Source organism: Spermophilus citellus, assembly GCF_964194105.1.
Source record: "Spermophilus citellus genome assembly, chromosome: 1".
In the NCBI taxonomy this organism is placed as follows: Eukaryota; Metazoa; Chordata; class Mammalia; order Rodentia; family Sciuridae; genus Spermophilus; species Spermophilus citellus.
The window spans coordinates 208,844,072-209,997,504 of NC_138182.1; the positions used below are offsets into that span (position 1 = coordinate 208,844,072).

Below are 1,153,433 nucleotides of genomic sequence, written 5' to 3' on the forward strand. Positions count from 1 at the left end.
TAAAGAAATCTTGTCCCTTTGGTATAAATGTCATTTTTTGAATAAAACTTCAGTCATATTATCATTGTCTCATGATATGCACCAGTTCTTACATTTTGTTAAGTCCATAATAGAAACCACAAGAGTTTTCTGACCCTAGGCTTTCTTCAGTGAGCAGGCTGGAAGTTCCTGGCTCATTCAGAATGCTTTCACAGATTCCACCTGCTAGAGATGGATAGATGGCTTAGAATGGGGAAATATGATTTGATTTCTGACATGTCTAATTCTTTGCATCTATTAGCAAAAGGCATTAGGGAAAGTTCTCATCTGATCTATTATTGATCCATGGAGAAGCAGGCAGGGAAGTACATTTTTGGAGGAGAATGTTAGTTTTAGACTGAGATAGCACTTTTCACTCCAAATCTCATAGCTAGTTTCCATTGGTCAATGATATTTTAGATTTTAGTTTGTGATTTTTAAGATGGAAGAGAAAGTCATTTGATGTGACATATAACAAGAAATATTTAAAGGAAATTCAGTGGGAGACTTCTAAAATTATTGTAAGAATTATTTTTGTTTTAAATGTTTTATTCAATCTCCATATGTATACACACATATGATTTTACATAACCATATAGATGTGACATATGTTTTGGTGAACTCTTTTATTCTTTTAATTTTGCTTCCTCTTCTCTCAGCCCTCTCACATTAATTACCTGCACTGCAGCCTTAGTAGGAGACCATTGTGACTTTACAGCTCATCCAGTAGATACAATAACCCTTTTCCACTCATATTTTTGGGTGAATGTTACAGTTAAAATATTAGGTTTGGAATCTGTGTGGCAGTGGATTCTTATTAGTAACTAACCTGTGCTAAACCTATACTTAGAAAATGTTATCTGATTTATAGAAATAATTGAAGACCTATGTTGTTTATGGCAAGTGAACATATTTTTAGAATTTTACTTCAATTTTTAAATGTACATATAAATGTTGTGTTACTTTAAAAATAATTTTGAATGTGAAGAGCGCAAGAGAACTTTTTGGAGTGATGAAAATATTTTCTGCCTCGACTGGTAATGGTCATATGAGTGCAGCATTCATTAATCCCCCTTAACTATATGCTTCTAATGGGTGCATTTGATGATATTTAAATTATGCACAGATGCATTTCTACTGATTTAAACTTTGGGTTAGATTTTTCATGAAGATTCTGTTATTTATCACCAGTCTTCACTCTTCTTTTGTCTGTAGTGACATGCAGGTTTCAGATGATTAATTCTTGTGGGGCCATTTAAGGACTGGGAAGTGGTAGAGAGGTAGAAATGGCTCTGTAGGTGACAGGGTGTTACTCAACGAAATGTCATGAGAGCTGCTTGTATTGTATCCTCATTCTGCCACAGAAACAGCTCAGCTGTTTGTTCCTCCACAGGCATCTCCCAGGTGGTAGTGGAAGATGTAGAAGGAGGCAGTTCTTGATTTAATGTCATGGAGACAGAGTCCCATTTCTTTCTTCTTCTCATTACTATATCAAATGTAGGTCAGACAGAGATATTGCTACAACTGATAAAACACCATTATTTCTGATCCAAGCAATTCTCTGACTGCTAGTTACAGCTTTTCTTAAGGCAGTTTTTGGCTAAAGTTAATTGTGCCTTTTGTTCTGTTCTTTAATCTGGATAACCAACAAACTATACTTCAAAGGATAATTTCACAATGCATCTCACTCTAAGAGTCCCTTAGATAGAAAAAGCAAAATGTAGACTCTGAAATGGACAATGCAGCTAAACTCCTTTCCCCTAGTCCCCAACATTTGGCCTCACATCAAATACTCTTCCTGAAGTTTTTGTGAAGTTGTTTGTTCTTTACATTTAGAAGGAAAGAAATAATAAATATCATGGCAGAAATAAATGAAGTAAACACTAGGAAAACAACTAAACATCAATGAAACTAAGAGTTGGTTTTACAAAAAGACACATTTGCAAACCTTTAGCAAGCCTAAGATTTGAGGGAGGGAAAGACATAATTACAAAAGGAAGAGGAGAATTACACCTGATCCCACAGAATATAGGATCATAAAAAAACTACTAGAAATAATTTTATGACAGCAAACTAAACAACATAGAAGAAATGGATAAATTCCTGAATACATACAACTTACCAACACTTCATCTTGAGAAAAAATCTGAACTGACCAATAACAAATAAGGAAATTGGGTCATTTATCAAAAGCCTCCCAAAAAAGAAAATACCAAGACCTGATAACTTCATTGCTAAATTTTAATGAATACTTAAAGTAGATTTAACACCAATCCTTCTCAAAAAACATTCCCCTAAAAATGAAGGGGAGAAATGCTTCTAAATTCATTCTAAGGGACCAACATTGTTCTTATACCAAAGTTAGCAAAGCACACTACAAAAAGGAATTATAGAACAATCTCCCTGATGGTCATAGGTGAAAAAATCTTTAACAAAATACTGCAAAATTAACAGCATATCAAAAGGATTATATAGCATGATCAAGTAGAATTTATTACAGGGATGCAAGGATGGTTAGCATATGCAAGTCAATAAATATGATATACCACATTAACAGGATAAAGGATTAAAAACCATATGATCAGTGAATATATTCAGAAAAAAATATTTAAAAAATTCAACATCTGCTTATAATAAAAGCTGTCAACAAATTAGGTATAGAAGGAATATACCTCAACATAATAAAGGCCATATATGACAAGCCCACAGCTAATATCATATTTAATAGTAAAAAGCTAAAAAGTTTTTCCTCTTAAATCAGGAAAAAGACAAGAATACCCTTTCTTGCCACTTCTATTCAACAGAGAGTTGGAGGTATTTGCCAGAGCAACTAGGCAAGAAAAATGAAATAAAGGCAAAATGAAAAGGAAAGAAGTAAATCGTCTTAATTTATAGATGATACAATCTACATATTAAAACATCATGAAGATTTTACTAAAAACTTCTAGAAACAATAAATTCAGTTACTTGCAGGATACAAAATTAACATACAAAAATCATTTGTGTTACTGTATATTAATAATGGACTATCTGAAAAAGAAATCAAGAAAACCCTATTTATAACAGCATGAAAAAGGATAAAATACTTAGAAAAAAACCAAAGAGATAAGACTTATGCACTGAAAATTATAAAACATCAGTAAAAAAATTGAATAAAATACAAATAAATAGAAAGACTGTGTGCATGGATCTGATGAATTAATATTTTAAATGTTCTTACTACCCAAAGCAATCTAGATTCAATGCAATCCCTATCAGAATTCCAATGACTCTTTTTTCACAGAAAATTGAAAAAAAATCCTAAAGATTATATAGAATTACAAAAACTCCAAATAACCAATGTGATCTTGAGCAAAAAAGAAAAAAGCTGGAGGCATCAACTTGATTGATCTCAAAATCTTCTACAAAGGAAATCAGTACATCAAAGAAGCATCTGTATTCCCATGTTCATTGCAGCATTATTCACAATAACCAAGATATGGAATCAAACTGTGTTCATTGAGACATGAATTTTTAAAATGTGGTAAGGGAGTGTGTGTGTGTGTGTGTGTGTGTGTGTGTGTGTGTGTGATAGAATATTATTTAGCTGAAATAATACTAGCATATGAAAAATAGATTATTTCTTTTGAACCTATAAGAAATCATGTTAAATGAAATAAGCCAGGCACAGAAAGATGAACATTGTATGATCTTACTTATATGTAGAAATTTTTTAAGTAGAACTCATAGACTCAGATAGTAGAATAGTGGCTGCTATTAGTAGAATAGTGGGACTAGTCCAGAGACTTCCGCAAAGTAGGGAAAGGGTAGATGTTGATTAAATTTCATTTAGGATGAATATATTCCCTAGATTATTTTGCAGCATGGTGACTATAGTTAATGTAGTGTATACTTGAAAATTGCTGAGAGAGTAGGCTTTACATGTTTTCAAACACACATACAATGATAACCATGTAAGGTGCTGGATATATTTATGAGCTTGATTGTGATAATAATTTCACACTATGTACATGTAACAAAACAGCATTATTCCATAAATATACATTTTCATTTGTCAATTATACCTTTATAAAGCTGGAAAACACATAAAGAAAAAGCCTTCCATTGCTCTAGGGAAGGTAAGTCAGCTGTTGCCCTGGCTTCAGAGAGAAGGAGAAAAGCCCTGTGCAGGAAGATGTGATGACTAGCTCTTTGCTGGGGGTGTGCAGGGGAGAGCTGAGAAGATATGGACCATTTAGGGATTGAAGTGACCCCCTCATTTCATATTAAATGCTTAGGGAAATAGTATTTTGTTTGTTTTAGAAATCAATGAATAACCTGAGTTTTGTGATGGGGCTTATAGTGGGAAGACAGATCCAAGAAGTTGTAGGAGCTGGACCCAAGAGAGGACCAGGAGGAAGTAAACCCTAAGGATTTCACAGAATTCAGTTTTGGACAGAAAACAAACTTTTATCGGAGGTAACAACTTCATTCTTTCTATGAAGCAAAAGCATGAAAAACAGAGCAGGAGATAAAAATATTGGATCCAAACATCCAGCCTTTAGTTTAAATATCTCTTAAAACCTCCCAACTTCAGATTTGTAAATTTTATGAAATAATATAATCCCTTTATAGTATAAATCAGCTGTATAGGATTACATGGTACTTTAATCTGATTGATACAAATATAAAAAAAGAACATTATTGCCATTTATATAAATTATATCTCATAGAGCTAAGGTATAAAAATAGGTAAGTGACAAGCTTATTTTTAAAAGCTTCAAATAAGAAAATCAGAGTTGTCAAAACAGCCCACTGACTTAGTTATATTTTGTTTCTGATATATATATATATATATATATATATATGTATATGTATATGTATATATATCATATATATGTGTATATATATATGTATATGTATATATATCATATATATGTGTATATATATAATATTTTTTTAACATTTTAAAAAATTTTGTGAAAAGGTATTCAACATTAAAAAAGCACAAAAAATTTACCTTGGCAACATGTTTAGGTCTCAACCCAAATTAATTTATATAGTCATAGTTTTAAGAAATATTGACAAAGCATAATGGATTTAGTGTGTGATAAACTTAAGTTAAATTCTCTCTGCAAAAAACAAATTTATTTCAGAATTCTCAAAATTGCACAGGGACCCATAGTGCTTAAATATGTGGAACATTTCCCTAAATTACAATTTTAATAATTTTTTTCCTGTACCTTTTATAATAATTCAGGTTTTCACAGCTTCAAGAATGAAAAAATTTCAACTCACCAAAGATAAAGCTGAGAACATAGATAAAAGCTTATCATTTCAAGTAGAGCAATTTAATGACAAACATGTGAACATGAGAAAACCTGTAATGTCATCTATGACTGAAAGAATGCGTTGCAAATCATCATGAAGTTTTAAAATATCACCTTTTCCCCCCATCTTTCTTGTCTCTTTGATATTTTTACTTCCAAACAGGAAGAACAGTCTTGGACTCTGAGTCTACATTCATTTTTCCCTCCAGCAATTCTCATTAACCTTTAAGATTCTTTTCCTTGTTTACTGAAAAATTCTGACTTGCCTGTCTGAATCTTGCACTTAAAACATGTCTCTGTTACTGTCCTTAGTCTGAGAGACTTGCTATAAAAGATAAAGAAATGGATAGGAAGAAGTTGACATATGTGTGTATCCTCTAATCAGTAAAGATCTATTCTTAGAATATAGATATGTATTTCTCTGTGTAAATGGGAAAGGGTAGGTTCAGGAAGCTGCAAGTCAGCCAGATAGTTCTAGAAGGAATGCTACTAGCCAAGGAGGATTCATTAGCCCCATTGGTCACAAACAATAACTAGGTAGAGAGTGGATTCACAGGTGTTATTACAGGGAGATGGATATGCCAACCAACCCATAATGCATCTAACTGTGCTGACTCTGTCCAGCATCCAGGAAAGGCCAGTGTCTCTACACTATTCTCCTAATTATAATGAGATACTAATAAGCCATGATGAAGAAAATAGTAAACCATGGTGGGATGCTTTGTGATATAGGAACTTAGGGATAAAAAGTGGAAGTTTTAGAGAGGAAGACTGTAGGGCAGGGAAGATCCAGACTGCCCCCCATGTTATTGAGTCTTAGCCAGGTTCCAGCCTGTTACTAAGTTCCCTTGAGGCAAGAATTTTCAAGTAGGGATCATGTAAAATGAGGTTCTGCTACCCTAGCTCTGAGCACTTACCAGAGAAGACTGCTGCCAAAGGTGGTTTGGCGAACAGGCACACAAATCTTAGTTTGTCCAGGACTTTCCAAGTTTTAGCACTAAAAATCTCATGAAACTAATCAATGCTTGTCCCCCTAGATTCCTATAGAATTTGGTGTGGGATTGTTGGTTGGGATAGCATAAAAGTACTCTCTTGGGCACCATGTTGCTGGCCAGGGTATGTCAAAGGAGGATCAATGGAAGAAATTTTGCAAAGAATGGTTTGCAGAAGAAATTTACATTTGTTCAATTTCAGTTTGGATTCTAGGTACCTTGGTCCAGGGAGAGAAAAATTACTATGAAGGTTCCAGATAACACCTCCATTCTTCCTCCAGCTTGGATAAAGTATTGGGAAATCAACAGACTTAATTCTAGGTTCAGGGGACAGAGATAAAGAATTAGGATTATGAGGTGGAGTGGAGTAAAAGTAGAGGGTGCCTATGGAGCAGTTTTCTTCTACCCATCCCACCTTGGCCACGTGGCTGCTCAATTTTTACTCCTCTTCCTAACAGGAAGCAAGGTGTGTGCCATAATTCCTGATGAAGGATGTCATCACTATTTGAAAATAAAGACGGAAGAGGAAATCAAATTCTGTGAAGAATTCCACTATTTCAACTCAAAATATGTCTATATATGGGAATGATATTTTTACTTCCAAACAGGAGGAAATATATAAGGAGATAAAATAGTGCCACGGAGCAAAGCAGAGTGATATGAACCTTTAGGAGCAGCTACTTGTCCCTTTTCAGGAATTAGAAAGTAAAACATTTACAGTCTTTTACTATAGAAAAGGCTTCCCAACATATGGGCAAACACCTGCTGGTGCAAGCTGGTGATTGTGAAGCAGGAGAAACTGGGGGTGGAGTGGGACGTAATAGAAGGGGCAATTTACCTCTGCCAATGCTTTGGTGGCTTCACATTCTTCATTGGGATATTCAACAGACTTTCCTTGGAAGAAGAGTTCATGGTCAAATAAGTTTGGAAAGACTGTTTCTCTCAGTTCCTCTTTGGTATGTACTTCTAACATGTCACACTGCTTGAATTTATTTGCAAAAGTTATTGAAACTGGTAGTCATAATTTAAATTGAGAAATAATTTTTTTTATCATCCCAAAGAAGTAGCCACCAATAGAACACACTTTCAGAAATACTGCTTCAGAGGATTGTTTCTGGAATAACTCCAGTGAAAAACTCTGCAGGGAATTTCTTTGAAATTCTTTTAGAGGTCAATGGCATCTTCATTGGTGGACTTCCAAAATGGAACCTTCTCCCCCAGTTAGAAGTAGAGGGTCAGTGTTGATATCAATTGCTCAGTTTATTTTGTCCCTCCACTAAAACCCAAGTTTGTCATTGTAATATCTGTTTTTTTTTTTTTCAGAAAATAAGCATTGTCTTATTTCACTGGAGCTCTGCATGGTTGAATCTTTGTGAATTTTCTCATCGAACATTTTAAAAATCCAAAGACTAGAGAGACCAGTTTTGTAGAAATGCTATAAGCAAGAAAAGTGTTATAAAGGCAAAAATGATTACTGAAGTGGGCGTTTCAAGATTTGAGTGATATTTCAATTAAAAAAAGAAAATTTTGCCCCTCAGACAGATGCTGAAATTCTTTCTAAAACTTTGATGAATTAAAAAAAAAAAGATTATCATTTTAAGGATCCATTGGGAAAACATTGTATTTACTTGAGCAAATTGTTCAACTATGAAAATACAAATGAAATTCCCACCTACATACTACCTTTATGATTGCAAACATGTTGGAAGGGCAAAATATAGGAAAATTACTCTATGAATATTTTATAATAAGAGAATATTTTAGCTGAGTAGCCAAAGCATAGCTTTCTAAGTTAGAGGCAATAAATTCTCGTTGTTGTATGATAAAAATAGGTCATCTATCATTATCTGAGAAAAAATTTTTTTGCACTTAAGCCAAAACAAAGGACTGTATTTAGATGTAACAGTAGGCGCTGATTACAAATATTAGAGAGAAGGTATATTTCAAGAATTCTTTTGAGGATTTGTCTTGATTGAATTGTCCTTTTCATCACATCTTTTTAATTTTTTTATCTTTTTACATAAAATTTTCTGTAATGTGATAAAATTTTCATCACATCTTAAGCTTTGAAGAGAGCTGAAGTTTTCTAGAAAAGCAATTCTTCTCTTAAGAGATATGAGGCAGCCAAGCCCTAAAAAACAAATGCCAAATGTCTTCTTTGATATAAAGAGAGCAACTAAGAACAGAACAGGAAGGAAGAGCATGAGGAAAAGACTAACAGTAAACAAAGACGAATGGGGGGAGAGAAAGGGAGAGAGAAGGGAAAGCATATGGAAATGGTAGGAGACCTTCAATGATACACAAAATTATAAGAGGTTGTGAGGGGCAAGGGGGAGGGAAAAAAAGGGAGAGAGAATTGAACAACAGCAGAGGAGGTAGAGAGGGAAGATGGGAGGGGAGGGGAGGGGAGGGGGGATAGTAGGGGATAGGAATGGTAGCAGAATACAACAGTCACTAATATGCCATTATGTAATAATGTGAATATATAACAGATGTGATTCTGCCATCTGTATTTGGGGTAAAAATGGGAGTTCAAAACCCAATTGAGTCAAATGTATGAAAGATGATATATCATGAGCTCTGTAATGTTTTGAACAATCAATAAAAAAATAAATAAAAATAAAAAGACTATTTTCCTATTAAAAAAAAAAGAGATATGAGGCAAAGAAAGAAGATTAGATGTTTTGGCCTTGGATGAGCCTATGTATTTTTTTCCCTGGAATTGCCATATTCATGCACATAACTCATGCACAATTCCCTGGAATTGCCATATTCATGTCCCGGGAAAATTTGTGAATAGTCAGCTTTTCTCAGGAATTTCCACAATCCCAAGACTTCATTCTGTCCTCACCTTATTTCTCTAGGAGACTACCCATTCAGTTCTCTGGCTGCCAAAAGACCCTTCATAGGTGCTTCACCCTGGTCTGTATCTTTCCTGCATCTTATGAAAACTTCAAATGTTACCTTCTTCCCTCAATAAGCAAAACATTGAAAACAGCATAGATATGAAGCAGTAAGAAAAATTTTGAAGTAGATACTGATGAAGTGCTAATCAATAATTAAGTGATTTTAATCACTAAAGAAATGTTAAATGAGAAAAGATGCAAATTATATGCATTATATAATCCATATAAAAATTATCTTTCCATAAATATATCTTTTTTTGTGGTGCTGGGATTGAACCCAGGGCCTCGTGCCTGTGAGACAAGCACTCTACCAACTGAGCTATATCCCCAGCTCCATAAATACATCCTATATATAAATTCTGCATAAGTACTGATATGGTTTGGTTGTGAGGTGTTCCCTGAAAATTTACGTATATGAGACAATGCAGGAAGGTTCAGAGGTACAATGATAAGATTATGAGAGGTGTGACCTAATCAGTGGATTAATTTACCTGACAGATTAATAATTTCAAAGGACTACTGTTTCTACGTAGTAACTGTAGACTGGTGGGGCATGGCTAGAGGTCATGGAGGGGTGCCTTTGGGATTATATTTTGTCCTCTGCTCCTCCCTTGCACTCTCTGCTTCCTGGCTGCCATAAACGGACAGATCTCCTCTATAAAGTTCTGCCTCACTCAGGTCCAGAGCAATGGAATTGAATGACAATGGAGTAAACCTCCAGAATCTTGAGCCCAAAATAAACTTTTTCTCCTTCTAAGTTGCTATTGTTAGATATTTTGGTCACGGTGATGAGAAACTGACCCACACAGTACTGTATATCTGCATATCTATGTATGCATGCACACATTCTAAAGTGTTGAAGTGTTAGCTCTGTATAATTAGTTTATTTTTGTCTTCTTTATGTGTTTTACCCATTCCAAATTCCTTACAAAGAACATTTGTTACTTTCCTCATAAGGAAAAATTAAACTTGTTTTAAAATCATAGAGCCATTCATATTTTTTTTTAATCCTTGGATTTTACTAGTGGAACTGAATTTATTTGTGTAATTATGTTAACGTTTGTGATGTAGACCTTGAATTTTGTGACAAGAAATCTGGAGACTAAGCCCAGCATGGTGGCACACACCTGTAATCCCAGTGATTCATTTAGATTGAGGTAGGAGGATCTAAGTTTGAGACCATCCTCAGCAAATTAGCAAGGTCCTAAGCAATTTAGTGAGAGCCCATCTCAAAATAAAAATTAAAATGGCCTGGGGATGTGGTTCAGAAGTTAAGCACCCCTGGGGTCAATTCCTAATACAAAAAATAAAAGTCTGGAGGCTAGATTTGGCCCTTTGCTGATTGGTTCTGTGACCTTGGGCACTTCTCTGAGTCTCAGTTTCCTCATTAATAAAAGATGAGTTTATTAGGGGACAACCCAAGGCCCCTCTCTGGGAATGTGAGTCTGTGGTTGACTCGTCAAGTAAGATTTGATCATAAGAGGACTGTGAATTGATATCAAGGAATACATTCAAATGATAAACATTTTTGTAATTTTGTAATATAACCAGTGGTCTTATGTGAGAAGTATTTGTGGGCATATAAACTCTTCAGGTCCCATATTTATTACTCTAGGAGAGTGGTTCTTAAACGTGTGTACCCTGGAATCACCTGGAAGCTTATTAGAATAAAGAGTGCTGGGCTCCAACCCAAGTAGGTCTGATTCAGTGGTTCTGGGGTGGGGCTCAAGACACTGTTTTAAACAAGTTACCAGCTGATGCTGATGACCTGGAAGATCCTACCTGAAGAAAACATCCTCATTAGGGGAGAGTATTTCCAACATCTACATATGTTTGGGGTTTCTTTGTCCATTTTTTTTCATTCTCTAATTCTTAGAAACATGTTATGGGGGTTACTCAAGGATACTTTCAAGGACCTTTTGATTTAAAAATAAATTTATACAAGACCATTGCTCCTCTAGATGCTGGAAATAGGAATAAATTAAGACATTAATGTGGGGCTCAGATCAGAGGGTAGAAACGAGAAGAGTTGACTCAAGGGTACTGCATGTAGTGATCACGCAGTTTCTTGGATGAAGCAGATGAGCGTGAGATGGCATTCTCTCTGCATGTCTAACTGAAGTACCAGGGTGGCTTCAGGATGTCACAGTTACTCGGTTGGTATCTGGGCAGGCCCTTGAGGACATTTCCCTTCTTGTTATTCAGTGTGCAAAATCCATGGCAGCCTATAGGTGTGTCAAAGAGTCAGCAAACTCGGTTGCTGCCAAGACAGCCACCTCTGCATGAAACAGTTTCCATCCCAGAAATAAATCCTGTATTGTCACTTCCCAGATCTCCACACATACTGCTTTTCTGCCTTAAGTGCCTCAGGTGAGCCTACTACTTTTCCTCTTCTGTTTTTTCTAATAGCCCTTTATAAGTGGCTTCATTATAATGCTTACTGCTTCTTCTTGTCATTGTTCAGTGATGTGCTGCTTCCTCCTACAAGTGTCTACAGTGCAAGGATGGCTTTGGCTTCATCTCCAGACGCTAATAGAACACCTGGCAAGGGTTTGCTGTCAAAAATAGGGCCTTGAATATTCGCAGATAAGATTTATCTTTGATATAAGTAAAATGATCAATAAAAAAGGCCACAACTCAAAAGTAAGTAAAGTGTAAGGGAGCAAGGGATCAAATACCTTTGTACTATTTTTTGCCCCCAAATGAAGCGTAACTGCAGACTTCCCCTGGTCCCCAATCATGCTCAGCTCTCAGCTGCTCAGTCTCTCAACCCCAGTATCTGCCAATATTGTGGAAACTCCAGGAAACTACCTTAGATTTATCACCTGACTTCTCTCCAGCAATGCCTGTATGAGATTCCTTTTCCTCTCTTCTCCTTAGAGGTGAAACAGAGTCCCACTATTTTAAGTGAATAAAATGCTATGCAAAGTACTTGGTGCTTTGAAAGAGGCATGGATGTATTTGATGCTTAATTCAACTTTATTCTTACTTTTAAAAGAATATTTCTCTTTTATCTATCTGCCTATTTAAACTAGCTTGCTGTCATATTTGTATATATGTAATGAATGGTGTTGAAATGATACTTACCTATTGTTAATCAGGGATGTTTTAGTTGGTGGGGTTTGAGTGATTTTAAAGCACCATTCTTTATCCTGGCCAGTATCAGTACTTTTAAACTGAGCATGTTTTTATTTTACAAGTGTTATTCCAGAATAAAGAATTTACTGCCACTCTAAGTATTTACAGATCATTAAGTATTATCAGATTATGGATTCATGTACCCTGTTATTTAGAAGTCACAAAATGTAAAGACATATACACTTGGGTGACCAAACCCCAGAGTAGAAATGTAACTTGTATTTATTAATAGCAATTTTGCCTCTTGAAATTCTGCCGAGCTAAACTTGGGTATCTTTTCAATCTGGAGTACATGAAGTACTCATTGAGGGGAATGAATCTGACACTATTCCAGGTAGATCAAGGAGGAGGTATGTCAGGAGACCAAGGTGGTTCTGTTGTTAGAATGAGTCAAAACCATTGTTCGTCAAATTTTTGCAAAAAAGACATGTAAATTCAGAGATGAAAAATAGAATATGAGGTGGTCATGACCTGATTGTTCTTCAGATAAAACATGCTAAAGAGTTGTTGTTTGAAAGTTCTTGGTGAAGAATCTTTTAATTTTTTTTTTTCTGGATAGCTTTATTGAGTTTTGATGCAGCTATAGGCTAGCCATGTTAGTTCTTTTGAGAAATAACAAATTACATTTTGGCCGAACCATAGATATTAGGTTACAATATGAGCTATGACCCAAAACATCCGATAGGAATAACCAAGTAAACATCTAAAAAATTATTAACATGATTCTAACATATTTATCCACCTCAAGAACAAAAAGGAGCCAGTTGTTAAAGATTTGTGAAGACAATTTCACTGGTGACCTTAGACCCAAGGGAAAAATGTTCATGGATGTGTGAGTACTTCTCTTGTAGGCCAAGTCAAGAAAAAGGATTTTCAGTGGTATCACTTGGAGAACATGATACATATTTGATAAGTTAAGAGGACACACTGGATTGGTGTCTGGCTTCTGAAAATATTCAGGTTGAGAGATGGCATGAATATCTGCTGTGGTCTTATTGGGCCCATAGGATGAAATAAAATGCACATGTCAGGATGAGAGGAAGTGAAGATGGCCATGGAGGCCCAGGTCTGTGGGCTTCCTTTAGGTTAGTGGCAGAATGCACCTACTTCAGAAAGCAAAAAACAACCATCGGAAGTGAGTCATTGCCCAGGGACAATAGCTACCTCACCACTAAGACTCAGTCTATAAAATGGCCTGCTGCAAACCAGGGATGACAAACCAAAGGCAGGATAAGAAAGGAGGTCAGCTGGGCCTCCAGTTCATATGCAATGTTAAGATTCAGCTGAGGGAAGCCGGAATTATGGTTTCCATGAGCAACCACTTACAATACTTCCAGAGACAGGAATTGATCCCACACCTGATGAAGAAAGCAGTGCCCTCAAGTGGAAATTAAAATAACAACAGTCAAACAACATGGAGTCAAGCAACCAATAAACAAAAAGTGTTCACACATTACTAAATGCTCAACAAACTCAAAGAGCATCAGCTAGAAAGGGGTCAAACGATTAATTTGACCTGGAACACCTGCATGTCATGGTTTAGGCTCATGTGTGAGATGTGCAGTGTTTGGTCCTAAGCTCATTTCTCCACTCTACACTCACAGGCCTTGCTACTAGAACCACTGGCCTCATGGAGAAAATACAACAGCAGGGCATTTTGAGTATAAACCTATAAATTCCCCAAATTATAATCCCTATTTTATTTAAATCCACTTTGGTTTGAAGTATAATTGAATTTGACAGATTTCCAGTGCCAACTAGCAATTGTTCTTAAAGAATCAGGAAAGTATTGGAGTCTGTGGACATGTGAGATTTTTGAAGATAAGAATCAACTCCCATTACATCTTAAATGGGAAAGGCTAAAGGTAATAAATATTTTCATAATAGTTACTATAAAATTTAAACTAACCTTATTTTGTAGCCTGTCATTATAAAATTGAATATTTTGTCTTTGTATAGAGGGCATTCAGCTTTCCTAAAATATGGAGATGCTGACTTGAGCAGTTTCAAATAATGTCAACTTATAGTTCTAGACTAGACTATAATGTATATAAGAATTCCAATTAATAGAGTGATTTTGCAGAAAACTACATTTTTTTGCTTAAAACTTATAAACTATGTTTTTCATGAGAAGTTGATTTACCCTAGGAGTATTTGTTGGTGATAATTAACTGATGGCATTATTAATCTAGCTCAAATTAACTTAATTAGAAAACGAGGACTGTGTGGATTTTCTTTAAAATCGGGGACATAGCTAAAGGCGTAACTCTGTGATATTTATGTTCCATTTAAATACAGAATCTAATGTTAATTTTGAAACATGTGAATCTTGAATTCTTTTCTATACCCTAGAGTAAACTTTGTTCCTATTTGGTCAATCAAGTCTACCTCCAGGGTAGAGGAAATAACAGATCTCTGAGACCCAGGGAATTTCCTTGACTCATTTAGGTCACTCTACTTGTCTGTTATTCAGAATTCTTTTTGTTTTAACTTATAGATAATTTGACTCAAAATGACCCAAGGGAAAAAAAAAAAACTTAGCTCCCACAACTGTAAGACCTAGGCAGTTGTGATTCCTGATTCTTTAAGAACAATTGCTAGTTGGCACTGGAAATCTGTCAGGCAACCTCCAGTTGTTCAAGGATCCACCAGGGCTGGCTCTCTCCACCCTGGTTCTGCTTCCTTTATATTGGCTTCATTGTGAGGCAGCTTCTCCACTCAGGATGGTCAGATGGTGCCATGGTCTGAATATGGTATGAGTGTGTCTTTTAAAATTTTACGTGCTGGAGCTCATTCTCCAGTGTGGCCATGTTGAGAGGTGGTGGAACCTATAAGTAGGGCCTAGTGTGAAGTAATTAGATCATTGTGGGGGATCACGAACCTTGAAAGGGATTAATGTTCAGTTCATAGAACCTGATTGAGCTTCTGTGAGCACCTGAGCCACATGCACTTATAATCCCAGTAACCTGGGATAGGGAATCAGGAGGATCTCAAATTTGTGGCCAGCTGGGCAACTTAGGGAGGCCCTGCTCAAAATTAAAATTAAGAAAAGAAAAAAAGGCTGGTGGATGTTGCTTGGTGATATAGCACCCATACTTTCAATCCCTAGTATTGTGCGAGTCTGTGTGCACACGAGCATGTTCACACACACACACACACACACACACACTAAAAAGCAAGCCTGGCCCCCAACTCCTCAGTCTTCCTGTATCTTTTTATGATGGTTTCTGCATATGATGGCTTCCACCATTCTGATGCCATCTGTCATCAGGCCCTCACTAGATCCAAGCAGATGCTGTGCCACACTCTTGAATTTCCAGAACTATGAGCTAAATAAATCTCTTTTGTTTATAAAGTATCCAGCATCAGGTATTTTGCTATAGCAACAGAAAATGGAATAGTCTAATGTTCACTAATGGCTTTAGCTCTCGCCTTAATAGTTTATCAGTAGTCTCAATGGAGAGAGTAACATTTCTCCATCATTTTCATTAAAAGACCTGGGACTGATGCTTCCAGGTTCCAATGGTTATTGGTTCTAATTGACACAGTTTCACCTCACACCAATCACTATTTCAGAGAAATGTGATGCTCCAGTTGGCAAGTCTAGGTCACATCTCCCTTCCTTGGCAATAAGATGAGGACTTATCAATGAGATAGACCCACAGTGAACAGCATTGGGGAAGCAGGAGCATTTTAAGTAAGGAAAAGGTCTCCCTCATATATGAACAGCCTTGTCAGGTCTGGCCCTCTTGTACTCCTTTTTACCAAGTGGAATTTGTCAGTGTGCATATTTGTGCCTGGCCCCCTATCTTCTCCATTTTCCTCATACTTAAGCCCTTTTGCCTCAAACCCTAGCTTCACATTGGAAGTTACATGGATCACTCTAAAAATATAATAGTGCCTAGGCCCCCTGAGAACTCTTGATTCAATTGGTCTGAGATACAGCCTTCTCAGCCATGTTTTATAAAAGCTTGCTAGGTGATTTTGATGTGCAAGTTTGTTGAGAGCTGGTGCTTCAAATTAAACTTGATGCTGGGAAGAATGTGTCCACCCTTCATACTGAGGAAGAGAAAATTTAAATTTCCACCTTCTCTGGAAGTATTGTCATTTTAGCTAAATCCAACTCTCAAGCTAAGGGAGTAAAGCATTGATAGTGACATTCCAATCATTTGCCAGTATAGAGGAAGCATTTGGAGAAGGATCAGGGCCTTATCATTACTTCTAAAATAATATCAGAAACAGTTCCTCATTTAACACTTGCATATGGTTTACTCAGTCTATAATTAACCTGGCTGACATGAACTATCACACAAATGTTCATTGATGTTTAGAGTAAGAGATATTTTAAAGTGCAGGTGTGTGTGTGTGTGTGTGTGTGTGTGTGTGTGTCCTTCACACACACAAAAAAATATCACTTAAAGAACAGGAATCTTCTGAGAAGTATCTGTTCAGTTCCTTGACCCATTTATTGATTGGGTTATTTATTTATTTTGGTGTTAAGATTTTTGAGTTCTTTATATATTCTAGAGATTAGTGCTCTGACATGCACGTGGTAAGAATTCAATATTTCTAGCAATTAGAGAAATGCAAATCAAAACTACTCTAAGATTTTATCTCACTCCAGTCAGAATGGCAGCTATTAAGAATACAAACAACAATAAGTGTTGGCGAGGATGTGAGGAAAAAGGCACACTCATACATTGCTGGTGGGACTGCAAATTGGTGCAGCCAAAATGGAAAGCAGTATGGAGAATCCTTGGAAGACTGGGAATGGAACCACTATTTGACCCAGCTATCCCTCTCCTCTGCCTATACCCAAAGTTCTTAAAAACAGCATATTACAGGGACACAGCCTCATCAATATTTATAGCAACACAATTCACAATAGCTAAACAGATGCCCTTCAGTAGATGAATAGATAAAGAAAATGTGGTATATATACACAATGGAATACTTTTCAGCATTAAAAGAGGATAAAATTATGTCATTTGCAAGTTAAATGGATGGAGCTGGAGAATATAATGCTAAGTGAAATTAGTAAATCCCCCAAAACCAAAGGTTGAATGTTTTCTCTGATTTAAGGACACTGATTCATAATATGTTGCTGGGGTGTGGGGGCGAGGGATTAAATGGACTCTAGATAGGGAAAGAGGAAAAGGGAAAGGAGGGGAACAGAGCGGGAATAGGGGTAGGAAAGATTGTAGAATGAGATGGTCATCATTACCATGAGTACCTGTATGAAGATATGAAGAATGTGACTCTACTTTGTGTACACCACAGACATGACAAATTGTGCTCTGTATGTGTAATATGAATTGTAATGCATTCTGGTGTCATATATAACAAATTAAAATTAAAAAAATTATTTAAAAGAGCAGGAATCTTCTGTACTATTGTATTATTGTACCAATTTACTGGCATTTTCTCTGTCACTGGATTGAATCGTCATTGCTTGGCTCTCAAGAACCAAGTTGTATATTTTCTGCTGCATGAATCACTATAAACAACAGCTTTGGGGAGGCACTCAAGGGCCAGTAATTATACTGATGAAATAGAAAGACTGAATTCCAAGGGAGGTAATTTTAGCAGAAGTCAGATAAAAAATGTTGTCAACTAAAGCAAACATGCTGGCAGTACAGCCAGAATCACAGTGGCAGTGGCCCATTGTTTGGGATGAGTAGCATCTGGGGTCACCACAGAGGAGCCAGACTGGACTTCCTGGCAGTCCCAAGTCACTTTAAAAGTAGGCTATTGAACTGATTATATAATAACCTGAGAAACTACAAGTGGAAGAGATTCTGAATTAGAAATGTAGCCAAGAATACAGAATACTGACCATTTAAAATGCTGTGTAAGCGTTGGGGATGCGGAGAGGCTCAGACACCTTTGTAGTTGAGAACTGGCCCAAACTTAAAACATTTGTTCTTTCGTGTAATACACAATTCTATAAAGAAAATCACTGAATGGAGAAAAAATAACCTTACAGCAATAACATTACAGATTATTATGAAGGCAATTTAGATGTCTCTTAAAAATCCATGTTTCAATGGAAAAAGAATATAGTTCCATTAAGAAATTACTTGGGCTTCTTATAGCCATTATCTCAATTCAGTTTTTAGAAATGAGGATTGTTGGGGAAAAAAAGGTAAAGGCAACCCATAGAGTCTGCTACCAAAGAGAACATCGGCATAAGTAGTCCAAAATGTTACTTTTAAAAATGCCTCCAAAAACTCAGAGGTCATCTGTGTAGGATAAAAGAGTACAACTCATAAATATGACAATATACAGGGAAAGAACCGTTTATTCGGGTTTTCCTATAAGAGCTATACCTCAGAGTATGTTATTGTTGCCGAGGTGTGGCTCCTCCTTAGCAAAGTGCTTTAATGAAGAAGGAAATGAGAATTAGGGAAACACCACTTTACAACCCTTAAAGAACTAATGGATCTGTGAACTCACCATCAATGCCTCCTCACATTGCACAAAGAAAGGCAATCGGATGTCACACACCTCCTAATGGATGAGTACAGCATTATGGATCAGTTGTCTGTCTGTCTGTCTGACTTGAATGTGGTCAAGCCTCTATTCACTACTATCTATGGATAGGAAATAAAGGAACAGGAAACACGCAAAAGACCCCTTGAGAATGCAAACAGCAGGAGCCAGACTGTGAGAAACCCTGTAAGACAAACTACATGATTTCTTGCAAGAAGTAAGATGAGACAGAATAGGGACCTGTAACTTATTGGAGATGAGAGTCACATTGACTAGGTAGAAATTGTGTCCCTGGTTTGGATTATGTCCCAATTATAACCAAAGACACTGTAAAAAAAATTTTATAAACTTATTATGAACATCTTAGTACAGAATGGATAACATGAATGATTTATTGTTAATTTTCAAAAGGAAGGTCTTATTTTGGAGATATGTGGTGAAACATTTACAAACAAAATGCTCTAATGCTTAGAATTACCTCAAAATAATCTGATGAGAGTGGGGAAGTGAGAAGGAGTTTAGAAGAAGCCATATGATGAGTACATGCAGGTTGATAACATGTTTTATCTACTTTAGTATGCGTGATGAGAAATCTTATTCCCTTTTTTTTTTCAATAGTTGCTCATAGTTTTTACACCTCAACTTTCCTTCTTCCCCTTGTGCCCCACACCTAGACCACCTGATACAAAAGTCTGATATCCCCTCTTCTGGCCCAGGTAGGAGATTCAAACCACACAAGCCCCTTCTTAAGCATGCTTACCCCTAGCTTCTCTGTACCTCTTAAGCACAATAAAATCCCTGGCCAACCTCCTTTCTTTGCTCTCAAGCCATTTCCAACCTGTTTTAGAGGACCACTCCACTCTCCCCAGAGACCTCAATTACTTAGCCAGTTGGTCAAAGTTGGGGTGGGGCTGAAGATGTAGCTCAATGTTAGAGCATTTACCTAGCATGTGTAAGGTCCTGGGATTAACTTCCAGCACCATTAAAAAAAAAAAAAAACAGTGTGAGTGGGCTGCGATGTGCGATGGCTGTTCTTGCAGCTGGTGTCTGAAGTGGGGGCAGTTTTGCTGAGGAATGTATCCTTTCACTTGTAGGGTTGGTGCTAACTCTGGGTGACTTGTGTCAGAATCATATTGCAGTCCAGAGCATGCCAGCTGGAGCCAGAACACTCTTTAGTCACGTCTCCCTCAGAGACATCCAAGAGGAAGTCATAAAACCCATCTTCTTTTCCTTTTCTAAATATAGCTAATAAAGTGCCTGAGATGTTTCCTTTATGCAAGAAAAAAATATGAAAGTTTGGGTAGACCAGACTCATAAAAGCCATTAAATGATTCTAGAATGCAAGCCATGTCTAGGGAAAGAAGAAGCAGTTTCTTAGAAGAGGAGAAGGGAGCATTCATTACTCTTGTGGTTTCCTGCTTACTTTCTGACAAGTCTCAAGCTAGTTCTTTGTGAACTGAAGACTTTAATATTAAAAGTAGCTCCAAGTTGAAAGCAGATGAATATGTCAATCCATTCACGTGTCATGTATTTATCTAGGCACTGGGGATCCAACTAAGGTCAGGGGGCCATAGGTTCTCCTCTTATGGAGCTTACATAAAAAGCTTTAAAAAAATTGGGGGGTAGACCCAAATAATCAAGCAAATAAATAGGTTGATATTTAAAATTGTGAGAAATGCTATAAAAATATGAATTGGAAGCTGAAACAGAATGACTGGAAGTGATGGGCTCAGTGATGAGCAGGGCTTGTGAAGAGCATAAACAAAATTAGGGCCAACTTTCCTGGGAGCAAGATCTGGTCATTGCAGAGGGCCCTGCAAAGTGTGTATCTGATCCTGGGGAAATAAGTGTTCCGGTTAGAGAGAACAGCAGGTACTCAGACGTAGGGCTGGGAAGAATACTTTGCATGAGGAGAATTGGATGATGATCAAGAAGGCTCAGGGAGAAGGAACAAGGAGCAGAGTGGCAGGACGTGAGGTCAGGGGAGGCAGAAGCTCTGGCAACTGTGGGAATAGGTTCTCTGCTGTTGCTATGAACTAAGTGATCCCAGTGGCATAAAGATGGTTTCCTTGAGAGATTCTCCTGAGGATGACTTTCTGACAGCCCACCACTAAACTGAGGCTGAAGCTTCAGGCCAACAAGAGGTGACTAGAGGCTGGAAGACAGCCAGCTGACTGGAGGCTTCCTGATGATGTTCTCGTCTGGGGCAGAGGGCAGCTGGATCCAGAGGTGAAGCCCTGGGGCCATTCCTGGGATGACCTACCTCCAGAGGCCCAGGAAGGTGTGAGAACCAACGAGAGGAATCTGCAAATGCTTAGGAATTAATTTTCTCCACATTCTTGCTTTAAAGTAACATCTCAAGTTCCATGTTCTTTCTCTGAAGAACATTTGGCATTTTAACAGAGTCTATTTTGATTTGAAGATGAAGAGTGGATTTATAGTTAGTCAGCTGTTACTAGGTTATGAATAGCAAATAGCGCCATCAAGTGATGAGTATCTGAAATCCTGTCTGCATCAGGTATTTCCCACTGTCTTAGGGCCGGTTTTACATCTTTGTACCATGTAAGAAACAGCTACGTATTTATTTTTATTTTTATTTCTCTAAAACCTTGAGATCATCAGATTCCCAGGAATCCATGGCTTAACAGAGATGTCTTAGAATTGTAGGACATGGAAAATTGCTTCCAACTGCTTTAATTCCCACCTGAGAATCCAGGAAAACTTTGGAGAGAAGACACAGGACAGTGAGGAGGTCATATTGGAACTACCCACGAGGTGTTTATTTAAAGTGTCTGAGCTTGAGGTTCCTCACCAATGAGGGCCTTTAGGGAGATGGTCTTCCTGAGACTCTAGTCTTAGGCAAGTGACACAGGGCAGATATAGAGATGAAATTGGTACAAGAGGGTGCTGGTGCCTTGTTGGCCTTGTATACCAACACCTGCCTTATTTCTTGCAGGGATGGAAGTGTCTTTGCAGTTATTTTCTACTTACCCAGGCAATGAAATTTATTAATTTAAAATAATAATGAGATGATAGCTACTATTGTTAAACACCTATGATGTGCCACACACTTCGCAGGTATTCTTTCACTTATTTCTCATAACAAATAAGTAGCTGGTATCCTTCTACAATTGCTAAAAATGAATCTTGAGGAATTTCTGTAAGTTACCGAAGACTGGGGTCTTACTGCTTGTGAGTGGGACCCTGGATTCCATTAACTGATGTCTTCCTGAAGCCAAGTTCCTCTCCTCAGTGATTACCCCATTCCTCATTCCTCCCTAGAGAAGCCTCTTCTCTCATTTGCCATAGAGCTGGAGCAATGCTGGGGTGGCAGTCAACATTTTGTCCTCTGCAGACTGGCTCATTCCTCATTGGTCTAGTGCTTTCAGGAAGCAGATGGAGCAGACACTGGGATCCTGTGGAGCTCAGAAGACAATCAAGCCTTGCTCTATTGGTCCTTTATACATGACAGTTTGCTAATTTGAAATATTATTTTTAAAAAATCACCAAAAGCAGAGATTAACACACTTAGTTCAATAGATGCACGAGACTGGCTGTTATTTTGTTAAAACCAGATTGGTGGTTATTATGTTTTCTAAATGCTGGCCAGTTCCGCACAATGGGTTTTGCTCTAAGTACCAGATGGCTACTAAAATCTAGCCAGATTCTCTCAGGGTGTCAGGGATTTCTTGGCAGTAGACTGGCATTTGGGGTCCTCTATTAACTCTTTATGATCACTGGAGTGGTAGTTGATACTTTCAATATTTTTACTATCTAAATGGGTCTTTAATGTTCTCAAAGAGTTAAAAAAAACCAAAAAGAACTGAAAACTATGTGATTGAATATGAAGAAGGAGCTACTACTAAAATGAAGGACTTAGTTACCAGCTAGGACTAAAATGATGTGTTAGACGCAAAATATAATGTCTCTAAACTGGGTTTAACTGTGACCACTGAGATGAGTGAAAAATGACCTAGCCACACCAGCTTCCTTCCTCTGACTTTGGTGAACATTTTCTAGCCTTTAAATTTATGCATACCAGCCTGGAAGGTTTTCCCAACCCAACTCCACAGTGTGGTTGTCATTTCTCATCCTCTCTGTTTCAGCTCAGCTGTATCATCCTCAGTACTTCTTTAATGGCTCTGTCAGTCACTCTCTACTTCTTTTACCCACTTTATTCCTTTGGTAGTAGTCCTCACCCCATGGCATGATTTTGGTTATGTGTTTATCTCCTGTCTCTTCCTCTGGCATAGAATCTTTGCAAGGGCAGGTCCTAGTGTGCTTGCTTGAATGCTGTGTCCCCAGCTCTTAGATCATAATGCCTGGCACTTTCAGGGACTCAATAAGTATTTGTTAATATATTATCAAACATATGTCACTTAATATATCAATTAATGACTGACAATTGAAGATATCAACTCTCTTCTGTAAAAAAAAGAAATTCTAAGTTTTTCCCCAATTGATCTTTCTCTTAATAATTATGAATGTGAATTTATTCCCCAAACTGAATTTGACACACATGTTATACTGAATTAAAAATAGCAAGCAGTTTGAAGGGGGTGGCTCAGTGGGAGAATATTTGCCTCGTATGTACAAGGCCCTAGGTTTAATCTCATGCAGAAAAAGAAAAGAAGGAAGGAAGGAAAGAAATAGCAAGCATATGTGTGGGACTATGGATTTTTTTTCTCTTTTTGAAGAAAACAATGAGAATATCCTGTTATATGAGATTTAGGACAGAGATGGTTTTGAAGCAATAAAGATGTTGGCTGGTCTTCATGTTTGCTTCAGTGGGAAGAGTATAAGCAGAAAGAGCAGAAACAAAATTAATTCATTACTATGTTGAGAACTCACATGAAAGAACACTTGACTGAATTAATGATATAAAAGAGAAAAAGAAAAATAGCCTGCTCAAAGTGGTGGAACGGAGAGTAAAATTGTGATTTTTATCAGAATGAGGCTTGAAAATTCTTCATTGTCCAATTATTTTTGAAAGATATATGCTGGGTTACCTCTTACAAGATGTTAGCTAGATTGCTGTGCCAATACAGGTCTTTAAAAGAATCTAAAGAGACACTAAATTCTACAGGACTCGGATTGAAAGTCTGAAATGTTGTACTGATTTGGGTGAAGTAAAAGAAAATTTAACTTCTAAAAATGTCCAGTTAAGGAGAAAGAAAACTAGATTTGGGGGGAGCAGGAGGGAGAAATTATATAACCTTGGTCATGCTAAGTATAGAATGTCTTTAAGCCTTTTCTCACAGATGGAATGATATTAATATCATAAAGATATTATGATAGATGAAGAAATAAAGAATTTAATTATCCCAAGTTTACATTGTTTATTCTTGTGCTTCTAATAAAAAATTCATATTCTAAATTCATAAGCCTGCCTAACCCCCAGGATTGGGCATTGATATTTACCTTACGACGGATGAAAACACATTTTATTTGAAATGTTTTGCCTGCTTGGTTATTATTCATTTTCCTCTTGATCTTCAAAGTGCTTCATTGCACACCAATTCTTCTCCCATGCTTTGTTTCAAATACCACTGAGAAGTTTGGCAGTCTTTGTTCTCCCACAGCACTATAGTGCTCAACATAGAACATTGCCATAGGCTACTATGATATTTTTTGCTGCTTTGGCCTCCTGGAGACCATTCCTCTTTCTTTGGGTAGCAGGACACACACATTTTCTTGGGGAACTAGCCCAGGATGTAAGCCAGGCCTGGCTCCTTGGCATAGGCTGTCATTGTGGCTGGGGTGTTTTCTTGGGGGTGGGTACATAACTTAATTTGATCCAATGAGAACTGATCATGAAACTTACAGGAGAAACAGGAGGAGGATCTTTTCTCCCTGAATTTGGAGTGCTGGGCATCTTAACCTGGAGGAATGAAGCCTACTATGAGGATTGAACTGGCTAGAAATGAAGCAACAGAAAGGCTGGCACAATCATGAGATGGAGAAAGGCTACAGCTTTATCTGAGCAGGTAAATTCAGCCTGTCACTTGTTCTCTGATGAGTGATGAGTCATGTTTTAGGGATTCAATGTGATTGCACTCATTAATGACTGTCTATATTAAAGGTAAAGTCATCTATGATAAAATGAGTAAAAATTAGGTGATGGAAAAGTTTTCAAAAAGTTAGCTTTCTAATCAGAAGGACCATTCCTGTTTCTAAGATTGCATGTCTCCTCGATTTTTGGATGTTAAATTATCCTTTCTTTGTGATAGTGGATGGTATTTTTTAATGTCCATATTGTTAAGGCAAAGATTGCAATAAATCACCGAGTTAATCTTAAAGCAAGAGACAGTGGTCTGGATCCACCAGCTGGCAGGCCAAGGGGTAGGCTGCAAGTCTATACCCTTTGACTCCCTTTCAGGGTTTGAGTACATCTTTTATAGTCCAAAACAATATTAAAGCATAAGTGTTTCTTGCTATGATTCAAAACCATAAGCAAACGTTATGAGATCTAAAATCATATGCAGAAAAGAGAGCAGGCCAAAACATCCCTAGTTGTGTACAAGTTAAAGAATGGTTACTAATATCTAGACAATCAATCATCTAGACAGGTACATTGTCCAAGAAAAATGGGAACCAAAGAGAGAACACTTTTACATTGTATAAGAATTGCCATTTTATGTTGCCAAACATGCTATATGCTAAGCAACTATTGATGGGTACAGAGGTGGGGCTTTCCCTGAAAGAAGCATTTCTTACCTGATGTGGAGTTTCAGGGCAAAATGGAGTCTGTTTGGTCTTTGACCATATAGCCTGGCCCATAACAATATTTGTAAAATAATTTACAATAAGTGACGATAGCTGCCATAGTCCTCATATTTTTAATAGATTAAACCAATAAATTTATGTCTTCCTCAAGTACAAGCAGAATATAGGGAGTATCCCTCCTGTTCATTCATGGATCCAGACTGGCTTCCATGTGGTGGCTCTGTCTATCCCCATTTAAGTAAGGTAGAGAAGAACAGAAGATTGTAGGAGGAAGGTTTTTACTGGCTAAGCCTAGAAGAGACTTATAATTACTTTCTTTTCCTATTTCATGGTTAGATCTCACCATGTGCCTAACCTAATAGCAAATGAGTCTGGAAAATACAATTTAGCAGTAGGACTAGTACCAGATCCCTTCAACATTTGACAAAATTAAATCTCAAGCCTTCTGTTCAAGCAAAAAGAACATCTCCTTTGTTCTTTGAAAACTTAATAGTCCACAAAATCAAAATAATTTGGCAACCACCAATCTTCTTCAACACCTTCATTTTATAAATGAGAAAACATAATTACAGAAGGTTAAGTAATTTACCCAAGATAGCACAGCTCTAAAATGGCACATCTGTACTTAAATGAACAAAAGCCAGGACAGACTGCTTCCACTAAGCTAATATTGCCCACCTTTCAGTCATTCAAGTCATTACCTTGCTATCCATTGAACTGTAGCCCCTCAATATGTTAAAGTCTCCAACTATCTCAGAAAGGGACCTTATTTGGAAGTGGAGTCTTTATAACAGTAATGAAATTAAAATGAATTTATTAGGGGGGGTCTTAATCCAGTGTTATTGAGTCTTTATTAAAGGGGGAGGGATTTGGACACACATTGAGGGGAGACAGTGTGAAGACACAGAGAGAATGGCATCTACAAGCCAGACAATGCCCGGGGCTACCAGAAGCTAGGGCAGAGGCCTGGGACAAATTCTCCCTGATAACCCTCAGAAGGGACCAACCTTTCTGACACTTTGGCTTCAGACCTTCCCACTTCTAGAACTACAAAACAATAAATTCCTTCTGTTTTAGCCACCAGTTTGTGGCACTGGGCTATGGCAGCCCTAGACAACTCACACAACCTTTATGATTTTTGCCATATTTGTGACCCTCTAGTTGTTATGATTTGTTATTTATAGTCTTTTCCAAAATGACTCACTTTTAACATTTAAATATACATAGGACTAGGATTCCCTTGGCATGTAGCTTTGCCTGTCTGCACTTTCATAGCCTGGTGTCTTTAGTCTGGGTAAGAGCTCTCACCTGACTGAGCCAGGTGGGGAGAGGTGAGAAGACTCCAATAACAGTGGAAATACAATGTGATGGCCACACTAGTTCTGAGCTGGTTTATTGCTTCACTAGACCAGAATTTTCTTGGCTTCTGAACCTACAAGAATACCAGGAGCACTGGGGGCCTCCTGGGGAAGCTGAGACACCAGATGCAGTTCTGAAGACAGCAGATAGAGGCTGGTGCACAGAGGTCCTTACTCCTCCCTGTTTGAGGTAAGTCTTCTTCATATGTGGTTAACATTGACCCATGCTGTGTGTGTTTCTACATCCTTATGCATATGTTCATGATTAAACATATATTAAGCAAGACACGATAGATATGAAGTTAAAAGTGAAAAAAAATAAATAAGTGAAGTTAAAAGGAAAAAAAAAAGAACAGTGATATATCAATCTATTTTGTTTTAAAAGGACCAACACCCATAAAGACAGAAAGGCCCTATGGAGACAGGTAATCTGAGAATTCAAATAGAATTATACCAAATGGGCCAAACCTATACCCGTGCTTTAAGACTTCTGACAAATTCTAACTTGTTTTCAGGAAACAGAGAGGTAAAAAAAAAATGGCAGGGAATAGGTGAAGGAAGATTGCTTTAATCATATAGAAAAGTGGAAATTGGAATAAAATTGGAAATATAAGAAAGTCAATTACTCTATCCATTTTCCCCAAAGGTATGGATTATTCAATTTGTAGTTTTCTTGGCCTCTTCCCTTTTCTGGAACTTTTCCTTACTCATTTGCACTTCAATCAGGGAATTTCTTTTTGCTTCTCAAAGGTGAATGAAAAGTTCAGGTGGGGAGAAAGGTGGAGTTGAGTGCTGATGTAGCTTGGGTTCTGCAGAAAGAGATTTAATCATGTTTCTTTCTGGGAGGCACAAAGGTGTCTCATGCTGTTCTCTAATCTCTATGTCCTTTAGTTTACTTTGGGTTTGAAATGGACCAGTTTTTTTTTTTTTTTTTTTTTTTTTTTTTTTTTTTTTTTTTAGAACCAGAATCTGCTGAAAGACACAGTATTTTATTTCATTTCAATTTGTGCCATAGGCAAATATGGATTCTAAAAATACTGGCAGAAATACTGTTTATTTTATTTCAACTAAAAATGTGGATATTTAAAATGAGTGGGTAAAAGGCTAAAAATCTATATGTCCGGCTTTGAAATAATTTAGATAGAAGGAATGAAGAATGAAAGCTAAGCATTTTTGAGCACTTATGTCAGATATTTTGATTCATTCATTTATTAGTTTTCCAGCAGGCACTTGATGGTTCAGATTTGGAGGGTACAAAAGAATATATGGGAGGGAGTCTCCCTCCCAAGTCTCTCTCCAGCTACTTAATTTTCCTGTTCAGAGGTCACCAAAAGGATTTGATTCTTGTGTGTTCCTATAGAAATATTTCATTCATATTGAAACTAATGTTTTATTTTTAAAACATGCACACAAATGATGGCATGTTGAGTATTTATCTTTTTATAATTTGGGTTTTCCCTGAACAGTTTATTTTGAAGAATATTTTATGCAAGTACACAAATAATTTCCTGTATCATTTTTCTTTATATGGATGTAATTTTTTAAAAATATGATCACTATTTTGTTATTTTTATTAAGGTTATTTCTAAGCCTCTATAAGTACAATTCTAAGATGAGAAACTATATACATAATGCCATTCTTTTAATTGTGTGAGAACATCTGTGATCAACTTCTTGAAGTGGAATTACTTTTTTCAAGTGTATGTCTAGAGCCCTCTGTTTCTGGCACTTCCCAGGATTCACTTTTTTGGCTATCTGCTGATCTCCCCAGGCCCTTTGCTTGTGAGGAAATTGTGTCCTTAGTCAGAGAAGGTGTCAGAAATTACCATGTTTTGCCTGTTTTGTTTTTAAACTTAATTATATATAAAATATGTGGAAAAGCAGAGCAAATATAAAATGGATACCCAATGCCTATCACCTAGATTTGGCTTCCATATATTTTTTTGCCATATTTGTTTCATTTTTTTTTCTGAAGCATTTAAAAATAAATACTAGACACTTATTTATTAAATAATAGATGTTGCCACATATACCTGCATGGACACTATATCTGTTTTTATTCTCACTAGCAGAGAGTTAATAAAACCTTCATATAATAGTTTGGTTAAGCTCTCTAAACCTTTGATGCTGTTACTATTAACCCCTTTTGCAAATTAAAAAAAACTGAAGTCCAAATGAATAAACATAACAAAAAGCAGAATTAAGGTTGGCTTGTCTACATATGAATATACCTTCTTTCAGCCACACCATACTCTTATTTTGTTATTCATATTGAATTATAGATACAAATTCCTTTGCTATGTTTCTTATAACATTCACATTCTTGTAATTAGGATGTTATGGTAGTATACAACTTTAGCACTTAATTTTTCAAAGAACTTCCAAATTTGTATTTTTATAGTCACAAAAAGTCCCAGGGTGACAAGTGATAGATGTGAACATTTTGAAGATAATAAAATTTTAAAAAGAAAGAACATTTAGTTACTGCATAAGGTACACAATGAGTGAGTGGTCAATCTTTGTCTAGTAACTTCCTATTCAGTACCATGTTAGACATGAAGTCTGCAGAAGGCTGACTCTGCCTCAAGCTCAAGTAGCAGGACACAGTCAGCACAAGCAAGTGCACTTACCTCTCTCCCATTAGTGATCCTTGGTCCTTTGAACCTGGGATGGGTAATAATATGTGATTTCGCAAGGCTCTCTCATCAAATTTTTTTTTTAAATTAGGAGCATATAATTTTAGTTTTTTTTTCTTTTAAAAGACATGACAAACTCCTGAAAATGGAGGAGATAGGAGGCAATGGTTGTAAGTATGTAAGAAACAAGTTCTGAGATCATAGGAGACTACAGGCTCACTAAAGTAAATATTGGTTAATTCTTTTTTAAATGAATATTTGATATGCCAAGATATGTCATCTGCATGTATCATAAAACATGAACAGAAGGAATGCCTGAGGAACCGTTACCCATCCTCAGAACGCCAACACTATCTGTGCCACTGGAGCTACCTGTGTATTCCTTGCCAATCCTGTCTCCCTATCTCCCCTACAGGTGGCACAGTTCTGAATTTGGGGATTTTAAAATCAATTCAACCACATATGTGTATGTTCCTCAGCAATACATGATTCAGATTTTGAGAGAGTTTCAGAATTTGGGGAACATTGTACAAACTTAATGAGAATTTGTTAAAAGAATGAATAAATGAATGTATGAACGGTAAGCAAGGATGCTTAATCCATGCTCTTTTATCAACTATTGAAACTAGCAAAGATGTGGTGCATTATTAAAATCTTCTTTATAAACAATACACACTGATATTTTATTATGAATATTGTGGTTAAGTACAATAAAAGAGATTCTTCTTATTAATAACCATTAAGAGTAAGAGGGTGCCCATGTTCAGGCTAATGCAAAACTGGTTCTTTTTCACACTTAGTAGACATTAAGATGGGTGGTGTTTATGATTGTGATCTGTGGGAGGATCCCAGACCATTAAAAACAAAGGACTCTGTTTTGTGTGTCTGATGAAACTTTTGTGGCATATTTTGGGAAAAAAGTAAACTAAATTAATTAACTATGGCATCAATATTACATTTCCCAAATAAAATGTAAACATGCTAAATATATTAAACACCAATACTTCAAAAAGAATTAAGAGTTTAGGAACTTCCAAAATTTGCAATCATTGGTGAGTGCGGTTAATTTTATCCCATTGCTTTGGTGCACTCTGAAGCCGACAAGCTAACCAGAGAATGCACTTTCACTCCGTTATATCAAGAACTGAAATGACTGTGTTTATTTCAAGGTCTTGGTTTCAAATGCAAAGTCATCAACCAGTTGCACTATAATTAAGTCGTCAAGAAGTAAGAAAATTCTCTTTTAAAAAATGGTGTTAGAACAGCTTGTTCTAGGAAGTTAGAAGCAAGCAAGATGAGTTAGCTGTTCATGGCTAAAAGTAAAACCTACTAAGAAGGTACTTTAAGCAATTCAGGACATTAAGGCTGTTACACATGTAATGGATATTTTTTCTTGTGTTGTGTAAATTAAAATAGGAAAAATATATTTGGAGTATTTTACCTTCAGGTAAAATAATTAAAATCAAAGAGGAAGATAAATAAAAACTAACAATAAGGTAACAACAATGTCTTTTAATGTTTTTGGAGCTCTTACTATGCCTGGCATTATTCTAAGTATCAAAAGTATTATCTCATTGAATCCTTAAGAAGATAGTTGTTACCAGTCTGATTTTAGAGATTAATAAAAAGGAAAAGGTAAGTCCCACATGATAGTCAGAATTTAAAATATCATGTAGTTTGTATTGGGTCTCTACTGCTGCCATAACATATTGCTACAATTTGGGTGGTTTAACACAAATATTATCTTACATTGCTGGAGAACCCAAGTCTGACACAGTCTCACTGGACTAAAATCCACATTCAGCAAGGCTGCATTCCTTTCTGGAGTCTATAGGAGAGAATCTGTTTCCGTTCCTATTCCATCTTCCAGAGACTGCCCTTCTTCTTTGGGGGCAAAGCTCCTTCTTCCAAACTCAAAGCTGGCAAAAGTGAGTGAGTACCTACTCCTATTATGCTTCCCTGACCTCCTCTCCAGCCTCCTTTGTTTACTTTTAGGGACCCATGTGATGGCATTGCCTACACCTACAGTCCTGGATAATGTCACCACTGAAAGGTCCACTGATTAGCAATCTTAATTCCATTTGCAACTTCAATTCACATTTGCCATGTGACATCTTCATCGTTCCTAGCATGAGAACCCAGACATTTGGGGGTCACTCTTCTGCATATCATATAATCTTATTCTAAAGCTCATGCTCTTAAAAATTTCATTCTACTAATAGATTGTACTGTAGTGTTATAGTAATACAGTATATAGTAATATAGTATACATACACAGTAATATAGCATTTTAAAAATAGTTTTATAGTATTAAAGTACTATACTTCAGTATTACAGTAATACAATGAGATAGTATTCAGTGGCAATATAGCATACAGTATGCAGTATTACAGTATCATAGTACTGTACTACAATATTACAGTAATGCAGTATTACTTTGGGAAACCTAGCTTATAGGTTTGTGGTTATATATAGTCCAAAGCAATTTTATCTCAATCTTGTTTTCTATAGAAATGTTGATTTATTTTGGTCATCCATGCACTAACTATTCTCTGAGCATTGTCCATTAAGTACAAGGATGGAATATTCACCATTGGATAGAAATTCTGGTGCAACCAAGTTCTTCCATGGGGGGAGGCCTTTTGCCCATCTGAGGCAAGACCAATAGTGTGCAGCTGAGTTATGGAGGATCCAATTTATCCTTTCTCTTGGTACTGGACCAAATCTGCCTTTGTCCCTCCTGGGACTTTATGCCTGTACAATAGATTTATTCCTGCAACTCCTCTCTGTCTCCTCTATGAATTCTTGACAACTATTCATCTTAACCTATTCTTTGCAACTAGACCCTATTTAAGTATGAACCTCCCTACACAATACTCTGTGCCCTACTCTATATGTGTTAGAACCATGGTTATTAGGTCTTCTAGCTGGTTTATTCCATTACCTGGCTGAGCTTTGGATGTGGACACATATGTAGACTACAGTCAAGAAGTGTGAGTTAAAAAAGGAAAGGGAGATGGAAATATTTGAAGCTATAAGGAAGGGAATTGGAATAAGCTGGGGATGTTTATAGGTTGAAAGAGCCAGTGGAGAATGGCAGTGACTAAGAATGAAGAAAGATCTAAATCTTGAAAGAGGAAGGAAGGGATGGAATCAAGGAGGGTAATTCTAAGAAGGAGTAGAGGTTATTTACGTCATAGGGGAGGTCGAAATTAAAAATGAGAAAGGAAACAATGTTGGGCCAGATTTTCTCTGAAGTAGAAGTCAAGATCATCTGCAAAGAGATGCTGGGAAGGAATGGAAGAAGTAGTAGAATAGTGGTAAGGAGAATAGAGATTTTGTTTCAGTTATCTATTGTTAACAAACCACCCAAAACTTACAGGCTTAAAAAAAAACTGCCTTTCTTTCCTTCTTTACCCCTTTTCTTCCTGTTTTACTTTATAAAAGTCAACATAACTTACTTTTAGGAGAGTTTAATACAACTAAAAACAAGACATTTAGCCAGAAAGAATATTTTTTCTCTGTTGAAATGTAAACTAATGGAAACCTTTGATAAACCTGTCCCAGTAGTGTCTGCAAACTATTTGATTTGTAACAACAATACCACTAGATCAATATTTTGATAGGAAAAGCAATGAAAAGGGTCATTTAGTATAGAAGTAATGGCATTATTGATTTGACAGTGAAAGAAAAGTACCTAAATTTATTGAAAGGGACCAAATAGAATGATTCACAACAACATAAAGTATGTCCTCAGAAATATTCTGTTTGATAATTTTGGTTCCTTTGGATTTTCTGGAGTTCTGAGTTGCAGAGATTTAAGGTGAGGTTAGCCCAGAATAGTGTTTTCATCCACTGCTTTGATATAGAGAGAGTTCCTACATTTAAAAATTTCCGGAGAGCAGTAGTTCTGGGAAATAATCAGGTTAAGATGTGGCGGTGAGAATGGATAGCTAATGGAGGTTGGAAGGGAAGGCCATTGGAGTGGAGGAGGCCAGGGAGACTGTGGGCATCATTCATGTAAGTGCTGGACCCAGGGGGAGGCAGGAGGTCCCAGGAGCCACAGGAAGCAAGTGCAGGAGCCAGGTCCTTGCTCTATGGGGAGGCTGGTAAAAGGAAATGAGGAGAGACTGGGAATGGATCAGCACCTCAACCACTAGTTTGAATAGATTAATAAATGTTTCTTGAGGAGGAAGAAGGATTCTGCAGCCCAGTGTGAGAGGACAGGGTTAAACAATGTAAGTTGGACTCTTTTACTTGGTCTCTCTGTGTATTCTGTATCCCAAGTTAGGAGAATGGAGAGCTTACAGAATTTATCAAAATAATTTGGCCAAATTTTAGCTGCAGAACATCTTGAGGAACTCGTGTCCTGAGAAAATGCTAGTGTGAAAATTCTGGGTAAGTCCAGGGAGAAGCACCATCTTTTCTCTGCTGAGCCCATAATTGTTTTACGTCTGTCTACTGTATATTCTCTCTGTAATTTTTGAGAGATCACCCTTGAAATTCTTAACCCCACTTCCTCTTTGATTCAGCCTTTACATTTCATTAATCTCCCTCTTTGGGGAGTTTCTAAATTGCTGCAGCAAAATAACTATCTGATTTCCATTGTAAAACCTTTCCCACTTTGTTGGCGTTTTGATACCTTGTAGGCTGCTTTGAGAAAATGCCATAAATAGGGTGGCTTATGAACAACCAAAATTCATTTCTTACAGTTCTGGAGGCTGGAAACTCCAAGATCAAGGCATTGGCAGATTCAGTGTCTAATGTCGGCCGGCTTCCAGGTTCATAGCGCAGAGCCTTCTTGTGTTCTCACACAGAAGAAGGACTATCTCTCTGGGCTCTCTTTTATAAGGGCAACAATTCTGTTCCTGAAGGTTTTGCCCCATGATCCAATCATCTTCCCAAGACTCTTCTTTCTTCCTTTCTTCTTTTTTGCAGGTGGGTACTCAGGAGCACTTGACCACTAAGGCATATCACCAGTCCTATTTTGTATTTTGTTTAGAGACAGGGTCTCAGTTGCTTAGCGCCTCAATTTTCTTGAGACTAGCTTTGTCCTTGGGATCCTCCAGCCTTAAACCTCAAACCTCTGGGATTACAGGTGTGCACTACTGTGCTTGGCTCAAGGCACCACTTTCTAATATCAGTTCTCGTGTAATTAGGTTTTAACATACAAATTTTGGGGGGTCACAAGCATCCAGACCATAGCAGTTAGTACCAACTGCAGATTGTTGTGTATAGGTGAGAGTAGCCAGTTTTCAAATGCATGGTCAGTTCCTGTGGGAGATTTGATAGTATCGGATATTAAATACTCAGTGTATTTCCCTGTGCTCTGAGAAGACTAGTGGGTATTATATCAGGAAATAGAAATTCTTTTGCTGGACATGAGGTTAACTCTCTTCACATTTTTTTTCTCTGAATAAATAAAATTAAGTGTTTTTAAATTTTTTCTTGGCAGAAAAATCTAGTGGAAATAGAACACTTTGATAGATATTTTGTGAATCATAAAAATAATAATTTTGCCATCAGTTTCCTATAAATATTGACTGAGGCAGCCTCCACTTTCTTCTCTGCTTGACTGGATTTCAGACAGGCTTCTTCTAGACTCTTAGGCAACCTCCCTTCTCAGCATTTACTTTTAGAAACCTTGTAATTGCAAATTCTCCCTTATCCTCTTTGAGATGTAAATCTTTTTAAAAGCTTGTTGCCAGTTTTACAACCCAAGGATGTTTTTCTCAAAGACCAAGAACCAAGCCATTTCTTGGTAATGTGATCACCAAACAAGATATCATCCCTGTCTTCCTGTAGCTGGGAGGGTAGTGGCCTAACTTCCTGAGGCTCTGTTTCCAAATTGTAAAATTACCTGTGGGTCTGGAAGACTTGAGAAAATTTACTTTCTTTTGAGTAGCCAATTTGCATACAGATGGACTGTGATCCTTCCACCCCAGGGCTAGATCTCTTCAGCACATCCTCTCTACAGAACTGTCTGGGTAGCTAATCTTGCTCTGTGCTCTCTCCTCTATTGCTGGCAATCTCATCAGAATAAAATCAACTTCTCTCTGTTCATCTTGTCTGCTATGATTTTTTTTTTCTTCAACAATCTCCGCATAACGCTGATTCAACAATTCTAAGAAAAGAAGGTATAAAAGTGAGCAAGTGGTTAGATTAGTTGTAAGTAGCAACTGGGTACAGAAAGAGCTGTGATTTCTAATTCAAGTCACAGACACGTTGATTTATTAAAAGAGTAGGTGGATATCATGCTAGTTTATAAGCACAGGCTTTGCTAGGGAAGGAGTAGTTAAGGAATATTTTGTTGGGATCTTTGAGAAGGGTAGGTATATTTAAAAGAGTGGCAACTCAGTTAGGACCTTAATTGCCAATCACAGAAACCTGACTCCAAATGCCTTAGTCATAACAGGAAATTTATTGGCCCGTGTAATTGAAAAGTCTAAGGATAATGCCACACCTGGGGCTCAGATGGTCTGTTCATTTACCAACCACCTCTTATGTTTCAGACATTGTTGTGATATGAATTTTGTTAATAAAACAGGTAGCATTCTGTGACCTTGTAGAGGTTTTGTTTAATGTCAATGTCATCGGGGTCCATCTCTCTTGGTGTTGTCAGGGCTTCATCATGCTCCATTTGCTGGGTCAATTCTGCTGTGCTCTCCTCTGTCCTTTGGGTTTCACATTGGCATCCATATGCTGGTTGGCAAGGTAGCTACAAGAGTCCCACTCTCACAGTAATACTGGTTCAAGTCTGGGCAGAAAGAGTAAGAAGGTTTTTCAGGAGCCCCTGAAAAATTCATGAGAGTCACTGTGATTGGAGTAGCTTAGATCCTGAGTCTGTCCCAGAACAAAGCCCATCACTGGACAAAGGGGGTCATTGTGCTTTGATGGCCAGGTCTGGGTCATGCATTCCATCTCTAGTACCTGGAATAGGATCTGAGCATGTGGATTGAGAATGGGCAGAGGGCATGGGTCCCCACAAGAAATGCTTGGGCTATTACCACCCATGGGGAAAAAGATGGTTGAGAAGTAAAATGTGGTACAAATAGCTCCTAGAGGAGCAAAACAATTAAAAACACAGAATCTATTTGCCTGGTTTATTCCTGTCTTCCTGGACTCATGCTCCTCTCTTGAGTTTAATTATCTGTGTCCTTTATTTTACATCTTCCTTTATCTCAATTCACTCCATTATTTTGGTGGAATACAAACTTGGTAATTTCCTTTAAGGGTGCCTTAGAGAATTATTGTTGTTGTTGTTTTGTTTAGATTTTGGGAGCCTGAAAATTTTGTTATGTTCTTTGTGTAAGAGATCTGTGGGTTTTTTTTTTTTTTTTTTGTTTTTTTTTGTTGTTGTTGTTGTTGTTTTCTTTCTTCCTGGAACAGGAGTGAGCAGGCTTCCACAAGGGGGAGTGTAGTATTTCATGCTTTGTTGGTCACAGAGTTTCTGATGCTTCTAGGCAACTCTGCTGTTGAGGTGTGAAAGAGCCATAGACATTATGTAAGTTCATGTGCATGGCTGTGACCTAGCACAATGTTACTTGCCAAAACACGTAGTGGGGTTAGTCTACCAGCCATAGTTTGCTGACTTCTGCTCTAGAAGCTTGTGGAATTTTCTTTTTGTGTCCCTTGCTTGAAATGTTAATGTATATATCTCAGGGTATCCTATTGGGCTGGGCTTCCGTGCACACAAATAGTTTAGTGAATCAGGTCCTTCAGTGCTAGGAATTTTTCTTAAATCATTTCCTTGATTATTTATTTTATGTTTTTCTCTCTGGAATTTTTTTTAGATGTTGGCTTTTTAGGGGTATTTTTTCTAATTTCCTCATTTTCCCCCTTCTGTTTTCCATGTTTGTATTCATTTATCCTATTTTTGGAGAGATTTCCTCAACTTTACCTATTACCTCTTCTATTGTACTTTCAATTCATAAGAACTCTTTTCTTCACCCTTAATATTGTATATTGTAAATATCATATTTTGTTCAGTGGATGCAGTATTCTCTCATTTCTCAGGACTATTAATACTAGATAGGAGTGATGGTTTGAATAAGGATGAGCCTTTATTTACCCTTGTGTCTTGCTTTCCTTATTTCTCTTATTTCTCTTGTGGTTGAATCCTTCATGTTAAGAGAGTTTCTCAGTTGTCTGAGTTTCTATGACTGTCTTCTCATCTTTAACAGTGGGACATTTAAAAATTTAACTGGAAGTCCTGTGAATGGCTTTTTGATTGATGTCCACATAACTTGATTTTCAATGGGGAAAACTCCCAGCATCAGTATGTCTTTCTTTTGGGCTGCTGAGAGTTCTGTGAGGATTCTCTGATCTGCTGGTTCCCTTGTTCTGCCAGCTGAATGAGAAGTGGGCTGGGGGGCTCCCACTGTTCATTATATAAACACTCACAGCACCCATTCCCTGATCCTCCTCATGTAGCCCAACTTTGCACTGTGCCTATCGCCCGCTTTGGAAACTCAGTCTTACCATCTCCAGAAACACAATCAGCAGCCTTCTGCGGGTATGGGGGGGAAGAGAAGCTGGCCTGTGCAGAATGGGAAGGAGACTAACTTCTTCAACACACCTTAGGCAATCTTCCTGCTATTAGTGTTCCCTCCTCTATTACAGAGGTGCCTGTGCAGTTGATTCCTCAATCTTTGGGGATTCTGTGATGTAAATCTGGTTGCTCTTTGGCTTTCCCCACTCCGTGTAGGCTTCAGTTTTCTTGAGGCTATTAATCTGGTATCAGGGATCCAGAGGCTTTCCAATTTCCCCAAGTTTGTGGCTATTGTTGCTTCCCTTTTCCCCTTTGTTCTTGGAGGACGACAGCCTGAAACACCCCTTTACTAACATTTTAGAGGGGTTTTATGAGAGAATGAGATAAATGCATATGTTAAATCATTTCTATAATCAAAATGATTGTTAGTTTATTTTAGTAAATAAAATTTGTCATGGATGTTATCATTGAAATTAATAAGTGCTTATTGTAGATAATGAAAAAGTGTATGAAGAAAAAGAAAGCACTCCAGCCAAATCCCATAAATGTCATAGTTATCTGACCATTCACCAGATGAACATTAGGATATTTCCAGTTTGTTGATATTTCAAACAACATGTGTTAAACATCTTTACAACTAGGTCTTTACAAACATCCAAAAATATTCATATATATGTGTGTATATACATAGTTATAGTTGAACACAATACTTTTATTTTATTTATTTATTTTTATGTGATGCTGAGGATTCAACCCAGCACCTTGCACATGCTAGGCGAGTGCTCTGCCACTGAGCCACAACCCCAGGCTTACAAATATTTCTTTAAAATCACTTTCCAAAAAAAGAACTACAGGGTAAGAGACAACATAATTTTCTTGAGAAAGACTAGACCATATATTAATTTCTAATGGTAGAAATTTGTTGTTATGCCTATTCTACAGTGCATGGGCATTAATACCAAAAAAACAGGTAAGAACAATCTGCTTTTATTTTGATTACGATCAGCTTTTGTAAATTTTTTGTATGGTTATATTGTCTTGAGTAGTGAAGAGGAAATTTCAATTTATTATTATGAACTACAAGAAAGGAAGATATATATTTTAGTAAGAGCAATTAGAATAACATAGGAATGTAAATGAATATTTCCACTTTTGTGTTTTGATTCTTCATTACTGATTATCCATCCTGTAAACTTTACCCCAATTTTCCCTTAGAAGGTTACCTTTTGTGTGTTTGAGGAGAAACACTTCTCACCCTAGGTAAGTGCAGATAGTGGAGTGTGTCAGGTCTTCGAGAATGGGGCTTGATGTCACCACCTCTTGCTCATCAGCACCACCCTAGTCAGCATTACCTCTTGCAATTCACTTTCACCACTGTCATCTCCTTTTAATCTTCAGAGCAACCTTGTGAAGTAGGAAGATTCTTTATCATTTCCATTTTATGAATGAAGATCATGAGGGACCAAGGTGAAGTGATTCATTCACCAGCTAGAAAGAAATGGAGAAACAATTGAAATCAGAATCTACCAGCCTCACAAGTCATTGCTATTTACATTATACAATATGGGCTCTCCCTTGCCTGCAACAAGCCTTCTGATAATACTTGAATGAATTAATTTCAAAGATCATATAATCAGAAGTAGTGTTCAGAAAGCAATAACCATAAGAAAAAAAGTGAAAGAGTGCCAAACATTAAACTGTACAATATTTTTCCTGGCATCTCTGTTCCAACTGACTGTTGTATCAACTCCAGGAATAATATTGAATTTCCTAATAAATGGCTGCAGTTGAAATTACTGTAGATTTTATGCACAGCATTATCCCTAATGGTAGGAGGAATGCATATTTGTTTTCATTCGATTATATCTGTCCATTTAAGTTGTCTGGAAAGAAAATCCATTTTTATAGAAACTAATGGCTATATTGGATTTGCTATGCTAGACATTTTTTTAGTCAGTTACCAGTTCCCAAAAAGTGAAATCTACTAAAGATGTTCTTCTCTTTCAATTTTCACATGCTGAAAAGGGGTTTTCATTCTTCACCACTGGTTACCAGGTTAATAGATAGTCAGAACTAGTGGATGAATGTCTGAGTGTTATTGGTGGTGAGATAGGGCTCTAGAATCTGTGTCAGGAAACTTCTCACGGAATGTAGGTCTAAAATTTTAAAAATACTTTGACTGTTTTCTTATGGATGCTGTTTTTTGAATTTTCTTGAATCTAGGATACTCTGACCAATTTGATAAATTTTTTCAAAATATCAATTCTACTTAATTTATAACCACATACTATGTTAATCATTTATGTTTAAAATTTTAATGACAAAAATGGAATCTTATACTTTTGCTTTGACATCTGGTTGAGCTAAAAAAACATCCAAATAAACATTTGCTTTAGGGTGGAAATCTATTCCTCAAGGGAATTCTCCCTGGGTCAATGAATTTTTGGATAAATAGAGCACTTTTATGAGTCAATTATTTCTAGAGACTTTAAAACCTTTTATTATAGTAGAAATCTCAACATTAAAATGATCACTTTAACCATCTTTTAAAAATATTTATTTATTTTTTAGTTGTAGCTGGACACAATACCTTTGTTTTTATTTTTTTGTTTTTGTGTGGTGCTGAGGGTCAAACCCAGGGCCTCACATGTGCTAGGTGAACGCTCTACCACTGAGCCACAACCCCAGCCCCACTTTAACCATCTTAAAGTGTATAATTCAGAGGCATTAAGTACATTTCCAATGTTGTACAACCATAAACATATCTAGTTCTAGGACATTTTAATCACTTCAAAAGGAAACCTTGTACCTATTAGCAACTGCTCCCCACCTCCCAGCCCCTGGCAACCACCAATCCTCTTCCTGTCTCTCTGTATTTGCCTATTCTGGATATTTCATATAACTGAAATCATACAACATGTGCCTTTTGCATTTGGCTTTATTCACTTAACATAATGTTTTCAAGATTCATTGATGCTAGAGCATGCATCACTGTTATTATTTTTAATGACTGAATAATATTCTGTTGTGTGAATATATCACACTTTGTATAGCCATTCAATGATTGTACCTTGTGATGGCTGTGAATAATACTATTATGAACATCTGTGCATAAGTTTCTGTTTAAACACAGATTTTCAATTTTTTTTTGGTACACAGGAGTAGAATTCTTTATTCAGATGATAATTGTATGTTTGAGTTATTGGGAAACTGTGAAACTGTTTTTCCCAGTGACTTTACCATTTTATTTTCCCATCAGAAAAGTATGAGTTTTCCATTTTCACCATGTTTTCCCCAACACTAGTTATTTTCTGTTTTGTTTTGTTTTGTTTTGTTTATATAACCACCCTCAGGGGTGGTTTTGATTTAAAAGATCATGTTTAGTGTTGAGCATCTTTTCATATATTTTTTTATTGTTGGTTGTTCAAAACATTACATAGTTCTTGATATATCATATTTCACATTTTGATTCAAGTGGGTTATGAACTCCCATTTTTACCTCGTATACAGATTGCAGAGTCATATCAGTTACACTTCCACTGATTTACATATTGCCATACTAGTGTCTGTTGTATTCTGCTGCCTTTCCTATCCTCTACTATCCCCCTCCCCTCCCCTCCCCTCCCCTCTTCTCTCTCCTTTTCATATGTTTGTTGAATAATTTTTCAAACCCTTTTTCTCATGTTCAGTAAAATATCAGATTGAAAGAAATGTGAGCAAGGTTTAAACTTTGGTTTTCTACTTTTATTCAATTATTTCAATTTCCAGACCATCCTAAGACATTAATTTCTCTTAGTAATATGAAGGAGAAATCAAAACAATTATTGCACACCACTATATTTATATATACTCTTAAATAGAGATTAAAAAGTTGTATTCAGACCAGTCAATGGGATAGTGATAGTAAAGTGACAGATGTAATTATTGGTTTTACTTCAATCTCCTTAATTAGATGGTGGAAATGTCATATAGAGGAAAGGACACAGGTTTCAGAGATGACAAATAGTTTTTGGCTGACTACTAGGGTCAGACCACCAGGTATAATCTCTGATCACAGGGACCTTATAGAATGAGGGAGACAAACTAAAAACTAAGGAAAGTAACCTATAAAATATTTAGCAAACTAAAACTGGTGCTAAGACAATGAAAAACAAGAGCATAAAATCTGGTGGGAAGAGGTAGTTCAGCACTTAGGATAGATAGCTGCTCTATCAGCAAAGATTTTAGTTGAGGTCTTGATAATGAATGAACTGGGGAAAAATCATAGGCAAAGGGAAAGGAATATGTAGAGGCCCTGAGGTGGGGAAGAGCTTGATGTATTCTAGGAACTGAAAGTGAGTTAATGAGAGCATAGTGACTGGAGAGGAGTAACGTGAGTTGATATTGGAGGCAGAAGTCGCAGTCAGCCACCTAGGACCTTCAAGTTCCTGAGAGTTCTCTATACTCTTTTTTCCCCCTTGCTAGCTCTCAGGATCCATTCATCTTTCAAATGACTAGTGACTTGTTTCACAATGTCTATTAATGTTTTTCATTGAAAAATAATATTTATCATTGTCACCATTTTTAAATGTGTAACTCAAGGGCGTTATATACATTTACAGTGCTGTATAACCATCACTACCATTTATACCTAATTTTTTAAATCATACCCAACAAACTTCTTCATCTATTAAACAAAAACTCCCCTTTCCACTCCCTCCAGCCTCTGGTAACTTCTGTTCTACTTTCTGACTCTTATGAATTTGCCTAATTCTAAGTACCTCAATTTAAGTGGAATATATCGTGCACTATTTGTTCTTCTCTATCTGGCTTATTTCACTAAGCGTTATGTTAAAAAGATTTATCCATGTTGTAGCACATATCAAAACTAGATTCCTTCTTATAACTGGAAAATATTCCATTTATGCAGATACCACATTTTATATATCCCTTTATCTATTGATGGACATTTGGGTTGTTTCTCCCTTTTGTCTTCGTGACAAATGAGCATTAATGTACAAATATCTTTTTGAGTTCCCTACTTTCAATTCTTTTGGATATATACCTGGGAGTGAAATTGCTGGGTCGTACAATAGTTCTATGTTTAACTTTTTGAGAAACCACCAAACTCTTTTCCTCAGCAGCTGCCTTATTTATGTTCTTATCAGCAATACCCGAGGGTTGTAATTTCTCCATATCCTTGCTGACACTTGTTATTTTCCACTTTAAAAAAGATTGTAGTCCTCCTACTAGATATGAAGTGTGTCTCTTTGTGGTCAATTTCTGTTAGTTTTTATTGCGGAAAAATTTACTCTCATCTTTCACCAGTTACTAGGGCATTCTAAGAGCATGGCAGGAGCTCTGCGGGTGGTCTCACTTGGCTGGCAGATAGTCCTCATGTAAAAGTTGATGGAAAATGAAGCTGAAACATTACATTGAGGCCAAATTATACAGGGCCTTGAATGTTAAGCAGAGACATTGATGCATAAGAGGGTAAAATGTTGCGTGTTCAAGGAAAGAAAACAGTTGGGAATATGTCAATGGCCTACATGTTACCATACAACCATCATATACATTATTCTTAGTCAAATAGTGGATCATTACTACGTTCAACAGGAATGCCACACTGTCCCCAGTTTGATAGAAAGTATGTAATACTTTGAGATATTTCAGACCTTTTGCAATTACACTCTGAAGATATGGCTAAGTAGGATGAATTTGAGCCATATTCACACAGCAAGAAAATATTTTGTGATAAAAAACTTGAGACCTGACACAGGACAAACCTGGTTTTGAAGGCTGTCTATTCATTACTTGATCCTGTGACTCAAGGGATTTACTTCTCTGGGTGTCAGTTTGGGGTATTTAAAATGTATATCTCATTGTGTTGTTGGGAGAATCACTGTTTATACATGTAAAGCACAGAGCAGATGGCTTGGCATGTGGTACAAAGTTACATGTTCCTCAAGTCTTAAAGCACTTAGGTCACCTCAGTTTCAGGAGAGTGTCTAGGTGATGGTTCAGGGGAGGGTCTGCAAGTATAGGTCTGATCTCTGAATATCTACAAAGGTCAGGAAAGATAAAGGGGAGGGTGGAAGAGAAGTCTTTGCTTAGAAAAGTCTTGGGTCACTGATGTGAAGGTAACCTATGAAGAGGAGTGGGCTGATGGAACCTGATTCAATTTTACCCCCTGGGTTCTTGCCTTAATGTTGCCTTTAATGATTTTTCCTTGAAATTAAGTCATCTGTCAACTGAAGTAATTTTTAGATTCTCTATAGACCAACCTTTGTTTCACTGGGGAATTAAGATCCCTGTAAAACTGTGCCTGTAGTTTATTCTCAGAGCAGATATAGGATGGCAGGCAAGGGACTGCAGAAGCATGTAGCACATAGCTGGGCTCCTGTCCAGCTCTGTTCTCCTTGCTGAGAGAAAGAAGTAAACAACATAAGTGAGATAGAACACCATCCCTTACTGTCAGTGGTGGGGTGGAACACGGGTGGAGAGGATATTTTTAGCTCTGGAATGTGAGGACTTGCCTAATATTTCTGTTTGCCAGAATATGTGCCATCCAACAGAATCAAGAAACACAGTGTCTGGTGCCAGAGTGTGGTACACTCATTCAGCCTGGCATGTTAGTTACTGGCTGTGGATGTTGGCTAACATCACCACTCACTGGTGCCCTTATCAATCCTGCTTTTGGTAATAATTCTTTCCAATCAACAATGTTAGCATCTACCATTTGGAAAGTATTTGTTGGTTTTCACATTTAATCTTTAAGACACTCATGTGAAGTAGGTGAGGAAACCAAAACTCAGATAAATTAATCATTTTGCACATATTCATGTGGCTATTGTCATGAAAAGAATGAATGATACTCAAAAGTATGACTTCAGTCTTAGCATTAACATTCTTAACAGCAGTAGAGTCAATTTCAGAAAAAGAGTGCCTATTTTTGGTAAAGGAAGCAACAACCAGTCTAAGGTAGAGTTTAAGAAACTAAATTTCTGGGCATGATGAAGTAACAGAGAATTTTCTGTCTGCTAGGAACTTGAGAGGAAGATAGGATTTCTGGAAAACAGAAGAGAATAAAATAGGGAGAGTCCTCTGGAGGCTGAGTAGGGATGGCCACCTGGTGGCAAGTAAGAGCCTGAGGAAGAAAAAGAACCCTCTAGAAGTGGTAGACGGCTGGGTTTTGCCCTGTGCTGTTACCTTCAGTTGTAGTCAAAATTTAGCAGAATCTGGTGAAGTTTGAGGATCTTATCTTGTCAACACTATGGTTGTGGCCCATTTTGGGGTGAAGTGTGGAAGAGAAAGGGTAGCAGTTACAGAAAAGGAATGAGTGTGGATTGATAGCCAACCTGGAAGCAGGAACTTTGACGGAGAAGAACAGGAATATGTATATTTCTGCCCAAATCCTTGGAATTCATGAGGCAGGGGGTATGCTGGACTTCTCTCAGTGCATGAGAAATTTTATTTAGATAATAAAAAAAAGATAATCCCTGACATTGAGAATACTGGGGTCCTTTGCTATTAGTGAATGACCATGAAGCATTTTGAGGTGAGGGTGGGGCTGATCCCAAAGCGCAGTTCCCTTACCAATGCTCATGCCCTGCCCTGTGCTGGCTACAAAAGCACAAGTGAAATGTAGATAGTTGGGTGGTGCTAGTTTCACACCCTCTCCCCGATCTTGGTGTCCGAGATGGAGTGTATCCAGACTATAAGCACGTAAGACTTCTTACTCTTCCATACACTCTTCCAGTATCAGTTTTCATTAGAGCAACTTCCTGATGTCAAAGGAAATTTTATCAGAGAACAAGGAAAAAATTGAAGAAATACAATCAGAGCTTAATAATTTGCAAAGTTTTCAGATTAATGAAAATAGTTTTATTAGCTAAAAGTGGATTTATGTTTAAGAAACTTTGAAGCTGAGTGTGTTTCATTATCTTTCCAGCAGAATCCCTCTAGAATTCTGCACAATATAAAGAGGATGGACAAGGAGGATGGGGACGGCTTGACAGATGAGAATACTGTAGTTAGCAAATAACTTTATAAGAATAAGGTTGATGACAAATGTGGTTTGGGCACTGTGAATTAATGCCCTTCTTAAAAAGAAATGTGGCAACATCTCTATGGCAATGCCATTCTAATCCTTTCTTTATTTTTAATTATATATTTTAGACTAAATGTTCTTCAAGAGACTATTACAGTAATCTCTCACTTATTTCACATTTATGTGGAAATAAAACCATTTTGAAGCCCAGCTGGGAGACAAGAAAATAAAACAAGGCAACTGAAGTAGTCAAAAGAGATACGACACAGGCAGTAAAGTGACAGCCCAGAGGGAAACTCAAATACATGTGGATTGAAGGAACAAAAGAATGAATGAAATAATTAAGGAGCCTTTTTATGAGCTTATTTTAAGGAGAATTTTAAGGTTGGATATTTACTTTTCCCGGTCAATAGAAAATTAGAACAAACACCTTAGAAGGAGTTAAAGAAATAAATCAAGATTGTTAGTTGCAGACAGGTGTATTGTAACTGGGGTTTGCAAGAGCAGGAAGAGACAGCTGAAAACCTGATGCTAAAGGACAAGAAAATGCAGAACAAGAACAGAGAAAGGTGTAGCTCTCTGAGGTCAGCAGGAGGTATAGTGCTTCTCAACGGTGGTGGCTGCACCAGCTGTATCAGTATCACTTGGGAATTCAGACATTCAAATCCTCAGGCCTCATCCCAGGTCCACTAATCAGAAGCTCTGAGGGTGGGGCTCAGTGATCTGCTTCAAGAAGCCCACTGGGTGATTCTGATGGCCACTACAGTGTGAGGGCCACTGGTACAGTGGTATAGAACATTCTAGAACTGGAGGGGATATCACTGCATTTCAATAATGAAGTGAATTTTCATGAATTGGGTCATAATGGAAATGTTATTTTATATAAAATACTCTATCTAAATAAGTTACTGTTTGGTGCCCATACATCTTGTTTTTCTGGGATGGTCCTGGTAATTTAGATATGTCATGGCAATTATAACTAGCATTCCATTTCATTAATGAAATTGTCCCATTAATTGATAAATTATATGGCTCCTCTACTAGTAGGCTTAAAAAGGACTATTAGTCAAAATTTTTTAAATCATGAGAGTTTTGGAATTTAACAGAGACTTGAGTCATTTGGTAAATTCCCACCCCTCATACCTTGATAATGAGATTGTTTAGCTTTTCCATATTTTCCTTGCCCAGACTTATAACCAGCATTCTTTGGTTAAATGATTCTTACCATTCTCTGAACCAGGTTTGAGGCTGTTCTTATTCTTTGCTGAACAGGACTGAGAGACCACCATGGTACCCTTGAAGCATTCTGGTATTCAAACCTATTTATAGTGTCAAGTGAGAGGGAAGGACCAACAATTAGTGCATCTTGCCCATTTCAATTGATTTCAAATCCCAATATAGGTATACTTCCTTGAAAGTGAATGTAATCATTAAACTTTTTCTTTTTTCTATGTTGGTGGTGGGGGAGTTACTGGGGATTTAACCCAGGGGCAATTCCACTGACCTATACCCCCAGCCCTTTTTATTTTTTTATTTTGAGACAAGGTCTCACTAAATTACTTAGGGCTTTGCTAAGCTGTTGAAAATTAAGACTGTTGGGACTGCTTTATAAGTGGAGATATGATATTTCTTTCCCAAAGCCTCTTTGGGGATTATTAAAGTGGCAACACCATTATACAGAAACTTGTTTTTAGTTTTAAATAATCTTTTACTCTTTTAACAGAATATATGCTCTGCAGTCCAAGTTTCATGTTCAAGTGAAACAATTGAATAATTCTATACATATTTTTACACGCTAGTCATTTTTTTTTTACCCAAATAAATGAGCAACACCCTTCCTTTTGGTGGAAATGGGAGGTTGCTCATTTCAAAATTGGGTAAATACCAATAAGTGGGATAACTGGGTCAAATGGTGGTTCCATTCAAAGTTTTCTGAGGAATCCCCATACTGCTTTCCAGAGTACTTGCACCAATTTGCATCCCCAATAACAATGTATGAGTTAAACTTTTCCCCCACAACCTCAACAACATTTATTGTTATTTGTATTTTTGATAATTGCCATTCTAACTGGAGTGAGATGGAATCTCAGTGTGGTTTTAATTTGCATTTCTCTAATTGCTAGGGATGTTGAACATTTTTTAATATATTTGTTGCCCATTCATATTTCTTCTTCTGCAAAGTGCCTGTTCAGTTCCTTTGTCCAATAATTGATGGGGCTATTTGTTTTTTGGTGTTAAGTTTTTTGTTCTTTGTATATCTTGGAGATCAGTGCTCCATCTGAGGTGCAGGTGGCAAAGATTTTCTCCCATTCTGTAGGCTCTCTCTTCATTTTCTTGACTGTTTCTTTTGCTGTGAAGAGCTTTTTAGTTCTTGGATACCATCCCATTTATTGATTTCTGATTTTATTCTTGTGCTTTAGGAGTCTTGTTAAGGAAGTCAGTTTCTAAGCCGACATGATAGAGAGTTGGATTTATTTTTTCTTCTAGTAGGCTCAGGGTCTCTGGTCTAATATCTAGATCCTTGATCCACTTTGAATTGAGTTTTGTGCTGGGTGAGAGAGGGATTCAATTTTATTCTACTATCTATGGATTTCCATTTTCCCCACACCAATTGTTGAAGAGGCTATCTTTTCTCCAATGTATATTTATGGCACTTTTGTCTAGTGTAAAATAACTGTATTTATGTGGGTTTGTCTATGTGTCTCCTATTCTGTTCTATTGGTTTTCATGTCTGTTTTTGTGTCAATACCATGTCACTTTTGTTACTATCACTCTGTAATATAATTTAAGTTCTGGTATTACGATGCCTCCTGCTTTACTTTTCCCACTAAGGATTGCTTTGGCTATTCTGGAACTCTTATTTTTCCCAATGAATTTTGTGACTGCTTTTCCTATTTATATGAAGAACATCATTGGAATTTTAATAGGAACTGCATTAAATCTGTATTGTACTTTTGGTAGTTTGGCCATTTTAACAATATTAATTCTGCCTATCCAAGAACGCGGAGATCTTTCCATCTTCCAAGGTCTTTTTCAATTTCTTTCTTTGGTGTTCTGTAGTTTTTATTGTAGAGGTTTTCACCTCTTTTGTTAGATTGATTCCTAAGTATTTTATTTTATTTTTGAGTCCATTATGAATAGAATAGTTTTCTTAATTTATCTTTCAGTTGACTCATCATTGATGTATAGGAATGCAATTGATTAATGGGTGTTAATTGTATATACTCCTACTTTGCTGAATTTGTTTGAGTTCAAGAAGCTTTTTGGTCTTCTAAATAGATAATCATGTTGTTGCCAAACAAGGAGAGTTTGAGCTCTTCTTTTCCTTTTCATATTTCTTTAATTTCTTTCTTTTGTCTAATTGCTCTGGCTAGGGTTTCAAGGACTATGTTGAATAGAAGTGGTAAAAGAGGGCATCCTTGTTGTGTTCTAGTTTTTAGATGGAATGTTTTCATTTTTACCCATTTAGAATGTTTATTCTTAGGCTGGATTGTAGAATCTCTTTTGTTCCTATTATTTTAATTTCCAAAAGATTGAAAATAACAATTTGTTTGAATTTAACCCCAAGTTCTCTACTTAAATTCCATATTTAAAATATTACGTACAGAATATATTTTAAAAATAATCAGTAATATCAATAAGAAAGAATGAAAGGGTAGAAGAATCAAGAATTCCTCTTATTTTGTTTTATTTTATTTTACATACTAGGGGTTGAGCCCAGGGCCTTGTGCATTCAAGGCAAGCACACTACCAACTGACCTTTGGATCTAGTTCCTTGTCAACAATCTAAACAACAGATTTATCATTCCTTTCAGGAAAACCTTTAATTTTATCAGAGGTAAGGAAATGTAACTACATTTCCTGAAGCAACTCAGAAAACATTTTTTAAAATCAGGGAATAATAATAATAATAAAAGAGGGCAGGATGGTGTGAGCACTAGCACAAGGAAACCAGCCCTTAAGACCAGTCTGGTGAGGAAAAAGTCAAAGAGCAAGAAATTATCTTTTTAAAACATACACTCTTACTTTAAGGGTAGTTCACTGACCTGAACTCAAAAATTTAAAAAGTGGGGAGGAAAGGTGGGGGAATAGAGAAAAAAGAAGAGAAACAAAAAAGGAAACTCTAAGATGTAATGTGTATGGCTTAAAAATAACCTTAAAATGTAAATTCGATTTTATTGAAGAGGAAAAAAAAGAAGTTTTTAAACTGAGGTAATATTTAAAATAGTCCCACAGAAATAGAAAATTATTCAAAATGAAAAACTCATGAATCAGTGTCATGCAATAAATGTTATCTTGCAGATAGATACATTATATATTATAAAACCATTAAAAATAGCAAGCCCGTAACCAGAGAAGAGTAGTTCACATTAATGCTTTGTACTTTTCAATTTGATGAAGATAAATGAAAAGAGAACTAGACCATATGTACCAAAAATCAAGCCAATGAAGACTTGGAAATATAATAAATCAATTAAAATGCTCCTTTCTCTCTCTTTCTCTCTTCTTTCTCTGCACTGGGAATTGAGCCTAGAGGCTCTTTACCCCTGAGCTATGTGCTCAGTCCTAAGTTGCTGAGAGCCTCCTAGGTTGCCAGGCTGGCCTCAAACTTATGACCCTCCTGCCTCTGCAGTATCAGCCCATTTATTTGTAATGGAGAGGATCAAATAGGCTAATTCAACAGCTTTAACATTTTAGTCAGTAACTAACATGTATTGAATATTTGTCATATTTATTGAGCACTTATATATTTTATCATAGGCATTGTGATGAATGTTTTTGCATAGACTGTCCAATAGTCTGTCCAACTGTCCAACAGTTCTTCAGGATAGATGTGTTTATCAGTATCATCCCCATATACTAATGAGGGAGCTGAACTCCAGAGAGTTTCCCTAGATTGCACAACTCATATCGGTAAACTTAGTTTTTGAACCAGACTGCCCAACTCAAGGATCTAAATGTCAAGTCACTATACTATCAACACTCTGCTAAGTGATCCTATACAGTGGCGAGAAAGTATACATGGTCCCTGCACTCTTGGAGCTTAAATTAGTCTAACAGATTTTTTTTTTAACTGTAATGATCAGAGCAAAAACATTGAATTACAGCTGTTGCTCCTTAAGACATAGGTTTGAAATTAAACCAGGGCTTCCTCACAGGCATTTTTCATATTAAACATAGTGGAGACATAAGTTTCAAATTTCCTTGAAAAAGGAACGTGAGAAACACCAGGTTGCCTTCCTGGTGTTAGAAGGACTCATTTGAAGGAATGAATTTTCTTACACGCTTTGCTCTCGTCAGTCCTCCCAGAAGCCAGACTGGCTTCTTCAAAGAAAATAATGCTAGTGTATATAATAAAAGAAAAATTATGCTAATTTATTAAAGGCAAGAAATAAACCTGACGGGCTTTGCTGATCTTGTAGACTCAAATATATTAGAAGCCTTGAGTCATTTTCCTCTCAAACTTAATTCGACTGAAATGCCATTAGTATGGAATAAATGCCAGACTCTGGTGATATATATTTTAGTCTCACTTCTGTGGATCCTTTTGTGGGGTTAAAATACTTTGCTGAGGTATTGAGTATCTTTGCTCTTAAGAGCTAGAAATGCTTATTTTCTGTTAGTTGTTTTGGATTATTCGGATAAATTTAGTACTTAATGCTGTTTGCTCAGGCAATTGTAATTTACCTCTAAATGTGCTGTGCTTTGTTGAAATCAGGAGGAGTGAAGGAAGAATAATTATCTAGAAAGTGTGAGCAGACACTAATCATTATTAAGGGCATTTTGTGCTGAAGAGGAGATGGGGAATAGTGTTGTGTATGTAAGTGTTCTCAGGTTTACTGATTCAGATTGATGGAATATACTTTCTAAAAGAAGAGACTACAATCCAAAGAGTTATGCTTACACCAGTGTCCTTAGCCTTCTGATATCCAAATAAGAAAGTTCCTGGAATACTAGCCTTATGAGCTCAGAGCACACCTTCAGTCTCAGAGAAATGACATCCTTTGTAAAGCTACTTTGAGTAGTAATTTTCCTAAACTATGACTCAAATATATCTTATTATGCAGTCTTCAATAAAAATAGTCAATGGAACATAAAATTTGTATTTCACTGAATTAACTTCTGAGCATTGTCAGCCTACATTCAAATATTTTCTATGGCTGTACTGTATTTCTTTTTAATAAATTTCTTCTAAATTATAGTATCTTGTTATATTCATGTATTGTTATAAGTGACCATTTTCTTTGAAGAAAGTAAATTTAAATTTATAAAATAATGATTTCAAGCAGCGCTTTCATTATGTCCATTATGTTTTTCAATAAGCCAATCTCCAAAAAACAAAAGGTCAGATATTCTCTCTGATATGTGGATGCTAACACACAAGGGTGGAAGAAGGAGAATAGAAGTTCAGTGGATTAGAAAGGGGAATGAAGGGAAGAGACATGGAGATAGGAATAAGAAAGACATTGGAATGAATCTGACACAACTTTCCTATGTATTTATAGTGGTACAACTACTCTGGAAGGCAGTGTGAAGATTCCTCAGAAAACTTGGAATGGAACCACTATTTGACCCAGTTATTCCACTCCCTGGTATATACCCACAGGACTTAAAATCAGCATACTATAGTGACATGGCCACATCAATGTTTATGCAGCTAAATTCACAATAGCTAAGGTATGGTACCAACCAAGGGCCCTTCAACAGATGAATAGATAAAGAAAATGTGGTATATATACACAATGGCTATTACTCAGCCATAAAGAAGAATGAGATTATGGCATTTACCAGTAAATGGATGGAACTGGAGACTATCACACTAAGTGAAATAAGCCAATCTCAAAAACCAAAGGCCGAATGTTTTCCATGATATATAGATGCTAACACAAAATGATCAGGGGGTGGGTAGGGAAGAATAAAAGTTTATTGGATTAGACAAAGGGAAATGAAGGGAAGGGAGGGAGATGGGAATAGGAAAGACCATAGAATGAATCAGATGTTATTTTCCTATTCATATATGAATAACCAGGGTAATTCCACATCATGTAGAACCACAAGAAGGGGAGATTATACTCCATGTATGTATAACATGTCAAAATACATTCTATTGTCATGCATAACTAAAAAAGAACAAATTAAAAAAGTGAAAAAAAAGTCATGTGTCGTGTTTTACTTTGAACTAAATACTTGAACATTTTTTTAACAATATCCCTAAAACAGAGCCACTATATAAAAATCTTGGGCAAGGGGGGGAAAAGGCTATTTTATTTGTGTGCTCCTTTAAGTAGGAAATGTTCTGTTTCAAATTAAGACATATACATCAATGGTCTGATAGTTTGCAGAATACAAAAAGAAGTGAAGGATGGAAGTATAACAAAGCTCTTGGGGCTCTTTCTTAAGGGAAACGACTACAAACTTGGGTTGCCTGGAGTTCTTAGCGTGAAAGTCTGTGGAATTCATAAGCTCTTGGGAGAAAAATGCAGCTTATTTATCTTCCCTGAAATGTATTAGAAATTCTGTGATGACCCATGGCAAAGAGAGCACAAATTTGATTTTAAAGGAGATGAAAAAATTTTGAATATTTTTGAAAAATACTTCAGTGCAAAAGAGTGTGGACTTCCTTTGTAATTCTACATAGGTTTGTTTCACCATTATTATTTTACCATATATCAATATTGTCTTATGTTGATGTGTAAAACTACAATATTATTCCAGATTAGATTATAAGAGAAGTTCTGTCCTTAGCTTTAAAAAAGATCAGAAAGATGATTTTTGTGGGTGGAAAGAACAATTGCCAAGTCAGTTCTGAGCTGTGGAGAGAACCTGTCAGTGAAGAATGAAGATGGCTATCTTCTTTTGAGCCAAAGTGTCTGGCTTCCTAAATCAGAAGGCCAACATGTAGCCTCAGGAAGACCTCTGAGGGAGTTCACTGTTATGTTCTGGAGAAGGGATTATGTGCTTATTTTTCATGATGATCATCAGTTTTCATACTAGTGAAATGGGCATCACAGACTGGGGGAAGCTAACATTTTGAGATAGAGTCCCAAATCCCATTACATTAATTTGTTCATCAATGTTCAAATATCCAGTCTTTGAACTTATAAAATAATCAAAGGTATTAGTTATCCACTTTCTGACCAAACTCTTGCTGGTAGAAAAGTAGCTTCTAGGATTTTCTTAACTTTTTTGGAGAAAAGACCATCCTTTCCTGGTAGGGGTCGAGAGTGAGGTCCTTGGATGGGAGCTGGGAGAAGAGGATATGGAGATCAAACTCAGAGTTTTTCCAAGTACAGGTATTGCCTTGCTGTCTACATTTGTTTTTTTGCCATTTGAGTGACAAATGAAGAAATTATAAAGCAGTTTGAATATTTTAAGATTTTGATTGCCTGATACTTAATCAACATTGCTTATACTATAAAATATTTCTTATATATGTTTGACTTTTTCACTAGATAGCAAAGAAAATCTTTTCTTCAGTCCATTACATCAAATCCAGTTACCACTGCTCTGCCCTTATGCTCCTCTCCTCTCTGCAGCATTTGACACTGCTAACAGCCCTTTCTTCTTGAAAATCGCTCTTTTGTCAAGTGTTGTGTTCATGGTTCTCAGCTCTCCATCTATCCTTTGCTGACTTCTCCTTTTTCTTCTATACCAGATTTCTGTTTGTAGTTGCCTTCTTTTAACCTGCATGGACACCCAACTCAACTCCCCCAATAATACTTAAATATCCATGCTTTCAGCTATTGGGTCATTCTGATGGCCCTCAAGTATATTTTTAATGTTTTTCCTGAGTTCCGCAGATCAACTCAGAACCTTGTATGCTAAATAAGTGCATGCAATATTCTGGGGGTTCAGGATACGGTCTTGTTAAGAAAGTTACTGGGATGGGGATGTGGCTTAAGCGGTAACACATTCGCCTGGCATGCACGGGGCGCTGGGTTCGATCTTCAGCACCATATAAAAATAAAATAAAGATGTTGTGTCCACTGAAAACTAAAAAAATAAATATTAAAAAATTTTATCTCTCTTTAAAAAAAGAGAAAGTTACTGACCACATGAGCTTTACACTTATTTATTTTTAAATTAACAAATAAGATTTGTATATATTTACCATGCACAACAGGATTTCGAAATATTTATACATTGTAGAATGACTAAATTGAGCTGATTAACATATATGTTAACTCAAATACTTATCTTTTTAAAAATTTTTAATTTGTTTTAATTAGTTATACATGACAGTAGAAGGCATTTATGCTCATTGATATATCACACATAGATGGGATATAATTTCTTATTTTTTTGAGTGTACATGTTGCAGAATCATATTGTTCATGTAGTCACATATATACATACAGTAATAATGTCTGTTTCATTCTATCTTCCCTCCTCACATCCCCTTCTCTTTCCTCTCCTCCCTTCACTTCCCTCTACCTAATCCAAGGTAATGCCATTCTTCCCTAGTGCCCTCTACCTTATTGTGAATTAGCATCCACATATTAGAGAAAACATTCGGCCCTTGGTTTTGTGGGATTGGCTTATTTTGCATAGCATGATATTCTTCAACTCCATCCATTTACTGGCAAACGCCATAATTTCACTCTTCTTTAAAGCTGAGTAATATTTCATTGAGTATATATACCACAGTTTCTTTATTCATTCATCTACTGAAGAACATCTAGATTGGTTTTACAATTTAGCTATTGCAAATTTTGCTGCTATAAACATTGATGTGGCTGTCACTGTGGTAAGTATGCTGTTTTTAAGTCCCTTGGGTATAAACCAAGGGGTGGGATAACTGAGTCAAACGGTGGTTCCATTCCTAATTTTCTGAGGAATCTCCATACTGCTTTCCAGATTGGTTGCACCAATTTGCAGTCCCCCCAGCAGTGTATGCATGTGCCTTTTTCACCACAAACTCACCATCATTTATTGTTGCCTGTATTCTTGATGGTTGCCATTCTGACAGATGTGAGATGAAATCTTAGAGTAGTTTGATTTTCATTTCTCTAATTGCTAGAGATGTTGAGCACTTTTTCATATATCTGTTGATCAATTGTATTTCTTCTTCTGTGAAGTGTCTATTCAGTTCCTATGCCCATTTATTGATTGGGTTTTTTTTTTTGGTGTTAAGTTTTTTGAGTTCTTTATATATCCTAGAGATTAATGTTTTATCGGAGGTGCATGTGGTAAAGATTTTCTCCAAATCTGTGGGCTCTCGCCTCACATTATTGTTTCCTTTGCTGAGAAGAAGCTTTTTAATTTGAATCTATCCCCCATTTATTGATTCTTGATTTTACTTCGTATGCTTTAGGAGTCTTTTTAAGTAAGTCAGATCCTAGGCCAATGTGGTAAAGATTTGGGCCTATTTTTTCTTCTATTAGGTGTAGGGTCTCTGTTCTAGTGTTTAAGTCTTTGATTCACTTTGAGTTGATTTTTGTGGAGGTGAGAGATAGAGGTTTAATTTTAGTTTGCTACATATGGATTTCCATATTCATCATATTAATAGACTTAAAAACAAGAATCATACGATCATCTGAATAGATGCAGAAAAAGCACTTGACAAAATATAGCACACCTTCATATTCAAAACACTAGAAAAACTAGGGATAGTAGGAGCATACCTCAACATTATAAAAGCTATATATGATAAACCCAAGGCCAGCATCATTCTAAATGTAGAAAAATTGAAAGCATTCCTGCTAAAAACTGGAAATGACAAGGATGTTCTCTTTCACCACTTCTATTCAACATCATTCTTGAAACTCTAGCCAGAGCAATTAGACAAAAGAAAGAAATTAAAGGGATACAAATAGGTAAAGAAGAACTCAGACTATCACTATTTGCTGATGACTTGATTGTCTGTCTAGAAGACCCAAAAATTCCACCAGAAAACTTCTAGAACTAATTAATGAATTCAGCAATGTAGCAGGATATAAAATCAACACCCATAAATCAAATGCATTCCTATATATCAGTGATGAATCTACTGAAAGAGAAATTAGGAAAACTACTACATTCACAATAGCCTCAAAAAAAAAGAAAAAAAAAAAAAAAGAAACAGCAACAACAACAACAAAAAGAAACCCTGGGAATCAATCTAACAAAAGAGGTAAAAAAAACCTCTACAGTGAAAACTACAGAACACTAAAGAAAGAGATTGAAGAAAACCTCCAAAGATGGAAAGATCTCCCATGCTCCTGGATAGGCAGAATTAATATTATCAAAATTACCATACTACCAAAAGCATTATACAGATTTAATGTGATTCCTATTAAAATCCCAATGAAATTCTTCACAGAAATAGAAAAAACAATCATGAAATTTATTTGGAAAAACAAGAGACCCAGAATAGCTAAAGCAATCCTTAGCAAGAAAAGTGAATCAGGAGGCATCACAATACCAGACCTTAAACTATACTAAAGAGCTATAGTAACAAAACCAGCATGGCATTGGCACCTAAATAAGTGTAGACCAATTGTATAGAATAGAGGACAGAGACAAACCCACATAAATATGGTTATCTCATACTAGACAATGGTGCCCAAAACATTCACTGGAGAAAAGATATTCTATTCAATAAATGGTACTTATCATTTTTTTTTTTTTTGTGGTGAGAACACTTAAAATCTACTTGGGAGATTGAGTAGATTTTCAAAAATATAATACATTGATATTAACTTGGTCATCATTCTTCATCATAGTTCTCTTGAACTCATTCTTCCTAGCTTAGTAAAATTTCATAGTATTTGACCAACATCTTGCCAGCCCCCTCTGCTCCAAAGCACCTGGTAGTCAACCTTCTACTCTCTGCATTTTAGATCGAATACTTTTTAGATTCCATATATAAGTGAGACCATGCGGTATTTGTCTTTCTGTGTCTGGCTTATTTCACTTAATGGGATCTCCTCCAGTTTCATCCAAATGGTTGACAATGACAGAATTTCCTTCTTTTATAAAGCTAAATGGAATTCCATTGTGCATGCACGTGCATGCACGTGTGCATGCGTGCACACACACACACACATACATCATATTTCTGTATCCGTTCATCCAGACACTTAGCCTGATCCCATATCTTGACTATTGTGAATAGTGCTTCAATGAACATGGACGTGCAGATGTCTCTCTAACACACTGATTTCATTTCCTTTTGATATTTTCCCAACAATGAGATTGCTACTTTTTAGTGGGAGACATCAGACAATAAGCCATAAACATAAAAAAATGTAAAAATTAGATTTTATGTGACAGGCTCTATGAAAAGGATGATAAAAAGAAGAGGATAAGATAAAGAAGATCAAGAGTTCCGTGAGGATGGGTGGGCTTTTCAATTGAATGATCAAGGTTAGTCTTGCTGAGAGAGAAACATTTGTGATAATCTTAAAAGACATGAAAGAATTGGCCTTACAGATACTTGAGAGAAATGCATTTCAAGGAAAGGAAGAGCCATTGCAAAGATCTTAAGGCACAACTGTACATTGTATGGTCAAGGAACAGTGATAGGAATCAGTCAGAGAGGAATTGAGAGGTCAGTGTATGTAGGGCCTCGGCAGCTTTTGTAAGTACTTTGGATTTTACACTTTGTAAATGGAATTTTGAGAATAGGAATGACATGATATATTTTACATATCCAAAGCTTAATTCTGGCTGTTGTACTAGGATTATATAGAGTGTGTAGTGATTAATTTTAAATATTGACCTGTCTAGATTAAGAAGCACCTAGAGAAATGATAAAGCATTTCTTCTGGTGTGCCTATGCAGGTGCTTCTAGAGGAGACAGACATGTGAGTTGGTGGACTGAGTGGTGAAGACAACAAAAAAGGTTTAGTAAAGGCCGCTTTTCCCGAACCTAGAACTAGAACACATTTTTTTCTTGCTCTTGCGCATCAGAGTTCCAGGCTGTCCAGCCTTCAGACTCCAAGACTCCAACCAGCTCCCCAGTTTTTCAGGCTTCAGTTTCAGATTGAAGATTATACTATTAGCTTCCCTGGTTGTGAGGGTTTTAGACTTACTCTGCAACAGCCTACTAGCATCCCATAGTTTTCAGCCTGCACATAACCTGTTGTGAAATTTCTCAGCCTCCATAATACATGAGCAAATTCCCTTAAGAAATTCCCTCTTTATTGTCAGTCTACACACACACACACATATACATAAATACATGCATACTTACATATGTACAGATAGATAGCCTACTGGTCTGTCCCTCTGAAAAACCCTAATACAGGATGATAAAAGCAGAACAGAGAGACCAATTATATAAAGTTATTACAATCATATAGTCAAGGTGTAATAATGACTTGGACCAGAGTGGTAGTAGTAGAGTTGATGAGAAGTGGGAAGGTTTTGAATATAATTTGAATATAGAGCCATTAGAATTTCCTGATGTATGAAATATGTTTGCCCTGAGCAACTAGGAGAGAATTGCCATCATCTGGGAAGGCTGATTATGAAAGAGGTTTGATGAGGAAGTTCAGAAGAAATTATGTAGCTATGCTAATTTTGAAGCAATAATTTCTCTCTCCTCTATCCCTAAAGCATCTTGTTTTTGTTTTTAAAAGAACATTTGTCATCTTTTATCATTCAATATATCATCCTTTACTATACCATTCTTTAACTATTTAGGCATGTATCATAGTTCCTTTCTAGAATATATGCTCTGTGAAAGCAAAGGTCAGGCATGACTCATCTCTGTGTCACTTTAGCAAATAGTACAGTTCTCTGAATTTTGGAAGTGCTCAGAATGTACATGCTAATTTGACTTATTGGTTCCCTTTATTGCATTTTTGGCTTTAAAATTGAAGTTAATGACTTCAAAGTTACTGCTGTCACTTGATCTTCTGAGTTGCTCATTTACTATAATAGATAATAAATTATAAGAGTAATTTGAAAACACCAAAATACAATGATTGAAATGGTTGCCAGTCCTGTTTTTTTTTTCCCTCATAAAAATCTAGCCCTCATCTTGTCCCCTCCTCCAAGGTCAGTGATTGTCAACTCTTTCCCCACTTCAATCCCTCTTACTATATTGTACCAGTAAAACTGCTGGCTCTCCTCTAATTCAAGTTGATCAGATTATTTCTAAATTGAAATGTCTTTTCAGTCATTAAATTTAAGAATAATATTGATTTTAAAACAATTATTTTTACTCTTCTCCATGGGTTCAATGTATTAGATTTCCCCACTTCTCCTTTGTCTTCTTTTTACTTTCCTCTTTTTTATTTCATCTCTTTTTGCTGTTAATTTAGTTGAGCAAATCAATGACAAATGGTTGCTTCGAAATTATTTTCAATGGTATCATAAACAAAGATGTTGATATGCATTTATAGTAAATATTTTAAAACCAAAATCAGGTTAGTCACTATTTGAACAAAGTTATGTAACACCAAATTTGTCATCTTGCATTTATAGATTCAAGCTGGGAATTCTAGAATGTGAGCCTGGCAATAAGAAGCAAATCCAAACACATACCAAGAATTTTTTTTTTATAATTGAGATGACATATGCTAGTTTGATATATAAAAACTGTCTTTTGTTAATAAGACCACTGACAAATTCACTGACATAAAGTAATAGTTTTATCTTAGTGGACTCTTAGAAGGGAGCAATGCCGTCTAATTGCAATGAGTCTATCAGTATTGCTATCTATCCATCATTTATTTTCCACCCAACGGTATTTTTGTTGTCTGTTTTTACAAAAAAAAAATCAGGCTAGTGAAGTCACTTGTGACTGCTCATACTTCATATTTAGCAAGTATTTACTGAGTGCTCATTATATCCTGATGCTAGCTTGGTACTTTTACAGTGTTAATTCATTTGATTGTCACAATAATCTTGGAGGTATTCATTGATAGTCCCATTTTTTTTTTTGGAAGGGGGAAGTTGCAGTCTAGGTAGGTTGTGTGACAGGTAGTAAATGGAATTGTTGGCCCCATGAGGGGACTGTCTGTTATGCCTCATTCAGTGCTGGAATTCCAGGAGTTAACACTGAAGTATTAATTTTTAGCAAATATGAGTTTGATGAACAAATGAGGGTAAGTAAGGGAAAAATCTGAATTCAAACAGAACTCTTCTAATGACAAGCACTATATTGTGTCCTTTATTGTAAGACATGTCAAAGCATTTCCATATTGTTAAAAAATCTTAACCAGAAAAAAATATTTTAATGGTTCTATTATAGAGCTAACAAATGGTCATAGTGAAGATCTAAGAGTAGTGTGCTATAAGAAATCCTCTGTGCCCCATACCAGAAGCAGCCATTAAAATTAAGTGTGTGCCCTTCCACACAAGAGGGTGTGAATACATACCTACATGTAATAGTCAGGGCTCTTCAGAGAAGCAGAACTGAAAGGATCAATGTTGAATCTTTGTATCTAGGCATTTTACATTTTTAAGTCTTCTTTTATGCTGCATGGTAGAGTTTTAAATCTTTCCTCTTGGATTAATATTAAATTTGTTCACTTGGTTTTAAATTTTTGGCTATTATTTTAATAATATTATTTTTACATTTATTTTTCTAATACTTTATATAGAAAGGAAAACCATTGATTGATTTTTGTAAGTAAATTTTATAAATGAATCCCATATTGGTTTTTCTTATTGTGCCTATGCTGGTTTTCTCCTATTTTTTCAAGTTCATAATGATATCATTGTATATAATAAAAATCTTTCTTCTTATTTGCAAAGTTTACACTACACCTCTTACTTTTTATTTCAATGCATGGACTCATTCTTGCAGACTAATAAGTACCATGCTCTTATTTGACTTCCTTACCTTGTTCTCAGCATATACAGGATTGCCTTTATTATTTTATGTCTCTATGAAGATATTACTTTGGGATTTACACATATATTATTGTTACATGAAGATATTTTCCACCTCTTTCTAATTTATTAATAGTATAATATTTAAAATTTGAAAAAGATATAAATTTTGTTTCATGCCTTCTGAGTAATTTGATCAATCAATAGAGGATATTATAATAAATTTCTCATGTTGAACAATTATTTCACAGTGGAGATGAATTTAATGTGCCATAGTGTATTAATTTTTAATGTACTGTTGATTTCTATTTGTGAATATATTTACTAACTAATATCAATCCTGTTTTTTTTTTATTACTGAGGATTGAACCCAGGGCACTTTACACAGAGATACATTCCGAGTCCTTTTTAATTTTTATTTGAGGCAGAGTCCTCCATCTTGTGATCTTCCTGCCTCAGCCTCCCAACTCATTGGAATTACAGGTGTGTGCTACCATGCCTGGCACTAATGTCAATATTCTATCACAATGAAAAGATCAATTGATGCTGCAATGTTTTGGTGATCTGTTTCATGCAAAAGTTTTAATCTATCCATTTCTGTTTTGACTGCTGCATAGAACTTCATAAATAATTCATAATTTGTATAATCATTTCTTCAACATTTCTTTGTTGAAGGGTATTCATATTCCCTCTCCAGCTTTTAAATAAAATTTGCTATTACTAACCATAACTACTTTTTCTAACAACAAATGTTATAATACAATCCATATATATATCTCCTTGTGTATGCACTATGTTTCATGGGACAGATGTCTAAACGTGGAGTTACAGGGTCATAAATTTCATGCATTTAAGCAGGAGCTGCCAAACTGACCTGATAAGTGGCTGTAACAATTCATTGGCTTTAGTAATGACCATCCATTTCCCACACCCACATCAATAGCTCATCCAAAGTACTTTATATTTTGTTAATCTCTGTGAGAAATTTTTTCTAACTGTATTTTAGCAGGGTTTAAGACCTTTTTTCCCCTTTTTTACTAGCTCTTTTGTGAACTTTTTATTCACATCCTTTGCCTATCGTTATATTGAGTTGTATTTTTTTATCAATTTGAATTCTTTATAATTTTTTTATTTTAGTCTCTTGCCTGATATATATTCTGCAAATATTTTCCTTCTTTTTGTTGTTTGTCCTTTTAAGTAGATGTCATCCTTTGTTGTCAAATATTCAAAATTTCATGCTGTTTAACTTAGTCTTTCATTTTATAGCATTTTACCTATTTACTATTAAAGTCTTCTCTACCAAGAAGGTAATAAACTTTTTTTACTCAACTTTTTCTGCCCCATTTTCATCTAAAATATATATAATATATTTTTATGTAGAGTATTTACAAGTAGATTTTAATTTTATTGAGGCTGGGTGTGAAGTAAGAACCTAATTTTAATTTTATCCACTGTTCCCCAGTTCATTTATTGACTAGTTCATTCTTCAAACCAGGCGTATTTTTTTTTTGTCTCATAAAACAAGGTCTATTGCAGATTTTAAATTATTTAAAGATTTTAAACAGGAAATGAGTAACCACAATTTTATGTGAAAGTCTAGGATCACTTAAAAAAAAGTCTTGTGTTCTCATGTTGGCAGCTATGGTAGTAATGGCTTTTGAATGTGAAATTTGTTCTTTTCTTTTGTTGTCCTGAATGTGAGACCATGAATCTAGCCTGCTTGTGCGGGGATAGGGGGAGGGACAATGAGGATTAGAAATTATTACATGAGAAATTATTACCTGGTAGGGGCCACCACGGGACTTGTAGCTACTGATGTGTGAAAGAGCAGGAAAATTGCCTTGCTAGCCTAGATATTTATTTGAAGAAAGATTTTACAGACACTTTCATCTCCCCCTTCAGTGTGTCAACAACTGAGCCTAAGGCTCTTAGTTCATAGTTTTCTGAAATAGTTAAGGGGGAAAAACCCTGTTTTTAAAATCAGAAGATTAGAAAGAAAAAGGCTACATATAACTCAGGGAAAGACAACTTTCTAGGTATCTTCCACCAGCTCTGGGAAGATTTATTCTCCATCTTTCTCATACTCTTGGCAGAGATAGAGGAACTGCATGGACTTCCTCAACTGTTCCCACCCCCTGGTTTCTGGTTGGGATCCATCAAATGGGAAGATCCCTGTCTCAGAGCTGTCTGTCCTGGCAGATGATCCTCTTCCCAACAGAGACCCCTTTACATGTAGAAAGTATTAAAAATCCTAAAGGTCTTTCTTCTCTGTGTTGTATCTCTTCATGCTTACTGTATTAGAAGTTAATACTAAAAGAGGTTAAAAATATTTTTGCATTAATTCATTAAAGGTATCAATAATAGGGGCTGTGGATGTGGCTCCATGGTAGATCACATGCCTACCATATGCAAGGACATGGATTGTATCACTAGCATTGCAAAGAAAAAAAGTCAATGATAAAGTCATTCATTACAGGTTAACAAAAACACAGTTAAAAATATTTTTATTCAAAACTAAAACATCAGTGATAAGAGTCGCCTTGTTTTATGATTTTATGTGTATATTAATAAATGACAGCTAGATTCTCATCTCTGTCTCTTCATTCAGTCTGTTGTGATATTAAATGTCATGTAGTATCTGGAAAACTCCACTGTACACTGTTAAAGACTGAGAGTGAAAAAGACATTTTATTAAATTATTATGAAAATAGCTTTGACCCTTGCTATGGTTTGGATATGGTTTGAGTGTGTTCGCCAAGGATTTATGTGTTGAAATTAACCCCACTGTGAGGTACTGGAAGGGGGAATCTCAATTCTACTATGATGCTTAGTGGGCCACTATTAGGAGGTAATTAGGAATAGATAAAGTCATTTGGGTGGACCTCCCAGATTGCATCCTGGTGACTTTACAGAAGAGGGATAGAGAAAAGAGGATACACATATGTGCTCCCTGTTTCTCGCCCTATGCCACTTTGGGACTCTGTCAGCAAGAAGGCCACCTTCAGATGAAGTTTTCCACCTTGGACCTCCAGACATGAGCCAAAATGAACCTATTTTCTTTACAAATCTTCCAAGCTTCAAGCATTTTCATTATAGTAAAGTGGATTAAATATAAATTCATAGATTCCTGAAAGGGTCTCAGGTCCCAGACCACATTCTGAGAGTCACTGCTCTAAATTTTGTCACAGCTTCCAAAATTTATATCAAAGTTTCTTATGTGAATGTGTCATATATTTCCTGCTGTTCCCCTGAGTGATAAATGCATGCTGTCTGGATACTAAGGAACAGTGTGTGTGTGTGTGTGTGTGTGTGTGTGTGTGTGTGTGGGCGGGGGGTGGCGGGTGGATGTGGGAGGAGGAGCAAAGGTTCTAATCATCTGTTCTCAAACTAGTTTAGGATGCAGCTACATCAAGAAAAGTCAGGTTACCTTCTATGGCTGGCAAGCCCTGATAATTTGTCTTTTCTGAGTGTGCCTCGTTTCTTGCGTCATGCATGGATGCTGAATTGAGAGCCAGCGGACCTAGGATCCCTTAGGTAGAGGTTTCCTATGGGTCATTGGTCCTGGGACAGGGCAAAGGAAACAGTGTGTGTCTGGGATGCCCACGAGGGGGCGCAAAGAGGAGTTTGCTTTTAAGGAAACTCTGATGAAGGCGAGAGAGACCTACATAGTACAGAGTTGTTGGTGAATGTTAGGCAAACCTGTGGACAAGGGGCAGCTCCCCTTGATCAGCAAAGGGAGACGATACTGCCAGCAGACCCTGAATGTTTCCTACTTCCAAGACGATGTGAAAGTCACATCCTTTCCCCATGAACCCAATTACCTTCCTTAGGAAGAGAACCAAGCCAAGAGAAGGCTGAGAGAAAAACATCTTGTCCCAAGAAAATACTAGGCATTTCCTAAAGGCACTGTCTAAATGATCACATGTTAATGACTGTTAAAATGTGGTTGTATATTTCTGGTTAGTGTGGTTACCTGAAAAGAAAATCAGGTTAGTTAACTACAGAAAACACAAAGAAATTAGATTTTTCCATACATATGTACAACAATTAGGACTAATTTTTGCTCGCAATACATTGCCTTTGCAATATGAGACTATCTTTCTACAGGACCCTAGCCTTTTTGCCATTTATCTAATCTTGCTAGTGCTCAGGGGTCTTATTTATACATGACAGTCCCAATAAATGGTGATTGCAATTTTATTGCCTCAGATTGATTCCATAACCCAATGCTGGAGGAAAAGTGCAGAGTGCCCAGGGCTGCTGTCTAGCCTGATTCTAGGATGTTTAATTCCAGACCTAATGTCTGTGGAGTCCAGACTGCTGTCCCATGCGGTATCACAAAGAGAATTCTTGATTTTGGTGTGATCAAATTGTTGGTGGATTAAATCTATTGAATTATATCCTTGAATGAGAAACAGGTCCACAAACATTGGGAGTGGTGGGGAATAGGATGGCTTAAACCCGAAAGATGTTGCTACCTGCAGTAACTTTACTGATTTCACTAGTGACTCTCTAAGAGACCTGGGCAAATCCCCTAATTTCTCAGCTTCTTAGTTGCTCTGTCAATCAAAGGTAGAAAGTAATACCTGAACTGTTTAGATACCTCCATGGCCAGAATTTAGTAGTTTAACTGTGGTTGGAGGCAGAAGTGGAGATGAGCCTGAAAGACAGATTTATTTTTAGCCAACATAATTTTATTAAAGGTAACTTTCTGCATAAAAGATATTTGTACTTGATTTCTTTTTCCTGAGCATGTTCACACACATTTTGCAACTCCACATTTTCTTCCATTTTCCTACCTCTGCTATGAGGCTCAAAGAAAAACTTATAGAGTTACTTGAAGCTGATTCTTGAGTGTGTATTTTCTAGGTAGGTGTTTTTATAACAGGCCTCATCAGAAGGCAGCTAAATTTTGGGGCATCAGTTTGAAGTCAGTAATAATATACATTAAAAAATATTTTTTTATCCCAATAGGAAAGATGTGTAATTTAGGGGATTGGATTTTAAATAAGCCAAAAATGAATTGTAATCTGGAAAAAGGAAGTATCACATTAGACAAAAATAGAGGGGCAGTATGATTGAAGGAGAAAAATGGTCAGATTCAAAATAGTAGCAAAAAAGGAAGGTATTAACTGTTATTTAGGCCAGTCTCTCAGTGAACTTATCATTCATCAGTATGGGTCTGTCTTCATTCTGTAACTTTTTTACATTGAGCCAGTTCCACTGGATTCCATACCTGCTAGTGAAAGAGACAACCTAGGGAGATGTATCTGTTCTCCTGGTCTCAACCAGGATACTTCAAGATGTTTTGGGCTTTCAGAAACCTGTGATAAGCAGAATTCTAAAGTCCTCCAACCCTGCCCCAAGATTCCTGTCCTCTCCTATTCAATCAATTGCTAATGGAGGCACAGATGTGAAAGGACTTTTTGGATGTAATTAAATTTTCAAATCAATTTATCTCAATAAAAAGGCATTTTTTTCTGGATTATCCAGATGGTCCAAATGGAAACACATGAGTCCTTAAATCTAGAAGCAGCAGAAGAGGCAGTAAGAGAGATGAGTTGAAGGGGAGATTGAAGCATAAGAAGGACTTGATCCACCATTGTTGACTTTGAAGAAAGAAAGGGGGCTCTGAGCCAAGGAAAGTGGGCAGTCCCTAGAAGATAATGGAGAGCTTAGGCCCACAAGGGCATGTCTCATAATTCAGCCAACAATCTGAATGAATTTGAGAGCAGATTCATCTCAAGAGCCTCTAGAAAGGAGCACAGCCCTGCCAACACTTTAATTCAGTTTTCTGAGACCTGAAGCCAAGGAACCAGCTGAACCACTCTGTGCCCAGATTTCTGGTCCACAGGCACTGACTGTGAGAATAATACATATCTTTTTAAAAATTAAACTTTATTTTTAGAGCAGTTTTAGAATCATAGCAAACTTGAATGTATGGTAAAGAGATTTTCCATGTATCCCGTGTACCCACATATGAACAGCCTCCACGATTATCAACCTCCCCCACCTGAGTGGTACATTGCTGTAATTGATGAACCTGGGTGACACATTGTTATGACTCAGAGCCAATAGTTTATATTAGGCTTCAATCTTGGTGTCATGGATTTTCATAGATTTGGACAAATGTAGAATGCTAAGTATCCAACATTGTAGTATCAAACAGGGTACCTTCAATGCCTTGTGTCTTGTTTTAAGCAGCTAAATTTGTGGTAATTTGTGGGCTGAGATTGTGGCTCAGTGATAGAGCACTCACCTAGCACATGTAAGACACCGTGTTCTATCCTCAGCACCACATAAAAATAAATAAATAAAATAAAGGTATACATACATGGAGTACAACTTATTTTTTTAAAAAAGAAGAAAATGTGAGGTGGCTTAGGTTCAACAGAACAACCACACATAGCTCCTTTGAAGTTACTTAAAGATTAAACTGTGTTTGAGAACTCTACTGAGGAAACTTTCATGAACAGAAGAAGGCAATTTACACTGGAACAGGAATTTACTCTGTTGCATTGATCGTGTAGTTAGCAGCCATCTCAAAATGTCTAATTGTTGACTGAGTTGTTGGTTTTGAAAGGTTCAACTTGCTTCATTCCACAGAGGTGGGGTTTTCCTAAGAACAAATAGGTCTGCTGATGTTTCCTGATTTTGGTTACAAAGTGATAATGTCTCTCTTTTGCACAGACATTGCTTATCCAGAGTACTTTCACTTGGTCTTTGAATTGGGTCCTTGGGAGGTGGATCAGGTGGGTAGATATTATCCCCATTTCAGAGACTGAGAGGCAAATTGAGGGCCTGAAGGCATCTGTTCCAGTGATGGAGCTGGGAGAGCAGCCAGCGCTCCTCTGACAAGAGGGTTCCTTATGTGCCATTTAGGTTGGCCTTAAACTCAATTAGTTCCAGAAATGTTTTTGTGCTTGCATTTATGCCCTTGATCTCATTGAAACAAGGCTAAGGGTGTGAATCAGTTTATCTTTTGAGGCTGCTTTTAGTTATTTGTTCTCTTAATCTATGCATATATTTTAAAATTAAAGAAAAAAATGTGGCTTTGGAATTCTATGGATCTGGGTTCAATCTGTTAATTATTCAACCAGTGACCTTGCCAGACACATAACATGCCTCAAATTTGTTTTTTTTTTTCATCTATAAAATGAGGTTGCTGTGGGGAGTATGTGCGGTAAATGATGCAGACAATTTAGCATCATATTTGAGTATTTCATGCCCAAACTCGGGAAAGTTCTGCCCATTCTATCTTTGAAATATTGCATATCTAGAATGAACTATATTCACTACTTCTTGCTATCACCTCAGTGGAGACCATCATTGTCCCTCATGTTCTATAGATGGTGGTTCCTGTATAAACTCTTTTTCCCACCCCTATCCTTCCTCTACTGTCTGTACAGAGCCCACAGTGAGTCTTTTAAATGTGTTTGGATCATAGAGAAACTCAAAGCCCCTGATGGCTTCCCATATCCCTCAAATCTGAAGTCCTTATCATTGGCTAGAATCCTGCATGATCTGATGCTGAACTATCTCTGTAGTATTTTTTCTTCGCACTCCCCTCTTGTTCTCTGTTTTGGCTACTTTTTCCCTTTGCTATTTCTCAAACTGAGTATTTTTTCTGCCTCAGCCTCTTTGTACTTAATCTTCCCTTCTTCTGGAGAAATTTTCCCTTGGATCACTGCTTGGCTCCCTCTCATTTCCTTTGAATTTTTGCTCAAATGTTTTTTATCTTATACATTGCCTCCCCAACCTTCTATATATCCATGTTTGATGCATATACTAATATTAGTTCAAGCAATCAATGTCCTATCAATATTTAAGATTATTTGTAAATTATAATAATAATTTTAAAAAGCTAACATAAATTGAAATCTTGCTATGTGGCATGAGTTTTGCTTTCCTTTGCTGGTAGCAATCCATCTTCTTTGTGTACCCTGTCACCTGCAATAGATCTTAGCTCAGATGATGCCACATCCTTGCTTGGTCAAGCCAGAAGTGATTCTCCCCTCCTCTGTGTTCCTTCAGTGATCAATTTATTCCATTCACTTTCCACTAATGTTGTTTATTAGAATCTTCTCTTAAATATAATAAGACATTTGACAGCAGAGACCATATCTACTGCAGCTTTGCATGATGCACAATCTGAAGAACAGTCTCTATAAATCTACTTCAGACATTTAGGAAAAGTTACATATTCCCTTTCAAGTTATGTATGTGAATTTATATTGTTAGATGAATGTTTACTTGGGATCATAAGTGTCAAAATCTCAGAGTATTTTAAAGACAAAATTAGGTAGAATAGAAAATGAAAGTATTTAACTTTTAAAGTCAACTTGTTTCATCATTAGACTACAAATGTAAGATCAAGTTGTGTAGAGTTATCTCTATGCTGTCACTATGACAAACTTGACATCTTTAGAGTGTTCTGGTAAGAAGTGGTTATTTCCTCTTAATTCTCTATTGTAATGCCACATCTCTTTACTTGTCTTCTCTTTGCTTTTTCCATATCATGGAAAAAACAAGGCATTTCTCCTACTCTGAGAGAATAAAACTTCTGAGTACTGCAGTTTCTTTTTTGGCTTTCAGAGTAGCTCTATATTGAGGTGATTTTTTGTGATGTTGGTACTTTTAGCCTCATTGTCTGGTGTGGCTCAGGCTTTTGAAAATAGTCCTCATATTGATTTAATGAGGCAGATTTAGAAGGACAAGCTAATCTAATACAGTGTGTGTCTCTTTTGGTAAAACCAACAATACCCTGGATAGTTAGGTTCTTAAAGAAGATTTCTACTGGTTTTGATGGAGATTTCAGTTTTATAAAGCCCCTACTTAGATAACAAATATTCCAGAGAGAGGGTAAAGCTACCATCAGCTACATGGTTTAATTGAATTTTGAAACTCAGAATTTGAAAAGTTCTGACACTTCAAAAAACTTAACTGAAGCTTTTTAAGTAGAAGCAAGGGCTGACTCTAGGAAGGGAACACAAAGAGAAAATGGGAGTGAAGAGGAAGCAGTTGCCAGTGAAAAATGTCATTCCTTCTGCTTCCACACGTGATAAGATAGGAAAGGTAGCAGAATACAACAATTACTAATAGGGCATTATGTAAAATTGTGGATGTGTAACCGATGTGATTCTGCAATCTGCATTTGGGGTAAAATTGGGGGTTCATAACCCACTTCAATCTAATGTATGAAATATGATATGTCAAGAGCTTTGTAATGTTGTGAACAACCAATAAAAAAAAATCATGTACTTGGGAATCTAACAAAAGAGGTAAAGGTTCTTTACAATGAAAACTATAGAATACTAAAGAAATTGAAGGAGACCTTAGAAGATGGAAAGACCTCCCATATTCTTGGATATGCAGAATTAATATTGTCAAAATAGACATACTACCAAAAGCGCTATACAGATTTAATGCAATTACCATCGAAATTCCCATGTCATTCTTCATAGAAATAGAAAAAGGACTGGGGTTGTATCTCAGTGGTAGAGTGTTTGCTTGGCACATGCAGGTACTGGGTTCAAATCTTCAGTACCATGTAAAAATAAATAAAATGAAGGTATTGTGTCCATCTACAACTAAGTATATATATATATATATATATATATATATGTGTGTGTGTGTGTGTGTGTGTGTGTGTGTACACACACACACACACACATATTTAATAAAGAAAAAATTAATTGAAAAAGCAGTCATGAAACTTCCAGGATAGCCAGAACAATTCTTAGCAAGAAAAGTGAAGCTGGAGGCATCACACTATCAAACCTTAAATTATACTACAGAGTGCCAGAAACCAAAACAGCATGGTATTGGCACCAAACAAATATGAAGACCAATGGTACAAAATAGAAGATAGAGACAAACCCACATAAATACAGTTATCTCAAACTGGACAAAATTGCCATAAACATACATTGGCAAAAAGATGGCTTCTTCAACAACAACAACAACAACAACAAAAAAAAAAAGACGCTTCTATAGTAGCAAATGTGCTTGCCTTATTCTGTGTGGAGAGATCTCCATGGGCTTTTTGTCTACATAAATTGGGAATACAGCCCTGATATGGACTCTGCTTCAGTAGTCTTGGACTTCCTTCATTTGCTTCTCAGACATTTCCTGACTGACTTAGGGATGGGGTGGGAGTGTTGGTGAGAACAGAGCTAGAGGAAGAGTTGTCCATTGTGGATCTAACACTATTTCATTTTCCAGTAATTAAAGCTCCAATAGAAAACTTTCGGCTGCCTGCAATTTTTTTAAGAGAGAGAGAGAGAGAGAGAGAGAGAGAATGTCAATATTTTATTTATTTATTTATTTTTTAGTTTTCAGTGGACACAACATCTTTGCTTGTATGTGGTGCTGAGGATCGAACCCGGGCCACATGCATGCCAGGCGAGCGTGCTACCGCTTGAGCCACATCCCCAGCCCCTGCCTGCAATTTTTAAAGACATATTTTGTTATCACTGATTTAATTTTATTTATATTATTTATTTTGAAATAATTATTGATTCCCAAGAATTTGCCAGAGTATTTCATAGATATTCCATATGAGTGTCACCCAATTTCAACCAATTGTATCATCATATGTAACTATAGTACATTTCCATTGGTATCACTGATCTTATTCATATTTCACTCATTTTTACGTGCACTTGTGTGTGTATGTGGGTATGTAAGTCTATGCAGTTTTATCACATGTATAATAAACTCATGTAACCATCACAGTCAAGATATAAATCTGTCCCATCATCATAAAGAAACTTCCTTTTATTTTCCTTTCTATATGCACTACCAGTAACTCCTGGTAAGTACTGTTTTCCATCTCTACAATATCATCACTTCAAAATGTTAATTAAATGCAACCTGCAATCTTTAGCTACTCTCTTACCTCTTTTTCCAAAGCATAGAGTTCATAAACTTAGGAAATTCTGTGTCTGCCAAATAACAAAAAATCTCAATTATATGAAGAACACTAACCTAAGTCCTTTCCCCCTTAACCCTTGAAATAACCCTGTGAGGCAAGTGTCAATTACAATACAAACCTCCCATGCTTATAAATGCTTTAATGGTTCCCTGTTTGACTTATAGGAGTCTGAAATTCTCACAATAACTAAAGCCTCTCCCCCCCACCACCACTTTCATTTGTTCCACTCTATCTCTTACCAACCCTTGCTCCACTCTATCAGGAGTGGTCTCCATCTGTCCTTGAACCTGCTTGCTCAAGCTGCTTCTTGTCTCAGTGCCTTTGTATCTTCTGTTCCTCTGCCTAGAACACTGTAATCAGATCTTTCAATGGTTTTTGTTCTTTTGAAATATCAACTCAAATTTTGTCTTCTTATACATATAAAGAAAAAAATCCTAAGCAAAAAAAGCCCCCAACCAAACCAAAAAGTAAAAAAGCCTTTCATATAGGATTGCCAGATTTAGCAAGTAAAAACTAAAATATCTAGTAAAATTGGATTTTGGATAAACAAAAATATCACAGTCTTGTAGCATAAATATGTTCCTTGCACTATTTGGGACATAGATTTACTAAACATTATTGTTTATCTGAAATTCGAATTTAATTGGGTGTCCCCCATTTTATCTAGCAACCTCTTCTCTATCACCACTCTGTTACACAGTTTTGTTGTCTCCCTGGGACTTTTCACTATTAGATATTCTGCTTGTTGTCTGACTCTGTCACTCCCCCCCCCCCCCACCACCACCTCAAATAAGCTCCATGTGAGTGAAACCCTGCTCTTGTTCACAACTCCATTTCCAGAGCCTATCTAGCACATAGAAAGTGCTCAGTAAATATCTGTTAATTATTTGTTAAGGGTAAGCAAAACAAAAGCCAAAAAAGCTTAGGTTGGTAGTACCTCTAGGGCATACTGCTACCCAGAGAGGAGACTATCATCAGCGTGGCTGTGCCAACGCATAAGAAACTCTTCCTTTGTTTTCCATATTTCGGGGTGCAGCAGTGAGGGGAAGATTCACTGTGTGCCTGCCTTACATAAGGGTCTCCTATCAGGTAGAATTAGGACCCTGGATGAGTAGGTTTAGGAGAAAGCAAAGTCTGAGTAAGTAAAAAACCCTCTTCGATTTGTCTTGCAAGGAAGGAAATGAGGTAGTCTAAGAAAAATGAGCTTGAAAGAAAAGGAGGAGATTTCGTGTACCGAATAGGGTCAGAAGCCCTGTACATCCCTCCCATCTTTGTCCACCGTAAACTCCCTGTAACTTTAAGGGCTGGCTTTATTGTCAGGCTCTGGAAGCTGCCTGATCCTCATCATAAGAGAAGTCGCCAATGCACATGCAAATGAAGAGCGTGAAAGGAATGAATGGGATGAAGCCAAGACAGACGAGATCAAACTCTCTTCTTGGACCCGGGGCAGACTGTGCGATCCGGCCGAGGTAGCCTTGTTCAGGCTTAGAATTCGGCAAGGTTCAGCACTCGGTGTGAACGCTTGGCGCCCCATGGGACTCGCCCGGGACTCATAGACTCCACTCCGACGCACTTCAACGGACCCAGACCAGCACCCACTCATCCGGAGGCTGGTCCGGAGTAAGCTACGTGGGCAAAGTGGCCTGATCTTTGGAACCAAGCTGACTCTGGCCCTACCCAGCTCTACCCAGGTCTTGCCTGCCCTCCCACCTAGGAGCTGGAGGATAGTGCTAGGGTGCTTAGCCAAGGGTGCTGGTTCCCTACATCTTCAGTGGGACGCGCCCCATTGTGTAAGCCGCGTGCGCGCCCAGTTTGGAGGCAGCCGCCCCCGCCACTGACAGGTGCTGCCCAGAGGGCGCCTGGGTTCTGTCCCTGGCGCAGCTGGAAGCGCACGCCCCGGTGCGGGCAGCTTTCCGAGCTCGGAGCCAGTGGGGAAAAGGAGCCTGGGCGCGGCCTGGGGGACTTCAGTGGACTGGAGCCGCGGAGCTCAGAGCTAAAAACTTTGCAGGCGCAGCGGCCAGGATTCGGTGACAGCTCTAGTCCAACCCGGCAGGTGCAGGAGGAAGAGGCGGTGCCTCAGTCCCGCGGCGGGAGAGTCTTGGCGGCTGCATCTTTTCTCCGAGCTGGCCTGAAGCCTCTGGGCACTCCCGGCTTTTGCTGCTGCGCCCGCCGCCGCCGTCGCCACCACCATCGCCACCGCCACCGCCACCACCGCGGGGCTCCAGGAGGAGGCGCAGCCGAAGAGGGCGGAGGAGAAGCAGGAGGAGGAGGAGGAGGAGGAGGAGGAGGGGAGAAGGGGTGTAGGGGGTGGAGGATGGAGTCCAGGGCTGCCACGGCGAGCGAGCCGGAGCCTGCTGCGGCGTCCTCCTCCTTCCATGCCAGGATCTGGAAGAACTTGCAGCTGGGAGTGGGCAAGGGCAAGGGCGGCGGGGGCGGGCGCTCAGGGGGACCCGAGCGCCGCACTGCGGACACCCCGTCGCCCTCCCCACCGCCCTCGAGGGGCACGAGGGACGTCCTGGCGGGTGTGGGTAGCACGGGCAGCAGGTGGAGCGGCTTTAAGAAGAGGAAGCAAGTGCTAGATCGGGTCTTCTCCTCCTCTCAGCCCAACCTGTGCTGCTCCTCACCAGAGCCCCTAGAGCCTGGCGGCGCTGGCAGGACAGAGCAGGGGTCCACACTACGCCGCCGGATCCGGGAACATCTGCTGCCGGCGGTAAAAGGGCCCGCGGCAGCCCCTGGAGCAGCCGGAGTGACGCCTCCTGGCGGACGATCCCCGGACTCAGCTCCTTCTTCTTCCTCCGCCTCATCTTCCCTGTCATCTTCTCCCCAGCCGCCCCCGAGGGGGGACCGAGTCCAAGATGAGGGTGCACGGCGTCGGGGTCCCGGGGTGCATTTGTGTCACCAGAAGAGCTCCTCTTTACCGGGCACTGCATGCCTGGAACAGCTGCTGGAGCCAACGCCACCTCAAGCAAAGGCATCACAGAGGCCGGTGGAACCTCTGACCCAAGAGAAGGGCGAAGAGCGCGACAGCAGCCAGGTGAGTGCCGGGTGGTGCTTCGGACCACGCCTCCAGCTTGAGGCAATCACTACCCTGGAAGTTGGTTTGTGTGTTCTATTGGGTAGATGAAGCAGTGGAAAGAAAACATCTTCCTCATGGTTAGCAACAATAAAGAGTTCTGATTTGCACCTTTACTTTTGATAGGAATGACACCTGTCGGCAGAAACAGTTTGGGTAACTCAATGAGGCGCCAATGAGAAGTTAGACAAAGCGGGTACTTGTTGGAATACTCAGCCAAGTATCACCTTGGCAAAGAAAAAAACTAACAACAGCCAAAACTTAGGGAAAAATTACAACCATGTATAATGTAGTGGCGGGCACATCATTTGAAGCAAATCAATGGCTAGCAGGAAGGAATAGAAAGAAAAGCGGCGAGGTGAAGTAATGGTGTAAATGAGGTCAGTGCTGGGGAATGCCTTATAGCAGAAGTCTACTCATCACCGCCTCCTTTCCCCTCCCCCAGCTTTCCTTTCTTAAAACTTCCAATCGCTGGTGGACCACTGTTCCACAGGTGGATAGCGGTGAGCTTCTTTTCCGATATAGTCAAATGGATGTGTTCTTAAGACCCTTCCCAATTTTTAATAGTAATCGGAAGCACTTGCTTTGAAATATGCTGCTTTATTCAACGTGTTGACTCTACTCAGATAAGAGTAAAGCGAATTCTACTTGTAGGATCCATAAGGCATCCCACTGAGCAGCTGCTTTTACTCCCTGCATTTTAAAGAGGGATTGCTCTCTTTTTGTAAATGTTTATCATGTCATGTTAATGCTATAAAATGCTTCAGAAATTCCATTCTGCCAGAGACTTAGGTAGCTCTTTTCTTCCAATATATCTTAGTTTACGAAAATCCTCATTATTTTGGCTTCAAATAATTACTTTAGATGAATGACATATACATTAAAACTTTAATTAGGTTAAAAACTGATCCCACAAAATATATCAGGCCATGTATGAAGGGTAAGATATGGGAATAGATTTAATTGAAAATTTTATTGTTTACTTGTCATTTTATTAGTGAAGTTTCTGAAAATAAACCAGAAAACTAGCATATCTTATTGCTTCATAAACACAATTGCTTGTATTAAGCAAACACTTAAGTTCTTGAAAAAGTAAGAATAGATAGAGATAATATTTGTAAAAGACTAAATAAATTTATCTTTCATGTCATCTTGAAAGTGAACTTAATAGAACTCCTAGATTTGATTTCAAAAGTAAGGTTTCAAATTCAGTATTTCAAATTCAGTATGTTTTAAATTCAGTATAGAGAAACACCATATAGTGTTTTTGAGCATACATATAATCCTACTTTTTACGTTTTGTTTTTTGTAACTTTTACTACCAAGAATAATAGAACAATAATAATTCAATTATTTTGGAAGGTATATATCATATTATAAGATGATATTACTAAATAATTTTGCAGTTCACTGAATTAAGCAATTTTCAAAACCAAAATAGAGAATTATGAATTATTTTTAGGTTTCTTTTTACCAAAAAGTTTTCAGAAACTATCCATGTTTATCTTCAAAATTACTACTATGAATTTTGTATACTGAAGCTCTGGACTCATTCTGTAGGAGATACTAAACTAATATTGTGTGTACTTTCACCATGTGCCGGATTTCAACCTGAGTCCTATGAGATAGAAGTTCTTGTTGTGGATCAGGAAGCCAATGCCCAAAGAAGTTAAATCTTTTCAGTATCACATGGTTAATAATGACTGAGAGGTCTCTATTCAAGTTAGTTTCCAGAATCATTTTCCATGATCACAGCTACCTTTGATGACTTTCAAAACTTAAGTTTTTGAGATAACTTTGTTTTAATGATTAAATTTGCAAGGTTACATGCATTCTAAAAAGTTTTCCCCATTACTGTATATAATCAGCTAATCAGATGGATTAGCTATATTAATTTCTAATTTGTTCTGAATGCATTGTTGCACATCATATCACATATAAAAGTGACATTGTTAATCATAATCTCTGTTTCTAAAGAAGCTTTTCATTATAAATAACCAGCATCTTAATGTAGATATAAGAGGGATTAAACTATCAGTGAAAAATAAACAGGTAAAAGGTGGGATATAGGCACAAAGAATAGAAAGTCCTGAAGAACTTGCCTGATGTCAGACACAGACCCAGGGAAGACACCAGTATTAGTCCAGCATCTGATGTTCATGGGGTCCTGTCCTCTGAGAAGTGAAGTTTTATGAATTATAAATATAAATTTCATCAGTATTCTCACCAATGTAGAAGAGGGATTTCTTTGATCTTTAAATACCTTTTTGTCCAACCAAAGGAGCCCAGCTCACCTTTAAATGGGGAAGAGGATGAAATATAATTGGAGTCTGAGCCTGGAGGAAGACTTACTAAGCTGCTCAGGAGTAGGCTTTTCTTTGCAGCACCTGCCCTTCCAAGCATCCTGCATATCTCAGGGTTTTTTCCTTGGTCTCCCAGATTCTAGTCTCCAAGATACCTAGGCATGGGGAAGAGTTTTAGAGAACATCCAGATTTGTTTTATTTATAGGTTACCAGCACAGGTGGGCACACACAAAAGATAGTAAAAGCATTTACTACATCTTTAGATTGCCTTTATACAAAGTACTTTCTTTCGAGGCAGAAAGAAAATTCAATGCAAAAATAGGTCAACTATTGAATTTCTCTCTGTTCTTTGCTTGATCCTGGCATTAGTCACGTTCTCCACCATGCTCCCCACCTCTCCACCCTCCAGCCCAGCATGAGGCCTCAACAACATATGTGCTGATACTCCAACACTGAGGAGAGAGTGAAGCAAAAGCAAAAAATTAGTTTGGACTGCCAGGGAAAGAGATTTGAAAGTCACCGAGGTACACTGGGTTAATGTGAATGAATTGTGTTAGTTCCCAGGACCCTGTCAGCCCTCTTGCTGTTACATACCTCTGAAACACAGTAACAGATTTGATAATGCCTTGCTGTTGGGGCATGTGCATTATTTAAAACGTCCTGCTATAAGAATAAAGAAAAGAAAAGAAACCTCTTTCTTCCCACTGATTTTAGTTCACGTGTCGAGCCATATTGTCATAACAGATGCATTTCATTTTTGCAACACAGTTGGGAAAGATGCTTTCTCAATTTGTGTGCATATCAAAAATATGCCAATTTCATGGATTCTGTCTTGATGAGTTACTAAAATTATATTTCGCTAGAATCAGAAAGTCAGTATTTTGAGATTGTGAGAAATGAATGTGTTGCATTTTTCAATGTCTTAACAAAAGTATGTAGTCTTCATGAATGTTAAATTTTTATTGTTTTTTTCTCTTCTAAGTAAATTTTATCAAAATTGCTTTCATAGGAGAAAATATACTTTTGAAAAGTGTTTATATTCAGTATTTGATAGAAATGTTTTTGAAACATAGCAGGAGGGATATCCATTCATTGGGATAAAATCCCTTAAGACATCTGTAAGAGAGATTTTTTTTTTTAAAGATTAAGTCTATGTGTGAAGAACAACTTGCTTTACTAATTATCTATTCTTTTAAAGAATGCTGGCATTTACAATTGTAAATCCAAACATATGATTTGGGTTAATTTTTGCTATCTGTATTTCAGACATTTTAAATATTACTTCAAAGAACACAACTTCATCTTGGGGAAAGCACAGACATAAAAACATAATTCCTAATGTAAATGACAAAACTACTTAGAAATTTAATGATGTTCAAAGCAAGCCTCTAAAAGCAATTTTAATTAGCTTCATTTTATGAAAACAAACAGGGTCAGATATTGGTCAACCTTCAGAAATGACTTCCTTCAAATTCAAAGCAATGGAGGGCAGATAAGATGTCAGCACATTTGGAGCAGGTATAAACTAGAATTGGAGGTGTGATAGCATTCTTGAAAAATACAGGACTCTCAGTTTATTCCAAAGAAAGGGAGTAAACACAGTGAGAGGATTACTTTGGGGTGTACTATGTTCCTTTATCTTTTAATTGGTATCCTGCACATCTGGCAGATTTGAATAGAGGTAGGTAGTACTCTTGTATAAACAGAAATGCTTTCATGTAGCTGTCGTGAGAGATTGGTTTGCAACATATCAAGGACTTAACATTATTAGTTGCTCTTGTGGTTGTCAATATTGTTGAGCAGTGTATTGAAAGTTTTGTGATTGTAACATTACAAGTAAGTGGGTGGTTGAAAAAAATTAACAGGGAGCTTTGCCAGTCTTTTCATTTAATTCAAAATGTAAATAATTTTGTTTGTAGGGGTGGCAAACACAACCCAAGAGAAACCAAGGTAGTACTGTTAATACTACAACTTCATACAGTAATGAAAAAAATCTAGCATGGCTTTTAGCAAATGTGTATGCATTATCATAGAAGAATGAATAAGTATTTTGAGAAAGAGAAGGGAAATTAATAGATTCATCAAAATATAGGACAAACTTTCTCCCTTGTCTTTGTTCACTTATTTGAAAATAATGAATGATTTCACAAAGAAAAGGCTAATAATAGGTCTTTGGTCCCCAACGAAGGAAATCTGTAGTGTGACTTCTTTTGTATAGTGATCATTAAGACATTTGCTAATCCTAAACTGACAAAGAGTAAATAGTATGCCTAGGTAACTTTGTAAGCATCAAGGAGATCTGCAGATTAGGTTCCTGTAGTGTTTTTCTCCTTAATTCACATATATTTATAATATGAGAGCAGTTACATATTTTAGATAAGCAACAGTTAATTTTTTTGAAATCATAAACTCTTTATTTTGACTTTTTTTTTTTTTTGCTACTGCAAAACTTACTAAAATTCCATATTTCCCTGCCTGAGTAAACTAAGTATAACAGAAGGATAGTTTTTGAATACTGGCTTTCAAGGGTCTGTTTAGTGTCAGTGAAAGAGATATTATCCTAGAACTTATTTTATATAAGCTTGCTTGTTTTCATAAAATTAGGGTAAATCATTCCTATGTGTGAAATGCTTACATTTCTGTAGATCTAATTTTTGAATTAAAGGTAATGTGTTGGGCTGGGGATATAGCTCAGTGGTACAGTGCTTGCCTAGCATGTTTGAGGCACAGAGTTCAATCCTCAGCACCACAGAAAATAAATAAATAAAATATATTGTGCCCATCTACAACCCCTCCCAAAATATTTAAAAAATAAAGGTAACATGCTCCACGTGTAATTTTTTACTTGGCCTTTACAGTCCTTGTGGAGTTTTGATTTGTTGGTATTATTGAACATACTATTGTTTCTACACATTAACTTTATGTGCCATTTTATTTTTTATTTTTTGCCACCATCAATATTTTCTTCTAACTCACACTTCTTTTTATAAATCAGGTGTAGGAAGTGATTACTCTCCCCAACAACTCAAAACTTTATCCAAATGTATTTTCTCTTGCAATGTGAACTGGTTTATTATCATTAGAAACTTTTTTCCCCCCAGCAGAGTAATATCACATAGATTTCCCTAAAGTTTTCAAATATTTCTATTTAATTTTAGTCTGAACACAACATGAAAAACTGTATTTTCAGTACCATGAGATTTTAAAATCTGGCATACTGCTCTCTTAAAAGAATGATTTTCCTGAGAAATCTATTTTAATAGGTCCATTCTCTTGAGGCCTAGTTAGTATGAAAAATTACAATAGATGACAGATGAGGGGACCTTTGGTTTAAGATCATTGCATCATCCTAATTCCACTGGTTTTATTTAGAGAATCCCCTTTAGTACTAGTACTCAGAACCTATTTTGCTTGACTGAGTTACTGTAATTTGCCTACCAGCTCTGCTAGAGTAGAGTTTGGCAAGTCTTAGAATAAGTCTTAGACTTAGTGAATCGGTGCCTTAAAACAGTCCAGGAGAGCACTACTCAGTGAATGGTTGCTAAATGAATGAAGGGATGAATGGGCAGGTTGTTACTGCTCAGAGATAAGTTCTCTGGAAAAGCTTCAGAATCACTTTATGATTGTATAATGGAGTTCCTGCCTCTTTGATTCAAAGTCCTTTTCAACCTGTCAGATAAATTTGACGTTCCCCCTTTTCCCCAGCTAATGACTCTGCCTTTTCCCTCCCTAGACTTTAATTCTGGTTCTTGTCTTCAGGCATGAAAGGAGCACATGATACCTCTTAAATGGCTGCCATTTGTGCTCACTTGGAGGACAAAGGAGAAAATCCTATTTCTGAGGTCTTTGGCTCAGGGATACATTTCTTGGTGCTTGTATCTGAGCAGGTGCATTTGTTTTTGCACTCACGTCTCTTTGGTCTCTGATATTGCACTTGCACATCTGAATTCCTGATACCTTTGACTATTCCCACACGGAGTCTGAGTCTTGAATTCTGCTTGGATCCTGGCTCAAGGTATCTTCCTGTGCTTCACTGATGCTTTTCCTTGCCTCAACCTCTTGACCTTAACATATTTCTACTGTATCCCATACTCATCATTTTAAAAAAAGTCTCTTATGATCTTTCTTCTCCCAGTCATAACTCAGATTGACACTCCAGTCTTGACCAAGAATCCCGTTCTCACTATCTTGGTCCATTCTACTACCTCTTAAGTGCCAAGTAGGTGAAATAGATCTCTGACAGCTGGCCAGTCGATATTCACAGTGATTCCTATTTATTGCCCAGCCTAATGATAAAACACCCAAATCTGCCTCCAGAAAGTCTACATCACTGATCAACTGCATTTACTTTTGAAGGACATTTCTTTCCCTGGAGGACTGGACTACAGCTGATTTTTAATTTTTAATTGTGTCTGTGTGCCAGCTTCTTTGTAAAATTATATGTCTACTTTTTAACACAAACACCCTCCTTCTTAATCTTGCCTGCTTTCTTCTTTCTACTTAGTTCTATCTCCCCTCCTCTCTCCTTACAAGATTTTATTTTTGTAGCTAATCATTAAACACCCAGTGTTGTCTCATATGCAGCACATACCTAGCCACATTTGGAAATGTAGCTAGTTAGAACTGAGAATGTGCTGTTAGTGTAAAATGGTATGTGCAATTAATTTTGGAAACATACAGAAAAGAATAACTTTTTATGGATTGCATATTTCAATAATATTTTGGATATGTTGGGTTAAATTAAATATAATATTAAAATGAATTTTGCCTGTCCTTTTTAATTTCCACTAAAGTGAGAACAATGAGCAAAGAGGGTTTGATGGGGCCATAGGGAACCAAGGAGTGCACACATCCTTGAGAGAGAATCTGTTCTTCACTTCTGCTGATTATTGCCACTCAGGAAAAGTAGCAACATTGATAGAGCTTCCAGACTTTAATACAAGTCAGAAACCCAGATTTTTGTGTATGTCGTCAGTCTTCAAATTTTGGCAGATAACTTAGATATTTTTTTAAATGTCACAGGCCAAATAAAATATATATCTGGGCTAAATTTCTCTGGAGTTCACCAGCCATTACCACATTGTTAAAATTAAATAGACTGATTTTTGCCATGAGTTCTCTGGAGTTCTCCAGCCATTAGCAATGAATGGGATGAAAATCAGAATGAAGTGGGTCGAAACGTGGAAAGGGAAATGTAGTCATAGGGAGGGTGGCTAATTAATTTGGTTATACACAGGGATAAAAGAAAGTGGTAGGGGAGAACAAAAGTGGGCCATGGGAAGGTTTGTTTATATGTTCTGTTTTATGGAGCTCACCTGATTGGGTTGATGAGACAGAACCTGTGGAGAAGAGGTTGAAGATGAATGAGAAGGTGATCACCGGTGTGGTGAGCTCCCTAAGGACATGTGTTGTAGAGGGTCCCGTAGACCAGTATGAGGTCATCTTCCTTACCCTTAAGCCAGAAGTAATCTCCCTATTTCATTGCAACAGAAGGAGATGGTGTGGATTTGGATGCAGAAAAGTCTGTAGGTTTGGTGGCAGCAATTTGAGGATGTTTCACCTGATAGCCTCCGTCTTGTTTTGAAGTGTGATTAGGATTTGGATACAGGGAGATGGTGAAAGGATATTGCCAACCAAGTGTCATGTATGTGCAAGAATGAAGGAGTCAATAGTGGGACCAAAGCCTAAGGTGTGGCAAGAAAGGTGAAAATGAAGTGTGATTATTGTGGGGGCTGAATGTGTTCTTAGACCAGAAGGAAATCCTGGGAGTGGCTGAGCTAGGGAGACAGCAGAGATTTGTGTGAACCTTTGGCGAAAGGGAGAGTGGAAAGAGATAATCACAGCATGTTTTCTCCTTTACTTATGTCTTTGATTTTTCCTTGTTATCATCATCAATGCTTTTATTGACAAGTCTCTTTTTGGAGGGGAGTGAGTTTTGAGTTTGCATTTATGCAGAATGGTTCAGGATGCCAGGCTTCCAGCACCAGACTGTCAGCTATTTATTATTATTGCTCCCGTTCTTGATATTTTGGAATCTTCAGAATAATAGTTTCCTTCTCTCTTCAGCATTAAGCACTAAAATAGAGTCAAAGAAAGGATAAATTTATGTTTGTCTGATTAAAAAGATCAGGTAAAACAAGAAAACCTCTTACATATCCCTATTACCTGAATTCTTAACGTGCTTGACATAGTGGCTAAATATTTGAAGAAATAGTTTTAATGAAAGGGTTTGGAATCCAAGGGCTGTGTTGAAAGTTTTCATTCTAAAAGCACTGTGCTTACTGGTGAAATGTGCATTCTCTCTTAGATGCAAGGAAAATAGTCCATATCTGAAAATTACCAATAGATAGTCTATTAAAATAGAAATCTAAATCTTTAAGCCATATTTAACTTTTTCTTTTATTCAGATATGAAATAGCTTTTGATAACAGAAGAATTCAGCATTTTTTATAGTTGTCTTTCAATAGTATTTTCACCATGCCAAATTAGAAGTCTGACTGTTTTCCAAAATATCTTTTGGAATTGGAATAGATTTTGGAGACAAGTTTTGTGTTACCACAGAGTTGTTGCCAAACCTCATGCGTCCTTTAAGGACTAAACCCCCTGAATCAGCAGGGGCCATGCTGTCTCTGCTGAAAGCAGTTGTATCTGTGTCTTCTTGTCCTTTCTCCTTCTTTGCTTCTTTTAAAGCTTGGTTTATTTGTTTCATATTCATCATGACATTCTTTTCTTTTAATGTCTTAAAAATTGATCTATAATAATTTACATATTTATGGAGTACAGTATGGTTTTGATACATGGATACAATGTACAATGATCACATCAGAGTAATTAGCAAGCCCATCATCTCAAACGTGATAGTTTATATTGGGAATATTCAAAGTCCTCTCCTCTAACTATTTTGCAATATACAAGAAATTGTTGTTAACTATAGTCGGTCACCTACTGTGCTATAGAATGCTAGAACTTTTTCTTCCTAGTTGTATTTTTGTAACCATCATCAACCTCTTTCTATCTCTCTCTCCTCTGCTGTTCCCAGCCTCTGGTTACAACTATTCTACTCTCAACTTCTATGAAGTGAAATTTTAGCTTCCACATATGAAGGAGAACAGGCAGTACTTGTTTTTCTCTGCCTGGCTTATTTTACTTAACACAGTGATCTCCAGTTCCATCTATGTTGTCACAAATGACAGGATTACATTCTTTCTTATAGTTGAATAATATTCCATGCTGTGCATCTTAATCCGTGCATCTGTTGAAGGAAGCCAGAGGTGAGGGACAGTGATGGAGTCCAGCTGTGATTGTGCCCTTGCCTAATTCTGTCTGGCCTTGCATACATGCCAATTCAACTCCACAGAGTTTCAAGTTTAAAAACAAACAAACAAGCTTGACATTTAGATTATTCTCTGAAGTCAGTGTTTGCTGCCTTTGGCCCGTTAGACAACATTCACTGACTCTAAGTTCAGATGGATGCTTTTGTGATTTCCTCATGTCCTCTGAGGAAATAAACTGAGTAGGACTTAGAGGAACAGGCAAAGACTGGAGGGAAACCAGCAGTTGGCAGTTTCCCAGGCCCCATGCCCTCTGCTTTTGGGATTTTCAAGAAAGATGGAGCTTTGTAAAGCATTCTTATACTGATTCCTTTCTATCTGAACTTTTCAGTTTGTTTGACTTCAACTTTTTTTTTCCCCAGCATTTGCCAGAAATGAGGAATGACTATATGGAAGTTGCCATAAGAGGATCTGGTGTATCTTGGCTAACCAATCATGGTTAGCCGATTGAACTCTGTCAGGGACAATTACAGGACAATCTCATTTAGGTCTCAGTTTTTCCTTCTCTGTCCTCCCACTTTGTGCTTTCCAGTGTTTTTACTTCTCTTTCTTTGCTTGGAAAATGAGCATGGAAAATAAGTAAAGCATAATTGGGAAATTTTAAAAATATCATAATATTTTTTTTTTCATGATGAAGTTTAAATTATTGGTTCCTGTGATGTTTTTGGCGTTTTGTGTTGCTTTTTTGACATATACTTTGCATATATCTGTGTCTACACACCCACACAAACACACAAAATATGTCTTTTCCATGGGTGGTTTATGTACATGCCTACTCTTTCATGATCATCATATCTTTTAAAAAAATTTTTTTTGGTATTGGGGATTGAACTCAGGGGTGCTTAACCATAAGCCACATCCGCAACCTTTTTTATTTTAATTTCTGACAAAGTCTCACTAAGTTTCCTAGGGTCTCACCAAGTTGCTGAGGTTGACTTTGAACTTGTGATCCTCCTGCCTCTACAGCCTCTACAGCCACTGGGATTACAGACATGCACCACCATGCCCATATCACATACATTGTATTTCTCACTGGAGTTAAAGAGAACCTGAATAACTCCAATATTCTTCTCCTTCTAAATTTAATCATCCTCTTTGATATGATAGTACTAAATTTCAATGAAGATATAATTGTTACAATTTGTTTGAGTTTGTCTAATCCGAGTAGATGTAAGCCACCCAAGAAGCTCTCTGATTGCTAGAAAAAGATGTAGCTATCAACTTTTACAAACATTTCTACTTAAAACAGTCTTTCTTACCAAGCACTCCACTAGGTCATCATTATTATTTCTGTTATTGATAATATTATTAGAAGCATGTTATAAATTGCAAGAACTCTATGATTATACATTTTCTATATTATACAGTTTCATCCCCTTTCTGTCATTAATTTGCTTTTTTTGACACCTGAAAGAGATGGTTTTAGGGGAAAAAATGAAATAGTTTTATCTGCTAAGCATTCTATGTACTATATCTCAAATAAAAATTATAGATTATATACATTATCTCAAACCTTACTGCAATTTTGTATTGTACATGTGGGAAATTCTTAGGCAAAGTGACTTTTCTGGAATCTTGGTTCTGCCCATAGTTAGCAAGTGGTGGAACTTGGGTATTAATGAACATCTGATTTTTGCCAAGGCCATAATTTACAGGATGCTCACTGTTCTACCATTAATGAGGCCACATCATTATATAAGTGCAGAAACTGTAACTGGAACCCAAACTCATGATTCCTGGTTAAGCCTGGCTCTCTCTTAACTCCAGCCTTGCTAATGATCTGAGTGTCCCCGTTCATTGCTTTGGAGTGACAGCTTTGGGAAGGTGCCCTTGTTACCTAGAGAAAAGTGAAGAATGGGAATGGTTTATTTCATTTATTTGCAGGTTCAGTTCATAAGTGAATATTTTTCAGATCAATCTTTTTGTGAGTTCTGTACAGATATCATGACTTCAAATCATGTTGTTTAAGCTTCTTTGCAAAGTAAAGCCATACCTCTGTAATTAGTCTAGGAGTTATCTCTGGGCAAGCTCACATTGTTTTCTAAGCATCTAGTTGTTTTTTAAAGGTGGCTATTTGGGGTATATTCCTTTAACATTAAGAATATAATATATGTGATAACGTCTTCTGGGTTTGGCAGAACCTCTAATGTCCTTGGTAATAATATACCAGCATTCAAATCTTAGTCTTGTGTCATCACTGTCTCAATCGCTTCACAGTCACTACTTTATTTAATCTTTGTGAAAACTCTAAAGGGGCAGGAATTCTTATTTTGTACCTAAGTGGCCTGCTCTAAAATTCACATGACCTCTATAGTACATGAGTTTCCTCAACATTGAAGGGCTACTGGGTCTGCTTATTAGTGCTGTCAGGTAGCTATTTTCCAGATGTCTTGGAAATGGGGAAAATTTCAGTTAAAATGTTAATATAATTAATCACATATATATATGTGTATAACTGGAATAACTTTTTCCAACCCAATATCAATGATTTTAGTAATTCCTCTTTCTTCCTTTCTTTTCCCTCCCTAAAATATTTATTAAATATCTACCCTGTGGTAGACATGGCATCTTGCAAATGCCTTGCTAAAGAAGACAGAACAATTTCTACTCATATGGAGCTTATGTTCTAGTATATGAAACGTACATGACATTTTAAAATAATGTACAAGTCATTATCAATTACAATTATGAAAACTGATTCAGAGCAATACAGAGAACTACAGGAATGAATTCTAGTACGCCCCAACTTAATCTTGAGAGAAGAGGAGGGACAGGGAAGATTTTCCTAAAGAAGTGACATTTAGGATGAAAGACAAAGTATGAATAGGAGTTGGCCAGGTTTGGGGGAAGAGGGAAGTAAGGGATGTGGCAGATAGTTCAGGGCAGTGGAAACCACAACAGAAGAAGCTCAGGGAAAGATGTCTTGGGTAGCTGGAATTCAGTGAGAAAGAGGGAAAGGGTTTGTGGATAATGGGTCTGAGGTTTGGCAGGGACCAGATCATGCAGGACTTTGTGTCATGGGAAGATAATAGGGCTTTCACAAGTACCAAGGTAATCTTGATAGAGTAGTTGCTTGATCATGGATAACAGAACCATCTTACCATCTTCAGGAATGTTCATGACTCTACTCTAGGGATAGTTTTTGTTGTTGTTGTTGTTTCTTTGTGTAGAATCAGTGTCCTCACAGAGCTGCTTTGTTAACTTCGAAGGAGGTTTGGGCTACCTTTTCCCAATTAGAATGTGATATTTTAGAACTAACTATAAGAAATAGAAATAGCTACTAGATGAAAATATTTCTCCCCCTGGAAAAACATACCATTTTATTCTTCCTGTTACTTTTTATCAAGTACCATTGTAAAGTAAATTAAGGCAGGGAATGCAACCTAACGTTCCATTATCAATGCTCAAGGGAGAGATTCTTACAGACAGCACATTTCAGAGTCTAGATGGAGATGGAAATTAGATAAAGCTCAGTGATCCAGATGTTACAAATCTAAATTATGGAAAACATATTTTTTCATGAGTTTCCAATTTCTTTCCTGAAGTTAGGCTGGGAGAAAAATGAAGAATTTTGGAAAGGGATTCTGTAAGAAGGTGTATATTCAAAAATCTGTGTTGTTTCTTAATAAATTATAGAGTGATTGGGAAGACTGCTTGTTAAATGGATCTAAAGCATGGGAAAAATAGACTTGATTTAAGTTTTGTATTTTCCTGTCTCTTTTCTCAGATATAAAATTTAACTTTTATATTTTCATGTACAGCCAATATTCACATTTATGAAACAGATTTGCATCAATGTTCCCAAGTAAGAAGGAAAGCTTAAAGTATATAAAAGCTCACCATTACATTTGTTATTCAGAGTTATAGGAGGAAAAAGAAGAAAATGTAAAAATTTCTCATGGAGACTTCAGTTTTAAACAATCAAATCTCAAATGACAACATAAGGTAGCCTACATGCCACTGAAAACCCAGTGCATGGATCCTGACACGTCCTGCAATTATGAGTGGTTAGAAATCGTACTGATTTTGAGTCAGGCCAAGTCAGGTCTGCCAATCTCTGCTTTGTCCTTCCCAGATGACTATTAGGATGATCAACATCCAGGCCACAGGAGCTCCCTAAGTACCTCAGCTTTACTGCCATCTGGAATAGGAAATGGCATCTGGTAAAAATTCTCAATGACAGGAACCATGCTCAAGTCAGTAGGGTATAAAGAACTTATAGTCTATCTCCTACAATGGGAAAATGTGATGTGGTCTTTTATTTTTTATTGTTGTTGTTCTTTGTAAAGCATTTTACTAAAGTCATAACCAAGTAAACGCTATACTCTTCAAATAGTAAAGCGATTTAATAGTAATTCTAATTTTGTTTTGGTATCATAGACCCTTTTCAGAAGCTAGGGAAAGTTGTCACATTGTGCCCATAAAGAAACATAAATGAGCACAAAGCCAAAATTGTGCATCATATTTCTAGGAAGAAAGATTATGACTTCCAACCTGCAGATTCCAGAACTCTGATTTTCCCTTTGGGGTGAAAAGAAAACTCACTGATAATTTTCATCAGAATAAGATGCCCACATTAGCATTACAAAAATTAAAACCTGAGTTTCTGAGTTTTCAAGGTGACATTGTATATTATTTATCCTAGGATCTTGCAGGGTATAGGGATTGATTCTTTAAAAAGGATCTGTAGATTATCTTCTGATGAAGAGGTGCAGCTGTGTTCAGATTTACTGAAGACACCAGGATACAAGTGAAAAATTTGGTCACAAATCAAATTTACTGTTGATATGGGGTTCTATTTCCTGGAAGGTGATTTCTTTTTCCTTCCTATATATTCTTAAATAGAGGATATATCTTCTTTGGGTTTGAACCACTAAGAAGCAAAATTTCTTTATCAGAGGACAAGATATCTAATCACAGCTTTGCTAATGATCCTCCTCAGTGGTAAACATTTGCTGAAGATCAGCTACATATACATGGAATCTAAAATCTGTTCTAGATTCTGGGGACCCAAAGCTCCTGCCCTCCAGAGATTTTTCCTCTTAGATAAGGAGATTGTATGTGTGTGTTTGTACATGCACTTGTGAGCTGAACTCTCCCTGGATTAGGCTCAAAGGCAAGTCTCTCTTGCTCTCGCTCTCGCTGTCTCTCAAACACACACACACACACACACACACACACATGCACACACACAGACATAACCACCAAGTAACAAAAATGTCCCACTATTAATAAACCCACAGGAATTTCTTTGCTGAGGAGATAAATACAGAGGCTTAATTATCTCATTTGTTAAAGCTGTTGGGACATTGGTCTGGTTTGTACTAGGAGTAATGTGAATAGGTCTTTGTTCTCTTAGCTCTCTACTTATTTCCTTTCAACACTTTCATGGTCATCTTAGAAATAAATGTGTTAGGAAATACAGAAGCTTGAAGTCTGTGAAGAAAGCACTTTGTTAAAGTTAAAGGGCAGTTTTCAAATCTGAGAGGTGGATGATTCAGTGGGACATGGATCTGTGCTCATGGTCCCTGGACCATGACAAATGGAAGCACAAGTACTTCCTTTAAATAGCTAACTAACTCTGGAGCTTGTGGCCTGCAAGCCTGACTCTCTACTTAGGTCAACAGGCCAGGAGAAGGGAACTGAATGGGGATGGGGTGGAAAGTGAACCCTTGTTGGAGAATGGATGCTTGGTGTGCCAGAGGTGAGTAGACTGGCCTGCTGTTGGGGCTGGCTCTATAGGTCCTGCCAGGCTCTGAAGCTGAAGAGGCACATGATCTTTTCCTGTATAATGAAGAGAAACTCTGAGAAGTGGGTAGGAAAGGCAATGTTTTATGAGATGGATGGGGCAGAGCCTAGACATCAGGGATGTTTTATTCAGGACTCTTCCCTTGCAAACGGTAGGAGCTCAGCTCTCCCTGGATTAGGATTTAAAGGAGGAGAAGACCCAGTGCAAGCTGGATCCAGGGCCCCAAATAATGTTTTCAGGTCTCTTTGTTTCCTTCCCCAGGACCCCTTATTTCTTTTCCCAGAATTGCTTGGCTTTGGACATCTTCTTTCTCTTATGTATGCTCTTTATACATAATGCCTCCCTGAAACTCCTGTGTGCAACATTGCTTCTTTGGGCAAATGAAATCAGTAAACAGACAGCCTTCTAATGACCAGTTCAGGAAGTCAGGGGGCTCCCTGAGCTTTATAGATAACATTTTCATATTGCTAAGCCTTCCTACATTTGCAGGGTTTCTCCATTTCACATCTTCGAGTGTTTAGAAAGGAGTGACTCGTGGTTACTTTCTTTGCTTCATATATGTCTTGCACATAGAAAATAGCCTATAAGTATGCAATTAAATTAGATAACTAATAAATGAGTTTTCTATTAATTGGAGAAAAGCTTTTAATTTTTAAAATATTAGGTAGAATAATTAGGTGTAAATGATATAATATGACATAAATGAACTTTATATTTAATTTATGAAATGGGTTTATTATTTAATTTTATTTCAGTGGTTGCATGGTTTCCTCTCTATTATCTGCATCTAGACTTCTTTCCAGTATCTCATTTCCATACTTAAGTAAATTTTACAATGTTTTTCTTCCCAGCATATCTCATACTACAAGCCTCTGAGCCTTCTATCTATTGTGAGATACCTTCACAATTTGTACAGATCACTCCATTGGGTCCTTTTCTTTAGGAAAAGTGTGGCTGTGCTTTTAATTCGGTACTTGTGTTGGTAGCACTTGTGACTTGAGCCAAATGCCTCTGGAAACTTAGAACTGACAAACTGAATTATCCATTTCTGTCTCTTGGGGACTTTATGTGGGGCCGTTACTAAAGGGAAAGACAGTGTAGTTTGTTCAGTTCCTTCATCGTTATTTTTCTTAGGACTTTCAATACTCCTTCCTCAGGAAAGATCCTGGTTATAAATATGTATTTGATTATAGGGAGTTCTGTTTTGGATGGGTGCCATTTGACTGTGCTATATTTTAGAAAGAGATGTTTGGTAATAAGTTTCTATTTGATATAAAAATAGGAAGAATTAAATGGATCTTCTGCAACTCTGCAAACCAATAATAATGACCACCACAATGTAACAGCGTGTGTTTATGGACATTGAAAACTATGTAATCTTTGTTTCTCATATAGGTTTGGCTGCAAGAATGAATTTAACCTTAGAATTTAAATATATTATTCTATACCATATTCTCCGTAGTCTTACTTCTCTAGTATTTATAAATGATTTCTCATTTTAAAAAACTCAGCATTATTTCATGGTCAAATATAATGTGTTTGTTTGCTTAAAAAAATCTCATGGAGTTAATTAACTACAATTTTTTTGAGATTATATGTTTCTGAGTTAAGCTACTATTCATCCTCCTGAGAATTTCCCAGATTGCTGCAACTATATTTATAGGGGCTTTATTTTCCAAGGTTAAGGAGAGATAAAGTTTCTCAAATATAGATGTTCTAACTTGGTTCCTAATCTTTTCAAGCACACAGCTGTCTACACAGTCCAATCTCAGATTTTTGTACTGAGAACTGATGAAGTATTTATTTAATTGAGGTATAATCCTTTTACATTACTCAATTACTCATATTTATTTCTCATTTCTTTCCCTAAAACTGGGTGAAATGCTTAAGAATAGTGATGCTTTGGGTATCTTTTAAAGGTATGTATGGTGTTCTCACTTACACAGAAGCCATTGTGTTAGGTGCTATGAGTTGGAAATGCCTGTTTTCCTCAACCATTTCATACCTAAAATGAGCTATGTACTCCCAGAAGTCGCCTGTGATTTTTTCAAAAAAGTGATTATTAATTGTACAGTTTATTTTCAAGAGCTAGGTCCCTTCATTTAGATGGACTCGTGAAAGTAAAGGAGCAGGCAAAGATTTAGTGAGGACAGACCTGTTATGGTTTGAATCTGGAATGTCCCCCAAAAGCTCATGTGTTAAAAGCCTGATTCTCCTTAACACCAAAATGCCAAAACTCCTTTGTGAAGAGGGAGGATTTCATAAATCATTCTACCTCCACCCCCTCAAAAAGAAAGGACAGTCCCCAGTGCAACAAAATTCAGAGGTAGGAGCTTTAGGCAATGATTAGATCAAGAGGGCTCTGATCTCATCAGTGGACTAATTCATTAATCCATTGATAACCAAATGGATCACTGGGAGGTTAGATCTAACTGGAGGAAGTAGGTCACTGGGGGTGTTCCCTGGAAAGGCTGATCTTGTCTGTAGATATCTGCCCCCTTCCTGGCTGCCATGAGTAGCTTTCCTCTGCCATGCTTTTCTACCATAACATTCTGCCTCACTTCAGGGTCAGAGGAATGGAGCCAGCTGATTGTGGATTGAATTTTCTGAAACTGTGAGCCAAAATAAATCTTTTCTCCTCTCAGTAGTTCTGGTCAGGTATTTTGGTCATGGTGATGAAAAATTGACTACCACAGACCCAAAGAGCAAACCTTGATGCTCTTCCCAGACCCCTTTATCTGGGACATGCCCTGGCTGATGGGGTATGAATTATGATGGCTACAAATATGTGCCTCTACTGGACACTGCCCTTAAAATACGAGAGAATGTCTGTTCTCAACCTTAGGAAATAGTTCTCCCCAAATTATGTCCTTCCAAGGGCCAATGGCTAGTTGATTCAGGGTTATAAAAACTAAGCCTCTTGCTTTAATTTGGGGCAACTGCAGTCCCAGCTCCAGGACTTCCCACATCATTGGCAGAGGCCTCATTTGAAACCACATTGTGAGTCAATATCTCCAACTGTATGCGGTTCTCCATTGCAGAGAACATTTGCAAGGAACTCTGACTGAAACCATTGTGGAATTTCTTAAATTGATCTGTAAGTTTAAGGGAGAAATAATCAGATATTATAGAAACAGAAGCAACAATTTCTGAAGGGCTTGGTGACAGATGGACATTTTGAAGACAATCAAAGGAAGTTTTGCTGGTAGGGTTATACCCAGGCTTAAAATAACATTTATGGGAGGATTAAGAAACACACATGTGCCAGAGGAGATGAGCGTTAGGTGGCACCAGAGGACAGTGAAGCTAACCAGAGATTGCAAGTACTAAAATGAAATCATTTATCATAGAAAAAAAAAGTAAGATTTCTATAAGCATTTTAAAAAATTAACAAAATCCTAATGTGGAAGAAATCTTTTTTCTTTAAGCTACAAAATCACACTGTAACCTGGAGATTCAAGTGATGCAGAGAATTGGTATAAAAACATCTAGCATTTAGTATTCATGTACTACCTCTTGGCAAAGAGCAGAGAATCAAATGTAAGAATTCTGTGAATTAAGGGAATAGCTGGCATTCCTTAATTGTTGTGGATCAGGGTACGAGTACTCCAGGAGGTTCTCTTATTTCTAATAGTATATTAACTTGGTGCATTGCAGTTGCTCAGTTATTCATTGAATCAATGCATGAGGCTGGAAGCTGAAGGCAAATCCTGGATATTTTCCTTGCTATCTTCTTCTGAATAATTTTTCTACTGCATATTTTCCTTAATCATAAAATTTGCTTAGCAAAGCCTCCCATTTTTTATGGGACTTCTGCTGCTTTGGGTTAACTATATTATTTTAACATTTATTTAAACTAGAATGAACTTCTAGGAATCTATTATAAGGACAATCAAAAGTGCAACCCAAAATATATAAGGAATTGTTCATCACTGTGTTATTTTTCATGGAAAAAATGGGACATGGCTAAAATTTCCAACAATAAAGAAATGCTTAAATAATTATAATGAATGCATTCTCTGGGTTGTTACCTCATCATTTTAATGTTTTTTTTTTAAATTTGGTATATTTTAAAATAAATTTTATTTTTAGAATAATTTTGAGTGTGCAGAAAAATTGCAGAGCTCCCATCTACACTGCTCCCAGTTTCCCCTATTATTAATATCTTATAGTATTGTAGTATATTACTTTTATTACTATAATAGTATAAGATATTAATAACTTGTTAGATTTAACTAACTTGAATTCATTGTTAATTTTAAATCCATTCCTTATTCAGATACCCTTAGTTTTTACCTAAAATCCTTTTTCTGTTCCAGGATCCTATACTGGACACTATATTGCATTTAGTCATATCTCTATAAGCTTTTGGTTGGCTGTGATAGTTTGTCAGACTTCTCTTTTTTTTTTTTTTTTTTTTTTTATGACCATGCTAGTTTTCAGGAGTACTGGTAATATATTTTGTAGAATTTCTTAATTGGGATTTGTTTGACTTTTCCCCCTCATAATTAGAGTGCAGTTAATGGGTTTTATAGAAGAAGACCATAAATATAAGGTGCCATGTTCATACCATCATATCAAGGGCACTGTGTTAGTCAACTTTGCATTACTATAACAAAATGCCTGAGGCAATCATGCTGTAAGGAGAAAGCCTTTATTTTGTCTCATGGTTCTTGGGGTTGTAGTCCAAGACTGGGTTGCCCAATAATTGACCTCTGACAAGGATGACATGTCACATGCCAGGTGAGAACACCTGGAAGAGCAAATTACTTACCTCATGAGCCAGAAAACAAACAGTAAAAGAGAGAGGCTAGGGTCACAAGGTTTCCTTCCTGGATAACCCTCCTATAACCTAACGACCTTCTAGACCTTCTAGTAGGTCAATACAAAGCATCTAATACTGCCACACTGGAGACCAAGCTTTTTTTGTGTGTGTGTGGTGGTGGTGGGGGGGTACTGGGGATTGAACTCAGGGGCACTCAGCCACTGAGCCACATCTCCAGCCCTATTTTGTATTTTTATTTAGAGACAGGGTCTCACTGAGTTGCTCAGTGCCTCACTTTTTTTCCCGCCTGAGGCTGGCTTTGAACTGGTCTTCCTTCTGTCTCAGCCTCCTGAGCCGCTGGGATTACAGGTGCATGCCATAATGCCTAGCGAGACCAAGTTTTTTAACCATGGGTTTTGTGGAACATAATATCCAAACTGTTGTAAGTACATGCTGTCAATGTGACTTATTACTGCTAATGTTAACCTTGGTCATTTAACTGAGGTCCTGTTTTTCAGCTTTCTCCTCTGTAAAGCTATTCAATATTCCCCCACCCCACTCCATTGCTTATGTTGTAGTCTTTGGAAGAAAGTTACTCTGTGCAGTTTACACTTAAGGTGTGGGAAGAGATGTTTCACCTCTTTGAGGATGGAGTACTTACATAAATGCTTTGGAATTCAGCACAGATTCATTTTTTTTTCCTCTGTTTTTTACTAAAATACATACATACATTTATACCTATATACATGTATATTTATTTATTTATTCATTCATTCCAGTGTGTACTCATGATTATTTATTTTATACTTTGAATTACTACTGTTTGTTTCTTTGCTTATATTGTTCTAGCCTTGGCCAGTTGGAACTCTCTCATTTGGCCCTTTTGACCCCATGTCTCTTTGACATACTTGCATCATGTGTGTGTGTGTGTGTGTGTGTGTGTGTGTGTGTGTGCATGTGTGTTCTTGAGCACTTCCTTTTGTAGGATGTCCCAGTCTCATCTTCTGTACTTCTTGCCCTCATCTTAGCCATTCTCCAAGGATCCCTCATTTTTATTTATTTATTTACTTTGCTACCAAAGATTGAATTTAGGGACACTCAACCACTAAGCCACATCCCCAGCCCTATATTGTATTTTATTTAGAGACAGTGTCTCACTGAGTTGCTAAGAACCTCACCATTTCTGAGGCTGGCTTTGAACTCATGATCCTCTTGTCTCCGGCTCTGGAGCCGCTGGGATTACAGGTGTGTGCCATTGTACCCGGCTCCTTCATTCCTTTTATTGGCAAATGAAATTGGAACCAAGATATGGACACTAGATGTGCTCAGTTTTATTGGGGAACATTTTTAATGGAACAGAACAATGTTCATTATAATCTGAAATTAGATAAAATGTGATCCAAATTATATGTATTTATAATCTATAGATATATGTTCATCAGAAGGCAAAGAAAAATATTAAAATGTAAACACTTAATTTGTTCATTTATCAAAGATTTGTGAGATTTTTGTATATTTCTGTTTCTTCCAAGTTCTTGATTATGAATTGTATAGCTTATAGTTAGAGAAAAGGAATAGTAGCAATAGTAAAAACACAAAAAGTGTTTTTACAATAGTAAAAACACAAAAGTGTTTTTAAAAATATTCTAATGATTTTTACAAGGTAAAATGAGACAGCTCTTGTTAGTTTTACCCATCTTCTCAGGCTGTATTTTTAGTAGTCATTAAGATCCTAAGTCCCACAAGCCCTCCTTACGTATACAAGGAGTCAGGCCAGAAGCTTATCATCATCTGTTCTGAGAGGAGTTCGAGGATAATGTACTGATGGAAATCTCTCAGCAAACCACAGCACTGTGTCAACATCTTTATCAGTGCAGATGTTCCTCATCATTCGAGAGAGCTGGCCGTGTCTTGATAAATGCATCACACATAGTTGAAGATATCATAAGCAAAAAAATGTATTTAAAACACCTCACCTTCTGAGCACTGAGCTTGGCAGCAGAGTACGATGTAGTTTATCAGTTGTTTCTCTTTGTGATCACACAGCTGACTGGGAGCTGTGGCTTGCTGCCATTGCTCAGCATCATGAGAGTGTATCATATCACATATTACTAGCCCCAGGAAAAGATCAAACTTTGGAATTCAAAATATAGTTTCTACTGAATCTATGTCAGTTTTCTACTATTATAAAGTGCAACAATCATAAGTCAAACCATTGTACATTGGGACCATCTTTATGGTTTAAGAATGTTATCATTGTCTTATTTATTTATCTATCTATCTATCTATCTATCTATATGTACAGGGGATTGAACTCAGGGGCACTTTGCCACTGAGCCACATATCCAGTCCTATTTTGTATTTTATTTAGAGACAAGATCTCACTGAATTAGTTGCTTAGCACCTCACTTTTGCGGAGGCTGGCTTTGAACTCGTGATCCTCCTGTGTCAGCCTCCCAAGCCTCTGGGATTGCAGGCAAGCACCAGAATACCCGGCTAAGAATGTTATTGTTTCTTACGACAGAGTTTCTTGAACTTTAGCCATTCATAGTTTTGGCTATATCTACCCTCCAACCCAACACACATCTGTATGAAATATGTTTAATAGTTTTTTCTAATCTGACTTTCAAAAACTTTAAATGCATAATTCAGAAAAATGTTTCCCTAAGCAAAAATCTATATTATGAATCAAATGAAAATTTCAAATGCAGTGGAACCAAACAATTATTAAGGTTAAAAAAAGAAAGCAAAGAAGGTCTTCATGTAAAGTCAACCTAAAAATATGACTTTAAAAAGTCCTGGATGGTTTTGGACCTGACTTCAGCACTTCGTCTTGCTTTTTCTTTTCCCCACAATCTAAGGCACTCTGCTTTTACTTAGAGCTCTTTATTGGTCATAACTCCCCTGCTTTTTATTTATTTTTTTCCTATTGGGAGTATTTAGCTGATATCTGCTCATTTTCCAGCTGTTAGCAACCTCAGGAGAGCTGTTCCCAGTCTTCCTGACTTGGTCAAATCGCCAATTATATTTTTCTCGTTTATATACCTCTGCTTCATTGCACTGTTCGCAATTGGAACGTTATTATAGTGAGATTTTCAAATGCTTTTATTAGTGTACTATAGTTATATATAATATTGAGGGTACTATGTAGGTTCTGGAGCCAGTCTGCCTGGGCTGGAATTCTGGCTCCATCACATACTTATTTGCTGTTTACTTAGGTAAGATATGTACCCATTCTGCCCCTGCATTTTCTCATCTGAAAATTGAGATAATTATGCTAATTATCTGATAATATTACTCTGAAAATTAAATGCATATAATACACTTAGAACTATGGTTAGTACATAGCAAGACCTCAACAGATAATAACTGCTGTAATTCTCACTATAAATAACATTTTAATTTCTGGTTGACTTATAAATAACATTTTAATTTCTGGTTGACTTAATTTCTGGATAACCTACAAGGTGGCTCATAGAGAAGTATTATCAGTAGAAATTTAGGATCATGAATATAATATTGATAGAAATACCCTAAGGAAAGGAGTTATTTGCAGGTCTATTATGAAGTGTTTCAGTGGTTTGTGGTTTGGAACACTATGTTATTGACATTTTTATTGATTGAGTTTTTAGCAGGAGCAGTAGAATTACCTCTCTTTAGTTTAAAAAAATCTAGGAATTCATTGCTTATTCAATAAAAAGATAATTTTGTGGCCCAGACAAGTATATTTAACAATCATGAAAATTTCAAACTGAAATTTTGTCTGCTATTAGGATATTCATCATGCTTTCAAAATTAGCAAACTTAAAATTTCTTCTTGCTTCCAATCCATCCTCATTACATGATTTCATATGTAATGAAATGAAAATCTTCTTTTTAGAACTTTTATTAGTCTTATTTTTATGTTAGTATAGATTTGCATATTTATTTTCTTAGTATTTATATCCTCATTTTAAACATAGTATCTTTTATAACTATTTTCATTAGGAAAAAACAAAGATTCACTGCGCAAGGTTAATATAAGAAAGGCATAATGCAATGTTTATGTTTGCAGTACATTGCTTACTTGCATCTTAGTTTTCTATTGTATTTGAACTTGTGCATGTCACACATTGTCCTTTTATCTTGTTTTTCATGTTTTTTAAAAACTTACTATGATCAGAGGAAACTCCTCAAATTATGCCAGTTAACTAGTCATCACAGTCTCTGGCAATGTTCTTGGAAAATACATAGATAAAAATTCTTATTCAGAATATATGAAAAATGGATATTTTAGGATATGGTTTTGTTTCAAAAAAGAGCAGTGATTTTCACATACATGGAATTAAGAAAATTCGTCTATGTGTTCTCACCCTCCTTAGTTTCTTGTATATTCTGCTAGTTACCTTGTAATCTGATATACCTATTGTATATTAGCTGTTGATTTTCATCTTCCAAACATACCAACCATTCCTTAACATTAGTTAACATTAGTAGATGGCTACAAACTATTTTTAAAGCACCATCACCTGGAATGTACATAAAATCAACTTATTTGTCTGTTCTCCTTAGGCTATTACTATGTCATTAACTGCTTTAAGCAGTTAATATATAGTGTTTAAAACTTGGGACTTAAACTGGCCCCATTGAAAGTATGGGGTGCTATAATTATGATTTTAAATAGTTCCTCCCTATTATTTGTTATTTATCAAAACAAAGGCAGAAAAAAGTGAGAATTAGGAATGTAATTATACATATGGGGCAAAATAGGAATGGCTTTCATATTAAAAGCATAAAAGCGTAAAGGTAGTACTAGATCTAGACTGTGTAGGCTCAGATCCCAGTTCTACTTCTTAGGTAAGGGCAAGTACAAATTAAAAGTTGAGTTTCAATTCTCTTTTTTATTAATAAGAGAAAACACTTTTACTCAATTTTCTTAGAGCATTTTTTTAAGAAAACTTATTTTGTCTTTGACTCTTCAAAATATATGTAAATCTTTTTAAAGCTAAACAAGGCTCTTCCTGGCTGTGACCCAGGAAAGCTTTTCTCAAGGAACAGAAAACCATCTCTTTACGATGTAACTGTGAAGGAAAATAGTGCCCCAGTCTTAAAATTTCTGTGGGAGGAAATTTTGCTAATTTTGGTGGGTGTGTAACTCCAAAACTTTTTGTTGATTAGATATGAGAAATTAGTTTTTCCTTTGGGTAAATAATCTAATGCAGATAGCCATCCCAATTATCAGTGACTTTATGAACCATGCATAATATGGTGCTGTCACAAATCCTCTTACTTGAGGACTATGTATTGGGTTGCATCTTCCTAGCTAAATAAAAGGTGGGTTTTCTTCCTGTTATGTGATGATGCATATCAGCTGCTGCTTTGATGCTTATTCAATAGTAACATGGTTTGCTTTTTCTTGCATCTTCATGGAAAGGTTTTCTGGGTTTGGAGGAGATATTGTTTTTAATCGTATCTCCCCAACACTTTCTGGATATGTGATTTGGGAAAAATCCCTAAATCTCTTTGCACCTCCATTTCCTCATCTGCTAATTGTAGATAATAGGAATACTTTTTACTACCATTACTTCTAGGATTATTGTGAGAATTAAATAGCCAAATGTATGTAAAATGCTTAGAACAGAGCCGGTCATGGTTGGTATCATATACTACTGATTATTATTACCATACATAGAAATTTTAAATGCTTCCCTGTATAATTATAAAAAGGAGATTCTTGTTATGAATTCTGGTTTCTTTTTTTTTACTACTGTCTACTCCCAAAGGAATTTCAAGACCAAACAAAAAATGTTAAAATAGAGACTCCACCTGCCAATTGCAAAATCTCATCTCAAAGTCTACCATCCACATCAAAATCATGGAGTTAAATACTTCCCCAAAATTTGAGAAATGTGTTGAAAATACTCTGTTAGTGAGTGATTTCTTTCATTATTTCATAATGGCTCATGAACTTCACATCTGTACCAGGGCTTGTAAGGCCTGCATGATGGGTCTTCTGTATGCTCTTTCATTCTGATGCTTCTGCCACTAGCATGCAGCAATAGTGACATTCTTTAGGTTCCTCTAACAGCCATCATTGCCCTCCCCTCAGAGCCTTTGAATGCCCCTTCTCCTTTGAAGGCATTGCTGGCTCCTTCCCCTTTATTCAGGTGGAAGCTAAAGGAAACCCTTCTTGTAGAAGCTCTTTCTATACCTTACAGGTCATCTGTGGTCTCTCATTTTCCTGTTTCCTTTTGTAGCACTTGTGACTATCTGAAATTCATGTCTGTGTTGGCTAAATCTGTTTACCAAAAGTAAATTTCATGACCACATGGGACCTTTTCTCAGTCCCTGCTTTCTAGTTCAGTGCCTGGGGAATAATATTGTCTCAGTAAATATTGCACGAGTTAGTGAATGAATAATGAGCTCCCCTTTATGATTCATCCTTCACTGATTTTAGAGATATTTGGTGAAGTAGCTCATATACCACATACTGAAGGGCCTTAGCATAGTACATACAAGATTTGCTATCAGTTTTGATATTAAGACATGCATACAAAGAAACTTTAAAAAGATAATTCCCAAACTATGGAACTACAAGGGAAAAATAGGAAAAGAAAATATAATAAAAAGGAAAAACCTGTGTGCTAAGCATTATGCTAGGCACTATAAATTATTCCACTTAAATTGTTCTCAAGAACCTTCCCATTTATGTATTGTTGTATTCAGTTTTATAGAGGAGGAGGAGAAGAAACTCAGAAGTTAAATAATGGGCAAGGAGTTGCCCAGTGAGGTTGTTGATGGATGAAACTTCAAACTTCTATCAGTTGGATTCCAAGTGTTATTTTATTTGCATCACACTAAAAAAATGAAAACCCTCTCTTCTATTAAAAACTGTGAAGGGTTGGAAATTTTCACATACAGTACTTGCAAACTAGCAAATTAACTGCCACAGCTTCATGGATGCTGACAGGCAACTCAAGGTCCCTGAGTCAGAGAAAAAGGACATTAAATCTCATGAGAACAACAGCATAAAGTTTGCCTTCATGTTAGTTTTCTAAGTCCCCAGGTCCTGTATGGCAATGCAGAGTGGCTCGGGTAAGTGCCACACACTCTGGATTTGTGCCATCAGAAAAATCATAGGGAACTCAAAACTTTCACAATAGGCTGCAAACAAATGTATCCTTTGCACATCTTCATTATGTTTACAATAAGGGGAGGCATTATCTTTAGGATATAGGACATTAAAAAAAGTGAGGGGAAAGGGAAAAAAACAAGGGGGAGAAATGAATTACAGTAGATGGGGTAGAGAGAGAAGATGGGAGGGGAGGGGATGGGGGATAGTAGAGGATAGGAAAGGCAACAGAATACAACAGACACTAGTATGGCAATATGTAAAACAGTGGATGTGTAACCGATGTGATTCTGCAATCTGTATATGGGGTAAAAATGGGAGTTTATAACCCACTTGAATCAAATGTATGAAATATGATATGTCAATAACTATGTAATGTTTTGAACAACCAACAATAACAATTAAAAAAAATATTTCCCTCTGCTCTGAAGGGAGTCATTATCTCTGTCTTCCAAAATTGTCACTGTACAAAATGTTTGAATGATGTTCTGAAACACAGGCATTCAAACAGTGCCAGCATGCAGAAAGGAAAGGCACCAGTTGAGAGCTGTCCTGTAATACTGTCCACTTATGTTTCCTCTTCCAATGAAGGGTAATGCAGTTGTCTTGGTTGCCCGAGCCAGAAATCTAGTCATCTTGTTCAGTTGTTCTTGTTCCTTCTTTATTAATCACTTTATTTATCTTGCTCTTAACTCCCCTTCTCACCAATTTCAACCAACCACAAATTCTTTCCATTCTTCCTTTTAAAAACAGCTCTTGAATTCAGTTACTTTTTTTTTTTTTAACTTCATCCCACTTACCAACCACTTCCCTCACTGGCTACTTAGTGTGAAGAATGCTCTGTGAACATTCAAGTCCAAATATTCCTGTAGACATGTTTTCATCTCCTTGCATAGGTTCATAGGAGTTGAACAGGCAGGTCATATGCTATTTAGTATTTTTTTAGGTTTTTAAATTTTAATTTTATTTATTCATTTTTTAAATTGGCAGTATAGTTACATTGCTTAAAGCTAAAAAATTTACAGAGGGAAACAGTAAAATCTTCCTGTCATTGTTCTCAGGACCTTGCACTCTCTCTTTTTTAAAAAATTTGTTCTAATTAGTTATACATGACAGTAGAGTGCATTTGATACATTATACATAAACGGGGTATAACTTCTCATTCTTCTGGTTATATATAGTATAGAATCACACTGGTTGTAAACATATATATATATATATATATATATATATATATATATATATACACATAGGATATTACTGTCTGATTCATCTATTATCCTTCCTACCCCATACCCTCTCCCCTCCCTTCACTCCCCTCTGCCTAATACAAAGTACCTCTATTTTTCCTTAGCACACTCCATTTATTGTGAATCAACATCTGCATGTCAGAGAAAACATTCAGCCTTTGGTTCTTTGGGATTGGCTTATTTTGCTTAGCATGATATTCTTCAGCTCCATCCATTTCCCTGCAAATGCCATACTTTCACTCTTCTTTAAGGCTAAATAATATTCTGTTGTGTATATATACACCACATTTTCTTTATCTATTCACCTGTTGAAGGGCATCTAGGTTGGTTCTATAGATTGGCTATTGTGATTGAGCTGCTATAACCATTGACCTGGCTGTGTCATTGTAGTATGCGGATTTTAAGCCCTTTGGGTATAGACCGAGGAGTAGGATAGCTGGGTCAAATGGTGGTTTCATTCCAAGTTTTCTGAGGAATCTCTATACTGCTTTCCATAATGGTTGCACCAATTTGCAGTCCCACCAGCAATGTATGAGTGTGCCTTTTGCCCTACACTTTAACCAACATTTATTGTTGCTTGTATTCTTAATAACTGCCATTCTGACTGGAGTGAGATGAAATCTGAGAGTAGTTTTAATTTTCATTTCTCTAATTGCTAGAAATGTTGATCATTTTTTCATGTATTTGTTGATCAATTATATTTCTTCTGTGAAGTGTCCGTTTGGTTCTTTAGTTCATTTATTGATTGGGTTATTTGTTTTATTAGTGTTGAGTTTTTTTGAGTTTTTTCTATATCTTTTCTTTATCCAACTGCAACTTTGGTTTCAAATCCTTGTCAACTTGAGCAGATTACTAAACTGGTATCTCTGCCTCCAATTTTGCCCTCTCTCATCTATTATCAACTAGATCCAGAATAAGGTGTTTTTTTTTCTTTCTTACACTATGACTAATTTCTCATTGCTCTCACAATAAAATCTAAAGACTTTAACAAAACAGATTAGGTCTTTTATGTTCTGGCCTTTACCTACCTTATTTCTCATTAGTTCTTTAGTCAAATTCTATGTTTTATTCATATTGTATTCCCCAGGTTCCACCTTTACCCATATTCGAGTGCTTAGCATCTCCCTCTGTTGGGGTGTGCTTCCCCCTTTTCTCTCATATCTGCCTTTTTCTTTTTTTAGGTCTCAATTTAAATATCATCACTTCTATCACACACAGGCCTTTACACTCCTATACTTTCTGTGCCTATGTCCTTTTCTTGGTACTTGGTGTGATTATTTTAATATCCCATTCATTGTTTTAAGCTCCTTGAGGATAAGAGTATCAGTTTATTAGATTAATTCCCAGACAAGCACAAAGCTAGGCCCTCAATTGGTCTCCCTAGCCATTTTGTGAAAGAACAGTGAATGCATAGATAATGGAGTAGTGCAAAAGTTAGCATTGCAGAAAAGGAGAACAAGGATGTTTTAACATCTCATTTTATTTAGATAACTATGTGTATTACAAAGAAAGGAATGTATAAATGCATTATGAAACTATTGTGATTCCTGTAGCTATCACAATTTTACCCCATCCTGTAATTTTAACTTGAAAAGTATTAATCTAGAGGATGAAGGGAACTGACAATTGTTGAAGATTTATTGCCTGTAGGCATTGTGCTAGGGTCTTCCTATACTTTTATAAGTCATTTAATCTCTATGACAATCTCAATGAGGTGATGCCACTCATTTCTTCTTTTTACTAATGAAGAAATTGAGGTTCAGATTGATAACTTGTGTGAAGTTACATAAGAGTAAGTCTTTACTAAGTACTTATGATGAACCAGGCATATTCTAAGTGTTTAGTATAATTATACACTAAAGTAGGTAGGATTGTATCTCCTTTTTCAGGTGAAGAAATAGAAGCACAGAAAAAAAAATACACTCTTCATCCATTCACTCATAACAACCATCTTTTCCTTTCAGTCTTTGAACCTATGTATAATAGTTGCTTTGCAATCGTTGTCTACTAATTCCAATACCTGGGTCATGACATGATTGTTTCTACTGAGTACCTTCCCTTGTCACATTTTACTCTTTCATGTTTAGTAACTTTTGTATGGTGTTCTATGTGGATGATATGTCATATGCAGTTTGAGTTATATCCTTTTCTACTGTGTAGCATAGTTTTTAGTTTCAAGGCCTGGGACTCATCTGAATGGGGTCTCAATTGAACACCCAAGGTTTTCAACAAGATCTCTTTACTCTGGTTGCACCAGAACTCCATCTTTCATCTCTTACAAACTTTTTTTTAATCTCTCTCTCTCTCTCTCTCTCTCTCTCTCTCTCTCTCTCTCTCTCTCTCTCTCTCTCTCTTTAGCTCTGAGCTCTGCATGAGTAGTCTCTGGTAGCTCTCACCTTTGTACTCCATATGTTGGCTAAGGACCCATTATAAATTCTCACAATGATTTCTGGCTCACTTTCTCCCTACTCCCTGAAGCTTGGGACTTTATGCTTTCTACCTCCTTAGTTTACTAAAATCTCCACTCTGCTTGGTATTTATTGCCTCGTGCCCCAGAAAGTTCAAACCTGGACCCACATCATTATGATTCCCTTTTTCCCCAAACCACTGGTGTAGTTCATTTGTTGTTTTTGGTTGGAAAACAGTGTAATACTATATTTTTCTCATTTTATAGTTTTTCCTTTTTTGGGTTTAAACCACGCTCATATTTTCTTATCATTGGATATTTTCTATGAATTTATTACTTTAAAAGTCTAGCCTATTTATCTCAATTACTACAAAATTGAGATAAATGTTTAAAAAAGCCAAATTCCCATATATTCACAATTGGTAAGGGGAGGTCAGGGTCCTCATATATCTATGTGTCTCTTTGTGTTGGGCTTCATATTATTTATCTATCTATTTATTTATTTATTCACATGTACTTAATAGTAAAAGTTCTAATTTTGATAGACTTCCTTGCAGGGGTAACAAGAGCAGATTATTTTTATTGTAACAATTGTCACTTAATAAATTTCATGTTAAAAATGTGCATTCTCATGTGTTTTGAAATATGGACATAATCAAAAAATCATCACGACATCAAGATAACAAACTTTTCAATGGCTCCAGAAAACTTCCTGTGTTCTTCTGTAATCCCTTCCTACCTCTATCCCCTTTCCAAGGATACCACTGATCTGATTTCTGTCACCCTAAATTCAATTTTTATTTTGTAGAATTTTATATATGATATCATAAAATTTATATTGTTTTTTTATTGAGTTATGGATGTTTTCAGTCAGTATAAATTTTTTTATTCAGCTTTTTCTTTGTTGTGACCAAAAAACCTGATAAGAACAATGTAGAGGGTGAAAAGTTTATTTTGGCTCCGTTTCAGGGGTCTCAGTCCATAGACATCTGACTCTATAGCTATAGGTTCAAGGTGAGGCAGAACATCATGGCAGAAGGGTATGGCAGAGGAAAGCAGCTCAGAACATGGCAACAAGAAAGCAGAGAGAGCACCATTCAATATATGAACCCCAAAGGCACTCCCTCAATGACCTCCTTTTTAAGCCACACCCTACTTGCCTACAGTTACCACCCAGTTAAACCATATCAGTGAGTTAATCCACTGATTAGGTCACAACTCTCATCACCCAATTATTTCACCTCTAAACTTTATAACATTTTCTCACACATGAACTTTTGGAGGATACCATTTATCCAAACCATAACAACAATTTTAATATTTATTCATGGCATAATGGTTCATATTTTTGCACTGTGAGTGCTGTTCTACTGTATGGATATACTTCGGTTTGTTCACCTAATGGACATTGGATTATTTATACTTTTTGTGCTATTAAAAATAGGGTCAGGAATATGAATATATTACTTTTTCTAGTAGAATATTCCATTTCTTCTCACAACTTACTAATTTAGAAACTTATGTTGAAAAACTGTCTTTTAAAAGATGGCCAACCATTAGACGATTTCCAGAATCCCAATTAAAACCTCCAAATGACTGGAGTTTTGAGAGTACTTTTCTTCTTTGTTCTTTCTCTTTTTTCAGTAATGACTTATCAGAAATAAGTGGGAAATGGGAAAGAAATAATAGTGAAGAATAAAGTAACAAATTAGAAAAATCTAGCTTTTGTTAGAAGATGAATCTATTCATTTCTTAGATGAAATTAGCCTCAGGCTTGTGAATTTTAAATTAATAAAGGCTATTGCATTTGAATGAAATGATTATAAAATGATTATAAGCATTTTTCTCAGGACGTTTTTTCTCACTAAGCCAGTACAGATGTTTTCATTCATAAAGATGTTGATGTTCCTTACAGCTTAAACCCAGTTTATATTTTTATTTTTTTTCTGCCTATTTTCACTTAGTGAGAGACTATGCTTCAGTGTTTCCTTTTTTGGTGTGTATATAACTTTCTGGCTTTTCAGACTTTTTTCCTTTGTAGAATTGTGCCCAGAAAGGGAAGTGACTCATTTCTATACAGTAGCATGTAGGTGTGTGATGAATGTTGGCTGCCAGGTAGAAATAGACAGTAATGCTGTGTAAATGGAGCTTTAAAACTACTAAAATCCGAAGGATTTCCATTTTCTTTGGAATTTAAATTGGGGGGAAATAACTTTAGAAGTTGGTTAAGGCTCTGAGCTCTGAGGAAGAACTTTAGGCAAATTAAAATATTGTATAAATGTTATGAAATTGCCCATGGCCTAATGCAAGAATGATAGTGTTTAGGATGCTTTGCCCCATAAAATATTGGCTTAGAACTGCATAGCTCAAGCAGGATGGCACCCTAGGTGTGGTATAGGTCTGATAACAGATTGCCCAGACAAATTCTTAAAGACTTCTGCTTTATAAATTCCCAGAAATCTCCGAGTCTGTGTTCTTTACACTGATGCAGTATGAAGAAATGAGGAAGTTGATTGTATGGCTATCTGCCTCTGCAGACTTCTTAATGTTCTAAAAATAATGACAGAATCCTTGTTTTGAAGACCATAAGAAGTTGGGTTGCAAATACCTCATTGTCCTGCAAAGTAGCTGTGATATTAAGATGTGAGAATGATTTTTACATGTGTGGACAGCCTTACAGTGGTGTTTTGCACAATTCCTACAGGGACAGGGCTCATTAAATATGAAGAGTGTTAATATATAAAAAAATACCAGGATAATTAAAATTTTCTTCTCCTAATAAAGCCAGATTCCACTGATTATGTCAGTACTTGGAACAGTACCTGGTATTACTGTGTACCTAATAAAGTTGCATAAGAATAGATAATTTAAAAACTGAAAAATTGTTAAGTTTAGAATTCTTCCTTGACATGTGATTATAAGGCTATTTATGTTTTAACTTTGCATTTTGCAGAAAAAATGTAGCCAACTTGATTTTTAAAATCTTTCATTGTGTGTGTGTGTGTGTGTGTGTGTGTGGTGCTGGGGACTGAACCCATCATTGTTTTCTTTTGATCATTGTTTTAATGTGCATTTAGCCTGGACCTTTCTAGTCAGCTGAAACCTGCTATCAAGTCTTAGCCTTCAGAAACACCTTATCATTATTCCTGCCACCCTTGAACTTATGTGATAATACCAGGTTAGCCTCATATCTAGTTGGTACAACCACATTTCTTACTTATGCAAGACATGACATTCAAACTTGAGGTTAATGTCTGAAGGTTAACTTTCAATGCTAGTTAGCCTGGTAGAGGCAACTTAAAATATCCTTGTGTTCTTTCCATGTTGAATGTTGAATTCCAAAAAATTAAGTAATAAAAAGAACAGATGGACATGTAAAACAAAGAGATGGCACTTTCATTAGATAATTTTATGAAGAGCATCATATATTTTAAATAAATTAATATTTATAAAATTACAAAATTTACATATGTCATTGAATGTTATAAAATTTTAAATGCTAACAAATGGAGGAAGAATCCAATGAGAATAACCTATATTTCTAATTTTTGTAGAAATTTTAACTTTGTAAAAAGCTTAATGATTCAAAATTTCCTTGGGGAAAAACGCATATTAATTTTTAACAACATCTGTGATATATCTTCTTCAGTCAAGAGATAACAAACAGCATACAAAGTATGAAGAAGAAAGTATAAGAAGTAGTGATGGACTCAGAAGTATCAGCTGATCTCAGACAAAAGTGATCATTTAGTAAAGCAAATGTGTTGCATAGAAACCTAGTGAGTGAGAAGGCTAAGGAAAAATATTTAAAATATTTTTAATGAGATGATAATAATTCCAATATCTGATAATGTTTCATACTTATTCTTATTGTTCATAAATTCATTTTGTTATGGCAAAATCAACTTAAGTCCCAGCTTTGGTTACATGAGAATTTTAGAACTCAGCCTCCACTAGATTAGAAGTGAATACAGAGTATTAACAGCACATAGTAGAAGGTTCTTTAACTCTGTTAGAGATCAGGGAAGACGCCTGAAAATGAGTAGGAGTTCACCAGGAAAATAAGGGGTGTGGTGAGTATGAGGAGGGCGTGGACCACAGGAGGTTTAGGATTACTAGGGCATAGCATTTAGGGCTAGGGTTGTGGATGATGCAGCTAGAGAGGAACTATATCACCTTTAGGCTTTTTCTTCTGAAGAAATTTAAGAAGAATGACTTGCTTAAATTTGCAACATTTCATGATGGTTTAAGTGGAGCAGTATGGATATTGGTTATAACAGAGACAAAACTATTTAGGTAGCTACTGGAATAGTGAAAGAATAAGATGAAGAGAGCCACACTGAGACATTGTTATATTTGAGATATGTTTCAAAAGTCAAGTAAGTAAGATTGGCGATGATTGGATTTGAAGAGAGACAGGGAATTCCAAGAAACTGCCTAAGCATCATGGCAGGGAGACCATCTGGATTATGGTACAATTAGAAATGTGAATGTAGGAGGTTTGTGGTTAAGGGAGGTGCGATGTTGAGCTTTGGTGCTAATGAGTTTCACAGTGGTTAGGATAGCAGGCATAAGCTGAATACCTCTGGAATGTGATCAAGCACACCCAGAAGCAGATGTAGGTAGAGAAATGATGGGAGCTGGTGAAATCACTTGAGGAGAGCACTAAAAATGTTAGAAGGTGATAAGTTCCATGGGTGGGGCAGGGGAGAGAAATAGAACATGGCAAGGAAGATGAAGAATACTGAGATTTAAGGAGAGAATTTAAATTTTTATATGGGGTGGACAAGTAAGCTTCATTGAGGAGCAAAAGAGCACTGGAACAAAGACTTGAAGAATGAAGAAGTCATTTGTGTGGGTGTTTGGGAAGAGCATGTAGGAGAGGGCTTAGCCAGATGAGCATTCTTAGGTATGCTAGGAACATGAAGGAGGCCAAAGTGCCTTGGATAGGTGAGTGAGCAGGTAGTGGGGAGGTAGTCAGAGGGGAGTCCAAAGAGATAACCCTGAGCTGGAGCATGCAGGCCTTTTTTTTAAAAAAAAAAACATTTTTTTTAGTTGTAGTTGAACATAATTTCTTTTTTTTTTTTTTACTTTTTTTATTGGTTGTTCACAACATTACAAAGCTCTTGACATATCATATTTCATACATTAGATTGAAGTGGGTTATGAACCCCCAATTTTACCCCAAATGCAGATTGCAGAATCACGTCGGTTACACATCCACAATTTTACATAATGCCCTATTAGTAATTGTTGTATTCTGCTACCTTTCCTATCCCCTACTATCCCCCCTCCCCTCCCCTCCCATCTTCTCTCTCTACCCCATCTACTGTAATTCATTTCTCTCCTTGTTTATTTTCCCATTCCCTTCACAACCTCTTATATGTAATTTTGTATAGCAATGAGGGTCTCCCTTCATTTCCATGCAATTTCCCTTTTCTCTCCCTTTCCCTCCCATCTCATGTCTCTGTTTAATGTTAATCTTTTCTTCCTACTCTTCCTCCCTGCTCTGTTCATAGTTGCTCTCATTATATCAAAGAAGACATTTGGTATTTGTTTTTTAGGGATTGGCTAGCTTCACTAAGCATAACCTGCTCTAGTGCCATCCATTTCCCTGCAAATTCTATGATTTTGTCATTTTTTATTGCTGCATATTACTCCATTGTGTATAGATGCCACTTTTTTTTTATCCATTCATCTATTGAAGGGCATCTGGGTTGGTTCCACAGTCTAGCTATTGTGAATTGTGCTGCTATGAACATCGATGTGGCAGTATCCCTGTAGCATGCTCTTTTAAGGTCTTCAGGGAATAGTCCGAGAAGGGCAATAGCAGGGTCAAATGGTGGTTCCATTCCCAGCTTTCCCAGGAATCTCCAAACTGCTTTCCAAATTGGCCTCACCAATTTGCAGTCCCACCAGCAATGTACAAGTGTACCCTTTTCTCCACATCCTCGCCAGCACTTGTTGTTTGACTTCATAGAGGCTGCCAATCTTACTGGAGTGAGATGGTATCTTAGGGTGGTTTTGATTTGCATTTCTCTGACTGCTAGAGATGGTGAGCATTTTTTCATGTACTTGTTGATTAATTGTATGTCCTCTTCTGAGAAGTGTCTGTTCAGGTCCTTGGCCCATTCGTTGATTGGGTTATTTGTTATCTTATTGTCTAATTTTTTGAGTTCTTTGTATACTCTGGATATTAGGGCTCTATCTGAAGTGTGAGGAGTAAAAATTTGTTCCCAGGATGTAGGCTCCCTATTTACCTCTCTTATTGTTTCTCTTGCTGAGAAACTTTAATTAAGTCCCATTTGTTGATTCTTGTTATTTTTTTAATTGTATTCTTTTTTATTGATTATTTAAAGCATTACATAGCTCATGATATATCATCTTTCATACATTTGACTCAAATTGTGTTTTGAACTCCCATTTTCACCCCAAATACAGATTGCAGAATCACATCTGTTACATATTCACATTTTTACATAATGGCATATTAGTGACTGTTGTATTTTGCTACCTTTCCTCTCCCCTACTATCCCCCCTCCCTTCCCCTCCCCTCCCATCTTCCCTCTCTACCTCCCCTGCTGTTGTTCAATTCTCTCCCTTTTTCCTCCTCCCCCTTGCCCCTCATAACCTCTTATAATTCTATGAACATAATTTCTTTATTTAATTTATTTATTTTTATGTGGTGCTGAGGATCGAACCCGGGCCATGCACATACTAGGCTAATGCTCTACCGCTGAGCCACAACCTCAGCCCAATGCAGGCCTTTTATGGCTTTTGTGAGGGTCTTTGGTTCTTCCTTTGTGAACTATAAAATATTGAAAGACTTTCAGCAATGTGATGATATAATCTGACAGTGACTTTAATGGCATCACTATGGGATGGGACAGTACTCCACAAGGAAGCTATTGTAGCAATCAAGGGAGAACCCCCAGCTTTATCTCCTGCCATATGTATTCCTGGCATATGTGTCTCTCCCTCACCTCAGGACCCTGTACATGCTGATCTTCTCTGAGGTGCCGCCTTCTTGCCATTCATCTTTGCTTGGTTAACTCCTCTGGCTCTTTCAGACTTCTCTCAAACACCACTTTCTCAACAAGAGAAAGAAGACTTCCCTGTCTCCCAGTCTACTTTAGCTTCCCACTGTTGTAAACTCTCAAGTTTCCTAGTATTTTACCTTTTTGTAGCTTGTTTGTAAATTTATGAGTGAGTTGGTCACATTCCACGAAGAGTCCATAGTTCTTGAGTGCAGAAACTTATGGCACCTTAGTAAATACTTGCTGAATGAGTTGTAAATGAGTAAAGGGATGATTAAATAGATGAAATAATGAGGTAGAAAGAAGACTCTAAGCTTGAAATTGAAGTATTTGATAGATCGGGCTACCAATTGATAACTGCAGTGAGGAGAGAGAGGCAAGGTGGTAAAATCAAATTTAGGAGCTTCAGAGGCGGATGGTCATCTGTCCTGACCATCCATCAAAAGCAATTGCCCCTCAATTTTCTCCATTCTTTTAGTCCTTTAGAAATTAGAAAAGCAAAGGAGAGAGTTTTAATAGTCTATGTAAGTCAACAAAAGAAAACGTCTATCTCAAGAGTAAATCATTAGCAAATTCATTGATCATCTTTAGCCCAAACCAGATAGTCTCTGAATGAAAACACTTGGTCTTTCATTACAGGTCTCTAAGAATAGCTTCTGTTGCACTTTGTGTTTGATTTTCACAAGTCTTATAATTTCCTCTCTGAGCTACATTCATCAGACTTGTCTTATAGTAACACACTTAGTTAAGTTTTTATTAAAACCTATAGCTGTGAAGAAAAAACAAATTTTAAAGTCCAGTAAATAAATTCTGGAGGACTTTTTTATTATAGGCATTGCTGGGAAAAGATTTTTTTCAGAAAATGAAATGGTTGCAGGATGGCCACTATCATGTATTGGGCCAATTAAACTCAGCAAACTGCAAAACTCTAAATTGACTGAATTTTATGTATTGTTTCCATCTTTCTTCAAGAGAGTTCTCTGGGGCTGGGGATGTGGCTCAAGCGGTAGCACGCTTGCCTGGCATGCGTGCGGCCTGGGTTCGATCCTCAGCACCACATACCAACAAAGATGTTGTGTCTGCCGAGAACTAAAAAATAAATATTAAAAAAAAATTCTCTCTCTCTCTCTCTCTCTCTCTCTCTCTCTCTCCTCTCTCACTCTCTCTTTAAAAAAAAAAGAGAGTTCTCTGGAGTGATTGAATGTGCATCACAACATTTTCATAATTTTACCACTGGAGGGCTCAGTGGCCTTTTAAATGTTTCTTTTAGGAGACCATATATTATTATGTTTGTGGAGCAGTGAGAATTGGAGACAAAAATGTTTTTCTCCTTCTTGAGAAAACCTGTTTTGGGGGTTCCCAAGTGGATGAATCACTATAGCCAAAAAAGTTTTCGTAAATGTCCTCAAGGATGTAAACTCTGGTCTTTGCTGCAGGTTAACTGAAATAAAATAAGATACACTAATGTCTCTCCCAGGGAATACAAGGGACTTAAGATACTGAACAAGGTTTAAGCTCAGATGTGCATGTGCATATGTGGTGTGTTTCCAAGTGTATTCTGGTAGCAATATGCGGGAACAGTGAAATAAGGGTTTAGAAGTCTGTGATGGTCCAGATATTGATTAATGTAGTTGGGGTAGCACTATAGTTTGGATGTTGGGTGTCCCCCAAAGGCCCATGTGTTGAAGGTTTGGTCCCAGGGTGAAAACTTTGAAAGGTGGGCCTTGTAGATATCCTTAGATCACTGGAGAATTCCAAAAGGGATTGTAGGACCTCATGCCCTTCTTCTTTCTTTCTTTTTGCCCCATGGCTTGTGACATAGTGATTTTGCTTGGCCATATGCTCCTATCATGATGTGCTGCCTTCCACAGGCCCATCTATCATGGAGCAAAAGGAAACCATAAGCCAAAATAATCCTTTTATTTTTGTAAGTTCATTATCTTAAGTATTTTGTTATAGTGATGAAAAGCTATAACTAACAGAGGTAGGAATGGGAATATTTAATTTAACTAAAATACTTTATTTATTTTTGGTACTGGGGCTTGAATCCAGGGGCTCTCCTAATCACTAACCACATCCACGGCCATTTTTATTTTTGAGAAAGGGACTTGCTGAATTGCTTGGGGCCTCACTATGTTGCTGAGGCTGGCTTTGAACTTGAGATCATCCTGCCTCAGCCTTCCAAGCCGCTGAGATTATGGGCATATGCTACTGTACCTGGCAGGAGTCACAATACTTTAAAAGACTAATTGAAAGGAGATGGGGTGGTTATCAGGGGACCAGTATTCATAGACAGTTCCAGGACACCTGTTGCATGTCCAGTTATAAAGATTGTGATTGGGATGGGGTTCTTTTCCTGGAGGTGTTATATATGGCTGTTGGCTCTTAAAATCTGGTGCTGAAACATGGATTCATCACAGGAATTCTGATGTAAGTAACATACCAATTTGGTATCTGCATACTTTTTTTGATGATTAGTAGGAGGCAACAATAACAATGAAGGAGTAACAAGGTAATATTATGCAAAAACTTGGGTAATTGTTGACTCTGAAGTGAAAGTATAGTATAAAACCAACATACCAGGGATGGGGTTGTAGCTCAGTGGTAGAGTGCTTGCCTAGCACATGTGAGGCACTGGGTTCAATTCTCAGCACCACATAAAAATAAATTAATTAATTAAATAAAGGTATTGTGTCCATCTACAATAAAAAATAAAAAATAAATAAATAACAACAGAAATGGAAATATCAGAATGGCTCCCAGAATGTATCAGTAACTCAATTCTACTTCATTTGGTATGTGATTTAATACTACTTATCTATAAACTAATTATGAAGGATGAATAATAGGCCATTAAGAAGGGAGATGATTGCTTACACTGAAACCTACACAGACGTAGGGGAATCTGAGAAAAAGGAGTTTGGTCTGGAAACTGTTTAAGAAGATGGCACAGAACTTCGCTTCCCCTCACATTGCAATGGATGCTTGTTCCTCTAAAATTTTGAATCATGGATAAATTCACCTTCTTCTCATTTCAGGCTTGTTTTGCAACATTTATTTTTATTTTTGCAAAGATGGGGATGGAACTCGGGGTCTCACACATGCTAAGGCAAGTCCTCTACCATTGAGCTACATTCCCAGCCTGTTTTCTGCTACATTGTGTTTATGACTTGGCCTTAGATTTGATTTGGCAGAGAATGTACTGGTCATACCAACATGTGTCTTCAGAACCATATGTCACTTGTAGTTTTTGGACTGGCTTAGCATCTACCAGTGTTGGATGCTGAAGGAAGCAGCTCTGAGCCAGCAGTTGAGAACAAGTCTGGACCATGGTGAATTTCCCAAGGCAAGTGCTCCCTTGTTAGGTTGCTGGCGGCCTGCCAGTGAGCCTGTTTTAGTGATGCCCACTATTGTCCACCTTTCTTCCATTCTCTGCAGATCCTATTAACTGTTTCCCAGAGTAAATCAGAAAGACAGGGAGGGACTAGCGGAACTATAATTTTCAAAGAGGAGTACAAAATATTATCATTATAAATTTTCTCATTGTACTTTATTAATAACTCAAGGAGTTAGTGAGCATTTGAATGTGCCTAGCATTGTATTTTCTTCTCTTGTGTGGCACTGCAATTTTCCAAGAAAATAAAATGGGATATTTCTCTCCCTGTGAAGCCTAGTTTTCTTGCCATGAAAGAGCAGCTACGACCTCTAGCAAAGGGTTTCCCTGGAGGCAGAGAACAGTCAGTGAGTGGTAAGCTTAGCCATGGGGTTCCCTACCTCAGTTGTACCCAGAGGAACTGAGGCAGTCCCTTACTCGGGGTTATTCTCTTCTGGTGGATTCCAAGTTTGCTCCTACTTATCCCTTGCTCTAATGATCTATTTGCAGCTACCCTCTGCAGATGTTTCCAGGGAGCTTCAGTCTAGGCTTAGTCATGGCACCTGCTAGTTCTGGGGAAATGTGAAGGGGCTGAGAAGTGGCAGACATGACTTCCCCCAGACTGTTTCTGCCATGGGAATGTCTGGAATCCCTAAATTTGGCCTGACAAGATGCGGCCTTGCCCATCTTTAGAGGATCTTCAAAGATTCTGGCTCAAGGGACAGGCTGAAGAGAAGTACCTGAGGTATTCTACTACACAAGAGTATTCCTGGGAACTTTCTGGGAAGAACTAGTACAAAAGTGGCTTAGACTACAAGAATTATAAGGAAGTTATAATTAAAATGCTTTAAATAAGAAGGCCGTTTTAAAGCCCTCCTAGTGAGGAGTTTTGAGATAGGTACTATTATGATCAGTCTGACTGCTCAACAGAGTCAAGGGCCCATGCTACTTCACATTTCTCTTCTGCCATCATTAGGACATCAGAGATGCTTCCCCTGCTGTCACAGGATAACTCCAGAAGTTCTGATTATCCTGTGTTCTTGGATGTGTTATATGTACTTGTGGTCCAGCCTCTCTGAGACTGATGCTGGAGCATGGAGTGAGCATGGAATTCTGACATATGTGTCACAATTATTTGGCATCTGCATAAATTTTGTTTGTGTGATTTTAGGAGGGAGGCAAATGGTGGATGTCTCTATGTGCATCTCTCCTTTTACCAAGAAGGAAAATCCTTCATGTGATCATCCAGCAGCCTTCACCTTAGGTCTTTTTGGTCAGAACTAAATTTGCATGCCCTCCTTCTATCCAGTTATCAGCAAAGACTGTACAAAAACCTTATATAGACCAATTACATTTGACCTTCTGGGAATGGGTATGTTGCTTCCCAGATGTCCTCAGGAAATACATGATAAAACATAAAGAAAGATGGCTGCCTGTTAACTATATTACCCAAGATCTGAAAAGAGAAAGCCACTTCGCCCCCATCATGCATGTATTATCAATGGAAGGCTTTGGTTCTTTTCCATTTGAATTATATCAAAGAGAATTGAGAGTACCTCCTAGAATTTGCAGACATCATAGTGGTATTGTATGCTAGATCATATTATTGATATTGCATATATGTATTATCTGAAGATCTAAAAACAGAATGAGTAGATATTGACTACAATACAATTCAGCCTTGCTTGGAGGCTGGAAGATGTGTGAAATGACCTTAAGAATTTTTTTTTTAATCAGTTGATAAGAGGAAACATCATTAACAAGGAATTAACTAAGAACTGTATTCAAGCTGTCAGGAATGGGCATGGCTTCTCAAACTTTGAGAGGCCTTAAAAGTTCAGAAGTACATTCTTCTGGTTCAGTTAGTCTTAAACTTGACTGTGTTTGAAAATTATTAGGGAGCTGGTTAAACATACCACTTTCATACCACTTTCCAAATATGTTAATTCAGTAGGTGTATTAGTTTCTGTTACTGTGTAACAAATGATCAAATTTAGTAGCATCAAACAATGCCTATTTATCATTTCACTGTTGTGTAGAAAGTAGTAGTTTGGATAAGTTTCCTAGATGGGTAAGTTTCCTAGTTATAACTAGCTGGAGAAAGTCTGTTTTTCAAGAGCTCACGTCATTTGACCCATCTGGATAATATCTATTTTAAAATCAAGTGATTAGTAACCTTAATTACATGTGAAAAATCTCTTTGGCTATGTACCTTATTATAATAATGGGAGTAAGACCAGAAGGTGGACAACATTGGGGGGTATCTGAGAACTCTGCATACTATAGTATATCTGAAGTGGGAACTTTATGTCTGTCCGCATGTTCAACAGATTCCTCTAAGATTCTGTGCCAAAGTTAAGTATCAGAACTCTATCTGAACTATGACTACAGTAATCCTCATGGATTAAACAGAATCTCTTTAAATCAGAGAGGGAAGCCAAAAACTGAAAAAGTTAATGTGCTGAAATGATCCAGTTTTGAATAAAATTGCTATTGCAGTGTAAGTAATAAATGATCAGTTGCATTTCCTGAATCTACAGGGTGTAGAAGTAGGTTCATCAAGTAGTAAGAGTGTTATAGAGTACATGAGAATTACAGACCATTGTGCTCACTGAGCCAGATTGAAAGGGAAAAAAGTTCCATTAATGAGCATGCCAGGCCAGCTTCAAAGGACTCCTAGCACCTGAATTTTGGAAGCACAGAGTTTATAAAGGCAAAAACTACAAGGACTAGGGAGGTACATGTAGGTCAGGAAAGACCTTGTTGAGTCAGATATTTTGATTGCATGAGAGAATTGTTTTGATTATACATTTCAGAGTGATTTTTGTTATACATTGGGGCCATAGTTAGGGATGCAGGAAGGTCCTACTATTATACTGTCAACATAGATACTGCTATCAGGAGGCTGAAAAGAAAATATTTAAGCAAGCATATAAAATGGGAGTCAGATCAGAACAAAATGGTGTTACTTTGGTTCTTTTCCATTTCAAAGAGATGTTTCTGTCTTTAAATTGGTGTTAGACCCTGGAAAAGCTTTGCAGCTATGAGGAATCATTGTCTGTTTTTGCTTTTTTTTTTCTTCCTGTTCTGAGGGGTGTTAGAAAACTGATCAGCTTATTTAGCATGTTTATATTAGGTATATTCAGAGTATGTAGAATAAATGTTTGAATTTGTAGAAGATATTCCAAGTTTTTACCTTATAGGTGTTATTCCATTTCTTGGTTGCTAAAAAAAAAAAAAAAAGAAAAACTCTTTCTCTTCTCCTTTTTCTCTATTCCCTCCATCCTTCCCTTTCTCTTTCCCTCCCTATGTCTTTCTCTTCCATCTTCCTGACAATGAGACATAAGAAGACGACTGAAAAGTTTTTGGAAAAAGTCTTCCATTGATAATACATGTATGATGGGGGCGAAGTGAGGGGAGCCCCTCTTTTTTGTTAGATATCGTCACAGAAAAGCGTGATACTGGGTTGCAGCAATTACTTTCAGTCAAGTGAGACAAGGCTGTGTACTAAAGATGGTGGAGCAGCATGACAGAAAGAGACTGAAGGAGCTATTAAGCGCACCATGATGGCTCAGCTCTGGCCATGTGTGAAATAACAAGTCCACTAATGGTGTAAGTCATTTTGAGGTGGATATTGTGTTATAACCAATAAAAATATCCTCACTGGCAGAGACTGTGCTCAAATCCAGTGTAAACAACATAGACACAATTATATAAGATAAGTAGTAGACTCAAAGCACATAGTTGGTTTCTAGTTTCTCAAGATGGGTAGAATTATTGGTGGAAGTTTTTGATTTCTTAAAATAGTTAAAATGTAAAGAAAGTGGATGGCTGTAAAGATAACATATGGAACATAATAGGATAGCACTTCTAGTTTAGGAATTTATCAAGGCAGGGGCCTGCAACGAAAGGTCCTAGGTTAATATGCTCTTAATTTTGATGATGTCTGATTTATCAGTTTTTCAAAAACTGTATGCACCATCTCTTTGTTGTTTTAAAAAATCATTGTCTGACTAAAGTTCACAACTATTTCTCTTGTTTTCTATGATAGTTCTACACTTTATATTTAGGATTATGACCTATTTCTGGTTGATTTTTGTATACCATATGACGGGGAAGTTCACCAGTGAAGCTACAGGGCCTTAAGTTATCATTGTGGGAGAGTTTTTAGCAAATTAAAATTTACTAGCTATGTGGCTAAGTCAGGTTATCTGCTTTTTCTTGCATCAGCTTTGGTATTTTACACCTTTCAAGGAATTTGTCCCATTTCCTCTAGGCTGTACATTTTGACTGAAATTTTTATTCACAATATTCCTTCATTCTTTTATACTTGCATAATGTGTAATAATACAACTGAAACATTTTAAGTACTATGTTTATTAATATTATACTGAAAGAAGACATGAGGTTTATGAAACAGCAATGGACTATTATTAATTTATCAGTAGTAATGGTATTGACTCCCCTTTCCTCAATCTTTCACCCTTATTGGAGAATAACAGTCAATTGTCACCTAACATGTACTGATGTCTGACCTAGTCATGAGGAACTGTAAAATCTGAATCTGGAAACTTATGTAAATATTGATCCCTCCCCTCCTGAAAGAGGGAGAGAAAGAGAAAAACTTAGTTTTCTCAATGCAAACAGATTTTACTTAGGAAGAAAAAGTAAGATTTTTGAATTATTAGCCATTGGAATATAAGTAAGTATGTTCAGGAGAAAGTAAGAAAAGTGTTTTTGAGTTTAAAACCTGTTGTCCCTACAGCTCATCTCTCTTGGAAATGTAGACATATACCTCTGCAGACCTAAACCTTTGTAGGTGGTCTCTCACTAACTGACTTCTTTTAAGCTTTTAAGAATTTTTTAATATTTATTTTTTAGTTATAGGTGGACACAATATCTTTATTTTATTTTTATGTGGTGCTGAGGATTGAACCAAGTGCCCCACTCATGGTAGGAGAGCACTCTATCTTTGAGCTACAACCCTAGCCTTAAGATGTTTCTGATGACACAAGTATCAAGTTTATTTGCTCAGAAAGTATGCAGAAAAATTAAAAGTGTTCACTTCTTGGACATTACCTCTTTTATTCTTGTGTTAGAAATTTGTATCCTCTCTTTTTCTCCTAATCAGTCTGATTTGGTTAGAGGATCATCAATTGTATTGATAAGTCTTAAAAATTAATTGGTTTCATTGATTTTCTTTAGTTTTTGTTTTTATTTTATTAATTTCCCCAAAGTTATTTATTGTTTCTTTTATTCTACTTACTTTGGATTTAATTTACTCTTCCTTTTTTAGTTTACAAAAGTAGTAATAAAAGTGATTAATTTGTACCCTTCTTTTCTATTATAGACTTTTATTTTGTTTTATTTTGTTTTTTTGATGAGCCTTTTTTTTATTGATTGTTCAAAACATTACAGAGCTCATGATATATCATCTTTCATACATTAGACTCAATTGGGTTTTGAACTCCCATTTTTACCCCAAATACAGATGGCAGAATCACATCTGTTACATATTCACATTATTACATAATGGCATATTAGTGACTGTTGTATTCTGCTACCTTTCCTATCCCCTACTATCCCCCCTCCCCTCCCCTCCCCTCCCATCTTCCCTCTCTACCTCCTCTGCTGTTGTTCAATTCTCTCCCCTTTTTCCCCCCTCCCCCTTGCCCCTCATAACCTCTTATAATTTTGTGTATCATTGAAGGTCTCCTACCATTTCCATATGCTTTCCCTTCTCTCTCCCTTTTTCTCCCCCCATTCGTCTTTGTTTACTGTTAGTCTTTTCCTCATGCTCTTCCTTCCTGTTCTGTTCTTAGTTGCTCTCTTTATATCAAAGAAGACATTTGGCATTTGTTTTTTAGGGCTTGGCTAGCTTCACTTAGCATAATCTGCTCTAATGCCATCCATTTCCCTGCAAATTCTATGATTTTGTCATTTCTTAGTGCTGCATAATACTCCATTGTGTATAGATGCCACATTTTTTTATCCATTCATCTATTGAAGGGCATCTAGGTTGGTTCCACAGTCTAGCTATTGTGAATTGTGCCGCTATAATCATTGATGTGGCCGTATCCCTATAGTGCGCTCTTTTAAGGTCCTCAGGGAATAGTCCGAGAAGGGCGATAGCTGGTCAAATGGTGGATCCATTCCCAGATTTCCCAGGAATCTCCATACTGCTTTCCAAATTGGCCTCACCATTTTGCAGTCCCACCAGCTGTGTACAAGTGTACCCTTTTCCCCACATCCCCGCCACCACTTATTGTTGTTTGACTTCATAATGGCTGCCAATCTTACTGGAATGAGATGGTATCTTAGGGTGGTTTTGATTTGCATTTCTCTGATTGCTAGAGATGGAGAGCATTTTTTCATGTACTTGTTGATTGATTGTATGTCCTCCTCTGAGAAGTGTCTGTTCAGGTCCTTGGCCCATTTGTTGATTGGGTTATTTGTTATCTTATTGTTTAATTTTTTGAGTTCTTTGTACATTCTGGATATTAGGGCTCTATCTGAGGTGTGAGGGGTAAAAATTTGTTCCCAGGATGTAGGCTCTCTATTTACCTCTTTTATTGTTTCTCTTGCTGAGAAAAAACTTTTTAGTTTAAGTAAGTCCCATTTGTTGATTCTTGTTATTAACTCTTGGGCTATGGGCGTCCTATTAAGGAATTTGGAGCCCAACCCCACTATATGTAGATCAGAGCCAACTTTTTCTTCTATCAGACGCAGGGTCTCTGATTTGATATCTAGCTCCTTGATCCATTTTGAGTTAACTTTTGTGGATGGCGAGAGAAAGGGATTCAATTTCATTTTGTTGCATATGGATTTCCAATTTTCCCAGCACCATTTGTTGAAGATGCTATCCTTCCTCCATTGCATGTTTTTAGCCCCTTTATCAAATATAAGATAGTTGTAACTTTGTGGATTAGTCTCTGTGTCCTCTATTCTGTACCATTGGTCCACCTGCCTGTTTTGGTACCAGTACCATGCTGTTTTTGTTACTATTGCTTTGTAGTACAGTTTGAACTCTGGTATCGCTATACCTCCAGATTCACACTTCCTGCTTAGAATTGCTTTTGCTATTCTGGGTCTTTTGTTTTTCCATATGAATTTCATGATTGCTTTATCTATTTCTACAAGAAATGCCGTTGGGATTTTGATTGGCATCGCATTAAACCTATAGAGAACTTTGGGTAATATCGCCATTTTGATGATGTTGGTTCTGCCTATCCATGAACAGGGTACATTTTTCCATCTTCTGAGATCTTCTTCTATCTCTCTCCTTAGGGTTCTGTAGTTTTCATTGTATAAATCTTTCACCTCTTTTGTTAGGTTGATTCCCAAGTATCTTATTTTCTTTGAGGATATTGTGAATGGAGTGGTTTTCCTTATTTCCATATCAGAGGTTTTGTTGCTGATATACAGGAATGCCTTTGATTTATGCGTGTTGATTTTATAACCTGCCACTTTGCTGAATTCATTTATTAACTCTAGCAGCTTCTTTGTAGACCCTTTTGGGTCTGTTAAGTATATTATCATGTCATCCGCAAATAGCGATAATTTAATTTCTTCTTTTCCTATTTTTATGCCTTTAATTTCTTTTGTCTGTCTAATTGCTCTGGCTAGTACTTCGAGAACTAAATTGAATAGAAGTGGTGATAGAGGGCATCCCTGTCTTGTTCCAGATTTTAGAGGGAATGCCTTCAGTTTTTCTCTGTTTAGGATGATGCTAGCCTGAGGTTTAGCATATATAGCTTTTACAATGTTGAGGTAAGTTCCTGTTATCCCTAGTTTTTCTAATGTTTTGAACATAAAGGGATGCTGTACTTTGTCAAATGCTGTTTCTGCATCTATCAAGATGATCATATGGTTCTTGTCTTTAAGTCTATTGATGTGGTGAATAGCATTTATTGATTTCCGTATATTGAACCAGCCTTGCATCCCAGGGATGAATCCTACTTGATCATGATGCACAAGTTTTTTGATATGTTTTTGTATTCGATTCGCCAGAATTTTATTGAGAATTTTTGCATCCAAGTTCATTAGAGATATTGGTCTGTAGTTTTCTATCTTTGAAATGTCTTTGTCTGGTTTTGGGATCAGAGTGATGTTGGCCTCATAGAATGAATTTGGAAGAGCTCCTTCCTTTTCTATTTCTTGAAATAGCTTGAAAAGTATTGGTATTAATTCTTCTTTGAAGGTTTTGTAGAACTCCGCTGTATACCCATCCAGTCCAGGGCTTTTCTTGGTTGGTAGTCTTTTGATGGCTTCTTCTATTTCTTCCTTTGTTATTGGTCTGTTTAAATTGTGTGTGTATTCCTGTCTCAATCTGGGCAGATCATATGCCTTAAGAAATTTATCAATATCTTCACTATCTTCTATTTTATTGCAATATAGGGTTTCAAAATACTTTCTAATTATCTTCTGTATTTCTGTAGTGTCTGTTGTGATATTGCCTTTTTCATCCCGTATGTTGGTAATTTGAGTTCTCTCTCTTCTTCTCTTCGTTAGCATGGCTAAGGGCCTGTCTATCTTATTTATTTTTTCAAAGAACCAACTTTTAGTTTTATCAATTTTTTCAATGGTTTTTTTTTTGTTTCAATTTCGTTGATTTCTGCTCTAATTTTAATTATTTCTTGTCTTCTACTATATTTGCTGTTGTTTTGCTCTTCCTTTTCTAGGTTTTTGAGGTGTAGTGTGAGTTCATTTATTTGTTGTTTTTTTCTTTTTTTTCCTTCCCCGTCTGAATTCCGATACTAAGCCAGGGGGTCAGTGCGGGCTTGGCCGGCGGGGTTCCACTGAATCGCAGCCACTTTTCTCCCTGCTTGCTAATTAATCCTATTATAGACTTTTAATGCTACAAATTTTCTTCTATTTTAGTGATACCCACACATTTTCATACATTTTAATATTTTCATTTCATTCAGTTAAAAATCCTTCCTTATTTAATAACTCATTTGTTCTTTGACCCATGTATTTATATAGAAGTATGCTAATTCATTTATAAATATTTAGGATTTTTCAGAGATCTTTCTATTTCTAATTTAGTTCCATTGTGATTGAACGTGGAACATTATGAGGAAAAATAACATTAATTTCAAAGTAATAAAGTGGTCAGTTTATCAAGAGAACATAATCTAAATGTTTGTGAGCCTAATAATAGAACTTCAAAATACATGAAGAAAAAGCGGATCACTTTGTCAGGAGAAATAGATCACAATTAAAGTAAGACATTTTAACAACTCTTTCTAATAGTTTATAGAATAAATATAATTACAATAAAAATATAGAAAATTTGAGCATCACAACTCAACTGTCATTCATTGAACATCACATGCAACAACTACAGAATCCACATTTTTTACTTGGATCCTTTTAGATATATTGAGACTTATTTTATGACTCTAGTATTATAGGTCTTGTTAAATGTTCTATGTACACTTGAAAATATTATGTTTAAAAGGATATAGTCACTGTATATGTGAAAGAACCCAAGTCAAGAATGTTTATTCTGCAACTGTTGCATATAATGTTCAATGGATGACAATTAAGTTGAATTGTAGTGCTCAAATCTTCTGTATTTATATTGAGTTTCTATTTATTCTATCAACCATTAGGAAGAGTTGTTAAAATCTCTTAGTTTAATTGTGATTTATCTGTTTCTCCTGACAAAGTGATTTGCTTTTTCTCCATGTTTTGAAACTCTATTATTAGTAATGCAAAAAAAAGAGTACATGTATAATGGCATAAATTGGCGAGAGCATACTTTATATACAGAGATATGAAAAATTGTGCTCTATATGTGTAATAAGGATTGTAATGCATCACACTGTTGTCATGTATTTAAAAAATAAATTTAAAAAAGTGGACACATGCACACTTGTGTGTGTGTGTGTTAACAAATCTAAAAAAAAAGAAACTCTATTATTAGCCTCATAAACATTTAGATTATTTTCTCTTGATAAAGTGACCACTTTACTACTTTGAAATTAATGTTATCTTCCTCATAATATTCTGTGTTCTGAAGCCTTCTTTCCTAGTATTAATATACTTTATTTGGATTACTGTTAGCATATTTTTCCATAATATTGTTTTAACCTCTAGTATCCCTAAATTTAAATTTAGGTTTTTTTTGTAGAATGCATATAATTAAATATTTTATTTTTTTTCAACCTAACAATCTCTCCCTTTTAATTGGGTTATTTGAGCCATTTACATTCAATATGATTACTGATATGATTTTTAGTCTATCATCATTTTGTGCTTTTTCTATTTGTTCCATGTCATTTTTGGTCTCCTTTTCCTTGGTATCTGTTTTTGTTTAAATTAATTTAGTGTTTTAATGGTATCATTTTCTCTTGTATTTATTAGTTATGATTTTAGTTATTTTAGTGGTAATGTTAAGGTAGTAGCTCTCACCTGGAAGTGATTTTGTCCTGTGCATCCTTAAGACACTAATTTAAAAAAAAACTTAAAGTAAATAACATAAAGATCATTAGAGTAGATAAAAATAAGTAGGGGTAAGAAGGAGAGTGAATGCCGGGAGAAGGGGGTAGGGGAAAGGGAAGTACTAGGCACTGAATTAGAACAAATTATATTCTATGTTTTTATGAGTATGTCAAAATGAAACCTAATGTTATGTAAAACTAAAAAGAACCAATAATGAAAAAAGAGTTTATTTGACAATGTATAAGAAGTTTTTTTATTTTTACAACTGGGGGAATGCTATTAGCATCTAGTGAATAGAGTCTAGGGATGCTACTAAACATTCCATATGCACATAATAGCTACCCCTGACCAAAAAAAAAAAAATGATCTGTCCCAAAAGATCAATAGTGCTAAGGTTGAAAAACATTGCTTTAGATTTTATACACTGACTTCAACTCATCAAAACCTACCTTCAAATGATATTATAACTTCTCATGTGTTAAGAATCTTATAATTGTATACTTCTAATTCTCCTTGATTGACCTTAAATACTGTTGTTATCTTACATTTATTTGTATCTGTGATATAAATTCTACAAAATATTGTTACTGATTTCATTTAAGTAAACAATTATCTGGAAGATATTTAAGTAATAAGAAAAACCTTATACATTTACCAATATAGTTGTCATTTCTGGTACTATTACCTTGTGAAGATTCACATTTCCATTACCTTCTTCCTCTGTCATAGCTATTCCTCCCTGCACTATGGCCTTGAGTTTCTTAAGGCAGTAAGTTGGGACAAGTATAAGGCCCACTTACTATATTATCTTTCAAAGATTACTATCTTTGGGGCCTGACATTCTTATCTTAAAAACTATTGTTTAATATTGAATTTTTGGTTTTTGTTGTGGGTGGGGTAGGGCTGTGGCTATTGTTTCAAATGGGAGGTTAAATCTTATCCTTGTTAACTACTTGTCCAGAAGCAGATGTTCATGCAAATGTGTGTGTGTGTGTGTGTGTGTGTGTGGTTTTTTAAATTTTTTTTGTAGTTGTAGATGAACAGCCTGCCTTTATTTTATTTGTTTATTTTTATGTGGTGCCTCATACATGCTAGGCAAGCACTCTGTCACTGAGCTACAGCCTGAGCCCCATAAAGATGTCTTAATACATGCCTATGCATCAATTTTGAGTGGATTTGGCTTCAAGTTACCACGGGTTGCTTTTGTATAATGCATATTTTTCATGATGTTAAAATTATCTTATAAATATATGAAAATGTTATCTGGCATGAACACATCGAGATTTTGTGTACCAAATTGCCCTGTTTCTGCAGTTTTTAGATTACGTTTTAAAATTTTTTCACTATTTCAGTGACATTTAGAAAATGTTTGAGTGCCCACTGTATATAAGAGGCAACTAGAAGATTATTGAAGATAATATTATCTCCTATTATTGGTTAAATTTCTCTAGTAGGAGTCAATAGTCATTTTTCATTCTTTTACCCCAATTTATATTCTCCATGAACATTTTGAAATTTTGCCTTTATTAAGAGCAACTTTTCTGAATAAGATTAAATCTAAATTATGGGGAATATTTTTTCATCATGTGCTAATGAGAAATTATGAAGACTGAATATAGAATTTAAGTTAAATAAAAGATGTGTGGGTATGTTCTTACAGCTGTCAGTGTCAATTCACATCAAATTCACTTCTTCATTGAAATTTAAGTTGTTCAGAAAATGTATTTCTTGTACATATACTGATTCAGATTGATGTTTTTGACAGTTTTATGGCCAGGGAACCCGAAAACCCTAATACTGTGTCCCTCAATCTGTTTTCCACCATCCCTACCCACTCCCTCCACCCTTCCCAGACTCACTAGTAACCATGTTTCATGGAACCCAAGTACAATGGGAATAAAGATTCATCTCAGTGTAGTTGTTTAAAGCAGGGCCTCTAGAATAAGATACCTGCTTTCTTCCTAGCCCTGAAACTTACAGACCTTGGACAAGCCACTTAACCTCTCATTGCCTCAGTATCCTTTTCTCATTTGTGAAATGGGCTTAATAGTAGGATCTATTTAATTGGGTTATCATGAGGGTTAAATTCATACACACAAATATGCACTCCCGTATACTGAACAGTGCCTGTTACATAGAAAATGCTTTTTAGACTGAATTTTATATACCTTGATTTAAGGGTAAACCTAGACTTCTTCATAAGATTTTAAAATCTCCAAGCCTTAGACTAATTGTTTGTTAAATAAAAATAAGGCCCCTACCTGAGTGTTAGTTGTGATACAAGTCAAAGTGGTCCTTTCTGGCAACAGAGGTGCTAGAAATTGTGGCTGAGCTCTGGAGGCCTCTTTTCTTCTCTCTTTCCTGGGTCACAGTGACTAGCAAGGGAATGAACAGAGATAGATAAACATATAGGAAGAGAGCAGGAAAAGGATAAATGGGAGACCATTTCTTTAGCCCTTCCACTTTGGAAAAGGAAGTCTGTTTCCAGTCTATTCCACTAAGCTGCTCAGTATGTAGGCACAGGGTCTCTGTCACCCTTTGACACATAGTCTATGAAGCATCACTGGTCAGCAACCTGACATTGTGTAACCCTGTCTAATCATTAATCTCATCAATGAGGAAGATTAAGAATTGGGGAAAGGAATGGTGGTAGCACTTGCAAATGCTTTGGAGTATCTTAGAAGAGGAATTGTAGATATATGATCCAAGATTTTGGTAGAATCAAGTTGATATCATCATATGGTATGTAGTTCATTAGTGTTTTTGGTTAGCAATTAGCTCTAAAATTCTGCCAAGTAGGGCTGGGATTGGGGCTCAGCAGTAGAATACTTGCCTTGCATGTGTGAGACACTGGGTTTAATTCTCAGCACCACATATAAATAAATAAAATGAAGGTCTATCAACAACTAAAAGGGGCTGGGGTTGTGGCTCAGGCTCAGGGGTAGAGCACTTTCCTAGCATGTGCAAGGTGTTGGATTCCATCCTCAGCACCACATAAAAATAAATAAATAAACAAAGGTATTGTGTCCAACTACAACTAAAAGATACTTAGAAATATATATGTATATGTATATAAACTCTGCCAAGTCACTTCAGTGCTCAAGCACTTTCAGTGGCTCTGCGTAACTATTAAGATAAACCTAGACTTCTTCATAATATTCTAAAATTTACAAGCCTTAGCCTAATTGTACCTTTGTAAATATTTCTGTGGATCCTTTTGGTGAAATTGCTTATTCTGGCATTCTCCAGCTTGGTGGGCATCCTCCACATTTTCTGTGCTTCTTAGCTTCTATTTGTTAAAGCAAGTCAGAGCTCTCACCTAGTTTGTCCTTTTTTCTTTCGCCACTCATTTGTGCTCTACCCACTTAACATTCAGCTTTTAAGTTTTATTTCTTCTGGCAAAACTTCCCTGCTGACCCCCAGGATCTGGCTCTTTTTTTTTTTTTTTTTGGCTCCATGGAGGATTTTCTGTTTTTGGCTCAAACCCTCTTATTTTCCCTCTTGGATATCTCTCAAGTTCCTCTGAGTCTTCCTCCCTGTGATTGATTCTCATATTAAATCTCTTTTCCCATCTGGTATGGCTACACTTCCAGAACCTTAATTCAAAGTGTATAAAATTCAGTTTATTACAAATGTTCTCTCTGTGCTGGATAAGCTGAACTACTTAATTTCTGAATATTAATCATTTTTTTCTTGTTCTTTTGGCTATGCTATTTTTTAAATTAAGACCATCTCTTAAAAGTAATCTTTCTCATTCTTTTTTTATTGGTTGTTCAAAACATTACATAGTTCTTGATATATCATATTTCACACTTTGATTCAAATGGGTTATGAACTCCCATTTTTACCCCGTATACAGATTGCAGAGTCACATCAGTTACACTTCCACTGATTTACATATTGACATACTCATGTCTGTTGTATTCTGCTGCCTTTCCTATCCTCTACTATCCCCCCTCCCCTCCCCTCCCCTCTTCTCTCTCTACCCCCTCTACTGTAATTCATTTCTCCCCCTTGTATTATTTTTCCCTTTCCCCTAACTTCCTCTTGTATGTAATTTTGTATAACCCTAAGGGTCTCCTTCCATTTCCAAGCAATTTCCCTTCTCTCTCCCTGTCCCTCCCACCTCTCATCCCTGTTTAATGTTAGTCATCTTCTCATGCTCTTCTTCCCTACTCTGTTCTTACTTACTCTCCTTATATCAAAGAAGACATTTGGCATTTGTTTTTTAGGGATTGGCTAGCTTCACTTAGCATTATCTGCTCTAATGCCATCCATTTCCCTCCAAATTCTATAATTTTGTCATTTTTAATGCAGAGTAATACTCCATTGTGTATAAATGCCACATTTTTTTTATCCATTCGTCTATTGAAGGGCATCTAGGTTGCTTCCACAGTCTTGCTACTGTGAATTGTACTGCTATGACTATCGATGTAGCAGTGTCCCTGTAGCATGCTGTTTTTAGGTCTTTAGGGAATAGACCCAGAAGGGGAATAGCTGGATCAAATGGTGGTTCAATTCCCAGCTTTCCAAGAAATCTCCATACTGCTTTCCAAATTGGTTGCACCAATTTGCAGTCCCACCAACAATGTACAAGTGTACCCTTTTCCCCACATCCTCGCCAGCACTTGTTGTTGTTTGACTTCATAATGGCTGCCAATCTTACTGGAGTGAGATGATATCTTAGGGTGGTTTTGATTTGCATTTCTCTGACTGCTAGCGATGGTGAGCATTTTTTCATGTACTTGTTGATTGATTGTATGTCCTCCTCTGAGAAGTGTCTGTTTAGGTCCTTGGCCCATTTGTTGATTGGGTTATTTGTTATCTTATTGTCTAATTTTTTGAGTTCTTTATATACTCTGGATATTAGGGCTCTATCTGAAGTGTGAGGAGTAAAGATTTGTTCCCATGATGTAGGCTCCCTATTTACCTCTCTTATTGTTTCTCTTGATGAGAAAAAACTTTTTAGTTTGAGCAAGTCCCATTTGTTGATTCTAGATATTAATTCTTGTGCTATGGGTGTCCTATTGAGGAATTTGGAGCCCGGCCTCACAGTATGTAGGTCGTAGCCAACTTTTTCTTCCATCAGATGCCTTGTCTCTGGTTTGATATCAAGCTCCTTGATCCATTTTGAGTTAACTTTTGTGCATGGCAAGAGAAAGGGATTCAGTTTCATTTTGTTGCATATGGATTTCCAGTTTTCCCAGCACCATTTGTTGAAGATGCTATCCTTCCTCCATTGCATGCTTTTAGCCCCTTTATCAAATATAAGAAAGTTGTAGTTTTGTGGGTTGGTTTCTGTGTCCTCTATTCGGTACCATTGGTCCACCCGCCTGTTTTGGTACCAATACCATGCTGTTTTTGTTACTATTGCTCTGTAGTATAGTTTGAAGTCTGGTATCGCTATACCACCTGATTCACACTTCCTGCTTAGCATTGTTTTTGCTATTCTGGGTCTTTTATTTTTCCATATGAATTTCATGATTGCTTTCTCTATTTCTACAAGAAATGCCATTGGGATTTTGATTGGCATTGCATTAAACCTATAGAGAACTTTTGGTAATATCGCCATTTTGATGATGTTAGTTCTGCCTATCCATGAACAGGGTATATTTTTCCATCTTCTAAGATCTTCTTCAATTTCTCTCTTTAGGGTTCTGTAGTTTTTATTGTATAAGTCTTTTACCTCTTTTGTTAGGTTGATTCCCAAGTATTTTATTATTTTTGAGGATATTGTAAATGGAGTGGTTGTCCTCATTTCCATTTCAGAGGGTTTGTCGCTGATATACAGGAATGCCTTTGATTTATGCGTGTTGATTTTATATCCTGCCACTTTGCTGAATTCATTTATTAGCTCTAATAGTTTCTTTGTAGACCCTTTTGGGTTTGCTAGGTATAGAATCATGTTATCTGCAAATAGTGATAATTTAAGTTCTTCTTTTCCTATTTTTATGCCTTTAATTTCTTTCATCTGTCTAATTGCTTTGGCCAGTTTCGAGAACTATGTTGAACAGAAGTGGTGAGAGAGGGCATCCCTGTCTTTTTCCAGATTTTAGAGGGAATGCCTTCAATTTTTCTCCATTCAGAATGATGCTAGCCTGGGGCTTAGTGTAGATTGCTTTTACAATGTTGAGGTATGTTCCTGTTATCCCTATTTTTTCGAGAGTTTTGAACAAAAAGGGATGCTGTACTTTGTCAAATGCTTTTTCCGCATCTATCGAGATGATCATATGGTTCTTATTTTTAAGTCTATTGATGTGGTGGATAACATACATTGATTTCCATATATTGAACCAGCCTTGCATCCCAGGGATGAATCCTACTTGATCATGGTGTACAATTTTTTTGATATGATTTTGTATTCGATTCGCCAGAATTTTATTGAGGATTTTTGCATCTAGGTTCATTAGAGATATAGGTCTGTAGTTTTCTTTCTTTGAAGTGTCTTTGTCTGGTTTTGAAATCAGGGTGATGTTGGCCTCATAGAATGAATTTGGAAGTTCTCCCTCTTTTTCTATTTCCTGAAATAGCTTGAAAAGTATTGGTATTAGTTCCTCTTTAAAGGTTTTGTAAAACTCTGCTGTATACCCAACCGGTCCTGGGCTTTTCTTAGTTGGTAATCTTTTGATGGTTTCTTCTATTTCCTCAATTGATATTGGTCTGTTTAGGTTGTCTATATCCTCCTTTCTCAATCTGGGCAGATCATATGACTTAAGAAATTTATCGATGCCTTCACTATCTTCTATTTTAGTGGAGTATAAGGATTCAAAATAATTTCTGATTATCTTCTGTATTTCTGAAGTGTCTGTTGTGATATTGCCTTTTTCATCCTGTATGCTAGTAATTTGAGTTCTCTCTCTTCTTCTCTTCATTAGCATGGCTAAGGGTCTGTCGATCTTATTTATTTTTTCACAGAACCAACTTTTAGTTTTATCAAATTTTTCAATTGTTTCTTTTGTTTCGATTTCATTAATTTCAGCTCTGATTTTAATTATTTCTTGCCTTCTACTTCTTTTGCTGTTATTTTGCTCTTCTTTTTCTAGGATTTTGAGATGAAGTATGAGATCATTTATTTGTTGGTTTTTTCTTTTTTTAAGGAATGAACTCCATGCAATGAATTTTCCTCTTAGAACTGCTTTCAATGTGTCCCATAGATTCCGATATGTTGTGTCTGTGTTTTCATTTATCTCTAAGAATTTTTTAATTTCCTCCTTAATGTCTTCTATAACCCATTGATCATTCAGTAACCTATTGTTCATTCTCCAAGTGATGCATGATTTTTCCTTCCTTCTTTTATCGTTGATTTTCAGTTTCATTCCATTATGGTCAGATAAGATGCATGGTATTATCTCTACTCCTTTATATTGTCTAAGAGTTGCCCTGTGACATAATATATGATCTATTTTTGAGAAGGATCCATGTGCTGCTGAGAAAAAAGTGTAACTGCTTGATGTTGGGTGGTATATTCTATATATGTCAATTAAGTCTAGGTTGTTAATTGTGTTATTGAGTTCTATAGTTTCCTTATTCAACTTTTGTTTGGAAGATCTGTCCAGTGGTGAGAGAGGTGTGTTGAAGTCTCCCATGATTATTGTATGGTGGTCTATTAGACTCTTGAACTTGAGAAGAGTTTGTTTGATGAACATAGCTGCACCATTGTTTGGGGCATATATATTTATGATTGTTATGTCTTGTTGGTGTATGGTTCCCTTGAGCAGTATGTAGTGTCCCTCTTTATCCCTTTTGATTAACTTTGGCTTGAAATCTATTTTATTTGATATGAGTATGGACACTCCTGCTTGTTTCCGAAGTCCATATGAGTGATATGATTTTTCCCAACCTTTCACCTTCAGTCTATGTATGTCTTTTCCTATCAAATGCGTCTCCTGTAGGCAGCATATTGTTGGGTCATGTTTTTTGATCCATTCTACTAGCCTGTGTCTCTTAATTGGTGAGTTTAAGCCATTAATATTTAGGGTTATTATTGAGATATGGGTTATCTTTCCAGCCATATTTGTTTATTTATGTTACTGAATATGGTTTGTTTTCCTCTTTGATTATTTTCCCCCCTTTACTGTCCTACCTCCCACTGTTGGTTTTCATTGTTATTTTCCATTTCCTCTTCCTGTAATGTTTTGCTGAGGATTTTTTGGAGAGATGGTTTTCTAGCTGCAAATTCTTTTAACTTTTGTTTATCGTGGAAGGTTTTAATTTCATCTTCCATCTTGAAGCTTAATTTCGCCAGATACACAATTCTTGGTTGGAACCCATTTTCTTTCAGTGTTTGAAATATGTTATTCCAGGATCTTCTAGCTTTCAAAGTCTGTGTTGAGAGATCAGCTGTTATCCTGATTGGTTTACCCCTAAATGTAATCTGCTTCCTTTCTCTTGTAGCTTTTAAAATTCTCTCCTTATTCTGTATGTTGGGCATCTTCATTATAATGTGTCTAGGTGTGGATCTCTTATGATTATGCACATTCGGCGTCCTGTAGGCTTCTAGGATTTGGGATTCTGTCTCGTTCTTCAAGTCTGGGAAGTTTTCTCGAATTATTTCATTGAATAGATTGCTCATTCCTTTGGTTTGGAGCTCTGTGCCTTCCTGTATCCCAATGACTCTTAAGTTTGGTCTTTTAATGTTATCCCATATTTCTTGGATGTTCTGCTCATGGTTTCTTAACAGTCTTGCTGAGCTGTCTATGTTCTTTTCAAGTTGAAATATTTTGTCTTCATTGTCTGATATTCTATCTTCTAAGTGTTCTACTCTGCTCGTAGTATTCTCAATTGAGTTTTTAAGTTGGTTTATTGCTTCCTGCATTTCTAGGATTTCTATTTGTTTGTTTTTTATTACCTGTATCTCCCTGTATAGTTGATCTTTTGCTTCCTGGATTTGTTTATGTATTTCATTGTTGAAGAGATCTTTCATTGTCTGATGTTGCTGTCTAATGTCTTCCTTGAGACTCCAGATCATCTGAAGCATGTATCTCCTGAATTCTTTACCTGACATTCCATCTGCTGCAGATATTACCTCTTCTAACGTTGAGTTGACCTGCATTGCTTGTGGTCCTTTCTTTCCTTGTCTCTTCATACTGTTCGCGTTTCTTTCTGCTTACTGAGACTGTTGTGTTGTTGAATTTTCCCCCTATATATTTGTTTTACTCTTGTATAGTTGCAAAGTCTCCCGCGCAGGTGCGGGCAGGGGCTCTGCTCCTCCTCCAATTGGGGCACTGTGCCTACCACATCGGCAGGCTGCTGGGCATGTTCTGCTGGTTGGTAGCAGGTGCGCCTACCTTGCAGGCGCGTGGGGCGGCTCTGCCACTCCCAGGTTGCTGGGCCTGACCTGCTGGTGGGTTGCAGGTCCGGCTACCTTGCAGGTGCGGGGGGAGGGTGCAGACCTATTTGTATTTAGACAGTTACTCGAAATGGAGGACGTAATGCTTGGGATGAAAGTTGGGGGGAAGGGGAAGGTAGGTGGTCTTGAAAAGAAAGAAGGAGAGGGAGATAGATAGCATAGAGGAGAATGGAAAGAGCAGTAAACCTTGGAAGGGGAGAGAGAGAGGGAAAAGGGAGAGAAAAAATTAAAATGAAATAGGAAATAAAATTAGGTCTTAGAGATCCATTTTCTTCTCTTCCCGTAGGCAAAGCTGTGCCCTCCGGGCTGAGTTTTGCCCTCAACAGCAATCCCTGTAAGGCGGTTCCTGGGAGTCTCTCAATCCTGTTGGTCCAGAGCTGTTTCACTTCTACGGCCCCTCCTCCCCTTCCTCCTGCCAGCCAGCCAGGTCCTGCTCACCGGAGGCAGTTCCCCAAGGATTTGGTTACACTTTCAGCCCCACTGAGTGCTCTATTTCCCTAACTACTGAGCACTCTCGCTGTCATTCATCTAAGCCCCAGTGCTGTGTAGCTGGGGTCTGGGAGTCAATTGTTTAATTTTTCCGGACCCCTTTGGTGGGCACACCTTCGGAATCTGGCAGCTAAGACCATTGGTGTCGCTGCTGGTGGTAATAGGAGTTGGGGGTCGAGGATCCCCTCTGCTTCCCTCAGCCCCTACAGTCACAACCACACTGCTGGCGGTAGGAGGAGTTGGGGGTCTGGAGTGTCCTATGTTTCCCTCCGCCCCTACCGTCACACCCTCTCAGTTCGCGGTTGGGGGATTTGGGGGTGGGGAGTCTTCTCTGCTTCCCTCTGCCCCTACAGTCACGCCCTCGTCACTGGCAGTAGGGGGAGTTGGGGGTCGAGAGTCCTTTGGCCCTTACGGTCATGCCCACGGAGAGATTTTGAAGTTTCCCGGTTGTTTGTATCTGGTGTGGGTGGGAGTCACACACCTGCTAAAGTAGATTCTGCTGGGAAGGAATCTCTTTGGCCGAACTTTGGTGGCTTCCCCTCTCTGCTATGGCAGGCCCCTGGCTTCTTGCCGGAGTGTCTGAAGGGAGGGGTGGAACTGGCTTGTCTCTGGTCTGACACAATCTCTGGCTTTAGTTCCCAGTTCGCTATTTTGTAAAGGGTTGGTTAGATTCCCTTCACGCTGTCTCAGGGGGGAGCCGTTCGCCGGGGGGGCGGGGCTGTTAGTAGAGCCAGGAGGGCACGGGCTGTCTGCTGGGCCAGGCGGGGACACTTCTCGCTCCACCAGGCCGCTGGGGGCTTCCTGTAGAGCCGGGCAGCTGCGGCCACATGGCTAAGATCTGGGCGGGTGGGGTGGCCGTTCACTGAGCGAGAGCGGGGCCTCCCAGGACAGCGAGATGGCGGGTGCCGTCTGCGGGTTCGGGTGGGCCGCGCCGCTCGGGGCCGCCAGCCGCTTTCTGAAGCGGCTGGTGGCCGCGGGATTGTACCTCTGCACCCGCTGGGGGGCTGCCTGTAGAGCCGGGCAGCTGTGGCCGTGTGGCTATGAGCCTGGCAGGCGTGGTGGCCGTTCGCAGAGCGAGAGCAGGGCCTCCCCGGGACGGCGGGATGGCGGGTGCTGTCTGCGGGTTCGGGCTGGCCGCACTGCTCTGGGCCGCTGGCCGCTTGCAGAAGCAGCCGGTGGCTGCGGGACTGGACCTCCGCGTCCGTGTGGCCGGCCAAGATCCACTTGTCTGGAACAAACTGACACTTCTAATAAACCTACCAATTCCCGGCAGGTCCCCTCTTAACAGAATTTTGCTAGAAGTTCCTCAGTAGGTAGACTGCCGCTGTTCCAATGGGTCTTTCTGATCCCATTAATGTGGAGACATTGGAATCGCTGCTTCCTCGCCGGCGGCCATGTTCGATCCCCCTGTCATTCTTTATAATATCAATCAAATAGCACCTTACTGAGGCTATCTCTGAACAATGTATTAGAAATGCCTCCTTTTTCTTTAGCCATTTGCTAGAACTGCTATAATAGCATTTTTTTTTTTTTTTTTTAGTTTTTGGTGGACACAACGTCTTTATTTTATTTTTATGTGGTGCTGAGGATCTAACCCAGCGCCCCATGCAAGCAAGAGCTCTACCGCTTGAGCCACATCCCCAGCCCTATAATAGCAATAATAATTCATTTATTCTTAATGTTGTCTGTTTATTTGTCTTATTTATTCCACTTAATTGTAAACTCTCAGGGAGTGGGGACAGCTGCAAAAGAGCTCATGATGGTGCCTTACATGTTTTAAGTTAGTAGTTTATGAGTAGTGATGTGATCCTACCTGTTTGGAGCTGTTCAAGCATGTATTTTCTGAACTATTTTGGTTAATACATATTGAGTGAGCTTTTCACCCAACTAGATTATAGCATGCTTTATGCTTGAGAGTAGAGACATGCTTTATACTTCTTTGTATTTTCACAGTTTAATAAGCCCTTTATATTCTTTTTTTGAAGCAAAGACTTATTAATTGATAGTGTTAATAAAAAAGAATACCCTAGTGATTAAAAACCATACATATATTAGTCCTTTAATTATGCCCTCTATCTTTGTATGTAGAAACAGTCCATCATCAAAAAGGAAAATGTCTGTCTTGGATGGGAATCTGATCTCTCTTTGGCAGCTCTCATTTTCTCTCTTTTGTCTTTTCTGAATTCTGGAGCCAGTAGAAGCTCAGAGCTTTGTCCTGGGCTAGGAATAGAAGTGGGGGATGAATGATTCTGCTGGTGATTAATAGAAAAACTCTCTAAACCTTCTGTTTATAATGGAGTGGAACACCTACCTACCTAACACCCTGTTATTTTCCTAATATTAACTATCTTTCAGAGTGTAATTTCACAATGTTGTTATGTTTAATAAGTCAGTCTCTCCTCTGCTTTACCTATCAAAAGTTAGAGTAAGACAGAAAGAAATGAGCTAAGGAGAAAAGAAAATTTGCGATGCTCAGTAAAGTAGAATTTCTACATGAAACTGTCAGAATCAAAATTTCTGAGCTGGAATCTAACAGTTATGCTAGGCTTCAAGGCATTAAATTCTTAATTTTTCCCTGAAACTAAATAAGTGAATCAAATTCTTTGGTAGCCTCCAAGGCATGGGCCTAAGTCAGGTTGTCTAGGAGGCTGGTAAACTGAGAGAGACCTCAAGACCTTCTAATCAACATCCTCTCATATATTTATCTAGTCTCTTTTGAGTGGCATAAAATTCCATTGTGTTTTGTAGTCTGCCTTTTGTCTGGACTTGCAAAGCTGTTTTGTTGATTGCCTCGGAAAATGAAATATTCCTTCTTGACCTCATGTGGAAAATGATCTCAAATTGCTTTTTCTTCACTTCATTTCATCTTGATATCAGAATATTTTTATATGGGACTGCAGTGTTAAAGCAGGCTATTAGATTTTGGTAAACATTTGGAGTTTTTCTTTTTTAAATTGCATTTTTTTACTTAACAGTAAATATTTTCACACAAAAACTCCGATATTATATGACTTCATAAAATTCTTTCGTAGACAATAGAGAAAGGAGCCCTCTATAGTTGTTGAGTTAAAAAAGAAAGTTTTCTAAAGGAATGGTAAATGGTAAGAAGGGGATTAGTTAACAGGGAGAAAAACTGCAGAAAGCATTTACTGTGGGCTCAAGGCCACTAACTAAAATCCACTCCAATAAAACTAAAGTCTTCGTAGGTCATGCAGAGATTCTTCATGCTAGTGTTGCTAATTCAACAGCCTTCAAAATATTCTTTGGTGTTACTGTGGAGGGCTGGAATGCATGTCCAAGGAAAAGAGAGGTTAATTCAACAGAGTAGGACAGGTTCTCTTTCAGTTAACTATATTTTTTAAAATGACATAGCTACTATGTGTATGGGTGTATGTGTTTATGACATACTTGCTTAAAAACAACAATAAGAATAAGCACATTAAGAATAAATATGCCTTGGATCCAGATGATAGATCAGAGAGATGGGGGGAAGTTGGAGGGAGGAAGGGAGATGGAGAGATGAGGCTAGGGGGACAGACTGGAGAGAAGAGAATAGAGAGGGAAATGCCCATAGACACAAAGGAAAAAAAAAAAGGAACAAGATGAGGAGATATAGAAGAGAAAGATAAAATCCCTAGGAAAGTTGAGAAAGACAGCAAGCAGCAAGCACTATAAACTCTCCATGGAATCTGAAGTAGAAATGAAACAGAAAGAAAGTGTTCTTTCTCCTTTGAACTTAGAGCATTAACTGTACTTTGGGAATGTGATGAACTCAATCGTATGATACAACAATTTGATATACATATTTTGTTTCTAAGCTTTTGTATTTATTTATTTGTTCCTTGTTGTTGAATGTTATCCATACCTGTTAGTAGCTAATCCCTTTGCAGCTGGTACCTTCAAGTTTCTTATATGTTCTCATTCCCTGGGTCAGAAATCATTACCTTGTTTGGAGTTGAAAGATCTCCAATCTGTTATAAAAATTTTTGTTTGGAGGGAAATCAGTTGACTTATTACAACATCTCTATTATCCTTACTGCTGACACCTGTGTCAGGTAATGAACAAATTATCTGCTAACTACCATGTTTTTAGAAGAATCTTTTAAAATAGTAGCCAATAAATGGGATGTCAGGTGTTATTAATAGTTGACTAAGTCCGTAGAGAATGCAGAGGAAATATTACCATATAAGAGCTCATTATTCCATTGGTATGAGACACCTCTGAGCTATTTTTGCATACTTAACTGAGAAACAAGGAAATTTTTCTTCTTGTATGCTAAAAAAACCTCTCTAACTGACTGGTTTAATTTTCAGGTTTAGTTTCTATTCTATTTCTAGCAAAAGCCTTTAAATCTGTTCTTCATTCAGGAACATGTTCTGAGGCATGTTGTCATTTATACATGGTACAGAGAAGCTGAAAGAAATAATATCATGTTTTATCAATTGAGAAGTTAAGACCTGTGCATTTTTCTCTTCAAACATTTGAATCGAGGAGGTGTTAGGAAGAGGGCACATGACTGGAAATTGATTGAGGAAATTTATGCCCTAGGCATAAATGTCCATGGATGACACCATAAGATTCCATCCATTTTTGAAGTTCTGTTTCTAGAAATTGGCTATTTGTGGGATTTATCTATATATTTGAGATTTTCATAAGACAACGATACTCAATTTTATCAGAAAATACCCATTTTATAACAATGAATTTACTCCTAGGATGAATATAGAAGCAGAAATGACGGGTTTATGCTATCTTCTTTTCAGTGTGTTTTCAGCCACAGGATTTTGGACCATGGACAACCCCCTGGCACAAGCACACTTGGTGTGCCATTTAGACCCAAGTCATACATCTTTGTATAATGAAATTGTCAGTTGCTTCCAAAATGATATGAAATGATGGTAGTCCAACTGTTCATGGTGGTGACAAGGGATATTTATGATATATTTGGATTCTTCAATTCATAGCATTTTTGCCAATACATTTTTGAAAGAAGCAATTTTTCCCTTTGAGATGGCACTTATGAACAGAATATAAAACTTCCCAAAGATACATTTGAACTAGTAAAAGAAAATTAATTTGTAGGTTAAATTCTATTGTTAATACTTTTTTTGTTTTTGCTTTTGAGACACTACAGATCCTATGGCACATTGTTAAATAGTTTATATTCTCCATGTTCTTGCCAACTATAGTTAGTGTAATTGGTCTATCTATAGAAGCTGTCTGGCATGGAGTTGAAGAATATACACTCTGGAGGGTTGAGTCTCATATTTGTCACTGATTAGCTCTGTGAACTTGAGCAAGAAACTTAACCTGTTTGTACTTGGAAATGGAGATAAAAACATCATCCATTCTCATGAAGTTGCTGTGGGGATTGAATGGGTTATGCCTGGCACAGTTTAAATGCAGGTGCAGCTCAGTTATGAGTTTGGTCACAAGTGAGGGAAGAAAGCCAACCCCACAATTGTCTATCTAGGGATCGTTTCTATCTGCCTCTAAATCATTCTCCCCACCCTTGAATGAATGGGTACAGCCGCCTCTTTTAGATTGGATTCCTCCAAAGCTATCAGAGGAGGATTCATCTGGATGAACATGATTTATTAAAACTAAAGGCCAAATGTTCTCTCTGATATGAAGATGCTAACACACAACTGGTGGTGGATGGGATGGAGAAGAATAAAAGTTCCATGGATTAGACAAAAAGGAATGAAGAGAAGGGAGGGGGAAAATTTGGAATTGGAGTTGGAAAGACAGTAGAATGAATCAGACATAAATTTCCTATATTCATATATGAATATATCACCAGTGAAACTCCACGTCATGCAAAACCACAAGAATGGGATCCTAATTAGAATAAGTTATATTCTGTGTATGTATAATATGTCAAAATACACCCTACTATCATGTGTATCTAAAAATAACTAACTAAATACATACATACATACATACATACATACATACATACATAAAAAAGAAATTTGCTGAGGAAAGCTGATAGGAGATTGGGAAGACAAGACCATAAACAAAAACCCAGCAAAGGTATCACATCCAGAAAAATCTCCAGGGGTTTACTGGCTCAGTCTTTTTTTAGGGGGTGGGGTGTTACCTGGAGATAGCACAGGTCACATCTCAGAGGTGTACAGATGGGGCAGGGTATCTGGCTTGATCATACTCCTCTCTCCTTTGGGCATTGTTTAAGGGCTGTTGCTTGAAGGCATGTGTTCCCAGGTACTTTTATTTCTGCTATGGGGCTTGAAGAGGAAGAATTTTTGTGTAATTTGTTTAGGATAGGCTCTGTTATTGAAGATTATACAAAGTTTCAGTTTTCTGTATCCATAATGAGTGAGTCAACTGCTTTCATTTTGCTCCATAAGTGTTGGTCATTTCTCCAATGAATATGGGTTTACTTTTAAAATGGATGCTGAAAGAAAATACAGAGCTGATGAATCCATTTAGTAATTTAACTTAAACATTTTCTTTAATGGACTGCAGAGTTTCTTCCTGAGTATACACAAGAACATTCATCCCAGAGTTTTCCATGGTGCCATAAGGCAAAGGGTAGAAAGATACATGTCAGTTGAGTCACATTATATGCTAGATGCTGTATACTAGGATTTTAAAATTTTTTTTTTAATATTTATTTTTTAGTTTTTGGTGGACACAACATCTTTTTTTGTATGTGGTGCTGAGGATCAAACCCGGGATGCACGCATGCCAGGCGAGCGTGCTACCACTTGAGCCACATCCCCAGCCCTGTATACTAGGATTTTGAAAATATTTCACTTAATCCTCACCACACACATGTGAGTTAGCCTAATCTTAAAGCCAAGAGTTAACCTTTAAGAAGTTATTTGCCCAAAGTCACAGAGAACTGGAATTAAAACTGAAGTCAAAACCTTCTTTCTTTGTTAGCTCCTTTTACACAGAAATCTGGAAAACTTTTATATTCTGACTTTAGGTTGGCATCTCTAGACACAGAATTTTCTGTCTTTGAACCATTATGTTTTTTTTTTTTTTTAATGTTTCTGAACTGCTGAGGGAGTAGGGAGTGTGTGTGTGTGTGTGTGTGTGTGTGTGTGTGTGTGTGTACTATTAGCATAACTGTTAGTAGTTAATAAATTTATTACTCCGAGAAATAAAAACCTCAATGGTAAATATATAACACAGCTTGGAAATTGCTTTCTGTTAATTGTATATAAACATACGGATATTGCTTTTTTACATAAAAAAGACACAATTTTTAGACATGAGAAAAGGTAAACCTGGGTAAAACATTTATATCATTCTTCTTTCTCAGAAACAGAACAAGGCTTGTACCTTCTAATAAATCAGTCTGTGCACACCTAACATTTTAGTGACTCTGAGTCATTGATGCCCCTGATTAGTGTCATGACAATTGTTTAAATGCAGAGAAAGTGAGCGGTGTGCTGATTCTTTAGGATCAAAGTGTATTCATTATTTGCGAATAGTTGGCTCTAAATATCCCCACAGACAATGCAAAGGCAACACAGAACTTAGAAGTTCTTTTGGTTTTATCAGGGCTGACAGAGGAAGACATCTAGAAGACTAATTCCCAACTTTGTGGGGGCGTAAGGAGGGGCTGTCCATGTGAAGCTTGTTCCAGGCAGTGATGGCTTTCCTCCCATAGGCCTGTGGAGCACTCAGTTATTCTGGGCCCACTGTGATTCTAGAGTAAAATCCCATGATGTGCTCTTTATGGCAGCTGATGCTAGCATCCCCTGAGCTATTGCACTTCCTGTGTTGCTAAGGATCAGAGTTTCCCCTTTATTTCCCAAGGCTGATACGGGACTTCCTGTTATTTAGGGTTACTTCTTAGGAATAGTTTTTTCGTTTTTTTTTTTTTGTTCTTTAGAAATAGGATTTTCTATTTACTATGAAAATAACAAAGAAAAACAGAAAAATATTTGTTAAAACTGATCAGAAATGTTTGGCATGACTTTCTTAAGAAACAAACAGTTTTACTGTTTGGCTTCTGAAATTAACTTTAGAGCCATGGCCAGTACTTTAGAAGTGACTTTGAAATTTAGGCTCAAGTTAACTTTCAAGAGGGAATTGTAATCCTGTTAGGCCCAAGGAATATCCTCGAGTTTGCAGTGTTTGTTATCCTTTCTATTTAAACCTCCTATTCAGTTAAGATTTTTAGAATTTAGACTATTATTGCAGTAATTTTTCTAGTTTCTCAAGACATGCAAAAAAGAGACTTATGAAATGAATGTTAAAATTAAATAATGGCTAGTGTAATTATTAATGTAGTTGGTTAACAATTGTAACCAACAATGAATTATCTGTTAAACAAAATGTACCTGCTTCATTCCCCCCCAAAAAGAGTGTAGCAGTTAACTTATATATCAATTTGGAGAGTATTTTTGTGAAATTAGTATTTAAATTAGTGAATTTTGAATAAGTAGGTTGGCCTCTATAACATGGGTGGGCCTCTTTCTATCGATTGAAAGCCTGAATAGAATGAAAAGACTGGTCTGAGCAAGAGGAAGTTCTCCACAGGATTGCCTTTGGGTTTTATCAGCACCCTTGGCTACCCTGAGTTTCCAGCCTACAGACTCATACTTTGAACTTAGTTTTAGACTTGGGCTTGTCCATAATTGAGAGATATAATTCCTTATGACAAAATCTCTCTGTACCTACATATATTCAGACAATCCCTGACTTAGATGGTTCAACTTATGGTTTCAGTTTTACATGGTACAAAAGCAATACACATTCAGTAGAAACTGTACTTCAAATTTTGAATTTTGATCTTTTCCCTGACTGGCAATATGCAGCGTTATGCCAGGCAACAGCAGACAGCCATAGCTCCCAGTCAACCACATGTGATCACAAGGGGGAACAACTGACTGCTACCACACACTGTCCTGCTAAACTGTGGTGTTCAGTAGGTTAGGTGTATTTGATGCATTTTAAACTAAATGATAGTTTCAACTTATGCTGGAAGCTCATCATAAGGCCAGAAACATCTGTTCATCTTGTTGGTTCTGGTTCTCTGGAGAACTCTGATTAATACAAGTTGTTTAATGAAACATCATTCATATAAAGTGTTACACTATGTGAAAGCAGATATATTGACACATACTTTTAAAATGTGAAGATATATGCATAAGCCATTTAATGTGCATAAAATGCTTAAAATATTCCTTACCAAATTTATTATGTTAATTGACCCTAAAACTTGTCTTTAAATAGGTAAAAGACTTAATAGAAAAAGAGAAAGGCTTAAAATTTATGATTTTATAATTTCATAAACATTTTGCATTTTGTGATAGTATAAAGAAATCCCTGTGGTAAATAAACTGTAAACCCATAAAGCAGCATTCTTTAAAAGGTGAGGGGAAAATAGAAAATTTTATTGTGGTATCAAACTTAAAGAAACTGTGTTAAATAAATAATTGAGAATCAATTCTTATTTTGTCAATAAAGAACTAACACTAAAATAATTTTTTAAAATTAACAATCTTTGAATATAAACATAGAATTGTTTTTATAAATGTTAATGCATATTAATTATACAAATTAGTGGGATTCATTGTGACATTTCCATGCATGCATACACCATGCTATCATGCTTTATGACTATCCTTCCCTTCTACCCTTCTCTGACTCCATCTTCCCCTCATATCCTTCTCTTTCCTGTAGTCTCTCTTCTACTTTCAGTTCATCATCTTCTTTTTTTTCAAAGTTTCCATATATGAAAGAAAACATGCCAGTACTTGTCTATGTTTGGCTCATTTCTTTTAATGCTGGGCCTCCAGTTCCATCCAATTTCCTGCAATGACATAATTTCATTCTTCCTTATAGCTGAATAATACTACACTGTGTGTGTATGTGTGTGTGTGTGTGTGTGTGTGTGTGTGTGTGTGTATGTATACCCACACACCTTATTTTCTATATCCATTCATCTGTTGATGGGCACCTAGGCTGATTCCATAATCTGGCTATTGTGAACAGTGCCACAGGAAACATGGCTACACACGTATCTATTTGTATGCTGACTTCATTTCCTTTGGATAAATTCCCAGGAATAGTGTAGCTGGATCACATGAGAGTTCTATTTTTAGTTTCCAGAGGAACCTCCATACTGATTTCCATAGTGGTTATACTAATTTACATTCCCACCAACCATATATAAGGGCTCCTTTCTATCTGTATCCATACCAACATTTGTTTTCTTCCTTCCTTCCATTTTTTTCTGATAATGGCTCTTCTGACTGGGTGAGATGGATTCTCAGTGTACTTTTGATTTGCATTTCTCTGATGGCTAAAGCTATTGGGCACTTTTTCATATATTTATTGGCTATTTATATTGTGTATTGAGAAGTATCTGTTCATTTGCCATTTTTTATTGGATTATTTGTTCTTTTTAAAATAATTTTGTGGCCTCTATATGTTCTGGTTATTAATTCTCCATCATACAAATAGCTGACAAAGATTTTTCCCTTATTCTGTAAGTTGTCTCTTAACTCTGTTGATTGCTTCCTTTGCTGTGCAGAAGCTTTTAATTTGGTATAATCTCATGTGTCAATTTTCACTGTTTCCTAGGTTATTGAAGTCCTATTCATGAAATTGCTGTTGGTGCTAATTTCTTGAACATATCCCTTATGTTTTTTTCTAGCAGTTTCAAAGTTTTGGGCTCTGACATTAAGGTCTTTGATCAATTTGGGGTTGATTTTTGTAAAAGGTAATAGATAGGGATGTAGTTTTAATCTTCTACATGTGAATGTCCAGTTTTACCATCACCATTTGTTGAAGAGTTGAGTTTGTTCTTGTTTTTCTAAGACCTTGAGATGCATTGTTAAGTTTGCAATCTATTTTTGTTTGTTTTGTTTTGTTATGACACATACTTTATGCTTTTGTGTTTTCAGAGTTAGCTTATCTTGAGACTCAGAGTTGAATGTAAAAAAATGGAGAATAATAAAGTGTGAAACCATAGAGGAGAATATGGAGAATAATCAACAAACCCACAGAGGCTGCTGTGGCTGTTAGTGTCTGATTGTTGCCAAAAGCTCCGTCCTTGTCCCTGATGTTAATCCAATAATGAGCACATGATTTTGAGAAAAAGGAAAAAGGTTTATTGCTTTGCTAGCAAAGGAGAAACACAGAGAACTCCTGTTCCAAAGGCAGTAATTCTTGAAATCTATTTTAAAAATTCTAGTTAGTTATATATGACAGCAGAGTGCCTTTCAACTTATTGTACACAAATGGAGCACGACTTTTCATTTCTCTGGTTGTACACAATGCAGAGTCACACTATTTGCACAATCATATGTGTACATAGGGTAATGATGTTCATCTTATTCCACCATCTTTCCCACTCTCATAATCCCTCCCCTCCCTCCCCTCTGCCCAATCCAAAGTTCCTTCATTCTTCCTTTCCTCTGCCCCACTTTGGATCAACTTTCACTTATCAGAGAAAACATTGAGACTTTGGTTTTTGGGGATTGGCTTACTTCACTTAGCTCCATCCATTTACCTGCAAATGCCATAATTTCATCTTCTTTAAGGCTGAGTAATATTCTATTGTGTGTATATAAGGATAAAGAAACTGTGTGAGATATATATATATATATCTCACACAGTTTCTTTATCCTTTCATCTATTTAAGGACATCTAGGTTGGTTCCAGAGTTTAGCTATTGTGAATTGAGCTGCTATAAACATTGATGTGGCTGTGTCACTGTAGTATACTTATTTTAAGTCCTTTGGGTAGATACTAAGGAGTTGGGATAGCTAGGTCAAATGGTGGTTCCATTCCAAGTTTTCTAAGAAATCTCCATACTGCTTTCCAGTTTGGTTGCACCAATTACAGTGCCACCAGCAATGAATGAGTGTACCTTTTTCCTCACACCCTTGCCAAAATTTATTGTTGCTTGTATCCTTGATAATTGCCATTCTGATTAGTGTGAGATGAAATCTTAGAGTAGTTTTTATTCACATTTCTCTAATTGTTACAGATGTTGAAAAATTTTTCATATATTTGCTGATCAATTGTGTATTTTCTTCTGTGAATTGTCTGCTCAGTTCCTTAGCCCACCTAATCTCCAGGATATACGAAGAACTTAAAAAACTTAACACCAAAAAAAAAAAAAAACCCAAATAACTCAATCAATAAATGAGCCAAGAAACTGAGCAAACATATCTTGCAGTCTATTTTTTTAAATGTAGTACTTCATAGCTGTAAACTTCCCTCTTGTTACTGCTTTTGTTGTATCCCAAAAGTTCTTGTTTGTTGTGTTTCCATTTTTATTTGATTCTAGGAATTTCAAAATTTCCCATCTTATTTCTTCAAAAAATATACTCGTCATTAAAAAAATGTATTGTCCAATTTTCATGTGTTTGTATAGTTTCTGTCTTTCCTCTTACTGTTTATTTCCAGTTTCTGTCCACTGTAATCTGATGAGATATAAGAAAGTATTTCAATTAAAAAGGTTTTTTTTTTTCCCCAGATCTGGCTTATGGCCTAATATATAACCTATGTTAGAAAAAGTTCCATGTTCTGACAAAAAAATGTGTTTTCTATAGTTATTGGATGGAATATTCTGTAGATATCTGTTAAGTACATTTTTTCTATAGTGTAGTTTAATTCTGATGTTTCTTTGCTGAATGATGACTGTGGCTGACTAAAATCATCCACTATTATTGGATTGGGTCTATCTCTCTCTTTATGTCCAATAGTGTTTGTTTTATAAAATTGGGTGCTCTACTGTTTGGTGCATATGTATTTATAATTTTGAGATTTTCTTGATGAATTGTTTCCTTAATCAGTATACTGATATTCTTTGTCTCCTCCAACTGATCTTGGCTTAGAGCCTGATTTGTTAGATGTGAATATAGCCATTTCTGCTTGCTTTCAGATTCCATTTGCTGGGAATACCATTTTCTATCTTTCACTTTCAGTCTGTGTATGTCTTTGCTGGTGAGGTGAGTGTGTATGCAGCATATTGTTGGATCTTTTTTTTTTTTAATCAAATAAGCCAGTTTGTATCTTTTAATTGAAAAACTAAGTCATTTACATTCAGGATTATTATTGAAAAGTATGTGTTTGTATCTGTCATTTGTTTTTTTTTTTCCTGGTTGTTTATTTTCTCCTGGTTGTTTTGGATATTCTATGTTCAGTTCTTCTTCCCTTATTTATCTTTGAGATTTGATGGTTTACCATATTAATGTTTGGTTCTTTCCTAATTCTTATTTTCTTATCTATTCTTCTAGTCAGATTTCTTCTTTCCCATGCTCTCATGATTGTATTTATCTTTCTTCCTCTTCTGGGTAAAGGATTTCCTGTAAACTGCTGGTTTAGTGATCATGAATTCTCTGAATTCATGCTTATCTTAGAAGGTCTTTATTTCTTATTTGATTCTGAATTGTAACTTTTATGGGTAGAGTAATCTAGGCAGGCAGTTGTTTCTCTCAGGCCTCAAAATACATTGCTGCATGTGCTTCTGGCCTTCAGAGTTTCTTCTGAGAAATTTTCTGATGGGTTCAACTTTAAATGTGACTTGGTACTTCTCTCTTATATGTTTTAATGTTCTTTGTTTTGTACTTTTAGCAGTTTAACTATAACTGTAGTTGAGAGGCTCTTTTGTGGTCTTGTCTCTTTGGGGTTCTAAAGGCTTCCTGTACTTGGATGTCCATATCTTTCTCAAATTTTTTGAAATATTTGCTCATGTTTTACCAAATAGGATTTATTAATTACTACCTGAATGTCATAATTCAATAAACTTGCCTTCAAGTTCTGATATTCTTTCTTTTACTTGTTCTGGTCTATTGCTGAGGTTTTCAACTGATTTTTTAAAAAATAAATCTGACTTACTAAACTTTTCATTTTCTATTTGGTTCTTTTTCATAATCTCTACCTCCTTATTGAATTTCTGTTCATAGCCTGCATTGTCCTCCTTAATTCATTCAGTTGCTTATTTGTGTAATATTGGAATTCATTTATCTTTTGAAAATCATTCTTTGGAAATTTTGTCTAGAATTTCATCTACCTTTATATCTTTAGAAAAAGTTCCTAATGAATTTTTAACTTTAGGAAGTATCATATTGCCTTGTTTTTTCATATTTCTTATGTTTTTATGTTGAATTTTATAATCTGTTATGATGGAAAATTCTTCCACATTTATATGAGGGCCTTCTCCATAAGAAACCACCTTGTGGCAATGTACCCTGGCATATCAATTTGTTTTGTGGTTTTGAGTTTAATAACAAATGGACTTCATAGTGTAGTTTCCCTATAGCTTCTTGGTTGTGATTAGTTGGTTTTGACACAATGCATACCATGTGAGAGCCTGAGCGACCTGTTTTCTCCTTAGATCTTGTAAGAGTAGCATCCCACTAATGGTATAGGCAGGTGTGAAGTAGACAGAAGTCTGTATAGAATATACCCTCTGCAGGTAATTTTCCAGTTTTGTTCAGAAACATATGGTCTGAAATGAATGGGAGTATCCTATGCTGAGGTCCCTGCTGGTGAAGTGTCCACAGCCTTTCTTTTATTTGTCTCTTCTGTTGCTGTGGAGTTGAATGTCCAGAGCAGGTCTTTAGTCCTATTGCTCTCCACCCATGCATATTTAGGGACCTTGCTTGCCAGAGAAACTAGGGCAGAATGCAGAGCTCCCTCAGCAGAGATTTACTCCAGAGATATTTGCCCTGTTCCTTCCAAAGGCAGGGCTAACCCTGGACACTATAGCATGTTAGGGTCTCTGGTGCCTTTTGTGATGCTTTGATACCAACTCAGAAGGCAGGTGGGGTTTCAACAATCCATGATGGGACTCAGGAAATAGCAGTAGACCCCACATAATCTACTTCCCACAACTCTGCTGCCCCAATAGTCATCCCCTTTTCATTCCCTCAAACTCTTGCAGCTGGTTTTCTAAGATGCCATTATTTTTTATTTTTTTGGTACTGGGGATTGAACCGACATCTTGAACAGAAGAGGTGCAGGTGAGGATGACATACCAGACCTGGACTTATGAGCTCAACCCCTGAGCCACATCTCCAGTCCAATTTTGTATTTTCTTTGGAGACAGGGTCTCACTGAGTTGCTTAGTGCCTCACTGTTGCTGAGGCTGGCTTTGAACTCTTGATCCTCCTGCATCAGCCTCCTGAGCCACTGGGATTTCAGGTGTACACCACCACGCCTGGCCTAAGGTGCCATTCTTAATGGGGACATTCCCTTACAGGTCATTTCCTACCAAACAGAATTTTTAGCAGGTTTATTTCAGAGGCTTTCCTACAGTGCCAAACTGAGACTCAAGGCAGAAACCTCTGAATTAGAGATGTAGTGTTTACTGTGGGTTCTTAGAGATAGGGGCCTTTGACTCCCAGAGAAGCTAGCTTAGAAAAAACTGCTCTGGAGGTTCCCTGTTACAGAACTGAGCATACACTAGGAAGTATAGGGAACTTCTCTAATGCCAGATTGCTGTGTAGCTCCTGGGCCCACTGTCTGTTCAGACTGAACTTCTGCAGTGCTGAATCCTGTCTAGTGCTTGCTGGGTCTCTCCTTTCACTTCTACCCCTGCCCTCTGCTTCACTGCAGAGAGATTAATGCAAGGGTATGCTTTGTCTTGTCCTGTGTTCTGATATGTGAAGTTTCTGGGTTTCTCCAAATCTCTGGGTTTCTCCAAATCTCTATCCACTATTGAACTTCAGTATTTTCCCACATTCTTTCACCTCAATGAGTAGTTGTTCTGATTTTATTTTATAAAGAAAGGAGTGAGTGTGGAGTGCCTCTAATCTGCCATCTTTTCTATACCAATACAGGATTCTTAGTTGAAGTAGAGACTGTTTGTTGTTCTCCAGAATCTATTCTCTCTCTGCTTATTCAGTAACAGACATAACAGAACCCCCGATTTTTACCTGGACACATGGATGTCTGGAATAAAGGGTTTTGTTTTGTTTTGTTTTGTTGTTGTTGTTGTTGTTTTTCCCCAGTCTGCCTGTAGCAAGGCATGGACAAATGACCAAGTCCTGGCCAATGGGCTACAGTGTGGACACGACATAATGGAACCCGCCATCTTGAACAGCAGAGGTGCAGGTGAGGATGACATACCAGATCTGGGCTTATGAGCTCCAGTCTTTCTCTTTTTTTTTTTTTTTTTGGTCAGGGAAAAATAAACTATATGTTTAATCAATTTATTTTCACTTATTAGATTTAGACCCATTTCTAGGGTCCAGGGTTACTGACATTAATCCTGACAGATACATCAAATAATTTTTCTTTTTGATCGCTATTAAACAATTTTGTGTGTAAATAAATTCCTTGAGGTAATAAAGTTCAATTACACATTATCTCACTAACACTTGCATTGGAAACCTGTTTTACAATAAGACCTCAGTTGTCAGACTTCAGTGATTAGAGATGTTGGTTAGGTAAGCACAGAAATATGAGCCTGGTTCCTGAGAATATACAGCCTCTATTGGGCTCACCAAGACCTCAAAGGCAGAAACTATTGTTTGCCACCTGAACAAATAAAAGTATCAACAGGTGGAGTGGAAGCCATGTGAAAATATTCTTTGATATTGAAATGTTTTGATATTAAAAATGGATCTAAATTGGGGGCTATTGCTCAGTGGCAGAGCACAGTTGCCTAGCATGTGTGAGGCACTGGATTTGATCCTTAGCACCACATAAAAATAAACAAATAAAGGCATGCTGTCCATCTACAACTATGAAAAATCTAAAAGAAAAATGGGTCTAAATTTCCCCAAATGTATAGGACAGACCATAGAGGAGCCCGGGGTGGTGGTAATGTCAGTGTGTACTTTCTCCTGTCACCACTGATACAGACTGTATTTCTAACTGCATGTCTGACATGTGCCCAGTTAGTCTCCTTGAGAAGTAGAAGACAATCTCAAAGCCACCTGGAACCCCAAGCTTGGGCCCCATAAGTGGTATATCTGTTTTGGTCCATTTGAAAATATCTGAGCAGAGAGATGGCTCTGCCTAAGTAGGCAAAAGCAAAACAAAACAAAACAACAACAACAAAAACTGCTTAGGATGAAGGAGATTTACTTGAAATAAGTTTCCTAAATGGAGATATTTTCCTATCTATAAATTAAATGGAACTTTGCATTCTTTCAAAATTATAAACAGAAGCCTGAACTCATTGCACTTTTAAATGAAATCATGGTATTTTTTTTCCTGTTGATTATAAACTTCATATACCAGTCCTCCTTCAAAGTATAATAGCATGTTAATTGATTTTAAAGAACTAAAAATTATTCTGTTTGGCATATTTTTACATGCTGATTGTAGCATTTATGGATGGACACTATCTTTTGGGCACTTTAAAAAAATGTCACTTTCTTTTCCCCATAAGGTTAAAAATGCTCTGGTCTTATTTTAAGTATGCTAGGCCTTTTCTGTGTAAATTTTCCTGCCTTTAGGGCTGTTTGCAGTACTTCACAATTTAGTGCCATCTGTGAATTCATCAGCTTATGATTTACTGCCTTTTCTAGATCATTAAGGGAGATGTTATGGCAATAATGCTTTATTTACATGTCACTCTTCCAGGAAGCTGGGAATATATTTGTAGGAGTTATTGTATTAAACAATAGCACCCATGTGAGGCAAAGGATTTTATAGTTAGAGAGCACTTCAACATTAGTATGACTTATTTTATGTAGAAAAATATTTCAGTGATTCTTGAGTCTGAATGTGTGATAATACCAGGTATTTATTGTTCTGAGCTGTTGGGTTGTTGCTGTGGCTTCTTGTGGCTGTGTAAGGATGCAAGAGGTGGCACTGATTGGATTAGATTGATGAATGAGTTTTACTTTTGTTTAGTTCTCTCTCCGCCTCAAGACCAAGGTCTCAATTATTGAGAAATGGTTGAAAGCCAATAAATATCAGTCTTAATTATTGTGAAGTGACTAAAAGCTAATAAAGTTAGAGGGAAAGGAGAGAAAAGAATCAGGTAAAATCAATTATAAGGGTAATGAACAATTCACCATAATATCTCTCTTCCTTTAAAATTATGGTTCTATATCAATGTTTGTTCATGCCGGAGCCTACAGGCTAATCAATCCTTTGTAAAAATGGAAATGATTACAATCCATTTTGATTAGTGAGTGTGTATATTTTATTTATTTTTAAATAGTGTTGTACTGTGGCAATTAACTTGTGCTTTTTAAAAATAGAACAATTAATCTTCTTATTGTTAACCAGCGTTTTTACTGACTGTTCAGTGACATATGTCATTAGCTGTTGGTTGAGGAAACTCTGTCTAAGCCCTTTTTTTAAATCCTGGTTTTGAAAGTCTGAAGTTAAATGTTGCAAGTTAGTTCTAGTTGTGTTCCTAATTTAGATAATGCAGGCTGTTGCTGAGTTTACTTTGCAATCTATCAATTATTGACCTTCCAAATGAATTTTGATGTTAAGGGATTTTTGGCTGATTATTGGCTTCAAAATTTATGACTCCTCTTATTGCTGAGACCCATTTGTTCTTTAGCTTAGTAATTTAGTATTTCTAAATTAGCTTAATAATAGAAGGTTAAGAGAATGAATAGGAGACTGTAGCAGGTATCCCTTTCAATAAGAACATAAAATTTATGGCAGACATTGGAAAATGTAGTTGTTACACTTGCACTTAAGTTTCTCACCAGGAAACTAAAGACTGTATTTGGATTTGCTTGGCAACCTCCCCACCCCACACACAAACAAAAAACAAGTGGCTGTGGACCAGTGGTATCCTATGAAAACAAGGGAGATCAGCTGAGTAGAGGAAGAAGATTGAGGGGGAGGGACAAGGGAGGAACAGTGGAATGAAATTGACCAAATAATGCTACATACATAATATGAATATATCACAGTGAATTTCACCTTTTGTGTATCTATAAAGCATCAATAAAAATACTATAAATAGTAGAAGGAATATCAGTAAAGTAGAGGAAGAGGAACAGGGGAGTGAGGAGGGGAGAGAAAGAAGTACTGGGGACTGAAGTGGAGCAAATTATCTTCCATGAATGTATGATTATGTCAAAATGTACCCCAATGCACATTATATAACTCAAATGCACTAATAAACACATTAAAATCAGTTTCCTTTCCTAAAATACTTAGCAATTATACAAATAGGTATACAGTTTGAGCTAGTTGGTGTTACCTGGAGGCTTAGTGCCTGAGAACATCCATCTCCAGTTTAAATAAGGATGGAAAGATTGTAAAGACTTAATAGTACCAAAAGATATTTTATCCTTAATATTAGTACATTCTAAAGAGAAAACCCTTGTCACTGTCTAATTGAGTTTTTAATGTACCGTGATCACCTAAATCATGTCTTAGATCATCCACTGAAGTATCCCATACTAGTGGAAATATTAAACAAAGAAAAAGGATCAGATAAACTGATTCCTCATTTCTTCTCTTTCACCCCTCTTCCTTCCTTCCTTCCTTCCTTCCTTCCTTCCTTCCTTCCTTCCTTCCTTCCTTCCTTCCTTCTTTCCTCTATCTTATTATGTGCCTCAAACTGGATGTGCATTGCTGAATAAAACACAAATCCTTGCCCCATGAACTCAACCATTGAACACAGATCTTTCCTTTCAATTTCTCAATCATGCACCCATTCTTCTTCCTCTCTCTCTCTCTCTCTCTCTCTCTCTCTCTCTCTCTATATATATATATATATATATATATATATATATATATATATGGATATTTTTTAATCTCAGTTTTTCTCCCATTTCTACTCAAGTGCAGTGTAACATTTGGGAAACTAGAAGCTCTTTAGGGTCCTGTCTCTCCTGACATCAGTCCTGTCCATTTGTGTAAGGCTTAGCCTTGGGAAGTGTCTTGAAGGCTCTATCTCTTGTCCATATTCTCTAGGCCTCTAGCACATTTGAACAATATGTAAAGTTTCTTATGAATTTCCTGAAATTCCTGTGTGATAAGAGAAGATGGAGAGCCAGGGGACATATCTAATATTAGACAGTTTGGAGTCCTGATTATTCTTTCCTTTGTGCTACCATTTAGTGGCAAATTTGGTTTTAATTTCCCAGTGTGCTCTGAGACCTCCAGTATTCAATCTAACGTCATTAATTTCTAAGTATTGCCTGTTATAACCACTTGAGCAAAAGTGATTAATTAGAAAGGTATTTATTTATATTACTACTATTTGGTATACTAGTTAAGTACTTTTTTAGGTTTCCATGTAAAATCTTGTCTCCAGTGTTATTACCAAGTCTCAGAAACTTCTTCAGAGTTAACACCTGTGAATTCTTCTATTCATGCTCCATTATCCCCATTAATCACAGTGTAGGTTATTTGATGTTTTGAGAATTTAATAACAGAGATTATGTACTAGTATTCCATAGCCAGAGGGAAAGCAATTGTGGCTAAGGCCAGATTTACCAAAAGCCTATTCTTGTATCTTTATTGGAACAAATATAAAGAATTATCTGTAGTCAGAATATAGAACTCACAAATTCTATTTGTTTTTCTGACTGAACAATCAGTTAAATCATATAAAGGAATTTTACCTCTTCCATCTGCTAAAGGAATTTTACCTCTTCCATCTGCTAAAGGAAGATAAATCTTAAAAACTAATGAAAGCAAGTCCATGAACAAGTTTTAAAGTAATATCAGTGTTAAATTCCAGGAAAGAAAAGCTGTTTATAGTGTATTGTAGGAATATTTGGAAACAATACTAGGAAATATGAATGTGCTAGACTGCATGATTAATAAGTATTTTTAAAATTTGTAAATAGCATCAGTGATCACACATCTCTGGCCTCAGAAGTGAATCTGTCTTGTTGCCTTCTGAAATCTTTACTTGCCTTGTGCAGAGTCATGGGGAATCCATTAGAACTATGCATCACCCCTGCATCTGCTAGAGTCATGTTCCCTTTAGACAGTCAATAAAAATGACTGAGAAGAATTGAAGTCCTCATCTTTTTCTCCCAGAGCTAGCTCCAGGAACTATGACACTGGCAGTGCTCTTGTACTTTACTGATAATAGTAATTGTGAGATGAAGTCTTTGAAGAGCTTGGCATGCAAGTCAGGAGGGGATAGCTCCACTGTTTAGATTGAAAGACAATAAGTATATGTTTGCTGCCAGATGACCTATCAGCTTATTGTACCTCTGTAATTTTCATTTTGGAGTGACAGAATGTTCATAACAAGGGTTGATAATTCTGCCTTTTCACTTGTGTGTGACCTTATGCCTCTGGTACACTACACAGTGGCTTCTGAAAGTATATGATATTAACACACACTTTAATATTCATATTTTGACATCTGGTGGAGTTTCCTCTGAACACCTCAGGAAAAATTCAGGTAGACGTATCAGTGGGGCCATGTCAGCAGGTACCTATCAGATTTGGAAGTCTTGCTCTCCTCTGAACTGGAGAAATGCCAGCAGAACATAGTATCAGAGGAATAATGCCAAGAGAATAGTCTTATTATCAGTGACTATGGATAAAGGACAACCTCCTGTATGGAACATTTTCTGAGCAATTCTCTTGAAAGACTGGGGATGACTTTTCCAGCTCCAGTTCCTTGGACCAAAGCCCAGGCTTCCTATGGTTGTATCATAGCAAGAATTCCTGGCAACATGAGCAGTGTCTCCAGTTAAGCCAGCGCACAAACACAGTCATCTATGAATAGGAAGGACATTGACACAAGGGCGTTTACAAAGTCACGACTATTTTTTAAGTGATATTTAATATATTTTTCTTCATTAGGAAAGGAAATCCTATTTACCATAGGTTTTCTTAGACTGTCATGGAAAACTGTTCACAAAAAAATGCCATAAGATTCAAAAGATAATTTATTTGTGATGTATTTCAGTTTAAGAAAATAAATACTTGGTTTATCAAATCAGCAAATACATTAGTTCATGTTCACAGATGTTAAGCAAATATTGGGTTGTTTCAAAATGTTGTGCCTTCAGGTAGTTTAATAGTTTTTTGTTTGGGTGTGTTTTTGCTTTTTAAACATTTTTTTTAATTTGGAAGTATTAAGAGTGTGCATGGGCTAATATTAGTAAAATGTTGAGGAAATTTCAGGGCACAACATACTCTTTATTTAAAAATATATTTCATGAGCATGTAATTTAATTTGTGTGTTGAATATGAGAGTTGTTGATTAGATACGCTAGGGTAACATTCTGTAAGAATACTCTGGGTTAGACTTCAGAAGAAGCCTTGGACACAGATTTTCAGTGGATTCTCTCTGTCACTTGCCTTAAACTTTTTCAAAGGATCTTCCATTTATCCTTGAAAAATCATCACTTGTGAAAGGATTGGTTGAAGAACGAGACAAATTGGTGAAATCTGAAGCACTCTTATTATTAGCCAGACTGTTTCACTGCATTGGACTTGCTTTCCATTTTTTCTTTGACATCTCATCATTCAGGAAAGGAAAATAGAACAACCCCTGAGCTATGACTTTGAATTCCAAGATAGAAGTCTTATTTAAGACCAAGTCTGAAGGACAGATGGTGGGGAAGCTAATTCACCAGAGTTGTCTTTTCCTCAACTCTTTAATACAATAGCTATGAAAACAGATAAGTGGAACTTTTTAAAATAGTTTCACTAACTTAGGAAAAGATCCAGGTAGTTTGTGTGAATGGATTAAGAATTGTGTTATTTGGATAAACAAGTCCCATCCTGCCAAACCAGTGGCTTAAATATTTTGTTTCATTTTTCTAACTAGGTAGAAGCTTTTTAGGAAATTGGCTGCTGGCTAACATATCACAAAGTTTAGGTTCTATAAATGTGCTCCTTTTTTCTTGTGGTCTTCTTATAATTCCAAGGTAGCAGCCCAATCTCCAATATTACATCTATATTCCAGGCAGAAAAAAAGGGCGGATAAAGTAGAAGGGTTCATTCCTAGTTGAATTTTCTTTCTGTCTGAGTAATTGCTCAATGTACTTAATCCCATTGGCTGGAATCCTGCTGCATGGCCTCTCTTCTCTGCCAGAGAAGCTGATATATATTTTTTTCTAGGTGAAAACATTTTGACCCCCTCTCACCAATTTACATTGTCTTAGGAAGTAATCATAATAATCTATCCCTAATGTTACCTCTTCTTTAATTCTCCAACCTATTCATATGTCTGTAGTTTCATTTTATATAATACTTAACAAATGAGAAATAAGAAAAAAATAGTTAATTTAATTGATCATGGAGGATCTTAAAGAGAAGGTAAGATGGATTTTGAGGTTTAGCTATATTTTGGAAAAGAAGGTGGGGCAGAATTTCTAAGTAAAAGGAAACAGAGGATAAAAATTCCAGCATGGAAATGATCATGGTACAAATGATCATGGTACATATCATATGGTACATGTGATTATGGTTATGGACAAAGAGATAATTAATATGTATGATTTGTGTGAGCTGAAATCTTTGGGACAATCCTATAGATTTTCTTAAAAAAAAAAGAAAAAGAGTAGAATGGAGGGAGAGAACTATGTTGGATACCGAAATTTGGTTGTCATATGGCATTATGGAAAAAGCGTAATGCAACCCAAATTAAGTTTAAGGAACATTCTAAAACTTATATTCTGAGAAATAATAGAAAAAGAAGTGCATCTCAAAATATAGCCTCCATCAATGGCTATTTATACATAGTCTCTATTTCTATAGCCCGTCTCATTCAAGGCTGTCTTAGAATTTTACAAGTTTTTAGGTGATTTATATTTTACCCCCTGCCTATAACATGGGAAGTACTCATGTATTTGCAGCATCAAATTAAACTGAATCACCCCTATTACTAACACCATTAGAATGGACTCACTCCATGGCTCCTGCTGAAGGGTAAGGCCTACGCCACCATTTTGGTTTCTCTGGATATGTCTTTATTCCCAGACCTCCTCACTCAGAGGCTCATGCATACAGATGATATGAGGAAAATGTATTTGCTTTAGAATTTAAACTAGGGTTTCTGAGAGTCTTAATAGCTTTTAGGAAGAAAATCTGTAAGACATATGAGAATAGGGTCACTGAGAGATAAAGGTAGAACAAAGCAGAACAAAGTGATGAGAGGAAAGGGAGGCCATATTACAGAAATAATCAGAGGACACTGATTGTTCAGGGAGTAGCAAATGGGAAGGTATTACCCCAGAGATATCAACATTTTCAGTTCCCAGAGCTTTGTCTACACTTTGTTCTTTTTCCTGTGAAAATCTGCAATGATGTGTGTGTGTGTGTGTGTGTGTGTGTGTGTGTGTGTGTGTGTTTTACTGGGGATTGAACCCAGGAGCATCCTCAGCCCCCTTTTCATTTTGAGATAAGGTCTAGTTAAGTTGCCAAGGCTGGGATCCTCTTGCTTCAGTCTCCCAAGTCTCTGGGATTATAAGAGGGTGCCACTATGCCTAACCTGCAATGTCATTTAATTTCTTCCACTGATTTGTATGCATTTCTTCTTCTTACTATCAGCCATACCTAACACAAATAGAAATATATTTGCATAAATTTCCTATAGAGTCAATGAGATTTTAGTAAGTAAGGGAGGTCAGATAAGATCAGTACAACCACATCCCAACTATCTTATTTTGCTTGGTAAATATCATTGCTTGTGTTTGAAAATAGAAAAGTTATAAGATTAATAGTAAAATCTTTTAAAAAACAAGAGTCTGCTTCATCTCTGAAATTAGTGCAAATGATCTTACTGAAATTAGTGCAAATGATCTTACTCCACTACTTTTTAACTTATTAGTCACAATGTATCCAATCATATATGCTCTAATAACAAAGGATAGGAAAGATGTAAGTAGATTTTTTCACATTTTTATTGGGAAAGCCAGAATTTCCTCTAGGAGCCAAACAAAACTTTGTTTAGTAAAAAGACCACAACTCTATGGTGACATGGCACCTTCTTATTCCAGTGAGACTTTTGGTCTTGCCACAGATATCACAATCACCTCCTTGATCCGTTGGGTGAGAATTGCTTATTGAGCCAAACTTGACCTTAGGTGTTCATCATACTGGACCCAAAGATGCTGTAAAGTAAGTGCTGATGAGAAGTTTAAGCAGCTGCCTGAGATAAAGAAAGGTGAGGAGACCTCAGCAGGTATCAAAAGAAAAACCATGATCAGGGGCATATAATTTTGTTTTGTCTTACAAAACTTCTCTCTGCAATAGAAATAAAGTCATTCAGAAGGAAAGGACTTGTTTTGAATCCTGGGTAATTGAGGATATTCCCCATCAGGGGTTTTGAATATTCTCTGTGCTAACCCATGCCTGTGTCTTAGTCACAGAACCCTGGAAAGGTAAGGTAGATAAGGTATAGGATTGGATCCAAACCTCCAATGTTTGATACGTTAACATGTTAGTGGGGCTTTATTTTCTGGGAAAAAAGGGAATGGAGAAGGATGATGAAAAGCTCTAGGGTTACCTTTGGATTGGATGAAGCACCTCTGGGAATGCACTGGGGCATGAGATGTATTGAGGAAATTTGAATTCAAGGGGCAAGAAAAATCCTCCTTCCTTATAACTCCTTCACTCTCCCCTTCTCACACTATGTATTTTTGCTTTACTAGAGAGACAAAGAATCACTGTGTTTTGAAGACCAGCTACAACGCAGGATTTCATGTCCAACTTCTGATCAAAGCACCCCAAAATCCTGTGAGAATAGGATGACTCTGTCTATCAAAATGGTCTTCCCTGGTCTAATTCATGTGAACTCCCAATACAGTGCAAATTAATCCTTGTGATTGCGGAATCAGTAAAAGGAATATCCATAAGAAGGAGCTGGTTATAAATAACATGACAAGTAGTAATTTGTTGCATTGGGGTATATTTATTTTTGATAATTATACCAAATTAATTTTTTCTTTTCTAAGTATTGTTTTTTTTTCAAAACAGAGACAGAGATAGAATGAGTTTCTAAAAACCTGATTATTTGAATATAATTATATAATATATAATATCAGACAAATTATTATATTATATAATTATTATACTAACAAATATTAGTAAGTTTCAGATTTGGAAGCTTTGTAAGAATCATCAATATACACTATAAGTGGTTGTCTGGCTGCAGTTTCAGCATTTTCTACAAAAATTCATTCTGTTTTTTGCTTCCCAGAATGCTGAATGTTAATAATTAGTTTTATGCTGACTTTGCATCAGGATATGTGTGGTATTGCTTTGCATGTGATATGAGTGAATTATTTGACTCTAGAAGTTAGTAATTAGATCTGTTTGCCTTGAGAAGAGAAAAACATTATTTTATCTTTGGAGGGATTAGTTTTTGCCTCTATAATATACAAATCATTTCTCTTAGAGATATCTGGTGTATCAAGGTACCCATTTATATTTTGATATGCTTTGCAATTTTAAAGAATTTTGTTAGAGTTCCAGAGAGTTTTTTAAAAAAATTTTTAGGTCTTTTTTTTTTTGTAGTTGTAGATGGACATCATGGCTTTATTTTATTTATTTTTGTATACTGTACTAAGGATCGAACCCAGTGCCTCACACATGCTAGGCAAATGTCTGCCACTGAGCCACAACTCCAGCCCCAAGTTTCAGAGTTTTGATTAAAATTAAAATTTATTATAATTTATTAGGCATAAACTATTGTGTGATAATTATCTCCTTTAGATATAACATATTAAATATCACCTATGTTAGCTCATTATTTACACTCAGTTTTATGGTTTTTATTTTATTTAATTTCATTTAATATTCTAAAATAAAAATGAAAAAAAAATTTATGAGGTTTGTTGAAATAATTACCCCAGAAAAACACCCCAGAAAATCTATTACAAATTAAGGAACAGATAGATATTCTAGTAATCTAATTAGCATTGAGATAAATTTATGAATGATAAAGTGAGGTATGTATGGATTTTTTAATAAGAAAATGAGATTAGTTTTTCACATAAAACATTTTTATATATGGGGAAATTATATAATAATATGGCTTCTTATTTTATGTAATATGTTATTAAGAAACATTGTTAATAATGTTCTTCATATGTGATTAAGAAAATGTACAAATAGGTGAATAACACATTATTTCTGTGTCAAAACACTAATGAACCAATGAACTCCAGGTAATTTAAAGTGAATATGCTGTTTAATTTATAATTGGTACTCTAACATGAGTTGCTTCATTGGAGAGTGAGATTTCCCTTCCCTCTGGTTGTGAGTTTTTAATTGAGATAATCCAAATGGTTATTGACCCAAAGGGAAGTAATGGAATTTACTCCAGTGATATCTTGGAGATTTGCAAATTTATATTTGTGAATATTTATGTTATATACATATTCCTATTTCTTGATAAAATTAACATACTTGAAGTCAGTTTTTCATCTTTTATGTATAATTCTTTGTAACATCATTTGATAGAGCAGAGGGTTTTAATGTTCCAAATGGTCTCATCTAGGTGGAATTAATGCTTATAATTAAGTCTTTCTTTTATTCAAACTAAATGAGTTGAATTTATTACATTTGAAAGTCAAGCATTGTAGGACAGGATGTTATGTTTAATATTTTCTGTGCTTTCATTTTGATCTATTGCTATGATGCTTTCTTCTGCTTTTTTGACAAAGGGAGAATATATCTTGGCAAACTTTCTTTCTGACCTATTCTATTAAAAACTGCTTAGTTATCTTACAGCATTAAAGTGGAAAAAATAGAAGCATTTGAGTTCACATTTATAGGATCTATGGCAGGTCTAGAAAATAGCCATCACCATGCAAGTCAGAAGTTGCAGATCATTTAGGGAAATTGAGTTGAAGTATTTGGGCTTCTGGGTCATATTATTGATTACATCTGAGGGTCAAAATTGGGCACTTGTACAGAAAAAGCATCATAAGAGTCTCCATTTCCCTCTTGAAGCTGTGTGTTTTGTATAGAATCATTTTGATTATACAAGGATCTAAAAAGTAAAATAAGTAAGATTACTTTTTTGGTACTGTAATAACAAATGAAAGAGATGAAACAATTTTGTAGTTTGTTCTACTGTTATAATTTAACCTTCTGAATTTCTACTAAGATGTATTTACTCCCTTACAACTTTTACATTAGGAACATTATCTAGCAATTTTGCTAGAAAGTATACTTCTTTTTTCTTTTCTTCCAGAAGCCAATCTGATGCTGTATAATGTCACATGCTACCTGTCAGTATAATGCTTTTCATTTTTTAATGCTCTTCAATAGGTGATAGCAAATTTCAGTAAATATTTATGCCACATTTATATGATAAGAGCTGGGTGAAATTTGAAAAAATAAAATTGTAATCTAGTGGGGGAGATACCTATAAATGTTGACTATAGGATAAATATGAGTAAAGTGGATAAGAAAAATAAAACATTATAGAATTGTTAAGAAAGAGCATTGGAGTAGAGGTGGTACTAAAAGGAGCTTCCTTGATGACATTATGTTTAAGCAGAACTTTGAAAGACAATTAGGAGAGGGATGAGAACATTTCATTCCTAACATGGCCTTACATGGGTTAAAGTATAGACATTGGTGAGCTTCAGAAGCATCAAATAATCCATTTTTAGGGGAAGCCTAATAGTATGAATTGAGACCAGACCCTGAAATGGGCTTGGAGGTTGTGCTAAGGAATCTGTGGGTTGTGGGGATTCTTTGAAGGCTTTGGAAAGAGGACTAATCTCTAAGAATGGTGACTCTGATGGTCGTAGCAAGGAGGCAGGTACGAAAGTAACAGAGAAAGAAGGATTGAAGGGCCAGGCACACAGGAGGATTTCTTAGGTAGATATGTGTAGTTTTGAAACACTGGACTAGATGGAGAAGGTGGTGGGTTCCTGAGTAACATGACTAGTGTCTGATTGCTGATTGGCCAGGGAAGGGGAAAAGAAAGTAGTTAAAAGGTTCTTCCCTCAATATTTGACCATTAATAGGAAGAATGGTGATGTTGTAAGTTAACACTGGGAATGTTGGAAGACAATTGGGGAAGATACACTATTTCATTTGGTAATGTTACATATGAGGATCAATGGAGTGTTCTTGTTGAGCAATCAGTTCAATAGCTATGGCAGAAGTAAAGACTTACAGGGCTAGATACACTGAGTGTCTTCCTAAAGTAGGAGGAAACCTTTACATAAATGAAGCAATGCAGAAGAAACGCAAAAGAGGAGATGACAGAGGACAAAGTCATGAAAAGAAACAGAGTAAAGAAGGAAGGAATAGTAAATAGTGTTAAATTACTTTTAGAAAGTAATTACTAGATAAGTAAGAACATTTCATTTAGATAGCACCAAAATATGCTCAGGACATTTTTTTCTTTTTCAGGAAGTGTTCAAAATGAACAGGGTTGGTACCTGTTTCATGTCCAATTCTGTTTTCTGTACTCCTGACCCTATGGTATGTGGGTACATGGGTCCAGGGCCAGTCATTCACATCTTCCTTTGCTTGTATCCTCCTGTTCAAGTAATTTAGACCCTCAAAGCTTAAGTTTCTTCATGTGCTACATGAAAATAATGATATCCAGCTCAGAGGTAGTTGACAATGAGTTTATGCATACAAAAGCATAAGCTATAAAACAAATCCTATACAAATATTGCTGTTACAATATCTGTATTTGTTTCGATAGAATGGGGAAAACAGAATTATACAATATTAATCTGTTTCTTGATATTGCTTCATCAAATGATTCTGTGTTATCTTCATTTATGATGTTAGAAATGTATGTCTTATATGCAGGGGGATCCTATAGATATTTATATTTATTTTTATATCTTATAGATATTTATATATTATTTTTATTTCCTTTCGGTTTATACCTATGAGTAGAAATGCTGGTTAATACAGTAGCTCTATGGTTAATTTTTTGAGGAACTCCTAGACTGTTTTGCAAAGTGGATACATTATTTTACATTCTCATCAACAGTGTATGAGGATCTGAATTTTTCTGCATCCTTATTAACATTTCTTATCATCTGTCCTCTTGATTATAGCCACCTTAATGGTTGTGGAATGGAATTTCATTGTGGTTTTCATTTGCATTTCCCCGATGGACAAAGAGGTTGTGTTTCTTTTCATGTGTTATTGTGCATTTGTATATCTTCTTTGAAGAAACGTCTATTTATATCTTTTACATGCTTTTAATTGGCTCATTTATTCTTTTATTGTTTAGTTTTTATTATTGCATTGTAAAAGATTTTAATATATTCTAGGTACAAGTCAAACATAATTTTCAAATGCCTTTTCTCAATATATGAGAAATCTTTTCACTTTTTTGATGGCATCCTTTGAAGGACAAATGATTTTATTTTGTTTGTTTAATTTTTCTTTTTTTTACATTTTTATTAGTGTAGTATAATTATACATAATGATGGGATGTGTTGTTATTTATTCATACATGCACACAATATAACAATATAATTTGGCCAATATCACTCTCTAGCACTTTCCCCTTCCCTTATTTCCTCCCACCTCAGGTCCCTTTTTCATACTGATCTCCCTTTCATTTTCATGATATCCTTTTGACCTTTCTTTTCCTTTTTTATCTTTAGCTTGCACATATGAGACAAGACACACTACCCTTGACGTTATGTGTTTGGCTTATTTCACTTAACATGATAGTCTCTAGTTCCATCCATTTTCCTCAAAATGACATAATTTTATTTTTCTTTATGGCTAAATTAAACTCCATGTGTATACACACACACACACACACACACACACACACACATCTATCTATCTATCTACACACATTCACACACACACTCACATTTTCTGTATTCATTCATTGATGGACACCTAGGATTGTTCCATAGTTTGACTATTGTGAATTGTGCTGCTATAAACATGGGTATGCATGTTTCACTGTAGTAAGATGACTTTTGATTCATCAGGATAAATACTGAGAAGTGGTATACTGGGTCATATGGAGGTTTCATGCCTAGTCTTTTAAGGAACTTCCATACTGATTTCCATAAGTGGTTGTACTAGTTTATAATCCTACCAACAATGTAAAAGTGTCCTTTTTCTCTATATCCTCTCTAGCGTTTATTATTATTTGTATTCTTTTTTTAGTTGTAGATGGACATAATAACTATTTGTTTGTTTGTTTGTTTGTTTATGTGGTGCTGAGAATTGAATCCAGTTTTGGGCTACAACCTGAATCCTTATTATTTGTATTCTTCATGACTGCCATTCTGACACATGAGATGAAATCTCCCTGTAGTTTTGATTTACATTTCCGTAATTGCTAATGATGTTGAACATGTTTTTCACATATTGATAATTTGTATTGTTCTTTTGAGAATTGTCTATTTAATTCATTTGCTCATTTATTAATTGGGTTTTTAAATTTTTTGGTGTAAACGTTTTTTGTTTTGTTTTTGTATTTTAGTTCTTAATGTTTTCTAGATATTAATTCTCTGTTGAGAGAGTAGATGGCAAAAATTTTCTCCCATTCTATAGGTTCTCTCTTCACATTCCTAATTGTTTCCTTTGCTATGCAGAAGCTTTATAATTTGGTACCATTCCATTTATTAACACTTGGCATTATTTCCTGAGCTTTAGGGATTCTATTGAGAAAGCTGTTGCCTGTGCCTTAAAGCTGAGGTGTTGATGCTGCATTTTCTTCTAGGAGTTGCGTAATTTCTAGTCTAATTCCTGGGTCTTTGATTCATTTGGAGTTGATTTTTTTTATGGTGAGAGATAAGGGTCTTGTTTCATTGTTCTATATATGGATTACCAGTTTTCCCAGGTCCATTTGTTAAAAAGTTTTTTTTTTCCTCCAATGTATGTTTTTGGCACCTTAGTCAAGAAGCAGATGACAGTAGACGTGTGGATGTGGATTTGTCTCTGTGTCTTCCCTTCTGTACCATTGCTCTATGTGTCTGTTCTGATGCCAGTGCCACGCAATTTTTATTACTACAGCTCTGTAGTATAATTTGAAGTCAACATTGCTTTTTTCACAAATGATTTTAAATTTGACAAAGTATAATTATCTTTTATTGCTGGGCTTTGAGTTCCAGAAGAAACCCAAATTAATTCAAGTTCATGAAGACCAATGTTTTTTCCTAAAAGAAGTAGAGTTTTGGCTCTTTCATTTAGGAAAGTAAGTCTATTTGATCCATTTTGAGCTAATTTTTGAAAATGTAATGTGAGATAAGACTCCAGCTTCATTTTTTTTTTGTATGTGGATATCCAGGTGTGGCTGAACAATATGTTGAAAAACTATTTTCCCCATTGAATTTTTTTGACATCCTTATCAAAAGTTAATTGACCATAAATATAAAGGTTTATTTATGGATTCTTAAGTCTAAATCATTTTATCTATCTTCTATCCTCATGACAATACCAAACTACTGTGTGTACTGTAGATTTGTAATAGTTTTTAATTTAGGAAGTATGAGTTCTTCAAGTTCTTTCTTCATTCTTAAAATTGTTTTTACTATTGTGGTTTCTTTGAATTTTCATATAAATTTTAGGATCAGCTTGTCAATTTTTGCAGACAAGCTAACTGGAATTTTGATAAAGATGGTATTAAATTTATAGAACAATTTGGGGAGTAATATCATCTTGATGATGTTAAATCTTTTAACCCATAAACGTGATAACTCTCCATTTATTTAGGTTGTGATAATTTCTTTCAACAATGTTTTATACTTTTCACAGTATAAATTTTGTACTTATTTTGTTAAACTTATTCACAATAATTTTATTATATGTAAGGTTATTGCATATATGTGGAAGTGTTTCTTTAATTTCTTTTCAGTTTGTTCATTTGTACTATACAGAAATAAATTAAATTTTGTATATTAGTCTTGAACCTTACAGCCTTGATGAACTTTTTTTTATCAGTTTTAATAGTTTTGTAGTGGATTCATTAAAATTTTCTATATTTAAGATTATGTTGTTTGCAAAAAGAGATAATTTTATTTATTTATTTCTCATCTAGATGCCTGTTCATTTATTTTCTTATTAATGTCCTGAAAAGAATCTCCATGTAATGCTGATTAGAAGTGAAAAGAGCAGACACCCTTATTGGTTCCTGACTTTAGGGAAAAAGTATTCAGTATTTAGTATAATGCTAACTGAGTTTTTCATGGGTGTCTTTTACAATGGTGAGGATGTTTCCTTTGGATATGTGGTTTGTAAATAAATCTATTGTAGGAATGTTGTTGAACCTACGCTTCCTTGCTAATTAACTGGCTTTTGTTGAAAAATATTATGGAACTTTTGAATTTCATTAAAATTAGTGCAGTAGACACCAAATTGAAGTGGAATTTTGACTCTCAGCCAAGCATTAAAATGAAAGCTTTACAAATTAAAACATTTAATTTGAAACAGTGATTGAATTTTTTAAAAATGTATTTAATGACTAATGAGGATTTATGAAGCTGTCCTTAAAATGTCACTTTATGTTAATTAATTAACATATACTAACACTGCTTGTGTTCAAAAATCTTAACAGAAAATTTAATGACTTAATGTCCAGGGCTAGAAAAATTAATCTCAAAATATAAATCTTAATTTACTTTTGATGATTCAATGCATAGCACCATTAACAAATCAATGCAGTAATCTTGCCCAGAATAAAAGAGATTTTAATTTTTTCATGAATATTTTCTAATATCTCTACACCAATTGCCAGATTTTAAGTCTTGGCCAGTGCTGAGAAATATAAGCATAAAATTTAGAGGCTGTCATTTATTTATTGGTTGGTTCATTTCCTTGCTTTTAAATATTTTTTAAACACTCACTTTGTGATGCTCAGAAAGAGTGAAGTGTGTATCCTGTTTTCACTGAGTTCTCAGGCATGTTTGTAGTTATACAACATTTAATTTTCATCAGAATGTAAAAGTTTCATCTTTCTTTTTAAAGGGGGAGAATAAAGCCCCTATAAAATACAGGCTAGTTTATAAAGTACAGGTTTTAATTATTGGTTAAAAATGCTTTGCAGTAGATTGATTTCTGATAGTTTAAAGCTGCATTTTGTTATTTTAGATTTAAATTAAATTTTTTTTATCTTTAGGTGAGTAATATAGAAATTCATTATTTTTACAACTATAAAGTAAATGGAAATAGATAAAGTCTCCTTTGAATATTATCCTAAATCTCAATCTCTGTGCATTTATATATGCATATATATGTGTGTATATGTATGTACATATATACATACATATATGGATAGAGAAAGAATGAGATCCAGATGTACATGATTGGGTGTGGGTATTTTTCTACAAAATTAATGTCTTACACATTTTCTGCAATTTGGTTTTTTTCTTAACAAGTCTTGGAGATCCTAGTATGTATATATAGATTGAGTTTATTGGTTTCAGCTGCTACATGGGATTCCTGTTTAACTACTTTTTCCATTTGATGGTCATTTATGTTGCTTCCAGGTTTTGCTCTACACTGAGCATCCTTACATGTGCTTTACCCATCCTGCCTGTGTGGGGATTTCTACAGGTTAAACACTGAGTGGTCCAATTGCTCTACCAGGGATTTTGTACCTTCTGTGTTTTGTTAGATACTTCCAAAGTGTTATATTAATTTGTTTGGGTAGATATAATCTTACCCATATTACAAATTATTAAATCTTAACAAGTAGGCTTTGTGAAAAACAACTTGTTCCTGCTCAGTTTAATTTCCTCAGTGACAAGTAAAGGGGAAGGAAGAAAAGCAATATATTTGGAGTGAAACTTTGGATTAAATTACACAAGATTCTTGTTAATGAACTTGGGGAAACTGCTTTGAAACATGCAATGACCTCATGTACAATTAGCTAGGGTGCCCAAAACAGAAGCCAACAATCAATCATTTAACATAAATCTGAGTATCTTTATTGAAGCTCTTATTTTTTTAATCACTAAAAAGATTAAAAAGAAGGCTTAATGAAACCCCAAATAAAGCTTGAGAAGAGGGGTCTTGGGCCTATTTTGAAAAGAAAGCATTAAAATTAAGATCTTCCTGACTGGTGATTCCATTCAATGACTGAATCCAGTGTTGAGAAGGGATCCGAACAGCTGGTGAGAAGCTCTCCTGGCTAGCACTTTCTCCCCCAGCTCTCCACAGCCCTCCTCCACTGCCAGACTGCTCCCAATTCTAAGGACCAGTGCAAACATACCTGCCAGTTCACACTGAGGCTGGCAGTTGCTAAATGTGTGTAGTCTTATAGAGTTCCCTCATATTATTATGAATTACATCTATTCTTTTCTCTCTTTCTTTTCACTACTTATATGGGTTCCTTGAAGACTGAACCATGAGTTATATACATCGTATACTCCCACGTGGCAGCACAGTGCTTAGGAGCTCAGGGTTTTAGCATGTAAGTGTCAGACAGATCTACAGTCAATTTCTTCCACTTCCCAGCCCTGTGTGTTCTTGGGAAGATTGCTTAAGATACCTAGGTCTCAGTTTCCTTTTCTGTAAATTGGGACTATCTGTGCTTAAAGGACTATTTGGGGGAAAGTAATTGTAATATCCTCATGCTTAGCACAGTATAAACCGTGAAAGGATGATAACTACTATGAATAATACTACTATTATTGAAATAAGGTTTAAGAAATAAAACTTGCAGGCTAAGTAATATGTTATAAAAATCTAATCCAAATGTATAGTCTCTTGTTTTCCAACATAGGGAATATATACGAGCTTACTTTTGTTTCCATCTAGCTGTATCTCTCTGCATTTATTCATCACAGACTTAGGGAGCTCCCTGAAAAATATAGTTAGGTTTCTAAGACATTTGTCTGCTCAAGCACCTAAAAATATGGCAGAGGGCATAGCATTTACTCTTAATTGTGATAATATTTAGGAATGAGCTGGCATACTGAGCTCAGTGGTCTCTCCTATTTGGCCCAGTATAGAGATTTCACAAAGGTGAGAGACAACATATAAAGGAAATAATTAAACATTTTCAGAATACAGTATCATGGGTAGTTTTATCATCTTCTTAAGAATGTGCTCTTAATATAATAAGTCTAGAGAAAGTTTAAATAGTGGTAATGCATTACAGATAGATCTTTAATCCTCCTTTGGGAATTAACACACATCATTCTTCCATATATATAAAATATTTATTTTTCCCACTAAGAGGTACACTGCTACTGTTAAAATCTGAGTCTAAGAATTATTACTTAGCTCTCAGCTCAGTCATTTTATGTCCCCCCTCTCTCATGTTTATTTCACGGATCCTAAGCTACCCCAGTGCTAGATTGCCTGGGCATTTGGATCCAAACCAGACCTTTTACAGTGTCTGGCTGTCAGATTGGTACTCAGTGTACTGTCTGCTCCTGAAACCCTTTCTGATTCTTACTTTGCTTTGATTTTATGTGCATCCTTTAATTCTCTCTTTCCTTATAGAAAAATAAATCTCACAAACAAACATGGTTTCTATGATCATGCAGCCTAGAGAGCTCCATTTCCTATGCCACCCCTCATTATTGAATGAGTATCTCCTTGTCTTCTGTCACAGTAGTGTGTGTGTGTGTGTGTGTGTGTGTGTGTGTGTGTGTCTGTCTGTCTGTCTGTCTTTCTTTTTTAGAAATTGAAAGTATCACATCATTCTTTTTGAAGGGGAATTTTAATTTTCACATCCCATCTGAGCTTCTGTGGGTGGTATAAATAGAAAACAGATTTTGTGTATCAATCTTGTTACCTCCAGTCAAGTTGCCTCTGGGGTAAAACTAGAAATTCTGCAAGGTTGCTGTGCCCAATCATAAATAAGACACTGTTCTCTGTTGTTGATTTGACTATCAGGTGTGTTTTCTAGGATGTTCTTTGAATAAGGTTGTACCTGGTGCCACCTTCTACTCTTTGGTTGATAGCCATCTTCCATCTCAGGCCTGAGGCCTTTAAGGCTTGGCTGGATTCCACACCCTACAGTGCCAAATTAACCAACCTGCCTTTCTATTCTGATTCTTCTCTGAATGCTTTCCAGCAGTTTGTTATTACCAAGGCCTCTGCCCCTAGTTTTAAAGCCTTCAAGGCTTGCCTTTTCCTTTCCATCCTTCTGGCCTCATTTGATCTTCTGCTGTCCAGGTCTCTGTTTCTGTGGGTGCTAGTCTTTGTGTTTGGGGAGTCTCCTCCATACTATTCACTTCCTGCCTTTGTCCTCAGCTCAAATTTGAAGCAGGCTTAGTTTGGTTGCCTTTTCTTCTCAGTGAATTTAAGTCTAGGTACCACCCTGGACACAGCTCTTTCACTTCTTTCACACAGGTGTCAGAAGAGTCATTGTCATCCCTCTGACAGTTAAAAATGCAGGAGTTGAACAGTGAATGTGCTCATTTCTGAAGACCTGTATCTAATAGTGGCATTTAAAAACAAATCCTAAAAAGCAAACTTCTAAATACGGTAAGTTAGTGAGGTGAGGATTGTTAAGATGTATCTTACTTGCTTTTTTTTTCAAATCATGCCAAGTAGGTAGCACTAGATCATAAAATAAGCCCTGCCCCTTCCTCCTCCTCCTCCTTCTTCTTTATATTTAAAAAAATATTTTTAGTTGTAGATGGACACAATGCCTTTATTTATTCATTTATTTATTTTTTAATATGATGCTGAGAATTGAACCCAGAGCCTCATGTGTGCTAGGCAAGCTCACTACCACTTAGCTACACCTCAGCCCCCCCTCCCTTCTTTATGCTGTTCCGAGTTCCCTTTCACCATGGCAGATGACTTCTCTAGGAAGTAGAGCAAGGGTAAAGGCAAGTTGTAGGGAACCAAGCTGCCTGGGCTTGCAACTCCCTTTGACTATTTATTAGATGAAAGGTCTTGAGTGACATTTCTTAATCTTACTTTCCCAGTGCATTAAATGCTCATAAAGCTATCACCTATCTCACAAAGTTCCTGTTTTGGAATTACATAAAGTTTAAATTCATTTTATTATCTTGAAATAAAAAAATAAATCAAGTCATAAATTCCATCTACCTACCATCACTTCTATAGATTTGTGCTTTGATAAAAATCTAACTTTTTTGTACTATTATGCACATTAATCATGTTGTCATTCTTTACCTGTTTGTTCTTCCTATGAAATGAAAATCCTGTGTAAACAGAAAAACAAAATACAAATATAAAATATATTAATTAGTAAGAAGTAATCTCACAAAAATAGTGTATTTTCTTTAGCTAAAAGTAAGGCTGTTGGGGTTAGACTCATGTTGTAGAAAAAACTTTGAGGAAGATGTAAAGTGCATAAAATATTTGTCTCTGATCTATTGATCAATGACTATGATTGTATATTTGCTTTTATATCTCTTTAGATCTTTATTCAACTTTAGTCTTGCTTTAAAACAAATTTTCCAAAGTATATCTAGTTGGATGGAGTATAATTCTGTGGCTTACTAACATTCATTAGGTGTAACTTTCTGTAGTTTTGAGTAAAAGTAGTGGCTGCTCAAGGTAGACCCATTTGTAGGACAGGTGAAGTGTTAGGAGCTGCACATGTCATTTCTTCATTTTGCAGTTTCTCACTTAGCATCCAGCATTGCCTCCCTCACAGCCACATCTCAGCAAACAGCAATCTATTCCTTCAGGAAGTTCCTGCTGATGTAGAAAAATAGAAAGGAAATGTCACTAGAATAATAATAGGCCTTTATAAATCTTGGCTTTAAAATCGACACAAACCATTATTGTGTTCTTAGATCCTCTGATATTCTTTCATTAAAGTCCTTTAGGCCTGAAAATGGCTAATATATAAGATAAAATAAAATGTATTTTATTTGATGGAATGTGACTTTAAATGCTTTTATAAGACATGTATAAGTATTTGTGGACTGGTAATTTTTTTTAATTGATTATTTAAAGCATTACATAGCTAATGATATATCATCTTTCATATATTTGACTCAAATTGTGTTTTGAACTCCCATTTTCACCCCAAATACAGATTGCAGAATCACATCTGTTACATATTCACATTTTTACATAATGCCATATTAGTGACTGTTGTATTCTGCTACCTTTCCTATCCCTTACTACCCCCCTCCCCTCCCCTCCCCTCCCATCTTCTCTCTCTACCTCCCCTGCTATTGTTCAATTCTCTCCCTCTTTTTCCCTCCCCCTTGCCCCTCATAACCTCTTATAATTTTATGTATCATTGAAGGTCTCCTACCATTTCCATGTGCTTTCCCTTCTCTCCCCATTTCTCTCCCCCCATTCGTCTTTGTTTACTGTAGTCTTTTCCTCATGTTCTTCCTTCCTGTTCTGTTCTTAGTTGTTCTCTTTAATATCAAAGCAGACATTTGGCATTTGTTTTTTAGGGCTTGGCTAGCTTCGCTTAGCATAATCTGCTCTAATGTCATCCATTTCCCTGCAAATTCTATGATTTTGTCATTTCTTAGTGCTGCATAATACTCCATTGTGTATAGATGCCACATTTTTTTTATCCATTCATCTATTGAGGGGCATCTAGGTTGGTTCCACAGTCTAGCTATTGTGAATTGTGCCGCTATAATCATTGATGCAGCCGTATCCCTATAGAGCGCTTTTTTAAGGTCCTCTGGGAATAGTCCGAGAAGTGCGATAGCTGGGTCAAATGGTGGATCCATTCCCAGATTTCCCAGGAATCTCCATACTGCTTTCCAAATTGGCCTCACCATTTTGCAGCCCCACCAGCAGTGTACAAGTGTACCCTTTTCCCCACATCCCCGCCAACGCTTATTGTTGTTTGACTTCATAATGGCTGCCAATCTTACTGGAGTGAGATGGTATCTTAGGGTGGTTTTGATTTGCATTTCTCTGATTGCTAGAGATGGTGAGCATTTTTTCATGTACTTGTTGATTGATTGTATGTCCTCCTCTGAGAAGTGTCTGTTCAGATCCTTGGCCCATTTGTTAATTGGGTTATTTGTTATCTTATTGTTTAATTTTTTGAGTTCTTTGTACATTCTGGATATTAGGGCTCTATCTGAGGTGTGGGGGGTAAAAATTTGTTCCCAGGCTGTAGGCTCTCTATTTACCTCTTTTATTGTTTCTCTTGCTGAGAAAAAACTTTTTAGTTTAAGTAAGTCCCATTTGTTTATTCTTGTTGTTAATTCTTGGGCTATGGGTGTCCTATTAAGGAATTTGGAGCCCGACCCCACAATATGTAGATCGTAGCCAACTTTTTCTTCTATCAGACGCAGTGTCTCTGATTTGATATCTAGCTCCCTAGCAGGGACATGGGGTTCTGTGAAATTGCCATCAATGAACAATAAAGTAAGGTGTACAAAAACAACAGGTGTACTCACCAATGCCGCAGTCTTGGCTGGGCACAAGATCATGAGCCACTCACAGCTTTGTCAATTCAAACAGCAATTCTTTATTCCCGAACTCAGACCGGCCTCTACACACACGTTCTGCCGCCGCCCAATTCACCTACTCCACGAGGCTTATTTCCCAAACTTTTTTTATGAATCTCACGAGAACTCAACAGGAGCTCAGGTAGCAGGAACGCCCTATTTCCAGCAGCAATAATCTTCAACCTCCAACTTCCCTAAAACCCATATTGTCTTAAACCGGGAACCCCTTAAACTTGTCTTAAACCGGGAACTCCCTAAACCCAAGGACCGGGATACTTCCTCAAACCTGATCAGCTCTAAACCCGGATCAGCCCTGGTCCTTGAGCAAGGTCACCTTACATGCAATGTCAACAGTGAAATTCCAAGGCAAGTCCATTTAACATGGGGTACGCTGGCAAGGAAATTTCCATGTGTCATTCCTACTTGGCAATGGCCCTCAGCACTCACCCTGAGGATAGACACATGGAAACGAAAGGAAATAATTAAGAAGTACTTGCAGAAAGAAAGATGAATGGGATCAACTCCTAGCAGGGTCTGCTGAGGTCATTATAAAGTTAGGGTTTATGGCCATATGTTTCTCAATGTATTTCAGAAGGAAATTTCATTAGTAGTGCAGTTGCACTAAGATGAAGTTGCTGATCATTAACCCCCAACACCTATATTAACATAGAATTGACTTGTAGATGAATCCCCCTGAATAGGATGGTGGCCATGATGTTTCCAGAAAAGACCAACTGTAGTCAAAAACTCCTCCACCAGACATGAAGGAGGAGATCAACATAGATGGTGAAAACTGCAGAAGGTGGACCCTGGTCTCTTGACATACATCAAACAGTAACAGATTTAGAAGCAGCACTGTTTCCTTTGTCATTCTGTGCTCCTAGATAACCTACTGTCTCTCAAGAGTGCTCTCTGCTTGAGCCTTACCACACTTTTACTCATAATAAAACTATGTTACTTGGCTTTTCATATCTTATTTTAAATTTTCTTCATTAAGACATAAAAACAGGTTTGGAACATTAAGTCCTCACTCTCCTGTGTCAGGCTAAATTAAATATTCTCAGTATTATAAAGGAAAAGGTACATTAAAATGTATTGCTATATTATGAATATGGTTACATATTTATTTGCCTCACTTTGATAAATTTAGCAACTCAAAACATATCTATTTTATTGAATTTATACTTTTAATTGAAAATTGGAGGTGTATCTAATTTTAAAAATATCAAATGTATAGTCAGCATTCTAATTTGTCCCATGGTGGCTAGCTTGACAGTTGGAAAGCAAGGTTGAACAAAACGTTATAAATGGGTTTCAAATCTAGAGAATGAAGACCTATATGTGTATGTATGTATATATAAAGTTATATATTATAAAGTTTGGGTTTATGGCCATATGTTTCTCAATGTATTTATATGTACATATATACATACATACATATATACATACATACACACTTGGAATTTGATTCCCAAAACTTAGATTTTTAAAAATTTTATCCTAGAGAAATATTTTTATGTGGAAAGAGGAAGACCAATGGGGTTAGTCAACAATAACAGTGCATTTGTAATAAGAGGTGAGAATCACTTCAGGAAACAAATTCTTGTTGATTAAAATGGATTTATTAGTGACATAGTATAGACCACTTGTGAAAGAAAAGTAGAGAACATATTTTCAAGAAGACCAGTATATTGATTTTTAACCTTCCCAGAAATGTTTGAAAAAGTGAAACACAGAAATGCAACTCTTTGGGACTCATACGTGAAGCCATGAGTTGGATAAGAAGGTGTAGTGGTAGAAACTAAAATAAATTGCTTCTTTGGGTGAAATCATGAAACTCTGGCAGATGGTTTCTCAGATCATAACCTCCTTTTCAGATTAAGTGCAATAGAAGATAGTATAAATATTGATTGGAATACACTGTTATATTTTTATAAGCATGATTAAAACTTTCTATTTGAAAGCATGTGGAAGAAGTCCATTTCCATTTAAATCTCAGTCTAATCACAACTATTTTGTTAGTAGTGCATTATAATTATACATAATAGTGGGATTTATTATGCCATATTTATACATGCACATAACATAATTTACTCAGTCTCCTTCCCTAATACCTTTCCTTACTGCCTTCCCCAGATCTGCTTGTTCTACTCTACAGATCTCCCTTCTATTATTGTTATTGTTTTAATTAGTGTATTATTATATACATAAGCAGATATATTTTGGTATATTTGTAAGTAATCATAGCATAATTTGGTAGATTTTTCCCCATAGTGGTTCCCCATACCCTCCCGTCATCGCTTCCTCTCAATCCCTTTCTTGAATCTATTGCTTTTGCTTTTATTTTCATGAGATCCCCCCTTTTATATTCCTTTTATCTCCCTTCTCCACCTCATCTAGCTTCTGCGTATGAGAGAAAACACTTGGCTGAGTCTGGCTCGTTTCATTTAGCATGATGTTCTCTACTTCCATCCATTTATCAGCAAATAACATAATTTTATTCTTCTTTATGACTAAAAACCCATCATGTATATATACCACATTTTCTTTATCCATTTGTCTGTTGATGTGCACCTAAGCTGGTTCCCTAACTTAGCTATTGTGAACTGTGCTACAATAAACATTGGTATGCATGTATCACCATAGTATACTTATTTTAAATTTTTTAATCTTTTGGGCAAATACTAGGGAGTGGGATAGCTGGATTATATGGGGGTTCCATTCCTAGTCTTTTGAGGAATCTGCATATTGCTTTCCAAAGTGGTTTACTGATTTGTAGTCCTAACAACAATGTGTAAGTGTGTCTTCCCCTGCAACATCTTCACCTGCAATTACTGTTATTTGTATTCTTTATGATTACCATTCTGACTAGAGTAAAATGAAATCTCAGTGTCAGAAGAATAGCTGGCAGCCCAGCATGGTGGTATTTACCTGTAACCCCAGCAATTTGGGAGGTGAGTCAGGAGGATTGCAAGTTCAAAGCTGCAACTTAGTGAGGCCCTAGGCAACTTAGTGAGACCCTATCTCAAAATAAAAAATAAAAAAGGCTGGGGATTTGGCTCGTGGTAAAGCACGCCTGGGATCAATTCCTGGTACCCAAAACAAAACAAAAACAAGAGTAGCTGGATAGCATATTCCCCCATTTCACAGACTTTCTCTTCAGGTTCTTGTTTTCTTCATTGTGCAGATGATTTTTAATTGGATGCCGCCCCACTTATTGATTCTTGGTTTTATTTCTTGAGCTTTAGGAGTCTTATTAGGGAAGTTGGCACCTGTGCCAATATTGTTGATCCTGTGTTTTCTTCTAACAGTTTCAGTGTTTATGATCTAATTCCTAGGTCTTTGATCCACTTTGAATTGATTTTTGTGCAGTGTGAGAGATAGGGATCTAGTTTTATTCTTCTATGTATGGATATCCATTTTCTCTAGCACCATCTGTTAAAAAGGCTATCTTATCTCCAATGTATGTTTTTAATGCCTTTGTCAAGTATTAGGTGACTTTAAGTAAGTGATTTTGTCTCTGTTATTACACTAGTATTCATAAAAACATGTCTGTTTTGAAGTTAGTAACCATGCTGTTTTTGTTACTGTGGCTCTAGTATCATTTCGGATCAGGCATTGTGATGCTTCAAGCTTTGCTCTTATTGCTCAGTATTGCACAGGCAATACTTGATTCTTCCAAATAAATTTTAACACTGTTTTTTTTTTACTTCTTCTTCTAAGCATGGATTATTTTTAAGGTGAGCCCTTTGTACAGATATTTGAATAAAGTTCCTTGGCCTGTTTTAACATATCACTATAGGTAAGTTTTATTCTTCATTATTGAAGTAAAATGGGAAGAATAGAGAACATTTACTTAATGATTTACATTTGTTTTTGTTTATTATGTGCTTTGATCTTCTGTATCAAGTAGTTTCTAAAAGGTCATGAAAATTTATGAACTTGCGTAGAATAGTTTTATTGTGTAAGACTTTTTCTTTGTGTTTGGCTGACTCTGGTTTCATATCATTGTCATTCTGCATAAAACCAGATGTACAGTACCATTGTAATATCAAAGACATGGCTTGTGTTTTAGCTACATTTATTCATTTATTTAATCTTTCCAACATCCTTTTCAGAAGATAGGGAAAGAAATATTTTATCCCTGTTTTTGTAGCAAGGAAATTGAGAAATAGGCAACTAGTAACTGACCTGGCTTTCTGGTTTCAATAGCTCCGCTATTTCCTGGGTCCAGATTGGAAATTATCAGTTGATGGATTTGCTCCTGGTTTGCATGGAAAGAGCTCACAATTCACTATCTGCAGATATAAATGTCAAGTAAGAGGTTTGGCAGAAGAAAACATACATGAAAAGTTTGTTAAATTGCTTTTTTTGGTTGTTGTTGAAACTCACTTTATTAAACAAAAGCTGTCATGAACAGTAAATTCCAATCATTTCCCCCTTTTATAAATTCTTCATAAAACATATTCGACAATTTAAAAAAATTTTCAGAAGTTACTTTCATTTCTGAAGTGCTAATGACTTATTTTTTTTTGACCATTTTGTCTTGCTGGTGAATTATTTTGTAGTTGCTACAATAGTTTGATTGATAACTTTTTACAATTAAAAACAACAAGAACAACAAAGAAAAGAAAAAGACCAGCAGAAAGAACTATTCTATAGTGAAGAAGTGATCCTTTACATTAAATAACTGACCCAAGATAATTGAGTGCTTTCTTTAAATCTAGCATCTCGAGATCTTTCATGTCATATTTTCTTTCTTTCAAATTAAGATGATGACACAATTTTCTAGAACTGGCTTCTGCAGGACAGCTGCAGGTTCTCAGTGGATGGGCATTGGAATTCAATCAACCCCAGGAGGCATAGTTGGTAGGGAGCTGTTTATGTCCTTACTAGATTTCCTTTTAGGCTGTAGTGTGCTCCTGGAGTGTTTGTGAGAGATGCATGCGACTGCTTTAAGAACACAGTCAGGGTGAGGCAGTTGAAGGCCATTAATAAAAAGGCTGATAGCTTCATTTCTAAGCTCACTTTTCTCTGGAATGTGTTTCAGTCTGTGAATATTTCTCTCTCCTGCCAAGTATGGATATTCAGACCACCAATCAATATTTTCCAGGTCATTTAATCTCCTGGCCCGTTTGTTCATTTTCTGGAAATGCACAGTAATCAAAGTGCATGGTCAAGGAAGGGCATGATAAAAATTAGGTGTGTTCCTGAAAAGTTTTGTTGTTGTTGTTGTTCTTTACCTAAGCCTTAAAGGTAATACTGATTAAATATTTATGTGAAAATACAAATTTAGCCCATGCAAATTATAAGTCATCATTAACAGTCTCATGAAGAATGGACCTTAGGGTTCTTATTTCTCACATACTCCATGGTATAAATAGATGCTATAACAGAAAAAAGAAGCTTTACCTCTCTGATTTCTTGGATTTTTTTACTCAACATTCCCAATTTCCTTGACTGATGTGCCCTGCCCTTTAAGGCCATCTGATTGGGATCAGAGACACCTGTTCTAGGACCTCCTCAAATGCTGCTTCCTCATTTCCATTCTCCATATCCTTCTCTATGCTACAGCCAATCGGATGGTTTAAAGAAAATATGTAACTCATTGAGGCATAATTTACATATAATAAACACAAAGATTTAGGATACACTTTGATTAATGTTCATAAATGTTTGTACTGTGACCAGCACCAAATCAAGATATGAAGCACCTGGATCGTTCTATAAAGCCCCCACCTCTCCCATTCCACTCTGTCACTCAATCATCCACTGATCTAATTTTTGTCATTATAGATTAGTTTCATTGATGTAGAGCTTCACATAAATGCTTCTTTCAGGTTAATTAATTAATTTAATTAATCATTAATTAATCTGGGAGATTAATTGTGGTGTTGCACGTAGCAATAATTTGTGATTTCTGTTTCTGCACAGGATGTCATTGTTGCTTCTTTCATCACCTGTTGACAAACACTGGAGTTATTTCCTGTCTGGAATTATTATAAAAAATGCTACCATGTGACTGTAAAAATTTTTGTTTTAATAAAACTTTTTGTTTTGAGACAGCTGTAGCTTCACATGAATTTGACCTTATGTGTAGAGATTCCATGCATCCTTTATTCAGTTTTCTGTAGTGGTCGCATATTGCAACATTATACTAGCAGGAATTTGACAAGGTAAGAAACGCTGATCTTATATAGATTTCCTGGTTTTACATGTACTTCTTTGCGTGTCGAGATGTGTATATGTATTTAGTTCTAGGTAACTGTCACTCTACTGAGGCAAGTGCCCAGCCAGGTACTTGGTCAAATACTATTCTGCATGTTTCTGTAAATGTGCTGTTTGGATGAGATGAATATTTAAATCAGCAGATTTTGATTCAAGCAGACTCCCCTCCATAATGTAATTGGGCTTTTCCAATCCATTGACAACCTGAATAGGGCAAAAAATGACCACCCATGAGCAAGGAAGAAATACATGTATAAAGACATGAATTGGCGTGAACATACTTTATATACAAATATATGAAAAATTGTGCTCTATATGCGTAATAAGAATTGTAATGCATTCTGCTGTCATGTATTTAAAAAATAAAATCAATTAAAAAAGAAATCTGCCAGCAGAATTTTAAATAATATGTGTATATGTGTATACATGTGTATATATATAAAGCATGTATATAGATAGATAGATAGATACGTGAATGTTTATATATTTTTTAAATGAAAGTTTACTGGAAATAAGTAATTTATATGGCTTATGGTTGTGTATACCTCAGACTTAGAACAGTGCTGGGCATACTCAACAAGTATTTGTTAAAATAGTGAATTATATCAGTTAGAAAAAACAATGTATTTATATCATTTACCATCTGTTAGCTTACTTGATTTTCTCAAGGACCAGATAAAGTCTATGAATAGGAATCACCACTATTTTACAAAGAGGAGTTGTAGAACCAAAAATATTGACTCTGTTTTGGGTGTTAGAAGTAGGTTTTTGACTCAGTCTGTGTTTTGCCTGTTGTATCCTGATGTCCTGGTAGCACTCCTGGAAAACAAAAGGGTAATATAAATGTCAGGTTTTCCTGTTTTTGTTCTGTTTTGGTTTTGGAAAGAACTTCTTTTAATTTTTCTTTCACTGAGGCTGAATTGGATTTGCTGGGGATGTGATATGGGGGAGGCCAGCCATCCCAGCAGGGCCTAGAGGGTGGGGCCTCTGAAGGCTATCCTGAGAACACCTTGTTTATGGAGAGGAAATGTGGCTGCAGAAAGGCATTTCCCCTTACACTAAACATGCAATTGTACTGAAAATGTGGATCTAGCCAGAAGCTATTTCAAGCAGTCTTTAACAAAAGCCATCCTTCAGCATGCTATAAAGTTTGATTTTTCTATGATACAGGACTTGAGGTTTTTTTTTTTAATTTTTTATTTCTTTTTCTTGCCAGGAGGCAGATTTATTTTGGAGATCCTTTTAGTTCAGCCATACTGAATGACAAACAGTCTAAGAACATGAGGTTGGTTCAACGCTTCTTGTGCCATTTCCTGCATGTTTGCTCTGCTAAAGGGCAGTAAGTGTTCAAAGCTATCTGTCTTCATTTAAAATTTGCCTGACAATAATGAAAAATGACAGTTCAGAAAGGCATTAAGAACTGGAGATATAGCCAAGTGCTTGTATTCAACATTGATGGATGAATTGCAATCTCACAGGATAATTTTCATTTACAATTTGTAACTTAATTTTTTTTTATAGTACAACATGATTTTCATTTTTTCCCGCTGTGTCTAAAGAGCCACTGTTTCTTGTAGTTTTTTCCTCAGTGATACTTAAGTTATTTACCTAAGCATACCTTTTTCATCCTTTTCTCCTTACTTAAGAAATTGTTGTCCCAATAATCTAATAAATGTTGAAGTAAGGAACAGGAAGACAAATGGGAAAAAATATGAAGTATGGATACCATTACGTAAGTTAGAAAATACAAATGTCTTGCTGGCTTTTCCTTTCCTTCCCTCCCCACCCCTCCCTTCCTCCTCACTCCCTGTCTGTCTTTATCCCTCCCTCCCTCCCTCCCTCCCTTCCTTCCTTCCTTCCTTCCTTCTACTGGGGATTTAACCCAGGTGTGCTTCACCACTGAGCTACATCCCTAGTCCTTTTTATTTTTTATTTCAAGACAGAGTCTTGCTAGGTGGCTTTGAGTTGCTGAAGCTGGCTTTAAACTTGTGATCCTCTTGTCTCAGCTGCTCCAGTCTCTGAGATTACAGTGCCACCACACCCAGCTTTACCAATAACTTTCTAATAACCAAAAAATGTATACAATAAATAAGTAATATCTTGCTGATCTGTAGAAGCTATTTCTTTATTTTAGGATAATTGAGATCAGTAATTAACAATTTATTGAGATTATACATGTATTTATTAATATATATGCAAATTAAAAGGTCAAATAATGATAGATGGCTTAGAATAGAGACCTGTGGTGAATCTCTAACATGTTTTCCCTCTACATATTCTCCTGGTATTCCTAGGTTAAATTTTCATTACATTGATCTTTAGTGTTTTTAGTTTTATGTTTATGTAAATATATTTAACAGTTGAGCCATGGTAATTTCCTTTCATGTATGATTTTTTTCCTGAACTTTTGTTTTTGTTTTTGTACTTGCTTAGTTTTCTTAGAATCTATACTAGGTCTTTCCACATTCAGCAATTTATAGAACAATAGTTCTGTATTTTTTCACATGGTCAAATTTGTTGAATCTATTGGTTACAGTTTTTCTTCTTTTTTGGAGACCTGTCTTCTGGAAACTTCCATTCTCTAGCTTCCATATGGACTAATTGCTCTTCAGGCTTAGTGAACCATTGTCATCCAGGGACTTCTCTTCATTGTCAACCTAGGAATTCCTATTCTCACTGCCATCCTGGTAATTCTCTCTGATGTTGGATCCTATGCTTCCTAGTGAAAGTCTACCTCTTTCTTGGTTTTACTTGTACTTTGGTAGACTATATCCTCCAGTAGTTTTCGAAAAAAAGACATATGAAACATAAATGTTCTGTTACTTTTCATGTATAAAATGTCTCTAATATAGCCTATGATTTGATTAATAGTTTTAAGCTAAGAAATATTTTCTTTTAAAATTTGAAGTCTTGTTCCTCTAATTTATAACTTCAAATATTCTTTTGAGACATTTAAAGCTTTCTAATTTCTATTTATTTGAATACAGCTAGTGTTTACTCTTGGATTTGGGATCTTTTCTTTATTCCTGATTTTGAAATTTCATGATAATGAGTATTGATTTTGGTGGGGAGGTACTGGAGATTGAACTCAGGGGCACTCAACCACTGAGCTACATCCCCAGCCCTATTTTGTATTTTATTTAGAGACAGGGTCTCACTGAGTTGCTTAGTGCCTCCCTTTTGCTGAGGCTGGCTTTGAACTCTTGATCCTCCTGGCTCAGCTCCCCAGCTGCTGGGATCACAGGTGTGGTCCACTGCACTCAACTTGATTTTTTTTTTTTAAGAAAATTGTGCTGGACACTTGGTACGTTATTTCAGTGATACTTGTTTTTAATTTGGGGAGATATCTGTTTTCTTCTTTTAACCCATCATGGTCTCTGTTCTTTTTTTGGACCACTCACTTATCCATTCAAATAGTTGTGCTCTTTTTCTCTGCCAGGCACTGTAATTCTGTGTGAGTGGTGGTAGCAGTGAGTAAAACACTATCCTCATGGAGCCAAATAATCAGACATTGGGATTCTTGAATGATCCTTTAATTTTCTTAATGGATTTTTTTCTATAGTCCATCTTTTCAACTAGTTTATTTTACTTTCTGTAAGATTTCCCTGGATTTATCTTCCAGTTCTGTAACATTTTAAATTCCAGTTCTTTTATTATTATTTTACAATTATACTTTCTTGTTCTTCATTTTTTTGGGGGGGGCATCCTGATTTTTTTCTTATCTCAAGAAAAAATATTTTGAAAACTATACTCTCTGCATAGTCTCTATGCTGGATTTCTTTTGTGATTTATTTGGGTCCTTTTCATACTGGTGGCTTTCCCTCAATGTCTGATGATCCTTGTCTGTGTATTCATATTTGAGTTAAGAACTAAAATTCTGATTGGATACTCTGCCTCCATGAATAAGTTTATAGTCTAGTAAGCTGCTCCATAGGTCAATTATGTAGCCATGAGACAAAGAAGAAGAAAGTGGAATTGAGACTGGATATAACAAGTTGGTTCAGAGTGTAGTATGCCTTGTGTACAAACATAAGCACTTCAAACTTTATTTTGCAAACACTGAGAATGTAGGTGATGGTCATAAGGCAAGACTTTTGTAGTCACTCCCTTTAGTCCTAGGATATAAACTTCCTGTCTCCATTCTTTCCTCTTAGATTTTTCCAGGCTATGATGATTATGTTTTATTTTTGGTGAGTAAACATTAGTCTATTGCTTCGACTTGCTATATACATTACCAATGTAATTTGCTTCTTGCATTCTGAGTATAAGCATCAAGTAATAACTCAAGCCAGTTATCCTTTTGCTGTTCAGGGAACCATTGAATTTTAATAAATTGAAATCATTTGTGATCTCATTGGCTCCAACACGAGTCAGTCAATAAAGTCTATTTCTAGGGCAGTGTTTTAATAACTATTCTTTTGATAAAGTAGAATTATGAGTCTGTTTTCTATAGGACACATGGAAAGGAATGGCACATAATAGCATAAAAGATACCATGGTTCTTCTATGCATGTCCCTATTAATTCAACAAAAATGAGTTTTGTATGTTATGAACCCAAATATAAGCATTGTATGTTATGAACCAGGCACCATTGAAGAAGATAAAATGTACATCTTGATAAATCTCTGCAATGCTTTGTGTAGTGCCAGACGTCACTCTGGCTCCAAATAAATGTTTGATGTGAAGAATGTGATCATTCATCTAAACTTGTGAAGAAGTCCAAAGAGGTTTTCTAGCATTTTGACAGCTTAATAGAGTGGAATATGTAGGAAGCTGCCAGTACCTGAAGGAGTCTTAAAAGGAATATGAATTATGAGCTACTTTGATAAGAAAGTAAGAATCTAGCTATGTGACAGTACAACATTATAAGGTTCTAGTTCTTAAGTGTTTTATGCAAAACACACTTACCTGCATTTTTATTTATTTACTATTGGAGAGAAAAAAATTTTAGAGGAATATTTTGATATGAAGAACTAAATGCTTAGGCTCACCTGTTTGGAGTATTCAAAGCTTTTAGAGAAGAAGAAAAATGAGAAATTGGCATAGAGAAAAGCAAACATATTAAGTCCATTTTCCCTTTGGTAGATAAAGTGTGAAAAGCCAAGTCTGTAGCAGTCTGAGCAATTTTCACCTCTGTATAGGACTGGAACTCACTGTTATTGGCACTGAGAACAAGTGGTGGCCATTTATCATTTCAAATGTCAGGAGAATGCTTTCATAAAGACAATTCGGGAACACAGCTATCAATACTGGCCATAGATTTAATATCAGTGCCCATAGGGACTGAAGTTGGTGAGCAAAATGCTAACAGTGGGGTTATGGAAAGCTTATCAGGAGCCTGGTTACACTGGTAGGAGGTATTACATGGTCATCACAAGTCCCAGTGGGTGGCAGCTCATCAGATGTGAAATTCTCTGCCAACTGGAAAGGTCAGAGTCACTGGGTTGAGATCTGAGATGGCCAAGGACACAAGAAGTACCAGATTAATTTCAGAATATACAAAATTTTAAGTATTTTTCAGTACAGATCAGTCATGAACAAGCAAGAAAGCATCTAAATCTCAGTATTGGAAACACAGACTCAAAGGCCTGTGTAATGTGGATCATTGTTTTCTTTCCTATTGAGTGAAGTCTTCAGGACCAAGTGCTGTATCCCAGAGTAAGAGAATTTGGCTGCTGGAGGTCTTTGTAGCAGATAGTGAGATCCTCTGAGGAGTCCTCAGTTGAACTATGTACTTTGATTTGTGTATCATAATTCCTCAAAGCAGTTCACATCTGCAACTTCATTCTCATGACAGGCCTTTGCTATAGATTGGTATAGTTACATAACCATAATTTTTCAGTAACAGGAAAAACGTGTCCACTCAAAACCATCTTTGTTTCTATGACTTACAAAATATCACAGATTATGCATCCTTAATACAAAGAGGGAGAATCCCGATGGTGTTGAATGGTATCTGTCTCCAACATCACAAAGTAAAATGATTCCTAGAATGATTATTGTGTTTATTTCCCTGGGTTCCATGCTGAGGCACAGATGATAACTTTTCACTGGAATGTCAGCTGTCCTATTTATTATGCAGAGTTGTCTCTGGGAAGTTGATAACCAGCAAGGAATTAAATTCCTCAGCCCCTGTTGAATCTGTGTGGGGCCCTGTGGCTACTTATCACTAATGACTCATGAGTGGAAACAATGTCATTTAGGGGTCAAGGTAATTAAGAAGTAGGTGCCAGGCCTGGGCATAACCTGGGCTTTTCTGGTTCAACTTCACTATATAACTGCTTTAAAATAAATACAAAATTACAATATTTGGGAGTAAAATAGTAATTAAAAGCAGATATTTTTAGGTAGATTCATATTTTATGTACTTTTAAAAAATTTAAACATTTAGTTGTTATTATTATCATTATTATTGTTGTTAACCAGTAAATAAAATTGAAATTCTGAAGGTCTGGGTCACATTGATTTGTTCAAAGAATAAGAGTCTCATTTCTAACATTTCTTTCCAATTTAGGCTATCTTTTAGATGGGATGTAGTATTTAATCCTAGTTCCTGCTAATATTGTGCCTTTGCTAAGCAGAGCCAGAAAATGGTGCCAAGTGATGCTGTCAGGTTTATATGTAAATCTTCAGGGAAAAGCACAAAGTGAAGCATTGTTCAGACCTGACAGATTAATGGTGTTAGTGACATGGAATCTCATTGTTGCAGAACGAAGTAGGTTATTATTGAAACCAGGAGAAAGGAAAGTAATCCAAAATTTTTCTTGCTAACAAAATGATGTGTGTGGTTTCCACAATTTCACATTGGATCCTGGCATTCCATTAGTATTTTGGCTGAAATATCTTATAGCAATACAAATGAGTCTTTTTGGAATAATCCTTTTTTAAAAATAGTTTGATATAATCTTGCTGACATAGTTTACAGACTTAGCACATCTGCAGTAGCTTGACTGTCTCAGAGCTCATAAATAATCTGAAAGAGATCTATTCTCACTTAACAGTCTCTTTCCCCCTGTGGATTTCTCTCCTATAATGTAAGGCCAACAAAGAAGTGTTGAAAAATGCTGTCCAGTGATGGATTCATGTTTTTAAAAAATATTGCTTTTATTATCTTCTGATAAATGAAAATGCAACTTTCTTCCAAAGGAAATGAATTTGTGTTTGTAATGAGATAGAGATACATCCATATAGATAAATAGAGGTAATTTACATATATCCAAATATAATGTTATGTCGTGAACTTGGGTTTACCTCCCTCTACACTTTCCTTCTCACTCTTCACCATCTTCTTGGCACCTCCTTTATCCACTAGTAGAAAACCATGAGTGGCATCCAGTGCTAACTAACTGCCTTCAGCAGAGTACCTAGCTCCAGATCTACGTTTTCAACTTCTCTCTGAGCATCTCAGTAAGTATCTTAAAGTTAATGTATTCCCATAGGACCACAGCATCTGTGCTAAGAAACTGATTTCAATTCCTAAGTTCTCTTATGCCTCTCCATATTTATTTTATATGAGAATAGCAGAGTAGTTTAAAAGCACCCACTATAAAACCAGACTGGCTGTGTTTAATCCTGGGTTTGTCACTTTCTAGTTGGTGTTTAATCAAGATTGAGTAAACAAAGCTTTTAGTTCCTACACATGGCAAAGTCTATAAATGTTATTTATTTCCATATGGATTTCTTTTTCCTACATAGTTGCTTTGTGAATTTCTTATCTATTGAGGTTTATCTTCAAGGACACCTCTTCAGATAAGATCTCTATAATCTTTCCAGGTAAAACTTGATGCTTTCTTCTTCATATTTTTCATTTTATTCATGGTACTTTCTTTATCTCTATATCATATGGTATATCTTCCAGAAAAAATGACTGTTACATTTTAAGGTACTACAGAATTCACCAGTGGAACTTAGAGAAACTTACCATTAACACAGCTTCTTGAATCAAATATTGCAAATGTCATGTGTTACTTGAGCTTTGAGTAATTGGGATTTGAAGTCAGTGGTTGATCTCTCTGAAAGAATATTTGGAAACCTGGTATTGTGGTTTGAACTTTTTATACTAGATGAGTGAACAATCCTTGAAATAATCAGGTGCTCTCACTTGAATTCCTTCCTAGATATGGTGTCATTTTACTTCTACTAATTGTGCACTGGGATGTTGCCTATAAGCTATATCAAAAATATTTTTTAAAAATAATATTTTCAAAGATATGGACAACCATGTACCAGAAACTCAAAAATTCTGTACCATAAATAAAAAAATTGTTGTATTGACAAAATTTGCTTTTGAATGTAATCATTCATCTAAAATTGCACGTTTTTAAAAAAACTAAATTAAATGACTTTGGAAAATCCTGGGAGTAAGCTTGATATATTTTGGTAATTTTTTTTTCTGATTCCTTAATAATGATGTCCCAATTGTTTAAATCCCAATTACTCAAATCAAACATACCATATTTATTATTTTTTATAAAATATCTCGTAACCTAAAATTACATTTTTCCATCTCACTCAGGCTCTAATTTTAATTTATGCATATAGGTTTGTGTAATTTTTACAAGATTGCATTACATAAAAGTCTGTAGAAAAGTAAAAGCCAAGAAAACATTTTTCCCACTTTTTATATTGGTACATTATAGTTGTACATAATAGTGGAGTTTGTTATTACATATCAGGACATGCATACAATATAACAATATAATTTGGCCACTGTCCATTCCCAACCCTTCCCAGCTCCCTCTTCTTCTCCCACACCCTGGTTATAAAAATATTTTATGCCCAAAATCTGAAGATACTATTTGTAATAAAAGAATAATGTGTAATGATGAAAAATACCAATGAAATATGTTTACCATTTTTGAAACTTTTTATACTAGATGAGTGAACAATCCTTAGAATAATCAGGTGCTCTGACTTGAATTCCAGGTGTATACAAAAAAATCAAGATGTATCATAACTCATGTTGCATAGTTACGTATTTGTGCAATCACCTGCCAAGCTTAATATACAGTAGTCCTCTCTTTTCAGTGGATGCCTAAAACTAGCATGAATAGCAAAAGTAGCATGAATTTCCTTTTCCTTCTTTACAATTTCATGAAAAGAAGGTTCATTCTTAAATTTATCTACCATTATCATACTTTCCTTAAACAAACAAAGAAAAACTATTCTGGTATTTAACAGTATTATGAAAAGTACAACATGAAATTAACTTTCATAATATTCCAGTTGCTCCAATTTTCATTCGCTTTCTTTCTTTTTACTCATTTTTAAAAAATTCAGTACTTATAAGATCTTCAGGCAACCTCCTGTAAATTTTGGTTGTAAGATTAAATGTTTGTCATTATACAGAAATGCCCCTTCTCCCTCCCTCCCCACCCCTTTTGTTTTAAAGTTAGGATCTGTATAATCTTACTTTGAAGGAGTTAACTTGTTCAAGCTAAAATATTCTTGTAAATGTGGTGGCAGCTTTCTTGTTCATTATGTTGGAGGTTAGAATTTTATAGCTAAAATGGGCCTTATCATTCATCTATTTCATTATATCACAAATGAAGAAACCCATACCAAGGGACTTACTGTCTAGTAGGTTCAGAGAGGTTCCTTAGTCTCAGGTTTATTCAGTATATAAGTTTATATGACTACACAAGCATGCTGCTCTTCTGCTTGTATTGCCTAAGCTTGCAGGCCTTTTATAAGAAGTAGCTAAGCCCTGAGCATTAACCTAGTTCACCACTGAGGAAAACAGTATGTCAGATATCTTCCTGGCTGAGCCACACAGTGTGGCAGGATGAGCACAAACACCTCACCAATAGAGAAAGCAACATCATCACTGCGGCCAGCAACTCATAGGTTCCTAGCATCATTGTTAGGATATCAGATTATAAATGGATAAATGCATAAATTTACGAATGTATTTTGTCAAAAAGGAATATTCTTTCATTATTAAAAATTATTATGCATTTCTTTTGGGCATGGATTTCAGAGTACGGAGGTAAATATATACTTTTTGATTTTTTTTTAACAAGTACAATGCCAACCTTTAATTTTAGAAAGACAGGCACAGGTTATTCAAAAGCCTCTAGTTACTCATTCTCTTTGAAAAGAACACACACACACACACACACCTTAAAAACAAAGACTGCTCCTAATGAGGCTTCAGAATCCTGCAAACATTCCTGGCAAAGCAGAGCTGCATTTCCTCTTATGGGAAAGCATTCTGGCTCACTACCCCTTGATCACTCCCCAAAGAGATCACCATGAAGCAGACTTAAAGACATATTTTTTTTCAGTGCTTTAGAATTTTGTGTTTCTGTTGCCTTCACACTGAGCTTTCCAAACTCCAATGAAACCTTTATGTTTAGGAGGATTTTGTCTTATTTCATTCTCTCTTTGTACTACACACAGATCTGAGAGTCAGATGGAGAAATGTCAGGACCACAGTGCCTGAGGCTGCTGTCTGGGCACAGTTTATTGTGTTTTAGGCCTCATGAGCCTTTTGGTTGAACTGGACAGGATTCATCTGGGTTCACTGAACTTCTAATGTGTATTGAATGGTAACTGTTCTGGTATATTGTTGGTTAAGGAAAGTATCTATTATTTTCTTTCCCTCACAGTGGGAATGTTGGATTTACAAGACCACATTTCCATATCTCTACTCTCTCCCATCTCCCCTCTATAAGATCATTGGTCAGGAAAAGGAAAGTATCTATTCAATCGGGAAAGGAAAGGAAAGGACAGGCTCTCTGGGACCAATTCCAGTCTTTGATATCCTTAGCAGTTATATAAGGGGCTGAGCCAAATAGCCACAAAGCACATGTTGATGTTTCTTCCTGTTTCTGATTAGTTAAGTGAATTTTCACACACACACACACACACACACACACACACACACAGAGAGAGAGAAATATAAATAAAGAATAGAGCCAAAATTATTTTTCTCTGCTACTCTGCCCTGCAGGAATATTTGCTAAAAGAACAAAGCAAATGGATAGAGTTTAACCATAACCCACATTAAGGAAACCAATTAGGTTTAGACTTTCTTTCTGGGTCTACACTTCCCCATTTTCTAAAGTTATTTTTTCCCATATCTGGTAACATTTCCTAGTGTCTAAGTGGTAGAATTACACTAGGTATTACCCATATATCTTGAGATGAACCTGCAAGAAGAATAGCTGGGTGTTAGGCCTCAGTATTTATAAGTGTATTCTTCCCTACACATAGAAAGCATTTCTCTGGCTATTGATTTTCAGTGTGATGTGTCTGAGGCTTCTTGCCCAAGCTCATTTCCATTGCATGTCTAATTCAAAGATGCAAACAAAGTGGAATAGAATCTGGAATGATCCTGGCATTTGATCAGATTTAAAGTAGGGATGAATCCAAATAATTTTACTTCTCATTCCTGAATTGCCATTAATGCTTACTAGAGTAGAGAGCAAGTGATATGATTTTTAGGCTTTTGTTCAGTTTTTCCTTAGTTACTGTTTTGACTATATTAAATGATTTTAAATTTTAAAAATTGATTCTCATTGCACTTATAATTCAAAGCATTTTTTACTCATACTGTTTAACTGGCTTAAAGGAAAGATGAATGGCAAAGTATCATCTTTGGCTATAACCTGTAATATTTAGTAAAGCCTTCAACAAGTGTTGGCACTTACAACTGTTGGCTGTCTCCAGAGGGAGCCATAGGATGTTGCTAGGTGTGTGTGTGTGTGTGTGTGTGTGTGTGTGTGTGTAAGGGACAGTGGTCAGGACTGTACTGGTGGTGTTGTCCTCTCTGGTTAGAGGGAAGCATCCAGTCAAAGGATGAAGCAGAGAGGAAATGCTAAGGTAAGAGACCACTGCTTGTCTATGGAAAGATAGATTTTGCTTAAAAGTTTAAACAAGTGGAAAACGGTTAGACCTTCTAGTCCCAATGGCCAAGTCAGAGGAGCAGGCAAATGAGGGAAGCAGTGGGTTGAAATGGAGATAACAGCAGTTTAGAGAGTCTAAGGTGGTATCAGTAGTGGGCTTTAATTGGTTGTTTTTAACTCTTAAGTCCATTTTTGTCCAAGTTGTGAAAGAATGGTCCCTTCAGAAGCTACCTTTGATACGAAGTAATAGTATTGTATGGAAATGTACAAATTCTTTCCATTGTGTCATTTTTAGGTTTACAGTCTTTAGACATGAAATAGAAAATTAGTTGAACTTGCATGTTCTTTTTACTTTGTTAAGAGAAATGCTAAGAATTAGAACCTTTGTGGTATTAGACAATGACACAGTCACCAGTACCTAATAAATAGGTATTTAATTTGTTTATAAGTTGGGTTTTTTTGTTGCTATTAATTTTATGTCTCCATTTTAATCTAAAAGTAACTGGGTAAGACCAAGAATGAGAAAACCTATCAACTAACATCAAGGTTTTTTTACTCCTAAGCCTCACATATATTTAATACTCATTTAGGATTCCATGACATGAAATCTAATTATTTTTTTACAAAATGATTAAAATCACCAGTTTATAAGGAAAATTGTTTTGCTAATGGCTGTCAAAAGTTATAGTTTAATGTTAAGCAGAAGCTATAATCTAATATCAAGAGAAAACTAGAAATTAGAAAGAAGAGACATAATTATAGCATTAACTAATATAATAAAGATGCTAATAACATCACATCCATCAATAAAAGCTGTAGTTATCATCATTTAACTTATGTACTTAAAATTAATATAGGAAAGGGATGCTACATTTTAGAAAGCTTTAAATAAAAATCATTAGGAATATAAAAAGACTTATTTTATAATCTGATAAGTTGAGTTTCTGTTTCCTAGTAATTTTATTTCTGTGTATTGAACAGTTAATTCCACAACTTTATGGCAAGAAGTATTGTTTGTAGAGATTTGAGCCAATTTGGGGCCTGTTGAATAGAGACAAGTTTTATTAAAACCCACGAGCTTATTGTTAAATCTGTTTTCCTTGAGGAATCAGTAAAAAGAAACTGAGCTGCATCCCATTCCTCTGGGTCCTTCTGCCAGGGATGAGGCACAGGGTCACAGTGGGGGTACCCTGTGGAGGAAGGGGCTCCTGTGACACACGATAATCATCCTTGGCAGGGTAAAAGAAACAGCTTCTTAGTAACCCATATTTTGGTAACATTTTGGAATTTGGCCCCTGTCTTTCCTTTTAGAATTTTCAATTTCTTGTCATTAGGGAAAATAACATTTTCTTTGCACAGTGATGCTGATAGTTATGCTGATGGTGATGCTGATAGTGTTTCTTTTCCACATCCATCATCATATGTAAAGCAATAGCTTTTCCTTCATTGGCTTGAGTCCCTCCATGACCTCAGCTGCATGGTTACTATCTCTTATCATGTCATTATTGTTCTTGATTTTCTAAAAATATTATTTTGTGTTACTGGGTAATCAAGACTTCATGCTGTCCACAGTGGTCCAAAGCAAAAGGTCCTGAGTAATCAGTGGATAGAGACCAATGAGATATTTGGTTCCATGCAAATAAACTCTGAATTTTTATTTGAAAAACTTGAAAATTTTTACTTGAAAAGCAGGGGTTTCTTAGGTTTCTTAGGGGTTTCTTAGGTTTTTCATCAAAAAGTTAACCTTTAAATTAAACTAAATTAAATTAATCTGAATCCAGTCTCTGATTACATTATATTTATTTCATTACTTTACCCATAGTGGGAAAGACAATTATAACTTTCAGATTAAATTATATTTATTTTATTACTTTACCCATAGTGGGAAAGACAATTATAACTTTCAGTTTTCTGAGAATTCAAGATTTTGATCTCAATGTGTCTGTAGGGAAATGTGACATAGGGTCCAAACTGGAATGGAGTTTCCAAGTACGCCTGAGAGCTGTGCCTTCTGTGGAAATCCCATGTTCAATTCCTAATTATATGCTCAAGTTCTATTGTAAAAAGTTATTATGTTTCCTGTTAACTTTATTTCTTGGCAGTCAGTTCAAATCAGTCATAACAATAGAGATACATGATAAGCCCTGATTCGTTCACTAGAGACTTGCAAATTAAGAGAATCATGTGATTTCTTTCTAGAAACAATGACCAAGCTAAAGTCTGTGTTATTAAAGGTCCTAATAAGTAAAGATAGCTTTGTATACAGCCTTCATGAAACCTGCCTTAGAGCCTGTAGACAATTCATTATATACTAACCCCAATGGCTAGGAGGCTGAGGTAAGAGGATTGTGAATTCAAAGCCACCTCAGCAAAAGCAAGGCACTAATCAGCTCAGTGAGACCCTGTCTCTAAATAAAATACAAAATAGGGCTGGGGATGAGGCTCAGTGGTTGGGTTGAGTGCCCCAGAGTTCATTCCCCAGTACTAAAAAAAATAAATTAAAAAAAAAAATAAAATTTAATGATGAGTCAATTTGAAATGATAAAGGAAGACTATTTTAGAAAATTTGGAAAAAAATGAAGTTTTACTTCTGCCAGTTTCTTGATATTCTTCTAGAAAACATTTTAAAAGTGTGCAATACTTGGTTTTATTTATTATTCCTGAAAATGGAAATTAGTAGTAAGTTAATGGTTTAATGTATTTTTAAAAATTCTTTACCAATAATTTTTCTAAAGAAAAACACTTTAGCAGGCAGTTTACTGCCTAACAAAGTTTGGAACTGCCTTAACAAAAATTGTAGTCTAAATAAAGATAAGAGTTTTCATTTTTATACGAAAACTAACAGTGGCACATAAAAAGAGAAAGAAAGAAGAAAAGTAGAATGAAGGAGAGAGGAAGGAGAAAAGAAAATAAGGAGAAACCAAGAAGATAATGAGGAAGGGCAGAGTAATAATTACCAGACACTGGGAGGAGAAGATGCTTTTGAGACTTTGATATCAGATGGCAGAAAGGAGTACAACACAAGGAAGAATTTTTTTTTTTTAAAGGCAAAACACTCAAGTTGTTGCATAAGCACAGCAGTGATGTAAATGTAGCCAGATTTTGAGACACCCCCCTCCCCCGCAACAACCCCATGCATAAAAGCTAGGCTCTGAAGGTGGGGCATTCTTGATTTAATTTGCAGAGTGACTTAAGTGATTAGTGGGTTTCTAAAGTGTTTTTAAAACAGACTGTTGTCTTGAGTAACCAGCATATTCCCATTGCAATAACTTTGCAGTTTTTTTTTTAATTTACTTAGTCAAATGCTTTTAAAAGTTCATAATTAAAAGTAAAAGTTAACATTTCCAATGATGAATTCTAAATCTGTAGGAATTTTTAGGAGAGAACTGAAATGGATAAATGATTACTCTAAATGAAGAGGAGTGATGATGTTCCTGACCAGGAGAAGAAATATCAAGTCTCTTGCATTTGTCTTGTGCCTCTTCTGTTGGAAAATAACTTCATTCTGAAACTGTAGATCATGGAAGAAATGCATAGGCCTCTTGTGTGCTCTCATTAAATCATTCATAAAGCAGAATGATAGTTCAAAAACTAATTGTCATGATTGTTTTTTCCAAAATTGAAAAAAAAGTGTTTTTGCTTTTTGAAGTTTCAAATCTTCATAATAGTAGTATGGCTTAAAAATTCCTACATAAAATAATGTCATGTTTGATGAAAAATTCGTCTGTCCTCTCAAGGTTTCTCTGAAATATTAGAGAAGTAATAAGAAAAGCATTTGGTACAATTTTTCCTGTTACTAATTGCCCTAGAACACCTTCAATATAGTGTTGCAAAGTTCCAGATTGATATGAATGACAGCTTGCACTTTGGAAAACAGACTGGAGTTCAAAACAGATGGCAGAAAACAGATTTTTGCAAATGGGACTTTTTAAAGGAGGAAGTGAATGATTGCTCTCATGAAGGTAAAAGCCTGCCTGGCCTGTTTGGAAATAGTACACCTTTCTGCAATTCCAAATCCTGGCTGCAAGTGGGAGCATGAAGATGAGAAGACAGAGGGTCAGGCTAAATTTAAAGTGGATTTAACCTTTGCTGAAAGGATTCCAACATTGAAAAGAAGTTTGGCAGGACAAATATAAAAGTCTCTCTAAACACTAAATATTTAAATTTAATGATTTTTAAGTTCATTCTTTTCTGGATCATCTTTTGTAAGATAAAACTTTATGAAAGTTGATCCCCTTTCCCATATTCATTTATTATTCAGCTGTTTATTAAGCTGCATGTGTCAGGCTGTGTGCTAGATAATAAAACAAAGATTAGTGTCAATTTCACTTTTTTAGGAGCTCTGTATAGTGGGGAGTGGGGCTAATGCCACTTAATATTGTGCATGAGGAAACAGCTGCTGTGAATCTGCAGTTGTACAGATTTAGACTTGTATTCCTGGATGAGTTGCTAAAAATAGAAACCTTTGGTATAGAAACTAACCTTTTATGAGCAGCAAAAATTATTTTTATGTAGTACTGGCCTCAAGTGATCTGTTCTTAATTAATTTGTTAAAAAAATAAGATTGATTTTGAGATTGCTTTGGCTAAAATAGTTTAAAAAAAAGGATAAAAATATAAAAAGAAGCTCCTTTGTTCCAAAGTGAGAGGCAAAGACACTGCAACAGGCAAATTTTGCTCTCACCTGCACTCATTTTCATTTCACATGCTGCAATTTTTAGGTATTTTAATTTCCTTAAGAAATTTGCATTTGCCTGAATGAAAACCATGCAAATATCTGTAAATCTCCAACCTTGTTTCCTCCTGTTGGGTGTATTATCACAAAGCCTTCTAGATTACAAAGACATTAAGAATAATAGAATTTGGATCTATCCTCTATTTTGAGCAGCAAATGTTTTTGGCAATTAGTATTCATCTATTAATCTTTTTTTCTTGGCACTTATATTTTGAGCTTTAATATGAAAGTATAACTTTCTAGTGATATCCTAAATCATAATTATATATCTTAGTTGAGGTTAAGCTAATGACTATTTGAAAGGAAGAAGTCTAAATATTTATATACATTCTAAATATTTTGAAAATGTAATCTCTAAGATCAGACTGACAACCCTATAAGTAATTCATACATATGTGTATATGTAAAATACATAAAGAAAATAGATATAAAAGAATACCCTGACAAATCTAACACATTAGAAAAATCTAATTGAAAATAGCTGTTAATGGGATTGTCCAGATCCATTACAACTAGTTGAAAATTGTCTATCCAGCTATAGGTGGGGTCTGCTTTGTACACTCTAGGGACCTCAAAAGTTCAAAAATATGAGCAAAATATAAGGAATAATTATAAATAAAATATACACTGTGATAAGGAATTTGAAGTGCTGTGTGATGAGAGTGGCTAGTGGGGTGAAGGCAGCAGGAGGGACAGCTTCTCAGATGGGCCATCAGAGAAGGTCTCTGTGAGGAGGTGACCTTTGTTTTGTGAACTGATAAGTGATGAGTCTGCTTCTTTGGTTAGCAGACCAAACCCTCTCCTAAACCCTTTTGAGAACCTGCTAGACCTAAAGCACTAGTTGTATGAAATTTGTATTCAAACAGTTTGTTGTTTGGATAACAAGGCATTTTAGAAAGGAATCTTAAGCTGAATGAATGGATAATCCTTTCTTTGTATGTGTGACTAATTTAGTGTTCTATCACTGCTATGGTTTGAATCTTGAATGTCCCCAAAGGCTCATATTCTTGGGCATAAGCTAGTGACACTATTGGAAGGTGGCCTAGCATGTGTGAGGCACTGGGTTTGATCCTTAGCACCACATAAAAATTTAAAAAAAATAAAATAAAAGTATAAAATGTAAAAAGGGGGGGGGGGGCTAGTGGAAGGAAGTTAGGTCACTGGGGCCATGTGCCCTCTGAGGAGATATGGGACAGTAGCTCCTCCTTTTCCTTGCTCTTTGCTTCCTGGACATCTTGAAGTGAACAGATCTCCACTTGCATCACACCCTCCTGCCATGGAGTACTGTGTCACCACAGGCCCAAAACAGCAGGTCCAAAGAGGGAGCATGGACTGAAATCTTTGAAACCATGAGCTAAGCAGCCTTTTTACTTTATAAGTTATTTTTCCCAGGTGTTTTGTCACAGTCATGAAAAATGTTATTTTGAAAGTTATAGGAGAGTATGATAAGAATGTCCCAGATGGGCATTTAGAAAGCTGTGTTCTTGTTCAGTTCCACTGCTGCTATATTTATACCCTATAAACTCTTAAGATCTTGTTTTCTCATCTAAAATGTGACAAAGCTGAGTTCTATGCCTTCTACATTCCTATTCAGTTCAAAAAACATGTATCTTTTCTTTTTTTTCTTACTTTTTTTTTGGGGGGGGGGTACTGGGGATTGAACTCAGGGGCACTCAACCACTGAGCCATATCCCAATCCTTATTTTGTGTTTTATTTAGACACAGGGTATCACTGAGTTGCCTGGCACCTTACCTTTGCTGAGGCTGGCTTTGAACTTGTGATCGTCCTGCCTCAGCCTCCTAAGTCGCTGGGATTACAGGCATGCACCACCACACCCAGCAAACATATATCATTTTAATGGAGTTTTTTTATATCTGTGAATATATCTTGTTGTCTGATCATGGTGACTTTGCTACCAGATACAACTCAATCTCCTCTCCTGTAAGAAAGAGATATTAGTTGAAATTATTATTAAAGAAAATGTTGAAAACTGTTACACCCTGTTTTAGTCAGCTTTTTTGCTACTGTGACCAAAAGACTCGACAATGATTTCAGAGGAGGAAAAGTTTATTTGGAGGCTCATGATTTCAGAGATCTCAGTCCATAGATGGCTAGCTCCATTGCTCTGGACTCAAAGTGTGGCAGAACATCATGACAGAAGAGTATGGTAGAGAACAGCAGCTCAGGACATGGCACTAGGAAGCAGAGAGACTGAGCTCAGCTCACAGTATATATACCCCAAAGACATGCCCCCAGTGACCAACCTTCTCCAGCCACATGCTATCTGCCTATAGTAACCAGTTAATTCCTATTAGGGGATTAACACCCTGACTATGTTAAGGCTCTCATAACTCAATTACTTCTTGCATTGTCTCACAAATGAGCTCTTGGGATACACCTAATACTTAAACCTTAACACACTCTATTGAAATATAAACTTGAAGTAATTTGAAAACATTTAAACATTCATGATTGTTATATAGAACTGGAATTTTAATATTCACTGTAGTACTTTCAATAACTATTACATCTGAAAGTCAATATTCATGCACCAATTCAGTAAATATTTTCAAAGAACATGTTGCATGCAAATCATCAAGCTTAACTTTGTGGGGAGACACCATTTTCCCCACCAGAGAGGAGTAGTCTTTCTTGATGGTTAAGCAGATATAGAAACAAGAAAAATCATTTATTCATCTATTATTTTTGCTTTATCCCACAAATCTTTGAAGCCACTTACAATAGTATGTATACCAATACAAACAAGTAGTCAGGATGAGGTAAAATATAGATAGAATGGAAGGTAATGTTAAGATAGATATCGTCAAGCAACAGAGTCCCACAGATCTGCTAAGGTCAAGGTGAAAGTTTATCCCAAGATTTTAGTAGTGTCCAGAGCTAAAAGAGAAGCTAAGCATCCATAAAAGGAACAATATGTTAAAACTTTAGAAGAAGCAAAGTCTTTCCTAGAATGTAGATGTGAAAGAAATTGCATAGAACATTATTAGGGGATACTGTCTAATGAGGACATTTATGGGGTGCCTATTATGTGGTAGGCATGGTATTGTTTCACAAACATTTCCTCATGTGATTTCACAATAGCCATATGAGCCAGGTACTGTCAAGTTATTGATGTCAAAACAGAGGTTTAGTGAATCCAATAAACTTTATATGCCACACTGAGCACCAGTCGGAGGCAGGACTTGAATGATTAAAGAGACTGTCTCCTCATCCGTGGGTTACTCCTCCCCAGAGCAGTGCTTCTTGCCTCCCCTAGCAGGACCAAGGACCTGACAACAAGCCACAAACGCAACATTCGATTCCATGATGAGGCGTTGCTTATAATATCACTTCAAGTAAGCTGGGCTGTCTCACCAAAATAATTTGGGGAAAGAATTTCTGTTATAAGCCAAGAATGAATAAGCTTAGTAATTGCTTTCATTATCAAAATTTAAAATATAGTCTGTCTGGATTAATAGATGGGATATCCTTCACAAATAATTTTTGCTAAGCGTATTTTTTTTTCTCCATTGTGGTCTTGGTGAAATGGATTAGGAGACAGTTCCAGGCAAGAGAAGGGAGTTATTCTTTGTTGATTGGAGGGCAGAACTTTGTGAGACAGGAAGGCTTAGTGGATATTGCTCTGGTTTGAGGGGGTCTAGATACTAGTTAATGCTCTTGCCTCTTTCTAACTGAGATCAGGATGAGGTATTCTATCTCTGTGCCTCAGTTTCCTGTAAAGTAGGAATAACAACAATATTTATCAGTAAGAGTATTATCAACATCAGAAAAGATAATGTCTGTCAACTTTTTAAAAACCTAGAGTCAGACATGCTGTTAGCTATCAGTTAGAACTTCCCCTTTTTCTTACTTTTCCCTCTTCTTGACTTGATTCCTCCTAAACGTCTTTCCTTCTCCAGTTCCCTCCTCCTTGACTTTCTTTCTCCCTGACATTTTCTTCCCTCTCAAGAATTTGCCATTTTTCATTTTTTCCTCTCTTCTTTCTCCTTATTCCAATTTGTCCTCCTTTGTCTAATAGCTAGACCTGGATGAACCTGAGACACCTGGGCTTTTCCCCAAGTGGATAGGACCATCTTCCCAAGAAACCAGCCTGAAGGCTACCAAGAATCACAGGGGAACACATAGTTTCCAGAAGAGAGTTACAACTGCTTGGGGACATTAGGGAAGGATACGGGGGGAGTGTTTCATTTCACTGAATCTTCCAAAAGACAAAGAATACATGAGTTGAAAGAGAGGGATGTTGAGGCTTAGAAACAATGATTGTCAAGGTGTATGCAAAAAACCAAGTGTTTAAAGCTACCTGAAGACTCATGCTTTGCAGTAGGTAAAGATATTAAAGGAGTTTAGGGACAGATTTTTGAAACCTGGTCCAATTACACTGAAATCCACTCTATGGCAAACTTCAAGTGGGTACTAGAGCCTTTCTCTCAATACATATGTGATTTTCTAAAATACAGAATGCTGAAAGAACTAGTTTGATACAGTACGACAAACTGTTTTTTGGTTTTTTATTCAAATTTTTGAACTAGAATACTATAATTATCAATGAATTCAATGACACATCATTTGCTTTTCAAACTTGTTTATTTCCCAGGGCTTTTGAAATTCAGATTATAAATAAGTCATAACTTTATCATTAATAACTTCATATATATATGAAATATTTTTGGTATCTCTGGTTCCTGTGTGAAGTTAAGAATGAGTTATTTTTATTCACTATTTTTTATAGTTATAGAAACTGTCTCCATATTTGTTCAGCGAACATATTTTTCTTCAGTTTTATTTCTCTGCACTGGTATTGGAACTGTAACTCTGTACCTGATGTAATGAAATATTGATTTTCACATACTTCAGTGTCAGAGTCTGATCTTTTTTCCTAATTCTGAAAAAGAAGGAAATGTTGTTTTGTTTTGTTTTGTTTTGTTTGCCATCAGGCAAAACTAAATCAAAATACTACAAAAGCAGTGTAACACAGAGGTTGTAATGAACCCCAACTACTGTTCAGAGCTTGTCTGCTATTTGGTCAAAGGTACTAACTGCAATAATATTTTGAAAACTGAGAAGGAGGATTATTTTGATTAATTTGTTACACTTCATAGTAAATTGTCATAATAATAGCTTCTAGTTTATCAGGCTTACCCATATCAGTGTCTTACTTTACTTGGAGCTTGACCTGGGTTTGCTTTGGCTAATAGTATATTAGCAAAGCGTTGCAACAAAGCCTTGAAAACACTTCCACATTGGGTCTGTTTCCCTTGTTGCTTTTAGAACCCAGCTTTTGCTTCAAGAAACCCTGGATCACCTGCTAGAGACTTGTGACTTGGCCAATAGCCAGCATCAACTCATGTGAATAGAAATATCTTTAGACCTTCTGATTCCATCTGAAAAACTAGCACATTACAGCTGCATGTGTGAGTCCAAAAGAGTACTGCCCAGCCACACCTATCTCAAATTACCAGTAAACTGAATCTTCAGCAAAGGAGGGGATTGTTGTTTAAACCACTAAGTTTGAGTGATTTATTACAAAGCAATACTTATCCACTGCTTGCCATTCTTTTATATGTAACCTCAGTGGTAATATAGGAGACCATACATATGTCAGAATTGAGGCCAGCTAAAATACATAAGTACTTTTAGTGAAATATATTTAACAACTCAAGATATTTTGAAAAATAGAGTTTTAAAAAGCACAAACTTACTATAATTATTAAAACACTTAACATTGGAAAGATTAAAGATTTACTTATCATTTCCAATCTCACCTATTTACAGAATAGATCTGAAGCTTCTTACAGTATTAAACATGTAGACCCAAAGTAATTAAAGAGAATACAACATGATTCTGAAGATCAGAGAAACAGAAGAAAAGAGCCAAGTATACATTAATTGTTCAAATAAGGAGCTCATCTTTGGTCTTTTTTGGTAGCCAAGAAAAAGTAACAAACAAAGAAACAACAACAACAACAACAAAGTAAAACAGGTATATCTAGCTCTTATTCAAGTAGGAAGAGCACACATTCAAATGAAGAACAAATGTTTTTTCTTTCCATAGGAGAAACTTACTACATAGACCTTAATTGCAGATAAAAAGTTTTGCTTTTGTTTTCTAATAAGTGTTTTCTAAAAGTTATAAATATTATTTTGATGGGCCTTTTAATATTATCTCCCATAAGAAACTTAGTATATATGATCAAATCTTAAACCAGAACTTCCTTAGAGGTGATTTGTTACATAGCAACCAAGTAACTAGATAAGTAGAGGGACCAGGTAAATAGCTATGATGATTTTCATTTAAGTGCCTCATGCAAAAGAAGGAGCTTGGTCAGAATCCAGAAATATTCAGCTGTCATTTTCTCAGCTCCTCACCTGGTTTCTACCAGTGTCCAACACTTGAAAAGTGAGGGCACAATGAATGAATATATTTACCGAACACCTACTTGCGCAGGGCATAGCAACATGTACTGGAGGGAACTAGTATGAGTGAAATAGCCACTGACCCACAAGTATCCTGTGTTACTTGGATTAATGTGGAGACAAGTATGAATCAAATAGTCACCTAGTATATGACCACCTGTTGTGATAAATGCTACAATGCTAAACCTCAAGGGACCGAATACATCAGGAAGTGAGAGGAGCCTCCCCTGAGGAAGAAATTCTAGAGGTGGAATCCCCTTGGTATGACCAGATGAAAGGAAGGATGATGGGGCAGCATACCTGGCAAAGGAAAGATCCATTTCCAAGGTGCTGAAGCAGTAAGAGCACAAGGTAGAGCAGCCAGGGATCTGCAAGAAGGCAGGTGAGCCTGGTGAGCAGTGTGAGGTGTGATGAAAGTGTAGAATCAGGCCTCAATTTCCTGCACACAAGGGAATTCCTTCAAAATGCTGTCTGTTCTTGTTTGTTTCTTGAGTGTTCTCTGTTTAGCACATAATACTTTGGCATTGGAAAAAAAATTGTTTGCAAAAGGTAGCTCCATGAAATATCTTAAAAGTGTCACTTTTCTAATTTTTTCATGGCTTTTTTTCCCAGTTGTGCTTCATGTCCTACCCAGCTCAGTGTGCTTAATTTAAAAAACTTGATTAAACTTGCAAAAGACGGTAAAACACACAGGTATGAAAGAACACATTGTCAAATGTGATTATCTAAATGCATGAGAAACGAGAGTTATGTGTCCTGCTGCAAATATTATAAGCAGTGTAAACTGATCATAATGACTTTATAAAATTTTCTTGGGCTCCCTTTCCTCAATTCTAGTGATTGTGCAGTGAGAGATTTTTTTTCATCATTGTTAATTCTCTATAGTCTCATCACAAGTCTTTGTCCTTTCAGGATGGATTTGACTTGAGGAAAGTACCAAAAGTCATTTGGAATAAAGTCCTATAAAGAAAATAGTTGGTAAGACTGAAAAGTGATGGCCATAGTGAAAAGTAGAACTATGAAAGTAATAAGACTAATTGATGGTGTAGCTCATAAAAAGAAGTCCTAAATATTTTTGAGTAATTAGAATGAGCATAGAGTCCCCAAAGACAATTCAAGGGATGCCATACTTATATAATACTGGAATACCCACTTAAAAATCGATTTAGTCAGTCAATGAGACATATTCATTCATTCACTCATTCATTTAACCAATCTTTATTTAATATCTACTCTGAATACCAGCTTTATCTAGGTTCTTGGGATATATTGATAAATAAAACAGAGAAATTTACATTTTAGTGTGATATAAACATAAAAGGAGTAAGTGAAATAGATAATACTATATTTTGTTACAAGTGATAACTAATATTTTAAAAAGAAAAGAAAAAAAAAGCAAGGTGATTGGGAATACACCAAACCTTTAAACCTAGTATTATAGAACAAAAATGAGACCCAAACATGGAAATGATAAAGTTTATGTTTTACATTTCCCTTTGTCTTTAAAGGTCTTGGCCTGTTGGAGGTCCTCGTTGTAAGTTCCATTTCATGATGCCAACCTTGGCTACTGATGAATCTAACATTAGATTATACTAGCAACTCTCAGAATCCTGTTATCCAGTGATTAAGAGGAGTGTTCTAACACAAAATCTTGATATACAAACAGACCAGATCAATTAAAACCAAACCCTGTTAATTTAAATCACATTTTCATGAACTCAGCCTGGACTTATCAATAGCCATTCCTCACATGCTTAACCTTGACCTTTCTCTCTTTCTCCTTTCAGCACCTTATGCTGAGTTATACATAAGTAGTGCTCATCTCTCTCGGATATACACCCATGGACATACCCAGAAGTAATGTTTTATTAGCTATCGGGGGCATGTCCAGCCCACTCAGATTGATACAGAAAATGAACCATCACACTCACATATGATTACAGAATCTCTGGAATGTGCCCTTTGTTTTACAGATTGAGTAACTGCTCCTGACAGGGCTTAAGTTGAACAGCATAGTGAAGAACCATCCAGGAGTACACCCTTCAGTCAGATGGTTCATTGAGTTACATTGATTTGGCACACTTGACCAAAATGATGAAACTTACGTCAGCTAAGAAGTGCTGAAATTTATGAGCTGAAAAATCCAAGACTGATAACTTGGTCTTTTTCTCTAGTGCTAAGCCTCTCCTGTAAGATGGTCCTGAGATGTAAGGAGTTGTCTTAGATCTCTTGAACTGGAAGCTTTGGTCACCTTATGGTTTCATAAATTTGGGTATGATTTCATTTTCCTATTGAAATAAACTTAGGCCCTCATATGTTTACACATCTTTTATTCCTTTAGCCCTCTCCATTCCCAAAACTTTCCAACCATTTCTTCCCTATCTCTTTCGAGAAGTTTCTTATTCCACTGGGTTCTCTACCTGGTGTTGCTCAGGTACCACTCTAGGGCTACTGTTGTTTTGTTGGAAGGGCCATATCTACCTTTCTTTAAATACTTTGTTGAACTTAAATTAACAGTCTACCTATATAAAAGGTACAGTTCAATGGCTTTTAGTATATTCACAGAGATATGCATCTATCACATAATTGTTTTTATAATACTTTCATTAATCCAAATAGAAATCTTGTGCCTCTTATTCATCACTCCCCAATCTCCCCACCTTTCCTCCCTTTCCCAGTCCTAAGCAACCATTAATCTTCGTTATGAATCTATAGATTTGCCTATTCTGTACATTTCATATAAGGGGAATTATATGTGGTCCTTTGTGACTGGCTTCATTTACTTAGTATAATGTTCTCAAGGTTCTACCCATGTTGTGGCATGCATTAGTTCTTCATTTCTTTTTATTGATGATAATATTCTATTGTATGACACTTGGATTGTTTCTGCTTTTTGGCTGTATGAATGCATGTATTGGGATGTTTATGAGGCTAAACAAATTCAATTTAAAAATCATATTAAGGAATATTTATGGACTGTGTTTTTAATTGAAGCAGAGATTTTTCTGAAACAAAAAGACAGTTAGGCACACGAAAATTAAAAACTTAAAGAAGTACATACATAATGCTTCTATGAATGTTTATATGTAAGTTTTGTGTCTATGTGTGTTTTCATTTCTCTTGGGCATATACCTGGAAGTGACATTGCTGGGTCATATAATAATTCTATATTTTGTCCTCGGAGGAACAGTTTGAAGAAATAGTAGATTATTTCCCAAACCTTTCATCCCCTATCATGGCTGGAGACACCATCCCAGCTGTGCTCTTGATCACGGACCTCACCATGCTTCTGTACACAGTGCAGTGTCCTCACTGCTGAATGCATTTCTGGTTTGGCCTTTCAGCCTCCAACTTTTTCCTTCTCAAAACAACCTCTGCATGGGGCCAGACTGAGCAGTCTAAAATGCATTCCTAACCACATGGTTTCACTGTTTAGAACCTTCCCCTGGCTTTCTGTCAGCACCTGATGGTATGCAAGCCTCTATAGCCCGGTACACATGTGTGCCCACTCTCTGGGCACTATCCAGCCTCCCTATTCTCTCCCTGCCTCTTACTTTAGGTTTCATTAGTACCTTGTGGCTCTGGTTTCCCTCCCAGAACATACTTTGCTCTTAAGTCTTGTGCATCTATTGCTTCAAGGTTCAATCTGGGTTTTTGGATGTTCCACTTGGCTTTAAAGGTAAAGAATTGAAGGCTATGTATACTAGAGGTTGAAGCTATCAGCTGACCACTTACTCTCCTTGTATATTTCAAGAGCTTCCTTCTCTTGTTCTTTCACCTGCGTACTGATGCCTCCACTCACAGTTTCCCTGTCTGGGGTCAGTATATGTCCTCCATGCTCCTTACTGACCCTACTGATTGTTACAATGTTTCAGTGTTTCCTTACTTTTTTGTAAATAGATGATGTTTCAAGCTTCCCAAGGACCACACCACCACCTACAATGCCCTGAGCCCTGCCCTAAGCTCCCCAGATTCCCTCATGATCCAGGAACTAAGGGACTGAGGCACCAGTGACCTCCAGAACCTACTCCCACACTGTGGCAGGTCTGCTTGGCTTCAGTGTCCTGTGTCAAAAATTGAAAACATCACCCCGCATGTTCCATGGAGGAGGACTTCCTACTTGTCATTCCATAGATATTCAAAAAATATTGGTAGAGTGAAGTTAATGAGTAGCAATCCTCTTTCTTTTCATTTGAAGGTTAGATATCAAGGATAAAATCCTTCTGCAGATCTAATGTCAGTTTCTCTGTCACCAACCCTTCAAGGGACATTTCATCTGTCATCCAAATGGCATTCATATTTACTGAAGGCTAGATGAGAACTTTCCCTGCTGTGTTTATGAAATCACCCAAAAGAGTAAAGTTCTTCCTTGCTCTACTATGTCTTGAAAAATCACTCTTTAAAATGTAGCTCATCCTCCTGTTTTCATTTCCTTTGGTAAAATGAGGTTTTCAAGGAGACCATTCAAAGCATCAGAAATAACCAAAAGTGGTTATTTTAAAACCTGTGGTTTCCACTGATTTCTGACATAGGGGAAATTGACTTCATTAAGTGTTTTTCTCATCAAAGATATTTTCAAGAACCAAATGAATTTGCCACGTGGAATTTACTAGAAAGAATTTGCTGTGGATAGAAAAAAATAGCCTTCTTAGATGCTTCACATACTGCACCTTAGCCAAAATTGTGAACAGGTTCTTTATTATCTGAAAATGTAATCTGCAAACATAGTAAAGCATAATTCCAGCATTTTCCTGCTTTAGTAAATTTAAATGCAATAAAATAATGACATACAAAATCTAGTCTGCTATAGAAATAAGAATACACATATTGGGGTGTTTATGAGGCTAAACAAATTCAATTTAAAAACCATATTTAGGAACATTTGTGAACTGTGTTTTTAATTGAAACAGAGATTTTCCTGAAACAAAAAGATAATTAGGCACATGAAAATGAAAAGCTTTACGAAGTACATGCATAGTTTTCTGGTCTTTGTCTTTGCTATGTCTCATATATATGACTTATTTCATTCCTGTGATGTAAGCCAAGTTAAATACAAATAACTCTCAAATATAATTTTTGTAACTTCACTATTATTGATATTAATAAATGGAAGGAACACTAACATTGTCCCTAGGTGATATCCTCAGTTTATTTCTAGATAAATCATCTAGATATATCATCTGAGTATATCTTCTCTCTCTTTCTGTACCCCCCTACATACCTTAAGCACATGCTACAAATTAAACCAAAGTGCTCAGTTTATTGCAACAACCAACTCTTGATCTTTATTGAAAATTATTTTTGATAGAGTCACAAAAAACATTTAGCATATTATGTTTTTCTATAGCTTTGTGTTAGATTTTTAGAGGTAGAGTATTCTCCACTTCTCTGCAACATTTATGATTTTAGTGGTCAACTGCAGTCTTAAAATATTCGATGGAAACTCTAGAAATAAACAATTCATAATTTTAAAATTCCACACCATTCTGAGTTTTGTGGGGAAATCTCATCTCATTTTGTTTCATTCTGCCTGGGATATGAATCATCTCTTTGTCCAGGGTATCCACACTGTATATGCTACCAGCCCATTAGTCACTTAGGGGTCATGTAGGTTATGTGATCAACTGTTGCAGTATTGCTACAGTGACTGTATTCAAGTAGCCCTTATTTTACTTAATAGTGGCCACAAAATATGAGTGGCAGATGCTGGAAATTCAGATATACCAAAGAGAATCTGTAAAGTGCTTCCTTTCAGTGAAAAGGAGAAGGCTTGCAATTTAACGGGAAAGAAAAAAATCCATGCCGAGTTTGCTAAGAACATATCTCTCAACTAAAATTGTGATTAAGAAAAATAAAATCCCATTACTTTTGCACCTGAAACTGAGAACGTTATGGTCAATAGTGTATGATGGGTGTTTAATTAAGATGAAAAAGCATTGCATTGGTGGATAGAAAACATGTTCCAAAGGACAGTAACATGTTTCTCCAGAAAACACTGAATCATACTTCATCTCATCATGCAGGCATTGTATCATCTCATATCATCTCAAGAAGATGCGTGAATGCAGTACCATAAATATTTTCATGCAGTACAATAAATATTTTAAGAGAAAAAGAGTGACAACAGTCACCCAATTTTTATTATGGTATTCTGTTATAATTGTTCTGTTTTACTATTAGTAGTTGTTAATCTCTTACTGTACCTAACTTACAAATCAAACTTTATGCTTACTAAGCATTATAGGAAAAAAACATGGTATATATAGGGTTTGTTAATGTCTGCGGTTTCACACATCCATGATAGAGCTTAGGAATATATTCCGCATGGAGAAGTGGAAACTACTATATATGTTTGTAGAAGAAATCTTCATATGCTGCTTGCAGTTTTGGAGTAATCTGAAGAAAAATTAAAGAATATTTGGCTGGATAATTAGTTGACATATGAGAATTGGATCCCTATAAAGTGACTAAATTGAGTAAGATTTTTAAGACCTGATATATGGTTAACAGTAATTTTAAGACACACATAGTTTGGGTTTATGGTTTCACTTATTTATTCATTCATAGAGCGTTGATTGAGCATCTACTATGGCTAAGTGCTACTTCAAACCCTGGAGACACACCAATCAATAAGGTGCAGTCTTTATACTAATGGGGTTTACATTAAAAAACAATAAAAATTCAGGTACCAGTGAATGGTAGGAACAAGATAAGACAGTCTGATTTCATAGCGTGCCTTTGCATGGGGTTGGAGAATACTTAAATCGGCCAGAGAAATGCTAAAGTGACAACATTTAAGCTAACATCTCAAAGACAAGAAGACAGTCAGGTAAAGATGGGACTACCAAATTGCAGGAAGAGGTATTGTTATGGGCAAAGACTTGGAGGCTCTGCTGGGAGTGAAGTTAATTACCTAATAGCAGAAAGTCATATTGTGATCATGTAGTCAGTCTGTAAAATAGCTCATAGTTTAAAATTCTTCCACCCAGATTCAAACCAGACAATTTTTTGTTCACTTGGAAGTTAACAGATATATACTTGCATTCCTATGTACCCCAAAGAGACAATCATTATCACCTGAAGAAGTGATTAGACAGGGAGATCAAGAGTTGAACAAAAACTTATTTCCTAATAATCAATGACAGTATTACTCCCCTTCTACACAAAACACACATGTCCTAACTTTTAGTGTGCTTAATTTCAGTGTTAAAAAGCATATTGACCTTCTAAGATGTTTTGTTGTTTATGTTGAAAAGTTCAGCGCACTCTGACTCTTGATTGCTGATACTGTTGAAGGACATTCAAAGAAAGATCCTATGGTCTGGCTGCAACCTGTTTGGGGTGAAGTGGTATCTTTGATGTCCAGATGAAAGCGCTTTTAAATTCTAGCAAAACAAAAGAAAAAGGCATGTGAAAGATGAAAGTCATCAGGTAATATAAGAAGAGAAGAAAAAGATTAAGATAAATGCTTTTGAAAAGTGATATCCTCTACATTTTATCAAATAATTTGAATAAGTGATTTAGTCATCCCAGAACCCAGCTGAGTGGGATCATGTATTTGTGGAAAATGAGATGGAATTCATGTTCTATGGCTTAGGAACTATTCCTTTGCTTTCCTATAAAGAATAGGATAGTACTTTACCCTCAGCATATGCTTCATAAATGCACAATTGAAGGAGCAAGGATTGCAAATACTGTTGACTCATTTTAAAGAGGTAAAATATTAGAACACAGTTCCAGAATATTTCTCATATTGAAACAAGTACTGTGTTTTAGAAACTTATGTCTAACAGATATCTCTATTGGGGTTCTCTGCATGGGAACAAAACTGATAGGAGATTTACAAGCATACATGCTTTATAAAATGGGTGCAGCTGTTTTAAGTCTCTAAGGCTGAAGGCCTGAGAACCAGGAACTCCCATGTCTAAGGGTAGAAGAAGATGGACATCCCAGCTCAAGTTCAAGAAGAAAGGGAATTCCTCTTCCTCTGCCTTTTTGTTGTGTTCTGATCTTCAATAGATGAGATGATGCCTGGACACATTGGTCATAGTAGAGCATCTATACACTTTCTATTCTTCAGATGCTCATCACTTCTGGAAACATACTCACAGACACACCTAGAAGGCAGCTATCTGGACATCCCTTAGCCTGTCTGTTAACACATAAAAATAACATTTACAACTTCCAATCCCAGTGCTCTGAAACACATTGTTTGAATGAATGACTTTAACATTAATTTGTTTCAATAACCAGTGATCCTCTTTGGGGAGTTCCATATTCCAGTATGAAAATGAGTGTCTAAAAATTAAATAACAAATGTTTGTATGTATTATATAGCTCTCTCTAAAGAGAATAGATAACTTCAATAGTAAACTTTAAATAAATTCTATTAAACTGTAGTTGTCTAATATGAAGAGAATACAGATTAAATAAGTTATGCAATTTCTACTTATGAAACACTTCATAGTGTTAATTTTGAAAAGATATTTGGGAATAATCCTGACTGGACTCACTACAAATTTATTGCTTCAAATTTTAAATAGATACTCAACACTGTCAGATGATCTTATTCATCTCTAATAAGTTCACCTAATAAGTAAAAGACCATGCTTTTACTCTTCTTCCTTCTTTTTTTCTGAAAATTTCAGTATCCTCTCCCCAGCTGATTATCTCTTCAAATACTTACAAAGAAAATAAATACATTCAGACAAACTTTACATCTTCCCACTGCCAAAATCTATTGCTCTATATTCCTCCCTTGCCACATCCTTGGGCAACCTTCCTCATATGATGGCAGACCTGTTCCTGATTCTTCTAAGGCTATACCCATTATTAGGCACTGGATCAGATTCATTGCATAATTGACTCTGCAAATACCTCTTTTCTATCCTGTTTTTGGAATTTTCCCCCTTCTTTCTGTGTAATTCCCATTTGGCACGTAAACATGTATTCTCATTTACAAGTAGAGAAATCCATTGTTTTTAGCCCATGTCATCCTGCAGTGACTTCCCTTTTCTCTCTACTTCTTACAGTGTTTCTTCTCATTATATTCTTTTTATTCATCTCATATTCTCTTAACCAGTTGAAATAGGTTTTTATTCCTACCACCCTATTGAAATGGCTTCTATTAAGATCAAAATCCTGCCAAAGATAATAATGATAATCTCATGATAACTCCTCTATAAAGCTTACTGTGTGTTAGATACAAATTTTAAGTACTTGATACGTATTAACTCATTTAATTTTCACAACCCTTGTATAAGATAGGTACTATCATAATACCCATCCTACAAATGAGGAAACTAGAAGATTGGATAACTTGAATAAGGTCTTGCCATTGATAAGTAGCAGAGGTGGGGCTGTTTGGCTCTCTATTTCTTATCTATATTACTCTATTATACCTCATAGCACTCTGCCTGCCATATCAGCAGCACAAACATGGTTTACAGTGTCCTTCCTGAGCCATTTCATTTCCTAGGGCTCTGTGAACCATGCAGAGTATGAAATTTTAATTAGCACCTTAATTAATTTCAGTTTCTTGGCTCTTCTTTCTGAGTCTCATTTATTGGTTCCCCATCCTCCATCAGACTTGTAGTTCACTAGAGCTCTGTCCTCAGTCCTCTTCTTTACTCATACCTTATATTGTAAAATGCCATCTCTGCACTATTGACTCATGCCCATGTCTAAGCTGGTCCTCTCCAGTGAGCTCCAAGCTTACAGAGCTTACAGGAGGTGGGTCATTGGGCCTACCCAATAGTCATTTCAAACCTGTGTTAACATGGATCAAAACAAAACTATTGATTCATCCCTCTAACCTTTATGGCAAAAATTCCCTTTCCATAACCTTATTAGTCCCAATTAATGACACAAAGACTATGACAAATATATGTCAGTGCAAACTCAACCAGATTCTCTTGGGGTGCTGTTTTGGATTCCCTTGCTCAGGTTTTGAACAGGTACTTAGAACCTATGAAGTACTTATTCTAGTTCTTGCATTACTGCAGGCAACACAAGGAACTAGATTTCTGTAGGGCACGTTCCACTCAGAAAGATGCTGCAGATACTATGAAAATGTGTTTCTGGCCACAGCATCACAGCAGAATGTTAGGAAGGGTGTGTGAATCACCAGCAAAAATGTAGCTTTTAAGGTGATAGGAACATTTTAAAGAATTGATTTGAGTCCTTTGTTGAATCTATATACTTTTTGAGTCAGATTTTCTTGTTTTATAAAGTGCCTTTTTCCAATTTTATAAAGACAATCTGACAGATAGTGTGTGCTTTCCCACACAAATCTGTCAGCTCACTCATCTTTATCCACTGCACCCACCTATGGTTCAAATTTGAAACCTTTCTGAAGTAGAGAGTGCCAGTCAGCTAGAGGCAGTTTGGTGAACAATCAAAGTTGAAAATTCATCTAAACTGCCATTTACTCTGGATCTTAACCACACTGCAATAGGTAGCTGCCGGGTGAGTGAAGGTCTTAGCCTTCCAGGGTCTTGTGGCATCTTTGGGGTCGCAGGTTTGGTTCACAAATAGCATTTTACTCTTAAAAACCTCTTCTTTATGCATTTAGACATTTAAGAGTCTCAGGAAACCCTTACTTATATATTACTAAATGCATCTAAAAAATCGGAGCTTGTTAAAATACAAATGTATGTATCTTATTTCTTCCAATTGGTGAGCTTTACCTCTCCTGAAGAAGCCAAATAATGATGTCTTCAGCAAGTGAGGGACACAAATATTCCACATGCAAAGAGTGAGTTTTTTTCTTGCAAAACCCAGGAAGTCAACAAAGGAAATGTACTTCTCTTCTCAGGTACACGTTGTGGATCCTTGGTGACATCTAAACATAGGGGAAGACTTGCAAGAAGTCTAAGCTCATATGTTTTGTTTATAATTTCTTTGTCCTTGTCCAGTGGATTAGAAAAATCAAACTGTTTACATTTTGTACTATGTTACATCAATTTTTAAAAGAGAGGATCTTTTAATTATTTTATTTTTTTAATTGGCAAAATTAGTACCAGTATACACTACTTAGTTCAAAAGGTATTAAGGGACAATGGTAAAAATTCTCTTTCCTATACTGTATTCTGTGTTTTGATTCTCTCTCTGGAGAAAGTAAGGGTTACAAGTTTCTAGATATGTGTAATGTTGTACTCTTTTGATCATTAAGTTTATTTAAGAGTAGCTTTAAATCATTAAAGATCTAAATACTTTTAAAATTACATATTTTTATGTGATTAATATTTTTGGGGGACAATAAGTGTACATTTTAAAAGAAAATCTTCCGCTCTGTATTTCCATAATATATTTATTATATCTAACATGTTCTCTGTCCATTTTCTCATTACATTGATTCTAAGATGTATTTTTATTACACATTCTAACTTTTCACAAATTAAAATATTTCTCAAAATTGTTGGCATCCTATGATGAACTGGCAGTTTTTATTTTTTCAATTGTATAGTAATTGCTTTATATTTGTGGGGGATAGCATAACACAAGATCAGTACATTTTTAGATAAAATACATTTTGTCTTCTATTTCTTAAAATAAATGACAAGTTGGAACTATGGTAGATTAAATAAATGAGGAGGAGTTTTCTAGATCACTACTTAGAACTTCAGATGAAATTTAACATTTTAATGCTTATTCCCAACCATTTTTTTGCTTTTAGCCTTTAGGCTACAGAATGATGGATATCTCTAACATTTTAAAAATATAATATTTATGGTTTTCAAATGCCACTGCAGGATGTAGATGAAGAAATGCTGTGGACAAGTATAAATGCAATGTTTAAGACTGTACTTAACCGCATATACTGTTATTAACTCCATATATTTTTTAAGAGAGATCTGTAATTTCTTTTTTTATTTTTTCTAATTATTTATGCATGACAATAGAATGCACTATGATACATCATAAATAAATAAAGTATAACTTCTTATTCTGTAGAATGCCATCAGTTGCACAGTCATATTTGAGTAATAATATCTGATTCAGTCTATGATCTTTTCTACCCCTAGACCCCCTCCCCTCCCTTCACTCTCCTCTACTTAATCTAAAGTAACTCTATTCTTCCCTAGCACCCTCCACCATTGTGAGTTAGCATCCCCATATCAGAGAAAACTTTTGGCCTTTGTTTGGGGGGATTGGCTTATTTTGCTTAGCATGTATTCTAGCTCCATACATTTACCAACAAATGCCATAATTTCATTCTTTTTAAAGGCTGAGTAGTATTTCATTGTATATGTATACGTGTATATATACCACATTTTCTTTATCCATTCACCTGTTGAAGGGCACCTAGGTTAGCTGTTGTGAGTCGAGCTGCTATAAACATTGATGTGGCTGAGTCACTGTATATGCTGATTTTAAGTCCTTTGGGTTCTAAACTGAGGAGTGGGATAGCTGAGTCAAATGGTGGTTCCATTCCAAGTTTTCTGAGGAATATCCATACTGCTTCCCATAATGATTGCACCAATTTGCAGTCCCACCAGCAATGTATGAGTGTGCCTTTTTCCCCACATCCTGCCAACATTTATTTGTTGTTGCTTGTATGCTTGATAATTTCCATTCTGATTGGAATGAGAAGAAATCTTAGAGTAGTTTTGATTTGTAATTCTCTAATTGCTGTAGATATTAAACATTTTTTCATATATTTGTTGAACCATTTGCATTTCTTCTGTGAAGTGTCTGTTCAATTCTTTATCCCATTTATTGATTGGGTTATTTTTTATTTTATTATTTGTGTGTGTGTGTGTGTGTGTGTGTGTGTGTTAAGTTTTTTTGAGTTCTTTATGTATCCTGGAGATTAATGCTATATCTGAGGTGCATGTGGTAAAGATTTTCTCCCATTCTGTAGGCTCTCTCTTTACATTATTGATTGTTTCCTTTGCTGAGAAGAAGTTTTTTAGTTTGAACCCATCCCATTTATTGATTCTTGATTTTACTTCTTGCACTCAAGGAGTTTTGTTAAGGAAGTCAGATCCTAAGCCAACATGGTAAAGTTTTGGGCCTACATTTTCTACTATTAGGTGCAGGGTATCTGTTCTAGGGCCCAAATCTTTGTTCCACTTAGAGTTTTGTTCAGAGTGAGAGATAGAGGTTTAATTTCATTTTGATACATGTGGATTTTCAATGTTCCAAGCACCATTTGTTGAATAGGCTACCTTTGAATGTTTTTGGCACCTTTGTCTAGTAATTATGTTTATGTGGGTTTGTGTCTGTGTCTTCTATTATGTACCATTGGTCTGTGTGACTGTTTTGGTGCCAATTCCATGCTGCTTTTGTTATTATGTCTCTGAATATAGGTTAAGGCCTGGTATTGTAATGCCTCCTGCTTCATTCTTCTTGCTAAGGATAGCTTTGGTTATTATGGGTCTCTTATTTTTCCAAATAAATTTCATGATTGTTTTTCTAGTTCTACAAAAAATGTCATTGGGATTTTAATAGGAATTGCATTAAATATGTATAACACTTTTGGTGTATGGCCATTTTGACTATATTAATTCTGCCTATCTAGCATCATGGGAGGACTTTCCATCTTCTAAGTTCTCTTCAATTGTTTTCTTTAGCATTCTGTAGTTTTCAACTCTTTTGTTAGATTGATTCCCAAGTGTTTTTATTATTATTTCTTGAGGCTATTGTGAATGGGGTAGTTTTTCTAATTTCTCCTTCAGTAGATGCATCACTGATGTATAGGAACATGTTTGATTTACAGGTATTGATTTTATATCCTGATACTTTGCTGAATTCATTCATTAATTCAAGTATAAATGCAATGGTTAAGACTGCACTTAACGGCATATACTGTAATTAACACCATTTACTTAAAAAAACAGGGATCTGCGATTTCTTTTTTCAAAAATACATTTATTTTTTTATTTTTTTTTTTATATAGTAGCTGGACAGCATACCATTATTTATTTATTTATTTCATGTGGTGCTGAGGATCAAACCCAGTGCCTCACTCATGCTAGGTAAGTGCTCTGCTACTGAGTTACAGCCCCAACCCTATTTTATTTATTTCAATGTGGCGCTGAGGATTGAATCCAGTGCCTCACATGTGCTAGGCAAGCACTCTACCACTGAGCCAGAGCCTCAGCCCTTCCATATATTTTTTAAATGCTTATATTTGAGTATTTGTTCTAGGTATAGTTCCACTGAAGTTAAAGTGAGAGCTGTCCTCTGAAATTATTAAGAAACATTGAATTATTGGGAGAGTGTCCAAGAGAACTTCCACTCTAGCTGCCTTGTTATACGAGGTACAGAAGCCGTATTGACATCTGGATGTGAACGTTCCCCCATGAGACATTACAGACACGAGCCTGTGGGTGGTGTTCTATGGTATGCACATACCTCTCAAACATTTGTTGTGATTTTTATACACGTGTGTCATTATATTATGTACTGGAGTACAGGAGAGACCAGAATAATCAAATGTGGATGCATGCTCAGAGCTGTGGTTTATTAATATAGACAAGCAATATATAAATAGCTAGAAAAAATAAGTTAGAGAATTTTCAGTGCCATACAATGTACATAAAGAAAGAGATTACATCTACTAGAGAAAAATAAGAAAAATTTTATGAACATACATTTCTAAAATTTTCGTTAAAAATTAACACCAGAGGAAATTAGTCATTCAGTCTAAATTATTGGAAAAAATCTACTTCACTGGGTTTTTATGTTCAACTCAATTGAAACAGATCCTCTTCCAAGATGATAATGGTATTTTTGTATATATGGTTTTAAATTAAAAGTTTAATTTACACTGAAACTCTTTTTGGGAAATCTGATCTTGTTATTTGATGAATATAACATATATTTAAAGTGGATGAAATTGTTTGTGGGCTTTAGAGTGTGGGTTACATAAGCATCACCTTAGATTTAACAAACATAGGCTGAGCTGGAAATAGATTTTGCTGTGAAGTATGAAGATCTCAAACTTGGTCATTCTGTTAGAAGCTGTGATAAAAAATGGACAGACAAAACCAAAAAACTTTGTGGTACTCTGTACTACTAATTTATTTCAAGCACTTCTTCTTCAACGTACCATTGAAGGAAACACACCTTCGCGAGCATATTTCCCCAGTTTAGCTTATTTTTTTTCTTTTTTCTTAAGAAGTTACCATTTTCACTGGGTGCGATGGCATATGCCTATAATCCCAGAGGCTTGGGAGGCTGAGGAAGGAGGATTGTGAGTTCAAATCCAGCCTAAGCAAAGGTGAGGAGCTAAACAACTCAATGAGACCCTGTGTCTAAATAAAATACAAAATGGGGCTGGGGATGTGGCTCAGTGGTCAAGTGCCCCTGAGTTCAATCCCAAGTACATGACCCCCCAAAAGATACCATTTTCATTAATATATAAACAGATGCCAAACAGGACAACAAACCTTTCCATTAGAATTTAACTTATTTAAATCAAGACTTTTTAACTGTAGGAACACACACACACACACACACACACACACACACACACACACTTTTAATTAAAAAGGAGGCACAACTTTACTTTTAGTCAGGCCTTAGAAATCTGAACATATTTTAGGACCTTATTTATGACAGATTGTAAAGTGTCTCCAAGAATCCTTCATACTAGTACCAGGAACTGATGCTTTTTCCCCCTCCCTTGCAAAAGAATAAGTCCTTTTACATGAAGCCTACTAGGAAAGAGACATTGCTTTGCTGAATCATAAAATAGAGAGTTCCAAGGAAGCACCCTTGAATTTCATAGACTTGAAGTGATGTGATTTACTATAGAAATCTGAAGTCAGGTACAATTACAGTAAGCTTTGAAATGCAGAGTATTAGAAGAATATAAAGTCTTTCTAAATGTTCAGTTTAACTGTAGAATTCCTGAATTTTGGCTATACTTAGTTATAGCCTAGCCAGTGATCATGATCTTAGGAACATGATAGAGGAAAATTTTAATAATAAAATTGACATATTCTATGCCACATTTATCAGCAACTATTATTGTCTGAATGCCCAGAATACTTTGCCCTGGCTATATCTAGTTGAGTCAATGTTTTAATTGGGGCTTTGCTAATAGCTGTAATAATAAACTCCAAAATTTCTGTGGCTTAACATAATAATAGATGCTTGTTTTCACTCAAATAATGTTCAGTGTGGGTGTTTGTGAGGTTTCCAAGAATTTGGGTTCTTTCTATGTTGGGATTGTGTTATTTGTTACTGATCTTAGAAAGTCCTCAGTGACCAGGCAGAAGGCACAGCCTCCTGTCATACATGTTTGCTGATAGGTGATACGTTTTTTCCACTTAGGATCCACTGATGAGAACTAGTCATGTGGCCCCACCTAGATGTGAGAGTTGATAGGAAATAACATGACTGGGTAGTTGCTTTATGACAAAAGATCGAAAATAAAACAAAACAAAACAACAACAACAAAAAAAACCAAAGTAAATTTGCTGGATCCTCAGGATTTGTATTATGGGAGGGAGTCCATAGGGTCTATTAGAGAGTGTGCTGTCTTCACAGTTAAATTTGATCATGTTGTATCAGGGATGGTGTGAAAAACCCAGTGGTAATTCATTTTGCAAAGTTGTGATGCTTTAGAGGGAAATACTTTATGCCTACTGGATAGATGTTTATAAATTCCTGGAGAGATAACTGGGGCATGGGAGTACTAAATACTCACCAGTCTACCATGTACTAATTATTTACTTGTTATAGGCATAGTAGAGGAATGGCTCTGTTGGGTGATTCTGTGAATACAGAAAACCTACCTACTCTCTTTTTTTTTTTAAATTTTCATATCCTTTCTAAAAGGAAATAAGAAATTATGCAAAAGTACTTCTGATTTGTTTTGCTTGTCTGTAAACATTTGAGTTGATGAAGTATTGATATAAGGAAATTGTCTTCTACCAAAGGGATTAACCTACAACAGAATGTAATGAGTAAGAACAGTTGGACTCAGAACATAGGTAGTTGTATAATAAATAGATCCCTCGTAAAAAGCCAGAGAGCTGTCTTCTGATCTTATTTTCTGCCTCTGTATAAACCCAGGGAAGTCCTCACCATCCTCAGCTATAAAATTAGATTTGAACTTGATCCAGCTCTGGCTCTTTCTGGTACTTAATATTTTATCCGATCTTTACTTATAAACCTCTGGGATTTTTAAAGGACAGAATCAGAGCCTAAAGAATTCATTATATAGGGGTAGCATGAAGGGTCAAGAATAAAGAGAAAATTGCTAGCCTATCAAACACTTTCTTGATGAGCAATTCCTATCTTCTGATAATTTTTATTTGAAGAAAGATTTACAATCTAAATAAATCTGAAAATGATTTTGTAATTTTTTTGCCAGTTTGAGTGACTTTTAGAATATTTTTGTGACTCAACATTTCTATTGGTTAGTTGATGTCTGTTCTTATCTTTGCTTCAATATTGTGCCTTCCTTTTGCTTAAAGAGTATATCTTCCTCCACTGGCAGATAAAGGAGTATTTTTGGTGTTGGGTAAAAGTTAAGTGGTCAGGACTATGGTGAATGTGAAGTTCTTAAACTCAGGATGGTCTGGGGGAGAAGCTGAACCTCCTGAAGAAAACATGTCATCCACCTGAGCTTAAATTTGTGACCTTGAGTCCAGACTCTTGGTAAACTTAAACATACATTGAATAAGCCTTTATCAGGTACCTTCATGCCACGCATGGACCATTCTTAAACGGAGAACAATTTTACTCTATTTAATACTATTTTTGTGATTTGAGTGTGATTTGATTTAATTCAAAATAAAGCCTCGGATTTATAGTAGATGCTAATAGCTAACTATTGTTACCTCCAACTACTATTTTTTTCTGGATCTTCATCCTTTCAATGCTGTTTTAATTCTTTTGGGTTTTTCCAACCCATTCTAAAACCACTTTACAAATATTTATTTGCCTCCACTATGTGTGATGGACTTTATTATGGGTATTGGTAGATATTATTACCCATAGGTAATAGTATCAGATGGCACAAAAGGAAAGGTGGCTATAGACTATTTACCAATTGTTAACAAGACCTGCTTTCTTTTATGATGGATGAAATAAATGTTATGAAATTGATTAGATTTGAGGAGTGCTAGATGCCTTATTGATCTAAAGACTTTATAAGCAGCCTAAATCTCTGATATAACATTAAAATGTACTATCCTCTCTTCTTTGTCGTTATATCTTTTAAAACATATTACTGGCTGTATTTGAGCTTGTAACATTAAATTGGTTATTAATCATTAACATTAACACCTTACTGAGAATTACTTGGTGCAGTTGCACCAGTCAGTAAGGTGTGTCAGGGCTGGGACCCAGCAGACAGGAGCTGCCTTGACTCAGCGAAAGTTCTTGGTTACCATCTGGTCCTCCTCAAGGGCTGGCCTTCCTTCTAGCTGTACCTGGAACAAAGAGCACTTAAGGGAGAGTGACCGAATCCCTTTTCTTTAGGAAAGCTGAGGTAAACCTTGGTCTTATTACTGGGAAGAATGTGGAAAAAGGAAATAAACCTTTGCATATGTTATAAAGAGGAATGCAGAGCACCGATTTCCTACCTTTTTAAACTATAGTTCGCATTCAGATTGGGCTCGTTCCTTCACCTTGGCTTAAAGATATTGGTACTTGAGCCTCCAAGTTCCCTTTTAATGCAGGTATGTTGTATTGCTTCTGAATGTAAGATTCAATAGACTGAAAATTAAGTTTTCCTAGTCCTATCCCACCTAAAGAAAGTAACATTTCAAACTATACACCAACATATAATTCCAGTCTACTGAATAATGGTCAATACTTGGACAAAAGGAAAGGAGAGGAATATTGAATATTTCTAGAATTTTGAAAAATTTCCAGATTAATGGAATCTGGGGGACAGGAACCTGAAGAATTATATAGAAAAATAGATGCTCAGAAAAGTGGGGGCTGAAGCCAAACTTTATGTACTTCTTAGCTTTACTTCTTGCTCTTCTTGATAGCCTTGGTATTCTTATCAGATATATTTCTGTAAAAGTTATATGCTAATTTTTATTTTACCTTTTTATTATGTGCTACTTTAGACATTTTATAATAAAATGTGGCTTTTATTTATAACTGGTGAATGATACTAATATAAGATTTTGAACAATGTCTCCTTTTTGACTCATCTAGTTTTATGAAGGGTATTACTGGCAATTCTTCATTTATTAAAAGCAAATGCCTCAAAGCATTTCAGTGCTGTATCTCCCAAGATACCTGATTCATAGCATGAAATAAATAAATCTGTGTTCATTTGGAAAGGTAAGCTGTTTCCTCATGTGTTTTAAAATTGAAAGTAAGTAGTGATTAATGATACTTAAATAAATTATTCAAAACATAGAATTCTCTAAATAAATTAGTGTGTACCCATGTTTCATATTTTATGCTTTTTCTGGGTTTCTTTTATTTATATCCATTATAATTAGCACCCAATCAAATTTAGCATTAGTATATTTTTTGACATTGTTTTCAGTAGTAGGCTTTAAATATTTACTATTGTGTCCTAGAAAAATTCTGCTTCTCACTGAGTAGCATCTCAAAGATAATTTTATGTTTTGCTTATTAAACTGTGAAAACATAGTGCCAGATTTATATTTTGAAAGCATGCTTACTAATTGAGTATTTTCCCTTGCCCTTCAAAATGACTGTTCTGGTCCAGTGAGATAGGGTCAGTACATGTATTCGTGAACTGTGATTTTCAAAACAGCATGTGGCCAGCTGACCTGTGTTACTGCCAAGTTCAGAACTCCTAGGAGTGAAACTCCATTTCATTCATATCTGAGACACCAGAATCTAATGCAGTGTCTGGCCCTCAGAAGGTCTTCAAATGATATCTGTTGAATGGAAGTAAATGGAAATACAGCCAAGATAGTCAAATATTCTTTTTGTTTGTTTGTTTGTTTGTTTGTTTCCCAAGTGATAGAAAAGTAGCACAAACCAGACGGAACAAAATAGTAATTTATTGGATCAATAGCTGAGAAATTCCAGCTATATACATGGCTTCAGGTTCAACAGGCTCCAAGGGTCTCCTCAGTGTCCTTTCTCTTGCTGGTGTGCACTCTGCTCTGCTCAGGGATGGTGGGTTCCCTGAATGTGAAGGTAAGGAAGCCCACAAGCAACCCCATACTTTGATTGCCCTGATACCTGGCCTTCTCCAAAAGAGAAGAGTCTTTCCAGATGGTTTCAGCACAAGTCCCTATCTAATGCTTTGCTACTTGGTGGCTTTGTTCAGGTAACCTCAATATTTCTGAACCCATACCTTTGTGCAGGTGCGAAGTATATTCTGTTCAGACCTGGGTCAGGGAAAGTCTACCTGCTATCATCTCCACCCAAGTCTTATATTTTAAGAAGGGGGAGTTTGGTTCCCCAGAAAGATGCCAGCGGATGATCACCAACTTAGGGAAATGTTACAAAATAAGGGCTGCAGCAGTTGGCATCATATAACAAATACAAAGGAGACTAAGTATAAAATGAGGTAAATCTCCTTGCCTTGGGCTTTTCTGCAGCTAGTAGGCTTGGTGTTTTTAGGAATCAGTATAGGTTCAAGACTCCACTTGGAGTTTCTGGGCCCCTAAACCTATTAAGAAGTAATGAGAAAAATGTATTCTCTATCCTTGGTGTGGAGAATTTTAAAAGGATTGATTATCATATTTGTCCTGGATGGTGTGTCCACTGGGGACCAAATTCCTTTTAAAGTTGAGTCATGGTGGAATAGACAGCTCCTAGCACAGTATTATTTAGACCAACATTTCTTCCTGCTACTCTCACAGGGGACAATTCCTGGACTTTCCTATTAGTAGTGCTTCCAGGACTCCATCCTGGTAGCATAAACTCCCTGCACATTCCATCCTTCCCACGACGGGTATGTGAATAAAGAGATATTAACAAGATATGCTATCCTCTTCCACACATCCATGCCCACGACCCCAGGAGACTTGGCAAAAGTTCCTTGAATGCTTTTATCATGTTTTTCTTTGGGTTATAAATGCTCACAAGCATATTCATTCCTATGAAAATTTTTGTGGGTCTCAGATTTCTCCAAGATAAGAGACAAATTGAGGCCCTAATAATGATCCCAAGTTCCATAACAGGCTACTTCTGGATTAATACTTTGCTAGAGTTTCCATACTAAGGTACTGTTTTAAGTTTTCAAGGTCAGACCAACGAGAAGCTAAAACTCATTATAGAATTATACCAAAATCTTTTAAACCTGAACAGCATACCTTTCTTCTTTCTCCCTTCATTTGCAAAAACAAGATGTACTTGCAAGTTTTCTGAGAACCCCAGTTATTCCTGTGAGATATTGCTTCCTGGTATCATTGACTCTTCTATTTTTGTGAATATCTGGAGAAATCATACTAATTAAGAAAATTAGAAAATGAATATCTGCTATAGCACAATTTCAGTGAGTATTGAAACTTGTTTTCATTAATACTGACCTATTGAATAAGTATATATATATATATATATATATATATATATATATACACACATATTCTATCATTTTTATGTTATGAATATTTTTTATTTATTAGAGAGGATAATTGGCCTTTAAAGAATTTCACATCAATTATTATTTTAATATAACAAGCTTTCAGTAACTATGATGTAATATATCCTGACAACAAAATAATATGTTGTTTAAATTTTTAACTAAAAATGAATTTTCCAAATATTCACATTCAAATTAAAACACTAACAAATTGGAAATATTTTTCACCAAATTAATTCAGATGCTAGGCAAGAATCTTGCAGTTTACACAGAAATTTTCCCATGAAGTCTAAATGGTGAGTCTTCATATCATGGTTTAAATTCATACACAGATGCACTAAAATACACATGATAGACTGCAGCTGAGTATATCTTCTAAGAAATAAAATAGTCTCACCATTCCTTAATGGTCAGCATTATTATTATTGTTTCCAGATTTCTTCAAAGGAAACTTGAGTCAAAATTTTATCTTAATATCTGCTATTTTTTTGGTGGGGGATACTGGGGATTCAACCCACGGCCTCATGCATGCCAGGTATGTTCTCTACCACTGAGCCATGTTCTCAGCCCTTACTATGATTTTCTTCATTTACTCTTCATGAAAGATATAATTCAGTACTCTTACTTGTGTACTATTTTTGTAGTCATCATGTGTCAAAATTATTCACCAAAACAAAATGACCATAGTAGACTAAAGAAAACATATGGGAGGAAAAAAAGTTTTTGTCTTTTAATTTCTTTAATTTATTAATATATTTACAATATTTTAATTGTCTTTCTCCTTTTGGTTAGATTTTTATTTATTTTTAAATATTGTGTGCATATGTATACATATATATCAGCTATATAGGAATCTGTCACATATACAAATCTATAACAGATTTAAATACACACACACATACATACATACTAACAATAAATAAAATAATAGCTGACTTACACTAAGTACTTCCTGTGTTGTTCTGGTTATGGTAATGACCTAAACTTACTGGAAGTGAGTCATATGATCCTGGTGGCTAAGTGTACTGACTCTGGAGCTAGACTGTCTGTGTTCAAATCCCAGCTCCATGGTTTACTGATTGGCCACAAGCTGCAGCAGTAGCTCTCATTCACTTTTCATTCACTGAGATTATACCAAACAGGAGAATTACACAAAATACATATAGCATGCTATGGACCACTCTAGGTCTGTTTTTAGGAAACTTTTAGCACTACTTGGGGGCAATATTAAATAAGGCATGTTAATGTGAAGAATGATTTTTTTTTCACAATAGTTAATGACAATTGATATTATTCATCTGAATAAATGTTATTTTATTTTACTGTCACTTTTAGTCCTCCCTATTTAAATATGCAGTTAAAAAGACAGGATTTACAAAAGCAAGGGAGTTATTCAGTTTTGAGAATGATGACCTAGGTTCCCAACCTAGACAGAAATTTGAAGATTGCTGAAAATATTTTTATTTGTTATAAGAAACTCGTAGTACCTGTTAGTATGTATGTTTCTTCTCAAAATGTTTTTATTATTATAATTACTAGCACATATTAATTGTGTAAAATTATGGGTTACTTTGTAACATTTCACATGTGGATATAGCATACTTTGGTCATGCCTACTCTCCTTTTTGACCTGTCTCACCCTCTTCTCTCTCCCCACTTCCCCTTTCCTAATAGTCCCCCTTCTTTCATGTTGTCTTTTTTATCCTCCTAGATTCCACATATGAGAAAAAAAAACATGTGATATTTGTCTTTTTGAGCCTGGCTATGTTCTTACAGTAGATTTTGGCATAATAGTGAAATTTAAAACAGCATAATAAAAGTGTTCATTGTGGTATAGATGAACACAGACTGAACACAGGTATGAAGCATGAAAATATTAACTCATAGATAGAGTCCCAGTAAGAAGCACCTATGCATCTGTGGTTGCTTCCACATGTGGATTAAAGAGGTGACTATTGGCTACTCTTGCTCTAAGGACAGTGCAATAATCCACAAAAAAAAAGTTACAAGGTATTTTTCATGTTGGATTTTACTTCTTAAAATTCGAATGTTATGAACATGTTTTCATGTATGATACACATTGAACAAAAATCCAAACTTATGAAACTGAGAGCCAAAAGGGTTCAGAACCAGCTTAGAGTTTTCTTAAGCTGTGTTCTTCATTTACTACTGAGTTTAGAGTGCTATTTAAATTTGGTCCCATTAGCAATCAATGCTGAATTTCACTTCTGGGATGTGGGAATGGGGTAAATCTGCATATGCAGTGTTTATGATTTAACTCTATTGGGCCAGGTTGTATATCAGTATAAATAATTCTATTATTCCTTTTATAACTGACAGCTCAAGAGTTCATGTTGGTAAGCACAGGCAGTAGATGCAGATATGTTGCAGAGGGTTTAGAAAGAAGTGGGAGATAGAGAAATTGGAGATCACAGAAATGGGGGAAAAACTGGAGTCATATTTTATCCAGTGCACTGCATATCTTTTTAAACTTCCCTGGGGGCTAGGGATGTGACTTAGTGGTAGAGTGCTTGCCTAGTATGTGAAAGGCCCCAGGTTCAATTCCCAGTATGACAAAGCAAAAATAAACAAAACAAAACAAAAACAACTTTAACCTCTTAGTCCCTCCCTGGCTCCCAGAATTCATATTTCTAACCAATTACATTCATGGAACTAGATCCTTTGCCCTATTACAACATGGCACATTGAGTTGTAGCAGTTTGCTCCCAAGGTTGTCCTGTCTTCTAGCCTGGAAATGCTCTGAGAGCAGGGCTTACATCTTAGTACTTGGAATCCCCTGTGTTGAAGAAGTGCCAATCCATAGAAGGAACTTAAAAACTGTTGCTGAGTAAAGGAATTGGTGTCATCTCATTCATGCATAAATAGCAAGTTTATGTTTTGACTGCTTCCCAAAAGACTGCTGCATATATTAATTCCAAATGAGAGTTGGTAGTGACTCCATAGTGCCTTTGGGATGAACCTCAAACTCTTTACTTTGAATATGAGTTCCTTCGTGACTGGCTCTTGCTATTTCCCCTACCTCATCTATCCCAACCTTGTCCCTCGCACATTATATTTTGGTCAGATTTGGCATTTGCAGTCCCACATATGTACCATATAGTTTCACACCACCCTATCTCTATACTTGATGTTTCTTCAGTTTAGAGCAGCTGTTCTTTACTTTAAAAAAAAATTGAAAACTTTTATTTATTACAGAAACAGAATATTTTAAAATAAGATAAAGAATTTGCTTCTTTTCAAGGTTTGAGTATGTGTATTTGCAGTATTCAGTGATCTCCTGAATTAGGATTTACTTTCTATTTTGTTAAAATACTTTTAAATCCAAAGAAACATATGCTTATGGTAACAAGGAAATAAAACAACAAAACAAAATGTTATGGTTTAGATATGTGTCCTCCAAAAGCAATGCAAGAAAGTTTAGAGATGACATGATTGGGTTATATAAGGTTTAACCTAATTGGCACATTAATCCCCTGTTAGGACTTAGCTTAGTGATAACTCTAGGCACATAGGATGGGGATGGAGGAGGTGGGTCCACCGGGGCGTGCCTTTGGAGTCTATATTTTGTTCCTGATTAGTGGAGCTGCATCTTCTTGGTGACCATGCCCTGGTCTGATATCCTCTGCCACATTCTTCAGCTGTGATGTTCTACTTCATAGCAGGCCCTGAGGAATGGAGGTGGCTATCTTTTGACTGAGACCTCTGAAACTGTGAACTCCAAAATAAATTTTTCCTCCTTAAAATTGTTCTTATCAAGTCTTTTGGTCACAGAAGTAAGAGAGCTGACTAAAACACACACACACACAAAACAACACAACCCACACAGCCTTTATGAAGTATATATTACATGTTAGCACTGTGTTAGCACTTCACATAGATGGTCTTATTTATTATTTGGAGTAACCCTCTGAACTAAGTGCTGTTCGTATCATGTTTTGCTGATGAGGAAACTAAGATTGAGACAAGTGCAGTTATTTGCTGAGGTTCACATAGCTGGTGACTAGGGCAACTATTAAAAGTTAATCTTCCCCTCTTTCTGCAGTCCCATCTTGCCATGCAGTTAAATTTGTAGCCTTCAAGTCTTCCTCTGTGTCTGTACGGTACATACATACCCACACTTTAACCTGTACTGCTTCATTTAGTTGGTTTTGCTTCATTTTAAAAACACTTTGTCAACCTATCTCCTCAAGAACTTCCTCTGACTTCTGCAACCCTTATTCTGGGTCCTGGGCATCTCTCACATTATTCTGAACATAGCATTGTTATGGATTGCTGCTATACCTTGCATGAATACATATAATTATCCTCTCTTTGGCTAGCCCCAGAGTGCCTTAATGACAGGAACCACATCTCTTTCTCTAAATCTATCCTGGATTTAACACACAGCACTGACACACAATAGGCATTGTATTAGATGGATTAATCTCCTTAGAAACATATTTATGCAACTTTTAATGTGTACCTTTTCAATATGCTTTCACTAGGGATGGTGGTATATCTATTAGCTTTTGTTGCAGAATAAACACCCCTAAACTTTGGGGCTTAAAATAGCCATTTGTTTAGCTTATAATGCAAGTTGGCATTTTGGCTGGGCTGAGCTGGGCTTGTCTTCTGGTGTTGGCTTAGTTCACACATGCATCTGCAGTTAGCTGTTGGGTCAGCCAAGGCTGGCTAGACTGGAATGGCCTCAGCCACTTGTCTTTGATGAAATTGGTTTCTTATGCTCTGGCTGGCTAGCCTGGGCTTATTCACACTGGCAAGTCTGTGAGAGCTTGAAAGGCCTCTTGGGGCTGCATTTGGAACTAGCACAGCATTAACTTTAGATGTGTGCTATCATTTAAAACAAGTCACAAACCAACCTCTGTTCAAGGAAAGGTAAAATAAATTCTACCTCTTAACAGGAGCAGCAAAGACATATTGCCTTATGTATGAATACAAGGAGGAGTAAAAGATTGTGGTCACATTCACAGTTACCACAAATTGTGAAGGAAAAAAACAAAGTCTGCCTTAAGTGATCTACTGGATGATCTACTGGATAAAATACAATATTATTTGTAAGGTCACATAGAAGAGCTATATTTTCCACCACTCACTCACCATTAGAAACCACTGAAGCTATTTGTTTAGTCTTTGATAGGCATTTCCTTCATTTAAGTCTAGCCTGCTTGTGAATAATTCACATTCTTCATTCCCTCTTTCTTATTGTACCTGTGGCCAGCAGAAGATATTCCCAGTGGGAACTCTGGAAGCTACAAGAAGAGTGGGATCCCTTACCAATGCAGCTTCAGCATGATTTGGATTCTTTCTCTCTGCTAGATTAACTTCCACTTGCTGCCCACTCTGTCCTGGGCACACTCACTGGCATACATATTCAGGACAAATCTGATTAACTGGAGTATTGGTGGGACAAGTGGTAACTTCTCACATCCCTGGCTCTGGCTCAGAAACCCCAAAACGTTGATTATAAGAAACATAAAACATGAATACATGAAAGTTGTCACTTTGGTCAAGAGGGCGATCTGAATTGCTCTTCACACAGTTGAACCCAAAAGACACAAGATGTTTTCTCCCCCATGTGTACTATGTAGTATCTCAACAGGAACTACCTATCTTGAAATAAAATTGTCTTGTTTCAGAACATATAGCTTTTAAACAATTTATATAAATATACTGCGAGTGGACTTTTGTTTATATTTTAATTTTAAAAAATATTTAAATTATCTCACTCCTTCTGTGTTTAGTTGTGGAAGTTCTTTTGCAGGGAACAGTTTCCTCTACCTGACTTATCTTACTGTCAAATACCACTATGTACCTACAGTTGTTTGTTTGTTTTTTTTTTTTAATTTTTAGTTTTTTTCTATCCAATGTAGATGTGTTCAAGCTGGATTGTGTATTCTTATGGCATGACCTATTAATACTAAGTCATGTCTCATTGCTGGCTGGCGTGTGATATTCAAACTCATCCTTGTGCTTTCCCTCCATTAGACAGGAATCAGATATTTATGTAGGAATGCCTGATTCCTTTTGGTGAAAATATTTGAAATACATATTTTCTCAGTGTGACTATGTGAACTACTTGATAAACTGTTAGTTTAATTTGTATGTATTTGTTTTCAATTTTAATCCTTGCTCTTTTTCATTGCTTGTTTGGTTCTGTTTTGTTTCTACTCTAATAAGTTGGTTTGATGTTTTGAATTGATCTGGTGATTTAATTTGGGGAATATGTGATAATGAAATGGCAACACTAGCTGTGGGGTGTGTGAGATGCTATACCTGTTCAGTTGTGTCAATGGTGAAATCCTGAAACTGAGCACTCAAAAACAGAAGTGTGAGGATCGATGCGGTTATTCCTATGGAAGCATTGGATCAAGTCTCTGGGACCTAAAACCCACAAAACCCCATTTTAGGATTATTGAATTATTCTTAAATGGGTTCAAAGGTAAACCTTCAAAGTATTTATAGGTGAGTGTTTAGCTCGTATAATATTATAGACAACAAAAATCATGAAGGAAAATATTGGTACATTTCTTTGTGTAAAAAAACAAATAATTTTATGTATCAGAAAACATTAAAAATAAAATTGGAACAAAATTGACAAATCTAGATTGCATATAATTTTCTTAATATAAAAGGAGTTTTAAAAAACTCATTGAGAAAAATAACTCCTCTCATTAAAAAATACATCAAAACATGAGCAAAATGTCCAAGTCAGCCATGACAAAAGAAGAAATGAAGTGACCAATGTGTATAAATATGGTTTAATTCCAGGGTTTCTAGGGTTATTTGGTTGGGAACACATTTACCTTTATTTATATTATGTAACCATCCTAGTACTGTAAAAATTATATATATAACACATATATATGTATTGTGTTATATATATATATATATATATGTATTATATATATGTGTGTGTGTGTGTGTGTGTGTGTGTGTGTGTGTGATCTTATTTTAAAGAGTAGACCCACCATTGATCTATAAAGTAGATCAAACAAAGAAGTTGGAATATTAGAAATTATTTAGTTGTATAAAGAAAAACATGCCAGAAATCTCAGGTACCAATTACTATAATTTAAATCTAATTGTGTCTGTGAGACACTTGGTAGCTAAATCAAAAATGAAATATTCAGTTTGTTGGCAGGAAGGCAAGGACTATGGAGAAAATTCAGGGTTTTTTTTCTTGTTAATTTTTTACTGTGTGAAAAAGAACTTTATGTATGCCTATTTACTACTATCTAATAAGAATGACTATGCTTCCAATTCTTTAGACCAAAATAAAAAAAATCATCTTTGATTCCTTTCTTCACATTTTAATCTGTCCTCTTAGCTATTTATTATCACCTTTACCCCAAATACTTCCTGAATCTTACCACATCTCATCCAAACTACCTGAATTCCTGCAAGCCTCATAACAGGTGCACTCACTCCCCCTCCCCACGCCCCTCATCCTCAGATCTAATCTGCACCCAGCAGTTCTTTGTAGAAGAGATTGCCAAACTCCTGGATGGGAACCACTAAAATGAAATCCAAGTTTCTTTCTATTGTTTTCAAGACTCTAAAGGCTCAGATCATGTTCATTTCTCTGATTTTTTTCTTCTTTGACTCTGCCCCTCTTTTATGAGGCCGTGGTCATGCCTTCTTCCTGACTTTTCTGCAAAGATCATATCTGTGCTGGCCTGTGTTCCTGAAGCCATCTTAAAACCTTCCCCTGTATCTTGACACAACTGCTTCCTCCTCATCAATTGGCTCCACTGAAGACTTTGTCAAAGTAACCCAGCTCAAGCTCTTCTTAGTTCCCACCTATAGTCCTCTCACTTGTCTATTAACCTATTTTGTATTCTTCACAATAGTTTTTCATGTTTGCTGTTATTTATTTCCTTGTAGGATTTCTTTTTCAGTCTCTGCTGGAGTTTCTGCTGTCATTCTAAAACAAGTGTCTGGCACATTGGAAGTGCTCATAAATATTGTTAAAAACATGAATATATTAACATTGGCTATTTGAGAAATTTTATGTCATAAAAATATTTTCTTACAACATTTCAAAGAAATCTTCAATATATATTAGGAAATAGACATTGATTATTGAAATAACAAGGTAACAACGCTGTTAAAATGATTTACTGTCATGGTAGAATACCACATCTGTATGTTGGAGGAACTGTAATATGTAATTCATTTCAACACCACAAAAATGCAAAAACATAATGGAATTACACCAAGCTGTATAGATTGGCTCCATTTAAGCTGTTTAGAACAACATGGTATACTATGATATCATATTCATTCATATGTTGTGGAGCTGTTTTTGAAATTTAACTTATTTCTTTTCTTCTCCATTCAATATTCATGGGAAGACTTTACAATTAAAATCCTGCCCTTTCTAAGAAAAACCATTTCAGACCTTTTATGGTATTTAGCTTTCGTTCCTGAAATTCAGCTCTGTGAGATACTAAAAGCTTTTGTGCTTTAGCATACTGCAAGAATTAGAGCTTCTTCCATTTATGGAAAACCTTTTTAAGCAGACCCATTTTCTCAAGCAAATTCTGAAGCAACTTGTGGCTTCTCCCTTTCTCTTGTTTTTGCTATTGCTTCACATGCATTCCATCTCTTTCTTCCTTTTCCTTCACTACTTTTTAGACTTTCAGAAAAGTAGAAACTGGGTTGCTACTAATCAGCCCTCTTGGATGTTGCTCTGCAATTGCCAATCAAAGCTGGGTTTGTTATATGAGGTTTATTCCTTTTCTGATTATATAACTTTATCAAATTGAACAAGCAATTAAGAATTTCATTTGTTTTCCTGAGAATAAAATAGTTTTTAGAGTTGTTTTTGGTTTTTGTTTTGGCACTGGGGGTTGAACCCAGGTGTACTTTATTACTAACCTACATCCCCAGCCCTTTTTGTTTTTCGTTTTGAGACAGGGTCTTGCTATGTTATTGAGGCTAACTTGGAACTTGTGATCATGTTGCCTCAGCCTTCTTGAGTGGCTGGAATTACAAGTATGCACTGCTGTGTGGGGGCCAGTTTTTAGTTTGTCCACTAACTATGTCCTCCTGTTGACCCCATTAAGAAGTTGTTGAGGGGCTGGGGATGTGGCTCAAGCGGTAGCGCGCTCGTCTGGCATGCGTGCGGCCCGGGTTCGATCCTCAGCACCACATACAAACAACGATGTTGTGTCCGCCGATAACTAAAAAATAAATATTGAAAAATTCTCTCTCTCTCTCTCCCTCTATCACTCTCTCTTTAAAAAAAAAAAAAAAAAGAAGTTGTTGAAATTCCATGCTTCACCCACCCTCCAAAATCAAAATTTTCTCTCAAGAAGTCAGTCTTCCACAGGGGGAATATTAAATTCTCTGTGTTTTTTAAATTTTGTTTTGCTGAATATGTGATACTTTTGAATGAGTTTCTTCCTATAAAATCAGGTAGTTGATAAATATGACATTCTTCATCATCTTTAAATCAGGTTAGTTCTGAGTCCCAACTCCAAGTGTCTAAGAACCTACCTGCTTAAATGTCATATACTACATTCCTCTTTGAGGACTTGTTGCCTCTGAGGGAGAAAGAACTCACTACCTGTTCTCTCTGCCCTCTATGTCTTCCATTATTTCAAATCCACCGTTACTACCACTACTTACTTCTTTATGTCATAAGTCAATTAATTTCCTCAGAGGGTTAGAGACAGCTCAGGTCAAATAGAGTCAATGACTTCAGGCTACTTTCACTTTTAGCCTTGCTCAAATCTGATATAATATACAAAGAGTAATTACTATAGCATAAAAGACTGGAAAAAGCAGAGTAGCCTGCGTCTACAGATACAGAAATCAACCAGGAAATGGAAACTCCTGGCACCTTCTTTTCCCAAGGTGGGGGCATACCTTGGGAAAAGAAGTTACGCAGCTGGTTTGCATACAGTTATTTTTACAATTCCCTGAGTTCTCACTGCTCTGCAAATAGACCAACCCCTACTGACTTCTGATGATGATGCTCTGTTCCTTACCCTGTGATATTCTCCTTCTAACTTTGTTCTTTTTTGCTCTTGCAGTGTGGAAGATGTTCATTTAAACAAACACCTCTGTCCCCAAACCTCTTCATGCTAAGCACCTTAAATTCCTTGGAGGAAAGAGTTGTTACAAAAACCTAACACAAATAATAAAAAAGAAAATGGTTGCTTTGGATAGAAGTAATGACAAGGAAACAAAAATAAATAAATTAATTAATAAAAGGTGCAAACTCAAGAATCTGTTACAGGGGGAGTTTGCTATAGAAACAGTTAATTCTCAGGAAAAAAGGTAGAATATTATTTTAACAGAAAATTTTGAAATTCTCAGAAATTTTAATAGCCATTAGTATTCTTAGTATATTGAGGTTTGCTTATAATCTTGTGCTTTTTTGTGATAAAACAGAATACTCTGTATTTGTAGTTCAATATTTATCAAAATCAGGTTATTCAAATTTAAGCGAAACAACATGTCATCTACTTATGAATAAACATTTGGTGATTTTTCACACCACATTTACTTAGTCACAAGGTGTTTTCATAAGGAATGTTTCTCAACTTGTATGTATGAACTAGTTCAGCATTTGAACATTTAAAATTTTTTTTCCTTGGATTTCTTAAAGGGAAATCAACATTATTGTTAATTTGGTGATTCAATTTCACAGAATTCGTGTATTATGGGTCAGGATTCCAATGATAATCCTAATAAATTTCCAGGAACAAATATTTTGATAATCTTTTCAGTGAATTTTTAATGCTACTGTGATGTTAAGAAACCACTCATGGCCTTGAGATCCTTATGGTTTCATGATAGAGACTCAAATGGGAAGAAAGAAAGGTCTAAAGCATGACTTCAACAGACACATCTTCTAAAAATTCATGGGTAATGAAAGGAAATAGAATAGGGCAGGCAAGGAAAGCACTAAGAAAGTACTATTTACTGATGCACAACAAATCCCAAAGTTTAATGACTTAAAAAAGAGTCATTTGTTTTGCTCATTGATGTGCTATTTGTCAGGGCTTGACGAAGGCAGCTGGCCTCTATGCTACGCCACTCAGGTGAGGTTTAGAGGATCCTCTTCAAGATGATTCATTCAAGAACCTGAAAAGTTTGTGCTGGTCATTAGCAGGGAGCTTAGACCGGGGCATTAGATTGTTCTCCTTAAGGGCTTCTCTATGGGCTGCTTGAGTTTCCTTGTGGTATGGTAACTAGATCCTAGAGCAAGACCTCAAGGGAGCCAGATGAATGCTGTATCAGGTTTTATGGTCTTGCCTCAGAAGTCACAGAGCATCACTTCTGCTACAGTCATAATCCTGTCCATATTCAAGGGGAACGAACCTCCATCTCACCTTTGATGGGAGGCATGTCAAAGTCACGCGTTGTAAGAAAAGCATATGGAATGGGAGAGACTTGTGGCCATCTTTGGAAAATGCAATCTTCTGTAACTAATCAAGCAGCTAAAATTCTGTCATTCTCATGTGCAAAATAAACCCAATTTATCCCCAAATCCTAAAAATCTAAACATCTTCTTAAGTCTATTTTATATCTAAGAACCAAGTGAAGATTAGGTTCTTTGTGTATAGTTCTTTGGGTACAGTTTCTCAGTCTGATGAAACTTAATTGAAGAGATAGTATAGGTCATCACCCACACACCCCCAACTTTCAGTGATTGGACAGGCTCAGACATTTCCACTGAAAATGGGGGTATCAGGAGGCACGTACAGTAACTGGCCCATAGTGAGCATAATGTCCAGCCAGACTAGTGTTGCTAGTTTATTCATTAGTGCTTAATATTCCTGCTGAGATTTATCCATTGCAATTCTGGTTTCCATACTGTGGGTTTTGCCCTTTGAGTTGGTTTTTATATTCTTTTAAAACAATAACAACAACAATAAAAAGTACTGCATTTAAAAATATATACTGCATTTATAACTAGTCTTCTCTGCCTGTTTGCAGCCCATATAATGTTAAATGTCCAAGTCCACTTTTATTTTGTATTGTCCCTATCTTTTTTTTTAGTATAGAATCAGTGCTTCTTACACCTGAACAATTCCCTTAATGGTGGTTTTTCTGATTGCATATGTACCAATATCCCCCAAGATAAGTACTGCTTTACTTAGGTTCCCTATAAGATAAATTCTTAAGACACTTACAAACCCAGTTGTTTAATGCAGAGAATTTGTGAAATATATTATTAAGTAATTATAACCAAAATGGGTTTTAGTGTAACTCTCATTATTAAGATGGTTGTTTATTTTGAGATTAAAAAAAATATAGGAGGGCCATTGTCAACCTTAAAAGTTTGAATAGATACTGACTTAGCTGAAGTCTTAATAGAGATCTTATAATTTCATCTTAGATTGTTGGATTCTCTGGCCTAATACTGTTCATAAACTGAAAATAGTTTACTGTTTAGAGAGGCTGAGGATAAGAAACAGATATTTGTTTACTTTTCTGTTAAACCCAACAATTTGTTCTTTACCTCATGTATTTACTTTTGAATTTATTAAAGATGAATAAACAAAAAATTAAACAGAACAACAACAACAAAAAGCCCTACAAATATCTTCATCTTAATCATCAAAAATTTTAAGTACATTTCTAATTTCTACATTACCACAAATAATCATTTCCAAGCTATACAATTCTATATTACAAGGGAAACCCTTACTCCCAATTTCCAGCAATATTTTTCTTTCTTTCCTTTGAGCACTTGCTGACAGCCTCCTTGAAGCTTGTAACTAATTCCTGCTAACTTCTGCTGACACTTTCTTGGAGAACCCTTCAGCATCTCCTTACTCACTGACATAAGTCCTTTATGTTTCTGTTATGGTAGACCCTTACTTCTGTGTTTGTTACTATAGCTGTCTAACAGATTACCTATAATTTAGCAGGTACCATTTTATTTTGCTCTTGATCTTAGAAAACAGGACTGTGTGCATGATTTGCCTGGAAAGGTTTAGCTCAGCATTTATGCAGTTGCATTCAGATAGCACTCAGAGCTGAAATAGATGTGGGACAAACTAGAGAAGCTCAGGCAGTCAGAACTGACAGTTTCTCTCTCTCTCTCTCTCTCTCTCTCTCTCTCTCTCTCTCTCTTATTCTTGCTTTCACTCCCCTCTCAGGGATTCCCATGAGGGCCACCTGGGCTTCCCCAAGGAAAATTAGCCCTGGGCAGTTGAGTCGCTGAAGGCTTCTTGAGAGGCTGTACCAGTGAGCAGGGCAGAAACTGCAAACCTTTTAGGATCTCACCTGAGGAGTCACAGGCTATCACTTCTGTCATACTTTATTGTTCAAAACAGTCACAAAAGCCAATTTATTTCAAAAGGAGAGGACATAAACCCCACCTCTTCAGAATAGGAGTCATAAACAATTTCAAACATGTTTTTTTAATTTGCCACATAAAGTAACTGCAATTATTCATGCAGGTAATTATGCATAAAGAAGTTTTATGAAGGACAGAAAGTAGGCCATGGGAATGAGAAGATCACAGGTCACTGAATTGGCAGGCCTTTGTGAGTGATTGGCCCTTAGTGGTGAAAGAAGGTCCTGGATGAATTCCAGGTGTCTGGTTTGGGCAAAAGCCTATAGCAACAAGGAAGGAGGCACTAAGGAAAGGAGGATTGGAAAGGAGGGGGCATTATGGAGTAGGATGACACTGATACAAATCCAAAAGCCCAGTTTGATATACCAGGAACATATCCAGGTGAAGGTATCTAGGAAATACTTTGATAGATTATAAACCCCTCTGGATATGGAGATTATATATATACACACACACACTGAATGAAAGGAAGATATATATGTCAATATTGTGTGTGTGTGTGTGTGTGTGTGTGTGTGTGTGTGTGTACTGAGCAGAAAAAAATAGCAGCACCTTTAGATAGGTGAGTGAATGCCCCAGCCATGCCTCTAATGTGTGCCAAACACCTGTTCTACTTCATGAAGTTTAGGACATCTACTTTTTAGCAAGAAAAGCAGAGGACTTAGGACTCATGACTCTGGACCAGTAGCATTGAAGGGACAGGAGAAAACAGCAAAGAGGACTAAGAAGAAAAGACCAGATAACTCATTAAGAGTATGTATAAAATATAATTTCTAATTGATTTACCATCAGAACTACTACATCATTTTTTTAAATGAGGCATTGGCTAAAAAAGAAAGCTAGGTAATTTATAATTTCTAATTTTTAAATTATTTTTATTCCTTACTTCAGAGTCAAGTGATTCAATTTTAAACATCAAGTAATGATGATGACAATAATAAACACAGTACGTAACTGGTGTAATAGTCTGGATTTAAAGCATACTATCTTAACTGCCATGCAGCACTGCCTTAAAAGTTTGCTGTAAGACCCCTAAAATTGTTTTTTTTTTGTTTGTTTGTTTGTAAAGGAACGAAAGGAAGAATGAGAACAGCATGAGAGAATGGGAGAGAGAGATGAAGATGAAATAGATAAGGTTGCACAGGAGGGGCCTCAATGTGGAGCTGTGTGGAAAACCCCATGTAATAGAAGGCTAGAGGAGGTGTTCTGCCAGGCGAGTGAGCTCTGTTTTGATAACCAGACTATGTAAATTGTTTTGAGCAAAAATGATTATGCCACTTGTGGAGAACAGAGGACTGAAAAAAGGTATCATTAAAACCATTAAGTATTGTCCCTTGTTCAGTGCCACTTTATGAGCTGGCTCTACAGCATGCTCTATCTCCCAAGATGATGGTTTCTAGTGTAGTGGCATCCCCTCCTCCACAGAAAATCTTAACCAAGCGTCTCCAGAAATCTTCACCATAATTGATTTTAGGACCATCAGCAAAAGAGTCTCTACAAAAGACCTCAATGTAGGCAAACTTTGTATTTTCCTGTTGCTCTATTTTACTTGGCCACTGGCCTGGAAGAAATCAGCACTACAGGTTCTGAACGCCCCTTTACTAGTTTTTCACAAACATTTATCCAGTATAGCAGTTTGTAGAAGTGTGTTTACAAATGCAAAATGTGATAATAAAAAGACAAATCCTTTAACAAGGCCTCTGGCCTTGAGCTGGAACTTCACAGAGATGTCCACATTTCTAAGATAAGGGAGGTTACCAATTGGGCTCCATGGTAACAGCTGGCAGAGGGAGGAAAGAAGAAGAGACGAAGCTCTCCCCTTCTCGGGTGTTGTCCTTGAAGGGTTAACTTGCCCAGAACATTGAAAGAAAAAGCTGCTTTTATGTGAAATTCTACAGACTGTGAACTTCTGAGCCCCTCCCCTTACATGCTGGGTATAAAGTTCTGAAACTTCCTGAACTCGGGGTTCAGGGTATTAATTGATTACTGTAAAAGCTGTGCCCTCTGAACCTGGCTGCAGCCAAATAAAACTATTTCCTGCGTCTTCAGTGCCTTGCTTTATCTGTCCCCTACAACACTAGAGCAACTAATGAACTAAATCACTCTGAAAAGGAATAAGGCAGATTGGGACTTAAGGAAAGAGTCCTTCTGACTTAGGTTTGACTGTGTTCTTTAGCCCCTGACTGAGAGGGTCTAACTGGACTGTTGATTGTATAGGAACCAGTGAATGCCTAGCCTCACTATTTAAATAGAAGAGTTTCCTTCACATTTATAATGAGTCAGAAGTTGTTATTTTTACAAAATCAATTCCAAAGTATTATTCTTAATAAAAGTCAAGAATTTATGGATCTGAAAGTTCTATTTTAAGTGAAACAGAAAACTATCTTAAAATAGGAGATATACACATCTATTTCTTTATGTTTAATGCCTTTTTATTCTGAAGTTAAATTTCCTTCATTTCTAAAAGAAATTACTTTTAAATTAAACTCTGAGATGTTTGCTTCATTTTACATTTCTCAAAAGTATTCCAATCTTTACCTCTCAGGATTTATGAAGGCAGAAATAAAAAGTATTTCTTTAATTCTCTCTGCAGTAGTGAGGAAAGAAAAGCAGCAGACTTAGATTGTCATCCTCCTTGGATGGATCTCCTTAACATAATTGTCTCCAGGACTGTAGTGTTTTATGGTATAGTTAATTGTTCCATAGTTCTTAAATCCTGAAGAAAAATTGCAGTTTTTCTAATTGGTGTAAAATAAAGAAAAATGATATGACATAAGAAATTCCTTTACCTTGTGTTTCCATCCATCCACCTGAAAATGGTACTTAAAGCAGTACAGATATTGAAATTGGAGTCTTTACCACTTCTCTCTGTGGAGTAGTACAAAGTCTGAGAGGCTGCCCTCTGGAGCTTAAGACCTGGTTATGCCACCTACTAGCTGTACAATCTCGAGAAAATTACTTAACTTCTCTTTGTCTCAGTTTCTTTATAAGAATAGGATTATTGTGTGTCCATTTCATAGCATCAAGGATAATAAATGAAGTCATATTAGTAAAGTAGCTAGAAAAGCATTTGGCATAAATAAGTGCAAAATGTATATTTGATGTAAAACAACAAACAGAGATACAAAAATTGTGGTATATATGTACATTAAGAATTGTAGTGGAAAAAAAAAAGAATAGCTTTACCTTAGATTAGGTAGAGGGAAGTGAAAGGAGGGGAAGGCAAGGGATGTGGGGATAAGAAAGATAGTAGAATGAAACAGACATTATGACTTTATGTATATATGTGACTGTATGACCAATATGATTCTACAATATATATATACTCAGAAAAATGAGAGATTATATCCCATCTATGTATGATATATCAAAGTATATAAGTGCATTCTACTGTCAGGTATAACTAATTAAAACTAATAATTTTTTTTAAAAAAGACCTGAAACAACAACAACAAAAGAGTGAAATAAAGTATACACAACATACTATGGTGCAGGTTCGAGGGTGAAGGTTCAAGCCCAACTTGTCAGATGTGTCCATGTGACCAGATTACTTAACCTCCTAAAGTATTGTTTTCCTCATTTGTAAAATGGAATAATCACCCAAAGCAGTACATGCTTCACCTGGTTTCTACAAACATTAAATGGGATGGTCTGTGGCAAGCACATAGCACAGTGCCTGCTCCCTAGTGCCAATGATTACCAATATGTATTCTAATTCCTGTGAATGTTCTGGCTCTGTCCCTGGGGATTTATCTTTAATTCTCAAGTTCACATTTCTAAGTCCTTTCTGGATATCTAGAGACCTAGGTAGGATCCTCTTTGAAATGGATGGCCATGGGGCTAGAGTGAGGGCAAAATAAATTACTTAAGATCCCAACAGACTTTGCAGGGTGGCTTTGTTTTAGAGTATTTGCTACTATCCACAGTCTGGTCCAAAGCCTGTGGGCCCAGAAACCACACTTGTCAGCAGTTTCAGAGCACATCTCTCCTCCAAAGCTGGATTCACTCTAACAAAGCTCATACAACTAATATGCAAGATCAGAATGCCAATGTTTCCATTTGCAACATGAAGTGGAACTTCTGGGCATGAGCAGCTCCTGTGCCCATCCAGTTCATTGTGTCTGGAGGCCAGTCACACATGTGGAAATCTCTAACCCATCTGTTTGTTTTAATTTATAGTGGAATACAGATACTGAGTTGCTCTTCAAGTCAAGTTTCTCCATGAAGGCATGCTAGATATACCAAATTCTAATCAGATAGCAGCTTGGTGAACATGGAATCAGAAGGGCAGATTGTTCTTGGACTTGCAGGTTTAGTAGTATTAGGGAGATAGGTCCACAGGTGAAAGACATTAGTCTGCTTTACCTGTTAGTAATGTGCCTCCCTCCAGCTATTTGAGTCTGTATCATCCTGACAGTTGAAGCTACTTTCATTTATCTATATTCTAATATGTATATTTTTATTACAAGCCTTAATTCTCAGATGGCAGTCTTCTTTGAATGGCTACTGCCTGTGCTTGCTTCTGAAACTACTTTTTACTTATTTTCCTGGTCTGTGCTATGTCCTACCTGTTTCACACATTGTTTCAATCAATCAGGCTATTGCTGTGCCAAAGAGTCTGAGACTGACAACCCGTGGGACACATTTGGACTTCAAAAGCTTATTTTGTCTCATACTGTATAGAGGCTAAGATTTTAAAACAACTCAGATCTGTAGCCTTTCTTGAAAAATCCAGAGATCTGCCTCCTTTCCACATCTGGTTAATTGGCGCTGAGTTGAGGATGTCTTCTCTAAATAAGGCTAGAGTCCTGCCCTTCATTCTGGTTACCATGGTTCCTACCAGATCTAAGATATTGGTCTGCTTTGCTGTTAGTAATGTGTGTGTCTCCAGCCATTTGAGTTTGCATCATTCTGACAATTGAAGTTGCCTTCATTTATCTATGCACTGACCTGTTAGATTTTTATTTCTAACTTTAATTCTCAGATGGCAGTTCTATTTTCTCATTTTCAGATTCAGTTCTCTGTCACCCCTGAGTAGGGAAAACACATTTAAGTTAGTAAGTCCTGGAAGGTTACAGTGAAGTGAAGGCTCAAGCGTAAGTCACAGAGCTGCAGGGAAGTGGGATGCCCTTAATCTTTCCTCAGGAAATGTGTGGTGCTGATGGTCACCCTTTTCTATTTCTAGCTCAAGAGCTTTTCTTCCTCCTGGGTGAAGAATATCAAACAGTCTAATTTTCCATACTTTTTAAGGTTGTAGTTTTAAATGTAATGCGAGAATCTATATTTACAAAAGAAAGAAATTTGAATGCATTGTCTAAGTGTATTTACTGTATGATTTCATTCAGGAACAAAAGCCTATTTTTATCTTCAGTGTTATAAATTATTAATAGTCTGATACAGCAAGAAGTGTGCACCATTTGTTAGGATTCTTAAGAAGCAAAGGATTTTTTCTTACTTTTTTTCTCTAATGAATGGAGAAACTGATTGAATCACTGATTATAAAAATAAACTTGTCTCCCAAGGGAACATTTTTTGTTGAAATTAATAACCTTTCCTTTCCTTTAACTTTTATTTATCTTCTAAATAAATTAGGATTAATTTTTGAGTGATCTGAATAGACCTCCTTGAGAAAATATGAATCTCAGCTCCAGGTCTTCTGTATTTAGTTTTCAGGTACAAACTATACCTTAGTCTTTGGGGTGCAAGGTTATAATATAATCTCCTTCTATGTCCATAGCATTGGGTGTGTGTCTGTGTGTGTGTGTGTGCGTGTGTGTGTTACAATGACATTTTAGTCCACCCTGCTTATGCTACTATAAAGAATGCATTAGCATAATCTCTGGCATATGGTTACATTTTCATTTCATTATCATCATTACCAATATTCAATCATAAATTGATTACTTGCATGGACCACTGCATGTATGGGGCACATGGCAGGTGTTCAATAAATGGGGAACTAAATTGAAATTGCTCTTATGAAATAGGAATTCTCAGTTCTCCTTTAGATATAAAATGACAGTATCATTGGTAATGCTTTAGGAATAATGATTGAAGAACTTAATTTTCTTTCTTACATTTTTGTTATTATATTGCTGCTGGGGATTGAACTCAGGAGTGCAAGCTACATCCCAGGTTTAGTGAGACAAGTTTCTAGGACTTCACTAAATTGTTAAGATTAGCCTTGAACTTGGGATCCTCTTTCCTCAGCTTTTGAATCTCTGGATTACAGGCTTCCACCACTATACAGGTCCAATTTTCATATTTTGACACAAGAAATACTTGTAATTAACTGAAAAGAATAGATTTTAAAAATTAAAACCATATCAAAATATTTAAAATTTAAAAACAAAACAGCAAAGGAAGTTATAAAGAGTTTTGAGTTACAGATAGAACTGTAACTCAAAACACTGACAAGGTAGTGTTTATAATATATAAAGACTTACACAAATTAAGATATCTTCCCAAAATATGGAAGGGACAGACCAATGATCTAATAGGAAAAAAATAGTAACAATAAGATAAAATGCTCAATTTCAATAGCAATCAGGGAAATCCAAATTAATACACTGAGATTCTATACGAAATATAAACAAAATGCAATAGTGCCAGTCAGGAAAATCAACATTCTTGATATTTCAACATTTGGAGTAACAGTACTATGGAGATTATTTGCAAGAATGAGTATGACAAGAATTCTCATACATTGTTGGCTGCATTGTAAAGTAATCTATTTGGGGGTGCAGTTTGTCAAAATCTAGAAAAATAAGGTGTGCATATCCAATGACCCCACAATTCTATTGATAGGTACCCATCATTAGAGAAATCCTTTCACATAGATGAGAATTAAAATAGCTTGATTATAGCAATAAATTAGGAACAACCTAAATGTCCACTAATGGGGGATGGATACATAAATTGAAATCTATCAGCAGTTAAAAAGAATAATCTATGCAGAACTACATGTAAATCTCAAGATAATGCTAAGCCAAAAATAATTTAAAAGATATATGCCTATGTATATATAAACTCTGATGCTGTTTTTATAGCACTTAAAACATGAAAATTAATATCTTAATTATGATATACATATATCCAGTGAAAATATCAAAATGCATGGGAACAATACATGCTAGCCCAGTAGTATTCACTGTTGAAGAGAAAGGAAGGAGAATGGGATAGAAGGGATATATATGGGCTTCAAGTGTATCTGTAATGTTTTATTCCAGAAAATCTAAAGCAAATTTGGCATGATATTAAGACTTTACACAGAGGTGGGGAATAAGAATATCAATAGACTATGTAGAAGGTTTAAGCTATAAAGGATAAGTATGCTTTAAGAACAAAACAGTAGTATTTACATTAAGTTGTCAACTCAGTATGCACTCAAATCCTGGTGAGTCATATTAACAGTCAAAAGAGTACTGACTCCTGCTCAGACTCTAAGCATCTTAGCTGTGGAATGTTTAAAAAGAGAACACTCGGGGCTAGGGCTGTAGCTCAGTGGTCAAGTGCTTGCCTTGCATGGGTGAAGCACTAGGTTCGATCCTCAGCACCACATAAAAATAAATAAATAAAGATACTGTGTGTTCATCTACAATTAAATAAATATCTTTTAAAAATAAGGGCACACAGTGGAAATCTAGGGAAACACCAAAGCATAAGGTATTATGAATATGCCCAAAATAATGTAAAGATGTTTGAGAGAGAGAGAGCAAACCAAAAAAGCAACCAAAGTTTCAGATTTTGAGTTTACCCATTTTGTTCATTTCCCATGTTAAACACCTTTAAAAACTTAAGCCAAGTAATATATATGCCACTTATGGTAACTTTGAAATAGTTAAGTTCACAGAATTAAAAATGTAGAACTCAATGGGTTAATTAGGAAAGCAAGTATTGTACCCAATTCAAGTACCAGAGAATTTTCTGTGAGCAGTAAATAATCAAGTTTATTTACTCTGTTCCAACATTAAGTTAAGAAAGGCATGTTGTCATAAATTCTGGACTGCTGATATGTGTACACTTTAATAAATCTGAGCTTTATTTTATGAAGCCAATAGAAGAGCATACAGGAAACAAAGAGAAAAACAGTCAAAGACATTGGCTGGTATTAGAAGGCACATTGGAGATTCTAATGAAGCTTGCCGTCTGTTTCTGTTGCTCTCTGTCCTTTGTCTCCGTTCTGTCTTTGGCATATCCCTTAGCCAGACTGAAAAATCAGGAAAAAAAAAATTGGGACTGTAAAAAAATGGAGATTGAGCCAAGGAAGAGCACTTTTATTTCTGTTACATTGTTTTGAGAAAATAATAAGGGAGAGTGAGTATAACGTAGCAAAATGTAGAAAGATAAAAATATTCTTAAAGTAAAGGTTTTCTTCAAATTACCTAAGGAATACATGAGTTCATTTTCATTTTAATGACATAGACAATTGATAATAAACCAGCAAATTGATCAGATCTCTCTTTGTCCCTTATCACTCCCTTATTTTAAATCTCTTTCCCAGACATAACCACCTGTCCACAATTGGTATGTAGTCCTTCAGATACTTTCCTATGAATTAGCACATAAAAATCCATATACTCATTCAGGTATAATGTATTTTTCTGCCATGTTATTTCCAGTTAATACATTTAATATCTTTCAGGAAGCTTTGACTGTCAGTGCATTTATATAGCCTGATTCTTTCAAAAAATAACTGCCCAGTAACCCTTGGTATAGTTAACCCACTATTTATTTAACCCTTTCACTGTTCATGATCCACTGCAAAATTTCCAGATTTTCATTATTACGATTCTGCACTGAATATTCCAGCATAACCATCATTAAAGCAGAGGGCAGATGTCACTTAATGCATGACCATATCTGGGAATTAGAATAGTGTTGCCAGAAATTTGTCTTTTATGTCTTTGACTTTATTTTTTCTTTTGATTGGCCTTGTTTTTAGACAGTTTCACCTAATGTGGTAGTAAACTTGAAGCCAGCAGTTTCAGGCTTACATTCTCCAAACTTAACCTCTTTCCCATTATCAGCAAGATTGGGCAGTATGGCTCTCCCCAAACAACTTAGGTCATATGCTCATTCTTGACCCTAGTACTGTGGCTCTCTGAGCCATATAACCTGATTTGTGATTTGTGTGTGTGTGTGTGTGTGTGTGTGTGTGTGTGTGTGAGAGAGAGAGAGAGAGAGAGAGAGAGAGAGAGAAGGAGGGAGAGAGAGAGAATGGGCAATAAATAGACATCCTAGTGATATTCAGATTTATATCATAGGGACCAAAATATTGTAGGTTTATTTTAAGATATTTGCTAGAGTAATAAAATGACATATAGTATTATGTATAAGAATAAAACATTTTATAGATTAAGGACCATTAATATTCTTAAAAAGAGGCAATGTCTTAATTCAGAAAAGCATTGCCCTAATATATTTGCTGAAAATTCACTGATATGAAAAACATACTTTGTAACATTCTGTTATTTGCCAAACCATAGTAGAAATTATATATTTTATTTCCTTATTAAACAATGTTTATTAAATTCTGTTATGCATTGAGATAAAAAGTTGAATACAACAAAATCCTTAACCTCAGATTTCTTACTTTACTTGCACTGTTTGTAAGCAAACATGAATAAAGAAGACTATTTCAGACTGTGATGTACTATGAGAAATAAAAAAAAAAGATATCAAATGGGAAGACATTAGAGAAGGTCATTTTAGAAAAGATGGTGTGGGAAGATCTTTCTTAAAAGAGACCATTTGAGTTACAACTTGAAGACTGAGAATGAACTTTAAACTCTAGACCTATGTTATTTATTATGGTAGCCATTAGCCACTTGTGGCTACTGAGCACTTGAATATACTAGCTCAGATGGAATATAACATGAGTGTAAAATGTATATCAATCTATAAGACTAGTTCAAAAGTATTAAATTATTTTAATAGTATTATTTGTATAAATTAATGTTAAAATCATGATGTTTTACATATGTTATAGTAAACTTTATTAAAATTAATTTTTTTACTTTGTTAATATGAGTGCTAAAATGTTTAAGATTACATAGGTGGATAACCTTACATTTCTTTTTAATAGTCCTGGTTTAGTTTATTTCAGCCTATTTGCTATAATTAACATGTTTTTTAAAATATTTTTCCTTGGGGAGGATGATAGTGGATGAATTTACATAGTAGACTTTTCTCCAAGGATCTAAGTCTATAATATTTATTCACTGAGGTGCTCAAATATGATAATTCAATGTGTGTTCAAGCTTAATACAGCTCAGAATTAAGGGGTAATGGGTGGTAGAAAAAGCACAGAAAATTGCCACATTTGCTAGAAAAGTTGTGTCATTAGTCATGTTCTCTTAGAAATGTTCACAAAACAGATAAAGAAGGACTTGGAATTGGATAGGTGGGCAGAACTAGCATCACAAGGTAATGACAGCGTAGGACAGGATTTCTGTGGGAAACAGTACTAGAAAACTACAAAGCTCTATTTCCATTCTGTACTTAGTGAAAGAGATTCTATTGTGTTGTATAGAATTGCCATTTCTTGAATGTTAAAATAGAATTTTATTCTACACATTATTTTTGCATTGATGGGAATGTTAGTAACTTTGGTGTACCTTTTTTTTTATGTCTATCAGGGAGATGTTGGCAAGTTCACACACCTTTAATAACATTAAATGAAATCACTGCAGGGAACAAGCAGATTCATTTTCTTTATGCAATGTTATCATTCTCATTTCTGACTGTGGTTTGTGCCATAGGAAAGACTTTGACTATTTAGTCAAATTGTGTCTGGTTGAACAGGAGAATGGTTCTCTAATGTTTAGTTTGTGAACATTTTAAGATCCCAAATATGATATTTGTTACGTAATCTGTACTAACAATTTGGTTGGGGAAACTATACCCCTACTGGTTTGAGAGTTGAGTCACATCCTGTGAAACTGAAGCAACGGTATTTAAACATCACGGGTTCCTCTTACTTTCATTCTAAGTCACTGCAGTTCAGAGCAGCAAGTGCTCTGTGCAAAGAGGCTGTTGCTATCCCTCGGTGGTGAACAGACACTCTTGCCAGTGTTCAGTGAAGGAAGCCAAGTCTGGATATGCAGTTCTCTTACTGGAGTGGAAGATGTATTGTTCATTTCTGAACAACTATGCTAGATAGCTGCAAACTGAAAAGTGCCTACAATTTGCCATTTGTTTGTAGTAAGGTAAGTATCATGTTTTGGTGCACTCATTAGATTGTGGCAGTTTCAGTATTTGATGGTGCCTCAGAAAATGCCTTCTCACAGGGTACTGGAGATGGCATTTGGGGTTCTAGTGTAAGTAATTAAAATCCCAATACAATCCATTTGTGATATAGGTTAATGGAAAAATATTCCTTTGATAATAGTTATTTTTATAATAAAAAATGTAGTGCCTGTAATGGAAATACTATCGTAGTTTTATATTGGTTTAGGGTAATTTTTTTTCTTTATAAGAATTTGGGGTCTTAAATTTTTTTGTTACTGTATGATCTCAGTTAAAGATGAAATGTACACAAGAGTCCCATTAGTTATGTTTAAAAATTTATTCTAAATAATTATAGTTCCATAATTATTTCTTCATTAAAATAAAAGTGGTCTTAGTAACTAAAAAGTTTAAAGTGGAAAAGGAGTGAAAGCCTCTGCTCTGTTGTATTTGAGTCTCTACTTAATGAACAGACACCATATTTCTAAACTTCTGATTGATCTGTTTATTTTAAAATGTGTACAAGCTTATTTATCATAGCCTGCTTTCTCAGTTGCTGTTGGAGACAGTCATATACAAATTGTGTGGATAGAGGAATCTGGATGGAGAATGACTGAGAGGTTTGTTTTTCAAATTCTTTAAGCTGGCTGCTGAAAGATTGGGATGAAAGACAGGAATGCTGTCTTGGCATTTTATTGTTTAAAAAATAACATCAAATCAAAGTTTTAGGTAGTGTGTGGTCTCATAAATTTGGACCCTCATATTTAAGCTCCTTAAATTAGTTTGAGGTTAAAAAATAAAGTTAATTTTGATTTCGAGAGCTATTGCTTTGAATTTATAAGATGTTAATCAATTGAGATTTTTTTTAAAATGTATCTAATAACAGTTGGAATTATGAATATCTTTTCTTAATTGATTCACTATCGTGCTTAGGAATTGTTTCAATTCTTTTCAAAATTATATCCACCACTAAATTACTAGGTTCTGACTAAAACATGAAAATTCTCATTAGACATGTATTCAATAATTCATGTTTTTGCAAAGGTCAAAAGGTTAATAAGCTGATGGAAGGAAAGTAGTTTCCCTCTTCTTTATAGGAGAAATTAACATTATTTAAACTTCCTAATATATGTGAAGACAGCATTCCATGTGGAAAATAGAAAGGGAAAGAATTATAGAAAAGAACGTAGCACTGAGAATCTTTGGGACCTCAAATAGTGAAAAAGCACAAATTCTAAAAGATCATGAAGTGTTATAAATAGAATATCCTGATGCTAGATTATGTATCATACTCTGATTTTTTTGCCTGGGCAAGGAAGGAGCTATTCTGATTCAAATGATATTCTGCTAGAAATTTTTCCTTATGCTTATGTGTGAATTATTAAACTTCAATAAAAAGAATAGAGTACACCCACATAAAGAGAGAAGCATGTCTTATTGCAATTTGCCTTGATTCCAGGTCTTCATTATGAATTATAGTGGCCATAAAAACTGTTAGTAGGAATGGCAACTCAGGTTGACAAAATGTTATCAAATCTGGTTTTTGTAATATGCTCCATTTCAAATATGGACATAATTATTTGTGATGTTGTACAACTGACTGGTGATTGCCTAATCACATTATTGAGGCATCTTGTTTCTTTTCCTTTCTGTTGCCCATCCTTTGGCTGATTTCCTGATTCTTTGCACTTCCAGAGGGGTGTGGTCAGTGGGAAAGAGGGAGGGAACAGGAGAGCAGAGAAGGAAAGTGATGCATGCAAAGGATGTCATATTTTTGCCTCTCAACCTCTCCTTATAGGGTTTTTTGTTTGTTCTGTTTTTTGTACTGGAGGTTGAATCTAGGGGTGCTTGAATACTAAGCCACATCCCTAGCCATTTTTTATATTTTATTTAGAGACAAGGTCTTGCTAATTTGCTTGGTCCTCAATAATTTGCTGAGGCTGGCTTTGAACTTGTGTTCCTCTTGCTTCAGCCTCCCAAGCTGCTGCTCATAATAGTTTTGATGAAGAAAGAGGTTAGTCTAGTAGACTATAGGAAGGAAAGAGGAAGCATGGGGAGGACAAGAGGGAAAAGGAGAAAGGAAAATGGGGGATTATGAACTGAAATCATTTCCATGCATGTACGAGTTTTTTGGGATAAATCCAACTACTATCTATAACTATAAAGGTCTAAAAAGGAGCAAAGGAAGGAAGGGAGGAAGGGAGGAAGGAAGGAAGGAAGGAAGGAAGGAAGGAAGGAAGGAAGGAAGGAAGGAAGGGGTTAGATATAATGCAAAATCAGTTTTTCAGATAACATGGATTTTAACCATCAAGAAATGCTTTGACTTCTAATTATCTTCTGTATTTCTGTAGTGTCCATCATAACATTTTCTTTTTCATCACGGATGTTAGTAATTTGAGTTTTCTTTCTCCTTCTCTTCACTAGCATGGCTAATGGTTTATCTTATTTATTTTTTCAAAGAACCAACTTTTTGTTTTGTCAATTTTTCAATTGTTTTGTTTGTTTCAATTTCATTGATTTCAGTTCTGATTTTAATTATTTCCTGTCTTCTACTGCTTTTGGGGTTGATTTGTTCTTCTTTTTCAAGGACTTTGAGATGTAATGCTAGGTCATTTATTTGTTGACTTTTTCTTCATTGAAGGAATGAACTCCAATGCAATGAAATTTTCTCTCAGAACTGCCTTCACAGTGTCCCAGAGATTTTGATACGTTGTATTGGTATTCTCATTTACATCTAAGAATTTTTTAATCTCCTCTTTCATATCTTTTGCAACCCATTGTTCATTTAATAGCATATTATTCAGTCTCCTGGTATTGGAATAGCTTTTAATTTTTTATTTTATTACTGATTTCTAATTGGGAACTTAACTTGGGACAGACATTTCAGATTTTACTTACCTCATGGGACTGTTGAAAAGATGTTATTGTATTTTATTTACTATGTTATTGTATTTTATTTACTATGAAGTGTTGGGCATATTTTTAAGGAAATGTTTTTGAGTTCTCTTAAAGTAATGGGGGTTGAAACACATCAGAGATACTTGAAATTCCACCCAGGGTTTAAGATATTTTCTTTTAGGAATAAAGAGTCTCATCTTTCCATTTCTTTATATATATATATATATATATATATATATATATATATATATATATATATATATATTTGTTTTTAGTTGTAGGTGGGCACAATGCCTTTATTTCACTTTTTTATTTATTTTTATGTAGTGCTGAGGATCAAATCCAGGGTCCCGCGTTTGTGAGGCGAGCGCTTCACTGCTGAGCCACAACCCCAGCTCCCTCATCTTTTCATTTCTAAACCATTTATTTCTTGTCCCTTTTCAACATACATGAAAACATTTTACAGAGATAATATATACCCTAAAATAAAAAAATAAATAAAAACTCAATTTTACCTAAGCCCTAGTGGTCTTTCAAACTTCAAATACCTCAAGGAAATTCATTTTCACTCAAATATTCACTAAATGGCAATTAAAGATCATTTTCACTAAAGTTAATATATGATTTGTCTCAACTGGGAACTTCATCATCAGAAGTAATCAGCATCACGTTTTTCTTCACTTTCTTTCCTTCTTTCTCTTTCTTTCTTTCTTTCTTTCTTTCTTTCTTTCTTTCTTTCTTTCTTTCTTCTTCTTTTTATTAAGTCTTTAAAGTGTTCATGATTTGAGGAACCATAGCATAGGAAGAAGAAGATTTTAAGGTGCTTGTTCTGACTCCTGAAAACTTAGGTTTTCTGGATGGTACTTTAGATCCAATTGTCTCTAGTGAATCCTACCTAATATCAAAGCAGATACTTGAGGAAACTAATGAGTAATAACTGCACTCACCTTAACCTGAATATCACTTATAATAAAGATCCAATGAGATTATTGATGTGAGAGCACTTTGTGAACTTCATGTTATCCTCAAATTTCATCATCACAGAGTATTATATTCATAATTACACATTTGAAAGGGAACTTAGATGTCGTTTCATGAAGAAGGGAATTAAGGTCAGAATGAGTTAAGGAAGTTTCATTGGCAAGTATCTGAGAAAAGACTGAAGCCTGTATCTTTTTGCCTGTCTTGTTAGCTCTTCTGTATTACCCTTGAGGTGGCTTTTAAAAAATAATTAATAATGCTTTACAAATGCTGATGAACATGCTCATAGAAATATATATTCTTTGTTAAATTCTTTGCTGAAGACATATTACTTTCTCTGCAGGTTTTGTGGACTGAGGATTCTCTCTTTGGTCTAGTTTGATGAAGCATGGATTTGTGGAATAGTTATCAAAATATCCTATCTGACTTTTGCAATTTCTTTGCTATTGCCATAGTTCTCCCATTGTTCTTAGGAGATGAGCCATAAAAGTAAACATATTGAATAAATAAGGATATATACATATATTTCTGCTTTTAAGATTGAAGGTGATATGGTAGATTGTTTGGATACATTTGTTGAAAGTGGTTAACAAAAAGAGATTTCTCCCAATGTTTACCTTTTAAAAAGAGACAAAATTTAAACAGCCTATGAAATTCAAACCATTTCTGTTAGAATTGATCTGGCTATTTTCTATTTATAGTACTTTACTATTTTTAAGGACAATGACAAGAGAAAAAGATGATTTCACAATTATAGAAACTAATGACCTACTGTATCAGTAAACAAGATTTAAAGAGGAGATGTTGATTTAAAACCTTTTAACAGTAAGATTAGAAGATAAAACACAAGGGCTGTGACAATAGCTCAATAGCAGAGTGCTTGCCTATCATGCTTGAGGTCTTGGGTTCTATCTCTAGAACTGTTTTTTTTTTTCCTCAAAATATAGTATCACCATTTCTTTTAATAAAAATGTAACTCCTATGAAAAGTACATGCTATCTTTGTATCCCATGCTGCAACTTAGAGCTTCAAGAGATAAATGAAACTTACAATCATGCCATCTTATGAATAAGTCCTAGTGCTGCTTTGTAATAACATTCATGTTTGCTCTGATTCCAAATGAATGAATCTATATATAACCATTCGGATATCAAGGGTGAGATAAATAGGAATGGATCTTAAAAATATTTTTGGTACATATAAATGCAATGGGATAGTGTGAGGCCTAAGGAACCAAACCCTGAGGCATAGGAATGCAGTGAGAGGAATTAGCAGTTTCTTGATAATATTGGCCTGTTCCTCCAGTTTGTCACCAGAGGTGACAATGAAAACCTCATCTACTTTTAAATTTTTGTTTTCATATCTACAAAGGTGGGAGAACACTTTCATGCCAGATAACAATCTCATACTTCCCATAGGTGCTTGATGGGTATTGATTAGTGATCCTGTGAACATCAGAGTACGTGAATTATTCCATCTCACTAGAAAGATCCATAGATGTGTCTTTGTTATAGATGATGAGATTGATTCCTGGGTTTTAATTCCATCTTAATTTAGTAGAGATACCCACATTAGTCACTTATCTCCCTTTTCTTGAGTCATTTTGCTAGTGGGATGGCATTAGTAATATTAATTCATGGCAATTATAAGCATGCCCAAATATAACAAATCAAGTTCCAAATCCTTCACTCCACAAGCACTTCTCTCCAGGATGAAAATAATAATCATGTCCAGTAAATTAAGTCAGGCTGTATGATAACTTTTTGTGATTAATTTATCTTTATAGAAACCTTATAAGCTTTTGACACTATTATTGTTTTTTATTATTTTTATCATTCACTTACTATAGATGAAGAAACTGAAGTATAAAGAAATCAAATGACTTATCCCAGGAATCACACAAATAGTAATAGAATAACCAGAGTCAAACCATGGTAGTCAAGATTCAGAGTCAAGATATTTAACTACATTTTATGCTGCCTCAGCTTAGATTTCTCTTGATTTTGGTAATTTGAAATGATTACTATAAAGTACTACAAAAAGGAAAGGAAAAAAATTAATGTTATTACACTTAGTCCTTTTGATGACTACAACATTCTCATTCTTTGTGAGGCCAAGGACTTTATGATCTGAAAATATACTGAAGTGATTTGGGAACCATATAAGGCGAGGCTGGTATTAATGTAAAATGTGTCTGGAATGAGCAAAGATAACAGTTCTTGTGAGTGATCATGGTTTGACTATGTGAAAATATTTTTGCTGTTGTTTTATTATTTTTGAGATTGGCGGTTGGGCATAATCAGTTTTCAAGATATTCAGTCACCTGGTGAAGTTCCAGGAAAGTTTGTGAGAATTTATGTATATTAAGGGAAGATTCATATCATGTCTACTTTTCCATGTATGCTCCCTAAACATTTCCTTATGATAGTCATTTGGGTAAAGGAGTAAATTGAGTGAGTGGTATAATGGAAAAGTTTAGGTCAATTATGCAACCAGGTCTTTTTAGATCTGCTTTATCCAGAGACAACTCAAAATATGCTTGAAATTCTTGGATAGTTTTTAAATTCATGTTTCCTCAGGTCTTGCAATGAAGAACTTGCTTCATAATGTTGTGTACATTTAGTGCTAGCACAGAGCCTAATACACAGCAGACTCTCAGAAACAGTTTCTGGCAAGTTGACTGGCTGGTTGGCTGGCTGGGTGTAGACAGGTAGGTGGGTGGATTCATGGATGGATGCATAGATGGATGAATGTTAGGGATAAACTGGGGCATCCCCAGATCTTCTCTAAGTCATGACTCATGCTTGAAACTGGGTTGGGACCAGACCGTCACTGAGCATGTGGGCACAGGGGAATGATGTACAAAGTATGGAAGACTTTACTTCAGTTCAACTCATATTTTTATCTAGAATGGACATAGATGTAAGCCATTTCTTGCCACAAGCTCTTCCTACTATTTCATATTAAGGTTTTTAATTATACATAATGAATTATAATTTCTCACTTTCTTGATTCAAAAAGCTATAATTATGCAGTTATATGTATATATAATATATGTATATATGTATAATATATGTAATATATGTATGTGTGCCTGAGTGTATACACAGAGGGAGATAATGACAGAGATAGACCTAGATTGGATAATAAAATTAAAAGATTAAAATAAATTTGAACACCCAAAATAAGGATAATTGTTAGAATTTAACGATTTTAAAATTTATTGTGAAAAATATTTAATATGAAGAAAAAACAAGTAGGACAGAATATCAAAAAAGAGAAAGGGATTTTATAAAATCAATTTTTTAGTCATTTACAATATTTCTTTTAATTCAAAAATGGAAGATTTTTTTTCTTCATTGGCCTGCTCACACTAAGACTAGGAATCAAAATTTATTTGTCACTATCCATGACTGTGAGTGAGGGTTTCCAAAATGAGGATGGTGACCAAGGGCTCAAGTTAGGAAGTTCTACAAGTTTCAGAGAGGGTATTAAGATACTTCTTGTTTCAAGTTTCCCAAAGGGTGGGAAGAAAAGAGAGAAAAATTTCCTGTAAATACACTTGAACAAGCAAAACTAAATAGGGGCAAAATAGATCCAAGTTGTAGACAATGGAAATGACTCTATTTGGAAAATTACACACTTGGCCTTGACCCAAAACAATCATTAAAACAAAAAGAAAAGAAAATCCCCCAATCAGCACAGAATCATTGGATAGATTTTCTTTCCCATGGCCCTAAACAAAATAGCACAGAGTCACTATTTGAGGACATTCTATTCCTTGGTGTGCAAGTGCTTTGTGTTATTGGAAATGCATTCAATTCCTATGGTTCCCTTAGAAATATCATGTTCCAAGCCAGCAGTGAACAGTGTTATCTCAGCTATCAGGACACCTGGATTCCATGTAACTATAGTAGAGGCTCAGTTTCAACATCCTTCACTGAAGGATTCATCTTCTAACTCCTCTCACATTTTCTGAAAGTCTGTGAATTATTTTAGAATGGGATTCCTTTTTCTTTTGCTTGTTCAATTTAGTGACTGCTGTGAATCTTGATATCATTTCCAAAACTTACTTTCAATTCTTATCCACTTGGAAATTTTTTGTTAAGCCCATGCCTGGAATTGGAGAAACTCTTATGCTTAGTGGAAATGAGTGAATGAATGAATGAATGAGTGAAAGAAAATGAGTGAATGCTTCATGACAAATGGGTACTTTAAGTAAGTAAATAACTAAAAAGAATTATTAATGCACCAGATTTAAGAACACTTTGTATTCTTATTACCTGTTTTAAATCATTGATATAAGTCACACGGTATATTTATGTTCAAAAGTGTTTTAAAGGTCTATTACAATTTCAAACCCACCACAAAGCTAATAATATTGACAATAGTCACTTTTGAGAAAGAATATTAAGATAGTTACCCTTAAGGGAAGAAAACACAGAGAAAATTTTCCTGTAACAATAGATTTGTTCCTTTAGTCTGTAATGCAGGTGCTTTACAATGAAAGGTAGAGTCCCCACTTATACACTTTTTATTTATTAAGCATTAGTGTGTATGTATATATATATATTTTTTTAAATCAATCAAGAACAGAAAACTACTTGCTATATTAAAATACTTTTCTCATTATGTCCTGATCTCACCCTCATTTTTGTCTATTATTTTTGCAAATTATCATGGAAGATTATTACATTTTATAATTTTAATTAAAGTCTTACAAATGAAAGTTAACTAAAAACCAAATATCAGCTTTATTTTTAAAGTTTAGCTCAGTAAGTCATTGTAGTTCAAAGCATTGTAACAGCTATAAAATTTCCATAACCTGTTCCTTTACCTGAATAGTATGTAATTCATACTTATTTGGGAATTAAAATTTGCTTTAGTGGTCAATTAGCCCAGCTTCCTAATTTTGCAAAGGAAAACTATTCTGCCACAGAAAAATTAAAGGACTTTTCCAAGGTCATATAGCCAGGTCCTGGCACAGTTCAACTGAGCATGGGGTTCCTGACGTACACCTCTACAATATTTTTACTTCATCATTTACTAAAGACATAATTCTCTGATTTAATATTCAAATAACACATCAGATTTTTACTTCTTACTACAATGTTAGGTGTGCACAGCATACAGCCATTCAAGTCAATTTCCTTTTGGCTACTATTTTTTTTTCCATTTTGAGGGGAATAATGTATTTTAACTACAGATGAGATATAGAAAATTTTCTCATGCCTGAAAGTTTGCCTTTATTTTATTCACTTGGCACTATAGATATACTTGTAAAAACAGGTTTACATTTAACCTGTACATCTAAGACTGGTTTTGCTTTTCTAGCTCCCCCAGCTTTCCAGATCCTAAAAATAAATGCATATTCAAACTTTCAAAAAACGTCATAAATGTAAATTATTGTATTAGTAAACAACATATGCACCTATCCAAATCACTTAACTACTGAATGGCAAAAGTGAACAGTGCCCTATAGTAATTAATAACCTGTACTTTTGTCATCAGTGTAGCATAGCCTTACTAGTTGCCAGCCCTGCTGCCTTTCTTGGCATCTCCTTCAGAAAATGGGCAGCCAACACACGCATCAGCACTGCAGAGCACATGGTCCTCTACATCTCTGTGGACAGTGCCAAGGAACTTGGCCTTCATCTTATAGCACTTGATTCTTCAGTTGCATTGTGCAGCACATTCAGCAGGGAATCATATTCAAACATCATGTGTTCAGGCCTATGCCTAAGAGATTCTGATTCATTAGGTCATGATCAAGAATGTAAATTTTGTGAAAAGCATCCCCCCAGGTGATTCTAATATATACCCCAGGTGGAGAACACTTTGCTACTGGTGATACATATGGTGTACTCTCACCTCATAGTGCTGCCATCTTCATAAATTGGAGAAACTTTTTGAGTATGCAAGTAGCCAGTTGAGTAGATATGGGGGAACAAAGGATTTGTGAGAGCTCACAGAATGTTCTGCGTCATGAATCCAGTAGGGGCTATGATCAGCCATTTATGCACTCAGCGCTCTTACTAAGGAGGTATACAGGGGTGGGAGGATAGGGTAGCATATGCATAGCCTGCAGCAGTGATTGAGTCCCCTCAACTCTGAGCCAAAGTCTCCAGCCAAGACTCAACATCTAATAGCATTTGAGCCATGAGTCTGAAGAGAAAACTAATGAAAGCTGAGATTCTTCTGATAAAAAATAGTTTGGGCAAGTGCCATGATGTGAGAATGGTCTTTCTTTGCCCAAGACTAAGAAAATTAAGATGAACTCTCTGGAAAGGAGGATGATGAGCTGAACAGGAGAGCCAGGCTGCAATGTGATCACAGGGTAATGTGATGAGCTCTAATAGGAACAGAAAGGGCCATGTGGCACATGATTTGACATCTCTACATGCATTCCAATGAAAAAGCATATATAATAACCGGGGGATGATAACCTGTAATGATATTTGACAAATTATATTGTTATATTATGTGCATGTACAAATATGTAACAACAAATTCCATCATTATGTGCAACTATTATGCACCAATAAAAATATGGAAAAAAGAAAAAAGCATGTACAAATAGACTCCAGATTTGCAGCTAGAAGACCTGGGTTCATATCCATATTGTGACTTTGAGTATATTATTTGGCATCTCTGGGCTCCAGATTCCTTTTTCTGAAATTAGAATTGGAATACCCTATTTGGAACTAGCAATAGAAGGTCTGGATGCAGAGTACAATGTAGGCCCCTTCATGCTGCCAATCAATGCACAAGACCACTTCTCATCCTAATTTGAGCACTCACCAATCTATTGGTCTCTGATGGCATCAATTCATGTGAGACAGTCTTGGGCAAAAATTGAAAAAGCTTGTTACTTTGCAGGGTAAATGTAACAAGTAGAGTGATTTATTGACTCTTGTTTACAAGCTCTTGTTTATATTTTCTCAGCCTTATGTAATTTGTTTTCTTCAATGTTTATCTAGCTAGGGTTAGGAGAGTGGAACATACTGTACTGAAGAACTGACAGAATTGCTCTCCATTCTGATTTTATGGGAAAATAGGGGCAGAAGGAGGGATGGGGTCCATTAGTTCTTACAAACAAAGCCAAACATGTTTGGCATCTGTTTACCATCTGACTCCTCTCCTCAATCACCACACATAAGGACAGTGTACCAAGTAGTCTCATATTAGAGTCTCTGAGAAGTCTAAGAGATTTGTACACCACTTAAACCTTTTAACTCTAAAGGGAAGACTTATTTTTCTCACGTATCTATTGAAATTTCTCTAGCAGTTTTCCGACATGAGAGTTCTGGGAAAGAGTATAAATAAAATGACTTTCATGTGTACATATTTTCCTTATTTGTTTTCTTAGATGTCTAGGAAAGAAGTATAATAGATATGATTATTTTATATGATTGCCAGATTTTAATAAGAATCTAATCAATGTTAAATTTTATTGAAGACCTCTCATTGATGTGATTATGGATGTCAGTCTGACTTTGAGGTATTTTATGTGTGCAGTGGCCCTGATTCCACCCACAAGGGCCTCTGTGCTCACATGTGATGTACTGTTGATGGTTTGCTCATTCCCCTTCATGTATTCCAGGATGCAAAAATGGGTTTTGAGATCTAGTGTGATAGAAACTGTGGGGCCACAGTTGGGGGACAAAATGGATACAATGTTTGCTCAAAAGGAGTTCTAGTCACATACATGAATATCAAATTATAAGCGATACTGAGTTACATTAAAGTAGAAGATAATATAGTATAGTGGGGGAAATTAATCTAGATTATAGGCTCAGAAAAATCCTACCTGAGAAAGTGACTTTCAAGCTGAGACTAGAAGTGTATAAAGTTAATTTTTCCCCATTGTTTGGAAATTTGTGAGGATTAGTGGTAATGTATGTGAAGTACCCAACCCAGTATCTGGCACAAAAGGTAGAAGGTGATTCAGATTCGGCCTGTCCGCAAATCAGTGGATGCCAAGCCAGCCAGTGCTTTAGAGACCAGCTCATGAGCTGCATGTGCTGCCTCAAGCTCTGGTTTTGATGAGCTATGATTGCACTGCAGATTAGCTGAGGACCTGCCTGCCCCACAGCCTCTCTGCTTAGCCTTGACAGAGTATGCTCTGTGTGTGAATTTCTGCTCAGATCTGCTTTGCTAAACATTTCTCTGCAGAGATGACACCCTTTCCCTCCATTCCCCTGTGTTCTAGTCCATTTAGTTTGGCTCTGACTCCATGCTTCCACTTTGTGGGAAAGGATTCATTTTCTGGCACCCCAATCCCATGGAACTTCCCTTGAACTAAGAGACAGTCATCTCTTAGTTCCAACAGAAGTGTCTGCCTCCTTTCCTTCTCTCCCCCAACTCCTTAACCAGGCCAGGCCCCTTCCATGAAGCCCCTAAGACTTTGTGTTTCCTATTTGCTCTCACTCTTGGGGGGTGGGGGTATGGAACTAACCCTGGATAAATTTATCAAGCCACAACCCAGACCTGTCTTTATAGTGTTTTCATCCACTGGTCAGTCTGCCCCGGATAACCTGCTCTCCCACATGGTGAAAGACTTGTGGATAACTGTTTAGGCTGTTGTTTTCTGGGCTAAGCCTGCACAGGGCAACTTGCTGAAGGAGAGAGGACAGTGGCAATGCTTGTATTGGGGATCAGGCCACACTGGGCTTTGCTGAGAAGAATGAGGCCATCATCCAGAGTGGGCTTGAAATGGAATGGGTCTGGAATACTTGTCAGAGGATCCAGACTAATTATGAAGAAACCAAGTTGCTGGGAATGCCAGGAGTTTTGGAGCTCCTGATGATATCCTCCAGTCTGTGTTGAAGAAATGGAATCCCATGACCTAGAAGGTGTTGCTGCCATGAGGTACCCATGAGCTGCTGGTGCTCAGGCAGAAGAAAACAGGGGTGCTGGCAATACTGCTCCAGCACCTGCCTCCATTCCTGCCAGGCCAAGAGGCAAGCCATTGTTCAGGGCAGCACTATAGCAGAGGGGGCCTGTGACCTTGGCCTTGCGGGCCTTTCATGGGTGGAGTAGGGCATACGTTGTAAGAAGAGAACTTAGATATCATCAGCGAGTGTTCCATTATGGGGAAGAACATGACACACTCCACCACAGAGACCAGGAAGTCAATTATCTGCCTTCTTTGTAGTGCCTGATATTCATGATTCCAGGCTGCCAGGAACTCTTAGGGAAAGGGGTAGTCATTTATTTTTCTGTATGAAGCACCCAGAAAACAAGGGCACACAAAAGGCAAGGAAGACAGGGAAAGGCATGCTTCTAGAAAGGATGACTTTGTTGTTTCCACAGGGGTTTCTGTTTTCAGATACATGTGTAGACAGGCATACCAGATTCTGCTCTGGCAGATATGTCACCGGGCCTGTGTCATCAAAATGTAGCTTATTTCTATATATGTTATTTTAATAAGAAAAAAAAAAGCTATGTTCTCAAAGTCTGGGTTGACTAAGGAAGGTGCTTGTAAGAAGTTTCTTTATTATGTTTAATATGATCAGTGTGGCTTCCATCATGGAAGATCCCACAAACCAATAAAAACCATAATCATCAAAGTTAGGAATGCATACAAATACTTGTACTATGTAGACTTCAAACTTTTTCATGATCAATGCCTCCTGTCACAGGTCCCATGGGCTGACTTACCAATAATTTGACAGAGTTCTTGGTGTTGCATTATTACCCCCATCACTGCCTCCTTGCTTTCAGAGCAATCAGAGTGGGCGACGAGAAAAATAGGGCACATTTGAGAGAAAATAGGTGACTATACAAAAGACAAGCACATTTCTTTGGCTGTCAGAATTAGCAATGAAAATTAAGATGGAGAACATCTGTTTTGATTATGTATGTAGCACAGGCTGTTCTGTTGTTTCACAGTTTCTCTCAGTGGAAAAAAAAAAAAGAAAAGTTAACCTGCAAGTCTCTCACAGTCTGCCCTTGGAACTTAGTCTAATTTGCTTTTATCTATAAAAAGCCACTATATTGATATTAAATAATATCCTATGTGCAAATATTATGTAAAATGCTTATAATTCACGTCTCAGGCCCTTTATCATAAGATTGGAGAGGATATCCTAAATGCAATAAATAAAAAAGACAGCCAAAGTGGGTTTGCTGAATGTGTAATTAAGCATAGAAGCTTTATTTTTCAACCCAGTCATGAATGCCATATGAATGCAAACAGACACTGAGAAAGCTGCTGGGATAGCAAAGGAAATAGATGTGGACTGTGTAGAAAACAGGGCCCGGACATCCAGGCAGTTAAAGACTTAAAATATTCACCAAGTGTTAGCTACTGTAGAAAATTAACCCATAAAACTGCAAGGGCTCTGTGCATCTGCCATCTGCTACTGAGAATGTTGATGTATTTGACTAGACTCTCCTGGGGTTGTTTTGTTTTGTTCTCATTTCCTTTTAAAAAATAATTATAGTCAAATTTCTATGTACATTGATCCCGAAAATTAAATGTCCATTTCTGTTTCCACTAATCTCTCTTTCTCTTCTTCTCCACCCCCTCTCCCTCTCCCTCTCCCTCTCCCTCTCTCAATCTCTCTCTCTCTCTCTCTCTCTCTCTCTCTCTCTCTCTCTCTCTCTCTCTCTCTCTCTCCCCTCTCTCTCTCCACTATTAATCATATCCATTTTCTCTTATTAGATATTTCTTAAGGGAAACCTCTCCAAGATATTTTCTCTGTTCTTGAGAAACCTATAGTCAAATGTGCCTCAGTTCTATTCCCAGTACTGCAACAGATAAGGAAAGAATGAAGGAAGGGGGAAAGGGAAAAAAAGGAAGGAAAGGAGGAGGGAAGGAAGGAAGGGAGGGAGAGACATGGTGGCACAGGTTAGTGGTCCCAGTTGCTCAGGAAGGTGAACTAGGAGGGTTTCTTGAGCCCAGGAACTCAGGGTTAGCCTGGGCATCAGTGAGACCCCATCTCTTTACCAAGAAAGAAGGAAAGAGGGGGGGGGGAGGGAGGGAAGGAGGGAGGAAGGAAGGAAGAGAACGAGAGAGAGAGAGAGAGAGAGAGAGAGAGAGAGAGAGAGAGAGAGAGAAAGAAAGAGGACGAGAGAGAGAGAGAGAGAACAAATTATATCAATAATTTATTTTCTAAGTTTAGGTTAAGAAAGGGATTGAAGTTTGTTCTACAAAATATATATTTAGCAGGGCATGGTGGTGCACACCAGTAATCCCAGTGGCTTGGGAGGCTTAGACAGGAGGATTGTGAGTTCAAAACCAGTCTCAGTAAAGGTGAGGTGCTAAGCAACTCAGTGAGACCCTCTCTCTAAATAAAATTTTAAAATGGGGCTGGGGATGTGGCTCAGTGGATGAGTTCCCCTGAGTTCAATCCCTGATATATATATATATATTTATTTATATTAAATGTTGAATTTTTCAAATGCTTTTCCTATATCTTTTGAGGTGGTCATATGCATTTTGTCTAATTAGTGAGAAATTATACTAATTAGTATAAAACAATACTTTATTTTCTAATAGTAACTCACTTTCTAATTCATAGGATAAAACTTTATTGGTCATAATGTTTAATCATTTGCATACATTGCTGGATTTAGTTAGCTAAAATTTTGTTTGGAATTTTTGCATGTTTATTTGTGAGTGATCTTGGCCAATATTTTTTCCTTTCTTGCAAATTCCATGTCAACTCTTTGTGTTTAGATATTGGCCTCAAAAAATGGATAATAAATGTTTTATACTCTGGAGTAATTCCTATAATCTTGAAAAGATCTTAGGTGGAGAAATATTTTAAGTACTTATAACATTTCTTTAAAAAGTTTCAGTATTTTCAAATTTTATCATCCTTTTTAAATTGTAATAAATTTATTTTCAGATATATATCAATTTTATATAAGTTTCAAATAAATTAGCAAAATTTATCCACTTATGTAGGAAATATGGAAATATTGAAGTTTTTTAAGCAGAAAAATGGTACAATGCTCAGGGATGTTGTGCAAGATGAATTGGATCAGGAGTTTTAAATTATTCCTCTTCATTTGTAGGCTATTAGATGGCAATTGTCAACATTATTTTTTAAATGATTATACTCAGCTTCACCAACATCTGAATCCATTCAGAAAATTATTGATTTTCTAATCCTCAAAAAGCTTTCATTAGCATCTTCCATCCTGTGGCTTATTGGTTTAGTAAATGATATTTTAAAGGAAACTTCCAGGGCTGGTCAATATCCCATTGTCAACTATCATACTAGTGCATCTTCAGGCCTTTGCATGTGGCTGTACTCCAGAGCACTAAGTGGTGTCTGCTGCAACCCTGGGAGTCTTAGACATTATTTTTTCAGGGACTGAGAACTCATTCAAAATATCAGATTGGTGGTAGTATTCTTAGAGTCTAATGACTTCTGCATAGACAATCATTTTTATGTACACAGAGAGAATATTTTATTTACTAGTCACTACCAAGAGAGCTAGTCAGGGTAACTAAAATTGGGTATTTGTGAATGAAATTACCATCATCAGATTCTGAGGATACAGAATCAGAAACTCCACCAAAAGTCCAACTGTCATGCCTCAACTAGAAGCATTGCTTAGCTCCTATTGTATACACAAACCACACTTGGAGAGGCAGGGTCTCCATGGATTTTTGGATTGAGGGTTTGTTATTGATGTATCATTTGTGTTGATTTTAGTTTATTGTGATTGTCAGTTGCAGCTATTATCATGTAGACTGCCATCAGTTTTGTTTAATCATCAATTCCATTTGCCCTGTGTTATCTAGATGACCCAATAGCATGTCAAATGCATACTTGTATAAACAGTTCTTGGAGACTATCATTTTCTAATAACTAGACCTTAAGATGTGCTGTAGTTTGAGTATGAAGTGTTCATGCTTCTAATGAAAAAGCAGATATTCACACAGTTTGATCCCACAGTGATGTTTCATTGTTTTCACCGTTGCCTTGCCACTCCATCTCCTCTATCCCACTTGAAGATGGAAAAGGGGAGATAGGTTGGCTGTGGAGTTATTTACCTTGTTGTAATTGGACTGAAGTGACAGCTTTTGTGGATCACACTGTAGAAGACTCTTAAGGGTAACATTCTATGATTAAAAATTAAGTGGACATGAGTGAACATTCCATATTAAACATTTCCACCTTCTCTTTAAAATACAGATTAAATGAATGTTTCCTTGTGACCCATCTCCAAAAAGTGAGGTTAGTTCTGAAATTAGCTTCTGTGACTTTCTTTGAAAGTGAATGGCCACATCATCACCATGGATTTATTTACTGCAATAGAAACACTTCACAGGAGAAAGATACAGTACACTAAAAGGGAAATAGAAATGGAAAATTGAAAAAAATAAATAAATAAAAAGCCCTGAGTTGTGGCATTTGAAAGTAGAGGTTCCCTTTTTCTCTGCCACAGTCACATTACATAGGATCACTCATAGAATGCCTTCCTTCTTCATCTGTTGGAGAATTCAACTCTCTATGGATGTTAGGGAAATACGTTTTTAAAAATATGCAGGAAAAGTCATTTCAAAAGATCAATTCTTGAATCTGGCAACAATAAGAAAACATTGTGTGGACAAACCCGTGGTATGCAGTGCACAAACTGGAATGTATTTTTCTGAGTGCCTGTTTGACTGTGAGTAGACTTTTCCAGCTTGGAGAAGATGTGTCATCACCCAAGTTAAATAATGCAAATTACAGAAGGCTCTGAGGGGACTGTTCAGTTCCTTTGGCCCATCCCATGCTGAGAGGACTTGGTTGGGTTCAAAATACCATCCTGTCAATCTTATTTCTGCTGTTTATCTGACTTTCACTTCTCTAAACGAAGCTGAAGCTTAGCATGGGAAGGGAACTAGGAAGTTTGTTTTCCTACAGCTCAAGCTGGACTTCATGCTGCTCTAAATCTAAAGATAGAGATGCTACCAACCAAGGGTTGAGAGTCAGAATAAAGTTTAGGCCCAAATAATACATCTCTGATGTTTTTTTTTTCCCTAAAATATATACTCTTCAATAAGAAGCACAAAGGATGCACATAGATTCCCTTAAATTTTGCTTTAGTGTTTATTCTAGAAATACATCATAGAATGAAAATATCAATTATAAAGAACTAAATAGTACCTAGCAAACATTGTGATCAAACTCCATTGATTGAATTAGTAGAAATGATAATGTCTTTTTTTAAAATTTGCTCTTTCTAGCTATACATGACAGTAGAGTATATTTTGACATATTATACATACATGGAGTATAACTTATTCTAATTAGGATCCCATTCTTGTAGTTGTACATAATGTGGAGTTTCACTGGTTGTATATTCATATATGAACACAGGAAAGTTATGTCCACTACTGTCTTTTTTATTCCCATCTTCCATCCCTTCCCTTCATTCCCCTTTGTCTAATCCAATGAACTGCTATCCCCTGCCCACCCTTCCTTGTTGTGTGTTAGCATTCCATGTATCAGAGAGAACATTCAGTCTTTGGGGGGATTGGCTTATTTCATTTAGCATGGTAGTTTCTAGTTCCATCCAGTAATAAGCAAATGCCATAATTTCATTCTTCTTTATGGCTGAGTAATATTCCATTGTGTGTATATACCACATTTTCTTTATCCAGTCATCTGTTGAAGGACTCCTATGTTGGTTTCCTAGCTTAGTTATTGTGAATTGAGCTGCTATAAACATTGGTGTGCCCACATCACCATAGCATGCTGATTTTAAGTCCTTTGAGTATATGCTGAGGAGTGCGATAACTGGGTCAAATGGTAGTTCCATTCCAGGTTTTCTGAGGAATCTCCCCATTCTGTTTTCCATAGTGGTTGCACCAGTTTGCAGTCCTACCAGCAATCTATGAGTGTACCTTTTTCCCCACATCCTCATAACATGTATTGTTGCTTGTATTCTTGATAATTGCCAATCTGACTGGAGTGATAAGGATTCTTAGTGTAATTTTAATTGCATAGAAATGATAATCCTTGAATTCAATTCTCTTTGCTTTCATATTTTAAATTGCTGACTGCTAGCTTGTATAAGTAAGGTGTCCAAACTGAACCTTGAGTTGTTCCTTGAATACAAGTTGTTACAATGAAGGAGTGAGTCCATGGGCTCTGGAGTCAGCCTGGGGTGGAAGCCCAGCCACCCGACTCCCTTTGTAGCTGTTTAACCTAAGGCATGTTGGTGCACGTGCTGCTCTATGATTCAGGATCCTTGTGTGTGAAGTATGATTGCCACAAAACTGCCTCCTGGTGCTGTCGTGAGTTTAAAATGAGGCAGTGAGTGCCAAACCCTTAACACAAGACCTCCTACAAAAGAAGCACTTAATACATGTTAGTTATTAAAAACAATCTCAAAGAGGTTTTGTGAAAAGGGATATAGATATATGTTGGGCCAGCACTGGAAACTGAAAGCCATGAATAAAGATAGGTGAAGAAAATCCTTTTACAAACGTGACCTGGAAACCTAAGCTCCATTTTAAAAAGAGTTTACTTTTCAATTATGGTTTTCTTTGATTCCTTTCCTGAACGTTTATTTCCCCTATCTTCAATCAGCCCATGCTTCAATCTTTTCATGTCAAAGAGTCACTGTGGCTAAATCCAAATCAGCCCACCTTTTGTGACCAGTGTCTTCATCATAGCCTAATGGATTGTCACATGATGAGAAGGGTAACAAGGGTCTAATAATCCCTTGAAGGGTTCAGAAATAAATACAGGCTTGAGGCAGATTCTTCTTTATCTTCTGGTTTAACATAGTATCTGAACTGACCAATCAACTATTAACAGAGGTGATGATTTTTAATTATTGCAAAGAATCAAAAGATACATGGTAGCCCTTTTCTTAAATATCTCCAAGCTCCCATACACCTGCAGAAGTGACCATTTACAGATAGAACTGGAGAATATATCATGCTAAGTGAAATCAAACAATACCAAAAAACCAAAGGCTGAATGTTTTCTCTGATGGGTGGAGCCTAATTCAAAATGGTGGGGCAGGGAATAGAAGTACTTTGGATTAGGCAAAAGGGAATGAAGGGAAGGGAAGGGGAATGTGAATAGGAAAGACAGTAGAAGGAATCAGACATTACTCTCCTATGTGCATACATGATTACATGACCAGTGTAATTCCATATCATGTACAATGAGAAGAATGAGAAGTTATACTCCATATATGTATAATATGTCAGAATACATTCTCCTATCATGTATAATTAATAAGAACAAATAAAAAAAGAAATGGCCGTTTACCTCTTTATTTTTAAAATTCTTCATTATTATCACGTTTAGTTACACATAATGATCTGCAAGACTGCCTACTGGAAGTTGGGGAGCATTTTCTTTCAGAATAATTGAACAACAAAATGTTGATCTATCAAGGGGAGCCCACAGAGTGTCTGGTAAGGTCCTAATTTCAAGTGTGCTGGTCAAGTTCTGATCTAGCTCTGTGGGAGCCAGTCACCCGGAGAGTCAGAGATGTCTTGCTGAAGTGTAGCTGGGTTCTTTTCTTCACCTTCCCTTGGCAGCAGGCAGATAAGGCACCCTGCCAGCTCCAGGTATTTACAGCAGCTATCCCAAAGAAACTGTGCTCTGTCTAAAGGTGTGAGGATGGTGGTTGATTCCCCAGAAATGCTAAGAATGGAAAATACAGAGCAGTTCATTGTAAGCAAAAAATAACCAGGAGCTTAGGACCTGTCACTTGTCACTTTTATTTTGGACTGATTCTTTAAATATCTCTTTTCTGTCCTACAGGACACTGGGGGTCAAACTCCTACTTTCCTTTTCAGTTGCCCTAATTTGTTGCTTCTGACTGAGGTGTCTCGCCACCTTGGGTTCACAGAACAGAATAGTATATCAAGTTCTCTTCTCCCTTGCCTTGGAAAACATGGCCTGTTCTCAGAAAGTGTGAGGAATTTTACTCCAAGTGATGAAAGAAAGTTGCCTAGAAATAAAAAAGTCCCTCACTCTACCCCATGACTACCACCTCACCCCAAAGCTCTTCTTCTCTCTGCTACTCTCTCTTTTTGCCTACTTTTTTTTTTTTAAGGTTTACCTTGGCTCTTTTTTTTTTTAAATATCTTTATGTGGTGCTGAGGCTCGAACCCACATGTAAGGCAAGCGCTCTCACTCTGAGCCATAATTCCAGCCCCTCCTTTCTTAGTTTTACACGTTGATCTGAGATAAAGCTCCTATGATATAACTTAGGTACAAAATGGATTCATTTAACTCAACTTTTGCATGCATATTATTGTCACCAGAATGGCTGGAGCTTCCAGGCCCCTGGGCCCTGATGAGGAATGTGGTCCTGGACATAGGATGTGAGATGGAAATTGGAGATGTTGTTGAGTAGAGCAGCACTAAGAGTAAGGAACGACGCATGTTTAAGAAGAGAATGCCAAAGAACTCTAACGCATATTGTTCCTCTCATCTCCTAAAAACTTGGTTTGGAGTTATGCCTAGGGTGAGGTAAAAGGAGAAAAAAATTATTGTGGGTGGCAGTAAGATCTGCAAAAATAAGAGCCTTGAAGAGAAAAGGGGAAATTCTCACAATCTTCCCTACATGGTAATCTTTATCTTTACCCCTTGCATTTGTTGGCTACTTAAATCTTTGTTGGAGTAGCACATTTTAAGTTTGTAGAATACTTTAATAGTTTCCAAAGTGCTTTCCAATACCACATTTCATTAGACTCAAAATAGTTGTGGAAGGTAGGCAAAGGTTGTCTAGGAGGCCTTATTTTATTGATGAAGAAGGCTGGGTCCAGAAAGATGCAGTTGTAAAGATCATTCAGAGAATGTATCTGGGACTGGACTTTAACTCTTCCTTCATTTCCCCTCATCTTATTACAATTCTTTCTCATAATTCTAGTCTTGACTCTTGTGATTGGCAAAAAAATTAATATAAATTTAAAGTTTTATGTTTTAAAAATCTGAACTATGCAATAGTTTAGACTAAAACAGGAATGAATTTTCCTTCAGATTTCTTTGGCATTGTACTATTACGTTAAATTCTGTTTTTGCAAGAATAAACCATAAATAATTCATGCATTTGAAATATTTGGAAGAGCTAAGAAGAAGAGCTAAAGCCTCAGCTAATTTATACCACTAGAATATGAATTAAAAACTTCAGGCTGTAAAAATGGCTGGGTTGAAAATGATTTTGGTTAGAATACTGACTCATCTTGAGAAGCCCAGCTGGATTTTATTTTGTAACTTAATTAACATAGACCCAGTTAATAGAAATAAAGTTACTCTTTCATTATAAACAAGCCTCCAGTCATTGGAATAAGTCCCATTAACTGGAGATGGGAAATAAATATTTGTTGTTTAGGGGATGTTTATCTAGGTTTGATTATCTCTACCCCTGCTTCACATCCTTCTGTTTTGACATTTTGCAGCTTATTATTGGTATTCTATCAGAGACTGAACACGGAAACTCTTACCAAATAGAGCTCACAAAGCTGTATTTGTCACTGCATTGACTGCTCTCAAGAAAAACTAGGGGTTCCAAGAGACACTTAACATTGTATACCAAGGTGAAATTTGGGAGTTAGGACCATTATCAAGAAGTTTGGAAGCTATTTGGCGACACAAGCAGTTAATGTCTTCGGAGAGACATTCTCAATCTCTATTTGAACGTGTATTTTGCATAATCTTGATAGGCATACAAGTTTATTCTGATTGCCTTTCTAATTTTTAAGTGGCTTATGTAGACTATATAATCTGATGTAGAACTTTTTAGCAAATTATGTATAATTATGTATAATACTGAAAGAATTACCAATGCCAATCCATAACTGCTAAATTATACATTCTGATTCCTTTTCCCATTGCATCACGTTGCAGGACAAATAAGAGTTTTCAAAATAAAAAGAAACTTTTTCTCAAAATGGTTTTTACTGCCCAGTTGAATATTTTTAAATTTGCCTAGAAATAAAAAGTCCCTCATTCTATGCCATGACTACCATCTGCACTCCACATAGCTCTTCTTCTCTCTACTCCTCTCTTTTTGCCTCTCCTCTCCTCTCTTTGTTTTTTCACTTTGGTCTGAGAGAGATAAAGCTCCTATGATATAAATTTGACGATTCCTATAATGTGATTTTGTTAATTTGCATTTTAGTTCATTCTATTCTTTATTATTTATTTATTTATCTATTTGGTGGTGCTGGGAATCAAACCCAGGGCCTCCTGCATGCTAGGAAAGTACTCTACTACTAAGGTATACCCCACCGTAATGTTTATGTTATTCTTGTATTTTAAGACATATTAAAAAGTGCATAAAGTATAAAGAATAACAAATGTCTCCATTTCGATTCTCCATAATCTATAAATGTTAATTTTTTTGTATGTTCCCAGTCCCATTTTCTCCAGAAAATACAATATTACAGATAAGATTAGAGACTCTGTAGCCATGAATCTGGCATTCTTTGAATCTCTTTTCAATTAATATATATGTATTTTTCTACAAATACATACATATATATATCCATAAACAAAATATAGTATATTTTTATTTATATAAATGAAATAAAAATTTTTCTCTATAACTTGCTTTTCATAGAATTATTTCTATAAGATCAGTCCTTGGAAGAAAAGAGAGAGAAAGAGAGGGAGAGAGAGAGAGAGAGAGAGAGAGAGAGAGAGAGAATGTGTGTGTGTGTGTGTGTGTGTGTGTGTGTGTGTGTTGGACAAATGATCTACCACTGAGCCACATCCTCAGCCCTGTCTATTTGGGATGAAGGAGTTCATTCCTTTTAATGGAAACACTGTAGCTGTAATATTTGGGAACTGAGGTAGTAGTACTCCCCAGAGAAATACCAAAAGCAAGATCATTAAGGTAGGAATTACTACCATCAAAGGAGGACATAAAATGTGGGCTCCAATGTTGGAATTGAATGCCAATGAGTCCACTGTGTTACTAACAGTGCATAAATACTAGAGAGCTTCAGAGTGAAAGATTAATTTCTACCCACCTTTCTCACAGTTAGGGAATTAATATCCCAAATGTTAAAAAAATATATCTACTGTGTACATTAATCCTTGATAATTCATGTAAGCTGAAAAATCATTATATCCGTTTTTGATATTTTAAAATGTCATTGTGATAGCACACATTTTACCTAGATTATATGCTTGTTAATCTAAGTAGGTAAGAAAGACACCTGTGAAACAGAATTTCAAAATCATTGATATCTTAACTACCATGATCTGATTTTCCCTAGCTCCTTTTCCTTAAACATGTTTCTACCCACACTGTCGATAATGTTTCATATTAGCAAGATATGCCTGCAATGAGAAAATTTTGAGAGATGCGTTAATGAGATTTTAAGTATAAGCATTATACAAATGGTTGTGTTAAGAGCTAATAATTCTTTCTAGCTAGAATATTAAGTATGTGGAGAGTCAAGCCCATAAAGAAATCCTTAATTTCATAATTTTATGTAATATTCCAAGTCATGTATAATTTTCTTCTGCTCTTCTGTTTGATAATACTGACTTTGAAATTTTGATTGATGCCAAATAAATAGTATGAATTACAAAGTATGCACATAAGGCCAAATATTAACATAGAAGTTTATTATCATTTTTCCCTCACATAATTTATATTACATTAAAGTTGAAGTGTAACATAGTAGTCTTAAGTCAAAATATTGATTTTGTTATACATAATAACTAATGTTTATTCATTGCTTATAAGCCAGGCATCATCCTTTTTTTTTTTGCATACATTGCTTCTAATTATCTCCAAACTTAGCTCAATAGATACTATTGATCTTACCTTACAGTTTTAAAAACTAAAGCCTAATGATATTAAGTAACCCATGGCAGTACAACTGTATGTGCACTTTCTATCACACCACATTGCTCCTTAGGAACATGCAAAGGCTCAATAGATTAGTATCTTCCGTGAGATACACTTTTGGTCAGATTGTCTGGCCTCAAGCACTAACTTAACTTTCAAGTGAACTTAGACATGTTATTTAACCTCTGTTTGTCTCAGTCTCTTTACAGAGAGGTTTATAAAGGTTAGACCTGTTAATATTTTTAAATTCTTAGAAAAAGTGCCCGGCACATAGTAATATTAAATGTTAATTGTTATTATACTATCACCTACTTCCCTCAATCCTCAATATTAATGGAACTGTCATGGGCTTTTTATGTTGTTGAATGTGTAAATAAATAAATGTTTGCACATATGCCATAGAAAATAAGGATTGATAAGAATTATTTATTGATATTTGGTATCAGGGATTGAACCTAAACCACTGAGCCTCATCCTCAGCCCTTTTTATTTTTAATTTAATTTTTCAGACAGGGTCTCACTAAGTTGCTTAGGGCCTCGCTAAGTTACTGAGGCTGGCTTTGTACTTGCTGTCCTCCTGCCTCAGTCTCCCCAGTTGCTGGGATTACAGGTGTGCATCACCACTCTTGGCTTGTTAATAATCTTGATTAGCTCAGGAGAGGAATTACAAAAAGAGCTCCAGTAAATAAAGTTAAAAATATTCACAAAAAGGAGACACCTCATTGCAAAACTTAATTTTCCAAACCAACAGAAAATAATCTCCCTGAGCACACATAGATTCCCATATGGAGAGGAACTACCCATTAGGATACACCAAAGGAAATAGATAGAATCATGTATTACATAATGACATTTTTGTCAGTATCAGGCCAAATATAGGATGGTGATTCAATAAATAAAAGTTATAATAGAACTGAAAAGATTCTATTTTTCTAGTGACATCAAAGCCATCTTTGTGTAAGCACACCTATGATGTTTGCATAATGAGGAAACTTCTCACAAAAATATCCCTGTCAGTAAGTGACACATGTATTATATCTGTGAGATACATAGAGATACATCAATTAAGCACAAGATGATGGCAAATTCTGACGGTCTATGTCTTCCCTTTATTTGTTCCTATTGTTACCCATATGTTATCTTCCTTAGAGTGGGGATTTGATGAGTAGTTAATGACTGTGGGAAACTCCCCCTTTTGTAAAATTCTAATCTAGGAAGAATTATTTCAAGGGATAGGAGTGGGTAAACATTAGGGGATCTGCTGTGGGTGCTATAATCTCAACTGTGTGTATCAAATGAGCGATGCCCATCCCTCAACCATCCAAATAAGAACTAGAGGGATTTTTTTGGTCCATTTTTTTAATGTCTTCTGCAGGATGTAATACAATGTCCTGCACAGAATAGATAATGGTTGTTGAACTAGATCATAGTTTATTCTTTTAAAATTTCCCGATAGTATTCCTGATTTCCATTCTCTGCTTTAAAACAATTTTACTTAGTTTATGGCAATGATGTATTAAGTTTGGCTACTGAAGAAGTTGAAACAAGTTCTGGCTCCACTAATGTACTAACTGGGTGATCTACCCAGGTCCCTTGAGCTTGTCACAATTCTTATCCATTTCATTCTATTATATTCCTTGTACATACTGAAATAGAATAAGATCACATTAAGCTTTTTTTTATTTGTAGATGGACACAATATCTTCATTTTATTTATTTATGTGGTGCTGAGGATTGTACCCAGTGCCCCACACATTTGAGGCAAGCACTCTACCACTGAGCTGCAACTCCAGCCCCACATTAAGCTTTAAGTATCCAAAATTCCTAAAAGCAAAACACTATAACAAACCAGTGTTTTCTGGATTCATAGACTAGAAGAATTAATCACCTGGACTGATTAAGCATCAGCTCCTTTTGGATCTCAGTGCTTTTCCATACCAAATACACCAGGTGATTTTCATACTCAGGCAAGTTTGGAACATTTAATCATGGATATAAAAGACAACTTATTTCTATTCACTGCCTAATAGCTTTTTTAGTCTCAAGTTCAGTCATATTATTCTTACATAATGAATTCCTTCTATCTTCCCCTCAGATTTTGCTTTTCAAATTCAAACATTTTGTGAATTCTTGACTGTCCCTTTCTGTCTTTTGAGTTGCGGAGGCCACAGTTGGCTTGCACATCAATCAGAAAGGATTGTATTGCGATTTGTGAATCCAAGTCCCTTGAGGACTGCTTGGTACCTAGTAGTTACTCTGCAAACAATGCTTTTTTTAAATTATTTTATTTTATTTCTTCTTTTCTCCTCTTCCTTGTGGTTATAGCCTTGCTTTTTGAAGTGTAGTCTGTGAATGACCTGGAGCTCAGCCTCACCTGAGACTGCAGAATCTGATCTGTTTTAGCGAGGAATCTGGTGATTCTGTGCACTTCTCCTTAAGGTTGGAGAAAAGGGACTTTGGGATATGCTGGGATGAGGGGGCAGGAAAGGCTTACCACTACTCTTCACTACTAGCTAGAGAGAACCTTAAAGCTCAAGGTCTATGTTTAGCCATAGTTTTATATTCATATGTGAATAACACCTTAATAAATACAATAATACCTTGAATTGATGCCTGCTGTGGAGAACATGATTATATAAGGACTGAACATCTTGTCATTCTGATTTAAGAGGGTAGAGATGTGTTTATTGAAATCCATAAAAGAGCTCATGCTCTTAGTAATAACTGAAAACAATTCTGCCAATTCAATCTTTGTTCTGTACTTATCCAAAGTATTGTTGCTTCTCCTTGATTTACATGTAATATATGAAATATGCACAAATATATTGTTTTGTGTCTGAAAATAGATCTAATATTTTTTGAATAACAAATAGGCTTATATTTAATATTGAAAGTAATTATTTGTGTCCTTTTCTTTGCTTTGCTAATTAAAGAACTACAAAGCACTTTTCCCTGCTGGAATATTAGTTTTTTTATTTAAATGTTAAATGGCCAGAAATGAACAAAAAACAAAGAGCCTTTTCTCCTAGTATTAAAACACAGGTTTAACTGGACAACTACTCCAGTCTTCTTCTATCAAACAAGATTAAAGAAATTTTGTGTGTTTAGAAGTCATCTGTTAAAACTATAGCCTAGCATCATAAGTTTAACCTGGGGCCACTAAACAAACATGCCCAAAATGTCTTTTAGTTATATATGACAGTAGAGTGTATTTTGACATATTGTGGATATGGAGTATAACTTCCCAATTTGGTGGTTGTACATGATATGGAGTTACACTGGTTGTGTATTCATATGTGAACATAGGAAAGTTACCTCTTCCACAAGAGCCATAGTCCTTCAGTGCAGAGTCCCTCATACCTCTGCTGCATCTAGAGGAAGACTCTTAGAAAGGCTATAGGATGAGAATCCAATTTGTAAAAATACAGAAAAAGAATGGCAAGAGAATATTTGGAATTTTAGCCAACCATGGAAGCACTTTAAATCATATCAAATCTCATATTTTAATGTGCATAAAAACCTCCCTGAGCAAATTGCTGGATCACATTTCCCAAGAGTCTGAATGACTCAGTAGCTCTAAGGTGGAACTTAGGACATTGCCATGGTAACAAGCCAATGAACACAGCTTTGTGGACCACATTGGAGAATTACCTGTTTAAATTGTTTTAAATGAATCTAACTCTATATAAAGGCTTACCCAGAAAGTGGTAAATCTTATTTAAAAACCTCAGTGGATTGATTTTGAAAAAAACCTCTTTACTTTCCCAAACTTTTAGACAAACCTTACCTCAATGTTACATGCAAATGCATTCTCATGGATTGTTTTCTTAAAGTTCATTTCCTTATTCTTTCAAATTCTTTTCTGATAATGTTCAGAGATGTAGTATTTCTCAAGTATATATTTTATCACATCTCTATTTAAAGTGTAATAAGTAGCTGGTTAAAGATAGGTGATGGCTGAGACTAAGAGCTCAGAGACCACCTTTCACAGCACAGAAGGTTAGAGGGGACACCCTTCCTACAATCTGAGGCAGACATTCTGGTGATTAAATTATTGCTAGTACAGAGGTGCCAACATAGTTGGTCATCTGAACAGATAGATAAAATCCCTGTCACAGGATGGGGCGAGACCTGGGGGCCCTCTCTGTGTATTTCGATTTATAACCTAGTCCATATTTCCTTAATGATTGTGAGTTCTGTGAGGCCTCAGTCTTTGAGCATATGGAATACTGAGTAGGTACCGAGCCTCTAGCCTGGAATAGGATTGGATAAGAATGGGGTAAAAATGCGAATATGTAACAGATGTGATTCTGCAATCTGTATTTGGGGTGAAAATGGGAGTTCAAAGCACAATTTGAGTCTAATGTATGAAAGATGATATATCATGAACTATGTAATGCGATAAATAATCAATAAAAAAAAAAGAAAAAAAAAAAAAAAAAAGAATGGGGTACAAAACAGGCTTTCGTCCAAGCATTTAGCTCAGAACCAAAAAGTCGGCTATGATCTACATACTGTGGGGTCAGGCCCCAAATTCCTCAATAGGACACCCATAGCGCAAGAGTTAACAACCAGAATCAACAAATGGGACTTACTCAAACTAAAAAGTTTTCTCTCAACAAAAGAAACAATAAGAGAGATAAACAGGGAGCCTACATCCTGGGAACAAATCTTTACCCCACACACTTCAGATAGAGCCCTAATATCCAGAGTATACAAAGAACTCAAAAAATTAGATAATAAGATAACAAATAACCCAATCAACAAATGGGCCAAGGACCTGAACAGACACTTCTCAGAGGAGGACATACAGTCAATCAACAAGTACATGAAAAAATGCTCAACATCGCTAGCAGTCAGAGAAATGCAAATCAAAACCACCCTAAGATACCATCTCACTCCAGTAAGATTGGCAGCCATTAAGAAGTCCAACAACAACAAGTGCCGGAGAGGATGCGGGGAAATGGGTACACTTGTTCATTGTTGGTGGGACTGCAAAATGGTGCAGCCAATTTGGAAAGCAGTATGGAGATTCCTTGGAAAGCTGGGAATGGAACCACCATTTGACCTAGCTATTCCCCTACTCGGTCTATTCCCTAAAGACCTAACAAGAGCATGCTACAGGGATGTTCATAGCAGCACAATTCACGATAGCAAGATTGTGGAACCAACCTAGAAGCCCTTCAATAGATGAATGAATTAAAAAAATGTGGCATTTATACACTATGGAGTATTACTCTGCAATAAGAAATGACAAAATCATAGAATTTGGAGGGAAATGGATGGCATTAGAGCAGATTATGCTAAGTGAAGCTAGCCAATCCTTAAAAAACAAATGTCAAATGTCTTCTTTGATATAAGGGGAGTAACCAAGGACAGGGTAGAGACGAAGAGCTGGAGAAGAAGAATAACATTAAACAGGGATGATAGGCGGGAGGGAAAGTGAGAATTAAGGGAAATTGCATGGAATTGGAAGGTGAGCCTCAGGGTTATACACAATTACATATAAGAGGAAAGGAGGAGTAGGAGGAAAATTATATAAGTGGAAGAAACGATTTATATAGAGGGGATGGAGAGAGAGAAGGGGAGGGGAGGGGAGGGGAGGGGTGAGGGGACAGTGGAGAATGGGATAGACAGCAGAATACATCAGTCACTAGAAAGGCAATTTGTAAATCAATGGAAATGTAACTGATGTGACACAGCAATCTGTATACGGGGTAAAAATGGGAGTTCATAACCCACTTGAATCAATCTGTGAAATATGGTATATTAAGAACTATGTAATGTTTTGAACAACCAACAATAAAATAAAAAAAATAAAAAAAAGTTTTCAATAATAAATTAATCTAAGATGACTGTAAAAAAATAGTTAATCATTAAAAATAAATGTCAACAATAAAAGGCTCACTTGGTGCACGTGTTGGTCTCTTGGATGTGCCCCCAACAACGTGTCACAAACGGAGCAGCTTAAGCAACAGAAATGCTTTTCCTTAACAGTTTCAAGGCTGGAAGTCCAAAATCAAAGTGTCCTCAAGGATATGCTCCTTCTGAATGCACAGGGAAGAATCTGGCCCAGGTTTCTCTCCTAACTTCTGATAGATTCTGAGTTTGTGTCAGCATAACATAATCAGCACATAGTATATACTCCCCATAGATATGTCTTAGTGTTCAAATTCCTCCTTTTTATCAGGACATCAGCCACACTGGATTATGGGCCCACCCTACTCCAGTATTACCTGTTTAGCTGATTATATCAACAACCTATTTCCAGATAGGCTCCATCCTGAGGTGCCAGGGACTCATATTTGGTGGAACATGATTTAATCCATAGCAATGCACCTTTGTCAGAGTAGAACCAAAGGTCAAATATTAGCAGGCATAAATCTGGCAACTTTGTGGAAAGATCCTGATGTTATCTATAATTGCTTTATACTATCAGAGAAGCATGTCTTGGGCTACCATAGTAAGGAATAGTGCTTTCTGGGTTAAAAGTGCATTGTATGCCCAGCTGTTGCTAACAGACACAGGAATATGTGAGTTTAGCCAAGTCCCAACAAGTGTGGAATACCTGCATGTGACTGTGAGATCTGCTGGCTTCATTCCTACTCTGTTCCCCCAGCCATACCTAGGCAAGGAACGGGGAAAGGGAGGTTTTCCTTCCACACCTAGGAAATATGGCTGCCAGATAAAATACAGGCATCCCAGTTAAATTTGAGGTTTAGAGAAACAACAAAAAGTCTCTTTTAGTATAAATAATTCCCAAATATTAAACAGGAAATATTTAAACTAAAAAATTATTCATCTGAAATTCACATTTATTTGGGCATCCTTTAAATGTTCTTTTCTAAATCTGGTGCCTACCTTTAAATTGTGTTGCTTGGCTCTTCTTCAGCTATAAATGTGAGCCTAGTATTATGGGACATGATTTCCAGATGTTTCTTTGGTGGTACAAAGACTGGCACATCCCCTAGGTGGCTGCCTAAGGTGTCTTGGTGAGGAGGTCCCCTGGGCCACCCAGGGTCCCAGTTACTGACCATCCCGCTGAGTGCCTAAAGAGGTGACGGTAATGGTGTTAGACAAATGTTTATTCTGATGTTGAGTATTCTTTTTTATACCACATTTCTTAAGACTTTGATCAATTTGACTTGAGATAGGAAAGAGTGATGAACTGGCAGCCATGGCTAAGCTATATTCTGTTTTCAATTAAGATAAGGTAGAGGGAGGTTCATTCCTTTTTTAATTTTTATTTTTTGTGCCACCTGGTCCTTGTACTACAGTGTTGGTTTTGCAGATTTTAAAATAGCATCATCTGCAGAATGAAAGGACATGAACATTAGATTATTATTAGTGAATTTTTGAAAACCAGAAAGAAGGTTGAAAAGTGAGGTAATAATCTCTTTTTACCAAAGGGAAAATATTTAAATGTAGAATAGATTAGTACTTTCCTGGGAGCTAAGGCCTTTTATAATTACTATTTTGCATTTTGACTTTTTAGTATTTGTGCCTCTGGAGGCAATTTTATTCTTTTTTGTGTTTCATTTTCCCACACAGTAATACTTTACTTATTTATGTCTTAGATTTTTTTTTTTTTTTTTTAGTTTTTATTACATACCACTATATCCCGTCTTTGGTTTGTTCATCCGAGGCTTTTGCTTCAACAAACTTTATTCTTGTTAGTGGGCAGTAATTCAAAGCTCCTCAAAAGAGTTTTGGCACAAGGCTGGAAGATGGTTTCCTTGAATGGGATGCTGTTCCTTGGGAGGTAAATGTTATGAAACTTGATGGGAAGTGCTAGCCCCAGAAGTGCTTTGCTGGAATTTTTGTTTTGCAGAGAAATGAGCTAATGTTTAGAATCAGCACTATGAGCTTCTCACCCTTGAGTTTGGTGAGGAAATTAAGACTCTGGGGATTCGAATTTATCATTCTTTAATTAAAGATGATGCCATTAAATCAATTAGAGGCAGAAGAGCAAAACAGCTCATGCCAAAGCTTAGGAAGCTTTGCCATCGATGCCTTTTAGACTCCAATATATCCTAATGCAAAGATTTTTCCATCAGGGCAAATTCTTGGCTACACATGTCTTCATCCCAGCGACTGACATGGAGTTCTTTGGAAGTAGATGCAAGCCAGCAAAGGCTCTTTGCTATAAAATTTCATTGCTCCTTTCTCTTCTGTAAGGAGGAATGTGGTAGACTTGATCTTTCATCTCTATCTGTGTCTCCAAGTCCCCTGCCCCTCCCTGACGGTGAATGAAATTGCAAAACCCTATCTGTTGTTATAATAAACCTTTCTCAGACAAGGAAATGACAAATTGGGCCCTTCAGTCATTCATCACACAACTACAGAATACCCGTGGGCTTCAAGTCTTCAAACCAGCAAGTTTAATATTTGGATTTCTTATTCCAAAGTAATTCTTTGATGTTGCCTTAGTATTTCTTCTTAAGGGAAAAAGTAGTATGTGCTTGTGCAATGGTAAACTCTTTCTTCTGACAATGATTTATCTATTTTAGTGGTTTCTCAACTCCCCTTAGAGGAAATAAGTGACATTTTGACTAAGTCAGGTAACAACATTCATCACAATTATTTGGTATTCTAAGCACGATAACGTTGAGCATAAATTCTTTATGAAAAAGAAATTTTCCTTATAATGCTCTGTGTTGGTTCTTCCTTGGGGTACAAATTTTAGTAAATATTGTCAGTCAAAATAACACTTTTCTTGTAAAAATTACATAAAACCCATATGTTATGCTTTTTCTTTGTCATCTTTAGTTTATGGCAGTGATTGTAACTAATGTCAGATAAAGATTAAAAGTACATCAGTAAATTATTCACATTCTGACTCCTAAATAATCTATTTTTATAGAAACCAAAAAAAAATCCTATTTCTTTTTCTGAGGTTTTAGATAAAGAAAAAGCAATTTATGCTGCAGCTATGTTAATCAGTTTGTGTTATTCAAGCCCAAGTAGGATAAGCTACATTTTAAATATAATCATTATGAGAAAGCTTCCTTTGAATATATTATCTGATTTAATAATTTTTCTGCTTAATATCTTATTACATTAGAGGCAACATCAAATTTATGAACTTATAAGTGGTGAAAAACATGTCTTCATCCATGTTTATATATTCATTCCCTGGCCCAGTATAAAGACTACTGTAGTACTTAATGGTGGGTGAATGGGTGGATGGACAGATGGATAGATGGATGAATGGATGGAAAAGAGAGATGTCAGATTAGTCAAGGGAGAGGAAAGGGTAGATAGGCAGGTTTTTTGGCATTCAAAATTTATTTTCTTAGACGTATCATTATAAATATTTTAAACAGGTGTCAGACTACTAAATGCCCCCATTTTAACTTCATAGGACTGACTTATGAATGCTATTCATAGGGGAGAAGGAGGGTGAAATGGTAATGCCCTTTTATTCCCTTTATTCTTTAAAACTTAAATTATTGAGTTAAAAACAGCTAATAGTTTTTATTAAAAGGGCAGCGTTACTAAAGTTTCTTATTTGTATTGATATTCTCTCATAATATTTCATTTATGATCAGACAATCATGACCCAACATATGCCCCGGTAGCTACTGAGGAAGCTGGGAAGAGGACCTGACTTTCCTAGGATAAACTGACAATGCCAAGGAGAAACATTCAGCCAGGGATCAGTGCGAGTCTGCACCACAGTTTTGGACCATTTGTGTGAGGCCCTAGGAAGAACAGATGTTCACAGAGGCCACAGTGATGCCAGCTTAGAGGTCTTTTTGCAATCACATCAGGCATTTTTCCTGCCAAATGAAAATCTCTCTCTGGTTGGTGCCAATTGACATTGATATTTAATGTTGTATTCACTTTACACAATTCATTTGAAAGTAAAAATGTCAAAGAGGTCTACATCCAAAAGGAACATGATGCAAGAGTAAATCTCTGACCTCAACAAGCAAATCCTGAGTACTCAGAGAGAGGTGGCACCACCCCTGCCCCTGTGCAACTGCAAGACAACATGATGAGGGCAGGTCCCAGGCTGATACTGACTGTTCTTGAGGCCTTGGAAAAGCAATCTGGGCTTGGGAACCCTACATAAAGTAATCACTATGTAAAGTAAACCAAACCAGAATTTAAATACTTTGTAACTTTGAATTCTCTTAAGTGGGCATCTTTCACAGAGGGACTATATTCATGTTTGTACATGGTGTCAAAGTGAAACAGAGACTACATATGTGGGAAAAACAAATGGTCCTGAGTGATATTATCTACTTCCATATTGTCATATCCTCTGACTTATTCTCAGGGCTGTTAGGATGCAGGGATGATAAATAGCACCCTAGGCTATAGGTATCTTCTCTATTCCCTCATTTAATATTTCTAGAGTGCTCACTGTGTCAGACACAGTTCTAGATGCACACAGGAGTGAACTAAATGTGCAAAAATCATTGCTCACACAGAGCTTACATTCCAACAGGAATGCTGTTGGAAGTGCAACATTGAATGCCACATATTTGACATGAACTTGGTCTTCCCTTAACTTCACATCAATCTCATAGCCCTCATCAGGGTAAGGAGAGATGAGTGAGTCATGGTCCCATCTACAGTCTAGTAGGGGAAATAGTCACATGTGGCAGAAGTCCAAGTGCATTGAGACAGTGGCAGAAGTGGATTTCAACAGAGCACAGGGTAGAATATAACTAACTGTGGGGACTGGAGGGACACGGGAAGAGTGACTGTTAGTGTGGAGACGATCAGGAAAACTTCCCTTCAGAGGTGATCCTGACTGGTGAACTTCTGATTATTCTTTAGAACATTCATAACTTGATGTCTGAAGGTAAAAGTAGTAGGATGGGATATTTATGCTTGTTCTCATATTCATTTATTCTTTAGTCCTTGACTATCTCACCATTTCTTCCTGAGGCTTGACAAAAATGAAGAATAGAGCAGACCAGTAGGGAGACTATTAGCATAATGAAGTAACATCCAAGATAAAAGTTACTATAATAGAAACACTTATTTCCAAGAGCTCTATCTCTAGAGGTAGAGCGAAGCCATCAAACTGTAAAATTGGCTGTAAGAGCTGATATAGATTTTACATTCATTGAGTTGACCATACTTTGTTCAGGTTTCTTTGCATTTTCTAAGGAATTGTATGTGTGGCTAATTAGCCTTTCAAATGAATTCTTTACAAGGTAATAGTAACAATGGTATTCTGGCATCTCTATCCATGCAGATTTTCATGAACTCCCTCCTGGGATTTGGTCCATGGAATACCATGCCTCTGGGAGGCATCTTTTCAGAGTTAATCTCCTCCCAATGCAAACTCTCCTGGCATTTCTAGAAACAAAATATTGATAACTAACATTTTCATGGTGTTTACTAGATCTCTGATACTATTATAACTACTTGGGGTTATTAACTCATTAAATTATCAAAGCCTTATGAGGCATGACCCATTATGACCCCATTTCCCAAAGGGAAAAGCTGAGTTATAGAGAGGTTCTGATCCTTGTGCAGGGTCCCAAAGCTAGAAAATGTCAGACAGGCTTCAAACTCAAGCAGTCTGGCTACAAAGTTGTATTATAACCATTATAGCACACTCTGAAAAGCAGGAGGTGCAAGTGTGCATCACACAGACATAGAATCTACTAAAACCATGTCAAGTCATAAATAGGACATTTCCAAATTGCAAAAAGTGACATAAAGGAAACAAGTTGTATTTTAACCATTATAGCACTACTCTGAAAAGCAGGAGGTGCAAGTGTGCATCACACAGACATAGAATCTACTAAAACCATGTCAAGTCATAAATAGGACATTTCCAAATTGCAAAAAGTGACATAAAGGAAACAAGAGATTGTTGTGGTAAACATTAACTAGTAGAGAATTTTTAGATGGGTGGTAAGAAAAAGCTTCTCTAAGGAGGTGACAGATATGAGCTGAGAGCTCCAGGAGGGTAAGGATCTGGTCATGAAAATAGCCTGGAGGAGACAGTATCCAACAACAGCTCGTGTGAAGCTCCTGGAGGAAAGACCTTAGCAAATTCAAGAAACTCACAGAGGGCCACCATGGTTACTGTGCAGTGAGGTGGGGGAATAGCTGGAGTTGAAATTGGGGCATTGGGGGCACAGATTATACAAAGCTTTGTAAGCCATACTAAGGAATTTTCAATGCATGAAAGTCCACTGAAAAGTTCTAGGCAGGAGAGTGTTTGATGAGCACTTCTGGGATACTGGATTGTAGAGGAGTAGAAGATGGAATGTCACTTAGAATGACACCAACCTAATTCAGGCTAGGGGTGATCAGGCTAGTGGTGATGTGTGGGGAAAAAAGAGGAAAGACTTAAGATTCGTCTTTGAACTTTATTTGATGGATTTGCTGTTAAGTTGGGGATAGAGCTCAGCTTCTAGAATGTTTGGCTTACATGAACAAGGCCCTGGGTTTAATCCCCAGCACCACAGGAGGAAGAAGAAGAAGAGGAAGAGGAGGAGGGGAGGAGGGGGAGGGGGGAGAAGAAGAGGAAGTAGAAGAAGAGGAAGAAGAATTAGTAGAAGTAGTTTGGAGGAAAAGAAGAGGAAAATATGATCCTGTGCAATTAATTAATAGGCAGGTGAATTCTTTGTTTGAATTGAAAAATAGAGGTCAAAGTGGAAAACAATTTGGAGAACCATATCAAGAGATGAGACCTGGACATATGAAGTTTAAGTTGCCCATGAGACACTCACATGGAAAGGTCAGGTAAGCAGGTGGGTTATGTGGACAGGGAACTCAGAAGAGTCCCACACCAGAGAATGGGTCTTGATTAAGGCTGTGGGGATTGATGTTGATGGAGGGACAGAGGGAGAAGATGAGTGAGAAGGCAGCTGAAAATCACACCTTTTGCATTGCCAGGGAGCCAACACTTAGAGAAGTGTTCTGCCTGCCCAGAACTGCACTCCCTCTGTTCCCTCCCTCTCTCCCTCACCTTCTGTAAAGGTAGAAAGATCCAGGCCACCTATGCTGCCTTTTCCTTATGGTAGCACATGGCAGAATCCAGCTGGATTCTACAGGTAGAAAGAAATTCATTTTAATGCTTCTCTCAACCTTCTCTCCTTGCACTTTATTCCCTTTCTTTCTCACCTGGACTTTACTCAGACCTTTTACAGTCCTCTCTCCATGATGTGCCACTCACCAATGAGAACAAAATATTCAGATGGGTACTGCCCTCCCTGTAGACAGAGAGTCATCTGACCCATACACACAGGACAAGAGGAAATTGACACTCCTCCATCACACACCCTCACCGCCACCACAGAACCTTAAATTTTGTTGCAATGCACCAGGAAAAATATCTAGCAAGTGGTTGCTGCAGAGAGACCTTCTGTGAAAAGCCTATGTGTGAGCACACCATGTTTAGTAGACAGAGCTAGAATTGATGAGCACATTATCAGAGTCCTATAGAGATGTACTTGATGATCCTGGCTCCATTCACATAACCCTTGCCCTTTAGAATGTATCTGTTACTATTTCTCTTAATCTACAAAGGGCACACTCTAGCCAATTAAACATTGCTTAACATAAAATAAAAGAGTCAATACACATAAGACATTCATCAGAAAATATATTAATGGCCAACAGACAATCTCACTAGTAAATAAAGGCATGCAAACCAAAACAAGAAGATACTTGTTTTAATCAGTCAAAAGGGCAAGTATTTAAAAATTTGTGACAGACCAACAAGGTTGAAGGTGTGCGTGTTCTTAACTCCTCCATGTTTGTGACATTTTCATTCACAGTTTCTTCTTGTTCACAACTGCAGAGAAAGAGATGGAAAAAAGGCTAAGATGAATGATATAATCAGGAGATTGGTAGTCCTGTGGGTCTCAAGGAAAGTAGAAACACTACCTCCAAGGATAGAGAAAACCTCTGGTATTAGTGTCAATTACCCCTTATGGGGGGTTGACCTCAGAAGCTGTAGCAGTGGATCACTTTGAAGAAGTTTTACAGAGAGGAAGGCAATTTTTACAAGCATTGAAATAGGTTATAAATTGGATTAAATTCAGAAATTTTTGAGAAGTGGAAGTAAATAATAAAATATCTTAACTTTTGATCTGGGCATCTTTAAATGTGGTTCTCTGCAGAAGACTCACTGGAAATGTCTGATGACATCTGTTCTTGATGCTTATATGAGAAACTCTCAATCACTGTTAGTGGAAACATAAATTGATGTATTTCTGGAAAGTGATTGATTTGACAAGAGCTCTAAGAGTGAAAAACATCTAGTCCATACACCTAAAAATTCTGTTGGTTATAACTACCCATTAGATACTAAGAAGAGTACACTGAGATCTATATGCAATTAAGTACTCTGCAGAATTTCATAATAATATAAAAGTGGGGGAAATCAAAATATAAGTGCCCATCAGCAAAAAGTTGATTAAATTGTAATGGTATACACATTCAACAGAATGCTGTGGGTCTGTTAGAAAGGATGAGGTAGTTCTGAATAAGCAAATATCAAACAATTGCCAAAATGTGACAAGATTTAAAAAATGAAAGTGCTTCATGGCCCATACAATGCATTCACCCTTACCTTCATACATTTTTTAAAAGTATATATTTTCTTTCCAGAGGATACTCAAGAGGATGTTGATGGTGATTACCTTTGGGGAGAAGCACTAGAGTTTAGGTGAAAGATGTAAAATTTTAGCTTTCAGTGTTTTTTTTTTAAGTACCAGCTATAGTGTGCACATTTAAAGAAATGATACCCTGAGATAGATATTATTGGGAATTCTACATATGGTGCTCCCAACTGAATGTTTAAGCATTGGTTTATCTTTAACAAGAGGATGGTATATCATGATGGTATATCATGCTATGAATTTTTAACCTTTTTTTCTGATCTATCCATAAATAATGACTTCAAGAAAACAGTGAATTTCAGAGTCTTCCTCTGGATTCTGGTAGCTTGATGTGATTTATATTTATTTATTGCTTAGTCTTGGCAGGTTCATATAAAAGTAAATCGAACTGCCAAATCTTTATACCTTTTTATACTGTAACTGATACTCTAAGTTAATGTATTTATTGGCCCAATATGTAGACATAACACCTATTTTATTTGGTTGTATAAACAAACTCTTCCTGGAACTTGAAAAATGGGCCTTAGTTTTGGGAACATGTGCAGGTGTGCCAATCACACATAACTGAGAGCTTCTCAAACTGCTGCACTGACCCAACAGAGGCAGCTGGTCTCACATCTCAGCAGATGAAGCAGTGAGATTCAAAAAACAAGATCCCAAGTCTTCAGTCTTTTCAGTAATAACTAGAATTTCTCTAGAAAGTGAAATGCTGAGGTCATGGGTAGAATTCTATGTTTCAACTCAGAGAAACAGGAACCAGATTCAGCCATAAAATATAAAGATGGAAAAGACATATAAAAAGAAATGAATAATATTTTGCTATAAAATGAAAGGTGTGTGTGTTTTTTGTTTTGGATTTTTGTTGTTGTTGTAGTACTGGGAATTGAACCTAGGTTTTCTTTATCACTCAGTGACATCCCCAGCCCTTTTTAATTTTTTTTTTTTATTTTGAGACGGGGTCTCTCTAAGTTGCTTAGGGTCTTAATAAGTTGCTAAGGCTGGTCTTAAAATGGTGATCCTCCTGCCTCAGCTGCCCAAGCCTCTAGGATTACTGTCATATACCATTGTGCCCATGAAAGGGGTATGTATTAATCTTTGGAATAAAAAACACTTTTATAAATATATATTGTATTTCCATAGGGTATATTTTCCCTCTGACTTCTGGGATAAAATTATACACTATTTCTATACATTAACTGAAATAAAGGCAGTATATATGACTGTGTTTTCTAATTGCAAACCCCCATCTTATATGTGTTGAACAAGTTATTTATCCTAAATAGTATCTAGCTAATTAGCTTAGTTAATGACACCAAAGAGATCTGATTAGAAGCAAAAAAGATACCCATCCCCCAAATTACTGGAAGTAATAAATGTCAGAGAGAAACATCTTTTTCATGAGGAATATACTGAATCTGTGATTTAGAAACCCTGTGTATTACACATTTAAAATACTTTGTCCTTAACTACAGCCATTTTGAAATTTTAGATAAGTAAAATTATATAATTAGGACCTGAGAATTTAAAATTATTATGTAGTTTCAGATTTCTATTTCTCTTTTTGATTTCTTTTTATTTGTTATGGTTAGTCATACATTATAGTAGAATGTATTTTGACATGCATATATGAAGTATAACTTCTCATTCTTCTGGTTCTACATGATGTAGAATTACATCGGTTGTGTAATCATATATGCACATAGGATAGTAATATCTGATTCATTCTACTATCTTTCCTATTCCCATTCCCCCTCCCTTCCCTTCATTCTCCTTTGTTTAATCCAAAGTACTTTTATTCTTCCCTAAACCCACTCCCCTTATCATAAATTAGCATCCAAATATCAGAGAAAACATTTGGCCTTTGTTTTTTTGGAATTGGCTTATTTCACTTAGCATGATAGTCTCCAATTCCATTTACTGGTAAACACCACAATTCCATTCTTCTTTATGGCTAAGTAATATATACCACATTTTCTTTATACATTCATCTGTTTAAGGTCACCTATATTGGTTTTATAGTTTGGCTGTTGTAAATTGAGCTGTTATAGACATTGATGTGGCTGCATCACTTCTCATTTTAAGCCCTTTGGGTATAAACCAAGAAGTGAGATAACTGGGTCAAACCGTGAATCCATTCCAAGTTTTCTAAGGAATCTCTATACTGCTTTCCATAATGGTTGCACCAATTTTCAGTCCCACCAGCAATGTATGAATGTACCTTTTTCCCCACATCCTCGCCAACATTTATTATTGCTTGTATCCTTGATAATTGCCATTCTGACTGGAGTGAGATTAACTCTCAGTGTAGTTTTAATGTTCATTTATCTAATTGCTAGAGATGTTGAACATTTTTTCATATATTTTTTGATCGATTACACTTCTTCTGTGAAGTGTCTATTCAGTTCCTTAGCCTTTTTTTTTTTTTTTTAATCTGGAAGGAATCATTAGCATAGTGGTTAAAGAATAGACTCGGCATTGATTCCACTTCTATTTCCTAGATGAAGTAAATTGCATAAACTCTAGCTTTCACGTATGGTGAAACTAAGATAACAAGAGTATTTAAGGGATACATTTACATATTAATTATAGTTAGTAAAAATAATTTAAGTTTGTAATGCAGAATAAATGGACCGTGTTTGTGCTTCATCAGTGTTATCTAGTTCATCATTGTAAAGTTTTGGATTGCAAATAACAAAAATCACAACTGAAACCAACTAAAATTGTGAAGGGATTCTATTGACTGGAATAACTAGAAAATCTGGAGATTAACTTCCTACTTCAATCAAGTAACAATAATCTATTATATTTCTGTCTTTCTACCAGATTTTCCCATTATTATCTTTATCTCATATGGCTCCCTACTCTGTAAACTCAAACTGTCTGCCCACAGCCCACTACATTTCCTCATTCTTACCCAGGAGGAAAGAGTAAAGCTTTTATTCTAACATTCCCAGTCAAGTTTGAAGATGTGCCCAAATATTCTCAGGTCGCATATCAACCTGAACTAGTCTACTGTGGCTTCTGAGTTGATGGGCAAGTGAGCTTCCCCACAACAACACTGAATATCTAAGAGGAAATTGGAGGATATTGAAAAAGGGGAATGTAGAGGCACAGGCTAAGAAGGTACCAATACAGTCACTGTATTTTATCCAGGCACTACCCAGAGGCTGTTCTCCAGGCAGGAAGTTATCTATGTTCCTGGGTCAGTTAGTCCTTAAGCCTTTCTTTAAAATTGCTAATGGAAGCAGGGCAATTTTGATGGGGATTATGTGCCAAGATGAAGAGTATGTGTTCTTATAATAAGCTCAACAGAGCTTTCCACACTGAATCCCATTACTGAGAAACGTTTGGCCATCTTAGAGTATTGGGTTAATTCTACATTATGAGGAAGTTCTAAAAAAGTTAGAAATGATAACATTATCTACTCATGTGATAGTACTCAATTTATAGCAGTGTTGATTACTTCACGTTAGTGATAATTCTGGAACACTTGAAAAATATCAGTTAATTGAATAAACTCACCAGTTTTTGTCATTGTAGTTGATTATCTCTTATAATACACTTTTGATCATTTCGAAGATTTATGCTTTACCCATAGCAGATACTTCTTTCAACTTATTACTCCAGTAGATTTTACATGTGCAGAAAACCCTTATAGTTTTCTTAATCACTCACCATAGGCACAAATAGTTGAGAATGACAAACTTCTCTCACAAAAATCCCACTCAGGTGAGAGCATTTCAATTTGTGGGCAAAGTTCTGAGGAGTGTGAAAATATAGAAATCTCAGAATTTTATCCCTGAAAAAAATGACTTTCTCCAACTTCCCGGACTTTTCCCCATTAAAGTATGTCCTTTGGAATGTGTCTACAAGTCCCAAATAAATACTAATCTATGTTTCACATCACCACGTTTTCACAATCATCTATAGTTACACTGTTATTTTCAGAGTATAAAAGCATGGTCCATTTTATTTTTACTATAGGATAGTATGTGTTTCACACATATTTTTATATTTAGTCTTCACAAAAACCCTATCAGGTAGGTACTATTTTACTCCCCACTTATAAATGTAAGAACATGAACTATTTATAGCAATAGATATAAATTTAAAAATTCAGTAGGGGTGGCTCTCTTTTGTTTTGAAAGGGAGAAGAAAATTTGGAAGTATTGTAGATAAATCTCCTCTTTTATATAAGGTTTTGAGAGTCAAAGAGCTAAGTTCTTTGTTGAGGTAATAGTTAACTTTACAGATGAATTAGAAGTCTTATGACTAAAGTGTGGTCACTGCCAGCACCCTTCTCAAGAGTTATCTGGAGGTAAAATGTTTATATCAGCAGCAATATTAGAGAATTATTTTTACTAACTATAATTAATATGTAAATATATCCCTTAAATATATCACCCTTAGTTTTATCATCTGAAGAATGTACAAAGGAAAAGGAAGTAGAGGGGAGTGTTAGGCTAATTCTTTACTAACATGTTTTCTATGAAGCTTGTCCATATGCTTACTAAGCATGGTTGGCATGGTTGTCCCTATCAAACACTACATTATTTATACAATAGAATTAACTACACAGAACTTTTCTATGAATAAACTCTTTTATTTTTGTACTAGGAATTTGTTGAGCTACATCTCCAACCTTTTTTATTTTTTATATACTCTGCCCTTTTTATTTTATCCTGAGACAGTGTCTCACTAAGTTACCCAGGTGTCCTCAAACTTGTGATACACCTGCCTCAGTCTCCAGAGTAGTTGGGATTACATGTGTGTACTACCTTGCACAGCCCAAATAATTTTTTTTTATCTTAGAATAGTTTTAGGTTTATGGAAAAGTTGTGAAAATAAAACAGAATTTTCAGACTTTTCCTTGTTTTTGATGACCTTGACAATTTTGAGGCATACTGGTCCGGTATTTTAATAGAATGTTCTTTGACAGGTTTTTCTGGTGTGTTTTTCATGGCTTGGCAGAGGAGAGGGCCCATGGAGATAGGGCCTTAGATAGATAGATCGATAAGTGCTTCTCATCACTCCATCAAAGCTGCATGCTATCAATGTGACTTACCGTTTTTGATGCTAACCTTCCTCCCCTGCCTGGGTAGCATTTGTCAGGTTTCTCTAGGTACTTCCCCCAGTCCTCTTCCAAGCCTGTCCATGCTGTACTCTGTGGAAGGAAATCACTACATGCATACCAACCTGAAGAGGTGGGGAGTGATGCTCTACCTCCCCGAGGAAGAGTTTCCACATAAATTATCTTGAATTCTTCCACAATATACATTCTATTTTCTGCCATTTATTTATGTAATTACTTATTCAAATCATTTATATCAGTATAAAACCATAATTTATTTTGTACTTTGTATTATAATTCAATATTCTGTTACTTATTTTGTTGCTTGAAAACTTAATAACCTCTTCTACCAGTGTTTGCAAAGGTGGTAAAAATGAAATAGAAATCAAAATATTCACTGGCGGGTACTCTATGCCAGTCTTCACAGGCAGTTCCATATTTATAGTCTGGTTTTACCTGTGAGGGATAATGTGATATTTGCACAGCTGAGTATATGAAATACTTCTCCAACCACATTTGTACACCTGTGACCATGAAATTGTTTGAGGGAATGAAATATACATGAACTTTATTTTAGACTCCTATGTCAATAAAATTGGCATATTGATATGCTTTGCTCCATGTGAAAGCCTTTGTTGAATCAAATAAAGTTTATAAGTCTATTCCATAGTATCTTTAACAGAGCCATCAAAGGGTAGAAGCAGCAGAGAATAATATTGTTATTTTAAAGTCTTTATTAGAACAGTACATGCTGCACATATGTTAAAAACTTGAAACCTTCTTGAAAGTAGGAAGAAAATCATTCCCCTTAATGTCATCACCCACAGAATAACCCTTGCTAGCATGCTGTTATATTTTCCTCCTATTATTTTGCAATGAATAAATATAATTATTACATTTTTAATATTGTCAATCTTCAATGAAGTCATCATTTGAAAACAAAGAATTGAGAATATATTCTTAAAATTTCTTGTTGTTTTACTGTTTTCTGAAGATAAGGTAAAATCTATAATATTCTGAAACATCATGAGTAGAGTAAGTAGGATTATGTGTCATTTATCAATAGTCATATATATTATCTCATAGTGACCTTTTTCCATAAACTAACCTCAGTGCAATTCTTGCATTATTAATCATCAGTACTGAATTACTTAACTTTTTCTACATGCAGAACAAATGAAATACTTCATCAAGAAAAATTTTTGAGGGCTTACCTACCTACTCTATTCCAGAATTCTGACATGTGAAATTTTTTGTGAAGTAGAAAGTGCTTCAAGTATGAATAGCTGTTTTTCAGTCTGAGCAGCCATTTCCAGGTCTGCTGTTTGTTTACAGGGGTTATTGGTTACTCTTTTCTTTCTTTCGTTCTTTCTTTCTTTCTATCTATCTATCTATCTTTCTTTCTTTCTCTTTTTCTTTCTTTTTTACATTGTAGTACAGTATATTTTGAAATATTTTACATACATAGAATAAGTATATCTTGTTCAAATTAGGATCCCATTATTGTGATTGTGCATGTTTGTGGAGTTACATTGGTTGTGTATTCATATATGCAGATAGAAAAGATATGTCTGATTCATTCTTCTGTCTTTCCTATTCCTATCCCTCCTCCCTTACCTTCATTCCCCTTTGTTTAGTCCAACGAATTTCTAATCTTCCCCTTCCCTGTTGTGGGTTAGTGTCCATATATCATCTGAACGCAGTTTTGCATCTGATTTTCCACTATTTCTCACTATTTTTTAACCCTAAGCATTTGCCCATGTCAATAAAAATGTTCCATATGAATCATATCAGTGCTTTTAGAACTACCAAAATATTACTTTGGTTCTTTGGGTTTTCCTGGAGTTTATTTTAAAATAAACTATAAGTTTCTAAAACAGAAACACAGATAAAAAGCACTTTGTAATTCACTGAAAAAAAGGAGATACACTATATATTTTCCTCTCAAAAGTAAAGGTATGCAATTAAATCTATAAGCAGGTTTCTTTGATGGGTTTTCATAAAATATGATGAGTTCAGGGTATCTATGGTGACAGTTTTCTAGCTGTGAATGCATAGACGTGAATGTGTTTTTCTAGCAAAATTCAAAATTCAAGTAAAATATCTGTTACATAAGTTTCTCTCTCTGAGATTGTTATAATTTCAAAAATTTAAATCCTTCAAAACTAAGTGTTTCCTATGTATATTTCCCAAATTTTGGAAATAACAGAACTAATCTTGATTAATTGAAATATTTATTGTGGCAAGCCAGGTAACATCAACCACTAAGTTAGTACAGGATGCCTATTTTTGATAAGTTTATATCTTTTGGAGTTGTTTTGTTTGCTTTTAACTCTGCTTTTTGATGAAATTTGGTTTTCTTTAAGGAAGAACGAGTATGTTTGGGGACTCATCAAAAGACAGAAAGGTCAGAAGAGTTAATACAAATAAAATCTATCTTGCTCTCAGGTCTAATGAATATTATTTTGGTGAAATAGTAAAGATAGCAATCATTAAGTAATAAAAGAGTACAAAAGTTCCCAGACATAATCCAAGGAAGATCTTCTAGCTTGTTTCTAATTTCTGGTTGACCATTGATAAACACTCCTAGTACATATGCATAATACATATTATAATTTGCAAAAAGCAGGAAGAATCTACTTTGTAAATTGTCTCTTTGCTAAGCACTTTCAATTTCATTATTTCTTTAACTTTTCACAATTCTATAATTTTTAAAGAGGAGAAAACAAGGACCCCTAGACCTCAAAAATCTCCCTCAGCCTTACAGCAGTTTAACAGCATAGCTAGGCTTTATATCCAGGCCTTTGTCCTTGATGTTTGTAATATTTCCTTTATCTTATAATAACTCTTCTCATCACCTGTCCCTGAATAGATACTTATATCTAAATAATTTTTTATGTTTACTAAGCATTTTGACACATTTTATTTCATAATTAAAATGGTCCTTCATGAGGTCTCTATTATTGCATCTTTAAGATTAGAAACAAAGGGGCACAGCGGATGGTACAGGGGTGAAGTTCAGTAGTTGCTCTGAAGCCTGTATTCCCACCATGGATTTGTATCTTCAACCACAGAGGCTGGGTTCTTGGTCTGATTTTAAAAGGGAGTGTGCCACGTACATAAGGATTAAGAAAACAGAATTTCTCTTGCTTTGACTCAGGTTATTTTATTAGTTGTATGTGTGGGTGGAAAGGTTATCAGCAATCATGAAGCAATGCCTCACAGAACAATCAATTTAGCGGACCAGCCGCTGGTGAGTAATCAGGGTCGTGGGAGTCCCAGGAAAGACATTCCTGGAGCACTGAATTTTGTACTTTTTCCAACAGCAGCAAATGTTGTCATTTGTTGGGCCTGAGTATTTATAAGCTTGTTTTGTTTGGTATAGAAAATTGGAAAATCGAAATCTCAGAATTAAACCCAGGGTTGTACTTCCATTCTAAAACAAACAATAGTAAGCTTTGATATGATCAGAATTATATCTATAATTTGGATGTTTCTGCTTTCTGCTTAACTGAAGGCTAACTTATTTTTTACTAGTGCATTATTAGTGCATTATAGTCTTATATTATTGTGGGGTTAATTTTGACATATTCATAAATGCATATAACATAATTTGCTCAAATTCAAACCCCAGTTATCCTCTCCTCCTGGTTCCTATGAAGACTAACTTATTAAGTAACAGGCATTCCATTTTACCTGGGACAGTTTTGTTTATACCTGCTTATACTATGCAATTGTCAACAGCTCTGAATTGAAGGTTTTGAACTTATCATTTCTCTTTAAACTTTCAGGCCTGTTAGAAACAGGCCTTTTCCCCATATCCTATACCCTTCATAATGTTCTATTACAGCAGTCATTTGGACTCCAGAGTTTAGCCATTACTAAAGCTCTTATTTCCAGGTAATTAATTACCTACTTTGCTAACTCATGGCATTTCTTGTGTCCCAACCTCTAGTATCATTGGATAATCCAGATCACTGCCTCCCTGAAGATGTCTTGCCTGCATCTATTCCTATTACTTGTCATTGATCTGAGGAGGGTTCTAGTTTACAAAACACAGAATCCCCTCCAGATAATTTAAATAAGAAGGCAGGTCAAGAGAACTGGTGTTGGATACTAAAGAGGTCTGGAAAAATACCAACCACATTATACTTTTGCTACTCCTGCCTAGTGTGTGGCACTTATGATACCAGGGACTAGTCACCAAAATTTGCCATAGCCTCCCTGGAAGAACCAGATGGTTCTTATACCAAGCTTGTCAGGCTGCCACAGTGCTCACTTCTACCTGAAGAACCTAAGCAAAATCCTATCTACAAAGAGAACTGGGAAGTGTAGTTCATAGTTTTCCAGCCTCTTTAACACATAGAAACTAAAGCTCAATGGAGTTGGGAATACACACTGAGTGAGCAAACCTATATTTTCTCCAACATATTCAAAATTAGAATGCTAAGAAACAGCTAGATTAGAGACAGATCTACTCAAGAACTAAAGAAGAGTAATTAATTTCAGAGAGCACCTGGTGTTTCCTCTAGTTTAATCTCTCAAGTCTCTAAATGTTTACCTGATGCATCATTTGGAATCCAGAAATCTATGCTAGAAACTCAGAAAAGGGAGGTTAGGGAGAGAAAAGGAACAGGAAAGGAGAGGTTAGTTTTGATTTGAGTAACAAGAAAAACTTATTAAGAGAGTTAGTGCTATGGCTTGGATTTGGTTTGTCCCTACAAATGTTGAAATTTAGTTACCAATTTAGGGAAGTTGGGAAGTGTGCTCCTTAATAGGAATCAATGCTTTCCTTGTAAGAGTGAATTCTCATTCTCATGGGATTAGATTGGTTCCTGAGATAGTACATTGTTGCAAAGCAAGTTGACTCTCACCCAAAGCCAAGCAAATGCCAATATCTTCCCAGCCACCAAAACTGTGAGCAAAATAAACCTCTTTCCTTTTTAAGTAACCAAGACTAAGATAGGTAGCATTTATGTCTACAAAAGAGATTGTTCTTATTATCTGTGTTGTAGCATCACTAATCAAAGGCATATACATGTAAAACTCTGATTTGGGAATGTCTGAGACCGCAAACCAGATTAAATAAAAAGCAAGGGATATGAAGAGCTTAGGCATGGAAGGCTCTTAGATGCCCAGGTGTCCTCCCCACCCAAGCATTTACTGCTTGGGATTCCTCTAGACAATCATTCCTTTGCCATTACTGTTCTTTTTCTAATTGACCTCTGAAAATGCAAAGGCTAACTAGAAGAATTAAAAAAAATAAACTCTTTTCCATTATTAACATCTTAGTTCATTTAGAAATATGTACTGATCATCTCCTCTTTGCCCGGGATATGACAGGGCTACATCTATGTAAACTACAGGCATGGCCTCTGCCTTCATGGATCTTACAGTTTAGTAAGAACATATATAAAAAAATAACTGCACAGGTCATTAACTCCTTATATTATTTTCTGTGTATACATTGTGACACCCAAGTTTCCACTTCATTTTGATGGCTCACCCTGATTCTTTGAAGCAATCAGGGCTCCTCTGCGTGTGTTTGTGAATCCTGCACAGCCCCAACACACATGAGAGCACTTGAGGGATCTTGGTTCCCAGCTTTCCTCCAAGCTTCTGCCCTTTACGTTGGTTTGTCCTAACACTCCATCTATGAAGCAGTTTGAACTTCAGGAGCAGTCCATACTTATTCTGCTCTGCCATTTTCCCAGTTCACCTCCAGAAATGACTTGGGGAGACTTAGTGAAGACTGACCTTCCTGCTGCCTGTGATAACAAATGGGGTCCACACCCAGAGCACGTTGCCCCCACTCTATCCCTTATATGCTTCTACCATGATGCCCATCTTATTCTAGTGATCTATAAGACTCTTTTTTTAAAAAAAATATTTTTTTTAGTTGTTGATAGACCTTTTTATTTATTTATATGCAGTGCTGAGAATTGAACCCAGTGCCTCACACATGCCAGGCAAGGGCTTTCCCACTGAGCTACAGCCCCAGCTCCTATATAAGACTCATAACACCAAGGTCATTTTCACCCGTTGTCACTGTTTCTCACACTGCAATTTAATAAATATACTATATAAATGTTCTGGGCTAAGGAATTAAATAGAAAAAACCCCACAAGGATCTAGATTGAATGGAGGCTCAGAGACAAGGAGATGGAGTGAAGGTCAATGAATGTAACACAAGGTGAAAGTTGAAAGGTCTCTCACCCCTAATTCAGTTCCAAACCAGTAACTCCTATACCTGTTTTTCTAAATAACAATGATATTGTTCCCTTGTCTGTACTCAGTAAACAGAAGAAGACTGCCTGGATCAGCCGTTTCCACCAGAAGTTCAAATAAAGGCCATTCCTGGGCCAAGAAAGTAGCATTTTGTTTAGGAGCACCCAACTAAACAAGAGACAGGCAACCAAGTCAAACAAGACTAACAGGCATCTGTAGAGGTCATAATCAAGCTAATATGAATAAGGTGCAAAAACCAGGCACTTATAGGAATTGGGCATAAGACAGGGGAAGTCCCACAAAACTTCCATGTCTAGGCTTCACCAGAGACTCCTCCTTTCAGAAACAAGTTGAAAATGTTTGCCTGGGTGTCATGTGTCATTCCAGCATGAGGTAGACCAGAAGCAGAGCAGGGATAGGAGGTGAAAGGGCCTTCCTATCCCTCATGAGTTCCTGACCAGAGAGGGTTCCTCTGTACTCTCCGAGGGTGGTGGGATACTCCAAAGATTCTGGCAGGGAACCCTTGGTTGTAGGAGGCCTGGTCTGGGTTGTAGCCAGGTGAGCCTGTTCACACCGTCCTGGCCAAGCTGCTTTCCAGGTCCTCAGCTCCTGTTTCATGGGATGCTGGGCAAACACCCAGTAGCCTTCTGGATGAGTAGGGTCCCCATAGCTACAAGGAAGCACTGCCCCCGCTCTAAACTCCGAAGATTTAGAAGAAGTCAGTCTCTTGCTTGGTATGAGCAACCTCTGCTCTCAAGCGCTGGTGTCACACCTGGTACTCAAAGGCAAGGTGTTCACTGAGGTGGGATCAAGGAAAACAGAGCAAAGGTTCCACAGGTCATAACGGAAAGGGCTGTGCCTGCCAGCACCCATGGGAGAGTTGCACAGACTGGCTGCTACGTTTGGCCACCCACTTGTTGCGGGACTCCACCCAGCCCCTCAGTGTAGTCCTTGATGTACTTAGATTGCTTTTCTTCTTCTGGAGGCTGGTGCTGCCTCCTTCTTACCCCTCTCGAACCTGTCCTCTGCCTGGAAGACAAGGATCCTGACCTCACCATACACCCTGAGCAGGTTGTGGATGTTCAGGAGCTGCAGTGTGGCAGGACATAGCCCAGGCTCCTGCTCCTGCTACTGCTCTGCCTCTGTTTTCTTCCAACGGCCCTCTCTCAGTAGTTGCCTCTGTCTTCTGCTGAGAAGACATATTGACTAACTCCTTGAAATTATGATAAATGCTGTAAAGGGCCTATTTCCCTGGCTTCAAAAGAAAAGCGCCAGTACAAACAAGTTGGAAATGTCATTCAAGATATTTGAAATGACAAATAGCCATGTTTCAGAGCTAGCACTGGAGACATCTTTCTTAATAAACATCTTTCTTAATAAATGTTTATTTTGAAAAAAGATATTCTACATAATATAAAACACACACACACACACACACACACACACACACACACATATCGGTAGCATCTCTCCATAGCCAGCTTGTTGATGTATGTGCTTCTTGGAACCACGGTGGTTCTTGATATCCTTCTTTCACAGGGTTGGGGGACTCTTGGGTCATGACACCATGGATCTTGTCCTCCTTCCTTTACTCTACTACTGGCTTTACCATTCTCTCAAAGGTCAGCTTAAACTTCTGTATGACACATTCCTCCATTTCCTACCTCTGCCACATATTGTCAGTTGGCAAATTCAGTTGATTGAATTTCTTCAATATCTTTTGAATCCATCTTTTGTTTCTCTAACTGCCGATCATATCCTGTTCTTGCGACTTAAAAGAAACTGTTACAAAACCTTTTAAATAATTCCTTTGCCCACGGGATTTCTCTACTCTCATCTATTTTACAGGGGAAAAAATGGCCAGGTTTTGTTCATCTCTGAAATCTGAGCATTTAGCCCAGAGCATGAAACATGAAGGACAGACAATAAATGCTTGTCAGGAGGCCAGCTTACACTTTTTCTCTCTTCAAAAACATGTGATGGTTTCCTATTGCCCACAGGCTAAAACTCTCCTTAGCCTGGTCTCACTGTATGTCAGTCTTTTTCTATCTTATTTCTCATACAACTCAGTGATGCACTTTCTGCAAACTACTCACCATCAGGTTGATTTTTCCTGATGTTCTCGTCTTGCAAATCTTCCCTTGTCAAAATCGTACCCCTCAGATTCTTCTCCCATAATAACTTGCATCTTTCCTGTTCTCCAAATGATTTAATTCTTTCATCATCTTGCAGTCTATCTTTTATTATAACTTCTTAGTAGACAGCATTCATTTTAAATGTCAAATTTGATTTGGCTACAGCTGCCTAGAGTGCTTTGTAGAGAAGGATTCTAAGGGTATACTTGAGTTCCTCCAGAAAGAAGGTGCCAGCACAGATTCTGTGTCACGCACAAGCTTAGGAGAAGAGAGAGAACAAAACTGCCCATCGCTTATCAGCTTTGTTACAGATCCTCACGTAGGTTTCTACTCAGCTAGATCATGTGTCATTAAAGACATCTGTTCTTATAGCCTCTATCAATTTTCAATCAATTTGATCCTTACTCTGTTCCCTGATTTTAAAAGTTTGAAATCTAAAACAGAAGATATGACATTCGAAACATAATGTAGCAATGGAAAATAAAGATACTAAATGTTCATGAAAGAAGACTCGAAGACTGGTGGGAAGACATAGAAAACAAGAGGGTGGGGGCAGTCCTGGTGGAGAGAATGATGAAGATAGGAGTGATTGATTTTAAGTCCTATTCTATTAAGGAAAATGGTCCAAAGTATATGAAAGAGAAAAGTCAAAGATTGTTTTGGAAAAATAGGTTTAAGGTATAAAATGGGGGCTGTGGATCCTTCAGTGAGAAGTAGACATATTCTCAAGTATGCTGGGGTACAGTAGATGGTTTTGAACACAATCAGGACTGTGCATCACAGCAAACTAACTCACAACTCCAAGTAAAGTTTACTCCAGAAATATGAAGATGATTCACTGTTAGAAAAATCTACCAACTAAAAGCTAGTCCAGAATAAGGGAGGAAAGTGAAGGAGGGAGAGGGAGAAAGAGGGAAAGGAAAATGCAGGGGATTCCATCAAAATAGAAGAAATATCAATGGACTAGATGGAGGAGAATGAAGGGAAGGGAGGAGGGATGAAATAGGAAAAGACAAGGGAATGAACCTTCCTATGTCATATATTAATATACCACCGTGAATTTCACCATTATGTACATCCATAAGATATTGATTGAAAAAATAACTATGGGTAAATGGCAGAAAGATTAGTAGGGGGAGGGAGGAGGGGAGGGAAAGAGGAAGTACTATGGCTTGAATTAGAACAAATTATATTCCATGCTTTTGTAATTATGTCAAAATGAATCCTATTTTTATATTTAACTAAAAATAACTAATAAAAAGGCAAAAGAACAGTTAAATCTACCAACCCCAAATTCCATATATCTTATGATCTTATCAATAGAAGCACCAAACCTATTGATAAGGTTCAGAAGCTACTTTTTAAAATTCCAAGTAAAATCAGAGTAGAAGAAAAAGCTTAAGCTTGGTAAGCAACATGTTTAATACTGAAATACTAAAAGACATTAAAATAAAATATTCAGAAATTGACTACTTCTATTTAAATACTCTTTGATGAAAACACAATAAGAAATAAGTAATTGAAGCATTAGAAAATACAAATCAAACTGGCATTATATTACAGACAATTTTATACACAGACAACTCAAAGTGATAGTAGACAAAGTCAGTATACAAAATAATATTTGTCAATTATACATGATGAGGTCATAATTATACTATTATTTCCTGATCAAAATAGAAACGAAAAAATACTTCATTTACAATAAAAATGAAACCCAAGAATAAAATTAGCCAGATAGGCATAAGACTTATGAAGAAAATAATATCATTTTATTAAATATCATAAAACAAGATCTGAGGAAATGGAAAGTTATATTTTCCTTTGAGAGGAGTATTTGGTATTATGAAACTATAAGTCCTTTCCATATAAGAATAGAAATTCAATGAAGTTTATATCAAAATCTTGTTCCTTTTAATTTGTTTCATTTTTGAAAAATAAGAACTCACATATACTTATTGTAAGTGGAAGAATTGATATTCAATCTGTGATTCTGGCCTAGCTAAACCAAAAACCGCAAAAGCAACAATAACCAGGCAACTTTTTAAAAACAAGAAATGTGGAGCTACATATTCTAATAGATATTTAAATTTGCTTTAAAAGTCATTGTAATTAATGGTATGGTATTTATGCAAAAATAAGTAAATTATAGGAATTTCAGGAGCATATCCAAATACCTATGATAACTTACTTTATTGTAAATAGAAATGGCTTTTTAATAGGTAGTATTACACCTGCTGACTCTCAATCCAACCAACATTTGAAGAAATACTTAAGTTCCTGTTTTACACAGTACATTTAAAATATAGTTCAGATGATTTAGAGATGTGCATAAAATTAAAATTATAAAAATACAAGAAAATAACTACATATTTTCATGATGTAGTAAAATATTTCTAGTCAAGATAAGAAATGAAGAAAGGATCTGGGGATAAAGCTCAGTGGTAGAGCACTTGCCTAGTGTGTATAAGGTCCTGTGTTTGATCCTCAGCATCATGAGAAGCAAATAAAAAAAGGAAGGCAAGAGGAAGGAAGGGAGGGAAGGAAAAGTAAATTAGAAAAAGAATGTAGAAGTTATAAAAGAAAAAAAAAGCTTTAACTGCCCAAAGATCAAAGACAGAAAACAAGGTGGAAGGAAATATTTGCAATATATATGATAGAAAAACTGTTCTTACATGCCATATAAAAGACAGCTTAATAGAAAAATGAACAGAGGATATGAATGAGAAAATGAACATAGACAAAAGATGAATTTTCTGTAAAAGAAAAAATGAACATAGCCAATAAATACATGTCCAGTGAAATTGTGTCTTTTTTTTTTTTGGTCAATAATTTTTCTTGTAATGTCTCTGACATTTTTAGTATTGGGGTTTCGCCATCCTCATAAAATAAACTGGTGTGTATGATTTCAATCTTTATTGTAAAGAAAAAAAACTTACATAAGACCTAATTATTTCTTCCTTAAATGATTAAGAAAAGTCTAATGTTTTCTTTGTGGGAAGTTTTTGGAAATGGATTCAACTTCTTTTTTTTTAATTTTATTATTTTTTTATTGGTTGTTCACAACATTACAAAGCTCTTGACATATCATATTTCATACATTAGATTGAAGGGGGTTATGAACTCCCAATTTTACCCCAAATGCAGAATGCAGAATCATGTCGGTTACACATCCACAATTTTACATAATGCCCTATTAGTAATTGTTGTATTCTGCTACCTTTCTAACCCCTACTATCCCCCCTCCCCTCCCCTCCCATCTTCTCTCTCTACCCCATCTACTGTAATTCATTTCTCTCCTTGTTTATTTCCCCTCACAACCTCTTATATGTAATTTTGTATAGCAATGAGGGTCTCCCTTCATTTCCATGCAATTTCCCTTTTCTCTCCCTTTCCCTCCCATCTCATGTCTCTGTTTAATGTTAATCTTTTCTTCCTGCTCTTCCTCTCTGCTCTGTTCATAGTTGCTCTCATTATATCAAAGAAGACATTTGGTATTTGTTTTTTAGGAATTGGCTAGCTTCACTAAGCATAATCTGCTCTAGTGCCATCCATTTCCCTGCAAATTCTATGATTTTGTCATTTTTTATTGCTGCATAGTACTCCATTGTGTATAGATGCCACATTTTTTTTATCCATTCATCTATTGAAGGGCATCTGGGTTGGTTCCACAGTCTAGCTATTGTGAATTGTGCTGCTATGAACATTGATGTGGCAGTATCCCTGTAGCATGCTCTTTTAAGGTCTTCAGGGAATAGTCCGAGAAGGGCAATAGCAGGGTCAAATGGTGGTTCCATTCCCAGCTTTCCCAGGAATCTCCAAACTGCTTTCCAAATTGGCCGCACCAATTTGCAGTCCCACCAGCAATGTACAAGTGTACCCTTTTCTCCACATCCTCGCCAGCACTTGTTGTTGTTTGACTTCATAATGGCTGCCAATCTTCCTGGAGTGAGATGGTATCTTAGGGTGGTTTTGATTTGCATTTCTCTGACTGCTAGAGATGGTGAGCATTTTTTCATGTACTTGTTGATTGATTGTATATCCTCCTCTGAGAAGTGTCTGTTCAGGTCCTTGGCCCATTTGTTGATTGGGTTATTTGTTATCTTATTGTCTAATTTTTTGAGTTCTTTGTATACTCTGGATATTAGGGCTCTATCTGAAGTGTGAGGAGTAAAAATTTGTTCCCAGGATGTAGGCTCCCTATTTACCTCTCTTATTGTTTCTCTTGCTGAGAAAAAACTTTTTAGTTTAAGTAAGTCCCATTTGTTGATTCTTGTTATTAACTCTTGTGCTATTGGTGTCCTATTAAGGAATTTGGAGCCCGACCCCACAATATGTAGATCGAAGCCAACTTTTTCTTCTATCAGACGCAGAGTCTCTGATTTGATATCAAGCTCCTTGATCCATTTTGAGTTAACTTTTGTGCATGGCGAGAGAAAGGGATTCAGTTTCATTTTGTTGCATAAGGATTTCCAGTTTTCCCAACACCATTTGTTGAAGATGCTATCCTTCCTCCATTGCATGCTTTTAGCCCCTTTATCAAATATAAGATAGTTGTAACTTTGTGGATTAGTCTCTGTGTCCTCTATTCTATACCATTGGTCCACCCGCCTGTTTTGGTACCAGTACCATGCTGTTTTTGTCACTATTGCTCTGTAATATAGTTTGAAATCTGGTATCGCTATACCACCTGATTCACACTTCCTGCTTAGAATTGCTTTTGCTATTCTGGGTCTTTTATTTTTCCATATGAATTTCATGATTGCTTTATCTATTTCTACAAGAAATGCCATTGGAATTTTGATTGGCATTGCATTAAACCTATAGAGAACTTTTGGTAATATCGCCATTTTGATAATGTTAGTTCTGCCTATCCATGAACAGGGTATATTTTTCCATCTTCTAAGATCTTCTTCTACTTCTCTCTTTAGGGTTCTGTAGTTTTCATTGTATAAATCTTTCACCTCTTTTATTAATAAGGTTGATTCCCAAGTACTTTATTTTTTTTGAGGATATTGTTTTTTTTTTAAACTTAATTAACCAGCATATTTTAATGAACATATATAGAACACTACAGAATACATATTCTTTTTTTTTTTAATTTTTTATTGATTATTTAAAGCATTACATAGCTCATGATATATCATCTTTCATACATTAGACTCAAATTGTGTTTTGAACTCCCATTTTCACCCCAAATATAGATTGCAGAATCACATCTGTTACATATTCACATTTTTACATAATGCCATATTAGTGTCTGTTGTATTCTGCTACCTTTCCTAACCCCTACTATCCCCCCTCCCCTCCCCTCCCCTCCCATCTTCCCTCTCTATCTCCCCTGCTGTTGTTCAATTCTCTCCCTTTTTTTTTTCCCTCCCCCTTGCCCCTCATAGCCTCTTATAATTTTATGTATCCTTGAAGGTCTCCTACCATTTCCATATGCTTTCCCTTCTCTCTCCGTTTCTCTCCCCCCATTCGTCTTTGTTTACTGTAGTCTTTTCCACATGCTCTTCCTTCCTGTTCTGTTCTTAGTTGTTCTCTTTATATCAAAGCAGACATTTGGCATTTGTTTTTTAGGGCTTGGTGAATGGAGTGTTTTTCCTCATTTCCGTTTCAGAAGTTTTGTCGCTGATATACAGAAATGCCTTTGATTTATGCGTGTTGATTTTATATCCTGCCACTTTGCTGAATGAATTTATTAGTTCTAGTAGTTTCTTTGTAGACCCTTTTGGGTCTTCTAGGTATAGAATCATGTCATCTGCAAATAGTGATAATTTAAGTTCTTCTTTTCCTATTTTTATGCCTTTAATTTCTTTCATCTGTCTAATTGCTCTGGCCAGTGTTTCGAGAACTATATTGAATAGAAGTGGTGAGAGAGGACATCCCTGTCTTGTTCCAGATTTTAGAGGGAATGCCTTTAACTTTTGTCCATTCAGAATGATGCTAGCCTGAGGCTTAGCATAGATAGCTTTTACAATGTCAAGGTAAGTTCTTGTTATCCCTAGTTTTTCTAATGTTTAGAAACAAACTAAATTTTTTTAAAAAAGGATAAATAATCAAACATGGATGGAAGTACAGACCATATATCGATAGTAACTCTGAATGTTAATGGCTTAAACTCTCCAATAAAGCGACATATGCTGGTATCATGGATTAAAAAAACAAATCCAACAATATGCTGCCTCCAGGAGACACATCTGATTGGAAAAGACATACACAGGCTGAAGGTGAAAGGATGGGAAAAAATATACCATGCACACGGTCCTCGTAAGCAAGCAGGGGTGGCCATCCTCATATCGAATAAAATCGACTTCAAGACTAAGTTAATCAAAAGGGATAAAGAAGGACATTATATACTGTTAAAAGGAACCATTAACCAACAAGACATAACAATTATCAATATTTATTTATGAAATTGTGTCTTAACTGTTAAATTCTAAAATGGCAGGAGTGGACACTCTGAAGTAACTAAAATTACCTTTGAAAATTTCTTAACCTCAGATAACATGTAGTATACATTTTAAAATATAAAACAGGGTACTTTATAAATTATGTAGTCTAAAGTTCCAGAAGCAATTGAATAGTGTAACAAAGACTACAAAAGTTACAGATATCTGAGCATTCAAACTTTTGTGTCTTTAAAGGTGGGGTGAGTAGAAAATCACTTATTTTTTCTGCAGATTGCATTCCATTTTTTAAAGAATGTACTAAGCCTATCTAATATTAATATTCATTAATAGATTTGTTTACTCAGAAACAATATGTATAAAAGAACCTAATAAACTGCTTAGAAACACAATGTCCATGTCAGCAACAGTACAGGAATCTGAATTCAAATCTTGATTATGAATTAGACTCTCATACAAACTGTTTTTTGAGAAGTTGTTTAGAAGCCATTGGTTGACTTCCTCTTTCCAGATAGATGTCTTCTGCATGGCCCATAAACATTTGTCACTCTTTTATCCTTTACCCCGATTTCAAGACACCTGAACATACCTCTGAAAATATGTTTTAAAGGTATATAATGTGTTTTGCTCACAAAACTTGAAAAGTTAGAATAATTAGTAACATCATATGCTGATTAGTTATTGTAAAGAGGTACTCTGACACATTTTTGAAAGGAGTGTCAAGGATTTAATTTTTGGGAGAAAAAATATCCTGTAAGAGAAATAAGATTACTAGTCCTTTTAGTGGCAAACACTGAAACTAACATGACTACTCGTCAATAGGGAAATAACAGAGAAACTATGGTATTGACACACTGGGAAGATACTTTTCCTAAAACAAAAAGCGGTTACCAGGGCTTAGGGGATGAGGGAAAAGGAAAAACGTTGCTCAAAGATGTAAACTTTCAGTATAAGATAAATAATTTAGGGAACCCAATATATAGCATGATGTCTATATATAGCATGGTGACAATACTGAATTTTATACTTGAAATTTGTTTAATGTTGTCACCACAAAATAAAACAAAATGAAAAAGATTAACTAGATGAGGTAAGAAATATGTTAACTACTTAATTATGACAATCATCTCACAAAATATATGTATGTCACATCGTCACATTGTATATCATAGAGTCACACAATTTTGTTATTCATGCCTCATTAAAGCTGGAAAATTAGAGGTGGGGGGAGAAGCTGATCAATCTGTGGGCAGAAAAATGCCATGATATTTTTCTTAAATAAATTGTTAAAATGGAGAAAATAATATAATATTAGCTTTGTTAAAAATTAAAACCAAAACCTAACCACAAACCACACAAAAACTTATGTGTTATAGTTTAGGTAAGAGGTATCTCCCCAAAACTCAAGAAAATTTAGAGGTGCAATGATTATATAAGAACCTTAACCTAAGCAGTAGTTAATCCTGTGGTAACTGTAGGTAGGTCGGGTATAGCTAGAAGAGGTAGGTCTTGGAGGGCATGCCTTTGGGATTTATATTTTGTTCCTGGTGAGTGGAACTCTCTCTGCTTCTTGGTAGCTATGTCCTGGACTGCTTTCTTTTGCTGCCATGATATTGTGTCTTATCTTGGGCCCCAAGCAGTGAAGCTGGCCATCTGTGGACTAATATCTCTAAAACCAGGAGGCCCTAAGTAAACTTTCCCCTCTGTAAACTTGTTTGTCAGATGTTTCGGTCACAGTGACAAAAAACTGACTAAAACACTAGTATGTGTATATGTTTGTAAAGAACTTTCAAAAGTAATAATTGGTAACTACAGGACTAGAACAATTGGATTGAAATTTACTTTTTATTTCTCTGTTGTTTCAAGGTGTGATCCAAACTAGTGGTAATAGGAATTCACAGAAAAAGGCAGTTGTGAAATATAACACAGAAATGGGGTGGATGGTACTTGGCAGCTATTTGGATGTGAGTGGGAGGCAAATGAAGGAGTTCAAAGATGGCTCAGCAATTTCTAGCCAGAGTGATTAGGGAATGGTGATGTCATTTATAGAAACAAGGAGACTATGAGGAGCAAAGTGAATTCTTTATTGTTACCAGAGGAGAGATGATGACTCCAGGTTATCAATCAAAGTTGTGCTGCTTCTCATTTTAAATAATAACTGTTACAAAAGGAAATCTTCTTAGCTTGGTCCTGAAACTTCAGAAAAAATATAATGCCTCACTTGTAAGGTGAATTTACTTTATGTGAATTATATCTCAATAAAAATTTTAAAAATACTGCTTTATAGTTGCATTTCATGTGAATTATGGAACTAAAGGACCCAAACTATTATCTATGCATATTTTAAAACAAAATAACATTTGTTTTTAAACAGAAAAAATCATAAAATTTAAAATAATATCAAACATGGGAAGAAAAATAACTTTCCTACTTATACAAAATGGAAGAGATATAAGATTTGACCTCTAAAATTTTTACTGAATGTTTTTTGTGTTTTTTTAATACTTATTCCTCTTGCAAATGTTTTTGTAACTCAATGCCTAGTGACTTATTAAGAGTGTGTTGTTGCTAAAAATATTCTATAGAGGTAGCCTTGCAAAGGTTTTTTTTTTTAAATGCTCCATAGAAAGGAGCATTAGATATTCAGCCCCATTGAGAATTTGTTTCTTGCAAATACTGTCAAAATGCTAGGAGAATTTATTTCCATACAATTATGTCATATTTTATGTTGGGGCTGAAATAGAAGTGTGTAATCCATCAGTCCGAGATCTTTTGCATAGGTAAATGAGTCAACAAAGTCTCCTGAATAAATCATTTTAATTTTAATTTTCAGTTATATGGAAATCAGCTTCTGTACATCTTTATTCTCCATTCATCATTTAATGTATTTTTACTTTTAGAGACTATTCCTTTGTTAATCTTTTTAGATAAATTATGTAGTCTTCCATACGAAATGTTTTTCATATTGTATATGTTCTAGTGAGTTAAAATGGGACATTTCTATAATGGCCATGTTTTAATTTTAAGTCTAAAGAATTTTATGAATTTCAAAACCTTCAGAAAACTGAGTGATTATGTTACTGTGTGAAATCACAAGTTGATTTTTTTATTGTCTAATTCTTACAATTTGGTTTAAGCTACATATAGTCTCCCACTAAGAAAAAAGAACAAAGATAATAAACTTATATTTTGTATATTTCTTGTTTTCCAGAAAATAAACACTGTTGGAACCAGTAATGCAGATGTCCCTTTGGCTGATCCCGGAATGTACCAGTTGGACATTACATTAAGAAGGGGTCAAAGTTTAGCTGCCCGAGATCGAGGAGGTATGAACATAAGAACAATATCACCTAGATGCTTTTTTTGTGTATTTGTGAGAAAGATTGCTTCCTTTATGACTGCTTAAGTTTGAGTAAAAACTGTAATATTGTAATTTTGAGAAGTTTGGATTTAATGATGCAATTTGATATATTACCTCACTCCTCTGACCATGGAGAAAGAGGTTTTGATGCAGGTTCCAAACCATGACCTACTTGACCCAGACAGCAAGGTCCTTCCCACACTGCTGACAAGTTAGACTCTATTTGTATATGATCAGTGGAACAGGTGGTTACATAGATGAGGTGTCTATTTGAAGCTATACCAGAAGTTACTTTTTAGTAGACCCAGTTAAATCTACTGAAATTGCAAAATCCAGGACTAGTATCTCACTAAAACTTTAGAGCTTTCCATCAAATAACTATTTGAGACTTAGTTGGACCTTGCAATAGGATTAAACAGGACTTGGTGGATTGAACAGGTTTTTTTGTAGGCCATGATGAGGCAGAGGACAATATAAATACTCCTTAGATTGTAAGTGCAGTGTCCTGATAAACTAGGCTGGAGCACCTGAGGGATTCCTAAACCCAGTGTAGAGGCAGGATCAGGGATAAATTCCCAAATAGACTATGTAGCATCCTTCATAAATTTTAATTACTAGCCATGCAGGAGATAGATACCTGGAGATCCCGGAAAGCTTCCAGTCTCACAAGAAGCAGAGTTTTGGTGAAAATTCTCCTGCTGGGAGGGAGGAAAGTCCCTAAACCTATGCTATTTTGTCATTATACCACTGGAGTGACCCATAACATTCTATGATACAGTTTTTCTCCTTCTATCCTAACAGATATCCATACTTAGGGAATAGAAGGAGCCAGATTAAGACTATAGTCTAGCTGGACATGGTGCATGTCTGTAATCCCAGCAGCTCAGGAGGCTGAGACAGAAGTATCGCAAGTTCAAAGATAGCCTTAGCAACTTAGTGTGACTCCAAGCAACTTAGTGAGACCCTGTCTTAAAATATAAGAAGGACTGGGGATGTGACTCAGTGCTTGTTTGAGTGCCCCTAGGTTCAATCCCAGGTACCAAAAACAAAACAAAACCCAAAACAAAACAGGCTATAATCTAAATTTATGTCTTCTATCTCCAAAGGGATAAAATGTTTTTATATAATAGTGGTTTTTTATGATTAAAAACTATAATAGTTTTAATTTTAAGTAAATATTAGTAAGTAGAACATTTTTTCAAATATTGCTTTTGTCATATTAATAATAGAAAACTACACTATAACAAAATACAAGCAATATTGAACAAGAACAAATAATTTTATCTTTTTAGTAATTAGAACATTTTTAATGAATGCTGATTGAAAATGTTAGAACAGATGGGAAAGATTTCAAAATTAAACATCTGGTCTAGTAGGTGAGGAGAAATTTTTATTGGATTGAACTACTTCAGGTAAGCTATAATTAGATTACCAAAAGAAAACAATGTTATTAGCACAGTATTAAGATTATTTCATATAACATTTTTTTTAGTTTTCAAGCTGCTTTCAATATATTATTTTTAAAACAGAATTAAACCACTGAACTGGAGATAAAAATTTTATTCCTATATAAACCCTCAGTAATTTAAAATATATTCATTTACAATGTATTAATTGTTTATAATTATAAAAATTTAAAAACAACCTAATAGCCATTAATGGGGGCAAGGTTTAATAAACTGTAGTACATCCACATGAGCATGCAGCTGTAAAAGAGAAGGAAAAATCTTTAGGAATTAATAAGGAAAATTGTAGAAGATATATTAAGTTTACTTAGGAAATGTTCAAAAGAATATCAAAATATGCATCATTTCATGTAAGAAAAAATCATATAAGAAATTTTGCATTTTCTTCTAATTTGTACAAAAAGAAGAACAGGAAGAAAATCAGAAATGAATAAAATTGATAACATGCAGAATGTAACTAAGATCAGGTGACAAGAATAGGGGATGGGAATAAGGTAAAAGGGGGAGGAAGGAGTAATATTTCCCTGAGTAAACCATAGTTCTTGTACGTTTCCAACTATGGCAATATTTAGCACCTTAAAATAATGACTAGATTGGTTAGTTAAAGTCAATAGGGCATGGGAGGAACTCAGAAAGAAATATAACTACACCTCCGGGAGTTGTTGAATAAATAACTAATCTAAGAAACGATGTAAAAAAGTAGTGTTATATTCTATAAAACTTAAAAATAAATAAACAGAAATATTGCGTACTGGAGCATTATTATCAATTCTTAGATGAATGTGTATGCTAGGAGCTAGCAAATAAGTAAATGTATTGTAGCGAATGTGAGCCAGGTAGTGAGAAACCTTGGAGAAAGAAATTACAAATACAGGAAAGGAGAAGGCTAATAAAGAGGACTGAACTGGAACTTGAGAGTGTTATATTAAGTGAAATAATCAAAACTCAGAAAATCAAGGCTTGTATGTTTCCTTTCATATGTGGAAGCTCAAGAGAAAAAATGGGGGTCAGAGTGTTGGGAGGTGGTGAGGAGCTCATGAAAATAGAAAGGAGACCAGTAGAGTAGAGGAATGGAACCTGGAGGAGGGAGGATGGAAAGGAAAGGGAGGTACTGGGGAAGATGTTGAGCAAATTATGTATATTGTGTGCACATAGGAATATGTAATAATGAATCCTACTATTATGTATTATTATAATACACCAATACAAATATGGGCAAAAAAGGAAATGGGTAAGTCTAGAATGATCCTTGTGGTATTAGGTAATGATGTGAACTAATAGGTTTTAATATGTGTTCAAACAGATATAAATACAAATGGATAGAGGTGTGTGTGTGTGTTTGTGTGTGTGTGTGTGTGTGTGTGTGTGTGTTTCCTACATCTATTTGCTGAAAGGGCCCAGAAGCCATAACAAAGGAACAAAGGTTTAATGATAAAATAGTAACACACCTAGGGCCTAGGTATTTGTTTGTAAGTAGAATTTCCCTAATACAGTAATCAGGGCTCCTGGAGGAATGGTTGACTTCAGACCTGATGCAGGAAAAGTACAAGATGAGCCTGGAACATCTTGCATTGCCAGGAACTAAGGCAATGCTCTGAAGTTGGTGGCAGAATGTCAAAATTGCATAGGGCCAACTTAAAGAAACTCCTAATGTCCAAAACTGGGACAATTTCAGCAACAATATAAATAATGGTACTAATGTAGTATAACATGTGGGATATAATAAATATCTCTGATTTCATACTGATAAATAAATGATTGAATAAAAGAATAAGTGAGAGAGAAGGTACAGCTTTTCCTTATAGTAGAATTTCAATGTATGAGTGAAGAAGGGAAGATGAAAATAGAAATCACCTTTTAACAAACACTAAATCACAATCGTTGTAGGCAAAAATCTTCAATGAATGCTAAAGTTACCTGTGCAAAATTATGATGTGAAACAGAGTATTTGCAGCATTTTGAAGTATTTTTCTGCAAGATATGAATGACTTACAAAAGCAAAAATACTAACTCTAGAGAAGTGTGGAAGACACCACCTTAGCCAAGTGATCAAAGGTGATTCAGAAGTAACGAGACATGCAGACAACATATAGCTCCTGATAAGGTACACCAAGCACCACCCATCATTTCTGTAGCATTCTTGTCAAAATGCAAAAGCTTGACAAAATCATAAGAGAACATCAGGCAAACTCCCATCATAAGACACAATTTATCTGAACTGAATCATCTCTATCTTTTGAAAGGTGTGTGCACAACCTCATTTCAACATTCCCTGTTTCTCCACAATTTGGGATCTCAAATTATTCTCTATAGTTATTACTGACAAAAATATGAAACAAGTTTCAGGAAACTTGGTGGGGCGTGTATTTAAGAAAAAAATGGGAGAGGGGAAAAAAGAACAAAAAGAGAGAAAATATTACTTTGCAAGAATGAAGAATACAACAAAATGTTAAAAGGTGAACTCTAATTCAGTTTCACCAGTTTACCTTACTTTTGCATTTGTGAAATTTTAATTGGATAAGGGCAATAAGAGATAATTACAGGGAGGAAGCAACCTGAGTTACTTTTGGGGTTGAATAAACATCTTTGACCCATCTCTGAATAAGTGTGTTAAACATTTGATTGGATAGATGGTATTGGGTCATTGTAGATTTATGAATTTATATACATATAGCTGGTAGGATAATTAGATGGAAATGGATACTTAAAGTTAGAAGAAAGCATTGCAGTCATGTGGGATTATAGTTTTGAGCTTGAATTGAGATTATGAGTATGGAAGTGGAGAAGGAAAGGAACATATGAGAGAAGGTTCAAGGGAATGTTCAGCAGGACCTGGGATCATTTTTGAGGCAGGGGCTAAACAAACAAACCACCAACAACAAAACCTTTGGAAGTTTTAAAACTGATGGTGTCTGGGAGGTGTGTGCAGGTTGAAAAACAATGAATAAGACCCTTGCAAAGCCATTAGAATTAGCACATACTACACTCTTCATTTATCCCACTGATGTTGATATTCCTTTTTCACAGGAAAGGTGCCCTTCCCAATTGCTTTTCTATGGCCTGACAGTATTTTTTACTGGACTCTTAGAGTCTGTTTATGGTCATCCAGCAGGATTCCGTAAGGCCATTCTTTGGTCTGTGGACCACAAAAGCATTGCTGTAAAATTACTATTATGATTTTAGTAGTGTATCATAGTTATTAATAATACTGGAGTTCACTTTGACATAATCACATGTGCATGGAATGTAATTTTCTCCCTTTCAGTCCCCAGTACTTTCTCTTTCTCTCCCCCTTCCATCCCACTGTTCCCTTGCCTCTACTCTGCTGGTCTCCCTTCTGTTTTATGTCAATGTTCTTATCTTCTACCCAGCAAGACAAAAATGTCTGCATCCCCTATGCCTCATATCACATTTGCACAGGAGAATGGGAGGAAAAAACTCATTTCCACCTCTACCACTATCACTGGAATGCTGGACTTTGTTCCTCCAGAATCCTCCTTCATACGTAGTAGTCATAGAGGCAGCCTCAGCTGCCCTCATTTTTACATTTTTGTTACCCCTTTTCCAGAACATCCAGATGGCTTCTTGAAATAGTACTACCATTTCCTGGGTTTTACTAGCTCTTCTTTAGGCAGCCTGATTAACCACAAAGTGCATGATCTTGGGAAACTGACACACATGAGGTCAAAGCCAAGTTCCACATTTTGTTAGCTGTGTGACTTTGAGTGAGATGTGTGTTTTCCCTATTCCAATTGATGGTTCCAGGTTTCGAAATCAGAACTATAGGATGCCTTGTTAAATCTGCAATTGAGATAAATAATACATTGTCTTTCATACATATGTATAAACATGTCTCAAATAATATTGGGAAAATACAAATATTAAAATATTATTTATCTGAAATCTGGGTTATCATTTTACCTGACCCTATGTAATTGTCAAGTACAGTTATTATTAGAAAAATGCCTTTTATATTTTAATTAAGTAGTACTTGTTAGGAGATATACCTTTTGACAGAGACATCTATATTATCATGTATTGGATTCTTTTTTTATTGTTATGCATTTTTTTATTGGTTGTTCAAAACATTAAAAAGCTCATGACATATCATCTTCCATACATTTGATTCAAGTGGGTTATGAACTCCCATTTTTTACCCCAAATACAAGTTGCAGAATCACATCGGTTACACATCCACATTTTTACATAATACCATATTAATGACTGTTGTATTCTGCTACCTTTCCTATCCCCTACTATCTCCCCTCCCCTTCCCTCTCATTTTCCCTCTCTACCCCATCTGCTGTTGTTTAATTCTCTCCCTTGTTTTTTTCCCCTTTCCCCTCACAAACTCTTATATGTAATTTTGTGTAACAATGAGGGTCTCCTTCCATTTCCATACAGTTTCCCTTCTCTCTCCCTTTCTCCCACCCCACTCGTCTCTGTTTAATGTTAATCTTTTCCTCATGCTCTTCTTCCCTATTCTGATCTTAGTTGCTCTCTTTATATCAAAGAAGACATTTGGGATTTGTTTTTTAAGAATTGGCTAGCTTCACTTAGCATTATCTGCTCTAATGCCATCCATTTCCCTGCAAAATCCATGATTTTGTCGTTTTTTAGTGCTGCATAATACTCCATTGTGTATAAATGCCACAGTTTTTTAATCTATTCATCTATTGAAGGGCTTCTAGGTTGGTTCCACAATCTTGCTATTGTGAATTGTGCTGCTATGAACATCGATGTAGCAGTGTCCCTGTAGCATGCTCTTGTTAGGTCTTTAGGGAATAGATCGAGAAGGGGAATAGCTGGGTCAAATGGTGGTTCCATTCCCAGCTTTCCAAGAAATCTCCATACTGCTTTCCAAATTGGCTGCACCATTTTGCAGTCCCACCAACAATGAACAAGTGTACCCATTTCCCCGCATCCACGCAGCACTTGTTGTTGTTGGACTTCTTAATGGCTGCCAATCTTACTGGAGTGAGATGGTATCTTAGGGTGGTTTTGATTTGCATTTCTCTGACTGCTAGCGATGTTGAGCATTTTTTCATGTACTTGTTGATTGATTGTATGTCCTCCTCTGAGAAGTGTCTGTTCAGGTCCTTGGCCCATTTGTTGATTGGGTTATTTGTTATCTTATTATCTAATTTTTTGAGTTCTTTGTATACTCTGGATATTAGGGCTCTATCTGAAGTGTGTGGGGTAAAAATTTGTTCCCAGGATGTAGGTTCCCTGTTTACCTCTCTTATTGTTTCTCTTGCTGAGAAAAAACTTTTTAGTTTAAGTAAGTCCCATTTGTTGATTCTTGTTATTAACTCTTGGGCTATGGGCGTCCTATTAAGGAATTTGGAGCCCAAGCCCACAATATGTAGATCGGAGCCAACTTTTGCTTCTATCAGACGCAGAGTCTCTGATTTGATATCTAGCTCCTTGATCCATTTTGAAATAACTTTTGTGCATGGTGAGAGAAAGGGGTTCAGCTTCATTTTGTTGCATATGGATTTCCAGTTTTCCCAGCACCATTTGTTGAAGATGCTATCCTTTCTCCATTGCATGCTTTTAGCCCCTTTATCAAATATAAGAAAGTTGTAACTTTGTGGATTAGTCTCTGTGTCCTCTATTCTGTACCATTGATCCACCTGCCTGTTTTGGTACCAGTACCATGGTGTTTTTGTTACTATTGCTCTGTAATATAGTTTGAAATCTGGTATCGCTATACCGCCTGATTCACACTTCCTGCTTAGAATTGCTTTTACTATTCTGGGTCTTTTGTTTTTCCATATGAATTTCATGATTGCTTTATCTATTTCTACAAGTAATGCCGTTGGGATTTTGATTGGCATTGCGTTGAACCTGTAGAGAACTTTGGGTAATATTGCCATTTTGATGATGTTGGTTCTGCCTATCCATGAACAGGGTACCTTTTTCCATCTTCTAAGATCTTCTTCTATCTCTCTCTTTAGGGTTCTGTAGTTTTCATTGTATAAATATTTCACCTCTTTTGTTAGGTTGATTCCCAAGTATTATATTTTTTTTGAGGATAATGTGAATGGGGTAGTTTTCCTCATTTCCATTTCAGAAGTTTTGTTGCTGATATACAGGAATGCCTTTGATTTATGTGTGTTGATTTTATATCCTGCCACTTTGCTGAATTCATTTATTAGTTCTAGTAGTTTGTTTGTAGACCCTTTTGGGTCTTCTAGGTATAGAATCATGTCATCTGCAAATAGTGATAATTTAAGTTCTTCTTTTCCTATTTTTATGCCTTTAATTTCTTTTGTCTGTCTAATTGCTCTGGCTAGTATTTCAAGGACTAAATTAAATAGAAGTGGTGAGAGAGGGCATCCCTGTCTTGTTCCAGATTTCAGTTTTTCTCCATTTAGAATGATCCTAGCCTGAGGCTTAGCATATATAGCTTTTACAATGTTGAGGTAAGTTCCTGTTATCCCTAGTTTTTCTAGTGTTTTGAACATAAAAGGTTGCTGTACTTTGTCAAATGCTTTTTCTGCATCTATCGAGATGATCATATGGTTCTTATTTTTAAGTCTATTGATGTGGTGAATAATATTTATTGATTTCCATATATTGAACCAACCTTGCATCCCAGGGATGAATCCTACTTTATCATGGTGCACAATTTTTTTGATATGCTTTTGTATTCGATTTGCCAGGATTTTATTGAGGATTTTTGCATACAAGTTCATTAGAGATATTGGTCTGTAGTTTTCTTTCTTTGAAGTGTCTTTGTCTGGTTCTGGGATCAGGGTGATGTTGGCCTCATAGAATGAATTTGGAAGAGCTCCTTCTTTTTCTATTTCTTGAAATAACTTGAAAAGTATTGGTATTAATTCTTCTTTGAAAGTTTTGTAAAACTCCCCTGTATACCCATCCGGTCCAGGGCTTTTCTTGGTTGGTAGTCTTTTGATGGCTTCTTCTATTTCTTCCTTTGTTATTGGTCTGTTTAAATTGTGTGTGTCTTCCTGACTCAATCTGGGCAGCTCATATGACTTAAGAAATTTATCGATGTCTTCACTGTCTTCTATTTTATTAGAATAAAGGTTTTCAAAATACTTTCTAATTATCTTCTGTATTTCTGTAGTGTCTGTTGTGATATTGCCTTTTTCTTCCCGTATGTTAGTAATTTGAGTTTTCTCTCTTCTTCTCTTCGTTAGCATGGCTAAGGGTCTGTCGATCTTATTTATTCTTTCAAAGAACCAACTTTTAGTTTTATCAATTTTTTCAATGGTTTTTTTTGTTTCGATTTCGTTAATTTCCGCTCTGATTTTAATTATTTCTTGTCTTCTGCTATATTTGCTGTTGTTTTGCTCTTCCTTTTCTAGGGTTTTGAGATGTAGTGTGAGTTCGTTTATTTGTTGGTTTTTTCTTTTTTTGAGGAATGAACTCCAGGAAATGAATTTCCCTCTTAGAACTGCTTTCATTGTGTCCCATATGTTGTGTCTGAATTGTCGTTTATCTCTAAGAATTTTTTGATTTCCTCCTTTATGTCTTCTGTAACCCATTGATCATTCAGTAACATATTGTTTATTTTCCATGTAATGCTGGATTTTTCCTTCCTTCTTTTATCATTGATTTCCAATTTCATTCCATTATGATCAGATATGGTGCATGGTATTATCTCCACACCTTTATATTTACTAAGAGTTGCCCTATGGCATAATATATGATCTATCTTTGAGTAAGATCCATGTGCTGCTGAGAAAAACGTGTATCCACTTGATGATGGTTGATATATTCTATATATGTCGGTTAAGTCTAGGTTATTGATTGTGTCATTGAGTTCTATAGTTTCTTTATTCAGCTTTTGTCTGGAGGATCTGTCTAATGGTGAGAGTGGTGTGTTGAAGTCACCCATAATTATTGTGTTGTGGTCAATTTGACTCTTGAACTTGAGGAGAGTTTGTTTTATGAACATTGCTGCACCATTATTTGGTGTATATAAATTGATAATTGTTATGTCTTGTTGGTGGATAGTTCCTTTAACAGGATATAGTGTCCTTCTTTATCCCTTTTGATTAACTTAGGTTTGAAGTTGATTTTATTCGATATGAGTATGGCCACTCCTGCTTGCTTCTGAGGGCCATGTGAGTGGTATTTTTCCCAACCTTTCACCTTCAGCCTGTGTATGTCTTCCTATCATATGAGTCTCCTGAAGGCAGCATATTGTTGGGTTTGTTTTTTTGATCCAGGTTACTAGCCTGTGTCTCTTGATTGGTGAGTTTAGTCCATTAACATTTAAGGTTACAATTGAAATATGATTTGTACTTCCAGTCATGTTTATTTATTTATTTATTTTAGTTTGGCTAGGTTTTTACTTTTTGGTTTTTTTCTTCCCCCTTTACTGAGATACCTCCCGGTGTTGGTTTGGGGCACTATTTTTCCATTCTTCTTCTTGTAGAATTTTGCCCAAAATGCTTTGCAGTGCTGGTTTTCTGGCTGTGAATTCTTTTAGCTTTTGTTTATCATGAAAGATTTTAATTTCATTGTCAAATCTGAAGCTTAATTTTGCTGGATACAGTATTCTTGGTTGGAGACCATTATTTTTCAGCGTTTGAAATACATTGTTCCAGGATCTTCTCGCTTTCAAAGTCTGTGATGAAAAATCAGCCGTTAACCTAATTGGTTTACCACTGAATGTAATCTGCCTCCTTTCCCTCATAGCTTTTAATATTCTCTCCTTGTTCTGTATGTTGGCTATCTTCATAATTATATGTCTTGGAGTTGGTCTATTACAGTTTTGGATGTTTGGGGTCCTGTAGGCTTCCTGGATTTGGCAATCCATTCCATCTTTCATCTCAGGGAAGTTTTCTAGGATTATTTCATTTAATAGGTTGTGCATTCCTTTGGGTTGAACCTCTGTGCCTTCTTCTATCCCAGTGACTCTCAAATTTGGTTTTTTGATGAGATCCCATAGCTCTTGGATAGATTGCTCATGAGATTTAAGCATCTTTTCAGTGTTGACTATACTCTTTTCAAGTTGATAAACTTTGTCTTCATTATCTGATGTTCTGACTTCTACTTGATCTAGTCTATTTGTAATATTCTCGTTAGCGTTTTAAATCTGGTTTATGGTTTCTTGCATTTCTAAAATTACTGTTTTTTTTTAAGATCTCTATCTCCTGGTAAAGCTCGTTCTTTGCAGTTTGAATTTGTTTGTTTAGTTCATTTTCAAAATATTCTTTCAATTCTTGGACTTGCTGTCTCATGTCTTCTCTAAAATTCTGTTCCATCTGAGTTAGGTATGCCTTGATTTCTTTCCCTGTGCATGTTTCTGATGCTTCTAGGTCCTCCTGTAGATTTAAGTTGTCCTGCATTATCTGTAATCCTTTTTTCCCTTGTTGTTTCATGTTGTTCACGTTACTTTCCAGCTCTGTTTGACTGCTTTGTAACTGCTTTCTCCTATACATTTGTTTGGCTTTGTTTATCTCTGTTGTCTCTCCTTTGTGGTGGGAGATTATGCCTATAGATGTTGGGCTTTATTGTACTTTAGAGCTGATTCCTTCAATTTATAAAGGACTTCCGGATTTTGTATGCATATAGTGGTTTGGTTTTTGTTCTTAGGACTTTAGGTTAGGTGCTATGCAGGTATAAGGGTTAGTATGTCTTGGCTACCTTAGAAGATTGCTCTACTGAAGGGGGATACTAACCGTCGATTGGATCAGGGTGTTGGTAGAAGCTAGGTATTTAGGAGCACTATAGACGGCCTCGAAACCTTCACCTATTTGCATTTAGACAGTTACACAAAATGGAGGACGTAATGCTTGGGATGAAAGTTGGGGGGAAGGGGAAGGAAGGTGCTCTTGAAAAGAAAGAAGGAGAAGGAGATAGATAGCATAGAGGAGAATGGAAAGAACAATAAAACTTGAAAGGGGAAAGAAAGAGGGAAAAGGGGAGAGAAAAAATAAAATGAAATAAGAAATAAAATTAGGTCTTAGAGATCCATTTTCTTCTCTTCCCGTAGGCAAAGCTGTGCCCTCCGGGCTGAGTTTTGCCCTCAATGTGTCAACAGCAATCCCTGTAAGGCAGCTCCTGGGAGTCTCTCAATCCTGTTGGTCCAGAGCTGTTTCACTTCTACGGCCCCTCCTCCCCTTCCTCCTGCCAGCCAGCCAGGTCCTGCTCACCGGAGGTGGTTCCCCAAGGATCTGGTTACACTTTCAGCCCCACTGAGTGCTCTATTTCCCTAAAGACTGAGCACTCTCTCTGTCATTCATCTAAGCCCCAGTGCTGTGGAGCTGTGGTCTGGGAGTCAATTGTTTAATTTTTCCGGACCCCTTTGGTGGGCACACCTTCAGAATCTGGCAGCTAAGACCATTGGTGTCGCTGCTGGTGGTAATGGGAGTTGGGGGTCGAGGATCCCCTTTGCTTCCCTCAGCCCCTACAATCACGACCACTCCACTGGCGGTAGGAGGAGTTGGGGGTCTGGAGTGTCCTCTGTTTCCCTCCGCCCCTACCATCACGCCCTCTCAGTTGGCGGTTGGGGGATTTGGGGGTGGGGAGTCTTCTCTGCTTCCCTCTGCCCCTACAGTCACGCCCTTGTCACTGGCAGTAGGGGGAGTTGGGGGTCGAGAGTCCTTTGGCCCTTATGGTCACGCCCACGGAGAGATTTTGAAGTTTCCCAGTTGTTTGTATCTGATGTGGGTGGGAGTCACACACCTGCTAAAGTAGATTCTGCTGGGAAGGAATCTCTTTGGCCGAACTTTGGTGACTTCCCCTCTCTGCTATGGCGGGACCCTGGCTCCTTGCCAGAGTGTCTGAAGGGAGGGGTGGAACTGGCTTGTCTCTGGTCTGACACAATCTCTGGTTTTAGTTCCCAGTTCGCTATTTCATAAAGGCTTGGTTAGATTCCCTTCACGTCGTCTCAGGGTGGGGGAGCCGTTTGCCCGGGTGGGTGGGGCCGTTAGCAGAGCCAGGAGGGCGCGGGCCGTCTGCCGGGCCAGGCGGGGACCCTTCTCGCTGTGCCGGGCTGCTGGGGGCTGCTTGTAGAGCCGGGCACGTGGCGCCCACGTGGCTAAGAGCCGGGTGGGCGGGGTGGCCATTTGCAGAGCGAGAGTGGCGCCGCCAGGAGAGCCGGGATGGCGGGGGCTATCTGCTGGCTGGGTGGGGACCCTTCTCGCCGCGCAGCTCTGGGCCGCCAGCCGCTTGTAGAAGCGGCCACTGGCCGCGGGGTTGGACCTCTGCACCCGCGTGGCCGGCCAAGATTCACTTGTCTGGGACAAACTGTCACTTCTAATAAACTTACTAATTCCCGGCAGGTCTCCTTTTAACGGAATTTTGCTAGAAGTTCCTCAGTAAGTAGAATGTAGCTGTTTTAATGGGTCTTTCTGATCCCGTTAATGTGGAGATATTGAAAGTGCTGCTTCCTCGCCGGCCGCCATTTTGGATCCCCTGATGTACTGTATTCTTAATGTAATGTTTTAACATAGTTATTTGTACTCTTAGAAAAATAAGAGCAATGTAGAATTTCCCTACAATTTGATTTCTTGAAATTTGGATTGTGAAGAATATATTGTATCCCTAGAGCTGCTTTTAAAAATTACCCCATGGAGACCTAAAACAACAGAAATTTTTTTTCTCAATGTTTTAGAAGCCAGAAGTCAAAATATCAAGGTGTGGCAAGGAAAAACACCCTCCCAGAACTCCTGGAGAGAATTCTCCTCACTTGCAGCTTCTTGTGGCTCCAGGATTCTTTGGCTTTTTATAGATGCATCACTCCAGTCTCTGCCTCTGCCTTCATATGACCCTCCCCTCTCTGTCTCTGGGCCTTGTGTCTTCCTCTCCTTTCTCTTATAAAGACACAATGGTTGAATTTAGGATCCACCCTAAATACCGAATTACTGTATCCCAAGATTCTTAACTTAATTACATCAGCAAAGACCTTAATTCTAAATGAGGTCACAGTCACAAGGACCAGGGATAAAGAGTTAAACATATATTCTTTTTTTTTTTTTTTGGGGGGGGGGTAAGGAGTCTCTAGAGGTTCAAGTTAATCTACTACTGAGGACGATTGCTTCTCGTGCTAGGATCAAGTTTAAATATCAATCAGGTGAACTGGGTGAACTTTTTGTTATTCTGTTTATAGCAGTGTTAAAAATCCCTGCATTGCTGGGTCTGATGGTGCACACCTGTATTTCCAGGGACTCTAGAGGCTAAGGCAGGAGGATCACAAGTTTGAGGCCAGCTTCAGCAACTTAATAAGATCCCATCTCAATTTTCAAAAGGTGGGGGGGGGTTGGGTATGTAACTCAGTGCCCCTGACTTCAATTCCCAGGTGAAAAAAAAAGGTAAAAAAGGAAAAGGAAATTCCTGCATTGAGTAGAGTTAGAAGATCCTGGGTACCATACTCTGAATCTCTTGAAGCCTACCCTGTGAGTCTGATGTGTCTGTGCTGAAGGGTGTTTGCAGGTGTTCTGAGAACCACATTTCCAGATTGTAGTAGAAATCATAAAAGTCTGGTAGATGGGAAAAGATTTAGAAATTTACCACTAGCTAAGATTCACATTTCTCACTAATTGAGAACACCAAATATAATGCAGCCAGATCTGAGAAAATAAATTGGAGAGCATTTTGTTTTCAAAAACAAATTCGATTTATTAAAACTGAAATATATTCTGAATTCTAAGTGTAAACAAGGACTTTTTCAAGTTAGAGGGCCTGCCAGTAATTTTATCATCAGAATACGATTTGTGAAGCTCCTAAAGAGTTATTCTCCTAGTGGGTAGAGCAGAGTAATATAACTAGTGTGTATTGTGCACAAGACAGGATGCACAGATATATACATATACTTATAGCTAAAGATATCTGCATATACAGATGTTTCCTCCAATCTTCACAGGACTGGCTGTGAGAGTACCTGTCATCTCTGATGTGTATTCATGGTTTGGTGTTCAGATTCCTCTTTGTTTTTGATCCTGGGGAAATTTCTTTATAATAGGAATAGCTATGTAGTCCAGTTAACCTGGGGGCTTTTGTTTTATACCTATTAACTGACATAATTATTAACAGTATTCCATTGCATTCTCAAGAGTCCCAGATTCAGATATATAGAATATACTAATGCTTCCTAAAACATCTTAATCTCATTAAAGTTCACCAGAAAATTAAGCAGTATGGGGGCTGGGGATGTAGCTCAGTGGTAGAGTATGTGCATGCATGAGGCTCCTGGTTCAATCTCCACCGTGCATGTGTGTGTGTGTGTGTGTGTGTGTGCGTGTGTGTGTTTGCGCGCACATGTAATTGCTAAACCCTGAGAATGAACTTCTACCTGGAGATTAATGACTCCAAGATTGCACCATTGTCTAGAAAGTTTTTTATACTGGTCTTAACACTTTAGTCTATGCCAGAGAAAAGGGTACAGTGGCTCCTCTCTGGGATTTGTCTGCAGCAGTATGTCTGTGGGGTGTTCCTTTCTTTAAGATAGATTCCTAAGGTTTAGCATGAGGTGACATCCTTCACCAGAGGTAAATTTGGGATTTTAAGTTAAAGAGCAGTTACTACAATTTCCTGAAGATACTCTGAGGATGATGTTCCCACTGTTGAAACATAGTCATAGTTCACCTATCTAAATGTTATTTACTTTTTAAGTTGTTCTTTCTTCCATTATTAGGATTACAAATTTGCTTCCTTCCTAAGGAAGGAAAGAGGACCAATTTTTATTAAACTTTTGTAAATAACTACATTGCCATGTGAAGTAAAAGGATCCAGGAAAGGCCCTAAGGACAATATCTGACACTCTTCTCAGTACTTTAGAGATAATCAATATTCAATGTGTTTCCTTCAGCATCTCCATAGGTTTTGCCAATGGTGTTCTTTTCAAATGAGATTTGATTGTAGATTAACTTGATTTAGAATAAGTATGATTTAATTCAGCAGCTGTTAATAAAGATGGCAGTAAGCTTAACCCATTTTAAAAGCATATCTCTGAGTTACTTTATTAGAGACATTGTTCTTATGTTTCTCTGGGGCTAATGGTTTTCCATATTGAGCCTTCTTAAAAGGTATGTTTCTTCTTGGTATTGTGTTCTTGGATTTGTATGCCCTTTGCCTATATGAAGAAATATTCTCAGGAATTCGGTTATGTATTGCCCCAAATTGGATATTACACAAATTATTCTGTAAATTTTGAAAGGTCGGTTGGCTTAGTATATCTATTAAGAATGAGTTCACATTTTCAGTACAACTGATATGAAATTATAGGCCCATTAATTAAGATTATTTTAAGAGATGTTATTCATTCTAATTGGCAACAATTCAATCTTCTAAATTTAGGGCAAAGGATAGAACAAAAAGGAACGAAAGTGCTTTATTGTGTGCTTATAAAATAAACCATTAAAAGTAATACCAATAATATCTGAAAACAAGTAACTATGATTAGAAATGTGTCTTCACTTTCACAGTTATATTTCTTTTTCTGATGACCTTACATTAGCAACCTACTTTCACAAAGTCATTTGCCATTGCATCGAAAGTGCTCTGGAAATCCAAAAATTTAAGTCCCCTGTTGTAGTTATTCAGGTCTCAGTTTACATTTTGAAATCTGCACCCATGAGTTCATCTCTGCAACCTCAATAGTCTTTTCCACCAAGGTCTGAGACTGACTTCCTTTGTGATTCCTCTTGAAGACACAATCTCTGTCCCAGTAGCTAATAGTAGGAACATAAGGCAGCAAGCACAAGGGGAGAAGGAAGGCTACCTGCTGATGAAAGTCTGAATGCCTCTGGTTCACCTATAAACGATGCCAGAATGGATGACAGCAGCATCTCCTTTTGGAAGTGAGTATATAAGCCAATATACATACCTCTAATGTAAGTGATGATTACCCTGAGAGGAGCAATATGTTATGAACAGTGAAAGCACTGGCAAATCTCTACTGCCTTACAATCAGCACTGAGCACTGGCACCAGAAGCATCTCCAACTGATCAATAATTTAAAAACTAAAATTGGAATCTACCTAGAAATAAATTTCATGACACTTGAGTTACCCCAAAGGAATAACACTGTAACTATACAAAATTGACCTTAGATAATTGAGTTTTACATTTACATCTCAAAAAGAACAAAAGAGTATTCCATAAGCATTGTGGCTTTTGGTTCAACTAGACATCAGTCTTACAAGACTATCTATGTCCATACTTGACACAGTCTGTTTAAGAGGATATAGGACCAGAACTACAGCTTATCAGCCAGAAAGCACCAGATATCCCTTGTAGTCTATGTAGCAGCTCCAGCTCCCACTACCATCTGCGAGTTATTTATATTTTGGGTAACATAGTGCAGATACAAAAAGACAAGATCCACACTGAGGAGGTGTGGGAGCCAACCTGACATAAAGGCTTCATTTGCCATAGGAGCCTGTACTTCTTGTAACTACTTCATAGATATATCCTGTTATAATAGTCATTATGCTCAGAAAAGCTCAAAGATGTGACTTCCTACCAGGTGTTTCTATTTGTCCTGGTCTAGATAAAATTTACTAATCAGGGAATCATTTTGCCATTTGTTGTTTAGTAACATATAGGTATATTCTTTCATCAGGCTTCCAAGAGAATACTAAATTAACTAAAGGTAATGTTCTCATTAGGAAAAGGGTATAGGTTTCCCCACACTAGAGTAAGTACTGAGAAAATTTAGAAAACGTGGTGCAGTCCTAATTTGTGCTTGATTGTATTATGCAGTCCCTTTGCACTTGAATGACCCAGGGCAGGTTTCAAGGTGAGGGAGCAAGCCTTCTGTGTTCCTAGGAGCTGTTCAGCAAGCACCAGTCTGTCTGTATATAAAAACACCCTCTCAGTTTCATTATTCCAAATTTATGACCTGACCTTGGATAACAATATAATAAAACAGAATTTCCAGAGCAGCACACAAATGCTCAAGGACATGCAGGAGGTCTACAACCTTGACTGTGCTACTAACACAGTAGCAATACTTTATAGCAATCCCAATGGAGGCAAAACAACAAGTAACTCAGCAATTACAGGTTGTCTAGTCATAGGAAACCTTTATCATTTTTTCTAACAAGTTTTTAAAAATAACTGACCATGGTCAAAAAATACTCAAAATCATCATAAAAGCAGACCCTGTTTCTTCTCTCTATGGAAAACAAATTTTCACTGCTTTGTATTGGTAATAGACTGTCTTCTCAATCACCATTTTTCTTTCCAATTTCTAGTATACTTAAACTTCTTTTAAAAGTAAGTTAAAATGGGGCTGGGGTTGTGGTTCAGTGGTAGCGCGCTTGCCTGACATACATGAGGCACTGGGTTTGATTCTCAGCACCACATACAAATAAAATAAAGATCCATCAACAACTTTAAAATATATTTTAAAAACGTTAAAATTATCTCCATATGCATATTTTCAATATATAGACATGTATGTGAAACAATGGTAGATAATATATTTTGGATTGAATAAAATTAATTTTAAGAAGTACAAGACACTTTACTCCATTAATTTTACTTTTGAAATTTCATAGCTATTGGTGTTACAAATACATTTGTATATTTAAAAATATGTAAATAAAAGCTATTCAGTAAATTCTAATGTGAACTAGAAACCTTAGGTGTTATGATGTTTGGATTTAGATTGATCATTTGTAACAAATGTACCATTCTGCTGGGATGTTCACAGTGGGGGAGGCTGTGTGTGTGTTTCAGGGTCCCTCTTTGTACTTTCTGCTCAATTTTGCTGGGAAGTTAAGATTAATATAAAAGATAAAGCATACTTTAAAAAAGAAAGAAAAGAAAAACCTATCCTGTGGTGACCAGGTATCTTTGTTCTATTTATTTTAAATATTAAATGACAAACATTACATATTAATTACTTCAAGTTTCAAAGTTAAATATGAATCATGGAAGGAAAATTTATATTGACATTGCCAAGGAATACAACCATGACTAATGTTAAAACCCATCAGAGAAATACAGAACCTTAAAGTTTTATCAAAGAATCCAAATGGAATAGCACACAGCATTTCCTAAAGTATAAAATAAACACACTCTAAAAATATAGATACTACTCTATTTCAGTTCAGTTTTATACCTATTACATCCAAACATCCTTAAATTTTAAGTGAAATTAGTGATCACTTAACTATCCTATAGGACATGTCTAAAAATTTCTAGTTCATTTCATTTCTCCCCCTTGTTTTTTTCTCCCTTTCCCCTCACTTCCTCTTATATGTAATTTTATATAACAGTAGATGGGGTAGAGAGAGAAGATGGGAGGGGAGCGGAGGGGAGGGGGGATAGTAAAGGATAGGAAAGGCAACAGAATACAACAGACACTAGTATGGCAATATGTAAAACAGTGGTGTGTAACCGATGTGATTCTGCAATCTGTATACGGGGTAAAAATGGGAGTTCATAACCCACTTGAATCAAATGTATGAAATATGATATGTCAAGAACTATGTAATGTTTTGAACAACCAATAATAAAAATTTTAAAAAAATAAAATAAAAATTTCTAGTTAATTAGGCCTCCTATCAGAAAATAAATATGATTTACATGAATGAAATGCAATGTTTGCATTATATCCCATTTGGTAATACAGGCAAAGAAAAGATATTTAGCTGTCTTTAAATCAAGTTTTAAAGAGTTAAGGTTCAAGAATTTTCTATGATTAGGAATATTAAAGAGAATTAAGTGACCCTAAAGGACATTTTATAATTATGTAATACTTATTTACCATTTAATATTACCATCTTTGAATCTTTATTTAAAAATCTTAAGACAAAAGGTTTCTTAAGGACAGACTATTAGCATACCTTTTGTTCTTCATCTTATCTTAGTAATCAAGAACACCTATTAACTACAACTCTACCCTTCTCTTTTAAACATTTTTTCCTTCCCTTACATGGGGAAGGGGGTGTCTTAAATCTCCTTATTCTAAATTTACATGTACCTGCTAATTTCAGGACCAATCAAAATATGAGCTCTATTCAATTGGAGAGACTACATAAGCTTGTTGATTTTTCTCTGGAGTCTGGTAAAAATACCTTGTCAAAAGAAAAATCCTGTCCCAACACAGTATAGGGATAGCTCTTTTGCCTCAGGGAAAAATGTCATCTTGCTCAATTTTTTGTTCTGTTTTATAAAAACCAGAGCTATCTCTTCAATTCACTCTAGGACAGTATCCTTTTCTTGAAAAGTTCTTATGAAATTAGCGATCAGATACTTTCTTCTCCTTTCACTTTTAAAGCAATTTAATTAGATTTTTTAAATAAAATATATAGTTATCCTTAATTTTTAGAGAAGATCTAAAAAGAAAAAAAACATACAGTTGTACATATATACTAGTGATTTTCAAAGTACCCAGAACAGTACCTTCAAAATCACTTTGGAACTTGAAAATTATCAGACCCCAGCCTAGACCTATTGAATCATAAACTCTAGAAAAAAAGACCTATTCACCTGTGTTTTAAGAAAAACTTCTAGGATTCTGATATATACTAAAGTTTGTGAATCACTGATTTAAAAAAGATGTCCAGCTGGTCATGGTGGTGCACACATGGAATCCCAATAACTTAGGAATCTGAGGCAGGAGGATCTCAAGTTTGAGGCCAGCCTGGGTAACATATACCCTGTCTTAAAATAAAAAATAAAAAAGAGGCTGGGGATGCACAGTGGTAGAGCATGCATGAGTTCAGTCTCCAATTATACAAACACATACACCCAGATGTCCAAAGAACCTCACTGGCACCAATAGTTATATGGACAATTAGAAAGCCACTATTCCAATTACTATGTATAATTCTAATTAGTGGGTAAATGAAACTGTGGACCAAACTGTAGGCCAGGCACAGTGGTCCACATTATAATCCAGCTGCTCAGAGGTGGAGGCAGGAGGATCTCACATTCAAAACCAGCCTCAGCAACTTAGTGAGGCCCCAAGCAACTTAGTGAGACCTTGCCTCAAGATAAAATGTAAAAAGGACTGGGGACATGGATCAGTGGTTAAGCATCCCTGGGTTCAATCCCTAGCATCCCCTCCAAAAAAAAAAAAAAAAAAAAAAAAAAAAAGGATAATAAAACTTCATCGAGCAATCCACAGTATAGCCAAAAGACTTCAGTGAAAGATTACTTGCTCACCCTAAACTTTATTTCTGAGAGTGTTTCTCACTCTTTAGTAACACAGTGGACAGCTGTGTAGTAACTCTCAAACACAACACATACCACAGAATTCCTCATATCTAAAGCACTCTAGAAACCTGTGCAGTCTTCTAGGTACCTCTTCCTGGAGCTTCTGGAGACCCCTCAATATTCTAGTCTCACTCAGGCCTTTGAACCCAGTTCACTCCTCCAGGGCCTAAGGTTAGATGAGGGTCCTTCCAAATGGACATTAGACTTTGACATGAGGGGGCTGTGAACATGAGCTCAGATTTCCATGCCTTTGAGAAGTCTGGCTATTTTTTGGTTACAGTGCTCTTAAAGAGGAAGAAATCTCCAATGTTGTTCCTCCATCTAGTGGCAGACATCTGCTTGGCTTTGATGTTCCCCTAATCACTCCAAGAATTGCCTGGGGACTCAGAGAACCATTTCAGTCAGTTTAGTTGCTCACACGTGTTGGAGATTAATTGCAATCTTTTTTTGCAAGTGAAAAGGCTCTCTGAAGGACAGTTTAAAAATTCACTTCCAATAACATTTTATTGATAAATTTTAAATCCCTGTCCTTCTTTGTTTTATATCAAAAGCAAACTTGAGGTTTCTACATCAGAGAACAGGCGTTATTATTTTTCACACTGGTTTCCCATGTTGACTCTCCCCTTCCCTGTGGGACAGAGTAAGAACAGCACATACTATGAATACGCACTGCCAGGAGAACCCACAAATCATGCCATTTGGAGTTTCTATAAGAACTCCACACAGAAGCTCCTCCTCCCTTCTGGAGAGAGGGAATTTGACTTAATCTTTCTAATGAAAATGAATTATCTGTTCAGAAAAGAGAAGGTTCCCAGATATTTGTAACTCTTTGAAAAGTAAAGTCATGGCCGAGGGCCTATAAACCTTAGAGTATGAGGAGAAAATGGTTCTGGAAGGAGGAGACACTGTCTTATAGCCTGCAGTTCATTATTCATTATTCTTAGTTATTACTTATTGCTTATTTCTGTCAAGCATGGATTTTATCCATTGTGAATGTGTAGGTGCTCAGTAATTATAATCTAATGTGAAATTCTCGTTATAAAGAATGACCAATTTGATATGCACAGATATCTTTAAAATGTAGAAGGTTAAGTTGCTTAAAATTTTGTAGCATTCATTGTATACCAAAATGTACTCAGAGGCAATGACTACAAAATGGTGCATCTGATTTTTTAAAATTGTATAGCATTTTGAGACCTTATTGAAAAAAGTTACCAGAGAATAATTTCTAGTTAAAGTAAGAAAATGAACCAAGCGATGTTCTTCTTTATTCCAAAAATTTGTGAGCATAAAATAACTAAAATAAATTGCTTTTCCAGAAAAGCACATTCAAGTTTTAAAATTCTGAAGCTTCAGTTAATTTATTCTAAATGATCTCTTATTTACAGTCTGTTAGTTATAGAAGGAATAACATGGTTTTAACTTGGGTTCACCATAAGCAGACCCTGACAAGCAGATTGGAGTATCTTTGGCTGACAATCCCAGACATCAGCAACAAGGGGAAGGATGAGGCAGGAAAGAGGCCAGCACAGAGTAAATGAAGAAAAAAGCAACCTCTGGGGATCCTGGGACACCATATGGAACCTCCTCAGCAAGTTCCAGTGAGGAACCAAGAACATGAGTTGCTTATTCAGCAATTCCCATTTGCCATTGGTTGAGGCCTGCTCCCAAGGCATAGGTCAAACATGCACCAGTGGCTGCAGAAAGTCACTAGTGTTTGTAAAAAGGATGGAAGTAAAAAGCCTTTGGTGTGAAGGGAAACTGAGAATGCAGACAGCATATGGCTGGGTACCACAACATCTGCTACTGCATGGGTTTGGCATCAGAGAGACCAGAACTAAGTCACTGAATAACTATACTTCACTTGCAAATGAAGTAACAAAAGTGTCTACCTCTCAGGCTTGTTCTAAAGGTTGAATGGGATTCTGCATAGGAAGTTTTGTACAATATGAAAAGTCAGCCATCTGATAAAATTTTCATCACCATCAGCATTATAATTAGCCTGACATTAACTAAAATATGAATAATTAAATTGGTGAATATTTGAATGAAATATGCAAGGACATTTTCTTTTCTGTTATTTTAGTGGTAGTACATATTCTACTGGGATCTGGCATTCAGCATTTGCTTTTGTGCTTCAAGAACTTCTCTGGTTGTGTGCTACAGTGACACACCATAGTCAGAAACACCATAGTTTCTGCCTAACAAGTAGCTGATGTTGACAGCCTACTCATTGTATGTCTTTGTACTACTTATTCCAACGTGACAGCTCATCTACCCTACAGGAAAAGAAAAGTAGGATTTTGTTGAGAAAAAAAAAAGCAAACATTAAAAGTTATAAAAGGAAATCAGTGCAATCTAAAAGAAGAGTGATTTAAAAAGAAAAAAAAGCAACTGTTTGTCTGATTTCTTATACTTTTTAATACAACTCTTTGAAGAACAAAGCTCCTATTTTCTTTAAAATATCATACAAGGCTTTCATTAATTATTTCAGAATTGCACTCTGAGAATGATGATAAAATCTGAAAAGGAATTGTTACCAGTTTTCAAGATGGAAAGAAAAAGAAAACTATGGGAAACACTACTCCAGAGTATTGAATATTATTTGGAGTTAATTATTACTGATTTCTATTTCACTCTTTCAATAATGTTGAGCAAAAAAGTATTCTTTACTGTTATGAATAATAGATGCCATAGCAGAAGTCAATAGAACCTCCTTTTTACTACATCACATGCAACAAAAAATCAATAGAGTGAAAAGACAACACATTTCAGGTGGATTGTTATTGCTCTTCAAATGCATTAATGTAGGGTGTCAGTAATACAGAAGGCTGAATAAGATTATTTTTAACTTTTCATAAGAAAATAAGGAATTGTTTTAAATTTGTTATTAGCAAAGACAGGAATATTTTAGTACCACTGCTCAATGGCACAAATACTGTCACCTATTAGATTTTAAATTCTTTTTTTAAACATTTTTATTAGTTGTTGATTTTTTTTTAAATTTTATTTATTTATTGGTATGTGGTGCTGAGAATCAAACCCAGTGCCTCACATATGCTAGGCAAGCGCTCTACCACTGAGCTACAATCCCAGTCCTAGATTTCAAATTTAATGGGTTATTTCTTCCTACACTTTTGATCTACAATTGGGTATTAGATGGGAAGGGCTTAAGAAGAGAAAGCATTGTACCTTTTTATTAAGTCCAAGAGTTGTGGTAGGAAAGTGGTAAAGGAAGTTCTTGTGAAAAGATACGTGGCCATACCAAGGTAATTCTGTGAGTTCCTGTGCCTTGGATTCTAGCTGAGGAACTTACATTGAAGTCTAGAAAATACAGTGTAATAAACCAGCTAAATAAAACTAACCTCAGGACTTGTGGTATAGGCAGAATTCTGAAATGATCCCTAATGATCCATGCTGTTTCATTCCCAATTAGAGTGGATGGAATTGGTGAATGTGATAGCTGCTATTTTTGCAGACATAATGAATGTTCTTAACCAATAGACTATAGGCTAATCAAAAGGGAGATAATCTTCAGGGGCTTGATTTAGTGAGGTGAACCCTCTAAAATTAACCCACAGCTTCCAGCAACAAAGTGAGACAGCAGCTGGGAAAATGTCCATTGGACTTAGAACTAAGAACATTTTTATAGTGAAAGTCTGGGTGGAGTAAAGCATGCATTGTTTAAATTAAATATTCATTGGCTATTTACACATCACATTATATATTTACATATTACATTGGCTTTACCGATGAGCTGGTGAATGCAACCAGAAAGCTCTGAGATAGGAGGATAGGTCATAAGGAAAGTCATTGCTTCTGGATTGATTGGGGTTGTAAGCAGGAGGTGATGGCACCTAGGGGATCATGATAGGATTTGAGTAAGGTTTTAAAACACATTTGGGAATGTGGAATACTCTTTTCTTATTTTAGGCCCTTATCTGTTAACTAGTTAATCTGCCCCCCCTCTCTCTGACCCTTGTCCTTAAATTTAGTATATCTTAGAATTTTTCTTTTATCTACAGGGTTTAAGTTAGAGGGATAAAAGGTAACTTATTTGTCTTTCCTTCCAGATGGTCTCTCTGTTTCAACTCTTCTAGAAAAGACTCTTAAAATGTGCTCCTTGAGCCACTGGACTAAACTAAATCTCAGTTTTCCGTGCTAAGGCTAGAAGGTGTAGCACCAAAAGAAAATACCCAGGACGTTTTCAGATGCCACAGTCTTTCAAAGACCTAGTCCCCAAAGTCATTTTTATGACAACCAATGAACAGAATTGCTAAGGAGCACTTTCATTTAGTTAAAACATTAGCACTTAGAAAATCTATTCATTAATTCTTGTGATAGTAATCTTTGAATACAATAGAAAGCAACTGTGTCATTTCTAAATGAAAATGGGGATATTAGAGAAGATTGAAATGTCTGCTATTCTGCCAAGCCTTGTAAATCAGCCCAGAAATAAAAGGACTCATTAAATATTAACATAAAGGTATTTTTAAGAGATGTAGTATCTCCATTTCAAGAATAAACATTAGTATAAACCTTCAGTACGTTTAGTATTTATGAAAATTATATTTTTGTTAGCTTGGAAAAAAAAAACCTGCTGTAAGCTGGGCATGGTGGACACTCCTATAATCCCAGCTGCTTGGGAGGCTGAGACAGGAAGATAGTGAGTTCAAAGCCAGCCTTAGCAATGGCAAGGCACTAAGCAACTCAGTAAGACCTGTCTCTAAATAAAATACAAAAAAAGGGCTGAGGATGTGGCTCAATAGTCAAGTGCCCCTGAGTTCAATCGCTGATACCCCAAAATCAATAGTCATGGAAGACGCTATTGCCAAAGTTTACCATGTGATCCTTTGGCTTCTACAGAGCTGTTCACAATGTGCAGAGTGACTGTGGCAAGCAAAGAAATAAGTTATCTGAGCTTTCTGACTTTTGCATACTTTCTTATGAGAAAATAATTATATGTGAAAGGCCAAAGCAAACAGAGCCCATAAAACTCCCTGCAAAAAAAACCACACTCAACACCAAAAAATAACCAAGTAATTTCTTGTGGATGGGATTAGTTTGGGGGCTTTGATTAGGAATTTTACTGCACTGTCCCCTAGAAATAAAGAAAGGAGGGGAGCTATTATTTTCCAGGCACGCACATGAAGTTATATGTTCAGGTTGTGACCATCTTGAGGAAGCCTTGAGGTGAAGCCTAAACATCTCCACCATTGATTGTCCTATTTTATACTGTTTTTCCCCTGAAATATTTTTTTCTTATGTCTACCTAAACTTTCTTGTGCTTTCAATGTGTTCACCCTTTCAAAACTACAACTATTGCCTTTTCCAGAATTGATACTCTAGATGGGTCATGAGAACTCCTTAGAACACCAGGGATATGAAAAGGAAAAGAAGAGCATGAAGGGAAAGTGTTAGAGAATCAGTCTCCAGGAGCAGTTTCTTAGCACCTAGTCCACCTGGCACATTGCTGATGCTAGGAAGCACCTTTCACACTTAGAGTTCTTCAATATTCCTGTGTTGATAATGATTGGGTAGTGATGTTAGTAATGGTTATAACTATCAATTATTATAGAATAAGGTAGCATAAAATAATACAATAACCTAGTGTAAAATCCTTGTGATGGCTTAGTGAGCAAAGATATGTAAACTGACAAGGACATTACTTAGCATATAGTAAGCATGCAATATGTATTTTTCTTTAAAAAACAATATCCACAAATGGAAATAAGCACAGTAAAAGCTTGTTTTGAAGTCTGAGCAACTGGTTGTTAATGGGGAAAAAAGGCCTTGTACTTACCACATTCTTTGTACCAGATTGTGACAGAAGAGCTGAAGTTTTGTGAGGATTCAGAATGCCAAATGCCAATGTGTGTACTTTGGTTCAAAACATGGAGAACAGGAGAGAAGTAGTTAGTTAGCACAAGGTTGAAGAAATAAAAGCAAACCATCCTTCCAGTTGCATAAGGAAAACACACATAGTAACAAAGGCAGTCACATCCTACATTGTGATAGCATTTTTATTATTCATACTTTTAAATTTTCATTCTAGTCAGGCATGGTAATGCACACCTGTAATCCCAGTAACATAAGAGGCTGAGGCAGGAGGATCTCAAGTTTCAGGTCAGCCTCAGCAAGATAGCATAAACTTGTCTCAAAACAAAATGAGTTGGAATGTAGCTTAGTGGTAGAGTTCCCCTGAGTTCAGTCCCCACTATCTCATAATAATAAAAATGATAATGATAAGGATAATAATAATGATAATAATTCTGGCTACAGAATCAGATACATAAAAGCAAGATCTACTTAACATGTTTAAAAATGTTAAATGAACAGAATTTATAAAGTAACTTTACCATAATCACAAATTGGTAAAACATCAGGGAACAGGACTTGGGTTTCAAACTTATTATTTAAATAAAGTGCTCCAGAATCTTCAGTAGTTATAAATTTGTGATAATTTAATGGTGGCACTGTTGTTGCTAGTTCTTTGGGCAAGGCCTTTTATAGCTACACAGCACCTCCAAAAAATATGGAGATGTGAAAAGAAAATTTAAAACAGGTCTTTTTTTAAGCAAAATGAAAATTTAAACCATTAATGGGGCTTCAAATCATTTATGCCAATTAAGGAACAGTTTGTATTCAATTAGTAACAGCACTGAATGATATTAGTATTGCGTATTAACTATTATATGATCTTACTGGCCTATGTTATTAAGGTAAGCTAAGCTACTTCTCAATCTCCAAAGAAAGAACTGGGGTGCATATACCACTCATACTTTTCTGGTGCCTGACATTACAGTTCTCACCCACTCTAAAGATAATGGCTTTTGTGAAATCACCATGGTCAAAACCTTTTCTTGAGCCCTTGCTCTCTGATATTAAGAGGTTTTGGAGATTTATAAGCAAAGAATAATGCTACCCATGAAATATTTTTAATTAGTTTTATCACATGGTACATAAAATTTTTGTGTAGTACTTAAAATGCCATGGATGTTTTATTTACATCAGGACTCACATTAAATGAGATGTAAAAGAACATTGATGTATGATTTAATCATTTGTATTATAAAGTATTTTAGCAAAGACTCTTTTTTTGTTTAAAGAAAATGTCAGTGATAGGATAGCGTTTGATATTAAATATTTTATACTTAATATTTATGAATATTATTGCTTTGATTAATATGTATCTAATGTGTTTTTAAGTCATTGATCTTGTTAGACACAGAGTTTGTTTCTACTTAAAGGTTTATGTATCAAGAAAATTTATTTATACTTAAAATTATAACCTTATAAAAAAATAAAAAGAAGAGCTTATGTCTCTGCTTTAAAAGTTGATTGTTAGCCGGCACAGTGGCACGACCTGTAATCCCATAGGCTCAGGAGGCTGAGGCAGGAGGATCATGAGTTCAAACCCAGCTTCAGCAATTCAAGGTGCTAAGGAACTCAGTGAGACCCTGTCTGTAAATAAAATACAAAATAGGTCTGGGCATGTGGCTAAGTGTTCGAGTGCCCCTGAGTTCAATACCCAGTACCAAAAAAAAAAAAAAAAAAAAAAAAAAGATTGTTTTCTGCAGCCATATGTACCCTTGAGTTTATTTTGTTGAATCCACATTTAAAACTGGTATTTGTGGTTTAGAATGTAGATTTCAACTCACCACTAATACACTCTCCATTATGTTAATATAATTTCCATCAGATCTTTATTCTGGCATTCATAACTCTCTTAACTGACTCGATAGACACAATTGAACAGTTTAAGCTCTCATTAATCCCCAAAATGATATTTCCACTTCAGATAGAGTTTTTTTTTTATAGATTTCCTAAAAGTGTATCATCTTTATTTGTCCTTGCAAACATGCTTATTCAGCGCTTCATTTTAAATATTCCTGTGGCCTCTTTATCAACTCAAATTCTCAGCCAAGAGCCTTTCACTGAGGAGTATAGTCTTTGCAAGGACTTCATAACAAGGAAAAATGAGTCTAGAGCATATAAGATAATGAGGGATGGTAAACAGAGAAGTATGGGAGAGGGACTGGAGGGCAATGCCTGTAAACTTTTGGAGGACATTGACAACCTGACTAAAGTATTTGGAAGACTGTCACATAGAAGAGGAATTCCTCATTTTTGCATTAGGTCTAGAGTCTAGAAAGTCTAGGCTAATTTGGGAGAGGTTTTGGTAAAACAAATATCTGACTCACTTCCACGAAAGAAATTCATACTAATTTGAGCAATTTAATAATCATAGCATATAAAATAACCCAAGCTCTATTAGATTGTGATAGAGATAGTTCATTATGTTCCCATACCCATCCATTCACCCCTTCTTTCCTCACAGAGCTTCCATGTTTTAGATTGCCTTAAGCAATGTCTGACATTTTTCATCCTACTTTATGTTGAGTTCTAGTCAATGAGATTTGAGCAGAAGTGACTCAAATCCCAGGTTATGCCCCTAAAAGAAATAGACTAGTGTTGTCTGGGCCCCTTTTACCTTCCTGACAACTCAATGATGCAGAGAACAAGAGTAGCTGCCTTGTACTAGGAGCACAAGGTCAAAAGGCACAAACAAGGGTGGACATTGCTTTATTGGTGCAAGCTACCTAGCCCTGTTTGGTTTTGAAAGAATGGAATGAATTTTATCTCTAATTTAAGCCACTGTATTTTTTAGTTCTCTTTGTTATGGCAATTTAGATAGCCCCAATACACTAATATCTCTTTTATGATAAATTATATTTTTTATAATAAATCTTTTATTAGTTTCAACTAATTTTCCTTCCTGCTTCCTTTTTATTTCTCGAACTACACATTCATATGTTCCTACAGGTAAATTATTAGTTTCCTCTTCCTTTATAACCAATTTCTGTGAGTTTACCCCCTTAAACAACACCCATTTAAAAGCTCACAGCTTCTACAGATCATAAATTTGGTTCAGTATAGCTGAGTTCTCTTTTTAAGTCCCACAAGGCCAAAAGCAAGGTGTTGGCTAGACTGAGCTCTTATTTGGAGCTCAGGGTCTTCTGTCTTGCCCATTCTGATATTGTCAGAAATAAGTTGCTTGTGGCTATTGGTCTAAAGTCTCCATTTTTTTTTTTTTGCTATGTTCCAGGCAGGGATTGCTTCAACTCCTTGAGGCCAGTCTCATGTCCTTTCCATGTGATTCTATCATTCTCAAGCCAGTAAATTGCACATGAGATCCCTTCATGCTTCAACTCTGACTTACCCATATGCTGCAAAGTAGAGAAACCTTCCTACTTTTAAAGGAAATGAGATTAGGTCTCATTTCTGCCTACCACAGTAGGAAGGACTCTTACAACCAGCTCCTAATAATAGCTATCTCATATGTGCTTACCCATAAACATTTAATAGACATTTAATAGATGTTCATTGCCTTGAAGATGATATTTCAGTTATGAATGTTGATTGCCAAATATCATTTGATGCTATTGTATAAATATCAAGATAAACCAGATCATATTCAAATCAACAGGATTCATAGCAGATTTTGAAAATATTTCATATTTTATTCTATTATATTTAGTTTTTTTAATATAAATTTTTAAGGATCTGGTGTAGACATAAAGATGAGAAATACAAAAATTCATGTTCTTTTATAAGCATTATTAACCTTTAGGTTAGCTTTGCCAAAACATTTCAGGAAAGCTAGTCTTAAACTTAGTCATTACTCTGAATAACTTAAGGAAAACAACCTACTTGCCCTTTTATAATTAGTCCTTTAAGCACATTCTATTTTTCAGTTATTGGTCTATCCTTAATCTTAAGAATAATTTGACATCAGACAAACCAATCTTAAAATATTTTTCTCTAATTATTAACTTGCTGTTCTATTTTAACTCACTTGAATAAAAGCCCTAAGTTCTCATAAGGGTCTACGGAGTCCCACATGATCCGTTGTCCCACCAAGCTCTGACGTTCTCTTCTACCACTGGCTTTACAGGTACTCTATGGTTGCTGCTTTCTTTGGAACACTCCCTCATTGCTTCAGGTCCTTTGTCAAATGTCTCACTGTAATTGAGGCATTCCCTCTACACCTGATTCAAGATAGCAGGCCCCTCTGGCCACCACCCTGTCCTTTTAGCCAGCTTCATGTTGCTCCATGCACTTAAAAGCACATGGTACATTATACACTAAATCATTGTTTTGTGGCCTGCCTCTCTCCACTAGAATGAAAGCTCCTTGGGTGTGGAGACTTTGTTTTACACATTGCTGAATCCCCAGTGTCTGCACATAATTGACATCTAGTAAATATTATTGAATGCTCGAAGGCATTCAGAAAAGGAAAATTATACCAGCTGGAGAATTCATTTACTCTGCAGAGTAGCACCAGCCTTGTAGTACACAAGAGCCTCATCTTCCTTAACAACATAACAGAATGTGAATGGCAACAGAAAAGTAGCAAGTTTGACAGGAAAGTAGAAGGCAAGGTAGAGTGTGTTAGTTGGGAAAAATAGCATTTAGGTGGATTCTGATGCTTTTATTAAACTTTAGTGCAGACCACAGACTTTATCACACCCCACCAGAGAGTTGAAGAAAACGCTGTGTTAAAGATTTAATGATAAGAACAAGTACCCTCAACACCTACTACTATACTATATCTGCTGTTCTTGCCTCTACCAGTGACGACATGCTTTAGCAGGATAATTGCAAGTTTTGAAGTCACTTGTCACATTGAACACTTATTAACCATTTTTAGCATAAGGGGTGAAGGTTTTTTAATTGTTCCTCAAGTATTTTAGTTACATTGTAGGTGTTAACATTTTACTTTGCTTATCTTTTCTGCTTGCTTATAAAGCTTATATAGTCATTAGATTATCAAAATAAAATTATAAAATTTAAACATAAAAATTATCAAATATAATAATTGATGAAAAGCCTGTAATTAATCACCTGGGGCATGGAGGCAGTTGTAGTCATTCCCTTTAAACTTGTATTTTAAAAGAAAATCATCTTTCCGTTTTAATTTTTTATTTTAAAAATTTGGGGGGGGGGTCATGGTAGCATTATTTTATTTTATTTTTTATTTTTTTAAAAAAATAAATAACATTACAAATCTTATTACACATATAAAGCACATTTTTTTCATATCTCTGGTTGTATATAAAATGTGTTGACACCAATTTGTGTCTTCATGCATGTACTTTGGATAATAATGTCCATCACATTCCACTTTCCTTGCTAACCCCCTGCCCCCTCCCTTTCCTCCCACCCCTCTGCCCTATCTAGAATTTGTCTATTCCTCTCATGCTCCCCCTCCCTACCCCACTATGAATCAGCCTCTTTATATCAAATAAAACATTTGACATTTGATTTTTTGGGATTGGCTAACTTCACTTAGCATTATCTTCTCCAACACCATCCATTTACCTGCAAATGCCATTATTTTATTCTCTTTTATTGCTGAGTAAAATTCCATAATTGTATGTATTTACAAGTAACATGGTTTCAATACATGTGTGTAATGTGTAATGATCATATCAGACATTGCTTCAAATATTTTTTTTGTCATGCCTGGATTGAACCCAAGGCCTAATATGTGTTAAACAAACACTTTACCACTGAGCTACACCCTCAGCCCTAACATTTCTTTATGTTGGAAAATTGAAAATATTTTCTACTGTTTTGAAATATACAATTAATTGTAAACCATAGTTATGTTACTATGCAATATAACATTGTAGATTATTCCTCTTAATTGTAATTTGTATCTATTAGCTATCCTTTTATTTGTACCTATTCACAATGAATATCACAACTTCTGGTAATATTCTCCCTACTTCTATAACTTCCACATATGAGTGAAAATATTTGATATTTGTCTGACTTACTTCACTTACCATTATGTACACTATCTTCACCCATGTCACCACAAATGACAGGATTTAATTGTTTCATAGCTGCATAATACTCCACTGTATATGAACATTATCCTTATCCATCATGGACACCTAAGTTGATTTCATGCATTGGCTATCATGAATAGTGCTACAATGAACATGGGAGTGTAAATACCTCTTTGACATACTGATTTCCTTTCCTTTGGATATATATACAATAGGAGAAATATTTCAGAACATTGATCTGAGAAACATATTTTGGACATGAACCCAAGAGCAAAAAAACAAAAGAAATTAATTGCCAAATGAGATTACATCAAACAAAAAAGGTTCTGTATAGCAAAGGAAATAATCACTGGAATGAAAAGACAACCCACAGAAAAGGAGAAGATATTTGAAGACTATTAATCCATCCAGCAGTTACTATCCAGAACGTACAAGAAACTCAACAACTCAATGGCAAAAGAAACAAATGATGTGATTTAAAAATGCATAAATGATCTGAATAGACATTTCTCAAAAGCAAATAAGAAAATGGCTGAGTATGTAAAAAAAAAATGCTCCACATCACTCATCATCAGGGAACTGCAAATCAAAATCACATTAAGCTATCTCACCCCACTTATAATGACTATTACCAAAAAAAGGCAAAAATTAACAAATTTCATCAAGGATGTGAAGTTGGGGGAGCTCTCATACGCTACTCAGAGGAGTATAAATTATGGAAGGTAGAATAGAGGTTCCTCAAAGAACTAGAAAGCATCCCTCTTTTTAATTGCTAATTCATGGGAACAAATAAAAATCCCCTTGTTGAAGAACAATGAACAAGAAGATCAGTGTATTGCATTTGCTTTTAATGGCCTCATATATAACTGTGCCAGGTGACTAGGTATATTTATGTTCACATGTGCCTGGAAGGGATGTCTATGTAAAGGGACCAGCTACTTCCTTAAAGCTTTAAAGATCCAAAGGAGGTAGACATACCTCAGACAAGTAAACATGTTTTATAACAGACCTGTCCAAAATCAAAATATACCACAGCACTTAGTGTATACATTCAACAAATATTGAATATAGCTTTGAAGTGCTGAGCTGGAAACACACAAGCTGCCTTTCTGTTCCACATATCTGACCATCTGTCATATATCTCATATGTCACTGGGTTTTGTAGCTGGAATTCTTACATTAGAGAAAGGCTAGATGAGTTGTCTTCCAATTATTTTTGTTTCTATAAGATTATTCAATCATTGCTTAGTTTTGAAGGGAAGCATTGCCAGATATGAAGATGAATAATATTAATTTTCACTTCATTGCTACCACTAATTAAAGCAAGTGAAACAATTAAAAGAATCTATCAGAAATATATCTGAATACTGCTTTGAATGTTACTAAATTCTAATAAAAGTCTAAGGATAATTCTAAGTCCTTAGATGTATATTTTAGCATTAACTCTTTGTAAACAATCATCATTTGAGTGAACTATTTATCACTTGAGATATTTTGCAAATTGGATTTTTGAAGTATTTTTATCAATGAAATATAAATGAAATCCCTTTTAAAGGGACTTAAATCTTTTATTTTCTTTATAATTTGCACCAAACAATGTAATAATAGTATGTTTGGGTTTAATTTTTATTTTTATAAAGGTATATAACTAAACAGATAAGCCCTACATATCAATTATTTAACATAATAAAAGCTTGTAGTTTGCTTTTATCATGGTCCAATATGCATCAGTAATGGAAGTTGGGAGATCCAGCTCTTTTTCACATTAAGGGATCATAGTTTTTTTGTGTGTGTTTTTAGTTTTTTTATCCAGTGCCATTCCCTTTCTTTTGGTCTTCAAAATCTCTCTTCAGCATGTGAGTAGAAAAATGAAAGTAAGAATCACCCATAGGAGATTTTTATGGACCAGACTTGGCATTGCCACATATCTTTTGGATTTAGAATGAATTGATCAGAATGCAGCCACTTGGCCACTCCTAATTTTAAAGGAGTTTTGGAGCTTTAGTCCAGCCATGTACCTAGGGGGAAAAAAGGAAAAAGAAAAACTGGATATTGCCAAACAATAATAGTCTTAGCTGTAGTTCACCTTCTGGTCCCAAATATGTAGTTTACTCTTCTTCCTGAACATGAAAGACAAGCACCTTTCTCCAGAGTCTAAGTTCATCCCTCTATGCAGCTCAAAGTCTGTATTTCTAAATAGAAAGAAATTCCATTTTCTTTATTTTTAATTTTAATTAGCTATACATCATAATTAAGTTAGCTATACATTTTAATAGGATACAGCTGATATAAAGCATAATTTCTTCAAGTTTCATCCTTGGTTATATATATTGCAAGATTTTCTCCTTTATTTAAATTTGATATTCCATTATGTGAATATGACACATTTCCTTTCTTCATTGATCCATCAGTGGACATGTAGCTTATTTCCATGTCTCAGTTATTGTGAATGGTGCTATAATGAATGGGAGTGCTAAAATCTCTTTAAGATCCCAATTTCATTATCTTAAATACATACACAGAAGTGAGATGGCTGGGTCATATGGTAATTCTATTTTTAATATTTTTGATAAATCCTTGTATTGCTTTCCACAGCAACTACACTATTTTGCATTTTCACCAACAGTGTAGAAGGGTATCAATTTCTCCCCGTATCCTCGTTAACACTTGTTAATAGCCATCCTTAAAGATGTGAGGTAATATCTCATTGGTTTTCATGTGGAGTTCTGTAATGATTGGTAACATTCAGCATTTTTAAATATGCTTGTTGGACATTTGTATATCTTCTTTGGAGGAATGTGTATTCAAGGTTCTAGCTTACTTTCAAAATCATAGTATTAATTTGTTTTTGTTATCGAGCTGTAGAATTTCCTTATATATTTCGAATATTATCCCCTTACGTGATATATGGTTTGCAAATATCTTTTCCCATTCTATATATTGCCTTTACACTTTGTTGGCTGTTTCCCCTGCTGTGTAGAAACTTAGGTTTAATGTATTTCATTTGCCTGGTTTGTTTTTGTTGCCTATGCTTTGGCAACAAAATCATTACCTAGACCAATATTGTGAAACTTTTCCTCATTTATTCTTTACAGTTCCAATCTTATATTTAAGCCTTTAATCCATTTTGAGTTGACTTTTATGTATGGTAGAGGGTAAGGGTCCAATTTTATGCTTTTGCATGTAAATATTTCAACATCATTTGTTGACCTAACTTTTCCCTATTTTGCATCCCTGGAAACTTTTTTGAGAACAGTTCACCATATATGCATGGATTGGTTTCTGCACCTTTAATTGTGTTCCATTGGACTATACATCTGTCTTTATACTATAATTATACTATTTTAATTAGCTTTGTCATGTATTTTAAAATCAGACATTCTAATGCTTCCAACTTCATTTTTCTTTCTTATAAAGGCTATGTCTATTTAGGGTCTTTTGTGATTCCACATGAATTTTGTACTAGTTTTTTTTCCATTTATGTGAATAATGCCATTGAAATTTTGATAGGAATTGCATTCAGTCTGTCTATTGCTTCTAGTAGTACAGTGATTTTAACAATATTAATTCTTCCAACCTATGACCACTGGCTAGTTTTTCATTTGTATCTTCTTCAATTTCTTTCATTAGTATTTTATAGTTTTAAGATACAAGACTTTTACTTTCCTATCAAGCTTATTCATAAATATTCTTATTTTTGGTGCAACTATAGATGAAATTGTTCTCATAAGTTTCTTTTTGGATAGTTACTTGTTAATATATCAAAATGAGACTGATTTGTAAGTTCATTATTGTGTCCTGCAATATTAATGAATTTTCTTATTAGTTCTAGTAGTTATTTTTCTCATGAACTCCTGATGGTTTCTATATATAGAAATATCATGTAATTTGCAAACAGGGACAATATTGCTTCTTTCTTTCAGATTTGGATGGCTTTAATTTCTCTTTCTTAGCTAATTGCTCTGGTGAGGACTTTGGTATTTTGTTGAATAAAAGTAGTGAGAGTGAGCATCCTTGCCTTGTTTCTTATCTTAGAAGAAAAGCCCTAAGTTTTCACCATTGTGGGTGATTAGCTGAGGAATTTTCATATATGACCTTTATGATATTGAGATAGTTTTCTTCTAGTCATAGTTAATTTAAGAGGTTTTTAAATATAAAAGGGTATTGAATTTTGTCAAATGCCTTTTTTGGATCTATTGAGATGTCCATGAATTTTTTTTATCCCCAATTCTATTAATGTGGTGTAGCACATTAATGATTTTCATAGGGAGAACTATTCTTGCTTTCCAGGGATAAAGCCTACTGGTAGTAGCATACGATACTTTTAATGTGCTTCTGAATTGGGTCTGTTCTTATTTCTTACACATATTCCTCATACAGGATTCATTCTTTTGCTATTCCCTTTCAATCTAATGGCAGCTACTTCAAGGCATCATGCCCTGGGAGCTTAAGAGAAAGGTTTGGTTTCTGGCAAGGACTTGCCTGCTTCCTGGCTTGTAGACAGCCCCCTCTTGCTGGATGGTTATGTGGCCTTTCCTCAGTATACTGAGAGAGAGCTCTGAGTTCCTTTCTCTTCTCAGGGGACACTAATCCCATCATGAGACCATCCCCACCCCATGAGCTCATCTAAACCTAATTACCTCCCAAAGTCCTGATTCTCAAATGCCATCACACAGTGGGGCGGCAGTAACTTAGTAATTCAGCAGATGATTTTGAGGTACAGTGGAGACACAAATGTTCAGTCCATTATACGTGCTGAGTAGTTTGGACTGTATTCTAAAGTCATGGAGAAAGTAATGAGAATTAAAAGCAAAGAAATAATATCAGACTTTTGCATCAGAAAAATATTTATGCATATGATGTTGGAAAATGATTAGAGTGGGGAAGACTATAGCAGAGAATCAAATAGGAGATCACTCCTTTGTCTTTTCTCATATTGAATATGTGAGTCTAAGAAATGCACTATTCTCTTACTATGTTACACATTTGTACAATTGTAATATAATTGTCTTGGAGTTATTTCAGTTAATAGTAATTAATAAAGAATCATAAAATTATTTGCATTATTACTTACAGTTTTGATTGAGGAAGAGGTTTTGTTTTCAGGGTCATCAATTCTTAGTGGATATGTTCTATGTTCTCTAATTATTTTAATGGCACATTTTATGATGGTTTTTTTTCACACAATGTTTATAATTAATTACAAGCTTTTTTCTTGATTTAACAAATCTAATAGAATTGCTATTTCCATATAACTAGAAGAGAGAAGGCACTTGAAAATAATTACTTTTCTGCTATGTATTTATGTATTCTTAAATGATTAAATGAAGTAGCTAAATAATAACTATCTGAAATGAAATGAATTATTCAACATGTGGAATCAGATATTTGATCCCATTTTGATGTGTTCATAGTTCTTTATCTCAATTAAATTATATAATTCAAGTTTTAAAATTGTGATATAATTATATTACTTTCTATTCTAAGTAAGATTAAGAATAAAAATAATTGCTAATTGAATGTGGCAAGAACTATGGCAGGGACTTCACATGTACCCCATAATTAATCCCTTTGGTGACGTTAATGAGGGTCTGAGATTACTTCCATTTTGTCCTATCAGATGACTTGCCCAGGTCCACATGGCTAGTAAGTGCTGGAGTGCAGATTGGTACAAAGGCTTTCTAACTTAGAGGCTGAGCTCTTAACCACCACCCTGTTCAACACTGAACTACCTCTGTTATGGGTGGAGTAATTGTGAGCCTTCACTCCCCTCAGAAATATATCAAACAATTTCAGACTATTTAATTAGAATTTTCTTTATCATTGGGCCATTTGATTCTATGAAGCAACACTCAGTTTGAGGCATTTGAATTAGTATCCAACTTAAGCAAAGCTAATATATTAATAATAATATGTTATTCACAGAAGTCAACAGATAATTGTTGATCAACAACAGCAAGCTTTGAAGCAGGTTCTGGGATGCAGAAGGGGTCCCTGTCCTAATGATATTTTCAGTCTAGTGGAGACAAATAACATTAAATAAATCATCTTCCAAACCCAATTCTCCTGAGTTTGTCTAATTCATATTCTGCTATTCTAATAGTTAAAAATTATAATTGCCAAATTGGGTGAACATATGAATTCTATAGTATCAATTCCTGCCTCTGTTGTGGGATACCAAGAGATTGAAGAGATTTATTGAAGGAAGACTGTACTCAAAAATAATAGTTTGAGATAGTTAAGAAAAGTATTGATTGAAAAGGTTTATAATAGTTAGACAACGTGGTGCAATGGACTAAGTTTCTAAATTTTCTTTCTTCTTTCTTTCCTTTCTTTTTAATATTTTTTTTCAGCCCTGGGAATTGAACCCAGGAAAACTCTACCACTGAAATGTATCCCCAGCCCTTTTAATTTTTAAAATTTTGAAATAGGGTTTCACTAAGTTATCTGGACTGGCTTCAAATTTATTACCCTCCTCCCTTATCCTCAGCTAGGATTACAGGCGTCCAGGTTAGTGAAGTAAATGTGGAATCTAGAATCAAATAGATTTTATAATAGACTCTGGAGCTGCCCCTTACTAAATGTAACCAAGTCAAGCTGCCTCTCAGAACCAGTTTACTAACTGGTAAAATATTGAGAACATCAATGTATTTAACATTTACTGGGTGGCCTCCTCTGTGCTGGTTTAACCTATCTCATAGCGATGTAATTATATCTAAATAAAATATTTTATTAAAAGCCCCAGGTACATAATAGTTATTCAAGAAAGTTAGTTCTAGTTCTCTCCCCTCTAGACCCATTTTTCTTTCTTTATTTTATTTTAACCTTTATGTCTGCAAGTATGAGACATGCCCAGAAGTGGCCAGGCTATGGAAAAAAACTCATTCAAAACACAGTCTTCTTAAACCAAATTGAATAGGTTCTCTCTGTCTATAGACCGATTGACTCTACAAAGTCAAACAAGTCATTCCAGTAAGAAATGTACTTTTCTAGAAGAAAATCTATTTGGAAAGTTGTACTATGGTACAAGATAAGCTTCTTTTAATAAGAAACTCAACTTTTCACATAACTTTACCTTTTCTGCCACACGAGGTCCTGGGAGATCTAGGGCTGATGGAATAGTTCTGCTCTCATCACCATGTGGCCTCCATCTTTGGTCTGAAATGGATGCTTCTCTTTATACTAGAAGATCCAGAGGGAGCCTACATCACCTCTGGTCAGTTCTTGCCAGCAAAGATTTGTTCATGTGGTCATGCCTGTGCTTAAAGAAGAAGAAATTCTGTGATGGATGATATTCTGTTCTGCTCAAACTCCTCAAGACTCTATACCTAAAAGGTAAAAGAGGAAAATGGATGTCAAATTAGGATCAGAAATCTCCACAGTTAAAGTATAAGATTGGCAAAATACACTCATGTTTGGAAAAAATCTCTTGGATAAGAAGTTTTGAATATTGATCCTAAGCCAGAGTTCTGGGGCCTGGGCTAACCACAGAGGTGCTTCTGGATGTGAGATATGGAATAAAATGTAGTTCAAGGGGCTGGGGCTATAGCTCAGTGGCAGAGCACTTACCTAGCACGTGTGAGACACTGGGTTCAATCCTTAGCACTACATAAAAAAATAAAATAAAATAAAGGCATGATGTCCATTTACAACTGCTGAAAAAAATTTAAATGTAGTCCAAGAGGAATAAAGTAGACAGATTTGAATATTATGGAAATAATAGCATCATTTAGAGGTTAGATTTGAAGAAGCACAGAAAACAAGCAGAAGACTCTAAAATAATCTAGATAAGGAATGATGAGGCAATGATGATAGAGATAGTTTTGAGAGGTTTTGTTTTATTTTTCTGGTGTGATGGGGATCCAACTAAGGGTCTTTTACATACTAGGCAAGTGCTCTTCCACTAAGCTATGTCACCAACCCTTCAAGAAGTATTTTAAAAATTAGAATCAAAGAACTTTGGGACATATATCAGGTGGAATACACTAAATGTTATTGCAAATGAAATTTTAATAATTATAATCCATAGGACTTTAAAATCTGTATCGATTAGAATACACTGAAATCTGATCACAAATAGAACCTCAAATATTTAATGACTCAAAATGATAGAAGTTTATTTCTCATCCACATAATGGACCAAGAGCAGGGTTCTGATTGGCAGGTTGCTCTCCATGAAGTACATGATCTTGGCACTCTTGCTCCATCCACTTCAAATTACATTTAACCTGTTATATTTTAAGCACCACATTTTATTCACTGGCATTTGTAGTAATGAAAATAATGCTGTCATTGAGTTTATAATAACTGCAAATTGAAAGGTATGAAGAAAGAATGAACGCATAATCATATTATAAAAATATCCATTATGGGGAAAGTGCCCTCATTATATAAGAAATATCTTTTGACCTTTAGACACATTCAGCAGAGAGTTTCAAAAGTTGAAATATTTCTACACAAATTTCACTAGTTTTCTAAAGAAGGTTTAAATTGCTTATGCTGGAATCTTTCCCAGACAGATATGATCAATAAATGACACTCTACCCCACATTTTAAAAGTTGTATTCATTTTTTATTCCCAAAGGACAGAAATATTATTAATTTTAGAATTAGTTTCTTTAGGCATGTTAACAATTATATTACCACATGTTCAGAGTGGTACCTTTTAGTTTCCTGGAAAACTCACTTATGTGGAATGGCTGATTGTCCATCAAGGGTATGCAGGTTAGGTGTCATCAGAGAGCTTGGCTCTCCTCGGGGAAATGTGGGCAGTTCCTTATTTTAAAAAGACAAAAGTATAGAGGAGAGCACTTTTCTTAGATTACACTTCTAAAACAAGCAGAACTCATTCTCTGGCCAGTATTTTTCCTATCAGAGGTCTACTGTGACTAGTGCTACAGAATCCAGAAAGAAGAAATTTTCAGTCAGTGAAGGTAGCAATATTTAATGACTCACAGATGGAAGGAGTCAAAGATTAAGGAAGCCATTGAAACTGGTAATTTAAAAAAAAAATGTTACTGGTGGCCCTCAGGGAAACAATTTCAGAAAAGTGTTGAGACTGACTTAAAAGAAATAATTGAGGTGGATATGGGCACTTTCCAGTACAATTTTATTGCTATATGAATTTTATATAGAAAAGTTAAACCTCGTATATATTTCAAAATTACTTCAGGAAAAACTGTTTCCCTTTAGGTAAAAAAAAAAATTAATGGTGAGGAGTATATATTTCTATTACAGAGTCAGAGCATTAGTTACTGCTCATAGAGGGAATTTCTGGAGGCTACAGAATTAAGCTTCTTAGGAAAGATTGGTAATTATGACACCATTATAATTGTTCTTATGTCAGGTCAATATATAATGCCTATTCAAAATTAAAACAAGGTTTGTTTAAAGCAGTGTGAGAAACATGTAAATAAGCACCACCCTTCCATATTTTATCTTACCAAACCCTCCAGAAGTTATCAGGGAATTGCATTTAGATACTATCTGTTGTTTATGTAGATATGAAGGGAAACTTGAGTCAGTTGTATTTATCCCAAATACAACATGAACAATTTTTCTTGCATATCCTACCCTGAACTGTGCATTTAGAAGAGAAAACTGATCCTAAAAATTTCTTATAAAAATCACATCTATTCCTATCATTTATACTTTTATAATATGTGGTTTGTTTGAAGTGCCTTCTTCTCAAAGAAATAAATTTGCTTAGTTCTGTTCTATACTGTATTTTGTTATAGTATTATTTCATATGTGTGCTATATCGTGGTAATTTTATTAGCCCCCAAATTTAAATTCATTGGAATATTCATGTTCCTTTAAAATGTTAATTTACTTTTTTTATAAAATATTTTTTAGTTGTCAGTGAATCTTTATTTTACTTATTTACATGTGGTACTGAGGATCTCATACATGCAAGGCAAGTGCTCCGCCACTGAGCTACAGCCCCAGCCTGTCAATTTACTTTTTTTTAATTTACTGTTATTACCTGAAGCTATCTGCTATGATAAACCTTTTGTGTTTAAATTTTAAGACATCCAGTTATTTAGCTCTGTGAAATTTTTCCATTTTAAGGCATTCTAGTCACCAACAAAAAATGAGAAAGGAATAGGAGAGCATAAAGAAATAATTTAGCACACAAATAAGGTATTTATTTTAAAGTTTTAAAAATCATTAATGAAAATAAATGTGTAGAAAGCAACAATCCATTACTGGGAGTATGTTTAAACATGACTATTTTCATAGTCTCTCTTAGATAAGATCTTATCCAAAGACAACCCCTCTGTTGCCTTTGGGTGACAAAGACAGGTAACTTTTAATGTTCATAATAAGATTGATTATCTTCAGGAAGATCCATGGTGAATTTGTTAACCAGGAGGCTCATTTATTCTGAGAATATAACCAGGAGAATCATTACTAGAGGGCTATTTACATTTTAAATATCTTTACTCCTATTTTAAGAGAAGAGAGGCTGCCATCTTCTGTCTGCTTTGTTTATTTCTGCACAAAATGGACCTGTTCAAACTTAGGCTAAGTAATTGTATAAAATGTTGAAGTTCATCATTGTTCTGTTTCATTTTTTAAAAAAGCACATACACATGGCATTTATAATATGTATTCCTCTACTACATGAGAAACTATTGCAGAGACCATCTAATTCCTCTTTTTGAAACAATTTGATCCTGGAGTTCAGAAATAAACATTAATGTCCTTTAGTTCTAAAATATTCTAGAACTTTTAAAGCACATGCGTATAATTATAAAGTAAAATAATAATTAAAAGAAAACTCTGAGGTTAAGACTATCTGACTAATGAATGTGTGAAAGATTCCGGACTCAGATGTTAATAACAAAATCTGAATTTTATATTTTAAGGCTAAAACTTCCTAGTTTAATCTCCTATACTTTTTGCCCCTTTTTAAATTTCACCATCACCATAAGAAATGCTTTAAAGAGGTTAATGCTGTAAATAATAACAGTGAAATGTATATTTCTAGAAAGTGCCTGGGAACCACAAAGTGTGCAGGGGAGCCACCTAGCTTTGTTTGAATAGCAGAACTACAGACCATGCATAATTTGATGAGGATTAGTGCCATCTTGTGGTTTGTTGCAATATTGCAACAAAACTGCACTAGCCTGTGGGTTTATTAGGGATTGTTTGAAGCAACAAATGAAACTTTTTATATTATATATTTATTAAAGGTTAATTCACATGCCAGTGGCCTAATAAAATTATTTGAGTTAACTTGAAAGTATATTACAATGAAATGACCTCTAAAAAGTGAAACTTCTTTATTATGAAATATAATAAGTCAGCATTTTCCAAAAAAGATATTCAGGGCTTACTGGTTCTAAAAGACAAATCCTAGAAAAATAGTCTTTGGGGTCATAAAAGCCTCATAAATGCTGTATTCCACCACCCACCCCACTTCCTGTAGAGTCATAGCACACATTCAACTATTTAAGGACTGGAGATAATATATCTATTTAATTTACTTCCAAATCAATATTTTCGAAATATGCTTGACCATGGAACTCCTTATTTAAAAAACAAACATAGCTATTAATATCACCAGTAATAACTTGTTGAAAGAATCTTGGTCAAACATGGAAGACAAGACATTATTTACTACAAATCTAACCCTAACTTCAAAGAACAATGTCTCCTATTATCTATACTAGAATCACAATAAAGCTGAAGGTCTTGAACTATTAGGGACTCTCCATCACTAAGGATACCCCAAGTTAAGATCTTAAAAACAATTATAAATACTTGAAAGTTGGCTATTAAAAATTACTAAATTGGGGGAAAAGGTGTATACTCCAGTGTTAGAACACTTGCCTAGCATGCATTAGACTCTGAGTTCAATTCCCAGCCCTGAAAGATAGTTACTAAATTTTGCAAATAGTACCCAGAGACTTAAGTGATGGTTGTCGAAACAAAACAAAACAGGTAAAGTTTGGTGGCTAACCCATGATGAGCATATACTTGGGTTTGTTTTTCTCACTGGCTGAAATTTGCTGACATATGTGCCATCTCCAAACCAGGCCAACCCATAACCAAAACCACACATCTATAAAAGATTGCACCATCATAATGTGTTTTGAGAGAACCCTAAGAAACGGCTTCTCTCTCCCTGACATCTGTCCTTGAGATCTTGGTGCCCATTGGAGCATCAGCCCAAACTAAACTGTGAGGCCTCCTCTTATCAGCTTTCATTTTATTTTTTCAAATGGTTAAATAGAAGAAATCCTGGACTTTGAGTCTGATGTCTAGATTTGTCTTCCATTCCTGTCACTTACTTGTTATGAGGTTTAGAGGAATGTCACACTGAATCTCAGGTTGCTTTTCACCTGCAATATAGGATGATAATAAATACTTTCCCAAACATTTTAGAGTCTTTGTGAGGATTATATTAATCCATTTATGCTGCTATAACAAAAAATCTGAGTGTAGATAATTCACAAACAATAGAAACTTATTCCTCACAATTTTGGAGATCAAGGTGCCAGCACGTTTAGCATCTGATAAGAGCCAAGCCTCTGCTTCCAAGATGGTACATTGTTGATAGGTTCTCCTAAAGGGATAAACACCATATTCTCTTGGGACACAGTGCTGCAAAAAGTGAAATCACTCCCAAGCCCTTTTCTAAGGCTAATCCATTTGTGATATGGAGTCCTCGTGGACTAACCATCTCCTAAAGGCACCGCCTCTTTATACTATTGCATTGAGAATTTAGTTTCAACATGAATTTTGGAAGGGATATAAACATTCAAACCATAAGAAGGATGTGTTTGACATCACTCTGTACACTTAATTATTTACTCACTCATTCAACAAATACTTAATGATATTAAGAAGAGTGATATTAGCAACATGGCAGAACAGAATTTCCCATGCTTTGTCAGAAACACTGATATTAAAAATTCACACTAAAAAATACCCTCACGAGGCTCTAGATTGAAGTGTGGTAGAGGAGAACAGAAATGAGGAAAGATACAGTGAAGAAGGTTGGAAAGGCAGTTTCACTCTACCTATGTTACCCTTCTTTCCCCCAAGCCCACCTCAGTTCAGGGCCTAGAGAGGTCCCCCTTGCCAGATGCTCACCTGAGGGGATGAGTGAAGAGAGCTCTGACTTCCCCACAGATCAGGCTCCCTCCAGGACTACTCAACAGAGCTAGTCCTTCAGAAAGGAAAAACATCCAGAAAGCTTTCCTTTAGTAATGAAGAAGCAATATAGACTTTCCTAAGCAATCAAAAACTGAGGGAGTTCATTGCCCCTACACCTGCCTTGCCAGAAATGCTAAAGGAAATCCTTCAAACTGACCTGAAAGGATGCTTATTTTTGATGTGAAACATACAAAATTATAAAACTCACTGGAAAAGGTAAGGATATAGCCAAATCCAGAATAATACTGCAACAGTGATGTGTAAACCACTTTCAACTGTAATATAAAAGTTAAAAGACAAAATATTTTTAAATAACTATGTCAAAGGATCTACAAAACACTGGAAAACAATAAAATGGCAGTAGTAAGTCATTTTGTATCAAAATTCCTTGAATATAAATGCATGTAAGCATCCCATCAAAAGATATAGAATAACCAAATGGATTTACTTCTAAAGAGCCAACTATCTGCTGTGCACAAGAGACCCACTCCATGAAAAATGAAAAATATATTCCATGCAAATGGAAACCAAATAAAAGCAGAGGTAGCTATATTCACACCAGAAAAACAGACTTTGAGTCAAACAACAAAAACAGTGAAAGTCATTATATAACAATAAAGGGGTCAATTTAGCAAGAAGATATAACAATTGTAAATATATGCACTTCAGCATTAGAGTAGCTAAATATATAAAGCAAATATTAATAGATCTGAAGGCAGAAATAGTCTCAACAAAATAACAGCTAAGAACTATTTTAATGAGAAATCTGGATTTATTTTTAATGATGTCCATTAGGTTTTAGAACACTTTTCCAAAGCCAGCTTAATTTTCTAACAATAGCAGAGAACTTTATCACTTTACTTTCAACAGTGATCATCCAGACAGAAAATCAAAAGGAAACATCAGACTTAAACTACATTCTGGAAAAAATAGACCTAATATTAATATAGAACACAATTTATCCATTGCTGAAGATGGGTTTTTGAAGTTCCCTACTATTATTTTATTGTAGTCTATCTGGATAATGTTGGTCACAGATACAAATTTTCAGTTAGGAGTAATAAATTAAGAAATTTATTGTATAGGATGGTGACTATAGTTAATAACAGTATACTTTATTCTTAAACATTACTATTATTCAATTTTATGTATTTTTCACAAATAAGTCTATAGTTATTTTTAAATATCTATATCAAAGGATCTGCATTAATTAGATTGATATAGCCATTCTGTAATACATACAGAGTTCAAAGCTTCATGTACATATATGGATTCAAATTTTTAACTTGTCAATTTAAAATATAAAAGAAAAAAGGAGATCCTTTCATTTGCAATAACGTAGATGAACTTGGAGGACCTTATGATAAATAAATTAATCTAAAGACAAATGCTTTGAGACAAATATGATCTCACTTTTATGAGAAATCTAAAATATATTCATAAAAGCAACGAGTACAATGAAGATTTCCAGGGGCTGAGGTAAGAGGGAAATGGAGAACTGATGGATAAAGGATACAAAGTCCTAAAATTCTACATAGCATAGTGCCTTTAACTACAAATACTGTACTGTATTTTTTCAAAGAAGGTAAGTGTTGCTCTAAGTTCTCTTACCACAAATAATAATAACATGAAGAGGGAAGGGGAAAACTTTGGAAAATGATGGATATATCTATGGTCTTGATTGTGACAGTTTTATAGGTTCATTGGGTTATGTACACTAAGTTCAATTTGTACAGGTCAAACACATCTTAATAAAGAGGTTTTATTTTTATTTATGTTTCTTTTTTAGTAATACATGACAGTGGAGTGTATTTTAACATACTATACATATATGGAGTATAATTTCCCATTCTTGTGGTTGGGATACGCAGTTACACTGGTCATGTATTCATATAAGAACACAGGAAAGTCATGTCTGATTTATTCTACTGACTTTCCTACTTTCATCCCTTCACCCTTCACTTCATTTCCCTTTATCCAATGCAATGAACTTCTATTCTCCCTCACTTCCTTATTGTGTGTTAGCATCCACATATCAGAAAGGACTTTTGGCCTTTGGTTTTGGGGAACTAGCTTATTTCACTTAGCATGATAGTCTCCAGTTCCATCCATTTACCAGCAAATGCCATAATTCCATTTTTCTTTACAGCTGAGTAATGTTTCATTGTGTACATATAGCACATTTTCTTTATCCATTCATCTATTGAAGGACACCTAATTTGGTTCCTTAGCTATTGTGAACTGAACTGCTATAAACATTGTGATGTGGCTGTGTCACAATAGCATGCTGATTTTAAGTCCTTTGGGAATATGCTGAAGAGTGGGATAACTGCGTCAAATAGTGGTTCCATTCCTAGTTTTTTGAGTAATCTCCATACTGCTTTCCATAGTGGTTTTGCCAATTTGCAGTCCCACCAGCAATGTACAAGTGTATCCTTTCTCCCACATCCTCCCCCAACATTTATTATTACTTATATTTTTTATCACTGCCATTCTCACTGGAGTGAGATGAAATCTTAGTGTAGTTTTAATTTGCATTTCTCCAAATGATAGAGATGTTGAACATTTTTTTCATATATTTGTTGACTGATGGGTATTTCTTCTTTTCTGAAGTGTCTGTTCAGTTCCTTTGCCCATTTATTGATTGGATTATTTGTTTTTCTTTTTCATGTTAGGTTTTTTGAGTTCTAATGAAGTAGTTTTAAAGTTGTTAAATATAACTAGTTCATGCTAAAAACAGAGAACAAAGACAAACTTACTACACCAAAACTGTAGCAAGAAGGCTTGGGCAAGTAAACAGCACAAAAGAGGGTCAGAAGTCATGCCCAAAATGTAAGCAAAGTTGAACACAAGGAACAAGGACCTTGAGCCAGCTTTTTCTGCATCATCCCTAGAATTTTCAAATGTTTCTTACAGAAGCAGGAATCAATCCAAGTATAACCATCGGATCATCGGGAACACCTGACTGGGAGCTCCTTGCCTGGGAGCTGTCATGCTTGAAGCCTGATGGCAAAGTTCCAGGGAGCCCCATCTGGGTACTGTTTGTAGAGGCTTTGCCAAAGCTCCTCTGACTCTGTGTCTCAGCTTTTGTGGCTTACCAAAATGGTTTGTAAATACAGTTAGTTTGCCTTCCTTTCTTCCTTTCCTTTTTATTTCCCTCCTTCCTTTTCATTTTTTTCTTTCAGTTCTCCCTTTTGTCCATCTTTCCTTTTATTTTCCTCCTTTTTTCTAAAATGCAGGTTTAACCACACTCCTCTAATAACTGGCCTGTGTAAGACCCCTTACCTGTTTTTGTTTTTCCACCTTCATATGAGTTTTCCAACTCCAATTTTCTTTAGCCCATGTAGAAAATCAGTCAACATATTTAAATACATATTCTTGAATTGTATGTAACCCTCTGGAATATAAACTGTGTGATTGTGTTTTTAATTGCCTCTATGATGTTTTATATATAGTGCTTCCTATATTTATTGCTTATCACTTTGCTATTTAGAGATATTGATGATGCTGTCCATTGAACCAATCCATTGTTTCTAACTGCTTCCTAGTATTCTATGTATATATCTACAACATTTTACCTTTCTTCTGCCTTATGATAGACAACCAGGTATCTGCAACTACCAATAGTGCTACTGAATATATCTTTATAAATAGTCCCTTTTGGACCTACACAAAAATTACATGGACTAAAGGCTCACAAATGGAATTGCTGGATCATAAGACATACACATAATTTCATCAGAAATTGCCAGATTGCTTTCCAAAATTACGGAAATATTCTGTCCTTCTGTTAGTGAACACAAAGTTGTCCACCTTCCCACGTCCTCACCAGCACTAGATACTATCTATTATTTCACTCAGAGATTTTCTCTGTAATCAGAACCCACTCCAGAAAGAAAGGAGTGCACTCAAGGAATCTCTGGGAGGGCCAGAAAATTAGGCTACAAGCCTATTATGTTTGTTAACTCTTAGAACAATTGCATTGCCTATAACCACAAAACTTCGGTTACCTACAACAAAAAGTATTTATGTTTTGTCCATAAATTGGTGAGTTAGCATGGCAGTTCTTCTTTGGACTGAGATGGCAGGAGTTGTTCTACTTCAGACATCTTATATACTCTCCCTGGGACCATTGAGCTGGCCAGATATATTTTGCTCATAGTGATAGCAGAAGCACAAGCAAAGGCCCAGCCATTTCACAGGCCCATTCCATAACCCTGTTTGCTAAAATCAGTTTGGGGTTTATTAAATTTATAGGTCAAAATAAATATCATCATCAAGGGCAAAGTCTGTCCATAGCAGGAGGGATTGCAAAGATTTTGGACACCGAAAGGAGTAAAGAACTGTGACTGACAATGGAATCTAGCTCAGCTAGGTAGCCTGGAACAACAAACAGAAATCTACCAAACTGCTCTTCAGCATATCAAGGAGGGAAATTGCATGGATGCTTGTCAAAAATAGCAAAGACTATTGGAGCTGCATGGGGTGGAACATACCTGTAATTCCAACAGCTCCATAGGCTGAGGTAGGAGGATCACAACTTCAAAGCCAATCTCAGTAATTTAGCTGAGACTAAAAAATAAAAATAAAAAATAGAAAAGACTGAGGATGTAGCTCCCATGAGTTTAATTTCTGATATATATATATATATATATATATATATATATATATATATATATGAATAGAGATAAGACTATTACAGTAGAGAGAGAACTCAATTATACTGAAACAAAAGAAGGAGAAATTTTAAGCCCTGGGTAAATATATATATACACATATATATATTTACCCAGGGCTATATATATATATTTTATACATGGTGAGAGATCAATTTCACTCTCTCAATATATCCCTCATCTTCCCCATTTCTCTCTCCCTGATCTCACCCTTCTACTTTCATGATATCCCTTTATTTCCTGTTTCTTTTCCTTCTAGCTTCCACATGAGAAAAAACATAATCCTTGACTTTCTGAGACTGACTTATTTTTAATATAATGCTCTCAATTTCATCCATTTTCCTGCAAATTATATAATTTTGTTCTTTTTATGGCTTAATAAAACTCTATTGTTTATATTCACCACATTTTCTTTTGTATTCATTTGTTGATGGGCATCTAGGCTGATTTCATAACATAGTTACTATGAATTGTGCTGCAAAAAAGCATGGATATGCATGTATCTCTGGAGTATGCTAACTTTAATTCTTTTGGAGGAATACCAAGGAATGGTATAGTTGGATCTTTTTGTAGTTCTATTCTTAGCTTTTTGGGGAACCTCCATTCTGATTTCCATACTAGATCTACTAATTTACATCCCAGCAGTGTGGAATTCCAACAGTTTTTTTACCCCAAATCCTTGCCAGCATTTATTATCTGCATTCTTGATGATTTCCATTCTACCTAGAGTGAGATGGAACCTCAGTGTAGTTTTGAATCACATTTTCCTGATGGCTGAAGATGTTGACCATTTTCATTTCTTCTTTTGAGAAGTGCCTGTTCATTTCATTTGCCCATTTATTGATTGAGTGATTTGGTGGAAAGTTTTTTGTATATTCTGTATATTAATCCTCTGTCAGGAGAGTAACTATCTCTTCACTCATTTCCTTTACTGTTCAGAAACTTTTAAATTTAATACTATCTTATTTATTGATTCTTGTTCTTTATTTCCTGAGTTATAGGGGTCCTATGCAGAAATTCTTTGCCTGCCCCTATGTGTTGAAGTGTTTCCTACTTTTTCTTCTAACATCTGGGAAGTTTCTGGTCTTATACTGAGGTCTTTCACCCATTTTGAGTTGACTTTTATACATGGTGAGAGATAAGGATGTAGTTTCATTCTTCTGCAGATGGATATCCAGTTTTCCCAGCACCATTTGCTAAAGAAGCTGTCTTTTTTCCTATGTATGTTATTGGTGCCTTTGTCAAGAATCAACATAGCTTTGTGGGTTTGTCTCTGTGTCTTCTATTCGTTTCTGTTGGTCTATGTGTTTGTTTTTATACCATGCTTAAAGAAAAAGTTTTTAACCATACACAATCCTCCCCCTCTTCTCTCTCTTTATTTTATGGCTTGTGCTTTTAAATTTTTGCTTATTCAAAATATTTGCCCCATTTCTATTAGCTTTGTTGATTTAAAATTCACATTTAGCCATTGGAGTTGTCAAGAGTACATCTTTGCATATGGCACAAGATGAGTAAGGATCTGGCTTCAACTTTTTCATATGAGGAGTCAGATATCCCAGTAAAATCTACTTAACAGTTCATCCTTTCTCTGTTTATTTTTATGTTGTAACCATCATCAAATAGAATATTTCCATTAGTCTATTTCTGAGATTTCTGATCTAGTCCAGTCAATGGTTTGTTTTTGCTCTCATACCATGTTGGTTCTACTCCTGAGTTCATTTCATTTTTGCTGCCATCTGTCAGCTACCAGTAAGCCCTAAGTATCTCTTGGAACCCTTTGTCCCTATTCCAAAGTGCTCTATAAAGAAAAACTTACAAAAATTTTTGTAACTGCTTCTCAAATTTCAAAACTGTTCTTCTTAATATCATACTGTCATTTCTTACTGTAGTCTTGCTGGCTTCCTCTTGCCACCTACTACTCTTATATGCTTTATTCTGAAAATTCAATAACCAAACTCATTAAAATGTTGCCGAAGCAGAGTAAACAACAAGAAAAGGGCAAGAGATTTAGCTCATACTCTTTGTGACATCTACTTAAGACACCCAAGTCTTTTCCTTGTCCTCAGGTATCACCCTGCAACATAGCATTGTGGTCAAGGGTTTCATCCTCTGTACTAGAGAGATTTGGAAGCTTTAGAATTCATTCTGAAAGGCATCATTGATACTGGTCTGGGAAATCAGGATTGGTTCATTGTTCCCTAAACACCCAAGAAACGCCTAGGCAAACCTAGAAAGCAAGTTTCCTTTGAGAGAGAGAGAGAGTTATACTTCTCCAGAGAAATGAGGATCCAGAGCTGGGTATCCTCAGTAATGAGGTGTCTTACCTTTTTATAAATCCCGGTTTCCTCTCCCTCTCCACTTCAATTGGCTTCAACTTTTTCATATGAGAAGTCAGATATCCCAAAGAGGGCCTAAGGACAGGAAAAGAGCAGGGTGATCATTAGCAATTCCTTGTGTTGGGAGGAGCAGTTCCCTGGGTTCCCTGGAGGTGTTAGCAACCCATTTCCTTTTCTTTGATAATTTACCAATTAGCTCTCATATTTCTGACCCCGACTGATCATTTACTTTCTATGCTGACCACCTGTCCTTCCGAAACACTGGAGATGTTGAGCATGAAAACATGAAAATTTTCTTTTATTTTTACCAAGCAATTTTATAGACTACCTTTCTGCCCCATGCATCACTAAATCACTCTTTTATTTATTTGTTCACCAAATATTTATTAAGGACTTACAATAGTTTTCATTAATTAATTTGTTTGTTTTTTGGTACCAGGGCTTGAACCCAGAGGCACTTAACCACTGAGCCACATTGCCAACCCCCCCTCTTTTTTTAGATAGGGTCTCACTGAGTTGCTTAGGGTCTTGCTAAGTTGCTGAGGCTGACTTTAACTTGCGATCTCCTGCCTCAATCTCCTGAGCCACCGTGCCTGGCACAATATTTCTGATTCTATACCAAGTGCTAGACATGTGTAATAGTGATCCAATGGAGCTCTAATTTCATGGAGATTTTTATATCTTAGCTGGCTTAGAAGGTAGTTGTAATTACACAGATGATTTGGGGGAAGGGGGCTACTGGGAATTAACCAGTAAACCTTCCTCTAAACCTTCTTACATTGAGCTACATCCCTAGCCCTTTTATTTTTTCATTTTAAGGCAGTGTCTTACTAAGTTGCTTAGGGCCTTACTAAGTAGCTGAGGCTGATCTTGAACTTGTGATCCTCCTGCCTTAGCCTCTGGAGTCATTAGGATTATAGCTGTGTACCATCACCCTGGCTTTACATAGATAATTTTTAAAACCAGTGACATTAACATGATCTAGTGCATGACTAAGAAAATTCAAATGGATTCTTGAATTTTAGTATCCCTCAGAATATGTACTGTAACATCCCTTTCTCCCAGGATCCTCAGCCCATATTTGAGAACCAGTAAGTTGAAAATAGCTATATTGGCCATTTAAAGATGTAGTCATTAAAACATTTCAGTTGTATCGAACCGCCTAAGAAATATTCTTATAGTTCTCATGTATAAGCCTATATTTACATTTATAAATAATTTTAAGGTTGTACTTTCCTAATAAAATGAAACTATGAAAATTAAACGGAGTTGTCTCAATGGAAAAGTGGGTTTTGTTATTTTATTATACATGGGTCTAGTTATTATATTGGGGGTAGGGGGATATGAAGAGTTCTGAGAGTGATCCCAAATAATTAAGAAAAGGCAAATCAGATAGGGCAAGCTTATATTTAGCATAGGTGTTTGTGTGTCATTGAGGTGAGTAGAGGATAAAGGAGGGATATAGATGGTGGAGTTGAGGATCTCAGTTTCAGAACTGCAATGTCTAACACTTACTTGAGGTTTTATAGTTTTCAGAATCCCATTCATGTCTGTTTCAGTCATCTTTTTCACTGCTGTAACAAAAACACCTTACAAGAACAATTTTAGAGGAGGAAAAATTTATTTGGGACCTCAAGGTTTCAGGGGTCTCAGTCCATAGTCAGCATGCTCCATTTCTTGGGGCTCAAGGTGAGGCAGAACATCATGGCAGTGTGGTAGAGCGAAATGGCTCACATGATGATCAGAAAGGAGAGAGACTCCACTCACCAGATTGAAAATATATACCCCTAAAGGCACGCCCCCAATGCCCACCTCCTCTAGCCATATGTGCCTTCAGTTACCACTCACTTAATCCCCATTAGGGAATTAATTCACTACTTGAGTTAAGGCTTTCTTAACCCAATCATTTCTCCTCTAAACCTTCTTATATTGTCTCACATATAAGGTTTAGGGCGATACCTCATATCCAAACCATTCCAATATCTTTTATTGAATCTCATAGACTACAGTTATCAAGTGAGGTTTCAACCTGGACAGAACAGTAAGAAGTACATCAAACTTATCATGAGGAAGTAGGGCCTTATAGAAAATTTATTTCCTGACAATGGAGACTGTCATACACTGGATCATTTTTCTTTGATGATGTCACTGATTCAGTTCTCTAAGAATCCTTAATAACTGTATAAATTCCACCAGTAAAGATGGACCTCATTTGTCAAACTCATGTTCAAATAAGAAATAGTATTTTATATTGGTGTGTGTTATGTATGTAAAGGCCTTTCTCTCCTGCATGAATAGTATAAAATGCAGGCATTAGAGTCAAACAGCCCTGTGTGGAATCCTAACTCCATTCTTGTTAGCTGTGTGTCCATGAACAACTTGACAGCTCTGATTTTCTTTGTCATATAAACAGCAAAGAAGGGGTTAAGCACAATATGAAGTATCCAGTTTGTTTAATTAATATTTGTTCTTCCTCCCTCATACTACCTTCCTCTAAGAACAACATTCTTTCCTCATATTCTAAAATTGATACTTCTAAGCAAGAAAGAATATGAAATCAAGGATGAAATGAAGCTCAATTTGATACTCACCTTTTCCTAAGCCCCTAATTTTGGTAGTATGCATTCATCTTTAAAACTAGTTAAATAAGCCAATCTCATTGTTCATACTTTTTATAGGTGATTGGATGATATCAAGAGAAATTTCAGATTAATCTCTGATTTATAATTGGACTTCAATTTATATCTCCTCCATGTAATCAACTTTTTTTGAAAAAAAATAACAGGACAGGATTATACAATATGAGAAGATGATAATAATAATAATAATTTTCTGTCACTTCCATATGCAAGAAAAGATTTAGGAAAAACACAACCCTTATTTTCTTCCTTCAAACTCTTTCTGATGCTTTAATAAACAGTTATCTTGTTTCCTTAGAAAGGCATGATTAACATGAGTCAATCTGTATCTCTTTAATAGGGACAAGTGATCCATACGTGAAGTTTAAAATTGGAAGAAAAGAAGTTTTTAGAAGTAAAATAATACACAAGAACCTCAATCCTGTGTGGGAGGAAAAGGCTTGCATTCTTATTGATCATCTTAGGGAGCCATTGTATATAAAGGTAAGCCATTTGTTTTTCCCTAACAGAATCTGACACAATATCCTGTTGAATGTTTTTTTTTTTAGCATGTCTCTCTATCTGATGAGATTTTCCACACAGGATGTACTCTGCTATTCACAAGTCTAATATGTTGATAATGTGATGAAATTCGATAGAAGGTAGAAGAAGCTGGCAAAGGGATTTTTCTTCAGGACAGTTATATTGTGGTCATTTGGGAGGATCAGGAAGTATATCTCCTCCTGCTTTGCGCTGCCTCCTTATTTAGTGCACTCTGGGAGCATCTTTAAACAAGTTTCCATGTAACCTAGTGAGATGAAAAGCTTACACAGAACCTAGGCTTTCTGTTTAAAAACTGTGCTATTTAAGCTTTTCCTATAAAAGCTGCCAGCTGAAAGGTATGTGGCCTCCTCTTCTCACCTGAATATGTACTTGTCCACTGATATGAGAACTCACCAAAAAGACGGAGACATGTGACAACATGTCATGTTTTCTGCCTTTTTCAAGACTCCCCTTCAACCAGATGTGAATATTGTTTCCACCAATTTGCATAAAAATGACAGCCCTGGGCTGTCAGTGAATTAGCAGGTCATCAGATCAGTGCTGAATCCAGAAGTACTGGCAGAGCTGTACTTCAGATCCCCAGAGTTTGAGGTGATGTGACTCACAGTTCCAGCTAGGACAACTTTTGGAAATATGTGTTGAGGAGGTCACATGTTTGCTGTAACCAAAACCTCGTGCTGCTGTCACCTGTCAATCCCAAAGCCATATCCCATCTGCTCTGGCCTGGCTACTTCAGCTTTACCAGCACGGTCATGTCTAATGATCATCATAATGAGGAATTCCTGGGATTCCTTTGGTGAGCAAAGATAACACTGAAGATTACAAAAAAATTAAGGGGGTTGCTTCGGTTCTTAGGAAATTCAAAATCCTGGAATGATATCCAAAAGATCTGTGCTTCTCAGCAAATAAGAGTTGCCAAGGGCAAAATGAGAAACCATTGTTATATCCAGCTCAGGGACCATGCATCACCTCTAATGAAGGCCTTCAGAATCATTCCTGAATTACTCTGCTTAATGTAGGAAAACATTTTGAGCTTGTTCCTGGTGGCCATGTGGAACTGTTTCTGCCTTGGAATGAAAGTGCTTTCCAGAAGCTAGATGATTGTATGGCATTTGGTGCAAAACTGCTTCCCTCAAGAGTAGCTATAGCCTTCCCATGCACATGATGATCAACACATGACTTAGAAGAATCTTGAAAAGCCCTAAGATATAGAGAGCCATCTGAGCACCACAGAAGATGATTCATCACAGAGTCCTGAAGAAAAAATCCACTTACAAACCTGAGAATCATGTTGCAAGCAATATGTAAAGACCATGTGCCAGAACACCAGACCAGGAATCAAAAACTCCAGATGGATACGATAGCCTCAGTACCAGAGGCAAATAAAATGAGAAGGGGGTTGCAGGCAGGAAGCAGGGTAGGGAAGAAAGGAAAGAAGATGTGGTTGATGAAGACTTTGGTGGGTAAAAAAGCTGCAGCCTTCAAGAAATCAGCAGTTGAAAAACTGTAGCAAGAAACCTACCATAGAAGGAAAGGAGCTTGATGCATAAACTCTCAATTGGGTTTGCTCCCTAAAGGTCAAGTCATTTTGGACAGCTTATTTTGAATAAAGACTTGGCTAAAGGCAGTGAGAAAAAATAAATTGTTAGTTAAGATCCACAATACCTGGTTGCAAGCAAAATTCTTTACTTGGGAAATGAAAAGGGTAAAGATAATGGGGAAGAAAAATTCATTCTTTATTATATTACCAAAAATGAGTGGTGGGGGGAAGGCTTTTCTCTTATTTGATGTAATTAAAAGAAAGATGAAGAGCTTAAGGAAGTTCTTAGGAAATTACAACCCAATTCCTTGTTAAAACTATGGTTTTAAATAGGTCTCCTAATTTCATACCTCACTTCTCTTTAATTCATGTCTCTAGACCCCTACGATTTTTGGTGCTCCTGTATTTTGTCTATCCATTCAGTGTCCATGTTTTTTTCTATTTTACCACACCAGAACACACCCACACTTCTCTAGATTTTCCCTACTGGCATATAAGCTCAAAATCTCAGAGTCACTCCTTCAACAATCACTGGACGTCCCCCTTCCCCCAAATCTTCATTGTATTGCCTCCAGTTGTTTCCTTCTCCCACAGAAAGGAAAAAGAAACAATCAAGATGTTATTAAAATACTAGTAAAACAGTTTATAAAATGGATGAAGAGAATCTCCTAAGGGTAAAGTTGATAAGTTACTAGATGTCGTATATGGAGAATGAACCTCTATTGCATAAGAAATTGTCTCAAGTGAACACTGACTAAAGAAAATCAATCAAATAGAATTAATGAACCATCTATTAATATATAATGTGGGATGCTGCAATAATTATTAATGTGGGAGTGTTCACAACCAACCCTCCTGCCCACAAAGAAAAGCCTGATCAGAGATGTTTCTACCCTCCTCCTCACGTCTAAAGAGAAAGAAATATCACTTTCATTATAAAGCAGTGACACAGAGGATGAAGAAGAATTTTTGAAGCCAAGAAGGCTGTAGAAGAAATTTTATTCCTGAGGGGGTGGTCAGAAGAGATGAGTGAGAGCAGCTGTAGTCATGAAGGAAATGGTGGAGAGGAAAGCATGTGTTAATATGGAAGCAACAGGCTGTTGGATTGCATTAATATTGCTGAAGAGAGAAATCATGACAGGGAAGACATTTGTTTTCAATTACTTCTGTGGTGGATCTATCTTCCTTTAATGGAATTAGTTCATTAAAAAACAAAACAAGTGGCTGGAGCGGGGGCTCAATGGTAACACACTTGCCTGGTATGTGTGAGGCACTGGGTTCGATTCTCAGCACCATGTATAAGTAAATAAAAATAAATATCTATCAACAACTAAAAAATATTTTGAAAAACAAACAAACAAATAAAACAATCTGTGGCTCTCCAGTCTACACAAGGCTACACATGAACTTCCCAAAATTATGTTAGATATTGGCTGGGTCCTTTTGCTATTTATTCTCTTGTGCTAAAGAATGAATATTCACCTATGTAGAAATTCAATCGTCATGTGCATATTTTAAGAGGAACATTTAACTAGGCTTGAAACAAACAGAGAAGAATCTGAAGCACACAGAAAAGAATGTTAGGAAAATATGTTGTTTTCAGAGAGCAGTAACACACATGTGTGTGCATTCACACACACACACACACACACACACACACACACACACACACACACAGTAGGTGGAGACAGTGACAATGCATGCAGGCTGATAGTCCTGGTTAATGACACACACACTATAAGAAGGTGAGAATAAGAATCCATGGATTGTTTTATAGCTTTGTTCTTTAACCATTTTTGAGCATTCATTATACAAGATTATTATCCACAATTTAACTTCTACCATACAGAAGTAGGTACATAGTAATTTATAAAAGATTTGTCAATTTTGTTACATTTCTGTGTAAGAAAAAAATGATTAATTTAGAGAGAAATTTCACTGGCTCCTTAAATATTAATACAAGCATAAAAGTGCAGTTTTTTGATACTCTGTACTTTTTAAAATGCTTTCACATTTTTCTGTTGTTTTTCACTTTCTGTAAAATGCATAGGGCTTCTTTTGAGGAAAATCTCTTAGCTTTAATTTTTCCTTTTTTGTGTTAGCCACTTTTTGCCTAACCTCAGACACTATAATTTCATTAACATTACATCATTTTCATTATCTCTACACAACCCTGTGTGATTGATTTCCTTGATTCTAATATGAAGTCTACTTTTTCTCTGATGAATGATTAATCTTGCCTGAAAGATTTCTTAGGAATTGATTCTTTAGTGTTTGGTAATATGAAATGCATTTGTGAAGTAGTTGGTTAGAAAATATTAAGTCTGCAATCCTCCCATCTGTAGCTTAAGAAAAAGAAATACCTGTATATCCTTTAATCTCGTCTCTATCAATGTAAAAATTACTAAGGAAAACAAAATTTAGTTCTGAGCCATGGTTATAAATCATATTAAAGTTATAGTGCTTGTATCATTTCCAGTAAAAAAAATTTCAGAAAATATTGAAACTGTCATATTTTGTCATACTATGCACAAAATAATCTGTTTATTTTTTATCTGAAATTCACATAGCTTTTAATTTTAGTGAAAAGAGAATATTCCTTCAGTTCTGAATGCCTTCACATTAACGGCAGGTAAGAAGAAAGCTTGAGGAATGGGCTATAAAAATATTATAATAAGGTAGCAGTGGAAGCTGAGTTAAAATGCAATACATGCAATACTTAAGGGAAATAAGACTGCAGGAACCATCTCTGTGTGCACACTGACACTCCTGCTCACAGCACAAACAGCAGGATAAATACTCACCCATTTTTGTTTAATTTAATTCAAATCCTCTATGTCTTTCCACTGACACTACTATTCAAGGCTTACAGTAAATACCCAGAATTACAGTAGAAGAGTACAAGTAATATTAAGGAGAAAATGTTTATGACACTGTGGCTAATGTTCAGCCAAATCACATGTTTTAGCTTTTCATTGCTGTGACCAAAATACCTGACAAGAGCAACTTAGAGGGGGAAAGATTTTGGATGGCAGTTTCAAAGGTATAGTCCATGGTACACTGGCTCCAAAGCAGAAACATCAGGTGGAAGAGTGTGGTAAAGGGTGTGGTGGAGGAAAGTTGTTCAACTCATGGCAGCTGGAAAACAGAGAGAGGGAGGAAGGGGCTGGGAAGAAGATACATTCTTCCAGGGTATGCCCCAGTGAACCACATCCTCTAATTTGGTCCCATCTCCAGTTGTCCATGCATCCATCAGTGGATTAATCCACTAAAGAGGTCCAGCCCTCATGATTTAATCAATTTCTAAAAAAAGCACCTCATGATTTAATCAATTTCTAAAAGCACCACCTCTAAATATATGAGACTTTGGAGGACATTCTACATCCGTACCATAACACACTCCTTCATATTTATCCAAAAGAAGTTGGACATGTTAGAGATACATGCACATCCATGTTTATTTTAGCACAACTCACAATAGTACATTATGAAACCAAATGAGGTGTCTATCAATGGAAGAATGGAATAAAGAAAATATGGTACACAATTGAAGAATGAAATTATGACATTTGAAGGAAAATGGATGGAACCCAATTTTGAACAAAATAAGTCAGACTCAGAAGAATGTTGCATGTTTTCTTTCAGAAGTAGAAGCTAGAAGGAAAAATTAACAAAATGAAAGATTCCATGAAATTAGAAGGAAGATCATTAGGATAGAGAAAAGAGATCAGGAAGAAGGCAATGAGGAGCATGGAGGAAGCATCAGGGAGTGAAATCGATCAAATTATGTTTTTATGTATGTACAAATATGCTACATTGAAACCCCACAGTTATGTAAAATTAATATGCACCAATTAAAGAGTAAAAAAAATAAACACACAATATCACACACTAATGATTCTCAGCCATGCCATATTATTAGAATTATCCATAAAGTTTTTAAAACTCTAGATTCCCAGCTCTACCCCCAAAGGTTCCAGTTTATTACCTCTGAGGTAGAAGTCAAGCCTCTGTATTTTAAAAACAATTCAGTAGGTTATTTTTATGTACAGCTAGGGTAGGGAAATACTTTTCTAGACATGTGAATGGAAACAACTGAATATTTGGAATGGAAATACGTTTATAGCATAAACCAGACAGAACACAGTCAAACAATTATTCCATAGTAAGAAAATGTTTGTATTGTCTGAAATTCTTATCTGGCATGGTTCGGAAGTATTTCCTAAATTTATGAATAAAGAATCTCAACTATTTTATAGTCCTGCCTCCCCAAAGTCACTAACAAACCAAACCAAAAGCTTAACTGTTTGTGATAGGCAAAGGACGCTATGAGTCTTGGGAAGTGTGGAATCTACAGGCACATCTTCATCATAGTAAATAGCCATCATTGTTAAGCAGCACACTAAATGCAAGCTAACATTAGCTCATGTTGGCCTCACATAACCCTATAATTGTTCTTATCCACACTTTACAGGTGAACCTGATTAAAAAAATAATAATAATAACGGTCTGCTTAAGTCCACCCAGCAATTGAGCAACATAGCTTATGTTTTGCAGTAATAATGATTAATTACAGTGACCACAGTTAGATTTTGTTCAGGTTTATTTGCTAATTTTACAATGTAACTTCTATGAATTTTATAGTTTATTATTTTATAGTGTGATGTTTATTTTGAAACTGGGTATGAAAATGAGTCATAGACACAGTTGATGAGTAGAATTTTTTATCTTGGATCCTATTAAATAGTCTTATGGGATGGGTTAGAACTTTAAAGAAGCTTTAATTTGATTAGAAATGTTAATAAACCAACTCTTAAGATGTTTTCAGATGATTTTGAAATTGAATAAACTAAAACTTCTCTGAAGTCATAATTACCTATGAACATTTTGAACTAAAAAAATTCCCAATCGTATTGAAGCCAGTGAGTCAAGTTTCCATATTGTTATCCAAAAGCATTTTACTGACACATTTCCCCAGACAATTTTTTTGATAGATAATTGACTCAAGATGCTAAATAAATTATTTGTAATAATATATTTATTATTTAAATATGTTTGACAATGAACAAGCATATTATCAGACCAAAGTAACTTCTACTTAATGTTATTTGATATTTCAACTCAGAGTAGAGGTTCCATGAAAGCAAGGATCTTGTGTAAATCATTTATGTTTGAATTTCCAGTGCTTTTCCCAGAGTGGGTACCCAAGTTTAATTTGTTGAATTTAAACATGCTCTGCTTCTGAAAGTCAATACAATAAGATTTTAGAATCTGGTCTCTTCCTGGATTTGGGGAAAATACCAAACTTTTCCACCTTCAGATTCTTTTATTCAAAAAAATAGAAACAGTACCTTGTTAACTAGGTTGTAAAAGAATTAATTTTTTAGATCCATATAATGTATTTTAAACAGTGACAACTTACATTAACTGTTGAATAAATATTAATAAACATTAACTCTATTCCTTGTTATTGCAGTAGGAATACCTTTTCTTTCCTATTTTGTCTCTTCTATGTTCATTATTTCTGAAGATCAAATGCTGGAGAACAATGCTCCCTCTGACAAATAGCTTATAAAACTTGGAACCAAGTAGCACTGCTAAAGATTTTACTAATGAATAGATTCTAGTGTTTCCATTCCTTCCCATGTTTATGTCTTTACTGATTAATGAGAATTGAGAACTAAAGTAAATATCTACCATTAGGAGAGGAGGAAACATTCTCACCAGGAGAATAACTTGGATGTTGAATCACCCCCTTGGGCTGTCTATACTAATTTCACTGGATTCACAGCTTTCTGCTTTATATGTGTGAATATATTCCAGGTGTTCTCAATAATTATATGCTATGTATTTTGTTCCCAAGATTTCAAGTCTGAGGATGATATGATTAGAAGAGATTGCACAAGAAGTTTCTCTAATGTTTTGGTGAAATTTTATGTCATAAAATACACTATTGCAATCACCTGCAAATATCAAGCTGCCGGTTGCCTAAGAACTGCAGTGTGTGCATGTGATAGGCCACTGAATGAATGACTAAAGCTCACAAATGTAATTGATCAAGGAGGATATTTATTACAGAAGTGCTGAGCTTTCTACAATAAATGTACCTCTGAAAGGTTGTATGCAAATCGAACAACTTCAAATTGAATAATATAAAAGGCATTGGGAAAGCTTATTACTTAAATGAATTCCCTTGTGACTTTTCCAATCTAAGAATTCTTTTTGTAGTATAATATATTAATCTTTTTGTTTAAAAATCAAGTTTTATATATTCAGATTTTTTAAAAATTGAAGTATACCTGCACTAGAGGAAAAAAACTAACTGATTCAGGGCTACTATACCTGTTTTTTCTACATGGAGCATTAAAACTATTGTGTAAGAATTGAATATGGAAGTTTTGGGATATTGATTCTCCCAGACTCATGGATTCTCACATCCTGGAGAGTCCAGTGGCCTGGGTCATCTAGTTGAAAGCAGACTTATCTTGGCTACCCTGCCGTCCCAATGGTACAGAATAGAAGACACAGTAACCAATCCGCAAAACTACAACTATCTTATATTTGATAAAGGGGCTAAAAGCATGCAATGGAGGAAGGATAGCATCTTCAACAAATGGTGCTGGGAAAACTGGAAATCCACTTGCATCAAAATGAAACTGAATCCCTTTCTCTCGCCATGCACAAAAGTTAACTCAAAATGGATCAAGGAGCTCGATATTAAATCAGAGACACGGCGTCTGATAGAAGAAAAAGTCGGCTATGATCTACATACTGTGGGGTCAGGCTCCAAATTCCTCAATAGGACACCCATAGCGCAAGAGTTAACAACCAGAATCAACAAATGGGACTTACTCAAACTAAAAAGTTTTCTCTCAACAAAAGAAGCAATAAGAGAGATAAACAGGGAGCCTACATCCTGGGAACAAATCTTTACCCCACACACTTCAGATAGAGCCCTAATATCCAGAGTATACAAAGAACTCAAAAAATTAGATAATAAGATAACAAATAACCCAATCAACAAATGGGCCAAGGACCTGAACAGACACTTCTCAGAGGAGGACATACAATCAATCAACAAGTACATGAAAAAATGCTCAACATCGCTAGCAGTCAGAGAAATGCAAATCAAAACCACCCTAAGATACCATCTCACTCCAGTAAGATTGGCAGCCATTAAGAAGTCCAACAACAACAAGTGCTGGCGTGGATGCGGGGAAATGGGTACACTTGTTCATTGTTGGTGGGACTGCAAAATGGTGCAGCCAATTTGGAAAGCAGTATGGAGATTTCTTGGAAAGCTGGGAATGGAACCACCATTTGACCCAGCTATTCCCCTTCTCCGTCTATTCCCTAAAGACCTAACAAGAGCATGCTACAGGGACACTGCAGCACATAGCAGCACAATTCACGATAGCAAGATTGTGGAACCAACCTAGAAGCCCTTCAACAGATGAATGGATTAAAAAATGTGGCATTTATACACAATGGAATATTACTCTGCATTAAGAAATGACAAAATCATAGAATTTGGAGGGAAATGGATGGCATTAGAGCAGATTATGCTAAGTGAAGCTAGCCAATCCTTAAAAAACAAATGCCAAATGTCTTCTTTGATATAAGGGGAGTAACCAAGGACAGGGTAGAAACGAAGAGCTTGAGAAGAAGATTAACATTAAACAGGGATGATAGGCGGGAGGGAAAGGGAGAGTTAAGGGAAATTGCATGGAATTGGAAGGTGAGCCTCAGGGTTATACACAATTACATATAAGAGGAAAGGAGGAGTAGGAGAAAAATTATATAAGTGGAAGAAACGATTTATAGTAGAGGGGATGGAGAGAGAGAAGGGGAGAGGAGGGGAGGGGAGGGGAGGGGGGACAGTGGAGAATGGGATAGACAGCAGAATACATCAGTCACTAGAAAGGCAATTTGTAAATCAATGGAAATGTAACTGATGTGACACAGCAATCTGTATACGGGGTAAAAATGGGAGTTCATAACCCACTTGAATCAATCTGTGAAATATGGTATATTAAGAACTATGTAATGTTTTGAACAACCAACAATAAAATAATTAAAAAAAAAGAAAGCAGACTTATCTGTTTATGCTTATTTATCCCAGTGCTCAAAACAAATATTTTCTATTTGAATAGATTGTGAAACCAACTTCCTCTAGTAGCATTTTCTCTATCTTAAAAGCTTTCCCTATTCTCCATTGCTAGTCTTTCTTTTCACCCCATTGTTTTCCTTAAACCATTTATCAAAATTTATGATTACATATCACTTATACATTTTCTTGTTTAACATCCATCTCCCTCAACTAAGGTGTAAGCATCCATGATATCATTTTTGCTCACCGTGGTCTTTTCAATTCCTAGCACATAGCAAGTACTTAGTAAATATTGGCTGAGGGAATAAATTAATGAGAAAACTAATAAATGCTTGGGAATTAGCCAGTTCCCATTTACCCAGAATCCTTTGGAAATAGTCCAAACTGACCTAGCCTTGAGCTTTCCCTCCAACCTTCTTAAACTTTCCATACCTCTCAATTTTCTTCAACTCCATTGGCTTCTTGTTGACATTTAGACACTTCAGTCCTCCTCCTGGGCTTGCTGTTCCTCTGGCTGGAGTGTTCTTCCTCATACCACTATGGCATCGTTCTTCCCATTATTCAGATCTGTACATAAATACACCTTCTCTGAAAGGCTTTCCTGGACTCCCTATCTAAAATATCAGACCCCAATCACACCCCTTAAAGGTTTTTTTTTCTTTTTCTTTTTCTTTTTTTTTGTCATTATAGTACCCATAATGTGTCTATTTAACTATAATATCTGTAATGTATCTATTTAACTATTTGTTGACTGTCTTAACTCCTATATAGGTCAAAGAGGTCAGGGACATTGTCTGTCCTCCAATAGTATGAATGAAAACCATGTGAGACACAGAGAAAATATTGAATAGAGAATACAGACAGAGAAATGTGTTCTTTCTTTCCTTTTTCTTATATTGTTATTAACATTAGTATTATCCCCCAGCAATTGCTTTTACCAATAAAATCTTAGTTTGATTTAACCTTAATATATTTTTACCAAGTACTTTAATCATGTTATCTGGATTTTTATGATTTGTGTATTTAAAATGGTATTGTTCTATAACATCACAGAATTTATCTTCAATGGCCTAAAACATATGAGGAGTTTGGAATCATGTTTTCATCACACAGAGCCCAACATGGAAGACCTGCCTGTTGAGTTTTCATACTAACTCACTTTTGTTCCAGTAATGCCAATATCATTTCTGTAATATAAGGAAAAATATTATAAGTCTGTGTTTCTCACAATTTAAATGTTTTCTATACTTCATTTAATTTTATCACATCTTTCCTAAAGTTATAATTGATGTAAAATGAATATTAAGTAAAAATATGTATTTTCCTTTAAATGTTTTATGAGACCCTAATATTCCAAAGTACAAAAACAAATAAATTTTGAAAAGCAAATACCATGAAATTTAATTGTTTTTGATGACATAGACAACCAGTACTTTCAATCAAGATGGTTTCATTTATGGCTTATACTGGAATTATTTGTGAAAATGTTTCCTTGCCTTCTTAGGTATTTGACTATGATTTTGGACTACAGGATGACTTTATGGGCTCAGCTTTTCTGGATCTCACACAATTGGATTTAAACAGGTAACTTTTAACTGTTTCAATATCACTCTACCTTATGCAGCTGGACCTGTGAAATAGAAAATGCCAGCCAATCTATGTTCTGGGTACTGTTCTGTCATCTACAGCTATGAGTCTTCAGGCTAACAACCCTTTCTAAAGTATCCCTTTCTCACCTCCCCAGCCTCATTCAACGACTATTCAACAAAAAAATTCCTGGACACCTGTTCTGACTGTAGTACTATGCTAAGCACGAGAATCTAGAGCCAGAAGATATACTCTTCAGTCTCACAGTGCTTATACGGTTCTAGTGAGATGAAGAAGATTATAAATGTTGATCCTAATAGAAAATAAAATGTGTACTTTGCTTCAAAAGCAGCAACTCTCATCACCTGAATCTAGGTAGAACCTGATTTTGCCATCACTGGTTACCATCACCAGGTTGCTTTCACTAGGTTACTAAGAAGTACTCCTCCACTTGAATCAAATGTATGAAAGATGATATGTCATGAGTTATGTAATGTTTTGAACAACCAATAAAAAAAATCTTTTAAAAGTCTTATTGAACAGACAAGGCACAAGGCTGCTGCTGGTGGATTTTCTCGTAATTAACAACTGCTTTATCCATTTTAACAAGGCCCCCAAATTGGCAAATTATAGTTTTTAATTTCTTATCTGTTCTTAATTATATAAAGTCTAAATCAATTTACAATTAAAAAAAGAAGTACTCCTAAAATAGAGACAGATTGATTATATTCATTCAGTTACATTATCATTTTTGATTAATTATAAAGTTATATTATTATTACTAATATTAATCATTCCATGCACCTAAAACAATGGGCATCATAGTTTTCAAAATGCATTTCAGCATAGAAACTAAGAATTGATTATATCTTAGAAGGAAAAAAAAACAAATTTAAAACAGTGCTGAAATGGGTTACAAAGGAGCTGTTGAAATCTTCTTTGAAGTTTATAAGGAGAAGGAATTCCTGTTTTGAATGATCACATGACATCCTGTGATAGGGATAGTGGAAAGCAGAGATGCAGATTCATGGGCCAGATCATTTTCTTATCCTATAAATGTAGACGAGTAGAGAAACATGCATGAGAAATCCCACTTGTGTATTATAGTGAGCAAGGTTTGAACACAGGGATAGCTTATTGGTCTTCCAATGGTCATTTTTGTCTCAGGTAAAAAGAACAGCCTTTACTGTATTTCTGACATGTTCTCCATCCCAACCCAAAGGGCTAGCACTGGCTTGACATAAGGATAGAACTTAAGTGACTACTGGCTTTGCACCTTTGTAGGATGCATGCTCAGTGGTCATATATGTGGTCCATGATGATGAACACAGCTCAAACTAGTATGGACTGTGCTGTTCCTTTACAAAGACTGCAATTACTTTCTCTGTAGACCTCTGCAAAAGGATATGCAAATGACTAGAAACTTAATCCCAAAACATACATTTCTCTTGTTCTCTATTAAAGATAAATCATTGGTGAGAAATAATTTTAAATAGGAAAATATAAGATAATTAAGAAAATTAAGAGATTATATATAAGCATCTGGTGTGGATTTTGATACATTACTTACTTTATGTAATTAGTTAATAATTCCCTTCCCTTAAAACCATGTACACATCAAATTAATACTTTATAAACTCATATATTTTAGTATACCATTTAAATTTTTGTATAAATTAGTGGAATTTAAGTATAGAAAAGTGGATTATAATAATAGGCACATAGGTAATTATGCTACTATATTATGTATTAGTGTATCTCTTTGAAGAAAAATAATAAGCATCATAAAGCAATTGCAAATGTTCTGAAATCTTTATCATGTAATCATAAAACATAATAAAATTTCTGTTGTTATATGTACTCATTATAGGAGAAGGAATAAAATCAAATTGTTACATCATATATGTTTATATAGTATACATATATATACATACACACATATATACTAATGCTTAATAGATATTTTTAAAATAAAAAAACAAATTGTTAGTATAAAACCATAATGATTAGTTATAGCTAAGTTAGCATTGGAGCAATTTGCATCACAACTACTATAACATATGTATAGTATTATTCTGACAGGTTGTTTATGGTTCAGTTAAAATCTCTGACACCAAAAAATTGTTCACGTTTTTCATACTATCATTCTTTGACTTGATAAATAAAGGATCATGTGAAAATGCCTAGTATTATAATCTTGGCATTGACAATTAGCTGTGGTTTTCACTCCTGATTGTATGAGAAAGTTATCTGCAGAGTTTCACAAGTATATCAATTTTCAAGCCCCACCTCTGATACATAAAACCAGAATCCACAAGGGTAGAATTCAGGAATATTCACTTTTTAAAAGCTTCCTAGTTGATTCTGATATGTAGTCAGAATTGAACATTCTTACTTGGACCAGCCTTCCACAACAAGCCCTCTCCCCAGCACTAGAATTCTGTACCAAAAATTAAGCTCCATGAAGACAGTGAGCTGATCTTGGGTTTTGACCACTGGTTTTTACTCAAAAACTAGCAGTGTGTGTCATTTAATGTATTTAGCGTGCACTTTATGAACAAAATGTATACTGAATGACTGAGCAAGCAAGGATACATTCCCTGCTGGCCCACATTTCAAGATTCTTTTGTTCCAAAATTCTTTTGTTCTGTACTGTTTCACAGAAACTTAGGTTTATGGTAGGCACTAAACGCTATATGTTCAACATTGAAATATGCAACAAGATGTTACCTATGAATTGTCAGCAACCTTTTAGAACCCCACGAAGGGCAGAAATTTATCCAGTGAATTCAAGTCTATCAATTGATTTCATTTATTGGATAAGTTAATATATTGGTAATATTCTAATGATAGCAAATATTGTACCAAGAAGTAAATGAAGACAATAATTGCTTTTATTTTAATAATAGTAAATTATTAATACAATATTTTTGTCTTATTTATTTAGTGACTATTCAAAAATCTAAATATTTTATATCACAGGCCCACAGATGTGACCCTAACTCTGAAAGATCCCCACTATCCTGACCATGATCTTGGAATCATTTTACTCTCAGTCATCCTTACCCCTAAAGAAGGAGAATCCAGGGATGTGGTAAGTTCCCCCACCCCCTAGTAAGAGCTCTTTCCTTGCTCTCACTTGTTCGAATGATGTAAGCCTTCTTTGGATCCAGAGGTAATAATAAAGAGAAGCTGCATATGAAAATCTGGCCTGTTCTTTGTTTCTGTGAGTATCCAGGGGATTGCTAGTCCATGCTTATTGTGTCTTTTTAACTCAAATTTCCTGTCCCATGCTCCAGATCAGAACCTCTTGTTGTAAACAAGGAACAGATTTGCATCATTTTTTATAATTTTATTTCTCAATTTCACATGTGTTATATTGTAGACAAATATTAGTGTTTATTCGGGGAATACATTTACAAGTGAATTGAAGATTTGGAATTCCACACTGAGGTATCCAGACCCTGCTATTTTGACTGTATTGTCAGGTGTATCATAACAAAGAAAATGAGGTGAAATTATAACAGAGTTTCTGCTTTCTGGTATTTGTTGACTGAATGATAAGTGAGTACTTTCCATCTTCTCTATGGGCTTCCATATTGATATGACTCATTTTTCAGCTCTAGCTGCCTACTTCCTTGCACACCATGCTGCTATGAGAAACTAACAAGGATTGCAGAGGAGCCAATTACTCCCACACTGTTGAAGTAACATGAAACAATATCAGGTTTGACCCACATCAGTATGCTTGCCAGTGCACTTTCTGCCACCACTTACCAGAGATTATTTATTAGATCAAATGTGCATTCATGTACCTGGGAACTACTCTGCTTGTAACACATTTTTGTAGTAGACATAATTTTTAGGTGAGTTCAAATACTCCATTTTATAAATATGGCTGTCTTAAAATAATGCACTATTAAAGGTAGTAATATGGTCTGCGGAAAAATTATTATTGACATTTTTATCAAGTCTGTAGGTAAAAACAGTGAATTTCAACCTCAAATTAAGAACTGTTTTAAATTCATTGAAAAATTCACCCCTTCAATAATTACTTCTTTCAATTCTTCTTTAAAAGTTAAACAATGAGCTCATAAATTCCTATAGGTATGTAATATTTTTCTAAAAATAGGTTAAATGTCTATAGTCACCAATGATATTTTTTGTTTGCTTTTACAACAAGTATTACTAAATACCACCTATTGTAAGAACTTAGGTTTGTATGTGTGCAGATGCACTCATGTGCAGATGGAAGGGTGGGTTAGGAAAAGAACATTCAGAAATGGAAGCCCATGATCTTAGAAGTAACCAGTCTGGGAGACATTATTTCACCCAGCACAAGTCAGTAAGTACATCCTAGCTGGCTAAATCCACATATAGAAATAAATTATAAATGTTTACTTTGTGCTTTATTTGAATAATCCTGCTATTCACCAAGAACCTACTGTAAGTCAGTTGTATGCTAGATGCTGAGGATACAGTAGATCTTGGTTCAGTGGAAAACTCAGGACTCAAATCATCACAAAAGGAAATGTAAAATAACCACCTGTTAAGTGCCACAAAGGAGGTACATGTTTCTGAAAGACCAACAAGGAAATTTTGTTCCAGTCAGTGTACAGGGATTCTCTAAGGAAGATAAATAGAAACTGAAGTATGAAGTGTAAATAGTATTTAATAAGGTTTAAAAAGAAAACACAAGAAGTATTTCAAGCAAAGGAAACAACATATGCAAAGGCTCTGTGGCTAGAGAAACCAGTCTATATTACAAGAATTGAAAAATTACTGAAGGAGAACCAAAAAGCATGGTCAGTCATGGTGCATAATGACACTGGAGGGGAGGGAGAAGCCCCAATTGTGGAAAGCTCATTGGTCATGTTAAGGTTTGTGGTCTTTTCCCAAAGAGTAATGAGGAGCCATCAAAAGTTCTGGATAAAGGAAATGACACAATCATATTTTCCTGTTGAAAATATCTTTGTACTTGCATTGTAGAAAACAGATCAAAAGGGTAAGAATGGATGCTTGTAGACTAATGAGGAGGCTATTGCAAAAATCCAGGTAAAAGATGACAGAGGTTTACATTAGAACTGTCAGAGGCAGAGATGGAAGGAAATTGGCAAGTTTACTGGTAGGAGATAAAAATCAACAAACTTGATGACAGTATATTTCTGCATTGAGGTTCTTTGTTATGTTAATGAAGGATAGACAGCACTTCACAAACAAAAGTAGTGAGGTGCCTGAGGTTCTGTGTATCCCTAAACCATCCAAATTTGCAATATTATTGAAGATTGGAAAAATACAGCAGCTATAATGCTTATTTGCGTGATTTGATGATGGATAGTCTACTCAATTTTTACATTAAAGGTATCTTTATTAAATATTCTAACATCAAATTGAGAGTTTGAGTTATCAAATTGGTAGGGAAAAAAATCTTAATGGTGAAGCTACTGAGTTTACTTAAATTACACAGATAAATGTGTCAAAACAGGAAAAACAGTTCTCAACATTATTTTCTTTTTAACAATCCTTGCAAAAACACTTCAATCTCCATAGATGCTCAAACTTATCTTTATCTTATTCTAATTAGAATAAAATCATTTAAAACCATTAGAGCACCCAGGAGCTTCTTATCAATGAGCTTTCAAACATGAATACAGAAGAAAACAGGTGGGTTATATGAAACAGTTGTATATCAAAAGCCTGGTTTTATTCACCTTATTTTCTTCTTTTTTCCATTCTCCTTCTTATCTCTCTCCAGCCACATCCTTAACACAAAGTTGTCCTCCTAAAGGCCCTGTGCCATTTTCTTGACTAAATCCCATTGCTACCCCAGATGTTTCTGAAAGAAATCCTTTACTGACAGATATTTTTCATTAACTGCCCCACTTCATGTCCTCCCCCTTCAGAGTCTCAGAGAGCAATGGATTTATTCTGCTGTGTGAACTGGGAAATGATGTCTTCTTCCCTCCCATGCCATTACTGATTCTCTTCTGGCTTCTTTCTTTCTCATCAGAGAAGCAAGTGACTTAGCCAGGACTCAGCAATGGTTGCAATCCATACCAGAACCAGCTTCTGGCTGGGGCCATACTCACACTGCCCAGCCTGACCTCAGTCACACCTCAGGAGGCAAGGAGAAAGATGACCAGTGAGGCTATCCTGGCTCCCCCTCATGGGTTTAATCCATAGATAGGGCAGGGTTTTGTCTGCAGAGAAGCAAGCTGCGACAGGAAAGGGGAAGAAGGATAAAAGATCCTCACAGAAAATTCTGCTAAGATTCAATATCCTAGCTAGTCTAATATCCTAGATTTGAGTCTGGGTTTCTAAGTGTTTGCCATCCATACATTATGAAAATTTTCAACAAATACATATAAATTTGTTCTGTTGTCATTGTTTTTGTTTATTTGGTCTAAGTAGAGGTTCTACAGCCACTTTTTTAAATGCTCTCAAACTAGTTATTACATCCATCAACACTAGTTATTAAGTTTTAAAACTCTGCACAAGGACCCCATATGTGTAGGCATCTATTGAAAAATAAACTATGATCCAATACTATTCCATCATAAGAAAGGATGAAAATCTATTGTTTGTAGCAGTATGGATGGAACTGGAGGCCATATGTTGATTAAAATAAGCCAGACACAGGGTTGGGGTTGTAGCTCAGGGGTAGAGCACTTGCCTAGCACAGGTGAGGCACTGGGTTTGATCCTCAGCACCACAAAAAAATATAAATAAATAAAAGAAAATAAAGAAAATAAAGGTATTGTGTCCATCTACAAATAAAAAAATGTATTTTAAAAAATAAGCCAGACACAAAGAAGATAAATACAGCATGATTTCACTCTAATATAGGACCTAAAAAAGTTGATATCAAAGAATTTGAGAAAAGAACGTGGTTGCCAGAGGATGAGACAAAGCGGGGGAGAGAGATGGAGAAAGGTTAATCAGTGGGTACTTAGTTACAGTTCAATAGGAGCAGGAAGTTCTGGTGTGTTCTTGCACAGAGGGGTGACTATAGATGACAATAATCTACTGCATATTTTTTAAAAGATGCAAGAAAGAATTTTGATTATTTTAGCCATCAATAAATGGCAAGTGTTTGAAGAAATAGGTAAGCTGATCCTGATCTGAACATTAAACATTTGTGTGTATGTGTTTAGAAACATCTTATGGGACCCATAAGTATGACAACTTTTAAGTGTCAATTCAAAAAACAAAACAAAAGGGAAAAATCCAGTTACTGCTCATTTACTAGGCATTGTGCCAGATTCTGGAACTCCCCCTCCTCCTGCTAATTGTTCAATGACCTGTGACTGCTTCTCTAATTAAACTGAAATTCCTGATCAACTTTAAGGCTTTCTGACAAAAAGCATAACTTCTGCACTTGTAACTTGTGTCTCAGCCACACAAACTTCTTCAATGTCACTTGTCCTTCCTAAAATATGCCTACACTTCAACTCACCCCTATCTTCTATCCTATCATCTTGGGGAGGGGATATATATAAAATTATTACATATAATACTTCTTATGATAACTTCTATCAAAATATATCAAGCTTTCTGTACCATGTTGTTCATTGGGTTGCAGATGTATCTCTACAAGAATCAAAGGGATACTTCAAAGGACCAGGGGATAGTATTTAAAGTATTTTTATCTTATTTCAATATACACACCCTTCGGATTGTCACAAATTATATTAAATTATGATTCAGTAGTTATTTAATTTTCTCTTGTAAGTTCTTAAAATCGTTAACATATTAAATGATAATCTGATTAAAATCAAGATATATGGCTCTTCCCAAGAGAAAAGAAATGATTAGAAATGATGACAGTGAATTGTAAATACATCACTGTTTTTTTCTTAATTTTGTAATATGTCTAATATTAGCTAACTATGTTTTTCTGGGATAAGTTTGAAATTTCTTGGTTAAAGAAAATCAGAGATCCAATTTGTCTTCAAATTAAATTATCTTATGCCTTAAATATATAATGTACTGCTTCGATGAAAAAGGCATATTGAACTTTTACAAATTATCCATGAACAAATCTTATTTAGATAAATTCAATCTCAAAATGCACCAAATCAGAAATCAGAATGCTTCACAATGCCATTTAATATGAATGATATACAGAGAAGAAATACAGGATGAGTTTGCATTGACCCTCATATAGCAACATTGTAAGAAGAGTTCTGTTCTCTTAGATTATTAGCTCAGAAATTATTTTAGGCTTTTGAAACTGAATAGTTCAATTCAAAAAACACATATTGGGATTGGGGTTGTAGCTCAGCACTCATCTACCACATGTGAGGCACTGGATTCAATCCTCAGCACCACATTAAAATAAATAAATAAAATAAAGGTATTGTGTCCACCTACAACTAAAAAAAACTTTTTTAAAACTAAAAATCATAGTAACAATAAACTGCATGTTTATTTTTATGCCTGTGTTTACAAAACTCTGGTAAGTATTTATACATATTAAAATGGAAAAATGGAAGATATGAGTTTAAGACCCTTTAAATCCTATCAAATAAGAAATACCATTAACATTAGGAAAATGTTATTAAAATTAGAAAGAGTAACTGGAAATATAGAGTAGTCAGTAATACAAAGTGCTAAGATTTCTAAATCAGTTATCTTGTGAGTTTTTTATGCACTGATAAATACTGACAATAGGTTCCATGAATAATGCAGTTGGGATGATTTCTTGTGTGGATTGCTACTTCTGGAAATCAGTAAAATTAAAGAATGAATTAAAAAACTTATCAGCCTACTGAGTCTACCAAAGCCTTGACAACTTGCCATGTCTAATGTCAGCAATTTGAGAAGTATGATATGAGTAATAGCAAATGTATTACATAGTTGCCAGTATTAAAATTTTCTCCATTGACTTCTTTTTTTAAAAAATCCCAGATGTGAAACACACACACATGCGCACACACACACACACACACACACACACACACACATACACTTTTTTTAAAATCTCCAGCATTGTGTGTACAAGAACCCAAAACCTTCATGGGGGGCATGCTGATGTGTTGCATGGCACAACTGTCATTTCTGTTTTGATTGCATGTTCTGTTTTCGAACCTGCAAGGGTATGCAGTTCATACATGTGTGTCCTAAATATGGTATTTCTGTCTGATAGAGTGTTTGAGTTCTTTCTGGCTCTTTTTCTAGCAGAGTTCAATCCACAGCTTTCTTCATTGGAGAATTTGTGAAATAAAAGTGAGTTAATTTGTGTTACACACTCTCTTAGATAATGGAGGCATACAAATTGCTTGGCTAAGGCTAAAAAGTTAGAAAATTCAAAGAAACATATGGATTGGTCCTAGTTGACCTTTAATGAATTTTAAAAACATATTTTTACTTTAGTTTAATTTTTTATTTTTCAGAATTATTATCTAGCCAAAATTTGGACTACCTGCAAAATAATTAAATATGTTTTATAAAATGCATAGACTAATAATTCTATAATTTTTGTTTGTATGTTAGCTTTATAATTGCCTAAAAAATATCACCACTACAGAAGATGATAATGGAAAATGAATTGAGATTTGGAATCTTTTAAAAATAGTCATTTCTGCAGCTCTATCAATAGCTATTCTATGCTACTTATTTCTTTTATTTGTTTCAAGGAAGGTTGAGCTGCTAATAATTAAGTTTAATTTTAGATACTGACACTTTCTAAAACAAATTCATATGTTTCTCAGCTGAACCTAAGATCACAGAGCAAAAAAAATTATTTTTCTAGAATTTGCTTCATCTCTTATCTTTAACATTCCCTGATCTTTCTTCTCTAACAGATGTCCCAGATAGCAAAGATAACAGTTTTAATAGTATTCTATTAAACTCATTTCCTTCTTAACATTTCTATTGTTTTTAGTTTTATTGAATCTATCTTTATCCAACTTTCTAAAAAGAAAAGGGAACCTGGGAACTTAATCTATTACTTAGCTGGTAGGATTGACAAAAGTGGCAGAAATTTTGTTATAAAATCTGGAGCCATTGTGAGGATCACTTGACTCTAATAATGTAACTTTAGACACTGAATCAGGAAAATGAATGGTCCTTATAACTGTCAAATCTTTTGTATTTCAACTCAAGGAACTAATTGAATTTTTTTCTTGTATCAGTTTTCCAATTCTGAAAATTAAAGTCACACAACCTGTTCATAAAACCCATTTTGAGAGATAGGAAAAAACACCAGCCTCATATTTTCTTTTACATGTAGAAATTAGTCACATGCAGTACTCTGAGTCAGAGGAGGTAACTTTGCCCAGCAGTATTGAATCAAGTGTTGCCATGAGATTCCATTCTTCCAATATCCCAAACACTTTTTTCATAGCATAGCACTTCTTACAGAATGGAATTGCATAAGATTCTTAGATGCTAGATGATGGTGGTTAAATAATCATGAGTGAAGGGGTTTAATTCTCACTCGATTTAATTTAAAACATTGTCTCTAGAAATTATCATGCAGTCCATTGAAACTGTGCTTTCTGAGAAAGTTGAATATTCATTATCTGACTCTTAATTAGTCAGTTTTTGTGAATATGGAATACATTAGTTAATTCAGTTTCCAAACGCCTTTTGGTGGTGAAGGATGTGGTGATATTGGATGTGGTGACGTGGATGACTCACTTAACATCAACAACAAACATCTAACATATGTCCAAAGGAGATATATATATATCTCCACAACCCCATGATGGAATTTTTTTACTTCAAAATGAATCAGACCTTAGTTCTTAGAAAACACAAAATGTCCCTATAATAGTATTTGATAACACTGCTTTGCAGTTTCCTAGATTCATTTGAAGAACTCATGGGTGAGTATTAGAACCTTAGGAAATCTATTACTCTTCCATGTTTTGGTCAATATTTAACACAGAGTATATGTAGAAAAAATGCCCTACAATGCCATTATCTGCAAACAAAAGATTTTTTCATTATATTTGATAAATTTATGATTTTCTTATTTTCAATCTTAAAACCTCTACATTGTTCCATTATCTTGGTGCAGGGCAATGGTTGCTTTAGTCTTAAATTAAAATCTTGTCTTCGTTTTTTTGTTTTTTGTAATCCATGAATGGTTGCTGAAACAGCCCTCCTTTATAGTGAATTCTGCTGAAGGAGATACAATTCTTAAAAGCACCAGTATACTTCCTTGGTATACAAATACAATAAGCATTTTCTATAAGCTATAATTCTTGCTTCAAATATTCCCTATTCTCTACTTCATCTGCCTCAAAGATAATGATAAAACTAAGACAAAGTAAAGAGGTTAATCAGAAAGGTTAAAAACTTAAGGTTCACTGAGAAGTTTTTAGTATAAAAGAGAAAATAATTTTGAAAGTCTTTGGACTTCATGGTTTACTTGATGCAAGAGACCAATGATCTCAGGCACTCATCACAAATCTCTAGAACTTTGATTAAAACATTTGCCCATGAATACCTCTTAGTATGACACAAACCTAAAGCTTGAAGAGTAGGTTTGGATTGAACAATGAGCAGGAGATGCATGTGTAGCCAGCACAACATGCAGCATTTCCTTAATAGAAAGCATTTTGTAGTCACTGATAACAAAGATTAACCAGATGCAGAGATGATTCTAAACTGTCACCAAAGCCACAGATTTTAATTGTTTGAAGAGAAAAATTATTATATATCTAATAAAGCCAAACACACTTCAACTCCCACCACCAAAAGGAACAGTTGTGAATCATGAGATTCAGTGTATATTTTCAAGTTGATAGCTAAGGAATTTCAAGTTTCCACTCTATTTAAATATATTGTCCCATTTCTTCATTAAAGAATAAAGCAAATGAACTCTTACCAGAAAGACTGCTTGAATGTTAAAGGTTCTGCTCTAGCTATGTATATGTGAATTTTTTTTTGTCTTGTGCAGTTGTTGCTGAAAACTGTTTACTGTTTAAGGAGCTAATAAATGTTATGCTTCCTCTAGAATACAGTGGCTGCCCTATTCTTTGCTAGAGTAAAAAGATAATGAAAATGCTTTATTTCATTTACAGACAATGCTAATGAGGAAGAGTTGGAAAAGATCAAGTAAGGTAATTCTTAGCATGTGATCTTTCAGCTTTTCTTGTTGAGAAGACTATCAGCTGCTTCCCCAAACCCCTCTCATACTTCCTCAAGCTATACCACAGAGTCACATCACTATTCAATTGTTATTTTTTTTCTCCATAAACTTTAAGCAAATCATGCAATGCTTTCCAAATGAACAGAAATCACACCAATAAGAGCATGTGAATCATTCTCCTGTTAAATTCTGATCACTTCTCAGCATCATTCTCAGCATCTGGTCTTTATTAAATGTACAACAGGGTCTAGAAAATCACTCTGCTCCCAGAATGAAATGATGAGGTGAGGGCAGGGACAACTCCAGACAGAAGGAAGATCCACAAAACTTACTGGTTTTGTTCATGAAAAACTGAGTATGAGATTTTTTTTTTCTAAACTCAAAAAAATCACTGTATCATGACTTTGGAGTATATAATGAAAACAATTTTTCTTCATTGTCTTTCTCACTTCAAGAAATACATGGATCTTGGGAGTGAGGGGAATTTATATTTCTTGCCAGGTACTAAAAACTCTGGCTCTCTCCTTAAAACTTGTCAGACACATAAGATATATACTGAACTTTTAATTTATTCAGTGGTGGTACCACTCTTGGTCATAGATAAATATAAAGATTAAACTGAATGTTTAAATAAATATATCTTCCAACAAGTCAAACAGATTTCATTTATAAAAACTGCACAAATTTCTACTTAAAATGTTAGTATTCCTTTTTAAATAATGACTAATTTTTTTAGACCCTGGAACATGACAATCTTTTTTCTTCCATTCTGATTGAATCATCCTACTACTTACATTTTTCTTTAATTTTGTCATTTTTATTTTGTTGTGAATTAAGAAAATACTTTTGTTAATTTTTAATATTTGTGGTAATGGATTAATCTGTTTCAACAAGTGTTTCTTAAGTATAATTTCTCTCCAATTCTTATAGCATTGATGAACAAAAGATAAGTCACAAAAAGGTCAGGTCCCCAAAAGTGCTTTTTAAGGAAGTTGCTGAGTATTTCTGATTTGGCATTCACTGTGTTTTTATTAAACAAAATAAAGTTTCAAGAAATTTTAAAGAAATTTTTGTACTGTTCACATTTGTTACTTTTTCTTTGTAATTATATTTTAAAATAGTATTATATTAATAGTATATGTACTTTTAAATGCATATAATTTGACTTTGTTATTCTATATCTCTGATGATACATTTGTATAGAACCCAAAACAATCCATTAATAATATAGTCATATTTCTTCTTCCAGATGAATTTAACATGTAATCCTGGAAAAGGGTTTGACCTAGTATTTAGTATCAACTACTGGGAATTATTCTGATTGATTTTAATATAAAAAAGAATAGAAACGTGGCTGGGGTTGTAGCTCAGTGGCAGAGTGTTTGCCTAGCACTTGTGAGGCACTGGATTTGATCCTTAGCACCTCATAAGTATATAAAAAACAAAACAAAGGAATTCTGTCAATTTACAACTACAAATTTTTTTTAAAAGAATAGAAACATTCTTTTTTAAAAAATACATTTATTTTGTGTTTAAATTTAACCTTCAGGAAAAATAAACATATTTTCTTTCAGTCTACAGGAAGATTTAAAATGTATAGTAAACATCTACTTACCATTATTTTTATATCTAAACTTGGAGTTTTTATTGTTAATAATCCATTTGTACTTTCAAAATGGTATGTTTTTTCAAGCTTGTCACTGAAGATACTGATTCCCTGTGTCTAACCCAACACTCATTTGAGTATTTGGCAGTTTATATTTAGTACCTGTGTTAATATTACTTTGGGGGTTAGTCTAAAGGATTTTCAATTTGATAAAATTTAATGGGGATATTGAATGCTGAATGAGTTAAAATCAGTTTGCTCATTTCATTTTCTTTTTCTATGAGAACACAAGGAACACTTGCTAACTCACTCATTCAACTTTTCACTGTGCCCTAAAACATTTGCCATATTTATCATAATGTTGTAATTAAAAATTCAGGCAAAATTTGACATTCAACTACTACCTCTACTTCCTCGTTCACCATCCTTCACACAGACTACCAATTTGGAACTGCTCCCTGAGTCCTGCAGTGAGTTATGCTTCCTGGGAAACTGAGGGAAAAGTGACTAGACTGAAGTTTTATAAATGTTACTGTTACTTTTTATAGAAATGGACCTCTTCTCTAATTATTTCAACATTCCCCTTGAAGAGTCTCGTCTTATAATTTTTTTCTCTTTTAGTTTTGGAATTTTTTTTTCATTACATTTAAATACAGGTATTTATGCTTGATATAACTGTGTTCAAAATCAAAGGTGAATTTTTTATATAAACTTAAATCATGTTCTTCTTTGGAATCCTGATTTACAGGAATGAGGTCTCCTGTATTTTGATGCAGGACTTTGAAATGTAGCCTGACTTTGAGCATCATTGAAGGATATAAAATCTGAGAATTAGAGATTTTGTAGCAAAGACTTAAATTCAGCCAGGAAGAGTTGCTTCAGATTGTCTATAGCATTTTGACTGGGTACTTTCAGAAAAACATAATTATAGAGGGAGAAAGCTAATTTGATGTTACTTTTAATATGCAACTCTTAGAATTTCCCATTACTTACATGTCTTCTTGTCATTTTCATCATCCTGAGTTTGGGTGATGAGATTTCTTTTTGCATTTTATTTATCTCACTTCTGCCAATAATATATTCTTTTAATGGAAATTTTATTATTTATGGCATTCACATAATGGGGTTTGTATTTACTATTGAAATCATTAGAGGAGTAGCCAGCTTAAAGAGAGAGAAATTATAATTGCTATTCAGGACTAATTTATTTGGAGTAAATGTGTTATCACCTAAAAACAAGTGGTGGGGGGAAGCTCCTACACCTTCGAAGAGCAAGAATATGTGAAATATGTGCTGTATTTGAATGCTATGCAAATCAGTAAACAGTTATGAATTCCATAAGGTCTCCTCCTCTGGGAAAGGTAGCATCCTTTGAAACAGTCTGGTTTTCCCCAGGTACACTTTCCATCATGCACATTTTAAATTGTGCCTCACACTCAACTGTAACAGAAGAATGTTATTTTAAGAATAAAGGAATCAATTTATCCCTAAACTTGGGCAACTAGATAATTATCCTGGTCAAAGAGTTACACTTATGTGACAAACTGCATTTTGGCATATAAATGCAATACTTTATTCTTTAGAAGAAGCTTACCGTTGATAATTTATTCTAAGGTTAAATTATTCATCAAGAAAGTTTCATGAGCTCAAAAGAGAAGATTTACGTGTATTTTGTGAATAAATTTTGTAAGATCAAGCCAAAATGGAAAAAATAATGAAATAATTGGCTCTATCAGACACCAAGCAGTTATGATTTTATACCATGTATGTATGTCTGTGTTTCAATTCAGAAGAATGAGTGTGTCCATGGATTCCGGTGATATAATAATTTATGTATTTCAACAAATTGCTTAAATTATCTGAGAAATACTATAGTGATAATATAAAGATATACATGTTCCATTCATGACCTTAGTAATAATTTATAATTTTCTTTAAGAAAAAGTTCATCCTCTGGAAAATATAATAAAGACTGCTATGATGATCTCATTACCATATCTACTGTTACTTAATGGTTTCTTTCTTTTTTTAATACATCTTTTTATAACGACTTTATTATAATCACTTAGCATAACTTAAATGAACTATAAAACATTTTGTGCATTGGTTGAATGAAGTAATCTTTAACAAGCCTTTTTAGCAAATATATATTTTAATTTGAGCTAGAGACCACTCAACTTTAAGTTGCAGGGTGTAGTTAAACCTGACACTTTGGGTAACTCATTAGAAATGCAGTGGAAACTCATAAGTGCTTTAATTTAAGTGAGGGGAAAAAACAGATTAACACATTTTTAACTATCTCACACAGTCAGATATACTGGGGAAAAAAAAAGGTATCATTTAATAATTACCAGGTCCTTCCTACAAAGAGTTCAGATCCTGACAAAGAGGTGATTTTTTTTAAATCTGCAAAAAATTAACAGTTTATTGGTAACATACCTTCTCAACCAGGAGTGACCAAAATGGTTTTCTTTGGTGCATCATTTCAAATTATTATGCATATATCTTTGAAAAAGTGATATATGGTTATTTGTTTTTGAGGGAAGCATAACATTTTATTTAAAATTTTTTGCTTTGCCATTATTTTTACTTCCAAATCTGTATTATTTGGAAATACTGTAAATTCATTCTGTAATTAAGACTTCTGAGAATCCAATCCAACAAATGGTGAAGAGCAATGAGCAATTATGATGAAGGAGAATATTTTGACCCTAGTTAACCAAACTCCTTTAATTTGTAGTATGTTTATTTAAAACAAGTATTATTGTAATGCCAGTAAACATTTAATTATCCCACAAAATACATGGAGCCATAATTAAAATTTATGTTGTGATGACTTTTTTTTTTTTGCTGTTTTGACAATACTTCCCCAGAGGCATAAAATTACATTTTTAAGTATTATGATTCATAACTACAGGGATTTGTTATAATGATGGCATTATATTTATTTGACCACTTCTGTTGAATTTTTAAAATATTGTGGGTCCAAAATGAGTTGGCACAAAGTGAAAGGACAAAATATAATCTCAAGAAGAGGATGGATTCTACCACAACCGCGATCTAGGTCTATCTTGGTGTTCAATGTGGGATTGCAGAGGAGCTGTCACATTATAGGAGTGTAACCAAGTTTCCCAGGGTCATTCTTCCCAGGCTGATAAAAGGGGGAGAACTAATGTAACTGAGCTCCAGATAATGGAACTAAGAGCAAGTTCTCAGATTTACATGGCCTTTTAATTTAAGAAGAAAGATGATTGATAGATTAAGTTGAATTCAACTAAGAGGAGATTTATGAATTTTAATGTACTTTGAATCCCAGTGAAAATTATTCATAATTTTGTTAGGAGCCTGCTACCAAAACCTTGGCTGACATAACTGTTGATAGGGCTTAGTTGATATCATAAGCCATTCTTATTGATAGTATGGAAGCATCCAGCAGCCATGGTTTTGATGAACAGTGATTCCAGTCTGACCAGGAAAGTTTATGTAAATAATTTACTCAGGTACTTATTATTTTTTAATCTCTTGAATGCCAAATTATTTTTTAATTTATTTTTTAGCTATATGTGGACACAATATACTTGTTTCATTTTTATGTGGTGCTGAGGATCAAACCCAGTCCCTCATGTGTGCTAGGCAAGCACTCTACTACTGAGCCACAGTCCCAGCCCACCAAATGATTTTTATCAAAAGGAATTGTGCTCATATAAAAGCACACTCATATAAGCAGGAAGGCTTGCTGACTAGATTCTTATACTTGAATTCCAAGGGTTATAGTTTCAAATCTATTATGATTGTCTTGAATTTTGAAGAATGAGTGACTTACAGTACTATGTGATATGTTTAAAGGCCTGTACACATTAAGGCTAATTTGATTCTGCAATAACTTTCCTATGTGCATTTATGAAAATACTCCAGTGACTCTCACCATCGTGAATATCCACAAGAAATTAATTTTTTAAAAAAAACTATGGATAAATGGCAGAAAGAACAATAGAAGAAAGAGAGCAAGGAGTAGGGAGAAGGAAGGGGAAGAAGAAGTAGTGGGGACTGAATTACAACTAGATATATTCCATTTATTTTTTTTTTTTAAATGAAAGGTCTCACTAAATTGATGAGGCTGGCCTCAAACTTGCCTTCCTCCTGAAGGATCCTCCAAAGTAGCTGGGATTACAGGTGTGTGCCACCTTGCCTGGCCAAAGTATCACTTTTAACATAACTTTATTGACTAATCCTTGTTCTATCTAATACATATTCTGAAGAGATTTCTGTGATTTATTTTTATGTACAACTGGAAAATAGTATCTCATTAATTTGTTAGGGTTGGGAAAACTATCCTTTAGTTTAATTTCCTTGAGAGTAAAAATGTTATTTTTTAGATTTTTAAATTCAAAATATAGTTAATTTTTAGATCTATGGAGGCAAAAAAAAATAGATCTAAATAAGATACTACCAGTGGATCTTATTCTTCTAATAAATTAAAAACCTCAGTACAAGCACTCTAACAATTCATTATTTGGAATATTTTCAGGAATTTTCCTTTATCAATTTGATATCTATATTTTTGTTCTCTTTTGATGTCACTTTATAATTTTAGAACTTTTAAAATGGCAATTTTCCTCACTTATTTGTTTCTTGTCTTGATAAAGATGGAAGTGTAACTGAATATGTATCCTTACAGTTTAGCCCAAGTCTTTTCTGGAATTCATGAATGGTTTGTGCAGTTTTCCTTGCTCTCTGTGTTTAAGTCGGCACTTTTGTTTAGGGTGCATTATCATAATGCCAGGTGTTTTGTTGTCATTATCATTAGAAACTAGTAAAAGGAGAGCCATGGTTGGTCTGTTGAAAATTTCATACCCATGCAGAGCAAACATGGTGCCAGAAGCCACAAGAAAAAAAAATAGAATAATAATTGTCCATCAACAACTAAAAAAAAATCTTTAAAAAATATCCTTAAACAATTTTACTTTTTATGATGAGACTCAAAGATATATTAATAAAAAATTAATAATAAAAAGGTAAGTGGACTTGATTCAAACTACAGAAACAATCCTCTCAACTTTATTACCACTGATGTCAGAGATGAATAGGATAAAAACTTTGATTTATTCACAAGAGAAAGAAACTTGGTTTCTACTATCCAATGGATCTCCAAGATATATAGATTTTGTTTTTAATTTTTATTTGATTTTATTTGTTTTGATTTTGAATACTAATTAAATATTCTAAAAAAACATTTGGCTAAATATTTGTTTGTTTTTAGGAACTCTCAGAAAATGAAGTGGTTGGATCTTATTTCTCTGTGAAGTCTTTCTTTTGGAGGGTAATGTCTAAATCCTTTATATTAACATTCTTGATTTTTGTTCTACATAGAAATTTTGAAACTTGAGTGTGAATTAAGAAATTCACTTTTTAAAATAGGCTTCCAGACAGGTGTATTCATTTGCCTTCTTTATTAAATTTTATTCTAAGTCCTCTAGATAGCCAACTCTTTTATTTCTTCATTTGAAAAAAAAAACATTAAGAACTTCATGTATTTGAAAACTTATATCTTTGAAGTTAGTTCCTTGTGAGACAAAGGCTGTTCCAAAGAGCTGGAACCCCAGGGGCCTTCCACCTTGGAGATTATTTTCTGCTTCATTTCTGTTCAAAAAAAATTTACTTGTGTTACATTGATCTTATATAACATATACACTTGATCTGTACAAGATAATCAGTGCCCTTTCTTTGAGGAAAAAAAAACCTCTGTGATTTAGAAAAACATTAACTCTGATTTTGATTGAAACAAAAAAAGGTGAAATTTCTACCAAATTAATTTTAAATGCCATTGCAATTTAATTTACTCTTCAATTATTAAAGTCTTATGAGCTTTGTCATCCATTTTTTTTCTCTGCTATTATTTCTGCATCATACGCAGCATGATTTACTATTAATACACTTAATTTAACTTTGCCTTTAAGAGTGTCTCTCTTTCTTTGAAAATTCACACTTGGTACATGATTATATAGCAATAGTCACTACCATGGAAATGCTATAATCTTAGGGCTTTGCTATTTTCCTTTCTTGGCTCTCAAACTGCTCATGATTGAAAATAACCTTTTTCCTTAGAATTTTAAGATATGGTGCAGTGTTTCTTAAGCAGTCTGTCAGGTTCCAGATTAAGCTATGTACTGATCATTGAGCAAGTATAAATCAAGTCTTCTCATCCCTGCCTGCTTTAACACTTTTTTGCACTTTTATTACTGCAAGACTATTTCAGTGATTATAGCCTCTTCGTTTGCTTTCAGTTCACTGCCTTTGCTGAAGGTATTCTATACATATGCTGAAATAATCACAGTTCATCTTACATGTTCATGCAATGTCCATGATCACACAAGCTGTTTTTGAGTCATTCTATGACCTGAAATGAAAAATGGCTTTTTGCAAACATTTTTCACTATCTATTAAGTTCCACAAATGTGGTGTGAATTCACATGGAACACTTATTTGAGAGCAGGATTTGAGGGAGTTCTGTGTTCTGTTTGTTCTCTATGCAGCAAACATGCAGACTGGCAATTAGTGTAGATTTGCCACCAGTACCAACTCTGTAATTAATACTTTTTCAAGCCTCCCTTTCAAGTGACTCTTTCAACATCTTCTTCCGACTTTGCTGTTTCTAAATTAGTCTTCCATTTATCAGTGCTTTCCATTTGATTATATTCATCCTTAAATATTAATAACCTTCCCAATTGCTTAAACTGTGTAATTTAAGAATAACAAATATACAGGTTTAAACGATAGCTGTTTTTTGTCCAAGGTATAGCAATAATGCTTTTTCATGGGAAAGCAACAACAAATGAGTGACAAATGAATCGAGTCACAAACAGAATATGTGAGGGTCATTTATTTTACCAGTGAGGAAACAAAGGCCCAGAGAAATGATATCAATATCATCAAGTACTCAGATGGTGTGATCAGAACCAACATGTCTCTTTCTGTGAATGCCACAGAAATAAATGTTTTTGAAGAACTCACAGCAAAAGCATTCCTCTCTTGAGTAGATGAATAGAATTCGTGAGTAGGGAGAGCAGCTCCTCTGTTGAGGAGTTGCTGCGTTCGATGTCCCATTTACAAAATCAGAAAATTATTGGCCACAGCTGGATGAGTGTTATCTCACATATTCACATAAAAAGGCCACTCTGAAAACTTACCTTGTGGCTTTTTACCCAAGCAATATTGGTATTCTGATGAGCTTTTAGTGGGAATGTATATGAAAGGAGGTTTCCCAGGAACACTTTCAGATATGCTAGGAAAAAAAAAAATCTTGCATGAAGAGTGTAGGTGTGTTATGTAAGTTAAATGAGATTTGATTTGAAAGAAAGTTTTATCTGCTTAATTTATAAGTATAAATACATGTGTTCAAGAGATGGCAAATGAGTTATATGGAGTGAAACTAAATCTTAACAAGAAGTCACTTAGCTGGAATGTCAGGGCTACTTGCTACATCTTAATTTTCTTGAGAATAAATTGTATCACTGTGATGATACAGACACATTCTAATTTTTAAAAGCATAACAGTTTAATTCATCAAAATATCATGTCTTAGAACACAAAACATTAAATCATGGATATAACAATTACCATGTTTCTCATGAAACAATAAAAATTATGTGAAATCAAATCGGATTATTCTAAGTCAGAAGTTCATTAATTTAACTTCTCATTAAGGGGAATAACTTAGAATAGTTCTTTCAAATATTTAGCATGCTTATGTTTCTTACTATTTTCCTCCACCGAGCAAACATCTAGACACTGATCACAGAGTTAATTGCATGAATCATCATACAAGAACAATAAATTAAAGAGAAAAGTTAACATTTTTTAAATGGAAGCAGCTGGGATATTTCAAAATAAACACACCTAAAAATGGAGAAGAGGATTATGCCAGGCAAAGAAGATTATATAAAAAATACAGAAAAATGGGAGTTATGTCAGAGCATCAGAGCATATCTTAAGGTCAATCAGAAGTGTTGTTGGAGGAAGACTACAAACTAAGGAGAAGAGTTGTCAACTTTGTAAAACAAAAAACGTGATCCTGAGATCCTGAGCTGTGCTGAACAACTCAATAATCTATGAAATACCTCCCCAAATGGCCTGATAGTATTTCCATTTTTAGACATGAAAATAAGAGTCTCAAAACTATTTGCAACTGGGCATGATGTTGTACACCTGTTATCCCAGCTGCTCTGGAGACTCAAGCAGAAAGATTGCAAGTTTGGCCAGTCTGGGCAACTTAGCAAGACCTTGTCGCTAAATAAAATAATTTAAAAGGTTAAAGTGTAGCTCAGTGGTAGAGCACTTGCCTAGCATGCTTAAGACCCTGGGTGATACATATATATTTTTTAAAAAATTAAATTAAAATATATATATTTTAATTAAAAGTTTCAAAAGAAAATGTCTCTGTATTCAAACCAAAGACTATTATTCCTTTCCCTGTATCATTGGTAGAAATTTGCAGATTATTTTAACAAGCCAAGAAAATTACAATATATATGATGCTATTCTATAAGTATATACTTTGAAGGATACAAGAAATGTTTAAGAAATTTTGTTGATCCACAATTGAAGTTAAAGAGGGTAGTTAGAACACCTCAGGTAAACATAAAGAATTTCCTAGCACCACAAATTGTATAAAGAAGCAATAAAAAATACAACAGAAAATGAGAGGATAAAAATCAAGAGAACTTCTCTGAGGATTACAATGCCAGTGAGTCATCTTCTAAGAAGAAAGGGATTGAAGCTTTATTGTCAGCGGAGACGCTTGGCATTCGTGGCACAAAACACTGGGAGGGCTTCTGCAGAGGCAATCCTGCTTGGAGAGGATGGAGGACTGCAGAACAAATCTAGTTGTTGGACTTCATCATCCAGGTGCAATTCACTGGAGTGAACTCTGTAGGAAAAGGAAAAGATAGGACATGCCCATGCCTGGGATTGAGCCAATAATTGCTCCACACTCTAGTTTCTGCAGCACAAAACAGTCATTCTTGGCTGTCATTATCTCTTTTTTGTAGTGGTGTGTGGATCATTTGATTAAATAAAAGCTTGTGCCATCACTGTGCTAAAAATAGAGAAAAGAGCTGACTCCACACATGCCTTATTGTAAACACACTTTTACTCCAGTTTCAGTGTCTGGGTCTCATTTGGAAGGATTAGTCTTTACACAGGTAATACAATCCAGGATAACAAAAGCCAAGGATCGTTTACAGTATCAGGGAGAGGATTGGTGTAACTGTGCTCCCCTAGTTACATGTGGAGTCTAAATAGATTTGGTTTAGGTCTTGATTTATTTTTAAATCAGAATTTAGACAAATAGGATATATCCTATTATTAGTGGTCCAGTTTTTCAAAGAATGAAACTAGTAAATTTAAATAATAAGAGTGGGAATACAGAAGCTATATGCTAAATTGAACAACTTGAGTACAGTCAACTCTCATTTGCTCTACCAAATAACATATGCCAGTTATTTTACTTCCTTTAAGTCCCCATTTAGTTTTTCTCAACAATTTATTATCAGAATGTATTTCATCTAGATGAAAGACAAAAGCAATCTGAAAAACCTGTGCTTTTTTCTTTCTTTTTTGTATCATAAACTTCACAGATTATGTCCAAAAAATGAGGTATAGTGGGGGAAATCATAGGTTAGTTGTCAGTAACTCCACGATCAAATCTCAATTTTGCTATCCTCTAGACATTTGGCTTTGAGAAGGACATTTATCTTCTCTATGCCTCTGTTTCTTTTTCTTAAAAAAGGAATGTTTGTCATGAAAAACACTGGAGAATGAAAACTTCAGCATATAATAGCTTCTCAATAAATGTTTCTGTGTGACATAACCTATATATCAGACGTCCTATCCAGTCCTCCCTGTTGATGTCATCAAAGCAATTGCTTCTCATCTCTTCATAATAATACTCAGAAACTCTATATCTGCTTTAGAAGTCCTTAATGCAAACTTTCAGCTCCATCATGATACCTTCCCTCCAGAATTTCAGCTTTACCTTTCTTAATCCATCTCTTACTGCTCTTGGTTTTAGTAGGGAAGGGATCTTTTTGTTGCTTTTCTTAAAATGATAACCAAGGCAGCAAGAAGTTGTCTTCCGTGAGACAAAATTCCTATTACTTTGTGGATATTTCTTTGATCATTACAAAAGATTTTCATGTGGATGCAAGGTTCACATGATCATAGATAGTTATTACTTATCTATGTAACATTTATTCTTCTTTAGACCTATCATTATTTTGACATTGGGAAAAATTATTCTTTCTGTGATTTCTTTGATGGTGTTTATTTTCTGTAATGATTCTATTAACAAAATCCTGAAACCACTTCAGCAGGATCTATCACCATATAATCTTTGGGCTATATTTTCTTTAAAAAGTAGCTGTAACTATAAAGATGTCCTGGCGTTTATCTTCATTGTGCTACAAGACATTTTCTGATAGTGACTTGAGAAGCAAGTATATACTTTTCAAATAATATTTTAAAGTAATTCTAAATCCTAATCAAAATGAGGGGTTAGAGTGGTGCAAAGATTTCCCATACAGCTCTGACCATTCATTTCCATCCAGACATGTAGCAGGCCTGCTCTTGCTGTCCTGGGCTTCTGCAGAGCAGAACTTCAGAGTCCTTATTTCCAAAATGCACAAGTAAGTTCAACTGTTCAGTTCATTTATTTTCTCTGAGCTTGCATGAGCTGTGAATTATAAGGACTGACTTGTACTTAAAACTACTCCCTATTCTAACTTAGTTTTATATAATTTCTTTTATATATATTTAGATATATGTAATGAATTTACATATATAAAAGAAATTATAATCTTGAATTATTTTTCAAGAAATAATATAAGTGAACTAATTGTCTTTCTTAAGTACCAGCTAACCAGTTCTAAAATCTTACTAAAGATCCATGTTATTGACTAATTGCTTCATGCTTTTAAATTTGTATTATTACCTGATATCTTGATATTCTTTATTAATTCTGAACTTAGATGGGTGTTTCTTATGAGAGTGTATTTCAGTCTTTGGTGTATGTGAAAATCACATGGGGCACATGTTGAAATGAAGATTAGACTCTACCCCACAAGAACTGAATCACATCAGGAATCAGACCCAGTAATTTCAATACATGCACTGATAAAATATAGGAACTACTACCTTAGAAGTTCAAAGTTGGTATGTTTCTCTGTGTGTGTGTGTGTGTTTTGCTGGAGATTAAACCCAGTGCCTTGCACATGCTAGGCAAGCACTGTACTGCTGAGCCTCATCCCTAATCCAAACAGTTTCTTTCGCAGGCTTGGTTCTTCAGAAATTTAGAAACATGTCTAAAGAAGGACCTTAAATAGATTAATATTATCCATACCAGAGAGTGAATAATGTTTACAATTATATAGGAATTGCTAGAATACTGTGAGTGAAAAACTGGTCCCTTAGTATTGCAAGGGTGGGGTGGTAGGATTGGTTCCAACTCTCCTACCCACAGTGGATATCAAAATCTCCGGATGTTCAAATTCCTTACATAAAATGATATCATATTTGTATAAACCTACGAACATCCTCCTATATGTAAATAATCTCTAGATTACTTATAATGCCTAATACAATGTAAATTCTATGCAAATGGTTGTTATTCAGTATTGTTTAGGGAATGATGAGGAAGAAAAGTGTCTATGTTTTCAGTAAAGATGCAATTTTTCTTCCTATGTAGTTCAAATACATGTTTAGTTGAATCCACAGATGCAGAATCCATGGATGTGGTAGACCAACTGTATTTTAGTGTATGCCTTTTCTACTATTGATAACCTAAGTTTATGTCTTGAAGATTTTATTTCAAATTTTCTATCTTTTATGCTTAAACTAAATACTTATCTGTTTAATGACCATGCATTTACTCATTACTATATGGTTATTTCATAAAATCCACAGCTGAATTATGGAGTTCCTTTCTAGAAATATGCCATTTTGAAAAAAAGTTATTGAAAAAAATCACTTTTAAAAAATATTCAATTACCATATTTTTGGAACTCTTTTTTTTCCTTCTTCCTCTTTTTTTTTTTTAGCCCTTTGCAGAGGTCACCTCAATTTCCACATTCATTAGCCTTGCTTTTATGAGGGAACTCTCCTTCCTCCTGCCTGTTTTCCAAGTTTGGGGGAAATATCCATCCAGACTACAGAAAAGACTACCATAATGACTGATGGAAGTAGTCAAAGACTCCATTAAGCTCCTTTTTTTTTCTGTGAAAGCATGAAAGATCTCATGGAAAGCACTTACCTGTTCCCTCCTTACCCTGTTTGCATTTGAATTTTAAAAGAAAAAGGGGGGGGGGGTGTTAGTAGTGAGACAGGGTAAACAAGTAAGTGTGGTCCTATTAAGAAAACCAATTTATCATTACTAATTGAAGATGATATGTAATCTAGATTGTACCCAGCTGCATGCCTTGTATAAATTCTTTTGGAAAAATATATAGAACATGGTACTAAGTGCCTTCTTCAATAAATTTAAATATTATAAATAAAAATACATGTGCTTATATGGTAGAAAAGTAGAAGGTGCCTTCAGGAATTAGCCATATAGGAAAATATGTTCTAGAATGTTATTTCAAAATCAACCCACCTAACAGGGGAATACCACTTGGCAACATTATATTTAAATTAGGGCTACCTTTACCCAGTGCAGTCATGCATTCCTGTAACCTCAGCTGCTTGGGAGGCTGAGGCAGGAGGATCACAAGTTTAAAGGCATCTTCAGCAACTTAGTGGGGCCCTAAGCAACTTAACAAGTCCCTGCCTCAAAATATAATAGATAGGGCTAAGGATGTAGCTCAGTGGTAAAGTGTTGAGTTCAATCCCTATTACCAAAAATAAATAAATAAGTGTTAATTGTGGCAGCATTTAAGCCTATGAGAGAACCTCTGCCCTAAACACCTGTGTTGGGTGAATAAAGGCCATAAATACTGGGGTTCTGGTCACATGTTTACCATCTTTTAGCTCAACTACTCTGAACAGCAAATTCCACATCTAAAAAACGGGCAGAAGCCTCACCTTCCTCTTCCTGGGGATTTAGAGAAAGCCAAATGTATAATGAACATATAACTGCTTCTAAATTCTAAAGCTCTATTATTAATTATTTTGGTCTTTGCTAAGATAACTATTTCTTTTTATTTACCATATTTGTTTTCCTTTTTTCCTCCTATGCCACTCATATTCCTTAATAAATGTTTCTGATCCAAAGTTTAAAACCTGCATTTCTAGGATATGCTGTTAGAGGCCACCTGAATATCAGCAGAGGTAGTTACATCAATAAATCAATCATCAATCAGTCAATCAATCACCAAAACCTACTGCTGTATTATCTAATAATAAATAGCATGAAATCTTAGAATGAAAACAACAACAAGAAGAATAATAACTTGGGGGGTTGGGGATGTGGCTCAAGTGGTAGCGCGCTCGCCTAGCATGCATGAGGCACTGGGTTTGATTCTCAGCACCACATAAAAACAAAATAAAGATATTGTGTCCACCTAAAACTAAAAAAGAATAATAACTTGGCATCACTTGGTGCAACAAATTCTGAACAATTTTAATTGAGAACTTCTGTTTTAATCTGAGAAGTCTTTTGTTCAAACAAAAGCCAATGTGCAAACCCAATACCTATATATAGAATGAACAGGAGCAGAGGGAACTCTAACTGAAATGGGCAGAGTTCTGTGGAACTTTTCGGGGCTCCATGAACCTCCATTGCCCTTCAGAACACTCTTGAGGCATGTTGATTTTAATAAGACAGAAATGACCAACATTTAAAATTTGCTATTCAAAAAGACAGGAAAATATACAATGTGATTTAGAAAGGTTTCCATTGAAAAGTTCAAGGATTAGAACTACTGTCTTTTGAAAAACATTGATTTTGTTTTCCTAGTAAAAGCACCTAAAGTGCACAACTTTTAAGGATGACATGTAAGAATGACTGGCATTACTGTATGGTATGAGAAATGAAGAAGTCAGCATGGGAGGAAGAGTTATATAAAATAGGCTGTAACTTCCTACATTAATGTACAAGGGACTAGATAGCAAATAGAGTTCATCTGTTATTTAGAAGTTGCAGTACTGTAAGAGTCAGAGGGATGTTGAATTTCTTTATGAAATAACTACATGGGAAAAACATGATTGATGATTAGAAAGAAACAATATTTTTTATAATACTGCTTAGTGCTGAATCTAGATTTAAAAATGTTTTGGTGTTTAAATACTTTCTCCATTTTTTTCATGTGCTATTTAGTTAAAAGACATTATATGGTCATTTGTAGTATACTTGCTAATTTTTAAAAATTCTAATCTTGCTCACTGGCTTGAATATTATGATTTGGAATGAGTATAATAAAAAATACTAAAGAAAATGTTCAAATACTGGAGTGAGAAATGAATACAAAATATACTCACCAATATAAATCACGTCTGTAATTTTAAAAATGAATATTTGTGATGCAAATTTCAGACATAAGTAAAATATCTTGAGTGGGTATACTGATTTTGTTTTGTGTTCTGTATTACCTTAAATAGTTCTCTATTGCTAATGTGGCAAGAAAGTATTTAAATTATCCAAATAGAACTTGTAACTGATCTTATAACTGAAAACTACCCATAAAATCCATTTATAACATGAAAAATCTCATCAAAACCCATAAATTGTTAAAAATTAAATATCACAGTGTAGATGTGGTCTTTGATATTTATATTTTTTTAAACATCTTTTAACAGGCATATTTGACATGAATGCAAGTATTCTCTGATATTCTTAAACTATCTACATCTTCTAATTTTAAGAGATGAAAAGCTAGACTGTCTTTATTTGAGCACTAACCTCTTCTACACAACAAATTTGTCATGATACAATTTATTAACAAATTTATAACTAATAAATAATTAATACTCCATTTTTTATTTTTTAAAAAATGTAGCTGCTTAGTTTTTATTTTTTGAAAAACTGTGTCGGGGAAAGTTTAAGACCAAATGAAATACTTAAGTTTAAAACAAAATAACCTAACTCACATTTCTTTGTGAAAGTTTCAGACCCAAAGTTTACGTCTGTCAGACCAGCACAGAAAATCCCACCTATGGAGAGGGATAGTCAGCATCACCTTGATTGAGGGGCGAGACCTCAAAGCGATGGATTCCAATGGGTTGAGTGACCCTTATGTAAAGTTCCGGCTTGGGCATCAGAAGTACAAGAGCAAGGTAGCTCTCTATTTTCTCTGTTCTGTTCCTATCAATGTTGAGAAGGCATTGGCTGGTAACAGCCATGCTTTAGGAAATGAAAATGCTGGGTATACTTTGAAATGCTTAAGAGAACTTTTGAATATCATGTCAGAAAACAGAACCAACAATTCTATTGCATTTCTTACTTTATGTGCTAAATGATCTTGGGTAAATTGCTTAATTCTCTATGTCTCAATTTCTTCATCTATAACTGGAATGATGGTAGGAAATCTCTCTTAGTATACCTATGAGGATTTACAAGAAAAAAAAAAGGAACAATAACCCAGACAGAACATAGTTGATGCCGGCTTATAAAGTGCCTAGAGAATATTGGCTCTTAATATTATTTTACATACCATAAATCTTTGTGAATTACTCTGAGTCATTTTATCCAACCTTATTTACACCAATGCAGATCAAAAGGCTCTAAATTTATCTAAGAAGTAAATGAGCCTGTAATCCCAGTGGCTCAAGAGGCTGAGACAGGAGGTCTGCATGTTCAAAGCCAGCCTCAGCAACAGCAAGGTGCTAAGCAATTCAGTGAAACCTATCTCTAAATAAAATACAAAATAGGGCTGGGGATGTGGCTCAGTGGTTGAGTGTCTCTGACTTCAATACCCAGTACACTTCCCCCCCCAAAAAAAGAAATAAACGACCACATTCCTACTGCCACTATCAATGCTGTATCATAGCACATAGCACAAGTTACTTAGTCTCTCCATGCCTCAGTTTTCCCATCTGTAAAAAATTAAAAATAAGGACTAGAATTAAAATAAGGCCTAGTAAAAAAAGTTATTGAGAAGATTAAGTGAATATATGTTTTTCATGTAAAGGGCTTTGAGTTCTTCCTCACACATTATAAATAATCAGTAAATGGGAAAAGCAAAAGGAAAAAGAAACATAACAGTAGTAGGAGGAAGTGTATTGTGTGGTAACAATGATGTTCTTAATAATAATATATTAAATAACCTTAGTTATATATTATGGATGGAAGTAATAGTAATTAGTAAAAGTCATAGCATCCAAAACTGTATTTTGAGCACATCTTATCTGCATTATATCCAATTTTGACCTCTTTACTGGTCAGTTTGGACAGCTGATATTCATAGATAGCTTGGGACCAGTGATTATTTCCATCCTGAAATAAAGATCATAGGTCATTTTGAGGAGAATTTCTTTGCCTTGATGTCATCATTTTCAGGGATTTTTAAATTTTTTTTATTTGTTTTAATTAGTTACACATGACAGTACAATGACCTTGACATATCATACATTTGAATCAGATGGGATATAATTTCTCATTTTTCTGAGTGTACAGGTTGCAGAATCATATTGGTCATATAATCACATATATACTTTTTTTAATAAACAGCTTTCCCCTTCTGGGCCAAGAAGTTTTCATCAGAGCTTAAAGTTGTTAGAAATATCATAGTGCTGGTTTGTTAGCAGGCAGTGAGCACCACTAGCAGGCAGGTTACCTTACGAATGCCCACCTGGAATAGAAATGAATCATTTCTGATCTAAAGGAAATCATATAAGGAAGACAATCCTAAAGAAGAAAAGTGAAAAGTTAAGTCTATTTATAGCCACACAAGTAAGAATACCACCTCCCTCCCACTACCAGAATACCATAGGAATTCATCAAAGCCCAATGATATTTGAATGATCATAGCATTCAGCCAGTGCCTTTCAGTAATTTTCTTCTGATATGGAGCTTAATAACAAATTTTAAGGTTGTTCCCTCTCCAAAAATAGATATCTATGTCCACTTGAATCTTACCTTCTCTCAATTAGCATCATTTCTATGTTCTAGTAGTCTTAAAACATTACTTATTTTTATAGTTTTGCTCTTTAGGTATGAAATATGAAACCCAGCTATGGACATGTGTCTTTCTTTGCTCTTTCTGTCCATGATCTATTGCTGATTAAGTTCACATTATGAACTTTTAAAAATTGTGATTCATTTATATTACCTTTGCACATAACATACTTCATAGCTTTCAAACTCTTTATATCTGAAGACCCACCTGTCATACATCAAAAGGAAAAAAGCCACGGCACACCCTCCTGCTAAGAAACAAATATGACTGTTGTTTAATCTAATGGTGAATGGAATTTTAAATCGTGTCACTATAGGATACTTTATTATTGATTCTACTAGATTTCTTATCTGAATACTTGAATTTACAAAAGTACACTACAGGGATCTTTTTGTACATGAAACATGAGAACACATACACACAGTTTCTCCATATGTACAATTGGGATAATATATCAATGCTATGATTCTAAGGTAAAAGTGTGCCTGACCACCAAAATCTACTTGCTATTCTCTTCTGCTCTCATAGAACTTCATTTTCTGTTTTTCATGTACTCTGTTGAAGATTCCAATGTGTGGGGAGTAAGGGGGAAAAGAAAGTCTGAGAATCCTTGTCTTAATTATAATGAGATAATTATGAATTATGTCTTCATCTATTAACTATGATTATGTAGAATAATTACTGGTGTCTGAGTGACAGATATGAAAGGTAAATAGTGATCTATTTAGCTTTTCGACATGGTTTCTATTTCTCATCTGTTATGTAAGAAAATTGAGGGTCACTTTTGATTTTTTCAGGACACATCCTTCGGAGTCTGTTCATCAGTAAAGATGCTAGAGATCTAATGACTGATTTCTATTTTTTTTTCTGGAACCTTTGGTTCAAATAGCACACTTACATAATTTTCCAGTTGGTACCTAAGTTTGATTTAAGGTCTCAAGTTAAGTTTTTAAAGGCTGATATTAATAAAATAACAATGACCTTTTGGTTTTCCAGATTATGCCAAAAACTTTGAATCCTCAGTGGAGGGAACAATTTGATTTTCATCTTTATGAAGAAAGAGGAGGAATCATTGATATTACTGCATGGGACAAAGATGCTGGGAAAAGGGATGATTTTATTGGCAGGTCTGTACAATTTGTTATTTTTGGTTCACCCTAAAGAGGCTGAATTTTGTTGAATTTTAAAAATCTGGATATTGTAAATTAACTTTGTTGTTTTAAAGGAATGTTCTCTCCATTGTAAAGCAATATTTGAAGGGAAAAAAAAAAGATTCAAAGACTAACCAGTAGGTGGCAGTTTTGACTAGTCAATGGACACAAGCTTTTCCAATTCAGCATCTAGAAATTTTCTCCAGATGTCAGAGATATTGTGCACAGAAGTTATGGGAGTTGAAAAAGAGGAATTTCATCTGATATGAGATACTTAAAGAAACAAAGAGTATATTCATAGTCTTTAAAGTGATCTAACATAGTATTTATTTTCATAATGCATATTGTAACCATAAAATGCATTATTTCCTACAACTGCCTACAAGGGAGAGAATCTTTATAATCTCTTAGGAGTTCATAAATCTCTAAAGAGTTTCCAAGTTTTAGTGAAGGAAGCATGTAAGTGAGGCAGGTCCATGTTAATCTGATAATACAGGAAAAAAAAAACACAACTGTTCAGAGGCTTACATTGACATTTCTTTACAAAGTCAAGATTATTTTGAATGACTACTTGAATCGTGAGATTATATAAAATAGTCTAAAACTTGAAAATAGTTTTAGACTATTTTATATTTTTCAATAGTTGTATATGTGTTTTTGAAGCAAAACACTTGAAAACCTGACCATACTGTAATAAAGCATGGTGTACAGAATTTTTTAGTTTAAAAAAAATCCTTCTTCACTGTAGTTCACATAAAATTCAAGTCTTCAAACTTAATATCTAAAGAAAATTCATACATACTAATGATAAAGAAATTTTATTCTAAGAAAGTACAAGAATCCAGTCCAACACACTTATCTCTTCATTTTTTATGATTCTCATATACATGTTTTAAGCGATAGCTTTCATCATACAAGAGGTGAAAGATCAGCTTCAGTTAACCTTTAATATTTTACTTATAAAATGAAATTGGTAAAACACCACTGTGATATGATACAATTCTATATTTCAATCATTTTTAAAGCAAAGTTCTGTATTGCAAATTTTCTGATCAGTAAAACACTATTTTTCAGAGTTTTCTGAAAGTTCAGTCTTTTTTCCTAGCAGTGTACCACTAGCTTAGGTAGTGGTGTACATCTGTTAACACATTAAATGTGTTTAATTATAATTTTGTATTTATGATTCTGTCTCCCTCAGTATGCTATGAGTTCTTTCAAGGAGATGAAATCTCACTATTCCCTGAATGATTCATTCGTTTTCATAGTTTTTAGCAACATTAGTTATATTTGGTAATCAGATAATTAGAGTTGCTTTCATGTATAACCTTCTGCCTTAATCTCATTATTTGATAGTCAAGCTTCCTTATTTTGGCAAAATAATGAAGGCAACTATACTCTAAATTATACTGGCTTCTCATACTTCTGGTGACATATGAAGTTCTTCTTATCCCTTTTTCTACTTTTTTCATAATGCAAATATACTTATATTTATTTTTTCCTTTGGGAAGAATTTCCAAATTTGGTATGTATGAAATTTCTCGGCTCATTTGATACTTTTCCCCATTTTGTAATATTATGAATTCTTCAAGGGCAGAAGTGGAGGGCAGAGAGGTGGACTTGTTTATTTCACTTCACCTTATTTCTAAGTATCTGTCTACATTTAAGCAGATATTTAGAGAACAGTAATGGATGAGTGGATAGAAGATCTAGATAACTGAGAATTTTTAGAAAGTTTTGTGAAGTTCAGAGAAAGACAAGTGATTCCAATTTTTAACACATGCCAAACGTAACTGCCTCTGAAAGCAATTTGAGCTCAAAAGTTTTAGAGCACAGAAACAAGAGCACAGGTATAGACATAATGGCTATTTTCAAATCTGGAGTGTTGAAGCAATTTTCAGAAGTATTTTAACAATAAACATTATCCCTTAAATTTCCATTTAAACCCATTTAAACTCCCAACAACTGCTCCTGCCAGGGTCACCTCTGAATGACAAGATGTTTAATCCAATGGCCAGTTTTCAACCTTCCTCTTTCCTACCCAGCACCTGGGCTACATTTGGCTGATAAGTTTCCTTGAAACATTTTTACCTGGCTTCCAGGAGGCCTCATTCTCTTCTTTTTCCTCTTCCCTCATTGCATGTTCCTTCTTAGTTTCCCTCACTGATTTTTTTCCTTGTCTCCCTCATGCTGTAGTTCTGGAGAGCCTCAGAGCTCAGGCATTGGGCATCATTTCTGCCTACCCTTTATCCATTCTATTGCTTTTCACATGACCTATAGGTTGACAACTATCAATGTGCAGGTCCACTTCAAAACTTTTCTCTCAACTCCAGGTTCCTATATCCAACTCCCTGTTTGATATTGCCACTTGAATGTCCAACAGATGTCTCCAATTTAGCATATACATAGCTAAGTTTCTGGTCCCCAGCCCCTAAATCTGTCTTCTTTCCTATATTAGTTGTTAACATAAAAAATATTATAGTCATGTTTTACTCCTTTCTCTCTCACTTTCATCAAAGCCATCAGCAACTTGCTAACTTTTCCTTCAAAACATATTCGAAATTTACAACTGTTAGCTTTCTGCCACTATCACCTGCCACAAACACCTGAGATAATCAACTTTACAAAGAGAAAAGTTGTTTTGACTGGTTATAGGCCTTCAACACAAAGACTTTTGGAAGACATTCAAGATCCAAACTACAGTAACTACTTTCCATCACCTCTACCATTGTGATTCTAGTTGAGGCAACGTTAGCTTTCACATGGACAATAGAAAAAGCCTCTGTACTTCTTTCCACCCTTCCCCTTCCATAACACTCTGTTTCCAATGAAGCATCCAGAGTAATATTTTAAAAACACAAATAAAATAATTTAACTCCTATGTTCAGAATCCTTTACTTGGTTCCCATCCTAATCTGTGTAAAGCAGAAGTTCTCACAGAGTCCTATGATGCTCCACATGATCTGTTCCTGTTACTCCTCTACTTTGAACATTTCTCCCAATCTACCTCTCCTGCCCTCTGCTCTCTCCCAGCCCCACTAGACTCTGTGCTGTTCTTTGAGCACACCAGACACTCCCTACCCCATAACTTTCCCTCTGTACCACTCTTACTTCAGGCACCTGTCTTCTTTGCCTTTTTACCTTCTTAAGATCTGTGTACAATATCATGTCAAGGAGGCATCCATACCAAGTCTGTTTAAAATCAAAACCCCCTTTCTCCTGCCCTGCTCTGTTTTTCTCTGTAGAAGTAGCCATCATTTGGTATACTGTACATCTCATTTATTTTATCATTTATTTCCCCTCACTAGAATGTAAGCTCAATGAGGGCAGGGATTTTTTTTTTTTTAGTTTTTTATTCACTCAATACCTAGATAAAAAATCTGGCACATAATAGGAACATAATAATATTTGTTATTTCCTGGATTTTAATTTTAAATTCCCGTAGCTTAATTTAATACTGGAAGTTATGAATTCATTCCCCCCACCCCCAAAAAATTGATCTGACACTGGGCATGAAAGAAATGGCTATTAAAACAACATAACTTAGTGGAAGATATAAATTTTCAGTTTGTGGAAATATGTGTAGTTATAATACAAAAGAGAAGAGTGAATTAAAGTATAAATGTGTCTGAAAAATACTTAAAAGTACTGAATTGTTATATTGGGGGTGAACATAACCCATACATTACCAAGATACTTTTATCATAACATTTTTCAATTGATACAAAAATTGTACATATTTGGGGGTACTTCATTATGTTTCAATGTATATATCATTGTTTAATTCAAAGTGAACCTATCTATCTCCTCATTTAGCATTTCTTGGTGGTATAGACCTTCAAAATCCTTTCTTATAGAATTTTTAAAATTATACACTTCATTATCTACAATCACTCTACTGTACTATATAGCACACCAGCACGCTTGCTGCTATCTAACTATAACATAGCACCTACTGACCAATCTTTCCCTATTCCTCCCACTCTCCTACTCTCACAAGCCTCTGGAAACTATGATTTTTTTTCTCAACTTCTATGAGATCAACTCTTCAGATTCCATATATTGGAGAGATCATGCACTACTTATATTTCTGTGCTTGGATTATTTCACCTGGCACAATAACTTCCAATTCCATCCATGTTGTCATAAATGACAGGATTTCATCCATTTTGTGAATGAATGTAATTCTGTTGCATAAATGTTCCACATTTATTTGTCCATTCATTATTTCATGGACACTAAAGTTGCTTCTATTTCTTGGCTATCGTGAATAGTGCTATAGTGCACATAAGAATGCAGTTGCCTCTGATATACTGATTTCATTTATTTTGGGTATAAACCTAGGAGTAAGATTGCTGGATTGTGTGGGTGTTCAATTGTTAATTTTTTGAGGAAGCTCCATATTGTTTTCAATAATGACAGTGGTAATTCACATTCCTACCAGTGGTGCGCAAGGATTCCCTATTCTCTACGTTCTAACAGCACTCACTATCTTTGGTCTTTTTAATAGTAGCCATTCTTGTAAAGGCGAAATGATAACTCATCATGGTTTCAATTTACCTTCCTTATTTTGCTAAATGTCTACATAGTTCTATTTAGGCATATTTCCCATTTGAATTGGATATGATGATGATGACAACAACAACATTATTGAGTTTTTTAGTTTCTTATGTAGTCTGGATATTAACACCTTCTGCTTTGAGTCAACTCTCATATGTATAATGTGACAGAGGTCTGGTTTTATCCTTCTGCATGTAGAAATTCAGTTTTCCCAAAATTATTTATTGAAGACATTGTCTTTTCTCTACTGTGGCACCTTGTTGAAGATCGGTTAGCTCCAGATGAATTGGTTTATTTTAGGATCTCTATTCTCTTCCATTGGTCTAGGTCTGTTTTTATGTCAATACCATACTGTTTTAATTACTATGGCTTTGTACTCTATTTTTAAGTCAGTGTAATGCCTCCTTTTTATTTATTTGTTTGTTTGTTGCTTAAGATTGCTTTGGCTATGTGGGGATTGAGTGGTTCTGGATAAATTTTAGAATTGTTTTTTTCTAGTTCTGTAAAGAATATTGGTATTTTGATAAAAAATACACTGAATTCATAAATTACTTTGGGCAGTATGGATATTTTAACAAAGTTGATTCAATCCATGAACACAGATGTCTTTCTGTATTTTTGTATTTTTTCTCTTTAGTGTCTTTCATCAAAGTTTGATAGTTTTAATTGTAGAGACCTTTTACCTCTTTGGTTTAATTCATTCCTAGGTATTTTACTTTTTAAACTATTGTAAATTGGATTATTTTATTGATTTATTTTTCAGATAACTTGGTTAGCATATAACAACATTACTGATTTTTGTGCGTTTGACTTTGTAACCTGAAAATGTGATGAATTCATTTATTTTTCTAATAGTTTTTTTGGTGGAGTCTTTGGGATTTTCCATATATAAGATATATCGTCTACAAAGGGTGAAAATTTGACTTCCTTCTTTCCAATTTGGATGCCTTCTATTTCTTTCTCTTGTCAGATTACTCTGGCTAAGACTTACAGTCTTAAGTAAAATTGTTGAAAAAAAATTGTTGAAAGTGGGCATCATTGTCTTATTCCAGATCTCAGATATCTTTTGGTGTTTCCCCATTCAATATGATATTAACTGTGGACTTGTTATATATGGCTTTTATTATGTTATGTTAAGGTATGTTTCTTTCATACCTAATTTGTTAAGAGTTTTCACAACTCATTTTCATGATATATAGAAGTTAATGACATTTGGTTGTAAAATTTTACACAAAAATAAATCTACCATGCATGGAAAGAAATAATAATAATAATAATAATAATAAATTGCTTTACAACTTGTAAGGCATTATTACAAGCATTAACACAACATCAGGAAGTAAACAGTGTGGTCTGTATTTTACCAATTTTACAGATGCAAATAGTGAAGCCAAAGTTGATTAAGAGGTTGGTCAGTTATTGAGTTACTGGATTAATTGAGACTCAGACACAGGTCTCTTGCTTCTAAAGTTCACCCTCATTTTACCATTCTTGTATTCATCGTGTTCTCCTGAAGCCTTTATGTGCTTAATAAGATGCCAAGTAGTCAGAGTAAACCGACTTAGGAGATGTACACTATATTGCAAAGTTTGAACAAAAAAATATTACCTGTTGCTGAACTACAAATTTCAAGTGAAGGTGAAATAATGTTAATCTGCAGGTAATTATTTAACTTTCTGATCACCTGCATTTGGGCTGGCAAGAAGGACTGCCACCTTTAAGATAATCAGCTAATAAATCTTCATGATTGTTACATTTTTATGCAGAGCAGTAATCTGAACAAATTGGCTGCTGACAGCTGTGGTAAATTGCCAAGAATGGGTGCTGTCAGAGAACAAGTTATTTTTATGAATGTACAGAGTATGTAAATCCCATGTAATGCAATTTTATTTAGTTAAGAGTTATTTGCAACCCAACACAGAAGATATACAACATTATTTATTAGTGTGGAAATACATGTTTATCTTTACAGTGGCATTGACTTGGGGTACATATATTTTTAAATTTGTGGATTGCTACTGACTCTATTTGTTGTGTTGTTATCAGGGACTAAGCTTTGGTGCTGCCCAATGCAACAAAGTGTTAACAAATGTAAACTTGAGTATAGAACTTAATTTCAACAAACTTTTATTAAATAATATATAAGAAAAACTTACTCTAAATTGGCAAGTTATGGGTGACAAACAAATGCTTTCCAATTCTACAGCCATAAAAATAAATCTGTGGCTCTGTATATGAAGCTGAGGTGAAGAGAATGTGGATGTATAGGTGTACTTGAATGTGTTTTCAGGTTTAGTGTGGGAAGCTGAGGAAAATAGCCTTTGATTTTGAATCTTAAACAAACTAGTGCTTTTTTAAGGTTGAAGGTCATTGCATTTGTGCATTTGACGGTCTAGAGATTCTGATTTTGAACATTTCTTATTTGTGACACCAAAACTACTGTGATCTTTTACTTCCTACATAAATAAGAACAAGACAACTAATTAAAAAAAAAGAACAAGAATGATTCTGCTTCATTATAAATTGAAAGCACAAAGACAACTAGTCAGAAAATTCTAAAATAAAGGAGTCTTTGTTTATGAAATCATTATATTCTACATTTTTCTTATGTGGGTTTGAGTGGACAGTTCATTAGGGAGATAAACAACATTTAAATAAAGAAAGACTAGAGAGTGTCATTGATTTTTGTTTTGGTTTTTCATGAACTCAGCCTACACTGGATATATTTTAATCCCTTTTTTTCATGAGTTACTATTTTTCTTCTGAAGGTTTTCTTATAAAATTTGTATTCATCACAATATTTCTGTAATAATGGACAAAGTTTCCAAGATAATTTCTGTGCACCAGAAATTATTAAATGCTTTACCTTCAAGTCAATGAATAGGGAATTTTACAAGTCTGCAGAGCATGTTCTGATAAAGCAGTCTCCCCAAAGACAATTGAAAAGTGGCAACTTCTGACAACAAAAATGTAGTAACAGCATTTATCATTTTGTAATGTCAGAGATGGTGTAAAACTTCTGCATAATCATGAACTTGAAAACACTTTAGCAGTTATGTGGTGAATAATTTAAAATGCAAATATTCCAAGGAGGTAAATGTGTAATACTAATCTATAAGATTCTATATTATATTATGATTCTTTGTTATCCAGTGTAAAGTAATTCACATATACTAAGAAATGCCAATAAGCTTCATGAAATTTATTGTCAAATTTGGTTAAAATTATGTAAAATATTATGTTTTTTTAAAATCCACTCCCCTGAAGAAAATCTATGGAGGCTTGTCTTTCTATTCTGAAGGTTTCATTTTAAACATCTTGCTAATTATAATGGCTTCAAATGACCATTAGTGAGTACTTTAAGACATAAAATACACTCAGAATTTCATTGTCAAGAGCATAGGTATGAATTTCTATTGCAAATATTCTCTTTGATAATTTTAGATTGTTTGAGCTGAGGTCTTGCTAGATCTGATTGTGCCACCAGTGTTTTGTGAATCCTAATGTGGCTAACAGGAGCTCGAGTAGGAGTGGAAGTGTTAGCTTTGCAGATTCTTGTTTATCATTACTGTTCACTTGTGCATGTTCAATTAGCATTATCTTCAATCCACAGTTCTTTTGCTGGGATCTTTTAAAGCCAATTGTCCATTTTACAAGGATTAGTTTAGTTAGAACCAGATTATATAATCCGTAAATCCACTTAACAGGGCATGTGTGAATTGCAATTCAGTGAACGGAAGTGAGCACAGAAGGGTGCCCCTGTCAACTCCTTGGTGTCCTGCAGCTCCTACTCCTCCCTTGAAATATTGTAGGCCAGGGTGACACCTTCCAAATAGGGCCACCTATGTTAATGCATATGTTAACTCTCTATGAAGCTTGAAATCTGTCTTATTTCTAAATGAAAAATAATTCCAAAGAGTTCCAAAATTTACTTCCTGCACCCCTGGGGATTCATTCCTATATACCCAGGGTGCTCATCAAGGGACTGCTGTATCTGGAAAGAAATGTTGGTCACTGGTTTAGTGATGGCAGAAGGAAAGGCAAGGGAAAAGATAAGGAGATGAGAACTCAGATTTTTCTCCTTCAACTCTTAAAGGGGAAAATGTCAAAGATTAATAATATTCCTTTCTTGTAGTTAAATAATCCAAATGTATGTAGGCTTTATTTTTTCTTTCTTTTCTTTTTTTTATTATGCTTTTCTTAAATACAAAGAAGTTTGAGTTTAGATATGGAAGTCAGGAAACACGGTTTAACCTCTTGACATTGCTGTTTCTCTCAGCCCTAATTTCCTCATTTCTAGAATGAGGCAAAGTAGCTTTAAAATCTTTTTCAGTGTTGTTGCTACTTTCTTGATTATTCTATTGTTTGGTTGAATGGTTAATTGAAGAGTTTGTTTTGGTATACATAGTTTAAAGTTTGTAATATAAAACTAAGGCAAGTATAATAATATACCAGATAGTATATTGAGATAGCACTTTAAACTTTCAAAGACATTTTAATCTATTATTCTTGTGTTCTTATACCTTTATGTAAAGAAAAGGGAGTTTTTAAAATCTTCAGTTTGGTAAATGATGAAACCTATTACACAAAGAATATAAATAACTAGCTTAATATCACAATACAAATGAATAATCAAGTTTCATTAAATTTCAGTATTCTGAAGCCAAATAGCTTTCTTCAAAAACACAGTCTGTGGTAGTCCTGAAAATAATGTTCTGAAAGACTAAAGGGCTAGAAGGGGACAAATTCTCAAAATCCAACAGAGGACCAGATAGCTAGGTATTTATTAAAATGTTAGTAAATGAATTAATGAATGAGTGAGTAGAATGAGTATTAGAAAAAAATCAGGTCATTTTCTAGGGAAATGATAGAGAAGTGGTAGAACAAGCACTGTATGCACTACGCCTGCCCTGCCGCTGTCAAACACTGTCACCATGGGTAAATTTTTGGCCTCTCTGAACCTCCATTCATCCATAAGTACTTTTTTAATATACAAAACACCAATTTTATTTCAGGTCCTGTGCTAGATGCTGAGAATAAGACATTTTTCTTGCCCTTAAAGTGTTTTAGATAAACAACTGAATTTTGTTTTAATGAGAATTGGTAAAAATTAGTCAAGCAAAGACAGGTAGATGCATCATCTCAGGCAGAAGGGTGCCTCATGGAAACACAAAGAAACGGTGAGCCCTTGCACGAAATGTGAGAATTATAAGCCATCTGGAATGACAAGTCATATAGATGCATGCACAAATGATACACAATTAATGGTGGTTCGTGGAGGGCACTATTGACTTCCAAGGATATTTCATATAGGGTAGGAGGCCAGGGGAGGGATGTGGTCAGGTTGGGTCTTAAACATCCATAACTGAGAGGGGTGAACTCTGTCAATGATTTTTACCAAACAGAACTTAAAGAAATGATTAGGTGGCAGTGCTCAGTGAGAGATAAAGATCCCCAGTCAGGGAAGACTAGGAAGCAACACACAATAATATGTTACTAGGCTGGTCACTGTTTCCTGTATTTCAGAGACACAGCTTGTTGCTTAACATTATACACCTGGCCATGTATGGTCCAGGTAATATAGAATCATGTTTTGGAACAGTTCATGAGTAGAAAGATGGCATGGAAGTTACCTTTCCATCTTCTATTCCATTGATCTAAGTTTGCCCCACAAAGAGACAATTTATGCATTGTTCTCATCCAGCTTCATTGACAGTTGATCTGGGAGCCAGATCTCATTTACACAGTGTGGTTTTTGCATCAAAAAGTACAGAAGTGGCTTTGGAAAACAGAAACTTCTCGCATGTGGCAGCTAGGCCTGGAGCACAGTAGTATCCTAAAGGAGGGCCCTGCCCACTTTTGGCAAGAGAAAGAATAACCATCTATACTAGAAAACTAATGAGAATCCAAGCATAGGCAATTGGTCATGGTGGTGGATGACCAATTGATGATGGTACATCATCTGGATGACCACTTAGTATTTCCATAGCCAAACTATAGTGAATCTTTGGAGAGATAGCCAAAGGAGCAGCTGAGGCAAAGCAAGCAGCTGAGAGCCCAGGATACATGACTTCCGAAGAACCTAGAGAGTTGCATAAGATGTTAGGTATATTTTCAAATCACACATGTGGAACTTCCAATATAAAACAGGTAGATGGAAGGGGACTTGCTCTTTGAATCAAAGAGGAGAATCTACAGCCAGTTGTTTCACACTTTCACTAAGATATGGTATACTTCTAAGATCACCATGGAAGAATGGTGCTTCTTGTAATGCAATTTGAAATTAAGTTAGATCAGGTTACTTCTTGCACCAACATTCAGATGTTTTTTAGTAATACATTTGAAGAATAGGCAATACATTGCCTATAAGATAAACTTGTTTTCTTAGTTATTTGATTTGTTAAATTTTAGAGAAGGAAGATGTAGCAAGTGTAAACATAGAGTTATAAAAAATTGTGGGATTTTTTGAAAATTTTAAAGTTCATCTATTCAATTAACTCATAATTGCAGATGATAAAAGTAAAATGCAAGAGGATAAGTTAGTTGTCTTTTAAAAGGTCATACAACTAATTAGTGGGAAATGGAGGGCTAGAACCAAGGGATTTTGTTCTGGGCTGTATTCTCTGAAGGTATTTTTCAAGTTCATGAAATTACATCATTGCTTTTTCAATTTTGCATTTTCATTTTAATAACAATATAAAGCCATTAGTATGTTCCTCTACTGCATCATCTGGATGGCCACTTAGTATTTCTATAGCCAAACTACAGTGAATCTTCCCTTCTGCAGGACGTAATAGCACAGGTGAGCAAAATACTGAAGACTGCCCCACAAAGATTACTGCCATGCCCATCCACAGGGCAATAGACTGTGTCACAAGGGTTGCATCTTTGTACATATTTATTCCAAAGCTAAAAGAGGATGGCAAATTCTTTGTCTCTGCCCAGTTCCAGCAATAATTTGATTTGCTATTCATCAGTGAAGCTGCAATACGTACTTTATCCTTGAGTTATTTTGCCTAATTATAAGTGACACTTTATTTAAAATGGCTTCTCATTCCTAAACAAATTTTAGACAAATAGCAGGTTTGAATAACCTCAACTAGCACAAAGAAACTTGAAGTCATTTCATATTCTCTTTTCTCTTGGTGTAAATAGTACTCTCCAGATTAGAATTATTAAAGTCAGAATTGTGTGACACTAAAGGTAGGACAGTACTTGAGAGGAAACCTTTCTGAGAGTATACTCAATATTGAAATTTTATTTGCTATGGAAAAGCATAATATTCCCTATAAATTTATATCATTAATTTAAATTTTATTAGTTTCTTAGTTTTAAAACTTTAATGTGCAAAATTTTCTTAATAATCTTATAAAAGTTTAACTTATAGCCTGCTTCCCTAATTTATATATATATATGCATATATATAAATTAGAATAAAATATATATTTAATTCATATATATAAATTAGAATAAAACAACATAATTTTATATACTTGGAAATTAAGATAATTTTTTCTATTTAAAAACAAATAAAGGTATTACCAACTCTAAGAACCACTGCTACCAGCACACTTTTCTCTTGGGATGCACAGTGGCTTAAGATTAGATCTTGGATTCCAGAGTTATAGGTTCTGGTTCTGTTGACATTCTGTTGGTTCTGTTGTGGATCTCTATTAATCCCTTCTAACCTCTCTGGCCCTCAGTTTTCCTCATTGACAAACTAAAGAGCACAGGGATCACAAATCCTTATGTCTGTTGGAACCAGGTAGAGTAATTTAGTGAATAGCCAGCTGTAACTAACAGGAAGTACTGAGGACAGTAACTAATTCAGAGGGCATTTGCATTTAGTGCACTACCAGCAAAAACAACCCATCTATACATCAGATTCCAGTTTCCAGTTTGCAATTCCTGAAGCAAGTAATCTTACAGCACCTTCCCCAGCTCTAGAGCATTGGGTATAATGAGTCTGATGTAAATGAAGCATAAGCCCACATCTGCACAACCAGTGCAAAGTGGCAGGCACGGAAGGAAATTCTCCAGAAGTCGTCCAGACGTTTTTAAGAGCAAGGCAGTGGCATGTAAGAGTAAGTAAAGAAGGAACATGGAAAATGAATACATGATCAATGTGAGTGAAAAAAGAAAAAACAAAGCCCAGGGAAGACCCTTCTGGGTACCAACTGTATTCAGAAGTGAAGAGTACTGTCTGCATTACAATTCCAGTTTGATTCTCTGGTATTACATTCCGGATCCAAACCAGAGATTCACTGCCATTCAACCAATTACAGGCCACATGCATTGTGCCCAGTGTTGGAAAAAACTCTAAAAAACCATATTCATGTCTTTCCTTTTTATTAGAGAATACTTTACAGTGGTTACTTTTCAGTTATATTTTTTACCCTCAATTTGTTGTTCTTGATAAGAACTTATTCTAATTTGAATAAAAATATTAGATAAGACATTTGATGTATTTTTATCATTCTTGAAAGTTTGAAGAGACAGCATAGAGTATTTTGAAATGAATGTTGTGTTAGAAGAAACAAAGAGGTTTTCTATGTAAATGCTAGTTTTAAGAGGCTGTTTTTCAGATTTCACAAAACTCTGAAGGGGGCCGCCCTGAACAGAAGCTAAGCACATGCCTTTAAGTCTGGAGTAAAGAGGTACTGGACTGGCACTGCATCCTCTGCAATCCATGTGGACTTGCCCCTGCTCAGTAAGGAAGGTGCAGCTCTGGGTGTGGGCATTACCCAATGAGATGGGCATTGCCTTCCAAGATGTCAGTCAGTCTGCTGACCACAAGACATCACAAAGCTAGACTCAACCCCCTGAAACTTGACCCCTTGCCTCATTTAGGGTGGAACTTTCTGGAGTGTGTTCCCCTCAATAAAAGGGCTTCAGAATGTGCTTCTCCCTCTTTTGTCATCCTTCGATTGCCTCCCTTGTGGATGCTGGAGCAGAGGAGCTGTCGCTGAGCCCAGAGAAAAAGGGTATTCTGTCTGTGTGATTATTTCACACCAACCTAATTTACCTGGAGTGACCCTGAATGATTTATTCTCATGTTCTGGCATCTAAACTTCTTGCTTTCTCAATACAGTGAGCATTTAGCACACACAGACTTCCTAGCATTGAGTAGGGCCTTACTGTTGGTTTTCATTTCTTATAGTTATGTTGCTCTCTTTCTGATTGTGTCTAGGCACAGCCATCCTTCAAATTAAGTGATATGCAAAAATTAATGTCTGATTTGGGGTCCGTTTCTAAAATCACTCACATTAAGCAGATGTTTAAACCCCATTAGAAGTTTTGAGGATCAGTTTCTCGACATTTAATTTAAAAGTGGAACAATAATGAACAAAGAGAGTGAGGAATGAAAAAGGAATAAGATCCAGGCACAGTGGCATGTGCCAGTAATCCCAGTGGCTTGGGAGGCTGAGGCAGGAGGATGGCGAGTTCAAAGCCAGCCTCAGTAAAAAGCTAAGCGCTAAGCAATTCAGTGAGACCCTGTCTTTAAATAAAGTACAGCATAGGTATGGAGATGTGGCTCAGTGGTCGAGGACCCCTGAGTTCAATCCCTGGTACCAAAAAACAAACAAACAAACAAACAAAAAAACCAAGAATAAGAATTTCATGTGGCCCTGATTGCCGACTACTGTGTTTATAACACTTGAACTGTGTTTGTTCTTATCATTGGCTATATCTAGTTTTAAATGCCATTTATTCATGACTGACACATTTTTCTCAGGTTATTAGAACTTATAGTCACCATATTATCTGTTTCTTCCAAATCAAGTGACATTTTTATGAAAAGGGTTTGCATGGTGTTCAGCTCTGAGAGTGGCAAATAAAGCATGAGATGCCAAGTTATAGAACCCTGTGAGGTCCTAACACTTGGGGTAGAGTGTTTCAGGGGATTCGGGCACTTTTATTTAGACTTATGGAGTGTACTATGAGTAAATTGGCCTGGGTTTCAAAATGTAACACTTATGGCACCACTGTAGTACGTTTATTATTCACTACTTAGTAACATTTATGAATGAGAGGGAAAATGCACCTTGTTTTGAAAGTGACACAAAACTCAGACTTGTGCTTCCCTAGATCCTTTATGTCAGTCCTTCTGGAAGCAAAGCCCCTTCAACCCAGTTCCTAGGTCACCTAGGGATGGGAAGTCCTCACCATTTCTGAATAGGGTTGCAATGGATAATAATCCAATTTCAGAAAACTACCTTTCTGGGTGTCTTATAGGAAGTGAGCAATTACAGACCCTAAGATAACCAGGATCTGAATTTTTGAAGAATGTCAGCTAACATGAAAAATGTTTTCTTTCAGTGGGCCAGATAATATTTCTATTGATTCACTTTTCACATACCTCTGAGTAGCCCTCACTTCTGCTGTTTGATGTGGCAAAAAAGCCACTTGCTGATTCAAAACATTTGTTTCTAGGTGCCAGGTCGACCTGTCGTCCCTCAGTAGGGAACAGACACACAAGTTGGAGTTGCAGCTGGAAGAGGGTGAGGGACACCTGGTGCTGCTCGTCACTCTGACAGCCTCTGCAACAGTCAGTATCTCTGACCTCTCCGTCAACTCCCTGGAGGACCAGAAAGAGCGGGAGGAGATATTAAAGAGATATGTACGTATGTAACTCTCCTCCTTCTGGAGTCACATGTGACTAGATGAGGTTGTAAACAATGTACCCTGAGTGATAGATGTATTTCTGATAAGTTGTCTTATGGAAGGTTCAGCAGAAGCAAAACACTGGACACATACAAATGCCACACAGACTTTGCAGGAGCACTTGCTTTACCCACTCATGTCTTTTACCCACCCATGTCTAGACCCTCAGTCTTCTCCAGAATCAACTCCAGAGCAAGTTCTGGATTCTGCTCAGTGATTTTATCATGCAGAGAATCTTATCATAAAGTCAAGTTTACACAAACATTACTTTTAAATTAACTCATTGACTCTGTAGAGTTGCAATTATGATTTCCTTGTTTTTCTGAGTTTGAAAATGGGGTTAATGGCACTTGCGTTAATTAGAAGCTTGGTAAACTAGAGAGTATTCACAGAAGTGATTTTTTATTTTCAATGCCTTAGAAAAGCCTCACTTCTTTCCTTTAATTTTTTAAAATTAAATGCAATTAAAAGGGAGCTTCCTTCCCTTTGATCAAATATGGAGTGAGAAGGTAGAATAGTGAGCCACCAAAATAACTACCCTCCACAAATCTTACCAAACCCAAACATTTGCAACCAAATCTTTATTTCCCAGCAACCTCGCACAGTACATTTCCCACTGTGTAGTTTTATTGAATCAACAGAGAGAGGAGCTCTTACTCCACCATTCTTTCTCAATGGAAGCTTGGAAAAGTAAATGCCTCAGTACCCATGAAGCTGAGGAGAAAAGCTTCCACTTAAAATTACAAAGCTTGTATTGTACAATGCTGCCAGGTGTTTAGAAGTCTCCTCTAGACACTCAGCCATGAAACCAAGCTCTGACTAACAAAGAATGGCTTTAAAAAAATATTCCTATTTGCTGACTGACATCCTTTCAATAACCGAATTTAATAAAGATGTACCTTATCAGGCTGTGCAGATAACATGAAGTGCTGGTACTAATGCTCTACAATATTCTTCAAACAGATTAGCAGGATGTGCGCTTCAGCAAATTTATTCTGGCTATCTCCACTGAATCAGCTGTCTGCTAATGCTTGTTCAACTCATCCACCAATGGTGTTATCATAAACAGTTTAATAGAGGTGACTTAGCAAGGCTAAATAGTATATATTTTTAAGCCACCTAAAAGCTTAAGGTATTATGTGGCATCTTCTAATCTATAATTGCAATTATGAAAATTATTTCACTATTGGTATGTACCAAAACATATTGTTACCAAAAGTGAACCCTATGAGGTAAAACTATTATAAAGAAATTAATTGGTATATTAATGTAAAAATTCTTCTAGGTATTATAATACTGTAGTTAATGGATTACAATGTTATTATCCTATATATGGAGGTGATACTTCTGTTCAGGTAATTAGAAGTAATCCATCTATTATTGATCTAATTTTTCTTTGCTGCATGGACTTCCTTTCATTCAGAACTTGAGTATTTGTTGCCCATCTTCTTTCAACGCCTACTTATTTCAGTAAATTTTAAAATATTATTTGGATGTTCCAGTGAGTATTCAGCTTATATTCTGCCGAATATATTAAAAAGTGAACCATATTTTAATGTACTTTTTCATAGCCTTGAACTTCAGGCACAGGCCTATACCTCCCTCTAGAGACTTACTTGCTAAGAAACTATACTATCAGTATAGCACATGTGTTATAATTGCTCATAGCCATACAGGGACAAAGAGCTATATTTTAGGGCTGTGGTGTGTTTCTTTTTTATTATATGTATTTTGAAATGAATAGATGCTGTATCATGTCTAAAATATTCCTTGTTTTGGAGAAACATATAAAGGATGTTACATGTTGGAGAATTATTTATGTTTTCTTGTAAGGACATGTATGTTTTTAAAAGTTAAGGTTAAACTTAAGTATTTGATTTGGCATTGGTTGTGTGCAGAAAAGTAAATGAACTTCCCCGACTCTCATACGAAACAGCCCTTGAAAAATCTCTCCTTTGCTGTTGTTTAGCTGTTCATTGCTAAACATTGAAGTCTCACAAATTAAACAGACATTCCTATGTGAGCCATTATTTGATCACCCCATTCTGAAAAGATGGCTAATTCCATTTTTCTTTTTTTTTCTTCTTTTGTGGGGGAGGGAGGGAGGGAAGGTCAATAGGGGGCGGGTAGTAATGGGTAGTAGACCAAGAGCGATTGTATGACCTTCTCAGAACGGGTATGCTGAACCCTTGCTCCCCCTTGTCACAGTTTAAAAACCAGAGGAGCTAGTTTAGAGAAGAAGTTGTTAGCATTCCATTTTTATTATGACATTTCACAGTCATCTGATTTAATGTCCCTTGACCGGATTGTCCACCGTGAGACGATGGGCTTGAAATGTTATTTAGAGCATTGATAAAAGGTGAGCGGTTCTAAGATGACAGCGAGTCATAAGGCTGGTGGTGTGACATTAATTTTCTCCATAACAGAGATGGAATAAGACGTCACGGTGACAAGCTGTCAATCAGCTCTGGCCCCTCAGAGCATCTCGATGCCATAGGCTGGGGTATTGCCTCTCCCGTAATAGAGCTGAACTGAGATGCTCTCCCTGACAGCTGCTGCAGCCATAGAGAAAATATATTATACAGCCTTTCATTAAAAAAATAAAGAGGACTCCTCTCCAGAGCATTTCAATCTTTTCCCATCTATTGAGGGCTGAAAGGATTCACAGCAAATCATAGATTCCTCTGCTATGGAAATTTCTGGCTTCAGAAGCCATCTAGGTTTTGAGGCCTTCTAAAATAACTATAAATAACAAGACAGAAATATCTCTTGATGAAGTATTACTTAAAGTTATATTTTTAAACTGATGTATTTATTTGCTTCTTTGAGTTCTTATTATAATAATATCTGTGCATCAGTGGCCTAAAACAGTTGAAATTTGCAATAAATTACTGGGCATCAGCTGACTTGGAAAAATGAAACCATCAAACAATAATTACCCCTCCAAATGGGTAGCAGAACATCAGAGCTGAAGAAGCATCAGAAGACAGGGTGTCTGTGGAATGAGATTACCAGAATGAAATGGTTCTCAGACATGGGGACTGATGATATTTGTTTTAGTCATGATGAAACTTGGTTAAAATTGCTTCTGAAAAATTATAAGTACTGGAACCTTTTGATAAAACTATCAAACCATCATTAGGGTAGGGGATTTGTCTGGTTTATTGCATTAGTTAACGTCTCAGATAAAAAGCTTCCCAAACTTGATTGTTACTGTAGGAGCACAATGTGCCTACAAACCTTGCAATTACAATACTGCTGTCTAAAACCCCCACTGTTAAAACCCTTAATTTATGAGAATTTAAATGGAAAGAGAAGTACCTTTTTACTAAACTGTGTCATCTGGGTATTTTAAACAGATTTTTGGTGATAAACAACTGTTTAAAGACAATAAAAGATTAAGAGTTAATCCTTGTGCTAACATCGTTTTTAAAAAGTTAGGCTATGAGATTACAGATAGATCTGTATTTCCTCCTCTCAGGGTACCAAGGGCATATCTTTAGTGTAAACAATGACTAGTCATAGGGGACTGATAAAGTTCATATCATAGGAAGCTTTGGGCTTGTCAGTACTCTCACATTGGTAATACAATAATGGGGATGCTTTTTACTCTAGCAACATTTTAATAGATAACTTTATTATGCAAAAGTGTGTTATGCTCCCTGGTCATGAAACATTTTAAAGATGATGATAAAGAAGTGCCTTTGATGCTGAGTAGAAAAGCTGACCTCGCCATAGGAAAAACGCTATGAAGTGTAAATCAACAAATGCATTTCGGTGTCTAGAGTTTCATTTTATTCTCAGAGTATTTGTGCCCATTAATTAGATTTCTGAATTGTTGTGTTGGTTTCCTGCTTTTAATTTCTGCAAGTACTGTGCTTATTAAAAATCACAATTATGAACTTAGGAAGCAAAATAACTGTTATCATTTGATTCTTCTATCAAAATTGCCATACATATGCTACCAAGTAAAACTATAGGTTTAAGAAAAAATTACTCCTTTTGAATTAATTTTCAAGTCATCAATTTTATTTAGTTTAAAATATCATGCCTTCTCCCTAAAAGATTTATAGAACTACACTATCTTTTGAATTAAACATTAGCAAACAGTCTTTAATTTATCCTTAATCTAGTACATGCAGTTTCTAAAAGATACCAAGAAGAAATTAATAGAAAAATTAATTAATTTAGTGTTGACTTTTTACTTGTGCCCCATGTGTTTTATGACCAACAACGTAAAGATTCACTACTTTTTGGAATCCTTAGTCTTCAAACCATCATCTTGACAGATGAAAGATTTCTTGGAGTGTTTTGATGGAGGGCATTGAGAGAAGAAAAAAAAAGTAGACATTTTTTCTATAATTTGTTGTTCACCATTTATTGATAATTACTTATGGGGAATAAATGTGATTTTTTATTCTTTCAGAAAATCTACTTATAGAGCAATAATTAGCTACATAATTGTGAGTGTATGTACATTCATGATGATGAAAGGGTAATTTGTATTGGAGAAAGACAAATGAACTTTTGACCCTCTGGGGAATATCCCAGGATATCCACAAAACTTAGTATTTTCTTAGCACACTCTTTGAGAATCCTTAGGAGTTTTCTTTTCTAATAACAACCTTGGGGTCTTTCAGAGCCCGCTGAGGATATTCCACAACCTAAAAGATGTGGGATTTCTCCAGGTGAAAGTCATCAGAGCAGAAGGTTTGATGGCTGCTGATGTCACAGGTAAGAAAGGATGTAATTCTCCTATGGCACATGTGGGGCAGTATCCAAGAGCTACTCCACTGAATATTCCAACTCTTCATTTTACCTGAGTGGATTGTCAGAGTAACTAATTTAAATATAAAATTCAGGGTTGATCTTAACAAAGATTTTTCAACCCCATTAATTTTATTTTTTTTCTTTTGGTGCTGGGGATCGACCCCAGGGCCTTGTGCATGCAAGGCAAGCACTCTACCAACTGAGCTATATCTCCAGCCCCACAACCCCATGATTTTTACACTTCTAATTTTTATACTAATTCTGTTTTTTAAAGGCAGGATAATATATTAAAAATAAACAATAAAAGAAAAATAACTTTTGAATTGTTGCCCTCCCCAAAGTTTAATCAATGTATTATAATTTTCCAGATATTGTCATTTTAGTATATTGAAGTAATGCTGAATTATCTTCTCTCAGAGAATATGGGCTTCCCCCATAACCAAATACTTGTAATTTACACATGCATGAAATCTGTTGCACAGGTCTCTAAGAAGTTTAGATGAGTAGTGCTTAATAATTACTATGGACTCTTGAATATTTATGTTGCTCCTTCAGTCTCCTAGTTGTCCAAATTTCTTAACATATCCCATAGATCATTCTGGATCTAAACTAAACATCAGGATTGTGTAAAGTGTTTAACCATGGCATAGGCTTGCCAAAACATGGTGGCATATGCCTACCAACTACCTGGGAGACTGAGGAAGGAGGATTGCAAGATCAAGCCCAACCTTAGCCACTTAGTGAGACCATGTTTTAAAAAAAAACAAAGGGGGGAGGACTGGGACTGTACCTCAGTGGTAGAGTACCCTGGGTTCAGTCCCAAGTACTCCCCTCTCCCAAAAAATAAATAAATAAGAAAGAAAGAAAGAAAAACTTAGTCTTGTCTCTTAAAAATTTACTCATTTCGTTATAACTGTTTTCATGTTATATATTTATTGCTAAATTTTATAAGGATATGAGTGGTGTTTATTCCATTGATTAAATTATTTATCTTGAGATGGACTGACTTGACTACTTTTAATACAAATTTCATGGTTTATGGAGAGTACCCAATTATTATTTGTGGAACTATACTTACCATTATGAATGATCAGCATGATAAGGTGCAAAAGATAACAGACTTATTTGAAAGAGAGAAGTATATTTTTCTTACCATCCAAGGGTCTGCAAATCATTGTGTCCTTCAGTAATTCATTCAACAAAATCAAAAACAAATTAAAAATAACTGCCTTCAAACTAAAGTAGTGTGTTTGGTCCAAAAGACCAGTATTTTTAAGTTTTACTACTTGCATATTATCAAGTGACTATTTATTATATGATAAAGTAAAAATATTGGGAGTTTATAGTTTCTCTAAAGAAGTAATTATCAGCTCATTTGTGACTAAGAAGATAAAAAAGAACTGTCAAAATTTTTCAAACTAGGTGTAGCTAGAAACAGTGGGAGAAAGGATAGTTTGGAAATCTGTTTGCATGTAAGCTGACTTGGCTCCTTGTGCTAAACAATTAGTGAATGTTAAGTTTATTCATTTTCTCTCTTATGAATTTTATTTCTGGTATGGTCACAATCAGATTAATCTGGGAAAACAATTTCTTATAGAAAAATTCAAGTGCCATTTACTTCAAACACTTAGCTACCTGTCCATTATTCAAGCTGAGTACTATTGTGTAGGTTTTTCTTCTCTTAGAAAGAAGCTGTCTTTGATTTTATTTTTTTTATTTATTTTTTATTGGTTGTTCACATTACAAACCTCTTGACATATCATATTTCATACATTAGATTGAAGTGGGTTATGAACCCCCAATTTTACCCCAAATGCAGATTGCAGAATCGCGTCGGTTACACATCCACAATTTTACATAATGCCCTATTAGTAACTTCATGAATATGCAAACTATAAAATAGTTGGCCTGTATGCCACTATGGAAGTTAAAGTACATGTTCTTTCAAAGCTGGAAAAAATAGAGATATTTCTTTCCTAATGGTTCTATGTAAATCGATGTGAATAACAATAGCCTTTCCTCTAGGGATTCAATGAGACATGATTTTGATTTGATAAAATGAACATTAATTTGGGGAATACTAAATAACAAAGTCCCCATTTTTTTCCTCCAGTTTTAGGGATATAAATCTAATGATTCTCATTCCGTGGTGACCTTATAATCTAATGGGCTCTGAATTGAACAAGAGAGATGTTGAACTATTCAGGGGCAAAAGGATAATTCAGTCTTTGACCTTGCTCACTCTTGGAACTTTTGTGGTTTATGACATTTGTGATGGTGGCAAAAAATTGAGAACCATGTATTTAAGTCAGAAATGTCTGAATGCACCACCAATTTTAAAAATAATCTTTTCTTCTGAAAAGATTGTGTATATGTGTGTGTGTGTATGTCTGTGTGTATCCTGATGGCCCCATTTGTCAGTTAATTTGATGTACACGTAAGCTGTGTCTGTAGTTTTATCTCTTATTCATTCAAAGAAGAACTTTAAAGATGTGATGTACATCTCAATGGTTAATAATAGTCAAGCTCTACACAATGTTAAGTAATAGTTTGAAAAGAGGGAATTGAATGAATAGTGCTGTCTTCAAATCTTCAAATAAGTATCCATTTATAAGTGTTTAGATGGAGAGGGGAGATTGTAAATCATGGATAATTTTCCGAGTTAAACCAAGAATATTTTCTGACTCAGTACAAATGAAGGTATTATTATAAGATATTTGGCTTCAGAGCACTTTTTTTCTAGACCATTCCAACAAGACAAACTTATATTTGACCAATTTTGACCAATTTTTAAAATATTTTCAATGATCTGGACATAAAGTTAAACTTTCATTGTTTAAGCAAAAAAATTTAATTTTCATATTCCATCATTTAATGTGAGATTCTGTAATCTTTTAAGTAGCCATCAATCTTACTGAAGTCACAAAGAATTTTTCCCTTTCAAAATGTAAAATTTTTCTTTTGTTACAACACATTCATTGAGAAACATTGTGATACTGTATTAACTCTGTGTGAATAAAGAGCAATTGAGACTCTCTTTGAATGAGTGAGTATAAAGCACAAATTACTTTTTAATGAAACCCTCAATTCTTTCCCTTTCCACAAAAAGCCTATAGCCTTGTTCAGCTGAACACTACTACAGTAGGTCACTTCAGTTAAGCCCCTAATAAACTGTTGATAGTTGAGGGTAGTTTTTTCTTCCGTCTCAATAGCCCAGTGTTGGACAGTGCACTTCAAATCATTAAGGTTAATACAGATTTTAAAAAGAGATTAACTCTGGTGGTTAAGGCCTCAATTTACAACTCCCACACATACACATGCATTGAGCAGGGCACAAGAGTGGATTGAAATTTCAGTCAAATTGTGGGCAGCCTTTCACAGCCTGAGAAAGTGGCACTCGGGTTTGAAAAGTTGGTCTGCTAAATTCTTCGTGAGGGAAAAAGTTGGAGTAACAGAGAAATACCGCCCAGTACAACTTACTTACCTTTCAACTAACCATAGAAAAGGTTAATGTCTTTCTGCACTATCAAAGCAAAAAACCTAGAGACTGTCTGGCCCTGTGTTCACTGGGGAAGATTCTCTCCACTAAATCACATGTTCCTTAGAACTGGATGGATTGTGAGAATAGAAAGGACAATGAGGGAAAAGGAATGGGGGTGGGGGTGGGGGTTCTGGGAAACGGTTCATGTTGTAATTTGTCTTTTCTAGCTTCTAATTATTCTTTTCCTTGAGCAGGGCCTAATTTCTGCTTTCAACTGAACATTTCAAGTCTTCTAAATTGAGTGAGGCTTTCTTTGCAGAGTATTTAGACGTAGCCTATTGGTTCTTTCAAGTTCTAAGAGAAGAAAGAGAAAAGAGTTCTTCTCCTCAGCCCCTCCCTTTCATTTCCCCCTGGGTTTTGTGTGTGTGTGTGTGTGTGTGTGTGTGTGTGTGTGTATGTGTGTTTGAGCTCCTAAGGAAGAGGTCATAGCCTCCCCAGGGAGACTTAGTTTCAGGAACAGTAATATGGGAGAACTGTGAAACTCGTCAAAAGATTGCCCTACCTTTTCACTGTACTAAAAGGTACAATAATATAAAACTTTCCACACCAGGTGAATTGATCTCGCAAATTAATGCACCATCTCTTCCAGGAAACAATAGAGGAAAAGGAAAAGAAAAAGTGAGAGAGAGAGAAAGAATTTTACAATTAGTAGAATCTGTCACTGAAATTGTCCCATTAAATGAGAGTTGTTTTTTCCCCCCCTAAAACAAGGCTATACACAAAGACTTGCAACACACCAACCCTGTTGTCTGGAAACCTACTAGTTATTAAGAGAGATGTTTACTACCCCTTTATTTGCATAGACTTTCCCCATGTTTTCCTTTTGGAAAACTGTCTTCATTGTTGGAAAATATTTAAGTAACAAAACAGCAGAAAAAGACATGCTACAGTTTTTTTTTTTTTTTATCAGCTTTCGTGAGAGTCTTATTATCTTAAGAAATAACAGTTAGCAGCTCAGATTCATTAGCAGAGCTAAATTTAAGCCCCATTTGACAGGCTGCCTGGAAAACATTTTGTTTTGCTGTCTGTGGGCTTTAATTAAGATGTGTTCAATTTCAGTCCTCTTCAGTCTAGCCCCCACCCCCAACTTGCTGTGTCACAGACCGGCGATCAGACACTTTTAGATGGTCCGGCCCATGACTTTGACCTTCTGCGCAGTCCGGCGTTCCCTGGGGAACCGTTCAACTCATGAGGTCTGATTTCACACTTCCAGGATGCCTCAGCTCTCTTAACAATGACAGGGAGACAAAGCCCTTTAGAGCGGGCCGCATGGGGACTTGTTTAAATTGGAAACCAGAGAGGAGTCAAGGAACAAGGTTAGGGGCTACAGAATAGTGCTTTTAATAAAGAGCTCACAGCTCTCGCTCAGCTCAAAGAGGTCTACCTCTGTACAATTAATTGAGCCATTTATCTGGAGCATCTTAGGCTTCTACTTTCTCACAGAATTGCGTGGTAAATATCAGCTAAGAAGCAAATGAGATATGCATGAAATGAATTTTAACACTTTGATTACTGTGCCTCCAGTCTTCATTAAAAGTAAATTTATTTGTATTTCTGACCTTATTATCAGTAGGCTGCCTGCATTTTATTGGTTCCTGTGATTTCCAGCTTGAGTGTGTCATGAAGGTATATTTTATACAGAGATTGGGATTTATTATTCTTGGTATTTTCCCTGAACATTATGGGTCTATTCAGAGAAAGAAAATGAAAAGGCAGCTGTACAGAAAAAAGGCAAGTCTGCTCTTGGAAAGTTTTATATAAAGTTGGAGAAATACCAAGCACATACATATAACATAGACAAGATATTGTACTTTTAAAAAAATAACTTTTTGTGTGTTCCTCTAGCAAATCGCATAAGATATATGCAATTGTTGCTTCAAGTGGCCTGCAGAATACAATTGCTCTATTGAAAGTAGTAGCTAAGTGCTTCTCTTATAGGATTATAGCAGATTGGATTTTTAATAACATGATCCTTCAATTGTCATTATCATATTTAATAATATGATGATGTCTGATAGATCTAGCCTTACATTTTATGATCCTTATTTAAAACCTGTGTTGGAAGAAGAGAAAATATATGGCCTTTACATTCTACATAGTTCCACTGAATGGACTATGTGAAAAATAGCATGAGTCCTCATATTTGTGAATTATCATGGATAAAAAAAATTACCAAATAAAAGCGAGATATGTGCAGATACTCTTAATTTTTTAACTTTGTTATCTTAGTATCTTAAAATTATATTACTTGAAACAAAAATCCTAAGTGTTAACACAAAATATGGAAAATTTCCCAAGCAAAAAATATGCTTTATTTCCATTATATAAGCCAATATTTCCCCATTTGCTTTTTAATAATTACACAGTAGGTTTTTAAGCAGCCTATGCACTCTGAGAAGACATTTTCTCCCGTTAATAATGCATCAAGAATATCTAACACCTGACACTCTTATCATAATATATCTAGTTTAGAAAACAATACTATATATAATACATGCATGATACATATATTAATGCTGTATAAATTTCTTTCTTAAGAATGAGACTAAGCCAAAAATCACAAAGAGCAAATTTATTGCTCTTCACTATAACTTACATAGAAATAAAAGTTTCCTCCTTTTAGTAATTGCATTTTAAAAGCTAATCATATTCTAGTTATAGAAATGCAAAAGTAATCTTCTAAACCAAATAGTCGATATCAAATATTTGTGAAAATGAGAATAAAAATTATAATTTAGCACAAGGGATGGTAAGGTCTGAGTCTGAACCAGTGTTTTAAAGGGAATTACAGAAATCATGTGTCATTCATATGCAGGTCACATGGTTAGAAGATACTGCTCTGGAAGAATAGGTGGGATGACAAAAGAGATTAATAATTGGGTTTGATATGCTCTAGAGGTGAAGGACTATGGGCTGAGAAAATGGTGGTCCTACTATCAATGGGAAATGAGGGAAAGAGAAATACTATAAAATAATTAATCGGGTTCTGTGGAACTAAGATTACAAAATGATCCTTTGAGTAAAGAAATAGAGAATTGCTGATTTGGCTTGGAGGGGCTAGCTCCAGGATTTCACTCAGTGCTTAAAGAAATGCTTCGAGATGCTACAAACATTTTTTTTTAAAAACGATTCTTTTTATTTCATTATATTACAATATAGTTGTGTAAATAAGCAGCGTATTTCCTTGAACATTGGATCAGGGAAATTCTGATGCAAACAGAGATCTGCATTTAAAAAGGATCTTTAAAAAGCTTATTATAGGAATATATAACAGTATAGTTAGAATCATAAATGACTGAACAGTAAGTCTAAAGAATGATTAAAGGAGTGATGTCAGTGGGGATGCTGAATAGAAGGATACAGGACTCTGTCCTTGGTATAAATTGTTTACTGTATTTATTAATGGCTTTGAAGAGATAATTGACTTCTTTCTTATGAAATGGACTAGGAGGACTAGTAAATTCTTTTATATGAGACTAAGAAATATTGTGTTTATGTATCAGTATTCTATATTTTATACATCTATAACACACATTAATATAAGATATTATTAACTATATATGAACAACCATGTAATAATATGTAAATAACATACATTACAGATGGATATGATATATTACAAATATAAACTATTAGATCTATATACATATATATATATATATATATATATATATATATATATATATATTACATCAGCCTAAATTAGCTTTATTCAATAAGACAAATGTTGAAAAGTATGACTCTCAAGACTCACATGGGTAAAAAACAAGATGACTTGCTTTAAGAGTAGAAAATATTAGAGACGGCTTTAGGTTTTAAGTTGAGTTTAAGTTTTATGAGAGTGAATTATATATACATCAATTTGTTACAATGAATAAAATGAAATATTTAGAATAATTCCTTATTTTAGACTTTTAAGTCAATAGTGCAAGGGTAGGAATCCAGATATAAAAACTGCCCTTTAAAGAAAGACTAACCAGAATATATTTTCAACTGGAATGTCTACCGTTTTAGAACCAAGTCAATTGAGAATAACTTGAGTATAATGATAATAATAACAATAATAATAGCAGTTAAAATTTATTAAGCCCTTGTCACATGAGAGATCTAACCCAGAGCTTGGTATAAAGATAATCACAACCAATCTCACAACAATGTGAATAAATACTATGCCCACTTTATACATTTGAAAAAATGAGGTACAGATTAAATAACTTGTCCAGTCAGTACCCAAGCATGCATACACACACACACACACACACACACACACACACACACACAAACTCATAAAATGCAGAGTAGGCATGCTGATCCAGATCCTTCCTCTAAAGCTACCAACTATCTTGTGTTGCAGAAAGGAAAGCATACATTGGGGGAATATAATTTCTTGCCAATTATCCAAAGATCAGTCATGAGAAAGGGTAATTATAGGAGTTGGCAATGGAAATAATGACCAAGGTTTGGATCCAAATTACTAGAAAATTTAACCAGAAGGGGATATACTGTATCCCTAGCTGCAAGGGACTCTGGAAATGTCACTTTGGGCTTCATGGCCTCAATAGTTCAGGAAGAGACCTAGAAGGTAGTTAGAAGGGGTATTCAAAGCCATCCACAGTACCCAGCATAAAAGGGCAGGTAACAAACATTGATTACACACTGTCTGACAGGTGCTACCCCCTCACTTTATACCCATCATTTTATTTAGATTTTGAAATTACTACATAAGGGAAATCAAAGAATAGCCAAAAGTCACAGTTACATAATTTTACATTCAAATAATGAAAACCTTTCCAGAATTTATAATTGCCAAAAAATAGATCAGAGTATTCCGGTAGAGGAGATGAGTTCTCCATCACTGGAATTATTGAAGCGGAACTTCATTCAGTGATCACCTGGTTGAAGTGGAGAGTCAATTCCTAGAAGGGTTTTTCAAACTGGCCTTCAGGCTTCCCCACAAGCCTTCAGATTCTGAGATGCTGCCCTAGGTGCCAAGATAAGCAACAGATTCCTGAGAGAGTTATTTTGTAGAATTGAAATTAAAAGACAAAGACATCGTTCCAAAGGCAAAGACTTGACAGATGACATTTTTCAATTGCATTACCTTTGATTAATTAAGTATATATAAAACTTAAAAACATAATAATACCTAATTTTTTAAGTCTAAAAGATTTTGTTTTATTGCAAAAGATCTCTGCAGTTAATTAGTCTACTTTTACAAGAGTTAATTTGCAGCCTCATGTTTTTCTGCAAGAGAGTCTAATTAAATATTATAGGTCCTAAAGTTTCTAGGAAGCCTTTCAAAAATAAGGGAGCTATACTCTTTTTATAATCATTTTAGACCAAACAACTTTTTTATCTAAGCTTACAACAAATCTCTTATAAATATTTTTGTTTGAAAATGAATTGAAAGTGAAGATTTTTATGTTTTTACCATAATTTGTCTAAGCTCTTATAAGCTCAGTCATATTTTTCTCATGGATTTTCCTTATTTTATAGATCCTTTAGTCTTCCTCTCTTTCTTTTCTATTTTCTCATCAGTCTCATTTCACTTCCCATTCTTCTACCATGAATTTCAAGTTCCCCAGCATGTATCAAGATGGCTAAATTTTAGGGATCAAGAATGCATCTAGTTACACAGGATTCTACAAATATTATTTTGCATCTAGTTCTAGATTCCAAGTGAAATAACCCCATATTTACGTTGGGCTTTATCTGTTTTCATTGCTCTTAGTGTTTATTCAGAGGTCCAGAAACCTCTGGGAATTCCCCAAGGCATTTTTTTGGAAAGTCAAAATCAAGATATTATTTGCATTTTTCACTCTCATGAGTGTACAATGAAGTTTTTGAAAGGCTACCTAATGTTTGATCACTCCCATGTTACCATGACATCCACTTACTATTATTGCAATTTTTAGCGAATTAACAAGTTTTAAATGTTTTATAATTCCTAAAATGCTAAATTTTGATATTATCGCACATAAATAAAACTCTTTGCTATCTTCAGTAATTTGTATGTGTTCCTAAGACAAAATGTGTACGCACTTGCTGTCAGGCAATGATGTTCACCTAGGGAGAAGACAGTGTTGCCTCTTGGTGTTTAAGAGACTTTTGAGAGAATTTTATTTGCCATAATGATTGTAGAGCACCAGTGGTATTTGGTATCTGGGGGTGGGGACATGGAATGCCTTTAAAAGCATCAAATAGGACTGGAGTATAGCTCAGTGATAGAGTGCTTCCTGGCATGTGTGAGGCACTGGGTTCCATCCTCAGCACCACATAAATAGAAAGGAGTGGGGGTGGAGAGAAAGAGAGAGAGAGAGAGGAGGGAGTGAGGGAGGGGAAGGAAGGAAGGAAGGAAGGAAGGAAGGAAGGAAGGAAGGAAGGAAGGAAGGAAGGAAGGAAGGAATTATGTCCATCTACCTAAGAAATTTAAAAAAATCGGTCTTATATAATGAAAATTGCCACATGCCTGACATTCAAAAACTATATTAATAGATATTTATAGGTTAATTATGGGTTAATTCATTATGGGTTTCATAATTATCTAGATTGCCTCCTGAAATACTATTGTTTAATTAGTCCTTGGGAATAGCTGCCATTCATGGTTTGCACAGTTGGCATTGCAGGTACTTCATGATCTGGTTCCATCACTTCTCTGACGTCTTGTACCAATCTCCCATTGCTCACTGTGACCCAGTATCCAAGGCCCTGAGCACACCAGCTTTTGGTCTAGGCTATTTCCTGTTTCTGGATCACTTTTCTACACATATTCAATTGGCTACTACTTCACACCCTTCAGTTTTTTCCCAGCCCTTATCTTCTCAATGAGACCGACTCTAACCACGCAATTAAATCTATATTCTGACCTTCCCCAAACCATTCAAACTTCTTATCCTACTCTTTGTTTCTTTTCCATTAACATGCATTGCTCTCTAGCATATAATCCAGTCTACTTATTAGATTCAGTATTTATTCTCCATCTCTCCTCCCCTCTAAAGTAAATTCTAAGAAAGGGAAGACCTTTCTCTTTTTTTGTTCATATGGCCTGGCACATAATAGGCACTCACTAAATATTTGTTTAACAAATAAATGTTTGATTTTATCATAAGCAACTTTCTATCTATTCTTCCTTTATAATAGAATTCAGGTATTATATTAAATTTTAAAATCATATAATGGTCAGTTTTATTTGTTTCAGGATAAGAAAGAGGACATTACAAAATTTTCAATACGAAAAAAAGATACAGTAGAGCTGTGACTTTCGAGTGTCAATTTTCTTGCCACAATGAAACCTGCTTTGTGACTTAGTGAGAAGAAAAATAAGCCTTATTATTTTCACTTTTGTTATTACTAAGTCCCAGAATCAGACCCAGTAAGGACCTAGTGAAGCATGTCAGTTAATGGTTAATGTGATTCCACCAATCAGATGTTGAAAATGTGTTTAGATCAGTCAATGAAAAAGACTAAGGTCAACGTTAGTTCTCTAGTGGTAAGAGGAGGATTGGAAGATGTCTTCAACACACATTGCTTTTTGTTCCAATGGACCCTATGGGATTCCCTCCACTCTAACATTGTTATATGCCATGATTAAAATTTCAGTTTGCAGAAAGGACAGATGGCAACCTCAATTATAATTTTATAAAAAGATTAAAATAGACTCACTTCAAACTGTGGAAACCAAAGAAATTAAACCAAAGAGCTTAATTTGTGCAAGGTAGGCCCAAAATAAAAGGCCCCCATGGGCACGAATTGCCTTCCACACCACTGAAAGCCTCTGTGTTTACAGAGACATAGCAACAAAGAGGTGATCACTGGGTTCCTTCCCACCCTCATAATTTTATAGGATATCACATCCGGCAAATGGCCTCATTTATCAGCAGCAAATTGACCCAGTAAAGTTCACCACTGATGGATCAAGATTAACTCTCTATTCTTGGAGCAAGAATATAACTCAGTATTCTTTGAGTGACTTTAATGCCCAAAACAACAGTTTGAATAACCTGAAGTCATCCAATTGCCATAAAACAGTTAGCAAGTGAGTAGAGGTGGTGCAGACTTTTCCACAGTTTTTTATATATGTGTCAGTGTTGCAACCTCAAAGAACAAGGGCCAAGAGTGAGAGAGAAGTAGCCAGTCAGTGAGTGCACCCTGTTTAATCCTCGGTGCTGTTTTGAAGGTTGCCAGAATAGATGCCCACTAGAGTCAACTCTAATGTTTGGTTTTATTCTCATAGGAATGCTTTTTCAACAAAAGCCTTCTTATGCTTTAAAATCTATTATAGACTCAGCTTTATGAGATAGAATCTGCTTCATAGTATAAGTTGAAATTTTCTTACTAGAAATCCATAGGAAAAAAAAACTAGCCTCTAGTATTTAACTAGAAATACCTCAATACTAACAAAAGTTTTAAATATTTTATAGTGGTTATGTTACACATATCTAGGTTTTTTGTTATAGAGACCTTATCAAAGAGATTTCAATAAATACTCCTAATAATAAAACATTAAAGTGCACTTTTTATGTGGTTGTCCTTCTTTTCTAAAAATGCCAGTGATAGAGATGTACATTCACCATGGATCACAGGGTCACATCCTCTGGGACAGTCTCTACTTCCTTTTCCCTTTCCCATCCTGAAGTTACAGATGACATGTTTCTTTCTCATTGCTCCCTTTGAACTCTTCACTTACCTTTATTATAGCACTTACAACCCTGAATTATAATTGTGTATTTACATGTCTTTCATGTCTACCAAATTGTACGTGCCTTGAGAGATAGCCTATGTCTTAATCATACTTGTAGGTCTAGGGTGAGCAGAGCAGACACTCAGTAAGTAATTAGTGCATCAATAAAGCACTAGTATTACTCTCTAGAAAATTGTTAACATGGAAAATTGCCATTTTCTCAAGGAAGGCTAAGATTCTCTTCTAGCTGTCATGATGGTTAAAGTAAACAACTTCATAGTTCCAACCATCCAGCACTGCTGAAATTTCTATCTTCCATACAAACTGAAACCTCCAGTTTCTTGCATTGCTAGAAGAGGATTGGGTGTTTTATATCCAAAGGGATAGGGATTATGAGAGCCTGTTGGCACCCATATATCTACTGTAGCATTACAACAAAAATGAGAGAAAGATCAGAAATTATATTATGTACTATGTAATCATACATTTAGGCTCTTTAAATAGCCAAAAATGATCAGAAACAAAATACACTTCAACTTTGGATGTTGCCTTCATTCCTCCAACTTCTGACTGTATGATTTTGAACAAAAACATTCAGGGCATTGTTTTGTATCACTCCCTGGATCTTTGCAGAATATGTACACTTTAGGGACTTCAACATTGCATCCCATAGACAATCCCACAACTCAGTACTCTCAGCAAGCAGAGCAGTGTAACACAGAGTCTAAAAGGAATGATAAAAAGATAAAAGGAAAGAATAATTAAGAGGTAATTAATGGTTAGGTCCATCACTGGCATTTCTCTAAACTGTTTTTTTTTTTTTAAGTGGCAGATAATCAAGCCTGCAAAATTTAGAAACTGAAAAGCCAGTCATTTAGAAAAGTATTTAGCAAGCCAGATAAGCACATTAACTATGTGTAGCCACTTTTTTAAAATAAAACTAAAGTGTATGCTTTTTAATGGTAAGTTTACAGAATCTAATATTTACAGTTGAAATTGCTGCTAATTTTTAATTGCCCTTGATCACACAGTGGAAGGATACTTTCTAAATTAGTGAAAAGCAACCGTGTGTAAACACTTCATGTTGGCATCCATTACTTACACTGCAAAAAGATAACTTTTTAGAAATAAAAGATGAATACAAAAGAAACATAAAATTCCTATTCTCTTCTTACCTAAATTTTCCTCTTTGACAGATTCCAGAATTATCCAGTCTGAGCACCTTATTGAACGCTTTTTATTCTTAAAAAGAAAGAGAGAGAAGATAGAAAAGAAAAAGAACTGGCTTAGCAGCGCTCAATGAATTGTTTTCCATCTTTAGGGCATTTTAGATTGTTCAATATCGACATCTGCAAATACTGTTGACAATATCTTCAAAATATGTCCAGAATCCGACCACTTTCTACCACTAGATTATCTCAATAGACTCCTGACTTTCTCCCTATCTCCTCCTGTGCCCTGCTGCTACCTTATTCTCAAATAACAGCCATCAGATCATATCAATCCTCAACTCAAATCCCCCCAACAGCGTTTTCTCTCAGTTGGAGTGAAAGCCAAGTCCTTTCAAAGGCCTGCCACTCTCCTCCTACCTCTCTGTCACCTACCCACCACCTCATCCATTCCTCCAACCACACTGGCTCCTGGATATTCCTGGAAATGCCAGGGATAGCCACTTCTTTGGCCTTTCCAAGATCTGTTCCTCTGGCTAACCCAAGCCTCATTCTTTCACCTTCTTTATTTCTTTGCCTGAATGTCACTTTCTCAGGGTACCTTTCTTGTGGCCCTTTTGAAAAATTTATGTCTAAACCAGCACTCACCGTCACCTTTCATCATTATTTTTCTCCATAATATTTATCACCTAAAAAACCTAAAATTAGTCATTGCCTTCTTCTTCCATGTAAACTCCACAGGGACAGGCATTTTTAACAATTGTTTTATATACTGCTAAAGCTCTGATGCATAGAAAACTGTCTGGTACATGGTAAGCAGTAAATATTGATGGTTAAATATATGAATCTAGAATCAAAATAGCATGGCTTTTCCTATGTATGTGGCCTACCAACTACCATGATGGTTAATTAGGAAGATTTTGCTTAGACCTTTACAGTTAAGTATATTTCCAGAACTGTTTGAGCCTGCCTTTTCATGCTTGTACCAGAATTCTATGGGATGATATACCAAATAAAACAGTTTGCAATATGTTTTAATGAAGAAAATAGTCTTTTTTAAACACTATCTTCCATAGCGTATGTGTGAGCTGGAAGTGAGGGTGGTATAGGTAGGTAAAGGCAAGAACAATGAAGAAGTGGTGGGGTGGGGGCGGGGGTGGGGGGGATAATACAGATGCTAAGCCAGAAGTGAAATCTTCACCAGACTTTGAAGACTTCCAGTTCCCTGTTCTTTACTGAAAATTATTCCCAAGACTCCAAATTGAGAAGACTACCAAAATGTTGAACCATGCAATTATCCCAGGATATATGAGGCCACTGAACTTATACACACATATTGAATCTTTTTTTAAAATATAGAAATAATAAATTAAAAGTGAGTCAAAGTTTGTTCAGTTAATTTTAAGAACTACACTATACAAAGTAAATAACACTGCTGTATGGGAATACATACGTAGCTTATTTGTCACTGGTAGCTAATACATTTCTTCTCATTAAACTTTAATTGAAAATCTTCAATGATATTTAAGCTTTCGCACAAGTGTAAACTACTCTGAGTACAATTCACAATGCATTTAAAACAATTATTCTTTATCATTAAAGTTAATAATATGCACATTAACCTCTTATGTAGTCTAAATCAATATTGTAGTTTAAAAGATATGACCTCTGGACAGCTTTGTCTAAATATTGATTTCATTGTCATTTGTATAAGGTATCAAACAAATTACATGCTGCACTAATATCATTAATGCTGCCCCCATAGAGCCTCTGACTTCATGGGTTCTTATAACACGGGACATGACATTACAAAAATATTGAGAACATCACAAAACATAATTGCAGAAAGGATGAGATTTGACTGGCAGAGCAAAGTCGCTGTAAATAGATGATAGATAGAATCCTTTACTTTCGGCAAACAGAAAAAATACTGCTCTTAACATGCAGATTGGTTGTTGATGTAAGTTTCAAATGGCAGAATTTTTTTCTGCCTCAGAGGTTCTAATTTACTTCTTATGATTCCATAGATATCTCAGGAGAAAGTAACTCAGCCTTAGATTAAAATGTTGTAATTCTGCAATAATAGCAGTTTTCTCAAAATAAACTTGTTTAGAAATTTAGTTACAAGTTACTAGTCAATCAGATGAGTTGAAAAATATATGCATAAGATTGAAGGAGATGAACATTTCAAATGGTCTTTATAGAATTAAATAAAAACTGATTTATGGATGGACATGCATCACATTCTCTCTCATTATAGTATTATTTTTGTAAAACAAATGCAAATTGAAATTTAAGCTATATAATTTGGTCTTTTTCACTTTTCCAGGTTCTAAATTGCTGTGAATCATTATGATTGCTAACATCATCTTGTACATCTAACTCTGTTTTGATGGGTTGTTTTATTTTTAAAATTTTACTTGACTTTTTGTTTACTATAAAACTTTTGGAAAATAAACATGGTTATGAACATGACATTGTAAATGATGGGTGCGATTTATACTAAAAATGTCCACCTCAAATATCTTGTAGGTAAAAGTGACCCATTTTGTGTAGTAGAACTGAACAATGATAGACTGCTAACACATACTGTCTACAAAAATCTCAATCCTGAGTGGAACAAAGTCTTCACATTGTAAGTAACCATTATCTTGAGCTCATTTCAGAACTGTATGAAATATACTTCTGTATGTGTGTGTGTGTGTGTGTGTGTGTGTGTGTGTGTCTATTATTTGCTAATTCATAACTCAATGTATCTGACCTGTCTTTGCTAACAACTGGGAATTTCATGATTACCTTCCTGAGAATTGAGACCTGGGAAAAGAAGTATGCCATTTTTTGTTTTGTTCTGTTTTCACAGACATCTTTTAAACTGAGTTCTTTATATGACTGTGTTTTTCATATAACTTCACTAAGGGTTTTGCTCTCATCAACAGAATCGCCATACTGCTTCTTCCTTTTATACTTTCTATTGAAATTCTTCCCAATCACATTGACACCAAGGAGGACAAAGCTCTATTTGTTCCATTGCTGAAATCAGCAAACAATCTGGTCACGAATTCGGCAGATGCTTTAGTTTTGGTTTGTTTCATTTTAGCACAATAAGAATATTAAGTATTGTCCTAGATACCAAAACACCCTTTGAGTTAATTTTCCTTTTGTTTTAAAAAGTTTGGAAATCTTTTCAATCATGCACTGTAAAAGCTGCCGATGTTACACTATAGTATTTCCTAAGTTTTTTTTTTTTTAAATTGAGCTTTAGAAATGAACTCTAAACAAAAGAAAACTCTCTAAACAGAAGTACTACATAAAGTTTTCTAACACAGTTTTATTTTGTACATGAAAAAGTGCTAAATTCTTCATTAATTCCTTATAATGCCTTTCCTTAAGAGCCCGTAACTAATCAGCTTTAATTATCTGACCAATTTATTTTTAAGGAATTCCACATTTTTATAAAAGATGAAAGCCTAGTCAGGAGACTTGCACTCCTAAGAAGGTTGTGGAGAGTGTTTTTCTCTGGAATGCATAATTAAATGAATAGGTTTGATTATTATCAAAGCCATTAATTGATTGTGCCTTGATAAAGCCTCTTCTCACATGTGGTTGCAGTTTTTCAGTAATGAATATTCTTTTTTTTTCCTCTTAATTCATGTTTTCTAGGCAAACAGTTTGATCCAAGAATAAATGCTATCAACAATTTGCATTTATTTTTCTAGAAACAAGAATATGAAGAACTCACACAGTCATTTGTTAACATATGTTGTCTTTAGAACATAATGGAACATCACTTAATTTCTAAATTCCAGGGTGGTTCAATTGCTATAAATGTTACATTTTCACCATTCTGCTTTCTGTGTTTGTTCATTTTTTTTTTCCCACTAAGAACCTAACAGAAACTGAGTCAATGTTTTGGTGAGAGCTGTAAACAAAAAAGACATGTTCTATTATTATAAAAAATAATAGTTATAAAAATTAAATGGTGACTCTTGCTGATATCAAACCTTATGGTGTTTTATGTGGGGTTTGTGGGAAAATATGATTTATTGTTAAAATGAAAAGAAAAAAATCTAAAAAAACAGCAGGTTCACTTATTGATTTTTTTCATTAACTTTATTCTTTGCTCATGCAGATGAGAAATTATTTTTCATTTTTAAAAATTATAACTTGAAATTACAGTGTTCTTCAAAGATTTAGATAATAGAACCATTACTGTAGTCAACTAGGGCGCACTATGGGAAATTCTGTCAGATACCAAGCTGCCCTGTATGTGTATATGCAAATAACACACATAAAAATATACACATACAAAATCAGCTGGAGCTATCTGAAATTTCAAAACCATTTTAGTTCTTGTTTCCCACTAATGAAATCTTTTTTATTTCTTACATATATTTATTATGCAGCAACATTAAAGATATTCATTCCATTCTTGAAGTGACAGTTTATGATGAAGATCGGGATCGAAGTGCTGACTTTCTGGGCAAAGTTGCTATACCATTGCTGTCTGTAAGTTTTATTCACCTGACACACTGTTCTGTGTTGCTTTTGCTCAAGGAAAAAAAAAAAAAAAAAAAACCTCAGCTCTATGTCTGTCATTTCTCAACCAAGGTCTGTAATAAGAACACTAAAAATTTTAACATACTCAATTCACGGCCATGTTGAATCCCATGATAGTTAATTTTTCCTGACAGACTTGATCCTGGTAATGAACAGGTACTTGTCAGAATTGCCACAGTTGTTTTGGGTTCTCTGTCAGTTTCAGCAGCTGGGGGTCAAAGGTCACTGAGGGAGTGTATTCAGTGGAGACCGCGAGACAGACGGCTGTCATGTCCTTTTCCCGCAGATTCAAAATGGTGAACAGAAAGCCTACGTCTTGAAAAACAAGCAGCTGACAGGGCCAACAAAGGGGGTCATCTATCTTGAAATAGATGTGATTTTTAATGCTGTAAGTCTTAACTTTGGCTTTTTTGTACTGCTAAAGAGTTCAGTTTCATGAAAGCTTTTGTTCCTGATTTGTAGAGAATTTCTGTCATTCCTCATTTTCTCTAAACCTTGATGTATCCTGGAGAATAGCGCTTCTGCCACTGCCTGGCACACCCACACTTTCTGTTATAGTTGGCGACTGCTGCTGTGGTTGTGCTCTGACCGCTGCCTGCCTGCCTGCCTAAGAAAAGGAAGTGCATGCATGTGCAACTGTATACATTTATATTTTATGAGCACAGCAGCCAGGACTTTGAAACTTGAAAAATTATTGAAAATTGAACTGCGTGAAAAACTTGTAAACATTTGTAATATATTAATCCATAACAGACACATATGTTGATGTATAGGTGAAAGCCAGCTTACGAACATTAATACCCAAAGAACAGAAGTACATTGAAGAGGAAAACAGACTCTCTAAACAGGTAAAAAGCAAGGAAAGATTAATCCCTCCGGGAAGACCTGATTATATTTGTAAAACATCTAAGTAAATTCAAATAAATTTTGGAGGTATGGAGGGGGGAAGATGATGGAATTTTTGGTCATCTACTTATTGAAAATGGCTCGCTCTTTTCTTTCTTTCTCTCTCTTCCTTCCTTTCTTTAAAAGATCAAACCAGGACAATACCAAACTAATACATTGGATAGGGGTGGTCAGAAAGAACAAGGGATACTGTAGGTGCTGCATATAATGGATATGTAGTCATGTTTTAGCAAAAGAATGATCTTTTCAAACATGAAATACAATTTGATTGCTATGGAGTGTGCAAATGAGAATGCCAAAAGCTGAGGTTCAAATATGTGTGCAGACCACCCACAGGTATGATGCAGGTGTGTGTAAAGTGAGCCTAATAAAGCTTTTCCCTCTAATCCAGCGAGGGGGCTCCATCTTTTAAGAGGAACCTTCCTGTTAATTAGATTTTAACTACGATCTTTCAGAACTGAACTTGCATTGCCATTTTTAGCTAAGAAAATAGAAATCCAGGAAATCGCACTTTTCTATCATGAAAGACTTTTAAATTAAGCTCGATACCTATCAATTATAATTTTAAATTTGGTTTGATATAAAGTTTTTAAAAAGTGCTACTAAACTACCCCTTTTAACAAAAATACTACACCTAATCACAGAGCAAAAAATAAACTGTACTTATTATGGCTTTAAAATTTACTGAACTTATTAGCACCTTGAAATATTTGATAATTTTCCATGCCATTAGAAACCTGAAATCATTTTATTTTTAATCTAAGAAATCTACCCAAAACAGTGAGATCTTTGGATATTTAAATATAGTGTATGTGCTACAAATACAATATCTATCTAAACAGGAATTCAGACTACATTTCTCTACATAGATAAAAATAATAAAATATGTTCTTAAAGGAAGGTGAAACAAATAGGGAGACTCTTCGTTTTGCCTAAATGGAATTGCAGTTTTAGCAACGTGTTAAAATTGTTATGCACATACTTGCATCTGTATTTACACACATATACTTTTAGCTGTACAGCCTCATTGAACTTTACATAGCTACTTATTTAAAACATCAGACCAGTACTTAAGTATATTTGGAGTAGCAAAATATTAACCTGCAGACATATGATTGTTCTAACCGTTAAGATACCTGTACGTAATTGTTTGAACCATTATATAGCATGTACACTATTTTTTTTTACTGTTGAAATCATGCTATAGTTTTAAATTTAAATTATATCAACTCTCATATACCGTTCAAATTAAAGATTTTATGGCGCACTTAATTACTATAATATTTTTCCTGATCTCCAAAAGTATGCAAAATAAGAAATGAGAAAATATAGGTTACATTTAAGGTAGGAGAGAGATTCCTTAGTAGAGAACATGTTAGTAAAAAAGGAAGAAATCTTATTTAAAAGGTGAAAATATTTTGTTTTCTATAATAAGCAATACTTGACAGGTTTTTTTCTAAGACTAAATAAAAACATTCCAAAGTATTCAATTCACTTTGAAATATATTGAAGTTAAGACATTTAATGAATCTTAAAACCACAATAAGATTTAAGAGCTTAAAAATTAATAATTATTCAGTAAATAGCAATTTTTAAATTTGTTAGAATTTTTTTTTCTTGTGAAAAAAAGAAATCCAACCTACATGATAGCATTGTTTTTTCAAATATATTTAGCTAAGAACTTGCTCTTACAGGTCAGTTTTTTCCATTTTCTCCAGAAATATATTTTTCTCTTAAACTTGTGAGCCAAATTGCTTGGTATGTTCTTATGGCTTTTTTAACTCCCTGAATCCTTTTTAAGTCATAATAAACTTGAAGAATTTTGCAGTATATTTGATCATTTTTTCATCTTTGCAAATTCTAATAATCTTTTCATTTTCCTTACAGCTGCTACTAAGAAACTTTATCAGAACGAAACGCTGTGTCATGGTGCTGGTGAATGCTGCATACTACGTTAATAGTTGCTTTGACTGGGATTCACCCCCAAGGAGTCTAGCTGCTTTTGTGGTATGATCATTCTGTATTACTTACATTGTTATTCATTAAATTCAGTAATCATAGCTGCGTGTTTCTGTGGCTATAGTAACAGTTATGTTGATGTGGCCATTTTAAAACTCCTATTTTAAGACTTGACTGGACAGATTTGCCGTGGGCAGGAACCTGATGGATTGTTCAAGGTCTGAGTCCAAGAATACACCCCCCACCCCAGATTTCCGGAACGCAAGACATCTCAGCCAATGTATAATTTTCCCTGTGACAGTTAAAAAGTAAAATTTTGCATGTTGCATAATTCTAAATCCCAATAGGAGAGCCAAGAAAAGTCCTCAATGTGAAAATAATAATAGTTATAATCTTGACCATCCCCAATTTGATTTTATTCATTCTATAGTCTTTTTCTCCCAAATATGAATATCATTGGCAGTAGAATGGTAGTATGTAATGCTTTAATATGTGAATCAATTGGAAGTGGATGTGACCTATTTAAGAGTATTTTATTACTTCTGAGATTTCCAGTTTTTAAAAAGTCACAAGTGAGAATTCAATGGATCCAAATAGTCCTCTAACAATGTTCATCTTGTAGCCTTTTTGATTTTTAAAAAGTGCTGATGAGACCAATTGGCAAGGCCAGAAAATCCAAAAAGATAATTTCCTCTATGTTTTAGCTGGGATTTTCTGTTCTCACATTATTTTTGCTTATTCAGGATTTCAGTTTGAAGTTTAAGTGGAGTCTGTCTTTTGAAATCCTTTATTTTATTTTCATGTTTGTTAGAATATAAGTACCTTATGTTTCCTTATAGTTGCCAGTTTTGCAAAATACGACTTTATTATGAGGGCTTACAAGAAAAGCCTTAATTATAGTAACAAATCAACATTTTAGTATTACCATTCAAATGAATGTATGCACATTTGTTTAGTACTTTGAGCTCTGTCCTCCTCTCAGGCCTTCTATGGGACTTTCATTAATGTCTGAGCACATGAACAAAGAGTGTGTATGTCCCTTTGTGTTGTAAGTTACCAGAAAGTTAGGCAGCCTGCTTCCCATAGACATGTTGTTGTCTCTTTAAAGAAAGTGACTGTCATCATCATTAAGTTTTTTTGGGGGGGGGACAACAACTCCCTTTCTCAATACTCTTTTAGTAGTCCTCTCACATAATAAAGATATTGGGGTACTGTAAAACAAACTTTGTTCTGATTTTTCACTAGCATTGAGGCACTTTGATGTTAATGAGAAAAAATGATACTGAGTTTCTATGTATATTTTATATCATTACTTCCAGGTTCTATGAGGCCTTATAACAGCAATAAAATTCTACTGGAAAGGTCATGCTGCCATTTTTGATTCACTCCTTCCAAAGTTATTCTCCATAGCTGTTTGTGAAATTGGAACACAGAAAAGTGTATATATTTATATAATTTGTTCAGAAACATTTGTTTTGAACTCTTGAGCTTTGCTCTGTGTTATGTAAGTCTTCATAAACTTGAGGCTTCTAAAGGACACTCTTGTAAAATATATTCAAGATGGCAGCCCTTTTTCACTTTTTTTTTTTTTCTGATTCTGGGGAAAAAAAATAAAAACCAGACACTGAAATTCTGAGAAATTTAGGTACGTGAACATAATATGATTTCATTGAAAGGGGCAAACTTCACTGGGGAAGAACTATAAAAATCTCTCTCTTCTGGTGGTCGGTTTGTAACAGACAGTCCTATGAAACACCAGCTGAATGCAAGAGGCTTACACAAAAAGCAGAGCAGGCATAACAAATGTAGGAAAAGAGCCTTGGACACTGAGGGTAAGAAAAAAAAAAAGAGGCTATAAACAACAATGTGAACACACATTAAGAGTATTTTGAGAAGAAACAATAATATTAACAGTTTCATAGGAAAAAAAGAAGTGCTAAATTACATTCTGTTGAAGGTGATTTAAACAACAATGAATAACAAAACCAAGCTTTATTTATTTAGACTTCAACTGGGAGCCCCTTGAGAATGGGAACCCTGTGTTTTTCATCCTGGACTCCAGGATCACCTGCAAAATATCTAGAAGTTACTAAGCTCCCTATATAAATGGTTTACTAAATCAATTGACCAATTAATGAACCAATCAATCAATATGAATATTTTTCTTATGTGGAGACAGATAAGGGTTTGATTGAATAAGGCTAGTTATTAAATCAGGATAGATGCAGCTTAATACTGTTGTAGTAATTTTTCTATAGTTTCCATTTGAATTCTAAACTATTCCATAATCCTTTATTAGTATAAAACCCCAGATTGAATTCTGATATTAAAAGATTCTTATATAACAAGCGCTGGTATTTATTAAGCACTTACTATGTGCCAAGGAACCACTCTTTACATATTAACACATGAAAATGCCTTCATGCATTAATGAATTTAATATTCCCCAAAACCTTATGATATCATTAGGTACTTAGATACTATTATTTTCCCAGTATACAGAGGCACAGGAAAGTTAATTACTTGCCCAAGGCCATACAGTAGATTTTATTTCTTCTCTAAAAGAGCCTTTAAAATATATACCTTACAATTTTAATAACATAAAGTTCAAAACTGTTGTAAGATTTTTATTCATCTTATAGATATTAAATGATGTATTTTTAAAATGAAATGTTTCAAAGATCTCATTACCTAACTGGAGCCTTTTTAGGCCAGTTTATTGAAAAGGAGTGCTTTCCATTAGGAGAAGAGTATGAGCAGCACCCCATTGTTACAAACATACTGTTTCTGTCACGCCCTGTTGATGGATCATGGGTCTATTATTATAATATTGGTTCCTCTTGGCCCAGTTTTTCATAAATGCAGCTGCCTCATGGAGCACATGCATTTGTACTATTATACAACTTGGTTTTAGGCCCAGATCAAACTTTATAAAAGCAGGTCTTTTTTTTCTATTCTGTTTTACTTTCCTTTTCTAATTTGCTCTCTACAAATATAAGTCAAAATAGAAAAACCATCATTTTAGTGTCCCAGTGACAACGAACGTGGAAAACTCAAGAAATGCAGACTCAGGGCAGCTGCAGTCTGCACAGCACTACCTGTACGCTATGGGGAGGATTCCAAGCCAGCTGATGACAATAGAAACTGAAATTGGTCTGGAAGGGGAGGGAAAAGATAAGCAAATATGTTTCTGGGAATGTCCTTCCCTTGAGCACTATGCAGTGGGTTTTGAATGTTGCTGTGAGTACCGTCTACCTAAGAGCGAACACAGGCGTGTGCGCGTAGGCGCTGCTTGTCTCTGGGAATCATCTATCGTAGACTCGGAAATGCCTCATAAATTGGGCCTAATTTTCATCAGGCTTTTGACCAGACATTTGTGTTCTTGTGGATGTCAGTGGGTGCAAAATGGGAAAAAGAAAAGAGAAAAAAGAAAAAGAGTGTACATTCTCTCTATTCAGTACTGTCATTTCTCACTGTAATGAGCACAAAAATAATTGGACAACTGAGCTATCAGTAAAAGGACACACTTCAGTGTGCGTCAAAGAATTATTTTACAGGACAAACTTTAATCTTTAAATGTGATTGTAGATAATTTGTGGTACCATCTGTCCATTTGGAATTGTTTTAGCCTTTTCTGTCGTTATACAGTAAGTGCCGCTGTGTTTAACATTAACATTTGATATTTTACACATTTAATTTCTGTTCTGCTGTGTGGTCCTTGGGGAATGGAGCGCTAGTGCTACATGAGAGAGACAAAGTATTGATCAGTTAACATTTCAGCTACATTTATGTATGTCGCAAAATTAATGAAAATGCCAGACAAAAATGTCAGAGTGCACAAAAAGGTAGAATTTAAATTTGGTACTTTAATGAAAAGTCTTAAGATGTGCATTATCAAAAATGTCCTCTTGCCTTTAAAGTACAATTCCTAACAGAATAACTAAAGAGAGACTCATATTTTACTTAGAGGAACAATGAACATGAATTATGAAGAGATGTCAACTCCTCAATGTACCTTGTGTTCCAAAGCGGCATGTTTGAATGCTTAACTGTTAGTCATAAAATACATTTGTTTCTGTTAGTACCTGTAGGGCTACTGACTTCAACCCTCTGTCCAGACCAGCCTAGGAGGCAGGCTTCTGAGATTCTCCCTGTAGGTTTTTCTTGGTGTGTATATATGTGTGTGTTTGAGAGAGAGAGAGAAAGAGAAAGGTGGGGTGGGGAGACCAAGAATTCCCTCTACAGCAATTCATGGAGGCCACTCTGGTTCATTACTTGTTTCTTTCTGGGTCCTTTTCAAATGGCTGGTTTTCGTTTGCTTCCAGAAAATTTGTGCTCACTTTCATTCAATTCCCATTTTAGTAAAGGATCACACTTGGGACAACAGCCATCCTCAGAAAAGCTGGGCTATTATGCAGGAGGAGAGAAAAACCAGGAATGATGCATGCAAAGAATGACACAAGGCTGCTCTGTGTAACCAAATGATTAAAAAAAAAAAAAAATGGAGGATGCCCCAGCAAAGGAGGAGGAACTGAGCTTGCAGAGGCAAAGGGAATATAATACAGTGATCTGCAGACAATAGGTACTTAGGGAGGCTTCATTGTGTGCTTCCTCGGTAGAAAGTCTGCTGCTACTAAACAACTTATGGATTTTCCTAAAAGTTATTAAAAACCAAGAGGACATTTTAAATGGCTTCATGACCAAAGACTAAAAAGGGCTCATTGTTTAAAAAGAAGCATTAGTATAAAAACAAAGACAATGTCTACATCCACCTGTAAGTCAAGTCTTACTTCATATTACTGAATAATGGAACATAGGATAATTATACTGGTCATATCAAAGATCACTTTATGTTTACAACAGAAATTCCTATTTTTAAAATTTACCAGATATCAGTAATACCACACCAGGAAAATTATGTTTCAGGTCTATGACGATTTTCAAATTATTTTTATGAGTCTTTTGTTGCTACAATTATTTTTTAGAGTTAGCAGAAAAATTGGAAATGTGCCAGATATAATTTTTATTACTTTGCCCATGATAGAATATCAGAAGAACCTCTAAAAATTAAAGAAACAAATACTAAAGAAAAATGATCTATGATTGATGGTTCTATCCTTATACTCATGAATTTTTCTAAAACTATAAATTTTAACTTCCAAGCCCTTTTGCCCACCTTTTAGCATTTATACCATTATTTAGTAAACAATAGTTAATTTAATTTATATAAGTTTTAAATGATGATAAACATTTCTTTCACAAACGAACAAGAAAGGAAAAAACCTGCAGCATCTCACTGATTTAGAAGATCATATATAACCAAAGTTACCTAAAATTACTTTGATAGAGTCAAAAGTGTTGACACGTTTAAGTGTCTAGCAATACCATTTTCAGTAAATAGATTATATGCACAATTCACATGGACATTCTGGCATATCAAGTTGATACCCAGAATATACATTTTTCCCAAAATTCATCTCGATTCCAGGGAAGACTTTTTTCAAACTGTCCTAAATTACACGACGAGTTATAAATTAGGTTTCCGTAAGCACTGCTTTTCACAAAACATTGCATATAAATTCTTTCAATTACATAAAATCTCCCCTGAAAAGACCATAATTTAGAAATGAGTTGAGTCTTAAGTTTGATCGCTATTAGCTAAAGTCAATTCTGAATCATAGGAAATGCACCTAACCAGATAATAATGTAACAAAACATTTCTCGATCCTTCCTGATAAGTGATGCTGCAGTTCAGTTTGCATTCCTACTTACATGAATAATTTTTCTTTTGTTTTTGTATTTGTTAGATATACAATGCAGCACTTCTTCAAATCATCCTTCTCTTTAAATGATGCCAAAACCCTTTTTGGTTTATTTTGATAGATGTCATCAAGAGGGCTTTCTGATATTTGGAGGGAGACAGTCACATATGCCAGAGAATCTGATACTCTCCGAAAATCTTGTTCATCCTAAATTTTATTCTGTATAATCCCAGTAGCAGGTCAAACATGATTTCTGCGATCTCTGCTCTGCCTACCTCCTTTGTCCTCTATACGGGAAGTCATAGGATGCTAAAATCTGTAAAAGTTTTCTTTTGTGGGTGATTTGGAGAAAATAAAACTGATAACTTTTTCCAAGGTATAAACATGGTTGTGCTATATTATAATCAAAAATAAACCACAAATATTACAATCATAACATAAGTGTCAGTCAAGTTTTCCTGAGGGAAAGAACTTAATGGAGGAAAGATTTATTTTGGCTCACAGTTTCAGAAATGTCAGTCCATAGTCAATTGGCTCTGTTGTTTCTGGGCCTGTGGTGAGGCAGAACATTACGGTGAAGAGAATATGACAAAGTTACCCACGTCATGGTGACCCAGAAGCAAAAGAGACGAAGGGGCCAGGGACAAAATATAACCTTCAAGGACATACCCCAGAGGGCCTACATTATCCAACTAGGACCCATCTCCTAAATTTCCACCAGCTTCCAATAGCCCATTCGATTATGAACCCATAAATGTTTAATCCATTGATGAGGTTAGAGCCCTCATAATACAATCATCTTTCAAAGGCCCCACCTCTGAACACTCCTGCCTTGTAGACTGAGTCTTCGACATATAATCTTTTAGGGGACATTTCAGACCCAAACCATAACACTAATGTTGCCATATTAAATCCAAGATTTTCCTTCTCATGAACCTTATTGGTACATGCAATGAAGGTTAAGGTGGTGGAGTACACAAAGCCTCAGTGTAGTCTTTTTCTGTTTGTATGGGTGTTGCCCTTAAACTACCTCTTTGCATTACTTATCAGGTAGTTGCAATCCCCAAACCTTCATAAGATGCTATAAATATGTTGTGTGCTCCATATTTTCCAACTGAGTTTGCTAAGGATTAAAAATCATGAAATGAATCAAAGATGTCTGATTCTCTGTCCCCATTTCCTAAGCTTATATTCTGGTCCTCTGAAGGATTTTCTATTTTCTAACTTTGATTTAAATTGTATAGGACACACTTATTGAACAAAATAGCCAACTATTTTCATTTCAGTATATCATTATATAATGAATTTTGCAAAGGAAACCATTTAAAAGAATGAGATAATTATATAATTTATTCTAGTAAAATTTGGTAAAGAGGACTAACTCTTCTGAATCTTTGTAAATTATAACAGAGAGGCAGTCATTAATATACTTTATTCATTCGGTTCATTCTCCATGTAATTTTATGCACTTTTGTATCAGATAAACAATAAGAAATAGGAATAGAATGCTTTATATCATTTCATTTTTCTATTTTTGAATAGTTTTAAATATAACCTTTGAATTGTGAATATATTTGAGTTCATTTACCAAGTCAGAGGCTAACTTGAAATATTATTAATCTAGTTATTCCTTTTTCTCTCTGCCTATTTCCTTGCCATCATTTTACCATATTTGAACATTACATTAAGAGCTGGGGATATATAGTAGTCTGTCTTTGCCAAAGGTAGATCTGTGAGTAATGACTCTGTTGCATCTGCTACTTTTTTTGTGATGACAGAAATCCAACAATCAACAAGTGGTAACAGTAAAGATGATTGTAACAGTCTCAGTGACTGGCTTATAGTGAAATAATGCAGAGAAAATCGTAGAACAGCTAAGATGCAAAGAAAGATGGAAAGCATTCGAAGTGTAAATGTATATTTGGATAAAAACAAAAGTCACCCCTGGCTTTAAGGGAATAAATAAACAGATTTTCGTGACAAAACTTTTATTTAATCTTAAGTCAGATTCCTCGACTTTTTTTGTATTCTGCTACAGAAGAATTTTTTGTTTAATTTAATGAAAGAAATTAAATACTAAGGGAATAAGATTTTGTCAGAAAGTAATTCTGGCAGCCCCCACCAAGAACCAATTTTCGTCCCTTGGGGTGTCATATTGCCCCTACTGAGAATGCATACTCTAAATATCAGGGTTTAATGTAAGTTTAACTGTGCTTATTTTCATACTCTTGGTGATAATGTATAATTTGGAATTTCTATCATTTGTATATGATGCAAACCAGTCAAGAGAAAGAGAATTTGTGATTGCTGTAAGAAATCATTGACTACATTGGGGTCCACCATTTCAAGGAAAGAATTTTAGTTTCCTAAAGATGGAAGAATTTGATTTTCCCTCTTATGCAAACCACATAAGGATTTTCTCCTATACCCCAATCCAAAATGGAGAAGTGGGCTGAACCTGAATTCTGGACTAAGTAATATAACATCTCAATATTAGTGTTTCATACATACATTGCACTGTTTTTATGAGTAACTGCTAATCTTTTTATTCTTAAATAAATATAATATGTCAAAGTTATAAAAGCATACTTCATTAAGCTTGATTACCTATTAAATCTCCATTGGAAGGGCAGGAAAAGAAAAGGTTATGTAATAGGAAAGCCATTTAAAACAGTTCAAATACGTGTTCTATAGTCTGTTCTGCATATCAAGTTTTTCAGCTCACCACTGGGATAAAAAAATTTTATTATTGCAATTTATCAACAATATGTAAATACATGACTTTTCTATCCCACATCGCTATATATAAATAATTCTATGTTATCTATTTTCCATAAATAACATTCTATACAGTTTCTGCAAGCAAATTTTGGACATGTTTTAAACAGAAATCTTTCATCAAGATTTTTTTTCCAATGGTACTGGGGATTGAACCCAGGGGTGCTCTACCACTTCAGCTACATTCCCAGCCACTACCCCCACCCCGCCTTTTTAAATTTGAAGTCAGGGTCTTGCTAAGTTGCCCAGGCTGGCCTCAAACTTGCAATCCTCCTGCCTCAGCCTCTCGAGTTGCTGGGATTACAGATTAATGAAGCCCAGCTTCATTCAGTTTTGTCATAAAACGGTGAATTAAACAGTTTCCCTTCGTCAATCAGAGAAATCATTTAGATTAAATTTAAAATCATAGATCACCAAAGATAAATGTAGTACATTAATTATCCACAAATTAGTATACTGAATTTGTATAGAGAGGTGTTATATTTTGAAGTGGTATTAGTAAAGTGATGGCAGAGAAAAATTACATATTATTCAGGTGGCTGAGTTCACTTTTTCTAGGTAGGTAGTGATACTGAAAAGTTTTGAGAGTGTGTATCTGATTTTTATTTAAATTCCTTTACATAGTTTGGTTCTCCTATTGGAACAGCCTATTGCATACCTCAGCCAGAGGCTGATATTTACAAGACAGACTTTTAACCTGGATTCTACTAACCTGACTGAATGTGCACTGTTTCCTACATTTTTAAGATTCTCAGAGTTTGTGCCTCTTACCACCACTTTATTTTTAAGTCCCCTATCTGGTCTGGCTAGTGTACATTAAATGTAACATTTTTCAGACAATCTACTTACATCCAAACAAGATGGAAAAGTCTGTTTTGGAAGACAGTTGCATGAACCTTGGAACACACTTCTTTATGGGGACACCATGGATAATAGCATTCTACCACTCACCAGGCCTAGGGATCCCTTCATAGAGTCCTAGCTCTGAAATGGAAGCATCCTATAGAGGAAGAAAAGTCAGTGGGATTATGGCTGGGTGCTCAGGATGCCAGGAATACATCTATCCAAATTCTAAGGGCAAAGTCCAGGGCTTTAAAAAGTAAAAGTCATAAGAGATATGAACAATGCATATGAAGTAATAGAATGTTACAGCTGGAAGGGAGCTTAGAGATTATTTTACAGGACAGAACAAGTACAAAGAGGTAAAGTAAATGACTTACCAAGACATTAACTCTCCTCCCCCAGTTGCTAGTAATAGAAGTTTCAAGGACAGCAGCAGTGAGAAGAAGGGTGACATTTGTAAGTTGAATTGTCCTCAATTAAGGAAAAGCAGATATTTGACATTGTCCTGTAGAATTCTCAGGGTGTAAAGTTGAACTTGTGAGGCTTTGTGTTTTCTGTTAAGGAACACGCTGATGTGGGAAGGCTGGAATTGCCTACTTGATATAGTAAATTAATGCCCACTCTACTTAGTCTTATTTCTGCAGTTTAAGTAATAAGTGTATACCTTTTATTTTGATCATCTTTTCTATTAGTTGCAATCACATTCCAAAGATACCATGCAGAGATGTGTGTATAATAGTAAAAAAAAAAAAAAAAAGAAAGAAAAAACCCTCTTAATTAGAGCTCACTGTGTGTTTGAGTAAGGTACATTTTAGATTATATATAACATATGTATGTATTATATAATTTTGCCTGTAAGTAGTAAAAATGACTTTTTTCCCAAAAGCAAATGTCAATTCATTAAGAATATATTTCCCAGGTTTCAAACATATTTTTACTGAGTTGTTTACGTAGCTTAAACTCTATTGATCCACTTTTATTTAATGGTAGCTAAAATGACTTTTACATGGCCTAAATTTCCATTAGACTAAATAAATGCCTGGGGAAAGTAAATGTATTTTAATCATTTAGAAAAACTGGTGACCCAACTTCATTGTACTTCTGTCTTCCTAAATTTTCTTTTTTTATTAATTTTTATTTGTTTTAATTAGTTATACATGACAGTACTTTGATATATCACACATGGATGGGATATAATTTCTCATTTTTCTGAGTGTACATGTTGTAGAATCTATATTTTCTTTAAAATTATATATATATCCAAATTATTCCAGCATAAAATTAAACAACATGATGCAATAGTATATTATTTTATGAAGTAGTGCAGTATTGAAACAACAATTAGGGCATACTTTTAGATACTATTTGAATTTGTAGGGTGTTGCCCACTTTGTTATATCGACTTTGTGAGGCATAGTTATAAACTTGGTGCACCAATTTACTGCTATTGGAGTTACTGGAGTGAAGAAAGCTAAATTAAATCATCTGAATGAAATTCTGTGAAGCAGGAGAGGGCCTGTGGATAATTTAGATTTGAATAACATGATCACAACAACATAGAGTTTTTTTTTTCCTGAAAGCTATAGTCTTTCAAGAATTTTATCAAAATGATGTAAATTTAATGTAAAGTTATTGATGAAAAAAGTATTCTCTACTGGACCTAAGAGCAGGAGATAACAAAAAATGTCCCATCAGTGTTTGTCACAGATTGATGGCTTTTCCTACAAAAATATAGCTGCAAAACATTTAGTAGTAATCCCTAAGTTCTATTTCTAATTGACTAGACTGTTTAACCTAAGTTTAAGGAACTAGGAAATAAAATAGATTGTAAACTGAAAAATGCCATTTGTCAGTATTTTTAATCCATTACCAGAGCCAGTGACAGGAAATAAATTCAGGCTGTTCTGCTTGAGATGCATTTCAACTGCCATTAACAGATCTTCCCCCATTTTCATGCACACTCAGTAAAGCTGTGTGGAATGACTGACTCAGATGACTTCAGCGGCAAAACTTGAAGTTAAAGCTGTAATATCCTAAGAGAAACCCCCAACAGTAGTATCAGATGAAGCTGAGAATAAATGTAGTATATCAGGCATCATAAAAGGGTGAATGGGGGATACATTTATGCCTTCCTCTATCTACTATTAGATTCGTACAGAAGATTCACACTCATTATTCTCGTCATCTTAATGAGATCAGTGTGGGAACATTTCTCCTCTCTTGACTGTCAGAAAGGGGGCACTCCATTATTTCTCCTTCCTCTCTTTGCTTCCTGTATATATTTCCTGGCAGTCCAGAAAAATTAACCAGTAACAGCAGGCAGCTTCAGAGCATTGCATAAAAATGTTTAAGAACTTTAGGTGAGACCAACAACTTTAGACAGTCTCTCTCTCTCTCTCTCTCTCTCTCTCTCTCTCTCTCTCTCTCTCTCTCTCTCTCTCTCTTGCCTTCACTCTATCTCAGGTATGCTTTTATTTTTTTTCAGACTTTTATCATCTGCTGTAATCCCTCAGGGGGTTCCCTAGAAAAGAAGGAGATTTTTCCATGGGAAGGAAAATAGGGTCCCTGAGTATAACCTCGAATTGCCATCCTCCTTCTTGTTGAGTCTATTACACCAATTAATTTTGGACATAGCATCTCTAAACCAAATCTGAATGCAATTGATTCATGTATCCAAGCCAGATATATTCAGCCTTGAAGTTAAGAGGTAAAATGGGCAAGGGATCAACTACCAATGCATCTTATCTTCAAATACATTTTCAAATCTGTCAAGAAACAGTCGCTGTTTTTAATTAAAGTTTCTAGGAGCCATTTTTTATGTTTTTAGATCATAAACTCCATTAATCCTGAAGGAAAATAGCCAGAAATTATGGAAAAATTTATGTGATCTATATCCATTGATTATTAGTTTATGCTATAACCATACCGATCTTGGCACTGCTCTCCTTTAGAGAAACTTGTGTGTTAGAGGATTCCTTTTAACATGATTGAGGAATTTTAAAATAGGCATTTTTAATATTTGCTGCCCTCTTAATTATTACTTGTTTAATACACTCCTGTTAGCACAGGGATTATGAGTTAATAAAAATGTCATAGTATTAGTGTATAAAACACTATATAATTTTCCCCAGGTAATGATTAATGGCATACAGCTATATTAACTATACTCTTAGTGCATAGTCCCTAAATGCATTTGATTCTTATCTTTTAGAAAGTAATTTCATACTGAAATTCAGTAAGGAAATATTTAAGGGACTTAGTTAATCTATTTAATGCAAACTTCTTAGGTTCATGAATTGTTTTTTCCAATGATTTATATTACATTGCTATATAAAATAACAATTCTATTTTAAAAGCTGTCTGAAAGTTTTAAATGTTGTCTTAACATTTGCCAGGGCAACCTGACTGAGATTCATGCAGAGCTTATTTATCTCATCATACTATTTGTTAAAACAGTTGAAAAATAAAATTAATAAGCCATTAGGTCATTATTATGTAATGGTTTTGTTAACAGAGATAAATGGGTTTCCTTTTCCTTCTTTCTTTTTAAATAATGTCTTTCTGGCTTTGTTCTGTGGCTGCAGCAGGCTGTTAGTATGTATCTTTATACCATCAGAATGAATGAGATATATCTGTATAAATTATTGATTCACTTGAGCCTACCTCAGTAATTCAGAGCTGAAAACTCTGGCAGCTTATCTAATAGAATGATATAACTAGCAGACTGAAGTTACCTACCACAGCAACAATTGCCAGTTGGGGGGTCAAATGCCCTTTTACCTTTATACCTGAACACCTGCAAATTGAGCTGTATCCCATTCAGAATTTTAAGAAGAGGTCCATTGTCACAGGAAGTAGAGTTTGTTTCTTGGAGAAAATTATGCCAGTTCTACTTCTGAATGAAAGACAAGGCTTTTATTACTCAAGGGATATTAGGGCTGACTGCTTTTTTGAGAAAACAAATTTGCTGTAACTTTATCTGTAATTTAGTCTTGAATGGGTGAAAATAGACTGCACATTGTACGGAGTAGAAAGAAGAAAATAGGGGTTTGTTAAAGCTATACAAGGGCTATGTAACCATTATATTTCCGAGGGAAGTCTTATCAGAATATTTTGGTTACAGACTTAGCATCAAACACCTGTTTTGAATTTTAGTTTAGAATAACATTGGGGGAAAAAGATTTTTTTTGTCTAAAATCATGGATGATGAAACACCCATCTCCTGAATGTTACTGTATAGGCTTTGGCTCTGAGACTGGCCCCATCCAAACATTACAGAAAGTATTAGGATCACTCCTTAGAAAAGTGAACCCTAGACTCAGACCCATTTGGAGTGTGTTGATTTGTTTCATTTCTATAAGAAAATCAAGTACTTGGCTTTATACACCATTTTCAATTAAAAAAAAAACTATGCAACTTTATTCACATAAGAGTTTGACTTAAACTTTGCCAAAGCTGAAATTAAAGTAAATAGTTTAAGTAAGGGACAAGAGAAGGTATACCTCATACCTCAGGGGACTATAGATCATATATTAGTTGAAGGAACTTATCTGTCAAGTTGGTCACCCACTCTTTAGTCAGCAAGCTCAGTAGTTGTCATAGAAACACCCAGTTTTACAGTGTTAGAGTTGATCATGGACATGGAACCAAACTGGGTAATGAAACATCTTAGCCATATGTTTGTTCTAAGCTCCAACATAGTCAATTAGCACATTTTCTATTAAAAACTTAGTGTAATAGGTCTTCATTAATGAGAAGTTTCTATAATTGAATAGCTACTCAATTATTCCAGCCCCCAATCTTATTTTCACTTCTTTTCAAAGTCCAAATATGATTATATTCAAATACATTTATGACCTCCACCTCAAACAAGCTGTGATAGATTGATCCAGGTTTGGTACTTAATTTTTCTTTCTGCATTTTGGTGTGTATAACTAGGTCCTTGGGCTCTCTTTTTCTGTTTATTACATAATGTCTACAAGGATGGAGAAGCTGACTTCACAGGTAAAGGACCATTGTACAATAAATGAAGTATCTCTGGAATGTGTTATTACCTTTTGGTCCATAAGCCCATCCCTTCTTCCACCACTGTTCACTCTTCCCACCAGAGATCCATCTGGGCATGTTGTCATCATGATATTACTCTCATTATCTGTGCTGTGGTCTCTGCTACCCTCTGCCTGTGTCTGCCATATTATATGTCACTGAAATTCACCTGTTCCCTGGGTCATCACTTTGGACTTGTTCCCTGTAACTTTCAGGGTGTGAACTAGATAATCTAATGATCAAATCTGTTATCTAGGGGTGGAAATAAGATCACCCATTTCATGCACCCAACATTCGCCCATTTTATCACTGGCCTTGTAGACAGCATACTTTTTTCTTAGACATCCAAGTCTTTATTTATAAGAAGATATGTAAATATATTTAAAAATATGAAAAATAAGCAGATATGAAAGGCTGTAATTGAGATATCAGACAGCAGACAGAACACTAGAGGAACCCTCAGATAACACCATGTAGAAAATTTCTAATCCTAGTCACTCACAGGGGTGCGATTCTTCTTGGTGTAAAGTATATCTCTTCCTTCATTATGAAGTGGTAAATATAAAACAACTGGGAAGAGAATTTGTAATAGAGGTTTTGAGAATCTGGCAGCTTCATTGTGATTTTCTCTGTGTAATGCAAAGTAAACAAAAGCAGCTACCCTCACAAGTAATGTAATAAAGCACACTTAGAAACACAGAGTTTAACCTCTGCATAATGAAGCATCACAGCTGCATATATTCAGCCATCAGAATAGCACATGAAAAGAAAGGATAGAGCCAAAACCATGCTAACATTCCTGTAAGGCCCATTCTCTGGAGCACGATAGAGTCCTTTTTAATGCTTCCATCCTTGCTGACCACATCTTTGCAATTTGGATTTATAGGCTGGATTCAACATAAGAATATAAATTCTTTTGAGGATGACAGATTACATATGGTTTCTTTCCCTGCAATCCCCATGTTCACCTTTATAACAATTTTTTTCAAAAAGTAATGTAGTTTAAAAATCATTTTAAGTTGCCCAACACAAATGATAAAATCAAATATTGGATTCACAAACAATAGCCTTTATTGGTTTGTGACAAGTGATCCATCTTTTTACATTAGTGCAGCTTTCTGAACCAGATTATTTTTCATAATTGATAATTTGTGAGTCATATATTTGTTATCTGTTCTTTTATGGTTTTGAAAATAGTGAACAATGCCAAAGATCACTGAGCTTTTATAAAGAAAATTATTTTAGTGTAGTTTATTGGCTGGCATTTTCTGAAAGAATGTTACCTGTAAATTTTGCAGAGAATGTAACAAAGATAAAAGTAACATCTCTTCCTAGAAGGAGACCAGATAGGTCTAAAATTCATACTGATAATGTAAATTTAATTTTAGAATTTGCTCATGTTTAGCAGGAGAACAATGAAAATACACAAACAGGAAAAATATTAAATAGAGTTCTGCAACCTACAAAAAAAAAAAACAGCTTTGTTACACGAGGGGGCAATTTTCCTAGTGCACAATCCACATTAGAACAGCACACAAACACAGTAAGCTACTTTGCTATTAGACACCAGAAGAATAATATCACTGCTTCTTATAATCAATAATTTTAGTTGCTGTTGATAGATAGCATAAGTATCCACCAATTTCAGTAAAATTTTTGTTTTTCAGTTCTACATTTGGTTACTAAGGACTTCTAAAATACAATAGGAAAATTCTTGCCCTTCATTTGTATGGTTTATAATTATGTTATGGTGGAAGTAAGGTTCTTCATAGGAACTTATTTGACCCAGGTAAATAATAGCAAAGTGTTTAAAACCTAGTTTGCCTAAGAGAGCAATATTAAAACCTTTTCTCTTAATTAATAATTATCTCATCTATCCTGAGTATTCTCACTAATTCAATTCACAATTGTACTGACTAAGCAAAGGATGAGTCAGCTGAAAAAGTAACAATCTAATTTGCTGGGAACTGTATAAGAGGAAAGGTATTTTTAGATGAATTATTTATTTCATAGAAAAGTTGTTATAAAATTTGCTTTTAGAAATTACATAGTTCTCTCCTCAATCTTCAAAATTTCTCCTGAACACTTTAATTATAGAGAATGATTTCTAATAAAAACGGTTATCTACTTAATTAAATTTGAGGTTATTTAATCATTACATAACTATATTTTGATATATGCAGTTAAACACCATATAGAAAACATTTGCTCTTTAGGAGACTCATATCAGGGGAAAATCCTAGAGGTTAACAACACCTTTGCCACTTCTACTTTAAAAGTTATAGATTCTATTACACACATTGATTGCACACCCAATCGTAAAATTCACACTTTAGTAGAGGAAAAATGCTGAACAATATGCAGTTGTCTGTAAAATCAGAACAAACTATCATATTTACTGATAGTAAATGTCTTTAATCGTTTTGTTATATTTGAGCTCTAATTAATTGAACTTTGATATTGTTAACTTCTCAATATTTCAAAGATATAATTAAAATTTTTTCATTCAAAATAAAAAGCAAGTGTAAAAATAGTATTCTTTCTTTATGCAACTTGAATATGCTCCAAACTGTGTTTAAAATTAAGGATGAGCTGAACATCCTCATTTGATAGGTAAGCAGAATGTTTTAACTATGTAAATAGAAGTGTTAAAGATGGATAGATTTAATTTATGCATATCCCAGAAAATGTTGACAATGTTACTTAGCATCTATGACACCATGAGGAAGAATTGCTCTACCTTTTCCGTGTCTTATTCATGGCAGGTGCAGTGATGATGGGATATATTTTTTGAACATATGGAGTGACTGATTGTTGATATGCTTTAACCATAATATATTATTCAGTTTTTAAACCTACTCTCTTTAGAGTTGTAATTTCCTTATCAGTTGAAAGGAAACACGCCTCTAATAACTCGCCTCATAGATCTGCATTTTAAAGTCATTCTCCATATTTCAGAAAGTGGTGTAAGTTATCTAAATTACTGAGAATTCAGTGCTAATTTGATATTTTTTGCCAATGAAAATCAGATTCCTTTATTTTAAGACAGAATACCATCTGAGCTTCATAAACAAAGTATTTGATGTTTTCTTAAAGAAGAAATATAGTTCAGAGACATATAATCCCTAAATTACTCTAAATATTGAACATATGCAGTTTTGAACAAGTGAATTTTAAAAGCCACATAGAGTCAGGGAGTGTGTAATTGCTCTCTGCAGTATAAACTGCTCCCTCTCCTACCACTGCTGCCCCAAGAGGTTAGTTGGAACTGTGGAAACTAATCCCACATTTTGAGATTGATTATTCTACCAAAAAACAATTAAATTTATCAGTGGTGATTCTATGGAGAATCAATACCTATAATAAATATAGATTTGGAGATATTATAGTTTATTATTGAAAGAGAGTTTTTTTTCCTCACCAGAAAGGTAGTTTTCATTTGTCAAAAGATAAACCCCGAAAAGAAAAAAAGGTGAAAGGGACATTGTAGAATTCCAAATAAGTTTTGTAGTTTTGAAACAGGAACTTACAATGCACATACAAAATTATAATATGAAATGTTTGCATGGTTCTGGGCTCACCCACTGTCAGTGAATAACTTACATGCCAGTATGTAAAATTGCCTCTTTTATCTCCTTCCATGTCAATTGCCTGTCATTCTGCAGTTTGGCCTGTAGGTAGCAATCTTGCACCACAAAAGCTCCCTCCATTTATTCATTTATTTTAGCTGGAAAAGCTTGCACCCTTACAGATCTGTTAAATGTAAGCAGTGTTATTTGCATAAATTCCAGACTTTGATGATGGTCTGTGGTTTTGAAACAGTGGCTAACAGATTATTTATGCAGTTGTTTGGCCTTGAAGTTCACAATTTTCTCAGAGGTGACTTTACTTTGTATTGTGACCCCATGTACGTGGGAGATGCCAGAGTGGTTGGGTATATAACCTGGAATCTTGAAAATCATGAGGACTCTTGACTGAATGTAATGCTTAGTTTTTCATACAGCCCTTCAGATAAAAAGAGATCCATAAATCTCCTAAATTATAGAATAAAATTTTAATAGTTATGTAGCAAAGATTACAAGAGTGTTTCTTAAGTCAGGCACTGTCTCTCATACAATGATATAATGCTGCCAGCATCTCAGAACCTTGTCCAGCTTAGACCTGTTTAATCTTATTTTTATCAAGAAGAGTTAAAAGTCAAAAGGACCAAGATTATTCTTGTGACTAGCTATTTTTAAATAAATACTGCAAAATGCCATTGCTTATGTATTTCTTAATAGCATAGAAGTTAATTTCCTTCTTTTCCGTGTGGTAGATTTTTTGGAACAATTGACAGCAGTGTATTAATTTGAACAGTTGCAGAGCATGTGTTCCATACCAAAATGTACCTTTATTTCTAATTCATGAGTTGAAAACAGTACATGATGTTTTTAGAATTATGGCTTTTGATTTATTTCAGAAAGGTAATTCTGTTTTGCTGCCGAGGCTATTTGTCCAATTTTGACCTATTTTATTCCTTCACTCCTTCCTTCACTATGTGGGCTAAGTGCCCACTGAGTTGGCAAACTGTTCTACATTGGGATTCAAAACTGGTCATGGCCTGACCCCTGTGAAACAGATGGAGGCAAGCTACAGAGAAGAGGGGATGGTTGTGTTGAGTCTTAGAGGATGAATATGAGTCTGACAGCAAGTAAGAGCAAGAAAGAGCATTTCAGGCAAAAGAACCAATAGTACATATTTATTAATAAGTACCATTAGTAAAGGTTTAATTAGCACACAAAATTATAACGATCACTTCTGGAATAAAATATTTATTTTGTTCCATTTTATTATTACTATTCCAATGCCAATTAAGTACCCATGAAAATTTATTAGTTCATATCTTACTGAGAAGTGGATTTCCAGTGCACTAAATTCTCATCAAACATTAGTCTTACTTCTAGGCAATGTGTCACACCCATAAATGTCTAATTCCATGAGGTTTTCATCAAGTTCAAACAAAAGTTATAAACCTTCATTCCTGTGTAACTTCCTTTTCTATCTGGGAATCCATTGGATTTTAGAGAATGAAATCTGATTTATTTCAAGGATTCTTAGATCAAATTGTTTGTGAATGAATATGGAAGATTATATTTAAGTGGGAGATGAACTTTTATTATCAACACTGCATTACCTTTCAAACTGTTGATATTTAAAATAAACTTAAAGTTTCAAATATTAACAAAAGCAATACAGCATACCTGATTTTGAAGAAATTATCCCATAGTCATAGAAATTATATGGCATCAGTTACCACCTTTGTTGATAAACCTTGAACTTCTTAGTTTTCTGAAGTTTGAAATCAATCCGATCATAATAACAACCATGGCTGTGATTGCATTTAGGACCCATCATGCCTACTTTTTATAATACCTGTGAAGGTTATAGAGTGCAGCTTTAGGAACAAGAAGAGCTTATTGTGTGTCAGGAGTAGCCTTTGATTCCACGGATCAGTGGTTATTAGAACTGCAGCTGGTTCACAACAAATATTCACTTCTTAAGTGGTTAGAAAAGGCATTTTCTCACAGGGTGACCCTCGGGACTGTAGAGTGTTGGGGAAGCTCTAAAAGAAGTAAACTGAGTGACTAAGAAGTTTTGAACCAATTGGCAAAACTGGAATGAGAAAATTAACATTAACATGGAGGGAGGCTTCTTTCTTGCTTGGTTTTGCACATTTGATTTTAGATTCTTTTTTATTTTTGAAAGACTTTCTGTGAGATTCAATGTCATATCCCTTTATTCAGGGTAGTTGATTTATAAATTGGTTATAATCAGATTCAGGCATACTTTTTAATCATTATTTTTCAGCAGGCTCTCTTCAACTCTGAAAATATTTCCTTTTATTAGCTACAAACATAGATCTTCTGATAGCCCCACCTACCATTCCCTCAAATTAAGGACTAAACTAGGATACCAGACAGGTGAAGGACCTGCTGTTTCAAGGGATCAGTCTTATCTGAGCTAAATGGAGCTGAAGTTGCAGATGGAAATAGAAGAGTAGGAAAACAGGTGCTTGAGCAGGTGGGTTTGTGATCTTTTGCCATTACACTGGTTCTCATAGTTTTAGAGTAATCACAAGGAGTAACAGAGCTCTCTCTGTTACAGAGACATCTGGGGCATCCTCACATCAGGATTGACCCTAAGGGGTGATGAACTTGACATTGGGAGGATGATATTTCCCTCTCGATCTAGTTTACCCCACCCCAACATATATGTACAAATACACACATTGCTTTCCCTTTGTTGTGTTCAATAAAGAATTTCTTTTTACCCCCAGAAATCCATTTTTGTGTAGGAGAAAAGAGAAAAAAAATCAAAGAATCCATCTTTGTTCTCTGTCAAGCCTCAGAGATCCCATTTCCAGAGTAATAAAATGGACACATATCAAAACTGAGGAAAACATTGGGATTTGACCTTTTATTTTCTTGGGAGATGTGAAAATACCCTTTGATTGGAAATAAAAGAATAGTAAAAGACTCAGACCTGTACCACATAGGAAAATCAACTTTGTTTCTCCTTTTAATAGCTGAAAAAAATAAATAGGTTCTGTTTTCAAGAAATTATTAATTACTACATTGATTATTAAAATCATAAATTGCCAGCTACTTGGCCAAGAGCATATGGAACTTTTTTAAAGAGTTCTTAGAACAGTGTTCTTCAGCCTTGGATCTTGGTAAAAGCCAGGTTGTAATTCAGTAGGTTAAGGGGAACGTTTCTTAAAAACAGAAATCTGAGCCCTGCTCCCGAGTTCTCTGATAGAGTAGGGGTTCAGGGGTCTGCATTTTAAAGTTTACAAGTGATGCTGCTGATGCTGGTTCAGGGACCACATTTTGAAAACCATTGGTCTTCTACAATCTACTCGATGCCCATTGGAATTACCACAGGTGCCTTAAAAGAACATAATACAGACAACTCCCCACAATACACACACACACACACACACCACAATTTCTGCCCTCCAAAAATTGTGATTTTTTATTTCATTGGTCTTGGATAGGGAAGAGGCATAATGAGTAAAATCCAACTCCTCTCAGGGTTTTCTAATGTAAAATCAGTCTAGAGGGCTCAACTGGGTTCCTTCCACAAAAGGATATATAATGAATTGGAAAAGAAAGAACTAAATAAAAAAGGGAAGGAGACAGTTTTAAAAGATGGAATATAGAAACCAGAAATTGGTGTGGGAGGAGGGGAAAAAAGGTAATGATGCATTTTTTAAAAATCATCAATGTACAGTGAAGCCTGTGAGGGAAGACAATTGAGAAAAGTGTTTCTACAACTGGCAGTTGGGGAGCTGCCAGGATTTCATCAGAGGCTGACATCCTGACACCCTTCAATCCATCTTCCTCTTTCAGTGCCTCCTGCATGTCTCTGTCACCTTAGACCCAGAAAGAAAAGCAGGCTCTCCAAGTGGTACCCCTAGGTTTCAATGTTCTTGGAATGGATGAGGTGGAAGTAAATTAATGAAATGGAAAAAAAATGCACATCTTCAATATTTTGTTAAAAATATTTTTTAATTTCCTTATCTCTCCAACCCATTCTTTAAAAATAAGGAATGGAGCGCTTGTCAGTTCCCGGCATCACTGATGGCAGTATTAATGGAGGAACTTGTAAGCTGCAGCACAGTGTAGGAGGAGGGTGATCTAGTCCCTTTTGACTTGGTATCTGTTCTGTTTAAAATAGAATGAACAGCTGCTTCCAGCTAATCTTTCTTGGTTAACATAGAAAACAGCAAAAATAAAATCTTTACTTTTTTTTTGCAAGAACATAAACTTCATTTTTTTTTTTTTTTTTGGTAAGAAAACAACAAATAAATCAGTCTATTTGCCTCATTCAAATGTGCTGGTCCCACTTGGCAAATTCCCAGAACCTGTGAGCTCTTCTCTCCTGTTTGTCCAGTTCAAATCAATTTCTTACTTGCACTGACATGGCACTTCTAAACTTTGTATTTTCAGCTTTAGTATTTATTTTGTTGGCACTCTTATTTTCTACATAAATTGATCTAAGATTCAGATAAGAAGGTCAAATTAATGGCCCAAAACCATGTTAGCAAATTCTTTATTTTTTGAGAGATATTTAAAATAAAACCTGACTAATTAGAACAAGGCTTGGGCAAATGTCCAAAGCCCATTTTCTAACCCCAACCTATAATTCTAACTCTTATTTCTTACATATAGTCTTACGCATCCCACCCTTATTATACTCCACCTTCTAGGCCAATTGGCAGATAAATGCCTACAGTCCACCACCTCTGATGCCTTTTCTCATGGCAGACATTGTAAACTGATCATCACAGAACATGTACTTACACATACATGTCATAATCCTTTTCAGTAAAACACACCACATAACCATTATCAATTTTTTAGAGTTGATTCTCAAGTTGAAACTCTTTTACCTTTTTGCCATTCCTTCATTCTTTGTGAATGTTTCTCTCTTCCCTCCTGAACTTGAGCTTCCAAGGGATGCAGTCCAGACTGCATTTATTAATTCCACTCAGGATATGCTAGAGGGCTTTGTACAAAGAGATTTACAAAGATATATATTTTGGTTAAGTTTTATTTTAAAGGCTAATATAAACTGATAACATTGTAGGATATTTTACATATAGGTTCTATTATTCTTAAGAAAAGATATCTCAACTTGTGGAATATAAAATACTGCTAAACCTGGATTACTATTTTGGATAGACACAGTACGGCTATAATTAAAAGTGAGTTCTCCCTAGGCACAGTGGTGCATGCCTATAATCCCTCTAGTCAGGAGGCCAAGGCAAAGTTTGCCAGTTCTGAGGCTGGCCTCAGCAACATAGTGAGACCCTGCCTCAAAAATAAAGAAAGAAGCACTGGAGATGTGATTCAGTGGTAAAGTGACCCTGAGTTCAATTCTCCAGTACTGCCCCATAAAAGATGGTTCTTAAATTTGAAGTAAATGCACTGTTCTCTGAAATCCTTTTTATGTTATTATAGTTTTCTTTAGCAAATGCTTTTATCAGGGCAAAAAAAATCAATTATAATCTCAAAAAGTTCACTAAGTCTGACTTAATGGAGGTTTCACCGATGTCCCTTTTTGTATTGTTTCTATTATGTTTCCATGACCAAAAAAAAAAAAAAAAGGAAAAGAAAGAAAGAAAACAGGTTGCTAAAACCACTATTTACTTCATTGCAATATTTCACTGTCATGATTATTAGACATCTTGTTTATTTATAAGATGGCATCCCTAACATTTACTTTGAGAAAGAACATTTTAAATTAGATTGTTCTATCCTTATCATTTGCAAAGATGGTGTGATGAGAAGGAAATATTTGCATCTCTTTATTCCTTGATTATTTTTCCCAAAACATATTACTAATTAATAACTTTACTGAAAATCTAAATAATCTGGAAAGATGAAATAAAATGAGAAGTGGACAGGAAAAGGTGGCTGTTGTCATTTAGGCGTCATAATCCATGGGTTATCATTTAATGAAGAGCCCATTTGTTTATGAGGTACAACATGCCCTTTTTCGTAGTCACAATCTATAAACCCTGTATGGATGTGTGTGTAATTTTGATGTGGAAAGAAACATAAAATCAAGAATCTGTCTTTACCGGAATACTAATACTTTCTCAATAAGTTTCCCTAATGTCTTCAGGGGGGAAAAAAAAGACCTTAGCACCTTTTAATTTTGCAGCTGTTTTTACACTTTTATTTCCTCTTCTTTCCTCCCGCATTTACACAGAAACCTTCTCAAGTCTCTTTTAAGCACCGCAGCAACTAAATCAATCCTAAGTGGCAACCACTTCTAACAGCGTTGCGTATGACTGTGTGTTAATTAGCTCCAGTAGATTATCCCCTGGTGTGTGGTGGGGTGTTGGTGGGAACTTTTCACTGCGCAGAGAGTGCTGAGGATTTCATGTTTATTTTCATGTATTGAGGCAAATTCTCAGTATGTCTTCAAATTATCTCCTTGGGGGTGTTTTTCCTGAGCTAATCCTGACAGAATCTTCCTGTCAGATATGCCCATCATCAAGAACAGTAGAACGGTGCACATACAGGAACCTCTGTGCTTGGGGCTGTATGCAAATTTAATGCCCAGCTCATTTCTGTTTCTCTTACATGGATGACAGACATTTTAACAATGTGTTCCACATTTCCCTCTGGGAATCCAGTTGGATTCCTATATGAATATGAGTACATATATACAACCATTTGGAATGTGTCTTTGAATACAATATGAGGAACATATATGCATAAAATTTGTTTATATGTGTACATATAAGCCCATTTATTATAAGTAATGTAGGTATTAGGATGCATGTGCAAAGATGGGAAAGAGTCAAGCCTCTCTTGATCAGAGATGTGTCTATATCCCAGGGAGACTAATCAGCTACTGAAAAATGGATAAGATAGAAGAAATGATAAACAAATCTATACTGAATATAATTCCACAACATTTGGGGTGGGAGTTGTGCCACTATGAGATGGAAAGTATCACAGCATAGAAAACCAGCATTGTTTTTCAGCTATTTTTCATGGAAAAAATATATATATTCTAAAAGCTTTTACAATCTATGTGCCAATCTTTGTGATTGACCATAGATTTATGACTGAAATTACCATTTGCCATTATTGTAGCTGAGGTTGCCAACATAAGTACTTAACTTGCAATAATTTTATTTTCAGTAATAACTTTCCATACTGGGAACATATCTTTCAATCCCTGTTTTCATTCCCTGGCAACCCTAGAAGGACACAGGAAAGGCCCAACTATTTCTCTCCATTAAGCCTCAAATTCATGCCCAGCAGCCAGCTCTAAACTTTTTTTTTTGTCTCCTGTGGCACTCCATTGCCAAAGTTGCTTCCCACAGAGAGTACCTACTCTGTGCCAAGTGTTTTGCTGTTTCATCAGAAATGGCCCAAGCTAACGGTTGTAATATCCACATTGCCTCCCAATCCCCTGGGGAAGAATAGTCACCTAAAATAAACATAGACACTCAGTAAAAACAGCTTGGTTAATATTAAATGAAACTTAAAAACAAGTCCCTCAAAGGGTTATCTTCAAGATAGCAATACCATATATATATATATATATATATATATATATATATATATATGGAGCTATTATTGTCTAAATATTAGACTATTTTATTCTTTAAGAGGTCTTGAGTCTTCGTGCCCAAAATGGAAACTAAGTCCAGCCAGTTGAAATCCTTTGCACTGTAACTCGGGGCTAGTAAGTCCTGACTGTCCAGGTGTCCAAGTACTAAATGTGATGCTCTTTTCCTCTCCCAACTCAAAAGAAAAAATAAAGGGAAAGAAAAGATGTCACATGGAAAGGATGAGAATGCCCAAAGTAACTTAGAGCAATGGAGGAAATGAGAAGTCTCAGCCAAGGGGTCTCAGTGGGGTCTAAAATCTCACATCATAAGCTACTCTCTGGGAAGGCCTGAACAAAACTTCTCTCACACCCACCTTCCCAGACCCCTCCTGTTGCAACTAAGGGATGAGAAAAGTGAAAGGGAAGCTCTTGTCACCTCTCTGTTACTCTCTGTATAGTCCAGTCTTCTCAATTTGGTTCTGCTTCTGTGAATATGACTTTGTGCCCTGAAAGGATGTCTTCTCTTCATTCTTTCTTCCATGGTCACCCTTTCTTAGGTGGCTCTGAGGATTCCCCAGAGAACTGGGGGAGGATTTTTTCTAGCAACATTAGCTGTGTTTAAAATGAGTGTCACTCTGAACCTAATTTGGTTTTAGCTCATCAGGTTCATTCACGGCCATTCCAGATTGATTCAAAGGCTGTGCTTCATGTCCCCTGTGGTGTCACATGCAGCCATAGTTACAGTGCTCGCCTGAGGTCATTCCTCTAGATCTCTAATTATCACCAGAGGACATAATTAAATACTGAACTAAGGGTATAGAAATCCTAGAATTTGATTTGTGAATTAGTTTTTTTTTCAATTAAGGAAAATGAATATTTATTGAGCATATATTACATGCTAGGCACTGTGCAAATGTCATCATATGATCTTCATAATCATCTTTTAAAGAAGGTGCTATTATTTTAGCATTTCATAAAAGAGGAAATCAAAGCTCTGAAAGAGACATTTACCTGAGATCATAGTTAGGAAGTGCCAGAGCCAAGCTTCAAACCCATTGTTTAGGGTTACTTGTCAGTGCTTTCCAGATGCCCCATCATCAATAGAGGAGAACAAATTCCCATCCCAGGGAGGTCTACAGAGAGCCTACCTGAAAGGAACTATGCTAGGTAAGAATTTTATCTTGACTTCTTTTGTATTCTTTTTAAATATGTATGACTTAGCTATTCTATTCTAAAACTTTTCCATGCTTTTTTAAAAATAATCTTTTAAAAATACTATTAAGAAATGTTTTCTATGTTGTTGAACCTTATCTCTGCATACCCTCAGAAAACTTCTGGAGAGTTTTTTTTTTTTTTTTTTTTTTTTTTTTTTTTTTTAGTATTAAAGTGTGAAAACTCAACTCCCAGTTTATCAGGTAAAGCAGAACCTGGAAGTAATTCACCTAAGGACATGGTTAGAGTTGATTACAAAAATTTCTAGATATTCAGCTGTGCTGACTTCAACTGGAGGATGGTCCTAGCCAAGGACCAGTACTGAACAAAAGCAGGGACATGTTTCAAAAAGTTGAATTTTGAGCTTTTGCATTTCACTGTGAGCTTATTGACTGCAGGAATGTCAGCTGAAGGGAGTATTTGTCCTGTGTCCTAGCGTATACCACATGTTTTGTTGATTATTTCATTCATTGGTTAGTTGGTTAATGAGCAAGAAATCATAGATCTTCACAATGTTCCAGCCTAGATAATTTCAGAGACATTAAATACCATAGGAATCATGCCAAGCAAAGTTATGATGGAATTTTGTCTTCAAAAAACCCTACATTGCCTAGAGAATTTTAGCACCAAAACCTCTAAGGATCTCTTTAGTCCAACCAGTCCCTGTCAGCCCCTGACAACCATCGTCGTCTCTCTTTCTCAGAATCATCTTTTTATAGGCCTTTTCTATGCCTAATTCATCAAATATATGCTATAGAACTCTCTGATTGTGATACCTGCAGCAGGATAATCATGCATTTAATGTATTTGTTTTTCCACTTGACATCTCCTGAGATGCCAATGAGAATCTCCCAAGTATCTGGCACAGTGCTAGAGGTCAAGAAACAGGTCTGGTAATCTGAAAGAGAACTTCAAGTTCAGATATGTGAAGACTTAAAGCAATGCAGAGAGATATCCTCACTGCCCAGGCTTTTGTAACATATTTTACAGAGTTTTCTGGAAATGACATCCCAGCCATTGTTCTTAGACTACAGTGTGATATGCCTAATAATTTAGTTAAGCATCCTCTCGAGTTTTCTCAGAGATCCAAGAGCAGGGTGTTGGTCCTGCATGCTTCCCACCTGTCTTTAACATCACAGGAATTCCCATTTTAGACGCTGTCAGTTACAAGAATGCCATAGTAAGATTGTAAAGGACTTTGAGAAACTGTCATGCAGTGCTTCATCACGAGACAGAGCTAAGGCAAAACACAGCAGTGAAGGGACTGCCCTTTTGGAATCAGGGTTAACACCTCTGCCTTAATGAAATTTTTATAACTTACATAATATTCTGGCAGGAGAGATGCTGGGCAAGTGTAAAGTATGATGATGGCTGCTGCTGCTGCTTCTGTGACATTTGGACAACTTAAACCATATGGCCTGAATGTAACTCTAGATAAGTGTATAATTTTAGGTTGATTTTGTTTCAGAGCACTTGGAGGTCTGTTTGAATTAGGAGCCAAATCAAATCCCAGAAACAGGTGTATTTCCAAAAAAAGGAAGGGATAAGTGTTACAGATGACCCAGTTAACAAATCACTGCCTTACATCAAGTGGTGGTAATGTGAAGGAATGTTTAAATATTGTTGCCAAAAGCCCTGTCCAAGAGCAGTGCCTCAGGATGTCTGCCTTTCTGACTCCTTGTACGCATAATATTTCACACACACACACACACACACACACACACACACACACGTATTAATGATACTTTACCCTTCCATGAGTACAGAGGATAGTCTGATTTGGGAACCCTGATTAAGTCTCATTATATGGTTGATTAACAAGGGCCTAGTATCTCACCTCCAACCTCCAACCCAGATGCTTTAGATTTCAGATATTTATTTTCTCATCCTTCTGACCAGGGAGATGCTTAAAGAAAACTAGGTCCAAAAGTGTGCAAGAAAGCACAATTTTTTGACTTAAAAAAGATATGCTTAGCCTGGAACAGGCTTTGTTCTACAGATGCTATAAATAATGATTCATTTCATTCTCATAACAATCTTAGGTGGTAGTTACTCTATGATCTTCACTTCACAGATGAAAAGACCAAGGGACAGAGAACGGGAGCAATTTGGTCCAGGACCCATAAATAGTAGATCAGGTAGTCCTGGCCAAACATGAACTGCATTTCCCTGAGTCTTAACCACTGTGACTTCCTCCCCTACTCCAGAGAGTGAACTACTGTTGCTTCTGCAGATCATGGAATCTTCCTGGGAAGAAATTAAAAGGTTTTCAATGAGATATTCTTTCAGGGAAAAGAAGGACTCCAAGATTGACATTACTAATGATCCTAGATATAGCAGAACATATTCTCCATCAAAATCTCTCGCTTTCTGGGACTCAAATGACCTCATACTTTTTAAGTCTATGATTTTTAAACTATAGAGCAGGATCCAATAATTATCTTCCTTATTTTGCCCTTTTGTCTGAGAAAATGGAAGAAGTTATAAATAGGGGATTTCAAATTTTATCAGCTCCAGTTTATATAAGGAACCTAAGATTGTCACTTAGGACAAAACCATGAGCAATCAGGTGGGTCTTTTAAATCTATTCTAAAGACAAAGGCTCAGACTGTGAAATCATAAAATCACCATGGAAAGAGAATTTCATCGCATAAACCTTCCAGCATTAAATCTCAACCCCTAGTGTCTTTATAAAGAATCTGAGTTGATTTCAGCCTCCATGGTAACGAGAAAAGCACAGCAGACTGAGGAAGGTGAAGAAAAAGAGTCATGAAAACCCTCAACTCCTCAAGTGCTTTCTCTCTTCACCATTTACTCTGCTGCTTTTACAACATAGCATCATTGGTTTTGTATTAAGTTGGTCCTAGGTATGTGTTTTCTCTCCCCAGCTGGTTAGCAAACACTTGAGGACCAGTTAGTATTCTGAACAACTTTGGCACCTTTTGCTGACACAGTGTAGATCTACAGGTGGGTTTGTTTTTCACTCACCTCTTCCTCTAATCTAGTTTGAAGATCTGCATGGAGGAAAGGGTAAGAGCTTTAAAATAGGACAGGCCCAGATACAAATTGTAATTCTCCTGAGAAAGACAGGGATGATAATGTGGCTATGAGGAGTCCTGGGGATTCCAGCACTAGCAGAAGCAACCTAGTTAGTGAGCACGAATGCATTATAGATGGCACCAGTTGAATTGCTGCACACATATCTCAGCTGCTGGGAAACAACAACTCCATAATTGAGGACAACAAAGCCCAGAGAGGTTAAGTTACTTGCCCACTGTCACTAGTCACTCACTAGTAGGACAGTGCCAAATCATACTAGACCATGGAATTCTCTCCTTTCTGTTTTATTTCTCACCTTAGATAAGTTATCTAACCTTGGCCTTCAGTTACCTCCTTTTTCAGAAAGGGAAAATTCATACCTATCTTGTAGACTTTGTAGAGAATAAAGTTTAAAAAAATGTCAGAAAGAGGTCTATCACTGAGTCACTCTTAATAAAAATCAGTTTACCTTTTCTTTCAAAAGTCCCTCTCCTGCATTTCCAAACCCTTAAACCTATGAAGATAGAAATGGGTAAGAATGCAAGTGCACATTATTTCCTAATTCAGTTATTAGGCCTCCCAGTGACATTTTGTTTTGGAATGTTATTTGGAGTTAGATTGTTTCTGGAAAAACTGAAAAACCACTGAAAGAGCAAAAAGAGCACATTTCTTGACTTAAAGAACTGTCAGGGCACTGGGTACAGTGGCACATGCCTGTAAATCCCATTGACTCAGGAGGCTGAGGCAGGAGGATCCAAAGTCCAAACCAACCTCAGCAAAAGCAAGGTGCTAGGCAACTCTGTGAGACCCTGTCTCTTAATAAAATACAAAATAGGGCTGAGGATGTGGCTTAGTGGCCGAGTGACCCTGAGTTCAATCCCCAGTACCATTCCCCCAAAAGAGAACTGTCTGGGCAATCAGAAATGAGTATTGAGTGATGGGACCCCATTTACAGGCCCCAACCTGCCACCTGTACATCCTGAGGTCTGCCTCTGGAATGGGCTCCCTCTGAATTTCCATATGTGCCTCCTCATGATGGGCCACTGCTTCCCATTGTTTCTGGGGTTTACCTCCTTGTCTAAAAAAATAATTCACTGCAGCTTTGAGATTCCATAAACAAAAAAATCCTAAAAGTCTTACTTAGTATCTTGAAGTCTTTGTTTACAATAATACAAAGCAATTCTAGTTTCTGCCTTGAAAATCAGATGCCCAGTGGCTATTATCTTTCTGAACATTTGTTAAAAAAAAAAGATTGTATGCCTTAAAACTCTAGAATATACTTGAATATTCAAAAAGGACAGCTAGTTAGAGAGGGTTATGTGGGTAATAAATGTCTTTCCATCCCCCTCAAAAAATGGTTAGCTCCATTCTCTGCAGTTGCCTCACACGTTCTCTACAATGTAGGCAGAACAGGAAAAACAAAACACACTTAGGAAAGCTTACTCCATTTTGCAGTGGTGAAATTTCTCTGCTTTAAGCCTGCATTTCTTACTTTTCTTACAAACTTGTCACAAACTTTCACCATAATGTCCAAGTCTCCCCTGAAGATTGTGCAAAGCAAAAATCAAAATTCTTGCACAGCTTTAATGATGACATCAGTGGTGAGAAAAAGATTATGCACGCACATACACAAATCCAGCTGGTACATGAGCATAAATAACAGTTTGGTGACAGCAGAAAAGTATTGATGCCTTTCAAACTTGATGTCTTTCCCTGAAGAAATTTGCTGATTTGCTGTGTTGAATTTAGGATAGTTCTCTCTTTTCTTGATAAATCTATTTTTTTTCTCACTTTCTTAAGTTATTATGCATTCGTAAACTGCATCTTGAAAGATCATAGTTGTCATCACCCACCCCAATTTTTCTTCTGTAGATAATCTAGGGAACTTTTTTAACCTTTATTTTGGCACTTGATGAACAGCAAGATATTAATACATTTAACAGAAATGGGAAAAATAACTTGAATAGCCAACATGAGAGTTTCAGAGAGAAAAGTTTGATAGCACAAACAAAGTAATAATACTGATAATAATAATTTAGGCACATACATATATTAGTATGCCTCTAATTTAATAGTTAATTATCTTTGTTTTCATTCCTAAAAAACAATTTGTTTTTTTCATTAAAAATAAAAATGGTTCCACTTTCTAGCAGCCCCTTCATTAAAACCATACAAATAATTAAAACAAAGAAATTACCACATAATTGGGCCATATTACACATAATTTATTATGCATTTTCAGTCTTCCGATAATAGTTTATTTGTATAAATAATTTTCATAGCACTTTGGTGTTGTGTAGGGAGGATACAGTTTCTAGGATGAAAGAAGCAGTGTGACTAGTTGATGAGGTGTTGACATTGCCTTTATTTTATTATAGCTACACAGGTTGATTAGCATCATAACATTAGAATAAATCTGCATACAATTAAAATGAAACATATTGCGGGAAAAAAAAAGCACACAGAACTATTGGCCTGATTCAATAAATTCTGGTATAGTTGCAATTTTGCTTTAAAAAATATTCACAAATCTTCTTTTGCTTATATTTTTGGGTTTGTTTTCTTTGACTGTTTTTCTTTACCTTTCTGAAAGATATTTATTACTCTCTAGGGTGCATCATCCTACTGAGATAACTGTGTTCTTAGATGCTTGAAGACAAAGATGAACAGCTCACTTGTGGTGTGTGGTTATCTCATTATCTCTACCCACCCTGTTGTAGGGTATTGCTTCAGCTACAGGAACGGTTTGCCCTGCTGGCAAACAAGCCCCTTGCAGCTCATGACACGTGTTTTAACCGTTATTTAGGCGCACTCTTCGCAGTGAGCCTGAATATGCCCTTAGGCTCCCAATGAAAAGGGAGCTTAATGATGTGTCAAAAATTGCACTACAAGGGCCCACAATAAATTCAGACTTTGTAAATACATGAGCCAACAGGGTAGCTGAAATTTAAGGTGGTGTTCAAAACCAGACCACTTGTCATGAAGTCATTCTGAAAGGGCGGTGTGTGTGTGGTGGTGGTGGTGGTGGGGGGGGGGGGGTGCGTGTTCAGATAGCCCAAAGCAAGAGAAAAGAACCTGTGTCAAAATGACCGAGAGGAAAAATCAAAGGATAAATTGTGGACTGTGAGTCAAAGAAGCCAAATGCACTTTTTCAAAGCAATTTACAGAGGGAGATCTAAATGTTTAAGTTGTCCATCAAGGAAATCACAGACATATTTCCCCAGCAAAAATAACCTTAGGTAGAAATGAAGCTTTGAAAGTGAGGGAAGGAACAGCTCTGTCTTCATGGGGGAGTATGGTGATTATATGCAAACTTTCTTTTCTTATACTGAGGAAATTATAGGTAAAACTGGATAATTTTTCTAACTCCCTTGGCAGTGGAAGTAGTTCTTATTGTATCTTCTCTTAATCTAGTTTAGAACAAATGGCTTCTGTAAAGAGGGACTGCTTTATGAAATAACTCTCAAACATTTGTGTAGGGATGCAGACCTTTTATTTTCCTAAAGCAGCTGTTGAGTAATGAACTCAAAGTGGAATTAATTAAGGATACCACAGAAACTGTAGAACCCCTGGGAATGCCCCATTTTTCCAGAAATATTTTAATACTCTAATCAAGCATCAGCAGATTCATTAAAGAGGCTTTCCTAGGATGCCACTCCATCAGTAAAGAATTCCACAGAAGTGTTTCTTCTTCAGAATTTACCTTTTTCCTTTCTCACTAATCTGAATTGGCTTTAACAAATTTTGTCTCATCTTTGTCCTATTATTTGAACGAACTGAATAACAAAATATTTGCCATCAGAAAATGCATGTATCCAATCTCATTGATTTTCAAAAAACTTAAGAGCCTAAAATATTACTTTTGCCTCAGAAATATGTAAATATTGTGTTTCCATGAAATCTCTGTAGACATTTTCACTTGAGTTCGTTTTGTAAAGGACATTTAAAATAAAATTAATTAAAACTTAGGTGCATTACATTATTTATACAAAGGATTCTTATTTTGGCACTTTTGACTCCTAAAAATGGTTCCTGTAGACAGGTTGGAACACTCTTCTCAATGGTTAAAACATCAGGTGTCTTGTCAGCTGTGAGAAGAAAATTTCCAAGACTTTCAAAGATTATTTCTGACATTTACATTTGAGAGTCTAAAAATTGCACATGATCTTATGAAATTCTTTGTGAACATATTTTTATTTGTGTATGGTTACAAAAGACAAAACAAATGTTTTATGTTTTTTTGCAAATTGGATATAGGTAGCAGCTGTTTGGAGATTCCTGTTGGACACCTAGTAATAGAAGATTAGGTGAACCAGAATGAAATGTGCAGACCCCTTTTGCCCTTTTGGGCTCTATCCTTCACTTGATGTCATCCGTTCTCAACCACGTTAACCCATGATCATATACATGGTGGTCTTAGCATTGGGAGGTTCTCTTAGCATTCCTGCTTACTGACTTAACTCTCAGTCTTAAGTCTACTGGCAAGGCTGGCTGTGTTGAGTCCTTCATACGATGCTGCCCTTCAGAAGCTGACACTTTACAGGAGAAGCCTATGGGCTCCATGTGTTCTGAAAATCTGACAGTACTCAATAAATGCTAGTTAATTGGTAGCAGCAGAATGAAAATCCCAGAGTCTTTTATTTATATCTAGATATAAACCGGGATCTGGGTCTAATTATCTTTAATTTGTTAGTGTTTTACCATTTACAAAGCATGTTCATATCCATTACCTTCAAAACGACCTTGCATGATTGGTCATCCAGGGTGGCCTACTTCCTGGGCAGTAGAACTGGGGCTGAACCTAGGACCGAATGCTGGGCTTACTTCACCATTCTTTAGCTCCTGCTAGTTTGTTGGGAAGAATCAATGTAATTTAAGAAATGAACCACCTTATCTGTGTTTAGAAGTTTCCGGCGTGGAGGGGGAAGAAACACTTAAGGAGAGAAGCCATGTGTGAGTGTGAAATGGCACCCCAAGTGGAAACATGAGGAATATTCACCCAAAATATACATGTATTCCTCCATGAGGAGCCAATTTAGTCAAAATTAGCTTTGATCTGGAAAATAAGAAAATGAAACACAAATGAAATTCTGCTATTGGCGATGTTGGATCCAAATAGGATCTACAAAAATAAGCAATTACATAACACAAGTATGTCAAAGACCATGGATGTAATAGATATTAAATCTCAAAAGATATTTCTAGCTGGTAAATCGATAGGTACCTCAGTGGTTCCAATGTGAACTTTAAAAATCCATATCATTCCTTACTCTATAGAGGTCCCTTAGAAATCCATGGGAAAAGACATCTTTATTTTCTAAATAAATAAATATATATATATATATATATATATATATATATATATATAATTTGAACATAAAAGCAGGGAAGCTGTTTTCTGATGCAGCAAAGGCTATTTTTAAAGTTTTGGGGGAGCTAATCATCACAGTTCATGCTCTTCTTTTCCTCTGTTATTTTTCAAATGCCTTTTCTCTACCTAACTTTTCTCTCATCTAGTTTTGCTCGCTCCCTTTCTTACCTTTAAGACATATTTTCCCCCATCTTTTTTTTTCCTTTCACCCATATCTCCTTTTATTCCCATCCTATCATGTTACTCTGTTCCCATTAACTGATCATGACATGAAACTGAAGAGACATATTCATAATAGAGTTCAGGTTCTAGAATCAGCCAGAAATCTGGCTCGGCTGTATGATGTTGGGCATTTTACTTAAACTCTTTGCACCCCATTTTTCTCATCTATAAAATGGGACTGACATAACCTCATTTTACCTATAATCTATAAGAAAATTTAAAAGAAAATGTGCCGTTAGGCATAGTTCCCCCAAACACATTAAATACTTCATTAAGTGTAGGCTTCTAATTTGGGTTTTATTTGTACTGAAAAAATAGGAAAATAATGGAAATGGATTACAAAAATACATGCAGTTTATCAAGTTAAGTATGTAAATAAAGAAATCAAAACCAAATAGAGTGGTACACACCTATAATCCCAGATACTCAGGGGTCTGAGGCAGGAGGATCACAAGTTTGAGGCCAGCCTGTGACACTTAGTGAGAACGTGTCTCAAAACAAAAATTAAAAAAAAAAAAAAGGATTGGGGATATAGCTCAGTGATAGAGAAATTGCATGGTATTTGCAAGGCCCTGATTATTTTTCTATCATCTATCTGCTATCTTTCTAGCTATCCATCTATCCATGTATCTATATAGAGAGAGGAGCACCCTGATGGTTAGAGAGTGGGAGGATAAGTAATTCCAGCAGTGAAGGTGCCACATAAAATGCACAGCTTACATCCTAGACAGCAGAAGAAGGTCCAATTTGGGGATGTAGGCTTCCCAAGAAGTAAATGAAAAGGAAACCTATTGGTGATGATTCATAATCTTCTTCATGTTTTATATTACATTCTTTGTCCAGTATGAGTCCAACTATTTCTAGTACTATGACCTCAAGCACTCTTAGTCTAAAGCCTCCGTGAATCAACACTGTGTGATCTGAACAGAATCTCTAGAATTAAATTTCATGCTGTGTTTCATAGAAGTCTTCCTTCTGATTTTTCTCAGTAGAGGTTGCTGCTGCAACACCAAAATGCAGTTTGGTAAAAAGCAACTCAAGTTCTGTACACAAGGCATGAAATCTGGAGCCAGACAGACTTTCATTTGAATTATGTATAATGCCATGTGCTTGTTGGTGGCCTTGGGCAAGCAACTTGATGGTGCTGGGAGTGTTTCCTGATCTGGAAAACAGACTGTAGCCCTCACCTCACATGGTCATTTTAAAGATAATGGCTAATGTATGAAAAGCACCTATCTTAGTGCCAGGTGCATAATCATAAATAACTATCATTTTGAGGTACGGCTATGGGGTTTAAGTATGTTACTCTCTCAAAAGGTTTGGCTAAATCCAGAAATAAAATTTCAAAGATCTAAAAAGGAATGTATGTCCTTCAGGCAACCTTCCATAAATACAATTTCTCTCGACTGATTTTTGATAGGCACTGGGCAGCAAGCAGTCAGTGTTATCCTCTTTTGACAAGTACTTGGAGTGCAAATATTCTGTTGCCAATTAGGGACAGACCATGCTTTAAGCCTCAGCTGAGATGGGAATGTAGCTGACAACTCTTTTAAAAGTGGAGAAGCCTAACCAAAACACAAGCCTGTAAAATGCCACCTCGCCTCCACATGGACACGGGCTGAGAATGGGACCAAGGTTTTTCTCACAAACCTCAAAATTCTATGCCAAAGAGCATGACTGTGATTATTTTAGCCTGCAAAAAAAAAAAAAAATGTTAAAGAGAGTATTATGAAACTCCCACTAGGCTTAATGAAGGTCCCGTTAGAGCACCCACTGAGCAGCTGACCTCATGGCTCCTGGGAGTCCTTCGCCAAAACCTGTTATGCTTGGGTGTCAGTAACCTGTTTGGAGTGGTAGGCTATAAGTAAGTAGAGTGTTTCAGAGCATCTGTCAAAAGTAATTATTTGGGTTTGGAGATGATTCATTTTAAGCTACCTTTTCAATACCCCCACTGTGTCGTAGGATATTTGTTTTTTAAGCTCACACCTATTTTTGTGTGACAATAAAACCACAATGTTAACACATTAGGAAATTCTTTTTTCTGTGTCCTCTTTTTGCTTTGCATCCAGCTCAGTCAAAAGTGACAAGAAGTCTTTAAGGTATAAGTTAAAAAGAAAAAAGTGTGGGATGGTGTGAAGGAGGTCTAGAACACATCCTTTTCTATCTCAGTGGGAATTCCTGTCCATCAAGACAACTTTTCCACAAAATCCAACTCAAAATGACACAAAGGGATGGGTTCTATAGGATCGTTAATCATCAAACTCCCAGAAGACCTCATGCAACTTGTGTATAATGAACTCCTGCCCATTTTTAAAAATCCTAGAGGGAATCCTCTGAAAGCATATTATTTCTGGTTGCTGTTCCCACAAGGTACAGCAGTCAGTGGTAAAATATTATGTCCAGAGTCACCTGCTCCTTAGATAAAATTTAGGCCTAAGAAGGTAGACTTTTCATTGGGGAAACTAGTTCAGAATATCTAAACATATGAGAAAAGGTTGATAATTTTAGAAAATAAATAATCACCTTTTTTTTTTTTGTATGATGTGGCTACTCTGGACAAGAGTGAGCTAATCAGAACAAATGAGACTCAACCACACATCTTTGGAATTACTATATTAAAAAAAAAAAAAGAATATTTTTCCTGACCAAAAGCTAAAAGAATGTAAGCACGGGGGGTTGATTGCCAGCATTGACATTGAGGGAACACATCTGTAAGGACTGGAACTTACCGTAAAGTTGATCTAAAGGCAGAAAATCTTTACTGAAGATTTCTGTTTTCCTCAACCTTTTAAAACAACTATGAAGAGTGCTCCTAGAATCCAGTCAGAAACACAAGAGAGTAAATTTGAATTAGTTTTTCTTGCTTTATAAAACTGGTGAAAGAAACCCACACCCAGAAATCCACACCCTCATGCACTCTGTTGGCCAAACTTGAGGAACCTATGTTCCCATAATAACCCCTTGTTCCAAGTTCTAACAGACCACCTCAATTCCTTCCCTGCAGATTACCTGAATTTTCCAAGATAAGGAGAAAAATTGAATTTGGGAGGATCTTGGGTGTTCTTTTCCTAATAAATTTTATCTGCCCACCTTACTTTTCTGATCAGTCCTAGTCAAATATGTTATCAGAAAAGTAAGTCCCATATGATCAGAAGCTGTTTCACTTTACCAGGAGGCTATTTAGAAGAAAGAAGGCCTCCTTTCATTAAAATTTCCCTCAAATAATTGCAATCACTTCTCTGCCCTGACTAGTAGATAAAAAGTTGTTATAACTACTATAAGAGAATAACTGTGGCCCTCAGTCTATTTTATTTCATTCTCTGGGAAGCCTCTGGAGCAGTCTGTGAACTATATCTGATTTACTGATAGAAAGAATGGGAATTTTGGTGGATGCTCAAGAAGGTCTAAGTCAGCTGATCTCCAGAAATACCCCAGAAATAACTCAAAATGTAGATTCCAAGGCCCTACCACCAGAGATTCTAAGTAAGTCTGGTTGTGGCCAAGAATGACAAATGAATTTTATATTTTTCAAAACCTATAAGAATTGCAAAAAAAATATTTATTTTTTAAAATATATTTTTTAGTTGTTAATGGACCTTTATTTTACTTATATGTGGTGCTGAGAATTGAACCCAGAGCCTCACACATGCTAGGCAAGTGCTCTACCACTGCGCTACGACCCCAGCCCCCAAATATTTATTTTTTTAAAACTTTATTTTGTGTGTATGTATGCTGGAAGGTCAAGTTATATTTCAGATGATTCCAGAGGCAGTTTCTTGCCACTTCTTGGTTTGGTTTTTCTCTATCTTTGTACTGATTTTATACAGAATTTCTTCTACATGGCGATCAGCACCCCCAGTTTACATTCTTTTAGCTTTTGGTCAGGAAAATATTCTTTTTTTAAAATATAGTAATTCCAAAGATGTGTGGTTGTGTTTCATTTGTTCTGATTACCCAACCCTTGAGTCTGTTCTCCAGTCTGGAACAGTTTATGGTCTCACTTCCCAGGACTGGGGCCAGGATCTCTTTAGCAGGAGCCTGAGGAGGAATGGGTTCCACCTGAAACCACCAACTGAGAGGCAGGGAGGATTTCCCCAAGGAAAATAAGAGTGTGAGAAAAAAAAAAAAAAAGATGTCAACCATAGATGGACTGACTGTGGATGGGCCAATAGTTCTAAAAAGGGCAAATTTAATAATCTTTAAATACACACACACACACACATACACATATATATAGGATCTTTTTTATACTATCATGAAGCAAGGTTATACAAAATGTCTTAAAATCCTATCACATTTTACCACCTTATTTTTGGAATTAGACTGTGAAGTAGAGATTGAAACATTTGCTATTGTAACATGTTAGAAAATGCTGGCTTCACTCTAATCTCAATTTTCCTATCTGGAATATGGGAATGAAAATATAGAAATATAATTAAAATGATAAAGGGAAATCAAGTTAAGTTGTCCCTCAGGGCACAGAAATGCTTAGTTATAATTATTTCTCTATGGTAATAATTTTATTTAATTAAGATTATTTAAACTCAGCTTCATATTTAATTCCTACTTAGGTTTCAAAATAATAAAATTCTTTAAATATATTAACAGTGTTATATTAATCCCATGTAAAATTATTTCCTTAGAAGGGAGATAAACTATATCATTAACAGTGTTTAATGAACTTTCACATTATAATTGAATTGATATTTCCACTCCACAATTGAAAGAGAGGGGCCCATGAATAATTACCTAATATTTGTAGATATATATTACATATAGAATGAATAAATAAAAGTATAGATTGATATAGATAAAATATATATTTATATACATTCATATCCATACATATAAACATATTATACCCATATAAACACTTGATAACATATTTATACACACTTATTTTACCCTGCATATTGAAAATGTTTTAACTGATTTGGGAGCTATCATTATTGAACAAGTTTCTGTACCAAAAAAAAAAAAAAGAATAAGAACAAGTTTTCTTGTTTATGAGAGAGGTCTTAAGTTGTTTCCGGGCACAAAATTGCTTAGTTATAATTATTTATCTATGGTAATAATTTTATTCAATTAAAATTATTTAAACTCAGCTTCATATTCAATTCCTACTTAGGTATTATCCAGCCCTGTTTATTTTATTTTTTTGTGATATCTTTTTTTTTTTAGGTCTTCCTCCCATCTGTGCACCAATTACCCTTTATTTTGCATAATCTAAACATAATTCATTTACTTTTCTGCTAATTCCCAATGAGAGTTTTGAGCCAGTGACCCTCTCTGATGTTTAAAATCCACACACTTCTCCATGCCTCCCAAGATTGAGCTAAAGCTACCTTTTCTTTTTTTTTTTTTTTTTTTTTTTTTTTATTGGTTGTTCAAAACATTACACAGCTCTTGACATAGCATATTTCTTACATAAGCTTTGAGTGAGTTATGAACTCCCATATTTACCCCCAACGCAGATTTCAAAATCATATCATTTAAATATCCCCATTTTTACAAAATGCCATATTAGTAACTGTTGTATTCTGCTACCTTTCCTGTCCTATACTATCCCCCCTCCCCTCCCCTCCCCTCCCATCCTCTCTATCTACCCCATCCACTGTAGTTTATTTCTCTCCTTATTAATTTTCCCATTCCCCTCACAGCCTCTTATATGTATTTTTGTATAACAATGCGGCTCTCCCTCCATTTCCATGTAATTCCCATTTTCTTTCCCTTTCCCTCCCCCTTCATGTCTCTGTTTATTGCTAGTCTTTTCTTCCTGCTCTTCCTCCCTTCTCTAATCTTAATTGCTCTCATTATATCAAGGAAGTCATTTTGTATTTGTTTTTTAAGGATTGGCTAGCTTCACTAAGCATAATCTGCTCTAGTGCCATCCATTTCCCTGAAAATTCTATGATTTTAAAAGCTACCTTTTCATCGCACTAGTAAACACTGAACCCAGAGTTGCTTCTGAGGTGATGTCTTTATTAGAGTGAGACTCAGGATGAACACTTCTGGGCAGAAGGGCGGTCAAATTTGTCTGAGAGGCAAAGATGTAAATGAGAGAAGTGCAGTGTTGCCACAACAGGGAGCTGCTGAAAGGGGAGCTGGACTCTGCCCAGGGTCCTGCACTTGGAGGACAAAGCCACACCTGTCTCCACGGGAGATAGAATAGCTCCCTGGGAGCTGACAGCAGAACCTGGAGCCAGTTTAGATTGCAGCAATTGGTAGATAGAGAAACTGGCTGTAAAAACAATGGGAAATCTGCCAGGCCTCACCTGCTTTTCTATGCTTGATATAATTTAGTTAACTTACAAACACGTGTATTAAGCTTTATCATGGAAAAAAAATTAAGAAATGTTTTGTAGCAGTTATAGGAAGATACAGGATTATCTTAGAGCTTTAGAAGTGCTCACATAAAAACAGTTGGAAGTGGTTTTCAGATTTATTTCACTCGTCCTGCTGTGTTCAGCAGTTTTCATTTCTATTTTCTTGATGTAATATACTGAGAAAAACAAACTCAACCAACCAAAGGGAGTTGCTGACTGTTGCTGACCAAAAAAATAAAACAAATAGCCCCTAACATGTTTTCCTGCTATTTTTGTGGATGAATGTAGGGGTGAGATTTATTTCCTGCCAGGTGGACTAAAGGTGACTTGGTAATAGAGATCGATGAGGAATGCAAATGAAACCCAATTCTAGGTCCAAATTAAAAGAGCTCCCTGGCCTGACCACCAAGTAAGAAAACATCATCTTCTTCACTCCGTGGTACTTTCTTCTGGACGGGCACAAGGACCTTCTATAGTCTATCCTCATTCTCTTGTTTTTGTTTAGTTTTATTTGACCAATTTTCATTCAGCATGTTAGTTAAGTTATCCATCCCCCCCCAATACCCTCATGCCTTTTTTGGTGTGTTTTTGTTTGATTGTTTGTTTTGTTTGTTTGTTTGCAGTACTAGGTATTGAACCCAGGGCCTGGGGCTTGCTAGGCAAGTGCTGTGCCACTGAACTATATCCCACAGACTCTTTTATTTAATTTTGAGAGAGTTCCCCAGGCTGGCCTTGAACCTGTGGTCTTCCTGTCTCAGCCCCCTTTCTTTTTCTATTTTTTTCAACATCTCAAATTTAGAGTTTCCTTGGCACTGTTTTTTCAAATTCTCAGCCATTTTTAATTCAGAGGGTGACAAAATTCTATGTTTTTCTCCAAATTGATCATATTTTTATGGGAACTTAGAGTTAATGCCATAATCTCACTTTAGGGTAATAGCTTTTTATTGTCACATTCCATCACTGGCCTCTAGGACTTGGCTTTTGCAATTATAATTAGCAATAACTGACGTAGGTATTTGCCTTAGCAATTTCTTTATGGGACTTCTCTGAACTCAAACGAGGAGCAACTGTGTGAAGAATTATCATATGGATAGTGTTGTCAATCAGAATTTTAAATATTTTCAGAATGCTGGCAAGACACACCCAAGATCCATTACCATTCATTGCCTCAGCCTACTTTCTCCCAAGAATTTATTTTTGAAGTTTATCACTTTTTATTTTAAACAGTTATATTGAGGTAGAATTTATAGCCATAAAAGTCAACCTATTTAAATTGTATAATTTACTGGTTTTTAGTACAGTTACAGAATTGTGTAACCAGCATTTCAAAAGGATCCCTCTTGCATGTTCCCCCCTCCAGCCCCTGCCAATTGCTAATCTGCTTTCTTTTCTTTTCTATTTATTTTTCATTGCAGTACTGGGTATTGAATGCAGGGACACTTTACTACTGAGCTACATTCCCAATCCTTTTTATTGTTCATTATAAGGCTCAACAAATTTCCCAGATTGGCCTCCATCTTTTGATCCTCCTATCTCAGCTTCCAGAGTGAGCTGGGACTACAGGTGCACAACACTGTACCCAGCTCCCTTATCTGTTTTCTATTTCTAGTGACTTGCCTTTTCTGTATATTCTATAAATGGAATCATATAATATATCCTTTGCATCTGACTTCTCTCACTTAGGGTATTGATTTTGAGCCTATGACCTAGAAGGTATCAGCAGTGTCTTCTTTCTATTGAGGAATAATATTCCATTGTATGGCTACAGCACATTTGGATTATTCATTCACCAGCTGATAAACATTTTTTTGTTTCCATTTTGAGGGTGTCATGAATAATACTGCATGAATGTGCAAATCTTTATCTAGGCATACATTTTCATTTCTTTTGGCTCTCTGAGAGTGGAATTGGTGGTTTGCAAGGTAAGTTTACATTTGCCATTTTAAGAAAATACCAAAATGTTTTGTAGAGTGGCTGCACTCTTTTGCATTTCCACCAATAGTATATGACCATTCTAATTTCTACTTATGTTCACCAACATATAGTACTTTTCACCTTGATAGTCGTTTCAGTGAATAGGAAGTGGTATCTTCTTGTGGTTTAGTTTACATTTCCCTAGTGACTAATCATGTTGAACTCTCCATGTGTTTTTTAACTATTCATGTGTTTTCTTTGGTAAAATGTCTGTTAAATCTTTTGCCTATTTTTAGTTTGGTTTTCATCTTTATATTATTAAGTTTTGAGTGTTCTTTATATATTCTGAATACAAGTCCTTTATTATATATACTATTTACAATTACTTTCTTTTAACACGAGGCTTGTCTTTTCCATTTTTAATGGCCTTTTTTGTATCACTAAAGTTTTTAACTTTTAGGAATCTAATACAGGTACTTACACATAAAGAGAGAGAGAGAGAGAGAGAGAGAGAGAGAGAAATAGAATGAGAGGTTAAGAGTAGGAGAGAAAATGTGTTAAGTGTTATATCTATGAATTCTTTGCATACCCAAAACCACAAATATTTTCTTTCGTTTTCTTCTAGATATTTTATGGTTTCAGCTCTATAATCTATTTTGTATTAACTTTTGCACACAGTAATTTTATTACTATTAAAGATAGATTTATTTATACCATTGTGCTCAGTATCACGGCTAACCCTAAAGATGTCTTTGGGAAAGTTCCAAAGACATACAGAAAGGGATAACTTTTGGTTTATATAATTTAATCTCAAATGACATCACCTTTCAACTAGTACTTACATTTGCTTCTTTAGACACTATTAATAGCCCATATGTTTCCTTGAGAGTCATTAAATTCCAGAGAGATATAAAACTCTCCTTGTGAATAATTTAAAAGATTGAACAAAGTCATCTTTTGAGTCACTGTCCTGATAATGAATATCCAAGTAAATTGTCAACAAGAAACTGATGGTCATCATGTGAGAGTTCGACATCAAAGGTGTCCCATCTAAACCTATGATTAATACCAGCTTAAATACCCTCTTTTGTTTAAGTAGAATTCAATATTTAGTCATTCAGGAAAACTGAGCATAGGAACACACTGATAGAAAAAAATGCAGAAAATTTTTACTTAAAAAATACTCAAAGAAGCGTAAATGTTTATTGAGAATCATACATCAGCACCTTGTGGCTCAACAAAATATGTCCATTCCTGACAGGTCATTTTTAGAAATGAGATTTTACAGGCAATCAAATACAACAACAAAAATGTCTGAGAGATAATGCATCTCAGCATCCCCATGTCAATGAAGTGAAAGCTTTTCTGAAAATGAAATGGCCTTCTTTTAGAACTCTGGAATCCTAAACTACAAGACATTTCAGGAACTATTTTGGCTGAAAATGATATGAGAGATTTTTCTTCTTCATAATTTTTATTACAGTGGAAATGGTTTTTTGTATTTCTAACAGTTTGACAAGAGCTAATTACAATGCGCTCATCTGTTTTGTGGACTAATTTGAGCCATCGGGCATCAACACCATAGACATGCAGCAGCATTGCAAATGATACGCATGCTTCCCTTGCTCCAAGAATTTGTACTTGCTATAAAAGAAAACAGATTTGGACAGCCCTGAAAAAGTTGGGTTTGGTTTGAAGAAAACATTTCAGAATTACATTAGAGCTGGCCTACAAGTGAACTAAAAATACCTGCTCATCTCAGTGGTCTTGGCCGTGGGCCTTTCCTTTTACTGCAAAAGTCAGGCTGTTTGAACAGTTGGAGTTCGGCTTGCTTGCTGTCTAAACTAGTGTTCTCTGATAACTTCTGTTACCATTGAAACACAAGCCCTGTTGCATTTAAGAGAATATTTAGAGGTGTGGAAAATAGCCAAAAGAAATGTATACTTAGTGTTCAAACCTTTAGGCTTCCCGTGCACTAACGAGACCACTTAGATCTGCTAAGAAATGGGAGAAAGACACTCATCAGTAAACATTACGCAGCAAGGGTAAAAGATGGAATGGAGTAAAGAAGGCTGTTAAAATCAGCCTAAGATGATTATTTGAATTGCAAAGAGAAATGTTCAGACATAGCTAGAGCTGCTAAACATAACTCTTGAAGTTTTTCCAGAACAGAGGGATTGGGGGAATGAGACCAGTGAAGGAGAAAATTAGAAAATTATAAGACAGAATGGGAGATGAAGTTTCAGAAGCTGGTAAGATAGCTGAAATATATGATATTATTAGGTCTTAAATCTATTTATGAGGGTGAAAATTTTAAAACACACTTTGTGACTTGGACTCTGTGATTTTAAGATTGAAATGAAGATGTTAAATCTGAGCAAAGAATAATCAACAGTAAGGAACTGCAATATAGTATGGAGGATTAAAAAGACAGATCAGAAATTGGTAGCCCAGGAGAGAGATTCATGTTAAGCTGGGTAAGTATGAATGAAATAATTTGAGTAGAAGTGAGTCAGAATGGTACCAAACATCCCCAAACTTGGCAGAGTGCAACCCTCTGTGCATCAGCTACTGTACAAAAAGAATGACTATAATTCATCATCTGCTTTCTTAAAGGCATTCCTGTTCAGCGAGTTAGAACTGGAAGTATAAAGACTGCAGGTCTAATTTTTAAAGTAACTTGTATCACAGACTTCACTAACATGTGTTTGGCTTGTTAGATGGCTGGGTATACTATTTTCTGGCACAGTATATAGAACAGAGGGAGTTTCCCCCCATGAGCAACTGAAATGCCAGCTGTTGCCTTAAATATTGTACCTGTTCATGATGGAGATCGCTTTAAAGCCAAAATTCAAGCTTAGGGGAAAATTTCACATTTTGTACATCAGCAAACATTGGTATAAAAATTGTGTGTCTAGATAACAGCATTTACATACATAAGAAGGGGAAATGACCAAGATCCTATTTCAGAAATAGGTTCAGATTCATTTCAGGAAAAGATTCATTTCTTTAAAAATTTATAAAAGTAACTGTGTGTAATAAGTTTTCATAAATCTCTACAGAACTTCTCAAGTCCCAGAAAGTATATAATAATGGTAAGTTTATATGAAAAATATTCCTAAATAAAAGATCATGTTTAACACAATAATTTAGTTTACTAATAATTTAAGAACTGGAAAGACAGAAAGGGATATCCAAACCTTATTTAATGACTTGAATATCCTGGAAAAGGTAATGCCTTTTTCATTGTCACTGGAGGCATAAAGGGATGACGAATGATTACTCTAACAATTACTCAAGAAATACATAAAGGAACACATAAGAATGAGTTAAGGCTATTTAGCTCAATGAACTGGTCTTTCTCCAATATACCCATTCTCCAGGATCCAACTCTTTCTGGAAGAACCCACGACTATTTACTAGCAGAGATAAAGAACATTCAATGCTTTATTTGTTAGTTAGGAAAAAAAGTGTTTTAATGTTGGTTCTCAATTTATTTTAGTTTCTGGAGTGATTGTTACTGCATATCAGCAACCTCCTTGTGGGCCAAATGATACCAATTGCTCTTTATTGTCCATCTTTGGTCATTTGAAATAATACATATGTGTTGATCTGGAGTCTGAAAGAATAACTTTTTATACACCTCCATTATGAGTAATCCAAACTTTTGCAAATGATAAAGCTATTAAAATTAAAACATCAACTGTATTCAATATTGTGATTGTTATTATAAGCTACTAGGTAAAGAACTAATTTCTAAGGGAAAGTACCTCCAGGAATCAACATTCTCTAGGCATCTACAAACATTTGTCACTTTAATTCTACATCCAAACTTTTATTAACATTAAGCTCACAACATTGCAGGGATTTCTTATCTTTGTGTGTGGTTGATGTGATATTCAGATTGGACACACTCTGGGCTTTACATTTTGGAGTAGTCAATGTTCTCAAAGCAAAGCTAGAGATTTTCATCTCTGAATTTGATAAAAATGATGCAAAATATTAGTACAGTTTGCTGAAAAGAAAAGAAAAAAAAGAAACATCTAAATAAATAAATAATTTCCTAAACCTTCTGACTGGCAGGTTCTATCAGTATCTCCATCAAGAAAAGTGGTGTGCATTTTCCTATGATTAGTTAATAGCATTATTTCTGAGGGTATTTTGGTCCATTTTGTTGTAGAGATCCCTCAGTAGCTGTTTCCATGGATCACATGTAGCATATCTTCAAACAAATACTATCTAGTTTTCACATTTGCTTCTTTAATAGATGGAGTCAAGCTATGCTTTTCAAAAAAACATGGATGTTCTAAGATTGTCAACTTTAAGTTTCAGATAGCAACTTTAAAAATCCACTGGTCAATTTCACAAAATAAAGAATGGGAACCTTCTGATGTATTTGGTTGAAGTAAATCTGAACAATGTTTTTTCTACACCATCTGTAAAAAAATGAACCAAAGTATAGACATGTGTTCAATTCAATGTTTGCTAGTAAATTAACCATTTTTTCTTTTCTTTTCTTTTCTTTTTTTAACTACTCCTAACTACATACCTCATTCCATCACCAAAACAGAGATGCACAACCTTCCTAACATGGTTTGCCTATTCAATACCAGGAAGCATTTTTTAGATAGTGCACTCTTGAGTTTTTGCTGTAAACATATTTCATTAGTCAGTTTTTTCATCACTAACCAAAATACCTGGTATAAACAACTGAGAAGAAGAAAGATTTATTTGGGGTCATACTTTCAGAGATTTCAGTCCGTGGTCATCTGACTCCATTGCTTTAGGCCTGAGGTGAGATAGAACATCATGGCAGAAGGGCATGGCAGGGGAAAGCTCCTTAGTTCAATCACAGCTGGAGACAGAGGGGGAGGGGAGGGGCCAAACACAAGAAATGACCTTCTAGGGAATACCCAGTGACCTACTTCCTCCAACCAGGTCCCACCTCCCAATAGTCCATGCAAGTTATTAATCCATTAAACATATTAATCCACTGATGAGATTAAAGCCCTCATGATCAATCACTTCCCAAAAGTCCCACCTCTGGACACTGAAAAACCTTCAACACGTCAGTTTTGGGAAGACATTCCAGATCTAAATCATAACACATAGAAAATTAGTGTTCCAAAACAAAAAAAAAATGTCTTTTTTATTTGATAAACTAATCAGAAAGAAAGCTGTTCTCATTCTAGTTAATAGGAGAGAGAGAGATTGCTCTATGTGGGGCTCTTTTGAGCATACAAAGCCCCTCCCTGCACCTTGTCACTGTGGCATGATCACAGGAAACAGCATCTCAACACAGAGAGAATCAGTGGGCCTAAGGTCAGTTTCCTGCTTCTGTTCATGTTAGATAGAGAATTGTCCAAACAAAGTAAAGCCTTTTCTTCCAAAAAGCCACAATTCATACTTTAAAACTACCTTGGAAAGTCTGTCCTTATCCTAGGAACTAGTCTGGCTCACCTTGCCCATCTTTTCTCCTATGATGAGAGGAAGTGGTACAAAATGCTTTAAAGAACCAACCATAAATAAAGACCTTAAAAGAGGTGATACCACCTACTGTTTAATATAAGGCAAAACTGCCCCTCTTCCCCCAAAGACTAGGCTTGAAAGTTCTGAAATGTGGTGGAGCCTGACTTAATTCAAGGGAGAGGAAATAAGCACAAGGAATTCACCTCCACTTATTCTTTAACCATACTTTTAATATTAAACATTAATAGTGAGAGAGAAAAATCTAGTACAAATGCTTATGTATGAGTGTAGCATTTTTTCCCTACTGCTAACTTACTCTCAACCCCTAAGTCGTAAGTCATGCTGTCACCATGGAAATATGCCCAGCCTTCTTCTGTGTGCACTTGTGTATGTATGAATGTATACTTTCTTCTAAATTGTAGAATATTCTATTGTCTACATAGCAAACTGATATTGTTTCTCGAAAAGGACTTCTGCTAGCATTCTGAGCAGGAAAATTCGCACTGGGTGAGAATGTCCTGCGTTTGTCAGAATGATCCATACCCTTGGTGCCACCCACTGAAGAAAGTACAGTATCTCCCTTCTCTCACTCTAGTCCTTGTGACAACTAAAAATACTCTACATATTTCCAAGAGAACCCGGGGGAGGGAAGTGGCAGTCTGCTCCTAAGCATTTGAAAGTTGACCTTCCTACTTCTTTTTTTCTTTTCTTCTTTAGTGCTAAAAAGGATGTAAGGAGGCAACTGATGGGATTAATTCACAAACAGTGCTTTCATTTAGCTTCGTACTACACTCTTCAATCAAATTTTTAATCCAGGAATTTTACCTCCTTCCCAATTCTTATGAAATCTTTTTCAAAAAGAAAAGTGAAATATTTGGGGTTTCACTTTACATTCATTCCTAGCCTTCTTGTTTAAGACCAGCCTTATTGGCAGAGGTGAAACTTTTTTTTTTTTTGTAAGTTTTCATCACTGCAACCAGTTTTTATATATTGCTAAGCACCTTGAAGTTTTTTTCTTAAATCATTGTTTAAAAAGCATATCCTATGTATTTATCATCTACATAATTAGAGGCCTCTCTCACATCAGGGAATTTTCTGAGATCACATGTTCTCTGTTAGACCAAAAAAAGTCCTTTTGGATTAATTCTTATAAGCATACGCTCTTTGGGCACATTTCCTCCTTCTGTTTTACTTGAAATAGATATTATTGAGTGATGAGACAAATAGAAAAACATTAGGGGGTGAAGGTAGAGTGAAAAACGGGTTAATACTGTGAAGGCCTGAGTGTAAATGTGTGTGAAGTTCAAGGAAAAAAATGAAATTAGAGAGGAAAAGGATTTTCTAAAAGGACCATGAAATAATTAATTGTTTTGTAAGAAATGGCCTTTCCATGTAGGCAGAAAATTTTTTCACTTCTTTCTGAAGAGACAGTCAAATAGAGAATCTCATCTCTTAATTAGAAAGAAAAATACTCATCAAACACATCTCATCACTGGCGAGCTAATGATCCACAGCTGTTAGTCTGAAAGGGCAGGCTTTTTTCCTGAACAGTAGGAAGTGTTAATCATTTTGGATGAGATTTCTTTTTAAAATATACTGTAGTTTGCAAAAGAATAGGATATTCAATATTCTAACTTAAATGATTTTTTGAAGTGGTCTCCCCCAGGGATACTGTCATGTGTGGCACTGAATGATCATTGAATGCAGGCATCTCCCATTGCACTTCAATGGGAGCATCAATTGATGAGATGATGTGAATGGCTGGGTCCTGTCTGGGACTCTTAAACCTCCAAGCTCAAAGAAATACAAATCATGCATGTCCTGCACCTCCTAAGAAATTGTGTGGCTATAAAATCTTGATATTTTGAGTCATTCACTCGACTTTATATAATTTGCTTTTTTTTAATACAAATGAAAAGGCTTATCCTATCTTCACTTAGCTTCTCAGTAGAACAGATTTTTTGTTTGTTTAATCTTCGTGTGAAAAAGCCAGGCTTTTTTGTCTATAAAATGTAATTGGCTCATTCAGTTTCCAACCCTTGCCTTTACAGCCACCTTGCTAACCTCTTCTAAACATTTTGGACAGAAGAAAACCCCATTTAATAGAAACCTTGTGAATAGCCAACTTTTGATTATTCAGAACCATGTGAGAGAGTGAGAAAAAGGAAGAATGAAATGGGCTCCACAAGCCTCGTTTCCACAATTAGTTTTTGACCTCTTTGCCATACCAAAAGGTGTTCTTTGCAGACACCTACGAAGTATCATTCCCTTTCTTAGCACTGATGTGAAAGTAGCCATCCCAGAGCAAAGAAGAAGACATAAGAAAATCGACAAACTGAATCAGTACCTAAATCAATATTCACTATAAAATTCTCCACCTTAGAGTCAGTGGGCCTTTATGGGAAAAACACCCTGGATTAGGAATCAGCAGACCTAGTTCTGCAACTAATAGAGAGTGTCCTTAGACAAGCCTCAAAATTCCTGAGCCTGTTTCCTCACTTGTAAAATGAAGTCTTCTGATTCTTAGTCTTCACAGTCTGCCTCTCAGGTCTTTCCCCTTAAGTTCATCCTATGATACTTTTAAAGACAAATTATATTATTTATTTTTTAGTAAGTTTAAAATGTTCAAAACCACCATTCTGAATTTTTAGGATTAAAATTTAGAATGCTTTTAAATACTAAACCAAATAGACTTAAGGATTACATTTTGTGGTAATGCTGCTAATATTATGAGCAAGGTAATAGTGAATTAAATAAAATGTGTTTGAACTTAAAAATGAAAAAGGATTATGGTCAAGTATTGTCATTTGTAAAACTGCCAGTTCAGAGCAAGATTTTATTTTATATTTAGGGGCATGAGATTTTTTTTTCAAATGGTTAACATTTTAAAACTTAATTGTTTTAACTCCAGAGTTAACAAAATCTGCAATGTATACAAATGCCATTTGCTAATAATAGTGAGCTACTGTAAAGATCTGAATTTTTCTTTTTCTGTATTTTAATTATACCCTCTGTTTAACACAACTTCAGCCATCTTCTCAGAAAAATTATCATATTGAGTTAGAGGATTAGTTTATAAGTCTGTGTAATTTTCTTGGAAATAACTTTAAATATGAAAAAGCATTAAATTGCATTTATATAGTACTTTGTGATACAGCATTTCCACATATGTCACTCATTTACTACCCGAAGTCATCTTCTGAGATAGGCCAAGATTACCAGGTTTATAGATACAAGACTAAAATCAAAGAGAGTAGTCATCTTTCCCAGGGTCCTGTGATGATCAAATATCAGGCTAAAACCACTTCTTCAAGCTTGTGGTGCAAACCATATTCCACCATACCATAGTATCTCCTTGCAGAGAGAGTAATATATCAGTTAGCTTTTGTTCTTTAACAAACTGCTCCAGAATTTGTAGTTTAAAGAAACTACTGTTCATTTAGTGATGACTTTGTGGACCAGCACTCTGGACCAGTTTCAGCTGGGCTTATGCATGCATCTTCAGTCAACTTGTCCTCAGGTAGGCAGCTGTGCTCTTGGGTGCTGGCTTTCAGCTAAGGTGATGGGGTGGCTGTGTCATGTGTTTTTTTAGGCCTCTGCTTTCATCATATTTGATACTCTTGATCAATCACAAAATACCTGGATAAAGGGCAGCGTGAACAAACTAGGGTCTTCACTGTACATGATCATCACAATCTAAACACTGAAAATGGCACTTATTTCATTATCTCTTCCTTTTCTAGTTGGCATGACTTCTTTAAGATCTCTCTTATCTTAAAACAATCATTAACTATATGTTCTAAGGCAGTGTAGGAAATGTGATAAACTGCAAGAAGTCCAAAAAAGAATTATACATAATATGAGTCAATCTAATTCTGTTTTCTGAGCACCTTGTAGGTGCCAACAGTAGGCAAATTCCACCTCACAGTCAAAAAGTAAATCATATAATTTCCCCTCTTCAGATGATAAAGCTAAATGAAATCTAGTAACTTGCTCAGGGTCATGGCTAGGACCTGGGGAACATGCATGCCTCTAAGCCTTCGGTGAACACCAATGTACTCTTCAATGGACGAAAAGACCAGCAGTCTGTTGAGGGATTCCATTATCTTGGTTGACATTCCAAAGTTAGTTGAAAGAGGACATTTGAAAGTCAGGATAATGGGTAGAACTCTCAGTATTCTTTCCTAATGATGGAGATTGTGTGTACTATCACTATTTGGCTAATATGTCTCATGAAGAGTTTCTGCTATAGAATTCTAAATATAAATCACAACCACCATTTAGTAATTTTTAAAAAGAAAACCATCAAATACTTAGAATAGTTTCAGTTTCTAGTGGTCTGGGATAACTAATATATGCCTACGTTTTTGGTTTGGAATGGAGGCATGAGTTCTTTAAAAGTCAAATGTAGATGGTCCCAGTTTCCTTATAAAACATGGTGTCAGGGGTGAAGTGGGAGACAGTGAAAGGGAGAGTGTGTGACATGTAAGGGGAAATAATGGAAGGATATGATAGTGATGGAATTGAATGAAGTTAAATACTATATAAATTTGTGAGAGTCCTTGTCACCTAAAAAAATTCTAGAATCCTTGGGTCCTCTTTCCACGTTCCACACAGGTAAAAGGGATTCTAGAAGTTTGGATAAGGACAAATGCTAAACATTTTATGGTTTGTATTTGTATTCTGTGAATGTGTTGAGGATTTATTTCTTAATTTCTTTTCTCATCCTATTTTAACCCATGAATATATCTCAACCTATGGAAAAGTGTAGTCAGGACCAAGGACAGATCCGATGCTGATCTGGCCATCCTTGGGTTTTCTCCCACCTGCAGCTTCTTTCTCCTGATGCCCTACTGGAATACTGAAAGCCTAGCCTTTTCATTATCTCAGTTTTGTTGTTTTTGTTTTTTGTACTGGGACTTGAACCCAGGGATGCTTAACCACTGAGCCACATGCCCAACCCTTTTTTATGTTTTTTGGGGTCTTTTTTTGTTTTTGTTTGTTTGTTTGTTTGTTTTTTAAGAGACAGGGTCTCACTAAGTTGCTGAGACTTTCTTTGAACTCAGGATCCTCCTGCCTCAGCCTCCCAAGCCCCTGGGATTACAGGCATGTGCCACTACACTTGGCTCATTATCACAGTTTTTCTGTAGTGAAGAAGATAGGAACAAGTTTAGCACAGTGGGTCCCTAGGAAGAGGCCTCGGTATAAAGAGAATGAGTAAAAAAGTTCCTTTATTTCTCTGAGGGCAATTTTTATCAGAGGACTCTCACCAGCTAATAAGAACAATATAGTGAAGGATTTCTTTTTCTTAGTGATTCTTAATAATCTGACTCCTGAGATGATGTTTTTCCTGCTTTTGAACACCCAGTGTTTCATAGCACATACATGGTAAGTATTCAATGAATATATTTTAACCTTTTGTAAACTTCAATTGGGTGTTGAAAAAGAAAAATAAATAAATGCTTATGTATTTAGAATCTATTCAAAGATTTCTTGGGGTTTTAAAAGATAAAGATGTTTCAAGAATAGGAGTTCCTTTCTCAATTACTCAAATAATAGATTCTTAAAGAACACATACTAGGAAAGGAGACTGTTTTTCCACTGCCAGGATCCCTAAACCTAATGTAATTTCTTCCTTTGTTTCTCTTTTCTGTGTCTTTCCCTAACCCATGTTCTCATGCCCATGTCTACAGGATGCATATACACTACAGGTATTCATGAGAAGTTTCATGTCAGTTCTGAGTATTACATTTTAAGAAAGCTATTGATATATTGATTTGTATCTGATACAAGGTAGAAGTCTAAAATAGGGAAGTTCCCAGAAATCATACTTTGTTACTGTGCTTGAAGCAATCGGTGATATCAAACCTAGAGAAGAAAAAAGCATGGAAGATGTTTTGATTACTTGCAGAATTATTATCTAGAAAGTTTTTTCTATATAAAAGGCCTATAACTAACACCAATACATAGACATTACAAAAAGTTTATTCTGGAATACACTAGGGGTAGACACTACAAGGGAGAATATATATGCTCAACAGGTTAAAAAATGATTACAGTTTGTCATATTTAGCAGTAGAATAATCTTAATACCTGCCATGAGGTTAGAATATACTGAGTAGAGGGAGTACTCTCAGAAAAAGCAAACATATAAGAAGGGCCTAGAGGAAAGACTGTGCTCAGACCATAACATGCAAAACAGTTCATGCCTGCATAGCCAGGATGTAAAGAGAATATTGTCCAGAAGCACTAAGGTAGACTTATTTATTGGGGAGAGAAATTTGCTAGTTGTATCCAAGGTTGTAGTTCTGAATGCATTTTTCTGAAGTCCATTGGTTTTATGTAGTGGCTCTATAGTAATTTTACTAATAGTTTACTAATAATTTTACTAATAGATTTCTGTTGAGTAATTTAGGAATCCAGTGTCCATTTACTCATTAATTAAGTAAAAATTTACTTACTGAGTATTTAAGTAGTATTCTAAGCTCTGGATATAAAACAGTGAACAAAAAAGAGGTCTCTACCCTTAAGGATTTTACATTCTCATGGGTGTCTAAAGGTTATACAAAATGTGTAAAGAATTAATATGGATTCTAGTAAAAAATAATTCTCCCCTTTACATATATTGATGTCTATTAAATTTATCTTAGTTCATTTCCTGAATTATTTTTATAAACATGAATTTTAATAATCATATCTGTAAATCATGATTTTTATCATCTTTGTATATATTTTACAAATTTCGAAAATTAAATGCAAATATTTTATTTTTATAGAAATCTTTCTGCTTTTATGATGAAAGAAAAGATATGGGTCATGTTTCATGTTTTGCAATATTTGGAAATTTTCTTATTGAGGAATTTAAATCTATAGTTACCATGTAATTCTGTTCAAAATTTATTTCTTGGGTTACTAAATCATTAATTATGCTTTTTGGTGTTCATCTGGGTTATGAATATAAAAAAATTGAATATAATGTACTATTTTCAAAATTTAGTGTTAAAAAATGAGATGGTACAGTCATGTCATAAAGTCATTTCAAATATTGAAGTATTGAGGTGATCAGGTTTATAGACCTCTGTCTAGACATGAAAACACAGAGACAATGTGACTTTCCAAGGTCTAGATCCTGGGTCTTGCAGCTATCAGGATGGGATCTCTATCACTCCACACAGTTTACTTCTCTCTGCCATTTGGGCAGGCTGTAGGCTAGACTGAGAGGTATTATGAGGCTGCACGTAGCCCATGCTGCTGTGCCTGGCATGAGTGTCCTTACGCCCTCCATGTCCTGACCTATCAAATACAAGGTGCTTGTCATCCCAACCAGCTAACTGAAATCCCTAGTAAAGCTATCATTCAGCTAAATTTTAGTAGGCAGATGACTTTCCAGCTTTCACTATTAGAATTTGAGGACCTTAGTGAATAATTAAATTTCCTGAGTATCAATAATATTTACACAATAATGGTTTTGCCCACTTATTGGGTACCAAGCAGTATATTGAATCCTTAAGGCATTTTAATGATTTAATTCTCATACCTGTGAAGTGACACTTCTATTGCCCCCATTTTAGAGAAAGAAATTAAAGAGAGAACATACATATAGGTTGCTGAAAGGTTGTACAGCTAGTTAGCATTAGAGTCAGCTCTTAAATCCCACCTAACTTAACATAACCTTAGTTTAACAGCAGGAGCCACAGACCCAGTGAATTTAGATGATCTGTCCAGGAGTTTGGTGGGGGTGTGGTGTGAGTCACATGTCACATCCAAAGTTGTGCTGTTTTCCAGTGTAAATGCTCTTAGAATGGCTCCATCTGCTACCCTGGATTCTTAGTCTAACACTTATCTTACAACAAAAAATAGTTTATATATTTAGAGAAATAGATGGCTTTTAAAAATAATATAAATAGGCATTTTAGAATTTCCTTTGGCAAAATAACTTGATAGAATTACTCTTTATTTTTTTTCAATAGCTGTTTGATTTCTATACTGAATATTAAGCCAACCTTTTTTCACACTTGTTGGTAGCGGTGCTTTTTCATAATGTGACATCTTTGGGGCTCTCAGGTGTAGACTTGGTATTTTCATCTGCCTATTATTCTGGTTGCATTGTGTTATCCAAGTGAGATTTTTTAAAAAGTTCCTAATGTTAAATAGTGTTTCATTCTTTGTCATTAAGGCAGATAGATCAGGCTATTGTAACAATGCAGCGAAGCTCATTTTGCTGTCTTTTTTTTTTTTTTTTTTTTGTCAAACCTAACAATAATTTCACTGGAGGAGAAAAATTAAAATTGCCTCTTTGACAATGTAATGATATCAGTTTTTCCTTCACAGAAATTAAACAAAGTAAAAAAAAAAAATCTTAACAGTGGCCTTCAAGGGGTCAGTTATGCTTTTAGAAAAATGCTTAACAAGTTCTTAGGGCTTTTGTTTTCAAGATAAATCTTCCTGTTCTGAACCACTTAGTTTTTGTGGTTTTTGAAGTAGAGAATGAATAAGAAAGTCCATCTAATGAAATTCAGAGTTGACTCATCTCTTTTTCTCTCTTCTCTCTCCTCCAGCTCTTTCTCTTTGTTGTCTGGAACTTTGAGCTCTACATGATACCACTGGTTTTGTTGTTACTATTGACATGGAACTACTTCTTGATAATATCAGGGAAAGATAACAGGCAACGTGATACAGTAAGTCTCTACTTTCCTACTTGTGTGTGTGTTTGTTCTTACTCCTAGTTTCTCTGACAAGATCAACATTGAATTTGGTTTTACAAACCAGAAATTCTGTCTATAAATACTCAAGTTTGGAGGAAAGTTTTATCAGATCAAAACTAATAACTCTTTGGTCCTAACACAATAGAAAGTATTTACCTATTTCTAACATTACACTTACCATGGTAAAAACTAAAGTAGCAAGTACACCAAAGAATGAACTGTGATTTTCTTTCATCATAAATGGCTGTTCCTCAAAATGATTGTTTCTTTTGGTCTCTTTATTTGTTTTATGTCTTAATGATTCCTAAACTAAGACATTTCACAAAATTATTAATGATCCGACCAAATGACAGTGCTCTCTATACAGTCATTGGAAGGAAGGAAGGACTGATGGCTGTTGACCTGCAAAAGTGTATTAAAGTACCTTAATTTGGGCTGGAGCTGTGGCTCAGTGGCAGAGTGCTTGCCTAGAATGCCCAGGGCACTGGATGCGATCCTCAGCACCACATAAAAATAAACAAATAAAATAAAGGCATTCTGTCCATCTACAACTACAAAGAAAAAAAAGTTTAAAAAAAGTACCTTAATTCAATGAACATTTGCTGAACAACAACTTCTCTTTGTTGGGATTGTATTGAGATACTAGCTCAAGGATGAAGACCTTCCCTTTAATCTAGGGAAAGTTAAATTAAATCCACCTCCCCTCTTTGGCATTTTTAAAAGTTTTCAGAATGTGTGAGACAAAGTTTCTCTCGGTCCCCCACCCCTTAGACTAAGAAGTTGAAGCTAGTCACACTAGAATCACTTTTGTTGTTCTCCTGCCCAGCTTTGTTCCCCTTAGATTATTCCAGTCTCTATATCCCTAGAATATTTGCTTCCAAAAACTTCCCAACATATAAATAATGAGGAAGGGGGTGTCTTCTCCAAACACTGCATTTGTAATTGAATATCTAGACAGATAACTGCTGAGAAGAATTTAAGAATTACCAGACGTGAGAATCTACTTGGTAACTGTATGTTCTTTCCCGTCAGATTACATAAATGTTTTAAATGCACCTTTAAGGGTCTCCATTTGATGTGTAATCAGAACTGTTTATCAACTACTGTGTGCATAATGATGCAGTTATTTGATCACCATTTTAAATTATTATGTAATAAAATTCTTATAATATTAAGCACCATGTTTGCACAGATGTACCTGTGAAATAAAAGAACTCCCCTTTGAAGTAAAGTGCACTTCAAGTGGTAACATAAGCAAAATATACTTCTTCAAAATTATTTTCTTTATCATCAAAATTAAAGAAAAATCCTGATTCACAAACACTTAAGTGCATGGCAAAGTTCCCAAAAACATACCATATTTACTTTCCTATTTTATTTCTGTTTCCCTCACTAGATTGTAAGTTTGAAAGAAGAGACTGTGTTCGTCTTTGTATTTCCCTCTGTCTTTAGATGTAATTTGCAAGTTAGAGGTGCTCAAAATATTTTTTTGTAAACTATAGCAAATCAAAGATGAGATTGTTAATAGAGATTTTAATGGTTAGGTGGCATCAATAGACAAGAAGTTATTATTATTGGCAAGGGTTTTATGGATACATATTTAAATTGCACACTAAGAGACAAGCCCCAAATGCTATAAGCACTAGTGTCATGGGGACTAATAGGTACTTTTGTCAATTAATCCCCAATATTTTCTTTAGGAAAATAGGACTCTGTCAGACAATTGCTTTTTTGTCCCATTTATTTCGGGGAGATTGTCAAGAGAGAAGAATATCTACTTTTCATTCAGTTGCCTTGAGACAAATTTGCAAATACGATTATTTGCAAATAGGAAAATGTGGTAATTTAGTTTTAGCTTCGTAATCCTATGAGGAGACTTATCTTCAACATTTCGTCATTTGTTTGAGAATTCTTAGTGAAAAATTCTGAAGCTGTGGACTTTGCTTATTATCTTTTCCAGAATATACATGCCTCAGATGGAAAAGTCCACTTTTAGAGGAGAAATAATAATATATAATGTGTCCTTGGTACTTAAAATTCTCTCAGACTTTTTATAAGCCTGTAGAAAATTACATAATATGTAATTAAAATTATATAACATGTAACGTTTCAACAATCATTTCTTTTTTTTAAAATAAAATACAACTCCAAAATAGAATTTACCAAATCTTCCTTTTATGCATATATCTTCTAACAGATTCTTCCTTTTAGCCCTGGACAACATTTTATCCCCCAGTACAGCCCACTGTGGAACATTCTGTAGTCTAAATCTCTTGGAATGCCAACCACACTCCATAACTCCCAGTAATTGCCTTTTATTTGCCCAAAACACACATATCCACATATTCTGTTCTTTCCAGGCACCAGAGCAGCAATCACAACGTTTCATTCAGCTTCTTATTCACTGGCTCAGTTGAGACCTTACGTAACTCTTAAATCCAATTTGTCTAATTATGTGTTTTCTGGCATACCCAGCTGTGCATTTGAACTGGTTGCTCCTTTTGAATAGAAACCTGGATTATACTTTGCTGGGTACAGATTATGTGTGTGTGTGCATACACACACATATGCACATGCATGCACAAATTAAGGGAAAGTGTTTGTAGGGGTTGCTATGCTGACTTAATGACTTCTGCATTGTGCATAGCCCTAGAAGAATGGTATTTCTCTAAGCTCTTATTGTTGGCCTAGAATTTTGCAGAATCTTTCAGCTTGTGTAAAAACTTTACAAGATCTCTGAGAAGCATTAATCACATTGTTAGCTAACCCTCAAACAGGAAACTTGCTATATTGTGAGGATGGGGATTCTGTCATGAAAAATATACATATCTGTAAATTCAACTGAGCAAATTTTATTAGGATGAAAACTATAAAAGAAAAACAAGTCAAAATGACCTTCAGATCTGTATTGAAAAAAGGAAAAAAAAAGGAAATAATATTTCCATGACCTAAGAAGTTGAAAAAAGAAAATGAACACATGTGAAAGATGAAAAGTACATAAATGGATAAAAATTCTGTCCTCAACATATTGATTGATAGTTGAGATTATAATCACAATAAGAGAAGGTTTCCTTGTGTGTTTATTGTTCATTAGGAAAGCCTTTCCTCTATTGGATATCCTTAAGATCACAGGAGCTGAAACTGTCACCTTTCCCCCACCCCATGGTGCCTGTTCGAGTTTAATGAGAAAACATAAAAGATAGGATCCTTACTGAAGAAGTTTTGCTGCATTTAACAAACTGAACCTGTAAAAGACAAGATAAGTGGCTAGCCATTGCTGAGGCTAAAGCTGTTGACTCAGGGTGCTCATGAGAAAGTTGTGTGTTTAAAATGATATTTCACTTCCACTGTTTCCCAGTTGGACTTGTTAAAAATAAGCACTCCTAGGTCTGAATCTACCTAGGCTGGGACCATGACATTAAAATTTCTAGCATGAGAATTGTTAGGCTTTTCCTGGGAAAACTGTTTAATACGTGTTTCACTCAGAAATGTCCCTGGCATGAAAGGGATATAAAGTTAGAAATGTCATCCTTCTCTTGGTTTGAGTTGTCACTCCAAAACCTGGAGAAAAAATCTCCCCTGCACTGCCTATTAGGCTTATGCCAACCAGCCAAATTATAGGTACTGTAGACAAAAAAGTTTAGATAGAACAGATGCCAGGAAATGGTCTTTACTTTGGATTTAAAAATTACTAAGCCCTCATTACACCTTGGGTGCCATGTGAAGCACTTTATGTTCATCATGTCATTTAGTCTTCTTTTAGGAGGAGTTCTCTTTTAGGCTGAATGTGCCAGCCCAGTCAATGGTTTAAGTCCTCCTAAGTCAGGTGAACCCCTTTGTCCTTTTATTTGTGGCAATTAAGAGAACCTGCTCATGAGAAATAAGCATGGCTATAAGAGCCCTTCCTTAAGAAAATGGACTTGAGTCTCAGAGATTGAAGGAAATAGGCTGGTCAAGCAAACCAGGGGCCTATTAAACACTCTGTAGGTATCATTATTTCTATTTTACATACACAGAAACAGGGCCAATTCATCTGTCTAAAGTTTATGCTCTTAATCATGAGTCGATTACATTTTCTCTTCTGACTATATTTTGGTATACCCCACTTCTCCCTGGGCAAGTTTCTCCCATAACTTACAGAAAAAAAACAGCAGCACTATCTCTACCTTCAAGCAGTCATATTGATGACAAACATTCATTTTTCCTAGCCCACCCACCTTAACTTAGTTACTATTCATTCAGGAAACTGAGCTGATATTTATTAAGCAATTTCTGTGTATAAAATATCCTGCTAAGAAACATAATCTTTTTATTCTGTACAACAATAATATGAAGTAAATAATTCTAAGTGGTTTTCTCCCCATTTTAAAAATGAAGAAATTTAAAATGAAAAAGGATAAATAAGGACCACCACAGAATAGAGAAAAGTTAACCCAGTTCTTCCCTTTTCTGAAGCCCCAGGCTATTTTTTTGTGATACATACTTGGGCATGTCTTTCCCAAGGGACACTTTCTAAGTGTCCAGAGCTTTAAACAGAACCTCAAGTGTCCCGAGACTCCTTCCTATGAGGAACCCCATGAATTCTCATGAAAGAGTGCTGGACATCTGTTCTAGCTCAGATGCCCCCCCCCCCCCATTAATTTCAAAAGCACTTGTGGCCTGGAGAATGACCTTCCATCTACCCAGGTGAGCATAGAGAAGTAAATCAAAGCTGAAAATCTTTCACATTAGGAAAGAAAGTCTTTGAATTTCTTTGACATACAGAAATTCTTCAAGCAGTGTTTTTAAATTATACTTTAAAAGAACATTCATTCATACTGTCATGATATTCCTCCTACACAACAGTCTCAGTTGCCTAATCAATGGCAGCATTAAAAGACAGAAGAGTGGGGCAGATCAATGAAATCATTCTGACTCATGATATGACTGTGACACAAATTGAGACAAAGTCTGCCCTGCTAAAACACTTTGGTAAATACCGAAATGTTTAGTTAGCTCACCCTAATGACAAAGCATTTGATTCCTCATTTCCTCTTTAGAATAGTACTTAATATTGTTCCTTGTTGGGTTGGGTCCATTTAGTCTCAGAGCAATTATCTCTACAAATGAAGCTGATAAGGAAAAAATAATGATTTTTCCACCATAAATGCTGTTGTTGGGGAATTTAGGAAATTCTGCCAAAGAAACATCTGGTATTTGACCTGAATCCCTGTCAATCAAACACATCAACTTTTTTTTTTCAAGCCAGTGCTTTTAGTTCCAAAGAGGTCCACAGTAGAATTTGAATATATGGACATTGAAAAAGTGAACTATTCCTAAAAGGATCAAAAGAGATTGACCAAAGCCAAGCTGAGAGAGAAGAGGACTCCTATACAAAAGCACTCTGAATGTTACAGTTAGACCCTTGCTACTTCAATAAGTGTTTTATCATTCACTGAAAGTAGCATAGATCATGAGTCTCCTATGTTTGCATTTCAGTACCAAAAAAGACCACATACTCAGTGATCTTAACAGAAGCAGCACTGAGTCATACAGCCTGTAAACACATCTAAAAATGGGTGATTACTCTTTTCTTCTTCGTGCTTATTTCAACAGCAATTTTCTCAATTTTTTCAGAAGGTCACCAGCTTGTAAAAATCTGAGGAGGACCATGAAAAGAAGCAGACCTTTAGTTTTCCAAACACAATCACTAGCATAAAGAAGTCATAAGCAACAGCTAGTTAGCTGTCAGTTGAAAGGTTTATCCCCCATAGCCCCTCTCAAGGATTTTCACCAGTTGCTTAGCCTTACTACCTAGTCACTCACTGTAGAGAATAGTGTCCTAACAAATTGATGACCATCACCTCATCGGGATCTGGACACCGACCAATAGGATTTACCCATTTTCTATGCTCATCCAGAGGCCCAATCTCACTACCATGCTACCTACCATCCCTTCCTTCTTATAGAATGACCAGGCCTTCTACTTTTCAGAGTTCCCCAAATTCCTGCCCTAAAGCTCAATAAATTCATACCAAGTTTGGGTTTTTAGCACAAAAACAAAACAAAAAAAGCCAAAGACATTAAATTGAAATTTCAGGTAGCTATGAAATACTTACATTAAATAATATTGATTACATGTTTGAAATTTCATTTTAATCGGATTCCTAGATTATCTGGCAACTTTATCCCAAGGCACCTTGGATTCTTACCTGCATTCTTACCTACAGATCTGAAATAAAACTCTCATTACATCATTGTGCTATTTTGGTGGTCCCCCAACATCTTTAAGCAAGACATACCCCTTGTGAGAAAACCATATCAAAACCAGAGCTTCAGTTTACTTCCCTTTTATTCCATCACAATTATTTTTGTGTGCATTTGTTTTGGAGTGCACAATGTTTATTGAACAAACAGTGGGAGCATCAGCCAAAGGGGGGAGAAACACAAGTGAGTCAGAATATGCCCTCGTTCTTTTGTCACCTCAGTTAACTAGTGATTGTTCACAACTAGAGAAAGCAAGAATACAAGGCACAGAGAGGTGATGCCACTTGCAGCAGAGTTGGACCAGACTGCAGTACTGACTGACATCCAGACATGTGATCTCTTCCTCTCCTATTGACTCATCCCACAGGCCCAAGGATGGCAACCACTTGGTCTTCAAGACACAGATGGAAAGGGAGGGAGGAAGGAATGATACTTCTCTCTTTGGATGGATGGGGAAACTGAGGCAAGGGTAAAGTCATCATATCTGCAGAGCCAATGAGATTGGATGGGAATGTTCTATGTGGAACAGAAGTTGGTAGCCCAGCAGGGCAGGGCACAAGTGAACTTGATGGAGGTACCTGTGCGCTACCCGCTCCATGCAGTCTTGAAAGCCATATGAGCACTGTAGACTGACATACAACATGGCTGAAGCACTTGGAAGTCCTTGCCACTGGCACAGCACATGAAGGGCTTGAGGACTGAGTGCAGATTATGTGGCTGTGCAGCAGCAGTGGGCTTGGCAAAGACACAACATATTCAGGGAAGCTATTAGTCCTGGCTAAGACCAGATTCTTCCCAATGTGCTTTGCTCTGGATGGCTGTGGTGCTCCTTCTCCAGCTGTACCATGTGCACTATTCACAGAGAAGTTGGTTTTTGACCATGAGCAGATGGTGGCCCAACCATGGGGGTAGGGGTCCCACCACTGAAGAATGGAGTTGGAGGGGGGCTTTTACCCTGGTGAAAAAGAGGAACTTTGACAGATGATGGTTCCTTAAATTCTGAAGAGAAAGACTTTGGGTGGGGTGGTTCAAGATGCAGCAAGAAAAGGAGATAACAATGTATTTGTAGTTTCCCAAACTAACCATTGTATAACTCTCTATATACCTTCTACTCTTTTCTTAAAATTATATTTACAAGTGTAAATTTATATTTCCTGCTTATTGCACATATTTTGTTTCAAAAATAAATTACACTGAACCCACTGTTAGCTTATTTGCATTTATAGTCTACTGTATATCTAGAAGCATTCCTCACATTGCTGGAAAACCTTCAAACACCTGATTTTTAAGGGTTCATAGTTTTTGCTGTATGAATATTATATTTTTTCTTTATTAAACACTATTTAGAAGTGTTTGTGTCAAATGTTTCAAATAATGCTATAAGAAAAACCCTAAACAAATCTTTGGGCACCACTTTGATAAGGCCCTTTGACAAGATCCTTAAAGAATTTTAGCAAAAAAATTATATGCATTTGGAAGGTTTTGGGTAGTTAATGTCAATTTATCAATTACTGAAGTTTTAGCATTTGATGCATGGATACCTGGCAAGTCACTCATATAATTTCTTCTGGAGGGCTGCCTTGCCTGCTCATGTTTACCCCTAACAAGTCAACCCTGTGAACTTAGACTCTAGGATTTTAAGCAGGCCTGCCCCTCTAAGTCCCCTTTTCTCTCTCTGTCATAAATTTATTTATATAGTTGCTGCTAAGCATCTGTTTTTAGAAATGACTTAAGTTATCTGAAACCCAGTGGTATCCCATCACCTTTGGCTAGTTTGAATTTCCTCTATTGTATAATTGTTTGTAATATAGCCCCCTTATTTCTCAAACCACTGACCCAAAGTGTAACATGCCCCACAGTTGCTGACATGTAAAATCTAATGGTTAACACCAGAATAACATAAATAAGTTCCCAACTTTGCATGTGTTTTCTTTAAACTAGCCCAGGATAATGCCCAGGGGCCCTAATAAAGTCACAGTCCCACAAGTCCTCTCCTCCTCTCACGTGCCCCACCCACTGGTTGGCTCCCTGACATCTCCAGATGTCTCTCAATCTCAACTTGGTATCCAACCTCTCTGGGACTTGTAAGTAAGGAATTTCTTCTGTCTCATGCATTTTTATTTATATCTAATCTGACTGACACACCCGAACCTCATACTTCTTTGCTGAACCTATGTCTAATATAATTTTCCTCAGCAGAGCTAGTCTAGCAATGGGTAGAGTACCTCATGGCCTCTCTTGAGGGAGACCTCAAGACCAAATTAGAGAGAAACCATAATAATAAAAAGCACAGGATTCTCACAGTATTATGATAATTGGCTCACCATGGGTCTTTCTCACCAGCCTGTTATTATTGTAATCGTATCTTCCATTTATGTATCTAATCCCAGTACAGCAAGATTTCTTACACATAGCAGCATAATTATTGCTCAAAAAAGGTTGAATAAATATTTTAGTCTGATATTTCTTTACAAATCAAAAACTGTCTAATTTTTATGTACCATTATTTCTGGTCAACAAAAGAAAATTATTGAACATTTAACAGCCCTAACCATACTATTGTCCCAAGAAAGATGATTAAGACATACTCTGTGCCTAGGACAGTTTATGACCTAGTGAGGAAAGAAAAAAAAAAACCTTAAGTATCTGAATATAGTAAGTACTATGCGAACTGCATATCTAAGGAAAAGAAGGGCTATCTGTTGCCCCAGTTCTCACTTCACTCCTGCTCCTGTCTGTGCCTTTCACTTGTATTCCATGTTTACCTTTAATACTTCTTGAGTTTATAGCTGTCCTTTTGCTCTCTGTGGCTAAACTTAAAATTGGAAAGATCAAATGGTATCATGGTAGAAGATGATCATAAGCTGTACATGACATGTCAGTTCATATAGAAAAAATGTAAAGAAAAACACTTCTATTTTTAAAAGTCAATTTTCTAAAGATCTCTTCAATGGAAGGTGCACTTCTTGCTTTAGATCTATTAGGACTCAAAAGAGACACCCAGAGTTTAAAGTTAATGGTATTTTCCTTAGAAGATATTCCTGGTTACTCTCATATTTTATTCCCCAACTGTCTTCCTGAGTTTTCCCCACCTTGCTCAGATTTTCCTGAAATGCATATGAGAATATAACAAAGCAAAAAGGTACTCTCAGTTTTTACAGAGGATTTCTTCACTGAAACCTAGCTCCTTTTCCACCAGATTAATTTTTTTGGCCACTTCCAACTGAAAATGTGATTCCATAAATGGCTGATTTTTCTCTTGATCCCAAATTAACCCCTGGAGCCCCAGACAGTCATTGAAATCTCAACTCCCTAAATTCCCCTCAAAGCCTTCTATACATCCAGTGAATTCATTGCCTTGTGGTTCTCCAGAGTATACAACTCAAGTATCTACCTTCATGTCAGCCAAATGGTTTTCTCACCCTGTTCTTGCAAAAGTTCTGCCCCCACAATTCTGTCATTTCTATAACTGAGGAATATGACTTTAGAGAGAAGAAAAGGATACCCACTGGTTTGGTGTCAGGTAGATATATCATCCTACCTATTTCTGGTGACCTTCTGTTTCTTCTTTCCAAATGATTTTGCACTGTCTTTTTGTTAAACACCAAACTACTAGAAATGCTGTGGTGAAGGGAAATAGGATCAAAGACCAAAAGCAAGTACTTTCTGGTGTAACTGGTAACTCATGACTGGTGACTAGTTTGCATTGCCAGTCTTGATCATCATGCTTGTAAGGTGGGTGGTGTTGGCAGGACATTTTATATTTTATGTATATATTTTATTTATATATATATTATTTTATTTTTATATTTTATAAATATACTATATATTTATATATTGTTTTATTTATATATTTTATATGTATTTTATACATATTATTTTTATATTTTATATATATATTTTTATATATATTTGTAGAGACTTGTCCCTCATTCAGAACAGTGACAAGAAATTGCCAGATTTCCATCAACAAAACTGGAGACTAAATAATATATCTTTATCTACTTGTGTAAAACATTTGTAAATCAGAACTATTATTAAGGGTCCCGTAACCCTGAGAGTTTTGTTTGTTTTGTTGAACATTGTATAAGATACATTTGTCAAGAGTGTACAACTTTAAGGCCCTTTCACTATCCTATACATAGTGTTAGAACTGTATGTTTCAGTGGCCAAACTAAAATACACCTTTGAGGGCATTATCTGTCATTTGTTACTGAATTTATTTCATCATGCAAGAAAAAGAAAATAACTACTACACAGTGTCACTTACTTTAAAAATAAACCAATGTTCTGGCAGCATTGCTTAAACAAGAGAGTCAGTTCACCTGTACAGAATTTTGAAATGAGTTTTACTCCCCTGGGCAATAGCAAAAATAACTTAAAAAACAAGTGTTACTCCTGTACCTTTCAGGATAGTAAACATTAAGAGCCCAAACTTTGAAATTAGGAAGACATGGGATTAAATTCCAAATCTTCTACTTGTTAGCTATACAAATTTATTAATTCCCCTAAGCCTCAATTTCCTCACCATTGCAATGGGGATACTAGCTACCTTGTTGGGGTCTTCTGCAAATTTAAGAGTCAACCCCATGTGTTAAGCATGTGGTAACTGCTCAATAAATGACAATTGAACATCATACCATGATAAGTAAGCCAGTGTGGGTATCATGTGGGTTTAGATGTTATATAAGTCACTTGTTCTCAGGAAGACTTTCTGTCTCAGTCCTGTTGAAAAGAATGGTTTCCCTTGGTCATTTGTGATTCTTGTTAGTTTTAAGATTATAGACAAAGACAGAAGCACTGCCACAGTAAGATTTCCTGTGTCCAGAATTCCCTTGCTATGTATATGGAAGTCTCACAAAAATAAATATTTATATTTTTACCAATAAAAAAAACATGAAGAAATTTGAGCAAAAGCAATCTTCAACAGATGAAAGCTTCTTAGAAGTTGAATTTTACAGAAATACCTTAGATGTTAAATGTTAATCCATAGATACATGAAAGAAACATATTTTCACCATGCCCAGTGCAGAAAACCAAAGGTAGGAAGCACATGGCCAGAGTAGGATATTTCCCTGAAAAACTCATTGAGCCTCATAGCAAAATACTCTTTCCTAACAGCCTCACTCAGGATGTTTTAGGTAAGAGAAAGGAGAAGGTAAACCCACACTGGCATACCAGGCCTGGAGATAGGGACTAATTTTAATAAATCAGAATGGGACATGAAAATGTCAACTTAATCAAGCATTTAAATTTTATTAATCAAGCCTAATTTTTATGAGTGCAAATAATCACTGAAGCTGGACAAATTTGTTCTCGATTGCATCAGAAACATAATTTTAATATTTAATGGACTGATGAATTTAAATGGAGAATTATCTTTATGAAACATGCTCTTCATAATTTGCCATTAAATGAGAAATAAAAAAAATCAACATAAATCTTACATAAAGGTTATTTAACTAAATGTTGGTACTATAAATATTATAAATGCATTATGCACTAATTTAGCAATCACACAGTACACTACATAAAGCAGAAATGATAAGTGGACCAGGCTGGCTTTTGTGAGACTGTAGAAAGAGCTCTGTGTAATATTATGGAAAGCTCATGCTATAACCATTGTATGGGATTGTGTGGGTTTCCTGAACTTTCTTTTCATTCAGGCTTTTATGCTATCATTAACCACAGACATTTTTTCCAGTCCAAATGCAGGTCCAAACCCACTAGAGCTTTCTTTCTTTTGTGAATACTATCCTCAATAAACTTATATTTTATCACTACTTTTTTAGAAAAGATATAAGCAAATAACTGAAGTCTCTCTTGATTTTTTGACATTAAAATGCTCAATTTTGAAAGTTAAATTTTCTGACATAACATTCTTATATCTCAACATTTTAAGTGGAAAAATTCAATTTAATGTCAGAAGGTTTCTCTGTGAATGAACACACATTCCACTTACCCCCTCCACACCCCCAAACATATTGCTTAAAATGGGGGGTTGCTGTGAATTTTCATTAAAAATGAATCAGACTTAACAGATTAGTATGCTCCAAAGTGTGCTAATATTAATCTCCAAGATAAATGTTTGTTTTCAAAATTCTTTAAAGATCCCCAATATCCCCAAAGTGTAGTATTTACCTGTAGAACATGTGCTATGCCTTTACCTGAAAAAGAATTTCTCACCTATTGCAGCTTTAATACTCCCAAATGTGTCTGATGAGGTTAGAGCAAGAGACATATACAAGACCTTAGCAGAACATGGACTCCTACAGAGATCACAGCAGTCCCTTTTCTTGCGCTGCAGAAAACGCATTAAATAAATAATGCAAAGCTTTCATTAGACTCCTTATAATGTAAAAGTTTCTAAAGTTGTTCTCAATTTGAAACATTTTAACTTGTACATTTTTTGTTAAAAAACTGTGGTTCTCAAATGGAAATTTGGCTTCATACATAGAGGCTTAAGGAAGAAATTTTCTTTTTATTTGAACTGTTCATTCTTCATAAATAAAAACATTTTGCTTTAAAAACATTAACTTTTATAAAATAGGTTTGGAATGTCTAGTTATCTTTTAATTTTACTTACAAAGCACATTAAACAACTCAAATTTTTTGGCATTTTGTATAGTTGTTTTAATATCTGACAAGAGTTTTAAGAAAGTGTTATTATTTTAAAAGCACACCACAGGTTAATAACTGACCTGTTTTTTCCTACTTAACCAAAGTAATTTGTAATATACTAAATATGCCAAGATTAGGTTTTTCCTTCAAGCAAAAAATACAATACATTGGGAAGCCTTTAGATGGAGACAGAGTTCAAATAAACACTAGATTTCTGTTCACAGTGCTTTGTGTAAGTCTAAGAATAGACATTTAAGAATACTGAGAAGGAAATATGAAAAGAAATTCATTTAAGATGCTTATTCTGATTATAAAATTTATATTGGCTATTGTTTAGCCTTTCTTAATGGAAGGTTTTTTTCTGCATTTTAAGTTGACACTGAAGAAAATAAATGGTTACATACTCTTGGCCAGTGAAGTAAATTTAGTGTCCTTGCACCTTATAGTAAAGCATATTATACTGCAAATAAGAATGCTGTTGATGATGCAGAATACAGGCTGTAATCAGTGGCATGAATCAAAAGTCATCTGATAGCCACATTAAAGCCACATTTCCTATTAAGAATCAGACTAAATTACAACATGGCACTTCCCAGAATGAGCCAAGGAAATGCATTCTGAAAGAAGAAATAATTGTATTTGAGTGTCTCTGTAAAAATCAGGAAGTGTTTTAGCAATAAGTACTAATGCTTTTCTTTTTAGTCTGCCTTCTTTTGTATTGCAATATATTCAGCCTCACTGGAAAGACTATCACACTAATTATTATTACATCTAGTAGTTCAGTTATCTTGATGACTACTGTAGCTGAAATACTTCAAGGTCAAATCCTTAATAGCGTGAATCAGACCAAGCAGCCATCATATATGCAGTTGCTTTTGCGATATACTGGATAAAACAGTATATCCCAGATCTATTTATGAATATTATTACTCTTACAAATGTGGACTAGATTATACACATAGTTCAATTGTACCATTCATTTTGCAAAAGTTACTTCTCAAAAATCTTGTGAGAAGCAGATGTCTGTTTTTAAAAAAAATATCTGCAGAAGTACATCCATAATGATCTTATTGACCACAAAAGCCTTCAACCCAACCTCTGGTACCTTCAGATGATCCAAAATCATTTAAGTGGTTCTATGCATCTTCCCAATTCACAGACATTTCATAATTTCAAACAGTACTTACACTTGTAATAAATCCACTGACATGCAAATGTGTGCTCTGTGTGGTGTAGACACACAATGATACAATAAGCTCCCAATCATGTTGAAGAGTACCACTCTCCCCTAATTCTTCCATGTCTCTATGATGGAAACAGGCATTTAGTTTGTAATGTATCCAAATATAAGCATCTGTACACATTCGGATGTTCTATGAATATGAAATTAAGTATGAAACTTCTTTCTTTTGTGACAATTTTCTTTAATATTTTAACTTTGCATTTGCACATCTGGACAGCAATGATTTCTTCTTTAATTTAAATGTGTTGCTTTTTTATAGACTGTGTTTTAGAAAAGCAATTTGAATTGTGCAACTGTTCATTCTGAACAGAGCAAAACATCCATTTAATTCAAAGATTATTTTCAAGGAAAAAAGTAGAAATACAAAAGAAACCAGTTTGTTTCAGCACTGGGTTTTGAGGGGGCTTGGCTTCACATCACTCAATTCTTATCTTAACAAGATGAATATAACAAAGATTCTTTTCGTTCTTTTTTGTTTAGGTGGATTTGAATAAGGGAAAAATGATATTCCTGGAAAGTCAGAATATAAAGTACTTTAAGAATTATCCAAGGACCTTTTTAACCTGCTCTGGTCGCTTTAGTCTAAATGTGCACCCGAAATTGATATTGAAAAGCAATAATTATTATCCACTGTTTCATTATGATTTTAATCCTAAAGTTTACCTGAATCCACTTTTTGTCATACTTTTATTGTGTTGATGTTCCTTTAACTGCTTTCTCTGGTCACATCTGTATATATCATTGATGGAATGATTCTAAACATGTTGTCATATTTTCATTCAGATTTTCAACATCATTATTCACATTTTCATTCAAATAACATTTTATCTCCTTGAAAATCACAGAGTTGTGTTGGATTACAATTAAATCTTACAAAATTAGAAAAAAAATTATATAAAAGATTCTGTAGATGCAATTTTGTTCCATTTTGGAAATAGATTCTTAAACGTATAGCTGCATATTATGTTTTATATCTTAATGACAAATGTTCAGCAAATATTGGATATGGAAGAAGAAATATTATGCTTTTTAAAATAATGTTATCTGCTTATTCTTTGGCTGTAATGTAGCTGGCACACTGCATTTGGGGCTGTCTATGTGTGTTTTTTAAAATGTCATCTTTATTAGTATTACATTCAAGGAATAGTACCAGGAATCTGTTCTTTCAAGACCTTCCTCCAGTGTGTGGCATATAAGTCTGTGACGAGCGACATTACAGAAGGTCATGTCACTTTTAACTGCTTGCATTACATCTTTCTGATTTCCCTAGTGCCCTTCCTTTGTTTGATTAATACTACTTGCTTTCAAGCAAGGTATCAGAAAGCATAATTTGGAAAGAGAATTCCAGAGCCAGTCTGAGATATTCCCTTTTAAGAAAAAACAAAAAAAAACCTGAACTTTGCAAACGTATCTTTTCTACCACCTGAATTTTTTGCCATTCCTTTCATCTTTCCCCCTGTAAGGAAGTGTGTGTGTGTGTGTGTGTGTGTGTGTGTGTGTGTGTGTTATTAAATCATTGCTGACAAATGTTTGGGGCAATTGGACTTGCAATATTTGAAAACAAAACTATGTAGTTCTTATTTGGTTTTATTTGAAGAGGAAAGGGCTTGAATTTGAGACTAGGTCTCCTGCATTTTTATTTGTTTTCCTAAGTTAAGTGTTAAATTCCAGTACTCTCTTTTTAAGTAGCAGGTGTTATTTAAGTTCTCTGGGAAAGATTACATTTTATGCAGTCATTAAATGCACTTCTGTGACATATACACGTTTGTTTTGTTTTTGTTTTCTTTCTCAGTCCTGGGATTGAACCCAGGGCCTCACACACGCTAAGCAGGCACTCTACCACTCAGCTACATCCCCAGCCCTACACAGTTTATTTTTTAAAACACAGTTTGTGATTTCTATGTCCATTGCATTTGGCTGGAGCTCAAGTCTTAAAGCTCAGCTTCTGAGACACTCTTGCTCTCAGAGCTGTCCATTTCACTAGGCCACTAAAGCCTGAAAACTAGTTGTAAAAAAGCAGCATCATTTTAATTGGAATCTTTACCCAAACCTCTCCTTGTGCCTGTATGTGTTTTCCTTATTTTCAGTGAAAACATGAATCAGAACTTTGTCATTGAGAACAAAAGATATTCTGCCCAGGTTAAAAAAAAAAGATGCAATTTAATTTCCAAAAATCAGTGTTAAAATATTAATTTGATGTTATTTTATCAATAGCTAATATTTTTGAGAACTTCTTTTGATACAGGAACTGTGCTAAACACTCTACGGACATGATCTCCTTGGACTTTAATCAGATGATCAGGGCTTTATCATCTCCATTTCAAGGCAACTTAAGCTTCACCTGAAAAAAATATAATGGCGGGGGGGGGGGCGGGAGAGGTGCATTCTGAAGCAGCTAAAAGGCATCAACAGGAAACTATCTGTATTATAAATCCTCACTTTTAGATGTTCATGATATAACATTAAGGAGGCACTGGAGGAGGGGAAAAGCCCTCACTAGAGCGCTAAAACACAACACAAAGGCCTCTCACTAACACAACACTTTTCTGCCAAATGTAAAAGCAAATGGTTGTATTGGGTGGTTCTGGCTGCACATTTGTGGAGCAATTGTGCGTAGCCAATTACCCACTTGTGCAGGGAAAGAACAGTTTGGGTTTTGCAAATGAAGAGCCTGATTCTGTAGGCTTCTTTGACTCATTCTTGAACATAAGAGCCACAGCTGATTTACAAAGAGTGTAAATTACGCTAGTAGCTTGTTTTATGGTTCAATCATACTTGGAATTTTTAAAAATTAATTTGGCATTAGTAGATATCCCCAGATCTTAAAGATTAAATATTCATGGGTTATATTTCCAGGAAAAAGTTTGAAAGCATTTTGAATATTTGCCTTTATTAAGTTGATTAGGTATAATTCTTTCGAAGTGAGCTAAGTCAGGTTTGTGAGATAAATGATAGGCACTTTACCAAAGAGTGTGTTCCAAGATATGAAGGATGGATGATGCAGTCATCTATCCACTAGATCAAAAAATATTTCTTGAACACCTATTATGCAATCTGCTAGATACAATTTGACACCATTCTGCCTTTGTAGTATCTGCAGTAGGATGCTAAGTACTATAAGAGGAGGTATATGATATATTTTTAATAACTAGTTATATATAATACTTCTTGAGTTTAGTCAGAGGAATAAAAGGAGTAAAAGAATATTTTATTTTCTTTGACATATTTGATATGACTGCATGGATAGTTTTAGCAATAAAAAAACTTCATTTAAATCCAAAACTTTAAAGATAATTCTTTTGTATATATACTTGGGGATTGAACCCAGAGGTGCTTTACCACTGAGCTACATCTCCAGTCCCTTTTATTTTTTAATGGAGACAAGGTCTCACTAAGTTGCTTAGGACCTCACTAAGTTGCTAAGGCTGGTCTCAAATTTTCAATCTCCCTGCTTTAGCCTCTCAAGTCACTGGGATTACAGGTACATGCCACCACATCCAGCACCTAAAGATAATTTTATTAGAAGTATAAAATAATCATTTTTTTAAAAAATCTGGCAAGGGTTAGATGAAATCTTGATGTAACACAATGCATTGAAACACTGTGGCTTCTTTTCTTTTCTAAACCTCCATCACAAATAGCCCAATAAGGAATAGCCTGGCATACATCTCCTCAATTACACATTGTCATTACTAATGTCTGTATATTTGTGATGCACATAATTCAGGTTAAAGAAAGTTAAAAATTAATATGATGGCTTATCTGCCGTTTACATTCCATAGGGCCTATATGAGGCTAGACAAGTACCTATGTGTTGTTTCTCTTGGTATTTTCACATTACCTAGAATTGTGTGCCTTGGTTAAGGAGGTTTACAATAAATGCTTATGGAGTGGCTGAAAATAGTTAGAATATCAAGAGTTCATATTTCCTGTTTAGGTCAACCACAATTCAAATTGCTTTACATGTTCCCAAAGTTGTATAAGCACTCAACATACATTGGAAAAAGTATGTTGGGCTACTATGATTCTTTTGAAGTGCTGATGTCAAAATGAAAGACCACAAAATCCTACTGTTGAACAGAAGATGTTATGTATGGCATTAAATTAGAAATAATTTCACAGTTTTTTAGATAGTTTAGTTTTATATTGGTTCATGAGACCTGGAAGTGTGTGTTTGGGTTTTTTTTTTAAATCACTGAATGCTTTTTGAATATTTCAGAAAAATATTAGGAATAACTGAGAATTCAGATATGTCATCTCAGTTTATAAATCTTTGCATAATACTGTCTTGGTGATTGAAATTTTCACTCATAAGCTATTCCTATTTATATCAAAAAGTCTCCTAAAAGAAGGGCTAGTTGTCTTTATCTTCCAAAGTTACAAGCTTTGAGAGAAATGTTCTCAAATATGTGCTAACTATTTAGAGATACTCAGATTGGATTAGGAAAAAAACACAATAAAAATTTAGAAAGTATATATGAAATGTTATATACAAGAAGTTGGAACTTACCTGAATAAGAATCCCAACTCTAGAGGGTTTATTTTTTATGTTTTTAATTTCCCTGGGGTGCACGTGTGTTTGTTTATGTAAGTCTATAAAGTCATAAAAAAAACTTCAATGAAATCCCATTCTTAATACTGGCAGTTATATATTGACCAAAGAAAATGAAAATTATTTGGCAAATCCAGAATGACTCTTCCATTCTACCAATATAGGTGAATTAGGAGCCATTAAAAGTGCATATGCATATCCACTTGTCTGAGTTAGGTGCATATGTTATGCACATTTGATTATAGAATGCATTTCTAAATTTCTTTTACTAACTATCCTCATAATCTTTGTGTAAAATCACAGAGCCAAAATGAAATATTCAGGTAATCCACAAAACTGAATTGAAGTTTGAACTATAAAAGACATTTAGTTTTATACCATAGGCCATCAGCATGAATCGATTAACAGATTTTTTTTAATCTAAGAGTTTAGCAAAAAGTAAATTAGAAATAACAGAGCTGCTTCATGCTTAGTTATCTAGTTCTAAATTTAGAGTGCCTGATTAATATTGACAGCAGAATAGGTAGAAAGGAGATTTCCTGATGTAAAGCATCCTCCAAATTGATGTTAGTTTGCCTTACACATATTTCAAATTCTTTGTCACAAAACGTTTTGCATGAATAGGATTCCCTTGACCGGGCTTCTGTTACCTGATTTTAAACAATTAAAGACAGCCTTTTTCTAATGTCCATCTCTAGATCAAACATTCCTTCTCCAGTGCATGTGTTTCAAATGTTAATAAAATTTTCATTTCCAAAAGGTTCAAAATGACAGGACAAAATTCTGTCCTTTAGGAGCACAAAAACAACTTGTGTTTCTGTCTGCAGGTAGTGGAGGACATGCTAGAGGACGAGGAAGAAGAAGATGACAAAGATGACAAGGTAATTATCTTTCCCAGCACTTGGGTACCTGGGGATGGGGAAATGTAGACATGACACTGTTTTCACAGACAGTTAAAAAAGGAGTTGAAGTGTTTGAGTCCAGAAAATTGGACAGTGCTGTTTATCATCCTAACAATGCCACTGCATGTTGCAAAGAGGGAGAGAGGGCTATAAATCCTCTTCGCTTTTGTCCAGAGCTGGGTCAAATATTTTTCTGCCAGGAACAAAAAAAAATAAAATAAAATAATTCAGCTTGTCTGGAACTTGATAGCTCTCGTGAAGATAACGGCAGTGACAACTGTTTTTGAAGGGCAAAAATTTGTCCTATCTTGAGTATTACAAATGGTTCTATGCTTTGGGGGAAGAGGGGAGTGAAAAAATCAGCAGCCTTGCATGAGTTGAGCATAGATATTGCCGTCTGTAATTTTCAAAGAATTGCTCAGCAAAAGAACACGTGTGTGGAGCACTCAAGAGGACATTTAAATAACCCTGGTGTCCAGTGGCCTTGTCTAGATTTGGAATGACCCCATGGCTCCTCCATCAGAGAAGTCTATTCAGGCTGAGGCTCCTACTTCAATTGCTGGTGGGCTTGGGGAGGCTGACTACAGTAAATAACAGCTAGTTTCTGGGACTGCTTGGATTGGTTGTCCCCTGGGGAGAGGGGACAGCTAGGGGGAAGAATTAGAATGACCTTGCACCACTGCAGCTGTGGCTGGTATTGGAAGAACAGCTTTCTATGGCCATTTGTTACATCATGACCTCTGTGATTTCTATACCTAAACCTACAAAGTCTTAAGGTGAAATCAGAGGCAGGGAGAGAATATCATTATTTCTTTGCACATTGTTTGGCAAATAAAGCCAGATTTTGACCTTCACCAGAATCTGACTTCTGTTATAGTAAAGCAATGAAATTTTTTGAAGGAGAAAAACAATGTATCTCAATTTATGCCCTTGACCTTTGGTTCCAATAGAGATATACAGGTATGTCCTCAAGAATTTGTTTTGGAAGCAAGCACTAGAGGTGTCTAAAAAAAAAAAAAAATCGCAGCGATTAGTTAACTTCACAAATGACTCTTTTCCTGAATAATATTCAGTGCTTAAAGAAAATAAACACACACATGCGGGCTTTTCCCCTCTTCTCCCTTAATGCTATTTCAAACATTTTTGACAGAGCTTTTATGTGAAATTTTTCTTCTGTACATCATTCGGTTATTAGCAACATCATCAAACATAAACTAACAAAATCTTCTTCCTGCAAAAAACACATATGTGCTTGTTTTTAATGTTAAATAACATGAGCATACACTTCTGGCAATAAATGATATGATTTATTGTTAAGGTCAGTTGTGGAGCTGTAGAGAGATTGTATTTTAACTCAACATGCCAGCTCTGAATCATCATTTCTCTGCTGATAAACACTGAGCGGCCATCCATTTATGGCCATTTCCCCTTGCTTGTTGCTGCTTTATTATTAAAGCCACCATAAAGATCCATCCCAGCAGCAGGCGTTTCCCTAGAAATGTTAATAAATGGAAACCCTTGGTGAAGTCTAGTACTTCAATGTCCCTGCTTGAAGTCACCCTATATATTTTTAGCCAGCTTGTTGATATTCTACACCTCTAATCTTTCCTTTTTATGGTCATTTTTTTTTTTCAACAGAGAGGATGTTAGGCTTGGGAAACAAATACACACCTAGTTAACCAGCTCACCAAAACATCGATGTCAGGTGGAACATGCAAGTGGGGAAACAACTCCAAATCTCTGGAGTAGCATCTATCGTAATCTAGTATATGGTTGTCTGGAATTGACACCCTGGTTCTAACACATTTTCAGATCTAGTTACCAAAGTTGATTGAAAGTGAGTGCTTAGATTACTGCATGAATTCAGCTGTATTCTTCTGTACCGGTGCCAATACACAGGGTGTTTTCCTTCTGAAAAAAAAAAAAAACTGTGAGCTGATTTTTTTTCCTAAATGCATTCCTTATTTGGACATCATATAGGTTTTCTTTTTCTCAACCATAATTCAATATCAACATTAAAATTTTATTTCAAAAATATCAAATGTAGTAATTATAGTAGATGTTTAAGCTCTTGCATAATTGAGGAAAGAATCCTAGAGTGGACATCCTGAAATGTAAAGTTTTTGTACCATAAGAAATGGAAACGTGAAAGGATCCTGCAAGTTTCCATTTACTGGCTTCCATCCCTTGACTGGCTCTCACAGCCCTGCATTGTTAAGTCTTGGCTATCCGTGTGTCTGAATGGGAGAAGGGTAATTTCCTACTTTAAAAAATTCATTGGTTCCTCTATTTAAAGTTTGTGTATAGAGTCATGCGTAATGGAATTTCATAAGAAAACAAATGTGTTTTTCACCATACGAGCAGGTACTGACCTCTAGCTCTCATTATTTCTCTGTTTTCTCATATGGTATAATAGTGGGGTCAGGTCAGTGGGTCCTCTTATAGGATAAAAGTAAAAAAGATTAATAAATGTGCCAAAGCCTCATGTTAATTGAACCTGAAGCATATGTTGCAAGTATGTAAAATATGTCCCAGATGTTTCAGCAGGGCTAGTGTCTTGGCTTCCCTGATTACCACGAGGCAGCTATTAGTCCTATAACCTTTGGACTTGGGGGTAAATGGGGTATTACGTGGCACAGAATGAGAGCACCTGTTTTCCATTCAGCAAAGACCCCTGGCAGGCTTTGCCTAAGCCAATCCATATGTTTTCACTTAGCAGATTGTTGGGCGATTATGAAAAGTGTCTTTCTTTAGAGCCAGCATTGATATTAGTCACTCACAATGAAAGGCGAGTCATTGGCTACTTGACAAGGTCCATGCGGGCATAAACTGAAGTCCTTTATCTCATTTGAGCTTCGAGTATTTTCCCTCAGCATAATTATATACATGGCAAAGACACAGGTATAAGAAGTTGAAGCAAAGATTACAATTACTTCACATAATTGCTTTGTAATAGCTTTTCTTCAGTGCTGAATTTAGCACCTGGGAAAGCTTTGGTTGAAGTTGGTTAAAGCTAACTTGTGATTTACCTGCATCTCCATATTTTGAAATTTTTCTAGATTATGACCTTTTAAATATTTTTCCTTGAATTCTTCCTTTTTATTAAAAGATCTCATCATTATTCAGATGGCCACACACTTATTCTTTATTCTAAAATCCATTATCCACATTTGTTTGAATCTAAAATTAGGTGGCTTCTCTCTTAATTCAATTTCACAATTTTAACAAAGATAATATGGGTTTTAAATGGTGAGTCTTAGTTATGAAGCATTGACTTGTTAATATTTTCACTTATCTGCATCATACATAACATAGTACATTAGCTCTACGTTAAGCCGTGCTGGAGATGACATTTTTTTTTCTGAATTAAATGTTAGAAAGACATCATACTGTGTATTCAGTTCCCTTTGTAACAGAGTGTTCTCTCAGTCAAAACAACAAAGCCTCAGTTTGATGTGATTTTTGACCTGACACCAAATCTTGCCTTTGTGGTTAACAGAATATCTAAGAAAATAAGGCTGAACTAAATTACCTAGGTGGAGTTAAGAACAGTCATGTAATAGTGTTTTTCTCCACATTATATGTAATAATACAGTGCTCATTCTGCATAATCTAGACCTCTAATTAACGAAGATCTGCCTTCTGTAGTTTAAAAAGTTTAGGCATGCTTCCCATGGTGCATCCTACCCTTGTAATAGGATCCAGCTGCAACATCAGGAAGAGAAGACAGAATGCAGGTTTCCCTCAGGAAAAGCATGAATTCAAATGCATGGCATTCTAGTAATGTTTATTGATAAAAGATATTAAAATGTTCAGGCATTTATGCTTACATTGCTTCTCCTTTTTTTTCAACGGTTATGTCAAGGTTACTATGTTTCAAGATAACTAGATGCAATGAATGAAACATATCTGAGTTCCTTCAAAATATACAGATTGTTTGCTTTGATTCTTGAAGTCTGTGTTTTCTGGTTTGATTCTCCAGCAGAAACATGTATATAATGTACCCAACATTCATACATCTCTGCATCTTAAATCAACTGTGGGGTGGGGGGAGAAAGAGATAATTCTAAGTGATATGAGAGAAGATTTTAATCTGACAAAATTGCATTTTACAGTTATATTCAGTGAAAAAAAAGATGCATGATAGGGAAATGGATCAAGGCTTTGGAGAAAGGTAGAAAGAGAGCAAACAAGAAAAACAGTACTTCCTAAATTTTTTTTAAATTATATTTAACTGGAATACAATTTGTTTATCCATTTTTCTATAGCTGCATAAAAACTGAGCACAACTTAGAGGTGCAAAGCAACACTTATATTTTTAAGATCTTGGTTCAGTAGGTCAGAAGTGCAGGCACAGCCAACTGGGCTCTCTGCTGAAGCTTTCCCCCTCAAAATATGACAGAATGAGTTCTTATTGGAGAAAAATTCACTTTCAAACTCATTTAGGTTGTTAGTAGCATTCAGTAGAAAAACTAAAGCCCTTGTTTTCTGCTCCTAGCCAATTTCTGTGGGATCTTCTGTCTTTAAATTTATCTTTGGACAATCTTTGTTGAGTTGAATCTCTCCCATGCTTCAACTCTCCTTCAAGAAGATGCTAGCTCACCAGATTAGACCAGACCCCAGTGATAACCTCCCTTTCTCTCTTTCTTAAAGACAGCTGTGCTGTGGAGCATAATCATGGGAGTAACTGTCCCATTATACCCATTATACTCCTAAACCCATCCCCAAACATAAGAATAGGGGATTATACATGACTTACAGACTAAGAGATGGGAATCTTGGTCTCCATCTTAGAATTCTGTCTACCACAACCATATAGACCCTCCCATGCTGTAGGGTGAAAATGGAACCATCTGTGTTCCTTGGACGTATGGTTGCTGTGTCACAACCTTCCTACAGTAAACAAAAGAGGAAAGCCAATCTGCCTAAACATGTTCTTTTTTTTTTTTTTTTTTACATTTTTTTTATTGGTTGTTCACAACATTACAAAGCTCTTGACATATTATATTTCATACATTAGATTGACATGGGTTATGAACTCCCAATTTTACCCCAAATGCAGATTGCAGAATCACGTCAGTTACACATCCACAATTTTACATAATGCCATATTAGTGACTGTTGTATTCTGCTACCTTTCCTATCCCCTACTATCCCCCCTCCCCTCCCCTCCCATCTTCTCTCTCTACCCAATCTACTGTAATTCATTTCTCTCTTTTAAACATGTTCTTTTATTGGATAGAAGCATCTCATTGCAGAGAGATAAGCTGAAGTGCACAGTAGTTGTATTGCTGGTAAAATCAATATATCCCTCTTGTTTTATTCACTTTTGATCTGAAGCCAGGGGTGACTGGGCAGAGAGTCTGAGGGGTCATTTCTATCCTCTCATTTTTCCCATCTGGAAAAGAATATTAAGAATAAAATTAGTAAAATGTGGGGAAGTATCCATTCCTTTTTGGGGGACTTGGTGGTGCTTAAGCCAACTGGGCTAACAGCCTACTGATCTCAAGTTTGTATAAACTCTCTACTTCACCCCAAATCATAGTGATAATAAAACTAGAGGGGCCCAAGTTATAATCCAATGTAACCACCTTTTTTTTTTTTAAATAAGGCACCTGGGGGCCAGGGGTGTAGCTCAGTGGTAAAGCACTTACCTAGAATGTGTAAGGCACTGAGTTCAGTCCCCAGCATCACAGATAAAATAAAAACAAGGGGAAGCTTGTTCAGCCAAAATGAGTATCACAGGTAACACAGACAATAAATGACAGAATAACTGAGACCCAGATTTCCTGACTTCAAATGTGGCATCTTTATCTTTCCTTAAGCCCAGGCTTCCTGGGGCATGGGGTGGAGTATGGAGGCAAATTGCTTCAGACATTGAAGGGCACCTAGTTTGGCTCTATAGCTTAGCTATTGTGAATTTTGCTGCTATGTGTCTGTATGTGTCTGTGTCACTGTAGTACGCTGATTTTTAAATCCTTTGGGTATATACCAGGAAGAGTAATTGGGTCAAAGATGGATCCATTCCTATTTTCTTTGAGGAATCTCCCTACTGCTTTCCAGAGTGGTTGCACCAATTTGCAGTCCCATCATTGTTTGTTGTTGTTGTCGTTGTTGTTGTTTTAATGGTGCTAGGGATTGAACCTAGGGGCACTCTACAATAAATGAGCACAACTTAGAAGTATAAAGGGACAACTCCTACCTCCTTTATTTATTTATTTATTTATTTTCTTAAAGAGAGAGTGAGAGAGAGAGAGAATTTTTTAATATTTTATTTTTTAGCTTTCGGCGGACACAACATCTTTGTTTGTATGTGGTGCTGAGGACCGAACCCGGGCCGCATGCATGCCAAGCGAGCGCGCTACCGCTTGAGCCTCATCCCCAGCTCCCTCCTTTATTTTTAAGACGGGGTCTGGCTAAGTTGCCAAGGCTTGAACTTGCTATCCTCCTACCTCAGTCTCCCAAGTAGCTGGAATCACAGATGCAGGCCACCATACACAGACTCAGACAAGATCTTGAATAAGTATTTGGGTAGTATGATAAGAAAACTCCCATTCCAGCTGGGGTATGTTTAATTCTGCATTTCCTCTACTTCTCATTGTTCTGCACACTCAGTTATCTTAAGAGATGTGTTATACGTGGAATGAGACTAAAAATGTTCATTTCCTAATCCCTGGAGCCTGTGAATGTGTAACAGCATGAAAAAGAGGACTTAAGGCAGTAGATAGGATGAGGTTACTTATTAGCTGACCTTAAAATAGGGTGATTATCCTAGATTATCTGAGTGGGCCCATATAATCATTTGTGTCTTTAAGGGGAGGGGGGCATTCAGAGAAGCTGGCAGCTGATGGCTACTTGTGCAGCTATGGCCAAGATCAGAGCTTAGGAACTTTGTAGCAAGAAGAAGAAAGAGCTGCTGCACCAGCTGGACCACCTGAAAGGGGCTCTCCCAGCTGCATGTTGCTAAAGTGATGGACGGCCTGGGGGTCCAAGCTCTCCAAGAGAGCTTGTCTGTAGTCATTGTTTTTGTTCTCAATGTCACTAGCCAGGCTCAGGAAACCTGAGGGTGTTTTACAAGGCAGGAAGAATCTGCTGCCAAAGAAAGCACATGCCTGCACTACAGGCTCAGGGAGCACAAGGAAACCCTGGAGACCAAGAAGCAGCTGTGGAAGGAGTAGATGTTACCCTCGAGGGAAGAAGGTGGTCAAGGACTGATCATTGCAGCAGCGATAAAACACAAACGGGCTGGAGCAAGGTTGGGGGGCCAGGGACTGCTATGGCTGGCTTTAAGATGAAAAAGGAGGCCACAAGCCAAGAAGATGTAGGCAGTTTCTACAAGATAGAAAGCACAAGGAAAAGGATTCTCCCCTAGAGTCTTTGAAAGAAATGCAGCTCTGCTCACATCTTGATTTTAGCCCAGTGAGACCCATTTTAGACTTAACTATAGAACAGTAAGATAATAAATATATGTTAAGCCACTAGGTTTATGGTAATTCACTAGAGTAGCAATAGTGAACTATTACAGGTACCTTCCAGCTGAATTTTCTATACTGCTTCAAAAGCACTTTATTTGATAGCACTAGTGTGAACTCCTAATTTTTCCTTCCTAACTTAGTCCTATTCTTCTACGTAAATATGGCCACACAGTTCTTCATTCAATATGGAAAGTAAAAACAGTATCTAAAAAGCAAATATCTTTATCCAAATTGTCTTAATTTTTATTTCAGAAAAACTCACCCCAAAATGAGAGGGGGATATTGCCCATCTGATATGGTTGCATACTCTCCTGTTTAGGAGCCTGTGTTTTAAATTGATGAATGTAATGGCAAATCATGATTAACGTCAATTTTCAACAGAATGTCACTTCCTCACAACATTCATTCCATTCCTTAAAATGTTTCACCCTACAAAACTCCAGGGCAGTGGTTATTTACCATTTAGAGATAATAAATCCTTTGAGAATCTTAAGAAATTTACAGACTTACTCCCCAGAAGAAATTACACCAACACACTTTTTTAACGCCATTTTTGCTGACATAGAAATGGAATTGTTTTTTAGAAATTGAAGTATCTTTATGAAGTCATATTTTATTGCTCTCACCATCTTCCTCAAGACATTAATGTTTATTTCCTCAAACACCTGAGATAAATTCAAATTTTTTCAAGTAAAAAATTATATTAAAAAGTTTCTACAAAAAGACTGATATTTGGCTTGATTTTGATATTATGGAAGGGCTTTGATGCAACAATATGCTTGTTATCTTTGACATTTGTTTGATTATGACTTTCAGTTTCATGGCAGTAAGTGCTCGAAACACCAATTTGGCAAAAGAAAACAGTAACAAACAAATATATGCTATAACTTTAGTAGATGAGGAGTCCTAGAATTCTCCTAGAATTCCCCAAGAATTCTTTCTGAATTCATACAACATTAATGAGATCATCTTTTGAAAAGTATGCTTCCTTAATGCTTCATGGTTGAAAAATGGATTAAATATTTTTTGTGTCTACATTAAGGTCAGTGGAGGCAGAATTAGGTTTCTAAGAGTTGAGGCAGAATTAGCTTTCTAAGAGTTATTTTGTGATTCTAGCTGCTGCAGGTTTATACCTCTAAACAAATTGACAGCTTTGTCATTCATCACTTATTCTACTTTGCAGAAGCACTTCTCCAATTTTGAAATATTTGGGTAGATATTTGTGCCCCCTGCCCACCTGCTCTTCTAAAGTGGCAGGTGGGCTAAAGTAATTGAAATAGAAAAAGTTACCTGGATAATTTGGCAAGAATACCCATCAAATAAAGCTAAACTAAGAATAGAACTCTTTCTGGTTAGTTTATTCTGATAGTTGGATTTCCTTTGCCTTAAAAACGAAGAAACTTTTATTCGAAGGCCAATCAAATGTTGCAAGACAGTCCTCTGCAAAGCTAGTTAACTTCTGTATTGCAACAGTGAACTTCCTTTTCTGCTCCCATTGCTTGACAAAAACTCTTGAAATAGCAGTGTGTCAGCCCTGGCTCTCAGGAGGTTGACAACATACAGAGAAATAGACACGATTTTTTCAGGATTGCTGGCAGAGTCGTTGACACCGGCTGACACCACTGCATGTTGAGATGAGAAGAATGTTTCTTCACCAAAGCAGCAGAACCAGATGTGTTGCCAAGCATCACAGATGCTCCATCTGAGCCCAGAGTGCCAAGATTTTTATTCTGCCTGAAAGTTTGTTTGGCAAAGAAATTCTTCACCATGTTAAAGACATTGACTCTGCAGATCCTAAAAGGAGTTCACAAAGTAAGAATTCTTCCGGGATTGTAAAAACCTGCCAACAGGAGTTGGCTATACAAATAGAGGTATCTATTTTCATTAACTTACATGCAAAAAATATTAAAGAAATGTCAGAAATTCTGTGATTAGATACAACTCCAAGAAATGTGTGCTTCACCAAATATTTCCAGCAGCATATGAGTTACTTTTCTTGGTGATAGGGTTAACACATAAAAATGCTTCATTATAAGTACCCACTCCTTATTTAAGGGCAAATCCTAAGCCAGGTAAAGTTCCTGTCTAAAAATTGGGACAATTTTATAACAAGTGAAAATTCCACAATGTCCAATAGATTTTCAGAGTAGGCAGTCTGAGGTACTTCTTCAATTAATTGATTCCACGCTTCTATTGGGCAGAATTCTGCCACACAAGTACTGCAATGTTTGTGTTTTATCACATTGCATAATTACAATAAAACCAATAGATATGAAAACTTCATAGCACTAATTTTTCTTTGAAGTTTTCCAACTTAAGCTAGACTCAAAGTAAAAAGATGCATGGCTTATACTCGTGTGAGACAAGTGTGTTTTCTTAGATTCTCATCAAGAAGCTGTTTTAGAAGCCTGAATATTGTCTTCTTACCTTTGGTAGCACCCATGGCAGATTGCGTTATGTTAAAAATATAATTTCTTGCCCACCAGTGTTGGCTGCACAACTCACTTTGGCTGACACCTGCCACTTCCAAGAAAAGGTTTTAAGGGCCACCCTGGGCTCTTCCATCTCTTTTCTTTCTTCCATGATACTGGAACTATCCACAGAAAGGCACTCCTTCAGCCTGAGTCCCGGAATAAAAATAACATGAGGCCAACTCATGGACATATAGTGTGTGTAAAAAAAATAATTCTTTGGTTCTACAAGTCTCTAAGATTTTGAGGTCTTGGTTCTTGCAACTAAACTTTGTCTAGGCTGATGGATCCAGCATCCTATCTCTGCCACTCTGTGAATCAGTGATTTAATATTACATTTGACATAGAACAGTCTTTCTTTTTTTTTTTTACAAGAGTAATCAATTTCTCAGAAAGGAACTTAAAATTTTTCTTTCCTAAGTTCACATACCTACCAAACCCCCTGCACCTTGAAGCCCAATCTCAGGTAAAGGTTGAACTATTTTGTTATTGTGTATCTCCCATTGAAAAATGATACTTCATTCCATAAACACATGTTGAGGGACAAGACACTGGGCAGACAAAGAAAATATGACACAACATGAGCTTTTCAGAAGTCTCTAGCTGATGGGGCCCTTGGTTATATAAGCCAATGATTATAATACAACAAGGAAAATGTTAAGAAAGTTATGAACAATTTTGGTGAGAAAACAGGAGGGTAACCGTCATCTCAGAATTGTCAGCAAATGTTCCACAAAGGAAGTGGCATTCAGTTTGGGTCTTGAAGTGTGAATGAGCATGTACCAGGAAGGGTGGCATAAAATCAAGGACTGTGTAGTGTAGTAGGAACATAGAGTGCTGCTGATGAGGTAGAAGAAAATGACACTGGAAATGTAAATTTAAGCTCATGAAACTTTTAGCCATCATCTGAGTTTGGATGATATTCTCAAAGTAATAAGAAATGGAATCAAAAGCAGTATAGTTTCAAAGTATGAATTTTCATGATGAAGTTGTGCTTTAGATAGAGAACTTTTGCCCATTAACCAACACCTTTCCAATTCCCCATGTCTCCTACCCTCTCAGTCGGATAGAAGGAATAAGTTCTAGTGTTCCATTACACAGAGGGTGATTATAGTTAACAATATTATATCATTCAAAATAGCTAGAAGAAAGATCCTGAATGTTCTCACAAAGTAATATGAAAACTTGAGATGAAGTGTCCTGAGTTAATCAACAGATGATGTAAAAATGTTCCAGAACATCACACAGTACCCCACAAAGGTGCACAATTATTATCAGCCAAAAAATAAGTGTTCATTTCTATAAAGAACCATGGCAACCAGACAGAGGATGGAATAAGAAGGAATGAGACTTGAAGTAGGGAACTATGCTAGGAGGCACTAAAATAGCTCTGATAAAAAAAATAAAGGTATCTTTAAACAGTAATAGTGATAATAGAAACTGATTTGAGAGATATTTTTAATACTAAGTCTAAGATTATTTTAAAAATTATATTGAAGTGAGTAAGGTAAATTTTAGGATTATGGTTGGCTGAGTTATCCAGCTGAGATGTATTTGTACAGCCCATTCTTATTTCAAAGTACTTTCCTTTCTTACCTTTTCAATATTAACAGGAACTTTACACATTGGCATATCAGGTATCATTTCCTTGTTCCAGTAACAGGAAGATTAGCCTGGCTAGTGTGGAAGTAGCTAAGATTAGACACCAGATCATGGGACAGCAGTTAAGCCTACCAAACAAGTTAACTTGTCCAATAGAAGAAGAAGAAGCTGAGGAATTAGGAAATATATCTGGTGTTTCCTAACATTATTCATGTTCTGAGATAAGAAATGAAATCCTCTAATTAATTTGCCCACCCAGATATGTAGCAAAGCCAGTTGACTTATGACACCTAGGCCACTTGATATGTAGTTTGTATGTCCATAGCCTGTTTTGCTGAATATAAACAGAAAGTCCCATCTACCTCTGTTCCCTGGCACTGGGAATGACATCTGGAGGAATGATGGCAGCAGGTCACACCCAAGGTCTTTTACCTATTCAGTAAGCACAAGCCCAATGTGGAGACATGAAGGGTAGTATAAAAAGAGGCTAAATAATTTTATTGCCTCAAAAGTTGATTCAGAAGGAACATAATAACCATGGTTAGTCTGACTTTGATCTAATAGTCATGAGGACAATTTGATGCTGGCAGAACTTGGGTCAGTTGAGAAGCAGTTACTGCTGTTACTGTTTTGATTTTTGTTCTTCTTTTATTTTTTGAGTTTTATTTTTTAGTTGTTGATAGACCTTTATTTTATTTATTTATATGTGGTGCTGAGAATGAAACCCAGTGCCTCACACATGCCAGGCAAGTGCACTACTGCTGAGCCTCAACCCCAGCCCCAGCCCCAGCCCCTGCTGTTACTGTTTTATAGATGAAAAACTGAAACCTCAGAGACACATAACACACTAACAAAAGTCTCAAATGAAGAAAATAAAACTTTAAAGACTAGTCTATTCCTCTAACATCCATTTTTTTCCTTCACAATAACTCTCCCAAAACTTAGTAACCTAAAGTAATAATTTATCATTCTTTCATTATTCAGTGGGTTAACTGGGCTCACCTAGGCAGTTCTTGCTGAATTTTGTGTGGTTCTTATCAGATGTCTGGGGTAGTAGCCATCTAAAGTTTGACTACACTGGGTAGTTAAGGTGGCTCAGTCAGATGACTGACAGTTGTTGTTGGCTTCTTGCAGCACAGCAGCTTGGTTCTGAGAGGGAAAATAAAAAAGCGAGTGTTTCAAGAGACCCAAGTGGGAGCTGCAAGGCTTGTGAACTAGACCTGCAAGTTTCAGAGTGTCACTGTTACCACATTCTACTAGTCAAGCAAGACCAAGCCAGATTCAAGGAAAGGGAAACTCAGTTCTACCTATTGATAGGTGATATCAAGATCACATTGCATAAGAACCTATGTATTATATGGGAGATATAGTGTGTCCGTCTTTGGAAAACAAAATCAGCCACAATTTCAAAGAACAAAAACTTCTAATATGTATCATGTAGCATCAAGGAATATGGAACCTAGTACATACCTGTAATTTCAGGGATTTGGGAAGCAGAGGCAGGAGGTCTGCAAGTTTGAGGCCAGCAATTTAGCAAGACCCTATCTCAAAATAAAAATAAAAAGGACTGGGAATGTAGCTCAGTGGCAAAGTGCCCCTGGGTTCAATCTCCAGTATGGGAAAAAATAATGAAACCTATTGCCTACCAGGAGACTGTTTATCCAAAGTAGGTTAGATTATTTCAAAAATAAACATGGCACCTTCAGATTACCAAAGAAGGTCTGTGTGTGTGCGCACGCGCAAACACATATATAACAATTTACATACTGAAGATGAGAAAAAACAAAGGATTGTTGTCATTCATTATTTCTCCATTGAAATACAAAAGTTCTTCCTAATTCTTTCTTTGTCTAGGTTGTAGATAAGGACTTCATCCAAAATTTTCACCTTTCAGCTAAACTGACCCTTGAGGTTTGTTGAGAATTAGGAAGGAGTTGCAAAGAACCCTACAAAATTCCTGTATGAATCATAATAAACATTCACTGTCCTCCACTTATAAAGGAGAACAAAATGCCAATAGACTGTGTTCTAGAAATTGGGCTTTACCTACCAGGACTGGCTGCCAAAAATGAAAAGTCCACTGAGAAAGGAGATTGCAGAATACTTCTTAAAACATAATAGTTTCTACTTTTTAGAAAATGTAATTGGCATTGTACTAGTTTTTTCCCAAGGATGTTTCTCACTAATATCTCTGAAAAATTTTTTTGTAAGAACCATAAGTAGCTTGGTCAAGACCCTTTTTTCTATATCTCTGGAGCTAATGTTTCTCTGTGGTAGTGAGGTAGCGTTATGTGGATGTTAAAATCAATATTCCACATGTTATGCACACAGATGCCATTTCTTAGTTCTGTTATCTCAGCCATGTATTCTGATCAGCAGTGGTTTGGGAATGAGTACAGTATCTATATTCTCTTTGTGATTCCACACTTGAATATTTTGGAGTCATAGGAGGCAATGTGATAAACGAATATACAGCTGGGGCAGGCTGATAATGTAAGATCTTATTGATTATCCAACAGAGTAACTGCCCCAGCTGGTAGGTTTGCTTGTCACAATCTTTAGTGCCTGGGGTAGTTGAACAAGTTCTTTTCTCCCATTTAGCCAACCTCAAAGTCACACAGTTTCTGCATCAAGGTCCTCAGATTTCATACTTTGGCAATTTCTTTCCCTTCTAATGGGGTATATTAGAGAAAATGTGTCACCTTTTGCACCACATAATACCAAATCAGATCAGAATTCATGCACAGTTATGTCAGTGGAAATCTAATAGTATAGGCTGGCTTATCTCTAGATAACACATGGAAAAATAAACTTCCACAACCAACAGTGTCACTTGATTTTTTTCTCAGATAAGTTATTTGTAAGCAATCGAGCTAAAGAATATAACTGGGCTATTTTTCATACAGTGAAAAAAACCCCAACAGTAAAATGGTTGTTAAGCATTCTCTGCCACTACTTTTTTTTTTCCTCTGTGAAAAAGTTGCTTGATAATGAATGCAAAGAAAGAACAAAAGGCATTTGTATTAGGTATATTTATTAGAACTAACAACTGTAGGAAAACAAAATTTACATAAAACACTTAGGTGAAAATAACATTCATTAATAGTTAATGGCATTTAAGTAACACGGGTTATGTGGTAGCCTACCTGGGAATGATATTAGCCTGCCTAAAAAGCATTCATCTGTTTCTCTTTTACAATCAGAAAAAAGTCAAAGCCCATCACTAATCTGAAGTCATCTTGAAACCAATTAAAATAATTTAAGATAAGTTGTACTGCAAATGTGCTTTTTAAGTGTTTTAGACTTAGGATGTCTTAGAGATGTTGTAACCCCTTTTACTGTTACTATTTATATATAACTACCATGTGTATAGTCTTACACCTTTAATGCACTGTATTAGCTGTCACTTGAAATTAAGTGCAGGCATGTTCTTTTTTGGACTTCAGTTTCTCCTACATTAAACATTTAAATAATGACACCAATAGTAAAAGGGCAGGTAGCATTCCCAGTGGAAACTAGATTCTGCATCTGGTGGGGTTCTGTTCGGGTTTTGTACATGGGAGATATCGTAATATCAGAATTTCTGAATGTTTATACACCTGGTATCCAGAAGTCTACCTGATGTCTTTTCTCAGGGAATTAGTGGAATCAAAGCTTATGGTAGGCATGTTTGATAGATAGGCCTTGTCTTCTGAGATCTGGTGATAATTCCATCAAATTTGTCCCTAGTTGGCCACATATCTATGCGTTTTTATGTTGTTTGAGGATTTTTTCACTCACTGCTTACATGAAGGCCTTCATTAGGTCAGGTTTTGAGGATCAAATAATTCTCCTTGAAAATGCACACAAAGTTGAATGTATCAAGTGTGAGTTTTATCCACTGAGCATGATTTTATAGACAAATCCTAAAGCTAAAATATTTTGTTGATATCTGTTTTTAATTTATATAGGGAAAAGCAAATAGATGCTTACTGATTTTAAGGGTTTTTTCCTATTTCCACAAGTCATGTTTGCTTTTTATGTTATCATGATATTGTACAGATTCTTCTTCATGATGACAAAAATTGAGCATTTTCTAAACATGCAAAACAATTAGTTTTAATAAAAGAAACTATCCAGAGGGCAGTCACCTGGAGTGCAACAATAATTGATATGAAAAATTTCTGAATTTCTGTATTATTCACCTTCCCACAATCTAAATCGTGATATAACTTATGGTGTGAGTCATTTTTCATAACATCAGGTAAAAGAGTAAGATGTTAGAAAGAGATCAGTTTTTAACATTGATCATCTGTCACCTTCAAGTACCTTTGCATCTATTCACATACCCAGAGTACAGAAATGAAGGGGGAAATTTTCTAATTATGAAAAAAAAAATCAAGATATGGTATTTTTCTTATCTTCAATACAAATGACTAATTCAATTTGTTCATTTGTTCACATATTCATACATGTGTGCCATTTATGTATGCATAAGTACCTATGACAAATGTCAATTCTGTGCATCATGTACTGACACATTTTTAGAAAAGGATATAAAGAGTTTTCTTTTCCTTCATTCATCATCAATCTCAGACATACCCTACATCTGTTGCCTTCATTTACTCCCCACTTCTGTTTAATCCCAATCATTTCTTCTGTGAACTCCATTTGTAGCAGTTTGCTAAATTTTGTTCCCTGAAAACATTAGTTACTTTGATTGGGCCTATTTTCTAGTGCATGTGCCCCATGACCCCTGGACCATCCTTTATTTCCCTGTGCACTTGTGTTTAAGATCCTTGTTTGGTCTCCAGTGTCTGTGTACCTCCAAATTTTATTCTTGCTTAGAGACTAGTCTGTGCCCACAATTTTAAATACTGCCTTAGGGATGATAACACCAAAAGCTTTTATTCCTTATTTATTCCTCAGTGTAACAAGTGTTATGCACGTGGAGTGTTGATAACACTATGCTAGATGTTCTGATGGATATAAAGAGAAATAAAACCTCTTTTTTTTTTAGTTATACATGACAGTAGAGTGTATTTTGACACATTTAAAGGAGCTATAACTTCCCAGTTTTCCCTTTGATCCCAATCTGCTGTCTCTTTCCACCCTCTTGGCTATTGAAAATTGTCTCACTATAACCTCAAACTCAGTACATTCCAACTTGAGTTTATTTTCTTCCTCTAACACTTGCTTCCTTCCATGGCTAATGGATTTCTACCAAGAGTATCACATTGCTAATGAATACTCAAAAACTCAAATAATCTTTGATGGTTCTCTCTCTAGTTTGTAATCAGAATTCTGTACAATTTGCTATAGTAATATTTCTTTTTTTTTACTTTATACCTTCCTCTTATATTCTGTCAGATTCTACTTTGCTATCTACATAAAATGCTGTAAGATTCATTCATCCTTTAAGAATCAAAATATAACCCTGCCACCCAATGTACTCTTTAGCCAATAGGGAGCCCCTTTTCAGAACACATAATAATGCATTTGCTCCACTCAGCTGACATTCATAATTTTCTCCCTTCCAGTTTTTCAGTGAATATGTGTGTAAGTATGTGCCAGGCACTGTATTATTCTCATTTCTTCTTCATGACAACTCATTTAAGTATGTTCTATCACCCTCATTTTATATGTGAAAACAAACTAACTTATCCAAGGTCACAAAAGGCTGGAATTTCTACCTAGATTCTGAGGCCCATACTTTAAACCTCTATGCCATATTGCTTTATGACATTTATATGGTATTTATTAACTTATGAGTTTATTTCATTTTCATATGCCTTGACTCCACACACAAAAATCAGGTGACCAGAACTAAGTATTATAATATATATTATGCACAATGTTACATAAAAGTAAGCATTTGACTATTCCATGAATGGAAGGACATTGTATGAATGGAAAAATAGCAAATCAGAGTTCCATAACTGTGCAAACCAGTCATGTTATATGCTGGCTATTACTTTGCAAGAGAAAATTCGCTGTCAAATTATCTACATTTTGCCAATATCTTTCTGTACTTCTATCTGATATTTACACCTCCCATAAGTGTAATAGCATATACCATTGCCAGTATGGTGAAAAAAGGAACTTTCTCTCTGTCTCTCACACACACACACATATGAAAATAATTAATTCCTATCCCCATTCACCACTCTGAGATGCAGCTCTGCTTGTGGTGCTACAGATGACAAGAGTTGAGTGTAGTTCTTGTTCTCACAGAACTCTAGTGTCTCTTGTCAGTCACTCTCCATTTTCAAAAACCATCATCCAGTTTCAAATCCCCAGGACCTCACATTAGCCACCTTCCAGCCACTCACACTATAACACATCTGAAAAATTCTGCCACCAATCAGAAATGCTGAAGAGTTCTTGAGGGAATATAGCATAGTAGAAAAGGATATTTGCTCTTTAACCAGGCTGTGTGAGGTTGAACAAGGAATTTGACCTCTGTACCTCAGTTTCTCCATTATTTTATTTTAAATTTATCTATTTATTCTAATTTGTTATACATAACAGCAGAATGAATTTCAATTCATAGTACACATATAAAGCACAATTTTTCATTTCTGTGGTTGTTCACAACGTAGAGTCACACCATTCATGTCTTCATACGTGTACTTGGGGTAATGATGTCCATATCATTCCACCGTCTTCCTACCCTCATACCTCTCTCTTCCCCTCTCTCCCCTTTGCCCTATCTAAAGTTCCTCCATTTCTCTCCTGCTCACCCCCCATCCCCATTATGGATCAGCATCCACATATCAGAGAAAACATTCAGCCTTTGGTTTTTGGGGATTGCCGAACTTCACTTAGCATAATATTCTCCAACTTCATCCATTTGCCTGCAAAAGCCATGATTTTATTGTCTTTTATTGCTGAATAATATTCCATTGTGTATATATACCACAGTTTCTTTATTCATTTACTGAAGAACATCTAGATTGGTTCCACAATTTAGCTATTGTGAATTGTGCTGCTATAAACATTGATGTGGCTATGTCACTGTAGTAAGTATGCTGTTTTTAAGTCTTTGGTGTATAAACCTAGGAGTGGGATAGCTGGGTCAAATGGTGGATCCATTCCAAGTTTTCCATGGAATCTCCATACTGCTTTCCATATTGGTTGCACCAATTTGCAGTACCACCAGCAATGTATGATTGTGCCTTTCCCACCACATCCTCACCAACACAGATTGTTGTTTGTATTTTTAATAGCTGCCATTCTGACTGGAGGGAGATGAAATCTTAGGGTAGTTTTGATTTGCATTTCTCTAATTGCTAGAGATGTTAAACATGTTTTCATATGTTGATGGATTGTATATCATCTTCTGAAAAGTGTCTGTTCAGTTCCTTGGCCCATTTACTGATTGGGTTGTTTGTTTTTTTAGTGTCAAGTTTTTTAAGTTCTTTATATATCCTAGAGATTAGTGCTCTATCTGCTGTGTGTGTGGTAAAATTTTGCTCCCATTCTGTAGGCTTTCTATTCACTTTACTGATTGTTTCTTTTGCTGAGAAGAAGCTTTTCAGTTTGAATCCATCCCATTTATTGATTCTTGATTTTATTTCTTGAGCTATAGGAGTCTTATTAAGGAAGTTGGGGCCTAACCCAACATGATAAAGATTTGGGCCTACTTTTTCTTCTGTTAGGTGCAGGGTCTCTGATTCAATTCCTAGGTCCTTGATCCACTTTGAGTTGAGTTTTGTGCACAGTGAGAGATAGGGGCTTAATTTCATTTTGCTGCATGTGGATTTTCAGTTTTCCCAGCACCATGTGTTATAGAAGCTGTCTTTTCTCCAATATATGCCTTTGTCTAGTATGAGATATCTGTATTTATGTGAGTTTGTCTCTATGTCCTCTATTCTGTACCATTGGTCTACCAGACTATTTTGGTGTCAATACCATACAATTTTTTCTATTGCTCTGTAGTATAGTTTAAGGTGTGGTATAGTGATGCCACCTGCTTTACTCTTCCTGCTAACGATTGCTTTGTCTATTCTGGGTCTCTTATTTTTCCAGGTGAATTTCATGACTGCTTTTTTATTTCTATGAGGAATATCATTGGAATTTTGATTGGGATTGCATTAAATCTGTATAGTCTTTTTGGTAGTATGGTCATTTTGACAGTATTAATTCTGCTTATCCAAGAACAAGGGAGATCTTTCCATCTTCTAAGGTCTTCTTTAATTTCTTTCTTTAGTGTACTGTAATTTTCATTGTAGAGGTCTTTCACCTCTTTCATTAAGTTGATTCCTAAGTTATTTTCTTTTAGGCTATTGTAAATGGGATGGTTTTCCTAGTTTCTCTTTCAGATTATTTGTCACTTATGTACAGAAATGCCTTTAATTTATGGGTGTTGATTTTATACCCTGCTACTTTGCTGAATTAATTTATTAGTTCTAGAAGTTTTCTGGTGGAATGTTTTGGATCCTCTAGATATAGAATCACGTTATTGGCAAATAGTGATAGTTTGAGTTTTTCTTTTCCTATCTGTATCCCTTTAATTTCTTTTGTCTGTATAATTGGTCTGACTAGAGTTTCAAGAATTCTGTTAAATAGAAGTGGTGAAAGGGGGCATACCTGTTTTGTTCCAGTTTTTAGAGGGAATGCTTTCAAATTTTCTCCATTAAGAATGATGTTGGCCTGGGGCTTAGCATAGATAGCTTTTACAATGTTGAGATATATTTCTGTTATCCTTAGTTTTTCTACTGTTTTGAACATGAAGGGGTGCTGTATTTTGTCAAATGCTTTTTTTGCATTTATTGAGATGATCATATGATTCTTATCCTTAAGTCTGTTGATGTGATAAATTATATTTATTCATTTCTGTATGTTGAACCAATGTTGCATCCCTGAGATGAACCCCACTTGATCATGGTGCACTATTTTTTTTCTATGTTTTTGTATTCAATTTGCCAGAATTTTATTGAGAATTTTTGCATCTATGTTCATTAGAGATATCAGTCTGAAGTTTTCTTTCTTTGATGTGTATTTGTCAGGTTTTGGAATCAGGGTGATATTGGCCTCGTAGAATGAGTTTGGAAGTGTTCTCTCTGTTTCATGAAGTAATTTGAGGAGTATTGGTATTAGTTCTTTAAAGGTCTTGTAGAACTCGGCTATGTATCCATCTGGTCCTGGGCTTTTCTTGATTGGTAGGCTTCTAATGGCATCTTCTATTTCGTCGCTTGATTGATCTGTTTAAATTTTGTATGTCATCCTGATTCATTTTGGGCAAATCATATGACTCTAGAAATTTGCTGATGCCTTTGATATTTTCTATATTATTGGAGTAAAAATTTTTTAAATAATTTCTGATTATCTTCTGTATTTCTGTAGTGTTCATCGAGATATTTCCTTTTTCATCACAAATGTTAGTAATTTGAGTTTTCTCACTCCTTCTTTTCATCGGCATGGCTAAGGGTTTATCAATTTTATTTATTTTTTCACAGAACCAACTTTTTGTTCTGTCAGTTTTTTCAATTGTTTCTTTTGTTTCAATTTCATTGATTTTAGTTCTGATTTTAATTATTTCATGTCTTCTACTGCTTTTGTATTGGTTTGTTCTTTTTCTAGGGCTTTGAGATGTAATGTTAGGTCATTTATTTGTTGACTTTTTCTTCTTTTAAGGAATGAACTCTATTCAATGAACTTTCCCCTTAGTACTGCCTTCATAGTGTCCCAGAGATTTTGCTATGTTGTATCAGTGTTCACATTTACCTCTAAGAATTTTTTAATCTCTTCTTTGATGTCTTCTGCAACCCATTGTTCATTCAATAGCATGTTATTTAGTCTCCAGGTGTTGGAGTTGCTTCTTTTTTTAAATTTTATCATTGATTTCTAATTTTATTCCATTATGATCTGATAGAATGCAGTGTAGTAGCTCTACTTTTTTGTATTTGTTAAAAGTTGCTTTGTAGCATGGTCTACAAAGTCTTTTTTAGAGAAGTATTCATGTGCTGCTGAGAAGAAAGTGTATTCACTTGTTGATGAGTGAAATATTCTATATGTGTCTGTTAATTCTAAATTATTGATTGTATTATTGAGTTCTATAGTTTCTTTGTTTAGTTTTTGTTTGGAAGATCTATCCAGTGCTGAAAAAGGTGTGTTAAATTCATCTGGAATTATTGTGTTGTGGTCTATTTGAATTTAAGTAGAGTTTGTTTGATGAACATAGATGATCCATTGTTTGGGGCATATATATTTATAATTGTTATGTCTTGTTTGTGCATGGTTCCCTTAAGCAGTATGAAGTGTGCTTCTTTATCCCTTTTGTTTAACTTTGGCTTAAAGTCTACTTTATTTGATATGAAGATGGAAACCCCTGCTTCTTTCCACAGTCCATGTGAGTGGTATGTTTTTTTCCAACCTTTCACCTTCAGTCTGTAGAAGTCTTTTCCTATGAGATGAGTCTCTTGAAGGCAGCATATTGTTGGGTCTTTTCTTTTTCTAATCCAATCAGCCAGTCTTTGTCTTTTGATTTCTGAGTCTAGGCCATTAACATTCAGGGATTTATTGAGACATGATTTGTATTTCAGGTCATGTTTGTTTATTTTTGGTATTTAACTTGACTTGGTTTCTATTTTGATTAGTATTTCCTTTAGTGTAATACCTTCCTTTGCTGATTTTATTGTTGTTTTTCATTTCCTCCTCATGGAATATTTTGCAAAGGATGTTCTGTAGTGCAGGCTTTCTAGTTGTAAATTCTTTTAACTTTTCTTTATCATGGAAGGTTTTTATTTCACCATCAAATCTAAAGCTTAATTTTGCTGGATAAAATATTCTTGGTGGGCATCCATTTTCTTTCAGAGATTTGTATATGTTGTTCCAGGATCTTCTGGCTTTCAGGGTCTGAGTTGAAAAATCTGCAGAGATCCTAATTGATTTCCCCCTATATGTAATCTGATTCCTTTCCCTTGTGCCTTCTAAAATTCTATTCTTACTCTTTATGCTAGGCATTTTCATTATAATGTGTAGATCTGTTATAATTTTGTACATTTGGTATCTTGTAAGCCTCTTGTATTTGATTTTCCAATGTATTCTTCATATTTGGGAAATTTTCTAAACATTATTTCATTAAAGATATTGTGTTTTCCTTTGGTTTGAATCTCTGTGCCTTCCTCTATCCCAATAAATCTTATATTTGATCTTTTCATGTTATTCCATAATTCTTGGATGTTCTGTTCATGGTTTCTTACCCTCTTCACTATGTGGTCAACTGATTTTCATGATTGTATATTTTGTCTTCATTATCTGGCATTCTGTCGTCCAAGTGATCTCTGATTGGTTTTCTTTTCCTTTCCTTTTCTTTTCTTTTTTTTTTCAGAATCTCTTTTTCTTGAAGTAGTATTTTGCTACCTGTATTTGCTCCCTTATCCTTTTCTTGGTGTGATCAATAGTTGCCTATTTGCTCCCTTATCCCTTTATGGGAGTGATCAATTTTTGACTGTGTTTGCTCACTTAGGTCATTCTTTAATTCATAGACCATTTTAATTATGTGCATTCTGAACTCCTCTGACATTTCATCAACTGTGCTATCCATGGATTCTGTTATTGTAGTATCTTGGTTTGTTTGGGGCACTTTCCTCGCTTGTTTTTTCATGTTGTCTATGTGTCTTCTATTCTTGCAGTGTGGATCTGAGATATTACAGTTTCTACTCTATAATCTTATAGTGTCCCTGCAGATTACCTCTATCTCACCTTGGTGTTGGGCTTCTAGATCCCAGCCTGTGTCCCATGATAAATGCTACTTCAACTAAAGGTGGTGGTGGCAATAGAGAACATAACTCAAGATAGCAGAGATAGCAGCATGGGTGTCCCAAGATGGATGAAACCACTTTCAGAGATGGGAGTGAAAGGGTGGGCTGTCTGTTTGGAGATGCAGTTGCCTCCTGGTCCTATCTGTTGTCCCAAGGTTGAGACTACTGCATGGAGAGGGCTATGGTGGTGGCTGCAGTGTCCCAAGATGGAGGTGGGGGTAGGCCAGGGTTCCAGGTAGATCTGCCTGTTGGTGGGCATGGTCCTGGGACTAATCTTGTCTTTGGTTCTTTGAGCGGGGCAGTCCTAGGCCTCAGCCTGGGCTCCAGCGTGGGTCTGCCAGTTGGTTGGGTGGTCCTAGTCCTGAACCTGGGCTCTGGCCCCAGTTTCTCTATTTTTTAATGTTTATTTTTTATTGTAGTTGGACATATCTTTATTTTATTTATTTATTTTTATGTGGTGCTAAGAATCAAACCCAGGACCTCACACATGTTAGGCAAGCCCTCTACCACTGAGTCACAACCGTAGCCCCTAGTTTCCCCATTTGTAAAGTTAGGTTAATAATAGTTCCTACCTCAGTATACTTTTATTAGGATTAAATGATAAATAGATATAAAGCTTAGAACAAGGGCTGGCATAGGTTAAGAATTTCATAAGTATAATAGTAGTAGTAGCAGCATCATTGTTGTTATGGTCATTATTCGCATCATCAGCAGCATTATTGTAATGGGTATCCAGGAAAATTGTCATTTATTAAATGGAACAGAAGAATATGGATAGATTTTAGAGAGGAAGAAAATTATTTCTGTTTCTACTATGTTGGGTTTGAAATGTCACCAAGCCATCAAATTGGGTGTTCTTACAGATGTTAGAAATATAAATCTAGAGTTCAAAGAGATTATAGAGACTTAAATTTGGAATTATCCATTAGAGTTACAAGATAATTACTGAAACAGAGGATGTGGGAATTGAAAGGAAGAGAGCAAGATAGTTCTGTGGAGAATGTCATGTAAGGGATCAAGGGAGTATGAAGACAAAGCATGGGCTGAAAAGGAATCTTCAGAGTGATGGGGGAAGAATCAAAAGGATCTCTAACTTGGAAACCAACACTTGAATTAAATATGGCAGCTGGACATAGAAGATGAGTCCTGAGAAAATTCTCATGTCCCTGAAGTGGTAAGAGCAGAAAGTAGAAGTTATATCAGAGACAGTTGGTAGGAAAATGCCCATCAAAATTGTTTAAACTGCCACATTTTTTTTATCCATTCATCTACTGAAGGGCATCTAGGTTGGTTTCACAATTTAGCTATTGTGAATTGTGCTGCTATAAACATTGATGTGGCTATGTCTCTGTAGTATGCTGTTTTTAAGTCCTTTGGGTATAGATTGAGGAGAGGGATAGCTGGATCAAATTGTGGTTCCATTCCAGTTTTCCAAGGAATCTCCATACTGCTTTCCATATTGGCTGTACCAATTTGCAGTCCCAATAAAAGAGAATAAAATCATGGCATTTGCAGGTAAATGGATGAAGTTGGAAGAGATAATGCTAAGTGAAGTTAGCCAATCCCAAAAATTTAAATGCGGAATGCTTTCTCTGATATAAGAAGGCTGATTCATAGTGGGTTAGGGAGGGGGAGCATCGGAGGAATAGATGAACTCTAGATAGGGCAGAGGGGTGGAAAGGCAAGGGAGGAGGGATATGGGGTTAGAAATGATGATGGAATGTGATGGTCATTATTATCCAAAGTGCATGTATGAAGACATGAATTGGTGTGAATATACTTTGTATACAACCAGAGATATGAAAAATTATGCTCTATATGTGTAATATAAATTGTAATGCATTCTGCTGTCATATATATATTTTAAAAAATTAATTAAAAATGGTTTGATTGGGTAAGAGAGAGGAAGGATGGGAACTTAAGGAGTTGGCAAGATCTCAGGGTTTGTTTTGGTCCTGGAGAGCTCACACTATTTTAGAAGGAAGCTGGAGAGGAAGATTCTAGAGCTAGAAAAGTGGGGGATCAAAGTCTCAGAAGAGATAGGAGGGGTGGAAAGAAGAGCAGGAGGGATGGTTCTGTGGGGCCATTCTGAGAGAAGAGTATGGGTGTTGAGGAAGCACATGTGGCTTCAGCTGTGTCAGGAAAGAGGGAGAAATGTCACCTGCTGAGAGTATAAAAATTGGGAGGGGAGGTGGCTCTGGAGAAAGAAGGAGGATAGAAAGAGTACCAGTGAGAAATGTGATAGCCAGTCAGCACTAGATGGATGAACAAATCGCCAAGTAATGGTGAAGGCCCCACCTGGCTATAGCAGGAGTATATAGTAACCAAAACAGGCAGTTCACATGGCCCAACATCCCTGAGTGGTATGTATAGAAACAGGGTAATAAAGAAAGGAAGGAAGAACAGGTACAATGAAAACCTGTACCGGTTGTAAGAGGAGACAGAATGTTCTGTAAATGTCTGTTAGGTTTGCTAGGCTTATAGTAGTTTAAATCCAATTTATGTAAAAATGTGGAGGTGTAACCGATGTGACTCTGCAAGCTGCATTTGGGGTAAAATTGGGGGTTCATAACCCACTTCAGTCCAATGTATGAAGTGGGTTATGTCAAGAGCTTTGTAATGTTGTGAACAACCAATAAAAAAAAAAAAGATTTAAAAAAAAAAAAAAAAAGGACCAGTATGGGGTGGGAAAACATTGTGAGTCAATAAATTATTAAATGACCTCTAAAAAAAAAAAAAATCCAATGTTTCATTGTTGATTTTCTGTGTGGACAAACTGTTGTTGAAAGTGGATAATGAATTTTCCAACTATTACTATATTGGCCTCTATTTCTCCCTTTAGCTCTAATGTTTTCTTTTATATATTTTGGTCCTCTGGTATTGGGTGCATATATATTTATAATTTTTATATGCATTTGCTTAATTGATCCCTTTATCATGGCATAATGCCCTCCTTTGTCTCCTTTTACAGATTTTGACTTAAATCTGTTTTATCTGTTAAGAGCATTGATAGCAATCCATGCTCTTGTGGTTTCCATTGGCATTGAATATCTTTTTCCATCCCTTCACTTTCAATCCCTAAATGTCCTTAGAGATGAACTGAGTCTCTCATATATACTTGTATACAATTCAGACATATAGTTGAAGTGAGGCCAAAATGGCCTCAGAGAATAAGCTCAGAGAATGTGAAGTGTTGGGCAGATGAAGCCTCAGAATCAGTGGATAAGGAAGACTTCCCACCAAATGAAGGTATAAATGGCAGAACTAAATTATGTTCCTACAGACCTTTAAATTCTGTTTATCTGTCTTTCTGTTCTTTTTTTGTTTGGTTGGTTGGTTATCATAGAAAATTCTACCTGGATAACAAAAAAAATGTATTCTGCAAGTTAATTGTACTTTGGCATATCTGAAAGCATCACTCAAACTAGGAAAGAAAGCTGAAGTTTGTTTCTCTGTCTTCTTTAACTTTTCATCTATGGCTTTAGATGCAGTCTGCTTTAAAAGAAAATGGGGGGGAAAGGATGTCAAAGAGAGTTGTATATTGTAGAATGACATCTGCCATGCAGTTCCTCTGTCACTCTCACTAATATTGCATAGCATTCTGAGTTTTAAAAATAACGCAGTTATTGAGATTTAAAACTCTGTGGATGCTGAATACGTTTTTGAAAATAAGACTTTTTACTATGCATAGCCAATTATAGTCCACTGAGAAAATGATGTATTTCTTCAATACATTTTTATTATGTACTTAACTGACGGACCTTCCCAGCTTCTTCATAGACATTCCACTCCATCAGCAACTGTACATAATATGCTTCTTAGGAATCTACTTAAATTTGTATTTACCTGTGAGGCTAGATTGGCTCCAGAGGACACAGTCCTTTTTTCCTTGAGTAAATTATACATATTTTAGAAAACTATCTAAAAACATATTTATCTCATATGGAATTCTGGTCTCAAGGGTAATTAAGACCAGTTTTTAAAAAGCATAGCCAATACATTTTAACTCTCTCAGGTAAATAAGATATATTTTATAATCATCTAAGAACGATTTTTTCTTCCTTTCCTTCTCTTTCCCTTCTCCTGTAACTATCACCATGCCTCTTTTATACACATATTTAGTAATTATTTCAATGTTTCCTTAGATACTACTTTTCTCTGAGGACCTGCACACCAATTATGCTTTCCTTCCATGCACGGGTAACTGTGCATGGAAGAGGCATAGTCTACCCTACATAAAATTTTTAGAAGAGAAGTTACTTTGTGGAGATCTAAATTCTTCTGCGTACACATTTCCATTGGTCTTGATGTTTTGAGAAGGAAGTCCCAATATTGGGAATTTTAGAGAGCTAGGAATAGATTTTTTTTAAGAGAGAGAGAGAGAGAGAGAGAGAGAGAGAGAGAATTTTTTAATATTTATTTTTTAGTTTTCGGTGGACACAACATCTTTATTTTATTTTTATGTGGTGCTGAGGATCAAGCCCAGTGCCCTGCGCATACCAGGTGAGCGCACTACTGCTTGAGCCACATTCCCAGCCCAAGGAATAGATTTTTATTTACTCAGAGATGTTTAATTGAATGTACACTATATTTTGACATTATTTTAAAAATAGAACTGATACCTGAAAGTAAATATGCAATAGCATCACTATAATTTTGTGCAAATGCAATCATATGCCATATCATTATTAAAACCAAACAAATAAAAATTTTCTAGGAATACACGGTGTCTCAATTATTTTGCATTTCCAAATCACCCTTCTTGCAGTGATATCCTCACATATACCAAATAGTGAAAACACACAATCCATTCTTTCTGAGAGTTCATCCTGTTCTACCCAAGACACAATAAGCTTCTGAAGCAAATTTTCAGTGTTCAGGGTTCATAAAACCCTATAAAAATATTTGCAATAATTGCTAAGCTTCAAGACTTGGGGCAGTGAATTAAATCCTAAATATTTTTCCTGCCTGTATTACTCTTAAAATTCTGGTGACTATAAATCCTGGCTTAGATAGTACAGTCCCATTTTGTGCCTGTTAGCCTGCTCTAATTATTATAGCATCCCATTTCACTTTCCAAAGTGTTCTAGTTTGGATGATGAATAACATGATCTCTCTGCTTAGATGAAGTCTTTGGACTGAGGTTTGATTCCATGGGTGTTTTTGTCTTGGTGCTTTTTATTCTTATGAGGGGTTCCATTTTCTTTTTTCCTTCGAGTTAACTTGAGATTAAAAAAAAAAAAAAAAACACAAACTGATTTTCAAAATCTATGAACAATGTTAAAACTTGTATTCTTTATCCCACCCCATGAGATTTTGTTTTGTTAAGGATGAAGGGGGGACCCCCATTGTTTAAATTGGGTGGTTCTTAAGCTCTTGTGTTTCAGCATTTTAGTTTAAAGCATCTGCAAACTCAGTCTACCTGTTTGAGCCTTACCCTCTCAAGTCAGGTACAGGTAAGCAGCATAACTATTCTAGAGTCCTCTGGTGAACATTTGGTTAACCTGAAGCTGCAACCTGGCTGTGTGATACTGACAGGCTTGAACAACTAATATTTCCTGAGCCAGCTCAGAATGGTTGGCCTCACAGCCTTGCCATGGCAGGGACTCAGGTAATCATTGTGGGTGAAATTCACTCAGTGGAATTATTTCCAACTCTCCTATCAAACACACAGATGCTGCTTCAGCCAGGTGTCTTAATTGACTTACCTGAAGATGCTATTTTGAATAGATTGCAAGGAGAGTTGTGAGTGTGGATTGAATAGTGGTTTATTTTATCTGGAAGGTTGATCCTAGAACAAAAGACAAGTCATTAAGTGATTCAGCTCCCCCTTCTCTGCTCCCTCATTCGGCTTTGTTCACAATCAAGGACACATGCCATTCAACAGCAGCTCCCTGTGCTGACACTCTCAAAGTCACTCTTTCTTTCACAGCTGTCAGGGCTCCGCACACTTTATGCATTCCTTCTGGGCACTTGAGCCTCACATTCCACCAGGCAGGAGGAATAGGCACCTGAACAAAAGAAAGCAAGGACTCTTGGCCTCCCAAAGTTCAGGGCTACAGGCCTTGAACATATTAATGAACTGTTGTGTGCATTCTCCAGGTCACTTCTATTTGTCTTTCAAGGGCATCTGCATTTGAGTGGTCTTAAAATATTTTTCTTCACGTTCATCCTCACCCTTCCCTCCATCCCACCTTGCCCCATTTCCCATACGCTCTCTCACATGCCTGGGCTCTGTAGAAGGAAATTAAACTGTGATTTGGTATGCTGAATTACCTGAACTAAAAACTATAATTTGCAATATTATTAAGTCATCACTGTCATGGATTTCAATTTCTTTCTGTTTAAACCCCTAACTCACAGCATCACTCTTTTCGTTTATTACTAAAAAGGAGAAGAGGAAAATGAAAAGCCCTTAGTTGCTCTACTGATCATATCTGTCAGGAAGGTTTAAAAATTATGTTTCTGAGTGGTGACTTCAGCATAGCCAAAATAGTTCATTTCACATTGTCTTGAAAGTGTGTATGCTTATGTCCAAGATCATATGGGAAAGATACAGGACTTTTTAGGTCCTCTCAACAATTTGGGTGAGTTGCAGGAATTGGAAATGCCACACTTCTATTTGCAGAGACTCCTAGCCAGGATTCCATCTTAGATGATGGAATACTGTTTCCAGTTTTATTGGAAATACTTGGAATTTCCTGTTAGCTGACAATAGTGTTGGTTTTCACAAATACCAGAAGCCTAACCCCTTTCTTCTGCCACATTTTCCATGTTGCTGCTTTGAATTAGGCATCAACATCTATAAGAATGGATCAGTCAGGATAGGCTAGGCATTGCTGCTACTGTAATAACTCCAGATCTTAGGGCTTAAAACTACAGTGCTTTTTGTTTATTTGTTTGTTTTGGTTTGGTTTCTCTTTTACCATGTGTCTATCAGGGGAGGACAGAGGATGCCACACTTTTATTCTCTCCTTTCTCTAGGTCCAAATATTATACTATTTGGGAGAAGTTGTGGCTCTTAAAGCTTCTTCCCAGGAGAAACACAGACCACCTCTTTTCATCTTTCATCAGCTAAAAAAGGGGAAGTGCAATACTTCCTCTGCTCAGAAAGAGCCAGAATATTTGTGGATAGCCTTAGTGATTATTAAAAGGGTCTAGAAGGTTCATGAGCCTAAAATAAGGGAGGGAGAGAATGACTATAAAACAAGGTTTCATTTACCCCAAAATAAGTAATTCAAACCATTAAGAATATGATAATTCTCCCTGCATTTCATTAGCATTACAAAAGCAAGGAACAGACATTGGTAAGTATTGGAGAAAAGCAATGAAAGATCTGATTATGGGTTCTTGTGGCTGGTACCTCCATCCCTAGACCTGGTAACACCAGCTAGGCTGGGTTCTGTAGTACACCAACAGCAATCTAAGGAATAGGACACTGGTAAATGCTATTTCCTCTATGTCTCTTTCTCATCCAGCAAGTTCCCCACTGAAGGATATAGATTTTACCAAGTGATTATACATATTGGAGTAAACGGTTCATTCAGACTCTAGAATCAGATTTCAGTTTAAATTCCAGCCTAATCACTTACTAGCTAAATGACCTTAGGTACATTGCTTAACTTCTCTATAGCCTCAGTTTCCTTGGCCCTATAATGGATACTGTAATCATACTTACCCCACAGCTTCTTAGTTAGATATTATCCTTGGCAGGAAATCACGAACAATTTCCTTATTAATTTTAATATCAATACTTATGGATTTAAATTTGGGAAAACTAGCTCTTATTCTATTGTTTGGATAAAACATATTAGATATTTTTTCATTCTTCAAAAGCAAATTTCAGGGCACAAGGCTGCATGTATTTGAAGTGGTAGGAGGTAGTACCTATGAGACACTCAGTCACCAGTGACAAATAATTAATATTCTTTTCTATTCATAGGAAATATTTTTTTCTTCAGTCTCCTTGACATCAGATTGGACTAGCAAAAGCTATATAGGCTAGTGAAGATTCTGAACTTCTTTCAAGGTTGACCTAATTATTTAAATATGATGGTCATAACCTGAAAGACATGGACGCTCAGAATCCAAATGTAACACCAGGTCACGTATAAGTCACAGACAAGATTGCTCTGGAGCCACAATTACATGAAATTAACTACTTCTTGACTTTCTGGAGTCAACTCATCCCTCAGCCTTCTGATTTCATTGAACACTAATGCACAGGCAGATAGTCTTCTGTGGTTTGTCCACTGTGCACAGTCAAGATAATAGCATCTTGTCTTTACCCACAAGTGTAAAGTATATTACACTTATGGGTAAAATTAAAGTTCAATTCATCTCTTATATTCTGCTTAGTTTCTTTTATGGAGAGAGCCAGAAATGTAGTGTTATAGTTCTTATAGCTCAAGAAATTCTTCTTGAAGCTATTAGTATCATCGCAGAGTTCTGAGACAATCAGAGAAATTTAGGGTGCTGGCACAGCACTCAAGAAGTAAATATGCAAGGGAATATATTTTCCATGCCATTCCAAGCCTACTAACAGAAGAAACAAAGGTCGTACAATAATGGCTTGCCCACAGAAATTTATTTCCTTTCAAATATTTGAATCAACAATATGGAGATAATTTTTTTTTTTAATTTTTTACAGCATGGAGCTGAGGGTGTCAAGCAATCATGGGTTTTGTTCTAAAACCACAAAGGATATTCTTACCCATATAACCGGGTTAAAATGCCCTCTGGTAATATAGGAAAGTAGGCAGGGAATCATGTGTCTTCAGAATCACTCCAAGGAATCTTGTAATGTACTATGTCCTGGAAATGTGCTGGTAGTGTGATAATTGCAAAATCCTGCTGCTCTTTAACAAGCACAAAGTCCTAATCATACATGCAATTGTGGCATCTGTTTGTGTAGTCTGGGAAATACTTTCACTGAAAAGATAAACAGGCAAACTGAATTTAAAAGTCCATTGCCTTCAGATCCATAAAAAGGAATAAAATTCACTTCAAATTATGTGAATCTAATCATCTGGGTCAAAACAATCTAATTTTTCAAGAATATCAGGTCTTCCTTTCAGTTTCAAAAGCTCAACTATTACAGAATAATTATTCTAATTCAGTTAGTAGTTGAAAGCTATGAATAACCAGTTAGAAGACCTGTATTCTAGATCTTCCGCTGTTGTAGAATGAACCAAGTAGCTGTATATATCTTGGCCTAATATATAAGATGGGTTATTCAGACTAGCACAGAGAACAGCAAAATATAGTCAAAGAACAAATTCAACTTGCTGCCTGTTTTTGTGAATAAAGTTTTATCGAAACATCAGTGCGCCTATCTTTTTTAAAAATTTAGTTATCTATCACTGCTTTCATGCTTTCAAGGACAGAGTTGGGTAGTTACAACAGAAACTGCATGGCCTTTGAGGTCTAAAACATTTAGTATCTATCTAGCCCTTTATAGAAAAAAAAAAAAAAAAAAGCTATTGACTCCTGGACTAGAAGCTATCTAAGATAGCTGTTTTGCCATCTACAAAATAGGAATAAAAATATCACTTACCTCAAAAGATTATAAGGATCAAAATAATAGTTCTTAGGCTGGAGTTGTGGTTCAGTGACAGTGCTTGCCTAGCATGTGTGAGGCACTGGGTTTGATTCTTGGCACCTCATATAAATAAATAAAACAAAGGTCCATCGACAACTAAAAATATAAAAATTAAAAAATTTTTAAAAATAGTCCTTACTTCCTATGTAGTAAATGTTAACAAATATATAATTATAAAATTGTTCATTAAATGGTGAGCATGATCACTATTAGTCCTAGCCATCAGTTTTCTACACAGAAGAAAGGGCTGCTGCAGTGTTCCCCCTGGGTGAGATACTGCATGGGAAGGAAAGGATAGCAGTTCACACAAGTGATTCTTGGACAACTGGAGTGACAACCCCAAATATGGGCAGAAGTTGTGCCAAAGGCAAACTGTATTTCTAGCCTGAACCAGACTTACTATCATCCAGTTACCAACTTGAAACTTGAGCTAGCCTTTGAAGACTAAGTTGGGTTCAGAAAAGCTGAGTGAAGAATTGAAGGGATTCAGGGGAAGGGGAATGCTCAAGAGGCATTGAGTAGAAGAATTTGGCGGGAGAAAAGTATTCTGATCCAAGAGTTATGATAGAGATGGAAAGGTTGGTTAGTACCAGGTTTTAGGATTTTGAGCCATGGTGCTATGAACATGAAAAATTTCTATTGTTCATTAAGATTCACTAAAGTTTCCTTTTGTCCCTTTTGTTTTTGGTACTGGGGATTGAACCCAGGGGTGCTTAACCACTGAGCCACATCCCCAGCCCTTTAAAAAAAATTTTTTTTTTTTTTGAGACAGGGTCTTGCTAAGTTGCTTAGGCCTTCCTAAGTTGCTAAGGCTGGCCTTGAACTTGTGATCCTCCTGCCCTAACCTCCTGAGTTGCTGAGATTACAGGCATGTGCCACTGTCCCAGGCAAGATCCACTAAAGTTTTATAAACCTGAATTAGTATTTCTAGAATAATTTACCTACCTTATTGGTAGAGAATGCATTACAAGACAAAGAAACAGAAAATTAACTTCATTTTATAGAGACGAATTTCAGTTTTGCCTGCACTGTTGTTAGGATTATAAAAATGTTTTATTTGTTGTTTATATTTATTCTTGTTTCCCTTCCTGAAACTTCACTTAAGCCTACTTTACCTAGTGTGTTTAAATGGAGATGGTAGCTAATGTATAAATGTAAAAGTGCATTTAAAAACTCCTGGGTTTTTTCCCCTATAATTATTTAAAAAGCATCATTTTACATATACTTTAAAAACATTTATAATATTTTCAATATGTTCAACAATCCTTATTGAGGACTTGCTGTGTAAAAAGAGGAAAATGAGTAAAATATGAATTCCGTCTTCAATCTGAGAGGAAAAATAAGTGACAAATAATTATGCAAGGCTATAAATCAAGTATTCATAAGGAGTGAGAGGCAGAAAGAGCTTCAGAAGTGTGGCTGATATTGTTCATTGTCTACCCAATGCACATTTTCCTTTTCTCCCTTGCTAATAGAAGACCAATTTTATACATGACAGCAGAGATTCTGACCTAAATATTCATTTTCTAAGGTTTCATTGTGTCTGTGGATGGTCATCTAATGTAATCCTGACCAAAGAGCTAAGAAAGAACATTGCGGGGAAGTGTCTGGAAAAGCTTTTTACTTTCTTTATAAAAGAGGACAGAAATTGCTAGCTCCCTTCTTCCTCCTTTCATCTACGCTTGAATGTGCATGTGATGCCTGGGGTTGGGATAGCCATGCTACCACCAAGATGCAGCCAACAAAGGGATGATGGGATGGAAAGACAGAACTTCTTGGGGCTGAAATGGTACCTTTGAACATTTAAAATAGCCACACCTGTAATCCCAGTGACTTGGGAGGCTGAGGCAAAAGGATCACAAGTTTGAGGCCAGCCTCAACTTAACAAGACTCTTGGCAACTTAGGGAAACCCTGTCTCAAAATAAAAAGGACTGGGGATGTTGTTCGGTGGTTAAGCATCCCTGTGCTCAATCTCTAGTGCCCCTGCCCCCCAAATCTAAAACAGTATCAATAACTTTTGAGCTTCCTATTACATGAGGAAAATGTATTCTATTACCTCAAATATTCTGTTACTTTTAGCTAAATGCTAGAAAATTCATTAAGTTGATTCTACATTTATTCCCCTCTACAAATAAACATTTATTTCTTCAAGAAATTATTTCTATGTGCACTGTGTTAGATGCTGGGTATAAAAATATAATGACTCTGCTTTTATTAATTTTAATATTTCAATTAACACATAATTGCACCATTTGGAGAAATACCAGTCATTTGTGGGTATACATCTCACAAACAGAAAGATGGGTCATTGAGTAAATCCTCAAATCTGAGCCCCCAAACTTCCTCAGGGACCTTATTGCACTTGGGCTTATGTAATAAGAAGAAAAATAAGGGTGTGAGACATGGCTGGAGAATGTTTTTATTCTGTTTGGTAGAGACATGTCTTCCTCCTCTTACCATTTTTCACCATCTTAAAGCAAGCGCTTTTCCAACCAGATGCTGTGTTCAGGATTTGCCTTTGAGGCTGTGTTTTACAGAAGTAAGCCGAACACAAATTTAGTCTTGGTATCAAGTCTCTGGCTGTAATCAGATCAAGAATTACTTCTTGGTAAGAAAACCTGTTTCAGAGATAACTACTTGGTGAAGATGCTGCAGATGGAGCCATTAACAGACCAATGTACCATTTAACAAAACTCTATGAGGATGGGCTGGGGATGTAGCTCAGTGGTAGAGTGATTGCCTAGCTGGTAAAAGACCCTGGGCTCAATCGCCAGTACAACAACAAAACAAACAAATGAAAACCTCTACAAGGATAAAGTCAATTCATTGTTCCCACTAACAAATGGGAGTTTCCTCGTTTTTCTTGCTTCTACTAATGCCATTGTAACTGCTTATGGACCCAGCTCAAAAACATATGAGTTCTTCCAATGACCTATATCGTTTCTCTTTTCCTGTTAGTGATTCCATCTCTTGACTCATCTTCATTTTGTCACTACCACTGCCTGAAATTTTACCCTCACCACCGCTTGCCAGAGATTAGTAATGGCCTGCCAATTAGTCTTTTCAACCCTAGGCTCCTTTAATGCAACCTACACCTGCCTCCTGACACATCTCTCATTCACTCATTCATTCATTCATTCATTGGTATTGGGGGTTGCATATAGGGGCACCATACCACTGAGCTACAACTTCAGCCCTTTTTATTATTTTGAGACAGAATCTTGCTTAGTTGCCTAGGCTATCCTTGTACTAGTGATCCTCCTGTTTCAGCCTCCAGACTCAATGATATTATGGGTGCGCACCACTGCACCTGACTTTCCTAATGCCTGTAGCATATAAGTTCCATTGAGTAGGAATTCCATTTGTCCACTACTGCAATCCCAGGATCAAGTATAGTGCTTGGCACATAGTAAATACCCAATAAATTTAGTTGAATGACTACATCAAAAAAAGAATAGCCCTAATGTGGTGCTCCCTTGTCCAAAAACCATTATTGTCTTCTCCTTTTCCTGAGATGAAGTGCCACCCTCCCTAGAATGGCACTCAAGGAACTCCAGAGCTCAGGTCACAGTTCTAGAACTCACCCCTTTATACTCCTTTACATGCTCTCTATTCCAGCCAAATGAAAGAACATTATCTTTTCAAGACAGTTGTATTCCATTTCCTTAAAATGTCTGAACCTTTGCAGCTCTCCCTGGAAGATCTGGAAACCCTCCAGGCCATCTATACATCAAACTCCTATCCATCCCTTAAGAACCAGCTCTCACCACCCTTCCTTCATGAAGGTTTTTCTAAAAATAATAAACACTTGAGGGGGAACTTTCTATATGCTAGCTAGCTCACATTTCCTTCTCATGAAACGCCTTTGAGGCAGATCTGTTTATTCCCAGTTGAAATATTATGAAACCAAAATTCAGTGCCATTTCAAGGATTTGACTCTCTGCATAGCACAGGTGGGCAGGATTTGACTCCATGCTCAAGCCCTTGTACCCTGTACCCTGTCATCCCATTATTCACTAAAATTTCTCCTTGTGCATTTTAAAAACCCAGAGGCTGAAAACTGGCAGCCAAGAAACTGAATTTAACTTCTAAATCAATTTTCAAAAACCAGAAGATCTCATCATCCCAGTTAAAATGGCCATTAAGAATACAAATAATAATAATAATAATAAGTGCTGGAGAGGATGTGGAGAAGTAACTTTTATTCCGTTGGTGGGATTGTAAATGATACAACCACTGTGGAAATCAGTATAGAGGTTCCTCAAAAGGCATGGAACCACCATATGACCTAGCTATACCACTCCTTGATAATTATCTTGAATTAAAGTCATCATATTATAGTGATACAGTCATACCCCTGTTCATAGCAGCACAATTCACAATAGCCAAAATATGTCTGTCAGTGGATGAATGAATACAGAAAGTGTGGCATATATACACTGTTTTAGTCAGCTTTTTCATTGCTGTAACTAAAGGACCCGACCAGCACAATTTTAGAGGAGAAAAGGTTTATTTGAGGGCTTAAGATTTCAGAGGTCTTAGTACATAGAAGCCCAGCTTCATTTCTTGGGGGCTCGAGATGAGGCCGAACATCATGGTGGAGTGTGTGGTAGAGGGAAGCAGCTCACATCATGGTAATCAAGAAGGAGAGAGAGAGAGAGAGAGAGAGAGAGAGAGAGAGAGAGAGAGAGACACTCCACTTGCCAGATACAAATATATCTACCAAAGCCACACCCCAATTCCTACCTCCTCCAGCCACATTCTGCCACTTCAATTACCCCTCAGTTAATCCCTAAATCACTGACTGAGTTAAGACTCTCACAACCCAATCATTTATTCTATGAACCTTCTTGCATTGTCTTACACATGAGCTTTTGGGGGACAATTAACTTCCAAACCATAACATACAGAATGGTGTTTTATTCAGCCATAAAGGAGAATGAAATTATGTCATTTGCAGGAAAATAGATGGAACTTGAGACCATTACATTAAGTGAAATAAGCCTAATTCAGAATGTCAAGAGTGGTGTGTTTTCTCTCATATGTGGAAGCTAGAGAGGATATAGGAGAGCTGGGCATGATAGTACACACCTGTAATCCCAGCTACTGGGGAGGCCAAAGCAGGAGGATTGCAAGTTTGAGGTCAGCTTCAGCAAATTAAAAAAGGCTGGGGATGTATCTCAGTGGTAGAGCACACCTGGGTTCAGTCCCCAGTACCAAGTACCACCAAAAAAACAAATGATAAAGTGGGCCAATGGGCAGTGACCTCATGAAAATCAAAGGGAAATCAATAAAATAAAGAAAAGAGACAAGGGGGAGGAAAAGTAAAAATACTGAAAAAAATGGCATTGACCAAATTATATTGTAGTATTGCGTGAAGGCATAAGTGTGTCAATGAATACCATCACTGTATACAATTGTAATGTGCCAATAAAAATATGGTGGGGGGCGGAATCAAATCTCAGGAAAGAAAAATGGATTTGAGCTTCTCTTTGAAAATAGGAGGTTCAGGCAAAGTCGAGTCTGGCTTCCCACATGGCCATGATCAGAAGGGGCTGAGTTGTAGATACCACCTCTTCATGGGGCCTATATTCTTACCCAGGATGGCCTATTCAGACACTGGTGTTTGTGTCCCTGATAGCTCCTTTTGGCACCCTGTTGTAAAGCATTTTTCACATGCTCCTTTATCTCGTCTTGCCTTCCTGAGCCTGCAAGCCTCTTCCGCCTTTATTTCTGTCTTCTCTGTTGTATTTTCCCTCTCATTAGCATGAAATCTGCACTAGGCATATTGTAGACTCCCCATTATATTTTTATTGAATTGAATATGAGTAAGTTTGCAGGTTTCCTAATAAGCTCCACATTTAATCCTCCAAATACAGCTTTAGGATTAAGTATAAGGAATTCTTATTTAGTCCTACTTATGGAAAAACAGGAGTGACAAACTAATGAATAATCCCCCAGATTTTCCTTTGACATTGGATTACACTAATGTTTTCATGATATTTCCATTTGGTGTTTGTTCTTGATCTGTTTTGGTGAATGAGGAATATCATTTTGCTCTCTTTTGTGGAGTTTTCTTGCCTTTACCAGTTAGCCATCCTCCCACCTCTCTATGCCTCTATTGTAAAACTTAACAGATAGTGCCCTGAGGATTTGCTTACTAACCTGTGTCACTGATGGGCAGGGAATGGGCATTATTAATCATTGTATCTCTTCCACTCAGCAGACTACCTGGTGGATAAATAGTTATTCAGTAGAATTTCACTGATTGAATTATTGCCTGGAATGGATGCACAGTAAATAGAGGATCTATACTAAAGTTTCTTTAGTCTGACATGAAGGAACAGAAACACTTCCTCAAGTCTGTCAATGTTCTTGAGAGTTCAATATAGTATTTTTCTTTACATTTCTTTTTAGTTAAAAACTTAATGTTAAATTATTAATCAGCAAAAAGATATTTTAATCATCAAATGGTTGGTGAAACCAAGAGGCTTCGGAAGTTCCTTAGGCTTTCTCCTTTTGAACCAGCTTAGCAGGCAAGTAGCAGGGCTTATCAGCTCATGATGCTCTTTTCTATTGCCTCAAGGCAAGCTTTAAATCCCACAGAGGGCTCGTGGGATTGACCCAAGACTGTAAAGCATCACAGTGTCTGATTCAACTGACTTCTTGACCAAGACAAATGACAGTATCGGTACTCCATTCACTTAGCATCATAGAATCCAAAATGAAAAAATCAGTTGAAACACTTAAAACTGGTAAACAGACATACCTCCTCTTTTATTTTCTGCTGTGGGCAGTAGTAGATTTATCAGAGTAATTTCTTCTTGTAGCTTTCCACTTCTTTATTGCCTAAATGATACTCAAAATTTTACCTAGAACTTCCACTTGTGTGATGTCATTTAAATATTCTGGAATTAAAATAAGGATTTATATTTATAAAGTATTACTATAAGACAAGCATTGGGAAAGCATTGTAATCACATTATCATAGTTGATATTTATAATAACCCTGAGAAAACATGTATCCCTATTAACCCTAGCTTACATAGAGGAAACTGAGGGATAGAGAAGTTAAGAAACTCATGCAGAGTCACAGCCAATAAGCTACGGTGTGGAATTTGAATTCAAGACAGGCAAACATTTGCTCCTCTGCCATCCCCAAATTCTGATATAATAGGTGGCTTTGTGGAAATTTCCCGTCCAAAAGGTGCTAGTGAATTTTGCTAGAGGAGATTCCTAACTTGGTGGCATGGCCTGCTATTATTCAACATTATTCAAGCATCCAAGAGGAAGCTAGACACAAGTTAAATTACTTTTTAAACAATACACTTAGCAGCATCAGCAGAGCCTCTTAAAGTAGCTGTCCTTGAACTTGCTTGATTCCTCTTTTGGTCATCTGGGTTGGTTTTGTATTGCACTTGGTCTTGAATTTACACCATAATTTTTAGTACAATAAGTAAAGTCATTTTATTTATATTATTTATATATAATATATATATAAATTTAAATGTTAGAAACCAAATTGCCCCTTAATATTTTCTCTGATACTTTAATAACGGAGGTACAGTGAGAAATGCATAAACCAGCATTCCATCTATACTTCTATTATGAGGGATCACCATTTCCTTTTTAACTTCAGGTTTTGCTTTAAAAGGATCACTGTGCCAGAGTGTCTACAGAAGCCCAGTTATTGTCTATAATGTATCTGTGAGGTTACAAGTTTTGATAACATAATTGTAACACTAATTTGTTTACTTCTTAGGGTTCTCTCACATTACACATGAACATTTCACACTTCAGGGAGGAAGGAGATAGTACCAAGATGGCCAACCAGATGCCCTGGGTCATCAAGGCTCTTGACAGCTTTCTCTCATCACAGATCTCCTCAACATAGATTATTGGCTCTAATGTAGCACTTTGATTTCTCATCCTCAAAAAATAACTTGTGTGATTCTGCATTCTGTGTCCTTTAACTCTTCCAGGAAGTCATGTTTGATAATACGGCCTCCGTGATTAATCACTCCTTTGGTTCAGTCCCCTCCAAATTTATAGAAGCAGGATTCTCAGTATTGGAAGGCGTTTGCATGTAAGGTCTGTTCTGCAACTTAAAGATACATGAGTCCAGTGCCTCTTCAAATGCTTGGCCTACTATACTGCAAACAGTGGGTACTCAGAAAGTATGAAGTAACTGGCTAAGTAAACAGACAGGGCTTCTCTCAGAATGAAACCCTATGCACTTGGCATAAAATTGCCAAGGTATCAGGAATAATATCTCCATTCTTATTAAAATTTTGAAATCCAATGTACAGAGTTTCTACCACTTACAACCACACCAGATTTATTCCCAAGGGGCAGCTTGTTCCTGGGAAAACCTGACTCAGCTGGTTTAAATTATTCCTTTTGAGCCACTTAACTTCTGAATTTCCTCATTCAGTGGCTTAAACTCGACTTTAATATTGCATGCATTCAAAACATTTGCATTTAATTGTGGCAGAAGTATGTTTTCCTGTTGGCATCTGAAACATATTCATTATCAGTGTCAGGCTTATGTTGAGAGAGTTTGGTTATTTATATCTAGAAAATCAAATTCAACAAAGATAACTAAAGGCATGTAAGTAGATTTTTCTACTTTTTTATTGTAAGAATATGCAGCCTGTAGATACACAAATTCAAATCCTTGGCAAATCATATTTTCAATGACTGTTTGTCTAGAGATAAATGGATATGTGTAGAGAAAGTTATTTTAAGAATGATAAGTCAACATGAATTTTATTTTTGAAGTGTATCTATACATATATTTTAAATATGTGTATGAGTCAAGAAAATATTGTATCTGGCAAAGTAATTGCTGTAGCACTTCATGTGATAAACATATTTGAGCCTTATACAATTTATTTAAAACTATTTAAACCTTATCCCAAATTAAAGAACATTAAGATCTTGTCATATGCTTATAACTACAGGGTTAAAATTGAGGTTTGAGATATCCCCTGCCTGGGTGTGCATCCTTGGATTATCTATTTATTAAAACCAACATGTCTTCCTACTAGAATGTCACACCACTGGGGATCATGTAGGAAGTTCAATACCTTCTGCTATCCCAGGATATATTTAAATTAATTTAAGAACGAAGCCTTCTCCTGGATCTACCACCAGTTTTTATCATAGTGGTTTTAATCAGAACCTGAAGGAGGCTGGCTGCCACATATGATGCCCTGTGAATACGTGTTGATTTCATGAATCCTATGCCCTGTTGATCAAACCACATGCTCGTCTAACATGTTTGTGAAACAGTAAAACTTTTTCTCTTCAAAGTAGAAATTTGCCTACTTAGGAATGATGTATTTTGAAGACGGATAGTGACCTCTGAAAGGCATTCATTAATCACTTAGAATGGACCTGCATATACAAAGTGAAATCAATCAATGAGATAAATCCTTGCCAAATTTTGACCCCAATTTTCACCTAAAATTCTCAGGTAATCAAAAGACTATTCTCTTAGCCTAAATTACCAGGAAACATCAATACCCATTTTCCTACTCACTGATTATGCAGATAAACTGACATATAGTTACCACTGCTGTTGAAAAGATCACATGTGTTTTAACTAGCGAAGGTTGACAGGATGATCAGAAGTCACACCTGCAATACATCTGCAGACTAAAATATCAGGATAACAAAATGCTGTTAAGTATTGGTGGCCATAACCCTCAAGTATGTATTGAGCTTTGTGTTCTTCACTGAGCTAGAAGCAGTGGAGAGGGGATATTTTAAAACATCTAAGAACAATCACTGTCCTCAAGAGGTTTCCCACAGGAAAAAAAACTCTTTTCCCATTAGAGAAATCATTTACAAGTCCTCTGACATAATGGACACTAATAAGAAAGCAGCAAAATAAGTCAGAGGTTCATCTTGGACTGAAGACAATTATCATTCTTAGAATTCAGAATGAGGAAAGATGAGTGAATTGCAGAGCCAAGAAGTGCTTTAAGTCCTGAAGAATGGGTGGAAATTACCCAGGTGGAGGAAAGGTAGGAAGGACACTTCAGGCAGAGCATTCAGCAGGGGAACAGCCTGCAAAGTATGATTTGTGCTCTGAGTGGCCACACTTGAACCTCTTGCTAGCATTCAGCTTGTTGACCAAGTTTGAAATCAAGCACTTTGCTTCAGGCCCAGGTGCTTCTACTGTATGTGTTGCAAACTGTTTTTTTCATTTCTTAAATATAGGAATGACACAAATTGTTGTATTTTACAGGTGTTGGAGAGTCTATTCAGGAGGCTAGCCCACCACTAGGATAAGGTGAGGGCTATCTAACTTAGTGCAGTGGGAAACAAAAAGGAATGAGAAGAGAGCTTGTCACAGTAAACTTCTATGGATAAAACCTCATAAATCATCTAGAAAATGGAAGTTATCCATAAAACTTCTGATGTTATCCATGAATTAGCAGAATATACTGTTTTAAATTCAGTATATTATAAATGCACCTGCAGTTTGCCATAAGTGCCACTAGGTGGCGAACGTGCATTATTCGTGGCTTGAGTATAGAGACTTCCTGTAAATGAGATTTAGCTAATTATGAGAATTCAAGTTCTAATTAAATTAGATTTTCTATCAGTGAAATATAGCTTTATAACTTATGTAACTAGTGAGTAATAGAATACCAAAATATTTAATGGTATTCTTTCTTTTTATTTTTTAAAAATTTGTTCTAATTAGTTACATATAACAGTAAAATGCATTTTGACACATTGTACACAAATGGAGAACAACGTCTCATTCCTCTGGCTGTACATGGTGCAGACTCACAATGGTAATGGTACTTATTTCAAACATAAAAGAACATATATACAAAATTGGTGTCATCTAAACAAAACTCCTATGAAACTCCCCATTTTATTATTTCCTATTCAGTAATCACTCAGAAAACATCCTTATTTAGTATTCAGATAGTGACAAGTATCTTTGGTAAAAAAAGACATGAAACTATTTGTGTGCTTAGATTTGTAAATTACACACATCACATTCTAACATCTGAGCTTAATGCTCTGGGTTGGAGCCCATTTCTTCTACTTAGCTATTTTCCCTGATAGATTAAGTAAGTAGATAGAACCCTTACCTGAAAGTGTTTCTGCTATTCCCAGGAAGCTCAGTGAAAATATGTTACTTGTGGTATCTTCCTCAGAATGTTTTGCCTGACTGTAAGCACCATGAAGGCAGGGCCAATGTCTATGGGCTTAGGACTCTGTCTTGGTTCCAGACCCTTAATGAGTTAATGAACATTTTCTTCTAGCCAAAAAATAGTCTAGTGCCTTTCCATGTGATCTTAGTAAATGAGGCGTGATTACATGTTTTTGCTATCCTGGCAATAAGTTTATACTTATTATCTTCTAAGACTGACTCCAGTTCATACAAAGATTTTTACATATACTTCGTTTCTTGTATTCTCTCATTTGAAGTATATATGGGTACAAGGGTGTGTGTGTGTGTGTGTGTGTGTGTGTGTGTGTGTGTGTGTTTAGGAAACCTGAACTTTAGTATTAATCTTTCTAAATTCAACAAGATTGATTTGGGTTATGCTAAATTCTAAGGTTAACCAATATTTGTATTTAGCTTATATTTATATTGCTTGCATTTAACTGTATAAATCTGGGAATGCATCTTAAAATTAGATAGGATATTTGATTTGGGGACTGTGCTTGCCAAAGTGATATTGTGCTAGTAGTTATTGCCATTCACTGGGGAATGTATGTAATTTAATCTTTCCAGTAACTATATGTTACTACTAATCATATTTATAGATAAAGAAGCTGAAGTTCAGGGTTGGGGATGTGTACCTCAGTGGTAGAGGCCTTGCTTTTAGCATATGTAAAGCCCTGGCTTCTATCACCAACATTGCAGGGAAAAAGGATAGTAAGGAGGGAGCTGAAGTTCAGATGCAGTAAGTAAAGTACATGAGAACAACTAGTTAGCAAGATTCAAACCCAAGGTCAGCAGGTGGAAACTGAGGTCCAAACCTGGGGCTACTTAGTTGTATAGCCTGTATACTTCACTGGAATGTTCTACTGTTTATTCTACTACTATGCTGATTTTTTCTGCTTGAAAATGTAGTAAAATAGAAACATTTATTCAAACATACTTATGAGGCTAGACCTTACATACAATGCACAAATACTCTCAAAAATCTCTTTCCATGTAGCAGTTTTGGTGGAAACTGCTTCGGTACAAGAAAAATTCTACTTTAGTCTATCAGTAATTTGGAGATTATTTGTGACCCACCTGTACTGTAAAATGCTCAACTGGCTTGCTATTTCTATATCCAGATTAAAACTGTCTTCTTTTCTAACATGTATTTTGTACTCAGTACTAAATATCAGAGTCTCATTTAATTCAAAACATAATTTAGACAAATACTGTTAAAAGTATAAAAAACTGACCTGATGGAGCTCTTCCAGTAATTAGTCTGAGGCTCTAGATATTCTTGAACATACATGGAAGAGAGGAGGCACATCTGAGATGCAGTCTGGCAAGGAAATAGATACCTCCATGTCCTCCCAGTGGGAGTAGAAGCTGTACAATCTCTTTTGGAAGGCAGTTTGGCAGTAGGTACCAAAATCACAAAAACATGGATTCTTTGGCCAAACAATTCCACTTCCACAAGTTTATCCTACAGATACCCTAACATGTGTGAACTCCTTTTGAATAACAAAAATTGGTAAAGGACCTAAATTTAATTAATGGAAAACTGATCAAGTAAATTCACGGTATATCCATGCTATGGGCCATTATGCAGTTCTAAGAATGAGAAAGTTTTTAACATTGATGCAAAACAATTTCATAGATATATAATTTATAAGGAAAAAAACATGACTGTGTTATAATATGCTATTTGTGTCTTAAAAGAAAAAAGAAATAGGATAACACAATACACTTCCACTCATTCACATTTGTATTTGCTTGACTATGCACAGCAGAATTTCTGGAAGACTCTAGAAGAAATTAGGTGACACCGATTGTGTCCAAGAAGGAGAGAAATTGGCTCGGAGCCAGGGAGTAAAAGGGAAGCTTTTCCATTCCAATTTGAACATGTATTTCTAATTTTTAAAACTATTTATTTACTTACTTTAAAAGACTATTTAAGTGGCTGGGCATAGTGGTGGTGCATGCCTGTAATCCCAGTGGCTTGGGAGGCTGAGGCAAGAGGATCAGAAGTTCAAAGCCAGCCTCAGCAACGGTAAGATGCTAAGCAACTCAATGAGACCTTGTCTCTAAATAAAATACAAAATAGGTCTGGGGGGATGTGGTTCAGTGGTTGAGTGCCCCTGAGTTCAATCCTGGTACCAAATAAAATATAATAAAATACTATTTAAAACGTGTATCCTTCAACTCTGCATTTCAAGATTTGGAAGTTTGGCTTGTACAAAGTACAAAGACTTATGTACAAAGATGTTCTCTGCATCACTATTTAAATTATAGCTAGGGAAATCAATAAAAATGTTCAGCATTTGGAAGTTAAAAGCAAGAAATATGTATACATGGGTGTATACTACACATCTCCTTTGTAAATGCAAAAAATTTACATGTTCAATATCAGGGATTCCAGATCAAACTTGACTAATTCATTGAATCCATAGCATATGACACTGTTCTTGACATGTAGTAATCACATGATTAATAATTGCAGAAAGATTAATACATAGAAAAATTATTGGAAGGATATATCCTAAATATGATCACAATGTTTTCAAGAGATTTTTTTACTGTCATCTAAGCTTATTTTTTTATTTTTAAGTTTTCTGTGATGCAATGTTTTGTTTTGTTTTGTTTAAGCTTTTTGCCACCTGCGGATATGCTTTTGGTCCTCACTCAGCCCCTTTCATGCCTGGTGACCTTTTGAAGACATTTCTCCAACTGCAAAATGAGGCTAATAGTTTTTGTGGGGTTGTTTGTGGAATGCTTTCCTAAGGCAAGTGCAGGGTTTAGCATAGTACCTGGCATATAATGTGGATGTTCTGTTTTCCACTTCTATCATTGAGTCCTGAGTGTGAATGAAGAACTAAAACTTGGTTTACAACTGGGAAGAGAACTTATTTTCTAACTGAATATTTAACTTCATCCTACTAATGTTTCTTTAAGGTATGGATCATCCCACTGTATTGATGTAGCAAAGGTGTGTTGCCTGGGGATCTATGACTATCCTTCCTTCCAGTGATTAGCACCTATGCTGTGCTGATATAAAATATATGCACACACACTTTTGTGGTCTGTAGAATTTTGTCTGATGGAAAGGGTGGAAATCATCTGTGGATCATATTGCTATGCCTAAGGATGCTGGAGAACTTATGGGGTTTGAATGTTTGCCTAAAACTTTGGATGCCCACTTTCTAGACTTGAAAATCTCTTTGTCAGTCATAATTCCTACAAATAAGAGAAAGCTTATGGACTTTGAATAGAAAATTCTGTTTTTCCTTGTCCTTTGAATTCAATTGCATTAAAATTTTTAAATACAAATTTCACAAAATGATTTTCCTAAGTGTTTTCTAAGTAACTTTTTTAAACATTTTTCTAAGACAACCAACTTACTTAATAACAAAGTAGATGGGAATAGTCAACTTTGTCATATTTGGAATAGATAAAATTACAAGTAATTCTACAAACTTCAACTTTAAATTTAAGCAATATGTTCATAAAATCTTAATACATAAATACAATTTTATAAATCAAACCTGATGATTTGATGAATTTTTTAATGTTCTAGTCCATTCAGGCTTCTATAACAGAATGCCATAGTATAGGTAGCTTAAGAACAGAAATTTATTTTTCACAGTTCTGCAAACAGGAAAGTCTAAGATCAAGAAGCCAATAGATTCAGTGTCTTGAGGGATCACTTACTGGCTCATGAATGACTGTCTTTTTTGCTATGTCCTCATGTGGTGGAATGAAGTGAGGGACTCTCTGGGGTGTCTTATGAAGACACTAATCCTATCCTTGAGGATTTCACCTTCATGACCTAATCATTTTCTAAAGTCAGTTAAATTTCCTAAGGCAACAAGGCACTATGAAAAAAAAGTAAATAAAACTTCAGATGGATGAAGATTTTTATGCTGGCAGAAAAAAATAATAGCAATCAGCAATATTAAAAAATACTGTCAGTTGTCAAATCCTTTCTGTTATGTAATAATATTGTCTTTTAATATTTCTTAGAAAACATGTTTCTTAAGCGTAACCACTCTATCCTATATTAATGTGATGTTTGCCACTATAAGGTGGCTCTTTAGCAAAATGACCTTACAAGAGTGACACTACCTGGTATCAGTGACTTTGTGTTCTTAATTGAATTGTGCCAATTATCTCTCTGAAGTTAAAAGAATAAATAAGTGCCTGTTGGCTAAAGAAAAGTATTTAAATGCTTCTCAGAAAGGAGGGGAAATAAGAATCAGAAATTGGAAGGACAATTTTGACATTTAGAGTAATAAAGTGAATAATGAAAAATTAAATGTTAATTTATAATGCTGTCTTTGTTTCCCCCGGCTATGTATTTGTCTGGAAAATGCTACTTCTATTTGTATTCCTGCATAGCAGCAGTTTGGCTCAGATAAAATATCTAATTCATAATACTGGTAGATGTGCCAAAAAGTCACACAAACCAGAAGGTTCAAAATAATTTCTATCAACTCTACACAGTGTGTTTGAGGAAGAGCAGATTGTTGTAACTTTAGTGCTTACAATCAGGAAGCATTCATAAACAGAGGCATTTAAACATTTGTGTTCATCTGATATCATAAACACATCAAAAATCAGGTAGGAAAATTCAATATTTATTGTCATCTATCTTCCAGCACTTAATGATAATTATAGTAACAAAAATAATTAATAGTAATAAAATGGTAATAAGGAACATTTTTGGAACTTATTATAAATCAGACAGTGGGCTAAACATTTTACATATTTGGGATTAATCTACCATATTAGACTCAAAACAATCTTAAATTGCTCCAAGTATACAGGGATTTCTTTAGCTCTACAAGAAATTATACCAAAAATATTTTCTTTTGTCGTCCTCGAATACAAACTCCAAGAAAAGAACTGGAAGTAGAATCACTCCCTCTTGCAGTGGCAATATTTCCCAATGCTTTCCTATTGAAGGTTTTCTCATTAATACTGGTACTTGATTTTATATTGGTCAAGTTCCCCTGCAATTTGTGGTGTGTGTGTGTGTGTGTGTGTGTGTGTGTGTGTGTGTGTGTGTGTGTTTCCCTGGCTAGAGTTGCTCATATTTAATTGCGATTCAGAACTCAGTGTTTGTTTGTTTGTTTTTTTAATAGAGATTCCCAAATGGTGACATACCTATTTCAAATTCCCTTCTGAAACATCTGGGAGTGGAGTGTTAGTAGGAGGAGAGGAGTGTGAGTTACAGTTGCCACGAAGACGTTTATGAGCTGTGCTCTGTATAAGGCATGGCTTTAAAACTTAGTTTACGTCACCACCTGTGTATATGGCCTTTTCTGTCATCAACTCTTTCCAGATGCATAGAAAACAATTTATTCTCATTTGATGATAGAATCTCCTGCATAAACAAGAATGGAGTAAAAGGTTCACTCAGTACATATAATTGAGTGGTATTTATTTATTTGAAGAACCCAGGGCAAGGACAATATGCTTTATTAAACCTAGAACAGTTTGTAGGGGACCATGTGTAACCTTTTTCCCCTTTGTTATAATTAGTGGCATGTGAATATTTCTAGAAGTCAAAAATGACCCTTCAGAACAGAAGCAAATAAATTCCCAGATAGGCAATATCATTCTGGTGATGCTGGAAATTTTCTGCTACCATACCAGCAAAGTGGAACAAATTTAAATCACCAGTGACCTGGTCAAGTACTAGATTGTTTATCCAGTTACTTAGCAAAGAACTGTTTTTGTTCTCGGAAATCAAGAGCCAGGCTAAGTATTGTGGTACATGCCTGTAATTCTAGTGAGTCATGAGGCTGAAGCAGGAGGATCACTAGTTCAAGGCCAGCCTGGACAACTTAATGAGACTCTGCCTCAAAAGAAAAACAAAAAGGACTGGGGATGTAGCCCAATGGCAGAGCAACCCTGGGTTCAATCCTTAGTACTGCCAAAAAAATCAAGAGCCAACAATAAAATGCAGGAACTGGAGAGGAGAAAAAAAAGCATATTTTCTCACTCTTTGGTGGTACCTGCTAGGTTTCAGACCTGGCACAGGCTGGCTCACCATTCTGCTGGGGCAGGGAGGGCCAGGAGAGGCAGGTAGTCTTCGTTCAAAGGTAGTCTTCATCCAAAAAAAAAAAAGGTCTTCTCTTTCCATTTAGGAGCAATTGTTGGCTATTGAATACCATGTTGATTTAGACTTTTCAACAGTACAATATGCTTTGTAAAAGGGGGTTAAATAAAAGACTAGACAAGAAAGAGAAAACTCTTAATATTATTAAGGTAGTGGAAGGGCCTGAAATGCAAAATCAATAGTGAATATGGCAATGCAGCACTGGTATAAATCACCCCACAGGGCCTGGGAACAGCCCTGAGAGGAAAAATGGCATTCCCCAGTGAACAGTTTCACACTTGATGTCTCTAGCAGCCTCTGTCCTGTTCATTTTTGGCTAATGATTTGGCCTCCTGCATCACAGAGAAAAACAGAAGCGATTAGAACACTCAGGTCTTTGCATCTTCCTAACACCAATGCTGAGACCTCCTTTATCTTCACTACTCTTTTTTCCTTTGGTCACTGGGGAAAATGTATCCTTGCCTCTCCCTCTGTCTCGTCTCTTTGCAAACTGTAGCTGCCGTTAGCCCTCATTTTCTGCAACATCCTTTTCCTCTGTGCTGCTCAGTCATTCAAAAACAAGTAAATATACTCTAGGATATCTCTTTGCAAATTTTAATGTGCATATGAATCACCTAGGAATATTATTAAGCTATTAATATTTATCTTTTAAAAAGCCTCTTGATTCCACACACATATATTCCAGCTCTCTCCCCATTACATAGCAACCCTTCACAGCAAAATTTTTGAGAGGTGTCTACAGTGAGTGTGTCCACTTTGCAATTGCACTCTGCTAAATCCATCCACAACTTCTATCCCAGCGACTGAGCTGAAATTGCTCCTTAAGGTCACATATCCATTTGCCAAATCCACTGGCATTTTTCTCTTGTCTTTACAGAGTTTGAGAGTTTATCCTTTTCTCTTTCAAATACTTCCTTTATTTTGACTTTCATAGTGCCTTCTAATTTTTCTCCCACTTCAGTCTTTTTCAGTCTCCTCTGCTAGTTCCTACCTATCTGCTCAATAGTTAAGTTTTGCTGGGCCCCAGAGCTGTTTTGGTGCTCTCTGTCCACATTCCCTACCTGGGTGACTCCTTCTATTTTGACATTAAGGACCTTCTGAATACCAAGGACTTTCAAATCAGTATCTCCTACCCTGACTCAAACATCCTTCCACCTATTGCTATCACCTCCTGGATATCCAATAGGCACCTCACACTTTTTCATTGTCCAAATACAACTCTTCATCTACCTTTTCTCAAGCATGCTCTTTCTGTCCTCATCTTCAATTCACAATAAAAGAAGATTGGAAGGAAGGAAGAAGGAGAAAAATGAGGACAATTTTTCCAATTCCCCATATTTCTCTGCTTCTGGGGCATTTTCTAATAGTGTCTAAGTGGCTGAGTCTGTGGTTCACCTTCCCAACAGACAGATCCTCCATAATCTCAAATACTGCCAAGACTTCCATGGCTTGGCTCCTGTCACATGGTCAGGCCATGTGGTCTAGTACCTAGACTCCAGTAAGTAACATTACCTCCCTCTGACAATGGCTTCCTGCATTGCCAAAATCTGCCACACTCTATTTGATTCTCAATTTTTCCATCACCTGTGTAGCCACTTCCCTGCATTCAATTCCATTTGAAAGACCGAAAGGAGTTATTGTTTTCCTGACCTAAACACCTACTTTTCAACTACAGAGTTCATCTTTGGAGAAGCCCACCCTGACCACTGGGTCCTTCTCTAGAATATGTACCTTTGTCCAGTGGTTCACTGAACTTTTAACTTCCTGCTATTTTCTTGCTTGTTTACTTATGTGTTTGGTGCCATCTTGCATATCACTGTATCCCTGGAGCCTACTATCCCCAGATATATATATATATATATATATATATATATATATATATATATATATATATATGTGCTGTCTTGCATATCTCTGTGTCCTGTAGAACCTATAACAGTGTCTGATATTTAGTTGATATTCATTTATTCAATAAGTACTTATTAAGAGGTTTAGCTAAACAGAATACTGCTCAAATGAGTAGGTGATATGAATAAAATGAATTATCTGATAAGTAGGATTCTCAACATAAATTCCAGGAAAAGGAAGAAAGAACTCAAAATAGGGAAATATTACCTTTTGGGAAGAAAGACAATTACTGGGTGGAAGGAAATGAATGTGTGTGTGTGTGTGTGTGTGTGTCTATTTTGTTGGTATTGGGGATTGAACCCAGAGCCTTACAACATGCTAGGCAAGTGCTGTACCACTGAGCTACATCCTCAATATCTTGTAATTTTTGAGACAGAGTCTCATTAAGTTGCCTAGACTGGTCTTGAACTTGCAATCCTCCTGACTCAGCCTCCCAAATAGTGGGATTATAGGTACGTGTGCAAAACCATGTCTGTTGAACTAGTCTTTATGTAATATCTACGAATGCATCCATTGTACACAATTTGTCAACACTACTAGACACTGTCTCTAACTTACTAGTGGAAAGACTGAGTATCTGAAAGGTTAAGTAATTTACACAGGTCACATACTTTGTAAAATACATCAGGATTCAGGTTCACATCAACCTGATTAGGACAAGCCCAGGAAAGTACATAATAGCCTCAATTCATGTCCATTCTACTTTTATTTTACATACAGGAATTTTAAATGCAGATAAGTAAACCACCATTTCTAAGGACTTATTTTATCCTATTAAAGCAATAGCTATCTATGGTGTAATATTTTGAAACTCTTTCAAGTTTATAACTATCTTTATCTCGCCTTTTCCCACTCTTCACCCTGACCCACCCCCAAGTTCATTGACAGACAGAGACCATCATCCATATAAGTAAGTTCTCAACAATGCTACAATTATAAAGTGGGCCTTAGGTGTTTTCTTCCATGTTGACCTCAGAATGAGCCTGATTTAGTGATTTAGTCTGCAGTAAGGAAGGAGTTGAGAAGATAGGCCTGCTCCATATATCAGCAGTATCCCGTAGAGCATGAAGTTCTTATTCAGGTATGTGCTACATATGGCATCAATAGAGAAAGATGGCTTACTTCCTTCCAGATTTGCCAAGCCCCTTATTTACTGACATTACCTTTGTTTTGTCGAATTTCACTGAAGAACCCTATTATCTTTTTAAGGAGGACAACTGAGTTCTCAGCCGTGTTCTTGATTTTTCACATTATGTCCAATCTGAAAATGGTGGGTGATGTTATTATTATTATTGTGCCTTTTATAGGAAAACTGAGGGTGAAAAGCCCAAGATGGTGAAGGAAAATTTTTCCTAATGTTCATTTCCCTTGTTTGGTGGATTCAAGTCGGGCCATTAACACAACTTCAACATTGCTTTTTTCCTGATTTGTTTTTAAGACTTCTCCCTATCCCCAAACATCATGTTCTCAGAACACTGAAAACTTACAACAGGCAAACAAATCATGGAAATTAAATAGCAATAAAACTGTTGTTGGCTTCATATAAAAAATATTATCCAGTATTTAAATGGCGATTATTTCCAGAAACTTGGCAATTGTAACCATACAAATTATGAAATTGATTCCAGTCACAGTCCATCTTTGTTTGGAAAGGAAATACCAGTAGTGTTTGAAAAATGGATTATTAAAGACCTTCGTTTGCTGAAGGTGGCTCATATGTTCTATTTGCTAACACAGCATCTTGTTGGGGAAAAAAAAAATAAGCGCAGCTTTTCCTTATCCCAGATTATTTTCACTACAGATCTTTAGAGCAGGAAATAAAAAACAGCTAATGGTTCATGGGGCATGTGGAATTAGTTTAAACAAAGCCAAACCCTGGTCCTGCTGACCGCCTCCTCTTTCCTGTGCTGTTTTGTCTATGCCGGCCTTAGAATATGTCAACAAATCTCTTTTAAGCTCAGATGGGAGAAAGGATGGTGATTCTCTCTCTTTCTATAATTTATAACAGATGTGCCTTTTTAGAAAGGTACAAATTTGTCTTGTAAAATATTTGTAAAGAAAAATAGCCTCCGGATTTCACAAAGTAATTCTTACTTGGTTTTGGAGATATCACAAAGAACATTGTTTTTATAATACTAATATGACTCCTTCTCACACAATTTGATTATGACTCAAGATTAGTTTTTCGGAAGAGCCAAGCTTAAGTATCTAAAACAATGTAGTAAAAAAATATCATGTGTGACTTGATGGCTTTTTGACAGTGATCTAAAAGAAGTCCCTTTTCACTCATGAGACATGGATTATGGTGCTGGGAACTCTTTTTAACTAGTAACATCTTAGCTTTTCCAAGCCTCAGTTCCCTTATGTGTAAAATGGAGGAACCACTTGCCCCTGGCATCTCAAATAGAAATATAAAAGTGTTTTATGAAGCATAGAGTCCTAAAAAGGTAAATGATGATTTTTAATTAAAATCTAAGAAAACCTTTTTGTTTTTACACAAATTCCACCCCTCGTGTATATGTCCTTTTGTTATATATTAGAAAGCTTCTTTTTTTGATTAAAAACTGCACTAATGGCCAAGGGGTATGGCTCAGTGGTACAGTGCTTGCTTAGCATGTGTGAGGCCCACACATGATAACCAGCCCCACAAAAACAAACAAAAACTGCACTAGAAAGTAGATTGGCTACAGAGCTTGTACTGTTTAAGATTAGAGAATCCAGCCCTGGTTCAGCCATGAGGCTTGCTGAGGAACAAAACTCTGATTCTAATGGAATGTTTTGCTTGCATAAGCACTGACAGATAAAAATCACATGATATACATGATAATGGCATGTGTCTTACATGAGTATGACAAAAGGCATGAAGAGGACATTCAACTTTTAGTGGGTGAGGACTATTGTAAACAGATGGCCTCTTTCTACTCAGATGCCAGTTTTCAAATCTCAGGTAAAAATATATAAACATATAAACTTATAAAAATATAACTGGAGCTACCAAAGTCGTGTGAGCACAAATTACGGCGGTAGAAGTGTGAGACTTTAGATATAATAGGCCTTCAGTTTCCTCAAGCAGTAAATGAGAATAACTCAGGTCACCTTGGGTGACTGTTGTAAGGATAATATGAGACACATATGACAATATATAAACATAAAATAATATTCCAGAATTATAAATAAGAAGGGAGAAAATTCTGTCATCTTTATTAAAATTTAATAAAAGTTAACATTTAAAGGTTAGACTATTTCCTTTTTCAGTTTCTTCAAGTTATTGATAATATTAATGACTAATTTACTGAGTACTTATGTTCCAGATGTTTGTGGTAAATGCTTTAGATAATTTTTTTAATGATCCTTTATTTCTCCAATTTTACAGATGAAGAAGTCAAATAAATTGCTCAAAACCATGTAGCTAAGGAAATGAGTGGCAGTATTTGAACCCCTCAGAAATAGAGCCAATTATTTAGAAATTTAATCATCTTCTAAATAAGATTATGCTTATCTAGAACTGCCTTCTCTACCCTCTCAAATGTTCTCTTAGCTCTGCATCTGAACTTAAATGACAAAATCATAGAATTTGGAGGGAAATGGATGGCATTAGAGCAGATTATGCTAAGTGAAGCTAGCCAATCCTTAAAAAACAAATGCCAAATGACTGCTTTGATATAAGGGGAGTAACCAAGGACAGGGTAGGGAGGAAGAGCTTGAGAAGAAGATTAACATTAAACAGGGATGAGAGGTGGGAGGGAAAGGGAGTGAGAAGGGAAATCACATGGAAATGGAAGGTGATCCTCAGAGTTTTACAAAATTACATATAAGAGGAAATGAGGGGTAAGAGAAGAATAATACAAGTGGAAGAAATTATTTACAGTAGAGGGGGTAGAGAGAGAAAAGGGGAGGGGAGGGGAGGGGAGGGGGGATAGTAGAGAATAGGATAGACAGCACTAGACACTAGAATGGCAATATGTAAATCAATGGAAGTGTAACTGATGTGATACAGCAATTTGTATATGGGGTAAAAATGGGAGTTCATAACCCACTTGAATCAAACTGTGAAATATGATATATTAAGAACTATGTAATGTTTTGAACGACCAACAATAAAAATAAAAAAAAATTTAAAAAAACATATTTAAACATACATTTGAAAATGAAACACTTTAGAAGAGGCTTTTAAAAACAAACATAGGCATTTACAATTTTTTCATTAGAAGTTGTAATAAAGAAAACCTATCCCAACATTTGCTATTAGGATTCAGAAACAATCTCCACATTTCTATGACTGCACCTATAGAAACCGCAGGATAACCTACCAGCAGTGTCTTGAAATCTTTCAAATGACTCTGAGGGACAGAGGTTATTCCATAGCCTTACTATCTTATTGGGTAAAATGGCAAAATATAATCTGAAGGGATTTCAGGACCCACCTTATTTAATCTTTTTATTTTTATTTTTCCAAATTAGGTCTAAGTACAGACAATGACTTGTCCCTGGCCACTGTATACTTGTGCTTTCACACAAGATTCTTATCCCACAAATTCTTATTCTAGCATTTCTGGGTGATAGTAGCTTTTGTTATTTATGTTTCTCCTTGGTTACTTAGGAATAGCAGCCTCAGAGCTTCTGTGTGTCTTTTATCAAGGTTAGCCTGGAGCCAGACTCTTGGTCCTTTCACTTGGAGTGCATCAGAAAGCAGAGCTTCTCCTGGGACAAAAGCCTGGACAGATCATCTACAAGGCCCTTCTCTAGGAGTTGTACTTCCTGCCTGCTGGCAAGGAGACTGAGTCAAAGGTTGTGAGACCAATGTATAGTTCCATCTTTTAAGAGTTGTCAAATACTTGTAGGACAGTTAGAATGAGTTTTCTTAAATCCTTAGGACTAGAGATATTTGCACCTTCCTTAGGCCCTATATGATGAGGGTGTCTAAAATACTTGGCTTCAGGGAACTCTCCCCAGACAACAGGTATATCTGCACCCCTGTGCAGGCCTTTTGTAAGGTTTATTTGCATTTACTAGAAAAAAATAAGTATTTTACATACAGTCTTTCACAGGTAATAATTTTTGTTTAATTAGAAGCTAACATGGTTAGGAAGTATTTGTTTTGCTTTTGTTTCTGATCCAAGGTATCTGTCCTTCCCTGCTCAAATTCACTCCAACCTCTCCTGGAATCCTCATTCTCCTGTCCGACCAAGTGTGTCTTCTCCAAATTTTCATTCTTTCCCTTTCTCTCTCTTTCCCTTTGGCCTCTTCCTTTCTCCTCTTTTGTCCTATCTTTCCTCCTTTTCTTTTTTCTCTATCCTTTCCTTTCTGGCTCTCATCATAACAGAGTGCCAGCTGTTATTTAAAAACAATTACTTTTGGCAAGGCATGGTGCCACATCACTGTAATCTCAGTGACTTGGAAGGCTGAGGCAGGAGGATCTCAAATTTGAGGCCAGCCTCAGGAACTTTGGCGAGACCCTCAATAAGTTAGACCGTATCTCAAAAAATAAGAACTAGGTATGTAGCTCAGTAGTAATGTATCCCTGGATTCCATCCCCAATTACCACCCCCCACTCCCAAAACAAGACTTTTTAAAAACTGTTCAGTCCAGGTGATATTTCTATCTAAATTCTTGTAACTTTACAATCATTTTTAAGGTTAAGTGTAAATTTGCAACAAGGCTATTATAAACTGCACTGCAGAAAATAAGTACTGAAAAACATAAGGCTACTTTGCAACAGAGTTAGGGAAAAAAAAACTAAGATCAGGAAAGTACTTATTATGGAAGGAAAACAACAAAAACAAAAATATCTGCTAAGTAAGAAGGTAAAGAAGGGATTCTCTATGTAACATGAAGAATCTATCATTACTGTCTAAAGTTGAATCTCGCAGGTCAACACTGGATCATCTAGAGCAAAACTAAATATGTAATAAAAGGCTTCATATAGTTGGAAATTTCCTCTAATGTTTCCAAAACTTGTTTTTAATATAAGCCAAAATGAATAAAAATAATTTCAATTCTTTTTTTAAAAACTAAAGAATTATATTCAGAGTTTATTTGTACTAGAAATTATTCTAGAAGCTTTATATTTAGCATTTCATTTAATTTAGTTCTTATTATAACCCTGAGATACAGATGTTTTTGAAAACTGTTTTAAGAAAAAAAATATACTGTCTTGTTAAATGGTGTCCATCTAGGCTCTTAACCATACATATCTTTCAGAATCCAGTATCTCAATGAAACTCTCCTATTTTTTAAGGATAGTATAGGGGGAAGAGCCAAGGCACCAAGTAAACTGGATAAGATTTGATATAGTAAGAACTGAGTAAGACACTTAGATAAGATTCAGTAGCCAAGGGGCTCTGAGTTGCCAAGTTGCTCTCTGTGAGAATTTCAGTATTCTAGATACTGGGCTGAAATGTAGTTTCCTATATCTTAAAAAGAAAGCATATTGGCACAGAGAAAATATTTGATCACTTCTTCATCTAATCTATATTTCATATCTAATATATTTTCCATAGGTTAGATGTGTAGAACTGAGTGGCATTTTACTGATAAACCAGAAAAAGTGGTGGACCAAAGCTATATTTAGCATAGAAAATAAATAATGGAAAACAAACACTCTAAGCACAATTCTGGACTTCATGTTCTGTGAAGCTATACTTATCCACAGAGCTGTAGTTATTGGTAAACTAATTATGTCTCAGCAAATAACAACCTTATAACCTTTTATATAGCAAAGAGTTAAAGAAGCAAAATTAATGATCAAGATTAGCTCTTTGGGGTAGAAGAATCTCAAATTTGAATACATCCCCCAGGAAATAATGTGACCATATGCCTTGGTTTGCTAGTACTGTTCTATTTTATGTTTGTTATGTTGGCATAAAATCTAATAGCTCCTCCCTTTCACTCTAAAGACATTCTCTCAAGCCTGGAAAGTGACAAAAAATAATTTAATAGTGATATTTGGAACAAACATATTCTACATACCCACTAAGTAAGCAAAACAGCCCAGGGTTCAACAGATTCACTTTCTATGATGTCAACAGGTTGACAATGACCATTTGGCAGGGCCCTTAAATGCTTTAATGGCTGAGGCAGGATGCAGCTCAGCATGAGTCAGTCCCAGAATACACATCCCAGATGCCTATCACTTTGGCTTCTTGGTCCCATTCAGAACGGAATCAATGAAAGAGGGGAGGAGACATCTGTCATTTTGGCTTAGAAGTCAATGGACAGGATTTTCCAAATAAGTAAGGTATTCCTATTAATTGCTTAGGTCTCTAGATTTTCCTAAAAATCTCAAAGAAGTAGCTATAAAGTAGCTACTTGTTTGACAGAATGTAGCTTGACTTTCTGTGATATGTAATAGTAATAAAATGGGCAAATATTAGAAAATCACTAATTTAAATTTTGTTTTTATTGATGTTTTATGGACTATTTAAAGTCTAATAAGCTTCTTAAAAATGTACAGAATTAAAGTAGTTGTGCAATAGAAATCTCACATGATCTTAGATTTATAGTTATAGCTGTTTTATGGGTAATTTTTTTACATCTTCAAAAGTAATATTAATAATACATTTTTTAAAGAAACCAGTGTCACTACCAAGCCTTTGGATGATTGACTACCCTATGATATTTCTTTCATCCAAGCCAGTTTATAAAGGAAGGCAAAAACAACAATAAAAGAAATGTACCAATTTATTCTCAACTAATAAAGTACTGAACATTAGGGGAAAAAAAGTATGAAATAGTGGAATGTAACACAGAGCAATTCCATTACCCATTGCAGTTTTGGGTCATATACTGTATATAAAGAGTAATTACTTCATTGGTTAGAGACCACAGTGGAGGAATATAGAAATTGATGAAAGATTTTAAAATACAATTTTTTACCTGAAAGCATTTGCCAACATTCCAAAACTTTGCCAGCATTACAGAGAGACCATCTTATTTTTGTCTTTTGGTGGCCAGACAAGGAGTGGCAGTGAGCTGAGAGTACAGGAGAAACAAAGACAACGAAGAGTGATCTGATTTTTAAAGAATATTAACCAATAATCATATATCAACAGTTAGGTTTTAAAGTATCTACTAAAAATAGTCTTTGGAGATACCTTAACATGACACATCCTACTAATGAAGTTTCCATATTTAATATTTGTGCATCCTGTTAGCATCTAATCTGATGCTGTTCACTTTCCACCTTTGAATCTAGTTTCTGGATTTTATCTGCGTGATGAGTATCAAGGGTAGATGGTGCTATCTAAAAAGTTTCTGAACATTTTCAAATCCTTTTTTTTTTGTGTGTATCATACTGGGGTTCTAGGGAGGAAATAAAAACTTCCTGGATAAAATAGGATGGTCACATAGTTTGAAGAATAGACTGAAGTTAGCCAGTTGCAGTCCTAATCCAAGCTGTCATTTTCCCTGAGCCTCAGTTTCCTCTTCTGTGGAGAAAAATATATTGTAGGATGGTTGAGAGGACTGAATGAGCTCTTTAAAAATCACTTTGCAGTGCTTAATGACCACTGATTTATACTTCTCCCCCCAAATTACTTTAAAAATAGAAAAACGCATTAAAATACCACAGTAAAACCATGCTCAGTAATTTCTAATTAATTTATTTCTTCTAAGTTCCTTCAATAATATTGGAGAAAATCAGGATAATATTCTGATTATAAAGGAAAAAAATTACTTGCAGGCTTTGAATCATTATAGGAAGGCACAAAGAAGATAAACTTCCATTATCTGAATATTTTGACACATTCATTTCATTTTTCCCCTAACAGCCATTTAAAAAATAGAATTATATTGCCAGGTGTGGTGACCCATGCCTATAATTTCAGCAGCTTGGGAGGCTGAGGCAGGAGGATCACAGGTTCAAAACCAGCTTCACCAACTTATTGATGCCCTAAGCAACTTAGCAAGACCCTGTCTCAAAAAATAAAAAGGGCTGAGGATGTGGCTCATTGTTTAAGCACTCCTCATTCAATCTCCAGTACCAAAAAAAAAAATTATATCACATTTACTTCCTACTTTTTATTTCTATTAGATCATAAGCATTTTTGTTTTCATTAAATAATAATGATTTTGATTTCATAATTAATCCCAACCAATATATTATTGATTTTTCTTTTTGGCATTATAAACAAAACTTCAATGAAACATTTTCAGATGTTTACTGAATACATTGGAAACATCATCCCATCACTTGTCATATTCTTTCAAATTTTTTCCTACTTAAGACTTTAAAATTTTGGGTGGTGTTGCAGATTGAACTAGGAACTTATACATGCTAAGCATACACCAGACCACTGAACTATACGCCTAGCTCCAGCCTTCCAAATTTATGACGACTTGATATTTTATGTAACTATCACTATCAAATATTTCCTTGTGATCTTCTATTAGAGCTTACATGTTTAGAAAGTTCTTTTGTATTCCAAGGTGAGTAAATAATTTACTTATTTTTTAAAAATATTTTTTTAGGTATACATCAACACAGTATCTTTGTTTTTATTTTTATGTGGTGCTGAGGATTGAATCCAGTGCCTCGCCAGTGCAAGGCAAGCACTCTGCCACTGAGCCACAACCCCAGCCCATCCTATATTATATTTTTACATTTATTTTTAGCTTTCAAAAATTAACCTAAAATGTATTTGGAGCTATTTGAAGTAAATATTGAGGTAGATATGGGTTATCTCAAATAGGTTAGAGACTCTATTGAAGGTAGGATTTAACATAATTTTGTTCAAATAGTGGACATAATTGCTCAGTAACATGACACTTCCCTCTTTATGATGGTGACTCATTATATATCAATCTCTATGTGCCCACATCTCACTTTAATTACTTAAGTATCTGGTCCATTAAATGCCTTTTCATTATTTCTCTTTTATAAAAATTTCTTGGCTGTACTTATTTATTATTCCCAACAAATTTTAGAAACATATCATCATATTCTCTTCAAACATTTGGGATTTGCTTGAAATTGCATTCATACTGGAGGGAAAAAAATTTAGTATTCAGTATTATAATATACAAATATTATATATCCATATTTTCATATAGATTTTGTATATATCTTAAGTTATACCTAAATATTATATATTTTATTGTTGTGAGAAAATATTTTTCACATAATTTTGAATAAATCTTGTTCTCAACAGACTTTTCATTGTACAATCAGCAGGTTTTGACTCATTTTTCTTTTTGTGGTGCTGGGGATTGAACCCAGGGCCTTGCACATACTAAGCATTGCAGTCTACCACTATCATTTACTCCCCCACCCTGCCCTCCAACTGACTTTGCTATATACAGAATAAATCACTTATAAGAGCACTTTGCTTTATGGACATAAGTTAATTTAGTTGATACTTGAGATGAGAACACTAAGGATCATGTCAACCAACTTTGTAGTTGTTTATGAACGGAACTACAAAGAGCCACTGGTTATTCATTTCATTCTAAAGTGTACAATTACATAGGTAAAATTAATGCATTTTGTTTTATTAAATGGGGGGAAGATAAGCAGTTGATGCATCCAAGTCTATCATGACAAGTGAATTTTGACGATAGTGGGTAATGCTGAGAGTAGCTAATTGCTTTCTATACTGTTTTGGGTTTTGTGTGTCTCATCTACCTCATTGTTTGAAAATCTGTTTTGGCATAAGCAAGATAAAAAATGGTAATTAAATATAAAATGAAAGTTCCAAGTAATTGACATCTACCAAAGATCAAGTTATTGTAAAACTGGCCTTCATGTCCTTGGTCCACGTATACTGCAATGTCCTAGGAGGATACACACACAACTTTGATTCACTTGCCCTTGGTTTCTGGGTGGCAGGATGCCAGCCCTGGCCAAGTGTTCACAGTGTAAAGTGCTTTAGACTCTTCTAAAATGAAAGTCAGTATGTAAATGTGCAACATGACATTATTATTCTAGCTTCCTGGCTGCTTTCAGCAAGCACTGACTGCCACATGAGGTCTCAAGTGTTCTGGCATAGTATGCAAGTGTTCAAAAGAAGTTAAAGTAATGAAATTGGATCTATATTTCCATAGATATTCAAGCTGGCATGGAGGAATAGAGTCATGGAATCAGGGTTGGATGGTCTCCACTAAACAGCCTAGGCAAGTGCCCGTGATGCCAGGCTACTAAGCAGAATTTTCAATCGTGAAAGGCCACCACTATTTCTTCTTCTGGGTTTAAAATTACAAAATATGCACATTTCCCTTAGGCTCACACTACTTTCTGGGTGCTTTGTGTTCAATCCCCACCCACCTCTTCCCTGGAGTGCACCAGCTTTGCTTAAATTCTGCACAAGTTTTAGGATGAACTATATAAAAAAAGGAGGGTGTAGGGGTAGGGAGAGGGGATTTAGTTAGAACCTTGATTAATAGTATATGCTACTGAGTAAGAGTATTACTTTTCAGTGGGTGATTAAGCTTAGTGTATATTTGATCTAGGAAGTGTCAACTTAATGGATTTCAGTTATTTGTCATTTTTTTTTGCAGTTTTCATTGATCACAGGTTTCATTTGCACCCAGAATATTCTGCTGCTGAATTATCTGAAGCACAACCAAACATGGGTCTATGGGTGGTAGGGTCAAGAAAACTGGATTTGCTATTGATGGGTTCTGAGCCACTGGTTTGCTAATATTGAGATCTTCCTCTCTTTCACACCCTATCCCCCAACTCCCTCAATGTTTCTTTTAATCAGCCTAAGAACAAAAGAATTCAAGTCTGCTGGGTCACAACCATTTTCATAGCAGCACAGGTCTATGATGCTGGGTACTCTTCTTCCTCATGTCCCTAATATCCTGAAATTTTTATAAGCTTCAATTATCCATCTAACGTATAGAAAGTTTATTTAAATTTTAAATATGAGGAACAATGCAAAGAATTCAAGCACTAAAGGATATATTTTATTCATACAGAATTTCTTTTTTTTATTGCATTTTAGGACAATGAAAAAAAGGGATTTATAAATAAAATCTATGCCATCCAGGAGGTATGTGTGAGTGTCCAGAACATCCTAGATGAAGTGGCTTCCTTTGGCGAAAGGATAAAGAAGTGAGTGATGCTGACATGCGAGCCCTGGCCTTCTGTGGGACAGGGTATCCATTTATTTCTTGAAGGGTGAAATGCCACATTCATTTGGGCAGGACATACTCCTTCTGGGTGATCTATTGCTCAGTTTCATCATCATTTACTTTGTTTCTGCCAGTCTTTGGTTTTATGAAAGTTCTGTCAATTTCTTCCCTGAAATTTAGAACATATTGGTTGGAAAGAAGTCATACTTGTAGCTTTGAAGAAATAACACCGTCCTAAATTTTAGCACATTTTTCACAGTGAAAGACTTTGTTCTTAAATGGAATATGCAATCGTGATAGAAAAAAATAAATCAAGCTAAATGATGATTTCAGGTAATGAAGACACTTGTATTTTATTATTGGTCTAGTTATAGTTTCAAGTTAATCTATATTTAAAAAAATATTATGTATAGCACCCTACAGAAATATTCCTATACTCTATTTCTCCCGCCCACCTCAGGGATTGAACCTAGAGGTGCTTTACCACTGAACCATATCCCCAGCCCTTTGTATTTTTTTTATTTTGAAACAGGGCCTCACTAAGTTGGTTATGACCTCACTAAATTGGGGAGGTTGTCTTGAACTTATGATCCTCCTGCCTTAGCCTCCCAAGTCACTGGGATTACAGGCCTCCATGCCCGGCCCTAAACTCAGATATTTTAGTTTAAATATCTGAGATCATAATTATCAATGAAATAAACTTTTGTCATTTAGAAAAAAATCACAGAATTTTTATACTTAAAAATTAGAATCTTGGGCTGGGGATGTGGCTCAAGCGGTAGCGCGCTCGCGGCGCTGGGTTCAATCCTCAGCACCACATAAAAATAAAATAAAGATGTTGTGTCCACCAAAAACTAAAAAATAAATATTAAAAAATTCTTTTTTTAAAAAAAATTAGAATCTTAATTTTTTATACAGCTTCATTGAGAGCTAACATAAAATTAAGAAACTTACTTTATCTTATTGTTTTATTATTTTATTTACTAATACATTTTTAAAAATTAGCCAGGTTTGGTGATACATTTCTATAGTCCCAGCAACTTGGGAGGCTGAGGTAGAAGGATTTCAAGTTCAAGGTAAGCCTGGGCAGCTTAGTGAGACTCTGTCTCAAGTCCTTTTTAGGACTGAAAAGGGCTGGGGTTGTAGCTTTATAGTAAATTGCCTCTAGGTTCAATCTCCAATACCCCCTCCCCCGAAAAAAGAAGTTTATTTAGAAAAAAAAAAAGACAAGGTGAATTTACAGTAATTGGTTATGAGTTGAAGACATGCTAAGGTCTCATAAACTACATGAAACTGGCCTGTGTAATGGTTGCTAATGATCTAGTCAAGAAGGGGTACAATGTATCTGGATAAGCCTGGTTTTCTTAGTTTAAACATCAATCTTTATTATTGATAACCTAAAGTATTCTGAAGATTTAGATCCTTGGACATACACAGAATTTGAAAGGGGTCAATTATTTAAACAAAAGGTGTGAATCATTCATTGGTCCTTTCTCGCTCACTCGCAAATGTACCCCTAAACAATATTCAGCCTTGGACTTTAAAAGACTCACTCCCATGCCTTTTCTCTCTCCTTCTTCCTCCCTGTGCTATTTCTAAGAATGTTCCCTGTACTCTCTACCCTATCCACTGAAGCATAGTGTGGCCTAAATTTGGGGCATTCTTTTTACTTTTCTCCGGAGTACATCATATACTGATAATGTGATAGAAACCTCTCATTTATACCAGAAGACCATGGATCAGCTCTGAGATCAGACTAGTGAACACCTGAGGGAAAGAAATCTTCTTTTGTAACTCTGAATGGTGGGAGGACTCAAACACAGAACATGATGGCTAGCTGAAGGATATGATCAGAGTCTGGAGGTGGACCAGCTCTGGGGGAACCTGGGCTTTGTAGAATTTTCCATGCTGAGGTACAGGAATATGGCATAAGATTGAGTAAGTTTTACAGGAGCTATATCTTCTGTAAAACAATATTTTGGATACCAAAAAAGCAAGTTCCCCTGGGGTCACATAAGATTAAAAACATCATCCAGAAAGCAGATTCAGAAGTGATCTTTAAGCACAAAATGAAATCTCTATAAATACCATGTCTTGTTACTAAATAATCATTCCAGAACTTTCTTGAATTGCAACTGTTTTTTGGGGAAGAGCATATTCTAGATTTAGATTCCATAATGCAAAATGTAGAAACAGAAAAGGGCAAGCTTTTTTCCCTACCACTAGCTACAGTGGTGAGGATTCTTTGCCATCTATCCTTCCAATAAGAGAAAGAAAAACACAGGGAGTCCTTCAGTGGGGCTGCCCAGAAGGAAGGTTTTCCAAGCAAAGAGCCAGTGCCCTCACACATGGAGTGGTGTGATGGATGGCTCTGAACTGAGCGGTAGGAAAGAAGGCCTTCTGTTCTCTCCACAAGCATGCAGAAGCAAGGAAAGCACAGGTGTCCATCAAGGAAGTAAAGCATGAACCTTACCTACTGACACAGTCTCAGGATGCTCACTCTGACCATAAGAGGAAAAAACAAAGAAAAGCCAAACATCCAAGGGTTATTGAAAACAGGACAGCTGACTTATCCAACTTTGGATTAACTTATCCAGCTTTGGATTGTTTACTAGAACAAACAATTTTAGGTAACAATTAACCTAGGGAGACACAAAAAAGCAAGCTAAAAGACATAAAACTAAGGAACAACTCTTATGTGTTAAGCTGAGGTATAGTATAGGAAAAAAATTTCTTAATAATCACCCTTCATTGGATCAAAACTGCCCTGGACAAACCCCACTCCAAATGACTATAACATGCATTACCAAGAAATTAGAAGAAATAAATTTTGTATTTTCTGAATTGTGTTTGGAGTCCTTCTCACTGGAAGAAATGACACACTTTAGACTCCTGGAGTTGATTATCTCTGATCACCTTGAATCACATAAACATGCTGCATCACAACCAATCTTTCTTGATATAACAGAAGCTATCCTAATATTCTAAAGGAGATAACCTAGGTTTAGAGATGTTGACTCATACAACAGAATCTAGGCTTTGAATATAGATCTCTTTACTTCTTGGCTCTTTTCATCAAACTACTGTTAGACTCAGTACACACAATATGTTAGTTTCTCTTTGGTACTGAACATTATAGAGATTTCAAAAAAATGCAATGGTGTATCTGTAAATAGTGATGTATTTGTATACCTAACCTAGAGGCTCAATGCATTTCTATTTATTCTAAAATTTTGTTATCTGAGATTCATCACAGAACTTCTACACAGAAAGCCTTAAATATAATCTTTCCATCTTTCATTTCCTTGATTCTCTACACTCTTTCAAAAAAATGTTCTACTACATCTTTTTGTGTGTCTTCATTTTCCCTGTTGTTCCACTAAATTATTTCCTCATTTCCTTACTTTTTGTAACATCCCCTACTCTTGTTCATTGATCCTGTTTCTGCTTTTATCGTGTCTTACTGTCAATACTTACTATCTTGTAGCCCTCTGGGACCAAGTCCTCCACGTTATCAATCACCAGCAGTATAGCAACACTACAGACCCATTAGCCCCAGCCTACTATAAGCATACTTTTCCAGTTTGTATTCCCTTTTCACAGTTTATCCTACAAATCCATCATGTGCCATTCTCTCCCAAAGTACTAGAGGGAGAATAACAGGCAATGCTGATGTTATTTCTTAATTACCTATCTATTCCTGAGGAGAAGGGCAATAATAGCAGGTAAAGCTTTATAAGGTTAATTGTTTTGTCCCCGTTTCCTTATTTATAATTCCATTTGAAACATAACTGAGTAAGAATTCTAAAATTTAGAAGGTTTACATCAAAGTATAAGAACTGTGTCTATAGACAACTGCTAGAAACATTTTATTCCCAACGTGGGAAAAACTGAGTGAGGGTTGGTAGAGGGATTTGCCCAGGGTCGTTCCACTCCTAAAAAACAAAACAAAACAAAAAACAAACAAAGAAAAGGAGGCTGGGTATTAGTTTTAGCAGGAGAGAAATGAATCTTTTTACCATGTGGGGAAATCACACAAACAGTACAATAGCTCTTTTTCACTAAGCCATTTGCTAAAGAGTTAATAGAACGTTAGTTCCTCTTTGATAAGTGAATTACATAGATTTCAAAGAGTACAAGTGATTAGACTCTGAAGTTGTCCACTACAATCCAAGTGGGCTTTTATATTCATGGAATTGAGCAAATCTTGAGTAACCTGTGTCCTCTGATAAGCCTACCACAGTTGGCTTCTACTCCAGAGAAAAATGCAGACTGATTAGGTTCCAAATTAGTCAGAATCACATTTATTTTAATCTTTGTTTGAAAAAGGTATGAAGTGCTCAGATTGCTGACGTGTTATATTTTTCATTTAGTACTTTCAACTGGACTGTTCCATTCTTAAGCTGGCTGGCCATTGTAGCCCTCTGTGTGTTCACAATCATCCTGTACTTCGTTCCACTACGATACATTGTCCTTGTCTGGGGTAAGTAAAAAGTCTTTTTAAAAATTTTTTTTAAGTGTCTTAGCTGTTAAGAATAAACTATTTTTAAGGGATGAGTTATACTCTCAGTAGTTCACTATATTTATGGTCATGTGGCTATTCTATGATGAAATGAGACAGGTCAGTTAAAAATCACAACAGTGTAAAGATTTAGGTCTACCTGCAAAATGCATTTTTCTTATCTGGCACCATAGGCTCTATCATACTATAAAGGTGTAGTTGTGCAGATTCTTCATATATCAAAGTATAGCTTTGTCTAGATACTGTTCTGATTTATTTTCACTACTTACACACAAACAGGAGCATTTTGATCCATATGGTCCATTTAGGACAATATGCTTTTTTGCTGTGGTACTTTATTTTGTGGAAATGTATGTAAACATGGTACTGTACATGGCTGCCTATTTAAGAGGTCACCTTTAAGATTCAGGAGAAGGGTTGTTGGCATTTATAGGCTTCTTAGGAACAAAAATACTTGTTTTATACGTAATGAACAAGAATGCTTCTACAAAAAGCTACTTGAAAGGTGATATTTTTAAATCTAAATTTTAATATGATTTTGCTGCATGCTAACAATTCCTACATACCTACCTCCATTTAAGAGACAATTTATTTCAGCATTCTTTATAATGTGTCACCCCCACTTCTTTCTTGACAAAATTCTTGGTTTACAAAATCCCCTTTTCAGTCTTTAAGATCTAACATATAAAACTACAATATTAATGATATATATAAACAAGATGGGGCAGAGTAAGTCTCTACTTGTTCTTGCCTACATACACATAACATCTAAGATTGCTAAAGTAAAATGAAAAGAATACCAATGGATCTTAACTTCAGAAAACATGTTTACACTGAAAGGAAAGAGATTAAAGGGAGTTTTTATTCTCTGTTTTCAAGACCTTAAAAGAAATATTGTGGAATAAAGTAAGCTGAGGTCTAATGTTGCCAAGGCCTCTACTCTTAAGATTCCTATTTCCATATTCTTTTTTGGCCCATCTTTAGCAGGCCTTCCAACCCCTTACCATCACTTTTAAACATGGGGTAGGTGACAATTATTTTTTCCTATCTTAATTACTATAATTAACAGAAATTCAATTATGATACTATACAAGGAGTGAAGCATTTCCACCATATTCTTATTTTCTATTGTATATTCAAGCCCTCATCTGTTGTTCCTTTCTGATATTAAAGCAGATGTTCTATTATTGAAGGAATCAAGGTACATTATCATGTGTGGTAGCTTATTAACACAACCTAATAGGGTCATACTTGCCAAGCCATCTCTGCTACTAAACACCCTTACCAACCCAACATACTTCCCCAGGTTCTTAGAAACTGGAGGTCATGGCCAACATCTGGCTATGTTACCTATGGGGCCTCACTGGCTAGCTGTCTTAAAAGTAATTTTAGAGAATGTGTTTGGGTCTCTTGTTTCATCAAATGAAATAAAACAAGAATATTCTTTCAATGGTAGGTAGCCAGAAATATAAGAAAGTTCTTACATGGTAAGACAGAGACCAAAGTCAAGATTCCAGTTCATTCTGTATGAACTTCATGAAGAAGAGTTGAGATGATCTAGTTTGTTTGTTTTTGTCAGTGTGTTGATTTCATGTACAACTATTTTTTTGAGAAAAAGCTGATAGCAATCCCTCTCCTAACACTTGAAAAAAATCAAGGTCATGTGTCTTCTAGGCATTTAGCTTGCTTAAGGGCAAAACCTCCCCACAAAAAAAGATGTATCTTTTGAAAAGGGGAAAGCCAATCAAGTAGACTTCCTGCCTTAACAATCTCAATCTAAAAATACAGGAAGACAATTTTCATCATAGCCTTATCATTCCTTATAGCTATGCCTATTTGTTTCCAAAACAGAAAGCTTTTCTTGCTAAAAAGGAACAAAATGTGCAAAGAGAAAGGGCAGCAGCTAAGTTGGGAAAAGTGGAAAAGTAGGAAAGCAACATAGGTTGCTTTATTCAGTCAAGGTTGAGGGTGAGCATATAAGCAAGATCTTCAAATCACTTTAAACTTTTGCCAGACAAATGCTCTGTATAACTTCAAACTTTGGAGATTTCTATGTTTGACCTATCATTTTTTTAGGAATCAATAAATTTACCAAAAAACTTCGGAGTCCATATGCAATTGATAACAATGAGCTACTTGACTTCCTTTCCAGAGTCCCTTCAGATATACAGGTGGTATGTATAATTATTACTTTGATGAAATGTGGCACTGAGTTTTAACTTTTATATCCTTTCAATGTCAAAGTTTTAGAAAAGCCAGGTAAAGTTAATAAAGACTGTGGAAGATTTTCCCAGGCAGGACATTAGTCAACTTGGAGTGTTATCCAAGAAAAATTTAGAAAAGAATGGTGAGTGTGAAAATCAGAATATGCTGCATAAAGAACCTACCAGAGGGGCTGGGGTTGTGGCTCAGCAGTAGAGCGCTTGCCTAGCACTGCGAGGCCCTGTTTGATCCTCAGCACCACAAAAAAAATATAAATAAATAAATTAATTAATTAAAGTTATTGTATCCAACTACAATTAAAAAAATAAATATTTTTTTAAAAAAACCTACCAGAGTTGTCAGGAACAATCCTCCTTCACCTAAGTTCAGCTGGAGTTTGCCATCATGACTTGATGGGAGAAAATAGGACTATTAAATGAGACTAAAATTTGTCAGTAGACACTTAAGACAAAAAAATTTATTTCTAGAGTATGCACATTTAAGTGAGTTTTAAAGACGCACATTTTAGAGATCACTGAGGGGGAGGAAGCTGACTACTTTTTAAAGAATGGGGCACATTTTAAAAATACTTTGAAATCCTTTAAGGTTAAAGTCCATTAAACCATCAACTATTTTCAGAATAAGGTGTTTTTTTTTTTTTTAATCAAAATCTTTAAGGTGAGTTGTAGCTAATAACTTTTTCCTGTTTCAGTTCAGTTTTTCATTTGATATGTATGGGAATGGTCTGGATGAAGATTAAGACAGTATGCAACAGACAGTAAATTGCAAAGAACCATTATCCAGTCCTTCAAAACAGATTGAGATGGTTTTGCTTTTCATATGTTATGGTCAGCGAAGACCCTAGCCCATTACTAAAGTTCACATCAAGGTTCCATGAAGTTTTTGGCAGGATTTCCTTTCTGACTTCTGCTCTATCATTCTTTTTGTTTTGTGCATCCCAGCTGCAGATCCCATAATGCTCTACAGCATTCCACCCCGCCCCCCAGCATAGTCTTTCATTGCTTTGCTTTTCCTTCCTTTGCCAGAAAGTGGCCACCTGACCAGTTTTTCTCTGAACTCTGTTTAAACAGGTGCAATACCAAGAACTGAAACCAGATCCTTCTCATAGCCCATATAAAAGAAAGAAAAACAATCTTGGCTAGCCAGCTCCCAGCACTGAGGAGACCAGCATCTGTTTGGGAAGATAAAAGAAAAAGCCTTCAGCCTCTGCAGCATTTCCTTTCTTTCTGCTTTTTATTTATTTTGCCTTTTTATCATGATAGAATTTGTAAATATTGTACAAATGCATATGTCTTTGGAAATATACTTCCACTGTACAGACTCAACTTGATAACAGTTTAACTACTACTGTGTGAAAGTCTTGTTAGCTATGGATAATAATATAATACACCGAAAGAACAAATGTAAGGGTGATAACACTGGAAGACACACACTTCTCTAATTACAAGTAGAAGAACCAGAATATTAGATAAAATGCTTAACTCTGATTAAAATCAAATTAACATTTAAATTTTATGTAGATTTAAAGTTTTTCTTAAATGTGACTATTTTTTATCTGAAAGGTAATCCATTACATTTTTCTATGTTTTATACATTTCAAGAAAGGGCAAATCCCAAAGTCTGAATTGAAAAGGACACACTTCAATCTAATGTAAATCCTGTCTTTAGATCCTGAAATTCACTCCTGTGCAAATTACTTAGGTATGACTAAGCTGATTTTAAACTAATGAGTGCAGGCACATTCAACCCCTCAAGAGAATCTGAGATTCTGTAAAGAAAAGTTATAAACCTTCTATCATTCCATCTAAGAACTTAAAATCTCTCCAGGACTATATAACATAAATACTGCCAGGTTTATAAATGATTGCCTATCTGAATTTTTATATCTACCAAAGTTAGTAAATTAGCAACCCAATTCAATTGTCAAAAATACTAAGCAAAACAAATCCATATTGCTTTTGCTATCAAATTATGTATTTGTGCATCTAAAAACATTTAATACTCAAGTGTTCTCACAGAAAAAAAAATATTTGATTTTTCATTAAGTTCCTGAAATGCTTTAATGCATACTATGATTTTGTTAGTGTGAATTTAAATGTAGAGGAGAATGCAGTGTGCTAAGTGATATGCCAGTGTTTCATTACATTCATTTATGAAAAAATAATTCTTGATAATATGAATGCATGAGAACCTGTTTTGTAAAATAAACTGCTTGGGGGGTTGCCTTTAAAAATGTTTCACTACTTACCATAGAATCTATACTTAAAAACTGCATTCCCAAGACTTACAGTGGCTTTTATACCTATCTCTCTGGTATATCGAGGGAACGTACCTCTGGAGAAAGAAACCATTTGGGCAGCGAGAATCTTACTTCTCTAACTTGGTAGGCAACTTTAGCTCAGTTGAAACTGCTGCAGACAATGTTTTGCACTACTTTCTTAATAATAGACTGGGATAGGGAATAATAGACTGGTGGGGATTATGTTGGAAGATGTACAAAAGCAGAAAATATATATTTCACGCTAAAGGAAGATTCTTTAAATAATAAACAATCTCATCAAAGCTGATTTTTAAAAGTATTTTTATTTAGAGATATGTTGTTAAATACTATTTCTTATAATAGAACTATTTTGATCTGTTTATACACTATGCTTGAAAGAACGTCAATTAAATTATCTTTCTACAGAAAGGCTTTGACCTCATTATGCTCTATTTAGTGCATCATGTTTAAAATGACATGCTTTACCTCTGCATACCATCACTGTTTGTTGCTAAAACATTACTTCATGAAGTTGATGTTACTACAGAGAGTCTGATAATTTGTTTAAAATAACTTGATTATACCTTGTGTGAGATTTATGTCTGTGCTGACAGTGTCTTCTCAGATGTCTATAAGCCTGATACTCTACAACCTCAGATGTATTTAGTGAATTGTAACCATTAACATGACTAATTTTGTTTCATTGTATCAAGTTTCAGATGTTTAGTTCAATGATAATGTTGACTACATATTCACTGCATTAAATAGAAAAGAAAATAATCTTTTCTATGTGTAATCAATAGTTTTTTTTTTGGCTGAGAGGATGGGGGATTGCATGCATATTCTTAAATGACACTACACTTGGCTTCTCCCGAATCTTCAATGAAGCTCAGCACTGGGTTCAATCCTCAGCACCACATAAAAATAAATAAAATAAAGGCATTGTGTCCACCTACAATTAAAAAAGATATTAAAAAAAATGGAAAAAAAACTCAATGAAGCTGAGAGTAGTAACTAGCTTGAGGCTAAGTATAAAAGTGATATTCAGGTAAACCATCACTGCCTTTTGAAACTATTACACTCACAGGATAAAACAAACTGTCTTGAATTTTAACTATTTCCCCTTCTCACATAGGCATACTTTTCTCTTAAGAACTATCTAATCTGCCTTGGTTTTGATTTTTGATGCAAATATTTCAAAATATCTTAAGAGACTGAATGTTACTTTATTTTATTTAGACTGCTAAATATAGTAAATATTATGAACTACTAAATATTTTCCTCAGTATTTTTTAGTGAGTAAATTCATTGAAAGTTGTTATATTTACATTCCAAATGATCATCATTAATTTTGATAATTCACAAGAAATGCATATCTGTCCATATTTTTAAACTTGATCTCCACCTTAGAAACAACTATTTAACAGCTGTTCATATTGGTACTGTCCCAGACTCACATTGATAATTCTAAAGGAATTCCCAATTATTTTTGAGCTATTTTATATACTATGATAATGTGAATTGGGAGATTCTTTAAATTACTTTGCTCTGTGATATATTTATTGAGTACCTACTGTATGACCCTGTCATAGGCAATGTTCAAACTAATGGTAGTATATTAAAACCAAACCTGAAGTTGAATTATAGTGAAAGGTAAATTTAACTGATACATTTCTGAAAATAATTTTTATAGAATTTTTATTTGCATTTAAATGTGAATAAAAACTTTACAGTAAGCACTTTATCCAGAGACCATAACAGACTTTTCCTTACTCAAGGATTTCCAAAAGTAGCCTACTTTTGTATTAACAAATCTTACTCAAAGACCTTAATTTCAGTTTATAAACTTGTTAACTGACCCTAAATGTTCATGATGCTTTGGAATTTTGTACTCACCATTAAAAACAAAAAAGGCTAAGGCAGTTAAAGCTCTAGAAATACAAATCAAGGAGCTACTACTTTACTTCTTTAAAAAGCCTCAGATATTATTAAATGAATATGTGTTTAAAGTCCTGGTGCTTTAAATATCTAATGAGTGTGTATTATAGATGCCTATTCACTGGTTTGATAGAGTAATCTAGAAATCAGACTTTTGATTAAGTATGAATCAAAACCATATAAAAATATAATGAATACTTAAAATAGTGTTATTTCTTTAAATTATAATTCTCCTTCCTGGGATGACTGAATTAACTCACTGGAAAAACAGGGTTTTCTTTGGTAAAATATTACTCTTATACCTCAGTTTCTACATTTATATAGTTAACAATCACATCAGAAGACTTATTCCAATTGAATCTCTAAAGTTTATGAAATATCAAGAATAATTTGTCATTATATAAGAACGTTATGCAAATAAAAAATTAAATGGTCAAAGTATTTACATAATGTAGAAATTAATACAATGAAAATTTATTGGAACTTAATGATTCTATTTGTGCTTTTCCAAGGGATATGGATTAAGAACCAAAGGGAAAACACACCACACACACACACACACACACACACACACACACACACACCAAATACAAATCTAATAACCAAATATGCAATTAATCTTAAGGGAGTTTCAATTTTTTGCTTCATCCCTTCTTTCACATTCTTTGTTTTGGGTTGGAGGAGACTTTTTAAAAAACTATCCAGAGAAAAAAATCAAGATAGATCTGAGATCAACTCATCTAACATGATAGTAAATATAAGATGGAATTAACCCACCCATCAAGATAAATGGTTTTCACCCCATGTCACAAAGCAAAAGCCAATCTAAGCCATTTAAATGAGACATCTATAACAAAGAGAGCCATCAAAGTTGAACATGAAAAAGATGGACACAGGTGTACCAGACCAAGCACAAAAGAAATCAAGCATTGCCAGTTTATATTCAAGAAAGAAATCCGAGACAAAAAATAAGACAAAGATCATTGACATTCTAAGTTAAACAAAAAAAATTCCCCCCAAACCCAAAAAAGTGTTATATTGAATGCACAAGCAGTATTGTTGTAAAAAGAGGGTTTTTAGAAATTTATGCAACTATCCTGTATTTCTCCAAACGTCACTGCAAAAATTATTATTCCATTTTTCAAAAAGTAACAATGGCATTGCTCTTCTGCTCTAGTCAATTAGCAGGGTTACTGCATTAGGCAGAAAGCTTTATTTGTATTTAGTAAAACAAATCGTTTAGGTAAGTAGTTGTGTCAAAATTTTTCAATATGAAGCAAAATTAAAATTGCAATGTTAAGTCTTCCCTACCACAAATATTTTCAATTGTTGCTTCAAAAGAGAAAAGAAGAAACCAACTTGAGTCAATGAATCTTACTGAAAATCACCTTGTTTTCTCAGGAGGACCATATTTGAAGAGATTCTGAGACCTCTCAGGGAGATATCACTGCTATGACTTAGGAAAGATGGCAATATAGGCTCAAATTTGTCTGATCCAAGACAAATTTCAAAACAGCTGGAGTCAAATTGAGAGATTTGATTTTACAAGGGTTCAAATGGTAACAGGTTTCGAGGAAATAAAAAATTCATAGAAAAAGTTGGCTTCAACCACTCTTAGTTAATTTTTTTTTTTTTTTTTGGTGACACAGTCTCCCGTTGTCAAAGTTGGTCTTTAACTCCTGGGCTCAAGCAATCCTTCTACCTCAGGCTCCCAAAAGCTGGAACTATAGGCTTGCACCAATAGACCTGGCTCCCAACCATTCTTAATTGTGCGGTGTTTGTTTTGTTTTGGTTTTTGAGTATTGGGGATTGTACCCAGGGGTGTTCTACCACTGAACTACATCCCCAGTCCTTTTTACTTTTTAATTTTTTTGAGACAGGGTCTCATTAAGTTGTCCATGCTGACCTTGTATTTGTGTTCTTCCTGCCTCAGCCTTCCTGGCAGCTGGGATTACTGATATGTACTACCAGGTCCAGCTTCTTTATTGTCTTTTGCATTATGCGAGACACCTGAGAAAATGTCAAGTGTTATTACAGAAATAGCTGGACCACAAAAGAGAGGCTAGGGGAAGGAAGTGTCAATATCTGATTCACATTTAGAGATCCCTTTTTAAAGCTATTAGAGAAGTAGACGATATATAATTAATTACATTCCCTATAAAATACTGTTCCTTATAAAGTAGTGTTAAGTCAAACTAACTCTCTTAGAAGAATTCTTACAAAGGTACAAATATCTACTTTCTATTACACAGGTAGGGATACATCTATGATTTTACCATAATTGTTAATAAAATGTAATTGGAGTGGCAACTAACATCAGTTTCTACCCACATTTGCACGACTGTGTACCTACTCCTTACCTTTGTCCTGAACTCCTTCAAACTTCAGACCCCATAAACTATAGTATGATCTTTGAAGCACAGGGGAATCCATCTAGAAAAGTCAAATATTATGCATTTTTGAAGAAGTAGTTTTTAATGACCAATGAGGTATCCTTTTTAAATTCCTGAACATGTAAAATTTCCCCCCTAGCATATATATGAAAAAAATGCATTTCCAAAAATAATATAAAAAACATGAAGCCATTTTCATGGCCATCACACTAGAAGTACAGAGAATTATCTCAACAAAAAGCGGTTTTCATCTGAATTTACATTGCAAATAATGTTATAAAGTGGATTTTTTCCAGACCAATGATGATAGAAGAACAAATTCTTAACTTAATAATAGTAGTAAACTCCCTTCAAAGGCATTTAAGGGACAACCTTTGATAAAGGTAGCTATCACTTAATCTTACCACTTTTCCATCTCCTTTTCTGTGTTGAATCAGAAAAGACCCATCAGAGAACAAGTAATTCTTCAGGTTCTGTGAATACTTCTAGAGTCAGAAAGCAAAAATACATTTTATCATGACTACATATGGAAACATTTAACCTTTAGCAATTTAACTACTAATAATCTCCTAATCCCTATCCCAACATGGTGAGGATCTACTTTAAAACAGTGAAAATTAAAATTAGAAGAATTAGATCAGTAAAGTGATAAATACACTCTCAGAAGAGGAGCACCCAGTACAAGTGTGTCGAGATTTATATTAGATGATATTAATTACATCCTACCTTGAAGAAAAATGGCCATATTTTAAAATTGCAGTTTATCTTTTAAAACTCTAATAGATGCCAATTTAAATAAAGCAACTTTAGGAGAATAAAATTACAGCATTTACAGGTAAATGGATGGAGCTGGAGAACATCATGCTAAGTGAAATAAGCCAATCCAAAAAAAACCAAGGGATGAATGTTTTCTCTGATAAGTGGATGTTAATCAATAATGGGAATGTGTGTGTGATATGAGTAGAGGAACTTTGGATGGGGCAAAGGGGGGAGGGGGGTAAGGAAGTAGAAAAGACGGTGGAATGAAACAGACATCATTACCCTAGGTACATGTATGATTGCACAAATAGTGTGACTCTACTTCATGTACCACCAGAGAAAAATTCTGCTCCATTTGTGTGCAATGAATTGAAAAGAATGTATAACTAATTAGAACTAATAAAAAATTAAAAACATTTTAAAATCTAAAAAATAAATAAATGAATAAATAATTAAGGCAACTTCAGTAAAAATCAATACTGATTTTTACTTAGATCTGGAACATTACTTTCAAAATAAATTGGTTACTGGCATTCCAAACAAATCATGTTGTAAAAAAATGTTAAGTGAAAAAGAAATTTTCAAAAATTTGCCACATAAACACAACCAATAATTAGGAATATATTTTTGTTTATTTTATTTATTTTTCTGGTACCAAGGATTGAACTCAGGGGCACTTGACCACTGATCCTCACCCCTAGTGCTATTTTGCATTTTATTTAGAGACAGGGTCTCATTGAGTTGCTTAGTGCCTTGCTTTTTCCTGAGGCTGGCTACTGATCCTATTGCCTCAGTGTCCTAAGCCCATGGGATTATAGGTGTGTGCCGCTGCACTTGGCAGCAATATATTTATGTACAGTCATTTTCCCTATGTAAATGGAAGTGATTTTTAATCACATTTAAATAGCTTTTAACAAAGAACAAAAATTTATCAAGAAAAATGGTTTTACGGAACCTTTAAAAAATGGCTTTTGACGTCCGTTAAGATCATTTTCTCCAATAACATGTCAGAAGCATGAACTTGGAAAGAACTTAAATGACAGGAAAATAAGAAATAAGGCATCTAGACTTACCTAATCTTGAGGAATAGACTGAATACTACTAGTCAAAATAGTCTGTTTTTTGATGATTTCATTAAAATTGGTATTTTTATTCTTCATCATTTTTATTGAATTTCAACTAAAAGAACCTCCTACAAAAGAATTACCCAGACCTTTGGCTTAGTTTATTGAAAATTACTCAAAATTTTCAAAGACATAGTTAATTACTGATATTAGATTTGTCTATAAGCCTTCTAATTTTATACTTTCACTAATTTCATAATATTAAATAACATCTGAAATTTACTTTCTTCATTCCTTCAAATCAAAACAATTCCTAATAGTTTTTCCCCCATTCCCTTGGCAGTTTTCTTCTTTACAATTCTGCTATTAAATTTTCCTAGAAAGTTCTTTCAAAACATATTTTAATTTTATCAAACTCTAACTACTGCTTGCAATTTCATCTTCATTTTGTAAGCGAATGCAAAGTAGAAAAATGCATATTTAGGACTAAGTCAGATACTTGAGATGTACTTTCCTTAAGATAAAAACCTATTATAAATTAAACCATTCTGGTCATTCAGTAAAATTTATCAAGCATCATGACTTAAACGATCATAGACCTAACCTTGAAGCTGAAAAGCCATCAACAACAAACACTCTTTCATCTGTCAGTCACCACCTTAGGATTAATTTTTTCAATATGACTATATCACTTGGGGACAGAAGGTTGGAGAAGCAAAGGCAATTTTAGTTCATCTACTATCAAGACAAATGATAGTATGATAGGTGCAAATTCGATGCTAGATTCCAGATTTTCAATTCAGTGCAACTTATCTTCTGGAAGCACTATTTTTTTTTTTTAAAACCTCTATTCTTTGGTGGAACTAAAGCATATGTTCCCAAGTAGTGAGCCATTCTCTACTATAATGATTAATAGCCATTAAAGTATTAATGTTCACTTAATCCAATCTAGATATCCCGGGAAGGAAGATGATTAGATTTACCAAATCTGGGTTTAACATCCTAAAAATATATGGGAGCTAGTATACAAAAACAATTTTAGAGAGAATGTTTCAATTCTAATTAGAGACAGCTATTTAGGAATGTCTGGATAAGGGCCTTTTGAGAGTGAGTCTGTGTCACAGGCAATACGATGTTATAATATTTAAAAATATTATGTATACGTTTATAATTTATACTGTTTTTATAACTGAACTAGTCACTTTGCTTACTAAATACTGCTGGATTTTAATTCAGCAACAGTTTTAAAAACCAGAAAAGTGTTCAATGTCCTTCTGTTTTTAAAAGGGAGGGAAAAGGTAATATATCCTTAAAAACAAAAATGTTCTAAAGCAAAAAAAATCACTTGTATCTAGTGCTAAGGGTTGTACTTCAAACTTAAAACCTACAGTAATTAGTTCAAATATATAAAATATTACAAAAAGCTAATAACACAAAAATACTACCAAATAGCAGATTCTTCTGTGAAAAAAAGCTAATCACTTGGATGTATGTGGTAAACCTAAGAAGTATCTTTTTCAAACATTTTAACAGAAATACTCTTTCCCCTCTAAAATTCACATAAATTCATGTCTCAAGAAACAAAGATAGGTAGAGGAGAGGTCTATGTTGTTTGGTATTTTCATAAGCTTGAAACATGAGTTGAACATATTTTGGGTATTCTAGAAGACAGAAATTGACTATAACAGGGCAAACTCTTTAAAAAAACTAATACCAATGTTAAAAATATCTTACAAGGGGCTAGGGTTATAGTTCAATGGTAGAGTGCTTGCTAGCATGTGTGAGGCACTGAGTTCAATTTTCAGCACCCCATATAAATAAATGAAGAAAATAAAGGTCTACTGACAACTAAAAAAAAAAAAAATCTTACAAAATGTTTATTTTTTTCTCACAAGGTCTTGAGATATGTATGCTTAGAACCAAGTACATGAATAATACAACCTTTTCTAATTAATTAGCCTAATAATTTCTAAATATATATATATATATATATATATATATATATATATATATATATATATATGAGATAGTAACCAAGAAAATATATCCTCCAACTCATTTTAACTTATAAGGCAAATTTCTGGATAACAATTTAACTTATAGGGAACAGTTAACTATTCCAGAACTCCATTTTTGATACAGGCACAGCCTAATTCCAGTAATGCCATCATTGACCTTTCTAACTCAATCCACATTGGTTATAAAAACAATTATCATTCTGAGTTTTGTAAGCTCCACGTCAGCAGGAAGTACAATTGGTGTGGAAGCTGTGTGATAATGCCTAAGGGAAAGAGTGCCTCATGCCACTCAAAGATGACCCCTTTCTACTCATAAAGGAGCAACAGTGACAGGCTCTCATCAAGTTCATCACTAAACTGGAAAGGTGTATAAAGGCATGAGGAGGGCACATTCCACCTTTTTTTTTTCATGTAAAGTTATTCATTTAAATTTCCGTAACAGTGTAAGAAAAAAAAAACATTTTCTGGAGTTTATATAAAGTATCTAACTGTTAATGCATTTGTATTTGCCTAAGAATGCGTACTAATTCAGTAACACTGAAAACACACTCTATATTTGACCCACTCTAAAATAAAAGTGCTAAAATAAAACTAATCAAAGAACAGCCAGACTATTGAATATTTACATTTAAAGACTAAAGCAGGGCACCATTACTGCAAATTTTAGAAACACATAAAACTGAAATTAGTATTATTTTTTTTGGTATTGGCCATCAAATCCAAGGACACTCTACCACTGAGCCACATCTCCTAGCCTTTCTTTATTTTGAAAACAGGGTCTTCTTGCTAAATTGCCCAGGTTGGCTTCCAGTTTGCAAGACTTCTGCCTCCCCATTTGTGGGATTATACGTGTGTGACACCAAGCCTAGCTTAAATTACTTATTTTTAACAGCATTTTTGAAGGCAAGAAAACTCACAATATTTAAGCCTAGATTACCTTCCCAGACTATTAAGTCTCTGTTTTTTTGTAGAGTCAGGCCATTAAGTACACCAGCTGGTACATTTTAGGTATTCAAGAAATACTGAATTCAAAACAATTATTAACTATTTTCATTTGACTTATATGAAAACCTGTGTTTTTCTGGTCTTCTTGGAATTTTAACAGAAGACAGTAGATGATATAAAATCTGAAAGAGTACCAGTTGGAATAACATTATTCAGCTGGACCTATGGGAAGTTTCCAGCTAAACAGCTAGGATTCAGAAAGACTATTTTAAGTTTTTAGAATTTCCACTTCTCTAAGATTTAAGGCAATTATTGTTTTTAATAACATCTATATATATACATTTATGTGTATATATATATGTTTATATATGTATATTGGAATATTAAAGGTTGAAATACATACTCATATCCTGGTATTGTTAACTAGACCAAAAAACATAGTAACCTGTGTTTGCCACACTGGACATTCAAAGAAGAATGAAACTGCAATATTCTTACAAAGAGAGACTTCAATGGCATTTGAATATGTCATCACAACTTGTAGAAGTTGGCAGATAGAATAGTTATGAAATATTAATGAAAATCTCAACCAAATGACTATTTCTCTATGAATATCTATTTTAGAAAACTACTTTTTTCTAACAGTGCAAAACCTCAACTCATGATGTTGATTACTTAATTACCTTAGCATTACTGCTAACTTAAGCAATCACATCTTACATTCTACTTTAATGATTCATTATAACCAAAAGAGGAGGTAAGAACTAGAAAGGAAGTAATATTTATTAGGTGCTATAGAAAGTGATAGACTAACTTAATTCTATCATGATAGGAATGCTTGATGTTATTTCCATCTGATATGTAAGAAAATCAAAGCACAGAAATGAATTTTCCTTGTAACTTAGTCATTAACAAACTAGACAAAAGATTTAAAACTGTACTTGATGTTAAGGCCTATGTTCTTCAATTTATAATAATTTACCAAGCAAACATTATCCCAGGTGCCTTCATAAGTGAGGTAAAATGGCAACCCCTGGGAAACAAAATGTTCACAGGCGTCATCTGGGGAAGCATGTTACTCCTTATGAATATCTTAACATCCTTTAGAGAGTTTCCCCTATGTCATTTTTCTCTGATACTTTGGCAGATTCAGTAATAAGGAGAAATATGTATGATGTTATATGTGAAGGCTAAATAGAAATTATTAATATTTCTTACAGTATATATAAAATTTTAATTATTTAAAAATATGGAAAAAACATTGTTTTCGGAGCTGACATACTAATGTAGCAGTTTAGTTTAGATTATAAACTCTATAGTAAGAAACTGAACATTTGTATCTTGTTAAAAGATCTACTTCCAAGATAAAATTGATGTATATTTCTTCAGTAGATTAATTTCTGAGATCATCACTTTAGTTACATAAAAGCTAAATGGAAGTTTTAATGTTTCTTTTCCAGCTGTAGCACAATGTAACTTATTTTATAGTGAAGAAATTCCAATTTTAAAAGTGGTTATTATCCATGCTCTGTCTTTTAGTTTTACTATATATTACTATTTTGAAAAACCTGTTATTTGAAACATTACTACTGTATATTCATATTGTACATAAAATTTTTAGATAATCTCACATCTAGTATTTAAATGCCACTTATAATCTTAATATTTAATAGAACTTATTATGCAGGAAAATGTTTTTACTTACAGAATATTGGTTGTATGGAACAGTAATATACTTTGTACATGAACTGCTAAAATAAAACAGATAAGGGATGGAACTGTCAGACTTTGCATATTAAGTGCATTTAAAAAATAAGAATAATAATTAATATTTTAAATTTCAAAGATGTTTATTTGGGAAACACACAAAACTAAAATGTATATTTTAGTCCATCAACCCATAGAGAAGAAAAGGTAGTTACAAGTTTACAGACACACATTTCCATGAATATCCTTACCATGATTCTAAGACCTAGAATACCTAGAGGACATTACATATTGATTTGAAAAAATATTTAAATTAAATTTTTTACATTTACAATGAGTAGATAAATAATATCAATTCCAGAACAAAAAAAAAATCAGATTAATGAAAATAGTTGATACCAAACTTTTTTTTTTTAACTTCTGAGTCAAATTCTACACACTATAAAAAGACAGAAGCTCAGACTATACTTCTGATGAACATTTTTAAGTGCTTTTAAAATTTTTCAAGGCTATAAAGTCTGTCAATAAATAAATAAAATTACTATCTGTCACTAAGCCATGAAGTCTGTACTAAATGACTAAAGCAAGTTGAACATGTTTAGAACACTGACTCATACTTTTTGGCATCATCATGAAAACTCTGTGACTGATCGACACATCATTTCCAATGTCACTAATAAGGCCTCTGTATGTACTCCAGGACACACTTTCAAATTCTCAGGCAGTTCCTTAAGAATATTTGGGAGCTTCTGCAATGTCTTTATATTTCTAGCATAAAGATCCAATAACCAGTCAGTATGAGAACTAGGGGTTTCTTTATAACTTTTACAAGGCATACGCAGGTCATTTAGATGAGTTAACCCTTTGAAAGCTAAGATGAACTCTGAGGATAAGTCAAAAATCGAACAAAAATTTAGCAACATCCTACTAAGTAAAAATGAACCAAATTCAAGTTGCTGGTGGTAAAAATGTTTCTCTGCTTGTGCATGAAAGTTCTCCACTGTGTCTTCTAGTTTTGTAATAGCAAATAGTTCTTCCTTGGTTTGAGGTGATACTACATAATCCAAGGGCAATTCCCCCTTAGAGTTTCTCTGCTGTAAAAGCACTGGGCCTGTAAAATAGAAAATGAAAAATGTTAAGGGTAAAATATTTTTATTTTGGCAAATTAACAGCTGTTTTCTCTCTCTTTTTTCCCAAAGCACACAGGGTTCTATTCATAATCATATTTTTAACTAATTCATGTTTGCATAATTAAGTGGCTATATATACTAACTGCCTAATAAAGGTGCATTAAAAAAAAGCAAAATTCTGTCAATTGCCTAATGAGATTAAAAGTATATTCCTTAGGTGCTGGGGTTATGGCTCAGCGGTAGAGCGCTTGCTTAGCACATATGAGGCCCTGGTTCAATCCTTAGAACCACTTAAAAAAATATATGAATAAAATAAAAAGTTACCTCATTAAAAAAAAGTATATGTCTGAGTTAAATAAACAGTATATATGATTATAAATGAAAAAGGCTTTTATAAAACTTTATTAATTATCATCTTAAAATAAGAATTTCAGTTTCTGTAAGAAATTAACAAAATAGGGGCTAGGGATATAGCTCAGTAGGTAAAGTGTCTGCCTTGCATGTACAAGGCTCTGGGTTCAATCCCTAGCATCACAAGAAAAAAAAAAAAAGAAATTAACAAAATATATATTTTTCTTAAATTCCATAAGAGTCCCAAGGCTGTCTCATAATATTACCAAGAAGGAAAGTAGTGCCCTTTTCCACTGGTGTTCAACAATTCTGGTAGTACAAAAACTGGAAAACCTTACTTCTTTTATCCTTGTTTATGCTTGATTTTAATAGGTAAATGATCCCCAAAAAATTAAGTGTTAATTATTCTGCATCAAACTTAGATCTTAATCTGTCTATCCAAGCTAAATATATCTAACTACTTAGAAGTACTGAAGATATAGTTTAGGATGCTCTAGTAAAGGATGATATAACAGGGCAAAATAAAAATAACATAGTATTTGGTGGCACAGCAAAACAAAGGAGTATTAGATACCAAATCTTACAATAATTTATGCACTTAGTTATAAATAAGATGTCAGAATGGATATAAAGGTTTTAGTACTAGCAGACACCTTAGAAAGTCACACTGTTGAAGATTATATTATCACAGAGAGAACATATTATAACTGTTAAACCTCCTAATGGTAACTTTGATCAAACATACAGAATGACTGAGATATAAAATGCATTTCATATTAAAAAAGACAAAATTATGAATACTTAAATAAAAATTTTTGAGACATAAATTCAATCTTAAAATTATTACTCTCAAGACTGAACTACTCAAAATGGATAGATAATACAGCTACTACATGATAATGTCAAACGATGTAACAGATTTAAACCAAATATTACTGAGGCAATACTAAGTCTTGTACAATTGTCAAAAGACCTTAATAAATTCAAGAACAAGTAGATTTCCTCTCCCAGGTCAAGGAGCTCTTCCATTTACTATTATTCACTAGATAAAATTCAAATTGGCTGATGGAATACTGAAGTCTACTAAAGAAATGGACCTAATATAATATCTTTTAATTAACAATACTCGAAGCAAAATCAACTATTGGCTTGAATGTCAGATACAAATTAAGTAGAAAAACAAAACACTTAGGAGTAGAAAAATAAAACATTTAGGAGGTGAAATGTTATGTTTAGTAAACAATACTAAAAAAGAAGGCAGAAGAACTGAAATATATTGATTATGAAATGGTTAGTAAAACAGACACACTAACGCCTTTAGGGGGCAGGAGAAGACTATAAATAACCAAATGGCTTATGTTATTGTGCTATACAACCTTTCTTATATGTATATACAGAAAAAAAGAGAGAGAGAAAGAAAAGAAAAAAAAAGACATCCCCCCAAAAAATATGCTTTTCGTTTTTATGAAGAATCCAATGCTTTCATTATGGGATAAAATCATGTTAATTTCTAAGATTAGAGTACATGAAAGCAATGAGAAATTTACATAAATTTGTTTTTGTTTTATAAGCTCATCAATTTTCTTTTGTTGTTCTTCTTAAAACACAAATCAGTTTGAATATTTTGATGTAAATTAATAATATTCAGCTCAGATTTAAGAATGTTACTGAAAAAAGAAAGGGGCTTGCTGAAAGCAAAGATTAAATATCAGTAGAAAGAGCAGTAGTTGAATATTAAGCTTAAGTTAGCCTTTTTTATAAAATCCCTGCACAACAGTTATTACCATTTGAAAATTCTTCTACTTTAATTTAATTGACTGCAAAATGTGAATGAAGAAAAAGATTCTAGGACATCTTTTTCACAGTCTGTAAAGATATGCCTTATAAAAATAATACTGAACAGTTACATATAAAAAGCATGAAAAAATTCAAGTAATCACATGAACATTTACATTCATTTACTAATAAGCTTTCAGAAATGACAAGTTCATAGGGATTTCATATATTAAATGAAAGGATTAATATCTAAAACCAACACATTCAATTAAAAAATCCACTCTTGTACATGAACCGAAATAGACTTAACAATATATACATGCGTCCATAATATGAAAAGGCTTTTATCACTGTTAATAAAAGGTGATTACATTCTATGAGACTTTTTATCCTTACTTTTTTATTAATATGAAATGAAAACCTCTTTCCTTACAGGTTTTAAATATAAAATGCTATCTACTTCCAAGGGATTCGTCAAAAAACTGGATAATTTATCAAAACCCATTTAGCATAAATGCACTCACCCCCATGCTGTAGTAGCAGCTTGCCAATTTCTACATGTCCGTTTGACAGTGCATCATGCAAAGGAGTCACCCCGTCCACTTGAGTGAGCAGATCTACCTCTGGACAACGTTGCAAAATTTCCTGGACACACACTGTGTTACCATAGTTACAGGCTTCATGCAAAGGCGTCCAGCCAGCATTGTCTAAATTAGAAATCAAGGCAAGTTTTAAAACAGCAGAAGTAGGACTTCTGGTAGTAAAGTATTGATGTTCTACTTCTCTTATTGGTATGATTTTGTACGCACTTCATATTAAAAATAAACTTTGCTAAAAATACCCGTGTAAGTACATTGCTTTGAAGAAAAAGAAATTTAAGTAATTAAAGACAATTTTAAAATATTATGAACAAAATATAAACACCAAAAATGTTTCTACAACATTAGCTATAAATCATTACATAATGAATTTCTTGGGTTTTGCTAATAGCTATATTTTAAAGATATCTTAGGTAAATTAACTCAAGTGTTCTTTCTTAATGTGATATAAAACTGTTTCATATCACAAATATTAAGACATTGTATGAAACCACAAAGATTTAAAACTTACCTTTAACATTGATGTCTATTCCTGGCAAAGAAAGAAGAAGAATCAATTTCTCCACTTGGTTATTTATGCAAGCTCTATGCAGGGCTGTTTCTCCTGCCATAAAAAATTAATAGATTATTCCAGAGAAGACAAGATATCAACTAAAGAAAATAATCAAAGGGCATGAACTAGGAGATCTGGCCCCATGCCAGAAAATTATTTATTGAGTTTTCCTTTTGATTAGTTTAAACATCTCCTGCATTAGAAAGTGTGTGTGTTGGGGGGGATACCCACCAATTCATAGAGCTTCTGTTCAATCAGCAATTCAGCAATGAAATTCTACAGCAAAAGGTTTAACATAGGCACTGTCTCCCCCTAGTTCAAGTTTTAAAGCTTCAGCCCTGCTATAAAATCCCCAAATGATCAGAGAACACCAAAAATACTGGGTTTTGCAGCAATAAAAGTTTAGAGTGCAATTGCCCTCTCTTAAATTTATTCATGAACCTGCATTAAATGTATGGCTCCTTTTTATACAGCATTTATAGCTTAATTCAAATGAATGTTTCTGGCTAAGCACGAGTGCCTCTACACACTCAAGTATAATTCAGAACTTCAAATCCATTAACAGATGGTTTGCTGCTTCTCAATAGGCTGTCTGGCTTGGCTACAGCAGCACAGAGAAGGAGAAATGGAGGAATCTTAATATAAACACCACACACACACTACACGGGAAAAAAAATCTCTAGTACCATTTAAAGCTGAACAAGAGTAACAAATAGAAAGGCAAAGATTTGCTAGGAGGAATGCAATTAGTAGTTGCTGGCAAAAATTAACTATATCCGTCTTTTATAACCAAGATTAATAAATTATAAGTGATGATTTGATGTAAATTTGTTAAAACTTATTATAGGTGACTGCTTAAGAAACAAAATGAAATACTGAAACACACTTGTTCTTACTATAAAATACTAAGTAGTATATTTTTATAATGTTCAGTTTTACAGATATCTCTGTAACTTCTACTAAAATATTACTTTTACATGCACAGAGAAGCTTTTCAAGTTTTTCTGTATTACTTCTCAATTCTCTTCCTCTCCCCCAGTTCCTTCTGTTCAGACTAGTCATTCATATTCATTTTACTTTCTGCTACAATAAAACAAAGAAAAAAGACCCTGATTTGTGAAGTTAATATTAAAGATCTCGTGTAATACATTTTTCAGATTTTGAGCCAAACGAGCCGTTATTTTGAATTTGTGATATGAAATTATGAATTTTTATCATATTGAAAGACTCTGAGAGCTTTACTCTATTTCTATGGGTGTCATATTAATACTATATTGAAAATATGATTTAGTTTATAAACAAAAGATTCAACAATTTACTTTGGCCAAGTACAGACTCTTTAAAGATAACTTACATTTTTAAGTTAAGAGATAACTACATAAAAGGGGTGACAGTAAATTATTACAAGACTCTTCTTAGTTATTCCATCCTTTAGGTGCTTAGGTTCCAGTACAGTCAGAACCAAAAGCCAAACACATTTCATAGTCTGGGCTCAGTGCCTAGAAGAAAAGAGCCCATATGCTTAACACAGCTATGTAACATAGCCTACTCCTCATTCTTTGTTCACAAAATGTCTAAGACTGAAAGAGATGAAGACTGAATTATACTTTCAAATCAGAAGACACTGATCCTGAATAACACAGGTTGAAGTGGAATAGAAAAGTAAGGCGGGCAAGTCTGGAATATGCTCAATGAGTGCTGCACGCTATGTTTAGTATTTGGAAGGCCAGGGGGAGAAAAGAAAGGGAGGAATACTCTATTATACCAGATATTAACTGATCATTTTCTCTGTACAAGTGACAGTACAAGAAAATAATATGGTATCCAGGAAGGCATTTCCTGGACCTAGTCCAATATTTAAGTTACAAGTATTTATCAGGGCAAAAATTACAAGTACTGACTATAACCACAAAAAGTTCTTAGCATAAATTAATTTAGATACTTGGAATACCTTTTAGATTAGTCTTATGAAAATTCATCTTCGTAACTAAAGAGGGGCAATTCTCCTTGGAACATGACAATTCTCCTTCTGACTTCTTTTTCAATTTTTTAAATGATGAGGAACATTTAGCAAGGTTCAGCTCCCTGAAAAGAAAGAAAGAAAGAATGAAAGCTTGTTTTTCAGCAAGGCATGCCAGCATATATTATATGGTGGGTATTTTTCTTAAAATCTAATTTAAACTCCCTTAATCACGCAGTCTTCACTGTTAATTCTAAAATTGATTTCAATCATATAGAAATAAGTTGTTATGCATTAATTTTCATTTTACTAGCCTTAAAGCCTCAACTACTCATTGAGAAGGTTCTGAATACAGAATGTGGGGTAAATAAAAGGAAACCAAGTATAAACCATATCTGACAGAGAAAATAAAGTGGAAAACTAAGATTAGAACACAGGCCTCTGCTCCCAATTCTTATTTTCATGTGAATACTATTCTCTTTTTTCTTTCAGAGAATAATTCAGGCTTTCTGAGTTTTCTACAGCATACATCTAGAGGAAGTTTCTCATTTTGGAGAAGGTAGTACAACAACTTGAGTATCTCAACATGAACATGCCTTCTGAAAGCTCATCTATATTATGGAAAAGCAGTAATTCAAATCACAGGGCAAAAATTGTATAAAACAGTAATTTGATGAATAGTTTTATTTCTTTGGGGAAGCACTTAATCTTGGTAAAAAAAATATTTTCCTTGAATTACAGAAAGAGAAAATTTGATTTTGTATATTTGCAGGTCTAAACTGAGTTTTCTTCTAATCAATGTTATTCACACATTTACACAGATAAGCTAAAGTTCAAGGAAGATGTCAAAAAAGCTGTACTCCAAAATAACGCACAGCAGAGATAATAGCAACACTTACGGTAACTCTGACAGTCCTTCAACATGTTTCTGCTTAGCACCATTCAGCATTAGTAAAGCTCTCTGAGATTCAAGGCAAGGTCGCTGTCCTATTTTCTTTGGTAATGGTATTTTTCCAGCTCCATGCATAATAGTTTTCCCCAAAGCTGGCAAATAGGAATATACCTGTTGCAAAATATTATTATATTGCTTTCTCAACTACAAAGATAGCAGTAAAAAGAAATTAATTGATTAACTATTAAATGTGGTTACATTTTCTAGATTTCACTATTACAGTTTCCACATTTGAACATGATAAAATATTAAAAAGCTGATAGTTCCATGTCAATATCATGTAGACAAGAAGGAAAATACCTTCTTGAAATAATTTTTTTATTATTCAATTTTAATACTCATTTAAGAAAGTTGATTTGTCTTATATCCAACTTATGAATCACTCGTATACTTTTTACATTGATGATTTATACAACTTATATTCTGTCATTTCCATTTTAAAAATAATTTTCTTCAACAGAAAGGCTGAAATAAATGAATAATGAGTGAATAAGGAGTGAAAAGAACTTTAAAGTAAGTATTGTTGTAAAACAATTTACCCAATATGATCAATAAATAAACTTACTTCTTATTTGTTGAAGAATCTGCTAGATACTAGATCCTAATTATATATATTTGGATAGCCTAAATAAAACTAGAAAACCTTGGATCAAATGTAACTTATATGTATGTGTGTATAGGATATATATCATTTATAAATTTTGTTCTTTATAAACCATTAAATATTAGGTGGAATTGTTTTGAATCTAGTCCAAAATAATCTTATGATAGAAGTGAGTAGGGAACAAAGATTACTGTTCCGCTTTTCTATTGTCAATCCTTAATTACTTTAAAAAATGATTAAAAATTTCTATTCACTGAATTTTTTCTATATTTTAACTGATGCATTATAGTTGTCCATATGGAGGAATTTGTTTTTACATATCTGCACATGTACACAATATAACAATATAATTTGGCTAATATTCCCCAAGAATCCCCCTATGGTCCCTTTACTCTACTGATCTCCCTTTGATTTTCGTAATTAAACTATTTTTGAAATAGAAAAATACTAGTTCTTTTATGGGTTGGAAAGATTTGTTAACCCTGTTCATTTATTAGAAATACCTAAGAATATTTAAAAGTTGAATTTATAAAGATACTTCTTAGGAATTGAAACATCTAAAATAGTGCTTACCATTTTATGAAGAGAGAGTGGCTCAGAAGAAATACTGATAGAGCTCTGCAAACACAACTTTTTAAAGACTGCCTCGGCAACAAACATTTGAAGCCAGGAGGAAGAAAAGGAGCAAATGAAAATCTCTAATTCCTGTGAAGAAAAGTCTGCAGAAAAACAAGAGAAGTAAATAGAGCTATATTCTCTCTATATATTTTTCTCTTTTTGGGGCGTTCAGGGGACTGGAGATTTAATCCACAGTCTCTTCACCATTGAGCTTTATCCCTAGCCCTTTGTATTCTGATAATTTGTTTAGAGGCTCAATAAGTTACTGAGGCTAGCCTGAAACTTGAGATCCTCTTGTCTCAGCCTCCCAAATTACCAGGATTACAGATATGTGCCACTGTGCTCAAATGAATTTTTTTTTCCTTTAGACTATTTCATCAGTAGATTTTCTTCAACCAAATGATGGTTCCTACATCAAAAACATTTATCCACATTATTTTAAACTACACACACACACATACACCCCCCCCCAAAAAAAGTAATTTTCCTATTCTTAGCCTTTAAAGAGGAAAAAAAAAATATGGCATGTACTCTTATTTTACTTTTTATTACATCAAATAAAAGCCTTACAATTGTGTGTGGGCGCACACAATTATACCAAAATACGTGAGATTTTTATCACTATATTTTCCAATTAACATAAAAGATCTCTTCTCATTAAATAGCTGCTTCTTTGGAAAATTAGTACTTAGTTTTTGAATGACCACACTTATTTAATTTGCAACGATCAGTCTTGAGGTGATAGGAAAAAATATATTAGAATATTACTCCTAATAACACCCATAAATCCTATTACTGAAGAGAAGAAAGACAAGCACAAGATAAATAAAGAAAACATAAAATAGAGAGTATGTAAGTAAAGATTTCATTAAAAAGTTGCACTTGGGCTGGGGTTGTAGCTCAGTGGTAGAGTGCTACCCTTGCACGTGGGAGATACTGGGTTCAATTATCAGGATCACATAAAAATAAAATAAAGGTATTGTGTCCATTTACAATTAAAAAACAAAACAAAAAAAATTTCATTCATTCTACCATGAGGTTATTTTATTATATTGTATTTGGGAGGGTATTACACCCAGGGGTGCTTCACTGCTGAGCAACATCCCAGTCCCTTTTACTTTTTATTTATTTTGTTTTGGTTTTTGGTATTGGAGATTGAACCCAGGGGTACTTTACCACTGAGCTATATCCCCAACTCTTCTAATATTTTCATTTTGAGATAGGGTCTTGTTAAGTTGCCTAGGCTGGCCTCCCAAATAACTGAAGTCACTGGGATTCCAGTTGTTGCCACCGTGCCCAGTGACTATGGGCTTATTTTAAATGAAAAACAACCAACAAAAAGACACCCAAACCCTCAAATCTCTGCTATTCAAAAACATCAGTGTTCCAGTAAGATGTAAATGCATATACAAATGAACTGAAAGTGATAAAGTACTAGGGTGATTCTTTCCCCTGTAATCTATTTAATGTTATAAATTTTTTATTATTACTATCTGTGTAACAAAATGGATAAAACAATGGAATGTCAAGTAAAGAATGATACCAAACAATAGGATACCAAAAGAGTTAAAATTAAACAAAACAAACAGTATAAAAAAGTTGAGATAATATATAATATGGTAGATTAACTACACTGAAACAATAAAGTCAATAAAAGTAACAAATAAGAATTACAATTACATGTATTAATTAAAATATTTTTAAAATGGGGCTAAATGAGAAACTTAATAGCCATATTAAGTTTTATAAAGCTTGACTTCTCTACTCAGGAGTGGAGTTTCTTTTAGTCAGGACAATGCAGTCACGCACCGAACACCTGCTCAGATGTATTCATAGAAAGGCTGGTGCTCAGGTGTCCTTGCAGTCATTGACCCTTCTTGACCAACTGATTATCAGTGAGGAGGAGGAAAAGGGTAGGATTTCTCTTCAAGGGAAATTTTGGTTCTCACAAATGGAGAAGGGAATGCTATTGGCCCCTAGTGGCAAAAGGCTAGGAATGCTATTAGACATCCTATTAATGTGCAAGAGAATCTCAACAACAACAATTATCCAGCCAAAACATAACCAGTGCTCAGACTGAGAAACCTTGCCTTGATTAAAGAGATTGAGGCTCTTGCGATGCTGCAGACTACTATACGAGTCTTTAGCAAATGATTCCATTCATATGACAACCAGATTCACATATCCCTGAACAGATATGATTGCTAAACTCATAACTCCTTTCACAATGATCTCAATGGAGATATGGTTTTTATGAACAGGAAATGAGAAAGGAGTTACATTTAATTTCTACTTGTGGACATTAAAAAGCCTATATCTACCATCACAGAGTTTACTACAATGAATTGATCTGTTAACTTGAACTCTAGGCAGTCAAAGGAAAGGAGAAAAGGTCTGACTGTAGAATTTGAAGAAGATAATCTCACACTATCAAACGGAGTTATTCATCTAAGAAGAAGCTATTTGGTAAGCTTACAGAAACAGGGAAATACAAACTCTAATGGATCCACATATTACCAGGTAACAGAATAAAATAGAATAAAAAATAACAGATGAACAAGAGAACTTAGCCAAGACTGCAAAACCTTTAAAGAATAGGATCATATTTTTTAGCCCTCACAGAATGTACATCACTAAACTGCACAGAATAAACATTCATATTTGACAGATGAAAAAATGAGTGACAGATAACTTTTTACTAATTATAATTATCTTTTACTAATTGTAATTATCTCATTCAAAATGCTTCTTTTTCTTTCATAGAAATAAAATAGAAAGTAAAGCAAGAACAATCATTTGAAAAGTTAACCAGATCTTTCCATTCCCTTGTTAAATAGCTTCTAATTCTCAACATGGCTTACAAGTTCCTACATAAACTCCCTTACCCATTTCTTTGGCCTTATTCTGACTCCACTAATATTATTACCAGTCTGTGAGAAGGCTTCACATAGCCTCAGCTCTTTTCTACTTTAAGAACTCTGGTAAATTTTTACTCTTCTGACTAGAATACTCTCCCCTGAATGTACCAAATTTTTGCTTATCTTTCAAGTTCTGTGTTTTTTGATCATCCAATACAAAGTAGTTCAGTATCAACCCCTGGTTTTAATTGTTCTCAACACATTTTTAAATGATGTATAATGGTACATTTACATTAACTTTATTACAATCTTCCTCTCCCACTGAAAGCTCCAAAAAAGCAAGAATCATGTTTTATTTCCCTCCTTCACTATATATGAAGTGTTAAATGAATGAAAGAAAAAGAAGCATTTTGAACGAGATAATTACAATTAGTAAAAAGATAAAAATTTGCATCCATGGAAGCATTAAAAGGGAATAGATGTAAAAAAAAGTAAAACTGAATAAAAACAAAAAATATCAGGAAAAGATAATAATGCAACCCAAGGGAAAAGGAAGGTTTATTAAAAATACTCTTAAGGGATGGGGTTGTAGCTCAGTGGTATAGCACTTGCCGAGCATGTGTGAAGCACTAGGTTCAATTCTCAGTACCACATATAAAATAAATAAATTAAATAAACGTACAGCAAGAACTAAAAAAAATATTTAAAAAAGTACTCTTAAGATGTGAAAAATTTTAATGACAAGTATTCTTTCCCATTGGGAAAAAAAAAACAGAAGAAATTTGTTTAACTCAAGAATTAGCAAACAATGGTTTGCTGCCTATTTTTATGAACAAAGTTTTACTGGAACACAGCCATGTTCATCCATTTATATACTGTGTACAGTTGCTTTTTCTTACTAAAACTGCAGCACAGACAGGACAGAGACAGTAGGGACAAAAAAGCCAGAAATGTTTACTATCTGGCACTTTACATTAAAAATGTTTGCTAACCCTAGTTTACGCCAATAGACTGGGAATTTCAATTAGGCATTGAAAATAAATTTCACATGACCTTAAAATACAAGAAGGAAATTCTTTTTGTCCAAAATGTGAAGCTGATAGACACAAGATGTGATGGAAAGAAAGTAAGATTTTAGTTGTCTTCTGAACTATTTATTGCCTTAATTTTCACCAATTACAAACTAACAAGGGTAATACTAAAATTAAATGAGAAAGATGGATCAATATCTTCAACTGGAAGTAATGCTACAGCAACACAGCATCTTTACTTACAAATTAGAAAAAGCAAAAGATAGTAACTGAGCCAAAGAATAATGAAAAAAAGCTGGGTGTGGTGGTGCATGCCTATACTCCCAGAGACTACCTAGAATGCGGCAGGAGGATCAGCAGTTTGAGCCAGTCACCCCAACTATGCAAGACCCTGTCTCAAAATAAAAAGGGTTGAGGTGCTGCTCAGTGGTAGAGTGTACCTGGGTTCAATCTCCAGTACTGAGGAAAACCAAATAAAGAATGCAAAAAAATGTTAAAAAGAAAAATAAAAAAAAAAAAGCAAACAACCCATGTGGGAATACCCAAAGATAAAAAGATGAGAGAAAAAAAGAGTTGTCAATGATTCTCAAATTTCTTCATAAAAATATGAGCAGAAAGGATATAATTAGAAATAATACCTGGTTCACTTTGTAGGGAAAAGTGTAATATTCTACAAATCCCATAATAAATATAATTTTATTTTGCACTTTAGCTATAAAAAAGTTCCTGTTTTCTTAAAAAAAACTAGGGAAATATTTAATTTGAACCAGTTTTAGAAATACATGCTAGAAATTTTTAACTAGCCTATCTGCAATCTAATTTGGAACCTATGGAAATAAGTGTGTGTGTGTGTGTGTGTGTGTGTGTGTGTGTGTGTGTGTGTTACTGGTATTGGACTCAGGGAGTTGTACAATGCTAGCCAAGCACACATCTAGAGTTTTAAAGATTAGTGATCAATTATATATCCTTGGCATCATTTTGGTGACATGATTATCAAAGTAACGTTAGGTTCTACCTCAAGTTAGTCATAGGTTTAAACTTCTAAGGTTTAAATTTGACATGTGAAAATAAGAATAACACTGGATAACAATGCCCTACTTCATAGTAAAGAGAAATTTATGAGTAAGTAAAGCATTGAAGCTACACATAGAACTCAACTGTTAACACAAAGCTCAAATGTCATGTATTTGACTAAACTATAAAATAACTTTTATTTCCTTAAAGGCAATTACTGTGTACTGGAAATAACACATTTAATTGTATTGGTAGGCTCTAAAGCCATTGCTAATCCTGTCCTGGGCCCTCAAACTCAAAGAGGTTTCATTACAGAATCGAAACAAGGAATTCTGTTAGCCAAATATTTATTTGTCACTCTGGCAAACAATGCCAGAATTCTGCTGTTTCTAAAAGGACAAAAAACACTACACTACCTAGTAGAAATGGTGGAAAAGAAATGATAAGGTTCCAAAGGAAGATTGAATTTGTGCTAAGAAATGTTAAAAAGTCACTCAACAAAGGACAGCTAGTCCACAAAAGAAAGAGCAATCACCCCCTCAGCTCAATAAAAAAGAAAGAGAAAAAAAGGAGACAAAGTGCTTTAGATAAAAATCTTCTAACTTTGGTAGTATAAAAAAAAGACCTCTCTTTCCAGAGGACATCATCAAATAAATCCTGAACCCAGTTATAACCTGGATTCCTATTCTGGAATCTCTCTTTCAAGTATTAAATTGATTGACAGTGGATTCAAGAACTTTTTCTTTATATAAAACTAAGATGCACTACAATATGTGCAACAAAATTATATGTTTTGGCAGTCTAAATAATTGAAAATTAAGTATGTAAAAATCATCTTTTATAGCTGAGTGCCACACAAAGTACACTTGATTTAAAATATGTTCATTTTAGGAGTTCAGAGTTACAGAAACAAAAAGAAATGGCAAGAGTTCAGAAAAGCAGACTTTTCCTAAATTGGGCTATGAAGTTAGAAAACATACATAAGGTCTTAGGGAAGCCTTCCTCAGACTAGACATGTAAAAGAGTTGACTAGAATTTACCATAAGATGATAGTTGTGAAAAGGAATTCTGTCATCATAACACTTAAATAACACTCTATTTAATTTAGAAAAAACTTTAAAATTAGATAATAAGGTGAGGAGGAAAAGTGAGAAAATTATGCATATAAAGTACTTCTATTTGCTTCATCCATACTCCTTTCTTGTTAGATAACCAGATGAAAGCAACCAAACTAGTTGGCTAACAGTTTTTTACATTATATTAAGAAAAACTATACAGCAAAAGGTACACTGGGGGGAAATATTATAATGAGTGATATAAACCAGATTAATATAAGGGGCTTTGTAAAAAGTATTCTGATTCAATGAGTTTCATTTTTTAATGTTATTAGGTGTTTATATAGGAAAAAACCTGGTAATTATTCATATAGCACAGGTAAGACAAGAGTCTGATGATGCATCCTACTCAAAGAATTAGAGGTATTAAAGATACTGAAAATAGTTCTGAACATGTAAGATTCTAGAAAACATACATTAAAAAGTGAATCTATTTCTTCAGGGATGGGGTTGTGGCTCAGTGGTAGAATGCTTGCCTAAGCATGTGTGAGGCACTGGTGTTCGATTCTCAGCACCATATATAAGAAAATAAAGGTCCACTGACAACTAAAAAAAATATTTTTTAAAAAAGTGAATCTATTTCTCCAATGAAATGGGGGTAAAAACTAATTTTTAAAACTATTGCATAAGATTGTCTAATTACAATTTTTAGTTATAGAATCAGGAAACCATATTAATATTATACATAACCATATAATAAAAATTTCTTTCCATATATTATTTTTATACTATTAAGTAATATTCAACTTTTATGAAACATCAAAATAATATTTTTGGATAATAGGGGCTGGGATTGTGGCTCAGTGGTAGAGCGCTTACCTAGTATGTCTGGGTTCAATTCTCAGCACCATATATAAATAAATTAAAAATAAAGGTTCACTGACAACCAAAAACTATTTAAAAAATACCTTTGGGTAATAAATAATATATATGGGGGGACGCCTCCTATAATATTTAGAGGAAAATAAGAATACAAACTTGCATATATAGTAATAATCTCAACTACATAAAAATACTTACAAATACTAGAAAAACATCATAAGTTAAAAGTGATTATCTATGTGAGTGCATTATGGGTAATTTTATCTTCAGTTGTTCCTGTATATATCTGTGTATCTATCTGCAATTATTTTAAGGAAAGCATCATTTAAACATACATTAGAAGATTACATACTGCTTAAAGGAAAGTCAAAACTAATTTCTAGCTGGGTGGGGTGGTGCACACCTGTAATTCTATCAACTCAGGATGCTGACGCAGGTTCCAGGCCAGCCTCAGCAACTCAGTGAGACCCTGATTCAAACTAATAATATAAAAAGAACTGGGTATGTAACTCAGTGGCAAAGTCCCCTGGATTCAATCTCTAGTACCACCAAAAGAATTGGAAAAAAAAAAAAAATTAACACAACAATTTCCAGAATGAGGCTAAGAAAAAAGAAAGAAACACTTACCATCACATGAAAGGGAAATATAAGTTCCTAAGTCATCAGACATGTGTCTCATCACATTTCTACCCATCTTAAGACCAAGGAAAATCCAATAATCTATTGCTGCTCCAAGAATTCCAGTCAATAAGTAAGCTAGTTCATGTTTGAAGACCTAACATTAAGATGGGAAAAACATTACTAAAATATATTAAAATATGACATCTCTATCATTGAGTACTTTTTGAGGCTAAGCTTAGTTATTAAAAAAAAAACAGAGTATGCTAATGCTAAAAGACAGTGTTAAGAACCATAGTACAGTAACTTTTGTTTTCCCTCTTTTTCCATTCATTCACCCACCAACTCCTTCACCTTTCTTTCTATGTACACAAGTATGTATATTTCTCTGTTTCCACATATATATCTGGCTTGTTTTACAAATTATGTAAATGTGTTTATATATATATGCAGACACACACACATACACACACACAGAATTTATCTCCAGTTTGGGTAATCCTTATCTATAATTCTTAGGACAAGAAGTGCTTTACATTTCAGATTTTTTTCAAACTTTGAAATTATCTACAAATGCATAAGAGATATCTTGGGATAGGACACAGTACAAACACAGAAATTCATATCTGTTTCATATATATCTTACACACAGCCTGAAGGTAATTTATATGATATTTTTAGTGGGCCTACAAACCCATCAAAAGAGGCCAGGTGTGGAATGTCTCCACTTGTGGCACCAGATTAATTAGTTTTGGATTGGAGGACATTTAGAATTTTGGATTAGAGATGCTCAATTGTATACAAAAAAGAAAAACAATAATTTCTCTAGGGAAGGAAATAGTTTACAGCAAACTGTTAAAATAATTTTTTCTGACATTGTAAAGTGCTTTATTCAGGCAATAATTCAATTAAAACAATGAGAAAATACATGGTTTCTGTAGATTTCTGTTAACAGGAACATATATGACAATAAAAGCAGATAGATTTGCTACCCTTACTATTCAAATATAGAATTATCCTTTACATTTCTCTAAATGACATTTTTCAGAAAAAGACAAAAACAAAACAAATAAAAACTTTAGCCAATTTGTCATAAAGAAATAGTGATTCAAATTTTAATTAAGTTATATTAAATACCTAACTTTAATATGTATAGAGATCAGCCTTCAAAAGATAAATATTATTTATATTGTCACTTTTATAGTAAATATTATTAAATTCCTATAAGAAACATAGCAAGGCTAAGTGTGGTGGCGCACGTCTGTAATCCCAGCATCCAGGCTGACTGAGGCAGGAGAATCACCAGTGCAAAACCAGCCTCAGCAACTTGGGGGTGGGGATATGGCTCAGTAGTTGAGTGCTCTCCTAGGTTCAATAATTGGCATACACACAAAAGAAGTATTATTATATATTATATAAAAGCATAAAAACCTTAGAGAGTGATTTACTCTTGTTTAAAAATATCCTTTTAATCCACTAAATTCAGTGTGAAGATGAAAAAGTGTGAAAATAATATTTAAAAACACCTTTAATTTTAAATATAAACACTTTTAAAAAATGACATTAAAACTAGCTGAAACTTCTATATTCTTGGTATTTGTTGTCTAGGCATGTTGGATGTATGAAAAAAATCACTAAATTAACAGTTGGGTAGAAGACATTTAAGAAGATTTTAATAAATGCTGTGGTAGCCAAATAAATTGTAACTGCTATTTTCTGTCATCATACAATGCCTAAAAGGGATTAGTGACAGAAAAATTCCTAATATATGAAACCCTCAGTGACTGCTAGATTTGTTTCTTCTGCCCTCAGCAAATGAATCTCCTATAGGTATATTTTGCACTTTATTAGGACATTATTCCTTATCTTAAGAAGAAACTACACAAATGATTTCAAAAGGGAAGTTCTATTTCTGGTTTGTTGTGCAAACACAGGCAAATGGTCAAGCAGCACATACATCAGGCTTGCCAAAAAAAGTGCTTATGGAAGGAAAACTCATAGTGAGAATCAGTATTAGCTGTACAGGTCCTCTGGCACCCTACTATATTCTATGGTAGCACACTGCATTCTGTCAGGGCTGGGTATTATAATCTAGGAGAGAGATCCTAAAGCATGGGGTTGAGGGGATTTTAAGTTGCATAATAAACACTTAAAGAAGGAATGGTCTTCTTTTGATATGATATGGGGCCACAATACATGGCCTGATCCTACCAGGTCAGAAAACAGGCAGGTAACAGCAGTACTCCTTCACACCTTATTAGAAGGCTTAGTTAAAAAGGATTGCAGCTGCAACTGTGTGGTATGGGGAGCTAACTGCAAGATTGGCCATATCGCCAATACCAAAGCCTCCTTTGTATGATCTGAGATTTAGGATCTAGGGTTCAGTATCAATCTCTAATTTGCAGGAAAACAACTCTATTCTTTGTAAAGCCAAATATGTAGATGTGATCCCTTTGAGCAAGTAAAGGTAACCCTTACTCTCATCATTCAAGTTGTCAAGAGAACATAAAACAGCACAGTGAAAGTACCTGAAATAGCAAATTGATCATGTCCATATGTATACCACAGAATGTTTCCTCCAATATTATACAAATGAATATCAGTAATGATATCACTTAAAAAAACAAATAAACAAGGGACTAGTACATTTTGTTTTCTGAATGTAGTCCCCATCTCAAGTTTATATTAAATCAGGATTACTTAAGATCCTTAATTCTGAGACTGTGAGGTAAGTTAACCTTCAAGATAAGTCTCTAAGTCTCACACAAAACCACATCCAGCAATCCACTAATCAAAATTAATAAAATCAACCAGATAGGACTTTCCCTTTTTCCTTAGACAAATGTACGTATACCTATATCTGAAATCTTAATTGAACATTAATATTAAATTTACCTTGATATTAATGTTATTAAGCAGTTAGAGATGGGCAAAAGTGGTTTTGAGGAAAAACTGTAGATTCTTTACCATGGAAAGATCCTGGTAAAGTTAATTTTTTAAGTGTGTCACTGAGCTAAACATACATGTTACTTCTGACCCATAAATGTATTCTACAAAAAAGACATCACCAAATCAGGTTTTTAGATTTTTTTATACTATATTCTTAATTATGACACTTAGCATAACCAAGACATCGTGCCATGGATTATACTCACAGCCACTTTAAGTGTATAAACAATGCTACTATTTCTAGTATAATGGATATATATGCTTCAGAAGTGGATTAGTAAGAAAATGACAAATAAACCAAAGGAAAAAGCTTTCTTGAAATACTGAAATGTTTGCTAAAGCTGAAAGAAGAGAACATGAATGCCCTAAGAATTAACAAAGAAATAAAAACATGATTTGCATATATCATATATATTTACCTTAGAATTCCTTTCTAATATGTTAAAGTGTATTACCAGACATTGTCAGTACAGTTCTCTATTATCTTGCTGTAGTACAAGTAATCTCCAGTTTATAAACTTGGTGATTTTCCAAAAACTGACTACTCTGTAACACAGAACAAACTAACATCATGGCCTTTTGAGACTCCCAGGTTAAGAATTTCCACAATATTCCACTGAAATAGATGACAAACTACTCTTTTGCAAAGATGCAAACATAATGCACATACTGTGCCTCTTCTTGCTTTAACCACTGGTATTTGAAACATAAGAAAGCAGGCTTCAACAGACTTGGACGCCAATCAAGACTTTGACCTAATAAGCTGTGACACCTTGAGTAAGTTACTTAAAGTCTCTAGCTTCAAGTTTCTAATCATTAAATATAAACTAACTTCTATTTCTACCTATAATTGTGGGGTTAAGCTTAAATAGCTCTTAAGGACATTTCAAGGAAAAATGGGTCTAACCACCAAAGCTTAGTAAAATTCACACCTCCTCCATAACCTTGACACAGCCCACCTCTGCTCTTTGCCAAGGAAAGCCCAAAGCTTTCTCTGATTAATGACAATGAAATTCACAGCCATTGTGTCACTCTGCAATACTTGCTGATTGACATTGTGACAAAACAATATTAGCATAAACTGAGGACTTCTGTTTAGCTAATGACTTAAATTGAATGCTTCAACTCAGCAAATCAAGAAACAAATGCTTTACAGTAAGGAAAATGATGTCTGTGAACATGCGTGGAATTCTCGAACTAGAAACTGCCAAAAAAGATTTAATTAAGTGCAAGAATGAATTCTTAACAGAAAGGTAATACAATAAAAAAAAAAACAGTTTATGTGAATTTAAGCAATTCAAATGTTAAAATATTAATCTGCAAAATCTAAAACTAGCTTTGATATTATAACTAATGCTACAATTTATTGCAGACTGCTTCTCAAATATGTTGCTTTTATTTATAAATTTGAACAAAAATCTTCAAGTTAAATATATATAAATCTATTACTATTTATATCAGTATTTCTTTAGCAATTTCTTATCTATGGTTATCCATTGGTGATTTAGTAAAATGTGAAAACATCAGTTTTGTTATTGATTTCAGATATTAATATGAAATTTCATCAAATGGATGAAGAAAGGAAATGTTCTATAAGGAAATATTTTCTCTCTTAAATGATTTTATTTTATTAAAAGTAAAAAAAAAAAGACACATGGTAATTTATAAACTCTGGCTTACAAGTACTTTGATAATTAGGTGTAGATAGTTCTATTTTGGTTGAAGATTAAACATTGAATATTTTCAATTTCTATACATTTATATAGTCATGCTTCTCTTAAAATCATATACATGTGCAAAAATGTGCCTATCTACCTGGTTATAGTCACATATAGTATTACTTGATTCCAAAGAAGTCCAGTTATACCTAGGAGTTATCTTGCTAATTTTTTTTTTTTTTTTTAAAGAGAGAGTGAGAGAGGAGAGAGAGAGAGAGAGAGAATTTTTTTAAATATTTATTTTTTAGTTCTCGGCGGACACAACATCTTTGTTGGTATGTGGTGCTGAGGATCGAACCCGGGCAGCACGCATGCGAGGCGAGCGCGCTACCGCTTGAGCCACATCCCCAGCCCATCTTGCTAATTTTTAATGTTGATTTGCAAAAAAGAAAAAACCCTAACACCCTTAAAAGATTTTTTTTTTCTTTCCTGAAGCATGAATCACATGCCCAATAAATAGAACTTTAAAAACCAGCAAGGAGGGCTGGGGCTGTGGCCCAGTGATACAGCACTTGCTTGCCTTGAGACACCAGGTTTGATCCTTAGCACCATATAAAAATAAATAAAGGCATTCTGTCAAACTACAAATACAAAACAAACAAACAAAACAAACTAGAGCCAGAGAGGTAGCACAGGCCTGTAATCCAAGTGGCTCAGGAGGTTGAGGCCCTAAGCAATTTAGCAAAACCCTGTCTCAAAATAAAAATAAAAAGGGCTAGGGATGTGGCCCAGTGGTTAAGCACCCCTGGGTTTAATCTCTGGTACAAAAAACAAAACAAACCAAAAAATTAAAATAAATAAATAAATAAATAAATAAAGCCCAGCAAGAATTTCTATAAATCGAATCCTAGGGAATTCTGATAAAACCATTTTTGAAAACAAAACGTTGGATGAACTAATGTATTTTCTGAAAACAAACAATAAATTATGAATAATTGCTAAGCCAAGATCTAAAAGAAGTTTTAGTTAAGGAAAGCATTCAAAGCTAACTGACTTTGCTCTGAGGATTCCTGCTGATTTTATCAAAAAAAGCTGAGATATAAAACTGTGTTTTGAGGAGTCTAGGGAAAAGGGGTTTTAAAAGGGGAGGGGGAGATCATAGTCTATGGCCTAATTCTCAATAAGCTAAGACACTGAAGGACCTCATCCAAGATTAAGAATGAATCAAAAGCAAAACTACATGTTTATACCCTTTTACTTCACTTGAACTACCCAAGGTCCATGAGACAGACATTGGATTAGAGCTTTCCTTGACTGGTAGTACAACTAGGCACCTGGCAGAAGTAAACAGAAATTCTTTTTAGAGGAAGATATTTTGATCTTTGGCAAACTAGTTCTACAAATAATTTTTCAAATGTGATTGAGAGCACACAGCAAATGATAACTAGTTTGCAAGAAAAATTAAAAAGCACTAGGGAAGGAAACAGCAGAAATAACAATAAAAACAGAACCACAAAAACTTCAGATATGAAATAATCAGTCATAGATTATATAAAAACTTATTGCCATTGTCTTTTTCAATTTTTTAATTGATTTTTTAAAAAAAATAAATGACAGTGGAATGCATTACAATTCTTATTACACATATACAGCAAAAGTTTTCATATCTCTGGTTGTATATAAAGTATGTTGACACCCAATTCGTATCTTCATATCTTCATACATGTACTTTGGATAATGATGTCTATCACATTCCACCATCCTTGCTAGTCCCCTGCCCATTTCTTTTCCCTCCCAACCCTCTTCCCTATCTAGAATTCATCTATTCCTCCCATGTTCCCCCTCTCTACCCCACTCTGAGTCAGCATCCTTATATCAGAGAAAACATTCGACATTTGTTTTTTGGAGATTGGCTAACTTCACTTAGCATTATCTTCTCCAACTCCATCCATTTACCTACAAATGCCATGATTTTATTCTCTATTATTGTTGAGTAAAATTCCATTGGGTATATATGCCATATTTTTTTTTTATCCATTCATCCACTGAAGGGCATCTAGGTTGGCTCCACAGTTTAGCTATTGTGAATTGTCCCATTTTCAAATACAAAAGAAACCTTAAAAACTTTGCAGGGGGTTGGGGATATAGCTCAGTTGGTAGATTATTTGCCTTGTATGCACAAGGCCCTGGGTTCAATAACCAGCACCACAAAACAACAACAAAAAAACTTTGTAGGGTATTAGTCACCATAAAAACACATCATAGCAGGCAGTAAAAAATGTCTAAGGAAAAAACGCAATGATCATATTTAACAATACATTAAGATGTAGCTGACGAGAAAAAGTAAACTAAAAATTGAATGAAAATGCCCTACTCAGAATGCTACAAGTATAGAAAAGAAAAAACAAAAACTCACAGAGGATAAGAAGAGTAAGCGTAATACAAATTCAATTGGAATTTAAACAGTAGAGGAGAAAAAAATAGATCTGAGAAAATATATGATGAGAAACTAATAAGAGAGCATAGTTTGACACTAAAGCTTTCCACTCAAATCACTGTTTACTGCCTCCAAGGAGAATATTTCCTAACTAAGCATCATAACTAGTACTTATAGTACTTAGGCATCACAACTCTAGCAGTTATAGTGATATATGAATTCAGAAAAACAAAATGGTCCTATTTATATATTAATAAACTGTTAAAAAATGAAAAAATCACAATTCAGAAGAGTTGATTAAAATAATTTTAAGTTTGATATAGTAGGTGACAAAGAACACTGTAAACCATAAAGAAAACATGTTTTAGCCCTTAATCTTATAAGGGACAAAAAGAAAAGTTTAGTAAATTCCAGAAAGTAGAAATTATATAAGGCACATTCCTTAACTATAATTTATCATTAGAAATTAACAAAGAAAAGCATAGTCAAACAAACCCATTCATCTTAACAAAACCCCATCCATTTAGAATTTTTTTTTTTTTAAAGAGAGAGTGAGAGGGGGGAGAGAGAGAGAGAGAGAGAGAGAGAATTTTTAATATTTATTTTTTAGTTCTCGGCGGACACAACATCTTTGTTGGTATGTGGTGCTGAGGATCGAACCCGGGCAGCACGCATGCGAGGCGGGCGCGCTACCGTTTGAGCCACATCCCCAGCCCCTCCATTTAGAAATTTTAAAAGACCTTTTTAAAATTATTTCTTGGATCAAAGAAGAAATAAAAACTGACAATAGAAAATACTTTAAAAAATAACAAGCATGACTTACATTAAAGTAGCAAATCTATAAAATGAAGATCAAATTGTACTCCAAAGGAAATGAAGTATTAGAAAGAAAAACCAAGAAGAAATAAATCTAAACATTTGAGAAAACAGAAGAGAAAGTAAAAAATTAAAAATTAAAGAGCAGGAATTAACACAAAAAATAGATGATAAGTCTCAAAAGCAGATCATACTTAAAGAGAAAGGTGAGTAATATTTAGTATGCACTCAAAACATGCCAGTTTGTTGCTATACTTTACACATTTTCTTTTCTTTTTTTTTTTAAATTTATATCTGTTTATTAAAAATTATTAGAGTCTATAGAAGTCTCAAGTAATTAACAAAACCCATTAAATAAATAATGGTATCCAGAGTACCCTACCAATAACTACTAGATTTTTTTATTTTATTTTATTGTTGGTTGTTCAAAACATTACATAGTTCTTAAAAGGCATCGATAAATTTCTTAAGTCATATGATCTGCCCAGATTGAGTCAGGAAGATATAGACAGCCTAAACAGACCAATAACAATAGAGGAAATAGAAGAAACCATCAAAAGACTACCAACTAAGAAAAGCCCAGGACCGGACGGGTATACAGCAGAGTTTTACAAAACCTTTAAAGAGGAACTAACACCAATACTTTTCAAGCTATTTGAGGAAATAGAAAAAGAGGGAGAACTTCCAAAGACATTCTACGAGGCCAACATCACCCTGATACCAAAACCAGACAGAGACACTTCAAAGAAAGAAAACTACAGACCAATATCTCTAATGAACCTAGATGCAAAAATCCTCAATAAAATTCTGGCGAATCAGATTCAAAATCATATCAAAAAAATTATACACCATGATCAAGTAGGATTCATCCCTGGGATGCAAGGCTGGTTCAATATACGGAAATCAATAAATGTTATTCACCACATCAATAGACTTAAAATTAAGAACCATATGATCATCTCGATAGATGCAGAAAAAGCATTCGACAAAGTACAGCATCCCTTTATGTTCACATTTTCTTTATACACTGGTTTAATTTTACTACACTAAATATTCTGGATTCCCCCATTTTAGTTAATATGTAATAGATATCATTCCTTGTCAAGTTATCTAGACAGAGTTGTCCCTTTTGTAACAATTGTATAGAATAGCAGAAGAGATTTGTATATAATTTAATAATTTCACTGTGAAGATTTAGGGAATTATGTTATTTGCAATTTCATATCATTAAGTACCATGGTGCAATACATTCTCTTTTGGAGGGATGGGGGAGTGTTACTGGGGATTGAACTCAGGGGCACTGGACCACTGAGCCACATTCCCACCCCTATTTTTTGTATTTTATTTAGAGACAGGGTCTCACTGAGTTACTTAGCACCTCTATTTTGCTGAGGCTGGCTTTGAACTCTTGATCCTCCTGCCTCAGTCTCTGGAGTTGCTGGGATTATAGGCATGGGCCACTGCGCCCAGCTCCACAGTACATTCTTATGGATTCATTTAATTATGTAAAACTACTGAGTACTAAATTTTTATAGATACTTCAACATTCCCTCCTACAAACAAGAATAATCTCTTCCATAGCATTCTAATGAACAGTAATCACTAAAAAATCACTTAAAAATTTTTGTAAGCAGAGAGACAAAAATAATATCCTAATTCATTTAATGATAAAAGTGGTATATGAAGACCAAAATGCCTGACTTTTGAGGATAAAGAGACTCAATTTCTTTGCAAACATGCAAAATTTATTTAGTCACTCTCACTTTCAATTTTGTACTCATAAAATGACATGCCTTACAGTTTTAATTCAGGATATTGTAAAGAATAAATAAGATACCAAAGTGCTTAGTAGATTAGTTAGGGTGTAGTTAGTGCTTGGTGTATAAATATTATATATAGTTTTAAAATTTCACATTCTATAAATAGAGAGATTGAAAAATTTTTAATATTTGTATTCCTTGTACATGAGTTGCCTATTATTAATCTGTGCTGTTTTCTTTGGGCTTACTGTCTTATTGATTACTAGAAGATATTTATGTATTATGAATATAAACCCTTAGTGTATACCTTACTTGTTGCAACATGTTTTTCAATCTACCCTTATTTTTTATATTTATTATGATGTGGTTAACTCAAGAATATTGAACAATCTGTCATGAATTCTTGGTGTGGTGTCCTAATTTTTCTAGAATATCCTTCTCTCCACATCAAATATTAATTTATCTTAATATTGGAACCCAGCTTATCACTTCACATATTTTAGTGCATTTAATTTTCCCAACTGTACTACAGATAGATGATACACTAAAGTCTCCATGTGTTAAATTTGTTGTAACAGGTAAAATCTATGTATGACGAAATATTTCAGCAAATAATTTTTAACATCCAGAAATGTAGTTTTTTTAAAAAAGCAAAGCTTCTTATTATAGTGCCTCCCCAAAATTGTATGAATTGATTCAATTTTTTTACTATAGTTCTGAAATATATAAAAGTAAAAAATTTTAAATCGTGGCTACAGATTTCATAGCAGTAATCAAGTAACATTTACTAGCTACTATAACCAAGTGAGAGATGAAGAAGAAGCTGGTCTCTAAGGACATCTATTAGATAAACTAAAGAGAAAACAAAAAGTAATTCATACAATGAAGAAAAAGTGTATCCATACAATATTCATACAATAAAGAAAAAGAAAAGGTGTGTTCATTCAAGGTACAGTCATCCTCATCAACTGCCAGGAGATTTGTTTTGGGACCCATCTTAGATACCAAAATCTGCAGGCAACTAAATTTGTGAATAATGCCTTAAAATAACATAGTACATGCATGTAATTTAAACATATCCTACCATATGTTTTAAAGCATATCAGATTACTTATAATATCTAATACATCTAAATGCCATGTAAACAGTTGTTATACTGTATTGTTTACAGAATAATAACATGAAAAAAAGTCTGTACATGCTCAATAAAGATGCAATTTTTCCCCCAAAGACTTTTGATTAGAGGTTGGTTGATACAGAACCTACAAATAAAGAAGACCCAGTATACTTTTTCCATAGGCCATTAATCCTACTTACATCATTAGACTTGCATTTCTCTCTGTGAGAATATATAGTCCATTCCAAAAGCATATTCACTGGTTTGGTCAAAAGCCCAGAGGTCTCACTTCCTGACCAAAAGATTTCAAGAAGAATTGCCTTTCCTGTTATTTTCAGACTCTGAGAATCTGGCCAGTCATACAACCTAATGAAAATATGAACAAAAAGTAAATGTTTATGCCCCAATTGATGATAGAGGTATCTTCTGTCAAAAACAGAAAAGATTACCAGCAATGATTTAATATAAAAAAGGTCATAACATGTAAAGATTATAACATAATTACAATAAAGGACAAAATACAAAAAATAGCCTCACAGTTAAAAAAAAGAATCACACTAACATAAACGATAATCTATACAAGTTTAGAGTATGGGAAAAACTTATTAAGTATATCATAAATTCAGTGTTTAAGATTTTTCTTCAGCATTCATTTACTAAAGAATTTTAAAATATATAAATCCTTTAAAGTTAAATCACATTTATCTATCTGAATAAAGAGCAAGAAATAAAAATGTGAACTGAGGGGAAAAAAAGGGGGCATATAAAACTTTACTGTCACTAGTGTGTTTCTGAAAATGTCTTAAACCCACTCTAAAACAGAAAACAGTTGACTTTTTAGAATATGTATACCAATCATAAAAATGGTGGGTAAAAAAAGTAGAAATATAGAAAAGTACAGTTTTTTTTGTGATTAAAACTTACTTTTGACTCAGATGCCGTACTTCACTTTCAACCAAATTAAAGAAAAATTTGAGCAGTGTTAGGTGGAGTACCTTAGACCCAATATTTTCTGAAATTTGGTGACAAAAACTTTCATTGAAAAGACAAGACCTGAAAGAGAGGAACCAACAATCTATAACATACAATCAAAACCACAGAATAATTTGTGGACAAAAAAATTTTTTTTTAGAATACTTATGTAATTTTAATGACATTTTCTTCAACAAAATATAAAGGAAGCTCAATAAAATTTTCATGAACATTTTCTTCCTTTAAAAATTAAACCACTACAATATCTCAGGACTACTTAATTCCTAATAATATACTTATATTTTTTCTATCAATGATCATGATATTTAACAACTACCAGTGTTCTCTCTTTGTATTTATTTCACTGATAAAAACAAAGAAAGGAATTTCATTAAGTCCTTTTGATCCAAATGGTAAGTTTTGCTCTCAGACTCTAACAGTCACTAAAATTCTTTCTTTCTTTTTTTTCTTTGATCATGTGGTAGGTAGTTCTATTCTAATTTTTTCTTTTTTAAAATTTTATATTTTATTTTTTTATTTATATATGACAGCAGAATGCATTACAATTCTTATTATACATATAGAGCACAATTTTTCATATCTCTGGTTGTATACAAAGTATATTCACACCAATTCTTGTCTTCAAATATGTACTTTGGATAATAATAATCATCACGTTCCACTATCATTTCTAACCCCATGCCCGCTCCCCTTCCCCTCCAACCCCTCTGCCCTATCTAGAGTTCCTCTATTCCTCCCATGCTCCCTCTCCCTATCCCATCATAAATCAGCCTTCTTTTTTTTTTAAAATTTTTTATGCTTTTTTTTTATTGGTTGTTCACAACATTACAAAGCTCTTGACATATCATATTTCATACATTAGATTGAAGTGGGTTATGAACCCCCAATTTTACCCCAAATGCAGATTGCAGAATCACGTCGGTTACACATCCACAATTTTACATAATGCCCTATTAGTAATTGTTGTATTCTTCTTTCTTTCTTTCTTTCTTTCTTTCTTTCTTTCTTTCTTTCTTTCTTTCTTTCTTTCTTTCTTCTTTCTTTCTTTTCTTTCTTTCTTATTCACAATTATTTTCTTTTTCATTATTTAGTAAATTAAGGTTATTCAGGTCTGTATTTTATGAGTTTTAATAATTAAAAAAATTTTAGATGTTGGTGGATCTTTATTTTACTCATTTATTTATATGTGGTGCTGAGAATTGAACCCAGTGCCTCACACATGCTAGGCAAGTGTTCCACCACTGGGCCACAACCCAGTCCTGAGTTTTAATAAGTTGATATTTTGTTTTCTATCATCTCTTACAGTCATCAAATCCAAGAGAACTTCTGTGATGATGGATATGTTCTAGTAGACACCCAAAGATCTGAATTTTGAATTACATAATTTTAGTTAAATTAAAATATAAATAGTCATATGTCTCTAGTGGCTACTGGGTTAGATAGCATACTTCTACAGTGTATTTTAAAAGAGAACTTAAGATTATAGCATTCAGGTAATAATATTTATTACTACCTCCTAAGTTCTGATTAATTATATCAACAATACCTTTTTATTCTGTCTCTACTTAACTTTTTTCCCCCAAGTAGCAAGCAATTGAACTTTATTTTCCTGTAACATAATTTAATGTCCATTTGAGGCTTCATTCCACCAATGGTAGAAAAATAATCCAGTGAGCTACATTTAGACTAGTTGTTTCTGCATTTTCTAAGGATTTTAGGTTTCACTCAACTCAGGCTATTCTCACAGGTTTCTTTATCTCTGGAAAGGTGCCTCAGGATTTCTTGGGTGTCTTGATATTAGGAGGCATTTAGTCCAGGACCATCTCTCTGCAGAGAGATGTAACCCAGAAGTGATGTGTTCCATCTCATCCTGTATTGTGTCCCTACAGAGCCCCTTTCACCCACCTTATTCTGAATGACAGTCCTCTATAGGTCTTTGGCTATTGTTAATTTGTCTCTTACTTTCTACACCTGACTCAGCTTTCCTTGTCTTGAATCTACATTATTAGGGGAGTATTTACTAGCTAATAAATTTAATTATTTATTTAATACTTGACTCTGTTCTATAAGATCCCAGATCTGCCAGAGATAGAAAACAGTTTCTTGTCTTGCTATTTTAAAAACACATATTATGAGATATTTAAAATGTATAAAAAAGTAGAGAGACTAACATCACCTAGCTCATTTATTTATATTCCACAACTTCTCTAGGTACTCTTCCTCCTCAACCCATAATGAAACCAATTATTTGAAACAAAACCTAGTTATTTCTGCTTAATAAAAAGCCTACTTTTAAACCATCCAAATTCCATTTCCTAATAGCATCAATTAATTTGTGGAAACATTCATTAAGCATTTATTATGTTCTAGACATTTTCTTAGATATTGAAGATGGAGATGTATAAGACTTAGCACCTGATCTTAAGAAAGGATTATGTGAATGACAAACTTAACTCAAAGGAAAAGGCAAAAGGTAGGAGGTGCATCTGCGTTGTATTTTAAAGGATAATTTGGAGGTGGCCAGATATTTGTGAGGTGGTAGAAACATGAGAGCAAACAGATAGGAAATGGAAAACAGTCAATGGGTATTTGGGAAAGTGATGATGAGAATGGAGACATACATGATACAGAGGCTAAAGCATGAAGGGTCTTGTATGTTTTGCTAAAGAATTTCACCCATCTTCAATAGGTGATATGTGAGTCAATAAAGGACTTTCATCTGGAAAATGACAAGAATACTTTGGAAAGAGCAGAGTGAGGCACCCTAGAAGATAAAGGGAATAAAGCGAATCAAGATCAGTAAAGTAGGTACTGCAATAGTTTTATATAATAGGGGCTTTTAAACAAAGGCAATGACAGTGAAGGAGGGAACAGATTTGCAAATTAGGAAGAATGCCATATAATATAAACCATATTTTTCCCCATCCTATACCTATGTTGGCTAGTACTGTTATGCTGGTATTTTGTTTACATCTCATTCACCTTCCAGGAAGTGAAGGAACTATAATTTTATCTTTTTATCCCTGACATGGAGCATAGTGCCTGTCTCCCTAAACATTTTGTTGAAAGACTAAATAAAAGCATACTACTTAGCTGATTAGCTTGCTTCTAATATATCACAACCATATAGATGGTAGGTCATTTTTTTTTATGACTCAAAGAGATAACCAAAGGTCAAGCCTTTTGCCTGGCAATAGTCTTCTACCACTGCTATGACTCTCCTAAAACTGAATACATGGATAAAAAGAAAGATCTTCCAAGACAAAGGCGGGCTATCAAATACAGAAAACTTATCAGATTAGAAATGAGGAAATTAGTAGCTCTACTATAAAAAAAGAAGAAATAGGATTTCTGGAGATAGCAAGATTTGGAAGACAAAAGAAGGTCTAGATAGATGACAGCATGTACAGAGGCATAAGAGAGATGACATATGTATGAAACATTAAGACCTGTTTCAAAATTCAAATTTCTAGCTGAAAAAATATAACAAAACCCTAAAAAGGATATTACATATAGTTAGAAATATTTATACTTCTGATGACTGAAATTTGATATGTATTTTCATAAACTAATTTTCTTCACATGACCTAAGACTTATCCTTTTTATAGTTTTGTCATAAATACAACACACAAATATATTACACACTTTTTCTAAATAAGAAGTCTATTTCTCTACATAATTTAACAACTATTACACTAAATTTAGTATCCTCATATGTGAAATTCCTTACCTGATAAGCACTTCTACTAAAGACCAAGCTCCTTTCATACAAGTTGGACACTGAAACAACTCTAAGTAATATCTTGACATGGCTGGGGACTTCCAAGGAGGATGCAAGTGAACAAGAGCTGACAATATATGAAAGTATCGACCAGAAAACGTATCTATATTATCCTATTATTTAAAAATAAACAAATAAAATACCGTAGTTAAAAGCAGTTTCCACAGAATTCATTCTAAAACTAGAAATAACTATGGCTTAACTTTTTGCCAAACGTATGTGTTTAGACAAGATCAGAAAGAAGTATCATATCTAGCTAATTAAACAGTGCAACTAAGAGGCACTCTCTAAATAGGTATGTACAAAATAGGTAATGTTTAGCTATTAGGGCTAACTTATACAAAACTTTCATTTTTCTTTTTATGATTACAGTAAGATTGAGTTCCCAAAGTCACTTAAAAGAAACTAAAGGTAAGAAATTTCCATGTAACATTCTTATCATCAACATTAGTCAGACAGCTTAGTTTTTAAATCAGCACCTTTATTAACATGATTAGAAAACTATCTTTCATCAGCTGTTCCTAATGTTCATTCTCTCTGAATATTGTAAATATAAATGATTACTATCAATGTACTAAAGGAGTAGTTTACTAAATAGTACCCTAGAGCATTATAATCAAGATTTTATGTTGGATAACCTTATTGCTATGGAAAAAATCAGGTACCTTTTTCACCTAAGAGAAAGTTAAAATAAGCCAAAAAAAAAAAAAATCCTTGAACAGTACCTAAATATGATTAAAAAATAGAAAAAGTGATATCAAACAACTATTTCCTAGTAAAATGAGGGGGAAATACAATTGAAAAGAGAAAATAAAAATAAAAAATTAGAAAATATTCACATTTTAACATCCTTTGGAAAAAGAAAATAAACCCATAAGACTGTTCTTACCTGTAAAACATTCTCTAGAAGAGCATGAAGAAGGCATACAGGAGGGATATAATGTGCTTGCAAAGAGGAAAGTTCCTCAATTGCTTCTTTAAAAAACTGACCTTCTATGAGACTTTCAATTAAATTCAATACGCCTCTAGGAAATTCAGCATTTTTAACCTAAGAAAAAAAGACTACATGACTCAAAGAACAGAGAGTGAAATTCTAGGATTAAATCTCTTTAATTTCCTCATCTGTAAAATGAAGGTAATTCCTATCCTCACTACTTGATAGGGGTAGGCTGTGATTCAAAAAGGATGATGAGTATGACTGTGTTTTACAATAAGAAGGTGATGCAAAAATGTAAATTATTGTTATATTTATTATTTTCTGTTGCTTTAAATAGTGGGAAAATACTTCCTACCTCAAAAAGAAAATATTTAAAAGAAATGTGCAAAGTTTGGTGGATAAAGAAGAATCTCTTAGGTGCAAATGTTTGTTTTTCTTTTAAACTTGAAAACACTTTATCTATTAGGATTTCTGAATATATTAAGATATCATCAACGACAATCAACATTAGCAAAAAGTACCAATTGTTAGAGAGTCATAAAATAACTCCAAGGATGTGCACTAATGTAAGACTTAGTTTCACAAAATATATTCATTCCCCCATGGTCAAGACACTTTTTAACAAGAAAAGTAACTACTTTGAATTAGTAGAGTGAAATAAAATGACAAATTTTAAAGGAATGAATAATAATATTAAAAATTATACTTTGGAAATATACAAAAATTTAATCTGAAAGTAGTAATTATGAAGGTTATAAAATGCAAGAATAAGGATATATATTTCACCTGTCATAAGCACAGGTAAGCTTTTAATTCTCAGGATCACTTTTTACAATAGCATGAAATTTTTTCTTTTTAATTTCACACTAGACTACATTTCAAATATGATAGGAAGTTTTCTTGTATAGATAACACATTCCTTTAAATCAAAATGACTAAAAATAACAAAAGACAAAGCTTCTTTTTGGTCCTCATCACCACCCTACTCCAAGCCTCTTACCTCTACATTGTACACTGGTTGTTTTTCTAGTCTAATACAGTTGTATCTGACAGCCTAGAAAATAGAAACCATATAATTAAAATTTAACATTTTAGGTTGAAAAATATATTTCAGCTTACATAGCATGAAACCTTGGTCAAACATAAAAAATAGATCCAGGAACACATTAATAGCTATAATTAATCTGATAGTCATGTCTGGCCAAATTAGCAACTTTCATTATTTTGGGAAATAAACACTCTCATAAGTAATGAGTATGAATACTTTCTATTTTCTCCTTCTAAATTAAAATAACTTAAAAGGTAAGGTCATTTTGTACTTTGAAGATCTGAAATGGTGTACTGTCCTTAATATACTAATAATAAAAATATAAATGGGAAAACAGTTTCTATAAGAGCCCTTGGGGACATTTTGTATACAATCATTTCACATTTTAAAATATATTGTCCTGAAAAAAAATCTGCAGCTAATTATAATCTATTGCAATAGATTATAATGCTAGATAATACTCTGATTTTAGAATGTTCTAGAAGCAAGAATATAAAACAAGCAACCCAATGAAATAATTGGGCAAAGAGTATGAATAGGCAACTGGCAGTGGAAGAAATACATGAATGAGAAGTAAAGGTATCAAATATCCTCAAACTCGTTGCTAACAAAGAAATCAAATCAAATCAATAAATCTTTGGCTTCAATAATGACAAGAAAAAGTTGTATAATCTATCAAAAAGCAATTTCCCTTAATCTAATCAGACATCAAAAGTCACAGTGCACCCGACTAAACTAAAATACAAAGCTACCAAAATTAAATTGCCTAAATATTAAATTAGCCAAATATTAAGCTATCGAGTATTCAGCAAAAAGTTATAGTAGTCTGTAAGCACAATTAATCTGTAATATTATTCGTGAGGTATAAATAGCAGAGAATTCAACATATTTACATTACTGTTGTTAGATCAATGAACTCAGAAAATTATGACATATTTAACACAGTAATGAATCATGTTATATGTGCATATGTATATAATTATATTTTGGTTATATTACAGAAAAAAGTGAAAGTACCAAGAGTACCAAGTTTTACCTGAGCTCTATATATGTGCTTCCTTAAGGCATTTTTTATTTCAATGACATCCACATCTGTTCTGATATCCTTGGTTTTTGATTCTTTGGCATAATTGGCAAAACCAGAATTCTTCATTTCCTTCTATATACACATGAAAGAACTTTAGACAAATGCAGTAAAGATAGTGCCAACATGAATGCTATCATAATGGACAGTACAAAAACACATTTATACAATGTTATCTTTAGCAAAGAGCCTCAGAAACATTTATCAAGATAATGCAATGAATAAAAAAGTTTAAGAAGCAAACATTTCAATTTGAGAAAGTTTTATCTGATATATACAAATACAATATCTTAAAATAGTTTTCATTTTAACCTGTTCTAAGTCTTTCCTGAAACCTCCTTGTTTTTCTTGGTTGCCATGTTCATGTCAAACTATTTATCTTTCTGAAAGTCTTTCTGAATGTATGTTTACAGGTTTATACTAAAGAAAAATATGAAATGCTTCCTATCTTAAATACTTAGGACAAGAAAGAGTTTCAGATTTTGGAATGTTTGCACAAATAAATATACAATGAATACAACACAAATTCAAACACAAAATTCATTATGTTTTAAATACGTCTTACATATGTAGCCTAAAGGTAATTTTATACCATATTTATAATGCTTGTGACATGTGTTTTGATTGCAACCCATCACATGAGGTCAGGTATGAAATTTTCCACTCCTAGTATATCACATTAAAAATTATTAGATTTTGGGGCTGGGGTTGTGGCTCAGTGGTAAAGTGCTTGCCTAGCAAGTGTGAGGCACTGGGTTCAATCCTCAGCACCACAATATCTTTATAAAATAAAGATATTGTGTCCATCTACAACTAAAAAAAAAAAAAAAAAAAATTAAAAACAAAAACAAAACACCTACCAGATTTTGGAGCATTTTAGATTTTTGGATGAGGAATGCTCAACTGGTATAAACATACTGTGGCTTAGAATGCAAAATAAAGTTATACTACGGAAGTAATTTATCTTAGAATTCCATTGAAAAATAAGCTTTCATATTATAAATGATCTGTACTATATATACCAGGGAAGTATAAAAAACAAAATCTACGTGAGAATGCATTACTCAAACTACATATATGTATAGAGTTAAAGGTCGTTTTTAAATTTTAAGAAATTCAGACTCTCTCCAGAACCGCTTTTTTGTTTTTTCTTTTTGGTTATATTCATGCACAAGAAAATTAATTTGAATATCTTGATTATTAACTCAAATTTCTTTGTGTATTCATGCAAAAATGCTTTCACTATGTAAGAAAGATAATTATAACATTAACTACATTATACCAGATCAACTCAAGATTTTTTTTCTAAGACATACAGGTTATATTGAACACAGCAAGGAATCATAAAAATAGATTATTTTTCTAGATTATATTAGTAAGAGCCAGAGAAAATTAAACCTACAGTTTGTTAACAGAGATTTACCTGATTTCTGTAATATATATGCTTCCTTAAGGTACTTTTAATTTTTTCATGTTCAATGTTTTTCTTGCAATCACTTTCTTTTTTGCGTTTTTTCTTCAAAGTATAATTTCTTTGACTGTCTTCATCTTTTTGCTTAGTTTCCTTCTATATGCATTTAAACCACAATTAAACAAGTATCAATATAAACTATGTACCTTACAAAATCCAAATAAATTCAAGAAGAGGGAGTTACAACACAAGTATAACACATTAAAAACAGAGCTCTACATAAAAGAAAAATCTTCTTCACTTTTGGAATAGATATACATTAACAAACATTCAGGGAAACAGGCTTTAGAATAGTTAAATATGCATAATCCTCATGACCCACCTATTCCACTCCTAGGAATATAACCTAGAGAAATTCCTTAACTTGTGTACGAAGAATCACAAAAGATAATATGTACACTGTTCAAATAATTATTCAAAATTTAAAAAATTCACCAAACAGGCAAATCAACTAAAAGAAAAGTGAAATGCTTTATCAATAGTAAAACAGATAATGGATATAAGTGTGACACGAATAATGAAACGTATACACTAGCAAAAATTGTCTATAAATTGCATGAACTACAAAATGATTATTAACAGGCAAACCTAAACAAATATTTGTTGGGAATTCACCAAACTGGTAAAACCATAATGAAAAGCAAGAAAATAGCACATATTCTAAAATAAAGGATACCTTTGGGTAAAAGGGAAAAGAGATAAAAGGGAAAAGAGACACAGCAGGGACTTAAAAATTTAGTAAGGCTCTGGGCTTAGGGTTGTGGGTTACTGATAGAATGTTCACCAAGCACATGAAAAGTACTAGGTTCAATCCTCAGCACCACATAAAAATAAATAAATAAAATAAAGTTCCTGTGTCCTACTACAATTAAGATATATGTATATTTTTTAAAAATCAGTAAGGCTATTTCTTTATACAATTGGTGCATATAAATACATACTTAAAAAGAATCTACTTTTAAGAAATGAACACAAATATTTATAAATACTCATACATATGTATGAAAAGAAATTTCATGAATGACATTGTACTTTGTAAATTTAGAAAGAAGTTGTAAATGTAAATAAATTATTTTTAATTTGTAGAGTTTTACCTGATTTCCATATGTATGCCTTCCTAAGGTGTTTCTCATTTTAACAAATTTCAAATCTTTACTGGATTCTCTGAATTTTTCTTTTTTGTGATGGTCACTTAGAATACAACTAACATTAACATCTTCATCATGATTTTGCATTTCTTTCTGTATATTTATAAAATTACTTTAATTAGACTATGGATTAAATGTAGCCTCAACACAACAATGCAAGTCCCAACAGAAAAACTGAAGATGAAATACAAAAAGTAAAAAGCTCTGCAAATTATATTCCATCTAAGTCAGACTCACATAAAGCAGAACAAACATATTATAGCTCCCTAAGTTTTATAATAAGTTTACATATACACTTAATTTGGTATAGCTGTATGCTCAATTCAGATGTTTAATATTTACTCATTATACTTTGAAATTTATTTTACAAATGAGAAATTTTTATTTAAATTTTATATACATTCTCCTAGATGTATTTTAATAATTTCTTTTACAAAATCTTATTTTATTCTTTTACTCATGTTGTCAAACTAAATTTATTTAATAATTTCATCATTTTACAATCCTTTATGCTATATTTTGCATATTTCAACAGACACATCAACCCTAAAAACTTCTTTTATAAGCATGCATAGGTGATCATAGAAGTAGTCTTATAAGTCACATAAATATCAAATCTATTTTGGGAAAACATGCAAAAGTATTAACTTCAGAAGTTTTAGATAACCTTACCATGTAGAATTAAAGGACTATTCAATTAAAAAACTTCCAAATTGTTCCTAAAATTCTTTTTCTTTTTTAATATTTGACACATTCAGTGTAAACACAATCTATTTAGAATTGTTTTTTAGTTACACATAAGAATACTTTAATATAAACTACTAATAATTACTAAGTTAATAATAATTTGGTAAATTAACCAACAGACTGTTCTATAAAACACAATATGAAACAACAGAATTGAACATCATGTGTTCTAGAGTAGAATAATGACATTTTTGTTTGTTGCTGATATCTGAAAATTCATACATGACAGCCACAAGTGTACCATGTTCAAAGTCCTTCCTGTATTTCCCCACATATTAATCAAAATCCATGCTTTTAAAAATTTTGTTATATATGCAGTTAAATACTCGAATTTAGATAAATCCAGGGTTCAGATATCAGCTTTCATATTCCAAAATTCATGTAATTTCTACCATGTGCTGTTTCTCTAACAATTCTGTAAGAAAATCCAGAAATGTACATTTTTTTTAGTCTATAAAATCTTACCTGGGTTCTACATATGGTCCCTCTTAAGGCACCTCTCACTTCAAGAAATCCCATATCTTTCCTGAAATCTTTGTGTTTCTCTTGATTGCTATGTTTACTCCAAACAGAATTGGTTTGGGAATCTTCATCATTCTGAATTTCTTTCTGTATGTATGTAAAAATGGTTTAGGCAATTAACTAAGTGTAATTTCAACATTATGTACTTCCTATGGTATTCAATTTAATCTATAATTTTTTAATACTTCACTAGTCAAGCAAGGATATAAACATGTCCTTCAAAAAAAGGTTAAACACAGATAAATCTCTCAAGGAAAAAATTATTACTACAAAAGTTGTGAATAATAAAGTGATTTTAGTATGTCAGAAAGGAAAAAATAATGTTTTCTAAGTCTAGTAACAATCTTTTTCTTACAAATAATCAAGAAAAAATATTTTATCTAATCCCTGTCCAACTTAAAGTTATGATGCAAATTGCTGGGTGGATACAGAGTGGGTGGGGGAGGTACTAAGGATTGAGCCCAGGGGTGCTTTACCACTGAGCTACATCCCTGGCCCTTTTTACTTTTTATTTTGAGACAGGGTCTTGCTAAGTTGTTTGGGCCTTGCTAAGTTGCTGAGGATAGCCTCAAACATGTAATCCTTCACATTCTGAGTCACCAAGATTACATGTGTGCACCCTATGTCCTGCTACAATCGAGATTTTTTTTTTTTTTGGTTCTTGTTAATTATACATGACAAAAGAGTCTATTTTCATAAAATTATACATGTGTGGAATATATCTTGATTAGGGCCCTAGTCTTGTAGATGTACATGATGGTGGGATTTATATATGTACATTTATATGTCAGATTCTTTCCACTGTTTTTCCTATTTGTATTCCCCCTCCCTTCCCTTTTATCTAATACACTGAACTATTCTTCCCCTCCCCACTCTTATTGTGAGTTAGCTTTTACACATCAGAAAAAATATTTGCCCTTTAGTTTTTTGGAATTGGCTTATTTCACTTAGCATGATAGTCTAAGACCCATCTGTTTATGACTTAATTTGTCATTCTTTATGGCTGACTAATATTCCATTGGTATATATGCCATAATTTCTTTATCCATTTATCTGTTGATGGACATCTAGGTTGGCTCCATAGCTTGGCTATTGTGAATTGTACAGCTATAAACACTGATGTGGCTGCGTCACTGTAGTATGCTGATATTAATCCTTTGGATATATCCCAGAGACTGGGATAACTGAATCAAATGGTAGTTCCACACCTGTTTTTTTTTTTCTGAGGAAATCTCCAAACTGCTATCTAGAGTCGTTGCACTACTTTGCAGTTCTACCAACAATGTATGAGTGCACCCTTTTCCCCACATCCTCATCAACATTTATCATTACTTGTATTATTATTGTTATTTTTTTGGTACCAGGGGTTGAACCTAGGGGAACTTAACTACTGAGCCACATCTCCAGCCCATTTGGTATTTTATTTAGAGACAGAGTCTTAATGAGTTGTGGGCCTCGCTAAATTTCTGAGGCTAAAACTCGAGATCCTCCTGCCTCATCCCCCTAAGCCACTGGGATTACAAGCATTTGCCACTGCACCGGGCTTACTTGTATTCTTGATAATCACCATTGTGGTTGGAGTGAGATGAAATCTCAGTATAGTTTTAATTTGTATTTCTCTGATAGATGTTGAACTTTATATATATATTTGTTGACTGTTCGTATTTCTTCTTTGGAGAAGTGTCTGTTAAGTTCCTTTGCCATTTATTGATTGGGTTATTTGGGTTTTTATTTGTTGGCGGGTGTGTGTGTATGTTAAGTTTTCTGAGTTCTTTGTATAACCTGGAAATCAATGCCCTATCAGAGGTATGGGTGGTAAAGATTCTCTCCTGTTCTGTAGGCTCCCTCTTCAGAACACTTTTGTTTCCTTTGCTGTGAAGAAACTTTTTAGTTTAATGCCATCCCAATTATTGATTTTTAACCTTTTTTCTTACACTTTAGAAGTCTTGTTAAGGAAGTCAGTTCCTAAGCCAACATGTTGAATTGTTGAACCTACATTTTCTGCTAGTATGTGCAGGGTTCCTGTTCTAATTCCTAGATCTCTGATCCACTTTGAGCTGAGCTGTATGCAGGGTGAGAGACAGGGGTTCAATTTCATTCTGCTGAATATGCCTTTCCAGTTTTCCCAGCACCATTTGTTGAAGAAGTTTTTCTACAATGTATGTTTTTGATGCCTTTGTCTAGTATAAGCTAACTATATTTATTTATGTGGGTTTATCTCTCGAGTTTTCTTTTATTCCACTGGCCTTCATGCCTGTTTTGGTGCCAACAACATGCTGTTTTTTTTTTTAACTATAATTCTATTAAAAATTATCTGATTATGGGTCAATTTTTCTTGGATTGTTTTTCTTCATAGTTGTTTACTGATAAGCTTCTCACTTGCAAGTTTACCATTCACATGAGGGAGGGAAAATAAAAGTGAGCAATAGCTGAATTCACAGTTCTGATTTTACCAGATAAAAAATAACAATTTTTGTCACCCTAATGTATCTCAAACAAATTTCTCTTGCCAATACATTCAAACTAAATTCATCAATTTCCTACCAATTATTTAACAAATACTCACATATATATCTATACATATAATTCTACAAGTTTTAAGACTTCACAGCAAAGAGTTAGGAGTAAAAATGAGTTCATGACAGTTCCTAAAATGTACTCCTGAAAGGTTGTTTAGAGAGTCACATTTACCCAAATAGCCTGGGAATCAATGCCCTCTCCAAGGGCATGATTATGATAAAATCCAAATGTGTTAAGGCCTATATAGTGTAACATTTGGTTCCCTCTCATGTCAGGCTTCCTTTGTGGATATGATGGCCTTAGCACATTGTAATCCTATAATCAAAAAACAATCCCTAAGAGTGGTTGACTGAATTTCCCCTTCAGCTATTCAGAAAAGTGAAACTAAAACTAAGAAAAATACAGACTTTTGTTCCTTTCTATCAAAGACATTCAGAGTAATACTCTGAATGTACAACAGTAATTTCCATTAAGGATTAATTTGCAGGGTAAAACAAGTAAGTTTCTGGCTTTCCATTTCACATGGTATATAACTGAAGGACAATCAATCCATAGGCCCAGATTGAGAAATGTCTAAAATATAGGATTAATTAACCCCACATAGATTCCAGCTGCACAGAATGCAAAATGAATCTGCCATTATCATTAGCAAGGAGGCATGAAACATTATGTTTACGTATGCAGCCTTTTCAGATGTTATTTATGACTTATCAATGAGAACTGATGCTTCTAGTGTCCTATGTCCCATTGGACTATTTAAAAATCATAACCTCACAAAGTATAACATTCAAAGTTTTTTTAAAAAACCAATATGTTTTATATGAGAGAAAAAAAATCAACATATATTTTTCTCTAAGCTACCAATACTCTAATTGGTTACTCTTATGAAAAATAACCAATTTTTGATGAAAAGTAATTAATAATTATAATTATTGTAAATGTAAATATTCATATTTTATTTCTTTATACCAACTATGTACTAGACATTATGGCATATGCCTCCATATAATATAGGAAAAAATGGCTGTATCTAGTATATTTTATATAGTATGGTGTCATGTAAAAGACAGCCAGTTATTCTAGTAATAGTATAGTATGGTTTAGGCAATGAGATTGTTTCAGGTTTGTTTCAGGATTGTTTCCTACCTTGGAGTAGGTATAGATAGATATACTCTGATCTCCAGGTGTTATTCCAATATGTAGCCAAGGAATTTGTCATACAATTTGAATGAATTCATGAGACTGATATGCTATTCATAAGAATACAGAAAGCCAGAGAAATCAAGTAAAGAACAAGAGTCCTTTAAGGGCTACTTGGTTCTTAACTTGTCCTTACACCATGATTCTTAAATAGTATTTCATAATCCTATGATTATCTACTACCTTATGGAAGGGAGATCTAACAAAAGAAATCAAAATTTATTCAAAAGAAGTAAAAATGTATTGAGTGTGTAGCCTTAAATTTTGCTCTCATACATGACAGCTCTGGGATTTGGGGCAAGTTATTTAACCTCATTGTACCTGAATATCACCAACTATTAATGGAAAAATAAGACACACCAGAAATGAACATGAGGTTTAAATAAGATTAAGGGTATAAAATGCTTAGCATAGTGCCTGACACATAGTGGTTACTCAATAAACGGAGTAATAGTTGTACTAACAACAAGTGAAGCAACCTTAAATATTAGTTTCACATAAAAAGGAAAGAAAACTAAGGCACAGGATAAACGAATTCTCTATAGTCACAACTAGATATTACAAATCTTGTTCACAAGTTGGTTGATTTAGATCAAAAAGTCATATTGTTTTGTGTGTCTGGTTTGTTTCTATAATATTTTTCCAAAGTTTGTTTTATTTTATTTTAAATAGAGAGTCAAAAGAAGTTTTAAGTATTCCTTAGTATTCTCTCATTTTTGCGAAGCCTTCATGGATCAAACAACCAAGATATATTAATCATTTGTTCCTCCATATTCCTCTGCTATGCACATAGTTTTATCAATGCAAATTTCATACTGAACTGAAATTAATAATCTCTACATTCCTTATCCATCACTAAATAGTAGACCACTTCAAAGTCTGATATGTGGTTGCATTCATTTTCATATCTCTAGTGCATTGCATAGTACCTGGGACAGCAACAGTTTTCAATAAATTATCTGTAAACCTGAGTTAAATATATATCTGATTCTGTTTATTCAGAAGCTTTCTAAAAGGTATAAGTAGGTTAAACAGAATTATTTTTTAGTGAGTATTTTGTTATTTTTAACTCAGTCAATTTACAAAGCTACTCTTCTGAGATGACATTTCAGAATACAGTCAATGAGGAACATTTTATTATTCTGTGCAAAAGAGGAGGAAGAAAAGCAAGACACCAATATGAAGTTAACTTTCTAATTTCTCCTCAGAAGTGAGTACAATATCTTTTTTTTAGTTTACCAGTTATGAACCCTCAGCTGTCTGATCCATAACTTAAAGAAAGAACAATGTATTCTAAAACTAAGTATAAATTTAAATATTTGTTACTTCTGATTGATATTCTATTGCTGCTCTCTACTATTTTAGCATCTAAATCCGAATTATTCAAAATACTGCAAAACAGGACTGTGGATAATACAAATATATCATACTCTAACCATTTATTTTTGCATAGAGAAGAGAAAATTCAGACATATGTACTAATGATTTTCATGCTGTTGACAGTTAATACTACATTTAAACTATTTAAAAAGGTGTATCAGGATGTTTTTGGATACAACTAATAGAAAACCAACTCTCACTTAAACAATAGAAATGTATTATCTTACAGAATGGCAATTTGGTCCAATGTGGTTTCAAGATTTGGTTAACCCAGGGACTCCATCATCAGCAAGGATCCAGATTCTACCTATAAAATCTGCTGTCTATAGGGCTAACAAGCTAAGGCTAGTACTCCTCATGGTCAATTACTAGTAGTAATTTAGGCTACATTCTTTCATGTTCATATCTAACAGAAGTTAGTCTGCCATTGGATCTCTTTCAAATAAAGAAGAATCCTAGAAGTTCTTACATATTCTTCTTCATGCCTCATTGAACTGAATTGGTTCATGTGCTCATTTCCAGAACTATGACTGTCAAGATTATCAATAGTCCAAATAGATCAAATTCTAACACTAATGGCAAATTTCCAATCCAAGTAAGTAATCTTGATGTTACTTACTAGGGAAAAATAATTTCAGAATGATAATTACTCATAGAAGACTCAAAGGTTTTCTTTCTGTTAAACTAACAGGTATTACATGAGGACCCACTTGCCAGGTTCTATGTGAGATGACCAGGATATAATTATGGAAAAGACACACCTGATTCTTTTATTTTTTAAGTTGTAGACAGATGCAATACTTTTATTAATTTATTTTTATGTGGTGCTGAGCATTCAACCCAGTGCCTCACTCAGGCTAGGCAAGTGCTCTATCACTGAACTAAAACTGCAGCCCCCAGACATGATTCTTGATGCCAATTGTGCTCCAAGAGCACAGAGGAAAGATGATGAACTCAGTATGTTAGTACAGAAGGACAGAAGTGGTTTGATTCACAAAACATCTGAGATAAAATAAATAGGATTTAGTAGTTGACAAGATATGTGGAGTAAGGGAAAGGAAGGTTACATGGTGATTCCCAAATCTCTGACATAAAGTATTAGATAAAAAGTGATGGAATCTGTTGAGATGAGAAACACGGAAGGAAATACTTTTTCCTAGATCAAGCCTGTTTGGGGATACACTGAGGTTTATTTTCTATTCTAAATGACTTATAAATTCTTCTATGCTTAGAGGCTTTAATCCCCATTCAAACAACTTGAGGGCTAGTATTTACACCAAGTATAGAGAAGGAGGTAGGGGAATAGGACAGGAAAATATTTCTAAACTCTTAGAAACAGCGCTCACATTTCCAAAGAAAAAATAATCCCCAAATCCTCATATGATACTATGTATTCTACTGCTGTTTTATTACACTCTAACATTAAAATGCTGAAAATTATTTTGTAGGACATACCACCAAAGTGCTAAAAATAAAAGTAGAGACTCAAACTAAGACAAAATTAAACTTAAGCTTTTTCAAAATATGTAAGTGGTATTCTTCGATATTTAAATAAGTGAAAGCAATTACCTTAAAATATTATCATTTTAATGACTTTCAATCCCTATATGTTCACAATTTAGAATATAATATTAATATAAACAGTCAGTCCTCCATATCCATAGATTCCAAATCCACAGATTCAAACCAACCTCAGTTGGAAAATACAGTTAGGTCTAAGAAGGCTGCACCCATACTGAACATGTAGAGGCTTTTTTTCCCTTGTCATTTTTCCCTGAAGAATATAGTGAAATAGCTATTTACATAACAATTACATTCTAATAGGTATTATAAATAATCTACAGATGATTTAAAGCACACAGGAAGATATATGTAGGTTATATACAAATACTATGCCATTTTACATAAAAGACTTGAGATCTGAGCACCCTTGGATTTGGTATATAAGAAGGATCCTAGAACCAATCCTCTGGGGCACCAAGGGATGATTGCATTTCACTATATGGGTACTTTACAAAATAAATACTAAAAAATGTCTACTATTTATCTTACTTACCTCTAAAAGAAAATCCCCTAGATACTGAATTGGATAAAATGGAGCCTTAAAGTTATCTTTTTCTTTCTCAGCATTGATTCTTGCATTACTGGCAATCACATGAGTTACTCCACTTGGTGAACTTTTTGGTAAAATAACATTTGCCTTTCCAGCCTCCAAAACTCTAAATAAAAATGTAAATGGTATAAAATATATTAGAAAAATTGAATATATTCAGTCAAATTATTCAAATCAATTACTCCTTGGAGCAGGAGTATAACTATCTGAAAGGAACTAATTCCTTTGGGACACTGAGTATCACAAAAAATAACTATTGCAATAATTTCTTAAAATATAGGATTTTCACAACGAATGTTTAAGAAATCATACTATTCTTTCTGCCTATTCATTTCTTGATATGGGAAAGACTTTTATGAAGCAAGAATATTAAAGTATTTCCTAAGTATAAGCCAAGCATTAAGCCCAAAAGAATAATGAAGAATGGGTAAGGAAGCAGATATCCTGGAAGGCAATATATACCCAAGGAAATCATTCTGGACCACAAAAAATGAAATCAGTTGCCAACCTTAAAAGTTCAGCTTTTAAAAATTTTTAGCTCTAGTCTATATTAAGGAAAAAAAATACATTTAGACTCAGGCAGACATACACGTCCCATAAGCACTAAGCTTCTGCTTTTAGAAAGCTGTACTGCTACCACCTAAAAATAAGGCAAAATAATCCACATCATAATTCTCTTTAAGCTCATTAGCAAATCAAGGTAATAAGTTAATCAAATAAGTTAATTTCCAAAGAATGATAGGCCCCTATGTGAAAAGGACTGGATTTCCAAACCATTTCACTGTTGGCAGAGCAAAGGAAAGTGGTTGGTCATAAGAACACATAAGAATCACTAAAGGGCTGGGGTTGTAGCTGAGTGGTGAAGTTTCCCTTGCATATGTGACTCACTGGGTTCAATCCTCAGTACAACATAAAAATGAAATAAATAAAACAAAGGTACTGTGTCCATCTACAACTAAAAATATTTTTTAAAAAGAACCAGGCAAAAATTTAAGACAATTGAAATGAAGAAGATAGCTTGTGTACCAGTTTTGAAAAGCAAAGTCCCTGACCCAAGAAAATATGCTCTTATTTGCCAGCTCTTTGGCATAGTCCTCCATTAAATGTTCATGAAAAATACTGGGGGCATGTCAGGAAAAAATACAAGCCCTCCTGTTCAGTACAGATGGGGACTGGTTGCCATTGAAGTGTATACATAAAACCAGGTCCCCTTCCCTGAGCTCTTCCTTCTCTACTATAAAGGAAAAGCCTTCAGATGTTTGGAGAAGAATAAGAAAGTTGTCTGCCCTCAGACCTAGGGAAAAAATACAATGTTTTTTTCTTGAAGGGGAGGGAGTAAAACTTATCTCTAAGGAAGGAGCAAAAAAACTCTCCTGCTGTCCAGTCCCCCACCCCAAAAGATCCACTGTTTCTGCATGAGAGAAGCAAAAATCATTGCTATAAAGGAGAAACACAAATATCCCCTGGGAGCAAGATCTTAGAACAATACACACAGAGATATAACACTGGGGAGAGACCAGAAACTCTCTCTTGCCGAAAAAGCCTGTCCACAGATTTTGATTGTGGGGAGTGGGGCAGGAAGGCTAGAAACACAAATACTGAGAAAGCCCCAATCACAGGAACCAATAACATAGAGAAGGTTTAAAATGAAAGCCTATCTAGAGCTGAGAATATACACTATCCACACTCTCGGCCTATAAATGAGTAAAAAGATAGATGGGAAGAACATAAAGAGCGTATTCCTGTGCCCTTTTAGTGCAGTAACTACCAAAAGGTTAAGGCAGAGCAAGAACACTGATAAAAACCTTTCTAGTACCCAAGGTCCCAAACTAAATACAAAGAAATTAGAGTTCACTGCTGTTAGCAGCGGAGATGCACTGAGGGTGACTATAACATTAACAAAACCCAAATCCAACTCAATAACTGACAAGATTAACTCAATCACCCATAATAGCTCTCTTATAGAAGAGGCAGTCCCATTTTTAATATAAATATTATTCATCTTAGCCTGTATTATTCTTCTACATGCGATGTCTGATATTAAGCAAAATGCATTAAAAATATAAGACATCTATAGAACAGTAAGAAAAACTTAAATCAAGAAATGAAAGAATTAACAGTATGGACTGGGATATAATTCATGTTGAAATGATCAGAAAATCACCTTTAAATAACTATGATTTAAAAGAACTTAATGGAAAAGATGTACAATGTACATAAACAGATTGAGAACTCAGCAGACATCAATGAAAATGGTAGAAATAAAGGGCACTATATCAGAGAACAATATCTTTAATAAGCTTATCAAGAGGCAGAAACAACAGATAAAAAGAATTATTGAACCTGAAGATAGGTCAAAATTTTTTCAAAAGAAGAACTGTACATGAAATAGTTGTGGAATAGAATTAAACAGTCTAAAATACATGTCATGGCTAGGTGTAGTGGACCTCTGTAATACCAGTGACTGAGAAGGCTAAGGCAGGAGGATCACAAGTTTGAGGCCAGCCTCAGCAACTTAGGGTAAGACTGTGTCTCAAAGTGAAAAATAAAAAAGGCAGGGTTGTAGTTCAGTGGTAAAATACCTCTGGGTTCAATTCCCAGCGCTGAAGTGGGATGAGGGGCAGAAGCCAGGTAATGGAGTTCCAGTGGAATAACAACACAAGATGAGACACATATAACAAATAATGGCTGAATATTCTTTAATATTAATAAGAAAAAACCCAAATGTAAAGGAAACATAAAATACCCAAGCCAAAAAAAAAAAAAAAAAATACACACATGTATATATGCATCAGTATCAAAGTGATAAAAAATAAAGGTCAGGAGAAAAACTTGAAAGAAATCAGGAAAAGAAACTACAGACAGAAAGAATGGCAGTTGATTTCTCATCGAAATTGGTACAAGATAGAAGACAATGAACAGAGCATTTAATTACTGAAAGTAAAAAAAAAAGTCAACCCATAATTTTATATCCAGGGACTGTGTGGGAGGAAAAAAAATTAAAAAACTAAGTTTGCTCTCACATCACAATAATCAACACAGAAAACTTCTGTTATCTCAAAATGTAAGAATTTACTTCTGTTAGCAAACAAGCAGTCAATTCTGCATCAGAAGATACCACCTGGATGTCCTCTAACCCAATTCAGTTCTGACAATGAGAACTAAAGGTAGTGTCAAATTCCACATTTGAGGGTTCAGGTCCTAGGACTGTCCTCTCCCCCAGTTTGGATGCTAACTGCTAGCCTCAGATTGTTTTCTTTGCTTCTGACTGAACAACTATAAACCAGGGTTCAACTGGGTTTGATTAATTTGATACAGTAGCTCACAGAACTCAGAGATATGTTTATCATAAAGACTATTACAAAGGATACAGATGAACAGATGCATAGGGAAAGGCATGTGGGAAGGAGGTGGAGCTTTTGTGCCTTCTCCAGGCATACAGACTTTAGGAACTTCCATGTATTTGGCTAATCAGAAGCTCTCAGAAACCTGGGTTCCTTATGCAGGCATTGTTACAAAGATATCTGTAAATTCAATTACCAATCAATTATCACTGGATTAAATTGTTTAAAAAAAGACACAGAGTGGGCTGGGTGCAGTGGCACATGCTTGTAATCCCAGCAGCTAAGAAGGCTGAGGCAGGAGAATAGTGAGTTCAAAGCCAGCCTCAGCAATGGCGAGGTGCTAAGCAACTCAATGAGACCCTGTCTCTAAATAAAATACAAAAATAGGGCTGGGTGTGGCTCAGTGGTCGAGAGCCCCTGAACTCAAATCCTGGTACCAAGAAAAGGAAGGAAGGAAGGAAGGAAGGAAGGAAGAAAGGAAGGAAGGAAGGAAGGCAGGCACAGAGTGGCCAGGTTTAAACAAAAATAAAATAAACATGATCCACCTATATGCTGCCTATAAAAGATTCACTTCAATCTTTAAAAATACACATAGACTGAAAATGAGAGAATGGAAAAGCATAGTCCATGCAAATAATAATAAAAAAAAAGCACGGCTGGCTATACTCAGACAAGAAAGATAAAGTCAAAAACTGTAAGAAAAGACCAATAAAGTCATTATATAAAGATTAAGGGGTCAATTCATCAAGAAGATATAATTGGAAGTATACATGCACCTAAATATATAAATCAAATATTAAATGATCTAAAGGAATAGATAAATTGCAATACAGTAATAATAGGAGACTTCAATATAGAGTAAATACTTTAATACTTCAACAATAGGCAGATAATCTAGAAAGACAAAAACATTAGATCTGAACTATACTTTGAACCAAATGACCTAACAGACATATACAGAACATTCCATCCAAACCAATATAAGACATACTCTTCTAGAATGCACTCAGTACATTCTCCAGGATAGTTCTATGTTATATCACAAAATAAGTCTGAACAAACTTAAAATCATTACCTACTGTCTTTTATAAACACAATGATAAAAAGTTAGACTAAATCAGTAATCAGAAATCTTTAGAAAACACACAAATAAATGGAAATTAAACAACATATTCCAGGACAAACAATGAGTCAAAGAAGAAATCAAAAAGAGACATCAAAAACATCCTGAGACAAGAGCTGGGGTAGAATGACTATCTTGCATGAATGAAGCCCAGGAGTCAATCCTGAGCAAATAAACACTTTGAGACAAATAATAATGGATATAAAACATACCAAAACCTATAGAATGCAGCAAGAACAATATTGGAAGGAAACTTATAGCAATAAAAGCCTGCATCAAACAGAAGAGAAATTTCAAATAAACAACGTATTGTTACACATCAGAGTACCAGAAAAAGAAGAACTAAACCCAAAGTTCGAAAAATGAAGGGAATAACAAAGATTAGAGCAGAAATAAGTAAAATGGACACCAGGAAAACAAAACAAAACAATAAAACTAAGAGTTGGATTTTTAAAAAGATAAATAAAATTGACAAACCATTAGCTACACTACAAAAAGAATAAGGACTCAAATGAAGAAACTCAAAGGTGGGGAAAAAAAGAAATTATAAGTGATACCACAGAAATACAAGTCATAAAAGACTTATGAACAATTATATGCTAAGAAATCAGAAAATCTAAAAAAGTTGATAAATTCCTGGACACACACAACCTACCAAATTAGGAATAAAAAGAACACTTAAACAGACCAATAAAAATAATGAGACCGAATCAACAATAAGGTCTCCCATCAAAGAAAAGGCAAGGATCTAAAAGCTTTATTCTTGTTTTCCACCAAACATTTGAAAAACTAATATAAATTCTTCTCAAACTATTCCAAAAAAATAGAATAGGAAGGAATTTTTCCAAACACATTTTATAAGGGAGCATTACCCTGAAAACCTAAATCAGAGGGACACAAAACAACCACCACAACCAAAAAAGAAAACCACCACACCTGTATCCTCAGGGAACAGAAATACAAAAATTCTCAACAAAATAATAACAAATTAAATTTGACAAGACTTTAAAAAGATCATTCACCATGACCAGGAATTCAAGATGGTTCAAAATACACAAATCAATAAACATGGTATATGACATTAACAGAAAAAAAAGATCATATCATTTCTGTAGATGCAGAAAAAGTATTTGACAATGTTCAACATCCTTCATGCAAAAAATTTTAAGTAATTGATGTATAGAAGGTGCACACATTAACACAAAAAAGGCCATAACACATAAACCACAGCTAACACTATACAGGAAAGGGTTGAAAACTTTCCATCTATGATCTATAATCTGGACAAGTATGCCCACTTTTACCACTTCTATTCAACATGGTACTGGAAGTCCTGGCCAGAGCAATTCAGCAACAGAAAAGAAAAAAAGCACTCAAACTGGAAAGGAGGCAAATTATTTCTGTTAGCAAAGGACATGACAGAAAAATCCCAATGAGTATCCAAAAGCTACCTAAATCAGTCAACAAATTCCAAAAAAGTTGCACAGGATAAAAAACTTAACATAAAAATCAGTAGGTCCTCCAAATTACTATGAACTAGCTGAAAAAGAAATTAAGAAACTTTCTCATTTTCAAATCTATAAAAAATAAAATAAATGTAACCAAGGAGTTAGAATCTCTCTCCAATAAAAACTATATAAAATTTACTAATGAAAGAAATTAAAGAGTATACAAATAAATGGAAAGATATTAGAGGCATACTGTTAAAATGTCCATCATACCAAAATCAATCTATATATTCAATAAAATCCCTATCAAAATACAATGATAGGACTGGGGTTATAGTTCAGTGATAGAGCGTTTGCTAGCATGTGTGAGGCACTGGTCTTGATTCTTAGCACCATATGTAAATAAGCAAAATAAAGGTCCATTGACAACTGAAAAAAAAAAAAAAGTACAATGACATTTTTCACCAAACACACACAAAAAAAATACTAATGTTTACATGGAAGCATAAAAAGACCCTGAACAGCCAAAGCAATCTTGAGTAAAACAGAACAAAGTAGATGGTATCACACTACTTGACTTCAAAATATACTACAAAGGTATAGTATCACTGGCATGGCAAACAGACACACAGATAAATGGAACACAACAGAGAGCTCAGGAATAAGTCTATGCACTTACAGCAAACTGATTTTCAACAAAAGTGTCAAGAAAATACAATAGGAAAAGGAAAATATCTTTAGTAAGTAGTATTTGGAAAATTGAATATCCACATACTGAAAAATAAAATTAAAATCTTATCTCATACCATATACAAAAATCAACTCAAAAAAGATCAAAGACTAAAATGTTAAGGCTTGAATAGTTTACGAAACCACTCGAAGAAAAGAAAGGAAAGACTTTATATTGGTCTGAGAAAAGATTCTTTTGATATAACCTCAAAAGTCCAAGAAACAACAGTAAAATAGACAACTAAGATAACATCAATCTAAAATTTCAGACAACAAACAGTATAAGAGGAAATATTCACAAACTATACTTCAGGTAAGTGGTTAATGTCTAGAGTTTATAAGGAATTCAAACAACTCTATAGCAAAAAAGCAAATACCCCTTTTTAAAAAATGGGCCGACAACCTAAACAGTTACTTCTCAAAAGACAAACAATGGTCAACATGTATATGGAAAAAATATTTGACACCACTAATCATCAGAGAAATGCCAATCAAAACCACTTATCACTTAACACTTGTTAGAACTGTTTTTATCAAAAGGAGGGAAAAAAATAAACGATGGCAAGTATATGAAAAGGGAGCTATTACACATTGTTGAGGGGAATGTAAATTTGTACAGCCACTATGGAAAACAGTATGAAGTGTTCAAAATATCAAAAACAGAATTACCACATGATTCATCAATCTCACCATATATATGGGTAGGTATCCACAGAATATGAAATCAGTATGTATAAGAGATAGCTGTGTCTCCATATTTATAACAGCAATATTTATAATAGCCGAGATATGGAATCAACTTACATGTTCACCAATTGCTGAACACCTACACAATGCAACACTGCTCAGTCATAAGAATGAAATTTTGTCATCTGTTACAATGTGGATGGAGCTAGAGAATGTTATGTTAAATGAAATAAGCCAGTTATAGAGACCAATACTACATACTGCATGATTTCCCTCATATGTGCCATCTAAAAAGAACTGATATCATAGAAATAGTGAAATGGTGGTTACCAGATATTTGGGTGGTTAGGGAGATGGAAGAAGGATGGGGAGATGTTAGTGGAAGGATATATAATTATGGTTAGATAGGAGGAATATATTTTTAAGTGTACAAAATAGACACAGAGACTGGATAAGTAATTCCAGGACCAAGATGGTGGGAGAGTATTGGCAGGGGGACAGACAGAAGAGATAAGAAATGAATAGCTACCAATGATCATGAAGCTTCTCTTTAATGTGATGATAATGTTCTAATATTTATTGTATTGATGATTCAAAAACTCTGTGATCATACTAAGAACTACTAGATTATATACTACAGTGAATGGCTAAATTGTATGTTAATTATATCTCAACAAACCCATTTCATAAAAAAAACCAACTATAGAAATCAATGAAATAACAAAACTAAAATGATTAAATTTTAATTTCCAATTGTTTTTTGCTAATATGTAAGAAAATAATTTTTATATGATGACGTTATCTTGTGATCTTCCTAAATTCACTATTTTAAGTATCTTTGATAAAAATCTTAATGTCTTTTTTGTTTGTTTGTTTGTTTGTTGTACTTATTACACTGGCTTACTAGCACATCTAATAAAATGCTAAATAGAAATGGTGAATCAGCAATATATTAAAAAAGCATAATCCACCACATTGAAATACAGTTTATTTCAAGAATGTAGGTCTAACATTTGAAATTCAATCAGTATTATTCACCATATTAACAGACTTAAAGATAAAAGTAAATTATCTCAATAGATGCAGATAAAACTTTCAAAGAAATTCATTTACATGGCTTCCCAAAACAGAAAGATCCTAGGAATAAATTCAACAGAATATGTACAAGATTAATAAAATGAATCTATAAAACATTAATGACAGAAACCAAAGAACACTAGGAGAGAGAGTCTACTAATAAGAAGACTCAATATTTCTAAGAACACAGTTCTCCCAGTATGAACACTGTAGGTAAAATACAATCCTAGCTTGCTTTTTTCATAGAAACTTACAAGCTGATTCTAAAAATATATGAAAATTCAAAGAATCCAGAATCACCACAACAGTTTTTTAAAAGACACAGTTGAAGGATTTTTACTATTTCATTTCAAGATTTACTATAAACAACAGTAATCAAAACAGTATGATGATGGTATATGTTAGACATACAGGTCAGTGTAACAGAATAGCAAGTCCAGAAATAGACCATACATCCATGGTCAATTGATTTTTGACCACAGTGCCAAAGTAAATGCAGAGCAACTAAACTCTCTTCCACTGCAATTGGGAATGTAAAATGGTACAACTACTTTGGAAAACAGTTTGCCATTTTCTTATAATGTTAAATATGCAATTGTCATCTGAGCTAGCAATTTCATTCTCAGGTATTTCCTAAGAGAAATGAAAACATGCCTATATGAATATTCATACTCAAATGGTCAAAGCAGCTTGGTTTGTTTTGTTTTGTTCTGTCAGAAAAACAGCTGTGGAGGGGAAGGGGATGAAGTAGCCATGGGCAGAGGAATCAACTGAACTGTCATATAATTATAAGGAAAGCCTCTCTTACTCCATCTGTGCATTAGAGCCAAATATACCTACTGCTGGAGAGAGGTTCCTTTATATTCCAACATGAGTCAGTCATTAGATGCCCACTGCCCTCAGGTTTGGGGCATAACCTTGGATAAGACAATTCTCTTCAGCACAATTATGACATTTTGTCATAATTCAAGTATCCTTATGTTTGGTTCTGTTCCTGTCCCACTGATTCATTTGTTGATCTTTCTAACAACACCACATTATCATAATCACTAAAAGGGAGCTTTATTCATATTAATAAAAATAATAAAATGTCCCAAGTACCCATTAATAGGTGAGTGAACAAACAGACTTTAATACAGCAATAGAGTAGAATACTAAACAGCAACAAGAGTGAATGGTGATACATGCAACATAATTTCAAAAATAGAGTACTAAGCAAATGAAGCTAAAACAAAGTGTGTATTCAGTATCATCCCAAATATATGAACCTCTAAAAAAAATGACAAACCTAATCTGTAACTATAAGAAGGAAACCAGTGATTGCCCAGTATTTGTGGTCCAGAATTAAATGTATAAGGTCACAAAAGAACATTATAAGATGAGTGTAAATGTTACAGATCTTGATACAGTGAGGGTAATATAGGTGAGCTCCTATCCAAACTTATTAAAGTGTACACTCAATATGGGTGCATTATCCATATCCATAATCATTATCCATAAATTATATTTCACTAAAGACAATAAAACGATCCCCTCTTAAAAAAGAGTAGTAGCAGACTTGGAATACTTTTTAAACAACTGAAAGGCTTCCAAAAATATATATAAAAGGCAAAATGAAATTAAACTATGAAAACACTATGAACCATAAAGATAATACTACATAAACCTAAAAAAGGGTTCTGATAACATAATACTTTACTAGCAAAAATTTAAGAGGTTCAAACTTGGCCAATATAAATAACATGGAAAATAAAGGAGATCAAATAGATTTTGTTTTATCAGAGACATATACTTAAACATGCAGAATGGCTTTCCTAGGGGATCAAAAAGAAAATAGTCACAGCTCACATTTTGACTGAACTGATAACTGCAAAAATACAATAAGGTATTCACGCCAAAATTGTTTTCTCATTCATTGCTTTAGCTTTTATGAGATCCTACCTTACAAGAGAATCACTTCGTTTATCGGCTCTAACAAGAAGGACAACTTTCCATCTGTGGAAGGCTCCTGGAGCACCAGTGCGTTTCAGTTCTTCACGCCATCTTTTAGGTGCAGATTGCATTTGAGGTGAATAATGGGAGTCTTTTTCAATTTTATATCCCCATTCATAAGTTGTTTCATCAAGCCATCTGCCACTTTTGGCACTATGAATTATGTAGTCTTTAGTCAGTACCCACTTTCCTAGAAAGGAAATGAACTGTTCATCACAGAGAAATTTTGGTTCAAATAAAGATCAAATTTCAAATAAGTCAATCTTTGTCAACATGAGATTCTTAGGCTATACTGCCAACATTATCTTTGAACTATGGTTTTCTAAATTTTTGAGAGTGAAGCCAATAACATCACTGAACATTGTATGTAATGTCTTCAGTGACAAATAATTATAATTTTAAATATTACTAATGAAGCACACATCTAAAGCTTTAAAATAAAATATGTGATATTATTTGAATTATTATTACTGATATCATTCACTTTTGGGCTGATATATATATATTCTTTCTCCTATGCTAAAAGTCTCTCCAATAATGTTCACAGTACTGTTACACTTTGCCAAACAAATTTATTGTTAGGTAATTTTCTCTGGCATTTAATAACATTCTGTAGTTTCTATATCTGGGCATCAGTGATCTTTTAAACTGCAGGGAAAATGTATGCTTTTATTTATGGACCTAATAATGAATCCAAGAATAATGAATCAATCCTCTGGTATGTTAATCTAAAAGATAATAAATTCACTGGAGTCACATACATTTATCTGTTTTGGGGGTGATTCAATCAGTAGATTAATGATATTCCAAATCACTCACAGTAGAGACAGCCTTAAGGATTATCAGTGGTGACAAAGGGGGAGAAAGAAAGATTAAGGTCTAATTTGGGTTTACTGAGTTTGGTATTTTAGGGAAATAAAATAGAATCACTATTGCTTCACAGAATGGATAGAAGAGGAAGCAGAAGGAGAACAAAAATGCTGATTATTTCCAATGACAGATCAAAGAAAAGCTAAGGTCTCAACAAAAGCTTAAGTTTTGGCATTTGGTGCCAATCTTTTTATTAAACAATTTTTTTTCTAAATAAAACACCTAAATCTTTGGTGAAGTAAATATTTCCACCCAATTAACATATTTTCATGTATTACAAAATTTTACTCAGAAGAATAATAAAGTAGAAGTTATATCAAAGAAATAATTTAAGAAAAATATCAGGGGAAAAACCACATTTTTATCTGATATAATAAACATGCTATCTTTTCTTTAACATGAGGATTTTTTAAGGTTCAGAGAAAGGCAGTTTACTTACCTGCTGCACAAGCTGCTAAAAATTTTTCACTCTTACACAGGCGTTCAGCTATAAGATGTGTACAATTTTTGTATTTCTAGAGGGAAAAATTCACATGAAGAAATATTACTAAACTAAGATTTTCTTAATAACACAGCTTTCTATTCTTATAATATCAAGGGGACAATATTTCATGTTTAAGTCATTATTTTAATTCTATTTTTCAACTACTCCTTGAATATTTTTATAAGCTTTTGTACTCACCTCACTCTTAATAAACGTGCAATCTAGTTTTAAAAGCAATTTGCCTAGAGCTTCCTTTTCTTCCATCTTAAATCCTGTCATCTGGATGATATGCTTTGGGGCATCATGTTCCATCTAACGTATATACGCACAGAAGATAACATGTTAAACACATTACTCACAGAGTTATTTTTTCTTAACTATGAGTGCTAAAATAAAAACTAAAATTAATTAAACACATAATGAACTAAACATGTAAGGCTTAACCATAAACATTACACCAATGTTAAATTTACTTAAAACAGAAACAAATTTTAAAAAGTTATCTTCTCGAAATGTGATCTTAAATAAAATAAATTTTTGTTTCTGGCTTGAACACTGAAAGTGGGCATCAATACACACATTGATGAATGAATATAATTCTTCAGAAAAAGATATATATCCATATAAATGTTAGTATAACAATACCAGCTTCATTCTTAAAATGCTATTTTTTGCTAAGAGCTTTAAAACAAATACGTTGTGGACAATGATACAATCAGATTTTGTACTGATTTTTGAAGTGTTTTTGGACAGATATTAAGAATATGTGCAAGTCACTGGAGACAAAGAACACATGGTCCCACAGCATTAATACCAAATAATTTAGTACAACAGGTACACATAATGATCCTGTATAGATTCTATTCCCCATGTACATTTCTGAACATACTGAACTTGGGAATGAAAGGGGGTGGGGGGGGGAGAGAGAGAGAGAAAGAGAGAGAGAGAAGATTGGGGAGTGGAAATTAAGCTCAACCACTTACAACATTTGGAAAGACAGACAAAATCAATAGTACAACAGTAACAAAAAGGTCCTTAAAACAGAGCAAACAGCTTAAAACCAAATTGTAAAAAGAAAACTGAGCCATGGATATGCAATCATCTTGTGGAGCCCTCAGCCAACCAGTCACCCCCTTAAATCCCCCTGCAGTGGGATTTATTAAGCATCCAGCCAGAAAGAACTTCTAGAAGGACCACTACTAGCAGAAAATTGTTAGAATCCCCTGCTCGCTCTAACCTCAACATGAACAAGGGGAACGTGCTGGTGGAGGCCTGTGCTGGGAACTGCACCTAACCCTGCTCAAACTCCATGACCCAGGCATAAAGAATTGCTCAGCATTCCCTTGCTTGACTCAGAGACAGCAACAAAGCATTTTTGGCACCAAATAGAGGAAATCAGATTCATTAGTCTAGACCACTAAAACTAGTGGGACGCACAATGAGAAGGCTAGAGATGATCTCCAGGAACATAGGCCTTACCGGAGGGAAGGTGCCTGAATGTCCAGTCAGACATCCATGGAAAATTAACACAGTCTATGCACCAGGAAAGGGCTGCTCCCAGCCTTAATTGGCACACAGCGACCTGTGATCAACCTAGTCATTCACAACATGGGGCAGTAGAAACTAGACTAGGTGAATCACCTGAGACCCTTCACTACAGTACCTCAGAGAGTGTCAATGGCCAGAATACTACACAACAGAAAATTCACTACCAGAGTTCCAGTGCTCACAGATCTTCACTATCGTGAAAAGGATCCTGTAGAGGGGAGCAGGTACATGGTAACCCAAAGCAAACACAGGGGCACTCCAGAGCCTTCATCCTGAACTACTGCACACAATAGAAACAACCAACCCAAACACTGCACCCTCTGAGCAGTCAGCTGCAGGCCCCTGAGCTGGCAAACCAGAAGATGCTAGTAGGAGGTTACCAGCAACTAAGGAATTGGCTCCTGTGCCCCTGCAACTCAGAAGAGATCCACAGCCAAAGACTGTTGGACATCTGCTTAATGTCCAAACCCCAATGAAATGCAAACCAAAATTCAACAAGAATCTTCCTCACCTTGACATGGTTTACTATAAACAACTCTAATATCAACTTTGATCACATAAAAAACTCTAACTTGAATGACAATTATTAAACCAATAATCAACACTGTACCTTCAACCCATTTGAGTGTATTTGATCTAATGGTTTAAAGCATTAAATGAAACCAATCTTCCTATCTTTGTTTTCCTACCTCTGATTTATACTTGCTTTTTCACCCCCTACTCATATTCTTGCATTATCTGCTACTACCTCAAACACCAATATTTTCTACCTTGGTGGTCTTCTATCTTCTCTCTCTCCCCCTCTGTCTTTTTCCCTCTCCTTTTTGCCCAATCTTTCTTCCAACCCACTTTTAACCCTCACTTAAGGTTATAGTAAGTTTACTAAATTCAACAACTAATTTTTTTTACCTATTTTGGAACATAATTACAGGTTTTTGGTTGAAATTGAGGACTGCAGAGAACAACTGCAACAAGTTTTTGTTTCTTGTAAGGTTGAATAATATGAGGATTGACTCTGAAGTCACTATAGTAAACAGAGCTCAGTGACATGTCTTAAAATGGTGCGGATATTAGAATCAGCACAGATCACACAGTGACTTAAAAAAATCATCCAACCCAGGGGTCTGAAGAGAAAGAAGCTCACAAAGTAGTCCTTGGCCTAAAAGAAGAAGTCAGAACTATACTAATAGATGAGTACACAAACAATATGAAAAAGCAAGGGAACAAACCATCCCAAACGACACATTAATGCTTCAACAACAGACTTCAATGACACCACAGTGGAGGGAAAGTCAGAGAAAGACTTTAGAAAGTCCATAGTTAAACTATTCTAAGAGCTAAAAGAAGATGTAAGGAGTGAAATCAGAGAAAAAAGAGGAAGTGAAAGATCACGTCAATAAAAGATTGAGATTCTGAAAAAGAACAAAAAGGAAATCCTTGAAATGAAAGAATCAATATGCTATATTAAAAAATTAAAAACACATCCCCAATAAATGAGACCACTTTGAAGATAGATTTTCAGGCCTTGAAGACAAAGTACATAATCTTGAAAATAAAGCCAACCATAAATACGTTAAAAGACCATGAACAGAATATTCATGAAAACTTGAATAGCATTAAAAGGCCACATTTAAGATTTATGAAGGCTCTGAAATACAAACTAAAGGAATGCACATTCTTTTCAATGAAATAATATCAAAAAATTTCCAAATATTAAGAATGAGATGGAAATTAAAATATAAGAGGTATATAGAACTACAAATATACAAAAATCACAATAGATCCACTCTAAGACACATCATTAGAAAAACGTCTCACATACACAATGATAGAATTTTAAAAAGCTATAAGAGAAAAATAACTAGTCGTATTCAGAGATAAATCAATACAGACTTCAACTATTTCTCAACCCAGAACCTAAAAGCTAGGAAGGTTTGGAATAATATGAACCAAGCTCTAAAAGAAAATGGATGCCAACCAAGAATACTATGCCCAGAAAAATGAAGCTTCAGAATTCAAGAGGAAATAAAAACCTTCCATGATAAGCAAAAACTAAAGAAATTCATAACTAGAAAGTCTGCACTATGTAAAATATTAAATAAAATATTTCATGAAAAAGAAATGAAAACTAGCATAGGAAGGAATAATATTAAAATAGTCAATTAAAGGAAAATGAAATCAAATTTAAACATTAGGAAAAAAATCAAAATAGCAGGAAATAAAACTCACCTCTCAAATAATAACATTGAATGTAGATGGTCTAAACTCAATCAAAAGACATAGGTTGGCAAACTGGACTAAAAAACAAGACCCAAAATTATACTGTCTGCAAGAGATTCACCTCACAGGCAAAGATAGCCATAGACTGAAAGTGACAGGATGGGGAAAAAAATACCATACATATGGGATTCATATACAAGCAGGGCTTGCTATTCTCATATCAAATAAAGTAGACTTCTACCCAAGATTAATCAAAGAGACAAAGAAAATCACTTCACACTACTTAAGGGAATCATATATTAACAAGATATAAGGATGGTAAATATTTATGCCAAAACAATGGAGCATCTATATACATCAAACAAACCCCTCTCGATATTAAGAATCAAATAGGCTGGGCGTGGTGGCGCATGCATGTAATCCCAGCAGCTTGGGAGGCTGAGACAGGAGGATCACAAGTTCACAGCCAGCCTCAGAAAAAAGCAAGGTGCTAAGTAACTCAGTGAGACCCTGTCTCTAAATAAAATTCAAAATAGGGCTGGGGATGTGGCTCAGTGGTCAAGTGCCCCTGAGTTCAATCCCTGGTACAAAAAAAAAAAAAAAAGAATCAAATATATCACCAAACAATAACATTGGGTGACGTTAATACACCTCTCTTACCACCACTGGATAATTCGTCCAAACAAAAACTAAGTAAAGATTCTACACAACTAAATAATGTAATTAGTAATATGGACCTAACATACATCCATATAACACTTCACCCATTAATGACTGAATATATTATTTTCTTTGTAGCACATGGAACATTATCTAAAATAGATAATATTTTACGTAACAAAGCAAATCTTAGCAAATACAAAAAAATAATGAAAATACCCTGTATTCTATCAGATCATAATGGAATGAAATTAGAAAAGAATTATGGGACACAAAAAGAGAAACTAACATCTAGAGATTAAATAAAATACATTTGAATGATGAATGAATAGCAGAGAAAATCAAAGGAGAAATTTTTAAAAATTCTTAGATGTAAGTAAGAATAGTGATAAAACCTATCAAAGTCTGTGGGACAATATGAAGACAGTTCTAAGAGGAATGTTCATAGCATTGCTCTCATACCTTAAAAGAAGAGAAAGATACCAAGTAAATAATCTAACATTACATGTCAAGGCCCTAGAAAAAGAAGAACAAAATACCAAAATCAGTAGAGGACAGGAAATAATTAGAATCAAAAATCATTGAAATTGATATTAAAAAATCAAAGAAACAAAGAATTGGGTTTTTGAAAGAATAAACAAATCTGATAAACCCTTTGATAAACTACTAAAAGATGAGAAAAAACCTCAAATTATAAAAATCTGAGATGCAAAAGGAAATATTACCACAGACACTACTGAAATACAGAGGATTATCAGAAATTATTTTGAAAATGTATACTGCAGTAAGCTAGAAAATCTTGAAGATACTGACAAATTCCTAGAGATATATGTCCTACCCATTGAACTATGAGGATATAGAAAACTTAAACAGATCAATTTCAAGCAATGAAATTGAAGCAGTTATCAAAAACCTTCCATCAAAAGCAAAGCCTAGGACTGGATGGATTCTCAGCCAAGTTCTATAAGACCTTTAAAGAAGAACCAAGACCAATCCTCCTCAAATTATTACAATAGGTAGAAAAGGAAGAAACACTGCCAAACTCATTCTACTAAGTCAGTATCACCCTATCACCAAAACCAGACAAAGACACATCAAGGAAATAAAACTTCAGACAATATCCTTGATGAAACTAGATGCAAAAATTCATAATAAAATATTGGCAAATTACATACAAAAACACAGTGTTCTATGATCAAGTGGATTCAAGCCAGGAATGCAAGTTTGATTCAATATACAGATATCAATAAATGTTAATTCATCACATAAATAGATTTAAGGACAAGAATCACACAATTATCTCAACAGATGCAGAAAAAGCATTCAACAATTAATAGCACCCATTAATGTTTAAAACACTAGAAAAACCAGAGATAGAAGGAACTTATCTCAACATTGTAAAGGCTATCTATGACAAACCCAAGGACAACATTATTCTGAATGGAGAAAACTGAAAGCATTTCCTCTAAAAACAGGAACGAGACAAGATGTCCACTTTCACCATTCCTATTGCACCTAGTCCTTGAAACTTTAGCCAGAGCAAACAGAAAAGAGAAGGCAATTTAAGGGATACAAATAGGAAAAGAAGAATTCAAATTATCTCTCTTTGCTGACAACATGAATCTATATTTAGAAGACCCAAAAATCTCTACCAGAAAATTTCTAGAACTTATAAGTGAATTCAGTGAAGTAGCAGGATACAAGATCAACACCGATAAATCAATTATGTTTCTATACTTGAATGATGAATCTGCTGAAAAAGAAATTAGGAAAACCATCCATTCAAAATAGTCTCAAAAAAACAAACAAAACAACCACCACAAGGAAAAAAAAAAAACTTGAGAAATGAACAGACACTTCTCAGAAGAGAATATTCAATCAACAAATATATGAAAAAATGTTCATCACCTCTAGCAATTAGAGAAATGCAAATCAAAACTACTCTAAGATACCATCTCACTCCAGTCAGAATGGCAGCTATTATGAAGACAAACAACTTTAGTGTTGGGGAGGATGTGGGGAAAAAGGCATACTCATACATTGCTGGTAGGACTGCAAATTGGTACAGCCAATATGGAAAGCAGTATGTAGACTCCTTAGAAAACTTGGAATGGAACCACCATTTGACCCAGATATCCCTTTCCTCTGTCTACACCCAAAGGACCTAAAAACAGCATACTACAGCGACACAGCCACATCAATGTTTATAGCAGCACAATTCACAATAGCTAAACTGTGGAACCAACCTAAATGACCTTCAGTAGATGAATGGATTAAAAAATGTGGCATATATATACACAATGGAATATTACTCAGCAATAAAAGAGAATAAAATCATGGCATTTGCAGGTAAATGGATGGAGTTGGAGAAGATAATGCTAAGTGAAGTTAGCCAATCCCAAAAAAACAAATGGTGAATGTTTTCTCTGATATAAGGTGACTGACTCATAGCTGGGTATGGAGAGGGAGCACAGAAGGAATTGAAGAACTCTAGATAGGGCACAGGGGTGGGAGGGGAAGGGAGGGGGCAGGGGTTTAGCAATGATGGAGGAATGTGATGGACATCATTATCCAAAGTACACGTATGAAGACATATATAGGTGTGAACATACTTTATATACAGAGATATGAAAAATTGTGTTCTATATGTGTAATAAAAATTGTGGTGCATTCTGCTGTCATGTATTTAAAAAATAAAAGCAATTAAAAAAAATCAAGATTAAAAAAAAGAGCAATCAGTCTTTTACATTTGGCATGTAAAACACTGGATGCCTTTCAGTATGCTTCCTAGTTTCTGTTTTTTCTTAAGTGACTTGAAATAAATGATCATATTTATAATGAAAAAAAAAAACCACCACAAACAACAACAACAACTTGAGAATCAGTCTAACATAAAGTATAGGACATCTAGGATGAGAACTATAGAACACTAAAGAGAGAAACTGAACAAGACCTTACAAGATGGAAAGATTGCCCATGTTCTTGGACAGGCAGAATTAATACTGTTGAAATGGACATAGTACCAAAATCACTAAACAGATTCAATGTAATCCCCATCAAAATTTCAATGATGTTCTTTACAGAACTAGAAAAAGCAGTTATGAAATTCATTTGGGAAAAATAAGAGACCCAGAACAGTTAAAGCAATCCTTAGCAAGAAAAGTGAAGCAGGAAGCATCAAAATATTGGACCTCAAATTATACTACAGCATATTAGCGTCTTGTGGATGTACATGAATATGTGATTCCTTCTAGTATGTTCATATATGTACATAGGAGAAACAGATCAGATTAGTTCCACTGGGATTACAGGAACCAAAACAGCAGGTACTGGCACCAAAAAAGGTATGAAAGACCAATGGAATACAAGACACAGAGACAAACTCACATAAATACAGTTATTTCAGACAAAAACATGTTAAAGAAAACAGCCTTTTTAACAAATGGTGCTGGGAAAATTGGAAATCCATATATAATTGAATGGAATTAAACCCCTATCTCTCTACCCTGCCCAAAACTCAGCTCAAAGTGGATCAAAAACCTAGTTATTATACCAGAAACCCTGCACCTAATAGAAGAAATCTACTCCAACATGTCAGTTCAGGAATTGACTAAAGCCAAGACTCCTAAAGCTTGAGAAGATCAAAATTAGTAAGTGCGATGGCACCAAAAAGCTTCCAAGCAAAGGAAACAATTAAGAGAGTGAAGTGAGAACTTACAGGATGGGAAAAAACTCTTTGTCACTGTCAGTTCCTCAGGGCATTAATATCCGGGATATACAAAAAACTTAACACCAAAACAAAACAAAACAAAACAAACCAATAATGAGGCAAAGGAATTAAACAGACATTTCTCAAAAGAAGAAATACAAATGGTCAACAAATATTTGAAAAAATGGTCAACATCTCTATCAATTAGAGAAATACAAATTAAAACTACACTGAGATTTTTATCTCACTCATGTAGGAATGGCAATTATCAATAATACAAGTAACAATAATGTTGGTAAGGATGTGGGGGAAAAGGTACACTCACACATGGATAGTGGAATAGCAGATTAGTGCAACCACTCTGGAAAGCATTTTTCCCCCCTCAAAAACTAGGAATGGAACCACCATTTGACCCAGCTATCCCACTATTCAGTATATATCTAAAGATTAAAATCAGCATACTACAATGATGTAGACACATCAACATTTACAGCTGTACAATTCACAACAGCCAAGCTATGAAGCCAACCTTCAACAGATGAATGGATATAACAAATTTGGTATATATACACAATTTAGTATTACTAAGCCATAAAGAAGAATGACATTATGGTATTTGCTGGCAAATGATTGGATCTGGAGACTATCAAACTGAGTGAAATAAGCCAATTTCCAAAAACCAAAGGTCGAATATTTTCTCTGATAGGTGAAAGCTAATTCAAAATAAGGGGTTAAAAAACAGTAGAGCATACAAAGGGGAATGAAGGGAAGGGAGGAATGACAGGATAGGGAAAAACACAGTGGAATTAATCTGATTTGTTTCTCCTGTGTACATATATGAACATACCAGAGGGAATCACATATTCATGTACATCCACAAGACACTAATAATAAAAAAACTATAACAGTAGAAAGATCAGTAGAATAAAAGGGAACAGAAGGAGAAGAGAAAGGAAAGGAAAAGTATTAGCAACTGAATTAGAATAAACTATTTTTCATGCTTTTAAAATCATGTCAAAATGAGTCCTAATGTTATATATAACTAAAAGAAATAAAAAATAAATTAATTAAAATAAAATAAACCATAAAACTCAAAGCCTCTTCAATGAAAGAAATGCTTTAAAGTTATAAGGATTTGGTCTGGTTAGTAAAAAATTATATCATATACACAGTAGAGTTTAGTCTCCTGAAAACTTAATCATCCATGAAAAATACTTTCATCGATAGGTAAACTATAGGCAGCTTCTTCAATAGGGAACTTTTTACTATAATAATTACACATTTTTTAAAAATGTAAAAAAAAAGTTTACATGGGTCTCATTAATATAGCTCTTGTCAATGTTAAAACTACAAATATATTGTTCCAAGAAATAATTCTTTAATCTTATTCAGAACACATACAATAGAGCCATATGTGAACTTCAAATATAATGTCTACAACTAGGGGAAAATGCTGCTTTCATTAATTCTAGAGAATTAAATAAATAAATCCTTTAGCAATTTTCCTTTAGAAAATGATGGACCTTTCAGAAATACTAGGTAAATGAAATGCAATATCTGTGAATATCATCTTGGTACTTAATAACTGCTTTGGTAGTTCTCAAAAGTAGGGCTTTAAGCATAGATTATACTTTTCCTACTATTTATATCTCATTTATGTATTTATGAATTTGGGAAACTATTTTTTATCAGGATATATAAAGAAATGTTGCTAATGAAAGGAAGTTGGAGTTGTTTTTAAAACCTAAAATCATGCTTGTCTAGTTATTCTAAAACATGAAGTATCGAAAGCTATAGTTGTTGGGGATAGTGGCACACTCCTGTGATGCCAGTGACTTAGGGAACTGAAGCAGGAGAATTGCAAGTTTGAGGCCAGCCTGGGCAACTTGGTGAGAACCTATCTCAAAATAAAAAAAAGGGCTGGCAATGTTGCTAAGAGGTAGAGTCCTCCTAGGTTCAATCCCCAGTACCACAAACAAAACAAAACAAAACAAAACCTGTTAAATAATCAAAATATAAAGAAACCAATAAAAAATAAATTTGCTATAAGACTATAACCAAAAGTTGTATTTAAATGTTGTTCTTTAACAATTAGTTTCCTTACAATTGTTACATAGAAATATAAGAAAAAAAACCCTGTTTTTCTTTTCCAAACAAGTCAATAACAACTCTTTTACAACTGAATGTTTATTATTAACAAAGTGACATTTTAACATATTTTGGTTTGATGTGCAAATTATTAAACTATTAGAACTTACTGAAGCCAGCATATAAAACAAAGCTTTCATCTTGAGACACAACATTTTTATGACGGAATAGAAATGATAGAAATAATATCTGTGTATTTAACAGCAAGATCCCATAGATGGTAACATAAAAGGGGGACCAACTATATAACAGTAGAAATCAGGAAAGCCTTTTTAAAGCATTTTGTTTCCTTAGAAAATCATGAAATAGGAAACTGAAACTACTCACGCACAAGTGAAAAAAACAGGATGTCCTGATTTGGGCATTTTGTAGCTATAGATGTGTTTAAAACAAACCAGAATATGGGACATTTTCCCAAAAGTTCACCATGGGGGAAAAGGAGGGTTATGTTTAGCTCACTTTCTCAGAATAGTGAATCCTGGTGATGACACAAAATAACTATATTTTCAAAGAATAAATTCTAGTGGCCCAAATCTAATAGCATTCTATGATAAAAGTATCTACTTAAAACAACATAGTGAACAATACATGTAGTAATGCTTTCCAATAACATTGTATAATGAACTGATGACCTACATCACAAATTTAATCCACACAGCAACGTGGGAAAACTGTTATCTGAATATAGGAAAAGACACAGCCATGTACAGATATATGAACAGATTAATTTATATTAATAAAATTAGTGATTTGATAGTTCTTTCTGATCCTTGCAGGATTATCAGAACAATAAACAGCTTGACATGCCAATGAACTCCAAGAGAACACCATAAAATTTTCCAGAACCTTAGCAATAACCCAGTCAGTTAAAAATCCTAAAAAGTAGGTTTAAGTTTTATATAGGTGATATGTTCTGAGATATGGAGGATAGACAACTAATGTCTGGGAATCTTTTAATATAAGAAAGAAAGCAGATATACTATAAATATACCAGTGATATTTCTAGGAAAATCACAAATCTTTCTAGTACTTATTGGGAGGCAGGGTCCTTGAAGCAACCAAGCATACAATAAGGCCCTATCTTTATAGAAAAAGGGGAGGGAACATTTATCTTATACATTTAAATGATTTTATCTGTAGTCAAAAAATTTTTTAATTATATACTACATGCCTAGTGATGAGTGTTTTAAAACTCTGTACAATAATTTTTAAATTTACTTACCTTAAACCATATATCATTGACAACCAAGGAGTGAATTATTGTGAACAGTGCTGGCATTTAGGCATAGCAAGCAACTGTTTCTGTGGCATGGACTTTCCCAAAATATCTCCCACATGGGCCTATCCCTGATGCCTGAAATTCCTTTGCAGTTAGAGCCAGTCAGAATTGCAAATAAACTTATAGCACAGCAAGCATCATAATTGCAAAGCTTTTATTACACACTATTGTTTTAGGTCCTTTGAATTCTACACAATATAACATTTATCTGGGACATGTTTGAAGAAGGTGATGTAGAATATACTGAAAAGGGAATTCAGAGAAAAGTAGAGGCAACACTAAAGATAAGAACACAAAGGTTTGGCTAGGATGAAAGAGTAGAATAAACTGTTGTGTGAAAAAGGAAAGTGCTGCAGAACAGAGAAGCAGCAATGTTTAAAGAGGTCTTTATAGAAAAAAAGAACATTATTTGTAAAAATAAGGGTGTACCATGTGTGTGGGTGTGTGTGTGTGTGTGTTTTGAAAATAGCCAGGTACAATGACACATGCCGATAATCCCACAGGCTGAGGTAGGTGTATCCCAAGTTCAAAGCCAGTCTCAGCAACTTATCAAGGCCCTAACTTGGTGAGACCCTGTCTAAAAATAAATAAAATGGGTAGGGATGTAATTCATTGGTTACGTGCCCTGAGTTCAACCCCTGGTACCAAAAAAGAAAAAAGAATAAAGAAAATAAAGCTATCTGATAAGTATTATAAATAAGAGACTTATTTTTTAAAAGTTAATTCACATATTTCTTAATTTACTTAAATTTGCTGATTTTGTCTTTTAATTGTAAAGAACACACCAGCGGACACACACCTGTAATCCCAGTGGCTTGGGATGCTGAGATAGGAGGATCAAAGCCAGCCTCAGCGACAGGGAGGCACTAAACAACTCAGTCAGACCCTATCTCTAAATAAAATACAAAATAGGGCTCAGTGGTTGAGCGCCCTGGAGATCAATTTCAGGTAACCACACTCCCCCCGAAAAAAAATTAATTTTAATTCACTCAGGCTTATTACAGAAAAATTAAAACAATCTCCAATTCCTTTACCTTGTAATACCACTATTAACATTTTCCCAGGATTGACTTTCACATTTCATGTGTGTGTGTGAAAAAAAAATACACATATAAAAAAATTTAGATATGTAGTTCTACATTGTACTTTTATGTAAATTTTTATCATGATCATTTCCCATGCCACTTAATATTCTTCATGGTTTTAAAGTCATGTCTCTCAATTTCATTATTTTAGAATGTAAGCTATTTTGATTTAAAATCTACTTCTATAGCAAATTAAAGAAAATTCCTTGAAATTTCCGTCTTCTGAAAAACATACCAAGTGTTAAATGCAATCAATAATATTGCTGTGAAAGATTTTCATGATTTCCTTTACGAATAATATTTAGCTGGAAAAATAAACAAAGATGAGCTAAAACTGCAAAGATCAAAATATTACATCTCTGTTTTAACCAATACTGCAAAAGAGGGACATGTTACAGTACTCAAACTGTGAGTAAAATACTTCTACGCTGAACACTATGGTTTCAAGGAGAGTTAAAGAATTCTGGTCCCTCTTGGCCTAGGAGCCAAACTAGGCCCTTTGTTTAATTTCTTTCAGGGGGACTTTGGAATTGGTTTAAAAGATGTCTACCTCCTGCCCATCCTTCAAGGATATGATCTAAATATATTAATTATATGACAGCCAGTGATGAAACCTGGAGAGATGTTCTTACCTCAATGGCATTATTTGAGAAAGAGCAGTCATTAGTCCCTTTGATGGTAAATTTAGTAGTACAGGAAGGAAATAGAGAATTAGCAACAAAGTAACTGTGGTGAGGAAGAAATGAGAGGCTGAGATAACAGAACCATTCGATCTATCTAATAGTGTATAGTGTATATGGTACAGGCTGGACTGGCAATGCTACTTTAGAGAAAAAGGCTTCATAATGAAGCAGGTTGAAAAAGGAACACGGAGGGCTGGGGATATAGCTCAGTCAGTAGAGTGCTTACCTTGCATGCACAAAGCCTTGGGTTCAATCCCCAGCACCACCAAAAAAAAAAAGAAAAGAAAAAGGAACACGGTTCAGGGCAAAAAAATGGATGGACAGTAAATACTGTTCACCAAATCTGCTTAGGCGTCCTAGAAACTTTGTATTACTTAGGAGGAGGAGTATAATCCTAAAGCTGAACAAGCAGAATTTTAAAAAAATTATTTATTTATTTTAGCAAGGATCGAACCCAGAGGCACTTTAACCACTGAGCCCTATCCCCAGCCCTCTTCTGTTTTTCATTTTGAGACAGGGTCTCCCTAAATTACTGAGGTTGGCTTTGAATTTGCAGTCTTCCTGCCTCTGCCTACCAAGCCACTGGGATTACAGTCATGTGCCACTGCACTCTAATTTTTACAGAGGACCTACTGTGGTCTAAGCACTTCATCTGTTAATTCATTTCCTTCTTCTCAGCATAAGTGCTATTTATCCTTGTCAAACAGATGAGGACACTGAGAAGTATTACTAATTAAGAATCTAAGGAGCTGGGTTCTTTCCTACCCTGGACAAGGCCCTGGGTACAATCCTCAGCAACACACACACACACACACACACACACACACACACACACTACTAGTAAATCCATAAACCAATATTCAAAGAAAAACCTGTTTCTGCAAAAATGATATGACTTTTTTACAAAACCATTCTGACTCAAATTTCAGAATTTAGTCTGATATTCTTTACTGCATTATAATTTTAAAAGCAATCCATTTTTCATAGCATGAAAGAAAGGCATGCTGCATAAAAGGAATCCACTACAAGGCTGGGAAGACATTTAGATCAGCAAAATTGAAAACATATAAACATATTTATAAATTATTTTCTGGAAAATAATACCAATGCCTAAAATTTCACCATATTTCTATGAAAGAAATCTGATACTTTTTCTTATTGGAAACAAAGTTTTTATAACTTTCTTTTCAAAATGAATTTGGGATCAATTAATCAAGGGATATTCAAATGGGTCTACTTCCTTATCAAAAATAACAACAGTATATCTTTAATTTCAAATTTTGTCAGAAAGTAAAAACTACATGTATTTAAAAGTTTCAGAGATATTTAATTTTAAGCAGTAATATTTCCTTATGTCAAAAAGTACCTACAACATTTTACAGCATTTATTTTCTACTAGTATATCCAAAGAGTCAAGAAACAGGTAATGTTCTACTTTAGTTATATTTTAAGACAGAGGATTCTCCAGTGTCTTTAGATTTTATTATTTAGAACTTACACTGAATTGTTATTTTATTTACAGACTTTTAAATCATGAAAAAAGACTATCTTAGAATAATATAATCAAGATTTATATAACATTAAAAATATTGTCTAATTGATACCACTATACTTTTGGTTTTGTAAATATCAGTGTTTTAGGACATCGCTGGAAATTGTGGATATCTAGAAGAAAATCTTTTAAAAGAGTTCTGAAGTTTGTGAAAAGTAACCACATTGCTCACTCTTTCAAAGACTTTCAAATTATTTATCCTTTCTGTTTTAGGAAAGCAAGAAATGTTAAATCACTTAATTGAACTTCACAGGCATTAGAGAATATGGACATAGAAAAGGGATGTAATAGAGGCTTATTTGCATTTTTGGAGGCCATCTTTACAATAAATGTATTAAAACATTCAAGGATTTCAACACTGTAGCTGATTATGAATACACTGAATTAGTGTAGAATAATCAAATGCCCTCTCTCATGTAAGTCCATCTCAAAATACTAGTTTATGTACTGAAGACCTGTAATATAGAGGTTTTGGCAAACTCCTTGCACATCAACATATTTCTAGGAACTGAGGCATAAGTGAGTAACACAAACCAAAAAGTCCACAAGGGGCAATGTCTGTCATACATATACTATAAATCCAGTTTAAATGTCATTTCCAATGTTTCAACGGAAAATTTTTGTTTGTTTGCAGAGGATAGTCAATATTTGTCAAAAAGAAATTGAGGCCTTAAAAATCAAGCCCCATCTACCTTCTGGTTCAAATACTGATATCAATTTTGTCAGTATTTAATCAGAGGCTTTAGAAGTGGAAGAAATCTCCAGACATTCACTTAGTCTTGTTCCCAGCCTTCAGTCAGCTGAGAGGTAATTCCCAGGAACAGGGATCCTCCCTTTAGGGCAAGGTGTATTTATGTTTGTTTAAAGGCCTTACAGCAGCTGCAGAGATAAGCTCTTTGCCATGTGTTTAAAAAATCAACAAGGAAAAAAAGAATGACACTATTTTCCTTGTCACAGGAAGGTAGGCCTAGAGGATCCCTACTACATTTACTGACGCTAAGTTATGGAAAGCAGCCAAGAATCTGGGATCAGGGTGAGGCGTCCCAGTTGGTTCTATGGAAACCAGAGATGAGGGCGGCCTAGCGCCTTCACGGCGGGGGAACCAGACGCGGAGCTGCGCAAGCGGGAGGCGAGGGAAGCACTCAATCCTGCACTGCAGAGAGGCGCTTCGCGAGGAGCTCGGGCGGAGCAGGGCCAGGTCTGCAGCTGCAGGCTACCAACGCGGGCGCTGAGCGCAGCTAGTCGGGAGAGTGGGACGGAATCGCGACTGTGGAAAGCGCGAGAGCCAGGCGCTGCCACTGCTCAACCCAGTCCCTTCCCAGCTGGGGGCAGCAGAAACTTCGGAGGCACAGATTGGGACAAAACGTCCCCAAAGAGGCAGGGTAAACTGAGTCTTCCGAGGTGAGGCCCTTTACCTTCCCGGCCGGAGTGTCTGGGCTGCTTTTCTCGGTTGGCGGCGGCAGCAGCGGCGTCGATTACCGCTGCAGCATTCGCTGCTTCACTAATCCGGGCTCTGGGAAATAATTTCCCGCCGCGCGCTTGGCAGCCCCGGAAGAGGTTGTACCATTTCCGGGTGGTTGTTAGTGACGCTCTGGAGCGGTCGCCAGGGTGGTCTGAGGTAGTGCAGGGCTTGACTGTGGCCAGCTCGGGTTAGTTTCCGGCTTGGTACGTGCGAGAGGTGGGAGACTGGTAAGTGATTTTTGTGGGTTGTCTCTTGGACCTGTTTTTTTCCGACCAACTGGGGCTCAGTCAGCATCTCGGCCCGATCGAAAAGTGAGTGGGCGAGGGATAAAATTGGAGTCCCGTCCATCTCCGGGGCTCTTAACCATTCTTGAGCCTGGAAAAGGCCCTGGGATCCCTGCTTACCATCTTCTTCACTTGCAGAATCTGTGTTCAACTTCGAGGCCATGGACACTGTGTATCGCGACCCGGCTTAGTGCCGAGTCCTTACTTTCTCCATTGGCAGGGTTTGATCACTCTCTGAGATGCCAAGCCTGGGAAGGAGGCTGTAGATTGAAGAGGACCTATTAGGTGTGGTTTGGAAGGTCATTTCTAAACTAGAATTATTTGAACATTTCCGCTGAAGTTTGATTAGGTGAGGAGAATGGTCTTTGTTTTCATGGCTGCTGTGAACTAATGAGATAGGACAACAAGCTTGTAATTTCATGTGTGGGCTTTGGATGGACGTTTTACCTTCTGTAAACTAGTGATCGGGAAGTAGATGTACTTTTAGAAAGGAATGTGCTCTAGGCTTTTTCAATAATTTAGAACTCAGGGATGAACATCTAAAGTAGCCAAAATAGTTGTAAAGAGAAATTGCTTCTGACAAAGGGATAATGTGAGGAAAAGAGCTCATTTATGTAAGGATTTGAAAGATCTGGTGTAGTGAACCTTGGCAACTTCTCTTTTTGTGAGTAATGCAGTTTGTCCAGGTAAGTAGTTCTCAACACTTTGTATTTCAGTAATCACCTTTCCCCCCCATTAATGGCAGCACTCCCCCACTATCCAAAAAAAAAAAAAAAAAACCCATTCCATACTCCAGAATTCTAGGGAGTACTCTACCATATAGAAAAACACAGTATGTTCTATTGGAAATCACATATGCCTTATTCCCTTTTGAGAGTAATGCATCCATATATAAGACAGCACATTGATCTTTTCTAACTTTCTAGTGGGTTAATAATTCAACCAATTTTTAAAATCTTCCCATTTACCCAAATATTGCCATTTATTTAATCATATGGTTTTTATCTCTCCTGTGGAATGAACTGTAAATTGTTGCATTGTGTGTTTTTCTCTCATAACATAAACCTAACAGAATCTTTTTTTTTTTTTACTCTCAGGCAAAATTGGATAAATAGTATATCAGATTTAGAAGTCAGTGTATAGCACAAGTTGAAGATAAAGGGATTTAAGGAGTTCATTCATTAACCTAGGTAATTTCCATATTTGAATAATGTGATTTCTATATTGATTATTGGCCCATTTTATCAACCTAAGTCAATCAAATGCCTACATTGTACATAAGCATAATACGTAGAACAAAAGCAAAAGATCTAGAGACCAATAGCATATTGGCAACTCTGAGTCAAAAATGTCAGTTGCTTCTGAGGGCAGCTTTTCACACACATATCTGTATACAGTTATATATTTGTGTGTGTGTGTGCATATGTAGAAAGAATGAATAAGTTCAAATAAAATCAAACTTTCTAATACTTTGTAAATAATTATTGTTTAGTGATTATTAGCAAAACTTTTCTATTTTAGCTAAAAATTCTCAGAAACATGGTCATTACTACACATGTTAAGGAAGTATGCCTAATTAAACCTGCCCATTACAATATCCTATTTTATGTAGAGAACTAAAAATTTGAGGATTTGAAATTTGCTAAAATCTTGTAGAAATGACCAATGTTAGAAATGACAACTTAATTCTACAGAATAGTTTGTTTCACAGAAAGACACAACCATGTATGTACAAATAACATAAAATACTGATGTGCATTTGAGTACATTCCAGTGATTTAACCATGTGAAAGGTATATGCTTTTACATATACAATAGGAAGATCTCAGAGATATTTTGCTTTCTATCAAATTTGAGTCTTTAGGAAGGTTGAGATTGTCTCCATTGTTCATCATATCGTACATACCATCTAGCACATTTATTATGTGATTCCTTTTAAAAATGTTACTTATCTACCAAAAAGTGTTTGTATATGTATTGTTTAAAAGAAATTACCATGTAAATCAATGAATGCTTATTTATTGTTACCTTGACCCTACAATGCTGTGTCCACTCCACATTCATTCATAAAAAGAAATATTGAGTGCTTACTTTCTGCTCTGCAGTATAAGGTTTATTTCTCATAGCCCTATTGGGTAAGTATTACTATCCCTTTATAGCTGAAAAAAGTGAGACAAAGATAAGCTTTATAAATCATACTAGTTTATACACAGTCATTAAATGCCAGAGCTGTGATTTGAACCAATGTGTCTAACTCCAGAGGTCATAATTTTAACCACTTTGCTATACTTCCTCTAACTGGGTTTAATCCTGGCTCAGTACAAACTGTATGCTAAAGGAAATTTATTCCTCTGGGAATCATACTTCTCATCTATAATGTAGGAATTTGATTAGATAATCTGTATTGTCCCTTCCACTTCTAAAATTCTCTAACTTTAGTTGATTCCCAAGTATTACCTGAATAGGCCAATTCTAGCGTACTAGAGAAACTGTCTTCAGTGAAATTTACATGTATTTTTGTCTTCCCCTTTGGTTGACAAAGTCATGTTTGCATAGTGGAAAGAACAAGACCAGAATTGTAAAAATTCTCAGCCATTCTTTTTAAACAACTTCTGATACTAATAACTTACAGAACCTTTGTGAGTTTTCACATGTAAAATGGATCCACAGGATTGTTTTGAGATTTAAGTGAGTTGATATATATATTGATATATATATATGTATGTATATATATGTCCTCAAACACACAGCCCAACATACAGTTGCCATTAAATAAATCTAGATTTTTTTGTCCCTAAGTTTGTGAAGATAAAAGATTGGTGGATATAAATATGCTTTATAAATTAGACAAGGTAAAGAATCTTTTTACTTATCATCTACTAGGAGAGATAAATAGTTGTTATGTGAGGGACAATTTATAAACATCATTGAACACAAAACAAGATGAAATGCAGAGAAAAGAAATTTTGCTTCCAGGAGTACAGATGAGGAAAAATGGCTAATGATAAAGCTAAGGGTAAAAAAAAAAAAAAAATGCCAAGTTTAGGACAAGCTATAGATAGCAGTGTGGTCATATGAAAGATGTTAGGCTTTTCACAATAAGTAGTGATATATGTGTATAACCAGGATGGAGTGGAGGAGGGTGGAGTTGGCATTTTTTCATGATACCCATTTGTCTCAGAAATATTAAAGAATAAAAACAAATGGCATTTGTATTCTTACTTAACTCTCACAGCAAAAAGATAGATTAAGAGAATATCAAACTACTGTCCTATTTTAAGAAATCTTAAGTAGCTGGATGGCAAGTTCTCATGCCAAAGTTGTCTGATAGAGGAATTCCATGTGGTCACAGTACTGAATGTAATGTTAACTGTTAATAAAAAATAATGAACTGTGGTCACATTCCATGATTTAAAAATGTGTTTGCATTATTACTCTTGTATTTTACTGCCTGTGCCCAGCCCCTCCCACCTTTTAAGAAAAATACCATTCCCCTTTTATTGTTTTAAATAAGTAATTATAGAGATCCATCAACACAATAAGTGCTTTTCAAATGGCAGTTTATGCATTAGCAATTAGGTGACTAGTAGCCTGCATTTTTGTTTCAGATACATGGATTCTCAGGATTTCAATGTATTTGTTACTGGGAATTACAGTAGAATTTGAAAGCAAGTAATTGAGATTAACTTCTTTATTTTACACAGGAGATGAAAAAGACCAAATAGGTGATTTAACTCATCCAGGTAACTCTGGACACATGTGACTTGAGCCAGCTGCTTGTCTTATGAGTCTAAATTTAGGACTTCCCAGAAATGGCTTCTTGTTTATTCAGGGCATTCCAGTTTGTTAATGTGATAGAACTTTTATGTCACTTTGATTAGTTGCTAAATTTTCTAGGTAGAGCTCTTCTCTGATTCTGGCTTTTGGGTGCCAAAGAGTTCATACATGTATGCTGAAGTTGTTTCTAGCAGTTAGCAACCAGGCTACTTCATCTGAATTTACTATTTTCCCTCCAAGGGGCATAGCTAATTCAACAGTTTAAATCTGGAGATTACCTAATTTAAACTGAGGAGTGGTAGGAGCTCTTTTTGAGGAGCATTATCCTGATGACATCTTTATTTTTAGTAAAAAAGTTGGATAGTGTTTTGTGCTTCATTGGATCATGGCATTTCTTTATGTATTTTCCTTGCTTTTTAAAACTTCAGTTCACCAAGTATCTTTCACCTTTAAAATGAAGCATTGTAAAAAGGACTCAACACATGTAGCTACCTAGTAAATAGAGAAAGTGCAAGCCAAGAAATGAAGGCAGCCTCTAAAGATAGAAAATGCAAGGAGAGGACAGATTTTGTAGTTGCCAAAAAGCAATACAACCCTGTCACACACTCAGTTTTCATTTTATGACACTCATTTCAGACTTTTCACCTGGGCAACTGTAAGATAGTAAGTTTGTGTGGTTTTATACTGTATGGTTTGGATATGAGATGTCCTTCCAGAGCTCCCGTGGAGTATTCATTCAGAGGTGAAATGATTGCATTGTGAGAGATGTAACCTAATCAGTCCACCCTAGTGTCAATGGACTGACTGGGTGGTATCTGTAGGTAGGTGTGGCTGGAAGAGGTAAATCACTGAGGGGCATGCCTTGGAAGGTTTGTTCTTCACTGTGGCCCTTTTCCCACCCCTCTGCTTCTTGAACTTGCTGCTTTCCTCCACTGGGCCCTTTCTCCATGTTGTGCTGCCTCCCCTGGGCCCAGAACAATGGAGTTGGTCATCTTATGACTGAGAACTCTGAAACCATAAGTCCCAAGTAAACTCTCCTCCTCTAAATTGTTTTTGTTGGTGTTTTGGCCACAGTGATGAAAAAGCTAACAAAAAAATGTTACCTAGAAGTGGGGTTGGTGCTGATTAATCTTATCATGTGGTTCAGAAGCTTTTGGAAATGGTTTGCAGCAGGAATTTGAAAAATATTAGAAAAGCCTTAGAATGTTGCAAGCAGAGCTTAATGGTCAATTCTGGTGGAAGTTCAAAAGAGCAAATGCTGGTAGGAGTGCAGACTATGTTCATGAGGTTTCAGAGGGAAATGAGACTTTATTGGGAATTGGAGTAGAGGCTAACTTATATTATATCCTGGTAAAGAACTTTTCTACCCTTTTTAAATTTTTTTTTTTAGTTGTCAATGGACCTTAAATATTTATTTATTTACATGCAGTTCTGAGACTGAATTTGAAGGCAGAGGAAATTTCAAGGCAGCACAGCATTTACTTAGGGTCGTAGATATTGCTGGCAGCATTTACTGTGAAAATCAGGAGCAGAAAGCAGAGCTAAAGGATTTCAAAATTTTTCAATTTTTTTGTCCAGAAAAGTGCATATACAGCTGGGATCAAAGACAGAGTACTTATTGAAGAGATTACAGATCCTAAAGTGATGTTACCCAGAAACAATAGAAAAAATACTTTGAGGGCATCTCAAGCCCATATCTACTGCAGACTCAAGGGTTTAGGAGGAAAAATTTCTTTGAGAAGGAATCATGGGGGTGCCCTGATTATGAAGAGGGACCTAGGACTTTGTTTCACCATGCACTACCCAGGCACTCAGAGGCTGGTACAGCCATGACACCAGGGTGCCCAGGTCCTCTGCAAACTGGTGGCAAACCTTGGTGTTCATGTTGTCCTGGTTCTACAGGAATGCAAGATGCTGAAGTTAGGGGTCATGGAGGCTTCCACCCAGGATTCAGAGGCAGGCCTTGGAGGCTAGGCAATGTGTAGCAAGGTTGGAATCCCTGCAGGCTGTCCATGAGAGGACCATGCTTGAAGCTGTAATAGTAAAGCCAAAGCTGGAATAGAGGCCTCAGGAATCAAGAGATGACAGTAACGTGGACTGTACCAAGAAAAGCAGCTGGCTATGAAGAGAGTCAGGCTAAAAGAGAGCTCATGTAAGCTGTAAGCAAGGACCCAGGGCCAGGGCTTCCCAAACTCTTTGGAGAGAACATCTTACAGCCAAGTATTCTAGATGATGTACTAAGAGTTACCTCCAAAGTTACCAGATCCCTTTGCCTAGATGAGCTTCAGTCTTGCTTTGGCCCTATCCTTCTTGCTACTTTGGAATGGGAATGTTTACTCTGTGCCATTGTATATTGGATACATGTAACTTGCTTTTGATTTTTATAAGGCTCATAGCAAAGAGTTTGACTGGCATCTCAGATAAGACTTTGGAGTTGGATTTTTAGATATTACTAAAACTGTTAAGACTATGGGACTCTTGGAAATGAATTAGATGCATGTTTCATTGTGAGATAGACATGAACTTTTGGGGACCAGGGGAAGAATGTGATGGTTTGGATATGAGATGTCTCTCCAAAGCTCTTGTGTTTCTACAGGAATATTTGTAGTTGAAAGAATTGAATAGTGAGAGTTATAACCTAATCAGTCCATCCTACTATATGGTAACTGTAGGCAGATGTAGTGTGGCTGGAGATGGTGGGTCAACAGGGGCATGCTCTAGATGGGTGGTTCTTTCTGTAGCCTTGTCCACTCCCTTTCTCTCTGCTTCCTCAGTGCCATGAAGACAGCAACTTCCCTCCATATTATCCTTCACCCATAATGTGCTATTTCACCTTGGATCCAGAGCAGTGGAGTCTACTGTCTGCAGACTGAGACCTCTGAAACCTCCTCTAAGTTGTTCTTGTTGAGTATTTTGGTCACAGCAATGAAAACCTAACTAAAACGTATACCAAGAAATGTGTGGTTATTTATCATAACAAATAGAAAACTAAAACTTCTAATATGTTGGGGGATTCATTGATTTGTCCTAAGGCATCCTGGCTTTTGCACTATGTGCAACTCCCAACCTAGCAAAACTAACGTATAATGTCTTATTATTATAAAAATAGTTTTAACCTTGCAGATCACCTGAAAGAATATCGGGCCTCTCTAGATGACATTTCGGAGTCTCAATTTAACTTTTTATTTGTATTTCCTCTGTGCCAGCCCCTAGCCTAGGAACTGGGATGTCAAAGTAAAGAAGGTGCAGTTCTGTTTTAAAATATGTAGTCTAGCAGTAGAGAGAGAGAGAAATTATTGATGAAAGGCAGCACAGAATGACAGTTGCCCAACTGAGTTATATTCAGGCTGTGGTAGTAACAATCAGTACACATTGGAGAAGGAAAGAGGCTTAATCCTTACCTTCATGTGCTTTCAGTAGTAGAAGAGATCATAAAAATAATTATAAAATGGAAAGTAAAAGTAGGAAATAACCCCATTGACACCAACTGGTATGAGGACTTCTTTTTCACCATATCCTTCCCAGCACTTGTTGTTGTATATATTTTGATTTTAGTCATTTTAGTTAGTTGTGGAATAGCAATAATTCCCAACTTAACCTGTAGATTTCATGTGATTCCTAGATCCATATCAAAAACAAGATAAAACTCATATAGATTTTTTTATCTTTCTGTGGTGATGTGGATCACTCAGGGCCTTATACGAGCTAATCATGTGGTCTTCATTTGCAGTTCTCTAATAATCAGTGATGCTAAGTATCATTTCATATACTTATTGGCCATGTATATATCTTTGGAGAAATATCTATTCAAATCCTTTTGTCATTATTAAATTGATGATTTGTTTTTATTTTTGAGTTGTAATAGTTATTTACATATCTTGGGATACATGATTTGCAAATATTTTCTCACATTTTATAGCATATCTTTTCACTTTCTTTTTGTCCTCTGAAACACAAAATATTTTTTTCTCTAGTACTAGAAATTGAACCCAGGGGTGCTCTACCACAGAAATATATCCTCAGCCCTTTTTTATTTTTCATTTTGAGACAGTCTTGCTAATTGCCCAGTCTTAAACACCTGAGTAACTGGAATGGTAGGCCTGTAGCACCAAAAAGTTTAATTTTTTTTTTAAAGAGAGTGAGAGAGGAGAGAGAGAGAGAGAGAATTTTTAATATTTATTTTTAGTTCTCGGCGGACACAACATCTTTGTTTGTATGTGGTGCTGAGGATCGAACCCGGGCCGCACACATGCCAGACGAGCGCGCTACCGCTTGAGCCACATCCCCAGCCCCAAAAAGTTTAATTTTAATAAGGTTTAATTTATCTACTTTTTTTTTTTGTTAACTCTGCTTTTGGTGTTATATCTAAGAAAACTTTACCGAATCCAAGATCAAAAAGATTTACACCTATAATTTCTTCTAAGAATTTTATGTATTTTAGTGCCTATATCTAAGTCTTTGATCAATTTTGAGTTACATATGTCTTGTGAGGAAAGAGTCCAACTTCAATCTTTTGCATGTTGATATTCAGTTCTCTTTTTTAGTTTATTTTGAGAATTCTTCAGTATTTTCTATATAAAGATCATTTTGTCTACAAATAATAATTGTATTTATTGCTTCACATCCTGAATACCTTCTTTTACTTACTTTTGTTGGCTAACTGTCTTGGCTAGAACTTCCAGTGCAATGTTGTATAAAAGTGGTTAAAACCCAGCAATTTTATCTTGTTTTTTGATCTTAAGAGACAAAAGAGACAAAACTTTCAGTCTTTCAACATAATTTTTATAGCTTTGGGTTTTTGGAGATGCCCTTTATTGGATTGAGGAAGTTCTCTTTTATTCCTACTTTGTTGAATGCTTTTATCATGAAATTTTGTTGAGTGTTTTTACCATGAAAGAGTGTTGGACATTAACATTTTTTTCTGCATGAATTTATATCTTGAATTTTTGTCCTTTAATATGTTAATAAGGTGTTTAAACTTGTTACTTTCCTAGGGTAAATCTCAATTGGTCATGGTGTATAATTCTGTTTATGTGTTGCTGTTTTCAGTTTACTATTATTTTGTTGAATATTTTTACCACTATAAAGGATATTGGTCTATAGTCATCTACTTTTTGTCACCAGTGTAATTAATACTAGATTCAGAGAATTAGTTGAGAAGGAAATACTTCTCTTGTTTCTTGTTTTCTAGAAGAATTTTTGAAAAAAGTTTTAATTCACCAGTAGAGCCATTTTGCCCTAGCATTCTCTTTGTGAAAAAATTTTTATATTTTTTATTCAATCTGTTTACTTGTGATATGTCTTAGTCTCTCCTATGGTAAGAATGGCACAGACCAAAGTTATTAGCAGAAATTTATTAACTTACAGTTCCAGAGCCTGAGAAGTTAAAGATCAAAATGCTAGCATGTCACCAAATTTATTCCTCGATGGAAGAGCAAAGAGAGCAAAAGGAATCGAAACTCATGTTTTAATAAGGAAACCACTCCTACAATTAGAACATTAATGCATTCACACTTATTAAAAGTCCTACCTCCCCAAACTTCTTAATTAGGGATCCAGTGTCCAACACATGAACTTTGAGGAACTGTATTCAAACCCCAAAAAGTCTTTTTATTTTTCTAATTATCTTGAATTAAATTCAGTAGTTTTATTTTTCTACAAATTTGTCTCTTTGTCTAGGTTGTATACTTTGATGATATATAATTATCTGTCGTATCCCCTTAGAATCTGTTTTAATCCATTAATCCCTTGCCAGTCTAGCTAAATTTCTGTCAATTTTCTTGATCTTTTCAAAGAATCAACTTAGATTTCATTGATTTTTTTCTCTATTGTTTTTCTATTCTTTTATTTTCAACCCAATCTTCATTGTTTCCGTCCTTCTCCCTGCTTTCAGTTTGTCTTGTTCTTCTTTTTCTAAGCTCTTAAAATAGAAGATTAGGTTATTGATCTCAGATATTTTTTTTAAGATAAGCATTGTATATTGTCAGACTAAATTTTAAAAAGAAAAATCCAATCATGTGTTGCCTATAAAAGATACATCTTGCTGGGCACAGTGGTGCATGCTCAGAATCCCAGTGCCCCTGGAGGCTGAGGCAGGAGGATCACAAGTCCAAAGCCAGCCTCAGCAACGTAGCTAGACCTTATCTCAAAAAATAAAAAGGACTGGGGATGTGGCTTAGTGCTTAAGCACCCCTGGGTCAATCCCTGGGAAGAAGAAGAAGAGGAAGAAGGAGGAGGAGGAGGAAAGAAGGGGATGAAGAGGGGGAGGAGACAAAAAGATAGGTGATAAGGAAAAGAATCAAAAAATGAATTTCTTTCAAACAGCAATCATAATTAAACTGGAGTTGCTGTGGGCTAGGGTTGTGACTCAGTAGAAGAGCACTCACCTAGCACCACTGGGTTCGATCCTCACCACCACATAAAAATAAAATAAAGGTATTGTGTCCACCTACAACTACAAAGTATATATTAAAAAAAGAAAATGGAGTTGCTGTATTAATATTAGACAAAATAAGCTTTAATAAATAGTATTTGAGGGGTATTTCATAATGATACAAATGTCAATACATCAAGCTTATTTTACTGAGAGCACAGTATTAAAAACTACAATTGTTGAAGTGTCTATAGCATAGTATTAAAAACTACAATTGTTGAATTGTCTATTTCTTTTTCCAATTCTCTCATTTTTTTTTTAATTTTAACATTTATTTATTTATTTATTTTTAGTTTTCGGCAGACATAACATCTTTGTTTGTACGTGGTGCTGAGGATTGAACCCGGGCCGCATGCATGCCAGGCCAGCGCGCTACCATTTGAGCCACACCCCAGCCCAATTCTCTCATTTTTGATCCACTGATTTTTAATGCTGTTGTTAGGTATATATATAATTACATCTTCCTCATGTACTCACCCTTTTATCATTTAAAACATCCTTTTTTCTCTAATACTACTTCTTGAATCTCATTTTGTCTAATATTAATATAGCAATCCAGCTTTATTATGATTATTGTTTGCAATACAATATTCTTCCATTCTTTTATTTATACCCTATCTTGTGTCTTTGAATCTAAGTTGTATGTTATATAAACAACACATGGTTGGATCTTTCCTTTCTTTTTGGTCTGGCAGTCTTTGCCTATTGATTGAGGTATTCACACCATATATATTTAATGTACTTATTGCTATTGTGTGAAGTTTACATTTTTCATTTCAATTTAGTTTCATATTATTCCTATCCTTTTGTCCTTTCTTGACTGCTTCTTTTGTATTAAATATACTTAGTATACACATATTCTAATTTCTGTGTTAACCTTTTTAAAAGTTTATTTAGTGTTTCTCTTGAGAATACAATCTACATCTTAATTTACCACAAACAGCTTCATATGAATCAACTTTAATAAAATGTAGAAAATTTGCTGTAATATAGTTCCCTTCCCTTTTTCCTATTTCTGTCATATATATTAAATTTGTATATGTTATAAACCAAACAATTAATTGATGGGCTCTTTGTCATCTATATGTGTGTTACATGTATACAGAATTGAATGAGAGTAAATGAGAAATAAGTTTTATAGAATCTTAATTAATCCACATAATTACCAGTTCTGGAGCTCTTTATTTTTTTATTGTATAATTGAGTTACAATTGGTGTCATTTTCTTCAGTATCTCTTTAAAGGTAATTCTGAATCTTTATTTTAATTCTTTTTAAAGGCAATGGCTTTATTTTACTCCCAGTTTTAGGTTGATTATTTGATATGTATTTTTTTTTAGAATTTCTCATTCCACTATTTTCTGGTGTCCATTATTGCCTCTGAAAAGTTAGCTATTAATCATGTTGATATTTATATTTTTATTGTGCTTTGTTCATTTGGAAGGTAATTTCCCTAAATTAAATTTTTGAAATTTGTCTCCCTTATGATGTATGACTATTGATGTCTCTGTGTTTAAAAAACAATTTTTTTTTTTTTTTTGATGGAGGAAAGGAGGAGAGTTATGCTTGGGATTGACCACAGAGCCTTTTCAATACTTGCTTTTAGTTTTACATATGGTTTTCTAGGTTATACACAATGTCTGTGTGGTTTAATGGTATGCCTGTGGTTGGACAGTAGTTGTGCTTAAATACTTCAAGTCAGTAATTCATTCTTTGCTCATGGATCTCTGTATTGATAAGAGAAAGACATTTCAGGGCTGGGGATGTGGCTCAAGCGGTAATGTGCTCGCCTGGCATGTGCGGTCGCTGGGTTTGATCCTCAGCACCACATAAAAATAAAATAAAGATGTTGTGTCCACCGAAAACTAAAAATAAATATTAAAAATTCTTTCTTTCTCTCTCTCTCTCTTTCTCTTAAAAAAAAAGAGAAAGACATTTCAGATTTCAAGTGCAGACTGTATTCAGGTGTTACTGAGCTTTTACTTTCTACTATGCCCTTTTCATCTCTGTGCATGTAATTATTCAGCCTTAGGGTTGGCCCAGAATACAAGGTCATCCTTGTTTATCTCTGGTCCTCATTGCCTATGTTCTAAGTCTCAACCAAGAATATACTTCTCTCAATTAGGATCATTCATGTTTGCCCTCTCCCAAGATCATTTATTCCACTGACCACTGCAAGGTTTGGGCATCATGCATTAAGTGTGCCCCCTTTGACCATTTCAAATAAGCTCTTCTCTGAATTAGAATAACCTGTGCTCTGAGTAGGTTGTGGTTGGTGGTGACAAGAGTAGCCCCAGGCCAGCATATAACAAAGTCTGGCTGTTTTTACCTAACAAACAATTAGCAGTTTTTCAAATTAAATTTTTTAAAAATTTTTATACTCATATGTTCAAATTCTGAAGTGAAATGCTTTGTCCTTTTTTTTTTTTTTTTTTTTTTTTGCCTATCTCTATAGTTTATTTTTGGGGAGAGTTTGTGGATATACTCAACCATGGCAGGAAGTCCTACCTCTGTTCTTGTTTTACACATGAAATTTTTTCTTGTCTTGAATGAATGCCATATTAATTGGTTTGTTATATTTTCTTTGGGGTAAGTTTTTGTTTTATCTTTGTCTCGAATGTGTACAATTTTTAATCCAAATGTTGAATGATCCTTGGTTTTGTATTCATATTAGAAAAGAGAAAAGCTATGTAGAAATTGTATTTGGATGGCACTGGTTTTACTGATAAAATTTGCTGTGGAGTAAATAGCATTCTAAAGTAAGTGAAAGGCCAGAATGGGACCAACTTTTTTGGGGGGACATCCATATTCATACTACCTTTCCTATTTTTCTAGACAGTCAATTTATTTCTTTGAATATATCATTTCTCTCATTTATTTATTTACTTTACCCACAGTTAAAAATTTAACAATAGAAAAGGAAAAAACAAAAAAAAGTAGTTACTTGTATAAAAGGTGGGGAAGGGAAGTTCAGTGTTTCTTGGACAAACCTTCAACTGATTTTGATTTTTAGTATTCACACATCTCACAGATACCAAAGCACAAAGCACTCCTTTAACTGCAGCTCCTTCAGCATACATTCTTGTGAGCTTTTCTGTCTCTTTCTTCTAGGACTATTCTTACATCTGTCTTACCCTATATAATTTGTACTGATGACTCTCTTCTTTGTTGAAAATGTACAACTCCCTTCCTTCAACACACCTCTTTTTTTTTTTTAAATCTATTTAAAGAGATATATCAGGAACAAAAGAAAAAATATGCTGTTTGACCTTTCTACTTGCTGTGGTTTCAATATAGGTTGTTCCTATCAAAACTTCACATTAAGGCTTGGTCCCAAGGTCAGCAGTATTGGAAGCTTAGTGAGAGGGGTATGGGTCATGGAAGAAGGGCCTTGTGAATTAATTAATGCTTCTTTGTCCTTCTGCCATGAGGTATTCACCAGAGGCTGAGCAGATACTAGTACTCTTGAAATCCCCTCCCCCACTTCAGAACTGTGAGACAAAAATCTCTTTTCTTTATAAATTATCCTGTGGCAGGTATATTCTGTTATAGCAATAGAAAACAGACTAAGATACTAACCAAAAACTTTGTGCACCTATTTTTAAATGGCTGAAAATAGTGGGTACATGCTCTCTTCTGTCCTGTTTCTTCTTGTTTTGTTTTGTTTTGCAGTGCTGGAGATTTTTTTTTTTTTTTCTTACAAGTACAGGGCCTTGCCTATGATAAGCAAGTGCTTTACCACTGAGCTGCATTCCCATCTCTTGAGTTCTGTTTTGGTTCTCCTTTTAAACATTTTCTACATTGCTATCCTTCTTTATCATTGTTGTTTATAGTTCATTATGGACATGTTTTTAAAGAAGCAGTTTATTTTTTATTATTATAATGGTTATTATTTTAGTATATTCTACCAGCACTCATACCTCCTTTACCAGGTAATTAATGTTCGCAACATTGACAGTTTATGGAATAGTAAGTTTAATTTTTTCCTTTGGTGAAACTTATTGGCTAAAAGCTATAAACAAAAGCATTTTGCTTTAGAGCAGATATTGTCACCAAGAAAGCAATTTCAGTCGTTTTGGGGTATTCCAAATAAACTGTGATTTCAGCTATGTAGGTGACATGCTGTATCTCTGAAATGGCTTCATACTGTCGGCATCTCTAGTTCCTAGATAGAACTGACCCATTTCCCTCTTTAAATTCTTCCTTTTCAATTATTTTGTTCAAACTCACTTCCCAGAGGATCAAGTTTCTATGAGGGTTTATGTCTCTTTCTGATAAAATATCAACTGGAATTCAACATGGGATAATGGATGTTAGCAGCATCTAAGGACTTCTTTAGGATTACACCAGAGAACAAGAAATATGAGGGCAATCTTTACATATTAGAAAAAAACAATTGGAATCTACTTCATATCAGTTTCCTAGACAACCTAGGTCTAACCAAGGGATCAGTTTGGCTGTTCATAGAAAACAAAATAGTATTTTCTATAACTAATGCATTTATTGTTTGACTTTTTTTCTTTTTCTATTCATCAGTCAAGGCAAAGAAATAAAATACAGATTTTGGAAATAAAGAAGTTAAACTCATTATTTACTACAGGAAAAAAGTTTAACAAATATTTTGGATAAACATCAAAAATCTTATATGTACATGTATAAAAAAGGAAAGGTTTTGCAAAGTGATATTATTTTCAACATTCAAAATATGAAGTACCTAGGAATAAATATATCAAGAGATATAAAACTCCCATTGGAAAAATATTATTATTGTGTGACAATAAGACCTCAATAAATATATAATACGCATAGCTTGAAAAACTCAATGTTGTGCAGATGCTGAATTGATCAATACAATCTTAATCAAATTATTAACTGTCATCCTTATGGTGAGGAAAGAAAAATACTTGACAAGAGATTTTAAATTTTTGTGGAAAAGCAAAAGATCAATAGCCAAGAAGACAAATAGTATACTTTGATGTAGGGAAAGACCAATAAACTGGTGGAATCTTATTAGTGTAAGTGGAGGCTGTGGACCACAACATTGGTGATGTTACTTAAAATCTTGTTAGAATATAGAGTTTCAGGACTGAACCTAAAGCAACTTAATCAGAATCCATTTTTAGCAAGATTTTCAATTATCTTGAGCATTTTCTGCACATACAAAGATGTATTTAAAATAATAGTATTAATGAGTGTATTTAAATAATATAAAAGTCATGACACAAACACCTGATGACAGAATCCAGGAATCTGTTTTTAACAAGGTCGCCCAGAAAAGTGGAAAAGGTAGGGCAATTAAGTAATCAAGTTGGAATCATTAGTTTTATATGGTGCAACCATTTCTTTAGAAGTGGTCAATTTTTAGCAAAATGAAGGAATTTTTCCAGGTGCCACTGTTATATATGTGCCTACGAGGTATGGTCCCTCTTGTTTATAAGCTTTCCTTAGGGACTCCAACTTCAAGATATCTTTATGTATTCCCAGAATACACATCTTTATTAATTCTTCATAGCTCAAGCCTATAAGTCATACTCTACCAATGTAGACTATTAATGTGGTGTGCCCTCTTCCTCCACTATGGCAGTAATAAATGTTTGTCCCATTATTTTATAGGTATATTTTATGAATTTTAGGAAAAAAACTGCTGAAGATATTAAAAGAAGGAACAGTTCTAATACTGACGACTCATAAGAAAATAATATTCTTCCTGCTTAAGATTAGACAACCAGCTCATTCTTAAGAGTCTTCTGAAATAAAATTAGGTGAGAAATGTTTTTCTTAATATTTTGAATAATTTGTACTCTACCTCCTGAGTTTCCTTGAAGACTTCTATAATTCTATTCCTTTGGCCTCTAAGAGAATACAGTTAGCATTTTCCTTTAGGAAGTTAGTGTGCCAGCCAGCTGTCAGCCTTATAATATACCTGATCTCCAATGTCAGGGGAAGCACAATTCAATTTTAAACCAAGTTTTCTGCATGACAGTGCAGCAGGGCTGCCAGCATCTCTCTTTATGTCCCTTTCTTTGAAATTTCCCCTTCTCTACACTCAGTATACTTTTATTTTTAAATCCTTTGTGTGAGATGAAACCTCCACTAACTGACTTTACTTGTCTTTAGTTAAAAATCAATGAATTGAATAAAATAATCCGTATTTCTGTTATCCTTTCTCATTTCTAGAAAATAAAATACTGCTGCTTGTTTAACTTGTGACTTGTCTAAACATGTTGAAAGCATTGACTATAAGGCATAACACTCAGGCTCTGAAAGGGAACTGTGACAAGTTCAGTCAAAAGGGAAAAGAGGAATAATTTATAAAAGGCGCTGCAGATAATGATGCCAGCCAGTTATTTTAAAATGCATCCATCTCACCTTTTAATGAATTAGATTTGTCAACAGCAAATGTTTTATGCACTACTTCTAATAAAAGTGGCACACTAGGAATGCAATGCTTTGAGGTTGGCTTCTTCAAAGCTTTAGAGTATCTTCAATTCAAAGATATTTTTTAAATAATAGATATTAAAAAGTATATTTAAATAATATTAAGGTTGTGACACAAACACCAAGTGACAAAATTCAGGAGTTTCAAAGCAGAGGCTGACATGCCATCACTATTTCACATAGTTACTGCTTTTTAAATTAGGAGGATAACAGACTGATTTGGGGATTTTGTGTCAGTTTAACTTTAAATTCTCTTGTTGTTTTGGTTGGTGTCACAACCTTAATGTCAACTTTTCAAATAGGTTTCTACATTTCCTTTGGTTTGGGGTCATTAAAAAATGCATATGATAAATCTAAGAGGCATAAATAGGTCACACTGAAGTGGAATTCCTTGCTTCCCTGGAGTTAAGACACAGCTAATACCTGCATTGTAAGTGGAAAAAGTTAACTCAGGCATTTTCAGTAAATTTTTGTTTTTCAGGTATTTGATTCCAAAAAAATGTGAACCCAAACAATAAGACATGATGTTGGTATAATCCTGTTCACATTCTGTTCTTCTTATACCCTTAATCCTAATAATTTGATATCTTTCATTATTGTCTTTTTTAAAATATTAAGAATCAATATCAAAGATGAGGCAATGCTTTAAAAAGGACTCTGTGGCTGTTGTTAAAACAGAATTTGCTTGGGTACTATGATTTAGTGTGCCAAAGTAGCTAGTTCATTGAAGCTGTATTAGCCTGTCCCAGCCTTCTCCTATTCTAGGAACACTATGATTAACTGGCTACAGACTCACCAAAAATAAACAAACAAATAAATAAAGACTCATAGTTCCCACAAATGATATTTCTTTTCACTAAAAGCACAAGTTTCATTTCATTTGAACAATACTTATTTGATGTAGTTGAGTACAAGTGAATTTTGCCTTATAAACTTCCAAACTTAGTTCTTCAAATAAAGCATTTTTATGCAGATTTGAGGGGTAGTAAACTCTTATTTATTTTATTATTTTTTAATTAACACTTGTCTCAGAAAGCAAAACAAAGTAAATAAAATATGATGAGTGGAAAATTAAAAAGAAATATTAGTATCACACCAGACATTAAGGAAACTTCCAAGAATATATCTAACCCTAATCTGCAAGAAGAGAATGGCAGAGAAAATGTACTTACCCAAATTGTTCCTTTTCTTTGATTCTTACCTGACGTAATCTTATGGGGCAGGTAGGTCATACATACCTGTGCTGAATCTAGCTTTAATTTAGAAAACAAAATGTAATAGAATTTGTTCCCAATTTTTTAAATTACTTGTGTTAAAAAAATAAAAAATGAAAAGGCAGGTTTGTTTGTTTGTTTTGGGGTGTGTGTGTATGTGTGTGTGTGTGTGTGTGTGTGTTTAACCTTTTCTTGCTGACTTTTAAAGATACCCACAAAACAAAAACAGTTCATAGTTCTCAACTCCTCCCTGACTGAACCACCAAGTTTTACCCTCTCTGGGTTTTATCAATGCCTGGGATAACATTAATCTTTATTTTCTAATGTGTTCCATTCCTTCTCTGTCTTTATTTTTCAATCATTGTTGAATTTGATAAATTTCTTACAGTTTTCATTTGTTATGAAATTTTATCTTTACTTCTAGTCCTACTTTACTTTTTCTACCCCTAGTTCCTTTCTTATAATATCATTTTTAGATTGCCAAAATTCTAATATTATTATTCTTTCTAAACCCTAGTCTTCAAAAGCAAGAGGTAATTATTCTATATCTCATAGCGATTTTAAAATATCTACAGTTATCTTAAGGATTTGTTAAATCCTTCTAACCCACTTAAGCTATAGCAGTACTCTTCCTTGAACAAATTTTTAACATCATTGTTATTGTTCATACTAATCCTACATAAAAATCCAACATAAAATGAAAATTTTTAAGCAAAAATCGCTGTGTCTGAATTCAAAGGAAGTTATTCAAATAAGTGAATTGGAACACAGTATGTACCTGCATCATGAAAAAAATCTTCTGGCCTATAAACAAGTTATGCTACTTAAATATCTTACACCATGCTGGCTTCATGCAAATTTATTAGAGCAGTTTCAGATTTATGTATTTAATAAAGGTGAATAGTAGATCTAACTATTTAATATCCTTCAATGCACTGTGTTCTAGGTGACTGCTTGGAAAAGAATCAATGACATATTATTTAGTGTTTCTGCTAGATTAATCATTTCTATAAATCACTTTTCTAAGGATATATGATTTCAATATTTTTCATTTATGCCAAGGTATAACATTTCTTGAGTTTTACATGACAGGGACTGTTCCAAGTACTTTCTACAGATTATCTCATGTAATCCTGATAACAATCCTTAGTGACCTTCCTCTTTTACAGTTGGGGCAGAGGTGTACAAGAGATTACATTAACTCATTAAGTAATGGAGTTGGGATTCAAACATAAGCAGTGTGACTCTGAGCTCTTACTACTCAAAATGTGATCCTATGCCAACAGTATGACTATCCCTTGGGAATGTGTTAGAAATGTAGAAACTTAGACCTACTGAAAAGTCTAGATTTTTAACAAATAATAATTGATACATTAAAATTGAAAAAGTGTAGCTCTAAGTTACTTTACTATTGTGCCTTTATATACATCTTTTAAGTATCTTTTAAAATAAATTTCTATTTTTTTTGTATGACACTGAATTTCCATCTTTGTGCTGATTTGGAGATTCCTGTCATATTTCAAGTGCATTATCATGGGATCTATAAAATAGCTAAATATAAGCAGGAATGAGGTAGACCCAAATTATCTTGAAAGCAGTTGAATGAAGAGCACATTAAAATAATCCCACAACATAAATAGCAAGCCTGCCATTCTCCAGGGGCAGATATTTGTTTCAAAAAAGACTTTCTTAAAGTCACAGTAGAGCACTTTATCTTTGAGTGCAGACTCTAGAGATAGGCTGCCTGCCTACCTCCTAATTCCAACTGTTGGATCTCAGTAGAGTTTCATAACTCTCCATACTTCAGCTTTCTCATCTGGAAAATGAGGTCTAAAACCATACATTACAGGATTATAAGGATCAATCAGTTAGGGCATATAAAGGATTCACTTACCTTTTGTGAGATAGGTGAATAAACATTAATGTTCATTGAGTAGAATGAATCCTTACTTCATACTTCTTTGTTATCTTTTGATAATCTTTTTGGTAATAAAAAACCATAACATAAATAGATATATTTGCTATTAGAGTTCATATCACAAACCAGTTTTTGTGTTTTCTGAAAACTTCTCCCTATGGCACTTTCTGCCTGTAAGTTCTGCTAATGCCACTAGATTATGATGCTTAACAAGTCCAATGCAAATAAAAATGAATTATGATAAAATGCATTACATCTTAAATATATGTGCTTCTGACTGAATAAAGACGATGAGATGTGAGTCCAGTTGGCCAACATCTTACATGAGTAATATAGAAAAATTAGATGGATAAAGAAATGTTTGTTTACAGGTTGAGCTGAGGTTGTAGCTTTGTGAGAGAGTGCTTGCCTAGCATCTGTGAGGCACTGAGTTCAATCCTCAGTCCCACGTAAAAATAAATAAATAAAACAAAGGTATTATGTCCATCTACAATTAAAAAACAATTTAAAAAAAAATAAGGTTGGATGTTCTCGAAGCTGGTTTTGTCTTTCTGGGTGAGCATAATATTGAAATAATCACGATAATATTCAAGAGAATGATGGTCTGGTATATAAGTACTCACCTAACAACCATATATATTCAGAAATATATATAATGTGTGAAGTAAGAGTGCATGGAAAGTACTGCTTTGAAAGCTTATTTATAAAAGACATTGAAATAAAAACGCTTGATGAAAAGCATGCCCTGGAAAACCTTAAAATTTCCAATTTGGGTGCCTATAATGAAACTTTAATTTATTCGATCTTTGGTGGCCCAGGTACTTGAATTTTTACCTAGGGTCTACAGTAATGTATCTTAAATTTGTTTCGTACAGTATTTTGAGAAACTCCAATGGAAATGAAGACATGAATTGAAAAGTTTTGTTTTTTTTTTTTTTTTTTTGGCTTGGTGTAGTGGTGCATGCCTGCAATTCCAACAATTCAAGAGGCTGAGGCAATAGGATCACAAGTTTGAGGCCACTCTCAGCAATTTAGCAAGACCCTATCTCAAAAAAATAGAAAAAGACTAGGTATTTAGCTCAATGGAGAGCACCCCTGTATTCAGTTCTTAATACCAGAATCAGTCAGTCAATCAGTAGAAAAATTAGAAGAAGAAAAAGAGAAAGGATTTGCTTTTTATTTTTGGTACTAGGGATTGCACTCAGGGACACTTTACCACTGAGCTATATCCCTATTCCTTTTTCCTTTTATTTTGAGACAAGGCCTTGCTAGCTTGAAGAGGCTGTCCTCAAACTTACGATCATCATGCCTTAAGTTTCTGAGTCACTATTACAGGTGTGCATTGTTGCACATAACTCAAAAAAGGGTTTTGTTACTGCTCCCTCCTTTTTGCAACATTCTACTCTTGGGTACTTTTTCTCCCCAACCTCCAACCCTGCTTTCTTTATCTTCCTTGGCTTTTGTTCTACCCTCTGCTAATAGTCCCCACCCCAATCTTGATTTTTTGCCTTTCTCTTTTTTACCCTTTTTCAAAGAACATCTCTTCTGGATTTATCAATCATATGTTTACAGGTAGTTCTAGAAAGTAATCACAAATTTACCTTTTTTTTTTTTTGTACTAGAGATTGAACTCAGGGCCTTGTGCATGTAAGGCAAGCACTGTGACAACTAAGCTATATCTCAGCCCACAAGTTTATCTTTTTAATCTAAATTTTTTGAACCATTCTGTAGCTTTGATATTAACTTAGATTTAATGTGGACAATATTAAAAAATAGAATAGAATAGAAGATATCAGTGAAGCTTTTAAGGGTGAAGCTTTGTGAAGCTTGTGTTTAAAATGTATGTTTATACACATACACATTAAGTTTCCATGCATTTTTTTAAACCTGTAATTGATAGTACAAAAGTTGTTTGAACAATATTGTCTGCCTTTTTGTCTCTTAAACTGCAGTGTAACACTGTGAGCATTATCCTTTCTCCTGAACTCCTCTCATGTATCTCTTCCATCTTCATTCTGGACATTTCCATTTGTATTACAAACTCAAAATCATCATTCAGTATTCTAATTTGTCATATTTCATATTTCATATTTCATTTCCACCTAAATTTTTAGTATCTATTAATAAACTATCATCTGTCAACCAGATTAAAAACTTAGAATTTCCTTTGAAATAGCATAAGCTTTCTTATGATTTCATCTCTCTATCCTAGCCTATCCTTTGGCTTTTGCTTGCAGAAAACCATGTAGGCAATCATAGTTACCCTCAGCTACCTTCCTGAAGACCAGCTTGTATATGCAATGTATGTTAACTATGGTTACCTTAAGCAAGATTGTAAAAGCTTTTAAGGACAAATATTCCCTACTCTGAATGATGCACACTTCTTTATTTTCCTCACTGTTGTCATAATTAGCCTTTTATCACACTGATATATATAATTTTTAATTCAAGAAAAGCCACTCTCTGGGTTTTATACTTGCTAGTTTATAATGGCATAATCCCCAAGCTTTCTGTCTCTTAACATGACCTCATAATTTTCAATTGTCCTATTTAGTTTGTCTGGTTAATCAGGTCTCAAGTGCAACCTTGTTGATGCCTAGAACATGTAACAAATGCCTGCTTTTCTTTTCTTTTTTTGGTACTGGAGATTGAATCAGGGGCACTCAGCCACTGATTCACATTCCCAGTCCGATTTTGTATTTTATTTAGAGACAGGTTCTCACTGAGTTCACAATATCAAAATATTTTGATATTGTGAAGGCTATTATAAATTATATTTCATAGTATAAGAAAAATAATGAAAGTATTTGCTTAGTACCTCACTTTTGCTGAAAGCTAGTTTTGAACTCTCAATCCTCCTGGCTCAGGAGGATAAAAATTATATAATTTTTATCATTTGCATGGGATAACAGGCATTCACCACTGCACCCGCAACCAGCATGTCTGGTTTTCTCTCAGCTGTAATTGTCTGCCTCAGTCACTGAGCCCAAGCAATGTTTTCAGATCCTGAAAACTCACTGAAAAAGCTATCTTTCTGTTTTCTTTGGGCCACATTCTTTTCTTAATTCATCATCACCTTCATCTGGATTAATTTACTTTATTATAAATAAAATCAAAATTAAATAAAATCAAAATTCTAATTGAGCTTCCTACCTCCGTCTCTCCCCTCACACCAAACATCTTAACACCCTGTTTTACATAGATATTAGTAAAACACTAGTCCTGCACTGCCATAGGAAAAAACTTCTGACTCCTTGATACATATAAGATAAAGTCAAAATAGTTTTCACCTAGGAAAAAAAGGGAAGGAGGCCTTAACATTTCCATTTTAATATTTCATTGCAAAATATACTTTGTATATCTGTTAAACATGACTTTTCATTTAGATCAAGTGGTTGTTCTAAATTAATTCCTTGCACTTTTAATTTCAAGTTTTCCTTTGCATGTATGAAAAGGGAAGCAATAACAGTTGATATATCTATCCATTTGAAGAATTTCAACAGTTAAATGATGCCAGGTGTCTGTCAATATCATTGGATATTTGTAATAAAAAAAATCAATTCCAATGATGGTTCAAATTTCTCATCCTGTTTATGAAATCAAAATAAAGCATTTGGAAATTCATTGTGTCAGAGTTGAAATATTTGATATTGTGAAGGCTATTATAAATTATATTACACAGTATAAGACAAATAATGAAAGTATTTGCTTTTGGTGATACTAATACTATCTACTTGTAGAACACAACATTATAAAAATGCTTTTAATAAGTTTAGAGACAGTGGAGAGAACTGTTTCTGGAATATGTTATCATGCACATGGTAATTTCTAATTACATTCCCTAAACTGCAGTATTCTACTAATAAAAATGAAATGTACAGTTTAAAAAAAAAATTCAAATGCTTTATTTTTTTTTAAATATTTGTTTTTTAGTTGTAACTGGACACAATATGTTATTTATTTATTTTTATGTGGCTCTGAGGATCGAACCCAGGGCCTCAATCCCGTTGTTTCTTTTCATAGATGAAGACAGTGAGTCCAAGTAAGTTAAATGACCTGCTCAAGGTCATATACCTTGGTGTGCCAAAGACAACATCTTAAGTCAAATCTTTTTTTTTTTTTTGCTCCTATACTGCATTTCCACTTCTATACTGGACATGTCCAACCAAAGCAGAAGACAGTGTTAGTGACACACTAATCAATGACATAATCTGGCAATTACTGTGGATTAACTCATTGAACATACTTCCTTCAACTTTCTAGCTTGATTTCTACTATCTTAGAAATTAGAAAGATAAAAACTCCATCTATAAATTTCCCTTTAAGTTTCTTTTTTTTTTACTTATTTATTTACTCTCTTTTATTTTTTTTTATTGGTTGTTCACAACATTACAAAGCTCTTGACATATCATATTTCATACATTAGATTGAAGTGGGTTATGAACCCCCAATTTTACCCCAAATGCAGATTGCAGAATCACGTCAGTTACACATCCACAATTTTACATAATGCCCTATTAGTAATTGTTGTATTCTGCTACCTTTCCTATCCCCTATTATCCCCCCTCCCCTCCCCTCCCATCTTCTCTCTCTACCCCATCTACTGTAATTCATTTCTCTCCTTGTTTATTTTCCCATTCCCCTCACAACCTCTTATATGTAATTTTGTATAGCAATGAGGGTCTCCCTTCATTTCCATGCAATTTCCCTTTTCTCTCCCTTTCCCTCCCATCTCATGTCTCTGTTTAATGTTAATCTTTTCTTCCTGCTCTTCCTCCCTGCTCTGTTCATAGTTGCTCTCATTATATCAAAGAAGACATTTGGTATTTGTTTTTTAGGGATTGGCTAGCTTCACTAAGCATAATCTGCTCTAGTGCCATCCATTTCCCTGCAAATTCTATGATTTTGTCATTTTTTATTGCTGCATAGTACTCCATTGTGTATAGATACCACATTTTTTTTTATCCATTCATCTATTGAAGGGCTTCTGGGTTGGTTCCACAATCTAGCTATTGTGAATTGTGCTGCTATGAACATCGATGTGGCAGTATCCCTGCAGCATGCTCTTGTAAGGTCTTCAGGGAATAGTCTGAGAAGGGCAATAGCAGGGTCAAATGGTGGTTCCATTCCCAGCTTTCCCAGGAATCTCCAAACTGCTTTCCAAATTGGCCGCACCAATTTGCAGTCCCACCAGCAATGTACAAGTGTACCCTTTTCTCCACATCCTCGCCAGCACTTGTTGTTGTTTGACTTCATAGTGGCTGCCAATCTTACTGGAGTGAGATGGTATCTTAGGGTGGTTTTGATTTGCATTTCTCTGACTGCTAGAGATGGTGAGCATTTTTTCATGTACTTGTTGATTGATTGTATATCCTCCTCTGAGAAGTGTCTGTTCAGGTCCTTGGCCCATTTGTTGATTGGGTTATTTGTTATCTTATTGTCTAATTTTTTGAGTTCTTTGTATACTCTGGATATTAGGGCTCTATCTGAAGTGTGAGGAGTAAAAATTTGTTCCCAGGATGTAAGCTCCCTATTTACCTCTCTTATTGTTTCTCTTGCTGAGAAAAAACTTTTTAGTTTAAGTAAGTCCCATTTGTTGATTCTTGTTATTAACTCTTGTGCTATGGGTGTCCTATTAAGGAATTTGGAGCCCGACCCCACAATATGTAGATCGGAGCCAACTTTTTCTTCTATCAGACGCAGAGTCTCTGATTTGATATCAAGCTCCTTGATCCATTTTGAGTTAACTTTTGTGCATGGCGAGAGAAAGGGATTCAGTTTCATTTTGTTGCATATGGATTTCCAGTTTTCCCAACACCATTTGTTGAAGATGCTATCCTTCCTCCATTGCATGCTTTTAGCCCCTTTATCAAATATAAGATAGTTGTAACTTTGTGGATTAGTCTCTGTGTCCTCTATTCTATACCATTGGTCCACCCGCCTGTTTTGGTACCAGTACCATGCTGTTTTTGTCACTATTGCTCTGTAATATAGTTTGAAATCTGGTATCGCTATACCACTTGATTCACACTTCCTGTTTAGAATTGCTTTTGCTATTCTGGGTCTTTTATTTTTCCATATGAATTTCATGATTGCTTTATCTATTTCTACAAGAAATGCCGTTGGGATTTTGATTGGCATTGCATTAAACCTATAGAGAACTTTTGGTAATGTCGCCATTTTGATGATGTTAGTTCTGCCTATCCATGAACAGGGTATATTTTTCCATCTTCTAAGATCTTCTTCTACTTCTCTCTTTAGGGTTCTGTAGTTTTCATTGTATAAATCTTTCACCTCTTTTGTTAGGTTGATTCCCAAGTATTTTTTTTTTTTTTTTTGAGGATATTGTGAATGGAGTGTTTTTCCTCATTTCCGTTTCAGAAGTTTTGTCGCTGATATACAGAAATGCCTTTGATTTATGCGTGTTGATTTTATATCCTGCCACTTTGCTGAATTCATTTATTAGTTCTAGTAGTTTCTTTGTAGACCCTTTTGGGTCTTCTAGGTATAGAATCATGTCATCTGCAAATAGTGATAATTTAAGTTCTTCTTTTCCTATTTTTATGCCTTTAATTTCTTTCGTCTGTCTAATTGCTCTGGCCAGTGTTTCGAGAACTATATTGAATAGAAGTGGTGAGAGAGGGCATCCTGTCTTGTTCCAGATTTTAGAGGGAATGCCTTTAACTTTTGTCCATTCAGAATGATGCTAGCCTGAGGCTTAGCATAGATAGCTTTTACAATGTCAAGGTAAGTTCCTGTTATCCCTAGTTTTTCTAATGTTTTGAACATAAAGGGATGCTGTACTTTGTGGAATGCTTTCTCTGCGTCTATCGAGATGATCATATGGTTCTTATCTTTAAGTCTATTGATGTGGTGAATAACATTTATTGATTTCCGTATATTGAACCACCCTTGCATCCCAGGGATGAATCCTACTTGATCATGGTGCACAATTTTTTTGATGTGCTTTTGTATTCGATTCACCAGGATTTTATTGAGGATTTTTGCATCTATGTTCATTAGGGATATTGGTCTGTAGTTTTCTTTCTTTGAAGTGTCTTTGTCTTATTTCAGGATCAGGGTGATGTTGGCCTCATAGAATGTGTTTGGAAGAGCTCCTTCTTTTTCTATTTCTTGAAATAGCTTGAAAAGTATTGGTATTAATTCTTCTTTGAAGGTTTTGTAAAACTCCTCTGTATACCCATCCAGTCCAGGGCTTTTCTTGGTTGGTAGTCTTTTGATGGCTTCTTCTATTTCTTCCTTTGTTATTGGTCTGTTTAAATTGTGTGTGTCTTCCTGACTTAATCTGGGCAGATCATATGACTTAAGAAATTTATCGATATCTTCACTATCTTCTATTTTATTGGAATATAGAGTTTCAAAATACTTTCTAATTATCTTCTGTATTTCTGTAGTGTCTGTTGTGATATTGCCTTTTTCATCCCGTATGTTAGTAATTTGAGTTCTCTCTCTTCTTCTCTTCGTTATCATGGCTAAGGATCTGTCGATCTTATTTATTTTTTCGAAGAACCAACTTTTAGTTTTATCAATTTTTTAAATGTTTTTTTTGGTTCAATTTCATTGATTTCCCCTCTGATTTTAATTATTTCTTGTCTTCTACATTTGCTGTTGTTTTGCTCTTCCTTTTCTAGGGTTTTGAGATGAAGTGTGAGTTCATTTATTTTTTGGTTTTTTCTTTTTTCGAGGAATGAACTCCAGGCAATGAATTTCCCTCTTAAAACTGCTTTCATTGTGTCCCATAGATTCCTATATGTTGTGTCTGTATTGTCGTTTATCTCTAAGAATTTTTTGATTTCCTCCTTTATGTCTTCTGTAACCCATTGATCATTCAGTAACATATTGTTCATTTTCCAGGTGATGCAGGATTTTTTCCTTCCTTCTGTTATCATTGATTTCCAGTTTCATTCCATTATGATCAGATAAGATGCATGGTATTATCTCCACACCTTTATATTTACTAAGAGTTGCCCTATGGCATAATACATGGTCTATCTTTGAGTAGGATCCATGTGCTGCTGAGAAGAACATGTATCCACTTGATGATGGTTGATATATTCTATATATGTCAGTTAAGTCTATGTTATTGTGTTATTGAGGTCTATAGTTTCTTTATTCAGCTTTTGTCTGGAGGATCTGTCTAATGGAGAGAGCAGTGTGTTGAAGTCACCCATAATTATTGTGTTGTGGTCTATTTGACTTTTGAACTTGATGAGAGTTTCTTTTATGAATGTTGCAGCACCATTGTTTGGTGCATACATATTGATAATTGTTATGTCTTGTTGGTGAATGGTTCCTTTTAACAATATATAGTGTCCTTCTTTATCCCTTTTGATTAACTTAGGTTTGAAGTTGATTTTATTCGATATGAGTATGGCCACTCCTGCTTGCTTCCGAGGATCATGTGAGTGGTATGATTTTTCCCAACCTTTCACCTTCAGCCTGTGTATGTCTTTTCCTATCATATGAGTCTCCTGAAGGCCGCATATTGTTGGATCTGTTTTCTTTTTTTTTTTAAATCCAGGTTACTAGCCTATGTCTCTTGATTGGTGAATTTAAGCCATTAACATTTAGGGTTATATTGATATATGCTTTGTACTTCCAGTCATGCTTATGTATTTATTTATTTTAATTTGGCTAGTTTTTCGTCTTTGGTTATTTTTCTCCCCCTTTACTGATATACCTCTCACTGTAAGTTTTGGGTGCTGTTTTTCAATTCCTCTTCTTGTAGTATTTTGCTCAAAATCCTTGCAGTGCTGGTTTTCTGGCTGCGAATTCTTTTAACTTTTGTTTATCATGAAATATTTTAATTTCATTTTCAAATCTGAAGCTTAATTTTGCTGGATACAGTATTCTTGGTTGGAATCCATTATTTTTCAGCGTTGTTCCAGGATCTTCTCGCTTTCAAAGTCTGTGATGAAAAATCTGCCTTAACCTAACTGGTTTATCCCTGAATGTAATCTGCCTCCTTTCTCTTATAGCTTTTAATATTCTCTCCTTGTTCTGTATGTTGGATATCTTCATAATTATGTGTCTTGGAGTTGATCTATTATGGTTTTGTATGTTTGGGGTCCTGTAGGCTTCCAGGATTTGGCAATCCATTCCATCTTTCATATCTGGGAAGTTTTCTAAGATTATTTCATTCAATAGATTGTTCATTCCTTTGGTTTGAACCTCTATACCTTCTTCTATCCCAGTGACTCTCAAGTTTGGTTTTTTAATGACATCCATATCTCTTGCATGGATTGCTCGTGATTTTTTAACTTCCTTTCTGCGTTGAGTATATTCTTTTCGAGTTGATAAACTTTGTCTTCATTATCTGATATTCTGACTTCTATTTGATCTAGTCTATTTGTAATATTCTCATTTGAGTTTTCAATTTGTTTTATGGTTTCCTACATTTCTAGGGTTACTGTTTGATTTTTTTTTTTTTAAATATCTATCTCCTGGTAGAGTTCCTTCTTTGCAATTTGAATTTGCTTATGCAATTCCTTTTCAAAGTATTCTTTCATTGTTTCGACTTGCCATCTATTGACTTCTCTAAGCTTCCATTCCATCTGAGTCAGGTATGCCTTGAGTTCTTCCTCTGTCCATTTTTCTGATGCCTCTAGGTTCTTCTGTAGATTTAAGTTGTCCTGCATTGTTTGTAATCCTTTTTTCCCTTGTTTTTTCATGTTGTTCACATTACTTTCCAACTCTGTTTAACTGCTGTTTTTCTGTTTTCTCCTATAAATTTGTTTTGGTTTTGTATATCTCTGTGGTCCCTCCTTTGTGGTGGGAGACTATGGCTAGAAATGTTGGGCTTTATTGTACTTTAAAGCTGATTCTTTCAACCCATAAAATGCTTCCGGACTCTGTATGCATATAGTGATTTGTTGTTTGGTCTTAGGACTTTATGTTTAGGTTAGGTGCTATGATGGTATGAGGGTTAGTATGTCTTAGCTACTTTGGAAGATTGCTCTACTGAAGGGGGGTATTAGCAGGTGATTGGATCAGGGTGTTTGGTAATAGCTAGGTATTTAGGAGCCGTATAGACAGCCTCGAAACATTCACCTATTTGACAATTACACGTAATGGAAGACGTAATGCTTGGGATGAAAGTTGGGGGTAGGGGAAGGAAGGTTCTCTTAAAAAGAAAGAAGGAGAGAGAGATAGATAGAATAGAGGAGAATGGAAACAATAATAAAACTTGAAAAGGGAAAGAAAAAAGAAGGAAAAGGGGAGAAAAAAAACTAATAAAATAGAAATATAAGAAAAAAATGAAATCTTAGAGATCCATTTTCTTCTCTTCCAGTAGGCGGAGCTGTGCCCTCCGAGCCAAGCTTCTGCCCTCTATGTGCCGACAGCAATCCCTGTAAGGCTGCTCCTGGGAGTCTCTCAATCCTGTTAGTCCACAGCCATTTCACTTCTACGGGCCCTCCTCCCCTTCCTCCTGCCAGCCAGCCAGCCAGGTCCTGCTCACCGGAGGCGGTTCCCCAAGGATCTGGTTACACTTGCAGCCCCACTGCGTGCCCTATTTCCCGAACGACTGATCACTCTCTCTGTCATTCATCTAAGCCCCAGTGCTGTGGAGTGGTGATCTGGGAACCGACAGTTTAATTTTTCCAGACCCCTTTGGTGGGCATGCCCTCAGAAACTGGCGGCTAAGACCTTTGGTGTTGCCGCTGGTGTTAAGGGGAGTTGCGGATCGAGAATCCCCACTGCTTCCCTCGGCCCCTACAGTCACGTCTACTCCGCTGGCGGTAGGAGTTGTTGGGGTTCGGAGTGCCCTCTGCTTTCCTCCGCCCCTATAGTCACACCCTTGCCACTGGCGGTAGGGGGAGTTGGGGGTCGGGAGTGCCCTCTGCTTCCCTCCTCCCCTACAGTCACGCCCACGCCGTTGGCTGGCGGTAGGGGGAATTGGGGTTCAGGAGTCCCTCGGCCCCTACAGTCACGCCCACGGAGACATTTTTGAGGTTTCCCGGCTATTTGTATCTGGTGGGGGTTGGAGTCACACACCTGCTAAAGCAGATTCTGCTGGGAAGGAATCTCGTCGGCCGAACTCTGGTGACGTCACCTCTCTGCTATAGTGGGACCCAGGCTCCTTGCCAGAGTGTCTGAAGGGAGGAGTGGGACTGGCCTGTCTCTGGTCTGACCCAATCTCGGTTGATTTCGGTTCCCGGTTCGCTATTTCATGAAGGCTTGGTTGGAGACCTCTTCATAGGGTCCCTGCACCGCACCTGCTGAGCTGCCTTGGTGGTTGGTCGCTGCGCATCTGCGGCTGGTTGCTGAGCCGCGCAGCAGTGGGTGGAGAGTCTGGATCTCTGCACCGCGTGGTGGAGATTCACTTGTCTGAGGCAAACTGTCACCTCCAATAATCCTACTAATTCCCAGCAGGTCTCACTTCAGTGGGATTTTGCTAGAAGTTTCTCAGCAGGTAGAATCTAAGCGTATTAATGCGTCTCTCTGACTCCGTTATTGAGGAGGTACTGAAAGCACTGCCTCCCCGCCCGACGCCATGTTTGGTCCCCCCAAAATTAATTAATTAATTAAAAATGTCCTCTAAGTTTTGGTTCCAGTTTCTTCAGAATCCACTAGAAATATTTAACTGAAGCATTCAATAAATGGAGAATAGGACTTCCAATTTATGTGAAGATTTTAGATAATTGCAAATGTTGGAAAAAAAAAGCTTGCCACCTGGAAGATACTGCCAAGTATCTCATTACATCAATGGGAGAATTGAACAGATTAAATGATAAAAGTTCAAATCATATGCCCTAGTTAAATATGAAATTCCATAGTTTCCTTTTCAATATCTAGCCTTCTGGGGAAAATATTTTGAAGGAGCTGATATTGTTTATTAATATTCTGGCCCATAATTATGGTAAAATGTAAAAGCTTACAATTTTGCACCACTTAAATTTAGAAAAAACATTCAAAATAACCATAAATATTTATTTGATGAGTTTCATCTTTTTAAATTATTGGTGAAAAAAGTCTGCACGGAGGCAAAAATACTATTTGTAAAAATATTTCATAGTAAAACTTAACATTGAGACTACTCTTGATCTAACAAAATTTTCTTTGAACTTCATAAATTTATCAGACATCTTTGCACCTAAAGGAGAATATTTCCCAATTTAAAATGTTATTTATGTAAAAGAGTCATTTGAAGGTATTTTTTTTATCTTTTTTTTATTTTTTTTATTGGTTGTTCACAACATTACAAAGCTCTTGACATATCATATTTCATACATTAGATTGAAGTGGGTTATGAACTCCCAATTTTACCCCAAATGCAGATTGCAGAATCACGTCGGTTACACATCCACAATTTTACATAATGCCCTATTAGTAATTGTTGTATTCTGCTACCTTTCCTATCCCCTACTTCATTTGAAGGTATTGATACTTTAAAAAAAAAAAAAACTGCTAGCCATAAAATAGCCATATAAAAATTTATTCTTCAGAAAACTATCTGTGAATGACACATAGTGGACAAATTGATTAAAATATGTGAAAATGCATCAAGAATCTTCTGTTCATGGGCTAGGGTTGTGGCTCAGAGGTAGAGCGCTCACCTACCATGTGTGAGGCACTAGGTCGCGTCCTCAGCACCACATAAATAAATAAATAAATAAACATATTGTGTCCACCTATAACTAAACAATAAATATTTAAAAAACCATCTGTTCATAAAACTTTATACAAATAATAGAGTTTTTGCTTTACTAAGCAAAAGAATTTTCTTGAAAAAAGTTTATTTTTAAAAGTTCTTAATATATTTATTGTATATGGCCTCAAATTTAACAAAACCACTTATCTGATTTTATTATATGTAAATATGCATTTCAAAAATTATATAATTTTTATCATTTGCTTACCCTTTTTAAGCTAAAATATTGCCTGGTTTGAATGATAAATTATGTAGTGCTTTTTTGTGTATATGTTTCTTCCCTTTTTTCAAAATTCCCTTTGCCTTTTCCAAATGCTTGCTGGATGTTTAGACCTAACTATACTTCTTGTATTTCAAATTTTTCTATTCTAAAGTTAACACCCTACCCAAGTATTCATTAGCAGATAAATTGATAAATTAAATGTGGTTCATGTATACAAGAGAATATTCTTCAACCAGAAAAGAAAGAAATTCCATTATTCAAGACAACATTGATGAAACTGGAAGACATTAGGCTAAGTAAAATAATCTATACACCAAAAGACAAATGTCACATGTTCTTACTTTTACATGGAATCTAAAATAATTGAAGTCATAGACAGTAGATGGTTAGTACCATGGGGTGGGGGCAATAGGAGATGTTAGTCAAAAGTATAAAGTTTCACTTAGAAGGAATAAATAATAAGTATTTAAGGTGAGGGGTATGATTCATTCATTCTACACTGTATACATATATTACAACATCATTTTATACTCTATAAATATATATGATTATAATTTTTCAAGCAAAAATATAAATGTAAAAATAGAAGATAGAATGTTTACACTCTCCTGTTAGAAACCACTTCTGTGATTTTTCTCTTTCTCATGTGAGTATAATTTTATTCCCAGTCACTTAGACTTAAAATCTTATTATAAACACTGATTTCTTTTTCTATTTTACAAAGATCATGATTTAGAAGTTAGGGTATGTGTTAGAAAGTAATGATACCCAAAATAGGGAGACCTTTTAGGACACTGCTGCACTGATCTAGAAGATGGTGTTTAAACATACACAGGGGTAGGTAGTAGGAGGAAATGGATGGATGTGAAAGACATGGCTGTGGGGTTGATGAGAGAATATTAGATTTTAAGAGATGCCTATCACATTTCTGACAGGAATATCTAGGTTGATGTTGGAGCTATTAATTATCATATGGTTGTCAAGAGAATGAAGAAGTTTCAAAGAGAATAAAATTGAGGCATATTAAATTTGAGGAACTGTGGGATTTGCCCAGCATATAGTCAGAACAATAACTCTAGCAGACAGATTGTAACAGTCAGTGTGGATGTAGGAGAAATCATCCAGTTAGAGCATAAAGGGAAATACAAGGAAAGGGAGCTGGTTAAAGAAATTGAGGTAGGGTTTCCAAAATGGAGTTAAAGGAGAAGCAGTGTTAAGGGAGAAGCAGAGCCAATGGATTGACCCTTGGGGAAGGAATAGATAGGCCTAGGAACAACTTATAGCAGGCTGGAGGGAAGATAGCCTTTGTACATTTGTGAGATTTTAACAACTTTAGAAAGAGTTTGGGTCTAGTTTAAAATGTTCTCAAAAATATTTTACAGTTTGAAACTTTTAGATATGTTTAATAAATTAAATTCCAAAGAGCTAATAGTCCTCAATATGGCTTGCATAATAACTTTTATTCTAATATTTCTCTAAAAACTTAGTATCATTATTCATCTTTACTCGGGAATTTCTTGAAATTCTACATTTTATATTTAAGGGCATGTTGGTAGTATAGCGTGGACTTTTTGGTATCTTGTCAAGAATGTAAGCTTTATTGTACTTGACAAATAAAACTTTTCTAGAAATCTGACTTCTAATTTTTAAAATGTCATTCCTTAATCCTGTTTCTCAGTGGTGTCTGAGAAACATATGATTATAATTTGTGTAAGTAAATTTTTTTGCTACTTCATATTTTGACTTGTTACTTTTAAAAATTATATGGAGAATGTATTCTTGGAGTTGGGGTTGTGGCCCAGTGGTATAGTGCTTGCATAGCATGCATGAGGCACTGGTTTTGATTCTCAGCACCACAGTATAAATAAATTAAAAAAGGTCCATCAACAACTAAAAATTTTTAAAAAAGAATGCATTCTGTATCTTTTAAACTTTATTAAAAAAACTAATTTTTCCTCTTATAATTAATACCTATACATTATCTTTCATGTGTTCATTTTGATGTTTTAGTTTTGGTATTTGATTCATCTTTTAGTAGATAAATGCTAGGTTCTTTCATCACAATTACAGTCATTGGTCTGATAATCCTGTGAGTCAATCTACACAACACAAGTAGCTCATATCAAACTCCTGGCAGGTTTAGTTAAAATTAAAATGCATGCTCAACTGTAGAGATTGTCAAGTGTGGAAATAATATTTGTCCAGCTGGACAGCTTTCTTTTGTAGTTGCTAAATGAAAGTTGAGATTCTGTCTGCTCCTTGAAAGCTTCTGTGTCATGAAGGTAATTTGGACTGTTTGTGGTTTGACAGGGATTATTAAAATCAGATGAAGTGAAGGGAAGCAAGTGTGAGAAAGCAAAATTGACACTGACACTCTCTATTATTTGCAGCTTGGATCATGATGACTATGTTGATTTGATAGATTCACTGTTGAGATATGTTAAGCAGCAAATACAGTAAAAAGCAAGTATAGTGATGGATTTTTTGATTTAACATGAAGAAATTGATTATTTACTTTCACTGTTGCTTTTTAAATTGATTTTCAAGTCATTTCACATGAATTTTTTTAACTACTAACAAATTTTCCTTTTATTAACTATAAAATTAAAAAGCTTATTGCAAAGTACATATGACAAAAGATTTCTTAAATATTAAAGAAATAAATCACATGATTAAAAATCATGGAATGAGATTATTTTAATCTCATTTCCCTTTTTTCTAGATGGAAACAGAATTTTTAGGTATCACATTTAAATTTTATTTGATTAGCTTAAATATTAAATCCTGATTTTTCACCACAGCATAGTTTCTTATCTTTTCAAAATATTTTTTTAAAATGGTTTAAATTATTTTTAAAAAGGCACTCAAAAATGGTTTAAGCCACAATTGTAGATAACTTTTTTTTCTTAAAGATAATACTGTTATAATGGTTATGTGTTGCCTTTAAATAGTATTGTTTACATGATGGAGTAAATATCTCCACAAATAAAATATTCTACTGAAAATATTCTTAGTGAATAGCTGGGTGACTGTTTCAGGATATCAATCAAGGACAGTCACAATAGAAAAATATAATTAAATATGAAGAACTATATGTATAAACAAGAAGAGCCTAGAATTGTGCTATGCCTCAGTATTATTTCAGCAGAGTAGTGAAATAACCAGATTTAGTTTGTAAAATGAGAAGTCAAGTGCCCACATGCAAGGCACACAACACTTGGATGTCCTATAGTTTAGTTCATTTAATTCTAATATTGATTGCCTGTAGTTAATGCATACCCCCGCAAGGCTGCATTCACTTCATATGCAGACACAACTGGTTTTCTCATATGCCCTGTTATTATATGATTTCCCAGCTAAGAATAATATCTACATTTCTAATATGTTGCACTGAACCTAGTGGAGTGCATCTTCAAGGCTTCTTACAACTCACTCTTGGGCTGGATAATTCATTAGAATGACTCACAGAATTCAGGAAACACTGTACTTATAGGTATGCATATCAGAAAATATATAACTGAGGGATAGTCAACTGGAAGATATGTATAAGACAAAGCAAGGATGGGGACCATGGCAGCAAGTCTCCATATGTTCTCTGGATGTGCCACCCTCTCAAGATATGAGTGGATTGAACATCCTAGAAGCTCCCTGAATCATCTTGTTTGAGTTTTTAATTGAAGTTTATCATGTACTCATGATTGATTAAATCATCAGCCATTAGTAACTGGGCTCAGTTTTAAACCTACAACCTGCTACTTAGGTGATTGATTCCTCTGGTGACCAGTTCCCATCCTGAAGCCTTTTAGGGACCCACCAAGAGTCATATTTAGCATAAATTCAGACATAAATAACAAAAGACATATCACTCAGGAAATTACAAAGGTTTTTTGAGCTCTATACTCGAGGTCAAATATGTGTGTGTGTATATACACATTATCATACCACAAGATATGATCCTTAGAAACCACATAGGATGTTTTTCTTTTTTTTTTCCTGGTACCAGGGATTGAACTAAGGGGCACTCAACCACTGAACAACAATATCCCCAGCCCTGTTTTGTATTTTATTTACAGACAGAGTCTCAGTGAGTTGCTTCGCTTTTGCTGAGGCTAGCTTTGAACTCATGATCCTCCTGCCTCAGCCTCCTGAGCTGCTGGGATTACAGGCATGCACCACTGCGCCCAGCTCTTCCATTTTTTTCAGCAAGAAATAATGTTCAGACTTGGAATACTGTAGCTGACAGAAGGAAAAGTAAAATTTGAATTATTCACTAACCATTTTAGATATTTGGGAGAGCTTGGGCACAAGCCTGTAATCCCAGCAGCTAGGGAGGCTGAGGCAGGAGGATCACAAGTTCAAGGCCAGACTCAGCAACTAAGCAAGGTCCTAAGAAACTTAATGAGACCCTGACTCAAAATAAAAAAAAAAAAAAGGGGGCTGGGGATATGCCTCAGTGGTTAAGCACCCCTGGGTGCAATCTCTAGTACCAAAGAAAGATATCTGGGAGACTAGGGTCAAAGAACTTTTTGACCCTTTAAGATGGGGATCAGCCAACTTTTTCTATTATAAAGGACTAGATAGTAAATATTTTAGGATTTGTGAGTCACATATGTACTCTCTTTTTTGTTTTTGCTTTTTTGTTTTATTTTGTTTTGTTTTATAACACATTAGAAATATAGAAATCATTCTTAGGTCATACAGAAACAGGTTCTACCACAGTTTACAAATACCTGCTCTAAGATACAAGGGCAAAAGACAAAGAGATAGTTGGTTAGCCTATAGTGTCAGAGAAAAAAACAGTTTAAATAAAAGATTTTGAATTAAGTTTTAGACATGTGCAAGTATCTAGTAATTGCTTGTAAATGTGTGTTGGGGTAGAGATCTAGACCTAAAGAGCATAGTAATGATAGATGAAGAACTTACCCACAAAAGCACACAGAATAAATGAGGATCATGAAGTCTGACATGAAATGAACAAGAAGAGAAGGAAGTGCCATCGAAGAGGCACTGTTACCAGGGTAGGCACCTCTGGAATGAAGAGGCTTATGACCTATTTCAAAGTAAGATAAGAGAATTCTTTTATGGCCTACTTCAGGGGAGAAGGAAGGTTTGAGAGACCTTTCTGATTCAGTTGTTTTCCTAAGAGCTAAGGGCATATTCGGGAGGCATGTCCTTAACCTCATCATAAGTCTAGAGAGAATATCAGTGGTGAATATCAATGTTTAATGGCAGAGATGAAAGAGAAGACAATTAAGATGATTATTAATGTAATAAAAACCACTCTGGTTAATTTAAGGCAAAAAGAAGAAGAGCAATTGTTAGGCAATGGTGCCCAAACGGATTTATTTTTTGTGTCTCACCAAATCAACACAAAGCTATATAATCATTCATTCAGAGGAAAGGAACTGTGTGGCTTCAGTGGCCTCAGCCACCAAAATCCACAGTACATGTGTCTTCTCTTAGGAGGCTGAAATTAACTTGATTGGTCTGTTGTCAGTGATTCCCTGCCCTTGCCTTTGGTCCCATCCTCAAAATTCATTTAGACGATCTAACATCATCAGATGGTATAACTCTCAAGCAATTATTTATAACCAGAAAAGCTAGGTCCTATAACACAAAAATATGCTTTCATTTTATATGCACATGTTGTGTATCAAAGTTAAAAAAAAAAAAAAACATGCTGTGAGCTGACCAGCTACCCAGTTTTATCTCTTACCAGGAGCCTGTGAGTAAATGGTGTGAGACAAGAAGAGAACTAGAAATATTGTCAAGACAGGAGACAATTTCAAGGAATGAGTTCCTGCCACTAGACTATGTATGATATAATAGGAGCTGAAAAATATTTTGTCAGTTTCATTTTAAGGGTATAGGCAGAAACCTGATTTTCTGGACTGATAATCAGTAATAATATTGGATTAGGATATATAGACTGCTATTTTGAGAAACTAGAATATGAAGGGAAGGGAGGAGATGGTCCCAGAGAGGGGCTGTGGTTTCTAAAAGGTAAGAATCTTGAACATGTTTAGAATCGGTTGAAAGGAATATTGATGATACAAGATTAGTGACAATTTGTGAAGCGAAACCTTGGAAGTCATAAAAGGGTATGGCCAAGGATAGATTTTAATCATTAAGTTAGTGTTAAGCTAGTTAATATTACCAATAGTTTAATATTACCATACTAAAAGACTAAGTAATAGTATTAGCATTTTAAGAGAACTTCTTATACCCTTGGAATGTATTTTAAGAATCCTAAATTTATTAGAAGGAACTCATTTTGATACAAAGTATGTCCTACATTCAAAGTACTATCTATTTATTGAAATAGAATTCCTTAAAAATGCATTTGGCATGTCATAAGCTATGTTTGTGATTATTCTCAGTCAATGCATAATATGCTGCCTTTTTAAAAGTGCTTCATAACTTTCTACCAATGCACATAAATTTGTTCCCTAAATTGATGAGGATTTACTATGCTTAAAAATTCATTAGTTAATCATTAACCTTATGGCTGGTGACATTATTTAGTTCCAATCTCAAAATATATAATAATTTTGTATCTTTGAAATCATGTGAAATGTATGAGTGCCAAGTTATAAAAGAATGATAAATTAAAATTTATTGTCACATTATCTTGATTTCACTGTTCTATTAAAGCAGAGATGGCTAGGATTGCATATTGAAGATTATAAAGGGTTATTAAAATGAAGATATTTTCTAAAAAGAGAATTGCATTGAAAAGAAAGCATTGTCATATTTGGTGAGAAAATCATATGACAATTAATTCTGTTTGCTTGTCAAGCTACAATAGTGTATTCTGACTGATCCTGTCAATTTCTACTTCATATGCACACATATATAAATCATTAATAGAGGAGTTACAATGAAATATCTTACATTTTAAAAAGGTGACTTTTAATAGCTGTAGTATGTTAATGTATTATCAAATTTATATTGATATTATAAGCCATATAATAATAGTAATCAGGAGTTACATACTTATTAGCAAAAAGCATAGCAGTCTATGAAGGAAAATCTATTATATGGATGAGAGTTGAGAATATAAATTGAATAGAAAAACACATTCTTTGTTTCCTAACATGATACCTCAACATATATTTTAAATTACTATCAACAAATTGAGTTCCATTTGAATCTTTTTTCCTGTCTTTTGGGGAAGCTAAAACATTAAAATTTCAATGCCCAAGTAATTAATGAAAAGAAAGATTTCTGGCAATTCTATACTATCAGAGAAGTAGATCTAACCTTTAAAAAAAGATTTTTATCTTGCTTTGTTTGGGATTATTTTTCTTTGCAATTATGTACGTTTTATAATAAAGGATATTTATGATGGTTCTAGTGAATGCTGTCAAATGTATGTGGCAAAAGACAAATTAACATTTATTAGAAGTGAAATAATAATTCTTAAGTGTATGTCTATCCTGAGAGGTAGTTGTTTATAGCATTGTGATTAAGGTTAACATTTGTAGTCTGAATCCTAACTGTGTCACTTCTGATCTAAGTGACCATGAGCAAGTCATGAACCTTTCTGTGCCTCAGTTTCTACATCTTTAATATAGAGATTATAATAATGCCTATCCCTTAGCATTACCTTAAGAATTAAATGAGTTCATTTAACATAAAATACTTAGAACAATGCCTGGGATAGCTGTTGTTATCATTAATCTTGTTGTTTAACCATCATAACTTTAATTCATGTCTCTAAGAATGAACTCACTGAATTAAAATTTTCATGATTTTTTAAAATTAAATTTTGATTAATGCAATGTTAGTAGGACTCTGTGAATGATATAGGAGAAATATTTGTGACTAGATATGGATGGAAAAGTAAAAATAGCCTGGCCAAAAGAAAAGGCTGGTCCAGGTGTAAGAATGATAGCCTGAGCAAAATTTGTATTTATTTTGCTATATTATCAAACCATTGGTACAAAGCATATTCAGCAATATGAAGAATGATAGAAATGATATAAGAATAAAAAGAATAATAGATCAAGGATACCTGATGGCTTCTGTAGATCTGATTCCTTTTCCTTGTGAAGGCATGAGTCACTTGACCTCAGACATCTTTTGTTGAGTAAAGAGTGCCCAGTCAAGAGTTCAGACACATGGGACAGCTGTTTTTTAGAATATTTTAGGGAGCTTGGAGATTGGCATTTGTATAAAAAGTAAAATATAAAAAGTTGGCATTTGTATAAAATAATAACTTGCTGCCTCATATTTCTTCTTTTCACATATTATTTCTTTCTAAGGTATAGATTCTTCTTTAGTTTTCTATGTGACAGGCCTGGGTAAGGGAAAACAGAAACTTAAAAATGGTTATGTAGCCAGGCATGGTGGTGTGCCTTTACTCTCAGCCATTTGGGAGACTGAGGCCGAAGGATAGCTTGAACCCAGGTGTTGGAGACCAACCTGAGCAATATAGTGAGACTCCCATCTCAAAAAGAAAAAAAAAAAAAAGGATAGGGGATTCTGTGAAAAATAATGGTATCAATAAACAAAATAGTCTCGTCCTTGAGAGCTGATTTGAATTAGGCAAAAATTGGGCGTTCTCCCACCATTTCTTACAGAATATAATGAATTTATAGCTTAAAGAAACCATAGGGCCTAATAATTCTGTTCACCTCATTCTATAAATGAGGAACATGAGCTGCCTTCTTGCAGAGAGATTGACTTACCCAACCTCTACATAGAGATTCAGAACCAGGATCAAGACTCAAATCTGATTTTTGGAATCAATGGCATTTAGAGTTAAATGTGTTTTTTTTATAGTGCAACATTAAAATTTGTTCAGTTGTATATGGAACATATAGTTATTTTTAATTAGTTAGAATACACTGTTACTTTATTGTGCTCATTAACAGTGTTTATTCTGTTTTAGACACTGATATTGAATTGTAGGACTTAATGTGATCCAGAGGAGATGGACACATTAATTTCACAGTGTGTCAACAGATTTCAGAAGGCATGTAAACCTCCTTCTTGGGATTTTGTACAGAAAAGAAATTATGTCGTCCTAATATTTCTCCTTTTTATACTTAATTTTAGTGTGAATTACATCCAAGTGGTTTTTCTTCCTTCTTTCACTCTTTTAAAGCACATATTGGTTTGCCAATATAGAATAATGGCATTCTGAAGTTTTATTGTTGAAGAGACAAAGAGAAATGCAAAATAAGGATTCTGACCATTTTATGAATCTAAATAAAGAAAGAGTGTAAGATAGGCATTATATTAAAATATAGCAAAGGGCAACTGAGATTTCAAAATTAATTTTGTGGGATTTCCTTTGATTACATATAGGCCTTGAACCTTCAATTTTCTTGCCTCAGCTTCTCATCAGGTTTTTTCTTATTCTATCACAAAGTATCTGTGATACTTTGGCTTTTTGGGTGGGTATGTTTTATTGTAATATTTTCTGGCAGTGTTTAGAATACATTCATATTTTCTTACAGTTGCTATTCTTGGGAATTTATAACTCAATGGTTATAATTTGCCAAGGATTGAAATTTAATCCACATATGTTTGACTTAGATATAATTCTTCAAGCTTAACTCTTTAATCATTTTAAGAGGCAATGATTCATATTAGATTAGCAGTTAATATTTGTTTAAAATATTATGCGCTTTTTTAATCTTATAAAAAATGATCAGAAACAAAGCAATATTGTGGAATGACAATTTAATAGTTATTATACTTTGAACAATTATGACTTTAATTTTTGATTTATTTTTTTTAAAGAGAGAGAATTTTAATATTTTATTTTATTTTATTTTATTTAGTTTTCGGCAGACACAACATCTTTGTTTGTATGTGGTGCTGAGGATTGAACCCCAGCTGCACGCATGCCAGGCGAGCGCGCTACCGCTTGAACCACATCTCCAGCCCTTGATTGATTATTGATTAGGGTGAGGTTTTTTATATCAAATTATGATTACCTTCCTGATGACAAATCAATAGTTCCAAGTACAGGAACCAAACAGAATATAAAGCTATATCTTAACCTATAGCCCTACATGCTTTCACATTTTCCCCCTAAATATTTTTTTTCCCCCTAAATATTTAAAAAATTAGTTTCACTGTTGTGAAATACCACTGAAGAATTGCCAAACCACATTTTGTGCCTCATTAATTTACTTTACTGTCATTGAGGACATAGTTATCTTTTATTTATCAGATAATAGTAATTGATTGATGCCTAGACCCCAGGCCCACTTTAGTGCATGATGAACCACTGCAATCCTCATATGAAGACTTCCATATTTAAACATTAGAATAATCTACATTCAGCCCTCCCTGCTTTATTTCTCACATTGGTCCTCTGCATCCCTATCCACTCAAGCTAATTTTCCCATCATGTTAATTCTATTTTACACATCAGGTTTTCCTTTTTCTTTTCTTCCTTGTTCCCCCATCTTCCCCCTCTCTCTTGTTTATTTGTTGTTTGGTCCCGAGATTAAACCTAAGGATACTTTACTACTGAGATATTGCCCCAACTCTTTTTATTTTTTATTTTGAGACACAGTCTCACTAAGTTGCTTAGGGCCTTGCTAAATTGCTGAGGCTGGCCTTGAACTTTCAATTTCCTTGCCTCAGCTTCTCATCAGGTTTTTTCTTATTCTATCACAAAGGACCTTAATCTTGCTGCCTTAAGGTAACTGTGGCCTTTTTTTTTTTTTTTTTTTTTTTTTTTTGGTCCTTTATCACCTTTAAACCTTATATAGACGTGGAAGCATCACAAATCTAGGCAGCGTACATGAACACTCTAAACCATTTTCATTCTAATACCTTATTATTCTTATCAAATGGCATTCTCCTTGTTGATTCTTTGTATTAATTGATTATTTTTCATACTGAGGTTAGATAGAAAAACATTACAACCATGTACACAGACAATCCTTAACAAGCTGGGGTATAGTTCAGTTGGTAGAATGCTTGCCTTGCACAAAAGAAAGAATGAGAGAGAGAGAAAGAAAGAGGAATTCTTAAAAACCACATCACCCTCATCTTAATTCCTAGTGAAAAAACATGCAATGAAGTGTTTTTGAACACCTCAAAGAACCAGAGCATTCATTGACAGCTACCTATATGCTTGTTATATGCAACTGTTTTCTTAAAATTTTTTTAGTCATTTTCTATGACAAGTTTTGGGAACATTTCTTCTGACAATCTTTATACATCTTGAAACACTGGATGTTGCACCTTGAAGAAAGGGCAATGGGCCAACACCCTGCAGCCATAATGTCTTCCCTCTTTAGCAGCTGCATGGAAAAACAAGTATAGGTAAAAATTTTAGGTGACCTCTTCACATCTTTAATAATTCCTTAAATATTAGTTAGTTTGATCATTAATTTATCTGGAATATCTTGCCTGTAGCTAAAATTGATACTTTTTCATTGTCTTTACTATTATCAGAACTCAGAACTATTTTAATGAATAAATAAGTCTTTAGCTACAAGGACAGTTATAACATAAAGTGATAAAGTAAAGATACAGAGCAAAACTGAGGTGTAGACTCAAGGCTATAGGCCTTGCCTCTCAATCTCCACCTGCCCAGTTTCACTTAGCATTTATCAGTACATGTATGTGATTACTTGTCTTGGATCTTAAAATATATTACCACATAGTCCAAACTGAATGCTAAATCTAAAAGTCCTAATGGTCTAATTTTTAGAATTTTGTCATTTTAAAAATATTCTTGAATATTTTTATGTTATACTAGGGAAATAATGTTTAAAATTAAATTTGAAACTGGGCAGTGTGGTGCATGTCTTTAATCCCAGCTACTCAGGAAGCTGAGGCAGAAGAATCAATAAGTTTAAGGCCAGCCTGGGCAACTTAGTAAGAACTGTCTTAAAAAAATAAAGGTGGAGGGGCACAACTTGGGGTTGTAGCTCAGTGGTAGAGTACACCTCAGTTCAATTGCCAATACTGAAAAAAAAAAAAGTGTTTTGTTTTGTTTTTTTACTCCAGTAATCAATATTATACAAAAATACAGTTCTAACTTTAAAGTAGACAATAATATTTAAATTCTATGAAACAAATACAAGCCAGGCACAGTGGCAGAGGCCTGTAGTCCCAGCAACTCAGGAGGCTGAGGCAGGAGGATCATCAGTTTAAGGTCAGCCTCAGTAACTTAGCAAGGCCCTATGTAACTTAGCAAGACCCTGTCTCAAAATAAAAAATAAAAATGACTGGAGATATAGCTCAGTGGTAAAGCATCCCTGGGTTCAATCCCCAGTACCCAATAGTAATAATTATTTAAATATTTATTTATTTAAATAAATATATTACGAATTGAAATTAAAATTTATATATAGTTGAGCCTCATGTTGAAGAGAAAAGCAAAACAGATTACATCTATAGACAGGTAATCACTAGACTATATTCACAAGAATTTCTTGTAGAATCAATCTTGGCATTCTAATTGGGAATTATGACTTCATATAATTTAATGTTACGTTTACTTTGCTTACATTAGCGCATATGTATATATATATTATACGCACACACACACACACACACATATCAATAAGTAGTGTCTTCTGCTTTGGCCATACCTATTTGAAAAGATTGTGCAGTACATTTCGACTTTTCAAAGTCTCATAATTTATTTTTTTTCCCTTAGTATGGGAAATAGAAACAGAAAATTCTGAAGATGAAGGACTAAGCACACACATTTACTTTCCTCCCTCTTGAAATCCTATTGAAGTGTTAGTAAAGATATAATAGAAAAGCAGCACTGAAAGAAACATGCATTGGAATATTTCTGAAAGATAGAAGGTAGAGAGGCTTTGAGAAATGAAGACTCTAGAGGCATGAAAACTACATTCTACAGTATTGCAAAAGGAAGTGGCTATAGTAGTAAGAGCCATTCTCTGAAACAATGCCAGTTTCACAGACAAAACAGTAAAGAATAAAGTAGGCTGTGAGGTAGCCATCAGAGAGAGAAGGAACCACAGTGATGTTTTTGAGCAGCTGAACAAGTCTGGCTCCTTCCTCTCATTATGCTATAGTAGTTGCTTCCTTGAAAATCTAAATGAAACTAAAAATCTACACGGGAAGGGCACATTACTGGGTCTTGACCAGAGTCAGAGAAACAGAATGAAGCCTAAGTTACTTCCAGACTTCTACAAAAACGTAAGAGAGAATAAAGAGGCAGATCTACCCCCCCCCAAAAAAAAAAAACAAACTAAAATCATTCCACTGCAGTTATTTTGTACTTTTGGTCACTTATGAAAATGATCAGCATATAGCTCTGTTCACAAATTCTTTTTTTGTTGAGGCAGAGGAGGGTACCAGGAATTGGACTCAAGAGGCACTCAACCAGTGAACCACATCCCCAACCTATTTTGTATTTTATTTAGAGACAAGGTTTCACTGAGTTGCTTAATACCTTGCTTTTGCTGAGGCTGGCTTTGAACCTGGGATCCTTCTGCCTCAACATCCTGAGCCTCTGGGATTATAGGCATGCATCACCACACCGGGCTTCTGTTCACAAATTCTAAAGAGAGGCTTGCACATAGATACACACCATCCATTCATTCAGTGTCTGAATAAACCTTTTTGCTCTGGAGGGAGAGACCTTTGGGGTGTAAAACGACTCTTGTAATAATACAGAATAACTTTACTAGTGTAGCAGTGAAGAGAATTTTCTTCCCCCCTGTGATTTTGAGTCTAAATTTAGTGAAGTAAACTGACTATTGACAAGAGAAAATGCTCAAACTTGTTAGTGTGTTCAGGGGGATCACAGGAAGGTGGAGAGTACTAAATAACCCAATGAGGTTCAGATGCTTATACATTCTTGATAGGGAAGAGGGATATGGGGAAAATCTGAGCAATTTTAAGGGACAATAAATGATTTTTAGGGGAAATTAGTGACACTAAAAAATAGATAATAGCTTATAAGTGATTCTCTTTGGAAATTGAGTGGGACCAAAGAAAGACAATAGCCTGTAGCAAAGTCTGTCTGGAATGCTAGAGGAGCTCAAGGAAAATTTTGCTTTCTTCACATATAAGTAGGCCCAGGGGATGAGGCTATAAAAGTCTGAGACTGGCCTGGTGTGGCGGTGGACCCCTATAATCCCTGTGAGTAGGGAGTTTGAGGCAAAAGGATCACAAGTTCAAGGCTAGCTTTAGCAACTTAGCAAGATCCTATCTCAAAATTTTAAGAAAGGACTGGGGCTGTAGCCCAGTGGTAAAGCGCCCCTAGGTTCAATCTGCAGTACCGCCCCCCCAAATTTTTTAAATTAAAAATAGAAGTCTGAAACTACAATTTCCAGGTCAGTGTATTCATAAGAATGGAAGGAAGGTGTTGAGTTCTAGCTTCATCCAGCTTTGTTTACAGTGCTCTCTGGGTGTATTGATTTCCTCTGTAGCTTTGGTTATAGTGAGAAGCTATAGAATGTTTAAGTACCCTCTAAGGCTGGTTTGTTGTTCAGTTTTCATACCACAGAGAAGTGTGAAAATTAGGTCACACCTCATGAAATATAAATAACAAAGCACTCTCCCTAGTTTAATAGCACCCTAGTTCTTTTCCTTGTCTATATTTCATGTGCCTATAAAGGGAAACTATTATTTTTGGTTTAGTGTTACAACTTTTAGTATCACGATTTGTTTGAGGTAGATTTCTTTCTTTTTTTTTTTTTTCTTTTTATCTTGGGGAAACTGACATGTTTTATTGCTTATTTTTGTTCCTTAGAATGGACTGGGTAGATGAATATTCCCATAATTCTTTTGACCTACAATGCTTATTAAACTCGTTTCCTGGAGACTTGGAGTTTAAGCAGATCTTCAGTGACATTGATGAACAGATAGAACAAAATGCTACAAGGTAAATATTGCTAATTATTTTTTAAAAATCATTTCATATTCTGTTTACATAGAATTTACCTAGTCTAGTTCTAATGTTTCTACTCTTAAACAATCTGGGGTTTGAATTATTATTAACTTTCATGAAAAATATTGATTATAATGCCCATCTTAAAATTTAACACAATTATCTGTGGGAGACCAACCTTGCACGTGACTGGGTCACACTCCCTGGCTGGGTGCAGAAGCACTCAGTCACAGAAATGTGGCAGAGCTTTCCCCACCCTTCTTGGATTCCAGGGTCTGTGTCTTGTGCATGGGTGTGTCTTCTACATCCCCATGGGTGAAGCTATGCTCACCTGTTCCTTTGTAATACAACCCCTTGCCCTGTTGAGGATAGAATCTTCCATGGAAGTGCCTTGTGTGTGTCCCCTTCTCTTACTGTGCCCTTGGGTGTGGCCTACTCAGGTGTCAGTCAAACTGCTGACAGTGGACATCATGAAGATAGACTCAGCCCCCTGAAACCTGACCCCTTGCCTCATTTGAATAGCTTCTCCTCAATAAAAGGGGTCAGCAGTGCTCTCACTCTCTCTCTTTCTGTGGACCCTTAAGGTCAGAGGAGCCATCACAGCGACCCCAAAGAAAAGGGTATTGTGTCTCTTGTGTGGTTATTTTGCGCAGCCCAGTTAGCCCAGTTTACCTGGAGTGACTCCTGAGCCTTTTAGTCATGAGAAGAGAAACCCGGCAATTGTCTTTATCTGATGAGTAATTTCAATAAGACTAGAAAACATAAGCACTGTTTTCAAATAGGCCAATTAGAGTTTATTAAACCACTATTAAAGGATTCTTGGAGTTTGAAATATTAATGTCCTGGATTGTCATTAATATGTTTAGAGTTAAGCATTTTTACTTGAAGGTAATCACAGTAATTAAAATTTTTAAATTAAGGTATTTAAATGGTATTAAAAGGTCACAATCACTAAGTTACTGAAAACAGAACATTAAAAATAAGTTATTTGCATAATATTTGTCATTTTAAGTCTTCTTCTCACCTAAATGCTCACCTAAATGAGAGGGACTGCTCCCCCAATACTGGGAGCACGGATAATAAAGGAGTTTTCTATAAATAGATCTTACTTTTTAATCAGGCAGTTCACTCATTTGAATCCTTCTAGTTAAAAGCTCTAATTCACATGTGGGTTGCTATAAATGCACAAATCACAGTAAAAATTTTTAGCATGCAACAAAATATTTTCTTTTTTGAATATTTAAGGTATCTTTCAATTGGTTCAAAGAAAATGAATGAAGCAATTGAAAATTTTCTAATGTATTTTTTTCTCCTGTTTACATGAGAACACAGTTAATTCTTCATCACCATAATAATAGGTACAAATAATTTCAAAAGATAGCATATTGTTGGGGAGTTATAATTAGAAACAAAATTTTTCTCTTCTCAGAAATCCTGCCCATGAAATCAGCAGAGAAAGAAAACACTTTTATTGTTGATTAAGCATTAAACAAAAATATGATGTACATCACAGGCAATCTACTAAGAGATTGCAAAGACAGAAAGGCCTCTTACCACCTTAGGTAGCCAGTGAGACACAGTCTATACTCATATGTTGCTGAGGTAAACATCACTAATCCTTAAGAAGACTTCACAACACATTTTTTCACACATAGTTCATGCTAAATTTACTGTGAGAGTTGGGGAAGTTACTACCTGTGTTAGCTGGTAGACTTCATCTGGAGGAGAAACATCTTTCTAATATCTTCATGCCAGGTGATAATTTTGCAAATTGAAGCCAGGTACACACTGAAGTTAGACTCTGAACTCTCCCACAGAAAGGAGGAGGAAAGAGGGGAATGATCTATCTGGTTACTCATTTCAAAAACATAGCTCCCAGATTCTTGAGAAGGACATTTTGGGTCCCAAAGCTGACAAAAGGCACATCTAGTCTTCCAAGGAATACATGTCCAAAAAGTAAAAAAGTACTATGATTAAATTTTCTAAGGCACATGATTTAAGAAAAAGGAGAGGAGGAAATCTTTTCCCTGAATTTGAACAGAAAGAATTAAACTTAATTTTTAACTTTATAATATAAACATATATAATGAATATATTTTAAATGTAGCATATGTATATGACTTAACCATACTGTTGAGAGTGTATACTTAAAATTACATATATTATAAAATAACTATATAAAACCTAAGTGTAATTATGCACTCATGTAATTTTTATTCTATATATTTATATATTGTATGATGGAGTTTCTAACCTAAAAGAACTTAGAAATGAAAATAGTGTTCATTTAAATAGATTTAAAATAATTTATCTAAATTTCAGAGATGGTTATATTTTTAAAATGGAAAATTATTTTAAAGATACATTTCTCCCTTCAAAATGACATTTAGTCTCTATCAAAACAAAGCAAGCTACCAAACTGATGTTTTTATTATATATTGCTTTGTTTTTATTTGGTAAGCCATCTGTACTTAATTTTCTGCCCTACTTGGTCAATAAAAAAAAATCACACTTAAAAGTAAAACAGTTATTAAATTATTATATTTTGCATTCATAAATTATTTTTTAGGTTGAAATTCAGATGTTAGTAAAAAAAGAAATTGTAATATAGAATATAGGGATATAATTTTAAATTAAAAATACTTTATTGCTCATATATTAAAACAAACCTAGAGCAGAACCACCTCAAGTGACCATTGAGCTTCACAAGGGATAAAATAAGAGAGTAGCTGTATGTACTGTATGCTACATTTAAAATCAAGTCTATTTTTCATCAAATTCAATTATGTTTTTATTATACTCTAGAGAATAAACATAATAGTATAGGGTGTATATATTTTTAAAAATAAAATACTGAATAATAACTATGGTTCTAAAGAGTGTAAATCATTTATGCACTCATTTATTGCCTTCTAACAGAATAGCTTTTAGAAAATTGTGTGTCATGACGAATCAGTTATGCCACACTTACACTGCAGCAGTTGAATTACCCTTGGCATTTTTGTATTTTAACAGTTCTGTTTATCTCCCAGTGGTGTACATTGAATAAGTAATGAACATCTGTATGATATGGGTTTTCCCCAATACTTTAAAAGAAAAAAAAATATTAGCAATACATTTTTAAATAGAGTATTTTTTCTTACACTTGGATTTTTAAAGCTGTTATTTCTTTAAATGACCCTGACATCTTAAGTGTGAATTCTTTCCCTCTTCTTAATATCATCAAATTTTATGAGCTATGGGGATTCTAACCTCCCCAAAGCAGTGATTCACCAGAATGGACTGGTGTGCCCAGAGGTCACTGAACCTTCACCTCCCCTCAGGATAGGCAGTCATTCTCTCAAGCTATTTTCACTTTTATACACTGGTTTCCACTCAATTCAGAGCTAGGTGACTCCTAGTTCTGATGGTCAAAATCAGGGACAATGAATCATTTACTTTGAACACATATCAAAATTGATAACAAGAAGGTTAATAACCTGCCATGGAAGAATGCTATAAATGTTGTACCCACAGAGTCAGAAAACTGCACATACACTGAAACATTTTTTGAGCTGACTAGAACTTATCAATTTAATAAGATATTGAGATATAGACATTCTCTTGAACTGACAATATAAGACAGAACGATTTTTATCCACTTAATGTTCAGTTGGATGTATATTATTGTATCTTTTTAATTTACCTGCACCTTCTTTATTTTTATTTACTGATTGATATATTTTGTGGTTCTGGGGTTTGAACCTAGGGCCTGGTACATAATTACACAAGCAATCTACTACTGAGCTACATCCCCAGCCCTGAATGTAGCATTTTATTTTATTTTTGTTGTTATTGTTGTCTTGTTTTTTTTTATATTATTGTATCTTAAAAGTCTGTTTTACTCTCCTGTTTTCTAACTATAGACAACTTCAATCTGTACCTTGGGAAGCAGGTTTTGCTGGTACTGATATAAGATATCTACATTTTTTGTGATCTAAAGAAAAATTAGGAAGTGCTACCAGGGACAATCCATTGGTTTTAATTCAGCAGAGAAGGGAGGAAGGATATCATGAAAGAGTATTAGATAAAGATTTCTATAAATTTATTTGTATTTATTAATGAGAGGATACATGCCTACTGATTACACTTATTATTCATATTATGCTTAAATTTTTTGAGCTTATATGTGAAAACTTTAGACTTTTTCACATGGTAGATGCATTTAAATTTCCTATGTTTATACCTTGTTTGGGGGTTTCTATATTCTGTACTCCATCTAACAGAAGCCTACCTCTCCTCCCATCCTACTGCACAAGAATAGGCTATATGGAAAGAAAACATTTTCCTCATTTATCATTGAACCCAGAGTAAGACCTAAAACACCACTTTCCAATGTCCTCTGACTGGGTCTTCATAGCATTCTTATCCTCCTGGGCCTCAGCTGCTAGGTACCCTAAACTTTCCCTGGCCCCATTCATAAATAAAAATATAGCTTTTATTTGTAAGTACAATAGCTTAATTTAATGTAGGCCATAAGGCATAAACACAATAGAGAATTGTTGTTTGAGGATGTTCCTAAAGAATAGCATTTTAATTACCTTTTCATGGGAAATAAAGAGAAGCACATGTCTACCTGCTTTTAAACTATTAGGATAGCAAAAGTACAAATATTGCTATACTGAAAATCCAGACTCAGTATGCAGATTGAATCAATAATAGTTGGGCCACTGTTTCCCAAATAAATAATGGGCCAGTTGGAAATAAAGCCCAACTCCTGAGGTAACAACTTATGGGCCTGTAAAGATCTGACCCACCCCTGAGGATAAGAAAAGAGAAGAAAACACACCAGAGGACTGAGCCCCAGTAACAGACATGACCACTGTTAGCTGGCCCATCTTTCCTGATGGATAAGTGATTAAAACTAAACTCAATCCTATCTACTGTTCTTGGAAAAGAACTTTGTCCAGGACTCAACAAATTCAGTACCTTGTCTGAAAAGTGTCTTTAACACCAAGGCCATTGCTCATCACAATCCTAATCCACGTTACTTTAAAGACTTTTCTTTAATTTCTGCTTTAAAGATTTTGTTTATTACTGTAGTACCTAAAACAGTTGTAAAGCAGAATTGCCCAAAACAGTATTGCCTGAAACAGTCCTGACACATACTAGGCTAGAAGGTAATCAATAAATATATGTTAGCATGTTTTTTAGGCTTGTGCTTGCTTTATTTAAATTAGAATGGAGTTAGGTGAGGAGAGCATGGTAAAAGAAGCTGTCTTCAAATGTTAATTTTCATTAGGTATTTTTATATTATAATAGTAATTTACACAGTAAAATTTCAAATAGTAGAGATAGGCAAATATGAGGAAGTATTCTTACTCCTCTGACCCTTCTAGTCTTGTTATGAACCTGCTCTGATTAATTTTTATATAATTTCCCAGAAATATTCTGTACATATACATGTATGCACTTAAAAGTACATTTCAGAGGTTTTTTCAGAAAGGGATATGTATTATGATTATGTGTGTGCATGTATATGTGTATGTGTGTGTTAATGTATCTAAAAATCTCTCATATAGTTCTGCCTAATTCTTTTAAATTTTACTTGTATGAATATGCAAGTAATACCTTTTATTAAACCAGTTCTCCTTTGATAAGCATTTCTATTATTTTCATTTTTCTGATATTATTACACATACAAAGGATATGGCCTTCCATCCTTATGAAAGTTATCTATGAGATACTTTCTTAGAAATTATGCAGTTAACTATGCAAAATTGTTCTCCAGCAGTGCTGCAAATGACTTCTCTCCAGTGGGTAGCATATAGAATGTATGCAATATGCCTTCCATTCTCATGCCCTAACCATAGGTATTATTAAAACTCTTAATTTCTATTTTTGTTTTGTTTTGCTTTTTTGTACTGGGGGTTGAACCCAGGGGTGCTTTAATATTGAGCTATGTCCCCCGCCCACCTTTTTTTTTTTTTTTTTTTTTTTTTTTGAGACAGTCTTGCCAAGTTGCTGAGGCTGAAGCTGGCCTCAAACTTGCAATCTTCTTGCTTCAACTTATCAGTGGAGATAAAGATTTATACCAGATATGGCTCCAGATCTCTTCTGATTCTCACTGTTACATAATATTCTCCATTTCTTTTTTTACCCCTGGCTCTTAGGAAGAGAATCAAGGGATTTGGCATGGAGTAAGTACTCGTTCAGATTCCCCACTTTTCTCCTCCTGATTTTAGTTTGTATAGTTTCCTTGAGATAAACCACATTATGCTAAAATTACAGGAGCAAGTTTCATAGATTAAAAGGACACTTACATATGATTCCTTGTCATGGGTATTAAATCACCATGTTCTTATATCTCTATGGAACACTTCTAAAAATTTTTCTTTATGTAGTTAACATAGCTTTGTGACTCTTTCATCTTGCTTTTGCCTCTACAGTTTATGAAAAATCATCCAAATCAGATATAAATTTAGGAGGCAGAGGTTTAAAACTATGTGTCTCAACATAGATATAATGCCAGGCTCATTCTTCTTGTTAATACCAGCTCATTCTGGTATAACTCTGCCATCCACTGAAACTGAGCCTGGGGACAGGAACGAGGGGCCTGGGGAGGGTATTGAAGATAGATATTTCACAATTGTTTAATTTTTTAAAAGCATTTTAAGACTTTTCAGGTTGACATGCCTACACTGGGTTTGAACTTTCCTGAAGCCATCTGGGCCATTCCAGAGCTTCTCTAAACTAAAGACTGGTGATATAAAGCAACAAATCAACAGAAGGACTTAACTGTAAAGTTTGTTTCATACTATGTTCCTCATACTAAATAAGGAAAGATGAGTTAACAATAGACAGGAATCTTGGGAGGCTATTAATATACACTCCAGACGAAAAATGATAAGGACCTAACCTAACTCTTTGACAAAATAGAAAGGGAAGCATACATATGAGAAAGATGTAAAGAGATAGTGTTAATGTGATTTGATGTCAAAGGTGTTTTTTCCCCCTATAGTTTTAGCTACATTACAACTTTTTGAAATAACTAAAACCTTTCTGAAATAGAATACATTTCATCAGAAATGTTAATTTCTTATTCAGTTTAGCCATTAAAGTAGTTGTTTTAGGAATCCTTTTTTTTTTTGTCCTTTTATAAAACATTATCCAGAAATGTCTTTATGTTGTGAAAATGAGTTTTCGTTTCATGACTGACTTATAGTTTAATTACACACTAGTGTTTTGTTTGTTTGGTTTGGTTGTTAATATTTGTTTTTTAGTTGTAGTTGGACACAATACCTTTATTTTATTTATTTTATGTGGTGCCAAGTATAAACCCAAGGCCTCACATGTACTAGGCAAGTGCTCTACTGCTCAGACACAACCTCAGCCCTACACACTAGTTTTTCTAAATCAGCCCTCTTCCCTGAAAATTACCTGGTAATCCCAAGGAATTTTAGTAACTTATTTAGATAAACTAGGCTTATCCAAAAACTAAAAAATTCTTATTTGCCTTATAATTATTTATTTGTGTTTTTAAACACATTTTGACAGAACTGAAAGACTTTTCCTTAAACTGAACTTGCGTTATTGATATGACATATAAACAAGAGCACCGAACATGTAACATCTTAAAAAAATTTTTTTTTAATGTTTGGATTTTCATAGTATAAAAATGTTCTTTACTCTGCCATAGGATTTCTACTCTGATTTAAGAAATAAAAATATTTAAAAGTGTTTTAACATTCAGTGAAAACACATGTGTTTTTTACAACCTTTATATCAAGAAATTCTCATAATTTTTCCCAGTGGAGCATGCTTTTTTTTCCTTTTAACTGTTTTGTGGCTACATAATAAAGACTATATTTTAAATCTTTGAGAAGCTTTTGCAATAAGCTACATATTGTAGTTTCAAGATTTTATGCTTTAATTCTTTTTATTTTTTTCTTTTTCTCAGTTTCTCTCCCCACTTCCACCAGATTAATATTAATGGGTCTTATGCTGCTGTTGGTATTTAATGCAATCTGTTTAATTGTAGGATATTGTAATCTTTTAGGAAGTAAGATAGTGTATCTGTGCATATTTGTACACATAGGGGCATGAATGTAAGTGTGGTGAGGCCACAAAAATAAAATCATAATTTTTATTCTCTAAATAAATGATTAGTACTGAATTGTGGGAGTTAGGTGGCAGTGAATCTTAAGTAGGGTGATTCTATAAATTTTCTTAAAGCAGCAGTATTGTTGCATACAACCTCCTTTTCCATGAGGAGAATCCACTTCTATACCTCCCACAGGCACACTTGGTGGTTCTCTCTTATGTACTCCCTTAGCACATTCTACACACCTCTTATCACATCTTAACATATTGTAGTTATTTATTTACAGGTCTATCTATCTTACTAGACAGAATTCCTTTAGGAATAGGATGATGTCTTATTGCGTTAGATCTCTAGTATATATTACAGTGCCAACCACTCATTCAGTGTTCATTTCATGGTTATCAAATATAATGCCTTCATTCAATAAGCAGTTTTTGCACTCCAGTAATCTAGGAGTGAAAGCTAATAGGAAAATTGTCATGGGTAGCCTTTAAAAAAAGAATATTTTATATTAATTTTTTTTTATTTTTTTGATTGAGAAGTTTCTTTTTTCCCCCCAAATAATGGCTCTACTTTTTTTTCTCTTTCCACAGTTTTTGTTGGTACATTATTGTTGTACATATGATAGAATTTGTTGCTACATATTCATACATGCACACAGTATAATATTATGATTTGGCCAATATCACTCCTGAGCACTTCCTCCCTCCCTCCCCTTTCTCAGCCTCTGGTCCCTTTCCTCTACTGATTTTCCTTTGATTTTCATGAGATCTCTGTTCTACCCCACCCCCACCCTCTAGAACCTTTCTTTTTACTTTTCCTAACTTCCACATATGAAAGAAAACATGCAGTCCTTGACCTTCTGAATTCGGATTATTTCACTTAACATAATAATCTCTAGTTCCATCCATTTTCCTGCAAATTACATAATTTCATTTTTCTTTATGATTGAATAAAATTACATTGTGTCTATATACCACATTTTCTTTATCAATTCATCTCTTGTTGGATGACTATGCTGGTTCCATGGTTTTGCTATTGTGAATCATGCTGCTATAAACATGGGTATGCACATATTACCATAGTGTGATGACTTTAATTGTTTAAGATAAATACTGAGGAGGGGTATAACTGAGTCATATGGTAGTTCCCTGCCTAGTCTTTAGAGGAACCTCCAATAGTGGTTGTACTAATTTACCATCTCACCAACAGTATAAAAGTTTTGCTTTTTCTCCACATCCTCTCCATCATTATTGTTAACATTATTTTATATATTGTTTATATTCTTTATGACTGTCTTTCTGACTGGTGTGAAATGCAATCTCAGTGTGGTTTTGATTTACATTTTCCTAATTGCTAATGATGTTGAACATTTCATACATTGGCCTTTTATGTTTCTTATTTTGAGACATGTCTGTTTAATTCATTTGCCCATTTATTAATTGGGTTATTTAGAGTTTTGTTGTAAAGCTTTTTGAACTCTTATGTCTTCTAGATATTAATCCTCTGTCAGAAGAGTAACTAGCAAAGAATTTCTCCCATTCTGTAGGTTCTGTCTTCACATTCCTAATTATTCCCTTTGTTGTGCAGAAGATTTTTAATTTGATGCTGTCTCATTTATTGACTTTTGCCATTCTTTGGGGATCTTCTGAGAAAGTTGTTGCCTATGCCTAAAAATTGGAGGGTTGACCCTACATTTTCTTCTAAAAGTTGCATAGTTTCTAGTTGAGAGCCACAGCGAAGGGGCCCCAGCAAACTTCCAGCTGCCAGCTGATGATTGGCTCACAGCGGCCCCAGCAAACTTCTAGCTGCCAGCTGATTGGCTCCTCTGCGGTGATGCTCATTGGGCTGTTTCCCTGCCCTTTCAGACCAGGAGCTGCTCATTGGGGGACTTTTTTTGGCTTTGCCCACGCATCCCAGCCAATCGGGCCTCAAGAGCAGGAGGAGTGGGGGGGGGGGGGGGGTTGAGAGGCTTGCCGGGAAGCCAGTGGTGGCAGTTGGGCTCTGAGGGAATTCCTGAAGAGCTCCTGTGGTGCTTAGTGTGTAGTGTGTGTGTGTGTGTGTGTGTGTGTGTTTTCTAAAAATAAAGTTTGTTTCTGCTTGATAAGTGGCTCCTGAATTGTGCCCAGCCAGACTGCGGCAGGTTGACCCTACATTTTCTTCTAAAAGTTGCATAGTTTCTAGTTTAATTCCTAGGTCTTTGATGCATTTTGAGTTAATTTTTGTTCAGGGTGAGAGATAAGAGTCTAGTTTCATTCTTCTATATATGTATAACAAGTTGTCCCAGCTTCATTTCTTTAAAAAGACTGTCTTTTCTCCAATGTATGTTTTTAGCAACTTTGTCAAAGATTAGATGACTATAGATGTATATGTTTGTCTCTGTGTCTTCTATTCTATATCATTGGTCTATTTGTCTATTTCTTTGCCAGCACCATGCAGTTTTGGGACTTTTTTCTAGTCCTTTGAAGAACGCCATTTGTATTTTGATGCAGATTGCATTGAAACTGTATATTACTTGTGATAGTATGGCCATTTTAGTAATATTAATTCTGCTTATCCATGAATGTGGGAGATCATCCTTTGAAGTCTTCTTCATTTTCTTTCTTCAGTCTTGTTTAGGTTCCATTGTAGAGATCCTTCACATACTTGGGTAAATTTGTTCCTAGGGTTTTTGTTTGTTTGTTTGTTTTTGGAGGCTATTGTGAATGGAATTGTTTTCCAGATTTCTTTCTCAGCAGATTGATTATCGGTATATGGGAAAGCTATTGAATTTTGTATGTGTCTTTATCTGTTTGTGATACTGGTTTCTTCCTTTCCTATTTTTAGCCCTTTTATTTCCTTCTCTTGCATAATTCCTCTGGCTAGAATTTCTACCTCTTTATTAAATAAGAATGTGAGGGTGAATATTCTTGTTACAGATTTTAAAGGAAATGCTTTCAGTTTTTCCCCTTTTACTATGAGGTTGGCTTTGGGTTTTTCATACTTAGCCTTTTTGATGTTAAGGCAGATTTCTTCTCTCCCTGGTTTCTTCAGTGTTTTTAATCATGAATGGGTTTAATCATGAATGGGCTGAATTTTGTTGAAACCCTTCTCTGCATCTATTGAGATGACTAAGTTTTTTGTCCTTAATTCTATTTATGAGGTAAAATCCATTTATTGATTTGCATATGTTGAACCATCCTTGCATCTCTGGGATACAACCAACTTGGTCATGAAGCACAATCATCTTAATATGTTGTTGAAAATGATTTACTAATATTTTATTAAGGATTTTTACCCAGAGTTCATCAGGGATATTAGTCTTAGTGTTCTTTCCTTGATGTATCGTTATCTGTATGAGTGTGATACTTGCTTCACAGAATGAATTTGGAAGTGTTCCATCCCTTTGTATTTCATGTAATTATTTCAGGAGTAATGGTATTAGTTTTTCTTAAAGATTTGGTAGAATTCAGCTGAGAATACACATTCTGCATTTTAAAAATGGTTTATAAATTGATTTATACACACTCTTTCAGTAATGTATCACTTGCACACATCATTAACTTGGGTAATTCAGACTCATTATAATTAAAGCACATTGAAGTTCAAATTTACTAAGAAATGTTGAGATTTATGAAAAGTCATAGAGTACTATGATAAATACTCATGCACCCATTCAATTTAAGAAATAAAATATTACCAGCTTAGACTCCCTGTACCTCTTCTCAGCCTCTTGCACTTCCATCCCACCCTAGCAGAGGGTGATATTGAATCATTCAAGTACATTCCTCATTCAGTTTCTACCCATGTTTATAATTCTGAGCATTATATGGAGTATTTTCAAATTAGAATATGGATAGTATCATAGTATGTGTATTCATTTTTGTTTTTCCCCCTTAAGTTTATAGTCATTAAGATTCATCTGTGTTGATAACTGTAATTTTACTTTATTTTTAAACTTATTTTGAACTATCCAATCCTTTAATCATTCTCCTGTTGATGAACATTTAGGTTGTCTCTAATGGCTTTAATATTCAAATAAAGCTAAGAATATGCTTTAAGTGTTGTATGAAAGGAGAGAAGGTTAGCACTCCCCTTGACAAGGATGGAAGAGGCCCTCGGGCCTGACAACACGCATACGGTTAAGGCATTGCCACCTACTTCGTGGCATCTAACCATCGTTTTTCCCTCATTGCTATACAAGGTTGCATACAAGAGGTTGTGAGGGAATGGGAAAATAAACAAGGAGAGAGATGAATTGCAGTGGATGGGGTGGAGAGAGAAGCTGGGAGGGGAGGGGAGGGGGGATAGTAGGGGATAGGAAAGGTAGCAGAATACAACAATTACCAATAGGACATTATGTAAAAATGTGGAGGTGTAACCGATGTGACTCTGCAAGCTGCATTTGGGGTAAAATTGGGGGTTCATAACCCACTTCAGTCCAATGTATGAAGTGGGTTATGTCAGGAGCTTTGTAATGTTGTGAACAACCAATAAAAAAAAAAAAAAAAAAGAAAAAAAAATTAACATAAGCTTTTTATTGTAAATTTTAATCTGAGATGTCATTATACTTTCACTGATTAAATTATTACAGATAAAATTATACAATAAATTTTACATATTGAATAACTTCTGATATATGCAATTAAGTGTATGTATGTGAAAATATAGTAGATAAAATAATTATAATTACTGACTTCATACCTTCCCAATAAAGATAACATTTTAAATTTAAAAAAAAAAAAAAAAAAGAATATGCTTTAAAAATTCCTCATTAAGCCAACTAATGTTGTAAATTTGGAAATTTAAATATTTTGGGGAGAAAATGTACTATTTTTGTAATTTTTGTGTATTTTGCCCTAATGTTTGGGATCCAATAATAAATGTGCTAATTATATTCCTGTTGGTTGAATTAGCTTGGTTATTTTTTGTAACTGATTTTGCTTCTAAAGAAAATTTCAAACAATATTCATTTAAACAGAAAACTCTTAAGGCAAAATAAATACTAGTGGCTATTTTGCTTCTGAAAACCTAGACTAAATCTCACATCATCTAAGTCTGATAATATACAGACCTCCTTCTGTGACAGATTACTATCTCCTACCAACAGTATTATTTATTATACATATTTCAAAATAATATTTGAAACATGATATTTGAAAAAGTATCTTTTAAATGTTGAAAGTTAATTTTTGATTCAATTTTGATCTCAATTAAAGATAAATTGTAGCCAGGTGCGGTGGTGCCAGTGGCTCTAGAGGCTGAGGCAGGAGGATTGTGAGTTCAAAGCCATCCTCAGCAAAAGCAAGGCACTAAGCAATTCAGTGAGACCCTTTCTCTAAATAACATACAAAATAGGGCTGGGGATGTGACTCAGTGCCAAGTGCCCCTGGCTTCAATCCCTGGTACAAAAAAAGAAAGAAAGAAAGAGAGAAGGAAAGGAGGAAAGGAAGGAGGGAGGGGGGAGGGGGGGAGGGAAGGAAGGAAGAAAGGAAGGAAGGAAGGAAGGAAGGAATTCTAGACTTCAGATGATTCTGTTTTTAGAAAAACGTGTATAAATAGTGGTGAATGGTATATTGACAAGATACTTAACCAATTAAAATAAAAATCAGGTGCCATTATTGAGTTCTGATGTTTAGAAATTGTGACAAAATGATTTTAAAAGGAAGCTCAACTGTCTTAGTTTATATCAATGAAGGAGGTCCCTTGAAATGCAACTGCTTAATCTCTTTATCAGTGTTTGGACAAATTACTAAAACATCTAACCCTCTGAAGGCTTTACCCTATTTATAAATTGTAGTAGTTATTGGCCTCTACCCAGATTCAGATGTTAGAGATTAGCCTAAAAGCTGAGTGCTGATTGAAACAGATTTAGGTAGACTAAATGCTGAGCCTTTCCAATTCACATTGCTGTAATCTATTAGATTTCACTGAATGAGGCACACGAGGATGCTATAATAAAAACCTTTGATTTTTATTATAAAGGGTCCCTAGAGTCAAGATGTATGCCTACAGGCATTGTGTTTCTCAGTCCATATAAATGCTTACATAAGTTAAGAAAATATATGCCAATCTCTTGTCAGAACTGGTATTCCAGAATAAGACTGTCCCATCAGGAAATTGAGCCCCCTGTGGCCAAGAGGAGGTATTATTTTTCTTTATTTTCATGAAAAGGGTTTTTGATTCTCAGAACTTATTTTTTTTCAAGGTAATTTAGATTGAATTCATTCATGCTCAGAAGTATTCTAAAAAGCTGTAATCTAACTTTTACAGTGCATGTTTTATAGCAACCCACACCTGATGAATTTTGAAAAGTCATTTACAGAACATCAATTTTCATAATCAGACCTTGGTTTCTAAAACCTACATGGTTCTATCATATGGAGCCTACAATTAATAGCAATTATATTTTCAAAACAGTAACTTTGCCTTTTTGTAACAAGTCTTTCTTGATAATCTCTTAGGAGACAAGTGCATAACTGTCAATTTTGGATGAGGGGATTCAGCTTCAAAGTAATTTACATTTGCAAGCTTTCTTGCAGTTTAGATATGCTGCCATCAGGTGGTAGTAATATGTCATATCCATGTGACTTCACAGATGACACTCTGCTAAAGGTCACCAATTTATACCACAATGATTTATAAACATGCATGTGCAGAATTATATATGGAAATTAAAACAACAGAATACATGTTGTTTTATCAGAGTTAGGGATGATTTGACTGGAATTTTTAGTATGGATTTTTCTGAAGTTGGGTGACTTCAGAAATTATTTAGATGTAGTAACATTATATATACAACTCTTATCCTTTTAAACTCACAAAGTCTTTGTAACTGCTTCACAACTTCTTAATATCCAAGTATTGAAGTTTTTCCTAATTGGTATCACCATTCACCTGTTGGTACATAATGAAAGTTTCTGATTTTCATAATCATCAGAATATTTTTTTCTCTGCCGTCCATCCACTACCTATCAAGAGAGCCATTATTGCATTGTATCTATGGTTGATATTTGTTTTAACCCAAATAATTTCTAATTTATCTGTAAGTAGCTTGATATTGTCTATTTATTGCATTTTTTCTGTCAGAAAATTTGAACTTTGTTTTCATGTATAAATGAAAATATGTAGTCCTTTTGTTATTATTTTCATATCATATGACTGTTTTATACTTTTGTCAATTGTATACAACCAGGTACCACAAACAAACATTTCAGGCCCTGTGATATTCTGAAATGTAGCAATTACCTACTTTCTACAAAAATAATTTATTTTTTTTTATAGCATAGAATCCTGCATTAAAGAAATACAATCTGAAGTTAACAAACAATGCCCAGATGTACAGCTGCAAACATCAACTGACTGCTTTGAATGGCTAACTAGCTATCATCATAATACATCTAAGTCACCTTCCATTCCGAATGGAGATCTGATAAAATTCCTCAAAACACTGGTAAAAATAAACAAACAACCAAAAAAAAGTTTGTTTTATTATGGAATGGGGTGGGTGAACATAGATAGATAATGCAGTTTCTTCTATTTCTATGTATAAGTATTTATTTTAGTGATGATATTAGGTGCCATATCAAGAGGTTTATGTTTTTGTTTTGTTCCTATATCCCTAATATAATCCAGTGAAGTATTTGCTTTTTTTAATTAAAAAAATGAAATTTTATATAAATGAAGGTTAAATTTGTAATTCCTAGGTGATTGGTAATATGATGTATGGCATATAAGTATCAAAAACTATATTGGTGTGTACTGCAGTTGTCTGCCAGAGAAATTCATACTCATTATATTTTGTGTTATTCACAACTATTAATTTTCTCTATGTTCAGCATTAAACATAGTAAGATCCACATCAATCATATCTTTTAAGTGGCCTTATCTGTCATTCTCTGTATTTTCAACCTGTACTCATACCCAATTTTTTTCAACCAAGTCAGCAATTTATATAAGACCACTGTTAATTAATGGAGAATTATTATATTATTTTTCCTTTGATACTGGCCACCATGTACATTAGAGAAGTTTTATCTTTCAATAAGAATAGTTGTTTTATTACACCTACATCTACAATGGTGGCTAGCTTACAAAAAAAAAAGATTCCCAGAGAAACAGTACAATTATTAGAAAGCAGTATTTCTGGAGCCCATGGTTTTAATTTAATTTAAGGGGGAAGAAAGGCATACAGTTCTTGTCTAAACATCAAACATTGAGTAAGGCAGATGTGGAAAATATTTTGAGGTTGTAGATGGCTTAGGATGACAGAATCAGATGAAAATAGTTTTTGGCTGTTGTTATTATTACAGATGTCTCTTTAATGCTTACAAAGTAATAAAAGGAAGAGAAAGGAAGGCTATGCCCTCAAGCCTTAATCTTTTAAGAAAATCCTCTCACCCATTATCACTTGAAGGTGGAGCCTTGAAGAATAAATATGGATATAGTTATTTCTTTAATTTCTATTAAGAACCATGTGTATTGAATTTCATTAATATTGATGTAATAATGCTTTCTCATTTAATTAAAAGCAAGAGCTTTTAATTATCTTTTAATCTGTCACACATAAGTCATTCTCTATTCACTGCAGGGCAAAGGCCACCTTAGTTTTGTTCAAACTCATTAGTCTGATAGGCTTGTACCAGACTTAGGTTTTTTTTTTTTTTTTTTTTTTTTTTTACATAATTGAGCATGTTATTTTGAGGAAAGAACCACATTATTAAAACAGATCCAGATTAAAATGACCTTATTATCAAGTTTCTCCATACTAAAAGTGTTGATTTTGATGGCATTTTTCATATATTTATTTTTTCATACAAAATTTGTATTAATTATCTAGCTATTTAAATAAGAAACAAAGGCTCTCATGCCAATTATGGTGAAGTTATTTTCAAAATTTAAGCAATCATACAAAACACATGTTTTAAACCTCTGTAATCTATTATTTTTTGTCTGATCAAATATTTACACTTATTAACTGACTTAACAAAGCCCAAGGCTGAGCACTAAGATGATCATTTGCCTTGTAGAATTAATCTTAATGTTGACATGTCACAGACTCCACCTAAGGACATTTCTTTCCAGAAGTATCAAAAGAACTAATAGCATAGAGAGAAAGAAGAAGATACAGAAAGGTTATATTCACTCTGCAGTCCTCTAGATTATGATAGGAAGAAATGCAGATGAAGGAAATGAAACCAGGAATCTAATCTTGGTTCTCTGCTTTCTTATGTGTGAAGTTTGAAAATCATTTAAGCATACGTCATATTAGTGTCCTTATTTGTAAACTGGGTTTTTAATATTTATGCCATGGAGTTTTCATTCTGAATAACCCAGAGAATATATAGAAAATACTTTTTATGAAATAAAAATTATAGGTATTAGGTATAATTATTACACATAGAACATTAAATTCTACATTGTAAAGCTTAGATAGACCAAAAACAAGTACCAGAAATTTGTCTAGGAGTTGTTCATTATTCTGAATCCCACATAATACCTGTAATATCTTTACTAATAATTAATTTCAAAACCAGCCTGATTTTTACACTACTGATTTTTTACTACATTTCTCTTGTAATCAGCTTGTTAGAATATAAACTAATTTCAGTATTAGCTGAAATAAATATAATTAGAAAAGTCAGAATGTAAGGAAAATATGTTTATGTGATTCAAAATCCAGGAGTAAAGTAATTTTTGTCCTTTTATTATATGTAATTATACCCACCATTGTTTTGTATCAGCATGGGAAGTATAAAGGAATAATTTCATATCATGTTTTGAGGAGTGATTCTGAGAGTATCTTTATCCCATTTTGATTTAGTTATTTCTTTGGAGATAAATAAAATATTCTCAGATTAATTTTCAAAGTAAAATCATCCTTAACATGGTTCTCAGAAAGGAATTTAAATGGAAGTTAAAATCTTTCAATGTATTAGATTTTATTTCTCTGGATGGTAGCTATTAGTAACCCCTAGACACATACTATATTTAAAGATCTCTGTTCTATTCTAGAATGATTTTAAGCATTGTATGTTCATTTGGGATTTTATAATAATAAGTGTCCTCATTCAGGCATGAAAATTATATGCCAAGAATTAATTACGGGCCATGATCTTGAATTTATTTTGTCTTAGGTATACATTTCAATCAACATTTTACTATACATTTTTATATATAGAATTCTTAAGCTGCACCCTTCACACAGCTTAGGTTATATAATTTGTAACATTAAAAAGTACCTGTCTAGAAATCTAGCTGAAAATATATTTAATCAGCTGGGCTTTATAAAATTTACAGTTCATGAGAGCTAATATTCTCAAATATCTGAATTGATTAAATTCCAAATACAAAAAGAAAGAAAAAGTTTTGAAGAGCAAAAGAATATTAAATCTAAATTGAAAAATATATGAAATTGTACATCTTTATAGAAATGATATTTTCATGTTATACTTTGATTTAATCACATTTCTAAATTTATGATTTACTTTTATCAGCAAGATTTCTTGAAGAATGAACAAAATCAAGAAGAAATGATTCTGGATTTACTTTGGGACCTCTCCTGCCAAAGCAGTGTTTCATTCCCGTCGTCTCTAAGTGAAACATCTTTCCATTTACTTTCTAGAACTTCTCTTCATTCTGTTGAAGATCATTCCCCTGTACATGTAAAGTCTGTATGGGATGATATAAGACTGCATCTTCGACGCTTCTTAGTAAGCAGATTACAAAGCCATAATGAAATAAATAATTCACAGCAAAAAATGATATTGAAAAACCAACGCATACAGCAACTCTTGTTTCTCTATCCAGAATCAGAAGTTATTGTCAAGTACCAAAACATACAGAATAAACTGTTGGCTAAACTTCTGCAGAACTGCTTTCCTTCTTACAGCAGAGATTCAAATTTAGATGTAATGGCTCATGGATTCCAAAATACAATGCTTACATTATACTCAATGATAAAAGAGGATTTTGACACACTGTATGAAATTTTAGCTCCATCCTCAACAGTGAAATTCATTAAAGAAACTTACCTGGATACAGTTACAGAAGAAATGACAAAATTTCTTGAAAATTTTTGTGAGTTGCAGTTCAAAGAAAATACTGTTCGTGTGGTTAAAACAAGCAAGAGCTCCAGCAAGCATAGAGGAGCAGTGCATGCTTTGGGTTAGTGACATTTAAATTTTTTGATTGGTTTAATTTAATCCTTTTGACATCTTTTCTGGGTTTTTGTTGTTTGGTTAAATCTCATTGAAATTTCAAAAAATAAAGGTAATGAACTTTTGCAGTATACATTTCTCTTATGCATTCTTTTTCTGTAAGTATACTCATAGAGTGTTTTCTTTTCTGTTTAATTGTTAATGGTATTGAAAATGTAAGTCAAAGTTTCACAAATAAGAGTTTCATTTCTCTTGCTTGCTTATACCAAATGTTAAAGTACTAAGCCAAACACATACATACACAAACATGCAGTTATATGTATAACAAAAAAGCATAATTTGTAATCCATTGTATCTTCCGAACCCAAAGCATTATTAAGGAAAATTTGTTGAAATTTGCATTAACTAAAATTGGAAGTTTAAAAATTATAACTAAATTTCAGTCATCCAATTCTAATAAATAGCAATTATGAAATATCAGTTATAAAATTCTATATTATAATTGCTTAGGAAGGCACAGCATTTTACTTATAACTTTAATTACAACTTAACACTAACTATAATTTTAAACATTCCTCTACTATATTTAAATAAGAATATATTAAAATAAAAGTTTTAAATTTTCTACTTTTACTCAAGAGATATAAGGAAAAAAAGAAGTTATTATGATGTAATACCCTTCCTCTTCATAGCTTTAATTTTCCATCAATGCAGAAGAATCAAAACTAACAATATGATTATTTCAAAAGTACTTATTGGTCCAGGCAAATGTCTGTAATCCCAGCATCTCAGGAGGCTGAGGCAAGAGAATCACAAGTTCAAGGCATCCTTGGCAACTCAGCAAGACCCTGCATCAGAATAAAATACAAAAAAAAAAAAAAAAAAAAAGCCTTATTTGTAGGTTAGTGGTTGAGTGCCCCTGCTTTCAATCCCCAGTAAGGCAAAAAAAAAAAAAAAAAAAAAAAAGTAATCATTAGTTATGATACTATGAGCTGTATTTCCAAGTAGGTTTATAAACTATATTACCTAGTATTTGAAAATTATGTTTTGGTGAATTAATATAGATCTTTGGATTTATGATCTTTTTAAAAATTTCCATAATTTCACCAAATTTTTACTTAATGTCATTAATAAAATTACATAATACCAAATTAATATGTTATATGAATATTAAAAGATAGCAATATTTTCTCTTAAAATTTTTATTTTTATCTGGAAGCTGAATCATATTGCAGATCAGCAATGCATTAGCCAGTTTGGGTTATGCCAAAATAATTTAGAGACATTGCAATTTTGCTCAAAACAGATTTCATTCATGAGTGCACTTGTTTTCTAATATTTTTATACTTTCTAAAAAACTTCTAGTCCGCTTGTGTTTTCAATATGAGAGTTTTATATGTGCTTAGTATAGTTTATAAAAGAAGAAAAGATCCAGATGGTTGAAAATATGTATAAATTACTGCAGAGTCTTTAGCACTGATATTGAGGTATTTTTCTCCCTTTGTTGAGAGAAGAGAATGTGTGCCTGCTTTAACTCTAGAATTGCAAGCAAGTCTGACTGCACAGATCTTTCTCAAGCTCCATTGTCGGAGCTAGGTATAAATCACTTGTTAAATGAGCCCTTTCCATATGCCAGGCACTGTGTAAGGACAACCTATTCCTTATTATCCCAATTTTCTGAATAAAGAAAGGAGCTTAGAAAAATTAACTTGCCCAGGATCATCGTGTATGAGGTCAGAATCATATTCAGAATCAGAATTTATAGGCAATTCTTTGTATCTCCAATACCTCTGTTCTTAACCATCAAGCTATTGGATCTTGTCTCAAAGTATAGAATTAAATGCTTTATCACTTGTAAAAGAAATTTCACAGAGCACTGTTCAAGCAAACTTCATGAAAAGTTTATTTCAGTTTTATTAACCATCTACAATAAGCAAATCTTTTTAGGAGCTACCATGTTTAAGGTTCTGTGCCAGACACAGAATTGGGAAGAAAACTAAATAAGTCACTGCTGCTATATGAGAAATGCTAAACTCACTCAAAAAGATCAACCATGTTTTTCTCTAACATTTGACCCAATGTTGAAATTTTATTTATTAAAAAATGCAGCTTTTTTAAGATGAGCAACAATAATTTATATTCATAGTTGAATAAAATCTAGATTGGCTTGAATGGGATATATATTATATTGTCTCTATGCTCACCAAAGATATGATATTTTGCCTGATAGTATAAAAACAACATTCCTTATGTAACATATATTGGTTCAGACAGTGATGTTCAGTATCTATTTAAAGTTTTGTTATTAACCACCCAACAACATAGATGTCATTGTTAAGCTCCATTTTACAGTGAGGCAACTGAGAGATAGATATTTTAAGTAATCTTTTCAAGATCCCAAAATGAAGTAGGATTCATATGCATGGTATCTGATTCTACAGCCCTGACTCTATAACTGTGCTTTATTGACTAAAACTCAGATGGAAATAGCATAGCCCATTTAAAAACACTTCTCTGGATGCTCTGTATGCTTCCTTAGCGTCAGTGTTGTCATTATTTTATTCTTCCCCAAACTCTCCCACCCTCTTCTCATTTGAATACTTCAAATCCCAATTTAAAGTATGTTTGTTTATAATTCCTCTTCAGTGATCTATTATATGTTAATCAGGATTTGTGTATATACTATAGTACTAAACTAATATATTCTCTATTTGTGTAGATACCTACCCTTTTCTTGATGAGGTAAGACAATTTGGACCTATTGAACCTTTAATTACCTCTGATTTTATATTTAGATTGAAGACTGATTGTTCTTCCCTGAATGGTCTATAAATTATCTATCTATATTACTTGAATATCAAAAAAATGATTACTGCTTATTATTAAGATTTTACAAGATTTTATGTGTGTGAGCTCATTTAATCTTCTGAACAGCTCTTCACATTATTCCTATATACTTTATATATTAGAAAACTGAGACTCGGGTAAATATTTCCCAAGGCCGTACAACTAATCTAATAAGACAAATAAAGGAGCTTCCTCTGTGTTTTGGTATATGAATGTGTGTGAGTGTGTATGTATTTTTTTTTCAGTGCTGGGGATTGAACCCAAGCCTTGTGCCACTGATTTATGTCCCCAGCCCTATTATTTTATCTTGATATGCCACAAAATCATGTCAGAAACTGTGCATGACACTGTGATAATTAGCATTAAAAAATCATTCACTAAATGCATTCCCACTTTTTAAAATTTTTACATTCCTGTAATTATAGGCAGTACTCATTGAATGTTTTCATTTTTCTTTGTCTTTTTATTATAACTGACATAATTTGCTTATGTTTATTACCTCAGAAACTGATTAGGATGGTTTTCATCCTAGCCTAGCCTAGCCTAACTATCCTATTTTTCCAGCTGGTTCCTGGGGTTAAACGTTCACCTGGGCACCCCAAAATAACCTTTGTAACTAGTTCAGGCTCTTTTTTGACATTCATTTAAAATGTGGTGATAATCTTGCTGTCTGTCTCTTCTCTTATGATAAGGTACCAGGTATATATAATTTTTTTATATATGAGCTTGTCCCTACACTTAAACTTCCCAACTTGGCCTTGTATGGTAACCATTTTTCTCCTTTATATTCCTATGGTTTTGAATGTCTTATTTATTTGAAAGCATGTGCTGTTTTAGTATTGTAATACATTTGGAAATGTATGGATTATATTTTTAGTTTTTTGTTCTTTGAAAGAAATGATGAAATAATATTGATGTATGTGTTATAAAATCTTCAATTTGCTGATTTTTTCTAGAAAAGGATATTGCTCTTATAAACTTACAAAGTTTGAAGAATGATTTAAGAACCATTATTTTCTTAATAACCCTGATTTTACTAATCTGTATTCTTATTACTTGTCTTTTAATATTTTGCAAGAAAATTATCTATTCTTTCTTAAAGGGTTTTGCTACAATACTTTGTTTTTTTTTCATTTATCTTATAAGGCATTAAAGTTAAAATAAACATCTTTTAAAAAGCAAAATATTTGCTATTAATATTTTGATTATAACTTAATTTGCCTCTATCTAAAAATTAGAGCCACATTTACACATTATACTGTGCCATCTCCATTTCAGGAGAATTGTTGCCATTCTTATATTGTAACTTTTTTATGTTTACATTTGGAATAGTTAAGTAATCAAATTAATTTTACTTTTAAAGTTTTATGTCCTTTGAATTTAAAGTAAGTGCTATTGAGCTGGGGTTGTGGCTTAGTGGTAGAGTGCTTGCCTAGCATGCATGAGGATGTTCAATCCCCAGCACCACATTAAAAACAACAACAAAGAAAAAAATAAACAAAATAAAGGTATTGTGTCCATCTACAACTAAAAATATTTTTAAAAAATAAAGTGCTATTTTCTTAAGTTTGAAAAAACAGGATTGTTTATGTCTAGTAAATTCCAGTTAAATAAATCCTCTATATTTTAATATGAAAAGATGCTATTATGAGCTTCTAATTTTAGGTTAATTTTTATGATGCCCTGTACATCTTCTTCTGAGTTCTTCTTGAGGTTATTGTTTGCTTGAAAAGGAAAGACTGAAGAGAATATGGTGCATATCTTTGAACATTTGGAAGGTTTCTGAAAATCTGCATTTGGATGAGGGATTGAACTGAGCAGCTGTCCCTGTTTTATTTAAGGAGGATCTCAACTCTTTGGGGTGAAAGGATCCTCAGGATAATGAAGGCCCTCACACCAAATTGAGGATGGAAATCTTGAGCAGGGAAAGACATACACATTTGGAAAAGAGGCCAATCAAAAGGCACTCTACTCCCTAAGCCTCAAGTGGCTATGGCCATTTAAGAGGTAATACCAAAAAAGGGTGAAAAAGTGTACTGAAGCAAGCCATGCACAATTCATACAGGAAGAAGCTTTGGTGTGAGAACTGTTCTAGGGTAATTAAGACTTACAGAAGGATGTTGCATCTCTTCTGCCTGTTGAGCCTTGTGCTTCTGAGGCACATGTAAAGGTTAACAATTATACTGGGTTATTTTCTAATCCCACACTAGTAGAAGATGGATCTTTAAGTAATATAAAACAATAAGTTTAGTGAAAAAACTAATAAGAGATGGTAATGTATATTCAGTTATTAACAAATTGTTTTGTTTGCTGTATCACTGTTGAAAACTCTTAACAAATTATATTGTTAATCAGCTTTATCATGAAAGACTGATACATTGCTTGTTCACAATCATTTTGTTCAAAGAAGGTTTAAAGTACAGCTTGAGTCAAGTGTGCTGGTCCTGACTGACTCACCCAAACCCTTGTTTTGTGACTTAGTTTGTGACCTTAGTTGTGACCTTTGTGACCACTTTGAATCTTACTATTCAATAAAATGAAAGGGTTGAATTAGGTAATACCTAAGGATTCTTTTAAGTTTAAACTCTTTATGTTTAAGTACCCACAACCAGAGTTTAGGCCTTCAAGTTGACATTAGAAACTGCTACCACATTTCCTCTCTTTGCTGACACAGATGTGTTAACTGGCTCCCCATGTGGCTTTTTATGCCATAGTAGAAGATACAAAAGCCTCCTTTTAGATCTCCATCTGTGTGAGTTTTCTTCCCCCAAGTGAAACTTGAAAATAACAATATGAAAACTGCCCATCTTGTATCCTTGTATTTGGGGGATGGAAGAGTAATTAAACAAAAATAGGAAGTTTCTTCTTCCAGCTTACATCTGAAGCTCTTAATGATAATTTCTTTCTTGCCTTTCCCTTTGATCTCACAATCAAGTTTGTTTTGTTTTTAGTTTTCAATTTTTATTTTTTATAGGAGCAATTTTTAAAGAGGTAATTGAAAATTAAGATCACAGACAAGAATTAGAAATGCAAATTATTATTCTGTATTGTTGATTGAAAAGAAATCCATATGTCTTTTCTCTGGCCTATATTTAAATCAGGCAAGGTAGGGATTTAGTAATGACCTATGTTTTGCCCAGGAAAGAACTAGCTCATTTCTGCAAAGTCTTGGACAATACTTTTTCACAAAAAGCATCTCTGGACATACAAATGCCTGTATAAATCAAAAGCCTCATAATTAGGCCTTTTAAAGCATGGAAGAACAATATTTTCACAAGTCTAGATAAGAATTTCAACCCCATTATAATGAAACCATTATATTATATATGTTAAGTTTTTGTAAATACTCCTAGTATATTTTTTCAGCATGTAAAGAAAGTCAAAAGAGTGATGTTTTAGATAATGACAGAATTGATCACAAAGCTACTAGTTCTGTTTTTACATGGTATGTTCAGTGTCTTCTTGAGCCTTCTCCTAAAATATTCTATAACATGCCTTCAGCAGGGGAAGGGTTCCTATTCCCTTTTGTGGGCCAGGAAGGATGTTCACCATTTGGTAGGATTTCCTTCTGTATTGTTAATCTCTCCATAGTAGAAGTTCACAAGGTGATCTACGAGGGTAAGAGTAAAAATTAGAATTATTTATTTTTATTTCATCTTCCTCCAAAGAAACAGACTAAGACAAATTCTTTATGATATTTAGGATAGTGTTTTCCATGTTTAAAGTCATTCCCAGCCATTCTGAGTCTTGAGTTTTGATAATGCACAAATAAGCTTAAAATTTATTTCAAAGAAATACTTTCAAAGAAAGAATGTATTTTGTAAGGGAGTACTACTCAGAACATAGATTAGATTCAACATTAATTTGTATTAATATTTTCTCATTGATCATCATTATGCCTTAATATCTACTTGCAAGTATGTAAAATCAATTGTATGGTAGTTGCTGTTCTTTTTTAATATTTATTTTTTAGTTTTAGGTGGACACAATATTTTTATATTTATGTGGTGCTGAGGATCAAACCCAGTGCCTCATGCATGGTAGGCGAGCGCTGTACCACTGAGCCACAATCCCAGCCATAGATGCTGTTCTTTTAGATGCTTTTCATTTGCAGTGTTCCACATTAAGCACTTTAGGCACCCATATACTATTCAATTCTTGGAACATCTCTGAAAGTTGAGTATTATCTTTATAGATCAGAACCTGAGGTTGGACAAACTAGGTAGCTTGCCTAGAGTTCACCTTCTAGGAATTCCCTTGACCAGTATCCAAACCTATATGAAAAAAGCTGTTCTCTTAACTACTATCATGTACTATCTCTTGTCAAAAGAATTGATTTGTAAGACAAAGAATCCTTTTATAACTTGAAGAGTAATTCCCATTTTGGTTCCTTTTTAGGTCCATGTGTGTGTGTGTGTGTGTGTGTGTGTGTGTGTGTGTGTGAGAAACTTTATAGAATTATAATACACATTTATTTCTCTGCATATTAGATTAAACAAACTTGAATTTGGGAACTTTAATAGTAACAGAGCAAAGTCACATCACTGTATTTTTTTATTTGGAAAAGATTTGGAAAGGGAAAAACATGAAAGATTTTGCATAATACATGAAAAGGAAAATAATACTATGAATTTTTTTACTTGACATTTTTTGTAGATAGAGAATCTCATTTTATTCCTAGAAATTGAGTAATCTGGTTACATTTAAGCTTTAAAGTACTAAGTTACTGAAATAATAGAGTGAATTGTTGCCAAGTTTTGAGATCCTTTATACAATTAATTAACCGCAAACAATACCATTAGTTAGAATTGTTTGTGAGAAGCAGCCATTTTTTTTTCATTTGACTTTTCTTTGCTGCAGCACCACCAGAAATTAACCTGTGCATCAACTCCAGACCTTGTTTTATGGATGAAAAATACAAAAGCATTTTGGCTGGTTATCAAAGTTTGCAAAAGAATTAAGATCATAAGAAAAACTTCTTCCTACTGCATCTCAATCCCTCCTAAGAAAACAAGTAGACTTTTTCTCCTAATAAAGAATTTGTACTTAAGATTCTTCTACAAAATTTGTATCACCTCTGAAAAGCATGAGAAAAGCATGGTGGTACATGCCTATAATCCCAGCTACTCAGGACAGGAGGATCTCAAGTTCAAGGGCAGCTGTAACAACTTAGCAAGACTCTTAGCAACATAGTAAGACCCTGTCTCAAAATAATTTTTAAAATGGGGTACAGTGGTAAATGCCCCTGGAATCAATCCCCAGTACCAAAATAAAGATAAGTAAACAAACATGAGAAAAATGACCGTATTTGTATGGATTTGAGGAAAGGGTATATTTATGTGCTTAGATAAATGTGTGGTATTTATGTGTGCATATCTTTACCTAAGATTTTGCTTTTATTGCATGGACTTTATTTTCTAACCTAGCTATTCTTCATTAAGTGTTCTGAGGCTTACAATCAATGTTCCAGAGACAGAAGGGCAACAAAGATTGAAAGTATATTTAGTTAGAGAGAAAGTAGATGTAATTAATTTTAGTAATATTTTTGCTTCCATGTAGTAACAATCAGTGAACACTTAATTGCACTCAATTGTCTGCTTACTCTCTCCTTGGAACACCTGTGTGTTCTTTTTAAGGGTAGAAAAACTATTTCATTTGGCATATACTTTAATTGTGACACTCAGATTCTAAGGATTGAAGATAAAAATGACTCCCTGTTTTGTTTTTATCTAAGGTCACAGGTCATTTTGAAATTTACATACATTATTAACCATTTAATAACATTTTTATAAATTGATGGCTTGGGTTTTGTTTGGGTTTTAGTGCTTGGTTTTGGTGCTCACAAGTGCCAAGCACTAAGAACAGAATTAAAATAATTGAAAAAATCTACAAAAGAAATTTAAATTAAATCATTCTCAAAGTGAACAAATTTATTTTGCAACTATTCTATATTGTTTAAGCAAAGTACGTATACTTGAGATTGTTACAAGCCAGAACTTCATTTTCTAAGGGGCTGGGGATATAGCTCAGCTAGTAGCATGCTTGCCTCTCATGCACAAGGCCCTGGGTTCAATCTCCAGCACTGCCCCCCCCCAAAAAAAATTAATTTTCTATAGTAAAGTGAGTAGTTAAGTCACCTTCCTAAAACGTTTTTGGTTTCTGCTTTACCCCATTAAAATGATCTGTTATTCCATATCTTAATTTATGAACATAATCCTTAATGTAAATACTTAGCTGTATTGTTTTATATAAAATATTCACAGGTCATGAATCCCTAGATTAATCTTTAAAATATATTTATCTTTCCAATGGACTATTGTAAATAATTGTTAAATACTATTTAATTAACATGTTTCTTCTCGGGTTCCTAGAAAATGTGATAAGTGACTTCTGGTTAGTACACTATTAATCAGTTATTAGTACCCAGTGTGTGTGTGTGTATGTGTGTGTGTGTGTGTGTGTGTGTGAGAGAGAGAGAGAGATAAAAAGTTTAATTAGCAAGTGAACATTGATAAGATTCCTTTAAAAGTTAATTATTTTCAACTGGAAACTGAGAATTTTAATGATTGTTCCTGTACCATAATATTCTTCATTTTCATTAAGTCAGATATTTGGCATAAAACAAACCTGCTGCCTCAAGATAGTTGTCATTTAACAATTTAACGTCTTCACCTATTTGTTTTTACTTTAAGAGATGTCTTAGTCCATTAACCCTGCTGTAATGAAAATTCCATAGACTTGGGATACGTAAAACAACAAATACTATTTCTCACAGTTTTAGAGACACCAATAGATTTGGTGTCTAGTGAGGGCCTACTTTCTGGTTCATAGATGGCAGAAGAATAAGGGAGGTCTTTCATAAGGGCACTAATTCCATTCATATGGGCTGGATGATAATCCTCCCAGAGGCCCCCACTTCTGAATGCTATCATCTTGGAGGTTAGGATATCAATATATTAATTTAGGGAGGGGATACCAATATTCAGACCACAACCTGGGAAATCTGTGTCTACTAATCTGGGACTATTAAAATTCTTTGGCTGGGCATGGTGGCCTCTGCCTGTAATCCCAGTGACTCTGGAGGCTGAGGCAGGAGATTGCAAACTGGAGGCTGGCTTCAGCAATTTAGACCAGGTCTCAAAATAAAACATTTTTTAAAAATGGTTGTGGATGTAGCTCGGTGGTAAAGTCCCACTGGGTTCAAGCTCCAGTACCAAAAGAAAAAAAAATTATTTCTATGGAGTGGCATTTTCTGAATATGAGATGACCCCTGTGAAGGATTTTCTAAGGAGAAACTACTGGTAGCTTTGAGAGCTAAACCGATTAATCTTCCTCCTGTCATACTTAAAAACAAGAAAATAATCTTTAGCTTTAGGTAAAAATGTTCAAAAGTCATTATGGATTTCTAGTCAGAATTTCTTTTGCTTTTGTCATTCTTAAATTTTAATTTCTATTCCTCTGTTTATACATATATTTTTAATTTTCTTCTATTCTTATCAGAACACTCGTAAGAATGTTGATGGTTGGCCTATCTAAATGGAGATCTAAAATTGCACATGTAAGGGAATGAAAAATTACTTTAAATGAAGTAGTGTGTGTTGCCTTAATCAAAAGCAAAGCCTATCAATGTTTGCTTTTGCAGCTTATTTTCAGCATTGAATAAAAATAGAAAACTCTGGTCTGTTATTTAGAAAGGAGTAGTTTATCCCCTTACTCATTTAATCTTTTTCATAACAGGACAGTAGGAAGTATCTAAGACAGCAGGTAAGTCAGGGTCAGAGATAAGAATCTAATAAGGGCTTTGAAATTATCTGAAGCCAATAAAATATAAAAAACTAAATAATTTGACATTTTGTTATTTAAAATTCTATAGCATGATCATTACTGAAAATGGTTTTTTAAAATAAATGGCATTATATTGTTTGTCCTCCAAGGTAAAACTTACTTTAAGTTTGAATTCAGTGTTAGTCCTTCCATTAGCAAAAGGCACAGTGTAGTGTAATTATTAGAGTGAACACCCAAGTATTATAAAGAAGAGAAATTACCTCCAAATTTTATGATGATCATTGTCAGAGAAAGCTATATTGTAAAATTTCTTTATAGCGCCACCTTTATCTTTTTTCCATACTCTACTGAAATCAATTATAATCATCTTTGTTAATATTCTTTTTGTAATGCAATAAAATAGTAATCCTTCAGCTATTTGAGGAGGGTTCTTTTAAGGTGCATTTTTCTTATAATTTTTCTTAATCGTGATCACAAAAGCTTTATAGTTCACAGTTATACTAAATGGGGCTAGTTAGTGGAACCTTGGGCACTGAAAAGAAATCAGAAGATGCAACAGTAGCAGCCCCTTTAAGATTTAATAGTTAAAATCTAATGTGAATCAGTATGTAAAAGTGAGAAAGATTCTTTCTTGAATTTATGGACAAGATAGGTTGAAGTTTTATATCCAGTGAGTTTCTCTAAAAGAGACTTGTGTTCTCTTTATTTAGCTTGATCAGTTGCACTTAATATGTGATGATTTGTAAGTATACAGATTCATACAAGCTTTCTATATTCGTTGATAAGTGATAATCTTAGATTTTGCCCATTTCTGTTACTTGGAGGCAACAAGCCCTTTGTATTATTAGGAAAGATACTTGTAGAGATTTGAGTTACAGAAAAATATATACTTTGACATTTATATCTATATCTAAAAACAGATAATAAATGTGAAATTTAGTGAAGGTCATTTAGCCATGAACCAATGTGTTTGCTTTTAATATTTTGTTAAATATTATGATCATATGCCAAGGTTTCTGAGACACAAAAAGCATACTAAAATAGACAGGTATTTAAAAACATTAAACACTCTGATAAGAATTGTATCCTTGTGGTTTTCTCTGCTGCCCTGAGAGTTCTTTAAGGTTCTGTCATTTTCAATCAACAGAGAGTACATGTGATCAGTATATCTGATAAACTTGTCAATGCCTCTTTAACACAGGATTCCCCAACCTATTCAATTCAGACTCCCCTGCTTCTTTTCAAGTATCATCTTGATAAGACAGAGCTATGTCACAGACAGCTGTGTATAGGCAGCTCAGTCTACAACTAATTTGTGCAGGAAAAAATTAAATCAGGAGGTAAATTATTTCATGATTGCTCATTCCCAACAGACTTGGGCATCATTCTGAAGAAAATATCAAATAATTGGTTTCAGGCCGTGTCAGACACATGCAATTCCCTTCTCTAATGGCTGTGTGTGGTAGCACTAGGCCTCAGGGGTCAGCAAGGAACTGGAAATAGCTTAGTGCCAGGCAGGGCAATAGAGAGACTGAGCACATAGGAAATGAAGTGGCAATAAGTGCAATCCATAGGGGAAATGTGCTTCACTTGGAGTTTAATATATTGGTTCAGAATCTGGCAGGAAGCCATGCAACAATTGTTTACCTTTTTGTCAGCATCTGCATCTGTTCTGTTTTGTAAACAGCACTTAACTCTCAGTCGGTAAATGCTGGAATCAATAACAACTGTTAAGGGATTTCCTTACCCCCCCCCTTTTTCATATTCTAGAACAAATGCACACTACAAACAATGTTTGCCTTAGATTAACAAGGAACAGACATTAACAGGGTCAAAGGGATTTGGTTGGGAACATTTTATAGCTTCTTGGGTCTATAGTAATTATATCTATGTGATCTGAATGTATTTTGTAACCTATCCAAATTAAACTGTTAAAAAAATGCTAGCACTCAGTAATGAAGATGGTTTTTTATAATTATCTTAAGTACTGTGTATAGAAAACTGCTGGCACTGTTTGTAATAATTTAGTTCGGTGCAATATTGTGTATTACAGCTGCTATGCAGAAATATTAAGTTGCCTTTTACAGTTTTAGGAAATTAGTGATTATATCCAGCAGTACTAATTATTTAAAACATATAGTTAATTTAAAAAATATATTGCACACCACAGTGAGACATAAAAAAGGGTTGATCTGTGACTATTGCCTATAAACTTTAGTATGTCATTAGTAAATTCAAGAGAAAGAATTAGCACAAGTTTTAAGTTCACTGCTTCAGGAGACACTGAGTAGATGAATGCTGTCATAAATGTAGGATTGTTACAATAGTTATGGATTCACTTAAAAGTGAACATCACCAAGATCAGAGGAACATATTATTGCTAATGGGATTTATGCATGCATTTCCCCATGCTCTACTTGGGAAATTTACTCCTTAAAATTTCCACATTCACAATCACCAAGCTGCCTAGTTTTTACTTTTATTAAACTACCTCATATTTTATTATTTCATCAGGTCACTGAGTCAAGATTTGCATTCTCTCTTTTTTAATTTGTGTATCTAAGTGGTGTGAATTTTTTCCATTTCATTTTAAAATGTGTGTATATGCATATGTGTGTGTGTGTGTGTGTGTGTGTGTGTGTGTGTGTGTAGTACTGGGAATCAGCTTCCTTCATGCTAGGAAAGTGCTCTAACACTGAGCTATATCCCCCAGCTATTTTTTAATACTTTTAACAATTATTTTGCTATTTCACTATCTAAATTATAAAAATTATTTAAAAAACTTTGGCCAAATATTTTTTATAATTCGCTATTTTATGAAATAGCAAATTATAGAATTTAGAAATAAGAATTTGAGATTTGGATACTAGTGTCTCTTTTACTCCTATTGAGACTATAAGGTACTTGGGCTTCATTTTCTTGACTGTTCATAATCATTTGTTGGGTATTCTGGCATTGTGGGTTGTGTTAACTACTATATGATAATATATATGCAACAGCAAATTTAGACATTGTAATTTCACTGTTACCACCTAGAATGTCTAGATTTTGGGGTCTTTCATCAACATAAGAACCACATTTCATATTATATAAATTTGTACTTCAAAATTTAATTTCTCCTTGTTTATTTGAAGAGTAGCAAGCTTTCAAGCTTAGAGACCAGGCAGACACTGCCCTTTTAAAATACTTTTGATCCAAAGTTAGAGAACCAATTTATTAATACATTCTATGATGATATTTGCATGATTTAGTAAAAATGAAATAACTTTTATTACTGTTCCATGCATTTATACAGTGTAAGTATGGATAAAGAAGTATATTTGAATAGAATTTTTTCTCCAGATTAGGATATATTATAGAAAACCATGGACAAAACTTAAAAACCAACTTTCACCTCTTATAATTACTTCTTTTACCAGGGAAAAATGACCACTTGCTAGCAAAAATCTCTACAAATTCAAGTAGTATACAAGCAAAAGAACTTAGCTTCTAATGTTTGTACTTTCAATTTTTAAACATCTATTTGATAAGAATTTGTATCTCACTTATGTCATCTCATGTTAAATATTTTAAATCAAACCTTAATAATTTTATATGCAAGTTTAAAACAAGATTAAAATTTTTATGCCACAAACAGCTCAACATGTTCAAAGTTGTGTCATCTTAAAATAATCAAAGTGGCTATCTTCTTATGTTAGCATTAAAGTTAACTATCTTTAATTGTGCTTGAAAAATTGTAGTGGTTAACAGGGTATATCCTGATTGACTCCATAAGGCACTCATGGGGGGATGGGTATTGTCTATGGATCATTAGCTAATTTTTAAAAAATTGATTGTTGAAGGTAGCCCTTTGTTGTATTAGGTGAACGCAATAATCATTATTCCCTAATCAAAGGGAAAATTAAGTGCTAATTAGCAGGTTATGAAGTGTGCAATAGTAGTTAGAGCATAAGGAATATTTTCCCACTGGTAGCAAACATTACCTGGGGAAAACAGAGTCAACAAATTGATTGCTGAGAGCTAACTATAGTTTTCAAACCTCATAAAGTTATATTAAATATCATAAGGCTGAGTTATTCAACATTGTAGCAAAGGTTTCTGTGTTAAAATTTAAACTTGTAATTAATTTTAATTTTTTGATAAATTATTACTTAGAATTCATTTTAGGCATGCTTATTTACATATAGTGTGTTTGTCTTTAGTTTGATCTTTTCCTATAAGAACTTGAAGCCTCTATTCAGTTCTAGTCTTTACTTGTTTTTCCTTATTTTCCCTGTTTTTAATTTAAAATGAATTTTCGAAGACAAACATGGCCATCCATTTTATTAATTTTAAAAGAATTTGAATGTAATTAGCTTTCATAGTAATCAAATGAGAGTTATCTGTGCTTTTACATCTTGACACATCTAATGGTTATTGGTGATGTAGTTGAGCTGATATATTTTATGCTGTTAGTTATCATGACATAATTTTTACTTAATCTTGAAACTGGTCTTTAAGTTGAAATCTCCACGAAATCAAGGGATGACTATAGAGATTAACTTTTTTAAATATCACACAGACTTAATTCTAAATGTCAGCTTTGTAATAAATACAAGAGATTTCTAGTAAGGCAGCCTCTGTGATTTGTCTGGGAAAGAACATATATGTACTTTTTAAATAGTACCTGGAATTTATACACTCACACATACTAGCATAAAATCTAGTTTTCATGTTGGATCACTAACAAAATATAAAAAAAATAAGAGTGTGGGGTGGGGGTGCTGAGGTTGTGGCTCAGCGGTAGAGCGCTCGCCCAGCATGTGTGAGGCCCTGGGTTTGATCCTCAGCACCACATATAAATAAATAAATAAATAAAATAAAAGTATTGTGTCCAACTACAACTAAAAAATAAATATTAAAAAAATTAGAGTGTCTATAAAAATCACTTGGGGATCACTCATGCCACTTCAGGACAAATCAAAGGGGCACAGGCTACTCCCCCAATTTACCATAAGCCCTTTGGAGTCTTCCAGCCTCCACATGAATTCCAAGCATGTAAGTCCCCCTTTGCAAAGCTGGAAGTCTTGCTCACCAAACAGATATAAAAGGCTCCTTTCTGGTCCTCTGGCTTGATGTGAGTGAGAAGACTCAGCTGTTGATTAAAGAGAGGGGCTTTTACAACACAGCTATAGTGTGCTGTCCATTGTTCCCTGTTCCTATTTGAGACAAGGCCCACAATCTGTAACCTGATAGGAAAGTCCCATTTATTGTTTCCATTATTTACTTCTTTTTTGTTACTTCTGACTAAAAATCTTGGAGAAATAAGATCCTATCAATAATGCCTTATGTAAGGTTTTTGTTCCATTTTATTTGTGTTACTTTTGATCAAGTGCAGGGTCCCTCACCTTTTGATATGTGCTTGTTCTACCACTGAACTACACCCCCAGTCCTACTTAAGATATTTAGGGCCTCCAATATTGTTCTGCCTGTGTGCTTTGTTACAGGTAGAACAATTTCCAAGCTAATCTGATGAGGCCATTTCTTCCTTTGCATTTAGGTGTGTGCCTGTGATTATTTTACTTAATAGATAGGCTGGCATAGATCTATTCCACAGAATCCATTTGCAGTGTCCTACCACTTTGAACTAAAGGTGAGAGGGCCAGGGGTGTAGCTCAGTGGCAGAGCCCTTACCTGGTATATCTGAGGCCCTGGGTTTGATCCTTAGCTACACACACACACACACACACACACACACACACACACACGAAGAAATCTTGCTATGAGCACCCTGCTAACCTCCCTAGAAGATGCTAAAGACTGGAAAACAGACTGGGTTCTTCCTTCTTAGGAAGATGCCCCATATTTGCTTGTTTCACTTCCAAATGTACCTCTGGAGCCCTGGTTTGTTATTGTTTTTTTGCTATTTTATTTTTTGGGGGGAGGGAGGGGTTGGTACCAGGTATTAAACCCAAGGGCTCTTAACCACTGAGCCATATTCCCAACCTTTTTAAAATTTTATTTAGAGACAGGGTCTCACTGAGTTGCTTATGACCTCACTAAGTTGCTGAGGCTGTTTTTTAACTTGTGATCCTCCTGCCTCAGCCTCTCAAGAGTGTGCCATCACCCCTGGCTTTGTTATTGTTTATCTCAGAAATATTAAAACTGGTGAAAAAAAATTTATGAAAGTCTCAAATTTTTTCTTCAGTGTTAGAAATGACAAAGTCAAGGTTGTTTAGCTTGTTCTAGGAAGTGTTACAGGCAGATCATTCATTTCCAGCTAGATATATGAAGAGGACCTTGATTTACGTTATAGAAGTAGGGGGCAGAAAAGAGAAAAACTGAGATTTTTAAAATATATGAAAATATTTTTACTTTCTTTACAGTCTTTAGGGTCAAACATGAAAGTTATGCTGTTACAAATTTCATAAACTTAATAAATCTGAAATTCTGACTCAGGCACATTTGTAGATTTCATGATGACAGATATTTAAGATCTGAAATAAAGTGAAAATGAAGTGATTCCACTGCTAAAATTGCATGTTTCAAGGGATGTTTTTATTACTCTAAAGAAATTATTAGAGTAATAAATTTTTGTTATAAAAATTAAGACATTAAATATACATAAAAAGTCTTCATATTATCTTCCTTCCAGTCCTAACCCCGAGGGTCATCACTCTTATTCACATTTTGTTGAATATTCTAGAATATTTCTTTTTTGAATATTTTCTTTTGTACATTTAAAAATTCATGTGTGCATTTATAATTTTAAAATGTTTGATCAAAATTGACATATTGTTCTAGAATGTATTTTTTCACTTAATACTTCATGACCTTTCCCCATGTCATTGCAGTCAGTTCTGACATTCTTTACAGCAGCATCATGTTAGTTCATAATATAGAGGTAGGCACAATTTATTCGCATATGGCTAAATTTAAATAGATCTTACTATATTTTAACTCACTCAGAAAAATAACTTTTTCTTCTCAAAATCAGTATATGCCCACTGTTGTCCACTGTTACACAGATGTATGTGTATGCATTTAAAATGTATGAAATTAAAAGTATTCTGTCTCTTCCATACCCTTAATCCTAGCCCCTTAAATCAATCCCTGTTAACAATTGGGTTTGTGCCCTTCCACACTATGCATGTACATTCTACAAATTTCTCTGCAATTTTGTTGTAACTTACTATACCATGGGCCTCTTTTTGTATTAATACATACAGAATGATCTGCATTATTCTTTTTATAGGCTAAAGTTATGTACTGTGTGATTATATAATTTTAACCAACTCCATGATAGAAATTAGGATTTTCCGGGTTTCTTTTCTTTGTGCACTTATGTATCTTTAAAAGTGAATTCCCGGGACAGACAGTAAACTAAATTAGTATTGGTGTATATATGTATAATGTATTTTTTCCAAACTGTCCTCTAAAATAAATATATAGTAAGTCTTAACTACAAATATTTAGAAGCACAACTATCCAGATTAATGCATGTATTCATTTAGACATTGTCATTAATTATGATTCTTAAGTATTGAAATCCCTGTGCTCGCCTGCCTCCTTCTGGATCATCAAGGTTATTGCTATCTTGCCAGTTATCCTCTCATTGCTACAAAATAGGCCTGAGCAAAGGATGGCAGTGACAGAGGAGCACTTAATTCTCTGTTTCCTATAGCTCTTTACTTTGCTTTCCAGTTTTGCCACTTAGCAGCTATGAGACTTTGGATAGATTGCCTTTTTTCCATGAGCATCCCTCCTTTAATCTAGAAGGTGGAGGTAATAATAATTATAAAACCTTCCTCACAGTGTCTTAGCATTAATATAGATATTAATCATAGTTCTGACACAAGCTAAGTGGTATCATTATCCTTATTTAAAACATACACATAAATACATACACATTGAAATAAAATTATATACATATACATATACATATATATGAAGTATTGACAAGGTAACTTGCCATCATATACTAATGTGGTGTTACCATACACCAATACATGATGAGACTGAATATTTGTGTTTTTTTTAAATCCAATTGCATAGTGACTACTTCATTTTATCTTTGAAGTACTTTGTATGATGTTTTGTGGAATTTTTTTTCAATTTAAAAATAAATGCTAGCTGGGCATGAAGGCACACACCTGTAATCCCAGCAGCTTGGGGGGCTGAGGCAGGAGGATCGCTGCAAATTCAAAGCCAACCTCAGCAACTTAGCAAGGCCTGAAACTCAGAGAGACCCTGTCTGTAACTAAAATATAAAAAAGGGCTGGAGATGTATGCGGCTCAGTGGTTAAGTGCCTTTGGGGTCAATCCCTGATACCAAATAAATAAAATAAACAGTAATCATTAAATAAAAACTAAGTTAAAACTAAGAAATGTATCCAGAGATCTCCTTTGCTTGTTGCGACTCTGACTCTGACTGCCAGATCTAGCTCAGAATTGATTCTTGCCCCAGAACTTCCACAGTTCTATAGCTAAAACTGATCATTTGCTCCCTTGGATTTTCCACAGGCCCTCCAAACACCACAGGGATACCCATAACTTTTCACCATCAGCTGATCCCTGCTTTTTTCCCCCCAAACTAAGTTATTGCTACTAATAATCACTTGGCACAAACTTTTATTGTCTCCTTCTGCTTACCCTCCCTACCATTGCAAGAATCACCACGATTCTTAATTTTCCTTCAATCCCTAAATATTTCCAAATTTCTCTGCTCCTTTCCATTCATGCCATCAAGGCCTTACTTAGGTCTTTATCATCTCTAATTTGGGCTATTAAAATAGTTTTGGTTTTAATTAGATTCCCTATGCTTATTCTTGTGTTTCTCAAAGACATCTTCCTGCACACTTGCTACCCTTGTTTAAAGCTCTCCAGTGGCTCCTCATCACTATCATCATCGTGCCCCAGCAACTCAATGTTGGAAAGCTGGCCTCCATGACCTACCACTTTCCTTCTCCTCAGCTCACGCCTCCCTCCACCATGTATTTTTCACTTTCCACTAAAAACTTGAACTGAGAAAAAGCCCTGCTGATGATGGTTTGTTCATCACCTCCCACTTTCTTCCTACCCTTCTTTGCCTAATTCCCATTGATCCTTTATGACAGTTCACATCTAGGAAGCTTTCATAAACCATAGCTCCTAATCCATGCTCCCACAGCATCTCCATATGCCTATGTTAAGGCTCTTAGTGTATTCTATTAAAATATATAATTAGGAGTCTGTCTCCCCATATGGACTCTAAGCACCTCAAGGGCAAGTGTTATTTATTTTCTCCAGCACCCAATTCACTGCCTATCACATACCAGGAGTTCAATGAATATTTTTTAACTGACCTATATTTTTAAAATAAATCAGAATCTGAAGGTATAATAGTCTATACTGGCAGCCAACTAATCAACTTATTAATTAAAGCCCATTCTATTTTTAAAATAGTGTGCTAAGATTAATGGGAATTTAAAAAGAAAGACCATTGCCTCCCTATCTAGATCAAGAAATAAAATACAAATATTTGAAGAGCTACTGGGAGTTATGCAGACAAGCAGTTGCAGATTTCTGGGGGGAAAGGATTCTACCAGGTAGGGGTCCCTTCTGACTTCAGTCCAGGGCAATCAAGATGTATTGAAGCCTTGTGGGTTACAGTGTGGGCAGGATCTGCAGAAACAAAAAGCAGGAGCAGATAAAAAACAGTATTTGTTTTCTGGTGTTTTCCTACACCACAAGGAAAAGGAGCTCTGGAATGAATTCTAAAATGGAGAATGTACACAAAATGGAGGGTTTTCTTGGAAAGAAAACCTGAGCTTTGTTTCTCAGGTCTTGTCACATATTCTAGCTCAAGCCTGTTTATTCTACTGGATGCCTTAGTCCATAGTTTGGTTCTACTTTCTGCTCCCCACCTCAGCTAACTCTGGAGTAACTAAAAATTTTTCATTTGATAAAACCACTTTCCCCAATGCAATTTTTTCCCCTGAAGTTTGAAATGAATTTAAAACCTGATTTTGTTTGATTGTGTCTTAAAAGCCAGTCTTTGATGCTTAGATTACATGTGGTATTATGATTAAAATAATGTCTTTAGGTACCTTCAAATCCAGGAGGTAAAAAAGACTAACCCCCCAAAAACATAAAACAGGGGGAAATGCATAGAAAGCCCAATTAAAAATTACCAAGTTATTTGTGTAGGATTTCAAATGCATTAGGAATTCAAGGAAGGAAGATTTTGGAGTAAGAAGAGCAAACCAGAAAAACTTCTTAGAGATCCGGACTTGAGTCTGGCCATGAGTATATTTTCCATAAGCTAAGAGAAAGAGAAGATTTCCTTTCACTTCAGAGGGTATCAGCAGTAGAGGTTTCTGTTGCTTGCTGAAAATAAGAAAGAGAACTATGTTTAGTACCTAGTCTATAAATAATTGATGATGGCATTAGCCATAACTCTAATCTTGCAAGTGACATTTTGTTCTTCCTCATCTATGATTCTTATACAAAAATGAAAGAGCATTTATTAAAAGAAGAATATAGTGTTTAACACAATTGAACAAAGAACTAAACAAGCCTTTTAAAGGAGTTTATACTGAGGCAAATCCATAAAACTTAAGAATAGAGTGGCTAGGTAGGTATACCAAAAATTAATATGGAGCTAATAGAGGTGGCTTTCAGAGGGGTGGTTTCCAACTCGGCAGAAGAGAGCTATGATTGACCAAGGGATAAGCTTGTTATTAGAAGAGGGAAAGGAATGCTGGGCAGAAGAACTAAGGTGTTAAATAAATGGACAGCTGAATGAGTGATGAGATACCTAGCTTAGGAACAGATCACCAAAAGTCTTAAAAGCCAGTCTTTGATGCTTAGATTACATGTGGTATTATGATAAAAAGTCTGTGAGCAGAAAGGTAACGAGAGATGTGTTTAAGAAGCAGAATTTGTCCATTGATGTATACGATTTTATAAACAGGGAAAGGATATGAGGAAGCTATCTTGAAAAGCATTCCCTCACAGCTCCCAAAAATCCAAGTGTGAATTTTGATAATACTGAGGCAAATCCATAAAACTTAAGAATAGGGTGGCTAGGTAGGTATACCAAAAATTAATATGGAGCTAATAGAGGTGGCTTTCAGAGGGGTGGTTTCCAACTTAGCAGTACCAGCACCTAGAACAAGTTAGAAATCTAAAATCTCAGGCTCCACCCCAGACTCACGGAATCAGAAACTTTTGAGGTGAGCCAGTCAATCAGTCTGTGTGTTAAGAGCTCTATAGATAATTCTAATGCATGCGAACATTTGATTGACACCAATATAGTGGTTTTTTTTTTAAGTGTGGAGTATGGAGCCAGATTTCCTTGAAGTCCTGGACTTTGTTTATGAACTTTGTGACCTTGTACAAGATATTTAACCTTTTTATACTTTAGAGGCAAATGCTAGCATTAGTTCTTTCCTCACAGAGCTTAGAGAATTAGCCTGAATGTGTGGGAAAATACTTATAACAGTATTTGATACCTACTAAGCATTACATAATTATTTTCTAATATTGGTAGATCTTGGTATTTGAAAGAAAGGTATTTGTATAAATGATAATGTACACTGAAGCGCCCATTGGCTTTTTTTTTTCTTTTGGTATTGGGGAGTACTCAAACTATGTTGAGCTCATAGAACTCAACAAGATAAGCACTAGGCCAAGTTCATCCCAGGAGCTATATATAATACACTCACCTCCATTTAAGAGGACCTGTTCTCTCCTCACCTCTCACTGCCTTTTTCTTTTCTTCCTTTTCCATCTACTCTTCCTTTCTTCTTTATCAAAATCCAGTCACCAAAAACACTCTATGCAAAAGACAATGAGTTACTTTTGAAGTATTTGTGTTTCTTGAATGAGGTTTTATGCTTCTATTGTAACATAAAATCAAGTAAGTCTAATATTTGATTATATACTAAAAATAAAAAATAAGGTTGTTTAATTTTCCATGTGTTTTTCATTTGTTCTTTTTCAGTTAAAAAATTTTCCCTTGAAGAAAAAAACCTAACAGAGCCCAGTACTGATATATATATATATATATATATATATATATATATATAAATTTTGATATAAAATATCAAAATAGGATGACAATCAACTCCTGGTATTTTCTTCATTTAGTTTCTTATTCACAGACTTCTCTTGGCATCTTATCTTATTGGTATTTCTTCTCTTCTGAACTAAAATAGTTGGAGAGGTTAATTTATTAGACAAACATGGCAGCCAGACCCCATGGTGACTGTTCTGAGTCATGGCCCTGTGAGTCTCCCCACTCTTGCTTTCAAACTGCCCTCTATACCTCTTCTCATCACTAGAGGCACTTGTTACATGGTGTCATTTACTTGCATTGCTGGCACTTTTTCTTTTTTTTTTTTTTTCTTAATTAGCAAGTGAAACCCACTTAAAGGCTTAAAGGGGCTTTTTGTAGACCATATGTCTTTTGAGAAAGACATTATTATAAAAGTTTCTGCCTCCCAGGTGCTCCAAGTTGTATTTGAAGTTTGAAGGTAATAGGACTTTACCTTTATGACTACATAACTTTTTCTTAGGTGAGAAGAGCAGCTAAAAAGGTAAGACTAACTATAAAATTTACTAGACAAAGGGCCATCACACCTGGGAAATGTCTTCCCTACCTCTAAGGCCTGCACCCTGCTCTGATAGAATAATAAGCTTATGAGGACAACTTTCCAGGAGGGTACAAAAAATTGCTATTATCACCACGGCTATCTCTTTTCATTGTAATGTTAACATACATTCATAGGAATTACAATTTTCTACCTGGTGTTAAAAAAAAGAGTGTGAAGTGAATCTTATACTTTATTTTTTAGTATAGGAGAAGAAAAGTGTTCAATCTCTCTTGAAAGGTTATGATTCAATTAGAAAATATATTAGGAAGCACACTCAGCAGATATCTTACTTAAATCTGTCTTTTTGATGATGGCATTATTTTTATTCCTGTGCTAAATTTTTAAAGTTAATTTTTTAACATGTTATATTAAGAGCTGATAATGTAATTTCTCTGTCATGGTATATTCTTTTAAAAATGAAATATTGATTTTCAGATACAACCTGAAGCTATAGTAAAAATGAATTGTTAACTTGGTTTAAGGTTTTTTCTATAGGTTAATTTTTAGTCATGATAAGAGAAAGTAACATATATGATAAGAAATATAATTAACCACACTCTAGCAAAGTTTGAGACTGAGAAAGAAATATTAGGAAGATATATCATTAATAATATACCATTATCATGTAAGTACTTAAAATTTAGAACCCATTTCATTGTACTTAAGAGACACCTTTCATGAAGATGTTTCTTGAAAGGGTCAGCATATTCAAGTATTTGCAACTGGGATTTAAATGTAACCTATTCTTTGATTAGTATCCTTAACCAACAGTGGCTATGTCAGTAGTCAGATATTCTCTCTCATGTTCTTTGTCAAAAAGAAAGAATAGAGGAGAGGAACAAGAGTATGATACTCTTGGCAAATGAGCATTAAGTCAGATCTCTTGCTAATGTAATACTGACCTCTTTTGCCAGAGGAGATGAAATGGAGTGTGAGAGAATTTTATCATTTAATAGTAAGTTTAGGTGACATCCAGTGGAGCCAGTGTTGGCCTGGGAACCATCGAAGAAAATAATAGAAGCAGTTTCTTTTCACTGACACAGAGGATAGCTTCAGGTGACTCTATCGCTACCTTTCTAGCTACTTAAGTTTCTCTAGGTATGTGAAGCAAAGCTATGTTTGTTGTATGGCCCTCTTCAAAGGGCCTTCAATACTATAATATGAAATCATATTTAGTGTAAAATTGGCATATAGTATTAATATGAAATCAATATGGGTATACAGTAATGATATGAATAAAATGAGATATTATGGAATTTTATTACTGTATAAATATTAGATTTATACTAGATGAAATATTCAATTTTTATTTTAAAAGTATGTTTATGGTGTAGGAAAATGAGTTAAGAACAATTGGTTTTGTCTCTTGACAGTCACCAAACATGTTTCATTTTTAAATCATTCATGTGGGCACTCTGATGAGTAATGGGAATATAATTATGGGGAAAAAGATCTCTACCTAAAGGAACTTAAAGTTTTAGTAGACAATTCCCAAACTAACAATTATAATGTGACATACTAAATGCTAAAATGAAGTATGTGCAAAGTGAAATAGAAAGGAGCATAGAGAACAGGACTCTAACCCAGCCTGGTATTTGAGGGTAGGCTTCTCAGAGGAGATGGCAATAGTATCTAACATTTGTACAGCACTTTCTACCTCCAGGGGATAGTGTTCTAAAGTGTTAACTCAGTTAAACCTCATATACTATTGAGGCATAAGAGACTAAGTAACTTGTATGGTCACACAGGTAGTAGACAGTAGTACCCACATTTGAACCCAGCTTTCTGGCTTGTAGATTTCAGGTGTTAGCCATTCTATATATCACCTCTTATACTCTAAATAGTGCCTCACATGATAAAACTTGGTGGGTGTGTGTGGCGGGGGCAGAAATGGAAAGAGAGAAAGAGAGAGACAGAGGGGTCCAACTTCCAGCTTCTAAAAGATAAGTGATTCCTGAATTCAAATCCAGATTCATTAACATTTATGAGGCTAAGCTTCCTCAACATTGTAATTGTTTCTCTATTCTCTGACCATTTAGGAGAGGGTTCCTGATACTTACCTGTAGGGTTTCTGAATTTCTGTCAGCTTAGATCAGGTTACATTTTCACTCAACTTCAGAGATTTAAACTTTATTCTTTTAATCATTTATTCACTCAGTCCTCATTCACTCATTCTAAATTTTACCCTATTGTGGGCGGTACATATGGAAGCCTCTTCAGAAGAGAGAAGGAATACATTCAATTCTGAAAACTAAGGTGCAAATATTTCTTTTCTTACTTTTACCTCAATTGTCTTCCTAGTCATATAAATTTGCAAAATAGTAAAAGATACAAAAACAATGCTGGAGAAAAAAGAGAAAAAACAGTTCCAATTTCTTCTCAGTGCATGTGGCAGATGCAATACCTGATTTTCCAGTTACTTTTTAGGCATACATGACAAAGAAGCTTCTTTACAAATTCAGCATTGTAGTGTTTGCATTCTGCTCTTCCCCTGTTTGTGGCTCTATGGAACCATGCACTCAGGGAGGCCTTGGCTTCTTCAGGCTCTGGTATACACTTAGTGGGCTCACCTGTTCTCTTGGGTGCTGGGAAAACTACTTCTTACTTGCTCTTATTTAGTCCCTGCTGTCTTCATATTATAAGACTGTTTAAAAGTTTTCTTTACTGGAACAAATGTATTCCATTTGGATTATGTCATAAATTTCATCTGTAATAAGACCTTCAATGGCATTTGTGTGTCACCTTTTTTATATCACTTGTCAGGTGGCACTGAGAATACCTCCCCACTGAAAATGGATCCATTTGCAGTCAATAGCAGGGTGGCTAATGTTCATTTTTCTTGGGAAAACTGAAATGTGCACCTTTTATCCTATTATACTGATCCACCAGCTTCAGATTATCTGAGTTTGTAGCTTCTCATTTTCTCCAGTATCTTAATGCTATTATTAACAAGAATTCTGTTGCTAATGGTTTTTGAAAATAATATGTGTGCTTTCAGCCACTACCTGTATTCTTATGGTTTGTCTGATTTAGCTGAAGTTAGAAATTCATTCCAAATGCTGTTTTGTTGCAGATCAATTATGAGAAGCCTTAATATTTATCTGGATATATTTTCTATGTCCTAAATTTTACTAGAAGAGAATGGGACTAATTATTTATCTATCAGTCATGAGGTGAAAAACACTTTTATTTTTCTGAACTAGGGATTGAACCCAGGGGCTCCCTACCACTGAGCTATTATTCACGTCCTTTATAATTTTTATTTTGGGACAGGTTCTTGACTAGTTGCCCAGGCTCACCTTGAATTTAGGATTCTCATTCCTCAGCCTCCTGAGTCGCTGGGATTACAAGTGTTGCCACTGTTCCTGGGCACTTTTAAATATATAGTCTGTATTCTTTATGAATGATACATCAATAAATATATCATATGAACATATAGATATTTATGTATACAAACATATATATATAGATATCTGTAAATACACATTTATAAATATATGCACATTTATTTATATACGTATGTGGAAAGAGAGAGAGCAAGAGAACTTTTTTTGGTAAATGTTATTTATGTATATATATTTATGTATATACATATATATGTATGTTTACTGTCATGGGTATCTACAAAGAACAAATAAAAAAAGAAAAAAATTCTGAGAACATCTATTCCCTTTTTTTCAGGATGAAATTTTACCCCTGAAGCATAATTTTATTTTTTAAGAACACAAAAAAAATCATACCTTAGAAGGATGTGCTTTAATATGCTCTGTTTCCTAGTCCATCGTTTTTATATTCTTTTGCACACATTTTCTATTTTAGAAGTAATTGTCGATTGTATTTTGTCAAACAGAATACTATACAGACTGTTTATAGAGCATTATAAATTTTCTTTATTTACAAACTCACACTATAAATACTTGTTGTTTTGAAGATTACATTTTGTAATTAGGTATAAAATATGTGTTTTGGGCCAAACCTAGCTATTTCTAGGGCCCATGAAACTTCAATTGTTTTGTTTTTTTTTACCGGACGTTTTTCAGTCCTACTTTATATAAAAGATTATGCTTGGTTCAGAGATGCTGAAAATGAATAAACTGGGCTTAGTCTTTGACATTATGGAAATCATTTTATGTTTGTGACAAATGAACTTCAACTAGTCTTTAGTCTTTTTTTTTTTTTCCCTAATAGCAGTTTTTCTTTTGCCTAGGGAAAGTCTATACAATGTGCTCTTTAAAATTTCCTACAGATTATCCATATTTCTTTCCAAATTTGAGGCCAGCCTGGGCAACTTAGGGAGACCCTGTCTCAAAATAAAGCATATAAAGGCCTGGGGGGTCTAGTTCATTGCTAAAGCACTTGCCTAGTTTATATGAAGCCCTGGGCTCAATCCCCAGGAAGCATCACAGAAAAAAAAAAGTCATCCGTGTTTTACACACTAGTACCTTTTTGGTTGACTTTCTAATATCAGAATCCAGATTTTCTGATGCCTAATGGGTGATTTTTAACCAAAAGTATTGTAACTATAGAGCTCATGGACCCCTCAGGCAGTGGTCTCAAATTTTAGTGTGCAAAAAAACTCACTTGGGAAGTTAACTTAAAAGGAATATTTGTGGGGCTGATTGCACAGAGATGCTGATTCATGAGATCTGGAGGTGATCCTGGGATTTGCATTTTTAGTAATCCAGGAGATCCTGGACCTTACTGTCCTTTGAGAGCATCAGTGGATTTTTAGAAAGTTAGGTTTTAGCCCTCAAACTGTGCCTACATGGAGATTTTCCAATAAGTGGATTTAGGAGACTTTTCATTAATTTCTTTAAAGGGTCTGCAAAAAACACCATGATGATATTAGGAGCAGCAGTTTACAAGTGAAAGAGAATACTAGTAAAATCAGTCACACAACCAGCCTCAAGAATCCACATGGGAAAGTCTAACAATGAAAATAAAAACAGATATAAATACTCAGGTTGCACAGTGATCACCTGAACAGTTGTTTTTAAGAAAAACTCACAAATGAATTGGTGTGTTGGGAAACTGGGGTTCACGGGTGGAAAATTTGAGAAACATTGTTTTATTTTTTTACTTTATTATAGAAGCAAACAGAAACTTTAATATGCTAATTTGCATTATGAATCACCTTAATACAATGTAGTATGTAGGATTTCCCAAGCTTATTTGATCATATAACCTTTTTCAAATGGTTATCAGTTTGAAAATACCCTTTAACAGAGGAACAAACATTAGTCTCTGTATGCAACATAGAAGTAACTTTCATCATAAGCCTGTTGTGAAGTAAAATTTAAAATGTTCTCTAAATAGTCTGAAAAATAGGAAGGCAGAGAAGTTTGGACTGCATTTTAGAAAATTTTAAATTAAAATTATGGAAGAAAAAAATTATTTAGTTATTATTTACATAGACTTACTTTTTACTAGTTGATGGTAAACTAAAGGAAGTCTTGCCCTAAAATGGAAATTTTTTCTTTATAATATTATTAAGATTTAGGTGAAATTTATATTTCCTAAGAATCAGAGATCTGGGGTTATAGCTCTGTAGTAGAATTCTTGCCTAGTACATGTGAGGCACTAGGTTCAATCCTCAGCATCACATAAAAATAAATAAAATAAAGGTGTTCATCTACAACTAAAAAAATTAGAGCTCATTATACAATAATCAACAGTCGTCAGTCATTATTTCAGATAGTTTATAGCAATCATTGGTGGCAGGCCAAAGATTGTATGTATAAACATGTATGTCCAAGTCTTCTTGAAAGCAAAGCAGTTCCATAGTTATTTAAATAAATAATTTAATGAATGAATAAATAAAGATCAGATTGACATAGATGAAGAAAGAGGCTCTCTGGATCAATTGATTATATCCAGATGAAGTTTTCTGGAGAGGTGATCTGGAGGAGAGGAACAAACAGAAATCATATTCAAATAAAAGGAAAAGAGATTACTTTAAAGAAAGGAAATTTCTGCTGGGAGAAATCCTTTCCTAATTTAGCTAGCAGTGAAGAATCTCAGGGACAGAAAACTAGATATGTTTCCGTACATAGAAATCATGAACTAAGTGCGATGATTAGGATGCTAGTCCTGTGAGATAACAGTGGGGGAAATAAGTCAAATAAGTTTGGGAAATGCAATTCCATCCTTTGTGTTTAATTTTGCTTTAATTGGCCTTTCACAAAATGAATTTATCACAGAAGTATTTTCCCCATAAATTAAGAACCCTCACAATACTCTTGGGAGAACACTGAGCTAATAATGATAGGAAATAAGGACTACTAATTAATGGGGCTCCACCATAATCATTGCTTCTTTGGGACAAAAATGATTAGATTTAGGTCATACATATTATTCTGTCCTCTTTCATTATTAAGTTCTAAAGATTTGTTGAATTAAAATGGATTTGCTTTTCAATATTGTGATTTGTCTGAAATAAGGTCTTTCTAACTCTGGATCATAAACATAACACCTCTTCATGTAGAATCCTTAATTCCTACATAATTTTAAACAAGTGCTTTGTTTGTTGGTTTGTTTGTTGGTTGGTTTTTTTGTGGTGCCAGGGATTGAACCCAGGGCTTTCTGCATGTAAGGCAAGCACTCAACCAACTGAGTTATATCCCCAGACCCCAGGTTGTAGTGTTTTGACCGTTAAAGATTTTTCTTGGGATGTTTCTTTGCTTATTCTGTAAATATTTATAATTATTCCAATTTAGAATTCAACCAAATAAAGCCTTGTTAAATATGGTTAATTTTTATTCACACCATTGAATGGCCTTTCCTGATAAAGAATTGGGAAAGATTCTTAACATCTTTGAAAATTTGTTTCAAAAATATATTAAATTCAAAAGGAACTTTACAATTTAGAAGGTTAAACTAGCCTCTTATTTCCATGATTAAAGATTAAAAGAAATCAAATTAGCCAAATGCAAATCAAGCAATGACTAAATAGAACATGATTTATGTATTTTTTTTCTTTTTCTTTTTTGATGCATGATATGTCTGGCAAAATTTTAGTTATATATGCTCCTTGTATATCTTCTGAACTCTGGAATTCTTAAAGAATGCTAAATGTAATTAGGGCTATTTAGAGGTAGGTTTTAATGTATATGGGACTGAGGTCAATGTAGAGATGAAATGGAGTTTTTGTAGGTATTTGTAGATTTCAAAAATTTTTTTTTGTATTTTTTAAGAACAAAACTAAATTCCACAGTTGAAGTTAGTAGATATCTTTCTCATGTACATGCACAGACATCATGACATTTTTTTTTGTTCTCAGTGAAAGACCATAATATGACTATAAGTTTGATGCCAATATTTTAAAGATTGACTGAAGTGAAGTGGATTATCTATAAAATAATCACATTTCTGGAAACTTCTAAATCCACGTGAGGAAAGTAATCTTTTTTGTTTTTTGATTTGTAACCACCAGACTGACTCCTACATAATTTCTGAAGAGCATTCTTTAATATTTTCTCTTCAAAAACACTTAATGCTTACTTCATCAGTGTTTACAAATTTTTTCCAATTTATAATTTTTCCTCAAGATAATCCTCAAATATATATTTTAAGAAATAGAATTAAGGGACTGGAGTTGTAGCTCAGTGGTAGAGCACTTACCTAGTATATGTGAAGCACTGGGTTCAATTCTCAGCACCACATGTAAATAAATAAATAAGGGTCCATCAACAACTAAAAAATATTTTTAAAAAGAAGTGGCATTAATAAGGGATTCTTTAAATCCCTGAGAACATGATCAAAAGTGTCATGTGGTGATGTCAACCTAAAATGAAAACAAATTTATCTTGAGGGATGTAATAAATGAACTGTTTCCAAATTCTTAGAGTATAAGGTGTTCTCTATAATAATAAAGTGGTAGTAAGACTTGACTAGTAACATAATTATAAAAAGAAAAATCAATCTTCATTTATTTTTAGTTATATTGTTCTTAGGCAAGCAAGAGATACCACAATTATTTAGACAGGTGTTATTTTTAAACATGATTTCATGAACTATATAGTCTATATTCTCTTGCTGAATTAGTTTATTTCTTTTTAATGATATAGAAATAACATGTATAAGATCTTGAAGAGTGATATATCCTCATCTGGTCTTTTTTTAAAGCTTTTATTTTAATTTCAGTCTTACAAAAGAAGTTGCCAGAATAATATGAAGAATTCCAAAATTTCTTTCATACTCATATTTATCAAATGTTAATATTTTGCAGTTTATCACAATACTACATTTCTTTTCTATTCTCAAAACTTATTTTCTGAAGTGAGAGTAAGTTACAAACATTACTAAAGAGTATTCTCTTTCATAATAGTACAGTTGGTTAAATCAGAATATTAACAGTCATGCAATAATAGCTTTGGATTATAGATTTGCTCAAATTTCACCAAATAACCCCAATAATGTCCTTTACTGCAAACTAAAATGTTGATCATGCATTGACTTAGTTTTCATATCTTTTTAGGCTTATTTAGACTAGAATATTTCATAGTCTTTTTGTTTCCTGACCCTACACTCCAAAAGAAAGTATCTGCTATTTTGTAGAATGTCCCTCAATTTGAGTTTGTCTGATGTTTCCTCATGATTATATTCAAGTTGTGCTAGACTTTAAAAACATAAGATTGTATAAGATTTCAGAACAACACATCACATCCCTATTTATAACTCTAAGAATGAACCTAATTAATTATTTGCCATATTTGCATCAAGCAGAATATTTATGTCCAACTTCCAAGAAGAAAGGACTTTCCTAGGAGATTTTCTATGTGTTTCTTAATGAACAAATTTGTTACACTTATGGAGTGTCTTGTTAGTTTGGATGGTTTATGATGCCATATAGATTGTTCTAATATTTACTGAGAAAACAAACAAAATGTTCAACAGTATTGATCTTCTCTTCATACAGTTACACCTGAATGCCCACGGACAGGAAGAAACATTTTCCTTTCGTTTGATGAACTCAAATTCTTATCACAACTCATAAAATCTTTTCTGAATCTGGAAAATGATGTTCAAGGGCTGTATGAAGAAATGTTTTTATTGCTTAAGATGCCCAGGAATACTTCAGGTAATATACTGTTTTGTTTAAATGTTTAAATCTACAATTTCTCTCTGTTTTTGCTTCCTGCCACTTTGAATCTGTACCATCACTTGGAAAAAATACACGGTAAAATTCTTGAGATAAACATTCAGTATAGTGCACACCATGGATTTTATTTTTATCTTTTGTACTTGGCAGATTCCTTAGTTCAAATTAGCAAAGTTGAGTCTGGATAATTGTCTACAGTTAAAATCAGATTGATTTTTTTCCCCAAAAATACACAGCCTGGTCTATGGAAAAAATAAGCATACTGGGTAATGCAGTGTCTCCTTTTCTGCCACTAGCAGCCAGATGATCTTTTTTTTAAAAAAAATTATTTTTGTAATTGTAGATGGACAGCATGCTTTATTTTGTTTTTCTTCCCCCAATTTTATTCATTTATTCCACTTTCAGCATTCATAATTTCTTTGTGTAGGTCCAAATTTCAGTTTGATATAATACATTTTTTTGTCTAAAGAATATCTTTTCACATTGCTAGTAGACAAGTATGCTTAATTATATATTTTTAGTGTTTATGAAATCCATTATTTCTTTATTTTTTATTTCAATTTGTTATATATGACAGCAGAATGTATTACAATTCATATTACACATATAGAGCACAATTTTTCATATCTCTGATTGGACACATGTAGTGTCACACCATTTGTGTCTTCATATATGTACTTAGGGTAATGATATCCATCTCATTTCACCATCTCTCCTAACCCCATGCTCTCTCCCTTCCCCTCCTTCCCCTTTGCCCTATCTAGAGTTCATTTAATCCTCCCATCTCTCCCTTCCCCCCACAGCATATTATGGATTAGCATCCTTAAATCTGAGAAATCATTTGGCATTTGGTGTTTTGGGATTGGCTAATTTCACTTAGAATTATAGTCTCCAGCTTCATCCATTTACCTGCAAATGCCATGATTTTATTCTCTTTTAATGCTGAATAATATTCCATTATGTATATATACCACATTTTCTTTATCCATTCATCTAATGAAGGGCATCTAGGTTGGTTCCACAATTTAGCTATTGTGAATTGTGCTGAAATAAACATTGAAGTGGCTGTGTCCCTGTAGTATGCTGCTTTTAAATCCTTTGTGTATAGGCTGAGGAGCCGGATAGCTGGGTCAAATGTTGTTCCAATTCCACTTTTCCAAGGGTTTTCTGAACTGCTTTCCATATTGGCTGCACGAACTTGTGGTCCTACCAGCAATGTATGAGTGTGCCTTTTTCCCCACATCCTCACCAGCACTTATTGTTGTTTGCATTCTTAATAGCTGCCATTCTGACTGGAGTGAGATAAAATCTTAAGAGTAGTTTTGATTTGCATTTCTCCAATTGCTAGAGATGTTGAACATTTTTTCATATATTTGTTGTTGATTTGTGTATCATCTTCTGAGAAGTGTCTGTTCAGTTCCTTGGCCCATTTATTGATTGGGTTATTCGTTTTTTCTTATGTTAAGATTTTTGAGTTCTTTATATATCCTCAAGATTAGTGCTCTGATGTGCGTGTGGTAAAAATTTGCTCCCAAAATGTAGGCTCTCTTTTTACCTCACTGATTGTTTCTTTTGCTGAGAAGAGCCTTTTTAGTTTGAATCCATCCCATTTGTTTATTTTTATGTGGTGCTAAGGAACAGACCCAGAGACTCACACATGCTAGGCACTCTGTCACTGAGCTACTGCCCCAGCCCAGCCAGATGATCTTGAGTAAAACGTTTAGTCTCTTTGACCTCAGTTTTCTCATCTTCAAAATAATCATGGAGGAGTGCCTTTAGTTTCTATTAGAATTTTCATTCTCTTTTAGAATTAGACGCTTCAGATTCCAAAATGTTATAAAGAGTTGTGAGGATTAAATGACTTAGTGAATGAAGTACTTAAAGAAATGTCTAGCATATCATATGCAAGCAATACAAGTAATAAATGTGAGTTATTGAAAATAGTAATTACATAGTATGTTGTTTCAGGTTCAGTTAGTCTTAACAAAATCCCTTTGAAGAAAGCTGCACTATGAAATAGTGTTTCTAACATTAAATGTAGAATTCAAAGATGGAATAATGACTGTTGTCATGTCTATATTTATAGATTTCATTTTTATCATAATGGAACATACAAAACTCTCTGTTATATGATGCCATATATCATTTTAGAGAAAATGACTACATCTGCAAAATAAAATGAGGGAAGCAGGGATTAACAAATAATCTGAAAATTTCAACCCCAAAGCCCAGTTTTTTAATAAAGAAATTACATATATAAACATATGGAGCAAATTAAATGTATTTTTAAAGTACTTTGCCTTATGTAAATAACATTAGAAAAATTGTAGGATTGACGTTTGTTTTACATTAAGTTGTTTCCTGGCTTTCTGTGTTTCAGGTTAAGTAGCACTATTATAATGCAAATCACTGTTAGTACTTTTTCTTACTATAATGAAATACCTGATGCTAGATAATTTATAAACAAAGGAGGTTATTTAGCACACAGTATTGTAAGACTGAAAGTCCAAAAGGTATGGTGCTGGCTTTGGTGAGGGCTCTCCTAACTGTACTGCCACATAGCAGATGGCATCACACTGGCAAGAGCACAAGCAAAAGGAAGAGATCATATGGCCAGACAGAAAGCCAGAAAGGAAGATCCAGGCTTGATCTTTTTATAAAAACCTTCTCACAAAAACTAACAGTCCCAAGATAAGTACCTTGATCCCATCCAGGGTGAATGCTCCAACAACTCCCCACTAGTCTGCATCTCTTGTAGATCCCATCATCTTCACACTACCACACTAAGGACTAACTTTTCAACACATGAATCCTTGCAGAATAGACTCAAACCATATTCAAATTGTAGTGACCACTTTTCCAAATATGGAGCTAATTTTAAGAAAAATAGAGGTTGATTATAGATTTGTGAAACTGACAAAAAAATAAAACTATAAGAAAATAAATATGAATTTCTGTTAAAAAGAGAATGAAAAATATTTAATTGACATATTGGTGCCTTGAACAGTTGACATTTGTTTTTGGTAGTCATTTCATCATGCCTGGCTAAGATCAAGCAGCTCTCATCCACCTCCCTAGTTGATCTCTTATGAAGTGTACATTAAAAAATAGAATGAACTCCAAAACATACAGGCACCTACCAATTGAGAATCATCTTGATTTGGTACTAGATCAGGCCCTTGAGAATTTGTGTCATTTCTGAGAACTTTATTATTCTTAAGGGTATCAAAAATTCAAAGTTGAAGTTGTGTGTTATAAGTATTTAAAGATATAAAATGACATGGTTAAGAATTGAAGAAAAAATTAACATGTTGATATCAGAGAAAAAGGAGAAAAAGAAAAAGCTCATTCAGCTATCAAGCAATGTAGAGACTTGCAAATTCTGAATATCTGAGAGCAATAGTAACCATTTTTTAAATAAAATTCACAAAGAATATATATAATTATGCCATAATGTACTGTCTTACCCCAAATTTGTCATCATAAAAGCAGTATGGCAGATAACAGCAACTTCAACATCACATTAATGATAGTGTACTAAACAAACATACTTGTTGATTATCAAACATAGTATATAGAAGGAATTTTGAACAGTAGGCATAAGAATCAACTGAGGAAGAATAGAAGTACTTTGAATTAGACCAAGGGGAATGAAGGGAAGGGAGGGGGAATGGGAATAGGAAAGATAGTAGAATGAATCAGACATTACTATCCTATGCGCATATATGATTACACAACCAGTGTAATTCTACATCATGTACAACCAGAAGAATGAGAAGTTATACTCCATATATGTATAATATGTCGAAATATATTATGCTACCATGTATAACTAATAAAAACAAATAAAAATCTTAAAAAAGAAATGACTGAGGAGTAGAACACCTTCTTGTGGGATGTGTATTCTTCTATATTTAAATTTCTATTTTTTTGTGATAACGACAAGATTGATTTAATCTGACACAAGTTTATGTAAATGGTACTCTGAGAAGAATGATCTTGAGGAAAATTTTCAAGAAATATCTTAAATATGGGCTGGGGATGTGGCTCAAGCGGTAGCGCGCTCGCCTGGCATGCGTGCGGCCCGGGTTCGATCCTCAGCACCACATACAAACAAAAGATGTTGTGTCCGCCGAGAACTAAAAAAATAAAATAGTTTCACTTTAAAAAAAAATATATCTTAAATATTTTATCCAGTGTATCCAAGTTAATCAATCTTTATCAAAGGAATTGGTTTTTTAAATGAACAAGATTCTGTGAAACAGATGACTAAAGAACCAAATGTATCTTAACTATTGAATATTCCTTATGGTTAATGATTTGCTTAAAAATCTTATGTGGGAGAGAATGAGGGGGAAAAAAGAGAATAAGTCATTTGGTTTGTTGTATATTTGTTTTGATTGGAGCATATTTTGTTAACTTGGAAAAAGTTTCCTACCATGGCTATATAACTTAAACAATCTGATGAAAGTTAAGATTTTTTTCTTCACTGTCTATAAATGTTGTAAAAATGTACTTAACAGGTACTTAGCATCACAAAGAGAAAATATAAGATGATTAACCAAATATTTTACTTTCTAGTTTGATATTTACTATAATATTGTAGATGTAGCCAAATTGGCAGTTCTCTTAGTAATTTGAATGTGAACAAGAGTTTTGTAGAGAAAGAGTTTTTTTTTTTTTTTTCAGAGAAAGAAAAGATACTTAGTTGTTTTATGTATTTGCTTTTATTTGGTCATGCTTTGATGGCTAATTTCATCGTTTTAGAGTACAACAGGACGTTATTTGACTGTTATGATGCCTTATTATTGCATTTTGTTTAGGTGATGGCATTTTATGGACTGGTTTTGGGTTTGCTTTATGGGGCATTTCTAATGCTCCTTCAGAATAAAGTTGTTCTTTGGGCAGTTCCTCAATTTTTCCAAAGGTGGCATCTGAGATTTATCTAAACCAGGAGGTTTCTTGGTCCTCATTTTTCTTTAGCCCCAGCAATGACAAAGCGCAATGGCTGCTTCAATTGGATGTAAGAAGAACACTTAGGGTTTGTCTCAGAAGAATCAAAGATTTCAGATCTTCTGAAAGATTGTTTGTACTCTTAGGGGGTCTTAAGAGGGGTCAAATGGCTTCTAAGAGTTCCTTAGCTAGATGGTTAAGGGATTGTATTAGGGAGGCGTATGTAGTTAAGGTAAAGAGGCTCCTAGGGTTTGTAAAGCTCATTACTCTAGGACTTTAGCTGTTTCTTGGGCAGAGAGGTCGAAGGCTTCCACATTGGAAATTTGCAAGGTGGCCACCTGGGCTTCTCTTCATACTTTTTCATGGTATTATCTCTTGGATGTAGTCTCTTCTACAGATTCAGCTTTTGGTGGGAGGCTGCTTGTGAGCCAGAAAAGAACAGTGAAGAAAAGAAAGACTTGTAGTTCCCACTTAGAGCTGCCAACAAGGCAAGTTGCTTTGTAGTGCACACAATGGGAACCTATGAAGACCAATTTGGGTGTGAAAGTGGATGTCACAGGGAAGTACTGCCAACCCGCACTCTCTATGAAAGAAAGAGGCAGTGTGGAAACTAACCAGCACTATAAAATGAACCACAGAGAACTCTGTAGGGGAAACTGTTGAGCAGCTGGCACTCTTGTGACCCTCTGCTCTCTTCTGAGATCCTTAATCTAGGCATGCTCTTAGAGAGACCATATTGATCACGTGCAAATATATGATGAGCCAAAAATGGACTACCTTTTCTAGACAATAACAAGTATATAGAATTTTAAATATTTTTAAAAATATATTACTATAATTCCCCAAGTGTTCACAAAGCTCATAAAGTCTTACACTGTCCAAATTTGAAATTGACCATTTTGAATTCCAAAGAAATATAAAAATGCCACAATTCATTAAAATCACAAGAGATCTTATTACTATGGATTCAGTATTATTAATCCTGCCTAAAAATAATCCCATTTGCTTTCCCATAAAATATTAAGCTTTTAAAAATTTTTTAAATTTTTTGGGGGAAATATATTTTAAAGGTTATCATAATTACTTGATTATTCACTTTTTTCCTCTCTCTAAAATTGTGCACCTGGAAGAGAAGTCTTGGAAAGCTTATCTTTTTTCCTTACTCATCTTGAAAATAGGCAGATGGTTTATATAAATATCTGAGCACATTACATTTAGTGAATAAACATAATGTATTTGGGAGTGAAATGATAAATACATGTCTTTTTTCCTAAGACTTAAACTATACCTACATGATGGCAGATAGTTATTTCCAGAAAGAAATTTGCAAAGTGTATACTTGAAACTAGTGTCAATGTTCTCAGGCTAAGTACCTTTTAGTAACTAACTTAGAAATGATCCCTGAATGTATAGTCTTGATAAGTACCTTTTAAATAAACTAGTTTTATGAGCTATTTGTAGAAAAGTAAAGTGACATTAGGAATCCAAGTGTTGTCCCTTCATGTCAATAACAACATGATCTTTATTATTTTTTTCTAATTTAAAAATTTTTGTTGAATAGAACTAAATGTATACTGTAAAACTTTTAAACAGGACAAAGGGTAAATGATGAAGTTATGTCTTTTTTCACTTTGCTTGTCCAGTTTGCCTTTTCATAGATGACTACTTCCAAAAATATCCCCAGGATTAAATGACAAAATTTTGTTATACTATGCAAATGTCCTTTTATTAACAACTCAGAAAGTATAGAATACCTAATTCTTTCTAACAGCTGAATAGTTTTCCACAGGTGCATGTATCATAATTTAATTCGCTCTTCATTAAAGAATATATAGAGTTTTTTTCCCTTCATTTACAACCACAAATAATAAGGCAAATTTCCTTGAATTTTTTCTTACATGTACAGAAGTAAATCTGAAGGGCAGATTTCTAAAGTGGAATTGTCAAGCAAAGAGGTATGGTCATAAAGAGGATGAAAAGATAAGCAACAGACTAAAAAAAATTATAAAGCATATGAAAAAGAACTTGTATACAAAGAACTCTTAAAATCCAACAAGAAAACAGACAACACAATTAAAAATGCATAAAATACCTTAATATACACCTTAAAAAAGAAGATATATAGATAGTAAATAAGCATATGAAAAGATACTCAGCATCACATGTCAATAAGGAAATGCAAATTAAAACATGATACCACTATACACCTATAGAATGGCTAACATCCAAAATGCTAACATCACCAAATTCTGGCAAGGATGTGGAGTGACAAGAACTCTCATTCATTGCTGTTAGAAATGCAAAATTGTACAGCCTCTTTGTAAGTCAATTTGGCAGTATTTTACAAAGCTAAACATAGCCTTTCCATATAATCTAGCAATTGCACTCTTAGGTATTTATCCAAATGAGATGAAAACTTAGCGTCCACACAAAAACCTGCATACAAATGTTTATACCGGTTTTATTCATAATTGCCCAAACTTGGAAGCAACTAAAATATTCTTCAATAGGTAAATGGATAAAAAACTGTGGTATGTCAATACAATGGAATATTATTAATCAATAAAAAGAAATAAGATGTCAATCCATGAGAAAACATGTATAAAACTTAAATGTGTATTGTTAAGTTAAAGAAGCAATCTAAAAAGGCTGTATGCTGTAAGATCCCAACTATATGACATTATGGAAAAAGCAAAACTATAGAAACAGGGGGTAGAAAGTCAAAGGGGTAGAAGGGAGTGGTAGAGGGTAAAATGTGTGCCAGGGGTAAAAGAGAGGAGAGATACATAGGTGATGCAGAGGGTATTCTTAGAGCAGTGAAATTATTCCATATGATATAGTAATGGTGGCTACATGACACTGTGTGTTTGGCAAGACCCATAGAGTTGCACAACACAAAGAGTAAGTACTAATGTAAACTGTGAAGTTCAATTAATAATAATATTTCAGTATTGGTTTTATTGGCTTAGTTGTAACAAATATACTACATCATTGCCACATGTTAACAATAAGAGAAACTGAGCAGAGGGAGGAAGTGTGTGAAAACTTCTTGTACATTCTATTCAATATTTCTATAAGTCTGAAATTTATCTAAAAAATAAAGCCTATTTTTAAATGAACATTTTGAGGACAATTACCAAGTCATTTTATTATATCTATTTTGACTTTTAATGATATTTTTGTACTGCAGAATTTTTTATGGCTTTTCCTGTTTGTGTCCTAAGCTTTCTCTACATGACTCTTTTGAAAAATATTCCATATTTTTTTCAAATTTGCCTATATTTTTATTTTTCTTTCTTTAAAAATCTGTGAGTAATCTGGATTTTTGGTTCAAAGTTAGAACTGATCTTATTTATTTCACCATCTTCCTAAAAAGAAATTATAAAATAATAACCATAAGACAAAGAATTTTAGGAGAGATACTGGGGTCTGAATTAGAACATGATATAGTCCATTCTTGTATAATTATTTCAAAATGGATTCTACTGACATGTATAACTAAAAAGAACCAATAAAAAGGAAAAAAAGTAAAAGCATTTTAGGTTAAATTGTATAATACTCTTTGAGTCTAAAACCTTCTCTATGCTCTGATGTGTCTTGGGAAATGGATTCTTAAACTGCAGTTCATGAATAAGCTTTGTAAGAGGACCTGAGAGTCCCAAAGTGGTATGAGTGTGCATGTGTTCACACTCTTGCATGGGTGCACATGCACACAATTACCTGCCATCTAGTCATATTATGTATCTTTGCATGGAGTGTTCTGTAACTTTAAATAAATTCTCAGAAGTATTTACAAATCCAAAAGCAATTAAGACATATTAGAATTGGGGAAAACTTTTCCTTAGAATAGATAAGCTCTCTTAAAATTCCCTTAAAAGTTGATTGTGTTAGGCAGCTTCGTATCACTAAAATAAAATACCGAAGTAATCAAGTTATAAGGAGGACAGATTTATTTTGGCCCACAGAGGTTTCAGTCTGTGGTGACATGGTCCTGTTGCCTTTAGGCCTATGGCAGCACAAGTCCCACTGTGGGGAGTGTGTGGTGGAGGAGGCTGCTCACCTCATAGCAGCTGGGAAGCAAACAGAAAAAGTAAGAGGCTGGGGTCCTAATAGCCCCTTCAAGGGTACACTCCAACTCACCTACTTTCTTCCACTAGGTCTCACCTCTTAAAGATTTCATCACCTCCCAATGGCACCACAGGTTATTAGAGTCCAAGCCTTTAACATATGGGCCTTTGGGGAACTCTTTTCCAAACCATAGCAGTGCTGTTATTGCCTACCAAATGGAATATTTACCTTTAGTGCACCCTATGTACAAGAATATTGAAACTAACTTTAACATCAGAACAAAATGGTTTTATTTCTGTGAATTGGATTCCCCCTTTTTTCCTTCCTTCCCCTCTCTCTTTTCCCCCACCCCCCAACCCAGGGCTGGGAAATGAACCTGGAGTTTCGCATGCTTAGGCCAATGCTCAATCATTGAGTTAGATCTGCAGTGAATTGTACTCCTTAGATATCATTCACAAGTATGTTCATAAAACCACATTTGGGGAGAAAACACTCATCTACTAGATGACTCTATTGGTCACAACCCCATCAACAGAACAAGCTAAATTTTTAAATTTGCTTTGTCCAGGGAATATGAGGAAACTGATTCTTAAAATTAGAAAAAAGAAAAGAAAAATGTTATCATAGCATATAATTTATCATTATGTACTAAGTCTAAGCAAAAAAGAATATTAAATTATTCATATTGAATCAAACTATCGTTAATGTAACCTTAATGGAAAAAATGGGAAGATTTTTTGGAGTGTTTATTCATTACATTCTTGTAAGTCTATTTTTTCCTCCATAGAAAATACTTCCTTAATTATAAAAAATAAGAGTTAAGGGCTGGGGATGTGGCTCAAGTGGTAGCGCGCTCGCCTGGCGTGCATGCGGCCCGGGTTCGATCCTCAGCACCACATACAAACAAAAGATGTTGTGTCCGCCGAAATCTAAAAAATAAATAAATATTAAAAAAAAAGAGTTAACGAAATATTTCCATTTTAGGAACTAAGGATTATTTTATATCTTCTCCAGTGTTTGAGCTTTTCAAATTAATCATTTATATAGTTTTCAAGGGGGTATTTTTTTGAGAAGTTGATGTTGATCTATATATTTTTGTTCTTTGTTTTGAGTTAGCATGATACAAAACACCACCGCTCCTTTTTCTGTTTTATTTTCTTTTGTTTCAGTACTGAGAATTGAACCTAGAAACACTTTACAACACCAGCCCTTTTTAATTTAATTTTTATTTTAGAAAGGGTGTTGCTGAATTGCCAAGGCTGGCATCTAATTTACCATTCTCCTCTCTCAGCCTTTTGGGTATCTGGGATTACAGGTGTGGGCCATCTTGCCTGGCATACCTCCCAGTTTTTAAATGTTGTACCTTAGAATTTAACTTATTTAAAAAATATTTTTAGTTGTCGGTGGGCCTTTATTTTTATTTATTTATTTGTTTGTTTACTTGCAATGCTGAGAATTAAATCCAGTGCCTCACATGTGCTAGGCAAGTGCTCTACCACTGAGCTACAACCCCAGCCCCCAAACTTAACTTTTTATTTTAATTTTTTTTAGAATTTAACTTTTTAAGTGAACAATGAAATTAAGTTTATTTTCTACTCTTAACATATCCTATGTTGTCAACATGAGGTGAATTAGTGACATCTTTTTTTTGAGACTTTATATGTATAAGTATCAAATAGTTGACATATATGTATGTGTTTCAAATATAACTAGCATATACATTTCTTCAACTCATATATGAAAAAGGGCTCTATCTTGATCCTTTCATTATTATAATTGTGGTATTTTGTTGACTTATTCCCTGTATGTATGTTTGTTTAATATGTATGTATCTGTGATGGATAAAGTTTTTCAACATAATTAATTTTCATTTGAATCTGTTAATTACATCTAGTATTTTTTTTTTTTTTTGGTAGCAGGGATTTAACCCAGGAGTGCTTCACCACTGCACTATACCCTTGCCCACCACTCTCTTTTTTGAGACAAGGTCTTACTACATTGCTGAAGCTGACATCAAACTTCGGATCCTCTGGCCTCCGCCTCCCTGCTCACATATGCCACAACTCCTGGATGTTCTTCTCAAATGTTTGCTTTTATGTCTGTTTTCTTTCCTATTGCTTAGGAATTGTGGAGAAATCCAGTAGAGAAATTGTAATAGAAAAACCTAAAGCACATAAAACCAGTATTCCTTTAGAGCAATTGCTACCAGGAAAAGAGGTAAGAAACTTTAGTCATACATAATATTATCATTCTATGTCTGTGATTCCATTATGAATCAAAATGTCTTGAATTTTCCTTTTTGCCACTAGAAAGGAATTTCTGATTGAAAGCTGACTTGTAAGTTTTTGACAAAAATTAATTTAGTAGGGCCACTGTTCTTTTGCGCAATCGGTTCCATACGAATAGAGAGATGGAAGTTAAGAGATCTTTGTTCCCTATTCTGACTCAAGGTCTGCATTTTGAGAATATAGGTTGTAAATAATTGTTGAAATATGAGAAAGTGGAGATTTAAAAAAGAAAGGAAATAATAGTTTGATCTGATCATCTATGTTTATGTACCCAACCTTTGCTTGTTTATTCTCAATATCCATTACTATTCTTCTTCTGCTCTGCTTTTTAGAGAATTACATCTGCCAGGATCCTTTGCTTTCTGGAACTTAGAAAGCAAAGGGAATGTCTGGCCAATTAAAGGCATCCATAGAAGATTGGAATGTAGTATTTGCAGAAAACCAGTTCCTGCCTCCCAGCCCCCTCGACCTCTGGCTGTAGCTGTGACTCCTTTAGCTCTTCCCTTGACCCTGCTCCTACCAAGCAGCCCTCCCTGCATGATTCAGGTTCCACAAAGCAGGTCTGCCTTGGGTTTAGCTTCCACTGGGAGCCCAGGATCTAGTTTACCATAGCGCTATCCCCTTTCTTTGCTCCTCCAATCCTAGGGTTGGTTGTGGCTTCCTCATATATTAATATCTGTTGTGCTTTACAGCCCATGTTTGGCTTGTCAGGTCTTCCACCTTCTAGGTAACCAATACCCTACATTAAATTCTTCCTTTTGAAATACCTTGAGTGTTTTCTGTTTTCTCGATGAATCCTGACTAATATACAAGGTAAATATTTCATAAAGCAAAAGGATGAATTTTTTTAACAATGTCAATATAGAAGGCAAGGTAAATATAAGGACAATTCAAAGTTATACATTGTGCCTTAACCAAAAATCAAAATTAGTACTAAGAAATTAGTATTAGGTAATTAAAAATAGGGATTTGGCACATAACTAATTTGTACACAGAACAGAATGCCATGTGATCTTTTTCTCCCCCTGGATCAACTGTTAAATGTTTCTGTTCTCACTAGAATTTGTGTGATGCCAAATACCATATGAGAAGAATAGAGATAAAAAATGATCTTCCAAGAAAACAAGTAGACTTTTAGAAAGCTTCAGTAATTAAAGGTTTCAGGTTTTTTTTTTAATAGTGATTACTAATGTGCTTTTTTCCCCTTAAATTTTGTAAAGAAAATTTAGATGGACCGAAGGTATAGTCATATACAAATAATCATGGGAAAAGATAATTATCACTGCATCCAAAAAATGGGGGGAAATGTCATTATAGCAACAATAATTAATGGCCATTTTTAGTGGAACATATTTCCTTAAATGAATTAATGAATGAGTTCAGTGAATATATATGCCCTACTGGGGAAACAAAAATTACAGCTTTAGTTGTTTGTTTTCATTTTCATGGAGATCAGTTCCTTTTTACATTTTTATCTTAAATGTATTCCAAGGAATTACTGTTATGACAGAGGGATATAGCCATTCCACTTCTGAAACTTTACTTGTAAGAAAGGAGATTCTAAAAATTTAGTAGATAAAACTTAATAGTTGGTTAATTTTATGCAAATATTAGAGAGACATGCTTCAGGCCTATGATGTTAAAGATCCAAATAAAATTTAGACAGATAAGTTCAGTTACATAATAAGTATAGTGAGAATAAGAGCCCCATTTTCTGATTATAGACATGGAATCATAGAATTATAGCTCTAGAAAATAAATCACCTTTATTATTTTGTACTGTATATATAAAAGCATTACATTAATGCTGAATGGCATACATAAAAAAAATAGGCTAATAATCATAATCTCGGTAATTTTAGACTGAAAGAGACCATAGAAATAATCAAATTCAACTCTTTTATTTTTCAAATAAAGAACCTGAGATCAAGAAAAATAAGTAGTTCAGTCAGGGATATAGAGCCCAGGGTCTCCTAAAGTTGGAGTAGACAATATGCTACCATAAACAAGGTTACCTTAAAATAAGGAGAGTTTAGTTCTAAGCACAGGTTCAGCCTGCTAGTCATAATGCTGTTAGTATTTTAGGGAGTATTAGGGAACTTGGGGGGAAATATACATTCATAAATATATTGCCATATGAGACACAGACCAAAAGTAAAAAAGACAACATTACAGTTCCTCCCTCTCCCCCCCCCCCCCCCCCCGCTCTGCTCCTTCCCCACACAGAACAATGCAGATAATTTTAATTCTTCATTTCCTGGAATAAATGTAGCAGTGTCTATCACTAAATAAAATTAGAGAGACTAAATAAAATTCTAAGCAAGTGAAAATTCAGAAAGGTAGAGTGGTGGTTTTTCTCTGATAAATTTATTTCTTATTGCTATTTTTTTGGCTTGTCTGGATTTCTGAGATTAAAAAAGAAATCAAAGATTGAATATTAAATGCTGTTTTATGTTGCAATACTTGTTAACAATAAACTATAAAAAGACTGTTAAAATCTAATTAAACTTTATTAAATATATTGAATTTAAAGGTTGTTTTATGTGATAAATTGTAAGTATAGCTTTCGGCTCTCGTAAAGATGGTTTTATTGAACTATATTTAAGAGATTAAATTTTGAAAAAAGATTTTGATTAAACCCACTGATGAATTAAAATGAAATAACAGAATATTACTGTGTGTAAAGAATGCACATGGTTTTTGTATATTACTAGATTCACTAGGTAATATTTTTCAGGTTGTAAGAATGGCTTTTGTAGTATATCAAAGAATACCTATATTCAATATGTTGAATGCAAGTCATAATTTTATATCTATAACAATAGAAATATTTGTTTCTAAGTTAAGATTAATATGACTGTAAATCAATTTATATTTCAGGTCACTTTACTAGATTTTGGCTGGAGGAATGCATTTAAAGAAGTATCTCTACCCATGGCACATTGCATAACAACTGCAGTTGAAAATTTTTCCACAAAAATTCTCCAACAGGAACAGAATGAAAAGTCTTCAGCTGTGAGCTATGCTATGAACCTTGTAAATGTCCAGCAAATTTGGCAAGATAGCCACATGTTTCCTGAGGAGGAACAACCAAAGAAAATTGCAAAGGTAAGTATCAAATGAATTCCTTTCAAACTGCTGACAGGTATAATGGAGTTTCTTTTCTTGTTTCTTTCTCTTTTAATATAAGGTATTGCAAAAGGAAACTAGATCAAACGGTGGCATCTCTTGGCAATCCTTTGGTGTTTGACCCAATACGAGTTGTCTTCTCTGCTGTCTAGGGGACACTACTACCAAAACCACTTATACCTCTTGATAGTTGTTTGCTCCCTTGATCTGAGGCAACCTAACAGGTCCTCTGTGACACCAGGGGGAACTGGATAACTTCCTGTTTTAGTTAGACCTTTGAAGGACTCCAGAAGAAATTTAGGAATTTAAAGGAGATATTATCTCTCTGTGCTTGGTTTGGGGCAATTTTAAACTCTTTCTTTATACCTTACTTAGCATTCTATATCATTAGCATCAGACTTACTTCTTTACCGCTGCTTTGAAAGTCATTGAACTATCTGTGAAAATAGGAAGTAGATAAATACAGTTATTCATTATTAGGTCCACAGTGAGTTCAGAAGCCTATGTTGTGATATTTTTAAGAGTCCTTGATTGGGGTTTCATTATGCTACTGTCACCTTGAAGCTCCAGAACATTCCCTAAGGAGTTTTATTGGCTGATTTTATGTGGAGGTAAGCTTTGCCTTCCCTCCCACCATATCTCGCGGTTCCATTAAGTATATATAATATTAGGTGAAAAGCCAGACATCACTTCTGAAAGTTGCTGACTCTTTAGCTATAATAAGATGCAACATGGGATAGCTTCTGTTTATTCTAGATTATTTAAATTAAGCTGATATTTATATGTGATTTTTAATAAGATCATCTATAGAAATTTAGAGAAAGAAAATTATTTAATAATAATGTAAACATTAATATTAAGGATACATATTTTCTGACTTCTATTTACTCCAAACAAAGGTATTGTCAAGTAAAGCTGGTTCTTGAGTTTTTCATAATGTCTGTCTGGTAAGCATAATGTTTGAAGGTTATAGATAGAGAGGCATCATTTTGGTATTTCTTTATTTGACATGAAACATTTAACTTTCTACAACTGAGAAATTGATTATTGTAAAGCTGTGTCATTATATTTATGTTTGATGCCAAATTCATTACTTAGGAATTTGGCTCCACTATACATAAATTACACGGTGCTGTCAGAATACAAATAACTCAGCGCCACATTTATTTCTCCCTAGTTTTGTTCTGACATCATGGAAAAACTTGACACCATGCTTCCACTGGCTCTGGCATGCAGAGATGATTCTTTTCAGGAAATTAGAGCAAACTTGGTAGAGGCCTGTTGCAAAGTGGCAACAGCTGTCCTGGCAAGACTACAAGAGAGAGGCAAGGAGGTTCCTTCCAAAGCACCCCTGAAAAACCTGCACATAATCCTCTCCACAGCGGTGTACATCTTCCAGCATTTCACACACTGCAATAATTTGATGAAGGAAACCACTAAGAAGTGAGTGTCAAATTAAGCTAATGGCTACGCTTAAAGAAACTTGTAAACTTTAGATATCACAGGAATGAAATTTTAAGGATGATATTAGAAGAGAAAATAATAATCGACAAGGAGAATTGTTTTCATTTTTCTTGACTAGGAAATGTCAAAAAGGTGAACCATGGGAGGTATTAAACTAGGTACATAGACAGTAAGAAAGTTTGACTCTATTCAGACATACTAAAAAGAGCAACTATTTTCTGAACATTGTTATGACATGATTAAATGTACCTCTTCCATTTTGTAAGGCACCTTATACAGACCACAGTGAAAATGGAAAACAAGCTTGTTTTTATCCCTTGTTTGTATTTATTTATAAAATATTCACTTATCTTTTTTGTCTTTAAGCCAATAAGCTGTTAGGAGATAGTGTAGAAAACAAATGCTTCTTAATTTATTCTGTGTGTGTGTGTGTGTGTGTGTGTGTGTGTGTGTGTGTGTGTTGCTGGGGATTGAACCCAGAGCCTTGTGCATGCAAGAAAAGCACTCTACCAACTGAGCTATATCCAGCCCCCAGTCTTAATCTATTCTAGTGACCAATGCAAACATATTGCAGGACATCTATTTAGTAATAAACTACCCATAGTATTTGAAGATGAAACAACTACCAATGTTGATTCTCATGTATTAGTAGTCTAAGATATGATGTTTTCCATATAGAGATAAAAATGATCACAGGTATTATCATAGTCTTTCTGGTTACATTTGTATCATACAGAACTTAACCTGGTGCCTTGTAAAGGGAATATACGAACTCACCAGTCCAGTGTCACCCCAAGAATCTATTTGGCATTTTTTATTTAGCCTTCACAGTCTTACAGTTATGAAAGAAAGCAGTGTACTCTTAATAGCTGAAGATAAAAGATATTTCTTTAATTCTCATAAGTAGTCAGATGTTGCAATTCATACTTGAATTTATAAACAAAATGTGCCAGAAACACTTCATTTCTGTGGGATATTTTTAAACAGTTTATGAGATAATTGATGTCTACAAAATTGCAATTTTTTAAAAATAAAAAGAATGTTTTTGTGGAATATGTGATAGCTTTATAAAAGTTGGTTCTGACAAGTGTATGTTGTTCTCTAGTAGTAACGATAACCTAATGCCTAAATAATACACTGATCTCTAATAATAGGCTTACAAAGAATATTTTTAGTTTTGAATGATGTATTGACAGTGCAGTTTATCTCAAGTTGAAGTGCATATTTGTAGAACAACAGATGTACGTTTTCAAAGGACTTGCAAAACAAAGACAAGCTTTTTTTTTTTTCCTTTTCTTTTCTTTTTGGAAAGTGAATGTGGATACAGATTTACTTCAGCATTAGGAGGAAATGAATGATTGATATCTAATAATCAAAACCACTTGTAGTACTGGAGATTGTTGCCTCCTACTGCATGGGCCTTAAATCTCTGCCTCTTTGATCATTCCCTCTGAACAGACCCATATTCCTGGTGCCTGTCCAACGATATCAGGAATTCATCAACACGCTACAGTTTCAGGTTACGGACTACTGCGTCAGAGTTTGTGCTACAAGCATTTTACAGGATGCTGAGAGCCACCACTGGGATGACTACAAAGCTTTTTATGAGGTGTGAAGTTAAGTTTACTATCCCTTCCTTTTTACACAAATATGTTTTACTGCCTACCTGCTTTCTGGCTAATTAGAAACATGAGCTTGGCATTACTAACATATGAAGGCTGTTAGGATAATATTTTTTAAATATTGAATTTGTATTTAGGAAAAACACTGTTTTTAAAAACCTGAAATAAATTAGACATCAGAACTCTCCTTCTGCTGAAAAGTAAAAATAACTTAATTTGAGCTGCAATGTTGCAGTGCTATATAAGGTATAATATAATGAGATACAATGAAAACTCAAAAAGATAACACACAGCAAAAAGCTATAACATATTTTCTCCAAAGGAACCAGTTATGGGTATCCTTGCATTTTTTTCTTGTTATGTATTTCCATCTGTGTTTGATAAATATTTTTTATTAAGGAGCTTTATTTTTATGCTTATTTTTCCCTTCTCATTGTTCTTATGAGTGCACTTTAAGATCCATTTGATCATTTATAACTTACCTATTTTCATTTAGCCATGTTTTGAAATCTTAACTTTCTACCAAATCAAAGCCTAATGATTTCCAGTGCAACCAAATCAAGGATCAATTAAAATTATTCATCTTCAAGCCTTATTAGTTTATCATCCTCTAGAACCCACATATTATACACAGATCACAATATTTGAAATTCCTTGAAATGGATTTTAGGGAAGGGTAAAACATTTATCCTACCTTAATAAAAGATCATTGTGATTTTTAAAAAATTTCAATAGCCAAGTTCAACTTCATGAGCTTTTCCATTTCAACTTTTTGTCAATTTTTCAATCAAAGTTTATGGTTTTTGTTTTTCCTGATTGTTCTAGCCACTATAGGGTATTAGAAAAACAGAGTGGAGTTTTGTTCAACTGTCACTCTTGTCACCTCCCTGGCACTGCAGGTTCCTGTGGCTCCATTTATGCCTGAGTTATCATCATAAATGTTGCTACAATTCAGAGGAACAGCTAATAAGAAGCTCTATTAAAGGACTTTCCACTTTTTCTAAGGCCATTTTATCTCTTCTTTAGAGGCCCTTCCCAGATAGTTTTTCTCTTTGCAAGAGCATCCATATAGGGTTTTCTAAGCCTGACATACTTCAAACAGTAGTGGTAGCAGTGAGCAGAATGAGGGAAAAAAGTGGTATGGTACAGCTGGTAGCCTGAGATAAGAATGAATGTATTGGTCTTCCCCTCTCCTGGCAGCTCACAGCCTCCTTATTTGCCTTGAGGTAAACAGAGAGGTTGAAAATGAATCCATCTCATGTTTCAAACTATTTCAACATGTCAGGGTACTAATGACAATTTTATATGATATTTGATGATATTTGTAGAAGGACAGTTATCATCTCAGTATATGTTCAATACAGGGGTATTTTGTTTTCTCTTATACAAATTGGAACTAGAATAGTCGTACAGTGTAAATAATAAGTGGATGCATTGACAAGCTGTTATTGAAGTTACCAAGTATTTAAAAAAAAAAAAAGAAACAACCAAATTACCATGTAAAACACTGCTCTTAGGTCTTATGACAAGGCGTTAGCCTCAAAGACAGAAATAATGAGATAGTTACCCTGTGATTACATGGTATTGTAGCTTCCATATACTTACATGGTCAGTAGTTACAATTTAATTGCAGAGTTAGTGGTTGTTATTTTTTTCTCAGAAAAATAAAGTGATACCACTTTTCTATTTACCAAAACTAAGATCCTTCTAAAAATAGCACAAATTTAAACTGTTTTGACAAGTGGTGTACCTGACATGGTTTTATCTCACTGGCTGCACCCCTTTCTCCTCCTCTCCCTGTTACTCCAGCTGATTTGTGAAAAAGAACTAGCATTTTTTTGGGCAGGCCTGTGTTGAGAGGAAAGGAGATGGTGCTGCCTGGCTGGAGGCGAAGGATAGGATAGAGATCTTGGAGGAACTTATCACCATGTGCAGAACGTAGTAGAGAAAGAGTAAAAGATACGGAGCAATATTCACTCATGTTTTGTGATAACAAGTGAGCCCTAGATCTGTTATTTGCATTTTCTAAACTGTCAGGTTGTGAAATTCAAAGAGTTAGATATCTCTCTGATGAGGTGCTGGTCAGATGGCACAGTGGGTGTTCAGATTACATGTTCAAAATTAAGCTTTTAGTAGAGTTGACGTCTGCTCCATTTCAGAAACTTGTGTTTTCCAATAGTCAAAGAATAAAGAATTGTCTGTTCAAACATAATATTGAGTGGCTTCTATAATAAAGCCCAGCTGCTTGTTTCCTGATATATAATCTAAATAAAAGCCCACATCTGTTTACATTATAGTGGGTCTGCAAAAATAACAGATGTTTACTAGCAGAATACTTTTGAAATGACAACAAATGGGGAAACAGGTCAGAAAAAATAAATGAATCACATTTAGTTTAATTGAAGTTGTATGCATTTTAAAAAGAATTGTTGAAACAAAGACCAGTTTGAATATTTTTAAGTAAACATTAAATTTTGAAAAGTATTAAAAATGAGCAAGTATTTCTTCACTTTACAAGAAGATATCTGTGTGCCCAAGTTATCTTTATTTTCCCATTTATTGCTAAAAGGAAGGCATTAAGGAAATTGGTTTTTCATATTCTGAAAATTATGAAAAATACTGTTGATCACATTTTAATCAGTCGTTCATTGCCAAAGGGAAAGTTAGTATAATTGTTCATGCTAGTCACTACATCAGCTGGGCTTTGTTTTGTTTTCATTTATGTGCAACCCAAAAAAGTTTGAAGGAATCAAGCTTTAGCTCCTTATTTTAAAAAGAATTCTTTATCACAGGACATATCATAAATAAAGCATACGAAACTGTTAATTTTTCTGCCTCATTATTAATTATATACATATGTTTTTTTTTCTTAAGCAGTTTAGATGTATGTCTCATTAGGAAGTCAGAACCAGTAGTCCAAATCCCCTTTGGTTTGAACTTGACTCTGACAGTTTGATGCCCAAGTTACCTTCCTAAGGAAAACCAATTCTATTTATTTATAAAAGCCATTTAAAAGTCAATATATAATAACTATAAATTATTATTCACAATGACTGCAGAAGATTTTAATAACCAAAGAGACTTCCAGAAGAAGAGTCTAATAGGAAACCATCAATTTTTGGTATGAGAGAACAACAGCTATTTTTAGATGACTTTTTTGTTGTTGTTTTTAAATATAGTGGGCAAAGCACAAATTTTATGGCAAAGAAAATTACTTAAAGCTAAAATAGGAAATTTTACCAGTTTTAAGTTTCGATATATTAACATAATAAGGATAATGTTTGAAGAATGCTTTCTACTCCTTCTTATTTCAAATAATTTTTTGATCTGATTTGAAGAAAATGAGGTCAACAACTAGCAAACCTCCCCCAGAGCATGATACCTAATTAATACTTGCAAATCACTTGAGGCTACCTTCTCCTTTCTGCTTGTTCCTTTTGGCCTAGGCCACTGTTGGGTCTCCCTCAGCACTCAGGGAAAAGTAAGTGCACAACGGAAATCTGTAGAGGGATAGAAAAGAATGAGAATCTGGTCCCTTGGAAGTATAAAATGACATAAAAATGCTAAGAAATAGTGAAACTATGTATCTAGGATTTTCAAAATCTTATAAAATTAGACCTCTGTGGTATCAATTGCTAGTATAGTACTATTATTAAAATGCCATAGGTGAAATAGCCCAATGTAATAATCTTTAATAGTTATACATCCCACTTTGTTTCATGAATATTGATAAGATTATAGTGTGCACATTTATTTTATTCCTGTCATTTCTTACAATATGAAATCTGATTTATAAAATTAACTCAATGATGCCAATAGTTTCAGAAAAAATACCTTCATTAACAATTTAAATAGATTTTAATTTTAGAAGAATCAGTCTATTATCTTAAACTACCTAGCATAACTTGTTTAGCAACTACAAAAACTGTTTCAAAGTAAATTTTAAACCCTAGGCCGGGAGTAAGTAAATCAAGGATATGCTAGGTTAAATGCTTATGGTCTGGATTTGTACTAGAATATCTGGTCTTGTAATTGAAATAAAACATATGTTCCTTTGTCAATAAGGATGTTTAACATCTAGTCAAAAATCTTTCCTGGTCATCTAGTGTGTCAGTCTCTCCAGCTATTTCCTTTCAGCCTGAACTAATTAGGTTCATAGGAAGCAAACTGACATTTTGGAAGATGTAATTCTATTGTTTAATGTGTGCTGATTTTGCCAGGGGGAAAGATGCTCCTTCTCACTCCAGATGTGGCATTATTTCTGCTGGGCTCTTCATCATGATCTCTGGACCATTCTGCCCCCTAAGATAGCCCAGGAGATTCTGGCAGAAGTGCTAGAGAAATCATTGAGTCTGCTGGCCTCCAGATATGCTCGGGCCCATCCCAGTTATAAGAGAACTCCACAGATAAGGTAATTGAAGTTCTGAAAACTACTGCTTTCCAAGAAAACTTTTGAGTCAGTGTAATGCAGAATATATTTCTGAATCTCATGACACACACAACTCCTTGTATATTTAACATGTTCCTAACATCTGAAAGGAAATTGTTTTCAGTTCTTCTGGGGTATTTAAGGGAAATGTGGAACTCAAATCGAAATAACTTTGGTCTTATTTCCTCTTAAACTTGCCTATAAAACCCATTTGTTTCCAAGAAATGATTCAAAATGTCTTGTAATCTAGGACATATATAGGTATGTATATATATATATACATACATATATTTATGTATACACACACACACACACACACACACACACACACACAATAAGATAAAGAGAAAAGGTTCTGAAATAGATAAAAAAGCAGCCAAGCTGTGATGGAGCAGTTAATTTGACTTTGAGCTTCTAGGAAACCAAGAGATTTTAGTGGTGGTGTTTTTTAAACCTTTAAATATAGAAGTTTGTCTTCATTATCTACATTGTCTAGTAATTTTTCCCTCATTCCTCTTTTCCTTTATTTTTTCTTTTCTCTTCACTATGTATTATTAAAAGCCAGTTCAAGAAAATATAGAATCCCAGAAAATGAGGAGCACCAGTCACCAGGCTTTAAATTGAAGACTGAAATACAGCACAATTCTTTGAGTTATCTAGGCAATGAATATTATACAAATGGCCTTATGTAACAACAATGATTTACATGAACAGACTTTTGTTTTATAAATACTTTGTCTAAGACCTGTTGTTTACATAGAATTTTTTTTCCAGGTATATTTTAGAAGAAACCTATATACATCAGAAGCTTTTATTTATTTATTTATTTTGGCAGGAGAATTATTTCTGACCATGTTATTGTAAAGTATATGGCAATCTTAAGGGCATTTAGGTCCTGCTACAGTGTTTCATAAACACGGTATTTTGCACAGGCTGTTTTGAATTATAGGCCAAGTGTTTTAAAAAATTGAACTCTGAATAGTTGGTAAATTCCTTTTGAGAGCAAAGTATTCCTTCATTCTTTTTCTTTTTTAGTATGAAGCACATTTGACTATGAGGTGGCAAGTCATTATGAGATATTTGTAAAATGAGATTTACTGTTAGCTGATCAACAGGTAGTATATTTAATTAATTAACTGTACCGTAGAGAATTTGGTTTTTATTTTCTGGATGGTTGAATAAAAATGCTATGCAAAGCTAGATTTATTGTTTCTAATTTTGGTAAGTAAAAAATTTATTTTTATTTGAATGGTTAATCCTAAACCATCATTATTATGGAAATCAGATTGTGTGTATGTACGTGTGTATCTTGTATTAGTGACTTAATTTAGCATTTAGCGAAAGTTAATATCAACTACAATTACACCTTCTTAAAAGTTATTATTGATGTGTTTAGTATTCCAATAGTGTACATATGTCGTATAACCAAAATCATGTGTATTAACATAGAAGATTGATTATATATAATACATTTTGGCCTAAGTATAATTTTTAAAAATCTATAAACATATTTTTGTTATCCATTAAAAAATTTCCATTTTGTATTGCTTCAACTCTTAATTTAAAAGCAAAAGAAGTATATTAGCTGAGGTCTGTTCAACTTAGTCATATACTTTAAAAATAAATGCCTTTAAATGTTTGTCTGAATTTCTACTAAAACACCAGAAAGGGGAGGAAGGAATGGTAAGAGGACAATTAATAGACATGGGGTGTAATATGATAGGAGGAATAACTTCTAAAGGTCTCTGGCACATGGTGATAACCATGGTTGACTACTATAACAATTAATTGACTATTTCAAAATAGCTAGGAAGATTTTGAATGCTTCTGAAAACAAAGAAATGATATATGTCTTAAGGTGATAGATATGCCAATTACCCTGATCTGATTATTGCACATTGTATTCATGTGTTGAAATGTCACACTGTACACCATAAATATGTATAATTATTCTGTCAATTAAAATAAATACATTAAACATTTTTAAATTTAAAAACTTTGGGAATATGGAAACAAAGAAATAGTTTTATAAATAAAATAAATGATAGAGAACATTTTCCACAAATTTATTAACACTAGAAATTTCTGAAAGGATGAGCATCTTCATTTGTGTTTCTGTTGTTATTTCTTCTTATCTCTCACTTGCTGGGAGTACATGTTACTCCACATATTATAGCCTTTTGACAGCTTAGACATGGATGGAGAGAATTGTTCTGCTATCAAATTTTTACCTACTATGTATGTATAGATAACAGCAAGTTTTTCTTTTCAGCTAGCTTCTCTTTTGCTCAGTGTAATTTAAAGGACAGTCTCTTGAGCTTATGGAATAAAATCTTGGAAATGCAAAGCAAATGTTTTATGAAAAGCATTCCTAGAATACTATTATAGACCTTAACTATCCCTAACATGATGGTATTATGGGACGTATAACACCAGAAACTCAAAAAAAGTATCTTTGATGCTTTTTGTTTTTGATCTGAAGCTCTGACATCTAACCAAAACTTTTTATTCTTACATATGCTTAGTACTAGAGATATGAAGGAAAGTATATATACCAAGCCAAAAGTTTATTTTAGTATGATTTTCCTCTTTTTCTTTCCAATAGACTTGATGTGACAACAATTTTAATCTGCACTGAGAACATGTTATGGTCGATTTGTACATCTGTACAAAACCTTGTGAATCCTCATGAGTATAAGGATGATAAAATTTTTAAAATTCATACCCACTGTAATAATCTGTTTACAACATTAGCCATTTTGACTTCACCATTAACAGAGTTATATAGGTAAGTATCAAATATATTTTATTTTTTAATTATGATTATATATAAAATAATGTATTTAACAAAGCTATTTTCATAGCACTTATTGAATTACGTTAAGTAGCAAGTAGAAATTTTCTGAAGTACATTTTTGATATTGTGAATTGGGCCATTCTATAAAACTAATACCAACCAACAGGGGTTTCTTGATTCTAAAACTAATTTAATCTCCCAATATGTATTATGTCTGTCTCCATTTATTGGTCAATCCCATTCAGTTGATAAGTTTCCAATGTAGTTGGAGCATTTTAAGCTTTACTTTTTGACTTATTTTAATGGGTCGATTATTTAGTCATTGCTTGATATTCTGTGAAAAACAAAATCATATCTAGTTGCTTTTGGCTCATCTTAATAATATGTTATAGTTTGGAGCTGAGGCTCAGCTGTAGCATACTTGCCTGGCATGTGTGAGGCACTGAGTTTGATTCTCAGTACTACATATAAGTAAATAAAAAAATAAAGGTCTATCAACATATAAAAAATGTTTTAATTTTACATAATTTGCTCTAATAAAAATAAATTTTAGAAAATTGTTCTAAAATATGCCCAATTCTGAAAGAGACCTAATGGTTGCATACTTTCAATAAATCTACTATACAAGTGCTTTTTTCTTCCCTCTAGTACTGGGGATTGAACCCAGGGATACTCTACCACTGAGCTACATCCCCAGCCTCATTTTTGCTTTATTATGAGATAGGGTCTCATTAAGTTACCCAAGCTGGACTCAAGCCTCAGCCTCTTACCTCAGCCACCCATGTAGTTCGATAACAGATGTGCACTTCGATATCTGGCTAGATTTGTACTTTTAATATTAGGCTTTAGTGTCTTAAGTGATAATGGCAAGTCGAAATAGAAATGAGTAAGTAAATGGAAAAAACATTTAAATATTTTACTTAGCTAAACAAGATTTAGAGAAAACTTTCGAACTACTTTTAACTTCTAGTTAATTTGATTCAAGTTTGTAATATTATAGAAGAGGTTTGAATAGATTTTACAATTAAAACATTAATATTTTATTTAATTCCTCTTCCAAAATTGTCACTTTTATAATAAAAGACTAAATAATTGTACGTTACTAGTTAGATAGTAAAAATTTTATATAATATTTCTATTTCTTAGGCTAAACTAGATAAAGTGTTCCTTCCTATAACATTCTGGCAAGAGTGACATACAAATCTTTATTTTCAATAAATTTTAGACTTTAGTGTCAGATATTCTAAGAGTAATTAACAACTTTGATTGCAATTCTCCTATAATTTTCACCTACTCTTTCACTGTTGACAAAGCCATTGTGTACAGGTTGTTTCTTCTAGGCAATCCAGGTGGAGAACTAACTTTAGAAATGGATAATTCTTTCAGAAACGGAAAGAAACAGTGAGATAAATCTCCATAAGGTTGAGATTATATACATAATGTTTTATAATCATAAAAAGCTTAAGTCTGAGGCCCATAGTAAATCCTCGCAAACTAAACTGATTTACCATAGATGAAAAAATTGCTATGCTCTCGGTTCAATGGGTCATTTCATCTAAGAGGAAGGCCCTGTGAAAATCAGGAACAAAGTTGACAAATTTCATGGATTTGTCATGGTGAGCAATATTGAATTTCATGCTTTGTTACAGATGAATTGAAAAATTTTAACCCCCAATGCATTTGTAAAACAAATAAATTATTATCAAAGATTGCATACTTTAATAATAATAATAATAATAATAATAATATAATATGTAAAACTCATTATTGTTAACCTAAGACCTTTTGATACATTTTCTAACAACTACGCAAGTATTCAAATCTCTGATTTGTGCATTAGATACTACACTGTAATCTCATTCAGCAAATTTAAATTGCTAATTTCAATCAGGATTACATTTATAACATTTTAAATCAACCATTGTCTCTGGATTTTTCTAATGTGAAACATAGAAAGCTATATTGCTTTCAAAAATCTAGATACACTTTAATTCCTTTTAAATATTCGTTTATTCAAAAAAAATCCTTTCACATGAATTTAAATTGTTTTTCTAGAATATTCTAATCTTTGAGATATATTTTGCTTTTTGTTGACAGAGGAAATCTGTCAACAAACTGCATTCAGAAGCATCCTCCCATGCATATCCACATAGCCAGTTAGTGGTTTCCTTGCTGCACTTGCTTGCATAAACTGTTAGTTTTAGCTTGTATATAGCAAGTTAAATATTAATTCCTAGAGGGATTTGGGGGTGTGACTCAGTGGTATATCCAAAGTCATGAGTTCAATTTCGAGCACTCACACCCCAAATTAATTCCTAAAGTTCTAGGTAAATGCAATTTGATTTCAATTCAATCGTGTTGCCTCTATGATTAAGCACAAGGGATATAAGAGTAAGAAAGATGTAATATCTCTCCTTAGTAATTTAGCAAAGTCTGATAAAATTTTTAATGCTAAAATTAAATAAATTTTTATATTTCTGAAATATTTTGATGTGTCATATCAGAAATCCTGAAAGTTGTTTATTCCAACATTAAAAAACACAGAAGAGTAAGATTCCAGTAAAAGTCCCAACCTACCAGTCAAAGGCTCAGATCATCAGAAGTAGGTTAGGATATTGCTCAATTAGTCAAGACACAGTAGACTCATCTTGTCTTACCCAGGGAAGCACTTATAAGATTTTTGATCAATGAATTCCAAGGTATTTCAATGCCATGTCCATAACTCAATTTCAAATTAATATTAGGTCTTTTGAGATTATGGTCTTAGACTTTGTCTTGTTACATTTTGCTTTGCAACTAATTCACTGTCCCTCAAAAACCAAAATATTTTAGGCTAAAACTGTTCTTCATATCTCAAGAATGATCGATATCATTTGGAAAACAGGAAGGTCCTCAACTGTGAAGCATAAAGTATGATTTTGTAAAATGTTGAGCATATATAATCTTATGACCCAGCAATGGAAATATGTGTCTTCACAAAGATTCATAGAAGCATTTTTCATGATAGCACAAAGTAGAAGCAAACCAAATACCCATGAACTGGTAAATGGATAAAGAAAATGTGGCATATGCATTCAGTGCAATATTATTCAGCAATAAAAAAGCAGGATTATTAATATGTGCTTTACTAGGAATGAACCTTAAAAACATTACGCTATGTGAAAAAAGCCTGACACAAGAGAACCCTTACTGTTTGGGTACGTTTATTAGAAAAATTCAGAAGAGGCATATCCATAGAGAAAGAAAACAGATCATTGGTTGCCAGGAACTGAGGGAAAAGGAAAATGGAAAGTGACTGCTAATGGGCACAAAGCTTCTTTTAGAGATAAGGAAAAAAAATTAAAATGAGATAGTGATCAAGTTATGCAGCTGTGATTACAGTAGGGCCATTTAATTGTATACTTTAAATGTGTTAATTTTGAGGCATGTGAATTATATGTCTTAATAAAGCAGTTAAAATTTATATAGATTTAATGGAAATAAAATTTTTAAAATATTAAAAATAGTCTGTCAGAAAGTAAAAATAATCCATTAAATGATATTTCTTTCCATTTCTGTTTAGAAGGAGGTAAGTCCTTGTATTTGCTTTTCTTTAAATATTATTTTTAAGCGAAAATAACTTTTTAAAAAAACACATAAAATCAAAAAGCTTTATATGTGGTCCTAATATGTAAAACACTGAGAAAGGACCAGTCATTAATTTTGGAGTTGATCTGCACCTGAGCCTTTTACTGGTTGGTTCCTGCTGTACCCTGAGGTCCAGTCTTATTTTCTCTCCACCATTGTCCTATTCTCTTCCTTCCCTGATGGCTGTGTGCTCTTCATAGATGGCCCCTCAGATTCATCTTCCTTTCCACCAAGCATGTTCTGGCAATACCTTCCATTTATTCTTTCTTTTTTCTTCCCTACCACATATTTACTGTGGCTCAACTATAGACCAAGCAGCACTGTGCCATTGTCTAATTTAAAAATCATCATTTTCTAACCTCAGAGAGTGATTTTTGTTATGAAAAATTCAAGCCAGGGGTCATGAGAAATGTAGGGAACCATAATTTATTCCAATCTTACCAGATATCTCTCAGTGACATTTAAGCAACAAATTTATGGCCCCAGAGGTAGCACTTTTTGTTTGTTTGTTTGTTTGTTTGTTTGTTGTTTTTAAAGCAAAGAAGTGACTTAGGTTTCTGTTTAAATCTTAAAGTAGATTGAATTTGATTATTTCTACATATTCATAATGGCTTTTTAATTTAGGGCTATCAAAAAGGCTTACATATCCTCAATTTTTGGTGCTTTCTCCTGCCAATTCTCCTTGTAAGGTTGTAGTCTTCTCTTGGTATTTTTTCTTATCACCCAGTAACTTTGATATGCACAGATGAAACAAGAAACCCACCCCTCATACCTCTACCCCCCTAGAGCTTACATCCTTGGGCTACTTAATTCCTTCATGGGGGCTTATTCCATTAACCTCATAGGAGAACCAATTCTCTTGGGAGGGCAGCCAAGAGTGGCACAAGAAAGGCATAAAACCCAGCTAACTCTTTTTAGCTTTTAGTTGTTCTGACTTTTGATATGCCTTGGATTTATTTCATCCCAGCAGCTGGCTACATAAGCTCCAGAAGCCAATCAGTTTTGTTAAGGGAAAAGTAGCATACATCAGAAACAACAACAAAAAAAGGAATCTAAAATAGAGAGTGAGGCAGCACTATGGTATGGTCAGCCAGAGGCAGGTGGTGTTAATGAGAGGGAAAGTGTATGGCTCACTGATGTTGGAGAAAGGACAAAGGCAAGAAATTTCCAAAATTCACTTTTATTCCCCCTAAGCAAAACCTATTTTACAGTCTGATTTAGGAATGAGAAGAAATGTATTTTGCTTCAACCTATAGATAATTACTCATTTTTAAAGTATTTAAATTTGCTATATCAAAATTCCTTTATGTGCTTGTGGAAAATATAATGCTATGGCTCATACAATTGTTATTTTTTGCTATGAATTATTCAGAACATCTCTCTTTTAACTGTATACCAAAACATCATTAGAGGTTATCTAATAGCTAGCTCATAATTTCATTCCCCCATTGAGGCTTCTGGGCCAATTTTCACCCTGTTATACTCTCCAGAATAATGAAACTAATTTGGGATCTTGCTGTGGAATTAAATGCTCATACAGATCCCTCCCCCTCTGAGACCATAAACATCTGCCATAACATCTCTTATAGCCAAATAACCTTACTATTACCAGTATGACTGAGCAACTGTCAGTGGAGTAAAGAGTTTAGGTTCTGGTTCTGGCAGAAATGTCCTTGTAAAAATCTTAGAAATTTTGGCACCAATTAACTATTCTATTATTATTAGATCCTACATTATTTTTTTCTAGTCTTCAGTATAAAACTGTAACTAGGCAACCATTTAGTCAATTAGAAATTCCATGTCAGTTTTCAGATAGTCATAAAACCTTCTTAAGAACTATTTACAACTGTTATACTGAGCCCTTGTCCTATATCAGGCACTTGGCTAAATCCTTCATATGCATTATCTCACCAACTCCTCACACTGACCCAATCCCTCTTTTGCAAATAAGAAAATTGAAACTAAATAAATTGCTGAACACCATATCTCCAATAAAAAGCATACCCAAGATGCAAACTGAGGCTGTCTGGCTCCATTGCTCCTATATGTACCCATACACTATCTACAAATAACCTTCAGTGTCCCTATCCTTGGGGTATGGAACAGATGAAAATAATAACAACAAAACAATAATAATGATAAATGTTAAAGGATTAGAAGTACAGTCCGAGGGAGAAACAAAGCACAGGAGGTGAAGAGAAGGGATATGTTTTAGACACAGTGGTCAGAGGAGACTTAAGAGAAGGTTCTGAGGTGGAGCAATCTGTGGAGCTAGCTGACTACGACACAGAGAGCATTCTAGATAAGGTATTCTGGGAGAAATGTCCAGATAATCGGACAAATAGGTATTTATGCAAAGGGCTCAAAGAAGTAGGTGTAGGCTGTGATACTAAGGGTCTTTGTTTATCTCTTTCTGTCCTTTCTGCTCTGCTCATTCATCATTCGTCTCTTGACCCATCTGTTACCCTTAGTCTTTCACATCTTTTGAGACTGCATTTCTCTCCAGACCCTTTCTGCATCTCTTCTGCTTCCTCCTAACAGCATTCTCCTCTTCCTACTGTGCCAGCTGTTGTACATCCCTTCCCTGCACCCACTCTTATTGGCCTATCTGGACTCTGATACTCTGCTGGAGAATGTCACTCAGCAATCCTTTTGTGCCTATTTACAACCCAACTCCACCCTTTGTTCACTCTCTGGGCATCTCCTTCTTCCATCCTTCTCTCCTTTGACCAACCCCTGAACTTGCACCATCTTACTGTTTGCTAGCAGATGGCTTCGCCCCTGTGCTTCTCTCAGAGAATTCAGACCATCATGAATACAATTTAGCTCCTCACATCCATTTTTTTAATAATTGTGATAGTGGATATTGAATCTGGGGCATCATACATACTAGGCAAGAGTTGTGCCACAGAGCTACATCTCCATCTCACATTCATTCTTTTTTTAATTTTAACATTGCTCACTCCATTCTTTTATCCTTATTTGCCTCCCAACCCCTTGACTGCTTTCTGATCAATGTTGTCTCTTTTCCCAACTATAGCAAATCTTTTCATCTGAGCTTTTGATAACATTTACCTTGTATTCCATGTCCTTAGTCTTTTAAAATGTTTTTTTTCCTTGCTTTATTATGTTTTGTTCCTAAAACAGTTCACATTGTCTCCACTTTTGTACCTACCATTCACTCAACACACTCAATTGGACTTCTGGCTGTCATCATGCTAAACAAACAGAGGCAAGATCATCTACATGTACCCAATTGCTAAACTACAGTAGGTTCTTTTTTTGTTTTATGCTCCCTGCAGTTTTGGGCACTATTATCCTTTTCTCTTTTCTTGCTTTTCCTAGCATATTTTTTTCCTGGCTCTTTGCTTACTTCTCTGATTGTTCCATCTTGGTTTCATTTGAGATGTTCTTTTTCTCATCTCACCTTTTAAATGTTGATGTGTTCCAGACATCTGTCTTTGAAAATCTTTTCATATTACATTCTTTCTTTGGTTGAATTCATTCATTCACATGACTTCACCATTATGTGATGATTTCTACATCAAGATATTCAAACTGGATAGCTCTTGTATATACTAGACCAGTAAATCCAAGTTACTATTGGAAGGCTATCTTTGGGTATATTTCCAGTATATACAGCCCCCTCAACATATCTCAAATTAGGTAAACTGACTATGAGATAATCTAGGCTACTCCCTTTCCCTTAACTTTTACTTTCTATCTCCACTTTCCTGCTATTCCCACCCTATGGTTATTAGGAGATGGATAATGTTCATTCTATTAAGTTAGCTTTATATATATATATATATATATATATATATATATATATATATATATATATATTACTTACTATGCCCTCTGTCTCTTACTTGATCTAGGCTGTTTTTCTCTTCTGATTAGTCTAGTGCAATATTATCTTGATCCCCTCCAATCCACTGTCCTCACTACTATGGAAGTGATTTTTTTAAGAAGTGAAACTGCTGGCATCACTCCCCCACTATAAACTCTTCAATGATTCCTCCATGCTGGTATAATGTCCAGACTCTTGGAAGACCATATCCTGGCATCTGACCTAGCTTCTGATTACCTCTCCAACTCACATAGTGGATTGCCTGGAATATAAACATCACAGCCTGACTTTGAAGCCTATTAATTTTTTTTTTCTGATCTGAAATTTATTGGGGGGGGGAATGGCTTTGAAGGAGGAGATGATATATTACATTTCTAAAAAAACTTCCAAGACCACAAGGTGAGAGAGGATCAAATTGGGAAGATATGAGCATACAAGAAACAAACTTTGTAAGATGTGGAATGAAAAGATGTGGATTGGTTTTCAAAATGGAATTCTATTCTGTACTATATAGGTAGATGTTACCACTTCACACAATTCCATTTCTAAAATTTTTCCACTCACTACTCCTAACTCTATGGGCAAATATAGTTTATTACTATAAAATTTTATTAGCCCAGGTTATGTACTAAGGATGTTATATAACAAATTATTTCTTATTATGTCAAGATTTGTACTTGAATTTGAGCTAACCTAGAAAAATGTTGTAGTCACTTCCAAAAAGTGGTTATAGATCAGATATTGTGGCCAAACTATTCCAATTTTTATATCATAGTAATGTAAAATAAGTTATTTTACAGTCTCTTTCTAGATCCTTAGTAATGTGCAAAATTAATTGTAAAGTTTCAAATATTGTTTAGTACTTATAAACATTAAAAATAGGTACCTACTGTTAAGCAGTTTTATATTAATGAAGCAAATATGATTAAATATTAGAATTTATTAAAAACAAGTTGAAAAGACCCAATGGGATATAGACTACAACTCAAGAAAGACATAGGTAGTGTTTGTGTACCTTCATTGCACACTTAATTTAACAAATTTTATAGTGTGTTTTTAAAAAATCTTAAATGATGATTGTTATACCTTTCCCAACTGTAAAAATTGTTAAATTGAGGTTCATAAAGATCCAAATCTCAATTCATACTTTTCCTGGCTCTCCTGACTACCTGATGATCCCTGATTCACCTATTGACAAAATCCCAAAAAGGTGAAGTGGGTGCCTTGTTCATTCTATTGCAATGTTATTTTGTATAAAAATCATTTAGTATGGGCTGGGGTTGTAGCTCAGTGGTAGAGTACTTGCCTTACATGCGTGAGGCACTGTGTTCGATCCTCAGTGCCACATAAAAATAAATAAAATATATTGTGTCCATCTACAACTAAAATTTTTTTAAATCATTTAATGAATATTAAGGAAAATAAAAAGTCACTTCATTCATCTTCATAGTTAATGTTTTCTGAATATTCTAAAATAACTGCTTGTGTTTCCCTAGGACGTTTCAACATGGCATGGATGAGTCTGCTTCAGATTCCTTAAAATCACTTTTCAACCAACCATTGCATTGGGTTTCTTGCATATCACATTTCTACCCTTCTTTACTCAGGTAAGAAACTGTAAATGGCATACTATCTATAATTCTATGTTTCCCTTTAAAATTTAGTAGAAACTTGGATTCACAGCTATACATATATCTTATAAAACAAATTTATAATTTTTCACAATAGACAAGTATGTAAAGAGTATGATTTTTTAGCTCAAGAATCTAAGGCACATAATAATTCCACTTACTGCTTTAGTGATAAAATGGAAAACAGTGAATTTTTGAAATTTAGTTCTATTTTAGCTAATTGCCTAGCCATTTAAAAATTCATCCTTCTTGATCTATGATGGGGGATTTGACAGTTCTTCAGTTAATTATCAGATATAGACAGGAAAAGTGGATAATCCATGTAACTTAACTCAGAGCCTTAGAAGTGGAGAGAGGAGTAACTTTTATAGTTATGAATAGGGTCTTTCACTATTATTATTTAATTAACAGCATTTAAAAAACAAGAAAAATCATTTAAAGTTTGAAATGTTCTTCCAGAGTAATCTGATGACATTTTGTGGCATTATAGAGAATGGCAGTTTGATTCTTTGTGGAATATGTCATTGGAAAATGCCTTTGCTTGGTATCTGAGAATAAAAATATCATGCATAGCTGAAGGAGATGTTGTTACTTTCCATGCATTCTTCATTCATCTTGGAAATACATTATCGATGATTTTACTAAGTTGACAGGCTGTATCTCTGTCTTTTAGGAAATGAAAGTCTCTCCCCCATATATAGAAAGTATGGAAAGTTCATTCACAAAGGTCTCCATAGACACCACAAGTATACACTGCTTGCTTGTATGTGCCTGTCTTCATATAGCCAATGGAGGATCCAGGATTAATGAGACATAGACCCTAGTTTCAAGGACCTCAGTGTATTGCTTATACATAAAACTTTGTCAGCATTTCTGATTAATTCCTTGTGATTGATTTCTGGAAATGGAATGCCCTCAATACACTACCAACTCAATACCTTGTCTTCTTGCATGTAAATATACTTTTGTATCCTTAGGAATTAAATAGCTAACTCCATAGTACTCATTACTACAAAAATAACAAATTTTTAAAAACTGGGTATTTTATAGTATAAATTAAGCAAACAATCTGCATCCTTTTGATGAGTTCCTAAACTTCTAAACGTATTTGTTCTCCACATTACCATCACATTTTATCTTTTTTTATCGCCTGCTTTTGTCTTATATCTGGAACCAGGGGTATTCTCCCTCTTTGGGAATAGCTCTCTCTGATTTCCACCTCCAGACCTTATCAGTTCAGCCAGCTAGAGGCCTGGGAGGGCAGCAGGAAATTAGTTTATTTTTCAAATAGTTGATTATTATGTTTAACTTCTTTCTCTTTTTCATAAATAAAGCCAAGTGTAAATGAAACAAGATGTTTCTTTCTGCTTTTACTTAGCAAACAATCTCCACTATTATCCTGACAGAAAGATTAGAACATGGGGATGACTTTTCAGCCCATAGTGAAAATGAAGTTTGATTCAAACTTTCTGGAGGGCAATTTAGTAACATGTATCAAAAACTCTAGAATATTTTTGCCTCTTTATTCAGCAATTTAATTTCTAGGAACCAATTATAATGAATTAACCAGAGAATATTGGCTAAGTTTTATATGTAAATATGTCCTATTAAACATTATTTGTAAAATTTAAAAAATGGAAATAAATTTTCTGTAGTATATTGTTGGACAAATGAGTTATAGGGTAGACATAATGACAAAATTAATATATATGTAATAAAAGGGTTGGTTTCAAAAAACAATAACATAGGGAAATCATTGTGATTTATAGTTAAGGAGGAAATCAGATTATAAATATAAAATCATCCAAGTCAACCCAGTTTTTGAAATGGTGTGTAACAAACATGATTTCAAGTGTTTTATGTACTTTATCTGTTTTATCCCTCTGTGACATTTTGTAGGATAAGTACTTATGTGCTTTTTTTTTATGAAAAGAAAGGTTATTTGCAGGTAACAACTTTCTGAAGAGAACAAAGCTGGGTTGTCCAGACCTTAACTTAGCCCATTCCATTCTAAAGTTCCAGCTCTTGACAAGTGCATCTCCACCTTTCAAAGAGAAGACACTTCAAGGTGATACCAAGAGATGTGCAAGAAAAATCACTCCCCCGCAGAAATAAGATTGTCAGTTCCTCACTAAGTCTCTTTTTTACAGTAGAACATTGCACAGCCCTTGACACACTAGTGTTTATCTTAAAGTGGAGTTCCCAAACTTCCTAGATGAGATAATCCTTCTTTTCCAGGGAAGGAGCAGTTACTGGAAGTAGGCACAATTGAGAAGGACTGACCTATGCTAGACTAGCGTATATAGGACCTTACAAAAATATATAAAAAACAATATTGAAAGAGCTTATAGTACAGCATCTATAGCTTTTGTCTCTGGCTAGTGGGCTTGCAAATAATATTAATTTGCATTTGTATTTTCCAAATTTCTTAGAATGAGTACAATATAATTTTATTACGTTAAAGATAAGTTTTAAAGAAAGTAAAAGGAAAACTCATTTTCTTTGATTTTTCCTTTGTTCACATGGCATAGGCTACAACCTCTGTGTAGATGACTTTACTTTTGTATTTCTAGATCTGTTTCTCCAACATTATGATTATGTCAGCTGCCCATGTTTCTTGAATGGTCCACTGTAATAATGGAAACCCAGCATGATGTCCTCCACTATTCTTCCTTCCCCTCTTGCCTTGTTCTCCCTCCTTCTCTGTTAAGAGTGTGATTGTTCTTAAATGCTTCTATGATAAAATCTCCTGAGCTTTTTGTTTGCCTAGTCCCAGTCTTCTATCATGTTCACTTGGTTTTCCCTCCAAAGTTCTCTTAGGACCACTCTTTGGCTCCAGCCTATTGTAATGAACTTAGTCCATTTTACCATTATTTAAAATGTCTAAAATACTGTTTTCATTATGTCCCTTTCCTCCTTAGAATCCTTCACCCACACTTTTTCCTGCCTTCTTTCCTGGCACAATCAACAACTTTTTCTGCTCCTGTTAAGTCAGTCTCCTCACAAATCCTTAAGTCTGTTTATTATTCCCTGATCTTTAATTTATTGTTCATTCTCAACTTTAGACCTTTAGGAATGTAGTTTTCTCTCCTGCAATACCTTTGATTCTTTCCTTGGCCTTTCTGAATTCTTTATGCAAGTCATGATATGAGACCCCCATCCCTTACACCCATCTGTGTCATACTTTCTGAAAATTATTTTCTGTTAGGTCCATATAATCTGTCTGGAAAGACATGATCCACATGCTTTATGATGTGACAGAACAGTGATATAATCAGAGGAACCTAGGGCAGCAATGAAAGCAATTTCAAATTAATTTAAATTATTTTATAATTTAATACATATTTAATAATATATTTAATAATTTTATTGAAGTTGTTAGACATGGTATTGGAAATTCCTAGACCATCACCATATGACTTTAAAAATCTGTACTTTTAATCCATTTCTCCTACCTATATCAGCTATCGTGTATCTCTTTACCCCCAAATTATCTTTTAAAACTCCATTCTTCCCCTTAGCAACTAAAATGAACTGTTCAGGGACATACATGGGTTGCAAGATGACAAACTAAAAATACATTAGCTTTATCTTTTTTGAAAAGGGAAAGCTGAGAGGAGAGGTGATTGGAATAGCTAATATTATGAAGGATCTTAGTAATTAATTCCTCTATTTGTTAATATCTATTCATTGTTTCAGAAAGGATTTGCGTAAGCTTTCAATAATATTAAATAAATTAGGATAATTAATTAAAAGTAAGAAAGAATGCAGAAAAGATAAAGAAAAAGGACATGAAATTAAGGGTTAAAAATGTATAAATATCTCTATGGACCATAACTTTGTCTATAAGTTTACTAGTGAAAATATAAAGTATATGGAAAAAACAGAATTTTTTATGTTCCTCATAATCCTAGGAATAGAATATATAAGACTTGACTTTAGGGAATATAAGTGTATTTTCAAAGCATTATAAAATGCTACATTCATTGTCCCTAGCCGGGGGTATAGACTGACAGTATGAGTTTATTTAGATAGAGTAATCAGTTTCATATTAGATTAAACTAAGGCATGTTGAGAATATATCAATCCCAAAGTTAATACTATGACACTATTCTGTGCTTTCATATAAATATTCAAGCAAGAATACTGTCTTAGTCACTTAGAGTATATTACATTATAATGCTTTTTATTATTTTTCAAACTTTCATCTTCATGTGATTCTTTAAAGATTTGAAATTTTTTTTTAGTTCTTTCTTTGCCAAGTTGGTAATAACTTCACATTGAATCCAAGAAGCATAATCAGTGTGAGTAAACAGTATTCATTTCTTTTATGAGGACAATATGATGTTTTGATTCATGGCCAGTCCAGCCATAGATGTTTCTTTCAACTGTTTTTGTTGTTGTTGTTGTTGTTGTTGTTTTGTTTCTTTAATGCTTTTACTTAATGTAATCCTAGTTGGAGGTCATAGAGCTTTCTCCTTACTGAATATGTTAAGGTACCTTTGGCTCTATTAAGTATTAGGTTCACCAAAATGTATTTATTCTTTTCTTTACTAAATGCAATTTATAAAATTTCTCCATGTAAGGCATCACGATGGGTATTAACAGTGAGGGAAGAGACAGATTATGAAGTTTAGGACAAATCCCTTTTCTCAAATTTTACATATTGGTGAAGAATACAGCCTTAGTTACATACTTGACAACAGTACACAATTCCATTGTCTGCTTCCTCCATCTTGAGATACTCTCCTGATTTCCTCCTGAAATAGTCTCTCAATTTCCTTCTTCCATTTTTCTTGCTGTTTCTCTATCTCCTTGTAGGTTCCTGTATTTTAATCTTGCCATTAAATATTGACTATCCTTAGTGTTCTATCAAATAACCTTTCAAAAGTGGTGTTATCATTACTATGGCTTCCTGGATTTCCTGCGTGCCCTGTTCTATTCATATCTCTAATTTTAACCTCTACTAAGACTACAGAACTACGGGTGCCACTCATACACAAATACCTTCTGGGATTTACACTTAGAGAGTGAAGTCACCATTACCCAAACTGAACTTAGGTTATTTCCCCTCCAATCTGAATCTCTTCTATTAGTCCCTATCTTAGCTAACAATGTCCATCCAATTGTTCAACCGGAGACTCCAGAGGAAATCTGGACATCTCTTTTCTTCTCCTACATATCCAATGAATTACTAAGTCTCATTAATTTTAACTTCTAATAACTACTATCCATAACATCACTTTTGTCTTAGTCCAAACCAGCATCATCTCTCTCTAACTACGGCAATTACCTACTAGCTTTCTTCCCACTGATATGTTGACCTTCATTTCTAGTATTCTCTAAACTGCAGTCAGAAGTTTCTCAAACCCAGATCTAGTTTCATAGCTCCAATTTTATCATTTTATATTTTGCCTTAAAAATCCTCTCATGAATTCCCCTGTCTTTAATAAGATCTACATAGATGAGGGTCTTACCTTCCTCTCCAAATGCTTCTTTTATCCACTGCCCTGGAAACTGTTATCCACACTTTAGTATTTTTACATTTCCTTCCCAAGCTACTCCTTTCTGCCACAGGATCATTGCACATATTTTTCCATTTCCTTAAATGTCTTCCTTCTTCACCTAGTTAATGCCAACTTCTTTTTGTATCTCAGCTTACATGTTGCTTCTGCAGTGAAGTTGACTCCAGAGACTACTTCACCTCTTTTTGCTACACCTTTTAAGAACATCTTTTGCTTTTCCTTCTTTGAATTTTCATTATAATTTTGTATGAGCATGTGCACTGTATGTTTATCCCCAACTAAATTTCATAAGAATAGGTACTGTTTTTTGTTTAATGGTTTGTCTTCATGGTTGAGCACATAGAAGTCATCCAGTAAATATTATTTAAATGAATGAATGAATGAATGAATTAAAAGTATTATCAGATGGGTGTCATGTTAACAAGTATAAACGTTTGATCTGAGTGGTAAAGCTCAGGCATGGGAGGTACAATTTTGATGAGAAAGTGACTGCTAGTATACTAGGGAGAGAACATCTAGAGAGGAGGACAAAGTTTGTCTGCCAACTGGTGCTGACGAGCTACTGCACAGAACTGAAGGAAGAGATGAGAGAGCCTTTACTCTGATGAGGTGCTAAGTGTTATGAAGAGCCAGTGGCCAGGGAAAAGTAACAATAGCTTTCTAACACCAAAGCTCGAAAGTGGCTGTTCCACAAGTCTGGATAAACAGCTAGATCTTAGAAGATATTTTCAAGGGGAAAGGCAGTGTCTGTGGACCATCATTAAGAGAAAATTGGCAACTGATTCAGGTACTTCATATACCTAGATAGCTTAACATTTATATTTTCTTTTTCTATTGTGATTTAAAGGTATTATACAAATAATAGAAATGGAGTCAGCAATGCAATAGTAAAAATAAGTGTTCCCATTGGACAGATGTGACTTACATAGTTGTTAATTTTATGATCTTGCAAAGTGAATTACACTATGTGGGTTTCAGTTTTAGTTTAAATTTTGGTGAGGAAGTTGAAACATAAATGCAATACAATCTTTGTTGACCTACTTGCAAGTAGCATGCAATACCGTTGTCTACTTCCTCCATCTTGAAGCATATTCTTCTGAGAGGGTCAGGAGAAATTAAATGAGTTAAAGAGCCTCCAAGGCACTTATCATATGCGTACTTACTAAACAATCCTTCATGACTGCTGTGTTAGTAAAGAGTTGTGTGTTTCACAAAGTGGAAGATTTTATCAATTATCTAAGCATGTTGAAAGGACCTACTACAAGTGTGATAAAATGGAAAGAATATTGAACTGCTTTCTCCCTGGCTCTCTGTACTTATCAGAAGTGTGATGCTTGGGAGACCTTTTTTGAACTTTCTAATACAGGGTATTATCTGGTGGACAGAGACTGATAATAGTCAACAGCTCCAGAAGATAACCTCTGCTTCTCAAGAGGGGAGGCTGGGTGATCCAGTGCCTTAGTGACTCAGTGCTAGATTGGGACATTGGAGAGAGCCCCAAACTGGTAGCTGAAATGTTTTATTATTTTTAAAATTAAAATTAGATGATATATATTTTTAGGAATGGAATATGCTAACTAGTGTAACATCGAAGTACGGCTCTGTGAATTTTAAATACTATCTTTGGGGGATATTTTAGAAAATGGGATCATCCCAAGAAAAAGACTGGTTTGCTAAAAATCAGGAAATCAGCATAAGTCTTCTTGGTTTGAACAACTACCTTCTACATTGTACACCACATAAGTATAGATATAGCCAACATTGAAGAAATGAGAATGTTGACTACATTAGTGAACAAGGCTATTTTAAAAATTAAGGCCAAAAAAAAAAGTATGTGTGTGTGTGTGTGTGTGTGTGTGTACCTCCTAATATATATACATCCTACCTAATATATATACATATATGTATATGTATATAGATATATTCTACTTAATTTCTACTTATAATAATTAAAGATTATAGAGACTTGGCTGTACCCAATATAGAGATTAAAATATATGCAAATATTTTCAATGCTAAAACTACATATCATTTTCACACTTGTGGTAAAAGTGATAAAGAAAATATTTTGAGTTTTTTCCCTCAACTTTTCTATCAGGTACTAAAAATATCTTCTTAGAAAAAAGATGACAAATTGCTTATTTTTTTCTTAGAATGATTTTGAAGGATAAATTATGGGAAATCAAGAGAGTGCCATAATATGAGAAGTTCTCCACTTTTGTTTTTCCCTGTTAAGGCTTTTACCCTCAGTTTCTTTTTTGTTATACCATTACCTTTGTCCTTTGAGTCATGTAATTTATAGTCTCTGATATAAATTTGTCTTAGTAATCCATGACAAGAATCATCTGGTTGAGATCAGTAACATGGCTCTAATTTGGGAATCAGCTCTGAAATCATAAACTTTATTTTGGTCAAAAACAAAGTATCTTCTATCAGGAGGTTCAAAAGAGCCAAACTTCCTCAGAAAATGCAATTTATTCACCAAATATCCTTCAGGTTGAATAGGGGAAAAATAGAGTAATGGAAAGAACATGGGTTTTGTATTTTTGTTTTTAATATTTTTATAGTTGTACAGGGACAGCATGCCTTTATTTAATTACTTTATTTATTTTGTGTGGTGCTGAGGATCGAACACAGTGCCTCACACAAGCTAGGTAAGCACTCTGCCACTGAGCTACACCCCTAGCCTGAAGATAGGTTCTGAAGTCAGAGACACCTGGGTTCGAAGTCCACCAGCTACATTTATTAGCTAAATGGCCTTGGACTAATATCTTAAGATTCCTGAAACAAGGATTAGGTTGAAATGAACACTAAGTACTTTTGTGCATCTCCAAGTTAGAATTTTTTCAAAATACATACCCTGTGACAAAGACTCAAGTGAATATAGTTTATTTTCTATGTGACAACACTTTAAGGGGAATGAATAAGTGAAGAAAAGAAAGATTTGTATAATCAAACCAACTATCAAGGGAATGACTGGAACTTGAAGCATCTGGGGAATTGTGAGAACCAGTATGAAATATGCAGTTCAGAGTTATTCTACCAAAGGAACAAGGATGTTGAGGTATTGATGCTCCAGCTCCCATTGGTCATTGATTGAGGGCACTAACAGCCTGTCTTGCTGGAAAAAAACATAGTGTTAGAGTCTGTAAACAAGTAAGCGGTGGGGGGGGGGGGGTGACGAACAACTTGTGTACGTTGACACAGCAGGAGTGGGAGCCATTTATTGTAGGACAGGAGGGGTATATATACATTCCACACAGCTTATCTTAATTAACATAAACTAGATACAGAAGTCAACCAATAAGGAATCTCCATACTTAATGGCTCGCTGGCGCCACCTCACAAACCACTCCCCCTGGCAAAATACCAGGCGCCATCCTGACTTGTTTACAGACTCTAACACATACACTGAAAGCATCTTTGCTCCTTTGTTCAATCCAGTGTGAACTGTGAGGTAAGGGCAAAAGGATGTAGGGTCACGGACATCTGCTATGGTCCCCCCTTGCACTATTGAGATCCACTTCTTTCTCATATTAAGTTCTCAGAGGCCTATTATTGATTCTTCAAGGTGCTTGGCTTTCTTTCTTTCTTTCTAAGAAAAATTTAATTAGGAAAGAGTTGGTAGGACAAGGTAGAGTACTCCCTGTGGCAGTTATTTCTGAGTCTGAAATAATATTCATCATTATATTCTTCTACAACTCTCCCATCTTCCCTTCACTATTGACCCTCATATCTGCTGACTTATGCTGCTTGCCCAGGGCAGTCACTATGATCGTCATCCTCCAGGGGGTGAACTCATTAGTTTCCATTCTTTATGGAATAGAATGGCAGTCATTGCTTTCTCCTGCATATGGTCATTAACAAACCTGAGAGCATCAAGAGATGCCCTGAGGAATCCCTTCAGTTACAGATACTTCTCCCTGCTTGTCTTATGCAGCAACAACCCTAGCTCTTCATGATAACTAGGTTTAATAGCCCTTGCCAATAGAGTGATTTCTTTCTTTGCCTGATAGACTTCTGACAGGGGGAACCAAAGATAACTTCATGGCAACTATGATTTTAGGTTTAGTGGAATCCTAAATGGTCTTCTGTTAGAGGTGTATATACCCTACCCCACCATGGAAACCAAGGCCTCCACTTGCACAGAGCTTCTGGGGATTAGGGGAATAAAAAGAACAAATTTCAAGAGAATCATCAAGAGCTTTAGTAAGAGGGGTCCTTCCTACTTTCACCCCTTGGTTCCCAGACGTATATAGTTTATCTACTGAAGCCAACAATTTGACTGTTAGTTCAAAGTAAATATCAAATCTAGAAGAATAGTGCTCCATCACCACTGGATATTATCCCACATTGTGCTTTTAGAAGTCCATTCTAATGTTTTGCTAATCTTGTAACTTCTTTGTGATACATATATGGTAGGATAAATGAATCCCATGGTCATAAAGCCTGAGCAGTAAAATTGCTCACAGTTCAAACCTGCTTCAGAGCCTTCTTTCAGGCTGGGCTTTAACAGTCAAGCTGAAAGTTAGGACTGTATGTGCTGATATAGAAGAGACTTTTTAAAACAAGTTTTCTATTTCAGTATAAACACATACCAAAATTTTTTTTTAAATTATAAACAAACTACTTGATTAATTTATATAAATATTCCCGAATACAGCTAACATTTTTACAATAATTTGTTATTTTCATAAACCAGTGATGGTTGAACTCCATTACTATAGGGATTTGAAAAAAATTTTAGGCCAATCCAAGCCCCAGAAACAGCAATTTTTAGAGTATAATCTTAACTCATTAAGTCCCAAGTTTTCAATTCTGTGAATATTTTAATGAAATTGAAACAGGTGCATTAAAAAGATTGGAAGGGGCTGGGGATGTGGCTCAAGTGGTAGCGCGCTTGCCTGGCATGCGTGCGGCCCGGGTTCGATCCTCAGCACCACATACAAACAAAGATGTTGTGTCCGCCGAAAACTAAAAAATAAATATTAAAGTTCTCTCTCTCTCTCTCTCTCTCCCTCTCTCTCTCTCTCTCTCAAAAAAAAAAAAGATTGGAAATCATAATCTACAGCTTATTATATGATTTAGTATCATTAATACTGTTAATGATACCATTAATAATGTTAATATTATCATAATCATTTATCTATTACTTTTCTCAAAAGATCAGAATTCTAAAAACATAAATATTTATTTCAGAGTTACTATAAATGGTATATTTATTGCTCAATTTAAGTTTTTTTAGGTCTTCTGTAAGTGGAAGATGAGACATAATGGATTAATTCAACATAGTCATAAATTTGTTTTGTCTTTCAATATGAGATGTATGAGTTCTGTTGAACTAATACAGTTTTGTTCTCTTCTTTGTATCATGATGGAATTCAACATGTACATATTTGATACATACATATATACATATATCTAAAATTTCCCTTTCTATCATTTTTTTAAGGCTAATTTCACTTTCACAGATCCACCAGCTCAAAGGATGAGGGAACATATGCTTCACCATATGCCCAACACAGACTCCTCAATGCATTTTATTACTCAGAGCTTGGTGATTTAGGAATGTTTGTACTATTTTATTTTTCTTCATAGTGAGTCATTCTACTGTACATTTCAAAATTGTGATAAGTTGAAAGATCCAAGAACTGAGGTATGTTTCAACAAACAGCTTTCCATCTGGTAAATGAGAGATTTTATTTATAACCAGGTATGCAGTTACAGTGGAAAGAAATGACATTCAAATTATTTTGTTTTGTTACATGACTGAAGGGCTGAGTAAAAACACTAACCACCTCCATCCCTTCTTCACTGCAAACAGATCAGGAAATTCGTCTACCTTAAACTCTTCAATAGATTCAAAATCCCCACCTTGGTATATGAGGAGGACCTCCATGATCCAGTTCCAGCCTCCTTCTTCAAACTGTTTCTCCAAGATCCCCTTCTGTTAACTGCAGCCAAACTGGGGTTTTTCAGTTCTATCCTTAAGTCAGCTCTCAATTTGAGCACAACATATTGATAGGAAACTTTAAAAAACAAAGTTGATTTAAATACATAACTTACTACCAACAGTTTTTCCTCTACTATCCCTCAGGGGAGCTTCTCTAAGTCAGCATTTATGGTTTATTATGGAAGTAGTAAGGATGAGTATTGTATCTTTTGGTGCCACATTTGGAACTTCTCCAAACACCAGAACTCTCTGGGACAGTTAATCAGAACTCCTGGGATGCTCAGAACTGGTGAACTTGATTCCTCCAGCCTGAGGGTTAAGTAACTCCCCTCTTCTCTCTTCACTCCCCAGCCAGGGCAGGACTTTCCCTAACTAACACAGCCTACCAAGTGCCTGAGCAGTTTGCAGGCTTCCAGTTATGTTATTGAAGCTTCATATAGAGTCTGAGTCTGTCCAAATTTTAAGCACAGGCTGAAAATTTTTGTGGGTCAGAAGGTATGAATTGTTCCAATGCAAAGCCAAGCAAAGGAAGAGGTACTTTCAAACTTCTTCATTTTATATCCTCAAATTCTCTTGATTTTGTTTAATTCATACTTTTAGCAAAGCTTTTTTTTTTCTTAAAACTTTGCCTACTCATTTAGGAGCAGACAAGTCAATCAGCTAATGTTTATAGAGAGTTTAAATGTGCTGAGTTTGGGAGCTTTAGGGTATATAAAATGAATATCTTCAGAGACTTGAATCTGGATAGTGAAATAAAGTTTTGAAGAAATAATCAAGTGCTAAAATATGAATGCTTGTCATAAGTGTTTTAATTCAGAGTGATACCGCTGTGAAGACAAAATTTTAGTCAAGAGTTCTCAGGGGAAAAAAGTGGGAATTTTTGTTGTTGTTGTTGCAAATTCAAGATTGGGTAAGATTAAGATAAAGATTCAGGGTCATAGAAAATTCATCGAGTGAATGGTGTCTTAGCTCAGGCAGTTATAAAAAACAGACCATATTTCTGATGACTTAAGCAAGAGACATTTATTTCTCATAGTTCTGAAGCCTGGAAGTTAGGTTATCAGCAAGGTCACATTCTGGTGAGGACCTTCTTTCAACAGCCAACTTCTGATATCTTCATGGTAGAAAAGGGCAAGGAAGTTCTTTGGCCTCTTCTATAGCGGTATTAATCTAATTCTTGAAGATTCTACCTTCATGAACCAATTATGATCCAAAAACCCCATCTCAAGATATCATCTTATTGGGGTTGGGGTTTTGAATTTGGGGACAACATAAATACTCAGTCCATTGCAAGTATCAGCCAAGGCTGACCTGCATGGGCACAAAGACATGGAGACCGCAGATGGTGCTAACTCATTCTGTTTCTACTACCTGTGTCCCCAAATGCACTGCCTACTACAATGGTTCCTAAACTTTAACATGCATCTGCTTCTCTTAGAGAGAGCTTGTCAAAATGGATTTTGCGGACCTACCTCCCAAATTTCTAGTGGAATAAAGCTTGAGAATTTGCATTTTAAACAAGGCCTCAGGTGACGCTAATGCTTCTGGTCTGGGGCCCAAGCTTAGAAAACCAGAAGTCTTGACTGTGTTGATAACTGGATGACTCACCACTCAGTCAACAGCATCCCCTAATGTTAATACCACAAATTGTCTCTCTTAGTTATACCTCTTCAGTCTGGAGCATCCAGTCCTCTCATTCACAATTCTGCATTCCTCAAACACTTTTCCTTCCCAATGGCACACTGTTCTCACAATCAATGTGGCCCAACTAGAGTGTTTGACTGTTGCCTGCTTTGTGATGGTTGTTGTTGCAAGTTAATTTCCCATGTTGTGACCTTCATATGATCTAAATTTTGAGATATTTTAAGAGAAAAGTGAATTGTATTGTCAGTTTCTAATTTCTACTTTACTTTTCTGATCTCCTGTCAATACATTGATGGGGATGTGGGAGACCTGTTTTCAATTTTCTATTCAACACTGATGATAATTTTGCAAAAAGAAGCTTATTCACCTTAGAAGTATTTCTCTTTGATGAAATTATTATCCAAGTAGATAGCAATGTTACTATTAGTAGCAGTTCTGCTGATTGCATGTTGATTTAAGATTTTACATATTACATAATTATATTATGGTTGACACTTGATAGATGCTTTGATTCCTTTAGTTTCATCAGTCATCATAGCACATAGTACATCACAATGTAGCAAAATCCCACTGGAACTTCTTTCCGTGAATAACAAAAAGAGTTAATTAATAGCACATAGTAGGCATTCCTTGTGTATTTGTTGAGTGAATGAATTAATGCATTTAGAATAAGGGCATAAATAATTTCTTTTCTCCATGAAACAAAAATAGACATGGTTCTGTGAAATCTAGACATGGTTATTTTGTATCAGTTTGAAATTTGGCAAGCTACCAAATGTTAATTTGCTTTTAGCTAGTTGAGATTAAATGTAATTCCTTCCCTGAGCAACCCGAAAGTAAGTAAGCATGAAAGCATTTTCAGACTAATCTGGGAGGAATTGACATTTAAAGGAGTTAGCATTACATCTGTACTTTAAGGCTATTAATTTCATAGATAAATTAACTTCATTACTCCATCTTTATCTTGCATTTTGAAAGGACTCCATCAGCTGGAGGACTGAAAGCGGAGGGTCAATTGAAACTGCTTTTATCCCAGCCAGGTTGTAACTGGAACCTGCTTCTGGAAACCCTACTGAGTAATGACGGTCTTTTACCAAGAATCTTGTTGCAGAGCTCAAGTGAGTATTTGTAGTTACAAGAATGTCCTCAAAAACCCACTCATTGCTTGAATGAAACTTTTTTCCTACTGAAATATTGGCAGAAGAATGTAAACCAACTGCATATATCAACAGGGATTAGCAGCAGGCAAACTATTGAATTGATTTACCAACCTATATAATAATTATTTTTTTCAGGGACTCTGAATGAGGGGAAACAATATTTTTATATGACACTCTTCTATCACAACTACCATTATATAGAAGTACTTCAATAATCAGGGATTGAGATGCCTAAGGAAATTGGAAGAACACTGTTATATTTTTTAAAGCACATGCCTGAATTAGATAATAAATAAAGAGATAAAGAGGGATTGCATTAAAGCAATACTGGAAATTTTAGTGTATCTTAAAGTGTGCTTATGCAATTTATGAATAAGCAAGCTATGGCTTACTGCCATATCCATTGGCACATGGAGAAATAAATAATTTCTCCCATGGAAATTGAGGTGTAATAGAAGACTACACTTAACTAGGTTTCCTTTTTTCCCTATAGATGCTATTTTAGAAAATGGCAAGTAATGTTGTGCCAATATTATATTCCATTGTGCTTCCTCTCAAATATGAAGTCTTCTAACCATGTTCATGTACCCCTGTGCATTTCTCCTATTCTATACCACATGTGAATCCAGATTAGTCTTATGAATAACTAGTTTCACTAGAGGTTTCCTTAATCAAAAGATTTTTTTTTCTCTCATTTCTCATCACCGGAAGGACTGAATCCAGATCCTGAAGCCATTGAAATATGACCCTAGACTATTTTCCTAGCCTTTATTCCAGTTCTCCCTTTCACAGACTACCCACCCACTCAGCCCTTTTCCAGTCATTGTTGCTGAAGCCCTATGCATGTATTTCCTCATCACCTGTACTCACCTGTTTTTCCCACTTAAAATCTGTTCCTCAGGAAACTTGGCCTCTGCCATTTTTCAAGGGCCAGAATACTCTCCTCATGCTGATTTCTTTTGTGGTCCAGGTCTCTGAATACTCTCCTCATGCTGATTTCTTTCTCCCTTGAACTCCACAGCATCCCCAACCTTGTCTACTTCATCTGTCCTTAGCATTCTCTGCCTGCTATTGCTATATTTGTGTATGAATGAGGCAAATATCTCCAGGTCATCCTCTTGGTATGAAACTGAGCTTCACAGCAATCCCCTGTCCAAATTGCTCTAGTCATTTCCGGTAATTTTTGACTTCTCATATCTACTCAGGACCAGTTCCCCAAATGCTTCTCACCCATCCACCTTCACGTCCAGTTTCTCAAAAGTCATTTGGAAGAGGCACCTCTTGTGAGAATACTGCTTCTTCCCTGGTGATCTCAAAACCATAAAACCATGTGGTGTCTTAGTTCACCAGAACTCCCCAGGCCTCACTGTGCTGAAGCACAGGTGCAGAGGTTATTTCTCTTCCAAATACTGAATTCGATTTTTTCCTTTAGTCCTGAAGCAATATTGTACATCACAATGTAGCAAAATCCCACTGGAACTTCTTTCCATGAATAACAAAATAAAATTTATTTCTTTAAAATAAATAAATATTTTAAAAGGAAAAAAGTGAAAGTTTCACCTGAAAGTACTTTCCTTAGCTTCAAATTGCAACTCCAATCTCCTAAGGGGAAAGTGGCACTAGGAAAAATTCTTTATCAAATAATAGCATTTTATGTACATATTTGGTGTCAGGCAGAGTGTGGGCCCTTTACATTGTCATCTAATTATAAGCCTATAAAGTTTATACTATTGTTATCTTCATGTTAAAAATAAGAACATTGAAGTTTTAGTTGAGCACGGAGGTACACACCTGTAATCTCAGCAGCTCATGAGGCTGAGACAGGAGTACTGCAAGTTCAAAGCCAGCTTCAGCAACTTAGTGAAGCCCTAAGCAACTTAGTGAGACCCTACCTCAAAATAAAATATAAAAAGGGCTGGGGATGTGGCTCAGTGGTTAAGAAACCCTGGGTTCAATTTCTGGTACAAAAAAAAAAAAAGACAAACAAAAAAAAAATAAAAATCAAAGAACATTGGAGTTTAGAATAAATAAAATTGGCCCTCTGTATCTATAGGTTCCATATCCGTGGATTCAACAATCACAAAGTATTCAGGAAAAAAAGTTGTATGTGTACTGAACATATACAGACTTTTTTCTTGTCCCTTAAACAATAAAGACTAACAACTATTTTTATAGCATTTACATTGTAGTAGGCATTATTAGTAATCTAGTGATGATTTAAAGTATATGGGAGGATATGCATAGGTTAAATGCAAAAACTGCACTGTTTTACATCAGGAACTGGAGCATCTGAAGATTTTATCCTCTGAGCTTTCAGGAAAAGTGGCTGCATGACATGGATAGTATCTGACACGACTGAGACAGTTCCTCTGATACAGTCATTGAAACTCACAGGCATAATCCTTTAAGAGAAATGGTCTTCTTTATAACATAGAGTTATCTAGAACAGACAGGAAAATCAATTGAGATCAAACCTTTTCACTGTATTGACACAGCCACTAAGTATAGGATGAAAAATTATAAATATTTAACTATGTTTTCTTACAAATGAATCCCCTATTTACTTGTCAAATATATAACATCTGCCTTCTGGTATGTATACTATGATGCAATTTTAAACAGAGTTATAGTTATCAAAGATACCATATTGTACACCTTCAGTTGTGCTTCTTTTGAACTACAATACTATATTTACTTAACCTAGTCAAATACCCATCACTTTTTACAAAGGCTATTAGGTTACATGGCTGATCTGAAATTGAATTTCACTAGCTACTTCAAATACCATGAAGATGAAGTGACAGAATTTACTAATCAATTTATTGACCAACGTATTAAGTTCCAATAGAATTCCTGTCACTTTAAGTTAGAAACAAGATACTCATGGAATCTTATTAACTATAATAAGATAGAAATTATTAGGTACATTAAAATTAATTAATTTCTAGTATTTTTTGCAAGAATTTTCTTTTCATTTGATTAAAAATCTCAGAATTTCAGAACTCTGTTTGGTAACTTAGAAGTTTAGTCATTTTTAGGGAAGTAAAATTTTGCAGTAAAATACTTTGAATTAAGTATTTTAAGCAACATAATCACCAGGTTCTTATGAGGGAGTTTTTCTTATAAATAATGCTTTTTCGTCTAACTGATAAAATTTAGCTTTGCATTAAATTGCCTCAGGAATTAAGAGTACAGAGATAGTAAGTACATGTTTTAAATATACATATTTTAAAACAATTCTCTTTGTTTGATGGTCAATTATTGAATCCCATTAGGTATAGATTTTTCTTGATAAATAACCATATAATGTAAGATTAAAACTATTTATTGCATAGTGAGAGTGATGTCTTTGGCTTTTGCTTTTGTTCTATGAAAATTATTTATCAGAATTTCTTTTTTTTAATCAGGTGAATATGTAGGGAAATGACCACCCTCCCTGGGGATCAGAAAATAGAAAAATTAAACAAATAAATGGTAAAATTTCAATTTATAATATATGCATCATAGACTGCAAGCTTCAAAGAAGTAGAATCATGGTTTTGCTATGGGTAATAATTTCTCTTGTACTAAAATAATATTTTGAGGCAATGATTACATTGTTAAAACTTGATAAAAATTAACCAATTTCAATGGAGGTGGTTTAAAATAACATTCTTTTGGACGCATGATACAGTGATGTTTGTTTGTTTTATGTTAGTCTATCTTGAATCCAAGTGGGGAAAACTCTGAAATACAAATGTTTGTAGAGGATTTTTAAATTATAAGGCCTTATTTTGGATTAATGACTAAAAACATCCAGGTGTGATGGCACAGCCTGTGATCCCACCAACTCAGGAAGCTGAGGGAGGAGGATCACAAGTTTGAGGCCAGCCTTAGCAACTTCATGAAACCCTGTCTCAAAATAAAAACTGTTGGGATGTTCAGTGGGGCTGTAGTTCTGTGATCCTGGGCACTAGAGATACAGGGGGAACCATTTTGTTAATTACCTTGCTGAGGCCACATGGCTTTATATAGATTTCTTACATGTGGCATCCAAGGAATTAATATGTGGCAATTTCCCAGTTTTCAGCAGGTGACCTTTTCTGCTAGTGATATTTGAAGGAAGTATGAATAACATGCTTTCCTTTGCCTGTTGGCCCAAAAATGATTCACAGTGAAACTTCTTGGCTTCTGTTGATATTCAGGTATAATATAACAACTACAAATTAGCAAATACATAGTATTTAATATGCTGCAGACAATGTTTTTAAATGCTTTAAATGTGTTTACTCACTGAAGCCTCCTACCCTCTCTGGGTGGTAAGTACATTTATCTCCATTTAACAGGTGAGTAAAGTGAGACATGGTGAAATCCAAGTTACATACCTAGTAAATGGCAAAGCAGGATTGCACCCAGCCAGATGGCTTCCCAAAGCTAGGTTTCCAGTCTATACCACATGGCCTCCAACAGAACTACAGAATATTTACCAAATAGCAGTGTTGCAAAATCCATGGGATCAATCAGGAACCTCAACAATGGATAATTTTGATAGTGTGTTTTGTATTTTTTAACCTGTCACAAAGTGCCTAAAGATAATCAAGAAACAAAGAAATCTCTAGCTAACAGACTATTACTATTACCAACCCACAGTTGACTTAAAATGAATAAATTAATCAAATTCTCTTGTTTTCTTGATCTTTTAGGTAATATGAGACATATTATGGCAGAAGCTTGGTATTTTGTTATACATGGTGATGGTGGTGTGTGTATGTGTATACCATTTTATAGGCATGACCAAAGTGCCATTTTATGACCATCTTAAAGGAGGTGACCTGAAGTGAGAATATACTCCTACTTGGTATTCATAGCTCACCTAAAACTGATAGTATGTCATAGTCTACTGTAACCAGTAACAACATCTGCACTAGAGGACTCTGCTTTGTTCACTAATTTCTTCTTCATTAGATTTGTTCTTCATTCTTACCAGAAATAGTAGAATCATATTTGTGTGTTTTTACATATTCCTTTTCAACCAAAAATTCTGCTTAAGAATGATGATGAACTTACTAATCCAGAAACATCTGTGGGCTCCATTGGGTTTTTCTAGACCAGAAACAACTAGTGTTGGAGCTGCTGTGGATGGTGGCAGAACAGGATTATATCAAACAAAACTTCTTGTAAAATGTAGTGCAGCCACATGTTACCTGGGGATCTGGTTAAAAGGGCAGATTCTAATTTAGTAGGTCATGGGTAGGGCTTGAGGTTATGCATTTTCAACAAGCTCCCAGGTGATGCTGTTCCTGTTCCTGTGAACCCTGGGCAACTTTTTGAGTAGCAATGATCTCGAAGAAGGTATCTGTTGCTATAGAAGCAAAAGAGTGTGATTGTGATTTGTTCTTACAATATAATAAGAAGACATGATTTGCTTAAGAATATTTATAAACCATTTTATCTGGAAGTTCACAGCAGCAGTCAGCAAGCATGGTCTTATTCAAATACAGATCTGATTATGTCACTTCCCTGCTAAAAACCATTAGTGGCTGCCCATTACTTGTAGGATAAAGACCCTGATTCTTGAGACACCTATAAAGCCCTGCATCCTCCAGTTGTGGCCATCATATCCAGCTCATCTCATTCACTCTCCTTCAGTTTAACATGCTCCAACACAGGACCATGCCTATTTGGGTCTAAATTTGCATATTTGTAACAGCAATCTCCCTGCAGAAGTGTCCTGAAGAAAGAGACAATTGCTACAATACCTAACGACCTTTTCATTGTTCCATACTCCATGTTTCCTTCTTGCTACAGAGTCTTTGAAAAAAAAAAATTCTACCTAGAACCTTCCTCCTTTCCATTTGCCTGACAACTCTGAATCACCTTATCCTCTTTCCATCCTCCTGTCCCTCCCTTTCTTTTTCCTCTCAGCCCATACTTCCTTGGAAATTATCCCTGATTGTCTTTACTGAGTGAAGACCCGTGTACTTCTTATTGTCACAGTTATAAGTGAAAGTTTAATTGACATACTGGTGTATTTAATTTGTGTCTCAGCCACAGTGAGTTCCAGAAAAGCGGGGGCAGCTTACCATTGTATCCTGTGTGCTTTACCTTGTTCATAGTACTTCAGACTGATAACTAGCACACAGAACATACCTTAAAAGTATTTGTTGAATGAATGAAGGTCAGTTAAATCTCCATAACAGTTCTGTTTCATTCATTAGCTTTGTGATCTCTCTAAACTTCAGTTTCCTCATTTCTAAATGGGTCATTAATATTGATGTTATATATTTGTTTTTGCAATTTAAAAGGGAAATTAAACATAAAGCACCTAAACATTGTTTGGCACTTCATACTTAATTTGTGTTAGATTGTTTTCATTAATTAGTGCTGAATGCCTGAAAAAATATGCCTGATTCTCTTCTTCCTCCTCCTTCTCTTTTTCTGATCATCCTGTCCTATTTACGCGCAATGAATTATCTCTTCTGCCTCTCAGTAACTCCCTCCTAAACATTCACCTAAGCATGAATGTGTGTCTCCTAGGTGTTGAAGTTTCCCATTTTGGACATTTTTGTGCCTGTGAAGGTGTTGCCCTAGTATCTGCCATGCATATAAAGATGAGAACTGGACCAAATAAATATCTCAATTTTTATACATTTAGTACTCTTTAAGAACACTCTCATATAGCTTGGGAGATTAGCAGTGTGAATCTTGCTAATATGTTTTGCCTACACATAATCACTTCTCATCTGGCTTGGCAGTGGCTGAAATATTTTACATTCTTTCTCTTTATGGTACTTAGAAATGTCTAACGTAACTGTAAGAACATTTGTCCTCGTTAGTAGCTAATGTGTGTCTAGTATTAGTATATAAAGTGATTGGGCATTATATTCTAAGTGATACTATCATCATGAATTGTTGCATTTTTCCCCAAGCAACTCAAAGTAATTTAACACATTATTTCATTTATGACCCTTGGATTATTAGGATCATTTTACAAATGAGAAAACTAAGATAAGAAAAATTGAGTAAATTGCTACTTGATGTTTTAAGTGGTCCTTGTTAGAAGAAAGAAGAGCCATTATTTTCCCAAAGTATTGTTTTTAAATGAATTCAAAAATGAAAACATGAGGCTTTGTGGAGGTGATTCTTTTAGAAATAAGAAATAATATTCTTCTGAGTCAATTTCTGAAAATGGTTTCTCAATTTTATAACTAAGTTCTTCATTTAACTAATATTTAGTGGGTCAAGTAAAACCTACAGAGCTTGGAGTTAACTTAAGACTCCATTTGCAAACATTAGAGCATGATTTCTACATTTGTTTTTATACAAAATCAATCCCACTAGACACAATTCTAAAAAAAAAAAAAGAGTCAAAAACCTTCAAAAACAGTATATACTAAACTCATTTTTTTGGAGAGTCACAGGGCTTATGAATAATTAAATATTACAAAATACGTAAATAATACAAACTAATTTTAACAAATGGAATTACCTGTGTGTCTTGTAGAGTTTACCATTTTTAAAGAAATTGGATAAATTGACCAGTTATAAATCTCTTATGAATCTGTAGCTATTTCCTTAATAAATACTTTTTCACTTTATAAATTGTTAAACTCTTTATGTGTCATTTTCTTCATTTGTTAAAAAATAAATGGAGATAACACATACCTCATGTAGGATAATGATAAATGAGAAAATGTATGTAAAATACTTAGCATAATACTTGTGCCATTGTGAATATTCACTAGGGATTGTGGGTATTCAAAAGAAGTAGAAATCTGATTCAGTATTCAGAGAAGAAGGAGGAACAAGAGGAAGAGGAGGAGGAATAGGGAAGGGGGAGGAGAAAGAGGGAGGGGGAGGAAGAAGAGGAGGACCAAAGGAAGAAGTTTTAAGTGTTGAACTGTAATTCGTATGTAAGCATTTTGGGCAAGAAAATGATCCCAGTAAACAACTTGGGAGATAGGAATGAATGAAAAGAACGATTCTTTTTTCTTCATATGTTTAAGACCACTTCATGAAATTTTTTTCTTTATTTTTATATTTATTATTATTATTTGTATATGTGTGGTACTGTGGATTGGACCCAAGGCCTCCCACATGCCAAGCAAGCACTCGACCACTGAGCTATATCCCCTGCCCCAGAGACCTCCTTTTTAAATTTTCAAATTTTGCCAAATACAGGACTAGTTTGAGGGGGGAAAAAAATCTAATAATCATTACATTAACAAATGAAAGTTTCAAATAAATGGCAAGTTTTTATACTTACTGTTAACCTTTTATACAACAAAGTACCATATTAAACTAATTTTGAAATTAGATATCAATTTTATTTTTGTTAATTTTCATTTCAAACTAGGTTGTGACATTCAAATTTAATGTTTCCTTGAAAGTATTTTTATGTGATACTCTACCCCTTTTATCTAGGGGTTAATTTATTAGCCTGGGTTTTTGTTTTTGTTTTTTGTTTGTTTAGAGTCCTTGTTTTATATGCTACACTTTCTATTCTTGCACTTTATAATGCCTTTATTGAAAGTAAGTCTTTCAGCCTCTTCTCATTGGTTTAGAGATGCTTTTAGTGTCTGGTTAATTCAGCATACCGAGCTCATGTGCTGCCACACCATTGCTGCAAAACTCATCTTAATGACTCAGAAGGAGCTTGTCATTAACAACATTCTTGTAGAAAGTAAAAATTAAGCAACCTTGGAAAGCAAAGCATTATTGTGCCATGTAGGTGTAACTCTTTGTTAGCAATACAATCTCCTGGTTGAGTTCCTTGCTTTATACCACCTTCTTTTGAAGTACTAACAAGTTCAAATTGCAAAAGGAGTTTAAAAAGGCAGTGAAAAAGGGTCCTTCAGTGTTATTGAAAAGATGATCTATTTTTAAATCACATATTTGTTTCTATAATGTGTAAAACATTCATAAAGGAGTAGGCAGATGAAATTTAAATTTAAAGTAGAAGCTTTTCTACTGTTATTATAACTCATAAAACATGGGCCAGGGAATATGGCTTTGAATATGTGGCTTGCTGACAATGCTCTCCAGAATTAAGTGGATCCTCTTCCCTCTGATCTCCCAGCTCCGCACTTACCGCTCCCCAAACCACTAGGTCTTCATGGTGAAAACCTCAGGACTTCCTGATCTTGGCAAAGCCAGATTCAGTAGAAGGAAGATGAGGCCAGAATGCAAACCCCTGAGGTCAAGACTTCAAAAGGAGAAAAGATAGCTAGACTTAGCCAACCAGGCCCAGAACTTTCCCCCAAACTAACCACTCAGACAAGTCACTTCTCTTTCTTTAGCATGGAGATGGGGGTGAAGAGGGGGGAGGGGCCAGCAGGGTGGCTATAGTACTCAGTAAGAGAATATAGAGGGGATCCAAGATGGCAGGCTAGAGGGAGGCTGCATTCTGTGTCACATCATGACCTGGGATTCAAGTAGTGGGAATACTGTTTCTCTACAAGTTATTAGAGGACCCCCAGCAGCTTCTCCTGTACAAGAATCTCAGCTGCCATGCCTGCGCAGGTCTCCAGGCCTCAGTGTATGTGAAGGACTCCAGGCAATTTGCCCACAAAGGTCCTCTGAGTACCTGAGCACCCACAGGAATCCTGGCCATCACTCCCATGCAGAACACCCAGCCTCTGCTCACACACAGAACCTCCAGCCACCACTCCTGTGTGGACTCCAATCTACCAATGTGGGGCTTCCCCTGTCACCTCCATCTTGGGACACAGCAACCACTTCCATAGTCCTTTACATGTGTTACCCTACACCTGGGGACACCATACAGGGTGTGGAGACAGCTGCGAGCCACAACACTGCACACTAAGAGCTGCATCTCTGAACATACTGCCCAATGCCATCACTCAGCCTCACCCAACCCAATACCCCATCACTGAAAGCAGCCATCTCTATCTTGGGACACCTTTGTTGCCATCTTTTGTTGAGGCAACTCCTCACTTGGGACACCTGCTGGGGCTTAGAAGCAAAATCAAAGAGAGGTATTGGAATCCAGGGAAACTTTAAGCCTATAGGGTAAAAACTCTAATGCCTCGGAGCAACAGTACTAGAAGGAAAGACACATGAACAATGTGAAAAAACAATGGAAGAAAGTACCCCAAACAAACCATGATACTACATTATTAGAATCCATGGGCAGCACAACAAAAGAAATTACAGAGAAGGAGCTAACCACACAGTGAAGATGCTAAGAAACCATGAGCAGAAAATTTTAAAAATTATGGAATAACATATAAAGATCAAATTTAAGAATTATTGGGATAGAGGAAGGCATAGAGTTCCAAACCAAAGGAATAAACACTCTATTCAATGAAATATTAGAAAATTTTCCAAACATGAAGAATGAATTGGAAAATGAAATACAAGAGGCTTACAGGACACCAAATGTACAAAATCACAACAGATCCACACCAAGACACATTATAATGAAAATGCCTAGCATACAGAATAAGGAGAGAATTTTAAAAGCCACAAGAGAAAGGAATCAGATTACATATAGAAGGAAAACAATTAGGATCATTGCAGATTTTTCAACCAAGACCCTGAAAGCCAGAAGATTCTGGAACAAAATATACCAAGCTCTGAAAGAAAATGGAGGCCAACCAAGAATCTTATATCTAGCAAAATTAAACTTTAGATTTGATGATGAAATAAAAACCTTCCACAATAAATAAAACTTTAAAAGAATTTACAACTAGAAAGACTGAACTAAACAACATTCTTGGCAAAATATTTCATGATGAGGAAATGAAAAACAACAATGAAAATCAGCAAAGCAAGGTATTACAATAAAGGAAAAACCAATCAAATGAGAAAGCAAGTCAAGTTAAATACCAAATATAAACAAAAATTACTAGGAATTCAAATCATGTCTCAATAATAACCCTGAATGTTGATGGCCTAAACTAACCAATCAAAAGACATAGACTGACAGATTGAATTTTTTAAAAAGACCCAACAATATGCTGCCTTCAAGAAACTTATAGTTTCACTACAGACTGAAGGTGAAAGTTTCGGAAAAAACATACCAATCACATGGTCTATGGAAACAAGCAGGGGTTTCCATCCTCATATCAAATAAGGTAGACTTCAAGCCAAAGTCAATCAAAAGGGATAAAGAAGGACATTTCATACTGCTTAAGGGAACCATACACCAACAAGACATAACAATTATAAATATATATGTCCCAAACAATGGAGCATCTACATTCATCAAATAAACTCAAGTTCAAGAGTCAATAGACCACAACACAATAATTCTGGATGACTTTAACCACACTTTTTTTTTTTAACCACTGAATAGATCTTTCAAACAAAAGCTAAACAAAGAAACTATAGAAATCAATAATACAACAAATAACTTAGACTTAACAGACATATATAAATATATATAATATGTCATCCACCAACAAGTGAATATACTTTCTTCTCAGCACATGGATCCTTCTCTAAAATAGACCATATGCTACAAAGCAACTCTTAGCAAATACAAAAAGTAGAGATACTACCCTGCATTCCATCAGATCATAATGGAATGAAATTAGAAATCAATGATAAAATAAAAAATAGAAGCTACTCCAATACCTGGAGACTAAACAATATGCTGTTGAATGAACAATGGGTTACAAAAGACATCAAAGAAGAGATTAAAAAAATTCTTAGAAGTAAATGAGAAATCTGATACAACATATCAAAATCACTAGGACACAATGAAGGCAGTACTAAGAGGAAAGTTCATTGCATGGAGTTCATTCCTTAAAAGAAGAAAAAGTCAACAAACAAATGACCTAACATTACACCTCAAAGCCCTATAAAAAGAATAAATCAACATCAAAAGCAATAGAAGTCAGGCAATAATTAAAATCAGAGCTGAAATGAAACAAAAGAAACAACTGATAAAATTGACAAAACAAAAATTGATTCTTTGAAGAAATAAATAAAATTGATAAACCCTTAGCAATGCTAAAGAAGAGAAGGAGCAATAAAAATCAAATTACTAACATCTGGGATGAAAAAAAGAAATATCACTATGGAGTCTACAGAAATACAGAGATAATTAGAAATTATTTTGAAAATTTGTACTCCAATAAAATAGAAAACAGTGAAGTCATCAACAAATTTCTCTAGTCATATGATTTGCACAAACTGAATATGATATACACAAGTTAAACAGATAAATTTCAAGCAGTAAAATAGAAGATGCCATCACAAGCCTACCAACCAAAAAAAGTCCAGGACCAGATGGAATGCATACATAGCTGAGTTCTATAAGACCTTTAAAGAAGAACTAATACCAATACTCCTCAAATTATTTCATGAAATACAGAGAAAACTTCCAAACTCATTTCATGAGGCCAATATCACCCTGATTCCAAAGCCTGACAAAAACACATCAAAGAAAGAAAAATTCAGACCAATATTTCTAATGAATATAGATGCAAAATTCTCAATGAAATTCTGGCAAATCAAATACAAAAACATATTTAAAAGATAGTGCCCCGCTGTCAAGTGGGGTTCATCCTAGGGATGCAAGGTTGGTTCAACATGTGGAAATCAATAAATAAATGTAATTCATAACATCAGTATATTTAAAGGTAAGAATCATATGATCATCTCAATAGATGCAGAAAAAGCATTTGACAAAATGTAGCACCCCTTCATGTTCAAAACACTATAAAAACTAGGGATAACAGGAACACATCTCAACATTATAAAAACTATCTATGCTAAGCCCCAGGCCATCATTATTCTAAATGGAGAAAAATTTAAAGCATTCCCTCTAAAAACTGGAACAAGATAGGGATGCCTTCTTTTACCAGTTCTATTTAACTTAGTTCTTGAAACTCTAGTCGAGCAATTAGACAAAAGAAATTAAAGGGATACAGATAGGAAAAGAGAAACTCAAACTATCACTATTTGCTGATGACATGATTCTATACCTAGAGGATTCAAAACATTCCACCAGAAAATTTCTAGAATGAATAAATAAATTCGGCAAAGTAACAGGATATAAAATCAACACTCATAAATCAAAGGCATTTCTGCACATCATTGAGAAATCCTCTGAACAAGAAACTAGGAAGACTACCCCATTTATAATAGCCTCAAAAAAAAGGAAATACCTGGGAATCAACCTAAGGAAGGAGGTGAAAGACCTCTACAATGAAAACTACAGAACACTAAAGAAAGAAATTAAAGAAGACCTTAGAAGATGGAAAGATCTCCCTTGTTCTTGGATAGGCAGAATTAATATTGTCAAAATGACCATACTACCAAAAAGACTATACAGATTTAATGCAATTCCAATCAAAATTCAATGACATTCCTCACAGAAATAGAAAAAACAGTCATAAAATTCATCTGGAAAAGTAAGAGACTCAGATTAGCTAAGGCAATCCTTAGCAAGAAGTCTGAAGCAAGTGGCATCACTATACCAGAACTTAAACTATTCTACAGAGTAATAGCAACAAAAACAGCATGATATTGGCCCCAAAACAGACTTATAGAACAATGGTACAGAATAGAGGACACAGAGACAAACCCATATAAATAGTTATCTCATATTAGATAAAGGCACCAAAAACATATTGGAGAAAAGATAGACTCTTCAACATATGGTTCTGGGAAAACTGGAAATCCATATGTAGCAAAATGAAATTAACCTCTATCTATCAACATGCACAAAACTCAAAGTGGATCAAGGACCTAGGAATTAGATCAGAGACCCTGTGCCTAATAAGAAAAAGTAGGCCCAAATCTTCATCATGTTGGATTAGGCCCTGACTTCCTTAACAAGACTCCTATAGCAAATAAAATTAATACTCAATAAATGGGATGCATTCAAACTAAAAAGCTTCTTCTCAAAAGAAATAATCAGTGTGGTGAAGAGAGAGTCTCCAGAATGGGAGCATTTTTTTACCACACACATATCAGATAGAGCACTAATCTCTAGGATATATGAAGAATTCAAAAATCTTAACATCAGAAAAACAAATAACCTAATCAATAAATGGGCCAAGGAACTGGACATTTCTTATAAAAAGATATACAGACAATCAATAAATATATGAAAAAATGTTCAACATCTCTAGCAATTAGAGAAATGTAAATCAAAACCACTCTAAGATTTTATCTCACTCCAGTCAGAAAGGCAGCTATTAAGAATACAAACAACAATTAGTGTTGGTGAGTATATGGGGAAAAGGCACACTCATACATTGCTAGTGGGACCGCAAATTATTGCAGTCAATGTGGAAAGTAGTATGGAGAATCCTTGGAAAAGTGGGAATGGAACCACCATTTGACCCAGCTATCCCACTCCTTGATCTATACCCAAAGGACTTAAAAATAGGATACTACAATGATGCAGCCACATCAATGTTTATAGCAGCACAGTTCACAATAGCTAAATTATGGAACCAACCTAGATACCCTTCAGTAGATGAGTGGATAAAGAAAATGTGGTATATAAACACAATGAAATATTACTCAGCATTAAAAGAGAATAAAATTATGGCATTTGCAGGTAAATGTATGGAGTTGGAGAATACAATGCTAAGTGAATTTAGCCAGTACCAAAAAAACAAATGTCAAATGTTTTCTCTGATAAGTGGATACTGATCCATAATGGGGATAGGCAGGGGCCCAGGTGGAGCTTAGGAGAAATGGAGGAACTTTAGGTAGAACAAAGGGGAGGGAGAGGATGGGAGAGGGCATAGGGTTAGGAAAGCCTGTGGAATGAGATGGACATCATTACCTTAAGCTATGTATGAAGACACAAATGGCGTGACTCTACTTTGTGTACAACTAGAGATATGAAAACTTGTGCTCTATGTGTGTACTATGAATTTAAATGAATTCTACTGTCATGTATAACAAGTTAAAATAGATAAATAAATTTAAAAAAATTTTTAAAGAGAGTACAGCCCAGTTCAGATTTGGATTAATGGGACAATATGTCTTGGGCAAAATTATTGATTGAAAGAGGCAAAGTGGATAACACCTGTTGAAATCATGGGTGCTTTAGGTAGATCTAGAGCTAAATATCTCTTTTACCACTGAAGAGCTCATCAGAAGGGTTTTTTAAATATTTATTTTATTTTTTTTTAAATTTTTATTATTGGTTGTTCAAAACATTACATAGTTCTTGACATATCATATTTCACACATTTGATTCAAGTGGGTTATGAACTCCCATTTTTACCCCGTATACAGATTGCAGAATCACATCATTCACACTTCCATTGATTTACATATTGCCATACTAGTGTCTGTTGTGTTCTGCTGCCTTTCCTATCCTCTACTATCCCCCCTCCCAACCTCTCCCCTCCCATCTTTTCTCTCTACCCCATCTACTGTAATTCATTTCTCCCCTTTGTTTAATATTTTTTTTTTTAGTTTTTGGTGGACACAACGTCTTTATTTTATTTTTATGTGGTGCTGAGGATCGAACCCAGCACCCCACGCATACCAGGTGAGCACGCTACCGCTTTAGCCACATCCCCAGCCCCAGCCACATCCCCAGCCCCTCATCAGGAGGATTTTATATCAGAAAAAACAATGTCCATCCCAGATGGCAGAGGGAAACAAAAAAGAAAAGGCTAGAACTGTGTTTGAAGCAAAATGAAAGGGACTAATGGGAAGAAAAGGTAGTATGTTTCTCACCCATTCCAAGGTTCATGGCTCTGGCACTTAAAATAAATGGAAGATTGACAAAGCTAAAATATTTATTTAATGTTAATTTTACATTCCATGTGAGCCTTCTAAAGTAAAGATCCAAAGAGATGGGGAAAGCTTTATATTTTTATGCTTAAGTTCTATGAAAAGTCAACTGTTGTGTAGAAGTATGATTAGACAAATGTATGAGCTAATGGCAGTAAGCTAGCAGGACCTTAGTATAGGCCTGTGTGTTCAGGTTATTCTTTGTGTCTCCTTGTCTTCAGAGACAAGGGCCTTCCTCCTGGCATAGGGAGAGTAGTTCTGGAATGATGGTTTTATTACATACTTTAGAGGAAAAAGAGAATTCTTATACAGCCTGCTTCTGCCAAGATGCAGTCCTTTGGGGTGATATGTCCTGAATGTCATGAGAACCAACATAAGATGCAAGTTAAAATAATAAAAGTGAGACTGAGTTGCATTTAATAGAATAGGAAATATCCAAATGAAGGACAGCACAAAAATATTCCAACAACATAAGATATTCAAACGTAAGGAAAAACCACCTTTGTGGGTGAGCACCTGGCAAAAGTCTTGTTTTCACCAGTTTTCAGCGACATAGACCTGAAGAAAGTATGTAGAACCTGCTGAGGGTCACTCACCATCCTGTCCTTATTAGATGATGAATGAGGCTCAAAGTGGAAATTTGGAATATTGTAACTAAGAGTAGATAGTAGGCCAGAATGTGTAAGGTATATGATTATGGTGAACTTTAAAAGGCTACCAGGGGAGGCTAGATTTAATGTGTATTCTGGGTAGTGTTTTCATTAAAACAAGAAGTAAGGAAACCTAAACTATATTAATAATGTTGGAAACAGAGAAGGGACATTATGGAAGTAAATGAACATTTGATTTCTTATATAGAAAGAGATGAGACCAGGGACATATTTATTTTTTTATATCTAACAATCTAGAGAAGAATTAATTCCTGCTAAGGCATTGAGCTTGGACATGAATAGGAGATGGCAATGTCCTAGACAGAATTAGGGAATTCAGCAAGGATAAGAAAGAGCAAGATGAGAGCCATAGATGGATGATTTGCACAAAAAGAACCTTTAAAGTCAAAGGATGGCAGGATGACTAACCCAGATGTAAATATTTAACTTTTGATTTTTTGAAACTGGCTCATTTCACTTAGCATAATAGTCTCTAGATCCATCCATTTACTTGGAAATATCATAAAGTCATTCTTCTTTATGGCTTAGTAATCCTGTTGTGTGTATATGTATCATAATTTCTTTATCCATTCATCTGTTGAAGGGCACCTAGGTTGGTTCCATAGCTTATCTATTATGAATTGTTTTAAACATTGATGTGGCTTTGTCACTGTAGTATGCTGATTTTAAATTCTTTGGATATATACTGAGAAGTAGGATAGCTAGGTAAAATGGTAGTTCCATTTCTAGTTTTCTGAGGAATCTTCATACTGCTTTTCAGAGTGGTTGGACCAGTTTGCAGGCCCATTAGCAATGTATGAGTATACCTTTTTCCCCACATCCTTGTCAACATTTATTGTTGCTTGTACTCTTGATAATTATAGTTCTGACTGGAGTGAGATGAACTTTCAGTATAGTTTTGATTTTCATTTATGTAATTGCTAGAGATGTTGAACATTTTTTTCATTTATTTTTTGACTATATTTCTTCTTTGAAGCATCTGTTCAGTTCCTTTGTCCATATATTGATTGGATTATTTTTTTGTGCTATGATTTTTGAGTTCTTTATATAACTTATATATAAATTAGTGCTCTATCTGAGTTACAGATGTCAATGATTTTCTTCCATTCTGTAGACTCTCTCTTCATGCTCCTGATTGTGTCCTTTGCTGTGAAGAATTTTAGTTTGATGCCATCCCATTTATTGATTTTTTTTTCATTTTATTTCTTATGCTTTAGGGGTCTTATTAAGAAAGTCAGTTTCTAAGCTGATATGATGGAGTGTTGGGCCTACATTTTCTTCTAGTATATGCAGGGTTCCTGGCCTGATTTCTAGATCTTTGATCCATTTTGAATTGAGTTTTGCCCCACCCATTTTCATAAATACTGTTTCCTTCCAATGTTGTCTTGACCCTATACCTACACATTGTGCATGACTACTTTTGTGTTGTAAGAACAGAAAACAAAAGACTCCCAAAATGTAAACCATTTACTATCTGGCCCTTTATAGCAATACTTTGCCAAGTCTCATTCTATACCATAAGAGAGGAAGAGCTTACCGAAAAAGGAATGCCAGAAAGGTACCCTGAAACCAACAGGGCATGGCCATAAGGAAGTCAAGAAAGAAGTGGTCTCAAAAGAGCAGTGGAGGGCTGGGGATGTGGCTCAAGCGGTACCGCGCTCGCCTTGCATGCGTGCGGCCCGGGTTCGATCCTCAGCACCACATAACCAACAAAGATGTTGTGTCTGCCGAGAACTAAAAAATAAATATTAAAAATTCTCTCTCTCTCTCTCTCTCCTCTCTCACTCTCTCTTTAAAAAAAAAAAAAGAGCAGTGGAAAGGGATCCAGAAAATATGCACAGGGTGAATCTCCATGAAGAAGAGCTCTCTGAATGTTATGATTAGGAGGCAGTTAGGTGTCATTCTTGGTGAACCAAAGCACCCCAAAAAAATGCCTTAGAGATCTAACTCCCATCTTTTTTTTTCCTTCTTTAGTATTGAAATATTAGTTAAATACACATCACTATGCCAGGAGCTGTTGGGAGATACCTAAAGTCAATCACACATAAAAATTTAGATTATAAAAAGTCATAAAATAGTGCTAGAGATATAATGAAATAATGAGAAAATGTAAAATACTACATGAAATTATTTTTTCATAAGGCAATATGTTACCACATACAAAATACCTGGCTTGGAGTAAGGGCAGTGCATTCAAAGGTCACTGTCAATAAAATGTCAATGCATGCTTTGAGAAATTTGGGATTCTAGTATAACAGAAATAGTACAGGCAAACTCCTAATATCTTTGTGACCTTGGGACAATTTACTTAATTTGTTTCAATTTTACTTTGTTCATCTAGGATTACTTTGTTCATCTAGGATAATTGGCACCCATTCCATAGAGTATTCTGAAGATGAAAGGAGATGTAAAGCAGTTTATGTGATGTTTGGCATACATTAAGTACTTTGTGAATAGTAATTTCATTTTTATGGAGCTGGTATAAATCTGAATTCATAAATTCAGATGCACACGAATGAATTACTTATTGTCTTTAAGGCAACTTTCTGAGGATTGTCAGCCCATCCCACTTGGCATTTCACCCTAGATGATGTTGGCACTCAATCCTTCTTAAACCCAAGGTGACACACAGGGCCCTGGGAAGCTCTATCCATCATCAGTTGCATGGACATCTAGTTTCTCAGAGAGACATTTTATCCCTCTCCAGCTGGTTCCTCTGCATGCAGAAATATGTTTGAAACCTTTTGTGAGGTCAAGAGCCCTTGTCAGCAACCTGGCTTCCCTTACGCCTCACCCAGGCACTACCAGCAAGAGCACACAGGCACTCTTTCTTGCAGACCCAGAAATTTCTCTCTCGTTTCAGAACTCTTCTCACTGAGCAATCCAAACTCACCCCTGCTCTGCTGCCAGGAAACATATGATTTCACTGGGAATCACATAGTAGTGACAACATTTTTCCTTTTATGGTCAACAAGAATGACTATTTTATTAGTTCAAGCCAAACATTCTTCAATAGATTTAGCTTTTATCCTTCTTTCTTTTTTAAGTCCAAGAAGATAAATGACTTCAGTCTATCTGCACTTTTCAAATAACAGAAATCCCTGGGTAAAGTAAATAGAAATAGACTACTTTAGTTTAGGGCAAAGGAAAATAGGAGAAAAAAAATTCATTGAAGTATGTCCACACATTTTCACAATAGTAGAAGTAATAATAATATTTGTTATTTTTGGTGTAACCATTGCTCTTTTCCACCCCTCTTTCCACGTATGTGTTGTCATACGTGCTCCATTGATTGACTAGCTTCAGTTCCCTCTCCCTCCCAGCAGTCTCACTTCCACACCCCCAGCAGATGCCTGTGGGCTTCTTATTACACCACCTCTTCTGTCTTTCTGAAAGTCCTCCCCACCTCAACTTTGGCATGCTGATAAACTCTATTGCTCCTTAAAGGTTTGGCTGAGAGAGATCTTGTTGTTCTGCCCTGCAAAATGTAAAACATTATTCTCTGTGTTTCCCCATTGCTTTATATTTAAGGCACTTAGAATTAGGTGATAGATGAATTTGTCATTCAAACAGATAGTTTTTAAGAGTAAAGGAGGATGCTAGTAGTATTTATGCCAGGACAATAAGACATAAGACAGATTGCCCCAGGCAAACCAGGATGGAAAGTTACTTTACTTATCTTTACATTGCTATAATTATTGCTATAATTATTTACTTGTTTATCATCCCATCCCCAAGTAAATAACAATACATAGGTGCACAGTCAGTGAATTACAGGCAAGTGAAGTTCTCAGCACCTGATCCAATAACTGACATATAGTAAACAATCAGTCAGTTCATCAATTTATGGATTCATAGTGCTTTTATTGGAGGACCACATTCTAGTCTGAGGAAATAGCATAGGCCAAAGAAAAGGATACAGGAGGGCACGTTTGAAAGAAATAGCAAATAAACCCTGTGGTAGGACAGATATTTGGGATTTGGAACATAATTTGGGAAGATGTTGTAGAAATTGTGAATCATCATGCCAAGGAATTTTTTGCAAGTGGAGTCATAGGGGAAGGTTTAAACACAGGAATAACATGAAGGATAATGGATCCTTGTACTTAACATGAATTAGAGAGAGGGGAAAGTAGAGAGAACAGCAGAGAGTATTTGAATAAAAAACATGAAATAATGGGTGCCTGAGTTCGAAATATTTTCCATTTAACATTTTTGCTTGGTTTAAAAAGAAAAAAAAATCAAGACCTTTCAGAATTCAATTACAGAAATCCAAATTAGCCTATCTAACTAAAAGGGAAATTGATCATCTCAGCTAACACGAATCTATAATCAGCGCTGAATCCAGGTTCTCAGTGTCATCACATCAGGAATCTTCATATCTTGATTCTGCTTCTTACTGAATGAGAGTCATTCTCAGTCAAGTTCTTCCTGAAATAGCAATCATCAATTTCCAACCAGCTAGACAAATCTGTTAGAAAAAGAACATTGTTCCACCAATTATTCCACCAAACACCCTGAGGAAGGTTGTCACATTGGTTACCTGCCCATCCCTGAACTGATCACTGTTAATGGGAGATGTCAGGCTCTGATTGCTCAGGTCTTGGTCACGTGCCCACCTTTGGTAATGGCAACAAAGTAAACCATGTTAAGTTAAGGATAGGGCAAGGGAGGTGGGTAGGGGCTTGAATAACTAGATAAAGAAAAAACTTGTTTGAAATGAATATTAGAAAGAAAAACCAATAAAGGCTCTCTACATAAAGTCTATGGTTCTATTTTTTACTTTTCAAATGATAGTGAGCTCCTCTAGATTATTAAAATCAAATCCCAGAAATAAAATTGAGAGGAAACATAAAATTTATTAGCTTCCAAATGAGCCAAAATAAACAAATGTACTCACTTCAAAAGACTTTAGATTACATTTATGCAAGATATAAGTTGACATTATCATTATTCAGTATTTTTGCTCATTATGATGCTGCTTATCCAAACAAAATAGAAATTGTTATTTCAACTTTCCATCCATCCCATAGATGCAATAGTACAGAAATTTCTGATTACTGATCTTTGAGGAAGCCATAATGGAGCAAGAAGAGAGTTGAAAAAAGCAATTAAAATGGCACCATTTTTAAATTGCATTCTGTTGTTATATATGACTAACTAGAATAATTTTTTTTAAATGGCCCCATTTTCATAGAGTTCCATATGTGGTTTTATTGAGGAGCCAATCGAAAAACTTCTCCATTTTGAAATGACAGGGTCAGTGGGTTTGATAAACATTCATTGGGTTAGCTAGACCATTGATTTGAAAGAATGTGGTATTTCTCTTATGCAAATATTAATCAAATACATTTCATAGCATTATGCTGGACTGATAAGAATTTAATCACATTCACTGATGCCTACCTTACTACATTGTTTTTATTCTTTTCTAGCACACACCTTTCAAGACCAAGTTTCTGATACAGAAAATAATCTGAACCAAGGATTCAGCTTGACAGAAGCCATATTTAAAGTGCTGTACCACTGCAATTTATCTCCACAAACTTTTGGAAATGTTTTTGTGAGCTACATGGAAGAAGAACAATTATGGGACTTTTTGAATTACACCCCAGGTATGAGAAATTTACTATTTATAAAAGAAGTGCTTTATAGATACTTAAAATGCCTTTAAAGATATTTTAAAATTTTATTGATATTGGGTTTGGTGAATTTTTGTTTGTAAAAGTTTACCTTACATTTTTTTCCAACATAAAGGCCTCTATTGGAAAACCATTAAGCCATTAGTTCCTGTCAAATTTAATATATTTGAAGATAAAAAGAGGTTGGTTGAGGGTAAAAATTATGTAATGCAGATATTTTTTTTATTTTGAGGAAGTGCTTTACTATAAAAAGTTAATTTTGTATTTACCAGAGATTATGTTTTGCTGGTGAGCATATAAGACATAGTAAGATATAAAAATATTGTGATTCTTTGGGTACATTTACTCAACAAAATGATGAATGAGACTATTGGTTATTTTTTTTCAACTATAGAGGGGATTTATTATTGTGGCCATAGTGCCTTTCTGTTCAAGGCAAGCATGTTCTGTGATTTCTTTGGGGCCATATGTTTTCCCCATTGTTCTTCTGCCTTCAGCTAGAGAGGATGTTAAAGAGAGGGCAGGTTGTATATCTGAATAGGAGGTATTTATTGTTTCATCCTTAATATTCTGCCTTTAAATTTCCATATTTAATATCTTGGGAAAACAAAAGATGAAAACGTAGGTAGTGGTTGTTGTGATTATCCTGTTATTCCAGTTATGTCATTTACATTTGGCTTTCAACCCATTAGCACTCTTTTACGCTGCTTTGGAGCCAACATTTTCATAAAAATAATCCCTAGGCTCTATAAAAAAAAAAGATTGAACTGACTCAAAATCATTCTTTCCGGACTTTCTGACTGTCCTCCAGCTATTACTTGAATATCACTTTAGCTCTTTAAAGGTCATTGTGTTTCATCTTCTTTTGGTCAGTCACTATCCCTGCAAAACAGCAACAGACAACTTTATGTAATGGTTTCAAAAATCTGAATCTATCACTTAAAGATTCTGTAACAATTATCTTCTTTCAAAGTTTTATCTTCTAGTTTCTGTGCATTGCCTCACTGCATCCTCTTTACCCAAAGGCAGTGCTAGCTTCTAGGTACAAAGATTGAATTAGAAGGTTGGCTTCTGATGTGGTAATTATTGAAATAAAAGAAAACTCACCTTGCAAGCCCCACCACCCTCTGCCATTTTTTAGTTGTTCTGAGAAAGTAACAGCTATGAAGAATTTAACAAGATTATGAAGTGACTCTCATGTTCCAACCACTATTTATTCTTCCACTGCTAAGTTCTTGGACCACTTTTGACCTTCAGCCCAAAACTGTCTGAAAATGACCTAGATGGCCTCAGTGGACTTGACGTGTTGGCAAGAGAAAAGTTTTTAAAATGTTACTAGCTCTTAATGTGTATTCTCTTCATCTACACATTGAGGACCCTTTACTCCAGGAAGTCAGACAAGTCTTTGGAAACAGGTGTTACTAGATTCAAGAGCCTTAATTGTATGGGGAGACTCAGTTGTGTGGGAAGAATATAAAATTGGTAACATGCCCTTGACCTTCGTATAAGTAATTTCTCCACAAACATTAAAAAATATTCTCCTCTGGCTGTTGAATATTATCTGGAACCTGAGAACTACAATGGTCATGAGGGTCTGTTTGTACTTTTGTTTTTTCTCTACTAAAAGTTTATAACAAATTCCCTTTCTGTTGTTGATCATGGTTATTTTAAAAATGCTAATAAAATAATATAATGTACTAATCCATAATGAAATTGAGCCTTACACTGTGACTTCTGTTTAACTTGTTAAAAGTAAATGTAGCAGAGATACAATCATAACCCCACAATATCTACCTATTACCAGAAATGCATCCAAGCTTCAGTAAATATAATTTATCTACCCAGATTAATTGCAGTACATTATTAAAAAGCCAATGAAGGTATGTTTTCTTCTTGCTGAAACACTGTCAAAAATTTCAGTATAGCTTACCCTAAAATGTCATTCTTACTATTTTAGGGAGGAGAAACAAAGATGAAGTAACCAGTGTCCTTATTATTGAATGAACCAAGGTCGGGAGTGTTAAGAGATTTATCTAAGATTGTGTACTGTTAAGTTGGACAGAATCAAAGCAAAAAAATAAACAACAACAACAAAAACCCCACAGAACTCCAGACACATTGGCCATGTAATTTCTCTTTACTGTTTTCTAGGAGATTAAATTTTTGAAAGATTTGCTTAGTGAACGTATGAGTTCACTAATGAAATATACAATCTGATTTTATTATTAGAAATCCCACACATAACTCCTTAGAATGGGTATGAGCTAAGGGGAGACAACAAAAATGATTTTACCCATTGAAAAAGATTATAAAAGAGACAAATACAGAAAATAATTAAACTAAAGACCTAATGTGGACTTTCAGAAGGCTAATGTACTCTAAAAGAAATAATTTTGGTGGAAATCATTATAAGCTATCTCTTCAAAGTAGATAAAGTAATTTTCAGTTGGGCAAATGAAATTACCAATGCATAAATTTCCTCAGGTGGTTTTTAAGACAATGCCAAAACAGGCTTGAAAATGAAGAAACTATTTTTAAATGCTGCATATTAAATTATAGTAATATACCCAACAGGTATTGTTTCCTTGGCTCCTCAGTATGACATTGCCCTTACTTTCATATCTGAATCAATTGTCTTAGCTCTCTCCCAGACTCTGTAAGGAAAATTTTCAACAACTTAGTAAAATTTCCCAATTAAATTTTGAGATACAAAGCATTCACCTGGGTTCTCTGCTCAACTTTCTAAGCCTCAGGAAGGCAACTGTTCTGGAAAGCAGTATGGAAATTCCTCAGAAACCTTAGAATGCAACCACCATTTGACTCAGTTATCCCACTCCTTGGTTTATACCTAAAGGACTTAAAATCAGCATAATAAAGTGACACAGCCACATCAATGTTTAGTAGCAGCTCAATTCACAATAACTAAGCTATGGAACCAACCTAGATGCCCTTCAACTGATGAATGGGTAAAGAAAATGTGATATATGTGTGTGTGTGTGTGTGTGTGTGTTGCATGCACATGCAATGGAATATTACTGATCCATAAAGAAGAATGACTTTATGACATTTTCAAGTAAATGGATGGATCTGGAACCTATCGTGCTATGTGAAATAAGCCAATTTAAAAAACTAATGGCTGGCCAAATGCTCTCTCTGGTATGTGGATGCTAACTCACAATGGCTGGGGAGCAGATAGGGAAAAATAGAAGTACTTTGGATTAGACAAAGGAGAATGAAAGGAAGGAAGGGGGGATGGGAATAGGAAAGATAGACAATGAATCAGACATTACTTTCCTATATGCATATATGAATAAATGACTAATGTAATTCCTCATCATGTACAACCAGGAGAATGGGAAGTTCTATTTCACATACATATAATGTCAAAATTCATTCTACTGTCATGTAGAGCTAATAAGAACAAATTAGGGCTGGGGATGTGGCTCAAGCGGTAGCGCGCTCGCCTGGCATGCGTGCGGCCCGGGTTCGATCCTCAGCACCACATACCAACAAAGATGTTGTGTCCGCCGAGAACTAAAAAATAAATTTTAAAAATTCTCTCTCTCTCTCTCTCTCTCTCTCTCTCTCTCTCTCTCTCTCTCTCTCTCTCCTCTCTCACTCTCTCTTTAAAAAAAAATTAAAAATATTATAGAAAGAAGAGCTCTTTAGAATGCATGTACAATGCTAAATGGTTTTTTGTTGTTGTTGATGAAATTAGTTTATAGTGGTTTGTCTTCATATCAGGCAGAGTGATTTCCTCATTCACCTACAAAATAGCTTCATTGTAGTTTGGGTAGATGTAAATTAGCTTTCAAAAATTGGAAGACTGTCTTTGTTCTACATTATAGCTATTTATCCTGAGCCTTTTATTTGGATATCCTTCCAACTGTCTCTATTTTTAATCATTTTTTAAAAAACTTAAAAATACTTTATTGTAGCATAATTTACATACAATAAAGTTCACTCATTTCAAGTGAGTAGTCTCGCCCACTGCCCACACAGGCAAGATATGCTGTGTTCTCCTGCATGTAGTGAGCTGGCTGCAAAATACAAATCACAAGACACAGAAATAATTTCGAGATCCAAGGCAGGTTGGCTCTGCAAACTTAAGGGTCCTGCTTCCACACTAGAAGGAGAAAAAGAGTGAGCCCGCATTTTTATTTTTATATGGGAGATACACAAAGGCTTTTCCATAGAATATTCTTCACCAAATAAGGCAGGGGTGGGCTGTCCAAGCCCAATGGATAATGCCCAACTCTGGAGCTACAGAGCAGCCTCTATGCCCCAGCAAAGACTGAGGTCACATGCTTTGTGTAATAAACCACAAAATGACTTGCAATGCCAGACCAAAATCTCCTTGACTTCAAGGCTGAGTAGAGGCTATGCAAATAGCTCAGAGGTGGTCCCCCATAGAGGAGTTCAATAAACATGACCAATATGTAAACCTGTGTGACAATAAAGAGTATTTCCATCATTTGCAAGAGTCCTTTCATTCTTTTTTGTAGTTAATTCCTCCTTCAACTGCCAACCCCATGAAGATACTGATGCACTTCATATCATAATAGTTTACTTTACATCATTCTCAAATCTCATATAAACAGAAGTCTAGGTATTCTTTTGCATCTGGCTTAATTTGCTTACATTATGCTTTATTAATAGTTTATTTCTTCTCATTATGGGTAAGTATGCACTGAGTAGTATTTTATTGAATAGTGTTTTCTATTTTATCTATTTGCCAGTTTGATAGACATGTGGATTGTTTCTAGTTTGGGATTATAATAAATAAGTAAACACTAGTGTACAAGTCCTTGTATGAATTTTAATTTCCCATTGTAAATACTGGACCATATGATAAAGTACATGCTTAACTGCATGAGAAACTACTACCTGCTTTACCAAGTAATCTTTTTCACATTCTGCCCAATAATGTACAAGAATTTTTTTCATTCCATATCCTGGTTGACACTTGAATTGTCTTTTTGATTTTGGTCATTCTAAAGGTAATGTAATATCTCCTGAGTCTTAATTTACATGTTCCTCGTGATTTATGACATGTGATACCTCTTTGTATTCTTAATAGCCATTTGAATATATTATTTTCTAAAACATCAGTTCAAAACTTTTGTCCATTTACTTATTGAGTTGTTTGTCATACTGAATTGGAAAGAGTACTTTATATATTTTGGATACAAGTTCTGTATCAGCTACATTTACTGGTGCATTTCCTGCCAAGCTATGGCTCACTTTTTCATTTTCTTAACAAGGTCTATTGCTGGGGAGAAGCGTACTATATACTCGCCTTTCTGCTTAGCAGATGGTTCATTACTTACTATCTGGTTCCCAGTATTCTTACATACAAAACTGAGACCCTAATTCTGTTCAGATTTATTTATTTTTTTATTTTTATCATCTAAAATCTTGAAGTATCAAAGAAAACTTTAATTTTCTGTGTCAAGAAAGTCTGTTATACTTTCAAAATATTTTCAATCATGCTTTTTTTAATCAGAAAACCTTATTTCTAATGGTGTCTGATTAGTCAATATCTTAGTAGAATAGTTTTTTATACCAAAACTTTTTACTTAGAAACACATTCAGATGTAATTTCCATTGCTTTTATAAAACCAAATTAGATTGTTCTTTATTGCATGTAACATCTTCCTTACAGGTAGCCTGAAAAACTCCACTAAATAACTTTGTTCTAGTTATTCAAAGTTATAGAAACTTTTAAATAAATGGAATTTATTGGTCATTAACAAATTTTAGAAGCTTGTACTGATAAAAAATTGATAAACTTAGTATCTTAACCAAAAGGTAAATTTACATAAACTGGTTTATGTCAGAATTGCTGCTGGTGACCTTAGCTTGTTTTTGAGTTAGGACCATCATTCATCCTCCTTCTAAGGATTCCTGATTACTGTTCTGTGAAAGAAAATGGTAGAGTCACAGCTCTTATTGATTGGTATGTACTTGGCTGTGAAATACTTGTTATTTTCTTTTTGGAGTCTTAAATAGAATCATAAAAAGTAAAAACCAAGAAAGACTATAAACATCATCTTATCCACCCTCTGTCTTCCCTTCTCATCATTCTATAGATGAGGACACTGGAGCCCTTCTAGATTAAATAAACTTTCCATATTTTTAATGTTGATTTGAAATATTAGAAAATCAGATGGTGATACATGAATTCTTAAAGTTATATGAATCATCCGAATTTTCTGTTTCTTTGTTCATTTTAGTTAATATGAAACACTAAAATTTATATACGGCAGAAAAAAACAGTTAAAAAATATTATTTTGGATGATACTTTCTCTTGCTTTTCTCTTTTGTTGCTGATAATCAATAATTAATATTTTGGACTTACAGAAACTAGACTTTGGGGCAATTATTGTTTTCTAAGCTATGTGTCTTTGAAACCTAGGCACCCTCTTTAACATTTGGTGAAGAAACTCTTAGAAAGACTATGACACTGCATAACTTGACCACATGTACCCTCACTTACTTTTTTTCCCTGTTTGCTTGCCATTTCTTTTTTTGCTTCCTTTTATATCTGTTTCTTATCCCTACTATAGCCCTTGGTGGATATTGCTTAATCCTCCAAATATTATCTAGTTCACAAGATGTCTAAGGACCTCATATTAAATGAATATCAGCCATACACTCTAACATTGCAATTAAAAATAAAACAACTTTTATCTTAGGTATTAATAATAGCTAATACTTACCTACTACATACTATGTGCCAATTACTCTTCCAAACACTTTGAATAAATTAATTCATTTAATTTTAAGTAACTATTTGGGATAGGTATATTATACTCTCTACAATTTTCAAGATTTTGATTTTATTTTAAATGGAATAAATATACCTTTTAACAAAAAAATAGAGATTGTCTATCTTCTTTGAATTTTCAGAGAACAAAAAATATTTAATTCATAGCTCCAAAGAGTTTATCCAAAATGCATATGAATTATTGATACAGGAAAAAGGCTTCTTTATGCCTTTCAAAGAATTCAAGTTTTGAAACATCATCAAAAAGACAGTGAATTTGGGCTAGGGTTGTGGCTCAGTGGTAGAGTGCTTGCCTAGTATGGGGCACTGGGTTTGATCCTCAGCACCACATAAAAAAAAATAAAAATATTGTGTCCACCTAAAACTAAAAAATGAATACTAAAAAAAGACAGTGAATTATATCCTCCACTATTTCCATAAAGAACAATAGCTCGACATCTGTTGGAGGTATTATGTTTAAAAATTAACCTCTCAGGACTGGCTATTACCAAGATCTTCATCATGGAGCTTCTGTTAAAAAGTTATTCTTAAACAAACCAGTCATTTGATAAAAATCACTGGGGAACTTGAGGTCAGAGAAAGCATGTAGTAGCTTTTCTATATTGGTTCAAGTATTAGTCTCAGGACTTTCAGTCATATTGAAAACCAAACAAACAAAACTTTTTTATGAAATATATCACATAAGTCCTGTATGTACATCATGGGTAATACATATAAAGATGGTGGGAAAGCAGGAGAGCAGGGGAGAAGTAAGAAAGGAAAAAAGAAAGAAGGAAAAAAAGTAAAGAGGAAAGAAAGAAAAAAATGATGTGAAATTCCATCAGTTGTTGAAAATCATCATTGACTTAAAAGAGTACATCTTTTAATTATTGTATATATTTTTAAACAAAAATAGAATGTCATTTTCTAACCTACTTTTATTTTTTAAATACACAACATATGTCCTTATAATACAGATGAATATCTGTATTGTATACAGACCTAATTGAACAACTCAAACATTATTGTACATTAGATAGTTTTTAGTCTTTCTTCATATATCCTTTGTATATTCTTAATTAATTTCTTAGGATAAAGTGCTACAGAAAGCAAAGATGAGTAGTCACCAGGTAAATAAAATGTTAAGGCTTTTGATATTATTTGCCAAGTTGTAATCTAAGAAGGTCATGCCATTTATATTCTACCAGCAGTATCCGAAACTACCAGTAGATATTGTTATTTACTATTATTTTAATTTTCATTTATTATCAGGAAGAAGTTTCAAATGTTTTATGAGATGATTATCAATTATATGATTTCTTGGGTAAAATTTCCTCTCTTTCCCTTTACGTCTAAACTAGATTATTGTGAAACAGTATTCCCAGTTGAATGAGGTACAACCGATTGCCTGATTCTGCTAACCATAACATGCCTTCTGATTTTAAACCCTCAGTGTGCATGGAGTCTGAGCCAGAGGTCATTCAATGCTTGAGGTTGGCACTGACTGACGCTGTCAAGGACATTGTCCAAAAGGTGATATCTATGATGAACCATGAGAGAAACTGTGAAACAAACCTAAGCAAGCACAGTGTTCCTGATAGTCTGCTTGAGAGCATTCCAAAAGAATGGAGTTATACTCCAAAGGAAACCAAAAAAAAAGATTCAAGCAAAGGTAAGTATACTTGTTTTCCTAGAAAATATCCCCTAAGAAAGCAATATTCCAGGATATTTAGTTAAGTAAAAGTCTAAAACTATAAGACTGATAAACCATATTAATCTTTCTTCCTCCAAGTATATCTGGGAAAACTGGAACAAGGAAACTAGAGATGCAAATGACTCAATTGGTCATCTTTTTTTAACAGTTCAAAATTTTCTGTGATATTTTGTTTTTGTATTAGTATTCACAGATTAGTCACATGTTGTGGACTAAATTTCTCTAAATCTATTGAGTAATCTAGAATTTGTACTTTCAGAAAAACTACTCTGATATTCAGTTTAATTATTCTTCCTTTTAAATTTTTCCCCTGAAACCACCAATTATTATTACTTTTTCTTCTTGTTAACACTCCTACATGCATAGCTTTTAGGTAAAAAAATAGCATTGAGTTTGGTAACTACATGTGTTTTTCTGACAGGGCATTTTCTCCCAGTCCTTGTAGTTCTGAATTGAGACTTTGTTTCTGTTCAGAACAATGCATCCACCAACTACATTTAAGAACCATCAGTTTACATTATTTATTTATTTATTTTATTAGCTAAGTTCTGTCTTAAATGTTTTCTTCCTGTCTACATGTAGGAAAATTTCCAGAGTTTTCACAAAATTCCCTTGAAAGTATATTAAATATTAGTTTTTGCGAATCTTCTTTTGGTTTTCTACAATACTTTTTCCTTTCATATTCATCTCTAAGAGAATATTTTTTTTACCATCTCTAAGGAAAATTTCATCAATACTTCAGTGGAACCCACAAAAGTCAATTGAAGGGACTGGTCTTTCTTTGATTCTCCTCCATGAGATCCTAAGTAATGTAGCTCTTATTCAGCGACCTTATATTACAAACTCAATCAATTATCTATCTGTGACCTTTCATAGTAATGCTTTAATTCTGCCCAAGCCCTATTAAACTGCCTTTGAATCTAGTAAAGCCATTTAATTGAAATTGGAAAATGTCACCTTTTCATTACTTAAGTTCTTCCTTGCCTAAGAGTTGTTGCCATCTCTCCTTCATTCTAGCTTTGGATATTTCATACATTTGAATAAAGCAGGGGCATGATCTATAGTTAATGTGCCATGCCATATTAGTGGCACTGTTTTTACTTGTGGCTTTCTGTTTGTGAAATATTTTGGTTTCTAAGAAGCATTTTAGAATATCTGTGTACTGTTTTAAAGAGTTTCTTGCTCCCAAAATGCTTATTTTACATGGATACCAGTTATTAGGGTCTGCCTTACTCAATAACATTTTTCATAAAATTATCGCTAGAAGTACAATATATAGCCAGTCACAAAGAGGTGCTGGATCTGATGAATACATAAAAGAAAGTGACTTTATGAACCATATTTTTCATTCTAAGTGGATATGACACTAGGGGAACACCATTGATCTTCATTTCTGTCCTCTGAGTACAGGAACTCTTAGATTAGCCCTGCTCAACCTTTATATTCACTCCTTATCCACACTTTTTTGCTTTATTCCTTTATTTTCATTGATAATCCACACTTCTGTGGTTGAGAGTAAGCCCAAAATATTATCATTTATTTTAAATTTCACAGGAGAGAATTCACACTCACATAATTTTTATTATAGTATCATTATAATTGTTCTATTTTATTATTAGCTATTATTAAATTCTTACTGTGCCTAATTTATCAATTAAATTTATTATAGTATATATGTATGGTAAAAAACATAGCATATGTGTTTTAGCCATCCACTGGAGGTCTTGGAATGTATCTCCCTTGGATAAGGGTTAGGAGACAACTGTAAAAGACAGAGACTATTTGCTGGACATTAAGTCATCTATTCATTCAATAGGTGACTTATAAATATATATGAGGCTCTGTATGTATATATATGAGGCTCATATATATATATGGCTCTGTATTTATAGTCAGAGATAAGCTATATATGTAATATCTTCTCTTGGTCCTTGGAGACTAGTATAACTATTTCAGAATGCATGCAAACACCTCATGGGTGTTCTTTTGTGTATGGGAAGAAAAGATTAAAAGTTTGCTAAAGTCTCACTTGGAGATTGTCACTGGAACCCCTTTTCAGTCTGAGCGAACAACTTGTATGTTAGGGACAATATGTGAGGAGGCTCAAGTGGGCAGGAGCACAATATTAAGGAGAAGTAATAGGCAGGGAAACCTTATTTCTTCTTTAGCCTTCTGTGTACACACCTTGGCTTTGTAGAATCTGGTATTAACAAAACTAATCCTTGCAATACTCAAGAGATCTTAACATATTCCTGAAAATCGACAAATCAGTTATAGCTTAATACTGGGAAGGCAGTGAAGAGCACAAAGTGACAAAGAGAAAAGGCTCACATTTATTTTGATTGCTAATATGAGCTCTCAGTCATATCATAAAGTAAAACAATGAGGATCTAATCAAATTTGGCAAAAACAGATTAAAAAAAATTTAAATAGAAAGAAAGAAACCTGTAGGAAAATGATTGGAAATATGGCTTCCCATCCATTATTGTGAAATGTGAATCCTTTTTAAGTGAGTGTTGTGCCTTGAGGTATTAGCTAAAGATAGTTTGAAGTTGTCTTGATTAGCAAAATGATTTCAAAACCAAGCATCTGAAACCTGAAGATAAACCTCTGTAATTTCTTCAACAGTGTTTTAAGTCAAGTTATAATCATGTTCTTCACAAAATTTGTGTAAACAATGATAAATGTCTTAAGACATTTCTTGTGAGAATTCAAACCTATTGAAAGACAAATAGCCACTACCTTAAGGGAACATTTGTCCTTGACATAGTGAAAATGACAGAGCATGGTAAACAGTATGATGACAAACTAAAAGACATTCCTTTATTTCTTTGTCAGCAAATATCATTACACAGCAACACTGAAGATTTAAAGAAACAAATGTAAATCATACAGGGGAGCTTTACCATACAGTTGGATGAAGATTCAGATTGTTCTGATGTAGCTCAGCTTTTAAGTCTTTGGTTCCTTGTATTTCAAAAGAATGAATACACGAAGAACTAGTTTTATTTTTGTTTTGCTTCTTTGACAAAAATTAAAAGAAAGATGTACCTGTAAAGAAATTTTCTCAACAGTAAATTACTTTTTTAAAATTAAAAAAATGCATTATGGTAAAATCATTGGAGCAATTGCTTCAATGGAAATAGTGGATTCTGGAGAGTGGAAGCAGAGGAAGTACCATAAGGGACATGCATCCATGTCACTGACCTTATGCTGTGTTTAGAAGGATATTGGTGACAGAAATATGTAGAATGCTATAGGAAGTCAGCAATTTAGTTTATTTTGTAAAAACTAGAGATCATACTAGTTTTGTGAAAACCAGCATCACTTATAAAAATATCATATCTGTATACTTAAGAACTTAGACATAGAATTTTCTAATGTGTTTAAAAAATACTGAGAATGAAGAGTTTCTATAATCCTTAAACCATTTTCTTAAAAATATACAAATGAGCCAGGCACAGTGGTGCACAACTATAATGCTAGTGTCTAGAGAGTCTGAGGCAGGAGGATCACAAGTTCAAGGTCCGCCTCAATGACAGGTAGAGCTGTCTCAAAAAGAAAAAGAAACAAAACAAAACTGGGGTTCAGCTCAGTGGTAAAGAACCCCTGAGTTAATTCCCCAGTACCAAACACACACACACACACACACACACACACACACACACACACACAAAATATATTTTCAATTTGTAAGAATAAATAATTAATATTATAGTTAATGGATACTAATTATTCAGATTTCAACAACAGCTTTGCCTGATTGCTTTTTAAGACTGAAAAACAAACTTCATGCTTTTATAAGCACAGCTAATAATATACCTGCTCCATGCTCCATGTGGAGATACATATGTATATGGTGGTAGTAGTGGTTTTTTCAACTATGACAGTCACTAAAACAATGTACAGAAACAAACTGAACTGAGAACCTGACCTTTGTAATAATCCCAGATTTTAAACATAAAAGCATATTAAATCACATTATCATCATCTAAAAATTGTTATTTTGTACAATTAATAGATGATATTTTAATAATTAATTTAAAGACCTTATTTTGTCTTTACTTCATTTGTTGTGAATATCCTCCTCACATGTTTTATAATCCACAAATATATTACAGTAGTTCATGTGTAAGAAGGAAGAAATGATAAATTCATAAATGTCCCAACCATATTGTGTTCATTACAAGATACACATTTTTTTCATACTTTAAGAATTATGAAATTGGCATGGTTTCTAATATTTTACATATAAATGAATTAGGAAGAAGTCAACTTATTTAAATAAAGACATAAAAATGTGTGTGATACAGTGTTAAAAGATTCCTCCCTGGTATATTGTTAACCTCATCATAGATTCAAAGCCCTTGTGATTAGCAGAATAGATTTATTCATTTATCATCAGCTTGAAGGTTCTGATCAGAATTTGCCTTAAGCTTTAATGATGTGTTTGGGTATTTGAGTACCTGGAGCCCTCAGAGTTTATAAAATAGCAGAAGTCTAGGTGTAAAGAGAGTTGGTAATCTTTACCTGGTATCTACTTAGATATTTAAATGTTTGCTCAGTGCCTGTGCTTACACCCTCTTTAGAATAGAGGAATATAAGATGCAATGTTTGAAGTCAAATAACTGACAGTAGAATAGGGAGTATGAAATACAAACACATAAAGAACAATAATAAGACATTTAAAATAATTTAACAACACAAAGAAGAGAGGTCACAAGGAAGTTTTTGAATTTGCTTTTATGTATATTTTAAGATCCATTGAAACATTCATTTGCATAAAAAGAATACACTTATTGAGGAACTCTTTTCTACAGGCACTGAAGGAGGTGCTTTCACACTCTTGGGAAGTGCACTGGCAGCTCTGTGGAGGCCTTGGGGAGATTTCTCCTGTGCTCTTCAGCAACTTTTAATACAGATGTAAAGACAACTCACAAAGACCTAAATAACAACATGACATAAGTAATAGAGATAATAATACAAAAGATGATGCAGCATGGTGCCTTATTGGAGCTGACTACCAATATCCATATGACTGTCCATATGACATATGGACATATGGATATTATATTCAAATAAATTTATGAAAGAGTATAGGACTTCAAAGAATTGAAGTATACAGGTAGGTGAATCATGAAGAAAGGGGGTATTCCATTGAGAATGATAGATATTCACAACCCTGAAGCAGAGGTAAAGTGTATTGAAGGTCTCAAAGAGAAAGTTGGTAGAAACAGTATGACACTGGGCTATGAAGCATTTTGAAAATCAAGCTTTGGAGTCTTATCTTGCTCACCAGTGGAAAATAGCTAAAACAATTGTAGCAGAGAAATTGGATCATAAAAATTGAATTGTATATGAATCCACTGTAATGCCAGATTCATGGGACCCCAGTAGACCTCCAGGAGCTGAATCCAATGCAATCACACAAGAGTCTTTATTGCAAGCTCGAGCCTGGACTCACAACCATTTCTGATGCAGCGATCCCAGGGAGTGAGTCCCTGTCCTCTGTTCAGTGAGGATTTATAGGTTTTGGGGGGATACTTTTATGCGTCACAACATCACACAGCAAATCATTTCACACTGCAGGAAAATCAAACAACAACTCTTAACATTGATTAGCACATTCACTTGTGGGAACAAGTTGGGTAGGGGTGATTGGTTAATACAAGAGGGGGTTTCCTTTGAACTGATTGATTTAAGCCACGAGGGGTGTATGTGCTAAACTACATGGTTTCCCAACATGTTATCAACCACATAGACTACTGGGGGGGTCATCAGGCATCCCAGGTATTTTTGCTGTCTCATGCTGATTGGTCGTTGCTAGGGGGTTGCTATGGGTCCTCACCTAGCCTAACTGAGTCAGGGACACCTGATGCCGCAGATCTCTCCCATTATTTACAGACAACTCAGCAGGGTGGCTATCTGCCAAGGAGTGCTCTGTTGGTTTTTCTAAGGACAAGGGTCATGCCCCCTTTTTTGGACAGGCTTTGCTCTGAGGTAGAGGCTGGTTTCTCAAAAATGGAGTCACATCACTTTCTCACCACAACTGTGGATGAATTTGGTTTTACAGTGCAGAGGAGGGGCCGGACATAGCCTAGAATATGGAGATAAGTCAGGAGAGTATGTCCATTATCCAGGTGCCATTTGTGAGGAAGAGCTTGAAGTAGGGCTAGGTTGGTCTCAGCAAAGATAAAGAAGATTTCAGAGACAACAGGGTAGGAAGATTTACCAATGGTGGTCACTGGTTTTGTATGAAGTATCAACAGGACATCTGGAAGGAAAGAAGAAAGGGAGGAAGGAAGGGAGGGAGAGAAGAGGAGGGCCAAGTAATTTGGAAAGAAGACAATAATGATTATATTGAATTATTGGTGACTCAGAAAGAGAAATGCAGTGCCCAAAAAGGAGCTGGAGCTATAGGATTGCAATCAAGAATGGTTCTCAACTCAGGGTTATTTTGCTCCCAGAGGACATTTGGCAGTGCCTGGAGCAGTTTTGGTTGTCACAATTGAGGGGAATGTTACTGGCCTTTAGGGGTAGAAGCCAGTCAGAAATGCTGCTAAGCATGCCTCATAGGGCACCTCATCCCAACAAAAACTTTTCCAGCCCTGAATGGCAATAGTGCAGACAGAGAAATGTCAATCTAAAGAAATATCAATATATCCTTCAGAGAAGTAGCACCAAGCAAAGGAGATCACATAGAATCACCAGCCAGAGGTTAAGGACTGCTCAGAAAATACCCACATTTAAGAGGTGTTGGTAGAAAATGTAACTGGCATGGGACACAAAGAAGCAAAGAAAAATAGTAGAGGTAAATAAAAACGAGTTTATTGGTTCAATATTCAACCAATATTGAATAACTTAAAAATGAGGTACTATGTGCTAGGTATACAGTAATGACCTCCTGGAGCTTATATTCTAGTGAAGAGTGACAGATAATGAATAGGTAAAGGATATAATTATAACAGGTAATTATAAAAAAGACAACACAACAGGGTCCCATGATAGCAAGGAAGAGTAAGAAGGGACTGCTTTGAATGGGATTTGAATGGGATTTGAAGCAAGTTCATCTGAGAGGGTGACATTTAGGCTAAGAATGAAGAGAAGAGGAGCCAGTCCTGAAAAGAGCAGGGATGATTCAAAGTTCCCCAGGGAGGAGGAGAAATTCTTACAGGAGACTCAGAAGCATCAAAGGCTACTGAGGTCCAGCAGGAATGCATTTGCATTTGTTAATTAAGGGAGGACATCTAGGGTCCTCAAAGCTGCAGCAGTCTTAAAAGATAAAATAGAAGTTATAATTCTGAAATTTCTAATCTTCATTTATGGAAGGAAACAGAAAAGGCAAGTTTGGGATTTGGGGGACTTTAGGTAATGCTGCAGGAGATCCCAGTAGAGTTCTGTCGGAATATGTCAAGCACTTGCTCTTCTCAACAATTTTCTCCATGAAAATTAGACATCCCCACACAACACAAAACCATGCAGTGATGGAACGCAAATGCTAATATTAATCATACCTTTTCTGTCTTTTCTTCCCCAGGCTTCACAAGGCTTGCTGCTCAGGCAGTATCTATTGTAATCAGCAAGTTACCTACAGTGATTGCATGTTTGCCTCCCCCAATTAAATACTTCTTTTTTCTGTCTGAGAGGAAAATGTCAAAAAACTTTGTTGAATTGAAGATAGCTGGCCTGCTTGTCTGGAACTTGATTGTACTTATACGTCGCATATTTAAAGATGGAAACGCAGTAGAACTTTTAACAGGTGCCTCCCTTGACAGATGGAGTAAAGAGAAACTGGGTTTAATTTGTGTGTGTTTGGGTAGCATCATTGGAGAGCAAAGTAGCCCTAATCAAATGACCCAAAAAGTCATACAAAGCATTGAGCAACAAAAGCCCAAATGGATTGAACGCCAGTTGTTGAAAGCAAGGAAATTGAGCACTGAATGGTAAGGCAATGTTTTTCTCTCACTGAATTCATCACATACTTTCACAATAACAAAATTACCAGAACACAACCACAACAAAATCTTATCAGATGGGCAGCATTGGTCATTTGGCTAAATTCATGGGAACTTTGATGAGGATAGGAAAAGATAAGTATCCCACTAAAGACTACTGTTAAGGGTTCCTTGTCTTCTTAAAATTTGAATCCCATTGATACACAAGAACACTATACTTGTTGGGTCACCATCTAAAGGTTTCCGATTAAAAGGGTGGAAGTTACACCCAGAAGAATTTAATTTCATTCCTTTTCAGTGTATAAACAGGTATCTAGTGGATAGCCTGAAGTGTTTTGTAAGTGGAGTGGGCACAGAGATTAAATTAAGAAGGAATTAATGGATATGAAAGCCTTTTTATTGCTTTCTGTGTACCTGATTGTCAAAAAGGTACACATTTTTCATCTGGTAATATAAGAATCCCAGAGGGCAAGTCGGGCATATCACACTCAAGCTATAAACACACCCAGCTGTTCCAATATGAAAATGTCAGCCTTCTCATAGGTTTGTCACCAAGAGCTAAGTGATTTGTGGTATTGGAAAGAGTTTTAAGGGTCCCTGATGAATTTAAATATGTACATAGAGCTTTCCTGTTTTAAAATTAGTCTTTTGGTATAGAGTTGCATGATACTGATAAAGGAATTCCGGCTCAGATGGTCTACAGATCACCAAGTTAGCCCCTTTTTAAAACATCCACATACACTGTCCCCATTCTCTTAAAGTATATTCATGTTGCTAGCAGATATTAGAATAACTTTCTGCCTGAAAAGACTAAAAGCCACTTGAAATATTACTGTTACTAGTAGATGGTAGTGGTAAAGAGCTCAGGCTTTAGAATCAGAGGAACAAATACAAATCCCTTGTAAATAGGTCAGCTTGTGCAAGTTACTGAATTTCTCAAAGCCTCGGTTTTAACAATGAAACCAAGATGACAGAATTGTTTTGAAAAATTAAATAACATAAAGTTCTTAGCATCAAGTTTAGAATTAGTAAGCACTTATTATTTATAAACTATTAGAATACATTTTGCATTCACTGGTTAGTACTATAACTAATGCTCTTTGCTAGTCTATGTTAATCTTTTAAGACTTTATATTAATCCATATGGTGAAAAGTAGGTAATCGTGATTTTCCTGGTCTTGTCATACTGACTTCTAGAAATTTACTTCTGGATGTCCCCTGGGCAGAAGTAACAATAGCAGTCAGGCAAATGCTTAGTCACATTGACAGTGACCTTCTTAATCTTTATATTTGTATTCAATTCCAATTCACAGGCTTTAATCCAGTGACTAAAAGATTAAGGCCAGATGTCATTATACAGTGATTATAAAAGAGAGAGAGAAGAGTAAAAATTATAGATCGGATTTTATTTTAAAAGTTTAATTTATGATACTACTGATTTAGAAGCCACTCTATCAAATAAGATCTATTCAAAGCATGTGTAAGTAATATAACTGGACTACATGCAAAAGCTGATTTCAATTAAAGTTTTATAAACAACACCAACACATCTGGTATCCCCTGTAGTGTGAGGCTGTCTAGCTAATATTTAGCTGACTAGTTATGAGTCAAAAGATTGCTTAGCAATCTCTTAGAACATTCATCAAAAACAAAGAATTGCTGATTTAAAATATTTTAATCAACAAAGATTCTGAATAATTAGCTAATAATTAGTACAATACTATGTCTCAGTTTCTGAATTATCAATATATAAAAATGCAGACTTAAGGTTACTTATTACATGTATTTTATTTTATTTATTTTTTTAATTTTTATTTTTTTAATTTTTTTATTGATTGTTCACAACATTACAAAGCTCTTGACATATCATATTTCATACATTAGATTGAAGTGGGTTATGAACCCCCAATTTTACCCCAAATGCAGATTGCAGAATCACGTCGGTTACACATCCACAATTTTACATAATGCCCTATTAGTAATTGTTGTATTCTGCTACCTTTCCTATCCCCTACTATCCCCCCTCCCCTCCCCTCCCATCTTCTCTCTCTACCCCATCTACTGTATGTATTTTTAAAAAGTTAAATTTAATTTAACTCACTTATATTAATCTCGTGCAGAGTTTGGGCACTATAAGGATCCTTCTTCTTGACTTCAATTTTAAATTGGTTATCTGAAATACACATGGACTTCTGCTCTAAGAATGTCTCATAAATTGATGATTATTAAGTTAATAGATCTATACTATTAAGAAAAATGCATTTCAAATCATGATGCTATATAAAGTAAAGGGTTGCCATATTTTTTTTTAAAAAAATGGGTGTATAAACATTTACACCAAAATAGTTCTTCTGTTAAGATAAATCTTAATTCCTCATGAAGATTATCTAGGAACCTACATGATATCATTTGACTAGATTTCTTGCACTTGCATCCAGATTTAACTTTGAATTTTGTTATGGAAAAGGTGAGAATAACTGCAGTCAAATAGGTGGCAACCGTATGTTGCCTGTCCTGCATACTGCCTGAAAGTATTACTGTTCATTAAAATAACCTTCACTTTGTAGTAACTCTCAAGCTGTAAACAGTCAACTTATATTCTGGAGAACACACAGCCCCAAAACTAAAGAAATGTCTGTCTTTGCAAAGTAATTTGTCGAGTTGAAGATTATTGTTTTTCATCATGGTGACCCTGACTTGGCTGGCTGGGTGCATATACAGATTAAGATTAATGCAGTTATTCCTTGGCTAAGGTCTGCCTCTTTCAGGGCACATTCTCCCTAATGACATGATTGATAGGCAGTCCCAAATCCAGAGAGGAACTCATTAATCATAGCATTGACTGAATCCAATCATTTGCTTCACCTGCACAGTGATGGACAGGAAAGGATACAATTCAGGGGCTGACACTGAGATACTCCTTTGTCAGAGAACCTCAACTTTTTCAATGTCAGCCTCTACAAAACCCAACAAGAAATTTTGCTTGCAACCTGCATGCAGCTTCAAAAAGATACAGGCAAACTTCTCATAAAGGCCATTTTTAAAAAAGAGATTTATGCTAGTTGATGAATATTGCTAAGTCAGAGTGGGATTTGCTTTTTGGGGGGTTAAGGCTTATAGGATCTTGAAATTCCTTTTTCTTTCTTTCCTCTTTTTTGAGAAGGATATTTTGAAGCTACATGTGGAAGCAATATCAGAGTTAATGTCCAGCAGCTGGGTATCATTTGGTTCAGTCTTCAGGTCAACGGCACTGACTCTTAGCAGAACTAATTTTATAATCATGGCAAAATCTCAGTAATGAACTGCAGTACACAGCTGATTACACCACAATAAATTTCATTCATCCTGGGAAACAGTAGAAACCATGAGTTTTCCTAAGAACACTTAGACTGAAAAGCCTAACATGATCCAATAGGAATAGTAATAAAATTAGTGTGGAATATGTAGCATGTGTGATGACTATCATAATTTTTTACATGAGTGTACTTTGAGGTGTTTAAAATATTTTGTTATCCGTTATTATGTAAACAATTTTCAAAATGAAGGACAAGCATATATATATGTGTGTATATTTATGTGTGTGTGTGTGTGTGTGTGTGTGTGTGTGTGTGTGTGTGTATGCATTCTCCAAAAAGAAACATTTCAGGACTGTTTTAAACATTCTTAGTGTGATGATTGTAAACCCTTTTTCTGGAAGAATAATCAAAGTAATGACCTTTGCTATGTATCTGTTACAGAAAAGGAGCAGGAGAGGGGGCTTATATTTTTTAAAGGCAACAAGTGTCAAAGGCCAATTTAAAATACCCAGTGGTAAGCACACCGCCACCAAGCATTCAGCCCATATTTAGAATAATAGGCTCCCCCTTTTGACACATTAATTAGTCTCTAATGTATCCTAAGACAGGTGTAAAAGGAATCTACAAAAGACAGAATACCAAAGCTATTCCCGGTATCAAAGATACTTTTTATCCTCCAAGAGAAAATACAAATTATTTCTTACACATTCTTAAAAAGAAATGTTTTGTTTTCATCCTGTGATTATAGCAATTTCAACAATTGCAGTAATGGGAAAATGTTTTATAGATAGGAGTATAAATGCAATAAAGAAATGTTTTAAAAGAAACGATTCAATTTTAAAAAATGCTTTCAGGTGCTTAATTCTGAGGCGCTGTTTCTATGAGCAGCAGCAGTTTGGGAAAGCTTACTATTTGAGCGAAGTCTTTATGGGTGCTTTGAGTATGAGATTTACATCGACTCTCCACACTCAGTCTCTCTGATTATTTTCCATCTTTACGATTCTTCGCCGCTGATATGTATGTGCTTCCTTTGTGTTTAGTGCCTTTATGACAATGGAGAAAAGCACAGTCTTAGAAGAAGGAGACACTGCTCTTGAACTGACTGAGCAGAAAATAAACATGATGGTCCTGGATGTCTGCCACAAACCAGGTGGCAGCGAGTACCTGAGGCAAATTTATCACATCATGCGGCTCAATGAGGTAGGGAAACGGCCTTTTTACCGAGCAATTAGGTGTGTACTGGCCTGAGGCAGCGTCTGCTGGCAGCTAAGGGTTAGTCAAGGAGGTGATAATACTTCTTAAAGTCAATACCAAACTCAATATTGCATTATTAATAGAATCTATTCAGCCCCGGCTGTTCTGCATTTGTACAGAAACAAAGCTTCACTGAAACAATGTAGGTTTTATTTGTATGATTTAAACAATAACATGGCTCATAAACTCAGTTCAGTTCTGAATTGTGGAGACTAGAGGTGTAGTTTGGGAATTGTGTGTTTGTGACCGTTAAGCTGATGCTAAAATCTGGTATTTGTGGAAATGAATTTTCTGAAGAGAGACACTGCTATTTTCCTAAAGACATCATACTTCTGCTGGTGAAGTTAGAGATTCCTTATGTAGTTAAAAACTTCAGAAGAATACTGACCCTTATTTAGGAGCAACCAGATTAACCCAAGGAAATTTATTAATGCACAGACACTGGCTGGAACCAATGCTACGCCTATTCTTTGCTTGGTTTAGCTGCTGACTTTTCGTGTTTTGAGCTATTTTAACAAAAATCTACATACATAATAGTTAATCTTAGCTATTTGCTTGAGACAATATAAGTTTGCTAACTCAGCAAGTTTTTATTTTGATCATATGTATCTGAATTAGAATGTGGTATCATGTTTATGTTTGTAAACAAGATTGTATTTTCTGCTATAGTAAAAATTATATAATATGAATGATGTGAATATGTAGCATTTTATCTCAATGATATAGGCTTTAAAAAACATAGATTTCCAAGTGATGAATTAAATTCTATGATAGCATTTTACAACTCAGTTATGTAAATATTCTTCCCAACCATTTTCTGAGAGTTGCTTGAAGTAAAACTTGTTTACTGGATTTCTTAGAGCTAATCAACTAATCAATAAACAAGTGGCATTACAATGTCTTTAATGATAACCTGATGTGAGAAATTTGTAGCTATGAGAAATGACCCTGTCCTTAAGGCTCCAGAGCTCAGTCTATAGTTGCTACAAAGTAACACAGACTATTCACTCTTGTTAACGATGCCTGATAGCCTGTGTGGGATTTCTATTTGGGAAGCCCTGGAACTCCCATCCTTGGCTAAATGAATGATCTCCCTTCTAAAGTTATGTTCCTCAATGGCATTTCCACTTGGCCACCTGGATTTAGCCAAAGTAATTGTGGTGACTAATAAGAAGGAGATGTTGAAGTATGATTACTATTAGAGCCTTTGTGTAAATTGATGTCATAGAAGCTCTGGAGGTAGTAATGGCTTATATAGAATGCCAGATTGATAGAAAAGATCAGAAATTACCAATAAACAAAATCATCAAAAACAAGTTGTATATTTATTAGCTGTCATTCATCTGATACATTTCCCTCACAGAGTTTCTGGAACTCTGAGGCAGTGGTTCAGAACAGGTGTGCTATGAAATCTTTACTGGGAGGTCACCAGTTTTTGATCAATTGGGCTCAAACTTATGATTTTCCTTTTTTTACACCTGAATCTATTTACTATTATGGCAATGTCCATCAGATTGTTTGTTGAGCTATCTTTAATTTGCTCTGTTAAGTGAAGCATGCGCAGAAAGGTAAGAGGTATGTTAGGTAAGACTAAAAGTATAGCAAGTAGGAGATTAATTAAAAAACACAGACAATAAACTCAAACAATACCAAGGTGGCTGAGTGACTAATGTAGGCTCATGGCTTCTTTTAAATGGGTGGCATTATGTGCTGTAGGTGCAAATGCACTGTGAGGTTTGCTCATTTGATGAGTAGTACTGTGAATCTTTAGCACCTCCACGCGTGTTGCTAAACGTCACTCAAAATGTAATATGGGTTCCGTTATGGCTATAGGCCCAGCTAAGGGGAAGAATGCATTTGTAGTTGATAGAGTCTGAGAAGTTGTGAAGGAAAGTGGGTTTAAATGTTTGTCTTTGAGATAAAAGTAAGATGATTGAGCAAAAAAGTATAATTGTGGTTAAAATTATCCTGGCCATGAACAGAGATGAGAAACCCAGATTTGGTCGTGTTCAATGAGTGTGCTAGTTGGGACCATCAGGCAGGTGGGGACACTTCAGTGGAGAGAAGTAGAGAAAAAAATAATGGATAAAAAAATGAACTTTGGTTCAACTGCACAGAGAAGGTGTTCAAGAAAGAATGGACATATTCTGAACAAATAGTCCTGATTAAACCCTCTATTTAAAAGAATGTCTTAGTAAAATAATCAGCTTTGTTTTTTTTTTTTTTTTAAGAAAGGGTACTGATGACTGTCAATATAGTAGTTTAACAAGGGAGAAAAATTCCAGTTTGTTCACAACTTGTAGCAGAGCACTTTTTTTGAATAATAGAAACAAAAGATAAAAATATGGTTATGTAAGGGTCAATTAATTAAGAAAAAATATTAGCCAAAACAAAGCATATTTTCCCAATGAAGGAAGTGTTTTTATCCTTTTTAAAATTTTGTTTCATAAATCACAAGGGAGAAAAACTTTGTTTCTATTCAGTAATCTATATCTAGGCATAAAATTTCTTTGTGATGGCTTTATCATCATCTAAACATATTTTGTAAGTTCATGTGTGCCACTCTAGAGAATTAATCTTTTTCTTAAACTTACAATGAGCAAGCTTAAGAAATGACTGCTATAGTTAGCTTTTGTAGTGTTTCTTTTTTTTGTTGTTGTTGGTTGTTCAAAACATTACATAGTTCTTAATATACCATATTTCACAGATTGATTCAAGTGGGTTATGAACTCCCATTTTTACCCCGTATACAGATTGCTGTGTCACATCAGTTACATTTCCATTGATTTACAAATTGCCTTTCTAGTGACTGATGTATTCTGCTGTCTATCCCATTCTCCACTATCCCCCCTGTAGTGTTTCTTTAGATGCCACTTAGGTAGTAAAATCTGAAATTTTCCCTCTACCATGGACACAATGGGTGTTTGTAAAGTTGTAGGGACTCAGGAGAAAGCACAGTGAAATAAAGCCAGGTGTGTGGTTTCTTTCTCCAACTCCACCACTGTCCTCTATGTAACCACAGGTTTGTCCCCTGGTCTTTCAGAGGCAACCATTGGTTGTGGTGTTGGAGTAGACTTTCTTGAACTTTCACGTGCCTCCCAATCTCTTGGGAATTCCGGAGTTGTCAGGCAGATTTTGATTCAGTGAGGGCTGAAATTCTGCTTTGCTAATACGCTCCTAGTTGATGCTGATTCTGCTGGTCTATGCACTAGACCTTGAATAGCAATGATTTTTAGATGACTTCTGAGGTCCTTTTCATCTCCAAGACTCTGAACTTTGTTTTAACCTTAACCTTGAAGAAAACAAATTATATTGTGGCATATTAAAAATCAGAAGAACATTTATTATTTTTATTTATTAAATGACTTTTATTAATAGTGAACATTTGTTAGTTCATGGAAGATTTATGATCATTTAAATTTGTGGTCATCTGAAGGGTCATAATAAACTAGGATTGTTTGTTCACCTTACTTATTTATGGGTGGAAAATGAGGTATAATGCAGTAGATCGTCTCTTTTTTTGCCCAGGACTGCACTGGCACTTGGAGGATTAGAATTACATATTCTGAGCTTTTATCACCTTGATTTTTTTAGTCCACAGAATAGAAATAGACTTTAGGAGCTTGCATTATAAATAATTCTGCTTAGAATGTGACTTCTTGCAGGAAAATATCAGAATACTTAGCACTCTGCTGAGCCTGGAGTAGGGAGCAAACTATAGTTAATAAAGGAAAGAATAATCTCGTACTGGGCATAATCACACCTGAGTTACATTTTAGTAACCAGACATGATAGCACATGAACCAGTGACTAGACAATGCCTGTAAAAGACACTGACATATAAAGCATTCATTCATTATGTGAGAGTTTGTTAAATGGGCTTTAAATCTATACTGTACAACAGGTAAACCTATTTTTGATTGGTTTATTGCAATGCTGATTGGTACTCATCTATGTATTTTCTGAAAAAAATGTATTCTTCCCCAGGCAAGGAATCCACTGCAATCTTGCAAATGTGCTGAAAGGGTAAACTTGGATATTGATCAGTTTATTTTTAAAGAGAATATGTGCTTATCACTATCATGACTTGTAATTTTTTTCTTAAAGGAATATTTAAAAGAACATCTGTTTTCTATGAATGGTTCAGAGGAAAAGCCATTACCCATCCGACCTTTAAAGACGACCTTGAGAAGTGTGGAAGTTCAGCCTTCTGTCTTTAACCCTTTCCATGTGCACAAGGTGTTTAGTGAGAATATGCTAGATCAGGTATGCAGAAATTAAATGGTAACTTTAATTTAAATGTGTGGTTTCTCTACACAAGTAAGAAAATGCTTTGGTTTGAATATGTACTCATAAGCTTCTTAATATTTTTTGGCTAGGAAGCAAAAAATCCCTTATTCCAGTTTATATAGTCTGTTCAAATTGTCTTTTGAAAGTTATTTTACCTTCTATTTGTCAAACTGATTCATATGTTTGGTCTATAAAACTTAACTTTTGATCAGGTCAGTTTGCCCTGGGCAGACCAAACATCTGTTAGGTAGTGTCTACAGAAGGCACAAAGAATCAGGCATTTTGTAATATTCTTCCTCTCTCTTGTCACTTCTTTTCCCCTGAGAGAACAAAACACCTTATGATCTTTGAGTGTATTAGATTAATTAGAAAATAATTTTAAATGAATTGCAATAGAACATTGAGCTTCTATTTTAAATGACATGGATAAATTTTCTTTTTATAACCCTAAACACATCCCCAAACTTCAAATGAATTTTACTAATGACCTTAAAGCAAGGACATTTGGAATAAAGTCAATGTGATAAACCCCATACATTTTTAAATGTCAGATTACCCATGTGTAAGCTGCATGTTTCAGTAGTTACATTAAAAAGATCATCTTTCCGCCAAAGTTTTTGAAATCTGAAGTTGCTTTGCTTTGTTCATTCTTCTGGTAGCTTTTCCCAGAAACCTCTTGACAGACAATTTGAACTAATAGGGCAGAAGAGAAGGATTGCTTGACCTAGAGCTCTGAGGAAAATAAGAATTAAAACAATGGCCTAATTCGGCATGCAGATAATATTTTTACCATGCCTCTTACAGTGCTCGTCTACATTCATCAATACTGTAGTAGAATAAGACCTTCAAATGCTGACAACCCGGGGCAGAATTCTCCTGCTCTATGACAGGATTGTAGTGCTTGATTAATCAGCAGGTGACAGGGGATAGCTCTTGTTGGATTTTAAACATCAGCCTGGACTCTTGTTATCCAAACTATTTAGTTTTAAGGAGCATAAGCATCTATAATACTTTAAAACAAAATGTATTATGTAAGTTTGAGTTTATTGGATGTTTTCCTGTATTGTACATTAGATTGCTTCAAACCATAAATGATTATTATAGCTGTTAAATTATCCTTACTTCATTTAAATAAATGGCATGTTGTATTGAGTTCTGAATTATGAGATTATTTTTCACAGTATTTTTTCCTCTTGACTCTGTTGTGAAATTATCTATTAATGAGAAAAGGGAATCATTTATGTTATTTATACTTGCAGGTCCTTGTAGTCTCCCTTTAAGGCATTTTCTTGACCAAAAAGATGACATTAATATCATACTCTAATTATGGTGGGTCTTATAATTTGAGTCTTAGCACTACTAAGTTTGTTTTTTTAATCAAACTTTGGGTGCTAAAAAAATATAAAGTGATTCACGCAAAAGTTGCCTGTAGAGTGATCTATACAAAAGTTGCCAATTATTTTGCTTTGTTTTTCAAAAAGTCACCCTCCCAGAGAAACTTGTTGGGCAAATGCCATTATCACTTGGAAGAATAACGACTCAAGAAATTGATTTATATTTTTATAAGTAATGACTACATCCCCAAATGGATTTATAAATTAATTGCTGTCTTTTTGGAATAAAAAACCTTCTTCTGTGGACATGATTGATGTTATCTGTCTAAGTCCTTGTTCTGGACCCCCCTCCTTCTTAGTTAGTCTATCACAGCTGGAGCTTTAATTTACTGATCATATTAACTCTGATTAATAACTAACAATAGTGTCTTCTCATTTATCAACAGTCAGTCATCACAAAGTGGAACTGGAACTGGTCAAACTTGCTGCCAAATTATCTGGGGCTGGATAAGATGACCTTCAGTGTGCTGCTCAAAAACAGGTAATAAGATTGGGGATCTTGGGGATCTGGGGGTGGGGGAAGATTGTGTCAGTGCACATGCACACACAAATGTGTGGGTATCATTTTGGGGAAAAAGCAAAAACATTTTGTCAACAGAGAAATCTCTTTTATTTTCTCTTTCTCCAGTTTCTCATCTTGAAATAATCTGGCTGAAATTATATAAGCCTACTTCCTAAATTCTGTTTTCTGTAATGAACATTTGCAAAAATTTGTTTCCAAAATGAAATTAGTTGATTTCAGTGTCAATTTTAAACTTTGTATATTTAATAGTTCACTTTTGTAAACACCAAAAATTATTGACTTGGATGACATTATCATACTATACCTTTGTTTACAACAATTTAATGAATGCATTCAAAATGCCAGACCAAATCAACTAGTCTAATCAGGGGAAACATATAAGTAAAACTGTCATGATTGAATTTTTTACTTTTCAGCCAGTTATTTTGGCACTGTCTTGTTATAGTCTCATTTGCATATTATTTTATACACGCACACACACACCATTATAATGCAATAAAATAATAATGTGATTTCAGCCTAAAAAGTTAAAATTGTAATTTATTTTGCACACTATATACACATTTTCTTTTGGATTAATTTACATGGATTTTACAAATATATCTTGGTAGTTTTCAGTGAATTCCTATAAACTTTTAAAATTAAATTTATCTATCAATTTTCACATTTCAAATTATATATATATATATGTATATATATATATATGACTCCTATATTAGTTACAGTTAGTCTACCTATAATATTTTTATATGATCTTTGTACTGTATTCCCAATTTTTTTTTCCTTGAAAGAAAATAATGACAGTGACATAGTAGAATTGCCAAATTACCCCTGAGAAATCTGGATGCTTATAAGAAAATGTCCTCTAAGAGAAAGATTGTAGTATTTCCCAGATGAAGGGTTAAAAAAGGAATCAGCTTTATCACTAATAAAAACTGTAGGTTAGCTGTGTGGTCATAATGGTATTCCTAATATTTCACCTTGAAGATCACACAACCATCATGGACAAAGCAAAACAATCCTGAAACTTCCCCAGTAAGGACAGAGCCTTTCCTATAGCAAGCTTATCACCCGGCAGGCAGTGATCCAGCGTGGACCCTGTTTGTGCACAGTGCACCCCAGACATGCTTCTATCTTTCCCAAAGTTGTCTGAAAAGGTGAGAGGAAGTGTTGATAGTTACATGATGTGTATCCTATAGTTAGTTACATGATGTGTACACAGCATTAAATGTCTGTCTGGAAACTTGGAAGGATTTCCAAGTTTTGTTCTTTGGAAATTTTTGAGTTCATGCAGACTAAGTGTATAATATTTTACAAACTTTTCCTCAGTTGGGAGTTGCTGAATCTAATTCAATAAATGGTACTCTAGGGATGACATGCCCTTCAAAATTTACTGTGTTTGTGTTGTGTAATAGTTGCTTCTAAGAGAATTTGTGCTTTAACCATAATTACATATTGTTATTTTTGTTTAATAATTTTTGATATACTTCAATTAAGTCACTAGCTATTAAAGTCTATTTCTCTGAGATGTGTGCATGAGTGAGTGAGAGAAAGGAACTTCTATAAATTTAGCTAGAAATAACAGGTCAAAACAGAAAAAAGGTCATGAATTTCTAATAGAAACAGGTAGCGTCTCATCTTAATAAGAACCTTAGATTTTTAAAGAATGGCATGAAATGCATCCTACTGCAAAGTACCACACACCACAAGCTCCAATGAACCTAACTGATCTACTTTAAAAGATGAAATACACCAGAAAGTTTATAATCTCTTCTATCACTTACCCATTTAAGAAAGCTATTTGTGAGTTTTGATTAATGTTGAATGAGCAACAAAATTGTTTTTGTTATTTTCTGTAAGATACCCTCATTAGGACCTATCTGAGAATGCTGACTTTTTAAAAAATAGTGCATTGAATTTTCTGACAACATGGATATCTGAAAGATACACTCTTGATAATGAGACCACAAAACACTGAGCTTTTAGAATGAGGGTTATATGTGCCATCCAACATCTACAGAGGTATACTTTTGCCTACTACCATGGTCTTTGGGGTTAGATAAAGCTGAAGAAGAGAATGAAAGAGCAGTTCAGCTGAATATGTTTGGTTCTTTCTTCCAAATTCTCTTCCAAATCATGTGTTCCCTTTTGCTCCCTTTATTGGTAATATATTTGTACTAATTACCTCTGTATTAAGACCTACATGTATGAATGAGGCTGTGAATGTTGTCTGAGGACGTGTTATAAAGGAAAGTGAACTCAAATATGCAAGTATGAAAAAAGTCCAGGAGAAGGGAATCCTTTCTATTTACCTCTTAAATTCCTGGCACCTGCTCTTCAACTTTCCTATAGGCAACAAAACATCTGTGGACTTATCTTTTACAGTGAACAAGACCTCCCTCATCCCCCAAACCAGACACAGATGGGAAAGCAGGATCTCTAGTTTTCTGAAGTTTAGCTCTAACTTTGATTTTCTTAACTTTAAAAGGAAATAATGATAGTTGAGCACGGTGGCACACACCTGTCTCAGCTCAGGAGGCTAGCCACAGCAAAAAGTGAGGCACTAAAGCAATTCATTGAGACCTTGCCTCTAAATAAATACAAAATAGTGTTGGGAATGTGGCTCAGTGGTCAAGTGCCCCTGAGTTCAATTCCTGGTATCTGCTTCCCCACCTCCACCAAAAAAATAAAAATAAAAAAAGGAAATAATGATAATTATTTAGCTACCTTGTGGATATTGTTGTCACAATCAAAAGTTAAAGTATACAGAAATATTTTTGAAAATTGAAAATGTGATGCATATTCAGAAAAATAGTAACAGCAGCAGTTTAGTTCTGGTTATGTAAGGAAATAATAAGTTCCATTTTGGCTTAGTTGCAAGATCAAGCTTCCAGACCAAGTTTATATAGACTCTATGCCTAAACCAATAGGGAAGATCAGGACACGTATCAGATTGGACCAGGCAGTGGGCCCCTAGGTCTGGAAGACCAACAGTGAGAAAATGAGCAAGTAAGAGAGGCAAAAGGCCAAGTAAACCACTGAGGAGATAGAGATATAAGAGATGAATACTTGAGGGACAGTTTAGACACATAAAACAGAGAATCTGCAGGGTGCCAGCCATATCTGTTACCTGAGGCCATATTGGTATCAGTTCCACACACTGCATCTGTGCTGACTCCAAAGGCAGAACAAATCTTGAAGTGGATGCCTGAGTCCTTGGCAGGGATGTACCTTCTGCTCACTATCAGACCTCATCTCAAAATACCTCCCTCTAATTCATGATGCTCATATTGCCTTATTTATGTTCTTTGGATTCTTTAAGTTCTTTCCCACTGTAAGGTCTTTGGTACTTGCAACTCCCTTCGCTCTTCACATGGCCAGCACCATTTTGCCCATCTGGAGTAAATATTGCCTTCTGAGAGTGATTGTTCCCTATCACCCATCTAAAGCAGCCCCCCTGGTCACACTAGTATTATCCCAAGTTATGTTTCCTTAACTGAGTTATCACTATCTTAAATCTTAATTTCTGTTTGTTTAACCTTACCCCTAGCAGTAAGATACAATCTTTTTGAGATTAGCACCTTGCCTACCTATTTCAATTGTGCCTCCATACCTAGAACAGCCCTGAACACCTAGTAGGCTCTAAGCAATATTTGTTAACTAATGAATAAATGTGGAATAAAAATGCAGAGAAAAAAACTGGCTCCTGACAGACAAACATAAAGTAGGTATCCTCAAAAATGTGATATTTGATTAATAGTCATTTAAGTACAAGAAGTATACTCTGGTAAATCACAAGTAAAAAATTATCTAACTGCATATTTATTCTCTGCATTTTCAAAATTTGGATAAATCATATTAGTTAAACTCTTATGTTTCAAATGCCTATTATTGTTGTTTTGTTGTTATTTGAAATTTGGCTCTGATTAAAGCAGGAAGGTGTTATTTATTTTTAATTAACTGATCCAGTTTAAGCCATAATCTTGTCAGCAACAAAGTCTGTTTTTTACTCCATGATTCTTAAGTCTTTTGACATTTGGGAGATTGAGTTTGGATTTCTTAAGTGATACTAAAAATGGAAAGTGAAAAATATAAGGTACAATTAAATGACCATAGCATCCAATCAAGACTTTGTAAATTGAGTGATTTGGGGGGCATTTGAAGAAATGTACAGTAGTTGAGACCTCAGAAAGGAGATCCTGAATATGTATTAATGAAATATATGTTTCAACTTAGAAAGTTTGCCACCATAGAAAATAGAGACTCCTTAGAGGTTCAGAAAATCAACGTATATATCAGTTCTACAGTTTTACCTTTAATACCGTATAAGAATAAGTATAGTGATTGTACATTGATCTTTTGAAATAATAAAGGTGCTTTTCACAGTTCCTTACTATTCATTTCTTTCTTTCATTCTTACCCACTTTAAAATAAATCCAGACTAGCAAATGAGATGGTGATTGCATTTCAGGAGAGTGCACCAAAAGGAACACTCTATTCCTTCACTCATGGCGGATCTCCAGATTGCCATTTTGATATTGTTTTCTTTGTCACTGGAACCAATTTATGTTGCTCCTTTTCTCTTTACTTTATTTATCCCAGACTAATTCCCAAGAATTGTGTTGTTGAAAATAATCTGTGAATACAGTAGAGTGCTATGCTATTTTAACCATCTAAATATACTGCATATGAGTTTGGCTTCGAGTTGAGCAAACACAATTAAATATGATGGCAGGAACAGCAGAAGGGGTGGTGGTGGCAGATTTCTGGCTATCAGTTTGGGGCCTTTCCAGGTGGACAATAACCATGCATCTGAGAGGAAACAGAGATTAGAAAACATGTTGGAAAAGAGCTGTTGATCTATAGAGTTGATTGTTTGCTTTTAATAATAATAATTATTAAAGTACCTTTACCCTATATCAGATTACAGTGCGTGCCCTGCAGTGTGTGGAGAATAGGAAATATTGTCTCTGGCCTCAAACTGCACACACTGCATTCTCAAGTGACCATTCTCAGGCAGTGTTACCATTAGCACAATGTTTATAGTTGCTCAAAGCAGTAAATTCCTGGTGCAGCAGCAGGCTGCCTGGTTATGGAGAGTTGGGTTTAAGAAAAAGGGAAAGCTGATTTTATGAGTATACACCTCTGAGCCATTACATACATTACATATGCCATAACATTCAAATTTGGGGATTTTTTTTCATGCTCCAGCTTCATAGAGTACCCATTTCTTTGCACCTCCACCAAAGACCAAAGCTTCAGTGACTTTCCCATCCACCAGCATTCTATGTTCTAAAACAGAATACTTCCCCACCCCACCATTCTGAAATCCTGCTGCAGAATTTTGTTTGTTTGTTTTTGCACAGAGGTTTACTAACATGTATTTTAGGATGTATAAATGTAATACTCTGATACTCAGAATTTCTCAAACTAAGGGATTTGGTACGTGAACCAAATAATTTCATAAACATGTTTTCCTTTATGCTGGGAAACTTGTATATGTCTGTCATCCTTTATGGTGTGTAAAGCATTTTCACACAAATCTCCTTTGACCCTCACCACAACCATGTAATGAGAGACAGCTATGAACAAGATTGCAAAACATTAAATAACATTCCCAAGGTCACTGATATTAAATGTCAGGTGGTACTCGTGCTAAAGGCTTCTGACACTGTATCTGGTATTTTATCTACTATACTCTGCTCCATTTCTTTCTTTGATTTTTCTTTTAGCTGTATAATCCTTGTAATAATACTGATGATAATGAACATAATAGAGCACTTGCCACATGGCTGACACAATTAAATGATTCACATACACATGTTTAACTGTATCCTACAGTAACCTTATAAAGTTTGTACATGCTATAATCATTTTCCTGATAAGGAATCTGAAACATAGAGGCATAGAGATGTAGGTGATAGTGTTTAGATTCTGGCTCAAGTCCATGTTTTTTTCCCTCTACCCCTCCATTCCCCAGGACTGGGAATTAAACCCAGGGGCACTCTACTACTGAGCTACATTCCCAAACCTTCTTTGAAAAAGTATTTTTATTTTGAGACAGAGTCTCACTAAGTTGTCCAGACTGGCCTCAAACTTACAATTTTCTTGCCTCGGTCTCCTGAGTAACTGGGATTGCAGTTGTGTGCCACTGAAACTGGCTAAGTCCATGTCCTTTAACGACTTCTCTCTAGGACATCTGTATAGCTTTGCTTACTTTATTCATTCAACAAACATTTTTAAGTACCTTCTATATTAAGGGCTATTCTTTGGAATAAAGTAACAATTTAGTGTGAAATGTTATATATGGTCATGCATGGCATAATGTTTTGATCAACTAGGGGCTGCATATACAATGATCCCATTAGATTATATCTCCTACTGATATTGTGGCCCTCTTAGTTAATGTTAGTAGAATCTATGATGTTTGCCAAATGACTAAATAGCCTAATGACATGTTTTGCATAACCTTTCTGCATCATTGAACTGTTAACACATGACTGTACTTCAAAGGGTCCTTCGGTGCTACGCCACATAATTTCTAATCCATTTTGAATTTACATTTTGGTTTTTCCCCTCTTGCAGTGCTAATACTCCTGTCAGCAATTGACTTGCCATCACATACTTTACCAGGGAGATGGAAGCCATCTAATGTGAATCTTCCAAAATTTCTTCTTAAACTTCAATTTAGTTTCTGTCATCTCCAATCTTTTGAATACAGAGTATCTTCTACCATTTGAAACTTAAGAGTTAAGTTGGCTACTTAGATTGAACAGGGCCTGAGGGAAAAAAAAAACTTTGAAATCTAAATAGTAGACTTGAAAGAATCATCAAAATGACAGGAGTGACAGGAACAGGGAGCTACTTTAGGACATTAGTAATATTTGGGGGCAAAGGGCAGGATAACTAAAAGGAGGGAAGGCCATGTTAGAGACTATGGCTAGGGACAGATGTGAAAGACATTCCTAAACAAGTTAAGGGCTCAAAAATATCTAGAATTTGAATAAAAATAGGCATGTTCCTGCCTCTTTGAAGAAAGTGTGACTGAGATTCTTAAGGTAGGGAAGGAAGCATTATGCTAACCTTTTACTTCAGAAAGTATGTCAGTTCATATCCTCCAAGAAGCAGATGCCAAGATGGGATTAGAGGTTCAAGAAAGTTTTTTTGCTTATTTGATTTTGTTTTGGTTTTTGGAAGCAATACACATGCAGATTAGAAAGGAGAAAGAAACAGGAATAGGCAGGGAAGACCTTCAAACCAAGTTGCTGATCTGATCCTATGAAAGGAGAAGGTGATGTGATGTGATATTGGAAAAGTCAGTGTCAGACAGCAAGGTGGTTCTAAGAAAGTTTTCTCAAGGTCAAAGGGAATTTCTTGAGCGATAGCACCCACTAAAACAACCTGGTGTTTTATAGGAGTGGGCTGATTGTAGTCCTTCCACCATATTCAAGATCTGGCTAAGAACAGCATAGGAGAAGCATGGACTCAGCACAAATGCCGTGGTAGATGGGAAGGAATGATAGCTGGGGCCATCATGTCAGCTGTGCTAACTGAAGATTTGAGTGGTGGTTTTCTGTGGCTACCACAGTGGAGATGGGAAAAGTGATTCTCTTATATATAAGTATGTTTTATATAAGCTAACAGGAATGCAATTTAAATAATTTAAGTAATTCTCCATTACTTTAGTGAGAAAACAGTCAGCCTAAATAAATATGTTAAATACTATTGACAGAAATGCAGAATTGGCAACATTTTGATGAAAAGAAGGTATAATAATTTCCTCAAAAGCAGCCATGGGAGAATATTTTGCTTGTCAAATTGAACCAAAATTCACTTTGTAATGAATTTTTTTTTCTACCTAATTATGCATTCACATACTGGCACTTTTGGCTTCTTGCAATGGATCAAAAGCTATTTAAAAACTTGCTTGTATAGAACACATTCTTTTTTCAGTGACTATTCTTTAATTCTTTTCCCTGTCAAATACTGTAAAGACCCCAAATCCACTGTGATGTTTTTCTGCAAAAAAGTTTTAGCACATGCTGCACCAGGAGTAGCTGTCATAGGCCCATTGATTCCGTCTGACTGAAGATGAAGAATATTGACTGCTTTAAGGCTTGTTGATCATTGTTAAATATCTCAAGTTTACGTTGTCAAATCAACATAAGGAAATGAGCTCTTTGAGGATATTTTTACTATGGCATGTTTATAAGAAATATTTAAATGTCTACTAAGTGCAATTAAATATTATAATAACAAATCTGAGCAGCAATTAATATTTTCCCTTTATTTGTATATAACATGATATTATTAATATTTCTGATGCACTATGCTGTTCTGTGACATGCTATATATTTTGATATAAATTGGTTAGAATACCTGAAGTGCTTTCTTTCCTTTTTATTGGTACTGGGCATTGAATCCAAGGGTGATTTACCACTGAACCACATCCCCAGCCCTTTTTATTTTTTATTTAGAGATAGGATCTTGCTGAGTTGTTCAGGGCCTCACTAAGTTGCTGAGCTCTTCTTAAACTTATGATCTTTCTGGCTCAGCCTCCCAAGTTGATGAGATTATAGTCATGTGCCACCACATCTGGCATATATTTAATTATTTTATTTTATTTTCCTGCAGTGCTTTCTTATATTATGGATGAAACTCTCACACAGATTGTACCTTGGGAATATAGCTCTAAATCTGATATCTTTTTTCCATAATATGAGACCTTTTGAAATTTTTTAAAATCGAGATATTTTAGTATCCAGAATCTATACATTGATTTTGAAATTTATTTTATAATAAAATATAAGTGACATATATACAGTATTTCAAAAGGTACAAGAAGATGTTAAATATAAGATCCCCCTCCACCTCAATCACACAAATCTCACTCCTGTTGTAACTATTTGAAGCATTTCTGTTCCTATTTGTTTTAGTTCATAAATCTAAGGGATATGATGCAACATGATTTTTTAAAATTTTGCCACCTTAAAATGACATTATTGATTCCTTTAGATGAAACACTGAATTTAACTCATACTATCCTCTCCTTTCCCCTCCTCTTCAAGCTCTACTAGTAAAAATGTTAATTTCTTTTATTGGTCATTTTTATATGATGTTATAAACATGCAATGTAACCTGCCTCCCTCAAGGACAAGATTACTCAGTCCTGATGAGGATGAAGTTTCCCTGTGGCTAAGAGAGAGAGTGGAGGTCACTCATGAGAATATTGACCAGCTCACGTAGAATGACTGACTCTGTGGAAGTTAAGCACTTCATGATGTCTACACGAGAGCCAATGTGAACAGATCCTCTGGCTTTGTCCAGCTTCATCCTCTCTACTCCCCTTACTGTCATCCCTCAACTCTGTCCTTCCAAGACCATTTCTGAGCCACCACTAAGATCTTCCCCAGTACTGTAGCTCTTAAAAATCTCCTGTTTTCCAAAATCTCAGGGCATTTATAAACCAAATGACCCATGTTAACATTCAGGATGTGTCTTTGCTAATGCTTTTGGTGACTGTGGGCACCAGGAAAATAAGAATCACAAACTCTTCTTGCTTGTGACTTTACTGTAAACCAAATAGTTCATGCTTGTTTTAGTCAGCTATTTTGGTGCTGTGACTAAAAGACCTGACAAGAACAATTAGAGAAGGTAAAGTTTATTTTCGGGCTCAGAGGTCTTAGATTATAGATTGCTGACTCCATTATTTGGGGCCTGAGGTAAGACAAACATCATGGAGAAAGAGTGTAGCATAGGAAAGTGGCTCAGAACATCCTACCAGGAAGCAGAGAGACTAGACTCAGCTTACAAAATACTAACTCCAAAGGCACACTTCCCATGACCCACCTTCTTCATCCTCGACCTACCTGCCCACAGTTACCACCCAGTTAATCCCTGATTAGGCGTTCATAACCCAATCGTTTCACCTCTAAACTTTCTTGCATTTTTTCATACCTGAGCTTCTGGGAGACGTCAAATATCAAAATCATAACAAGAGTTTTTTTGGGGGGGTTCAGCCTAAATCTATTTTTTGAATAATTTTGTTATAGAACTTTCTTAATTAAGGAAGATTCACCAAGAAAGAGATCTTATGAATTCATTTATTAAAAACTGTATTAAACTATTTTAAATCACATACATGCTCACTAGAAATAAAACAATACAAACATTGTATAAAGTAAAAGTCACTAATCTTTTGCTCTGCCTCATCACCTATCTTATAATTTCACCCACCAGATATAGCCAATATGACCTTTTATTTAATTTTCACTTAACCCTTAACATATCCTTTGTGCATTGTCATTATTCTGAATAGAGTTTTAAATGAAAAAAAAATTAGGAAAATGTTGTGATTTAATAAAAGAGATCAAAATAGACTCATCTCATTTTCTATAAAATGGTAGTTTTCTACAGTCACAAAGAAATAGGAGATTTAGAAATTGACCTGGAAGCTTATAGATTTTTTTTGTTGTCAAATAGTTGATCATTCCAGATTAATAAGCCTAGTAACAAATCCTAGGTTACAAAAATTTTGTCTGGAAAAAAAAAAAAAATTTTGTCTGGTCTGACTGGATTTGTAAAGAAGTCAGTAGCCTGATGAAGGCCTTGTTGTTTACCTGTCTCTTCTCCAGAAAGCTCTTTATGCATCTGGTTCAGCCCAAACCAGTGCTGAACATCCATTTAAGCAAGTCAGAGCTATAAAGGGTTTGAACATAGAACTCCCTGGAAATTGACAACTTGGTATAAAGGATGGTCCAGATGCTTGTTCTTTTATTTTACAGAGAATGCAGTTGCCAGTAGAAAAAAAATATTACATAACCCACAAAATATGCTATGTTGATTATAACAATATATCTGTCCCATTATTTAGTCCATCAACACTTTTGAATAAATAGGTAGATCTATGACTTTTTATTCATCTACCCATCAAATAATCACTGCACACAGCAGATAGAGGTAAGCCAAACACAGCACCTACTGTCAAGAAATTCAAAATCTAGTAGAGCAGATAAGACAAACTTATGGATGTAGCTGTAATAGAGGTTACCACAGAACTGTAATAGATCACAAAGGAGATAAAGCCAAATCAAGCTGAATGTAGGGGAGTCAGGAAACCCACAGGGATGGGAGCAGTAATATTTCAGTTCTGTCAGCCAGATAGGCAAGGTGAGAGATAGTCTAGACAGAGTTCAATATAGGTAGAAACAACATGACAGTGACAGTGCTGTAGTTTATATCTAAAATGTCCCCCAAAGACCCACCTGGTGAAGGCTTGGTCCCCAGCCCTGTGGTGCTGTTTGGAGGTGGTGGAAGCATTAAGAGGTGGAGTACAACAGAAAAAAGTTAGGCCACTGAGTGCATGCCCTTGAAGGGGACCTTGGAACCCCAGCCACTTCCTCTGTCTCTCCTTGGGCACCATGAAGTGAACAGCTTTGCTCCACCATACGCTCCCCACCATGATGTATTTCCTGCCTTGCCAAAGACCCAAAAGCAACAGAAACAACTGACTGTGGACTGAAACCTCTGTAATCACAAGCCAAAACAAACCTTTACCTTGTAAGTTGATTATCTGAGATATTTTGTCAAAGTGATAGAAAGCTTATATAGATCATATCTTGTATCCAGGCTATTTGGGCTAGAATTAAGGTATCTTCACACCGTTTTTCACTTTTAAATCAATACTATTGGCAATATACATGCACAGTGAATGAATATTAGGCTTAGGACAGAGTCAGATGCTGAGTTGAGTGAGGGTGGAGGGGGAAAGGGAGCAACTGTTCTATTTGGACCTACAGGTGAAGAATATTGAAAGAGTTACCGATTCATTTTTTCAATTTCTTGTCCTCATCTGACCTGGAAGTTTCTCAGATATGTGTAAGCAACTGATGGGCCTGTATAATTCATATATCAAATAGCCTTGTAATATTCTGTTTGCCTTATTTTTATATGGTTTTGATGGGATGTACCTTCCTGAGGACACACTTGGTGTGTGATTGATAGCTCTTCAAAAAGAATGTGCTGGTTTAATGGCCTTGGTCAAGTATGAGAGGTGTACCTGATTTCTCTTGCTCTTAATCATTTGGTGTTCTTGCAGTCTGTTCTGGAGTTGTACAGTCTGTTCTTTTGTACTTGTTTCCCTCTGGATGAAAAGAGTTACCTGACAGCAGTGGGAATGCCTGAGAGAGATATTTTTTTTTTTTCAGGTTTCCTGTTTTATTTATTTTCTTTTTTTTTTTTAATTTTTTATTGATTATTTAAAGCATTACATAGCTCATGATATATCATCTTTCATACATTAGACTCAAATTGTGTTTTGAACTCCCATTTTCACCCCAAATATAGATTGCAGAATCACATCTGTTACATATTCACATTTTTACATAATGCCATATTAGTGTCTGTTGTATTCTGCTACCTTTCCTAACCCCTACTATCCCCCCTCCCCTCCCCTCCCCTCCCATCTTCCCTCTCTATCTCCCCTGCTGTTGTTCAATTCTCTCCCTTTTTTTCCCTCCCCCTTGCCCCTCATAGCCTCTTATAATTTTATGTATCCTTGAAGGTCTCCTACCATTTCCATATGCTTTCCCTTCTCTCTCCGTTTCTCTCCCCCCATTCGTCTTTGTTTACTGTAGTCTTTTCCACATGCTCTTCCTTCCTGTTCTGTTCTTAGTTGTTCTCTTTATATCAAAGCAGACATTTGGCATTTGTTTTTTAGGGCTTGGCTAGCTTCACTTAGCATAATCTGCTCTAATGCCATCCATTTCCCTGCAAATTCTATGATTTTGTCATTTCTTAGTGCTGCATAATATTCCATTGTGTATAGATGCCACATTTTCTTTATCCATTCATCTATTGAAGGGCATCTAGGTTGGTTCCACAGTCTAGCTATTGTGAATTGTGCCGCTATAATCATTGATGCAGCCGTATCCCTATAGTGCGCTCTTTTAAGGTCCTCAGGGAATAGTCCGAGAAGTGCAATAGCTGGGTCAAATGGTGGTTCCATTCCCAGCTTTCCCAGGAATCTGAGAGAGATATTGATGCTTCTAAGTCAGTGTGTTTATGTTTGCTGCTCCAAACTGGCGGGTTTAAGATGGCCTCAAACTGAATTTCTAGATCCCAAAGGGTTTCTGAGGAAGAAACTAAGTGAAATTGTTTCTTAACAAATTGTTCATTTTTCTCTCTTAACCCATAATCTAACAAGGATTTTAGGACTGAAATTTGATTTCGGCAGAAGTATGTACATATAGATGCTTCTTCATAACAACTCTGAAAATGTGGATTATATGTGTGATTTTAATGCATTCGTTGGAAATAATGTTATTTTTCACAAAGTAAAAGCATCCATAATTTTGCTACAAGGAAGAATATTTGCTTCCTCTCACACATTTTATTTAATAATTTTACTTCTTTAAAAGCAAAACAGCACACAATTTGAAAATGAAATTTCCCCAAAGTGTTCAGTTTGCTAATATGTTTTTCATTTTCTTCATTATGCTATAGTGGAATGTTGCCATACTTTGAAATGTGCAATTTATCTCCCAGGAGGCAACAGATGGTATGACTAATCTGTCTTTTGGTACAAGATTTATCGTGAGAGATGGTATCTAGGACAGTGTGAGATGGGAGCCCTGCCCTCAAAGAGCGTTGACTCTTGTGTCCTAATTGCATCATTACAATCTTTATGCAAATTTTATTTCTGAATATGAAAAATCCTGCAAAAATGAAAAGGTTTTTTTTGGTACTTTTTTTAAAAAAGCTTATTTTATCTTAGTTTATATAAGGAAAATGCTTTATTTAGAAACTGTTTGAGTTATGAGTTGCTCAGCCTTCCATTACTATAACAAAATACTTGAGATAGCCAACTTTAAAAGAGGAAAGGTTTACTGTAGCTTAGAGTTTTAGAGGTTTCAGTGCATAGTTGTTGAACCCGTTGATTTTGGGTCTATGGCGAGGTATTACATCATGGCAGGAACATGGTGAAAGAAGTCTGTTGACCTACCAGCTGGGAACAAAAGAGAAAGAGGAAGAAACCAGGGTCTCAAAATTCCCTTTTGAGAGTTTGCCTCCAATTACCTAAAACCTCCTATTAGGTCCTATAGACTAAATGTTCCGCCACCTCCCAATAACACCAAGGGCTAGGTATCAAGCCTTAATACATGGGTTTTGGGGGGACATTCCAGATCCAAGCCATAGCAAGTTACTTTAATTATGTTGTAATTGTTTTCTTTACCAAATACCTCATTACTGGAAGACCAGCTGGCCTCTTTGGCAGGACATGGTTTTGTTGGGATTTCTACCCAAGTCTATGACCTTACTGTTACCTTTGAAAGTCTGAAAGTTTGGTTCCATGTAGGAATATTGGCTCATTAACCAAACCCACAAGACACATTTGTAAAACCAGAGTTCTGTTTTACCAACTTACAATGGAAAATACAACATTAGACAGGTCTGGTTATTCTATCCCTTGAGTAAAATTGATTTCAGAATCAATTTGGGTTATGATAGAAAGTTTGTTGGTTATTAGGAGTAGACTATTCACTATGCCTCCCATTAGGACATGATTCACATGTTGTCCTTGTTCTGAACAATGCTAACGATGTTTTACTCTCTGCACATTTTTAGTCTTCTGCTGACTCCTCTGTTATATTATCCCTTTAAATAGAACAGCTCATGAGTGCTTAACTCACAAATAGAAAATATTTTTTATCTCGAATGCAAATTCCAGGAGGATAATTATTTTTCTGTAGTGCTGTGATCAATTAGTGATAGCTGCCATAGATAGGAAAGAATGGTGGCTTAGCTGACACATACGTGCTCATGCTGGTTTAAAGTTCACTTTCAGTAAATGGAATCAAATAAATACTGTGATTATTTATATTTAAGAATAGTGTTCTGTAGTCTTAGAAATTCTTTGAGAACATGCTTTTAAGGCAGGAAAAACATCTTAATTTTCTTATATAATTGCTTAGAAAACATTTGTCTTCAGGAACATACTGAAGTCAGAACTACTAGATAGTTGAGCAGTGACTCCAGCCCAGGGTTTCTGAGTTATGGTTGAACTTAGAAACCATAGTAATAGATCTAAGAATTACAAAAACTTGATCATTTTATTTTCCAACCTAATTTGAGATATCACTTTTCACTTGTAGGACTGAGTATTTAACTCTTTAGGTCAGCAAAATACACACAAGGACTTTTATATAGACCATTGGTACTTGAATATTGGTACATTAGAATAATTTGGGAAGAGTATAAAAGAACAAAACAAAACAGTGCACAGGCCCAGGCCTCCCTCTGACCAATTATATCAGAATTTCTGAGGTAAGATAACAACCATTATTACTTAAAAAATTTTTGTTCATGTGATTCAAATTTGCAGTCAGGATTAAAATCATTAATAGAACAATTTGAAAATTTGTTGAAATGATTACTTTGTGACTGCTTAAATAACCATTGTTGATGTTTTCAGTTAAGCTCTTGAATAATCAATGTTTTTATCATTCAAAATTAATCCTTCCAAATAAATTCTAAATTAAGATTGTATTACTACCTAGTTTCATTTCATAAGTTTTAGGATAGACATCAAATAGGAAATTGGAAAAATAGCAGTGATTATGTTGATAATGAATAATTATCCAGATAGTATGCAATGATAAGGATAATTGTACAAAATAATATTGTACAATTGTTGGTAAAATGTACAGAAATAGTATTCACTTTTATTTAGTCAGTTCCAGTTTCTGATGAACAGAAACATGGTAGTAGAGATCTGATTAGCTGCGTCAGAATATCACGAAGGTACTTGTCCAGTTCAGGGCACTGTTTACTGGTAATGTGTACAGTGATACAAACAACTTGTTAATATCATGGGCCAGAAAATGAAAATTGCTGCAATAGTAACTTTGGGTTGTTTGATGCTCATAGAATGTTGTGGTTCCCTCTGCCATTTAAATGTGGCTAAACTTTGTGCTATCTAGGTAGCTAGTTGAAGGGACTGCTGGTCCAAATTCTTAAATAAGGAATAAACTTTAAGTGACTTTAATATTACTTAAATATTATTGATGTTTTGGAAATTCAATGTGCTTCAGAAATAAAGCTACAGTAAGGAGCCCTGCAGGGAGGGGGAGATTCCCATTTCTGCTCTTTCTTTGATTTGCCACTGCTTTGCCCTCTGATAGGCTGTGGTGAAGTTTTAGACCTCTAGTTATCCTTTCTTTCCATTTTCTGTCTCACTGTTCCCTCTAACTTTCTTCCCTAGTTCACACTTTCTTTTAAGAGTATAGGGAGGGAATAATGTGTTTATGTTTGTAAAGGCTTTTCTGTCCTAGAGTAAGATTGGGGAAAAAGCAGTTGCAATGCTGCCTTGTGCTCAGGAGAAATTCTGAAAACCCCAGCCACCCTTCAAGTGGACCCCTTGAAGGCAAGCAGCTTGAAATAAGATATAAACATTCCCCAGTTGGATTTATCAATTGCAGATCATTAAAACTAAGTGACTATCTCTTCATGAACTAGAGCCTTCCTACTTCTACTGAAAATAGATATTGTGTATAGCAAAAGAGCCCGCATTGTAGAAGTCCCCCTATAGCACAGAGAATTCAGAATTGCCACTCTAAAAGTTGGCACTATGAAGTATGTCATTGAGGAAAGCTTTTTTTTTTTTTTATGTTAGTCTAGGATTGGCAGGTTATGACAAAACTACATTCATGTTACCTGAATACATATTTTGTCTAGTTTTACATGCTTTTTGACTTGTCTAGAAAATGACATATTGAGGTTTTCATTAGCTTTAACCAGGTGTGATTTTCTCCTGGAAGATACCCAGGCAGGACTGCTGTTTAAGGCGAATAAACCAGTGAAGCTCAGAAAGGCCACAGCCCTTCTTCAGATGGTAGCAATGAGCTGAAAGGCTCATTAATCAACCACAGAGTCACAGGTGTGATGTCTTGCCTACAAACTGCCAACAGACTGTGAAAGTCACATCCGACAGGCTAAATTGTCAAAGTAGACCTATCCATAACATTTTAACACACCAATATTCCAACTCTTTTGTCTTTAAGATTGTGATTTAGAAATGTTAAATTTTCCCAAAATAGTCTTTGAAATGTTTATTTTATTTCAAAAAACTTGAATCTTGGAAAATAATCAGATTTGGCATTATTCTCTTCTATAATATTTATTAGTGTCTTTATGTCTCAATATTTTTCTTAATGATTTTTTTCTCCCTTTAATTTAAAAATCTGTTCTCCTGTACTATGTGAAAGGTTGGAGGATGGAGTTTTCCTGTATTAAAGCCTTATCTTTAGGGAAAACCCACTTTCAACATGATTGTTAGCTTGACTTGCACCACTCAGAAGGATTACATTAATAAGAAAACATTTGTAGATATGGTTTAAAAGAAGGACCACATTATAAACTACTTTTTTAATAGAAAGAAATTCCCTAATTTAACTATATGACTTTTTGTGTTTCTCTTTCTTTTGAACTCTTCAAGGAGTCAAAATTTTGTTCTGTTTTAGTTAAGTTGACAAAAATTTGGTACATCACTAAAACAGTCAAATTAAACCTTAAGACATAAAATTAAACATGGTAACTTTGGATTGGTCAAAGGGAAGGGTGGGAGGGATTATGGGGGTAGGAAAGATGGTGGAATGAGATGGACATCATTACCCTAGGTACATGTATGATTGCACAAATGGTGCATCTCTACACTGTGTATAGCCAAATAATTGAAATGTTGTGCTCCATTTGTGTATGATGAATTAAAATGCATCTTCTGTCATGTACGACTAAGTAGAACAAATAAAAATAATAAAAATTTAAGCATGGTACAATCATAATTGTATTGGCTTGCTAGAATATGGGCCCCTCAAATGCTTATGATGCACAATTAAAGATTGAGTAGCATTGGGTGAAAGTGAATTTGAACATTTTTTTCCTAGTTTTTACCTTCCATCTAAATCTCATCAGAGCAAATACCTTTATGTGAGTTGTCACATAAAAAAAATTAATGCTATTTAATTTTCTAGACATTTCAAGGATTATCAAATACAATAAATACTAACTTGTTTGAGGTGAAGTTTGATCTAATTATTGGTATAATATTACACCAAAACATCTTTTTTTTTAAGTCCTGATACATGAAGCTAGTGTAAGAGAAGACAAAGTATTTGAAAAAGTGTAAGGCACGTCTTTGTTTAAAAAACTTATAAAGCATCTTCATACACTGTAAGGCAGTTCGATTCTGAAGTTCTAAAGTTCTCCCATGGCCTCATTTTAGTTTTTAATGTTTTAATATTGAAAAGAACAGGAACATTCTTCAAAATGGTAGAAATTTTCAATGTTTATTTTAAGTTTATTATTTGAATTAAATGTTCTACTTCATAGCCAATTCTGATTACAAAATAAGCTGACTGAGGTAGATTTTTTTCTTTCTTTTTTTTTTCCAGTTGCTTCTATATCCATTGGGAATAAAAAAAAAGAATGAATATTTAGACTAAATGGACTCAATTTTTTTTTTTTGGTTCTAGGGATTGAACCCAAGATTGAACCCATTGTTACTCAACCACAGAGCCTCATCCCCAGCTCCCCTCCCCCTGCCTTTTTATGTATGTTATTTAGAGATAGACTCTCACTGAGTTGCTTTGGGCATTGATAAGCTGCTGAGGCTGGCTTTGAACTCGTGACCCTCCTGCCTCAGCCTCCAAAGCCACTGGGAATACAGGCATGTACCACCACGCATGGTGCTTAGACTAAATAGATTCTTGAACATCAAAAAGGAGAAATATTATAATTTATACCCGTAAGGGAGTAGTCATACTCTAATTCACAAACCTTATCCTTTTCTGTCTTGACATAATACTTTTAGATTATATATTATAAATGTGGCATCTATACACAATGGAGTACTATGCAGCAATAAAAAATGACAAAATCATAGAATTTGCAGGGAAATGGATGGCACTAGAGCAGATTATGCTTAGTGAAGCTAGCCAATCCTTAAAAAACAAATACCAAATGTCTTCTTTGATATAATGAGAGCAACTATGAACAGAGCAGGGAGGAAGAGCAGGAAGAAAAGATTAACATTAAACAGAGACATGAGATGGGAGGGAAAGGGAGAGAAAAGGGAAATTGCATGGAAATGAAGGGAGACCCTCATTGCTATACAAAATTACATATAAGAGGTTGTGAGGGAAATGGGAAAATAAACAAGGAGAGAAATGAATTACAGTAGATGGGGTAGAGAGAGAAGATGGGAGGGGAGGGGAGGGGGGATAGTAGGGGATAGGAAAGGTAGCAGAATACAACAATTACTAATAGGGCATTATGTAAAATTGTGGATGTGTAACCGACGTGATTCTGCAATCTGCATTTGGGGTAAAATTGGGGGTTCATAACCCACTTCAATCTAATGTATGAAATATGATATGTCAAGAGCTTTGTAATGTTGTGAACAACCAATAAAAAAAAGCATAAAAAATAAATTCTATAAAATACTGTCATTACTATTCTATATTGACCTTACACCAGTATTGGAGAACTGCTTTAAAGAACTTTCAAGGGGAGAGCTAGAATAATGAGTTAATTTGTAGCCCATTCCATCTGAAGTAAATAAAATTTAATACATTCGTATTTCCATGATAGTATATATACCCAATATTCTCCTGGGGGTTCTTAGAAGGGAGGCACCAGGATGATGTACTCTGGGGAGGGGGGGCATGCACAGAGAAAACCCTCAACAACTACTTGTATTGGTTTGGAAATAGTTAGAGGATCAATAACAATATAGGAATGCAACAGAAAGGCAGCAGAAAGAATGAGAATTGTATACTGAAAATTTGTTTAAGTCCTGAAAAATTCTATGTCATCTCTAATTCTTATTTAGCCAAATAAGTTTGATGGACAAAAGTAAGTAATATTTCATGAAAAACTAGAAAATAACTAATAATAAGTGGCAAAAGTAAAAATTCTAATTAAAAGACATGTGTTTGAGAATTTCATTTACATATAGTATTTGATTCCCTAATTATTCTCAAAACATTTAGTTCAAGAATCCTTGCAGATGCCCCACCACCACTTCACTACTTGTCTGCATGTCAAGGCATAATTTAGCAATTATTCTCTAGAGATGTTGACAAAGACTTAAAGAAAGAGCTGCCTCATCATAATCTCATTTTCAGGTGAATTATATAATAAAATTAGCTTTATTTTAATTAAAATATGTATAAAAATATGTTTTCATTGGAATCATTGAAAAGTATGCCTCCTGAGGCAGGAGGATTGCAAGTTTGAGGTCAGCATCAGCAATTTAGTGAGCACCTAAACAACTCAAAATAAAAAATAAAAAGGGCTGGGGATATATGTCTGTGGTAAAGTGCCTCCAAGTTAAACCCCCAGTACAAAAGAAGAAGAAGAAGAAGAAAGTATGCTTTGGATTAAGTCTAATGACAATTTACTTTTTATCTATATTGATAGTGGCTAATAATTTTTGATTATGCTTTAATTTAGTGATTTTTACCCCTGAAATAATATGGAAATGTTTTATTTAGCTATCTAATAAGAACTCTGATAACTGCATATTGAAATACATCTAAACTCCTACCAGTGAAGTGTTAACGAAATGTACAGTGATCTCATAAAGATACATAGGGGATTCGAACATGGCGGCGGGCACAGAGAGATCAAGTCTCTGACCTCTTTAGCTGTGCAGGCATAGGGAGTCATAAACAACCTAAATCTGTTTGCTCAGGATCACTAGGCAATGCTGAGCTGACGTGGATCTGGGGCGAACAGTCTGGGCCTCTCAGAACACACTCTGAGCCCGGATCGGCTGAATTCAAGCTCCCGTTCGCCTGCTTCCTGCAGACAAACAGCTGTGACTCAGCACTAATCCATCCGGCTGAAACAACTGGTCAGCCCTTCTCATCCTACGGAGGTAAATGCCAACTGAGCCTTCATAGGCCTTCATAGGTAGTGGTCACAGGTTTGAAACGGGGCTTGGGAGAGACAGTAAGGACCCACCCGTTGCATTGATCGCCCTGCAAAGGGAAACGAACTGTCGCCATTTGCAAGAGATACCACCATGGCAGAGAACTGACGTCATCAGACTGCGGCGGAGGAGATAACTTCATTGAAACCTGCGGCTACAGGTGTGTAATTCCCTAGCCTTCCCTCTCCACACATCGGGGAAACCTTAAGGGCCCCTCCCAGCTCTCCCGTAAGGGCGCCTCCCAGCTCTCCCGTGAGCCAGCCTGAGGGAATCAGAGGTGGCGCGGGACCCGCGGCGCGGAACTACCGCTCCCACCAGTGCTGACAGCTGAGGTCTCTTGCACCAGCTACCGGGGGCGTGGCTACCGGAGGGCAAGTAAAATATGCTGAGGATTCTCAGCCCCAAGCTCTACAAACTTAGGGTCTGAGGGAATGGCAAACTGGAAGAGTGTGCCCAGTTGTTCATGAAAACAGGGCTCCCGGGAGCAGCAGACCTGGCGTGTAGCCAGTATTGTGGTGAGCGGCACCCGTGAGAGGGGCCTGGCTAGAGGAAAAGTGGGAAGTGACTAGACACAAGAGGAGGCCCTAGGCACTCAGGATTGGAGACTCGCCCAGTCTGGGAGGAGCTGCTGCACAGTGATTGGTTCCCACGGATTGACAGGAGAAACTTGGCCTGGTGGGCACAGCGCCACCTACTGGAAGAGAAGTTAATCAAACTCTAAGACTGCATTTATTAGTTTTTTTTTTCTTTTTTTCTTTTCTCTTTTTTTTGATTTGGGTTTTTCTTTCATTTTCATTTTTCTTTCTTGTTGTTTTTTTAAATTTTTTTTTACAATTTTTTAAATTTTTTTCTTCTAATTTAAATTTTAATTTTTTTATTATTTTTTAAAATTTTTTTTCTTTTTTTATTTCCTATTTTTTTTCTTCTTTTGTCTTTTCATTTCTTTTCAATTATCTTATCCCCCCTTCCTTGAATTCTACCTGCTTACTCTCATTCTCTTTAGTGACTTCTTCCCTTCCCTTCTAATACCTTTCCTCCCAAGCATCTAATAAATTTATAGGAGTAAACAGTAACTCATTAGTCAAACAGAACAAGAAGTAACATGAGCAGCTTCAAAAATCAAGGAAGAAAAGGAGTACAAACAATGCAGGACAGCCTAAATATTCAGGAGGACCTAGAGTCATCAGAAAAATGATCATATAAAGAACTCAAGGAACACCTTAGACAGATGGAATGGAACCATAAAGAGGATACAAGACAGCAAATTCAAGCAGCGAAAGAACACATTGAGAATGAATTACATAAACAAATAAAAGAAGAAGTTAAGCATCTTTATCAGGAGATAGAGATTATAAAAAATAATCAAACAATAATTCTAGAAATGAAGGAAACGATAAACCAATTTAAAAACTCAATTGAGAGTATCACTAACAGAGTGGAGCAAGTAGAAGCCAGAACGTCAGATAATGAAGACAAAATATATCATCTTGAAAAGAGTCTAGCCAACTCAGAAAGGCTGGTAAAAAATCATGAGAAAAACATCCAAGAGTTATGGGATAACATAAAAAAACCAAACTTACGAGTCATTGGGATAGAAGAAGGTACAGAGATTCAAACCAAGGGAATGAGTAACCTGCTGAATGAAATAATTACAGAAAACTTTCCAGAAATAAAAAAGGAAACAGATATACAAATTGAAGATGCATACAGGACACCGAGCACACAAAATCACAGTAGACCAATGCCAAGACACATTGTTATGAAGATATCCAATATACAGAACAAAGAGAAAATATTAAAAGCTACAAGAGAAAGGAGACAGATTACATTCAGGGGTAAACCAATAAGGTTAACAACAGATTTTTCATCACAGACACTGAAAGCAAGAAGGTCATGGAACAATGTATTTCAAACACTGAAAGACAACGGATGCCAACCAAGAATTCTGTATCCAGCAAAATTAAGCTTCAGGTATGACAACAAAATAAAAATCTTTCATGATAAACAAAAGTTAAAAGAATTTGCAGCCAGAAAACCAGCATTGCAAAGCATTTTGAGCAAAACACTACACGAGGAAGAAATGAAAAACAATAACCAAAACCATCAATAGGAAGTGCCTCGGTAAAGACAGAGGGCGAGGGGAAAGATAATCATGGAGAAACAAACTAATTTTTTTTTATAAAGGATAAATAATCAAGCATGGATGGAAGTACAAACCATATATCAATAGTAACTCTGAATGTTAATGGCTTAAACTCTCCAATAAAGCGACATAGGCTGGTATCATGGATTAAAAAAAACAAATCCAACAATATTCTGCCTCCAGGAGACACATCTGATTGGAAAAGATATACACAGGCTGAAGGTGAAAGGATGGGAAAAAATATACCATGCACACGGTCCTCGTAAGCAAGCAGGGGTGGCCATCCTCATATCGAATAAAATCGACTTCAAGACTAAGTTAATCAAAAGGGATAAAGAAGGACATTATATACTGTTAAAAGGAACCATTCACCAACAAGACACAACAATTATCAATATTTATGCACCAAATAAGGGTGCTGCGACATTCATAAAACAAATTCTCCTCAAGTTCAAGAATCAAATAGACCACAACACAATAATTATGGGTGACTTCAACACACCTCTCTCACCATTGGACAGATCCTCCAAACAAAAGTTGAATAAAGAAACTATAGAACTCAATATCACAATCAATAACCTAGACTTAACTGACATATATAGAATATATCAACCATCATCAAATGGATATACTTTTTTCTCAGCAGCACATGGATCCTTCTCAAAAATAGACCATATATTATGCCATAGGGCAACCCTCAGTAAATATAAAGGGGTGGAGATAATACCTTGCATTTTATCTGATCATAATGGAATGAAACTGGAAATCAATGATAAAAGAAGGAAGGAAAAATCCTACATCACATGGAAAATGAAGAATATGTTACTGAATGATCAATGGGTTACAGAAGACATAAAGGAGGAAATCAAAAAATTCTTAGAGATAAATGAAAATACAGACACAACATATCGGAATCTATGGGACACAATGAAAGCAGTTTTAAGAGGAAAATTCATCGCCTGGTGGTCATTCCTCAAAACAAGAAAAAACCAACAAATAAATGAGCTCACACTTCATCTCAAAGCCCTAGAAAAGGAAGAGCAAAACAACAGCAAATGTAGCAGAAGGCAAGAAATAATTAAAATCAGAGCAGAAATCAATGAAATTGAAACAAAAGAAACTATTGAAAAAATTAACAAAACTAAAAGTTGGTTCTTCGAAAAAATAAATAAGATCGACAGACCTTTAGCCATGCTAACGAAGAGAAGAAGAGAGAGAACTCAAATTACTAACATACGGGATGAAAAAGGCAATATCACAACAGATGCTACAGAAATACAGAAGACAATTAGAAATTGTTTTGAAAACCTATATTCCAATAAAATAGAAGATAGTGAAGACATCGATAAATTTCTTAAGTCATACGATTTGCCCAGACTGAGTCAGGAGGATACACACAATTTGAACAGACCAATATCAATGGATGAAATTGAAGAAGCCATCAAAAGACTACCAACCAAGAAAAGCCCAGGACCAGATGGGTATACAGCAGAGTTTTACAAAACCTTTAAAGAAGAATTAATACCAATACTTTTCAAGTTATTTCAGGAAATAGAAAAAGAGGGAGCTCTTCCAAATTCATTCTATGAGGCCAACATCACCCTGATTCCGAAACCAGACAAAGACACCTCAAAGAAAGAAAACTACAGACCAATATCTCTAATGAACCTAGATGCAAAAATCCTCAATAAAATTCTGGCAAATCGAATACAAAAACACATCAAAAAAATTGTGCACCATGATCAAGTAGGATTCATCCCTGGGATGCAAGGATGGTTCAATATACGGAAATCAATAAATGTTATTCACCACATCAATAGACTTAAAGATAAGAACCATATGATCATCTCGATAGACGCAGAGAAAGCATTCGACAAAGTACAGCATCCCTTTATGTTCAAAACATTAGAAAAACTAGGGATAACAGGAACTTACCTTGACATTGTAAAAGCTATCTATGCTAAGCCTCAGGCTAGCATCATTCTGAATGGACAAAAGTTAAAGGCATTCCCTCTAAAATCTGGAACAAGACAGGGATGCCCTCTATCACCAATTCTATTTAATATAGTTCTCGAAACACTGGCCAGAGCAATTAGACAGACGAAAGAAATTAAAGGCATAAAAATAGGAAAAGAAGAACTTAAATTATCACTATTTGCAGATGACATGATTCTATACCTAGAAGACCCAAAAGGGTCTACAAAGAAACTACTAGAACTAATAAATGAATTCAGCAAAGTGGCAGGATATAAAATCAACACGCATAAATCAAAGGCATTTCTGTATATCAGTGACAAAACTTCTGAAACAGAAATGAGGAAAAACACTCCATTCACAATATCCTCAAAAAAAAAAATACTTGGGAATCAATCTAACAAAAGAGGTGAAAGATTTATACAATAAAAACTACAGAACCCTAAAGAGAGAAGTAGAAGAAGATCTTAGAAGATGGAAAAATATACCCTGTTCATGGATAGGCAGAACTAACATCATCAAAATGGCGACATTACCAAAAGTTCTCTATAGGTTTAATGCAATGCCAATCAAAATCCCAACGGCCTTTCTTGTAGAAATAGATAAAGCAATCATGAAATTCATATGGAAAAATAAAAGACCCAGAATAGCAAAAGCAATTCTAAACAGGAAGTGTGAATCAGGTGGTATAGCGATACCAGATTTCAAACTATATTACAGAGCAATAGTGACAAAAACAGCATGGTACTGGTACCAAAACAGGCGGGTGGACCAATGGTATAGAATAGAGGACACAGAGACTAATCCACAAAGTTACAACTATCTTATATTTGATAAAGGAGCTAAAAGCATGCAATGGAGGAAGGATAGCATCTTCAACAAATGGTGTTGGGAAAACTGGAAATCCATATGCAACAAAATGAAACTGAATCCCTTTCTCTCGCCATGCACAAAAGTTAACTCAAAATGGATCAAGGAGCTTGATATCAAATCAGAGAAAGAAGAAAAAGTTGGCTCCGATCTACATATTGTGGGGTCGGGCTCCAAATTCCTTAATAGGACACCCATAGCACAAGAGTTAATAACAAGAATCAACAAATGGGACTTTCTTAAACTTAAAAGTTTTTTCTCAGCAAGAGAAACAATAAGAGAGGTAAATAGGGAGCCTACATCCTGGGAACAAATTTTTACTCCTCACACTTCAGATAGAGCCCTAATATCCAGAGTATACAAAGAACTCAAAAAATTAGACAATAAGATAACAAATAACCCAATCAACAAATGGGCCAAGGACCTGAACAGACACTTCTCAGAGGAGGATATACAATCAATCAACAAGTACATGAAAAAATGATCACCATCTCTAGCAGTCGGTGAAATGCAAATCAAAACCACCCTAAGATACCATCTCACTCCAGTAAGATCGGCAGCCACTATGAAGTCAAACAACAAGAAGTGCTGGCGAGGATGTGGAGAAAAGGGTACACTTGTACATTGCTGGTGGGACTGCAAATTGGTGCGGCCAATTTGGAAAGCAGTTTGGAGATTCCTGGGAAAGCTGGGAATGGAACCACCATTTGACCCTGCTATTGCCCTTCTCGGACTATTCCCTGAAGACCTTAAAAGAACATGCTACAGGGATACTGCCACATCGATGTTCATAGCAGCACAATTCACAATAGCTAGACTGTGGAACCAACCCAGATGCCCTTCAATAGATGAATGGATAAAAAAAATGTGGCATCTATACACAATGGAGTACTATGCAGCAATAAGAAATGACAAAATCATAGAATTTGCAGGGAAATGGATGGCACTAGAGCAGATTATGCTTAGTGAAGCTAGCCAATCCCTAAAAAACAAATACCAAATGTCTTCTTTGATATAATGAGAGCAACTATGAACAGAGCAGGGAGGAAGAGCAGGAAGAAAAGATTAACATTAAACAGAGACATGAGATGGGAGGGAAAGGGAGAGAAAAGGGAAATTGCATGGAAATGAAGGGAGACCCTCATTGCTATACAAAATTACATATAAGAGGTTGTGAGGGAAATGGGAAAATAAACAAGGAGAGAAATGAATTACAGTAGATGGGGTAGAGAGAGAAGATGGGAGGGGAGGGGAGGGGGGATAGTAGGGGATAGGAAAGGTAGCAGAATACAACACTTACTAATAGGGCATTATGTAAAATTGTGGATGTGTAACCGACGTGATTCTGCAATCTGCATTTGGGGTAAAATTGGGGGTTCATAACCCACTTCAATCTAATGTATGAAATATGATATGTCGAGAGCTTTGTAATGTTGTGAACAACCAATAAAAAAAGATACATAGGAAAAAAAAAGAAATGTACAGTGATTTCTACTGGGATATTACATGGGTAATTTTAGAATAGATCTGGATTAAACTAGAAGTGTTGGCTTGATATACGGTTAAACCTCTTAAGTGGTAATGTAGAACATGAAAGGCTGTTGTATTGTCTTTAGGACACAAAGAGAATCTGTAAAATGTTAAGTGGAAGGAATTTTCAAAAAGATGTTCTCTTTCATTTTTCTAATAAACAACTCTTTGAAAATATTTGTCTAATGGTTTCTTATCCCTTTATTGTCTTTTTGCATTTTTAAAATATAGTATTTGACATTACTTTAGATCCTTACAGTGAAGTTATAAATTCAGTCTGCTTGTTGTTTAATTTGATCAATTAAAATGAAAGAACGAACTACAGTGTATCTCAGATAACTTAATTTGGAACAATTTTACCTTGATTTGTACTCTGGAGATGGTATCCATCAAGATAGTTTTCAACTATTCAATGATAACATATTTTAAAATATGAACAAATTGCTTTTTACAAGGAAGAAATTATAGTCTAATATATTTAGAGTACTTCATATTTACCTGGTAATATGTTGTACATTTTTTACATAAACTTTTAATTCTTAAAACTGTTGTATAAAAAACACTCACCATATTTTCTGTTATAAAGATGAGAAAATTGATTCAAAGAAAGCAAGAATTTTCAATGTCACATACCTTGTACATGGCCAAGCTAGAATTCAAGTTCAAGGGCAGCAGTTCACCCCAAACCCATGTCCTTTTAAGTCTATCAGAATCCAAGTTGTAAAGACAAATGACAAGAATATTTATTTTCTGTGATCTTGTCCATGTAATACATTGCCATATTTTTAAAAGTCTTGTTGTGAAGGATAACAGATAATGACACAAAAAAATAAATGTGATGCTTTATAAAGTACCATAACCACCACTGATAGCACACGCCCAGGAATGGAACATTGCCAGTATGGAGAAGCTCCTCTACACTCTTCCAACCACTGAACACCAAGCACCACTCTCTCTCTTCTCCTTTAAGATTACCACTGTCTTGCTTCCAATACTGTAGTCTAGAATTTCTTTATGGTGGTAAAATATATATGGCATAAGCTTTACCAATTGACCATTTTGAAATGTACAATTCAGTGGTGTAAAGTACATCCTCATGTTTGTAAAATCGTGACCACCTTCTGTCTCCAGGATGGCACCTTACATACATTAAACACTAAATTCCCATTTCCTTCTTCTCCCATCTCTTAGCAACCACCCTCTTATGTTCTAAAGCTAGGAATTTGACTATTCTAGATACCTCATATAAGTGAAATCATACTATATTTTTCCTTCTGTGATTGGCTCTTTACCTTAGCATAATGTCTTAAAGATACATGCATATTGTAGCATGTGTCAGAAGTCTCTTCCTTTTTAAAGTCAAATAATATTCCATAGTACCTGTGTACCACATTTTGTTTATTCATGTCTCTGTCAATGTACAACTTGGGTTTCTTCTGTCTTTTGGCTATTTTGAATAGTACTGTTATAAACATTGATATAAAAATGCCTAGTCCAATTCCTGTTTCCAACCCTTTGGAGCATATATATGCTCAGGAGTGGAATTGCTGGATCATATTCTTAATTTTTTCAGGAATTGTCATATTGTTTTCCATAGCAACTACACTATTTTACATTCCCATCAGTAATACAAAAAGTTTTCAATTTCACATATCCTTGCCAACAATTATTATTTCCTTTGGGCTTTGGGCTTTCCTTTGATTTTTGGAAAACTGTATAAACAGAATCATACCTGTTTTCATTACAACATCTTTTTGATCATCCATATAGTTGAATGTATAGACAGTGTACATTTTTTGGCTGTATAGTATTCTATTGTGTGATTATGCATCTCACTGTTGATGAACATTTGGATTAGTTCTAGTTCTTCGTTATTATAACATTGCTAGAAACATTCATTTATATTCATATTCTCAACTCTGCAATGATCACAGATTTTAAGAATGTTAAGAAATTGTATGGAATATGTGTTTTGTATATGCCTTGAAGTAAAATTGCTGTTCATAGGGTATGCATATGTTCAACTTTAGATTGTGCCAAGCTATTTTCCAAAGTTTACATTTCTGCCAGAAATATAGAGTAATTCTCATTGCATCACATCCCTAATAATAAAAATGTGGTTTAGACCAGTCTGACATTTATGATTACTAATGATTTTTACCATTTTCTTCATACATTTATTAAGCATTTGGGTAGCCTCTTTGATGAGATGCCTGTTAGACCTCCTGCTTAATTTTCTGTTGATTTCTTGGTCTTCATCGATTGCACAAAAAAAGTATAGACAAAAAGATGATTGGATGGATGGACAGATGGATGGATGGATGGAATAAACCCTGTGTTGAAAATGTCTTCTACTATTCCTTGGCTTGCCTTTTCACTTTCTTAATTATGTCCTTCAGGAATTAGAAGTTTTTAATGTGCATGTAATACAGATTTAAAAAGCAATTTTCCTTTCTGGATGTTGGCTCTTTTACCCTTTTAAATAAATCTTTTGTCCAATCTAAATTCATGAAGGCATGTAAAATTTGCTGTCAGTATAATCAAAGAGGGAAGCTGTTGGGAACGTAGTTTGAATTTATATTATATCTATATATGAATTTGATAATAACTTATATCTTTATAATATTAAGTCTTCCAAGCCATAAACAGGGCATATCCCTTCATGGGTCTTTAATTTTTTTGTAATGTTCTATTGTTTTCAGTATAGACAGCTTGTCTATCTTGCATTAGAATTTACTTTTAAGTACTTAATATATTTGATGTTATAAAAGGTGTATATTAGTAAGTTTTAATTTTCTCCTTGTTGGTATGTGAAAATAAAATGATTATTGATATTGAGTCTTGCAACTTTGCTAAACTCATGTACTCCAATAATTTTATCTGAAAACTTTTTGACACTTTTCCCATTAAAATTCTGTAGAAAATAATGATATTTTCATTTTCAATTATTAGAGCTTTTTAAAAACAGATTTTTCCTGCCTTATTGCCTTAGTTAAAATGCCCAATATAATAATGAGTGACATTTTCATAATAAGCATCCACTCTTGTTCCTAATCTCAAAGGGGAAAGCCTACTTGAGACTCCTCCTAAAATTCTTTTTTTTTTATTGGATGTTCACAACTTTACAAAGCTCATGACAAATCATATTTCATAAATTAGAATCAGTTGGGTTATGAACTCCCATTTTTTCCCAAATACAGATTGCAGAATCACATCGGTTACACATCACATTTTTACATACTGCCATAATAGTGACTGTTGTATTCTGCTACTTTTCCTATCCTCTACTATCCCCCCTCCCCTCCCCTCCCATCTTCTCTCTCTACCCCATCTACTATAATTCATTTCCCTCCATGTTTGTTATCCCATTCCCCTCGTAAACTCTTAAATGTAATTTTGTATAACAATGAGGGTCTCCCTCCATTTCCATGTGATTTCCCTTTTTTTTCTCCCTTTCCCTCCCGCCTCATGTCTCTGTTTAATGCTAATCTTTTCTTCCTGCTCATCCTCCCTGTTCTGTTCTTAGTTGCTCTCATTATATCAAGGAAGACATTTGGTATTTGTTTTTTAGGGATTGGCTAGCTTCACTAAGCATAATCTGCTCTAGTGCCATCCATTTCCCTGCAAATTCCGTGATTTTGTCATTTTTTAGTGCTGCGTAATACTCCATGGTGTATAAATGCCACATTTTTTTTATCCATTCATCTATTGAAGGGCATCTGGGTTGATTCCACAGTCTAGCAATTGTGTATTGTGCTGCTATGAACATCGATGTGGCAGTATCCCTGTAGTGTGCTCTTTTAAGGTCTTCAGGAAATAGTCCGAGTAGGGCAATAGCTGGGTCAAATGGTGGTTCCATTCCCAGCTTTCCCAGGAATCTCCATACTGCTTTCCAAATTGGCCGCACCCGTTTGCAGTCCCACCAGCAGTGTACAAGAGTACCCTTTTCCCCACATCCTCGCCAACACTTGTTGTTGTTTGACTTCATCATGGCTGCCAATCTTACTGGGGTGAGGTGGTATCTTAGGGTGGTTTTGATTTGCATTTCCTTGACTGCTAGAGATGGTGAGCATTTTTTCATGTACTTGTTGATTGATTGTATGTCCTCCTCTGAGAAGTGTCTGTTCAGGTCCTGGGCCCATTTGTTAATTGGGTTATTTGTTTTCTTATTGTCTAATTTTTTGAGTTCTTTGTATACTCTGGATATTAGGGCTCTATCTGAAGTGTGAGGGAGACTCCTCCTAAAATTCTGTAAATAATAAAACATCAAGGTAAACTTTTGTACAAATTGATTTTTACAGTGATATAGTATATGGAGAGGTTACATTTTGTCTACAACTACTCTCAATTCTTGATTTTTAATTTTTTTTAGTTGTAGTTGGACACAATACCTTTATTTCATTTATTTATTTTAATGTGGTGCTAAGGATTGAACCCAGCACCTCACACATGGTAGGCAAGTACTCTTCCACTGAGCCACAACCACAGATCCTATTTTAGTTTATTTGTTCTTTTAATATATACATGACAACAGAGTGTATTTTGACATATTATATATACACAAAGTATAACTTATTCTAATTAGAATTCCATTCTTGTGGTTGTACATGATGCAGAGTTTAACTGGTCATGTATTCATATATGAATATAGAAATGTTATGTCCGATTCCTTCTACTATCTTGGTGGTCTCAGAGTTCTAATGTTAGCCTCTCCACTGACTTTCCTGAAAATGAAGAAAAAAATTAAATTTAATCCTCTGAACTTCGTATATCTCACCTAATTTTGACACTGATCCCCAAGTTCATATGTATGACATTATTCCTTTATAATAACTGGCTTAAAATGTGGGTGGTATATATTCTATAGTAACTTCACAAATGCTTATTGTTAACTAATTTAACAGGATGATCATTGAAGAAAAAGGCGCACATACTTTTCATTACATTTAATTGCTTAATAATTATACTTACGTTACAGAAAGCAGTTCATCCATTCTGATGCAAATTCTTCAGGTTGTTCTTGATCTGAGATCAGAGAAGTAATTATTTGTAATACAGTACAGTACAGTTTATTGGTATAATATCTGTGTGAGTATAGTATATATTTGCTGATTATTCAAATGTCCCATTATTCTAGATAGCTAGCACGTTTTCAGTTCCACTGTTCCATCAATGACCACACTCTTCCTTTAGCTAATATCTACAGATCAGCCTTTCATTCTATTCTGAATCCTCATAGGTGTGGCAAATGATCACTGCTGTGATTCAGATTCGCTGAGGTCAGATAGGTATGATGCATGATGAGAGGAAGAATAGTGATAATAATAACACTGGAATAGCCCATCTGTAGAAGCTTTGACTACATGTGCTGTCCTGAGGTAAAGCAGAAAGCGTGCTGGTTTCCTTGAGTATTCACCTTATAAAGTGCAGAATTTTAACAGTCTTTTACATAGAAATTTTAAACAGAATTCTGTTTAAAATCAAAACATGGAACTTCACATATTTAAAAACTCTGTTTACATAGTGTATGAGTAGAAACATTTTTTCCTGTAAATTTACCACTTATTTTCAATAATTAAAATACTTTCTATTTTACTATAAGCATACATTGTCATTTTCCATGTGAAATTTTTACTTTTTTAAGTAAGAATCACTAATAGGCTCCCCTCTGCAACAGAAAGAAGCATCTTTGAGAAAAAGAACATCACCCTAGATTTGTGCTTGGCAAGAATGGAAAGTAAATATGTCGATCTATGCAGACAATGTTCTTTCCCTGACTTAATTAATACATCTCAAGCTTCTCCCAGTGCTAGGTTATACAGAGCATTGGTAAATAATTGCCCAATATTGATTTTGCAAACTAAAACTTTTGCTATGTTTTACTTTTTCTCTCACTATAACCTGACTCCATTAAGGGGCTTAACATGTCTATACTTGATACTCCAAGTCAGGCAAGTATAGCTCCATTTGTCTATTAGAGCAGCTAAAGGTTAATAACATGTGTATGTATCATGAGCCTTTTCACATAATGTCAGAGTAATTAATATATTATATTTCATTGCAACAGTACTGCATTAGTCTCAGTAACTTAATCATCCAGACTGTTTTGTTGGCTTCCACCATGAACTTAAAATGAAACAAGAGAAGTATACTCTGAACAGTGAAAAATTTAAAATATCTATAGATGTTTATATGAACATTTTTATAGGTGGGCCAAGATTTGTCTTTAATTATTTTGTATAAGTAACAGCTAGAATAACTGTAGGCTGAGAATACACTAAATGTTAATTCCAAGCATTTTATTTATGATTTTGAAGAAATTCTGGATAGAATTTTTTAGTACACTTGGGCAAACTCATAGTCATTCTTTAAAAATGTATTCTTTAAAGAGTTGCTCTCTTTAAAAATTAACTGAAGTAACATTTGTACTTTCATAGTTCATTGATAAAACAGGTTTTTTTAAGAGTTGCATTTCAATTTTTTTAAGATTGGTTTAGTAATTCTAGATAAAAAAGTTGACCTGCTTTTTAAAGAATTGGATAAGTGTTGTTCTTCTACCAGATTGCACTACCATGCTAAATGAGATTTAATACATTTCCTTAATATTTTTAAAGTTTACGTTTATGCACAAAAAATTGTGGGCCAAACCAATTGAGCTGATGTATAATTTTAACCCCATAGGAAAAATGCAATTATGAATTCTATGGAACTCTCACATTATTTCCCCAGTACCATAGTAGGACGTCAAGTTTGTTGGTGACAGAGAGGAAATACATTGAATAAATGTGAGAGGAAACACTTAAAATAAAAAAGTATCGTTGTTATGTGAAATAAGACATAAGATATTCAATACAATTCATATTTGAGGCCTTAAAAATAACTACAATTCCATTCCAAGTCCATTAGAAAAAGCTGCTCTTTTTTCTATTTAATTTTTAACTAACCAATAATAATTTTGTACATTTGGGTGTACAATGTGGTTTTTTTTTGGCAAGAAGACATTATAGAAAGATTCAGTTAATTAATATATCCATCACCTTACCAATTTATCTTTTTTGTGTGCTTGGTGAGAATGTTAAACATCTATCCTTGCAATTTTGAAATATATATTACTATTAACTATGGTCAACGTACAATACAAATAGATGACTAAAACTTATTCCAATTGTCTAACTGGAAATTTGTACCCTTTGTCCAATATCTTTCCTTACCCTATTTCCTATTTCCCCCATACTCTGCCCCATTTTCTGGTAACCACCGTTCTACTCTCAATTTCTATGAGATCAACTTTTTAGAGTTCACATATGTGTGTGATCATGCTGTATTGTCTTTCTGTGCCTGGTTTATTTCACTTAGCATAATGTCCTCTGTTTCCATTCATGATGCTGTCACAAATGATAGAATTTCCTCCTATTTAAAGATTATATAGTATTGCATGTGTATGTGTATACACACACTATGTTTTTTAATCCATTTATTCACTGATTCACTACTGTGAATCGTGTTGAAATAAACATAATTTTGCAAATAATATATTTAACATACCAATTTCAATTCCTTTGGTTTGTATACCCAGAAGTGGGATTGCTAGATCAAATGGTAGTTCTATTTTTATTTTTCTGAGGAACCTCCATACTGTTTCCATAATGGGTTCACTGATTTACATTTCCATAAACAATATAGAGGGATTCCCTTTTCTCTACATCCTCACCAACACTTGTTATCATTCCTCATTTTGATAATAACTATTCTATCATGCCCAAGGTGACATCTTATTATGGATTTTATTTACCTTTTCCTAATATGGACGTTGAGCATTTTTTTAATGTACTAGTTGGTAATTCACATTCTATTCTTTCAAGAAATGTCTGTTCAAATCATTTGCCCATCTTAAAATTGATAAATGGATGGAACGGGAGACTATCATGCTAAGTGAAATAAGCCAGTCATCTGAAGTCAAAGGTCAGATCTTTTCTCTGATATGCAGAAGCCAATCCAAAATAAGGCTGAGAGGATTAAAAACATAGAAGAAAGATTAGTGGAGTAGACAGAGGAATGAAGGGAAGGAAAGAGGGTGGGATAGGGAAAAACAGTGGAATGAATCTGACCTAACTTTCCTGTGTATTTGTTTTCTTGCTGTTGAGTTGTTTGAGCTCTTTATATATTTTGGAAATAAGCCCCTTACTAGATGTATGACTTGGAAATACAATAAAGCTGCTTTCAATCAGCTACTAAAATCTTATTAAATTATAACTTAAAGATATAAAAATCTACCTCCAATTTTTGACAGCTCACTATACTAAATCTCATCTAGGGAAATTATTTGCAGGAATTAAGGTGCTTTGGCTATAAGAGATAGTAGTTAAGATGCACAGTCATTTTTAGTGATCAGTATATTACCCTCTAGTTAATTTAATAGATGTTTGTTATATTTTCACATATTTCCTATCTTAAAGAAAAATACCTTTTTACAAAAGAATTATTAAAATTGAACTTGTCTTATACCACCCTGTAAAATAAATTGCCTATGGATGTATATATGTCACACATGTTTCTAACTCAGCAGCTTACCACTATTTGCTGGGGAAAGCTAAAAAACTCTAATAAATATCTGTTAAATAATATGGTTTTATATCTTTATATATGAGGCAACATGTGGCAATTTAGTGGCATTTATTTAATCATCTGTAAAAACGAGTAGGTCATTATAGTCTTATTTGTTATTATAATAAAGAAAAGATATTTTCTAACTTATGTTTTTTCAGTATGTAATAAACCTATTCAATTTTTATGTGTGTGTATATATAGCTGTATCTATTTATATAGATGGATACACACATATGTACTTAACTTGATTTACTTGCCAAGTAAATCAAGAGGAGACACAAGAACCTACATTTTACCTTATGATTTAAGGTAAAATCAAAATAAAATAAAACAAAATCAAAACAAAACAAATTTGATATAAAATAGGACTTTTTGACATAATCAATAATTGTATAACTATGCTCACTAAAAGAGATGTATTTAGGAAAAACCCAAAATGTTGCAGCATACTAGCTGCATTGGCTCTCCTTCATTGGCCCCCAACTTTGTGAAGAGAATTATCATCCATCTGGTTGAATAAACCAGGAACCTGATGTTAGACTGAGACCTGCTTTTATCCATGTTCCTGATTTTCAATCCATCATATATCCATTTAGTTTTGTCTCTTAAACCATCTACTTTTGTTTTCATTTTTACCATCTTTGTCTAATTAACCTTCATCTTCCATGGGGATTATTTCAAAACTCCTAACTGTCCTCGGCTCATCTACATACTCCTCTCCCATCTAGTCTTTGCAAGAATATATCTGATTGCATTACCCTCTTGCTTTAAAAGTCTGTGAAAACACTTAGAATAAAATCTGCATCCTAAATCCGGACTACAGGCTCCTGATTAGCTGCCTTGCCTGTAGCTTATCTCATCTCTTTCCTTTCTCACTCCATTTATGCCATTTATACCCAAGCCTAGCATGGCCTTTTTTATATATCATAAAATTGAGTTCCTTATATGTACAATCTCATACTTTTTTTAAACTTAGAGTGTTTACTACCTCAAAACATTCCCTTGTTCCAATTGGCAATTAATCCTTTATCTTACCCTCAGCCTTGAGGAACAACTGATATGCTTTCTTTCTTTAGAAATTTGCTTTTTCTAGACATTTCATATCAATGGAATTGTACAATCTCTATCCTGTGCTTTGAAATAATGTTTTTGAGGTACACATACCAGTATAAATAGTGTGTTGTTCTTGCTGAATCTTTAAAACTTATCTATAGTTACTTATGCACAGGCCTGACATATGATATGTCTTGGAGAAGTTCTACGCGTGCTTGAAAAGAATGTGTATTCCATTGTCATTAGGTGCCTCGTTCTATAAACAAAAATTAGTCCAAGTTAATAGTGTTGTTCAGGTATTCTGTGTATATGTTGATTTTTCTGTCTAGCCCTACCAATTATTGAGAATCAATTATCCAAGGGATACTGTACTATTGAGCCATATCCCCCCCGCTCTTTTTATTTTTTATTTTGAGACAGAGTCTCACTAAATTATTTAAGGTCTTGCTAAATTGCTGAGATTGACCTCAACTTGCAATTCTCCTGCCTCCTGAGTCACTGGGATTACAGGTGTGTACCACTGAGCCCAGCTAGATCCTGTTTTTAAGTGCAAATACATTTACAATTGTTATTTCTTCATGAGGAATGACTGCTTCATCATCATGAAATGTTAGTCTTTGTCTCTAGCAGTATCTCTTTCCTTAAAATTAATTTTGTCTCACAATTACATAGCCATTGTAGCCTCCTGTAGTTTCTATTAATGGAATATCTTTTTCCATCTTTCAACTCTCAATCCATGTGTGTCTCTGAAACTAAAGTGTATAGTTGGTGGAGCTATTGTTGTTTGGCCAGTCTGATACTATGCTCCTTTCATCTGGAGTGTTTATTCAACTCACATTTATTATAATTACTTTTAGGTTGGATTTACATCTGCTGCTTTAATAGTTTCTATATATCTCATGTCTTTTTTGTTCCTTTGTTATTCTATTATCATATTCTGTTACATTACATTTCTTAGTGTAACATTAAACATAGCCCCTCAATGGAATTTTTACTATTTTTAGTTATATTCTTATGTTTACTTCACATGGTAAAATGTACATTTTGTAAAATGTCAGATTAATACTTGCCTAATTTTGATAATATATAGAACTTTGTTTCAGAATTACTCCATTCACCTTCACCACTTTTGTGCTGCTATCATTATATGTATCTTATCTTTATGTACAACCCCAAGAATAGGATCCTAATTAGAATAAGCTATACTCCATGTATTATTATATGCCAAGATACATTCTTTTTTAAGAATTTAACCTTTATTTTTTATTTATTTGTTTTTTATGTGGTGCTGAGAATCGAACCCAGTGTCTCACACAGGCTCGGCAAGCACTCTACCACTGAGCAACAACCCCAGCCCCGCCAAGATACATTCTACTGTCATATATATCTAAAAAGAACAAATAAAAAAATCTTTATGTGTTTTAAACCCAGTGATGTAATTTTAGTTATTTTATCATACAATCTTAGGTCTTTTAAGCAATTTGAGGGAAAAAAGAGTTAAAATATATTTATTCAGCCTTTTATATGTCTTCATATATTTACCTTTTCTGGTGTTCTTTATTTCTTTCTCTTGACTAGATACTCTCTAGTATCATTTCCTTTCAACCAAAAGGACATTTAAAAATATTTCTTCTATGGCAAATGTTGGCAACCAGTTCTCTTTGTTGAGATGGAAATGTTTTTACTTTGCATTAATTTTGAAGGATACTTTTGCTGCACATAGAATTTTTGGTTGATAATTTTCTTCTTTTGGCACTTTGAATATGTCATATTACCTCCTTCTGGCCTCTGTTATTTCTGATGCAAAGTCAAGCATAATCATATTATTGTTTCCCTGAATATGAAGAGTCAGTTTTTTCTTTTTTCTTTCAAAATTTTGTCTTTCACTTTCAGCAGTTTGTGATGTGTCTAGGTGTGGATATTACAATGAAACAATGTTTGTTTGTTTCAACAAATTTGGGAACTGTTTGATTTGAACTGTATCTCCTGACAGTTTTGTGGGCCTTCCCCTGCCCTCTCTCTTTCTCCCTCTCTCTCTACATCTTTGCTTTTCCCAAGATTCCCAATCCATTTTTACTCAACTCTTTTTTCCTTGGCTCTTCAGACTAGTTAATTTTTATTTAATTATATATAAATTAATAGATTCATTTCTTCTGCTGTCACAAATCTGTTCTTTAGCCCCTCTTGTAAATTTTTCATTTCAGTTATATTTTTTAACTCCAGAATTTGTTTTTCTGTTGTTTTATTTTTACAGTTTCTATCTTCTTATTAATTCACTATTTGTTAAATCATTCTACACAGAAACACACACACCACATACATTGGTACTGGGGAATTGAACCCAGAGGCACTTAACCACTGAGCCACATCTCCAGCCCATTTAATTTTTTATTTTGAGATAAGGTCTTGCTAAGTTGCTTAGGGCTTTCCTAAGTTGCTAAGGCTGGCCTTGAACTTGTAATCTCCTGTCTCAGCCTCCTGAGTCTCTGGTATTATAGATGTGTGCCAGTGTGCCCCGCTTGTCAACATACTTTCTTTAAATTATTTAAACATAATTGCCCTTAGTTTTTTGAACTAGTTATTTTAATGATGTGAAGTCTTTGTCTGCTAGGTTCATATCTGGTTCCATTCAAAAACAATTTCTAATGACTACTTCTTTTCTAACTGTGAGTCACATTTTTTCTGTTTCTTTGCATATTTGCATTTTTAATGGAAAACACAGCACTTTAGAAAATATGTTGTAGAACTCTTGATTTCTCTCTCTGGGGACTGTTTTTATTGCTGTTTTTAATTTTTATATTTTGGTGGTACTGGGATCAAACCTAGGGCCTGTGCATGCAAGGCAAGCATTCTACCAACTGACCTATACCCCAGCCCCAGTTTTTTTTTTTTTTTAATTTGTTTATTTAATAATTTTCTTGGACTAGATCTGTGAAATGTCTCCTCCAGTGTATGGGTACTGATACTTTTTGTTTATATTCTTAAGCTGGCTTATTAGGGATCATCCCTGGCAAAATATTCATTTTATGTATGAAAGAAAAACATCCTCACACAAAAGAATAAGGGGATTCGAAAAACACAAACAGGCTAGACAGACTTGTGTGACACACTCAGTACTGTAATATAATCACTCAGTGTTTTTAGATACACGTCTTCAGAGTTTTGAAGGGAAATGCAATTTTCTAGGCATTCTATAATCTTTGTTCCACAACGGCTTATATTGTATAAATAAACATAATAGAAAGACCATCTCTGTTGTTAGGGGATTAGCAGATGAACTAAAAATTAAAGAATGGAAATGTCATAGTATTAAAGACAGGTAGCAAGCATGAAAACTCACAAATATACAAACTAAATAACCTCAGAAATCATGGTACTGGAATGAAATGTAAAAATAGCAAACTCTTTTGGAAAAAGAATTATGTATTTAAAAGCTGCACTGAAAAGCCCAGATTAAAATAATTCTGGTAAGTGGGGTCAGGAATAATGAAAGTATGTTAAATTCCCCATCCTGTACAAGAAGATGATAAACTATTATTGTTTTTTATGCAAATAATTAAAAAATAAAGGTTTGAATTTGATATTTTTAACAGCAATCATTAGTAAAATTGAAGATTTATTTTGATTGCTTACTGCAGAAGATACATAAAATATCTTTATAAAGGATCCCAGAATTTAATTTAATTGGGTTTCCCCATTGAAAAAATAGAGAATGGCTTTTGAGGGCTTGGAAAGTATGTACCACTTCTAAAGCCATTTTAAACTACACATTTTAAAGAATTGTATTAGCTAAAGCAAGCACATTTGTGGGGCACAATTCATCTCATTGTCTGTCCCAGAAGTCAAGAAATAAGGAAGGAAAGAAAGAAAAGAGAGAGGAACAAGGCTGCCCCAACCAGAACTAACCTTTAAAATTCATGGATGTGATATTTACAAGAGATACATCTAAATAAAGTAAGTGAAAAACAGTGTTTTTGAAAAAAAAATTAATGAATAGATCAGCAAGCTAATAAGAAGAGAGAGAACCAAGTTGAGGAACTTGACAAATGATTCTAAATTCATATGAAAGAGTAAATAAATAATAGCTATTTTTTTATTTTAGAAAGATGAGTAATGAGGGGATAATTGAACAACCAGATATTAAAAAATAATATATATGCATATGTATGTATATAAATTTATATAAATATGTGTGCACACATGTGTGTGCGTGTGTTTATTTTTTGCACCAGGGATTGAACTCAGGGGCTCTTAATCATTACCACATATCCAGCCCCACTTCCTTTTTTTCAATGTTTTGACACAGGATTTCACTAAATTGCTTAGGACCTCAATAAATTGCTGAGGCTGGCTTTGAACTTGCCATTATCCTACCTCAGCCTCCTGAGCTGCTGGGATTACAGGTGTGTGCCACCACACCTGGGTAAAATATAAATATAGAACAGAGATGAGAATTGCTTAAATGGAATAGGACAAATTCTTGTTTTATTTGGCTCAATAACTGTATAAATCCCTGAGATTTTGAAGTTGTTTATTATAGTATAATAATTTTGGTGTATCATGATACATCATCTATTTTCCTTGAGATAGGATTTCAATTTCAAACAAGTACATGCCAAAATGTAAGCAAGTTTTCTCTTTATAGAGTTCATATTGTTGTTTTTGTTTAGTGTTCTTAGTTGTTTCAGTGTGAGAAGAAATCAGCCATAGTGAACATAAACAAACCTCTGTCCACATAGTACATTTTAAAATAATGTGGCACTGTCAAAAAAATCTTGTATTAGTTGCCAGTATAAAGATAAAATTGATTGAGCTTCATTTAGTTAATTCTAACTTTTAAAATAAACTGATTATGGGCAGGCACAGAGGTGAAAACCTGTAATCCCAGCAGCTCAGGAGGCTGAAGCAGGATCATGAGTTCAAAGCGAACCTCAGCAAAAGCGAGACACTAAGCTACTTAGTGAGACCCTGTCTCTTAGTAAAATATAAAATAGGACTGTAGATGTGGCTTAGTGGCTGAGTGCCCCTGAGTTCAATCCCTGGTACCCAAAACAAAAAACTTATCATAATGTGCCCATTTCTTCAATGTCATTCAAAGTTCATTAATCCAACAAATACTTATTTTATGCCTAATATATATCAGAAATTATTTGAGGCCTCAGATCTATAACAGGGAATTTGCTATATTTTTTACTATGAAACAATTCACAGTGTAGAAAGTTATTATGTAAAATCGTACTAAAAGTCTTTATTACATTAACAGAATGAAACCCAACTTGATATTCTACTGAGTTTGATTTAATCATATTTTACTCAGTTCCTCAAAATTCTTTGCTTTCTCTTGCTGCTGGCCCTCTCCCTTTAAACTGCCTTTTCCTTGGTGCTTTCTTGTTCTGCACAAATCTTTGCCACTCCTTTGAATAGCTAATTTTCATTCATTCTTTTGGTTTTGACCTAAGCATCACTGTCTGTGAGAAACCTTCACTTACTCTAGCTTAGTTAACTCTGGACCAAACTGCAAGTCAGGATTTGCTGGACTGTCTGCATAGCAAAGGTAAGGCCTGGTAACTGAGAAGTAAAGAACTTTTAAAGAATTGAGAAGAGGCCAGAGTGGCAGGAATAAAATGTGAATAGTGAAGAGCAGTTCTCTGTGTGGTCACAAATTTCAAACTGCTTTAAGGTTTTGGAAACCTAAATGAAGGATGTTTTAGTAGATGAACATCGATGGTATAACCAACATAATAAGATTAGTATTTCATTACTGATAATCATATTGAAGATGTATAGAATACTTTATCTTATTTAAGTGAAGTCATACATGTAGTGTAAAAATCAGAAGTAACAAATACAGAAAAAATGAAAGATAAGACCCCATTCTCATGATTGCTAGCCATTCAGCTTCCCCCTATAACTAGTTATTTTCTGCTGTTAGTTCTTGTAATGATTACCCTGCATTACTATATAACTTTGAAGAACACAGTTATTTATGTTTCTTTGATCTTATCTATTTACTTCACCAATAAGGAATGATAAAATTACCATCTTTGTCTTCCTCCCACTTTCATTTCTAACCTCCCCCTTTATCACCACCTAATTTTGATTAAATATAATATTTATCTTGGCTCTTTTATTAAAATAAGGAAATTAATGAAATCAATCAGATCAACCTTTTTTCCTCATTTCATGTCTAAAATTTTTTTAGTTATTTTAGCAACTAATTTATTTTAGTAAAATAACTAAAATTGTACTGCTTTTTAATATTTATATTGTGTTCCTTAACCATAATTTTCAGTTATTTTAATCTTAGTTCTATAATTAATCAATGGATTCAATTATTATTGTCATTCTTTTTTTTTTTTTTTTTTTTTTTTTATTTCTCGGCGGACACAACATCTTTGTTGGTATGTGGTGCTGAGGATCGAACCCGGGTAGCACGCATGCCAGGCGAGCGCGCTACCGCTTGAGCCACATCCCCAGCCCTATTGTCATTCTTTTATCATAGTTTCTCTCATAGCAAACGTTCAGTTTCAAGTAGGTTATTCAAGATGAGATCATAGTAGTTGTCATCCTGAATATTGTAGATTTAAAGATTTTTATCTGTTGCCTTTAAATTTAATGGCAACGTGAGTATGTACATGGGTATTGGGTAGTGCTTTGATTCCCAAAGACATTGTAGCCATAGCTCTCTTGTTTCTGTTGATATCTCTACAACCAGTTTATTTTTCCTCTCTTAGAAACCTGATATTTTTACCTGAAAAGTCAAAAAATTATTTTGTCATCTTTGAAGTTATCTCACCTGTATGATTTTCTTGGCTTATATCATTCTGTATCAGTTTTGCCTTTTCAATCTATATATTCAAGTCTTATATTATTTCTGGAAAGTTTTCTTAAAATGTATCTTGGGATATTTCCCCCATTACATTTGTTTGGTTCTTTTCTTTAGGAACACCAATTATGCTTATGTTGGATCTCCTTCAATGTCTTTCATACCTAACATTCTTTTATCTTTAGTAGTTTGTTCACTTCTATTTTGTTTTCTCAATTTTCTTAATCCTTCCAGGTCTGTTCTCCTTTTTTGATGCTTCCACCTTGACCTTCAGAAAAAAAAAATAACTTTAGTGTATACTTATATAGTGTAGCAGATTTTCCACTACTTTGTGTTGTATCTTGAGGGAAAGATACATTTTAATAATATTTGATATAGACACTGAAAGCTGCATATTTCTCATAACAACCTACAGACCTGTTTCTAAAAGACCCCCCCAAAATTAGATTTTCTTTTGAGTGAAAACTGTATTTCTTTATATCTAAATGTATAGTCATACATAAAACATATTTTTAGCTTAGTACCTATGCCCACATTTTTGACCTATAACCATATCACCTATGATCATACCTATGACCATATGACCTATGGTCATATTTTTCTAATTTTTGATGTAATATTTATTTTATTATGCAAAGTGCATTTGGGATAAATAAATGGTAATTTACTAAATGGCTTTACTTTGTTTAATATATCTTATAATGCATACTTTATTATTTATCAGCAAACTATTATATTCTAAAATACTACCACATAATGTAGTGATAATGGATTATTTAACTTTATTACTCTTGTTATTTGTTTTTCAAAATAATGCACACTGAAATTTCTTATACTATTTTTATAATTACCAAGATTCTATTAAACAATGACAAGATGGTGCAATGTCAATCTCTATTCACTTTTTTATTCTGTATGATCTTATATTATTTAAGTGGATAAAATAGAATATTTTAAATGTGTATATTAATTTCAAATTTTAGTCCCTTAATACTATCACAGGAATTTGCTACCTGTGTATATTAAAAAGTTCTTAGGCATCTTCCATTAGCTTTATATTGGAAGACGCCTGAGAACTTTATAATATACACCAACTTTGCAATTGCAAATAAATTGGAACTTATTGCTTCATGGTTTAGTTTTATGTTATTTATATATGAGAATAAATTGATTCAATTGTGATACATAAAGTATCTTTGAATTCAACTTGATTATGTATGCTTAATAAATCCAGCAAATTTTTGTACTGTGTCATTAGAGGTGAATCTACTATTTCAGTGACTGCCTATACATTATGGATTTCTTGAAAAAATTCAGATATGAGATATATATTAAACCTTATTACAAAAGTCAAATCTGGAAAACATGAGTTTTTCCTGTAGAAAATCTCTTGAAAGTATTTGCTTACAGCCAAAATAATAGATTTTTAGGCAAATATTTGAAAAGATGGTTGAAAATAGGAAATCAGCACTATACATTTGTATTTGATCTTATTGCTGTCAAGTGTGGTACTTCACCAAGACTCAGAATTAATGAAAAATCAACTGTGTAGCACATGTAATTCTCTTTCTACTGAGCAAAGAATTAGCGAAGTCATGATTTTTCAATGTGGACAACAAATATGCCTACAGAGAGGGTGATGAAAAGATGGAAAATGAGTTTTTATTCCCTTTGCTCAAAGTGAATTGCCTGTAGAACAAGAGTAAAACTCCAAAGGACAGGTTTTTTCTTCTGTATAGAAATATAAATAAAGGCAGGAGCATGTAGAACAAGTTTCAGTATAGCTGGATTAATAATTTAAGAAGCAACTGAAGAGTGCATAGAGACATGCTCCCTGTGATTCAGCCACTTCTCGCCCCTTATTAACATTTACTGAGCATCAACTTATATTAAAAAAAAACCAGAGCTCTTAGATCATTAAAGCAATCTTAAGGAATGTAATATTCCTTAAATGTGAGAACTATAGGTACCCTCAAACACCAGTGTTCAGCTTCTGCATGGAGCACTTAGCATATTTCTTTTTTCTCTATGGTTTTAAATGTGTGGGAACATGTGATCAGGGTCCTTTTTATATTCAAAATGGGTCAGCTTCTGTCTAGAAAGTGTCTTATTGTCATGATGTCACCACATCTCAAGATTTGTGACCTTTTGCACCATATGGATTCATGGTAGTCCACATCTTAGTTTACAGGCCAGAGTGCTTTTGTGCCCCCGCTAGGGGGTATCAAAGGCTTTTGGACTGGAATTTCAAGTACTGATAGATTTGGAAAAACAAAAAAGTAATTTTTATATATCCTAAGGACCGCCAGATGTCGCAAAGGCATCATTGATGAAGCAAGTTTTATCCAAAATGTGGCACTTATATAAGGAATACTAGTATTGTGTTTGAGAGTGCAGAGGCCATAACAGGTCAGTGAAATGTCCTTCAAACATCTGATTTTTACATTCAAGAATGGGCCAAGATGAAAAGATAACCACATATCTGACATTGACGTTACTACCATTTAGACAACCAATTCAATTGCCTTAGTCAGTGGGATCAATCAGGCCTTTATTACTCTGAAAAACCACAGAAACGACATAGGTTTTCTTCTTCTTTAAAAATGATGATTTGGAGCTACACCCTTCTACTATACTTTAACTATAACGTTAAATGCTTCACAGAAGCACATGAAAACTTTCGTAACTCTCCCTACCCCCTAAGCGTAAAGCATTTTATGAGATGTACAAAATTATAATAATGAAAGAAATGGTGCTGAGTGAATTTCTGCTGAGCCAAACTGTATGCATAAATTGGCAGTTTAACAAGTAAAACTTGGAAGCAAGCATTTGATGATTGATTTTATATTGAGACAGAACAAGCATGATAGTGAGTAAAGTGATTTTCCTTATTGAGAGAAAATATAGTGTTTTTCAACATGTCTCTAGTATGAATGGAAGCCTTGTCAAAAAAATGGAGCAACACATAATATCTTTAAAAAGGTGAATTAACATAAGTATATCACTTATTTTATGGATCAAATTTTATACTTGTCAGTTTTATTCATAATGCAATAAAGTTTATATCATAAATGTAGTATTATTACCTTTGTTATATTCTCAAAACACTCTGATATCAACTGCTTTGTAAGTAGATTATAAAATATGTTCATATATTCAATGCAGTAATAAAAATTAAGGCCAAAATATGTATTCATGTGTGTAGATCTTAGGCAACTCCTCGGTAATTTTAAGTACTTGAAATACATTATTCAACAAGTAACCTGCTGTATATTTGTGTGTAATGGGCTCTGCTTGAGAATACAAGAAGTGTCAAGATAAAAATAAGAAACATGTATCATTCTAATTTAATTATAATTCATTGAAAATCCCTCTATTGTATATATTCCAAGGGGATGTATAAACTTTCTTATAAAAATTATAGTATACTAAAGTTAATTGAAATTTGCTGTTAGAATTTCTGTATGTAGATTTCTATTGTTTAAAGAATATGTGCATACAAACATATATCAACATATATGTACGCATGCTGAATATTTGATTTATATGTATCCTTTGTACACCTATTTTTATAGTCACATTCATGGGAAGATTTAAATGATGTATATGAATTTATTTATAGAGTTCCTTTCAAGTTTGTAAATGTACATTTATTTCCAATTGTGTTTTCTAGCTATAATTTGCAATTCTACTTAGCTATGGATATATTATTCCCATTTGGAATCAAATGTATAACAACATAAGGAGAATATACTCAGGCTATTTTTCTGGATTTAATTAGTAGGCAACCTATGAATCCGTGGTTCCTATTACATTTGAGTGTGTATCATGGGTCCATGTTCTATGTGAAAGATTATCTGTATTTTATTCTAAGACTTTATGTATATTTAACCTTTAATTTGACTAGCAGGTTGTATGATTTACATAAAAAATAGATCAGCTTTGAATTCACTGAATGTTATTGGTATAACATAATCAATCATCTCTAAATGTTAATGGTGTTAAAGAGCAATGAGAGCATATGTCTTATATTTGTAATCCTGTGAATTTATGAAATTATTTGGGATGTCTAAGTGCATTAGATCATGGCATTTCTCTATAGTTAGGGATTAGAATGTTTTGAATGGTAGACAGCATTCTAATAAATTTGGAGAATCATTCAAACATAAGTACCTTTATTTTTTAACCATGAATTACCTAATAGGTACCTTGACAACTAGAACATTCTTATGAAGAAGGGGTATGTAGACTATACAATACCAGCACTTAAAATACTGTGACTTTACCTCATTCTTTTTTCACTATCTTTTAATAAAATATGACTTTCATTGGTGTTATCCCAATTACATCATGCTTACAATTCCTCAATGAAATAAAAAGTCAATATATGAATGACAGTAGTAAAGGAAAAAAATAGGATTTCAAATGGTAAAAAGCCTGCTCTGGTAACAAAGACTGAATCAATCCCTGTGTTGTGTAGCAGCTTGATCATATCTTTAAAACTGATAGTAACAAAGAATATTTATTTGTTGCCATGCTATTGTAGGATTTATTTTTAAACTCAAATCCCAATTATCAAGAAAATTGCATCCTCTTTATCTCACAGAAGGGCATACTGAATCATAGCATATTTGGTTATTGGAACTATAATATTGTTACCTTGCTTGAAACACATGGTCTCTCTTGATATACAAGAAAAAACTGAATCCATTTCAATAAATTAATAGGGATGAGAATCCCAATCCATCCTTCTTTTCAGAGGTTCGCATACATTGTAATGAAATGCATTAGGAGTTTTCTTCACTTGAAATCCAAATGAGACCCATTTTGGCTCACACCCTTGACAGTCTCTTTTATAAGCGTTGCTGTCTCCTGTTCTTGTGTGGGCCTAGTAAAATGCTTCCTTTGTAAGATGCACAGAGACAATATAATGCCACGAAAGACGAAGGTGTCAAAACACAAAGTTAGAGGCAATCTAATCAATGCCTCCTGATTTAGCCTTTGAAGGCTCTCTTCATTAAAACTCTTTAATGGTGAGGCTTATCTTGAGGTAGAGCTGTTACTTAATATTTTTCAGTGTCATTCTTTGGACAGTCATTTGTACCTTTTAAATGTATTTTCAGTATTCATTGTTTAGTAAATTGGATGTCTTGTTAGCCTGGTGGTGGTATGAATGACTTGCATCAAAATGATTGAAGGTAATAGTCTATAAATTCTTGGTAGATTTTTTCCCTATCTCCTAATTCCCATCTTTCCCTCCAACAAAATATCTGAATTTATTTTCTTTCTAAATATCAGGTGTAGGATGTCATTAGATGCTTTCCAAAAACAGACATTTAGATGTCTAAGAATCTAATTGGAAATCTGAAAATAATTCATAGTAATTAAAATTTGCTTAAAAGGAGAGTTTTCTTTTTTGCTACTCCCATGTTTTTCCTGAATATATTTTTCAAATTAATTTATTTTTTGTCTGAAGCTTTTGGGAAAAGCAATGTAAATCTCACTAAAGATATGGGTAAAATCCTAAATGCCTCCTCTCTCCTGAGTTTTTGTTTCTCAGTGAATAGATTAGAAATGCTGAGAGACTGGAGACATAGAACACCTAACCCATTCCAGATAGCCTTCTGAACTTAGAAATTGTGTCCCTCTAAGATACCTTTAAAAGGATTTTATTTTCTTTGGTGTGAATGGAAATACAGAAAATGTTTTGAATCCGGTTCACTAGTCCTATCCCCCAGTAATTTATTCATATTTAATATTTAATAAATAAAAAAATTTTCATATTTTTCTTTTGTAAATGGACCAGAAGGCATCATGATTTGAAAAATAATATATAGAAGTATATTTTGGTAACAATGTATATGTGTGTATCTATATTTAGGCTCATATTTTACACACACAATGCATGTTGGAAAGCCATATACATGGAACAATAAATGGGTTTCAGTTTAGTTTATTTGTTTATTCATGGACTATGTAATTCTTCCTGCAGATTTCACAAACACATATGCTTGTGGAGTCATACAATCACACAAGCCATTTTAAAAACCTGAAAAATCAGGAGTTTTATTTCTTTTAATATGCCCAACTTTAAAAGAAAAATATCCACAAGATGCCCTTACTACCTTTTCCACCTTGATCCATGATTATCAGTAAAAATAAATAATTTACAAAACAAGGAAGTTAGAAAAGAATAAACATCACAGAATTTATGCACAGGGTATCCTGAAATGGAAAAGAATTCAAGCAACTTTGACCTGGTTTTGAAATGACTACCATGGTGACTACAGCTGCTCTAGCTTAGTAATTATTTGTGATAGGTTGTTTTTGAGTCCCACATGTATAGAAGCTCCAGGCCCAGCTACCTCATTTGCTGGCACACAAACAGATTCTTCCAGGTGCTGAAAATTAAATTTTAATATATTATTTAAATATTAAGAGAATTACAGTTTCAGTAATTTTACTGCTACAGCTGGAGTGTAAAGCATGCCTGTAGAATGCAGGGAATTGGACGATATAACATATAGAAATTTATCGTGATTTTTTTCAAAATTATTAGCCTATATGTTTAATAGATGATGTCTATATTTTATAGTTGCATTATATATATGTCACCTTGATTCAGTGTCCAGTTGTTTGGGCATCTTCTACATTATTGCAAACTATTATCCATTGGACTTTTAGGTTATCTACCTAAAGTAAGAATGTATCAATTACACAGAAGTTTAAGATATTCAAAAGTCTATGAATAACAAATCAGAGCCTAATGTGGTTTACTACATGGGTATTGTTCTGTGCTGAAAAGGGTTTTGACATCTAAAAATGTCCTGGTTTCTGCTTCCCAGTGAGAAGAAAATCAGGAAAAATCTTAACAAAATTTTAGTCCTGGAGACATTAAGGCAGGATTCATCACTGATATCCCTCTTGAAATTTTTGTGTCACTTTGACCCTTTCAAATTATGTAAGACCCATTTAAGTAATATCTGTGTGGTAAGATATCTGTAGTAGGAAATAAGTTTAATAATATAATTATAATCATTTATAACAATTTCCCATGATAAAATCTTGCTTTGTAAGGAATCTAGGAATCTTGCATGTGGTACAACTCCATGAAAGTAAAGTTTACATGCTCTGGAGCCAAATTGCTTAGGGTCAAATATTATCTTTACCACCTTCTAGCAGTGTGACCTTGGACAGCCAACCTTTTTAATGTCTCAGTTTTCCAATCTGTAAAATGGAAATATGTGATAAGGATGTTTCAAGGATTAGATGAATTTGTCAAATAAAGGACTTCAAACAGCACCTGCCACAAAGCAAGCATTCTACAGATTTCAGGTTTTTTATTAGTACTCTTCATATATTATTTAAAAATATTTGTTAATAGCCATTAACTTTTATTATGTGGTATAAGTAAAGAAAATATGAAATTTTGCAACTCTTGAATGACTTTACCATTTATTCAGAAATACTTGTGTTAGATAGCCAGTTGTCTTGGGCATTTAAACCATCAACCATGAATAAACTCCTTACCATTGGAATTTATTTCTTTCAATAATAGTAGTAGGCCATTTATAGTTTGGTTCATAACTCCAGATAGAGTGTGAAAAACTATGACACAAACTGTCAAATAGTAAAATATTTAACAAAATCTCACTAGGAAGAGTTACATAATTACTTCTTAAATCACAGAACACATTTTTGAAATATAAGAGTAAAGAATTTGTCAGTCTTTTCATTTTTTCCTCCCCTAGAATATAATTCTAAGAAGTACTTACTTTGAAGTATTAACTGCTTTTGAAAAATCCAATTGGTTTTGAAAAATCACCGTAAGGAAAATAATAATGAATATTACACTCTGAAAGACAGGTTAAATTCTATGTAAAGTATCATTTTCCTTTGTAAAACATGATTTTTATGTGTCAATGTAAGTAACTGATACTTTTCCATAGTAAAACATGAAAGGTTTGGGAGTGTCAATGTGAGTAATTAAAATATCCACACTGAGTACCTACTATTTCAGCCTGGGTATATACACAGCAAGTTGGATGAACTTTTTACCTTCATAAAGTTGGCATTCTCAAAAGAGAACAGACAATAAACACAAATCAACATGATGTCAGGTGGCATAAGGCCACAGAGTAAAGCAAAGCACAGGAGTGTATGGGGTAGGTAACCAGGGAAGGCATCCTTAAGAAAGGGATATTTGTGTGAAAGGAGGGAGCAAGCTATGAAAATTTCTGGGATCAGAACATCAGGCTGATCCCAGAATGTTTTCTGTTATTTTGTTCAAAAACAGAAACAAACTTTACCTAATCCAGAAAGAACAATACCATTGTGCTTATACCTAAATGAGTGAGGTGCGACAGAAAGAAAAGGAAGGCAGCAGAGGCAAGATCACAGAGCAAGACCTATTTTGTGAGATAGCAAGTCCTTAGAGTGTGGTAAGCGTGAAGGGATGCCACTGGACATATATACCTTTAATACAGTGTTCTGTATCTATGATAATAGATTCTAGGGGTGGAGAAGAGTGGAAATACGAAAGTTAGGAGCCTGCAGTAGTCCTAACTGGCATTAGGTTGATGGTGGTGGTAAGAAGTGGTTGGACTTTGGCAACTATTTTGAGGACACTGAGATGAATAATATGAAGAATTGAACCTGAAGGGTTGCTAATGGATTGAGTGTGAGGTATGAGACAAAAAAAATCAGGGGTGTTTCCCAGCCTATTGTCAAGAGCAACTCTGTGAATGTGGGTATGATTAATTGATATAAGGAAACCTAGAAGACAATTGAGTTTGGGGAGTGGGGGAGGGAAATCAAAAATTCTCGTTTGAAGTTACTATGTTTGATGTGGCTTAAAAGCACCATCAGGAGGATGAGTTGGATATAGTAATATGGGACTCAGAGGAGTCATTAGGATTGGAATGAGTATGACAGTAATCAGTGTACAGATGGTATTTATGAGTCATGATGGAACTGATTAGCATCATCTTGGGTTAAGACTTGAGGCCTAGGAACCCTAACATCTAGTTAAGGTGGAAGACCCTACTTGGGGACTGAGAAAAAGAGGCCAGGGGAGTAGAAGGAAAACCACGAGAATGTGCCACTAAATGAAGCTCTTAGAGAGGAAGAGAGCAACCAAATTCCTCTATTGATCTCCCTGAAGCTTTCTCACTTTCCTCACTTAGATCAGAAACAGTCAAAGCCAGCCATAGCTTCAGCTATCAACACTTGGACTTATTTCCTTTCCTTTTCCTCTCATCAGTATCACTCCTGGTAACAACTTATCTATAAAAATGTGCCTACCTTGTCCCTGATTTCTCATGATGCTTCCCTTTTGCCCTGGACTGATCCAGGACTAGCTTTGCAGGAACATGCTTAGGAAGAAAGCATTCTTCTTAGGCCTCTCCTCTTTTTTCCACTCACCATGCTTCCATGGCACCAACACTTCAGAGCCCGTCCTAATTCCTCAACCTCTTCCCATTTCCCAGAAGTCTCATATGTTTACTTCTTACTTAACACTATTTTGGCTAATAATCAGTGATCCTCTCTTACGCACCACATCTCTACCTTCATTCTTTATTTCTTTTGAGCCTGGGTTTTCCTCTAACAGAGAAGAAATTTGCACCTGCTGTCAGCTCTTTCAGAGCTCAGACCATTGTGACACCCTTTCCAATTCTCCAGTCATTGGCGGAAGGGCACGAGGTCACTAATCTGTCTTTAGCAAGGCAAGATGTGCATTTTCTATAGAACATTCTTTTCCATGCATAGTTACTAATCTCTGTAGTAAACTATGAGTCAAATGGATTTCCCCCGGAGATAGCCCAGATCTTCTACATCATATTGCTGTTGTTTTTGTGATAAAATTTATCCCAAGTTCTTAATAAGTGATTTACTAATAAACTTTGAAAAAATGTAATCTATTTAAAATTGAGAAACTGCCTTATTTATATCCATCCTTCCTAACTTTCTATCATAAATAGATAGATACATAGAACTATAGATGTTTATATGTAATCTAGAATAGACTAATTACCAGATAAGTCTATATTTAAATTATCTGAAAATGCAAACTAGGAATTTTATATCAAAATAAAGTCTTCCATTAGTTTCTTAGTTTTCATTATAATTTACTGAGTCATAGAACATTTGATATTTGCCTTTGAATAATTCTGTCATTTCTTTTACTTTCTTAATCAATGATTCAAAAGCATATTCTATTGCATTGGCATGTAGTAATTAGGCATTTGGTTTTTTAAGTTAAATATTTTATTAAAAAAAGAAATTTTTATGAAGCAGCAATGCCTTTTAAAATCTATTGTTTCATATTTTAACATACTGAGATGAACACTGAGATGAATAATATAAAAAATTATAAGACTAGTTAGCATTATAAGACTTGTTAGCCATGATTGATAAATGTAAATTTGAACCTTTTATAGAGAAATCTAACTTATATAGCAAAATCAATATGCTTGATTGTGATTTTTAAAATATAGAGAATATGGGTTCAAGTATACTCTACATATGTTTTAAAGCACATTCATATTATCTCATTTCTACTGCTAAATAACCCTAGGACGAGGGCTGATATTTTGATCCCTCTTTTATTGATTAAGACATTATGGCTCAAGGAGGTCACTTAAGGTCTGGGTGCTAGTGAGAATTGCCTGACCCTGTCATTGACACCAAATCTAGGTCTCTTTCCACTACCTCATGTTTCCTTATATTTTCTGTGGTAATTGTCTTCAAGTTATATTCCTGGAGTTGTGGAATGCTGCATGGGCTTCGGTAACAATGTGTGTTTAGCTTTCATTTTGGCTTGCTGGACTCCATGGAGCGCCAAAGTCAATGAGCCACTCTGTACTTGGAATAGATCTGTGCAGCACTGAGCAAGAAAAGAAACTGGCATTACCATGCTTTGTGTTTCCAAAATATTTTAAATACTTAAAATCAGGGCTTTCTTTTTCCATCTGAACATGGCAACATGGTACACCCATGAGCAGAGTGTACCATCACTTCTGGATAATCAGTTATGTGAGCAAAGTGGCTCAGGCCTTGGAAGATGGGCAGAATTGGGGGGTTGACTTCAGACACACAGTTTTCACAGTATGGTAAGGAACCACATGAATTCACTTCCTCCGCACTGCAGATGTAGGTGACTGAGAGATGAAACAATGTTCTTTCTCATGTCATGCTAATACAGGCTTAGGGGAAAAAAAAAAACATTTTTGCTCTCTTCCTTTTTTGTCATACCTCTCATCATCAAAGGTCATGAAGTGGAGGGTAAATGAAATTAGGTACTTTAAACAATGACTTAGAATAGAAAGAGGTCTGAAGGAATGTTTAATTGTTGGCTTTAAGATGATTTTTCTAAATATATATCTAAAACACGTACCTTTGCCCCCATAGCTGATACTTTCATCATATGTTTTGGCTTTTGTGCCACACATATCTTTAAAAAAGCAAGTAAAGAAAACTTTAAAATTGCTTTTAGTAACTCTGAAAGAATGCAAAGAAAACACTGCTTCAACTCAGAGGAACAAGAAAAGCCTTATGAGGAAGGTGCAGTGTGCCTTTAATCAGAGTGACCATCTCTGTGATTCTCAGGACACCAGATGAGTGAGGTGTCTGCCCATGTGCTTTTCTTCAGAGGGAGCCTCAAGAGGCCACTACCGTGAGTGAACTCTGGATAGGATTTGGATTTACTGTCTTCACTGTGGATTTTTTTCTTTTTTTCTTTTTTTTTTTAATGAAATAGGTTGGAAATAAAGGGGAGAAATGTTCCTTTACCAATAGAAGCTAAGATGTTCTTGGCTGGTCCCCTGCAGTGTTTCATATAAGTTTGTAGGGTTTTGTTGATTTTTGTTTTGTTTTGCTTTTTGTATTTTAGAAGATATTACACTTCGATTTTTGAGGAAAAGAAGTAATATTTCATGTGGTTTAATAGCATAACCTAGATTAAAGCTTGTAAGACTTATATCTTATATCATCCTTGCGAAACTATTATAAATACTATAAAAGTATTAATAAAACTATAGAAATTCATAATTGCTAGTGTCTAAGCTTTAGTTTTTTACTCTCTTTTGTCTTTAACACAGACTTTTTTATATATGCAATATAAAACCATGATTAATTAGCATGGAAAGACTTGTTTTATAGATACAGCCACTGGATTTAATTGAACCACTCTTTTCATTAATTTGTATACTGATATTCGAAGAATTAGAATCAGTTTCCTTTAGACAAACCCAAAATACATAGATTTGCTTGATTTTATATTGACTTTCACTCAAATTAAAGAAATCAGCACCATTGTTAGTTAATATCAAAAAGTTAAGTGCTGAATTTTTACATATAACACAGTAGTAACGGATACAAAAGAACTAAACAATGCTAAAAATAAAGTTTAAGGAATAGAAAAATTGGTTCGTTTGTAATAACCACCATTATAAAGTGATTACACATTATGCCAGATCCTTGTCTATCCAACTGTACAGTGATTTTCATTGTTCTCTAAGCCTCACATGGTAAAATTGGGGGAAATAATAATTAATACAACTGGAATTGTAGAGTTATGAATAAATTGTTTTAAAATAAAATTATAATTTATATCATAGATTAAAGTATTTATTTCCATTTTTTCTTTGTATTTCAAGTGATGTAGTAACAACCTAAAATCCCCACCATTATAATATGATAGTGGTCTATAAAACTTATGTTCACCATCCATCCCTTTTTTTCATGCTCAGTAATTAAATATGGCTATGGGCATTTTTTATCCACTGAGATTTACCAACTGCTATAGCATTCAACATTTATAGAAGGATTTATACACCTGCTTTTTTAAAATGAAAAATCCAAATATCACAGCAGCTTAAAGTGTTTTTTTTAAAAAAATAAGTTTACCTCTAGGCCTTTGGTTTTCAGCAGATAGAAAGCACTATCATTAGCCTACCATCCGTTTTAATTTGAAATCCTAAGAACAAAAGTCATTAATAAGTCCTTTGTCATGGATTTTAAAAAAGAAAATGCCTTTTTAGTATTTGTATGTCATCATGCCAGGCCTAGAAAATTAGGCTAATTTATTATTTAAAACACTGGTGGGATTCCTAATTGCATTCATCATTAGATATGACACGTTTAGAACTGAGAACCATATCCAGTGAGAATTTTCCAGTTTGAATTTTGAAATAAAAATATTTTTCAAGAGATCCCTAGCTATTGCCTGTTACCATGGCAACAGTCCTATTTGTCTGAGAGCTCTGTCCGCTGCCAATGAGAGAGAGAGCAACGTCAACTAAACATACGAATACATCAAAGACAAATTCATATGCTCAATCTGATCAGCTCAATTAATGTAAGAACAGAAGCTGAAGGGGGTTAAAAGAGGGCACCCATTCAGGAGAGATGAAGCCCCTTTTAGCAGAATATACATGCCGGCCTTTTGGGGGAGGAATTTAGCACACTGTCAAAAACATTATCAGAAAAAGAAAGTAGTAGGCCTCCTACACCTAACAGATATGAAGCTGTCAGACAAAGAATAGCACTATTCATTAAATGACACTTATTTTCTCCCACTTTACAAGAATACAGCGAACAAAACAAGCAGGGGAGCAGCTGAGAAAGACACTTTTTTCTTTTGCTAGTGATGACAGACATGCAGCAATTATGGTGATAACTAAGGAATACTAAACAAGAAGCCAGCCTCCATTCTGTTTATCACCTTAAATTTTATGTTACTAAATTTGCATGCAACTCCTGTTTTGTTTTATTATTTATGTCTGAGAGAAATTAGATGCCTTTGTTTTTAACATTGTGCCTTGAGTTTGGTGTAGCATACCTCTAAACTCTATGAATTCTCGCACTTTTCTTGTTAAATGGCCATATCAAGTTGAAATGCTTTTGAAGTAAGACATTGCCAAAGCACAACAAAACTGCTGTTATCCATATGAGGTATATGCGGGACTCAGGAGGCTGGTTCATTGGTGTAAAGGGAGATATTATATATTGCTTCTGCAAATTTTTTTGAAGAGAGAGAGGCAAAAGTTGTATTAATTGCCGCCTTTGTTTCATGCGTCATTTTACATGGTGAAATGTCTTACAGTGTATGTCTATCTGTATTTAACAGATCCATTTTTTTTTCCTTCACAAAAGTTGTAGGTGATAGGTAGTAGAAAAACCGACTTGTAGGGTTTTTAACAGGTAGAAGCAAGTAAGAGTTCCCCCGAGATTGCTGCCTTTTAAGAATCTTATGCTTAAACCATGATGATCTGATTTAAGGCCCATTATCAATAGTCTGCTACTTATATCTGCATGATCGTGGGCTGATTGATACTGACTTTGTAGCCATGTGCTCCATAATGCGCTGTCAGGAAATGCTGACAGATGCAATGAAAGAACAATAAACGTGGGGCAGCCGTAATGTAAAGGTCCAGCTAGGCTGTATGAAAACTGATAGCTAGGATATTGGCTCCTATGTTACCATATACACCAGTCCCTTTGAGAGTTTAGCTGGTGAGTGAATTAAAATGGTCTCTTGATACCTAGAAGGGGGAGAAAAAAATCTTCATTTAAGGAACTTGCCGACTTTGCCAAAACATTGCTTTATAAGAACAGAGCCAAGATTAAGGAGTGGGGGGGCTCTCATACTAAAAAATCTGGGCATGTTTGACACATCTGAGAAAGTATTTCTAAAAAAAACAATATACAAAAGAGCATTGTATTCACTTTTTATGATACTTAATCCATTTGTATAAAATTACAAAGGAGATATTTTATTAGAATTCCTTCTTTAAATGTATGGCACTTGATACTATTTTTTAAAAATTCTTGATCTTTGTCTTGGTGTATGAATATAGCTGGCATTTTGCCAGCATAGGTTTTTAACAAATGACTAAGATGAGAAGTCAATGTATTCATATTAAGCCATACAAGTTACTCTCTTCTCCCTAGCCTTAAAATGTAGTTCTGAAAGAATTAGATTGGGCTATAATCTAATACTTTATCATGACTTTTCTTGCTTACATATTATTTTATAGAAACCTGTGTTATTAAGCACTACTCGATAATTCTTAGTATTTAAAGATATAATCATCATTCCAGGATTGATGTCTTAAATAAAGTAGTACCCTAATATGTTTTAACTAATCTTTTGTTCCAAAAGTAAAATCATCATTTATTGTAATACCTTTGAAAAGAAACACAAAATCTGATATTTGACCTTGATTTTTTTTTCCTCCTTTGGTTAGAAAACGTAAAACGAATGGGTACTTACGTATTTTCAGTTTTGAGCCTTTGAGGTTTCTACGCATACGGGTGTGAATTAAGGTCAAAGCTGCCTTAATAATTTTGATTCTTGTCCTTCAGGAAAAAAATTAAAGGGTATCTTCTTTATTTACAAAGTTATCTAAAATGTTTTGGGGGAACCTGGAGAATCTAATTTGACTTAAGAGAAGATTGTGAAAATAATTTGCTCAGTTGAATTTAATTTTTCCTCCTGACCTTTTTATGGTATTAGTTTGGCACATTTAAAACTGCATTCAAAAACAGATTTTTATAATGAAAGAAATTATAGTGAGATTTGAATGATGTTATCTTCTGAGAGTACTCAAAGAATATTCTAAGCAGATCATTGACAAAATATGCCTACAACTGCAATTGTGTAAATTCAAGAAAATGACTTTTATACCATATTATTGACATAATAGATTGAGTCATCATTACTGTCTGATATGCAAAGGCCTGGTTTGGAAGTCTTCTGTGGATCCTCTTTAGCACACAAAATATTGACACAATAGACAATAATGGCTCCTTTGGAGCCATTAGGGCCCATCATGTCAGGGCCTGTTCAGGCATCTCTTAGCAGGTAGCTCACAGACTCTTGACATGATAGATCATAACAAGTCCGAAGGAATAATTATCATTTCTTGGATTATACCATACTTGGGAATTTCATAATCTACAATTTATTAAAATTAGAATATATTATCACCAAAGTGAATTTTAAGCAATTCATTAATTATATTCTATTAGCAATAAACATTTTATGCACACATACACACACACACCATGTATATTATAAACTGAACAAATAAGCCACATCACATGCAGTTATTTATACTTTTCCCTTAACTTAAGGGAACTTAAGAAGCCCACACTGATTGTTATGAATATTCATAAAAAGCAATTCATTCTCAGCCTTATACCTTTTATGCCAAGAGTCAGCCTGGAGCAAATTTTTAACATCCACGGCATAGACCTTTGAAAGTAGATGTGCCAAACGGGGAGAGTGACACTGACTCTGACAGGCAGGAGCTCTGGTGGGCACCCATCTAATTAGATCTTTTGTGTGGTCTGGTTAGCTAAGGCAGCACTGGAGGTTTTTACTAACGAAATCTTTTGAAAGGAAACCTCATTCCCCTCAAAGTTTCAGTTGTTTACCAAGTGAAGAAATAAAAATAAAATCTGCAAAGAAAAATTTCCTGGTAGTTTGAGATGATTTGTGTTATCTGGAGTCTAAGAGATGAGGTGAGTGATGTTGGATTGGCTTGTAAGGAAAGCATCATGCTTTTTCTTTTTGTGTGAATAGTTTTTATTGTGCTGAGATTAGAGACAAATAGAAATTATATTATACAATGTGGCAAGCCATTAGCTTTTCATAAAATGAAATTTTATCTACCAAGAACAGCTTTTGAAGTTGGAGACTTTCGAAAAAGCTTTTTAGGTTCAATTTTGGGTGGTGTTAGTTTGTTATTTGGTGTGTCAGTATCTGTGTATAGAAATTATGTCAGGTAGTTTTACTATTTGCATGGCAGCATGAGACATTTTAAGAGTGTCCTTTTTAAATTTCATCTCAAAAACTATAAATTCAACTTATTCTTCAAAGCTTTAATGTGTATAAATGCTAAACAGATCACATATAAGAAAAATAATTTTTTAACTTTTATTAGTCACAAGTCTTTTCCTGTGCTCTTTTGTGTTTTTAGGTTCCAAGCAATGCCGTAAGCTTCAACAACAACAACAAAACTAAAAACAAAGCAAAGTAATTTCTTTGAACTTACTCATTTTGACATAGAAAATTCCCTTTCCACTTGTCGTTAGCATCTTTGAGAATTGGAGTAGGCCAACGCGGTTTCTGTGACTGCAAAATTGCAATGGCATAAACCTCTTGCACACTGGAGGTCACCCTTGCTATTTACAAATTCTCTACAATTTTACAAAACAAAAGTAGACCCTGCATATTTTCAATATACACTAGAGTTTTCATGATATTTTGGTATAAATACATGGAAGTTATATGTCTTCCATGTATAGTTAGTCATATTAAGTGCAATTAAGGAACCCATTATGAAAATCTTATGGTTGTCTGATTTTTCTGATGAAATAAGCAAATGACAAGAAGCTTTTCCAAACGAACCTTTCATTATATATTACATATAATGGATTTTGAAAATCCTTCCAAATTGTTATAACAGTATTCTAGAGTAGACTTTATATGCATTGCTCATTCAATAATTTGTCAGATATAATTTTGCCACACCATTCCTGGGGATAACTTTACCCTAGTTAATCCTTATGGCTTGTTGTAGATAAAATTGCTTCCATAGTAATTTTATTTTCACATAACTTGTTATAGCATGCTAAACAGTTGGCTATGTTCTACCATTTTTTTCTACCACATTACTTTTATATTTTTATGTTCATTCAAAATAAAATATAATAATATGATTTTAACAAGAATAAAACTATTATTTTTAAAATATACTGATTAACAAGGTCATATAGAAACAAAATGATTGACTCATTAATAAGAAGCCCATTTTTATAAGTATCTCAATGACAAAACATAAAATTGAAATACTTAACCTACATCTTGAAGCCATTCAAAATACGAGCCAAAATAGACTGAGGAGAAGTATCTGATTCCATTTCAGCAAGAAGAACATGCTGGAAATGTGAGGGTTCATCACAGGGAGCTGTAATAAGCAGTGCCAAGTTTCAGGTGTACCTCATCACCAACAGGGAAGGAGAATAAAAAGAAACACAGAGGAACAAATGTGCTTTATCTATTTTTCTGAAAGACAAAATAGGATTACCATAAATTTTTCCTGAGGTATATTAACTGAGCATACACAGCCAATTTTCTTTTTCATAATTATTTTATAGCACTTTCAATCTTTCCCTGGAAATTTCTTATATCCAGTTTTATATATGTTTACTTAGCCTAATATGTCAGTTATTTAGCGTAAGGGTTAGAGGTCAGAAGTGAGTTAAAATGTGGGAAAATGGCTTTAACAGACTCATATGAGGTAACAAGATCAAGGGAGCAGAAGACACACTATATCCCTCTCCCTAAGCAGAAGCCTAAAGGTATACAGGGATATTTGTCTACTAACAGAGCAACTCAACCCCTTTCTGCTATTCATACGATGTGAGGTTCAACACTGAGTGTTTCTATGAAGCCTTTCCTAAACTCTCACACACCCATGAACTTCTCTCTTTCCCAGTTTAGCACTGAGTATTCCATTCATTTTGGATTTCACACGTGCAGTTTTTAAGTTTTTAACAAGAAACTTGTGTTTTTTTGTTTTCATCAACTGTTGAATTTGTGCATCCAATTGCAGCATGTACTCTCTTTTATTCTGTAATCCTCACTGCCCTGAGCTGAGCACTGGACACTGAACAGCTGGAAGTAATCTCTCCTTCCTCTGAATTCTCGTAGCACCTCCTTTGTACCATTTTTGTGACTCTTATCACTTCATACTTTATATTATATTTATTCGAGAGTGGATTTTATCTCCTTTGCTAAGATGAAAATTCCACGGGAGCAGAAGTATGTCTTAACATCTTTATATCCCACTCTATCATCACCACAACATTCATACTTAGCACCATGTCTTCAGTTAACTTTTTCAGCATCTTAACGACGTATGTTGAATACCTTGGTACAGAGCACTTTGCTAATTACCAAAGATGGTACAATGCAAAGTATCATTATGTATACCATCAAGGAGGCTCCTGTGCAGGGGGTGAGACAAGTGAATAGGAATAATACCAGAACATGACCAGAACAGAGTAGATTGAGGGAGCAATGAATTGTGATTGAGGATGAAAGTAGCCAAATTCAAGCTTCCAGCTGGAAATTTGGCAATGTAGTATGTGCTGCCTTTAAATCCAATTTTAATAGCATAGTCTGTAGCAAACAATTCTCTTTCTGGGTACAGGAATAAAACCTGAATGGAAAGAGTCTTCATTCATTCTTATCCCACCAAAAGGAGTAGTGTTGAAAGACCTCTTAAGTTTCAATACCAGATAGCTTAGGCCAAATGGAAGGAGATACTGCACAAAGCCAGCTCTCTTGTTTGTCAAACAAATGAATGAGTGAATGAGTAAATGAACACAGGTACTCATTCTGGTATTTATTGACTGAACAAATCAAATAATAATCCCATGATAAAACACAAGAGTTCTGCCGGGTTCAGTGGCACATGCCTGTAATCTCAGCAGCTCAGGAGGCTAAGGCAGAAGGATCTCGAGTTCAAAGCCAACCTCAGCAAAAGTGAGGTGCTAAGCAATTCAGGAGACATCGTCTCTAAATGAAATACAAAATAGGGCTGAGGATGTGGCTCAGTGATCCAGTGCCCCTGAGTTCAATCCCTGGTACAAAAAAAAAAAAAAAAAAAAAAAAAAAAAAAACACAAGTATTCTTTATACTCAGCAGTGAACTCAGCAGTTTTCATGTAAAAAATCTTGATTCTAGAAACTCTTTATATTTCTTTGTATGAATACAGGCACTATGTGTTTTAAATGTCATAATAATAAATGCCATTTTGTTCTGAAATTTTGCTGTTTTACCTTTACTTTCAGTCCAGTAATTGAGTGGTTGCTTGATCTCTTAAATCAATACTGGATTCAAAGCACCTTGACAAAAGAAGCTGCATCTAATAATTCTCTCTCCAACAAGTGTTTAAATTCTAATTTAAATTTGTTTTAGATTACAAAAGAATTTGCAAGTGTGATAGATATAAAGCACTGTGCTGGGTTCTGAGAGGTCATGGAGTGATTGCCCCTGCACAACCAGAGGTCACAGTATCTTGCCCTTAGCAAAGACCCTTGATAAATGTTGTGAAATTTAACTCCATTTTCCCATAAATAACACCTCAATATGTCCATGTTGAAGTGATGTTGAAAGATTTAGTATAGAAAAATTCTTTTGAATTTCCATTTACTCTGCCCCCAGTAATTAAAATCCTGCTTATCTGCAGTGAAAAAGACCCCTGTCCTTTGATTCTGTAGCTGTATTGGTCTACCAACAGTAATTTTATTTTTAGAACCTTACTAAAGAAGGGACTCTATAAACCAATAGATAAATATTTTCTAAAAGTGTAATTTCCAAAAAGCATTATAGGAACTAAAAAGGATGGGGAGGGGAAATGGATCTGCTTTCTATATTCCTGTCTGCTTTGGTTTGGTTACAATTTGAGTTTGTTCCTTAAGGGCTTGTGTGTTGGAAGCTTGGCACTCAGTATGGCAATGAGGGAAGTGTAGGAAGTTTTATGAGGTGGAGTTGGGTAGTTAGGTCATTAGGGATGCTGCCCTTGGAAGGAATTAACCTAGTTCTCGTGGAACTTCAGTTAGTTCTTACGGGAGATGTTTAAGAGAGGAAGGCTGGCTCTTTCCCACTCTCCAGCTTCATGCCTTTCCATTTGATCATTCTCACATGTACTCCTACATGTGGAGGTTGAGGCAGGAGGATTGTGAGTTCAAAGCGAGCCTCAACAATTTAGTGAGGCCCTAGGCAAATCAGTTAGACCCTGTCTCCAAATAAAATACAAAGAAGTACTGGGGATGTGGCTCAGTGGTTAAGTGCCCCCTGAGTTCAGTCCCCAGTTAAGTTGAACAAGTATGGCATTTTAGAAGACCATTAACACACTCTTTGGCTGAAATAGAAGAAAACAAGCCTAGAGAGAAGGATTCATATCAGGACACTGTGGGCCTTATAATCCACACAAAGGATGATTCAATGGACTTTGGGCACAGTGGTAGTGTAAACCATTTAATTGAGATAAAAACCATGACAGTTGAAAGAACATCATGTAATAAAGGGTGAGGAGGCTTACTTAGTTGGTATGTATGATAGGAAACCAAGACTAAAGTAAGGAGATGTTGGAAGTCCATTGGGGGCAGGGAAGAGATAATCTGGTTAGAAATATACAATAGTTTTAGTTGAATATTTTTATAATTCTTTTCACTTCGAAAATTCACCATCCCCTACATATACCTAATATTTGTATGAAAAGAAGGAAGAGTTGGCTTGTGATTTTACGTGGTAAATAAGGAAATGTAGACTGTCTAGAAGTTTGAAGAAAATCTAGCTGATTATCCTTAACAATACATATATTAAATTCTTTTTCAACATCATGAGAGAATGAGTAGCAAGTACAGAGATAGATACGGGTACATAAACCCAAGCCCCACCTGATATACCTAATGGACCCAGACATGTCTACATGATTTGGATGCATACTAAAGTTTGAAAACTCTTACTGCAATTCAACTTTTCTATTGTGTCTTCTTCGCTTATTATTAAGTCAATTAATCACATGAAGAAATTATGGAAAAGACTGATGGCTACAATAGCCACACTTATCAATTGATATCAGTATTGTTAATGACACCTTCAATAATTTCCCTTTAATGCCTCTATATTTTCTCAAAATTATCCATTAAAAACTATTGAGAAGGAAATAGTTTATGGAAGTAAATTTAACAAGTTTAACTGAAGGCTTAGTAAGCACAGTGATAGAATTTAATAGTGTATCTGCCTATGTCTAGTCAGAATTTCTAGCATCCTCTGAAGGCAAAATATTTTACATTCATTAAAAGTTCTGATGGAATGCTTCTCCGTGTAGAAGAATTATGAATGCCACTTACATAACTTTTTCATATGATACTTGAATTACTTAGGCAGTTCTTTGCACTAAATAATTTTGTCCATTCTTAAATGATGAAGGCATATAAAAACTAAACAAATTATTTCCCATGATGTTTATCATCTTCTGAGTTCAAGATTTTTAATAATGTTTATACATTTTTGTTACACTTAATGATATTACTGTGGACAACTCTAAAGAGCAAGAAAATACAAATACATTTTAATCATGGAGAATTAGTGATGCCATTAATTTTCTAGAAATAAGCTCTCAAATTGGATCTCACATCCTCTCTTTTTTATCTCTAAATATAAGTCAACATATAGAAAATCCAGTCATGTGGCTATACAGGTACTATACAATATTATTCAAATTGCTATTACTATTTTACTTTATTATTTTAAGTTGTTCTCTTTAGAAATTGTTTAAGTCATTAAGCTTTTGAGTTCACTGGAGAGGTGGAAAATGGTTCACAGAGAGGTGATAATATGCATATTCTCCCAATAGTCAGGAGGTAGCTAAACAGGTTTAAATATAATTTCCATTATGACAAGTTCTCTATCAGTTATTAAAAACTAAGAGTGATTGTGGAGTTAGACATTAGCTGTTTCAGGCACCATCTGCATCTCTTGATACCTTCAGATCCTTCTATTTGGTACTTGCATAATCACCTTTTACATTCACAAATATGTTTCTGAGTCTCGCCGATGATAGTCATGAAAACAAATTTTAATTGAGTTTGGCATGTCAAAACCCTTTCTTGGGTTTTATGTTTGATGTACCATGCCACATTTTCAATGAATAAAAACCTGCCTCCTTGCATATTTATTACACATTCTCAGTTAGTGAGATTTTGTTACACAAGTAGTTGCCTTATTATTTTTTACACCTGCACTTTGATATCACAGTGGTTCATTGTCAATCGATGTAATGCATCAGAAGTGGCACAGCTAATGAGCACACAGTTGCCTTTAGTTCATTTTACATCCTGAAAGCCTACTGGGGAATAGGCTGTAAAAATTGGGGGAGGGGTTCTGACATTTTATAAATGTCATATGTCAATCCTATATTGTGGTGGCTGTGAAACTGCATTCTGATGGTATCATAGTCACATGATAGGCCATTTCACTAGCAGGCAATGAGATTTTTTTTTCTTATTATAGCACTAAAGAAAGGGGTTGTGTAGTATGCAAGAGAGAGAGAGAGAGAGAGAGAGAGAGAGAGAGAGAGAGAGATTTGTTCTACAAGTTAACTTTAAGCCTTTTGACCTATGTACACAAATCAGGAAAGCCCAGTCATTATTTTATTAAAATAAATTGAGTAAAGACAAAATTTTGTTGACAAAGTAAAAAAAAAAAAAAGTGTTGTGAAAACTTTACTTTTGTATTCTTAAGAATAAATAGCAGAACAGTTTGCTCTTAGAGCAATAGTAATTGGGATAGTTTCTATTTCCATAAATATAAGTCAGAATTCATATTGAAGGAGTAAAAATTAGAGTATATTACTTAAAGTTACCCTTACTTTAAGGTACGTTCATAAAACTCGTTCATAGTAATGGGGTGTGAATAGACAATGTAGTCACTTTTCCTTAATCCATGAGGGTTTGGATTTTGTAAAAAGGGAAATTACATTACCCATTGTAGAATATTAAATATATTTGGTTTTTCCTGTCAGTAAGAATTCATAGCCCATTCTTTACCTTGTGGTAATTATAGAATTATGAGCTAAGAATGTGATGTGGGTGGGATATTTTCAGTTATGAAAAATTTTAATTATTAATTAATTTAATACTCAAACATTTTCAAATTGAAATTTTCTTTCCTTGAAAGCCAATTGTCTATCTGTTTACTGTTGTCGGAGATCCTTGGATAGCTCATTTTGGCTATATTCTGACCAACCAGAAAGCAAAGAGAGGACTCAAAGGGAAAGCATTTAAAGACTGAGGCTTGGTGAAAGGGAAATACTAGCAACATGGTTAAATGACATTCAGCAAATATTCAGATCCATAAACACTCCTATTAGAAATCTTTGTTAACCTGGTCAACATCTTCTTGTTGCCTCTTCTATAGTTAACAAGGCCCACATGTCCCAATATCATATCCTCTCTTACCAGGCTCAAAGGAACAACTCAACCCTGTACTTATAGAATGTCTTCTCATTATTACAGCATCTGGCTTATAACAATCCCTACTATGCACTTGAACTTCAGGAAAGTAGGCATTATTTTCTGTATTTCAGAAAAGTGACTTATTTTTGCTTCACAGCAAAAGTTGGGCCCTGTTTTCTGAGCATGATCTAATTTTGAGTATAATATTCAGTGATTATCATTAAAAGAATATGGTGAGATATCAATTGCTTTCTAAAATCATGATAATATTAGGCTACAACCTGAATAATGAATCTCTTTGTGGCCAAGCCTCACAGTGATGACTGAGTAACTCGATGTACCTTGGGAATTCCGTCCCATTTTATTAGGGACAAGTTAGGTGAGAGTTCCAGGGAGTCTCAGCATAGACAAGTTTCCATAGCTTTCCCTTCTTTCTCTAAGACCTGCTTAATGCTTTGAGTAACAACATTAGAATTGTGAGACTCAGTGTAAAGGACAGTTGGAGACGTGTTTGATTCTGTTAGCTTGCAAACTTGAATATGAACATCCTCTTTAAATAATCTCAACTCTTCTTTATAATGAAAGAAACACATATTCCAGTTTGTAAAATTCCCCCTCCAAAATGTAAACTTGATCCTATTGTGGAATTTTTACTGAAATGGCCATTTCGGAGGAAATTCAAGAGGCTTGTTTACTAATAAACAGATTTAGAGTTAGAAATATTTTGATCTGTTTGTCTGTTTTTTAAAAGTGAGTGGTTGGTTTGTTTCCTCTTCATTACAGATGAAAAACATTCCCAATATATAGACTTATTTTATTGATTAAAAATAATAATGTACCTTGGCTTTCTTTTTTCATTTTTAGTGAAATCTGGGTTTAGAGTCTTTCATTTCATGTTTAAATTAAGGATCTTATTTTAGTTCTGAGACATTGTTGAAAAAAATTAAGATATAATTTGAGAAAATTTTTAAATTCCTATTTTAAGCCCCAAATAATATTTATGTTAAAACTTAGTAGAAACTGTAAGCACATATAGATTTTGTGTGGTAAAAGGCCTTCATTGAGAGCTTGGGGCTATAGCTCAGTGGTATAGCATTTGCCTACCATGTGTGAGGCATTGGGTTTGATCCTCAGCACCAGACACATAAAAATAAATAAATAAATAAATAAAGGTCCATCTATAATTAAAAAAATATTTTAAATAAAAATGCCTTCATTGTTTTTCTTCTTTTTTGTTATCTAATATCTCCCTAACAAGTTATATGTATATATAGTTGTGTATATACATATATCAAGTTAGTTGAACTTATGAGTAATTTTAACTTCATCTGGTATTGAAATATTTCATATGAATGTCTCCTTTTTAAATAACAGTAAAAATAATATTAGTCTTACTTTTTAAATGTATTTATTACCTGAGAGAGCTTGTTGCTGCCCCATCATCTGTAAATAATTGTAAGTTATAACTCTCATTTCCTTTAAATGAAGGAGGCAACAATTTTAAAATATCTTTTTCACATAAAAGCTGAAAATAAGGACTTTGTTTTTTTGGCGGTATTGTTATAAATAATCTGCCTAAACTATTAACTGTAAATACATTGTTAGAGACATGCCAAGAGTAGACAACCCATTAAATTTTCTTTGTTTAAAACTATCCAGTTCTGTTGTTGGGTAAGACAATTTATTCATACAATCATATAAAAATCATATTTAATAAAGAACAATCCAAGGCAAAGAGAAAAAAATGTCTTTATCCATAAGCAACCAGATGAGAAATGGATTTTTATTCAGTCAGATCCTTTTAGTCAATGAAACAGCATTTTCATGCATATTGCACTCAAGTGATAATTAATATAGTCTAATTCAGGACATGATGCCTGAATTGATGTACTGTCATCGATACCCCATGTTAAAATCAAACCTTGACAGGGGTTTAACACCCTGGAACAGGTCATCATACGATAATACTCTTTGCCTCTCAGTATTTGTCTTCAACCAAGCAAAGTATTACAAGATGGGGTAAGGGAAAAAAAAGGGAAATAATTACAAATGAAGAGTGACGCGGGCTGTGAATAGAACATATGTTAGGCTAGGCAGAGGCATCAGTGAATTATATCATTTCATGATGAAGCGGCACTGGGGCTGAACGGGCCTATTTTAAACCTTGATGTATTTTATCTCTACTGTATTTGGACTGTCATCTTTGGAGAAAGACTTGGTATAATTGAGAGTCAACTCCAATCTGCATGACTCCAGTGTGAAGTGGGGGCCAGATGAGCACTGCTATGGAGGCCAGGGAAGCTTCTAATAAGATAAAATGAGCAATCACCCTTTATGCCTTACAGTTACAATTGCATTCGGTGAGTACAGTTTTCAGAATTATGGCTTCCAAATGTCACTCATATTACAAAGTTTGGGAAGTGGTCTAATAATTCTGATATAAAAGGAGGTCGGCTCATTTTAATGCTCATTTTAGGGGGATAGAATCAAAGCCCCTGTTCTATATTAGTCTTTCCTTGTGAAAACAGATGTAATCAGCATAATTGGTTCATAATGTGTTTTCATTATGTTTGATTTTATTTGGCTATTTCACTAAAATCTTTGTCATTTTTGCATATATTTAGCTAAATACCCTTTAACATCCTCTCACATGCTCCCTCCTTTCTTGAAATTTATTTTTATAATTTCTGCAGGAAGAAATCATTCCCTTCTCTGAATGCTTTAAGCACTCAGTCCCACAAGTATGTTCTGTACTTCATAATGCCTTCTGTTTAGAGCACACATGTATATGTTTTATCTCCTCAGATATATTATAAACCCCTCAAGAGCAAAATCATAGTTCACATATCTACCATAGTACCAAGAATGCCATCTTGGGTAACAGGTATGAGAAAAGTTTGTTGGATAAGTAAATAGTCTGAGTCTATGGATATACATAATGTATGCATAACATCTCATAGGGCTGGGAATAGTTTAGATGTTTTATACTCCTTTCTTTCCAACTAAGCAGTCAACATTGTTTAGGGGAAAAAACATCAAATGTCTATCTGACTCTAAGTTGAAGCTATGAGGCTAGGGATAAAACATTATTAACAGTTACCACTAATGTCTATATAGAATTTGCATTCTCTTTTTTTCTAACTAAATTTTTTTCCTTGCTTATTGAAAATTTAGTACAAAGTAGCATTGACTCTATCTCACATTCCTAAGGGAGTGGCTCAAAAGTGGAATAGGCTTGTACAAAATTGTTAGTGATAAAGATAGCCAGAAGAACTCTGTAATTCAGTGTTAGATCATTCAAAGGCGTTTCCTAGGCACTTCCCATGCACTCACTCCTTGGCAACAAGTTGCACTGACTCAGTCCATCAGAGCAGAGTATTGATGCCCTCCCTTTTTTATTCCCCTGTACTCCTCTCCTTTCCTTGTCCTGTCCCTTGAAAACCAGCTTCCTGACAATTTTTCTTTTGCCCACCTGTAACAGAAAAGTTGTTTCTTTAGCTAAAGTCTTGGAGATTACTTAGCAAATTCAAAAGTTTGTGTGAAATACACAGTCCTAACTTTCTTACCCATGGCCTTTGAGCTTCATCCTTTATACTGGCAAATGCAAGCAGATATTGCTATTCTTTTCAGATTGAAAAGTTTTATATAAAATTTAATTGATAAACGATTACTGTTTCCTACTGCAAATAGTATACTTAGCGTACTATTTTGTTTGCTAAATAGTGTATGTTTGAGTTCATTACCTTCAAAATATAACCAAAACATGTCAATTACCATTTCATATTGACAACTTTCCAAAAGCCTAATTTAATATTTTAAATTTTTTGGTATTCATTACATTTATTTCAAATACATTAATGTATATTTGTGATGGGACAATTGACTAAAATCAAAGTATAGTTTTAAAATATGTATAATCTTAGAGCTGTTTATCATCTTTTTGGAAATGCCTTATAGTCTAAAAATGAATACTATGAATACTGTATTTTTGCATCCCTCTAACATAATCTAAATTATATAACTTATAAAGAAATTAAATTTTAACCTTTGCAAATAAAGAAAGAGATTATATAACCTTAGGCATTATTTTTTTATCTTAACACTTAAAGTAACCCTTAACACTTAAATATACATATTAAATATTCTTAAGATCCTAATATATGTAAACTGGTTGAAATATTTTATTAGGTGAGATATGTAACTATATCATGATAACAATGTGTCACTTAAATTTTAAGCAATATGATTACTCACTGAAAAGTTTTATAAGCAGGCTCAGGGGAATTTTGTGTGCATATGTGTGTGTGTGTGTGTGTGTGTGTGTGTGTGTGTGTGTGTAATTATCTGAATATATATATTCACAACAGATTTTGTCCATAGTTGTGTGTTTCTAAATAAATTTGACTCAATCAATTGTTCACAAAACAAAATCAAAGAAAGCCTGTGTTTTAGGTATATGCCTTTATTTTTCAGATAAAAAACAGATACAAATATTTAGTAATTTTTGTCAAGACAAGTGTTAATGGCTCTAACAAAGGAACTCATGAATGTTGACACTCTGCTCCTTATTCTAATACATTTCAAATATGGATTATCTCCTTTTACTTAAGCTCTCAAAAGTCATTTAAACTTTTATAATTATTATTACCACCATATCTCTGCCTTCAGTATTAAACTTTTAAGTGTTAAAATAAAATTCATTTTAATAATTCCAAATTAAGAAGATGGAAATTCACCTTAACAATGTAATAGTTTTGAATTTGAGTAGTGCTATATATAAACCTGAAACCAGGAAAGATTTACATGTTTCAGCATTACAATGTAAGATCAAATCTATAGTTCCAGCCTGTGTCCAATCCTTAGGAAATTTATAGTTTACTTTGCATGAAATTTGACATGTTACCTAGGGAAATAAATGGAAGTGCACTTAAAACTGGATAGAAAAATAAATAAATAAATCTTTTACATTGTAAGTGCTGTGCAGTGTGCTAAATAGAAGTCATGAATTTATGCAACAAAGTTACCTACATGCTGCTAACCCACACAGTGTGGTTTGGGGGTTACCATACCCTGTCACCTACCCTCACAGTTGATAAAAGAGAAAAGCTTGCATACTAAATATTTCTCAATGGTGAGACATTTTTATGTCTTCACAGCTAACTATCTTGCCAGCTGATTCTCCAGCTGCTCAAATACAAAATGAACATAGAGGAATTCCATTGCTGATACTTTTTGGAAAGAAGCAGATCATCAGCTCAAAAACTAAAATACTCAGAGGAATCTGATTTTGGCATCTGTGGAGAATCAAAGCCCTCCTAACTTTCTGCTAATGTACAAGAAACAGGAATCTACATGAATGAGGTGTTAGAAAGGAGAGGAAAAAAAAGTAAGAAAGAAAAAGTAGCAAAGCAAACAAGTAACTGGAATTTCAAAAATAAATTACAAATATTCCTTATGGTTGTTCAAATTAGTTCTATTTCAAAATGAGCAGTGTTTAAATCCCACATAAATAAGCATCACCCTCAAGTTGTAGGCATTCTTAATCTTGACTATTTCTAAGCTGATGGCAACTTGAATAGATCAGCAATTCTACCAGTCATATGAGTTGTGCATTTTTATAATTTATAAAAAGTAGAAATTAATGACATAATTAAAATGCATATAAAGCTTCTATGTAATTCAGTAGCATACAAAGCACGTTTAACATCTGGAGCAGATCATTTTAACACCTGCCATTCTTTACAACAAAATTATTTTCATCAATAATCGTAGAGTAAAACTAATAATGATAGTTAATGATGTTGTCTTAGGAGGATATTTATATTGAAATTTTTATTGAGCTTAGCATATATCACCATGTCAATAAAAACTCTAGACAACAAAATAAATATTTCCACACCAGATAAGGAAAAAATGCAATTAATAATTTTTAGCTAATTGATATATTTTTGGAAGAAAAAAACTTTAAATTTTAAATATTCAAACACCAATGAAAACTTCAAGTCCATCTAGAAAATGAGATTGAAGTGTAAATCAAAGTTCTGTTTCTTTCTCTTTACCATGCTCTGCTACCATTGGTTATTTAGAATTTACTATTTAAACATAGCATTATGTCATAATACAGGAGTTGGAAATACCAAGTGCCCTTGAAGCCAGCTGGAGCAATTTGAAGGTGGTTATGACTTTACTCTGGAACATAGTGATGAACGGTCACATACAGTTAAGTTTCCATTTGCCTGGGCTGGCATATAATATTAAGTTCTTGGGAATTGACTTCCATATAATGTAACGTGTTTATTAAAGAATAACTAACAAAAATGTGCTAATTTGAAGCTTATATTTATCTTATTAAAATTCAGCTGTCACCACAGCAGCATTATTTGTAATTTAAACCAAAAAAGAAATTTTTAGGGAGTAATATTTTATTTCCTATATTGTTTACAATTGCAAGTGTATGGTAATAGTAAAATATAGGCCAACTTTTTGTGGGTATTATTACTGTATTAAAATTCTCTATCAACAATGCACCTACTTACTACCTGATCCTAAGGCAGGTGGTTCCCATCTTCCTATCCTATCAGTCATTGATTTGTTTGTTTTTGCCGATGTTGTTGTTTTGTTTCTTTTCAATAAATAAATGACAAAAGTCTAATACAATAGTGGCTTTTGTCTTACTGTATAGTATTGAGTTCCAAGACTCTGTGAACCAATAACAAATATAACATAAGTGTTCTTTTAAATATTTTTCAACAAATGATTATATTGCTTTGATTATTTTATTCATTCATTTGTGTGAAGACCACCTACCAAATTTCAAAACAATCATTCTTCCTCTCTTCAGAACAGTGGTCATTCTTGTTATTTTTTTCCTAAAAGTATGTTTACATTATTGGAATTATCTAAGAAATAAGTAAATCTTCTTCAGATTTCTGTCTTGTTTCATTTTGTTTTGTTTTGTTTTTATATTTGGTAAACAACTGAATACATCTGAAAAGAGAGTTATAGAAAATAACGCTGCTGTGAGAAAATCCTTTTCTTGGCCAATACTTTTACCAGCATAATCTTACATAGAAGGGTACAGACAAAAGTAGAGGAACAAGGGTGTGGGCTTTCAGTTCACAAAAGCATGAGTGCTCTAGTATCAGAAGGTCAAGAAAGGGGGGTGGATCAGCACACAACACCCATAGTCAGGGGCTGTCACAATGGGAATGACCTGAGATCCAAAGCTGTTCACTTTTGGCGTAAGGTTCTAGTGCAGAGGCCTAAATGTAATTTTAAGAATTGGCTGATAGAATTGTAATTATTCTTATATTTTAAAAATCTCTGGTGACTGTCAGAACAGTCCAGGTTCCACAAGTCTTGACAAGCACAGAACCTGCAGCTGCTTTCACAGAATTGGCACATCATTTGACTTGGCAAACAAGGTGTTTAAAACTGTGTTTACAAAAGTTTCCATTATTTTTACAAAAGCTGCTACAGAATTTAAGCCTTTTTTTTTCACATTTCAAACGTATGTGTGTTTGTTTATGGACAGATAAAAACCAAAAGGAAAATAGAAAAGCATCCCAGGTTTTATGCTAAATTTCTACCCAAATAGGTGCTAAATCTCTACCCAAAGAGACTTTCAATTAGAGCTGTAGATAAATATGTCTTTTCAAATTAGGCAAATTGACCTCTGATTTCTCTGCCTCAGAATTTTCTTCCAGTGTCTGTTTTATTCAGTCTCTGTTCCCCTCTTTGCAATTATCTTCTAAGTCAATTGACTCTCTGCTCAAAATTTAACCTAAGTTTATTTATATCTTATATTTTTCCCTTAAAATAGTCCCAATGACTTTTAAACACTTTTACCTTTAATTGGGAAGTTAAAGCAAATCAGAAATGGAGAAAGAAATTGGGTTTAATATTTTGTATCACTAAAATAGTAGACATTTAAGGGCTTGGTGGGCTATTGTAGGCTTCGATGAGAGAAAGCTGTCTACCTACAGACTTTATTTCCTGCTTTTAGCTAGAGTTCCCTCAATTTCCATCATTTTAGGCATTTCCTTTCAGAAATTCTGAGAGAAAGTGGGGTTAGGGTGACCCAATATCCTTTAACCATGCTCCTCAGAAGGTAACTTTACAAGGGAGTAGAAGGAATAATGTGCCTTGTGTCTTTGATATCTTCCTCCTTGTGGTCTTGGTTAAGGCTGATGAGACTATGAGCTTTTGAGTCACTAGAGAGGCTCAGCACTGCTCAAGTGCCCCAAAACCAATATATCTGAAGGATGTCTGATAGATTCCCAGAGCAGGACCCCAGGAGGACCATGATAGGAGGAGTAACTATCATGACATAGCTTGGGTACCACTAGTGAAAATAATTTTTTAAAATCATCATTTAGTGATGACTACTAACTGTTTAAATTTAGCACACATTTCTAAAATATCAGTGAATGGGAAACTGACATTTCACAGTTTTTTTTACTAAGATGTTCAGAGAAAAGTTTTCCTTAATGTAATAATTTTCTTGGGATTCTAAATATATTTTTAAGAGGAAAAAGTCTTATTTTAGTACATCATTCCTTAGGCACTTGGAATTTTAATATGAAAATAAGAGAACTCATGTATGAATACACAGTAATTTTCTTAAAAGTCCTGATTTGACAAATAAGGTATCTCAGTTCCTCAGAATAATTACACTTGTCTTCTAAAAAGCAGAAAAATATAGCAGCTAAGTTAGTTGCACATTTTTATTCATAAAGTGATAATTAGCTATAAGATCTGACAAATAAGGATTATGGAAGGAATGCTTGCTTCCTTGCTTTTAAGAATCTAGTAAAGTGCTGATTGTCTTCAGTTTTCAAGATAACACTGTAGACTTCTTTAAAAAAAAAAATTTAGTTATAGATGGACACCGTACCTTTATTTATTTATTTATTTTTATGTGGTACTGAGGATCGAACTCAGTGCCTCACATGTGCTAGGCAAGCCCTCTACCACTGAGCCACAACCCCAGGCCACATTGTAGACCTCTTTTTTTTTTTATGTGTCTGCAAAAAGTGGTGTGTATTGTGTTTCTAGCAGTAAGCCTTTAAATAAGAATCTAAAGACTGATCCATGTAATATGTGTAGATAGTCGTAGTGTTAGTAGGCATGATTAAATTAACAGCTATCATTTATTCACCCATCACTGGTGGTACAGGCTTTACATACATTATCTCATTTCATCTTCTTTATGACCATCAAGGTTTAGGCATTATTTTTCTCATTTAAGAAATGAGGACACTGAAGCCCAGAAAAAAAAATGTTATTTTCTAGATCAGTCAGGCTAATAAAAATAGAGGCTGTGCCAACTCCACTTCTAAACAATGAAAGCCTAGATCTGGAAGTGAGGTGAGCACAGGGATGTGTGGGAGTGGCTCATGGGCTACAGCAGTCAGATCCCAGGATAACCCACAAGAAGCAGCAGAAGGCAGAGTGGTGAATTTCCTGAACACCTGACATAGCACCAAGCCACAGGCAGACCTCTATACATGAAGCCAGGATTTTGACTCAGTGTTGTCTGGCTCAGAAACTTCTGTCATTCCCTCTATAACATATGAATCATCCACTAAATGGCTGGTACTCTGGTATCCAAAGATAAGTAGGACATTCTCTTGCCTTCAGAGAGCCTACAGTCCAAAGGAAGAGACCACAAAATAAACAAGACTTAATCATTCATGGATTTTTCGGGGGTATTATGTTCATGGACATGATTGCCAAGGACTGAGGTAGGGGTGGCAGTCGGTGAAGGTTTACTGAAGGATTTATCTAATTTGAATTTTAAATGCCAAATAATTAAATGCATGTGCACACATGCACTGTTCATGAACCTTGCTATGCTACCTCATATAAGTGTGTTAATCAGAAAGAAACAGAAGAATGTTGTTAGAACTCAATATTTTTCTTGGTTTGACTTTGCAGCCATGTTGACATTACATTTGATCTACCCTTGTCCTAAACAACATGCTGACTTCTTGATTAGAGGGTTCTGTTTTGTTATCAGTGCATTAGGCAATGTGCCACTCAGGTAGCAGAATTTGATTATAGTTTTCATCTTTGCTTTCTGAATTGCTGTGGGTTTTCTCTGGTGTTGGCTGATATGTGACCTTTGTAGTTTTTTATTTTAAAAAGTTTCCTTGAGAACTGCAGGATGGACTAACCCCCACCTCAGCCCCAGCTTCTGGTTTATTCTTTCTGGTCATGGCTGTATATGCTGTGTTTAAGGCTAAGCCTATGATTACAGGGCTGTTTTATCTAAGAGCTGTGAGGAGTGAATCAAAAGTGATACCATCATGGTTGGCATTACCAGTCATTACCTAATGGACTCTTCAGTCTTCATTACTTTCTCAGCCCCTGTTGTACCTGGGAAGTAGACAAAGAAGTCTAAATCAGCAGATAAACTTCATTTAAATCCTTTTGCAAGGTATATATATATATATATATATATATATATATATATATATATATATATATATATATATACACACACACAATAGCTCTCTTCATCAATGACAGCCTAAAACCATGTCATCTTTCAAGAAAGTCCAATTGCTATCTTTGTAACAAGGTCTTTCAGTATTCAAAGCTTGTGTTCAGTATGGGTAGTTCCATGTTTTTCTTAATATTTGTTTAGAGACATTATCAGGTCTATCTAATAAAATAAATTGGACTAAATTTCTCAAATGGGAAGAAATCCAGATAAAAAATTGAAGGCCATATAAAAATCTGAAGAACATATAAAAAGCGAGAGCATGTTTTAGAAAAACTGTTTTTTGAAGTATTTATTTGTTAATGTATAATAAGATATATATGAAGTTGAGTTTGGGGAAGTTGTTGCTTTTAAGCTAATATAATGATTAAATGTTTACTCTATGCCTGGCATTGTTTTAGGCATTTGGATTATTTAGGCACATCAGTGAATAAAATAGACAATATTCTTGTCTTTAATATATTTATATTCTAAAATATAAACAACACTGATAACAGAATATAACCCCCTAATCAAAAAATCAGCATGTTGTTTAGGACAAGGGTAGATCAAAAGTAGTGTCTCAGAAACAAACCCACACTGATACAATCATCTGACCTTTGATAAAGGTGCCAAAAACATACATTGGAGAGAAGACAGACTTTTTTAATAAATGGTGCTGGGGCAATTTGTTATCCATATGGAAAGAATGAAACCAGATTCTTATCTCTTACCCCGAACAAAAATCAACTCAAAATGGATTAAAGGGGCTGGGGTTATAGCTCAGCAATAGAGTGCTTGTCTAGCACAGGCAAGGCCCTGGGTTCAATACTCAGCACCACATAAAAATAAATAAATAAAATAAAGGTATTGTGTCCAACTACAAATAAAAAATTTTAAAAAAATTAAAAATGGATTAAAGACCTAGGAATTAGACTAGAAACTTGCAACTCCTAGGAAAAAAAAAAAAAAACATAAGGTCAACATTCCAGTTGATGCAGAGGCAACAACTTTCTCAATAGGACAAGAGTTAATGCCAAGAGTTAATAAATGGTACAGCATCAAATTAAAAAGCACAGCAAAGGAAATAAAAAGGAATGTGAAGAAAGAACCCACAGAATGCTAGCTATTCATCTGACAGAGGATTGATATCTTGAATACATAGAGAGCTCAAAAAGCTTTAGAACAAAAAAATCAAATAACCCAATTAATAAATGGCCAAATGAACTAACCAGATGCTTGTCAGGAGAAGAAATGCTTATGGCCAACAAATACATGAATAAATGTTCAACATCATTAATAGCAAATCAAAACTACCCTGAGATTTCATTTCATACCAGTCAGAATGGCAGTTATTAAGAATACAAATAATAATAAATACTGGAGAAGACGTGGAGAGAAAAGGAACACTTTTATACTGTTGGTGTGACTATAAATTAGTACAACTGCAAAGGAAATGAAAATGGAGACTCCTCAAAAGACTAGGCATGGAACCACCACATAACCTAGCTATACAACTTCTCCATATTGTTCCTGAAGAATTGAAGTCATCTTACTACACTGATACATGTGGTACATGGTTACTGCAGCACGATTCATAATAGCCAAGTTATGGAAACAGCCTAGGTATCTATCAGTGGATGAATGGATAAAGAAAATGTGGTATATATACACAATGAAGTTTTATTCAGCTATAAAGAAAAACAAAATTATGTCAATTGCAGGAAAATGGATGGAACTGAAGATCATTATGTTAAGTGAAATAAGCCAAGCTCAGAAGGTCAAGGGTCTTATGTTTTTTCTCATATGCAGAAGCTAGAGAGGAAAAAAGAAAACAAAGTAGATCTCCTAAATATCAAAGGAAGATCAGTAGGGGAAGGGGACCAAAAGGTGGGAAGCAAGAGGAAAGGGGAAGTGCTGGGAAATGATACTGGCCAGATTATATTGTTATGTTGTGTGCATGTTCGAATATGTAACAAATCTCATCAATATCTACAACTATAATGCACCAATAAAAATGAGGAAATTTTTTTTAAAAGTAGTGTCAACATGGCTACAAAGTCAAACCAAGCAAAATATTGAGTTCTAGAAAACTTCTTCTGTTTCTTATTTTTCTTTCTGACAAACCAACTTAGACAAAGAGGCATAGAAATGTGTGGTTGTGTATGTAAGTGCATGTACATGAGCTCTTTTTTTTTTGAATGATTATTTGTCATTCAAAATTCAGTTTGAGTAAATCCTCCAATATGTCTTTTTCTTCTTTTTGGGAAAGTCAATAATCATTTCAATACCTAGTCCTAGCTACAAGTTCATGTAAATTACTTGTGCAGCTTTTATTGTTATTTATTTCACTAATTTCACAATTTTATATAATACCTAAAATGGTTTTTATTCTTCTGTACTTATCCATTCATTTAACAATTATGTATTGAGCACTCACTGAAACACCAGTCTCTGTCCAAGATAGAGACCTGCCCTCATCTCCGTTCAGGATGAGAAACTGAGTCTTGCACACAAATGGCCATAGAGTAGTGTATGACATGTTTAGTAAAAGTGGTACAGTGTTTCTACATAACTGACAGAGAGACAGCTGAGGCAGAGGACATGGTAAAGGTGGGGAAATTAATGGGGTAATCTAGGTATGCTACACAGAGAGGGTAACATTTTAAGGACTAGGAGATAGCCTTAAAAGCAAAGGGGGAAAAGAAGAGATGTATTTAAGAAACAGCAAAATAGCACAATGTGACTGGCACATAAAAGTACTGGAATGTTACATCAAATTCAGACTTTGGAGAATTTTTAATGAGGTACTCCAAGTTTATACTTATTCAGAAGAAAGGAGGGGAAGGAGGGCCCTGACGAATTTTTGCTATAGAAGTGATACTAAATATAGCATGTCAAGACAATAAGCTAGTACCTTGGCTGCAGGAAGACTGGTGCAGGCCCAGATAGCGTGCTGTGGCATTTAGGAGGGAAAGACTGCTGTTTGGGGGCAGCCTCCTTGAGCAGTGTCTTAAAGTGTAATTAAGTGTTATTTGGACCAATTCACAGTGGGGTGACATAGGCAAGGACTTCTGTGGGCTTTGTCAAGAATACTAGTTTCTTCCTATACGTTCAGAACACAATTCTATCCCAGCAAAACTTTTAATGAACAAAAGGTGGTCATAATTAGATATTGAGAATCTACAGGTAATTTGATAACAAGAAAGTTCTGAGAAGCAAAAGATAACCAAATGGGAAAGTGACTGGCTATTCACATCAACTTAATCTGTTTTGGTTACGTAATTCAACTCAAATATACAATTTTTATATAATTTTTTATAATATCAGTTAAGGTTAATTGGGAGGGCAGTTTTATTTCTTTTTAAAAATTATTTCACATTATTATTTTTATTTTAATTATTAACATATTAATTGTACAAATTAATGCTACATTTACATACATGTATATAGCATGATCATGTCCACCTTCTCCTCTGTCCTCTCTTGCCTTCCCTTCTCTCCCCACTTTCCTTGGTCCCCTTCGGGAAAGTAGTTTTAAATGTCACTATTTACTGTTTATTTCAGATCCAGGTAAATAATATTTATTAGTAGTCTTTGTAATCAATAAATGATCACAGATTTGTATTCGGCATATGATTGAAAAACTGGTTGGATGCCTCACTTTAAAATATATGAGCACTAGATTCCATCAAGACTTAGAAAATCAGTAGATTATTCCCATGGTGTCAGTTTAAACATGTGTTTAAACAAAATCATGCTTGTGTTTAATTGGTAACTACTCTCTTTTTATAAGTGCTTAGACATCAAATAAGATGTATTGATATTAGAAAGGGATAAGATATACATGAAGTTGAATTTGGGGAAGTTGTTTCTTTTAAAACATTTTTGAAATCACTAATAATTCAGTAATAAGGGAAGAATCAATAAATTTAAAATATTAGGGCTAAACCTTATCTCCTACTTTGCTGATTGCTACTGAAATTTTGCCATAACTACACTGGTCTTATTAGATAACAAGTAATTTTTTTCTGGTTCTTTTAAAATTATTTTGTTAGTGATATAAGATGAACATGAATCTTAAGCAATGTATGTTTTTCACGATTGTTTCTTAAGAATCTATTTTATTCCTGTGGTAAGTTAGTTAATTATGGCTCACTTATCTTGAGACAGAAAACAGTCCCTACACTGGACAGCAGAGGACTTTGAATTTCACGCCCAGCATTACCACAGTGACAATGAATGACACACTTAAACTCCACATACCTCAATTTCTCCATCTATTGAAAAGAAATAATATCTGTCACAAGAGATTTTCAGACCACTTTGAATTTACTGGCACAAAGAAGTTCAATAAATCAAAAGTAGTATTATTATTAGTCATCTAAAATGTAATAAGAGATTTTTTTAAATGTTATAACTGTTCAGCTCAGATTTAAAGATAAAGTCTCTGAATTTAGAATTCCTTCCTCCTCCTGCCTTTTCATCTTGAATGTTTACATTATTTCCTTCAAGCTTCAATTCTCTAAAGGTAATTATTGCATTCTTCTGCTTTGCTGAGAATCATTTTATTTTACGGCTTCCCTTAGCTTCTATTTTAGGTGATTTCTTCTTCATTTTACACGCCTTCTCTCCACCCCCAGAATTTTTACACCTTGTGTCTCTTTTCTACTTTGTGCTTTTTATATTTTCATTTGAAAATATTCCCTGTGATTTTCTTTTCCTTTTAGTAGACAATTGCGTACCTTGAAATTGACTTTCTATACATTTAAAAATTAAAGTCAAAGTTATTTGCCTGTCATTGGTCATCTTACAAACATTTCTTATGGTAGAGAGCTTGAATTTTGTTAAGTGGCTGCTAAAAAGCAATTGATCTTGAGAATATGTCCCCATAAATTGCAATTATTTAAGAAAATCAAATAATAACTGAATGTTGATATTTCATATCTATATTAGTGGTACAAAATTTTCTAGTTGACCATTCTTTTTCCTCTGACAAAATTGATTTGTGGTGCTATAATCCTCATTTTAAAAATTTATAATTCCTTTCTTTTCAGATAAAATTTGCATATAATACTATGTATAAAAATTAAATATATCATTTAGAAGTTGCTGTAAATACACACCCCTGTGTTATTTATACTCCCATCAAGATCTAGAACACAGCCATTACCTTGGAAAGTTTCCTCACATGTTCTTTCCAGACATTAAATGAATTCTCTATTCTGTTCCATTTATCAGTTTGTTTTTGTGCCAATCCAATATGATTTTTAATATTATGTATGTCTTAATAGATGGCAAGTCATTTACTTCTTTTTAAAGGCATTCTTAGTTGTATGTGGCTATATTCCTCTATATACATTTTAAAGTAACTTTAATCCTACAAATCAGTCAACTGAAATTCTGTTTGGAAAACTGATTATTATTGAGTTGTATCTGATACTCATATATTGCCTGGTAAAGTGAAGAATTATATCTTAAATCATTTAAAATGAAAAAAAAATCTTTCATTTAAAAAATTCTGTGATTCTAAAATAAATAAGACATTAGAAGATGGAAAGACCTCCTCTGTTCTTAGATAGGCAGATATAATATTATCAAAATGGCCATACTACCAAAAATGCTATACAGATTTAATGCAATTCCAATTCAAATTCCAATGACATTCTTCATAGAAATAGAAAAGCAGTCATGAAATTCATTTGGAAAAATAAGAGGCCCAGAATAGCCAAAAGCAATTATTAGCGAAAAAAGCTAAGAAGGAGGAATCATAATACCAGACTTAAATTGTACTACAGAGTTATAGGAACAAAGACATCGTGGTATTGGCACCAAAACAGACATGAGGACCAATACCTTTATTTTATCTATTTATTTTTTATGTGGTGCTGATGATTGAACCCAGTGCCTCACACGTTAGGCAAGTGCTCCACCACTGAGCTACAATCCCAGCCCGGGACAGTTTCTTCATTTTGTCAGTGGGTTTATAGTCTGTTATAGTTTGGAAATAAAATGTTCCCTAAAGACTCAAGTGTTCAGTACTTTGTCCCCCCACCCATGCAGCAATGTTCAGAGGCGGGGCTTTTGTGAAGTGACTGGATCATAAGGGCTTGGACCTCATTGGTGGATTAATCCATTTCAAACTGAATGGACTACTGAGAGGCAATGGAAACTGTAGGTGGTAGGATCTGATTGGAGGGAGGAGGTCACTGGGGATGTGCACTGGAAGGGTTTATCTAGTCCCTTCTCACACACCCTCATTCCTGGATCCCATGAGTTGAGCAGCCGTCCTCCATCATGCCATTCTGCCATGATGTTTCTGCCTTGGATCCAGCTGACCATGCACTGAAACTTCTAAAACCATGAGCCAAAATAAATCTTTCCTCTAAGTTGTTTTTCTCTGATATTTTTACAGCAATAAAAAACTGACTCTCACACAATCCAAACGAGACCATCTTCCAAAAGGGACACGAATATTTATAAAGCAGCTTGCTAACTTTTTGGTAGCAGGCATGCTGAGATGGCATAAGGAAGAAGAAATCAAAGAGATGGGATGGGATAACTGGAGGACATTTTTTGGTAGAATACTTAAGTCATATTTGGAGGTGTGTTAGTCAACATTTCATCACTATTACCAAAATACCGACAAGAACAACTTAGAAGGGAAGTATTTTATTTTCTGTCTCAAGTTTCAGAGGTACATTTCATGGTTGGCTCTGGGCTCAAGGTGGGGCAAAACATCAAGGCAGAAAGTCTGACAGAGGAAATCTGCTCAGTTCATGACAGCCAAAAAGCAGAGAGAATTTAAATCCGAAGAGCTAGGGAAAATATAATCTCCAAATATGCACCCCCAGTGATCTACTTCTTCCAGCTGTGTCATACCTACCTACAGTTACCACCCATTAATATATTCACATTATTAACTCATCAAATGGATTAATCCACTGATTAGGTCACAGTTCTCATAAACTAAACATTGAAAATTCCTGCATTGTCTCACACACGAGCTTTTGGGGGACACCTTATATCCAATCCACAACAAGAGTAGAGGAAGAAAATGGAACAAGTCCAGGCATAGTGGCACATGCTTGTAATACCAGAAACTCTGGAAGTGGTGACAAAAGAATCACAAGTTCAAGACCAGCCTCAGAAAATTAGTAAAGCCCTGAGCAACTTAGTGAGACCCTATCCCAAAATAAAAGAATAAAAAAGGGCTTGGATGTAGCTCAGTGGTAAAGCACCATCTGGGTTCAATCCCCAATACCTAACCCCCCACACTCAAATGGAACAAGGGATGGGCAGTTTAGAAGAGAAAAAAATAGCAAACCACAGAGACCACAGACAGGTGCCTATATTTCCCCTATTCTTAATGTTTGGGGACACAACTGAAAGAGAAGCTGTTGCCACTAGTGTGTAATGGGTAAAGCCAGGGACACTGTCAAACATTCTACAGTACACAAGGCAGTCCCCCTACAAAGAATTATCTAGCTCACAATGGGAGTAGTGGTGAGGTTGAGAAACCCTGCCCTAAAATTAACTTTCAACTCTGCCTGCACACCAGAATCACCTGGGAAAACTGAAAAGCCTCCAATACCTACACTTCACCTCAAGAGGGTCTCACTTCATTGGTTCAGGGTTTGGGCATCAGTTGTTTAAAAAGCTTCCCAGGTCCACTGTGGTGGATCCTTGTAGTAGAGAGGAGAACACAATTAGATCTGAGGAATTTTTTATTTTATGCTTCTCATTCATGCCACTTTCTTATTTGTATGTCTATTCTTTAAATGAAAGAAAATGCTTTGGGGCATGGTGTGTGTGTGTGTGTGTGTGTGTGTGTGTGTGTGTGTATGTGTGTAAAATTACTTGATTTTATATTTGATTTCAGGAAGGTTGTTTGTGATTAAAATAGCAGTCTCCCATGTCTTTACCAAAAAGACTGTTAAAGCTTCCATCTTACAAATAAATTCCACACATACCTACTTTTAAGTCTACCGAAGCAAGCATTTTGTTATTTAAGTTTAATTTCTCTCTACATGAAGAAATTTAGAAGCATAGTGTGGACACAAACTGAATTGCCAACACTTTTGTCAAGTCATCCAGAAATTTAATATGATTTGGACATTATCTTCTTGCTTAAAACACTGACCCAGTTTGGTTTTTCATGTTCTGGAGTTATGTTGTTGATTTTGAACTGGGCTTCTTTTTCCATACTCCAAATCTATGGAGCAGCTGGTGGTGTTTAGTGACCGTCTGCACTAGCAGTCTCATCTTTTTAGCATTTAAAATTAATTTTTCTCATCTTGGCACATAAAGAACTCAAGTGTGCCCCTTACCTCATTACCTAAAATGTTACAGAGGCACCAGGAGAGAGGGATGTGACAGAGCAGCTATTTGAGCATCAGCAGTAGTAGCACTGAGATATAACACAGCAAAAGATTATACCAGGAGGGGTATGATCACCCTACACGGTGGATTCCAAATATCCTATAGCAATGAATGTAACACCAAGTAGACTGGTTAAGGAACACGCCCCCCGCCCCAATTGGCACATCTCTCTATATAAAAAATGACTGTGTCATGTCAAATACTCATGATAAATGAACATTGAATTGATCCATGTAAAATAATTGGAGCTGGGCTCCCGGAGCTCAGTAACTCAGTCTTCCCTAAAGATTTATCCTTCTGGCTATTTGTAGTTTAAAGAGGTCACAACAAAAATGTTTCCTTTTACCATAGAACAATATACTGTATTTCTGGTACAGTGGAGAGAGTTCTGGACTTAGAGTAGAGAAACCTGGGGTTTGATTCTGGATTTACCAGGTAGTTGTTTAATGTTCTCTATTTTATAATCACCAGGCATTAATCACACCTCACCTGGAATCCAGTGGAAAAATACCCCCAACTGGTTTCCTGAACTTCAGCTTCATTCTTCTTAAATCCATCTATCACTCTACTGCCAGCATGAACCTTCTCAAATATAAAACTAATCCTGTCACTACCCTGGCCACCAAGTGTGGCTGTGCAGACTGAGTTTCTTGTACACATATCTTTTGATGAGTTCTATCCCCTGGGTTTTGGTTCATGTTGTTCTTTCAGCCTGAATTTTTTTTCCCTTCCTTTTTCCCTAGTTAATCCTACTCGTACTTTAAGACATATTTTAGGAATCCCATATCCAGTGAACCAACTGATTTTAAGTGCCCTTCCTTAGGCTTCCTGTCACTCTCTTTATAGTTATCATATGCAGTGAAAATGATTCGGCTCTGTATAAAGATGGTGATATGCTCTTTGAAGACAGATATCTAATCCTAATTATCTTCCCTTGATACCTAGTATGATGTTTGTCAAAGAATGGACATTCAGTAGGGAACAGTATGCAAAGGAAGGAGGAAAGAAATGAGGGGAAGAAAAGATAAGTAAAGAAATGAAGGGAAGATATAAGATGAAGCTAGGAAAAATGAATGAACACCGTGGGATAGGTAGAGATTTGGAAGGAAGAAGAAATAATTGATAATGTAGTGGGTCCACCCTAATTTCTGATATCTAACACATTTAAAATGGGCTGTGATTTGTACCTACTCTTTCCATGGTTTTCTACATATTGTGCTATTGTCCATACATTATCCTCTGGAGGTGTGTTAGTCAACACTTCATCATTATTACCAAAATACCTGACAAGAACAACTTAGAAGGAAAATATTTTATTTTCTCTCCCAGTTTCAGAGGTACATTTCATGGTTGGTTCTGGGCTCAAGGTGGGGCAAAACACTTCAGTAGTGGGGCACATCTCCAGTAGTAGGCAGAATTAAGACCATGAACTAAACTTCCAAACCTCTCTAAATTTGCTTTTTCTTACAAAACTTTTTTGATCTTATTTTATTTGGTTTGTTTATTGTAGTTCATATTAGCTTCTCAATAGCTCCTATGCAGTTTACTTAGTTTTTATACACCATATAATGTGTAAATGGGACTTACTTCAGAATTTGTGTGTCTAAAGAATATGGCATATTTTTCTAATAACTTGTTACCAATTCATGCTTTTTTTAAAGTACTTAAATATAGGTCCTTTACTAAACCCACCCTTTAAGTAGCATAGGCTCACATGTAAAATTCCAACAGGGAGGATTTTATATTTTATTTGAATAAAAAAAGGCAATTATATTAAAATGGATAATTTACATTATATGACCATTTAGTTCCTATCTTAAAGAAAACTCAAGGTAATGGATGGAGAAATCCATAATTTATCTAACAACTTACAATTTAGAGGCCCACATATGCGGGAACAAAATTAAAAACTCAGGAAAATGTACAGATAATTGAAGACATAGTAGAATTGCCATTTAGTTATGGATATATAACTTTCATATCTTAAAAAAAGTACATGTCAACTTTATTTTCTATCAAAATCTGACTTAAGAAGTAGTGATTGTACAGGATGGAATTTATTTCCAGCAACAATAAATCATCATAAGAACAAGGTGGTGCCTAATTTTCTAGACCCATAGGGCTACAAGAAATGTCAATGGAGCTCTAAATTCAGGATAGCTGACTTCAAGATAACTCTTAACTAAATGATACAAATTAATGTCAATCAATTTTATTTTTAAAAATCCTTGATAATACAACACAATGTCATACTTAGTATTATCTCTTCTGGGTACTTGAAAATTGTAGTAAATATTCAGTAATATAGTTGGTATTTCTAAATTCCAAGTTTTTATAACTCATTTCTATATGGAATACTTAATGCAGATAAATTATGAAATATTGCAACCAGAAATGCTTTTACACACTAATTCTCATTATACATTAAGATTGTTAGAATCATTGTAACTCATCAACTCAAAACTATTTTTTATAACTTCAGTTCTTCACTTTTGCATATTTGTACTATTATAACATCATTGATTCTGGCAGGAAACTTTAACTCTGATTAAATTAGTAATACATTATTGATTCCTGTTTCAAATTCATTAATATGCTAAGAACCACATGTCAATTCAATGTCTCAGAAGATAGGATCATGAGATAGTTTGAAGCTAATTGTTACTCCCTATACATTTTTATTAGATGCAACTTCAGTGCCACATCTTAATATGCTCATTATAAAACTCAACATGGTACCATAACAGGACTAGAAAATTTTTCTTGGATTTGCAAGAACCAAAATTTCTTAGTCTGTTAACTGTAAGATTTTAATAATTAATGTACTAAAGTTTAGTATCCAATCCATCTATAATTTTGATCTTTCCTAAAGCATTATACTAATGGGAGTAAGCATAAAATTTAAATCAAAACCTCATTAAAAGTGTTAAAACTTTAGATTAGCATATGGAAAAGATATAGCAAGTAAAGACAAAATTACAAGATATATAAATTAAAATATGAGAGAAATATGAAGTAAGACAAAACACTTTGAACATGAATGGAGCTGCCCATGGCCTACTTAGTTAACAATGGGTTTATTCCCCCACAAAACAAATACCCACAAATGACAAAAGAAGAAAGAAGAAAAAACCTTATGTAGATTATTAGCTTATATAGGATTTCCAACCTTATAACATTCAATTAATATTTTAAATAAGAATGTTTGTCCACTCTGTTTTTAGCACCTTCTTTCCTCTCAGATTGATAACTATTTCTGCTTATATTTGTCTTCTTATTCATTCCAGTGAGTCCCCAACTTAAAAATAAGTTGAGAAGTTTTATTTTGCAGGTTGATTGCTTAGAGGTCTGTTTTTAATAAAAAGGCAGAAAAATATACACTATAATAATGTTATAGTAAATTAGAGATTCTCAAACCAACACATAAAAACCAACATCACCCATTTTGATATTCTAAATTTCAAAGTCAACCGGGAATCTTCTTCTTAATGAACTACAGACATCATGATGATGAAGAAAGCTTTGCTTTTATTGAAGTTTGTTTTGTGTCTTTCTTTCTCTTTCTTTCTTCATCTTCTTTCAGTACCAGGGATTGAACCAGGTGTGCGTCACCCTGACCACATCCCTAGCCCTTTTTACTTTTTATTTTGAAACAGGGTCTCACTAAGTTGCTTAGGTCCTCACTAAATTGCTGAGGCTGGCTTTGAACTTGTGATCCTCCTGCCTCAGTCTCCCAAGTTACTGGGATTACAGGCATGGGCCACCATGCCCAGCTAATGTTTTCTTTTTTGGAAAAACAAACGCTGCGCTGCTAGTGTTTGCCCTTTCTGTTTGATATCCCAGCTGTCTTCTTTGTTGAGTTTTTTTACAACAGTATTCTTGTTGAGTCTAGGATGGACCCAAATACCAGAATGAGAGTCAAAAATACACCTCCTGCTTGCTAGTTTCTCTGAGGGGTCACAACTAACAGAACCTTTCCTCCCCAGTTGGGCTGGGAACAATTGGGAAAATCGAGGATCAAGTAAGGCTTAAAATCTCACTTTTGCTCTGTGGGAAATCAGGATGAAGGATGGAGGTTTTCACACTCCACAATTAGACACTTATTCACCTAGTCAGATAGATCACAGGAAGAAGAAGGGTGAGACTGGGCATGGCCTACTTAGATACCAAACCATTTTGGTATCTACTTAGATACCAAACCATTTTAATGGTTAAACCATTTCTCCTGCCCCTGAACAGAGAGAGTAAAGAGGAAGAGAGAGGCCAGGAGTATGCTTAGGAAAAGAATTCCCATCTGTGGAAAGCTGGAGTAAGGAAAAGCCTGAATTTTCTAACTTTGCAGAGAATAACCAATACCTAACTATTAAGGCCCTTTGAGAGTAGACCCTTTCTATCCCTCTCTTTTTATTTTTCATAACACTAACAATCCACCTACCTGACATGATAATAATCTAAAAGACCTTTCTCACATCTGTATGAGCCAACACCAGTCTTCATCCCTATTTGCGCCATTTCTCACACAGTCAGCAATAACTAAATCCCTTCCTTTGCATGATCCTCTGCATGTGTATAGACTTTGTAGAGGCCAAGGAGGCCTGCACATTTTTCTCTGTGATTTGGGTAGTTTGCCCTCCACTCCCTATTCCACACATCTGATAATGTGTTCTTGCCCAAAGCCCTCAGAGACTCCACTGCGTACAGGACCAAATCCTGAGTTTTTTGTTTTGTTTCATTATTTTTTTTTCAAGGGGGGGGTTGTTTGTTTGTTTGTCTTGTTTTGTTTGTTTGTACCCGGGGATTGAATTCAGGGGCACTTAACCACTGAATCACATCCCCAGCCCTTTTTTGTATTTTATTTACAGACAGGGTTTTCACTGAGTTGCTTAGGGCCTCCACAAATTGCTAAGGCTGGCTTTGAACTCAAAATCCTCCTGCCTCAGCCTCCTGAGCATATGGAATTACAGGTGTGCACCACTGTGCTGGGCCTAAGTTCTTTACAAATGCATGACATCAGCCAGTCTGAATTCAGGCTACTTTTTGTTCTTCATCTTCTACCTTACCTGCTTTGTAGACTTTGAACTTTGCTCATACCATAAAATGAAATTTGTGATCCCATCTTTTGGCATGTGGTTCACTAATTTTTAAATTTTTGTGTCCCCTTCTACTTATCTGCACAAAACCCATTCATGCTTCAGGGCCACTTCTCCAGAGACAAGTGTCCACCCCTAGGCTTTTGGCAATTCTCCAGAACTCGCCTAATTGTTTGGATCTCTCTCTCTCTCTCTCTCTCTCTCTCTCTCTCTCTCTCTCTCTCTCTCTCTCTCTCTTCTCTCTCTCTCTCAAATAGATATTTGTTGTATTTATTGTGATTATTTTTCACTTGTTCTTTTCCCTTCTCCAGAAAAGAGAACATACATTATTCAATATTGTGTTTCCAGATCTAGCACAGTATCTGGCACTTAATGCTACACAAATCTATTTTAATAAGATTTATCTATTTCTAATCACCTACCAACAATGATCACATTGATATTTTCTAAAAATACTACACAGAAATGTCCCCAAACTACTCATTGTCAAGTGGAAATAGTCTCACCAATTAATAAAGCCTGGCTTAAAAAAAACTCTTAATCTGATATTATTATAAGTGGCAGGACAAAAATCTTCATCTAACGTCAATTGTCAATTTTCATGTTCTGTGCAACACCTCTGGCTTCTTGTAACAAATGGCTTTGCATGGCTAATTCGGTCTTTTCCTTATTCCTGTAGAACTATCACCCTGATTTTACCAATGTTCCTTTCTTAGAAAAAAAGTCTGCAAAGTTAAAAAAAAAAAAGAATATCAACCTGGGCAATTGGGAGCCCACCAGGTAAATATTAAAGGAAACAGCTATAAAGTCAAATGCAACTTTAAAACAATAAATAACACAGGGCAGGATATTGAGCAATATTTGCCATGCCCATAACCACTCACATTCTTAGTCCAATTTTCTTTCCTAGTTTATGTTCTTTCATTATGCTCTGAGTTAGACTTCTATACATTACTACACACTTAATAAAGATATTTCATTTTTCCTGGTGTGCTTCCAGAGACCTAGCATGCAGTGAAGGTTTTATAGTCCTGTGCAGTGCAGCAGATGTCATTCCATTTGCCTAAGTCCTGCTGACATTTGGAGATGTGGATTAATTGAGCTACAGAATGAAATTTAATTAAAATTAAATACAGACTTGGCCATTGTATCTGTTCATTTCCTGCACTCTAGTGTGTGTATTTGCAGGCAGCGCCATAGTTAATTTGTTTAATCAGGATGCTCTGTGGGGGAAGCTGCACTTTGTTTTACACTGAAAGACTGAGGGTGTGGTGGATGCCAGGTTGGATTTCATTACACACAATGTGAGCTGTGTAAATGATGCTACTGATGAGCCTCAGAGGGCTACCTGAGGGAGCAAGGTAGCCCCATATGAACCCATAGAGAAACAACTTGTCATAGGCAACATTTAGTAATGTCTTTCAAATTGACATTACATGACCACAGGAATCTCATCTATTACCCATTAACATGTTGCCGTAGTATTTGTTCATTCAGATATCCATCCATCCATTCATTCAACCAAGATATTTTGAGTACCCTTTGTGCTAGGTCCTGAGTTTAAGGAAAATGCTATTATTAATACTAATCACATTCTTTCTGCCAGTAACCCCTGGAGAAGTTTGTAGCTTCTTGAAGAGCTATTATTTAGAACAAGACAAAATAGCCATTTTAAAGTTCATCTCCAGAATGAGAAGACACTATATCACTTTATGTTATGATGAGACTGTACCACAGCAAGTAAGAGAGGTCCCACACTTCCTTTGAGATCAATTTCAAAATTCACCTCTTCCTGGGGTCTTTCCTGATTCTTCCTGCAGTGGAAAATAAACTCTATTTCAATAGCTCCCAAAGTACACTGGAGTTTTTCTTTGTTATATCTCTATATCTTCCTATCACTTTCTAGATTATAACTTTTTGTCAATGTTTTATTTTAATTTTTGAAAAATACCAATTCATCTTATCCAGAATGTTCTCAATGACTATAACTGAATTGAATATATTATCAAGCCTATATGCTTTTAGGTTGTGGACATTTGCTATTTTAGCAGACTAGCACCCCTCCTCACCACCTCTGCTTTAGGGAATCCCACCTCTCTGTCCCTCAGGTAAAAGTGAGCCAATCAGTGTTCTCCATTCCACTTGCCTCTGAAATTAGTTCATAAATGGATACAGGGGTGATGATACTACATTTTGAGGCTTTCATTTCTCTTCTGTTTTACATAGAAAGGAATCAGTTCATAAGTTCCGTATTCTATAAGGAAGGATTATTTTAAAATGTAGCCAACCCAAAAGAAGCTATACTGAAATAGAGTCACCCTGTTTCTCATTACTTTCTGTTTCTCAATACTCTATTCTGAGTTTTTCCTTACGTTGGCTTGAGTTGGGCTTTCCAGCTCCAGCTTATAAACAAACCATACCTGATCAGCCTCATTGACAGTCATATACTGCTATAATCATTTACATTACACTCCCTTTTTGCAAACTCCTTAAGGACAGGGACTTTGCTTTCAACTACATGCCCTCAATACGTATTTTGTTGGAAAGAAAAAAATAAATGTAAATTCAGGTGGTTATATGACAATATCAATGAAAACTCCTTTGTCTTTATGGTAAACCTGTTTAAATTGACATGTTGCTCACAAACCCTGTTACACTTTTATTTCACTAGCATTCATATGACTGAAAGGCTCCTGCAAGTTCACTCAGCAATTTCTAAGGGTAGAAGTGTTTAATCATCTTACATTGACAATCAGCCTCTGATCAAAAAGCCCCTGAAAAAGAAATGCTACAACTCTATTCTGTTATACACATGAATGTTAACTATTTTTACCACCTGGAAATTGTTCTTTATGTTTCCTATATTGTACGTGAAGATTATGAGTTCTTGTAAATTCCAAAGTAAGCTTTTTCTCACTTAAAAAAAAAACATACCTGGTGGCTTCCAGCTATGGATACAAATTAGTTCAATACATGGGCACACCATGTTTTTTTCTGGCACACATGTGCTATTCTGTTTCAATTACACCCATTTTATATAGACAATATCCTTCTAATCTCTGAAGTTATAGCAAAAAAGTAAGCCTAACATTTTTCTTCATGCATATATCTTTTGTGAATTTAATATTGCTCTTTTGAACGCTCTTCATTTTTTATAGGTATTCATGATAAGGATGGCAACTAAAATTATAATTAACATTCGATGAGTGCTTTTTACCTTCTAACTATTATACTGATCTTCACAATAACAATACAAGATAAATATTCCCATCCTCATTTTCAACATAAGAAAGATGAGGGGCAAATCATTAAACTCCAGTCAACTTTAGGAAATTTGCTGAGTTGTAGAACATACAGAAATGAAAAAGGAATTTATTTAATGTTTATTTAAATCATTTTGTTTGCAGGCTATTATTCAGAAATCTTCCCAGAATTACATTTTGCTTGATTAATGTGAGCTAATAGTCATAAAGGCCCTCCACACATGCAGAAACAGACATATATAATAACAACTAACATGATTTGTGTTCTTAAGATGTATAAGGCACTGCAATAAGAACTTCTATGTGCAGGGTTGGGGTTGTGGCTCAGTGGCAGAGCACTTGCCTAGCATGTGCAATGTACTCAGTTCGATTCTCAGCACCACGTACCAATAAATAAAATAAAGATCCATTGACAACTAGAAAAAAACTTTTTAATTTCTAAGTGTATTTATTCATTTAATACTTTCAACAAATTTATGAGATAAATACTATTATTATCTTCATTTTACAGATGCAGAAACTGACACAGAGAGGTTAATTAACTTGCTTAGCCAAAGTCATATATCTAGAAAACAGTGGATCCAGGATTTGAGCCAAACAGCAAAATTCTAAGGCCATCCTGCATCTCTATATAGGAAAATATTTAATAAAACAAATAAATTGTATTCTAAATTTATTTTGGTGACTTATTTCAGTGGATGATTATGTATAGGGCATATACCCTAAGCTAATAATTATGCTGGGCTCTGGGATACTACAGTGCATAAGGCAGAGAAGGGCCTTTTCTTATGGATTGTGTTCCACATAAACACTGAGACAATAAACGTATTCCATCCATCTGGCCTCTGTGATTGGTTCAGACATGGGCACATGTCCCAAGCCATGTGTAAATTATCTAAATATTTCATCGAAATAAGCAATATGGCATTTCTTGAATCCAAGTTCTAAATTGTAACAGAGTTTGTCATATTGTTCCTAAGTTAAGTATAATTTTTAATTGATTGATGTATTTGCAAACAGATAAGTAAATGATTAGGTTAGAAAAAGAACATCAATTTTCATACTTTTCTGATTTTTTTGATCAATTCTGGATATTGGTTGCACAACAAATGCGGTCAAAAAGAAAAAAAATCTATTAGATCTTTATTTAGCACTCAGTAAAAAGACTAATTTATATTATCAACTATGGAGTCTTTAGGGAAAGTAGCCATGTTGAGTTCTCCTTAACATAACCAAAGTCACCTAGCTTATTACCTTTGCCTCTGGCAGGGGCTGGATAAGTATTGTTGGATGAACAAACAGATGAATAAAGATAGGACAGCAGGGTTTTGACAGTTTTCCTAATTTTAGACTTAATTTGTTGAACAACATTTATTTAGCACCTACTATGCATATGACATTGTGTTGTGGACTTTGAGGGGTAAATGAGTGACCTTCAATAAGGTTACACTGGAGATGAAAGAATTAAGTTTGCACAAAAATAGCTAGAATGTCGGGCTGAAAAAAAAACTTATTCCATAAAAAATAAAATGTGGGTGGGAATGATCAAAATAATTTGAACACAAATAAAATACAAGTGGGAATGTTTTAAAGCAAAACTGGGTTTCAATCCCAGTATAGAAGAAGAAGGAAAAGGAGAAAAGAAGGAAAGAAGAGACAAAGGAAAGAATGCTTACTGAGAAGCCGGGTGCCACTTACTCACCAGAACACTTCGTTTTTCCAAGATTGGACTCCTGAGGTCTACATTTTCAGGTGTGACTGACTAGATAGGCAGAGCATATCCAACAAGTCATTACCCCAGCACACATGAGAAAACTTCCCATTGATTTGGTGCTGCAGCTGCCAGTTGCCTCTTAGTTTTATTTGGCCCAATGCCTTTGCTCAAAAGGAGCCACCCTATTTCTATTTGTAGAATAACAGACCAGTCTGTCTGCTGTAGTGGTTGCTCCGCAGTCACAATTTTGCCATTTTTTTTTTTTAACAGATTGTAATTCAGTGCTCCTTTGAAGTGTTACTGCTTCCCTCCCTTCCTGGTTGCCTCACTTTGTTTACCTGTTCTGCAGCTGCTTGAGGGTTCTGCTGCCACCATTCCCCTCGCCTATCCTGCCCAGAGGTGCTGTGCCCTGACAGCCAGCTTCCATGCTAGAAAATGGGCTACTTTACAGTTTTGTGTTCTTGTGATCCGACTCCCAGAAAACATACTGTGATAGCTGCACTAATATATAATATTCTTTTTTTTTTTAGAGAGAGTGAGAGAGGGGAGAGAGAGAGAGAGAGAGAGAGAGAGAGAGAGAGAGAGAGAGAGAGAGAGAGAGAATTTTTAATATTTATTTTTTAGTTCTCGGTGGACACAACATCTTTGTTGGTATGTGGTGCTGAGGATCGAACCCGGGCCGCACGCATGCCAGGCAAGCGCGCTACCGCTTGAGCCACATCCCCAGCCCTATATAATATTCTTAAAAGCCAATTAACAGGATGTCCAAGAGTTGTTCTTAAAAATCTTGCCAGATATTTAAGAATCAGAGGTGTCACTCTGGAAGTCATCTTTTATTTGTATTTTGTAGGGAGGTATACTGCAGACTAAACTCAGGGGCACTCAATAACTGAGCCACATCCTGAACCCTATTTTGTATTTTATTAAGAGACAGGGTCTCACTGAGTTGCTTAGGGCCTTGCTTTTGCTGAGACTGGCTATGAACTCGAGATTCTCCTGCCTCCCGAGTTGTTGGGATTACAGGCGTGTGCCACCATGCTCAGTTATTTGCAATTTTAAAAGAATAATTACTCTTTCCATTTGAAACCAAGTTTGCGTTGTCTCTGCTGGAACACTTATTTGTTTTCTGAGGAGTATTAAACAATATTCACTTCTTAGAGTGATGATACATATGGTAGCAACTTTTTGAGGTGAAGTGAACATAGAGCTGAACCCCCACCCCACATAATTAAGTTCCTAGGCTTATATAATCATAAACTTCCTTGGTTCCTATATGTTGCTTCATTGATTCAGTAGTTCACCAGGTATTTAGTAAGCACCAACTACAGTAGTTCTCAAATTTCAAATTTTAAAAATTATTGAGGATCTGAAGAACTAGTATTTATTCAGTTGCTTCTATCAATATTTTCCACACTAGATATTAGAACCAAGAAGCTATAAAATATTCAATTCACTTGAAAATGACAATATACCAATTACCTTGTTAACAAACATTTCAAGGAAAAATTGCTACATTTAAAAATTAGTGATGAGAGTGACATTGCTTTATATTTTTGCAAATATCTTTAATGTCTGGCTTAATACCAGCTGGGTTCTTTTCTCTGTTTCTGCTATTGAATCTGTTTTGATACATTGCTTTGGTTGAATTTTATGAAGAAAATCTGGTTTCACACAGATATGTAATTGGAAAAGAGACAGTTGGAGAATTGTAATTGGATATTTTCATTACCACTTCGCAGAATTGCAGATATTCTTTTTAATACTACACCCAAACTCAATGAGAGGTAGTTTCTTAAAAGCTCGTTGCAATGTAAAATTTAAAACTGTATTTTATACTTTGAGTGGATCTTTGAATGGATCTTTTTATTATGTAAGATTTCATAATATTATGTATTATTCATTTGGAAACTGTTGGCCCACTGAGTTATACAAATCTTCAAATATTTATACATTTCATTATATGTAATATCAAAAATTATAATTATTAATATCACCACTGATCTCTTTAGAAAAAAATTAAATGTTAAGGCACTGTGGAATTTATGATTGCAAATACAATTTTCCAAAATCCTGATTTTGCTTGGATATTTAGACTTTATCATAGGCGACAAAGGCTGTTTTCCTAGAATGACAGGCACACTTTGTTCCATTTTAAAAAAATGTCTCCCAAATACCTGTCACTTGGTCTTACATCTAAAGCTTAAATTCCTTGATGAAAGTGGCTAGTTCAGCCTGCACCTCAATCATGAGTGCTTTCCCCTGAGCAACCTTGTACTTGAGTGTACATTGTACTTGAAGTGGTTTATTTTACTTACCATTTCACCACACTAATATCAAGAAGATGTATACACAAGCATCAAGATAGAATAAAAAATGATTCTTTTTTTAATACTTCAAGGACCTTTTTAATTAAATTATTTATTTATTCTAATTTATTATACATGATGGCAGAATGCAATTTATCAGATTACACATGTAGAGTACAATTTTTCAAGTCACTGATTGTACACAAAGTATTTTCACACCATTCGTGTCTTCATACATGTACTTAGGGTAATGATGTCTAACTCATTCCACCATCAGTTCAAGGGCCTTCTTAAGTGAGACTCTTCCAAGTAAGATTTTTTGTTTTGTTTTTTTGTTTGTTTGTTTGTTTCTCAAATAAAAGTGCATGGCAATGAAGAATACCATAAGTGCTAGTCATTTGGTGTCACTGATTGATTTCTACAAAACACTAGAGGTTGCACTCACCATTGCTTTTGCATCATCAGTACAAATTTAAACACAACAAAAAAGGCAAATAACATTTTAGTATTATTATTAAAAGTGTTTTAATGGACATCTGAAAAGGTCTTGGGAACCATGAACTTCACTTTTGTGCTGTCTACATACAATTGTGCCAATGATAATCTTAGACCAAACAAACAATACAACAAATTTTATGACATAGAAACCTTCATTCAAAAAGCTTATAGCTGGGTTGATCTACAGGAAATGGCTTTTTGTAGGCAAGTGTGAATATTGGCAATTTTAAACGACCTGTAAAATAAAATTTGTATTTAATTAATCATACAAGTGGTGCAGATCTAAGGGAATGTACAATTAGTATATGAGCATAAAATGTAGAGTTCTAAAGGGGTTTCTAAGTTGAAGGAGACATGTATTTATACATGTTCTGTAAAGTGAAGAGACAGAACCCTTTCCAAATAACCCTTTCCAAATAAGTAATATGGTAAGCAATGTTTAAAAATGGATGCAAATGCCAATCAAGGATATTTATGCCAAATGTGAGACACAGAACCCTATTTTGAAGAAGTATAAATGACCAACAATTATATGAAAAAATATTCAATATTTTTAACCATCAGGGAAATGCAACTCAAAACTACATTGAGATTCCATTTCACTCTAGTTAGAATACCAGTTGTCAAGAATAAAAATAATAAATGCTGGTGAGGATGCAAGAGAGAAAAGGGAAATCTTATATGTTGTTGGTGAGAAAATTGACACTGCCACTGTGGAAATCAGTATAATGGAGATTCCTCAAAAAGCTAAAATTAGGACTCCCATATTATCCAGCTATACCACTCCTTGATATTTACCCCAAATATGAATACCCATGTTTATCACAACACAATTCACAACTGCCAAGTTATGAAACCAACCTAGGTGTTTGTCAATAGATTAATGGATAAAGAAAATGTCATATATATACACAATGGAGTTTTACTCCACCATAAAGAACAAAATTATGTCATTTTCAAGAAAGTAGATGAAATGGGAGACGATAATTTGAGTGAAATAAGTCAGAATCAAAGAGGAAAGTATTATATGTCTTCTCTCAGGTATGGAAACCAGAACTAAAACTGGGGGTGGGGAAGAGATGCCATAGAAATAGAAGGGAGACCATTAGGGTAGATAAAGGGAATCAGGAGGAGGGAGGTGGAAAGGTGGAAAGGTATTGGGAAGTGAGAAATTGATCATTATGTTTTTATGTATATGCAAATACACCACAATGAAAACCATCATTCTGTAAAAATAGTCTGTGCCATTAAAAAATAAGAATTTCAATTCCACACAACAATATGAATTAATTTTTTTTTAAAGAAGTAATGACATGGGAAAGAAACCAACAATTTGAAAAAGTTCTTTTGATGCCAGTCTAAGTTAAATTTGATGTGGAAAAGCGAAGCCATAAAAGGTTGTCTGTTCATTCAATCACATGTGTATTAAGTGTTTATGTCAAACACTGCTAGCCACTGGAGGAATCAAACAATTCATAGTCTAACCAGTGAACTCAATGTTTAGCCATTGAACCAGCTGTGTGCTTTGATGACATAGTAGTAACTATCCTATAAAGTTGATCATAACACATTATAATATGTGTATTTAATGTGTTATCAGAATGCAGATGAGCAATCGATTAATTCAGCTTGGAAGCAGAGAAAAGATTGCATGTAAGAGATGACTTGTGAGATTGAATGAAAGGAGCAATAGGAGTTGGCCAGATGGAATGGGGGGAAGGCATATGCTGGGCTGAGGAAATTGCATTGGCAGAGGCACAATGTGGAAAAAACTTGGCACTGTTTGAAAATAGAAAGTGGTTCATTGTGGTGAGAAGGTAGGAAACAGAAAATGTGGTTGGAGACAAAATTGTAATCATCATTTGCATTCAGGTAGCAATGATCCTTATGGCCTATACCTTGGTAATGCATTAGAGGATTTTTTATTAAGAGACTAGTATATGGTAAGAAACTGATCTGAAAGTTGAGTTACTACAGACCTAGAAACTAAGAGTTACAAGACTGGACTCATCCAAACCAAAGATGCTGCAGTCTAGAATCTGTGCCGTGCAGCAGGCCTGGAAAGAAAATAAACAATTTGGAAACCTGTGGCAGAGCTGGTAAAATGTATTAAATTATTGTGGAAATACACACACAAGAGATCACTCAGTGCTTTTAGCTTGATCCTCTAGCTAACACTCTAAACACTCTAGGCAAAAGAGAACAAGTCTGTTTTGGGACATGTTGAGTTTCCTGTTGGAAACTCAGGACAAAAATCAGGACTAAATCATAAATTTGGGAGTCATTAATGTGCAAATACTTGTTGAACAATGGGAGAAATTCATCACCAATGGAGAAAGCATATGGAGCATAAAGAGAAGAAACCCCATTTTGGCAGAAGCAAAGGGAAAATGGGTCTTAAAAGGGAAAGAATTAAGAAATCAAATACTTCTCCAGAAAGGATATGGTAGGCTTAGGTTGAAGAGAAGGTCGTGGAGGTGACATAAAAGGGGCAGATATGACAGACTGTTCGGAAGAAAGAATGAGAACTCAGATATCTGAATTGAAAATTTAAAAAAAAAATGAGCCAGAGGTTATCAATGCTGCTCTCCTAGATGAGAAAGACAAGTAGGTCTTTTCTATGCTATTTTCTATGATTTGGTAGCTTGGTTTTAATATTTCTTTCAAGATTTCTGAAGTACCGACTAGCCTGGAACCTCAAAAAAAAATTCCTCTGTGATTCAGACAGTCGAAGGCACCATGTACAGGTCAGCAAGAAGGTTTCTATCCCAAGGTCCCTAAAGGCCAATGAGAGCCTCCTCCACTTTGACAGCAGCCAAATGTTGGTTGTTGGGGAGCAGAGTAACACCAGACCTAGACCTGGGGGCTAAGATGGAGTCATCATGAAGCTTCAGGGTCTAAGAAAGCTATCTCCCTTAGGACAAAAGCAGAACACTCTTTGGGTAAACAATATCCCCTCCACTTAGAAAGCTCTTCAATCCCAATTTCCATAAATTTTACCTCCATACGGATCAGGTTCAAATCTCACATTCACCAAGAAACTTTTCCTTATTAATCTTTTCCCTTCTATTTATTCATATATACCACACAATTTCAAATGTGTGTTTGCCATTATTTATATGCATCTAGTCATTTTGAGTATTTATGTTTTTTAAATTCCCAAATATCTACATTAAGCTTATTCTTTGTCTTCTCTTTTACTTTCAAAGTATTTACTAAAATTCATTCATATTGTAGCTATTTAAAACAATCCTTGAATTAATAAGGAATCATATACGATCTCTTTGAATTCTTTCTGTTCATATGCATCCTCTTTTTCAAAGACTGTTAAGTGAATATTTACTGCATGCCTGGCATTATGTTAATCATTGGGATTATAACTCAAGGGGGTAAGGTACCTGTCTTATTAGAGCTTATAGTTTAGTGGAAGAAAAGACATACAATTAAGCACTAAGTGTGATAAGTGCTGCAAATAGGGATATGCAGACCACAGAGGCCTTCATGGTGGAATAGACTATCAAACTGAGATCTGAAGCATGAAGGTTTAGCCAGGTAAAGGAGAAGAGAATAGTAGGAAATGTTCCAAGTGCATCTGAGAAAAACTAAAGTTCATTGGTAGAATTTGAGGGGAAGGGTGGGAAAAAGATTCCCCATGAAGCTGAGACAGAGTATTAAATGTCACATAAACTTTGTTAAGGAACATGAATATTACCCTAATTGTAATTAGAAATCACTGACGTTTTTAAAGGAAGGTATGCTTAAGTCAGTATTTGTAATTTTATAGCAAGATGCTTTTAATTATTGAAAAAGTAGCACTCCACAGCAAAAAAGGGCTCCCCAAAGGCAAACTGTGAACATTCTTTTGTGTTTCTTCTATGCATATACCTGCATGTATTTGCATACATATATATGCTCTTTTTACTCATAAGTAAAATAATATTTTATAAACTGTTCTGTTATACTTTTTCTGCTTTACCATATAACATGGAGATTATTCCATATGACTGAAGATCCACCTTATTCTTTTTAACCTCTTCCTAATACTCCAGATTATAGATTCCCATAAATTATTTGACCAAAAAATAATTGATAAATATTTATACGGTTTTTCATCTTTTACTTACTATAAAACTTGCTGCAATAAACATACCCATTTATCTTTGTATAGATATGCTAATATTTCTGAAAGATGTATCTCTAAAGTACAAAGTCTGGTTAAAGGAAACTATTATTTGAATTGTTAAATAGATATAAAATTGCTTAAATTTTAACAGATATTTCAAATTTTCCTCTGAAGTGGTTATGATAATTTACATACTCATCAAAAGTATGATAGGGCTTATTTTCCCCACATGCTCAAGTTTTTAAGTCTTTCTCAATATGATAGGTGAAAAATATCCAATTTTAATTTGTGTTTTCTTTATAAGTAAAGTTAAGCATTTTTAAATATTCTCATCATCTATTTTTAAAATGAAAATTGGCTGCTTAAGACTTCATCCATATTTCTTTTGGGTACTGATTGTAAGAGTACTTTACTGATTAGCAACATTAACTCTTTTCTATTGTATATACTTTCCTGCTTTGTGATTTATATTGTGATTTTATTGGGGTATTTTTCTCAGTGGAGATTTTTTAAAGAAACATATGTATGATCATATTTAAATTTTTTCTCTTTAGCATTTTTAGAAAAAAAAAAGGAAGAATCTTTCCTATTATAAGATGGAGAATGGATTGGATCAGGGTGAGGATAAAACCATCTGGAGGCAGTAGAATAAATGTATAGAAAAATGGTAGTGACCTGAATTAGGATAATTGTATTGGGAATATATGGGAATGAACAAGTTTTGTGAAATAAGAGGTACAAGCATCTGAACTTAGAGATTGGTTGAAATTGGGAGAGGGAAGAAGTATCCTTCAGGGCTGGTACACAGGTTTCTGACTTGAGCAACTGAATAGATGGTTCATCAAGATGGAAGGCACCTGAATAGGAATGTTTTTGGCTTAGGGGAGCAATTAGATGCCAAATTCAGTTTGGGGCATGTTGATTTTGAGGTGTCCATGAAACATCTAAAGATACTAGTAGGCAGATGGTGATATGGATTTGATCGATCAGCATATAGATCCTATAGCATAGATGCTATCTGAAGCCATGGGAATGAAGGAAACCACCCAGTATGTAGAATGTGAGACAAGCCACAATGAATTGTATATTACTTCAGTGTGTATTTCTGCACACTGAAGACAGAAATGCAAGAAAAACCCGGAGAGGATGATATCTTTTAAGTGAAGGAAAAAGACTATCCCATGTATTTTAGATTAACTAAATACTGGCAGAGCTGAATTTATGTCTAACCTAAGTACAGACTACTACATGGAGTGTACACAAACTTTAAGCAAAGGTGGCTACAGATGGCTACAGAATAAAAACAACATCATAGGATAGTAATATTAAATGTAAATATTGGCAACCAATTTGCATAATTTATTTTTAAGAACTTTTTATAAAGTAATTCCTTTGGACTATTTATTTGTAATCACTCTATTTTAAAGGTGACAATTATCTATCTGCCCTTGTTCTCCTATCCCTCGATCTACCAACATCAATTTTTACATAAAGCTAATCTTTTCCAGTTCAACTGTGTGTTTTCATTATTTTTCACAGATAAACAATTACATCTCAGATAAAAATTATATTTAATATTACTTAAGGATTGCAACTGTATATATCGCATTTAATAACATTATGGGAATATTACATTATTTTAAAACTGAATTATGCTATTGTAAAATATTCTTCTAGATTATATTTTGACATTAGATAGGAAGAATGAGGTATAATTAAAACAAAAATATAACATTTTAGTTAGATTGAAAATGGAAGCTTGGATTTGAGATGTTTTAATTTTGATTTCTCGCTATTGATTTCATTTACAAAATCACCAGTTGCAACTCCTTTTACTTTAGATGACTGCCACATCACACTGACTTAACACTGCAGAGTTCTTTTCCCTGTCATTGGTGTGGTACCAAAGTGAACTACAAATACCTCCTCATTCAAACTGAGAGATCACAGTAAGCAGCAGAGACCAAATTAACTCTTTCTTGTTCTACTCTGTATTTCTGTAAATAAGAAATGTACCGATGTTGAATGTATCCTGACTTCAGAAACTTATAATTTAAAAATAGAGATCTCCATAACTATATTTGGAAAGACTTAAACCTGGACAACTCCTTGCTGTTACGAAGACTGACGGTGCTTCTCCACTGTAACAAGGAGATTTTATATAAGACTGTTCTTACTAGAACCTGTTTTATACATACTTAAAAGCTAATTTCTTTTCTCCTTTTTGCACTGCAATCCACAAAGTGTGACTAATAATAGATTTAAATTTGCTAAGTGCATTCACTCCTTTGTGCCATCATAAAGAGAATCTATTACTGTAAAATTGAGGCTTAGTTCCAAATTGCGCCATTATGAAGTTTTCTTCCAGCAATGTTTTGTCTCTAATACACTTCCCTCATTGTAATTCTATTGCAAACCTGATGTCTAGCATCAAGTCTCACAATAATTATTTTAAATTGCTACTAGGAACAGTAGTCCTGGTGGGATATATTACTACCATTCTAACAAGATGAATTTCAATGCACTTGTAACCATATTATAGTATATTATGAAAGAAAGAAAATCTTGGAGTTTTATATCTGTGGACATGCATGTAACACAAGAAAACAATTCTCAGAAACTTCAAAATACTTTATATTGAACTTCTACTTAATTATCCACCACAAGGACAAATTAGGATATCTAACCACATTAATAGTATTAATAACATGCTGAGTGACTTGAAATGAATACATAATTATAAAAATAATAGTAATGCTACTGCTTAGAATAATTATGCATGATAATATATTTATATGATAGTTTTTAAAGATAACATAATTCAGATTACCATAGGAGAATGGCACCAGAAAACTATTAAAATGAATTTATAATCTCTTCATTTGTGCTGCATAGAACTTTATGTGAAAGGTGACCATTGTCTATCTGTCCTTGCTTTCTTATCCCTCAGTCTACCAGCATCAATTTTCATATAAGATTAACCTTTTTAAAAAGAATTTTATATGCAATTGGTCAATTTTTATGAGGAATGAACTTAATATTTCTTCAAGGCTTGGGGTCATTTAAATAAATGAACTATCCAAAAAAATCTGTACTTATATAATAGAAATTTTTTAAAAGTCATCTTCAGGAATCTAAAACATTGAGTCACCTGTTTGATAATATAGTATAGAAAGGAATACTGCTAAGGATCAACATGACAAGGACAGGGGAACATACAAAGTCACCCTGAAACTTGGGTGATTGGTAGTGTTATATGGTACACTGTGTGTTTTATGAGTTATTTTACATTTTTACTGAGGGTATTCTAAAATTAACCTCACTAACTTGCTTATAGGCTTATAAGTAAACTGATAAAATGATCACTTTGAGTTAATTAAAATATGAATCTTGAACTTGGAACATAATAAGATTGTTATAAAGAAATAGCAGAGCCAAGCCTCTCTGTATAGATGAAATAATTATAAAATGGTGGTGTGAGATCAAAAGTTATTTTAATATTTACAATTTAAATAAATTAGCATATAAAATATAGAAAAAAATCCAAGTAAGTATTCTGTATCTGTAGGAATTTTCTTTTAAAAATGTTCACATACACCCCAAATGGAGATTGAAAGTTACTCCCTGGAGTTGATCAAATGAGAAAAGTTAATCTGCATATTTTACAAGAAGGGACAGTTGAAGTTACATTAACAATTCAGCATCTTACCTTGAATAATAATTGAATGGGCTGGACACAGGGGTACATACCTGTAATCCCAGGAGACTGAGAAAGAGGAATTCACAAGTTCAAGACCAGCTTCACAAATTCAAGACCAGCCTCAGCAATTGAGCAAGGTCCTAAGCAACTTAGTGAAACTCTGTCTCAAAATGAAGATAAAAATTTTTTTTAAAGGGGGCGGGGTGCTGGGGATATGGCTTGTCTCTGGGTTAATTCCTCACTACCAAAAACAAAAAAATAATCAAATGAACTATATAATCAAATTAACCATCCCAAATATTTCTAGCATATAGAAACATCTAGACTTATATCATTGTGTCTGGTTTTTACCTTTTAGAAACCTTATTACCATAATTCATCTCTAAAACTGTTAACACTTTTGTAGTTTAGTTATAATCCCTTTTCAGTGATCTAGATGTTAAATTACACTGTTGTTTCTGAAACATTTGTCAATAGAAAAAAAAACTGGCATTTAAACTATGTGTCATTATCTTTGTATGTACTCTTATATTTCTGGGTACTCCTTTATATATAAGCTTATAATTTTAGATATGCTATTAATATTGCTGGGGGGTGGGGAACAGTACCCAAGGCAAACATCCATTGTTAACAATGTTCTTGGTCATAGATCTATTTTACAAGTAGCCAAATATAATTGCATTATTATGTTGGCAAATGCCTCCATAGAACTTAGTATAAGATTTCACCTCCCACTTTCAGGCTGAGGGGGAAAAGTCAAAGTTAATAAAAACTGATTAGAAACAGAAGGTGACTTGGCTCTCAGTTTTGTTAATAAAAAAAAAAACCCCTCATAAACCTTTCATAATTTTCCACCAATACCTTTTTTTCCCCTTTTGAATTAAAAGACTATGCTTATCAATACCTTTTGAAATCAGTACTGATTTTTAAAAATAAAGAAAGCTGTTTTTTAATAGTAAATGCTTCCACTACTTGCATTTCTTGACAATAAAATTTTGAATTAACTCCTCGAATGCTATGTTGCATATTCACCAACAATTTATTTCATTATTGGAAATGCATTCTCCAAGCCTTTTGATAAAATCCATTCAAGGAAGTCATGTAGTATATTAAAGATCTCCAGAAGATGGGCCATTTACCAAATAGCCAAAAACCAAAACTCTTAAGGGACTAAAAAATCCCATTATTTCAAAGTTCCCAAACATAATGATTGTGAGTCACCTGTTACTCTATATTCCCAGGGTCCCACCCTAGCAATTGTGCTTGCAGATATCTGGGATATGTAAGAATCAATAATTTTTTAATCATTTTGGATAAAGTTGAAGAACATTTGACAAACTTTGAATCTTTTTGGCATTTAAGCAGTTTATGGCAATTGGGAGTGAAAAAAAATACATTTCAAGAATTTGGGGCAAGATTAACTTGGCTTTACAAACTCACTGAGTTGATAGCACAAATACAACACAACTCAGTTCCCCAACATCTCATTTTCTGTGTATGCATTTGTGTTTGTGCTCAGGATGTTTTGCTTCAAACAGGTTTTCTTTTTTAAGACTGTTTAGCTAAGCATACCCTGTATGTCTTAAGTGATGTGTTTGATTGACAATCAATGAAAGTAATTAGATATCTCCTAGAAGCATATAATGAAGAGATCATAAACCTAGAAAGAATCTCAAGAGTTCTAGACTAATACACTAATTCCTAGGAAGCACTTTATCTAATGTCTCTTGGAAAAAGGATTTATTTTTATCTTAAATCTCAAGGAAAGACAAATCTTGAACTGCCTCTGTTAATCTCTCCCAGTGCACATATGGAAATATTATAATTAGCATAAAATTTTTAATTGTCATATGTGTTCCTTTTCCTTTTTAGAAAGAATATACAGCACTTTTCATTTATTTGAATATCCCACAAATTCATAAAGCCATTAAGTTAAGCTAAATGAGTAGACAGATTCTTACTACAGAGAAATGACTATTAACTTCGTATAAGCATACACAGCTGAAGATCTGGAATAATAGTTCTTATCCTTTCTCTGAGGTAAGAACTCCTTTGAAGTTCTAAAAGTCTCTGACTAGAAACATATAACATATGTGTTTACTTCCAAAATTTGCATCTACTTCCATGAATCCTGGAAGCCTCCTAGGTTGATAAGGTCTCATCTAGTGGATGAGCCATCCCTGAAATACTGGTGCTCACTGTTTTTTCACATGATGAAGAAGCCAAATTTTCATCCAAGCTCAAATAATATAATGCATTTATTCATTAATACTCTTTTAAAAATCAGAAGATGGAAATTAAATTATAAGTTCATATAACATGAAAGTGAGTGCTGTTTTACCTGAGAATAAACACTGAATGATTCTGATTTTTCTAGATTTTAATAAGTAAAGTGGAGCAATGGTGAATTTGCATGTTTAATAATCTTTTGCACAATATTAATATACAGGAAAAACTAGTGATTTATCCATAACTGCTACAAGTGCTAGTGATACGACCAACCTATTAACTTTGGAAGGTTATCCTTTGAGGGATTCCAATGCCCAGAGATTTAATGGTAGAGGGCTGTGAATAGGAAGATGACAACATTGAAATGAAAACTTCGTGATGGTCCATCCCTGGGGAACATGCACATTAGACCTTGAATTTCTGCTGAGACTGCATTTCCTTCTCAAATCAAATTGGTATTAAAATCTGTTTCCAAAACAGCTCCTTATTTTACAAAGCAGCTCCAATAGTTCTTGACTTCATCCCCTACTAAGAAAATAAAATTTCAGGCAATTACTTGATGGGACAAATTCTTCACACGCATACACACACACACATACTCACAAAACTGTCAGTTTTCCCCAAATTTTAGGTAAATCAATTTTATTCTAAATAAGATCAGTAAGCTAGACATGAGAAAAACAAACAGCTTTAAGATATCTTATGAATAATGATTTTGTAAAATGAAACATTTAGTTCTCTTTCCCTCTCCCCCAGTATCATGAGTTTTTCTCTTCTATAATATTGAGCAAATAATTTCCACACAACATTGTGACACCACCATGACAGAGTGGTGCAGGGTTGCACATTGCAGCCTCCACCTTCCATACTGCAACTAGCTGTCTCTCCTACTCTGCTGTTGAAGCATTCTCCTCTTTGTAAGAATTTTTCTTATGTGCATCATTTCTGTAGGTCCTCTTCATGCTTTGAATTCAGGGTGTGTTTTCATTGCTCTCATAAATCTTTTTCATATAACATATCACTCTACATTTGTTTAGAAGGAAAAAATCCCCTCCTATCCCACATCCTGAAGCTTATCTCGTCCTCTCTATTGCCATTTTCATAGGGTATGAGGTCTTATATTCCCCTATCCCCTTCCAATCAAATGGCATTGTCATGAATAAATATTTATTAATGTTTACTACAGATTCAAAGAGATATAAGAAGACATGGTCCCTGTGCTTACTGTCTAGTTGGGAAGTTAGGGCTTGCAAAAAAGTGATTAATAACAATGTGTGATAGCATAGACTAAGTGATACATGACACCCTCTAATTTATCTGTTCAGCAAATCCAAATTTCCATACATTTATGTTGCTTAAAGGGAGATACATCTGTAATCCTTGACTCACCATGCCGTTTCACTACACTGTGTCTTCTAGCATAATGAAAAATAATGTGATAATATAGTGACATATTACTGTGACTTCAGGCTGTTTCCATAGAGGCAGAGCAGTCTCATGGGTATCACAGTGGTATGAGATACGAAGGCAGGGATTCTAATCTGAGAAATGTCCCTGACATTTTATGTGACCTCAGACAAGTGACTTAACCTCTCACTTTTGAGCTTTTTCATCTGTAAAGTAAGCTTAATTAAATTTGCCAACACAGTAGAGATATTATGAAGCCTAGCCAATTAAAGCCCATTAAATGTTCTGAAGCTATACAGTATTTGCTTTACAAATGATAAGCAACAAAAAGGTTGGGGGAAGGGTGTAAAAAATACTTATCTTTGTATAGTGCTCACACAAGACAATACTGATGCCCTCTACAGCCTGGTTGTAGACATGGAGTTGTAATTATCCATCCAATACTCTCATTTGGTTGTTTTGGTGACTAATCACATATAAGCCTGGGAGGATGTGATATCTTTCTATGACTATAGAACAAAATAAAACTAACTGCTCCTCCCAAGAATTGAACCAATGACCTACATCTCATTAGCATTATCTGCTAACCAATTGAACTAATTGGATTCTAGATTGATAATAATGTTTCAGAGCATGGTTTGGCTTATTTTTTCCAAGACTTTTCCTAGATTTAATTTCAATAACTATCAAAAATTAGTTAAAATAATTAAAGCCAAAGACAGTAAGCTAGACATTATTAGATGATGCTAACCTCTTACTCTCCCCAACAAGCCTGTAGTCCTCAGGAGGCTTTTGATCACCCTAAGAAAGTAAAGTTTCAGAATGGCAAGGCCTCCTAATGAGACTAGGAAGGGCTTCCACACATCTTTTGCTCACCAAGAACCTATTGGCAAGAGTTAGAAATTGTTGTGGTCTGTGAGTCCTTTGGAGGCTAATAAAATGAGAATGAAGATGCATTGTGCAACAGAAAACTGTCCTAAGTACTAAATAAAAAATGCCTTAACACTGAGCTCATAACTTCACCTCTTGGGATTGATTATGTCTTTCGGCTGAGAATATGAAGCAAGCCTTAATGAGGAACTGATATTAGGTGGGACCATTTCAGTAATTCTTAGTTCTTTGAACTTTCAGGCAAGGTTAATGTGTGTGTTATTCCATGGAATAAAACAAAAATCTCTGATGTTGAAATATTCCCTTTCTAGAAATATGAGAGTAATAGAACCCTACAGTACTAACAAAGTAGCATGTAAATCTTAGGGCATATACTTCAGATTTCAAGTGGAATGAATGGCCTATTTGGCCCAAACTAGGTAAACTTGAATTCTGCAGAGCTAAAACACTGGAAATTAGCTCCATGATGTATTAACCCAAATAATCACATCCCTAATGTTAAAAAAAGATGGAAATTAAACATCTAGTTATGAATACTGCGTCTGCACAATGTGCTGCATGCACCGCATGTGTTAGAATTTCTTCTCAGTTCTTTTTTTAATCTTTTATTCATAGCATTGCAGGTGATGAAAAATTTATGCCTTGAGTCTGGCATTGAAATTAAATGCAAAATGAAAACAGAAGCAGTTTATACTGACAGCTTAAATATCTTTATCTAGCATACGGTTGCACTATAAAAATCACTGGGTGACTTTTTAAATCTCCCACATGTAAAAAACCAAGAGTTGTACAATAATGAATAAAGTTCTATATCTAAGATATCAACAGAGAAGTTGTATTTTATTAGCACTCTTTGTTAATTTCATTTTGCTCTATTTTGCTGTTTTTGTTTAATGGGTACAGACAGATGAATATAAGCTTTTAAAAACTGCACAAGTTAATCATTGATATTAATTCCTCAGAGTGGCAGGAAATAATTGATTTTTGCAGTATGTTTAATGAGTGTGATTTCCCTGGTAGGTTTGTGTCTTAAGCTGAATAAAAAACATTAATCTTTACCTAAGGTAGTTATGCTATAGTAGAGGTTAATTATTCAGGTGAGTCAATTTGTTCATCGCTATATTAATATGAGTGATGCTTTGGATAAATGGCAATAATCACAGCCCTATCCAGAGTTATCAAGAATGTGAGTTTTCAAGGGTTTTTCCTTCCTTAGAATCATTGAAAGTAATTTTGTACACATTATATTATTAGTCACAACTCTATTCAACAAATGAGTTTCCCTCCAAATTGTTCCTATTTTCTAAAGATGTTGAGTCTTTTGTCCTAGGCATATCTGTATATGCTATGCCACATTAAAATGTTAACTGTGGCTTTTGTTGATGAACTAGTGCTGAATCTCAAATAGTTAGCTCGTAAAGTAAATTAATTGAAGAAAATAATTGCCTCTTAGTTTTGTGAATAATGCACACAGTTAAAAATATGTTCTATGTATTTTATATGTATAAGAATTTAAAAAATAAGTATAGAGTTATTTAGCATTTAAATAAGTAAAGCATGAAATTTAGAACAGTCTGCAGTTACGTAAAGCACCAATACTAAAACAACCACTTAGATTTCCATATTTAGAAGACTCCAGCACACAGCTTAAAATATTTTACACTCAGCCTCTGATATGTAGCTCTTTCCTGGCTGTTTTATGTAAACATACTGTGTATAATTATGCAGATAATTTTATACAATATTAATTGTGCTAAGAGTGAAGCAAAAGAGTGTTTAATTCAGTAATCCATTTACATTTTAATCATTTTAATAGCATAAGATTACCAACTCAAACTGAAATATCTCTGACCATTGTACTTTGCTGTGTGAAGAGTCAAAGTTATATTGTCTCTTATCATTCAGAATATATCTATCACATTTTATTGATGACAACTAAAACTAAGCTTAAAATAGCCATAATGAAATTTAAAAAATATTTTCAATGCATTTTTAAACTCAGCATTGAATAAACTTAAAGTGCCCAAGAGCCATGACATATCAGATATTAGATTTTAAGGTATATTTAATATCTGTTTTCAGCACATGAATTATTGAGTTGGCCTGCATCCTTGAAGCACAGTTGATACACAGTATTGCAGTTTTTTGAAGGCAACCTGTACAAAAAAATATGCATTTAATTTATTCCTCCTTAATGTAGAAGGAATAATTCAAGGTGTTTATTATGGGAAGCAAGTGAGTTACTTTTATACGTAAAGATAGTATCTGAAGCTACTCTCCAAATCAACAAATTTCAGGTTAGCATTTCTTTCTTATTTCTTTCATCATGTACAGATTTAATATCATCAGGAATAAATCTAAATTGTTTGCTTCTTTCCTCCTAATTCCTGAAGCAATGTAAAAGTCTAGAGAGGTTTGAAGTGACAGGATTACAAGCAGTCTTTTGCATACATGGCCTTTAGGGATAAGTGGCTACCTTGCATCTAATAAACAAGAAAGTGAATTCGTTGAATAATGAATTAAGTGGCATAAGTTGTGATAACAAGGAGCAAATGTAACTTCAGACGAATAGTATTTGCTTTGTGTGGGGTTATCTGAGAGGGCTGATGCTCCACCAAGGGAGACTGAAAAAAGGCTCATTATATTAAGATGTTCTTTTACAGAACACAGACTAAAATGATCTTGCAGTTTTTCCCCGTTTGCTGAACTCCTTTGTGTGCTTCTATCAAATCAACCACCTCCACCAGGGGGATAACTAGGATTCTTTCAGACTGTTGAGTGTTGTTTAAAATGAAAATTCCTAGTGAGTTTTAGATGGGTCACCCAACAATTAAATAGAGATGTCTAATTGGTTCATCCATATTAGGGTCAGCAGCTGGTTACAGAATAAAAGGTTGTGGTGCCCTATTGCACAGTTCTGAACTAAATTAAATTATTAATCTACTCTTTGCTTCAATGTAGCTTCACGGGGATTCCTAACCTGACATGCCGAATAAAACAGAATGACTGCTTTACATTTTCATTATGGAGAATTATATTTTAAATTGCAAATGCTCTTCTATTTAGCTTGCATAGCATATCTCATTGGATATGTAGAAGTGTCTTCAACAGTCAGTGCTTATAACTTGTTTTGTTAATTTCTAATTGTAGCTGGAAACTAAGAAACCATGAAAAAAGATGATTTGCATGCAGTACTGACTCTCTATCCAGAACCAGTTGAGCCAAAAAAAGCAAAGTCTTAGGGGACATTATCTTTTACTCTTAAATTCCTGAAGATATAATTAAATAAATATGTTGCAGGAGGCTTTGTAAGCTTCAGGTTAGTTCAACCAGGATTATTTTCATGATAGCAATTCCTGCTAGGGGTCAAAGTCCTAGTTTTTGTGAGGCACTTATACAATATTCTGACTTTTTTGTTATTTAACTTCTGTAAAGCAAATATTAGCTTTGTGGAAAATTACGTTGCATTCAATTTCCTTATACTGCTTAATAATATCTTAATAATTATATTCTCTTATCAATAGTAGGCATAGTTGCAATAAAAACATTTACTATGTTTCTTTATTAAGTATTTTAAGAGATGTTTCTATCACTGTCTTAATGTTTACTTTGTACTTTTGCTTTAAAATTTTTAAGTTAGAGGCCTATAACAGAATTAACTTAAAAGCTGTTTTATCTTTAGACTCTAGTATGATCTCCAAAGAAAAATCATTGGGGCGCTTGGGTCGTGGCTCAGTGGTAGAGCACTTGCTTGGCACGCATGAGGCCCTGGATTTGATCCTCAGCACTTCATAAAAATAAATAAATAAAATAAAGATATTGTGCCCAACTAAAAAATAATTTAAAAAATAAAAAAGATAAATCACTGTGTAAATCACAATTGAATAAGGATTCCATTTCTATATATTGTATTAACCAAAGTTTTGAATTTCATTCACTGGTTTACTCTTGTGTTTGTGTGCACTTTTATTTTATCAGTGAAGTTTGTTAAAACGTAAAAAAGTTGAAGAATGGTGAAGATTTTTAAAATAAATTAAAAATAATTTGTAAATAATTCTAGTTTGTTAATTTATTCATTAAAAACATATTTATTGGCTCAAGTGGTAGCGCGCTCGCCTGGCATGCGTGCGGCCCGGGTTCGATCCTCAGCACCACATACAAACAAAGATGTTGTGTCCGCCGAGAACTAAAAAATAATAAATATTTAAAAATTCTCTCTCTCTCTCTCTCTCTCTCTCTCTCTCTCTCTCTCCTCTCTTACTCTCTCTTTTAAAAAAACATATTTATTGGACACCTCTTTGTAGCAAATATTATTTTAGATACCATGTGAACAAGATGAAGTGAACAAAATAAAGTCCCTTCTGTTGTAGAACTTACATTCCAGTGGGGAGGAACTGGACGATAAATATTTTCTATAAATAAATTAGCAAAGAAAATAATATCTGGGGAAGGCAAAATAGTATGTCACAGAGAGTGACAAGAAAGGATCTTCTTTCAACAGGGTTGCCAAAGAAGGCTCTTTGAGAAGGGAGCATCTGCACTGAGACCTTAACTATAAGAAGATTATTCCCAGCAGAGAAGAGCCCAGGCCAAAGCCCTGGACTGGGCATGAACTTGGCATGTATGAGAAACAGAAAGAAACAGAACTGGCATTATGGGCGAGTAAACTGAGTGATCTCTTAGGTTCTCATGCTTAGAAGGACCCCAATTTAATGTTTTCCTGACACCATCTTGAAATTATTATTATTTTTTTTCCTGTGGTGCTGAGGATTGAACCCAGGGCCTTCTTCATGCGAAGCAATCACTCTACCAACTGAGCTATATCTCCAGCCCAAAATTATTAATGTTTTAACAAGAGGCCTTGCATTGGCCCTGCAAATTACAGAGTCAGTCCTGAAAGAAAGCTAATATAGTTAGAGTACAGTGAAGGGAAAGTGGGGAGGAGAGGAAGAAGGCACAAAAAATAAGGCCAGTAAGTGGTACTTCTGGGTATGTGTGTCTGTGGCATCAACGTGCTTCATGAAAGACTAATTGTACTTTATTGTACAGCCATTTTTGTCTACTGCATACAAAAATGGAACTACTATTTTTTTTCTATACCTGGTCACATCCTCACATATAGATGACAAATTTCTCAAGGGCAATGTTGGTGTCGCTTGTGTATTGTGTACTCTTCATGGCACCCTGTAACTAAACATTCCACAAATGCTAATTGTAGCCGAAAGGAATTTATTTGTTTTCTCTGTTAACCCCATAGGGCCTCCTTAAGGGTTGGGTGGCAGATAAGATATTTAGTATTCACATTTTAATTCTTGCTTTTTTTTTTACAGTTATTTTGTGACACCAAATCAGCATGAATATTTGACAATTCAGTTCAAAGATGTGAAGTTGCCTGTATTCAACCTTTTCTATTACATAGAAAATGGCAATTTCAAAAATTCTAGCAGGCTGAAATTTCAGGTTTATTTAAGGAAGTAAAATGGAAATCCTATAAGCATCTTTGCAAGCCTGGCAGAGTTTACTAAACATAGGGAAAAAATGTAGTGTAGGATGGTTCCTTAGAGCAGCACAGAGCACAGCACTGTTAGGTTTGTGCTCATGGCTCTCCTTAAAGAGAGAGCCATGTTGCAGGAAGATCTTTCTGCCAGTCAGCGACTATTTCTCCCCTCAGCTCTGCAGTAAAGGTTTCTAGGGACTGACAGCCACTTTGTACTGCATTCTGTGTTATAGCAAGGAGTGAGGTGCCAGGAAGTTCTATGTGACTGGTCCAAGTTCATGCCACAGTTGAGTGTTTCACCAGGTTACCGGGCTTTGGTCTAGAAACTATTACTCATTGTTGACTTTTCCTCTCAGCAAATCTACTTGTTGATGACCTTGATGATTTGCTTACTCATACTAAGTACAATGAATTATGGGGTTATGTGACAGAATCTGGCCAACAGAAGTTTAATTGTGTCAAATCAGGACACAATTCTCAAATTAGGGCAAAGAGGTGATTTTATAACTCAAAACATGTTGAGATGACAAATTCTCAAAAAAATATTCTGTATGTGAGGCTTTTGTTTGTTAACTTCTTTTGAGAAGGTTGTTGTTCTAAATAATCATTGTCAAGTTGTTTCTTACCTGGTTTTAGCAATAGTTAAAAACCACTAGTTTATGATTCTTGTACTTCATATTCCAATTCTTGCACTTTTTCACTTTCTTTGCTTTCCCAGAATTCCCCACACTTTGATCCACACACATTTCTATACATTTTCTGATTCAGTAGTGGGATCATGTGTTGCATTAATTCATAAAAGTAAAAATGAAAAACTTCTAAGAAGTTTAAGTCTTCTCTCAAAAACATTTAAAAACATATTCAGTATCCTTGTCTATACTTTTCTTGGTACATTTCCTGGGCCTTCTACTAAAAGGTGATTACACATTATCCTCTCAGGTCTAGATAGCAGAAAGCATGTGTGTGTTTGTTTTTCCATGCTCAAATTACAAAGGATCTTCAAATTAAAAGTGGTGGTGAGGGAATGCTCATTTTGGATATTTTAATCTGTATATGTTCCCCCTGAAGTTTATATTAGCACTTGAAACACTCCTCACATGGATAAGTGAATGAATGAATGTCCCCAAACATACAGTATAGTGATGGGGTTGGACAAAGAAATCAGCAGAATAAGGTGTTCTATAACAAGGGGAGGTGTTGGGAATATATGTGCTCAGAGTGAGGACTCATTACCTAGTCTTGGGGAGTACAGAAACGTTTCCTATCATCTAAGCCAAAGTTAAACCTGTTATAAAGTTTCTGCATGCCTCATATTCCCTCGGTCCATGTAAACCAAAATCAAAGGCTTAACCTCAGGATGACTCTCCACAGAGCAGCATGCTAGGGGTGCTCCTTCCTGGCTTCTAACCCCTTTAAGATTCCTTTCCCAAAGAACTTGCTCTGTTCTCTGGCTACCAAGTGTTTCTCTAAATCTCTTATGCTTCTTTATTACCAACCCACAGTAGTATATTCTGTGATTAATCACATGAGGCACATAAATCTTAGGAAAATTCGTCAATAACATCATAAACTGCCACACTCAAAGACAACTTTTAAAGACAAAGTATACTTCACCCAAAGAAGTGACTCTAACAGAGGGAATTTTAGTTGTTATGGCAGATGGATGGGAATATTGTTTTGAGTCAGGGGTCACTAAAGAGCCTCCTCAATATTCCACTAAGTAGACAGCTGCACACCTTTGCCACCCTATTTTCTACCTCAAAAACCAATTTTCACCAGAAAATTACAAGCACATGCCTGTAATCCCAGGAACTCGGGAGGCTGAGGAAGGAGGATGGTGAGTTCAAGGCCAGCCTTGGAAGCTTAGCAAGACCCTGTCTCAGATAAATAGAAAGAAAGAAAGAAAGAAAGAAAGAAAGAAAGAAAGAAAGAAAGAAAGAAAGAAAGAAAGAAAGAAAGAAAGAAAGAAAGAAAGAAAGAAAGAAAGAAAGGGAGAGGGAGGGAGGGAGGGAGGGAGGGAGGGAGGGAGGAAGGAAGGGGAAAAGAAAAGAAAAGAAAAGAAAAAGGACTGGGAATGTAGCTCAATAGTAAAGCACCCCTGGATTCAATCCTAATACCAGTACTGCACATGCATGTGCACATACACACAACTAATTTTCTTGTTTATCTTAATTATGAAGTAGTAAAAACAAAGATGGGGAGAAGGGGGATGCTAAGGACAGTACTGAAATATAAGAGAGAAGTGTAAATATGAGCAAGAGGGAATTACCCAATTCCCTCTACTTTTCTTCTAAACTGAATTTCTATCATTTCTTGAAATAAATAACACCTTTATTTTACTAACAGCTTTATTGAATCAAGACAGCATGACATTGTCTGGAAGGAGCAAGAGCTTGGCATCTGTAGAGTTTGGAGGCCAGATGTTGGTTTTGCTATTACTAATTGTATGATGTTAGGCACATCACTTAACCTCTCTGAGCCTCAGTTTGGTTCAGATATAAAAATATCAATACTTAGGTCATAGAGCGGGTATTAGAATTCCATAGATAATCAGTATCTGCCATGTGTATGAGTTATAGCTATGGAGTAATCATCTTAATGACAAGGTTCTACCCGAACAGTTTTTACAATCAGTACAGTCACTGTAAAACTAAAGAACATAATAAGTATGGAACCGTTTTCATCTTTGAGAGAATTCCTATGGAATTTTGTCTGCTTGTTTAGTGTATGCCATCCCCCTCCTTCCTTCCCCAAGCAGACCTACACCCTATCCAATTTAGGTGTGGTAAATTAAAGAGACTGCAGAGAAAGAGTGGAGGGATTGGTTTGTTATAATAAGCTTGTCCAAAAGATTTATCATTGACAAAAGATTTATCACTAATGTCCTTCACAACACAACAGTAGAAGCTCTTGCTCTGGGAATCCTACTTCTAAGACTAGACACTTTGTACACAGGACACAGAAGCTTTTGTCCACGTTATTAGTTTGAAAAACATTTTTCTTTGCCTTTTCCTGTCTGAAGAAGAGAAAGGAGCTCATGGCTGTTGTGATAACCTCACATTTTATTATTTCATCAAAACAATAAAATGCTCCTGAAAATTGTTCCTAGGGTCTATTTTTTGATAGATGGGAGAAAAATCTCATTGTTGAACTGAAATGCCATTATTGTGATATTATTCACTTAGTTTCTCTAAAGAGTGGGTTTTCCAAACTGAAGACTGATTATGAATCTGTGTTGTGCAGACTCGAGGTCACATTTAAACCTTTTAAAGGACTGGGTCGCTTGGAAAGTCGCTGAGTCAGAACCTCTCAATAGCCTTCTATTAGGAGCTTACAGAGGAAGCAAATACCTCCTGCCTCTGTACCTCCCAAAAGTCATTGGTGAGAATCATGCTTTCTCAACTCATACTCAAATGTGATTCAGTGAGGGTAGAAACTGTCCCCATCACTCTGTGTGACAGTCATTTCAGTCATATGTGGTCCTTTTAAGCTTTGAATTTCTTCTGTCTTTTATTCTGCTCACAAGGGTAATTTAACCTCTGTATCCTAACTCTGACTCAAGAGGTTAGATTGTTCTCTGTGAAGATGACAGACTTGTTAACAAACAACCTAGAACTTGATCAATTCGGACTATTGAAGAAGGAGAAAGAGAGGATTCAAATTGTCTTCTCCTCTAAATGTAGAAATTATTTTAGTGTGATTTCTCTACTCAGAAACTCTGCTTTAAAACCAGGCTTTTGTTTTAAGCCACTCACCTCTCATTTATTGATATGGATTTACCCAACCAGAACAAGGCATTTTCTAAGGGATTTATTAAAAATTTGGAGGTAATTTCTGTTAAGAGACTCATTTTGGCACAATAATTATGACTGCTCTAGAGGAAAGTTTCATTAAATGTCTTGTGAAGCCCTGCTTTACTACCTTGTAATGTGTTTCTAGAATTTAAAAATTGTAAGGTAAACTATGAAGTGACTGTTTCTCTCCTCTGCATTTTATCTTTAACCAAGGAAATTTTTTAAAAAGAGACTTTGGCCTTCAATTTCCTCAAATCCTCAAATGTGAGGGAGAGGAGAGACCAGTGTTTCATCTGAAAGACAATTTCCTATATTAATCACCTCTGAACACATACCAAGTTTTGACTCTGTAGGTTTCATGACAAAGCATTTAGTTGAGTTTGCAAATACTAAGACTAATATGTATACTACTCTTAAAGATTTTTTGATGAGGGATGTTAAATTTTGAAAGCTTAAGAACCCTTCTGAAATATAAACTATAGAATAATCATGATTGTATTGGTGTGTGTATAGATTATTAGGATAAACTTCAGATGTTATTAATGTGGTTTCATATACATTGGAGGGTTAGGTATCTAAAGTTCTCTCCCTTTTATGTGTCAAGCACTTTTTTGTTATTAATCTCACATAATCTTCCTATCTGTTCTGTGAGCTGGGTATTGATATTTTTATATCTGAACAAAACTGAGGCTCAGAAAAATGCAAGGTTCAAAGACATACAGTTAATAATTGGAAAAACCAAGACGCAAATCCAAAACTCTAAATCCATTCTTCTTCCACACAACATAGTGCTACCATATAAGGTAGGGTTGTAGAATAAAAATGTCATTTATTCTAAAAAGTAGAGTTTAGTTTAGAAGAAATAAAATTCTTCCTGGTGCATACAAACAGACTTGACCAATAGCAAGGGGCTTATTTCATGCAAGACCCTCTGTGTATGGCTGGATTAAAAGCAAATGAAGGCCAGAGCCTGGAGGAGGCAGAACCTCATGCTGGAACCTGGAGTTCAAGTGATGAGATCACTATGACAGGCCAGGAAGATTATCCAGAGCTCTTTGTGAGCTGGTTAAAAAAAAAAAAAAAAAACCTAGGAAACAGAAAAGATGGTGAAATATATCCAGAGAGCAAACAAGCACAGCAAATACTACAGGGCGATTTATAATTAAGAGCTGAATTATGTGGCAATATCTGCAAATGTTTCAAGCATTTAGAAGATCTATCTTTGAGTGCTAGATTACTCAGAAAGTCTACAGTAGTGGTTAGCTTCTTAAACTTAGAAGGATACAGACAGGGAGGATGTTTCTAGATGCTTGATGCAAGGAAGGGAGTGATCAGCATGTGGGAAGATAGAAGGCCAGAAAGAGTGTATGACATCTTTGAAAAAGTGAGTTTATGGACTTAGGAGGACAGCAACTGAAGTGCCAAAGAATAAATGATGCATTTTGAGGAGAAAATAAGGTCAAACATTGGGGGAGGGGGAACAATTAGAAAGCACTCTAAAAGCTAGAACAAGGTGTTGATGTCCTGGGGACTGAGAATGTGGAAACTCTGGGGAGTGATGTAATAGAAAGTGTATATGGTGGTTTTCGTCAGCTTAGGAGATCCAAGAGAGACTGAGGTTGGGAGAAATGTTATTCAGGAAAGCCTTTTAAGAAGGATATTACAGTAATTCAGGGAATTATGCATTCATTTTTATGGTTCCTTTTCACCACATACAGCTAGATCAAGGAGCATTTTGGAATCCATCTAGTTAATGACAAGCTACATTTATGGTCTTACTATGGGCTAGATGCTCTGCCAAGAATTTTTCTTTCAGCTAATCTTAATGACTGCCTATGAGGTATAGAAACTTTTAACTGCCTGACTTCCCACCGAACTGAACAAAATAAAAGAAAGTACTAACCTAGCCAATGGTAAGAGCCAGGATATGAAGCTAGAAGTGTGGCTCCAGGGTGTTCAGCCCAGGATGCTGTTCACTGGCCCACCATCTCGGACAATAGGTATTATAGATTAATGCCTCTCTGAAACACCAAAGTCACTTAAAATTGTTATTTCTTAACATACAGATATTGAAACAGGTATTTTCTAAGTTCCTATCATGTATAATAATGTAACAAGCAAAAATCTGATAAATGGTCACTGTGTATATGGCATAGTTCTAAGTATTTTACATGCCTCAGTTCATTTAATGTTCACATCCTATGAAGTGCTAATTCCATTGTAGAGGAGAAATGAGTTTTCGGTTGGTATATAACTTGTCCACAATCACACACATAGTAAGTGGGAGATATCAGATCTCTCTCAAGTTGTGATAAGGGAAATATAAAATTGTTCAAGAGGCTTGAAGAAGTAAGAAATCACAAGGGGGTGAGAGAATAAGAAAACTGTACAAGGAGATGTCCTTTGAACTGAGATTTAAAGGACAGGTAGGATGGTTGAGGTTATTTCAAAATGAGGGCTAAGGGCCTGCAGGAGGAGCAGTGTTGGAAAGATAGAGGCAGAGAGACCACGCATGTTAGGCACTCCAAGAATTGTTGCGAAAACACACATCAATGTCTGAATGAATCAGTAGCAAATGCAAAAGCATGGTGCCAATAGTAATTGAAAGAAGAATACCAGAAGAGTCTTTGTGCTGGTAGACTCTATAGGACTTAGCAACTGATTGGCATTTTAGAAAAAGGGAACCAGTGGGAGAGAAAGTTTAGGATTGGGTAATTTACATCCAAAACGGTGACCATATATTTTTCAATGTTCTGTAAGAATGGGAAATAGCATCTGGAATTTAGAAGCAAGACCATACACACACTGGTCAATTGACTAGGGTTACAAATTTCAATAACTTTATTTTATTTTTTTATTTTAAGATTTTGCCAACACTTTTAGGCCATAAAAAGTTTTATACAGCACTACATTTTCATACAAGTGAATTATTTGTTTTTAAAGGGAAGGAGAAGTAGAAGAGAGAGGGAGAGAGAGAGAGACCAAAGTAATCAATTATCTGGTAATAAAAACACTACCTTATTTCAAGAAAAAGTTTAATGTTTTCACATTTTAAATTGCTGTCTTCCATAAGGTGGCCTTGGGATTATATATACTAAGCAAATGAGATTTAGCAAAGGTTGAGTTGTGACCAGGCCAACTAGTACATTTCTTTTTAATGTCAAAGTTCTGACAACCTGATTTGCATTGAAGGGAAATTTGAGGTAATGTTCTGGGAATGTGTGATGGAAAATTCCAGTCTAAGCTCTTCAGAGAATAGTGGAAGTTGTACCTGAAATTTAATTGTTGATATGACTCCTTTAGAATTCCCCAAATGTAGAAGGGCTTTTGGTTTTTGTTTTTTAAATGCTTAAAATTCTTTGCATAATCTACTGGAAAAGGAGAAAAGGTGATTCATTCAGAAGTTATCTGTTGTTCATCATCCAGTGACTCAGTGACTGTAGCCATTTTCTCTCAGGTTGCTCTCCTTAAATTACTCACCGCCCTACTGTCTAAATAAAAAGAAGTGCCTGCAGTAGTTAGGACACAAGATGCCTCAGAAAATAAGAACAAGGGGGAACTTTTGGCAAAGTTAAGCTACCCAGTGATACAGATTGAGGAGCTTTGATCCTGTCATGATGCGAAGACTTTAGATGTTAATGATGACTATGTAAAACAGTCCAGTATGGAAGCATCTAAGATAAAATTCTTGTAAATTTTTGGCGAGGAACCTAAAACTTGCTTCAGTCTGTGGCTGCAATTTTTGTGCCAAATTTGAAGGCACTTTGCTAGCTCCTTTTTTATAGAAGGGCCAAATGAGATAGATTGGAAATATGTATTTAGAGCAGCCAGGCAGAGTCTCAGGAAGTTTGCCAAACAAGATTTCCAAATAAAATGTTTGGGAAAGAAAACAGGGATGGACTTTGCAGATGCTGGATGGGTTCCACCAGCCATCTGTGAAAAGAGTTACTTTGTATCACATCAGCTGAGAGCTATGAAGTGGCACAAAACTATCAGCAATAACTTTGTTGTTAAATGGGTCCATTTATTTACCAGGCAAACCTCTATTTACCAAGATGAAGTATCTGAATGTGTCTTGCTTTTCCTGTGAGAAATAATAATGATGACCAAAATTATTTAAACATAAAGGAATTTCGGCAAACTATTACCTCAGTGCTAATGCATTACCAGTTGAAGAAGGCAGATTAATTTACTTACGGTGAGCTAAGTGCATTCTTGGCTCGCAAAAGGGAATCATTTGCTCACTTAAGCCAGAGATCCCATTTTTGACGGCAAATGTCACTGCCTGGATTTCCCTTTGACAGTCTGGCAACCCCACACCCCTGTTATAGTATCCATTTATTTGTCTTATTTTCAGCCAGATTAATCCATTCTGTTTTGACAAGAAGACTGATGGGTAATTGATAACTGTGATAGACACAAACAGAAGAGTTGGATGCTGAATAATTCAGCACTTTTCAGTATCAATAAGAGAACAGGTTGAAGAATTTGTGTCTCTATTTACACTTAAACTAAACTAAGTCAGCCCAGACATTTATGCTGCCAGTCTATCAGAAAACCAAACAGTGTACATTCGGTTTCCACCCGACAAAATGTTTTATAAGCTTGTAACAATATGTGTGAAGCTGCCAGAATAATAAATAGGTACAGCAGCCCATGCATGCTAATGTTATGTTGTAAGCAGTTTTGTTGACAAGTGCTAATACTTCTTTCATACTATCATCAAAAGCAGCTAATACAACAGCCATTATTTGCTGGCTTTCCAAGCAAGACATGATGGATTGTGACCTTAATATGGGTTAGCCGAGTTTTGAAAGTTAAACAACTTGCAATAAATCATAGAATTATTACAATGTGGTTTAATTGGTTAAGGACTGTTTATTTCCTAAACAGGGTGAAAAATTTCTGTTTCGGCACTTTTAATTTGCAAAGTGCATTTTCATTATGAATGGCAGTTTAATATTCTGCTCTTTTGTCATGCAAAATATGCAACACACAGGCAATCTATTAATTGGACAAAAATGCATTGCAAGCGTAAATTATCCTTTATATCGTCACTTGTGAGCTTTTACATCTATTAAATGTGTTAAATGGAACATAGTTAAAGACTGTACAACTTGCAGGCTACTTCTGAAATTTAAGTCCAGCTTCGAGATGATTTTAATGACCTTTATTTTTGGCAAAATAATTAAGTAATTGTAAATAGAAAGGGCAATTTAAAGAGTTACCGGTTCCTTAAGGCATAGGTGTACATGTTTTATTGATTCAGCATTCTCTGAAACAGACAATAGCACTGTTTCATATTGATATGTCTTGAGAAATGAAATCCGGCCTGGTGTATTTACTTCTCTTTGCTACAGTATAATTTCTAGAACAAAAATTTCCATTGGCAAGTGTGTAGAAATAGGTGAGTAAGGCAGAAGCAAAATGATATTGCAGCATAACTCAGCATAACTGAATAGCCACCTCCATATGGTTGGTTCGATGATGTGCCTTTGCATAGGGCTATTTTGAGCTCAGAAACAGTAACAAAATACTTTGTACTAGGAATGTTGATATGACATATGTTTGATTTTAAGAATGCCAGATCTCTCACTGTGTTCTGTAAGACTGCCTTGAAATGCATGCAACCTATTTCTTTACACACAACTGAGTCCACTTCTTATAAGTATTGACACCCGCATAGACTTTTTAAAACTTCCAGCTTCCAGGGACTTCAAATATTTTCCATAGATTGTCCCAGATGAAACAGGGATACCTTTGTGCTGCCACTCCATGTCTTCTTTAAAGATATTAATTTTCAGCAATACAAACGAAAAGTTAAAATTATGTTTTGAATAGGCATTCCATTCATTTTTCCTAGAGTAAAAAGTGCTATTAATGTAAGAATGTGCATTGTTGTTTTAGAAGAAAAACGAAGGAACGATTTATCATTCACCAAAGGATTACATTATAAAACAAACTGCCTAGAACTTAAATGATAAAAAGGTAAAAACCAAAAGTTACACAAATTGAGAAAAATTGTTCATCTTTATTTAACAGTAGCACACTTGTGCTTAGACATTTCATTCTAAAAAAAGACAAATTGAGTTCTAAAATTTTAATTTTGTACTGATGTTGATCATGTTCCCTCCCACTTAAATGCCATGTTTATCTAAACAATGCAATTCTCTACATTATAAAGGAGAAAAAGGAAGAGAGAAAGAGAGAGGAGAGAGAGAGAGAGAGAGAGAGAGAGAGAGAGAGAGAGAGAGAGAGAGAGAGAAGAGAGATAGGTAAGGGAAGAGAGGAATGAGAATGCGGGGGAGAGACTGTAGCTATACTCTGTTGATTGTGCTTTCAGGTATCATTTATGACAAAATGCTAAAGAAAGGAGGTACTATCCAAAAATAAATATGTAATTTTAAAATCAGTTACCATAAAGCATCTTAAAGTGCTATAATAATCATGATAAAATGTTTTACTATATTTTCTGAATTTTATAGATAAAAAAAACCTTTATCAGAGATAGCCTTTATTTGAAAAATATAAGTGAATATAACCAAAACTCTTAACTTATGAAGGCAGTAGAAAATTGGGTTGATTATACTAATTGTTGGAGCACTTTTCAAAATCACAAATTAACATGCTAAATCTGGGTCCTATTTGAGGATTAAATTTCCTAAAAACTCAGATATATAAAACTGAAAGTGCAATGGCTATGAACTAAATCATTTTGTTAATATGATTTTTTCAGTTATCAATTTCAACTAACTTTTCACCATATTTATTATGAAAAATTTCAAACATACAGAAAAGCTGATGTAAGTTCACAATAAGCTCTCAAATACTTATCACTTTGATTCTTTTTGCTTGTCTTTTCACATATCTATTCATTTATCCATCTTTCCTTTCATCAATCTATTTTATATTTTGATGAATTTCAAAGTCAGTTGTAGCCTTCAATATAGTTTGTTTACAGTCTTTTTACTTTTTTATTATTTAATCATTCATATTCACTTTATTGTTTCATTCATAATGATAGACAATATTTGAATACCTGTTGTACCAGTTTCTCTACTGGTATTTTAAAAATATACATATATACACACAGGCACACACACACAAAGAAACAAAACCCAAACTCTACTTTAGATTTCTGCCAAGGAAACCCTTGAACAAACATGCTAGATAGCATTTGTTTGTGTGTTTGTTTGTTTTGGGTACTGGGGATTGTACCCAGGGCTTTGCACATGCTAGGCCAGTACTCCACCACAGAGCTACATTCCCAGCCCTACATAGCATCTTATATGTTCAGAGTAGGGTCTAAGGAAATCATAAGAGATGAAGATGAAGAGAAAGGAAAAAGGTTTGATAGAGAAGCTTATATCCAAACTTCAATCCTTTCTTTTTTTTCATTTGTTCCTTTTAGATATATATGACAATAGAGTGTATTTTGATATACATACATGGAATATAACTTATTCTAATTAGGATCCCATACTGTGGTTATACGTAACGTGTGTATTTTTGTTGGTGGTGGTGGTGTTGGTTTTTTTCAGTTATAGTTAGACACAATACCTTTATTTTATTTATTTATTTTTATTTGGTTCTGAGGCTCAAACCCAGCACTTTGTACATGCAGCCGAGTACTCTACTGCTGAGCCACAACCCCAGCCACACCTGATATGTTTTTAACTATACTTTTTGATGCATTTCCACAAACTTTCAGTGAGCTGCAGTCATGCTAAGGAATCTATTAGGTATCTACTTAGAATGAGATTCAATGAATACAGAAGACTCAAAAACCCTATTTTTAAACTACTCACCACTACTAGGATGAGCTAATCTATAGGGTTACCTCCTTCTTGGGACATTTACCTATATAGGTCTCTGTTTTGCTAGGAAGAGTAATGTGTATAACTGGGCTACATCAATGATTACTATGCTACCTGTAGTGTACCTGTAATGTGCACAGCACTTTGCTAAGAGCACAAAGGTGTCTTAAGATATCCAGTACAAGACACAGAGTCCATCACAAACCTTTTGGTAAAAATATGTGCGATACACCCAAAGTAGAATAATACAAGATGAATACTAAAAATATGAATGAATAAGGGAGAAAGTGCCAAGGGAGATCAGAGAAGAAAGCAACATGAGCATCCTGAAATATTCAGAGAAGGCTCCTTCAACTCCATCCTCCACATTCGCCTTGCTGACTTTCCTTCCTCAAACACTGAAGCTTGCAACTCACTACAGCCTTTATGCATGCTCTCCCCTTTACCTGGTTTGCAACTGAGGGGTCCCCCAGAGTTGTAGATGATGTAGAGGTCATCCACGTTGGGCAATATTTCTTTGAATCTTTATTCCATTTTTATGATACATTTTCTCTTCAGTGTGTCCATCATATCAGGAAAATATCAACAGGTTAACTCTTGCAAGATTTTTCAGTGTACCTCAGTTTATAAAAGTACATCTATTTTTAAGACCTGAATACTTTTGTATAGTTTAATTTAGAGTGACTTTTGCCAACATCACCCTGATTCCGAAACCAGACAAAGACACCTCAAAGAAAGAAAACTACAGACCAATATCTCTGATGAACCTAGATGCAAAAATCCTCAATAAAATTCTGGCGAATCGAATACAAAGGCACATCAAAAAAATTGTGCACCATGATCAAGTAGGATTCATCCCTGGGATGCAAGGATGGTTCAATATACGGAAATCAATAAATGTTATTCACCACATCAATAGACTTAAAGATAAGAACCATATGATCATCTTGATAGACACAGAAAAAGCATTTGACAAAGTACAGCATCCCTTTATGTTCAAAACATTAGAAAAACTAGGGATAACAGGAACTTACCTCGACATTGTAAAAGCTATCTATGCTAAGCCTCAGGCTAGCATCATTCTGAATGGAGAAAAATTGAAGGCATTCCCTCTAAAATCTGGAACAAGACAGGGATGCCCCCTATCACCACTTCTATTCAATATAGTTCTCGAAACACTGGCCAGAGCAATTAGACAGACGAAAGAAATTAAAGGCATAAAAATAGGAAAAGAAGAACTTAAATTATCACTATTTGCAGATGACATGATTCTATAACTAGAAGACCCAAAAGGGTCTACAATAAAACTACTAGAACTAATAAATGAATTCAGCAAAGTGGCAGGATATAAAATCAACACACATAAATCAAAGGCATTTCTGTATATCAGCGACAAAACTTCTGAAACGGAAATGAGGAAAAACACTCCATTCACAATATCCTCAAAAAAAATAAAATACTTGGGAATCAACCTAACAAAAGAGGTGAAAGACTTATACAATGAAAACTACAGAACCCTAAAGAGAGAAATAGAAGAGGATCTTAGAAGATGGAAAAATATACCCTGTTCATGGATAGGCAGAACTAACATTATCAAAATGGCGATATTACCAAAAGTTCTCTATAGGTTTAATGCAATGCCAATCAAAATCCCAATGGCATTTCTTGTAGAAATAGATAAAGCAATCATGAAATTCATATGGAAAAATAAAAGACCCAGAATAGCAAAAACAATTCTAAGCAGGAAGTGTGAATCAGGTGGTATAGCGATACCAGATTTCAAACTATATTACAGATCAATAGTAACAAAAACAGCATGGTACTGGTACCAAAACAGGCGGGTGGACCAATGGTACAGAATAGAGGACACAGAGACTAATCCACAAAGCTACAACTATCTTATATTTGATAAAGGAGCTAAAAGCATGCAATGGAGGAAGGATAGCATCTTCAACAAATGGTGTTGGGAAAACTGGAAATCCATATGCAACAAAATGAAACTGAATCCCCTCCTCTTGCCATGCACAAAAGTCAACTCAAAGTGGATCAAGGAGCTAGATATCAAATCAGAGACTCTGCATCTGATAGAAGAAAAAGTTGGCTCCGATCTACATATTGTGGGGTCGGGCTCCAATTTCCTTAATAGGACACCCATAGCACAAGAGTTAATAACAAGAATCAACAAATGGGATTTTCTTAAACTGAAAAGTTTTTTCTCAGCAAGAGAAACAATAAGAGAGGTAAATAGGGAGCCTACATCATGGGAACAAATTTTGACTCCTCACACTTCAGATAGAGCCCTAATATCCAGAGTATACAAAGAACTCAAAAAATTAGACAATAAGATAACAAACAACCCAATCAACAAATGGGCCAAGGACCTGAACAGACACTTCTCAGAGGAGGACATACTATCAATCAACAAGTACATGAAAAAATGCTCACCATCGCTAGCAGTCAGAGAAATGCAAATCAAAACCACCCTAAGATACCATCTCACTCCAGTAAGACTGGCAGCCATTAAGAAGTCAAACAACAACAAGTGCTGGCGAGGATGTGGGGAAAAGGGTACTCTTATACATTGCTGGTGGGACTGCAAACGGGTGCGGCCAATTTGGAAAGCAGTATGGAGATTCCTGGGAAAGCTGGGAATGGAACCACCATTTGACCCAGCTATTGCCCTTCTCGGACTATTCCCTGAAGACCTTAAAAGAGCGCACTACAGGGATACTGCCACATCGATGTTCATAGCAGCACAATTCACAATTGCTAGACTGTGGAATCAACCCAGATGCCCTTCAATAGATGAATGGATAAAAAAAATGTGGCATTTATACACCATGGAGTATTACGCAGCACTAAAAAATGACAAAATCATGGAATTTGCAGGGAAATGGATGGCACTAGAGCAGATTATGCTTAGTGAAGCCAGCCAATCCCTAAAAAACAAATACCAAATGTCTTCTTTGATATAATGAGAGCAACTAAGAACAGAGCAGGGAGGAAGAGCAGGAAGAAAAGATTAACATTAAACAGAGACATGAGGTGGGAGGGAAAGGGAGAAAAAAGGGAAATTGCATGGAAATGGAGGGAGACCCTCATTGTTATATAAAATTTCATATAAGAGGTTGTGAGGGGAACGGGATAATAAACATGGAGGGAAATGAATTACAGTAGATGGGGTAGAGAGAGAAGATGGGAGGGGAGGGGAGGGAGGATAGTAGAGGATAGGAAAGGTAGCAGAATACAACAGTCACTAATATGGCAGTATGTAAAAATGTGGATGTGTAACCGACGTGATTCTGCAACTTGTATTTGGGGTAAAAATGGGAGTTCATAACCCACTTGATTCTAATGTATGAAATATGATATGTCAAGAGCTTTGTAATGTTGTGAACAACCAATAAAAAAATAGAGTGACTTTTGTATACATATATGATTCTATCCTCATAATTATCTGTGAGACAGGCATTGCATGTGTGTGTGTGTGTGTGTGTGTGTGTGTGTGTGTGTGTGTGTGTGTATAGAGAGAGAGAGAGAACTTTGAGAAATAAAACCCCTGAGCTTCCATTGGGACTCAGTGATTTTCTTTATCCAAGTTCTTAGCACAGCTTAATAAATAGTAGATATTGCTTTTGTTTATGAAGAGTCAAGACAAAGCATTAATCACTGCAGTAAATCATTGAAATCCTCATATTCTTCTGCCTCCTCTTAACCACCTACTCCTGTTGTAACCACTCCTCCCACAACCCATTTATTTCATCAACCTTATAACCATCATGGAAAATTCAGTGTTTAAGTACAAATTTTTTAAAAAATTGGTCTTTCAACAATGTTTCAACCATGCTGACATCTTCATAAAAATTAAGAATCCTTGAGGTGTCAACTTGACTAATGCACAAACACTTGAGGATGCCCAGTACCAAGGAATGAGATACAAATTTAAATACCTGGTTTATATTTTCATAGGTATGACCTACTCTTTTGAAAAGGCCAATTCAATCTCAAATTTCTATTTATTGCTGTTTATCATTCAAAAATATTTTTCAGTAATGCCTCATAGATATTCTAAAGTTGTTCCAATATTCCTCTTAGGAAACCACTTCAATCTGAGTTACATACTTAAATAGAGTATAAATAAGTTTAAACAGCTGAGGAAGTTGGATTTTTTCAAAGTTGCTCTTAAATGCTTTGCAGGAGAATAATCATAACATACTAATTCCCTATTCTTATATTCCCTTTTCTTGCCTCTTCTATGGCCTTAGGCAGAATTATGTTATTAATCTAAATCACTTCTGTGTCCAAAATCCCATTCTTCAGTATTAAAAATATAAAAGTTTAAAAGTTAAAATAATATAATTTCCTATGCAGGATTTGAGTCCAACAAACCTAACTACCACTTATAATATATTTTTAAAATATTCTGTACCTCCTTGATCCCTAACTACTTTATGCAGAAAGGAAAATTAATTTATTAAAAAATTTTTTGCTTTGTGAGTTATGCAGGGATCATATATCTAGAGAGCAAGAGATATATCTGTATGATTTTTTTTCATTGCAAGTATGGAATCTCTCACAGCTTTTTTAGTTAATTGCAATCCCATTGTTTTTTATTTCCCAAGGATGGAAAGAATACACTTTCTTTTTTGGCAAAACAAATAAATACCCTGAGTTGGTAAAAATATCAATTACAAGAGTGTCTACCCTAAAAGTCACATTCATTTTGTTTGTTATTGCAAGTTATTAAAAGGCTTCCAGGCATGCATATAAAACCTGAAAAACAACAGTTGAATCTATCATATTAAATTAAAATCCCTCCATAAAAAAGTAAGCTAAGGTAGTTTATCAGTTAGGGAATGCCAAGCTGCCCCAGAAGTCAATACAAATAAGACTTTATTAAAACATAACTAAAATGAAGTTCCACAAGAACCCTCAATGGGAATTGTTCTGCCTCAGATTCAGATGTGGAGAGTGAAATACATCAGTTGACCATTAATTCCCTTGAAGTAAAATAGGACAAAAGAAAACCAAATTCCATGGCCAGCAACTAGAATTATACTTGAGAAAGAAATTACAGCCTCAGAAAGGCAAATGTGAAATAGCTGCACCTTAGGTTATACAGGTCTCTGCTTCCAAAGAAGACAATTCATACTCTATTATTCATCCTAAAGCTAAGCTTATTTAACCACTTGTTTAACTCAGTGTACCCTCTTGGGTGAACGCCTGCAATTCTATTTGGCTGCCACAAGTAGGCAGTGCTGCTCATTCTCTTCTATCTAGTATTCTGTATTCCTTGTCATTTCATTAAATATTCTTTTCATGAGGGTTCTCTATTTATTCCCCAAAGCAGCTCACAAGTTCACTTGCAAAACAATCAACGGATATACTAAGATTGTGATAATCACTCTACAGTATAGATATGACAGGCTCCATTCACACAGTTTCCAGCATGCTGACTGTAACTAACAAGAAAAATGAGAGTAATCACACCCCATCTGAAAGTGGATGTCCTATATTATCATGTTGAATGGCTGTAAAATGTTTCATGGAATAGATGTCCATAAAGTATTTCATGTATATTATCTGTAATTGGACATTTACCCAAACTCAAATATTTTATCTGAATAATGTCATAATAAAAATTCTTAAGCTATTTGGACATCCATCCAGATAGATGATGATTAAAATAGTAATATTTTAAATATACAGACCAAAAATTCAACCAAACATCAGCAACACTTTTTAAGGAATTCCACAATAAAGCAATTTTCCAAGTATTTAGATAAAAAAGAATTCCATTATTACCTTCAACCTTTCTGCTTACTTCCTTGTATATCCAGTGAACCTCAGAAATTAAAGTAATACAATTTTTTAATTGTTTGATTGCTTTTAAAAGAAATCACCCTCCCAATAAACAATATGAAATGTTTCATACTATCTCCCAAATATGGAAGATATAGAAGTACTTCTGCAAACTGAAGATGAGGTTCTATATTCATGGTGATGGCTGCCTGTGGACACACCATTGTGTTGTCCACGTTAACTTACTCTAGCATTCACCTGAGAAACAAGACTATATAGGAAAACTTCATTCAGCACCAAGGTGTACATTGATGCCCTACTGAGGCACATATGCCACAGATTAATGTTATGACATTTTTATGTTAAAGAATGATGCTCCTTTTTTTGATGTTCCCTTTTAAAGAAACAAAAATTATCTGGTCTTTCCTCATTACAACACCCTGCATGGAAAAATTTGAGAAATTTTCATGGAAAAACTTCCCATGGAGCAAAAGGAAGAAACATGTTCTTTTCTGGCTTTATTTCTATAGGGAGATAGTCACAAAATTTTTCATTGGTAGTTATTTACTATCCTATTAAAGGATATTTACTATCCTTTCTCCTGAGCACCTGTGGCTTTGGGACATTGCAATATCTATTCAGAGGCTGCAACAATCTAAGCTAATTTTAAAAAAATAAAATACTAATCTTTAAGTTGCATGTAACAATGAAAATGTAAGGAATGGTTGATATAGATGAACAGCACTGTGATTAGCCCCTTGTTCATGCTTCCTAAATGTTTCACTATCCTCGATAGGTTATCCAGTTTTTGTTGTTGTTGTTGTTTAGTCCTGGGAGTTGAACTCAGGGGCACTTGACCACTGAGCCACATCCCCAGCCCAATTTTGTATTTTATTTAGCGACAGGGTCTCACTAAGTTAAATTGCTGAGGTTGGCTTTGAACTTGCAATCCTCCTGCCTCTACTTCCCAAGAAGCTGGCATTACAGGCGTGTGCTACTATGCCCGGCCTAGGTTACTCAGTTTTAAAAGAAACTCTAAGGAGCACATACATATTTTGCCTTTATTTAAATAATCTTTAAAAAACTGATGTATGGCAAATTTTAGGCATGGAAGATTCTCCTAAAAACCACACAAAACTGACAGTAAAGTTATTTTTAAAAAGTTGACCCATAAAGAAAAGAAATTAGAGAAGACAACCATGTTGAGAGATATCAGCTATTTAGAAAACATAAAGCAGGAGAAAAAAGTGGATGCTACTGCAAAAGAGAATCATGTGAAGGAAAAGATTCACTCAACTGAACCCAAGAAAGTCTCCAGATACAGGCGTGAAATGTTGGAAGATTCTGTGTCCCCAGTTCCCTTCTTCACAGGATATAAAAGATTTATTCTCTAATATAACTCAATCAGGCCAGGTGTGTTGGTATACCCTATAATCCCAGTAATCAGGGAGGCTGAGACAGGCAAATAGCAAGTTTGAGGCCAGCCTTGCAATTTAGTGAGAACCTTTCTGAAAATAAAAATTAAAAGGTTTGGGGGGTGTAGCTCAGTGGTAGAGCTCCTCTGGTTTCAATCTACCAAAGAAAAGTTTTTTTCTTAATTGGACATTCCAGATTGTGATGGTCTGTGAAACTGGCAATCAGTGCCTGTTCCTCTTGTCCTTAGAATGGTATCTGCCTGTCACTCACCCTCCTAGTGGGAGATCTTTCTGGAAAAACTTAACAAGCCTACAGATAAGAGCCTTATATAAAAGTATTCCAACAAAAATTCTAGCTCAAGTAAAACCTCCCTGTTGGCAGCCTCCTCCCACCAACTCACACACATAAACAAACACCCTCCAAAGAACTTTTTAGTGCCTTGAATTTAATATGTTTAAATAGCTTTCAATCACCTGGGTAGCCTAGATGCTTGAGGCAAATCTCTACCATGAATGAGAGAAATCAAAAGAGAAGGGAAAGAACCCACAGGACTTAGAGACACATTATCTCTAAAGATATAGAGATGAATCTACATTAAATGGCAGAAGAAAACTTTGGATAAAATTCTGTGATAGTCTCAGAGAATTAAGAATATATATTGATTCATATAATAAGAACAGGGCACTACACAAAAGACCAATGAGAGACAAGAAATTTAAAAATTCTCCAGAAGTTAGAAAAAAATTGCCATAAAATGAGGTGAAAATAAAAAATATTGAAAAATATAGAAATTTAGGGCAATTCAGGATATATTTCCAACAATTCAATAGATAGGTACTCCCCCAAAACAAGAGAACACAAAAAATGTCAGAGAGAAAATTGCTGAAGTATACCAAAATCATCTTCATCACATCATCCTCCAATCTAATGATCAGGATTTACCAAGTTCTCAGCAAGATACATGATAAACAGTACAAATATACAATATACAATATTATATTTCTACTTTATGCAAACCTACAATATTAAAAGCATTATTATGCAAATATACAATATTATATACATGAATATATATAATACTAAAAAATATTCTGATATATTTTGATGTGTTGAAACATTCAGAAAATATGATAGGCTTTTTACAGATATATTAGGAGTGTATGGAAAAGTCATGGGAGATTACTGTGGCAGACCCTGGACTGCCTAAAAGCCCTTCCCAACCCCTTTCCCTTTAAGTTAATTAGAGCAGATGCTGGGAAGCTAACATGTTCATGTTTCCAAACCCCATGGTATCTAGCTAGGTATGGTCAGTGACTTAGTTCTGGCCAATGAGATATAGATAGAACTGCTGAATAGAGCTTCTGAGAAAGCAGTTACCCATAGCCATGAGAATGAAGCCCACACCTTAAGAAGGAAGAGCAGCAGGTGCAGGAAACCTGAATCTTTGATACTGAGGTGTCTTGTCCTCATGGTTTTATAGGCAGCTGCATCATAACAAGGAGTCAGTCAACAATCTATAAAATTGATGAGTGAAGAAATTGCACTCATAAAAGACTATTTAGAAATATGCAAGTAAATACCATAAGAAACAAACCTTTACACTTAGTGATTGCCTCTGAGGTATGGGAAGGGGCAAGAAAATTATTTGTTTCCTGTTCTGTATTATTTAGGCAGCTTAAGCTATATGAATGGATGCTTGGATAAAATTTATTGCTAATTCAGAATGTCCAAAGTTACAAACAAAGTGAGAGGACAGTATTAAAATTATATCCTAATGTCAATGACTCAAAGTAGCCAATGGAATTTGTATTTAGGTTACGCTAGGAAGTACTAAATCAGAGTAGCCTAATAAAATAAAGGTTTACGGCTCAGACAAATACACTTAACTAATTCTTTTTTACATTCTAGTTTCTGTCACAGCTGTTGTGAAAATCTGGATGTTTAAGAAAATCTTTTTTTTTTAATTAATTTTTGTTATAAAAATTGAGCTGTACTCCCACAGGGAGCATGTCTTAGTTCAGGCTGCTATAACACATTATTATAGACAGAGTGGCTTAATCAACAGACATCTATTTCTCACAGTTCTGGAGGCTGGGAATCTAAGACCAAGGTGTCTGCAGACCCATTGCCTGGTGAGGGCCAGCTTCGTAGTTTGCAGATGGCCATATTCTCATTGTAACCTCACATGGCAGAGAGCAGAGAGAGAGCAAGCTTTCCTGTCACTTCCTATAAAGGCACAAATTCTGTTCATGAGGGCTTCATTCTTATGAATGATTACCTCCCAAAGGCCACACCTAACCACTAACCATCACATTAAGTGTTAAGACTTCAGCATATGAATTTGAGGAGGATAAAAGCAAAGTCAGAAAGTTGGAATTAGAGAAGAAAAACAACATGATGGTGAGTCCTGGTTAAAGTGGAAGCAGTTTACTTTCCTTTAGCAATGATTTCAGCATTTTCCAAATTTACAATTTTCTCTTCTTGATTTCTAAATGCCAGACATAGCTGCCATTTCTGACAATCCTTTTCTTCTTACTCTTACATTGAAGTATCTATAATTTTAATCTCCTCTATTCATTGAACATAATAGAACTTTTTATGTCACACAAGTTGGTATTTCAACTTATTTCATTTAGGAGATTATAGAAAGTACTCAATAAGATATGTGGAAAAAAAACTGGTGATGGAAAGCAAATATATATTAAGGCTGTGACCTAAGATAAATTTAGGTGGAGGAACACCTCACCCTCTCAGGAGAGACAGTGTGTCTCATGTAATAATCAGAGCATGACAAAGTGAAGAATTAAGATGGGCAGATGCAATCCTGGCTTTGAGAGAGAAGGGTCGTGCCATCCTTAGGCAATTAAAGGGGAAAGGGTCTGCCTCTTGAAAAGAGAGAGTGGGACTAAGACAGTACCTGGAAAGGGAGTTTTAGCCATCAGCAGGACCCAATGTGAGGCATAATCCACCCAAAGCACATCCTCTGACGCCCACGGTCCCAAGCTAATGGTTTTGCTATTAGCCTTTACCTACTGTTAGGTCTTATTGTTGTGTAACTTGCCCTTAAGAATATAGCAAATTACTTTCTCCAATATAGTCAATAAAATGAATCCTTGGTAATCATCAAAAACCGTGTAGTCACCACCTCAGGGGTGAGGCCTTCTCTAGTCCAAATTAATTGAAGTAAGGAATCATGGGATCTTTACAGGTAGAGAAAGAGTTTAAAACTATTTAAAGGAAATTGAAAAATGTGTTCTTTTCTGACAGAAATTTGCATCTGATAATATTTTATTTGTATCTTTTTTAATGTCATGACAAGAAATGGATTTGATTTTGAAAGGGAATCATTTTGAATAATTAACCATGAATTACTCTAATTAGCAGAAAATAATTATAGGTTGGACATAAGCTCTTTCAAATGAGAAGGATAGAGTAAAAGACTATTGGAAAAATAATGCCACCTGATAGATGTTGAATGAATCTAAAAGAGGCCTTTTCTTTGAATTAATCTTCAACTGAAGCATTCTAAATGCCTTCTATTAAAAACATTCATATTTCTGCAAGACAAAAATTATTAGTAAGCATATGTTGTTTCTTAGAGAATCTTCAGCGTGATAATTAAAGAAGACATCTTTAACACTTCCTAAAAGAGAAAATGTAGTTTGCCTTGTTCTTTCATAACACTTTCTGGATCAGAAGAACAACCTTGGGTAGATTCTGCACATTTGTGCATCGTAGAAATGTTTAGGAAACTGTATATGTAGTTTGACAGACTTGTTTCATTTGGATAATGTGAGGACTGGTGATACAGAGGCAGAGTACTTGCCTAGCATGTGTGAGATCCTTGGCTCCATCCACAGTGCACACACACGATTGTCAAGTGATTAACATGACAGAGTTGCATCTACAGTTTGTAGGGATGGATATGAGGCCAACTGATGAGAAGAGGTATCAGACAGTTGCCACTTGCAATCAGTTTCAGTTGTGTAAAGACCACTAAAAATTTGTAGACAATTAATTAAAATTCACAGAATTAATTTGTTTCATTGTCTCTTATGCTAGATTGTTGTACTTAAATTTCATGAACACATGATATATTTTTATAATCTGTTTATATGACTCATGTCTTGTTAAGACATTTTCTTTATGATTCTCTCTAGAGTTAGTCAACATAAATTTATAGTCTATTTCAGATACACCATTACCAAGTTAAAATTTGTTTTGTCTTAGGTTAATTGCATTCAGTTAAATAATTCTTTATGGAGTAGTTGATATGTATAAGTTTAGTGATATAACAGCCAGTATGAGAACACAAAGATGGGTAGGAGATAAGTATATCAATATCAAGACTCAAAAACAAGTAAGGTAAAAGGTATAAGGACAGAAAAAAAATCTATGAGTTAAGGGCATAGGAAGAATATCCAGTTGGAAAATAAGAAATTCAAGAAGGACAAGTAATTTGATGGAGATCTTAAAGCATGGGTAAGATTTTAGTTGGTGATGTTGGGAAGAAGTATGCTGTAAGGAGGAAGGAGCATAAATTAGGGCTCTGAGGCAGGAAACACAGAGTGAATTCATGGAAGAACCCTCCAGTTTAATTGTAGCAGGAGATCAAGTCTCCTTTAAGGATCCTTCAGATCTCTTCTGGAATGTTTGCTTCTGCACATTGGTTTAGTTCAACAGTCAGTCCTTGAATGCCCTCTGAGTGACAAACCCTGTGCCAAACAGGGGACTAAACAAAGGAAGCTGTAAAGACTCTTTGCCCTCAGAGAGTTACAGTGGGGAAAATCCTTTCAAGTCCCGTGGTTATGGATATGTACTTGGAATGCTATTGGAAAGAGAGGAGTCCTAATTTGGCCTGGGCACTCAGTGAAGAACTTACCATAGCAGACTGAGAAGAACACAGTCTAGATGGACAAGTAGGGGACAGAAGTGCTTAATGCAAAGATGTTCAAGGTACAGGGAGAGAAGCAGGAAAGAAAGCAAAAGGTGTGAAACTATATTTGAGTTTGGGAAGCTATAAACAGTGCAGGATTCCAAAAGAGTTCTTCAGGTAGCTTCTTACTAAGGAGTGTCATTACTTTTGGCTTTTGTGTGTTTGTTTGATCTTTATATATAAACACTGAGGTAGGATAGAAGACATAGTATGGGTAAATAGAGAAATGCAAGACTATACAAGAGTGGCCATGATTTCAAAGACCAGATTTAAAGTCCACTTTCACATGGATTAAAAGTTCAGATTCAAAGGTCACAAACCACACAATTAAATCAAATTAGATTTTATCCATAAGTATACCAAGGTAGTACTATGTTCACAAAGCAGAATACATTAAAAACAGAGAAGAAAATGCATGCCCCTCTACCCGCTGCCCACCATTGCCAACCTGGCCATGGCCAACACGCAAGTAAATGATCTCATCCCAGTAATGGTCAGCATTCCCAGTTACCAACACAAAGGAGAACTAGAAACACCCTCCTAGAGCATGTTATTGTAGTATTGATCTTACATGTGCAAAATATGTGTATACCTAAGATGTAGCTAGCACAATCCTCTCCAACACAGGCTCTCTCCCCTATCTCTGAGAGTGTGTGCTTCTTTCTTTCTCTCAATAATTTCAATATGTACCTCACTTTGACCTGTCCTCAAATTCATTCCCATGATGAGATCAAGTACCCTCATGGTCTTAGGTCCAGCTCCCTTTTGGGGGACCTCATCAGGACCCTGACCTGGTGACAATACTGAAATGGAAATATAATTATGTGGTTTCCACTATAGGCATACAACCTTTACTCTTAACTTTGGAGTTACTAATAGTGTGCTATTTCTAGAAGTTTTGTTTATGTGAAGTGTTGCATTGTTATTCCACTATGGGATGATTTTGTAGCACTTATTCAATGTTCTCGGAATTTTGTTACCTTGACTCAACAAGCCTCATGAGTGTGTATTATTTGAAAATTTATCCAAGAGTTGTAAGAACACCCAACAATGAGATATTTGCGCCATTCCCATTTTCTTTTTTAGATAAGAAAACCTATTGCCTTATAAGCGAATTTGAGTGTAATTCATACAACTCACTTAGTATCATGTATTTCTCTGTCCCGTGTATGTCCTAATGTTCTCACTGTCAGCACCTTACATCTCCATAATAGATCTATTTATATCCATTTTTAAAAAGACCACTCATATCTAAATGTACAAAGAACAAAAGTGTTCTTCCTAGACTATACTGTCTTCTCTGCCCTAGGATGATAATTTGCTATCTTTGAAATAATTTTTCAGAAAGTAAAATTTAAATCCAGATTATTACTTTAAAATATAGGTCTATCCAGTGGGGATTGTGGCTCAGTGGTAGAGCCTAGCATGAGTGAGGCACTGGGTTCAATTCTCAGCACTGCATATAAATAAACAAAATAAATTCCATTGACAACTAAAAAAAAAATACTAAAAAAAACAAATACAGGTCTATCTACAGAGTTGGTCTGTATGACTAAATATGTTGTGGGCCACTAATGCTGCCCATGAGGATCCTGTGTACAAAATAGCATGCGCGGCAACTGGTTTCACTCACTGCTCCACTTTGTGGTGACTCTGGATCACTTAGGAGTCTCAGTCTTCATGGCTCCTCATCAGCGGAGCTTTGCTCAGCCATAGTGGAAGCAAAAGATGTGAAATGAGACATCACTGAGAATGCACATTTGTAAAAATAAGGTTTTTATTATCTTATTAAGTTCCTCATGCTATTTATATCAAATTTACAGACATAAAAAATACCATGCAAGTCACTTGAAACTGTATCAGCACTCACCAAATAAAGTATAAAATTAAAAATCATGAATAATCAAAGTTTCCAATGTTTCCTTCCATTATGGAGATATTTGAGCTCTGAAATGTTTGAATAATTGCCTCATACTCAACTCTTATGCATATATATAGTAAAAAAGAAAAAAATCTTTTGAAATGTTCATATTTTTCTCTTATGTCAACAGGGATATGTCATAATATTTTTTGTTTTATGGGACTCATTTCCAGTTGATGTAGAATTTTAAAGTGAAGATAATCACAATAATTAAGGAGTAAATGTGTAAATGAGAGCTGATTCAAGTTATTTAATTAACATAGATTCATGGAAATTTGGCAACTGGAGGATTAAAATATGGATTTTAATTTAATCTATTTCTGTACTTTTCAGTCCTCTTAAACTATCACCAAATAAAGGGCAATGGTAGAGAATTATAAATGTGTTAAAAAAAAAAATAAGCAAGCTATTTCCTGTTCCTCCGTGGCCTATCTAGCTTAATACCTCCACACAGGCAAGGTCTTACAGATAATTCTTGTGAAGGTTTTCTATGTAGAGAGAGTGAGGATATGGAGAAAAATGGTTCTCCTCCCCAAATGCAGCACCAGTGCTGTTGATGTAAATCTGCTCAGACAGACCAGGAAGTCCAATGTGAAGGGGAGCCTAGCTGGCTCGACACGGGGTCTCTTAGAACCAGGCAGTCGCTGCCTGCTATCCCCTATTATCACTTTAATCACCTTATTCCTCCTGAACAACAACAAAAAAAAAATAAATAAATAAATAAAACAAAACAAGTAAGAAAGCCAAAATGGTAGCAACAAAATATAAATTCCACTCTAGCTGTACAGAATAGTCTCCCCCAATGTTTCTCTCAGCATGTGGTAAGTGTTCTTCTCTACCCACCCACCACCACCACCACCTTGTCAGCTCCTGGAGTCTCAGACTGAATTTCCCAGTGCAGGCCTAGATTCCTTTAATTTACTCCCACAGCGATCTTACTTCAACATTTCTTTTTTTTTTTATTGGTTGTTCAAAACATTACATAGTTCTTGATATATCATATTTCACACTTTGATTCAAGTGGGTTATGAACTCCCATTTTTACCCCGTATACAGATTGCAGAGTCACATCAGTTACACTTCCACTGATTTACATATTGACATATTCATGTCTGTTGTATTCTGCTGCCTTTCCTATCCTCTATCAACATTTCTTTTACTATATTCTTACCTTGATTGTTGTTCCTTATAACTGGAAAGAATTAGTGCCTGTCTAGGGTCAAATGAAGAAGCTGATCTGAAATTGCATTTCATGCATATAATCCAAAAAGTTTCAGTGATTTTTCTTTGTCAAAACTCAGGCGACACCCTCACATAAACATAGGTAAGAGTTTGCATATATTTATTGGGGGTAGGGTGCTCCAAAGCTCAGTTATTGGTCACAATTATTTAAGTACTTACTATTATCTTTCAATGGAACTGAGGCACTTTAACTCTCTGAATACTAAGACAATAACTTAAGGCACTAGGAGTCATTAAGACATTAGTTCATATTGTGTGCATGTATTAAAATGTAACAAATCCCACCATTGTATACAACTATAATGTATCAATAAAAATGTCAAAACAATAAAATAAAATAAATTACCAAACAGGAAAAAAAAAGACATCAGCCAAGGATCTGTTTGTAAAAAAGAGTAGGAAAAAGTAAGATTTGATTAAGGACAGAGTATCTAGGACCCATAAAGATATCTTGTTAGCTTGCTCAGAGAGAGCATGGTCTGGGGCCACTAGAGCTGAAGGCTTGGAGCAACTAAACTCAGCCAGAACTCTCCAGGCATCTAATTAGGAGAAGGGGAGGGTGATACTAATGTCAGAAAAGGATTTTGAAGTGAGACAAGGCCAAAATGAAAAGGAACTTCTCTTTTATCATCAGTTGGCCTCAGTGAATAAGAAAATATTTGGAAGGGTTTTCTTTTTTGGTTATCTTTCTTTTCTGGGAGTTTTATTTCCATTTCATTTCAAATAAATATTTGCCCAATTACTTGTTAAGGGAGGGGAATGGTAGAAGCCTTATAGAAACACTCTTTTCCATGCATCACGGTGATTGCAGGGGAAAACTGTAGGAGACATTGTTTCACTCCTTTGAAAGTGCATTATGCTGTACACTTTGACACTTTGGAGAAAATGGTAATCAGTATACAGCTCCCACCATCCTGGAGCTTAAAGAAGTATGCAGAGACAATTGGAAAGGCGGCTACATCTAACACGTGAAGTGCCCTGATGAGAGAAGTGTGAGTGCTGCCCGAAATGCAGAGCAGGGGAACTCAACCAAGATCAAGATCAGCAAAGGCCTTAGAGTGGGAATGACCTTTTAGAATTGAAAGGACAGGAGTTGGCCAGGCAAAGCGCAAGGAAAAAGGCATGAAAATAAGACAAAAAAGGAAATAAATATTCCAAACTAAGAAACACCTGTATTATTCAAGGTGAGAAAGAACATTGCACTTTCATCAAAGTAAACGACATTGCCTAAGGTAAAAGATGAGTTTGGATTCTGTCCTGAAAGCCTTCTGTGGGCTGCTCAGGAATTTACATTTACCCTGAGGACCATGGGAAACTGCTAGAAGGTTTTAGATCAGGAAATGGCTTAGCCATATTTGCTTTTAGAGTTGGTTTTAGATGAAAAGTGAAGATGGGAGTAGAGGTGTGGTTAAAACAGGAAACTGGAATACCTGTTTGGAAATCGCTATGGCTGCATTTCTAAAGATAGTGGTGGCCTAAATTACATTAGCAGCCCAGGGGATTCAATCAAGAGATATTTACTAGGTAAAATCAATAGGACCTGGTAGTTTATCAGACCAAAAGAGAAAGGAAAATTACAACGCCCAAATTCTTGCTTTGGCCACTAAATGAATAGTACTGTCACCTAATTCCTTGATGGTTATTCCAGTGTGGGCACACAATTTTAAAAGGCACCAATTTTTATTTAGGTGTGTGTAAGATACTTAGTCACATCTTAGAACATAGTTCAGTTATATTTTGTAAGGAACTATGATCCAGAAGTTAAAGAAGCTGAGGATTTGGTTCACTTGAATCAAACATGAGCAGATGTTAACCAGTAGGGAACAGAGTTTGCCAACTAAAAATAAAAAGTAAAATGCAAAGATAAGAAGAGAAAAATGAGCTGTAGGTAGAATTTAGCAGACAAAATACACAGGAAACAAATCTTACTTTAATAGTCTTGAGAAAGGGATGAGATGGGGTGAGGGAGATTGTGCTTTGAGAAAAGAAGCTGGAAATGAAGTGTAGGATGGGAAGAAATAAGGCCTTGAGCAGGCAAGACTTCCTAGAGCAAGGACCACTGACCATGTAAAAGGGAGAGTTGGCCATGATAACATGAGGAGCTTAATCCATGAACCAAAGAGGTGATTTGGAGGCCTGGCCACTTTGTTTCCAAACAGCAGGAGACAATAACTCTCACTAGTGAAAAGGAATAAAAGAGAAAGAAAATTCTGAAGGTTTGGTAAACCAAAGTGTCTATGATATGGGGAGAAACATCTGCATATTTGAGTCACTGGGGCCAAGCAGTGTTTTTAAACTGCAGGTGGTATCATTATCTATGGAAGAGGTGAAACCTGAGCTGAATTAAATGAACATAAAACTGCACTAATAGTATTTCTAAACTGTACCTTGTTTGAAGATTGAGTTGCATTCTTGGGGCATCTCTGGGCTAAAGAACAGTCATTGAGAGGGAAACTGATCCACTGAGAAGGCCAGAAAGAATGGCTTCCAGGAACTCAGATTTTGATCTTTGTTGACAGTATTTTTCCCTCTCTTATTCCTTGGTTGTAGTAGACTAGATACAGCAATAATAATGGTGGCTTAGTTTTGGAGACATAGTCCAAATCTAAAACACTATCATGTTTAAAATAACTGAAGTGTCAGGCATTCTTTCACTTGTACACTTCATCTTTATTTTTCTGTTAGATAAAGCCTCTTGCCATCATAGTTCAGGCAAAGCTGTTAACAGGGAAACTCAAATCCGCACTTCTGGCTTAATTTTTTAATAGTTTCCTCTGTGGTTTTTGCATCTCTGAATTTAATTATGAGGTCTGACTCGATGCCCTTCTTGCTCTTTCTACCCTTTGGGGTAGGGGAGAGGGAGAGAGTTTCCTGTGTCTTTTGAAGCAAGCTCATTTTTAGTGAGTTAATTGAAAGGTGTCACCTTCTACTTCTTGTTGCTCCTTGGGTTCTTTTATTCTTTGTCTCATGAACAGACACAATTGCCAGCTCTTCCATCTGCAAATATAGCTTACAGAGTGGGTTTCCTAGGCAAATAATTTTCACAAGTGCTAGACATAAGAATGACTCTAAAGCCATTTGATGAGTTCTTTTTTACATCTCCTCATTTGCTTCCTTCCCAAAGAGATTTTTTATTTTTGCCTGGAACATGCTTATCAGCTTAAACCTATGCAGCATCATTATGTTATGAAGATTTTCTTCTGCAGCAGCAAGTGCACTAACCTTGGATGAAGCAGTTGCTAATCATGTTGCACTAAGCAAATAAAAGTCAGAACCGACCTAATCTTGCTTGCCTAATATCAGTTTCTGCAGACTTCGAATGTAATGTTCTAATCACTGGCGCAAAACAGCCAATTAATTTGCTTTCCCTACGTGTTTTTACTGGCCAAGATGCATAGGGGAGCAGTGTGTTCGGTCATAATCATGCTCCACAAAGATGGGAAATGTTCCCTTTGAGCTTCCAATCATTAGGCCAGCTGAAGTGAAGACAAGCCCATTGACAAGTGAGAATGGCAATAATTTATTTTCTATTGATGGGTTGTGACAAATCATGTCGAAGCAGTGGCTGCATACTGTGGGGCTCCGCTAAGGAAGACTGTGATGGGCAAAGATGAAACCCTTCACAGCTCATTTAGTCCAAATGTAGCCACCTGGGTGGTGAATCGGTTCAACATACCAGCCCAGGCATTCCAGCACAAAATTAGATCGCTAACAGGCAGGCCATATAGGGGTTCCTAGAAGGCATTAATCAACAGGGTTGAGCTGTCAAAATGCAGAGTCTGAAATTAAGAAACACCAAAAGGATGAAAATGTGGCAGCACTGTCAAAAAAATCAAGAACGTGTTTCCTACTGCAGGATTCTAGCCACCATTAAAAAGCTTAGAAGAAAAATGAATTATAAAGAGGTAAAGAGAGGTATTACTCCTGAAAATTTTCTGAAGACTTTTACACATGATAATTAGTAAAGCAGCATGAAGATTTATGTAAGCATGAACACACCTTTTTCAACTCAACACTGACAGGTCAGATTACATGTAAATCTTCCTTACCAGCCCACAACATAGTTCATCTCTTATTTAAATTTCCTGTCTACCCAGGCCTATTGATGTGCTGAGTATTTGATGTCTCAGCTGCCCCTGAATACCGACACTTCAAATTCTGCAGAATTCTTGGGTTTGTACAGCTTATTTCCTGAATACCCTTTTTGGTAGAATAGAGATTTCTAGAATCTAGCTAAAAGAAGTGTGTGTGTGTGTGTGTGTGTGTGTGTGTGTGTGTGTGTTTTCGTGTAATTAAATTTTATGAATACTGTTTTCTTTAAAGGGCTCACTTTCTTTTTTTGTGTTATGGAATGTATTTAATGCCATACACACACAAAAAAAATCAAAGAATCAGTTTCTGAAACTAACAAAATTTTCACTAAGCAAAAGCATACAAAGATTCTCTTACCCAAAAATTAAAATCTAAGCACTGAAGAATTGTTTCTCAAGTCCCACCTGGATGTTTCTCAAAAAATAGTGTATGGGCCATACATGAGAATGATCTAGAATACTCATTGAAAACACAGATATACAGACACAACTCAGATCTACTGCAGAAAATCTCATATGGGCCTGGGAACTAGAATTTTAGCAGGATCACCAGAGTGACTCTGAATGTACAGTGAAACTTGGAGACTATTTTTTTTTTTAATAGGAGAAAGTCCCAGTCCATTTTCAAGTTCACATACTGTCTTCCTTTCACCACTGTCTGACGCGTCCCTCTTGGACAATCTATGCTCCATTAGTTCACAAACACACTAATACATTCACAATTCCATGCCTTTGATCATGATGTACCCTTAATCTAAAATGTCCTCAGCCCCCAGCCCAGGCCCCATCTTTCCATCCTCTGAGACTCAACTGAAATGCTTACTCCTACATGAAGTTTTCTCATGACTCAAGCTAGATATGAATATCCTCGCCTCTGTACAATCTGATGCTTTTGTTTGTACCTTTCATGGCGATGCCACTTTGCCTTTCCTTGCAGTTACCCGTGCACATCCTTTATCTCCCAATTACCAGGTGCTACATGCCTTGAGGCTCATGTCTTGTGTGTCCGTTTATACCCTATTGCACCTGACTCATTGCCTTCCTCTATATGCTCAGTGTTTGTAGAACTGAATTACTAAATAATAGATGTTAGGATGTTAGTTTCTTCAAACCTAAGCTTTATACTTTTAAGTCATTCATAGAGGTAAGTGTTTTCCCTTCTTGTGTTCTCAGAATTCTCATTAGACTCCAGGAATGGTACTCCCTGTGAAGAAAAATATATGTGGCCTGTTATTTTGATTATTTGTTTATTTTACTTATCTGTACTTTGCCTGTGAAATGTTGTTCTGCTTTTATATTTTCTAAATTACCCTTAGTTACATTTTCCCTGAAAGAATATTTAATATTTTAAGTACTTGGCTGAAACAGACACATAAAATGAATTAATAATGCTGGAAAAATAAAGTATATTACAGCATTCTACCACAAACCATTTTTATATAAGTATTTGAGGTATTCTAGATAAAATAAAACTATATGCTTTAAAGAACTATATGCTTTAAACTATTAGAGAACCTTATGTAATAACTAGCTAATAGTAATTGACTATAGATTTGTCTAAATGAGAACAATATCATAGATCATAATATAGCATAAAGTGTGGAGCTATAGTTTGGTTTTTTGTGGCCTAAAAAATGGCCTTGGCCCTCTATATTCTGGAAGTGGAAGAAAGATTAGAAAAAAGAATGGACAGAAATGCTGTTTTATCATTCTTAAAAGTAGTATGTCTCCTTGATCCATGTTATAATTGTCTTTAAATCCCCTTTTTACTTGTAATATTGCTATGTGTTTAGACACAACAGAAACACATGAAAAAAATGTTTGTGTGGTACTTGAAAAAAAATAAAATGATTCAAGCAAATTCAAATCAAATTTGTTGTAGTCAGAAGAATAGATTTTTGCCTGCCTCAGTCTTCAAATCACATTCATTCTTGAGAAGCAGAAGCTGAGATGCTCTCCCACTTTGAGTGCCAAAGATAGTTTGGGCAGACTAAAACCAGGGCAGAGCTGTGTGGAAAAGTTCTGAAGGTTTAGGAAAGTATTCTTTTAAAAATAAGGTGATATATAACCTTACTCTTTCTCACACTTTGGGTTGTTTAGGACAGGTGTGAAGAGTGCTTTCTGGGGACCAGACATTTCACAAATGTTTCTATCACAGTTTAGCAGGCATCTCAGTGGGTTTTGCTTTGACTCTTTTAATAATTATGCAAGAACAGAATATGGTATTGCATTTTTATTTATATTAGAATTCCTGGTGATGGGCACCTAGGGAGCCTCTAGGTATAAACCTAATTAGGAGAAAAGAACACTGCTGGCTCAATTTTTGAATTAGAGAGTAAAAAAAACACAATAATCCTTGATATAACAACATATGATTATTTCAAAATAAGTACTAAAAAAATGATACTGTTTTTGAAATATACTCTATACTTCTCCAACCAAAATAAAGAATGGCAATGTGGTGTTTTCTGCAGAACTGATTTGATCCTCTGCTAATTCCTCCATTACAGAGGTATATAATCCCTAAAACTGTTCTCACAAATATTATGTGTCATGTGAGAATACAAAGGGGGAAAGGTCAGTCCACAAACAGTTGATGTAGAGTAACAAGAATTTGTAGGTGAGAATAAAGGAGTGTGGTAGATAAGTACTGAGAAAGGGAAAGAAAAGAAAAGACATCATGGTGTGAGTTTCAGGAAAACTTTGATGTGTGAGGGGAAATGTTTGGGTGTTGGACTAAAGATTTTCAACATTGGTCTCATGATGTTCATGATCTGAGAACTGGAAGAGCTCTTGAAGTAGATAACAAGATCAAGCATTTCAGAAAGGCTTCTTTGATAGAGTCACAGAGCACAAATAAACAAACAAAAACCAACTTGTTCTTTAGAAGGAATTCTGCCTGCCCCATCAGCAGGAAAAAAAAAAAAAGTCAACTCTGACCTATGCATAAAACCTGAAAGAAAAAAGGAGTATCCTCAAAAGTCAGAGAAAAAATAAATATGTAGAGGAATGGCACATAGAAATCAAGAAGTGTTCAAGAAAATTGTCCTCCAAAGTTACAAAGGAATTATAGACAACATGCCTCTAAAAATCAAAAGAGAGTTCAGAAAAGTGGCACAATGAAATAATAGAAGATGAAAATTGAGCTGGAAACTCAGGGAAAAAATGAAGGAGAAACTCAAAATCATTACAGATATGAAAGCTTCATTAAAGGCATTAAGAAAATAGGGGCTTGGGTTGTGGGTCAGTGGTAGAGCACTAGCCTAGCAAAGTGAGACCCTGGGTTGGATCCTCAGTACCACATAAAAATAAATTAATTAATTAAAGATATTGTATCAACTATAACTAAAAAACTAAATATTTTTTTAAAAAGAATTAGAAGATACATTGTTGAAAACAAAATCATGGAAGCTGCAACTGAGAAATAAAGACATGGAGGATAAATCTCTAAAACCAAGTTAACACTAACAAAAAAAAAAAACCCATAAAACATATTATAGAGAAGATGTTAGATATAATTGACAAGAGATGCAACAATCACAAAGTTACTGTTCCTGAAGAAAATAGCTGAACAAAATAGAAGAAAAACACCTAATATATTAAAAATATGTCCTGAAGAAGAATTTGAGCTGAATATTATAGGGACCCTTTGTATCTGAGAGAAAGAATATTAAATAACCAAAATATATGCTAATGTGATTTCCAGTCTCTAAGAATGAGATTACACAGGTATCCTGGCTGAGAAATCAAGTCATGTAAAGGGGGGTGAATCAGGTTTCTCATAAACTTTTTTTGAAGTAATACTCAATGCCACTCAATGAGTCCATGGTCATTGGGTTTCTTTTTCTTTTTAATTGATTTTTTTAAAAAATAAATGATAGCAGAATGCATTATATTTCCTATTACACATATACAGCACAATTTTTCATATCTCTGGTTATATATAAAGTATGTTGACAGCAATTCATGTCTTCATACATGTACTTTGGATAATGATTCCCATCATTCTCCACCATCATTGGATTTCAAGGAAATCTGATCTAAAATATAAAGACCACATTAGCAAACAGGTAAAAGCTTAGGGATTATTGCATCTGTAATAATTTATACTTTTATTTTTTTATGTGGTATTGGGTTTTGAACCCAGGGCCTTATGCATGCTAGGCATATGATCTACTACTAAGCTATATTCCCAGTCCCATGATAATTATTATTTGCAAGAGGTAAATCAACACAAAATAGTATGCAAACATATCTAAGATTAAACAATCATAGAAATCATGGTTAAACATTATAAATCTTCAGAGTGTAAGGAATTCTAACAACATATGGTGAAGGAATATTTCTCTGAAGTCCAACAAATTTTTCTTTCATTTTATATTTTCTATGATTTTTATTTTATTATTAGGGCTAACATTTATGAAATATTTACATAAAGATAAAATATTTTAAAAATATTTTATCTTTATGTAAATATAGATGCCTAGAAAAACATTCAACAAACATTAAAGTTATTTGTGGATGGTAGGATTTTGAGTGATGATTAATCGCCCTCTTAGACAAGGGCCTATGAATAGTCTTATGACTGAATAGTTTTAAATAACTGGAAAAATGGGGCATCTTTCTAATATTGTCTTTTGAATATTCTTCCTTTTCATTTCTTCTTGAAGAAAAGAATGAAAGGTAAACCACTCCATCAGCGGATGTGGGATGCTCACAGTGCCACAGTGTTAATCTTTGGAGAGATTACAAAGGGAGCTGAAGAAAGTTATTTTTCCATAAAGAGCTTACACTTTTACTTGATGGTCTTTGAGTTTTGCATTTGTTTGAATGCGAAGCTAACTTTGTGCAACAGTAAAAGGATTTGCAAAGAATCAAACTGTGATATTTTTAGGTAGTTCTCATATTTCTCATTCAAACACAATCCACAGCTCTCTTATCCAAGTAACTGGTAATTTTATCTTTAGGAAGTATTTCAGGTATAACTCAATTTCTTTTGAAGCTGTTTTCATGTGCACTTAATTGTGTGTGTGGGGGGGGGGTGCAAAATGTCAATCCACGCTATTATATCTTAAGGACAGATATTTTGGTGTATGTCTTAAGTCACTGTTTAAAGGAAATCCTTGACTGAATTGGCAGTTACCAAAGAAGTACAAATTGGTCATATTTGCATAAACTACACTGTTCCAATAATAGATGTGAATGATTTGACTCATTTAGTGTGGCCTAGATTTTATAAAATATTGTGTTAGTGCTCTAAGGATCCCTTTAAAGTGAATCAGTTGTTCACAGACTTAGTTGTTTATCCAAATGTTTGTTTATAGTCACCTAGGTTGATTGATTTTTCCCCTAAATATGCTGTCATGTTTGTAGGCTTCTGTTTGCATAGTTGTAATGGGATTAACTTTACTTTTATTATCATTTTCATGATAGAAGCTGAAATTTTGAAGATTATGATATCATTTCAAGATTGTCAAAGCTCACGACTTGACATATTATTTCTCAAAGTTTTTCTGAAAAGATAGGATGATGGAAGGAATCAGCAGTTACCCAGGTTTATTAGCATTAAATATATGGGAAGAAGATGAGAAGTGGTATTTAATATGATGGGTAATTTACAATATCTTTGCAACTCAGAGACTCAAGTATTTGCTAAATGGGTAGTCTTCTATTTGATTGTGAGTACTTGCTTTGATCTAATTTACTTCTTTTTGTTTTTTACTTTTAGAGTAAATTTAGGCATCTGATTATCCACCTCTAGATGTCTTTATCTAGTTTCTATTTTCACTTGAATTGCAGATTGGAAATTCTTTATGAAATCATACATTTTTTTCTTTAAAATTATTCATACTATAATCACAAAGGTTTTTACCCACAGTGAGGACTATTAACACTTTTTAAGTGGCTAATAACAAATTGCTCACTGTAGTTGCTTCTGCAACTTTTAGTTTTGTATATTATTTTGTCCTCCAAGGTAAAATGACAGAGTGAGCATATTGCATAAAAACCAAGATCATCACTCTTTCACTGCCTATCACCCAGTTTATGCTTAACCAAGCATTTATTTATTAGTTCTTAATGGTAAGGGCTACAAGGTTACTACACCTGAGAGAAAAATCTGTAAGACAGGCTTTCTAATTAATCACTGGGAGGGTTCAGGAAGGTCTAGCTGTTTCTGTAAACTGAAGCATTTATGCACACTGTTGCAAGCGTTGATCATGAAAATGGCAAGTAATGCTTTATTTCTCTAAGTTTCTGTAGTTCCATTAGGAATAATGAGCCCTTTACATGTCTCTCTGTGTATATACACAGATGTCATCATTAAAACTAGGGCCTTTGTTCACCTGAGGACAGATATGGGGACAATTCTAAGAAAACTAAGCAGTGGGACCACTATCTTAGGAATTATAGTAAAAGTTCCACCCTGGTACTCTTAATTGAAAACCACCATCTCAGAATAAAAAAGCTCTCAGACAGAGAACCCAATAGCAATAGGCCCTGGTGGTCAAGAGTCACTGTATCTAGGACAATTTTATGGCTAGTTAAGTTATCTGAGTGTGTGCCACAGAGGTTAATTTTACTGTGCTGACAAACAAGAACTCCAGTGCCATTTGTGGCAGAGCTTCAGGTGAAATCATCATTTACTTGATAGTGCTGAGGCTCTTTCCATGATTGGCCCCTGGTCATTGGATAGAGGTATACAGATGGCATGAAATCCAGTAATATTTACAAGTCTATTCTGGAGTTCCCATTTCCCTCCCCAGCCCCCGACATCTGCTTTGGACCATTTCCTGGTGCCGCCAGAAGCAGAAAGCATTGCAGACTCCCCTTTCTAGTCAGTCTAGCAGAGGTCATCACCTAAGCTACACTGCTTTTATAGATGATCTTTGAAATGTGTAGTGTTGATTTCTTAAGTCCAGCAATGTGAACAGTACACCTTGCTGCAACCTCCCTCTTTTGGTGTTCATACTCCCCAAATATAGCAGAGCAGGTCAGAACATCACATCCTCCACACCCTACTTGATGATTTTCCTCTTCTTTCTCCTCTCCATCCTTTCTCTTTTCTTTAGTCCTAACATTCATATTTCAGTTACAGGAAATGCATCAAACAGTGCCTTGTAAGTACTATACAGCTATGCAGATGCTAGTCCACTTCTGGCAAGGAGGAGCGCAAGGCTATAGGCACTAAGGACCTACTTCACATCATTCCCAGAGGGCTGCTGCTCCCTGTCCTTGTGTCCATCAGCCAAGGATTTCTATGTCAACCTCAGAGCCTCAAGCTCCTAGTCAAAACTACCTTATTTTTTGTTTTATATCTTATTCTATCACAAAATACTTTTGTGCAGTTGCTGCCAAAGTTTAATTAAAAGAAATTTCTCTAAAAATTCAAAGAAATTAATCACTGAATACCCTGATTCATATGTGTCCAAATTCTGTTTTCTAGAGAGATAGCAGCTTTGAGGACCAATGGATATATTGAGTTAAAGTGAGAAATAGTGAAGAGGAAAACAAATCAAAGAGAAGGAGTTTATATAAAAGGAAGCAGAAAGCAAAATAGATAAATAAATAAAAGAGTAAAACATGCTAGTTGTACTGCTGTAGAAATTTTGTTTTTTTCTGTGTGTTGGTTAAGCTTGTTTTGTTTGATTTCTTTTTGCAAAAATAAAGGTAAATGGTAGAATAAGAGATGTAAAGTTATATGGTTTGTAGGGCCATGATCATAATTTCCAGTATCATTTCAGTTTTATTTGAACTACCGACTCCTCCTTCTCAAATAGTAACTATTTCCTTTCACTTAGATCCATAATCATGGAATGATAATCACATCAGAAGTTTCAGTAGTACAAGAGAAAGCAGAAATAAAGGGAAACACATTGCCAGAAAAATAGTGATAGGCAAAAGAGGACTGTACTAACTTTAATATGTTGATATTGGGTGGTGTTACAGTTTTTGACTTAGTTGGCTTCCCTCAGAAGCAGATCCCAAGAAGAGGATTGAATGCAGATGGTTACATGAGAGGTGTAGGTATGTTAGAGGGAAGTTGATACAGGCAAAAGGAGGTAGCCAGGAAGGTGCATAATTATTCAGCTACCCACAGGTCAGATGAAGGTTTATCTTTGGAGGAAGGCCCAGGAAATGGTGTAAAGTACACCTCACAATTAACTCAGTGAAGGCATAAGGGAGCTGAGGTGTATTCACATCCCACAACCTTCATTCTTAGTTAAAGTCTTCCTCAAGGGACATTAAATCCCATTCACACTGGCAGATCCAGCAGCTGAAAAGTAGACCCTCTACAAAGATAAAGGTAGTGACCATTAATAGACCATGAGGCACAAGGATCTCTAAAGAGACCCAATCAGATCTCTAGTACCATCAAGAGCATCTGCCACTTATCCATCTGCTATTTATCCATGTGTAACACTAGAGAGTAGTACAGTCATATTCTGTTAAGGAAGAAAAATTTGAAGAACTATGAATTATGATCATGACTGGTAACAAAATTTGAATATGTAAATAATAGAAATAATAGACTTTTTAAAAAATTAGTTGTGAGTGGACACAATGCCTTTATTTTTATTTATTTATTTATTTATTTATTTATTTATTTATTTATATGTGGTGTTAAGGATTGAACCCAATGCCTCACTCACGGTAGGTGAGCACCCTATGACTGAGCCACAACCCCAGCCCCAATAATTGACTTTTAAATATTGACTTTATATGACTTGTATAAATGTATACATGTATGTGATTATAGCATATATATACTTTTGTTGGTGATTCTCAAATATTTCAAATTGTAAAAATTAATATTTTTAAATTTATGGTAATCTTTTGTAGTCAATGTGGATGATATGAAATCATCATTTCAAAATCTACCCTAGAATTTATTGGCAAAGTTTATCAGAAATCATAAGGGCTACATTTATGTAGTCATTTATTCAGGCCTTATTTCTTTGGAATAGGATTTTAGGTGGTAGGTTTTCACATGCTTCAGATTATAGCACAGATTTCTTCTCTGAAAAAAGAAATCAAATGCAGGAATTTGAAGAATTGACTTAAAGGAATCGGACTCAATCAGCATAGAGAACGGAAATATTATTGATTTGTAGTCAGAGAGGATTAAGTATGAATTTTACCTCTGCCATTTTACCTCATGACCTTGAGTAAATTTCATCATCTCCCTTAATCTCAGTATCTTTATCTCTAATCTGGAAAATATAATAAAACTTCACAGAGTTTTCATAAGGGTTTGCTGAGATGATGTATGGACAACACCCCAGTGCCTGATATGCAGTACATACTTAGTTGAGGTTAGCTCAGGACCCAGATGAGTACACTACAAATAATACAAGGCAGAGGTGATTAAATGCTATGATTTGTGGTACAGGAATTAAACGTGAAAGAGTTTAGAAGTTTAGAAGATATGCCCCCCCCCCGCCCCGCCACCTCAGAGCTGAAATAATCAGAGAAGGTTTTGTGTAAATTTAATAAGGGAGGACTTAGATTAGGGGAGTGAGAAAATGAAATTTTAATTGGTGAAAGAACAGAAATTGAGGCATGGTGAGTAATGATGAAGCAGGAGGAGGTTTCTGCTCCTGCCTCTACAGCCTGATAGCACCTCTAACAGATAGGAAAGGATGGCTCTGGGTTGGTATAGAAACAGAGAATTCACTTCATTCTGGATTTTTAGAAGATGAGGTAACAAGAATATACCTCACATGGCTGGAGATAGGGTCAAGCATTCTGAAGAGGCTACGGATTTGAGGGTTATTGGCCTCATGGTGATAGGGAAACCCTGTGAACTCTCAATGAGAGAAAGGAGAGAAAGCATACCAAGGAGTGAATTTATAGGGGCTAGTATAAGTTATAGTGTGAGAATCAGGGGAGACCCAATCAAAATTAAGGGAATGTTAGGAGAAGAGCCAAGACAGTGTCAAGGAAGCCAATGGCCATCAGCAGGTATATGAGGAGCACAGAAAGAGAAAAGAGAAGGACTGAGCAGCTGCTTCTTCCCTTAGGGAAATGAAACCAGGATATCCAAACTGAGTCCTGGAAAGAAACCTCTGTTTAGAGGAGGAAATTAACCAGCTGTTCTGTTTTTACTGGCTTTACCTTTCCTTGGAGGTGGCTTGTACAGGTGATCACCATTCTTTCCCTATCTCCTGCTCCACATACCCCTGCCCCCATACTCAAATAACACACTTTTTTAGAATTTTGGTCCTCAAAGAGTAAACAATCTCCTTTTACTGACCCACAGAACAATTAGGGCAGTCTACATCTTTAAGAAGTACTAGGAGACAACAGAAGAAAGTAGCTAGGAGGTGGTACAAAGCCTGTACTTTAGAACAAGAACACTTTGGCTGGAATTCAGCATCTCACATTTGCTATCCTCAGAACCTTTGCAAGTTTCTCAACCTCTCTATGTCTCAGTTTTCTAGTCTAAAAAAATGGAAATAGTACATATATCATAGGTTGTTCTGAGAACCCATTGATATTAATATACACAAAGTTCTTAGATGAGTGCCTGGCATGTTTTAAGTACAATGTAAGCTTTTGCTAATACATAAGCATGGAATACAAAGAATTGAAAGAGAAGCATACAGAATGGATAAGAAAATAGATAGAGCCAGAGTGCTTGAATTCAAATCCTAGCTCTGCCATTTGCTGTGTATCTTTGAACAAATTATTTAACCTCTTTGGGCTTCAGCTTCTTCAATTATAAAATGTGAAAAATAATACCAACTACTATGTAAGTATAAGGATTAAGAGAGTCAATAAAAATTTAATAAGTACTTAATAATCAACAACCACTATTATTAGCTGTGCAACTTATCAAGGCAGCATTGCAGTTAGCAGGGATCACAGGTGTTGTCCCGTTGTGCACCTGATGGGGAGAGAAGCCTCCCCTGGGATGCCACCATGGTAGATACAGCTTTGTTCATGCCTCACCTCTTCAGTCAGGCACAGGATAAATGGACCATCCTTTCTCTTAGCTACCTAAGGCTGCTTACATTTCCTTTTTGAGACCTACCCTTTTCTGTTGTGATTATGTGTGCTAGCCCCAACCTAGAGGTCAACCCATTAAATCACCTGGGAGGAGCTTTCTTTAGAATAGACACTATTTTAATGTAATCACATTCACATAACATACCCACAATGAAAATAGATAATGTAGAAATGGATGGAGGAAGAATGAAAAGGTTGAGATCTCTAAAAATCCCTCTCTAAAGGCAGAGAAATTTGATTGCACACCTAAAAATTCTGGGAAATGTTTTCCTGGCACAGAGCTGGGACTTTTCAAGTCAGGGAATATATATGTGAGAGGATTATACCTGCAGTAGCTGGATTTAGTCCCTCTGCCCAGAATCACCATTTCTTCACTGATGCTGTGAGGTAGATGGCAGGTAGTACCAGCTTGATTTAGATAAACACCCTCTCACCAGCACATATGAGGGTAGTTCAGAAAAAGTTCTTGTTATCTGGATGAAGAACTAACCTTATATCCCAATCATTTGGATCCTTCAGCTTCCAGATGCCTTGCAATCAGCAAGTATCCAGACGAAAAGATACTTTAAATAGTCATTTCCTCAAATAACAATCTATAAAACATAAATAGTAAATTTCTTTTTACCATAAAGGAAAATTAGATTATTATAAATAGAGGCTATAAATCATATGAGATATGTCTGAACTTTTTATGTACCATAATAACTAATCACTTGGCTATCAGGGCACTGGGGAAATTACAATAAATTATATTTTGTGGGATATGCACCACATGAACGAAGCCAAGAATATTATAGAAGTGAGTGACCTTCACCTTGCGTGATGTCATAGAAAAAATGATGCCGCCCTAATAACTTCATAGGGTTAATTAGTTTCAGAGAACACACAAGAGGCAGCGATGTCACAGAGCTTTTTTATTTTCTTTCCCGTGGGAAGTTGGGCTAATAAAAATGAAAAACATTTCAAGTAGCTAAGTAAGAAAGAAGAGTTGCATAGAGTTAGAAGGAAATGTGTTAGCAACGTCCCCACAGAAGGCCGGCCCAGTTCTCTTTCTCTGTAAACTGCAAATCTTATTTTTGTGCATCTTTTCCCATCGACGTGGGAATTTTTGAAATGATCATTGTTTCCAAAATCTTTTCTGACCTGGATTTTTTAATTTGCCGATGAACACGAATCCATTTAATTAGATAGGGAACTCTGCAGATAGGAAGACTTTTTTTTTTTTCTGCATAAAATATTCGGCTTTGTTTGGTCCTGCCACTTGGATCCCCCAGTGGGGGTAGAGGTAAAGTCTCCACAGTCATGCTGATTTCAGATGAATAGGTTTGCTGGTGTCAAAGGCAGGCTGCAGCACTCCACGGGCATCTGGGGTACAGAAGGCTAATTCTTCTGAATAGAGCCATTGATGATTACATTTTGGGGAAACTTAATCATAGAGTAATTAGGCTTTAATTCTTACAAAAACTTACAATTAATTGGATCTTTTATACAACTTTTTTTTTTGTTTGATTTGAAGTACCATGTAGGTTAGCTATAGAAACTTAATTTAAATATGGATTTAATTAGAATTGTTTTATGATTTTAATGAGTCTTAAAAGTCTTTTGATGAGCAGACTGTATAATTATAGTATTTAAAATGATTGGGTAAATGCATACTTTTATAATTTACCTTTCAGGAAACTGTATTTTTATGGAGGTTATTTTTTGCATGATGAATTGTTTCATTTTGTGTTCAGATTTTTTAGGGGTGGGTTTTTAGCCTGCCCTTAATCACCCAAATGTCTTCTTTCTAGAGTAGAATCAAAAGCATCAGGAAGTAGCCCAATGCTACAGTTAAATTTAATAACAGAAATATTTTTGTTTTGTTTTGTTTTTATTGTAAAGGAATCTGAATTTTAGCTGGGAGTTCAACTTGCCTACATAACCAAGTACAAACAAGTTATCCAAACATGGCTCCTTTTCTGTAAGAAAAGGAAAATGTGACTTTAAGTAAATGATTTGAAATTTTTAAAAATAGAATTTAATGTTGAGTTGCCAACTTTTTGATACACTGTCAGAACCACTGGAAATAAGTCCTTTCAATAAGCATGAAACATCTATAAATTAGGGAAAAAATAGATATTTTCTCCCCTTTAAATCTATCCCACTCTTTATCCATACTAACTCAGATATGTAGCATTTGACGTTTTTCTGATGCTTTATTCAAAGAGTGCATAGATAAATTATAATATGACACGTTTTTATTTTATACTTTTAATGATACTGTTATGTTCTATCCTCTTTTGTTCTATTCCTCACTTTTCATTTTAAGTCAAATTATTTACATGTGTTTGAAAAATCAATCAATGCAATTCACCATATTAAGAGTATAGGAGAAAAACCATATGGTCATTGCAATAAATGTAGAAAAACACTTCACAAAACCATGCCAGAATAAAAACATGCAGGAAACTAGGAGAAAAATAAAAGAACATACTCGATTTAAGGGCACTTGTGAAAAACCCGTAGTTAACATCAAAATCAAAGATCAGGAAAAAGGCAAGGATGTCTTTCTTTCACCACTTTTATTTAACATTGTACCCAGTGTGTCAGGCAGCACAATAAGACAAGAAAAGAGCTAAAAGATGTGCAAATGGGGGAAGGGAGAAGTAAAGATGTCCTTATTTGCAGATGCCATGATTGAATAGACAGAAAACTCCAAGGAACCCACAAAATAAGTATTAAATTTAATGAATAAATTTAGCAAGACTGCAAGATACAATGTCAATATAAAAACTTATTTCTACATGCTAGCAAAAAGCACCTTGTAATGAAAAAAAAATTTTAAATTCCATGTAAAACAGTATAAAGATGCTCAAGAATAAATGTAACAAAAGATACACAAGACTTGAGCACTTGAAACTATATAACATTGCAGAAAGATACTAAAATATTGCAAAGAGGAAGTAAAGAGACTAAGTGGAGGATTCACCATGTTCAGAATTGAAGATTCAATATTTTTAAGATGACAGTCCTCCTCAATTTGATCTTTATATTCCAGGCAACCCCATTCAAAATCCGAACAAGATTTTTTGAAACTACTGACCAATGATTTAAAAGTGTATATCAGAATATCAATTTTGGAGGTTCAAGAGCATGGCACCAGCATCAGCTTGGCTCTGGTGAGGACTTCTCATGGCAGATGCCACCACATTGACAGGAAGATGTATGACAGGGAGAGATAACATGGGCAGAGCATGATTCAGGAGTCAGGTTCAGGTTTTTATAACAATTTACTCTAGTGAAGGTAATTAATATTTTGTTATATTTTATAGTTGAGTTGTATTTCATAGTGGGGATGTACCACAACTTATTTATTCATTCAATAACTGATGGACATTTAAATGGGTTGCTTCCCATTTTAACTATTATGAATACTGCTGCTGTTAACATAAGCAGCCAACCACATCTTTCTTAGACATTTGGCTTTACTTCACTTGGATAACTTACCCAAGAGTAGTCCTGTCAAACTTTTTTCCAAAACGACTATATCATTTTTCATTCCCACCAGCTTTGTATGGAAGTTTCAGTTATTCCACATCAGTATTTATTATTGTCAGTCCTTTTAATTTTAGCTGGTCTTATAGGTATGTAGCAATATTTAACTATGGCTTTAATTCACATTTTCCTGACAACTAATGACATTAAATATCTTTACTTGTGCTTTCTGGTCTAGTGGGAGAACCTTAACTCATGGAGAGTGCTTCCCTTAGAAGGGATTAAGGATAGTGCCCATGGGACCCTTTGTACAATCCAAAAAAGTCTAAATTCTAAAAATGACCTCAAAGGTTTCAGGTAAGGGATTGTGTAACACATCTGAATGGTGATGCTTGGCCCTCCATTTAGTCATATCATTTAATCCTCTAAATAAGTTATATGGTAGCTATAATTAACATTATTTCCACAAACTGTCCTTACTCTTCTGTGCTCAGAAGAACACTTGAGGTGGGAGGACAGTGTGGGAGGTGAGCTGCAGGAAGGACTTCACTACTGAGAGCCTGTTCTCTACCTTCCCAGAGATACTGCTGTGCTAACTGCCTACTTATTCATTCCCCAAGTAGTTGCTGAGCAGTATTAACAAGTATTTCACTAGCTTCTGAAGTTATATACTTGGTCCTATTCTCAAAAAGAGATGGAAAACAAAGTATTTTTTAATTAAAATAATATTTTTTGTTGTAGATGGACACAATACCTTTTTTATTTATTTGTTTTTATGTGGTGCTGAGGATCAAACCCAGTGCCTTGCATGTGCTAGGCAAGTGCTCTACTGCTAAGCTATAACCCTAGCCCTAACAACAAAAGTTTAAAAAATAATTTCAAATAATCTCTCAAAGTGCACAATCTTAGAAGTAAATAATCACATATTATTATAAGGGGGAAAATGGGATAATTTGCCCTGTGGGAAGCAGAGGAGGAGACTAGAAACAAAATGGACCCAGAAAACAATAGAAGGAAGGACATCCAAGTTTGGTCTTGAAAGACGAATAATTCACAATAAATAACCCACTCTGCCCTGACATCAATAGCTGAAGAATGAATGTGAGCCAGCTGAGGCTGCAGGGAGAAGTGAAGGTCTTAATGAAGGGTAAGACGGAAGAAGTGTGGTGGGAGAAGAGGCTGGATATGTGAGCAGGGATCAAGCTGTATGAAGGTTTGTGTATGTTGATAAGGAGTTTAGGCTTCCTGTACCCAGTGCTAAGTCACTAATAAAGAGTCATCAAAGAGACCCACGTAGTTTCAACTGCATAAAAGGCAATTCCCTGCAGCTGGTATCCAGAAGGCAGAAGGATGACAGAAGCCAAGTTAAACATAACCTGGAGACACAATTTGTCCCACACTAAGTATCCTTTGAATCAAATAAAAACCTTTAAAATCTCTTAGGATTGTTCCATCTTTAGCCATTGTTAACTTTGAAGCATGAAATCGATGCACTGAAATTTCAATAAATGTTTTACTCTTCTCTGTGGATCAAGGTTTTACAATATGCTGGTCTACATTCTCTTTACCTTGATGTAGTTCGATTCTCTTCCAGCTATTCTCCTGGCTGGATGTGCCATGACATGTCTTGCAGCAGTAAAACATTAGGTTAATAAAGCAATTATTTAATTGACTCTAATTTCATTGGCATTCCTATTAGCTAAAGGAAAGTAGTTCAATCACTGTTTACATTTGTAAAGCCAATATTATGGTTTAAATTATGGCCTTTGGATGAATTTGAAAATTGAAGCCTGATAATCCTTAAAGCAATATTTACAGAGGACTCTTTGTAAAGGGAATGGAAACAAGAGTGCATTAAATCAGAGGGGTTTTTAAATATTCATTTTGCAATCAGCTTCTCTGTTTACCAGGCCACTACCTAACTTCATGATTCTTGTTTTAGAAAAAAAACAAATCTCTTGCTGTAATTTTTCTGTGATATATGAACTATTACTTCACATTCTCTTTTTTGATTCTAGAGCAGGAGTTCCAGATAGATGCTCACAATGCAAATATCATTCCTCATTAGAAATCTTGCAAAAATTTAGAAGTTCAAAATGTAAAAACCAAGCATTTTGAAAAGCTAGCCTTTGATTTAAAAAGCTCTTTGTCTTACAGCCCTTAATAAGAACACTGTCAACTACCCAGTAAAATAACTATAAAAACACTAAAATTGATTTTTCTTCTTCTTTTTTTTTTTCTGTTTTACAGCGCTAGGTTTTGAACCCAGGGCCTTTCACATGCTAGGCAAGCATTCAACCTCTGAGCTACATCACCCCCAGCTATAAAATTGATTTTAGAAACCTCACAACTCTGAAAAAGAAATCAAAAAATCTTAGTCAATGATTTTTCCTATGAACCACAAGATGGTAGAAGTGGTCTAGAGAGTGCTCTCCTACTTTGAGAATGAATAACTCAAAGAACCCAAGTGATGCTTATGAAAATATGCTGCAACTTAAAGGGAAGTAAAACACTGGGGGGTAATGCCATTGAAACAAGCTTCACATGGGAATCAGACAAATGTATCAAATGCAAATATTTGAATACTCTGTGAATACTCTGTAGCACTAAAGAAAATCAAGTTAACAATGGGTAAGATCTCATTAATCTCAAGAAAGGGGAAAACAGATTTTAAGCGTCTAGGCAAGTGAAAAATAAAACACGTTACCTAATAAGAGTCAAAAGTTAGAATAACTAAACTTCTCTGAAGCATTAAAGGCTAGAAGATGACGGTGCAACACTGTCAGCATTGTTTCCACTATCTTTTCTGGTTTGACTGACAGAAAAGTGCCAAAAATAGAACATGGATTTCCATATACCCTTCACTGAGGTTCCCTTAAACAACATTAGTCAACTAAGAAATTAACCTTGGTGGACGACAATACAGAATCCCAATCACAGAATTCAACTGCATAAAAGGCGATTAAAATTCAGCACTGTCATCATTTTCTTGCTTGAATTGTTCCAAATCTGGCAATTAGTAACTTCCCCAGTGTAATTCACATACCCTTTTGATATGCTGCCATCTTTTTTCTTCTTCTTTTTCTTCACTCTTACTATCAGATGTTCCAGGCTCCCCACCCCCCCACCCCACCCCCAAAAAGCTTTGTTGCTCTTTTTTTGAAGAAAGGAATTTAGAAAACAAGATCAAGGAGCTGGCTGTGCTCACTGCTACTGGGGTAACTTTTAGCCCCTTTCACTGGGTAGAGTAGGAAATACATGTGTGGTTACTGACTAATGCACACATCACAACTGAACAGTATTTGCACACAGCCTTTTTGGTTGTTAGCCTTAATGTGTCCAGTCAAAAATGTTATCTTTCTAGAGTTTCTTAGGTCATCTCTTTTCTTCCCTATCCCCTTCGGTGTAATTATGTGATTTACTTCTAATATAGTTAGATTCCTTGTTACAGTCTGCATTCCATCTTTTCCTCCACAGCTTGCTTTATTTTGTTGTTATTCTTTACAAACAACACAATTTCTTTTTTGTGTGTATAGCTGTGTGTTTTGACAAATGTAGAGTCACATGTCCACCACTATATTCCCCTACAGAAGAACAATTTATCATCTCCCCAAAACATGAGTTAGTCTTCTATGGAAAATTTCTCCTTCTACCCCCAAACCTCTAGCAACCAATTGTCAGCTTTCTTACCTATACTTTTGCTTTTTTGTTTTTTTAAGAGCATCATGCAAAATGGAATCACAAACATGGAGCCATTTGACTCTGTCTTTTACTTAGGAAAATACACATAAAATCCACTCATGTTGTGTGAATAAATACTTTTTTCATTTTTCAAGCCTAGTGACATTCCATTGTGTGAATGATTTAAAGATGTCTGGGTTGTTTATAATCCTCGGCTGTTGCGAATAATTTTTGTTCACTGTTTACAGGATTCCATGTGAATATAAATTTCCATTTTTCTTTGGTAGATAGCTAGGAGTAGGATAACTGAGTTATATGGTCAGTGTTAGCTTTTTAATAAACTGCTAAAACACATCCAAAAGTGGGTATACTATTGCACATTTCCATCTGTTCATAAAATCTTAAGGAGAAAACTGTAACCTAAGAATTTTTTTCTTACCCTCTTAGATGTTGATTATATATGATAAGCACAGAATTCTGCTATTCAAAAATAATAGCACCAAATGCCCTTTTTGGAAAAAAAAATTACTTGAAGTTACACTCTATAAGAGAAATAAAAATTGAGGACAAAACATGCATTCCTAACAAAATATTTAAGGAAAAATAAGAGAATACCTCCTTCTCAAAAAAAGGGGGAGGGGTATCTGTGAAGAGAAATCTTATTATATGACATTAATAGTAAAACCAGAACACTCATTAAAATCATGAGAAAGGTAGAATTCCCAATCTCCTTAATTTAACATTATTCTAGATTTTTTTAACTAGTGCAAAAAGACACAAATCAGAAATAATGAATTAATTGGTAGAAAAGAAACATAGGGAAAGGTTACTAATTGCAGTAACCTTAGAAGACCCAAAAATGCCAAGTAAAATCTGAAACAGAAATCAGTTAGGCTATGGAATATGATAAATTATTGAAAAATATCCATATCCCAATGAGAAACAGAAAAAAAATAGTAGGAAAAAAATCTATGAACCATAGTGACATATACACAATGAGATTTCTAAGAATAACTTGACTAAAATATGTAAAATTCATTTATAAAAAACTATAGCACTTGTTTAAATGTAGAATACCTGAATATTGACTTCTGTAATACAACTATTTATTAATTCATTCATGTGATTGCTCGTCCAAAATTTGTTAATAATCTAAATAAAGGGGCAATAATAATTACATCCACTATCTTATCCTCTGTGCATAATATTTCACCTGATTCATCATAGTAAGCACTCAAAAATATTTGTTTCTATTTTTCAGCTATCTTTTCTTTGAAGTTTTATATGGCTTTCAAAATTCATACACTAAGTAGCTTAGCAGCTTTTGAAAGAAGTCTAAACCAGTTAATTGCCATTGCCTAGCAAATACCACTGGCCATTTGACCACAAGCAGAATCAGAGCTCATATTTTGAAACATAGATACTGCAGTCCTGCCTCATGATCTTTCTTCATTTTTCAACTCTAGAATTAATAGACTCCATAACATACCAGGAATTCTAGAGCTTAGCAGAATTCAGAGGGTTTTAGAAATGGCTGTTCTCCATGAAAAGGTTAGTTATATTTCATCATTTCAAGTTTTAAATCCTACAAACAATGCTATGTTCATAGCAAATGAATGAAAATAGATTACATATTAATGATATTTAAAAAAAAAAAAACTAGAAAAGAAACCCACAGAATCTGGAGCAGATTTAAGTGGTCTATTGGCCAGAATTCATTCTGAGTCTTTTAAATGGAATCTTTCCGATTTCTTGTAATACCGAATATAGGTATCTCGTTACTTGATAGCCTCTTTTCATTTCACAATTAGGTTAACATTTCCCTTGTGAAATTGGATTGATAATATTTTCCTAGACTTAAAATAATGCAATGGTATCAAAACATTGCTTAAAGTTGGCTAAATATCTGAACCACAGAGCTGAAGATAACACATTTTCTTGATTAGTCTTAGCATTTTCCAATGTTTTATTATCTGTGTATATGTGTGTATTTATGTTTTTGTGCTTGCTGAAGTTTATTATGTAGTAATTTTCTCATTTTGCTGTGATATAGGAAATCCTTATCAATACTAATAATTGTAAAGTCATAGTTAACTTACCAAGAGAACTAATCTGGATTCTATGGAGGTATATGGAAATTTTGTGAAAGTGAATTAGGGATGAAGCATATCTCAGCAGTAATGAACCTGTTTATGTTGTATAAAGCAGTGTGAAGTCAAGCAAAGCAATTTTTCAAACTCAGTATTTTTTGATAGTCATATGTTTATTCCATTGGGTTGTTAATATGCTGTATTCCCAAAGTATTCTTTGGGCATAGTTCATTTTATAGCTAGTTTTAAAGAAGAATTTGTCTATAAGAGGCTTTTTGCTTTTTTTTTTTTTTTCATTTTTCAATTACAGTTCTGAAACATTGGGTAAGACCTTCTTAGGTATATCCTATTGCTTATAAAAGGGCTGGCAAAAACTTGTTTTTAATAACTAAATTTTCAAGGAATGATATTAAATATCCAACACACATTATCAGTTCTATTGCATATTGTTGGGCCAATAAGGGATTTTCATAACAACAAAAAAATTTATAAATTTGATACGGAAACCAGAGTTGTAATACAGTAGCAGGAACTCCCTTAGGTATTAGTGAGGATAACTTTTGGATGTCAGCTGACTATAATTGAATTAGACTTGCTGCATTTGGACCAAATTTATAGGTTATAACAAATAAAAGAAACCGAAATGATTTTGTTTGCTAAATATCTTGGTATCAATTGTTTATTTAAAAGTGCTTCCTAGATGTCCCCCCCCCAAAAAAAAAGACAGTTATTCAACCTTAAATTTGCATTGCTAAATACAGAGGAAGGGCTGGACATGTAGCCCAGTGGCTGGAGCACATGCTCAGCATGCAGGAGGTCCTGGGTTCAAACCCTAGCAACCCCTCCCCCATACAGGCACATTAGTATATCAGCTGGTGAATTTGAAGTTAGAATGTAAATTAGAGAGAAAAACTCAGAAAGGAGGAATAAAGTAAAATTCTATGGTGCTGTGATAGTAAGGAAGAAAGTTCTCTAAGTACTAGGGACTTCTTTAAAGGTACTAAGTAGTTGCAGTAGGTTATTCTCTTCATAGAAGGAGAGAACATGGTACTTGACTTTCTGGTGCTAGAAAACTCTGGAATTGTCCGAAGTTTGTATTTATGGTGAATATTGGTGCACCCACTACCCCCCCCCCAAATTACATATAATCACACCTTAAACTGTGATAAAAGATGTTAAAATGACTATAAGCAGTTGAAAAATTGAAAGGGAGAGAGGATTATAGATATTTGGAAGCAATGGGACAAGACTGTTTGGGAAAATAATCTATTTTCTGGAGAATGATAAGCTTTTAGGATATGGGAGCTAATCAATGAGCTAATTGGGAAGATATAACAGAGAGCCAATGTCTAATTAAATTGACAGAATATGTAGGATTTTATTCATGGAAAATACCAATTATCTGATATGGACCACCATTTAGTGCTTGCAACTCTGCAATGAGAGGGCTATTAGAAAATGCCTCATAAACAAGGGCTAGAAATGTGACACAGCTTTTTGGAGCAAGTCTATTTTTTCTTTATCAAGATGAATACCATACCAATAATATTTATCCATGATAGTTAAGTAGAAAATGGGTAGAAAATGGGCATTTGGGGTGTTAGCTTTGAGAGTCGGTACATATATTATGTTTATGAAGGTGTATGTTTAAGTTTTAAAAAATCCATTATGTATTAAAGTATGTTCATGCTGCCTTTCTACTATGACACTCATTCAGCTAAAAGATATATCAAAGGGAATGGACTCGTAGGGTTGACATTGGGTATGATAGGAAAAAAACTGAATAAATGAGCAAAGGACAGAATTTCTTTATTTCAAAAGATTATAGTTTTCAGATGTTGTTTGACCTCTGAAGGCCTGATGGGGTTGATGATTTTTCTAACAATACTCACATCTGAAATAGTATCACGTACATTTTTAGCTAGTACTCATATGAATTCCATATTCTATACAAATGGGGAAAATGCAATTCATAATTGACAAGGTATGAATTTTTTATACTTTAAGCCATGAGGCTGCCACATCAACAAATGTAATTCCTTAGCAAATATGTCTTACGTTTGTATTTATGAAATGTACACAATTGACACAAAACCCAAAAGGGAATAAGTAAGCATTTTAAATATATATATATATATATATGTATTTACTTTGATTTGCAGGCTCCATTCTGGGAAGCATTTATTAAATTAGAAACAAGGAAGTGATGCAAGCGAAATGTTTTTAGAATTTCAATTTATCTTGAACTCGATGTTACTTTTATGGATTTTGCCAAAACTTGGACTTCCATTGGTTGAAGCATTGGTCTTGCTTTGCTTTGTTTATTGTTTTTTTTAATGTATTCTGAGCTACTCTTGAAAGTGATGAGTTATTAAAATTTAAACACTGCAGAATGAAAACTATCAGGTTGTGATGGGTCACAGAGGTGTATGTGTAAGCATACTCACAAAGCCTCTATTCTGCTCACTCTGCTCTAAGGCTTCCCCATCCATACAAAGGTCTCTCCCTCCCTCTCTTAAGTGTGATGGGTTATATTTTCCAAAGATAATTGCAGTAGTATAATGTATCCTCCCACGCCAGCTAGAAACTTCCTCCTCCTCCATCAAGAGATAGAGCCTAATTTTACTCACCTTGAATTTTGGAGCTTGTGACTCTTTTGTAACCAATAGAATACTGGTTAGAAATATGAATTTCCATAAAAAGCTATGCAGTTTCTAAACCAAAACACTGTTGTTACAACCCTAAGCTGTTAAACTTAAGAAGCCCTACTAACCAGATGCTACAAGGCTATGAGGAAGCCCACATCACATGGAAAGAACAAATATAGATGCTCCTGATTTCCATGTTAGCTGAAGATCTTTCAGACAGCCAACATCACCCACTACATATGTGGATAAAGATGCCTCAGATGAGTGTCCCCCAATCGTTGAGTATTTCAGTTAAGGCTCCTGGCATCATGGAATAGACATAAGCTGTCCCCACTGAGATGTTTTCAGTAGCTTTATTGTGCCTAGAACACTAACAGAAATATTAAGATTCTGAGATGAGAAGCTCACCAGGCATCTTTCATCCTTCACTAGTTTCTGATGATATTTGCCTAGGTAACTATAAGAGTATGATAGAGAAGTGTTTTCACATGTTTGTTTAATATATTTTCAAAATGCTAAAAGTAGTATTTTATATAGATTATTTTTTATTTAATTCTATTACCAAAAATTAGAACTTTATATATTGAAAACAGGTACTTTGAGGAACAATAATAATACTATCAACTACAGAGTATCTCATGTATAATGGACAAAGCCTAAAACTTTTCCTAACTTAGCTTAATTTACACAATGACCTTACCCATTAGGTATTACCATCCTTATTTGCAGAGAAAAGACTGAGGATCAGACAAGTTTAGGTCACTTACTCAATGTCAACAAAGTGAATCATGCATGATTCTAAAACTTTATATAACTTTTAGCAATATCATTGCATTTGGGCAATGAACCAAAGATCATAAATAGTGGGTCTAGAGAAGTAGTCAGTTCAACCCCCCAAAAAATTAATAAAATGAGATTTTTTTAATGCAGTAATTCTGTCACCAATTAAGAGTACTACATTCTAAAATCCCACTGTCTTATCTGTTTTGTAGAAAGTTTGCAAAAATAATAGTCCTGGCCCTGAGCCTTAGGAGAATCAATCAATTATAGTAGCTAGTAACAATGAATTTCAGAAAAATGATCAAGTGTATCGAGTTCACGTCCCAAACCAACCTGTGACCTTGTACAGTTTCTATAAAATTAAGGAGTACATTAAAAGTTCTCCAAGAGTTCCCCCCAATTCTTTAATATACTTTGACGCTGTAATTGTTATTTTTCTACATAAATTATTTCCATCTATTTTTATTATGTACTTCTTTTCTCTTAACTCTATAGCAAGCATCTTACCAATGTCTGTGACTCTCATGAGCATCCTGAGTATGCAGCCTTGACATGACACTGGATGTTGAAATATATTGAGTTGCATTATCATGTGTCTGTTTTGTTTTCTTGTAAATAGATGAGGGTATCTGAAGGATCCTCTTGCTTTATCTGTACTTTCTCTTCACATCCTGTACAAAAGAGAAAACACAAACACATACTTCCATTAATGTCCATTGGCTAGAGGAAGTTGCTACATAGCCATCCTCACCTTAAGGGAATAGGAAAAGGTTTAGAAGGAAGAGAAACCAAATAACAATCTTAATTGAGGAGCTCCATAATTTATAAAGTACATGCAAGGGTTTGGGAAAGTTTGGATGATTCAGAAGGATTTTTTTAGTTTCTATAGGCTACTTTTTCTATGTAATTAAAGCTCCTGTTCACCAAATTATCTCACCCGTTAACCCATCAAAACACAATGAAATAAAAACAGGTCATATACCACTTGTGATATAACTGAGAAAACATTCCACATAACATTCAGGACTTCTGTCTAAGGATGCTTTTCTCTCAACTCCTTGGAGATGGTATGATAGGTAGAAAGATCACTTTACAATCCCCAGTCCCATTGCATGATATTAAAACGTTACTTTCTGTAATCCTCAGTTCCTCATAACTACCCACCCCTTCCTTGTAGGGTTTTTGCAAGCAGTGAATGAAATAATGGTTCCAGGCCTCTTCGTTTGGCCTATCTTGGAAACACTCACACTCTGTATATGCAGCAGATTGTCAGCTTTCTGGCCACAGCACCTGCCCGCTTGAAGCCACTGAGCCAGGCCTGCCTTCCAACCTTCTTGATGCCAGCATGAAGTTAAAGGAAGCAATACTTCTTGTTAGCTCCTCAGGAGTGAGGAAAGGAATCCAGGAAGTGGTTCCACCATCCCCAAACAGCTGAAATTATGACAATTATGTTGAAAGGTCCCTAATCTGCCACCACTGTGAAAGTGATGGCAACTCAACTCTAGTGGGTCTGAAATATACTCAGGTTAGTTCTTCCAATTCTGATCTGATTTAGGGTACAAAGAGACTGTTTTTTTTTTTTTCATCAGTTAATTTTTTGACATATGCAGGATGAGTATAAATTATTCTTAGACTGTGAGCTCCAGAACAGCAGCTCATGTTTCATTTATTGTTCTAGGAAACATAGACAGACACAGGCTGCAGTGGGAGACACACTGTGCTAGGTAAGAGAATTAACTCTGGAGCCAGCTGTTTGGATTAAATTCCTGGTTCCACCAGTGACCAGTTGTGTGACATTAGGTAATTACTGGTCTATAGCAATAATAATAAATAACCCAATTCATAAATTTGTTGTAATAGCTAAATTAATTAATATATGCAAAATATTTAGAACAGTGACTGGCAGGCTGAAATTACCAAGTATACAGTAGCTTTTAGTATTATATACTACTGTATATAATTACATGCTACTGTAATACCTAGTAATTCAATATGCTCAAAACATAGTAGCTATTTAGTAAATACTTTTATTATGGAATAAAGGGAAAGTACTTTGGAATCTGTACAACATGAACATATATTAGTGATTCAATGAATTGTAATGGTACCATCAACCATTTAAAGTTTTCATGTTCTTCTGGGTTCTAGATCAGTTTGAAGCTTTTAAAATTCTTAGCCAATTTTACACAAAATCTGAGCACATCTATATTTCAAATCCTTTTCTAAACACAATACTACTAATTTGATAACAAAGTTGCAAACAAACTCTTCAGCAAAAGGACCAAGTGTTTCTAAATGAGTACTTTTATTCAGATTCTTATCCCCAGAAGTGGTTAGTGCATGGTTGGACAGGTCAGTGATGTTGGCAAAATAACTAGTAATAGCTGAAGACTGGCTATTAAAATATTTTAATTAAAAAATAATTTTAGAATTATAAATATGTAACCTTTTCATACTTGATGAAAGACGTTGTTTTTATCATTTGTAGAGCAAGAATAGACATATTTAAAGTATATTGTAACATAACCTAATATATACACCAATTCCCCCCGCCCCATCCCTTTGCAGTACTGGGATTGATCCCAAAGGTGCTGTACCACTTAGATACATCTGAGATCTTTTTATTTTTATATTTTGAGACAAGTTCTCGCTATTGCCCATGCTGGTCTTGAACTTATGAATCTCCTGGCTTTAGCCTCCTTTGTAGCTAGGATTACAGCTGTGACTGTATAACTATACATAGAGCTATGGATGTACAGCTATGTACATTGCCTGGCAACACCAAGTGCTTATAGAGCACAGTCCATGAAACTTTCCAGCGATATCAAGTTAAAAAAATAAGTACTTTTTTCTTCTAATTAATTAAATTATACATCACTCTGAGGAAAACCAACAATATGGTTCTGGCAATATATAGTAGTCCTGACACTTCTCTTAGTACAGGGCAATTTTTTACCTCAGCACTAAATGCTGGCCAAATATCATGACCTTGGCCTTCTCTCTAAACTCTTACACTTTTTAAAAAATACTGGTGGAAATGAAGTCTCTGAGGAGATGCGGATGATTTACTAATAACAGGGAAGTTCAGATTCCATTACTACTGATGGCTATGCTTCCATTTATGTTTTTCTTAAGCCATTACTATTTAAAATGTTACTGTTAGCATTCTTAGCTGTCCCATTTGTTCGTATATAACTCTCCTACATAAACATATAGAACAAATCATATTAATTAAAATAAATTGCTTGGACATTTGAGTTGTGCTACAGTTTGTCTCTGAAGGCTATAAATTCAAATTAAGGGTTTTGCTGCTTGTTCCCAAGCTTCAAAAGATTCTTTTTGTACATTAGTAGTAGCAAAAGAAATCAACCAGCTTGTAAAACAACATTCATTTGAATTCTTGCAGAAATGGCTAGATAAACTGCATATATAGCTACTTATCATAATCATATAACAAAACCTTGGCTGAAGCAAGCAAATAAATTCCTAATTCATGATGGCAAGTATTGATATTTTATAGTTTCGAGTATAGATTTTTATAGACAACTATTTATTCCTATATATTTTAAAATTTTGAGTTATACATATTTATATTTATTATGTTTATTTCTATGTCTTTCTATATATTTTTATATACACATTCCAGAGGTTCTGAATAGTATACCATATTAACAAACCATTATACATTTTTACAAACTAAACAGATAAACATTATTTTCTGAATATTAAAGTGATCAATAAGGTCAGTATGACTTCTGGAAAGCTGGAATAACTCATCTGACTATTTTAAAAAATTCCTGTTTTGTAATTTCCAAAGGCAAAGATGTGACTACCATTTATAATATTCTATAAAAATTTAAAGTACATTGTGTTTCATAGAAATGTTCATAATATTAAAAAAGAAAATCCCAATCTACAAATTGGAAAATAAAACAGCATAAATAAGTTCACTTTTATCTTTTATTGAAATTAATTTTGTGAGTATGATTCCTTAATATTTTCCTTTTTCTTATTGGAATTAATCCCCTTAACTAATACACTTTAATTAACTTGAAGAAATAACTAAATTGAGTTAAAAATAGTTTTATTAAAAATATCTCTATTTTTTTTTTATCAAAGTGCAATTTTTGGCATCCACTCATTCCTAAAAGTCCCTACTGAAAAGTGTGTAAAGACTGTGACCCCTTGTAGGATCCATATTATTTAACTACTTTAGAGTTTCAATACAAAGTTCAGAGGAAAAAAAAAAACTTTTCAAGTGTTAAAAATTGAAACCTATAAGGGAACTTTTAAAATTATTATGTTTTAGTGAGGATAAGGCTAAACAATAAATCAACTGTTTCAAGCTACATAAAAATAATATTAATTTCTTCATTTGCAACTAAATGTATGTTTAAAGGGATGGATTGAAAATAAATGGATTTCTTAAAACATTAGGAAAAAGTGGTTGTAGATTTTCATCTGGAGAACATATTAGAGGGTAAGTCTTATGTGGTAAGTAGGCATAGTTAAGTCCCATCTCTAAGAAAGCAACTCTAATCCTGTGGCTCTATGTGGGAAAAAAATAAAGATACCAAAAAATGGTACAATTTAAATGGAAGCTAATTGTTATGGTTTATAATACATTTCCCATAATCATTCGAGAATTACAATATTCATCAAGTTGTTCTCAATTATATGACAGCCTTACCTCTGTCTCCTCCCTTAAGTTTATCCTTTGGGACTAAGTGCTATTCAGAGTCACCTTCATAAAGAAATGTCTTTTGAGAGCAACATCAAATTCTATAGTTTTTAATCTAACTGCAATTTAATGATGACTTTACTGCTCAAAAGAAAAAAATCAGGGTGCTTTCTGTAGTTAACATTGCTCCATTTCCACTGAGTGATGAAAAATGTGAATTATTCCCTAAAGCTACCTCAGATTGCTTCATGTGTCAAGAAAGAAAGGGCTAAATTAGGCCTTTCTCACAAACAATTACTATAATGAAGTCTAAGGAAATGGCACCAGTGCCTTTGATTACCACTGACATTTCACACATACACTGAGATATTATAGAAAATCTTTATGGAATTTTGAAGATGGAGTTAGAATAATTACTCAGTCCAGCCCATATGAAGGACTCTGAATAAGCACCTTGAGGACAAGATCATACTCAGCTACTCTAATTCTGTTACATTAGCACAGTGTTTTGAATTAATTAGATGCTCAAAAATAAATGTTTTGCTGGATGAGTGGAGAAATTAATTATATGCAGTAAAACCCTATTCTAAAATATGGATCATTAGTCATATATATTAAATAGACCACAAACCAAAGCCCAATATAACAGATAACTTATAAAAATCTTTTAATTTCAGGCTTCTAACAGGGATCCACTGTAATTAATTTTTTACTATTACAGTTCACTGAGACAGAGTCTCCCAAAGTTTATGTTCATTTGGATCAGTCTTTTATTTCTTCTAAATCTGCAGCATGTCCTAAGAACTGAGAGTCTGAAAGTGCTGTATGTGTCACAGAAAACATATTTAATTTGTTTAATTAGTATTATGTATTTTGAGCTTTTAAAAATCAATAACCTAAACATCTATTTATTCTCACTTAATTACATCAACCAGAATCAAAGAGAGAACAATCATGATTTACTGATGACTTTGCTCGTTAGTATAATTTTTAAGAATTTACTCTTATAACCTTTCCTTCACATCCAAGCTGGTTATGAGAACTAAAATGACAGAGACCTTTTATTACAATCCTATTTCATACTTTTAAGGAAATTCTGACATTAAAAGAAAAGAAAGGCAATCAATAACTGGAGATCCAAATGGGAGGGTGGAATAAAGTTACATACTGTAGAAAATGAGTGGTATAGAGAGTGTATCTAAAAATAACAAATGAAATTTTTAAAAAAGAGTAAGGAAAAGGTTATTGGGATCAATTATGAGAGTATATCACCTGAAATTAAAATTTAAATATTTGGTAGCCTATGAAAGTACTTGCTCCAGCATTATATGTGACTTGAATCAAGTACTTTGCTAGCCAGAGATTGTTTTAAAACTTTTTATATTGGCCAAAAATACTAATCACGTCCCAAATAACATGAAATTACTGAATGTCTTGTTTTCTTTATACCACCACCTCATTCTTTAAAAGGTTTAAAAAGGTTTTGGATGTGGCTAGTAAGTTAATGAGCTAGCTGGCAGGAAATTGTGCTTTGGCATGATGATTGAATTTTGGGACATTAAAAACCAAGTAGTGAAGTAGAAACCAAAGAAGTTAAGACTAATTTTAATGCTCTAAGAGCTGTCATTTTATCGCTCATACAATTAATAATTTAAAAATACCTATTTGAGATACCACCTATTACCAATTGTGGTACAGGTGGCTAAAAGTTTTTTCAATCCAACTAAGAATATCATAATAACCTTAAACTTCTGACATATAACAGTAGAAAGATATTTTGTGTGTGCCTGAGGTGTGCAGAGTACAGTGTACAAAACCATGTTGTTATCCAGTATATTTTGTTTGAGTCAATCTGAGATATTTAGACATATTTAACAAGTGAAAGACACGGGAGTAGAAGATACCACAGGTTTGTGTTTTGTTTCTTTGTTTGTTTGTTTGCTTGTTCTGGAGAAGAAATAATAATTTGGCTTGTTTTTTATGAAAATAAATCCATGGACAATTTCCCTAATTCACGAACAGTAAAGAAATAATATTATTTTGTGATAATTAAAAAGCATAATCAAATATTTTCTCTTTTTTGCCTTTAAATTTCAGTTTATGTCAACAGGAATTATTTTATTTGTCCTAATTAATTATACATGACAGTAGAATGCATTTTGACTCATTGTAAATGGAGCACAACTTTTCATTTCTCTGGTTGTACCTGATGTAGAGTTACACCATTCATGCAATCATACATGTACCTAGGGTAATGATGTCCATCTTATTCTACCATCCTTCCTACTCCTATTCCCCCTCCCATCTCTCCCCTCCCCTTTGCCCTAGCCAAAGTTCCTCCATTCTTCCCATGCCCCACTCCTCATTATGGATCAGGATCCACTTATCAGAGAAAATGTTAGACCTTGATTTTTTGGGATTGACTTACTTCATTTAGCATGATACTCTCCAACTCAATCAAATCACCTGAAAATAATTTTATTCTTTTTTAATGCTGAGTAATATTCCATTGTGTATATATACCACAGTTTCTTTATCCATTTATGTATTAAAGAGCATTGCTTCCACAGTTTGGCTATTGTGAATTGAGTTGCTATAAACATTGATGTGACCATTGTCGCTATAGTATGCTGATGTTAAGTCCTTTGGGCATAGACCAAGAAGTGGGATAGTTGAGTCAAATGGTTTTCTAAGGAATCTCCACACTGCTTTCCAGAGTGGTTCACCAATTTGCAGTGCCACCAGCAATGTATGAATGTATCTTTCCCCCACATCCTTGCCAACATTTATTGATGCTTATATTCTTGATATTGCCATTCTGACTGGAGTCAGAAATTTCAGTGTAGTTTTGATTTGCATTTTTTTAATTGCTAAAGATGTAAAACATTTTTTCATTTATTTGTTGATAGATTGTATATCTTCTTCTGAGTAGTGTCTGTTCAGTTCCTTATCCCATTTATTGATTGGGTTATTTGGGGGTTTTTTTGGTATTAAGTTTTTTGAGTTCTTTATATAATCTGAAAATTAGTGATCCAGCTGATGTGCATGTGGCTCTTTCTCTGTAGGCTCTTTCTTCACATTATTGATTATTTCCTTTATTGAGAAGAAGCCTTTTAGTTTGAGCTCATCCAATTTATTGATTATTGATTTTATTTCTTGTGCTTTTAGAATCTTGTTAAGGAAGTTATGACCTAATCTAACATGATGAAGATTTGGGCCTACTTTTTCTTCTATTAGGTGCAGGGTCTCTGGTCTAATTCCTAGGTCCTTGATCCACTTTGAGTGGTATTGGCACCAAAGAAGACAGGTAGACCAATAGTACAGAATAGAAAACAAAAACATACATTGGAGGAAGGTGGCCTCTTCAACAAATGGTGCTGGGAAAACTGGAAATCCATATGCAACAAAATGAAATTAAACCACTTTCACTCACCATGCACAAATATTTTCCAAATTAAATCAGAACATGAGCCTGGAGAGAGTCTCCACAGAGAGGTTACTGCCCCATTCCAGATGTCCTGGGTCACAGCATCTCCATTCTTATCACTTAGGTTTCTGGAAATAATAATCTATAGAGTCTTTAGAAATATTAAGTCAATAGGGACATAAATAAGAAGAAATAGGATGAAGGAGAGATTACATATAGGCCACTTTGGTGTCATCTAGAGGCTAAATCAAGAGCAGGATAATCCACTGTGCCCACATTTCAAGCCTTATTTTAAAGCCAAATTAAGTGGCCTCAGCTTGGGTGAACAACATAATTTGGGCAGCAGAATTTTTGTGTCACATCTATTGAAAGCAAATGATGGTAGAGATAACTGGAACATAAAAGGTCAATTTCTATGTGTCCTCTTTTACATTTGCCATATTATGGGAGAAAAAATGTTCATTATTGAAAAATATGTTCACAAACATTCCTGAGGATCAGAAAAATAAATTAGTCTCTCCCTTATTTGAAGAAAAAGTGTGTTATTTGAACTATCAAACTAAAACATTTGAAATTAAACCAATAAATAATGAAAAGTGTTCAATGAACTCCAAAGTATAGATGAAAGATACTATATATAAAAAATAAAAAGGATGTAATAATTGAATAACTCAAAAAGGTAACAGAGGAGATGGAACAATGCATTATGTGGTTAATAGAACAAAATAGTGTTGACTTTAGGTGATGTCTGAATCAAGGGAGGGCAATCACATCAGAATTAGGGTGTTAGGTAGGAATATATAAATAAGGTGGGGTGTGGACTGGACTGGGTCTCAGGAACAATGAGCAGATTTGGGGTGTATGGAAAGGCATTTCAGGTAGGAAGAATAGCAAAGCCAGAAATGCAAACATGGAAACACAAGGCAGGAGGTAGTTGGGAAGATAATTTTCTCCCTGAAAAGACATAGCAGCAGCTCAACAGAACTACTGCCTAGCTAGAATACCAATGACTTTAAACTCAGGGCAGCCATTGTTGGTCTGGTGTTGCAGTGACACAAGGCTGAAGATCCAAATAGCTTATGAATATTTCACTGTTCAGGCCCAGAAACCACAAGCACCTGAACTGGGGACTGATGGCAGTGAGTGTGAGAATTTCTCTTAACTGATGGCTGATTGTGTACACAGATTGGAGCTGCAACGAAAATGTTCATCAAGAAACTGAATTTAAAGAGCTTAGGACAAAAACCAAATTTTAAAATATTGCATGTCATCTTGGGACACAGATGAATTACAGATGTGGAGACAACAGCTGAATATGCACGAGTAGATGTGGGGCTTTCCAAGGGAGAAGAGAAGATGCTCTAAGACTAATACCGAGAAAAGTTCCCATGTACAGAAGAACAGCAAGAGGAAGAGAACAGAGATGTCATTTTCTCCACTGATTTGAACCTCCAAGGCTCTAAAGCCAGCCTGAACTATGCTGTGTTTGAAGACAGAAGGACAAGAAGGTTTTTTCTAGAATAAAATCCAATATGACTTCACTTTTCACTGCTCAGCTACCAACTGGTAGGGCAATTTGAAGTCATTAATTTTGCCAGATGGTTAATGTTATTTAACAGTACAATTAACTAATAAATAATTGTAAAGCACTTTGTAAATATAAAGTGCTACATAAATATTTAATAATCACATTAAATCTGGAGGCTTATTTCAAGTAACATTTTTATAAAGTATTTTATTGGTGTTTCAGGATAAATGCCAATAATGTGATCAGATGCCCATCATTATGACTATATTTTTAAAATACAGCAAAGGGATTATAGGAAAACAGAAACAACTTTAGCCATGTTAGGCTGAAAATGGGATGGATTATCATAAAACATCTCCTTCATGAAAGCTAGAGAGAATTACCACACAGTCATAGATAGGTAAAATTGAACAGTAAGGCAGTGAGTGATTCCATAAGAAAACTTAGCAACTCCATTTTACACTTCTAAGAGAATTTTTCAGATAAAATAATGTGAAGTGCACAGAACTGGAGAAAAAACATCAAGATAGGAGCTCTAAGGAAACTACTCCCTACAAAGAGAGTCTAATAAAATAATTGTAACATTTTATGAAGCATTTGACATTCATAATTCACTCACTCTTTCTAACAATGGGTTGAGATGCATATTGCCAGTGTCCACTATTTTGCACATGAGAATACTGTTGCACAAATAAATTAAGAAACTTGTAAAATATCATACAGATGGTAAGAGGCAGTCAGAATTCAGGCCCAAACAGTATGGCTCCAATACCTGCTAGAAGGAATCTGGGAAAGGTATTATTACCTTGATAAAATGTGATACATGCATCCTTCCTTCTTCCTGCATCAGAATAACAATGTGGTGGTTGAAGTGGCAACAACCACCTTGAAGACAACCATAACATAAAAAACAAAAGAGCCATCAGTCCTGCCATTATCAAGCTCCTTACCCAATGCCAGTAGTCATTCACCTCCAGATTGCTTATGATACAAGAAAAATAATCCCCTGTATTTTTTAGCCTGTTACAGCTATGTTTTCTCTTAACTTTAACTGATATCTCTCTTTCTCTCTCTCTCTCTCTCTCTATATATATATATATATATAGATAGATAGATAGAGATAGATAGAGATATTAACTGATATCTCTCTTTCTCTCTCTCTCTCTATATATATATATAATAGATAGATAGATAGATATAGATAGAGATATAGAGATATACTAGATGTAGATGTATAGATAGATATCAGATATATACATATGTATCAGATATGTATGTACCAGATATATATCTGATACATACGTACGTATATATCTGGTATATATAGATAGAAATAAGATATATATATATATATATATATATATAGAGAGAGAGAGAGAGAGAGAGAGAGTTTATATTAATATGTCAATATTATCTTAACTTTATCTAAATTATATAAATTGATGATAATAGTTTTCATTCATTGAGTGTTTGCTTTGAAACAGGTGTTGTTTTATGTTTTATATGTGCTTAGCTATTTCTCCTCATTGCAGCTCTATGAAGCAGGAATTATTATCAGTCTTATTCTATAAGGAAACTGAGGCACAGTTTTATCTGACTTTCCCAAGACCACACAGCTGATAAGAGCTTCAAATCCAGCTGTACCCTGATTCCTAAACTCCTTTCTCCAGCAAACAGTATTCTAGGCAGTGAACAACGAAACCATTTACAATGCAAGAAGGGGGCTGGGGTTGTAGTTTAGTTGTAGAGCGCTTGCCTAGCACGTGCGGGGTACTGGGTTTGATTCTCAACACCACATATAAATTTAAAAAAAGGTACATTGACAACTAAAAAATATTTTTTTAAAAATTGAAATAAGGAAGTTTATCGGGATTGTTACTATTTTAATGTTCTCATTACTACTCTAAATCATTTGGATTTTCTAGAGCAAATGATTCTCAGAGGTAATACTATTGACAGTTTGGGAAGACAAGTCTTCATTGTGTGGGATTGCTTCATGTTAAAGAAGTTTGCCATCCCTTTTCCCTGGGTCATAGTAGGATTCTCTAGACACAGTGTGAGCAGAAAATGCCCTCCACACTTTCTTACCACCTTAAGAACCCTCATTAAGGCAGTCTTGACCCAGTTAAGAACTGCCAGGAAAACTTAACCATAGTCTTAGCCTAGTAAGCAGGTGGGAAACTTAGCAGTACTGCAAAAGACAGGCTACCAAAGTCAGAAAAACAAAGATATAATCACTTTATAATGTTTTCCAGAAGATCTAGAGTCTTCTGGTTCTGACATTTCCTGGTTTCTGTAGTGACTGCTTCCATCATAGATATTAAATATATTAGTGGAAACTAGGTATAAAGATTTGGAACACATTGCCCATTCAATTGTGTTTAACAAATTGGTAGATTATTTTCTCTTCCATTAGTATTTTTTAAATCAATTTTTATGTTATGTTAACGATTAGAGATAAACTTAACAACTTACAAGTGTGAAACTTAACAATGCTTGCAGTAACCATACATTCTAAATTTCTAATGTTTTTATTCAATAAGAGTAAAATTACCAGGGAAAACATAGTTCTAATATTATGTTTTCACCTATCTTTGTCAGTATTTCTTACCTTCTTATGAAATAAGTTCTTAATAAACAGAAAACAAATATAAGAAGGTTGGGGTAGGTAAAGAACTTTGCCTAATATCAATTACTAACAGCTCAATTATGCTGTGAAGGGCCCATAACTGTCATGAAGCTTCAAAATCCTTATCATGGATTCTATTATGTATACAATTCATTTAGATTACATTAATTATACAGATTTTTAATGAAGCAAAGAGACTGCTTTCAATTTTCACAGGTAGAGACAATGATCAAAATATTTATGTGCATAGTACATATTTTTTTATGTTGACATTCATAAAATAATTCATTTACTCAGACAATATTAGCATGGGAGGAAAAGAAATAAATATATTTCCTCCTGTTCCAATTTTTTATAAGAGTGTATGATCCTTAGATAGTTTTTTTATTTACTATCTAACATAATACAGGAGACATTTTTCAGAAAATTAAATTTATAGTATTTTAACATCAATGAATACTACTAGTAAGGTGGGTTTTTAAAATACCTTTATTTATTTAATGTAGTGCTGAGGATCAAACCTAGTGCCTCACATGAGTTAGGCAAGCGCTCTACCACTGAGCTACAACCCCAGCCCTGTAAAATGGTTTTAATCCAGGATATTGCATTTCCAAGCACAGAATCCAAGTTTATATCAAAAGACATTTGGGCAAGAGAGTATCTCAATTGACTAATTGATGAAACTGGTATAGTAGCATTATGTAATGAGAATTTAAAGAGTGCTACATCAAGTGTTTATTGAAAAATGAAATGGAAAAAACTATATGAGATGCATTTATGAATGTGTCAAAATAAACCCTACTATTATATATAACTACAATGCACTAAAAAGTTTTAGTTGTGCCTGCAGGTAATCCCAGCAACTCAGGAGGCTGGGACCAGGAGAATCGAAAGTTCAAGGCCAGCCTCAGCAACTTAGCAAGGTCCTAAGCAACTTAGCAAGAAAAAATAAAAAGGTCTGGGGATGAAGCTCAGTGGTAAAACACCCCTGAGTTAATTCCCCAGGACCAAAAATAAACAAAAGTAAAAATACAAAACAATGCCTAACCTGTAATTAGTGCTCTATAAAGTATTTTCCATTATTTATTTGCTTGTGTGGCAGTTCAATTTAACATGCATAATAATGATACCCAAGTTCACCTGTATGAAATGGGTAGTGAGAGGTGTTTATCATTAAAATTCCACAAATGCAGTACAAGGTAATCTTGTAGACTAAATTGTAACTACCAAAATACTAATTTTAGGAATATTTTCTCATGTGATGTGGTTTTGAACAGTGTGATACTGAAAATTCTCTATCCTTCAAGTTGCTATTAAAACCTGAACGACCAATGACCCAACTTCAACATAATGGAAATAGATAAACTATGGAGACCTGAAATAGCAGTTTTTAGATCTATATGTGTTGGAGCTAGGAGGTGAAGAGAATACTGGGCAGAGAGTAAAGAAGAAATGTAAATTTAAACCAGATATAATAATCTAATTAATCCTTCACACTTCCACTTCGTCTTCTCTTTTATGTATACCACTGCCTGGAATTGGTCAGACATTACTGAACCCAGCACTCCAACAAGAACACCTGTTTAGGAGTAGGCATCCTCTTAAGATGTTTCTGTGGGAAGTGTAGGGACCATGCTTTCTTTTTGATATTCAGACAAAACCCAAAAAGCTCACCCTAAACTCAGTATGCTTTGCTCACATATGGCTGTCCTTTTGTTATCCAGGAGTTCTGACTATAATGCAGCAAGGGGCTTCTGGAGGCCTTGAGTATACTTGTTTGTTGTTAGAAGTCCTATCCCACTGAAGTCTTTATATCAGTGGGATATCAGAGGGTCTTATATCAAAGGGTCTTTTGGGATATATAAGCATTGACTTTTAATTTTTTGTGGCACTATATCACAGTAGATGGCTTAAGGGATGGGAGAAATAGGAATGAGGAAAGGATAAAGGAAGTGCACGCAAATGATTCCCTATTGGAACACTGTGTTCTTTTGGTATTCCCTGATAAGTCCTGGAAAGGTAGCACAAGAGACAGGAAGGAGGGGAAAAAAGGATTAAGTATGCTTGGATTACTGTAATTATATTTATACTGCAAACTTATATACATATATAGTTCCAGATTCTAATATTTTGTTCTGTCTTTCCTAATCATTCAGAATTAGAAAATCTTTAAACCTCTTTTTTTTTGGTCAATGTTCTATGGAGCCTTGCTGACAATTTGTTATTCTTCTTGGGTGATTTAACATGATTACTCTAAATCTGATCTTATTTCTATGAATAGATTGACCTGCCCTTAATGTAGATCCAGTTTTATCTTCACGTTTTTGCTGCCAATGTCTTCCTGGCAAACCTCCCTGCAAATTAAAAACCACTGAAATGTTCCTCACTGAGGGAAAAATACTATATACATTTTTAAAATCTATGAAATACAGAAACCGCATTTGAAACAGTACTTTGAAACTTACTCTTAGAGAATTCTAGAGATCAGCTGTTTTGCTCTTCCATTCTCCTGGCCCACTCTGCAGAAGCAGTGCCAATGAACTGTGTCACCCAAGAGGCAGTGGGTAAAGAATAAACAAGAAGAAACCAAGGCCTCTGTAGCCAGGGACTACATATTTAAACCCTGAATAACTTACTAGAGCCTGGAAGTTATGAAAATACTAAGATGTGATTTTTCTTTTAGGTGGGAAATGAGGCAGGATGAAACACTGGAAGAGGAAGAAAAAGCGATGCTGGAAAATTTAAAAAGAATTTGCACCATACAGGACTCTTCTGCCTCAGATAACACGGATGAACAGTAATCCACAGGAAATGGCAACAGCTTTATTTTAGGAAACAATCACATGTAATGGAGTAGGGTTTTTACCATAGTCAGAATGAACCTCAGATGTGTTCTGAAGCATGAAACCAATGACTGAGTAATCTCTGTACTGAAAAGGAACACAATACATAAAGAATAAAGTGCTCCATATTTTTATTTAAAAAATAATTTCAAATGTTTTTTCCCCAATCTTTCTCTTTATATGATAAAACTGCTGCCATCTCGTGTTCCCTTTGAATCATTTTCCTCCTTTCAGTCTCGAAGTATCTATGACAACAGGCAAAATGTTAGGAAATTTTTCCCTAAGGATTTTTTAATACAACATTTGGATGTTAAGATAAATGGAGTCACGTAGACCCCTGGGACTCATCTGAAAATTTCAATTTAATTTTGTAGCTGTATCCCAAGTCCAGGTCTTAATTGCCTTTAATATCCAGCATTGGGCCAGCCTCGCTACCCACATAACCTCTTCTTTATCCAATTTATCTTTACCACAGCCACAAAAAAATTTTTTCCGTGAACTGTTAACTTTAGTTATGTTTCTTCTGTGGTGATTTTCAGTCTAGTTCCTGAATCTAATTCCAATTCCAGCACCAATGCTTTTGAGTCCTATACAAATGGCTTCAGTCTGGCGACTGCTGCCATCCTTTTGGCTCAAGCCATATAGTTACAATTTTTCTCACCCAGAAACCTCCTTTATCCCTAAATTATGCTCAAAGGTCATTCTGACAGCCTCTGCCCCACAATTCATAATCCATAATGTCTGTTACTTCTATTTCCATTATATTGACATTCTCTCTCTCTCTCTCTCTCTCTCTCTCTCTCACACACACACACACACACACACACACACACACACACCCCATGCTAAAGAAGTAGAATATGTTCTACTGTCCTCTCTGCCAAGTACAATTATAGTATTTGTTATATCCTTCCTAGAAGAGCCTGATGTTAGATTATACAGACATTGAGGTCATAAATACAATACGAAGTTCCCTTTAAAACTCCCCATATTCCTGCTGCAATGTTATTCATTGAGTGGGGTGGTCAATAAGCATAGCTGATTAAATGGTTGCCATTGAAAGAAGATAACAAAGACAATTAGATGGTTGAGCATTCTTCAGGATGTCTGAGAGAAGCCTTAGATCATGGCCTACTTTAGACCATATGACATCAAACATCATAGCTTCTGATGTTCTCAGATACATAATAAACTGTCCATGCTCCCACATTCTGTGATTTTTATAAAATATGTGTAGGCTACATGATTTCCAAAGGAAAGTACTCATACATTTTTCAAAGACTAAAAGTTTTGAGTGCAGAGGAGGCCACCTTAGAGAATGTCTTGCATTTTTATTTTAAATAAAAACACATAAATGGCCATGTTGCCAGCTGCCTGCTAAATAACACATTTTATTTTTAAAGAGTGTACTTTAGTTGGACAGTATAATCATGAACCAAATGTTTTTAAGATATGGCTGAAATAATTTCTAAAAGTTCTATGGAGACTCTTTAAAGATTGTAAGACAATTTATGAAAATTGGAAAAATTACACGTAGTTTGATCTGTACACAGTATAATAATCAATTATTCCTTCAGCTAATTGGTAGTCTACATACTAAATTTGCATAACTATACTTTATCAGACTAGAAGCTAAAATAGGAAGTCAAAATAAAAATAAATTGATCCAATAAACAGTAAAAACCCAATCATAAAATTACAGGACTTCACACCTACCTGGTTTATCTTCTAATATATCAATTTTTATTGAATATGTATATTTTTATACTAATCCAAGAACCTGATTTAGTTCCTTCAGAAATAAATTTTTCTATGCTCCCATTTGAAAGCAAAGAAGTTGTTTTAAGAAGAAATGTTTCAGATTTTTTGTTGCTCCAACCAAAGACCTGACAAGAACAATTAGAGGAGGAAAAGTTGATTTGGGGCTCATGGTTTCAGAGATCTCAGTCCTTAGAAGGCTGTTTCCATTCCTCAGAGCTCAAGGTAAGGTAGAACATCATGGCTCAAGACTGTGGTGGAAGAGAGAGGCTCAGGACATTGCACCAAGAAGCAGAAGGAGAGAGAGAGAGAGAGAGAGAGAGAGAGAGAGAGAGCGCTCTGCCTATCAAGGACAAAATATAAAACCCAAAGGGACCCACCTCCTCCAGCCACACCCTATCTACCTACAGTTATCATCAAGTTAGTCCCTATAATGGGATTAATTCACTGATTGGCTTAAGGCTTTCATAACCCAACAATTTATTCCTAAACCTTGTTGCATTGTCTCACTTGAGCTTTTGGGGGACACCTCATATCTAAACCATAACAGAAGTATAGTAAGGGAAAATGAGATGGCTTTCAAGAAACAGAAAAGTAGAAGAATTTGCAATTAAATTCACTTCTGTATTTGCTCAGTGAGATGACTACAGCTTTAAGTACAATGAGGTCTATAATTTAAAATGTTAAATGACAAGTCCTTGTGTTATCAGATCATTTGACTTTTTTAAAAAATACCTTTATTTTATTTACTTTTATTTGGTGCTGAGGATCGAACCAGTGCCTCACACGTGCCAGGCGAGCACTCTACTCTAAAAAAGTCAGTCATTTTGACTTTATGCTCAATATGTTTTTTACTATATTATAATAAGTAGTTGTTTCTCATGATGTTAATTTTGCATTTATATGTTAATACTAGGAATGGATCCTAGATTTTATAACTTCCCATATGTTTATCACAAAAATATTGTCTTATAAAATATTATCTTTTCCTGTTTTCCATGCAACTATATTTTTATATAATTATAAAGAGATCTATTTTATTATTAGTTGAGCAGGTACTATATGTAAACAGTATAAATTAATCCTTTAATAAATTATCAATGATAACATCTGTTTTGGATATTTTATATTTTATATCTTCACAAATATTTGTATAGAAATTCCAATCAAAGAATTGAAAAAAGAAATCACTTAATTTTTCTACTATTATGTGTCTACTCATAATGTCCTATTATCTTAACTTATATATTCCCAAGTCAAAAGGAGGTTCAAGTACTTTATAATTAGCTTTGGTGGGGGTGCTGGAGATTGAACCCTCAGGGCTTCATGCTTGCTAGGCCAGTGCTCTACCACTGAGATACATACCCAGCTCTTCATATTTTATTTTGAGACAGGGTTTCCCTAAATCACTCAGGCTGGCCTTGAGTTTGCTGATGCTCCTGCCTCAGGCTTCTGAGTAGCTGGGAGCCTGGCTTATAACTAGCTTTTCTCACTAATTATAAAATACTTCAAGTATTCTTTCTTTATAGTTAAAATATTTCATAATGAAAAACAGCCCTAAAAAAGGAAGGAAATCCTGTCATGTGGTAACAATGTGGATAAATTTTGAGGACATTATGTTAAGTGAAATAAACCCATCACTGAAAAACAATTACTTTGCAGGGTGTAGTGGTGCACACCTGTAATCTCAGCTACTTGGGAGTCTGAGGTAGGATGATCAAAGGATCCAAGCCAGCCTGAGCAACTTAGGAAGACCCTCTCTCAAAATAAAAAAATAAAAATAAAAAGAGCTGGGGATACAGCTCAGTAGAGCACATTTCGTTCAATTCCCAGTGTCACAAACCACAACAAAAACCTGGTGTGATTCCTCTTATATGAATTATCTAAAGCAGTGAATTTGTAGAAACATAAAGTAGAATTTGTAGAAACATAAAGTAGAACAGGGAGTAGAAGGAAGGAAAGTGTTTTTGTTTAATGGGTAGAGTTTCAAATTCAGATGATTGTACCACTTAAGATGGTTAAGATAGCAAATTTAATATCATATTTTACCACAATTAAAACTAAACCTGTAGACAGAATCTCCACTGACACATATTCCCAACATGGTATATAATAACTCTTGAATTTTAATAGGAAACTATAAAAACGGTATATTCAGCAACATTTATTATTCTACAGAATGATGAAAATTATCTGCTTTGACTTTGAGAAATATTTTCAACATCACCTTTAGTAAAATAGTAAACTGTTATTTTTCCAGAAATTAAAAATTTCAAAATCTTTTATAACTCTGTTCTCAGAATATTAAAATTATTATGTGCAGGAATGAAGATCTGTATTAGTTACTTATTGCCACATAACAATATTACCAGAATTTAGCTGCTTAAAATAATACATATCTATTATCTCAAAGCCCCTGCATATCAAGTGTCTGGGCACACTTTAGATGAGTTCTATGCCTGGGGTCTCACAAGGCTGCAATCTTCACTGTGTCAGCCAGAGCTGTGATTTTATCCAAGGTTCAAATGGGGAAGGACCCACTTCCAAGTTCACGTGGTTGTTGGCAATACTCATTACTTTGCAGGCTACTAGACAGATGGCCTCTGTTTCTTGCCAGCTGTTGGTCATAGATTGCCATCAGTTCTTGCCATGTGAGTCTTCCCAAAATGGCTTCTTTCTTCCTCAGACTGAAAGGGAGAGAGTTTCCTTGAAAGATCAATGTTACAATCATATGTAACATAATCATGTGCATCTAATCATGTACATTCCATCTTTACCAAATTCTATTGGTTAAAAGCATGTCACTGATCCCACCTATACTCCAGGAGAAAGCATCCCACAAAAGCTGAATATGAAGGCAAGGATAACAGGAGCCACCTAGAGTCTGTCCACCATGACTTGGAATTTAGGCACTGAAACATCCTATTGGGAGGAACCATATAAGGAAGAAGAAGAGCTGGCTTGCAAACAAGAAGAGCTGGGAATTACTATTTGTTGCCATTTATCAAGCAGCTACTGTAAAGAAGGATCTGTGGCAGATTTTCTATAACTAGACTCTGTAAGTATCCCATTCAGCCCTCTCCAAGTTCCTATTTGAGATATGAGTTGTGGAGAGATGGAAAACAGATCTGAATTTTAAATTAGCATGCATAGCAAGGGCCAGGCTTAAACACACCACCTTTACCCCAACAACATAATATTAATATATGAAATACAATAAATAAAAAAACACAAGACCAGAGCTGGGTTCAAATGCAAAATAGACAAAGAAATGAAAAGAAACTCAACATTTTCAAAACTGTAACCCTGATACCACTTTTTAGCATGACAATGGGAAAAATTCCACTGACCTATCTCCCAAGGGGCCTGTTAGAAATTTTTTTCAATAATCACTTAAAGGCTCTGGAAATAGCCCTAAAAGCAAACAGTAAATAACTATTCAAGAAAATCTATGGAAGTTTGATAAGAAGATGAGCACCTATGGAATTTGAGTCAAGACTACTTCTTCCTTCCTCATTCCCAGTTCAGTATGGTGACAACCCCACTGCACACTGCTATGGTCACTAGCACAGGTCCTTCTATAGCCCTAGTTGGACGACTTCATTCTTGGGAGGAGCAGGACTTCAGCATTTCTCATCCATTTCCCAACTACCCTCTGCTGAAACTAAGTCCTCAGAAAGTAGAGTCAAGAGGAGTGGTTCCCTTCTTTGGTCCAGCCCCAATTCAAGGAATAGTCACTGGAGTGTAATACACTTTGAATACTAGATTTGTCTAGTAAGATGTAAACAGAAATGGTATTTGCAACTTCTTGAAAAAATTCTTAAAGGGCATTTTTCCTTTTCCTTCTGACTGGGATGTGAATATACTGGCTGGAGCTGTAGCAGCCATGTTGGACCAGATATAGGGGGCACACATTAGTTTTTACAGAACAAAATGTAGAAAACTGGGTTATTGATGATTGTGGAGTCATAAAACTAGCTCTAGGGCACCTACGTTTATGAAAAATAAACCACCTTGTTCAAACCACTATTATTTGAACTGTTATATCGCAAACAGCCAGATCTTAACATCTTAAAAAATACATGAAGTAAAAGATACATATTGTGGAGCAAAGCCTTCAGGGCAAAGGTGCCTCTGAAAAAAAAAATATAAAATAGAGAGGTGGGTGAGGGGAAGACCAGGATGGAAATTGTTCTTCAAAAGAGCAAAACTCTTAGTTTGACAACCTGTGGGAAACAGCAGCTTGCCTGCCTATTTCTCACCTCTGCATCCTAAAGGGATCTGTGACTACTGAAAAGCATGATCCACAGACTCAGACCCTTATGCCATGATGAGGGCCCCTTGGCCATGTCACCTCACGGAGGGTGGCAATGGTGGTATGCATGGGAGGAGTGATCACACTGTCAGGCTGGAAGCCCAGAGGCCAAGGTCTGCATGGACTCCTACCATCTGCCATGGGATCCTCACCAGAGTAGGCGCTATGCTGTTTGGACTTTCAGCCTCCAAAACTGTGAGCTAAATAAATATCTTTTCTTTATAAACTTAACCTGACTCAGGTATTTCATCACAGTGATAAAATGAGTTAATATGCAGAATACTTCCAGTTCCTCCCTCTCTTCTCTCATAACACTGTTGTTATTTATCTATGGAGTTATAATCACAAAATACATCATTACTATTATTAGTTTGAACAGACCATTATCAGATATTTCAATTAAGAATAAGAAAAAGAAAAGATTTTACTTTACCTTTATTAATTCCTAAAATTTTTCCTTCCTTTATGTAGGTCTAAATTTCTGATCTACATAATTTCCTTCTCTCTGAAGAACTTTAAACCTTTCTTTCAATATGGGCCTGCTGGCAACAAATTCCTCCAATTTTTATTTCTCTGAGAATGTCTTCATTTCTTCTTCACTTTTGCATGAAAAATTTATTGAATACAGAATTCTACTTTAATTCTAGTTCCTTTACACACTTTAAATATTTCATTCAGCTTTCTTGTTGAATGGTATCTGAAGAGAAGTTCAATTAAGCTTTATTCTTATTTCTTCTCTAGGTAAGATGAGGGGTTTTTTTTTGGTTGTTATTGTTTTGTTTTTGTTTGCTATTTTTTTTGTTGTTATTGTATATGTACACAGTTACTTTTATTGTATTTATTTGTTTTTATGTGGTGCTGATGATCAAACCCGGTGCCTCACATATGAGGCAAGCACTCTACCACTGAGCCCCAGCCCCAGCCCCAGGATGAGGTTTTTATTTTTCCCCCCTCTGACTTCTTTCAAAATTCTTTGTCTTTGCTATTTTGTAGTTTGAGTTTTGCTATGTAACCTGTTTGGAGTTCTCTGAGCTTCCTGGACCTGTGGTTTGTGTCTGTCATTAATTTTGGGACTATTTCAGCAATATTTCTTCAAATAATTCTTCCACTACTTTTTCACTTTCTTCTAGTGTTCTCCTTATACAAAAGATTCACGTTTTGCAACTGGCCCATAGTTCTTAGATATTCTGTCCCATCCTTTTCCTTTTTCCTCTTCAGTTTTAGTCCTCCCCTACTCCCTCTTTCCTGTGTTGGAGATCAAGCCCATGGTCTCACAGATGCTAGGAAAGCAGTCTGTCACTGAACCACACTCCCAGCTTGCTTTTGACATTTCTATGGACATCTCAAGTTCAGATACTCTTCCTGAGCTGTGTCTAGTCTACACATGTGCTCATTGAAAGCACTCTTAATTTATGCTTATACAGTATTTTTGATCTTCAGCATTTCTTTTTGATTCTTGAAGTTTGTTATCCCTCTATTCACATTAACTTATGTTCTTGAATGTTCTCCACTTTTCCTTCAACTTTGAAAGTTAGGCAAGGTTGGAATTGGCAATTTCTATTTATCCAGGCTGGTTAGGCTCTAGTAAACCCCCAGTCAATCAGGCTCTGTTAGAATAATTTTCTTTAAGGGCATACTTTGTCATGAAAATAGTTCAGGGCATATTTCAAAATGGTTACTATTTCCTCCTGCTGTCAGAGGAGATTTTTCTCTTACCTTGGTAGGGATCCTAGAAGTAAAACTCAGAAAAATGTAAGTGTCCCTCTTCTCCTAAGAACAATACCCCTTGAGGATTTTAATTCTCAAGTTTTTCCCAGTAATCCTTCAGTGATTTATCAGTTATGGTTCTATGATTTTGGTGTGTCCCCTTAAAATTCATATATTGGAAGTTTAATCCTAAAATTCATACCTTAGTGATATTTGGAAGTGGGATAAAATCTTTAGAAGGTAATTAGGAAGAGTTGCAGTCATTGGGTAGGGGCTCCATGACAGGATTAGTGGCTTGTGAGAAGAGAATGAACAACTTTAATTAGCATGTTTGCTTGGTGTTGACATACAATGCCTTTCACCATGTTTTGATGCAACAAGAAAGCCTTAACTAGATGCTGGGAAAATACTGGCACTATACTCTTAGATTTCCCAGCTTCCAGAACTATGATCCAAATATACCTCTCTTCTTTTAAGTTACCTTGCCTCAGGTGGATTTTTTAAAAATACTTTTTAGTTGTAGATGGACACAATACTTTTATTTTACTTATTTATTTTTATGTGGTGCCTCACACATGCCAGGCAAGTGGTCCACCACTGAGCCACAACCCCAGTCCCTCAGGTGGATTTTTTACAGCAATAGACAACCGACCAAGACAGTGTTCTCACTGATTCCTGACTTCTGCTCCCAGTAGTCTCTGTATTTGTTTGTATGTCTCCCCAGTTTAGAAGATAGCAGTTTGCCTTGTGATCTCAGTTCTCTAATAAGTTTAAGAACAGTGTTCATTTTACCAAGCACTGGAAAGACACCAAGTGCAGAGGCCACCTCTGGTATGATTCTGTCCAAGTGAGATGCCCCAAATAGGCAAATCCAGAGAGGCAGGAGCAGACTAGCAGCTGTTGGGGTGGGGGTAGGGGGTATATGAAAAGGCATGGACCAGAGATAGGCCTGGGGGACGTTTTAGGGGTAAAGGAAATGTTCTACATATGGATTCTGGTGATGATTACAATGACTGTATAAATTTACTACAAATTACTGAGTTTTATAGTATACAAATTATACCTCAATAAAGCTGTTTGGAGGAAACACACCTTCAGCAACAACAACAACAAAAAAGAAGAGTGCTCATTTTAATTTATTTTACATATTACCTTGTTGTGAAGATAAGAGTGACATCTCCAAGCTCTAAGCTTCTTACATGTTCAACTAGAAACTTCTAAATCCCTTTAAAATGTTCCCTTGACCACATAGACTTGACCCACAAATATGACTAGAAACAAGAGGCCACATTCTGTTTTGTCTCCATCCCTCCGCCTTTTACTTTTCCTCTAATTTCACAGTCCTTCAAGGTCAGCTCAGGGGTGGGGAAAAAGCTATTATTAAAAAGGCTTATTGTCTTCTTTGTAGCAAATGCCTAAATGCTGTTCCTTTAGTCATTAAGTACATTTTAGGAGATTCACCCCCAAGTTCCGAAGCTCTAATGCTCTGAATTCTTATAAACATTCTCTGGAAGCCCAGCAGTCCAAAGCCACCCACACTAGCCTCTGCGGGGGGGCCGGGCTCTCAGTAGGCCTGTTTCACTCCTCCCCTGGCAGGGCAGACACCACCAGAGCCTAGCCTTTGGTGCAGGACCACAAATTCTGACCAGCAGACTACCACAGGAGGTCAAGCCCAGCGGCCCAGATCCACCCTCAGCTACCTGTGCTGGATCCAGGCACATAGCAGGCCCAGTCCATCCCTCCTCAGGCAGGGTAGACACCCAACAGAGCCTAGCCTCTGACACAGGACCACCCCTCCCAACCAGCAGACTATCTTGGGAAGTCTAGCCCAGGGGCCCAGATCCACCTACTCCAACTTACACAGGACCCAGATCCAGGATTCAGTAATATTAATTCAGAGACACCACCAGGGTCTGGAAGCCCAGCATCAAGGTGAGGTACAGACAATCTGCACAGGTAGGACAAAAATATAGAGAAGAAACTATAATATCTCAGATCCACACTGCAAGAAAGGAAGACACATAGATAATATGAAGAAATAAGAACCCATGGACAGCAAAGTTGATGAAATATCAGAGACGGAGTTCAGAAGGTTCATAATTAAAATGATCTGTGAATTAAAGAATGACCTAAATGAGCAAATACAAGCAAAAATTGATCACTCCAACAAAGAGATAAGAGAGCAAATACAAATAGCAAAAAATACTTCAAGAGAGAGAGATAGAGACCCTGAAAAACAACCAGTCAGAAATTCTTGAAATAAAGGATACAATAAATCAAATAAAAAACTCAATAGAAAGCATAACCAACAGACTAGATCACTTGAAAGAAAGAACATCAGATAAGACAAAGTATACAATCTGGAAAATAAAGTTGATCACACAGTGAAGAAAGTTAGAAACCATGAACAGAATATCCAAAAACTATGGGACATCATCAAAAGACCAAATATAAGAGTTATTGGGATAGAAGAAGGCACAGAGTTTCAAACCAAAGGAATGGACAACCTCTTCAATGAGATAATATCAGAAAATTTCCCAAGCATGAAGAAGAATTGGAAAACCAAATGCAAGAGGCTTACAGGACACCAAATGTACAAAACTACAACAGATCTACACCAAGGCACATTATAATAAAAATGCCTAGCATACAGAATGAGGAGAGAATCTTAAAAGCCACAAGAGAGAGGAATCAGATAACATATAGGAGGAGACCAACTCGTATCTCAGCAGATTTTTCAACCCAAATCCTCAAAGCCAGGAGATTGTGGAACAACATATACCAAGCTCTGAAAGAAAATGGATGCCAACAAAGAATCTTATATTCAGCAAAACTAACTTTAGATTTGATGATGAAATAAAAACCTTCCATGATAAACAAAAGTTAAAAGAATTTATAACTAGAAAGCCTGCACTACAGAACATCCTCAGCAAAATATTCCAAGACGAGGAAATGAAAAACAGTAATGAAAATCAGTAGAGATTTTCCTTTATACTAAAGGAAAATCTTATCAGAGGAGAAACCAAGTCACATTAAATACCAAAAATAAACAAAAATGGCTGGGAATACAAATCATGTCTCAATAATAACCCCGAATGCTAATTGCCTAAACTCACCACTCAAAAGACATAGACTAGCGGATTGGATCCAAAAAAAAAAAAAAAAAAAAGACCTAACAATATGCTGCCTCCAAGAGACTCATCTCATAGAAAAACACAAACACAGACTGAAGGTGAAGGGTTGGGAAAAATCATACCACTCACATTGACTTTGGAAGCAAGCAGGGGTTTCCATCCTCATATCAAATAAAGTAGACTTCAAACTAAAGTCAATCAAAAAGGATAAAGAAGGACATTACATACTGCTCAAGGGAACCATACACCAACAATTCTTAACAATTATAAATATATATGCCCCAAACAATGAAGCAGCTATGTTCATCAAATAAACTCTTCTCAAGTTCAAGAGTCAAATAGACCACAACACAATAATTATGAGTGAAATTAACATACCTCTTTCATCACTGGATAGATCTTCCAAACAAAAGTTGAACAAAGAAAGTATAGAACTCAATAATACAATCAATAACTTAGACTTAACTGAAATATAGAGAACAATTCATCCTTCAATGAGAGAATATACTTTCTTTTCAGCAGCACATGGATTGCCGCAGTCTGGCTGGGCACAATTCAGGAGCCACTTGTCAAAAGAAACGAACTTTATTTTTAGAACTACAACCACCAAACAAAACAGCTCCTCAGGAAAAAACCCTCAGAGCCCAACTGCCACCACCGGCTTCCCACAAGCCTCTCACCCACACAAGCCTCACCACCTCCCACAATCCTCCTGCTCTTGAGGCCGATTGGCTGGTTCGCATGGGCGGAGCCAAAGAAGTCCCCCAATGAGCAGCTCCGTGGTCTGAAAGGGCAGGGAAACGGCCCAATGAACATCACCGCAGAGGAGCCAATCAGCTAGATGTTGCTGGGGCCGCTGTGAGCCAATCATCAGCTGGCAGTCTGAAGGGCAGGGAAACAGCCCAATGAACATCACCACAGAGGAGCCAATCAGCTAGATGTTGCTGGGGCCGCTGTGAACCAATCATCAGCCGGCAGCTGGAAGTTTGCTGGCAGCTGGAAGTTTGCTGGGGCCCCTTTGGCTGTGGCTCTCAACATCTCCCCCTCTCTGTTTAAACAACAAACATGTGGCTTAGGGACCGTGCCTGCCTTAGGTTGTCCAATACTACATATGGTCCTTACCCGTCTTCGGATGAGCTGACCTCAGGGCGTCAGCCACCTGTCTTAGGTTGGTACCATTGTAATTGGATCTTACCCGTCATTGACTACCGGTCCAGTATACAGCCACACCTGTGGAGAGGTCTTTGTCATGACAAGAAGAAGGGAGGAAGATACACCAAGCCAATTGACGGCTCTTGTTGGAAAAATTGTACCACCGATGACATCATCAGAAAAAATACCCCAACATTACCACAAGTCGCTGCACCAACAGATAGTTCACAATGCATACAAGTGAGTTCACAATTCATACAAGTGACACATAGTTTAGGAAAGTTCTGCAAGCAGTTCAGTGATGGCTATTGCAGAAACTGTAGATTAGTTTTATCTTTGTCTTCACTGGCACTGGTATGAAGATAGGAATTCTGGCAATAATGGCTAAAGAAAAAATTGTGTAACATTCCAGAAGGCACTAAAAGAAAACAATTTTCTTAACAATTTACATTATCTTGAAGAGAATTATTAAATATAATGAAAAGGAAAGGTGAAAGTAAACAAACAGATATGTTGACCTCCTTTTTTGTTTACATATTAAAACAATCCTTAACAGTTATTTACCTAATTTAAATTAAACCATTTAAATCACGTGAATAAAAAAAATATTTGGATCCATTTTTTCATGAGCGCTCATCATATATGATATATGGACATACGTACATTCAAACATATAACACAAAACACAAGTGTGCACACATAATATAATACATACAACACATAACATAATAGTAAAGGCCTTATAACTTTTTACAGGTAAAACCTCCATTGCAATGTTTAAAAACTCTATAGTCAAAAAAAAAAAAAATAGAACTGATCAGCAAAACTTAACCTAGGTCTGTATGAGCTCAAAAAACAAAATAGAACTTCATGATATGGGAAAGGGCAATAATAAAATAGATATTGAAAAAAGCATCCTGGTTCTGTCGCAGATGTAAGGATAGCCAAATTGGAGTTTTGGATATCAGCTGTTATGGATTTGAGCCAAATCATCTTCTTTTTGGTCTGTAGAAATCGCTTTAGTTAATCTCTCTGGAATCCAGTTCGGCTGCTGTTCTCCCTGTGGAAACACACAAACAGGCCCCCGACTCCAGACAATCACTGGGTCAGGACTTTAGTTAATCTCTCCAAAATCCAAATCAGCTGCTGTTCTTCCTGTGGAAACACACAAACAGGCCCCCGACTCCAGACAATCACTGGGTCGGGACCTTGGTTAATCTCTCAGGAATCCAAATCGGCTGCTGTTCTTCCTGTGGAAACATACAAACAGACCCCCAACTCCAGACAATTACTGGGTCAGGATCTTTCCATTGTCCTGTTAGAATATCTTTCCAAAGTACCTTGGGCTTATGTACATTTTTTGGACACATATGCCTTTCTGCAGCACTAAGTCCTGATGAATCCAAATTTTAAAAGTTTAGAGTAAAAAGGGTTATTTTAAGTTTATCTCTGGGGAATATATACCCCTTCCCAATTCCATCTTTTTGCTTTAATAAGTACACTTTAATAGTTTGATGAGCTCTTTCAACTATGCCTTGTCCCTGTGGATTGTATGGGATTCCTGTTATATGAGTAATGCCAAATGATGAGCAAAATTGTTTAAAAGAGGTAGAAGTATAACCAGGGGCATTATCTGTTTTTAACTGTTTTGGAATGCCCACAGTGGCAAAATTTTGTAAGCAATGAGCTATAACATCTTTAGTTTTTTCTCCGGCATGAAGGGAGCCCATCAAAAATCCAGAAGAAGTATCAACTGTAACATGCAAATATTTTAATTTTCCAAATTCTGGCAAATGTGTGACGTCCATCTGCCAAATATGGTTAGGTATTAATCCTCTAGGATTGACTCCAAGATTAACTTGTGGTAAAAAGGTCACACAATTTTGACATTGTTTTATTATTTGTCTAGCTTGTTCCTTAGTTATTTTAAAATGCTTTTGTAAAGTATTAGCATTGACATGAAACCTTTTATGAAAATTTATAGCTTCTTCTAGTGTAGAGAAAATATGTATGTCATGTGTAGTTTTATCTGCTAAATCATTGCCCAAACTAAGGGCTCCAGGCAATCCTGTATGTGCCCTGATATGTCCTATAAAGAATGGATCTTTTCTGTCCCAGATTAAACTTTGTATAGTGGAAAACAAAGAGAAAACAGTAGAAGAAGGGGAAATCCTACCAGCATCTTCAAGGGATACTATCGCATTAACTATATACTGACTATCAGAAAATAAATTAAATACAGAATCTTTTTTTTTAAAGAGAGAGTGAGAGAGGGGGAGAGAGAGAGAGAGAGAGAGAGAGAGAGAGAGAGAGAGAGAGAATTTTTTTAATATTTATTTTTTAGTTCTCGGCGGACACAACATCTTTGTTGGTATGTGGTGCTGAGGATCGAACCCGGGCCGCACACATGCCAGGCGAGCGCGCTACTGCTTGAGCCACATCCCCAGCCCAATACAGAATCTTTAAACATCACAAAAGCTTGTAATACTGCATTAAGCTCTACCTTTTGAGCTGATTGTTTGGGTACTAAAAATGTAAAAGTTTGATCAGGTGTAACTATTGCTGCTGTACCATTATTTGACCCATCAGTGAATATATTTGGAGCATTCATGATAGGTGTTTTTCTTGTCATTTTTGGAAAAATTACAGGATGCAATGAGCAAAAAGACAATAAAGGATGAGATGGTAAGTGGTTATCAAATGAAACATTAGATTTGCACATGATTATTGACCAAGTATTTAACTCATTAGCTAATTCATCAATTTGATTCATAGTATATGGAGTAATAATTTTATTGGGAGAAATTCCAAATATTCCCTTTGTTGTTTTTATTCCTTTGAGTATTAATTGTCCCACAGCCTCAGGATACCTAGTAAGAATAGTGTTAGGAGAATAAGATAAATGTATCCATAATAATGGACCTTCTTGCCAAAATACTCCTGTAGGAATATTTTTTGTTGGTAGTACAATAAATAATAAAGGCAAACTTATATCAATTGTATCCAAATGCATATTTTCCATATATGTTTCAATGATTTTTAATGCCTTTCTTGCTTCAGGCGTTAACATTCGGGGTGAATTTGGATCTGATGGACCTTTTAGGATATCAAATAAAGGTCCCAATTCTCCTGTTGGAATACCTAGATAAGGCCTTATCCAATTTATGTCTCCTAATAACTTTTGAAAGTCATTAAGTTATTTGAGTTGATCTACTCGTATTTGAATTTTTGGTGAATGGACCATGGTTGAGGATAATAGAACTCCTAAATAATTAATTGGAAAATTTAATTGTACTTTATCTATTGCTATCTCTAGATTATAATTTTTTAATAAGTTTGTGAGTGTGGCATAACATTCTAACAATGTGTTTTTAGCTTTGTGTGCTAATAATACATCATCCATATAGTGAAATATTTGTAGTTCAGGATTTTGATTTCTAAGTGGCTGAATTACTTTGTTAACATAAATTTGACACATATTTGGGCTGTTAGCCATCCCTTGAGGGAGTACTTTCCATTCATATCTCTGACCAGGACCTTCATGATTCAGTGCAGGGATAGTAAATGCAAAGCGTGGACTATCCTCAGGATGAATTGGAATTGAAAAAAAAACAATCTTTAATATCTATAACTAAAACATACCAAGTTTTTGGCAAAGCAGGCAATTGAGGAATCCCCGATTGAGCAGGTCCCATAATGAACATTTCATTATTAATGGCTCTTAAATCTTGTAATAATCTCCATTTACCAGATTTCTTTTTGATGACAAAAATGTGAGTATTATGGGGAGATACAGAGGGTTGTATATGTCCTTCTGCTAATTGTTGTTTGACCAGATCATGGGCTACTTGTATCTTTTCTTTAGTCAAGGGCCACTGAGGAACCCATACTGGTCTTTCTGATTTCCATGTAATTTTTATTGTCTCAGTGGCCCTTTGTGAAAATCCAACCCATGTCTGTCTGTTCCTTGATCTATTTGTATTGGTGCTGCTATACCTTGTTCTTGTTTTTCTAATCTTTTTCCTTTCCTAAAACCTTGTCTAGCCATAATAGTGGGTGCATTTTGATTGATATTATTTGTTAATGTCAAACCTAATTGATCTAGGATATCTCATCCCCATAAATTTATGGGAAGATGATCCAATACATATGGCTGTATAGTTCCTTCACATCCTTCAGGATCCTTCTAATCTAATACCATTGCACTTCTTTGGGGATTAGTCGCCACTCCTAGGCCTCGAAGCATTTGAGTGGCTTGTTGTAATGGCCAATGTTTTGGCCATTCTTGATGAGAGATGATGCTAAGGTCTGTAGCTGTATCCAGTAGCCCATTCAATTCATGTCCTTGAATATTTAGTTTTAGCATGGGGCGAGAATCTAAATTTAAAGAAAGCATAGCCCAATCTACACCTGTGGAGCCTAATCCCTTGGAACCTTTTTCTACAGCATGCCTGGAAAATTTATCATGTAGGCTTGGTATTATTAGTAACTGTGCTATTCTATCTCCTGGTGAAATTACTGATATACCCTTTGGAGAACTGGCTATAATTTTTATTTCACCTTCATAATCGGGATCAATTACCCCAGGACTTATCAAAAGTCCTTTTAGAGTAGAAGAGCTGCATCCCAATAATAAGCCTACTGTTCCTTGGGAAGAGGTCCTTTTACCCCTGTGGGTATGATTTGAACTCCCATCTCTGGAGTTAGTACTGATCTGACGGAGGCGCAGATGTCCAACCCTGTGCTCCCTCTGGTTTGTCTAATGAGGGATCTGATGGACAATGTGTCCTGGGCACTACCCTGATGGGGTTGCTGGGTTCCTCCAGGGCTCCGTATATTTGTGGTTTGGGGCCCCGGAGCATTGGGGCCCCCTGTTCATTTTTTGGCAACGGAGCCCGATGCCTTTGTCCATGATATTGTGGATAAACACCTTGTCCTTGTTCGTTTTTTGATAATGGAGTACCCTCTATGGTGGTTTGAGAATGGCATTCATTAGCCCAATGTAATGGAGTACCCTCTATGGTGCTTTGAGAATGGCATTCATTAGCCCAATGTCTCCCTCTACGGCATCGTGGGCAAATACCCGGTATTCTACTCCTTTGATACCTCGTTTTGTTAAACCATCCTCCTGTGGGGCAATTCCTTTTAAAATGTCCTGTTTGTTGACAATTGTAGTATGTTCTTGGCCTGGCATATAAAGCCTGTTTTACTGCAGCTGCCACAATTTTCCCTTGTTCATTAATGTCTCTGGCATCTAAAGCCTGTTTTACTGCAGCTGCCATGACTTGCTCTTGTTCATTAATGTCTCTACATAATTTAATATATGTGTTTAAATCTTCCTGTTTCCATGGTCTAATAATATCTCTGCACCAATGATTCGCTTGGTCATAAGCCAGTTGTTTTATTAATGGCATTGCTTGTTCTGTATTCCCAAAAATTCTGGTAGCTGTTTGAATAAGCCTATCTACAAATTCAGCGTAAGGTTCATTAGCTCCTTGTATTACCTTAGATAATTAACCTTGTAAACTTCCATGTCCTTGTAAAGTCTTCCATGCCCTAATCGCCTCTGCACCAATTTGTGAGTATACGCCAGGATTATATGCAATTTGTTGCTGCTGATCCTCATAAGGTCCCTTTCCTAACAACATATCTAGATTTCTCTGAGGATAACCAGCTGCTGCATTTCGCTTAGCCGTCTCCTTGCAAAATTCCTCATTGGCAACCTTCCATAACAGGTATTGACCTCCATTTAGCACAGCTTTACACATATTAGCCCAATCTGCTGGCGTCATGTTCAAGTTGTTAATGGATTCGACCAAGCTTACAGTGAAGGGTGCTTGAGGACCATAGGTTGTTACAGCCCCTTTTAGCTCCTTCACTGTTTTGAAATTTAAACCCTGGTAAATTCGCTGCCCTGCTACCTCAAATACAGGGCATGTTAATACTTGAGATCCTGTCTCAGGATCCCAACTATCAACTGCGGGGGTTGGGAGCCTCCTAGCATATGGAGGTGGTGCTGTTGATTGGACACTTATGCCCTCTGGTGATAGAATGCTGTTAGTAGCAGTCTCCTGTAGAGGTGGTGCTGTTGGTTGGACACTTACGCTCTCTGATAGAAAGGTGTTATTAGCAGTCTCCTGTTGTAACTTTTCCCCTGATGGCTTTTTCTGCTTTACACTTTCTTCCTCTGTCTGACTAACTTGAGAGACCTTCTCTTTTACTTGAATCAATATGTCTTCTCCTTCCTCTACCATTGTCTGAACTGAAGGCTTTGGACTAAGCAAACCAGATACAAATGTCCACAATGGCAATGTGCCAACTGGCAGAGTCCCTGGGCTGTTCTTTTCTATTCTTTTTAAATCTTCACCATGATGGTCCCATTGTGATATATTTAACAACTCCTCCTTAAAAAGCCATGGGCTACATTTTTGTATTGTATCAACGTATGCCCTGACTGCTCTTGATTTTACTGGGATGCCTCCTTCCTCTAACAATTTACTTAACAGTCTTTCAGTTTGTTTTTTACTAATTTCTCTTCCCATATTTCTACTATAATACAACCCAACAAGATGACGCCAAACAAAACCGAGACAGAATGAAATAAAAATGGAACAACAAAAATTCATTATAGCCTTTCTATCCTCCTGACATGTGCATCTGTCCTTTCTCCCTATCTGTTCCTCAGACGCAAATAGTTTTTCCTCAGATGTGAGTGGTTTTTCTTCCGTCTCACTCATCTCCAGGGACAGGCAACTTAAACCAAAAATGAAGCAAAACAAAAGAGGAAACTTAGAATGGCTACCCATCCTCTCGCCCTGCCCTCAAGGGCGAGCAGTTTACTTACCCTCAGTCGCTCCCCGTGCGGGCCACCAAATGCCGCAGTCTGGCTGGGCACAATTCAGGAGCCACTTGTCAAAAGAAATGAACTTTATTTTTAGAACTACAAACACCAAACAAAACAGCTCCTCAGGAAAAAACCCTCAGAGCCCAACTGCCACCACCGGCTTCCCACAAGCCTCTCACCCACACAAGCCTCACCACCTCCCACAATCCTCTTGCTCTTGAGGCCGATTGGCTGGGTCGCATGGGCGGAGCCAAAGAAGTCCCCCAATGAGCAGCTCCGTGGTCTGAAAGGGCAGGGAAACAGCCCAATGAACATCACCGCAGAGGAGCCAATCAGCTAGATGTTGCTGGGGCCACTGTGAGCCAATCATCAGCTTTGCAGTCTGAAGGGTGGGGAAACAGCCCAATGAACATCACTACAGAGGAGCCAATCAGCTAGATGCTGCTGGGGCCACTGTGAACCAATCATCAGCCGGCAGCTGGAAGTTTGCTGGCAGCTGGAAGTTTGCTGGGGCCCCTTTGCCTGTGGCTCTCAACAATGGATCACTCTCTAAAATAGACCATATACTATACCACAAAACAACTCAGTAAATATAAAGAAGTAAAGATACTCCCTATATTCTATCAGATCATAATGGAATTAAATTAGAAATCAATGATAAAATAAGAAATAAAATCCACTACAACAATTGGAGACTAAATGATATGCTACTGAATGAACAATGGGTTACAGAAGACATCAAGAAGAAAATTAAAAATTTTTAAAGCTGAATGAGAACACAGATACAACATCAAAATCTCTGGGACACTATAAAAGCAGTTCTAAGAGGAAAGTTCATTGCATGGAGTTCATTCCTTAAAAGAAGAAAAAGTCAACAAATAAATGACTTACCACTACATATCAAAGCCCTAGAAAAAGAAGAACAAATCAACACCAAAAGCAATAGAAGACAGGAAATAATTAAAATCAGAGCTGAAATCAATAAAATTGAGACAAAAGAAAAACTTAACAGAGAATTTGGTTCTTCAAAAAAATAAATAAAATTGACAAACCCTTAGCCATGCTAATGAAGAGAAGGAGAGAGAAAACTCAAATCACAAACATATGTGATGAAAAAGGAAATACCACAACAAACACTACAGAAATACAGAAGATAATTAGAAATTATTTTGAATACTTGTACTCCAATAAAATAGAAAATATCGAAGGCATTGAGAAATTTCTAGAGTCATATAATTTGCCCAAATTGAATCAGGATGATATATATAATTTAAACAGATCAATTTCAAGTGATGAAATAGCAGACACCATCAAAATTCTACTAACCAAGAAAAGCCCAGGACCGGAAGATACACAGTCAAGTTCTACAAGACCTTTAAAGAAGAACTAATACCAATACTCACCAATTTATTTCAGGAAATAGAAAAAGAAGCAGAACTTCCAAACTCATTCTATGAGGTGAATATCACTCTGATTCCAAAACCAGGCAAAGACACATCAAAAAAGAAAACTTCAGACCAATATCTCTAATAAACATAGATGCAAAAATTCTCAATGAAATTTTGGCAAATAAAATACAAAAACATATCAAAAAGATTGTGTACCCTGATCAAGTGAGATTCATCCCAGGGATGCAAACTTGGTTCAACATATGGAAATCAATAAATGTAATTCATCACATCAATGGACTTAAAGATAAGAATCATATAATCATCTCAATAGATGTAGAAAAAGCATTTGACAAAATACAGCACCCCTTTATGTTCAAAACACTAGAAAAACTAGGGATAACAGGAACATATCTCAACATCATAAAGAGTATCTATGCTAAGCCCCCGGCCAACATCATTCTAAATGCAGAAAAATTGAAGGCATTCCCTCTAAAAGCTGGAACAAGAAAGGGATGCCCTCTTTCACCACTTCTATTTAATATAGTTCTTGAAATACTGGCCAGAACAATTAGATGAAAGAAATTAAAGGGATACACATAGGAAAATAAGGACTCAAATTGGCACTATTTGCTGATGATATGATTCTAGACCCTAAAAGTTCCACCAGAAAACTTCTAGAACTAATAAATGAATTCAGCAAAGTAGCAAGATATAAAATCAATACCCATAAAGGCATTTCTGTATATCAGTGACAAATACTCAGAAAAGGAAATGAGGAAAACTACCTCATTCTCAATAGCCTCAAAAAAATAAAATTCTTGGGAATCAACTTAACAAAAGAGGTGAAAGATCTATATAATGAAAATTACAGAACCCTAAAGAAAGAAATCAAAGAAGACCTTAGAAGATGAAAATATCTACCTTGCTCTTGGATAGGCAGAATTAATATTATCAAAATGACCATACTTCCAAAAGCACTATACAGACTTAATGCAATTCAGATCAACATTACAATGACATTCCTCATAGAAATAGAAAAAGCAATCATAAAATTCATCTGGAAAAATCAGAGACCCAGAAATAGCCAAAGCAATCCTTACCAGGAAGAGTGAAGCAGGTGGCATCATACCAGAACTTAAACCATACTACAGAGCAATAGTAATAAAAACAGCATGATATTGGCACCAAAACAGACTGGTAGACCAATGGTTCAGAATAGAGAACACAGAGACTAACCCACAAAACTACAATTATTTTATCTTAGACAAAAGTGCCAAGAACATGCATTGAAGAAAAGATAACCTCTTAAACAAATAGTTCTGGGAAAACTGGAAATCCATATGCAACACATTGAAATTAAACCCCTCTCTCTCAACATGCACAAAACTCAACTCAAAATGGATCAAGGACTTAGGAATACAACCAGAGACCCTGTGTCTAATAGAAGAAAAAGTTGTCCCTAATCTCCATCATGTGGGATTAGGCCCAAATTTCTTTAATAAGACTCCTGTGGTGCAAGAATTAAAATCAAGAATCAATAAATGGGATGAACTCAAATTAAAAAGTTTCTTCTCAGCAAAAGAAACAATCTGTGAGGTGAATAGAGAGCCTACATCTTGGGAGCAAATATTTACCCTCACATATCAGATAGAGCACTAATCTCTAGGGTATATAAAGAACTCAAAAAGCTAAGCACCAAAAACCAAATAACCCAATCAATCAATGGGCCAAGGACCTGAAGAGACACTTCTCAGAAGATGATGTACAATCAGTCAACAAATACATGAAAAAAATGTTCATCATCACTAGCAATTAGAGAAATGCAAATCAAAACTCTAAGATTTCATCTCACTCCAGTCAGAATGGCAGCTAATACCATACAAATAACAGTAAGTATTGGCGAGGATGTGGGGAAAAAGGCACATTCATACATTGCTGGGGGTACTGCAAATTGGTGCAGCCGATATGGAAAGCAGTATGGAGATTTCTTGGAAAATTGGGAATGGAACCACCCTTTAACCCAGCTGTTCCTCTCCTCAGTCTATACCCAAAGGCATTAAAAACAGCATACTACAGGGACAAAGCCACATCAATGTTTATAGCAGCACAATTCACAATAGCTAAAATGTAGAACCAACCTAGAGGCCCTTCAATAGATGAATGGATTAAAAAATGTGGCATATATACACAATGGAATATTACTCAGCAATAAAAGAGAATAAAATCATGGCATTTTCAGATAAATGGATGTAGTTAGAGAAGATAATGCTAAGTAAAGTTATCCATTCCCAATATACCAAATGCCAAGTATTTTCTTTAATATAAGGAGGCTGATTCATAGTGGGATAGGGAGCGGGAGCATGGGAGGAATAGACAAACTCTAGATAGGATAGAGGGATTGTAGGGGAAGGGATGGGGAATGGGGTAATTAATGATAGTTAAATGTGATGATCATTACTATCCAAAGTACATGTATGAAGACATGAATTGGTGTGAATATACTATGTGTACAACCAGAGATATGAAAAATTGTGCTCTATATGTGCAATAAGAATTGTAATGCATTCCTTTATCATATATAAGTTTAAAAAATTCTTTATTTCAGGCTGCAGCTCAGCAGTCCCAAGAACTCTCTGGTGGCTTACTTGACATAGCCTTGACCTGCTGGTTGATGTGCTTCTCCTTTCCTCCTTTTGAGCAGCTTACCCCCCCCCCCCCCCCGTCTCTCTCTCTCTCTTTTTTGCGGGGGTAGGGTATGGGGTATGGGTGGGGGGTTACCTAGGATTGAATTTAGGGGCACTTGAAGACTGAGCCACATCCCCAGTCTTATTTTGCATTTTATTTACTGACAGGGTCTCACTGAGTTGCTTAGTGCCTTGCTTTTGCTGAGACTGGCTTTGAACTGGTGATCCTCCTGCCTCAGCCTCTCTCGAGCTGCTGGGATTACAGGCATGCACCACCGTGTCAGGATGCTTCTATTCTTTCTCAAAACAATTCTACTCCAGTGTTAATTGTTGAATAATGCCTCCCTAAAATTACACCAATTTCTAATTCTGAGTACCTTACTTAGCCTGTGATCTTATTTAGAAATGAACTTCCTATAGGAGTTATCATGTTAAATGAGGTCTTCAGAGGGTACTAATCCAGTATAATTTGTGTTCTTATAAAAATTTTAAACACATTTATTGTTGCCTCTATTCTTGATAATTGTCATTTTGAGTGGAGTGAGATGAAATCTTAGTTTTGATTTCCATTTCTCTAATTGCTAGAGATGTTGAACATTTTTATCATATATTTGTTGATCAATTGTAAAGTGTCTGTTTAGTTCCTTAGCCCATTTATTGATTGGGGTGTTTTTTGGTGTTACTTTTTTTAGTTTTTTATGTATCCTAAAAATTAATGCTTTATCTGAGGTGCATGAGGTAAAGATTTTTCTCCCAATTTGTAGGTGCTCTCTCTTCACATTATTGATTATTTATTTTGCTGAGAAGAAGCTTTTTAGTTTGACTCCAACCCATTTATTGATTCTTAATTTTACTTCTTGAGCTTTAGGTATCTTGTTAAGGTGATATGGTGAAGATTTGGGCCTACTTTTTCTTCTAGTAGGTGCAGGGTCTCTGTTCTAATGCCTAAGTTTTTGATCCAGTTTGAGTTGAGTTTCGTGCAGGGTGAGCAATAAATGTTGGTAAGGATGTGGGGGAAAAGGTACACTCATACATTGATGGTGGAAAAGCAGTATGGAGATTCCTCAGGAAACTTGGAATGGAACCACCATTTAACTGAGCTATCCCACTCCTCAGTTTATACCCAAAGGACTTAAAATCAGCATATATAGTGACACAGCCACGTCATTGTTTATAGCAGCTCAATTCACAATAGCTAAACTATAGAGTCAACCTAGGTGCACTTACATAGATGAATGGATAAAGAAAATGTGTTATATATATTTGATGGACTATTACTCATCTCTCAATAAGAATGAAAGTATGGCATTTGCTGGTCAATGGATAGAGCTGGAGAATATCCTGCTAAGCAAAATAAGTCAATCCCAAAAAAACCCAAGGCCGAATGTTATCTCTGATATGTGGATGCTAATTCACAATAAGAGGTGGTGGAGAGAAGATTAGAATTACTTTAGGTAGAGGAGAGTCAAGGGAGAGGAGAGGATATGGGGATAAGAAAGATAATAGAATAAAACAGACATTATTACTTTATGTACATATATGACTGCATGACTGATGTGATTATGTAACATGTACAATCAAAAAAATGAGAAATTATACCCCCATTTATGTATGATGTATATCACAGTGCATAAATGCATTCCAATGTCTTATATAAGTAATTAAAACAAAGTAAAATTTTTTTAAATAAAAATATTAAACACAGAGACAAGCACACAGGGAAAATGTCATGTGAAGATGAAGACAGAAAATGAGTAGTGCATCTAAAAGCCAAATAATACCAGAGAAGTACCAGAAGACAGGAGAGATACATAGAACAGATTTCCCCTCACAACTCACAGGAAGGAACCAGCCCTGCCAAAACCTTGATCTTAGACTTACAGTCTTCAGAACTAGGAGACAATAAATTTCTGTTATTTAAGCAACTCAGTTTGAGGAACTTTGTTATGACAGTACTAGCAGACTAATATTATACCAAGTCATATACCAGAATGTCTACCAGATGTTGGGGGAAACCTGACAGTTATTAAGTCCTTACTCATGCATCACAGGTACCCTCATTTAGTCTCTTGTCTTTATTTTTAAGCAAGAGATTTATGTACTCACCTTTGGGACTGCATTTTCCAAACTCCAAATCCTTCCCAACCCTAAAATACAAAACAACAACAACAACAACAAAACTTTTATGACCTTCCTTCTCAGTGGAGTGATGGTATAGCAAGGACACAGATCACACAAAACCTTGTAGACCTGTGAAAATTATTTTTGAAGTTATTCTATTTGAGCTAGGAAGCTATTAAGGTTTTTAACAGGAAAATGACGAGCTCTGATTTGAGTTTTTAGATTTTTACATCTGTCAACGGGAGACTAGACTTTACAGAAGCAAGAATAGAAAAATGTAAAGCAATTAAGAGACAGCTATTGTATCCAGTGTGGACTAGAGGGATAGCAGTAGAGATGGTGAGAAGAGGTTAAATTTAGGATACCTTTTTTGAGAAAGAGTCAACAGATTTTGCTATGGAATTTTATGTGCAATGCAAGATTAAAAAGGAATCAAAGTATGACTTTTGTAGGCCACTTAGGGATTTTTATAGTTATTTTTACTATCAGGGATTTTTTTTTCATGAGGGCTGGTTTAGAACCAAACCTCTGTTAGGCATGCAAAGACAGCTCTCCACAGCTGTTTGTAATCTATATTATTATTCAGGAGATAGGAGAAAGAGCTGGGTCAGAGAGCCTATCCTTCACATATTCCCTTTGTTGTTTTGTCTTTTCAGAGCTCACAAGAAAGCTCATGCCATTCATTCCTCTCTTTCCATGGAAGAATCATTAAAAAAAAGACAATTTAAAGGAGAGACACTGAGTAGAAAATGAAAAGGCTCTATGAAGTTATATGGAAGAAAACCACCGTCTTCACTCATTCAAACAAATCACCTATTCTTGATAATTTAATCTGCCAGAGAACTAATAACAATTTCTCTTTTCCCTTACCTATTCCCTCCCATCCAAATAAAATTTATGCAGGATTCATGCCAAATATTGTATAGTGAAGAGTGTGGCCTTTCTCAAAGTCTGATCTGGATTTTACCCTCAGATTCTGGGAAAGAATCTATATCACATCTGATAGGAGTGTTTTGTTTAGGGTGGAGGCCATCTAAGTGTAATAGTCTTAGCATAGGGCTCCCTGTGCTTAAAAGACCACCCCTGTGACTTAGGATGGAGGCTTTGGGACATGTGGTATCGTTTGACCTGGAGTCTGAGATCAACCACAGGGGTAATCAAGCAATCAATCAATCCTGCCTACATAATGGAGCTCCAATAAAAATTCTGCATGTTGAAGCTCTGGTGAGCATTGCTGGCTGGCAATCCTCTGATGCATCTTGCCATGCATTGATGCTGACAATGTAACATGTCCTGACTCCAGTGGGAGAATACAACAAACAGAAGCATTGTGTTTGGTGCCCTCCAGGACTCTATCTTCTGTACTTCTTCTCCTAGTGGATGTAAATTTGTATCTTTTCCTTGTAATTAACTAACCATGAATGTAACAATTTTCATTGAGTTCTGTGAGGCCTTCTAGAGAATTTCAAATCTGAGGGTTTGAGAAATACCCCTCAACCCCAGCAACTTGCAGCTGGTGTCAGAAATGAGGCAAGCCTTGTGACTGTGCCCTCTAACCTTGCAGTTTGCCTAACTCTAGGTAAATGTATACATCTACAACTTGTCCCCATCCCTCATAAATTAGAGACTATTTTTATTTTTAGGCTGTTTGTTTCAAACTCTATTGAAGTGCTCTTTTTTTATTGGTTGTTCAAAACATTACAAAGCTCTTGACGTATCGTATTTCCTACATTAGATTCAAGTGGGTTATGCTCTTTTTGAACATTAGTATTTTATTTTTCCTTGTATAAAATTTCAAAATACATAGATTAAAGCAGAAGTTAAAGGTTGCTAAATGGTTTTCATGACAAAGTATGCTCTTAAAAAACTATTTTAACAGAGCTTGATTGACTGGGGGTTTAGCAGTGCCTAACTAATCTGGATAAATAGAAATTGCCAATTCCAACCTTAACTGACTTTCAAAGTTGAAGGAAAAGTGGACAACATTCAAGAAAATGAGAGTAATGTAAAAGAAGGATACAAACTCCAAGAATCAAAAAGAAATGCTGAAGATAAAAAATATTGTAGCATAAATGAAAAGTGCTTTCGATGAGCACATGTGTAGACTAGACACAGCTCAGGAAGAGTATCTGAACTTGGGATGTCCATAGACATGTCAAAAGCAAGCTGAGAGTGTGGTTCAGTGACAGACTGCTTTCCTAGCATTTTTGAGACCATGGACTTGATCTCCAACACTGGAAACATTTGAAATGGTATGATTCTGTGATCCTGTTTTTTGAGTTTTTAATATAAATTAAACCTGGAAGGCAGAATGTCTTGTCATTTCTATGCCACGTTTTACACATACCTACTTGGACTTGAGCAAGGGCAGGAATGTTAACTGATCCACCAAATTTAAATCAGAATTCAGAGGCTTTAGTACATGTGATATCATTTGGCCTGACACTCCAATACGGTTTGTTAGTGTAGACAGATCCTTGCCGTTAGAATCTAACCAAGTATGCTTTCTTAATGAATTTGTCAAAGCAGTAAGAATGCTGGAGCTGAGTCCTAGTTGTGGCAGTTGGGTTTTATTTTTTAATTTAAGTGAATAATATGTAATTTGATAGTACTTTTGTAGGTGTCTGCTGCATGTCACTGAGAACATCTGACTTGAAGGGTACAGGTAGATTGACAAGAAAATAGATGGGAGGTGGCCTGGAATAGGAGGAGGAAATGCCAAACATGGTGCTGGGAGATTTCTTTGATCATAGCAGTGATCAAAGATGGACCAGCTGTTAGCCAGGAGGGAACAAATCTCCTCTCCTCTTCTTTCTCTCTGTCAGATCTTGGTGCAAAAGAATAGGGGTGGGGAGAAAAACTGGAGTTTCTGGCTTCCCTAGAGATGTATGAATTAAAATCATAAGTAAAAAGCTAGCACAATTTAGATGGTATTTATTGGAAAGGGGGAAAATTTGTACTATAAATGTGTAAAAAGAAAGAAAATTTTTACTACATATTTGTTGTCATCATTATAATTATAACAGTTTCTCTAAGCACATATAATTTCATTCTTGATTTTGACATTTTATACAGGATGGGAGGTGAAAGTAAAGGGTTGTTGTTAAATAGTGTATTATTTTCTTTTTCTGAGTTAACAAATCTCTGTAAAATTTATTTGAACATTTACTTCAATATTTACTTGTAGAATTATAATCATTTTCACTATCTTTAATTGTTCCTGTGGGATAGGAATACAGAAATGGTCACAAAGGGTTTTCCTGTCTCTGCTTTGTAAAATTTGGGACCTCAGCTGAAAGACATATGGATTGGAATAATCTGAAGTCTCAATCATTCCTGTGTGGGTCTAGCACAAACACCCATGCGTGTTCAATAGTAAAGAATTTACTACTGAGCAAAGTACATTCTTCTAATCTTTGATTGGGCTTCTATCCTTTGTAACATTGAGAGATGTCAACCTTCTTTTGGTGTATTTCCAAGTTTCATATCAAGACTAATATATTATTAAAATTTATGCTTTTTAATCCTGATTTCACTAGTTCCTCCATTTGTTATTTTTCTCTTTTCTAGGATGCTACATTAGAGGTAGTCCTTATTAGGATCCTGTAGGCTCTGACTGTTTCTCAGATTTCCTTTATCTCTGTGACTTGACAGGAAGAGTACTGGTCAGGTATTTTGCCTGATGTTTTGGTGCCTTATCTTTTCAATGAACTCGACCACTCTTGCCACAATCTACCAAAAAAAAAAAAAAAAATGTTGTTTTTCACATCTGTTTTAAAATCATTGTTTCCTTGATTGCAGTGCAAAATTTAAATTACTCAGCAGGGGTTATGAAGATTTTCAGTCTTGCTCTTGTCTTCCTCTTGCATGGAAAGTGCTGCCCTGCAAACCGTCTGAGGTCTGCACAGAAATTAAGTCTAGACAGTTTTGCAATACTCTGCCTCTATGAAGGCATTAATTTCTGGCTAACTACAATGCGTTTTTTTTTTTTTTTTATTTCCAAGAACCCTCTCTACACTGCATTCCTTCTCCCATTAACACCCCGTCCTTCCAACTCCCAATCCTTTTGTTACATAAGCTACTAAATTTGTTTAATACTTAACACTGTGGCCATTCAATCAATCACTATTTATTGAGTATTTCATGACAGGCACTGTTTATGGTTGAGAATATTTTAAAGGACAATTCTCTGAATATTATAAATGGCAACTCACTCTTCAGTGACCAGTCCTTCCTTCCCCTTAGCTGCCCTCATCTGTGTCCCCAGCACCTGGTTTGTTAAGCCTTATTAAAATAACAATTGTGGAATAAGTAAATGTACTGACAGTACCATGTAAAATTTAATCAGTTATCCCCCCCTCCCCCAATTGCTTATCCTGGATTTACTCTTAAGACAGTGAACTTTCAAATCTGTTCATCAAAATCCTTAGATTCCCACATGTGTCAAGTATAGTAAGAAGAAAACTTTGTCATTAGAATGCTAGTATTAACTTCCTATTGTACGCGCCTCGAGAGGTAAATGTAATCTTCCAAAATTCCAGCTCCCGTCTTTTCTAGAGTTGAATGAGCTGTATAAACCCTGGTAAACCATGAATGGGGGAATGGGGAATAAGGAAACACCCAGAAAAGTTTTAAAAAATCCGCTTGTAGAACTAAGCTTTAGGAAGGTCCGGTCTTCCAAGTTTACCCACGTAGTCTCCAAAAGGAAGGACGAACACTGGCCTCTTGTTAACACTTTAATTCCCACAGGCCTGTCTCCCTCCCATCCCATCAAGCGCCACAGGAACCGACCCGGCGACCACGCCCAGCCCATTTCCGGGTTGTCGCCTTGCCGCCGTCGCGTGCGCAATGACGTTTCAGGCCCCTGTGGACCCCGGAAGTGCAACTCGAACTTGGTCGGGGCGCGGATCCGGAGAGGGAAAGTCACAACAACCGCACGAGGGAGTTCGACTAGCGAGCTGGAAGGCCACGCCTCCTCCCGCCTCCCCTCTCAGCCCTGTAGCTGGGGGCAGAGCTCAGGTAGGAACGTCGTCCTGGAGGATCTGAGCTCCCGGGGCAGGCCCGGGTTGAATCCGAAGAGGGGGTTGGCCTGGATCTGTGTCGGGCGGGGATAGCTGGCCCTGAGGTCTGAGGCTGTCAGATATCATGCTTCGTTAACAGGGCACATCTCTGATGTGAGCCCAGAACCCCGCTAATGGGCCACTTCCCCTGCCATTTCCACTCTCCATGCTGGAGGAGTGTGTTCCCTAGATGACTTGCTTTAAAGCTGAGCTTATGAGGTTGTGGGACTGTAGAATAATGGGCCCTCCTTCCTTAGTTGGCAGGACAGGTATTGCAGTTCTCTGGTTGAAGATTTTGTTTTTAGCAATAAATGTTGTCAGCTGCCAATGCTTTACCAGGTAGTCATTGATTTCAGAGAGATTAAAGTGTGATGTCTCACTGGGATGCAATATGAATTCTTTGTGGAATACTTTTGACTGTGAAATAAAGTTATGTATATTTTGGAAGCAGTCTTTTCTCTCCCTCATCCAGGGAGAGAAATTATCTCATCCAGGTATTAACATACTCTTCTGGTGTTTCAGGGTGTCTATATTTTGGCCCAAGTAACTGACTACTTATATTTTGATTGTTTTTAAGGATAAGCTGTGTTATTACATTTCTTCTTTTCCTCCGAAGTCCTCAGAACAGTTTTAGAAGAGATATTCTGTGGTTTTCATCTGCAAGTGCCTGACAGTGTTTATCAAAATGGGTGTAAAGTGATGTTTGTTATACAGTACATGGTTTGTTTTTGCCTTAAAGCAGTGTCAGAGGTATATTGTTTATCCTTATTCTTTTTCCCTTCTTGTAAAGGAACAGATATTCCATATTCATTTTGCCTATGTAGAAACTGAGCTAGAGAGTACTTTTTGATGTGCTTAACTAAGGTCTCAATGTCAATGTGCTGGTTTCAGACTTCTTTCTGACTTTTAAATGATGTGTTCCTTCCCTTCAAGCAGTGAAGAACTAAGGATACTCTGATGGCATTGAAGCTGTGTGCTGTTACAACACTTGTGGATGGTGGAATAGTACTTAGGCCAAGAAGGAAATGTGATGTATGAAGTTGTGAACATCTATCTATTCATTCACTTGTCAAATATTTACTGGCTACCTTCAGTGTGCCAGGTAGTGGTCCAGGTGCTGAGAAGACAGTAGTGAACAACAGAGAAAGTCCTTGTGCTCCTGGAGCTTACATTCTTAACAAGTAGAAGAGCTATGAAACAAAAAAATAGAGCAAGTAAGGGTAGCAGGAATGATGGAGGATGCTATTTTAGATAGGATGCTCAAGTTCAGTCTCTTATAAAGGGGCATTTGAGAAGAGATCTGAATGAAGTGAGGGAATGAACTCTGTAGGTATGCAGGGGACAAGTGTTTTAGGCCACCACCAAGGTGTAAAACATGAATTTTGGTATAAATTGAAATATCAAAGATATAGGCATCAGGGTTTAAAAATCTTGGGAAGGAATATTTATCAATGATTTTTTGTGTGTATGTGAGGGATTTTATTTATTGATAGTGTAGCTTTCTTAGCTTTCTCCAGCAAAGCTCTATGAGGAGACTCTAGGTAGGCATGTAGAGATGTTTTCATGCTACCTATTGAGTTATAAACAATTAAACACCATTTACTCAGTTGAGTAAATGGTGTTGTAAATGGTGTTTTGTCTTTCTTTTTGTCAGATTGGGTTTGCCTAGTAGTCATTGATACTAAGTAGCAGGTACTCCTGCCCCTTGTCAGCTTTACTTTTCAGTTATCTTTTTTTTAATCATAGTAAAATACACATAACATAAATTTTACCATTTTAATCCTTTTCTCTTTTTGGTACCTGGGATTGAACCCTTTGGTCCTAACCACTGGGCCACATCCCCATCCTTTTTTTGTATTTTATTTAGAGATAGAGTCTCACTGAGTTGCTAAGTGCCTTGCTAAATTGCTGAGGCTGGCTTTGAACTTGTGACCCTCCTGCTTGAACTTCCTGAGCTGCTGGGAGTATTGGCATGAACCACTGCACCCAGCATTTTAATTGTACTTTTAGTAACATTATATACATTTACATTGTTATTTGCAACCATCACTACTATTCATTTACAGAATTTAAAAGTCTTCCTCAACTGGATCTCTGTACCCATGAAACTAACTCCTCATTCTTGACTACCCTTAGCCTTGGAAACTACCAGTATACTTTCTGTGTCTATGAATTTGACTACTTTACATAACTCACATAAGTGCAGTTATACAATATTTGTCCTTTTATGACTGGCTTATTTCACTTAGAATAATGTCTTCCAAGTTTCATACAAAATATTACACGTGTTGGAATGTCATTTTAAAGGGTGAATATAATAATCATTGTGTGCACATACCACTTTTTTTCCCTGTATTCATTCAGCTATGGATATTTGGGTTGCTTCCACCTTTAGGCTATTGTAAATAATGCTGCTATGAGTGCAAACAAGTTCAAATCTCTGCTTTCAAGTCTCTGCTTCATTCCTGTTGGTTTTCTACTCAAAAGTAATATTGCTAGGTTATAATGGTAATTTGCTACAGTTTGGATCTTAAATATTTTCCAAAGGTTCATGTTTTAAAGGTGGTCCCCAGGGAGGCATTATTGGGAAGTGGTGGAATCTTTAAGAGCTGGGTACCAGCGGGAGACTTTAGGTCATTGAAGTGGTGATCTTGAAGGTATAGGAAGACTGCAGCCCCTTATTCCTCTCTTTGTTTGCTCCCTGTTCTGAGTTGAGAGGTTTTGTTCTGCCATGTGCTCCCCATATGGTGTCCTGCCCTGCCATACTTAAAAACAATGGAGCCAACCAATCATGGACTGAAACCTCTAAAACTGTGAGCCAAAATAAACCTTTTTCTTTATAAGTTGATTATTTCAGTATTTGTTATAATATTGGAAAATTGACTAACACATAATTCTATGTTTTAATTTTTTGAGGATTACCATACTGTTTACAACAGCTACCCCAGTTTACATTCCCACCAGTAGTACACAGGTGTTCTGATTTCTCCAAATCTTCACCAACATTTCAAAATTTCACTTTCTCACCAAACATGTATTCTCATGAGTGTAAAGAAGTATCTGTGGTTTCAATTTGTATTCCCTTTATGATTGGTGATGTTAAGCATCTTTTCATGTGCCTTTTGGCCATTGATAGATCTTTTTCAGAGTGCTGTTAATTTACTTTAAGACCTGATTTTAATAATTCTTTGTGACATTTATTTGGTAGGTTTTTAAGGAGTAGATTGCATTTTAAGAAGGCAAACACCATGTTTTGGTGTTTCTTTTTTTTAAATTATACTCTGAGAAACTAATTATACTAGTTTTACAGTTAACTATATAAGTTACAGTTAACTGTACAACTCTTCAATTGTATGTAGATCAGGTATCTGCAATAACTCTAAACTTAGCCTTAGCAGATGCAGATTTTGATACCATGAATTGGGGTGCTGCTGTAACATGGACTTAAACATTTCAAAGTTATCTTTAGAACTGAAAAATGGGTAGAGACTAAAGGAGTTTTAAGGTGTATGCTAGATGAAGCTTGTGTTTCAATGAAGGGACTATTGATAGAATTACTAAAGGCATTTCTGGTAAGGGCTTAGAAAGGTAATAGGAGTTATCTTCTTAGAGAATACATTAATAATTATGAACAGGATGTTGGTAGAAATATGGACATTAGAGTTCATTTTGGAGTGGTCCCAGATGAAAGTGAAGAAGAGTTATTGAAAACTGGAAGAAAGGAAGTCTTAATCACAAAGTAGCAAAGAACTTAGCTGAACTATGTTATAGTGTTTTGTGGAAAGAGCTTGTGAGTGATGAAATTGGTCATTTAGCTAGGGAGAATTTTAAGTGAAATGGTGAAGGAGTGGCTTGGTTTTCCCTGACTGCTTATAGTAAAATGTGGAAGAAGAGAGATGAATTGAAGAGGAAACTATTAAGCACAAAGGAATCAGCACTTGAAAATTTAGAAAGTTCTTAGCCTATTCATATTGTAATAAGGAGAAAAAGCTTCTTCTGAAGAAAATACTTAAAGATGTGGTTGAGCATTCATTTGATAAAGAGATCCTGGGTGCAACTCTTGGACTTAATTGGCCATTTCAGCAAAAGCCAGGAGTAGAGATAATGTCAAACAAGCAAAATACTGCTTGGACTAAAGGAATCAGAAAATGGGATGGAATGAAGGAAGGCTGTGACTATCTATTATTTGTTATTTTTTAAGAAAAGGGAAAAGTGACCCAAGAGATCAACATTGCCACCATAAGCCCAAGGCTTATGGCTAGTTCCTTCTGGGTTTCAAGGGTTGGGCCTCCTTGGTTTTGTGGGTTGTAGGTGCTTCTGATCTATTGCCCAGTGCCTCAGGGACAAGGCCACTGCTCAGTTTTGAGTGACTGGAACTGCTATGAATAGCTGTTGTAGTGATACTATTGCCCAATGGATGTAGAGGAAAGAGTATCAAATTAAAGAAAATTATTTTTCTTTTTAATTGATTTTTTAAAAAAGATAAATGACAATGGAATGCATTACAATTCTTATTACATGTATACAGCATGATTTTTCATATCTCTGGTTGTATATAAAGTGTGTTGACACCAATTCATGTCTTCATACATGTACTTTGGAAAATGATGTCTAAATTATTTTTCAACTATAAGATCTAATGTTTGAAAAGTGAATAGTTTGATGAGCTCTTGAGTCATCCATAATTTTTCACAAATTTGAAAGAAGAAATGAATTAGGAAGGCCTGAGTGAAGACTTTTAGAATGCTTATCATCAACAGTATCTGAATAAAAAGTCAAGATTCATGAAAGTAGAAGAAAATAAAAAGGAAAGAGGATGGAAAAATAGTATACTATGTTATGCATGAGGAACATAGTGCACTCCCCCCCATCCCCTCCTTACATTATGAAAATAGTTTAATTGAGGATATTAACCTTAGAATAAGATTTATCAAGGATTTAAGGAGCTACATCATTGGGAATATATTTAGATATTTTTGCCGTTAACTAGCCACAGTGGAGGTACTCCAAAGGCTTTAGAATTAACAGAGGTTTCAATTAGACATAATAAGCAGAGAAGTATTTAATAGAACTGGCATATAATTAATAGATATTCATTCATAATTGATTGATTGATTGATTGTGTGTGTATGTGTTCCTACTGGTTTTTTTAGGCATGCTAAGAGTGTTTTAGTAGATATCTTTCCAGGTTAAAATAGGGAGAAAAACCTGGGACAAATAGAAGATATTCCAAGTATTTTGGGAACTAAGTAGTACTTGAACTAGTAACATTGTATTAAGGTTTTTATGTATGGCTCTTGATATGTGGAATAATATTTTAGAAATTTACTAGTAAGTTGTGAAGAAAATGTGGAATAAAGAAAAATGAAGAACACAAAAATAAGACTTGTATTTGCAAGTAATGGAAATGAAGTAGTGATATTGGAGTTAATCCTAGATAGCACATTATTTCTCTAATTCAAAAATCCAAAATCTCAAATGTTCTGGAATATCTCTAATTTGCAAAAAAATTATGAATGTAATGCACTCCACTATTGTCATGTATGTAAGAAATAATAAAAAAATAAATAAAAATCCAAAATCTCAAGTTTTCTGAAACCCAGAACTTTTTTTTTAATTTTAATTTTTTTTTTAAATTTTTTTATTAGTTGCTCAAAACATTACAATGATCTTGACATATCATACATTTGGTTCAAATGGGGTACATAATCTTATTTTTCCACGTGTACAGATTGCAGGATCACATTGGTTATACAGCCACGTTTATACATAGGGCCATACTAGTGTCTATTGTATTCTGCTACCCTTCCTATCCGCCCCCCCCTCCCCTCCCATCACCTCTTTCTACCCAATCTACTGTGACACGTTTCTCTCTCTCTCTTTTTTCTTCCCCCTCACACCATCTTATATGTAATTTTGCATAACAATGAGGGTCTCCTACCATCTTCCTTGCAATTCCCCTTCTGTCTCCCATTTCCACACACCTCTCGTCCCTATTTAATGGTAATCTTCTTCTCATGCTCTTCCTCCCTGCTCTGTTTTGAGTCGCCCCCTTATATCAAAGAAGACATTCTGCATTTGTTTTTTAGGGATTAGCTAGCTTCACTTAGCATAATCTGCTCTAATGCCATCCATTTCCCTGCAAATGCCATGATTTTGTTATTTTTTTAGTGCTGAGTAATATTCCATTGTTTATAAATGCCTCATTTTTTTATCCATTCATCTATTGAAGGGCATCTGGGTTGGTTCCACAGTCTAGCTATTGTGAATTGTGCTGCTATGATCATTGATGTAGTGGTGTCCCTGTTGTATGCTCTTTTTAGGTCTTCTGGGTAGAGTCCGAGAAGGGGAATAGCTGGGTCAAATGGTGGTTCCATCCCCAGCTTTCCAAGGAATCTCCATACTGCTTTCCAAATTGGTTGAACCAATTTGCAGTCCCACCAGCAATGTACAAGTGTACCCTTTTCCCCACATCCTTGCCAGCACTTGTTATTGTTTGACTTCATAATGGCTGCCATTCTTACTGGAGTGAGATGGTATCTTAGAGTGTGAAACCCAGAACTTTTTGAGGACTTACATAACAGATAGTTTCAAATTTTGAATTGGGATTAGGGGTGCTTCTTCTGTAAAGTATACCAGAATGTCCCCAAATCCCCCAAACTCCAAAATTTAAAATACTTTGAGTCCTAAGCATTTTGGATAAGGAATATTTAGCCTGTAATGATATATCGGGACCATGGTGTCCAAGTATTGATACAGTATAGGCAGAGGTGTATTATGAGATATATGTGTGCATGTATGTTTGTATATACACATGGTGTGTGTGTGTATATCTATCTATCTATCTAATCTATCTAATCTATCTATCTATATCTCTCAAAGGCCCAGGAGCCAAGGTAAATAATATTACTGTATTTAAAAGTTTGTTTTTTTAAACCATGTTGTTTGAAGAGGTGTTTATTACTTGTGTCAGTATAAGCCATTTGTTGAAAAAGTAGAAGTAGATATGTAAGCTTGGTTTTGGAAAATACTTTTGACCTTATTCTAGTTTCAAGGAATTATTAATCTGTTGAATAATTGTAGTCTTCTTGTTATTATTCATGTATATAGTTTTCCCCTAGATGTTGTTGAGCTATATAGGAGAGTACTAGACAGTTATATTCCATAATACTGCATAGCATAGAGTTTGCAAATTGGACATGCTACAGGTTAAGTAAGCCTATATAATCTTAAATTTAAAAAAAATTAGTTTCCAACAAATTCAAGTAAAAATCCCTGTTTTTGGTTTCTCTTGAAAAACATGAAGTTTTAGTCATATGAGGCCTTTACTCTACACGGCAGTAGTTGGATATGCCTTATTTTATAGTATGTTGTAGTTTCCACTATTCATACTTGATAAGCTTCTGATTATAGGGTCTCATTGCATACATTTTACTATTAATTTTCTGATACCTGTAGGCATTCAATTTTTTTTAAAGAGAGTGTGAGAGAGGAGAGAGAGAGAGAGAGAGAGAGAGAGAGAGAGAGAGAGAGAGAGAGAATGAGAATTTTTAATATTTATTTCTTAGTTCTCGGCGGACACAACATCTTTGTTGGTATGTGGTGCTGAGGATCGAACCCGGGTCGCACGCATGCCAGGCGAGCGCGCTACCGCTTGAGCCACATCCCCAGCCCGGCATTCAATTTTTTAAAATTGTTTTTTTAGTTATAAATGAACGTAATGCATTTATTTATTTATTTATTTATTTTGTGCTGAGAGTTGAACTCAGTGCCTCACACGTGCTAGGCAAGAGCTTGTTCACTGACCACAACCACAGCCTGGCATTCAAATTTTTGATTCCTGCACTTTACAAACCTTAGCATGAATTGTCTTTGCCCCTTTGTGACTTTATTGCATCCTTTCTTTCTTTATTTTTTAAATTCATTCTATATACCTCAGTGCTTGGAGTATGGCATTCAGTGCAGATGCCCTTTTGAAGTAGTAGTTTATTCTGTAAATTTAAATTTGAGTCTTTTCCTCTTTGTTTTCCAATATATTCCTTTTAGCTGCTGTCAAGGCATTGTTCTCTCCTGTGGGTTGGACTCTGGCCTGAACTTTAAGCAGATTGTCTCTAGGTTTGGTTCTAGGACCAAACAAAATTGATTTAAATGGAGGTCATTTGGACATCTTTCCTCCAGCATCAAAGAATTTTTGATCTGCGCCCTGTTCTTACAGAGTCTTTGCCTACTTTTTTCTGGGTGGCCGATATATAAAGTCAGTTTATGATAATGTATTTGACAGGTGGTTGTTATTAGAGTATTATTGTTTATAGGTAATGATTCATTATTTTGAAACTATGTGGTAGTGATGGTGAAATTTTTATCTGCATTAGGAATACTACAAGGACTGCTAAGAAACCAGACATTTCAGTTTTATCACTGAAAACAAACTATTTAAAACAACCCTATTTATTCTGAATATTTTTGATTAACAAGAAACATGTATAATTATTTTTATCAAAACAAGCATATGTGTTTGTGTTTTAAACTGGTTTAATTAAAAATGTAAGGTTTCTCATCTTATTTTTGTTTTCTTACTCAAAATGAAGAAAGACTTTCAGCCAGGCCAATCATTTTTACTGAAAATATTGAACTAGGTGAACTAATTTTTCATTATTTTTAAATCCAAAGACTGTTAACTCTTATTTTAGTGAATCCAGAGGAAATTCCTTCCTTACATGGAAAATCAATTATTGCTGAAGTGGGAAGTCACTAGGCAATTCAGTGATGATGAAAACTAATGAAGCTGGGAGCCTAAGTGACATTCACTGGTTCACTGGGGATTTAAATATGTGTTGTATATTGCTGTGTAATAAATTACCTCCAAATTTAGCAGCTTAAAAGCAGAAGCAGCATTTATTATCTCACATAGTTTCTTAGGGTCAGAAATCTAGGATCTGCTTTCCTAGGTAGTTTTGGTTCAGGATCTCTGATAAAGTTATAGTTAAGTTCATCTAGGGCTGTAGTCATTTGTGATTTGGGTTTATAGGATCCATTTCCAAGCATTATCATGTGGCTGTTAGTGGGAAGCTTCAGTTACTTACCATATGGACCTCTTAATAGGGCTGCTCACAACGTGAGTTTCCAGAAAAAGTGATCTGAGAGACAGAAAGGAGAAAGCACCAATATTAATGTTATGACCTTTTATAACATGTATCTCTGGAGAATCATCTTATCACTTTTCTGTTTGCTATTGGTTACACAGACCAACTCAGGTATGATGTGGGAGGAAACTACATGAGGGTATGACTACCAGGAGGTAGGGCTCATTGGGAGACATTTTGGAGACTACCACAGTCTACCCTCCATTCCCCAGTGATTCATGACCTCTCACATGCAGAATGTGCCCAATGCTTCCCAATACCCTTATTTGCCTTATCCTATTACTATATTATTTCAAAGTCTAGAGTCTCATCATCCAGGTGTGACTAAGTTTCCTTGGATGCAGTTCCTTAAGTACAGCTCTTTGATTACAGTTCTTTTCCACTTGCCTCCCTATTTTCTAAGCACCTGATGTACAATGGTGGGACAAGTTTAGGATAACTGCCTATTTTGTGCCTGTGTCTTAATTTGTTAAGGTAACTGGGTAACAACCCACTGAAATAGTGCTCACAGTTCTCTAGAGATGAGAGACATGGCTTCTCATGCAGAGTCAAAGGAGGAATGCCAGGTTTTGGTCAGGAAGCAGAAGCAGGATAAAGTAAAGTGCTCAGGACCACAGCCTTTATTGGGGTTTCTTTTGGAAAGGAAGGGCAGAGTAAACAGCTTATGATTGTCTGGTTTAAATACTTCTGGTGGGCTTTGGGTTGTAGGATTGATTTCTAGTTGCCTAGTCTTTGGTCCTGGGATGATTTAAAGCAGGAAAGATATTGGTTTGGTGAGTGTGAGTTAGCTAAGGAGGTATTTGCATGTTGTTATCATTATATCATATTGTTATTGTTATTATGAATTAACCCTTGGAGGGGCAGCTTCTTTCAGGGTCCATAAGACCCTTAAATATCAGAACATCAGGAGTACAGAAAAGAAAATATGGTTAATATTGATTATATAATTGTTCCTGTGAACAGATGCCAAATAGATAAATAAAGAACCCAAGAAAATAGAATTCTGCTATAAGCAGTTTTGCTTCTAATGAAGAAAAATTGGAGGCACAAAGGTGTCTGTTTCACAGCAATTCTGAAATCCAAATAGGCAAATAAAGATGCACCTTGACTTTTGATGGAGCTATGGCAAAATAAACCCTTTGTGAGTTAAAAATATTGTTAATTAGAAAATGTATTTGATATACCTAATTTACCAAAATCATAGCTTAGCATCTCTGTACATTGCAGAGTCATGGTTGTTTTTCCTTGTGATGGCATGGTTGACTGAAAACTGCAGCTCATGGCTGCTATCCCATATTGCAAGAGTATGGAACCATGTACTGCTTGCGTGGGAAAAGATCAAGATTCAAAATTCCAAATATGTTTCTATTAAATACATATCAGTTTTGCACTATTGTAAGGTCAAAATATTCTAAATTGAAGCATTGTTAAGTTGGGAACATTCTGTATTGGGAATTTCTTGATTAGTTCTCAAGCTTGGGAATAATTCTCTATGGTTTTCAGTATTACCTTCTTCTGCACTACTGATATTGTCTATTTCTTTTTTCATGAAAGACCAGGCATTTGTATATGAGTAGTTCCTCAACCTGCTTACTGACAGTAGAATTTTTAAGTCCAAAAGCTTCTCATCATTTAAGTTCTTAACTTTTTAAAATACCAAATAAAAACATGTTAATTTTTAAATAAACTTTTTATATGTTCTATGAATGCTATCAAGATACCTAAGTGTGTTAGTCTATTTTGTGTCACTGTGGCCAAAATACCTGACTGGAATAGCATAGAGGGAAATTTTCATTTTGGAATCATGGTTTCAAAGGTTCAGTGCATGGTCAGCTGGCTTCATTGCTCTGGTCTTGAGGTGAGGCAGAATATCATGGCGGAAGGGTGTGGTAGAAGAAAGCTGCTCAGTTCATGGCAGCCAGGAGGTACAGAGGGGTGGGGGTAAAGAGCGAGAAGCTAGGGTCAAAGTATAATTCTCAAGGACACTCCTCCCCCCCCCATGATCTACTTCATATAGCATCCCCTACCTGCCTGTAGTTACCACCCAGTAATCCATTCAAATTATTAATCCATCCAATAAGTCAAATCACCGATTAGGTTACAGTCTTCATAATCAAATCATTTTGCCTTTGAACATTCCTGTATTTACTAGCATGAGCTTTTGGGGGTTATCTCAAGTCCAAATCATAACACATAATTTAAACAAAAGCCACACAACACATTTCTTTGAATACATTTGACTCTTCAGAATGCTGAGGAACAATACCCTTAAGCTTCCTAGAAGCTCTAAGAATGACTTAGGCTAGGTAATTTATAAACAATAGAAATTTACAACACACAGTTCTGGAGTCTGGGAAGTACAAATCCAAGGCATCAAGAGATTTGATTGTCTGTTGAGAGCCTATTCCTCATAAATGGCATCATCTTGCTGTGGACTCACATGACAAAAGTACCCTCAGGCCTCTTTTTTTGAAGCATACTAATTCCATTCATGAGGGCTCCACCCTTATAACCTATAATTCTTCCAAAGACTCCACTTCTTAATACTAACACATTGAGGATTAGATTTTAGCATATAAATTTTGGAGGGACCATATAGCAATCAGTAAGATACACTATCCTCTCTTTAGAAGGATTTTTGTCTGACTAGTACTGTGAGGTACCACATTTAATACTTTTGTTTTAACAAAAGATAGAGTTATATTCAGCTTCATTTTGGATCATGCTTTCTTAGTTATGCCCTGGATTTGATCTTTGCTCAGAACTCTATTTCTTAATTTTAGCATAATTGGCTCTTTGAAGAGAAATTTTAAAAAAATATTTTTTTAATTTTTAAGCACTTCTAGGTTCACAGCAAACTTGAGTAGAAAATACAAGAAAGTTATATATTCCAGGACCTAGGCATGTATGACCTCCCACACTGTCAGTATCCTTCTGCCCCGATACAAATATAACCTCCCCACGATCAGCCTCCTGGACCAGAGTAATAAATTTGTTAAAATCAGTAAACCTGTATTGACACAGCACTCAAAGTCTGTAGTTCACACTGGTAAAGATTCTTGGTAATGTACATTCTAAGAGTTTTGACCAATGTATAAACCATCATAGTATATACAGAATAGTTTCACTCTTTTGTCCGTCAATCCCTCTCCTTAATCTGTCTGTAGTGACCACCTATCTTGTTACTGTCTTCATAATTTTTCCTTTTCTAGAATATAATGTAGTTGTAATCATTACAATTTGTAGATTTTCCAGGTTGGTTTCTTTTGTTTGATAATACATACATAAGATTCTTCTATGTCATTTCATTGCTTGATGAGTCCATTTTCCACAGTTATAATACAATACCACAGACTAAGTAAATGGGAAACATTAAAATTTTATTTGGCTCAAACTTCTAGAGACAAGGAAGTCCGAGATTGTAGGTCTGCATCTGGTAAGGGTCTTCCTGCTACTTCATAACATGGGAGAAGGGCAGATGAGGATGTGTGAGATAGATAGGAAAAGAGGGTGCTGAACTTATGACAAACCCACTCTTGTTTTAAGTGACTTGCTATGATGATCCATTAATGAGGACAAAGTTCTCATGATCTAATCACGCCATGAATGGCCCACCTTTTAATACTGTTACAGTGGCAATTAAATTTTAACACAAGTTTTAGAGGGAACATTTGAACCATAGCAATAGAGCTTTCTTATTTTTTGTAGCATTGAATAATAATTTATTGTCTGGATGGACTGTAATTTATTCACTCACTTGAAAGACATTTTGGTTAGTTTATGTTTTGGTATCATGAATAAAGCCAGTATAAGCATTATGTGTAGATTTTTGTGTGTACATGATTTCTACTCCTTTGGATAAATACCAATGAGCATGATTTCTTGATCATACAGTAAGAATGTGTTTAATTTTGTGAGAAACTGATGAACTGTTTTCCAAAGTGGCTGAACCATTTTGCATTCCTATCAGTAAATAAAAATTTAGGATTTTTTTTATTATTGGTTGTTCAAAACATTACAAAGCTCATGTCATATCATCTTTCATGCATTTGATTCAAGTGGGTTATGAACTCCCATTTTTACCCCAAATACAAGTTGCAGAATCACATCGGTTACATATCCACATTTTTACATAATGCCATATTAGTGACTGTTGTATTCTGCTACCTTTCCTATCCCCTACTATCCCCCCTCCCCTTCCCTCTCATCTTCCCTCTCTACCCCATCTGCTGTTATTCAATTCTCTCCCTTTTTTTCCCCTTTCCCCTCACAAACTCTTATATGTAATTTTGTGTAACAATGAGGGTCTCCTTCCATTTCCATACAGTTTCCCTTCTCTCTCCCTTTCTCTCCCCCCACTCGTCTCTGTGTAATGGTAATCTTCTCATGCTCTTCCTCCCTGCTCTGTTTTGAGTCGCCCCCTTATACCAAAGAAGACATTCTGCATTTGTTTTTTAGGGATTGGCTAGCTTCACTTAGCATAATCTGCTCTAATGCCATCCATTTCCCTGCAAATTCCATGATTTTGTCATTTTTTTAGTGCTGCGTAATACTCCATTGTGTATAAATGCCACATTTTTTAATCCATTCATCTATTGAAGGGCATCTAGGTTGATTCCAGAGTCTAGCTATTGTGAATTGTGCTGCTATGATCATTGATGTGGCAGTATCCCTATAGTATGCTCTTTTAAGGTTCTCAGGGAATAGTCCGAGAAGGGGAATAGCTGGGTCAAATGGTGGTTCCATCCCCAGCTTTCCAAGGAATCTCCATACTGCTTTCCATATTGGCCTCACCAATTTGCAGTCCCACCAGCAATGTACAAGTGTACCCTTTTCCCCACATCCTCACCAGCACTTATTGTTGTTTGACTTCATAATGGCTGCCAATCTTACTGGAGTGAGATGTTATCTTAGGGTGGTTTTGATTTGCATTTCTCTGACTGCTAGAGAGGGTGAGCATTTTTTCATGTACTTATTGATTGATTGTATGTCCTCCTCTGAGAAGTGTCTGTTCAGGTTCTTGGCCCATTTGTTGATAGGGTTATTTGTTATCTTATTGTTTAATTTTTTGAGTTCTTTGTATATTCTGGATATTAGGGCTCTATCTGAAGTGTGAGGAGTAAAAATTTGTTCCCAGGATGTAGGTTCCCTATTTACCTCTCTTATTGTTTCTCTTGCTGAGAAAAAACTTTTTAGTTTAAGTAAGTCCCATTTGTTTATTCTTGTATTTAACTCTTGGGCTATGGGCGTCCTGTTAAGGAATTTGGAGCCCGACCCCACAATATGTAGATTGGAGCCAACTTTTTCTTCTGTCAGGCGCAGAGTCTCTGATTCGATATCAAGTTCTTTGATCCATTTTGAATTAACTTTTGTGCATGGCGAGAGAAAGGGGTTCAGCTTTATTTTGTTGCATATGGATTTCCAGTTTTCCCAACACCATTTGTTGAAGATGCTATCCTTCCTCCATTGCATGCTTTTAGCCCCTTTATCAAATATAAAAAGTTGTAATTTTGTGGATTGGTCTCTGTGTCCTCTCTTCTGTACCATTGGTCCACCTTCCTGTTTTGGTACCAGTACCATGCTGTTTTTGTTACTATTGCTCTGTAGTACAGTTTGAACTCTGGTATCGCTATACCTCCAGATTCACACTTCCTGATTAGAATTGCTTTTGCTATTCTGGGTCTTTTGTTTTTCCATATGAATTTCATGATAGCTTTATCTATTTCTACAAGAAATGCCGTTGGGATTTTGATTGGCATTGCGTTGAACCTGTAGAGAACTTTGGGTTATATCGCCATTTTGATGATGTTGGTTCTGCCTATCCATGAACAGGGTACATTTTTCCATCTTCTAAGATCTTCTTCTATCTCTCTCTTTAGGGTTCTGTAGTTTTCATTGTATAAATCATTCACCTCTTTTGTTAGGTTGATTCCCAAGTATTTTATTTTTTTTTTTGAGGATATTGTGAATGGGGTGGTTTTTCTAATTTCCATTTCAGAAGTTTTTTTGCTGATATACAGGAATGCCTTTGATTTATACATGTTGATTTTATATCCTGCCACTTTGCTGAATTCATTTATTAGTTCTAGTAGTTTCTTTGTAGACCCTTTTGGGTCTTCTAGGTATAGGATCATATCTTCCACAAATAGTGATATTTTAAGTTCTTCTTTTCCTATTTTTATGCCTTTAATTTCTTTTGCCTGTCTAATTGCTCTGGCTAGTATTTCAAGGACTAAATTAAATAGAAGTGGTGAGAGAGGGCATCCCTGTCTTGTTCCAGATTTTAGAGGGAATGCCTTCAGTTTTTCTCCATTTAGAATGATGCTAGCCTGAGGCTTAGCATATATAGCTTTTACAATGTTGAGGTAAGTTCCTGTTATCCCTAGTTTTTCTGGTGTTTTGAACATAAAGGGATGCTGTACTTTGTCAAATGCTTTTTCTGCATCTATCGAGATGATCATATGGTTCTTTAAGTCTATTGATGTGATGAATTACATTTATTGATTTCCATATATTGAACCAACCTTGCATCCCAAGCATGAATCCTACTTGATCATGGTGCACAATTTTTTTGATATGCTTTTGTATTCGATTCGCCAGGATTTTATTGAGAATTTTTGCATCTATGTTCATTAGAGATATTGGTCTGTAGTTTTCTTTCTTTGAAGTGTCTTTGTCTGGTTTCGGGATCAGGGTGATGTTGGCCTCATAGAATGAATTTGGAAGAGCTCCTTCTTTTTCTATTTCTTGAAATAGCTTGAAAAGTATTGGTATTAATTCTTCTTTGAAGGTTTTGTATAGCTCCGCTGTATACCCATCCGGTCCAGGTCTTTTCTTGTTTGGGAGTCTTTTGATGGCTTCTTCTATTTCTTCTTCTATTTCTGCGGGCGGGGCCGTTCGCAGAGCCGGGCTGGCGGGGAAGAGTTAGGATTTTTAAAATTAATGTATTTATGCTTATACATAATATTGGGATTCATTATGCCATATTTGTACATGCACATAACATAAATCAGTTTATCTCATTCCCTAGTACCTTTCCTTTTTCTCCCATCTTCTCTCCCCCAGTCCCCTTCTTCTACTCTATTGATCTTCTGCTTTTGTGAGATACCCTGCCCCCCAACACACTTTTTTTCCCGTTCTCTACCTTCCACATATGAGAGGAAACATTTGACCTTTGACTTTCTGAGTCTGACTTGTTTCATTTAATGTGATACTGTTCACTTCCATCCATTTACCAGCAAACAATATAATTTCATTCTTCATTATGGCTCAGTAAAACTCCCCTGTGTGTATATACCACATTTTCTTTATCTGTTTGTCCATTGATGAATACCTAGGCTATTGTGAATTGTTCTGTTGTAAACATGATTATGTACGTGTCACTGAAGTATGTTGATTTTAGTTCTTTTGGAGAAATGCCAGGGTCCTATACCATATGACACAGCTAACCCACTCCTTGGATCCATTCTTAATCTTTTGAGGACTGTCCCTAGTGCTTTTCAAAGTGTCTCATCAACAATGTATAAGTGCACCTTTCCCCTCACATCCTTGTCAGAATTGGAAGCTTGTCTTCTCATTCTCTTGATTGTCTTTTGCAGAACAAGTTTTGCCACCGTTTTGTTTAACAGCCTTTTGTTTAGTTTATTTCTCATTTCCCACATTTTATTATTAGCATCAAAAGAAAACAGGTATACAGATCTCTGATCTGAAATATCCTTAGCTAGATCAATAATTTCTTCAGGTAAATTTTCTTATTTTTATATAACTGCATGGGATTATGTTGCTAAGTTTCTGCCACTAAATAACAAGGGTCTCCCTTTTCTGCACTTTGCAATTATGTTTACTTCACTTTCTTCCAAGTCTTCACTGACAGCATTATTAAAGAGTGTGTGGCTTCTATTAACAGGTTCTTCAGAGTATCTTTTTATAACACTGTTTTGAGAGCATCATGCCTGGTTCTGAAGCTACTCTCATATTTTAGGTTTTTGATATGGCAGCATACCACTTCTTGATACCAAAATTTGTATTTATTGCAGCTTAAATGAAACCCTTATATCTTGTAGTTTCATTACTGTAATTTCTGGAAAGCAACTCTTGTTTATGACTGAATTACAGTTCAATTTAAATTCCCCACTATGCAAGATGGACTGGGACCTTGACCATTGCGATAGGTATATATAGACACATTAAATATAGGTTTGCTGAATCTTTAAATTATGTTTATCTTCCTTTATCATTAAAATAGCACTTTTTGTTCATCTGAGGTGGTTAGTCTTCTCTATAAAACCTGTAATAATCTCACCTGAGGTAGTTGCCTTATAAAGAATACCATATCATCCTCTTGTCAAATTCCAGCCACCTTGCATTGCTTCTAGACCTATAATCATACTTTAATCTAAATAGGCTCCAGTGAATGACGTAAACAGTATAAACCACAAAGAGGTATATCATACATCAAAGGAATTGGATGACTTTTGCCAGTTTATAACTATGGAAATCTGGGTGACATGTGTGACAATGGATCCAAGAGTGGAATCATGTTGAAGAAATTTAAAGTTGGATCAGGAAGTGATGGAAGTAGTTGTACTTTTCTTAGGGAATCTCTTAAGGATTATACTGTTCTGCGGATGGTCCAGCAGTACATTAAAAGATAATAAATTATAGGGCCTAAATGAAGACAGTTTTGAGGACAGGAAAGAAGGCAGTTATACTTTCTGTTCCTTTTATAAATTAGGTATATTTTTTAGCTATTGCAATTTAATTATTCAGTGCCTTTTCATTAAATCAAGCTGGTTAGTGCTTAAGATTACTTAGTTTTTAGAAGCATGAGAAGGAGCAAACATAATATGCTGGATATTTTTCTAAGCCCTTTGTATACATAACTCATCTGATTCTCACAGCTGAAATGTAGTGGGAAATGAAGGTCAGGACACCAAGATCTGGAAGCAACACTTTATTAGTGGCACCATGATCTTGAGGGATAATTCCCATGTCTGAACCTTTAGTGCAGTATAGCTTTTATTTTTATACATAAGCAAATTTTGGGTACATCAGGGCAAGGGAGTTGGTGCAATTCTATTGGAGGGTGCATTCTACATTCCTTATATGGGTACAATCTTGTCAACAACCTAGGAACTCTTAACTCATATAGCTGAGGGACTTTTAATGCACTAGCCTAAAGGAGGATTATTCTGTTCATATTGCTTTGTTTCCTGCTTTTGTTACTGTGGTTATATTTTGCTGGTACCTGTTAGCCTTTGTAAGCTTCTATGGTTAAATGTCAGTAAGAAAAGCTACTGTGTTTCAGCATGAAAAACCACAACCTGTCAGCTCTTAATCTGCTGAAATTCCCATTTTGCTCTACCACAGTATTTTAAGGAAATACTAATATTAAATGCATTTTTCATATGTGGAAACAAAGTTACTGTCTTGAGGGTCCTCAAGATTCCCTCATATTGGATGATTTTTTTCTGGAAGGACTCACAGAATTCTAAAAAGGTGTTATATTCATAGTTATGGCTTATTGTAATGAAAGATACAGATTAGTAATCAAAAAAGAGAAGATGTATAAGAGGGTGGAATTTAAGGGGGACATGGAAAGAGATTTCAATTGTTCTCTCAATGGAGTCATTGCTGATTTTTTCTAGGAACTATGACAATAAGTGCAAATTGTTACCAACCAGGGAAGTTCCCCTTAGCCTTCAGTTCTATATGGAGTTGGTCACCTGGGCATGTAATGTCCACAAAACTGTCCTTAAATTCTCAATCTTCAGCCACTTCAGACGTCAAATTGATATAGTGTGTCATAGGATCTCAAATAAACAAAAAATAGGTGTTTACCGTAAATCACATTTTAAAATAAATTATATGGGCTGGGGATATGGCTCAAGCGGTAGCGCGCTCGCCTGGCATGCGTGCGGCCCGGGTTCGATCCTCAGCACCACATACCAACGAAGATGTTGTGTCCGCCGAAAACTAAAAAATAAATATTAAAAAGTTCTCTCTCTCTCTCTCTCTCTCTCTCCCCCCCCCTCTCTCTCCCTCCCTCCTCCTCCCCCTCTCTCTCTAAAAAAAAACAAATAAAATAAAATAAATTATATAACATGGTCCAAGGCTTTGGTTAAAAAGACAAAATTATCATGTGTGATACTCCAAGGGTTTATAAGTTAACACCCAGAAACTAGTCATGGGGCCAGTTCTTTCTTTGTAATGTAGAGGGTTTGAATACTCTAAGCCTCTGAGTTGACCTTTTACTTCACAGTTACAAAGAAATAACTTGTCCTAGTCAATGTATTAAATAGATGATAAAGTTAAAATTTAAGCACAGACATTCAGGCTTCAGAGTTAGCTATTTTAAGCATATGCTCCACTACCTTTCTGTATCACTCTGTCAAACAATCTGATATGTTTGGAACAATACATTTTATTAAGTGAATGAATAAGTGAATGGTAGCAAACTGTAGCTGATTCTACTGATTCAATTAAGGTCATTAATGTTATGGCTTTTTAAGTCTTCTGAAATACCATATGTTGTTTAATTGACTGGAGTAGGAGCATTAGAAATCTATTTCTAATGTATTTGGAAAGTATGATTGAAGGTTCAAATTTTAGATTTATTTTTTCTAGTTAATGGTCTTATAATTCCTTAATAATAAGTTACAATTATACTCATAACCAAATGATATTTAGCTTATTTTTGTATTTGCATGTATCTTCTAATATTTCTTATAATAAATTACCAGGTTTGGCTGAAATGAAATAATTCCTTAGAAATAAAAATATTTCTCATTTTTCTGCACATGATTTGTCATTTTCCACGGGATGGGTACTGTTATAAAGATTTTAGGAAAAGGGAATTAATTATGCCAAGTACCATTTCTTTATGTTTAAAAAGTTTCCTTACTTTTATCTTTTGTAACTTTATTAAGGTGTAATTGAAGTACAATAAATTGTAGTATACAAAGTGTGCCATCTGATCTGTTTTGGCAAATATCCAGTATCATCAAAATCAGAATTTTTAATATTTCTCTCACAAATGTTTTCTGATGGAATTCCTTTTTTAAATGTCCTTTTACGGTATACGTGACAGTAGAATGTATTTGGACCTCTGGTACATACATGGAGTTAACTTATGCTAATTAGGATCCCATTCTTGTGGTTTAACATGATGTGGAGTTATACTGTTAGTGAATTCATATATGAACATAGGTGATGAAATTTCTTTTTGGTTATTGGTATGTCTTTTTTTTCTTTTGGAGAAGTAGGTGTTCAAAATTTTGTCTATTTTGAAATTGTGTTGTCTTATTTAGTTGTAATAAATTGTAGCAGTTCCTATATAATCTGGATACTAGTCTTTGTATTCTGATGCATGTATTTCAAATACTTGATCCTAGTCTGTGATTTATTATTTGTTTTCTTAATGTTATTTTTTGAAGAGTATTTAAACATTTTTTAATAAGGTAAAACTTATCAAGCTTTTTTTCTTTCATGATTTGTGAGTTGTTTTTTTTTAAATCATTGTTCCAACTGAGAAATATTTTTCTACTCTAATGTCACAAAGATTTTATCCCAAGTTTTCTTCTGAATATTCTATAGTTCTGGGTGTTATTTTTTCAGATATGTGTTCCATTTTGAGTTAATTTTTGTATGGCATGAGATAGGGATTGACTCTTACTTTTTCTAGATATATTCATTTGAATCAGTCCTTTTTATTGAAAATAATTTCCTCTTGTTGCATAGCCTCATTTTTTTGGGGAAAAATAATTGGTTTTATATGTGTTGGTCTATTTTTAGATTCTGTTCTATTTCATTGATATTTATCTTTTTATTGATACCAGACTTTTGATTATTGTGGCTTTATGTTAAGTCTTGCAGTTTGGTACATCTTATGCTTTGTTATGAAATTATCTTTGGTTATTCTGAGTTTTCTATATTTGTATATTAATTTTAGAATTAGATTGCCACTGTATGTACAATAGCTTGCTATGATTTTGTTTGAAAGTTGGGTTGAATCTTTTGATCAATTTGGGGAGAATCTATCTGAAAAACAATGAATTTTTCTATGCATGAATGGCAGGGCATTTCTTTATATTTATTTAGGACATTTGCAGTTTCTCGAAATGGAGTAGTTTATAGTGTAGCAGTCTTGTATGTGATTGTTAAATTTACTTCTAAATAGTTTATGGTTTTATTTGAGTATGTAAATGGATTTTCCCCATATTTTCTAGTATACATATATACATAAAATTGATTTTTGTATATCTACCTTTTTATTTACACTACAATATTATTAAACTAATTTATTAACATTAATTGTTGTATGGTAATTTCTCTGGGATTTTAAAAAATGTAAGCAGACAGATCAAATATAAATAGGGATAATTTTCTTTTTTTTCTTTTCAGTCTGACTGTCCTAAGCATCATGTACAGTATAGGCAGGTTACTAATGTGTCTAAAATTTATTTTATAATAAATTTATGTGCAAAGCCAATCAAATACTATAGTTTATGTACTCCATTTACATTTAATTCCTCAGTTCACTGGTGAAAGGTAGTGTTCATAAATTACTAAACAAAGCCACTAAAATACTACATTTTACATACATTATCTGCATTTAATTCTCTTAATTCATGTAGTGACTTAGATACAAGGTATGATTTGGTAAGTAACTGCTTAGGTATTATTTAAATTGGCTATAAATAGTTAAAACGCAATGGAGAATTAAGATGTGGATAGAATAAATGTATGTACTATTTGTTTGGCCTTGTTCATTAATTTATTTCATAATGAACTCTGAATATGTTGGTAACCTGTTCGTCCTGCATATGTTGCTTAAGAAGTCAGATTGCTATGAAGAAGAATCAGGGGGTTTTAAATTCTAACTCGTTGTTTTTCTTAGTTCTGTTTTCTGGGAACTGACTTTTCATTTGAATTTTCAGGAGAGGCTTCATTACTGTTTAGTCCATGAGTTTTCTACTGTATTCTGTTTATCTGGCATTTGAGAATCAAGTGACTGGAATGAAAAACCATAGTTGAAAATGTCAGAATTTGCCTCACTCAACTGCTTCTCTATTACTTAGTGTAGAATCTTGGGGCTCTTCCTATTCCCATTTATGCCAATGTCTACGACATATTTAAGGTCTATATAAGTAAAACAGTTCAGATTGTTTACATATTGACCTGAAGGGGAAAATTTCAGTATTTTAGTATCTGAAAAGAGAATGTTTTCTCTCTTCTGTTTTTCTTTTCATTGAGAAGTTCCTCATTTAATCAGAATCTTTTACTTTCATTGGGCCATATGACTGGGTATTAGATGTTAAAAGATCATATATCCACCTGTGGGCCTTCTCTTTACATTTTCTTTGCAACTCTATTTATGCCTCCCTACAGTTTACTGGTCCTAAAATTAGATTTAAACTTGGGAAAAATAGAAAGCTTGCCTATGCCTCAGGCCAAAGCCACTTTTCAACCTAGTTTTCTTCAAAGTGCTAAGCTATTTTCTTATGCACTGACCCAGCTAATAATGAGGTGATATTATGTTTCCTCATGTCTATTGTTTTTATTGTATATTGCTTCCTTCTGAATGATGGCCTGAGTATAAATGTTCTCTAAACACTGTGTTTCTATCTGGCTATTGTTCATAGTATGTATTGCTTCCTTTTTTTTTTTCTTTTAAGGATTCAAAAATTTTTATTTCACAAATTGGAAACTGGAAAGAAATTGTCATCTGCCAAAAACAAGTTTCGCTTCAAGAAAGACAGTCATATATCAGCTCAGGGCTAAATTTAGCACAGTTGTGGGCAAGAAAATGACACAGTTTGTTGTTCATATCAACGAAAACATTTCAACAAGATCTCTTCCCTTCTGTAATAGCTGTACATTTATGCTATTACTCATGAACCAATTAAATATTCTGTACTCTTATCTTGTATCTATTACTTATGACATCAAAAAATAATTCATTAAAGTATTTACCTGCATAAATTTTTTTTTGCTACTTGCCATGACCAGGAAAACATAAAGACTATTATTAGAATTATTTTTCCCGAAAGCTCCATAGAAGTTTTTAAGTAACTGTAACAGTTAGAAATGAAGAAAAACTAATTTGTGAGACCTTTCACTTACTATTTTGAACAAGATTTTGACTATAAGTATTGTCTAAAATCTATTGTATATGCCAATAGTATTGTTTCATTGTTTAAATAATTAAGTTAGTTCATTGTTCTCACTTGAAAGAATTTCACCTAGTATTGTTTACTAAAATGTGTAAATAGTGTTTTAGTCATTTTTTCCCCACTGTGACCAAAAGACCTCATAAAAACAATTTTAGAGAAGGAAAGTTCATTTAGGACTCATGTTTTTAGTGGTCTCAGTCCATAGACAGCTAGCTGGCTCTATTGTTCTGGGGCCAAGATGAGGCAGAACATTATGACAGAAGAGTGTAGAGGAGGAAAACAGCTTAGGACATGACCAGCAGGAAGCAGAGAAGGAGAAATCTGTTTTCTAGAGACAAAGGCATGTTCCAGTGTTCTACCTCTCCCATTTGTATTCCATTTGCTTATAGCTACCACTCACTTAATCCATTCAAGTGGTTTAATGTATTGATTAGGTTAAGACTCTCCGATCCAATCATTTCATCTTTAAACTTTTTGCATTGTCTTGCACATAAGCTTTTGGGGGAGACCTCATATCTAAACCATAACAATAATAGTTTAAAAAATGAAGTGAGAACTCACTTATTATTGAATTATCCTCTCAATTTTGTGGGGATTTTTATCTGCTTTTGTAACTTTGGTTATTTTAAATAAACAAGTGTGGTTTAAGCCAACATTTATGAGCACATAATATATAGCGGTGTCAAGAAAAATAATAAACAGTATCTTCTTAGAGGTGATGTAGCCTGTGTGCAGCTGACCATGATACAGAGCTAAATTCAATGAAGTTGTTACGGGAACCTATTATTTAAGGAAAATATTTCAGGCAGGGTGATACAGTGAATGAGAAATGTTTGAGTATACATGTTTCATGTCTTTAAGCTTACACTTCATTTTAAAGCTAAGTTTTATTTTGAAAGATGTAAGAAAAATAAAATCTTAGCAAAATAATGTGTTTGGGTAAAGTTAAAATAAGAAAAAGATTTTTAGAGAATATTAGACTATAATCGTAAAAGGTATTGCAACCAGAGCCCAGCTGCCTTTTATTTTCTCTGAATATATTGGCCTGATTGGAGTTATGACATATTTCATAGAGATAGCTGCTTATCCTGTTTTAGTTAATTTCAACCTTGAAGTATAATACAAATATTCACCTATAGAATTCAGGTGGTATTTGTTTTGAGTGTTTTAATCTGAAATTTAAACCATATTAATGAAGAACGAACACTAAAACTGAAAAGTTTATCACAGAAGTCCTAAAATAGTGAGTTTCCAACTGCATTTAAAATTTGAATGAACATTTTAAAATTATATTTTTATATGGTATATATTTTTCTTTTTCTGTCCTCCTCCTCCTCCTCCTCCTCCTCCTCCTCCTCCTCCTTCTTCTTCTTCTTCTATTTTTTTTTTTTTTTTTTGCTGTACTAGGGGTTAAACCCAGTGGTGCTTTACCACTGACCTGCATTTCCAACTTTCCTTACTTAAAATTATTTTTTATTTTGAGACAAGTCAGTCTAAGTTGCAAAGGGTATCCTTGAACTTGCCATATTCCTTTCACAGCTTCCCGAGTCTCTGAGATTATAGGTGTGCCACAATTCCTGGCTAATACTAGTTTTTTTTTAAAAATTATTAATATATCTCAGTATTCCTAGTGAAAAAAAGCAAATCACATCAGTTTTATTAAGAGCATTGCCACAGTTTATTTATTTATTTATTTATGTGTGTGTGTGTGTGTGTGTGTGTGTGTGTGTGTTTAAACACTGACAATTTGTCTGTAGTTGAATTTTAGATTTACTTAAGGACTCAGTAGTGCCTGAGATCCTTTAGCAAAATCAATGGATGATATCTCAAATGAACAAAATTTAGACTTGATATCAAGTAAACATCATTGAATATGTTCTTAGTTCTAAGTTTGGTGCTAATTCTTTGATAATACAGGCAACTTTTAAAATTTTCTTACTGCTAATTTGAATATCAGTAAAGGCCAGTTGATTCAACATCTGTTTTTCAATGAAAAAACGTTTAACTATCATGCAAAAAAGCAGTATTTTCAGCATTTATCATTATACATATAGAAATGAATTTAATAAAATGTTATGTTCAGACAAAGCACTAGGTAAAATGTTTTATGCTTGTTTTATTCTCATTTTAACATCAAGTCCTCCCTCCAGTGGCTGCTGTTTCAGCTTTTTCCTTTTTCACACTGTTTTGAGGAAAGAAGGGAAATTATTTTTCCTTTTTCAGGATTAAGCCCATTTTTGTATCATGTAGGAAGACTTGCAGATGATCCTTCATGGTAAATATTCTTTTATGACTACACTAGCCCATCCTTTAGCAGCCAGCATTCAGATTATTCTGAATTGAATTCTTAGCCCTAATCTCTTATTTACAATTTACTTATAACTGTCCTTTATTCTAGCTTGTAATAATTTCAATCACTTATATATATTCAAAGATTTTACTAATTATACTTACTAGTGAAAGTATACCAATCAGGCTGGGGCTATAGCTTAGTGACAGAGCGCTTGCCTAGCACATGTGAGGCACTGGGTTTGATACCCAACACCACATAAAAAATAATAAATAAAATAAAGGCATGCCATCCATTAAAAAAAAAGAAAGTATACCAACCAAAGGGAAAAACCATAAATTACAGTTGATATTTTCAGAAGTACCTAGGTATATTTTCAAATACTTTATTGTAAGGTTGTAAGATATTATTATTTTTTATTTTGAGTTTTTAAAATATTTTAAGTTTATTTTTTTAACTAGCTGATATGAAAACTTTGGCAGTAATAAATTTTTATTTAAAATATTAGCTTTATTTTAAAAAACTCAAATATCAATTGAGTTTTAGTGACAATATTTTATTGATATTTAAATGCTGTGAAGTTTTCCCAATACCATTTATCCTAATCCATCTAACTGCTTCTGTTGTGGTTGATGCCCTATGAGGATCCCCAGATTTCAGTCCTAAGAAATAGGACTGGACTCTTGATATTATCATTAAAGAAAAATGCCCCAAAGAACAAATTGTAAAGGCAGTGTTGCTAAAATTATGGTATTCTTATGTTTTAAAAATGTATCATTGATAACTAAAAAAGGTTGTGTGCAATCAGGATCACATGTGTGGTTGGTTTTATGGGTATTATGTACTGATGAAAACAATGGCCTTCCTAGGTGTAATGCTTATGCAAGTTATAAAGCATAAAAATATAAATAGTATCTGTGAATTCACCACCCAATTCAAGATTGACAACACTGTAACTTGCACTGTCATCTGCTTTTCCCCATTTCATGACCTTTCCTTTTTCTCAGAAGTGATTACTGTTCCAAATTTTGTATTTAATTTTCTCTTCATTTTTCTTGCAGGTTTATCACAAGTTGTGATAACAGTTAAGTTTTATTTGATTTTGAAGCTCCATATAAATGATATCAAACTGTATTTAGTCTTCTGAGACTTTGGTTATTTACTCACTAATGTTTTTGGAAAATTCATCCATGTTTTTGAGTGTAGTTGTGCTTCATTCATCCGATCTCTCCTCTGTTAATATACTTCAACATATCTGCTCTCTCATAATTGGAAATTTTTTTCTCTCATTTGTTATAGCCAGATTCTAAGATATCCCCTGGTAATTTTTGTTTCTTGATTTTGGCCTTTGTGTAAATCCTTCCTATAATGAACCTTGAATAGGGCTGCCCACTGCCAGTAGACCATTGAGGAAGTGAGAAATCTTATTTTTCTGGGGAAAGACAACAGCCATGTTGTTGGGATATGCAAGAAAACCTGTGGAAAACTACATGGTGGGAGGTATTGAAGCCTATGACAACAATGAGAACCAATAATTTTATCTATGTGAGTCACCATGGAAGTGAATCCTCCAACCCATCAGCCCTTCAGGTGATTGCAGAGCTTGCCATATATCTTCACTTGAAATTTAAGAATCTGAGTAACAACCTCCCAGATGAGATGTTTCTAAATTTCTGATGCACAGAAACTGGGGAATATTATAAATACTTATTGTTTGCTTGGGCCACTGTGTTTTGAGGTTATTTATTATCTAGTGATTATCTATATTTAGATAATTGTAACTGTACACTTGATCACTACTTGGTCTTGTATGTGTTCACTGGGAGGTAGATATGAAAATGTTCACAAAATGTTCATATCATCAGAAAAGTCATATACACATATACATACACACATTTATGTGTATTTATATTGGTGATCAAGATGTATAGTTACCTTGTTGAAGATTTTGAGAATATTTACCTTGGAAATCTCATGCCAATCTTTTCTTAAGTGCATTTATTGATTTATCTTTTGATCAGCAATTTGAATAAGAGTTTTCATGATTCTCCATTCTTTTTAACTTTTTGTATTGTCAGACATTTTAATTGTTTCCTAGTCTAGTGATTGTCTCATTGAGGTTGTATTCCTTTCTCTAATATCTAAGTAGTATATTTTCCCCTTAGAAGTTTAAGGTTTGCTTTTTACATTATACCTATAAACAATGAAAAATTGATTTTTATAATGGAATGAAGTAGGGATCTAATTTCTTATTTTTACTATTTGGCTAACTAGTTGTTGAAAATTATTGAAAAATCCATCCATTCTCAGGTATGATATGACAGTATCATGTGTTATATGGATATGTTATCTGGCTCTGTTTTGGAGTTGTATTGTATTCATCAATTTCTTAATTCACTGCTTATGTTATATTTTATTAATTAGTGTAAAACCTGATAAGGCAAGTCTCCATATCATATTCTTTGTCTTTTGGAGTGTTTTATCTATTCTTGGTCATTCCTCTTTGTTAAAACATTTGGAATTATTTTTTTTTAATTTCTCTGAAAACATTTTTCGGTTTAAGTGATATTACATTAAATATACATATCAATTAGAGGAAAATTGATATCATCACAATATTGAGTACTATGAATATGATCTCTTTTTATATTTCAGTTTAATGTTTTTCAGTAATATTTTGTCATTTTCTGCATATAGGTTGTTGGATTTATTCTGACCACACAGGTTTTTACTTTTGCTATCATAAATGATGTATTTTTTAAAAAATATGCTCTTATCAAATACTTTTTCCACATATATTGAAATTATTATGATTTTCCTTTTATTGTTAATTTGGTGAGTGGCACTTATAGATACTCTAATGTTTTGTAATGAACTTCCCAGGGTTTAGAGTTAGGCTGTCTTGGAAGACTTAGATATAATGTTAGAAGTAGAAGTCTAATTGTAAAATTCTTGATTCTCACAATCATGGGAAGGGACTCTTATCACTTTGTGCTTGTATGGACAATAGTAATGAGAGCTTTTGGCATATTTTTTTGGACTTTATTTGTTCCTTTTAAATATATGTGACAGTATAGTGTATTTTGACATATTAGATATACATGGAGTATAACTTATTCTAATTAGGATCCCATTCTCGTAGTTATACATGATGTGGAATTTCATGGATTGTGTGTTGGTATATAAACATAGGAAAATTATGTCCTGTTCATTCTCCTGTCTTTTGTACTCCCATCTCCCTCCCTTCCTTTTATTCCCATTTGTCTAATCCATGAACTTCTATTCTTCCCTCCCCCTCCTTATTCTGTGTTATAATTTTGGCATACTTTTAAAGCGTAGGTCTGAGAACATAAATGGCTTAACATTCCACAAAGTGTTATTGTGTTGGCAGCTTCAGTGCTTCAGATTTCATTTTATACCTAGAAAATAAAGTTTGTTCCTTTTTATAACTAGAGCAGGCCTAGACAGTTGCCATTGCATTTTGGGTAGAGAGGATGAGAGGGACATTTAAAGAGAGAAATTCTTCAAGTGAGTCTCCCTAAAGTCCACTCCTCACTCCTTTTGCATGGAAGGAAGAGAGAAGAGTGAGTGAGATTATCAAGTCTCCTTCCTTTGGCTATAAAACATCTATAAAGATGCGGGGAGAGAGAGAGAGAGAGAGAGAGAGAGAGAGAGAGAGAGAGAGAGAGAGATATCGAGCGCGCCAGCCATTTAATATACAGTAAGAGACACCTTCTACCCTGGAGTGTGGAATCATCACTTCAAAAAGAAGCCACATATCTATTGAAAGTCATACTCTATTCTTCCGTTCTTCTAACCCTTGAAGGCCATTAATCTACTTGCATTAATACTTCATTCGTTTTCATTAATGAATAATATTCAAGTGTATGTATATGCCATATTGTGTCATAGACATTTTGGTTATTTCTGTTTTTTAGTAATTATGAATAATATTTTATGAACATTTGTGTATCAGTTTTGATGTGGATATGCATTTTCATTTCTTTTGCATATATAACCAGAAGAAGAATTGCTAGGTCATATGGTAAAGGTCATATGGTAAACCATACATGTGATATTTTCAGGAACTGTTCACTTGTTTCTGGAGTAGCTGTGCCAGTTTGCCTTCCCACCATCCCTATAGCAGGAGTTACATTTCTCCACATTATAATTTAGATAGTAGATGTCCCCCAAAGCTAATGTGTGAGGCAATGCAAGAAGCTATAAAGGTAAAATGATTGGGTTAAGAGAGTCTTAACCTAATCATTGTGTTAGGGGGATTCACTATGGTAACTGTAGGCAGATAGGATGTGGCTGGAGGAAGTCTGGACCTGGAGCCATGCCTTTGAGGTTTATATTTTGTCTTTATTGAGCAGAATGCGCTCGAGCGCTCTCTCTCTCTCTCTCTCTCTCTCTCTCTCTCTCTCTCTCTCCCCCCTTCTTCTTCTTGGTGCCATGCTCCCAGCTGCTTTCCTCCCTCACACTCTTCTCCCTTTATGTGCTGCCTTACCTCAAATCCCAAGGAATGGAGCCTTCTATCTATGGACTGAGACTTCTGAAAACAGGAGCCCTCAAATAAACTTTTCCTCCTCTAATTGTTCTTGTCAGGTCTTTTGGTCACAGTGGTGAAAAGCTGACTAAAATATTTCATGTTTTCATGAACACTTGTTTTATTTTTATTTTTGATTGTAGCCATAGTGGTATTATGACATTGTATCTTATTTAGGTTTTGATGCATTTTTGTAATGGATAATAATGTTAATCATGTATTCATATGCTTTTTGGTCATTTGTATATTTTTTTTTGAGAAATTTGTATTCATATCCTTTGCTTACTTTTTTTTTGTGTGTGTGGGGCAGTACCAGGGATTGAACTCAGGGCACTTGACCACTGAGCCACATCCCCATCCCTATTTTGTATTTTATTTAGAGGTAGAATATCGCTGAATTGCTTAGCACCTCACTTTTGCTGAGGCTGTCTTTGAACTTATGATCTTCCTGTCTAAGCCTCCCAAGCCACTGGGATTATAGGCATGTGCTTCTGCACCTGGCTTCATTTTCTCACTTTTTAATTAAGTTATTTGTCATTTTTATTGCTGAGTTGCTAGAGTTCTTTATATATTCTGAATAAAAATCTTATCTCATAATATCAGAAATTTGTTGTTTAATATTCAGAAAAACATTTGGAAAAGCAGTTGTCAAAGTTTGGGCTTTCCAGAATTTAGGGTGTAAAATGTTTATTCAAGATCAGCATTAGTATGGGGTATAGCTCGGTAGTATAATGCATGCCTAGCATGAATAAGGTCCGGGGTTCAATACTCAAGCACTAAAAGTAGGAAGAAGAAATGACGAGCACTTGTGAAGGAGGAGAATAGGATTGATTAGAGAGAAAAGTTGAATTTATGTTCAGACCTAATGAAACCTCCGTCAACTTGGCAACAAACTCTGAAGCAAATATTGCCCATTAGAGTTTTCCTTCACATTCCCACTTTGTTTTGTCACTGGAGGGTTAATAGGAGAAAGGCATGACCTTGAATGAGACAGCATTCAGCACCTGAGGCTATCTGAAGTATTGGATATTTGGAATCTGACTGCACTCCTTGCAGCTGTGCAGCAAGTTCCCCTTGAAAGGGCAGCTGGGTAATTTATCCAGTGTCTGCCACATGTATGTTATAGTTTAAAGTCTAGGTTGCATTTTGAATTCACTAAGTTTAGCACTACTAGAGATATTAGTAAGCATGTTTATGAAATGAGAAAATTTGGTGCTGACTTTGTGAATATGTTTTTACCATTATTTCATGTATTAGCTGTTTTGAAATATAAAGATAGTTTCTACCCATTTACTTTGGCCTAGGATTATGCACACTTGTATTATTTGTGTGTTGCTGTTTATATTTGTCATAGAATGACATTTATATTTTATCTATATGAAAGAGACTACTGTTGGTTTGACATACTTTGTTTTTCTAAAATTTGGGAATTATTTTGTGCTTGGCCATAACTCTGCCATTTCTGTTACACAATAATAACTTTATAAAAGACTACATAAATTTTTTTCTTTTGGTAGACTTTAAAAGTCTACAATTATCTTTGTCTTTGTTTAATTTCTTAACTTAATTTTTAGCATTGTCTTGTAGATACTGTATGCTTTTCTATTGTAGTCTTTTGAGTTTCTGCCTTCTTGTAGCTTAAAAGCTATGAGAAATCTGACCAGATGATTTCCAATTTTGGAACCTGTTAAAAAGACAGTAGTGCAATATTCGTTTCTTTTAAAATCTTTTTATTTGATATTTCTTAACTTTTGGCTCTTTATTTTAGATGTTTTATTTCCCAATGTATTATGAGAAACAATGGGGAATAATTTTTATACATCTTAATTCTGAATAGCAAACTAAATACACTGATAACAATTTTAGTTGACAGCTTTAGTCTACACATAATTATGATCAACTTGTCCCAGCTCCAAATTGTAAGAACTTCCTAATAGTGGAAATCAGTACATGAAATCTAGTATCTTTATTTTGCAAAAGATCTAAGACTATAGTAATTTTTAATATATATGTTTTGGGGTGTGTGTATTTGTGTGTGTACTGATATGTGGGTACTGGGGGAGAGGCTAGAGAATGAAGATATGAGGCTGGAGCAGACACAGAAGACAAAGCCCAGTATAATGTGGAACCCTGGTGCATAGAAAATGGTAGCTTCCACACTGAATGCTAGAGGCATTGTGATTTTCTTGAGTCACTTTACTTTATAATGGAACTGAGATTAAAAACCCAAATTTCTCTTTCCATGCCTATATCATGTTGCTTGGAAAAACTAAGAAATTATTTTAGATGGCCTTGAATTAGAATCAGGTATTCCTAGACTGAGCTATGCTTTGATCCAAACATAATTGCATTCTGTGTGGTAGTTACCATTTTCTGTGGACCAGAGGACCATATTATGCTGTGCTTTATCTTCTGTGTCTGCTCCAGTCTAATGTCTTCATTCTCTAGCTTCTCCCTTCAGTTCCTTTATATCTATATAACACACATTCCCCCAAACATATATTTTAAAATCATTATAGTCTTAGAATTATATATTGTCATGTATAAGTTTGAACTAACCTTTACTGATGAGCACACTGGTTATTTTAATTCTTTTTTTTTAAGAGAAAGAGAGAGAGAGAGAGAGAGAGAGAGAGAGAGAGAGAGAGAGAATTTTTTAATATTTATTTTTTAGTTATCGGCGGACACAACATCTTTGTTTGTATGTGGTGCTGAGGATGGAACCCGGGCCGCACGCATGCCAGGCGAGCGCACTACCGCTTGAGCCACATCCCCAGCCCGGTTATTTTAATTCTAATTTGGGTGGGTCATAAATCTCTGCTACCAATTTCACTTACTGTACTTTCAAGTGCAAATAGGCTATTTTGAGCTTGATTTCCAGAGTCTGATTCAGTGAGCAAGGATGCTTTGGAGACAGACTAGACCCAGACCAATGCTGGGGGCCTCAGAGAATTAACCCAGTTTTACTTGTTCTGCACTATATTTTGTACTTTTGTAAATGCATTCGGAATATAAGGTGGAAAGGACTCCTGGTGTAAAATTACCTATATCTAGTTTGTATTTAATACCTGGCTAAAAACAAACATGGAAAAATGAGGCTTCTGTGTATCTTTCTGAACATTTTATATAGTGCTTATGGCATATTTTGAACAAACAGGTTAAATAAATATTCTACTGTTTCATGTTTTGAAATGCTGACTAGATAAAGATTACACATGACAAGTTATTTATAACTTTATTTATACATAGTGGATTCTCTGTTGGAATCATAGAAGGGAAAGATATGATAATTGCTTTGTGTAGTTCACAGAATGAAATTGCAAACTGAGATGTTTTGAATCTAGTTTTTACTGTAACCATTTCTAGGAAACCATATTTAAACAGCAGTGGTTATCGTGAAGTGTACAACATGTCAACTGTGTCCCAATTCACATCGGTAAAATCCTTCCCACTTTATTCCCTATAACCTAACCTCCATCAGATAATTTCAAATAAACTATGTTGAATGCACATATTAATATATATCAAATGTATCAAACGGCCTGCTGGCTGCATTTTCAATAGTGTTTATCTGTGGTCATTGCAAGTTATAACTCTGAATTTTTATTAGGAAAACTAAATTGAGAATTTATGTTTCTGGCTTAGCTTTACCAGCTGTGCCACAGCCATGGAATGTAACTCAAGAGAGTAAAAAAATCTAACACAGTGTATTAAGAGAGAAACAGACAAATTGCTTTTTCTTCATGCCTACTTGCTTTGTATCTGCCACTATAAGGTTTAGGGCCATATACAATAGTTAATAGTTTCTTAACTTCTAATATGTCATCACTCCAGCAAACTGCTATATGAATTTTTAAGTTGTCTCATATAAAATAAGAATAATGATTCTTCAATAAATGGGCAAAGGAACTGAAGAGAAACTTCACAGAGGAAGAAATATGATTGGTCAATAAATATGTGAAAAAATATTCAACATCTCTAGCAATTAGAGAAATGCAAGTTAAAACTACACTGAGATTTCATTTCACTCCAGCCAGAGTGGCAATTATCAAGAACACAAGGAACAATAAATGTTGGCAAGGATGTGGGGAAAAAAACACACGCATACATTGCTGGTGGGACTGAAAATTGGTGCAACCACTCTGGAAAGCATTATGGAGATTCCTCAGAAAATTTGGACTAGAACCACCATTTAACCCAGCTATCCCACTCTTCCATCTAAACCCAAAGGACATAAAATCAGCATATGACGGTGATGCAGCCACATCAATGTTTATAACAACTCAATTTACAATAGCTAAACTATGGAACCAACCTAGATGCCCTTAAACAGATGAATGGATAAAGAAAATGTGGTAAATATATATAACGGAATATTACTCAGCCATAAAGAAGAGTGAGATTATGGCATTTAGTAGTAAATGGAGAACTAGAAAATATATGGTAAATGAAATTATCCAGTCCCCCAAAACCAAAGGTCTAATGTTTTCTCCCATATGTGGATGCTAACTCACAATTAGGGTAGGGTAGGGAAGAATAGAGGTACTTTGGATTAGACAAAGGGGAATGAGGAGAAGGGAGGGGAAATGGGAAAAGGAAAGATAGTAAAATGAATTAGACATTACTATCCTAAATGCATATATGATTACACAACCAAAGTAATTCTACATCATGTACAACCAGAAGAATGAGAAGTTGTACTCCATATATATTTTTTAATATTTATTTTTTAGGTGTAGATGGACATAACACAATGCCTTTATTTATTTATTTTTTTTATGTAGTGCTGAGGATCGAACCCGGGTCCCACTCGTGCTAGGCGAGTGCTCTACTGCTGAACCACAATCCCAGCCCCTCCATATATGTTTAGTATGTCAAAATATATTCTATTTTCATGTTTAAAATAAGAACAAATAAAAAATAAAAAGAATAATGATTCTTAATTTATTAGATCTTGAAAGTGATTCTTTAAAATATGAATCTTGAGTATGATTCACAGCATCAAAATATATTTATAATTCTACTTTTGTTAAAGTAGCCATAGTGATATAATTATATTAATCATTCTGTTTAGGAATCAGATAATTTGGGGCCAAGAAAAAAATGACTTTATAATTTATATTAGAAGAAATACCAAATTAAGCCTGGTGTGATGGCACATGTCTGTGATCTCAACGGCTCAGGATGCTGTGGCAGGAGGATCACAAATTCAAGGTCAGCCTCAGAAACTTAGCAAGGCCCTAAGCAACTTAGCAAGACCCTGTCTTTAAATAAAATATAAAAACAATAAGGGCTGGAGATATGACTCAGTGATTAAGCAAGCACCCCTAGGTTCAATTCCCAGTACCAAAAACAAAAAGAAAAGAAAAAGAAATAAAAATAGAAATACTGAATTAGAAGAGAAACTAAAAATTTTATGAAGCTTGCCTATATATAGTTAATGCAGTCATGGAATTGTTAACAAAGGGCACTGTGTATGATCTTTCATGTATGAACATTATCTCTTTAACTTTTACTACAGGATGGTATTTACAAGCTGATAAAACTTCTACACAACTTGTGGGACATGTTAGGACTGATTCCTGATAAGCACTCCCCCACCTTTTTGTACTAGGGGCACTTGACCAGTGAGCCATATTGATACCCAGCCCTGTTTTGTATTTTATTTAGAGACAGGGTGTCACTGAGTTGCTTAGTGCCTTGCTTTTTTCTGAGGCTGCCTTTAATCCTCCTGCCTCAGCCTCCTGAGCCACTGGCATTACAGGCATGTGCCACTGTACCTGGCTGATAAGCCTTTTAATTATTGCTTTGTTATAACAGTATGTAATTATCAGTCTAGGTCTGAAATATGATAGCTGTGGTCACTTGGCAGTTTGATTTTAGCTAGTAAGTAAGCAGAGGAAGTGACCATGTTTGTTTTACTCACTATTACAGCTGCAGAGATTTATGCATTACCTAACCTATAGACTGGAATGTATCTCTTCATGGAATATAGATACATTTACTTTATGCTGAATTTATGGAATTTTAAGTTACAAATACACAGAAGAAAAATAGGAGCTACTTCTTCCATGAAGAAGAAGAGAGATTTTAGCTCATTTTTTTGGAGGTTTTAGTGCATGGTTGGTTGGCCCTGTTGCTTTGGGGCCTGTGGAAGAGCAAAGTTGCTCACTTCATGGCAGCAAGGAAGCAACAAGAAATAAGAAGGATCGGGGGACCCCAACATTCCCTTCAAGATCATGCCCTCAGTGATGTTATTTTATTCCACTAGACCCTACCTCCTAAAGTTTCCATCACCTCCAAATAGCACCATTGGTGATGACCATGCTTTTAACACATAAGCCTTTAGGGACACTTCAGATCAGATCCAGATGGTAGCAGTTGACTGATATTTTAGGGTTTTTTTTTTGTTTTGTTTTGTTTTTAGGAGATCTCATTGGGTAGCAATAATACTGCAATTGTTGGCTATACATTTTTAACTACTATTATATGAGGTATTGCCACATTTTATAAGTGAGAAAACTGAATATTTTGGATATTAAGTGCCTCTCTAGAGGTCACAGAGTTGTTATTAAGTGGTGAAGATTCATTTACAACAATTTTGAAAACTATAAGCCAACATATGTTAAACACTTAATTATAAATCAGACACTATACTAAATGTTTTATAGTTAGCTTTCACTATGAGGGAGGCATGATTATCATTTCCATTTTACACATATGGAAAATGAAGCACATACAAGTTAAATAGTATATCATGGATTCATGGCCAGTTAGTTGGAGAGCCAGAGGGTCCTTTCTCTTATATCACCTGCAATTAAACTTGAGATATGGGCAACATTGGTAATGTCTATTTGGAACATTTATGGTATAAAATATTTTCATTATTATGTTTTAAAACTTTTTACCTGTTTGCAGAATAAGTAAATTTTAGATTATTTCTCCAACATTCTGCTAATTACAGAAATATATTTCTTTTTAAAGATAATCATAAGATGTATCTTTAAATGGAAACCACAGTTTGCTTTGTGCATAGCAAATCAATTGGGTACCTTAGAGGAATAATCTGGTGTATTTTATTGTCATCAATGTAATTGTCTTATAATTTCCCTTGTAGTTATGGTATAATTGACTAACTTTAGCTTATATTTTTCCATTGTATGTGTTACATGTTTTTCATTTTAAACTTTTGGAATAGGAATAGTGTTTCTATTCTTGATCATAGGCACCCCCAGAAAAGTAATTTATTTGTACTTTTAATGCCTTCCCTTTGGCCAATGTAGAACAGAACTAGTAATAAATCAAAATTTTATATTATAACGACTTACTAGAGACCATTTATAAAGTATACCATTTATCACCAGATAATGAATTTAACATAGTTTAATTTTTAAATGGGCTAATTTTTTCCTCAAGTTGTGTTTCTAATTACAGTATAGGTAATTCGTAGATGCTTTATGTGTTTATTTTTCTCCTAACTTCATATTTTAGGAGGAAGATGTTGTGACCTTGTTAATGACACATACTTACTGTTTAAATGAAATTGCAAGTTTTTAAAATTATCTGAAGTTATTTTTTTAAGAAAACTTTAGTTGATAAGGAATTGAAACTAAATAGTAAATTTGGGTAATTTCAGTTCAAAATACATACAGATTTAAGATATTGTATATGGTGACATGAGAGTTATAATGTTGAAAAAAGCTTGATACCTATATTCCTAGAGCTTTTAAACTATTAACTGAGCCAAATAAATACATAAATAACTATAATGAAAAGCAGGCTATAGCAAGAGCTATGGAATAGTGATCAACAAAGTGTAGTGGCAGATCAGGAGAGTAGATTGTCCTCTTCTAATGGAAGGAGCTAGGAAGTCCTCATGGAGTAGGTAGGATTTGAGTAGACCTTAATTTATTGCTTTCATTCATTCTAGACTGTCTGAAGATTGATGTCTATTTCCTTGAGCTCTTTAATTTTGTTGCCAATTTGGATAAGCATGGCACAAATCCAGCAGGGAGGTCCAGATGAAAATGAAAAGACTACAGCTCTGAAAGGTACATACTTAATTTGCTTTCTTAGGAAATTTTTATTACGCCTAGAAAAGGTGTAAGAATGTTTAGGTCACCTTTCATTCATTTCACTTTTAAAACAGATTACCAGTACCTAAGCTATTTGCAGTTATTTTTGTCTCTCACAGGAACTATCATAGTATCTGAGACGTAGTGAATACACAGTGATTTTTATAACTATAAGAATTCTTAATGTTTTTTTTTGGAATTATGTATGTAGTATTAGAACTAACACTGTCTTTTGATTCAAGACTGGTTCCCTTACAATATTTTTGTTGATTGGGATGTCATATTGGGTTAGGATAATGATCTGACTATTCCAGTATTTTGTCTTTGTGGCATTGGCACTAGGGATTTTTTATGTGAGGCCCTCCGTGTTAATACTTCAGAAGGAATCTGCCTTAGACATTGTTAGGGATTTGAGTTCTAGGATTTTTAAAAATCTGTTATCTAATATACTTTTACTCCTAAAAGAAATATACATTCTTTATTATCAAATATTTCAATGTCTATAATTTGTCCAAGATATGATTATCTATGTAACCTGTAAAAGGTTTCAATGTTTTAAATCTATATAAGTTTTCAAGGCTTTATTTGGTGGTGAAAAAAATGTATTGAGGGTTTTCTCAATGTTCAGATGCCAACTTTTTAAATTTAGTTTGCTTTATGCTTCTATGATAGAATATAACAGAATAGATATTTTATAATAAACAGAAACTTATTGTCTCAGTTCTAAAAGCTAGGAAGTCTAATACCAAAGTGCTTGTTCCTGTAAAGAGCCTTTTTGCTGTATTATCCTTTGGAGGAAGGACCAAGAAGTAAAAAGGGCCAAACTTACTCTTTTATAACAGTAGTAGTCCTATATATAAGAGTGGACCCTTTATGGCCCAGTCATCTCTTAAAGATCCTATGTTTAAACACCGTTAAAATGGCCACTAAAAACATCATGAACTGGCAAATGATAGGATTCCCTTTTACTTGATTTAGTGTAAAATCTATCTGTTCCTCAAGTGTTCCAAGATCTGTTTCATAGCAGATGCTCCTGCTAGATATATACTATATAGATATGGCTATAGGCTGCTTCTCTGAATCCTTGGCTGCTGTCCCTACCTGAGTGTTCTCAAGTGGATAATAAAAATACCTCAAGAATTTTTCCTACTACCTTATATTACTTCTTATTATGAAACCTCAAGCAGATACAAGATTAATCGACTAGTTTCTTGGCTCAACTTATTTGTCATCTTGACTTGGGTTTAGATGTAATGATCTGTTCATGGAATTATATAAGTATCTCTTACCCACAAAAATGGAAAATTATTAAGAAGGTTACTAACTTTAGGTTTTCTAGACAAATTCTCCTCACAAATGTGAGATGATGATGGGCTTTGGATTATATTGGTAGCAAGGGAATGATTAAGAAGTGACACATTCTGTAAATGTTTTGGAGAAAGAGATTACATTATTTGATGATGTATTAGACATGAGCTATTTGAAAAAAGCTTCACTTTGAAGCTTCTTATCTTAAATAGGAGCCATTAATTACAGTGAGAAAACATTGGAGAAAATAAGTTGGTGGTAAATAGCAAGAGTTAGATTTTGAATGTGTTAATATTAGATCCCAGGTAAACATCAAAAGGGGAAAAGGTGATTTGGGGGAGAGTTTAGGCTAAAGATACAAATTTGGGATTTATTAGCAAGAAATAATATTTAAAATTCTGATCCTAATTGAGATCACCCAAGATGTTAGTATAGCTAAAAAAAGAGGTCTGAAGATTAAGCTCTGGACACCTTGACTTTTAATCAGGAAGATAAGGAGGAATCACCAACAGAGGCTTAAAAGGAATTTCTAGTGAAGGGAAGAACCAAGGGCAAGAGAGATCTTTAATATCAAATTTTAAAAAAAGGAGTAATTAATTAAGTATATGCTGGTGATGGGTCAGATTAGATGAGGACTGAGAATTTACTTTTGGATTTGACAATATGAAGGTCATTTGTGACCCTTATAAAGAGCTGTTTCAGTGAATTGATGGAAATTAGATCCTGAATGGAGAATTTTAGTAGAGAACGAAAGGAAATTGAAGGCAGCTGTACACAACTCTATGGATGGTTTTATTTCATGCTCATATGCTGTTGGGAATGATCCGGCATACTCAGAATAAGGGATAATTTAGGATCAGTGACAAGGAATGTTCGTGAAAGTTTGCAACTAAATAGATAGGTTTCCCACCTAGGTAGATTTTGTGCATATTCAGCCTTACTTGATAAGAAAATTTGATTTCCAAGTTGTGGTTCTAATTGATTCTCCCACATTGTACGATGTTAGAATGATTTGGGGAATTTTAGAGGTAATACACTGATGTCAAAAGAGTATAAATAGTCTCTAGACAGAGAACTGTCTGACTTAAGTTCAGATTTTTCCTCTTATAATAGTGCAAGTTGCTTAATTTCTCTGAGTCTTTATCTTCATTTGTGCAGTAGGAGTAATAATTCTTAGTATACATGGTATTATAAGAATTAATGGAGTCAAATTGAAAATACATTAGGTTCTTGAACAATATGGGTTAGAATTGCATGGGTATATATACATAACATGAATTTGTTTTTGAGATATAGGGGTATTTGAAAAAATTTTCAAGTGAACTATATATCTAGAAATACCAAAAAAAAAAAAAAACCAAAAAAAGTTAGGTATGTCCTGATCACTTAGACTATATGTAGATAATAGTCTGTTTTATCATACACTGGTGTAACACATGCACACATAGAGTGTACATGGCATCAGTTATAATGTGAAGAAAAGTGTAAACAAATATAGAGTATTGAAATCTAACTATATAAAAGTAATTGTAGTCCATACTGTACTACTCTATTAATTTTGTAGCCACCTTTGGTTGCTATTTGCAATAATCTCAAGTGTTGTATCTGCATAAAATTCCTGTGGCACTAATGATATCTGTGTGAGTATTTAGTCTCTGGTAAATTGCATTAGATAGTAAAAAGACATTTCTCCATATTTCTTGAGCATTTTTCACCATATAACATATTTATGTGTTAATACATATAACACACAAAATACCTATCAGCACTGCCTGTACCAAACCCAGAACATGGACAGCAGCACAGGGAGTGGTGGCCCTGGCAACCTTCCCTTAGGAGTGCCTTCATTTGGGGATATGAAGGTCATTACAAGGCAAGTTTGAGGGATAGTAAAAATGGTTCAGTGCAAGAAACAGATATGTTTTAATTAAATAAGAATGGTACCAAGGAAGATGTATTTGTATACCAGTCTGCCATAAAGAATAACTCTAGGAAATACTTTTATGGTGTAGTTGACAAAGAAATGGGGAGCTTAATGTTATTTAAAGCAAGGGTGCTGAGACAGCGCGGTTGCATGCTCTGGTAGAGTTCCAGTTCTAGGCAGTAAAGAAACAGCAGATTGTAACCATTATAGATGCATCACAGGGGTCCTCTACATAATTACCAGTGGACTATCAGAATGGTAGAATAGAGAAAAGAGAGAGGGATTAGAGAATGCTTCAGAAGGCTGGACCTAACAATGCTTGCCCTACTACAGTTAAAGGTTCCCATCTTACTACTACATGTGGAGACTCTATGGGCAGGGATCACAGTATGCCAGTCTTCCTCTACAAGGAGAAGTGAGTGACAGGGTTGGCAATCAGGGTACAGAAGAACAAGGTAGACCAGTGTTTCAGTCTACTTCCCATCACTGTGATTAGACTACCTGGCAGAAACAATTTAGAGGAGGGAAATTTTATTTTGGGCTCACAATTTCAGAGTTTCAGTTGACTGACTCCATTGCTATGGGCAAAGGTAAGGCAGAACATTACAGTGTAAGGGCATGGAAGAAGAAAACTGTCAGCTTATGGCAGCCAGAAGACAGGCAGAGAGCATGGGGGAGAGGCCATAGTCTAGGCCATGCTCCTAGTGACTTACTTCTTCCAGGCATACTCTACCTACATACAGTTACTATCCAGCAGTTCGTTCAGAATGGATCAAATGGATTAATTCAATGATGAGGTTACAGCTCTCATAATTTAATCCTTTTACCTATGAACATTCCTACATTGCCTCACACATAACCTTTTGTGGAACAGTATAGACATAATCCATAATAATCACTGTGACAAAATACAAGAAAATCAATTTAGAGGAGGAAAGATTTATTTGTTTTTTGGTTTCAGTTCATGGTCACTTGGCTCTATTGATTTTGGGTCTGTGGTGAGGCAGTGCATCATGATGGGGAAACATAGTAGAGTATGTTACTCACCTCGTGATGGATAGGATAGAGTGAGGAGATGGTATAATCCCTAAGGGCATGCCCCCAAGGCCCTACTCCCTTTAACTAGGTCCCACCTTCTGTTATTTCTTCCACTTCCCAGTAGTCCACTCATCTATGAATCCATCAATGGATTAGTCTATTGATGAGCTTAGAGTCTTTATGAATCAGTCCCAAAGGTCCACCTCTGAACATTACTACATCAGGCCTTCAACATATGAGCCTTTGGGGAACATTCCAGACCCAGACTGTAGCAACCAGTGAAGCATACTATGTAGGTGATTAATTATGCAGGAGCCTTCCTCACAAAGACAGTCTAGAGAGGATAGTAATGAATAGGAAAATCAAGGAGGCGATATCCAAGGTCAGTAGCCACCTTGATATTTGTACTGCCACAGTTTCAGTTACCATTGAAGACAACCCTAAAACAAATAGAAAGCCCCAAACCACCAGAGAATAAAGAGAAAAAAACAGTTAATCCACTAGCTGAAAATTTGTTCACTCCTCAGGCTGAGCATGGCAGGGCTGAGTAAATAGCAGTTTACCATCTATACTATTATCTGCTCATAAGAAGAAATGAATGTGGTTCCATCAAAAAGAAAGGGAAAAAGATTGGAGCTGAAGATAGCAAGTGCTTTCTTTTTCCCCATTGACCAGATAACTTGGATTATCTATAATATCTATTCAGCATAGAATTTTTATAATTTTGACTTACAGATGGTTCTTTTTGGTAATTACAAATGCACATTTAAAGCCTAGTTTTCCTCAGTATACTGTTGAAGGTTTTATTTATTTATTAGAGCATTATAATTATACATAGTAACTGTGTTAATTTTGACAAAATCATACATGCAAGGAATTTGATTTCAATCCCTACCCCACCCACCCTTCTCACTCTCCTGATCTTCCTTTTGCTTCTTTATGTTTTTTTTTGTACCTATGATTGAACTCAGAGGCACTTGACCACTGAGCTACCTATTTTGAATTTAATTTACAGCCACGGTCTCACTGAGTTGCTTAGTGCCTTACTTTTGTTGAGGCTGGCTTTGAACTCCAATTGTCCTGCCTCAGCCTTCAGAGCTGCTGGGATTACAGGTGTACGCTACCATGCCTGGCTATGTACTTACTTTTTTTAATATTTATTTTTTGTAGTCGCAGTTGGACACAATAACTTTATTTATTTATATGTGGTGCTGAGGATCGAACCCAGGGACATGAACATACGAGGCGAGCGCTCTACCGCTAAGCCATATCCCCAGCTCCTGTACTTATTTTTGATTGGTACTTTTGACATCTAAAGGTAAAAGTCCCTTTGGTACATTTATATATGCCTATAACATGGTTTTAAAAAATTCATTCTGCATTTCACTCCTGTTTTATTTAGTTAATTTGTCACTGTGACCAAAAAACCTGACAAATACAATTAGAGCAGGAAAAAATTATTTGGGCCTCATAGTTTCAGAGGTCTCAGTCAATAGATGGCCAGTTCTGTTGCTCTGGGACTAAAGTGAGGCAGAACATCGTGATGGAAAGGTGTGGAGAAGGAAAGCAGTTCAGGATTTGGCAATCAGGAAACAGAGAAAGACTAAGCTCAGCTCACCAGGGACAAAATATGTACCCTGAAGGCAAGCCCACAGGAACCCATCTCCTCTAGCCACACCCTACCTGCTTACAGTTAACAACCAGTTAAGGCTCTCATAGCCCCAAAAATTCACTTTTAAACTGTTTTGCGTTGTCTCATACATTAGCTTTTGAGGAACACTTCACATCTAAACCATAACACCCCCCTTTCACTCCTCTTTCACTTTGTTTCATAGCTAGTCAAGATGACATATTTAAGAACTTCATTTTTAGATTATAACAAAGGTATACAGTTTGATTTTTAAAAGAAAGTGAACAAACTGCAAGATCCTATTAATATAAGTGTTAAATAATAATAATAATAATAATAATAATAATAATAGTAATAATGAAAGGTATGTTTGGAGTTTTGACTGTGTTTGCAGGTCAGTCCCCCTAATCCCTGCATTGTTCAAGCATCAAATGTATTAGAAAATAAAAATGGTAAGTACATAGTAAATTCACTTTAGAAAAAAGTTGAAACACTGAATAAAACTCTATTCCTAGAACAGGAAGGAAATTTTATTATTGAGTTTTTTTCACAACTGGGCTATGATGCATAAAACAATGAGCTGATGATCACTGACTGCTGTTCTATGACGGGTTTCAAGTTTAATGGCAAGAATGCATACTCGAAGATGACAATTTTTCATGAAAGGAGGGTGCTTCAAATAATGGCATAGTGGTAGAAAATTTTCATCAGATAATTTCAGTGGGCAGAAAAAAGGTAAGAAGTACTAGGATAAGCAGAGTTAAGGCAGTTGATTCTGGAAAAAATAATTTAAACTAGTTTACTTTGATAATGAAGATAATAAAGATAATGAAAATGGTGAAGATGATGATAGTTATCCTTAAATGAAGGCATACATCAGGTAATTCTGTCATCTCTATTGGACATGGCAATGAGACATATGGATATAGCTTTATAAGGAATTCTACTTCTTAAACATATTATTTTTTTTCTTTGCAAGTTTTATGGGCTTTTAGTTTGTCTACTTACTCATTTATAAATACATTTTTTCCTGGATTTCTGGAAAGATGACTTATAACTAGTTTTCCTTGTTCATGTGGATTTGTTTTTATTTACTTTTTATCTCCACACTTATCTTTAGAATGCCTGCACTTTGCCACAGTGATGTTGTTAAAAATTCTGGATATTAGCTGAGCTGGTAGTACACACCTGTAATTCCAGTGGCTTAGGGGACTAAGGCAGGAGGATCGTGAGTTCAAAGCCAGCCTCAGCAATTTAGTGAGGCCCTAAACAACTTGAAACCCTGTCTACAAATAAAATATAAAAAAGGGCTGGGCATGTAGCTTAGTAGTAAAAAGCCCCTGGGTTCAATCCCTGGTATCCCCCCAAATTCTTGATATTAATGTTACCTTATCAACATTATTTGTGATAGCCTTGATTATAGTATAGTAAATATATATTACTTTCCTCTGTTCTTTGGGGAAGAGTTTATTTCCTAGACTCATTGATGAAGGTTTTAGCCAAGTAAATTGCTTTTGCCAGTGCTTAGTTTGTTGATGTTAAGCAATAAATTGTTGGTGGACATGCAGCAAGCAGAACTTGCTATAGTTCAATCTGTAGTATTTCCCAGAGCTCATGTTTTGAAGGCTTAGACCTTATCTTGACACTATTTGAGGGTGGTAGAAATCTTTAAGAAGGGGACCCAGGGGGAGGTTTTAGGACACTGGGGTGTGTCTCAAAATAGACTATGTATCCCAAGTTCCTCTTTTGTCTCTTTGCTTTCTGATCACCAAGAGATCAGTAGCCTCCTCCACATTGCCCTCCCACTATGATGTATTGGGGTTCTACAGGCCAGGATTAGTGGGCCAACCAATAATGGACTGAAATCCCCAAACCTGTAAGCCAACATAAACCTTTCTTTTTTTCAAGTTGATTATCTCAGGGTTTTTTTTTTATATTAACAAAAAGCTGATTAATACAGAGTCTTACATTGTGCTGTGTGATATGACTTGTTAGCTGTTGAGCTCTTGCTACTTTTCATGAATAGAACATACTCAAGATAGATATGGAGTCTAAAGAGGTAAGAAACATTTTAGAGCCTGCCTAAATCCGGTCTGCCCCTGCCATCCTGAAACCTGAAATCCAGGCTTTAGGGAATTACATTGAATGATTTTCAAATATTAAGCCAACTTTGTATTGCCAGGATAAACTGTATTTGGAAATAATATATCACTCTACTTATATATTCCTGGATTCTTTGACTAAATTTTTGTTGAGTATTTTTGTACCTATATGATGTATATTATCCTATAATTTTCTGATAAACTTTGGGTTTGATATTTAGCTTTTTAAAATGAGTTACTGTTTCTTATTCTTCTCCTATGGGAAAGTTTAGGTAGGAATAAAATTATTTAATTTTTTAATTGTTGGGTAAAATTCATCAGTGAAACTATGCTGCACCATAGTTTTTTCTTTCTTTTTTTCTACTTATGAAAATTTTGAGTTTTGAATATAATTTCTTTGATAGATGTCGAGCTTTTCAGGTGATTTTTTTTTTGTATGTTCTGTGGTGCTGCACATACAGGACCTAATGAATGCTAGGTAAGCTCTCTATCATTGAGCTATACCCCTTCTTAATTAAAAATACAAAACTGATTTTTTTCTTCTTCAAAAACTTTAAAAACTTTAGTGGATTGTAGTTTTCCATAATAGTGGGTGTTCATTTTGACATTGATAAATCCATTTAACATAGATTTCTCTATCTCAATCCCAATTCCTATCCTCTTCCCTTTCCCGATCTCCTTCCTTTGCTCTCTTGGTCTTCTTTCTGTTTACTTTTTATAATTGGTTTTTGTGCAGGGTGAAAGGTAGGGATCTAGTTTCATTATTCTACATAGGGCTATCAGTTTCCCCAATATTGTTAAAAAAGCTTTTCTCCAATTTATTTTTTTGTTGGCTTTGTTAAAGATCAGATGACTGTATTTATGTGGATTTGTCTCTCTGTCTTCTATTCTTTTCCATTGGTCTTCTTATATCTGTTTTTATGCCAAAACAATACTTTTTTTGGTGACTGTAGGCCTGGAGTATAATTTGAGATTAAGTATTATGATGCTTCCATTTTTGTTCTTGTTGCTCAAGATTTCATTGGCTTTCTGGGTCTTTTATTCTTTTATGTAAATTTTAGGACCATTTTATTCTAGTACTGTGGAGAACATCATTGGTATTTTTATGGAAATTGCCTTAAATCTGAAATTGCTTTTGGGAATGTGGCCATTTTGACACTATTAATTTCACCTATCCAAAAATATGGGAAAAATTTCCATCTTCTAAGGTCTTCTTTAGTTTCTTATTTCAGTGTTTTATAATTTTCATTGTAGAGCTCTTTTTCCTCAGTTAGATTTATTCCCAAATATTTATTTATTTTTGTCTATTGTGAATGGAATAGTATTTTTGTTTTCTTTCTCAGCAGATACATTATTGGAGTATAGGGGAGCTATTGATTTTCATGTGTTGATCTCTTATCCTGCTAGTTTGATGAATTTGTATATTACCTCTAGGAGTGCCCCGCCCTCCGCCCCTGCAGTAAGTGTAGGATCATCTCCTCAGCAAACAGAGATATTTTGATTTCTTCTTTTTTTTTAAATTTTTTTATTTGTTATTGATGGACCTTTATTTATTTATATGTGGTGCTGAGAATCGAACCCAGTGCCTCACACATGCTAGGCAAGCGCTCTACCACTGAGCTATAACCCCAGCCCTGATTTCTTCTTTTCCTATTGGTATCCCTTTTATTTCTTTCTGCCTGATTGCTATGGCTGCAGATTCAAGAACTGTTTGAATAGGACAGGTGACAGTGAACATTCTTGTATTCCTGATTTTAGAACAAATGCTTGTAATTTTTCTCTGTTCAGTATGATGTTCATACTTTGTCATTGCCTTTTTGTCATTCAATTCTATTCCTTCTAAACCTAGTATCTTACATGTTTTTAGCATAAATGGGTTTCTCCAAAGGCTTTTTCTGAATCTGTTGAGATGATCATGTGATTTTAGTCTTTGATTCTATTTATGTGATGAATTACATTTATTTATGTATATTTATTGTAATAACTTTGCATTCCTGGAATTACACCTAGATCATGGTGTATAATTATTTTCATGTGTTTTGGATGTAGTTTGCTAATAGTTTATTAAGGATTTTTGTATCTATGTTTATCAGGAGTATTGGTCTGTAGTTTTCTTTCTTTGGCACGTCTGTCTGGTTTTTGTATCAGTCCGATACTGGTTTTGTAGAATGAGTTTGGAAGTGTTCCCTTCCTTTCTATTTCATGGAATAATTTGAGGAGGCTTGGCATTAGTTCTTTTTTTATTGGTTTTTTTAGTTATGTCAATATAAAAGCATGCAGTGTAAATTTTTTTAAATTCAGTTCTCAGTACTTCCCCCTTTCCTTCCCTTCTTCCCTCCCCATATTCCTTTTCCTATACTCTACTGATCTTTCTGCTATTTACTTCATTTAAGAAAAA

At 35.0% G+C, this 1,153,433-nt stretch overlaps 4 protein-coding genes across 26 annotated transcripts in view; 3 read left to right on the plus strand and 1 right to left on the minus strand.

Annotated features, from left to right (window-relative positions):
- Window positions 1-75,113: 75,113 nt before the first annotated feature.
- Window positions 75,114-606,612, plus strand: MCTP1 (multiple C2 and transmembrane domain containing 1; the record flags this gene model as incomplete). Of its 8 annotated transcripts, none has more annotated exons than XM_081287709.1 (23): window positions 75,114-75,833; window positions 315,296-315,410; window positions 371,086-371,228; window positions 382,443-382,522; window positions 385,508-385,619; window positions 394,561-394,599; window positions 401,495-401,554; window positions 406,839-406,916; window positions 411,328-411,498; window positions 414,336-414,466; window positions 429,482-429,668; window positions 434,353-434,446; window positions 450,405-450,507; window positions 452,276-452,378; window positions 452,716-452,817; window positions 453,203-453,277; window positions 455,223-455,342; window positions 512,953-513,072; window positions 532,589-532,642; window positions 596,714-596,823; window positions 601,217-601,326; window positions 603,442-603,539; window positions 604,659-606,612. In XM_081287709.1, the coding sequence occupies 23 exons, from the start codon at window positions 75,114-75,116 to the stop codon at window positions 604,728-604,730; spliced, it is 2,997 nt and encodes a 998-aa protein (XP_081143835.1). In that variant the 3' UTR covers window positions 604,731-606,612. The 8 variants fall into 8 exon arrangements, with proteins under 8 accessions (XP_081143835.1, XP_081143836.1, XP_081143837.1 ...); XM_081287712.1 differs by lacking the exon at window positions 75,114-75,833 and adding an exon at window positions 252,755-252,955; XM_081287713.1 differs by lacking the exons at window positions 75,114-75,833; window positions 512,953-513,072 and adding an exon at window positions 252,755-252,955.
- A 10,193-nt stretch (window positions 606,613-616,805) lies between these two features.
- SLF1 (SMC5-SMC6 complex localization factor 1) lies at window positions 616,806-690,542 on the minus strand. 2 transcript variants are annotated; one of them, XM_081297979.1, is made up of 21 exons: window positions 690,409-690,542; window positions 674,308-674,421; window positions 674,065-674,140; window positions 672,705-672,945; window positions 662,299-662,461; window positions 655,086-655,229; window positions 653,820-653,966; window positions 652,678-652,821; window positions 651,207-651,329; window positions 650,123-650,176; window positions 649,075-649,233; window positions 648,135-648,298; window positions 644,335-644,463; window positions 643,611-643,776; window positions 632,683-632,830; window positions 625,171-625,316; window positions 623,941-624,104; window positions 623,033-623,166; window positions 621,040-621,132; window positions 620,454-620,636; window positions 616,806-617,783 (listed from the first exon to the last, which is right to left on the minus strand). In XM_081297979.1, the coding sequence occupies exons 2-21, from the start codon at window positions 674,419-674,421 to the stop codon at window positions 617,302-617,304; spliced, it is 3,174 nt and encodes a 1,057-aa protein (XP_081154105.1). In that variant the 5' UTR covers window positions 690,409-690,542; the 3' UTR covers window positions 616,806-617,301. The 2 variants fall into 2 exon arrangements, with proteins under 2 accessions (XP_081154105.1, XP_081154106.1); XM_081297980.1 differs by lacking the exon at window positions 653,820-653,966.
- On the plus strand, window positions 690,077-1,077,453 carry KIAA0825. Of its 13 annotated transcripts, XM_081298007.1 has the most exons (20): window positions 690,563-690,682; window positions 738,127-738,258; window positions 753,611-753,779; window positions 756,823-757,492; window positions 789,652-789,813; window positions 800,978-801,072; window positions 804,024-804,251; window positions 805,450-805,715; window positions 807,195-807,345; window positions 811,579-811,769; window positions 814,393-814,575; window positions 823,561-823,671; window positions 837,796-837,935; window positions 859,801-859,980; window positions 868,225-868,449; window positions 876,029-876,434; window positions 880,783-880,942; window positions 885,104-885,262; window positions 887,067-887,161; window positions 1,074,477-1,077,453. In XM_081298007.1, the coding sequence occupies exons 2-20, from the start codon at window positions 738,128-738,130 to the stop codon at window positions 1,074,592-1,074,594; spliced, it is 3,840 nt and encodes a 1,279-aa protein (XP_081154133.1). In that variant the 5' UTR covers window positions 690,563-690,682; window position 738,127; the 3' UTR covers window positions 1,074,595-1,077,453. The 13 variants fall into 13 exon arrangements, 12 of the variants coding, with proteins under 12 accessions (XP_081154136.1, XP_081154133.1, XP_081154141.1 ...); XM_081298004.1 differs by lacking the exons at window positions 868,225-868,449; window positions 876,029-876,434; window positions 880,783-880,942; ... (1 more) ...; window positions 887,067-887,161; window positions 1,074,477-1,077,453 and adding exons at window positions 697,291-697,419; window positions 706,561-706,709 and having other exon boundaries at window positions 690,600-690,682; window positions 859,801-860,173; XM_081298009.1 differs by lacking the exons at window positions 868,225-868,449; window positions 876,029-876,434; window positions 880,783-880,942; ... (1 more) ...; window positions 887,067-887,161; window positions 1,074,477-1,077,453 and adding an exon at window positions 697,291-697,419 and having other exon boundaries at window positions 690,600-690,682; window positions 859,801-860,173.
- A 27,162-nt stretch (window positions 1,077,454-1,104,615) lies between these two features.
- The window catches only part of ARB2A (ARB2 cotranscriptional regulator A), a 484,107-nt gene continuing 435,289 nt past the window's right edge, over window positions 1,104,616-1,153,433 (plus strand). For 2 of the 3 annotated variants that reach the window (XM_081275628.1, XM_081275627.1), the window contains exons 1-2: window positions 1,104,622-1,104,761; window positions 1,142,889-1,143,009. In XM_081275628.1, coding sequence (XP_081131754.1) covers window positions 1,142,904-1,143,009 — 106 coding nt within the window. In that variant the 5' untranslated portion in view covers window positions 1,104,622-1,104,761; window positions 1,142,889-1,142,903. Of the gene's footprint in view, window positions 1,104,762-1,142,888; window positions 1,143,010-1,153,433 lie in introns of all 3 variants that reach the window. The other variant, XM_081275629.1, reaches the window with a different exon arrangement.

Excerpts from the sequence above, each read along its gene's own strand:
- KIAA0825 (XM_081298007.1), top strand. The coding sequence starts at position 738,128 with ATGGACTGGGTAGATGAATATTCCCATAATTCTTTTGACCTACAATGC. Across the intron at positions 811,770-814,392 it reads AAGAGAACTCCACAGATAAG|ACTTGATGTGACAACAATTT; the intron begins GTAATTGAAGTT and ends TCTTTCCAATAG. Across the intron at positions 859,981-868,224 it reads CTTTTTGAATTACACCCCAG|CCTCAGTGTGCATGGAGTCT; the intron begins GTATGAGAAATT and ends CTGATTTTAAAC.
- SLF1 (XM_081297979.1), bottom strand. The coding sequence starts at position 674,421 with ATGGAACATGATGCCCCAAAGCATATCATCCAGATGACAGGATTTAAG. Across the intron at positions 655,230-662,298 it reads TAGGGGATTTTCTTTTAGAG|AAAGAAATTCAGAATGATGA; the intron begins GTAAGTAAGATA and ends ACATACATACAG. Across the intron at positions 624,105-625,170 it reads CACTCTCTCTTCATAAAATG|GTATATTCCTATTTGCCAGC; the intron begins GTAAGCACTATT and ends ATTTTGCAACAG.